Raw genomic sequence first — 1,153,433 nt, 5'->3', positions numbered from 1 at the left:
TGCTACATCAGCCAAGAGCCAAAAGGAAGCAGAGCAGCTTTTGATACTAACCTGGGAGGTGTTGCAAACACCAGAAAGGACACTGAAATAACACTAGGGGCCAAAAAAAGGAAGTAATCAACTGAGATTCACTCTGACAAAAAAGCAGGCTGACACACCTAGGAATAAATGTTCTGAAAAATAGCTATTCAGTTAAGAAAACTCTATGAGTCAGTTGTGGCTACCAACTCCTGACACAACTTGGGGGCTCTGCAGAATGGCACAGACCTAGGGAGAGCTTCAGAAGCAATTGTGCCTCACAAAGTCCTCTTGGGATTTTGAGGCATGTGCAAAGGGCTCATTTCTTACAAAGACATGCCACTCCCAGCTCTGTGCCCCTGCTTAGCTGAAGTGGAAAAGGAGTAGGGGCCAGCATGGCAACTCTCACACATACACTTCACACATCTTCCCACCCAGGGACACTAGGAGGGTGCAGAACCTGCTTCTTGTGACCAACACCCCTCACCTCCCTGCAGAGTGGCCAGACACAAGTAGTCAGCAGTAAAGCCGAACTACCTAGAGGTGGTATTGAAATGAAATATTCTCATATTATGTATGAAGGCAAAGAAAAAGTACAATTTTGGTCTGTATGAGGTATTTAGCACAAATATTTGGCACAAATGATGGTGCCCTTCTCAGTAAAGAATTCTTGAGGCTGGTGTAGAATTCTTCTCCTAGTTGTTGGTATCAGCATCAGAAAGATGTACAAGAACTGGTGTGAATGTATCTAAATAAAAGAGAATTTAAACTAAGGCCTCAGCTTGCAACTGAACACTGCTTTCCATCTCAAGAGGTTAAAGGCCATAGGTCCAGAATTATCTTCCTTATGAATCTCTGGAAGTGGCTAATGCAGCTCATTTCCTGACTGACGCACCTGCAACTGACCTGCCTCCCAAATCACATAGGGTATGTTTACACTACAAAGTTAGTTCAAACTAACGGACGTTAGTTCAAACAAACTTTCATAGGTGCTACACTAGCGCTCCGTTAGTTCGAATTTAATTCGAACTAACGGAGTGCTTAGTTCGAACTAGGTAATCCTCATTCCACGAGGATTAAGCCTAGTTCGAATTTACTAGTTGGAATTAAGGGCTGTGTAGACCCTTAATTCGAACTAGTGGGAGGCTAGCCCTCCCCAGGTTTCCCTGGTGGCCGCTCTGGCCAACACCAGGGAAACTCGTCTGCCCCCCTCCCGGCCCAGGACCCCTTAAAGGGGCACGGGCTGGCTACGGTGCCCGTGCCAGGTGCAAGCCTGCCACCACCCAGCCAGCAGACCCTGCACCTGGCACGGATCGAGCCACCCACCCGATGCCCCCCAGACCTCCGCCTCTTCCCCCTCTTGCCCAGGACCGCAAGAGGCGGGCACCCGCCTGGGCTAGTGCGGACATCGTGGACCTCGTCCATGATCTCTGCACTAGGCACAGGAAAGTGGCCGGCTAGGGCAGGAGAGCTGCCAGCCTGGCCACCCAGGAGCAGGTGTGCATGAAAATCAAGGTGGTCCACTGAGACCCCCGACCCTGAGCCCTGAGCTTACAATAGCCATACTGGGTCAGACCAAAGGTCCATCTAGCCCAGTAGCCTGTCTGCCAACAACGGCCAACCCTAGGGACCCTGGAGGGGATGGACCAAAGACAGTGACCAAGCCATTTGTCTCATGCCATCCCTCTCCAGCCTTCCACAAACCTTGGGCAGGGACACCACTCCTACCCCCTGGCTAATATCACTCCAGGGACCCAACCTCCATGACTTGATCTCACTTCCCTTTAAACTCTGTTCTAGTTCTAGCCTTCATAGCCTCCTGCAGCAAGGAGTTCCACAGGTTGACTCTTTGCTTTGTGAAGAACAACTTTCTGGTACTAGTTTGAAGCCTGCTACCCATTCCTTTCCTTTGGTGTCCTCTAGTCTTTCTTTATGGGAACTAATGAAGAACGTTTCTGTATGCACCCTCTCCACCCCACTCCTGCTTTTAGAGACCTCTATCCTGTCCCCCTTCCATCTCCTTTTTTCTAAGCTGAAAAGTCCCAGTTTCTTTAGCCTCTCTTCATATGGGAACTGTTCCCAACCCCAGATCATTGTAGTTGCCCTCCCCTCTCCCAGCCTCTCTCTTCCTCTCTCCCACCTCCTTTTCCCAGTCTCCCCCAGTTTTGTTCAATAAAGACAGATTTCATTTTTGAACACAATTGTCCTTTATAATGTACATCAAGAAAAGGGGCTCGGGAAGGGTAAGTGGAAGGAGGTGAGGGAGGAATGGCGTACGAGCCCCCAATGGGGAGGACTGGGCTGGCTCTGCGGGCTTCTGGGGGTGGAAGCTCTCCTGCAGCCCTCCAATTGGCCCCTCTTCCCAGATGGCAGCCTGCGGCAAGTGCAGCTGGTCTGATGGCTGAGTGGTGTGATGTGCCCAGTGTGGGTAGTCCGGGCAATCCAAGCCAGGATTGCTTTGCAAGCAGGGCACCCCTGAGAACTGTCTGTCCGGGGTAGGGGTCGGGACCCTTTAAGCGCAGCCCTCAGCTAGCCTGAGACAGCATCTCCACGCTCTAAGTCTTCCTCTGATGTCCTGCCGGCACTGCTTCCGGCCATCCTTATCCCCGGTTCAGGGTCCACTTAATGTGGACATGCTAGTTCGAATTAACAAAATGCTAATTTGAACTAGTTTTTAGTTCTAGATGCGTTAGTTCGAATTAGCTCAGTTCGAATTAAGTAATTCGAACTAAGTTAATACGAATTAGCGCTGTAGTGTAGACGTACCCATAGTGACTTGGGTGAGGACTATCTGGACTGTTCATGGTGTCAATTCCCTTCCCGTTCATTTTGCTGCACAGCAAAGGGGAGTAGAAGTCCTTTAGATTTTATGAACATTAAGGGGCAAGTGTCACACTTCAGAATTCCTGTAATTCAGCTCATTAAAAATCAGACGAAAGTTTTTCAGCTGAGTTATTTTGTTATGACATCTCAAACTGCTTTGTTCTTTAGAAAAAGGGAGATCGGCTAATTAAGAACTTCACTGCCAGAACACCATTGTACTTGAATGCTTCAATGATAAATAGATATTCAGCTACTGCGAAAATAAAACCACAAACCAAGCAAGCATGAAGTCCATCTGAAATCAAAAGTCTCACAGGAGTAGCTGTGTTAGTCTGTAACCTGAGGAAGTGGGGTGTGCCCATGAAAGCTCATGATACTATATATATATATATTGTTAGTCTCTACGGGTACGTCTAGACCACATGCCTCTGGCGCCAGAGGCATGTAGATTAGGCTACCAGGCATAGGAAAATGAAGCGGTGATTTAAATAATCGCTGCTTCATTTTCCTATGCCTGATAGCCTAATCTACATGCCTCTGGCGACAGAGGCATGTAGTCTAGACGTACCCTACGGTGCTGCAGGACTACTCATTAGCTGAAGGCAAGGAAGTCTTCCAGATAAACCATACAGTTCTATTTGGACCTGCAGAGAAGGGCATAGAAACACACACCTGTCTGATACCGTGGTAGCTTCATTTTGTGACTCTAAAATTGAAACTAACACAAAAGTGAGGCTTTGCGCTGCAGTGGGTGAGGGTGAGTGGGTGAAGAATGCTGAAACATTTAAAAGGACAGGACTTCACATTCCTCTGCCTCACTTCAAAAAAAGAACCCCTTTCCTTACACACATTCTTTATCGCTTATATGGCTAATACTATTACCTAACTAAAAGTTGTAAGTGGGCTAGTGCAGACTCAAATTGCAAGGGATTTTTCTGCTATGGAACAGCAATTCATTAACTAAACAATTTATACGTTCAAGTACCCGGCTGATTTTTGCTCTCTCTTGGGATTAAATAGTGATGGCATGTCCTGAACAGGCACTGACAAGGAATCAACTGGATCTCTCCAGAAGTTATCAAAATTCGAAATTTTGTTGAATTTCAGACAGCCGGAACTTCTCTGGACTCAGTATTTATCAAGGCTGCAATTGATCCATAAATTGTTAAAATAAAATACCACTGGATATTTTTACTGGGATTAAATCAGGTCCCATGCATTTACAAGTTTCCCAGCCAGATACCCATTTCATTTCACAACTCTAGCTATGAGTCCACACTAAGGGTATGTCTACAGTACCCCGCTAGTTTGAACTAGCGGGGGTAATGTAGTCATCCGCAGTTGCAAATGAAGCCCGGGATTTGCATTTCCCGGGCTTCTTTTGCATGAAGCCGGCCGGCGCCATTTTTAAATGCCGGCTAGTTCGGACTCCGTGCCGCGCGGCTACACGCGGCATGGACTAGCTAGTTCGGATTAGGCTTCTAATCCGAACTAGCTGTTCACCTCATTCCACGAGGCGTACAGCTAGTGCGGATTAGAAGCCTAATCCGAACTAGCTAGTCAGTGCCGCGTGTAGCCGCGCGGCACGGAGTCCGAACTAGCCGGCATTTAAAAATGGCGCCGGCCGGCTTTATGCAAATGAAGCCCGGGAAATACAAATCCCGGGCTTCATTTGCAACTGCGGATGACTACATTACCCCCGCTAGTTCGAACTAGCGGGGTAGTGTAGACATACCCTAACTCTTCTGCTTCAAAAAAGTATGGACTTTCCAAATTGCAAAGATAATTCTGAGTGCCTCCTTGCACTGTTTGTGCATAGTTTTTCTCAAGCATAATGGGTGTCAGTGATGCGAACTCTGTTGGTTTCTGCATGCCTTTAGGAAAAAAATGGGAAAGATCTGCACATGCACCATATGGTGAAGCATCACAAGCCAGTTACAAATGGTAGAAAACATCAGACCCCATCAGAAAGTCAGCTGATATTAGCAGGTTCTTTGCTTCCTTATATACGCATTCACAATCTTTGATATTTTATTTGCCTATAGAAATGTATGTAAACAGCTGCCAATACTGTCACCAAACTAGGCAGAAATTTACTGCGGTAGTTAAGCAGCTCTCTAAAACAGTCTGGGGAGGATGAGTGATAGGTAAGATACAGATGAGGCTGCAGATGAAGCTCCCAGAGAGGCCTGGGTTCCAAGGAAGCTGGAGGCTTCCTGAGACAGAGTAGGACTGGGGAGAGCTGGGGAGCTCTGGCCTGACATCACTCCAGATGCAGGGCCTGAGACAAGACATGGGGATACTAGGGCTGCATGGAGGCAGCCAGGGCAGCAGAAGGCAGCAGGTCCACACCCCCTTGCCAATGATAAGTGGCCATTTCAGTCTGCAGTTTTCCCCTGTGGCAGAGGCTAGATGAAGACTGGCTGTAGGTCACTGAAGCAAAATGGGTACAGGGGAATTGAGGGTTCCCTGGGAGGGGAGGACCCCAGAGTGTGGAGAGGGCACCATGGTCTGGGAGGGATGTAGGTCCTAATGTAAGACGGCAGAACCATTAACGCATAAAGAGGTAATAGTAGGTGTGACACCATCTGGAAGCAGGTGATCCAGCACTGAGCTTAGTTATTTCCCACATGATTAGCAGGAGGTGCCCCATGGTGCAAATCCTAAGAATGAATGTAACTCACACGTTCTCTTGAGGTGATACTTAAATTATTTTCTCTTTCTTCAGATATTTCCATAAGCCTGTGATATCAATTACATCTCCAAAGTAATTTAACTGAAGATTTTTTAGGAGGTGGTGGGGGGGGGGGGTGGCAGGGAGGTTTCACACATCTAAAAATTCTCTCAGTTCATAGTCTTCCAGACATTTCAAGACAGCATCCAAATTTCAAAGGTGACTTTTGGTTCCTTTCCTGCAACAATTATGTCATCCAAATAGGACTGAACTCTATTCAGTCCCTTCAAAAGCTCACCCACAGCTTTCAGGTGCTGGTGTGACAAAGCAAGTCAACATGTTGTAACAAAATAAGCCTTTTTGCATATTGATTGTGTGATCTGGAATCTCAACATCTCTATCTCCATTTCAAAGTATGCATTGGCCAAATCCAGTTTACTGAAACACCATGCTCTATTAAGAGTAGCAAACAAATCCTCAATACAAAGCAGTAGATATTGTTTCACGCATAAAACTGGACTCGGGATCCCTTTGAAATCTCTACAAATTCAGTGCTACAATTGATGTGTCCCAGTCTATGTGTAGACTGCAGGCTTCTTTCGGTAGAAGCTTTTCCAGAAGAGATCTTACAAAAAAACGTATTCTGAAAGAGAGTGTCCACCCTGCCAAAGCGCATCGCATTGAAAAAGAGATGTGCTTTTTCAAAAGATAGCGTCCACACTGAATGGACACTCTCTCACATTTAAGCTGTGATTACTATGGATGGAATGGCCACCAGGGCTCCTGTGCTTTTTCCTCTATCCTCTTCTTTCGAAAGAACTTCCTCTTCCCCATCTGCACATGCCTTTTTCTGAAAGAGCTCTTTCGGAAAAAAGGCTTCTTCCTCCGAAATCCCCCTATTCTTTTAAATGTTTTTTCCAAAAGAACGCGATTGTAGTGTGGACTTAAGTGAAGTTTTTTTCGGAAAAACAGCCGTTTTTCTGAAAAAAAACTCTGCAGTGTAGACATACCCCCAATCACTGTGGGAAATCAGTGACAAGACTCCAGTTTTCACTAAATTGTTCAAATCACCAGAGTCTTCAGAGCACAAGGTACAACTCCGGGCCGGCAATATTAAGTCAGACTTAATAGTGAGTTTCCCTCAGGGTACATCTACACTAGCCCCCTAGATCAAGCTAGGGAGGCTAATCAGGGTGACCGAAATTGCAAATCAAGCCTGGGATTTAAATATCTCACGCTTGATTTGCATGTTCCCGTCCGGTCGCCATTTTAGAAATTGACTAGCCCAAAGTAACTGCCCGAGTCAACACGCGGCAGTGAAACGGGATTCCAATTTAAAGCCCTAACTCAAATTAGCTGGTATTCCTCCTACAATGAGATTTACCAGATAATTCGATTTAGGGGCTTTAAATCAGAATCCCATTTCACTGCCGCGTGTAGACGCGGGCAGTGACTTCAGGCTAGTCAATTTATAAAATGGCAACCGGCCGGGAATATGCAAATCAAGCGTGGGATATTTAAATCCCGGTCTTGATTTGCAATTTCGGTCGCTCTCATTAGCCTCCCTAGATCGATCCAGGGGGCTAGTGTAGACGTGCCCTCACATGTTGCTTACCTATCCAAGTTTTCTTTCAAAAAAGTCTATCAAGTATTTCTTGAAGGTTTCTAGATGTTTTTGTGATCACCTTCTTCTCCATACAATTAACCTTTTCAGGCTAATTGCTAGATAATGCCAGATAATATTAGATACTTCCCTTCAATTACAGACAAAGGTAAAATGACTGATTGTCCAACTAGCTGAACATTCACCTGGAGCATCTCTTCAGGGACCAGCCTATGCCTGCATTACTGCAATAACTGTTGTGTACAAGGCAGTTCTAGGCACAGTTGGAGATAACAAGTCATGCAGCCATTGCACCCATCATTGTCAGCAAGGTTAAAACTCATCCATCTAAAATGGTGTGGCAGGTTACAAATGGCTCAAAATGTTCAAGGTACACCACCTGCAATTTGTAATTGTTGAATTCACCACATTGCCTAGTAAAATTGCCTTTTCTCTGCTTTCCTGTTGGATTTCATGCTTCCTGAATGTCTTCTCTTCAATAGGAAAACTGTTTTTTATCTGTGCTTGACCTACCTCTCCTGGTTGCATGCCAACATCTCAGAATTCTTCCTTTGGCTATTCTTTGGTTCCCTGTACTAGTGAGCACTGAAGCTGTATAGCCAACCTGCTGCTCGCACATTGGCAACAATATAACTAGTTACTTCCCCTCATTGCTTTAGCCTCAGTAGCCCCAGACCTCTTTCTTTTGTTTTTATTTTAATTTGCCAGTTTCCTCTCTCTAGTTCATGCTGTCCCAGCAACAAAAGCAGCAGTCTGTCACCTTGTTCCATTATGTGAACTTTTTTCTCTTTTATTTTCTTACTCTTTCTTCTTCTGGCAGAAGCAGTAGTAGATACTCATGACAGAGAAATCTTCAGTCACCAAGGCTGTGTCCAGACTCCATGCCTCCGTCGACGGAGGCATGTAGATTAGCCAGCTCGGAAGAGGGAAATGAAGCCGCGATTAAAATAATCGCGGCTTCATTTAAATTTAAATGGCTGCCCCGATCTGCCGATCAGCTGTTTGTCGGCAGATCGGGAGAGTCTGGACGCGATGCCCCGACAAAGAAGCCTTTCTTCATCGACACAGGTAAGCCTCGTGAAACCAGGTTTACCTGTGTCGATGAAGAAAGGCTTCTTTGTCGGGGCATCGCGTCCAGACTCTCCCGATCTGCCGACAAACAGCTGATCGGCAGATCGGGGCAGCCATTTAAATTTAAATGAAGCCGCGATTATTTTAATCGCGGCTTCATTTCCCTCTTCCGAGCTGGCTAATCTACATGCCTCCGTCGACGGAGGCATGGAGTCTGGACACAGCCCAAGTGTGATTCTTGGGCCCAGCAAAGATGGAGATAGACAAATGCAGAGGCTTCTGTCTGCTGTGATGGTGGCTTTGGTTTCAAACTTCAAATTAACACACAAATGAGACTTTGCCCAGAGGTGGGCAGAAGTACTCAATCACATAAAGGGACAGTATGTAACACACACACACAATTCCAATGTCCCTACTAATAAGACCTGTGAGATTTTCTTATTATTCCTGATTAACTGAAATAACAGACACCCAGGGTACGTCTAGGCAGCAACATTATTTTGAAATAACTAGCATTACTTCAAAATAACTTAGTCCGCACCTACACAGCAGGCAGTTATTTTGAAATCATGTCAAAATACTGCCAAGCTGGAGGACTTCTTACTCTGACTCCTGTAGCCTTCATTGTATGAGGACTAAGGGCAGTCAGAGGAAGAGTGCTCTAGTTCAAAATAAGTGCTGTAAAGACTCTCGCTATTTCGAAATAAGTTACGCAATTGACGTAGCTCAATTTATATAGCTTATTTCGCATTAAGCTCTGCTATATAGACACTCCTCCAGGGACATTTTAGTTTGTCCCTGTAGTAGAAACACAAATTCATTCCATTTCCTAATTAAAAGTTACTTTTTTTTTACAAAGTCTTAAACAAGTTTAAATAATCATAACTCCAATGAAGGTCAAAGGAGCTATGCCATTTTACATCAGGATGGATCTTGATAGCAGTTTGAGAATAGTGCTGAAATATATTAATGTTTCTTAAAACTAAATACATACTAGGATACATAGAACATTTAAGTTTTTTAAATTAGTACCTGTATATATTCAGAAGCAAAGACTATTCTTAAAACTAGCTTTTTAAAGTCTGACAAATTCAGAATTGTATTTCTTATTAATGGGCTCTAAGCTACTCTTCAGATAGCTGTAAGCCTTCAGTGTTAACCAAGATACACTTGAAGAAAAAAATTGCTTGACCCCAGATAAAGGTTAGATCTGTGCTACAGGAATTCTAATTTTTAGTTTCATTAAAGAATTAAATTAGAGTAAAACTCTTATCTCTTCCACCTCCCCCCTCCTCCTTAACACAAAAAATGAATGTTAGCTTCACCCGGACTTGCTGCTCATCTTCAGTATTTTGCAACCTTTCTTCACAGCAAGGGCAAAGGTCTCTGCATTGATATTCTGAAGGGAATCTGCATGACATTGTTAGGAATGGGCAAGTGATCTGAAAGTCCCTACACAGCCAATATGATTCTGATTAAAGCTTGGCATTTGTTTTCTTGCTCTTTGGAGCAGACAGCATGCTGCCTGGAATTAGAAATATGAAAGGGAGAGGAATTTCCTACTGTGCAGAGAACACTTCTTCCTCCCTCTTTTCACAATGCAGTGAAATTGGCATTTTTTTTCTGAGATTCAGATCATTAAAATGAGGTCATCTTTGCTTTCCCCTTTAGAATGTGATGGTGTTATGTTTCTCACATATTATTCCCTAGAGTTGCTGAGAGAGACCTGAGATTGCACTCAACTTCCTAACTATTATTTCATCTGCAGCATTTCATGCTGGAAATACACACACACACACACACACACACACACACACTTGGAAAGTTTCATGCCGCAAATTAATAATAAATGCAAATAAAGTATCTTGAAGTGTTGCTCTTTTACAAGTACATACTGATAGATTTGTGTGAATACCAAGGAGATTTGTGGCCACAATCCTCCAGATATGTAAACATGCCCTTAACCTTACAAACTGGGAAGAAAGTCATTTTGGCATGATTTACTGTGCACAATAAAGCACTTTGCAGGACTGGGGCCTTCGACTGGTTTTCTAGTTTGACAAGTCACTGAGAAATGGAACTTCTCAAGACCCCACACAGCCTGACTCCTTTGAAGATGCACATTGCTCTTCACTTCCAATTTTCCTTGACCATCAGTACAGGCTGTAATACTGTGGATACTTTCATCAGGCTGAATTGTCCCCATAATTATGCAGTAGGGATCATTTATATTTTGCTGAGAAAATGCCAAAAGTTAACAGCTGTCTGAAAATCTTTATTTTTAAAGATTCCCCTCTCCCCTCCCAAAAATTCATTTTTTTCAAATGATTTTGATGGAAACTTTAAATGAAAGAAATTTAGCCTGTTAGTTGTTCTGTGATATGTGTTTTGGATCTACTTTTCTAGAAATGACTCAGACATTTGAAAGCATAAGGGCAAGTTCTGAGAGGCACAAGTGACAGTCACGTGCCTAACTTTCACCGAAAGTCAAGGGGACTTAGGCTCTAAATCACTTTTGTGCTTTTGAAAATTTCACCAAAGGCATCGGAGGAGTTTCTCCGTTTTGAGTTGTTCCATTCAGAAAACTTCTGATTGTGAAAATTAAAAAATGTTGTTAGTTTTAAAAATATCCTGTAGAAATTGTGGGAAAATAAACTGCTGTGTTTGATTTTGCTGACATTCTGCAAAATGTATTACTCAAGCAACACCAGTTAATTCTGTATTTCTCAACCAGCTCTAATATGCAGACATTCCTGGTTCCATCTTGGGGTATGTCTAGACTACATGCCTCTGGTGACAGAGCCATGAAGTTTAGACATACCCTTGCTGTGATTACCCTCCTGCCTATCTAGGTGCTCTTCTCTGACCCAGGATGGTGGCTTTGACTTTGTGCAAGCGGCTGTTTACAGGACTCAACTGTCAACCCCCTGCTTTTAATTTATCATCAGTTTATTTATTCAGACAATGAACCTTCATTATAATCACAAGAGAAGGTAGGAAGCTGCCTTGAGTGAAATCCCAGATCCATTGAAGACAGTGGCATAACTCTCATCTTCAAAGAACCCTTGATTTCAGCTCGTGATTCCATGTAATACACAGAAACACTCCCAGGGGCCAATCATAATAGGAGGCCCTAAACAATGATCCACTCTTGTCCTTGCTGAACCTCATCAAATTTCTTTTGGCCCAATCTTTCAATTTGTCTAGGTCACTCTGGACCCTATTCTTACTCTCCAGCATATCTACCTCTCCCCCCAGTTTAGTACCATCTGCAAACATGAGGAGGGTACAATCTCTGCAGTCTAGGTGTGCTATTTTGAAATAAGCTATTCTGGAATAACTATTCCATAATAGTTTATTTCAAAATAGCTGTGCGGTGTAGACATACCTCAAAGACAAATGATATCCTCAGATTAGACCATCAAACTCTCATGTCAACAGAAGTCACAGGAGAGTGCAAAATATGCCTAAATGACATAGCAGAAGTATCACTGAAAGTGTTTCTGTGGGAATTACTCTCGTAAATTTCTTGGAGCTTTTGAAAAGCCCATGGTATTTATTCCCCCGTATTTGTACAAGACCTCATCCATTTCAGAGATTAAAGTAACAATAGGGTAATAAGATACACTGGCTTATCTAAGAGAAGACTCTAAACCTAAGTGTTTTGACTTAAATCAACAAAAGCTACAACAATGCAAAATAAGGAATAAAATCTTAAATGGCAAAAGTGAGAGAATGAATAAGTGGATTTACCACTATGGCATATTCTAATGGCCAGGCATAGCAGCTCTCTCTCCATTTGGAACAGCCTACTGCTGGCTGTTGTGGTCAGCTGACAACCATCTCTTTCCATAACTTAGTCCCCCAACCAGGCCACATTTAAGTCTACACCTTTTTCAGGTTATTACAATTCCAAGTCTACATAAACAATATTCAAAGTTCATTCATTTTAGTCCCTTTTTCTGAGAGTTTCTAAGCCTACCTTCAGTGTAGACCACCCAATAGATCTCAACTCCTGTAAATGTAGTCCTTCTTAACTCCCCAATACTTTAGAGAACCCTGTCTCAGGCTCACCACAGCAAGAACCACTTGTTTCCCACTGTCTTCTTCCTATATTTTAATCTCAGTGTCATGGGTAGTAGGTGAAAGCCCAGCTGGGGAAGGCAAGCCCCAACCTTTCCCCTCCCATCTGAGGCCCCACTCCTGAGGCCAAGCCCTGCCCACCCACAGCCCAATGCTTCTTGGCCATGTGGAGAGCCAGGGCTGACATGCTGGGGCTGCAGCCCAGCCCTCCTTGGTGTCCAGGGGAAGCCAGCCTGCCGTGCCATAGCCCCAGCATTCCCTTGAGGCTGGAGAATGCTAGGTTGCCTGCTGTGGTCCTAGCATTCCCCAGTGGCAGCCTTAGGTGGTCGGGCATGTAGGCAGTTTTGGGAAGGCTGTGCCTTGCCTTGCCTACATGACTGACCATCCATGCTCAACTTTCTCCTGACCCTCTTTTATGCCTGATGCAGTAAGAATTGCCATTCACTAACTGTCCTCACCAAAAGTTTGCCTTGCCTTTAGCAGGCCTTTCTCACTCTCTTAACTTCCCAGATTTTCCTTGGGAATATTGGTGGGGCTCGGCCTAACGCCTGTATAATCCTTTCTATTCTGACTCCTAAAGGCTTAAAACAGTGGTATTTCAGAATAGGCCTAAGAAAAGAAACCTCTTTTTTCTGAGTTTCCTCTCTAGCTTTTCTTCCCCCGTCTGCCCCCTGCTCCTGCCTGTCTGAAGATCCAGCTTCTTTTCAAATGCAAGCAATCACCAGTCACACCACCAGGAACCCCCAAGTGGCCTGATTGAGCTCAGGTACCTGTTAAACTGTGGTTTACTAATGTGAGGTTTATTTCACCAATCACCATCACAGAATGGTAAGAGGCCTCAAGATCCACTCCCCTGCGCAATACAGTTAAACTGACGTAACCTGCAGTGTTACCAGCACTAGGCTAATGGGAGCCCTAATAATATGCCCAGAAGGAGAGCATGGGATCTGGAAAGGAAGTCTGGGAAACTAAGAAAGAGAGAGAAGCCTGCTAGAGGCAAGGAAAACTGTTGGTGAGGACGGTCAGTCAAAACAAAAGATTACAGGGGATGGCGATTCTTACTGCAGCAGGTTTTAGTAGGAAGCTGAGACTAAGATTTTCAGTTTTCACTTTCAATTTATGTTCTTAGATGGGTTTAGTTCAGATCTTCAAGGTTATTTGTTGTAAGTATTTTTGTGGTGGCATCCACTCATACCGTCTGTGGGCTTTTCAAAATACAGACGTTTCTAGATTACTGCCTGCTAGCAGATTTATGGTCACTGGAATAAATTAGTCCCCAGTGGAACTCCAATGACAGATCAAATTTGGTCCTTGAAGATGGTTCAAGATTCCTGAAGATCTGCCAGCTTTGGTAGGGAAGCAAAGCATACCCTCTTTGGAAGGAAATTATTGGGGAAATCCTTAATAAAGAGATAAAGACATTCTCCCCTAGCTTTCTATACTCTTGAAGTTGTTCCAGTTTATTTTAAAAAACTGAGTAATTAAATATTTATAGAGGCAGAGGAATGAAAATTACTTTATCATATATTATTATTATATTAATCATGCTGATTACTGGAATATTTTTATGAGGATGGTGCTATAGTTTCATTGTAAATAAATATGAAGTAAAATATATGTTTTTAAAGGCTAACTATATTCTTGTTTCTGTCCTTTAAACTAAAAAGCCAGTAAAATCAAAATTACTAATGAACATACTATGATTACTATGGTTCACTGAAGTTTAAACAGCTCTCTGTTAATTTCATTGTTGAGATTTGCTTATGCATTGATAGCATGATGTGGCCCTGTGACATCCAGTGTTGCAAGCATATGGAAATAATGCTATTGTGACGCTATATTAATCAATTAAAGCCTGTAGTGCATATTGTAGTCACCATATAAGCAAATGAGCATTTACGGGATACTAGAGCAATATAGTATAAATCCGTCATTACCAATTGAATGGGGAATATGCCCAGGGAGAACAACAAGCTGAAATATATTTTCCACAAGAATTATCCTTAATGAAGCTTCTCACTTGGGAAACAGATATATTGAAATAAACTGAGTAAATTGAGCGTGCAATAGCCTTTTTGGCTTATGTGAAATCGATCAGTTTCATCACTCATATGTGACAAATCATCATTGCCATTTAAAGAAAAAGGAATTTAAACACATTTTGAAAATGTGTCTCCCTATATATACAATACATCCTGCACATTGTGTACAAATGAAATGTATCTTATGGGATTATCAAAGGCTAAATTGCAGCTGCCTGTCTTGTCATGACATGAGAAAATCCTTGAAAACAAACTGCCATGGTCTTGCTGAAATTAAAGATACATGCATCCACATACTGAGATGCACGAGCAGGTCCCATTCATTTTCTTTCTTCACTGCTATTGATTTCATTTCAAATGCTGGTAGGCTTCTCCTTCACACTCTTGTTTGATTTTCTATGCTTGTGCCATATACTAAGATGCGTAGGTATCTATTTAGTGACACTAGTTACATGTTCATGACTTGTTTATACATTTTACAATAAGGATTTTTTACTTCAGCATGAACGATGGGAAGAATCTGAATTGTCCTCAGGGTTTCCTGACAGCAACAACAATACTGACTCCCCTACTTAGCTGTAACAACAACTCGACTGAGATTATGCAAGATAGAGTAAACAAATATGTGTGCAGACGGTGACTGCTAATTTATAAACTGAAGTGGGTAAGAGTAATATCTTTTGTTGGACCAACTTCTGTTGCTGAGAGACAGGTTTTTGAGATTAACTACAGCTCTTCTTCAGGATTGAGAAATGTACTCAGAGTGGAACTGCAAAAATACAACATAGAACAGATTGCTTAGCAAAAGTACCATAGTTAGCTCATATTTTGAGGGACCACGCAAGGTGAAGTGCTGTGTTAGCACCTCTCCAGTTGTAGAGAGAGAGGGGGAGAAAAAGCAGGGCGGAGAGAGGGAAGGAGAAGCAGACACTCAATATCTAACCTTTCAATGCTCACCTTCAAAGGATTTTTTCCTACTCGTATACTAAAGTGACATGCGCGTAAAGCAAGGGCATGTGAAAAGAGGTTCATACTGATTGCACACAGCATTGACTATGAGAGCCATATACTCCCACTACGTCCAATCAAAAAAGTGTTGATATGGTTCAGAGGGTGCACTCCACAAATTCTTGGAACACAAGAACTACGTTGTCCTACGTTGGTTATAACAACCTTGCGACCCACTGCACTGATGGAGGGCCACTCATGTGCCTCACTCTCTAGCCTCAGTTGCTCATCGCTGTGCTAAATAATCTGTTACATCTTGTATTTAGCTGTGACACTCTAGGCATATCTACTCTACCTAATTAAGTTCACCTAATTTATGTCAGCATGCAGCCATTGCAGTAATTACATCACTTGTGCCTGTCTACATTTTGCTCTTTGTGTCAGAGGAGCACGTTCTCACTGGAACTGATTGTACGGATTAAGCTGTCAGTGTGGAGCATTGCGAGACAGCTTCTGAAAGCCAACAGCAGTGGATGTAAGCAATGCACTGATGCTGTGTTGACATAACTACATCAGTACTTACCCTAGGTATCTCTCAGTGGTTGAATTATTAAGTTGGTATAGAAGTGTAGTTACTAATGCAGGAGCAAAATTTTTAATATAGACATTTAGCCTTCATCTATACTCGGGAATTATTTCAAAATAAATTCCCTTATTTTGAAATAACAAGCACCCAAACTACCAAGCTCATTATTTCGAAATAATGGGCTGGTTATTTCAAAATAACAACTCTTGCTAATGCCAATAATGCTAATTTCAAAACAGTTATTTTGAAATAGCAGCAGTGTGGATGTTCTGGTGCTATTATTCAAATTAATTATTCTCCAATATTCCCTAGAACTCTAAATCGAAGTGCTGTGTCCACATTAATGGACGCTCCCGCAGACTAATTTCAAGACTTCCCTGTAGTGTAGACATGCTATTTTGAAATTATTATTTCAGGGGGGGGAAGGGGCGGCATTGAAATAAGTTATTTCAAAATAATTTCTTAGTATAGGCATGCCCTTACAGAGTTGGGTTGATGTAGACTGCTTTGTGTTGACTCTGTAGTGCCATTTCCCAGACCCAAAGAAGAGGTATTTGTGCCAATAAAAGATATTACCTCACCTACCCTGTCTATTTAATATCCCGGGTTTAACATAGCTACAAATCTGTACACAATTTTATGGACTGGCATTTGTTCTGCTTCCTGGAAAAGCCTCCAAGAGTAGACACGCACACAAACAGCATTACTGAAAGAAATTTCAGGTTTCTCCAAAGAAAGGAAGAAAACATTTGCAGTACATACTTATCTGTCTCTATCAGGGTAACCGGAATTTATTTTCAGCCTTAACCTCAGAAGAAGGGAGGAAGGGAAAGAAGGAAAAACTCAATTCAGTTTCATCCTTAATTAACTAAATGTAATGTAATGTAGTCAACATATACACATCTTCTAATAGTTGAGGCCTAGTCCTCAATTAATGAAATTTGGTTTGTTCCACTGGAAAAAACACAGTCTGGTTTACACAAGCAGAAGATTTGTCCCTCTTTTTACCATAACACACAAGAGATCAGATTTGAGGTATAAATAGGTATACCTCCACTGATTTCAATATAGCTATATTGATACATATCAGCTGAATTTCTGACAATTCTTTTATTCATTTTTAGTACTGATTAATTTATTTTCTATAAATGTTGATAGTCTTTAAAATAACAGACAAATATGATTAATTTCTGAGAGGAACAGACATACAGTACTGTTACACCAGTGTCACATCCAGTTACTTAATGACGTATCAGTCTAGCATCTTTAGTGAAATTTTACATAAGAACTAGAGTACTGTTTACATTTTAAAAATCTGTTCCTCACAAGTGCTTGTGATTTTAATCTGATTGATGAGGAGAGTTAAATAGAGTAGTATCAGTAGGTTGAAGAGTAGAGGACAAATTCTTCTCTTCGTTACACCTTTAAATCCAGGCTAACTCTCCCCACAAAATCACCAGTTCATGAGCATAACAGCGGGCAGAATTTGTCCCTAGATATTGAGATGCTCATGTTACAATATACAAGTAATACTTTGGGCAATCCTCTTCTCAGTTACAGTGATATAGCTTAGAGCCAAATTTTGCCTTTGGCATCTGTAGAAGAACAATTCAGTGCAACAAAATTATACAGTATCCATAAAAGTATTCTCGATTCACTATCAACAAAAAAGGTGATGTGTGCTCCTCTCCCGTAGCATCTCTAATTTTCCTCTAGATCTTGACCTGTACCACATTAGTTTCTCACTAATTACCTGGTAGCTCACATTCTTCAGCTTTAACTCAATTTTTCAGAATTAACCCAGCTCCAAAGGAAAGTCATTTTTCCATATCTTTCTTCTCATCTCACTGAAACCTTCCTTAAATGAAGTTTTTGATGGATAAAAGGCTGATCTTCCTTCCAGTTTCAGTGATTCTTTTCTGCAAGAAAACTAAATTGAAGAGTAATTTTCGACAAGAAACAAAATCATACCCCATGCCTGGACACATTTTAATTTCAACAGCATTGACACTGAGAAGAAAATACAAAACAGCTGAAGTTAATTTTTTCATTGAATGAAAAGATATTAGCTTTTGACAAATGACTCATTTAACACTTATTAATTCAACTTGTTTTATGCAAGTGCTGCCTTTCACCCCAATTTAGGAAAACATCCCTTTTCAGGAATGGCACATAAGCACATTCTTAGCTTTAAGCAGATGATTAAATCCAATTAGAGTCAATGGGACTTAAGTACATGCCAAAGAACTTTCTTAAATAGGAACAGACTTAAGTACATGCTTAAATTCTTTGCCTATTATATTGCAATTCCCTGCTCTGAGCAATATTGCCCCTTCATTGATTATATACATTCTTTTAGTTTAGAGAGAGACTGGCAAGCAAATTGCTAGATCAAATCACTGTTTTAGGCAGGGAATAGGATAGAGATATTTTAGTGAAAGCACTATAACGAAAGTGGATTAAATAGACATTAACAAGTATTAGCCCCTGTGGGTTGATATTAGACAACAAAACTAAGTTTCTGTAAATCCAATCCTGTGGCTGGATCATTTGTTTAGACTAAGGCAGAGCTCAATTCTCCACTAAACAGTTATGGTTTCAGTTTTGAAATAAGGCTGGTGAATGTTAAAGTTCAATTATGCAAAACAATATTTCAAATGAGGTAGGCAGCTTACTTTTCTTCTCTTATTATAAGTTACAGAGTAATATCGCATGCTAGGAATACACTGAGCAGATTATTAAACTGGCTCTAGGCACTGATGGCTGGAAAACTAATTTTACTGAGGCTTCTGATATTTCACATTCATTTAAAAAGAGCAATAGAACAAATAAACACTCCACCAGATGTTCAGTGTCAAAGCAACTGAGTTCTGTTTCAGCTGAGCCTAGCAATTCTTACAAGGCATCATGGGAGATGGCATCTCTTGCAGGGCCGCAGATGAAATCAGGTGTTGAGCACAGAGGGAGCACAATGTACTTTAAACAGTTTTATCCACCTCAGCAAAAACTTTGTTTCATGAAGACTAAGAAAATAATTCTTCCTTGAAAATGAAGATGAAGATAACTTTACAAGATAAATGCTTGTTTTCCTCTAAACATGAAGCCTTCATTTTGTTTGTTTGTTTGTTTGTTTGTTTGCAGTGCAGGCTTTGCAGAATTTGCTAACTGAATTACAACCCAATTTGCTGCGTCTTTGATATAATAATTATAAAGATGCACTTGGAGGGTGCAGAAATCTGCAGGGGAAAGTAAACATGACTGGGGTTTAATTGACAAACAATATTTAGTATTCAGAAGGAAAAACAACTTTACATATAGTTCTACCCTGAGCTGACCGCTGGTAGACATATCATCAAGCTGATTACAAGCTAGTACTAGTAGTTCAAATACCTCACCAAAGTCATCACAAGTCATCTTTGTCATGCTGTAAGCTTATGTTTTCATGAGATCATCTCAATAGGCAACAAACAATTTGGCAACAAAGGATACCACACTTCTCCAGCTTCTGTCTCGTGTAAAAAATACACACACCATTATGTTTATATATGGGATGGTTGGCATACAATCCAGGGAGCAATCAAGGTACAGATCAGAAGTCTTTTTTGGGCAGGTGGGGGATATTTACATACCCTGCCCAGCTATTTACCCCATTTAAGATCTACAAACCTACAAACATTTATTCATGTCAGTAACTTCATCTGCTTGCGTAACGCTGTGAAAGTAGTTATTTTCAATGTAATTGATGTTGATTTTAAAGCAGGTATTCACACAAGGAAATGACTCACCAGTGCAAATATTTTCAGGATCAGCCTTCCCCTCCCCCCCCCCCCCCCCCCCCCAAAAAAAAGGTATTGGTAGTTGTGTCCAAAGAGGCAGCCATGCTCTAAATAAATAAAAGCCATTCTGTTATTGGGCAATATAAGAGCAAAAGCTATAAACACCAACACATTGTTTCCAACCCTTTCCCCCCATTTCTTCTGACACTGCTTCACAGCTACCTTGATGGAGAGTTTTCAATTTGTTCTCATTTTCTTGCACTATTTGGAATAAATGTCAATATTTATAGAATCCTCAAATGCACTCTGGGTCTCTGTCCCATGGCTGAGGTGAGGACCTCATCCAGGGTCGGGTGGAGGTGTCCGCCTCACCCTTGTCACACTTGCATTTGCCCCTTTTCTCCCCCAGTCAGTGCCCCCAATTTCACTTGCCCAAGAATAATTACTCCTATCCTCTAGCCCCCAGGTCCTAACCTATAGTGCACCCTTATTAACAGAGCAGCTCAGTTCCATATTTCCAATATGACCCGATGGTCAAAGTCTATACCTCGCCCTTATTAGCGTAGCAGCACTAGTCCATAGTCCTAATACAACCCCATAGTCAAAGTCTGTTTTAAGGGGTAATAAATAGGGGAAAGTTTTACATCCCCCAGCAGGGGGCTCCAGGCCCTCGTACTCCACTGGACACCAGACCAAGGCCCTGTTAATGGCTCACTCTAGCCACTGAGTCGGTGGGGAAATTTCTGCTGTAACATACTGACTCTCAGACAGCAACTCAATCACCCTGTGACAGTCACCACCCTTGGGTTGCTTCCTACTTCCAATGTCTCTGGGCACTGGTGCATCTCCATCTCCCCTCCTTCCTCTGGGATCTGGTTATGCCCACTTGCTTCTGAATCCTGTGTGGTCTCTAGATGCATTTGGTCTCTGACCTATGCGGTAGCGTCTCGGCGTTTGGCCATCGCTGGGGCTTGCAGGGAGCAGGCCAAGCACATCCTCTCCCTCAGGTTGCCACCTCCAGCTAAGCAGAGCTGCTCTCTTTTAGAGAAGTGCAGCCTGAACACTTTAGGGTAAAGGAGGGGGGACTCCTCCACTCTCAAGACAGAGTTAACCCCCTCCTGTTCAGTGCGGGAAGAGTACACCCCATCACAAGCTCCTTAATTCCCAAAGTCCTTGTTTTGTGTGATATAGCAATAAAAACAAATTCTTAATTTGATGGTGCTAACATTAGAGCACAATAGCTAGAACAACTTCACTTTGCAGTTGTTCTGGTACTACTTTTATGGCTTCTCTTTACTACAGTTTTGACTGTACTTACTTTCCATATTAACCGGATGAATGTAACAAAAGATAGTTTGGTCCCAAACACTACAGGAAGCTAAATGCTACAGGGTCTGGACTGGCACCGAATTACCTAGGTCAGCGAGAGCAGTAGTTCGTGAGGTTGGTACTATATCAATAGTAATATGATAATACAATAACTCTATAAGGCCTCAAGCACAGCTAGTAAAATAAATCAAAGGACTTTGAAAATCTTGCTCTTAGTGTTTGTACAGGTGGTTTCTGCTTCCAAGGGCAAACAAAATATGCTGATGTCACTTTAACAGAAAAAGGGAGAAGAAAAAGAATATTCCCACCAAACACTTCCATGTGTCTTGGGTTTGACTGATAGATTATTTCTTTTCTTCCAGCAGTCAGAAAGAAAGGGAGAAGAAAGACAGTGACAGCATCAGAGCTCTCCAGGAAAAGGAGAGAGAAGGGTTAGTAAAAGCAAGCTATGGAATGCAGGGTGAGACAAAAGAGGGAAGTGTTCTGTGAGAGACAGGGAGGAAGAGAGAGAGAGAGAGAGAGAGAGAAAGAGAGAGAAGCTGCAAGACCAATGGGTATCCAAGTAGATTCCTGGGTGTCCAGTTTTCAATCAGAAAGCCTATTTCAAATGGGATCTGTGCAGTGTCCAGTCAGCAACACTGCTGACTGAACAGCAAAAGTCTGACTACTGCAGTAACCACCACTGGCCTCTGCCAACAGAAGGGTAGGAGGTGCAGCGGCTGCTGGAGGAGGAGGGATTCTGACAGAGCATGGGTTTGGAGAGTAAGGATGATCGGGTTTGCCACCTGTGACATTCCATCCCACCTTCTCGGTCTCTGTCAGCCGACGGTCAGGGCAGTGTGTGTGTGTGTGTGTGTGTGTGTGCTATACACCCGAGACTTCAACTGCTGAGACCGGGGTCCCTTGCAGCGAGCAACCTGGAGGAGGTTGACGAGTGCCCCAATTCTGCCAACCGATGGTCAGGGCAGTGAGTGGTGTGTGTGTGTATATTTCCGAGAAAAGGTTTAACGTCCGTGTCTTTACTGCTAGAACCGGGGTCCCATCGCAGAGGGTGGCCAGCAGGCCAACAGACGCCCCGAGTTTATAGGAAGAGCTTATTAAACTTTAGATTTCAGCTGCTAGAATTCGTAATTCCTTCACAGCGGGCAGCCTTGGGGAAGGACTGAAAGGTGCCCCAGTGGATTGTGCCACCTGGGTGTGACACAAATCCAAACGCCCAAGCTCTCCCTATATCTGTCCCTAAGACCGGCTGAAGTTCTTTTAAATTGTGCTTGGTTCTGTTACAGCAACTGAAGGAGTCAGGTTAAAGCTTAAACAGTTACAGGTTTATTGAGGAAGCTTATAAATCATATGGTTGCAATGGCTATTGTTCTATTTCTTAACTACTAGCAAAATATAGATCTTAAAAATGGTTACAAAGAAGATAAAGATAGAAAAATAGAAATAATGGTACCAAGTAACAGCTTACTCTTTCTATGTGTACACTTAAGACAGAGGACCACATCCAGGTACAATTTTTACCCCCTTCTGTGCCTCTCGACTCCAGCATGTCAGGCCAGGGCCGGTCCCTCAATTCCTAGGAAAGACGAAAATACGAGGTGGGCGTCCCCATAGAACCTCGGGAGGTCAAACACCTAACCCGACCAGCAGGTAGAGGGTAGAATGACACTCAAAGGGTATGTCTACACTAGAAAGTTAGTTCGAACTAACGGACGTTAGTTCGAACTAACTTTCCTATGCGCTACACTAGCGCTCCGCTAGTTCGAATTTGAATCGAACTAGCGGAGCGCTTAGTTCGAACTAGGTAAACCTCATTTTACGAGGACTAACGCCTAGTTCGAACTAGCTAGTTCGAACTAAGGGCTGTGTAGCCCTTTAGTTCGAACTAGTGGGAGGCTAGCCCTCCCCAGGTTTCCCTGGTGGCCACTCTGGCCAACACCAGGGAAACTCTATGCCCCCCTCCCAGCCCCGGACCCCTTAAAGGGGCACGGGCTGGCTACGGTGCCCGTGCCAGGTGCAAGCCTGCCAGCACCCAGCTAGCAGACCCTGCATCTGGCACGGCACAGAGCCACCCACCCGATGCCCCCCAGCCCACCCCCTCTTGCCGGGACCAGGCTGGCGGCTCCCGGGAGCTTGCCCTGGACCGCAAGAGGCGGGCACCTTCCTGGGCTAGTGCGGACATCGTGGACCTCGTCCACGATCTCCGCACTAGGCACAGGAAAGTGGCTGTCTAGGGCAGGAGAGCTGCCAGCCTGGCCACCCAGGACCAGGTGTGCATGAAAATCAAGGGGGTCCACTGAGACCCCCGACACTGAGCCCTGAGCTTACAATGGCCGTCCTGGGTCAGACCAAAGGTCCATCTAGCCCAGTAGCCTGTCTGCCAACAGCGGCCAACCCTAGGGACCCTGGAGGGGATGGACTGAAGACAATGACCAAGCCATTTGTCTCGTGCCATCCCTCTCCAGCCTTCCACAAACTTTGGGCAGGGACACCACTCCTACCCTCTGGCTAATAGGACTCCATGGACCCAACCTCCATCACTTGATCTCACTTCCCTTTAAACTCTGTTCTAGTTGTAGCCTTCACAGCCTCCTGCAGCAAGGAGTTCCACAGGTTAACTATTTGCTTTGTCAACAACAACAACAACTTTCTCTTACTAGTTTCAAGCCTGCTACCCATTCCTTTCCTTTGGTGTCCTCTAGTCCTTCTTTATGGGAACTCAGGAAGAACTTTTCTGAATGCACCCTCTCCACCCAACCCCTGCTTTTAGAGACCTCTATCCTGTCCCCCCTCCATCTCCTCTTTTCTAAGCTGAACAGTCCCAGTCTCTGTAGCCTTTCTTCATCTGGGACCTGTTCCCAACCCCTGATCATGTTAGTTGCCCTCCCCTCTCCCAGCCTTTCTCTTCCCCTCTCCCACCTCCTTTTCCCAGTGTCCCCCAGTTTTTTTCAATAAAGACAGAGTCAATGTTGGAAGAAACGTTATCTTTATTTTGTACATCAATAAGAAGAGGGGCTAAGGAAGGGTAAGTGGAAGGAGGTGAGGGAGGAATGGGGTACGAGCCCCCGATGGGGAGGACTGGGCTGGCTCTGCGGGCTTCTGGGGGTGGAAGCTCTCCTGCAGCCCCCCAATTACTCCCTCTCCCCAGATGGCAGCCTGCGGCAAGTGCAGCCGGGCTGATGGCCGAGTGGTGTGATGTGCCCAGTGTGGGCACTCAGGGCACTCCAAGCCAGAACTTCTTTGGAAGCGGGGCACCCCTTAGAACTGTGTGTCCGGGGTGGGGGTCGGGACCCTTTAAGCGCAGCCCTCGGCTAGCCTGAGACAGCATCTCCATGCTCTAAGTCCTCCTTTTATGCCCTGCCGGCACTGCTTCCGGCCATCCTTAAGCCCTGTTCAGAGTCCACTCAATGTGGACTTACTAGTTCGAACTAGCAAAACGCTAGTTCGAACTAGTTTTTAGTTCTAGACGCGTTAGTTCGAACTAGCTTAGTTCGAATTAACTAATTCGAACTAAGTTAGTTCGAACTAGCGCTGTAGTGTAGACGTACCCAAAGTGAGTGTGTGCTGGACCTATCTTATATACCCATGGGGTCACGTATTTCTCTTTCTTGTCTGTCATGCCAAATGGGGCTGGTCTGTCTTTTGTGAGACCAGTTCTTACAAGGGAGTTGTGAACTTAATTTACACTTGTAAGAGCATCTGACGAAGTGGGTCTTTGCCCACGAAAGCTTATGCTCCTACACTTCAGTTAGTCTATAAGGTGCCACAGGACTCCTTGTCACTTGTAAGAGAGATAACTAAATTGGAATTACTGGGGATTCTTTTCTCAGTGGGAAATTCCTCTCCCAGGGACTGTGTGTGTGTTCGAATCAACATAGGTGCCAGCCGGTGGCAGTTCTCGCAGCCTCAAGGCCAGCTTATTGCCTTAATCGCTCTCTCCTCATATCTATGTTTTCAGCTTCTCAGGATCAGATGAGCCAGCATAGACTATGCTGATTTTACTGCTCCTTCTCTGCCCTATTGCTTCAGAGAGGCAAATAAGATGAATGAGATGGGGGGGGCAGTCTGTCTGGCTACAGTCTCCTGTGGCCTCTGTTCTCCTCAGTCTATTACTCCCAGGAGACACTTCCCTTCTGCACTAGATTGAGCAGGCAGGCTCTATGTCAACTGCTCCCACCTCAGCTTTACAGGTGGCTGGTGAGTCCTGTGGGAGGAGGGAGTAAACCACAGAGGGCCTGTAGAATTTGGTTTAGAACAAATGGAAATTGGTGACCTTAAAGTGATACGAGTTGTTATGGAAACTAGATGCAGCCCAAAGGTCTAGGACGGAGGATTAGTTAGATAACATTTTGTTTTCTCACAATAATCTGAGGCTACAGCAAGAAAAAGAGGAACTGCAAGAAGTGTTGTGTTGGCTGAATATTCTCATGTTGCCTCATTTAAAATATAATTTTACTGAACTCAGTTCCTGAATGCAACTCTTGGAATGCAACTTATAACGCTAACACTAATGTATATGTTTCAATAGCCTGTTCAGCTGAGGTAGGGATTAGGTTCTATATTGTGATTTGGGCTGTTGGTACCACTCAGGAAATTCAAGGCAGACAGTGCTGCCCAACTGCAGATTCTTACAGTGTGGCTCCATTGGGCATATGTCTGGCGTAGCTTGTTACCATGCCATATGCCCTTGCAAGGTCCTGTGGAGGTCTGGCAATCCTCATCTTTGGCAGTCCCCTTGGTGCTCAAAACCAGCTGGCACTGATAAGAACAGGCCCCAGCCTGCTCTCTTCTGCACCACAGCCACCTTAGAATTGATCCCAGCAGCTGGACTGTAATTAACAATCTGGTACCTTTTGTATTTAAAGCAGTCCACTGTAATAGTTCTGTAACACACTTCTGTTTTATCAGCTGCAAATAGGCATAAAGAAGTGGAAACTGACTGGTACTTTTTCCCAGAGAGGTTTTAAAACAACTTATCTAAAGAAGATGCTTTTACCAAATTATTTAGATGGTGCCAGTGACAAGAAACTAGATCTCAATGTTGACGCATTTAAACAGCTTGGTTATGTGTGCATGTGTATGAGGGCTGCTGGCAGCTAGTAAGTGCTAAATATTCCCAGTTCTTTTGCATTTGGTTTAGTAAATGTGAACCTGCATGCATGTTGGCTAGGCTATAATTTTGTAATGTCTTTTGTTCTGAAAAGTAAATTCTCTTCATCTTTATCCCATTTATGCCTTAAATCTCACTTGCTCCTGTGTCTGAGGCCCTACTCACATTCTGTTTCTTTTTTTGTAGTAATAAATTTTATTGCTAATGGGAAATTTTAGGCATTGGATGTTTTTGCCAGACATTGCTTTAGCTAAATGAATGATCATGTTTTTAGGTGAAACAAAGAAGTAGCCAGTTTTACAGTATATCTAGTATTGCCTGCCCACATATTATTTTTGTATCCTGTAACTCTGGCACATGCTTCCAGCCTTTTCAGCACTGAACTGGGATACTATAGGTGATTGTTCACATCCAAGAAATTGCAGCCATGCACAAGATGGTACCTGGATATTATATATCCACTGTCATTGTTTTGTAGAATATGTTCATTATTAAACTGTGACTTTTGCTTTGTTCTGGTCTAACAAATAGGAAGCAAGGGCAGTTTGTTTAGCACCAAAAGGAACTGGAAAGCAATACTTTCTCTGAAGCTCTTGATGCATATATACTATAGTATAGATATAGATACTACTGTCAGGTATCATTACTGATGATTTCTTTCAGGGAAGTTTTCTCACTCTTTCAAATAACTCTAATAACCTAGGAGATACAGAAGATTAACTTTATTTAGAAGCCCATAGTTGTATAATTGTCATGCAACCACTTCTGGCATTGAGCATTGTGAGCACTGAGTTCTTGAGTCCAGTTACTGAGAACATTAGTCAATGTTGTCTTGAGGGGATTCCCCCGGCCAGACTTGAATGCTGCAGTTCTGTGCTTGTGGTTTCTCCAGACAGTATTTTCAATATAAGATTGAGAAGACAGAATATATGTTGCGTCTCAGCTGTTTCAACATTTCTCCCCAAACTGTAATAAGGACCTTGCCTGACTCTCCGTTCCATAGTGGGATGATTTAAAATCTACAAGTGATTTGACTTTGTCTTATTAAGGTGAACATTTGGGTCCATAATGTCCTCATTCAGCATTTCTACATTCTGTGGGTACAGTATTTTTTCTTGAAGATGGTGCCCTTTCACAGTACTCCGTCAATTAAATCCAATTTATTTATCCATTTTGAATTTCAAATGCATTGTGTAATTTTAGGACTTAATGTAAATATTTTTCTCCTTTATTACACCTTTTCAAGTTTTACTGGTGCTTGTATTTTGTATAAACTGAATCCATCACAAAAAGGGATTTTTAGAAAGGTAAAAGTCATCAATCAGCTGAATTGTACGAAGAGACTTATTAACATTTATAATTCTTAGTCCTCCAATGAGTGCAGAGGACTGGATTAGATGACCTCTTGAAGTTCCTTCCAGTCCTGTTATTCCATGTTCGTTGTCATTTTATTCAATTAAATCAATGGTCTCCAACCTTTTTAAACACAAGATCACTTTTTCAATTTAAGTGCAATAAGATCTATCTCAAACCCAAATACCCTCGCCTCACTTCCTTCCCTCCCCTTCTCTGAAGCCCTGCCCCTGTTCCATCCCTTCTCTGAGGCCTCGCCATGCTCAATCCATCCTCCTTCCTCTCCCACCTCATTCACTTTCACCATGCTGGGGTGGGGGCTTGGGGTGCAGGCTCTGATCTTGGGCCAAGGAGTTTGAAGTGTGGGAGGAGCTCTGGGCTTAGCCCAGGGTAGGGGAGTGAGGTCCAGGAGGGATTTCAGGGTGCAAGGGGAAGGAGTTTGGGTGCAGGGGGACTCACGTATGGGGCAGGAGGTTGGGTGTGGTAGGAGGTTCAGGATGGGGACAGAGGTTCAGGAAGAAGGCTCTGGCTGGGCACCATTTAACTGAGATGGCTTCCAGGTGCTGGAGCAGTGGAGGTAAGGCAGGCTTACTTCTGCCCTGGCCGTGCACCATTCCTAAAAACAGCTGGCATATACAGCAATGGCTCCATGGCACTATGTGCTGCCCCCCTCATCTACTGAGCCCACACTGAGCCCACAGCTTCTACTGGCCACAGTCCCCATTATTGATCAATAGGAGTTGCAGGAGCAGTGTCTTCAGGCAAGGACAGCATGTGGAGCCCCCTGGCTCTGTCTCTCTTAAGGGCTGCAGGGACGTGCCAGCCACTTCCAGGAGCAACAGTTACCATAAGGATAATTACTCTAGCCACAACAGGTTGAGCATTTTAGAACTCACTACTCAAAGAATTAAATCTAAGTGTAAAAGAGAAATGAAAATTATGAAATGTGCAGACCAGTCAAAACCAAAAGTAAAACACCGTGCAAGCAGTAAAAGAAGTGACAACCCTCCACATATGTGCTGGGTCAGGAGAGGGGAGTGAAGGACAGTATGTGTGAGAATGACAGAGACACACACAGTGTGTGAAAGTGACAGAGTTTTGCATTGCCAAGCTCCCTCCATCCCCTTCTCTCGGTGTGGAGTTAGGGTACAGCAGTGTCGGGGAGGGACACCCTAACATCAGCACCCTGCCCTCTTCTTCCTTCCCCACCCCTGCCCAGCAAGCAGGAGGCTCCCAGCAGGGCAGCTCCAAGGCAGAGGGCAGGAGCAGGATGACAGTGGATGGATGGGCCACTGAATTCCTGCACTTGATAACTTCCTGGCCAAAGCAGCAAGGATCACCTGCCGGAGGCTCCAAGATCTACCAGTAGACCCCAATCTACTGGTTGGTGATGACTGAATTAAATGCACCAGCCTCCCACAGTGGTGATGAACTGCAATAGCAGCACAGATTTTAAATGTTCCCAACCTGCTTCCAATAATTTTCTCAGAAATGGCCCATGGTATAAATGAAGCTTTCATTGATACAAGAGGATCTGGGTGGATCCTAAAGGGAAAAAAGTCCATGAAGATCAACTTTAAACAAAGCTCCTTCATTTTCACTAATTTCTAGGAAGTGACTTCATTAGAAGAAACATCTCCCAAAATGTCAGCTCTAAAAGAAATATAGCAGAATTCACATATGAAGTGAAGTCATAATTGTAGCATTTTCATCATGAACCCTATTCTAAGAATTACCCACAAAAAAAGAACTGAAATAAATCACATAACCTATAGATATGCTCCAATGCTCTCTACAATTAATGGACTTTTTCCCATCATGCTCTATGTGTCTGAGGCCCAAAGGAATCACCATATCATTTAGTCTGACCTCCTGCATATCACAGGATACTAAATGTTGCTCAGCACCTGGACAGAAAGCTCAACAACAAAATTAAACCAAAGCATGACAGTCCTAAAGACTAAACTAAACTGGAAAAGGACAATTTAATTTTAAAAGTTGTTTACTTACAACATACAACAACTGACTTATGAACAAGGCACAAATCAACAACAGAAATTATTCAGCAAAAAACTTCAAATAATCAGTAAATTTGAAAAAAAAAGGAGTCTGCTCATGGATACCTGGTAAACAGAAAAGAGGCGAAAAATTCACTGAATAATTCATTCATCATGAACTATTCCCAGCTGTTCCATAACTACATATGTCAGGGCAAGTCACTTAATTAAACTGATCCTTCATTTTATTTACCTATAAAATAATACTTATTGGGATGGGAATTTAAAAATATTCTGATAATTAAATTCACTCATATTTGTAAAATACTTTGAGATCCTTGGGAAAAAAACAGTACAAGATAGTCAAAGAAGGTAAAGCTAGGGATAATGGGAAGAAATTGAGATAAGAAATGTATCTAGAAAGAATTCTTAAGAATAAAATCTCTTACATTGCCAAATCACATCCCAAAAGAAGGACTCTGCATTTCATTGTTTAGATTATTTAAAAAAAATAGAAAATGTAATGTAGGGATCAACTTTTTCCTGACCAAGATAATCTAACAGATCTTTTCCAGTCTCTAATTCCTGTGATATCTTGTAGGTAGGGCCCTACGAAATTCATGACCATGCAAAATGTTTCCAAAATGTGTCACAAACTGTGAAATCTGGTGTCCTCCTATGAAATCTGGCCTTTTGAGTGCTTTTACCCTGACCTATACAGATTTTATGGAGGAAGACTAGGCTAGGACTTTAACAGGGTTCAAAAAAGAGCTAGATAGATTCATGGAGGTTAGGCCCATCAATGGCTATTAGCCAGGATGGGTAGGGAAGGTGTCCCTAGCCCCTGTTTCTCTGGAAGTGAGAGACAGGAGAGGGATTACTTGAGGATTACCTGTTGTGATCCCTCCCTCTGGGGCATCTGGTATTGGCCACTATCAGCAGACAGGATACTGGGCTAGATGAACCTTTGGTCTGACCCAGTATGGCCATTCTTATGTTCTTTTTATGAAACCACTGTTTTTCCAGTTGTAAGTTCTGACCCAAAAGGGATTTACAGGTTATTGTAATACTACAAGGTTATTTTACGAAGGTCACGGTATTGCCATCCTTACTTCTGCATTTCAGCCTTCAGAGCTAGGCAACTGGAGAGTGATGATTGCAATGTTGGCTGGATGAAGTAAGGGTGGCATTACGATACCCATGTTGCCCTTACTTCTGCACTGTTGCTTTCAGAACTTTCTGGCCAGAGAGGGGTGGCTGCTGACTAAGGGCTCAGCACTGCAGGCAGCAGTACAGAAGTAAGTTTGACAAAACCACATCATACCATCCTTATTTCTGTGCTCCTGGTGGTTGCAGTTCTGCCTTCAGAGCTGGGATCCTGGCCAACACTCACCGCTCTCCCGCTGCCCAGCTCTGAAGGTGATGCTGCTGCCAGAAGCAGTGTAGAAGTAAGGGTATCACCAATGCAACACCCAGACAATAACCTGGTGACTTCCCTAAAGTTCCTTTTTGGGTCAGGACCCTTGTAATTACACCAGGAAAATTCAGATTTAAATATCTGAAATCATGAAATGTACCATATTTAAAATTGACCAAAATAGACCATGAATTTGGTAGGAACCTACTTCTACTTAGCTATGCTGATGAAAACTATTTTTTATTCTTGTTAGTTAACCTCTAAGAACTGATGCTACTACAAAACAGCTGGATTCTGATCTGTTTCACACTTGTCAACAGATTGTTACCTACGTGCTCATTTTAGAAACTGTAGTTTTGTGATGATAGATTGAGCAAACACAGATCTTGCCTAATAATATATTACTATTGAATCATATGTTAAACAGAAATGAGGAGGAATGCCTACCCCCTTAAAACACAATAATGAAACACTGTTCAGGAGAGTACAAAGAATTCCTGTCTTTCATCTCTAAAACCTAGGACTGCCACAGATCAGAAAGACCACAATTTGTGTTTCAGGTTGACCTTGCCTTGCTGGCAGTAAGAAATATCTTACTTCGATTTAGAAAAGATGCTAAATATTGAAGTGGAATCATTCTATTGAAGATAATATGAAACATCAAGGTGTCTTCTTTTTTAAATCATTTTTCAGATCACAGGAACACTTCGGCTAAAGCTGTAGTTTATGCAGGGATACTTAGAAGACACAAACACACAGCATTGCCAGGTAAACTGCTTTTCATTTGTACATATCTTTATTTTCTTTGGGCTTAAAAAATAAATGTTAGTAATAGTAATTTCCCTCCAATGTGTAACTTGAGAGTCACACCAATAGAAAAAGACCAGGTCCTTTCATGTTGCTGACATTTAAAGAAATGTTTTCTTCTTTTGGTGACCCCCTGAGGGCTACCAACCTACAGTTTCATGAACCTTCGTCAAAAGACCTTATCACCATGTGTCTATAACCAAGAATAGCAATATCTTGCATAAAATCCAGCTGAACAAAACTAACAAGGACCTAAAGGCATGATAAATTTAGAGCATTCTTAAATATTTAAACTTCAAAACAGCTTTTTCATTCTTGGCTTTAAGCATACTTATGGCTAGTTTAGCACTTCTTTTTACAATTCACATACAGAGTGTATATAAATCCCCTAAGGTGCAATTGAAACAATGATGTTACATTGCACTGCAGTGGTTAATATTTTATGTCTTCCCATGATGCTCAGGGCTTTAGACATTGCACAGACTAGATTTAACTGCTCATATTTCACAATAAACACCACAATTTGGAATATGATTGCAGAAGAAAGTTGAAGAATAGAAGATATCTCTGTAACCAAACTCATTCATCTAAGGTGTGATCTAAAGGCCACTGAAATCAAATGAAAATCCTCCCCCTGACTCTAATGGGCTCTGGATGGATGAAAGCTTTCATTTTTATTAGAACGGATTAGGCCAGAAAACTCTTAATTAGCCAGTATGATATTAAGATCTGCTGCAGGTGTTGAGATATTTATGAATAATGAAGGCTTAAGCTTTTCATGAGCTAATTAATATTTTATTTTAAATACTGTAACTATGCAATGACCTGTGGCAGCTTGTAATGATGGGATTGTGTTAACATGATAATACTTTTGCTTCCAGTGAGAAAGATTTCATGACAGGACTATGACTGGTGCGTGTAAGTACTGTAGGGGGACAAATTCTTCTATCATGCAGCAGTCTGGGTATGTTTGAATGTATTCTACAAATGAACAATTCACTGTAACACAGCTGTTCCCAAACATTACTCTATGGAGGTATAAAAACAACTGTCTGGTGAACTAGTAAAGCCTTTTCATCTCGCTTCTAAGGCCTCATTAAAAGGAACGGGCATACATTAAATATTTTCCTTATGCAACTTAAGGTGAGCAATTGTTACAGTTGTCCAACAGATAGTATTCCAGTGCCAAGGAAAGGGAAGGTGGCCTACACAATTGCGTATGGAAGGGGAAGTGGATGATAAAACAATCGTGCAATTAAAATAGGAGCCACAATGTGAACATTTTGTAAGCCTACACACACTGTACAGCGAGCTCCTGTACATTTTGGTCCAAGAGATACAGTCTCAAATCAGCAATAAAGATCAAACTGTAATTCCAAAATAATTATACAAGCAAATCCCTCTTGTCCTTCTGTAGGAAAATTCCCTCTGAGTTCAAGAGGACTTATATGTGTATTTGAGCTTCAGATAATGTGTATTTAAGAACTGCAGGTTCCAAAAATATAAATGGCAAAAGAAGAAGCATAGGCAAAACTCTGAGCTCATCTCTTATATTCTGCTTTCCTTTCATGCTGCTGACCTCCCATTCTGCAGTGCTTACTCAGATAAAACTCTTGTGACAAATGGGATTTTGCCCAAGAAAGATTTTATTGAAAAAAGGCTCTAGATTCATATCTCATTTAAAATAACATAAATCCAGAATAATCCCAGTACTTTCACAGAAGTTACCTCTTCCCCTTTCTCTTCTATAGTTTCTTCCACTGATTTGTTGCATATTGATGAGCACTGTAAACTCTTTGGGGCTTTTACTTTAGTTACATTACTCCAGATTACACCAATGTAAATGAGGCAAGAATCTAGCCTTAATTGATGATTTATGAGCAGAGATTGAGGGAACTGGGCTATTTTAGTATAAAGAAGAGAAGAATGAGGGAGGATTTATTAATAAGGGGCATCTTATTTTGAAATCTATAACCCTCAATTTACAAGGAATAATGCCTATTTCAAAATAGATATTTCAAAATAGTGCAGGTGTAGACAGTTATTTCAAAATAAGGGACCTCCGTGGAATCCCAGCGTGCCCTGATGGCTGTTCTGTCCACAGACCTCCTTCCCCTGCAACCCTGAAAGCTGCAGGCAGCAGGCAGACAGCTTGTAGCTCGGAGCAGGCCCTGCAAGCCTGGTGCCACCCACAGCAGCCCCATCCTCACTCCCTGCTGTCATAGTTGAGCCCACTGCCCCAGCCAAGCCCCCAGCAGCTGCCACCACAGCTCCGGGAAGCTCTCAAGCCCTGGGCCGGGAGCAGAAAAGGCGAGCCCCATCGTGGTCTGGTGCAGAGATCCTGGATCTCCTGGAGATCTGGAGTGAGGAGGAGAATCAACAGGATCTCCTCACCAGATTACAGATTGGGGACATTTATGGGCAACTGTCTGCAAGACTTACATATAGGGGACACATGCACATGCACGAGCAAGTACACATGAAGATTAAGGAGCTGAGGCAGGCATATATCAAGGCTAAGGAGGGCAGCTCTCACTCTGGAGCAGCACCCCAGACCTGCCCCTATTACGAGCAGCTCCATCACATCCTTGGAGGGGGAACAGTCCCTTCCCCCCACCTCGTTGCGGGCTTAGGACTGGTGACATCATGCTAAATGGGCATGACTGTAGTGGTTACCCTAATGCAAAGCATGGGAGCAGAGAAGTAAACTTTAGACTATGACTATGTAATGTATTTTTATATGCCGGTGCAATGAATTTAAGGCATGGTAGGTAATAAAAGCTACATGTGCTGTACTGTAGAAAACAATGTAAAAAGCAAAGATTCACAAAGGTAAAAGGTTTTCTACCAGCCACACTGATCACCTCTGTGGGATTAGACTAGTGCTAGTAGGAAAGTACTATTAAAATATCCCAGTTTTAAATGTTCCAATGGGGAGCTTTGTAGATAACCTAAAATAAAGCAATACATCTCTTCCTGTGGCTGAATGAAGAGACCTTATTAAATATCACAGGCACAATTCCCTGGTTAAGTATCTGAGTGTCAAAGGTTACCTGACAAGATGAGAAAGTACAGGCTTTTCAGAGAGATTTTTTTCTAATGTTTTTGTTGAGTTTGACAATCTCTAATGATCACGAGAATGTTCATAGAAAAAAAAGTAGGCAACATCTTTGCAAATGGCAATGAGAAGCAGCTTTTCCAGTGTGTCTCAATCCCGATTTGCAATACTCCAAGGCATTTTTATTCTTGGCATCTTCAGTAGTGAGTTAACACCCTTTTTTATCATCATACAGTTATTTGACCTAGGAGTTTAGTGGTACAGGTTAATACTGCATGAAGAATCTAATAAAGCAAGCACATTCATTTTACTTATAATCTAAGTTGGAAACCAAAGTGCAGATCTTCCACTGCCATGCCCCCTCATCCATGGAAAGGCAATGCAAGATAGGTATAAAATGCTACCAAACTACAATTTTCAGTCTGTAAGATTGGTGGCAGTATTTTACTCCTACTTTGGAACCCCTTTGATAAAGAATAAATGACAACACACCATGCAAAACAGAGGAGAATCAGACTTTATAGCTTTACAAAATGATTTTCACAGCAGTACCACCAATCAGATTAAATTAAGTTGTTCATTGTTCTTAAACTAACGAATCTCTACTTAGCTCCATATTCAGAGAAAATACTCAGTAAAATCAGTCTTTATGCTGACAAGTCAAAGAACACAAACTAAAACTAGAACACAAAAAGATTGAATTCATCAGATAAATTATTGACAGTAAATTATTTCACTAACTCTAGCGTTTAGTATAAGAATGGATTGAATGGTAACCCTACAGCAGAAAGCCTTAAAGTAAAATGTGATTGTACTGTTGTATCACACCAGGTTAACTCCCTGATATTTATCTGAGGGTTCCACTGGAGTTACATCAACATAAAACGAGAGTAATACAGAATTCAATTAGACAAGTTTTGGAGCAGAAGTTTTGAAAATTCACAGGAGAAGATATGATACATATTTGTGCACTTTTTTCTGCATGGAGCATCATTTTGGATAATAACAAAAACAAGCATTCAGTCTCATTCAAAGACCCTTGGAGAAGTTTTTACTAACTGGGCTGTGTCCAGACTCAGGGGTTTTTTCGGGAAAAGTAGCCTTTTCCCGAAAAAACTTCCCCTGCGTCCAGACTCAAGCCGCGTTCTTTCGAAATAATTTTGAAAGAACGCGGCTTTTCTTTCGATGGCGGTAAACCTCGTTTCACGAGGAAGAACGCCTTCTTTCGAAAGTTCCTCTTTCGAAAGAAGGCGTTCTTCAATGTAAATAGGGCTTCCTCGAAAGAGAGCATCCAGACTCACTGGGTGCTCTCTTTCGAAAAAGCGGATTGCTCTTTCGAAAGATCCGCCTGCAGTCTAGACGCGATCTTTCGAAATAGGCTCTTTCGAAAGATGCTTTCGAAAGAGCCTCTTTTGAAAGAAGCCTGCAGTCTAGACATAGCCCTGGAGACAAAGCATAATACTACGGGAAAGTTAAACTGAAAATGGAGGGTTTGACTCACACTCTTATACCATGGTACAACAACATTCATTGCCAGCTAGTGTTATGATCTTTTTACAGCAAGAAGATCACCCCAGGTGAATAGCTGCCATCTATAAAACCAGAACACAGTGAAAATCAAGCCACGGTTTTACCACAAAAATGTAATTTCATAGTACTATATGGGTATGTCTACACTAGCCCCCTAGTTCGAACTAGGGAGATTAATAAGGGTGACCGAAATTGCTAATGAAGCTCAGGATTTAAATATCCCATGCTTGATTAGCATATTCCCGCCTGGTCACCATTTTGGAAACTGACTAGACCGAAGTAACTGCCAGCGTCGACACGTGGCAGAGAAGCAGGATTCCAAGATAAACCCCTTAGTTTGAATTAACTCTTAAATTTCATTCCACGAGGAGTGAACTAAGGGTTTAGCTCGGAATCCTGCTCTCTGCCTTGTGTATACGCAGGCAGTTACTTCGGGCTAGTCAGTTTCCAAAATGGCAACCAGCCGAGAACATGCAAATCAAACATGGGATATTTAAATCCCGGGCTTGATTTGCAATTTCTGTCGCCCTCATCGGCCTTCCTAGTTCGAACTAGGGGGCTAGTGTAGACGTACCCTCTCTGAGGAATCCTGTGAAAATATGATTCTGGTTTACAAAGGTGTAACTAAATAAACCTGTTGACTTTGATAGTGTTACTCAGATTTGCAAAACACACCCACTCTTCCATGGTATCTCTCTCAAATCCACTTTAAAGAAAAGAATAAGAATAAATAAATAAGCATGAAGCCTAATTATGCATCTTTGAACTTCCTAACTTGTGGTTTAACATGTTGAGTTCACATTATCTGTCCAAAGAAAATGAATTAATTTTCCTATCAGCAAGATATCCCTTCCTTTTAATAGAGGCTCAGAAAATATTAATTTAGATTTTTATGGGAAGAGAAAGAGAACTCTTTCAGTATTGTACAGCAGCATCTGAATTTGACCTTAAGAATTTTACATTGAGTTCTGGCAGAGAGCTGGAAAAGAAGCAAGGAATTGCTTCTAGTATAGTTTACATTTTACAGCCACTTCAGAAACATTGGTAAAGGATTCTCTTAGCACATCTTCACCTAATTACAAACACAAACTGTGAGAATGGCTCACAGGGCAAAATGAGCAAATCAATTACTTGACAAGCACTAATATCTTATTTTAAATACTAGTCCACAAATAGGCTCACATTATTTTCCCAATGTCTAGTATGTAAAATAAACAAGCCAACCAAAATCCTAATACTATTGAAAAAAATTAATCCGTGTTAAATATTTGAGAAGATTAGTACAAATTGAGAAAGGGGTGCTTTATTCTCTCCCTTCCTAAAGGGTTCCTGGGGGGTGGGAGGCACAATCCCAACTAGCCCCTTTTTCTGCCTGATGACTCTGTCTCTTTTCTGTATGGGATTATGAGAAGCAGTCCCATTGCAGGCACATCCCATTTTCCTGGCACACTTAAACCCTTACTTTCCTTTAAGTTATGATAAGAGCAAGTTGTTTACCGAATTTGGTGATCCTACCTCTTACCATTTTGGAGGAGTTCTTGAACAGACAGACAGATAGATGGGCACACAGACAGACAGACAAACAAATTCTTTCAAATATACAGGGGGTATGTCTACACTGTGTGCTTATTTGGAAATAAACTGTTCTGGAAGAAATAGTCCAAAATAGCTTATTTTGAAATAGCATTTCTACACTACAGGGAAGCTCCAAAATTAGTCCCCGGCAGGCTTCCCTAATGTGGATGTGCTACCTTGGTTTAGAGCTTCAGGAGACACTGGGAAGTAATTATTTTGAATGGCCCTGGGGAGGAGCTATTTCGAAATAGCAACACTGAAGGATCCACACTACTGCTATTCCAAAAAATAGCTATTTCAGGATAGGCGTTATTCATCATAGAATGAGGTGTACAGAAGTCGGAATAAGCCATCCATTATTTTGAATGTATTTATTTATTTTTATTTATTTTTATTTATTTTATTATTTATGTATTTATTTATTTATGCTGCGTAGATGCTCACATTGTTATTTCAGAATAACAACTGTTATTCTGAAATAACACTGTAGATTTACCCTAGTAGACTAATCAGGCAATGGGTTGCTGTGAATAAAGCTGCTCCCCGACTTAGGGCCACCTCCACTTAAGACCATCCGCACTTACTACCAAAGTGGTCGTAAATGTGGATCCGAGTTATGAATGGTGATCCGTGCTTACAAACAGCACGGTCGCCATGTAACTCTATGGGATCCGAGTTACAAACAGTTCGCGTTACGGACCAAGCGTTGGTCCGTAACTCGTTCGTAACTCGGAGAGCGGCTGTAGTCTTGTTGAAGTTAAAAGGGATATTTACAACAGTATGGAGAACTATAACTGGCAGTGTTTGCAGCACTGGGAGTTGTGTATGAAGAAAAGAATAATGGAATGCAGGATCAAGAATAAGTGAATTCAAATCTTTTAGACTCTTATCCAGCAAAGCTTTTAAATACATGTCCAATTTGAAGCTGAACAGGACTGCTTTCATGCTTAAAGTTTTGCACATGCTCTAAGGATTTTTCTAAATTGGGGATTTAATCTCTAAATACTTGGCTTTTAAATTGTCTTAAGTTACTAATGAAATTAGTTCAGAGGTTTCATTTTATTCATAGGAACATAGGATGGAGACAGGTCCATCTAATGCAGTATTCTGTGAGTAGAAATGCTCAGCACCAACTCATTTTTTAATCTTGCTAAAGTCTTGGACTTAATGACTTCCTGCAGCAATGTGTTGCACAGTTTAACCATATGTTGTTTGAAAAGTATTTATTTTTATAGGTTTTAAACTTTGAGCCTTTAAATTTCTTTTAGTGTCTCCATGTTTGTGTCTTGAGGCGGTTTGGAAGAATTCCATTTTTTATACAATTTTTATGGATAACATCAATGTTTATTTTGATATGTTTTAATTTCAATTTAAATGTTCACAGGTGTGAAAAATTATTGTAAGCTTGTTTTTTAATTTCTATTTAAATGTTCACAATTCCAAAAAAAATAGGAGTATCAGACAATAGTTATTTAATTATTGGTTTTCAAAAAATTAAAGCTTTCAATAAAAATTCTTAACAGCAGAAGTCAATATATATGAAGTAAACATTCTTAAATCAAACTCTTCATTTTCAAACAGCATTTTTCTAACTTTGACTATCAGTAATTTTCAATTATCAATATTTTTCATTAGTTTGTATGTGTATGGTGAAGTTGAGGTTTACCAACATTAAGCAAGAAAAAAATTATAATTCCCAAATTACTGATACTTTCACTTCTTCTTCTTCTGAGAGTTTTTTAGATCCTTGATCATTCTCTGTCTCTCTCTCTCAATTCCTTCTATTTCTGCAATAGCCTTTCAGAGACAGGGCAGCCAATACTGTGTGCAGAATTCCAGATTAGTCCTCTCCTCACCATTGTTTCCTATAAAGGTCTCTAAGGCTGTGTCCAGACTCCATGCCTCCGTCGACGGAGGCATGTAGATTAGCCAGCTCGGAAGAGGGAAATGAAGCCGCGATTAAAATAATCGCGGCTTCATTTAAATTTAAATGGCTGCCCCGATCTGCCGATCAGCTGTTTGTCGGCAGATCGGGAGAGTCTGGACGCGATGCCCCGACAAAGAAGCCTTTCTTCATCGACACAGGTAAACCTGGTTTCACGAGGCTTACCTGTGTCGATGAAGAAAGGCTTCTTTGTCGGGGCATCGCGTCCAGACTCTCCCGATCTGCCGACAAACAGCTGATCGGCAGATCGGGGCAGCCATTTAAATTTAAATGAAGCCGCGATTATTTTAATCGCGGCTTCATTTCCCTCTTCCGAGCTGGCTAATCTACATGCCTCCGTCGACGGAGGCATGGAGTCTGGACACAGCCTAAGGTGTATTTATCCACATCAGAAAGCAGATGTCAGCACAGTTAAAGGGAGTTAGTTTTCCATATCAAACACGTATTCATGGATTTTTACAGTACTAGAACAACTCTAGGAAACATACAAATAAAGGTAACTAAACACTTTCCATCTACTTTGTCATTACACAGTGATAAGGAGCAAGGCTTTACTCTATTGGAAGGGGAGAGTGAAGGAGCTCAACTATGGTTTCATGAGCAGTGTTCTGCGAGAGAGGCTGTGTGTATTATGCACCTTGTAACATGTGGAGACTCAAACTGGAAATGTTGTCATTGGATAGAAGATGTAAGCAGCTTTTTTCTAATTAGCAACATTGTAAAATATTCAGGCATCTTCTACAATGGAAATTGTGGATGCAGATTAGAAAACCATTACTACGGATATTTTAGGTTTTATGGTATTTGCTAGTTACCCAGTGTATCAGTACTCCTTATTTGGTCAGACAAGATGTCTCAGATTAGTGGAGCAGTCAGTCTGCTTTTCTTGTCTAAGGCCATCTCTTCACTAAGTGGAAGATCAATGCAGCTGTGATTGATCTTCCAGTTTGATTTAATGGGTCTTTACTAGACCCGTTAAATCAAACTTAGAGAGCACTCCTGTCAGCACTGCTACTCCTACTCCTCATGCCTCTTTTTGTGGAGACCTCATAGAAACTTGAATTAAGGTACATCAACTCCAGCTACATAATTAACGTAGCTGGAGTTGCATAACCAAATTTGACCTTTCTGCATAGTGAAGACATGGCCAAAGTCTCCATAGTCTTTTTTCTGGAGGCGAAGATATTAATTTCTGTCTCACCAGAGCATACAGATTTCCTCTGACATTTGTTAGATGTTATCTGGTCCTGGTCCTCAAAGGACCAGTAACACCATTTGTCTGTTAAGTCAATGTAAAGAGTTGGCAGGGGAACCCAGGCCCCCTCGCTCCACGGAATTCCAGCTCAGGGCCCTTAACTCAGGCAAGCAGAATCAAGCCTCAGCAATTCTCCTCCTTTAGCCTAAGTTCCTTCCTAACCCCCTTGGTTCCACAGGGTTCTGTAGCTAGAAGTCCTGGTCATCCCTTCTTTGGGTTGTTGTCCCTCTCAGGCGGCTTCATACCAGCTCACTACCAGGGTCTTCTCTCTCAAGTCTGCTTGTTCCTCTGGAGCTTTTCCCATCCCCCTGCCTCTCAGCTCTTTTATTCTCCCAGCTCTGGTGAGGATGGTGGCTGGAAACAGTTGTATAAACTCCTTGATTACCAAGCCTGCATGGGTTTATTTTAAATTTCTGGTCATATTGGAAAATAAGTAATCTCAGTAGCATTTCAAATACAGTATCTAATGTTTCTCCATTTACTTGAAAGGCATTTTTTGGCCATAATCAATTTGGTCCTTTTGTTGCTCTGAGAATTCAGATATCCCACAGTGCTTTCATACGAGAAGTTTCCACATTATCTCTCCATTTGAAGCTATGCTGCATGTTCACAGCATCCTGCTTCCCAGAGGACAATAATCTTATACAATCAAAATTGTACTAGGAAAAAACCTGACACTTGATGGCATTAGAATGCAGAAATAAATTGAGATGCTTTCTGATACAGGGGAGCTCAATACACATGCATCCAAAACATGAGGGATATCAGAAGGGAGTGTAGTGTAAGAACATAAGGATGACCATACTAGGTCAGACCAAAGGTGCACCTAGCCCAGTAACCAGTCTTTCGACAGTGGCCAATGCCAAGTGCCCAAGAGGGAATGAACAGAACAGATAACCATCAAGTGCTGCTCATTCCCAGCTTCTGGCAAACAGGATGTAGGGACACCATCCCTGCCCATTTTGTCTAATAACCATGGATAGGCCTATCTTCCATGAATCTGTCTAGTTATTTTCTGAACCCTATTATAGTCTTGGCCTTCACATCATAACCTAGGGTTACTTTTACAGAAACCCAAGGAAGGTTTTAACTATGGTTCCTGACTACAGCCCCAAGATGTTGGTATGCCATCCTCAGATTGCCAGAATGCAATGCTACTGGCTACTGTCCTTCATCCACATTTACCCCTCTAACATTATTCCCACACTAAATGCCAGGATGCAGGAACGTAGGAGTCAGCTGTCCCAACTCCTAACTATTTTGGTTTATTTACTAGCTTTGATGGCTGCTTGAGAGGTACAGATTCTCACTGTGTATTTTTTTCTTCTCCTCGCTGAATTCAGTTCTGATCAAAGGGATTGGTCTGTCAGCACTAGAAAATGAAGCCCTCTGTCTGCAAAACTGATGTAATGCAAGTTGGAGTAATGCAGGCTTCCCCAGACTGCCCCCTATTGTGTTTGAAGCCTCACCTGAAGGGATCACCTCTTGAAAAAGATGGAAGAGGGTTGTTCCATCTTTATGCTCATTCATTGCTTGGTTTCTCTGCTGAGATTGATTACCTGGGTTGTCAATTTGTGTTAATGATGGCAGTGATTTTTATTTCTAGTTTCCCTGCTAATATTATGAGTTATAATAAAAATAATAATCGAGTTATCAAAATTATTTTTTCATATTATTATATTGATCATCAGTAATTACCACTTTTAGATCATCTAACAGAGAAGAAGTCAATATAGAGAAGTCAATGGAATTACAACTATGAATTTGGTCTTGAGTGGAGCTAGTTTTGAACAAAAACTGCTTTAGGACCATTATACTTTGCACTATTAAATTATATTAAATCATGTGGGCAGAGCCCTTTACTGGGCCCTGAACAATGGGAGTGTGTTCAGCTCTGGGAGAGGGGGCCCTGGAAGGGGCAGAGTCTCAAGTGGAAGGGGTAGGATTAGGGGTGGTCAGCCCTCAGCACTGCACAGCCCTCAGGACTGTGCTGCATAGGGCCTCAGCAGTGATTTAAATGGCCCAGGGCTTCTGCCATTACTGCTATACAGTAGCCGCAGCTCAGAGCCCTGGGCCCTTTTAAATTGCCAAGCACCAAACAACTGCCTCTCCCCGTTGGTGGCCCTGCATGTGAGTAAGTGAATGAATGATATTGTGATTGAGACAGTCTGAAGGATAAGACTTTTGTAATTGAAAGTAGACAAAGTAAAACTGCTGAATGGCAATAAGTAGTATGAGCTACCACTGAGGACATACCAGAGTGCAAACAGTCATGAGATTCTTACTCATTGGATTGGCTAAAGGCAATCCCCCACCGCAGCTGTACCACAATAGTAGCTGGGTTTGGTGGATCTCATTCTAAGGCACTAATCTCTTCCCATTTGTTGTATAGTGAGCCTAGGTGCTTTGAGACTTAGTTGATCACCTTGTTGTTCCTGCGATTTCCTTGTATCTAAAAATAGGTGTTGTGACATTGAGTATTGAAACACCTAAGTCCTCTATGTATACTATAATAATAGAGGTAATGTATATTTGATAGATAACAGTGAGTGATAGCTGCCTATGGATAGCCAGCACCAACACAAGCTCCTTTTCTCCCCAGAAGAGGTGTATTGAATTTTAGTGTGTTTCCTGTACTGCAATCTAAAGATGAACAATGTTGGAGCAACTCACTTGTACAACGCCAGTTTCAAACCTGAGAAGCTGAGTGACATACAGCTCCAAATCCTGTCTGACAGGGAATATTTAGATTGCTGACGCAGGCATTTACCCTTAGGAAAAGATGTTCTATATGACTGGGAAGGAATCGAGACAAAAAGACAGGAGAATTAGAAGCAGCATCTTGGAAGAGGCAGCAGATAGAAACTGCTGCCTTTTTGAGGAACTGAGATGACCTAGTTTTATGTTGTCTGTATAACTATGAGTTACACAAGACAATTTGGTTTTGACATCCAATATCCCTGTTCAATATGTACATCAATAAATACGATTACTACTGAAATTAGATTACTCTATTAGGGTATGTCTACACTACAAAGTTAATTTGAACTAACAGTCGTTAGTTCGAATTAACTTTCACAGGCGCTACACAGGCAAACCGCTAGTTCGAGCTTAATTCGAACTAGTGGAGCGCTTAATTCGAACTAGGTAAACTTCATTCTACGAGGACTAATGCCTAGTTCGAATTAAGTAGTTCGAATTAAGGGCTGTGTGGCCACTTAATTCGAACTAGAGGTAGGCTAGCCCTCCCCAGCTTGCCCTGGTGGCCACTCTGGGCACCACCAGGGAAACTCTTCTGCCCCCCTCCCGGCCCCGGAGCCCTTAAAGGGGCACGGTCTGACTACAGTGCCCGTGCCAGGTGCAAGCCTGACAGAACCCAGCCAGCACACCCTGCACCTGGCACGGCACAAACCAGCCACCCGCTGCCACCCAGCTCTCCACCTCTTCCCGGGACCAGGCTAGCGGCTCCCAGGAGTCTGCCCGGGGCTGCAAGAGGCTCACAGTGTGCAGGGGAGCCATCTAGTATGGCAAAATAGCATTGGAAAGATGGCAGCAGCTGATGGGAGCCTGATGTGGCCTGGTCAAAAAGCCTAATCAGCAGTTTTTAAAAGGGCGGCATCCTTTTTTTTTTTTTTTGGCTCAACAATTCTGGATAAAGGAATTTTAGATAAAGGAAATGCAGTGGATCTAATCTACCTTGACTTTAGTAAGGCATTTGATACAGTACCACATGGGGAATTATTGGTTAAATTGGAAAAGATAGGGATTACTATGGAAGTTGAAAGGTGGATAAGCAACTGGTTAAAAGGGTGACTACAGCGGGTCATATTGAAAGGTGAACTGTCAGATTGGAGGAAGGTTACTAGCAGAGTTCCTCAGGGATCAGTTTTGGGGCCAATTTTTTTTAATCTTTTTATCGCTGACCTTGGCACCAAAAGTGGAAGTGTCCTGATAAAATTTGCGGATGACACAAAGTTGGGAGCTATTGCCAATTCAGAAAAGGATCGGGATGTCATACAGGAAGATTTGGATGATCTTGTAAATTGGAGTGATAGCAATAGGATGAAATTTAATAGTGAGAAGTGTAAGGTTATGCATTTAGGGATTAATAACAAGAATTTTAGATATATGCTGGGGACACATCAGTTGGAAGTAACGGAGGAGGAGAAGGACCTTGGAGTCCTGGTTAATTATAGGATGACTATGAGCCGCCATTGTGACATGAAGCTGTGAAAAAGGCTAATACAGTCTTGGGATGTATTAGGTGAGGTATTTCCAGTAGAGATAAGGAGGTGTTAGTGCCATTATACAAGGCATTGGTGAGACCCCATTTGGAATACTGTGTGCAGTTCTGGTCTCCCATATTTAAGAAGGATGAGTTCAAACTGGAACAGGTACAAAGAAGGGCCACTAGGATGATCCGAGGAATGGAAAACCTGTCTTATGAAAGGAGACGTAAGGAGCTTGGCTTGTTTACCTTAACCAAAAGAAGGCTGAGGGGGAACATGATTGCACTCTTTAAATATATTAGAGGGATAAATACCAGGGAGGGAGAGGAATTATTTAAGCTTAATACCAATGTGGACACAAGAACAAATGTATATAAGTTGGCTAGTAGGAAGTTTAGACTTGAGATTAGACGAAGGTTTCTAACCATTAGAGGAGTGAAGTTCTGGAACGGCCTTCCAAGGGAAGTAGTGGGAGCAAAAGATCTATCTGGTTTCAAGATTAAACTGGATGGGTTTATGAAGAGGATGGTCTGATGAGATAACATGATCTTGGTAACTAATTGACCATTCATTATCAGTGGGAAATAGGTCAATGGAGGGATGATAGGAGTTACTTTAGAGAACTATCTGGGTGTCTGGCTGGTGAGTCTTGCCCACATGCTCAGGGTTTAGCTTATTGCCATATTTGGGGTCGGGAAGCAATTTTCCTCCAGGGTAGATTGGCAGAGACCCTGGAGGTTTTTCGCCTTCCTCTGTAGCATGAGGTACACATCACAGCTGGAGGATTCTCTGCATCTTGTGGTCTTCAAAGTATTTGAAGGCTTCAATATCTGAGATATAGGTGAAAGGATTATTCTAGGAGGCGTGGGTGAGATTCTGTGGCCTGTACTGTGCAGCAGGTCAGACTAGATGATCATAATGGTCCCTTCTGACCTTAAAGTCTATGAGTCTATGGTGAGGCTCTTTTCCGCCACTGTTTCGTCTCCCTTCATTTAATGGGTTGGCCACCCCTGTTCTAAATGCTCTCCTTTCACAGGGCATCTCCCCCTGTGTATGTTAGAAGACTCCATGATGGATACGACTATAGAAATCATGTTTCTTGATGATCCTTTGATTATCCAAGTTTAGTGAGGTGTAAAGCAGGGGATTGTTTGTTCACTGAAGTTGTTTGCCAGCATCCTGGAAGAAGTCCTGTGGTGGTTCAAAGTGAAAGATAAATTTCTGATTGATGGTAAGGTTCTTCAAATGCTCCTTTTTGCAAATGACATCTTTCTAATAGTGTCAAAACCCAAAACATTGCAAATCCTCCTCAGTGACATCAGTAAGAATATGAAGGAGATTGGCCTGACTATCCACACTGGGAAAACAAAGTGGATGGAAAACATATGTCATGCAGTTAGTTGGACAGTCTGCCAGGCTGGTGAATCAATATGTGCATCTTGGACAAATATTGCAGATGGACAATGAGTTGGGCCCGGAGTTGTGCAGAAGGAGGAGGTTGGGTTGGATTGCTATTGGGAATCTCCCCAGTGTTTTTGCTGATTCCAAACCTCCCATGGGTGTGAAAGCCATCTCTTTAACTTCAGTATCCTTCCAGTAACGCTGTATGGCTGCAAAACCTGGAATACAACACTTACAGAAAAATCAGGGGAGAAGGGAGAGGGGAGGAAGGAAAAAGAAAAGGGGGTAGGAAGTTTCCTTTTATCCTTATCTGCTTCCTTTTAACTATCTAATCTTCAGGTGCTAATAGGCACCAGATCTGCCTACTTGTTTTTCCCTTTGATATTTTCATTCCTCTGCTCCTTGTTTCCTGCCCCCTTCTCTTTTTCTTTCCCCCCTCTCCCCTATTTATTTTGGGTCTGCACATCCTAAACTCATAACTCTAGTCATCTGAAGAAGTGGGCTGTGCCCACGAAAGCTCGTGATCCCATCTACATTTTTGTTTGTCTATAAGGGCTACCAGACCTTTTGCTGTTTTTTAAGTTTATTTTGTTTAGAATTACAAATGTTACATAACTAAAACCAACCTTCATTAATGTTCATTAACTCTGAGGTTCTACCGTACTTCCACTTCAATTTATGTTCCAGCAATACTATTTCTAGTGCTAGGATGCTGAATTTGGATAATTATATGGTGCAGACAGGAATGACGGATATCTTGTAAAAACTATGGTTTCAGAAATGCTGTAGTTTAAAATATAGCAACTCCTGAGATTTCTCAGGGACTGCCCAGAATTCCTCACATTGCCCAGAATTGTGATATTTCCGGCTGACTAAATAATTGTAAGATTCTTCTGTGGAGAGCAACTTTGAAGGGTTTTCATTATTGGGGGTGGGAATTCAGAGTAAAGGTATGTCTACACATCAAAGTTAATTTGAAATAACAGATGTTATATTGAATTAACTTTCCTAGCATCTACACAGGCAAACCGCTATTTCAAACTAAAATCAAAATAGCGGGGTGCTTATTTTGAATTTGGTAAACCTCATTCTACAAGGAATAATGCCAAATTCAAAATAGCAGAAAGTGCAGCCAGGCTTGCAGCAATGCATCCAAGAGAAGCACCAGAGTGCCCAGAGGCAGCTCTGGCTCCATGTTGCAGAGTCCTGTGGTGTCCCAAGTGAGGGCAATCAGAGCACGCAGAGACAAAATGCTTTGCTGTCCCTCATCAAGGTAGACAAGCAATCAGGGAAACCTGAGAACTGGCTGTCCGGGGAGGTAACTTTAAGCACAGACCTCAGATAGCCTCAGGCAGCAGCTCCACACAGTGAGTCCTGACTTGGTGCCCTGCTAGAACTGGTTCCGGCCTGCCTTAAATGTGATTCAGGGTCTACTCAGTGTGGACGCGCTATTTAAAAATAGCAAAATGCTATTCCTAATGCATTTTGTGTGTAGACGCATTATTTCAAAATAAGCTATTTCAAAATAACTATTTTGAAATAAGCTATTTTGAAATAACACTGTATTCCAGACATACCTTAAGATGCTTTGACTCTCCTGTTGGGAACCACAGCTGAAGCTATCTGATGTATTTTCATCTTGGGGGTGCTTGAAAAATTGGTAGTGAGTATATTGTGAAATGTATGGAGGAAGCAACCTGTCAGTAACAAAAGCCAGGATATATAAAGGGCACTGGAAATTGCCATTTACAAATCAGTACTGCACTAGCCAAACTAAATCACTTGCAATGTCATAGACTCATCGTCTTGGAGGTCATAACTAGAGATATTACACCTGGTTACTATGTTCACTTGAGGGATTTTAATAACTTACAATGTTTGGCTTGGTTTAAATATGCAAGTCCTGAAGGAGTAAAGAACAGTAAAAACATAGCCAACATGTTCTGGAAATACATTCAGTTTATGAAACTGTATACAGGACCAAAACATGAATAACCGGCTAATCTTCAGCAGGATTGTCTTAGACATTTCCTTATAAATACTTTGGGTGGGATTTCTTGCTTTTTCTACATAGTGACCTGTGATACAGGTTGGTTTTATTGAGGGTTCATAGGCTTTGCTCATTCACTTATTCCAGGTTATCTTATCATAGCTTTAGACCATGTGTTCTTAAAAAGACAAGGCACTTCCTTGAACTATCTGATCAGCAACTAGGTGATGTAAAAATAATTAACCAATAGACTATTTTACACATTGCACATTCAGTAAGTTCCTCACAGCTGATTCCACCTATGGATACACTGGAAATGTGGTGTGGTGGTCACACTCCCATTTGCAAGCAAATTCCTTGACTATTTCCAAGACAAACTGGGATCCAGTGTTGGTGAATACAGCAGCCAGTTTGTTACATCTCACAAAGTGGACCATCAATTTGACAATCACTAATCTATTTCTTGTATCAGGCAAGGCATCAACCTTCCCAAAAATTGAGCAATAGCTTGCTTTTTCCTAGAAAGTAAATAAATTCACAGCCACCTTTTCCTTTCCAATAGGCAGATCATGTAGCAATAGCTTCTTTTTGAGGCCAGGTATCACACACCTAGTAGGTGTCATAGCCTTCTATCAAAAGGTGAAGTTCGTATTTATTCTTCACCAGTCAACACACTCTCAAACTCATCTCCAACAACTGCCAATGCCTAGGCATAAGGCATGGATTTTTTACATGACATCCCTATGTAGTGAGGTGGATACAACAGCTCTCTGTCTTTGAAATATGATTATATCCTACACAGTCAGTTCATCTTTAATTTGAAAATATGGTTCTGCTCCTACCAGTACTTGGTTTTTCTCTTCTGTCCATCCTGTGAGCAGCACTCTCTTAACTGCCTTTAATTGGGTGTCTTTTTCCTTAGCCTCATTCATTTCCATCAGACTCACAGTTGACACTGGGGGTATGTCTACACTACAAAGTTAGTTCGAACTAACGGAGTGCTTAGTTTGAACTAGGTAAACCTCATTTTACGAGGATTAAGCCTAGTTCGAACTAGCTAGTTCGAATTAAGGGGTATGTAGCCCCTTAATTCGAACTAGTGGGAGGCTAAGGCTTCCCAGGTTTCCCTGGTGGCCACTCTGGCCAACACCAGGGAAACTCTATTGCCCCCCTCCCGGCCCCGGAGCCCTTAAAGGGCCACGGGCTGGCTACACAGTTTGTGCCAGTTGCAAGGCTGCAAGCACCCGTGCCAGCAGACCCTGCACCTGCCACAGGATGAGCCAGCCACCCGAGGGCTCCCAGCCCTCCACTGCTCCCCAGGACCAGCCTGGCGGCTCCCAGGAGCCTGCCCGGGGGCGCAAAAGGCGGGCGCCCGCTTGGTCAAGTGCGGAGATCGTGGACCTCATCGAGGTTTGGGGGGAAGCCTCCAATGTCCACGATCTCCGCACTAGCCACAGGAACGCGGCCGTCTACGGCCGCATGGCTGCCAGCCTGGCCGCCAGGGGCCACCAGCGCAGGCGGGAGCAGGTCCGCTGCAAGGTCAAAGACCTGCGGCAGTCCTACTCCCGGGCCTGCCAGCCAGAGGCCGACCTAGAGGCCTGCCCCCACTTCCACGCCCTGGACCACCTCCTGGGGGCTCATGCCGTCCCTGCCCCCCGGGACGTGATTGACCCCGGGGCAGAGGGCTCGCTCCTGGAGACGGAGGAGGAGGAGGAGGGCTCTGAGAGCCAGGAGCCTGCCGCCAGCCTGCCCGGGACCCGGGACCCCCGAGGCACCCCACAGAGCCGCTCGCCTGCGTCATCTGAGGCCGGGGAGGCGTCCACCTGTGAGTACCATCGTGTTCCCCTTATGTGTACGGGGGGCTGGGGCGAGAGGGAGCCCCGGGACCGTGAGCCTGGGCCTTGCCCACCACGGAGCAGCAGCTGGGGATCCTGCAGGGGCCCTGGCCTTGCAGAGGGGAGCTGGGTTTCACACACCTGGGCCCCTGGGGTAATTGACCGCTGGTCTTGTTGCACCACAGCTGCAGCACCTGGGCCTGCAGGGTGCACCACACCGCCTGCAGCAGCTGCCCGTGCCCGGGCCAGCAGGAGAGCCAGGAACGAGGAGGAGTATCAGCGGCGGCACCTCCGGTTCATGGACCACCAGCTCCGCACCCTGGACCACTGGGTCCAGGAGGACCTGAGGCTGCGCCGGAGGAATCTGGAGGCCCTGGAGGAGCAGGGCCGTGCCCTGCGAGGCCACCTCCAGAGCCTGCTCGACCGCTTCCCATTTCCTCCTCCCCCTGCTCCCCCTGCTCTCCCTCCTGCTCCTCCTGCTCCCCCTGCTCTCCCTGCTCCCCCTCCTGCTCCCGCTCCTGCTTCCGCTCCTGCTTCCTCCACACCCCCTGTCCCTCCTGCCCCCCCCCCCACAACCATTTCCCACCGACGCCCCCGGACCTGCAGTGTGGCGAGACGGGAGAGGCAGCCGGCCTCCCACCCCTGAGCTTTCCTTTCCCTTCCTCCCTTCCCTCCCCTTCCAGCTCCCTCGTCCCAGGTTTCCCCCTCCCCTCTCCCACCCTCATTCCTCCCTTCCACCACCCAGTTCTGTGAAATAAACAGACATTTTGGTTTCAAAAACAGGTGTCTTTATTTTACAGTAGGTAGGGAGGGGAAAGGGGAAGGAGGGTAGGGTGGAAGAAGGCCCCAGTGGGGCATGCAGGGAGAGGTCAGTCCTCCTCCTCCACCAGGAAGCTCTCCCGCAGGGCTTCCCAGATCCGGACGGCCCCCCGCTGGGCTTCCCGGATGGCGGCGGTGCGGGGCTGACCGTAGTGTCCAGCCATGCGGTCAGCCTCAGCCATCCAGGCTGGCAGGAAAGCCTCCCCCTTCCGCTCACACAAATTGTGGAGCACACAACATGCTGCCACCACGGGAGGGATGTTGTGCTCGGCCAGGTCCAGACGGGTGAGGAGGCATCGAAAGCGGGCTTTCAGTCGTCCGAAGGCCCCCTCCACCACGATGCGGGCCCTGGTCAGCCTGGCATTGAAGGCCTGGTGGGAGGGATTGAGGTGCCCCGTGTAGGGCTTCATGAGCCAGGGCTGCAGTGGGTAGGCGGCATCCCCCACCAGGCACACGGGCATGTCCACGTCCCCGACCCTGATGTGGCAGTCGGGGAAGAAGGTCCCGTCCTGCAGCCGCTGGCACACGGAGGAGTTGTGGTACACCCGGGCGTCGTGTGCTTTGTCCATGAACTGTCCCTGGTGGTCACACACGGCCTGCAGGATCACGGAGAAGTACCCCTTGCGGTTGACGTACCGGGACGCCTGGTGTTCCGGGGCACAGATGGGGATGTGCATCCCATCGATGGACCCCCGCAGTTGGGGAAGCCGAGGGCACCGAATCCCCAGATGACGGCATCCGGGTCGGCGAGGAGGACCACCCTGCGGAGCAGCACCCGGTTGATGGCCTTGACCACCTGCGGAGAGAGACACAGCAAAGCGCCAATCAGTGGGGCGCCCGGGTGGCTGGGAGCGTTCGTGCCCTGGCAGTGCCCCGCGCCCCACTCCTGGAAGCAACCCCCCTGGCAGCGTATAGTACGGCCGGGACAGCCCAACCCCTCTGGTGCAGGGCGCTTTCGCTTCCTCCCGCCCCCCCTTTGACCCTGGGGCGGCCCATCCCCTCCTCGCAGCCCCCCTCCCCCCGGCTCGGTGGCCGACGAGTGCCATACCTGCATGAGCACCGCTCCGACGGTGGATCTCCCCACGCTGAACTGGTTCCCGACGGATCGGTAGCTGTCCAGCGTGGAGAGCTTCCAGAGGGCAATGGCCACCCGCTTCTGGAGGGGGATGGCGGGTCTCATGCGAGTGTCCCTTCTGCGCAGGGTAGGGGCGAGCCACTCGCAGCGCTCCAGGAAGGTGTCCCTCCTCATCCTGAAGTTCTGGGTCCACTGTCGGTCGTCCCAGCGCTCCAGGATGATGCGGTCCCACCAGTCGGTGCTGGTGTCCAGACGCCAGACGCGGCGGGGCACGCCAGTGCCTGGGCACCACCGCGGCTCCTCCACGGCCCCCAGGGCGGCCAGGCAGAGAGGCAGGGGGCTGACGTTCACCAGGTGGTGCCAGGCAGCCTCGAGCCATTGCTGGCAGGCTTGCAGCAGCAAGTCCAGAAAGTGCACCAGAAGGTGCAGGGCGAGCTGTGGCTCCATGTTGCCACCTGCGGCGGCCCCCCCGAAGGGAAGCACCGACACAGACGGGCACAGAGACCAATGCTTTGCTGTCCCTCGGCGAGGTTGGCAAGCAAGCAGGAAAAGCTGAGAACCGGCTGTCCAGGGGTGTCCCTTTAAGCTCGAGCCTCAGATAGCCTCAGACAGCAGCCACACAAAGCAACTACTGACTTGATGCCCTGCCAGAACCGGTTTCAGCCGCCCTTAAATGCGCCCCTGCGTCCAATCAATGTGGACGCGCTAGTTCAAATTAGCAAAACGCTAATTCGAACTAGTTTTTAGTTCTAGATGCGCTAGTTCGAATTAGCTTAGTTCGAATTAACTAATTCGAACTAAGTTAGTTCGAATTAGCGCTGTAGTGTAGACGTACCCTGGGAGTGCAGCATGTTAATGGATTTAATACCGTGAGTCCCTTCTCACACTTCACCGATGCTGGATAGATATGCTCTGCTGAGAGTTTTAGCTAGCACCAGTAATCATCCTGGACAATATTTTAATCTTTACCTAGTGGCACTGGAAGTGCATCAGCATGTATTACAATCTCTTTGGAGCACTAAGAAGGGACTTTTTCATGATTGTATCTAGGGTTTTGTGGTCTGATTAGACTGTTACTGTGTGGCCATAGATGTACTGCTGGAATTGCTTTGCTTCAAGTACCACAGTGTGAAGCTCTTTTCTCTATCTAGGTGTACCTTTGTTCGATCTCTGGAAGGATTCTGCTGGCATAAGGGATTATCTACTCTTGCAAAAAGAACTACGGCCAATCCTTTCTCAGATACATCCCACTGGCGTGTCAGTGACTCTCCTAGCTGGTAGCACTAAGTATCCTTTGTCAAAGGGTGTGTCTAGACTACAAGGTTTTGTCGACAAAAGTGGACTTTTGTCGACAAAACTATACCTGCGTCCACACTACCGCTGAGTTCTGTCGACATAACGTCGACAGAACTCAGCAGTTTTGTCGACGCTGGTAAACCTCATTTTACGAGGCATAACGCCTTCTGTCGACAGACTTTCTGTCGACAAAAGGTGTTATTGCATGTAAACTGTCCTTTGCGTCCACACTACCATGTCGACAAAGCAGCTTGCTTTGTCGACAGAACTCAGTGTAGTGTAGACGCTCTTTGTCGACAGAAGTTTTGTCGACAGTATCTGTCGACAAAACTTCTGTCGACAGAAGCCTGTAGTCTAGACGTACCCTTAGTGTGTCTAATATTTGAAGCTTGGGACCTGCCTACTCTTACTCAAAATCTGCCTGATGAGTAGATGTGTAGGTTCTGCTGCTGTAGGTAGGTATGGCGAGAACTTGCATAGAAAAAATGTATCATTCCTATGAACTGCTGTAGCCCTTTCACATTCACTGGAGCTAACTTGCCCCGATTACCTTGATCATGCTGAGATCTGTTTCAGACATTCTCCTGTGAGCATATGTCTAATGTATGTCAATTCACCCTGTCTCTTTTGTATTTTTCTTTTTAGTTTTATGTTCTTAGAACCCTAGAACCATAGAGCCGGAAGAGACCTCAGAAGGTCAAGTCCAGCCCTCTGCTCTAGGCAGGACCAATCCCAACCAAATCAACCCAGCCAGGGCTTTGTCAAGCCGGGGCTTAAACATCTCTAGGGATGGAGACTCCACTACTTCCCTAGGTAACCCATTCCAGTGCTTTACCACTCTCCTAGTGAAATAGTTTTTCCTAATATCCAACCTGGACCTCTCCCACCAGAACTTGAGACCATTGTTCCTTGTTCTGCCATCTGTCATTACTGTGAACAGCCTTTCTCCATCCTCTTTGGAACCTCCCTTCAGGAAGTTGAAGGCTGCTATCAAATCCCCCTCAATCTTCGCTTCTGCAGACTTGATTCTACATCACTATAAAAAAAATCTTACAGTTGTCTGTCATTGTCTTCTGTATCATTGCTCCTTTTACCTCTATGAGGATATCATCTACAATTATTTTCTTCCCAAGTAGTCCTTATAAAGTAGGCTAAATCTTTTCTGGAACACCTCTGTTGCTGGGCTTAAGCAGTCATCTGTAGTGATTAAATGGTGTTTTAAAGGCTCCTCATCAAGTCTTATGTGTCAATACCATTCCTTACATAACAGACCATAAAGATTATCAATAAAGATAAAATAACCAAAATATTTTCTGAATAAACCAAAATATACATCTACAAATCTAGTGCTCTGTTTTGTACTAGACTGAACCTAGCGTGTGACCAAATGTTGAAATATATGCAGTTAATAATCAAATCTCTTGCTCTAACCCCATTTACCAATGGAACTGCATCAAGCTGTCCAAGAATGAAGTATCAAAGGATGCTTGCTACTATAGCTGTGTGTTGTGAAATCATACAGAGTTTTTCCTATTAACATGCGCAGAGGTTGATATTCTTCTTTGTAGCTTTCCTCTCTCTATAGCTTGAACCTGCATGGTCTTGGATTCCAGAAGAGAGTCCTGATGTCATCCCCACTATCTGATGTGTCATCTCCCTTCTGTACTAGTCTGAATCATTCCTCTGTTCTTGCACACACTGCTAAATGGTTCCACTGATACACACACCTTGCAATGCTGCCCTAGTGTGTGGTATTTCTCCATTACTTGGTCCTGCTGCTCCTGCAGTAAATGCATCTTGCTCTGGGTATGCAAATCTACATTCATTTACTGTTGTCTAATGGCATGTACTTCTGAGAATTTCATCCTTCTCTTAAGGCTTCTACTCTATGCCCTATGTCTAAGCATCTGTCTAATGAGAGGTTGCCAGAAACAGCTACTCCCACATGCTGATCTCAAGTACTATTGACTATCCTGTCCTTAGTCAGAGTGTCTATCAAGTCCCCAAAATTGCACATTGCAACAGCTGTGTGTAAGGCAGTATTGTGAGGCAGGTGTACCAGATCCCCGCTTTGGTCAGGATAAGTTTGATTACTTCCCTATATCTACATTTTTACAGCCCACTCGTCTTGGAGTAGTGTGGCTTAGTGGTAAAACTCAATACAGTGCCTCTCTCTCTCTCTCTCTCTCAGGATTATACTGCCTGATGGTTTGGGTCAGTCTATCTTCTCACTTCAGTAAGGGTATGTCTACACTAGCCCCCTAGTTCGAACTAGGCTAATGTAGTCATTCAAATTTGCAAATGAAGCCTGGGATTTAAATATCCCGGGCTTTATTTTCATGTTCCCGTCTGGTTGCCATTTTCAAATGCCACTGGTCTGGACTAACTGCCCGTGGTTACATGCGGCAGTTAAACGGTAATTCGAACTAAGTCTTTAGTTTGAATTAGCTGTTACACCTCATTCCAGGAGGAGTTATATGTCTGACTCCAGGGTCACAAAAGGTTAATCTGGCTCTGCCCCTGGATCTCTCCAGTCAGGCTCACCAGTAGGGGAGGGGGAGCTGCTGTTGCTGCTGCTGCTGCTATTATTGTGACAGCAGTGGCAGCTTGAGCCCCTGGCCCTTTAAATTGCTGCTGGAGCACCAGGAAACATGCTCCAGATGGTGTTAAGAACTGGTGGGGGTGGAAGCGCTGCAGGCTGGCTGCCCCAGCCCTGCCCCTTCCACCCAAGGCCCCCCAACCTTGCTAAGGGGTCTAGCAAATCTGTCATCCCTCCTGTTTGAAGGTTCTTCAGTCAGTTGTCCCCTTCTGGGCTACTGTCTCTGGGCAGCTCTCTAGTAACTTGCTTCTCAAGAGCTCCTTTCTCCAGCTTGCTCACTCCCAGTAGCTGCCTTGCCCTTCTACAGCCTAACCCTCTTATCCTCTCAGCTGCTGTGGGATCACCAGTTAGCAGCAGCCCATGGTGCCTATATTAACCCTTTGGTTTCTGGGCTAGCTTATGGTCTATACACCCCATGACACCTCCTCAAGCCTGAATACTATCTTCATGCCCCATTTGTTTCAGGATTCTGTGAACCACCACGTACAGAGCGTTATGCAGAGCAATGTTTCTGTGATGTATGTTTCCCCCTTGCTTCCCATGTGCAGAAGAACTTATTATTTGCCCATCCTTCATTAAGGTATACGTTCTGAAATCATTAACCTCCTCTGTGGGCTCCTGATTCATATATTCATTTTAGTGACATATTTGCATCCATGTCCACAACTGTTTGTTGCAGCTGAAGCCAAAACCTGTTTGCTGGCAGAAAAGATTACACGAGTCTTTGTAGTCTGAGTGAACTGGCAGAAGAGCAATATAATTGAATAACAGTGTAAAACGGGCTCAAATAAAGAAGGGGAGAAAGTACAAGAAATATGTAGAAAAAGCATCCTGACAAATAGTCAAACCAATAATTAACTGCCTCCTATCAACAAGCTACAATTAGCAGGAGCAGAGCTAATGATTATAAGTCATGCTTGTGATCTTTTGTTATGGCATTTAGATACACACACGCAAAAGCTTCCTGATAGAGCGCATGTTTAAAGAGAGCCTCCTCCATCAGCCTATTATCATAAACTGTCATACATTGTCATCTCTCATGGGAACAGCTGCCTGACAGCAACACTGCATATCTAAATAATACATCAAACAGAATTTGTCATGTACAGCCATTATTGCACTTCTCTGTATATGAGTTGTAGCTCTATTTTCTTATTAATTTAGAATTTCAATAGCCATCTTATGTTGCAAAGGGGAGGAGGGAAAAAATGCTGCTGGAGGAAAGAGAAAGATGTCATGTGTAAAGAATTGTTAGGGTGCAAAATATAAAACATGAATCAAGAACTGCTGTGGAATTTGCAGGTAGAAGGAAAGGTGGTCATTACCTACTGACATAATGACTTATGCTTCTCCTGTTAGTGCAACCCATGGGGTATTCAAGTTCATTTCATTATTTCATGGAGTGAAGGATGTATAATATGGGCATCAAATAAATGAACATCAACAAAACAAATAAAACAAACAAAAAAGCATCCATGGAAATGTCACTTCTTAACAGTAAACAGAAAATAGCCCTCTAAAAATAACTGTAATACACTCATTAATTCTAAGTGCCTTTTGCAAACCCAACATACACTATCAAGAAAAATTCTAACTTTCTTCTTCGGACATTCATCTCTGCAGTTTACATTCAAGATAATTTTAAAATGCAAAAAAAAAAAAGAAAGTGTACGAGAAGACATTTTTGCAGTATTACGGTAACTGTGTTCATCCACAAAAGACAAGGTGAGTCACATATTATTATTTATTGGACCACAAAGCTCCACCAAACTCTTCCTCAGGTATAGGAAAGGTAATCAGAGTGTCACAGTTAAATACACAGTGGAACAGATTTTTAAGCATAAGGAGTTAAAACATATTTCAAGAAAACAGTCTAATCGGCACCTCTGCACTCAAAGGAAAATTAGGGGGTTACAGATGGCTATAAGGAGACAAAAAACTGTTTCTGTGTAGTTCATGATTTTTTATGTCTTTTGTATTTAAGCTCCCAGGTTCATCTTTGAAGGTGTAGTGCAAGTTTCCTTTGAGGACAGGGACTAAGAGACCAGATATAGATTGATTGTTTTGTGAGAAGTATTCACCCATACATGATAGTGTATTTTTATATTTTAACATTTTTTCTGTAACAATTGATTTAGAGGATAATAATTTTATAGGTTCGGGGTACAGTTCTTCCCCCCCCCCCCCCCCATGACTGTAGTCTGAGTTACCAGTGTTGCCAGCTCACACAATTCTGTCATACGTTAACTAACGTTTGATGCTTCTCTCAAACCCACAGAATCAGCACAGTCTCTCTCTCTCTAAATAAGAGTATATTTCAAAATTCTCATGGCTGCAGGAAAATGCTTGAAAATGTTACTTGAGTGCATTCTAAGAACACAGAAACAGAGGTGACTGGTGAGAGCCAGAAACCAAATGGCAAATAAAAAGAACCCAATAAGGATTATATCTTTTTCAAAAATCTCATCATTTTAAGCCAATCTCATGATTTTTTTTCAGGAGGTGAAGGGTCTGACGCCTGGTGTTTTTATGGTTGCAGCTGGGTACTGAATGTCTGTACAAAGCTATAGTTCATAACTTTATGATTTTGTAATAGAAAATATTATTATTGTAGAACCCTGGTTGAATGCATGTAGTCATGTATGCTTTGTAGCTATCCACTGTGATATATATTTGCTTTATTGAGGTTATCACAAGTATCACAGCTATTAATCTTCCTTAAGAGCTAAGGGATACATCCTTGCCTCACTTCCACAGTGAAGGGCCTTGTGCTGAACTGGAAAAGTGCCATCTCTATTGCATCTCCTCCTTTCTCTGGCTAAAGGGAGACATTTAGCCCTGGTCTACACTAGGGAGTTATTTTGGAATAACTCCCCTTATTTCCAAATAACAAGTGGAGCCTGTTATTTCAAAATAACAGGCTGGTTATTTCAAAATAACGGGCTGGTTATTTCAAAATAACAACTCCTGCTTTCCATGAGGAAAAATACTAATTTTGGAATAGTTATTTCAAAATAGTTGTAGTATGGATGTACCACTGTTACTATTTCGAAATAAGTAGTCCCCAGAGTCAGGGTATGTCTACACTTGCAGCCTAATTTGAACTAAGGCTGAAAATGTAGGCATTCGGAATTGCAAATCAAGCCCAGAATTTAAATATCCCGTGCTTGATTTCCATGTTCCCGGCTGGTCGCCATTTTTGAAACTTACAAGCCCAAACTAACTGCCCACGTCTACATGCAGCAGGGAAACGGGCGTTCGAAATAAAGCCTCAATCCAAACTACCTGTTATTCCTCCTGCAATGAGGTTTAACAGGTAGTTCGGAATACGGCTTTATTTCGAACGCCCGTTTCCCTGCTGCATGTAGACGTGGGCAGTTAGTTTGGGCTTGTAAGTTTCAAAAATGGCGACCAGCCGGGAACATGGAAATCAAGCACGGGATATTTAAATTCTGGGCTTGATTTGCAATTCCGAATGCCTACATTTGCAGCCTTAGTTCAAATTAGGCTGCTAGTGTAGTCATGCCCTCATTCAAACTCATTATTCCAGTGTTTTCTGGGGCTCTAAGTTGAGGTAGTGCATCCACATTAATGGGGCTTGCCTTAGACTAATTTTGAGGCTTCCCAATAGTGTGGACACGCTATTTCAAAATTATTATTTGGGGCGTTATTGTTTTGAAATAAGTTATTTTGAAATAATTTCCTAGTGTAGACATGCCCTTAGTGAGTACTCCATGGAGATCAGGCTCTGCAACGTCCCCTACAGGTATTGCAGATTGGGGAGCAGCCATTCTCACAAAACTGGTCACCCACACCATGACCATCATCAGCTTGGGTTGCCCACCTGTTTCATCACCAGATTTGGAGAGCTAAAGCAGGAGAAGTTCCTGAGCAGGTTTCTGCCAGGACCAAAGAAACTTGAGGCCAATTGGAATGATGTGGTGGTACAGAGCTTCCACAAATTTAGCCTTGGACGCTGAGAAATTGTCTGAGATCCATGTGGTATCTAAAGGGAATCTGCTAATCTTTGGCTCCAAATTCCATTCTGTATTCATAGAAGAAGCTCCTCATTTCTGTAAGGAGACAATTAAGTCTGAATCTCTTGAGAGTAGCAGATTAAACTCTCTAAGTAGCTGATCCTGGTTGGTAGAGTTCACTGCTCAAGAAAGAAAACCACTTTACCTTCCAAACCAAGTACAAAATCCATTTACATAACTTCACTTTTTCAAAATAATTTCATTCATTTTTAAAAGAGGAATAAAGTGCAATCAAATCAAAACACATAACTCCTCCAAATTGTAGATGTAAGAGAGAGAAGTGCTAATTTATTTTGTTTTATTCTACTGAGTACTTTTCAAGCATTCAGATACTGGGGTGATAAAAACACATTTTAAATTAGATTAGATTAAAGGGAAAAATCTATGGTCTGGTTTCTTTCCTGGTGCAAATTGACTTCAAAGGACCTATGTCAATATGAAAAAAAGCACAGAATCTCAGCCAGTGAGGTAGGTTTGCAGAATTTCTATCTCCCTCTCCAGCCAAAAGTCTTAAAGGGCATATATCTATGTCAAATGTAATGTTTGAAATCTACTTTATTATTGAATAAACAAAAAATGCCAGTGTGATTATTTGTGGATAGATTCATTCACACTGGATGTCCCCAGAATGTCCACTGAATAATAGTGAGACACAGCAGACATGAACTGAAAGGTTTGTAATTCACATTAATCTAGTCTTGTTTTGAAAAGGACTTTGCTAATGTGAACTAGGAAGGAACCTTTTAATTCACACCAGCAGCACCTGCACAAGGGAGATACATTGCAGAACGTTGGGTGTATGAATAGCAGTGCACACCATAGTCAAAACTGCAGGGCAGTGTAGACCAGTACTTTTTCCCACAAAAAAGACTTTCCTTTCCAAGAGCACTGAAGATATTTTGAGACTGGGGGTGCATGCAACACTTCAGGGGTAATCAACTATTTTTGCCAAAGCCCAAATTTCTTGGTCAAGACATAGTCAGAGATCAGAGAAAATAATACAAAAACAATAGTGATAATAAGTAAATAAAAAGATTTTTGGGTCCATTCAAAGGCATCTGGAAGTCCAGTGTAGTCCATGATCTACCCATGGACTACCCTGCTTTACATATGATTGAGAGTGACTTATATGAGCCCCATTTGTGGACTCTTGTGGCAATGGTGCAGAAGCTTGAAATCTTTTTCCCAGCGGTTAATTTGGTAATGTTGCACTTTGTAGTCCGGCTGTCAGCATCTACCCAAGAGTTAGGAAGGAGCCATTAATATGATGGAGCACTTGAACTGATTCATCTACCATCAAAGAACAATGGTTGCAATGACAATATCCTGAAGGCAAAGAAAATATCAACAAAGGAGAAAATAAATAAAAATGAATGAAATTAAGTGAAAGGAAGAGAAACTTTACATGCTTACTGTAAAATACTTCCACTCCTTCCTTTTCTTTTTCAGTGAGATTTAATGATTGACAATCCTAGAGAATGAAGTTGATTCTCTGCTTTGCTAAGGAATCTATCTTTTGTTGGGGAAGAAAGACTTAGGAAACACCCCGGCTGCGTCTACACTGGCCCCTTTTCCGAAAGGGGCATGCTAATTTTAAACTTCGTAATAGGGAAATCCGTGGGGGATTTAAATATCCCCCGTGGGATTTAAATAAAGATGTCTGCCGCTTTTTTCCAGCTTGTAGAAAAGCCGGAAAAGAGCGTCTAGACTGGCCCGATCCTCCGGAATAAAGCCCTATTACGGAGGATCTCTTATTCCTACTTCGAATAGGAACGGGAAGGAAAGAGAGAGGGCTGAATACAGCTATGCTCTGGCTTCTCTCTGCTCCGCTTGAGTTATTAAGAGACATGGGAAATCATTAGAATAACTTTACTAGAAGAATTAAATTCAACTATTCAGAAGGGGAAAAATTTTAATCAGCTATTGAAATGCCTTTGGCTTGTGTTTGTGATACCACCTAGTTAAATTCAATAATATTTTGAGTAAAGGAAGATTGTAAAAAAAATATTGAGCATCCTCAGCAACTCAACGAAGGTGCTACGAGTTCTCTATAAATATCCTTTTGACCTCACAGAATATCTCTAGCAAAATCATGGAAGGCCAGAGTTGACACTACCGATACTTCTGAGGTTAAAAAAAAGTAGGAAAACAAATAAGCAAATAAACAAAAGCCACACCTTCTCTGTGCCTCAAAGGAGTAAAAAAAAATGGACACAACCCAATTCTTTTTACTATTTTTGCAATTAGTCTATAAATGGAACACATACTTCATAATGGTTGAGTTTTAATCTTATTTTAAACCCTGTAAATGAAGTTTATTTTTAGCAACTCTACTCACAAGGAAATAATTTTGTTCTTCTTTTAACACCTTTCATTAGGTTAACCAAATATAGCATTACCCAAAATAAACTATTGCAACAGAGACTGAAATATTATTTGTTTTTATAAAGAAGTAAATTGTCATCAATAATAATCACATCATTTGACTGTGAAGATTGTAATAACTTGGTGCATACATGCAAACCCTCTGTCCTGAAATAAGATAAACTATGCAACACATGAATGGGATTTGTTTTGTCTTCTTGCCTACCAACCACCTACTGGCTAAACATGAGTGCTGGCTGGTTAATTTGATTAAACATGTGCATAGGTAGGTCCTGTTGGTTTTTAAACTTCAGAAATGTAACAACTTGGTGGCTGAATAACAAATTATTATTGAGATAGGTCACGTATTTAAGGCATTCTATTGCAGAATACCGTTTACTAGACTTGGAGAAAAAAACAACACTCAGGAATCCCACAAGTTTAATTTTCCTTTTATTAAAAGAATCTTCCTCACATTCTCTGTTTCCTCCGCCCAAGTGAAATGATCAGTAATCGATTTCCCTTGAATGGTTATTTTGGGGATCAGCCTCAGACTTTTCCTGTTCAGATATATAGTCCCTTCATTTCTGTCACACTGTTCTCTGTGCAATACTGTGCGCTACCATGCTGATGCAACTCATGGCTGCTGGAATAAAACATTCTTAGTTACATGATCTTCTTAATCCAACAGTGATGTTTACAGGACTGTAAATGCAAGCAAAGCCTTATTTAGGCCATTGTTATCCTCGAAAGAGGCTAAGATGCCATAATATAACATTATTCAGCAAAACCTATCAACCAGTTTGCAAAGGTAACGCAAAATTGGTTGAACTGTATGTTGTTTTATTGAGAGGCTTTACCTGTGCCCAAAATCATTTAGAGGAGTGGGGTGAGGAGATGGAGAAACCAATTTTTTTATTTGTGACTATACAGTATTCTCCAGACATGAAGTGTATTAACTCTTTAGTCATTAAGGACATTAATCTTTAGAATTCTGAAATAAGGGAAAGTCAAGACAAGGCAAGGAAACTTGTTAATGAATTCTTCTCTTCTCTACCAGCAGTCTCCTCTCTCCATCTGCTCCTGTTTTCCTCTCCTTCCCTCTCACCTCTGGACTGAGACCCCTCTTTCCTCCATAGTCGTTTCACAGCCTCACAGTTTCCCAAAGCTGAGTGCCAGAAGAGATTTCCCTCTGATAGCGTGCCAACATAGTCAAAGGAACAAATCACTTCTCTTAACCCATTTTCCCATCCTGCAGGTTTTCAATATGAAACAGGTCTTCTCTCTTAACCAGTGTCCCGCATTCATGGTATAAAACTTATCTGAATGAGTTTTGTAAAAAACAAGACAAAGTTCTCCTCTCTCATCCATGGTTTGACTCTCTTATCTAGAGTTAAAATATCTATCCTCTGAATGTAAGCATTTTTATTATATTCACCCTCAGTAAGGTATTAATGCTTTGCTGATAATGCATATTGTAGCCCCTTTTTGACCTAAGCAGCAGTGAGTTTGGGGGCCATGGAGTCAGATTTTGTTGCAATCCTGCTCATTTATAATGTACAAAGTTTTACTTATCCTATAGCAGAAAGAACTAACAGAACAGGAGAAGTTTCTTAGCTTATAATCCACCAACCAGTTTAGCCAACAGATAAATGCTCTCTCTTCATCCAGGGTGACTTGTTGATTTGCTTTTTTACCTCTACCTCTATCTGTTCTCAGTTTGTGTGTGCACCATCACCACTCAACAGAGTACTAAGTAAAACCTTTCCACTCACACAGTCCAAGCCCCTGGGTGGATTCACAAACCTCTTTTTTCTTTGATTGAAGGGCTTGTTCTTCTCACCCAGTCTCAAAGATATTTATGATTCAAGCAGTCACCAATATCTTTCAAGATAAAAATAGTCTGCATTCATCCTATGGGCAAAATGCCCAGCAATATTAATGGAAATCCTGAATGTGATACAAGAACAGAGTATTCAAGAGAAGAGAGTCTGGGTAGCTAATGGTTAGCTGGGAGAAGGTAAATTGCTGTGAGCTGACTTAGATGCTTGAAAGAAAACCACTGCATTTCCCATCTGACACCTCATATCAGATAACAATAATTTTTTTAAAAAAATTACTAATATGGCCATGTAGGCTCAATCTGTGAGAGTGTATTTTATTCCCCAGCAGCAGGAAAAGAATTAACATTCTCTTCCTGAGTAGAGAAAGACTCCCAGCTGCATGTTCTAAATAAAGGGTTTGTTTGGTCTGGACCAGCTGTGATTAATTCACTAATTACTCTCAGCATACTATATAAGAGTAAGGCGCATCTTCTGTTTAGCTGTGTTAAGATAGAGACTGAAGAAAGAATATTAGCTAAGCAAGGCCTTGTTCTGTCTCACCACAAACTTTGGCTGAACAAAGCTGCTTTCTTTTGGTTAAAGTCATTTAGAAAAGACTAAAGAAAGCAATTTGGAGTGCTTCATTAGCTTCTGTTTAGAGGGGAGGGGAAGTTTGCTGAGCTCCAAAATGTTTGGCCACTGTAGTAAGCTAAGCTAAAAGATCCTGTGCTATAGGGCCTAGGGACAGTGTGTTGGCCTATTGCGCATTTACAGATTATCACTCATAAAAATCATTCCATGCATTACCATCAAAAGATTTGGGGCAGAAGTGAGGGTTTCATGCAAAAATGAGGTTGCTCTTTTTCCACACAGTGCATGTGATGCTTGACAGAAGTTAGAAAAACTCTTTTGTGTGTCAGTTCTGTTGTACTCTTGCATATTGTGTACACCAGATATAAAGAGGAAAATGGACAGGGTAAGGAACAGACTACACAACTATGAGACATGGAGACTTTGCCAATATGGGAGTATTCAATTAAATTGTTAGCATTCTGGAGTTTCTGAGTATTGCTTTGTCTTCAAACTTTGTGCTAGCGTATGTAGATTTGATAGCAGTAATTAATAAGTACCACAGTTCAGGAAAACTTGCAAGATTGTATAATTAGAACAGAAAAACAATCTTATGATCATATGGAAACCATTCTAAATCTCAGTGTTTGCTTTTATGTGATACTTAGAATCCATGTTTCACAGAAGTTTGCAAGCAGAGTAGCTAAGAGCCTCGTAGCACATTAAGAAATAAAATGTTCCTTTTAGGTATTCATGTAAGGAGACATGCTTAAGGTGACATAAACAATCTGAATAATAAGTGACATGATTTTTAGAGAAGTGAAAGAAAAACACTATCCTAACCTGAGATGTTCCCAAGTCCTAAAGTTCAAATCAGTCTATGTCCAAACACCCTGATTAGTGACTTTCTGACTCGGAGGTTGGCTTAGCCCAGCTCTAATGCTTGCAAATAACATCTCTCCCCTAGACCTTCAGGAAGGAAGCAACATGCAGATAGAAATAGCCACGAAGGGGGGGGGGGGGGAAGATGTAAGAATGTTCACAAAAACTTGCAGAAACACATCCACAGCTAGAGGAACACTGTGGAAGGTAGGATTATGGTTTGATTGTCATTCTGAAGAACAGATTAGCAAGCAGGAGACTAGACAGAACAGCTATCTGTGCATGGTACATTGAGTGTGAATAATGAAGCTAGTGACATTCTATACAGGACAGTTATCTTAGATCTATCACTGTGCAATCAGCTAGCTCGAGAGAACTAGTTGAAATAGTCATGGTTCACCTTTTGGATTAAAGATAAATTGCCTGTGTTTTTTGCTGGATCATTTGAGAATAATAGGAATCTCAATTCACTATTTACTATTTATTCCCTCTTTATACATATGTGCTACACCTTCATGTGAATACTCCACTAACTTTTTTTTGCTGTAGTCCACTTAGGCTAGGGTCATGAAAAGGTGTTTCAAACAACAAAGCAGAAGAATATGCAAAAGCAAGATAGTCCACCATTTGTGAAGGGAACATGTTTCTGTAACTGTAAACTTTATGGAACTAGGTTTATTGTACAGCAAACATTTCACTGAGACATTTTCACAGAATTCAAGAAAAAAATACAGAAGAAAAAGTTATTTTCAGAAATTTATAAAGTGGTGAAAATGGATATAAGGATAAGTAATAAATTCCACCATATAATGTTTCTATATATACAGCAAGCTGTAAGATGTGTTTATTAATTGTTCATCAAGTTTTTTTCTGTCATCTCCTCTCTTCATAGGCACAATTGCCAAAGAAGCAACACAATACACAATGTAAGTAACAAAAGACGAAAATAAAGTGTGTGATGGAAGATAGTGAATCTCATGTCAAACATTCTGGCGTTGATGCCTAGCCTGATAAGTTTCTCATTTCCCACTCTATTGGTAAGACATTGGCCTTTGTAACTATAAATCCAGATGCGAGTGAAAACTTCAGTTTCCTTTATTTGCCTTTCCTAGCAGGTGCTTCAATGCTCAGCAAGAGAATGGGAAGATTTCTAAAAGAAGACCATAAAAACATTGAATGACCATGGACACAGTACTTACATGTGGGTATTTGTGACTTCCCAAGAGGAGACACATGGAAAATAAAGATGTCTCTACAGGGAAATAAACATGCATTTCAAAATGTTCTAATGTCCTATAAAATCCATTAAATTGGCCTCTGGCTTTGGGTTACTCAGTTCATATGATTAATATATACAACAAGCTGACTAGAAAACTTGACCTTCTATGTATAGACCTTTACTGATGAGATCCATCTTCTACACAAGGGCTACGTCTAGAGTGGCATGATTTTCCGCAAATACTTTTAACGGAAAAGTTTTTTCTGTTAAAAAAGCACTTTTTGCAGAAAAGCGTCCGTGCCAATCTAGACGCGCTTTTGCGCAAAAAAGCCCCGATTGCCATTTTAGCCATCTGGGCTTTTTTGCACAAAATAGTACTGTGCTGTCTACGCTGGCCCTCTTGCGCAAATGATTTGCACAAGAGGGCTTTTGCCTGAACGGGAGCAGCATAGTATTTCTGCAAGAAGCACTGATTTCTTACAGTAGGAAGTCAGTGTTCTTGCAGAAATTCAAGCGGCCAGTGTAGACAGCTGGCAAGTTTTTCCGCAAAAGCAGCTGACTTTGTGGAAAAACTTGCCAGTCTAGACACAGCCAAGATGTAATGCAGCTCCTGGAGGAATATGATTATTTTATATGTATCCCTGTTTGACAATGTCTCCATTTTATAGCACAACCTTTGTTGCATGTATGTTATGAAAATATTCCTGTCAAATTTTCTTTGAGAGCTAGAGACTCCTTACTCACCAGTCATATACAATAAGCTAAAAGTCTTTATTGTTTCTCTCCTTGTTATGCAACATCGGTTCCATTTTGTGTTGTATACATTTCATTTTCCCTTTGGTGATGGCGATGTAATCGCATACTTGTACAGTTTGCTAATGAATACCTAACTTTTTTGTTATGCCTGTTAAATATCTTCTCCTCAGCTTATTAAACTTTATAGTCTATCCTCCATACCAATTTTATTGCTTCTGAGGACTGAAGGCAGGTTATGACCAAGAGGGCTTTAAAATTTCAAGATACTCACTGAAATTCTTTATTTGACACCTTCCCAGCTGCTGAATCTTACCCTCTATTCTTTTAGTATTTCTCCTATTGACCTTAAGTGTCAAGGGCAGCATTGTCTGACTTGCTCGGGAAGGGGAACACTACTTTAAGGAGATGGCAAAGAGGCATGGACACTGCTGAAGAAATAGAATGGGTCAGTGCAGAGATACTGATGTGGCAGATTAAGTTTTCATGGGACTCTGTGCCAGAGCAAGTGGGGGTACCTCCCTGTCCTTCTGTCTGCAGTCCCCTGCCTCTCCTACCAGTGGGTTGGGGTGCAGGTACTTGCCTTGCTCCACCCTCCTGGAGCTCTAGTGGTGGAGCAGGTTTGTGGCATGAGGATTTCCTGCGCCCCAGCAGAGCAGGTTAGAGCAAAGGGACACCCATTTTCCCGGGCCTCCTAGCTGGCCCAATGGCTAGTCCACCACTGCAGACTCATCTCCTAGGACTGGAAGAAAAGAGAATGGATAAAGGCCAAGTGCAATAGGAGAAACCCCCTATTCAGTGGACCAGAAAAAGCAGCACTCACCCTCAGAAGTGGTGAAACAGTGGGCACTGCACTAACCAACCTTTGTTGGGGGAGGAGGGCTGGACAGAAATTTTTCCCTCACTTCCAGAATGCCCAAGAGAGTGTGTATATGGTGGGGGAGTGTTATGCCTTCTCCAAGTGGATTTAAGGGGACAGAGAGCTTAGCTGGAGTGACCAGGGAACAAGAATCAGGCTATGATATATGCATGGGGCAGATGTCAGTGCAGGTACATCTTCAGGAATGGATCAGGTAAATGATTTGGTAAAGGTTTAAAGGAACAGTTTGTTAAAGGAGCAGAATAGGAGGGTTGGGGTCCCTATGACTAGTGTGGCTGGGTACCAGCCCCTGTTTTGTATAGCCTATCTTGATCCTCATTAGATTGAGGGGAGGGGTAAGCTTTCAGCAGAATGTTGGCTGGGGACCAGGATAGGAAAGTAGTGGGCCTGTTAGAAGCATCCAGATAGTTATTGAAACGACCATGGAGTTACCTGCACGGTTCACGTTTAGCAGCTAGGAACAGGCAAATAGCAGCTAGGAACAGGCAAATAGTTAATAATAAAGTTTCAGCCTAATTGAACCTTATCCATTGTTTCCTGTCCTCCTTCCAGTATAGCTGGACCACAGAACTCCAGATCCCAATAGGAGCCTGTAATATGCAGAAGTTTGTTTTACCTCCTCCCATGGGTGGCAATTAATTTGACTTTTTCTTAAGAGGAGAGAATTTTGAATGTGACCCTCAAAACTGGTCTGACCTTCAGATGCAAGTCCAACAGCACAGAAAGTCGAGACAGCAGGTTTCTCTGGAGTGATAGCAGCAGCTCTAGGAGCTCTGGCTGCTCTGTAGAATGAGTTCATTGCTGTGTTGCCATGGTGAGCATATATGTATACCACACAGTTCTCCTTTATAGGCTATTAGTGTTATACTTTTGTTGCTCAAAGTCAAAATTAATTGTTTGTGTATATCTTCCACAGGAGGTGTGCTAATGAACTGAACCAGTGGCACAAACATTCTAAGAACCTGCCCTTTAAGGGAAACAGGACTCTTCTCTTTGACCTTGTTGAAATTGTTCGCGCACTGTAAATGGTCCGTGCATCATTATTCTATCTGCAGTACTTACTTGCAAGCCCCTTCAGCGATATCTGATATTTCTTCATAAAACAGCTGTCCTATGATTCACCTGGCAACTACAACACCGTGGAATTAAACAAGAGCCAACCACAGAGGCCTTGTTTGTGATGAATAGAGCAATTAGAACTGATGCACTCTGCACTTTCATTTCAAAGTAGTGTCTTTATTTCTAGTGCTTGATGTCTCTTGTAATGTTCTTAGCGCACTGATGGCTTCTCTAATGAATTTCAAACTTGCATTGCCTTTGTTTGATAAAAACGGAAATTAAATATATAAACACATCTTCCATGTTTACACTACAGGGGTGGGAATAGCAGTGTACATTTTATAACTGGGCACAGTAACTCCTGCTTTGGTTTGGTTTTCATTTGTGTTTGTAAAGTAATGTGCAAGGATAAAGCCACAACAAAAGTTCTATGTAATAAGCCAAAAGCTCACTGAAGCTGTGGGAATGCTATTTTGGATCATTATTGCAGAAATATGTTCCTATCTGCTTAGGGACTAGTTGGAGTAGTGGGTTATTCTAGGACCAGATTTCTATATATTTTGTAACGTTCATGTTGCTAAGGCATTATCACACCTTCATTTGTATCTCATTGCCAGATCAGCAAGACATACAACACAGCTGTCACTATCAAGTGATGTAGAAGGGCTGGCTCCCAAGATATTAACAGGGCAGAATCTGAAAAATCAGCTTTTTAGAAACACTTAGCTTGCTGCTGAAGACAGTGTGACAGAGCATAAGGCAACTGGTGATTTATATGTTTACAAATTATAAGTGGTGTGGTTTCTTATAAAAAGAAGTATTAAAACAGAAGGTTTTTTTCAGGCCATCACTATGAGGTACACCAGGATATGGATGCTCAAGTGAAGGAAATGGAGGAAAATTTGTAATGCAGGAAAGAGACCATGAAGAAAGACTAGACAAAAAGCAAAGCCAGAAGAAATGGTGGAGGGGAAAGAGAATTACAAGAATGAAGGAGATCTAGCTTGAGATCAGAGAACACAGAATATAACAAAGTGTGATAATGGAATGGACAGGCAACCATCTGAGGAATTAGATGTGGGATACAGTTATTGTCAATGGGCAAAAAGCGTTCAGGAAAAAAAGATGATAATCCAATATCTAGAGTTGACCAAAGGAGATCAAGAGACTGTAGAATGAAAAAAATATACAGGCATTAAGAAGACTACTCCTGGAAAAGAAGAGACTGTTGTCTGAAACATGAATTAGAGAAATTGAGATGGTTTTATGAACAACGCTTTTTCTTTTGTGATCAATAAAAGTGGAGCTTAAATCTCAAGGGAGCAGGAACAGGAGAGTTTTAAGCAATACAAATTTAAGTTTGTGGTAATTATATCCATTAGAAATAATGTTGACTGGCATCAGAGCATCCTTGGTTAAAAGAAAAATATGGAATGGACACCAATTTTTTTATCCCATTGAGGTAAACTCCTGTACCAAACATCTCAGCTTGACATAATTCACAAATGTATATTCTATTCATGGCCCAATGAGACCAAATTCTGTGGCAAGGATTGCTAAATTCTGTGGCAATCTTTATTTTTTATGTCTCAGGGACATACCTCTCATTATCATCTCTTCTACATCTGAACACATTCCCACAGTGATAGCTTAGAGCTGAAAATACTTATGGATGGACATTTCACCAAAGATTACTTTCAACAATTTTAATAATGTTTTTTCCATATGTCTTCCAGAAAGCTCAGCTCTAAGGGCTTCCGCCAGTCATGATGTTGCTTGGGCAAGGCAATTCAGACTGCCCTTCCCCCATCCTGTGAATGTCAGGAAATGGAGGAGCTTCATCATCTTCCTCAAGGCTCTTCTGCTGTTCTATTCTCTAGGCAGCCTAGACAACCAGCCTATGCTTCTGGCACCTCCTATTTTGTAGCTGCCAACTGTACCCTAACTTTGGTTCCCTGGCCTCCCTCCTGCCTGATTTTATACAACAGTGAAGGGAGCACGTCTCTTTTCTAATAAAGTCCCTTTTTAGGGGGGGAAAAGATGCAGAGGTTGCTGAAGGCAGATCCCAGCAGGGCAGGGAGAGAGAACAACAAAAATGCTTGGATACCTGGCAGAAGCACAATAATGAATTCAGTGGCAAAAGAATTGCATTCCCTGATAACAGAAAACTGCCAAATTCTTCAGCAGCAAAATTATGGGAATGTCTACACTACACAGCTTTTAGGGGAAAGGCTGTGTGGAGGCAACTCTGTCACTAAAGGTCAGCATGTGTGAATGCTGTTTTTGACACTTTTGTCAACAAAATACTTCCACCCTAGGGGGGGTTTGCTTTGTTGGCAGCAGAGCATTCTGCTGACAAAGCAGCTTTCATACCCTTGACTTGCTATGGCAATGATTTTGTCATTCATGGGAGGGAGGGGGGGGTAAGTGCCTATAAACAACAAAAGTTTTGACAGTTGAGTGCAAGTATAGACATAGCCCTAGAGTCCATGGCACCTCCAGTGACATGACTATGGAATTTCACACCTCTCCAAGCCACTATTTCAGACTCTTTGCAGACTCAGGTGCACGTGACACATATCTGAGTTTAACTTTGCAAATGAAAGTTTAGATTCCAGAGCACAAGCTCTGCAATGAAGAATGCATTCAGCAACAAATGCTGTGATTGCACAATACACAGGGCCTTATTTATATTTTATTCAGGCCTGGTGATTTAAACCCACCCAGAATACAATTAGCTCTACAAACTAAATATACTGTGGTGCCATTCTTTGCATAAGTGACCACTGAGAAAAGGATAATATTATTTAGCTTGAATTTACGTATGCATCTCATATTTTCAACATTGTGTCAAAATGGCATTATACTAAAATGCAGAGACTCTCCCCATCTATTAAGAGCTATCTCAGGTATGATTTAGTGGGCCTCTCTGCAGCAATGCTGTTTCATTGTTTACACTGTACTATGTAATGTTTTAACCTGCAACTCTCATTGAAGAGAATGGAAGTCTTCACTTAAAGCTCCACAGAACACTTGGAAAATGCAAGGATTGTTGCCATTTCTGTCTCAATGTCTGGATCCTGAGGAAAGCAATGACATTATCTAAATTTATACAATGGCAAGCCTACAAGCATTTGATAGCCCTAGAAAACTTTATTCCTAATAATTGCTGTGGTTATTAGAAGCCTAGACAGCAAAGCCTTATTCTATTTCTTTGATTTTTCTGACAAGTTAAGCTTTTAAAAACTTGCTGATTTTTAATGCAAAAAAAAAAAAATCACCATCACTGATTCTTATTACATTCATTATAACTTGTATGCATCTGTTCTACATTAGTATAGGAAAGAATTCACAGGCATTTCTTAAGATTAAAATTCTAAAAACAATGTCCGCTTTGTATCACAAAATAAATTTTCCCATTAAAATTAAATAGTTTCCGAGAAAGGTGTGTGTGTGTGTACATGTGGAAGTGGATGTGAGCGTGCACCCACGCACTCTTTGTGGTTACCTAGAGAACTGTGGACTCCTACCCTTGTCACATAGTTACAATGTGAATAAAGCATATGCTCTGAGGAAAAGGTAGCAGCTGTCACTCTGATACATTAGTCTGTTAAAGCAGTGCGAGACCATGACTGCCATTCCCATTGAATATCTGGCTAAGCACTCTCCTTCATATATTATTAATGTTCATGGGAAGGGATGGTGCATGTTTTTTACTCACTGTGCCTCTTTGCTGTAGCATATGATGTATAGCATAGTCTCATTTGTATGACAGCAGGCTGATGTTGAATGCCAACCCATGGTATTTAGAGGGTTATTGTTGTTAATGGATTTTGCTAGCTAAAAATGTATTGGTCTAGGATGAAGTAAAGCCTAAACTGCCTTAGATTTAAAAATACCTTTCAGAGAAGTCTTGGAGACAAAGATGTTTTTGTGGAAGAAGTCAGACTTTAAAATCTATCTCTAATTCTGAATTTGCTGTGTTCTCCTTTTTGTTTTGCTAGATATTTTTAATTCTTGTAAGTAATTGAGAAGTGCGTGAAAGATTATTTTAACTTAAGTATAACTTTTGATCTAACAATATTAACTCGTTGTTTATACGTGGTTAAAACGCCTGTGCCTTTTATGTTTTTTTAAATATCTTCGATCAGAAAAGTAACACCATAACATGCATGCTGAACTGAGAAAGCTACCTTGCTAAGAGGTATGTTTAGGCTCTGCTACTCTTTTCATCTCACTTTGAATAGGCATCAACTACCAAAGTAAAAAGTAAATACTCCTCCCATTGAATGTTAAGATGCTGTATTATTGAGAATGCCACAATAGAGATGCACATGGCACACCATGGTAGAAGACTGTATGCAATAGAAAAGTCAGCAAATCTGTAGAACATTTTAAAAAATATACTCGAAGATGCTAAGGGTCATGATTCATATACATATTTTAAAAACCATGGAGCTTTTCAGGAATGATTCTTTAAAATAGAAAACCTAAACAAACATATAAACATATCTTTTTTACCAAACACATAGTGATGTCCTAGAGAAAGCACTTAAACAGGGCAAAATGATTGCCACAAAACTGCATGAAGCTCTCTTGACTTTGATTGTAACCTCCAATCTCAATGAAGTTTTTCTCAAAAGTCACCCAGCCTTTCAAGAGATTCTTGACCTTGGTTTCCACGACTAATGGATTTGCATAGGCATAGGAAGTAGGGGAACAGAGATACTGTCGCATCCACGGCTTATGCACCTGCCTTTCCCACACCTCAAGAATGTCCCCTGGGTTCATTCTGGCTCCATGGGTTTGATTGGCTTCCTGGATCTTAACTTTTTTCTGTATGGTCTTGCAATATTTTTCCCCCACACTCCTGTGGATTCCCACTCCTCCTGTTGGCAACTCTCCCTGCCCCAGGCTGGGGTACAGCCGGGGGCAGCTGCAGATTCCAATAGCTGGTGAGTGATGAGACACCAGGAGGCCAGCAAAACCTGTGGCTGAAGGATGGAAGGAGGCAAAGGCTTACATGTGAATATCACCATTGCAATCATTAAGAATTTAGAACCTGATACAAAGCCCACAGAAATCAATGGAAAGTCTCCCACTGACTTCATTTTATTGGGATCAGGCTCTTAGTACATTATACATTTCTTCTATTTCCTGTGTGAACTGAATAGAACTAAATAGTCTGATATGTAATATTTGCCATTAAAAACAGGCATTTTCTGTGTGGAAGAAATGCAGCGATGCAGTTTGGTCTAGAAAACAAACTAGGATTAGCTGCTCAACTACTAGTTTGGCTATCATAACTTAGCAAACGTTTTATTACTTAATTACATTCAGTGCATTTTACATTATGGAAGAGTATTTTTTAATAAAATTAGAACTGACTCCTGAACCTTCAGCTTTTTGATCAAAAGCAATCCAAACCTGAACTGAAACTCAGTTAAATTCAGTTTATACTCTCTTTGATTGTGTTACTCTGTGCATTCTGCTTTTGCCAAGGTCAAATGCACAAAAGAATCAGAGATGTTTTGTTCTTGCAAAATTACCAGAAGGTATGGAAATGTGGATGTCTTTTTAAAATTATATTCTTTTCAACCACAAGTTATTGGATTTGAAGAAAGAATCACCTGGCAAAATTCCATGGAGTATCTTATACAGAACAGACTAAATAAAAATGATCTCTTCTGGCTTTCATCTATGAAATCTTGTAGGAGACCAATTCCATATGTGGTTCTCATCCTCTCTTAATCCTAGAGCTTAAGAAAATATGACTAAATATTTGATTTTTTTTTCTTATCTGACCCAGCCTGAATCTTGAGCTATTGAAATAGAACTCTTTAATGTCCTGTTGTTAGAATAATTTCAACATTATTTCTTGCTTTTGGGTGAATTGAATTTGGGGGTTTAGGGGTACATTTTCAAAAGAACAGCCTCCTTCATTCCTGCAAATATGTTCCCATACTTCCATTGCAAATTCATACCCAAGTGCTTGCATCTCTAGATACCTAGCTGCAGTGGCAAATTGTCTACTGTAATGTTTCGTTAAGTATAGTGAACATGGAAAGTTGGGGATCTATAGTTCTCTCTCAAACCATATAACTGAAACTACTTAATAGAGATCTCATCTTTATGCCTTTCTTGAAATTAATATATAGAAAGTATCACTTTTTCAGTGAACCATAGCATGGATCCTTCGCCCAAATGGTACACACCATTATTCCATCTAACTTCTTTGGCATGGAAGATAAGAAAAGGTCTTCAAAGGTAGATTTGAATATTTGGGCTTTGTAGGTGTGGAATATTATTGATTCTTGAACTGATTCCTCAGTTTTACATAGACCAATTTTATTTTTGACTTACAATTTATAGATTTTTGAAAATATAATAAATATTCATAAAACCAATGATGATTTAGGAAGATATATGTTTCTGCATAAATATTCCTCAAAATGTAACATTAATACACACAGAGTAGATCACAGGAGGTTACTTTTATAAATAAATAGTATGGAAGTGCTGCTGTGTCAAACTGGTATTGATTAGCACAAAGACACTTCTGTGCACCTTGTGTATGGTAAAACTGATCAGGAATCAATGAACAAATAGAATGAAATATTCTAGTTATTGCATCTGGCTTGGTGTATTTTCATTGTCCCATTGTCCTGAACTTGTAGTATAGAGAGAATGCTGAAGACAAATGCTGATAAAATAGTGTGTGATTGATGTATTGGTAAAGTTTATATACAGGATCTATAATCTGTCCTCTGTAAGAAGCATAGGATTATCTATTACCTTTTGATAGAGGATGAGGTTTCATTTTCTCTAAGGCCTCTTTGAACCTCTCTGCTAGTATAAACAGACTTTAAAGTTGTTTTAAATTACCATGCCTCAAAAATGTCAGTGTAACATTTTGTCAACTCAGTCCCTCACTATCTGAGCTTTAATGCTCACTTCAAGACTATCCTCTTACTAACTGCATGCTATTTGGAGGAAAAATGGATCCAGACATTTGTACATCTAATAATTTTAATAGTCTACACTGGCGTTGTGCTGATGAGTTGTATTGTAATGACCTGAAATACATTGAGATTCACATCTCTACAATTCCATGCAGACAGGCCCCAGTCCACCTAGTCTTACTGAAAATTTTCTATCAGGATGGAAAAATGATTTCAACAAGTGTTAGCATTCACAAATTCATCTCATTGCTTCTAATGTCAGTGAGCACCATTCAAATATATTAACTGGGACTATATTAAATTATCCATTGTATTCCAAAAAGCATAAAAATTTAAATATTTAACAGCAAAAGATATAATCTAGGGGCTATATTTAAATTGATGGGTAGTAGAACTAGTTTGCCCCTAAGGTAATAGATTGTCTTATGCGTGCCACACTCTGATTTACACTAAAAAAGGCATATTGGCTAGATGAAGGTATCTTTTCCACTTCAGATTTCCACTACAGTGGAGTGCGATGGAGGAAAATAGAAAATTATGCAAACATTAGGTGTTAGGCAGACAAAATTTTTGCTGAAGCAAATTAACACTTATCTGCAGCATTTTTTGCTACAGTTTTGATTAATTGAATACTTGTCTCAACATAACACCATTAGTCTTCCCAATATAATACATCTAAAGTACCTTCTTGCTGCATGCACCAAGATTCCTACACAGCTTTCCAAACATGTTCTTAACTAGTCAGTTTAAGGGCACCCCTGAAGTTCATCCTGGTCACAGATGCAAGGCTTGCTGCCAAAGATGTTTTCAACATAAGGAACCGTACAATCAGAATGTGAAGGCACTTACACTAGCTTTCAAAAGCCAAGACATGAAAGGGGTTGCAACAGCCTCCACTCTGAAAGTCCTGAACATCCAGCTTGAAAATAAGACCTCTATAAGGTGTCTCAATATGGGCACTCAAACTTTGAGACACCAGCAACACAGGGATAATGCTTTCCCAATATGAGAATAAATACGTTTGTTTGTGACATTCTCAATCATACAGTGGTGATAAGCAACATAGAAAAGCCTCTACATAAGAGCAGGGACATCTTTTTATTCTGTTTGTACAGCACCTAACAAAATGGCTTCTTTACCCATGCTCCTAGGTGCTATTGTAATACAAGTGGACTACAAGCTAAATATGAGTCAACAGTGTGACACAGTTCCAAAAAAAAAAAAGCAAAAATGATTCTGGGATGCATTAACCAGTCTGTTGTGAGCAAGATATGAGAAGTCATTCTTCTGCTCTATTCTGCACTGATTAGGCCTCAGTTGGAGTATTGTGTCCAGTTCTAGGCACCACATTTCAAGAAAGATGTGGAGAAATTGGAGACGGTCCAGAGAAGAGCAACAAGAATGATTAAAAGTCTAGAGAACATGACCTATGAAAGTAGACTGAAAGGGACATGATAGAGGTTTTCAGATAGCTAAAAGGGTGTGTGACGGCGCATTGGGGTTTTCCCGTCTCCTGCACCCCCGTAATGGAACGGACAGACTCCACCAGCCAGTAGAATAGAGGGAGTTTGTTGCTTTTCCAGGATACAGCACAGATGTAATCTGGTTACAGGGCAGGCCTAGGATGCCTCAGCCCCCCTTGAGATGGGGGAGTCTGGGCCCCTAAATCCCAGCCCATTGCCTAGGCTGCTTCCTCCATGATACCAGCCAGAAACCTAACTAACTCACTTCCAGCCCTGCCCCCAGCCAGGGCTCCACTCCTCTTCTTCCCATTGTTCCGCTCCCTGGGAGATAACTGGTCAGACAGGTCCGGAGCCCCCTTGCATAATGACTCATCCCCTGCCCTGTAGGGCCGTGCTGCAGACAGCAGACAGTGGAGGTCACTCACAACCCAAACCTAGCAACCAGCAAGGTACACACACTATGTCACAGGGTGTCACAAGGAGGAGGGAGAAAAATTGTTCTCCTTCACCTCTGAGGATAGGATAAGAAGCAATGAACTTAAACTGCAGCAAGGGAGGTTTAGGTTGGACATTAGGAAAAACTTCCTGTCAGGGTGGTCAAACACTGGAATAAGTTGCCTAGTGAGGTTGTGGAATCTCCATCTCTTGAGATATTTAAGAGCAGATTAGATAGACATCTATCAGGGATGGCCTAGATGGTACTGGGTCCTGCCATGAGGGCGGGGGACTGGACTCGATGACCTCTTGAGGTCCTTTCTAGTTCTAGTGTTCTATGATTCTATGAAATTAATCAATAATAAATTACAAAAAACTAAATTCTATCGCTCCATGCTTATCTCTCACAAAGAATTAGTGACCTAGTGCATGGTCATTGTCTCATGTAGTGACACTTAGGGTACATCTAGACTACAGACTTTTGTTGACAGAGGCTTTATCATCAAAGCCTGTGTCGACAAAGAGTGTCTAGACTACATCCAGTTCTGTCGACAAAGCAAGCCACTTTTTCAACAGAGACTCTAGACCACAGGATCCCAACCTGGGGTACTCGTACCCTCAGGGGATACGAGAAGCTTGTCAAGGGAGTATGGGGAATATTTGGTAAATAACTAGATTATCCCAATTGAAATATTCCAAAAATAATAGTGTTAGTGAAAAAAGTTGTGGATCCTAGAGTCCAGAATTTATTTCCTTTCATATTGAATAGGGGGTACGGGAAGGTTTAATAAAAGCCAAGGGGTTACAGGGACCGAAAAAGGTTGGGAACCCCTGGTCTAGACGCTCTCTTTTGAAAAAGCACAGTGTGGATGCAATAGTGCCTTTTGTCGACAGAACTCTGACAAAAGGTGTTATTCCTCGTAGAATGAGGTTTACCACCATTGACAAAACTGCCGCATTCTGTCAACTTACTACCACTGAGTTGTCGACAGTGTAGATGCAGGTATAGTTTTGTTGACAAAAGTCCACTTTTGTCGACAAAACCCTGTAGTCTAGACACACCCTTAGACTACTTACAGTGAGAGATAAGAATAAGGGAGCTCTACAGCTTTATAGATCAAATGTAGAGGCTCCTACACTAAGCTTTCAGAGCCCACAGGTTCAAATCTGCCTAGTGGTTGTTACACATACAGTGTGGCTACGTCTACACTGGCCCCTTTTCCGGAAGGGGCATGTAAATTTCACCAGTCGTCGTAGGGAAATCCGCGGGGGATTTAAATATCCCCCGCGGCATTTAAATAAAAATGTCCGCCGCTTTTTTCCGGCTTTTAAAAAAGCCGGAAAAGAGCATCTACACTGGCCCCGATCCTCCGGAAAAAGTGCCCTTCAAAGTAGGAATAAGACCCTCCGGAAAAGGGCACTTTTTCCGGAGGATCGGGGCCAGTGTAGACGCTCTTTTCCGGCTTTTTTAAAAGCCGGAAAAAAGCAGCGGACATTTTTATTTAAATGCCGCGGGGGATATTTAAATCCCCCACGGATTTCCCTACGACGACTGGTGAAATTTACATGCCCCTTCCGGAAAAGGGGCCAGTGTAGACGTAGCCTATGTCTCCAGTGAGATGTGAGAGTTCCAAAACAGAAGGGTTATTAATTTTTGTGTAAATTTTCTATGTACAGTTCATGAAAATGGCACAAAAAGATGTTGGTTGATAAAAATAACAAAAATTTTTAATACAATTCCCTTTTAAAAAAATAAACTTGAGTGCAGTGCTCTAAAATCAACTCATGGGTTGCAAAACATCTGGGAGCAGCTAGGAGCAGATGACCTAGCATAACTATTAATGATGATATTGTAAAACTGATAAAAAAAAATTTTAACTGAAAAAATGCCCGTGGCCAACAGAAAATTACCTCTTTTGCAATTTTCCCTCCAATAAATGTGAGGTCCACCAATTAAACCAGTGGTTTTTTTAAACAGTATGTGATACAGAGAGTGGTTTCTTTACATGGTGGTCTTGTAGATGTGTGTGGGGGGAGGGCGGGTTGTATTAGATATAAACAGCCACCGACATATATGTGTGTGTATGTGTATAAGTAGACCTGTGTACATAGTTATAATAGATTGAGTTCTGAATCATCAAATCTGGTTCTTCCTTTTTCTTTTTTTTTTAAGAGAGTCAGACATTTCTTTTCATTAGAACAAATCTATTTCTGTGTAATTTCCCCACTTCCTGCAACTCTTATGTCATATGCAGGAAGGAGCCTTTGTTGCAACTCTGCTTTGTGGGGAAGTGGAGGGAAAAGTATATGTTTAGTCTTCTAAAACTAATACATTGAGTTTTGCACATAAGGAATTTAAATTTAGGGACCGGGTGCTAAAATTTAAAATTTATAAATGAAGAGAATGGAATATGTCTAGATGTCAGTTTTACAAGTGATGGAAAGTCTAGGCTGAGGAACTCTACTCAGTGAACATTATCTATAATAATTCAAAAGAAAAAGCCTCTCAGGAGTTCCTCTGTCTTACCCTGTTCTCTATTTCCTATATATATATTTTACAAGTATTTATTTGTGAGTTCTGTTAAAGACACTTCTGTGCTGATTCTCAGTTATTTAGCTCTGCTGCTTCTCTATTATTTAGTTTTGGCTATCTCATCATGTCATATCTGTCTCTTATTTTATTTTCATTTTCTCTGTTTTGAAGGTAATTCAGCTTTATGGGTTTTGTTCTGGTTTATTGCCATTGTTTCTTTCAGCAGACCTTGTTTTTATGATTACTTTGTTTTGTTGCAACTCAGAAAACCAAAATATGGCTTTCTCCTACTTCTCTCTCTCAATCACATTTTATCTTTTAATTTTTTTATCATTTCCCCTACTGTTGTTTTCCAGGAGTCATTGTGCAGTTGTTGCACAGTCTGCTTTCCTTGCAGCTTCCCTACTGCTGTTCTCACATCCTGTTGGAGTACACTGCTCTAGATGAAAATGTAACAGTTTGATCAAATTGTCCTCCAATATTTTTAATGTTTCCAACCTTTCTTTGTCTTTCAATGGAGTGATTAAGAATTATGTAAGTTCCTTTACAGCTAGAGATGCAGCTAGGATATTTTATCCCCACAACAGATAACAGAAGCTGCCTAATGACTTCCTTGTTTTTTCAGTACTGCCAATCCAAAGCATTCAAAAATGCTATTCTCACCAAAAAAAAAGATGAAGTTGGTTTAAAAATCAAGAAATTGGGGCAGTCACTTTATATTTGTTTGCTGGGTTTGAGCCTTTAGGGTTAATGCTTTCAAGTTTATCCTTTTCCATAAACATGAGGGTTTTTTTGGTTTTATTTAATTTAATAATGAGATTCTCTTTAAATTACACAGCTCAAACTATAGCTTTAAGAAAATCAAATATTATAAAGCTTGTGATAGTCACACAGATTGACAACCCTGCTATTTCTATTTAGCTCGCGTCTCACACATGTTCCCTCATTGTAACTTAATTTATCATCCTCTATCTTCTTCTCTTGTCATCTCCACTTTTCCCCCCATCACCCCTAACCTCCCCCTTCTTTCTTGTCTTGTCCAACCCTTTTGACTATTATAATTTTTTCTCCCACATAGGACTAGGAGGGATTAATTTCTCAGCCTGTTCATCCACAGATAGACTCAGAAGAGATGGCAAAGTAAAAAGTTAAGTTATGACATTATTATTGATATCATCAGTATTATATGCAACCAATAGGCAAACTGTGATATACCCCCTGGTAGGAAAAGAAACAAATTGGCCAGACAGTTATCTCAGTCCAAATACTCAGAAGAAATATGTAATATATTAACTATTTACTAAGCAGTGAAATATTCTTGAGTCTTGTAAGTGGTGAGACAAGGGGTAGGATGAGCTGCAGTCATATGGGGAAATAATAGTTTCCCTTTCCTCCACCCACTGTAGTTCAAATGTTCTTATAAAAAAAAAACCTTTCAAAATATAATGGAGAAAGAAAGAATGGCAGGATTTGTCACAAATGATTCATTCTAAAAAAATAAACCATATTTAAAAATTAATATACATGTAGGAAAAATTAGAGCTAGGGAGGTTGTCTGCATTCAAATAAAATCAGGTAGAAATAGAGTGAAACTGTGCTATTGTTCTCTTCTTAGCCCCGATAGACACCTGCTGACTTGATAGGACTTGATGGAATTTGGCAGTCTACTCAAGTGAAGCACAGGACTATACTGCTAGAATAAGTGCTGTGGAAGAAAAAATAAAATTTGCACATAACCTTTCTGTACTGAGCCTGATTTTATCCAGTCCCTCACTTTCAAAAGCACCAAAGTAATCATTATTTTTAAAGGAATCTATGTATCATATTGTACTCATTTTAGCATGACTTTAGGGGTTGTTTTCTTTACAATAACAGATGTTGAAGCAGAGAATGAGAATGTGAAGAAATGCAACTGAAAGCACACTATCGAGAAAATCCTGCTAATCAGATAGTAACTGGTAGTATTTAGATTCTTTCTCTTTAAAGAGAACTTGAGACAGAGAGTAACAAAAAAGATAATCTTCAAATTTGGAGACCACAGCATTGTGGTTATAAGTATGATTTGAAATATGTCACGAACACAGAAAGTAATAAGAATTGTAAGTACTTTGAGCCAAATGCTGCTCTCAACTACTTAAACACAATCCTGCAAGCCTTCTATTGGCAAAAGAAAGAAGAATGCAAAGAGGCGTCTAAACTAAAGGCATTTGAAAATGTGCATGAGAGAGACCGTAGTAGAGTGATGGGAGTCAGCAATTATATGCCACCTTGTCAGCAAATACCAGCCAGGTTTGATTCTCACTAGGAAATCTCTTGCAATCTACCTCAAACATTGCTGCAACCTTCCTTCTCCTGGCTCCTGACATGGTGAATATAAATTCAGGATTCAAGATATCAGTGCAAATTAAATGGAGCAAGTATACACCAAAGAAATTGCTTCTAAAATAATAGGTGCTCTCTGGCATAGGTGTTCAGGGAACACTTTACATTCTGCTGTTAGTAAAAGGTTATGTATCAAATCTAAAATTCCTCTAGCTATTAAGCAGACTTCCACACATTAGCTGCCTAGAAAAATCTTATTGTACCAGAGTATAATTGTATATTATGTCTCTCAAAAAACACTAAGCTGCGTAACTAAGATTTGTATCCCTTTTACCTGCAAAGGTCAGAATCTTGAAAGATGCTCCAAGGATATATCCAATTTTGATCTTGGTATGAAACAGCAACTGTACAATCATGACATAGGGTATGTCTACACTACCACCCTAGTTCGAAGTAGGGTGGTAATGCAGGCAACCAGAGTTGCAAATGAAGCCCGGGATTTGAATTTCCCGGGCTTCATTTGCATATTGCCGGGCACCGCCATTTTTAAATGTCCGCTAGTGCGGACTCCGTGCCGCGCAGCTACACGCGGCACAGAGTAGGTAGTTCGGACTACGCTTCCTATTCCGAACTACCATTACTCCCCTTAGGTTGAATTTATAAGTGGAGCGTTCACATTACCAAGTCCATTATTTCAAAATAAGGGGACACTTATTTAAAAATCTCTACTCCTTCTTTTCTCAGGAAATAACGCTAATTTCAAAATACGGTAGTTATTTTGAAATAGTATTAGTGTGGACATTCCAGTGCCGCTATTTTGAAATAATTATTCCCCAGAGTAATTTGAACGTATTACTTCCTGGTGCTTCTTGGGGCTCTAAGTTGAGGTAGTGTGCCCACATTAATGGAACCTGCCTCAGATTAATTTTGAGGCTTCCCTGTACTAGGACATGCTATTTCAATTTTGCAAAATTGGAAGTTAAGTTGAATTGACTTATTTTGAAATAGTTTCCTAATCTAGACATAGCCAAACTGAACAGATCAGAATTCTATGAATAAGACATACAAACACAATATTGTAAACAAGTCCCCTATCATATCTATTTAGGCCTATTACTCTTCTGTACCTGCTCTTGCCCGTGACATACCTTTACCAACTCACTAGCTTTTCCAGAATCTGCCCTACCAAAACATTTCAAATAAACCAACCCAAATGTGTTAAAAGCATGCTCACGTGGTACTGTGTTGTCCAGAGAACAATGCAAAACTTTGAAATACTGACATTTTAATCCATCTGTCTGTCTTCTACAATTTTCCATTATTTGGATCCAAGAACCTGTGAGTTCCTTTCTTCTCTTCTCAGTTCTCTACCTCCTTCACAAAAACACAGTAGATTTTGGGAGGTAGAGAACTGAGAAGAGAAGAAAGGAACTCAGGATTGTATTCCACCATCTATGTTTAGGAATTCCCTTCCTCTGCTGGGACTCAGTCAATCACCTTGGGCATGTCTATACTGCATGCTTCTTTTGAAATAAGCTATTCTGGAAGAAATACTCTGATATATCTTATTTCAAAATAGCACATCTACAAAATTAGTACAAGGCAGGCTTCCCTAATGTGGATGTGTTACCTCAATTTAGAGACCCAGGAGGCACTGGGGAGTAATTACAGTAAAACTCCAATAGTCCAGCACCCAATTGTCTGGCACTCCCAATAGTCTGGCATCAAAATGGCAAGCGCTCCTGATGGAACCGAGGCAGAACCCGGAACTGTTCATGTCAGCTGCTCTCACGTGGGTTACAGCAGGGGGAGGAGGTGTTTGGCTCTGGAGAAGGGGAGGACAGGGGAGGAGGACTGGGTTACACACGGCATCCCAGACAGCTCATTGAAAAGCCTGCCGCTCAGTGCACGTGCCCCAGCGCCTGGAGGGAGACGTGTGGCTGCTCCAGGACCCAAGCATACGGTTGGGGTGGGGAGAGTGGAATCGGGTTACAGCAGGGAGGAGAGATGTTTGGCTCCAGAGAAGAGGAAGGGGTGGGGGATTGGGTTATGCATGACGTCCTGGCTAGCTCATTGAAAAGCTGGCCGCTCAGTGCAGTGCCCAAGTGTTTGGAAGGAGATGCGTGGCTGTACTGGCAGCTCCGGAGACCCAAGCATAACGTTGGGGGGGGGGGGGGGGGAGGAAAGAGGAGTGTGTTGGGAGTATGCAGTACCTCCTGATACTCAGCATATCCGATAATCTGGCACCATCTAGGTCCCAAAGGTGCCAGATTATCAGACGTCTACTTTACTTTGAATGGCCCTGGAGAGGAGCTATTTTGAAATAGCAGCAGTGGAGCATCCACACTACATCTGTTCTGAAATAGCTATTTAGGAATAGGTATTATTCCCCACGGAAAGAGGTTTACAGAAGTCGAAATAATTCATCCATTATTTTGAATTTATTTCAAAATAATGGAATTGCTGTGTGGATGCTCATGTTATTTCAAAATAATGTCAGTTATTTTGAAATAACAGAGCTGTGTAGACACACCCTTTGTCTTTGCGATCAGTCATGTTTACTCAGAATATGGACTGTTTCCTTAGCTTCTCTGAATTATTCATTGGATTTATTCTTGTGTGGTTACAGTTCTTAGTTATTAATTAAATCAAGCCATACTTTCATGGGGACTGTGAAAATAAAGTCATCAGTATGTGGTCTGTCAAACGCATCCTGACAAGAAAATCATGCTCTTCTGAGCTAATACAGCATAAAATGTCCAGGTAAGAGCATATGAGAGACAGTGATTGTTCTAGTTCAGTGAATATCCTTTGAGAACTATTTTGTAATGCTTTGAGCAACTAGCTAATTGTGTGAAGAGCTCTTGCACCCTCCTGCAGGGTTTACAGTTTGTCAACTGAAAAGAAAAAACGGGAAAAGGATCTCCCTTGTATCATCACAAAAGGAGGGCACCCAGGGCTAATCTCTTGTTTTAGAATAGCATATTTAAAAATGGTAGAAGCTGCAATCTATGTATCAGAATGGTGTATGCATATGTAGAGCCCTGCATGAATACAACATTTATATCCACATATATATCTGCAGAAATGAATGGTGACTATCCTCATTGACATTCACAGATATAAAGCAGATATCTGCACATTTGCAATGTTCGATATATACAATTTATATTCGCATCCACATCCATATCTGTAAAAATGAGCTGTGGAAATCCATGGATATAAAGTGGATTTCTTCAGATTGGCAGGATTCAATACATATGCTACACCAATGAACCATAAAAATAGCTGGAGCCTTTTCTATGTGCAACCCTTTGTCTCCATCTTTGAAACATTAAGACAATATCATAATGTAGCAACATCCGTAGATAACTTCATTTTGCATGACTGTGTAAATATGACACAATTGGGATGCATTGACAGGAACTAATGAAGATTTCTATGACTGAAGGCCACTGGCTGAAGAACCTTAGCTAGAAAAGAAGGAACACTTCAAAAAGCAATAACTGAATATCTTTCAAAGATGGATTTTCCCATTCACCCTCTTTACCATAAGTCTTTTCTTCAGCCCCATGAAAATTACTTCAGTATCCAATCTGTCTGCTTCAGTCCTTTACAGTGCTCAAAGCTATAAAAAAATCAGTCCTATAGCATCCTCTTCTCTGAATGACAGAGAAGTATTGTGAAAGCCAGCTTTTTAAAGCAGATTAATGTATGAAACACAAGCAGAAATAAATACTGATTGTTTCAGTAGAAAGCGTCAGGTTAAACTTTAAATAAAATAAAATCCACACCAGATAACATGCTTTAGGTTAATGCTCTGTGATCCATAATAGACATAAAATTTGTGAAGGTGGCAGTTAATATACAACCAGATATTTTATTCTAATGGAACATAATTAGAACACATCTGAAAATATCAAGAGGAATGAAATGTCAATAAAAAAAAGAAATTATTTGTCATGATTTTATCTTTTTCCATTTCTTGGTTAGCTCTAAATATTATACAGACACTGAAGTATTTCCTGGAAAATATCCAAATTATGTTAGTCTCCACAAGCCTAGTTAAGTGTATTTTGTTCTTAATGTCAATCTTATGACATCTTTCCCTGAAAAAGCTAGTCTTTGACAGCACTGTATGGCTTATGAGGATATCAGGTGGTAAATATAAATGCATTATAGAGCATTATCAACTGTAAAGGGTACTATAAAGGTGATTACTTTGAAGATCAAGACAAGCTATATTTGCAGCTATCATTTTTACTTTCCTAGCTTTCTAATTTCAAAGATTTGTTTCAGTCACTGTTTCCTAAAACAGATTTTGCTTCAGTCACGGGAGAAAGGAAAAGTGCTGGCTCATTTACTACATTCTGCCCTAGATATAACAGGGTTAATAATGTTTGATAAGCCTGTGCAATATAAAGAGTGAAAAGAACTGATGCATTTTTAAAGGGATTGTCAGTCCCATTTGAGGCAAGCTCAACCATCACCCAGAGAACTCTGTCAGTAAGCATTGTCATTAATAATGATTTATGGCTATGGATATTCACAACAGCTGTGTCCTCACCTTTAAGAATCTCATGCAATATTTAAAAAGTACTGGGAAATGCAGCAGCAGGGAAGCAACTAATTTGCTAGAAGGTGCGTCTGGTTTAAAATGTTACTGTGCCTCCTTAAAACTAGTGTACTGATTTTTTCAGAGTGAATTGCTATCACTGAGTTAACCTGCTACAAGCAAAATAAGAATCATGTGGATCATCTAGTCAGATGAAGATCTTGTGAATTGAGAAACTCTGGGATGTTGGCATCAACCCTGTAATATTTCCTTAATTTGGGTATCTGCTGGCTATTAACTAATGTCCTTCTTTCATTAGAATTAGTTAGAAACATGTGTTGCAGCTGTGCAAAAATATCTCAATTTAAAATGCCAGAAACACTATATTTGAGGGCTTCCTAGAAGATACTAAGTTGGTTTGGTTCAAAGTACATTTTGAATTTCTTACAATACGAGGTAATTCCAAAAGCAGGACTTTCAAAAGGCAGTACATGACTTTCTGTGTCTGACATATGAAAGCAAGGGGAAATGCTCAACAATACATTGCTCCAATATAACTCTTCATCTTCACAAAAATGTATTATGCTACCTCCTTTAAGTGAAACATAAATATTACCCCCATTCTACAGATGTGAACACTAAGGCTACGTCTAAACTGCAGGCTTCTTTCACAAGAAGCTTTTCCAGAAGAGAACGTCTACACTGCAAAAGTACATAAAAAAGTGTCCACATTGATTGGACACTATCTTGTATATTAGGCCACCTAGAACCACTTTAGCCAGGGCATTAGGTCAGCAGTTGCTTCCCGGTGCTATTGTCTAAGGCTATCTGAGATGCGTGCTTAAAGGGATCCCTCTGGACAGCCATTTCTCAGGTTCTGCTGTGTGTTTGTCTACCTCTCGGTATGTCTACACTACCCTCCTAGTTTGAACTAGGAGGGTAATGTAGGCATACCACACTTGAAAATGAAGCCTGATTTGAATTTCCCAGGCTTCATTTGCATAAGCGGGGAGCCGCCATTTTTAAAACTCCGCTGGTTCAAACCCCGTGCAGTGCGGCTACACGGGGCACGAACTAGGTAGTTCGAACGAGGCTTCCTAGTTCAAACTACCTAGTTCGTGCCCCGTGTAGCCGCGCTGCACGGGGTTCGAACCAGCGGGGTTTTAAAAATGGCGGCTCCCCGCTTATGCAAATGAAGCCCGGGAAATTCAAATCCCGGGCTTCATTTGCAAGTGTGGTATGCCTACATTACCCCGCTAGTTCGAACTAGTGGGGTAGTGTAGACATACCCTCTCTGAGGGACAGCAAAGTTCTTGCAGTGCATGCTTTGTTTGACCAGCTTTTGGACACAACAGCAAACTTTTTGCTATGGAGCTGGAACTATGATGGCCCCACACTGTAATGCTGCAGGTTCTGTAACAGTTTGCGAAGACCATCTTGATGGTCCTGCCCAAGCTCGACTCTGAGCTCATCAGTGAGTCCCTCTGCCTGGACATGGGAGCAATGCCCTTGGTCGAGAGATGATTCTGGAGCTTGCACACCAGTTTTGACTAGTGGGACTGGCTAGTGATGGAATGGTGAGATGACCAGCAGTGGTTCAACAACTGTCACATGGGGGAAGCCATCTTTATGGAGTGGTGCGCCTGGCTCACCCCTGCCCTCCAACGATGTGACACCCGCCTGCAACCCGCCATCCCCCTGCAGAAGTGGGTCGCAAACACCATCTGGAAGCTTGCCACACCAGAAAGCTATCGATTGGTAGCCAAACAGTTCGGTGAGAGTCCACCATCGGAGCCCTCTTCATGGAGGTAAGGCACTCTCAGGCTGCAGTCCCTGTTGGGGGGGAGGGAAGTACTAAAAAGGGGGACCATAGGGAAAAGGGAGGGGGTGTGGGGATGGCTAGGGATGGGGGGAAAGCCCTGTCATTGGGGGATTGTGCCATCCTGCCCTCACACAGCCCTGCCTCATTCGGGGTGGCTCTGGGGTGTTTGGGGATGGACACCTCCCAAGGGCTCAGGTACTCCCTCTCATTCTCTGTGTTTTGTGTTTGTTTGCTTCCTTCTGCAAGTTGTGAGGGCCATCAACTCCATCCTGTTGTGCAGGGTTATCTGTTTGGGAGACCTGGACACCATCATCACAAGATTTGCCGCCCTGGGATTCCCCAACTGCAGGAGAGCCATTGATGGGACCCACATCCTGCATATCACATATCGAGCAGCCCAAAACATCAACAGGAAGGGCTACTCTCCATGGTGCTGCAGGTCCTGGTCAACCACCATGTTTTTGGACATTTTTGTTGGGTGGTCGGGCAGGGAACATGATGCCTGCATATTCAGAAACTCCAGCCTCTACCACAACCTGGAGGCTGACACATTCTTATCCCAGTGGGACTTTCATGTGGAGGACATGCAGATGCCACTGTGCATCACTGGGGACACAGCCTACCCATTCATGCCATGGCTCCCTACACTGGCCACCTGGACCCCAAAAGGGAATAATTCAATGCACACCTAAACTGGGCCCACATGGAAGTGGAAATGCACCTTCAGGTGCCTGAAGATGCAGTTCAGGTGCTCCTGACCCATCTTAACGTGGGGGGAGCACAACATCCCTGAGGTGGTCACAGTGTGCTGTGTTCTCCACAATGTTGTAAAGAGCAAGGGTCAGGCCTTCCTCCCAAGGTGGGGAATAGAGGCCATCCATGAAGGGAGGGCCTTTGAGCAGCCACGGACAGCTGCCATCCTCCAGGCACATCAAGCCGGAGTGCACATCTGGGAGGCCCCAAGGGAAAGTTTCTCTGAAGGACCCCAGGAACTCTCCTCGGGGCCTTCCCACTAGGGTCCTGTGCCTTGCCCCCATACCTTTCCCGTCAAAACCCTTTCCTTCCCCCCTTCCTTGTACTCCCAATAAAGACACCTGTTTGAGTGGCCATGTCCTCCTCCACTTGCTGCTGTTGTATATGCTCCTCATCATCAAGGAGCTCCAGCCAGGTGACCACTGGCATCTTGAGCCCTGAGTCCATCAATACAGGTGGGGAAAAGGCTTCACCATCCCCCAGGATTCTGTGCAGCTTTTCGTAATATGGGCACCAATGTGGTCCTGCACTGGAGTGAGAGCTGCCCTCCCTTGCCCTGGTGTATCCTTGGTATAGCACCTTAACTTTGCTCCTGACTTGGTCCAAGGTGCAGGGGTGATGTTCCCTCTCGGCCAGAGCCTCGGCCATCCAGCCATAAATGTCAGCATTCCACTTCCAGGAGCAGAGATCCTATAGTGTCTCCTTCTCCCCCCACAGCTCAAGGAGGGACAGGATCTCTGCCCTGGACCAGGAGGGTGCACGGCATTTGGTGCCTCTGGGTGGATCCTGTGAGGTCTAGTGCTGCTCCCTGTGAGGGCTGGGGGGCCTCAGGGGACTTTTTGCTCAGCCATACCTCTGATTTGTGTGGCAGGGAAAACTATATGGTCAAAGTGCTGCTCCAAGGCCAGCTTACTACCACAAGGCTTGTCCAGGGTCCCTGCAGCTTTAAGAGCTGTCAGGAGACAGGAACTATAGAGTTGTGATTAGTATGAATGGAGTGTCCACCAAAGCTCCTGTGTTATTTCCTGGAAGCCTCTTCTTTTGAAAAAAAAAAAAAGCCTCTTCTTTATCCGTGCACACCTTTTTCCGAAAGAGCTCTTTCAGAAAAGGCAGTCTTCCTTATATAAAGAGGTTTACCATTGTCGGAAAAACTCCTCTGCTCTTTCAATTTTCTTTTGAAAGAACGCAATTGCAGTGTGGACGTAAGTGATGTTTTTTCCGGAAAAACGGCTGTTTTTTCGGAAAGAATTCTTCAGTGTAGACATACCCTGAGAGACATTTACAGTGAGATTTCCACAGGGTTGGGTGAAACACACAGTACTGCATCTCTGAGGGACGGGGTGAGTATATTGTTGTGGTTTTGGAATCTGTGAAGAATTGCAGTCTGATGATGGATATGAATAGAATTTTGAAAATTCAGCTGCCAAGTTTTTTAATGCTCCATGAGAGTATTCAGCAATTGAGATTTTTCATACGCACTCAGTAGGTAAAGTTGTTTTACCCAGCTACTTTGGAACCATTTTGTTACCGGATGCTAGAATTTCTCTGTATTGTCCAGATCCTGGCCAAAGATCGTACCTGCATAGGAGAATGGATTAAAACTAAGGCATTTCTGGACTGCTAATCTCTTGAGCTATGTCTAGAGTATGGAGTTTTTCGGGATACCATCCAGGGAACGCATCTGCTCTTCCGCTTTTTTTTGCAGAACAGCAGACGCGCTCTTTCAGAAGCCCTGTCTTCCTCCTTCCATGAGGAAGAAGGGATCTTCCAAAAGAGGAGGCTTTTCCAAAATTTGGTCCAGTGTAGATGGGCTAAATTTCAGAAAAGCCTCTTCTGACAAAACTATCAGAAAAAGATATGCAAATTGTGCATCACAATTTGCTTATCTTTTTCTGATAAAACATTGTAGTCTAGACATTGCCTTGCTCCAATCTGTAAACTATTCCTTAACTAATAAACATGTTTAACAGTTTTCATTAGTTCAGTGCATCCTCTTTTTATCCACAGAACAGGTATAGAAAGAGCAGCAGCCATCATACACTTCCCCACTTGTGTGCAAAAAGATTAGCCACAAAGAGACTAGAAACAGGGGTAAGACAACAGTTCAGGTCCTATTCTGTTAAATCCTGTATGTTGTGGACAATTTCCCACTAGCAATGGAGCTCATACCATTAAAGCATATCCCCAAATCAAACTTCAAAAGAGGATAATTTACATTCACTCCCAGCCAGAGACAAAAAAGTTCCCCTCCCCTGAACTTCTTCACTATGTCCAAGCTGTGCTAAAGTATAGGGTATATTTGCAGTCTGATTGAGCCAGGCTGGAGCTCTCTGATGCTTATTCACCCATGCCCAATGGGAATTAGACCAAGAGAGGGCCCACTTCTATCACTAGTGTAAATTTTATAGTGTAAGCTATAAAGAAGCCCACTTTCACTGAAGCTCCTCTTGAGCCTAGCCCTAGCTCACCCCGATATGCCCCTTCCTCCACTTATGGGCTACATCTACACTGGCCACAATTTCCGGAAAAGCCATGCAAATCAGGTAAGTCAGGATAGGGAAATCCGCGGTGGATTTAAATATCCCCCGCGGATTTAAATAAACATGTCCGCTGCTTTTTTTCTGCCTTGGGGAAAAGCCGGAAAAAAGCGGCTAGACTGGCGCGATCCTCCGGAATAAAGCCCTTTTCCGGAGGATCTCTTATTCCTACTTTGAAAAAAAGCGGCAGACAAGTTTATTTAAATCCGCGGGGGATATTTAAATCCCCCGCGGATTTCCCTATCCTGACTTACCTGATTTGCATGGCTTTTCCGGAAATTGTGGCCAGTGTAGACGTAGCCATGGAGAGGCAGCAATCATATTCCCTGACTATGCCACCTCTACCAGATTTATGCTAATTCTGTGCTGAGAATCTCCATCCAGTCAGAGATTATTTTGCACTGTGTAACCATTGCTAGTTACAGTTCTGAAGTGCTATTCCAGTAATATGAAGAGCTACAGGATACACATTAAAAATAAAACCCTCTAGAAATTACCAGTTATGTTTAAGAACACAGTTCTGACAACAGACTTACTGCAACTTTCGTTAATATGCTCCACTAGGTCATAAAGGTAAGTGAAAGCTCTTTGCCTTGTTTAACCTGTGTATGGAAGGCATTAATGAGGCTTTTCAGCATATAACATGTGGCTTAAGTCCCAGATTTGTAAAGGTATTTAGGCATTGCTGTGCTCAGTGTTTCAGTGTCTAAATGATTTTGGCACCTACAACTCCTTTAAAAATGATATTGGCACAGAAGAGCAGAAGCCAAAATGCCCTTGAGAGTTGATGGTATTTTGGCTTCAAAGTGCTTAAATCACATTGAAAAAAAGATTTAAGCTTCTAAATCAGTTAGGGCATGTCTACACTTGCACCCTACTTCGAACTAGGGATGCAAATGTAGGCATTCGAAATAGTCAATGAAGTTAAATATCCCACGCTTCATTAGAATGATCTTACTGGCGCGATACTCCGATCAACAGCTGTTTCAAAAGTGAAAGAGCGCACTGGGACATGTTAGTTCGAACCAAACCCCTTGGTTCGAATTAATGTTACTCATTTTTTGAGGAGTTTGAGGAGTAACGTTCGTTCGAACCAATGGGTTTGGTTCGCACTAACGCATCCCGGTGCACACTTTCACTTTCGAAACAGCTGTTGATCGGAGTAACATGCCTGTGAGATCATGCTAATGAAGCACGGGATATTTAAATCCCTGCTTCATTGACTATTTCGAATGCCTGCATTTGCATCCCTAGTTCGAACTAGGGTGCAAGTGTAGACATACCCTTAGGCATTAAAACACCGAGAGCAGCAATTCCTTTAAAAATCTAGCCCAAAGAAGCTTTGAACACAATGCTGTATAGGAAACAGATTGCTGTGTATGTGTGCATGCGCATTTTCTTATTAATTCAGTGGGCTGTGGACATTCATTAAAAGTCTAGAAAAAATTGAATAGAAAACCTCTGTAGAAATTTTTTTAATCCATTTAAATTTCATGTTATCCAGTATGAAAATTCTTGTAGATACTGAATATACAGTGGTAAACATGAAATTAAATTAAAAAAAACCTCTAAATGATATCTTCACAGTCTCTTGCATTAGAAATGATTCTCCTACTGTGCAATAATTTCAGTCAACACATAACTGAGCTGCTTGAGAAAAGTTGGCATTCTCTGAAGAAAAACAAACCGGAAATTCCCATTAAAATTTGTAAACTTTCCCTCAGCTTTCCCTTCAGACCTGTAGAATAACCAGTAAAACACTGGTAGGTTTTAAAAAGGCCCAGTTGTTTCAATAACTTTGATTTATTTCAAATATGTGTTGGCTGAGCAGAAGTGACCTCGTGAAACATACCCAGTCTCATAAGGGGAATTGTGATGCAGGGAATTTCATTGTCAGCAAATGCAATAACTAATATACAAAAAAAAATACAATGTTAGGTTTGTGGTTGTGGATGTCTGGTTTTTGTTGTCCCCCCCTCTCTTGCTTTCTTATCTTGGGAGTGAACTTAGTATTTCAAGAAAGATCAGAGAATAGTAGCACTGAGGTACTGTGCAAGCTTCTCGTAATACAGTATTACGAGTATATGTTCCTCCTGATTGGTTATAGTAATTTTGTTGATTCCAGAACAGATCTCTAGTTATGCTTTTAAGTGGTGACTTTGTCCTGCAAACAAATGAGAGATGGTCCTGAAAGTAATTTTTCATTTGTGACATATGCTGTGACTTAAACTATGTTCTCCAGAGGTGAAAGGTACAGGCACTGGCTCACCTAGACTTTGGACATTCTCTGAATGTGACATTTTTATTGCAGTGATACCCTCCAAAGAGCAACTGAGGAAGGTGTAATTGCATTTGCCTTCTGTATTATGTGTGTGAGCTTTGGGGGAGAAGATCAGTGAAGCAAGTGCATTCATTTTAAATCAACCCTCCTATTTGTTTTGCTTTATATAATGGACGAGAGATGACGTATTCCAAACCTCAAAGCAAATGCCCTGCACAGAAGATCAGCCAGCTGGCACTATCTACTACCCAGGCATTTTTCCAATTTATAAAGTAAAACATCTAGTTTACTGGTGCAAAACACTTACCCTATTGCCAACTATGTGAAACAAAATTAGTTATAGTCAATTTCGTTACGTACAGAACATATCAACCAATTTATTTAGAATTATTCCTTAGTCCCCAAGAGCCTACAACAACACTTCTCATGAATGATAAGTTGTAAGGTGAAAGGAGAACACATATGCTGTAGTGATTACATAATCTCAAGAAGGGGACAACAAAAGACAAGGAAACAACATACAGCGTGTGTCTAGACTACATGCCTCTGTCGACGGAGGCATGTAGATTAGCCAGATCAGCACAGGCAAACCTGGTTTCACGAGGCATACCTGTGCCGATCAAGAAAGGCTTCTTTGTCGACGCGGCGCGTCCAGACTGCCCCGATCTGTCAACAAACAGCTGATCGGCAGAACGGGGCAGCCATTTAAATTTAAATGAAGCCGCGATTATTTTAATCGCGGCTTCATTTCCCTCTTCCGATCTGGCTAATCTACATGCCTCCGTCGACGGAGGCATGTAGTTTAGACGTACCCACAGAAGGGACAAGGAGTCCTGTGCCACCTTATAAACTAACAGACGTATTGCAGCATAAGCTTTCGTGGGCAAAGACCCACTTCATCTGACAAAGTGGGTCTTTGCCCACGAAAGCTTATGCTCCAGTACATCTGTTTAGTCTATAAGGTGCCACAGGACTCCTTGTCGCTTTTGCAGATCCAGACTAACATGGCTACCCCTCTGATACTTAACATGCAGAAGAAAATTCAAAAAAGAAATGTTAATACTTATTACCAGTATTTTTTGAATTAGCTGTACTCTTTTGCTTTGCTACTTTTGAACTGCTGTAATTCTCAAAGATACTTTCTTTTGCTTTGCTTTTCCCCTCTTTGATGAAGAAAGTAGTTCTGTAAGGGGAAACGTTCAAAAGCACAATGGAATGCTTAATGCATACACATCCATGAAAGTCATATATGCATCCTGGACAATGTCTCACTGTATGTGTTCTAGTAGGATAACTTCCCAGAGTTTAGCCCTTTCATCAGCACAAATTGAGCTCATACTTCTATTTATTGTTGATGATTATTATTAATCTATTTGAACTATGCAAACCCCCATGTGGTTGCCAGCTCCAGTAAAAAGTTAAGTATAAAAACTATGTGTTCACATGTCCATTATTTATTTTATAGTCAATTTAATATGATAAATCTTACATTTGGAAGGATCAGGGCTCCAATGTGCTAGCCACAAAGATAGTCCCTGCCCACATGGCTGATTGTTATAAAGTATTTCATGAGAAACAACTGGCATTTATAGCAAATAGATGGGAGGATGACAAGGGTATGTGTGAATTGATTAGAGTAATAAGCAATAATCATAGTCCACCAGCTGTTCTCCCCACTGTTATGAGTTTTATAGGCATGATGGCACAAGTGTGTTTAGAATATTTTAAGGATATCATGGATTTTACAGGGAGCTCCTCCAATGTATAAAGGGCAGAAGGGGTGTCTCAGTTTTGGGATGCCCAAGTTCAGACACTTAACATTTTACCAGAGCTGGAAAGTGAAGTACATAAGTGAAAGTGATATAATAATTGAAGCTGATCTTTAGCTTACATTGTACAACTAACAAAATAAAGAAAAAATCAATCAGGTGAACAGACTAAATAATACTCTATGAAGACTTTCTTAGGAGTGAACATCTTTGAAAACTTAACCCCCAAAATCTAAGCATCCAATATTAATGGACCCTTTTGAAAATGTAGGTCTAAACTATTGCAGAGGTTCTCCTCAAACTGAAATGCACTGGAGATTATGGAGAAATGTTCTCTTAGACACAGCTTTGCTATGAACATTTTGTTCACACACATGCAGAAAGCCTCTAAGGTCAGTCACGAACAAGTGTGGTACAAACCACTTCCATTGAAAAAGAGATTATTGTTCTCTATCAAGGTTTCCAACTGCTGCTCATTAGCTGAGACAGCAAGAGTGAAACAAAATGAAAGGATTTTTTTTTTCTGGCTTTCAAGAATTTGAGCCAAATTCGGTACTACTTTACACCTGCATAACTCTGCAATGTGAATGGGATTACACAGGTGAAACAGAATAGAATGTGACCCTTGGTTTTTAATGCACAGGGCATTGGAGTCAAATTCTTCATTCAAAGGTAATAGAAAATAATTTCCCTAAATCCCCGCACACGTGTCCTGCTATGTGGATCTGAGTTTTTGCAATTCTCTGGCTCTGTCCATTAGATAGTTGCAATCTGAAGATTTGTAGCTAACAGTAGAAATGGATACATTATGATCTAGTGTAAATTTACTCATTTAAACTCTTTTTTCACCTCTTGTGACTGTTAAAAGATATCAGTCCCATGGATTTTTTTTTCTTTTCGCTGCCTGGGTTGCCATCAAGATTTCCTACAGATGGAGAGTAGAAACTTGAAAAAATAACACAAATGCATTCATTTAGGAAAAATGCATTTTCAGAGTGGCAAACTCTTTAGTCCCAAATCAGCTAAGCATGCGAACACAATCAATATTAAGCATGTTCTCAAGTCCCATTAAAGTCAATAGGACTTGTGCATGTGATTAAAGTGAAACATGTTTTCATTTTGGTAAACAGTGCTGCTTCTGAACAAAGATCGATGTACCAGATGCTGAGCACACTGAAGTCAGTGGGAGTTTTTCAAATGACTTCAACAACTTTGAATCATATCCATATGCCTAGTAGTGCATACTGGACCTGGACCTAAATTTGTTCCTATTTGTAGTGTGATTGATGACACAGTGAAGGAAAAAATTGTAGCCACAAAAAAAAAATGGGAAACTTATTAGGGAACTCCCATTACCATTATAATACCAAGATAAGCCTTGTGATTTAACAGAAAATATAACAAGTGCCAAATCTGAAATGCATTTAAGTTTTGATTCACACCAGAATAAAAGGATATATGTATTGAATATAAAATTTGAGGCTGCAAATACAGACAATACTGGAGTAATATGTGTGTTTTGGGACTATGTAAAACTGTTGGGGAAATATACAGCAAATATTGATTGAAATGGTAGAAAATTTTCCACTAGATTTAAGGCTGATTCCTTTGGGTTTTCCTCCTACTCATTGTACTGCTTAAAATCAGAAATGTTAACATTTTTTCTGCTCATATTCTCTCCTCTTGCCTTTAAAAGCTGATGTAAAGCACAGCTATACTTTCAGTGCAGAGCAAATATAGCTTTTGCTTCACATCAGCTTTTATAAGCAAGAAGAGTCCTTACATCAGCAAGGCAGAGCACGAAGTTTTATTGGGCCTGCAAAATCCAGGAACTATGCTAAAGATTTTTGAGAACCATCTACTGGCACCTTATCTGTTAAAATACTATGTATATCAATAAAGCCTCCCGTAACATCCTTCTACATAACGAAAGGCGAGTCACATCATCTTTAAATGACTTAAGAACCTTATAGTTCTTCCACTTAAAGTGGTTCAAATAAGAGTCCCTTCATGCCCTTTGCCCTCAAGAGATTTCTGTGATACTAGATTTACTGGCAGTGCCTTTACCAGCTTCTGAGAGGCACTAGTAAAAGAACTCCCCCCACAGTCACTACTAGTCTTCATCCATATGGAGGAACTCTCACGGGTTGAGACCCCATTAGATTAATTAGATTAACCAGAGCAGAAGCAGAAGGATCCTTTACAACTCAGATTATGTAGGAGTATTGTCCAAATTGGCCAAAAAAATTGTGAAGAAGCCACCTGTCCAAGACACTGAACCTTCTCCAGCAGCCCCAACCTCGTCATTGTTTCCTTTGGGCAGCATCTCTCCTTAAGAGCTGTTCAGACTATTCAGTGTGCATCCCTTCTCAGTGAGAATTGTTGGCCAGCAGAGAGCAGCATCTTTCATTCACTCCGCAGTGGCAGCTGCAAGGTTCTTTCTAGTTTGCAGCTGCTCTAGCCTGTACTGCTGCTAAAGTTGTAGCCGTGCTTCTTCTCCAACTGCTGGTACTTGTCAATTGCCTCCTCCCCTCTGTCATGCTGACCAGACATTCCCTGTCAACATTCTTTGGACATTGACATGGGAAACTCTCTGCCTGAAGGGTTAAATAAGAGTCTCTGTGCTACACACACACACATCTATTGTGTTGTCTGTTCTACACTACAGACCGTTCGCTCCAGGATCTGGAGTTGGAATTGGAATATAGGCAACCCTTCCCCAAACAAGGGACTTTTCAGCTTCTGGTACTTCACATGGCACTAGCCCCATCTCCTTCTAAGTGATGCTCATGAATTATTTATTTTTAAGATACTCACAGAGAGAAAGCAAAGTATGTCTACACTTGCTTCCTACTTCGAAGTAGGGAGGCAAATGAAGCATACCGAAGTTGCAAATCAAACACAGGATTTAAATATTCCATGCTTGATTAGCATATTCGAGGCCGGTCACCATTTTAAAATGCTGGTTGCCCGATGTAACTTGCTGCGTATAGACGCGATAGTCCGATTTAAATCCCTTCTCCTGAATTAACTGGTATTAATGCAATGAGAAGTACCCGTTAATTCGAGGGAAGGGATTTGAATCAGACTACCGCGTCTACACGCGGCAAGTTACATCGGACAACAGGCATTTTAAAATGGCGACCGGCCGTGAATATGCTAATCAAGCGCGGGATATTTAAATCCTGCACTTGATTTGCAACTTCGGTATGCTTCATTTGCCTCCCTACTTCGAAGTAGGGGGCATGTGTAGACGTACCCTGTGTTACAACCCTTTTCTTTCCCCAAATTCATTCCTGATCCCAAAAAAGACAAACTAAGATGGAGTTAATAGGCGTAGCTAGGATGATTATAAATGTCACCTAACTCACATGTGGATGAAAACATTCTTGCATTAATCTATGTCAAAAGTTTAAGAAAAGGCTGCAAACTCAGTAAAACTTGAATTGCTTATACTTCAGTGGAATGTTTGTAAAACTTTCTCCCAGTTCAAAATGTAGATCTCTTTGCTATGAGTCATTGGAAATTGAAAGTGGCTAAATAAAAAAAGGGTTCTATCATTACGTTCTCTCTTTTTCCAATTTCCTTAGTAATTTATGTATAGAAACCTTATATGCAGAGTTACCCTGTGGCTGTCTCTGGAGGTGCACCAGGAGAAAATGCCTCAAGGAGCTATAATCCCAAACATTCAGGGGGGAAGGGAACCTGCAGCTACATATTTTAAGGCAGAGTAGAGTATAATCTACTGTGAACCCAATCTGCTATTTTGACTTCTGAGGAGGAAAACTTACTCCTCTACCCCTTTTTTAAAAATCTCTAAAAAAACATACATAATATGGATAAAATCAGTAGTTGCTTTGGAATTAAATACGGGTCTATAAAAGTACCTAACCCTATAGTATTTAGTAGAGACTGAAGTCACTGATGTATAAGTCTATTGGATGGATTTACAAACAGAACAAATAGATTCTAAACCCCAGAAGAGTCCATTAGATAATCTAGTCTATTTTCCAGCCATACTGTAAGAAGAATAGGAGATATTGACGTGTTTAATTAGGCTGCAACTTTATTATTAGATTTTTGGAGCTACTCAACAGTGCAGGTAAACCCCTTTTTTATTCCAGAATTACATGGGGGACTTCCACCTGCTCCCCCTCTTTTTCCGTTCTGGTCCCTCCAGCAAATCCATTGCTGGGAGCTTACCACCCATCCACTCCAGCCTCAGGGAAGGGGGTGTTGGCTCCCTGCCATTCCTAACATAGGAGTCTCCAACTGCCCCCTGTTTCTTCCTTTAATGAACACCTCTTAAGTCCTTTTCCAAGACATTTATCCAGGCATTATACACCTTTCCTATGGAGTACTTGCACTGGACATCCGCCCCAAGGAGATGCCAGCAATTAGTTTGACTGTCTCTTTGCCACATCCAGTCAGATTCCCAGCCATCATCTAATGTCTTATATTGATTAAAAATATGACAGCACCTGAGCCATATACATGCATCTCATCCTCCTGAAACAACTCACCTGTCCCATATACTATGCCCAAATGTGCAGTTACTGCCCCTCCAATGCTCCTAAGGAATTTGGCCACATTCCTGTTCATATACCTCCTTGACTTGTTCACCCTCAGAGGAGGAGCAGGAGGAGCTCATAGCTCCCTGCTAGACCCTGTGCTGAAACATGTCTGAACAAAAAATGTGAACTCCTGGAAAAAGTTCAAGGATCAGCCCTAGATACTGCCTTACCCTGAGTATTAGTCCCACACATTTAAGCATTCCTAAATTGTTTTCCTCAAGATGAATCACAATTATATGTGGGGACCACTGATGGGCCTGCATAGTCTACATCATTGATATTAGTTGGTCCCATAACATGCCCCTTCTTGCATGCCATCAGTGTTAATGCTTCATCTCTGACATAAAAGACATGAAAAGAGAGAATCCAAAACTTCCCCTGATAATTTTTCCCAAAAGTTCACCACCCCTTGTTTGAAATGTCTCTTATTTTCTAAATTGTATAGAAATGTTTTCACTCTATTAACATTTTAGAAGACTGTTCCAGCATGATTCCTGGCTCTTAATCACCCTTTTTGAAGATACCTTGTGCCCCAGTGGAAGAGGAATTTCTTCAGGCTACGTGTACACTGCTTCCCTCTTCCACAAAAGCCTATGCAAATGAAGCATGGATTAGCATATTGTTGTGCTTCATTTATATAATTAATTAGGAGCCATTTGTGCACAAGAGCCTTTCTTCTTCATTTTTTCAGGAAGAACTGCTCTTGCACAAGAGGGGGTTTTTTAGCAAAAAGTCACTGTGTAGACAGTATCTTTTTGTGCAAAAACCTCTTGCACAAAAATGGCTCCTAATTATGCAAATGAAGTGTGACAATATGCTAATCCATGCTTCATCTGCATAGGCTTTTGCAGAAGAGGGAAGCTATGTAGAAATTGCCTCAGGGAGCACAAGTATTGTGATGGCAACTTCACATAGTGGATGGGTGCCAAGAGAGTGTCATTGAAAATGTCTTCCTATGTTTCAGAGTCTAATTATTAAATTCTGGGATGGTGGGTTTCAGGGTGTTACACCTCTATTTTGTACTGCTACAGCACTATATCATTACTTGTAGTTTTTGAGTTTTCTGCAAAGGGAGTCAGGCCTGCCTTTACCCTAGGAATCACACCATTACAATTCTTTTAATTAAGATATTTAAGAACAGGTTAGATAGACATCTGTCAGGGATGGTGTAGGTGGAGCTTGGTCCTGCCTTGAGGGCGGGGGGCTGGACTCGATGACCTCTTGAGGTCCCTTCCAGTCCTATTATTCTATGATTCTATGATTCTACAAGAATGATTTGAGATTTGAAAAACATTCCTTACACTCGGAGAAGCTTGATCTATTTTTATTATCTAAGAGAAGGGTAAGAAGTGAGTTAATCTTTGTCCACAAATACCTAGATGGGGAGATTTCAGATTTAAAAGATTTTATTTGAGTGAATGTTTCAAAGAAAGTTATACGAGGTATAAGTTAAAAACAAAGGCATTGTGAATGTGGGGTCAAGCTTGGACTAAGGGGGAATAGAACGATGAGTTGTAATACATTGAACTAGATACATAATAGACATAACCTGCATTGTCCTGGATTAACATGAGTGGGTTTTCCAAAAATCAGTGGATAAGTGTTCTTGGGGACACTAGCCATAAATTATAGAGAGTCTCAGTCCGTGGTGGTAAAAGCACATGGGCAACTAGCTCTTTAATCCAGAAAACAAAGACACAAAAAAGAGCCAATGGCTGAAAATTGCAGATATACAAATTCAGACTAGAAATAAGATACACATCTTTAACAGTGAGGGAAATAAGCCATTCAAACCATTTACCAGAGAATGCCATGGATTCTCCATCACTTGGATGCTTTAAGATAATATGGGGTATCTTCCTAAAAGATATCAAACATAAGATATGAGCTTGATACAGAGTGTACTGGGTAAATGTTAAAGTCTGTGTTATGCAGAAAGTCAGACTATATGATCATAAGTATCAGAGGGGTAGCCGTGTTAGTCTGAATCTGCAAAAGCGACGAGGAGTCCTGTGGCACCTTATAGACTAACTGAAGTGTAGGAGCATAAGCTTTCGTGGGCAAAGACCCACTTCATCAGATGCATGTCATATGATCATAGGATCCCTTCTGATTTTAGAATGGATGAATATATTTAAAATGTGAAAAAAAATAACCAGCTCTATTAAAATGGTCCCACTGGTCCTAAAGTTATTCCCTGGAGATAATCTCCTATGGGTATTGGATTAATTGTTATTATTATTATTGCTGTCTAGGCCAATACACCAACTGGGAATAGGAAGAAATTACCTTTGTTTCCTATCCTATCACATTGCTATAGTAATACATTACGCAGAAGGGCCAGTCATTAATAGGTGCTCTTTAGAACACAGCTCCTTTCCCCAGTCTGGGATGCCAGCTAGCTGTGATACTATGCTCTCCTCCCACTGATGGTGCTGTATGCTGGAACAAGCCTGCTTACACCCTGTCATGCTGGTTTTGGCTCGCGACATGGAATTGGTTCCAGTAATGATTTTCCTTGGAGTTGATTAGATGCAAAAGGAAAGCTAGAAAAGAGAGAAGAGAGTAAAATGAGGATGAATGACACAAAGGAAGGGATGAAAAAGGAATCTTAAATCTTACAACCCAACATTTGCTTAGGGTTCAGAGTTTCCACAGGGTTCAGACGATCTAATGACAACAGATTTATATCCTCAGGTAGTACCTTTAAGACCTGGATGGTTCAAAGAATTCTTCCAAAATCCACAAGAAGAAACACAATCTTGTGTCTTGAGTAAGATGATGAGATCCCAAGCTCTGAACACTTCTGGGATCCTAAAAATGTCCATGTGCAGCTCTCTTCCTCTCTCAAATATTCAGAAGTGGTGTAGTCAATCACCATTGTCTTATCTGATTTTTCCATTCAAGGTCATTTTCACCTCACCAATCATATAGACAGATTGTCCAGCTCTCACTCACATTACTGAAATAAGGGCTCACCAATTTGAGGCAGGCATTCATGATCTAGCATGAAGCAATCTTTCTCATCATCCTGTCTGCTAGTGACCTCATAAGAGTTTTTGGACAAGGTCAGTTCACCATCACATTGTAGCCCAAACAAATTCAGTTCACACAGTTTTCTTGATTCCACTTTATGGTTGTTTTTACCAACAAACTAACCAAGTGTTTATAAATAAATACAATCTTTTGTTATATTTAATTTTACTTTGGCTCCATAAGGCTTTTTTAAAATTCATAATCAAAAACTATAAAAACGTGTTCCAGAGAAAGATAAATCTATATGGAAAGTCCATGTAATTTTACTGCTAAAATTTTATTACAATTTATTGATATGTTTATCATTATTTACAAGTCCCAAGTACTTTTATGTGTGATTGATTCAATGATTTATTATTTATTTGTTTAAATAGTTGACTGACTTTTCTTCAGTGTAACTGTTGAACATTTGCATAACTGAGCTTGCCCATGTACTTGAAAAGTAAGTTAAAAAGTGGTGTTTCCTACAATGAGGCTCACAAAATTGTATAAAACTTGTTCTAGTAGCAACAATATTGTAGTTAAACCTTCCTTCTGTTTTTCTATGCTCTACAAGCTGTGCCAAGTAGAAGAAAAACAAAAATCTTCCCAGATAAATTCCATATGTGTTGGCAACATACCTCCAGAGTTCTCTGTCCATGGGAATGAATTTACATTCAGAGCTGGATTTGAACCAGTCACCCAGAGTTGACTTCATTACCAATTCTCTGAGCCATCTGGTCCCCTTTAACAATGTTGCTTATAAAACTACCTTTCTTTTTACACTGCCGCTGCCAGTGTTACATAACATGAGGCACTAATGAAACCAGGAGATGTGACATGTCAAGACCATGAGAAAACTTGGAAGGATCCAGCTTATTGGGTTATACCCTTACTTATTAGACAATTTTAAAGCAAAAATATGTTTATACAAAACTCATATGCTATGCATGAACTTAAATTAATGGAATGCATGATCACTTTAAGCTAAAACAACATTATGGTACAAAATTTTATTACCTGTTAAATCACGCTATAAGCATTTTCCCTTTTACCTCTGAGATGTGTGCATGTATGAGTGTGTGAGAAAGAGAGGAGGTACAAGTGACAATTATTTTCTGCTTTTCCTGAATGGCTGAGAACTATTTCCATGCTCTCTGAAGCTTCTCAGTAGCAAGTATCTACTTGTAAGGGCAATACTCATCATCTGTTGGCAGACAGTGTCAGGTGAGAAGCTGCTCATTGTTCCACAAGATATTTTGACAGATTTTAAGGTGAATCGGTGTCAGGAACAAATATAAGTGCGACACCGCAAAAAAAAAAAAAATGCTGAGCATCAGCAGCATAGCACCAGGGACAGCTCCCAGTACCAGAAGTCACACTCAATTTATAAACCTATTCTCCTTCCGTTGACAACACTGTTTTTACTTTTCTAAGAGCAATAGGAACTGAACAACAGAGTAAAACAAGACCAAATGAACACTGAGTTTCAAATATATTTTTAAAACAAAATCAGATTTTCTAAATTAAATTATTTGTAAACAATCTACTAGTATGTTTTATTCTGTGTTTAAACATTTGCATTTCACCTTCAACAAAAACAACAAACGTAGGTTAGTCTGGTACAATTTTGCATATAATCATTTTAATTTCTGGTTCTGATATATTGTCAAATTGCCGCATTTGTTTTTTCAGTAGCAAACACTAAAGGATGATGAGTAACCAAATAAAAATGGCATCCACTGAAATTTTGTAAGAATTTAAGAATACATTTCTATTCCCATGAGGTTTATATGAAAGTTTTAAAGATAAAAAACATTAATTAGATTCCATGCTAACTGCATCTAGGCAGCATTTGCACCCACATGTTGAATGGACGGTTTTTTGCAGCATGAGTACAGATGGAAAGAACAATGTGTATATAGAATATAGTAATAATGTTATCTGCAACTGCCTTTCATGCAAGCAGCTCAAAGTGGTTTACAATCAGGAATTAAGCTACATAATACTTTGTCCACATGGCTGCAGACATGTGTAGAACTCTCGCAGTTCTAATGGGCACATCCATACTGAATTATTCACTGTTCAGCAAAGCTTGGGCAGATCCTTTTCTGGGTAAAAACACACTTTGACTCCTGCCCCTATGGAAGAACAGCAACTTTCCATTGCCTGTGTGAAGAAAAAAGGATTCTGAGAGTAAGCCAAACACCATTGTCTATGCACATTTGATTCTGTGGGTTATATATAAAGATATCTTGGCTCCTCTCGGTGTTCTTAGGAAAAGTCTTCTGGGTCTTAATTACTCTGGGCCATGTACAGACAATTGTGTGTGTGCTTCTGCTGCTACCCTGTCTTGCTGGTTCTTGACACACTATGAACTTGATTTCTCCATCCAAAACATGCTGCTGCCCACCTTGATTTTTCTCATTATATACCTTGCTTTGGCAGTGCTTTGTGTGGCTTTTGTCTTGTTGAGGTACCCACTTACTGGAGATTTGAGACTTCATCTGCCAACATATCAAACAAGTTTCCTGGATATGATCACTGCAAGCATCAAGGAAAAGAATCAAATGTCCTTGATTTTGTCCTTTTGTTGCTTTTTACCTGGTACTGTAGCTTTTTTTCCTGTTTACTGCTGGTTGCCTATATGGATCAATTTAGATAATGCCCTAGGAAATCTGTAGCATCCTTATGAGTAGCTGCAGCTTCACTTATTCTGCTACAATTAGTACATGATGATTTGTATTAAAAAATTACCCTGCATCCTAATGTGTTTTCTATTTAAAATTTTGCACTGTTAATGACACTATTAACCTTATCAGCTCATTTGCTGCAGCTTGCATGCAGGGGCAAGCATGATGCTCTGTCCTTCCTAGCAGGCATGGACTTGACATTTACAAGAATAATCTTCTTTGAGGCCAAAGCTTTGCCTTACATAACTGTTCCATTTCTCTGCACACAACCGCATGTCACCATAGCTAGCATCTAGCTGTAAGTGCTGATCTTCCTTCAGATCTCAGTCAGCGTAGCTCTGCATCAGGTGGCATTACTGTACAAAAATGCTGTTGCGGAGAGGCTAACGAGGCAGGTTGTTACTAGCAGGATAGACCCCAATTGTTTTTGGGGGGTTGCTGAAGTTAAGCATGGAGGGTGGCAGGTGCTGCTAGGCAGATTGTGGGAAAGCTGTGGAATTACTATGCTAGTACTACAGGCTTTCTAATAACTTCTCAGCACAATAGGATCTCTGGGGACACACGGAGAGCATAACACTGCATGGTCAGAGAAAAGGAGAAATGACAGAGGAATATTTGTGACCTGGTGATCTCCTCTTGATGTGACAGACTTCTAGGAACAACACAGAGCAGCAGTGCGTTATGCCAAAGGCTGAGCTGGCCCCTGGCTAGCCCCAGGATTGGGCAGCCACAAAAGATACCTAGACTCAGACTAAGAACAGCTTGGCTGCACTGGAAGCTCTAGAGCAGCATCCAAATGTGAAATACTAACCTGATCCTCCAGATCTTTAGCTCTTTCCTAATTTCTTACCAAATTTAACAAATGCAGGGATGCCAGTTCTGGAAAATCTATACTTTTATGAACTCTGCTTAATAGGAGCCTCTAGTAAAGAAGCGGGTTTTCCAACAAGCTTGCAGGCTACCCAAGAAAAGGAGTCATCATTCATGTTTAGTTAGTTTTTACAGAGCAATACTGCTATAGTACAAAGATGTAAAAGCAGGGATGTGTTACACTATGAATTGGTGTCGATTATAGACAACTTGAATAATGGCATATTAGATAATTTGGCTGTATATTCTCTATTTTTTTAATCAATATTGACTTTGTCTTTAAATAGTGAATAGCTTTAGTTGTTCTCTTCCATTCAAACACTGCTGAGCACCTAATCATTACTCATAAATACCGCTGGTTGGTCTTTACTGCATGGACAACTTATTCCTTTGATTTGACCAATCGTGAATTGTGTGCAAGAAAATCAAACTAATCAGTAGTACTTGAAGAGGAACTTTGGAGCCCACTATGGCTGTGTCTAGACTGCCCCGTCTTGCACAAAAAACTATGCAAATGAGGCAAAGTGTAAAATATCACCATGCCTCATTTGCATAATTAACGAGTTTCCGTTTTTGTGCAAAAACCCCCTCTTGCTCAAGAGCCATTCTTCCTGAAAAGAAGAGGAAGAACGGCTCTTGCTCAAGGGGGGGTGTGTGTGCAAAAAGGAGCCATGTAGATGACTCAAAAATGGAGCCTCATTCATTATGCAAATGAGGTGCAGTGATATTCCACGCTTCGCCTCATTTGTATTTTTTTGAGCAATAGGGGACAATCTAGACAGCCCCCGTGTATAATAAAGTGAGCTTCCTTCAGAATGTTATGTGGGAGACTTTCCCTGACTTTGGCCCAGGCCTGGATCCCTGCTTTGTGCTCATGCCAGGGAGCAAGGGGCCTAAGATGGCCATTTATTCCCCTGTTCCTGCTATATTAGTATCACAGATAGCAGCACAGGAAGAGTTGGTGAAAAAAATATATTAAAACCACCATGGTGCTCGGCTGACTTCTGTGCCGCTCAGCCGGGCTGCCACGGGGCAGCAAGTGGCACAAGCGGGCCGTTTGGGCTCTGCAGTCCCCATGCAGCACAGGGAGTGTGGAGCCCAAAAGGCCATTTGGACTGCGAGGTCCTCCAAGTGAGAGGCAGGAGAGGGAGGAGAGCTGGGGGGGGGGGGAGGCAGGAAGAGGAGGAGAGAGAGAGAGAGACCGGAGGCTCAGGAGAGAAGACCAACGTGGAGGAGAGACCTGAAAATCCCATGACAGGCTAATTGGCTAGTTTCGAAATAACAGCCCTTATTTTGAAATAACTTTCCTAGCATCTACACAGCCAAACTGCTATTTCAGAATAACTTCGAAATAGCAGAGTGCTTATTTCGAATTTGGTAAACCTCATTCTACGAGGAATAATGCCAAATTCGAAATAGCTATTTCGAAATAAGTGCTATGTAGGGAGCCTTGGAGGCCACTCCAGCCTCAACCAAGAACACTCCACTTCCTCCCTGGAGCCCTTAAAGGGGTAGACTCTGGCCACAGTGCCTGTGCCAGCTCCAAGCCTGCCAGCCCAGAGCCAGCAGTCACTGCCCCTGACCCAGGGCCCCAAAACATGAGCCAGCAAGCCACTGGCAGCCAGCCCTCTACCACTCCTCAGGAGCAGTCTGCCAGCTCCCAGGAGCCTGCCATGGCCCAGAGAAGGTGGATGCCTTCCTGGTCCAGGGTGGAGATCATGGACCTTATTCAGGTTTGGGGGGATGCCCCCAGTATCCATAATCTCTGCACTGCCAGCCTGGCCACCAAAGGTCACATGCAAACCCAGGAGCAGGTTTGCATGAAAATCAAGTTGGCCCAGCAAGACCCCCACCCCTGAGCCCTGAGCTTCCCCTCCACCTTTTTCCTCTTGCTTCCCCCTCCTCTCTCCCACCCCCATTTCTCCCCTCTCCCACCTCCTTTCCCCAGTCTCACCAGAGTTTTATTCCCTCCCCCCCTAGTTTTGTTACATAAAGAGAGTTTGTGTTCATGAAAATACATGTATTTTATTTGACATCAGGAAGGGGGGTTAGGGAGAAGTAAGTGGAAGGACGTGAAGGAGGAATGAGGCACAAGCCTCCAGTGGGGCAGATCAGGGAGGTTCTTAGTGCTCCTCAGGGTGGAAGCTCTCCCCTAGGGCCTCCTGGATACTGACAGTCCCCCGATGGACCTCCTGGATGGCAGCTTGAAGAAAGTGCAGCCGGGCTCGCAGCAACACATCCATGAGAATCACCAGAGTGCCCAAGGTCAGCTCTGGCTCCATGTTGCAGAGTGGTGTGGTGTCCCAAGTGAGGACAACCAGAGCACGCAGAGACAAAATGCTTTGCCGTCCCTCATCGAGGAAGACAAGCAATCAGGGAAACCTAAGAACTGACTGTCCGGGAGGGTCCCTTTAAGCACAGACCTCAGATAGCCTCAGGCAGCAGCCCCACACAGTAAGTCCTGACCTGGTGCCCTGCCGGAACTGGTTCCGGCCAGCCTTAAATGAGATTCAGAGTCCATTCAATGTGGATGTGCTATTTTGAAATAGCAAAATGCTATTTCAAAATGCATTTTATGTGTAGACATACCCTCAGGCATACACACATAAGCTATTTTGAAATAACACTGTAGTGTAGACATACCCTCAGGCTGTGTCCAGACTCAAGGATTTTTTCGAAAAAAGTAGCCTTTTTTCGAAAAAACTTCACTTATGTCTAGACTACAGCCACGTTCTTTCGAAATTAAATCGAAAGAACGCGGCTTTTCTTTCGACGGCGGTGTGAAACTAGAAAGAATTATACTGTAAAAGAAAGATGAATTGTGCTGTAATAATTGAATAAGTTGAAGGAATTCTGTTTGTCTTTTAAGAGGAAGAAGAAAAGCATGTTAATGTTGATTGTAGGTATGCACATCAACGTGCTAGCCAGGTGGGCCTGAGTTAACAGGAAAAGGAACATTAGGTGTTAGGCAGAAAGCAATTTGAGATAACCAGGGAGATATGGACAGGAGATTGCTGTGTGCTTGATATTGAAATGAAGATACTTAACCAGTCTCACACTAATAATGTGAAGTTTTGCCCCTCTTTTGATCCTGTTAACTTGGCTTTCTTTTGACTGTATAAATCAAGGGGTTTGAACCTTGTATGGTACTCACATTTTCTGGATGCATTTTAGCAGAGCTTTGCTAAAATAAACAGAGCGGTCGGACAAATCTGTGAGTCCTGTCTGACTTTGACAGAGGTAAACCTAATTTTATGAGGAAGAATGCCTTTTTTCGAAAGTGCTCTTTCGAAAAAAGATGTTCTTGAATGCAAACAGGGCATTTTCGAAAGAGGGCATGCAGACTGTCTGGGTGCTTTCTTTTGAAAAAGCGGCTTGCTTTTTCAAAAGTACTGGTTGCAGTCTAGACGCTCTTTTTCGAAAGAGGCTTTTTCGAAAGATACTTTCAAAAAAGCCTCTTTCGAAAGAGGCTTGTAGTCTAGATGTAGCCTCAGGCATATACAGTTTCTCTGGGGAATATTTAGGATCCATGCTATAAAAGAACAAGTGAAACAGAAACCTGTAAAAACAGATAAAAGTTCTCCTGGTTTGAAACTTTCACCTTGTGTGTGTGTGTCACCAACTCAAAGAGTAGAAGCCCCAGAACAAATTGACACATAGCTTCAGGGTTTGTAGACAGATGCATGTTTCAAAGAGTTTCCAGCTAAGGTTTCATTGTACAAAATAACGAGCATTACACCTAATAATTGTTACTTCTGACTTATAAGAGCCACATAGCAAAGATCTGGCCATAATGCAATACAATATACCATGTATTAATTAATAACACAGGATAAAAAACCATTAAGATCAGAATTTAGGATATCTGCAACACTCCAAAAAAATCTGTTAAAAGAATCTTTTTCTTTCTTATCTTAAGCCATTAACACCTATGTAAACTTTGTTTGAAATGTAATCAAGCAAATGTCCTGGTGCGCACACATACCCCACACAGCCTGCTTTCCCCTCACTCGTCCCTCCCTCCAACCCAGCCAGCCAGCCAGAGAGGACTGCAGTAAGTGAGTAAGGACACCCCAGACAAACTGCCCCCTGACTCTACCTCACTGCACAGATGTCAGCACCCACCCACCCTCTTTCCCCCATCAACCTCTATGCAATCTGCTTCCCCTCCACCCCCCAGCTCAGCTGGTGGCTGGGATAAAATCTTGCTTCTCAAATTTGCAGGCACCAGCAGTCTAGTTAGGAGTCAGGATATGACGCAGCATGAACAAACTGTCCACTCCTCCCCCACCTCAACCCAGGACACAGCACAAACAGACTTCCCCCTGCCTGCGCCTCACTCCAATACCAGCACCCACCCATATCCTCCCTCTTTCCCTCACCTATCCCATGCCCATCTACCTCATTCAGTCAGACCCTTACCTTCCCCTTCCCAGCCCAGGAGGCTTGGGGAGAATGCTGGGTTTCTGTCTCTGAGGGTATGTCTACACTACCCTCCTAGTTCGACCTAGGAGGGTAATGTAGGCATAACGCACTTGCAAATGAAGCCCGGGATTTGAATTTCCCGGGCTTCATTTGCATAAGCGGGGAGCCGCCATTTTTAAAACCCCACTGGTTCGAACCCCGTGCAGCGCGGCTACACGGGGTACGAACTAGGTAGTTCGAACTAGGTAGTTCGAACTAGCGGGGTAGTGTAGACATACCCTGACTCTCTCTCCTCATACAGACTAGACTCTCCAAACTCCCCTTCCTTCTGACTCCCTCCTCCCAGACAATTACTCACTCACTCCTTCTTCTCCTCCCGCCCACTTATTTCCTTATCTCCTTTCCTTACATGCTCTGGGAGCTTCTCCATTTCAAGCTCGCAGCTCCATTTAGATGCTGCTCAGCGAGGTGCTCCTTCCCTCACCAGTCAGCTGAGTTCCCTCCTTGTGTGGGAGCTCTGCACCTATGCAAGGGGCTCATTGAATGGCTGCACAGCTGTGCTACTTACAAGGAACTTGGGTCTTTACTAGACATACTACATCAAACTCCGGAAGATCGACCATGGCATCATCGATCTTCCACATAGTGAAGAAGAGCCCAAAGTCTGGCATAGTTTAATTCCTGTAAAGCGCATGGCTGGGGAAGAAAAGGAGGGAAGCAGGAAGAAGCTCCCTGCCATTAGTTACAGTGCCCAGAGAGCATTGAAACTATGTAATATCCTGTAATTAGGATAGATAATAAGATTATGTTTCAGTCTTTTGGAGTTTATTGTTAGTTAGTTGAAACTTTTTTGTTCAAAAATATTTTTTGATAAAAAATAACCTTTTTTCCAAACAAACATTTTCAGACACTATATTCTGACCATCTGTATTTGGTCCAAACCAGCATTCTGCAAGGCCAATCTGTTCACTCAAGTGTTTTGGGAAGATGACTGCTTGCATGAGGTGCTCTTTACAGGAATTAAACTATGCATGTAGCTAGATTCTGTGGGGGGAAATGCAGGACAGAATTAGGCTTCATACCCACTTCATCCCCTAGCACATGTTCATTGGCTAGCAAGCCTAGCCTTAAGGTATTAGAAGTAATCATTGCAGTTTCCTTATAACAACTTGTGAATACAAAAGCAACTGAGTAGTGTTCTGATATCTCCCGGAGGAACACCAAATGGTGGCTTATAAATGTCATTAATATAATATGCAAATAATCTGTTTGACTTCTTTGCCTCTACTTGGGGTAACCTTGTCAATCAGTCAGATGTTACTAATGAGAGAGTTGATGAAAGCTTACCCAGCTGCTGATAAGGTCAGTAAAATGATAGACCTCTCTCTCTCTCTACACTTGGCCTATATCTTCAATATTGCATGTAGGAAAAAGCTTTGATTAATCTTTAACTGAAGTCACCTGTGTGTTAATTAGGGAATATGAAGTGGTCTTGTTGGAACATTTCCTAAAACATTGTATAGTACACTTAGGTATTGCAAATAAGTTAAAGCTAATGTGTATGCAGATTTAGGGCATTCTCAAATATAAAACCAAGATCTGTCAGACTATGCAGAACTTTTGCTAACTGAAAAATATATTTAACCTAAATGAGGAATTTCATTCTAGACAGAAATTGACCTGATAGTACTCAGTTTATTGAGGCTGAGACACTCTTTCAGTTGTTCATCACTTTCTCCAACTATTACTTTTTCCATTAAAATGTTTTCATGTTTAGTCCCATGGAACTGAAATGAATTTTGGCAAATGTGTTGTGCCTTCTTTTTCAAATAATATTTTAAAAAGAGTACGTAGGCCTATCTGTGTCACTAGTTTTGATTAAAAATATCATACATGGCTAGCCAAAAATAAAAATGAGAGATAGAAAGATCGAAAGGGGATTGTTTTGTTAGGTCTCTGTTATCTAAGAAGATTTTGAATTGAGTTGGTTAATAGTTTTAAAACTAGAAGAGCTAAAAATGGGAAATATAGTTGCAGAGTACATTTGGTTTTGATTGTTCTAACACGGTAGTCCAAAAACTAAAGCACTTTACAATTCATCCAGCATCTTCAGGTGCATATTTTCAGGCAGATGTTATTTAAATGGGTCTTAGATAATTGATCTATACAGTGGCCTCATTATAAAGAATGTGGATGGCTTTGGTCAATGTCAACTTGATTGCAAAGGTGAATGAGTAAAGTCAGCAAGCCAAATATTTTCTTCCCTTTCATAAATGCTTTGGATCTTGTCATCTCCCCATTATGTGAATACAACATTCTTATGCCAACTATAGCAATCACTATATTTAATGCATTTGAGCTGTCCCTTCATGAAATTCAGGCTGTGGAAAGAAGAGAGAGAGCCATGTAACCATCCTGCTTTCCAAAAACAAAAATATGGAAACTCTACAGTGGAAAGTAAGCAATATAACAGCCAATCTATGAATTCTACTTAGGCCCAGATCTCAAGAATGTGCACAATGAATAAGTTTGCATGTGTGTAGTTTCTTTGAACTGAGCAGGACTATCCAAGTATACAAAACCATTCATGTGTATATGTGCTTTCAGAGTTTGAGCTTTGGACTTTTTGATTTTGCTATTTTTATTTGTAGGCTTAGCTCCTACTGCAAAGTCCATTACAATCAATGAATAAAAAGACTCCAACAAGTTTGTTGACTTAAACAAGTTTTGGATCAGGCTTATAGAGATTTTTTAGAAACATGTATTGTCATTTTGAAATATTTTCATAGCTTTCATGTCTCTGATAAGATTGACAGTAGTGGCAGAATTTTCTTAACATTGTACTAATCATTTATGAAAAATAGGCAAGGAAAAAATGGAAATAGAGTAGGTGAGGGGGTTTAGATAATCTGTGCAAGAGGTGAAACAAGCAATCTTTACTTTCTTCTTGATCCTCCTGCATTATCAAGTGCATGGGGGGTGCACACCAGTTTTGTCCATTTGTTTTCTTCTGTATTAGTCTGTTCAGACTTTTTGAATGTCATGTTGACAGAGTTGGCTTCTTTCTCTGTTGGCCTGCATAACATTTTCTAGGTGATCCTTTTTTTTTCCTGTCCAGATAGTGTCCATTATAACTTGCCATAGAAGTAGTGTGGGTGGCATCCTTTAAGCCTGTCCTTTAAAATGTCCATCATAGTCTTCCTATGATATTTGAGGCTTAGCTTGGCTTGTTCTACTAAGATTTGCAGGCTTTTACTTTTCAACTGAGTTATCTTCTTACCAATTTCTGATGTAGATTTCCATGATTGTTCCATAAAAGAAGATAGGCATGTTGCTGCAGTTAAAAATTTGCATTTGTGTATCAGTGCCTATCATGCAACTTTTCAAAATCTTTTCAAGTTTATAAAAGCTAGTTTGATATTCACTGAACTCTAACATGGTGTTGTCATCATTGGACCATAAGTAAAATGTCTTACTATTTCTAGTGTTTCTTTATCCATTCTAATAATCAGTTTTAGGATGCTGGTAGACATATATTTTCTCTTCCCTTCGCTGATGAACAGATCAACTTATTTTTCTATATTTGCCAAAAGCTGTTTCTTTTCTTCCATTAAGCAATGTGTGAAGCTAAGCAGACAATGACATCAGCAAAAACAAGGTCATCCAATTGTGCTTTATAATTTGTCCATAAAATTCCTCATAGCTTTCTGATAGTTGCTTCCTTTGTGGTGATAATCAGCGACCAGTGCAAACAATAAGAGGGACACAATACACCCTTGCTTTATTCCTGCTGCCACTGTAAACCATTGGCTGATATTGTCACTACCTCTGATTGCACATTTGGAATTATTAGTCCTATGTATTTTTGCTGGTATTCCGTAATATCCCTTCATTCTATAGGAATTGTATCTGAGTATGCTGTCTAAAGCCCATTGAAGTCTATACAATTTATAATGAGGCACTTGCCATGCCACACTTTGTTCTATAATCTGTCCGAGAACAAACAATGTGGTTTGTACATGATCTGAATAATCTAAATCCAGCTTGTTCTTCTCTAAGTTGAATATGTATTTTTCTTGATACTTTATTGGATGATGTTGCACATGGTTTTCCCAGGCACTTGAAGTAATGTGATTCCTCTCTAGTTATTGAAGCTGGTGAGCAATCTCTACAGAGTCAAACAGAGAAGGTAAAAAAACCTGGACCAAATGCAAGACTTGATCCTGTTTCAATTTTGTTTTTATCATTCTTCTGCATGGAGTTATGACAATTAGGGAGAATAAAATGAATATCTTATGCTAGGTCTTTCCTTAATATACCCCATGACATAATTTGAAGGCTATTCATAATTTTAAGTAATACTTATTTAAATAATGAATTTTTTTTAAAAAAATTGCTTGAATGCATTTATCGAATTTCATAGAATCTAGATATTAGAGATTGAAAAAATCTTTTCAGTCTTCCCCATCCTCATTTATCTTTTAGTAAATTATATTATAAAATAGTATTCATATACTAAGGCAGTTGTGATGTACTGAGATTTGGGTATGAATGTTATCCATCATGTTGAAATCCAGAGTAAAACATTGCTAGAAAAAAATCTTGCGCTTGCATACTAAAATAAGAAAAGAAAATAAACTTTAAGACAAAGTTTAAAACAAGAGCACTGTTTAAAAAATAGAAAAACATCTTAGTCTGAATTTTTGAACAACATTTTCCAATTTTTATGAAAGTTTTCAAGGCATCTGCCTGATTCAAAGCCCACTGAAGTTAATATAAGAACTCACTGATTTTTGTAGCTCTTGTAACATGCCATAAAAATATCAATTTTGGTTTATTTTTACATAGTAAATTATGTGTTAACTTTATTTATTAACTGGACTATCATATTACTTTGTGACAAGGGCTTTCATTTTAGATGTTCTGTCATGCATTTCTGCCTTCTGTGATGATATCACAATTCTGAGCTGCTTTAAAAGAAAGCCAGCATGGCACCTGCCACACCTAGAGGGAAAGAAGCAAGGAAGGAGAGTGCCTTTGTGTGGCACAGGCTGTGCATGCATGCCGCTATCCAACACCCTCGTGCTATGCTGCCACATTCTGCGTGATGAGACTTGGAGCTCTTGTGCCACATCCCACAGCAAGTCTGCAAAGGAGAAAAAGGAAGGGGGGCAAGCAAGGAGACAACAATGGGTGGGAGCTAACTAAGGGTACGTCTAGACTACAGGCTTTTGTCGACAGAAGTTTTGTCGACAGATACTGTCGACAAAGCTTCTGTCGACAAAGAGCGTCTAGACTACATCCAGTTCTGTCGACAAACCCTGTAGTCTAGACACAACCCTAGATGCAATAACACCTTCTGTCGACAGAACTCTCCCAACAACCGTTATGTCGACAGAACTCAGCGGTAGTGTAGACGCAGGTATAGTTTTGTCGACAAAAGTCCACTTTTGTCGACAAAACTCTGTAGTCTAGACACACCCTAAGGTAGCAAACAAGCAGTACTGAGTGTGGTAACACAAGTAGGACAAGGGGCATGAAATTGGGTGGATACGCAGAAGAAATCAATAATGGGAGTATGCTAACTGTTGTTTTACATTTCTCTCATCTGTTATACACATTGTACTGCCTTGTGTCAAGCAATGGCAAGTTTGAAGGTGGGGAGGTAAACTGATATTTTCCATTGCTTTCATATTTTAACACTGGGAATGCCTAGTAGAGTGTGTATCCTACAAGCCTCATAAAAGCCCTTCTGGGAAGCAATAAGTACATACATAGAAAAACTCTCTCTAAAGCCTTAAGGGTAAGATCATTTACCTTTACTGCTTATGTAACTTTGAGCTAATTACATTATGGTTGGGCTTTTTACTTACAAGTACTATCCTAATGTTCAATAGCTGCACTTTTAACAATCCATTGGTATCTAATTAGCAAAGTAACTATCTTCCTAAATCTAAATTAAATGCTTATTGGGGACACCTAAGTTAAGGTTATTTCAAATGCTAGAAATAGTAATTGACATTAAATATGTGTATTGATAACTTGCTGATAATACCTATCTTTTTATATGACAATTATATAAAATGAAAGGGTTTTATTTTCTAAATTAGAAAATAAAATGCTGCATTAAACATTGATTTACACATTTTACTGAATATTGAGTTTTAATTGTTTTCCAACAAGTTTTATGTCTGAATCCTCTAGACTGTATGTCTGGAAATCTTAGAGGTGGTAATAATGGTGCTTTAATGTTGAATTTAGGCAAATGCAGATTTCTTCTTTCAGACTATTACCATAATTTAAATCTGCATGAGTTTCAACATCCTGTCTACCTCATATGTTTCCTAATAAGTATATAAATTTTCTTCAGCAGATATTGTAATCATTAACTACAGCAGAGATTTTAGAGTTGTCTACTGTACCTTTATATTGAGGGCTATATTGTGTGAAAGTGGCAATGAAAGCATTCAAAAGTACTGAGTTAATGGTGAAGTTTTCAGAATTGAGACCCTTCCTTTTGCCCAGAAATATACTTATTCAACTAATTGCTTCTTCAAAACCAGTGTTTGAACATACAAATCTATTTGAACATGGAAAGTATTTATTAATGGTAGTTTATATAGTTTTTCAAGTGCACATGATATTGAGAGTGAGTAAAGATATATAAATGTGTGGCAGTGTATGCATTCCACATCACCAGTGTGACTGTATTCTGGGGTGCGGACGCCATCTCCTCAGCCGCGAGGTAGCTGGCTGTCTCTACATTCCATTCATCTTCCCTTGTCTCAGGGTAACCCCATAAGAACAGGGTGAACAGGGAAGAATGGCCCAATGGCCAGAATCAATATATACCCCCTTGGTTCAGGATAGTGTGGCCTACTGGCCAGAGTTAGTAACTAACCCACAGTTCAAGGCAGAGTGGCCGACTGGCCAGAGTCAGTAAATAACCCTCAGTTCAGGACAGCATGGCCTACTAGCCAGAATCAGTGCAATTGGGGCTAACAGCCTGGTAAGGGGACCTGGGCCCACCCTGCTCCACCGGGTCCCAACCCAGGACCCTGTGAGCAGCAGAATGGCCTGCCACCTCCTTGTGGGGAACCTAGCCAAAACACTCCAAGTATATCTGAGTGGGAGAGATTGCTTCCACGCCATCCCTGGGTTACTTCCTACCACTTCAGTCAGATCAACATCCCACGTGGTAGCTGGGTATTTCTGTTCTCTGGCAGCGGCTTCTCCCTAGAACTCCATGGGGGTTGTGTTACAGCTGTCTCCCGGGTCTCCGGTTCCCACTGTCAGGGATACTGGCTGCTGCAGTTCAGGAGCTCTAGCTGGAGGTCCTTCTTCTTCATTAGCCCACCCAGACAGAGCTGTTCTACTGCCTTTTATACTGCCCCAGCATTTGGAGCACGCCCAGTCTGGGTGAAGAGGCAGGACTTCCTCCACCCACAGGGTGTTAGCCCCATATGCTTCAATGAGGGGTATGCACTCCCCATCACAAGATACCATATTTTGGGTGTAACTTAGGGAGCAATCAAAGTTTTGAAAATGTGGCCTTGTGTCATCTACTTGCCTGCTTGTTGTCAATATAATTTACATAGAAAAGTACTAAATTCACTGTTTTCATAAGAGGTACAAGTGAACAATTTTCATTTAATTATTTTAACAATATTATGCACTAAAAGCAGGCCACATCTCATCCAAAAGTAGGCCAAGCAACGCTTTACAATATATATTCAGTACAAATAGCCTTTTGTTTGAATGAAGATTCTATGTTAAGGGATGTACCTGTACCCTAATTAAGTGTTGTATATGCCCCTAAATAATGAGATATATATGTAGTATATTTCAAATACCTGGTACATAATCATGCAACAAGGGCTTTTCAAAAGCCCTTATTATCTTATATAAAACAGATGGATGATGTTCTATGTAGAGGAGAGGAGAGTGATGAAGGGAGTTCATGGAGAGGAGCTCAAGAACTCATTGTCAATGGGTCTGAAGAATTTATTGTCCTCTATCACCCAGGGTATGTCTACACTACAGAATTTTGTTGGAAAAACAGATGTTTTTCTGACAAAACTTGTTTTACGTCCACGCCGCAATCGCGTTCTTCCAAAAGTAAATTGAAAGAAAAGAGGGTTTTTTCCAGCATTGGTAATCCTCTTTCTATGAGGAAAAAGCCTTTTTCCAAAACAGCTCTTTCAGAAAAGGCGTGTGTGCATGGGAAGGAGGGGGTTTTTCTTCCGAAGAAGAGACCTCCAAGAAATAACACAGGTTCCCTGGTGCCCACTCCATCCAAAGTAATCAGGACTCTATAGTTCCTGTCTCCTGACCCCTCATAAAGCTGCGGGCACCCTGGACAAGACTTATGGCAGGAAACCGGCCTGAGAGCAACACCTCACCATGGTGCTCCCTCTGCCACAGCCATTGCAAGGCATGTCTTACCCCTGAAGCTCCCAGTGGACCCCCCCCCCCCCCCGGCCCTTGCAGGGAGCAGCTGTTGGCCGAGGAGGAGACATTGCAGGATCTCTGCAATTTTTTTATGTGCTTTTGTGTGTGGACACTCTCTTTCTGAAGAAGTTACACAGTTATTTCAGAATAGCACTAGTTATTTCGAAATAGTGTGGCAGTCTAGACGTACCCTTAGAAGTGAAAGTTTCATTGACTCTCAACAAATACAAACAAACACAATCTATATGCTACCAGAAGATTTATCCAGTGTTGCTTGAGTCCTCAACTCAAATAAGTATTGGTTGTTCTTCGAGTGATGTCCCCGTGGGTGCTCCACTGTAGGTGCTGGGCTTGCTCCGACGCCACAGTATGGAGATTTTCACAGTAGTCATTGGCCAGACCATGCATGCGTGGAGGACATCTCACAGCGTTCACGCTCTTTAGCACCATTCGGTCCGCTTCCAGCCAGTTCCTCTTAACCACCTCAGGCTGCAGACGGAGTGAACTGCTCTCTTCTGATCTTCTTGTTTGTGACAGAAATCAAAGTTGTTCTGTTAATAGTTATTTGTTTATATGTTTATATATATATATATGTTTATATATATAAATTACTCTTATCTCCTTTACCATTATTTCGTTCCCTTGTTCAAAAAAAAAAGAGAGAAAAAATTGTCTTAGTTAATAGTTAGTCAGTTAAGCTACGTTTAATGAGTTTCTGTTAACTCCCCACTTGTATATAGTTGATACCTTCCCCCAAAAAAACAAACAAAGACGACAAGAGAATTAAGAAATATCTACCAAAATGCCAGGGTTGCTAGGTTTTAAAATATGTGAGGCCTGCCGCAAGGCTATGCCCACTTCTGATGGCCATGCGACTTGCATATGTTGCCTCAGGGAAGGCCACATTCCACAAAAGTGCCCTCACTGCTCTAAGCTTACAGCTAGAGCATGAAGAGATAGGGAAATGAGGCTCCGTATGATCCTCTTTGATAAGGCTCTTCAGCAGCCGCAGAAGCGAAGGGCCTCCTCTCTGACTTTGGCCTCTCTGAGGAAAACCAGACCATCCCCAACCTGCTCTCTGCCAGCCACTTCAAGTGGCAGATTGAGTATAGGGAGCAAGCCAGGCACATCTGAAGTGGCTGTGGCAGGCGTCATTCCAATGGTGCCATCCAGATTAAAAAAGCCGGGTGCCACGGTACCGTCGTCATCCCATTCACTGGCACCAACTACGGCCTCGGCACCGACTCTTTCCATGCGCAAGCCTTTGGTGCCAATGGCACCAACTCCACAGCTGGCACCGACACGCATTGAGTCCCCCTTGGCACTGACCTCCATGCAGGCGTGGCACCACAAGCACCACGATCATGTGACACCGATCTCATTGGCACTGCCTTCAGCACCGATCCCATTGGCACTGGCAACCACTCCCTTGGAACCAGAACCTATCACAGCACCGCAGGCGACAGTCTCTACGAAAGTGACTATTAAGACAGCTCGGCACTGAAGTCTCACACTGCACTCACCATCTCCAACTTTTTCTCCAGCGCCATCATCTCCACCTCCACCTCAGTCACCCAGGTGCTCACCAGTCAGACATTACTCACCCTTCGAACATCTGCCATCTCCTTTCTTGACTCTACCAAGGCAGAATATTAGCTGTCACCATCAGCACTTCTCTGCCTCACCTTCACCGATGCCACGGAGACCCTACTCCCCATCACCATCGCTTCATTCCCCAGACTACTCTTATAGAGTGACGTATAGCAGGTCTCACCGATATGACCGGTCCCCTTCCCGCTCTTCTTATTACTACAGGAACCATTATGACAAACACATCTATTACAGGCGATATTCACTATACCACCGCTCTTACCACCACAACTCTAGGTCAGTTCCAAGGTGTGTCTCAGGCTACTCATCTTCCAGACACTCGCCAGTGCTCGACCCACCCCGCTCATCTCAAGAGCCGATATTTCCACCCCCTCCTCTATCTGAAATGGAGGAGGAACAACCAATTGTACCAGAGGTGCAGCAACCTGAGATATCACCCACCAAGCAGTCATCTTCCTCGCCGGATGAGGCAGTCATCCCAGGGGATACCTCTCTCCCCTACAATCTCAGGCAGTTCCAAGACCTTTTTAAAAGAGTTGCAGTGTCCCAGGAGATTCAGCTCACTGAGATAAAGGAAAAGCAACATTGTCTTCTCAAGAATCTTCAGGCATCTCACAGCATCAAGCTTGCCATCCCACTCGATGAGGCCATTTTGGAAGTTGCCAGTGAATTATGACAAACTCCAGCTTCTGCACTCCCAACAAATAAAAGGGACAATAAGAAATACTTTGTCCCACCTAAGGGGTCAGAGTTTCTATTTACACACCCGCATCCTAACTCATTAGTTGTTGACGCGGCATAACAAAGAGCAAAGCCCCCCCCCCCCCCCGCTCCCAATACAGAAATCAGACAACAGACAAGGACGCAAAAAGACTAGATTTATTTGGGAGGAAAGTTTACACATCATCGACCCTCATCCTTCAAATAGCCAATTACCTCACACACTTATCGAGCCAGAACTTCAATAATTATACCAAACTCCCTACGCTGATGGAGTCCTTGCCTGAGTCCAAAAGGTCCATCTTAAAGTCTGTCGTCCAAGAGGGCTATGCTTCCACCATAGCCAGCTTGCAAATAACAATGGACGTAATGGACATGCAGCATGAGAGACAGCCATGGCAGTTGTGATGCGGAGGGCTTCATACCTCCAGGTTGCCGTCCCCCCCAAAGACCTACAAGTGAAGTAGAAGATTTACCATTCAAGAAAGACAATCTTTTTGCTGAAAAGACCGACACGGTTCTGCATTCGAGTAAGGATTCTAGATCAACTCTCAAAACCCTAGGGAAGTACACCCTGCCCTACAGGAGAAGGTGCTACACTCCTTTCCGGAGGCACTGTGATTACACCTATACCAGGCAGCAGCAACACCGCTCCTTTGACCAATCACACCAATATCACCGGCCTCCCAGACTCCGTAACCAGAATAAACGCCCACAAACTCAATCCAATCCCAAGCGGCAGGTTTGACTGCTTGGTCACGAGCAAGCAACCAGTGTTACCAACCTACCCATCGGTCACGAGTACCCATTTGTTTCACCATCACTTGCGCCTGTTCTACCATCAGTGGATGGATATCACCAATGACAAATGGGTATTGGAGATAATCCAATTCGGTTATGCCATACCATTCCTATCCATCCCTCCCACAACCCCACCAAACTCATCCCTCTTCAGGGACCCCTCTCACAAAGATTTACTGCGTGCCAAGATCAACCATCTACTAGAAACTGGCACAGTAGAAAGGGTGCCCGATCATTTCAAAGGGAAAGGCTTTTTTTCCCCATTACTTCCTGGTACAGAGAAAACAGGGGGATGAAAACCAATATTGGATCTCAGACAATTAAACAAATATCTCCGAAAGCAACGTTTCAAGATGGTAACCCTGGCATCGATAATTCCATCCCTGGAACAAAACGACTAGTTTGCTGCTCTCGACCTACAGGATACAAATTTCCACATTACAATTCATCCAGCACACTCACGGTTCCTACACTTCACTGTCAGCGAAGACCACTTCCAATACCATGTCCTACCATTCAGGCTCTCCGCTGCCCCCAGAGTGTTTATGAAAATGCTCTCAGTAATGGCAGCCCACCTCTGATACACTGTGATTGTTATATTCCCTTATCTAGAAGACTGCCTTATAAAAGGTCGAACCTCCTTGCAAGTAATCACAATGCTTGACAAACTTTCCTGTCCTTAGGCCTACTCATGAACGAGGACAAATCCACACTACAACCTGCCCAGGACTTGGAGTTTATTGGGGCACAACTAGACTCCATAGTAACAAGAGCATTCCTACCCTTGGCCAGATTTCATTCAATCCAACTATTGATAGACACCTTCCGAGCCAAACACATGGTACAGGTGTTCACAGCTCTCAGGCATATTGGCAATATGGCCGCTACAACTTTCGTAATCCCTCATTCCAGAATACACTTCCATGCTCTATGACATTGTTTGGCCACTGTTCACAACCACACCACTTGAGATGTGCACAGGGTAGTGGATTGACCCAAGGTCATTGCCTCCCTTGGTGGACCATAGACAAGCATTTGCTGTCAGGCGTGCCCTTCCCCCAACCACTACCATGATATATGATTACTACGGATGCTTCCCTCATGGGTTGGGGTGCACACATGGTCAGAGTCTCTATACATTGCCACTGGGCACCCCACAAGACACTGCTTCACATAAACCTTCTGGAGCTCAAGGCCATCGCTAATGCTTGCAAACATTTCCGCAACCAAATACTCAACTGCACAGTAAAACCTAACAGACAATGTAGCAACAACATATTACATGAATCGTCAGGAAGGCAAACATTCATGATCCCTATGTGCAGAGGCAGTTCGACTTTGGAATTGGTGCATCACCAACGGCATCACTCTTGTGACATCAAACTTACCTGGCATCAACAACACAACAGCAGACTCCCTCAGCAGGAACTTCGCATCAGATCATGAATGGGAACTTCCCCACAGAGTCCTCCATTTCCTCTTTCGACAATGAGGGACACCACTCATCAACCTCTTTGCAACCTACAACAACAGGAAATGTTGCCGCTATTATTCCAGAGCAGGACTCGGTCGCCATTCCCTCGGAGATGCATTTCTTATCAGCTGGAAGGGTCTCCTGATGTACGCCTTCCCCCTCATACCACTCATTCCAAAGTTCTTCAGTAGGTCAAGATGGACTGGGCCACGATCATGTTGGTAGCTCCAGCATGGGTGAGGCAACACTGGTTCCTGCTCCTCCTACAACTGTCCTGGTATCCTCCATACCAGTTACCACTACTCCCAGATCTAGTCACTCAGGACCACGGTCGCCTTCTGCTCCCACAGCTTCACACACTGCACCTCACAGTGTGGTACCTAGCTGGCTGAATGCTGCCGTAACGTTATGCTCCAATCATGTCAAAAATGTCCTGCTACAGTAGGCGACAAAATACAAGAAATACCTACCTCGCAAAATGAAGAAGATTCACTAGTTGGTGCTCCGAACACTGTATCGACCCTCACGCTGCTCCTATGCACAACATACTGGACTACATAATGGAGCTGAAACAAACTGAATTGGCCATAGCATCACTTAGAGTACATCTTGCGGTAATGGCAGCTTTTCGTCACCCAATTGAGGGATATTCCATATTTGCTCATCCCCTCACAAAGAGGTTCCTCAAGGGGCTAACGAATTTGACCCCCCCCCTTCAGACACCTCCCCAACTATGGAATTTGGACATAGTTCTATGAACTCTCACAGCCCCACCTTTTGAGCCATTAGCCACAATACCTCTCCAGCTCTTAACCAAGAAGTTGGTGTTTCTACTCGCCATCACCTCCACCCGCAGAGCCAGCGAGCTATCGGTGTTGATAGTGGTATCCCCATACACCATTTTTCAGAAGGACTGTGTCATCCTTAGACATCACCCAGCCTTCATCCCTAAGGTCTGCTCCGAATTTCACATTAATGAACCTATTATACTGCCCTCATACTACCCCAAGACGCATGCTTCCCCTCATGAAGCAGCCCTTCATACTCTAGGGCTACGTCTAGACTACATCCCTTTTTCGGAAAAGGGATGTAAATTAGACGTATCCGAATTGCTAATGAAGCGGGGATTTAAATCTGCCATGCTTCATTAGCATAAAAATGGCTGCTGCTTTTTTTTGGCACGGAGCTTTGTCGGAGAAAAGCGCCAGTCTAGACACTGATCTTTAAAAAATAAAGCCTTTTCCGAAAGATCCCTTATCCCTTATTTCAAGTCCTTATTTCAAGAGGGATAAGGGATCTTTCGGAAAAGGCTTTATTTTTCGAAAGATTAGCGTCTAGACTGGCGCTTTTCTCCGACAAAGCTCCGTGCCGAAAAAAAGCAGCAGCCATTTTTATGCTAATGAAGCGGGGGAGATTTAAATCCCCGCTTCATTAGCAATTACAATACGTCTAATTTATATCCCTTTTCCGAAAAAGGGATGTAGTCTAGACGTAGGCTAGATATACGCAGAGCTCTAAGCTTTCTATATAGACTGCACTAAACCTTTTTTAGAAAGACAGACCGGCTTCTCCTTTCCCTGGCAGAACTGTTGAGAGGGAAACCCATTACATCTCAAAGAATTGCTAACATCACTATCCTGCATAACCCAGTGCTACGCCATACAGGAATACCACTCCCTGAATGCCCTAGAGCCCACTCCACTAGAACCATATCAGCTTCCGATGCCTTTCTGAGAGGTGTTCCCCTTGTAGATATTTGTAGGGCAGCCACATGGGCATCCTATTGCATTTTCATAAAACACTATGCCATCCAGCGTAGATGGCTGCCTGATAATTCCATGGCAGCTGCAGTCCTTTCATCTGCCAATAAATAAGGGGCTCTGAATCCCACCTACCTTTATACGGGGGGATACTACTGTGCAAACACCTACAGTGGAGCACCCCCGGGGACATGCATCTCAAAGAATGACAGTTACTGCACCAAGGTGAGTAACTTCGCTTTTTCTTCATTTAAATCATTGTTCTGTGTTGGGGCAGGGGAGGAGACATTCAGTATTTAGGCTGCCTCTGGGAGAGAGGGCAACCCCAACCTTCTTTCACCACAGCAGCTAAAAGCCATATGAGAAGCACCTCTCCATGGCCACTGCAGCTACAGCAGGCACAGCCAGAAAAGGGTTGCATGTCCTCCAGCTGGGGGACAGAGTCACACAGACAAACACACAAACAGAAAAACTCTCTGAAATATATAATAGATTCCTTTCTCTAACCTGCCTTCTGCTGGCCCAATTGGGTTATAGTTCTCCTGGTCCCCATCTCTGGACCCTTGCCGACCCCCCACTGGCATAAGTGGCCCTCCTGCCAGGCCCTTCCTTTCCACTTTATGAAAAACAATCAGATTCTAGGCTTTTCCCATTGTCCTGGCACAAGCAAACATCTTGCTTTAAGCCAGTGTTTCCCAATTTTATTTGGCCACGGAACCCCTAGAGTTGCCTTAAAAAAAAGGCCCCTGCCACGTTTCGTTGAGCAAAAAAAAAAAAAAGCCCTCGCCATGGCTCTGACTCTTTAACAGGAGGCAGGGGAGTGCCGGCTCTTCGCGGAACCCCTGCTTTCACTTCACAGATCCCCAGGGTTTCCCGGCGCACCAATTGGGAAACACTGTTTTAAGCTATGACAAGAGAAAGCTACATACCAAATTTGGTGGTCCTAGATCTTACTGTTTAGAAGGCATTCTTGAATGAATGCATGCACAGACTGATGGACAGACAGATGCACATTTCTAAAATATTAAGTAACATAAGCAAAATCATGGAAGTGAAATAGAGTTTTGCCTTTGTCTTAAATGGGGCTAGGATTTCACTGAAATATATAACTAATCTCAGTGTATTTAAAAGTTTCAGAGGGGTAGCCTGACATTCTATGGGACTAATTTACTTAAGCCTTTTTGAAAATCCAACCCTGCAGCTTTAAAGCCAAATCCTGAAGTCCTTATTGTAGAAAACCATTAAAGAAAATTGATATGAAAAATCAGGCTTATAATTAGTGGCAACACAGATCAACTATTTCTAATTTAAGATTAGGCTCAATAAAACAAATGAGTTATATTGTCACATACGCTGAACACCTATATTTTTCTCTGCCTTGTATGGCATTTATTGGTATTCAGCACTTCAGAAAATCCGGCTTTAAGAGTCCAACCCTAAGCATCCATTTTTTTAAATGTTTGCCATATGTCTCATAAATTGAGATTAGCCATATTGTTATACTATAGTATCAGTAATAACATAGTATACTATATATTATGATCCATATTTATCAAGATGATAGCAAGAAATATGTTCTACCGTCAATGTTCTTCATTTCTGATTAATGGGAAAATATGTAGAAATGCTTTGCATATTAAAATAAATACAAGGAGAAATCTAGTGGGAAACAATAATTTGAACTAAAGACTTCTACAGGGCCAGGTGATTTCTTCTTTGTTGGGGAACACTGATAAGTCCTCTCTTTTTATGCCCATAAAAATAGTTGAAAGGAGCCACCTTGATAAAAATTACATTCTAAATTAGCAGATAACACTCTGCCAAATAAATCATATAGCCCAGTCTCTATGTTAGACAATCAATTATAGTTCAAATGAATCCATACAAAATTCCATAATTTTGAGTTAGAATCACAGTTCTTGGAATTTAAAATATTACTTCGGCAGAGCCTCAAAGGTCAGCTAATACAATAGAGAGCAATTTCCAGTTAGCAAAATCTTCTTTTATTGACATATTATAACCTTTATAGCCATGTGGTAGATAGCATCAGGATTTTAATTTATCTTCCATGATACTTCCTCTCATAATAATAAAGAATGGGATTTATAGAGCTCCTCGCAAGCAATGTATTTTCTCTCTCTCTCTCTCTCTCTCTCACACACACACACACACACACACACACACACACACACACACACACACTTAAATAATCAGAAAATTATTAACTTGCTTTAATATTTATGGCTTGCCTTTCCATCCGCACCCCATATTTAAGGTTGCCCAACATTTCCTACTACAAGACCCTGGTTGGAGTTGCTTATAAATTTGCCAGACTAACTATTCAGACTGAAATTTTCCATGCAGTCAGAATTTATTTAAGAAGTTTCAGCAAAAATGGTTCAGCTGTTTTGAAGAATGAGCTTAGGGAAATAATATTTGTCCAAGTTATAAACCTTTGTGAAATCTCAGCTCACACATGTTCAGTTCAGATTTGTTGGAGATTGGTAGTTAAATTCTCCAGATATTACATCTGCACAGAGCATGCTCCAGAGCAGAACTGTGGAGGCCAAGCAGGACTTTTGCTGCAATTGCTCCTCTCAGTGGCTGTAAGGAATTGTGGCTTCACGTACCAGGGCCGAGAGCAAGGAGATTGTGGTCTCAATCTGTTCAAATGCTATAGAAGACAAAGAGCCTAAGTCAAATACAGAGAGGAAATACAGTATATAATACATAGTCACTAAGGAGACAAAATAATGTTGAGAGGATAAACTTAATTCTGGAATTATCTGTCATTTCAGTGCTATACTTTGCCAATTTAACATTCTGTTAGCGTAGTTATCTGTAATAAAGAAAGAGGCTTTGGTTATTGAAACAATCTGGAACTTCCTAGGATCTACCCACCAAAAAGAAGTGAAAAGTATTTTCACGTCATAACTGCTTGGCTTATTGAAACCACTTCTTGCCTCTACATAAAGCTACATCCAATATAATGTAATCTACCTGTACGTGTGGGATTAATACTCTTTTAAAAGAAGAGAGAGATAAGTCATCATGCTCTGCCATGAAACAAAGAAAACATTCCTAGCTGTCAGATGGTTAAGCACAGGAATAAATTGCCTAGGAAGGCTGTGGAATCTCTCACTGGAGATACTTAAGACCTAATTAGATAAACATTTGTCCAGGATGATCTAGACGGTGCTTGTTCCTGCTGAGAATGAAGGAGACTGGAATTGATGGTCCTTTCCAGTTTTAGTATTCTATGATTCTAACCTGCAGGAAAATAAAACATTCACATATTTGACCCACTGCCCTTTGGACTGTCATGTTTTCCCCAACATATCACAGAGGCTAGGTCTATACTATCGCTATTTTTTAGAAAAAGCTATGCAAATTGCACTCCGCAATTTGCATAGCTTTTTCTGATTTCTTTTCGAAAAGAAACTTTTCCACCTCTTTCAGAGGAGCCCTTATTCTTTGTTGAATGAGGTATACAGGGTCCCCCCAAAAGCATGTTTGCTCTTCCGCAAAAAAAAAGTGAATGAGCTAACACGTTCCCTGGACGTGATGGAGTTTTTCTGGAATACCTCCAGTATCCCAGAAAACCCCCACAGTGCAGACATACCCAGAGTCACATTGTGTAAAGATGAGACTTTCAATGAAAATAATGCCTTTAATTCAATGTCTTTTACTTATTTTAAACAAGCTGATTTTCTTTTCCTCCAACGATAATCTGTGTTTGGAATTCTGTGTCTTTGGAGGTTCTGGTATACACTGGTGTGTTCATTTCTGTGTGTGGTAAAAGGAGTTCTCCATGTGCACATAAAAAGTAGAATTCTGCTAGCTTCTCTGAAGCTAAAGTATGGCCAGAATAATGCATTGACAGGTTGCATACTTTGTTTTTAACTATTCAATTAAAAAGTTACTTCCTGTAGCAACTGCTATATTATAATTGTTTCTACAATTATAATAAAGGTAAAACTTGACAAAAATCACTCTTTGCAGGTGTCTAACATAACCACTGGACATAACAACCTACTCACCCAAAATCTGTCCTCAGCCTGCTGTATTTCACTTTTAAGTTCATCCATCTTTCTTTAAAATTGCATTTCCAGTCTTCACTTCAGCTCTTACAGCTTCCTTCAGTTCCCAGGGTGGAACTGCTATTCTTATTTTTAATGAAAAAAAAAATGTATTTGTCCCTTCATTATTTTTCCCTGTTATCCCTCACATATCAGATACAGATGTGAATTTTATCATTTCATTCAAAAGCCTACTGCACAAGCATTAGTCAGACATGCCTTTGGAAATCAACCCACAGAGTCTCTTTCTTGTCAAAATGTAGCCGAGCCTCTCACTGTCACTCTCTACCTCTCTGTCTTTCTGCTATCAGCCAGGTAGTTACTGGTTTATCCCACAGTGTTTCACTGATTATTTTTTTTAGCAAGGCTAATATTCATTAGCAGCTTTGATACGAAGGTGCATTTGGTTTTTATTCATGTTTGTAAAAGAAAGTCACTAGTATCAGTGACCAAGATCAAACATAATGGGCTAATTTTCAAAAAGCACACCTTTAAGAATTAGATTTGCAAGGAAGCAAGAGTACAGCCTCAGTTATATGAAGGTTTACTACTGGCCCATTAATATTAAAAATGAATTCAGTGATGTTAAAAACACATACAAAAATCATAAAATAGCAGAATATGCAAGTGTAGGCAGAACAAATGGCTATTTTGCCCAGCATACTATCTTGCATCCATTCATGCTCAGCCCTGGTAGGAAACATTGGAATGCAGTGGATAAAGGAGGAGGTCAATCTACAAGCAAAGCCATAATGGTAGATAACAGGGGACTATCCCATTAGCCAGAGCTATAGTCTCATGTTCAGATATGTATCAGCCCAGGAAGAACTCTTTTGAAGGAGCAGAGGAATGGTAGATAGATGCTTGTCCACACTGATATTATTTAAATACCACAGCATGGTGGTGTCAATAATATAATCTTTGTAACCTGTAGTCAAAATGAACTCATGGCTCTCCCAGCTGATTGCTACTTAAGCACCAGAGCATGGCATTGTCTTAGTTCTAGGGCTGCTGCCAGGAACCTCCTTGTCTGGACATGTGCTTGTGTGGCCATTCAGGAGAGAAATTCAAATGCTGCCCAGTTGATTAGCAGAGTGCCCACTGACTAGGTTTTATATTTCAATTGATGGTGCAAATGGATGGAAAACATCTGCTCATGGATAGAAAAGATTAGAGGTCACATTGGTCCTGGCTACACTGAAGTACCCTCCATTGCTTTACCTGCCAGTGAATTATGGGTCTTAGCTTTCCTTTTGTAGACAAGGTTTCCTATTGTAAACATCAAGATTGTTTCATTGTTTGTTCACCTTGGCTTCTCCATTTTTTGCACTCAGCGGCAGATGAGCCATACTAAGAAATAGTTGGAAAGGGATGTGTTAGGAAGACAAAGACCTGTTCTAAGTAGAAACCAGATGGATTCCATTGTTAGCAGTCAGCCCTGAAAGGAAAGGATATGCCTGCTTATTTTTGCTGTGAATTAATTTTAAATGGACTTCTTGATGCAGCTGGCCAGCAACTACAGAACCCTGTTTTTGCCACCCTCTGTGTGCATGCCTGTTAGATATGATGTAGTTTATATTCATTGTGCGCAAGATAGTACAGCTCCTCTGAATCACCATATCCCTGTGAGATTATAGAATAATGATGCATACACACAGTACAAAACTCATTCCATGTAGAGAGACAACATTTTTAGAATCAATTAAAACCACATTTTTGTCCACTTAGATACCACTCAATCAGACATCTGTCTGGAGTATAAGTATATTTTCTGAAGGGTAAATGCAGCCACATCAACCAACATTAGAAACCAATTAATTTCATAGTTTTCATCCATTAGTCTTCAAATATACTGAAGAGATCATCTCTGACCCTGTCCTTGTTGAGACATGACCACATTAGTGAGTAAAGCATGTATCTGTCTAGTTCCATTATAGGAAATGCTACCATTTCACTGAGCCAAGTAACAGGCAGCATTGTCTTTTAACAACTCCATGCTAAACGTCTTGGAAATTCCTTCACTTATCCTCATCAAAAAATCAGTGGTGACAGCATGGATGTTTCATTGTTACAAGCTGTAACTGGGCTTCAGTCACAGTATTTTTCTTCATTGGCTCTGGGAGTGAAACACACTTGGCACCACAGAGTCACAAGCCTCCACCCAGACTCCAGTCCATGTGACCCATTTTTTTTCTGGGTGTGGTGTTACTAGCAAAGGCACACTAGTAAACTAAATTTAGTGTGGGGCCAATAGATGGAAAATGCCTTTGTCCCAGAAGGTGGTCCAACCTGGAAACTACCATATCTATCACTGGCAGATATCTCCAGTCCGAAATAAGCACAGACACGAGTGTCAAATTTAAAAGATATATTGAATACAACAGGTGGTAACACAAAGAATAACCCCAGAATACAACACTGCATAAATCAACCCCTCACCCCAGAAGTAATAGAAGATAGCACAGTATAACTAGACAGGAGAGCACTATACTCAATCTGTTCTAAAGTCAGATGACAGCCGAGGCTCGGGACCTTCAACCTGTTGGCATAGGCAGCCTCAGGGGAGGAACACTGAGGAGTCCAATTGATGATTTGTCATTGGTATGACGGTAGGTATGTTACACAGGCACCCGATAATAATCAGTTCTCAGCTTCAAAATAGGGCCTTCGCCACAATGGTTGGAGTGGAACTGGGTGATAGGCAGCTGCTCTCGGTCCGGAGCTACAGGTAGCTATAACCCACAAAACTGGGCAATTGCCACAGTAGTGAGCTAATGCACCCTGTAGGTAGTAGTGGAATTGAGTCTGGTCTGGTCTGTTGGGAAGCAGGTCCTGGCCTTCGCCACGGCTCTTCTTCAACTGCAAGCCAAACTGTCAGCTACTGGAAGATAAGAAGGAAGAAGAAGCAGGATGAGGAGAAGCCCGATCCCTTCAGGGGTCTGAGCTTATAAAGGTCCCAAGGCGGGAAAACAGCAGGAGCGTCTCTAGTGCACAAAGTGTAGTGTTGGGTGCAGATTAGCATTCCTGGTGCAGATTTTAGTGCCATGTGCAGAGCAACAGTGTTGTGTGCACAGCCACATGCTGTGTGCAAATGATGGCTTTTGGCGGCAAAAGTCTTTTAGTCCTTTGGATTCCATTTTGATTTCTGTGTAAAACTCAAGACTCCATTTTGATTTTAGTGTCCTTTTGGTTGTAATGTCCTTGATCTTAATATTCTAACTTACAGTCAACAGTGGATATAATATAGCTCAAATTAAATATTTTCTAAATTTATCTCATTGAAAATCCCAGCAAGTTGCTAAGAAAGGCATATTACAGACATAAAATGATTATCAGTCTGTTAACTAAAGCAAATATTTCATTCTTACACGTAAATTCCTTGCCAGTAGAAAGCTGCCTTTCTCCATGGAAGTCCTTTAGGCCATGTCTACATTTGGAGATTATTTCAAATTTACTAAATTCGTCTTCTTGGCACCCAATTTTACAAATTCATACTTCCATTTTTCTCACTAGTTAATGAGGAGCAATAGTTACAATATTTAATATGAAATCAAATAAAAAAGAAAATTAACACTACCCTTGGATAGGAATGCATGCGAGGAGTCAAGTAGTTAACTACCCGATAAGCCTAGACTTATTGCATAGTCAAGTTGACTACTAAACTATGCACATTTCCACTGCCCCTCCCCCACTGCCTCAGTATCAGCAAGGGGGAAGCAGAAGCCGGTGCTAAGGGGAGCCATCTTAAAAACCGGCTCCGCCCACATTGTTTCTGTGTTGCCGACTGCACCCCCATGCTGCTGACTCTATCAGTGAACTTTTGAGTCAAAGATGATATAAAGTAGTACAAAGAGGCTAGGCTTCCTATAGATAGATAGTTCGGACGAGGTGTACAGATAGTTCGGAATAGGAAGCCTAGTCCGAACTATCTAGTTCGTGCCGCGTGTAGCCGCAGGCACGGAGTCCGCACTAGCGGACATTTAAAAATGGCGGCGCCCGGCAACATGCAAATGAAGCCCGGGAAATTCAAATCCCAGGCTTCATTTGCAAGTTCGTATGACTACATTAACCACCCTAGTTCGAACTAGGGTGGTAGTGTAGACATACCCCCAATTAGATGAAGAGGATTTTTGTATAGAAAATTCCAGCTGAAGAACCTCTACTTCTGTGTGTCATTTACTAGCTGTCAGGATTGTCTTTACACATGTTAAAATACAAAAAGTCTTATTTCCATTTCAAAGAACAAAAGGGACATAAAATTAATCCAAAAATTGTAAAAAAAAATACAAATATGGACCAGACTTAAGCGGGTTAATTGCAACAGGAATGTGTACAGGATCCATTTCCATTGCAGTTTGAAGGTTGTAATCTGTAACATCATAGTTTCTTTGATGTCCTATGCCATTAGATCAACGATCTCCTTTAAAACAAGTGTTGGTTTAATAACGGTTAAACTAATCAGGTTCAACCCACATTTTCTGAGGCCTGGTAGTTGGCACGATGCCGTCGAACTCCTTGCTTGTCTGGCAGAGGTGCTTCAGACAGGTGGGTAGAGGAACCTGAGGCCCTTCCTTTCCATTTTGTCCATGTGCAGGACCCTGAGTTAAGCAACTACCAAATAGGGCCCTTACAGCAGAATCTGTAAGTCCACTACCCTCAGCTACTTTCTACCATTTTCCTTAGTTTGGGTCTTGGTCCCTAGAACTGCATGGTTTGTAGTCTTCTGAGTCAAAGTAGTCACACCTCATGGACCTTGGTTCCTGTGAGCAGGTCAGCCAGAAGTTTGGCAGCACCAACCTCCATAATGTCTCAATAGCTCAGTTACTTAGCTTACTGTGATTTTGCATGCCCCTTGGTCTCCTCCATAGTCTCCCTCAGACAGGAAAGCAGTGCTTCTTCCCTGATGGCCATCCCAGCTGTTAGGCTCCTAGTAACTCTCCCCTCAGGTAGAGAGGCAACCAGCATCTCTCTCTTCTTCAGTCATCCCTGAACTGAGCCAAGTTCTCTTCTTTTCTCCTCCTGAGTTAGCTGAGCTGATAGGCACTCTTAATTCCTTCAATGCTGGTGTGAGGTCTCTCAGCTTTATCCCATAGCCTTTATCAAATAAAATGTTGCTGATTTAATGTTTTTTCAGCTTCTGCACTCCTTCTTTGAATCAGAAAATCATAGGAGGTCTGCATTTTCTAGCAGTGGTAACTATTCAGTATATATAAGATATTTACATTTGTTTTTCAGGTAGTGATTAGATCTTATTGCACTAGAAGTTTCCTTGAAAATATGTCCTAGGTAGAAACATGATTGGTCATTTTACTTTGATTGTAATGCCATGAGACAAATTTTGCCCTTGGCTTTTTATGAGCAGCTTCTCTTCACTTCAGTGGAAGCCATGTATTTATATCTAAGAAGCAGAATTTTTCTATATATGTTTACAACAATATCCCCAAGTTATACTTGAGGTCTTTCAGAGAATCATTCCACATCAATACCATCATCCTTAAAAACAGTCTAATGCCTACAAAGGCTTTCCCATTAAATGTGAATGCATTCAAAAGTAGATTCTCTGTTACTATGGAATTTTGTTACTGGCTGTCAAGTACAGGACTTCATGTGTTAATCTTTTACAAATGAAAATCATAGATTTGTTAGGCTGTAATACAGCTAGTTGGAAGCTTTAAAAATAAAAAAAGAAAGTTAGAGAACGAAAAAAAATTCTCCACTAAACTTTTTGAAGAAAGTTTCTCGACATTGTTCAACCTGGCTTGCAATAATAAAAGTGTCACACAAAGACATAGTTTCAGGCCTGTGTAAGGAGCTCTTTCTGGCTTTTACATAGAGCTAAGACTAATGGGTAACAGCTCAATTGTCCCTTACAGAGATACCCTTGTATCTCTTTGGATCCTGTATAGTCTGGATCCAGTATTAGTTAGAATGTCGAAAGGTTGGGCCACCTTACACCAATGAAAAAATTGTTGGAATTTCCCTCAATTGGGTTTGTGATCTTTTGTTTCATTGGTGTTTTGGTGGGTTGTATTTAACTTTATTTCTATTTTTTTAACCTTTTGAAACACCAGGAATGTTTTCTGGTCTTATATAGTTTAGATGGGGAACTTCTGCTGGGAGTCAAGAAAGGTATGCTGTGAATTCTCAGACTTTAATTGAAGGAGAAAATATGTTGACATTTTAACACTCACATACATATCTCTCAAGTACATTGGACAAACGTCTCAACACTTCGCCAAAGACTCAATGCCCACAAAACAGATATTAGACAGGATGACAAAGAAAAAACAGTTTCTTGCCATTTCAACCAGAAAGGACATAGTATCAATGACTTGATTACCTGCATCCTGCTTCAAAAACCTTTTAAGACTACACTTGAAAAAGAATCCTCTGAACTGTCATTCATGCTTAAATTTGACACTTTACATCTAAGCTTAAACAAAGACATTAATTATCTTACCCATTACAAAGAGAGCTTCCCCAATTATCACCTCTAATATCATTAACTCACAGACATTTACCTTCCCCCCCATCCCCCTTCTGTTCTGAAATTTGATTTGTCCTTTTCATATGTGTTCATTTTGGTATATATGGTTGTGACAATTTTCTTCCGCAAATTGATCTGAGGAAGTGGGTCTGGCCCACGAAAGCTCATCACCTAATAAACCATCTTGTTAGTCTTTAAAGTGCTACACAGTCCTGTTTTTTGTTTCAGCTACACCAGACTAACACGGCTACATTTCTATCACTATATCTCTCAAGTATTTGTTAGAATGGGAGTTAAATAGGGGTTAACAAAAGCACATTGATTGTAACTCTTCCCCTCTTAATTGCCCAATTTAGCTTCATGTTTCGCTTAATACTTCAACTGGCCTCTTGTCCTTGTAAAGGCTTCTAATACAGGCAGAAATTTATATTTTAAAATAACGAGCTAATAATATACCCTTCTCCTACTCCAGTTTTGGTTGACCACATAAAAATGCCTTCATTATAAAAATGCATAAAGGTGTAGAAATCCACTTTTCCTTTGCTGCTGATCATCTTTAATTATGTTCAGAAAAGATTTCTAAATACATGTAGAATGCCCCCCACTCTTTCTTATTATGGAGCTTGATTTATCAATTGGAAGTGCACTCTACATGTCCTTGAACCATTTTCATGGCAGTAGAGGATGGTGTTATTCCCAAGAAACTATAATATACAGTTTGGCAATGTTAAATATGCAATATATAAAAAAAATCGCTGGTTCCACAGTCATTGGCTACGTCTAGACTACATGCCTCTATTGACAGAGGCATATAGATGAGGCTACCAGGCATAGGAAAATGAAGTGGCGATTTAAATAATCGCCGCTTCATTTAAATTTACATGGCTGCTGCGCTGAGTCGATCAGCTGTCAGCTCAGCACAGTAGTCTGGACGCACGGGTGTCGACATCAAAGGCATTTGTCGACCACCCAGGTAAACCTCATTCCAGGAGGCATACCTGGGTGGTCGACAAATGCCTTTGATGTCGACACCCGCGCATCCAGACTACCGCACTGAGCCGACAAACAGCTGATCGGCTCAGCGCAGCAGCCATGTAAATTTAAATGAAGCGGCGATTATTTAAATCGCCGCTTCATTTTCCTATGCCTGGTAGCCTCATCTACATGCCTCTGTTGCCAGAGGCATGTAGTCTAGACGTAGCCATTGTTTAAACTTACAGATTGACCTGCTGTACTCAGCCAAGTTGTATTTAAAAGCAAACAAGACTAATGAATATATAACAAATTATCTTCATGTATTTTGTTTTATTTAATGCACTTGGAGAAGGAGATTTTTGAAAAGTTGGATCCCATTCATGGAACACAAGCAAAAATATAAATACAGATCCTTTATAAATAAATGTTAATCTAATAATCTGATTATGTCTAATTCAGGAATTGGCTGGTAATATTCTAAACTATTTCTTACTGAGACAGGAAAACTGCTTTTTAATACATTTTTATTTGTCCAAAGTGCAGTGACTCAACTTGATTTCATGATCATTTATTTTTATTGAGTACTGTATAGAGTTATGCATATTTTTTTTTTTAAAAAAAGATGCTTATCTGCTTTCCATAAAGGAACATAAGAATGGCCGTACTGGGTCAGACCAAAGGTCCATCTAGCACAGTAGCCTGTTTGCCGACAGTGGCCAGCACCAGATGCCCCAGAAAGGGTGGACCGAAGACAATGATCAAGCGATTTGTCTCCTGCCATCCTTCTCCAGCCTCTGACAAACAGAGGACAGAGAACACCATTTCTATCCCCTGGCTATAATAGCCTTTTATGGACCTAACCTCCATGAAATTATCTAGCTTCTCTTTAAACTCTATTATAGTCCTAGCCTTCACAGCCTCCTCTGGCAAGGAGTTCCACAGGTTGCCTACACGCTGTGTGAAGAAGAACTTTCTTTTATTAGTTTTAAACCTGCTACCCATTAATTTCATTTGGTGTCCTCTAGTTCTTCTATTACGGGAACTAATAAATAACTTGTCTTTATCTGCCCTCTCCACAACACTCATGGTTTTATATACCTCTATCATATCCCCCCTCAGTCTCCTCTTTTCTAAACTGAAAAGTCCCAGTCGCTTTAATCTCTCTTCATATGGGACCCGCTCCAAACCCCTAATCATTTTAGTTGCGCTTTTCTGAACCCTTTCCAAGGCCAAAATATCTTTTTTGAGGTGAGGAGACCACATTTGTACACAGTATTCAAAATGTGTGCGTACCATAGTTTTATATAGGGTCAGCAAGATATTCTGTGTCTTATTTTCTATCCCTTTCTTAATAATCCCTAGCATCCTATTTGCCTTTTTGACCGCCGCTGCACACTGCGTGGAAGTTTTTAGAGAACTATCCACGATAACTCCAAGATCTCTTTCCTGATTTGCTGTAGCCAAATTAGCCCCCATCATACTGTACGTATAGTTGGGGTTATTTTTCCCGGTGTGCATTACTTTACACTTATCCACATTAAATTTCATTTGCCATTGTGTTGCCCACTCACTCAGTTTGGCGAGATCTTTTTGGAGTCCCTCACAGTCTGCTTCTGTCTTGACTATCCTAAACAGTTTGGTATCATCCGCAAACTTTACCACCTCACTGCTTACCCCTTTCTCCAGATCTTTTATGAATAAATTGAAACTTATTCATAAAGTTTATAAACTTCATAAACTTATTCATAAAGGTTTTACTGGGAAGTTTAGAAGGAAGGATACAAGTCATTTAAAATATTTTTGACCTAATGGTGTCTAGTATTCAGCAGATCATTTGAAAAAAAAAAAAATATATATACTGCTCTATAAAAAAATCTTCAGAAATTAGGATTTTAAATGTGTAAAAACTCATTTAGGTATACACGTGTCAGCAAATTGATCTATACTGCAAACAAACAACACTTCCAGATGACTATATGATATTTAATCTGAAATAAGAGAGAACAAAATGTTTCTCCATATACCTGAAGAAACCCAAGTAATACTCGTTATGGCTCTGTTTTTACCTCAACCTCCCTTTTTTGTGATAACTGACATTAGAGAACAGATGCACATGAGAAGCAAACAGAACATGCAAGGATTAGCCTCTTTACTGGCTGTGCATCCAGAAGGCAAAGTAAGCACCAATAATTCAAATCCATAACAGCCAATACAAATTAGCTACTGTTTGTCTCTCCCATTTCCCCGCTGACACAGAAAAATAAAATGTAACTGTGTGGCATATGGGGATGCTCTACAAACCTGATATGTTGTTGGTTACAAAGAGGCACAATCAGAGCTTCTGCTATGATTTGGAGACTATAATAACATAAATCTAACTCTGTCCATATGATAGTGGGCTAAGTTCAGTGGGGATGTCAATGCTGGTTTTACTGGGAAGTTTAGACTTGAAATTAGATGAAGGTTTCTAACCATTAGAGGAGTGAAGTTCTGGAACAGCCTTCCAAGGGAAGTAGTGGGGGCAAAAGACCTATCTGGCTTCAAGATTAAGCTAGATGGGTTTATGAAGGGGATGGTTTGATGAGATAACATGATCTTGGTAACTAATTGACCTTTCACTATCAGTGGTTAATAGGCCAATGGAAGGATGATAGGAGTTACTATAGAGAACTTTTCCTGGGTTTCTGGCTGGTGAGTCTTGCCCACATGCTCAGGGTTCAGCTGATTGCCATATTTAGGGTCAGGAAGGAATTTTCCTCCATGGTAGATTGGCAGAGGCCCTGGAGGTTTTTTGCCTTCCTCTGTAGCATGGAGCACGGATCACTGATGGAGGATTCTCTGCATCCTGGGGGTCTTTAAACCATTTGAGGATTTCAATATCTGAGATATAGGTGAGAGGATTATTCCAGGAGTGGGTGGGTGAGATTCTGTGGCCCGCATTGTCCAGGGGGTCAGACTAGATGATCATAATGGTCCCTTCTGACCTTAAAGTCTATGAGTCCAATAGAAACATACTACCAGGGAGCTGGGACATGACCATTATGTGGACAGCTGCAGGAACACATCCAGATGCTTGTGGGTCTTGGCAGTTCTACTACGTCTTCACTGCGAGTTTTTTCGGCAGAAAATATGCTAATGAAGGCCTCATATTTTCTGCCATTTCTTTTTACACAAGGGGGTTTTGCGCAAAAAGAAGCAGCATGGACTTTTTTGCGCAAAAAGAAATAGCAGAAAATATGCTAATGAGATCACGAGTCCCTCATTAGCATATTTTCTGCTGAAAAAACTTGGAGTGAGGACAAAGCCTTTATGAAGGATGACCCTCTGGCTTATTCCTCCCATACAACATTCTACCTGGGTAATTACCAAGAAGGTGACACTCTCTCCTCTGTGTTATTTTCAAGAAAGAGTCTTGAAAACAACACTAAACTGTGTATTTTCACTGAATTACAGATGCGTTTTCCAAATGCTAAAAGATGGCTTAAGACAAGGAAAGCCTTGTCTTTAATATCATCTTTGAAGTTCCCCTCCTAGCAGTAACTTTGGACAAACTATTTCAGGTCCAGACTTAATTCTTTGATTCAACCATCTCACTAAGACTGATGATCCTATAGGTATTATTAGCAGTGTGTGAAGTTAGATAAAGGAGGGTTTTTTCTGAGCACAGTCATTAATGTCCTGTTTTGCCTATAAGAATGTTATGTGCTGTTTTCATTCCTCCCTACCCCTGTGGTGGGTAACTGCAGGAAACAAACTGCTTGGATTCATCATGCTATCAATATTCTGTGCATTAAAACCTAAACATATTTCATTGTAGATGCTGAACATTTAATCACTGTCACTAGCCCTGTGTGCTTCTTGGATATACAGTGGAGACACCAATAAATATTTTATGGATCTCTTCAGAGACTTATCCTTTTCACCTCTGAAATGTCTGCCAGCTAGTGTTTTTATTATCCATTGCTTTTATCAAATGGGACTATAGGCACATGTATTATGACCAGCAAATTTCTTTGAGAATTCATTTGATGCTTCATTGCATGTCATAAAACCCAAGGGCCTGGTCTACCGTGGAGGGGAAGGTCAACCTTCCACAACTCCAGCTACACTAATACCTTAAATCCCCATCCACATTGCAGGAGGCCAATGGGACCATATGCTCCAGTCAGCTTCCTTTGCTCCTCACAGAATGGGGAGTACCAGACACCAGCAGGGGCTGCCCTCAGCGTTTGATTTAGGAGTTTACATTTGACCCACTAAATTAAATGCTAGAAGATCGACCCTGGAAGGCTTGATCTGAATAGTGTTTGAATTAACAGTGCTTCCAAACTGTCCTGCTAATGTTCTGTTCTGTTTTGATGTTCTGGCTTTGTCATATTTATTTTAAAAGGTATAGTAATGATTATGGCTGGAATTCATATATTTCCTTTCAGAATTGTTTTCTTATGTTCTCATCTGAATTAAACAAATTCACTAGTATGGAAGCGATATTAAAGTGAATTAATCTGTAGGTTCAGGTACATCATTCCCTTGACATTTCACAGCAATTATCCTCTCACTTTCAGGGCAATAGGGAAACAGAAGAAGAAAGGAATTTCCCCAAACTCACTGATGAACTTAGGAATCACTTGTCCCAAAACCAAGGCTTCCTGAGTATGGTAGCAGAGTACACAGGTTTTGCCTTCTAATTTCAAGTAATGTATGTTACAATCTGTAAACTTACTGCAACAAGTCAAGAGAAGAAATGTCTAAATTAGTAAGTGAGCTTCTATTGATGGTTCCAATATTCCCACTCTTTTCTAATTCTTCCTCTTTTTGTCCCAGAATGCAACACTTTGTAAAGTGCAGAAACGAGCATTCTTTATTTGCCAAACAACAACGTAGGGTTGGAAAGATTATATCGGCACAGAAATATTCATCAGAAAAGAGGAGCAGGATATTGTAGTAAGAACGAAACAGTGATTTCCAGTAACTTTCCCTGGTGCTCCTTAGCTTCTCCTCAGCAGGGCTCTTTTTTCTCTACCAAGTTGAGACCATTGATTTTTCTGAATCTTCCTTGGTCTGGGCTTTTCCAGCACCCCAGTATTTTACCCAGGCAAATTTTTCAATTCTGTTAAGTCCCAATGTTCATACATCCATTACTGGCCTCCTCATCTCACTCACTTTTTCCTCTCTCAAGCTCAGTGCTTCCCCTCAACCTCCCACCCCACAATTCTGATACTTCCAGAGTGCAGGTCTGCAAGCCAGCCACAATGAATAACTCCCTCAACTGCACCCTGCCTTTTAACTTCCTTGTGGCAAAGCAGCTCAGTGTAACATTTTTAAGTATGCCTCTAGAATATGAATGCCACTAGACTTGAAATAAACAAGCGTCAATACAAAAAAAAGTCTCATTTCCTACATTGACTTATTTTTTCTGAAATACCAATTTACCTTCCATAGATAGTGATAGAGAATGCAGAACACTGATCTGTTGAGCTACAAGGGCATGTTACCTTCAGCTGAATGGAATGGTGAATACCATATAACCATAGAAAACGCACTTAAAACAAATTTGTAACTTTTAAACTTGGAAAGTAAACAGGAAAAAAAAGACACTTCAGATTGACTTTGTTTCGGTTAAAATCTAAAAGAAAGCAATACCTGCTTTGTTACAAAACAGAGAGCAGGCAATATTTTATATTGCCACAGTCAATTATATGAAGCTGTGTAACTTTTTTTCATCTATTATATTCTTCAAATCTTCCTGCACTAATGTTGCCAACACAATTCAGAAACAGCTTCAAAGCATCTTAGAAGCCGTAGTGAGGAGAGACAGCTGGCATCGCTTAGAGACTAAACTGAGTTGACCAGATTTCTAATTTATAAAACTGGGACAGCACATGTCAGGGGAACATTATCAGGGTCTTTGTGAAGATATAGCTTCAACCCAGCCACTTTCTTTTGTCAGGTGTAGCCTTGTTTACTGAAACATTCAAAAGGGCTGTGCGTAAAGAGAAGAGTTAGAAAAATATGAGTGTGTATAAACTGAATAATCAGTTTTAAAAACTTTTAGATACCATTTTTAAAACTGATCATTCAGGCTATGTACTTAAAAATATGTAAGTAGGTCTGGATGGGGCAAGTAGAACACATCTTGCTAGAGCTTTCTAGAAATGACCCCCCTCTGGTGCACTTCAGCAGTGCTGTGTACACAAATACTAGGCCCAGATAACAAACTAGATAGAGCTAACCAGATTGTACATGTGGAACAAACTGAGTGCACGCACACAAGCTGAGGTTTGTGCCTTACCAAAATGCCAATTCAAAAATAAAATAAAATCTGAAAATAACATCATATATATAGTAGCCCAGTGTCTGAGAGTCTGTAATGCCGAAATGCTGGCTGTTCCCTCTGAGAGGCCCATGCTGCATGGGGAGTGTGGGGCCCAAACGGCCGCTTGCTCCCCCATGGCAGCCTGGCTGAGCAGTGCAGAAGTCAACCGAGCGCCATGGCGGGAGGGGAAGGTGGGCAGGGTGGTGACGTGCGGTGTGACAACAGCTCCAGGCCCCACGCCCTGGCCATGAATGTCACCACCCCGCCCCCCTTCGCCTCCCGCCATGGCGCTCAACTGACTTTTGCGCTGCTCAGCCAGGCCGCTGCATGGGAGTAAGTGGTGCAAGCGGCTGTTTGGGCTCCACGCTCCCCATGCAGCATGGGGAGTGTGGAATCCAAAAGGCCATTTGGACTCTGTGATCCCCCAAGTGAGAGGCAAGAGGGGGTAAAAAGCTGAGGGGGGGGGGAGAGGCAGTAGAAGGAGGGGAGAGAGAGAGAGAGACCGGAGGCTCAGGAGAGAAGACCAACGTGAAGGAGAGACCTGAAAATCCCGTCTTATGACGGGCTAATTGGCTAGTTTTTAAAGAAATGTCATCAAAAGAAATTAGACTGAAGATTGTAACAATGTATATTATTTGATTAATGATTGATTAATTATTAGAATAGATACTAGATTTTGACTAATTATATGAGACAAAATATTTCACGACTGGTATATCCATGTGACTGTTAGACTATTCTGAAGTAGCTGTGAGACATGCCACACCCTCGCCAGAAATTTTATTCCTGTGTACTACACTCCTCTTTGTCTCTGAATAGTTTGTGAGCCCACTAAATGTTCCACGTCTTAGAATCAGTGAGTGACCAGTGTGTATTAAGCTTGGCCTTGTATATCTGTATGGGTATGTCTACACTACAAAGTTAATTCAAACTAACAGACGTTAGTTCGAATTAACTTTGATAGGTGCTACACAGGCAAACCGCTAGTTCGAAGTTAATTCGAACTAGCAGAGCGCTTAATTCGAACTAGGTAAACTTCATTCTACGAGGACTAACACCTAGTTCGAATTAAGTAGTTCAAATTAAGGGCTGTGTAGCCCCTTAATTCGAACTAGTGGGAGGCTAGCCCTCCCCAGCTTGCCCTGGTGGCCACTCTGGGAACCACCAGGGAAACTCGTCTGCCCCCCTCCTGGCCCCGGAGCCCGTGCCAGGTGCAAGCCTGCCAGCACCCAGCCAGCAGACCCTGCACCTGGCACGGCACGAGCCAGCCACCCGCTGCCACCCAGTCCTCCACCTCTTCCCAGGACCAGGCTGGCAGCTCCCAGGAGCCTGACCGGGGCCGCAAGAAGCAGGCGCCCACCTGGTCTAGTGCGGACATCGTGGACCTCTCCACGACCTCCGCGCTAGGCACAGGAAAGTGGCCGTCTAGAGCAGGATAGCTGCCAGCCTAGCCACCCAGGAGCAGGTGTGCATGAAAATCAAGGTGGTCCAGTGAGACCCCCCAACCCAGAGCGCTGAGCTTAGAACGGCCATACTGAGTCAGACCAAAGATCCATCTAGCCCAGTAGCCTGTCTGCCGACAGCGGCCAACACTAGGAACCCTAGAGGGGATGGACCGAAGACAATGGCCAAGCCATTTGTCTCGTGCCATCCATCTCCAGCCTTCCAAAACAGAGGCCAGGGACACCATTTCTCTCCCCTGGCTAATAGCACTCCATGGACCTAGCCTCCATGAATTTATCTAACTTCTCTTTAAACTCTGTTATAGTTCTAGCCTTCACAGCCTCCTGCAGCAAGGAGTTCCACTTTCTGTTGTTAGTTTGAAGCCTGCTACCCATTCTTTTCATTTGGTGTCCTCTAGTCCTTCTATTATGGGAACTAATGAAGAACTTTTCTTTATGCACCCTCTCCACACCACTCGTGCTTTTATAGACATCTATCATATGCCCCCTCAGTCTCCTCTTTTCTAAGCTGAAAAGTCCCAGTCTCTTTAGCCTCTCTTCATATGGGACCTGTTCCAAACCCCTGATCATTTTAGTTGCCCTCCCCTCTCCCACCCTCTCTCTTCCTCTCTCCCACCTCCTTTTACCAGTCTCCCCGAGTTTTGTTAAATAAAGAGAGTTTCTATTTTTGACCACGTGTCTTTTATTTTGTACATCAGGAAGGGAGGCTAGGGAGGGGTAAGTGGAAGGAGGTGAGGGAGGAATGGGGTACGAGCCCCCAATGGGGAGGACTGGGGTGGCTCTGCAGGCTCCTCGGGGTGGAAGCTCTCCTGCAGCCCCCCGATTGACACCCCCCTACCCCGTATGGCAGCCTGCGGCAAGTGCAGCCGGGCTGATGGCTGAGTGCTGTGATGTGCCGAGTGTGGGCACTCAGGGGACTCCAAGCCAGGACTGCTTTGCAAGCGGGGAAGCCCTGAGAACTGTCTGTCCAGGGTGGGGGTCGGGTCCCTTTAAGCACAGCCCTCGGCTAGCCTGAGACAGCAGCTCCACGCTCTAAGTCCTAATCTGATGCCCTGCCGGCACTGCTTCCGGCCAGCCTTAACCTCGGTTCAGGGTCCACTCAATGTGGACATGCTAGTTCGAATTAGCAAAACTCTAATTCAAACTAGTTTTTAGGTCTAGATGCACTAGTTCGAATTAGCTTAGTTCGAATTAACTAATTCGAATTAAATTAGTTTGAATTATTGCTGTAGTGTAGACGTACCCTCTGTCATTAATACCACATGGTTACCTGAGGCCCAGAGACTCTAGTCAGTAACGCAGAAGCAGCCAAGATAGGGATCCAGCCAGTTCATCCCTCTCTCCAGCAATTCCTAAACCCAGACTGTGCAGGGGAACAGTAGCCATCCCTGTGACAACTAGGACCCAGGTTGTGTCTCCCTTTTTCCCTACCATGTGGGCTTCAAAGAAAACTGTGAAGAAGAATCTGGCTGGTGGGGCCAGAAACCACCAAAGGAGAAAATTTGGAGAACTTTCTGCATTTTTTATAGGATTCAGACTTTTGCTGCCATGGCTGATTGGCTATTTCCTCCAACCCTACCTCTTATTATTCTTATCCTCTTCTTCTTTCCTTCCCTTTCTTTCTCATGCCCCTTTCCTTCCCTATTCCTCTTTCTTCCTGTTAGCTGAACCCAGCCCCAACTACACCACACCCCAAAAATGGTACTATCATACTATTTGCTGTCATCACATTCTTCACTCTGCTTGTTATAGCCCTTCGCTTGTTGTCTATTTAGGGCGGAGAGATTGGTTTGGGTGTGTACAACTCCTAGCACAATGGGGTCCTGCTCCATGGCTGGGGATTCCATGCACTATGCTAATGTATATTATTTATAATATATTATAATATAATAATATATATTATCTATAATTAGGGCTTGACAAACGGCGGCGAAACCTACTTACCAGCCCCTCACTGTGCATGCGCAAGACCCGCATTCCACATGCGCGCACCTCCGAAGAACGGGGCAACTGGCTGATTGTCGAGCCCTGTTTATAATACATAAATTATGGTCTTTGGGAACCAACTGTGCCTATGTAACTTCTTGGCATTGTATCTGTTGTGTAAAGAACAAAAGACATAGTACAAATTTGTAACAGTTAAACCAGTTGACAGATGTAGCCACTTTTCTTATTCCTAATTTGTCTAAGAACAAACTGAAGTTTCTATAGAGTTCTAGATTTGTTGCCATCTAAATCATTTGTGAAATTACAGTTGGATTTTCAACACACTGGTAAATTGTTTTTTGTGCATTGTACAGAAAATGCAAACTAGGAATGGGGAGACATTATTAGCAGAGATTTTACTGGAAAGTTAGGTTCGGCTCCAGAGTGGCACATAATCAACTCTTCAAAAAGACATGGCAGTGATGTGTCATGTGAAGTGAACCAAGGAGTATTTCATCACTTGGCTAGTCAAAACTCAGTTTGCCATTCAAGCACAACTTGCAAAATGGAAGGGGTTGGGTGTGAAGGGAGAGAAGGGGGCATGTGGCAGCATATTTCATAGGAATAATGCTTCTAGTCCCAGTTATGTCAGCAGAGACTAACAGTCACAGAGACATGTCTCGAGGTGACCTGAGAAGAATATTGTCATAAACAGCCAACATCTGGGTCCTTATCTGTGTAAGTAATACATTGTTATAAAATTGAAATGCATTGAAATTTCCACACAAAAAAAGCTAACATGGGATTTTAAATGGCTTTTAAATGAGGAGCCACAAATAAGGAATGGATTTAATCCTTATGCAGTGGTAAAAGTTACTGCAGCTGACCACAAGCAGAATAACTATTATTGTGGTAATGCCATGTGCCTTTGCCACACTGCAGGCCACATTTAGAACTATTTGCCCCTTCAGGCACTTAATCATTCTTTATTGTTTCTCAGAACTGGCACCTCAGGAAAAAATGTCAGTAGCTACAGTAGATGGAAATGGAGGATGCTGATAACAAACAGCAAGAAAAATGGCTACTTGAGTACACACGAACCTATACAATAGAGAGAAAGAGACAAAGGGTATGTCTACACTACAGAGGTTTTTTGGGGGGGAAAAAGGCCATTTTTCTGAAAAAAAAACTTCAATTATGTCTACACTGCAATCAGATTCTTCTGAAAGAAAATCAAAAGAACAGAGGGGTTTTTCTGACATTGGTAATCCTCATTCTATGAGGAAGAAGCCTTTTTCCAAAAGAGCTCTTTTCATGTGTGGACAGGGAACAGGGAGTTCATTGAAAAGAAGAGGAAAGAGGAAAAAGCACAGGTGCCCTGGTGGACACTCCGTCCGTAGTAATCACAGCTGAAATGCAAGATAGCATCCATTCAGTGTGGACGCTATCTTTCAAAAAAGCAGATCGCTTTTTCGATGCACTTTTGCAATGTGGACGATATCTTCCGGAAAAGCTTCTTCCGAAAGAAGCCCACAATCTACACATACCCAGAGAGGCAGATGGGGTGAACATGCCCCACATAGGCTGTGGCTGGCAGTAAAAAGAGATTGAAACACTATCTCACCACACTAGCCAGGAAGGGAGGGACGGCAGTGGAGGATCCTGCAGATCTAGCCAAGTAGAGGCTCCCTCTTATTTTACCCATTAATTCTGTCAGAGACAAAGTTAAAACATCTTCCCCAAAAGCAAAAGCAATCCACTCTTCTGCCCTGTACAAGATGTGTTGACACTGAGAATCTCAGGGAATACTCCTACACATTTCTATCAGGGGAGTGCCAATGTACATAGACCACCTGAGTTTTTACAACCACATCAACTAGACCTGCAGGTGGTTTAGCACCAGCTGTCATTAAGAAACCAGCTGACTGAGTTAATTTCCATAGCAACAGACATCTGATTTCTCTGGAGGTGAAGGATGCAATAAGAAGGTCTCAGTTAAAGAAGGATTTGGCCTTGTGGGAAAAGTTCTGCTCAATTGATGTCAAATTTAGCAGTACAAAGTGTAAACTGCAAAAAGAATTAAGCTCTTACCTTTTAGCTTGATTTATGACATGTTATATAAAGTCTGAGATTTGAAGGAACAGGACATGGGAGGAGGGGGAAACATGAAGAATCCTTTCCTAATTGACCATAACTCTAAAGGATCATCATTGTGTGTATGGTATATCAGAGAGCACATGAGTCAAAAACTGAAAAAAGATTTATACTGGAGTTATACATCTTGTTTAATCATGGTCACTGAAAAGAATAGCTGGTATGACCTTGGAGGCCTAAGGTAGATATCTTCTGGTCAGCCTAAGAGCCTAACCCCCAATGGCTTTTTGGTTCTGATACTTAACAGTAAACTTACTGTCCCAAACTACCCACATACTGTTACATGACCCACATTCCAAAGACTGACCGATCCCATAGATTTGAAACAGATCAGTGTGTGTGTCTTATTGCATTGAGAGATTATGCTCTGGAGACTTAAAGAGAACAGAGTTACATTTGTGATCAACCAAGCCTGGAGTATCCATACAGTGTAAAGACCAAGAGACAAATCTAAATTTGAAGTACTCTATGCTTCAACTGCGAATTGGTATGCCATGGCTTATCACGCAGTTAAGGTACGTCTACACCAGCTGTGGCCAACTCGCGGCTCACGAGCCACATGCAGCTCTTTTCCCCCAAAAGTACAGCTCACGAAGCCTCTCCTGCATCCCACCCAAATGGCCTCCAGCCCCCGCTGGCTCCGCTCTAGCCCCTGGCTTCCCTGTGCTTACTGGGTCGGAGCTGCATGGTTTTAAAAATGGCGCCCAAGGGGCAGTCTCCTTTTAAAAAAAATAATTTTTTTGTTTTGGCTTGACAATTCTGGTGGGGCGCTTTGCATTTTTTCCACCAGTGTTTTGGCTCTCTCTGTTAAATGGGTTGGCCACCCCTGGTCTACACTGACGTTATTCTGAAATAACGAACAGCGTGTCTACACTGCAAGCCATTATTTCAAAATAATGGTGAGCTGAAGGACTTCTTACTTTGACTTCTGGTAACCCTCATTTTACAAGGAGTAAGGGAAATCTAAGGAAGAGTGTGAGTGTTCTTTCTTCGACTTCCTGCTGTGTAGATAGCTCCAAAAGCCGAGTCAAGCTATTTCGACTTCAGCTATGCAATTGACATAGCTGAAGTTGTGTAGCTTTTTCTGACTTTAGCCCTGCTATTTAGATGTACCCTTAATTTGCAAATGGTAAGCAATCCACCTGACACTCATAGCTGAAATATCGAGTGTGCTTCGTGCATCATTTCAAAGGTAAAACCCTGCTTTGGCTCTATTTTGAAGTATTGGGCTTATGAGGAAATGTACTCAACAACAGAGATCAGTAGGGAAGGACATTTTTCTAATTTTTCTAGGGCAGGATTATGGCCTGTCCTGCACACTGACCCAAGGAAGTAAGGGTGGAAGTAGGCAGGGCAAAATAATTCTCTCACATACAAGTAGCAAGTCCCATACCAAGTGTTTTATTTACAGTGAGTTGTAAAAGCATGTCTCCCCAAAACATAAGGCATTTACATTCTCCTGGGGGACAGAACAAGAAAGGGGACTAATCTCCCCTCTCCTGAGATTCCATGATTTTCTGCCTCTCATCTGGCTAGTTCCCCTCCTTTTCTTCCTCAGCTGATAAACTGAATCACCCTGTTAATTGATTAACAATTCACTCCTAATTCTCCCCTCAATTTGGACCACATGGGGATGCTTGCCACATACACAAAGTGCTGAGTCAGCCTTTAACCATCTTTGTGCAAGGGAGTGGGCCCCACCAAACCAGAATGTCCCTTCCTCACACAGGTGAAGTGGAAAGGTGTAGGGGGAAAGTGGATGGAAGGGATTCTTGACTCCAATACCTAATTAAAGCAGCTACATAACTATATTGGCAGTATGTCAGGGGATATATGCTGTGAATAGTATGAACCTGAAGTAGTTAATTCCCTCCTCAGTGAAGCAGGAAGAGACTTCCAAATTGCAATCTGATACCTGCGCTGCTCCAGAGGCAGCAAAACAATACAGAGCCCATTCTTCTAGGCCAGATTACAAACTGATGATCTAGTCTGTATTTCTATATAATTATTTTTCACAAGAAAATCTATTATTGATCTTACTGGTCGTGTCCTCATTAACAATCACTGGTGGCCCATGGTCACTGATGTACAAGTTTGCAAAGATTTATGTTCATAACTTTCCATAAAATGTTGCTACACACATTTCATTATGATATTACTGACAATGAGTTATTAATTTTCAAATGATACCTCATGGTTTGTACAAAGCATGTAGCGAGGGGTGCATTCAGTCTCAAGAACACTTAAGTTGCCATTGCCATACTCAAGTTTCCATCGCCTGAAGAAATTCATTGTAGGGTACTTAAAATACTAGTGGAAGCAATCTTGGAACTGTTAACAATTAACTTTGAATTCATGTAGGATGGGTGAGGTTCCAGAGGACTGGAGAAAGACAAACATAGCACCTGCTTTTAAAGGGGGGAACAAAGATGACCCTGAGAATTATAGACCCCTGTCAGCCTTCCTTTGATAGCTGAAAAGATATTGGAGCAAATTATTAAACAATCAATTTGTATGCTCCTAGTGGATAATAGGGTTCTAAGGAATTGCCAACATGGATTTGTCAAGAATAAATCATACAAAACATTCCTAATTACCTTCTTTGACAGGGTTACTGGCCTAGTAGCAAGCAGTACAGATTACAATTAAAAATGACCTTGAAAAATTGGAGAGTGGGTCTGAAATCAACAAAATGAAATTCAGCAAATACCAAGTGCAATGCGACTGAATAGTAAATGGTGAAGTGGCAAAGTCTGCAAACAATATAAAATCACTCAAGATTGTTAAATCCAAAACTGACTGTCAGGAGAGTCAAAGGGATCTTATAAAACTTGGGTGACTGAACAACAGAATGGCAGGTGAAATTTAATGTTGATAAATGAAAAATAATGAACATAAGAAAACATAATATCAACTATACACACAAAATGATGGGGTCTAAATTATCACTCAAGAAATATGCCTTGGAGTCACTGTGGATAGGTCTCTGAAAACATCAATGCACTATGCCACCTCAATCAAAAACTTAATGTTAGAAACCCCATTAGGAAAAGGATACATAAGAAGATAGAAAATAAACAATGCCACTCTATAAACCCATGGAACTCCATTTTGAATTCTGTACTGTTCTGGTCACCTCATCTCAAAAAAGCTGTATTAGAATTTTAAAAGCAACAGAGAATGGGAATGAAAATGTTTAGAGGTATGGAAAAGCTTCTATATTAGGACTAGAAATGATCAGGAATCATGTTGTTTTGAGTCATTAGCGCTGACTACTACCAGCTCAGACTATGTCTACATTGCTGCCTTTTATCGGAAAAAGGTACGCAAATTGCACTCTGCAATTTGTGTACCTTTTTCTGATAGTTTTGTCTACACTGGGCCAAATTTTGGAAAAACCTCCTCTTTTGGAAGAGCTCTTCTTCGCAGCATGAGGAAGACAGGGCTTCTGAAAGAGTGCGTCTGCTCTTCTGCAAAAAATGTTGGAAGAGTAGACACGTTCCCTGAACGTGGCAGAGCTTTTCCGGGATACCTCCAGTATTCTGGAAAAATGCCGTAGTCTAGACATAGCCTCAGTGTTGAGGCTTCAGCCCTTCAGATACCATCCATGGCTCAGAATGTTTTCAAGTCATTGTGTAGCAAAGATAAGGAATCCTGAGGGCCTTCTTAGGCAGTAATTTTGGAACTGGCTCCTACCAGGCACAATCCCCATGCCCTCAATTTGTGCAGTTTGCAGGGATGGTGGCCTCAGCTTCTCCCTACTAAAGAATCAGAATAGCAACCTTAGCTGGAGCCTACAGGATCACTACACTGATGGGAAGATCATTTGAAGGCACTGCTTAATTGTTTACCACCTGCAGTCACTCCTCCACATGAAAAGGGGCAACATGTTCCAGAATTAACTTCCTTCAAACAAGAAGTGACCTGGATAGCTGTCTATAAGTTGAAGTCTGCAAAGGCACTAAAGATTTGTAGCATTACCCGAGTTGCTCAAGAACAGGTAGGAGTATAGCTATTCCAGCTATTCCAGACCATCTGAAATAATAATGGCATTCCCATGACTGGAAGAAGGGAGTTATTCTGCATCTGTTCAAAAATGTGATAAGGTTAAATGTATGTGGCTATAGAGCTGTTATTACACTGTTGTGTGTCTTAATGTCTCACATCAACAAAACACCCTGGGACAAGGTCTGAATACTCCATGTGACTTTCCAGATCTGATCTTTCCACTGTCCACCAGACTCTGATCTTGAGACAGATTTTTGAGCAGATAATTGAATTTAATAAGCCAGGAACTACATTGTTCATAGACATCTGTCAGACCTTTGAGTCGGTTCATCAAATTAGCTTATGTGATATCACAAAGCATCCCTGGGAATGACAGATGAGCTCTATAATGGAACAAAAGTTACATTTGAGTCAATGGCAGCCAGCCAGAATGGTTTGCCATCTCTCTTGGAGTTTAGCAAGGCCGCATTCTGTCACCATTGTTTTCACTATCAGCATTGATTGACTGAGGAGGCTGCTGTCACTGACATTGAGCTGGACACACTTCTGCTTCAAGACCTGGAATGTGCCAATAACATTGTGTTGTTGGCTCAGTTAGGTGAATTGTTGAAAGGAATCGTCCAATCTGGTCTGGCAAAAAGCAGAATGTGTTGGTCTGGCTATTAATCTAGATAAAATCACATGCCTGACAATTACCACCAATCAACCTCCAGCTCCAAATGACAGCCCGTTTAGCATTTTAACCTGTCCAGACAGATTCTGAAGCAGGTGGCACACATCAAATATTTGGGCAGCACCTTAGATGGTGCTGTATGTCTCAAACTATGGGCCCAGATAGGTGCTAAGTTTCAGGCCCTTCAGGGGCTTCCAGGAGGATGTTGTGACAAGAAGCTTCCTACAAAACTGTGGAACACTGCTATACTCACTCTGTTGTATGCCAGTGAAGTGTGGGCACCGAGGAGGGCTGACGAACACCATATTTACATTTCTGATTCTTTTTATCTCTGTTAGCTGTTCAAGTGATGGGACAAGATCAGAAACAAGGATACTTGAAGCCATCCTAGGCAGCCACCTTCAGTAGCCCTGGCTTGGTTTTGGTAACTTTCTTGATATGGACATTTTATAACAATGGAAGACCACTGAATTCCACTGCATGTGTAACCAGGAAACGCTGCCACCTAGTTGGCCATCACATGACACCCAAAGCTTCAGTGATGCAATAAGATTGTCAGTGACGGACTTAAACTCAATATACAATTATATACAAGACTGCATTAAGCACCTGGCCAAAGACTGATCCCAGTGGTCCTCAATTTGCAAGGAGACCACGTCCCCTTGGGATTTTTGGTAGCAGAATTGATTATGGGTGGGGGGTTTTTGTTTGTGTTTTATTTATCTGAGAATGAGACTTCTTATGACCTGGAAACTGTACTATACTATAGATGCAATGGGTTTTATCCATTTCCCAATGGGCAAAATCCACCATCACTACAAATGGCAGTACTGACAACTTTTAATAGTATTTCTGTCTTTCATTTTAATTTTTCACTATCTTGAAATATAGATTAAATTCTCTTCACTATATTCTGTTCTTCATCTGTTATAAGTATGTAGCCAGCCTCCCTGGTACTCATGCTAGTATTGTCAAGTCCCTAAAAACTTACAACTTTTATTAATTAATTGTTGTTATTAGTATTATTATTATTTTATTAATCCAAAAGTTAGTGTTTACTATTGTTTTTTCATTCTTCTTTATTTAAAAGATTCCAGGCATCCATTCAGGAAGCAGTAATAAATACAGTATAAATGGTGATTAGCAAAGAATGTGAGTGAACATCATGAGAAAACCCGGAGTTTTAAATACATTTTTCCAAACTTTGTGATGAATACTTACAAGTAATACATTCATGCAGATTTTGGGGAAGTCCAATAAAACTGAAGTGGGATGAACTAAATAAGTTTGTGTAGAAATATAACCGGATTTGTTTCAGATATAACTCTAAATCTGTATCATTTAATAAAAATAATCATATAGATATATTCTTATAGAGCATAATGCTAAGTGGTACTGGTGAGGGCATCAGTCACAAATGGTTTAGAGTGCCCTTTAATTCACATAACTGTCGAGATCAATTCATCACAAGATCTCCACCTAAGAAGAGAAGGAGTTGTGAACCTGCCCTGGAGTTTTGAACTGAATAAGTAGAAAGGCTTTGCTGAGTATTGTGTAAAGACAGAAGAGAGACAAAGGTAAAAAAAGAAAGCCAAACAGCAGCCTGTGAACATGGTATGATCCTGGAAAGAGCTTGGGACCGGGGCTAATAGATGCTGGATGCTGTAAGCAATGTAACTGCTCCTCCTTGTGTTTGGTTCCTCTAGCAATCACAGAAACGGAACTTTGTATATTTCTTGTAAGTAAATAAAACTGTATTGAAGAATATATCAGTCTCCAACAATTTCTGCTGGAACATTCCTAGGGCCTCACACTTTGACCAACTACTCAAATTGAAAAGGGGCAACAGAGTTATTGAGTAGGGATATAATTCCCTGTTATATTCAATTGGCAATTGTTCTCTATTAAATTCCATTGGAGTTTTGCATGAAGGAAAAGCAACTGAACATAAAAAACATGCAATGTACAAGAAAATACTAAAAGGTCTGAACTAAGACTTATGGGTTTGAAATGCTACTTGAGTGTCAGTGACTCTACACCTCCCGCCCCCCACATGACAATGTTATTTCTAATATTCTGTTTCTGTACATTTGTTCTTCCAAAAGTATATAGTATAATCAACACACATGCTCCTTTTTGTACCAACAAAGGAATGAAGTTTTTCTCAATGTAGTTAGCTAACTAGATGTTTCATGATAAATATTATTATTATGCTCACATATTTCACATACCCACATATTTCAGTCACCACTTCCCTGAAGATGGATATGTATCCATATGTAGATGCACACACAGTAGAAAAGATTAAGCCTACCTCGGTGCAGAGGGATAGCAATGTCAATATACCACTGAAGTCTGAACTTGGCTTCCTGCTGGCCCTTGGATCAATCATGAATTCCATCCTTACAGCACATAACAATCAGACTAAAAGAATGCCTGAGATTGAATGAGAAGCTGCAATGTAATAATCCATAAATACTGATATGCAGGGCTTGACAAATGGCAGCGAAACCTACTTGCCAGCCCTGCACTGCGCATGCGCAAGACCCGCATGACACATGCATGCGCCACTGGTGAACCGGGCGACCTGCTGAAATGTACTCTCCAGAGGTGGGTAGATTCAGTGATTTGTCGAGCCCTGCTGATATGTAATGATGGTATGTTTATTGTCAGAGACCTAGTCAATGAGGGAAATTTACTGTATAACTATAAAGATCATTACAGTTTCCTGTATTTGTATTGATCTATCTTAAAGGGGGTCTTTAGGAAAACCAAACAGGAAAGTAATACGGTAGATTTAGTTAAGGACACCCTCAGCATACCCTTGAAAGAGAATGGGACAAACTATTAGCTTCAAGTAACCCAGGGTATGTCTACACTACCCCCCTAGTTCGAACTAGGGGGGTAATGTATGCATACCGAACTTGCTAATGAAGCCCGGGATTTGAATTTCCCGGGCTTCATTAGCATAAAGCCGGCTCCGCCATTTTTAAAAGCCGGCTTGTTCGAACCCCGTGCCGCGTGGCTACACGCGGCACGGGCTAGATAGTTCGAACTATGTAGCCATTCCGATCTATCTGTACACCTCATTCCACGAGGCGTACAGATAGTTCGGAATAACTACATAGTTCGAACTATCTAGCCCGTGCCGCGTGTAGCCACGCAGCATGGGGTTCGAACAAGCCAGCTTTTAAAAATGGCGGAGCCGGCTTTATGCTAATGAAGCCCGGGAAATTCAAATCCCGGGCTTCATTAGCAAGTTCGGTATGCATACATTACCCCCCTAGTTCGAACTAGGGGGGTCGTGTAGACATACCCCCAGGGTCTACTCTGGGAATGGGTGTGTTGCATGATTCCACCCCAAGAAAAAGGTGTCTACTTGAGGCCTGAGACCTAGAGGGAGTACAATCAGAGACACAGATGGTGTCAGCTGTTCACTTTGTCCAAGTTCTGTGACAAAGACTCTTTCAACAGTATAGCTGGTTGAAAAAATGTTTTGACAGTAGTTTTCTGTTGGAAAATGTGTCTTGGTGCAATCCAAAGTTTTTCAGGAATGGGGCAATTTGGACTAATGTTTTATGGGAAGATTTTGAAATGATGGAAAACTGAAAATTTGCTATTTCATTATGACTTGCCTTTTCTTTCAACTTTTACAATATTTATTAAAGCTAATATTTGAAATCAAATTCATGTTACATGGTGTGACGGGGTTTTCTGGGTGCGAGCACCTCGCCCCTTCTCCCCCAGCCGATCCCGGCCCTAGTCTGGGGAGGGGGCGGGGCCCAGCGTACCCACCGTCTGAATTGGACTCTTTGGTCGCCCCACCCGGGGTCTTGGTAGTAGTGTCTAGCTGTGAGGGTGATCACCCCTCAGCCCCCCAAGGGACTGGGGGGGCTCGGCGACCCCTTCGTCGGCCTTTTCTGCTCCTTGACTTGGCGGAGTAGGAGAGGGTTGTGGCGGGGAAGGGGAGTGGGGGACCCGGGCCCTCCCTCACCTCCAGGTCCCAGCCCGAAGCCCTAAGCAGAGGTCAGCGACCGGTTGTCGCCCTCCACGGCGGACAGGGCTGCGGCCCTCAACTCGTCTGCCCACGGACGCCAAAAGGGTCCCGCCTTGGGCTCCTTCCACTCCCCGCTGACTTGTCCCGCTGGCGGAACAAGTTCAGGGTCACTCACCACGCCGGAGTCATCGGGCCCGTCCCAGGGCGAGCCGCCAGCTGCGGAGTCCGTCTCTCCGGGTTGCCCTGAGGGCTGGGGGTTTGGTGCTCCTGGACGCCAGGGCCCCCGCCGTTGCGCTCTCCCCCCTCTTGCCGGGACGCTCCCAGCTGTTATAGTCGCTGGGGGATGATGTCGGGGCCGTAAGCTCCGCCCCCCCCTGCCCTCCCCCCTGCGTGGCGGTCCCGTCGCGCTCCCGGGTGCTCTGCTGGAGCGTCATTCGGGGCAGCCGGGGCGGCTGCTTCCTGGCCGCTCGTGCTCCGCCCCACCTCCCGCTCCCTACTCTTGTCGGTGCTGCGGGGCGTCTAGCCCTCAGCGCTGCCACCTCTGTGCGCTCGGCAGCCACTGCGGCCGCTTTTCCCGCTGCAGGGGGGGGTTCCCCCGCGGGTTCAAGTGCGGACCCCGCCGGGTCCGTCACACATGGGTTTAAAGGAAAGGCCCTGTATATCTGGGGTCAAGCTTGTGTTATGAAAAATTATGAGTCTTGGTTACAAAGTTCATGAGATACATGGAGTACACAACAAACATTGTCCCTGACTAAGTTATGTGAGTGTAAGTGGCATGGAATAAGTATTTTCAGGGATGTCACCGAATGGAGGTTTAGCAGAGTTAGTCACTGTGGCTACATCTAGGCTATGACTAGACTACATCCCTCTGTCAGCAGAGGGATGTAAATGAAGCACTTTGAAAGTGCAAATTAAGCTAGGATTTAAATATCCCATGCTTCGTTTGAATAATCGTGTCATGGCACTCTTTCAAAAAAGAGCTATTTCGAAATTGAAACTACAGTCTAGACATGGGTCTTTTGAAAAAGGGGCGATTTTTTGAAAGGTCCTGTAATTTACAGGATCTTTCAAAAAAAGGCTTCTATTTTCAAAAGAACTGCATCTAGACCGCGGTTTCAATTTTGAAATAGCGCTTTTTCGAAAGAGTGCCATGATACGATTATGCAAATGAACCAGGGAATATTTAAATCCTAGCTTCATTTGCACTTTCAAAGTGCTTCATATATATCCCTTTACTGACTGAGGGATGTAGTCTAGACGTAGTCTTAGACTGCAAGCCTCTTTCGAAAGAGGCTTTTTTGAAAGATATTTTCGAAAAAGTCTCTTTCAAAAAAGAGCATCTAAACTACAACCAGTACTTTTGAAAAAGAAATACACTTTTCCAAAAGAGAGCACCCAGGCAGTCTGGATGTTCTCTTTTGAAAAAGCACAGTTTGCATTAAATACCACTGTTTTTCGAAAAAGCACTTTCGAAAAAAGGGCATTCTTCCTCATAAAATGAGGTTTTCCGCTGTCAAAAAAACTGCCATTTTTTTTTATTTACTTTCGAAAGAACGTGGCAGCAGTCTAGATGCAGGGGAAATTTTTTCAAAAAAAGGCGACTTTTTTCAAAACAACCCTGTAATCTAGACACACCCTGTAAAGTGGATATATACATAGGTGGGGATTGTCCCTTCACCCATTGGTGTCTGGATAGGTCTTCTATAGAAAGTTACAGTCTGTCAAGAAATAAATTGGGTCATTTCCATGACTGTGTCCCTTGGTGGTGGTCTCATTCATATATCCTGATATTGTCTGTGATGTGCTCTGTGTATGGCTACGTTTAGACCGCAAGCCTCTTTCAAAAGAGGCTTTTTCAAAAGATACTTTCAAAAAAGCCTCATTCAAAAAAGAGCATCTAGCCTATAACCAGTACTTTCAAAAAAGCGAGGTGCTTGGAGCCAGACAGCCCCCCTCACCCCCCATCTCATCCATCTTATTTTGCCTCTCTGAGTTTCCTGAAGCATACAGGACAGAGAAGGAACAATAAAAAAATCAGCATAGCCATTAAGCTTTGATGCGAGATCAGGATATGCGAGTGTGCCCGGCTGGCACCCATGTTGATTTGAACACACACAGTCCCTGAAAGAGGAATTTCCCACTGAGAAAAGAATGCCCAGTACTTCCAATTTAGTTATCTCTCTTACAAGTGTAAATTAAGTTCACAACTCCCTTGTAAGAACTGGTCTCTCAAAAGACAGACCAGCACCATTTGGCATGACAGACAAAAAAGAGAAATACGTGACCCCATGGGTATAAAAATAGGTCCAGCAGCACACTCACTTTGAGTGTCATTCTACCCTCTACCTGCTGGTCGGGTTAGGTGTTTGACCTCCCGAGGTTCTATGGGGACGCCCACCTCGTATTTTCGTCTTTCCTAGGAATTGAGGGACTGGCCCTGGCCTGACACGCTGGAGTCGAGAGGCACAGAAGGGGGTAAAAATTGTACCTGGATGTGGTCCTCTGTCTTAAGTGTACACAGACTTAGAGCTCTTTAAAGATTAAGCTGTTACTTGGTACTATTATTTCTGTTTTCCTATCTTTATGTTCTTTGTAACCATTTTTAAGATCTATATTTTGCTAGCAGTTAAGAATAGAACAATAGCCATTGCAACCATATGATTTATAAGCTTCCTCAATAAACCTGTAACTGTTTAAGCTTTAACCTGACTCCTTCAGTTGCTGTAACAGGACCAGGCATGATTTAAAAGAACTTCAGCCGGTTTTAAGGGACAGATATAGGGAGAGCTTGGGCGTTTGGATTTGTGTCACTCCCAGGTGGCAGATCCGTTGGGGCACTTCTCAGCCTCCCACAGGCTGCCCGCTGTGAAGGAATCACAGATTCTAGCAGCTAAAATCTGAAGTGTAATAAGCTCTCCCTGCAAACTTATTGGGCGCTCGTCAACCTCCTCCAGGTTGCCCGCTGTAAGGGACCCCGGTCTCAGCAGTTGAAGTCTCAGGTGTATAGCACACACACACACCACTCACTGCCCTGACCGTTGGCTGACAGCGCTTTTTTGAACGAGAGCACCCAGGCAGTCTGGATACTCTCTTTCGAAAAAAGCACAGGCACTTTTGAAAAAAAGACATTCTTCCTTGTAAAATGAGGTTTTCCGGGGTCGAAAAAACTGCCACATTCTTTTGATTTACTTTTGAAAGAACGCGGCAGCAGTCTAGATACAGTAGAAGTTTTTTTTCAAAAAAAGTCCACTTTTTATGAAAAAACACCTGTATTCTAGAGACACCCTTAGTGTCTCTAGACCATCTGATGGTGTGGGACACCATGAGCTGCCTCATTAGATATATGCAATGCCAACTGACTCTGCACACTCTCAGCATCAGCTCATTGTTAGGATTCCCATGATCAGGGTGTGGATCTAGACCTCATAGCCCTGGGCTCTCAAGGTGTTAGCCAGTAGGTTGTATTTTTCCATCTTCAAAGGCCAAAGTTCTATTCTCAAAGGGAACCGTGACATCCACCATGATGAGCTTCCTCTATTCTTTGCTGCTTATGATGATGGCCAGGTGTAGCTGGCTGTCCATTCCAGGGATGGTAGAGTGGACGGCCATCTTCCAAAGGATGGCTTTGCCCAATCAGTCTGGGTTGGTGTTGTGGCACAGTTGCCAGGCTTGGTAGTGGACTGGCAACTGCATATGATGTGGGGCAGCATCTTGTTTGTATAGTCTCACTTCTTCCTTCAGCACTTGACCTAGTTTTCGTGGTTGGCGGTTCTCTTCAGGGAAATGCAGGTGAACTGGACCCGGTGAATAAATCAATAGTTGGTGAACCGGGTAAAGCTGCCCGACGCCCCAGGAAGGAAGTGGTTGTTTGCATTCCACTTGCTTGTTGCCTCTAAGACCATTCAAGGTTTTCAGTGTAGTGTCAGAGGATGGTGTCCTGCAGGAACCTCTCAGAATTGTTCTGATGGTCAGGGTGATGGTATGGTCAGAATTGTTTATGGGGAGTATCAGGACTCCCAGATCTCAGTGTTCCTCACACCACATCCAGAAGCAGCCGATCCTCTGGGGAATCTGCCTGGGTTGTAATCTGCAGAATGAAAAGCAGGAGAGGCCGAGGAGGAGGCCTATCGGCCTGTCTACTAGAGGTAGATATGGACAACTTCTTCTCCCTCTATTGGACATATCCACAAACTCGCAAGGTTTTTGTGTTTCAACTTTGAAAAGGAGAATTTTAATACGTTTCCAAGTGAAAACATTTTAGAATATCCACAAACATTCTGAAATGCTGACTTTTCATCCCAAATTGAGACAAAAAGTACATTTCCAAAAGTCAGAATTTACCATTGGCTAGAAATTCCATTTTCCAGTCAGCTCTGTTCAACAATTTGCTTGCTCTGTCACCACCTTGCACTGAGTCTTATTGTTTGTATTGACATCCTGTTCTTGATTATTCAGCAATATTAACTAACTGTCATGAAAGCTCTTTAGCTGGGAAAAATCCCTACTCCACTGCAAATAAAGTTTTGTAGATTTCTCTTTTAATACCATTGTCCCAGCTAGTTTACTACAAGTACCACTAATAGCCATTTTCAAGATTTTCAAAAATAGAAAGATTTTTAAGATAACTTATCAAAATCAATAATATGAACATAAAAGGATACAGGGGACAAAGATGTGGTTTCCAAAAACTGATACACCTCGGGTCAAAGATTTAACTCTTAAGAGACTCTTTGATCATCCACTTAGTTTGTCTTTCTCATTGTTTTTTTCAAAGGTATTTCCATAGCTTCTAGAGCTACCAAGTGAGAAAAGAAGAAATATTTCTGTATTAATGGCACTATTTCAATCAGCACCATGCAGTCTTTTCATTTTAGGCATTAAAGATTTTAAATAGTCTCCAAGCAAGGAGGCATATTGCACTGCACCCTTTTTCTTACATAAAATACAAACAAATCATTCAACTGTATTTTTTTTTAAGTTGCAACCTCCAGATTCTGGAATAACACCTCATTCTTCATGCACTAAAACAGTTTCTCTCTGAAGGGTCTTTTGTGACACGAACACATGGAAAGCCTTCTGGCTGTTATATTATCTTATAGAGCTGTGTTTTCTTTCACAGAGGCCCCATGCTTTCAGCAGCAGCAGCACCATAAATAAACAACACAGCATCAGTGAAAAGGATTAGGTTTTTCAACAGACCTCCACAGAGAAATGCTTCTTCGTGTTACCCACTGTTTAAAAAAGTAGATCATGATAAATGGTAGAAGCAGTGCATGCATGGGCAGTCCTTCAGGTGAATTCCTACTGGGAAACATTTTTAATTTATCCACTTCCCTGAGCAATGATCCTGAAGATATTAGACTTACGTGGGCGGACAGTCTCTTTCTTGTTTTCTCTCTCTTGCACACACACATACTATTGATGCTGACAGGAAACAGAGAGGTAGAGAAGGCTTTGACAATAGGAGGAGAAACAATCTGGTTTATGAGGGAGGCTACAAAAACTGATAAGCACCAAAAACAATGCATTAGAAATATAATGGCCTGTTAGCTATATCACAGTCTATGAAGAGTACACAAAGCACCAGACATACCGTGTCACCTAGGGAGTTTGGCTTTGCTTGCATCATTTTGGATACACCACATAATAATAATTATGCTCATTCAGTCAAGTGCTAATCCAGTTACAAAATATTGAACAATATTGAGGAGCAACTTCCGGCCATCAAACACTAAGCACAGCTCCTTCTTGACAATGGATGGATTTGTGTTAGCTTACATAACAATGTAACTACACTAGCCCTGCAGTGGTGGCATAGACTTGCAAACCAGCCTTTCCCCTAGTCCACAAAGAAAGCAATCATACTCTTTTGTACCTCCCTTGCTTCAACAGCTGGCTGAGGATATCTAGCTTTGGTGTTGACTACACACCAATGAACAGGATTTGTCTGAGCTGATGTTTATTGAGGACAACTTCAAAAATTTCTGCTATAGGATTCACTATGATATTGTACTCCGCTTACAAGTATTTGTGTACTTATCTCCATTCAGGACAAATCTTGGTAATCTAGAATAGGGAGTCCATCTCAAAATAATCCTCCCCAAACCTCTACAAAGCTGAGTCATAAATCATGCTATCACACATTACCTAAACATATTGTTACCTTTAGTTCTGTCTTCATTGGTTTTCTACAGTTAGGGAGCTATTTTTAAATGATTCTACGTTACAGACATCCTAGTTTTTTCATGAATTCAACTCAAATTCAGAGAGGAATGCAACATTAAACATATTTGTAGGATTGTTAGCACAACAGGTGCTCTGATCTCCTGCACCTGACTTAAGTAATAGGTGAAGTTATCACCCAGTTATGAAACACTCTCTGCCTTCACATTTAAGAGCAGATAATTCTTTTTATTTCCTGAGAACGAATTCATCAATTCAACCACACATGAGACTGAAATGAAATTATAGCAATTAATGCTCATACTGTGAATAACGGGATAATTAATAATGAAGAATGAATTTTTAAACAATTTTTTAGAAATTTGTGCTCTGTTTCGGGATTTCTGTTAGCGAGTGGTGCTCTTTTTTCCTCAGTCATCGTTCTCTGTGGATAAAGGACCTGATCCTAAACCTCTCTAGCCTTTTGCACCAACTCCAGGGTCTATGGATCGGCCCCCAAAATAAGTTAATCAATTTCTGTTGTTTTTAGTGTGTGTTTTCTAAGCAGCAGTGGAAAATATGTGAAAAAGAATATATGGCCACTTTTTTCAGTTTACTGTCACTTCTTTTCTTCCATCGGCACATCTGCTGTGAGCTTTCCTGCTTGCTCTTTTCCATCTTCCTCAGAGTTCTGGAATGGATGATCACAGAAACCTGGATCATCCATTGTTTTCTTTGTCACCAGTTTGTCAGGATCCTGATTATCATCAGCAAATTGAATCGGAATAGACGGTAGAAGACTTAAGGTCCATCTTGTTTAGTGCTCTGTCTCTGAGAGGAGAGCAGCCAGCAACAGATGCTCCAGTAAAATGCAGTAAACCCTAAAGCAATAACTTCTGTGGGGCAAGGACTGTCATTTTCTCTGTTTACATAGCACCTAACAAAATTGAATTGTTGGCCACAATATAAGTATTAAATAATAATAACTTGTCTGTAGGAGAAGTTTCCTCCTAGCCCTATCAGTTATAGAGAGAAGGATTTTCAATAGTTTATGACCCAAGGCATGAAGATTTGTAGCCCTTCCAAACATATTTTATAAACCTACACCGGCTGTTCTCATTATCAATGGAAATGTCCAAAACAAACATAAACTACATGTTTGGTTTTTGGCATCTGTCCTCCAATCTCCTTCGGGAACCCTGAAGTGAAGAATTAATTAAAGTTTTAGCATTTTTATTGTTTATAGTGTCTACCAATAAATTATCCTGCTCATCTATTAAACATTCTGGTGTCTCTTCACGAATCTCTTGTTCCTTACACACTTAAAAATGTTTTATCATATTATTTAGCTTAATCTCTTGTGAAATCTTCCTCTTGTTCTTTACTTATGCTTTCTTTTCACTGCTATTTGTACCTTCTTATCTCCTGTCTATTCTCTACAGTCCTCTTCTTACCTATTATTTTGCTCCCCTTCAATATTTCATTCTTACCGTTCATTATTTCTTGCTTTCCCTTGTTCATTGGTATTGACCTTTTTAATTCTCATCTGTTTATTGCTGAACAGCACATACAACCTTTGGGAGGTGTATTTATTTGGAGTATATCTGAGCATTTTCAGTTGCGGCTATGTTGCTTCTCTCCTGTCACTTCCAGCGAGTCTTTCCTGCTTTTGTCAACAATTTCCTCTGCTATTTTCCTTTCTTTGTGTCTTGCTTTAGTTTTAATGTGAAACCTAAATGACTCAGGTCTTGCTGTCACAACAGAAGATTATCTTCACATTACCAATGATCTCCTCTCTGTTATTAGAGACTGAAGTCAATTGTTGATCATTTCCTAGGTTTATAGTATACCTCAATGAAAAATATTTGTTCTGTGTCATATTCAAATATCTACTGCTTGATTTAAATCCTTTCACTTAATGTATCCAGCTTATCCCTTGGTAGTTGCACCCTCTGGCTCCTATACTTAGTGAGTAAATTCATAACAGCAAAAATCTAACTGTGAACTTCTCTGTTCTTTTTATGGGTACATAAGAGGTTAGACTGTGAAATGTTCACTGAACAGAGACTGAGCAAAGGGCTGCCTCCTCATCACACCCTGTCCCACAAGGGTGTCTCATGCTAGCTATTCCCACTGCTTGGAAAATGCTAGGAGGATTCACTTCTGCTCAATCCTAGGTAGCCAACTAATAAAATGGGGATGGGAACTGAGGTGGGCATGGCCTCTACTGCACCATCCCACAGAATGGGGTGGAGCATAGCAAGGCTCCATCTGCTCTGTCCTAATTACCCCCATCCTCACCCTATGTCCAAGGCCAGTCCTGCCTAAAGGAGGCTCTATCCAGTTTTTCTCCTGGGATGCAGTGGCATTGGCTCTGAAACATGAAATCTAGTTTGGTGAGCTTGAGAGCACCTTATGCCTTTACGTGTTGACACACTTTGGGCGCAGGTCTGTAGTTCAGGCCAGCTGATCAGTGCAGTCCCACAGCAGCAAGGTGCAACCTGCTTTACAACAGGTCTGTGCAGCTACTCCTCTCCCCTCCAACTCATAAGAAGTACTAGGATGCACTGTTCTACAGTGTTCTCTGTGTGGTTCTGTCAAAAGTACTCTTGGTGCCTGGATGTCCTGAAGCATGTCAAGGATAAGCAGCACATAAATCAGTGGTTATAACTTATCAGTGGGAGTCATGAGTGCTGAGCACAAGGCTGAGGAGGGTTTTATAGGGCCATACCGAAAGGATTTCACTATATTACTTCTCTTTCACCTGGGGTATGGAAAAATTGCATTTTGACTAAGACCCAGGTCCTCAAAGATATTTAAGCACCTAACTTCCATTGATCTCACTCAGAATTAAACACCTTTTGAGAATCTGAGCTTACAACACGTTTCAGCTAAAATTGGGGCTACTCAAAGCAACACGAGCCTCCCAACATTCTTTTTAATTAATACAATTCACTGATTCCACCACAGTCCCATTGAAAGGCAAAAGCAGCTTTACAGATTCTATTCTCCAAAGTCTCCTCTAGCCCAGAGGAGCTGTGCTCATATTTACAGTCTCCAATTTTGAGCCATTATGTTCCTTACACACCATTAGTTCTTCCAAGGTCTCTAAGTGTTTACAATTTCTTATTTAACATACTGAGGCTTGAGCTATAGCAGCCTCAAGGCAAGGGCAGCACTGAACAGACAGCATAACAATAAGGTTTAACCGCACTTGAATAAAAATAAATCATCACAATTATGGTGAAGATGTATGTGGCAGAGTATCATGCAATTCAATATCAGGGGTCGCCCAGATACTGTAGCTGCGGAATTCCTAATTAGCTTATTTTCTCCACGGTATATTTGTTTGGCATTCTGATCAGAATGGAAAAGTTTTCCTTTTCAAATCATTTCTGAAGAGAATTGTATCTTCTGTTAAGGATGTTTCTCTCTTACAAGCTCAGCTGGAATATTCAAGGATATGCTAATTCCAGGACTGTGACTCTACTAGTAGTGTGACAAGTAACCCCTAAAATTCATATATTATCCAGGTTCTAAAATGAAAATATGTATGCAGAGTATTTCAGTTACCCAAAGACAGAGTGCCTGCTAACTATGGTTGTGTGATAATACGGGGAAGCTTTCTAGTTTAATCTTTCTATATATACTGTTCAGGTTCACACAAATTATTAACTTATAAGTATAGTTCTCTCCTTTGCACTGTCCATATTTTAAAAAGATAATGGGCCAACTTTATCACTGGTGTAAAATTGGATTCAGTCAAATAAAGTCAGGGTTACATTCGGCCTAGTAACTCTGGACTATGGTTGCAGCAGCTTGGTTTTTTTTTTTTTGTATAAATAATGGATTGTGTTAGCTGCAAAGTAAGGTCATTTGAACCTATTTTCAGTATTTTTACAAAATTAAATAAGGTGTTTGAGGATTCTTAAAAGTTCCTTCAGTACAAGTTGGGTGACAGGTTCTAGTCCACAAAAGAGGGGAGTTATTTTCTGTTTTCCTTGAGGGATCACTGGATTCATTTGAAATCTGGGAATTAAAGGATATTTGTACTTAATAAAATAAATTTAAGGTATGGTCTTGTCATTTGTGTGTATTTAGTCCTTTTCATCTCCCTGATCCTGTCTAAAACCCATTGAAGGCAACCACTCCACTGACTTCATTGAGTTCTCCAGAGAATTATCTGTGCAAACATCACAAGTTTAAGTGGTTCATTTAGGGTAGATCTGAACTGCAATTTAAACATGCTGTATTTCAAAGCCAGCACTAAGCGTATGTCTATACTGCAATTAAAAATCCATGTCTGGCCTGGGCCAGCTAATTCGTAGGGCTTGGGCAAGAGTATTTTAATTGCAGTGTAGACATTTGGTTTTGGGCTTCGACTCAAGCGTGGAGACCCTTCCACATTTCTGTATCCTAGAGTATGGGTGCCCACCCAAGGTACTACACCACAGTTGCACAGCCCCCCTTAGCTTAAGCTCAAGTCATCTTGTGCAGGCCAGCCATGGGCTTTTAATTGAAGTACCAAGCTACACATAGCCCTGGCATGAAAATCTGAAGCCTCATACAATTAGCAGGTGCGTCTAGGGGCCACAAGACGTTTCTAGCCCAAATTATTCACTTAGCTCTGAAACTGGACATACTCTCCTCACCCCAATATCCAGTGCACTTTCACTGATTTCTGACAAAGCCGTGGACCCTGATTAATATAATGATTTTCTTCCACCTTAGCATACATTGTTAAGCAAAAATGACTAGCTCCAGTTTTGTTTGCCTGATTAACAGAGCTACCACGGATTAGTACATTGACAAAAAACAGAATTCCTCCACCACTACCACGCAATGGTATGCGGGACACCCCTATGTTTATCTACAATTAGAAGAAGAAATATGCAAACTAATTGTTCGAGTCCAGCGGGGCTTGGCACTGCGGTGGGTGCTGCTGGGCTGGCTGTAATGGTTAGCAAATACTGATGTTTTATGGTTTCTACAATGTACATGTTACTCATTATAGAGAGTCACCATGTTTTATGTAAATCAGAAGATGAAAGTGAACTTAAAAGAAACTGTAAAACAATGAAAAGAGATTCTTATCAATGACATTTTGCAAAAACAAATCATTCTAAAACTAATAGTAAAAATGGCCTACATACTTTTTTTATAAAAAGAACACAAGGCCTACATTTTCAGTCAGATATAAGATTATAAGATCATCAGCTCATTATTGAAAAGGGTGAGACTTGCCAGTTGCCATTCTCAGACAGAAAAACTTCAAAAACAAACCGCAGAGAGAAACTGCTGAGCTGGAATTCATATGCAAATTTGACATCCTGAACCAAGGTCTAATAAACACATGGAGTGGTTCTCACACTATACTAGGTAATTTCCTATTCAGGTGCTCACACCTTCTCACCACTGTTGGAGATGAGCCACATTCATTCTGATTTAATTAGCACTGATGTCACAATCCCATTGCTTGCTTTCTTTTTCTTCAGCATCTGAAGAAGTGAGTTGTAGCTCATGAAAGCTTATGCTATAATGCCCTAATCAATTTGTTAGTCTTTAAAGTGCCACTAGACTCCTTGCTATACTGGTAAAGCTGTTGCAAGATAAATTGTATATTTTTTTAATGGTTCTGTTAAACTGAGTAGCAATCCCAAGCAGATGCTTTTCTCCCAGAACCTGGGCTTTCCTTCTGATTGAAAGCCTGACCTCCACAACTGTGTTTAGTTAACATCCAAAAGGCCTCAGAGTTTGAACCTGGAACTTTTAAAAATGAAATTATGGACTATTTATACATTGGAGCTAAAGCAGTAATTTCATTAGCAGGTAACAGTAGTAGGTTGTTACTGTCTGTTAACTTGTGGTTGCAAGAGACAGATGTAGTGCTAAGTGGGTTAATGTTTCTTTAATGGCACTTGATTTGTACCTTTATCATTCAAAAGATTCTTCTTCTTTCTTACTTAGCCAATCACAAATTTTTTCACTCCTCTCTCTCCCATCCACATTTTACTGGGGTTGTTTGTCACCAGAGAGTTATGGAAGAGAATTCCTGCATTTATCTTTTTTAAGGTGACCAGATGCTCCAGCTCTGTCACAATATTTAGTATTACTCAAATAAATGATACTGTGACTTAACAAAGCTCGCAAATAATTCATGGGGAGAAATCACAGCCATGGAATGCCAATTATTTTCTACAATTCTCTAAAGGAAAACTGTCTCTTTGAATTCAGACACGATTTTGTAGGGAAAGGGAGAAATTTGAACTGATTTTCAAAATGCTCTTCTTAAATCATTCAGCATGTTGAACACTGCACATCCCATGGATTTCAAGTGCAGATTGTTTTTCCCAGACATCCAAAGGACTTGACGTTCTCAATGTATTTATGTCTAGTGGTACTTGAAGTTGTAGCAAATACTTGGTCAATAAGAGCTAATATCAATAGCAAGAAAATAGACTTTTCTTTCCTTTTCATGCAAAGTCAATGGAAACTGACTCATGTGATTTACCTGCCCATTGTGTAGGTAAAATTCTCCAAGAGCTGATATCTTCTGCCATCAAAAGTGGTGTCTTGCTAATGTTTTCATATTTACCACACTTAAATGTTCTTCAGATAAATCAGGTAGTAGGCTAGGTGGTTATCATCTCAATCTCTACAAAGCAGAGTTTACCTTGCAAATTTAGACTCCATGAAAACTAATCCACTCCTAAGGACACCACATTTTTCAGGCTAACCAGGTAAAGCTGAACAAAAGGCTGAACAATTTTCTGGGATCTTTGTTACCTGCAATATCTCTTCATAGTGACTTGTAATTCATTCTTTAGAGCAAAAATGATTCTGTACATTTGAATGGGTAACATTATGAAAGAACAACCATCCAATACCAGTGCTGACTAGCTACTCAAAATAATGATGTGCTGTATAAAGAAAAGCATAAGAATGGGCTTAAGAAACAGAATGACAAAAAGTGAAAGAAATCAGTGAGAGAGAGAGACAATGAAAATAACAGTAATAAAAGGAGAGTGTTAAAGGAATAGGGAAAATGCAACAGAAACAATAGTGGAACCCAAGAATAGTTGAATCAGAAGAGAAATGGGGGAGGATTTTCACAGATTATCAGGATGATTGATTTATCTGAGTCATGTGCATATACTTGTATATAGTATATATTGAGACAAGTTCCTAAATACTTTTCTCTGTTAAAAGTATTCATGGATAAATGTAGTGATCCTTAAAGAGAGGAGGTGAAAGTGAAGGACTGAGCGGTTCTGTTAGTGCACCTCTTTCCCATGCCTTGAATACCCCATAGACATTCCCCAAAATGAGACCAAGAAACAGCACTGATTTGTGATGTGTAGAGCTGGACTTAGCATTTTTAGTTTGGCATGCAAAACAGTTATTCACTCCAATATCCCTGCTAATATAACTGATTTCTGCCTATTTTGATCACAGGACTACTCATTTGGTTGGTCTTTGCACTCTGAAAGGCTTGGAAAAACGATTATTTGGAGGCATGTCTGCACACATTCCCCCCATACCTTTCTACATGTGTATGATTTTTCCATCCATTAATATTTTCAAGAGTTTCTTTTTTTATTCCCTGTCTCTAATCAGGAAAATTGGCTTTTTATCCTGATTAAAAACAGAGGGAGGGGAGAAGGAATCTCACAAATATGTACAAACCCCAAAACTCCAACATCTTCATTTTGTGTTAATTGAAACATTTTGTCTTGATTTTGAAAAGTTTGTTTCAATTGTGTCCTTGGTGTTCTTCACTCTAACTTTTAAATTTTTTACACAAAAAGTCATGTTGAACCAGAAATTGGAATGTATTTTTAAAAAATTAAAATGAAGCATTCTGACCATTTTGAAACTTGTTTCAACAGTTTTTCAAGTTGAGAAATTAGTTGAACCCAAAACTGTTTTGCCATTGCATTTATTGAACATAAAAACAGCTATATAAGGTCAGAGCAAAGGTCCATCTAGCCCAGTAGCCTGTCTTCTGACAGTGGCCAATGCCACATGTCCCAGAGGGAGTGAACAGAAACAGGTAATCATCAAGAGATCCCTCTTCTGTCATCTATTTCCAATGTCTGACAAACAGAGGATAGGGATACTATTCCAAACCATGCTGGCTAATAAATATAGATGGAGTGAGGGGGGATTTTATAGCAACTTCAACTTCCTGAAGGGAGGTTCCAAAGAGGATGGAGAAAGGCTGTTCACAGTAGCGACGGATGGCAGAACAAGGAACAATGGTCTCAAGTTATAATGGGAGAGGTCCAGGTTGGATATTAGGTAAAGCTATTTCACTAGGGCTACGTCTAGACTGCAAGCCTATTTCTAAAGAAAGATACTTTCGAAAAAGCCTCTTTCGAAAAAGAGCATCTGGACTGCAAGCAATACTTTTGAAAAAGCAAGCCGCTTTTTCGAAAGAGAGCACCCAGGCAGTCTGGATGCTCTCTTTTGAAAAAGCCCTGTTTGCATTCAAGAACGCCTTTTTTCGAAAGCACTTTCGAAAAAAGGCATTCTTCCTCATGAAATGAGGAGTACTGCCATCAAAAGAAAAGCTGCGTTCTTTCGATTTAAATTCGAAAGAACATGGCTGTAGTCTAGACTCAGGTGAAGTTTTTTTTGAAAAAAGGCTACTTTTTTTAAAAAAAACCCTGAAGTCTAGACACAGCCTAGGAGGGTGGTGAAGCACTGGAATGGGTTACCTAGGGAAGTAGTGGAGTCTTCATCCCTACAGGTGTTTAAGTCCCTAGCAGGGTTGATTTAATTGGGATTGGTCCTGCCTTGGTCAGGGGGCTGGACTTGATGGCCTTCTAAGGTCTCTTCCAGCTTTATGATTCTATGACCTAACCTCAATGAATTTCTCTAGTTCTTTTTTGAACCCTATGTAACAGGTTGACTCACTTTCTGCACAGCTTCTTCCCTCAGGGTGGCTTGTGGGGAAGTAACTGGCTGCTCCAATGCCAATGTGCCCCCTTTGGGGGAAGTGTTAGTCTTCAGGGCACTGCCCTCCAGCAATGACCATTCTGATCTTGGTCTGCGACCCCTTCCGTGGGGAGTCATTGTTCTTCCTTCAGTCCTCCTTCCAGGGTCCCCCCTACTCCCTAGGATCACTAGTTCCTCCTGGGAACACCCAGCTCTCTCCTAGAACACACAGTTCCTCAGTGCCCTCCAGGCCTCAGTGACCCACTACCAGTCTCTCTCTAGCACTGTCTCCGGGCCGACTGCAGTCTCTCCCAGCTATTCCTCCCTGGCCAAAGGCACTCGTCTGCCTGCCCAGTTGCCTCCTGCAACCCTGCCTTGTGGTCTTATGGCCTGGGGCTTCCCTGGTTCGAACTCCTCCAGCCTACCTCAGCTGTCTCTTTGCAGCCCAGCCTTTTAGGGCTGCCTCCATGTGATCTCCACCCTCTATGACTGCCTCCTTGCAGCCCTGGGCCTCAGGCCGGATAGTCTGGGTTTGCTAGGCCAAAGCCTCTCTCATTGCAGGCAGGCAAGTCTCTCTCTTCCCCCCAGGAGCTGCTCTTATATGGCCTCCAGCTGGGCCCTCCTTAATGGCCTCAGCTGGGCTTCCCCCAATTCCTTGTCAGTCCCTTAAAGGGACAGTGCAGGGTAATACCCTGCCATACCTGTTAAAGTTTGGACTTTATAACATCCTCTGGCAAGGAGTTCCACAGGCTGACCATTCACTATGTGAAGAAAAACTTATTTTTGTTTGTTTTAAACCTGCTACCTAGTAATTTAATTTGGTGACCCCTAGTTCTTATAGAATGAGAACAAATTAATCACTTTTCCTGATTTACTTTATCCATACCTGTCATGATTTTATAGATCACCATGATTTTATTTTCATATTACCACCTCCCCACTTAGTCTCCTCTTTGTTAAGTTGAAAAGTCCCAGTCTCTTTAATCTCTCTTCATATGGGACCCGTTCCAAACCCCTAATAATTTTTGTTGCCTTTTTCTGAACATTTTCCAATGCCAATATTTTTTTTTAGATGAGACATCCACATCTGTATGCAGCATTCAAGATGTGGGCATAGCACGGTTTTATATAGAGGCAATAAGATATTCTCTGTCTTATTCTCTATCCCTTTTTAGTTATTCCTAACATTCTGTTTGCTTTTTTAACTGTCACTGCACATTGAGTGGCTGTTTTCAGAGAAATATCTATGATGACTCCAAGATCTCTCTTGAGTAGCTATAGTTAAATTAGTCAGCATCATTTTTTCCAATGTGCATTACTTTGCATTTATCAGCATTAAAATTCAGTTACCATTTTGTTTCCCAATAATTTAGTTTGATAAGATCTTTTTGAAGCTCTTCATAGTCTGCTTTGCTCTTCACTATATTGAGCAGTTTAGTATCATCTTCAAATTTTGCCACCTCACTGTTTATCCCTTTCTCCAGATCATTTATAAATAAGTTGAATAGGATTGGTCCCACTAGTTACCTCTCTCCAGTCTGAAAACTGACCATTTATTCCTACCCTTTGTTCCCTGTCTTTTAACCAGTTATCAACCCATCAGAGGACCTTCCCATGACAACTAACTTTACTTCAGAGCCTTTTGTGAGGAAGTTTGTCAATGGCTTTCTGGAAATCTACAATATACTATATCCACTGGATTCCCCTTGTTCACATGCTTGTTGACCCCCTCAAAGAATTCTAGTATATTAGTAAGGCATGATTTCCCTTTACAGAATCTATGTTGACTTTCCCTCAATAAATTATGTTCATCTATGTTACAAAGATGAATATTGAAACTGAGGCTATGTCTACACTGCAGGGAAAAGTTGGAAAAAGATACGCAAATTGCAAATTGCGATTTGCGTATCTTTTTCTGCTTTTCTTCCGAAAGAGGCTTTTCTAACATTTGGCCTATCTACACGGGGCCATATGTCAGAAAAAACCCTCTTTCAGAACATCCCTTCTTCCTCGTAGAATGAGGTTTATAAGGATGCCAAAAAAATGCATCTGCTTTTCATACTTTTTTTTTTCAGAAAAGCGGATGCGTTCCTTGGACATGGCAGAGCTTTTTTGGGATTCATGGAAAAGTTCTGCAATGTAGTCATGGCCTGAAGGTTTCAATGGAAAAAGTCCTTTAAAAATTCCTGACCAGTTTTTACCTCCATACTTGCCCCCATTATCTATATAAACTCAGGAGTGCCTATGTCCCCTGACTGCATCTTCTTATGAATTGATTTCCTTCTTCAAGCCAAATGGAGTTCGAGTACTTGCTTTTTGTGCTTAATCGTTGTATGTATCTTAAAGGGTTTTAATAGATAATCTTAGTAAACTGAGGGTCTCAGCTTCTGGAATGTTTTTTGAGGAATCTGGAGAATTTTAACATTTAAATAGGAGCAGTTAACAGATATTAGCTTACTAATCATCACAGAAACTCCATAAGGAAAATACTATTATCCTCATTTTATAGCAGGGACAGAAGAGGTAAGGTTAAATGGCATGGGTAAGGCTACTGAGGGAGGAAGTGTCAGGCCAACATGAGCATACTATTGTCCCTTGCAGTCAGTTCAGACCTATGCTTTGTTCTCTAGGCCTGGTTGATGCTACTGTTAAAATGTGTCCCTGGTTGCATTGTTATCTACTTCACAGAGAGATTTTGCAGTGGGCCTATGAATTAGTCTATCACATCCCCCAACAAGAGACCTGTAGATACTATGCCTAAGCAATTCTAGGGAGATCAGGACTAACTCATGAACTTTGGAGGGGTGGGAGAAAGTGACAAGCTTTCAACCATAATGATTAGCTTATATCACAAGCAAATGGGCTCATGACTTTATTGTATCAAATACAAGCTGAGATTTCCTCTTCATGCATAGGTTCAGGAGGCAGCTGTTCATGATGCAGCTGTTTCTGCAAGCATCACAATTTTTCGTGTTGTGGACTTTAAAAAGACTTCATTGTCACAGGATTTGAGCCCATGTCAAAGGTTAATCCACCAAGGACCCAGTTCATTAAATCGTTTAAGCATTTGGCTAAGTCTATCCCTGTTCAACAAAAGACTGAAGTGCATTGAAGTCAATGGGACAACTACTCACATGTAAGAATTTTCTATGTATCATGCAGCTGCTCCAGTTTCACATGAGACTGCTATGTGTCTAATTGCTGCTAGTCCTGCAGCTTCTTTATTGGGCTAATGTCTGATGTAATAAGAATATATTAGAGTATTTAGAACAATAGTAGTTTGTTTACATAACAGAAATAATGTACAGTCTGCATGGTTTCGCATAAAGTTGTTCTGTTCCAAACCTTTTATTAGAAGGAGATTTATATTTTACAGCTTGGTTTGGAAAATGTTATATTTAACTTCAGGACATTACTAACCTCAGGCCATTTTTGTATATACATTCCAGCATCGATTCTATTTGCTACAGATCCCTGGAAGCTCTGGCTAGCAGAATCTCAAAATCAGCAAGACAACAATGGGCCATAAAAAACTCAACCCAATGCCTTCCAAAGCATCTCTGGGTTCAACTGAGATCTCAGAGGCTTATATCATACTGATACTTTCCCCTTTCTTTATACTATTATTATTGACTGTAAGTTACAATTTTAAGTTGTCATCTGGCATTATCTACTGATTTACCTGTGACAGATTTAATTAGTTAGCAGAAAACATTTTCACCATCTGCCTGCCACCTCTTCAGATAAATCGTGGAAAGTCTCAAACTAAATTGCAACTTGTTAAATGATAGCTAGGAATGTGTTGCTGATTATTTTTAATCACTGTACACTAAAAATGCCTGGCAAAAAATACCTAGGCAAAGGGTGTTGCCATCACAAATAATACCACTGGAACTCCATGCTGACACAATTTCATATCTGAAAATGGTCTGTTCTTCCATGTTATAGTACAATGTAAATTGAAATGGCTACACATCATGTATCACATTTTATCTTGGTGTTGTGGAGGAACTGTGGAGGTAATTTGCATAAATACATAAATACACCAAGCCATACTCAGCACTCATCTTTGTCCAAAATTCAATCAGACTTGTATGTTTTGAAAAAACTCCAGTTAAGGATTTTCTATATTTGAGTGTATGTTTTTGTACATCTACATTCCAACTGCATAGGAACTAGAAGTGGTACTGATAGAGGTTGCTCTTGATAGATTTCTGGAAATAGTTGGTTTTCAAGTTCTCATGAGACTTCCAATCCAACACAACAAATTCAACCTTTGAACTTCTGGTGTATTATCAAATTCCTTACCGCTTGAGTTTCACTTGGTGAATTTCAAGAAGCATCTTTTTGTGGTCCTGAACAACCATCCTTTTCTTCTCTTGGCTGCCCCTTGGAGTGGCTCAGGAAAGAATCGAATCTCCTGCACAGATGTGCAGTGTAGTTCATGCTCTACTTGTGTGGGCTTGGACTTAATTTTCTAGCATGTGTTTTTATTACGGATAAAGCTCCTTGGTTCACCTCAATCATGGTCTTTGTATATGTGAGTGAAAAGATTTCAGGAGCTTCTCACCACCTAAAAAGCCTCACTACATTCAGATCAGTCAAGTGTGTTCTGGAAAAGTGTACTAAGGCCTAAAGTGATTCCAAACCTTAGAAACACAACTTTTTTTGCCAAGTATTTGACTACTTTTTTTTTTTTTTTTTTTTTTTTTTTTTTTTGTCCTTCAGGTTCCATTCCTGAATAAACTCAAAGCCAAAGCTGGTGGCACTGAGACATGTCCATGGGATTCACTGAGCTCCAAATAATCTTCATCGGATGATGAATGAACAACTGAGTGATGATTCAAGTCCCTAAATTGCCTAATGTCCAGGGCATTCATTCTCTAGAAAGACCATGAACAAACTAATTGGAACAGTATTTAAAAAGAAATCCATATTCCTCTGAGGGTTTTTAAATTCATCCTATAACAGTGAATTTGACATAGGACCTTACATGGGGACTAATTACTACTTACGGCTAACCATAATTTATTGTGCCTCAGGCCATCACCTCAGTTGATAATACTCATGAAATGTACCAGGCTGTTACTTGGCCAGCCAGATCAAGAAACCTCATCATATCACTGTGGAATTTCCACTACATGCATGTGACGAAGTGGGTCTTTACCCACGAAAGCTTATACTCCAATAAATCTGTTAGTCTATAAGGTGCCACAGGACTCCTCGTCGCTGTCACATCACTGAAGACTTATAACCACAAGATGGCAGTGGACACAGAAGGCAAACATATTGTACAACATCTGCTCCTCCCTGCACATCTGGAAGCTGTTCTGCATCCAGATTATGTACAGTGTAAGCAAAGTCAGTTCTGGATAACGTGTTGTGTTTTACAACATTAAAGCACAATGAACAACTCACTGCCCATTGAAAAAAGGTGTAATTTGATGTGTATTTGGTTTTTAATCTCCACAATTCCACAGGTGCTGGAACGAGAGATGCTGAGAGTACTGCCACACCGTCTGGTTGGAAGTGATTTTCATTGTATACAGGATTTACAGTTTGGTTGAATGTTTGCAGCACCCCCACTATACAAATTGTTCCAGAATCACTGCACAACTCTCACAACCTGCGTGAGTGACTGAAATATACTCACAGTACACAGTACCATTAACTGGGATGTGCTGGCCAATTCCAGGCCACCTACACCAGTAGAGTGGGGCTGTGAGTTTGTTCTCTTTCTCTACACATAACAGCCTTTCCATTGATAAGGGTCTCTGCATGCAGGTTTCTACTGGAAAAATGAATGGAACCCTGGAGTGGATAGAGTTCCATGTCTGTCAAGACAGGAATTATAATTGTACAACATGTAAAAAGTGTCAAGAAGTTTTACCAGTAACATTTCACTGCCTGGTTTCTATGGGGCAATCCAATGGCCTGAAATTATATTTTGAAAGCTATTCTGGTAATGTAAAAATAAATCATTTGTCATCAATTTTTTAGCCTGGTTAACAAGAAAAAAAACCTATCCAATCGTTAATGCTACAGAATTTTTCTTTTGTGTCTACTTTTCTCCTGACTTGTTTCACTTTCTGATTCTAATACGTCTTGATTGTAACCTGGGTGACAAAGCTAATAGTCTCATGTTCTTAGAACTGAACAGATTTTTAATGATCTGTGGACTCATGCAGCTTTGAAAATAAAAAAAGGGAATGTCGGTATGCACTGCCCTCTGCTGGTAAATGTAATCAAGATGTATAAACAGTACCACTGATTCTGATTTTGATTCACTCTTTTAGACTCTGCAAAAATAGAGGAAGTTAGGAACATCATCTGTCAAAAACCAATGTTCTTAGCCCAGGACTCTCATAGGAAGAGGTGCTGAAAACAATCACAAACATTGCCTCTGTGGAGAAATTCCTATTTAGCTGGCCAGATGCAGAGAAAAACAGACCAATGCAAAGAAATATCTGAGCCTCCTAGGTCTACACACACCAATCTTTGATAACATCTGCCACTGACCTATTATATCAAACATGCACTTTAATAATATACTAGCACATGTCCCAATATGAGATTTATAACTAGTATGCTAGAAACATTAATATTTACAGAAGTCCAAACACCTGTAGGTTTATTTCTTATTTTTGGTACAATATAAATTCACATTGTGTGGTAATCTAAACCCTGCCAAAATATTGTTTATCATCTAATTATATTATGCCTTTCCAAATAGGGCTCATCACACATACTACCGGGGTGAAAGTATCTTCAATTTCTTACAGATACTATTGTATTGCAACATCCCTGGGATGAGGGCAGCAGGTTGGGGCTGGGCTGTGATATGACTGTATCTGTAAGAAATTTAAGTATAGGAGGGGAGTGCAGGGGGCTCAAGGCAGGAGATGGAGTGGGGGTGGGCTCAGGACAAGGTGTTGGGGGTATATAGAGGACTCAGGGAAGTGGTAGAGATGTGGGGGTGTTGTAGGGGTAAGGGCATGGGCTTGAGAGGTATGGTGGGCTCAGGGCGGGAGGTTGGTCTGCATAGGTGGGGGGAGCAGGGGTACCATTTCAGATTTGGGGGGGCAACCTGTGCATGCTCTGATGGGGGGAGAGAGTGAAAACATAGGAGGGTGGACTGAGGACAGAGGTTGCAGTAGTGTTACTGAGCATGCTCAGTATAAACCAAGCACCAAATGGGGAGTGGGGAACCAACAACATCCACCCTCCTCCCCCCCCCCCCCCCACCGGCCACACACACACATGCATTATCTCTATCCAGGGGCTACCAAAGCACCAGAAAACTCTATTTTTTCTAGCAGACAACTTAGCAATTAGCTGACAGGAGCACTGTATCTAATAATTATATAAAAGAAAAATTAAATAAATGTTAGATCCACTCAGCTCTAACACTAACATATTGTGACATCTTGTGGCAACTTGCTTAAAAGACACTGGTTAGCCTTAATATTTTAATTTATATTCTTTCTTTGTTACTAACTCTGTGGAGAGAGAGAGACGCTGTCAAGACTCCTGGGCTCTGGGAGAGCTCAGGGCTGGAGCATGGGTGAGCTATGGCCATGCCACCCAGGGTCTAGTATCTCAACTCTGGAAGGGGAATGGGGTCTAGTGGGTTACAGCAAGGGGTCAGATACATTTCAGCTCTACAGCAGAATGGCCATACTGGGTCAGACCAATGATCCTTCTAGCCCAGTATCCAGTCTGTCAACAGTGGTCAATGCCAGGTGCTTCAGAAGAGATAAATAGAAGAGACAGTCATCATGATACATTCCTTGTCACCCATTCCCAGCTTCTGGCAAACAGAAGGTAGAGACACCATCCCTGCCCATTCTGGCTGGTAGCCGTTGATGAACCTATCCTCCTTGAACTTATTGTGTTTTTATTGAAACCCTGTTATAGTTTAGGCTTTTCCACCATCCCCTGGCAAAGAGTTCCACAAGTTGATTGTGAAGAAATAATTTTTGTTTGTTTGTTTTAAATCTGCTGCCTATAAATTGAAGTGGGGCAGCTTCTTGTGTTATGTTAGTGAAAGAATAAATAACATTTCCTTATTCTATTTTTCCATACCATTCATGGTATTCTAGACATCTAACATACCCCCCGCCCCCACCCTTTAGTCATTTATTTTCCAAGCTGAAGAGTCCTAGTCTTGTTAATCTATCCTCATATGGGAGCTGTTCCTTACCCTTAATCATTCTGTTGCCCTTTCTGTACCTTTTCCAGATGGATGGATGGATGGATGGATGGATGGATGGATGGGGGTGACCAGATCTACAGTATTCAAAATGTGAGCATACAAAAGAGGAAGGCTCTGCCTGCCTCAAAGGCAAAGCTGCAAGCAGCTAAATCTGTTGCAGTTCAGACCTGCCTCTGCAGTCAAGGTATTCAGCTTTAAGCAGACCTTGAGCATGAAATCCAGGGGTTTCAAACTCAGGAGGGGGGGCTATTGTCCCCCTAGTCCAGCATAAATGGCCTTGTAGGGGAGATCAGGGCAAGGGGTGGGGATGTGGGAGGTGCAGGATTCAACGACGGGTGTGAGGGACACAAGGAGTTGTAGGGTATAGAGAGCCTCAGGAAAGATGGTTGGGAGAGCTCGGGGCTGGAGCATGGATGAGCTATTGCCATGCCACCCAGGGTCTAGTGACACAAGTTATTTTTGTCACTACTCCAGCAGCAATCAAAGCCCCTCCCTCAGCCAGCTACTCTCTTACTGGTGCACCACACTGGGACATACCAGTTAACTTTCAACTGTGTACATAGCTTTTTAAGTGCTTTGTTGCTTTTGTTATTTACTTGTTGTTCAATTAAATAAAACTAAGGAATGGGTTTCACTGTTGAAAATTCTTTGTTGCCATACTAAGACCATATAGCTCAGCCAGGAAAGGGTTAAAAGCTATCTGCTGACACGTGATTTTGCGATGTAAGTCCTTTTTTAGGGCAAGGATAAAGCCACGGAGCACTGCAGCCAGTATTGGTAAGGGGAAGTGCTTTGCTTTTGTACTATTCATCCGTTCTGTGCACCGAGTTAAGGACCTGAAACAGATCCCAATGAGGAACCGGTTCTTTCCGGGGCTAGTGAAAAAGACCACCCTCTTCAGCATCCATAAAAACTCAAAGTGAAAGTCTCTCTCAAAGTCATTCACTTTTCCAAATCAGATGCTGGTGTGACAGGTGGGGTCTTGCTGGCCATGCTGAGGTACCTATGTCAGTCTTGTGTGGAAGCAGTCTGCTCCATCACTCTGCTTGTTTGGTTGCAGCTCTCTCAATGGGAAAGCCTGACAACAGTCTATCTCTCATAGATGATCATTAGTAGCAGTAATCAGGCCCAGGGGGGCAAAGAGGCAATCATTGCCTCAGGGGTTGACAATTCAAAGGGGCTCAGGGTTCCTGGCTACCACCACTGCTACTGTAGCAGCAGCAGCAGCTGGAGCCCCAGGCCTTCTTAATCGTCACTGGAACATCCTTCCTTTTGCGCCATGTGGCTCTGAGGGCTAGAGGGTGCACTGAGCTCTGGGAAGCACTGAGGACAGAAAAAGGCAAGTGTGGATGCAGAAGAGGGAGTTTTTTCGAAAGAAGAGGAAAGAGGAAACAGCGCAGTGTCGTGGTGGCCACTCCGTCCACAGCAATCACAACTTAAATGCAAGATTGCGTCCATTCAGTCTGGACACTCTTTCAAAAAAACCAGATCACCTTTTCGATGCGCTTTTGCTGTGTGGACGCTCTCTTTCTAAAGAAGATTTTTCAGAAGATCTCTTCCGAAAAAGTTTCTTCCAAAAGAAGCCTTCTATCTAGACGTATCCCCAATGATTGGCCTACTGATGGTGGCTCAATTGGCCTACTGATGGTGGTGGTTGGCATGTCCCCAGAGGCCTTCAGATAAGGCTTCCCTAACAGAGCAGATAAAGATTTCGTGTGTGTGTGTGTGTGTGTGTGTGTGTGTGTGTGTGTGTGTGTGTGTGTTGGGATTACTTTAAATTACACCAGATACAAGCCTGCCCTTCTCCAGCCTCAAGGATCTCAAGTTACCTTTGCCTTCATCCTCATATGCCACTGTGAAAGTGTAGCTCTGGCACAACTGGTAGATTCTCATGGATTACTTGGGTTTTGCTTCAATTTGCTTTTGGATCACCTTACAGTTAGCTAGTAATCTCACTACTTGGTTCAGAAGCCCTAATGCTAGGCTCTGGAGGGACCCATTTGCAGTATGACCACAGGATCTGCAAGGCCTTAAAGATGGATGTGAACAAAAATGAGAGCAGTTAGAAAACATCTTCACATTTCCAAAAGGAGTTCAAAGGGTCTTTACCCAGTGGGAAAGAAAAATTATTCATTCATCCTCTAGTGGGTGCTGCTCCTAAATGTGAATATTGAATTACAAAAATTGAGAAGAGTTATAATGTAAAGGAGCAATGAAACTGCCTTTCCTAAATGCTCCTGTGACTCCATTTTGTTGTTCTGTGCAGTTACTGCCTACTTTTTGCCCTTGATCTTAGCATCTGAGAGCAGAGCAACACAGATATGTAAATAGGCAGTCATCTAAGGAGAGAGAGAGCTCTATGAGACAATTTCCGGAAACTAATCGCAGCTTTTCTTTTGAAAAGCTTTCTATCAGTTATCAGGGGGAATAGACCCTTCTATGGGCTTTAAACAAATGGAGCACTCATGCCTGGGAGGTCAAGTAATGTTTGAGACTGATAGATTTCAAGCACTTATTTGTGTCCACCAGAGACACACAAGGTGTGTCTAGACTACAGGGTTTTTTTTCGAAAAAAGTAACCTTTTTTTGAAAAAACTTCCCTGCGTCTAGACTGCTGCCGAGTTCTTTTGAAATGAAATTGAAAAGAGGGCAGTCATTTTTTCGACCATGGTAAACCTCATTTTATGAGGAAGAACGCCTTTTTTCGAAAGTGCTCTTTTGAAAAAAGGTGTTCTTGAAGGCAAACAGGGCTTTTTTGAAAGAGAGCATCCAGACTGTCTGGGTGCTCTTTTTCGAAAAAGCGGCTTACTTTTTCAAAAGTACTGGTTGTAGGCTAGGCGCTCTTTTTCTAAAGAAGCTTTTTCAAAAGTATCTTTCAAAAAAGCCTTTCTTTCAAAAGAAGCTTGCAGTCTAGATGTAGCCTGTTTCCCATAACTTAGTTTTGAAACTAATCTAAGTTTTGACTGTTGCTGATCCTATTTAGAGAAGCAGCATCTCTCATATCACCTTGAATTGTAGACTACATTGTTTCATGCAGTATTTAGGCAACTTGGCCTTTTTTTCTTTCCAGAGGTTGCATGGGCCAAAACCCAAAAGCACCAAAATTGGACACAACCCACATAATTTGAAGCTGTTGGAAGTATTGTTACACATAGCAACCAAATCCACAAAATGCAGTCCATTCACAGTACCATCATACACGTTAAGTTTCAAATAGCTTCATAAAATTAAACATCAATTTTTATATAGCTGTCCTGATAACTGTATATTTCAGACAGTGGTAAGGGGCAGAGAATAATAGCTATAATGACAGTTGTACAAGGATCAGAAAATGCACCTGAAAAGTCATTTTTTCATAGTATTATTACAATTAAAAGACATAAACACCAAATAGGAAGTGGGTTTTGAACTACCTTAGGTGACTGCAAATCTCAGCCTGCCTGTACAGGACCTCTCCTTGTTCAACATGGATTGCATCTGCTACATAAAATTTGCTAAGCTACATAAACTTTCATGATGATCAAATAGTCTAAAAAAAAAGTGTTAAGTCAACCTACAAGCCAGTGACCAACAAATTAGCAACACCTAAATGAACCCACTGTTCACACCAAGTCAATGGAAATGGAGAAAAACTTTTACTGCATGCATTTTCAACATTCCTCTAAATTTTAGCAAAGTATTGCATGCATCCTGTATTATATAAAAGTTCTTTTGGTTATGTAACAAGGAGAAACACACTGTGTTACAGTTTATTGACTCAGCAACAAATGAGTCAATGAGCAACAGATACTCCACAATGATATACCAGGTTTTAGAGATCACTGTATCAAAAACAAGAGGTAATTCCTCACCTAGGCCCTGATCCTTTACCACTAAACCAACGGAAGGGTTTTTTTTGTCATAGATTCATAGGGTATGTCTACACTACAACGTTAATTCGAACTAACTTAGTTCGAATTAGTTAATTCGAACTAAGCTAATTCGAACTAACGCATCTAGAACTAAAAACTAGTTCGAATTAGCGTTTTGCTAATTCGAACTAGCGCGTCCACATTAAGTGGACCCTGAACCAGGCTTAAGGATGGCCGGAAGCAGTGCCGGCAGGGCATCAGAGGAGGTCTTAGAGCGTGGAGATGCTGTCTCAGGCTAGCCAAGGGCTGTGCTTAAAGGGACCCGACCCCCACCCCGGACAGACAGTTCTCAGGGGTGCCCCGCTTGCAAAGCACTCCTGGCTTGGATTGCCCTGAGTGCCCACACTGGGCACATCACAGCACTCAGCCATCAGCCCGGCTGCACTTGCCACAGGCTGCCATCTAGGGAGAGGGAGCAATTGGGGGGCTGCAGGAGAGCTTCCACCCCCAGAAGCCCACAGAGCCAGCCCAGTCCTCCCCATCGGGGGCTCGTGCCCCATTCCTTCCTCACCTCCTTCCACTTACTCTTCCCTAGCCCCTCTTCTTGATGTACAAAATAAAGATAACGTGTTTTCCAAAATGGAATCTGTCTTTATTGAACAAAACTGGGGGAGACTAGGAAAAGGAGGTGGGAGAGGGGAAGAGAGAGGCTGGGAGAGGGGAGGACAACTAAAATGATCAGGGGTTGGGAACAGGTCCCATATGAAGAGAGGCTAAAGAGACTGGGACTTTTCAGCTTAGAAAAGAGGAGACAGAGGGGGGACAGGATAGAGGTCTCTAAAAGCAGGAGTTGGGTGGAGACGGTGCATACAGAAAATTTCTTCATTAGTTCCCATAAAGAAGGACTAGAGGACACCAAAGGAAAGGAATAGGTAGCAGGCTTCAAACTAGTAACAGAAAGTTGTTCTTCACAAAGCAAAGAGTCAACCTGTGGAACTCCTTGCAGCAGGAGGCTGTGAAGGCTAGAACTGGAACAGAGTTTAAAGGGAAGTGAGATCAAGTCATGGAGGTTGGGTCCATGGAGTAGTCTTAGCCAGGGGGTAGGAGTGGTGTCCCTGCCCAAGGTTTGTGGAAGGCTGGAGAGGGATGGCACGAGACAAATGGCTTGGTCACTGTCTTCGGTCCATCCCCTCCAGGGTCCCTAGGGTTGGCCGCTGTCGGCAGACAGGCTACTGGGCTAGATGGACCTTTGGTCTGACCCAGGATGGCCACTGTAAGCTCAGGGCTCAGGGTCGGGAGTCTCAGTGGACCCCCTTGATTCTCTTGCACACCTGCCCCTGGGTGGCCAGGCTGGCAGCTCTCCTGCCCTAGCCGGCCACTTTCCTGTGCCTAGTGCGGAGATCGTGGATGAGGTCCAAGATGTCCGCACTAGCCCAGGTGGGTGCCCGCCTCTTGCGGTCCCGGGCAAGCTCCCGGGAGCCACCAGCCTGGTCCCAGGAAGAGGGGGAGGGCTGGGGGGCATCGGGTGGGTGGCTCGATCTGTGCCAGGTGCAGGGTCTGCTGGCTGGGTGCTGGCAGGCTTGCATCTGGCACAGGCACCGTAGCCAGCCCGTGCCCCTTTAAGGGGTCCGGGGCCGGGAGGGGGACAGTAGAGTTTCTCTGGTGTTGGCCAGAGTGGCCATCAGGGAATCCTGGGGAGGGATAGCCTCCCACTAGTTTGAATTAAGGGGCTACACACCCCTTAATTCGAACTAGCTAGTTCGAACTAGGCTTAATCCTCGTGGAATGAGGATTACCTAGTTCGAACTAAGCGCTCCGTTAGTTCAAATTAAATGCGAACTAACGGAGCGCTAGTGTAGCGCCTATGAAAGTTAGTTCGAACTAACGTCCGTTAGTTCGAACTAACTTTGTAGTGTAGACATAGCCATAGATTTTAAGGCCATAAAGGACCATTTTAGCATCTAGTCTGATCTCCTATGTATCATAGGCGGTGACATTTCATCTAGATATTCCCATACTGAGCCCAGTAACTTGTATTGGCTAAACATATCTACCAGAAAAATAATCACTCTTGACACTTCCATTGCTAGTTTGTTCCAATAGTTAATCTCAATCCTTGTTAAAAATGTGTGTATGATTTTTAATTTATATTTGTCTTGCTTCAGCTTAAACCATTGGTTGTTATTATGGCTTTCTCCACTATTACCTGGTATTTGCTCCACATGAAGATACTTATACAGTTGTAATCAAGTTACTTCTTAATCTTCTTTTTGTTAAGATAATCAGATTGAGTAGGTTTCTCAGGATCTGACTGTGGAGGTGTTGGGGACTCTGGCTTTGCAGGGGGCTGGTGTTCTTGGGGCTCCACAGGAAGGGAGAGAGAAGGAGTCTTAAGGCCCCAGGGGGGTGCATGGGCAAAACCAGAGGTCTAGCCTTCCTGAAGGGGTGCTTCATCCATTGGCTATGTTCAAGCCCATAGATGGAGAGAGAAAGAAGAATGTAATACACCCCATACAGACTTTAGACATATACAGATACCTGACACTGACAAATGGATGGGGGGAGAGAGGGCAGGACTGACCTGATTATACCATTGTCGATGTTACTGGTATAATCCAAAGGCACTGAGACCACTGACAAAGGAGAGTGAAGTCTGCTTTACAGCCTTAGCTGAAAGGCATGCTGTGGAGGCACATGACTATAACCCTTAATGTTGCAAGTTCAATCTCTCCTGCTGATGACCAGTGTCTGTTGGTTCTACGGGCTGGAGTTTGTTTGGGATGAACACCTGGGAGGCCCCAGAAACTTGGGATGTCCTTCCTCAGTTGAGGGATGTATGTAACCCAGAGGTGCTAAGATGATGGATGAGAGAGTGAAGCCTACTCTACAGCCTTAGCTGACAGCCAGTTGGCTCTTAGCTCCTGCAATAAAGATGCATGACTTCAACCTGTAAGGTCCCAGGTTCAATCCTTCCTGCCATGTCAGCTCTACATTGGGTTAGTAGTTCTGTCCATTTCCTGGTCTTTCTAAGAGCACCCACCTCAGATCCTCATGTGTGTCAGTAGGTCTCCCAACCTCAGTTTCTGACTGGTACAAGGAAGTCTCTTTTCTGCATGAACCTGGGCTTGGTTACTATGAGCCCAGATGTGACGTTGCCTTATGCTTCATGATGGCTTTTTCTTTTCTTTTCTTTTCTTTTCTTTTCTTTTTTTCATCATCCAGCACATGCAACAGGGAGAACCTTGCCCCCACCTCTGTCAGTGATGGTTCCATTGTTTGGGTAGACTCATTCAGTCTCAATGGTCTGTTAACCACCAGCACAAGATTTATGTTTCCATGTAGGTTGAGTGTGTCAAAATTGTCTTATTGCCTTGGCCAATTTTAGAAATCAGGATTGTTGATCACATTTTGGGCACAGATTGAAATGTGCAATTAATACATTTATAATTATGTACAGCATTTGCATACTTGGTAATGCAAGCTTTGCAACTCCCCTCCCCTTAATTAAGATTACAGCACAGTTATTTATAGTTATCATTTATTTCAGATAGCTGGAGCTGGAGACTATTAAACTGGGTTTAACATAGAGCTGATTTAAAATGCTTGTCAATACTCTTTTAGATGAAAAAAAGGATTTTCAATTAAACAGAATGTTTAAAAAAGATTTATGTTTCTATCAAAAACTGGGGCAGGAGAGAACAAAATGGGGGAAAATTCCAAACTAGTTCTATTTTAACTAGTGTTTGGGAAAAGGAGCACTAAGAAGTCTGAGTTATGAGTGCGATAATGGTCTGAACATCTGAACAGTAATTTCCCTCTCCAAACAATAGTGTATGGAAGCTGGTGGAAGGCATGTCAAAAATTAAATGAAATGAATGATGGTAGGCTAGGTTACAGTAAGACTCTGCAGTTACTTGACGACCACTCTAATATGTAATAAGCCACAGTAAACTGGAAATAAAATGCATGATTCTCTAGTGAAATGTCTGAAAACGAGTAGTGCACAAAACTATTTTTTGCATCAAGGTATGCCATAGATTTTCTACATGTTGTAAGTGAAATAGAATCATGAAAAAGGTTTGGAATAGAATCCCTGTACAAAAAGGATCTCTATATTCCAAAAATAATGTAATTTCTGTCACCTACAATGCATGAAAAAGAAGACATTAGCTACAAAAGTAGAAATAGTGTGAGAGCAATGTCCCAATCTATGTATGTTAAAAATTATAGTAGAGCAATGTGTTAAAGAAAGTGACTGGTAAAATCAGTCATTACTCTGTAATGAGATAATCAGCTATATGCTACGTCTTGGACTATTAATAAATTTTTGTTCAAATTTTTAGGCAAAATTTAGACAGTACAACTGAGAACAGAACCTTAACATTGTGGCCACAGGGCAACCTGGAAAGAAGTGTGTCATGGCTCCTTCCCCACTCTGGCATGATAAATGCAGAAGTGGGGGCCAGCAAGTGTACCCCAAAGCCTTATCTACCAGGCTTTGGTATAAAACTTCCCCCCAAGATCTTAAAAACCTAGATCTTGGGAATAAAACTTCCGCTGCCACCACCCAAATGTTGATAAAGAAATCAGGGGAAAGATCATTTGGGAAATCTTACCCCTAAAACAAAAATCAGGGCACACCATTAACCACTGCCAGGTTAATAAAAAGAAAAGAAAGAACTTTTATTATTACAACAATATTCCTGTTGCAACCATAATAACTAGATAGGGAGGTAACAAAATATACTCATGGAGAAACTCCATGGGCCTAGAACTTAGTTACAAAGAAAAGCCAAAACATCTTTTAAACAGTGCCAGATCTCAGATCCCATACCCAATCCTTAAAACAATAAAACCTAATGAAACTACCTAAACTTTACCCTACTTACAGAAAATGAAGAATGGTGTCTTGGAGAGAGAGAGACATGCTTGTCCCTCTCTGTAGCTGCAGAGAACTCTCTCAGAGACAAAAGGGAGAAAAGGAAAAAAAACCAAATTCCTTTGTCCCAGTTTGAAAAATCCCACCTACATTCCTATTGGTCACTCCACCTGGCTAGGTGTAGTTAACCCCTTAAACCCCAGGCTGCTGGCTAACCCTCATAATCATGACTAAGTGGAGCTGGTGTTTCTACCGGCTTTGGCAAAACAGTAACATCTAATGGGATTTAGCATGTATGTATGTCGTTGCATCTTTCACACACACCACTCTCTGCAATGCAGCAAGGCCAGTGAGTGAGTATGCACAGAAATCAGGTTTGTCATTGGATCCTTCTGTTTCTTCTCATTGTTTCCAAAAAGAAAGAGACAAATTGGAAATAATGGATTGTCCAGGCTTGAAAGAAAAGTACAGTGAGAAAGCATCAAAGCAATAAAATGCTGAGGCAACACATTGGCAGGGGGAGAGAGAGGGATCCATGTATGCACATGACTTGGGAAGGTGGTGACCAACAAGCCAAGTCTGTATCCACATGTGAGGATTTAAGAACCATCCTTGGACCATGCATACAGAAGAAAGAGTGTAAAAATGCAATACAGATTATGCTTTCTAATTATATCTGAATCCCTGGAATGATCGCAGTTCTGAGCTCCATCTGCTGGGCTTGCAAAATATTCTAACATACAAGTTTGACACATGTCCATGCTGCTCACATCTCCACAAGGATCATCATGTTTCTTTGTGGCTAGAAACTCTTCCTATTTTACCTTGAATTGTAGAACAGTAGTCATTGTGAGCAGTTCAAATTCCTTTATCTTCAGACACCCACACTTGTTCACATACAAGGTGAATATTTTCCATCCAGATTGTTAATGAGTAGCTTTTTTACCACATTCAAATGCCTGACCTATAGCTCAAGTATCATTACCACAAGCTATAGTTGTAAAAGTGTTACCCCTGCAGTGTTTGGGATTCATGCCTTTCCTCGGAGCGCATTGTTCTCCATGACTGTAACTGAAAAATTCTCAGAGGTCTCTGTCTGTTCATGAAGTAGAGACAAGGAGATTACACTTTCTCTGGGACTACTATAAGCAAATTCTCCTCTGAAGTTAATGCAATTGTATGGGGGTAATTAAGAAGAATTGGATTCAGCAGTCCCAAAAAAGATTCGTCCTATTTGTGGTGACTAGAGGCGTTTATTAAGATTATGGCAGAAAGCACATCTTATTAATGTTAAAATTACATCTCATTTGTTGATCCTTGTAGGTGATGGGAATTGAGGACACTCCTGGTAACAGCATTTGAATTTTCAAGTCCTTCAACAATTGACTAGTCAAAAATACAAACACATAATTTACAAAACAAAACCAAAAGAGAATTACAGTGACATCTCTCATGATTAACAATGGAAATGGGGGACATTGCTCATCACAGTGGTAGCAACACATCATGACACAGATGTAATGGTATTACATATCATATCATACACTGCAATTTATCATAATAAATTTCATCATAAATTTCAAAACATAATGCAAGGAGCAATTTTTGCATAGACTGAATTCTAAACATTATAAACCAAACATCCACATCCTCAGCTATTGTAGATCTGTTTACACCAGCAAAATATATGATTCCACATATTAATGTAGTTTAACTAAGCTAACAATACTCATTAATTTAGTCTCACTAATTATTTTGATACACAATTCAACAATCAATGTATTCTTAACTCTGCTATTATTTTTTATTCACAATAAAGTCATATGCAAACTGATGTGTTTGCTACTTATCTGGTTTTGACATTTGTGGAAGTTTTCATAATATACAGCTGTTAAAAATATTTGCTGGTTTCCAAATTCTTTGTACTTTTTTGTGAGTCATAAGTATTTTTCATGACTACTCCATGCTATTTGCTGCTCTTTTTCATTAAACATTCAAGACTATATTGTTTGTACTGTACTACAGCACAGTGAGTGTGAAGAAAATAATATCTTGCATTTTGAGAGGCCAAGAGGTATATTTTCTCTTTGATGATGGAAGGCTTCAGTAAGGGTACGGCTAGACTACATCTATTTGTCGGAAAAAGCTACTACTCAAAATGCACTATTTTTCTAAAGGACCACGTCTAGACAGTAGTTTCACTTTCGAAATACCCTTTTTCGAAAGAATGCTGTGATGCGATTATGCAAATGAAGCACGGGTTATTTAAATCCCCGCTTCATTTGCACTTTTGCTCTGCCTCATTAACATCCCTCTTTCAAAAGAGGGATGTAGTTTAGATGTAGCCAAATAGTGGATTATTTCCTCCCAAAAATAAGGCACTTTTTCAGTTTGTTATTAACAACAGTAATTCAGGACTTAGCTTGGAAGACTGTGGTGACTGAAAAATTAGTGAAATGAGGACATCAAACGAGCCAAAAAAGTGAAAGATAAGCAATTGAACAAGGGAGGGGCTTTTATTTAACTATTTATTTTCAGTGCTGGATTAACATTTTGGAGAAAGGAAGTCTTTGTGATAGGGCCAGTACCTTCACTTCTTCAAGTGAGACATAAAAGCTATCAGTGTGCTGTGAGACTGTGCTGACATGTCTGATATTTCTCTACTACCTATCACATGTACTCACCCTTGCTCTATTCTTTTACAACATTCTTGTTCCTAGCTTGGGTGATTTTGTAAGCTGGTTTCTACAGTAGCGAGGCTCTGTGTATGCTCACGTAGCAAACTGCATATTACCTTTCTAACAAGAACTATGTTCACAGACTAGTGCGAACATATTTTTCCGAGTGCAGACAGAGGCAATGAACTGTAGAGTCTTCTTGGGTTCAGAAGCAATTTGTGTCAATTGGGGATGTTGGAATGCTGGAGGTAAGTGGAATATTGAATACATACATTTGCATGTTAACACCCAGGCCAGACTGCTCAGCTATTTCACAGCTGTGAAGTTTTTGAGCTCTGCTACAAACTGAATGAGGCTGTATGGTCTGGAGAACACAGTGCCTGACAGATAGCTACAAAACAGAGTTCAGCCATGGAAAGAGAATGGATCTGTTTATTGGAATGAGGGGCAGATGGAGGTCTCTCCAACTTCCTGCCCCTTCATGCAAATGCTGTCTTCTTTTTCTTTTTGCTTTTTTTAAATAGGAAAGGCTCCTATTCTTGACTTTTCCTCCTCTGCCCCCAAGCTGTAGATGCATTATGTGGCCTCAAGTTACCTAGGATTGCAATAATTGCCGTCGTGCTAATGGGAAAGATGGCGCTGGGTCATAGTAATAATATGCCTAGAGCTATATCTGAGGATTTGGAAAACTTAGTTTTATATGGACCCTACCCACTAGCAGATCCTTCTAACAGAAGTATGGCTCCAGGGTCCCACCTTATGCAACAACTCAGTCTTTCTCCCTCCCCCATGTCAGCCTGATGTGCAAGAATGCATGAGCCCTAAAAAGAGAACTGTCAGAACTCATTTGTCACCCTTCTGGGATGGGTCTTGGTCGATTTGCTCAGGAGCAGCAAAACAGAGGGGCACTCACACAGTACACCTACCAGCCCCCTTGGCCTTCGGCTTGTGCAGTGGGAAAGGATTTCCACCCTATCCCACTACTTTGCGGGGAAGAGGATGGTGCCTGTGTTACTGACCATACAGGAGGTAGGGACAGAGGCACAGTGAAGGGGGGATGGACCAACCCCTCACCAAGCTGACTCTGAACTGAGACAGCAATGCACGGTGGTTCTGCAGCTAGTGACCTGCCACCTGCACAGGACATAACAAAGAGAAAAGCCTGCACCCCTGACTGATGCAGGAGTCCCTGACAGCATTCCACCACTGTAGGCTAGCCATGGCACTTCCCTAAGAACCCTACCTCAGGCAGAGCAACAGGGGAAGGGGAGCAAAGATGCCAGAACTTTCTATGGATAGTAGGAGCACTGGGACCATGAGCTTTCTGATCTGAGTTCTAGGATGTACCATACAAGCCCCCAGGGTTCCCGAGCTTCCATTTCCCAGGATAGGAGACTTGGAAAAGTGTCCAAGCCTCTGCTCCCAGTACAAAGAGGTAGAGGCCTTTTTATACCCCATTAGTGCATCCAATCTGCCATTCCTTTTTACAGCCATGGCCAGAACTGATCAATGACCCATTTAACTGCAGTGTGAACCCTGCAGTTCCAGTAGTAGTAGCTGGGAGGGAGAAATGGGGGTTGGGGAAAGCAGATGGGTATTTCTGATCACTTCTATTGAGTAGGCCTCTGACGCCTGGTGTCTTGTGCTGCTGTGTTAAGCATAGCAGTGGAGGAGGAGTAGCAGTAGGAGGCAGTAGCTGCTGGTTCTCCACCTACCCCTCCTCCCCACATCCCTTCTAGCACCTGTCAGAAATATCTGAGCACCATTCCAGATTTTACAAATAGAGTGCCAGAGTGGCATTCCACGAATTCCCATAATGCTGCATGAAACGGCTTCAGACTCTACGAATCTACAGACTTTCCTGCCCACCAGGTGAAAGTCTTGTCTTGCTGTTATACTTCAGAGATGCATTGTGTTTTAGTTGCTAGAGCAGGGGTGGACAATAATTTTTGATGGGGGGCTACTACAAGATTTTGGAAAGTGGTTAAGTGCCGCACTTTTCTATGGAGAGGGTGTGGGTCCTCCGCCTCCTGCTTCTCTCTCTGTCTCTCTCTTTCACTTCTCCTCCCCCTCCTCCCTCTCACTTGGAGGACCACAGAGCCCAAATGGCCATTTGGGCTCCTCCTCATTCCTTGTGCTGCATGGGGGGTGTGGAGCCCAAACGGTCGCTTGTGCCGCTTGCTCCCACGCGGCGGCCTGGCTGAGCAGCGCAGAAGTCAGCCGAGAGCCACGGCGGGAGGTGAAGGGGGGCTGGGTGGTGACGTTCACAGACAGGGGGCGGGGCCAGGAGTCACTGTCATGCCGCACGTCACCGCCCCGCCCCACTTTGCCTCCCACCATGGCACTCGGCTGACTTCTGCGCCGCTGAGCCAGGCCGCCGCGGGGGAGCAAGTGGCGCAAGCGTCCGTTTGGGCCCCGCACTCCTCATGCTGCATGGGCCACCCAGAGGGAACAGCAACAGCGACCCCTCCCCCAGAGGGAACAGCCAGCATTTCGGCGTTACAGACTCTCAGACACTGGGCTACTATATATATGACAAGGATTAAAGGATTAGTGCTCAATTCTTGACAACTTTAAATCTACATTTAAAAGCAAACTGTGGCTTATTAAAATGTTTGATTTTATCATATCTATTTTCCTTAACTGTTTTTAAAGTATTTTATAATGTAAGGTCTGAATCTATAAAAAAGAAATTTATAAATTTGCTATTTAAATTGATTGTGGCTTTAATGAAAAAAATTGAAAAGAGGATCAATATAGACAACAACATTTTAAATAGAACCAATCATATATAGCATGTCCCAAAAATCCTTGTCTAGACTGGCCACTTTTTCCAGAAAATCAGCCACTTTTCCGGAAAAACTTGCCAGCTGTCTACACTGACCGCTTGAATTTCCACAAAAGCACTGACGATCTCATGTAAGATTGTCAGTGTTCTTGCGGAAATACGATGCTGCTCCCATTCGGGCAAAAGTCCTTTTGCACAAAACGTTTGCGCAAAAGGGCCAGTGTAGACAGCTCAGATTTGTTTTCCGCAAAAAAGCCCCGATCGTGAAAATGGCGATCGGGGCTTTTTTGCAGAAAAGCGCATCTAGATTGGCAAGGACGCTTTTCCGCAAAAAGTGCTTTTGCAGAAAAGCGTCCGTGCCAATCCAGACGCTCTTTTCCGCAAATGCTTTTAACGGAAAACTTTTCCATTAAAAGCATTTCCGGAAAATCATGCCAGTCTAGACATAGCCCTTAAGTAATACATAGTAACAAATGGTATTATGATATACATTCAAGGACCGGTGATGTGAGATTTAGGGACCACCATGAAACATTCAGACAAAAACCTAATTGCATTACAAAAAATTGTAGTGATAAAAAACCCTAGATTTTAGAAGCGAAAGAGAGTAAATTACATAGAGACAGACAAGACTGCTGTTGAAGAAAGGCTTGCCCCTTGAGGTTGTGTGTAAGGTTTGATATGAGGCCAGCATATGATGAGCATATATAGAAACTATGAGGTGAATTGGACTTAGTATATTAGAAATGTTATAAGCAAGGAAAGCAGTTTTGTAGCTGGAACTGAAAGAAGAATCAGCAGAATCAGTTTCATTCTTCTCTTTGAAGTGCTGTAGTATGTATTTTCTGGTTGTGATGTGTTTAATAAATCAGAGCTCAAAGTCAATTCAGATCTTTAAAACAGCCTCTACTAATCAAAGTCCCCATAAGCGATTAAGCTTTCCCTTCTGTCTCTTCTTTTTCACATAATACTCAAGACCAACACTAGTCTTGTCATTACTGCAGTTCTGAAGTGGCCATCAGAAAGCGTACTCTTTCCATTTTGAGACCTAAGAAGTAATAAACAGACCAGCCTCACAAGAAACTGCTCATTTTGATAAAGAAATAAAACAACCTGAATTAGGCATAATAACATGCCACAGCACAAACAAAAAAGTGGAAAACACAATAGAAAAGGCAACACTTGGGAAAACTGCAGTAAAGACCAACTTACCATGGAAATGCTGAAAGCTAATTCTGATGAAACCATTGATAAAATATCAATATTTTCAACAAAGCTTGGGAGCCAGGAAAGTCCCAGAAGAATGGGAAAATGGCATTATACCAAGGATAGGTGACCTCAATGACTGCAACAACTGGTGAACTGCTATACTTCTTTAGGCGATACTTCAGAAGACTTTACATGTGAACTTAATAGAAGAAGAAAGACAGCAGTTAAGGCAAAGCAGAGGGATTTCAACCCAGAAGATCATGTGTTGACCAGATTTTCACCCTAAGAATAATAGTCTAAAGAAGTTCCATATGGCAAAATCTACTCATTATAATCTCCTTCATAGGTTTTAAGAAGGCATTTGACAGCTTCCATCACTATTCACTCTGGAACATCTTGAAGTGCTATGGCATGCCAACAAAAATAAACATCATCATCATCAAAGCTTTATATTAAAGGACAGTTTTCACAATTAAAGTGCATGCTGATTTGAGGGAATGCTTTAACATATAGACACTGGTGTCCAACAAGGATAAATTTTCTTACCATTCCTATTTGGCATTTCTATTCAATTAATTATGAGAAAAAAACAATACAGACCATGGTAACATGTCTCATCAACAGTATAAGAGAATATCTAGATTTTCTTGACAACATAGCTCTCGGTGACTGCTCAACCAACATACAAATGAAGACTGAAAGACTGTTCAGCACCACAAAAAAGACTGGATTAATCAGTCATGAATAAATAAATGTAATGAGAACCCCATCAAGTTTCAACTTAGGCATTATGCCAGAAGGCAAAAAGAAAACAAGTGAATCAATTTACTTACCTTGGCAATAATATTCAAGCCAAAGGAGATACTCAGAAGGAAATAACACAAATTAGCAAGGCAGCAACTGCATCACAAGCTTTAAAAAGGATTAGTCATCAAAAATCTACAACTTAAAAACCAAAATAATTAAGCCTTCAAGTAAAATGTTACTTCTACTTTAACAACAGCATGTGAAAGCTAGAAATCCACCAAGAGTACAAATAGACTTGTAAAGGCATGTCTACACTAGCAAGAAGATCAACCCTCCAGAGGTTGATCTTCTAGCATTCAATTTAGTGGGTCGAATGCTAAGGGCAGCCCCCACTGGTGTCCAGTATTCCTTGTTCTGCAAAGGGTAAGGGAAGCTGATGGGTGTGTGTGCTCCCACTGGCTTCATGCTGTGTGAACACCGCCACAGCTCAGCTAAAGACAGTGTTTCTCAAAGCAGTCCGCAAAACCACTTTGAGAAACCTGCTAACTGGCCACTCCGGTATGTTTAATTACCAGCTCCATTGCCACGGAGCCTCATGGCTCCCATTAGCTCCGGTTCACCATTTGCAGGCAAGAGGAGCCACTTCCCACGGCTCCCCTTGGCATCAAATGGCAAATCAAATCCGTGAGGCTCCACGGCCGCAGAGCCAGTAAATAAACACACCAGAGCAGCCAGTTATCAGGTTTCTCAAAGGGTGTGTCTAGACTACAGGGTTTTGTCGACAAAATTGGACTTTTGTCGACAAAACTATACCTGCGTCCACACTACCACTGAGTTCTGTCGACATAATGTCGACAGAACTCAGCAGTTTTGTCGACGCTGGTAAACCTCATTTTACGAGGCATAACGCCTTCTGTTGACAGAGTTTCTGTCGACAGAAGGTGTTATTGCATGTAAACTGTCCTTTGCGTCTACACTACCATGTCAACAAAGCAGCTTGCTTTGTCAACAGAACTCAATGTAGTCTAGACGCTCTTTGTCGACAGAAGTTTTGTCGACAGTATCTGTCGACAAAACTTCTGTCGACAGAAGCCTGTAGTCTAGACGTACCCAAAGAGGTTTCATGGACCACTTTGAGAAACACTTGCTTAAGGTAAGCTGACTCCAACTACGTATTTGGAGTCTGCATAGCTGAAGTCGCATACAGGCCTAAGTACCTTCAAAAGCAAATCACTTGGGGACATACTAGGTATTAATTGGAATTAATTTAAATGCCAAAATTTGTTAGAGTTCAATAACTATCTCTAAAGTTATCCAGAAAAGAAGATGGAAGTATCTGGGGCATAAGCTAAAATAAAGGTAGACCATCTGCCATGTCAAGCAAATCACTGGGCAGTTGTAAAAACATACAGAAAGAGGACAGCCAAAAGTATCCTTCAATTGTTTGCCTGTCTGAAACTACTCAGACAGGCAAAAACTTGTGAGACTTAACACCACGGAAGGCATGCAAAGAGTGCCCTAAGATAGAGAGGGAGGACAGTTTGGGCATGTATGAGAGAAAACCCTCTTATTAACTCTCCCTTGCATAGAGAGGTGTGTTCATGATGGAGAGGAATTCTTTACTGTTATGGTCTCAGCAAAGGCCATTTATGTAGGCCTGAATACAAAGGCTGGCTCTCGTGTGGAGCAATCTAGAAATATTAGCCCCTCCTCCCACCAAGAAAAAACAAATAATCATTAAGCGGGAGGATATGGAACAACCCTTCATCACTGCTAAAATCATAGTGTGACGGTGATGAATAGATTGAAGTAAGAATGAACTTCTTTAATATTATCACTCTAATAGTACTGGCATTTGCAGTTTGAGATAAGCCATTGGTATTGGATCAGTGCTCACCCACATTCTAATCCCACCAGCAATGACTTTTCAATGTTCAACTGTAAATGTTGAAGGATGAGAACATTCTGCTCATTCTATAATGAGGGAGACTTGCAGTGTATCACACTATTAACAGTGAACCTGATAAATAAATACAAATTTGTCCTGGGAAATATTGGCAGAAATTGTGTGTTGTTCCAATGACATCCCTTATAAGCTTGCCCTCCAGTTAAACCACTATAACAAACAGTAATAGCCCATTCACATCTATTATAAAGGGAGTATCGCCTGCAGTTTTATTGACTGTCAGAAAACAATTCCCATTTTGTGAAACAATAAAAATCAAATTTAGTGTAAACTCACCCAAGGTTGTAGCCTGTAACCTTATAACATCAGAAATGAGAGCAGTAAATCCTTCTCTTGCACTCCAGGATCAAAAAGAAACCAGAAATTATATTCAAGAGCTGCATGTGCTGCAACATGTTGACATATTACTCTGTAGTGACACAGCTATTTGTTTATTTACCAGTTTTCTGGTACTTCTCTACTTAATAGAGGAATGCATGACACTTCTATTATACTGCAGTCAAGGGCTATGAAAATAAATGATAAGCAATGAAAAATAATATTAGCGCATCTATTTTTTTCTTTAGTCTTTTATATTTGTTTACCCTAATGCATGTCCACTTGTAAAAATAAGCAGACAGGGCAAATGAGCACTCAGGCTAGGTAACTGAGGACCCAGCTACAATTTTACTTATATAGTTATCTAACTTGGCTGGGAAAAGAAATGTCCATTTCAGTGTGCAAGTGCAGGAAATTGCGGGCTCAGGAAGTAGATGTGTACTCTATATTAACAACCCTGTACATTGGAAAGATACTCTTTCGAAAATGTCTTCATTATAACCTAAAGTCAAGATTTCAAAATTCACATTCAACTACCTGAATAAGTGGTGTGGCTTTCCGAAGTGCTAAGCACTCAGCAATTCCCATTAATTTCAGAATACAGCTTCCTGTGTTTACACGCTGAAAGTGGATGCAGATTTCCTAAGATGTGGCAAAAGGCAATGAGTCAGAATGCTCATTGAGCTCCTGAGGGATTTCATAGATTGCCACAACTCAGGGAAAGCTATGAAATACAAAACTTTGGCTACGTCTAGACTGCAGAGCTCTTGTGCAAAAAGGTGTATGTGGATGGGGAATTGCCTCTTTCTGTGCAAAAGAAACACTATCAAAAAAAGCACAGGTGCCCTGGTGGCCATTCTGTGAATAGCTATCAAAGCTTTTGAGAGAGAAAAAAACAGGACTATGTAGCACTTTAAAGACTAACAAGTTGGTTTATTAGGTGATGAGCTTTCGTGGGCCAGACCCACTTCCTGATCAAATTGTGGAAGAAAATAGTCACAACCATATATACCAAAAGGATACAATAAAAAAAAGTGAACATATATAAAAAGGACAAATCAAATTTCAGAACAGAGGATCTGTTCTAAAATTTGATTTGTCCTTTTATATGTGTTCACTTTTTTTTTTATTATTGTATCCCTTGGTATATATGGTCATGCCTATTTTCTTCCACTATTTGATCTGAGGAAGTGGGTCTGGCCCACGAATAATAAACCATCTTGTTAGTCTTTAATGTGCTACATAGTTCTGTTTTTGGCTTCAGCTAGACTAGACTAACACGGCTACATCTCTATTACTATTCTTTCGAAAGAGCGTCCATGCAGTCTGGACACTCTCTTGAGCAAAAACACATCATTTTTTCAATGCACTTTTGCAATGTGGATGTTATCTTGTACAAGAAGTTTTTGCAGAAGATCTCTTTCACAAAAAGCTTCTTATGCAAGAAGCCTGTAGTGTAGACATAGCCTTTATGTGTAACGGAAAATGGAAAAGTGTATTTTTAAAGAACAATGAACTATGTTTATAAGAGTATTTAAATTTTTTGTGTTGAAAAACCTTTGATCACTCTGGCTAAGTCTAGACTGGCATGATTTTGCAGAAATACTTTTAACGGAAAAGTTTTTCCGTTAAAAGTATTTCCGCAAAAGAGCGTCTAGATTGGCAAGGATGCTTTTGCGCAAAAAGTGCTTTTGTGCAAAAGCATCAGTGCCAATCTAGACGTGCTTTTGCGCAAGACAGCTCCGATGTCCATTTTAGCCATCAGGCTTTCTTGAGCAAAAAAATTTAGGTGCCTGTCAACACTGGCCTTCTTGTGCAAGTATTCTTGCGCAAGAGGGCTTATCCCTGAGTGTGAGCATGAAAGTAATTGTGCAAGAAGCACTGATTTTGTACATTATAAAGTCAGTGCTCTTGCGCAAATTCAAGCAGCCAGTGTAGACAGCTGGCAAGTTTTTGCTCAAAAGCAGGCGCTTTTGTGCAAAATCTTGCCAGTCTAGATGCACCCTCTCTGTAAAAGTCAGTTTATATGAAAAGAACACTGCTAGGATTCAAGTATTTAACATACTGTACAAACAATGGACTTTCAAGGACAGATCTGACCTCAGATATACAGGTATAAATCTAGAGATATAACTCTAACTCCATTGAACTTTCCATTATCTCTGCCACAGGACTCCGAAATTGTTTTTACAGATCCAAATTAATGCAGTTACTCCTCTGATACTTCTTATAATTTGTGTTAAGAATGTCCGGGGTCCCATCCAAGGCCAAGAGCCCACTGTGCTAGTGCACCTACTGGTTAGTGAATGTTGTGTCCCCCTGATTCCCAAAGAATATGATGTGTTACATCTCTCAGTTAAAAGGCCTGGCTTCTTAGCCCAAGCATTAGAGACTCATATAGTCTGCTCTCAGACAAGATGTTAGTTGTTACAGAAATAGCACCTGAATGGTCCCTGATGGGATAAAAAGACCTTACACCCACTATACAAATGGAGAATTGAGGCAGAGTCTTCCCAAGGTCACACAGGAAATCTCTGGCAAAGCCAGAAATCTAAATCTTTCAATGGCCAGTCCAGAGTTTGTCAGAAGATGGCAAAACTTTACAAAAAAACATGTGGGATGGAGTGACCATATTACACAGGTCCTGAGTGGGATAAACGTGGGGCAGAAAGGGTCAATTAACCATACATGCTGCTCCTACAGGGAAGCCAGGGACTGATAAATGCTAATTAAAGAGGAGGTCCAGCTTGGGAAGGAGCCCAGGTGTTTCATGGGACTTTGCTGCCTTGGAAAGGGGGATTACAGAGTGAACTGGCCAAAGGGCTGAGTCATGAAGAGGGAGACACAAGGAAAGAGACAGGCCCTGAATGAGTCACCAGATTAAATGAAAGCTACTCTCTAGATCCAGTCACAAGGTGGCGCACCTGCAGGGCACAGAACCGCTACACAGCAGGCCAGCAATTTTCTGCTGACCATTACTTTTAAACTCAGAAAGTAAAACAATGCTGTACTAGAAGGCTAGTCTTCAGGGGCGGATATAGGGCAGGGCGAGCGGGGCAGCCGCCCTGGGCCCCGCACTTCAAAAAACCCCACGCATGCGCCGTGGCGCTACCGCGCATGCGTATGGCGTCACTGAGCATGCACCATGACAAAGGGGGGGCCCCACGGAATTATGCTGCGCAAAATGGTCATCTGCCCCTGCTAGTCTTGACCTTGAATGAATGATCACGGAGGTAGAGCATCTTTGCTAGATTTTGGATTCGGGTTACTAGTTTATGACCATTGAAACATGTCACCAGAACTGTGACCAGTAGAAAAATGGCTTAGGATATGTCTGCACTTAAAATGTTACAGTGGTACAGTGGCAGCACTTCAGTGTAGAAACTAACTATGCCCCTCCTGCTCTAGGAGACAATCCAAACCCCTGCATTCCCCTCCTACAGCCCAGTCCCTTGCCCTAGGTCACAATCCAAACTTCTGAACCCCAATCCCATGCCTCGGGTCTCAACTGCCTCCTTCACCCACACTTAGTGGCTCCCTAAAAAGACTCCGCATCCCTGCCATAAATAAAGACAATGTTGAAATCTTTTGTGTTGGACATAATGTTTTATTTAAAAATGAAGTCAGGCCAACAAGCTCCAGTTTGGGGCCTAGCCCCCATCTGGCCACAGTGTCATAATACTCCTGTGTGCCCCCCACAGACTCCACCCCTGAGCTCATCATACACCTGAACCCCCTGCCCTGAGCCCCTCATATCCCCAGTCCCCTGCTATAATGCTCCTCCACCCCCAAACACCACAACTTTGTGCCCTGAATCCATCATACACCCAATCTCCTGCCCTAAGCCCCTCAAACACCCCAACCCAGTGTCCTGCAATCCTACATCACTAGGCCCCGCCATAAGATTGACAGAAGACAGCCTGAATGCACTCATGAAGCTGGATTTGACCAGTTATGATGTAAACTTCAAAGAAATGTGTGAAAAGATGCAACAGCAGAAGTCACATTAAATAAAGTCTGTGAGTACAATGTTTCATATTAATCAGTATGTTAATTATCAGTAATACTATGTTGTATGTTTTCATTCATACAAATGAGCACTTATACTGGTTCTTTGTTGACCAGTTGTTCTGAATTTGGATGTATCTTGTCTCTTTGATTTGAAAAGATTGCCGACCCCTGCCTTACAGTATGCTAGGTCTGATCTATAAGTCTCCGTGGGAGATGAGGGTGATCAGCCAGGTGGTTGGCAGTCATTCAGGCTACGTCTAGACTTCAGAGTTAAATTGGAAAAAGATACGTAGTTTGCGGTACTCAAATTGCATATCTTTTTCCAATTTTCTTTCAAAAGAGGCTTTTCCAAAATTTGGCGCATCTACATGGCACCAAATTTCAGAAAAACGTGCTCTTTTGACACATCCCTTATGCCTCATAGAATGAGGTTAATAGGAATGGGGAAAGAGTGCATCTGCTTTTTCGCATTTTTTTTCAGAAAAGCAGATGCGTTCCTTGGATGGCAGCATTGCTTTTCTGGGATACCTCTGGAAAACCGTTGCAGTCTAGACATAGCCTCAGTGTTATGGTCAGCCGTGTTTGATGTCTGGTTTCAATTGGCTATACTTCACAGAGGACTCTGTCTGGGAAGCTCAGCCTTAAAAGTCCCCAATACCACATTCAGCACTTCTCAGGATGGAGCCCCACACAGTGGACCAAATCAAGGGAACTCAAGATTGCAGATGCTCACTCAGTTTCAGGCAGTGGCTAATTGAGACTTTCTCATTTAAAATCTGTTCAAATGCCAGATTGGGTTTTCTTTTTCAGCTCAGCATGAGATTCAGTTTTAAGTCACAGTCAAGAAATAGCTGCTTTAAAAAGCCACACACTGAACAAGCTACCTTCATTAAAACTTAGCTACAAAAAGTTTCAGTGCTGCTGGGAAAAAGAGGGGTGGGAGGAGATGGAAAAGGAAGGCAAAGAGGACTCTAAAAGAAGAACTCACTTTCAGTTAGGCAACTAAGATATGGAATTTTTCCTTTCTCATGCACTTTCCCTTGAACCAGCAGGGGGGTTTTTAAGCCAGAACACAGAACATCTCTCTGGCAATTACTGGTCCCTGAGAGGGCTGGAAACTTTTTTTGTACCTATTGTTACAAATACAAACTCATTAAAATTAGTTTCTTTGCACTCAGATACATTTAACACATACTTTTCTAAAATAAATGTAATGTACTGATTAAGAGATCTATATAATCCAATTAATTTAAAAGATCTAGTACCTGGCATTAATAAGAATTATCTTTTATTACTATTTCCATGTGAAAAATACTTTCACAGAGACCATTATGCTAAGTCAGGAAGATATTTGTACCATATCTTCACAGCAAATATACGGATAGCTCTTGATGTTTTTTTTTCTTCATGACACCATGCTAAGATCTTGTGATTCATTAAAATGAGCTCCCAGTGCCACTCCACAGAAATATCCAAATTCATTAATATTTGTTTTCAATGCCCAAACACTGAGATCCCTTAATTCATTAAAAAGAGTAGTATGTTAAGATCAAGCTGTTATCTCGGTGTTAGTTGAAATTATTTTTTTTAAATTGCCATGTTTGAAATTTGTTTCCCATTAAGAGGAAAGAAAATCAATTTTTGTAACATTAATTTGATACATTTTACCTCTTCTCTGTTCAGATTTTCTGACTCTTCACACATTGTACAATTTTTTGAATGTATTCATTACTCCAAATGATTCACTGAATAATTTCTGCAACAATTCTTGGTCTGATCATTCATAATTAGTTTGTTCTAATATTCTGTATTTGAAATACAGACTTTGAGAAGTGTTGCTCAGTTGTATATACGTCATACTGTTGTTACTCCCTAATTGACTAGATAATTGGATTGAATGAGGTTTCCAATGCAAATACTCATATTTATGACTGACTTTAGGTAAATATTATTTGTAATTGTTTTCACAAATATTTCTAATGCTAAATTGTTCACTAGAAAGATCACAAAATGTGAATACAAAAGGGACATGACACTTGGCCACAATATATATTTTCTTAACGTATTCACCAAATGTAATTTCCTTTCTTACTGAACGTGATGGTTTGATCTAATACATAGTTGCTTTGTAATATCAACCTTTCTAAGAATACAACACTATTGTGTCTGGGTACTTTATTACATTTTTTCATATACTAGGAGAGAACTGATCTATGGGGTAACCTGGGATTGTGTACCTTCTCATATTCAGTATTTCTCAAGATGGAACCACATACGAAAAAGGGAACTCAAGAGGTTCCACTCCCAGCAGGCATGTGCACTAGAAAAATGTGGCCAGGAATAATTTCTTCTGGGCATCACCTTTGTTTAAAACCCAATTTTATGTGATATTCCTTTGTAGAGCAACCAGATGTGATGGTGCTGCCCCCAAAAAGTAATTTGGTCTGGTTATAGCATCTCAAGAGGTTCTTGCTGCTATTTTCTTGCTGCTATTTTTTTTCAGCAATGTTGTTCAGAATCTTTAAATATCACTTGTTAGAGTACAAGGCAAATAGTCTTTATAGGAAGCATGTGCATTGTACGAAAATGTCTATGAGACTAGAAATTCATTTCAATCTGTACTGATGTTGCAAGCAGCACAGCTAGGAGAAAACCTCTTAGGATTATATTGCTAAGTGGGACTATTGGTCTGTTTTTCACCTGTGCTTGCTTCATCACTTCTGTTAGTCATGATCCCTGAAGCTTCACCAAAGCCCTACAAAAATCCATTAAAAATAAGGATTACAACGAGGGAAATATTTGATAACTAAGCTGATACCTCACTTTAGTGTCCACAAAATTGCACCGTAGTTCCTCTTTATGCCCTACAAAGGGAGTGTACTGGGCCTGTTCCCATGCCAATGAGATTGAATCACTATTGTCTGTATATGATTAAAAATTCTGTCAGAGTGCACTGCCTACCTCACTCCGAAAAATAGAATAACCACAAACACCTGCACAACTATTTGCACTAAAATTTGAAGTTCCAGAAAAGTGAAGTATTTAGAATTGAAATTAACATAAATATTCCATTCACATCTGTTCATTAAACTGTAGCACTTTTACCTTCAATACCATACCAAGGAGTCACATAAGGCCAGCTTCTTCAGACCTCCCTACATGAGTGCGCGCACACACACACACACAGTCTTGCATGAGGTTCCAAAGCAACAGCAGTAAGAGATCAGGAAAAATTCTCATGCATATCATTGGACAACTCTGCCAACCCAGCAAAGGACTAAGGGTCACCTTTAAGAAGGAAAATAATTATGGCAGCCTATGCAGTGAAGAAGCATTTTAATTTTAATTGCAGGCCAGTCCACTGTAAATTAGAGACAAAAAATATTCAAAATATTCTATTTCAGAGGAGATCATCAGGGCAGGAAGAGAGACCTACTTTGTTTGCAACACAATTGCCTTCCCTCATATGACAAGTTACTCTTACTTGAAGCTGATAGATCATTTCCATTTAGCTTGGCAACACAGTGGCTCAATAGAGCCATGAACATATTTTGCAATATCCACATCTTTCTCTGAAAAGAGATTCAGATAGACAACTTACCCCTCATGGTTTTATTTTTTTAAGAGAGGGGAATTGAGTCTGGAGGTCAGATATATTTACTGTCTTTATCCTGCACAATACAGAAGTGTCAAAAATTCCTGTCATGGCTCACAGCAACACCCATCAATAGGTAGAAACACTGATGATAAGAGAATTCTTTAAGGATGAGAGATCAATATTTTATTTGAGGATTTTGTTGCTAGTGTTCCTGATATGGACTGATTAGAAATCATACCATTACTGCAGGACTGACGAACTAGACAAACCAGGCATTTACAATGTTTGTGAATATGCAATTTTACAACAAATTCAAACATTCAAATCTGCAAAATCCTCTTCTAATGACCTAACTGGGAAGATACTACCCCGTTGTGAAATGTTTTTAAAAAGCTTGCTAAAGTAAGGGTAACATGTTTTTATTGCTGATTTTGTACCCCTTACATGGACATAGGAACATTCAGGCCAGTTTAGAACATTGGTCCATTTAGACTGGACAATACACTATAAAATGGTTGAGAAAACTTTCTTCCTAGCCCCTCGAATTTAGTGACTGGCTTGCATCCTGAAGAATGAGAGGTTTTATTCATAATACATTTTATCCATCTAATTGTGAGTGATAAATTTATTATAAACTGCATTTGGACATTTATTACATAAATGCCCAAATGTCATTGAGTTCTTTGCCTCAATGATAGTTTGAGGCAGTGAATTGCACATGTTAATTATGCATTATAAAAACAAGAATGAATGATTGACATCCTCCCCTCCCCTGTATGATTCATTATTGCCTGCACTTATTCATTTTCGCTGAGTTGAAATGTATTCTGTGGATGTATAAGAAAAGGGTCCTAAAGGAAGTAAGAATTAGAGTCCCCAGGAACAGTGAATATCATGGATAAAGTTTACTTTCTTGAGTAAAACATTTAGGAGTATTATCCTGTTTATAAGACTGTCTCCTTATCTACAGAGACTGGTAACATACCTCATTACCACCCATCATTGTCACCAGTGGAAAGTAAACTTGAATTGAAGGTCAAATCATTAGTCTTGACAGGTCAGATTTGTATAAAGGCTGCCAGGAAGCTTAAGCCAAAGCATTGTAGGAATGTCTGAGGCAAGTATCAGAGCAGGCAGAATATTCATTTGTCATTCTTTCTTTATAATCCCAAGGATCAAAGTGAGAGTCATCGCAAAGACCTTCATTAGTTATACTCCTGACAGGTAAAATAAGCTAGGACTTTAAGATTTGAAGAAAACCCTGCACAGAAGAATCAAGGTTTTAAAAAGTTCCTGATTTTTTTTTACCTGAAATATTAGATTATTTATCAGCCACTTATTTTGCTCTAAGATCAGCTGTTGTTGCTTCCTACATTGTACTAAAGCTTTCAGTAAAATAATGGCTTGAATTTATAATGCCATCTTTCATCCCAACAGATCCTAAAGCATGTTACCAAAAATCACTTTCTCACTGAGAAGTAGCCATGGCTGGACTGGAAAGTTCCAACCTTTTGAATGACTTGTATAACTAATAGGAGGGAAGGGAAATTTTACCCAGGATATCAGGTCAAACCCATATTCTCATTGAAAATGCCATGTGATTTTTACTAGTCAGGGTCTATATTTTAAGATTACAGCTGACTGGCCTATGCAAAGTAAACTTCTATTTGCCTGTTTCAGATGGATGAAGGGCTGGTTTGACTGTGCTAGAATTTCAGTTGCTAGTTTCGGGAGTGAAGTTCTTTAAGAACTTAAGTTTAGACCACTAAAAACAATTCTGTTTAGTATGAGGAAAGGACACCACTTACTGATGCAACCCTCCCTTAAAAGAGCAAAGAACACCAACCAACCCAGTGAGACAAATATTTCCTTTGCAGGAGAGTAATAGTCTATATAGACAATATTATAAGGAAAAATCACAAACTCTTAGCCAATATAATTCATCAAAAATATCCTGTATTGGAAGTATATTCCCTTAATATCTTTGTAATCAAGGTCTATATTAATTCTTCCCTGACATCTAGCTGGGTATGTTTATGTAAATACAGTTTACTTCTCTGCTTAGTTATCCAGCAGATATAGTGGTGTTTTTCTCAACATAATCAACTGTTTTTGGTGTTGGGTTACAAATCACTTTGGTACTGAATTCAGAAGTACTAAAATGCTGTTACCAATATTGTAATTATTGTAGGACTAGAGGGAAACAAGACTGTGCCTAGCTGAAAGGACCAGAATACCAGAGTCCTGTGAAATTAAGAGGGGACAGGTGCCCAGCCAGGTGATGTGAGGAAGCATTGCCTCCAGCTGCTTCAAAAATCTTCATAGAACATCTGAGTTTCCCATTTTCAGAGAAAAATGTCATCAGCAGCAGTAGCAATTCAAAAGTGCTTCCTTTGACAAGGACAAGATTCTCAAAGGTAGTTACACATCTAACTCCAGTGGGAGTTAAATGCCCAAATGTCATTGAAAATCTGGTCCTAAACCTTCATTCTTCTAAAGTATAGACCAAAGCCATCCACAGACTGTTTTATAGCCTTTATAGTCTAATGCACAGCATATCTTTGGTTTAGGATTTAAATCTGTGGCAATGAACTTGAAGGCTTCATTTTACTCCCTGACGTACACATATCCATATCGTCATACAAAAGGGCATCATCTCTTAATCTCTGATCATGACAGGCTCAGGACTAGACAAGTCATACTGGAGGTACATGCTCAGAATTCCTCACAAGGTGTCCCCCTATTGTGATGGCCTCATGTCAATGCTTAGTTCCTCAATTTCAGAAGCATCAAACCATCACACTAAATTTTAAGACTGGAAATTAAAATAATAAAATCATAATAATAAAGGCTGTTTACAAAAAACATCAGTACTTTGACTATAATTTTGAAATTTTGGAGATGGGACTTTCAATAGGACTTACACTGTTAAGTCACTTTGGCATCTTTTTAATTATTCAAAGATTCCAAGGCCAGGAAGACCATTATGATCATCTAGTGTGACCTTCAGTCCATAGAATTTCCCCAAAGTAGTTCCTAGAGCGTAGCTTTTAGAAAAACTTCCTATTGTCATTTTAAAAATTGTCAGTGATTGAGAATCTACCATTTTTGAAAATAACACGTTGGATGATCACAGTTAGGCACCTGAATCTGTATTTGAGCATCTTCATAGGTCACGTTAATATTTAGAGATGCTGAGCAACCATCTACCAGTGAAATCAGAGGGCGCTGAGGGTAACAATTTTAGCTTTGAAAATACAGCTATCTATTTAGCCATCTGCAATGGTTCAATCGTATAACTAGCTAAGTTAGTGGTCAGGCAGTGGCTCCACAGTTCTCTCCTGATCATTCTAGACAGGGTATGAAATGTAGACTTTGCATGAACAATGAAAAAAACCAAAATGATACAAGTGAACAATGGACAAAGCAGGAATTCACAAGTTGCCTTGTAGCCAGAAGATAAAGAAATACAAGTTGGACCTCACTGGTCTGGCACTCTCTGGACCTCACTGGTCCCCAACTGGGGGGGATTTGCTGCACCAAAGAAGGTCCCTCCCATCCTGGCCATGTTGCCACTGGGATAGGGCTCCAGCCTTCCCCCACTGCTGCCTCATTCCCCTGGCGCTCTCCCCGGCCCCACTACTGCAGGGGCCAGAGCACCACAGCCAGAGCTGCGCAGCCAAGGCAGAGCTTCTCAGCCGTCTGGCTCTGTGGCCAGTGTGGAGGGATAGGGACAGAGCTCCCTGGCCCAGGCCAGAGCTCCCTGGCTGCTGCTGAGGTCAGAGCTCTCTGGCTAGGGCTGAAGGTCTATGATCATGGTCAGACTAGAGCTCCCTGGCCACACATTGCTCTACCAGCTGAGTCACTGGTGCCCTTTATGGCACTCCTGCCCCACTGCCAGATCTCCCTCTTCCTGGGCTTTGTGCTCCAAGAACATCTGTGGTCCATGCCAGACCACAGATGTTGCTGGACCAGGGAGTCCCAGTTAAGGGAGGTACAGCCTATAGTATGAAGAATAATGTGTGATAAACTTGCAGCCAGAACTTCCCTTACTAGCAAAATTAGCAGCATATGGACAGCCTATGACTTGTACAGGGATTCACAAAATTGGTAAGCCAGTCACAAAGCACATGATACAATGTGCATAGTCTGTTTTAGAATACGAATATAATCTGATTTAAAACTATGTGCATTGGAGGTATTGTGCACCGGGAGGTGGAAGTAAGCCAGTACAATGTACCTGTAAGAAAGTGGCTGAAGCTGTGTGAGTAAGCTGGTACCATCTTGTATACCATACCAGCAAGCTATTTATAGCTAGTACAGGGCATCAGAAATCTACCATGTAGTCCCCAGCCAATCCACACAGCTGCCTCTCAAGAGAACAGGGGTGGGGAAGAGCTGGAAGGGTATGGCAGCCAGGGAAGCTACCAGCATTTTGCTCCTTTCCCTGTGTGCTACTGCCCCTTTCAACAGGAAAAAGATTGGCCCTGTCCTCTGTTACGGCTGCTACTGTATGGAACCAGAGAAGATGCAGATCCATGGGGGTGGGGCTAAGGAATACTGCTCATTTCACCACAGGTCAAGCTCCCCCTCCAGGTAACATGAGATAGCGAGGGGAAAGGAAGAGCAGGGGAGCCCTGGGCTGGGGACAGGGCAGAGTCATGTGGAGGGTCATGTGGAGAGGTCATGTTCTCTCCCCTTAGTTGGTGTGCTCCCCACCTGTACCAGGAAGAATTTTAATTTTACTTTTACTACTGGGTGCATCCTAACTCCCTCCCTACCCCTGAATCTAATCACCTCTGAGGTTGCTTTATGAAATGCCAGTAAGGAAATCTCAGGGATGAGTATGGACTTGAACTGAGCTTTTGGATTCCAAGAATTGGATCAATTTCTCTCCCAGAATTGGATGAAATGTTCTTGATCAGTTGAGTGGAAAAGGTATCAGAGAGAATCCCAACACCAAGTTGTATGTCACAGGCTTCTATCCCTCTTGAGTTTCTCTTCCACGCCCCTTAGGGTTCTGTCATGGTAGAGGCACAGCAGAGAAAAGGAGGGGGATCCAGGCCACCCCTCTTCACCTGTCCCCTCCAAGGAACTACAAGGATGTTACATTATCTGGTCCATTCACAGATCCACCCCAAGTTATATTTCCTCACCATGCCCCCACCACAGGGTCACTTCCTACAAAACTGTCGCTCTACTGCTATGATATCGTCATAGACTCAGGCAGTGGTTCTCAAACATTATTGTGCCACTACGCCTGTCTGATGACAAAAATTACAACTAGACCCTTGTGTGGGGGGAGAGGCTGGAGCTTGATCTTGAGCATGTGGCCCATTGCCCTGAGCTGAAGCCCTTAAGCTTTAGCAGCAGGGCACAAGTTTTGGCTTCAGCCCCCGACTCCAGAAAGTCTAATGCTGACCCTAGTGACCCCCATTAAAATCTGGTCACAACCCACTTTGGGCTTGCAGTCCATATGCTGAGAACCACTAGACTCAGGAGAATTCAGTTAGTCTCTCAGTGTGACTGTGTCCCATTCTTCAGACTCCAACTCCCAAATGCTGCTAATACTCCTCTTACCACTACAGCCATCAACCTGCCTCCTGTGCAGCCAGTAGCTCTTTCCCCTGGAGTACCAGGATTCTTTGAAATTATCACTTCATCTGGAGCATGCCCGGCAGCCACTCAAGGGTAGTGGCTACGTAACCTAATATTTTGTGTTTTGCCCTATTCAATATGGGATATGTAAACCCATCACAGTGTCTGATTATAAACTTATGTTCCTAATTTTAAATATCCATCATTCAAATTTTTGGTCCAAATTTCTCAATATAAAAAGTTACTTTCCTATGTCCAAATTAACTTCCAGCTGAAGAGATGTTCTACAGTCCCAAAGATACCTCCCATTATGAATCATACATCTCAGTGTGAACACAGATTCTCCTTTAAGAAACATCATACCATGCTGAACTCTACATTTAGCTCTTGTCCTACTTTCAAACTTGACACAGTTCTTGTTCTTTTACACTCTTCTATCCCTGCTGATTGTTAAGGGTACAGTTCATTCAAATTCACAATTTGTGGTTTGGAGTCTTTTCATGATAGACCTAAGACTTTGTGTTCTGTCTCTGAAATGTCCTGTGTTGTCAGCAAGAGATTTTCAGAGATCCCAATATATATTCTTTTGCTATTAGACATTTATATAAAAGTGCTCTATAAAGATATTAATAGAATACTTGCTACTATCCACTTGGTACTGTCCATCACATCACAAAGTTAGTCTCTTATTATGTATCATGTCATCATCCAATAGTGATGTCCCTTTTTTTTTTTTTTTGCCATATTCTGTTGAAGGACTTCATGGAGGTATTGAGGCCTTGCACACTCCTTTTATTTCATGTTGAATTTTTTTTTAAGTTGGTACCTGGAACTTAGGTTGGCCACCCTTGTTAAGCAAACATTCACTCATCTTACACAACAGTGCAAGGTAAGCCCTAGGCTACTGGGACTCAAGCCAAGTGACCCATGTCTGGTAACACTGGGATACAGCAGCTATGTTGTAATTTAACCCTAGGAGTGGATCTACACAGAACCCTTACCTTGAAATAAGGTGCTATTCCAAAATGTCCCTTATCCCTAGAGCACTCAGGTTTGCAGGGATGTTGGAATAGTAAACCTGTTATATTTTGATATAACGGGCTTGCTCTTAAGATGCGGAATACCAGAGGTATCCCAAAATAGTTCTGTTGTGTGGATGTATCCCATGTTAAGACACTTCTAACCTGTTCTTGAACCTAGGGCTCTGGCAGCTGCACTGCACTGCAGTGAGCCAAGTCAAAGGAACAGTAGCCCAGGGGCACTGTGGGGCACTGTTGGAAAATGTCACCACCTATCCTGCATGTTATCAGGAAGCAAAAGGCTTGATTACTTCCCTCTGCATTGCACAGCCAGGAAGCTCTCTGTGATTATACTTCTAGATGGCTGATGAGAGAGAAAGGGTTAATGCTGACCTTAACTGCTGCCATTTGCAAAGATCAGGTGGCTTCTGTTTCAATACAGTGCATTGTAAATTGTAGGATAGGAAGTACTTCCCCTGGGATTGTAGAATACTTGGAGATAACCCCCAGGACCTGAGGCAAGCAGGATTGTATCTCCATTGCAATGCAATAGAGTTCGGATCCTGGGTCCCAGCTTAACTCAAGTTCAGACCTAGACCCAAGAAAGACGAGACTTCAGCCTGGGTCCAAGCACAAACTTACGTTGCAATACAGACATACTCCCAGATGTCCTGTCACAATGTTCTTTGGGCAGAGATCCATTTTTCTGCTACATTAAGAATTGTTTGGATTCCAAAAATTAATTCAACATCCTATATAAGAACACAAAAGTTCTTTTAAAAATGTACTGCGTTCAAAGCTCTCCTCAGAAAGGCCGAAAAAAACATGGGCCTTGAAAGAGCCATCACAACAGGCTGTCAAAATGATGTTTCCTTAGCAATATTGTCATATTGGTTTTTGGCATACTGGCTTAATCTTGCCCTCGGGGACACCACTGCAGGTCAGTGGAATTGCATGGGGGGGGGGTCACTCAAAACAACATGGGCCCATTATATTTGTGTGTGTGTTTGGAAGTACAAATAACAATGGGTTAGTGATGTATGTTGCTACCCACTATCTGTATAGGATAGGATCCTGGCCCGGAAGTCAAGTTCTGACTTACTTATCCACATTTCTTCCTTGCACATTAGAAACATAAAGCTGCCTAGAGAGACAATACAGCATGGAAAAGTGAAATATTCTTGACAGATAGGCAGTCTTTTTCTTGTACACAGACACCTATCCATGATTGTCTAAGAAGAATGACTGCTAGCTGACTGTCAGGTGTAACCTAAAACACTAGACTGTCATATCTATACACTCAGCAGTTTGGTTAACACGTCCTGCATCTATTTATGGAATATAGCACTCCGTCAGGTTAGAGAAAAGTATCCAGAGGATGAACCCCCTACAGTAGCAGCATTTTATTTTTAGATTTTATCTTCTCTTGTTCTCTGACTTTTTCTTCCTTATTCTGCTGTTAAGCTGTTTAACACTGATACTACAATATTTATTGCAACACTGTTATTTTTAAGTCAATTCTTAGACATTGATTACTTAGATACTCATGATTTCTAAGGCACCAGAGATATCAGTAACCACTGCATTTTTTTCTTTGTTATAGTGGTATGTATTCCAGAAGTTGATACAGCTAGAATTGGGACCGTATTGTTTTTGGTATTATATAAGTATAATATGGGAAAATATCCCTGTTCTAAAAATTTCAGCTAAAAAATAGATCCTTAGCAGTAGCAACAAAGAAGCCATTTGTCAAATGTTACAAAACAATATTTCTCTTCTTTCTATTCTTTCCCTATTGACTGGCCAATAATCAAACTTCATCACCGACCTGTGTGTGTCTTGTAGCAGTAATTACGGCTGCCACCTCGGCAATACGAAAGAAAGGGAAGTCCAGGATGATCCTGAACCCATAAAACTAGACCACTGACAAATTGTAGTAAGCTCCCTTATAGACTTCTCATGACAACTGAGAAGGATCTGGGTAAACCTGGACAGGTGGCAATTCTTACAGCGTTAACCAGAACTTTATAATGTTGCCTTCTAGATCATCTCCACAAGTGGCTTTTGGACTTTCGTTGTTCGCAGTCTCGGCTTGCTCATAATCCAAGAGGAAACAAAATATTATTTAGTGTATACTCACATATTTAACAATAACAATCATTATATATATTGTCCGATTTATCTTACATCTGAGGGGTGATGAAAGTGTCAGTTTAATTGCCAAAGCAGAAAGTCCTTACATTCATTTCTCTGTTGGCTCACTTCTCTATTTGTCTGCAATATAACCATGTTCTAGGCACCAAGGCTGTGTCCAGACTCAGGGGTTTTTCGGGAAAAGTAGCCTTTTCCCGAAAAAACTTCCCTGCGTCCAGACTCAAGCCGCGTTCTTTCGAAATTATTTCGAAAGAACGCGGCTTTTCTTTCGATGGCGGTAAACCTCGTTTCACGAGGAAGAACGCCTTACTTCGAAAGTTCCTCTTTCGAAGGAAGGCGTTCTTCAATGTAAAGAGGCCGTCTTCGAAAGAGAGCATCCAGACTCGCTGGGTGCTCTCTTTCGAAAAAGCGGATTTCCTCTATCGAAAGATCCGCCTGCTGTCTAGACGCGATCTTTCGAAAGAAGCCTGCAGTCTAGACATAGCCCAACAGAATGTTGACACCATGAAAGAAAAAAAGAATGGTGGGGAAATGGGAGGTGGACACACAATCCCTGGCACTTGAAAGAGAATAGTGGGAGGAACAGTGGGATACTTCAAGTATCCCAAAATAGCTCTGCAGTAGACATACCCTATAAATTCTAAGTCACGCTGCTATTTTTAAAAGAAATTATTCCAAAGTGTTTTAGTATCAACATGCTTCTTTAATATGAATCCCTAAAGGAATATTATCAAGTAGACTTAGTCTTTATACACTTAAAATTGTGTTTCAAAAGGACATGGACAGTGACACAAACTAATATGTATAGAAATTTTTTCTTTACACATTTTGGTATTTACAATTTATCTTGTAATGTTATAAACACAGAAACAAAAACATGGTGCATAGTCTGAAAATCCAAAACTTAAATTGTTTAGAAATTGACCACCAATTGTCATTTTCTGACTTAACTGGCAGTCGAAATAATAGTCATATATATCATAAAATGTAAGTTTGACTTTTTACAAATCCTTTCATTTTAAATGTTTTGTAAGTGTTATTATAATAAAACATGCAAGAATTTTTAAAAGCTAATTTCTTATTAGTATTGATCTCAGTAAAAATGGTCTCTAATGTAAAGGTTTCACTGAAAATCTAATCCATGAGGTACATAGACAAGCCTGTTTAAATTAATCTCTATTGAAACATAATCTTGATAAGAAATAAAAAATGCCACCACTAGAGGATGCTGCTAGTAAACTAACAGCAGTTTCTTATCTTATCTTACCCATTTCTCTAATGCTTTGCATCTTCAGTAACTATAGGAGACATAAAATAGCAGTACAGGCCTTGGAAAATTCTTATTAATCAATAGCAGTTTCTCCTGTTCTGTGGGAGGTAGTAGATGCATTCATCCCTGTTTATCATCAATACACAATCATATTTCTGTTACAGGTTATTTGAAAACACCTACTCTGAGGGGAATGGAAAGTGTTTGCAAACCTTTTGAAATTATGGCTCAAGTTTTATTGCTCAATAATGTTTTTTCTACAAAATTTAGTTTAAAAAAATCACATCAGTCCTAAAGTGACTTCAATCAAAAGTAACCAACTGATTCTGGCAAAGTTTTATTGTTTCTCATGGAAAGCCATCTATGAGAGTAAGACTCTAAGAATGAACAATATCCGTGAGCTAAAAAATTTCTGTTTAACTATGAGTGCAGTTTTATAGTTTATATATTTGTGTTAGGTTTAGAAAGAAAAATATTTGAAAGGGTTATTTCTAACTCAAAGATGCTATGTTTCTTAGCTATAAAGACAGTTTTTCCTAGCAGCTTGCAAAACCACCACTGCTACATTTATCTTTAACTATTAGTCATTTATCTTCCCTAGTGTATTCAGAACACAAAATTTACAGTCTCTGGGAACAAAGCTGTCAGACTTCTTGCTGCTGATTTGATGCCAGTGGGAACTGCTAGAGATTAACACCTCTCCATCTCTGTTTCAAAGATGTTCTCTGTGCATTTTTAAAAAAACACTTTGAACTCAGGAGCAAATTGAAAATAAATGTTTTAATTAAAACAAATATTGCAAGTGGCCCTTAATCCAATGTGGTGGGAGGAAAATTAGCCTGGTTTCAGTTTCAAGTTCAGACCTCAGTTGTCCTGGCTGGCACAAGAGCTGACATATGCCATGAGATGACTATGTGCTGTGAGCAGCCTTGAGGTAAGATTCCCACTAAAGAAGTGAGAGTTTGTGGGTTCATATACATGACTCTTTGTAGAGGATGGAACTATGGTGGCTAAATCATCAGTTCAGTTTCTGGTTCCATCACATATTTACTGTTTGAACTTGCATAAGTGACTGGATCTTCTCCGTGCCTCAGAGTCCTATATGTTAAAATGGGAATAATGCTTCTCTACCTTAGAGGAATGTTGTGGGGCTAAAAGTAATTATAATATGAGGCACTATGGTGATGAGGGTCATATAAGAACTTAGCTAACAGACATGGATGATGTGATTGTGAGGAACAGGCTATTGTCCAGGTGTGTAAGCTACCTAGATCATACTTACCCAAACACAACACTCTTAAACTACAATGTTTATTCATCTGGAACTCAAGTATTTTTAGTTTGATCAAATATTTAGCAATACATTTTCCCTCTTAATGTGCATGTATAGAGAAAGAGTGAATACAATTTCTGGGTATTCAACCTCTATGAAGCATTCATTAAGAGTTCTGAGTAGGAAAGGAATCCTAGTTGGTATTTCCTATACACTAGCTCCTGAAAACATGAATATCTTCGTGTGGATGAAATGTGCCAGACTTCTTCATGTATGAAAGCTCCTTCCAGATGAGCTCTCTCTGCTATTATGGTGCTTTCATAATGACAGTATCTGCACACCATGCCCTCTTTAATGTATGTATCCTCCTAACACACCAGTGAGGAGAACACGGTTATCCTCATTGTTCAAATGAGACATAGGGTGCATGGCTGAACTTCTGACCCTACTGAAATCAATAGTAAAACCCAATTGACTTCAATGGGACCAAGATTTCACCAACACTAGCTTGGCCAAGGTCACAAAGGAGACCTGTAGCAGAGTAGGAAATCAAATGTGGGTCTTCCAAATTCCAGGCTAGTGTTCTATTCCCTGCACCATTCACTTCTCTGATAAAGGAGCATGATCCATTAGCTTACAAGGCAAGGATTGTATGTAGTATAGTTGTCACCCTGTTGGTCCCAGGTTGTTAGAGAGACAATGCAGGTAAAGTAACATTTTTTTTATTGAACCAGTCTTGATTAAAGATTCATACTTTTGAACCACATGGAATTCAAACACCTGAGAAGGAGGGTTGTGTGTCTCTCATCAACAGAAGTTGGTACAATAAAAGATACTACCTCACCCACCTGGTCACTCTAAGGGTACATCTACACTACCCCCCTAGATAGATCTAGGGAGACTAATGAGGGCAACCGAAATTGCAAATCAAGCCCAGGATTTAAATATCCCACACTTGATTTGCATGTTCCCGGCCGGTCGCCATTTTAGAAATTGACTAGCCCGAAGTAAATGCCTGCGTCTACACACGGCAGTGAAACGGGATTCCGATTTAAAGCCCTAACTCGAATTAGCTGGTATTCCTCCTGCAATGAGGTTTACCAGATAATTCAATTTAGGGGCTTTACATCGGAATCCCGTTTCATTGTCACGTGTAGACGTGGGTAGAGTTAAATAGTTTGTGGTTGCAATGACATCATGAGAGTTTAGAGTTAATGACCCAGAGAGATTAATGGGGAGTGAGGAAGTTACCACCTATCAGAAGCATTCCTTCAGGAAATCTACAAACTCAAGACAACACTGTATTAGTTACACTTGCTGTGCATTTGAAAGGTTAGGCTCACACCTATAGATTAATTAAAAAGTAAGCTTAGGTTCAATAAAATCTGGGGACATGTCTAAACTAGGAAGTTATTTCGAAATAATAACTCCCAACATAACTATTTCAAAACAGCATGTCCACACTACAGGGAAGCCTTGAAATTAGTGCAAGGCAGGCTTCCTAATGTGGACATGCTATTTCAACTTAGCACTCCAGGAAGCACTGGGGAGTAATTACTCTGAATGACTCTGAGGAGTAGTTATTTCGAAACAGCAGCAGTGGAGCAGCCACACTACTGCTATTTCAAAATAACTATTTCAAAATAAAGTGCTATTCCTCATCGAAAGCAAGAGTTATTAGTTTGAAATAACCACAAGGCATACCGGAGCGGTCGACAAAGGCTTCCATTGTCGACCGATCCATAGCTAGACTGTCGCGTTGTGCCAGATCAGCTGATTGTCGGCACAGTGCAGTGGCCATTTTTATTTTAATGAAGCGGGGATTATTTAAATCCCCGCTTCATTGACTATGTCGAGTGAACTACTTTACATGGCTCCGTCAACGGAGCCATGTAGTCTAGACAAATCAATAGAATTTAACAAGACCACTCTCACACTGAGTGCTGGTCTCTATTACCTAAAGAGCTGCATTTACAATGAGGCTACATGTAACCATTAAAAAGAACTCTTACCTTGTCTGCCTGGCAGTTTTATTACACATCACCTAAATTACAGCTGTAGTAATATGAGTTTCGTCCTTCCCTAAACTTGCTAAATTTGTCCCAAATCCAGGTTTTTAATATCCTCCCTGTGTTCACTGTTAAACCCTGAGTGCTGATATCTGGAAATGTAAATTAATAAAACACGGTCACATTAGGTGAAATAGTTTTACTCCTTGTGGTTCAAGAAGTGCCAAAGGCACCAGGATCCAATTACATGAACTGATTTCAAATGTTAATAATGTCTTTGGCCATTGACTTAAGTTATATACAGCAGCTTAAGTTGATATGCCACTCAGAAGATTTTTAGTACTATAGCCAGATGCACATCCAATTAGAAAGTCATTGAGGGTATGTGATGGATAGGCGGATTGCTGGCCAGCACTCAGACACTAAGGGGTTAAACTCAGGTAGCTAGCAAGGGTGTTAGCAGGGAGCCAGAAGAATGGAAATGGGAATACAGTGCTGAAATTTGAATAAAACACAGGACTATGTAGCACTTTAAAAAGACTAACAAGATGGTTTATTAGATGATGAGCTTTCGTGGGCCAGACCCACTTCCTCAGATCAAATAGTGGAAGAAAATAGTCACAACCATATATACCAAAGGATACAATTTAAAAAAATGAACACATATGAAAAGGACAAATCACATTTCAGAACAGAAGGAGGATGCGGGGTGGGGGGAAAGGAAGGTAAATGCCTGTGAGTTAATGATATTAGAGGTGGGGAAGGGTAGATGTCTGTGAGTTAATGGTATTAGAGGTGATAATTGGGGAAGCTATCTTTGTAATGGGTAAGGTAGTTGGGGTCTTTGTTCAGCCCCCCGTGGAGAGTGTTGAATTTTAGCATGCATGCCAGTTCAGAGGATTCCCTTTCAAGTGCAGATTTGAAAGTCTTCTGAAGTAAGATGCATGTGATTAGGTCACTGAGACAGTGTCCTTTCTGGTTGAAATGGCAAGAAACTGTTTTTTCTTTGTGATCCTGTCTAATGTCTGTTTTGTGGGCATTGACACCACCCTCTACAGAAAACCCACTGACTCATACAGTTACCTACATGCTTCCAGCTCCCATCCAGCACACACCATACGATCCATCATCTATAGCCAAGCCCTTCGATACAACCGCATCTGCTCTAATCCCACTGACAGAGACCAGAAACTTCAGGATCTCTACCAAACATTTATAAACCTCAACTACCCACCCAGAGAAATAAAAAAGCAAATTGAAAGAGCCAGACAAATACCTAGAAACCATCTACTACAAGACAGACCCAAAAAAAACAACAATAGAACACCACTTGTCATCACCTACAGCTCCCAACTTAAACCTGTCCAACACATTATCAATACATTACAGCCTATACTGGAACAGGACACTAAACTCCAAGAAGCTCTGGGAGACAGACCCATAGTCTCCTATAGACAACCACCTAACCTCAAGATAATTCTTACCAACAACCACAGGACATACCACACTAATTCCAACCCTGGTACTTTCCCTTGCAACAAACTCCGTTCCCAGCTTTGTCCACATATTCACTCTGCTGACACCATTATTGGGCCTAACCAAGTGAGTTATAAGATCAAGAATACATATTCCTGCGCATCCAGAAATATAATCTATGCTATCATGTGCCAAAAGTGTCCGTCTGCTATGTACATTGGACAAACGTCTCAGACACTTCGCCAAAGAATCAATGCCCACAAAACAGACAGACAGGATCACAAAGAAAAAAACAGTTTCTTGCCTTTTCAACCAGAAAGGACACTGTCTCAGTGACCTAATCACATGCATCTTACTTCAGAAGACTTTCAAATCTGCACTTGAAAGGGAATCCTCTGAACTGGCATTCATGCTAAAATTCGACACTCTCCACGGGGGGCTGAACAAAGACCCCAACTACCTTACCCATTACAAAGATAGCTTCCCCAATTATCACCTCTAATACCATTAACTCACAGACATCTACCCTTCCCCACCTCTAATATCATTAACTCACAGGCATTTACCTTCCTTCCCCCCCCCCCCCCCGCATCCTCCTTCTGTTCTGAAATGTGATTTGTCCTTTTCATATGTGTTTATTTTTTTTAATTGTATCCTTTGGTATATATGGTTGTGACTATTTTCTTCCACTATTTGATCTGAGGAAGTGGGTCTGGCCCACGAAAGCTCATCATCTAATAAACCATCTTGTTAGTCTTAAAATACAGGACTATGTAGCACTTTAGTTTCAGCTACACCAGACTAACACGGCTACATTTCTATCAATATTTGAATAGTATAAGATACCTTGCCTGCTTTCTTTGTGGGGGGACGTTAAGCCAAGAGTTGAGATACGCAGAATGATTTAAACCCAGGCAGGATTACCATGCATCCAAGGAATTCAGGGCATGGATGCATACTGAATCAAGAAGGATCATGAGTATATAAAGGGAAAAAGTGTATCTAGTCACAATCAGGGTATTTTCCTTTACTTTTCTGGTTTGGTTTGAACTGCTCTGTATGAATCTATGCCTCTTCTCCCCCATTCACTATATAAGAGTTATTCCCCGAGATTTTCTCTGTGTTTTAATTTGTTTTACTTAGTTGCTCTGTAACACCTAGCAATCAAGTATGCTTTATCAAGTATATCTTCTGTTTTGTTAATAAAAATCACCTTGTTAAGGCAATGATTTGATTCTTGTGTTGTGGGAAGAAACAGAGGTGTGTGAGTGCATGTCTGTCTGCCTAGACTGAGCAGTCAGCTACCAGAGACTGCAGTTTGTTTTTCTCATCTCGTTTTTCAAAATCTCTTGTGGTAAAAGACCTTGGTGTACAACTGGGGGGGATTCAAGTGTTCCCCTGTTTTTTAGGGTATATCACTTGATGATGGCAGCTACCCCCCAAATCTGTGACTCAAGGGAGTTTTTTGTAAGCAGAGCCTGTAGAGGCAAGGTATTTTTAAGGTCTCTTGAGGGCCCCCACCTTCTGCACTCGGACTGTCAGAATGGGTTTCAGCCCTGACAGGTTACGTCTACATTGCAGCGCTATTTCGGGATACTTCCAGTATCCCAAAATAGCTATTACACATCTTGACAGCCCACCCATTATTTTGAAATATCTTTCAAAATAACAGATGCAGTATTCCAATGTCCCTGTAAACCTCATTCCACGAGGATTAAGGGACAATTCGGAATAGCACTCTATTTTGAAATACACTCAAAATAAGCTACACAATTTGCATAGCTCAAATTGTGTAACTTATTTTAGCTACAGGTGCAGTGAAAACAAAAGGAATGTGCAATACAAGGTGACTCTTTTTGCAAAGAGTGGAAAAGAAAGGGATGCACTAATTTCTGGGGAAATTCTATTGAAGTCAATGGAGTGTGTCCCAGTAGCCAAAGAGTTGGAGAAGTCGGCAAAATATAAAGATTGTAGCTTTTTTTTTCCCCTTTCTCACTCTTTTTATTCCTCTCATATTCACTAGTGATGAGCAAATGCAGGAGAATTTCCATGATAAATTTAAATTTTTTATTCGTGGATTGATCGGGAGCAGATAACAATATCTTCAAACATTCATTTAATAAACTGTATTCATAATTGCAATTAACGCAGGTCAGCAAATTTTATTTGGTTTAATATATATAGTCTGAACACAGCTGGCTGTAAGGATTCTGTATTTAATATCTGAGATGTGAGCTGTTGTTAAATTGCAATTGGTCACATGCATTTCTTGTTTCTGTTCTGTATTCCTGTAAGGTCTTTAAGTCACTAGAATTTTGCCTGCTGCCTCTCACTGAAAGATTCAAACAGGGTTTGAGAATTGTAGAAGATTTGTATCTTTTCTTTTCTGGGACATATAGGCATCCCAACAAGTTTTAGTTTAATGTCAAATTTAGTGAATGGCTACAGAATTGGGTGTCTGGCTGGTGAGTCTTGCCCACATTCTCAGGGTTTAGCTGATCGCCATATTCAGGAAGGAATTTTCCTCCAGGGTGGATTGGCAGAGGCCCTGGAGGTTTTTCGCCTTCCTCTGTAGCATGGGGCACAGATCACAGCTGAAGGACTCTCTGCATGTTGGGGCCTTCAAAGTATTTGAAGGCTTCAATATCTGAGACATAGGTGAGAGGATTATTCTAAGAGGGGTGGGCGAGATTCTGTGGCCTGCACTGTGCAGGGGGTCAGACTAGATGATCATAATGGTCCCTTCTGACCTTAAAGTCTATGAGAATTCAAATTTAATGTCTTGTTCACACAATGTAGTTGTGCATGCGTGGTCCTGACTTCAAAACTACTGTAAAACCCTTGCATAGCTCATTTGATTGCCATTGTCTCAGGGCTCTGACTACAGATTTTAGAATCTTGTCCCTGAGCTTCATCAAGTATTGTGTCATCCCATACAGAAAATGATTATTTCCTGGGTAAATACTTGAACGTTTAAAATTCACTATTCATTAGCACTTGCATTTGCAACCTACTCACTTGGAGGCAATATAGATGAAATTCAAACTGTCATTCAAATATGTGAGCACAACTGATGCTAATTAACTTTTAAATTTAAATAGCTACACTCTGGATAATTGGCATTTCCTCAGAAATTGCTATCATGCAAATAATCACTTTTTAAAAAAGAAAAGTATATTGATAAATTAGTGCTATGGGTTGCACTTAGATCAAGCGCATATTTCTGAAAGCTTATGATAATGACAGTTGCAGCAAATGACAGAAAACTCAAATAGCAAATATATATTTTCAGGTCACAACTGGAATCTCACACAAAAACAGTTCATTTTTAAAAAACAATTTTCACCAGAGTGTGACTTCTGTGTAATTTCTGGGTGGAATTTATTCTCCTGCGATTTAAAGTAAAATGTAGTACTGAAAACACTACTTAAAAATATATTTAAGTATCTGGGATCTGTTTTTTACATGGATATTGCAACAGAGAAGCAGAGTTTTCTATCTATTCACCTGTCAGGTTACAAATTCTCTAATTATGCCATTGGCAACATGTGCAGAGTAACCTGTAGTAGGCTTCACATTACAGGACAAAGTGAATGAGAATGAAATAATGAAAAGTCCTCCCCTTTCCACTCTCTCTCGTATGAGAGATACACTTCAACTTTTCAGTTCTAAAATAGTTTTTAAAACCATACTTCACACCAGAGTAAAACTCAGTTTAATCCCAAGATATGTCTGTGCTGCATTTAGCATATGTCTGAATGGAGGAAGAAGCAAAAGTGCCCTTAAGTCATCTCTGTGCCCCATCTGGATGATCTTGTGGTTAGCCAAGGATTGAAAAAGTTCCCAGCATAATTTAGAGCGCCCTCAGGGTAGCTCTCACATATCTGGCTATTTATGATCTTAAGATACAGTTTAAGCAGCTGGTGATCACTGGGACATAGGTAACAAAGTCATAGTGGCTCTAGACCACTTCACAACCCTGAGTATTGTGGGTATGGATGTAACATCCCTAAGAAGTTCTCCAGGCAAATAGTCTCCTCAACAGCTTTCTGGTGACTTTTCTTAAGATTATTGGAATATGAACGCCAAATCTAGTGGAGCAGTTACAAAATTAGTACTCAAGCCCCAATGGAGGCAATGAAGTACTGACCAAAAAAAGCAAGCACACAAACAAACACACAAACCCTCCAGAGTTATTCCAATGATGCACTGTAATGCCCAAGACAAAGACCTCAGAAATTTAGAACACTGCACCAAAGCTGACCTGAAAGCAAGATTGGGACCAAGAAAATATACCCAATGAACATCCCAACTCTTAAGTGGGCCCAATTATTAAGGGGACCTCCTTCACTAACTGCAGGTAAGGAGGACTATTCAGAGGATTTATATCCTGCAGAGGATGGTGGATAATAGCCATTCGGAGGCTTACATCAAGCTTGGTCTTGCTACTGTTTCCCTCAAAGATGAACAATCTTTAGCAGATAACAGAATTTCACCAAGAGAAAGCATAAAAATTATTCATGGTATCTTTAGGGTGGCATAATTACTGGCAATTTCCCCTTCCCAATGTGAGGACAGGATTAAACCTAAATCTTGAAAGTCATGTGACTGCTCCTTCATTCCTATAATAGGCAATGTAGGCAATGAAAGAGTTAAACAGATCATACCACACTATTGAGAATGCTGACTGAATGACCAGGGCTTCAGGAAATAGTCCAAATTGCTATGGTTATATGCCAGTTTCCCTGTTCTTGATTGTGAAAAACTGATTAGACTGAATTACTATAGCTATTGTGTCGCTTGCGTAATGGAAGAAAGAAATGTCACACCCTTGATCTAATCCTGTGCTGGGAGTTAGGGCACTTTTGTATGTTCATCTACACTGAATCCTCAGCTCCCCCTCACACCCTTCATTTTACACCTCATAGAGCATATCTAGGCAAGAAAATAGGTTGTGTTTAAAACATGGAAACACCTACTATGTGTATACTGCAGCCTTCTTCCACAAAAGCTTATGAAAAAGAATCGTGGAGTAGAATATCGCTGTGCTTCATTTGCATAATTAATTAGCAGCTGTTTTTGCACAAGAGGCTTATGCCCAGAAAGGAGCTGTGTAGATGGCTCCTTTTAGCGCAAAATCCCCCCTCTCCTGCAAGAGCTGTTCTTCCTCATTTTTGTCTTGACTCTTGTGCAAGAGGGTGTTTTGTGCAAAAAGGAGCCATCTATACAACTCCTTTTTGCACAAAGGCCTCTTGTGCAAAAACAGCTGCTAATTAATTATGCAAATGAAGCATGGCGATATTCTACTCCACAATTCATTTGCATAAGCTTTTGTGGAAGAAGGCTGCAGAATTGACATAGCCCTAGTGTGGAGAGGGAAGTTGTATTTAAAAATGTGTTTTCTGGTCCTTGTCAACACTGTATTTGTCTATCGTAGATGCTATATGGCATTTGAACATGTGCTGTTACCTTGTGTTAATTAACCTGACTACTACTAGTTTCCCCAGCTTAGACAAGCCTGCTGTCACAGTACATGGAGGATATCTAAGTATTTTTCATTTGCAACACTTCTTTGCAATGACCCAATGTTGAACACAGCTTGTGAAGGGACTTAGCTACGGCAAGCAATGAAGGAGTTGAGAAAAGACTAGCACATAGAAACTGGATTTTGAACGAAGATGTGAAGGGTTTGGAACAACTTATTCTTTACCTCACAATGAAGGAAGGGCTGCTTCTGTGATCACTCTCCTTCCCCATCACAAATGAGATTTCTATCTGGTGTCAGATGCATGAGGTTCTACTGCATTGTCATGCAAACTGCAGTGAGTAGCAGGGCAGTGATTAAAAATGACTACCCTGGAAAGCCAAGCAGTCAACTATTTCATATGTATAAGTAGCCTGTTTACCTTCTGCTCTAATGTGTAATGCCACCTACATAAAAAAGCGAAGTACAATGGAGTTTTTCTTTCTTTTATTCCTTACATTTGTTTAATGTTTCTCACTTCCTGGCTCATAAAGGCAGAGCTGTGTTTGCTGTGATAACATAGCTCAAACTTCCATTAAAAACAATGACAAGGCCAAATGTGTAATGAGTTTTTAATTTTTCTGAAAATAAACAAAATGTTAGGCAGTCCCAGGCATGATTGTTAAGCTGGAATGTTGATGGTGTGCTCTGCATTATGCAAGTTCAACAGTGTAGTTGCCCTCACTACCATAGAATCATAGAATTATAGGACTGGAAGGGACCTCAAGAGGTCATCGAGTCCAGCCCTCCGCCCTCAAGGCAGGACCAAGCTCCGTCTACACCATCCCTGACAGATGTCTATCCAACCTGTTCTTAAATATCTCCAGAGAGGGAGATTCTACCACCTCCCTTGGCAATTTATTCCAATATTTGACCACCCTGACAGTTAGGAATTTTTTCCTAATGTCCAATCTAAACCTCCCCTGCTGCACTTTAAGCCCATTACTCCTTGTCCTGTCCTCAGAAACGAAGAGGAACAAATTTTCTCCTTCCTCCTTGTGACACCCCTTTAGATATTTGAAAACCGCTATCATGTCCCCCCTTAATCTTCTTTTTTCCAAACTAAACAAGCCCAGTTCATGAAGCCTGGCTTCATAGGTCATGTTCTCTAAACCTTTAATCATTCTTGTCGCTCTTCTCTGTACCCTTTCCAATTTCTCCACATCTTTCTTGAAATGTGGCGCCCAGAACTAGACACAGTACTCCAGCTGAGGCCTAACTAGCGCAGAGTAGAGCAGCAGAATGACTTCACGAGTTTTGCTTACAACACACCTGTTGATACAACCTAGAATCATATTTGCTTTTTTTGCAACAGCATCACACTGTTGACTCATATTCAACTTGTGGTCCACTATGACCCCTAGATCCCTTTCCGCCATGCTCCTTCCTAGACAGTCGCGTCCCATCTTGTATGTATGGAACTGATTGTTCCTTCCTAAGTGGAGCACTTTGCATTTCTCTTTATTAAACCTCATCCTGTTTACCTCTGACCATTTCTCTAACTTGCTAAGGTCATTTTGAATTATGTCCCTATCCTCCAAAGAAGTCGCAACCTCATCTGCAAACTTAATAAGCGTACTCTCTATCCCAATATCTACATCATTGATGAAGATATTGAACAGTACGGGTCCCAAAACAGACCCTTGAGGAACTCCACTTGTTATCCCTTTCCGGCAGGATTTAGAACCATTAACAACAACTCTCTGACTACGGTTATCCAGCCAATTATGCACCCACCTTATCGTGGCCCTATCTAAGTTACATTTGCCTAGTTTATCAATAAGAATATCATGCGAGACCGTATCAAATGCCTTACTAAAGTCTAGGTATATGACATCCACCGCTTCTCCCCTATCCACAAGGCTCGTTATCTTATCAAAGAAAGCTATCAGATTAGTTTGGCATGACTTGTTCTTCACAAACCCATGCTGGCTATTCCCTATCACTTTATTACCTTCCAAGTGTTTGCATATGATTTCCTTAATTACCTGCTCCATTATCTTTCGTGCTAAAAACCTCACGGCTACTTCTAGACTGGCATGATTTTCCGTAAATGCTTTTAACAGAAAAGTTTTTCCGTTAAAAGCATTTGCAGAAAAGAGCGTCTAGATTGGCACAGACACTTTTCCACAAAAGTACTTTTTGCGGAAAAACGTCCAGGCCAATCTAGACGCGGTTTTGCGCAAGAAAGCCCCGATCGCCATTTTTGCCACCGGGGCTTTTTTGCGCAAAACAGTTTTTAGCTGCCTATACTGGCCCTCTTGTGCAAAAACATTTCTGGAAGAGGGCTTTTGCCTGAATGGGAACGTCAAAGCATTTGCGCAAGAAGCACTGATTTCAGACAGTAGAATGTCAGTGCTTTTGAGCAAAATCAAGCGGCCAGTGTAGACAGCTGGCAAGTTTTTGCACAAAAGCGACTGCTTTTGCGGAAAAACTTGCCAGTCTAGACGCAGCCCACTTGTGTTAGCAAGGTGATAGAGAATTGACAACCACCAGACACTGGGAGTAATTTTACCTGGATAGCAGGGCTATTGGAGTTTGGAGGAAGGGTCCACTAGTTCAAGAAAGTCTGAGTGAGTAGAGAGAAGGCAGAAAACTCATTAGAGTAAATGGAAGATGATGTGCTTTGGAGCATATTGGTGCCATTGCAGGGAAATGTTCCATTTGGTAAAACTAGGTAAAGGCAGTAATAGAAAAGATTGGAACAGTCCAACAATAACCAGAAATTGAAGTAAGTGCAGTAGACTACCATACTGATCTGACTCCATACAGACTGGTGGGTAATGCAAATCCACCATTAACTGACAGGAACTCTGTTGCGGTCAGTCAGAGCTGTAGAGGAGCCCACAGTTGATTCAATAATTTGTGATTTACTGTTGTATGGCATGGATTGTTGTAGAGCTATAAAAAATGATTGTGTGTCAAAGCTGAGTAGCAGCAGCATACTTGAATGGGATGGTTAGAGAAAATCCACCATATGTCAAAGGCCACTGACTGCTCTGTCAGCAGAGTTGTACTGAATTTTCAAAGACTCGGATCAATAACCTCTGTGAGGAGAATTCAGCTCATTCAGACTTCCATCTTTTGTATCTGATTGCTTATAAAGGTACAGTACTTTTGTCAGTTTTGGAATGGTATAATACAGCCACATTTTCAAAAGGGGAAATTGGCAGGAACAAACTATGGACCTAATTTAGACATGGTGTGAGAATCTTTCCAGTGAAGTTACTCAGGATGAATTAGACCCAGTGTATTGCCTGTTACTAAAAGCAGCAGCATCATAAACAATTTGAAATCTTACAGCAATCTGTGTTTGAAACAGTTTAACCATCACTTACCAGTTGTACAGTCTTGCACTTCTATTTGCATTGTAACACACATATACTGGGCTTTAATAATAAAACACTAAATGAAGTAGAACTAAACCTTTCTTGAGAGTGAGGAAGGATTGTTTTTGTGATTAAAGCATAGACCCAGAAGTTAGGAGATCTGAGTGACAACAAGAGGAGTTCTGTTATTTTCTCTTTGGGTCTGCCTTGAAGTCGTTCATGTCTGGGTACTTTTTTGGCTTTGTCAATTTGTTTTTTCACTTCCCCAGGTGTATCTCAGATTTATGAATGCTCTGTAAATGCCCTGTTCATGATGACTACCGCGCCTCCTTTGTCAGCTTCTTGGAGTATGATGTTAGGATCTACTTCAAGACAGACCCAAAAGAGAAAATAACAGAACTCCTCTTGTTGTCACTTACAGTCCACAATTCAAATCCCTCCAACGCATCATACACAATCTACAAGCCATCCTGGAAAATGATCCCTCACTCTCAGAGGCCTTGGGAGAATAACCTATTCTTGGGAGAATAACCTATTCTTGCTTATAGACAACACCCTAACCTGAAACGTATTCTTTCTGATAACCATGCCACACTACCACATCATAAGCCTCCAGGAACCCGGCCATGGAATTAGAAAAGATGCCAACTCTGCTCACATATCTACACTGACGAATTCATCATTGGAGCAAATAACGCTAGCCACAAAATCAAAGGGTCATTTGACTGCTCATATAGTAATTTGATTTATGCCATCAAATGCCAACAGTGCCCCTCTACCATTTATATTGGTCAAGCTGGACGTTCTCTACCGGAAAGAATCAATGGACACAAATCGGATATACGTAAAGAAAATACTCAGAAGCCAGTGGCAGAACATTTCTGTTTACCTATCCATAATCTCACAGATCTCAAGGTGGCGGTCTTGTCACAGGCCAGCTCCTCAAGCCAAATCCACAGGGAAAGCTTGGAATATCAATACATATGCAAATTCAAATCAATTAATTATGGACTTAATCAAGATATGGGGTGGTGGAACCTTTATCAATGAAGGTGCTAACTACTTTCTGAATGGTATTCTTCCTGCCTTATTCATCCACTGACTTTGATCTTTGTCTTCTCAGATTTAGTACCCTTTCTCCTGCTACTTTATGCATAGAGGTAAGGGGGTGGGTGACAGAACATCTTTCTTCTCCACCCCCCTTCCCTTCTCCTATTTATTTCGAGTTTCCTTATCCTCTAATCATAATTCTGGTCATCTGAAGAAATGGGCTGTGCCCACAAAAGCTAGTGATACCATCTACATGTTTTGTTAGTCTATAAAGTACTACCAGACCATTTGCTTGCTGTTTTTTTTTCCTGTAGAATTAGTGACCCTTTAGTAATCTGGAATTTATGAAGGAATACTGAGTGAGCCACAGTCTTTGATAGTAGGATGGGCTGAGGAGGACAGTGGCAGTGACCTTTGGTAAAAAAAACAAATCTATGAACCAGGTAAGCAGGGGATGCGGGGGTGGGGGGAAGGGGGGCTGGGCCCTGTTGCTGAGTGTGTCATAAGGTTGCCAAGTGTCTGGTATTTTCGGTTCCTGGCAAGAAAAACCCCAGAAAATACCAGACATTTTAGGTGTCCAGTATTTTCTGAATTTTTTTTACCAGACAGGAGGTGAAAATACTAGACTGTCCAGGTCAATACCGGACACCTGGCAACCCTAAGCTCCCCAGCAACCTACTCACAGATGCCAGGGAGCTCCAGACCCGTGGTTGAGAGCCACTGTGCTATAGCTCTCCCTTGCTCTCTCCTGTTGAAATTATTCTGCTTTAATTACACTGAATCATGAAATGTTAATTGATCCAGAGAGAGAACCCAGTGGTGGCAGATCCCTGTTAAAAAATCTCTTCTTGTCAGGCTTATCATATCTGTGCTGAGTGCTTTCACTTTTAGGCTAGAGATTATAAAGGGAGGTTCCCTGGCTGTTTTGTGTAGATCTAGATGGCTCCGAGCAAAGAATCAGTACAACCGTCCCTGTACATAAATAAGGCAGCTGAACACTTGTCATTCTCCCCCTTCATGGTTCTCCCTGTGGGTTAGGCAAGAAACAGGCAGCTGGATACCTAAAGTGGAGCAGCAGTACATGTGCCCAGAAGCAGAAATATAGGCACTGAGGGAACCTTTACTGCAAAAACTTCAATGTGGAATGATTTTAGTACCTACTGAGTTAAGTGACAGCTAAATGAAGGATTTTGTCAGATGCAAAAGCACAATTTTACGCACCACTGTGACTAAGTGCATTTAGGAATCCAGGCCTACATCACTTTTGAAAGAGTTAACCTACTATGCCTCTGTGCCCAAGTTCCCCTTCTTTGTGAGGTAGGAATGTACAATCCCCATGTTATATGAATTGTGAGGATATATTAAAGTCCACAAGGCACTCAAATACTACAGTAATGAAGTCTATATAAACACCTTAGAGAGATTTGAAGAGGTGTAAATGACAACACAATGAGTAAACAACTAATGAATTCCTTCCTATCCTCATCTTAATCCACAACATTTGTTTATGCCAATCTTTAGCTATGTCCATTTCATTATTTTATAAATGTTGTTGTCAGAGAAGTGTCAACCTTTCATCCCTTTCTAAAGATTAATATTGATAACATGTGATTTAATGTTACCTTGTTGTGTATATTTCTTCCATGCTTCTAAAATTTGCATATAATCAGATTAGCCATTCTATTTCCTCCTAAATTATCTGTGGGATTTCTAAAAAATTCCAATTTTACACTGTATCTTTTTCATACTACACAATTATTATTAAGTCATCATGTCAGTCGCAGAATTTAATTAAGATTGTGACAGGGTCAGGTCACATGGCTATCAAAGACAGGTACATTACCCCCAGATTAAACACACCCCTTTTCCCTGGGTAAGCTAATAGGGGCTACTTTAGAGCAATCAAATCACCTGGAGTCAATCAGAACTTGCTAGAATCAATTAAGACACGCTAATCAGGACATCTGGAACCTATTAAGAACCAGCTAATTCTAATTTAAAAGAGTTCCCTTGAGTTAGTTCAGAGCATACAAGGAGCGGGAGTAAGAAGGTTGCACTGCTGGAAGACTGGGAGGTACTAATGCTGTCAGGTACCAGGAAGCAGTTCCTGCAGTAAGGATAAAGAAGGTGCTAGGAAGAGGCTGTGGGTAAGCAGCCCAGAGAATTGCAGCTGGCTCAGGAGACACATTGCAGAAAGCTGTTATCCACAGGGTCCCTGGACTGGAAGCCGGGTAGAGGGTGGGTCAACTCCCTACCTGCCATGACAAAATTGTCCTGAACATTGAGATAAGGAAAAGGAGTCTGGCCTGTCCCCAATCCACTAGGAAGGGCAGCAGAGTCTCTGGGGATCATTTTCTTCCTTTTCTCCATGCTGGCCAATGAGGAGGATGGCTAGATAAACAGCAAGTTTGTGTCCTTGGGGAAAGTATCTAAACTGAAGGCTGCCATGAGCTTCTGAGGCAAGCAGTCTACCCAAAAGCATAGCACCCAATGAGGCATAGAAGAAGCTTTGTCACAAGATGTACTGCAAATTGAATATACACATGTGGTAGGAGAGAAGAGCCAAAAGTAATCTAATAATATGCTTGTCAAAAAATAATGATTACAAATAAGAAATCAGAAAGAGCTTTATTAACAAATGGAGAATTTTGTCTTCAACTACCAGGTAGGGCTAGAATGCACAGTTGTTTCCAGAGCTTTAATAGGTAGTCCTGCCACCCTTTAAGTTTGTGTCTTAATTCCCCTGCACACTTTCCATCCAGCATTGACTGACTGAAGGACATGAAGAGCTTCTAGGTATACTTGTAAATATTTTAAATTAAATAACTCCCCCATGCAGTGATGCCTCATGGTACACAACACACACCCTCAGTTTCCAGAATGGACCTGTGCCAATTTACATTATTGAATTAACTCTCTCTTCTCAAGTACACGTGTAATATTTCAAAAGAAACAAAAACACTTTTGGATCTCACAGAAGAGCTTGGTTTCTTTGTCTTGTGGTACCGAACTTTGGCATCTTATTTCCCACAAACCATCACTGTTGCAGAAATGGTGTCAGCTGAATTTATTTTTCTCCTGATAAGAAAGCATTGTCTTTTCAATGCCTGACAACTTTGCTCAGTTTCAGTTGAGGGTTGTCATTAATCTAGGACCAGAGAAGAGAGCAGGGCTAGCTATTTGAATCCACCATAATAGTCTCTATTTTGATATATTGTGGAAAGGGGCTTGTCATCTGCCTGAAATGCAGTTCACAATCCCTTGTTACACACAGATGGTTGTGATAAATTTCATAGGAAGAAGCTAAGACTTTCCTCTTTGAGACAGAAGATGTTCAGCACAGCTGCCACTATAACCAAAAAAGAAGGCAGAATTCCCAGCAGGGAGGAGTCCATTTCAGTGTGCCATATCCTAATGATGAAATAAAGTGACAAGAATTACATTTTCCCATATACTTAGGGAGTAGGGTGGAATTGCAACAATTGAAGTAACATGGACAAAGATGAATCAGTGGCATCTTTGCAATCCCATGTCAGCTAAACAAGAAAATATGTCTTCTTTACTATTGCTGCAAGTTGGACATAGGATTTACGTCACTACACCTCAGAATGCCCTTCCTTCTGGCATTGCCTCAATACATCAATGACAAGCTTCATTGTCTCGGCCCTGAAGAAAATGTCCCCTTTACACAGAGAGAGGCCTAATAAAGAGTAGCCAAGTCTCTCTCTCTCTCCGCTATAATTACAAATTTTAGCTAATTGTCTAATTGCATCTTTTGCGAGTAAATGTGTTTAACTAGCAAGGAAGCTAATATTTCCAGGCATAAAATGTTTTATGAGATATTTCCTTCCAACCCACTTCAAAGTGCTGCTATGCAAGAGCTGGTTTCAAATTGATGATGTTGCAGTTGACTTTTCCTTCAAATGCCAAAGCCTTTCCAAAATGATAGCATGTGAATTCTAAGTAGAAGGACATTATCCTTTATGAACTGTTTCACTGCAGTGCCATCAATCACTCTACTAAATGCCTTCTGCATGTTACATGAGCAAAATGCTGAACGGATCAATCCTTTTTGCTTTATAAGGCTCAGGATAGTGTGAAGGCAATACAGCTGAAAAGAACATACATCAATGCATCTGAAAACTCAAGACTCAGCTAATGTGGAAAGGAAAGTATGCCTGACACATCTCATTTTAAATCAGCAAAGATAGTAAGTAAGTGAAATGTGGAATCTATTGCAATCTCTTACCTACACAATGAAACATTCTTCCCTCTGCATATCAGCAAAATCTCGTTAGTCTAGATTAAGCAGGTAGCCTTTTTTCAGTAAAGCTCTTACGTTGTGGTTTCGTCTAATAAGTGGCTATTTTGCCTTAACTGGCATCAGGCTAATGCATGGAAAAGTGTTAAAAAATCTTAAGCAACCTCAATAAAAAGTACATGTGCTATCTCTAGTGTTTCTTGTAAATTTCTTGCTAACCACTTTGACCCTGCAGTTGTAAATATACAACCATATGATGATAGGATGGCAATTACCATTGTATTGGCACAAAGGTTCTGGGGGCAAAAAAAGGAAAGAGATAATATACAACCCTACTCCCTTGTTCATTGCAGAGTATTTTTCGTCTTACCTTCTCTTTAGCTTTTTATACTAAGTTACAGCAGCACATCAGCTGCACTACAAGGAGTGAGACATTATCCTTTAACCAAAGGGTCCAGATTCTTTAGCTGGAAAATATAAATTGGTTAACATGTTTTAATGAGTTTAAAATGTGACCATATCTTCCTCCTTGGAGCATTCAAGGGTGGGTGAAAAACATTTCTCTTTAAAAAGATTATTCTTAATGACTAAGTGAAGAGTCAGCAGCTGGCTGGCTGCCAATCTGCTTCAGAGAGGACTCTCACCGGCCTGTTATCTATCTTCTTTAATCCAAAGGTAGCATCAAGAGAACCATGAGTTTTGGCTCTATCTGCATGGTGAGGGAATGGAGGACAAAACTGACATCCAGCTTTCACACAGCTTTGAGTTCCAGAATCCTGATGCGGCTTTGTGAGAACAAAGTTCTGGAAATAAATGACAGATTGTTTATCAGAAACTTTGAAAGGATGACTGAGAAGGCACTCTAGAATGCTTGTAGATCACTTTAGGGCCACCTGGATGACTGAGGTCCTTAAAAGGTTCTGTGACAGTACAAATCATTATTTCAAAGACCTTTAAGAAATGTATATTCTCGGCTTCCTGGAAGGCAGATATCAGCCATAATTTACAGATGGCAACACTGAGGCACAAGTCCTTAAAAGTCACATATCATAAGTTTGTACAAGAAACTTCCAATTGAATTTTGAGCAAATAGTAAGGCCAGAATATGGCCCAGAGTCCTTTGTAAAAAGATGTCTCAGGATTCCTGGCAAAGCTAAAACAGGACAGGTCTCCTGGTTTCCATTCCTGTACTTTATGCACAAGAATAGCTTTCTTTTCCTGTACCTAAAAATGAATGCCTGCCTATGCAGAACTAAACCCACACCATTCTGTGTAGTTCAGAATGGTTAAAGACATCCTAACTTTCCCACCTGAGAAGAAGCAATAACACAAGCATAAACACAGAGGCACATAAGTCAACAAACTTCTAGTTTCTCATGGAATGAATGTGTCATTCTCATGAAATGAACAAATTAGTCCCCAGACCAGATTTTGGATCCACTCCCCTAATTCCTCATATTCAGATAAGAGACTTCTATTTCCATCCCAGGCCTTGGGATGGAAGGACTGTGCTAGAAGTTGAAGTCTCTTATCTGAATATGAGGAATTCTAAATTAGGGGAGTGGATCCCAAAATCTGGTCTGAGGACCAATATTGGTTTGCATACCACTTTCTGGTGGCCCTTGTAGGCATTTGGTCCCATAGTGCTGGCTCTTGTGCCTTATTTTTCAGCTGCTAAAATACATTGCATATAGGATTTCAAAATCCTAAATGACCTAAATCGGCTCCCCTTGAAGTCAGTGGCAAAACTTCTTTCACTTCAATGGGAACAAAGTGAAGCCAACACTGAGGGCTTCAGGAAATCCCAACTAAAGACATCTATCATATGAGACTCTCAGTTAAGCTACAACAAGGATGGTATGAGGTCGTCCATGTTACTATAAATCTGTTTTATTGAATACATCATCCTAATTAAGGCCTTCTCAGAATTTGTTATAGCATGAACTACAATTTACAAATATTTCGTTCTTTTGCGGTATTTTTTCATCTGTGCTTTTAAATTTCACTGTATTGTCTATTTCCCAATAACCAGGAAAGCCAAAAGATTGGAGATATGAGACACACAAACCACATTTGTTCATTTTAAGGTGTAAATAATATGTCTCCACTCATTGCCACGAGAATAATTGACATAGCCAGTTTTCTTAGCTTTTTAGTCTCAGCTTTGTCTCATTCGTGTACTCTAGTGAAATAATTCACCTTAATTCATGGAACATCGCATACAGTTTTGTTTAGATTTATCTTCGGGTCTTGCTATGATGTTTTCTAATAAATACACACAGCAGTTGCATTTTACATTTCAGGCCAAGTTTGGTGTATCAATCAATTGAGGTGGTTGAGACTGAAATGATATTCAATCTAAGCAATCTGAAAGAGGGAGTGACATAGAATTGTACAAATCAATCTGAAAGTTACCAACGGTTTTAGATTCCTTACATGTAACCAATATTCACCAGTTGGGGACTGATGTTTTCTTCATCCCAAACCACAGAGCAAAAAGAATTGTCATTCTTTGAGAAAATAACATTTTTGATCCACAGCCACAATAATCCTGATTAGTTCAGTTCATGGAAATTTCTGTCAAAATTGGTATGGTTCCTGAATATATTTTGTACTCAAGAGTCTGCAAATGAGCGGTTATCAACATGTTCAAAAATGTAATTTCCCTAAATTTTTTCAACTTAAAACAGTCTATGTGCAGTGCTATGCCCCATCAATATTTGGCAGGCTCTAATGGGTTGTCAGGACAAGTAAGCAGTTTTTGAATAACATTTATTTGTCGTGATTTTAAAACTATCGGTCCTCAGAAGGTCTTTCAACTTCTAGCTAGTAACATCAGGTTGAATTGCATGTTTATAGTTCAAATCAATGACTAGTGATTTATTTTACAGTAGTACCTAAGGGCCTCAATCACAGATCAAGACCTCATTGCGTTGGTGCAGAACCACCATAGAAGAAAGAGACATTCTTGCCCCCAGACTGTTTACAGTGTTAGTTTATAAGACATAACAAGTGAATGAAGGAGCTAAAGAGTGGAGAGAAGTACAAAGAGGATGAGGTAACTGCAAGGTAACTATTTTATTTTTGAGAAAATAACCACGAAGATAGAAAACTGCCAAACCCAAAAGGATAACATTAGCTTATAGCGTTAGCAAAGAAACAAAACTTGTACAAGTCGTTTACTGAATTCTGGAGTAAGCACTCAAAGGATGAGAATTTCATAAAGCTTAACCAATCTTACCGTTGACCCCAGGCCACCTTTGTTTCAGTTACTTCTGTGTCCAACTACGATTTACATTGCAGGAACACATGCTCTCACTGGCCTCCCATGGGCTTCTCTTACTCCTCACACAATGCTGAGTACAGGATTCTGGAGAGGGCTGCCTTTAGCATTCAATGTGGGGTTCTGCAGTAGACCCTCTAAATCGAATGCTAGAAGATTGACCTCTGGAGGGTCAATCGTCTCCATAGTGTAGAGAAACACCCAGATTGAGCTTTATTGATCTAGGGAATGTTGTTTGGAGGTAAATCAACAAATCACTTAAATCACAAGTAATTCTTCATGATCAAGTGACACATCACACAAAATAAAAGGTATTGACTCATAAATTGATTTTTAATGAGGCATGCCTCGATACAATTTTTGCAAGGCCCTCAAACGTGTCTGTTTATTTTTACATTTAAACTGTCACACCCATTAATGAAACCATTGAAAGTGCTAATGAGCAGCATTTTGAATCATTGCATGTTATGTAATCATGAAATGAAAGATCTTACTTGTCAATTCAGCATGAGATAGACTGGATTGTTCCAACAACGAAAAATACCCCACAGTTGGTGTAGATCAGGATTATAGAGAAATATGGCAATTAAGATTGCAATTGAAACAGCCTTCTGACACTTCAAAGAGAGATTGCTAACAGCCTCCTGCTAAAAGCAGAAGTACACCTGTGCAGATAGACTTCAGTCTAGCCAGTTGGCATGTAAGAAAAGATTATATCACATTATTGCCAATGTATCCAGATACTCAGGGGCCTTTAAATACTTAGGGATATGTATAAGGAAAAATAAAACAAATAAAGACTACATAACTGAAAATTCTTTCTCTCAATAAAAAGGAATAGTCACACATTGATACTGGTCCATAGAGCTGAAGCCAGAAACGAACTTCTAGAAGGTATACATGAGAGAATCTGATTGCTAAACATGCTAATACAAAAGGTTATTTCCTGATTACAATGTCAAGCTTTCATCCGAACTGCACATAATTTGTGACATATACCAAAAAACTCTCTTTTCCCTTCTATCTCATTTCTTTTCTGAACCCTTATTAGACTATCCCCTTTCATCACCTCACTTCGCTATGCTTCTACATCTTCTCACATATGAAATAAACCCTTCGGCTACGTCTAGACTGGCATGATTTTCTGCAAATGTTTTTAATGGAAAAGTTTTTCCGTTAAAAGCATTTGTGGAAAAGAGCGTCTAGATTGGCACGGATGCTTTTCTGCAAAAGCACTTTTTGCGGAAAAGCGTCTGTGCCAATCTAGACGCGGTTTTGCGCAAGAAAGCCCCGATTGCCATTTTCGCCGTCGGGGCTTTTTTGCGCAAAACAGTTTTTAGCTGTCTACACTGGCCCTCTTGCGCAAAAACATTTCCGGAAGAGGGCTTTTGTCCGAATGGGAACGTCAAAGCATTTGCGCGAGAAGCACTGATTTCAGACAGTAGAACGTCAGTACTTTTGCGCAAAATCAAGCGGCCAGTGTAAACAGCTGGCAAGTTTTTGTGCAAAAGCATTTGCTTTTGCGGAAAAACTTGCCAGTCTAGACGCAGCCTTAGGGTGAAATCCTGGCTCTACTGAAGTCAAGAGTAACATTTCCATTGATGGCAATGGGACTAGGATTTCATATGGATTGTATGCTCTGAGGCTTTGATCTTCCAGCTGTTCTTTAAAATGTCACGCACAACTTACTGTGCTTTTATAAATAACAGTATACAAGTTTAAAGTTCAAAATGGCTCATTTTGAGCCATCTGAGCCTATTAAAATAGCTTGACTGTCCTGACACATGCATACATACTTACGAGTATGTAGTTTATTCTTTGTTCAGATAACCAAATCAGTGGAATGACTCCTGTGCATAAGGTTATTCACATCTGTGTTTGCAAAACTGCTGCCTTAAACCTTGACCCCATGGTGTAGCAGCAATTCAAAATTGCTGTTTAACACCTAGCGAAAAAAAGTGTGCAAGCACACAGCTACAGTATACTTGAGACCTGCCTCTCATTGAGATTTTCTGAAAGTGCTGATATATCCCATTTTTTAAAAATAATGTTTCCTCTAAAACTATCTGTGAAACAAGTTTGGCTGCTCTATGTATAGAGCATTGTTTCTTGTAAAATGTTAAATTAAAGGGTTTGGTTCATTTCACTTTTCAACATAAAAAAGCTACGTTCTACTGTACCATCTGGTTTTCAGTGGGCTTCTTTTGTTGGGGGGAGGGTTTGTCCAATTTGCTGCTATGTTGATGGAGGCACAAAGAAATTGTGGCTTGTCCAAGGTCATCCAGGAAGTCTGTGGCTCAGGCCTAATTAGGACTAAAGATTCAGAAGGGAAGAACTTGAAAAAAAAATTAAAAATACTTAAAAGCAGTCCAAATCTGTGTTATTCCCACACAAACATTTATTTTTTTAAATGTACATTAATTTGGATAAACTCTTTCCAACCAAGACTCATGTTTTTAGGTTGGGTGTTTTGGGGCAGAGGAGGTGGAATGCTGCGAAGGAGCTGGTTATGATGACTAACAGTTAAACTAACCTCTTCTATTATTCTGCAGTTCACAGGCCCCACTACTTGCTCAGTGCTGCCTCCCACTCCACTAGCCTAGAGGGGAGAAGGATGCTATTAGCTGTTTCACTGTGCATGTTCTTAGGAAAATGAGATGCATGGTATCACTATGGCCTTGACCTTTTTAAAAAAATTGTCGTTTAGTTTACTGCCATCAAATAATTGCACACAGTGAGGAACCAACCCTCAAGCCCAGCAGATAGGCTGGAGAATCTTCAAGATCACAACAGAATGGCCTTCCTTAGCAGTATTATTGCAGATCTGAGGATGGAATCCAGTAGACCAGTCTAAAGGAAGGGGAACAGGGTCAGTAATCTTTAAAGGAGTATAGGTCTCAGTCCACCTATGACACAAGTAATGCATTCTCTCCGCCTATAGAGGCAAACTAAGTAATGTGACAGGTAGTCATGTAACAAAGGCATGTCTAGACTGCAGGCTTCTTTCGGAAGAAGCTTTTCCAGAAGAGATCTTCCAAAAAAATTCTTCCGAAAAAGAGCACAGCAAGAGTGCATCGAAAAAGCAATCTGAATTTTGAAAGATAGCGTCCACACTGAATGGATGCTTTCTTGCATGTAAACTATAATTACTATGGACAGAGTGGCCACCAGGGCACCTGTGCTTTTTCCTCTTTCCCCTTCTTTTGAAAACTCCTCTTTTCTGTCCACACATGCCTTTTTTTTTTTTTGAAAGAGCTCTTTCGGAAAAGGCTGCTTCCTCACAGAAAGTTGTTTACCAATGTTGGAAAAACCCTTCTGTTCTTTCGATTTTTTTTTTTAAAGAATGCAATTGAATTGTGGACATAAGTGAAGTTTTTTCAGAAAAAAAGCCATTTTTCTGGAAAAAACTCTGCAGTGTAGACATACCCAAAAACAGGCCAAGAAAGAGGGAGATGGTGGAGGGAGTTAATTGTAGAGTGAAGTTGAAGGAAGGGAGGCTCTTAATGGGAAGCCTTGACAGTAGTTGTTGGGTAAAAGTCCCAGCTGAAAGTCTTGTTTTCCTTCTGGGAAGAAGCGGCCAGTGGTGGCCAGTCCAGCCTCACATCTTCTCTAACTGCTCAGAGAGCAGGAAGAATTCTTAGGAATGATTGGGAAGTCATCCCAAATGAAAGCAGGGATGGAAAACCACTTTGTAAGGATTTTGAACATTGTGTGATGAAACCAAATCCCAAGAAAGGCTGTTATTGGAATTGTGAAAGCCTATTGGATGTGGAGCATATTGAGAAGGCAAATGTAACACTGTGTCCCATATGTTTCATGGAAACATGTTTTTGAATATGCATAACCTGAATATGCTTTATGCAAAATGAGGTAAGTACTCTATCATTCAAGGGCTTGTAGCCCCTGAATATGAATATTCTATTTGTGAGCATGCGTCATTCTTATATGAGAAATTAGAAATGTAAACCTGTTTATTAAACTAGATCTTCTAGGGAAAGCTATTAGTGGTAATTAAAGAACTTGATGGGCGAGTGCTCAAGACAAGGATGAGTGAATAGTCTTATTTTTACTGTCAACCTAAACTGTGGTTGCTCCTACAAAGACATATGACCATACCACTTGGTGCTGGAATACATCTTGAATTTGGTATTTTTCCACAGGGGATGGAGAAAGGGACAAAGACCTCCCACCTTGGGGAAATTTTATTTAAGAAATGGAAGCAATGGTGGAAGAAGTAGGATGAGAAATAATTTGTAACAATTTCTCTTGAGAGTTTAGGCTTAGTTGGTGTATTTTGTTCATTTTAACGTAGAAGCTTACTTGTTTGTCATCACTTGCAACCATTTAAATCCTATTTTTATACTTAATAAAATGACTTTTGTTACCTCGGGCGGGGACGGGGGGAGAGCTGTGCATATCTCCCTTGTACTGATAAAGGGATTGAACTTTAAAATGCATCTTACCCATTAAAGTTTTACACAGAGAAAGCTCATTGAGTAAGAGGCTTTTATTTGATGTTTTGGTCCCATTGAGGCTGTGCTCCTGGGTGTTGTCAAGTCCCTATAACTGAGTCCTCCCAGAGCTGAAATGTTCTCAGTGACTGTGTTATTCTGCTGTGGGGTTAGCCCAACTCTGTGTCTTTGCTAGGGGAGACCAGAGCTTCTGGTTCAGCAGGACAGGATGGTGGTGTGCCCCAGAGGGCTGGGTGGGTTCAGTAATTATGATCAGCCTATGAAGGGACACTCTCATGGGGATTTCTGAGACCCAACCTGTCACATCCAGGACCTTGCTCCAGGACACGTGAGTGCTTGAGTGGTGATCAGATTGTTTATAATGAGACAAATTAATAAAATGACTTGAACTCTTGTAACTGTTATATCAAAGAACTGAACTCAGTAAAAATTAAGGATCATGATCATGTGCAAAAATGATGAAAGTTCAAGTTCAAGTGTTTTCCTTTAACAAAACAATTACTTCATGTGTGTTTACTCTGATTTTTATTTTAGCTTCCTGTCAGAATTGAAACTGATTCCCACCCTGATAAACCATGTTTTGCACTAGATCCCTAGAAAGAGGGAAACGTTTAATCTGACAAATACTGACGTACCCCTTTTCAGAATGATACCATCTCTTTCACTACAAACGGTTTTCTTTAAAATGTAAGAACATAAGAATGGTCATACTCAGTCAGACCAAAAGTCCATCTAGCCCAATATCCTGCCTGCCGACATTGGCCAGTACTAGATGCCCCAGAGGGAGAGAACACAACAGGTAATCATCATGTGATCCCTCTCCTGTCATCCATTTCCAGAGAAACAGAGGCTAGAGACACCATTCCTACCCATCCTGGCTAATAGATTCATGGAGGTTAGGTCCATCAATGGCTAGCTAGCTCTTTTTTGAACCCTGTTAAAATCCTAGTCTTCACATCATCCTCTGGCAAGGAGTTTCACAGGTTGGCTGTGCACTGAGTGAAGGAAAACTTAACATTATTTGTTTTAAACCATTGCCTATTATGATGGTTTTGGTGTTTGATCGTGTGTACTGTCATTGCATTATACCCAAATTTTACAGCTACTGCATTGACTTTACAAAACATACATTCCTGTGATGATTTGCTAGACTTTGGGGGAGGGAGGGATCACAAGTCACTAATCACACATTTGCTGATTTTAATTACCTTCCTCTTTCTTTTTAAAAAAATGTAGTCAAATCCCTGTGCGATGTTCACTTTCATTCCTAATCAGAAACTTAAAAGTACCAGAAATCCCCCTCAGCTTTTGCTCTTTTCAACTAAAATAATTCTTGTCTTTATTCCCCATTGAAAGCTATTTGTATATTTCCACTGGGAAATATCTGGGACTCAAAGCAAAAGCACAAGTGCTAGCATATTCATTAGTAGGGTATTTTACTTATTCCAAGAGTATCAAGGATACAAATGTTAAGGATTCACCCTGCTTTTCCTCCCTTTAGCAATCTAATCTGTCTTTTAAAAGAAATGAAACTTGTGGTGCTTATTTTTAAACTAAGGGTCCAATAGTATCTTTAAAAAGCTAAATTATATTGCAGAAAAGCTGCCTCTGCGTAACAGCAGCAGATGACTAGACATCAGGGTTGACCAGTAGTCATTGTTTACAAGACTGCTTTACTAATGACTAGAAACAAATTCAGTTGAAGAAAAAGCATTGCTAATGTGTTGCAATCAAAGTTCCCTCTAAACTGCATGGCAGCACAATTCTGCAGCTGCTTAATCAACCTCAGCCAGTCAGAGGCTCAGGGCTCCGCACATGGAGCTGCCTGACTGGGCAGGGCTGATTAAGCAACTGTGTGGCCATGCTGCCATGCATCTTAGAGGGAACTTTGGTTGTAATGTTCATCCCCACACACAACTTATTCAAGTACTTCTGGGTGCCATATTCACTAAACAAGAAAAGAACAAGGATGAAACACTCTAATCCAGTACATTTGGGTCTGGAAACAGCTGTGAGCCAGCATGATTTTAGTTAACCAAATGTCTACTTATCATGGGTGTGGTCAAGTTTCCCACAATCCCATTTACAGACACCAGTCTTGGCTCTCAACATAGTTTGCTGTTGTTTAGCTCTAACCTACCCCTAAATGTCTTTTAAGAGCCTAGTAAGCAGTTGTTAAGACAGTTGGTAAAATCAAAATGGAGTCAGGGTTTTGAAAAGGAATTCAAAATGGAACCCGTCATGAGTGACAGAGACTTTGCCGCCAAAACACTTTTGCACACAGCACTGTGGTTGTGCGCATGGCACCAATTATGTGCACACGGCACAGAAATCTGCACAAGGCATGTAGACTTTGCACACGTCATTCTACTTTTCTACACGAGACTCTAGCTGTTTTCCTGCCTTTTAACTCATAAATACACTGATTCCTGAGAGGATCGGGTAGGCAGTTCTTCATCACACCACAGAGGAGAGTTGCTTACTGTACCTGGAAGCTGTGGCGAAGGCCAGGACCATCTCAAGTTACAGACAGACCTCATCCCACTGCCACCATCAGGGTGCTTGGACCCACCGTTGTGGCAACTGCCCAACACAATGAGTCCATAGCTACCTGCGTCCCAAGTCATTGGACATCAACTACATGAAGTGAGGTTGCTTGCTGTGGCGAAGGCCCTCTGCACTACTGGACAGCTTCGTGATTACCGAGCAGCTTTGTTTTCCATCATAAAGGAGAGAATCAAGCAAAGACAGAACTATTCGTTTACCTTGCCAACTCACCTGCCCTAACATCGCTGAGGTTTACACGTCTAAGGACTCCTCAGAGTTCCTCCCCTACGGCTGTCCATAGCCACAGGATAAAAGGTCCTGAGCACCTGTTCCTGTTCCATCAGACCTCTGACTGAGTACAGTATTCCACTGTTAGCCTATGGTTATCTTCGCTATCTCCTGTTATATTAGAGGGAGAGGGGCTGGAGTTGTTCAATATTGATTTATTGTTATTGGCTGTAGTGTTTCACCTGTTGTGTTTTACAATATATATGTTCCTGTTAAATGTGAAAGTGAGTCTGTGTTTATTGGAATCCGTAAAATCCGCTGCTGATTAGATACGGCAGGTTCCAGGGTAAGCCCTCTTCTGAGACAGAGGTATTATAGCACCATGTCAGATCAGGCCCTATATTTAATAAATTCTATTCTGTTAGTGTGCCTTTGCTAACACAGTGGAAGTGTTGGTAATGCTGCAAGACAACATTGACCTCCCATGGTCCGGCAAATTCTCTGATTTGGCCCCGAACAGGTGCTAAGGGTGCCGGACTAGTGAGGTCAACCTGTATAGAGCTTGAGTCACCTTCTCTACTCCAAAGGAAGTGCAAGTAGCACTCTTTTGCTACAAGTTGATACGCTGATCCCTCAAAAGATTTCTGAAGCCTAATTTTAAGAAGTTGAGCAGACACTACCACCAAAAAAAAAAGCCTCTTTTACAATTATGGGTGATAGTTCAAAATTAGTTTGTTCTTGAATTTCTTGTCCTTCTGCACTGTTTGAATGACTGCACAAATTGTCATTTTGATTCAGCTACAAGCATCCATTTTGACAGCCTATGATGGCAGGATGATTCTGGAGCATTCAGCAGGTTTTGAATTAAAATTAACTATTAGTAGAATAATGTTCAGAGGGTAGCTAGTGGCTTTTCACTCAGTCACTAAAAAGCAAGAATTGCATGGAAAAAAAATCAGAAATTCCAGTTGGATCAAATACCTCCTCTTGTAAATGGCAGATGAATTATAGCTCTTTGTAATGCATGATCAAAAGAAATGGGAATATCTTCCTCAATGGTCACTGCTTTCCTGCAGTCTACCATGAATCTTGCACCTGGCAGAGTTAAGCAGTGGTAGCTATAGAGAAAAGGTTTAGTGATTTGTTATCTTGTGTGATTTTTCTCAAAGGGGTCAAGGAGCTAGCTCTCCTCATGTTTCCAGAGAAGGGGGAAGAAGAGATTAAATGAAGATGAGTCCAAAAGGAACATACTACCTCTCACTGAAGGCAGCTACAACACTTGTTTTCCTATTACATTGTTATATAACCAACTACTGTATTTGCCACAGGGATATTTTATTATCATTAATAGGAGAGGAAGTGTTTTGCACATTCAAAGATGGAATGATCTAGGTGGGTGGGGAAAGTGTGTACATGTGTGTGTGAGAGAGCGAGAGCATGGTGACTCAAACAACTTCCTTGAAGCTGTCCAGCAGCAATCAGTAAGGTTTTGCTGGAAGATAGCAAAGTTTTACCAACATGCTCTATGCAGAACCATTTTCATTTTACATAAAAAAACCCTTCATTCAGTTGATAGTAACTCCCACTAGAAATAAAAGGACAGAAATCAAATAACAAAGAGTTCATCTTTAAGTCCCAGTTGGTAGCTCTGAATAGGACTCTTCCATACACTATATGCATTAGAGACTGCCAGTGCAGTTCAGGGAAATGATACAAAACATGATCAAAGCATTGGAAAAGCTTAATTTTACAAATGATCAGGGATATGCAAACATCAACAGCTGACATAAAATTGTTTAGCACAACTTTTGTTTTCTTTTTAAGCCTATTTCAGCATCACTGGGCATAATAAATTCAACTATTTTTAAACTGAATAGGATAAAATCAGTTATTTTTCATTAGTTTTTTTCTTATTACATTTGTATTCTTATTTCATTGTACTTATTACAGTTCTGCTTTGTTGTCATTCATACAATAAGATGATTTAAGAACTATATAAAGCTATCTAAGGTATCCTTTGAGTGAGTCAGAAATATTATTTCTCTTTTAATGATTTTGTCCTTCTCCTGCACAGCATTCAGAATTTTAAATTAATATTTACTTTTTCCTTGCCTATTCCAGTGTCAAATAGTGAAGTCATCACACCTTTGGTAATACTTTCCCAAATAAAATACTATTACAGAGACAAAACATTGTCATTAAGAAGATCTTAAATGAACACTATTGCTCTAAAAATGTGTTTCAATAGCATATACCAGTCCAGAATACACTTCCAATGTCATTATAATTTTAAATCAGGGAGACCAAAACCACATGGTTTTCTCTTTACAATAGAAACTGTAAAGAATGTAGGAAGTATATTTTAGTATGGCTAAATTCAGTTTCCTCATTTGGAGTCACAACAGAAGTTAAACAAAAACCCTGCCTTGTAAAATAAATTCACACTATTATCCACCTTAATAGGATAACAAAGTCTAAGTATTGACATTTCTCATGACATTTTCAAATAGTTTTTAGCATAGGACAATGCAGGAATGAACTGCCAGAGTAGAAAATTCCAGTAACCTAGTACCTGCACACATATACAATTTATATATCTCACATCACTGACAAGTTGGTCAGCTATAGGTGACAACTATCTTTTCCTCACACTATGAAAATTCAAAGTATCACACCGAGTTTTTGCATCAGAATATACATGTAAGCATCAGCAACGCACCCAGGGTTTAAAGTCCTGGAAATTGCTTGCCAGTGACTTCCCTCAACATTTGCAATACACCTGCTTACATAATGCTTAAGATAATGCAAGGTATCATGCACACCAACAACAAAGTAACTCAAGACTCTTCCAAAAACATCCAATTCTACCCAAACCATGAAGACTTACATGGATATGATTTGCCAGCCACAGAGGCTTCTAGAGAGATTTGTGGGAACAAAGCTTTCCTGAAGCCTGCATGAAGAATTCCAAGTAGCATCAGTTAAGGAACACTATTGCAAATGTATAAAACTACGATCAGATAGCTAAAGATATAATCAAATGAATTTGTGTATAATTTGTATTTTTTATTATTTTGTTATCATTTGGCAAGGCTTCCTGCATACAGTCCTTGCTACAAACAGGGAAAATGCCTCTTCCCCAAGAAACAAACGAATGCAAAACATTGCTGGGAAACAGCAAACAGTAACAGGCTTCATTAATATTTTGATATGTTTTGCAGTGTGCTTATTGTGATTCTGATGAAAAAATAAGCATTCATACACCCAATTAGGAATGGAATAAATCATAATACATACACTGCAGTGTTCTCTTGTTCATTAATTTGCTCTTTTCCATTTTTTTAATTAAGCTGGGATTTCAAAAGAGCCTAGGGTATTACAGTAGGATATAGGTGTCAAATCCCTCTGGCTCCTTCAAATACAGGCAGTCCCCGGGTTACGTACAAGATAGGGACTGTAGGTTTGTTCTTAAGTTGAATTTGTATGTAAGTCAGAACTGGCGTCCAGATTCAGCCGCTGCTGAAACTCACCAGCGGCTGACTACAGGAAGCCCGAGGCAGAGTTGCTCTGCCCTGGGCTTCCTGGAATCAGCCGCTGATCAGTTTCAACAGCGGCTGAATTTGGACGCCTGGGGTAGAGCAGCTGGGGCACTGCCGGGTTGGTCCCGCAGCGCTGCTCCTCGGCGCTACTGGACCAACCCGGCAGCACCCCAGCTGCTCTACCCCAGGTGTCCCCAAGTCAGCCGCTGATGAAAGTGATCAGCGGCTGATTCCAGGAAGCCCGGGGCAGAGCAACTCTGCCTCGGGCTTCCTGCAGTCAGCCGCTGGTCAGTTTCAGTAGTGGCTGACTTGGGGACGCCAGGGGCAGAGCAGCTGGGGTGTTGCCGGGTTGGTCCAATAGCGCCGAGGAGCGGCGCTGCGGGACCAACCCGGCAGCACCCCAGCTGCTCTACTCCAGGCATTGTCAGCGAGAAAAGCCTGGTCTGCTGGGGGGGGGGGCCCTAGCTGCGCCCCCCCCCCCAGTAGACCAGGGAGATGCGGGTGGCGGGACCGCCGAGACGCGCCGCGGTCCCGCCCACATCCTCCGCGGCTTTGCTTCGCGTCTCCCTGGTCTGCTGGGGGGAGCCCCCCCCCAGCAGACCAGGGAGACGGGGAGCGAAGCCTTGGAGGACGCTGGCAGCGGGACAGCCACGGCGCGTCTGGGCTGTCCCACTGCCCGCGTGCTCCGCGGCTTTGCTCCGCATCTCCGTGGTCTGTTAGGGGGGGGCTCCCCCCCCAGCAGACCAGGGAGACGCGGAGCAGCTTTTCTCGCCCCGGAGGACGCGGGCGGTGGGACTGCGGTGCATCTGGGCGTCCCGCCGCTTGCGTCCTCCGGGGCGAGAAAAGCCCCATTCGTAACTGCGGATCCGCCTAACTCGTGGACTGCCTGTATCCCAGTTTATATTTCCAGTGTAAATATTGTGTTCCTTTCTACCTAGGAGGTACCAGTGAATCTTACTGAAAGGGCTGATAGGGTCTTAGGTTGGCTCATTATAAGAGTTGTAGTTTTTGTCAACTGTTCACCATTTAAAGGGCATCTGATTTTCACCAACTCTAACCCCGATTTGTTTAGAATTTCACATTCCTTCAAACATCCAGAGCATGTAACTGGTACTAGACAGAACAGCTGAGTTTGAAACAAAGGAATTGATAGAAAAGTTTATTATATTTAAGTAGAATTCTGTGTTGTCTTGGAGACAAAGTGGTAAACTAAGCACTTGGACAAATATCATTTTACAGTGAGAACTTCATAGCAAGTTCATTGATTTGCCTCCCTCATATCAGTGCTAATAGGGAAAAGTATGCTGCTAGGACACTCACAAGTCTAATTGGTGTTTTGATAATATTTTGGAAAAGCATATTTAAATTTTATTTTTCTTGGGTGTTTCCTTGGAGATCAGAGAGTGAAGTAAGAGGCTATCACTTTTATCCCAAGGAGTCAGATCTCTTCATACTGAGATTTGAATTTGCAGTTAACTGATTGAGGATTAAAGAATATATAGCTTGTGCACATTAGACCTACACTCAGTTCTCAGCATTTAAACAGTGATTAAAGTACACCATTCCATTTAAAGTAGACCTTGGGGAGGAGTGTAACTTGTGAGAAATATACCTCCAGTGAGTCATTTAACTGGCATTAGACATGTAAGTTAGCACATTTATACTTATTTATATTATGGTATTCCTAATCAGGTCCCCACTGTGCTAAAGACATTGCTAAATTGGCATACTGTACCCTCCTCCACTGCAAAACAAGATCTGTGGCAGGGTTGGCCCAGATCAGCTGACTCAGGCTCACAAGGCTCCAGACTGGTGCCTCAACTCTGAGATAATGCGAGGGGGAAGGGTCTCAGAACCCCCACTCTAGCCTGAATATCTAAATTGCAATTTACACCCCTGCAGCTTGAGCCCTGCTAGTGCAGGACAGCTGACCTAGGCTCTGAGACTCCATGCTGTGGGTTTTTAATCACAGTGTAGATATAAGCCTATATATTTATCTTCAGTGCACTGAAACTGTAGAAAGGTAAATGACAAAAACAGATATAAGGGCAAGTTGAAGAAACTAAATGAGCACTCAAGTGGCATTACACTCTCAGCAGGGAATGGAAAGCAGGAAGAAAAGCTGTATTTGGAGGTGTTATCCTGGCAGGGTCCGTCTGTGCTCCCAGGAATATGTTGTACAGTCCACACAGTACTGCTTAGAAGTTCTGAAAATCAAGTCACCTATTTCAGAACCAAACTAGTGCATAGAATCGAAATGCAAGCTCAGGCAACATCCCAGTAGCAGATGCAGGTCAAAAGGTAGCCATTGAATATTAGAAAGTCCTATACATTATTTCACATTTAAACCTCAAAACCATAAAGGAAAAAGATACCAAGAACACAGTACCCAGAGTTCTACTCCCTGGCAGATACCATGAATTGCAGAGCCCAATCACACCCCTCTCTAACCAGAGCGGAAAACAGACGCTTGGAACGTGTCAGAATGTATCTGTGAATTGTGAACAAAAGCTGTTTTGCTTACCAAACAGTGGTCCTTTATGGACTTTTTCATCCTGTATTACCATATTCAAGAATTCAAAAATAAGTCTGGCCCTAAAATTGAGGGCATGGTTTCTTGCCTCCTAGGTTTTGATCCTCAAATGTGTAAATTTGGTCACATTTTCTTCACGATCACGAGGACTACAAATGTACTTACAAGTTGAACATCACACCTAATCACATGGTTCCAGAAGCTGGAGCTTTAAGGAAACAATCCCAAATATCACAAGAATTGGCAATACTGCTTCGCCAAACCAGTGCAGGCAAAAGCTTACTTGCTTTGCTTAGTTTTATTCTTAGCTTTTAAAATCCCTCAAGTAACACAAAACACAAGTTGTTGGTCTAGATTCCTGTGAAGCCCTACACAGAAGCTGGAAGGAAATGTGTTTTTAAAAGATGAGATTTTTCCTGTGAAGAACTGAGTTCCTGGCAGTGCATGTACAAAAGCAGTGGATCATAAGGTCCAAAGAACTCTGAGACAGAACAGGAAAGAGCAGCTGCTCTTTTCTGATGGAGGCAGTGAACTAGGGCAAAGTTGGAATGCTGAATGCAGGCTCTGGGGGAATACTAGTGCCAAAAATCTCTTCAGCCCAGATGCCTCTTAGCTTGATGAGACATGGCTAAACACAGAAATGTCCTCCAGACTGGTAAATTGAGAGCTGTAAGAGAAAAAAATTTCCCTCACCAGAAGGTTTTAACAGAACACAAGACAATGCAGCATCATTGAAAACGGAGAATGTGGTAATGATAAGTGCTAGAGCTCATTCACCAAGAATACTGCAAAGTATTTTCTCTGTTAATATAGCATAATTTAAATAATATTTAAAGTGCTATAAACTAAAAGGGTCTGCATTAAAAAAACATGACTGGTTTCTGGCTCATACATTGCAGAAGGCCAAGCAAACCACAAAACTGTCTCAGAGCCAGAAGGAAAAATGTTACATACCTTCATACATCTTAAGAGAGCTGCAGAACCTATAGTAAGATGGAGAACTCAAGTATAAAGCTCGCTCCTTTGCATTTTAGGATTCATGATGTAGAATTCTGTAAGCATCCTATCCCTAAAAGTATCTCAAGTCTTTCCAATCCAAAGAATTGCTTCAGCTCAACACAGAATGAAGAAAATTAGGAAGAATACTGAATTCAAGACTAGACTGTATCTAAGAATAGGTGGATAATGGGGGCCCACAGATCCACAGTACAATGCCTCCTAAACTTTCTGAGGCAAAGCCTAATGCTATTCTTCTCCCAATCCTTCCTCTTCTCTTTTCCATCCCACTCCCTTTCACAATGTGACCCCACTCTCCTCAGTACATAGGTATGCGAACAGCACTGGTACAGGGACAGAAACTGGATCTAGCACAGGGTGGATAATCCTTGCACAACCAGTGCATGCTCCTGGAGTATTGTGAGCTGAGGTAAGTTTTATTTGCATGTCCTTCCTGATGTCAGCCAAGCAAAGCTGTGTTTGCCTCCTCTTGCCCATTTTGGAAGGAATCTCTTGAATTTACTGCATTTGCAAACAACCATAAGAAGAGAGCCAGTGCTGCTTTAAGACTTTAGGTGATTCAATGAAGGCTATTGGAAAACTGGCTAGCTAGAGTCTGATATTCCATGTTGAGCGCACATAACACATAGCATTTCTGAGTCATTCCCCAGCTCCAAGAAAATATTTTATTTTCCCTACATAATCCCATTCCCACTCTGAATGGTTTTTGATGAGAGGAAACAGCAGAATCAATTTCCAAATATATGACACACTTAGAAGACATAAGGATACAAGTGTTCCTGTAGACAACAGGAGTTTGGTTTAAAAAAAATATATTCAAGAAAGTCCTCAATTAAGACAGAATTTCAGGCTATCCTTATGTTCCTTTTAAGTCTATGAGACTTAAGCCGTGTCCTGAAACGGCATGTATTTAAACACATGCTTACGTGGTTTTCTGAATCAGGCCTAAAAGAGAACTCAAAATTTAACAAACAAAAAACAGTTAGTGATAACATAGTGATTACCATATTGTTACTATACCGTACCAAGGAAATAGATTAAGTGAGACACCTACCTCAAATGAGAGAAGATCTCATGAGTGATAAAGCCACAGCTCTCTCTTTAATACTTATGAGAGTAACAGCATTCAAAATTAAAGCTTTATTCCTTTGGTACAAATACCATGTTTCATGTGGTGAGGCACCTATACCAAAGGGTAGGCTTTCTTCATCCACTCTCCCACGTGTAAAACAGATGCTACATAATACGAACGAGGCTGGGAGCATGTGCATCTTAATTATAAACATTTCAATTGTATACAGTCGTGTTTCAAATTTATAATTGCACTCCTAACAATCCCAACCGTATCCCTCCCCCCACATCTAAGTAAAAGTTTACAGACAAGCTGAAGCAGTTGTGATCTTACTGGACTGAATTCACCCCAGTATAATTGGAAGTAGGTTCACTGGCTTCTGTGGAACTGAGCATGCTTAAATGCTTACCGTACATTTGACCTGGTATTTTTAAAAGCAAAATTTAAAAGACTTGATGTTGAGACAGAACAACCACATAACACACTGCACTTTCAAAATCAACTAGAAACATGTGAACAAAAACAGCTGCTGACTTGAAACAAGCACAAATATGCAATTACATGTCAGTGTATGATCAACCCAAACAATTATTGCAACAGCAGCAGCTATCTCACCCTTGACTTCAATGAAGAGATAGCATCTTCACCTCCCTCCCACTCAAAGACTGATGACATTAGCTAATACCGTTATGTATATTATTTTAATTAAACATTTTAAAAAAGAGAAAAGGATATTGAAATAGGTGAAATGTGATTTTGGGAAACTGAGTATCAAGTGTACAGGGAGAAAACAAAACCATGACAACTATGTATGTAAAAAGACATGCAAATTATTCATATAATACAAATTATTAATCCTTAAATATTTTTAAAATTCTGTATGCATTCCCTTACTTGAAAACATCCTAAACTCCCTTAATTTAACCAAAATAGCATTAGATAAACTGGTGATAATGTACTTGGTACATTTTTTACTTCAGTTTTGGAGCTTACATTCAAACTACTTGATGGCTTTTCTGGGAATTATGACTGCTTATTTTATTTAGAAAGAAAAAAAGTTATAGCACCTGTTAAGGCAGGCATTTTGGACTTTTTGCATTAAAATACTAAAAGCAGCACAGCTACCTACAGGAAACGATAATAGCAAAAGCTATACATGTTTAAAGTGTGCATGCATGCTCAATAAACATTTTAATTATGTACTGGCAACGTTCTGGAAAGCATAAATGATAGCCAGAGCTATGGGACAGCAACTTCTTAGGAGAGTCAGTAGAAGGAAAAATTGCAGCTATATTATGATCAAACAAATAGTAGTTCTATGGCTCATTGATACGATTTAAGTCAGCTATCACCACTCCCTTAAAAAGTCAATATTTGCTTCAGGTTTTCATTTTGTTATTGAATACTCCACGATTCTTTTGTGAATGAAATTTTTATTTACACAATGTATCTAGAAGCAGATACATAAATCCTTATACAATTATTTTTCAAAAATGTGCAAGAAATTACTATAATTTTGTTTACAAACCAAAACACATTAAAATCAATGGACTTTGGATAATTTATTCTGTGGTGTGCTTAGTACAAACAATGCACACCTAGCTTGAACCATACAGAAAAGTGTAAACTACAGCAATCTGGATTGTAAGTATTAATTTCATGGCACTCCATCACCACTATAAAATTCTTTAACCCAACATGTATTAATACAAAATTTTGTAAGAATTTTCTTCATTATCCCCGTGTAGGGTTTAAAACATTTTCCAGCTATAGCAAACTCCATAATATTTTGTGGTGTTATGAGTTATTAACTGTCCCATATCTATTAATAAAGAATGTGTAATATTTTTCTTTGCCAAATTTTATAAAATGTTAAAAGAAATAAGATTGGCAATCATTATTGTACCCATCACTTAGCTTAGAATTTAAAAGTTATGTAAATGAGAACCATTCCTTGTTGGAATTACAGGCTATATATTGCTGGTATCATGATTTAATTTACATATCCAGAATTCATACAGTATGAAATTCAGAAAAGAAAAACTACTCGTATTTTGATTTGCCCAGCTGTCAATTTTCATATAAAACACCTCTTAGCATGAAAAAATATGAAATGTATATATTTGAAAATAAAATGTCTACTTAACAATAGCATTTCCAAAGCTACTAATGGTGGAAGCCATCTTGATAAAAAAAGATGGTATGGAATTATGTTAGCAGCAGCATATGAGAAAACTATTGCAACTGATCAAAAAATATAAATAAACTTAAATTTGCTCTAACACTGCTGGAAAAATCAGAAAAAAAATCCTTTTAGCATAATATCAAAATACAAGCTGTAGTTTTAATCTAATTAGTAAAGCAGCCAATGTTGCCAGTAACTTCCATCATCTTGTAGCTTCAGAAATCAATTTTATTTCAAAGTTTCAACTTCAAATACATTTTGCAACAATATAGTTGCAACTCTGATTGTTGTGCTGAATAAAAATCGGCACTGTTTAATTGTAAAGGAACAGAGCCAAGTAATGTTTATATTATTTTTATTTAATCTTTGTTTATCGTCCTTTTTTAAAAGCCTGAAAATAATTTTTTTTAATACTACCATTTTTGTTTTCTTCCATTTGGCAAACACAGATGTTGTTCATCTATTTGTTATACAGCACAAACCAACACAGTCTTTCCTGATTACAGTTGTTGCCCTTTAATAAATTTTCAGCTGCCTTGTAAATAAACAACATTACTGTGACTGTCACAGTAATCGCTATAATAAGCAAGAATACATCAATGTTGTCAAAACAGGATTTTTTAATTTGTGCTCCTACTACCGGCTGGAAGACTGCTTCAGTAACAAAGAGAGATTCTGAACCAGCAGTTGAAAAAACAAATGGTGGATTTCAAAATATTTGAATTTTGGAGCTTACAGCATCAGATAAAAAAATTCTAGGCAGATTTTCTCTTACTTAACAGGGGCCTTTTAATGAAAGCTGTAGAAAACTCATCCAAAAGTAGCAATTAGAACATGACCTTTTACTAAGTTTACAATTAAAGTAAACAGCAAGGAAGGCAACACAAAATGGACAGCAATAATTTAATCAAAAGTAATATTTCAGAAGTGACCAACTTATAGGTGATAAAAACTGAAATAAATGAAGATATGAAAAGAAATTTAGCACACAAGTCCATGTACATTTTCTTAATACAGCAATGAAATTGAGATTTTAGAGTTTCATAAATTTTAACTCATATGCAAGGTCCATTAAAAACATGTGCACATCACATATTTTAAATGCATCTTTTTTAAACACTGAGTTATATTTCACTAATTCTATATCATTGTGTAAATGTACTACATGGTTCCAGAGGCTTTGTACAATGTACAGTACATCTGGATTGTGTGGGGAAAGAAGTTTTAAAATGAAGCACACATGAAAGGTTTTCATCCTAACAAGTATGTTTTATATTCCATAAAAATGATTTCCTCGGTCCTCCTCTCAGATAGAATCAGAACGCTGTACCATGCTGTAAGATTATTGTGCCATTCCGAATAAAGTTTGTAGCCCTGATTCAAAGAAGAATAACATATCCAGAAGAGAAAAATCTGGATTCAAGCTTGCATAAATATATCTCAATGGTAGACACAACAAATTAAACATATGTACTTTGCTGAGAATATTGTTTTAATTAAAAAATATTGGACAAAAGAAGAAATCAGCATCTTCTACACCAGCTTTATCTGCCTTTGATTTTTTTTTAACACTGTAATCCAAAAAAAATTAAAGCATATCAATTCAGGCAACACAAAAGGTAGCGCAACTGAAGCACTTTGCAGCAATAACTGTATCCACTGCTACAAATTCATTTCAGGGGACAAAAAAGCAGATATAATAAGCAGAAGAAAAGGATCCAAAAAAGGATTTATCAATTCTACAATAGCCTTTTTCAATGTTGGTCTTTACTGAATAGCAACTCCTATAAATTGCTGATGGAGAAGGTGACATGCTAAAAATATAACATTGATTTAAAAACAAAAAGTTAGTCATGGTCACCTTTAAAACTGCAAGCACAAATTTAATACAGCTATAGAAGGAAACACAAATATGATCAATATTGCACAAAGAAAACTTTGCAATCTAGGCCTCAGTCTCCCAATTCAGAAATCTTTTAAAAGGTCAGACTCTCCATAGACTTTTCAAATGCCACTATCTTTGTCAGATGTTAGAAGTGTTTATTGAATTGATTTGATAGTTCTATGTCAAAACAGTCAATTTTCATGACAGCGCCTGAAACAGTTGGTAACAAGGCACTTTTCTGTGGCTCCTTATTAAAACAAAACCTTTTCTCCTACTAAATTCACATATTCAAATGTTAATAAATGCAGTCTTGGGGATAATTTGTTTACGCGCACACATTCCATGACCCTGCCAAAAAAAAATTAAATACAATTAAAAAAAAAATCACAGAATCAAATCCTAACTATCAAAACGCAAGCAGGAAGAAACAAAACTTTATCTGGTGTAGAATTTTTTTCCCCACAAATCTTGGTTCATTATCATTTTAATTGACAGTTACTACAATTAGGTAGATTTTTTTTCAGTTATATCATTAGTAATTCATGTTTAGCATTTATCTAAATACAATTTCCATATTGATGAAAATTATTGTTTTTCAAAACTGTTTTAACAGCTATTTTTAAAAGAACAAATTATAAGGAAATTCCAAGAAAAAGAAAATTCAACAAAAATTCTCAAAGGCAAAATAGCATGTTAAAACTATGAAATCACTTAGGAGAAAGGAGGTTTTCAAAGATATGCTGCATAACTATATTCCATCACAGAGTTAACATCAATGAATAAGTTTTAAATGAGGGCAGTTCTATGGAGATTTTAATTAGGATGCTGGAAAATCATTTTCGCTGCATTACCTAAATTCTGTAATTTATCTACCTGTATGTTTTATCCAATATTATCTTTATAAAATAGGCCATTTTAAGAAGACAAAAATTCCATTCTATACGTTTCATTTCACTTTTACTTATGGTTGATATACATAAAATGCATTCTGAACGCATAAAAATCACAGTGGATAGCAGCAAAGAACTTGGGAAAATTAAGAAGAATTTGATCATTCACATTGTGATTATTTTCTGCACATTGATGAAAGATAGCTATTTCACTCTTCTAAAAACCTTTAGACCATTCTTTTTAAAAAGACTCCCCCCCCCAAACAAAAAAAAACACCAAACAAACAAACAAACAAAAAACCAAAAATAATGCATTACCCCTTCTTTACACACAAAAATGAAACATTGTTATGGCAGCAAAAGATTTTGATAGCAATGAAAATTTGTAAACTGTATTTCAATCTTTTGTTGTTGTTGTTCCCAAAGTGCAAGATGCAAGATTCCCATAAGCTTTCAGTAGTGCTTTTCCTGTAAATAATCCTTCATTTTGTTTGGCAAAGGCAGTTTCTGGATCAGGTCTATTCTGGTATACTGACGTATAACAAAACGACACAGGTACTGTAAGGAACGCACCTGCATAAACCGAGATACTGGATTTGTCAATCTCACTGGATAAGTTGCAGATCCAGGCAATCGAGACCTAGAATAGCAAAAAGCTCCATTTTCAGAGTCCCTGATTGAATGTTCAATTAAATCAACAATAGAAGTATGTCCTTCCACATCTGGTTGTTCATAAAAGCTAAACCTACCATTTGAATGTTCAATTCTAGTATGAAGAGTTTTACCATGGGAGCGAAAACTTAGACTTAAAAGATAACGGTCGTCAGAGCTATCTCGAACAAGAAATGAACCATCGGGCACATTCGCCAGTTTTCCTTCTGCCTCCCAACGTGTAATAGGGCCCCAGTACCATCCTTGTCTTGCAAGTTTTTTCAGTTCCTCCGTGAGGCTCGTCACAACCATTGGACCACTATTTTGTACAGAATCATAAACTCTTCCAACTCCTGGGGCAGAGTTAGGATCAAAATTCAAATGGCAGCGCATACTTTCAGCCACATGGGCATCTGTGCCATTCAGTCCATTAAAGTTCCTTTGGATTTGATTATTCTGCATCGGAGGTAGCAATGGTGACAGTGGAGGGACTTCACTGTGATTAACTCGTGGACTTTGCAACATGACTCCTGTGGTACCAATCAACAAACCATTTACTGCCTGGTCCACAAAGATATCTTGAGCAACAACTACATCTTGATCCACCTGACCCTCATCTTCATGAAAAGCATTTCCGCCCACTTGAGAAGAAACAGTAGAAACTTCCATGGGTGAGGAACTATCCAGACAGTAACTACGTGATCCTTCCAAAGGATACATTCCCTCATCTAAAGGCACAGTATACTGAATGTAGTCCTGAGGCATTAGTCCAATAACTACAGGCACATGTTCATCAATATGAAGATGTAGGTCCCCATTCTGGGATTCTGTACTTTTTAATGTATTGTTTTGTTCTTGAAACACACTATCTGACTGCAAGTCATGAAAGTCCTTTCGAACACCATTCAGTGCTGGACTTGGATTAGAGGAGTGGACCAAGGCCTTGACTTTCACTTCCATTTTGATACAAGTCTCTTCTGAATTTGTCGATCGAAGGGGCCATGGTGTTGGACTGTAATGGTGGTTACGTAGGGATGTTGATCTCAGAGGTCTTTGAGCTCTCACATCTTTAAAGGTTATTGGAGCAGATGAGGAAGAAAATGTATCATCATCAGCAGAGCTTACAGATGGTGTGCTGCTTTTACCTTTCTGCTTTTGTTTTGCTGAAAGCCTTCTTTTTAACGTACCCATTAAGCTTTCACTTTTTGATCTATTTTTGGCACCTTTTTCATCTTCACAGTTAACTTCACAGCTAGCCAAATCTTTACCATAGCAGCTGCCAAACAAGGAGTCATCTTTTCCAAATTCACTTAATGATGGCTGCTGAACCACTACAAAGTCACTTTCTTCTTTGCTTTTATTTAAGTTAAAGGACTTACGAATTGTTTTGAGACTAATTTTCTTCATTATGACAATTTGCCAAGTCTGGCTGATCAAAAACTCTTCTGGTATTTTAGACTTAACACATGTAGAACAGCCTCTGCTTCATGTATGTATATTATTCAGCCTCATTTAACTTCAAGAGCCATTTCCTGGAAATAAATAAAAAGACAGTTAACTTCACAAAAGAAACTTTTTAAAGTTATTCATGAGTTTTTTTGTACATAAAACAAAAACTACAGTATTTAAGAGATGGGCACCAAATGAATACAAACTTGTACACAGGAAATCCAGTTAAGTTCAAGAAATGGCTTAAGACTACTACATCTGTTTTTGACGTGTGTGTGTGTGTGTGTGTGTGTGTGTGTGTGTGTGTGTGTGTGTGTGTGTGTGTGTGTGTGTTTCAAAGGGGTAGCCATATTAGTCTGTTTCAGCAAAAACTATGAGGAGTCCTGAGGCACCTTAAATACTAACATATTCATTTGGGCATAAGCTTTCACAATACAGTATATCTGAGGAAGTGGGTTCCAAATAAATCTTCATCTTTAAGCCGCCACAATCTGTGTGAAAGGACCAACCCCAACACAGGGGAAGCTGATTCATTAATGAAGATGGTAATAGCTAATAGCTACTACATACTTCCTACTCAGGTGACTGTCACAGCACAGCCATGAGGAAATTGTCCTAAGTAGACAAGCCTTATCAGATCTTTATCCACTTGGTGTGCCCTGCTTCTTTGGTTCCAATATCAGAGGTCCAGGCATGGGGGATGGAGAGCAGAGACAGCAAAGTGTACCTGCTCAATACTGCTCCTTGCCCCCTGCTTCCTTTCCCACCCTGAGTATCAAGTCAGAGAAAAGTGAGGAGTAATTGGAGCTTTGGCTCTATCCCCTTCCTCCTGAGATGAAATGGTACAAAGGGTGGCATCAGGTATAGGACTACAGTAAGTCACTTCCCCCTTACTCCCTCCCAGTTCTGCCGACAGGGAGGGTAAAGAGGCAATTGCTCCAGGGCCAAGTGATTCAAAGGGGCCTTGGGCTCCAGTCACCACCATTCATCATTTCTTTAAAACAGATACACTCCGTAACATTCAACACTTCAGCTCTTTAAGAAACTATGTTAAATAGAACATTCACAGATTTCAGGGTGTGCATGTAGGAATTGGAGATATCTAAAGGTGTCAGTGAAATCACCTAAATATATAAGTAAAACACATAATGATATGGTACAGTATAATTTTATTAGAATGAGTTTGGGATAGCTGAATTACTCATGAGTGGCAAAGTAGGGAGTAGGTATTAGAAAACTACATTGGATGCTGGTGGGACCATAGAAGACTGAAAGCTGTATATAAGATGAAAAGCCAACATGAGGAACAGGGAGGTGGAAATGGAAAGCTGTCTGATCCAGATTACATTCCAGCATAACTTGGATCTATGACTGACTTGCAAGGTTTGCAGGTAGTTCTGTTTCTGAGGATTTCCAAAACATTTTTTTTAAATCTAAGAAAATACTGAAGCAAAAAAACAATAAAAAAAAATCACCACTGCATGAATCTATCGTTATCAGCATTTATACATTAAGGTCCTTAATTCTGCCCACTATATCTGTAATGCATATGCAGAGTTACAATAATTCAAACTACTTTAACTTTGACCCATCTGGGGCATCCTGAGAGCAGGCAGAACACAAAAACCTTATCACAGAGTTTCACTAAGTTTAAGAATAAAGTATTAATTCTGAAGACTCTAATGAAAAGAAACAAAGGAAAGAAAGGAAAAGGTCATCTCTGATTTTTTTCTTGCTTCTGAATGCCTCTATGGGAGCAGAATAGTTCTTGTTTGGATTAATTTAAGTTGTTCATTAGCATACGTTCTGATTATCTAAGGATTTCTGCAGAGTGGAACCTTACCTTGGAATTTCAGGTTACTGTGCCTTGAGAAAACTACAACATTATCAAACAAAATTTTGATTGGATTTGAAATTTTGTATTTTAATTTTATTCCAATTTAACAAAACAGTTCCCTGGATTCTGCAAAACTTTATTAAAATTCTCAGCAGGCAATGCAAAGCTGAAATCTGGATAAAAAACTGTAGAGCTGTCTCTCCTTCGGGGAGAAAGATAGAGAATGGCATATCTAATTTCGGAAAAAGAAACATATAAATCCAAACCTGTTAGTCAACCATGAAAACTAGTATACTTCATGAAAGCTAGAATCTAAGTAATACCAAAAAAGCTAAGGAAATCACTTTTTAAAAACACCAGATGTTTATCATTTTTCCCAGCTTTGTCACAGAAAAATATATTTGATTTTCAATTGTATCAAAAAAGTACATTTCAAGTTCCAGATAAACACTAATAATTTTGAAATCACTAATATCCTTTGTAAAGTTTAATTCATCCATAAAATATATAATAAGAAATACTACGTATGTTCAGTATGAAACAAATAGATTACTGATTTAAAAACTAAAGTAAATACCACATTATAAAGAATACAAAAGATCTGTGTCACCAAATGAAACTATATTTTAAAATGCTGTAGCTGCCTATATTTTTTCTTGTGACCTTACTGGCCTTGTACTACCAACAAGAAAGAAAGATCTGCCACTTTCCACTGCAACTATAAACACCATTTTTTAGTACAAAAATCTTCTAGATTGTCAGTATGTAACATCTGGTTACTAAAGCATACCAGGAGAATGATGGTCACATCTTGAAGTTTTGAAAACTTATGCAGGATAACCTTGGTATGTCAAACAACAATTTATTTTCCCATGGACAAGCAACATGATCAAATGAATTATGGTCCTGGCCTGAAGCTCACTGAATTAAACTGAAATATTTAATTTAACTGAAAGTTTCAACTGGCTTTTTATTAAATCCTATTATGTACTGGACCAGTTTGTACTGAAAAGTCCAATTACTTGATTTAAGTTAAAAATTATACTGACCTAACTATGTTGCTCAAGGCTGTAAGCAAATGCCAAACACAGAAATGATATAATTGCCATACTCCTATCTGAGATTCGTTTCTACATCTATGGACTGAATTATGTCTTTTGGGCATAGCATAACACCTATGTTCAGCATATTGTCTACAAAGATGCCCAACTCTGAATTGCAGTCAGTTTCCCAGGAAAGAGTCCCCATAGCTTCTAACCCTGGCCTATGATGTTTGTTATTATATGTATTTCTTTACATTTGGCTGTTACAAAAGGTACAGAGTTTGTGCAAAATTCACTAAGTGATCCAGATTGCTCTGAACCAACAACCTATCCTCTTCATTATTTACCATTCCTATAGTTTGTGTGTCATTTGCAAATGTCATCAATGGTGATTTATTTTGTATTCTTCCAGGTCACTGATAAAAATGTTAAATAGCATAGGATCAAGAACCAATTCCTTCGCAACCCCCCTAGAAGCACTCTTTTTAAATAAATTCCGGCTTACAATTACATTTCATGACCTGACAACCATCTTTTAATCCATTTAAGATGTGCCATGTTAATTCTGTCTAGTTGTAGTTTAATATCAAAAAGTCATGCAGTACCAAGTAAAATGCCTTACACATGTCTAAATATACTATATTCATACTATTATAATAAAATAATAATATATGGAGATATACCACCTCATAGAACTGGAAGGGACCTTGAGAGGTCTTTGAGTCCAGTCTCCTGCCCTCACAGCAGGACCAAGTACCATCCCTATTATCTTTATCAACTAGTCTTGTAATCTTATAAAAACAGACATCAAGTTAGTATGACATGGTTTATTTTCCAGAAACACGTGTTTACTGGAGTTATGGTGGTTCTGTATTTAAAATATACCGTGAAAACTAAAGAATTGCACATGTTTGAACAACCATCACCCACATTTGTTTATTTAAAATATTTCAGAGCAGTTTGAATTAAAATTTTCATGTATCAAAACAGTTTAAACAGAAAATCTGGCACATCTGTCATAATGGCTTACATATGGGAGTGTATCAACAGAATTTTTGTGTATCTGTATTTATAGAGCCTTTACTTATTTTACCTGGTTCACATTTCTAGGTTAACTATAGCCATTTCCTGAGATAAAACACTATTTACAGTACTGTCAGAAGACCTTACTATGTAACAGGTCTGTTTTGGAAATTAATCTCAGACACACAACACATTTTCTCCTTATAAACAGCTAATACGAAAAGCAGACACACCCATACGTGGCAAAACTTAAACAATTACAATTCAAATGATAATTCTGAAGTACTGAATAGAAACAAAAATAGAATCACAAATTGACACAGTACTATTGTTTAGCATGCATTTATATAATTTATGTTTCCCTATAATTAGGGTTGCAGGTTTGTCACAGAGGTGAAAAAAATTAAGATACTGTGAGTGACTTCTCTATCTGGGAGGGAAGGCTCTAGGAGGGCTGCCCCACCAACCCAGTGTTGAGAGTGGCACCAAGCTGAAGGGTAGAGATATGTTGGACAGCCAGACTGCCCTGCATCTGCTCCACAGTAGGGAGTGTAGTCAATTAACCGATAAGCAAAAACGTATAGGTTAATGCTATAGACTATATACATTTCCCTCCCCCCTTTGCCAGTACATTTTTTAGCAGGCTGGCCAGCAGCCTGGCTCAGTTCCAGCTCACGCTGGGTCGAGGAGCTCAGACCCTTAGCCCTACCCCCGCCCTATACAGGGGCTGCTGCCACCCCACACTGCTGCTTCTTTATCAGAGCAGCAGCACAGGGCAACAGGCAGCCAGCCTATGAGGGGAGCTGATTTTTAAACTGGTTCCCCTCGCAAACAAGCTCCCGCCTGGCACCCCATGCTGCTGTCTCTAATACAGAGGCAGCAGCACAGAGTGGCAGGGAGCTTTTCAGGAGAAAGGCCAGAGTGCACTGACTGCTGGCCCCATCCCAGGGACTTCAGAATAGTTGCCTAACCAACAAGAATTACTTGGGTTACTCGACCATTCAATTAACTGACATTTAACATCCCTGCTCCATAGTGGCAGCTTCTGTGTCCCACAGAACTGGGTCCAGCTCCCCATATCTATGTTGCAACGAAGCACACATGGTTGCCCAGCTGCCCTTCCATCATGACGAGCCTGGAGAAATCTGAATGAGTAGCCTTGTGATCTGGTGAGTGTGGGGCGGACTCACTCTCAATGCTTGGGCACAGCCTCACTGAGCACAGGAGCTGCTGCTACGAGTAGCATAAGGTGGGCTCTCTCTCAACCACTGGTTCCAGCTGGACTAAGCCCTATGGGATGAGAGTCATTGCTGCAGGGTGAGAGAGGAAGGCTCACTCTCTAACTACGTCCCACCTCCCAGGGGCCTCCTTGCCTTACAAAGCTGGAATAAAGAGTTTCAGTGACTGCACAGAAGGTGCTGAGTCAGTGTCCCTTACACAGGGGAGGAGAAGAAAGCAGTATTAACAGAGAGAAAGAAGAATGCTGGTCTGCTATGATTTTGAAGAGAAAGATTTCAATTTCATTTATCAGGGCTTTGCTTTTTTTAGGGAGTGGAGGGATAAAAATTTCCCTGACAAAACAGTTGCTTTTCCTATAACTGGATGTTTCAATTAATTATTTAGTCCATTTATGTGCAGCAATAGTGTAATGGAGAGTTAAACACAGCATACTATAAGTATTAAATCATAAATAAAAATCCCAGTTACAAGTTATTAGATTTATTATAGTTTAGGATGAAGCATAATACATCTTATCTACAAAGTTTACAACAAAGCAAAAGCACATCCTGTTTCAGACCATTCAGCACAACTGTGCACAGAGATAAACTGAACAGAACAATATAGACAATACCTATAATCAACACTCACTATATGGTTCGGGAGATTTACAAAAGGAATTTGTTTGCTTTAAAAAAAAAGGGGGGGGGGGGAGGAACACACTTCAGAAACATTTGGTTAGAGCCTAATACTGAAAACATGAAAGAACATAGTTAGTCTTGGATCTGAAAGCATTTTAATATAAATGCAGTTACCTAAAGTTGTGAACTTAATTATCGCAGGTAACATGCCCCCGATTTTTAATGCTGAATGTGCTACTGATTTGAAAGGGAAATTATGTATGCTTATAGAAGAAACTGACATGACACAGCCCAAATTTACTCAGAAATATGAACATGTAAACTTTGCACTACTCATTAAAGTCACAGTCACTTAACTTTATTTATTCTCTGTGGGTTCAGACCAAATTTCTAATACGTATTTTAAACTTTATCCTAAACAATATATTAATAGCCTGAACCTGAGTCAAATTTCATAACTGAAGGGGCGCAATCACCATAAGGCTTCAATAAAGGAATCACAGTAGTCAAAGTATTTGCATACAGTAGAGTCCCTATCATCTGACATAAAAGGGACTGACACATGGTCGGATTACCAAATATGTCGGATGATAGGGACTGCTGCTGAGGAAGACGCGACCCCAGCAGGAGCCCTATCAGCTGCTCTTAGAGAGCACAGGGACAGTTGCTGCTGCCGGGGCCGCTTCTTCCCCGGCGGCAGCAGCAACAGCAACAGCAGCAGCAGCTGTCCCCATGCTCTCTAGGAGTAGCTGATGGGGCTCCTGCCGGGGCCACGTCTTCCCCGGCAGCAGTGCATCAGCTGCTCCTAGAAAGCACGGGGACAGCTGCTGCTGCTGCCGCCGGGGAAGTAGCGACCCCGGCAGGAGCCGCATCAGCGGCTCTAGGGCACGGGGCGGGAGAACGGCCCCATTTGCTGCCCCGTTGTTCCGGGCAGAAGCAGCAGCAGCTGCTCCAAGAGAGTGACGGGGCAGCAAGCGGGGCCGTTGTCCCTGCCCGTGCTGTATCCAATCCTGCAGCTCCCAGGGTCAAAGTCCCCGGGAGCTGCAGGGTCGGATAAAGCAGAGTGTCAGATTACCGGGAGTCAGATAATCCGGACTCCACTGTAATTATGATTTCTTTTCAAAGTAAGTACTCAAAATTTTAACTTAAAACAAATATCCCTGTGATCTGGAAAGCTGTATAAAAATATTATGAAAATACTTGGCTGCAGCAAATAGGAAGTATGGTTGGTTTTATGTCAATTGCTAAGAAACAGTTCTTTAAAAGCTAACGTGGTGTATTTTATTTGACACCTCATAATATCCATTGGTGAGTTGCACCTTCATCAAAATGGTAAGAGAAGATGCTGTCTAATGATGAGATTTTCCCACATCTATCCTTCAATACTTCAAATGTTAATGAAAAGAATAATGCCCAGGTCCATTCTAGACACTACAAAATAAAAAAATCCAGGTGGAGAAGACTACAAACTGCACAGCAATCTTCAGTTTTTTACTGTGTCCTAAGCACATTGACTGCTATGTTTGTTCTTTTTACTAAACTTGGACTAAATTCCTGAACAAAGGTGAAAATTTCTGTTTTCATTTAAGCCTTTATAATCTGAATGCTTTTTTCTGTTGATGCTCTAGAGCCTTCTTGAAAACAAAGAAACATAACAGCCGTGTTTGGGGCTGGCCTTGGTACAGTTTTATATTACAAATGGGAATTGTACCAAAGTCCATTCTATCTCCTTCTTGCTTTTCTTTGGAGCTCTGTTGCTCAGCATGGGCCTTGTAGCTTAGCATAAATTCTGTACAAACACGCTTTCATATGTGAGATGGAAAGAGGTAAAAGCAGTTCTGAGGTTCTTAGGAACTGATGAGATATAGATAATTCTGCACCTTATAGTTTCAGTTTAATCATGCTTCAGGCCCTTTCTTGTCTAACAACAAATAATAAAGACCTATTCTCCCGAACATTCATTATTATGCACCAAGCATTTATACCTTTCAAACTTTGATAAAATAATTAACAAAAGAAAAAAGTTTTCTGTCTCACGTGGGTCTAACAAAATCCATTTTCCAAAGGAAAACAAACTACATTCAGTTACTGCATACTGTTCTCTAGCTTCAAATACAAAATAGCTAGTCACATCTGTTTTAAGGATGTTAAAATGCGATTGTCTGGCTAATCATGTAGTCAATACAATTTGTATCGACTATACAATTAATCGATAAGCACCTCTGCAGAGCCGCAGTGGAAGAAGCTCCAGGAACCAACTCGAGCTGGGACAGAGCAGTCTTCGCTCGTGCTGGCTCCAGCCACCCGCACTGTTCCACTCCGGAGTCACCCACAGGGCTCTTGTACATTTCAAAAGCAGAAGCACCCACACTAGGCACTAGCATAAGCAGGGACTGAAGCAATCCCTGCTCGTGATGTTTCCCCACTGTGCCTCTTCCTCCCTGTCCCCACCAGAGATGGTGCTGGGGGATAACTGGTAAAGCCGGTTCCCCCAACACTGGCTCCTGCTCTCCCCGCTTGTTGCATCTCTATGATAGAGGCCGCAATTGGAGGGGGGGAAGCGACTAGTTGAGTCAACTAGTTGCTTGTATCACTAATATGTTCTACAATTTTTTTTGTTTACCTGACATGTATAAAGCATACATGTAAAACTGCACAGCAGTAATAAGGCTTTACCAGCATACACATCAAATCCGGTAACCTTCAACACGCCTTAAAAGAGTAGAAGTTGCGTTCACCTTTGCGAACAGAAAACCAGGAAGAAAACCACATTAATTAAAAAACACTCTGTGTGTAAAAAGTTTTTGCATGATTAACAGTGCAATCAGTTGTACACAAAATAACAGAATGCAAAACCATTTAAGCTGATGCTAGAGTTCAGAGTTTAAATCTTAGGATTGGTCCTATCCTCAGAAGCATCAGCTTGCTTCCTGGTCTTCAACCTCCTATTAGGTAAGCAACACTTTTACCTCAACAAGGAAGCTGACAATGCAAACCTGAAATGGGTTAAGACAGGTCCCTGCAGGGATTCCTACATCTTTCTACATCTTGTGATTATAGTTCCCCAACAAAAGAACAAAGGGGACACTCTGATATGATGTCATTTGTCTCGGTATGGACTTTAAGTAGGAGTCAGGATCCATTTTAATTTCTTCACGTTTCACAGGACTGCAAGTTTGGGCAGTAGGTCCTGGTAGCAAAGATCTTTAACATTCAAGTGAGGGTATATATTAGGGTTATATATGTGTTAATCTTTAAAGTGCCACAGGACTGATCATTGAGCCTAAGTGAGAATTAGATTAATAGGAGTTGGTGTTTTGAAAAAGTTAGGCATTAATCCACCTTCCCATCTGTATGAGGATTATAGATACAAGAATTTGAGTTCTCCTTGCATGTAGCTCTCTCATAAAGTAACGTTACAAGCAGAACTGTCCCTAATGAGTATGGGGCCCAGGACAAATCATCGGCATCAGCAAATGGGCCAGTGGGATGGATCCGGCCTGGTCCTGGGCTGCTTGCTGCTGCTGGCGCCTACCATGGGACTACAGATGGCCATAGCACCATGGTGGCACAGGGCTCTGAAATGCAGATAGCCAAATCAAAAGCTGTTTTCATTAACTGTCAACAAGATGTCGGGCCCTGCAAAAGGGACAGGTTCATCTTCCAGGACTGACCACAACAGCCAATCGCACCCCCCACAGCTTTGAGAAAAGTGCTTTATTTTCTTTGTGACGGCTTTGAGATTACAAGATATCTATGTTTAAAACAGGAATTATTTAGTTCTACTAAGCCCTTGAACGGTTGGAATGCTCAAAACAGAAGAAGAAGTTGGGAAGTTCTAATATTCTTTTTATGTCTGATAGGACAGTGTTTCCTTTAGGTATTATCTCATTAAAGCTATTTTAATAAAAGTTACATACACTTGGCTAGAATTAATTAAAATGAGATCATTGTAATTTTTAAATATATTGTATACGTTTTACTAAAAGGAGACTATTTCTAAAATTATTTATTTGGGGAGTAATAAAAGACTACAAATTTATATAAAGAAAAGGAAAGGAAGAATAGGAAAAATATTTGAAAACCATGTTTTTCTAAAGTAGGACAGTCTCTGCAACAAAACACACATAGAAGTATCAACAAATGCTTTTAGTCCTGGAGAGTTAAAATGCTTGATGAAAAGAGCATAACCCAATCAATCGTCCACATTAAAGTACTGCCAAAGAATTTTAGACAACAGTTAGTCTTTAAAATCCTGATATATTTCAAAAAGTAATTTTAGAAACACAATACAACTGTTTAAGGTGTGCACAGAGGGGGCTAGAAGCAATAAAATAAAGCACTTTCTCAAAGCAATTTCCTGATCTGCATTAGTCTAATCATTCTGTTCCTATTACGATTGCAATAACATGACCTCCAGCAGCAATTTTCCAGCCTTTCCCTAAAAAGGGAAAGAAAACTGGCTATAATGTAACAGCAGTTGAATGCTCCTACACCATTAAAACATACTCTGATTTTCATGTTGGTACTTCAGTTATTTTTTATTCTATACTGTACTGTTCCTGATTAATATTTTTGTAACAAATACAGTAAAATTCTGCATGGCTTCTGAGTTGAAATATACACCAATCTCAGAGAATACAAGTAGGGATGTTAATAGTAATTTAATAAGGTAACCGTATAACTGCTAAAAATCTTAACAGTTACATGCTTAAATAAGCTTCATATTGTAGAGCCCACAGTGAAGCCTCTTCCCTGGATGTCAGGTGGGCAAGGGCTGTCAGCTCTGCTCCCGGGGAAGAGGTTTCACTGCCACAGAGAAGCTGCTCCCCAGGAGTGGGGCAGAGTTTAACTGATAACATTAACTAATAATCATCAGCTGACTGGTTAACCAGTTAAACTCTAACATCCCTAAATACAAATGCACATGATGTGTAACTAAATCAACAAGACAGCACAAAACCTGTAGCATGAATGACAGGTGAAAGAACAACCACCATTCCAATGGCCACATAAGAAACCGAATATGGTCAAATTCCCACATTGATTTTCTCCCATTATGCTAGCTACAGAATGAAAGAAAAAAAAAAAACAATCCATGGAACACACTCTACTCAGACTTGTCTACACTAGCAGTTTCTGTCAATATAAATATTTAGCTCAGGGAGTAGGAAATCCACACACTTGAGCAACAGTTTTACAAACCTAACTCCCACTGTAGGCAGTGTTGTGCTGATGGAAGGGCTTATCTTATAAAGTTTCTCATGGAGGTTGAGTATCTACCTCAATAGGAGAAGCCCTCCTTTTGGCATATGATGTGGCTTCACTGAAGCCAGAGAGGCACAACTGCATCAGTGCAGCTGCATCACTATACCATCTTAACTGTTGACATGCCCTATGTTAATTTGGTATAAATCTGAAGAGAGAGTAGAAGGCTAAGAAGAAACAAGAGAAAATAATGGTACCAAAATCATTTTACATTAAAAATTATGTGGGCCTTATATTTAGAAATATTCCATAATTTACTCTGTGATAGCTGACTAGATTTATTGCTGGTGTAAACTGGTAATGAGGAAAAAATTAAAGACAACTTACACAAAAATACCAACCATCTCAGTTTTCTGTCCCCATTTTGTGTAACCAAAATGGGTTTTCTTTAGGGCTGTCAATTGATGTGCATTAACACCTGCGATTAATGCAGGAAAGGATTAATGCGTTAATTTTTTTACTCGCAGGCGTTAATGCTGCACTGCTCCTTTAAAGTGCCACTGTGGCGCTTAAAAGGGGCAGCACATTAGGAGCCTGGGATCAGCTGGAGTCCCTAGATGATCCTGGGCTCTGTGCAGCACCGTCCCTTTGAGGCACCCAGGAGGCATTTCCAAGGGGCAGCGCAACACGGAGCCCATGATCAGCTGGACACTCCAGCTGATCCCAGGCACCGCTTTGCGCTGCCCCTTTGAAGCACATAATTCCTAAACAAATATAGCTCTGAAGGAGTAGTGCAGCAGAACCTCCACTGACAACAAGTTGAAAGAGGAAACGGTGATGTCAAAGTCAAAACTGAAGCAAGCAGAGCTGTAACTAGACATTTTAGCACCGTGAGCGAGCAAGCATATTTGCACTCCCACTGGGATATTTTTAGATATGAGTTGGGATATTATAGAGTGATGAAAATGAATTTATTTTTCATGTTGGTAAAGTACGTAGACAATAAAAGTGACTGCATAATTCTACCAAGTGCCACTTTCATTTTCACACAATCTTTCATCATCCCAATAGTATCCTCCCCATTTTTAAGTGTGGAGACTAGGGGAGTAAGAGACTAGTCGACTATCCAATAAGCAAAAGGTTATTGGAGAGTTGACTAGTTGCTTCCCCTTCCCACTGCTGCTGCTTCTCAGAAAATCCATCGACTAGTCGATTCGTTGATTAAACTCAATTTAACATCCCCAGTAGAGACAGAAGAAAGTATATGGCTGTGGTGATTGTGAAATCAGATTATGCTGTGCTTTCTGAAGTATGAGCTAATAACGTCATGGTTATAGTGGCTAGATGGAGAAATCTCAGTGATCGTACCCCATTTTCAGTCTTGTAAAGAAGGATGTTTGGAACCGCATGGCTAGGTCACAGCCCAGAGCACAACAAGCACAGGTTACAGGGGACATGCTTCTTCACCCGTGTGTATCTTGCCAGCAGCTACAATCCAGATCTACACCCAGTGCAGATTTCCCTTTTGGCCTCTTCACTTGTATAATAAATGGCCAGTATTTTTATCCATCTGAGCACAGAAGAAAATTGTCCCAAGCCCAAAATTCTAAAAGAAAAGAAAAGCCAAGCCAAGGTGTATTCACCATTCTGGACCAGTCTGAAAGCATCAATTCTCAACTCAAGCTCATCTGAGGAAGTGGGTTTTGCCCACAAAAGTTTATGATACTATAAATAACAGACCAGTTAAAGGTGCATTATAACAATGGATCATAGGGAAACTTCTTATCCTTTTCTCTATAATAACAAATGAATTAGTGCTGTGGCAGCAAATAAATAAGGGAAGGTCACAGTAACAAGAAAACACAGCTTGAGAAGGGAGCAGAATGTATTTTAATCCTACTGAGCGTTGACGAAATAGTCATGTTTTACTTTTGTAGTTTTTACTTTCTTTGGTTATGTCTAGACTAGCACTTTAGTTGTAAAACTTCTGTCAGAAGGTGCAAAACTACCCCACACACCTGACTGGTGGACATAGTGCTGGCCATACCGTCCACATAAAGACAGGCAATACTCTCCCACCCACTTTTGGGTGGGAAGTTTAATTGTCCCGATGTGAGATCTCCCAACAGGGGAGACCTTACAGCAGCACCACTGCAGCAGTACAACTGTGCTGCTATAAGGTCTGTAGTGTTGACATAGTCTTTGTTTCTATTGTTACTTTTTCTAGCTGAAAATAACAAACAGCCTTTTTCTTGTCTGAACACCTCTTTCTAAACATGCAGTATACTCTGCCCCCACCATTTTTTGCACAGGACACATGGTTCACCCTATCAGCATAACTGTTACTTCATTGTTACCCCTTCTGCCCCTCCCTGTGCTAGAGTTTTGCCATCTGCCATCATCTGGCAGAATCTCACCGGGCTCAATTCCAGCTCCACTCCCCACCATTTTGCTTATCGACCCCTCTCCTGCCTCTGCATTCAGCTGTTGACACATGCACAGACCCCCAGCACAGTCTCCAACCACCTGCTCAGATCCTACCTTCCTGATTTGCCTCCTTTAACCTTTTTAATCCCTAGCAAGGGCAGCAGCTTCAGCAAACATTTACTGAACAATGAACATACTCCGTAGGAGCCAACCCAGCACTCAGCATCCCACTTGCCTGACATCTCATAGAGTCCTAGTACTGGGAAGCCTGCTCCAGCCATGGTCACTACCCCTGCAATCCACTGGGAATGGGGTGCCTGAGCTTCAGCTGGACTCTGCTTTCCCAATCCTACAGATGCGGGGAAGAAGGAAACTGATGCCACAGGGTCTGATCATGTGCGATGCCCTATTTTTGAAACTCTAACAGCTCTGTGCCCTTGACAGCTACCGCACGCTAGTTATGGCCCTAGAAGCAAAAGTAAGAGAACAGTTAACAATACCATGCTAGCTATGAAGAGAACACAAGATTGCCATTGCTTCTCACCACCTAAGCACTTAACTTGATGCCAGACATACTCTATGTGTGTCATTTCCTGGACACCACAGTACAAATCAGCAATGGAAAATTAGACACCACTCTCTACAGGAAACCCACTGACTCATACAGTTACCTACATGCTTCCAGCTCCCATCCAGAACACACCATACAATCCATCATCTATAGTCAAGCCCTTCAATACAACCGCATCTGCTCTAATACCACTAACAGAAACCAGAAACTTCAGGATCTCTACCAAGCATTTATAAACCTCAACTACCCACCCAGAGAAATAAAAAAGCAAATTGAAAGAGCCAGACGAATACCTAGAAACCATCTACTTCAAGACAGACCCAAGAAAACCAACAATAGAACACCACTTGTCATCACCTACAAGCCCCAACTTAAACCTGTCCATCACATTATCAATAAACTACAGCCTATACTGGAACAGGACACTAAACTCCAAGAGGCTCTGGGAGACAGACCCATAGTCTCCTATAGACAACCACCTAACCTCAAAATGATTCTTACCAACCACCACAGGACATACCACACTAATACCAACCCTGGTACCTTCCCTTGCAACAAACTCCGTTGCCAGCTTTGTCCACATATTCACTCTGCTGATACCATTATTGGACCTAACCAAGTGAGTTATAAGATCAAGAACACATATTCCTGTGCATCCAGAAATATAATTTATGCTATCATGTGCCGAAAGCGTCCGTCTGCTATGTACATTGGACAAACGTCTCAGATACTTCGCCAAAGGATCAATGCCCACAAAACAGATATCAGACAGGATCACAAAAAAAAAACAGTTTCTTGCCATTTCAACAAGAAAGGGCATTGTATCAACGACTTGATTACCTGCATCCTGCTTCAAAGGCCTTTTAAGACCACACTTGAAAGAGAATCCTCTGAACTGTCATTCATGCTTAAATTCGACACTTTACACCTAAGTTTGAATAAAGACTCTAATTATCTTACCCATTACAAAGATAGCTTCTCCAATTATCACCTCTAATATCATTAGCTCACAGACATTTACCTTCCCCTCTTCCCCTTCTGTTCTGAAATTTGATTTGTCCTTTTCATATGTGTTCATTTTTTTAATGGTATCCTTTGGTATATATGGCTGTGACAATTTTCTTCCACTATTTGATCTGAGGAAGTGGGTCTGGCCCATGAAAGCTCATCACCTAGTAAACTATCTTGTTAGTCCTGTTTTTTGTTTCAGCTACACCAGACTAACACGGCTACATTTCTATCACTATTCAGACATACTCTACGTTTTTTAATATTGTTTCTGTTTCTCAGTTAAAAGTTGAACTGTGTTTGGCCAGCATGTACAACCTGAAAATGAATATTGAAGGCAAGTTTTTGTTTTCTTGTAACTGCCACCAAACAGCACTTGTGTCTTACGCTGTACTGTGAGAGAGCAGTCATTATTACTCATGTCTATACATCAAAATACATTAAGGACTAAGAGGAAAGAAAGGAGAAATATCACCTTGATACAGCTCAGGTGAGCTGTCAAGAACCATTTATAAGAAAATCAAGGTAGAAAACCAATTTTTATTTTCAACTGCTGCTTGAACATCTGACTCAAGCTAATACAAGGCTTCTAAGTGCTGGTTAGCAGCCTAATCATGAGGCAGTAAGTGATTCAGTTTCACTTTCCCAGACTGGATTTTGATCTGACAGACAAGGATTTCCTTAACTGGTCATATACACAGATGAGTTGGGACCCTGATCCCACAAATGATTCGATTAGGTGTAGAAGTTCACCCCATGCCAGAGTTACAGGATCACAACCTTAATTAGTTCATCTCCATACACACTTAATTAAATCAGATTCCATACACTGAAGTAGGGATGTAATAGTGCAATCAATTAACCGATTAATCGATAAGCAAAAGCTTATAGATTAATGCTATAAACTACACGGATACTCACACACACTCTTGCCAATACATTTTTTAGCAGGCAGCCTGGCTCAATTCCAGCTCACACAGGGTCCGGGAGCTCAGGCTCCGCCCTGGATAGGGGCCACTGCCACCCAACCCTTCTGCCTCTGTACCAGAGGCAGCAGCATGGCGCAACAGGCAGCCGGTCCACGAGGGAAGGTAGTTTTTAAACTAGATCCCCTTATGGACCAGCTCTTGCCTGGCTCCTGATGCTTCTGCCTCTGATACAGAGGCAACAGCATAGAGTGGCAGGGGGCTCTTCAGGATTAGGTCCGGATTGCACTGGCTGCTGGCCCCACCCCCAGGGATTACAGAATAGTCGAGTAATCAATAACAATTCATGTGGTTAATCAACTATTCAATTAACCAATATTTAACATCTTTACACTGAACTGGCTTGTTTTTTGTTTAAGTGATGCTTTCAGTTCTGACAAATATGGTTAATGTTCCAGATAAATCATTGAGATTGTTCACAGAAATCAAGTTACTCACATTCTAAATGTTTACAAAATCAGTTCTTAATGTAATGAGTGGTGAACCAAGAACTGCAACCACAGAGGTGGACTTCCATGAGCATGCAGGGCCCCAATGAAGTTAATAGAGCTCCACATAGAATCAAAGATCTGTCACAAGAAGAACTTAATTCAGAAGTTCTGCATAGAGAAATAAATTATTTGTATTCAAGAAAAATATATGGTCTTTGTAGCAGCATCCCAACAAATGCAATATAGAAAATTTGTTTTTTCTTCATGCACTAATCAAAAGCTAGAATAGCTGTTATCTACTAAAATAACCAAAGAAAAAGAACAAGTCATACAGAATGAAGTTACAAGGAATGATTCATTCCATTTAGGTAATAGCTACACAGACCACGCAAACACTTACGTTGTACATGTGAGCCACTGTCCAAAAGACTGGAACAAGTTGCAAACTGATACCTGGGGGAAATAAGTCAATTTCTTAAAAACGAAAATGCACACTCACAATAGCTTCCCCAGTGTGTAAATTACTAGAGCACTGCATGGATACAAAATCTGTATCTGCAAAAATGAGCCGCGGATGGATATCTGTGGATTTGAAAGACTCTATAGATTTTATAATTGGAGAATTTGTAATTTATTTACTTTAATTGGAGCTTATTTTCTCCTATCATACTTTCTTGAAGTACTTGCCTGAATTGAAGCCCCATCTACTACTGCTGCAGAGATTTTGTTCACACATACCAATCTACCTACCAGACTGCCTCTAATTCCCGTGCCTCCTGAAATTAACCATAGATTGGCTGTATCAGGAAACAGCGGACAGATTCCATCTGATAAAGCTGAAATTAATAAACTAGAGCTCTCAACACTTCTACCATTTCTCCTTCAGTTAAATACTTCTATTTTTAGGAACACGGGACTAAAAGGAGAAAAACTAAATCAAAGTTTGTCTTTTACTATTCTCTTTTCCCAATAAGACACTATTCTCTTTTCCCAACTTAAAGTAAAATGCAGCTATACTTCAATATTAGTTAAACCTGTCAATACGTAAATGAAAATTAAGTGGATTTACTTGAGCATTTCTGAGGACAGCAATCATGTTATCTTGATTAAATAGAAAAGTAAAAGATCTTTCACACCAATCTTTACAAACACACGCAGACAAAAGGCATTTTAGGAGCAGAAGTAGAAGAAGCTGGAAGGAAACATTCCTCAAATTTGTTGAAAGAAATAAAAAGGAGATCCAATTTGGACATTTTTTCCACAACATGATAAAAAAAGATGGCAAGAAAATCCATTGCCTACCATTCTCAAAAAACAGTCTTCTTAGAGTAAGGCAAAGATTAAGAAAAGTTACAAACATGAATAGAGAATTATACCTACTTAAGAATTCAGACAGTTGTTTTACTAAATTGGTGTTTTGTGAAACTAGCTGATACCTATCATCTCTAGGTTAATTGCAAACACCAAAAGAGTACAAAACACTAACACTGAAAACTGACTACAGCCACTCCATAACTTACGAACACACCAACTTACGACCATCCATACTTACGACCAACCTTCCATTAACCCCCTTATAATATTTTTTAGTTGAGAACCATATATGTCAAGTTTTTCAAACAGCGCGGGCAGCACGTATTTCTGACTTACGACCAAATCGAGTTACAACCAGGTGTTCAGAACGTAACCCGTTGTAAGTCAGGGACTGCCTGTATTCAATTCTTAGGCAGCCAAAATTACAATGAAATCTATTCCAATGATAGTCTGGTATTTATGTTTCATTTATATGACTTTACACAGAGTTGGGTATATATGGATGTTTCCCAAATAAAAAACCTAATTGATTCATCATAAATTCATGTAATTAATGTGAATGCAGCAATTCACAAGTTTAAAAATAAATGAAGAGGTGAAAAACAATATATGAACCCATCTGGAAAGCAATTACAATCCCTGCACATATAGTAAAATTACAGAATTAATCAATGTTTAAACAGAATATTGGGCTGCCTTAGTAGGAACACTGCCAGCAGATTCCCCATCTATTCAGCATTGTTGACGCCACCTCTGGAGTACTGTGCCTGGTTTTTACACACATCAGAAAGGATGTAGACAAACTGGACAGTCCAGCAGAGGGCAACCAAAATTACTAGAGGGCTGGAGTGCATGACTTTTGAGAGGCTGAGAGAACTGGACTTATTTAGTCTGCAGAACAGAAGAGTAAGGGAGGATTTGATAGACACCTTCAACTACCTGAAGCAAGGTTCCAAAGAGGATGCAACCCCACTAGTTTCAGTGGAGACCTGTGACAGAACAAGAAGCAATGGTCTCAAATTGCAGTGGGAGAGGTCTAGGTTGGCTATTAGGAAAAACTACTTCACAAGGGTGGTGAAGCACTGGAATGGATTGCCTAGGGAAGTGGTGGAATCTCCATCCTTGGAGGTTTTCAAGGCCAGGGTTGACAAAGCAATAGAAGGGATGATTTAGTTGGGGTTGGTCCTGCTTTGAACAGTGGACTAAACTAGATGATCTCCTGAGATCTCTTCCAACCTAATCTTCTATGAGTTTATGAATCTCTCACCCCTTATTGAAATAATCACGATAGCACAAAACAATAAACTTCAACTCATGTTCAGTATATAAACAAATTTAACAGGTTACTGTCCGTGAACTTAAGAATTCCCCAGACACTGCTCAAAAATGAGAGAATGAACTTGGTTATTCACTGCAAAATTTTGTGGTTTTTCATGTCTATAAAACACTTGCTTCTCAAACCACTACATAATGTCAAAAAAGGAGATGATTTGTATCTACAATCCTTGAGGTTGTGATAGTTTCTGGAGTTTCATGAGACAAACAAATATTTTAAAACAATGTAACTAATTTAGAAAGGAACAGTAAGAGAACAATATATGTGGAAGACCCTTTATTCTCATTCATTATATAAAATTTCATATAAATTGCCCAGAACAATATAAATGTTCATAAATTTATATCAACCTGGCTTGTAGTTTTTTAGAAAATGTTATCCCTAAAATGTTTACTGTTGGTTCCATTATTTCCAGTTTGAGAACAACTTATACCTCCAGATCAGCGGCACAGCCATGGGCACACGCATGGCCCCACAGTATGCTAACATCTTTATGGTTGACCTAGAACAACGATTCCTCAACTCCCATCCCCTTTTACCCCTTCTCTACTTACGCTACATCGATGACATCTTTTTGATCTGGACGCATGGCCAAGAAACACTGGAGACATTCCACAGAGATTTCAACAACCTACACCCCACCATCAACCTCATCCTGGACCATTCTACATGAGAGGTCCATTTCCTGGACACCACAGTACAAATCAACAATGGAAAATTAGACACCACTCTCTACAGAAAACCCACTGACTCATACAGTTACCTACATGCTTCCAGCTCCCATCCAGAACACACCATACGATCCATCATCTATAGCCAAGCCCTTCAATACAACCGCATCTGCTCTAATCCCACTGACAGAGACCAGAAACTTCAGGATCTCTACCAAGCATTTATAAACCTCAACTACCTACCCGGAGAAATAAAAAAGCAAATTGAAAGAGCCAGACGAATACCTAGAAACCATCTACTTCAAGACAGACCCAAGAAAACCAACAATAGAACTCCACTTGTCATCACCTACCACTCCCAACTTAAACCTGTCCATCACATTATCAATAAACTACAGCCTATACTGGAACAGGATACCAAACTCCAAGAGGCTCTGGGAGACAGACCCATAGTCTCCTATAGACAACCACCTAACCTCAAAATGATTCTTACCAACCACCACAGGACATACCACACTAATACCAACCCTGGTACCTTCCCTTGCAACAAGCCCCGTTGCCAGCTTTGTCCACATATTCACTCTGTTGATACCATTATTGGACCCAACCAAGTGAGTTATAAGATCAAGAACACATATTCCTGCGCATCCAGAAATATAATTTATGCTATCATGTGCCGAAAGTGTCCGTCTGCTATGTACATTGGACAAACGTCTCAGGCACTTCGCCAAAGGATCAATGCCCACAAAACAGATATTAGACAGGATCACAAAAAAAAAACAGTTTCTTGCCATTTCAACCAGAAAGGACACTGTCTCAACGACTTAACTACCTGCATCCTGCTACAAAGACCTTTTAAATCTGCACTTGAAAGGGAATCCTCTGAACTGTCATTCATGCTAAAATTCGACACTTTACATCTGAGTCTAAACAAAGGATCTAGTTATGTTACCCATTACAAAGATAGCTTCCCCAATTATCACCTCTAATATCATTAGCCCACAGACATTCACCTCCCTTCTCCCCTCCCCCCCCATTCCCCTTCTGTTCTGAAATTTGATTTGTCCTTTTCATAGGTATTCATTTTTTTAAATTGTATCCTTTGGTATATATGGTTGTGACTATTTTCTTCCACTATTTGATCTGAGGAAGTGGGTCTGGCCCATGAAAGCTCATTATCTAATAAACCATCTTGTTAGTCTTTAAACTGCTACATAGTCCTGTATTTTGTTATACTCAAGGACTTAGTTCGAGTTAATTTTTGACTGCCACGTGTAGCTGCGGATAGTTAGTTCGGATTAAAGGAATTTAAAAATGGCGCCCGGACGGGAAGACGCAAATAAAGCCCAGATATTTAAATCCCGGGCTTCATTTGCAACTTCGAATGCCTATATTAGCCTCCCTAGTTTGAACTAGGGAGCTAGTGTAGGCATACCCTAATAGTAGTCCAGAGCAGCCTCTAGCAGAAACAGGCCCAGGCATCGCACAGTCAGAAACTGCTCTGGGTAGGCTGAAGCAGCCTCTGCCTGGGGGGGTGTGGGGGGGGGAGAGAGAAGGGGCGCTCCAGCCCAGTGGTAGGTGGGAGGCCATTCCAGCCTAGTTGGGCTGAGGCAGCCCTTCTGCTAGATGTTAATCGCAGGGGTGGGAAACCTTTTTTTGGTTAGATCCACAGAAAAATCAGTCAGTGCCACACACAAGTGAGAAGCAAAGAGAAACCAAACCTCATTGACATGGCCCCCAAACTGAGAAGGAGAAAAACACATTCCCCTCACATACCAGAGCCTAGGGGGACCCAGCCTAGTAGGTGTTGTGTGCTCCAGCTCCATGGTAGGGTGAGCAGGGCTGGAGCACCAGTGCAGGCTCCCCGATGCTGGGAGGTCCTGAGGCTTGGGGCCTGATCCAGGCAAGCTGGGGATCGCATCTAGACCCCAGGACTGAGGTTCCTCACCCCTGGTTAACCGGTTAAACAATTAAACAGGATTTTACATCCCTAATGGAAAGTTACCTACTCAATACTAAATCCTATAAATATTTTTTATTTATATTAGGGATGTATGATGTCATTTATTTTAGTAATCACATAGCTGCAACAATTTTTAGTGATTATACAGTTACTAGAATGTTCCCCCCCAGAGGCAGGGCCGGCAGCCAGTGAGTTTCCAGCCCCACTCCTAGAGAACCCCTTGCCATCCCACGCTGCTGCATGGGGTGGCAGGTGGCACCCCTGCATGCTCTTCATTTAAAACTCGGACTGAGCCAGCCTGGTGGTCTGAAGTTAAAATGCAGAGCATGCAGGGGGTGGGGTGGTGGTATTGCAATTAACGAGAACCATTAAACAATAAGCAATCGCTTATCAGTTAGATCAGTGGTTCCCAACCTGGGCTCTGCAGACCCCTAGGGGGTCCGTGAGGGACTGCAGAGGATCCCCAGAAACTTTTTAAAAGGAAGGATTAGGCCCACCATGATGGCCTGGTTGGTGTGCGAGAGGTATGCACGGAATGCAAGCACTTTCCCCTCGTTCCCTTAGCATCCAGAGAACGGGATCAAAAGCAAGCCACAACCTGGCATGCTCGGCTGGTGCCCTCCCCCCCACTTCACTCTCAAAGTTCTGCCCTTGCCGCCTACCCTCCCTGAAGTTCTGCCCTTGAGGAGCTGCCAGCTCCCTTTGGCCATGAGAGCCCCTTCACTCCGTGGATGGGTAGGAGGTGGAGGGGACAGGAGCTAAGGAAGCAACGCAGGTGAACAGCAGCCAGCGGGACTTAAGAAGCTCCATGCCCTGCAGTCTGCACGTCCCTCAGCCTTCGCTGAAGCTGACACGCTGTGACTATCCACTGGAGTCAGCTTGCAAACGGGTCAGTCACGTTTTACCATTTTTTTTTCTTTTTTGAATGCTTTACTCCACTCTAATCATTCAAAAGCTGTTAGGTTAGCGGGAAGGGTATAGTTGGGCTAGTAAAAATGGATTGTTTGGGGGGTCTGTGAAATTTTAATAAATTGAAAAGGGATCTGTATGCTTGAAAAGGTTGGGAATCACTGGGTTAAATGGTTAGCCAGGTAGCCACTAACATCCATAATTTATATACATCATTAAACATCAAGATTACTCAAAGTAATTAATAAATTAATTAGACGAAAAAATGAAAAGTACAAATTAAAAAACCAAGTTTGTTTGGTGTATCTCTAGCAGCAGTTTTGTGGGCTGGAATAGCAAACTATGTAAAATTCTAAAGAATAAGATAATCTTCAGGTAATTATAACAAAGGTAGTAACTTCAGTTGCATCCTAAGCTAAAAGTCAATTAGTTGATACTTGTGTGCTGCCACTGCCCCATCACATATATCTGAGCATCTACTCCCTCTACAAGCTCTCTGATTGATGAGCTTCTTGCAGTATCATGTCACTTAAACAGTGGAAATATAGGTTTTTACTGTCTGAGAAATATTACATATATACATGGTTTTCATAGCAATATTAATATTAGTTTGCAGTGATACAAAATTATAAACATTGGTAAATTATAGTAATACCACTTAGGAAACATACCACAATACCTATTATTCACACCTGCACAGTCAAAGGCAAAGTGGATCTCCTACAAAATCACTTTATTGTGGGTCGCAATAAACAACCATCATTGTGATAAGAACATAAACACTGTAATAAACCTGAAGTTTTCTAAAACTGTCTGACCACTACATTTACCAGATTACAGAAGCAAAGAAAGTTAAATCAAAATACACAATTTATATAAAATTATTAGTGAAGCAATCTCCAGATGGGAATATTACAGCCAACAAATAGTTTGTGTGCACCCCAATATGGGTGATATTTGGACATTTTGGGGCTGTTTTTATATTCCTTCATAGAATGTTAACTACAGGCAGTCCCCGAGTTACGCGGACCCGACTTACGTCAGATCCGCAGTTACGAACAGGGCCCTCCCTCTCCCTCGTCTCCAGCAGACCAGGGAGAGGAAGCAAAGCGGCGGAACACGCGGGCAGGGGACAGCAGACCAGGGGGACGGGGAGCAAAGCAGAGCAAAGCCACGGAGCCCGAGGGCAGCAGGACAGCCACGGCGCGTCTGGGCTGTCCCGCTGCCCCCTGCTCCGCAGCTTTGCTCCGGACGCCTGTGGTACAGCAGCTGGGGCGCTGCCGGTTGGTCCCGTAGCACTGCTTTGGGCGCTACTGGACCAACCCGGCAGCACCCCATCTGCTCTGCCCCAGGCGTCCTGATTCAGCCACTGCTGGTCAGTTTCAGCAACGGCTGAATCAGGACGCCTGGGGCAGAGCAGCTTGGGTGCTGCTGGGTTGGTCCAGTAGCGCCGAGGAGCGGCGGCGCTACTGGACCAACCCAGCAGCACCCCAGCTGCTCTGCCCCAGGCGTCCCCAAGTCAGCCGCTGCTAAAACTGACCAGTGGCTGACTACAGGAAGCCCCTGCCCCGGGCTTCCTGGAATCAGCCGCTGATCAGTTTCAGCAGTCGCTGACTTGGGGATGCCTGGGGTTCATAAGTTGAATCTGTATGTAAGTCAGAACTGGCGTCCAGATTCAGCCGCTGTTGAAACTGATCAGTTTCAGCAGCGGCTGAATCTGGACGCCAGTTCCGACTTACATGCAGATTCAACTTAAGAACAAACCTACAGTCCCTATCTTGTACGTAACCCGGGGACTGTCTGTATTATATCTGTAAAAATCCTTACAAAATAAATAATTAAAAATAAAATTTTACTTGCAGGCTCACTCTGTAATAAAAAGGCTCAAGCCACTTAGAAACAACTTTTTAAGACTTTACATTACAAATGCTTTACTCATATAGCTATTCCAGGAGAGGCCTTGGGTGTAAAAACAGCTTATGCCAACAAGAGTTTTTCTGAAGGTATAGTGATACCACCTCCCCAAATTAGGTATGAGAGGGGCACACTTTATTGGCATAGCTGTGTCCTCATTGGGGTTTTTGCCAGCATAGATGTATCGGGGTGGAGTGGTGTTTTTATCCACACTGCTGACTGACACAGCTATGCCAACCAAACTTTATAGTCTAATCCTTGCCTTACACAAAATGTGGCTTACATCCTTGCCCAAACATCCTTTACACAGTTGGTTCAGGTAAAAAAAAATAAAAATAAAAGTCAGAAAATGGCGGTGAATGTTTAAGAATCAACAGGAATTTATAGAAGTTCTGAGCCCCCACGAATCCTGTTGAAGTCACCTGGGCTAAGTCTAGACTACATCCCTTTTTCGTAAAAGGGATGTAAATTAGACGTATCGCAATTGCTAATGAAGCGGGGATTTAAATTTCCCCCGCTTCATTAGCATAAAAATGGCTGCCGCTTTTCTTCGGCATGGAGCTTTGCCGGAAAAAAGCGCCAGTCTAGACGCTGATCTTGCGGAAAATAAAGCCTTTTCCGAAAGATCCCTTATTTCATAGAGCGACAAGGGATCTTTCGGGATCAGCGTCTAGACTGCCGCTTTTTTCCGGCAAAGCTCCGTGCTGAAAAAATACGGCAGCCATTTTTATGCTAATGAAGCGGGGGAGATTTCAATCCCCGCTTCATTAGAAATTGCGATACGTCTAATTTACATCCCTTTTATTAAAAAGGGATGTAGTCTAGACGTAGCCCTGTAGTTACAGGTGCTCAGCAGCTTTTTAGTGCAGATAAAACCACATCACTTTTATGTAAGTGCTTAAACTTGAATTTAGGAGTTTAACTCTTTGGTTTTGTTGGGTGGGGTCAACTACCATTACAGGTTAAACTTCTAAACCAGCATTCTCAGGACAGAACTAGAGAATTTGCCAGACCATGGAAAGTCAACCACAGCCCAGGAGCTCCAATGCCAGATCCAGAGTCCCAGCCTCTCACCTTGGGTTCTGGCTGTTGGCCCTAGATCCTGGCCCCAGGGATCTGCAGCTGCCCCCAGTCAGGGTTCCCACTTGGGGAAGTGAAGTGTGCAGAAAGGGATAAGAGAGGGCGCAGGAAACTTGGCCCCATTCACAATAAGTAGACATCTAGTGTAACTAAAATCATGCTAGACCACGAATGTTGCCAGACTCAGTGAATGCAAGATTAGAGAAATTCAACCTGTCGTGTTATTGCCTAATAAAAGACAACGTGACTGGCAGAAAGAATGCTCCAACACACAATGGCTAGTCATGAGCAATACCCTTTCCAGAAATTGCCAGAAGACCCCTCTCCCCCTTCTGCTGAAAGCAGAGGAATTCTCCTCATTCCCAAGACAGAACCAGGTGCTGCACACACTGATCAACAGCAATCACTAGTTCCCTCTTCACCGCAGAGGCAGCATTAGAGAACTGCTTAGTTATCCTTTTTTTTAAGCTAAAATAATAGTATGTAGAAGCATTAAACACAAAAGCAAACACTATTGCTGTGTCATGTATACCTCTGCATCTATGATGACAGAAAAATAACAGATCAGCAACAATTACCAGTGGAGGAAAATTTTATATAATGTGGACTTAATCAAGTTAGTTAAAATCAAGTCTCCCCTCTCTACTCTCCTTTTCAGATCAGGACTGCAAATTCTGCTTCTGCTTTCAGTTCACCCTGAATAGCAATATCTGATGGACTCAAACAAGTTACCAGTAATGCTAAAAGTCCTAATCAATTGAAAAAAGCCAGAATCCTGGGTTTAAACAGCATGGAGTTGTATTCACTTGTAATCTTTCAGAATGGTATATAGCCACATAGCCTTTCTAATGCTTAGCTGCTGTAGGGATTTCCAGCCCTCCATGAAACAAGGTGTTTTCATCCAAGTGTAATGAATAATTCCATAACAATCAAATTGTGAAAAATATAACTCCTAAAATTCACTGGATTGTAGGCAATTCTGTAAAAATTCTTCAGAACATAGGCCACAGAAAAGAACGGATTTCATGTTAGAGAATAAAGACTACTTTTGAATGAGACATATTCTTGACTCTCCTGAAGGCACAACACAAAGTGTGCATCTAAGGGGAGAAGTGATGAGGAAAAAGGCGGTTTTAAGTGGTGTGGCACCAGGTATATATTAGTGTTCCAAGTGAACCAAGAAATGTTCTAAATCACAGTAATCTCTTGAGGGCTAAATCCCACAGTCCAGAATTGTCCATATTACTGTGCACTATGGCCCCTACAGCAGGGCTTGCAAGAATACCAATATCATATGTTGTGTGTGCATAGAAGTAATTCTCCTTGGGGACCCCTTGCAACACTTTTCTGTCCCCTGTATCACTACAATGACAAACAGACATCTGATCAAAAGACGTAGTCTATCCCTTTTTATCTTCCAGAACTTAAGCCAAGTTCTCAGAATTAAACTATTAGAACAAAGTATAAATACTGTGTTGTCTCATGATACATCATGCTGCATCTTTAGTTACGCTCACTGGGGAAGCAATAGCCTTATTTCTGGTGAGTCCATACTTTAGACAGAGTGTATCTGTACACCCCACAAACCAGAAAAATACTGATAGATTGGGAAGTATAGAAAGACAAGCAACGAAGAGGGGGAGCAAAAGACTGGCGGGACTGATTGATGAAGAAAGTAAATTATCAGAACAAAAGCAGATAGAAGAAAACAAGTTGGTAGGAATTAAATATTAGCAGATACCTGAAAAGCAAGCAAAGAGATAATGAAGACTATTGGGATGAAATTAACCCCAGGAATACATAGTTTAAACATCAAGATGATGATTCCAGCAATAAACTCTATTAAGCTATGAAGCTAACCCTCAAGTGAAAGAGTGGAATTAATCTATTCACTTATTCTGTAGAGCTTTGTTCAGTTGTAATACACCATCCTATCTTGCCAGTGCATTAGCAAGCTGATCTAACAGAATATACAGATAGAATCTGACATCTACCAATTTTGCAGAAAGTGAAACCTTGAAAATACATTGCACATAGTACGAGTTCTGTTCATTTTCAAGATTATGGCCCTGATCTCATGCTTGGATATGCACAACATGTATTCTCATACTCGCAGGAAGACCCCACTGATTTTAATCAGACTGTACATTTATAAGGGTTTGACTGAGCGGATCCAACAGGATCAGGGGTGTAAGATATTAAAAACTACAGAGATAACAACAATTTTAAAAAACTAACACTCTAGTCTGAAAATTTTTGCCTAATATTGTTACAAGTTAAGACCTGGTACTAAATAAATATTTAACTATTCTTCTCCCCCCCCCCCTCCTTTTTTATTTACTTTCTACATTTGACAACACTTCGTGTATAGACAGTTTCATGGGTCTTTCACACAGAGCAACAAGGAAGAAAAAAAATGTTTAAGTGTGATTGTAAACCCACAAAATCCCATAGAAATGAAGTAGGTGAAACAACTTTATTTTGTTAACTGAATAAATTAGGTTGTCTGTGACATTTTAAGCTTCCTTTAAGATATCCAAAACTATGGGGAAAATGAGGTCACACTGATTTGGGATGTTTTTATCAAAAATCAAGCTGTTAGCAAATCTATCCTTTTTTAAATTCCCATCACCCGTGCAATTAATCTAGCTAAGAGCTTTAATTCAAACATTCCAATTACTGCAAGAGAAAATATGAAACCAATGATAAGTAGAATGGCCCCTATACCACAGTCTCTACCTGCAGTTAAATCGGAGGCATATGGTTTTGAGAGGCATAAAGCTGCCTTATCTAAACTTGGTTAAAGACCATTCCAGTATAAACACTAGACTTAACTTATCCTACTCATAATTTCAGTATGCCCTCCAAATTATAACCATATGTACTTTGTCACCTGAAATTACTTACATGACATATGCCCAAGTTTCCTCTTAGGTCTCTTTATTATCTGAAGCTACTATTCATTTGTTGAGCTTTGTTACTGAAATTGCAGCCCTTGGTGAATAACAACTTAAATATATCTGCTGAAGTGTGCTATACATTCCCAGATACACCCAAAAAAAAATCTACTAAACCTCCATTAAAATGGAAATCAGTTAAGAATACCTATTAGCAATTTAAGGGTACGAATCATTAGAGGGAAAGGAAAATTACTGCAAAGAAACAATACAAACTCAGGAAATTCTCAAACATGTTGTTGTATGGAAATGTATAGTTAAGACCCCCAAAATTAACTCAACTCTATCTTGTAGTGGCATCATGCCATAGGCATACAATTAGGATCAATGCATTTTAGTGTACAGCTTACATTAAACTAAATGTATCAGCTTACATTAAACTGATTTTTAGATTCCTCTCCTCCACGGCGTAGTTTCAGGTGAGTATGAACTATTGCCTCGGACACTGGTGCCTTAGGACCATTGTGCACCAAGGAAGCATCACAAGAAGAGCTGAAACAGACATCTGCACACTTCCATCCCATCACTCTGCACACCTCCCATTCCTCCTGGACAACAGAAAGCAGCACTGTGGGGAGACAAGGAAAATGGCAGTGGGTATAAACAGGGATGTCTTTGCATTCCTGCCTCGGTTTCTTCAGCAGTGCCATGATGAGCCTTTCGAATAGTGCTGTGCAAGTTAGCATGACCATATAAACATAAAAAAAGCAAAGACATCTGAGGCCAAGTTATCTGGTAATTCTTAACATGAGTTCAATCTCTTATGCCACTGTCTCTTTGCACAAACACAACTGTAGCATGCAAATCAGTTAGAGGAAGGATGATTGGTTGAGTGATCTGAGCTGTTAGTCTGGCACTATCTATAATCGAAACAGTTAGAAATAACATATATACATAAGGCAATTTCTTTAAACGTAGATCTTACGAAAAATGTAAAAAAGTTAACTATATGGAAAATCTGAAAACTGCATATTCTGCTAAAATAATTCAGGACAAAAAATGTTTGATGATAAGGGCTGATCTACACTCAGAATTTACTATGTGTAGACAGTGCTAGGTTGAGGGAAGAATTCTTCATCTGACCTAGCTACTGCCTTTTGGGGAGGTGGATTAACTACAGTAAAAAGCAAACCTCTCCCATCATTATGTGCCCATACTGAGGTGATGTAACAGTGTAGCACTGTCAAGACTAAGGGTGTGTCTAGACTACAGGGTTTTGTGGACAAAAGTGGACTTTTGTTGACAAAACTATACCTGCGTCTATACTACCACCGAGTTCTGTCAACAGTAAGTCGAAAGAATGCGGCAGTTTTGTCGACGGCGGTAAACTTCATTCTACAAGGAATAACGCCTTTTGTCAACAGAGTTCTGTCAACAAAAGGCGCTATTGCATTCACACTGTGCTTTTTCAAAAGAGAGTGTCTAGACTCTCTATTGAAAAAGCAGCTTGCTTTGTCGACAGAACTGGCTATAGTCTAGACGCTCTTTGTCGACAGGCTTTGTTGACAGTATCTGTATCAGTATCTGTCGACAAAGCCTCTGTCGACAAAAGCCTGTAGTATGGACGTACCCTAAGTGCTAAACTTCTTTAAAGGCTCACTTAATTTGAGCTCTAAAATAACTCTTAAGTTTATTTCTCAGAAAAGTCATTATATGGAGACAGTATGCTGTGTGTACTACATATCTAAGAGGTTCAATATTTGCTTTAAGGAAAAATTCAACTCTACTTTAACTGCAGAGCTGTAACCACACTTCCACAATTTTATTGTGAAATATGTAATAGGAAACAAGGAATGTTATCAGTGAATTAGTGCTTAAGAAAAGCTAAACATTTTATAAAAGCATGATGAAAGCTAAAGCAGATACCTTTAATTCATAATTTGCTTTCAGTTTATCAAATATAAATGCATATTTTCTCATGCAATTGCTTTACTAAAAAAAATACAATAAAAAATTAATGGCTACTTGTACTTATTCTCCAGCAATATCCCAGAAAAGTTAAAGACTCCTAGCCAAGCAAAATAAATTATTTCATGACTACTATGAAGCTTCCACATGAGCAATTTGTGGACATGTATATTGATATGAACCAACAGTTAATACCACTCTTCAGTTCTCCAGCAGAGATGTACAGACAGAGCTGTATAACTAGCGTTGGGTAAGAAGCAGGGAGCCCTGGTAGTGGGCATATTTTTACTGAGGGAATTCATACATGATTTGGGGCAACATTGATGAAAACATTTGACATCTAGAAAAGAAGAGTTGAGGCAAATTAGTGAAAAGATGCAAGGTGGTAACTAGAAGTCTGGGAGAAACACTTTCCCATATAGAAATGATGTGTACATAGCTGCCATCCCCATCACCCAGACAGATCCACTCTGCAGCAGTGTTTACATACCAAAATCATGGAAGCCTAATTTAATTTTGAAACCAAAAATAATGGTCTCATAGGAGCGCAGCTAGGAGCTTCCCAGCTTAAAGCTTCAACAACTTTGGCCGCTTTGATGATTTTGGTAACTTTAGTGTTTTGGTTTGGTTTTAAGTAATTGACTAAGCATAGGCAAAAATTAGTCTGTACGTTGTTTGTGGTGGAGGGGGGAACAATTTGGGATGAACAGGCAGGAGTGCATAGGTGGGTCAAGCTGTTTAGATCTCTCTTCTCCCTCTTTTACACAGCAGCGTATTGTTTCTTTTACACAGCAGCGTATTGTTTCTGCCCTCTACTTACTCCGGGTGAGAGAAGAGGTATCAAATTGTACACCTTGACATTTGTATTTAAACCTTCTCCTGAGCCTCTGAGGCACAGGCCAAAGAGAGGAGGGCAGGAGGGTGACTTCCACATGAGCACTGGGCACCTGGCTTGCAGAGAACTTGGTCGGAGAAACTCTTCCAGCTCCCTCTTATTCCTGCGAGTGGGGAGGGGGCTACAAATGGGTCAAATCCAACTGCTGCCATCAGCACTGGAATTTGGAGAGGGAGGCGCGCAGAGGGAGACACTCCCCTCCCCCTCCGCTTGCGCCGGGCTGGGCAGGTTTGTTTTGTTTTTTGGTGGCTGTTTTTATTTATTTATTTTGTCAAACTCCGATCCAGCCCCCCCCCCCCGCGGTTTTGGGGAGCCGCGGCCCGACTCGGTCCCCTTCCTGGTCTGGGATTTGGGAGGGGGCGTGCGCGTCTCTCTCTGCGGCCCTGTCCCGGGCGCTGCTCGCTCCCCTGCAGGCCGCGGCGCGGCCCCGGTCTCTCCGCCAGGCCTGGCGCCGGTGCGGGGCGCGGAGCGCGGAGCGAACAAAGGCAGCGCGGGGGCCGCAGGGGCCGGTGCCCGCTGCCGGGGGAGCGCACCCAGCCCAGGCCGCCGCGGCTGCAGGCCGCTCCCGGCACGGCGGCCCAGCTTGGCGGGCGGCGGCAGGGCCGGGCCGACCCTCCACCCCACCCCCGCGGCTTCTCCCCGGCCGGGCCGCGCGGCGGGACTCACCGAGAAGGAGCCGCCGTCGCTGCGGGCCCGGCGCCGCCTGGCTCCCGCGCCGCCACCGCCGCCGTCCCTGCTCCTGGAGCCGCCGCTCGCTTCCTCTCCTGCTTCCTCCTCCCGCCCCTCCACCCCGGGCCTCGGAGGGGCGCCAGGGGGCAGCCGGCCCGCAGCACCCGCCACCAGCCGCAGGGACGGGACCGGCCGGCTCGGCCGCACGCACAGCTCGGCCGCCGCCCCCCCAGCTCAGCCCCTCATCTCAGCCCTGCCTCCGCCCGGCTGCCCTGCCCTCGCCGCCCTGCGGGGGGAGGAGGAGGAGGCTGTCAAAGCCCTTCCCCGGCCCGCCGGGCTCCCGCTCGCTAGCGCTCAGCCCGCCCGTAGCCTTTCCCGGCGGCTCCCTGCCCTCGGGTTTCCTCCCTCCCTCGGCAGCCACCGCAGCAGCGTAGCCAAATCGGCCCTCACGGAGCATGCTGCCAGAGCAGCGGCACCCGGGGCCGGCGGAGGACGCACATGGCTGCGTTGGGACCGGGAGGGATATTTACAGGAGGGACCGAAAGTGAACAGCAGCCGCGCAGCTTGTATCCCCTGCTAGGACGCTCTTCATTTGTATATTAAGGGAAGGCAGCGAGTCCTGTTTGTTATCCTGTAACCTCTTTTCTTCCCTACAGGGTCCACTTTTTGAACCTTCGCCTATGTACAAGCTTATAAACCAAGCGTATACAAGTGCCTAGTTCGGGCTCAAATCACAGTTTACCTTCAGATGAATGCCTGGCTTACATCCCCCATCCTGCAACATGCTGTATATGTATATGTCTCTTGCAAGATACTCAGTTCTCTGAACTCTTAGTTCTGAATTGAACGGAAGCTGCAAAACAGTTAATTAGTAACATCCCTGCCTCCGCTTTGTTTATGTCAGATCCTACAAGGTGCTGCTGAGAACTTCCTGTGAGGACAGTAATTTCTATGAACTCAACATTTCACTGTATCGTCTTCCTTAGGATTTGTATCTTTTTTTTCTATTCTCCATTTCATCTTCTCTTATAGCCTGACGTGTATCTTCCCAGCCTTGAAATTGGCATTTTTAAAATGCCATTTTTATCTTTAATTTTTGCTTTGAAGAGTTCCTGCAGGAGTGTGCAACCACAACAGCTATTAAGTTTTTCTAATGTAAATGAAATACTGATCAAGAGCAATACATTTTTAAAAAATCCCTGATTTAACTTTTCTGATAAAAAGTGACCCAGAAAAATATAACATTGATATCTGTGAGCAGCAAGCAGCCTGGAACCTTTAGAAATTGTTATTAAGTGATGAGACCTTTGACCTTTGAAGTAATATCAGTGCCATGAAATATGGCCTTTCTTCACTTCCTGGTTTGATTTATAGACTTAATAACTAATGCAAATCAAAAACTCAATCCTATAAATACTTTCACACTTATATAATTTTATTCTTATGAGTAGTTTTGTAGGAGTCACTGAGACAATTCAGTTATGTAGTTGCTTAACTCTTTTGAAGATAAGGCCTTGGATTGCAACTTTTTTGAGCCCCAGCCCTGTAATTATTTAAAACACATGCTTAACTCACAAGCATCTGATTAGTTCTATTGAATTCATGGAGATTTCTCTCTTTAAATTCTTTTATGGCTTGTAGGCCTGAGATATAGAATTATTGTATGATTACATTTAAGCTTTTACAGCCCAATCATGTGAGATTCAATAAGAAATCAGAACCATCAAGCTGTGTCTACACAGCCAAGTTATTTCAGAACAATGGCTGTTATTCTGAAATAACTATGTGAGCGTCTACACAGCAATTCCATTATTTCTAAAAAATTTCAAAATAACAGACAGCTTATTCCAGTTTCTGTAAACCTCGTTCTACAAAGAATAATGCCTCTTCCGAAATAGATATTTTGAAATAAGGCATGTGTAGATGCTCCACTTCTGCTATTTTGAAATAGCCCCTCACCAGGGCCATTCTAAGTTATTCCTTCTGGGGCTTTAAATCGAGATAGCACATCTACATTAGGAAAACCTGCCTCAGACTAATTTTGAGACTTCCCTGCAGTGTAGATGTGCTATTTCAAAATAAGCTATTTCGGAATAACTATTCCAGAATATCTTATTTCAAAATAAGTATTCAGTATAGATCAGTGGTCCCTAACGTTCTGGGGCTGCCTCGGGGCGGGGCTGCTCACGCGCCACACGTACGGGGGCGGGGCCAAGCATGCGCCGCACGCCCGGGGCCGGCACCGGCATGTGCCGCGACCCCAGGCAGGGGCCGCCCAGTTGTCGCGCACCCGGGGCCGGCACTGGCATGTGCTGCGACCCCGGGCAGGGGCCGCCCAGGCCCGGCACCGGCATGTGCTGTGACCCCAGGCAGGGGCTGCCCAGGCACCGTGTGCCCGGGGCTGGCACCGGCATGTGCTGCGACCCCTGGCAGGAGCTGCCCAGGCACTGTGCGCCCTGGAGCCGGCACCGGCATGTGCTGCGCACCCGGGGTCAGGGCTGGCACCGGCATGTGCTGCAACCGCAGGCAGGGGCCGCCTAGGCGCCGCATGCACAGGGCCGGCACCGGCATGCACCGTGACCCCGGGGCAGGGACCACCCATGCGTCCGGGCCTGGCACCTGCCACACACCCGGTGGCGGGGCCAGCCCAGATTGCTCTGCAGGTGCACATAAATGGCCCAGCAGGCGCTATGGCACCCGCGGGCACTGCATTGGGGACCACTGGTGTAGATGGACCCTCAGTATCTCTCAAGTTTGAACCTTCAGCTTGGAAACATATTCTGTATTCATCTTTCTTTAGAGTGTCCATTTCCATTTTATCTTTTATGGCTCTTCATATTTAGTTACAAGGAGGATAATATTTTTTAAATAAAAAGTTAAACATGAAAACGGTCTTTTTCAGGCATGATGTACCTAACAATTAAATAAGCATATATTTTAATGGATTTATAATATTGTTATTATTTTATGCTAAGTGTTACAACAAATAATACTGTGTATATCCAAATGCTACAAGTATGGTTATTCACAAGTAACATAAAAGAAAGTATATTGGGAATGTTGTAAATATTTAAGTAACCCTCTGAGAATGGCAAAAACTGCCAAGAGATGTTGGTCCAGATTGATCAGAATCTAGTCACACTCACCTTTCCATATATACAGCTTCTAAACATAATTGGATCTATGATAGTCCTGAAACCTATACTGTCCTACAAAAGGCATTCAGACTAGTGACAAAAAAGACTGTATGTCTAAGGCCTAGTCTATACTACCATCAGACATCAAGCTAACAGACATAACTTCAGCAACATGAATTACATAGCTGACTAACTTAGATCTACTTACCGAGATATCTTCATTGCGGTAAGTCTGCAGCTGACACTTTCCTGTCGACTCCCCAAATCTTCGCATTCTGGTAGAATACTGGAGTCTATGGGAGAGTGCTCAGCTGCTGATTTATTGCATCTTCTGGATTGATCACTTCCTGTCAATCTGGCACATTGTGAAGATGTGACCTAAGGCTGTGGAAGAATGAGACCATATTTTTTGTATTGGTGTTTGTGAAACATGTAGTGGTATTTATATAATAGAAGCTGCTTTAAAACAATATAAAATTGAGTGTTTTGTTCAAAGGGAAAGTTAAAATGGAAAGTCTAGTTCCAAGGCAAACCATTAAAAAGTGCTATTCAATGTGGCTGCTGTTTGGGAGACCTATACTACACCACTTTGAGACGAATGAGAGTAGGTTTTCAAGAGGGACAGAAAAGCTAAGCTGGCCGCCAAAGGGGAGAAATGAGATGGAGGACCACTAAGAGTGTAGGGAAATGTCTGATCCCCTTAATATAGCTAATGGACTTTCCTCTTTATTGGGCAACTTGTTGGGTATTCAGCAATGCAATCCAAAGGATGCTTACAGAAAATCAAGGTTCGGAAGAGATCTTTGCAGAAAGGGAGGTAAGGGATGTTAAAAAGCGCCAAGAGAAATTGCAGTCAATGACTGTTTCAGTTGTATTATAATAAAGTCAGTTTTGCAAGCGAGTGTTTGTCTACAGCTTTACATTCTATTTAGAACGCAGCACTTAAGTGAATAATGATTTCCAGAATTAGATTACTGAATTATGGAGAATATTTTGGTGTAAATATTATTATTTTAGAAAAAAACATTGGATTCCACACAACGTGATGGACCAAGCATCTCCAGACCGCTCATCTGACAGAACCAGCTAAACATTCCTGTACAACTGAAGCAGGTGGGAATTCTGATGCTATCCTTCATGAGAGTAAGCTCCGACCTATAATTAAGACCAGAATAGTTTACATTTAGATACTTTTTGAGACTTTTCATTTGTTGTTCACACAATATTTCATAAATCATCTTATGAGGAAAATGTTCAGTTCTGTTTCTATCAATCTTTCATTCCCCTCCCATATATTTTATTTTAATGTTATTTTGAGTGAATATAGTCCCCAATTCATCAAATACTTAAACATGTATTTAGTCCCACTGACATTGTTTTCTCTGATTTTTCTGATGGGCTGTGTCTAGACTGACCAGTTTTTCCATAAAATCAGCCGCTTTTCTGGAAAAACTTGCCAGCTGTCTACACTGGCCGCTTGAATTTCTGCAAAAGCACTAACTTTTCCATTAAAAGCATTTCCGGAAAATCATGCCAGTCTAGACGTAGCCATAGTGTTTCTGCTGACATCTGAAGGAAGCCTGTTGCATAAAACAGCTGTTCCTTGACATCAACAGTTTATATTTTATCTTTTGCATTTGTACTTGACTCATTATGCATAGTAAAGTCTGATCAAAACTAATCACGGTTTTTAGTAGGTTAACTTTCTTGTTCCTTCATAAAACTGTTCACTGTGGATTTTCAGTATTTTTTTTTATAGAGAACGATTCAAATTAGAAAAGAAACTGGTTGTGTGCCTTTTAAAATTTAAACTATTTTCTTTAAGGAAACATTTTTATACTTTCTAAATTTTGTAAGACCCCTTTTAAATATAGGACTTGCTTATACTACTTGAAAGTGTCTTGTTAAGGCACAAGTGTGGGTGAGGTAATATCTTTCTTTGGATGGACTACTGTTGGTGTGAGAGAAAAGCTTTCATGCTACACAGAGCACTTCTCCAAGTCTGGGAAAGGTACTAGCAGGTTCACTGCAAAATAAAAGATCAAACAGGCAACTTAGCATAAGTATTTAGCATGTATTCTAAGGGGCAATTCAAGGTGAAGTGGCTCATGAATATCCCGATAGTCATTGAACAAAAAGGGGGTTTAGTGGGTTACATAGTGTTGTAAAAAGCTGTAAATCCAGTGTTTTTATTAAGACCATGATTTTTAGTATCTACCAAAGTTGTGAATGTAAACTCCCAGACTCATCTTTTGAAATTGTTGTGGACTGAAAGGTCAGATAGAGTCAACACTTTATGACAAGTGTTCACTCTCTGGTGAACATTTTCCACATTTCCACATGGTCCACATTTTCATCTTATAATTTTCCTGTGTGATTTCATTGGAGCGTGAAGTGATTGTCTTGTTTTATCCTCTTAACTATTACTGCACTATTTAATGCACTGGATGAGGTATAGAATAACATGAGAATAGTCAGACCAAAGGTCTATCTAGCCCGGTATCCTGTCCTCCAGCAGTGACCAATGCCAGGTGCCCCAGAAGGAATGAACAAAACAGAACTTCCTTTTGTTGGTTTTAAACCTGATACCTATTAAATGGTATATCATATGCAGGAACAACTGATGAAGAGCATGAGGGAGTCACATGCCCCCCAAATGCCATGGGTGAGAGGAGCTGGCCAGCAGCCAACTCTGGGGGGGCTACCAGAAGGCAGGCTGGCACCCACAACAGAATCCCTCCCTTTTCCCTGCACTTAGCAGCAGCAGCAGAATAAGCAGAACAAGGCAGCCCCACTGCTTTACTCTTCCAGCCACTCCAGGGAAGCAGGCGGGACCATCTTCATGCTCCCCAGCAGGAAGTGGAAAGCATGGTGACTGGGAAAGCAAAGCAGTGGCATTATCTTACACCATTTACCCCGCCACTGCCGGTGAGTGAGGAGGGGAAGTGGTGTACCACTGCTGCCTGCACCAGTTCCACTAGTCTCCCAGATCACCTCAGCTGGGGGAAGAGGTGGGGAGAGGGCAGAGTCAGGGTGGGAGAGGCTGAGCTTAGGAAAAAGGAGGTTGTTCCAGTCCTTCCCCAGGCTGGGGGATATCACATGGACAGTGGCGTTCCCCTCCCCCAGTTCTCTCTGTTCAGTCTCCTCTGATTATGTTTAGTTGCAAACACACTAAGAAGGCTGTTTTCTAGAGCCTGACACTGAGATACCACAGAATATGCTCTTACGATAAAATCCAGGATATATGCCTTAGCTAAGGCAGTTTTGAGTGTGCTAAGCAAGGACTGTCCACCAGGGAAGTAGATCACATCATGGAGCATGCTGCACAAATACCCCAAGAGAACCTGCTTCAATACAGAAATAAGACCACTCCATTTGTCAACTAGCACCCCAAACTAGAATCCGGGTAAGGTTTCATCAAATAACTATAACCTCCATCCTGAAAGAAATCCTGAACCCCCTCTTCTAGCCTTCAGAGAACCCCCAACCTCTGCTCATGAGAAGCAAGCTTCGCATAGACAGAATATGCCTATTCAAAGCAGGATCTAACCCTGCCAGAAACAAGGCTACTATACTGGCAGCTTCTTGTGCAAGAACTCTTTTGCGGAAGAGTTCTTGTGCAAAAACTTCCAGAAGAGAATGTCTACACTGGCATGTGCTTTTGCACAAGAGCATCCATGCCAGTGTAGACACTCTCCTGCTCAAGAAAGCTCTGATGGCCATTTTAACCATAGGACTTTCTTGTGCAAGAAATTCATGTTGCCTGTCTACATTGACCTCTTGCGCAAGAACAATTGCACGAGAGGGCTTATTCCTGAGCAGGAGCGTCATAGTTCTTGCGCAAGAAGCCCTGATTTTATACAGTAGAATGTCAGTTTACTTGCGCAAGAACACATGGCCAGTGTAGACAGGCAGCAAGTTTTTGCGCAAGAGCAGCCACTTTGGCAAAAGATCGCGTCAGTGTAGACACAGCCCAACTGTAGAACCTACAGACATATGTCCATTGCTACTAGGGATATAAAAGGTTAACGGTTACCAAGTAAGCTGGCTGTTTATCAGCCTGCTTATAAGGTAACTGGTTAATCAATCCTCTCTGCCTATGGGCTGGTGGTTAACCAATTAAACAACTTATTTCACTCAGATTGTAGGTGGTTTTTATATACCTATTTGCTACAATGCTTAACACCTCCTATAACATGCCTTTCAAGATTCATGAGTCCCACACCCAGCACAATATGTGGTTACCTTTCAAAAGAGGATCCTAGAAGCTTAAACTCATAACTTTTCTAGCTTCTAAAATAGTGGTCTTAATAAAGATACTGAATTTGCTATTTATTGCAACAATCTGTAATCTACTACCTCCCCTTTTTGTCCTCTGACCATAAGGGTGTTAATAAGCCACTTCATCTTAACTTTACTTGGATTAATTTTGCCTTAAATTGATCTAATGTGGGAAGAGGTTTACTAAATAACTCAAGTTGAAATAGGAAAAAAGTTTACTAAGTAACTCAAGTTCAAATGATTTAAGTAATCCTTAGAATATGTGCTAAATGCTTATGCTAATTTGTCTGTTAAATCTTGTATTTTTCTTTGAAACTCCTAGTACCTTTCCCAGACCAGAAGAATAGCTGTGTGTTGCATGAAAGCTTCTCTCTCACCACAGAAGCTGGTCCAATAAAAGATATTACCTCACCCACCTTGTCTCAAGATTACTAACTGTGAGACAAATAGAACACAAATGAGCATTCATTTACATCTGACTTCCAAATATTCAAAAAATCTAGGATTTCATTCAGTCTTTAGAAATGTGAATAATTCCAGTATAGAAGTGACCAATTGTGGTCATTTGGACATAATGATGTCTTTCTAACCAGAAACAAAAATAGTATGGTTTGGATTACTCACAAGTTCTGCATAAGCAGCAGTATGAAATTGTGCAGGCACAGGGGCAGATCAAACACCAGACTTTGTCTACACACAGAGGTGAAAGCAAGCAGATGCTCCCTGGTGCGAAGCTCCAGCAAGAATTGGCTGAACTGTGGCAAAAATCAGCAGGGAGCTATTTAAAGATCTGGCAGAGACCCGGGTTGCAATAGTACAGTATCTGTACAAAATTTAAGTTCCTTTCTCCCTGTCTACCCATATAGACCAGCCCAGAATGTCAGTCAGAGTCAGACTCAGACTCAGCTGTGGTTGCTGATGTGCAGAACCACATAGGCTACAACCCCTAGCAGATTAAGGAGGTGCTTTATATTCCCTATTTCCCTACATGGGCATGCAATTCCCTAGTTATGATTGTGCACATGAAAGTATAGGCATGTATACTTCTGGTCATTTAGATGACTAGATATTGTGGAGACTTTAGCTTCTAGGATCTTGAAGACATTTAATATATACATATTTTTTCCACAGGAGCAATAATAATTTGATTTCAATTAATTTTATCTTAATTTGTACTAATAGGGAGAAAAGTTAAAACAACTAAAATTGCGTTACTTACTAAAGCATTATATTCTTAAGTACAACACATTGTAGTACTCATGTAGTATTCATGGAGGTTAGGTCCATAAAAGGATATTAGCCAGTGGATAGAAATGGTGTCCTTGGCCTCTGTTTGTCAGAGGCTGGAGAAGGTTGGCAGGAGACAAATCGCTTGATCATTGTCTTCGGTCCACCCTCTCTGGGGCACCTGGTGCTGGCCACTATCGGCAAACAGGCTACTGGGTTGGATGGACCTTTGGTCTGACCCAGTACGGCCGTTCTTATGTTCTTATGTACATTTTTTCTTCTTTATTTCTGGGAAGGGTAAAATTACAACTGCATTTGTCATACTTCATCTCTGAATCCAGTTTATGTCTTCTGGCTCATTTGTAAACTGTTAGGCTGGACTAGAATATTAAGAGCTCTGTAAGGATATCTTATGGGAATGCTTTTTGTCTTATTTAGTAGATGTTTAATTTCAAATTACCAATGTTTTAGTATACCTAAAATTGTGTACACCAAGATTTTCAGTGACAAAAATGTGAGGAATGTTATCAATTTTAAAAGAAAAGCAGTCTATTCTAGGTCTATCAATATTGCAGCATTTTCTAGTTGAAATGGTACATGGAGTCAATCTCTAATTTTCATAAACATTGTATGTAGTATACCACAAGTAACACCCAAAGTTTCAAAAGTAACTTTGAGTGCCTGAATTTTTGACTGACTTGGGGTGCCCAACTTTGGGTGCCTGATTTTGAAAGTCTGACTTTAAAACATTTATAGGGACTTCATTTTCAGAGAACATATGCTCAGCACCTTCTGAAAAGCAGAACCCTTTAAACACACACAAATGCCCACCCTAATGTACCTATATCATGATTTTCAAAAATCATGACCCAAGTTCCTATTTTCTAGCTCTTGTAATATTTTTCTGCAACCAAGATTTTTACTGGCATAAGTAATTTTCTGCCTAAATAATTGATTGATGCATGCAGCTGATAGTTCTACTTTATTTTTCAGAGGTTTTCCTTTTGTGTATTCTGTTAATAAATTCCATTTTAACAGAAAGCGAACTGATAGATGTACTTGGAGATCCCCCACCCCTCCAATCACTTGATCTCACTGGGCAGTAAAGCAAACACAAAGTATATTTCTTGCCTTCTTCCTTCTGTCTGATGTTGGAGTTAAATATGCTGCAATTCTTGTGAGTGAAATCCTGGCCTCACTAAACCTCATGGCAAAATTCCCATTTACTTAGGGGACCAGAAATTCCACCTTGCTGCTGAAGGTAAAAGGTCAATCAGACAAAATGGGATGTCGCAAAATGAAGCATAAGCAGCAGCATTGGGACTCTAGCTTGGGACAACTTGTTGTCCCCAGAGCTGCTGCTTATACTTTTTCTATTATGTTGTGACATCCCACATCATCTTATTGCACTACTTTAAGAACTAATGAAAGTAAGATTTTAGTTTTGTCAGGGTACCTGTGATGATCAAGGCAATTTCCCCCTCCTTCTGTATTATAAGTATACAAACCAGACTACGCCTTTGTTTATCTCTAGGCAAAGATTATCTTTGGGTCAGCTGAGGAACAATTCAGCCTTCATAAAAACTCTTTGCTGGGAAGAGGTCAGTATATGAAAATAACAAACAAGTGTTAACAGAAAAATGAATAAAAGTGGCTTGTCTAGGACTCAAACATTGACATAAAATGGAAAGTTTTTCTAAATAAAGATCTGGCTATCTTTTAGTTTTCAATTGTAATACAAAATTAAAAAAAAAAACTTGAAAAATGTTTGTACCAAACAATTCCTGCTGAAACATTTTTAACTAATTCTACTTATAATGCTTAGCTATTTCATTCTATGCCAAGAGGATTTTTTTAAAGAACATCTTTGAAAGTAAAGCACACATGTCCAAAACAAATATGTTTCATGTTTCTGGTGAATATCATGTCCAAAACAAATATGTTTCAAGTTTCTGGTGAATATCATGTTTTATTTTCTGGCAAGAGCAAAAGGAAGTGGTTTCTTAGATCAAATTGCTCTAATAATTAGCCTTGTAGTAGACAGCAGAGGCAAGGCAGCAAGATAAAATGTAATAAAATTACTTCTGATGGCTGTAGGGAAAGACTGTTTGCAAGGCCCAGTTTATTCTGGCTTTGCCCAGGTTTTGACCTATAGAAAAACTGCTTTGGGGAGGGGAGAAGTAGGCAAAGAATATATTTGCAAAGAGATGTCAAGAGAATAGTATAGAATTCTCTTTCCCTTTTAAGACACACACAGAGTCATCAGAATAGCTGCTAAATTAAAGCCTAGCTTTCAGATCCACTGAATGTAGGGTTGCAAAGTGTCTGGTTTTGAACTGAACAGTCCGGTATTTGAGCTTTCTGTCCGGGAAACAAATTGAGAAAACAAAATAAGTTTTATTATTATCATGAACAGGCCTGCACAACATGCAGCCCGCAGGAGCTCACTGTGTGGCCCGTGAGGAGATGGGGCGCGAGCCAGAGGGCGGGACGCCGGCAGACGCCAGGACGCTGGCGTGACGTGGTGTCATGACATCACAGCCAGCGACCACTGGATTAAAAAAAGGCTCCGGCAGCCCCGCAAACTGGAAGGCAGAAGCCAGGTAGGGGAGGGGAAGGGGCTTGTGCTGAGGGGAGGGGGGCAGGTCAGGAGAAAGGGGAAGGCACCAAGGGACAGGGTGCAAGAGAGACAAATGCCAGAGGGCCAAGTGGAGACAATGAGGAAAAGGGCAGGAGGGCAGGTGTCAGTGGGAGGGGAGACAGGGTGATGCTGGGAGAGGAGAGGGTAAGGGCATTCGGAGGCGTATGTTGTGCAGGCCTAATTTAATTGAAAAATTCTTAATAAAGTATCACCCCTCCCCCAACCTACCCTTGCGGCCAGAGTTGCCAAGTGTCCGGTTTTCTACTGGCCAGTCTGGTATTTGCACTCTCTGCCCGGTAGAAAAATTCAGAAAATATCGGACATGTGCAATGTCCGGTATTTTCTGAATTTCTGCCTGGGCACTAAACGGAAGCCTGGTGGTGCCTCCTGTGGTTGTGTGTTGAAGCCGGGCAGTGCTGGGGTTGGTTTTTTTTTTTTTTTTTTTTTTGCTCAACAAAAATTTTTAGCCTGTGCATTCGGTATTTTTTGGGGGAGCATCTGGCAACCCTGCTTGCAGCCCGCAGCTGTTTTCTTTGGAGTAATACGGCCCTTGCCACTTTCCGAGTTGTGCAGGCCTGATCATGAGTATCAGTACGTAGTTGCGAACTGCCTGGCTGGTAGGCACACTCACACTGCATGAGTGTGTCTACCAGCCAGGTAGTACGCAACTATACAGTAGAGAGGAGGGGGCGGGGCCAGGGCATGATGGAATCCCTGGAGCCGGACTCGCCTGGGCGCCCCACCAGAACCGTGTATGGGACAGGCAGCACCCTGGAATCTGCATGCGTCCAGGCCAGCTCCAGTCCCCGCTGGCCGGTTCCCTCCCGCACTCCCTTCCCAGCTAGCCCTGCTCCTCCTGACTCCCTCCCAGCCAGCCCTGCTAACCGCTTGCCAGTTCCCTCCCTCCGATCTCTCCCGGCCAGCCCTGCTTCCCGCTGGCCGGTTCCCCTTTCCCATCTCCCCCAGCCAACCCCGTTCCCCCCGACCTCCTCCTAGCCACCGCTGTTCTCCTCGTGGCCGTCCCTCCGATCTGATATCAAGTGTGTCTGGTATTTTTTTGAAATCATCTGGTAACCCTTGCTGTATGACCACCTTCCAACCATAGGCCAGTCTATATACTCCTGGAACTACTGGCCACAGCTCAGCTTCTCCCATGCTCTATCACAATCTACCCCTTCAAAATGCTACAGACACAGCTGTTGCAGAGCACTATGTGGAACAGAGGAAGTGAAGGAGACCCATAAAGGCTTTTCTACAGCCTCCTCCCTTCCTCGATAAAAAGATATCCTCAATGGGAAATTTTATGGCCATTGGTGTCAGAATTAGGGGAAGGGAGAATTGTTTTAAAACAGATATTCTCTCTCATTGGCAAACTATTTACTTCTTTGTAATCAAGTTTATTCTAGTCATGTTTATGTAACCTTCATTTCTATATGATATATGACCCCTGCTCTGCAACCCTCATACAAGTAGTCACACTGAATTAATTGCCAAAAGGGTTATAGAACTGGGACATTCATTTTTATAGAATTCAGTTTTTTTAAATCCAAGTGCAAAAAAGCAACTGAAATAGTCCAGATGCCACTCAATGTTGTTCCAAAGCAGGCAGTTCTCAGAGGCCACAGGTTTTGGGGAGGGATAATTAGAATTAATGTAGCAGGTAACAAACCTACATGTGTGATTTGACTGTTCTCACTTGTGACAGTTACCAGTGAAAGTTATTTACTGATGAATGGCTCCCTTTTTGAGGGAAACTGCAAACCAAGGAAGTCTAATACTTTGGCAGTTCAGGCTAGGATGGTCGAAATTGCTTGAACAAAAATGGTTTTCATTGGAAAATGGCCTTGTTTCAAAAAACAAATTTTCATTAAAATTTTCCACTTATTCAGAATGATTTTTGACAGCCCTCTTTTTGTTCTTTTCACCCTTTTCCATAAGGAGCGATGGAGTGAGAAGAGTGAAAGGAATTAAAATAACTTTGTTTTTTATTTTCTCCAACTGCTCAAATAAACCAAAAATCATTCCTATTGCAAATATAAACATTATTTCTACTTTAATTTTATCATTAAAAATCTCTTATTTTTCAATCAATTCCAGTTCAGTGTTTGTAAAATTAAAAGACAAGCATTTATAGATAACATCTTTTAGTTAAACTAGGGCTACATCTACATTGTACCTCTCTTGCGCAAAGCCTATGCAAGTGAAGTATGGATTAGCATATTGCTACACTTCATTTGCATAATTAATTAGGGGCCATTTTTGTGCAAGAGGCTTTTTGCCTCTGTCCTAATTTTTTCAGGAAGAACAGCTCTTGTGCAAGAGGGGGGTTTTGCGCAAAAAAGGAGCCATCTATACAGCTCCTTTTTGCGCAAAAACCTCTAGCACAAAAACGGCCCTTAATTAATTATGCAAATGAAGTGTGGCGATATGCTAATTCATGCTTCATTTGCATAGGCTTTTGCACAAGAGAGGTGCAGTGTAGATGTAACCTATCTGAAAATAAAGTTGGCAAGACATCAGGAGTGACACTCAGTGCGCTAGATCTTAGAAAAAGAGAGCAATGTAGGGCAGTCGATATAGAATCAAAATGTTAGTTCATGCCTCAGATTTGCAATCAATTAAAAAACAGTGCAAAAAACTCCAAATCGTGTGAGGTATGATTATGATCTGATGTTCTTCCATTTACTGAACAGCATACAGGTGTCCTATTCGTTGTCAGAATTCTAAACACTGCCTCAAAACATGAAAAGGCCAGATGGGACCTTCTTAATCTTTTTCTTCTAGCATATATTTAAAAAAAATAGAATCCCAGGAGCGATAGAATATATTCCAATTATGGGGATCCATCACTCTAAACTTTTAAAATACAGGCAGTCCCCGACTTACGCGGATCCGACTTATGTCGGATCCGCAGTTATGAACAGGGCTTTTCTCACCCTGGAGGACAGGAGCGGCGGGATGCCCAGATGCGCTGCGGTCCACCGCCCCTGTCCTCTGGGGCGAGAAAAGCTGCTCCCCGTCTCCCTGGTCTCCCGACCAGCAGACCAGGGAGATGGGGAGCAAAGCCTCGGAGCACGCTCGCAGTGGGACAGCCGCGGCGCGCCTGGGCTGTCCCGCTGCGGGCGTGCTCCAAAGCTTTGCTCCCCGTCTCCCTGCAGACCAGGGAGATGGGGAGCAAAGCCGCAGAGCACGCCCGCAGGGGGACAGCTCAAGCGTGCCCGGGCTGTCCCGCTGCCCGCGTGCTCTGTGGCTTTGCTCCGCGTCTCCCAGGTCAGTAGACCTGGGAGAAAGAGCAAAGCCATGGAGGATTTGGGCGGTCCGGCTACCCCCGTCTCCCTGGTCTGCTGGGGGGGGGGGGTGCAGCTAGTGCCCCCCCCCAGAAGACCAGGCTTTTCTTGCCTACCCCTGGGGTAGAGCAGCTGGGGGCTGCCGGGTTGGTCCCGCAGCGCTGCTCCGGACCAACCCAGCAGCACCCCAGCTGCTCTGCCCCAGGCGTCCTGATTCAGCCGCTGCTGGTCAGTTTCAGCAGCGGCTGAATCAGGACGCCTGGGGCAGAGCAGCTGGGGTGCTGCTGGGTTGCTCTAGTAGTGCCAAGGAGCCGCACTACTGGAGCAACCCAGCAGCACCCCAGCTGCTCTGCCCCAGGTGTCCCCAAGTCAGCCGCTGCTGAAACTGACCAGCGCTGACTACAGGAAGCCCGAGGCAGAGTTACTCTGCCCCAGGCTTCCTGGAATCAGCCACTGATCAGTTTCAGCAGCAGCTGACTTGGGGATGCCTGGGTTTCTGAAATTGAATCTGTATGTAAGTCAGAACTGGCATCCAGATTCAGCCGCGGTTGAAACTGATCAGTTTCAGCAGCGGCTGATGCCAGTTCTGATTTACATACAGATTCAACTTAAGAATAAACCTACAGTCCCTATCTTGTACGTAGCCCAGGGACTGCCTGTATATCCCAGTGTCAGGAAGCCTGCAGACTTCACAATTCTGACTAAGCTGTTAGCCTAGGGTTTGATTCTGCTTCCTCTGAGTCTAGTGAAAAACCTCAAATTAATGGGGTAGGATCAAGCTTCTCATGTCACATACCACTCTCATTGAATTCAGTGGCAAAACTCCCACTGACTTCCATGGGCAGTGGATATAAGAGGCAGGGGAAGGCATTGCCTTCCTAAATTGCCAGGCATGGCCTTGCCCACACTCTGCTTCCTATGCCATGTTGCAGTGCCCAAAGTGGGAGCCAGGCCCAGCCCTTAAAGACAAGAGCTGCTGCTGCCCAGTTAGTGCTGCACAGGTTCTTTCTCCAGATCTATGTGAAAATGGTTTATACCTCCTTATATCAATTGCATAATATCCTTCACCACCCAGGTGTGAGAGGTATGCACGGAATGCAAGCACTTTGCCCACACTCCTTTAGTGTCCGGGGAACAGGATGAAAAGCAAGCCATGTCCTGGGGCACCAGGCTGCTGCTCCCCCTACCTTAGAGAAATGGTGCCCTTGTTCAGGATTTATCCCCAGTGCTTCTTATCAGGACACAATGTATCTGCAGCTGCTACTTTTAACTGAAGGCACATTGTAAATAAAAGGAAAGTTTCCTAGTTCCAGAACTTCTTGTGCATACAAAATTCAGTCAGAAAATGGTTGGATTGAACGTGCCTTCAAGTTATTTTTCAATCAAGCAATTAGGTCCACTGGCTTCTGGAATAAAAATAACTATTTCAAAGGAAATCATGTTTAACTCTAGGTAGCTCAGGGGACTGGGGAGATTTGGACTTTTCAATGTCTAGGTCACAAATTCAAATGGTGGTCCTCATTAGCAGAAGGAAAGCTCAGTAACAAAGACATCAGATCTTTAGCCAACGTGCAAAGAGTTGGAAACCTCAGGCTCTTCACTATACATAATAAATAGCAATGAGAATGGGCTGAACTTTTTCGCAACAGAAAATTGTGTTGAAAAGTGATCTTTCTTTAAAAAATGAAACTTTTCAAAAAATATCACTTGTCAAAATCAGAGGTAGATTTACAATGAAACATGCAGTGCTCTGTCATGTGCCCGCTCCCCCAATGACATGGGGCCCTCAGAGCTGGGCAGTCCAGCACCGGGTCTGGCAACTCCTCATGTGCAGGGGGCGGTCACTTTGTAGCAGGGGGACAGTCCCTCTGTTGAGCGGTCAGGGGAGGCAGAAGAGCAGAGAGGCCCATCTGCATGCTGCAGCCTCAGGAGAGTTGGCAGGAAGCAGCAAGCAGCACGAAACACAGGCTGGAAGGCTTCAAAGGAGCACGGGACACCCTCACAGCCGGCCAGAGAAAAATGGCACTTTGAAGCCAGAAAGCACCACTTCTCTCCGGCTGCCAGCTGTGCAGCTACCCAGTGCTCGTCTGAAGCCTTCCAGCCCGTGTTCGTGTTGCTGGCCACCACCTGATGAATGGTGGCCACTTGCAGGCGAGGGGGAGAGCCCACAGCGCTCAGGTGGCCAATGGAACTGTGCCCCCTCATCTTTAAGCATGAAGGTCTCTGCCCACATCTCTGGGCCAGCCAGTGCAGGGCCACTGAGGTGCCTGATGCTGTCCTCCACAACCATGCTTTTTTAAAAAGTACCCTTATCCAAAGCACTTTACAATAGTTATCTAATGGTACAAACAATATTTGGAAAGATCATTAAGTGGTCCACCGAGACCCTCAGCAATTTTCAAGCGGTATGTGGGAAAAAAAGTTGAGACTACAAAAACAATCAAGGCATCTCACATTTTAATTTACTTTGTATTTCTTATAATCTAGAAGGAAGATAAATAAAAAAAGAATAAAAAATGGGAGGGGCAGAAAAAAATGTTCTTTTTTTTTGGGGGGGGGGGGGGGGCTGAGTCCTCAGAGGGGCCCCCAAAAAGGAAGCTGAGCTCAGGGCCCCATTAACTCTAAATCTGCCACTGGTTAAAATTCAGTTTTTCATGGGATCTTCATGATAAGTTTTATTGAAACTCAAAATTGTCGTTGATGTTTTACTTTACTTGAAATTGTGTCTTCTTACTAACAATGGGGTTTTGAGAAAATGAAATGTTTGTTTAAAACATATTGTGGAAGACCTTTCAGAAGATGAGAAAAAGTACCTTTGTACATTTCTGTGAAATTGTTTTCCTTTTGTTTCATTTTAACCAGCTCTAATAGTACTGCATATACAGGTTGAACCTCTTTAGTCTGGTATCCTTGGGACCTGACTGGTGCTGAACCAGATAATTTAAACCACAGAAGGTCAATATAGCCTAACAGCTTTACCAACACTTCCATTGTTTACTGGGCTCTTAAAAGACATTTAGATGTAAATTAGAGCTACATAACAGCACAGAACACTGAGACCCAGGACTGGTGGCTGTAAACAACTTTATAGGACTATGGGAAACTTGGCTATATCCAAGGAAATTGATGGTATCCATTGGAGTCACATCAGACCCAAAGATTAAGAGGGAATATAAATTGGACTACAAACATTCACTTATAACAATGACTTTAATCACCCATGCCATGTGCATTCTTTGCTCCTTTTGGCATTCTTGGTAAAGTAGTTAGTCCTAGGCAGGATAGCCCATGGATAAAATCCTGGCCGCAGTCAAAACTCCCACTGACTTGAATGGGTCAGGATTTCATCCAGCATATAATGCCTAATGTGATGTTCCATACCTGAAAATCATTATCCAACAGCGCAGGATTCTCTTCTACAGCACAGCAGTAAAGGTAGTGAGCTTGAAGCTACTCCTTAATATGCAAATTTAATCAGCCCCATTAAACGCACAATTGAAAATGTTATAATCCTAAATTCAGAGCTGCATTTGTTTTCAACTGGGCCTGATAGACAAGGATTAACTTTCATAAACTGGAACACATGTAACATAATTACTTTGCATTCACAAATGTAGGTGTGATTGGTGGGTGGATGTGTTCTACACAAATTGCATAGCTTACTTCAAGGTAATTTTGAAATAAAGTGCTATTCTGAAACGTCCCTTAACCCTCATGCAATGAGGTTTATAGGGATGCAGGAATAGCGAGCCTGTTATATTTTGATACAATGGGCTTGCTTTTAAGATATAGAATAGCTATTTCAGGATATTGGAGGTATCCCGAAATAGCTCCACAGGATAGATGTAGCCTAAGTGTGTTAGGATTGTGTGAACTCAACATTTCTTTGCTTTTGTGCTCCCCTGAATAATCATTTTGCTAAATATATTGATACGAGGCAGGGCAGAATACATTTCTCATTGTAAAGTTGAAGACTACTTAAAATTCAAAAGAATATATAGCGAATACCTGAATGGAGGAGTCTTCAATACCTACAAGAACCTCTCCTTACTTGGATTATGATGTGAAGAGAGAGAATATTTTATCATAAATGAAAAAAAGTAGAATCTAATGTGCCTACTTTGCAATAGTAAAAAATAGAACATTATTCAGAAATATAGTATGTAACATTATTCAGAAATATAGTATATATACATATATATACACACACACACACACACAATAATCCCTGTCTTGAAAGACTTTATTAAATACAGACATAACATTAATTTTTTATAACAATAGTCAATCATAGATCAAAAATAAGGAATAGAGCAGTACATTCATATTTATCAGGGATATGCAATATGGGATCCATTTTTAAACTTGGCACCTTGACACCCATTCCAGCCACTTTTAAAAGCCTGAATCAACCCTATTGTTCCTAAAAGGCATATTTAGGGGGTGAAATCCATGGCACCCAGTGGCCCATTCATAGGACCACGATTTCACAATAGGGATATACATCTACACTATGCACTTATTTCAAAATAAGCTATTTTGGAATAAAAACTCCAAAATGGCTTATTTCAAAATAGCGCATTGAAATAGCTCAGTGCTAATTTGAAATAGAGTGCCCACATTGATTGGAGCCTGAATCACATTTAAGGTCTCCTGGGGTGTGTCTACACTGCAGGACTTAACTCAAAGTAAGCTACGTAAATTGAGCTACATCATTTGCGTATCTTATTTTCAAATAGCTTATTTCAAAATAGAGAGTGTCTATGCAGCACTTATTTTGAAATACAGCACTCTTCCTCCAACTTCCCTTACTCTTTGTACAATGAGGGATACAGGAGTTGGAGTAAGAAGTCCTCTAGCTTGACAGTATTTTGACACTACTTTGAAATAAATGCCTGCTGTGTAGACACGGACTAAGTTATTTTGGAATAGCGCTCGTTATTTAAAAAAGCAGTGTAGATGTACCCCTGGAAGCAGTTCGGGCAGGGCATCAGGACAGCAGCCACTTCCAGCTCCGTGTGCACCCATGTGCATAGGCCATTGTGTGATCCCCAGGCTGAGAAGGCCAGACAAGGAGCGCAGCTTCGCGCCGCCCACTCCCATGTGTGCTTAGGGAAAGTAATGAAATGCTCCTGATGAGCCTTCTCCGGCTTCGTCCAATCCCTAGGTGACATCCTTGGAGGAAGATACCAGCTCCAGGGATAGTATGACCTCATGGTTGGCAGGCATCATGTCCAGGCTGGTCTCCTCAACTCTCTCCTCTCCCTCCTCATCTACAGCCACACCCTCCGGGAGGTTGATGACAGGTGTCTCCAGCCCAGAGTCCACAACGAAGCATGGGAGGACTGCCCCCACCTCAGATGCAGTGGTTGAAAGAGGGGCAGGTTTGGGGTGCCACCCCTGAGTGGGAGCTGCACTCCCTGGCCTTCATGTAGGCCTGCCCCTTGACCTTCACCTGCACCTGCTTCTGGATGTGGCTATGCCCCTTCTGGCCCGGGCTATCAGTCATCTGGCCATAAATGTCCTCATTCCTCCATCTGGTGAGGAGATCCTGGAGGTTTGCCTCCTGTCCCCAGATCTCAATGAGATCCAGGATCTCTATACTAGACCAGAAAGGGGCCCTCTACTTTTGCCCCTGGGCTGGAGCTTGGGAGCTGGATGCCAGCTCGTTGGCAGCCATGAAGGACTCGGTGGGAGCACGGTGGTCACTTACAGCATCAGCGAAACCTGTGAAGCTAGTGTGTCACAGAGCTAACCGGGCTTTCCTTGTGCCATGAGCCCTTTCCCCTGTGGCTGCAGTTTTAAGGGCTTCAGGAGAAGGGGAACTGATGAGCGTGGACAGAGTGGCCACCAGGGCAGCTGTGAGAACCTCTGGAGGCTACTTACTTTGAAATAAGCACAGCTGTGCTGTCTACACACACCCTATTTCAAAATAGCAATTTCGAAATAGGCATTATTCCTTGTGAAATGAGGGTTACAGATTTCGGAATGAGAAGCCTGTTATTTCAAAATTATTTCAAAATAACAGGCTTGCTATGATGCTCAGCTTGTAATTTCAAAATAACGTTTCAAAATACCACTGCAGTGTAGACATGCCCTAGGTAGCTAAATATAGACGTAGGTGCCTGATTTTAGGTGCCAACACTTGAAAACTGGGCTCTTTATGCAATCATTTAGGGTATGTCTACACTACAGCGCTAATTCGAACTAACTTAGTTCGAATTAGTTAATTCGAACTAAGCTAATTCGAACTAACGGATCCAGACTAAAAAACTAGTTCGAATTAGCATTTTGCTAATTCGAACTAGCATGTCCACATTAAGTGGACCCTGAACCGGGGTTAAGGATGGCCGGAAGCAGTGCCGGCAGGGCATCAGATGAGGATTTAGAGCGTGGAGCTGCTGCCTCAGGCTAGCGGAGGGCTGTGCTTAAAGGGACCCGACCCCCACCCTGGACAGACAGTTCTCAGGGGTGCCCCGCTTGCAAAGCAGTCCTGTCTTGGAGTGCCCTGAGTGCCCACACTGGGCACATCACAGCACTCGGCCATCAGACCGGCTGCACTTGCCGCAGGCTGCCATCTGGGGAGAGGGGGCAATTGGGGGGGCTGCAGGAGAGCTTCCACCCCCAGAAGCCCGCAGAGCCAGCCCAGTCCTCCCCATCAGGGGCTCGTACCCCATTCCTCCCTCACCTCCTTCCACTTACCCTTCCCTAGCCCCCCTTCCTGATGTACAAAATAAAGAAAACGTGTGGTCAAAAATAGAATCTCTATTTATTGAACAAAACTCGGGGAGACTGGGAAAAGGAGGTGGGAGAGGGGAAGAGAGAGGGTAGGAGAGGGGAGGGCAACTAAAATGATCGGAGGTTTGGAAGAGGTCCCATATGAAGAGAGGCTAAAGAGACTGGGACTTTTCAGTTTAGAAAAGAGGAGACTGAGGGGGGATAGGATAGAGGTCTCTAAAAGCATGAGTGGGGTGGAGAGGGTGCATACAGAAAAGTTCTTCATTAGTTCCCATAATAGAAGGACTAGAGGACACCAAAGGAAAGGAATGGGTAGCAGGCTTCAAACTAGTAACAGAAAGTTGTTCTTCACAAAGCAAAGAGTCAACCTGTGGAACTCCTTGCTGCAGGAGGCTGTGAAGGCTAGAACTGGAACAGAGTTTAAAGAGAAGTGAGATCAAGTCATGGAGGTTGGGTCCATGGAGTGGTATTAGCCAGGGGGTAGGAGTGGTGTCCCTGCCCAAAGTTTGTGGAAGGCTGGAGAGGGATGGCACGAAACAAATGGCTTGGTCACTGTCTTCGGTCCATCCCCTCCAGGGTCCCTAGGGTTGGCCGCTGTCGGCAGACAGGCTACTGGGCTAGATGGACCTTTGGTCTGACCCAGTACGGCCATTGTAAGCTCAGGGTCGGGGGTCTCAGTGGACCACCTTGATTTTCATGCACACCTGCTCCTGGGTGGCCAGGCTGGCAGCTCTCCTGCCCTAGACAGCCACTTTCCTGTGCCTAGTGCGGAGGTCGTGGATGAGGTCCACGATGTCTGCACTAGACCATTGGGTGCCCGCCTCTCACGGTCCCGGGCAAGCTCCCGGGAGCCGCCAGCCTGGTCCCGGGAACAGCGGGAGGGCTGGGGGGCTTCGGGTGTCTGGCTCTAGCCGTGCCAGGTGCAGGGTCTGCTAGCTGGGTGCTGGCAGGCTTGCACCTGGCACGGGCATCGTAGCCAGCCCGTGCCCCTTTAAGGGGTCCGGGGCCGGAAGGGGTGCAATAGAGTTTCCCTGGTGTTGGCCAGAGTGGCCACCAGGAAAAGCTGGGGAGGGCTAGCCTCCCACTAGTTCAAATTAAGGGGCTACACACCCCTTAATTTGAACTAGTAAGTTCGAACTAGGCTTAGTCCTCGTGGAATGAGGTTTACCTAGTTCGAACTAAGCGCTCCGCTAGTTCGAATTAAGTTCGAACTAGCGGAACGCTAGTGTAGCGCCTATCAAAGTTAATTCGAACTAACGTCCGTTAGTTCAAATTAACTTTGTAGTGTAGACATACTCTCAGAGACTATGCCAATGGAACACACTATCTTTACAGGATCATAGTGTTCTGCTGATTGACAAATATTCAGATGAAGGTCAGCTTTTTCTTTGAAAAAAACATGTTGATCTGTAACAATAATCTAGTGAACTAATTTGTTCTGAAGCACTAACTTAGGATATTTAATTTTTTGTCTAATGGATGTTTGGATATTATGATGGTAGTTGCTCAGTGCCCCATAAATTAAAACAAAAAAAAGGCACAAAGAAACAAAGCTAGTTTACTATTCAGAGCTCTGTAAGTCTGTTGAAAATTTCAGGGGTGACCATGGATATAGGTTTCTATCTCTATAATTAAAAATAAGAAATAGCTTTATCAATTTAGCACAGTACAGATGCTGCAGTAATTGAGCCCGGCTGTATTTTCTGTCTCCATTTTGCAGCTTGGTCCTGTCTGTTGGTGATATTATAAAAAAATCAGCAGGAAGTATGGCACTGTATAGTGCCTTGAGGGATATGTGGTAGCTTTTGGCTTTTAGCTGAATCTTAACTCAGTACTATGTGGCCGATACTATAGTTAGGTTTGTCATTTTGCAGCCAGCTGGGGCACAGTGAATTCACTGTTCATAAGGCACATAACGTATATGTATGTATCCATACAAGACCTTTTGTGTCAGTACAACTAAAGTTGGGTTAAAATTGTCAAAAAAAATCCTGAAAAACTAATTTTTGTGAGTGTCTGAGAGAAATGATATGGAAAATATTAGCATTTTTTAAAGTCTTTTAAAGAAAGATATTTATTTACACTTCCACAAAAAAATTAAAAAATTAATTAAAAATGAAAAATTTGAAAAATGTTCAGAGAATTTAACAGTGAATTTTTTTATGAACACACACATTTTTAGTCAGTTCTATATATGATTGTGGCATGGTGCTTTCCATCCAAATTTAGTAGGACATTCAAGTGAGATCCCACAGGGATCTGGTGTGGATCCATAACTATGTAATATTTTCATTAACTATCAGATGATGGGGTGGCAAGTATGCTTGTAAAACTTTTAGATGACAATATCAGGGAGAGGACATTTTAAGCATTTTAGGGGACAAGATTATAGTTCAAAATTTTCTTGATAAATTAGAGAACTAGTTTAAAATAAAATTAAATAAAGACAAGTACAAAGCACTGCCCTTAAAGAAGGAATAGGTCTGTGCATACATTGTAGAGAGTTTGCAGGAAAACCAGCTTGATTTTACTGGTTATGATAGCAGGGTGAGGAATACCATTTGCATAATAATATAGTTTTCCTGACTACTGTGACACAGATCTTCAGACAGAGGAGTATTGCATGATTAAAATTCACCAGTTAACAATATGTGTGTGTGGGAGGGGGGGCAGGGCTTGTGATATGAGACAACAATATAATGAAGTTGCACACACAAGAAAACTATCACTGTGGGGAGTGATATCAGAAGTTAGGCAAGACACAGGCGGTAACTGTTCTGCTCTATTTAGAACTCTTGAGGTCTCTGCTGGAATCTTGTGTCCAGTTTTTGGCTACACACATTAAGAAAGATGTGGACAAATACAGGAAAGGAAAAAAATGATAAAAGTTTTTGCAAACTTGACCCATGATAAAAAAAGGTTAAAAATTGAGCATTTAACCTCCATTTAATCTACAGGAGAGGAAACTGCAGAAGGCACTTCAGATATGTAAAAGGCAGTTATGAAAAGGACAGTGATCAATTATTTTCCATGTCTCTCAAGGACAGGAGAAAAAGAAATCAGATTTTTTTGGAGCAAGAAAGATTTAGGTTAGATAGTAGGAAAATCTTTCTAACTATACGCATACTTCAGTACTAAAACAAATTACCAATGGAGGTTGTAGTAGCTTTTAGGAATAAGCAGGGCTGGATTAACATTTTGTGGACCTAGTGCCAAACATATTTGTGGGCCCCTATAATGTGGTTGTTATTGGCCCTTTCCCAGTATCAGATAAATCTGCTTACATGGCTTTAAAAATAGAGTCAAATCCTCCTGTATGCGTGGTATTGTACCTAAAGCTGACCAGACCCTCTAGTAGAGCCTTCCCTCTCTTACTTCTCATATTAACCTCTCCTGGTGGGGTCCACATACTTCCTTTGCTATGCTTCAGTCACAGGTGCACTGTCCACTCAGTCTACTCAATTCCTTCTCTGGGGCAGCAAAACAAGGCCACTAGGATTCCTAACACAGTCTGGTAAAGGCTCTTGAACGTGAGATTTAGGCCAAAGCATTCTATTCGCTGTGCACACATGTTCCCCACTCACAACACCACCTCTTCCAGCAGCCACCTCTCTATTCTCAGGCTAGAAAGCTGCTATGTCTTCCTCCCTTCCCCCCCTTTCCTATTGCCAAAGGAATGCTGAGAAATGTAGCCTCTTACCTGCTCCAGCTTTCTATGCAAGGAACTGGCCAAGGCACTACAGCTCCCAGAGTACCATGGGCACCCCCATCATACCCTGCAGTCTCTACACAAGCACCATGTGGAGGAAGGTAGAGAAATAGGGCCCTTCTAAGTTTAGGCCTAGTGCCAGGGAACAATTTACATAATGGTAAATCCACCACTGGGAATAGGTTAAATAAACATCTACCAGGATAGTCTAGGTACACATAATCCTGCCTCAATGTTCAGTGCTAAATTAGATGACTTCTCACGGTTCCTTTCAGCCCTACAATTCTACAATTCATAGAATCACTTTGCTTAACGATGCTTCTAGAACTGAATTCTGGGAGATTCTGAGTAATTATTGCATATTGGCATGGGCACTATTCCCAGTAAAATCAGTCATAGCTGTGTCTAACTTACCAAGATTTTCTCAAATTATTGCCGGTCAGTCCCTGCCTTTCCTCCTACATATATTTTATTATTTGTATTCTACTTACACCAATGGATTTCAAATAGGAGAACCTGTATGTATCCCTGGGGATTCTCAGATCTTCCAGAGGGTGCATCAACTCATCTAGCACTACGTTTACACCAAGAGACTCTTCCTCAAGAGGAAATACAAATGGAGCGCTCATTTGCATTTCTTCCTAGGATCCCTTTTGTGCAAGAGGTTTTTGCGCAAAAAAGTGCTATGTAGATGGTTCCTTTTTGTGCAAATCCCCCCTTTTGCACAAGAGCCATTCTTCCTCAATGAGTTCTCTCAATGAGGAAGAATGGCTCTTGCACAAAAGGGGGGGTTTGTGCAAAAAGGAGCCATCTACACAGTGCTTTTTTGCACAAAAACCTCTTACGCAAAAGGAATCTGAGGAGGAAATGCACATGAGAGTGCGACATATGCAAATGAGTGTTCCATTTGCATTTCTTCTCGTGGAAGAGGCTCGTAGTGTAGACGTAGCGGAAATGTCTGCCTAGTTTTACAACAGGTTATATTAAAAACCACTAGCAAAGTAAGTATAAACTAGCATTTCATACAGACAAAATGAGAAAGTAAACAGTTTTGCAGTAATAATGTGTGGTGACACTTCTGTATTTTTATGCTTGATTTTGTAAGCAAGTAGTTTTTAAATGAGATGAAACTTGGAGTACACAAGATAAAATCAGACTCCTGAAAGAGGTATAGCAATCTGAAAAGGTTGGGAAACACGGGACTAGGTGCCTTACTCTCATCTGGGGGCTTCATTCTGCTAGGCACCCAAAGAGCTTACAGTCTAAGTAGACAAGACATATAGGCGCGATATATAGACATACTGACATATAGACAAGACATATAGACATACTGGTGCGATCTTGTGCAACAGCAACTGCTGTTGTGCAAAAACTTGCTGCCTGTCTACACTGGCTGCATGTTCTTGCGCAAGTAAATTGACGTTCTAATGTATGAAATCAGGGCTTCTTGCCCCAGAACTCTGATGCCCTCACTCAGGAATAAACCCTTTTGCACAACTGTTCTTGCGCAAGAAACCAGTGTAGACAGGCAACATGAATATCTTGCCCAAGAAAGCCCTATGGTTAAAATGGCCATCAGAGCTTTCTTGCGCAAGAGAGCATCTACACTGGCAAGGATGCTCTTGCACAAAAGCACATCTCTTGTGCAAAAGCACATGCCAGTGTGGATGCTCTCTTCTGGAAGAGTTTTTGCACAAGAACTCTTCCGCAAAAGAGTTCTTGCGCAAGAAGCTGCCAGTGTAAATGTAGCCATAAAGTGTAAGAAAGGAAACAGAGTTAAAATGACTTGATCAAGGTCACACAGCAAATCAGTGGCAAAATTAGGACTAGACTCAGTTTGCCTGCATGTTCCAGCCACTGACCATGCCATTTTGCAGTACTGTTCTGTATCCTGGTTCCTCCTTTCTTCATTTTCTTTGTCTACCTTTCTTTTCCCTTTAGGCAGTATTTAAGATCTCTGTGAAAACCCCAGGCCTTTAGGGGTCAGGCATATAGAAGAGTACCTTCAACACAGAGAGAAAAAACATTGTAAGTGTTTGCAGGAGAGAGCTTGATTTTACTGGTTAGGATAGTAGGGCGAGGGATTCCTGTTCACACAACAAAAACACTTTGCCAAACTACTCTGACAAAGATCCTTTAAGAGTGGTGTTTCATGATTAAGATTCACCACTTAACAGTGTGTGTGTGGAAACCAAGCTGAGGAGGGTCTTATCCTCATCTGATAGCAATTGATTTAATTCAGTGAAGTTGCATTGATTTACCTCATTGATATTCAGTCCTCAATGATCAACATGAGTATACAATTGGTTAATAATATAACAAAAGCATCCCAATTGGTTAATAATTAAATTACACGGTGCTGCAAAGAGCAGCAGGGGACACATTAAAGGGCCATTTATGGTTTGCGAGCCTCAGTCCAATCATTACTGATTTACACCATGTGAGCATCTTTTTTAAGCCAATCATCCACCCAAGCCAGACACGGGTCAATAGAAACGTTGGTCTGGCCTTGAACTGAGAACTTATAATAGCATGTCACCTAGCATAAATTACTACAAAAAATGAAGTCACTAGACTCATCAGTAACATATTGAGATTATTGGTATTTGAGTGATTTTTTCTGGTTCTCTAAGATCTTTTTTTGTATCAAAGCTTAATTTGTATACGATAATTTATTGCTATATTTCTTACTCTGATAGCCCTAAGCAGATCAGCTATGCATTTGAAATAGTCATTTTTATCTAAGAAAGTAACTTAATAAAGCATTACTTGCAACTATTTAACATTCCTGTCAATCAAAACATATTTCATCTATGTAACTCTTGGATGGCATTAATTCAGAGGGAACTTAGATGTTACACTCCAGTCTGTGACTCTCTCCAACACAGATTCAAAAGACAAAGGCTGCATTGTCTGCTTCTAAGGAAAAACTGCTGGAGGCACTTCTTTTGTGTTCCTAATGAATACCATATGAAAACTGCCATAGAACAACTCTTTAGCCATATGTACTGGTTTATTAAGTCATGATACGTGGGCTGCCCTTTTTGGCACACCAGGGTATATATGACAGTATGTGACCAGTATAGTTACAGGATATTTTTTGTCATGAAACTAGTTATATATTGCTTTGATTGGAATTTCTAACTTGGAATTTGTGATAGAGCTTATATCTATAGCTTAAAAGATATATTAATCGATACCGAAATGTGAAGCAAAAATAATATTTAGTTACTCTAAATATTACTATTTAGTGTCATTCCTTCATTAAATAGGAAACTAGAATTTTTAAAACAACAAATATTGTTCCCTTGAATTTAAAATTTCTTATGTGCAAAGTGTTCAAAGAGCCAGACAGCCTAGCAGTTAGTTCCTCTCATCACTAGCCTCTTCTCTTTCTATCAGGGTAATAGAGTGCCTGTTTCTTGACCCTAAGCCAGGACATTTTTGGTCTCCACCCATGCTTGGGCCTTTATACTTAAAGTTGTGAAGAGGCCTCAGTCTCGATCACATCCCTGAAAGCATGAGGGTCCTCCCTGAAGAGGCTCTAAATCCACTGCCCTGTGCTACTTCCTACCTATGTGCTCCTTCAGTATGAGGTATGAGCCTGACTGTCCAAGCAGAAAGGTCTAAATAAGCAGGTTCCTGCAGGTTCTCAAATAGGGTGGTTATTGGATAAAACACTGACTGTGGGCCATACCTACTCTGTGGTCCCCTCTAAGGCTCAACCAATTCACCACCCTTTGACTGGGCTTCTCAGTTCCTTTTAACTTGTTTCTCTACAGGGAACATGCTTGGCAAGTCTAGAGGGGCAGGACTATATGAATCCAATATTGCATTTAACTCCTTTGGGCCAGTATGAGATTTTATATAGCTGGTCTCACAGGCATAGGCAGAATGGTCTGGATGACAGGGCACTGACTTAAGCTCTAGAAATGTTGGTTCCATTCCTGGTTCTACCACAGACTTCCTCCATGGCCTGGTGCAAATCATACTCCCATCAATAAAATGATGAGCAGTGAAGAAGGCTATATAATGACAACACATGGCTGTTCTGTAGCACTTTTTCTCTTTAAACCTCAGAGTATTTTAAAAAGACGTTAGTATTGTGGTCCCTATTTTACAGGTGAGGAAACTGAGGTATAGGAAGGTCAGTGACTTGCCCAAGATCACCCCATGGGCCAGTGGAAAAGGTAGGAAATGAATTAAAATCTCTTGAGTCCCAGCCCAGTGCCCCATCTACTAGGTACAAGTACCTAAAGAGATGCTCTTGATAATAAATAGATGTACAAAAGGAAATTTGGGCACTAATACAAAATAGATAAAATCCTTAAACGAAATATTTTGATATAATGTCAATATAAAAGCATATCTATCATTTGCTGTGTAATCTAGGCTACATCAAGACCACAAAGGTAAGTTGGAAAAAGATATGCACATTGCAAACTGCAATGTGCATATCTTTTTCTGCTTTTTTGTCAAAAGAGGCTTTTCCGAAATTTGGCACATCTACACGTCTATATGGTGCCAAATTTTGGAAAAACCTGCTCTTTTGACACATCCCTTATGCCTTGTAGAATGAGGTTTACAGGGATGGCAAAAAAGAGCATCTGCTTTTCCGAAATTTTTTTTTGGAAAAGCGGACGCATTCCTTAGACACGGTATTGCTTTTCTGGGATACCTCTGGTATCACGGAAAAGCGCTGCAGTCTAGACATAGCACTAGTCTAAGGGCATTTTTTCTAGCTATAGAAACTCTGGGCTAGATAAACAGTTTTGGATGAGGAGCAGTGCATTACTGCATTGCCTCTGGAGCAAGCCAGAAGAGAGATTGTGATTTCTTGAATTATAATTTTTCCTCCTAGTCTCCTGTTACTCTGGGGATGGAACAAACCCTGGCAGGTTTATATCTGTCTCAGCATCCAGTCCTCAATGTATCAGCATAAATATAGAACTGAGCATGTTGGAGAAGTCAAGTCAAAGCTCTGTTGCCACCCACCTTCCTGCAAAAAAGGGTGTTACTCACAGTGACCGGCCTTATAAGGAGACCACTTATCTTTTGCAAGTAGAATACAATTATAGATAGAATGTGTTTCCGTATATGCTTTCAATTAATTAAAATTCCTAATTAATTTTTATTTCTTTCGAAGGTGCTAGTCTTTCTGTGAAAGTAATTCATGTTTAATCCATTTGTTTTCATGACAAAAACTATGTTTCATAATCAAATCCTTTCTTAGAGTAGTGGGGTAAACCCTAGAGATTTTCCAGCCAGTAATTATGTTTCCCTACTACATCTTAATATAGAAAGAACAACTGACAACACAGGAATGACAGCTTGGACAAAACCAATAGTATAGAAAATGACTTGCTGAATATCAATTTGACAGCTTGTGTCTGAAAATTTCAAAAGGACTAACCACCATCAGTTTGACATTACTTTGCTTGCTATTAAAGATATATAGCTTTCAGTCAGTGAAAAATGGGATGCAGGAATCTAGCATCAAAAGCCAATGGAATAATGATTTATTTATGTGCAGCCCATGATGAGAATGTGACTTGCACAGCAGAGATTGGGGAGGGGGGGGGGGGGGGAATTCTTAAGAATTATTGCATCAGTTGGAAAAAATGAGTGCTGGCTGTTGAAAATATTATATGAAAGGGAAATGGATAATACATATCTCTGAAGGTGACAGTTCAACAATTCAGCTTCAGGAGATCACAGGTCAATGACAGCTTTCAGTGTCTTCATGGATTTTTCCTATATAAGGCGATAATTAAACAAAGTACTGGTGCAATAGCTAATGCTATGCTAACTTGACAGTACTTAAATTTTAAATATTTAAACTTTGTTCAATATGAAGCAAGAATATAGTCTCTTTATGTTGTCGGAGGAACAGTAGCCAAAGAACAATTATATGAGCAATTATTTAAAGTCTTGCTGCTTCCCACTTAACTTTTATTCTATTCTTTTGCTTAATATGGTCACCAATAGCATGACATCTTGCACCCATGTCACTTTAGGCTGTTACATTATTGGAACTTGTAAGACAGTGGAAAAAGCCTATTAGCATCAGATTCAGGACTGAAATATCTTGACTCTTTGGAACCAAAGGATCAAACACAGGATATGATCCACTCAGCCTTTCATTCTTTTTTGGGTAGATAAGGGTGACAATATGCATTCCTGGGCCAAATTCCTTTACAGGTTACAGAAGGATGTAGCTTGTGGTGCCCTATTCAGGGATTCTTGGGGAGTGGTTCAGCCCTAAAGGCCACTATAAATACAAGAGCCCTGATGTTATTATATGCTACATTTTAGTGCAGAAACTGCCTGTGACTCATGCCAGCCACCCCGCTCCTGGATCAGAGCCTTCTGTAATGATGGTACACATAGTCAGCAGAGTGAGCTCCACTGATCCTGTATAGGGCTTTTTGTACCACACATATTCCCCAGAATGGGGGCTTCCTGCATTAATTATATTTCCCAGAAGGAGCTTCAGTAGAGAAATGAATTCCCTTGTTCAAGCATTGAAAAATTCTCTGACTGGAGTTAATGGAAGTTTCTGGGTACACAGGAAATGGAAGATTGGCCCCAAAATGAGTCATGCCATGCTGTTCATTGTATGGAAATCTTTTGGGAGAGAACCTTGAATCCAAGGTCCCTTTCAATTTGTGCTGACATGGAGCTCTTACAACATTTTTAATAAAAGTGGAGATTTGCCATGATATCTTGGTCAACATTTTGTCTTTTATTTCACTGTGCTGCAGAGGCTTGCTAGTTGTTGCTCTCCACAACAGAGGTAGATATATTTCAGTGGTTCTCTACATATACAGTTGGAAGTGTAAAATGCTAGTTTTGATTAACCAGTATATGAATGAGACTCAGTGAAGAAGAAGTTATATGAAGTTATGTTAGTAATTATAAAGGGCTGATCCTAAGAGGAGTAAGTTCAACTGCAGTTGAATGCTCAGAATCAAGCCCTTAGTTGGTCTCCTTAACGTAGAACCAGGCCCACCAATAGGGGTAAGTAAAGGTAGGCTTCCTGACTCTTCTGACCAAGGCTCCCACACAACCTGGCTCGGGGGCCTACAGAAACTGTCGCCCCTCTCCCTGCTCTCTCCCCCCCCCCCCCCGGTAAAACCAGAACCTCAGGTATGAGGTTCAAGTGCACATAGCCAAATTTAGGGGTGGGAGGTGGGAATGGCATCAGAAAGTTAATCTTTTCACTTTGGCTATGTCTAGACTGCAAGCCTCTTTCGAAAGAGGCTTTTTCAAAAGATACTTTCGAAAAAGCTTCTTTTGAAAAAAAGCATCTAGACTGCAATCTCTTCTTTCAAAAAAGTGAGCTGCTTTTTCGAAAGAGAGAAACTAGGCAGTCTGGATGCTCTCTTCTGAAAAAGCCCTGTTTGCATTCAAGAACGCCTTTTTGTCCTGTATTTTGTTTCAGCTATACCAGACTAACACGGCTACATTTCTATCACTTTTTTTCAAAAGAGCACTTTCGAAAAAGGCGTTCTTCCTCGTGAAATGAGGAGTACCGCCGTCGAAAGAAAAGCCGTGCTCTTTCGATTTAATTTAGAAGAACGTGGCTGTAGTCTAGACGCAGGTGAAGTTTTTTCGAAAAAACCCTGCAGACACAGCCTTTGTGTTCAGCCAGTCCCCAAAGAAAAGCTAGAGAAACCTCCAGTTTCTTACTTCTCCTGTCTGTTCTCATGGCAGTGAGGACCTTGTGTCATATAAAATGTAAGACAGGAAATGAGACTGACAGGGCCAAAGGACTGGAGCCAGCCCTAAGGTCTCTGTTGCAGTTACATCATCAGTCTGAGGTCTATGCACCCCATCATAGTATGGCATAATATTGAGAGACACCGAGCAATCACATGCCCAACTGATGCCAATAGAAGTTGCAGGGATATAGTACCCCTGAAAACAGGACCTGGTTGAGCCTGAAGCTGAACACGTGAAAACCTTGTCACCTTACATTAGAAAGGGCTCTTGAAAATGTGGCATTTAACTGTTCTGTCTCTCATTCCCTATCTGCAAATGAACCCTACTACTAACCTACCAAACAAGGCTGTTGTTTAAATTAATCGAACACTGAAGAAATTTATCACTGGTGTACTCCATTGAAGTCCATGGAATTACACCAGGGATGAAACAGGCCCAACATTTGTAAAGGTTCTATATAAAATCTAGCTATTATTTCGATAATCAGTCACTGATTTATGTTTATATCACTACCAAACTTGCTCTTTCATCTCACAACAGCTGTAATGATTAAGCAAATGAAAACTACGTACAGTTTTTGTATTTTATCTTCCATACATTTTAAAACAAATGTAATAATGTGTGTAATAAAATAACTTTAATATCCCAAGATATTTTACATACCCTGTTTCCTCATATATCTGTCTAATCTATACTATGGAAGACATACTACATACCATCTCTTAAGTACAGAGGGTATGTCTACACTATAGCGCTAATTCGAACTAAGTTAGTTAATTCGAACTAAGCTAATTCGAACTAACGGATCCAGACTAAAAAACTAGTTTGAATTAGCGTTTTGCTAATTCGAACTAGCATGTCCACATTAAGTGGACCCTGAACCGGGGTTAAGGATGGCCGGAAGCAGTGCCGGCAGGGCATCAGATGAGGACTTAGAGCGTGGAGCTGCTGCCTCAGGCTAGCCGAGGGCTTTGCTTATAGGGACCCAACCCCCACCCTAGACAGACAGTTCTCAGGGGTGCCCCGCTTGCAAAGCAGTCCTGGATTGGAGTGCCCTGAGTGCCCACACTGGGCACATCACAGCACTCGGCCATCAGACCGGCTGCACTTGCCGCAGGCTGCCATCTGAGGAGAGGAGGTAATTGGGGGGCTGCAGGAGAGCTTCCACCCCCAGAAGCCCGCAGAGCCAGCCCAGTCCTCCCCATCGGGGGCTTGTACCCCATTCCTCCCTCACCTCCTTCCACTTACCCTTCCCTAGCCCCCCTTCCTGATGTACAAAATAAAGAAAACGTGTGGTCAAAAATAGAATCTCTCTTTATTGAACAAAACTCGGGGAGACTGGGAAAAGGAGGTGGGAGAGGGGAAGAGAGAGGGTGGGAAAGGGGAGGGCAGCTAAAATGATCAGAGGTTTGGAAGAGGTCCCATATGAAGAGAGGCTAAAGAGACTGGGACTTTTCAGTTTAGAAAAGAGGAGACTGAGGGGGGATAGGATAGAGGTCTCTAAAAGCATGAGTGGGGTGGAGAGGGTGCATACAGAAAAGTTCTTCATTAGTTCCCATAATAGAAGGACTAGAGGACACCAAAGGAAAGGAATGGGTAGCAGGCTTCAAACTAGTAACAGCAGAAAGTTGTTCTTCACAAAGCAAAGAGTCAACCTGTGGAACTCCTTGCTGCAGGAGGCTGTGAAGGCTAGAACTGGAACAGAGTTTAAAGAGAAGTGAGATCAAGTCATGGAGGTTGGGTCCATGGAGTGGTATTAGCCAGGGGGTAGGAGTGGTGTCCCTGCCCAAAGTTTGTGGAAGGCTGGAGAGGGATGGCACGAGACAAATGGCTTGGTCACTGTCTTCGGTCCATCCCCTCCAGGGTCCCTAGGGTTGGCCGCTGTCGGCAGACAGGCTACTGGGCCAGATGGACCTTTGGTCTGACCCAGTACGGCCATTGTAAGCTCAGGGCTCAGGGTCGTGGGTCTCAGTGGACCACCTTGATTTTCATGCACACCTGCTCCTGGGTGGCCAGGCTGGCAGCTCTCCTGCCCTAGACGGCCACTTTCCTGTGCCTAGTGCGGAGGTCGTGGACGAGGTCCACGATATCCGCACTAGACCAGGCGGGTGCCCGTCTCTTGCGGTCCCGGGCAAGCTCCCGGGAGCCGCCAGCCTGGTCCCGGGAAGAGGGGGAGGGCTGGGGGGCATCAGGTGGCTGGCTCGAGCCGTGCCAGGTGCAGGGTCTGCTAGCTGGGTGCTGGCAGGCTTGCACCTGGTTCGGGCATCGTAGCCAGCCCGTGCCCCTTTAAGGGGTCTGGGGCCGGGAGGGGGGCAATAGAGTTTCCCTGGTGTTGGCCAGAGTGGCCACCAGGGAAAGCTGGGGAGGGCTAGCCTCCCACTAGTTCGAACTAGGCTTAGTCCTCATGGAATGAGGTTTACCTAGTTCGAACTAAGCGCTCCGTTAGTTCGAATTAAGTTCGAACTAGCGGAGCGCTAGTGTAGCGCCTATCAAAGTTAATTCGAACTAATGTTCGTTAGTTCGAATTAACTTTGTAGTGTAGACATACCCAGAGAGTGTAATGGAGAAGGGCAGCCATATACCCAGTAAGTGTACAGTATGGGAGAGATACATTAAGATCGTGGGGAAACCTTTACATATATGCCAGTGCCTGACAGAATTTGTATTCCCTAAATGGAACAGAGAGGACCTAAGTTATAATCTACATTAAACTAAATATATCTATCTTAAAAGACTAAGTTAAAGGCCTAAGTCACTCATCTGAATAGTCAAATCTGTTGTTCCAGGCAGCTAGGTATGTAAGCCATTTTTTGACCGCTTACCTATTCCTTTTTGCTAATAAAAATAATGACTTGTTCAATACCTAGGTCTAATCAAAATTGATATATTTTAAAAGGTAATATGGGTCTGATCCAAAGGCCATTGAACTTAATGGGACTATTTATGTGTTTAAATTAGCCAGTGGTTAAGCATTCTCTGGAATCTAGACCTATAGCTCTGGCCCAATTGGCCTTGAGGTTTGCAAACCTAAGTTTTGAACAAGTTGTCCCACATTTTAAGAAACTCAGCTGAATGTGGAGAGAATCTATGCTGATTTAGAATGCGTCATGGAAATCATGTAAAATTAATTGATTATCCCACACACACACAGTTGCTGATGGATTTTGATAATAATGATACTTTTTTTTAATCACAATGAATAGTCCCTTCTGTTCACCTGAGTTGTCCCTCTAGCTGGTCGCCCAAGGTTTGTTTTATGAATTTTGCTTTTGAATCCTGAAATTCAAAGAGCAAACTCAACATGAATTAAAAATCTTTTCATAAAACCTGTAAATCAAAACACCACGTTCTACATAGCTCTAGTCCAGTCTAATTTTATGCTTCTCCTGGTCTGCAATCCAGATCTTACCATAATAATAAAATAAAAATTGTATCCACCCAGTTATCCAACACTGAATTACATTTCTCCATGACATAAAATATCTGAAAAGGCTAGATTGTGATTCTCTTGTGGTATGTTGTTTTTAGTTTTATCCTGATTCCTATAGTTTGTAAAAGTTGCAATCTTAGCTTTGTCTCTTGGGGAAAAAAGCCCAGGAATTTCCCATGACAATTTGGTTAGTTTTCATTTTCACTGGGTGGGACAGTGTCAAGATGAATATTGCTTTGCACAAAGCTGATCCTGGTGATGATTTGCACAAATATAATCAAGTTTTGAGAAAATTAGTCATAGAATAAACAAAGCAATAAAGCATCAAGTGTTCTCCTTGTAATGGTAGTTTAACAATAGTCTCACTTTATGTATAGGTCTTTTGTTTCTGGATCTGAGAACAGCATATGGGCAATTTTCCTAATCCTCAGAGGTCAGATTCCTTTATATCTGACCTCCACATTACAAATAGCAAACAAAGCCATTTGTGAGCTGTCTCTGTTTATTATTGTTATTCATGTAAATCCTTGAATGATGCTATTTAGGACAGTCATTTTAACCTCAACTATAGTTTGTGGCAAATGTATGCAAATAGACAATATATTGAGAGACTAACAAAATATAAAGTTAACAGCAACATAATATGTAATAGATCTTTATTATTTATTAATTTCTCATGATATATTAAGTTATGGTAAGGTTTTTAAATGTTATACCAAAATATATCATGTTCCCAGTTCCATGCCTACTGTGGGCTAAATTTCATTTCTTTTTGTGTTTTCTATTTCTTTCTTTGCTATTTTTTGAAGGGGGAAAAAATCACGCCACAAATAAAATAGAGAGTATATGGGTCAGGTATTACAGACAATGAAATACTAACAGCATTTTTGTACAGCAGAAAGTAACTTTGAAAGGAAGGCTAAGGTTAGCTCAAATTGTTACAAGAGGAAAAATAAAGAATAGTCATTATTATTGTCAGTCAGAATCAAAGGACAACAAATTCTGGGTCCCAATAACATTAATGTTAGATGCAGTATAAAAAAAATGAGCAGTGCCCAAAATTGCAGACAATTGTAAGGTTTTGTCTTGGTTTATTAGAGAGGAAAGGGAATCAATATGGCAAGTTTTTCTATGGCAAAATATCTCAGAAATTGTTGAACCAAGTATCTGTAGATTGTAGAAGAACTTGAGAGTCATAGTACTGAGAAGCTATTGAGAGGTAAGAGGCAAAAGAAAAGGAAAAAAGGAAATCAATTTAGTAGTGTAATCAGAGTTATAATTCCCCCAGAAGGCAATGGTGACATTAAATTGCATAAAAACAAGTAGTCCTGTGGCATCATACAGACTAACAAAATACCGTATTTTCCGGCGTATAAGATGACTTTTGATGCTAAAAAACATCCCCCAAAAATCGGGGGTCGTCTTATACGCCGGGTATACAGGCGGCGGGGCAGCCCAGGCGCGCCTGGGATGCCCCGCCGCCGGCTTCCCCCGAGGCTTTGCAAAGCCGCGGAGGGGCTCCGGCGGCGGGGCAGCCCAGGCGCGCCGGGGCTGTCCCGCTGCCGGGGCGTCCTCAGAGGCTTTGCTCCCGGTGTCCCTGGTCTGCTGGAGATGGTCCCCAGCAGACCAGAGACACCGGGAGCAAAGCCGGGGAGGCGGAGGGGCGCTGGGGTATAAGACGAAAACCTATCTTTTAACTAAAAAATTAGGGGGTCATCTTATACGCCCAGTAGCCTTATACGCCGGAAAATACGGTACTCTGGGAAACAGGAGGAACAAAATTTAGAAAAACAAAAGCTGGTCCTGCCAGCCTCCAGCCACACCAGCCAGTGCCTGACATCTGGCCATTATGGCAGATCTCCATGCTTTTCTACTGCTGCATAAAGCAAAATTTCTGACTTAAAAAAGAGGCATTGCAATGTTGAGAATCAGAGCTATTTGACTTGGCAAACTTAGAAACAAAAGTCGCAATAGAAACTATGTCTCTGTTTTCTTCCCATGTCGTGAGTCTTGGAGCCATTAAAAGCACAGTGGAAGGGAGAGCCCCCAAATCACTATGGCATGTTTCCCCACCATTGCTGGAAGCATATGGAGGCCCCTCTTCAATAGTGCAATGTTTTGCTTCCTATCAGATAGTATTTTTGCTAATTATCCTTGTAGAAGCTAATTTTTTTTGGTAGGGAAGTAAGGGATAGGCGTGCTGGGTCTACAAATTCTCATCCAAGAGCTGAGTATAGGGATGCCTCAATCAATGGGGCTGGCCCTACTGAATCTCAGAGATTTCAAGGTGACACCTCAAACTCTTCTCCCATCTTTTTTGATGAAACTGTGAGTCAACTACCTGAGCCTGCTGGCACCTCCTATAGTTCCTCCTCCAGCACCATCCCCTTGACCAACTGCCCCTCCCATAGACTGCATCTCTCAACCCCCCGCTCCCAGGATCATCCAGTATCAAACCCAGGACCAGTGCCCAGATTTGAGGGATCCCCCCCCCCCACCTTGGATTATTTTCTCACTCACCAAGCATCATCCAGTGCTGCCCCTTGGGCCAGTGCCCCTGAAAGGAGACCCACCACCACCATGGGCTTCATTTCTCACTCACTTCCTGCAGGATTGTCCAGCCCCACTTCCTTCATCCCCCTACAATCCTGCCCTCCTCCCACTCACCCCCAATGGTCCAGTCCCCCCGGACCAGCCTGCCCCCAATGATCCAGGCCCCCAATCCTGCCCACGTACCCCCCAATGGTCCAGCTCCCCCCATCCTGCCCTACCCCCCCACTCTCCCTCAATGGTCCAGCCCCCCCAGACCAACCCCCTCCATTCATTTCCTCCCTCCCCCCCGCTCTCACCTCCAGGTCCCCAATGCACCTCCTTCTGGATATTTTTTCAAAGTGGAAGCTAAGCGGTAACACCAGCCCTGCCCCCCTCCACCTACAGCGAGTCCTGGCAACAACCCATCCATCCATTGGTTGGCTGCCAGGCGCCGAGCCAATCGCAGTATTGAAGAGGGGCCTCCATATGCTTCCAGCAATGGCGGGGAAGCCACTTCTCCCCACACTGCCAAGCTCAATGCAGCCCCGGAGAGACTGATGCTTCTCCCATCTCTTCCCTCCCACAGTACCTTAAACCCTTCTCCTGGAGGAAAGGTTATCCCATGCAAAGTTTGGTTGCGGTAGCTCTTATAGTGTCCAAGGGTATGTCTACACTACCCCGCTAGTTCGAACTAGCGGGGTAATGTAGGCATACCGCAATTGCAAATGAAGCCCGGGATTTGAATTTCCCAGGCTTCATTTGCATAAGCGGGGCGCTGCCATTTTTAAATCCCTGCTCGTTCGAACCCCGTGCCGCGCGGCTACACGTGGCACGAACTAGGTAGTTCGAACTCGGCTTCCTAGTTCGAACTACTGTTACTCCTCGTGGAATGAGGAGTAACGGTAGTTTGAACTAGGAAGCCTAGTTCGAACTACCTAGTTCGTGCCACGTGTAGCCACGCAGCACGGGGTTCGAACGAGCGGGGATTTAAAAATGGCGGCGCCCCGCTTATTCAAATGAAGCCCGGGAAATTCAAATCCCGGGCTTCATTTGCAATTGCGGTATGCCTACATTACCCCGCTAGTTCGATCTAGCGGGGTAGTGTAGACATACCCCAAGTTATTAGGGCACAAAGGGTATGTCTAGGCTACATCCCTCTGCCACCAGAGGGATGCAAATAAGACATACCGACATTGCAAATGAAGCGGGGATTTAAATCTCTCGTGCTTCATTTGAATAAAAATGGCTGCCGCATTTTGCCGAGTCAGCAGTTTGTCGGCAAAAAGTGGCTGTCAAGATGGGGATCAGGCAACAAAGAAAGCCTTTGTTGGCTGATCCCTTATGCCTCGTAAAATGAAGAGAAGATGGATAGGTTGCACACAATGAAGATAAACTTCTCTCTTTCCTCCTTTTTCTGCTTCTCAGCTTTATTTCTTTTTGGAGAAAAGCATAAGGGAATTACTATATTTAATACTAGAATAATTACCCAGTGTTGCTCATGTCCTTAACTCAATTTTGTTTTTCTACATTTAAATCAGGGGTTCCCAAACTTTTTGACATGGGGACCAGTAAATCCATTCACGAACTTTTGGAGGACCGGTAACGGCCATTTGCATATTTGCACATTCATTAATCAAATGATGAATATTCAAATAAGTTGTTTCTGGTCCTCCCAAAATCCCCAGTGCCAGCTTTAGCAAAGCTTTTGATATGGTCACCCACAATATCCTTGCCAGCAAGTTAAGGAATATGGATTGGATAAATGGACTGTAAGACAGACAGAAAGCTGGTTAGACTAGGGTTTCCCAAACTTTTTACTTTAGTTGGAACCCTTTTTTTTCAGTACTGTTTTTTGCAGCCCAAAATTATAAACACATAAAAAACAAACTGAGAAAATACCAGACATATAACATGTCTGGTATTTTCTCATTAGGTAAGTTTTATTATTACTAGATGTATCAGTTTGTAGTTTCGAACTGCCTGGCTGGTAAATGTGCTCAGGCTGCATGAGTGTGTCCACCAGCCAGACAGTTCGCAACTACTTGAGGGTGTGAAGGTGTGTGTGTGTGTGTGAGTGAGTGAGTGAGTGAGGGACAATAGAATCCCAGGGTCGGACTAACTCGTGCTTTGTGCTTTGCGGGGGGGGGGGGGGGGGGCAGCGTCCCGAGATCTATATATGGCCAGGTCAGTCCCACTCCCCGCAGGCCAATTCATTCCTCCCCCCTGTTCCCCCCGCTGTGCCTCTGGCCAGCCCCATTTCCCCCAACCCCCTTCCGGGTAGCCAGTTCTCCCCCACTTCTCCTCCCAATCTCCCTTGGCCAGCCCCGCTGCCCACGTCCAGCCCTCCTTCCGGCAGCCACTTCTCCTCCCGCCCCCCACATCTTCCCCAGCCAGCTCCCTGCCCCCAACCTTGCGCCCCACCCCCGGCAGCCCTGCTTCCACCGGCCCCCCAATCTCTCCAGCCCGCCCTGATTCCCCCATCCAGTGCTACTTCCGGTGGCCGGCTCTCCCCTCCTTCTTCTCCTCCCCCTCCCCACACCTCCCTTAGCTAGGACTCTGCCAGGAGCCGGAACATCCAGCTGCAGACTCCGCCCAGGCCGGCAGAGGTCTTGGGGGATCCAGCAACACACGGGCACTCCGGGAGCGCAGAACACCCCAGCAACCACGCTGAGGCCTGGTAGTTTTTTCCTGCAACCTGGTACCAGGCCGTGGTCCATAATTTGGGAAACGCTGGCCTAGTGAGATTGCAGAATCTCCATCACTGGAGATATTTAAGACCAGGTTAGATAGACACCTGTCAGGGATGAGCTAGGGCAACTCAACTTCGGAAGCCCCAGGGGCCACACTGATACTTACAGAACATGCTGAGGGCCTCAACTTAAGCGTGCTTGCATATGCAAGCAAATATATACAAATAGCTTCTCTCACACTGACAGGCATGAATACAAAGATTAAGGGAAGACTACACAACACACAGGCCCTATTTAAGTCAGTTCTGCTGATATTAATAAAATTCAATATTTGCCCGATTTCTACCCATGTGACAGCACTTTTCATGAGCATTGACAGTCCAAGAATTTAACTACTAAAACACATATCAACAGAAGATCATTACACTGATTACTTTTTTGTTTTGACTCCCACTCGCGCCACATAAACCCAAACTGCATCGTGGGGCACAGACAAATTGGCCATGGGCAGCATACCAAGTTATTAATAAATACTTCATAAACCTTTACCTTTTCTCTCTGTTGCCATGTCTCCTCTCCTTGCTCCATCATCTCCCCGGTGTGTGCTGCCCCCCAATTCCTCACCCTCCACTGCTGTCCTGATTCCTGCCCTTCTCACTGCCATCAGCCCTCCTGCGACCTGCCCCCTTCCACCAGCCCTTCTCTCCCCCCTGTGCCCACTCCTCCAGTAGCCCCACTCTGATCATGTGAGCTACCCCTCTTCTAACACCTCCCTCTACACACCTGTCCCGCCTCTCTCTTCTGGTGCTGGCCCCTCCCTTGCAGGTGTCTGCCCTTCTGCTTCACCCCAGAATCCCCTGGCACCTGCACCTTATCTTAGCCCTGCACCCTCCTGGTGCCTCCCCCTTCCCTTACTGCCCCTGCCCCCTTTGCCCTCTTTTTCCCTGATACCCACCCCCTCACCACTTTCTGCCCCATTCCTCTCCTGGCTCTCTGTGCCCTCACACATGCCTTGCTCGATCCCCACCTTTCTCATGCCCACCCCTTCTTTCAAGCCTTCTCCCAGCACCTCCCCCTCCAGCTCTCAATGCCCTTCCCCTCTCCTCTCCTCTCCCAGCATCACCCTGTCCCCCCTCCCACTGATACCTCCCCTCCTGCCCTTTCCCTCATTGTCTGCACTTGGCATTTGTCTCTCCTGCACCCTGTCCCTTGGTGTCTTCCCCTCCCCCCGCCCGAGCCCCTTCTCCTTCCACCCCTTCCCCTCTCCTCCCCTCCCGCCCCCACCCCTGTCCCCCCACCCAAGCCCAAGCCCCTTTCCTTCACCTCCTCTCTTCTCCTCCCCTCCCCCCGCCGCCGCTGCACAAGCCCGTTCCTTGCCTTCTGCCTACCACATTGTGGGGCCGGAGGCTGCGCTCAGGCCCCGGAGGCTGAACCTGGAGGCAGCCCCACAATCTGCCTCTGAGGATTTTTAAAATCCTGGGCCGTGACATCACATCACACCCGGGCATCCTTGCAGCAGCCGGCAAGGAGGAGCTGCGCACAGCAGGGACAGGCGAGAGCCCGCTCCAGGCAGAGCCAGGGGAGAGACCCTGCTCCACATATTGGTGGAGTATGGCCCCCGGCTCTGTAACTCGCCGGCACTTCTGGGTTCAGAGGTGCGGGGCCCGATTCGATCGAATCGGCCTAAGGCCGGCCCTACCGGCAGCCACCAGGCACGCTGAGGCCCAGTATTTTTTTCCTGCAGCCCGGTATCGGGCCGCAACCCATAGTTTGGGAAACGCTGATTTAAATTATTGTTCTGGTGTGGGACTGAGGACAAAGGATTCAGTATGCAGGTTCTCCCAGTATAAGGAGACTTCCCCATCCCTCTCTCACCATAGAAGCTTGGGGCCAGCTGGGAAGCATCTCTCCATGGCTGCTGCAGTTCCAGTGTGCATAGTCAGGGGAGGGATGCATATCTCCCAGTTGAGGCAGGTCCAGGTTTGTCTGCCCTCTGTGCTTCTCAGCCAGACTGAGGAATGCAGCAAACTGCTCCCCCCGCACTCCATTATGAATCACTGGAGATATTTAAGAGCAGGCTAGACTGACATCTATCGGGGATGGTGTAGACAGTACTGGGTCCTACTGTGAGGGCAGGGGATTGGACAGGATGATCTCTTGAGGTCCCTTCCAGTTCTAGTATTCTATGATTCTATGAAGGTGAACATCCAGCAATGTCTCTGTATGAATCAGGGAGGGGAAAGTTTCAGTCCCCTCCCCTTCTAAAGGATACCTGAGGGGGTGGGTGGGAGGCTCAGATCTGGGACAGTCTCAGACGTGGGGGAGAGTTTCCTCAGCCAGCTCCTTTCACCTGCATGGTGATTCTCTCTCTTTTCTCTATTGTTTTCTGACAAGAAATCCCATTCCATGAACATCCCATTTTCCAGGCACAACCAAACCCTTACCTTGCTTTATGTTATTATAAAATGAAGCTGTATCAAAATTTGATGGTCCTAGCTCCTACCATTTAGGAGGAGTTCTTGAACAAACAGACACACACACAGACACGCAGACAAACCTATATTTGAGAGGTAATATATGAAGAGAGGTAATAGGCTCACCACTATTACAACTTTGTTATATTAGAATTCCTGCTATAAGCTCCTCTGTACCTTTGGCTTTGAAAATGTATTTGGACTGAAAATGTCCAGGTTTATTCTTAGGGCAAAAGAGTGTTCTGCTATATAATGTAAATAAGCAAGATGAAATTCTTTCTGAGTTACAGGTCACTTGGTATTTGACTTGTAACTAAGATGTCTTTGTGGTTTTTTAGTCCCAAAACAGCTATATATATTTAGGAGATGTGATTAATTCTGAACATATCTAACTATAGATTTACCTTCTCTTATCTCCCATTTCCTTACTTGCAAATGTTTACTTTGGGCCAGACACTAAGCTGGTGTAAATAAACTAGTTCCGTTGACTTCATTTTTGAATGAGGATGGACTTAAGTACTTAAAGTTATGCACATGTTTTAATGCTTTGCTGAACTGGAGTCTCATTCTACAAAACATTCTGGCGCTATTGACTTCAAACAGAGCTAAAGATCTGGTTCTTTTATTAAAAATTGTAGGGCTCCTTGGTATGTAAATACAGTTGAAACCTTAATGTGAAACTAAAAGGTTTTTGTTTCTTTTATCTGATATTTTATTTGACTATGTTGGATTATATTACATTTTAAGCTACATCTACACTGCAGTGCTATTTTGGGATACTGGAGGTATCCAGAAATATCTATTCCATGTCTTTTGATTGTGCCCATTATTCTGAAATATTACAGGCTTACTGTTCTGATATCCTTGTAAACCTCATTCCACGAGGAGTAAGGGACATTGTGGAATAGCGCTTTGTTTCAAAATAAGTGCTGTGTAGACAGTGCCAAATTTCGAAATAAGCTATTTCAAAATTGACTTGAAATCAGCTACGCAATTTGCATAGCTCAAATTGCATAGCTTATTTTGAGCAACGGGTGCAGGGTAGATGCAGTCAGGGTGTGTCAACACAGCAGGGCTTAATTCAAAATAAGCTATGCAAATTGAGCTATGTCAATTGCATATCTTATTTCGAAAAAGCTTATTTCGAAATAGGGAGCATCTACACAGCACTTATTTCGAAATAGAGCACTCGGCCTCCAACTTCCCTTACTCCTTGGACAATGACAGTAACAGGAGTTGGAGTAAGAAGTCCTCCAGCTTGACAGTATTTCGACATTATTTTGAAGTAACTGCCTGTTATTTCCAAATAATGCTAGTTATTTCAAAATAATGTTGTGATGTAGACATACTCTTACTGTTTTAGCCTGTAATGCTATGGCCAACCTAAAACCTTATAGACTCTATAAAAACATATATATCCAACAATCTGGAGTATCTTAATGTATCTTTTCATATCTGCAAAATATTACATGGAATTCTTTCCATACTATCTGCCAGCACTAAAGTGCACTCCAACAACTTGAGACACTGCATTAGTCACTGAAACTCTTGAGCTCAGTTAGCTGAAATAGCGATATCTTTTCTTCTCAACACTATTTTTATTCAAGCAGTTAATGATGTTTATTTTATCTAGGCCAGAATCACTTTTTGAGGTTCTGAATAATATTCTCAAACAAGGAAAGTATATTAATATAAGTTTACAGACAAAATGCTGTGCCTACATTTTTCTCTCTCATCTATCATCACATACACTGAAAGACTCTAGAACCGACTTAGCCTTCAAAATGGTTTAGAATCCTTCAAAGCAAGAATTTTGCATTCCTAGCGGCTCATCTTAAATATGGTAATAGAGAAAAAAAATTACAACTACATTAACATTCTGAGTCATGAAAAACTAATGCACTAAGATTTTTCATACCAGATCAAAGCATTGGTCTAACATGCAGGCCAAGCCCAGCCATCTGCTTCCAGACATAGCCAATATGTGATGATTCATATGAAAGTGAACTTTTCTGTCCCCTAAAACAGAAGTCATTGTGCAATACTGTTCATAGTGTTGACAGTTTGGGAGACACAACTATGTCCTAGCCTGTACAAGTATTCATCTGAATCCTTATGCTGCTCTAACTCACATGAGGCTGGATTTGTACATAATCAGGAATTGGTAGTCTTTTTGAGATCCTCATATACCTCTGTTGCACTGGATGGAATAATCAGACTCAAGCAGTGATTGAATTTTCTAAATGCTATTAGACCAATGAGTTCTATTAAAATAACTTTTCGAGTATTAGAAGTGGACAGAGCTTTTGACAAGACACTTATAGAATCATAGAACAGTAGAACTGGAAGAAACCTCAAGAGGTCATCATGTTCAGTCCCCTGCCCTCATAGTAGGGCTCAGTACCATCTAAACCATCCCTAGATGTTTGCACCCTTGCATTCACGCACACGCGCGCACATGCACACACACAGACTAGCCTAAAGCCTTTTTTCTGTTTGTTTCTCAATTGAAAAATGCTTTTGTTTTCTCTTTGTATAACCCCCTCTCTCCCCCCTCCCCCCCCCCAAAACTTAAAATCTCTTGTAGGAAAGGACTTTTTCTTGCTGTTAGACTGGATGAGCCCACTGTTTTAGCACAGAAGAGACAACTGCATTACATTAACAATGAGTAATTCCTGATCTGCTATTAAAGTGACAGTGCATTCTTGTAGCTCCATAGACTTCTTTCATAAACTACCCAAGCTCCACTTTCATAGATTACGATGTCAGTGGAATTTCATCAGAAGTAAATTATGTCCCTAGTATTCTGAAAGGACTTTAAATATTACTGTATATTTTGCTGTTAATATATCATAGTATGCACAAAGCAGCAGTGCAGCTACTTGGTTTTTTCCTAGTAAGCTCAATTTCTAAAACTGGTAATTTGCCCGAAGTCAAAATGTAATACAATTAGGTTTATTATACATTGTCTCAGATCTGGAAACCATTTAAAAATAAATTGCATAATAATGCATCAGTCATTTCTGACTTGGTCTGTTTAAGTAAAATATAAAATGGAAATGTATTGGGATTAGATATTATTAAAGACTTGACTAATATTTTCTCACTATATTTTGAATCTTCACAACATTAGAAGGTCAGTTATCTCTTTAGGGCAAAAGCCCATATGTTACTTGGGTCCAACCTAAGTTCTCAAAATAGGGTTTCAATGGAACTTAAGCAATATATAGATTCTAGTTGTCTTTGTGTGTAGGAGTAAATTCACCTTTGGATAAAATTTCTGGTTCTTTTCAAATAAATGTCAAAACTCCTATTGACTTCAATAGAGACAAGTTTTCAACTTTTCATCCCTTATATGTAATTAATAATTGAGCAACCAGGTATAATTTTATGTGGTACACTTTAAAATATATATTGATAAAATGAAGTCAGTTCACAGAAAGGCTACTAGGGAGAAAAACATCTTGAAGGAATTGATGTATGAGGGAAGATTAATACAAATGAATATGTATAGCTTGCATTAGGAAAAGGAGGATGAGATGGATGACATGTTATCAGTCTATAAATATGTGAAGATTTTAAAAATCAAGAAGGGAGAAGAATTTTTTATAAGGATGTCAGAAGGAAAAATGTAGGCATATGAAATGGTATGCAGAAAAAAGATGAATCATCAGAAAAAATGTTTCAAGTAAAACATTTAGAATATAGAATAATTGCATGAGATCCAGAGAGAGCAATCATCAGAAAGTTAAAATAAGCTAAATAAAATCCCTATAAATATTCACTGGAGACATTCTTATCCCTGTAGTATAGGTGAACTCAGAAGACATCTTTTCCACCTCTGCAATCTAGCCTGTGATTTTTAAAAACTACCTTGCAGATCTAGATGTCTAGTTTTCATTAATATTAATGACAACTAAGCATCTAGATCCCTTAGGTGGTTATGAAAAGTTTCATCCCTAATCCATGATTGTGCATACTATATAGCTCACAAAAAGACATGCTGAAAGTATGCTGATGATCTAAAGGATGGTGTGAAGGGGCACGCCCTCCCCCTCCTGGGGGCCCCCTTCTTTTAGTCCTTGTCCTGGACCTTCTGACCACGTTCCCTCCGTCAGCATGGTCGTGAACACTTCCTCTTTTCATGATCCCCCCGCTTGGGAGTCGAGGGGGGCCTGGGCCCGCCCTCTCTCCAGGCCCCAACCCAAGGCCCTAAGATGGGGGTGCTCCTTCAGGACACCACCCACCTGGCTGACGGGGCTAACCACCTAAACTCGTCAGCCTGCAAGCGGTTGTCCGTCCGCCTGCCCTGGGCTACTTCCTCACCCCCCGAGCATCCTGGCTTCCCCTTCAGCCTTCTGCTCCACTGCCCTCCATCCCAGTGCCCCCCCGATCCCTGACTCCTCTCCCCCTGTCCTCTGCGCCTCCCCTTTTTACAGCCGCCGCTCCCCCTCCTGCACCTGCGCTGGCGTCCCAAGACTGGCTCCCTGCCCCGCCCCCCCTGCTTCTGGGGCAGGGATCCCATCCCATCCCCTCCTTCTGGGATGCCTTTCCCCTGTTGTCTCTAGCTCTAATATAGTTAGTGCCTGCATGCACCACCACCACCTAACTGGGAAGGCTTTTTAAAGCCTCCAGCAGGTCTGAAGTAGAGTCAGCTGACCCCACTCTGTCTGGGCCAGCTCTCTACCAACTGCCTCTAATTGTCCTGCAGCCATCCACTTCTAATTAGCAGGCCTTTTACCCTTTTGGGGCTGCTTTTTCCCCACTCTGTAGCAGCCCTCTGGCCTGACCTTGTCACTATTTATCTATATATATTTCTCTCTCTCTCTATATATATATACACATACCCCTGTAACATACATTGTTGTTACATGACATTAGCACTGGGGAAGTACTCTAAAGTTCTGTGTATCACAGGGAAATACTCTGGGAAACATTTTGCTGTGTGTTGTTGGTACTGTCCCCTACCTTTGCCAAAGGCAGTTCTTGATCATGTCACCCTGGGTGTGTCTAGACTACATGCCTCCTTCGACGGAGGCATGTAGATTAGCCAGATCGGAAGAGGGAAATGAAGCCGCGATTAAAATAATCGCGGCTTCATTTAAATTTAAATGGCTGCCCCGATCTGCCGATCAGCTGTTTGTCGGCAGATCGGGGGAGTCTGGACGCGATGCCCCGACAAAGAAGCCTTTCTTCATCGACACAGGTAAGCCTGGTTTCACGAGGCTTACCTGTGTCGATGAAGAAAGGCTTCTTTGTCGGGGCATCGCGTCCAGACTCCCCCGATCTGCCGACAAACAGCTGATCGGCAGATCGGGGCAGCCATTTAAATTTAAATGAAGCCGCGATTATTTTAATCGCGGCTTCATTTCCCTCTTCCGATCTGGCTAATCTACATGCCTCCGTCGAAGGAGGCATGTAGTCTAGACACACCCCCTCTCACTGTTATTTCTTGCAAATGGGATGGAAGATTTGGAGCAAAGGGATGAGGATCTGATTCTGTTTCTGCTGCTTATTGCAAGATAACAGTTACGCAGTGGAATAATGGACTGGTAAGATTCTGGAAGGAATTTGATGAAATGTTGAAATCACCTGACTTTGAGGATCAAAACTGGTTCATTCAGCTACCATGGTATAAATATCATAAATGCCACTATTGCCATGGTATAGCCTTGGGTGGACCATTGTATTTGGTGCAGAAGAACCAGCATTGTGTGGTGAGATCACAATGTTTGGAAACATATGATGACCAGCAGTGACTTCAGAACTTCCAAATGAAGAAACAGACCTTCATAGAGCTGTATGAAGAGCTTATGTAAACTACATACCTCAACACTCAACATAAGTGTGTTGCTCTGACCCAGGTAGAACATTTAGGATGTGTCAACACTGCACTATTATTTCAAGATAACTAGCGTTATTTCAAAATAACAATGTGAGCATCTACACAGCAATTTCCTTATTTCGAAATAACAGACAGTTTATTCCAACTTCTGTAAACCTCATTCTACGACGTATAACACCTATTCTGAAATAGCTATTTTGAAATAAGGCACATGTAGACACTCCACTGCTGCTATTTCGAAATAGCTCCTCACCAGGGACTTTCTAAGTTATTTCTCACCAGTATCTCCTGGGGCTGTAAAAATCGAGATAGAACATCTACATTAGGGAAGCCTGCCTCAGACTAACTTTAAGGCTTCCCTGCAGTGTAAACATGCTATTTTGAAATAAACTATTTCAGAATAACTCTTCTGGAATAGCTTATTTTGAAATAGCTGTGCAGTGTAGACATGCCTTTAGAGACGATTTAGAGATTAATGAGTCTGCTACAGCCTTGGCAAAAGACCAGGTGGCTTTTAGCTCATGCAATATAGGTTCATGCATTTAACTCAGAGGCCTCAGGTTTGATCCTGTCTGTCAGTGACCGGGATCTGTTGTTATTTTTGCACCAATTTTCCAGTGCCAGAATATTCAATACAAGCTCAGAAATGGGTTGCTATTTCCCTGTGGAAGGTGGCCACATCAGACAGTGTTAGGTCTGTTACAAATCATGTTAGTGTTGAAAAGGCCACTGTTGAGGTGAGAAGGGCAGCACTGCCACTGCTGAAGTATCAGTGGTGGCAGTTAGGAGCCCTAGGACCTTTTAAATCACTGTTGCCCTTGCCTCTGCACTCCTTCAGTGACCCTGAATAAGGATCTTTATTCCCCAGAAACAATATTATTCTGTATAGTGACTCTGTGCCAGCTGTTATTTTGGGAGACCCCAAATACCCACTCCTGCCTTGGTCCATGAAACCATACCCTGACTGTCATAGCCCTGGGAAAAGGAAATTCATTTACAAGCACAGCAGAATTGTCACAGTAAGCTGAAATCTCGTAGACTCTACCTATGCACATCATCTGCTGTTGCAGAACGTTTGTGAGGATAAGGAATAAAATTTCGTTCCCAGGTAGGCTCAAGATAATTCTGATTTACAAATTCTGAACAGCAGCCAGATCCCATCCAGCTGCAAACTGTTGCTGGTTCCCAGGAGGTAAGGGAAATCAGGGATGCCATACGTACACATATCTTGGCACAATAGGGAGACAGAACATTATATCTGCCAGTGAGGCAGGACACCTTCATATCCTGTACGGCTGCTGAATTGCATGTCAGCAGCAGGGCTGACAGCCTCAGGATGTAGTGATTTGGGTTTTCAAGACCAGGGTGAAGATAATTTGGTGTAAGAAATCATATGAATCCTCTAAAGACCTCATGACAAAAGCTGGTTGGAGGCAACCCTGGCTAATACAGGAGACTTGACAGTCATTTTCCTTTAAGGGAACATGTCCAGCATTCTTCTAGTCTCCTTTCTCTCACCACAACACAGGGCCTTTGTTGGGACTTACTAAGCAGACAAACAGAACTAGATGTGTTTCTCTCTGCAACTTGAATGACACTTCTGGGTTTATCCCAACCAATATTTTATCTGTAGTATATCTCTAAGAGCTTGCTCTACCTCTAAGTACTCCCCAGGGGTGGCCCATGACTATAGGCCAACTCGGCCATTGCCTAGGGCACCGCCTTCAATGGGGTGCCTGGGGCACCCGATGATGATGTCACTCCATTGATGGCCGTGTAGGCGGGGGGGGGGTGCCAATCACGTGTTCCGCCTGGGGCACCAGCTGCCGCAGCCTGCCTCCTGGCCGCTCTTCCATTTCATCTCAGTCCTGGAGCAAACCACCAAGCTCATTCCTTATCTCTGGTCCCCCGAGTAGCAGTACAAGTTGCCCATTGGAGTGGCCTAGTTATTTGTCACTTTCATTTTATCTCTTTTTTTAAAGGTCTAATTAACCCCCTTTTATTAGTACAGATGCAATTTAACAGCATGTCAGATGGTGGGTGTCTAAAAACACAGGGCAATGTAGTTCTTAACTTGCAGCTGGTCTTGTTCAGTCATTATTCTGTTACACTTCAAGCAGCATGGGATCTTTTCATTTGATGGTGCACAACCTCTCACACTTAATTTTGGGCTAGATTGTGGCTTCAAACCCATATTGGCATGTGGGAGGGACAGAAAAGGATGAGCTGTGCACTAATAGCAGTTCCCAGAGATGCTCCCTGTTGTGCTGGGGAGGCACAAACAGCAGCAGCTGATGCTGCACCCTTTCACGTGGAATAGTGTGTACTGTCCCCATGACAATCCAGCTCTGTTTGTGTATGTGTGTGCATATGTGAGAACAGTGTCATAATCTCTCTTTTGCTTTTTATAAGGTTTCTATGGTTACTCTTGCCACTGGAGACTCCTGGTCCTGGTGGACAACACTGGGGCTACGTCTACAATGCAGGCTTCTTGTACAAGAAGCTTTTCGCGGAAGAGATCTTTCACAAAAACTTCTTGCACAAGAGCATGTCCACACTGCAAAAGCACATCGAAAAAGCGATGCGCTTTTGTGCAAGACAGCATCCAGACTGCATGGATGCCCTCTCAAAAGAAAGCTCTGATTGCTATTCACAGAATAGCCACCAGAGCACCTATGCTTTTTTTGATTGGCTCTTTTTGTGCAAAAATCTCCTGTTGCCTGTCCACACACACCTTTTTGTGCAAGAACTCTTGTGCAAAAAGGAGTTATTCCTTGTAGAAAGAGGAATACCTACACCGCAAAAAACCCTCTGTTTTTTGATTTACTATAAATTTACTTGTTCAAAAACACTTGAGGTGTGGACGCTCCATGGGTTTTTGTGCAAAAACAATTGTTTTTGCACAAAACCCCTGTAGTGTAGACATAGCCTGGGTGGGGCTGAACCTTGCACAGAAGAGCAAAGTGGACGAAGGGAGAAGGCACCTTCAGTTGTCTCCCCATACCTGCACAAACATTCATAGCCAGGCACTATCCAGCAATTTCTCCTGAGTATTTTACTGTGAGATCTGTGCAGGGATATAGTCTGAAAGGGTAGCTTGGAGCTAAAAACTTAAAATCCAAAATCGGCCTTTGCCTGATAGTCTCCTGTTGAAACATCACCATATAAATATTGATTTGTTTTATTGATTTATTGTGCACAGTGTGAACCCGCTGGTCATGCTTTATTAAACAGTGACTGGCCTCTAATATTTATAATGTAAATAATGGGAAAATGAAAAGGTTTAGGTCTAACAAAGTGCTGCATACTACATATCAGGCAAATGGTTATATATTATTGGCCAGTATATATTATTGGCCTCCAGACTGCTTTCTCAAATGGACTGTTAATCTCATTAGTTGTTTTATAATGATATTGCTAATTAAGTTATAGAGAAGAGACCTGCTGGCAGTTGAACCAGAATCCATATTAGAAAAAGAGCAATTTTGCTACCCTAGGACAGCAGGATCTCTATTATATCTTACTAACCCAGGCTTTCCGGTGAGTAGTTTCTTTTTTCTTCCTCCCCTCGATTTCTTTTCCTTCTCTCTCCCTCGCTCCTTCCCTTATTTATTCTTGGATCTGGACTTCCAACACTCCAATCATCTGAAGAAGTGAGTTGTGCCCCCGAATGCTCATGATAGCATCCACATGTTTTGTTAGTCTTTAAAGTGCTACTAGACTATTTGTTGTTTATCAGTGAGAGATATGCACAGTGGTTGTTCCCTCCTCTAGATAACAATTATTTACACTGACCTTGATAATAAACAAATGTGTTTTTATTAAGTATAAAAAGTAGGATTTAAGTGGTTGCAAGTAAAAACATGAAAACAGTCAGATCAAAGTAAGTTACTAAGTTAAAATAAACAAAAGAATGCCAGGTATTTTTAATATACTAAGAAACTCATATGAAAATTGTTACTCTAAACTGTTGTTCTAAACATCTCTTTCACAGGCTAAGCAGCCTCCCAGCTTGGGCCTTATCTTTCCTCCCTTTTCAGTCTTAGATGTTTCCAGCAAGCATCTTACGTGGTAAGTGTGTGTGTGTGTGTGTGTGTGTGTGTGTGTGTGTGTGTGTGTGTGTGTGTGTGTGCCAATCTTCATAATGCAGGGGTATGTGTGTTACAATGGCTACTGTATGGTTTTGCATTGGTTATCAGCCATTCCGTGATGTCAAAACATTATCTATAAATAGTACTACAGTTAAGCCAGCCTGATTACAGAATAAGCCAACCTCTGGAGAATAAGGGCTTGTCTACACTTTCTGGACTACAACAGCACAAGAGTGCTTAGTGAAGATGCTACCTATGCTAACAGGATAGCTTCTCCTGTTGATATAGGTATGTCATTCCCAGGGTGTGAGACGCCCTCCCATCTATATAGTGTTGGCTGCACTGAGAGTTTGGTCAGTATATTTACTTTGTTCAGGGTTGTGGATTTCCCATACCCTTGAGGGACACAGTTATACAGAGGTAAATTGGTAATGTTAACCATGCCTGAGGCAAATACCCCATAAAGAACAAAAGCTGGCTGCAGAAATGGAAATGAAAGGTAGGCATAAGTGGTAATAAAGATCAGCTGGGGAAAGTGATGTGTGTGTGTGTGTGAGAGAAAGACAGATAGACAAAGAGAGAGAGAAAGGAGAGATCCTGATTAAGTGGGAAAGAGACAAACCTAAAGGAAAACTAAGAAGCTGGGTAATAAATGACCCAGGGAAATGATAATACAAGTAGAGCAGACCTATCTGTTCAGTTAAGGACCCTGGATCCGGAGGGGCTCGGTTTCTCTACTGCCTCCAATAAAGGGTGTGTACAAGCCCATTTCAAGCATTACTGAGCCCAGTAAGTGGGCTAGAGGCCGATGAAGAATCTCAGAGAAGGGGAAGGATTTTTGTTTGTCTTAGGGACACTTTTGGGACTTTTAGTTGGGACAACTGTGATCTTGGAAGGAGTGGACTTAAGATGGTGACCTATCTGGATGGCCAAGTCACTGAAAGAGGAACTTAGGGGACAGCAGCCCAGACAGGTCACATAGGGGTGGAATCTGTCAGGTTCACTGATGGAAGGATAAGGGGACAAAAGGGGCAACTGTCCTGGGGCCTGATGATTCTAAAGGGCATGGCGCTCCTGGCTGCACTGCCACTACTGTAGCACTGGTGGTAGCTAAAGCCCCAGGTCTTTTAAATTGCTGCTGGAACACTGAGAGGCATGCTCCAGGCAGCTCTAAGGGGTGGGAGGGTGGCATGGCATTTTCCGGGTGGTGCTGAGGGCTTGTTGCCCCGGCTTTACCCATTTTCCCCAAGGCCCCTCCCCTTCTAGGAGCACAGAGGCACTTTCCTCCTCCCCCCTTACTTAGGGGACTCCCCTGGACTCTGCTATTCTACCAAGAAAGTAAATTTGCTTTTATAAAAAATAAAAATAATATTTTCACATTTGTCACAAACAACAGCCGACAAGTTTATATGAGCATGTTTAGTTCTACAATTAATTCAAATGTAGGTCTGAGGGGCAGTTGGGATCCAGGATTTTAAGGAATTCAGTGCTGTTCAAGACACAAATATCAAATATTATTTGGAACACTAAGACTGAAAGTGAACAATCCATTAAGATCAACATACTATACTGACTACAGTGAAAGACTCTGCCTCACACTATCCAAGAAATTAAGGAATCTCCTGATAAGTAAAAAAATCATCTAATAAACCATCTTGTTAGTCTTTAAAGTGCTACATAGTCCTTCATTTTATTTGCCACAAGATATCTTTAAGCTGCCACTGGTATAGTTTTCCTATATTAATCTCCCATTTAAAGTCATTGCATAACTATAATGTTTTGATGTGAAACCTGATTCTGTGACTTGGTTTTTCTAGTGGTCTGCTGTGCTGTCTGTACAACTGTTTAACTCCTGCTAGGTTTAATGGAAGTTATACAGTTGTATCAATGTCAGAATAAACCTTTTAGGGAATATCACAGCAGCTGGAAAGTGTAATTCCCATCTTGGGTGCATAAGCACATTCTAGAATAGTAATAGAGATGTAGCCGTATTAGTCTGGTCTTGCTGAAACAAAAGACAGGACTATGCAGCACTTTAAAGACTAACAAGATTGTTTATTAGGTGATGAGCTTTTGTGGGCCAGATCCACTTCCTCAGATCAAATTATGGAAGAAAATTGGCATGACTGCAATGTGAGAAATGATTCAGGTTATGGGGAGTCAGGTAGGTCTGTATCTTGGTGACCAGCTAGAGCTTCTAGTTGTGTAGCCATGACAACACTGCTAATTTTAGCATACTGGCTTGAGCAGAGCTAGTAGGTGTATCTCTCGGAGTTAGGAATTGCACCTCCCACTATAGACATAAGTAGTAATAAATGGTAAATTCTAGTCTAATGGCTGCATCATAAGGTATAATGATGGATGAGACAAAGAAATTGTGGGGTTCTCAGTGTTATAAGGGGAATGCAAGAATTCCTTGTTTTGGGGGGGCACTGACCAGCAATACATTTGAGGCCTCAGAATTATTAAATTGTTGTCTACCTTCTGAAGACTACACTATGAAAAGGAATGTTCAGCTCCAACTTCAGTCACAGTATTTAAACACATCTCCTCTTTGCTCAGTGTGACTGCAGCTTCTGTTTTTTCTTTTTTTGTGTTTTTTTTAAATTAGCATATTAACTGAATAAGATCGTGGTCAGAAAACACTTTCTTTGTAACAATGACATCTTGGCAGCCATAATTAGTGTCTCTCCATGTCTTTGGTATCCAATTTCTCAGTTTACACAAGGCACTTTATGCAAGTACTGCAACCAAATGTCTGAAAACAAAGCAATATTCTTTCTCCTTTATGTGTTACTCACTACTCATCACCAGTGATCAAGACTGTGAAGTCAGAAATCAGCAGGCTGGCAGTTCTGTTATGCATTTAATTCCTGAGGCAGAACAGAATAGATCCAGCTCATTTTTGGCAGCTATTCTGACTCAGCAGCTGTAGCAATAGCAAAGACTTGTTTTGTTAACTAACTAAGCAAATTTGACTGGGATGAAAGCACACATATGGCTACATTTTCAAAGTGACTTCTAAAACATGTTCCATGATATTTGAAAAGTACCTATTCACAAGAATACCAATCCAGTTGCATATGCAAAACAGGCTTTTGTACACATAACTGTATGTGCTTGCAAATATTACAGATGTAGTTTTGTTAGCCGTCTTTGAAGATAAGGTCCAAAAGAGATCAAATAAGAATTGCTGTCCTAGAACATACCAAAGAGTCTTCCAATCTTTCTTGATAGTATCTAATTCTTAATGCTTCAGAGGAAGATATAAAACCTCAATGGGGAAGATAATGTTCAGTTTCAAAGTACCAAGAACAATTTTTCTTACAATTAGTGAAGAGCTCATCAGTTTATAGATATCTGATCAAAAAGTACTTTTATGTGGTCACTCAGCATGGGTGTATATCTCTTGCAGTGTAGTCTTATTTCAAAGTGATCTTACTTTTAAACACTAGAGAGGCCTCTAAATAGCTTCTCTTGGGTATTAAAAATATCAGTAATGTCTTTCAAAAAGAAGATGCCTTGGTCCTCAGGTGGAGTTGGTCTGAGTTAAATTATGACTGATATATGTAGACCTGGTTAGCAGTATATTTATTGCATGACTATATTAGTTTAATTTAATATCCATTGTAAGTAAAACAAACAGAAAGCTAGACAATTTCTTAAGATAGGGCACTTCCCACCCCTGTGTACACTTAGGAGTTGTTATGGGATGATGGACGTGCCAATGACTCTGAGGAAACTGCTTCAATCTCTTCCTGAGCCTACTGATCTGGATTTAAGAATCAGGGCTAAAGCTGTCAGGAAGAAATTAGTTAAGATGGATTAAAAGAGAATTTGTTTAGTGAGAAGTAAATTCAGTGGGGGCTAGTTAGAGAAACTTAGACTGACATAGGCACCCTCTGACATGTCTGAAGAACCTAAGGGTGTGTCTAGACTACTGAGTTTTGTCGACAAAAGTGGACTTTTGTTGACAAAACTATACCAGCGTCTATACTACCGCTGAGTTCTGTCGACATAACGTCGACAGAACTCAGCAGTTTTGTCGACGCTGGTATACCTCATTTTATGAGGCATAACACCTTCTGTCGACAGAGTTCTGTCGACAGAAGGTGTTATTGCCTGTAGGGTTGCGTCTAGACTACAGGGTTCTGTCGACAAAGCAGCTTGCTTTGTCGACAGAACTCAATGTGTCTGGACGCTCTTTGTCGACAGAAGTTTTGTTGACAGATACTGTCGACAAAATTTCTTTCGACAAAACCTGGTAGTCTAGACATACCCTAAGTTGCCAACACTATGCTCAGGGGATGTTAAGCTTTAAATAAGATAGACATGCATATAGACTGTTGTTTATAAAATTCTCTTTAAGTTCGAACTAGGGATGCACATGTAGCTGACTGAAATTGCTAATGAAGCAGAGATTTAAATATCCTGCGCTTCATTAGCATAATCTCGTCCGTGTGCTATTCCGCTCGCCAGCTGATTCAAACCAGGAAGTGCGCTCCAGGATGCACTTCCCAAATCCCTTGGTTTGAACTAATGTTACTCCTTTTGAGGAGATCTGTGCCTATGATGTAGGCAGGGCAGTACTCTTATACAAAATTTTTGTTCCACTGGAAACAACAGAAGTGGAACAAAATAATTTCTGAGGACCTCCAGGTTCCTTTCAGAGCACAAAGTGTGAAAGCCCCCCTCCCCCCTCTGTATGGCACTTCTAAAAATTAGTTATTAAATGGTGGAAGTTGCATCAGAAAAAAATTGTTTAACCTCAGCCACCCGCGTCATTGCTTTCTGTTTTATTCCATGACTTGAAGACTGGACACAGACTTTCCAATACTGCTCAAGAGTGGTTGTGATAACATGACCCCATGGAGATCAGGCATTCCAGGTTATTTTCCCAGGTTTGTTAACTATTATTTCATGGTTTCACTTCTCCAAATGTAAAATGCTACTTATCTCCCCTAGGAATTGGGCGATTTAATATATGACTACAAAGGGCTTTGATCTAGTCAGATAAAAAGTACTACATAAGTGTAAAATACCATCTTCTGCACTGATTAGGCCTCAATTGCAGTACAGGCAGTCCCCGGGCTACATGGATCCAACTTACATCGGATCCCTACTTACAAACGGGGTGAGGCAATCCCGCACTAGCTGCTTCCCCCCAGCAGACCAGGGAGACGCAACGCTAGAGCCCCCCACAGCAGACCAGGGAGACGCGGAGCGGCTTTTCTCAGCAGACACCTCAGCTTGAGAATAGAGGACTGAGGGAAGTGAGGTGTCGGGGAATAAAACTGAGCTCTGGAGAAATGTTTGGGTAGAGTTTCCCCTACAATATGTACCAGTTCCTACTTACATACAAATTCAACTTAAGAACAAACCTACAGTCCCTATCTTGTACGTAACCCGGGGACTGCCTGTATTGTGTCCAGTTCTGGGCACCACACTTCAAGAAAGATGTGGCTTGTTTAGTAGGGAAAAGAGAAGACTGAAAGGGGACATGATAGCAGTTTTCAGGTATCTGAAAAGGTGTCACAGAGAGGAGGGGGAAAATTGTTATGTTTGGCCTCTGATGATAGGACAAGAAGCAATGGGCTTAAACTGCAGCAAAAGAAGTTTAGATTGGACACTAGGAAAAACTTCCTAACTGTCAGGGTGGTTAAACACTGGAATAAATTTCCTAGAGAGGTTTGTGGAATCTCCATAACTGGAGATATTTAAGAGCAGGTTAGACAAACATCTATCAGGGATGATATAGACCTTGCTTGGTCCTGGCCTGAGGGTAAGGGACTGGACTTGGTGATCTCTTGAGGTCCCTTCCTGTTGTACTAGTCTATGATCTTAATTTATTAGCTGTTCTAATATGAATGATTAGCCTCTCTAATTCTAAGAAGAGCAAGCTGGGAATGTACTATTGTATATTTTAACATCGGATAGAAATTATTACTCTCTCAATATTTTAAGAGGAAATATTTTACTCTTGTCTTAAAGAGTTAGTTAAGATTTATAGTCTGTGTCTACTTTGGCACCCTTTTCCAGAAAAGTGATGCTAATGAGACACTTCGGAATTGCAAATGCCGCGGGAGATTTAAATATCCCCCGCAGCATTTGCATGAACATGGCTGCTGCTTTTTTCCGGCTCGGGGCTTTGCCGGAGAAAAGCGCCAGTCTAGACGGGATCTTTTGGAAAATAAAGCCTTTTCCGGAACATCCCTTATTCCTGAATTTAAGAGGAATAAGGGATGTTCCGGAAAAGGCTTTATTTTCCGAAAGATCCCATCTAGACTGGCGCTTTTCTCCGGCAAAGCCCCGAGCCGGAAAAAAGCGGCAGCCATGTTCATGCAAATGCTGCAGGGGATATTTAAATCTCCCGCGGCATTTGCAATTCCGAAGTGTCTCATTAGCATCCCTTTTCCGGAAAAGGGTGCCAATGTAGACACAGCCATAGTGTACAACCAAAAATATATCACAAAGCTTCCTAGATGGGAATATTTTCTATAATCAAGAAATGACTTGTATCTATTAAAGTTCTTTTAATCACAACTTGATTTCTTCTCTCTTAGAATTTTGTATGGGATTGGAGAACACTCACATCCAGCAACGCTGGATGACAATTAAATAGTGTGTTCCTGAGAATGTATCAAGCTTTATCTCTGCAGTCACAAGCCTTTCTTGGATGCTTGATGTGATATTATGTAGGAAAAAGAATATAGCAGGCCTCTTTTCAGAGCTGACTGTAACTCTCTGGAAACTGCTGAGTAGTGCAGTTGCTTTAACCACATATCAGACTCAATGAGAATTATTTATTAATTTTAAGTAAGGATGTAAAAAAGTTTTGAAAACAATAACCATGAAACTGTTAAAAATCCTAGCAGTCACATGGTTAACTGGTTTTTTAAAATCTATTTCCAGGTGAGACTATAGCTTGGCTCCTAGCATGTGCTGGCTCTGGCTGCAAGCCCTGCTCATAAGAAGCCGACTACCACTCTGCTCTGCGCGCTCTTATACTGCAAAGCCCACACTGCACAACAGCCAGCTCCCCGCAGTTACAGAGAAGGAAAAGGAGGAAGAGAAGGATGTTATAGTTATGACACATTGTATGAGCGAGATGGTAGTATGCAGCATTCCACCCTTTTGGAATATGAATGGTCATGAGAAAGAAGCTGGATTGGTCAATCTGAAAAGAATCATTATGAGGATTTTTATCAAATATTAAACAAAGATAGTTCATGCAGAGGCATGTGTTTAGAGGTAATCATAGGAAGATTTTCAGAACAGGAATAGTGGAAAGGCAGCATTCAAGTAAAACAAAGGGTGGAGACAAATGGATTGAAAAGTGAGATAGTATAGCTAATCATGTTTGAGAGTGTTCTTACAGAGAAGAAACACATTTCTCTTTGAGACATTCAGCTACAGGAAAACTACAAGGTCAGGTTAGACTGAAGAGTATTCCTTAAAGAAGTATCCAAAGATCTGCACATGGAGTATCACCTAAACACAATAACAAAAAAGATGATAAATAGAGCAAACAGTCAAGATCTGAACTTTTTGTTGATCCTGGAAAGGAAGACACTTAGCACAAAGGGGGAGTGTGACGGGGCAGCCCCGCCCTGCACTCAAGCCCAGGGAAACCACCTGGTGCTGGGGGCGGAGAGGGCCCCCCCAAACAGCCCTACTGGGCATGCTCCAAGGGGAGCACAGATACAAAAGGCTGCTGGCCTGCTCAGAAGGGGCAGACTGCGGCCCGAGCAGGAGCTAGCGCCCACCGGCCAGAGAGGGAGTCGCCAAGAGGGCTGAACGCGCCGCTGCCGGGTCTCAGCTGGGCCCGGCCCCAACGCCGGAGCCGCCGACCGAAGACCTGGGCACCGGACCGGACACTGTCAACGCCGACATTGCCGGGGGAAGGACCAGTACAGCCGCCCGACCCATGCCGACAGGTGGGACGCTATGGGCTGGGGGCCGGGGGTAGGAAGTGACCCAGGGCAGGGAGCTGGAAAAGCCCCTGAGGGCTCGGGACGTTGCGGGAAGGAGCCCCCGCTGAGCCAGTGGTGGGAGCCACCCGCTGCTCATAGGGCCCTGGGTCGGGGCACGGTGGAGAGGGAGGGCCCGGGCTCCCCTGCCCCTCCTGCCCTGAACCCCGGCGAGTGGGGGCTGGGATAAAGAACTTTGGACTAGGCCTCTGGGCCTGTGGACTAGGCCGGGAGGCCATATTTCCCCTATTGCGGGGGCAGTGAACTTTGGGGGCTAGGCCACGAGGCTGTATTTCCCCTAAAAAGGGGCACCACGGTTTGGTCCGAGGCCCAAGCTGGTTGGATGATGCCCTGGAGGACGGTGGCAACCCCCGTCAAGGGGGGGGGGGCCGACACGTGGTGGAGAATGTGCGCATTGATCCCCGCCCCTGGGCAGAGGGGCTGGAAAAGGGGGTTGGTAAACCAGGGCAAAAAGGGTCCCGGAGACAGAAGAGGGGGTTGTTGACCTGGCAACAGCAGCAAGAAGGATACCTGACCGAACTGCAAAGGCAGTTGGTAGGGTTACGAGAGCAACAGGACCGCTGGGAGCGGGAGGTTGGGGGCCAGTTGTGGGCCCGGGGAAGAGCGGGGCCCCGCAGGGTCTGCCCCTTTGGGCAAGCACTGACTGCAGAGCCCGGAATGGGGCCAACGGACCCCGCTATAATGATGGTGAGACTCAGGGTGGAAGGGAACCCCACGGTGGCGCTGGTGGACTCAGGGTGCAGCCAGACCCTAGTTAGGGCCGACCAAATAGCCGAGCCAGAGCCAGCAGGGGCCCCCATCCAGTTGTTGCGTATACATGGGGACGTACGGGCGTATCTGACAGCATGGGTGCGGCTAGATGATGGCCAGGATGTTGGGGTCTACAGTGTGGGTTTGGTCCCGACATTAGCCTACTCCGTGATATTAGGCCGAGACTGGAGAGGCCTAGGCAGGGCGTTGCGAGAGTGGGGTCAGCAGTCAGTGCCAGGGCCTAGCATCCCTCCACCCAACCTGGAGGAGGCCGCCCAAGGCAAGAGTCTAGGGAGGGAGGAGAGGCCGACCCTGGGCCAAGCGATGGACCTGCCACCGACCAGGGGAGATCACCCGACCTGGGAGGATGAAGTCGAAACCCTGGAAGTGGAGGGCGACTTCATGAGAGAGCAGAGGGAAGACCCGACCTTGAGTCGAGCTTGGGAGGAGGTACAAGACCCAGGAGAGGAGACAAGCCAAGACCCCTCCCAAGGCTCACAGTTTTGCATGAGGGCGGATCGGCTATATAGGGTGGTCCGGGACCCTCAGACGGGGGAAGACATCTGGCAGCTCCTGGTCCCCTGCAAATTTAGGAATGCTGTACTCCGGCTGGTGCACCGGCTTCCTTGGGCTGGCCTGCAACGGATAGGGATCCACCCTCTAAGGACGACGGTTTACCATCCCCAGACAGACGGCCTGGTGGAGCGTTTTAAACAAACGTTAAAGACGATGTTACGCAAGTTTGTGACGGAGGACCCTCGACACTGGGACAAGCTCCTACCAGCCCTGTTATTTGCCATTTGGGAGGTCCCCCAGGCGTCGACAGGATTCTCCCCATTTGAACTCCTGTATGGATGTCAACTGAGGGGATTACTCGACCTATTAAGAGAAAGCTGGGAAGAACAGGAATCACGAGTCCAAGGAACAGTACCCTATATCTTACAGCTGCGGGAGCGCCTGCGGAAGGTAGGGGAATTTGCCAATGCTAACCTCCTACAGGCGCAGGAAATCCAAGCCAGGTATTACAACCAGGGGACCATGTACTCGTCCTACTGCCATCCCGGGAGTCCAAGCTACTGGCCCGATGGCAAGGCCCCTTCGAGGTGGTCCGGCGAATAGGAACCGTGGACTACGAAGTGAGGTTGCCGGGGAGGAGGAGAGAGGTACGAATATACCACATCAACCTCCTGAAGGAGTGGAAGACTGCCGAAGGACTACTGGTCACTCCATATCCCCCAGATCCAGAACTCGGGCCGGCCGTAGAAGACCTCTAGGGGGATGCGCAGGTAACGGTGAGCTCGGAATTAAATCTGGTACAGCAGGGAGAATTACAGCGGGTGGTCCAGAGGTTCGCACAGTTTTTCTCCACCCAACATGGCCGCATCCGTACCACACATCACCACATCGCTACCTGGCCGGGCCATAAAGTACAAGACCAACACAGGCCCCTACCTAGGAAGATGTGGGAAACGGTCCAGCGGGAACTCCAGACAATGCTAGAGATGGGAGTTATGGAGGAATCCCGTAGCGAGTGGAGGAGTCCAATAGTTCTAGTCCCAAAACCGGACGGTACAACGCAGTTTTGCATTGATTTCCACAAAGTTAACGCCATCTCGCGGTTCGATGCCTACCCGACGCCCCGGACCGAGGAGCTCTTAGAACGGCTTGGCCAAGCAGAATACTTCTCCTTCCTGGACATGACAAAAGGGTATTGGAAGATCCCCCTGACACCAGCTTCTAAAGAGAAAACGGCCTTCCCTACACCCATTGGCCTGTTTCAATTCGTGACCATGCCGTTTGGACTGCATGGGGTGGCGGCCACGTTCCAGCGATTAATGGACCGATTGTTGCAGCCCCATCACGCCTACGCAGCCGCATATATAGATGACGTGGTGATCTATAGCCCAACGTGGACGGCCCATCTACAGCATTTAGAAGCCATATTGAAATCCCTGAAGGAGGCCAGCCTCGCCACCAACCCGCGAAAATGTCAGCTGGGAGGCCGGGAAGTGACCTACTTGGGGTACACTGTCGGGCAAGGGACAGTACGACCACTAGTGGACAAAGTGAAAGCCGTGCAGGAGTGTAAGACACTTACAACCAAAAAGCAGGTACGCCAGTTCTTGGGGCTCGCGGGGTACTATCGCTGGTTCATCCCAGGTTTTGCGGACATCGCAGCCCCTCTATCTGACCTCACGAAAAGTACCCAGCCAAATAAGGTACAATGGTCAGCAAACTGCGAGGGGGCTTTCAGGACCCTGAAGGACAAGCTTACTAAAGCCCCCATCTTGTTCCACCCAGATTTCTCAAAGCCCTTTCTACTGCAAACGGATGCCTCAGAAAGGGGCGTGGGGGCAGCGCTGTCCCAACAGACAGAGGGAGGGGAGCACCCGATACTATATCTGAGCCGTAAGCTCTTCCCGCGAGAACAGAACTATGCTACCATAGAAAAGGAGGCACTGGAAATAAAGTGGGCTATAGATGCCCTAAGATACTATTTATTGGAAACACGTTTCAGGTGGTAACGGATCATGCCCCCCTGAAATGGTTAAATAGCATGAAAGAGACTAACCCCCGTTTAATGCGATGGTATCTGTCTTTACAGCCGTACAATTTCAGTATAACCCATCGCCCGGGGAAGGCGCACACAAATGCCGATTTCCTTTCCCGGGTAGGGGAAGAGGAGACGGGAACGAGCGAGGGGGCAGGTACCCACTAAGGGGGGGGGGGGGGTGTGACAGGGCGGCCCCGTCCCCAAGCCCAGGGAAACCACCTGGTGCTGGGGGCGGAGAGGGCCCCCCCAAACAGCCCTACTGGGCATGCTCCAAGGGGAGCACAGGTATAAAAGGCTGCTGGCCTGCTCAGAAGGGGCAGACTGCGGCCCGAGCAGGAGCTAGCGCCCACCGGCCAGAGAGGGAGTCGCCAAGAGGGCTGAACGCGCCGCTGCCGGGTCTCAGCCGGGCCCGGCCCCAACGCCGGAGCCGCCGACCGACCCCCCGTGACCCGAGCACAGGACCGGACCCTGCCAACGCCGACGTTGCCGGGGGAAGGACCAGTACAGCCGCCCGCCCAACGCCGACAGGTGGGACGGGACGGGGGCAGGGAGCTGGAAAAGCCCCTGAAGGCTCGGGGCGTTGCGGGGAGGAGCCCCCGCCGAGCCAATGGTGGGAGCCACCCGCCACTACTAGGGCCCTGGATCAGGGCCCGGTGGAGAGGGAGGGCCTGGGCTCCCCTACCCCTCCTGCCCTGAACCCCGGCGAGTGGGGACTGGGATAAAGAACTTTGGACTAGGCCTCTGGGCCTGCGAACTGTGGACTAGGCCGGGAGGCGGTATTTCCCCTAGTACAGGGGCAGTGAACTTTGGACTAGGCCGGGAGGCCGTATTTCCCCTATTGCGGGGGCAGTGAACTTTGGGGGCTAGGCCGTGAGGCCGTATTTCTCCTATTGTGGAGGCAGTGAACTTTGGGGGCTAGGCCGTGAGGCCGTATTTCTCCTAAAAAGGGGCACCACGCTTTGGGCCGAGGCCCAAGCTGGTTGGATGATGCCCCAGAGGAGGGTGGCAACCCCTGTCAAGGGGGGGGGGCCCTGACAGGGAGTTTGAGATTAAACATGATTGATGAAAAAGAGATGGAAAGGAGTTATTTGAGGGCATGTCTACCCAGGGGAGTTAGTTTGAAATAACTCCCTTTATTTTGAAATCACAAGGTAAGTGTCCACACTACCACGCCTGTTATTTCAAAATAATGGGCTTGTTATTATTAAATAATAACTCCTGCTTGTGGAGAGGAATAAGATTATTTTGAAATAATTATTTTGGGAGTTATTTCAAAATAACCTATTCTGAAATAACCTACGGGCTAAACCTCTCTTGTCCAGGACTTTCTGGTCGGGCAACATTCATGGTCTGGCAGGACCATGGATATTGCTGGACCTGAGAGCCCCTGGACCTGAGGACTAGGTGGCCATGGGGTTGGCCATGAGGAGCAAAGCCCTGGTGGCTCCAGACCAGTGGATCCATGGCAGTTCCGGTAGCCCTGGGGTAGCGAAGCTGCAGAAGCCTTGGCAGCTTTGGAGAGCAGAGCCACGGCTGCCGTGGTAACCCCGATGCCTCAAGCCCTAACAACACTGGAGCTGGCAACCTCAGGATAACGGAGTCCAGCAGACCCAATGATTGGATCTCTGTAGTCCCAGAGTCATAGCAACCCCAGCACCCCAGAGCTGTGGCAATGTTGGTGTTTAAGAGCTGCAGCAGCCGAGCCGTGGTAGCCCTGGGACAGTGGAGTGCTGGCGGTCCCTGAGCATTGGAGCTGTGGCAGCTCTAGGGTGAGTGGAGCCTGATGGCCCTAGGACAGCAGAGCTATGGCGGCCGGGACTGGGCAGCAGCGCTGGTAGCCAACAGCCTGGGGGCAAAGGAGTTCCACTAGGTCTGCTGACAGACCCCGGGGCTGTGTTTAGACTACAAAGTTCTATTGAAAAAAGATACTTATTGCACTTTTCTTCTGAAAGAGGTTTTTCTGACAATTGGTCCCTCTACACAGGGCCAAATGTTGGAAACACATATTTCAGAACATCCCTTCTTCCTTGTAGAATGAAGTTTACAGGGATGCTGAAAAAAATGCATCTGCTTTTCTGAATTTTTTCTGAAAAACTGCAGTCTTGATGTATCCTGGGAGATCCCACAGTCCCGTCAGTAGAGGGATGGAATTGACCTCCCCTGGTCTGGCAAACTCCCTCATTTGGGACCAGTCAAATCCCCAGAGTGCCGAACCTGGGAGGTCCAACCTGTAGTAGCATAGGCATAGCCCAAAAGATAGAAACAGATCATGTCAGAGACTGCTATATACCCTGCGAGTATGCAGAGCACTATAAGGGGATAAACTGTTAACCAGTGTAGTCACACTTTGAATGAAACTTGGTGAATTATTCCCCCAATGGCATTACACAGTTCTATTAGAGATCAATAGGAATATATACAGTAGAAACTCAATTATGTAAAGGGAAGCTGATAAGCAGAGATGTGTTCAGCAAGAGAACTTGCTCGCTGAAAGCTAGGAGAGGAACTGCTTATACTAATCATTTCCCTTTGGCTGAACAAAGAGAAGAAGGAAGAGAAGACCCGTGTTGAACACATAAAGACTTCTGTACAGAAATAGACTGTTCAAAAAAATCTATATCTGAAAGTCAGGATTTTCCTTTGAGGTTAACTGCACACGTAGCTAAAGAAGAAGGCATGGAGAGATGATGCATGAGCCAGTAGACTGAAGAGGTGATAAAAAAGAGAAGCTACATTATGCTCTTTCTGTTAATATATTTCATGTGTGTATAACAGAATTTCTTTGCTGAATTAACTAAAGTAAGCCAGTGCAGATTTGGGTCTGCATAAAAAGGCAAATAAGAGGTATGATATGATATACTTTGTGTCTTTTTAAATGAGCTCAGACGTTATGATTCTTTGTTTTTGGCTTATGAATAATATCTCCTGGTTGGACTGTTTCAAGTTTTGAGATACTCCAAGTCCTGGTCTTGAACAGTTCAAGATGTGGAGTATTTGGCCTAAGGCATACAAAAGAGTAAAACAATTTAACAGACATCATTAGGGATTTCTTAGATGTGTATATGGACACCCAGAAAAACTTACACAAAGGAATGCCAAAGAGGAGGAAGAAATCAGAGTTGCTTGGGGAATAGTTATGGAAGTCTGAGGCTGATGAGGAGCTGCTGGCAGGGCAGATGGCTGAGAGATGAAAAGCAGTATATATATATATATATATCCCCAGGGTAGGCACTCACAATAACTGGGGGCCACATTATCTTCTTAACTGCTTACTGCTCTCACAAATACACCTCATCCAAATGCCAAACCTTCCCTCACTTCCAATAACCAATTAAAAGTGTTCTTATCCAGCATCCTCTCGCAGATGTACCAAGTCTCATAACATACCTTTTTTCCCTTTGATGTAGCATTTGAAAATATTAATGACCAATTTTTGTTTATGCTTACCTTTGATTTACATAGGCCAGGGATAGTGGACTGTGAAGGAGAGTTTTCTGGGCCTTTCTCTTATGTAACCCATATAATTCAGACATACAACATGGAACAAAAATGTGTTTTTTACATCCTTACGCTGTGTCTAGACTGGCATGATTTTGCACAAAATCTTGCCGCCTGTCTACACTGGCCACGAGTATTTGCACAAGAACACTGACTTTGTAATATACAAAATCAGTGGTTCTTGCACAAATACTCTGACGCGCCCGCTCAGGGATAAGCCCTCTTGCGCAAGTATTCTTGCACAAGAGGGCCAATGTAGACAGCAACGTTAATTTCTTGTGCAAGAAAGCCCAATGGCTAAAATGGCCATTGGAGCTTTCTTGCGCAAGAGAGCGTCTACACTGGCATGGATGCTTTTGCGCAAAAGCAAACCTTTTGTGCAAAGGCACATGCCAGTATAGACGCTCTCTTGCGCAAATACTTTTAACGGAAAAACTTTTCCGTTAAAAAGTATTTGCACAAAATCATGCCAGTCTAGACACAGCCTTAGTGCTTAGGGTGACTGTGACTGACAAAATTCAGATAGAAAAAGAGCTTTCATTAGTCTCCTAGGGTACATCTACACAGCAGCATTATTTTGGAATAACTGATGTTATTCTGAAATAACAAAGTGCATGTCTACACTGCCAGTCTTTATTTTAAAATAATGTCGAGCTGGAGAACTTTTAACTCCGACTCATGGTAACCCTTATTTTACGAGGAGTTAGGGAAGTCAAAGGAAGAGTGTTCTTCCTTTGACTTCCCACTGTGTAGACAGTGCCAAAAGCCAAATTAAGCTATTTTGACTTAAGCTATGTAATGGTTGTAGCCCAGGTTGCATTGCTTAATTCGATTTTAGCCCTGCAGTGTAGCCGTATCCCCTACGGATCTATCTAGCCTTGTGCTTTCTTCTGAATAGATGTCATTGAATTTATTTTAGGAAGTGAGTGTGCTAGCTAAGCAATTCCTTCTCTTCACAGCTGAGATGCAGTGACATTCCACTAAAAAGTGAAACACTTCCATGACACTCAAGAGTTTCCCATCAATCTCATTGTGGAAACCTGAGAGATACTGTTCCTGATTTGAACATTTTACTTTTCACTGTATGAGACTGAGATTGAAACTTATGGCTAAAAGAAACTTCACTCTGTCAGAGAGAGTTTTTATAATTGCTCATGAACAATTTCTTTCCACTGTTAGATCTTTGATTCTAGCCTCTGCAGGAAAAACTAATTGCAGCAATGATTGTGGGTTTATTATTACTTTTAATAAAACTGCTTTGTTTTATTACTTCATTGGCACAACACTATGTTTGCAAAATAATGGACATCTCTGATTTCTCAAAAGAAAATTTAGCATTTTGAGGTGTGGGAGAATGAGGTCATCCATCTATAGTGCTAGAAAACACTATATTTGCTAGAAGACCACATATTTTACCAGAATCAAAAAAATCTGTATTTTGAACTTCATGCACAAATCAAGTAGCTTGATTACTTTATTTTTAATTGCTTCATATAACATAAGAATACCTCTAAAAACATCTTTTACTTAAATGATGGAGATTTCATAGGTTATATGATTGTACCTATCAAGATCATGAGGCTGGATATCAAGATCATGAGGCTGAGGAGAGAGAGAGAGGAAAGAGAGCAAAGTGGAGCAGAACAGTAAATCACAGAATCAAAGTTAGCATCCTCTATATTGCTACTTTATATATTTTTACCAAGGATCAAATAGAATGACTCCTTCTGAGATTTTTCTCTCATACAGTGTATCTGCTAAAATAACATGCCACTACAGGTTGAACTTTTTTAGTTCAGAACTCTCTGGGTGTCTGGCATGATTTTAGTTAGCTGGACATCCTCTTATCCTGGGTGTGGCAAGTTTCCCATAAAGTTTGTTTATAGTAGAGATGGGGAACCTTTTTTGGGTCAGGCACCACTGACTCACAGAAAAATCAGACAGAGGCTGCACAGGAGTCAGAAGCAAAAAGAAACAAACACTCCCTCACTGATGTGGTCCTTGACTGAGAAGGAGAAAGACACTCCCCACATTCCCTTTGCACACTAGAGCCTAAGAGGTCAGACTATTAGGCTACGTGTTTACTGCGCTGTCTTGCACAAGAGAATATGCAAATGAGGCAAAGCAGTGAATATAGCTGCACCTCATTTGCATACTTAATGAGACGCCATTTTTGCCCAAAGGGATTTTGCACAAAAAGGAGCCATCTACATGAAAAAAAAGGCAGAATGGCTCTTGTGCAAGAGGGTTTTTGTGCAAAAAGGAGCAATATAGACAGCTCCTTTTTGCACAAAAGCCCCTTGCGCAAAATGGCGGCTCATTAAGTAAGCAAATGAGGTGCGGCGATATTCACCGCTTCACCTCATTTGCATATTCTCTCACTCAAGAGAGCACAGTATAGACGTAGCCTTAAATTTTGCGTGCTCCAGCCCTGTGGCGGTAAGGGGGGGGGGGGCAGAGCCGCAAGCCTTGGGGGCTGGATCCAGGTTATCCGGAGGTTGCATCCAGCCCCTAGGCCTTAGATTTCGCAACTCTGGTTTACAGTCACTGGTCTTGGCTCTTAATGTCCTGTGCAGTTATTTAGCTCTAAGATATGCCTAAATGTCTTGTAAAAACTCAGTAAGCACTGGAAGTGTTGGCTATGCCACCAGATAATATTGACCTCCCATACTCCAGCACTGGTCAGGTCCTGATGGTGCTAGAGTAGAGAGGGTCAGCCTATGAAAATCATGCAGGGATTAGAATAATTTAGCCTAGATTCCCTAAAGGCAGGTAAATCGATTAGGGCTGATCAACACCAAATATGCACTGTATTAACTACATTGTTTGAAATTAACACTTTTCATTATATCAGTTCAATATCTGTTTGTGGCTACTGCCCCGTATTGTCATAAAAGGACTGGCTGTGACTTTTGGTGCCTGCCTTGGTGCCTAATGATGTTTGGATTTCCTTAAAGCCCCAACTGCTGGAATCATGCGATTGTCTGGGAGTTTCCTCTTTTACCATAAAAAGGAGTATCTAGCCCTCTGGTTGCCACGGAAAGTTTGGAAACATGAATCCCTTAGTGAGATGGGGCTTGGTTACAGCTTTGAGGGAGGAGGGGGATCCAGAACTAGAAGAGCTGGGGGGGCGGGGGAGGTCCCTTCACGCCTTTGGGGCGCTTCATGTCCCGCAGCTCCCACTAGGGGTTCCAAAGGGGCTGACACCATGTGAAGCACCTGCAGCGTGGCGCCCTTCCCGCGAGAGCTCGACGCACGCGCCTCAACCTCCTGCTGCCCCCTGCTGTTTCAGCAGTGACCACACGGCCCGGGCTGAACAAACGATCGCCTGCCAACGTTCCGGGCCCACGTTACCATGGGAATAGCTAGCCGCCCCGGGGAGAGCGGGTGGCAGAACTACATCTCCCAGAGTGCTTTTCGGGCGATGATTGCACCCCCCCCCCCTCCCGGAAGTCTTGCGGTTTGCTGAGCCCGCTCTTCCCCTCCCCCCCTCTCCCTTTCCCACCCCTAACGGTCTCTCCCTTTGCTTCCTCCCGGCTAAGGCGGGGCGGGTTCGCTGCGGAACGCGGCGGTTGGATGCCGGTTGGGCGGGCAGAGCGGCGCCGCGGGGATGGAGCTGGCTCCGCTCATCAGGAAACTCGGTGAGTGACCCGCGGTCCCTGCCCAACCCCTCGCTCGGGGCGTCCCGGGACCCCCTCCCTCCAGGGGCTGCGAAGCGGGGGCGGGTCCCGCTGCCACGGCCGAACTGGCCGCACCTCGGGGGGGGGGGCGCGCACACGGACACGCGCGGGCATATCCGCTAGGCTCTGCACAGGTGTGTGCACCCGCCCGCGTGCCCCCTCGCTGTGCCCCCGGTTATTCTCAACGAGCAAGGCAACACCGCGTGGCCCCCTTCGCAAACCAAGAGCGTGCGCGGGGTCTTCCTGCCGTCCCTGTGCCCGACTCGGTGTCTTGTTTTGCTTCTTGCACTGGAGATGGGAATGGCAATCAATGGAAAATCCATCAACTAGTCGATTAAACTAAGTTTCATGTCCCTAGTCACAAGCAGGACTACAAGCTTTCCTAAATCTTAGATTGCCCGCCTCAGACATTGAACAAGGCTACAAATTGGGTATTGCTGATATTTTCTGAACCACTTCAATTCCTTAGCATGTTGTCCTTCCCCTTTTGCACAGGTCATCAACTTGTGGAGATAAGAGAACGAGCGCTCAGAAATATAGTGTGTAAATTAGATCATAATTTGATTTCATATGCTGACCTCGTCCAAGAAAAGTTGCTTTTTATCTATCTGCTGGAATGGTTCAATTTTCCTATCGTACCAATGAAAGAGGAGTTACTAAATTTGGTGAACAACTTGGTGAAGGTATGAAATGTTGTTTTTAAACTATATGCATTTACAACTTTAGACAGAAATGGAATTTATTCACACTGAATAGAAGAGTGCTTTGTAACTAACTTAAAATAACTTACAAATGAAGATGAGTATCACTGAAACCATTGTGTACATGAGGAAGCAGACACACAGGTGAAGTAACATGTGCAAGTGACATGAGTCAGTGGGAAAGCTGGAGAAATAACTCTGGTCACTCAATTCTAGCAATGTACTGCAAGTTGAACCTCTCTCGTCCAGAACTCCATGGTCCAGAAACATCTGTTGTCCATAATGATTTTAGTTGAATGTCCATTGCTCATGGTTGTGGCCAAGTTTCCTGCAGTCCCATAAAGTTTGTTTACAGCCACCTGTTCTAGCTCTGAGTGTTCTATGCTATTTAGCTTTAATTTACTGCTAACTATTCTCTAACAGCCCAGAAAACAGTTGAAGTGTTGATACTGCTGCTAGACAATATTGACCTTCCATGGTATGGAAAACTCTCTGGTTCAACCGGTCATATCCTGAGGGTGCTGGACTAGAGAGATTCAAGTTGGATCTCCACTTCTGCCACACAGACTGGAATAAGCAGAACAATGGAGAACAAAGGTTTGCTTAAAACAGGATTAAAAATGTGGGATAATTGCTTAGTTTGGATACATGTAAAGAGGTTAATGGTTTGCCCCAAGCATTACAGCTCTCTAGTCTGGCACCATCAGGTCCTGACTGGTGCCAAACCAGAAAATTTGCCAGACCATGAGATCAGGGATGTAAAATTTTGATTAATGGGCTAATTGAGTAGTTGATGCAATTTGAAGGTAGAGGCTTCTTTATCGACTAATCGAATAGTCAATACAAAGTGTAGCAAGAGCCCCACTACTGTTGCTACACTTCAAAGGCAAAAATGCTGCGGCAGCACAAGCATTCCCCCACTGGGCCTGTGCTCCCCTCAGTGTTTCAAAGTGGCAGCACCGCATGGAGCCCGGAGTCAGCGGGGAGTTCCCAGCTTTCCCCAGGCTGCATGCAGCATTTCAAAGTGGTAAACCCCAGGACATTTGGCTAACTAAAACCATGGATTTCACCAGACCAGAGAGTGCGGGGCGAGAGAGATGTAACTTGTAGTCATTTGCATAGTTGGTAGCGAAACTAAATCCCTTGACTCCTACTGTCCTGCACTAATCACCATATGACAGTGTAGGAAAATATTTGATACTGAGTTGTAAACGTTTTATTTTCTGTAAGATAACAAAAAAGCCAAATTTGAGTTAAAGTTCTTTGATCACCCTTTCTGGTGTAATATAGAAACTTGTACTCTTTCGGATCTAGCATCCATCTGCTGCCCAGCTGTTGGTTGGGATCGGTGCAGTGGAATTCTTTTCTCAACTTCGTCATACTGTGGATCCAAATCTGCAGACTGTAATAGATGGGATCCTAGATGGGCTCTTCCTGCTTCCTTCAGAAATTCCTACCAATTATCCAGCAGTGTCTTACCAAGGTCAGCCCTTATCAGAAGACAAAACAGGTATTTTATATTTTTGAAATGTTTATTTGCTCAAATTTAAAAAAAATAAAATCTCATATTCAACCTCTTTGTTTTTTCTTTACATTTTTTAGCACAGTTCTTCTTGGGAGAAAGTGTTGCAGAGTTTTGTTTTGTGGGGCTCCTATCTAATACTCATAATATTTCTAGGCACGTATGATGATGTATTATTTATGTTGCTCCCCTGGTCTGTCATCCTTGTCTGTGGGAAAAGGAGCATGGTAGTATCAGCAACTCTTTTGGCTTTGAAGCTGCAGTGTATGCACATGAAACCATGGGGTGGGTTTTGTGCTTGTTCTTTCAGCCTTTCTGACTCTGTCAGGGTCTTATGTGTGTAACTTGTTTCATGGACCTTTGTCAGAAGTCAAGATTAGGCTATTAGCTAGTTCAGGCAGTCCCTGATTTACGCGGATCCGACTTATGTCGGATCCGCAGTTACGAACGGGGCTTTTCTCGCCCCGGAGGACACAGACTGCGGGACCTCGCAGTCCCGCCGCCCGTGTACTCCAGGGCGAGAAAAGCTGCTCCGCGTCTCCCTGGTCTGCAGACCAGGAAGACGCGGAGCAAAGCCGCGCAGGGGCTCGGGCAGCCGGGCAGCCCAGGCGTGCCTGGGCTGTCCCGCTGCGGGCGTGCTCCAAGGCTTTGCTCCCTGTCTCGCTGCAGACCAAGGAGACGGGGAGCAAAGCCTTGGAGCACGCCCGCAGGGGGACAGCTCAAGCGCGCGCCCGGGCTGTCCCGCTGTGGGCGTGCTCCAAGGCTTTGCTCCCCGTCTCCCTGGTCTGACCAGCAGACCAGGGAGATGGGGAGCAAAGCCTCAGAGCACGCCAGCAGTGGGACAGCGCGGCGCACCTGGACTGTCCCGCTGCCCGCGTGCTCTGCGGCTTTGCTCCGTGTCTCCCAGGTCAGCAGACCAGGGAGACGGAGCAAAGCCGTGGAGGACTTGGGCATCCGGCCACCCCCGTCTCCCTGGTCTGCTGGGGGGGGGGAACGAGTGTCCCCCCCTCCCCCCCCAGCAGACCAGGCTTTTCTTGCCTACCCCTGGGGTAGAGCAGCTGGGGGCTGCCGGGTTGGTCCCGCAGCGCCGCTCCGGACCAACCCGGCAGCACCCCAGCTGCTCTGCCCCAGGCGTCCCAAGTCAGCCGCTGCTGAAACTGACCAGCGGCTGACTACAGGAAGCCCGAGGCAGAGTTGCTCTGCCCCAGGCTTCCTGGAATCAGCCGCTGGTCAGTTTCAGCAGCAACTGACTTGGGGACGCCTGGGTTTCTTAAGTTGAATCTGTATGTAAGTCAGAACTGGCGTCCAGATTCAGCCGCAGTTGAAACTGATCAGTTTCAGCAGCGGCTGACGCCAGTTCCGACTTACATACAGATTCAACTTAAGAACAAACCTACAGTCCCTATCTTGTACGTAACCCGGGGACTGCCTGTATTACAGTATCGTCGGTGGGTGGGTTGGTTGGTTGACAGCTCAGGCAGATTTTTACTTCTCTTCCAGTTTAGATTCCCTCAATCTATGAAAAGTGGTTAGTGGTGTGCTTGTCCCCCCTACTCCAGCTACTGTCTCTCTCATATGCCTATCATATATGAGAGTTTGACAGTTCTACTACTTTGTTCCCGTATAACCTATATCCGTGGTCCCCAACACGGTGCGCCCGCCAGGTGCTCGGGGCTGGCCTGGCACCGGGCGCGTGGCGCTGGGAGTGCCGGCCCCGGGCGTGCGGCGCTGGCGGGGGGAGCGCCGGGCGCGTGGCGCTGGGAGCACCGGTCCCGGGCGCGCGGCGCTGACGGGGGGAGCTATGGGTGGCCCCAGGCATGCAGCTATGGGGGGGGGCCGCCCCCGGGGCGCAAGTGTCCCCGCCCCCTGGCACCCGGCGGGCGAACGGCCATGCCCCCTGGCGCCCGACAACCTCGAAAGGTTGGGGACCACTGACCTATATGTTAGAAGCACATGCTAATTTTACTAAATTATTTAAATCAGAAGCCATGATTGCCTCTTCTATAAATAGTTAGCTTGATTTTTAATATTTCCCTACAACTTAAAAAAAGACTAACAGCATGGACATGGTTAGAGCAAATGAGATTCCTAACTTGATTCTCTGAAGCTTACATTTGGGAACCCATATTGCTACTGATGTTCCAAAGCAATATTAGAATGACGTGTGTTCCGTATGTGTATTTATATATGTATATATGTATATAGTGTGTGTATAAAATACCTTACAGTAAACTGCTGTAAGATGGACTGTGTACCTCTAAATTGTTGTTCATTTTGGAAAATTTAACTATAAATTAATATTTCAGATTAGAGGAAACATTTTCTTTATCTTTTGGGTTGTTTACTTATTTCATTTGTCAGCACTTCATATAAGACACGAGAAACCTCTTAAAATTGGAGAATGTGGCGGCAAAATTAGAAACTGACAGAGGATTCAGGCAACGTACGATATGTTAAATGAGTTTAAACTCAGCTTTCCTGATAATATTTTATCCCTGAATTAGAAATCTTAAACAATTCAATCACAGAATAAAGAAAATTATTGTATTTATATACAGTGAAAATCAGTTATTTGAATTAGTTTCATGTTTGTTTGTTTAGTTTTACCCCAAGAAGAAATAATTACTGGATATTTTCATCAAAGCAGAAGTAATTTGCAGCAGATGGAAATCCCTCCAAAAAGATCAGTTGGTATGCAATTGAAATAATTCTGTCGTGTGTGTATATATACGAAATCCCTTGTTTGGGACTGAGGGTCCCAAGGGTATCTGAGTGAGACAAAATGAAACCTATGTTTTACAAGTTGACATTGAAGTTTCCATACTTCTTTGAGTGATTCCCTTTTTAGTAACATATTAACCATCATTAGGGATACAAAAGTACTTAAATGCTGTATTGAATTAACTGTATTTGAAAATTAATCTTTTAACCTGAAAAGATATCAAACACAAATAAGTGCAGAAATTACACAGAGCAACTGTAGAAATTGGATATAGGGTTATTTTATGTTCACATTAGAAAAAGTACATGTTTCTGTAGAAGAATAACATTAAGTTTCAGATTGATGCATTTGAGGTAGAGGAAATTACCTAAGAATGGCCATACTGGATCAAACCAAAGGTCCATCTAGCCCAATATCCTGTCTTTTGACAGTGGTGAATGCCAGATACCCCAGAGGGAGTGAACAGAGACAAGCAATCCCTCTCCTGGCATCCATTTCCTGCCCCTGACAAACAGAGGCTAGGGACACCATTCCTTAACCATTCTGGCTAATAAGTATTGATGGACCTAACCTCCATTAATTTATCTAGTTCTTTTTTAAACCCTGTTACCATCCTGGTTAGGGAAGTTAAGTAGCAATTAATTTGCTATCGAGTAGATGATGGAATTTCTATCAACTAGTCGATAAGCACTTCCATGTTGTACATTTCAAAGGCAGAAGAGCCCCAGCAGGGGCTCTTGTGCATTTCAAAGTGGAAGCACCCACGTGGAGCGTGGGATCAGTGGGGGACTCAGAGTCCCATGCTGGCCGCTGGCCCCAGGCTCCATGCTGTGCTTCCTCTTTGAAATGCACAAGATCCCCCGCTGGGGACTCTTGTACATTTCAAAGCTGGATACCCTGTGGAGTCCAGAGTCTGCAGGAGTACCCAGCTGATTCTGGGCTCCATCCGGCATTTTAGAGAGGCAGCTCTACGTGAAGCCCAGGATCAGCTGGGAAGTCCCTAGTTTATCCTGGGCTCCAAGAAGTGCTGCTGCTTTAAAATGCCGCTGGGAGCCTGCGGTCAGCTGGAGAGTCCATGGGCTTAACTGACCATGTGCTCAACAAGGCACTGCCACGGGCTCCACATGACGTTTCAAAGTGGTGGTGCCGCGTGGAGCCTGATGTCAGCTGCTGATCTAGGGCTCCACATGGCCCTGCCACTTTGAAATGCTCTGAGGAGCCTGACACTGGGCTCCCTGTGGTATTCAAAGTGCCAGTGCCGCACGGAGCAGCTGACCCTGGGCACCGTGCGCTGCTGCCACGTTTAAGTATCCCCCTCTTCTCCCCTGTCTGATAGAGGCAGCAAGGCAGGGAGGGGGGAGCGACTAGCTGACTTATCTAATAAGCATTTGCTTATCGGATAGTTGACTAGTACTTTACATTCTTAGTCCTGGTCTTCACAATCTCCTCTGGCAAGGAGTTCTACAAGTTGACTCTGTGCTGTATGAAGAAGAACTTCCTTTTGTTTTTTCTAAACCTGCTACCTATTAATTTCATGTAGTGAACTCTAGTTCTTATGTTTTGGAAACAAGTAAATATTGCTACTATGTCCCTTCACTTAATCTCTTTATGTAATATCACTGAGTTATCGCAGCTTGTTCTTTTTCTGACTACCCCCATTGGAAACTCATTAGAACTCATGTATTGGGTTTTATAATTAAAAATTCTGTTTTTCACTGTACACGTTTACAAATATTGACTCCCCTGCTGAAATACATTAACATTTTTGCAATATGTTTTTTTAACAATAAATCATAGTAACTCTTGCTATTTTTTACAGTAAATCAGGCAGTGAAGTGTTTGAAGTTTTCTACATTTCCTTGGTTAATGCTGACCACAACGGACAGACATGTGCTTTCTTCAAATGAAAGGTACAGTAATGGAAAATAGTTATTTTCACTTCATTGGATCGCAACTACTCAAACTTTGTTTTTTTCAGCACTAACTGGTCCTATTGTGAATATTTTTTAAATGAGTTGAGTTATTATGAAAGCATTCTGAAGATTGGTAGCAGTCATAGTACATTCTTCCCACTACAGTGTCTTAACTTTGTCTTTAGCAAACTTTAGCAACTTTTGTCATTTAGTCAGCCAACAACAATGCCAGTTTGGTGGGTTTGGGAATGTGAAAAACTTGTTGGTATTAACTGGAATGAGATCATTATCTTATTTTGAATGGGCCACCAAATTGTTATTACCTTATCTAGCTATGAACCAGTGAACTGCAGCTATATGTTTCAGTTTCAGTCCTTTGAGCCAAACACTCCTCTTTCTTAGTGTGAAAAGCTTTAAATCCTGATGTTACTCTCTTTTTTAAAATTAGATGATTTTTCTAATGGTGGAACTTTAGGCTATCAAAACCTTGAAAGTAGGGATGTAAAAGGTTAATCAGTTAACCAGTTACCCGGTAAGCATTAGACTTACCTGCATGCTTACCGGTTAACTGGAGGGCCCAGCTGATGGGAGCAGTCTCCCCTGCCCACAGAGGGTGGGCCAATGGGTCTGGAGCAGCTCCCAGCCCAAAGGGCCAGAGCAGTGGCCTTCAACTGCAGCGGCCTGCAACTGCAGCAGGGTCAGGGCCAGGGCCAGTTAAACAAATTGTTTAACTGGTTTAGATGGTTTTTACATCCCTGCTTGAAAGTGTTGTGATAAAAACTTCTGTTGCTTTACTCACTGAAGATTAGGCATTAGGAAGATAAGATAGGTCTAATACAGGGAATAATGGAGGCCTGTTCCCCCTCTAACTAGTATATATCTTAGTTTACACAAGAAATAGCGTTGTCCACTTTTCTCATTTGATAAATTGCAAAATCTGAAAAATCTAACGTTTTAATTTCTCCTTTTAATCTGACAGCTTGACTCTGGTTCACAAAACTGGGCAAGATTGCTACATGGGCTTGGGTGTTTAAAAACTGTTTTTAGTGAAAGAAGAGGCACAGTGAATAAGAATGAGTAGGATGAAACAATTGAAACAAGCAAAGGAGAAGGTCTTGAGAAAAGGAAATTGGAGCAAATTTTTTTTTTTTTTTGGAAGGGAAAACAAAATAATAAAGAGAGTGAATGGCTTTTGTTCTTAATTGACTTCTTTTATGTAAATTCCTACATCTGACTGAAATTCTCAGTGTTGTTTATTTGGTGTTCAGAATATTCTAATGGTAGAATATTGTTACTGTTGGGACTTGAGTCAGTTTATTTACTGTAGGGAATGATGAAGTGCACAGTGAAGTTCTGATTTTCTTATCTCAACTTTGATGGACTAAAGGACATAGTAGTAGATTTTCCTTCAGAAATCAAGGTTGAAACTTTGGGTGGGTTGCAAATGGAATTGTTTGGATGTAACTCTGTTGGATGTAACAACACAACCAGAAACCTTTACTTGGAAAAGGCTTTCAAGTGCACACATAGCTTTGTAAGGAAATGTTCATCTATGGCAGTGGTGGGCAATAAGCAACCCACAGGCTGGATGTGGTTCATCAATGTTAGCACTTGGTGGACTGATGGTGCTTTATTTTTCTGCACATCTGAAGATATGGCCACTGGCAGCTCCTGTTAGCCACAGATTACCTTTCCCGGCTAATGGGAGATGTGGGAAGTGGGGTCCTGGTCCTCACCACTTCCCACAGCTCCCATTGGCCAGGACGGTGATCCACAGTCAACAGAAGCTACAAGTGGTCATACCTGTAGAAGTTCAGGAAAATAAAGTGCCAGCAGCTTGCCTGTGGGCTAACCCTGGTGAACTACCTCTGGCTTATTGCCTATCCTGATCTACGATAACTTTTAGTGTTCTAGTATGTCTGATGTTTAACTGAATTTCAACTTCATTTTTAGCTCTTTGAGAAGTAATAACCACAGTTTAATTTGGAGCACATGTGAACTTCTACAGGATGTTATTATGCAAGATTTCCCTGCTGAGATTTTCCTTCAGAGACCCAAGATTGTTCAGGTTAGAACCACTATCACCTAAAACTTTCCATTAGGTTACAAAACAAGCCATGTAAAGCAGGAGCTCAAGTAAATTTTCTTGATAATCTATCTGGGGCTGCTATTTTTATGTTTAGATAGAGTAGACATTAATTAAATAAATGTTTGGCTAAGTGGCAGGAGAAAAGGGAAATTACTATATGAAGCACTTGACAGGCCATGTACACTTAAATTTTTTTATAGTTACCTGCTTAGCTGTTGTAAAGGTGAATGTCAGGTTGCTCCCATAATAGTTGTTTCTGGGTTTGCAGCAGAGGCTCATTTTAAAATAGTGTGAAGTGTTCTCTTCTCCAACTAATAATGTTGCTTTCGATACGTCAGGAAAAACTTCCTAACTATCAGGTTGATTAAACACTGGAATAAATTGCATTGGGAGGTTGTGGAGATATCACTGGAGATATTCAAGAGGCAGGTTAGACAGACATCTATCAGGGATGATATAGACCGTGCTGCATCCTTTCATGAGGGTAGGGGACTGGACTTGATGATCTCTTGAGGTCCCTTTCAGTTGTAGTATTCTATTATTCTAATGAGCCAAGAACTTTTAATTGTGTTTTCAGGCATGATTTTGCTTATACTGGTTCAGAAGTTACAGGCAGTCCCCGGGTTACGTCAGTCCGACTTAAGTTGGACCCCTAGTTACAAACCGGGGAGGGGGGCCCGCTAGTTTGGGGTGCTTCCCCCACTGTCGCCGCCTCTGGCGGACCAGGGAGACGCGGAGCTAGCGCCACCCCCCAGCAGACCAGGGAGACGCGGCGCTGCGGGGACCTACCCGGCAGCGCCCCAGCTGCTCTGTCCCAGGCGTCCAGATTCAGCCGCTGTTGAAACTGAACAGCAGCTGATTCCAGAAAGCCCGGGGCAGAGCAGCTCTGCCTCGGGCTTCCTGTAGTCAGCCGCTAGTCAGCTGACTTGGGAACACCTGGGGCAGAGCAGCTGGGGTGCTGCCGGGTTGGTCCAGTAGCGCTGAGGAGCGCTACCCAGCAGCACCCCAGCTGCTATGCCACAGGCGTGTCCGATTCAGCCGCTGCTGGTCAGTTTCAACAGCGGCTGAATCTGGATGCCAGTTGCGACTTACATACAAATTCAACTTAAGAACAAACCTACAGTCCCTATCTTGTACGTAACCCGGGAACTGCCTGTACGCTATTTTTGTGTTTAATGCAGGATTAACCATTTCTTCATACAATGAAGAAATGACTTTCCTAAAGCTTTGTTGGTGTCCAGCTATCACTGTTAATCCTTGTGTTTTAGAGTCTTTTGTCTCTACTAAAGCTGGCTTTTGGAAAAGATGGAAAACACCGCTTAGCCTTACGAGCTGTGTCATGCCTGCAACAGTTATGTATCTTCCTAAGAAAAAGGCTTAATTTTTTCAGAGATCCAGGCTTTTTCTCCATTGAACAAGGTGTGTATATGTAAATGTTGTGGTGTGTGATTGTGGAATGGATTTTCTAAATATGATATTTGACTTGTTTGAAAATTCCATCCTGTTGCACCATAAGAGGAGGCTACACGGTACTGGGTCCTGTCGTGAGGGCAGGGGACTGGACTCGATGACCTCTCGAGGTCCCTTCCAGTTCTAGTGTTCTATGAGTCTGTAAGTAGGCTGTGCATGCTACATGTGCTAAATTAATATTTTTAGAATCCTAAAACATTTTTATTGGAATTTTTTTCTTATGCTTTTGTGCATATAAAAATAGGTGCCTTTGTTACTGTGAGTCCAACTGCACTAGGGATGTTAAAATGTGTTGAAACTTTCAGTGGTTACACAGTTACGTGCAGGGGAGCAGTGGATGCCTGCCTGCCTCCCTGCCTCCCCTCTGCCCTGCTGTCTCTGATAAAGAGGCAGCAGCATGGGGGCTTGTGGATCGCATGAAAGTTAACCAGTAAGCACAGGATCATCGATTTAACTGTGGACACAGTTACACTTTCACGTCCCTTAACTGTATGGACCTCAATTAAATAAAAACCTCTTAAAAATGTTCCAAGTCTAGCTTTTCTTAGATATAAAAATGTTACTACTTTGAAGTCTGATCTCTTAGTATTTAGGAGAGGTAAACACAAGTGGTGAGTAGCATTGGGAAGCTGAGAATCAAATATATAAACTTCCATTTCTAGATGCTTAGATCTGAGCGAGAGCCTTAAACCTGTTGCTGGTGTAGGACTGATTTTTACCTGTCCTGCATATCAGAACATCGATGTTTTGGGAAGAAAGCTATCTTTCAGGTGAAGAGGAAAATGATTTAAAACAAAACAGCTTTTTGAGGTTGCTCAGATTTTTGCTAGATGGAAATGGCTAAGCCTTTGTCTTCGGGGAGTATGCACCAAGCTGCAATAAAGAAGGCAGCTCGCGCTCTCTCTCTCTCCTCTTTTTTTTATTGCTGTTCTAAATTTGGTATGTTTTCTGATGCTTCTGGATGGGATCTTGACAGTGGGATTTGAACCTGGGACTTCTAAATCTAGAAGCAAAGTCTCTTGACCCGTACTGTTGCCTCTCTATCAGAAAAATTCAGCGGTTGCATGTTTACCAAACAACACACTTGCTAACATCCCTAGTTAAGACTGAACTGAATTTTGCACTTATACCAGGATTCAGACTCTTTTTTTGTATGGAAAGTTTAAATTGTTCTTTCGTTAGTGTTAGTCTGAAATGTATTTCTGAACCTTTGAGATTCATTCAGGCAAAAGTATATTGTTCTTTCCCTATTTTAATGAATAGTTTTATGCATTTTGTCATTTGTTAACCAGCTTGGATTTTTCTTACTTCACTGAGAGATTTGTAGGACTGACAAGTATATTAAATTTATTTTTCTGATTTTGTTATATAAGGTATAGCTTCTCAGAATTCTTCTATGTCTTATGGCCAAGAAGCAAGAGGACCTCCCCACTCCCAGAATCCATCATCTGGAAGTAGTAGCCCTCGACCATCTGTGATTGGACGTACAGTTCAGCGTGCCAGAGGTGATGGTCAAGATTGGGATGCAATATCTTCCAGGTGAGTCAAGTGGGAAGTTAAGTTAAGCTTATTGCCTATTACCAGAATTACCTAGTTAGCTCCTAGCCAGTTTTTGGGAAAACATGTACCAAAGAACTTCAGAGTTATGCACATCTCGGGAATGGAGGTTGTTTGTAACTCTGAAATGCTTGTAACTGAACAAAACTTATTTTTTTCAGAAGTTTTCAACTGACCATTGATTTGATACAGCTTTGAAACATTACCATGATTCATTACTAAGGATAAAATTCTGTTTTCCCATTTTTTTTTTTTAGTAGTTTGTTTTACGCAAGACTGTTCTCTATTTTGTAGTGGAGGTTTTATTTTTTTTGGGTCTTTGCTCCTGCCTGATTGTGCACTTCTGGTTCCAGAGAATGTATGCAGTTGACTAGTTCATAACTCTGAAGTTGTTTTGTAAGTCTAATTGTTGAAATTAGGATGCTAATTGGGAAAAGTCTTTAAAATAAAGAGACTTAATTTTTAAATGGTATTCCCAACTTGCAATGTCCTTCTGATCTTTCACATTCTGTTCCTAAGGAGAAGACTGACTGGTATTTTAGAGATGTACTACAAATAACACTATTTCAAATGCCTAAAGATAAGTCAGTCATAGACACTGTGCAGGATGGCCAACAGACTTTGCCAGGTCCTAGGAAAAGAGTGGGAGTGCTGGCTCTGGGTCCCCAAGCGGGATGGGGCCGTGAGTGAAAGGGGTGGGACTGGAAGTTAGCCTCCCCTTCTTGGCCTTTCAGTGATGCCCAGAGCTCCTTCTCCTTCCTCTGCCGCTATAATGCTGGTGATGATCAGGAGTCCTAGGCCCTTTTAAAAAATTGCACACTTTCTCTTCTTGTCTAGAATCTCTGGAACTCTGCTATCATTTGCTTTTCTGACTGTGTTTTAATTTTCTGTCTGGAAATCTATCCTTTTCCCTTTTCATAATACTTCTCTTTAATGCATCTTTACTTCTTCATCTTGTAAGCACACACGATATAAAAATGGTCATATTGGGTCAGACCAAGGATCCGTCTAGTCCAATATCCTGTCTTCTGACAGTGGCCAATGCTGGGTGCCCCCAGAGGGAATGAACAGAACAAGTAATCCGCAAGTGATCCCACCCCTGTTGCCCATTCCCAGCTTCTAACAAATAGGCTAGGGACACCATCCCTACTCATCCTAGCTAATAGCCATTAATGGCCTGCCATGAATTTATCTAGCATTTTTCATCGGTTATCCATTGGAGAGGCAGGACAGACAGGGTGGATGGTCTTATCAGGCCTTTGGGCAGGTGCAGCGATGCCTCTTGGGATGGAGTCTGGGGCTGCTGTGGAGCATTCAGGGCCTGGCTTGGTGGGCCATGGCACTGTCCCATCTGCTCCTGATGAGGCTGCTGCAGCCGGGCCACAGTCCTACCTTTCCCGCTGGGGGTTTGGTTGGGCCACGACTGTTGTCCTGTCTGTCCCTACTCATGGCTGTTATGGTACAGATGTGACTAAGGTCCCCCTGACTCCATGTGGCCCCATCTGCCTCCCTGACCTAGCCCAGTTACCACTAGCATGCCCCATGCAGCTGGCAGTCCAGTCAATTGGTTACTAAGTAAGCGTTCTGGTAACCTTTTACCTCCTTAGCTGATACAAGCAAATGAAATGTGATTTACTGAAAAGTGACTTTTTAATTCTGTCGACAAAGAGCGTCTAGACTACATTCAGTTCTGTCGACAAAGCAAGCTGCTTTGTCGACAAAACCCTGTAGTCTAGACACAACCCTACATGCAATAACACCTTCTGTCGACAGAACTCTGTCGACAGAAGTCGTTATGCCTCGTAAAATGAGGTATACCAGCGTCGACAAAACTGCTGGGTTCTGTCGACGTTATGTCGACAGAACTCAGTGGTAGTGTTAGACGCAGGTATAGTTTTGTCGACAAAACTCTGTAGTCTAGACACACCCTTAGTTTTAACACACACATTTACAACACAGATGGAAGAAGAACTCAAGTCAAAGATTCAAAAACCCCATTCATTCTTGATCCATGTTTCTAGGTGCATTTTTGAAGACCTCTACTAAAACAGGTCACATTAGATTTCTAAGGAAAAATATTTGAAGGAAAAATATTTATCCCACTTTTTGTAGGGAGGAAAAAAAAGGTAGGGTGCCTTTATAAATCATAAAGACATGAGAAAGTAAAGTTTGGGTTTTTTTTTCCCTTGTCAGGTAACATTTTTTTTTTTTAAAGACTTGTTAAGTTTGTCTGGAATGTCAGTGTTATTCTTATACTGTATTTGCTTTGTAGTGGAAGCAGTACTCATGCTAGCGCAAACTCCAGGATATATCTGCAGTCACCGCTGGATATAGGGCACATAGACCTGCCAGATCTGGAAAATGAGAATACTTTAGAATTACAGTTCCAACAGCTCAGCCTTCCTCAGTTCTGTGTGGCTATCCTGGAATATGCTGTACCTCTTCTAAGAACAGGTGAATGTTACGTGGTTTTAATGCCTGCCTGAATCCTTATTTCCCCTCATTTTGTATCCCATTGTAGTAGGAGAATCCCTTAATTTTTCCAAAATGAGTGATATTTGGCTCCTTTTTTAAACATTTCTTTACATTCTCAAGCATGCTAACCATATAATTGTGGCTATTTTGTTGTGGGGTGTTTGGTCAGGCCCTGAAAAGTTGGATTGTCTGGTAGATCTTCAGCCCCATTTTGCCCTAGAAAAAGACAATGGGAAGAAATTGAGAAGGAAGAGACATTGAGGCATGTAGTGGGACTAAAGGGAAGAGGAAATAATGACTGACATACAGTAAAGTGGGACAAGGGTGTGCTAACTGACAAGCAGGCAAAACCCCTCTCTCAACAAAACCTTATATTTTCTGCCACCAACATGAATGTGGGGTTCCCTTTTTTTCCTGTAAATCAAATGTAAATGAAAGTGTACTTTTGAATTTTTTAAGCTGATAACTAGTTGAAATCTTGATAGAATTTGGAATTTGTTTGGCAGAGATCCAATTCTGAGTACTATTTATTATGTGAAGCAAAATGCAGGACAATGTAGCACTTTAAAGACTACAAGATGGTTTATTAGATGATGAGCTTTCGTGGCCCAGACCCACTTCCTCAGATCAAATAGTGGAAGAAAGTAGTCACAACCATATATACCAAAGGATACAATTTAAAAAAATGAACAAATATGAAAAGGACAAATCACATTGCAGAACAGAAGGGGGATGCGGGGGGGTGGGAAGGGGGAGGAAGGAAGGTAAGTGTGAATTGCTGATATTAAAGGTAGGGAGAGTGGGATGTTTGTGAGTTAATGGTATTACAGGTGATAATTACAGGTATTACTGCAATGTGATTTGTCCTTTTCATATTTGTTCATTTTTTTAAATTGTATCCTTTGGTATATATGGTTGTGACTACTTTCTTCCACTATTTGATCTGAGGAAGTGGGTCTGGCCCACGAAAGCTCATCATCTAATAAACCATCTTGTTAGTCTTTAAAGTGCTACATTGTCCTGCATTTTGCTTCAACTACCCCAGACTAACACGGCTACATTTCTATCACTATTTATTATGTGTATTCAGAAAGTATCAAAGAGGTATCTGTGTTAGTCTGTAAGTGAAAAAAATTGAAAAACAATAAATGGTCCTTCAGCACCTTAGAGACTAACAAAAAATGTAGATAGTACCATGACCTTTTGTGAGCATAATCCACTTCTTCAGATGAATGGAGCAAGGGGTCCAGAGGTACAAATAAACACAAATCTTTTTTTCCCTTCTCTTTCCCTCCCCATCCCCTCTTTTTCTGGCAGTTTGTTTGTACTATAATGGCTACTGCTTCGGAACTTGTTAGACACCAGGATGCTGGACAATATTGACCTTTTGTGTTTGGGCAAATTCTCTGGTTAGTTCCCGAGGGTGCTGGACGAGAGAGGTTCAGCCTGTACTAGTATTCTTAATAGCAGTCTGTGGTGTTAGGGTTTGACCTCCATAAATGTAAACAATCCACATTTTAAAAATAAAAATATATTTTTATTTTAACTCTCGTGAAACTCTGCCAGAGGATGTTGTGAAGGCCAAGATTAAATAGTATTAAAAAAAGAACTAGTTAAATTCATAGAGGATAGGTCTATCAATGACTGCTATCCAAGATGCAGGTGTGGTGTCCCTATCCTGTTTGTCAGACTCTGGGTGGGTGACAGAGTGGTTCACTTGATGATTACATGTTCTGTTCATTCCCTTTGGGCATCTGGCATTAACCACTGTCAGAAGACAGGATGCTGGGGAAAATGTGGAAAATGGCCTTGTCCATGTGAGAAAATTACACATGCATGTAAGAAAGCTCTAAATTTTGTTTCTATGCTCATGAGTCGCCTTTCTTTTTGGAAGAACTGCTACTTTTTTTTCTATCCATGTGGAATAAATTTTGTTATCTGTACCAAATCATGTGCACCACCAATATAAACAGTTGGTGCTGGCTGTGAGCGCTCTCCTAATCAGCTGGGCAGCATCTGAATTTCTTCAGGGTGGCTACCCAAGTGCACAGTTTAGAGGGAATATTGCATAGAACCATAGTGCCTGTCATGAGTCAGGATACCTGGAATGTCACCTGAGGTGCTTAGACATCATCACTGTGCCAGCCTGGTCTTGGGATGTTAAATTTAGATGAATTTATTAATCAAATAGTCAATGGGATTTCCATCAACTATTTGATTATTGTACAAAGGCACCTCCACCTTTGAACTGTTCAAAAGCGAAAGCCCCGCAGGGAGTGGGGGGACTCCTCCACTGGCCCCGTGTTCCCTGCGGAGCTTCTGCTTTTGAAATGTACTATACGTTTCAAAAGCAGAATCGCAGAAGAAAGCCAGGTGAGCGGAGACTGCTTCAGTTCCTGCTCACACTGTTTCCCGCTGTGCCTCTTGCCCTCCATGGAGATGGTTCTGAGGGGAACTGGCTTTTAAGCCAGCTTCCCACAGCACGGGCTCCTCTTCTTTCCCCCCCCCCACCCCCTTGCTGCCTCTCTCTGATAGAGGCAGCAAGGGGGAGAAGCGACTAGTCCCATCACTAGTCTACTATCCGATAACCTTATGCTTATCGGATAGTCGACTAGTCAACTAGTTGCTTACATCCCTAGCCTGGGCTAGTCTCTTCAGTCTCCTCTAGCAAAACCTACAAGTAAGGCCACACTTAGCTGCAGATACCGACACTGAGATCAGCTCTGAGAGGACTCAGCTTAAAGTTTTTACTCTAGCTCTCAGATATACACTCCCTCCTCCTTTGGGGTACAAACACAGTTATATTAAGTTTGCCTCCATCTTTGATGTGAAAGAAGGAATATAAAGCTTCTCCCTTCTCCAACCCTCATTCCCACAGTTACAATGCAGTCTATGTAATTTATATTATAAACCACAAATAAGTTGATTAATTATGAATAAATATGAAAAGGTGTATTTGACCACTTAAGAGGCAGCAGACACCGTACTAAACAAATAATACAAAGCATACAAGCTAATCTTGATTGACTAAGAACTGGTTACAAATCATAATTTCTCGTCTTACTTATTACTTCAGGAAAAGTCCTTCACAGACCCAGGTGTCTCTTGGCCTGGGTCCAGCAGTCTCCCTTCCTCCCACTTCACTTAAGGCTTTTTTGTTTGCAGGTCTTTCTTATGGGAGGAAGGGGGAAAAAGCAGGCTGAACACAATCATCGTTTTTCTTTCCTGACTTATATAAAACTCCCCATAAGGTGGGGAAACCTTTGTTTGATTCTCCCCACCCTTCTGTGGAACAGTTCATCAGACCAAGGAGTATCAGATGACTTGGTAACCTGACTCTACTGTGTTCATGAGTCAGTAGCGCTATGGAGTCCCCAGGAAGGCTAAGTGTATTCACAATTAATTGTTCTAGTTGATGGGCCATCTGCTCTGTTTTGCTTTTCCATGGTAGTACCTGAAGTTTCAGCAGTGGGAGTGACCCAAAGTAGTAAATATGAAATACAGATACACAGGACAGTATTCCTAACTTGACCTATATAAAAGATAAATGCATGGAAATGGGATAATTCTATTGAGTAAATCCTAACCTTTCCAATTATATCTGAGTCATCATTCATAAAGCATATTTCAGTTATGCCATATTAATACCATAAACATCTGCTATATATTTGAGAGAGTTTGTGAGCGACTGAGTGTTTCTGTTCAAGAACTTCTAAATGGTAATAGCTAGGACCACCAAATTAGGTATGTAGCTTCCTTAAAGCAAGGTAAGAGTTTGGCTGAAGCTTCTCCTCCTCTTTCTCTGTTACATATGGGAATGCATAAAATCATTCAGAAAAGACAGAATCACCAGGCAGGTGAAAGGGTCTGACTGTTGGGATGGCCTCCCACTCCCAGGCACTGCTTAGGGAGGACGGGGGGGATGCAGCTTTCCCCCCCTCCCCATTTGACCGGGAACATTGCTAACTGTTCCCCTTTGTCAGGGAGTGAGGAAAAAGGGGAACAGTTTGCTCTATTCCTCACTCTTACTAGTGGAAACTGGGGGCAGATGAACCTGCACTTGTGCCAGTCATCGGACATTCATTCCCACCTCCCAGCTGTACCTGCTAGGGATGTAAAAGAGTAGTCAAGTTGACTGATCATATTCCCCTCCTCCCTCTTGTTGCCTCTAAATCAGAAGCAACAAAGGGGTGGGGAGAAGCAGGAGCTGGTGCTGGGGGGAGTTAGCTTAAAAGTTGGTTCCCACCAGCGTTGTCTCCACAGTGAGGGGGGCAAGGGAGGCAGAGATGCAGTGGTTCTTACTACATTTAAAAGGCAGAGCCGCAGCATGATTAACTCCTGGGAGTGGCATGAGCTTGGACTGCTTAAATGTAGTAGGAGCCGAGCTGATAAGTAGTACTCGCTGGAGCTGCAGTGGCCATGAAGAGGTGATTCTCACCTAACCCCAAGCTGCTGTGATGAGAGAGGGCTTGCATAGTCCAGGAAGCCTGCATACTGAACCCCTCATCTCCAGCCCCACCCCTGAGTAAATGATTTAAATGAAGAATAACAAAAATGAAGGACATGAGTAATGCTGGGTAAACTTCTAGTATCTTCATAAAATACAAGGAATGCCCTGTCACTGCATCAACTTGCAAAATATTAATATTTCAAAAAGTTTTTAGAAATAAAATCTAGATATGTGCCAATTTTGAGCCTTCATCTTGTATTTGTGTTTTGACAAATTTGTGAAGTTTCCCCCTGTAATCTTCCATATACATCTATTAGCTGAGGACTTGTATGATGAGACGGAACCAATAAATCATAAGTCAGTCATGCTGTATGTATCTTCATGTCACACAATGGAATTTCCATGAGGAATCCTGTGGCACCCTAAATACTAACACGTTATTTGAATGTAAGCTTTTGTAGACTGGCGTCTGACAAAGTGGGGCTAGTCTATGAAAGCTTCTGCCCAAATAAATCTGTTAGTTTCTAAGGAGCTGCAAGATTCTTTTTTCCCCCCAAAGAAAAAGTCTAATGCAGGTACTCCTCTGAAAACTGGAATTTTCAGTAACTGTACATTTTAATTGTACTTTTTTATTTTCTCAGTACTGATATGAGTACTTGGGTCCTGTTTATTGCCAGGAAAGCAGATTTTTCTTGTTTCAGCAATAAAGAGGTATTGGAACAATGAAATTCACAGAACTTCTAACTTCTTGCATTTTTTTAATTATAAGAAAGTGGTGATCAGATGAGTTGCTGAAAGGAATGAATATGCCTTCCTTATAGGAAATCTACATAACTTGTCAGTTATGAGTTAGCCAGCTGAAAAATCTAGGTCACTTTTGACAGCTAATGTTTCAGATTTTATTTTCTAAATCAAATAGCAAAATAAATTTCCCTTTAAAATATTTGTATTGATAAAGTTATATAAATTTATATAGGATACATTTCTATTTTCAATTATCTGCCAAAACGACAGAAAGTTTGCATTTTCATAGACTCTTATGCTACGTCTAAATTACACCCCTCTGTCGGCAGAGGGATGTAAATTAGACGTATCAAAAGTGCAAATGAAGCCGGAATTTAAATATCTCATGCTTCATTTGCATAATGGCGGCCACCACTTTTTTCGAAACAGGGCTTTTTGAAAAAAACTGGCAGTTTAGACGAGGCATTTTCGACAGAAATGCTCTGTTTTGAAAGATCCTGTACTCATTTTTTTGAAGGCAATGGCAAACTCCCTTTGAGCTCAACAGGCCAGTGTTTCACTCATAGTCTTTAATGCGCAAATGGACTGTTACATGGTGTGACATCTGAGACCATTTAATTTATGCATAAGAGATGCATTTCAAGATAATTACTGTTTCTTGCAAGGTGTCTTTTAGTTAAGTCCGACATTGCAGAGCCCCAGATCCACAGTACAGCATTCTTTTCAACCTACAAGATAGCTATGCTTTGGCACTTGAGGGAAAATTTTAGTTTTCTTGGTGATACATAAGCATATGTCTATGCAGCAATTAAACAACTGTGATAAAGGAGGGCTCCAGAGCCCTGGATCTAGCTTGAACCTAAATGTCTATCCAGCAGTTTTTAGTCATCTTTGCCAGTATAGCCATACCCTTTGTTCCTAGATCTGGGGTGCTATGGTTTTCCCTGTTCCCGTCACCTAGTGGTGATGTAATTTCTCCATACCACTCAGCCTGGAGTTCAAGTTCTTTACATGGCTTTGTAAGTGAGTTAATTATATTTCTCTGTGTCTCCCACAGGATAGTAATGGAGCATAAGTAGAAAACAACCTAATATATTTTCAATCTGTCTTGGGAAGTATGGCACCCCCTGATCTGAAGACAACTCTTATTTCCCCACCATCCTCCCTCTCACACCTTTCTACCCCTCTGGGATAGCTAGTTTTACAGCAGTGTCTGAATTGGCCATTGGACATAACTGTTGGCTGTTAGCTGATACTGTTAATCTTAGATTGTACAGATATGCGTCTTAATATTTTGCCAGTTTAGAAAAATAAAGATCAAATGTGAAAAATTCGCATCCACACTGGAGTATGCTTTGGCCTGCCTTGGATAATATAAAGATAATTGGACTTGTAAAGATTTTTATTTGGACTTATTAATATACAATTCAATACTATTTTGAAAGTGACACCTTTCCAGTGTTAGAATATTAAATCTTTAAATGGCTTCTTATGTTTTTAGAATATGTTTTGAATCAATAACGAAATACTTAAATTATTCTTTTTAGGATCTCTAATTCACTGAGTATATAATCCCGTATTTAACTGTCTGAATTATTTATCAGTTTTGGACTGCCCTGAACCAATTATCTTAAAAGCCACACAGCATTCTTATGGGTCAATGAAACAATTACTTTGCATCTTTGTAGAATTATGCAGTTCTTTAATTGCATTATTTGTTTACTTATTTGGAGCTCTTTTGGTTTAAGGAATTGGCAGCTGATCAACCTGTTGTTTATTATTGTTTTGAACTACATTGTGATGTGGAGATGTAGGACTCTCTTGTTCAGTGTAGGACTCTCTTGTTCAGTGTATTAGAACTTTTTTAGGATAATCATTAGTAGTTTATCAAGTGGACATTAGTCTCTCTTGTAGAAAATCAGATGTTGCATCACTAAAACATGGGACCTGCCATTGTGATGACGTTGTGTGACTTGATGCATTCTTTTGTTTGAGTTAAAGTAGGTGGCTCTGTTCAGTGACTTCTAGGCGAGAAATGGTGGAGGTAAGGGATAAAAGAAGTCTGAACAACACATTGATAGTAAGCAAACACAATGAAAGTAGGAAGAGAAGAGAAACCATTTTACCAGAAACTTTGTAGGGTCTCTCAAAAATCAAAATTATAGCTTCAAGAGAAGATGATTTCAGGCTTTGGGAAGTATGTCGTCTGACTGACGAAGGGTAAAACTAGGTGGTAAAAGAGAAATCTTAGTAAAGAGCAAGAGGGAGAGGATGAGTAGAAGTTAACTTCACACCTCCCCCTTTTTCCCCCCAAGATTTGGAAATTAAAATTTCCAAGTTGAGCTCCCTTCATTGGAATCTTGCTGTCTTCTTTCTGGCTTCAGTCTGAATAAGGAACCAGAGAGCTAATCATACACATTTCAAGAAGGATGTGGACAAATTGGAAAAAGTCCAGAGAAGAGCAACAAAAATAATTAAAGGTCTAGAAAACATGACCTATGAGGGAAGATTGAAAAAATTGGGTTTGTTTAGTCTGGATAAGAGAAGACTGAGAGGGGGAGATGATAGCAGATTTCAGGTACCTAAAAGGTTGTTAAAAGGAGGAGGAAGATACTCCTTAACTCCTGAAGATAGAACAAGAAGCATTGAGCAAGGGAGGTTTAGGTTGGATATTAGGAAAAACTTTCTAACTGTGAGGGTAGTTAAGCCATGGAATAAATTGCCTAGGGAGGTTGTGGAATCTCCACCACTGGAGGTTCTTAAAAGCAGGTTTGACAAACAACTGATAGGGATGGTTTAGATGTTACTTGATGCTGCCATGAACTGCAGGGGACTGCACTTGATTATCTCTTGAACTTCCTTCCAGTTCTGTCATTTTATGACTATAATCTTGATTTATAAAAAGTAAAAATGTAAAGTTCCACAGATGACCTGAACGTATTTCAGGACTAATTTTTAGCCCTCCTCCCCCCCTGGCCTTTTTAGAAAGGTGGTACACTACTAGACCAATCTTGATAATTTTTTTAAAAATAACTAATTTAGATCTGTGTCCTTCTCTAATAATCAGGGGCTGGCAGTAATATCCGTTTGTTGTATTTGTAATGGACCTGTCACCAATGTTAAGGAGCCACATGCATAATAGAAAGTCAGTTATATCCAAATTTAGATTAAGCTCTCATCTCTATTTCAAGTCTCTTTGGGGTCAGGTTGTTAATTCCTTTGTCCTTCCTTTAAAAAAACATTGAGGTGATTATGCTGCTTTATTTGAATAAGTCCTGTCTGAAGAAATTCTGTTGATATGATTGCCATCAGTGATAGCACATAGCAAAGGTCATGTATTCTGAAACAGTTCTTGAAAGCTTCATACTTAGAGATGGAAGCTGTCGCTAAAAGTTCTATTATAGGGCTGCTGAAACTGTGAGAAAATGGGGAAAGATGTTAAGAAAGCTTAGCTCTTTTCCATTTTAAGGTCCTGATCCTTTATTCGGTATGGATTCAGTGCTAATGTGGAGTTTTGATGGTAACATTCTCACCATTCTGTTTTGTTTAGCAAGGAGACCATAATATGTTGAAACAGTTGTAGCATGTATGTTGGCTGCATAGTCTTCTCCAAGTAGAATGCACTACAATTGTCTAGCTTAGAAGTCACAAAAGTATGGATAAAGTTAGCTAAGTCTTTATCTGTGAAGGGTGAGTGAGTCCCCTGCTAGGAAATGTTCTGATTGCTGTTGCTGTTATCAGTATTCATGAGGTTGGACTTCATTCCACGTTGATAAGTCTGTGACTGTAGTTCGGGATGATGGGCATAGCAGGGCCATGCACCTTCCAGACTTTGACAAAAAGATGCTGGCTATAATAGTATATAGACCAGTGTTGGAAACATACAACCTATTTTGAAAACAAGCCCACCAAGAATAAGGAGATTATTTTCTTTCCTATTTGAGTGGGAAATTTCAGGTGGTTTTCAGAAAGGGTAAAAATGTGTCTGCAGTACTCTTAAAAACTGTATAGGTAAACATCCTGTCTTCTTGTCCTTCTTCATATAGTCAACTGACTTCATTTGGTAAAATTCTTCTCCCTGTTAAATATGCATTAGATTTTTCCCCCTGGAATGTCTTCTCTAGTTAGTTGTCATCTTAATCTGCAACTTAAGGAGTTCACCGAAAATTAGCAGTGCTATGTCTATGTTTTCACGAGGCTATTAAAATGCTTACACTAGGCACAGTAATACAGTAAAAATGTCATTGTTAGTAGCTTTTTTAATATGCTCTTTACTCATTAAAACTGTCTGGAAAAGAGATGAAAGTTGAGCAGCTTCAGCACAGAAACAATTTCCCTGCTTTTTATTTATTACGGTGCTTGGTAATAAGAGCTAATATCTCCATTGTTTCTGGAGGGGGGGGGGGTTGGTGAAAGGAAATACCGGCAGTCCCCGGGTTACGTACAAGATAGGGACTGTAGGTTTGTTCTTAAGTTGAATCTGTATGTAAGTCGGAATTGGCGTCAGCCGCTGCTGAAACTGATCAGTTTCAACCGCGGCTGAATCTGGACGCCAGTTCTGACTTACATACAGATTCAACTTAAGAAACCCAGGCGTCCCCAAGTCAGCTGCTGTTGAAACTGATCAGCGGCTGATTCCAGGAAGCCTGGGGCAGAGCAACTCTGCCTCGGGCTTCCTGTAGTCAGCTGCTGGTCAGTTTCAGCAGCGGCTGACTTGGGGACGCCTGGGGCAGAGCAGCTGGGGTGCTCCTGGGTTGCTCCAGTAGCGCGGCTCCTCGGCGCTACTGGAGCAACCCAGCAGCACCCCAGCTGCTCTGCCTCAGGCGTCCTGATTCAACCCGGCAGCCCCCAGCTGCTCTACCCCAGGGGTAGGCAAGAAAAGACCAGGGAGACGGGGGTGGCGGGACGCCCAAGTCCACCACGGCTTTGCTCCGTCTCCCTGGTCTGCTGACCTGGGAGACGCAGAGCATGCGGGCAGCGGGACAGTCCAGGCGCGCCGCGCTGTCCCACTGCTGGCGTGCTCCGCGGCTTTGCTCCCCGTCTCCCTGGTCTGCAGGGAGACAGGGAGCAAAGCCTTGGAGCACGCCCGCAGCGGGACAGCCCGGGGCGCTTGAGCCGGCTTCCCCCGCCGGCTTCCCCCCGAGGCTTTGCTCCCCGTCTTCCCTCGGGGGAAGCCGGCGGCGGGACAGCCCAGGCACGCCTGGGCTGCCCCAGCCCCGGCCCCTCCGCGGCTTTGCCCCGCCTCGGGGGAAGCCGGCGGCGGGACAGCCCAGGCATGCCTCGGCTGCCTGGCTGCCCGAGCCCCTCCGTGGCTTTGCTCCGTGTCTTCCTGGTCTGCAGACCAGGGAGACGCGGAGCAGCTTTTCTCTCCCCGGAGTAGACGGGCGGCGGGACCACGAGGTCCCGCAGTCCGTGTCCTCCGGGGCGAGAAAAGCCCCGTTCGTAACTGCGGATCCGACATAAGTCGGATCCGCGTAAGTCGGGGACTGCCTGTAAGCGAAAAGCATCCCAGTAGCTCTTCCTTATCAAACATAGTGTTGCAATAACTAGAAGAAGGAATTCATCATTTCAGTAAGTTAGTTATTGTGAATTCAGGGTAGTAAAAGGAGATGGCCAGAGTGGAATGTGACTTTTTCATCACAAGAAATGTGACTGGCTGGTGTCTGTAGCATAAAGAATAAAACCTTGTTAAGATCTGAAATGCAGAGAGCAGGAGGTCCCCCTTAGTATTTTTGGTGAATGCACTGTAGTGCATTAACTCTCAAAATGTTCTTTCCAGAAAACAAAGAAAAAGTAGACATGACTAAAAGCTATTGCTGAGTATTACAATGGAGAATATTGATACTAACTTAGTAGCATGAATGCATAAGAATAAATTTATCACTGTTCAGTGTTAAAATGTTTCTAGCCTGAAAAGTGGCTGCTCTACAGGCTGAAACTTTGTAATCCGGAGTTCCCTGGTCCGGCATCATCGGGTGACCCTTCATGAGAGCAATCACGGAGATAGAACAGCAGAGTCACCGGGAGGAATGCAGAGCCCCATTTCCTGGTGGGGGGGGGGGGAGAAGTGTTAGCTTTCTGTCATGGTTGAGGGCAGCAGCACAGCTGCTGGAGAGGAGAGCAGAGTCCCCTGAGTCACAGTGGGAGTGGTGGGTGGAGGAGCACAGAAATGCTGAGGGAACACAGAGTCCTGCAAATGGCACCTGAGCTACTCAGTAGAGTTCAGAAGCTGCTGGGCTGCAGCGGGGTTGCTGGGTGGAGTGTGGAGACTGCTAGGCAGCAGCAAATTTGCTGGGGGGAGCGTGACGCTCCACAGGACAACATGGGGCTGCTGGGGAGAAAGTGGAGTCTCCATCCACCAGCAGGAGGACAGAGCCCAGACAGCAGCAAAGCTATCTGGGAGAGAATGGAGCTCCTGACTGCAGTAGGGTTCTTGGCTGCTGTAGTGAGAAGGGAGCCCCAGCATGAGAGTGGCTCCCAGATCAGCAGCTAAGCCATGGGGGGAAGTAGAGCTCCCTCCCCTGACGCTGTAGGGAGAGCAAAGTCCTGGGTGGCAGCGGATCTTCCTGGGGAAAAACAGAGTGTCTGGGGGGCACCCCCACACTGCATTGCCCTCCCCTGGTTTGGGACCAGTCAGGTCCTGAGGGTGCTGGACCACAAGGGACGTACAAGGTGTACTAACATTAAATAATTTAATATGTCGTCTACAGTTGAACTGCTGTAACATCTTTTATATTGTATTCATAGGCAGTAGAAGAGTGATATGGGAAGTTCTCGAATTACTTGCTGAAGATGTGCTTCTTATTGGTGATGCAGTATCTGAAGATGTTTGGGAGGACCACAGCCTCTTTGGGTTAGAGTTGGTGAGTCTGGAAAATTTCTTATGATTAGATCAGGACTACTCAACTTTGGAAGCCCTGCGGGCCACAATAATACTTACAGCAAATGCCAAGGGCCATAACTTAGGTGTGGTTGCATATACATGCAAATATATGCAAATAGCTTCTGTAGCACTAAAATAGCGAAGCAAGATTAACTGCTGCTTAGCCAGTCAGTCCCCAGCCTATAACAATGCTTGGGATTCTTCCGTTCCAAGTGCAGGACTCTGCACTTGTCCTTTTTGAACCTCACCGGATTTCTTTTGCCCAATCCTCCAGTTTGTTTAGGTCACTCTGGACCCTATCCCTGCCTTCCAAATGTATCTGCCTCTTCCCTTAGCTTTGGGTTTCAACCCAAACTTGCTGAGGGTGCAATCCATCTCCTCATCCATGTCATTGATAAAGATGTTGAACAAAATGGGCCCCAGAGTCCATCCTTGGGGCACTCTGCTTGAAACTGACTGCCAATCAGACATCTAACTATTGATCACTACCTGTTGAGCCTGACAATCTAGACAGTTTTCTATCCACTTCACAGTCCATTTGTCCAATCCATACTTCCTTAACTTGCTGGCAAGAATTATGTGGGAGACTCTATCAAAAGTTTTGCTAAAGTCAAGTTATATGCCATCCATGGACTTTCCCATGTCAACGGAAATCATAGAAGGCAATCAGGTTGGTCACGTGTAACTTGCCCTTGGTGAATCCATATTGACTATTCCTGATCACTTTCCTCTCTTCCAAGTGCTTCAAAATGGATTTTTTGTGGATCCTCTCCATGATTTTTCTGGGGACTGAGGTGAGGCTGACCAGACTGTAGTTCCTTGAATTGTCTTTTTTCCCTTTTTTAAAATAATTTGCACTACATTTGCCTTTTTCCAATTGTCCGGGACCTCTTCCAATCTCCACCAGTTTTCAAAGATAATGGCCAATGGCTCTGCAATGACATCTGCTAACTCTCTCAGGACCCTTGGATACATTAAATCTGGTCCAATGGATTTGTGTATGTCTAACTTTTCTAAATAGTTCTTAACGTGCTCTTTTTCCACCAAGGCTACCACTTCTTTCCCATACTGTGTTACCTAGTGCAGTAGTCTGGGAGCTTACCTTGTTTGTGAAGACAGAGGCAAAAAAAGCATTGAGTACTTCAGCTTTTCCCACATCTGTCACTAAAGGCATGTCTAAACTGCATCCCTCTTTTGAAAGAGGGCTGTAAATTAGACATATCGAAATTCGAACCCCTCCTTTTTGAAAGATCCTGTATGCCTCAAAAAATGAGGTTTACAGGATTTTTCGAAAAAGGGGTTTTTTTTCCAAAAGAACTGTGTCTAGACAGCAGTTTCACTTTCAAAAAGCCTTTTTTTGAAAGAACTCATGGTTGCCATTATGCAAACGAGGCATGGGAAATTCAAATCGCAGCTTCATTTGCAATTTAGATGTGTCTAATTTACATCCCTCTTTTGAAAGAAATAGTCTAGACATAGCCTAAGTTCCCTCCCTCATCCAGTAAAGGGTCCCTCACCTTTCCTGACCACTCTCTTATTGCTAGTATGACTGTAGAAACCTTTCTTGTTACCCTTCACATCTCTTGCTACCTGCAATTCCAATTGCACTTTGAACTTCCTGATTACACCCCTTCATGCTCGAACAATCTAATTAAACTCCTTCCTAGTTATCTGTCCAACTTTCCACTTCTTGTAAAAAACATCTTTGTGTTTTACCAGGATTTTTTTTAAAGGTGTATTTTAAAATTGACCTGGTAATCCCTTCAAGAATCAGTAGAAGTTGCTTCCGTGCCTAATTTTGTCTTCTAATGTTGTTGTTGTTGTTGTTGTTTTCTGTTCTCATTGGTGTTTGGAAAGTTTCCCATTTTTTATGATGTGAATTTAATTGGTGTGCTGTTTTTTCTTCTTCCAAGTCAGTTATATAAGGTTAATTAATTGGGAATTAAGGGGCCTGATACAATATTTGTATAACTATAAGTAACACTACTGTTTTTAGGAGGTAATAATTCTTGATTCCATCACTGAGTTAAAATACTCTTCTCACATTCCTATACCAGGAAGTCAAGCTGCTATATTAGTCAGCCAGGGAGGAGTACATTTTCTCTAATTTTTCAGATCGGAAATACAATAATTCTGGATACTGTTTACTTTGGAATAATTATTGTTCTTTTTCAAGGACTGTGTGTGAATGCTGCTATGCTTCTAATTAGAGAGTTTAGGTAGCAGTGCTCTGGTCTGCTGTATATGCAGGACAGCCAGCACACACTGTTTGAAATGGTTACTCCTCATGTGCAGCCTACCATCCCTTCAGTTCCTTCTCTACCACTCTCTGCTTCATTTGGAATTCAGCCATGCTCAAGCGTTAGTGTTAGCTTCTTAGACAGTTTTTTTCTTAGCCGTTTGTTGTTGTTGTAGTTAATAGTTGATAGCTGTTAGTGTAGTTTGTTTATTTAAAAAAATGTTTTTGTTAGAATTAGAGTTAGCCAGTTACTAATCTCTTTTTTTCCCTCAAGGTTCATGTACTGCAGAAACCATTTTTTGGACCTGCCTGCTTAACCTGGCTTTAAAAGGTATATAATCTACAGGCTGTCCATCCCTATATCTGACAAACACTCACAGTGTGTCTTCTACTTGGGTGAGGAGCATTCTGTTTGTCCTCACTGCAAGAAACTTACTTCCAGGACCAGGAAGGCCAAGGAGTTAAAATTAAAAATGATGCTTATGGAGAAGACTGTCTGCCCTGCTTTGGACCCAGTGCACACTACACTACCCAGGCATCTATCTCCTGTGGTGGTCTCAGAGAGAGAACCTCCTGTAAGGTGGAGCCCCAAGGACTCTGACAGGGGTTAGGTGCCTAAAAAAGGTCCCATTCCTCTTCAGGTCTCTTCCAAGGCATCGGCCCAGATGAAAGAAAATCCATCCATCGGCCCAGACAAAAGAAAAGCCACTGGCTCCAGCACCAACTAGACCTTGTGCGGCATTGGCACCGAGCGCCACCATGCCATCACCTATGGCACCGTCGGTACAGCCAAAGCATTCAGTGCCGTTGGCGCATGCTAACCACTCAATACCCTCTATTCAGGTGAAATGCTCAGCACCGGTGACACAGACTACACTGACACAAATTACCCCAGTATCAGCTCCACTACTCACTATGCTGGCATCACAAGCATTTACCACCAATCTGGACCTACAGGTATCCTTAGTGCCAGGTACTCTGCTGTTCGATACCGACGACACACCAAACACCACCCGTTTTAGTCTGTCCTTTACACCGGCAAGATTTGTTCCAATGCTATCCAGCAATGAAGATGATGAGCCTCTGGAGATGCACACACTCAGGCATTTGTCTCCCAGGCCGACCAGACTTTCCAGTGGCAACCAGACTTTCCAGTGGCAACCACCTCATGGGTACCATCATCAATCCCTCCCAATTGGTCTTTTTGGGAACCCTGGGCTGCATACTGCACACAGCAACCACAGTGGTTGCCACAACCCTCACCAGCACCCAGGTCTCAGGCACTAACTGTCCAATCACCTAACCAGTCCATGACGGAAGATGAAGAGGATGCAGATGTAACTGGGGAGGAGCAAACACCTACACATTTATCATCCTTGTCACTTGATGACATGATCATGCCCCCACTTGCAGAGGATGATTTCAAATTGTTCTAAGAACTGTTTAAGAGAGTGGCAGATTCCCTGGAAATCCCACTTTCAAACATGATAGAGAAGCAGCATAAGCTGACGAATATACTATGTGCCTCTCCACATGCCAAGCTACCCCTCTTTGTGAATGAGGCTTCCATGGATCCAACAAAAATCATCTGGCAAACCCCGGTTACAATACTTCTGACATTTAAGAGGACAAAGTTATATGTAGCGCCCCCCCCATCCTCCTCTCCCCCAAGGGGCAGACTTTCTGTTCTCCCATCCCATACCTAATTCACTTGTGGAGGCAGTCAACCAGAGGGGCAGGCAATAAACAGCCTGTAAAAGACCTTACAATAAGGAATGGAGAAGGTTGGACCTGTTTAGGAGGTAGTCCTACTCCTTAGCCACATTACAAAAAAGCATTGTGAATTAAATGGCATTCCTGGTGAAATATATGTACAATATTTTCAAACAGTGGACAACTTTTATTGAATCCCTACCAGACACTAAAAGAGAATAATTCAGGAAGTATCAATGAGGATGCCCTAATTTTTCTCACAGCATTGTAGGCCTCATTGGACTCAGCCGACGCAATGACCAGATCCATCTCTGCAGCAGTGGTCATGAGATGGGTCTTATAACTGCAACTCTCTGGATTCCCCAGAGGGTTTAGTTTACTGGGGAAGATCTGCCCTTCGAGTGGTCCAAGCTTTTCACCAAGTCCACTGACACCTCTCTGCACATGGTAAAGACTCACGATCCACACCAAAAACCCTCTGCATATGTATCACTGTCACGAAGAGAAAGCAGAGATATGCAGAGATACAGACCAACACTGTTTAGCCAGCAGCATAGACACCATAACAGTAAGCACTGGCAATGCCATAGGAGGTGCAGATAGTTATCTGACCAAACTTTGGCCCCACAACCATCCACCTTCTGCCAGGCTTTTTGAACAGTTGGTCGAAGGATTGACAGTCCCGATGTCTCCAGGGTAGCAATCCATCTCATCCACTCCATTTGGAAGCAGACTAGCCTCATTCTGTCAAGCATGGCACAGCATCACCATGGACAGATGGGTGCTAGAAATTGTCCAAACTGGTTATTGTATTCATTTTTCAATTATCTCCCAACCCCCTTCCCCAGCCCTCTTCAAGGACCTTTCTCATGAAGTTGTGCTCATGCAGGAACTGGACCACCTCATGCTGCTAGGGGCTATAGAGCATGTACCCCAGAGTATAGGGGGCGAGGGGTTGTACTCTTGCTATTTTCTTACAACAAAGATAGCAAGTGGGTGGGTACTTCGAATGTAAGAGACTAGTCAACTAGTTGACTATCCGATAAGCAGTAGCCTATCGGATAGTCGACTAGTGATGTGTCTAGTTGCTTCCCCCTGGGGAGCTAGCTTAAAAGCCGGTTCCTCCAGCACCGTCTCTGTGAGGGGGCAGAGGTACAGCAGGAAATGGCGTGAGTGGGGACTGAAGCAGTCTTTGCTAGCGCCGCTTTTCTGCTTTTGAAATGTACATTTAAAAGGATCAGACACTGAAGAGAGTGCGGGGACAGCGGGGGAGTCCTTTTGAAATGTACAGGATCCACACTGGGGCTCTTGTACATTTCAAAAGGAAACCCCACGCTCCCTGCCAGGCTTCCGTTTTTGAACTGTAGCAAGATCTCGTTATCTACATTTAACATCTCTAGTGGAGACCTATCCGAGACCTTCGCAACCTCAATCGGTTCATTCGCATTCAACGCTTCCAAAACCCTAGCCAGAATAATTCCTGCCTTAGAGAAGGGAGCCTGTCTGTCTACCCTCAACCTCCAGGACACTTATTTCCATATCGCCATACATTGACCACACAGATGCTTCATCCCATTTGCTATTCAAGACCTCTACTTCCAATACAAAGTGCTGCCATTCAGACTCTCAACAGCCCCACAGGTCTTTTTTCCAAAGTTCTAGCAGTGGTGGTGGCGGCACACTTGTGGAAAATAGGAATCACCATTTTCCCATACCTAGATAACTGCCTGCTAACAGCTTGAACAGGCAGTCCTTACTACCAGAGTCTTCTACGACACACTGGGGCTACAGATAAACTTCCAGAAATGCATGCTCATTCCCTCTCAACATCTGAAATTCATAGGGGCAGACCTAAACTGTCTAACAGCAACAGCATCACTACCAGAACACGGATTCTCAGTGATTGTGGATCTCATAACATTAGCACAAGCCAGTTTATGTATCACAGCAAAACGCTGCCTTCAGCTCCTGGGCCACATGCCTTTGCATGTGACCACAGCAGGCCTGGCACAGTATACTGGCCACATGTCCATCACACAAACAAGCAACTCACCATGCCCTGCAAAATAAAGAACTTGCTGTCCTGATGGACCATCCACAACAATGCATGCAAGGGGGTACCCTTCCTACAACCACAGCTGTCGGTAATGATCACCATGGATATCTCCCTGATAGTGTGGAGCTCATTTAGACCACCATGTCTTCTAGGAACAGTGGTCATAGAGGCAGCAAGGGAGAGAGGGAGTAGTCGATACTCCAGTCAACTACTTGCTAACATCCCTGTCCACAGCCATCCTTCCTCCCCTCTGCTTCAGAATATTCCATGTCTGGCACAGAGAAAGAACTGAAGGGACAGTTGGCTGCGCATGTGGAGTAACCATTTGAAGCAGTGCACGTGGGGTGCCCCGTATGTGCAGCCGACTGTGCATTGCTACCTAAACCCTCTGATTAGAAGCAAAGTGGTGCTCAGACACATATGGTGGAGCACCCATACGGACAACCATTTCAAAAAACTCCAATTACTGCACTGAGTGAGTAACCTTCACTTTGGTTCAGTTGTTTCCTACATATTTCATTGCACTTTTGGAATGTTGACTCATAATTTCTACGTATTTAATTGCTTAACACCAGTTAGTCATCTTCAGAATTGATCAGAAGCTTTCATGTTTACAGTAACAATTACCTTCTTAATTTAGCACTGTAAACAGTAAAGAATAAAATGTACCGTATAGTTAAAGATACCCCTCTCATGTTCTAGATTCTAGCAATCCAAACTGCTAACAGTTCAATCCACTCCTCTCTCTTGCCATCCAGAGAGCTAATTTCATCTGGTAATGATTTCCATTCACCAACGATTCTATCCATTCCTCATCTGTACTGAACTTCTAAACACTTCTAGAAATCTTATTGTTTCCTGGTAGGGCTAACAGAATCTTCTTATGTTTGAAATACTCCTTTTACCTACTAGTGTAAAGTAGACTTTCAAGAATTTAAATTAGACCCTATAGATTTTAGTATTGAAACAGACTTTAAAATGTGTTTACACAAATAGTACAGAATGATAAATGACCAAAACAGGATAATAGAATCATGGGACTGGAAGGGACCTCGAGTCATCAAGTCCAGTCTCCTGCATTCGTGGCAGGACTAAGCACCATCCATATCAGGAGCAGTCAGTAAGACAGTGGCGGTTTACGAGGGTTAGCATTAGTGGGCTGCCGTCACTATATTTACCCATGCCTTTGCAATCCACATTGGCCAATGGGAGCTGCAGTGGAAAGCAGTGTCCCAGTCTGCCCTGCTTCGTGCAGCTCCCATTAACCAGGTACAGCAATCTGCAGCCAATAGGCGCTGCAATTGCTTGTACCTGCAAAGGTGCAGGTAAATACAGCAGTGGCGGCCTGCCACGGCCTTACCCTGGTGAACCTGATCTGGCCCATGGGCCAGTATTTGCCTGTTGCTGATCTACATAATCCCTAAAAAACCATGAATAGTCTTAAAGGCTAACAAAACATGTAGATGGTATCATGAGCTCTTGTGGGTACAACCCACTTCTTCACATGGATGGAGTATTTAATACTCCATTCATCTGAAGAAGTAGGTTTTACCCACGAAAGCTCACAATACCATCTACATGTTTTGTTAGTCTTTAAAGTGCTACTAGACTATTCCTTGGTTTTTTTAAGTTTTTCAAGTTACAGACTAACTCGGCTACCCCTCTAAAGCTTTAGATCATCCCTGACGGGTTTTGTTTAACCTGCACTTGAAAATCTCTAGAGATGGAAATTCTACAGCCTCCCTAGGTAATTTCAGTGGTTAACTTCCTTGACAGGAAGCTTTTCTAATTTGGATGGGGGAATACTAATTAGATTTTTTTCACTTAAAAATTAAAATATAACAAACAAAGAAAAAAACCCTCTCAAATCCTTCAACTGGTGTTAAGTATTTCTAAGAACTTTTCAGTGGATATCTGTTTAAATGACAAAACACAGTTTAAGCTTCTTGTGTTACATTTCTGGAAAAGAACATTTCTGGAAAAAAAGAAGAATAAAATGTTGACACTTAGTTGTAACACTTACATAAATATTTCATTTTCGTTCTTGCAATGGTACTGTAGTACTAAAAAAATGATTGGTGATGCTTTCTATTGATAATAATTTAAATTGTATCTTTTGTTTTCACTTTGCAGAAAGATAAGCTGCTGATCATCCTGGATTCACTTGGAGAAACCATATCCTACCACAAAAGTAATGTCAGCTCAGAGCAGTCTGAGCTGATATTAGTGTACCACAGAATGGCATTTGTTAGCATTTCACTTTTCACCGTCCGACTGTTGCAAACACTTCTACCTGTAGAAAAGGTGAGGAGAGGAAAACAAAGTTAGTAATCATATGAATACTGTTAGTGTTTTTACTGTGTTTAGAAAGTAATCCTGTTTTGTCTTTGTATACTAGGAGAGTACAAAGAGGTACTTTTCTAAGGTGAGTCTGGTGGTTGGTTCTGATAGCAGGGTTTGTTGGCAAGAAAGAGGGGACCTGGTGAATTGATGAGGTGGTAGGCTCATAGAGTAGAATAGCTACCTCCACCTTCTCAGTTTTTAAGCTTGCAGGAGCTTTTGGCAAAGATCTGTTGCAGCTTTCAATTTCTGCTAAAGATTTTTTTCATTGACTTTTCTTAGGTTTTTTGTTAGAAAGCAACATTCTTGCTTCCTCTTAGCTCCTGGAATGAGAACACAAGTGTGGATAGGTATTTTGGGAGAGTTAAGAAGAGTCATGAAGTATTACGTTCAGTCTTGAGTCATGATGCACTTTCATGAGATGTATGTTCATTTATGATACAGAGGTCCTACTCTGTATCACCATGAAGAACAAGTGGGTTGGGGCAAGAAGATTCAATCATTGGAATGTGGTAAGGAGCAGCACTATCTCCTAAGTAGTACTTACTCTTGAAGATTCTTTCACTCACCAAGACTGCTGCTAGTGCTGCACGTTGATTATGGGTTCATCATTTCCAAATACCATATCTGGAATCATATTAGATCAGTAGGTTCTTCTTTGAGTGCTTGCTCATGTCCATTCCAATCAGGTGTACATGTGCTGTGTGCATGGATCCTGGAGCTTTTTTCCCTCAGCAGTATCCATAGGGACAGCCAGGGAGCCCTCTGGAGTGGCGCCGGCATATCAGCGCATATATGCCCCTGCTGGCCCCTCCATCCCCTCAGTTCCTTCTTACCGCCCATGACAGCAGCTGAAGCATGTCAGACTTCTGGTCTTCCCTTAGCTTGTAATTAGTGCTAAAGTAGAGTAGTTAGTACCTAGTAAGTTTGTAAATAGTTCTTAAGTATAGTAATTAGTATGTAAATAGGAAGGATAGGAGGACATTGTTCCTCTTCTATGCCTCTCACTGGCTGGGGAGGGAATTCCAGGGCCACACGGCTTCAAGCCTTGTGTGTCCTGTTCGAAACCTATGCCCTGCGGGGATCCTCACGATTCCTGCCTAAAATGTTTGGGTGAGAAACATTCACACACATCTGTAGGATTTGTAGAAGTTTTAAGCCACGGACAAGAAGGGAGAGACTCCAGGCTTAAGCGGCTACTTATGGAGTCTACTCTCCAACCTCCGGTGCCGAAGAAGCCCAGTAGGTGCACAGTGCCCCTTCCTCGGTGCGGGAGATTACTACAGCGCCGCTTAAGCAAAAGACTAAGACTTTCTGTCACTGGTCTCTTTCTCCAGCCCAGAGAAGATCTAAGGAGGTTAGGGGATGGTCCCTGTACAGGACAGGCCAAAAAGTGCTCCCGAAGGAAGGGCACTTGGCCACAAAGGCTCCGGGACAGCCACGCACGGAGTCTGGACATCGGCATATTCCCATCAGGGGAGGAGCCGAAAGAGCCCTTCAGGAACTTAGGCCATCGACTTCGGAGACTTTTGATGTGGCTTGCAATCTGATAGTGCTGACTGCCCTGGAGCCGTTGTCATCGTCTATAACAGAACCCATCATCTTTCCCCATCCTGGTGCCGGGCAGATCGACAGCACACTAGTCAGAACTGTTAATGGCGCCAATGGCATCCCTGCCACCGTTACTGGTACGGATGCCGGAGACAGCCTCTGCATCGCCAGCCACCAGGGTCCATGGACACCCATGGACCATTGCTACAGCACCAGGAACACTGCCAGCATTACCTCTACCGGTGCCGGACCCAATACAGGCAATGGCACCGACCTTAGCATCAACAGTCATGTCCGTGCTGGCACCGACTCCGACCCCGACCCCAACACTGACACCCGTGCTGGCACCAATCCCAGCACCAACTGTTGCGGCACCGGTACCGATACCAAACATGGCAGCACTGACTCTCATCTTTGACACGGTTGCCTGCAATGTGGGCAACATTAGGAGCACCTAATATTCTACCCCTGTCGGTACCGCAGGGACTGGGCATACAGACTACAACCCAAGTATATGCAGCACTGGTGCAGCACCTTTTTACCCCTCACACCGGTTACAACGCTTAGAGGAAAACCGTTGGCTGTGGTTCAACATCGGAGGGAGCAAGAGTCAAGTGCCCCCGCCATAGTTAGCCTCGGAATAGTGCTCAGGCTCGGACGTGGAGTCGCTGAGGTTGGGAAGGTCGTCTTATAGGTCAAGGTCCAGGCACCAATCCCGTTCCCATCACAGGACATCTTATGGCAATCCTGCCCAACGGTACACTTGGCCTCCACAACAATGGCCCTTTTGGACTCTGTGGGCCTACCACCTGGCCCAAGGACCACCCCGTAGGGCATCTGTTTCGGGGTCCTCAGGACGAGGGAGCCTCCCCCTTGGTGCCCCCCCCGTAGAGCCCCACATCTGAAACGGATAAGTCGACTACTATGACTGCTTCCAGACCCCAAGACACTCAGGGCAATGAGGCACCCAGACACCCTCAACCCGAGACCCTACAAGCGGCCCCACCAGCGCAACCAAGTCCCCAAGTGGGCGAGCCAATGGATGAATAGCCTATCCTGAGAGACTCCTCATCGTCCTCTCCTGATGAGGCCCTAGGTGATCCAGCCCCATCGTTACCATAAATGGATGCAAGAGCGCACCAAGACTTGCTAAGAAGGATTGCTGTGAACTTATCAGTGAAAATAGAAGTAGTACAAGAGGAGGCTGACCCAGTGGTGGACATACTGTCAGCAAACACCCCTAGGAGGGTGGCATTGCCACTGATCAAAACTGTGGATAAGTTATTGAAAACTCTTTGGCTAACACCAGCCTCTATCCCTCCCACCCAGAAGGGGGTGGAGAGAAGATATTTCATCCCCCAGGTGGGCCATGAGTATTTGTTGCCCTCCCTTTCCCCCCCCCCCCCCGAGTTCCACTGTGGTCCAAGCAGCAAGGCAAAGTGAATGACAGGGACCTCCGAGTCCTACCCCCAAGTCAAAAGAATCCAAAAAGCTGGACCTCTTGGTGAGGAAAACATATACCATCGGGGGCCTACAATTATGTATAGCCAACCAGCAAGCTATGTTAGGAAGGAATGCTTTTAATACATGGTCAGCTATAGAAAAGTTGAAGGATTGCCAACCGCAGGAGGACCTACGAGTTTGTGGCTGTAACTGACGAGGGCAGAATGGTAGCACGCACAGCCTTATAAGCAGCCCTTGACGCAGCCGACTCGGTGGCCAGAACAATGGCTGCTGCCATGGTAATAAGAAGGAGTGCATGGCTCCAGGTGTCAGGCATCCCTGCCGAGGTTCAGAACTCCCTGCATGACCTCCCATTTGAAGGAGGAGGGTTATTCTCGGACCAGACTGATTCAAAATTGCATAATTTAAAGGACTCTAGGGCAACTTTAAAGTCCCTGGGGATACACACACCTGGCCCCCTGAGGAGATCCCTGAACCCCAGACCAGGGGGAAGGCCATTCCAATGGGGGTTCAGCTATGAATGGGGTAGAAGGAGAGGCTGTAACAACATCCGAAATGATCCATCTCGAAATAGAGGCAGGGGTTCGAGATCAGACCAGGATAAAGGACCAACCACATCTCAGAGACTGCACCCCAAGCCCTCATTTTGAGGGCACGGTCAAGGACACCGTAGCACTCAAACTTCAGTTACCCCCTTTTGGTTTCCGTTTATCCCATTTCTCCCAGGCCTGGTCCAGCATAACTTCAGAGCAGTGGGTTCTAGACCTGATAGAAAAGGGTTATTCGATTCCCTTTTCCTCCCCCTCCACTTCCTCACTCCTCCCCATCCCTCTTCAGGGATCCCTCTCACAAAACCCTGCTAAAGCAAGAGGTAGTGAACCGTCTGCACCTCGGAGCAGTGGAACCTGTTCCAAAAGAATTCAGAGGAAGGGGTTTCTATTCCAGATACTTCCTCATTCCCAAAGTAAAAGTGGGTCTTTGTCCCATTCTAGACCTCAGGGACCTAAACTTGTTCATATGGAAAATGAAGTTCAGAATGGTCACCCTAGCCTCCATCATCCCCTACCTCCAGAAAGGAGATTGGTACGCTGCCCTCGATTTAAAAGATGCTTACTTCTATATTACAGTGATCCTTGCCCACAGGAGATTCCTCAGATTTGTAGTGGGCAACGAACACTTCCAGTTCAGTCCTACCATTCGGCCTCACCACAGCGCCGAAGGTATTCACCAAATGTATGGCACCAGTGGGCGGCCTTTATAAGGCACCAAGGCATACATGTTTTTCCTTACCTTGGACGATGGCTATTACGGGTGTCGTCTTGAGAACAAGTGATGAGGCACATCTCAAACACCAGACAAGTGTTTCTCCAACTCGGCCTCATAATAAACGAGGAAAAGTCTACCGTAATTCCCTCACAGGTAATAGAATTTGTAGGAGCCTGTCTGGACTCCACAACAGAGACAGCATTCTGCCCAGACACAGATTTCAGACTATGCACACAGTGATCGTGGACCTTCAGAGGTCCCTTGTATCCATGGCCTGCAATTGTATGCGACTGCTGGGTCACGTGGCAGCCTGTATGTACGTCGTGATGCATGCCAGACTCAGACTGCGTCCACTGCAGAAGTGGCTAAGAACCATCCACAACCCAGTGTGACAGCCCCTGGAGATGGTGGTTACTCTCCCGAAATCAGTCTCGCTAGACTGGTGGATGCAGGAAAAAGTAGTATGTGCAGGAGTCCCTTTCAACAAGCAAGCCCCATCTGTGCAGTTAGTGACGGATGCATCAGATGTCGGGTGGGGAGTCCACTTAGAGTCCACCTTGCAGCGATCACAGCCTTCCACCCAGGGAAGGCTGGAAGGTCAGTGTTCGCTAACAGCATGGTGAAGAGATTCATGAAAGGAATCAATAGACTATTACCATACATACGTCCCCCTATTCCTCCTTGAACCTTAACGTAGTCCTTAAGGGACTTGTGGCCACGATTTGAACCATTAGCCACCTGTTCTTTAAAACATCTATCATGGAAGGTGGCATTCTTGGTAGCGATTACCTTGGTCAGGAGGGTATTAGAGCTACGGGCTCTTTACAGACCCCCCTTTACAGACCCCCCTTAAGGATAAGGTCAGACTACAACCTCACCCGGCCTTTCTCCTTAAAGTGGTATCTCATTTCCTTATGTCCCAGGAACACTTACCTGTGTTCTTTCCTAAGCCACCCAAGACAACCAGAGAGCAGGCTTTACATTACCTGGATGCGAGGAGAGCCATTGCATTCTATATAGACAGGACGAAGGAGTTCCGTAAGTCAGCACAACTCTTTATTTCCATCGCGGAAACAATGAGGGGAGTTCCAGTTTCTGCTCCGTGCTTATCCTCCTGGATCACCTCATGTATTAATGAATGTTACCATGGAGTGGGTAAGACACCTCCCCTCTGAGAGCACATTCCACACGAACGCAGGCAACATCCGTGGCATTTCTGGCACAAGTGCCTATCCTGGACATCTGTAGGGTGGCCACATGGTCCGCCGTACATACCTTCTCAGAACACTATGACATTACGTAGCAGGCCAAAGCAGATACATCTGTTGGAAAGGCAGTTCTGCAGTCTGTAGATAGATATCATTACTCTCCGACTCCACCTCCTGGGACACAGCTTGGGAATCACCTGATTGGAATAGACATGAGCAAGCACTCGAAGAAGAAGAGGTTTCTTACCTCGTAACTGTAGTTCTTCGAGATGTATTGCTCATGTCCATTCCAAATCCCACCCACCTCCCCTTTGTCAGAGGACTTTGGCAAGAAGGAACTGAGGTGGTGGAAAGGCCAGCAGGGACATATATGCGCCGATATGCCGGCGCCACTCCAGGGGACTCCCTGCCTGGCCCTAAGGATACTGCTGAGGGAAAAAAGCTCCAGGATCCGTGCATGCTGCGCACGTACACCTGATTGGAGTGGACATGAGCAACACCTCTCAAAGAACTACAGTTACAAGGTAAGTAACCTTTGCTTATGTAATACAGTAAATATTTGAATTGACCTAATTATGTGACTGACTTATAGAAAGTTCATTTGCTTATATTGATTAACTGGGTAAGCATTTTAATAGCATAAAAGCATCATTTTATCACTGCTATGTTTTTCATGCTATTCCACGTGTTTTGAAGTTTGCAAGACTATGCTGCCCTCTTCTTGTTAATAGAAAATTTAACACTGTTCAGAAAATTATTTTTGTTCCACTTTCTGTACGTATTAAGATATTTGAACTTTTGTCTGATGGTTGGATCATTATGTACCATGATAATATCTTATATTTTGTAGAAATCTTAAACTTTTAGGTTATCATGATGTAATTTTTTTGCAAACAGTAAACACCCTGCAATTATCTAAATTGTAGACAGTCAAAAATTAGAGCTCTCTTTAGAGATGGAGTCTTTAGAAACCCCGGTAAGTTTTTTTTTTTTTATTATATTTAATGACCTTGTTTGTATTTTTAAACATTTTTTTTTTACTGCTTTGCTCTTCAGTGTAACTTTTTTTTTTAGAAGTTTTGGAACTTAACACTCATTGTCGAGGAGGATCATTTTAACTGATAAAACTCTGATGTACCATGAATTATATTGTACCGTTTAAAGTATATGCTTTCTCACTAGCCCCTAAACGTTATAGATATATCAGTTTATTTATAAACACTAATTGTATTGCTATCATTTTAAGTTCAGTAAATGGGATTTTTTTTAAAATATTTTTTTTTATCTTGTGTGTGGACCAGAGTTGAGTAATGTAGGTCTGATTTACCAATTTGACCTGAGTGATCACTTACTGCAATCAGAGCAAGTTCTCATCTGGTAATATGTTGCAATGTCGTGCAGTTGTAAAGTTGCAAGTATTTTACGGATTAGGAAGGTAACTGTAATGAGAACATTCAAAAAGGCCCAAGACTATAGAAATAGTTGAATCTCTGTGTTACCTTCTGGTGGTTAATCATTAGAGACAATTTAATAAATTAGTAGAGACTCCTATTCTGCAGCTGGACTATAAATATATATATAACTTAAGCATAGATTGACACCAAAAACTTACTGGTTCCCTTCTGTTTACCTAAAGCTTGAGCGGATGGAGGCATGCTTATATAATCTGGAAGTTGCTTTTCAGATCTTCCGTTTTTTGCAAAGCACTAAATAGCAGCATTGAGAATTGTCTTTATTATTAAATTCAACTTTAGAATTATTTAGCTAATGTTTACACTGTAATTTAACTATTTTTTCCTCTTTCTCTCCCATCATCTTTTCTCAAGGCTAGCAAAGTGTTACCAGAGAGCTTGGTGACTGCTTTATTTCTTCTATCCTTGGACATGCCTTTTTCCTTGGAATATCCCAGCATTCATGAGTCTGTTGCAGCCTATTTGGAGCAGATGAATTCTGAGAGCTACAGTATTTATAAACAAGCTTCCGAAGCTGTTTATTCAATTGACTGCACCTGTAACTTTATGATGGATGTCCATAAGGAGGTATGGAATTCTAGTATATAAATTATATTGAGAAACCTTTTCAAAATAAGAACAAACTAACAAAAACTAGTGATCAAAATTGGTATGAGACTATTCATTATTCTCTGTTGATATGTGTACTAGTCTGAGACATGAGGTTAACAGACAGTTTAATATCAACCACAGAGTTCAGAAAATGTGTCAAATGCAGGATGAATAACTAAGGAGACATTGCTGTGTGAATTTATAATTAAAAAGGTATGTATTCTGGGTATAGTCACAGAGATCCCTTTGAGACTGTCACTTGATGAGCTAAAATACCTGAGCTGTGCTCGCCTATCTGCACTTTGAGTGTCCCACCACTCTGTCCTGCTGAGCCATTCCCTCCAGTCTCCTGCAGAATTGGGGTCACAGAGCAATACAGACACTGAGATTAGCTAACCCAGCCGGCGGCTGCATGCTGAGCTCCCCCCCAACCTCCATGCATTGCACTGTGCTCCTGGCTCCACTCCTACAGAGCGCAGGGAAATGGACCACGGATGTTGCCAGACCAGAGAGTTCTGGTTTATAGAGGTTCAACTAATTTCTTACCCTAACAGTAGTTCTAATAATCTAATGTTTTCTCACAAGCTGAGAAGCCTCCAAATGTGGACCTGATCCTTCTCTCTGTTCAGTCTTACATGTTTACAGAAGTCCTTTTAGGTGGTAAGCAGGGTAGGCTTACTTAAGCTTTATATTGCAGAACTTGCAGCATGTAACCGCTGAGATCAGTTACACGGTTACCTATTTAACCTACTTTTGACATCCCTGCTCTGTTGTATTCTAGTTCTAATGTTGCAAATTGCTGGGCACCCTCTGTTTGTATTAGAGTCAAAAGGAATAGAGGAAGTTGCACATGTCGGGGGAATTGAAAAGCTCACAAAATGTCTAAATGTGAGCATTTTGTAGTAGCAAACATGGACAATTGTAATTTATGTTTAAAGTATTTAATACAGGCAGTCCCCGGGTTACACGGATCCGACTTGCATCGGATCCCTACTTACAAACAGGGTGAGGCAACCCCGCACTAGTTGCGCCCCCCCAGCAGACCAGGGAGACGCGAAGCTAGCGCTCCCCCACAGCAGACCAGGGAGACGCCGAGCGGCTTTTCTCAGCAGACACCTCAGCTTGAGAATAAAGGACTGAGGGAAGTGAGGTGTGGGAGAATAAAACTGAGCTCTGGAGAAATGTTTGGCTAGAGTTTCCCCTACAATATGTACCAGTTCTGACTTACATACAAATTCAACTTAAGAACAAACCTACAGTCCCTATCTTGTACGTAACCCGGGGACTGCCTGTAGTAATTGTAACTTGTAACCCTGATTAACCATGTGGAATGGTGTTATTTTCATTAGAGAGATACTGGCAAGATGTAAATTGGCAGATATCACTAAATGTTTAGTCCTCAGAATGTATAAATGTATTTTATTTTTATATTAAATTTGCCTTTTTTTTTTAAGGGAGAAAAAAAAATATTTGAATTAGTGGAATTGGCAGATAAAGCACTAAAGAGTCTTCCTTATCATCAACACTTTCCCTTGCTTCAGGAGATCATCCACATTTGCTTGAATATGTAAATAAATTATTATTTTAAATTATTACTATTTGAGAAAGTACATTGTTTTCTTTGTGTAAAAGAAGGGTGTTGCATATGTTACAGGTGAAGTGTGGGTTTTTTACTTGTTCTAAATTATGGTCTTGTTACCACCATTAATTTATCCAACCATATCTTAAAAGAAAACAGCAGTGCAAAGTTTGTTACTAGACTAGTTAAAAAAATGGGTAGAATATTAGGATTTTTCTAAAAGCATCTTAAATATATTTGAATGTCAAGGCCACTGTTTTAATTATGATACATCACTCGAAAATGCAATTAGAAAGTAACATTAAGGAGATTAATTAAGGACACTTTTGCCTTTGAAGCTTAAATGTGGAAATGAGGAGTAGCCCTTAAAACCTTTTTAGAAACTTTTCTCTTTACTGGGTTGTCTCTCCTTCCCCTTTTGACTGACTTCTGCTCTGAGGCCCATCTTTTTTCTTCAGTGGTTCTGGTAGCAACACTTTCTACAGGAAATACCTTCTGCATCTGTTGTAAATTCCAGAGGAAATTTATTTACCATAAATCTGGCACTGGGGCTGGTTGTCTCCCTGAGACTCCAGGGTTTGGAAAAGGCCACGCTAGCCTCCCTTGAACATGATGACCATTTGTACTTTAGAAGGAATGTTGCCTGTGTGTGCCCTGCAATACACTGGATGTTATGATAATTTTTACAGAAGTTCATGTCTTACTCTGTAAAAGAAGCTTATTTATCAATATGCTACGATAAACCATATAGAAGCTAATTTATTTTGTATATTTAACTGTTTTTACTTGCAGCTGGAAGTCTGCCCAGGCTAGTTCATTGCTGCAGGAGGAGAGTCAGAAGGTGCTTCTCCGTCTGTTGTCCCATCCTCTGCTGATCATAAAAAATGAAGCTTACCATTGCTGTCTGGAAATTGTTAAGGTTAGTGCTATATATGGGTCTTATGTTCTATGGAAAAATGGGGGTTTCTTTAAATTTATCCGTGATATTACAATTTATTCTGTTTCCAGTCTGCTACCGTATTTTCCGGCGTATAAGGCTACTGGGCGTATAAGACGACCCCCTAATTTTTTAGTTAAAAGATAGGGTTTCGTCTTATACCCCAGCGCCCCTCCGCCTCCCTGGCTTTGCTCCCGGTGTCCCTGGTCTGCTGGAGACGGTCCCCAGCAGACCAGGGACACCAGGAGCAAAGCCTCTGAGGACGCCCCAGCAGCAGGACAGCCCCGGCGCGCCTGGGCTGCCCCGCCGCCGGAGCCCCTCCCTGGCTTTGCAAAGCCTCGGGGGAAGCCGGCGTATAAGACGACCCCCGATTTTTGGGGGATGTTTTTTAACATCAAAAGTCATCTTATACGCCGGAATATACGGTATATATGATCTGGATTTGAAGATTGATGTTTTATTTGTACAGTAAAATAATTAAGTTTAACTTGTTTTGGTACAGATTGTATTATCTATAGTGGCAGGAAATTCCAGAGTCTAGGATTCATATTTGAGAAATCAAAACTATATCTGTAGCATTTTTCCCAAAACACTTTCTATATCCAGCATGCCATTAATTTTACTTCATCATCATCATCATCCTTCTCTCTCTCTCTCTCTCTCTCTCTCTCTCTCTGTGTGTGTGTGTGTGTGTGTGTGTGTGTGTGTGTGTGTGTGTGTGTGTGTGTGTGTATATATATATATATATATATATATATATATATATATATAGTAGCCCAGTGTCTGTAACGCTGACGTACATGGCCACGCCCACTGTCCGTCTACATCAGCGCCCCGCCCCCCCTTCCCCTCCCTCCGTGGCGGCCCGGCTAAGTGCTGCGCTGCTCAGCTGGGCCCCGGTGGGGGAGCAAGTGACGGCAAGTGGCTGTTTGGGGTCCATGCTCGCTGCTTGCTCCCCCGCTGGGGCCCAGCTGAGCGGCGCAGCACCGGCGCTGCTCAGCTGGGCCCCAGCGGGAGCGCTGCTCAGCTGGGCCCCAGCGGGAGTGCTGCTCAGCTGGGCCCCCGCGACAAGCGGCTGTTTGCTCCCCCACTGCAGCCCAGCTGAGTGGTGCTTGTGCTGCGCCACTCAGCTGAGCCCCGGTGGGAGGGGAAAGGGAGGGTGCTGATGTACACGCCCCCCCCCCCTTCCTCCTCTCGCCATGGCGCTGAGTGATATGCCCCTCAGCAGGGCTGCCGTGGGAGAGGAGAAGAGGGGGAGGTGACATAGACAGCCGCACCCCTTAGCTGTGTACGTCACCGCCCCGCCCCTCCTCCCCCGCAGCGGCCTGGCTGAGCGCACAACACTCAGCCGAGCTGCCACGGAGGGAGGTGAAGGGGGCGTGGCAGTTATGTACACAGCCAGGGGACGGGGGCCGTGTACATCACCGCCCCCCTTCCCCTCCTGCTGTGGCACTCAGCTGAGAGTTCCGACCCTCAGCCGGACCACCGGGGGGGCCAGCAGCACAAGGGGCTGTTTGGGCTCCCCCGCAGTGGGAGGGAAAGGGATGGCAGTGACGTACAAACCTTGTAGAACATTTTAAGGCATTTTGGTGAAATTCTGTTCCCATTGTAGTTGATGGCAATACCCTATTGACTTCAGAAGAGCCAGAATTTCTTCCTTGGTCTCTCCCCCCACATATATTTTTTTAATATGTGGATTGTAGCTATCTAATGTAGCTTTTGCTGTTTGGGAAAATGTGTACATACTGCGTGAGATTCATATTGTATAGTTAGATTCTTTTTACTAAAACTTTTTTAGTAACCCCCCTGTGGTTTTATATTTAGGAATTTCACATAGACCATTCCAGAAGATTAAAACAACATTCAGCCTTTAAAAAGAGCTAATGAAAGATCAGTGTCCACAGCCTAGTGTGCTTGGGATTCTCAGTTGAGAGACAAAGATGTCTTATTCCTTAGTGCTCTGCTTTGAGAACAGTGGTCCTCTAAAATGCTCATGAAATGACTGTATGAATTAAGTTACCAGATTGTAGCAGAAAGAAAGGAGGATAGCAATAACCAATCAAAAATAAAATATTTGTAGCGTGTCATAAAATTATGAAGCAATAGTAGCATCAATATTTATAGGCCGCCCTCACTATAAATCCAAGATACTTTCCAAAAAACTTGGACTTCTAGCGAAACAGCTTAAAGCAGAGAGGTTTTTTTCCCATGGCTGACTTCTTTTTGCGCAAATTGGGGGTGCGTTTTGGTGCGACTTAAGAGTGGGGAATAGGAGGAACTATAATGCATCAATTCCTATAAGCATAAATGACTAGTGTGGAACGGAAGCATTCCGGGGCAACTTAGAGCAGGGATGTCCTGTACTCAATAGCCCTGGAATGCTTATATTTAACGTAGTAATTGTCTGTTTTAGCATAGTATGCTCAAGTCCTTATCCCTGGAACGCAAAAAGTGAGAAATAGCATCTGCCAGACAAGGTATAGAAATGGGAACTTCCTTGAATTTTAAAATTAACTGTTTACTTGTTTTTGTTCTAGGAAAGTTTAGGTATTCATAATGTCACAAAACCCGGGCCTTCGATTTGTCATGGAGTTCATTTTCTTCTTCATCCAAAAGTTTTATATGAAATTTCTACATTTGGGCTCCAGGAGTCTAAAAATGAGGTACAATATTTTTAAAAATCATGGTTTTCAGTCTTATATTGAGAGATAAAAGATCATTTTAAATTTTCAGGAACTGTAACAAAGTTGAAAGTACCTTTTACTAAGAAAGTGTTAATAAAACTAAGAGGGGGATATTGAGCTTGGAACCATAATTTGGTATAGTTGAGCCTGCGATTTTTGTGCAACCAACCTCTGTGGAATGGAACAGCAGTCTCATCGTCTTCCCCCCTTTGCTATTTTGGGATGAATGAAGGGAAGATGGTCTGAGCTTAGAGACTAAGGGTTGCAAGTCTTTGCACAAACTGTATAAGGGAGAAGAAACTCCATGTTCCTTCTCTGTGGTCTCCTTTAAAGGTCTTTTGAAATCTAAGCTCAATTGTAGAAGACAATAATAAACATAGCAAGTAATAGATTCTAGTGTATATAGATTACACTTAATTATAGATGTTTCCTCTTTCAAAGTCTATTCATGTACAAGTTAGAAATAACAGTTTAACTTCATATTGTGGGATCAACAAATTGACCTAGCCACCATGTTCTTTTTTTATTACATTATTTTATTCTTTGTTGTTGATCAGGTAAACTCTGCTGCCAAGGCCATTCTGATGTATCTCCTGCAGGGACAATTGATGATGACAGCACTGACGTGGAACAAGTTTATTGAGGCCCTCTATCCTATCATTCCAATTTTACAGGTACCCACAGCTTTTGTTAAAGTGTAGTTTATCTTGAGCATAGTTCAAACATAGTTTATTTGATTACTGTACTATAAGAACACTTTTATAGTGCAACACAGAGAAAGGCATAAGCAAAGTGGCAACATTTGCAGATGATAAAAAACTACTCAAGATATTTAAATCCCAAACTGACTGTGAGAACCTACAAAAGGATCTCATTAAATTGGGTGACTGGCAACAAAATGGCAGAATAAATTTAATGTTGATAAATGATAAGTAATACACACTGGAAAACATAATCCCAACTATACATATCAAATAATGGGGTCTAAATTAGCTGTTGCCACTCAAGAGGGATCATAGCATCATTGTGGATAGTTCTCTGAAAACATCCACTCAGTGTGCAGCAGCAGTGAAAGACGTGAACAAAAGGTTGGGAATCATTAAGAAAAGGGATTAAAATACTGCCCCTCTATAAATCCATTGTATGCCTACGACTTGAATATTGTGTGCAGATGTGGTCACCCCCATCTCAAAAAAGATATGTTGCAGTTGAAAAAGGTTCAGAAAAGGGCAACAGAAATTATTAGGAATATGGAATGAATGCTATGTGAGGAGGTTAAGAAGAGTTATCAGTTTGGAAAAGATGATACTGTAGAGGTCTATAAAATCATGGCAGTGTGGAAAAAGTAAATAAGGAAGTGTTATTTACTTCTCATAACACAAGAACTAGAGAACACCAAATTAAATTAATAGGCAGCAGATTTTTTAAAAATGAAGTATTTTTTTCATACAGTGTACAGTCAATCTGTGGAATGCCTTGCCAGGGGATGTTGTGAAGGCCAAGATTATAACAGGGCTTAAAAAAGAACTGGATAAATTCATGAAGAATAGATCAGTGATGGCCAACCAAAGCTAGTGAGTGGGCTGCATGAATGGCTCTCCTTTGTTTCAGGGGGCCAAAAGATTGATATATGCCATGTGCACTAACCATTACTCCCCAAATAAAGATTAAATACATTAATATGTAGCATACCGGATATTTCAAAAATAAGTAAAAATGCTTTAATCATTCATATATTAGAAAAGTTGTAATCAACTTCAACTAATAAAAAAATTATGTTCATTTTAAAATAAAGCATATTCAGTGTGACTTCTGGTTAGATCTGTCCTCCACAAACTTTCCCGGATTAGGAGTAAGGGATGTGCAGATGCTTTGCAATTCAGTACTGAGGTTTCCATCCATTAAGTCTCTGTCCAGTCTCTTCTCCGCCTCTTCTCCCAAGCGTGTCCCTTCTATTCTCCTCTCCTTCCCTTTCAATAGTTCTGGAGCACCAAATCGGCTGATTCATGTCCCATCCTTATTTCTCTCCCTCCCTCTCTCCCAGAGCTTGAAAGCCACGAATCAGCTAATTTGAGGCATTCAGAATCTGTGAGGGAGGGTGAAAAGGGAGAATAGGATGTGAATCAGCTGATTCACAGTGCTCTGGAAGTTCTGAGAGGCAGGGGGAAAAGTCAGTAAATGTGGGGCTCTCAGAGTGTGACAGGCATGGAGGAAGAGGGCAAAGAAGAGGATGCAAAGGGACAGGGGATGGATCACTTTTTGATTAACTGTACTGTTCATTACTTGTGGTGCTCCTGGCATTGGCCATTGTTGGAAGTCAGGTTATTCGGCTAGAATGACCTTTGGTCTGACCGAATAGGACTGTTCTTATGTTCTTAGCATTGTCATGTTATAAAGAAGAAGAAAATTCTATAAGGTAGTTCTTCAAGTGATGTCCCTGTGGGTGCTGCACTGTTGGTGTTGGATCATCGCGGTGCAGCAAAGTTTTCCCTAGCAATAGCTGGCTGGGCCACACATGCGCACCAGGTGCCTTATGCCATTCGTGCCTTCCTTTTTGCACCTGCATTCCAGCTCCTGCCAGTTCCTTCGTTTCTGCTCTCAGTTGCAGACGGATCAAGCTCCTGTCAGAGAATCTAATCAGAAAATAATTTTGATAGTTAACTTAGTAGTTTAGTCTGTTAGTTAGTTCATAGATAATATATTGTTCCAAGTAGTCCCATTTGTTCTTGTTTGTGTTTAAAAACAAACAAACCTGCCTACGTCGACTACCGTCTCACTACTTTCGACTGCCATGAAGGCCACAGTGTTTTAAAAGGAAAAGAAGAAGAAGAAGAGAAAAGGCAACAGACAACAGAACAACTCCTTTAATTCGAACTGAGAGGACAACAGAGAACCTCTCAAACATCATACCAGGGTTGCCTGGTTTTAAAAAGTGCGACACTTGTTGTGAGTCCATGCCCGCTTCAGACAGGCATTCCTCCTGCATTAGGTACTTGGGGAAGGCACATATAACTCAGAAGTCCCACATCGTTCAAAACTAATGGCTAGAGCACATCGAGACAAGGAGATGCAACTCCACATGCTCCTCTTTGATAAGGTACTTGAGCCATCAGAATCCGTGCCGCCGCCTTCCTGTTCGGACCCTATCAGGGCCAAGAAATGAAGAGCCACTTCCCTGGCCTGGGCTCTTCAGCTAAGAAACAGGCCTCTCTGGTGCAGTCTCTACTGCCTACCTCATTCAGCCGTGTCAGCACCAGGGAGAAGTCAGGGACATCTGGCATCGGGTCCTTCCATTCCAAGAGTGCCATGGAACCAAGGCCGTGGTACAAAGCGTCATCGGTGTTAACCACCAGCACTTCTGCATAGGCACCGGCATAGGCACCGCCACCAGCAAGACCACAGGAACCGGGGACACAGTCTCCTGCTCCAGCACCATTGGCACCAAGGAAGTCACCGGCACTGACACAGCCCAAGGCCCGCACAAAAACAAATAAGGAAAGAGCCTGGCCGCCTAGTCTAGAGCCATTAATATTTTTGCCAGCACCGATTCACTTTGCTAGTGGACAAGATTGGTGTACTCACAGGAGACAACATATATTGGTCTCCCCTCATCCTCCGTCACCACACCCTCTATCCTCCCACAGTGCCATATGTAGGCAGATATCGTTATCTCCTTCCTCACGGAGTTCAGTGGGATCCCTGAGGTTTCCAACACTATCAACACACACAGGAGTGTTTTCTCTTCAAATTAAGCTTAAAAATAGAATAAGAAAAGCCAAAAAGGAGAAGACTAGGTAGCCAAAAGCTCAAGTAAAAGCAAAATGTTTTTAACTACATCAAGCAGAAAGCCTGCTAAACAACCAAGGCAGCTCATGGAGTATTGAGATGCCAAAGGAGGAGCAGTCAAAGACAATAAAGTCATTGCAGAGAAACTAGATGAATTCTTTGCTTCGGTCTTCATGGCTGAGGATGTTAGGGAGATTCCCAAACCTGAGCCATTCCTTTTAAATGACAAATCTGAGGAATTGTCCCAGATTGAGGTGTCATTACAGGAGGTTTTGGAACAAATTGATAAACTTAAAAGTAAGAAGTCACTGGAACCAGATGGCATTCTCCCAAGAGTTCTGAAAGAGCTCATATGTGAAATAGTGGAACTATTAACTTTGGTTTGTAAACCTTTAAATTAGCTAGATAGCCAACATGATGCCAATATTTAAAAAGGCTGTAGAGGTGATCCTGGTAATTACAGACTGTTCAGTTTAACGTCCATATCAGGCAAATTAGTTGAAACTATAGTAAAGAATAAAATTGTCAGACACATAGTTGAGCATAATTTGAAGGGGGGGGAAGTCAATATGGTTTCTGTAAAGGGAAATTACTAATCTACCAGAATTCTTTGAGGGGGGTCAACAAACGTGGAAAGGGGGATCCAGTGGATACAGTATACTTAGATTTCCAGAAAGCCTTTGACAAGCTCCCTCACCAAAGACTCGTAAGTAAATTTAGTTGTCATGAGGTAAGAGAGGAAGGTCCTCTCATGGACTGATAACTGGTTAAAAGACAGGAAATAAAAGGTAGGAATAAATTATCAGTTTCAGAATGGTGCTCCCTAAGGGTCCGTCTTGGGACTAGTCCTATTTAACCTATTTATAAATGATCTATGGAAAAGGGGTAAACAGTGAGGTGGCAAAATTTGCAGATGACACTAAACTGCTCAAGATAGTTAAGACCAAAGCAGACTGTGAAGAGCTTCAAAAAGATCTTACAAAACTAAGTCATTGGGCAACAAAATGACAACTGAATTTTAATGTTGATAAATGCAAAGGAATGCACATGTCCCATATGAAGAGGGATTAAAAAGACTGGGACTTTCCATCTGAGAAAAGAGGAGACTAAGGGGAGATATGATCGAGGTCTATAAAATCATGATTTGTGTGGAGAAAGTGAATAAGAAAAGTTATTTGCTTGTTCCCATAATGTAATAACTAGGTGTCACCAAATGAAATAATAGGTAGCAGATTTAAAACAAACGAAAGGAAGTGTTTCTTCACACAACGCACGATCAATCTGTGGAATTTCTTGCCAGAGGAGGTTGTGAAGGCTAGGACTCTAACAGGGCTCAGAAAAGAGCTAGATAAATTCATGGAGGATAGGTCCACCATTGGCTATTAGGCAGAATGGGTAGGAAAAGTGTCCCTAGCCTCTGTTTGTGAGATGCTCAGAATGGGCGACTGGGGAGGAATCACTTGACGATGATCTGTTCTGTTCATTCATTCTGGTGGGAACTAGAATAAGCTACTGTCGGTAGACAGGATACTGGGCTAGATGGATCTTTGGTCTGACCCAGTATGGCTGTTCTTATGTTAATAAAATATTCTGGTTAACTGAGAGTTTACCAATAGAATGCCAGTTTTCAGAGAATTACAATACAATATTATGAATGAAGTATAAAATAGTATACAGGTACTCACCTATCCAGTAGTAGTACTGCACTGTAGAGTGGTTGGTTTCTTGAAGCACTTGGATCTATAAATGTAACGTTTTCTATACGGTAGATTCTCTTATGAAACTGCATATCACTATGGGCAGTGCATGGCATACACTCTGATTGGTATAGTTTTAGTATTGTGTATTTTTAGTAAACGTAATTTAATGTGTGATTCAGCAGGAACTTCAGGGCCTTGCGGTGCACTCAGTGTTGTCATTACCATCATCAATTACTATTGTGGATGTAGAACGTGTAGGAGATTAGGCTGAATCAGTAATGACCCTGTGACATACTGTGGAAGCTGTTTTTTTTTAAAAAAAATAAATCCCTGATTTCAGCTTAATTTCTTGTCTTCTGCCTCTTTTGAGAAAAGTAGAGTACAGAATGTGCAGTTGCATGATGTGTTGGATAGTGTACTAGTCCTGGTTAGGGATGTTAAATTTAAAGTGCTAATCGAATAGTCGATGCAATTTGTATCGACTATTCAGTTAATTGCTAAGGGTGCCTCCGCTTTTGAAGTGTAGCCACTGCTCCAGGGCTGTTGCTACACTTCAAAGGTGAAAGCGCTGCTGGGACCATGGGGCCAATGAGGAACTCAAGCAGTCCCCTGCTGGCCCCATGCTCTCTGAGGAGTTTCAAAGTGCAGTGCCGCATGGAGCCTGGGGTCAGGGGGGAGTCCATTTTATGCAGCATGCGGCATTTTAAAGCAACAGCGCCATGTGGAGTCCAGGGTTTGGCCCCGGGCTCCATGCAGTGCTGCCGTTGCGAAGCTCCATCTCTTCTTCCTCCCCCACCCCGCTCCCTTATTCTGATAAGAGTGTGTCGACTATCTGATAAGCATTTGCTTATCGGGTAGTCGACTAGTTGTTCACATCCCTAGTCCTGGTTACTCGACTGAAGATTTGTAGTAGGGATGTGACTGAGTAATCGATTACCCATTAAGCACCACTCTTACTGGGTGGTACTTACTAGGTAAGAGTTAACCTGTTCCCTGGAAGCAGTCTCCCCGTCCCTAGCTTGCTGTGAGTGGAGGACTGCTCCTGCTCTGCCAGGTCCCTGCATGGGGTTGACAACTCACCCCACAAGGCTGGCGACTGCGGCAAAGAGTTGGCCCTAGCAGCCAGCTGGGAACCAGCAACTAGCCCCATACAGGTTAATCAGAAGTTAACTGATTAATTGGGATTTTACATCCCTTGAATTGGGACATATCAGAAATGTTGGTTAAGTTAGTTTTATGGCTAATTGAGTGTGGGGTAACAGAACTGTTACTGTAGAATGTACAAATAATGTTACTGTAGAATGTACAAATAATGAACATGTGTCTATTTTTGCTTTATTTTCCCTTCTTGTGTCACTAAGTTTATCAGGAAGGTCCCTGGTTATTCATATTTCATGTAACTTTGTTCAAGACATGCCTAAATATTCTTCATATGCTTTAGCACAAACTGTCTGTCCTACTCCATTAGGATGGCATGTTTTTTGAAACTCTTCTGTTTTCTTGATTAAATGTAATTAATGACCCTTATTGTCCAGAGACCTTCAGCCAGTCTCCGTGCCCTGCTTTAAGTCAGGGTTGATCTATGCTGCACTGTGGGTATGATTTGCAGCTTTCACAGATGTACCTAAGCTAGCTATACTCTAGCTAGCTTGCTAAAAAAAAGCAGTGATACAGCAGCACAAACTTCAGCATGGTGTTTCCAAGCTTTCCTCTCCTTGCCTCCTGCCCACTCTTCCAAATATGAACTTGCTGATGGAGCCTGTGCTGCCACATCCTCTCTGCCATTTTTAGCAAACTGGTTAGATTACAATTGCTGTGGGTAGGTCTGTACAACCTATAGCTTGTATTCCTGCTGCAGTGTAGTCATGCTCTTAAGTAGGTGTCTGTTGCTGTGTATCTACTCCTTGTCTAGTTCAACAAGAACACTTGCACTTTTTTCTTTCCCACCCTCGTTGCTCTATCTCATCTTTCATATCTAAAATCTAAATCTAGTGCTAAAATCTCCCTTCTTCCACTACCTGCAGCTGCAACCATGCACTTCATGTTATGTATGATGTTTTTGATTCCTTCCTTGTTGCCTACCCTTTAAGTGCTATATATCTCCTCAGATACTATCTGTAAGCACACTCGATCATTTCTCTTCTCCACTTTTCTTTATATTTCTCACTTCTGTGTCTACTCTACTTTCACCACTAGGCCACAATTAGCCTGTTTTTCAATTAGCTCTGTAAGGTTAGACACCTATTCTAAGCATTGGGGCCTCAGATTACAATCGCTTCAGTGCAGAGTGTCCTATGTTTGTGATTTCCTATGTAAATGTATAGTGCAGTGAATTTTAAGTAATGCTGTATTGTTTTTTCATGAATATAAGCACTTCTGGGAGTGCTTTGAATATAATCTTCCCCCAAAATGCATATAATTAGTTTTAAACACTTTTTAAAGCTATTAACTTCTGTACATAAAACAGAAAGCAGAACATGCCTTGAGTCATATGTTCGCTATGCCAGCTAGAGTGGAGTTACAACACAAGATACTCCAGGACTACATAAACGTTTGCTAGTTTTGACTTAAATGTGGGAGCACCCAACATGTCTTCTCCTGGTGTGATGTTTTGCTCAGGAAACCCAGAACTGTAAGACAGTGTTATCCTTCTGCATGAGCAGATGAGAGCTTTGCTGGTGATTTAGACTGTCAGTTCACTGCCACAGTGGTCTAGCAAATTCAAGACTGTGCCAGTCTAAACCTTGTCTTTCAGGTAATATACAGTGAACTCCAATTGCTGAGTTCCCCCAGAAATGTCTTCTGCAATGTCCAGTCTCTATCACTGGACACTCATATAAATATTACGTTTGCTGCCTCCGAAGAGGAAGTGTGCACTCTAACTTGTTATACTAGCTGAAGACACTCCACTTCAATAAACTATAGTGAGATTATAATTAAACAAGAGCAAGTTTATTAACAAACGTCAGAAATAAAAGTGATTTTAAGCATAAGAAAACAGTTTCTAGTGAAACAGCTTCTAGTGAAAAAAATTTAACCTTAGCAAGTTACCGTCTTTGCCTAAGCAGTTTTCTTACTGACATTGTTACCAGGATGTAACAGACTATGTATAAGATGTCCAAAGGGGTCTGCACCTCCATTTGATTTTTTTTGGGGGGTGGGGGGATGTCTCCAAATGAAAAAAAAAAAAAGTAGAAAACCTCTGCTGTAACTCTCCAGGCTAAAGAATCCAATGGTCATAGACTCAGAGGGTGCTGTCCCTTCTGGCCCATAAATGATCAATAACTAAAATGTCAATTTTGGTATTGTAGTACCCAAAGTCCTTTATCTCAGCTTCAAGAGTCAGGAAGGAATCCTGGGGTGCTGCTTGTTAGCTTGATTGCTTTGTTTACCTTGTATGTAAATATGCTTTCCTTGTCCCCTTTTTGTAATGAAGCCAGTCAAACAGGTTAAACCACATTCCTTTGTCTAGGGCAGACTGGATTTATGCCCTGACTCCAAAACACGTTTCAAGAACATATTTCCAGAATAGATAAAAGTCTTCATGCATAAACTGTACATACATCAGATGAAGATGTTTGGGACCAGCTGCTTAACAGTTTAAATATGCTTTATGGCATACCTTTAGATACACACTCTGACAACAGTGTTGAAGAGGTGGGATAGCGAATATGTCAGGCCTGAGCTGAGTTACAATATGGTTGGTCTTGTGCCTTTGGGCATGAAAAAGCTTTTACTGTTGCATCTGGTTTTTGTGGAAGCATTTTATTTTTCAGAATTAAAATGATTAATATAGTTAAATAAAGTGATGGTTACCTAAGTAGCCCACCTTCTTTTATTGTCCTAAATTAGGCAACATCATATTTTTTTAAAACTTACTGGGTTGTGGGATTTCAATTCTGTGTTCTGGAAAGATAATTGTCTAAACTTGAATTAGAAAGCGTTTGAGGCAGTTCTTTCATTCAAGTATTATGTTGGTCAGATGCACTTACAGGGAAGAAGTATAGACTTATGAGTTGTTTGCTTATGTCCACTTCCAAGACTGTATTATATAAGGTACTTACTACAACTCATATGATCTTAGCTAGAAAACATAGATTTTGTTTTTTTGTCAAAAGCAGACATGTTTGTTTCTTAATCAGGCAAATTATTGACTTGGTTTTTAAAATTTTTTAGGGGTATGCAGACACAGAAGAGACACTGGGTAATTGCATCCTCAGACTAAGTGAAACAGCTTCTGACAATGGAGAAGGGATTCTTCCTAGAACTACTAGATTAAGGGCTGCTCTACGACTTCTCTTCTCAAAAAAGCAGTCGTGAGTAATGTCCTGTAGTAATTTCAGTGTATGACGCATGATATTTGCAAGTCTAACCTAAACAATTAAAAAAAACTTGAAAAATAATGAATAGTCTAGTAGAACCTTAAAGACTAACAAAACACATGCAGGCAGTCCCCGGGTTACGTACAAGATAGGGACTGTAGGTTTGTTCTTAAGTTGAATCTGTATGTAAGTCGGAACTGGCATCAGCCGCTGCTGAAACTGATCAGTTTCAACCGCGGCTGAATCTGGATGCCAGTTCTGACTTACATACAGATTCAATTTCAGAAACCCAGGTGTCCCCAAGTCAGCTGCTGCTGAAACTGATCAGTGGCTGATTCCAGGAAGCCTGGGGCAGAGCAACTCTGCCTCGGGCTTCCTGTAGTCAGCCGCTGGTCAGTTTCAGCAGCGGCTGACTTGGGGATGCCTGGGACAGAGCAGCTGGGGTGCTGCTGTGTTGCTCCAGTAGCGCGGCTCCTCGGCGCTACTGGAGCAACCCAGCAGCACCCCAGCTGCTCTGCCCCAGGCTTCCTGATTCAGCCGCTGCTGAAACTGACCAGCAGTGGCTGAATCAGGACGCCTGGGGCAGAGCAGCTGGGGCGCTGCCGGGTTGGTCCGGAGCGGCGCTGCGGGACCAACCCGGCAGCCCCCAGCTGCTCTATCCCAGGGGTAGGCAAAAAAAGCCTGGTCTGCTGGGGGGGGGGCACTAGCTGCACCCCCTCCCCCTCCCCCAGCAGACCAGGGGGACAGGAGCAAAGCCGCGGAGCTGTCCCGCTGCGGGCGTGCTCCAAGGCTTTGCTCCCCGTCTCCCTGCAGACCAGGATACAAATTAGAATGGATACAAATTAGATATCCAAAAAGGCAATACACAGAAAACTGTTGGAGAACACTTTAATCTGCCTGGACAGTCATTACTGGATATCCAAGTCACCTTGTTGTTTCAGGTCAAATTCACAAGCCAAATACACAGGGAAGGATTGGAGCTTAACTTCATTTACAAGTTTAATTCTCATGCAGATGGAATGAACAGGGACATCAGCTGGCTCACACACTACCTTCCACATCCTAATGACTTAACCAACCAACCATACCTAATTGTTCTTATCAGCCTTTTGTAACTACTTCACTGTGTCTCTTCCCCCGCTTCTCTCTCCCTCCCCTTCCCTTATTTATTCTTGGATCTGGATTTTTAATACTCCAGTCATCTGAATAAGTGGGTTTTGCCCACAAAAGCTCATGACACTATCTACATGTTTTGTTAGTCTTTCAGGTGCCACTAGACTATTAAGTTTTTCCTGTTGCAGACTAACTCGGCTATTCTCTGAAGCTTCTAAACAATTATGAATGTTTTAATTGATTTTACGGTGAAGGCTGATTTGAAATGAAATGTAGTGGGTAAATGATTAATAGAATTGAGTCTTAAGCATTATCAGTGGTTTAGGGTGGTTTTTAAAAATGTTTTCTAACTGTATGTGTATCTGAAGAGCTAAAAGTTTCCACTGAAAAGGACCATGATTCTTAATACTCTGTTTCCTTAGAGTCCGTTCTGTGGCACTGAAACATCTAACATTCCATCTCATGAATGAAGAAGGAGCCAGCCTGAAGCGCCCTGTTCTGCATGGTAGCATTTTCTCCAGTATTCCCAACTTATTTATTGTGGAAAGACCTATTGAGTTGAAGTTGAATGATACAAGAGAGTCAGTTTTTAAGGTAACTAAAATGTCTTTTAATGTATTTTGTTGTTCTGTACTTTTTAAACTGCTTATTAACGCCAAGTGAGAAGGCTGCTGCACATCAATTATCTAATCCTCTGCAGGTTACAATATTTTTTTTTCTTTGATTTGTCTTGCATCTCAGAAATGAGTTTGCTAGAGAACTTCTATCCTACAAACTTTAAGAGCAGCTTTTACATTACAAAACGTGTAATGAGTAGGGACCCACCTCTCATGAGTGCCCCTTTCTAGTCCAGGGTGAGCCTCCCATTTTTTAGTTCTTGGAATGGGGGTTATCTACCTCTTATGAAAGTCCATAAACCTGCGTTTTCTTCTGTGGGTCTTCAATGATTCAGTTCCCCTGCTGAGTCTCTGACACACACAAGCTGTTTTCTGTCAAGGCTTCCTCCTTGGAAACACTGCCCTTTGTAACAATCTTAACAGGACCCATCACAGTACCCTTGTTTGGTCTGGCTAGCTTCTGGGCTCAGTCCTTGCTTAGTCCCTGCAGCCAGCCTGTAGCTCCTACTCAGCTCCCCCAACCTTTGGCAGCCATGAGCTTTCTGTGATCCAGCTGCTCTTCCAGCCAGCCAGGAATCCAATCCTCTCTCTTCCAATTCCGGCAGTAACTGACTGCTCTGTCTCTGCTGTCTTTTTTTTTTTATGGTCTTCATGACTCAGATTGGCCTTCTAGCAGACACCCCAAATGCTTTTGCGGTCCCTTAAGAGCCGCATGTCCCAAGCGGGCTTCCGTCAGGAGTCCAGCCACCCCAGGAAAAGGTGTCAGTTCACCAGAGGGGAATTAAATTCATCTAAGTTATGCAGGGAAAATAGGTACACCATCCCGAGGCATACCGTCACAAAAAGAGCACTGCTCTAGGTTGTCTGGAGATTTCTTCTCTGCTCTTATCTGGAGTGTGGTGAGGCAGTGCTTCAAGGTCTCCAACAAGGGTCTTTTGGATCTCACCCACTCCATTATAAGGTGCAAAAGTGAATGAGACCTGAGTTTAGTTACTATTCAGCTTTACTAGATTTTTACCCCCTGCAGATGAATTAGTTCCACAAATGCAAAGTGGATGTATCTAACTTTAGTCTATAATAGCTTATCATACTTGTTAAAATTCTATTGTGCATGAGTAGAAATAGTCATAGTTCTGTTAAATCATAATGGTCTTTCACTAGAACACCCAAAGGCACTTTTCAATGTGAAATATTTCAAGGCCAAATGTTGAGTGTCTGCCTCTGGCCACTAGTGTGGCTAGGAAACAAATGATCACAAGGCTTATCTCCTAATGGCTAACTCATACCTTTTAAAAATATCTCCTTTCACGCAAAGAGCTCAATTCTTTTTTTGCTCAGTTTCCAAAAAATATTTCCATGGGTAGTTTGCCTAGAAAATCTCAGCCTCGAAGGTGAAAATGTCATGAAGATATGAACAACTGAAATGAGATTAGAAGAGAAAAAAGTATGTGACCTTTGGTAATAGTAGTAGGTAGTTCCTACTACAATTTTTAATAGTGCATGCTGACATCAAAGTAAACATCAGAGTTCTTTTCATACTATTTCTAGTTGTTGTTTCGCTTTAAGTTGAACAAAATTCCACATCTGCATTCTCACAGTCAGTTTCATAATCATGGAAGACAGTCTAAGGACAGATAAACAAGTACAGGCAGTCCCCGGGTTACATACAAGATAGGGACTGTAGGTTTGTTCTTAAGTTGAATTTGTATGTAAGTCGGAACTGGTACATATTGTACCCCAGGTGTCCCCGATTCTGCCGCTGCTGAAACTGACCAGCGGCTGACTACAGGAAGCCCGAGGCAGAGCTGCTTTGCCCCGGGCTTCCTGGAATCAGCCACTGATCAGTTTCAGCAGCAGCTGACTTGGGGACACCTGGGGTAGAGCAGCTGGGGTGCTGCCAGGTTGGTCCCCACAGCGCTGAGGTGCGGCTGCGGGGATCAACCCGGCAGCGCCCCAGCTGCTTTGTCCCAGGCATCCAGATTCAGCCACTGTTGAAACTGACCAGCAGCGGCTGAATTGGACACGCCTGGGGCAGAGCAGCTGGAGTGCTGCTGGGTTGGTCTGGTAGTGCCGACCCATGGTGCGGCGGGACCAACCCGGCAGCACCCCAGCTGCTCTTGGGGATGCCTGGGGCAGAGCAGCTGGGGTGCTGCTGGGTTGGTCCGTCAGCGCCGCTCCTCGGTGCTACTGGACTAACCCGGCAGCACCCCAGCTGCTCTGCCCCAGGTGTCCCCCAGTCAGCCGCTGCTGAAACTGACCAGCGGCTGACTACAGGAAGCCGAGGCAGAGCTGCTCTGCCCCTGGCTTCCTGGAATCAGCCACTGATCAGTTTCAACAGCGGCTGAATCTGGACGCCTGGGACAGAGCAGCTGGGGCGCTGCCGGGTAGGTCCCCACAGCGCCGCACCTCGGCGCTGTGGCACCAGCCTGGCAGCCCCCCAACTGCTCTACCCCAGGTGTCTTGATTCAGCTGCTGCTGAAACTGACGAGCGGCGAGAAAAGCCTGGTCTGCTGGGGGGGCGGGGAGAGGGCGCACTAGCTGCGCCCCCCCCCCCCCCCCAGCAAACCAGGGAGCGGCTTTTCTCGCTGCAGAGGATGCAGGTGGCGGGACTGCCATGGCGCGTCTCGGCGGTCTGCTGGGGGAGGGGGCGCAGCTAGTTCGGGGTTCCCTCACCCCGTTCTTAAGTAGGGATCCGACGTAAGTCGGATCCACGTAACCCGGGGACTGCCTGTAAACAGAGGTTAAGTGGAGGTGAAAAATAGCAAGTCCTTAAGTAGCCTCTGTAATTGCTTCAGAAGATATAGATATGTGAACATCGCACATTTTCTGGCATATTACTGTATGTGGAAACTAGTTGGCAATCCAGCTGCATATGTTGTGCAAATCCAACCCCAAATAACAGATGCACTTAATCCAAATGTGACTGGGCAGGTTAAAGGGCCTCATGAAAAGGGGGAGAGGCAGCTCTAAAAACAATTACAAAACAGAAACAAAAAAATCAGCAACTGTCCTGGCTAGTTAGGGGCAGCTGAGATAGGGCTGCTATAAATCAATTAAGGGCCAGGTGGGCTGATTTCAGGCTGCACTGGACATCTTTAAAAACCTTCCCTGTGGGGTAGGGGGAGGGAGAGTGGAGAAGGAGTTTGGAGAGTGGAGGTGGAGTGTTATGAACAACTGATAAGGAGACTTGGAGCTGAGCAGAACAACATCAGCACTACTAAAGGCTGCAGGGGGAGGTAAAGGGCTCTGAGTAAGGGGTAAGTGTTTGGAGGCTCCCTTCCCCCAAGTGGCCAGAAACTTCAGCTGGTGGCTGAGGAGGACTGTTTACTCAGCCATGACTGGCCATGGGCATCTGCCCCAACACCCCTTTGTTTTGCTGAGGGACAAACGCCAAGAAAAGGCAAGTGGGACTTGTACCACAGGCTCTAAACTGTGGGGTGGTGGGCAGAACAGGGGTCTCTGAGATCCAGGAGTAAGACTGACGTTGCCACACAAAATAATACAAGTGCAAGACAGTGCCTCACCATACAAGCAAATCCTACATGTATAAGACAAAATCAAAGAGCTGCTTATTGACTGATGGTCTCTAGATTACAAGTTCATGCTTTGCTGGAAATAGATGGAAGCAAACAGCAACTAGTAAAATAAATCAGAATGCTAAATGAGTTGTGAAAGATGCCATTCTTCCACCAACCTAAAAATAATAAAGCCACTTGGGTTTACCATTGATTAAAAAGATACTTAAGATCTAAAATCTATCTGTGTGTTGAACTTAATTAACTGACGTAACCACAAGCCATTTTACAGCTAGTCTTCTGCTTAAAGAAAAGACTATAATGCACTGAAATATCAAGCATGTACATGTAGTGAACGTAGGAGATAGCATGATTGACTCGAGTTCCCTGCTGTTATAGGGTAACTGTCATATAATCATGAATATAATGTACATTACTCCTTTTGTTAATTACACCAGAATAAGGATGTTACAGTGCAGTTATCAGGTTAATCATATAATTGATACAATTTGAATTGACTGTATGATTAATCGATAGAACTGCTCTGCAGAGCCGCAGCGAGGGTAGTTCCAAGAGCTGGCTCAAGTTGGGACTGAGCAGTCCTGGCTTGTGCCAGTTTGGGGAATGTCACATGCTGGAGCTCTACATTTTAAATGTAGTAGGAGTTGCTGCGCTCTTATTACTTTTAAAATGCAGCGATGAGCGTGAGCTGGGACTGCTTAATCCTGGTTCACGCTGAGTCCAGCAGCCCTGGTTTGCTGTGGAAAACCCAGTCCACTGGAAACGGGCTGCTGCAGGAACAGCTCATGCCCGTGGCCCTGGCTGCCATGAACAGGAGCTGTTCTGTGGCAGCAGCCCCTGTCTGTGGCGGGGCCCATCTCCATCTGGGACCCCTGTGGACAGGAGCTGCTTCGCAGCAGCCTCCCCTATCCCCTCCACTGCTGTCTCTGATAGGTGCTGGGGGAATTGGTTTTTAAGTCAGCTCCCCCCAGCACCAGTGCCCATTCCCTCCCCTTGCTTCCTATTATAGAAGTAGGGGCGGGGGTGGGGGGGGGATGTGCACCCTAGGGAGCACAGCTCAAGCAAGGATTCAAGCAGTCCCTACTGGCCCCATGTTCCCACTGCAGTTCTTCAGCCTTTGAAATGTACCTAAGCCCCAATTTCCAAGGCTAAATGAAGCACCACAGTGGGATCCAGAGCCAGTGGGAACTGCTTGAGTTCCTGCTTGCACCGTTACCCCACTGTGCCCCTGACCTCCCCTCCCCTCGACAAGAAGACAGTGCTGGTGGGAGTCTGCTTTTAAGCTAGTCCCCCAGCACTAGCTTCTGCTCCCACCCCCTTGTTGCCTTTCTCGGTAAAAGCAGAAAAGCGGGGGGAGTGACTAGTCGAGTCAGTACTAGTTCACTACTTGCTTACGTCCCTATACCACAAAATAAGTGTGAATATAAATATGCTTTAAAAAAAAAAATTCCACATTTGCATATTCTGAAAATGAATTTGTATGTTATTTCTAATTGCTATATGTTGGAAATTATTAATTTTCTGTTCCCCAAGAAATGCTTTAAAAGCTTAATAAATTATTCTGATCAGGCTGCTTGTAATGATTTTTAGAATGGATCATAGTCACATATTTTATTTATATAGTTTGTTTCTTACACTTTTTGAGGGAATGAATGAGATAGTTGTCCTGTCTAACTAAGAGACGTATATTATATGTAGTTCTAAATATAGCTTTGTTTTAATAGGACGAGACTGTGGAAAAACTATATGGTATTCTTACTTCTGACACCATTGACCTAGTTTTGCGAAAGTCTGCAGCAGAGCAGCTAGCTATAATTATGCAAGGTAAAGTGTTTTGGAAATATTGATTCATGTGCTGGTAAACTGATTTTGTGCTTGAAATGCTATTTTGAACTTTTAATTACCTAACTTCCACTTATATTACCAAATCAGTATTGCAAAACTGTCATGAAAATTTCATTGCCCAAGTTCAAAATTTACTTGCCTGTTTCACACAACTGCCTGAGAGTGAGAGCATAGATTTTATTCTCCCAATAGGAAACAAAAAGGAATAGCTCAACCAAGAGTAAGTATAATTCTGCAAAGTTAAAGTAAACCTGATGATTGGGCTTTAAAATGGACCAGTCAAGTTTTTTCTTAAACTTCATACCTAACTCATTCTTGTTTATTAGAGATAATGGCACTGCATATGTCCTGCTTTTTCATGCTGGTAATTTCTACCTTGAGTGGAAGAAAAAATTATCCTTATGGAAGAGTAGGTGTATTTTTTTCAGTGTCATCCCATTCTTGTAGGAGAGAGCCATTTCTTAGATTAGAAGTCTGTTTCATAGACAGACAGTAGAGAAGAGGTAAAAGGGGACGGGATCTGAGGAAATGTTGTTCTAAGTCAGCCTTGCAACAAACACCATTGCCAGCTTTGTCCACATATTTACTCTGCTGACACCATTATTGGACCTAACCAATTCAGTTATAAGATAAGATCAAGAACACATATTCCTGCTCATCCAGAAATATAATTTGTCATCATGTGCCGACAGTGTCCGTCTGCTATGTACATTGGACAAACGTCTCAGATGCTTCGCCAAAGAATCAATGAACACAAAACGGATATCAGACAGTATCATAAAGAAAAACAGTTTCTTGCCATTTCAACCATAAAGGGCATTGTCTCAACAACTAGCTTACCTGCATACTGCTTCAAAGGCATTTTAACACCAGACTTGAAAGAGAAACCTCTGAACTGTCATTTATGCTTAAATTTGACACTTTACACTGGGGTCTTAACAAAGACGCTAATTACCTTACCCATTACAAAGATAGCTTCCCCAATTATCACCTCTAATATCATTAGCTCACAGACATTTACCTCCCCCCACTCATCCCCCCCCCCCCCGTTCTGAAATTTGATTTGTCCTTTTTATATGTGTACATTTGTTTTGATTGTATCCCTTTGGTATATATGATCATGCCTATTTCCTTCCACAATTTGATCTGAGGAAGTGGGTCTGGCCCATGAAAGCTCATCACCTAATAAGCCATCTTGTTAGTCTTTAAAGTGCTACATAGTCCCGTTTTTTGTTTCTGTGATTACGCTGTCTATGAAGTAGTTACAGACTCTTTGTTTTTAATGTAGCGGATTTGGGGAGAAGAAGTTCCATTCCATATGCTATATAATTTGGTTAAAGTGACTGTTAGTAAATTTATATCACAAATAAAAAAAGTCTGTAGGAGAATGTGGAGCATATGGGGGAAATATTAAATTTTGTTAAAGATCAAATGTAAGTGAAGGCATGTAAACATTGAAGGAGGTATTCTGTGCTTCAGTGGATGGTCCAAGTGCACTCAGTAGGCAGAATTCAAGAGCTCCAGACTTAATGTAGAGTAATTAGACAAATGGATCTGTACACAATCTATTCAAATTCCAATTATAGGAAAGTACTATTTTTTTCTCTTAGCAAGGCCCATGGAACTGACATTTCCATACTGCTTACCCAGAGGTTTCCAGAGTCCAGCAGAAGGAAATTTGTTGATAGTCGACATTAATTCAATACTCTGCCATGAAAAGAAAGATGCTGACACTACAAATATCAAATTCAGCATTTTCTCAGTAGGTCATATATATGAATACATTTCTTTTACATTCTGTGAAATACATTCCATGTTGACTCTTGGTTCCATCAAAGTCAGTGAGTGTTTTGCTATTGACTTAATGGAGACATGGTTTACTGAGGAGGGCATGTGATAAAGGCTGCCTATCTCCACAATGGGTTTTATGTGAAGCCCTGGACAGTTCCTGGTAATATACCACCCATGGGTCTCAGGCCAAGGAGGTGATGCATGAGGATTCTGATTGAGACCTAGTCTCGGTTTCCCAAATATCAGTTCAGGGCTCCTCATCACTTCTAGAAGGGCCACATTCCAGAAATCTCGGATGACCCTAGGGCCACTAATGGCATAAGGCCACCACCATAATCTTGCTAGTGTTACACATGGGCAGTGTTTCCGCTAAGATTTTCCATTCTTGGATAGAATTTTCTTTTGGGCTGGTTGAAATTTCTTATGTGCAGCTCCAATACTGAAGTAGTTTGGGGATGTGCACCCACCAGTACAAACAAAATCCATAGATATAAATATATATATTTTAAATAGTCCATAAGTGTGGAAGAAAATATATTAAAGCAAGGGATAATTAGCACGGAACAATGCTTATGTTTTTTTAATATGAAATCAAATAAATTAACACTACCTTTGACTGAAGAAGTGACTTGTGCCCACGAAAGCTCATGATACTTTTTATATATTTTTGTTAGTGTAAGGTGCTACAGTACCATTGTTGTTTCTTAAATTTTTTTTAGTTACAGACAAACATAGCTACCCCTCTGAGACCTGAGAATACATGTATCCTCATTCTTTCTAACACACAGATGCATGTTTCAAAGATGTTGCAAATAAAGTTCAAATCAGCTACTTCTGACTCAGAAGAGCCAGAACTCTATCAAATAGCAAAGAGCTGGCCCTAATGCAATACAGTTTACCATGTATTAATTAGTAACACAGGATTCAAAACAATCATTAAGATCAGAGTTTTAGATATTTGCAACACTCAAAAAAATTCTTTTACCAGAATTTTGTTCTTTCTTATCTTAAGCCATTAACGCTTATGTAAACTTTGTTTGAAATGTAATCATGCAAATGTCCTGGCATGCGCGCACACTCATGCACGCATCCACACACACCCACGTCTTGTCTTGATTGAACCAGAAAACCATCTCCCCCATCCCTCTGATTACTTTAGCCCTTCTTCCCCTTTTTAACTCTGAGTTCCATGATTGGAAAGCTTCCCTCTTTGGCAGCCTCTGCAGATGTAGACTGTGGCTGTTCTGTTTCCTGCTGCCAGAGAGGGAAGCTTTCCAAGCATGGAACTCAGAGAGTTAAAAAGGGGGAGAAGGGCCAACATGATCAGAGGGATGCTGAAACTGGGGCTTGTTTCCCATTTTCAGTGACAGCACAAGGAGAACTTTGGTCTTGCTTTCGCCATAGGAGATGCTGAACTGATTCCAAGCAGGGTGAAAGTATCAGAGGGGTAGTCATGTTAGTCTGTAACTGAAAAAGCTTCAACAACAACAAATAGTCTTGCAGTATCTTAGAGACTAACAAAACATTTAGATGATATCATGAGCTTTTGTGGGCACAACCTGAGTAGAGGCTGGAGCTGCTGCTTCTGCTCCTCCCCTGTGAGAGAGTGAGTGCCCTTCCCCAGCCAATCTGCTGAGCTCGCTGTCTGCGCAGGAAGCTCTGAAACTCTGAGCGGGACTCAGAAAAGGGCTTTGCGGCCACATGGGCATGCAGCTTACAAGGAACTTTGGTCATGGGCGTCCCCTCCTAAGCCTTATGCATCACCTCCTTGGCCTTACTGAGATCTATAGGTAGCATATCACCAGGAATTGTCCAGGGCTTCACACAAAACCCATTGTGGAGATAGCCAGCCTTAATCACATGCCCTCTCTAGGAGATGTGATCCTCAGGAAGAAACCTTTGAGAAGCAGGAAGCTGAGGCCAGTGAAGAAGTCTCTCCTCCAGATAATATATCTTGTTCATCTCCAGATGAAATAGTTATGCCTTCTCCATCCTTGGCAAATAATTTTAAGAAGTTTCAGGATTTGATCAAGAAAATAGCAGACTCTGTGCACATCCCTCCTGAGGAGGTTAGAGGACCTCATTATAAACTGCTTTACATCCTTCATATATCTTCCTCTGCCCACAAAGCCTTGCCTGTAAGTCAAGCCCTTCTGGACCCTGAAAGATTGTCTGGCACATGCAAGCTGCAATGCCAAATACATGCAAGAGAGCAGATAAGAAATATTTTGTTCAGCAAACAACTCAGAGTTTTTATTTTTGTTGTTCCTCTCCTGATTCTTTGGTTTTTGACACATTTAATGAACGTGGAAGAGAACACCATGCTAAATCACATCCGATGACAAAGTTCAGTGGGAGTTTTGCCATTGTCTTAATGGAGACAAGAGTTTATCTAGTTTTTCATTTATTTTTTATTTGTATTGTGGCAGCTATAGAAACTCCTATTATGAACCTGAGCCTCATAGTATTAGGCTCTGGTCAAACAAAAAGTTTCTTTCCCTTTTTTCTTTTTTTCTCTTCTCTCCTCCCCTCCCCAATCCTCTATTTATTTAGTAACTGGATCTTTAAAAACTGCATTCTTCTGAAGAAGTGGGTTGTGCCCACAAAAGCTCATGATACAATCTACATGGTTGGTTAGTCTCTAAGGTGCTGCAAGACTATTGGTTAATCCCAGTTACAGACTAACTTAGCAACCGCTCTGAAGCTTCTCCCTTAAAAGAGTTTATCCTTGTCAATTGCATCTGAATAAATTAGTATTCAGAGTATTTAATAAATTAATCCAAGGAGTTGATATATGCAAGGGATTGGGAAAGAGATAACAGATCTTTTTGCTTGAGGAATAATGGTAAAAATAATTCTCTTACGTCTACTAGGAGCTAAAGGAATTGAGTTTGTGGTCTCTTTTACAGACATGTGCCTACTAAGTGTATCTCCAACTACCTCCATGACTGGCATAGACATTAGCAGCCTCATTGCTGAGGTCATGTATTGAATGGGAGTGTATCATCCCTTGAAATAGCTTAGCCAGAAGAGATGTAAGACATGTTGACAAGACTGTGAGGAAACTTGCATTGCTATGTGTTGTACTTTTTTGCATAGAGAGTTTTGGCATTCAGTGATGTAAAATAGTACATCTCACCGCATGAAAATAGTGTGTCCTCCTACCCAGGAAGTTAAATATAAAATTGATGTTGAACTAATGGCTCTTGCTAAACTTTTTTTCTCTTACAGATACTAAAATGCATGATGTTGTGAAAAAATTGGGAGTGATAGATAAGTTATTTGTTTACTTTTCAGAGTGTGTATACCGTGATGGCAAGGTAAAAATATCACCATGAAGTTTCTTATAAATGTTTCTGTAAAATCAGTAGAACTTGGTATCTTGCTATTCTTTTGTGCACTGTGTGTCAGTATATTAAGTGCACTAGTATCACGAGCATCTAAGAACCCAAGTATATGATCTTGCTGTATATTTGCTTTTTTCTTTTGGATTTTACTCATGGTAGGTTTTCTATTAACTATACTAACTTCATATATGGATTAAGTCAGTGGTCACCAAACAGTAGATCAGGATCTACCAGTAGATCTTGAACCATCTGACAGGTGATCTGACTGGTTTAGCCAGAAAGCTATCAAGCACTGGCACTTAAGTTGCCCCTCTATCCACTGTCATGGTGCTCCTGCCCTCTGTCTTGGAGCTGTCCTCTTGGGAGCCTCCTGCTTGCTGTGCAGGGTGTGGGAGGGAGAATGAGTGGGTAGTGATGTCAGGGTGTTCCTCCCCCCCTCCCACTTCTGAACCTTATCTTCACACAGAGAAGGCAATGGAGGGAGCTTGGCAATGCAAATCTGTCACTTTCACATAGTGTGCGTGCCTCTGTTATTCTCACAAATACTAATTGTCCTTCTCTCATCTCCGGACCCAACACATATGTGAGGGGTTGTTGTTACTTCTTTTACTACTCGTAAAGTGTGATATGTTTGTTTTTTGACTGGTATGTGCATTTCATAATTTTCATTTCTCTCTTACGCTTAAATTTAATTATTTGAATAGTGAGTTCTAAAATGCCTAAACTGTCGTGGCTGGAGTAATTATCCCTATGGTAATTGCTGCTTCTAGACTTGGCTGTCATGTCCCTGCAGCCCTTGAAAAAGGGAGAGCAGGGAGTCTCCACATTCTGTCCTTGCCTGCAGACACTACTCCTGTAGCTCCCATTGATCAGTAATGGGGAGCCATGGCCAGTATAAGCTGTGGACTCAGTGCTTGTGGATGAGGGGCATATGGTGCCATGGAGCCATTGATGTACATATCAGATGCTTTCAGGAGTGGAGTAGGAGTAAGCCTGCCTTAACTCCACTGCTCCACCATCCAGAAGCAGTCTCAGTTAAACTGTGCCCAGCCAGAGCCTGCTTCCTGAACCTCCTCTTACACCCAACCTCCTGCCCCAGATGTGCGTTCCCCTGCACTCAAACTCCTTCCCAGAGCTTGTACCCTGAAACCCCTCCTAGACCCTTTTCCCCCTCCCTAGACTAAGGCTGGAGGCCCGTCTCACCCTCCAAACCCTTGGCCCAAGACAAGAGCCTGCACCCTAAATCCCTACCCCAGCCTGGTGAAAGTGAGGGAGGATGGGAGTGGAAGGGGGATGGAATGAGCAGGATGAGGCCTTGGTGGAGGGGTGGAGCAGGAGCGGGGCCTCAGAAGGGGTGGGAAGAAAGTGGGGTAAAAGGAATTTGGGTTTGAGGTAGATCTTACATTGTGCTTAAATTGAAAAAGTGATCTTGTGATTTAAAAGATTGAAGACCACTGGATTAAGTTGTCTAAATTGTGATGGAAGGAGCTAGTATCCCCCTTAACAAAGACTCATAGAAATGGTCTGAAAGGGTCCTCAAGTGATCATTGAGTCTAACCCTCTGTGATGAGGCAGGACCAAATCAGTCTAAACCATTCTTCACTAATTTTTGTCAGATCTGTTCTTAAAAGCTTCTAGTAGTTTGTAGAATCCTCACTATCTTGGAAGCCCATTCAATTTAGATACTCTTATTATTCGTTTTTCTTAATACTTACCCTAAATCTCCCTCGCTACACATTAACCACATTGCTTCTTATCCTACATTCTGAGGATATGAAGAACAATTGATCTCTATCCTCTTTATTATAGCCCTTAACATATCTGAAGACTATTATTAAATTCCCCTCAGTCGTCTTGTTTTAAGATGAAACATGCCCAGTTTTTTAACCTTTTCTCATAGGTCAAGTTCAGTTTTGCTGCTCTCCATTGGATTCCCTCCAATTAAAAAACATGTGGATAAAGTGTGGCACCCAGAACTGGACACAGTACTCCATCTGAGAATTCCCAGTGCTGTGCAGAATGGGATAGTTACCTCCTGTGTCTTATGAACAACAGTCTTGTTAATACACTCTAGGATGTTTGCTTTTCTCGCAACTGCATCACATTGCTGTCTCACATTCAATATGTGATTGACTACAACACCCAGATCTTTTCAGCCATATTACCACTTAGCTATTTCCCCTTTTGTCATTATGTGTATTTTCCTACCGAAATGTAGTACTTTACATTAGTCTTTATTGAATTTCATGTTGTTGATTTCAGACCAATTCTCTAATTGGTTAGATTGTTTTGAATTCTAATAATATTTTCCAAAGTGCTTACAACACTTCCCAGCTGTTTTGCCCCCCACTGTTTCCTTTGGAAGGCTGTTGCATATCAGCTACATTCCATTGTAGGCAGTCTTAGCATACCATCCTCTCCATAAAATTATCTAGCCAAGAAGCCAGTTAGGCTTTTTTTGCCCTCACTGTTTCCCTTGGAAGTCTGTTATAGAACTTCACTCCTTGGGTAGACAGACACCTTTATCTAGTTTCATAGAACTGGAAGGAGCCTCAAGAGGTCACAGAGTGTTCCCTGCACTCATGGCAGCAGGAAGCACCATCTAGACTATCCCTGACAGGTGTTTGTTTAACCAGCTCTTTAAAATCTCCAGTGATGGAGATTCTACAACCTTCCCAGGCAATTTATTTCAGTGCTCAACTACAGTGATAGTTAGGAAGTTATTTTAATGCCCAACCCCTTGCTGCAATATAAGCCCCTTATCACAAGGAGTTAAGGAGAATAATTTTTCTCGCTCCTCCTTTTAACAACCTATTGAATACTTGAAAGTTGTTGTCCTGTCTCCTCTCAGTCTTCTCTTCAGAGTAAACACATCCAGTTTTCAGTCTTCCCCCATAGGTCTTGTTTTCTAGTCCTCTAATCATTTTTGTTGCTTTTCTCTAGACCTACTCCAATTTGTCCAGTCCTTCTTGAAATGTGGCACCCAGAACTGGACACAGTACTTCAATTGAGGCCTAGTCAGTGCAGAATAAAGGGGAAGAATTACTACTTGTGTCTTGTTTACTGCACTCCTGTTAATACCTCCCAGAATGATATTTGCTTTTTTTGCAAGAGTATCACATTGTTTACTCATATTTAGCTTGTGGTCCATTATGACCTAGATTCCTTTCCACAGTACTCCTTGCTAGGTAGTAATTTCCCATTTTGTTTGTGTGCAACTGATTTTTCCTTTCTAAGTGGAGTACTTTCATTTGTTCTTGTTTAATGTCATCCTGTTTACCTCAGACCATTTCTCAAATTTTTCCAGATCGTGTTGAATTTTAATTCTGTCCTCCAAAGCACTTGAAACACCGCCCAGCTTGGTATCCTCTGCAAACTCTTTAAGCGTACTCTCCATACCATTATCTAAATCACTAATGAAGATATTGAACAGATCTGGTGCCAGAACTTATCGTTGTGGAATCCCACTTGTTATGCTCTTCCAGCATGGCTGTGAACCATTGATAAACTACTCTGTGGGAATGGGTATCCAGCCAGTTACGTACCTACCTTATAATAGCCCTATTTATGTTGTATTTCCCTGATTTAGTGTTAAGAAGTTTTTGCGAGACTGTATCAAATGTTTTATTAAAATCTAGGTATACCTTGTCCACCACTTCCACCTTATCTATAAGGCTTGTCAACCTATCAAAGAAAGCTATTTGTTCTTTCCAAATTCATGCTGTTACTTATCACCTTATTATATTTCAGATGTTTGCAGATGGATTCCTGAATTATTTGCTCCATTATCTGTTCTGTAGTTTCCTGGGTTGTTCTTATTTCCCTTTTTATAGATGGGCACTATATTTGCCCTTTTCCAGTCTTCTGGAATCTCTTCAATCTTCTGTGTCTTTTCAGAGATAATAGCTAATGTCTCAGATTTGCCTCCAGTCAGCTTGTTAAGCCCTAGGATGCATTTCTTCAGTCCCTGGTGACTTGAAGACAATCTCACTTGTCTAAGCAATTTTTAAATTTAACTTCTGAACCTACTCCATTTTCGTAGGCATTCCCTATGTTAGATGTCCAATCACCACCAACCTTCTTGGTGAAAGCACCATTGGTGAAAGCATCATTAAGCACTTCTTCCAATTCTACATTTTCTGTTACTGTTTTCCCCCTTCATTAAGTAATGGGCTTACTTTGTCCTTGGTCTTCCTCTTGCTTCTAATACATTTGTAGAATGTTTTCTTGTTACCCTTTATGTCTCTAGCTAGATTGGGCTAATTTTGGCCCTTCTTATGTGTGTTGTTTGTTTGTATTCAACCTTTGTAATTTGACCTACTTTCCACTTTCTAGTACCCCTTTTTATTTTTAGATTATTCAAGATCTGGTTAACCTAGGGTGAGATCTTGCCATACAACTGTCTTTCTTAAGCAATGGAATAGTTTGCTTTTGTGTTCTTAATAATGTCTCTTTGAAACACTGTCAACTGTCTTCAATTTTTTTCCTCTTAGACATGCTTCCTATGAGACCTTACCTACCAACTCCTTGACTTTGCTAATGTTGCTTTCTTGAAATCCATTGTTTTTATTTTGCTATTGTCCCTCCTGACATTCCTTAGAATAGTGAACTCTGTCATTTCATGACCACTTTCATCTAATCTGCCTTCCACTTTCAGATTCTCATCCAGTTCTTCCCTATTTGTCAAAATCAAATCTAGAACAGCCTCTCACCAGTAGCTTTCTCCAACTTCTCAAAGAAAACAATTGTCTCCAATACATTCCAAGAACTTGTTGAGTAATCTATTCCCTGCTGTTATTTCTCAACAGATGTCTGGACAGTTGAAGTCCTCCATCACTAACAAGTTCTGTGCTTTGGATGATTTTGTTAGTTGTTCAAAAAGTCTCCTCTATCTCTTCTTCCTGATTAGGTATTCTGTAGTAGACCCCTATCATGATATCACCCTTGATTTTTCTCTTTTATCCTTACCCAGAGACTCTCAACAAGTCTGGGTCCTATTTCTATTTCTACCTCAGTTCAAATGTATACATTTTTAATATAAAAGGTAACTCCTCCAGTTTTTTCCCACCTGGCCTTCCTGAAGCTGTACCCTTCTATACCAATATTCTCATCATGCCTAAACTTATAGATGGCCAGTTTGTGTCCATTTGTTCTTGAGTCCACATTGCTTTTAACGTTAATTTCACTACTTTCCTAGAATTTTCCCTCTTATATTTTTATAGAGATCAATCTTATCTCCCTCAGCCTTCTTTTGGTTATGAGAGGAGAGTCATAGAGCTTGATTTGTTTAACCTAAGGTACGTTTTCCATTAATCAGATCATAATAGTAGCTCTCCTCTGCATCTGATCCAATTTCATTAAACATAAAGACCAGTATTCCAGATGAGAGCTTTGCAGTGCCTTATATAATGGTACTAACGCTTCCCTGCTGAAAATATCTTACCTGATACTGGCCTAGGATGGATCAAGTCTTTCATCGTCTCAGCACATCGGTGGCTCATAGTCATCCTATTAGTCTGATTAATCAGTACCCCCAGGTCTTTCTCCTCTTTCACTGCCGTCTTATAGTAGTTTTTCTATTTGCAGTGCTTCAGATATTTGAAATAACATCCTGTATGTAACTTTCACTAAGAATATATACAGGAAGGGGAAACGAGAATAGAAAATCTCCTGTTGCCTGAAATTCTTTGCCTGGTTCTTATATCCATGGAGAAGATACTCCTGGGGGAATTCATGTCTGTGTCTGGGCTTGGTGCAGGGAGGACAAGATTTCATTGTCTTGTGCATGGAGTGACTAGGGCTGGATCAGATCCACTCACCATCTCTGTGGGTTTTATACCCTCCACACCCTCTGCTTCCTGCCCCTATTGCTCCTCTATTACGCGGGGACGATTCACTCTTTGGGGAGCTGCTTCCCCATCTGCCCAAAACCCATGCATGTAAATCCTCCCATAATGTAACCCTTCCTTCCTGCACCTGAATATCCCTTCTGCTAATTCTTACCCCCCAGCATCCGGAATTTTTCCACCAAGTCCCTCTGCACTTGGAACTCACCAGCAGGGCACTACAGCGCCCCACTCTCCTCTGTCCAGACCCCTTCCTGAGCACTCCACCTCTGCATCTGGACTTCCCTCCCTCCCTGAGCCTCTTGCATGGGGAAACCTTCACCCTGACAGGCCCTACTATCCCTGAACTTGGACTTACCCAGTCCTTCATCCTGCTGAGCTTGAACCAGCTGCACCTGGATTTCTACCCCACTAACCCAAACCTATTCCCTAAGAACCCGGACCTTTCTACAGAGTTCCCCACATTAAGAGCCCCTTATAGAGACCAGTCTCCCCAGGCCCTCCTCACTGAGCTACAACCACATTAGCATGGACATCTCCTGCAGAGTTCCATTCTCCCCTGTACTCAGAAGCCCCCAGTGAGCCCTTGAGCATACAGCTTCTCCCTCATCTAAGTTGGCCACATCCAGATTTTCCCCCTATGTAACCCTCTCACCCCACATCTGGATCTCCCCACACTAAGACTCTTCACACCTGGCTTCAATCAGACTGAGGCTGTTTGTTCCACGTCTGGTTCAGGAAGCAGATATGGCATGCATATACGAGATTCTGTTATTACTTCTTATTTTGGTGCTCCTGGCATGGAGGAACAGGGCCCTGAAATGTTTCTGTGGCAGGGTGGTTCTGCTGCTGCATCAAGTTCTGCTGCAGCCTCATTGCCAAGTCTGCTGTAGGAAGGGTAATTTTTTTTGGCACAGAACTTCCTCAACAGTCAGAAGACCGCACAACACTTGTGAATTTGACTGCAGTTTTAAGTTAAGAAGTTTATGAATAAATGTTTTACAAATATTCACAAAGGTATCTTACCTCAGCTGTATTAAGGAGCTCTATAGACAGATTTAGAGGGTAGCCGTGTTAGTCTGTACCTTAATTTTTTTTAAAAAAATGAGTGGTCCTGTAGCACCATAGAGACTAACAACAACAACAAAAAATAGTAACGTGAGTTTTCGTGGGCACAACCCACTTCAGATGAGTGGAGCCACGCATCTGAAGAAGTGTATTGTTCCCACGAAAGCTCATGATACTGTATTTTTTTGGTTAGTCTCTAAGCTGCCACAGGACCACTTTTGTTGTTAAGTTTTTATAGATAGTTTGTTATAGCTTGAATTTGAGGGCTACTCAAGGCTATTACTGTCATAAATCAACAAGACTTACTGCAGAAGAGATTTAATTCCCACAGTTCTATTTTAACATGAGAATAGAAATCCCTCAACGAGCAGGATTAAGGAAGATCACCGGTTGGGAATCTAGGGTAAGAAGTTAGTATTTAAATTATTATCCAAGAACCTAAGTCACATTGAAAGTTCAGTTTAAGTCAATACCAGGTCACTTAAACAATTCTGAAACTTTCACTCTTATTTTGGAAGACAAGGGGAAGGAGTGTGTTAGGGAATTTGGAAATCACAGTAACACTGTGTTAACTCTGTTTTGGCTGATGGTTTTTGTTTATGCTATGTTCAAAACAGACAGGTAGGAAAGGAAAGTGGATGGTCAAAACAGTGAAGTCTCTATCTTCATCAATAAATCTTATACATCACAAAAATCTGAATATCCAGCAAGAATAAAAGACTGGGCTAAAATTCATGATTGGAATATTAAACATTTTACTAGGTTAAGTTAGTTACAAATACTTAAAAAATGCTTTTGAAATATGAATGGGCTGAAAGCCCTGGAAAGTGAAGATCTCTAGCCACAGGAAGGTATCAGCTGCATCTGTAGAAGCTCCCAGATAGTGATAGAAATGTAGCCGGGTTAGTCTGGTGTAGCTGGAGCAAAAAACAGGACTAAGTAGCACTTTAAAGACTAACAAGATGGTTTATTAGGTGATGAGCTTTCGTGGGCCAGACCCACTTCCTCAGATCAAATCAGATTTGATCTGAGGAAGTGGGTCTGGCCCACGAAAGCTCATCACCTAATAAACCATCTTGTTAGTCTTTAAAGTGCTACATAGTCCTGTTATTTTCTCCCAGATAGTATGTGTCTACCCTGATCTGAAGGGATTCCTTAGGGTGATGAGACTATAATTTACTTACCACATGCGTTCGATTAATTTTTTGTACTTAGATATTGATTGCATACAATATCAAGATAACTTAGGGTGTTTCTAGACTACAGGGTTTTTCCGAAAAAAGTGGCCTTTTTTTGAAAAAAACAAACAAACAAAAAAACCTTCCCTTGCATCTAGACTGCTGCCAGGTTCTTTCAAAAGTAATTTGAAAGAACACAGCAGGGTTTTTTTTTTTTTGCAGAAAACCTCATTTTACGAGGAAGAATGCCTTTTTTCCAAAGTGGTCTTTCGAAAAAGAGCGCTATGTAATGCAAACTATGCTTTTTCAAGAGAGAGCATCATTACCTTTTCAAAAGTACTAGTTGTAGTCTAGATGCTCTTTTTCGAAAGAGGCTTGCAGTCTAGACGTAGCCCCAGTGCACCAGTTTGAGGAAATATATATTTCCTCAAACTTTTTAAAATGTACAGTATCCTTTCAGGGAGAGGTGCCAATGGCATGCTGGAGAAAGCAAAGTTCTGAATAAAGCCTCAGAAGCAGCCCTTAGCTGTAGACATGCAAAACAGATCTTATGTACAGAAACTAAGGAAAACAAAGTAATGGAATAGTCTCTGGAATACCAATATATGAAAGAGATACTGGCTTTAGTTCTTAATGTGTACTGGACAAACTGTCGATATGTTTTCTGCTTTTTATGTTCTGAATGAGGCCTTGGTTCTGTTTCTGTTCTGTCCTGTCCACTGACTCTCTGATCTTGGACAAGTTATCTCACCTAACAGTTTTTCAGTTTTCCTGTCTCTAATTGAAGCCACTTCTGTGCTTCACTTTGAGAGCTGCAGATGAAATGCCATAATATTTAAAATATTATTTATATTTTATTTAAATAGAGCTATTTGGAAATCTTTCCAATATGGAAAGGACTTAAATTTTCTTCTTTGGAATGAACACTCAAAGGGGTTAGAGGTTCAGAAAAATACCTGTTTACACATGGAAGTAATTTTAAAAATATCACTGAATTTGTTACAGAATGTTAGGATGTACTCATTTCCATGTTCAGTTTAATCGGTTAACAGTTTGTTAGGTCTTGGTGCTTTTGATCTTTCTGAAGGGGATAAGTAGTAGAAGTGTATTAATTGCTAGCATGGTAGTTGTCTACTATTTAATTAAGAATTTTCTCATGTATTTTGAGTATACAGCAATACAATATAGGCAGTCATCTACATTAACATACTTTCTTCCCTCTCCTGCAGATCATGGAATGTATTATGTTGCCGTGTCTTACACTTCTACGAAAACTAGTATCTGCTGATCCAGTTATACGCCTGTCATTAGCACAGCAGCCTTCTATCCTGCTCACATTACTGAGAGGTGATTTGAAAAAGCTTTGAAGTGGTCTTGATATACTTTGAACAGAAAGAAAATGTCTGAAATTTTACCACATATTTAGAAACTCCCCCCCTCCCTTCCAGGAAAAAACCCCAACAAACAGTCCATTTCACAGGATCAATCTGTGGCTACTTCAGATAGCATAACATTATAAGAAAAAAATTACTGATTTTGAGCTACAATTGTTTCTGTTGAAGTTAGGACTCTTGTTAAAAGTGCTCTTTTTGTACTGTTGACTACCAATGTTTTATTGAAGAATGTTTTAAAATTTATTTTGTTTTATTTAGTTTCCTTAATATTTCAAGATGACTGTGCTGTTCTGACTGAATGTGCAGCATTGTGTTGTCTTCTGTTGTTTGATGAAGTAGCAAGAAAAGAGGTCTGGTAAGCTGCAATATAGTATTTTCATGATACCTCTCATGGTTATCCCTTTATATCCAAATCCCGGATTTTCTGATGCTGGTAAATGCACTAGCAAATCTTCTTCAAAATTGCTTCATTTTCAAATCCATAATTTTCACACGTTTGAATTTTCACAAAATACTTGTCCTACAACTTATAGAGCTTGTTCTAAAGCCTATTGATATGAAGGGGAGTTTCTCAGATGATCTCAGTGGACTTAGGTTTTAATAGCCTTATCCACAAGTCCTGATCTAATTGTTGGATCCTTGCACTTAGATTGAATAACTCTGGTAGAGTCAGTTGCAAGATAGAAGCATAAGACATTTTTCCTTCAACCTTACAACAGATTATATTTGTACATTTATTTCTAATGCATTAGTTAAATGTAAGAAATGGCTTTACAGTTTGGTAAATACTTTGTTAATGATGTTCATACAGTGCCTAGCACAATATAGGCACAAACTAGCCGAGGCCTCTAGATACTACAGAAATATAAATATTTAAAAATAATTCTGTTTGTCTTAAGCTTTTGAACTTACCATGCCACATTAACTTTATTATGCAATGCACAGATACAACAGATATTCAAGGTGTAAATATCAAAATATGTATGGTATATAAACAAGTTAATATTAACAAATCAATATTATGAATGTACTTCAGAATATTTTGTGAAGAGCTAGAAAAGGAGGAGGAAATAAAAGCTATCAGAAATATTAAGTCATGGTGGAGCCTTAGTAGAAAAAGCAGGGGTTGAGTTAGGCAATGGCAGTTAACAATTAATTTCAGTCTAGTACTACTGTGTGATTAATCTTTCTTTTTTCAGGGCTGATGCTGTATCCAGTAATTGTTCTAACCTACCTGCCTTCAGCTTGCCTGTAGCTATTGTTAGACGGTGAGCCTCTTAACATTTCCATGTCCTGCTAGTCATGGGGGACCAATATATTCCCGGGATTAAAAAAAACAAACAAACAGATACAATAGATGCTAATTTGTACATTTTAAAATTCAAACAAAATAATTATGGTAACTGGATCGTTCCTTACAACCCTTTAAAAATTTCAAAGCAAATACTGAAGTAAGATTTTCTGTTGTTTCATGAGATTTAATTATTTTTACAAAATGCATAATAGAATTATGAAGTTAAAAAATGAATGGTCCTGCAGCACCTTAGAGACTAACAAATGTAGATAGTATTGCAAGCTTTCAGGGCACAACCCATGTCTTCAGATGAATGGAGCAAAGGGTACAGAGTGCAAATAAAATTATAAAACAAAATAAAATTCTGAAAGTAAATTAAAATATATTTTGTGACTCAGCCTTACTGTTCTATTATTTCCTTCTTAATTTGCTGTGAGTTTCCTAGTCATCTGTGTGACTTCTGAAAATTGTTATAAAGAGCAGTGGTATTGTGTGTGTTTTTGCTCAAGTGCTTATTTTATAGGTAAACCAATATGGAGCTTTTGTATCAATGAAACTTCAGTCAGTACTCATGAAAATTACTACCATTCACAGAACTGATCTGTACTTATTTGTATAACTTCAGCTCTTCTCTAAGCTAAGGGAATATAGTTTGCCATCATGGGCTGCAGATGACCACAAACGGTCATAGAATCATAGAATACGAGGACTGGAAGGGACCTTGAGAGGTCATAGAGTCCAGTCCCCTGCCCTCATGGCAGGACCAAATACTGTCTAGACCATCCCTGATAGATATTTATCTAAGCTACTCTTAAATATCTCCAGAAATGGAGATTCCACAACCTCCCTGGGAAATTTATTCCAGTGTTTGACTACCCTGACAGTTTTTTCCTGATGTCCAACCTAAACCTCCCTTGCTGCAGTTTAAGCCCATTGCTTCTTGTTCTATCCTTAGAGGCCAAGATGAACAAGTTTTCTCCCTCCTCCTTATGACAACCTTTTAGATACCTGAAAACTGCTATCATGTTCCCCCTCAATCTTCTCTTTTCTAAACTAAACAAACCTAATTCCTTCAGCCTTCCCTCATAGGTCATGTTCTCTAGACCTTTAATCATTCTCGTTGCTCTTCTCTGGACCCTCTCCAATTTCTCCACATCTTTCTTGAAATGCGGTGCCCAGAACTGAACACAATACTCCAACTGAGGCCTAATCAGCGCAGAGTAGAGCAGAAGAATGATTTCTCACGTCTTGCTCACAACACACCTGTTAATGCATCCCAGAATCGTGTTTGCTTTTTTTGCAACAGCATCACAATGCTGACATATTCAACTTGTGGTCCACTATAACCCCTAGATCCCTTTCTGCCATACTCCTTCCCAGGCAGTCAATTCCCATTCTGGATGTGTGAAACTGATTGTTCCTTCCTAAGTGGAGCACTTTGCATTTGTCTTTATTAAACTTCATCCTGTTTACCTCAGACCATTTCTCCAATGTGTCCAGATCATTTTGAATTATGACCCTATTCTCCCGAGCAGTCATGACACCTCCCAGCTTGGTATCATCTGTAAACTTAATAAGTGTACTTTCTATGCCAATATCTAAATCGTTGATGAAGATATTGAACAGAGCCGGTCCCAAAACAGACCCCTGCGGAACCCCACTTGTTATACCTTTCCAGCAGGATTGTGAACCATTAATAACTACTCTCTGAGTACGGTTATCCAGCCAGTTATGCACGTACCTTATAGTAGCCCCATCTAAGTTGTATTTGCGTAGTTTATTGATAAGAATATCATGCCAGACTGTATCAAACGCCTTACTAAAGTCTAGGTATACCACATCCACCGCTTCTCCCTTGTCCACAAGACTTGTTATCCTATCAGAGAAAGCTATCAGATTGGTTTGACATGATTTGTTCTTTACAAATCCATGCTGGCTGTTCCCTATCACCATGCCACCTTCCAAGTGTTTACAGATGATTTCCTTAATTACTTGCTCCATTATCTTCCCTGGCACAGAAGTTAAACTAACTGGTCTGTAGTTTCCTGGCTTGTTGTTATTTCCATCTTATGTAGATTCTGAGAGTGCCGGACAAGGGAGGTCCTTCCTGTACTTTAATAATATACCATTAAAACTAAAAGAATTTTAAAGATCTAACCAATTTTTCAATAAGGGTTACATTCTAAAAGGACTATAAACATGTGACAGTTTCCCTAAAATTATCACAAGGTTTTAACTATTCATTAATTTTGTAAATTTTCCTCAGCCTGGATTAAAAAAAACTCCATGCCACTCAGTTTCACTTGGATTAATAATCACTTTCTAACCAATTTCATGTTCTCACACATCAGGACACTATTAGTGTTTGGACTGCTAACACTTCAAGGAATATTTGTTTTAGTGTAAAATAAAAAGAACCAAAAACCATGGGGAAAAAAGCAAACAAAACCTTTATATTGGAATAAACCTCATTCCCACCCTTTTCTCCCCATTAATGTTGGCCAAGTTGTGTTTGTTTCCATAACCTAGATTTTTGGGCCAAGTTTGACTTTTATGTTGCCTTAAAAAGGGGCCTATCCAAAATAGTGACTAAAATGACATTTTTGATATTCCGTACTTTTTGTTTTGCTTTGGTTCCATATCAAATTTGCCCCCCTTAAAAGTTATAATTCTTTTCTCATGTAAGCATTTCAATTCAAGCTTTATGGGTGTGAAAGTATCAGTATCAGTGATCAGCTGATACATAGCATTCCAGCTCTGGATGAAGAGGGAGGAGAGAGGATGGAGCATGAATCAGTGGATTCATGGTGCTCCAAAAGTGCTGGGAGGGAGGGGAAGGAGTAGGAAGTGTGGTGCTCCAGTGCCCCACTATGCGAGAGGTACATAGAGGAGAGAGACAGACACAGGGTCTGCAGGCCACAGGTTACTCACTACTGTTCTATGGTGTTCATATATTCCAGCCCAAGAAGCAGGCTGTATTTCCTGGCCAAAGGAGATGAAAACAAAGAAAATTATAGTTCTTCACTTGTTTATCTTTTTTTTTTTTTTTAATGGATAGGTGATGATTAAAGAAGAATCCCTTTTCAGATTTAGGATCTGTATTCAGTGTGTTGGAAGGAAAAACAATGGTCCTCTTCATAGCTGAGTAATCTTTCTTCACACAGAATCCTTTAGTTTGGGAATTTAGGGCTTCCAAACTAGAGGATGATTTTGTGATGGGAAAGACATATTTGTGTTCTGTGTCCTTAAGTATTAAATTATTTTTTTTCTGTCCCTCTCACTTTCAAAAAACCTTAGTTGAAGGATTGAATATCTTTTTAACTGAATGTTTCAACACCATTTTTTCTAAAGGTATCATCTCCCGGTCAAAGTCACTACTCATCATGCAGTTAGTCCTAACTCTGTTGTTTTGCTGTTACCTTCTGACTGCTTGACCTTGAAGCCTGTATCAGATATGCTTAAGATGGCCTGGAATCTGTCATGGTACCATGGGATTGATAACCTATTGCGACTGGTGAACTATGAAACAGAAGCACAAGCGTAAGCCATTATATCTTTATACTAAATCATAATATACTTAATGTAGCATTCCTTCAAGGTTAAATATCGTTTGACATTGCATTGCATTATACTACAAACTGTTCATGTTTCAAAATTGCTATTATTTTAAGTGGCAAGGGATCACATGCCAGTTAGTTGTGAAAAATGCTGCCAGAGGCTGCTAGTTATCTGAATTGCAGCTTTCTAGATCTAGATGTTGCCCATATTCCCATTTATATAGACTGATGAACAAACTCCTTTTAATTAGAATAGGAGCAGGATTAAGCCATAAAGCTAAGGACCAGTATACAGTAGGTGTTTAGGTTGAATTTAGCCGCATAAGATCAATTTTCTAAATAGTGAGTCCAAGCCCATTCTGTCAACATTAAGGGCTATTAAAGTTGATTTTGATATTCCTGTTTTTACGAGGAGTAATGTTAAATTTGACCTTGCATGGTCAGCTTTTTGGAAGTGTAGGTCCAGGGTTGCGAAAGTCTGTTCTTGGCCTCTGAGAGGCATCCCAAAGTGCCCTGCTGTGACCACTCTGGCCAGGACTTGCAATGCTAATGCTTTCCAGGTAACAGGAAAAACCCTGGGAAAATTTGAATTTCATTTCCTGTGTGGGCAGCCAAGCCACTTCAGAGCAGGCAGCACACCTGAGCAGCATCACACCTGACTATGAGTTTCATGAGTTCAAGATCCGTGAGCTCCAGAGGCTCCAGTCCCCAGATTTGCAGGCATGCACCAGCATGGAGTGTGCAGGAGATCTTTATTGGTGTGTGGGGAGAGGAATTCGTTTTTGCAGAGCTACAGATCAGCAAAAGAAACATGGACATTTATGCCAAGATTGCCAAGGGCATGTTGGAGAAAGTATGTGACGGACACCCAACAGTACCGCGTTAAAATAAAGGAGCTGAGGCAGTTGTACCAAAAGGCAAAGAAAGCAAATGGACAATCTTGAACATCGGTGCAAACATGCCGCTTCTACAACCAACTGTATGTGATCCTGGGGGAGACCCAACTACCTTCCCAAATCAGACTGTGGATTCCTCCCAAGGAGCTCCAGCCATCTTGCTCAGCAGCATGAAGGAAAACATAGATGAGGAGGAGAGGGGAGAATAGTCAGCAGGTGACCAGGGCAACCGTTTTTGCAGAGAGCAAAGAACATTTAATCTCTTTGATGACAATCCCTTCCTCGCAGGATGTCTCACAACATTTGAGCATTGACCCTGGGAAGGACACTTCTGGTGAGTTCACTTTTTTTTTATTGTGGTACATGCGGGTTAAGGAAAATGGGTGTGAGGCAGTGATCTGTGGTATTCTCTGTGCTTATTTATCAGGAGGGTCCGGAACAGCTTTTTAACAAGTGTGAAGATGGAGCAATAATCCTCCCTGAACATCTCCATGAAGCTCTCCTAGAGGAACTCTTTCATTCTTTTCACAAGGTTCCTAGGGAGGCCTGTCTTATTCTGTCCTCCATGGTAGGACACCTTTTCATGTTAAGTCAGCAGCAAGTGGTCTGGCATCATTGCAGCACAAAGCATCGAGCATAAGGCCCAGGTTGATGGCCACATTCAGTCAGTATCAGCTCCCTATCACACTGTGTGATTTGAAGAAGACGGATATCTCTCATGGCAACCTGGATGAAGAAGAGGTAAAACTATTAGCTGCTATCTGTGCAGCTTACCTCCATTTGCCCATCACTAGTGAGACATGGCTTCACTCCTCCCGCCCCCCCAGGCCTCTGCCCATAGGTTCCTGCAGGATGGGAAAGTAGAACTCTCTCAGGAAGCGGGGTGTGCTGAACACAGAGGGCAACTGGGTGAGGTGCTGGCCAGCATGACTTGAACCCTCCTGCAGGATAGGAAAGTAGCACTTCTGCCAGACACAGAAGGCAACTGCACAAGCCACTGGCTGGCACGACCAGAGCTTAGATCTTCTCTCGCCTGCAGGAACATGCCCCGGTATGTTGATTACCATGCCTGCCCAGGAAACCGAGTCCAGTTGCTCTCTCAAGAACTCTGTTGTGTATCTGCTGCATCGTGACCACTTAAAAGCGTATTGTGCCTTGCACAGAACACATCCCCATTGGCATTCACTGTGTGTTAACAGATTGTTTTATATTCCACATTATATCTTCTGAAAAGTCTGCCCTGTTTGTTACAGCGGCAACAGCAGGAAGCTAGCCACACACTTCCCCGGCTCTGCCAGCCATCAGTATGGCACAAATCTGCAGGCAAAAGTGGATAAGGAATGAAATGTTCAAGGAGCAGATGCAATTCACCTGTATGGACAGGGAGTAATTATGGGAATGGAGGAACACACACCTGGAGGAGATGTGCAGAGTCCGGGAACTCATTGCCGGGATCCATAAACTACTCTCCCAGGGACCCAAGAACACAGGGCTGGAAGGGGTGAGGCCCAGGGCAACCTCAACCCCCCCTATCCTGCATCCTGGAGCAAAAGGCTTTCCTTTCTGCACCACTGAGTCCTCCCCACCCCACTTCCATCCTGAACTCCTTTTTTGTGTGTGTGTGTGTGTGTGTGTGTGTGTGTGTGTGTGTGTGTGTGTGTTCCCTAAATAAAAGCACCTAATTTTTGAAACAACTCTCTCTTTGTTGCTTGTTTTGGTGTGTGGGATGACAGGATGAAGAGGCAAGCAGACTGAAAGCTGGGGCACCTAGTTACGAGCAACATGCATGACTCTCAAATCTGGTCACTCATAAAACCATTTTTCAATGCATTTCTGATTAGCATTGCCTTTAGGTGACCTCTCCTTATTGCCCTGGTGTCTGGCTGCTCATAATTTGTGGCTAGGCGCTCTGCTTCAACCCCCCACCTTGACAGATAACTTCCCCCTTCTTCTCTCAAATATTGCGAAGCACACAGCAGGCTGCCACTAGAATGGGAATGTTACATTTGCTGAGGTCTAACCTAGTCAGTAGACTGCAGAACATTTCCTTTAAATGCCCAAAAGTATGTTCTACCACCATTCTGCACTTGCTCAACCATTTTTGTTGTTACCATAAAGCAGGGGTGGAGTGAGTATACAAGTGCATTATGGGACACTGAAGACATGTACTCAGAACTACCTACTGCATGGTTTTGGTCCCAGTGTCCACTGGCAGTTCAGCCAAGACTGCAAAGGGGCACAGGCACTATGGGATAGCTTCCCACAATGCATCATTCTGAGTTGACAGTAGCCTCCCAACTAGGGATGGACTACTTCAGCTTACTTTGAAGAGTGCCGAATTCTCTTGAAAAGTGGGGACACTCATCGATTTAACAAAATCAGGAGGTTAGACATTGACCTTAATAAATTAGATCTAATCTCGTAGCATAGATGTAGCGTGTGTGTTGCTGAACATGAAGCAGCTCTTCATCTTGTTTTAGGGAGTGCTCTATCCTGCTATAGTAAACACATGACTTAATTCATCTATTGTTGGTTTGTTTGGGATGGAATTTCCTTAAAACTTAATTTTATATACATGAAGGAACCTACTGATCTGACAAGAAATTGTTCTTCATATCTCTCTGAATTACATTTAACATAATTTTAAAAGTGCTATATTTTTGGATATTTTGCAGAGCTTAAAATAGCCTACAAGTTTGTTCAACTCAAATAGCGTTTGGTTTATTTAATAGGATTGAATGATCTCCTTATGCGTCAGTGATGCTACCCACGGTTACTCAGGGTTGTGCAGCATCTTGCTACCATCTGCCCTTATCATGGGAAGGCATTGACTCTGCTAGCTTGGCAATACATGTACTACCTCTTCAGGCCTAACTCTTCCGTACAGGTTAGCAGTAGGCATACACTGACTCCGAGGTTCTCCAATGATTGGGCACTTTGAGGAGTCTGATACTTGACTCATAAAGGACAAGTGCACACCAACTTAATTAGTTTTTAATTCAGGATCAGCAGACCACTTTACACACTGCGCTTAGAGATATATTGATACAGAAAACAAGAATAAGTTATTATTAAAGAATAGAGATTCAAATTATAGTAAAAATGAACATTGGAAATATTTACATATGAAACAAAATCATAGCTTACTTTCTAGAGCTCTTGTTTAAACAACAAATTATCTTCCTGTATAAAAAAGTTTCTTAACCAAATTTCTTCTCAACGTTTTCAGCAATCCTGAGAGAGATTTTTCCATGAATCAAACTCACTATTGGCTTAATTCCATGGTGAATGATGAAATTACATACCCTCTCCACTGCTTTTGTGCAGTTACTGAGTGTAGTCCCTTATCCCTTGAGGTGCCCTGTTCAGATGCTTATCTTGTCTTTGTAAATATTTGGGCCTGCACCTGATACAGACTGCAAAGTAGGTACATTCATTTTATGCTTATTGAGTTGGCCCAGAAGCATATGGTATACAAAGATAGATAAGTGTTTATTATTCTCTTCCTCCTAGATTCTGTTTATCTTCTGGTGACCTGTCTTAACTTGTACATTTTAAGAACATTTTCCTTAAATATATTTAGTTCCTTAGGAGCTATATGCACGTAAGTTTTGCAGTGATTATGACGATCAATGTAATGCATGCTTTCAGCAGAGCCTTTAAGTGACTTCTTTTGATTTTGGAACCCTGTAAGTGTACTCCTGTGTCTTCTGAAAGTGGCTGTCATGAGATCCTTGGGTTACAGGTTGTGGTTATGTATTTTAAGTAGTTCTGCAAGTTCCTGCTTATCTTAATTTTTTTTAAGTAACCTATCTAGGATAAGATGCTTTTCAGTCATCTTACCCATCTTTTTGTTATAGTTAAAAATAGGATTTATTATATCAGGGACCCATGTTTGCTAGCTGTAGATCTGTGAACATTGCAGATGTTTTTTGACTAATGGAGCTGGGGAAAAGGAAGGAATAAAACTGACCAAAATGAGGCTTTTCCAAAGGTGCATTGTTATTGAAACTTTTTGGAGGAGCATAATTAAGTGGCATTTTGCATATTGGTAATGCTAAGTTTCATTTCTGTTCAATGTCCTGTGAGGAGTATATCTGAGAAGGATTTTGGTTTCTGTTTACCTCCCAGATGTCCATGTGATAAAAATTGCCACCAAAAATAGATTTAATTTGATGAAACAGGTCTGCAAGTTCAGCAAAGAAGCCAAAGATTCTCACTGGGTAGTGAAACTGGGTTACTGTATAAAACTACTCCAACTCAATAGACTGGCTGAACACACAACGGAACTGATGATGAGTTATGGACTTAATTGGAAATGAGAAGTTTCATCTATTTTAGGACGTTTGAAGGCACAGAGACACTGACATCATCATCCTTATGGCAGGACAGTCATATTTATGCACCCCAATCTAGTATACTATTTCTAGTATATTCTGTTGAAAAATAAATTATTTTATTCATAGACTTTCACTTGTTTAGTACCGTAAGTATGCCCAGTACCTTCCCAATAAAACCAAACTTCAAAAACAAAAAGCTACAGAAAACTCCACATGAATTAAAAAAAAAAGAAAAGACATGGCTGAGCAGAATAAGTACCTAAGAGTTTCACCGTTCATTTTCCCATTAGAAATAAAAAAATGAAGAAATCTGTGGCTATTAAAAGATAAAGGTTATTAACTGTCATTCCATGCCTTTATTTCTTTTTCAGATTTTTAGACACATTAAAGCTATCCTCAGAGGACATTCTTACATTGAAGATAACTCACACAACCAGCGGACTGCAGGATTGTCTCAATTCAGTAATTCAAGCTGTGTCCCACAGGGAAGTTAGAGCTGCTGTGACTCGGATGAGTTTTTATATTCTAAATGACAGACTGGCTTTAAAATTTAGCACTGGCTCTTGCAGGACCACTTTGAAGGGCATGGCTTGGCAATCTGCTTTCAACAGGTAATCACCAGTAAGTGCAAAGTGTGGTCCCTAGTTAGAAAGCAGTGTATCAAGGTGTTTAGGTATATTACATTAAAAAAAAAAACAACAGTAAAAAAATGTATTTTGCTCTTAATACATTTAAAAGGCGAAAGTGCAGCAAGAGGGACCTAGCTGATTCCCTAGTCAATTAGTTGATTAAACTAAATTTAACATCCTTAATGCAGAATGCAGTTGGGGAGAGTGCAATCAGATCTCCTCCCCACTCAGGCATGGGGAAAGGCTTCTGCCCCAGGTGCGTCAGTAGAGATTATACTGCTGGAGCCATTTGCTAGATCCAAGGGGATTACAAGTGGAGTCCAGCTCAGGTATTGCTCTTCCTTCCTGGGAATTGAGCGGAAAGGGAGTAGATTCAGGGAAAGCTTAGCTTAGCAATCTTTTGGTTCCCCGCATACAGAAGTTGAAGAAGCTCTTGACCTGTGTGGTTCATGGGGGAGGGAAGAATGGGACTTAGGAGCTGAGAATGTGTTAAGCAGGGAGGAGCAGCAGTGAAAATAACTTAAAATTTTTATAGGTATTGTCTTATCGCAACCTGGGTCCCTGCTAGTTCTTTAGGCTGTGTCCAGACTCCATGCCTCCGTCGACGGAGGCATGTAGATTAGCCAGTTCGGAAGAGGGAAATGAAGCCGCGATTAAAATAATCGCGGCTTCATTTAAATTTAAATGGCTGCCCCGATCTGCCGATCAGCTGTTTGTCGGCAGATCGGGAGAGTCTGGACGCGATGCCCCGACAAAGAAGCCTTTCTTCATCGACACAGGTAAGCCTCGTGAAACCAGGTTTACCTGTGTCGATGAAGAAAGGCTTCTTTGTCGGGGCATCGCGTCCAGACTCTCCCGATCTGCCGACAAACAGCTGATCGGCAGATCGGGGCAGCCATTTAAATTTAAATGAAGCCGCGATTATTTTAATCGCGGCTTCATTTCCCTCTTCCGAGCTGGCTAATCTACATGCCTCCGTCGATGGAGGCATGGAGTCTGGACACAGCCTTAAATAGCTCCCTGTGGCTTTCACTGCAGCTCAACCAGTTCTTGTCAGAGCTGTGCACCAGGGTGCACCCACGTACTGGAGAGGAGGGATTATATGGGGAAGCCTGGCTTTCCCCCTTCTCCATCCCCACATTCCTCCACTTACTAGCTCAAAGGTGTATCTTAACATTAGTTAATGCTACTATAGTGGCAGGTTTAGCCAGTCTTAGAATCTTGATTAATTTTGACATCCTGCCACAAATTTCTGACAAATGCATGTGAAATGGGAAAAGTGATTTGAACACTTTAGAACTCAACTAAATCTAAATGGAATTACCTGAGACAAAGTACTTCAATATGAGAGGATGTCTCCTGTTGAATAGCAAATGTCTATTGCAAACAATGGATTCTACATAATGGGAAATGTTAAGCAATCTAAATAGAGGTTGCTATCGGTTCTCTCTATAATAAGTTTCTAAGCTTAAAGATATATAGTGTACTTGGGAGTTTTCCTAGAAACTCTACTCCGCAAAAAGAAAAGATCCTCTGTTTTCAGTATAAAAAAGGAGTTAAAACATAATTGATTTATTAGTTGCTACGTATTTGTAACTTGTGTGTAGGAAAGCAACAAATCTACAAAGGAAATATAACTAAAACAATTCAATGTACAAGAGGAATCGTACAAAAGAAAGTAGTTAATTATTCTTTTTTTCCCTTTCAGTTAGTTTTGGTAGTATATTTAAGTGTTAATAGTTCGGGATTAGTGAAGTTTGACCCATCCCTTTCTCTATCTCTATTCATATATCTAAATTTAATCTTTACTATAGAAGAGTCCATAGTGGTGGTATTAATGGATATTTTATACCATGTTGGAATTTCAGATCTCAAGCCATGCCTCAGCTATGAAAGTGTAATCTGTAGCTATACTGTTTGTTTGTACCAAAGGTTTCTACAAGTACTTCCAGCTTCTACAGATGATGAGAAACTTCTGGCTGATGTCTTAAGTTTTCTAAACCAGTTGCTTAGGGAACAGAGGAAGAGTTCAGAGGCAGAAAATCTAATATGGATTCTGGAGGTACTGTTTAAAAATGTAAGAATATAATTAGGGGAAAATATAGATTGCAAACTTTACAAAGTGGTATAACTGCAAACTATCTACAAATAAAGCCTTTAAAAGGCATCTTGATATTTTTCGTTTATCATTAGTAATAGTTGCCTTGTGGTCTGAACCACGTTTTAAATATTTTGATGACTTAACATCAAACAGTTATAAATGGTTTTGCTTTTTTTTTGTTCTTGTGTGAATGGCTTTACTGATTGCAAGTGTCACTTTTGTCAAATGATAATGTTGAGTTTGTACTCATATGCCTCTATTTCAATTTTAGGCTTATGCTACATAGTAATGATATTACTTACATGCTCTTTTTGGACTGACGATTATCTGTAATTCATGAATTGTTTTTGAAGTGATATTACAAATATTTATAGTTAGGTATTATTAACCAAGGATGAAGTCTGCAGTACTTTTAGGTGCTTAAGATCATAAGGTACCAATTGCTTTTTTTTTTTTTTTTTTTTTTTTTCTAAAAAAGGACAATTTATTTGGTTTTTATGGCCCTAAAAGGACAATTTATTTGGTTTTCTATCTTGGAAGAGATGCTGCATAAGTCATACAATCTGCATTTTAAAGAGTACAAATAAAATGTAATCTAATCATGAAAGTGAGTGTTCAGCAGCTCTCGCTCTTACTTATGAAAATCTGACCACTTACTTGAAATCAGATCACTTCATTTAGGTGCCTATATAGAAGCCTAAGCATTGTTGAAAAGAGCCCATTATGTATAAAATATATTAATGACTAAAACCCATCAGATTGAGTCTCTTAGGAAATGTAGTCAAACAAGAGGATATAATTTGAATTAATATCTCAATTGCATATGTGTATCTTTCATCAGCTTTTTGGAATCTCAATCCATGTGACATTTGTATTATCTTGAACAGTATTGCTTCTTAATAAAATGCGGTATGACTTAATGTTCAGAATATTCTTGTGTACTGCTTAATAGATTGGCAGACCTAATAGGAATACTATATTTTCAGGTTTTTAAAAGCATTATTTGTTGTTGAAATTATTTTACTAAATTGTGACTGACCCTATTTTTTTAGGAGCAAAATGCAGGACAATGTAGCACTTTAAAGACTAACAAGATGGTTTATTAGATGATGAGCTTTCGTGGGCCAGACCCACTTCCTCAGATCAAATAGTGGAAGAATGTAGTCACAACCATATATACCAAAGGATACAATTTAAAAAAAATGAACAAATATGAAAAGGACAAATCACATTGCAGAACAGAAGGGGGATGCGGGGGGGGGGGGTGGGAAGGGGGAGGAAGGAAGGTAAGTGTCTGTGAATTGCTGATATTAAAAGTAGGGAGAGTGGGATGTTTGTGAGTTAATGGTATTACAGGTGATAATTGGGGAAACTGTCTTGGTAATGGGTGAGAAAGTTCAAAGACTTGTTAAGTCCTTGTTGGTAAGTGTCGAATTTTAACATGAATGACAGTTCAGAGGATTCCCTTTCAAGTGCAGATGTAAAAGGTCTTTGTAGCAGAATGCAGGTGGCTAAGTCATTTAGAGAGTGTCCTTTCTGGTTAAAGTGGCAAGAAACTGTTTTCTCTTTGTGATCTTATACCCCCAGCTATCTCCGAGACACTACTGACTTCCTAAGGAAACTACAAAACATCAATAACCTCCCCAATAATACCATCCTTGCCACCATGGATGTAGAAGCTCTATATACCAACATCCCACATGAAGACGGATTACAAGCAATTAGAAACACTATCCCAGAGGACACTACTGCCAACCTGATAGCAGACCTATGTAACTTTGTTCTCACCCACAATTATTTCCGGTTTGAGAACAACTTATACCTCCAGATCAGCGGCACAGCCATGGGTACACGCATGGCCCCACAGTATGCTAACATCTTTATGGCTGACCTAGAACAACGTTTCCTCAACTCCCGTCCCCTTTCACCCCTCCTCTACCTACGGTACATCGATGACATCTTTATGATCTGGACACATGGCCAAGAAACACTGGAGATATTCCACAGAGATTTCAACAACCTACACCCCACCATCAACCTCAGCCTGGACCATTCTACACGAGAGATCCACTTCCTGGACACCACCGTACAAATCAACAATGGAAAATTAGACGCCACTCTCTACAGAAAACCCACTGACTCATACAGTTACCTACATGCATCCAGCTCCCATCCAGAACACACCACACGATCCATCGTCTATAGCCAAGCCCTTCGATACAACCGCATCTGCTCTAACCCCACTGACAGAGACCAGAAGCTTCAGGATCTCTACCAAGCATTTATAAATCTCAACTACCCACCCAGAGAAACAAAAAAGCAAATTGAAAGAGCCAGACGAATACCTAGAAACCATCTACTTCAAGACAGACCCAAGAAAACCAACAATAGAACACCACTTGTCATCACCTACAACCCCCAACTTAAACCTGTCCAACACATTATCAATAAACTACAGCCTATATTGGAACAGGATACCATACTCAAAGAGGCTCTGGGAGACAGACCCATAGTCTCCTATAGACAACCACCTAACCTCAAGATGATTCTTACCAACCACCACAGGACATACCACACTAATACCAACCCTGGTACCTTCCCTTGCAACAAACCCCGTTGCCAGCTTTGTCCACATATTCATTCTGCTGATACCATTATTGGACCTAACCAAGTGAGTTATAAGATCAAGAACACATATTCCTGCGCATCCAGAAATATAATCTACGCTATCATGTGCCGAAAGTGTCCGTCTGCTATGTACATTGGACAAACATCTCAGACACTTCGCCAAAGGATTAATGCCCACAAAACAGATATCAGACAAGATCACAAAGAGAAAACAGTTTCTTGCCACTTTAACCAGAAAGGACACTCTCTAAATGACTTAGCCACCTGCATTCTGCTACAAAGACCTTTTACATCTGCACTTGAAAGGGAATCCTCTGAACTGTCATTCATGTTAAAATTCGACACTTACCAACAAGGACTTAACAAGTCTTTGAACTTTCTCACCCATTACCAAGACAGTTTCCCCAATTATCACCTGTAATACCATTAACTCACAAACATCCCACTCTCCCTACTTTTAATATCAGCAATTCACAGACACTTACCTTCCTTCCTCCCCCTTCCCACCCCCCCGCATCCCCCTTCTGTTCTGCAATGTGATTTGTCCTTTTCATATTTGTTCATTTTTTTTAAATTGCATCCTTTGGTATATATGGTTGTGACTACTTTCTTCCACTATTTGATCTGAGGAAGTGGGTCTGGCCCACGAAAGCTCATCATCTAATAAACCATCTTGTTAGTCTTTAAAGTGCTACATTGTCCTGCATTTTGCTTCAACTACCCCAGACTAACACGGCTACATTTCTATCCCTATTTTTTTAGATTTTTTTTTTTGTTCGCTGATTGTATCAGGATAGGAATAAAAGATTTGAATGTTACTATTTTCCTCTTAGAATTCAGGTTCACTGCTAGACCTTCTGGTGCGAGCTGAATCCAAGATGCAAGATGAAATAGATGACATACAGACTGCTGTCAGACAACAACTGCAGAAAGAACTGATTAGTATCTTTAACATGATGCTACTCTGCTTCACATCAGTTACTGACAGGTACAGGATCTGTCCACATGATTCAGTGTTCAATTATATGATAGCTGGAACCCCTAAAATATTGTACCTCGGTAGTATAGTTCTAAGTCTTTGGCTCACTAGAAAAAAGATTGCAACTACATAGTTTCCATGTACAGGCAGTCCCCGGGTTACATGGATCCGACTTACATCAGATCCCTACTTACAAACGGGGTGAGGCAACTCCGCACTAGCTGCTTCCCCCCAGCAAACCAGGGAGATGCGAAGCTAGCACTCCCCCCAACAGACCAGGGAGATGCGGAGCGGCTTCTCTCAGCAGACACCTCAGCTTGAGAATAAAGGACTGAGGGAAGTGAGGTGTGGGAGAATAAAACTGAGCTCTGGAGAAATGTTTGGCTGGAGTTTCCCCTACAATATGTACCAGTTCCGACTTACATACAAATTCAACTTAAGAACAAACCTACAGTCCCTATCTTGTATGTAACCCGGGGACTGCCTGTATTTTTTTTAAATACCCTCTCCCCACTGTACACGCGATTGTGTATACTGTCTGAATATGGACATACTTTGTCAAATCAGTTTTTATTTGAATCTCAAAGATCAGACTATGGCCATACTTTAAATTGGACTACAACTTCAACCTGGCTTGTTTAGTATGAGCCTCTGAAAACTGATAATACAGTTGCATCCAGTAGTTCAGAACACTCTGTCCTTTAGACAGATGTGATTTTTAGCAGTCATCTGTGAGTTGAGATTGGTAAAAGCTGTGACATTTGGTTTAATTATTATTTATTAATTATTACATTAAATACAGTGTAAATGATCAAACTGTTATTTGTTATACTTTGAAAAACTGTAACAGTGATACAAATATTACATTATTTCACAGGAAGGCATTTCTGAAAGTGTACCTTTTAAAGGTTGTGAAAGTATCAGAATTTGATAGTCATTGGAATAAAATCACTTTCTTCTTCAAGAGATGTCCCTGTGGGTGCTCCACTGTAGGTGTCAGTATGAACCTGTGCCATTGATTGGAGCTTTTAGAGCAGTATCCTCCTGCATAGGTACAGTGCCTGACTCATGTATCTTTGGTGCCTTGACATTGTACCCCCCGCCGTCCCTTCTCAAAGCTCCACCGTGTTCCTCACAGAAATGTGTTCTTTGTTACCAACTTTTAGATAGATAAGTAGTTGTTTCCCATTACCTAGATAAGTTTGTTATCCCAGTTGGCCTTTACCCCACTTTTTGTTAGAATGCATGGTTCACCTGGTTGAAAGGATTACATGTCTTGTAAAGATGTTATCACAATTTTGGACCAATACTTGTGATGTTCCCCAGAAATGTGTCCACTGCAACAAGTTACAGGTCAGAGCAAGAAAGGATAGGGACCTATGTTTAAAACTCATCCTTATGGAAAAGGCCTTTTGCCCTGCCCCAGCCTTGGGGTCCAAACTCTCCATGGACCACTCTATGCCTCAACCAGCTAAGGACAAGAAGACTTTAAAAAGTGAATGTCGTCTTCACCTCATAAGACTCCCCCGGCCACAAGATAATCTATGAGCACCAGCTGCACCGCAGTTCATATACCTATGGAGCATTAGGGTCTCCATTACCATTTGCACTGTTAACACTACTGGTGTGCACCTCTCCAAGGTAAAAGGCTTGAATTTGTCTTCCTCCTTCACAATGGCAGCATTCAGCACCACCAAGTGATGCCAGTGGCGTGCTAACAGCCACTCTACTTCTGTTGGTACTAGACAAGCCTGAGGCACCGCCATTGAATGCGGTACAAAACACTACAGCACCATGAGCAGGCAGGAGCTCGTCCATGCAGGGAGCTGGTTATTATCTCTTTAAAAAAAAAAAAGTGTGACATTTTAAACTGTATTTTCTGAACTTGACAGTTGTTTTTCTTCTAATAGCAAGGCATCTGAATTTTTATTTCCCTCTCTGTGGTGTATTACTTAGTATGTTACAGGGTTCTTTTTGTACTCATTCATTTTTGGGTTGAGTGAGTATTCCTCTTTATTCAAAATGAAATTTGGGACTTTCAGAAATGAAAAACACTTGAAGCTTCAAATGTCAAAATTTGTTCTGCTTTAAACTATAAAATAGATTTTGATACCTAGACTTATAGGACTAAAGAACCAATAAGATGCCATTGACATCAAATAAAATAATTAAGTTAATTTTTTTATTTCATCTCACACATTTGGCTTTTGTATTTGGAACAGAAAGGGCTTGGAACAGACTGACAATTTCCGAACACAACTGGCTTTGAAACTACTAGAGTGTTTACAGGTAACAGATGCACCGCACTTTTATGGATTGCCTGCTTTGGAGAGGACATTACGAGGAATGGTTCATGTCACTGCACACCCGGGCTGGAGTTCACACTCTGCCACAACTGAGTCTTTCACAATATGTATGAAATATTTGACAGGTCTTCTTGAGGTAAGTAGCTTATGTTATCATATGTATATGGGTGGTAACAATCATAAAACAAGTTACATATTATGCTTCTGAATGCCATGTTTGTTTTATTAAATGGATTATTATTGGGAAAATTTACTTGGTAATCTTGTGGCACAGTGATTTCAACAAAAACTTAATAGCAAATGAATTCTGGGTGTGTGTACACCATGAAAATTGCAAGGAAGGAATATTGCATAAAAATACTTAACTTCCCCAGTTAGAAAACAATAACTAGCTTATGAATGGTGGAGTGAAGCAGATCCATTTTGACCAATTTGAAACAGTGTATATCAATGTATATATAGTATCATATATATATCAATGTGTATAAAGTACAATATATAACAATGTCTTTGTGTTTTGGTAAGTTGGCTATATTTGATTAGGGTTGCCAGATGGTTTCAACAAAAATAGCAGACACACTTGACGTTACATCACAATCAACATTACATCTTATTTAGAAAATACAAGACATTTATATTTTCTCATATATATTTTCTCAATTTGTTTCCCAAACAGAAAGCTCAAATATTGGACTGTCTGGTTCAAAACCGGACACTTGGCAACCCTATATTTGATCATCTTCTAGACCTTTTAAGAAAACCTTATGAGGTATACATGTTGAGCTTCACCTCTACATGTCTAAGTGAGCTGTTAAGTTAGTTATTTATTGCCCCCATTAAATCCTCTCTTCCCCTTCCCACATACAATTACCTGTTTAGTAAAGAAAGCAGGATACAGTATAGCCAGACCAGGTAAGTGGGAAGTGTCCCATAACAGCTGACTAGAAAAGAGGGATGTATATATACCCAAGGCAGTTCTGGCGAAGCTGTTTTTAACCTGGACAAGGCTAGCATCACCCACAGTTTCACTTATGGAAGTAGTCAAAATATCAGCCTCCATTGTTACCTACTATGGGCATTACGCCAGTCATCTTTCTTCTCAGGGGTCTGGGAAGGCATTTTTTCTCACGGTGGGTTTTCAGGGCTTAATGTAAATTTGTGGCAGTATCACAACTCATTATATAAGCTTGTGGTGGAATGTCCAGTGAGGTAATCCATATGGAATGGGTACAATGATCAGGTAAAACTAATTGGTAAAGGATTTAAAGGAAAAATCCTTTACGGAAGGAGAGAAAGGAGATTCTGGGTTCCCATGACTCCTATGGCAAAGAGTTAGCCTATGGAAGAGGAGGTGATTGGGTTATAGTAGCGGGTTCATGGAATCCAGACTAGAAAAGCTGATGGCAGCCCCCCATATGGAAACACATAGGTACAGTGTTACTTACAACTGTGCAGTCTTGTCTGCTGTGTAATCCCAGTTATTTAATTAAAACCACATCCAGTGTCTCTTATTCTCTTCTTCTGACACAGCCAGACAGCAATTTTTTTTATCTCCAATATGACAAAATAAACTGAAGATTAAACAGTGGAATGGAATGTAAATGTGCTGCGATGGACACTAAAACCAATCTGTAGTGACAAATATTAGTGTACATTAAAAACAAATCAATTCACTTTCTGTTCGGTTTTTTTTGTACCTCATTTTTGTACCTATTGTAATTTTCAGACAAGAATATCACTAAATAATATAGGAGATAAATAAGACCAGTAATTTTTCAAAATTAGTGTCTCCTTTGTGTTGGACTGAGATTTATAATTAGGGAATAGAAAAAAGAAAAATCTACAATGTCTGCCTATGGGCAGTAGTCCTTTAGAGCTATAGAAATATCTTAGTAGATAGGTAATATAGTGGTAAGCTAGGAAAGCATAGTGGGCTAAAGGAACAATTTTGTTATCTATACACTGATCCCTTCGTTTCTTGTCCAAGTCTAGGGAATTATATTTATCAACCAAAAAATGTAATGAATCTTCTAAACTAAACTAAAATATTGACGATAACTTAATACTCCAAAGTAACCTTATAATAATGTAGAGTAGCTGCAAAGTGGAGGTAAACAGTTTATATAGATTTTAATTTTGGTCTTTTAACGGTTTACCATAAAGAGTGAAAAAAGTATATCAGAAATTGTTCTTTTAAGTTTCAAATTTTAAAAATTGTTTACATCAAAACAGCAATGCCTATTAGAAAAGAGAGAAATTTTTTTATCAAGGTCACCAATTAATCGTAGTCTATCAGTTTAAAGGAAGCCAGTGCTTCCCCTGACCTGGTCCCTAGTTGGTCCACATCGTCGTTCAGCGTCTGTCCCTCGTTGTTTATCCAGGGAGTTTTTAACTCAGTCAATAAAAGTCCTTCGACAATTAAGCATAGTCCATCACGTAAGAGAAGCCAATTCTCCCCCTGACCTGGTCCCTTGTCATTCTGTGTCTTCTTCTCAGTAAGACAAAGTCCATCAGGTGAAAGGAGCCAGTGCTTTCCTTGAACTGGTCACTCATCGGTCTGCAATCCTGTCCCTTGTCATCCATCTGATAGTACAAGCCAATCTGTCCAAATGGATATTACAGTATCTCCAGTACAAGTGAGAAATAAGGGTGAGAAATAAGTAGCCTGCAGACCAAATGCATTTTTTCCATGTTAGTCTCTAGCGGATTGCCAGACACTTCATTTACCTGCACATCTGCAGGTACGGTGGCTCACAGCTCCTATGGTGGCAGCAGTTCATCATTCCTGGCCAATGTGAGCTTCAGTGAACCGTGTTCCTGCCTATGGATGCGCAGGTAAATAAAGTGTCTGGTGGCCTGTTGCATCCAGCCCATATGCTCTATATTGCCCCTCTCTCTCTATGGGGAGATACACACTGCCTACTAGGATTCTCTTAAAATCCTTAGCCTTTTTAACAACATTCATTTTGTGGAAATCTGCAGAACTGCAACCTAGACTTCACTACACACTTTTACACAATACTGTGCATTGCTCCAATGCGTATCTTCCAGTACCCTGTTAGTCCACACAGTGCTCTCATCTGCTACAACTTCAAATGCAAAATTCCCTCCTTCCTCTGGAAGGCATGCTCTGAAGTCACCTAAAGTGGAGCACCAACAGGGAGAGCACTCAAAGAGGAAGTTACTCACCTTGTGCAGTAACCAAGGTTCTTGAAAGATGTGCTCCCCTATGGATGCTCTGCTATCCACCCTCCTCTCCTCTGCTTTGAAGTTCTATCCTATATGGACTCTTCAATAGAGAAGTGTGTGTGTGGAGGGGAGGGGAGGGCCGTAACAAGGACGGGACAAGCCCTGGGACATCATAATCGGGTGCAAAGATGCAATAAGTAAAAATAATAAGCTGCAAAAGTCAAGAGCACAACGTGTGCTTACCTAAGGAGAGAGAGTACATAATTAAAATTTTGCTAAGAACACAAAAATACTTAGTTACGGTGCTGGTGGAAGGAAAGGGGAGTTTGGCTGCTCAGCATCAGTTGAGGCAGCGTGAGACTGGGCCTGGCATGTCCAGCCTGACAAGACACTGCTACTTTAAATCTCTGACTCTTAGTGCAGGGGTGCATCAGTACCAAAGTGGAGCGCCCATTGGGGGACACATTGAAGAATCTCCATTACTGCACAAGGTGAATAATTTCCTCTTGTTAAAGTGGAAGTAAAATAGTTGGATTCACTTGATTGATGAAAACTTCAGATAGGAGTTTAAAATTAAAAATGGGACGAAAGTTATATATGGTGTCATGTGATAGCAAATGGTCAGAGAAAACAACTAAGATGAAAGCAACAGGGAACCAAATGATAAGCTTTCAGTCTTGTCTGCTGTAAGTTCCATGTGATTTCAAGTGAACTAAATATAACAAGTTACTTAAAAGTGGAGCGGCTGGAAGTTTGGGGTTTTTATGGAAGGAGGTGGTTTGAAGGAAAAGGATAGGCAAATTATACTAGGGATTTTAAATTGTGTTTAATCAGCTACTTGAGTAGCTGATGGAATTTCCATCGACTACTTTATAGTTGATAAGGTGGGGAAACTGCAGAGCTTTAGTAGGGTTGGCTCCTGAACTCGGGAGCTAACCCTGCTGTGGCTCTAGCATGTGAATGTATGAAGAGCCTGATGGCCAGGCAGCTACCTGGGCTCTTAATACATTTAAAAAGCAGAGGTGCAGCTTGGGGGACCTGGCGCAAGCTGAGACAGCTGATTCCCGTCTTACACTGGGTCATCCGGGCTGCACCTCTGTCTTTCTGTCCCCTCCCCCCCCCCCCCCCCCCCCCCCCCCGCTGGGACAGTGCTGGGGGGAACCAGCTTTTTAAGATGGCTCCCCCCCAGCACCAGCTTCTGCTCCCCCCAACCTTGCTGCCTCTCTCTGATAGAAACAGCAAGGGGGGGAAGGAGGAGAGAGAGGTAGGGAGGGGAGAGTAGCAACTAGTTGAGTGACTCCTTGACTAGTCGCTTACGTCCCTAAATTATACTAACAATATTTTTGGTGGAAAATGCTCTTTAGATATAATTCTTACACATGAAGTTCCATAAGTTTTATGACTCATATCACTGTTCAGCAGATTTTGATATTTGATATTTAAAATGAAAACTTCCATTTACATCCGTGCAAATCTTATTAAACTGTCCAAAATGAACCCTCTTCCTTTAGCGTAATTTTTTACAAAGTGCCAATTAAACTGAAAAGCTTTTTGTATAGAAAGCCTTACAATAGCACATTTTCTTTATAACAAGAAGTGTGAAATCTGCACCATCCTGCTTTTTTGAGAACCAATATGAAATAATATCTTCATAATAGCGTAAGGCTAGTTATCTAGAAACAATTATGAAGAGCTACAAAATATTTTAAATGACTGTCATATGTGAAAAGTATCTGTCTTCATTAATCACACAAAAGATGCTTTGTTTTTAAGTTATGCAATGGGAATGTTTTAATAGAAAATGCTAGTCTGAGACCCATGGAGTAACTACAGATACAAGGGCTGTGGCAAGATGGATGCATGAATTATTTGAGGCTAAAAATTGAACATGGTTAGCTAAACAATACATTGTAATCCTAGGCGTGCAAAATAGAAAACTCCAAAGCAAAAAAACCCCACAAAAAACGTATAATGAATAATAGTATATATCACAGCCCATAAAAAACCCATTAGCTGACTGGTCCATAGATAGTGCAGACCTGAGTGATCAAGCAAAAAGCAGGACATGGAATACTGTGGTACAGCTGTATCACAAAGGAACCTCTGACCAAGTAGCTTATTGTACTGGAAATGTAAAGTATTCTGAAAAAAGCAAGGAAAATGTATGTTGGATAAAGGCTGTTACACTTAATCAAGTTTTAAATTCATTGAAGTCTGCAAGACACTTTGTATGTATTTATGTTTTTCTCATTATAAAGCTTCCATGACATTGCTTTTTTTTGTTTGGTTTGTTTGTTTGTTTATTTATTTAATTACAGGTTATCTCATCTTTTTATGTTGAATGGGGAGGAAATGCTATGTCCTTCATGGGGAAAGGTGTCACAAAGAGCACAGTACTTTGCTTGCTTCACTTGTCTCACGAAATGATGGCTCAAGCCAAAACTATGGTGAGAGCACTAAAAGCTGCCTTTCATTTGTCATGCATGTGACTGAAACACTGGCACATTATTGATGGTTCAAAGCTATAGTCTAGTTTTGCTAGACATTAGAGAGCAGAAAATTGAATTTCAACTGGTGTTTTCCTTGCAATTGTGGTGCTTTAAATTACTGAATTTGAACACTAAGGAATGCTAATGTCACTATTTTAAGTGTAAGACATACTAGCTCTAAGGTCTGGTTCTGCTAACATTCCTTACTGAGCAGTATCACTGTGCGGGTAGTCCTTTTGACTTAAGAGGAACTAGTTGCAGAATGAGGCACTCATTACTTAATGGTAAAGATGGTAAACAAGGGCTAAAAGCATGGTATTTACTTCTAAAATAGTTTAGTAATAAGTATAGTATCTTCAAGATTATTTTAAATGAGGTTACTTCTGATACTAGAAAATAGTTTGGTTAAATATATTTTTATTTGTACAACAATTCTGGAAATAAAGCTTCTTTTAACAGAATGTTGCACAGTACTAAAACTTTCTTATGGTAGGGTTGATTTACAAGATGCAGATTCCAGAAAATCCTGAAACATATTTTTAATGTTAAATCTATAAGTGAATCCCATTAAATTTAAGAGAGCACTTTTAAGTTTTGTGCTGTATCAGGGCCCAAATAAACACATTGGCTGAGTCTAGACTGGCAAGTTTTTCCGGAAAATCATGTGCTTTTCCGGAAAAACTTGCCAGCTGTCTACACTGTCCGCTTGAATTTCTGGAAAGGCACTACGATCTAATGTAAAATCATCAGTGCTTTTTCGGAAAAACTATGCTGCTCCCGTTCGGGCAAAAGTCTTTTTCCAAAAGACTTTTGCGCAAAAGGGCCAGTGTAGACAGCATAGTACTGTTTTCCGCCAAAAAGCCCCGATCGTGAAAAAGGCGATCGGGGTTTTTTTTGCGGAAAATCGCGTCTAGGTTGGCCATGGACGCTTTTCCACAAAAAGTGCTTTTGCAGAAAAGCATCCTGCCAATCTAGACGCGCTTTTCCGAAAATGCTTTTAACGGAAAACTTTTCCGTTAAAAGCAGTTTCGGAAATTCATGCCAGTGTAGACGTAGCCATTGAGGTTCTGTGCTCTTCTGTTAAATGTCTTAATTCAGTGTGCAAATGTAAATAATCTATAAAGTTGCTTAGGCGGTTACCAGAAAAATTAAACCGGGTAAAATACCTGCTAATAAATATGGTTTGATTTTGTTTAATTAAATCCTCAAAATATAACCAACCCCCAAATGTGCCTGTGACCATATTCTGCAAACTTAATTTTTTTAGCGTTAAGAATAAGGTGGAAGTCATGGTCTTGAGCTTCAACATGGTTAAACACAAAGCCAGGATTTTACTATCCATTTTGGGAGACGAAAATCCAGTATAGAAATGCTCTGTTAAGAATGAGAAAAGAAGTTCACACAGTTTGCAGATAGCATATGTATTTAATTCTGCCACCCTTACTCATGTTGCATAGTACTTTACTCTGGAATTTGCCCCGAATAAATTAAAGTAGGCTCCAGTGTAATAAAGTACTACACAGTTCAAGGGTAATAAAGTCCGTGTCTTGAATAGCATTTCTCATTTGTGCAGCTAATCAACAGAATTAAACTGTGACTCTTTCCTCTTAACTCAGCATTTATTTTTCTTTGGTAGTTTTAAAAACAATTATACCATATTAAGACAATAGTTTTGTGTTACTGACGAGTACATTTTTTATTTTGTTTATATTGCAAAAAGGGGTTTGTACCACACAGTAATATTGTTAAGCTTTACATTTTGCTTCCAGAATCTTTGCCATACAATATTAATGCTTTATACTGAAATAAAGAAAAAATAGCTTACATAGTTGGAGGATAGAATTTATTTGAATAGTTACTGTCTGAAACAAATATTTTGTCATTTTTTTTCTTCTGATTAGGACTGGGTGTCTCTCTGGCTCTTGCCTTACAATAAAAGTGAAGAACAAGAACAAGTTCCTTCTCGACTCGGTCTAGCATGGCTAATTCCATTGTGGGTAGATAGAGATCCTGAGGTTAGTGTGTTCTAGCATAAAACTATTGCTCCAAGTTTAAGAAACAAGTGTATTGCAAATCTAAAAAATTGTGTTTAATGTTGACACTTAACTAACTTGTCCTAATTTTAAATGTGTGTTTTTAAATTGTACTTCAGAGAATAATAATGGTTAGAATTTTTCTATCAAAGTGTCTTAAAATGAATCCCTATCCTAATTTCCTACCCTCTCTGTCCTCGCCCTCCCCCCCCCTTCTTTTCCTGATCATCCATGGTAGTGGCTCCTGGGGCCTTAGCACAGAATAAATTTAGTCTAGATAGAATCATTGCTCTCTTAAAAAGTGTTTGCAGTATTCTTGTAGCATAATGGGCTCAGAATATTAGAGAGTTAAGGTAGTGAGTGAATATCTTCCATTGGGCCATCTTCTGCTCGTGAAAAGACAAACTTTCAAGCTTATACAGAGCTCTGCTTGTAGTCTGGGAATGATGCTTACTGTCACAGCTAAATTTAAGGGTGTAACCAATAAAGAGTTAACAAGTTACATTTGAAGTGGGTAATTAAGACTTCTGCAGTTGTAGGACAAAGATGGATTAGTGGGTTATATGCTGTTGTAATGAGCCATAAAATCCAGTCTTTATTAAGTCCATGATTTAACATCCAGCAGAGTTATGAATTTAAGTTCCTAGGCTTGTGTTTTGAAGATGTGCTGCAGGTTTCCTTTTAGGACAAGGACTGAGAGATCAGATAGGGACTGAAAAGTATTCTCCCCTGATGATACGGTGTTTTTGTCTTCTCTCATTTTATTTGTATTGTAGTGATAGAAATGTAGCCGTGTTAGTCTGGGGTAGTTGAAGCAAAATGCAGGACAAAGTGCTACATTGTCCTGCATTTTATTTGTATTGGTTTTTCCTTCATTGAAGTAGGTTCTCTCAGGTATTTGGGTGGTCTCTTCCATGATGATGTCCTTGTTGAATGAAGGCAGTCTTAAGTGTGTTAAATTGTTTATCCTGTGTTTTCTTCTTGGAGTATATTTCTGTGGTATCTGAGTGCCTGATGGTGGATAAGCAATTTCGTGAGGTGATTACTAGATCTGTGAAGCTAGGTGTAGTGATCCCTGAGTTTCTTGTTATGGATGAGTGGTGGTGTTTGAAGTTGTGTTGGAAATATCAGAGGGAGTTTAGTATGTCTGCCCAGAAGATGCCAATGTCATTGACGTGTTCATTGTTTATCATTGGTTTTGTTGTGCATTTCACCAGAAATTCTTCCTTCTGGTCGCCCATTGAGGAGTCATCCTAGTACCTGTGGCTGTTTTAAAACAACAACACAGTGTCAGCTGTGAATAGACCCATCTTACAACAAAGCAATCACTCCATATCTAATCTCTTGATCTTTGTCTTCAAAGGAACTTGCTTTACACCTTCATAAGACAAGAATGGGAACTTAAACTGATCACTTTGCTAGATACCAAAAATCATGGACTGTGTTTTGGGCTCCTTACAGCAGTCTGCAACCCATTTACTCTAATTTTTCCAACCACTGAAGTGGTGTTAATTGCCCATTTGAACTTGAATGGTCTCTTGCAATATGAGTTAACTCCTTATCATTTCCACCCTTGAATTTATCTTTGTCACTCAGACCTGAACAAGAGCTTTGCATAAGCTCAAAAGCATGTCTCTTTTCATTAGCAGTGGATCCATTAAAAAATATTGCCTCACCAACCTTGTGTTTACTAAAAAGAATGTTCTTTTTAACATGACTTGCATACTAATTTAAAGCAAGTATACTCAGACAAAAGCTATCAAGAACATTTTATTTGAAACTGGTTGTCTGGATCATTTGTATACATTGTTTTAAGATGTCTTTACATGTACAATTCAGAAACATGCGTACTTTAAAGAAAAACTATATAATGCCATCTCCTTACTCATCACATATGCTTTCTGTGTCTATTCAGTTCTATTGCCTTATTTTAGCAACTATTTGATCTTTAGCAGTAGTTAGATGCCACTGTGATGGTGGGCGCCAGGGATTAATCTAGATAGAACATTTTGGTCTTGATGCCTTTTTTATTTTGTCATTAAGACAATTATTTAGAAAGCACCAATCAGTTCTACTTAAGAACATCCATGGAAAACAAAGATGTTGATCAGGTTTGACTGTGCACATCAGTCCAGGGGCTTGCATAGGTGTAACTGTGGGCCTGATTTGTCCTGTGGTACTCTTCTGAGCCAGTGGTCCCAACCTTTTGGGGCTGCCAAGCGCCTGGGGGTGGGACCACTCACGTGCCGGGTGCCCAGGAATGGGGCTGCCCATGCGCTGCACTCCTGGGGCCGGCACAGCTCCTGTGCCACGTGCCCAGGGTGGGGCCGCCCATACACCGCATGCCCAGGATTCGGCAGCACCCATGCGCTGCGCACCTGGGGCCGGCACAGCTCCTGTGCCGCGTGCCCAGGGGCAGGGACACCCATATGCTGCGCGCCTGGTGCCGGCACAACCTATGCACCGTGTGCCTGGGGGCAGGACCGCCCATGTGCTGCGAGCATGGGGCTGATGGTGCCCCTTTGCCGTGTGTCCAGGGGCGGGGCCGGCCTCGATCACTCAGTGGGCGTACAGAAATGGCCCGGCGGGCACCATGGCGCCCGCAGGCACCACGTTGGGGACCACTGTAAATCTGAGCAGTTAATATTAAATGGTGAACGTTTTACTTTTTTGTTTTATACTTGTTAATGAAAACGCTCCTTTTATATAGTGTTATAAAAATAGAGATGTTCACAGCACTGAGATCATTTAAAGATGTTCACATGTTTTCAGCTTTCTAGACATGCGTGTCCTGTTTGTTAGGTGGATACCGAAAGATGAGTATTGGTCATGTTGTTGGTCTTTTGTTTGCTCTTGTATGAAAATACAAGTAGTTCTTTAGTAGCTTTTCAAGATAGTTTAGAGATAATGAAAATTTCATGCTTTATTATAAAGGTTTTTACAATATGTGATGAGATGTTAATATTTCATACAATGAAATGCATCTTCTTTCTTGCTAAAATGTTCCAGGTAAGGTTTACCTCCCTTGGAATTGGATCAGCTCTTACATCTCTTGAATTAGGATGCTTTGCTTTATCAGACAGCTGTCAGAACATTTCAGGAGGGTTATGGGGAACAGTGATAAACATCCTTCTGGACCAATCTGAATGTAGCATGGTACGCAGAGAGGTATGTCTTTGTCCTCATATTGTCCCTATGTGCTGGGTTGGGGTCCCTTTGTGACTGTTAACTGACTGGGAAATCCTGTCTTGTTGATCGCAACCTGTTTCAACCAGGACATGGGGACAGGGTTACACCACCAAGACTGCAGACACACACTTTAAGCTCATGAAATTCACCTCTTTGACAATGTAAAGAGAGAGATGCACAGGACCCTTGCCCTCCCTCCTTCTCTGTAACAGTTATTTACACTGGGCTTTTTAATAAACAGAAGTGATTTTATTAACTATGAAAGGTAGGATTTAAGTGGTCATAAGAGATAGCACACAGAACAAAGTAGGTTACTAAGAAAAATAAAACAACATGCACATTAAGCTTCATTCGCTAAAGAAACTACTTACATGTAATATTGCTCCATAAAAGTTGTGGTAGTAATCTTCATGGACTAGACATCCTCCAACCTGGGCCCAGTTGCTTCCCCCACTTCCGTCTAAGTTGGTTCCTACAGTCATCTTGGCTGGGGTTGCTAGGGAGAACTAATGACTTGGATTACCTCACTCCCTACCCTTAAATAGGATGTGCTTAAGGCAGGAATCCGTTGTTCCATGTTGGACTCCCCCAAGCTTCTCATGGAAAAGTACCGAATCCAAGATGGATTCCAGTATCAGGTCACATGATCACACATCTCTGGATACTCTCCATACTTCTTGGGCTGACCCACCCATCTTCAGGAAGGTTAAGCTCCAATGTCTCTTGCCAATGGTTGATAATAACCATGAAGCTTAATCAGTGAGTGACCCAAAACAGTGAATATGCTATTACAGATACACAGTACAGGCAGTCCCCGAGTTACACGGATCCGACTAATGTCAGATCCGCACTTACGAACGGGGCTTTTCTCGCCCCAGAACTCGCGGGCGGCGGGACCACCCAGACGCGCAGTGGTCCCACCACCGCATCATCCGGGGCAAGAAAAGCTGCTCCGGGTGTCCCTGGTCTGCTGGGACACTCCGAGCAAAGCCAGGGACCAGGGACACTCCGAGCAAAGCCACAGAGGTGGCGAGGTCCCGCGCCTCTGCGGCTTTGCTCGGGGTGTCCCTGGTCTGCTGGGGACCCCTCCCAGCAGACCAGGGACACCCCAAGCATACCAGGGACACCCGGAGCAAAGCCTTGGAGGCGGCGGGGTCCCCGCCTCCAAGGCTTTGCTCGGGGGTCCCTGGTCTGCTGGAGACCCCTCTCAGCAGACCAGGGACACCCCGAGCAGACCAGGAACACCCGGAACAAAGCCTTGGAGGCGGCGGGGTCCCGCGCCTCTGCGGCTTTGCTCCTGAGCAAAGCCTTGGAGGCACGGGACCCCGCCGCCTCCGCGGATTTGCTCCGGGTCTCCCTGGTCTGCGGGGGGGGGCCCAGCTAGGGTGCCCCCCCCCCCCCCCCCCCAGCAGACCAGGCTTTTGTTGTGGACGCCTGGGGTAGAGCAGCTGGGGTGCTGCCGGGTTGGTCCTGGGGGGACCTACCCGGCAGCGCCCCAGCTGTTCTGTCCCAGGCTCCAGATTCAGCCCCTGTTGAAACGGATCAGTGGCTGATTCCAGGAAGCTGGGGGCAAAGCAATTCTGCCTTGGGCTTCCTGTAGTCAGCCCCTGGTCAGTTTCAGCAGCAGCGGCTGAATCTGGAGCCAGTTCCGAGTTACGTACAAATTCAACTTAAGAACAAACCTATAGTCCCTATCTTGTACGTAACCCAGGGACTGCCTGTATACTTGAGCTACAAAAATGCTTCTGAACTTGAACTACAACAATGAGGAATCCTGTGGCACCTTAAAGATTAACACAGTGGGCTGCATCCCTTGGCACCTGAGCCTATTTTTACTGGCTCACAGGGTGGGAGTTCAGTCCTGCCATTCCCTTCCCCCGTGCAGCGAGGAGCCAGTGCTACAGCTCCAGTCTGCAGGCAAAGAGCTGGGCCAGGCAGGGCAGAGACTCTGCCCTTCCCCACACCTCTTCTCACCCCAGTGTTACCCTGGGATGCAATAATGATTAATTAAGAGATCTAATTAGGCACGCCCTGACACTTGGAAATGTTAATTGTCTCAAGTCGCAAAAGACGAGATTGCCTGAGGCCGTATCTATCACCAGTTATGGGTTTTAAAACAAATGAATTGGAGACAAGATATGGGGCCAAACCATATATTGTAAAGAATCTGAAATGTCAACACGTGAAATATCAGTTTGCCCACCCTATCCCAGAAGAAAAGATGATAGAATATTCTCAGTACACAAAATATACATTACACCCACGTGATTGAACACAGGTTTCGGAGCTCACAACCTCTATGCTCTAGCTAATATGAAGCCTCAACAGAGGAACAGTGAGGTGATCCTGCGATGATACTCCAGATCCTATCCTACAGACTGGCAGGTGTAGCTATCTGGACTCCTTAGCGAAGGGCCTTCCGCTCTCTACGTGTTAATCCAATAGGGCGTCAAGTAAACCCTTAGTAGCCAGTCCTGCGCTTGGACTGTTGTTTACACGGGACTTCTCCACAGGAAACTAAGCCCACTGGCAGGACAACCACTACCTACACCCACATGGTCACACTATTCAATCACTCTTCCATACATGTAATGACAAACAGGAAAACATACCACTAGCATACCTACATAATGACACAAGCTGAACCCAAAAGAATCACAGCTAGGGTATTTATAGACAAAAAGGAGGGAAGATGTTAGTAGGGCTGAGTGCAACACCATTTGGGCAGTGTGCAGAGCTTTTTGGATCGTGTGCAGCTCTTATGGGATGGAGTGCAAAGCATTTGGTGATGGGTGCAACCCTGTAAGTGGAGGGAATCTTTAGACAGAGAAACCCCTCGCCCCCCTCCTTTGGTTAGGTTGACAGGATTGTATACCAAAAAGGCTGACCCACAGACTCCATTTTAAAATCCAAATAAACTCCAGCCCAATTATACATTTCCATAGATTAAAGTGGTAACACCAGCACTGCTCCTGGAGGGGCTACGAGTCCCAGCGCTACTGCTCTGCTGGCAGCCTGGGGGAGGCTGAGAAGTGCCCCAATGGATCTGCCACCTGGGAGTGACACAAATCCAAACGCCCAAGCTCTCCCTATATCTGTCCCTTAAGACCGGCGGAAGTTCTTTTAAATTGTGCCTGGTTCTGTTACAGCAACTGAAGGAGTCAGGTTAAAACTTAAACAGTTACAGGTTTATTGAGGAAGCTTATAAATCATATGGTTGCAATGGCTATTGTTCTATTTCTTAACTGCTAGCAAAATATAGATCTTAAAAATGGTTACAAAGAAGATAAAGATACGAAAACAGAAATAATAGTACCAAGTAACAGCTTAATCATAGAATAGAATCATAGAATAATAGGACTGGAAGGTACCTCAAGAGGTCATCGAGTCCAGCCCCCCGCCCTCAAGGCAGGACCAAGCTCCGTCTACACCATCCCTGACAGATGTCTATCTAACCTGTTCTTAAATATATCCAGAGAGGGAGATTCCACCACCTCCCTTGGCAATTTATTCCAATATTTGACCACCCTGACAGTTAGGAATTTTTTCCTAATGTCCAATCTAAACCTCCCCTGCTGCACTTTAAGCCCATTACTCCTTGTCCTGTCCTCAGAAACCAAGAGGAACAAATTTTCTCCTTCCTCCTTGTGACACCCTTTTAGATATTTGAAAACCGCTATCATGTCCCCCCTTAATCTTCTTTTTTCCAAACTAAACAAGCCCAGTTCATGAAGCCTGGCTTCATAGGTCATGTTCTCTAAACCTTTCATCATTCTTGTCGCTCTTCTCTGTACCCTTTCCAATTTCTCCACATCTTTCTTGAAATGTGGTGCCCAGAACTGGACACAGTACTCCAGCTGAGGCCTAACTAGTGCAGAGTAGAGCGGCAGAATGACTTCACGAGTTTTGCTTACAACACACGTGTTGATACAACCTAGAATCATATTTGCTTTTTTTGCAACAGCATCACACTGTTGACTCATATTCAACTTGTGGTCCACTATGACCCCTAGATCCCTTTCCGCCATGCTCCTTCCTAGACAGTCGCTTCCCATCTTGTATGTATGGAACTGATTGTTCCTTCCTAAGTGGAGCACTTTGCATTTCTCTTTATTAAACCTCATCCTGTTGACCTCTGACCATTTCTCTAACTTGCTAAGGTCATTTTGAATTATGTCCCTATCCTCCAAAGAAGTTGCAACCCCACCCAGTTTGGTATCATCTGCAAACTTAATAAGCGTACTCTCTATCCCAATATCTACATCATTGATGAAGATATTGAACGGTACAGGTCCCAAAACAGACCCTTGAGGAACTCCACTTGTTATCCCTTTCCAGCAGGATTTAGAACCGTTAACAACAACTCTCTGACTACAGTTATCCAGCCAATTATGCACCCACCTTATCGTGGCCCTATCTAAGTTATATTTGCCTAGTTTATCAATAAGAATATCATGCGAGACCGTATCAAATGCCTTACTAAAGTCTAGGTATATGACATCCACCGCTTCTCCCTTATCCACAAGGCTCGTTATCTTATCAAAGAAAGCTATCAGATTAGTTTGGCATGACTTGTTCTTCACAAACCCATGCTGGCTATTCCCTATCACTTTATTACCTTCCAAGTGTTTGCATATGATTTCCTTAATTACCTGCTCCATTATCTTCCCTGGGACAGACGTTAAACTGACCGGTCTGTAGTTTCCTGGGTTGTTCTTATTCCCCTTTTTATAGATGGGCACAATATTTGCCCTTTTCCAGTCTTCTGGAATCTCCCCTGTCTGCCATGATTTTTCAAAGATCATAGCTAAAGGCTCAGATACCTCCTCTATCAGCTCCTTGAGTATCCTGGGATGCATTTCATCAGGACCTGGTGACTTGCTGACATCTAACTTTCCTAAGTGATTTTTAACTTGTTCTTTGTGTATCCTATCTTCTAAACTTACCCTCTCTCTGCTTGTATTCACTACGTTAGGCACACCTCCAGACTTCTCGGTGAAGACCGAAACAAAGAAGTCATTGAGCATCTCCGCCATTTCCAAGTTTCCTGTTACTGCTTCTCCCTCCTCACTAAGCAGTGGGCCTACCCTGTCCTTGGTCTTCCTCTTGCTTTTAATGTATTTATAAAAGGTCTTCTTGTTTCCCTTTATGCCTGTAGCTAGTTTGATCTCATTTTGTGCCTTTGCCTTTCTAATCTTGCCCCTGCATTCCCGTGTTGCTTGCCTATATTCATCCTTTGTCAGTTGTCCTAGTTTCCATTTTTTTATATGACTCCTTTTTTATTTTGAGATCGTGCAAGATCTCCTTGTTAAGCCAAGCTGGTCTTTTGCCATATTTTCTATCTTTCCTACACAGCGGAATTGTTTGCTTTTGGGCCCTTAACAACGTCCCTTTGAAATGCTTCCAACTCTCCTCAGTTGTTTTTCCCTTCAGTCTTGCTTCCCATGGGACCTTACCTACAAGTTCTCTGAGCTTATCAAAATCTGCCTTCCTGAAATCCATTACCTCAATTGTGCTGGTCTCCCTTCTACCTTTCCTTAAGATCATGAACTCTATTATTTCGTGATCACTGTCCCCTATACTGTCTTCCACTTTCAAGTTCTCAACTAGTTCCCCCCTATTTGTTAAAACCAAATCCAGAACAGCTTCTCCTCTGGTAGCTTTTTCAACCTTCTGAAACAGAAAGTTGTCTCCAATGCAGTCCAGAAACTTATTGGATAGCCTGTGCCTCGCTGTGTTAGTTTCCCAACATATGTCTGGATAGTTGAAGTCCCCCATCACCACCAAATCTTGGGCTTTGGATAGTTTTGTTAATTGTTTAAAAAAGGCCTCATCCACCTCTTTCACCTGGCTAGGTGGCCTGTACTAGACAATCTTTAAAGAGCTCTAAGTCTGTGTACACTTAAGACAGAGGACCACATCCAGGTACAATTTTTACCCCCTTCTGTGCCTCTCGACTCCAGCGTGTCAGGCCAGGGCCGGTCCCTCAATTCCTAGGAAAGACGAAAATACAAGGTGGGTGTCCCCATAGAACCTCGGGAGGTCAAACACCTAACCCGACCAGCAGGTAGAGGGTAGATTGACATTCAAAGTGAGTGTGCTTCTGTACCCATCTTTATACCCATGGGGTCACGTATTTCTCTTTCTTATCTGTGATGTCAGATAGTGCTGGTCTCCCTTGTAAGAACTGGTCTCACAAAAGGCAGTTGTGAACTTAATTTACACTTGTAAGAGAGAGTTGAGAGGATTAAATTGGAGGTACTGGAGATTCTTTTGTCAGTGGGGGATCCCTCTCCCAGGGACGGCTGTGTGTTCGTATCAACATGGCTGCCAGCCGGGCACTTCTCGCAGCCTCGAGGCCAGCTTATTGCCTTAATCCTTCTCTCCTCATATCTATGTTTTCAGCTTCTCAGGATCAGATGAGCCAGCATAGACTATGCTGATTTTATTGCTCCTTCTCTGTCTTGTATGCTTCAGGAACCTCAGAGAGGCAAATAAGATGGATGAGATGGGGGGGTGGGGTCTGTCTGGCTACACCCTCTCTTGCCCATCCTCACTCACTTTCATCAGGTTGAGGCAGAGGGTTGATGAGGGACAGTTGAAGAGCCTGCACTTAATAGCCTTTTGGCCAAACTAGTCAGGATCACCCGTCAGAGGCTCCAAGATCTACCAGTAGATCCTGATCTGGTTGGTGACTACTGCATTAATGAATGTCCAAGGAGGTCAATGTGTTCTTCTACAGGTTTATGTGTGTTATCATTTCTGTCGTCTGATTTGTGTCCGTTTGTCCTTTGGCATAGAGACTGTCCAGTTTGGCCAATATACATGGCAGAGAGGCATTGCTGGCACTTGATCACGTATACCACATTACTGGATGTGCAGTGGATGAGCCCCAGATGGTTAGGGTCTGTTATGGAGTCGCTTGTATAGATATGTGGAGTTGACAGTGGGATTTATTGCAGGGATAGGTTCCTGGGCAAGTGTTTCTGTGTTGGGTTGTATGGCTGCTGGTGAGTATTTGTTTCGGGTTGGGGGGCTGTCTATAGGCAAGGACTGGTCTTTCTCCCAAGGCCTGTGAGAGTGAGGGATCATTTTCCAGAATAGGTTGTAGATTGTCAGTGATATGCTGGAGGGGTTTTACCTGGGGGGCTGTCGGTGATAACTGGTAGTGGTGTTTTATTTTCCTTTTTGGGCCTGTCCTGAATTAGGTGGCTTCTGGGTACTAGTCTGGATCTTGCAGTCTGTTTCTTCACTTCCCCAGCTGAGTATTTAAGTTTTAAGAATACCTGATAAAGCTCTTGTAGGTGTTTATCTCTGTCTAAGGTATTGGAGCAGATATGGTTGTATCTTGGCTGTAGACAGTGGATCATATGATGTGTCCTGAATAGGCATGTAGGTAAGACTAGTGGTCAGTAGGTTTCCGGTATAAGGTGGTGTTTGTGACCATTATTTATTTGTATTGTAGTGTCTAGGAAGTTATTCTCTTGTGTAGATTGTTCCAGGCCTAGATTGATAGTGGGGTGGAAATTGTTGAAATCCCAATGGAGTTCTTCAAGGGCCTCCTTCCCGTGGGTCCTTATGATGATAACATCATCAATGTAGCGTAAGCAGAGTGGTGGTACTAGGGATGGGAGCTGAGGATATGTTCTAGATCAACCATAAAAATGTTGGCATAGTGTGGGGCCATGCGGGTACCCATAGCAGTGCTACTGACTTGAAGGTATAATTTGTCCCCAAATAGGAAATGGTGGTGGGCAAGGACAAAGTCACATAGGTCAGCCACCAGGTGTGCCATGACATCATTAGGGATACCGTTCCTAACAGCTCATAGTCCATCCTCATATGGAATATTTGAGTATAGAGCTTCTGTGTCTGTGGTGGCCAGGATGGTGATGCACTGTTGTTTCCTTAGGAAGCCAGTGGTGTCCTGAAGATGGCTTCAAAGAGAATAATCCTATTCCGTAGATTATATCCTTTCCAGTGATATCTCACATAAAGTATCTTGCATAATACATATTTCAGTTATGTTATATTCATATTCACCAGCATACTTCCATAAAGAATCTGGAATCACCTGTAACAGCATGAATGTACATTTGTCTTTTGAATGTACCTTTAAGGGGAAAAATAGTACAAGATACTTCCTTCATAAACTGTTACTGGGAGGAAAGCTTACAAGACTTTATCTCAAGTGGCACAACATTCCTGCTGCCTTGTAAGTTAAATGCTACATAATGAAAATACATCTTTTTCTTGTTTTGTCTTAGCATTCACTTGAAAAGTGCCAGAGACATGACTACTAATGTAAAGCAGAAGTAATTTGTTTCAGTGCTATGCTAGTCTCAGTGGCGTCATAAAAATGAGTTGCATACACAAAGATGTTGTCTGCTGTTACTTTCTTTAACCTCATAAAAATAATCTCTTAGCTATTCTTGCTATACATTTTTATAGCATTTTGAAGTCCAGGCTACAAACAGTTTTAAATTAATTTTGATATAGTGTATGTAATGCAAAAACAACAAAATACTTTTCTGCTTTTCTCCACGTTAAAGGAACTTAAAGCTGGATTTACTTTATATGCGTTGCCTAACCTTGCACATTGAACTATTTTTCTTTTCTTAAAAATGAGGAGTCCGGTGACACCTTAAAGTTAGTCTTTAAGGTGCCACAGAACTCTTTGTTTTTGCAGAGAAAGATTAAGACAGCTACCCCTCTGAGGCATTTCTTTTATTAGAGAAGTGTATAAAAATATTCATTGGTATTATATATGAGCTACAGATTGTACATTAATCCTCTTGACATTGGTAGCTAATATCACAGCACTGTGGAAAATAACCTATTAAATTATATGTACAGTTTGTATTTATCACCCAGTAGTTGTATCCCTAGATAGGTGTTTGTCCAACCAGTTCTTAAAAACATCCAGTGATGAGGATTCCACGACCTCCCTTGAAAGCCTATTCCAGGACCTAACTTTCTATCTACGAGGGTAGTTTCCCCTAATATCTAACTTACCTCTCCCCTGCTGAAGGTTAAGCCCATTATTTCTTTTCCTTCATTTTAGTGGCTCTAGAGAACAATTGATCAGTATTTAATATATTTGAAGACTGTTATCAAGTCTCCTCTTCCCACCTGCCTTCTGTCATCTTTTCTCCACACTAACGATGCCTAGTTTCATGATCTTTCTTCATAGGCCATGTTTTTCCAGACCTCTTATAATTTTTGTTGATCTCCTGCAGACTCTTCAAATTCTTCACCCATCATGAAGTGTAAACCCAAAACTAGACACAGTATTCCATCTGAGACCTCTCTATAGCCAAGTAGAGAGAACTGTTTTTTTCCCAGCTATTATATATAACACTGCTGTAATGCACTCCAGAGTAATATTAACCTATTTCACTACTCATTTTTAAGTTTAAGGTAGTTTCAGTTACTACACTTGCTCCAGACTTCCTCTGCTTTTTTGATGAATTTATAATCACAGCTCCCCGTTAACTTGAAAATATTTTTCTTTTTACTGCTGTTCTGTAAAATCCACACAAACAGGGAAATTGACTATAATGGGAAAACTGTTGAACTGCTATACAAAGTGCTATCAGTTTCACAACGTAATTTTTTCCTCTTTATTATATTAGCTTTAAGTGATTTTTAGTTATTTTTAAGTTGACTGTGTCCCTTTTAAACTTTCTAGAAGCTTGAAATGTGAAACACCCTCAGGAATATTTAAGTCAGCAGGGTGACTTGTTGATTATCATATCTATTTGGCCTTTGATTTTGCTTTTAGAGTGCTTTTGGATCTGATTATCTTGCTTTATTTAGTTGCTGCAGCAAGATGGCAGTATTGATGTTTTCATTTCTTTTTTTTAGGCTGCTTTTATTCTTCAGAACCTTCTTGTAATCCCAATGCCAACAGAAGAAGTGAAAGATTGTGCTTGGCAGGTGAGTTAACTACATTTTAGTAAGGAAAGTCAGTGTGGCAGAAGTAGATTAATTGAAATTAAAATAGTGTTGCATCCCAGATATGTACCACATGTAAGAGAAAGAAATAATTCTGTGTAACTGTCAGAACTGATATATTCAAAGAGAAAAATATGGATATGAATATTCTTTTCATGTTTTCAGATAGCTTGAGGGAAATAATAGCCTTTTGTTTAACTACATGGAATGTACTATACAAAATGTAGGTGATAGTCTGATTATATTAGTGATACCTTAAGAGAATCAGTCGGTGGAAACAATAGTTTACAAAAAATGGTGAGGATCATGCTGTATAAATAACCTCAATCTCTCTCTTTTAAAATCTAAAATATCAAGAACCCCTGTGCATTCCCACTTTTGGCATATGGCATTTCTGTTGTTGAGATGTGGAACTGCCATGAAAAGCCATATTCATTAGTGTGGTGGCTTTCAAACTCTTTTTCTTGTGACCCAATTGAAGAACATTGTTGATCCAGTGAGCCAACATAATTTGAATAGAGTATAGGCTCCGGGTTGGAGTTGAGGATGAGAGCTTTGGGGTGCAGGAGGAAGCTCCAGCTTTGGGGGAGGGGTTCAGTGCTGGGGCAGGAGGAGTTTTCCTTGAGTGGCTCCTGATCAGCAGTGCAGTGGGGGTGCTAAGGCAGGCTTCCTGACACTCCTGGCACTGCAGACTATGCTGCAACCCACAAGCAGCCAGCAGCTGGTTCCCAGCCAATGGGAGTCAGAGCTAATGCTCAGGACAGGGGTAGTGCGTGGAGCCCTGTGTACTTTCCCATCCCCCTCCTGCAACCTGGGAGCTGGGCCTGCTGCTGGCCTCTTCTGGGGTATAGTGTAGTCTGCAGTGTCTAGAAAGGCAGCTAGTCTGCCTTAGCACCCCCACTGATTACCCTGCAGCAACCAGTGTGTAGCATTCCATGACCCAGTACTGAGTCACAATCCATAGTTTGAAAACCACTGCATTAATGGATGCGTGAGAGGCCTTGCATGTGGGTGATGTCTTTTGCATATTGCCTGAGGGAGTGTACCCCTCAACCACCTCAGTTCTTCACCATGATCCTAAGGATGATCTCACCTTTATTTTCTCAGACTAATCCTTCCCTTAGACCTAGTCTACACTAGGAGTTTAGATTGAATTTAGCCGCACAAGGTAGATTTTTCTAAACAGTGAGTCCACACTACTGTCAACAGAATGGGTCCACACAACTCATTCTGTTGACTTTAAAGGTCACTAAAGTTTATATCAATACTCTTGCTTTTCACGGGGAACAATGCAAGTTTTGACTTTGCATGGTCAAATTCAGAGTTGAGAAAGTCGAGATTCTTGGCCTCTGGGAGGCATCCCACAGTGCCCCGCTCTGGTAAGAATTTGCATCTATACTGCTTTTGATGTGAACAGAAAAAGCCCCAAGGAAAGTTTGAATGTTATTTTCCATGTGGCCAGCATTGTGAGCAAACCTCAGAGCAGGCAGTCCACATGAGCAGCACACATGGCCATAACTTCCACGAGTTCAAGGCCCATGAGCTCCAGTTCCCAGAGGTGCAAAAAAGTCTTCAGGAGATCTTGTACTTCATTGAGGTATGGGGAGAGGAATTCATTTTCTCAGAGCTGTGAAACAGCAAAAGAAATGCTGATGTCTTTGAGAAGATAACAAATTGTATTGTGGCGAAAGGTTACTCCAGGGACCCCCAGCAGTGCCATTTTAAAATAAAGGAACTGAGGCAGTCCTATCACAAAACTAAGGAGGCAAACATATGGGTATGGTGCATTGCTGCAAACATGCCGCTTCTATGACAAGCTGCATGTGATCCTATGGGGGGACCCGACCAACTTCGCAAGCCAAACCGTAAAGTCTGCCCAAGACTTTCAGCGTGGCAGACTGTGTGTCAGTGGAGGGTGAGGAGAATGGCCAGCCGGCGAGCATCAAGGGCAAGAACTTTTCATCATTTTAGAGCCAGTCTTCTCCTCCCAGGATGTCTCACAGTCAAACATTGATCCTAGGGAGGGCACTTCTGGAGAGTTCACAGTTTTCTTAGTATAAATGGTTAAGGCACTTGGGTGTGATGTGTGGTATACTCTGTGCCTACTAGGGATGTTAAATTGCAGATAATCAGCTAATCGAATAGTTGATGATCAGTGATTAAGGGGAGGGTGAGCTTGCTACCCCTGCTTGCAGCTCTGCAGTTTGAATGTACTAGGAGCTGGATGGCAGCTAACCCCTCTGTGGCTATGCCTTTTAAATGAAGTAAGAGCCACATCTCTGCCTTTTAAACGTAGTAAGAGCCTGGCTCTTACTTCATTTAAAAGGCAGAGCCGCAGTACTGCTGTGCCTTTGCCTTCCCCCCAGCACGGCTTCTGCTTCCCTCCACTTTCTCCTTGCTGCCTCTGATAAAGAGGTTCTGGGACTACGTTTGGAATGCAGGGGGGCTGGGGCAGGAGCTTGCTGTGCAGAAGGGAGTTCATGACTAGGGTAGGAGTTCAGGATGTGGGCTCCAGCTGGGCACTGCTTACCTCAGGTGGCTCCTGAGTGCTGGTGCAGTGGGGCTAAGGCAGGCTCACCCCTGCCCTGGCCCCGGCCCACTCCCTAAAGTAGACAGCAAACTCCATCCCAAGTCCTGTTGCGCCCCCACTCTGCTTTGAAAGGATACAGAATGGGAGGGGGCACCTTGACATCAGCAGGAGGCTGCCTGGGGGAGAGGCAACTCCAAGGCAAAGGGCAGGAGATAAGGAGCAGTGCGGGGAGGAGCAGCTGAAGTGCTGGCACTTGACAGCCTCTTGGCCAAACCAGTTAGGATCACCTGTTAGAGGCTCCAAGATCTACCAGTAGATCCTGATCTACTGGTTGGTGACCACTGTCCTAGTGATACTCGTTGGATTGGTTATGGAGGTCCCTGAGGGGCATCATTCTGTTAGTGTATATAGACAGAGGCTGGTCCAGCAGACCCTGCGAGACTGGAGCAGTCCCCTGCTCAGGGCAGGTGGGGAGTTCCCACTAGCTCCAGCTCCCACTAGCAAACCCAGAACTAACCGGTTAACCATTTACATCCCTACCACCAACCTCTTGGCACTATTTTCATTCTCTGGTTCCATATAAGAGACAAAGTGGTCAGAGAGAGGTCAGTCACCAATGACCAAAGATGAGAAGGCTAATGGAGTGTGTCCTGCATCGGAGATGTTGAATCTAGTTTTGGTGGACTCTCTAACGTGGGAGAGCTAGATGGTGATTTGGATATTCCATCCACCCCTGAAACATTGGAGGAGGCCAGGAACCTCATTGAAATGGTAGCCTTGCACTCTCCATAACCAGTGCACAGGAGCAACGTGCACACATGTATGTGGAATGGATATGAGCAACACGTCATAAGTAGCAGTTTTGAGAGGTAGATAACTGTTTTATTTTAACCGATCAGAGTGTCAAGTCAATAATTTAAAATGTAAAATTACAATCAGCATTAAATTTTGTATTGGAAAGAAATGCAGCTCCTCCCTCTCCCCTTCACCCACCTCGTGTCAATCTAAGTTGATTTGTTTGTAAACAAGTTAACACAAGAAAGTTCAAATGAAAAGCTGACAAAAAGAATATGGAGGATAGTAGGCATGGACAGTGGATAATATAGCCAGGGGAATTTTTTTTCTTCCCAAAAAAATCTGGGGAGGAGGGGATCTCACCCACCACAATCAGGCTGGCTGGGAAGGCTGGGGCTGTAGTGGTGCTGCCTGGCTGCTGTGGAGAAGCTGGGGCCAGGGTCACATGGCTGTCTAGCTACTCCTGGAATGGGGAAGTGGAAAGGGGTGGAAAGCTAGGTTTGCCCAGTGCTCTGGGAGCAGGGAAACTGGAGCTGTACAACTGCCTGGTGGGTGGGGTATGTGTGCAATAGCCTTTGGTGCACCCAAATGTAGGGATGGGGTGCAGGATGGGGCCAGTGGCTCTGGGGGGCACAGAAGAGGTGGGGCTGGGACTTGCCTCCCTAAGTCAGGCCTTCAACCATTGCCCATGATAGTAGGGAAATATTTCATAGGCATGAAGTACATTAAGACTTTTTTTTCCTTGAGGCAAACATTTTAAAGGTTTTTAATAAAGAGTGTAGGCTAGATTTTGGGTGTTAATGTTTATTGCATAGTTAGTATAGTTATTTTTCTTAATGGCAATGTAGCAAGCTCTCTGTCTCCCACATCTTTAAAATGGCATAGCACACTTTTGCCATCAGTTAAAATCAACCCATATAATTTGATGTTACTGGATCACAACACAGTATGTTACCTCAAGGTTGTTGAAGTCACTGCATGCTGTGAACATAATTGGTGAAAGACTCCAGTGATTTTTAGCACACCCATGTGGCCATGAAATGCTTGGAACAGGATTTTAAAACTGGCATAGGATCTCTTGAACTGAATGTCATCATATTTATTGTAGAATAGTGATAGAGATGTAGCCGTGTTAGTCTGGTGTAGCTGAAACAAAATACAGGACTATGTAGCACTTTAAAGACTAACAAGATGGTTTATTAGATGATGAGCTTTCGTGGGCCAGACCCACTTCCTCAGATCAAGGAAGTGGGTCTGGCCCACAAAAGCTCATCATCTAATAAACCATCTTGTTAGTCTTTAAAGTGCTACATAGTCCTGTATTTTGTTTCATCATATTTATTGTCTGCAAAATTCCCTAATTATGCAATTGTTGTGGTTGATATAATGCATAGCGCTGTTACCTCAGTGGATGGAGTGTAGCCCTCTAACTCATTGTTAACAATTTATGCAAAGCACCGAATTGTTTGATGTTGTTTTTAATTTCTGATTGTGCTTCAGTGGATGCAAAAAGCAAATGTTGATTTTTTTTTTTGGCACGGTTCTGTATTAATACTACATTACACTCAAAATAATGTTATATTTCTTATTGGATTAGAATGAATGGATCCATTTTAGGGTTTCTGTAGCCTTCAATCAGTGTCTGGGTTTGTTCAAGATATTTATTTTTAGAGACAGAGAAATTAAAGTGCTGCTTGGAAGAGTATTGGTAAAGTATATTAGAGGTCTATAAAAGTGAAATGTCTTTTAATGAATCTACTGTTACCCCCTAAAAACACTCATTCTAAATTCTTAAAGTTATTTTTATTGTAATTAAAAATATGGAATAGAGCAAGGAGTGTGGATGTGCATTGTAGTGAATTGCCTTTCAGTGCATGCTTTAGCAGCAGCATCTATTGGCTTGAGCCAATAATTCTAATACTCCTTGAAGTTACTTTAGTAATTTAGCTTTGCTCAGAGCTGCTTTTTCTCATCATTGACATAAACTGTCAATTGCTGTCCATAAATAGAATTAAATAAGAAATTTATAAAAACTTGACTACTTGTGATTTATAAGCAAGTCCTAAAACTCATCACAAATGAATGCAATGCTTACAAATCTATACAATGTACGATAGAACACGTTGCCATGATACAGACGTTTTTTATTTTAGTTAAATATAATTTTTATATTGAGACTTTTCTTTAGGCTGTGTAGAAAAGTTTTGGGCTTCCTTTCACCCACAGGGGAGTATGTATTGTAATTTAGATTCTTGTAAAGAAATACATTTTGATTACCTTTGTTTCCTCAGGGGCCTTGTGTGCATGATGAAGAGTCTGGTCTGTCTCAGATAGGAAAACCTGCCCTTCAGGCTCTATTATATCATTGCCACTTTTATGAACATTTGAATCAGATGGTGAAGCATTGTTACCTAGGTCGATACACATTTGATTTGAATTGTTCCATGGGAGAAAGCCTTATGGTAGAAAAAAACGGCATAAATGGTAAGTGAAATTGTTACTTCACTGGTATGCTTTTAACCCAATATCTCTTCTAATTGGAATTTACCTGTAGTTGTTTTTATAGAAACGCATTCATTGCAACTGTAATTTTAAATTGAATGTATACTTAAAGAATTAAGTTGTATGTGTATAAACTTAGAATTGTTGGTCTCTTAAAGGTGCTTAAAGGAGTCCAGCATTCTAGAGACAAGTACGCAGCAGGGCTGACAGTCTCTGTGGGCCCCTGGGCAAATGTATATGGAGAGAGAGCAACTCTGTGATCTCAGAAAGGGTGGAGCCTCAGGGGAAAGGTGCAGGGCCAGAGCAGCCAGCCCTCCACGCTGCCGTGCATGGTATAGTGCTCCGACAGCAATTTAAAAGGGGCCCAAGCCCCTTTGAAACACTGGATCCCTTTTGGGAAGCTACCCTTTTGGCCCCCTGTCAGTGCATCTGCAAGTATGTGTTTTGTAAATGTGTTCATAGAAATTATAGATGGAAAATATCTACTAGATCGTTCTTTCTGTCTTCCTGCAAAAGGGAAAGATGAGGAAAAATATTCAATTAGTTCAACTTTTAAGAGATGTAACTTTGCAGTACAATAGCAGTGAGAAAGCTCAGAGAGGTGTTGAATATGTAGCCTGCTCTTAAAAAAATGAAGTGGTCTTCATAGCCTCTTGAGAAGACACAATTTGTGCATCTTAAGGCCCTTTCATAACAGAAGGGTGTGGTTCACACTTACGCTGACACATGGCATAGCAGGGAATGTGTAGTGAATATTGAATATTATTTGGCATCTATGGAAGCCAATTCTCATTGATCTTAATGGGTGAATTAACTCATACTGATGCAAGGCAGGAGAGTAGGGTTTGCTATGACTCCATATATAGATTTTCCCAAACCATTTTGCTAGTTGATATAGTATCTCTTTTGCTAGCATTGCACAGATTGAAAGTGCTATCTAGGGTCTCATCAGTGAAATTATTATACATAACCTTGAAACCACTACTCCTTGTGCTAATTTGCAGTAGGGCAGCACCTTTATTTGTGTCTTAAATTAAAGTACTTAAAACTGCTATTTACCACCTCAAACAGAAACCTAGTTTTGGAAATTCTGAGTCTAAAATCATTTTAGAGTCATTGTTGTCTTACTACTTTCCTCACATTACATTTCTTTATCGTTTTTCTTGGTAGGTTTCTCTTGCCTAGTCCTGTTTAGATTTCCTGAAACTATTCTATTTGTTTCTTGGTGCTTCATGTATTTTCCTTCCTTACATTCTACAGTGACGAAAGAAGTTTGCCTGAGGTGCAGAATACCTGTTTCTAAAGGAAGAAAACCAAAACCTATTCTGGATACTTACTGTTTATTTATTGCTGCAGTTTTTGGCATTTTGGATATGCAACCATACAGCCTCATGCTGCTGTACAAAGCTAGGCAGAATTAGAGTTTGTAATTATTTTTAGGGGAGAGCTCAAAGGAAAACTTCCTGGAGTACCATGCAGTGTGGCATTGGTGACATAGTATTTAGCACTTTTCATTTCTAGCCCACCTTTTCTCTCTTTTCTGGGATCCTAACAATATTGGGGATTTGCAGGAAATGGTGGAGGGAACTAAGGTGATTGGAGCAACAGGCCACCTTTTATAGGCTTGCCCTTAGAAAATAGACATATACAAAGGGAAGGGACTAAGAGGAGTTCATATGCATTCCTGCGGCATGTAAAAGTTCCACTGTTTGAGCTTCCCCCTGCTGGTACATCCCCTGAATGGGAATATGCAGATCCTATCTTGAAAAACTCCAGTTACAAGTAAATTAACTTCTTTTCTTCGAGAGAGATGTCCCTGTAGGTGCTCCACTGTAGGTGTTGGTGTGCCTGAGCAGATTCTTCATAGGCCACACAAGTGCAGTGCCTGGCTCATGCACCTTCAGTAGCCTGACATCACACATTCACAACCTCTCCTCCCCCCCAGTCTCTTCTCTGCTGTCCCTGGCCAGAGATGGAGCCCCACAGTGTTCCTCAGAGAAAATTGTTATCTTCATTACCATTCTTTAGATTGGGGTTGGGAACCTTTTCAGGGTTGGGGGGCCACTGACCCACAGAAAAATCAGTAAGGAGCTGCACACAAGTGAAAAACAAAAAACCAAACTCTCAGTGATGTGGTCCCTAACTGAGAAGGAGAAAGACACTCCCCACATTCCCTTTGCACACCCAGAGTCTATACCGGGGGTAGGGAATCACTTGTGTGGCCCCAGACCCAAAAAAAGAAGCCCCTGACAGAGAAGGAAGAAGACACTCCCCACATTCCCTTTGCACTCCAGAGCTAAGGGGGGCCCAGGCTACTAGATTTTGTGTGCTCCAGTCCTGTGGGTGGTTGGCAGAGGGGCTTGAGCACCAGTGTGGGCTCCCCAATGCTGAACCTTGGGGATCAGATCCAAGCAGCGCCTGGGCCTGAGGTTCCCTACCTCTGGTCTACACCAACTATGTAGCCTACATATTTTATATACAGAAATAAGAGGGGGGAGCTCAATCTCACACTCTCTGCACAGAATCCATAAGATTCTGGAATTGGTGTCTCCAGCATAGAATAACAATATCTGCCTTTCACCTTCTAGGATTTCCCAATACCATCGCACACTCACTCAGCTGAGCTCTTTCTCAAGAACATGCATGCGGGAGAAACTGAGCAATCAACCCAATCTTCAATCTGTAAGGTCACCCCAGGATCTATCTTGTCACCACTCATAGCAACAAGAAGTGACCAGACTTCTGCTGCAGAGCCAGGATAGGCAAACAGTCTCTGGGAGATGCACTACTAATCACATGGGATTGTGGTCTCTTATATGCCTTCCCATCAATACCACTCTTGAACTGAGTAGTAGAAAAAATATGAAAGAACAGAGCTAGTGTCATACTCCTCAGTCCCCTCATGGCACAGACAACCCTTACACCCCTTCCTCACCAGGATGATAGTCTTTCTGCTCTTGCGTCCAACCACAATCTCTTGTCACAACCAGAAACACAGGCACGGTACCCCAACTTTCACATGCTACATCTCAAAGCCTGGTACTTCAGTGGTTCTCCGCTCAGGAACTAAAATGGTCCGTACCTGTTCAAGCAGTGTTACTCCATAGCAGAACTCAGACCTCTCACTAAATCTATGTGCAAAAATGGAAACGATTTACCCACTGGTGCTCTAACAGATGTCTGCCTCAACATCCCTCTCAAGAACCTCTCAAGGCCCTGGAGGTTTTTCGCCTTTCTCTGTAGCATGGGGTACAGATCACAGCTAGAGGATTCTCTGCATCTTGGGGCCTTCAAAGTATTTGAAGGCTTCAATATCTGAGATATAGGTGAGAGGATTATTCTGGGAGGGGTGGGTGAGATTCTGTGGCCTGCACTGTGCAGGGGTTCAGACTAGATGATCATAATGGTCCCTTCTGAGCTTAAAGTCTATGAGTCTATGAATCCTTGATTACCTTTTACACCTTAAGCTCTCTCCCTTCGCTCCATAAAGGTAGATCTCACAGCCATTAATATTTTCAACCTGAAAAGAGAGAATACTTCTATATTTGCACATCCATTAACACAGAGATTCTTTAGGGGGTCTTCCAGCCCTTTATCCTGGCAGAGCCCTGGGACCTTCACCTCATGCTCAGTGCTCTAATGCACTAACCATTCAAACCACTGGCAACATGTTGTCTCTTGCATCTATTGTAGAAAACAGCACTCTTGGTAGCTATCATGTCCTCCAAATGAATGGGGAAAATAGCAGCACTCATGGCAGAACCATCATACAAAGCATTCTTTAAGGACAAAGTTTCCATCCACACTCATTTCAGATTCCTACCAAAAGTTCATTCTTCCTTCCTTAATAATAACCAGGCGGTCCTTTCCAAAACCACATGCCAGCACATCTGAATCCACAATGCACATGCTTAACATGTGCAGAGCATTATCCTTTTACCTCCACAGGACAAAACCCTTTAAATCCTCTCCCAAATTATTCATATCAATAACAGACCATAATAAAGGTAAAGCCATCTCCTCACAGAGGCTTTCACACTGGATATTGGATTGCATCTGGTTATGCTATCACCCAACAAGGTCAACATTGAGCACCCTGCAGAAGATTGGTATCCACATCCATAGCATTGTTACACAAGGTCCTAATTATGGACCTCTTCAGAGCCTCAGAGCAAACTTTTGCAAAACACTGGGCACTCACTCGAAGCCTGCTCTTAGACATTAGCATAGCTAAACCTGTCCTAGCCACAGCTTTTTCACCAGATCTGAAGTGCCTGCTTCCTTAATACATACAGCTTTTCAGTCACGTACAGTGGAGCACCCACAGGGACATGTCTCAAAAAAGAAGAGGAGGTTACTCACCTGTGCAGTAACTAACAGTCTTTGAGATCAGTGTCCCTGTGGGTGCTCCACTTCCCACCCTCCTCTCCTCAACTTTGGAATTTTAGTGTGGTCTCCATTCCAGAGAAGGAAGCTGCACATGCACAATGTCAGGGCACCAAAGGTGTGTGAGCCATGCACTGTGCCTGCACGGCCCGCAAGGACACTGCTCTAAAAACCTCTGATCAATCGTGCAGAGGTGCACCAACACTGACAGTAGAACACTCAAAGGGACACTCATCTCAAAGAATGTCAATTACTGCACAGGTGAGTAACCTCCTCTTCCTTAGTAACTTTATTTTTGTGGTTGATTATATATTCCTTTCCATGTTTTCTATACCTCTTTTCCCCCCATAAAAATAAAATTTCAAATCAGAATAGTTCAAAACTCAGCTATGATTTCCTCTTTCTGCAGATTTTGATGATTCTGTTAATCTTTGGAGAGTTCCATCCAGTCAAAGTCAATCTCCACATTCACAGTCAACATCTGATACTATGGTAAATGCCAAAATAATGCATTCATATTACATATAATATTATTTATATAATATTTTCAAGAAAATGGCCAAATGTGTTGAAACTGTAAACATTGCAAAATTAAGCTATGCAATCATCAAGCTTTATAGTTATTTACTAAAACTAAACTTAGTAAAACCTTTGCATGTCCTCACATATGTAAGTTCACAAATAGGGGCTTAATTTATCCAGTTATATATGCAGATAAATTGTAATTCTAGAGTCTCTACATCTGATGACATTTTCTAAAGATTGCTTTGCAGTTTGCTCTATTGCGTAAATCCAAATGAAGTCGTTTCTACTACAGTTTTCAATATTTACTATGTCCAATCTATACTTTCACAATGATCCAATATTTACCTTATGGCGCTGCAACCACATAACATCACAAAATCATGACTGTGTGTCAGAATATCATTGTATGCAGGTGCGAAGTCACAGCCTCTTTTGGGCCTCCATAATATTTTTAGCACAACAAAGTTCAGTTGAGATTCTGACTACATCTAGACTGCAAGCTTCTTTTTGGAAGAACCTTTTCCGGAAGAAATTTTCCAGAAAAGCTTATTTTGAAAGAGAGCATCCACACAGCAAAAGCTCAACAAAAAAAGCGATGTGCTTTTTCGAAAGATAGCGTCCAATCAATGTGGATGCTATCTCACATTTAAGTTGTAATTATTCTGGACGGAGTAGCCATGAGGGTACCTGTTATTTCCTGGAGTTCTTTCAAAATAACTCCCTCTTCTGTGTCCAAACATGCCTTTTTCTGAAAAAGCTTTTTTGGAAAAAGTCTTCTTCCTCGTAGAATGAGGTTTACCGCCGTTGGAAAAACCCCTCAATTCTTTTGACTTTGTCAAAAGAACTCAATGGCAGCGTGGACGCAAGTATTGTTTTTATGGAAAAACACTGCAGTGTAGACATACTGCAAAATAATGGTGATCTTTTTCTTTCAATGATGGTTTTGAATGACACACAATTCTTATTTTCATTCAGCTTTTTTGTATCAGACCTAGTTAAAATGGATTTTCAGTGGTCTTAAACAAGCATGATATTAAATTACTGTAACTATTTTTGGCTTTGCCCACATTTAACCTACTTCTAATATACAAATTAGAATTGCTTCCACCCCCAATAAATCATAAAAGTTGACTATCGTTGACAAAATGAATACCTAGTTCTTGTATAGTGGTTCTAATCCATTAGAGCTCTAGGTGCCTTATAGAAGAGATAAGTAGTTATCCCTGTTTTGCAAATGGAGACATTGAGGCACAGAAAAGTGAACTAATTTGTTCCAGGTGACACATCAGGACAATAGCAGAGTTTGGAATAAAATTCCATTTTCCAGTGTCTAATTGAGTTGTTCACCTATCTGTTTGTCCTCACTGCTTCCTTTAATAGGATCATATATTTAGGATTTCTTTGGTTTACAGACTTTGATACCATATCAGCATTTTTAAATTTCTGTAGATTATAGTCTGAATAGTTGAAGCATGTAACTTCTGCTTCTCCGAGGAAGTATTTCCTATGACGGCTTGGACGCCCAGGATGTTATCTGATTTGCTGTACATACTACTGAGCCTGTCTTTTCTGCCAACTTAGGCACCTTTTAACAGTGTCTTGCTGAGCAAGGTTCTTAGGCCAAACGTTATATGCAATTTGCCTCTTCCCTTAGTTTGGAGCAAGGAAGGCACAACTTTCTGCCCCCCATTTAGAAAGCACATACATGGAGTTATATTATAAACATGGATAAGCTTATTAACTATAAAAAGGTATGTCAGATGTAGGAAACAGAACAAAGCAGATTACTAAGAAAATAATGTAATGCATGCAAACTAAGCTTTACTAACTAAAGACATTGTTGTAGATAATTCCTCTCCCTGAATATTGTTTTAGGTAGAGTCCTTTACAGGGCTGAGGGGTCTTTCTAGTCTGGGTTCAGCTGTTCTCTCTTCCCTGTCTTCCACTCCCAGGTCAAGTCCTTTGTGTTTTTAGTTATCTCTTTGGGGAGGTGTAGCAAACTGAAGGTCTGAATTGGTTACATCTCTGCTCCTTGGATAGAATTATTTTGGGGTTTCCTTTGTTTGATTCTCCATCTCCCAGTAGAAGAATACTGTAGTTCAAAGTGGTGGTTAATATCAGGTGACCAGATCACCTGATTCTCTAGCATCACAGCATCCACAAATCAGTAACAGTATGGAGTATCCACAGCAAGGCCAAGGATTTCATGTAGGATTAGCTGTCCATCTTTTCCATTGTAATACAGGTTGGACCTCCATGGTCCAGTACCCTTGGGATCTCACCAGTCCTGAAAGAGAGAGTTTGCCAAACCGGAGGAGGTCAATTCCAACCCCCTCTGCTGCTGGACTTTGGGCTTTCCTGGGATCCATCAGCAGACCCAGATGGGCTCCCCTCCTAGCTTCTGGGCTCCGCTGCTCCCAGGCAGCTGAAATCCCTGCTTCGCTGCCAGCCCCGAGTCTGCTGGGACTCCACTGCCCTGGGGACACCTGGTTCTCAGCTCTGCTTACTGCCACTGTTGTTTGCTTCCCAGGGCGCTCTGGTGCAGCAACATCCATGGTCCTGTTGGACCACAGATGTTGCCGGATCATAGAGTCCTGAACCAGAGAGGTTCAACCTGTACCTGAAGTGTTATCAGTGCTTATCACCCGAAGTAGCACCAACAAAATATAGTTACAGGGTCAGTTTTCTTAACTTTGGATACTGAAATGATACAAGCATACAAATTGGAAAATTCAGTAAATCATTCAGTAAATCACAACTTTGCCAATGATATTATATGTGCATTATCTTGCTTAAAGTACATCTCAGTTATATCATATTCATTTCATAAGCATATTTTTGTAAAGAATATGGAACATAATGTCACATTTCCCTTCAGCACATAGAGTATAGTAGCTAAAGTGTGTGTGTGTGGGGGGAAACTATTAAATAAGACATTTCTTTTTTAACATTCTCTCTCTTTAACATTATCACTGTACATGAGTGAATTATATTACATGTATTATATTAGCTTTATATTATAAAATGTAGGTGTTCAAAGATCTTGCTGATTATCCTTTTGCCATTTATGATTCCTGTACCCTCAGTTTATCATCATTCGAGGTAATTTGGGAAGGTGATAAGATCTTTCCTTTCTGGGACAGCAGAACATTGTGAAAATGAGGATGTATTATTGTGTGTGTTCTTTTAGATAGAACAACAATTCTGTTTTTAAGCTTTATGCTGCTGTAATGCTGTGAGGTAATTACCAGCAAAGGCTTCACTGGTGCAAAAAGCTAACAAGGTATATTTTTATAACTTGTTTAAATGATTATGGATTTTTACTTTAGACCTTGTTTTCCTTTTCTTGGGCTGTAAGGTTCAGGCAGCTTGACAACACAAAGTAAGGATAATGTATAAGTTTTACCTGAACCTAATGGTTTATTGAAGCTTTGGATGACAATAATAAAGATTCCTTCTTTAAGCTTATTTTGTATGTAGTAATGAACACATGGTCTTTCTTTCAACACGCCAGCTTTTCTGGTTTATGTATAGTTATTTACCAGACTTTTTCTATGACAGTTGAAGAGTTTCTTTATTAAAAAAAAGTAGGTTTATGGCCTGTGATTTTTTGTTAATCAGCCTTCTGATTTTTTAGGAGCTTGGGTTATTTCACTTCTGGTTCCTGACCTCTATGCAAATCTGACATTTGTGCTGTACCTTTCTTTCTGCATTTACTAGGGATGTTAGGGTATGTCTACACTGCCACCCTAGTTCGAACTAGGGTGGCTAATGTAGACATTTGAAGTTGCAAATGAAGCCCGGGATTTAAATATCCTGGGCTTCATTTGCATCTTGCCGGGCGCCGCCGTTTTTAAATCCCCCTTAGTGCGGACGCCGTGCCTGCGGCTACACGTGGCACAGAGTAGGTAGTTCGAATTAGGCTCTCTGATTGGAACTACCGTTACTCCTCGTGGAATGAGGTATGCCGGTAGTTCGAATTAGAGAGCCTAATTCGAACTACCTACACCGTGCCGCGTGTAGACATACCCTTAGATAGTGTGTAATTGAATAGTAGTGCAACCTCATGACATTTTAGCGATTACACGACTATTCAGTAGTCCCTGGAGGTGTGCTCGCAGCTCCACTCCCGGGGAGACCCCTGACATCCCACACTGCTGCAACATGGGGTGGAAGGTGGGAGCTGGTCCACGAGGGGAGCAAGTTTAAAAATGGGCTTCATATGCAGTTCAGCTCCCGCCTATCACCCTGTGCTGCTGTTTCTGATAGAGAGGCAGCGGGGGGGATGGCAGAAGTCCATCTGCAGGGGATCTGAGCTGTCCCCAGGCTCCTTGCAGCGCTGCCACTTTGAAATGTCGTGGGAAGCCTGTCGTCAGGCTCCTCCCAGCATTTCAAAGCGGCAGTGTTGTGGGGAGCCCGGGATCAGCTGGAGTCTTCTGATCCTGGGCGCAGAGTTTCAAAGTAAAAGAACTAGGACTGTTGCTATAATTCAAAGGTGGAAGTGCCCTATCGACTAATCAAATAGTCAATGCAAAATGCATCGACTATTCGATTAGTCAGTTAGTTGATATTTAACATCCTTAGTTGCAAGCAATACTTGCTTGTTATCCATTTCTTTTAGTGGGCTTGCTTTCATTTTCATTCTGTCTCCCTCCCTACAAAGCTGAATAAGTCAAAGGCTAAGAGGTAAACACCACCTGACACACCTCAGAAGGGTTTCTTCAGACATGATTGCTCCAAGAGAACAGATTGGAAGGGGATTCCACTTGTTTTGGCTTTCACATCTCCCAGAATCAGCAAATACTTGAACACAAACTACTTTACAAAGAGCACAGTCGTCTTGAATACTTGGGATTCTGCAAACTGATCTCTGCTTGTCGTTCAAGGATTTTTCTTCATTAGTAAGCCAAAAATCCTCACCTTTAATGAGATAAGTGATAAATTGCTCTCCCTGATTCTTAAGCTGTCAGTTAAGACCACTTGGCAAGGGATCTGATACACACTTTGACTGTTCATCTGTGCATGAGAAAGATCTGAGCTCTGTTAGGATGATCCTCTGCACTTCATCTCATTATGTGTTGGCCAATGAAGAACTTCATTTGCTCAGGATACCTTTCACAGCATAGTTTCTGACAAAAGGAGAGGACAGACAAGAAAAATAATTGGTCCTCCTATACCACGTGCTCAAATGGTAAAAACTTTGGAAACTTCATCTGGTCCAGAATGCAGCTGTTCAAGTTAATATTCTTTATATGGAGCACATTATGCTGGTACTCCGGCAACTGCACTGGCTTCCAGTATGTTTCCAGGCACAATTTCAGGTCTTGGTTATGACCTATAAAGCCCTAAATGAGTTGGGTCCAGGGTATCTGAAGGACCATCTTCTCCCATATGAACCTGCCTGGGGATTGAGGTCAGCTGGGGAGGCTCTGCTCTGTGTTCCGCCACTTGTGGAGATAAGATTAACATCTATGTGGAGCAGGGCCTTCTCAGCTTTTGCTCCCAGGCTGTGGAATTGTTTTCCCCCGGGATATTTGCTAGCATTGTTTCGGCACCAGGCTAAAGCCACCCTTTTTACTCGTGCTTTTATTGGTGTCTGAGTCTGTGTGTGTCCCTCCTCTCAAGATATCTGAGCAGGTTTTGTCCTCCTGGGGTATCTTATTTTAATTTTATTTATTTATTTATTGAGAGAGAGAGAGAGAGAGAGAGAGAGAGAGATCTAAAAATTTTGTAAGCTGCCTCAAGTATTTTAAATAGAGAGGCTCGGTAAAAATATTATAAATAAATATCAAAGACAAAAAAAAATGGGTGGATGAAGCCTAAAAGTTGTCCTGATGCTCATCTATTTCTACAACCTCTAGCATCTCCCACAAAGAAGGGAAGCTGCACTTTGGATCATAGCAATAATGAATCTTAGAAGGATCAGAGAATTTTCCCATTCTACTTCAGTCAAGGACTGAGAAATGCCTAATAAAGGGGAAATGCTCTATCAGCAAGCTCTGAAATTCTGCAGGGTCATAGAAATGTCTTCCTTCATTCCCCCCAAGGCCAAAGTAACTATTGTACTCCACAAAAAGGATGGAGTCACTGCAAACAAAAAGATAGAAGCCATTCTTATAAGCTTCTTCAAAATCCATGATAGCTTAATTTGCAGCCACCTTCTTCACTAGAGCCACAATATTGTAATACAACAAGCTTAAAAAGACCCAATCCTAATATCAAATTCAGCTTGTATTGTGCAAAATAACTGTAGCTACTGCATTTGTGGTTCCCTGAAATTAGGAGCAAGAGTTGTAGCTAATTCAGGAGCTGAATGTCATATCTGCCATAAGCAAATTGCACATTCTTGGTGCTTCAAAAGTATGTGATGAACTCATGTTTGAGAGAGAGTGATAAGGTGGTATCTGATAATATGGGCAAGCTAAAGTTCCTCACTCACTCCAGTGGAGATCTAGGATGACTACAAACCCTAAGGCTAGAGCAGAAGTTCCTTTTTAGACATATACAAAGCCTATTGAAGTCTGTGGATATGTTTTCACTGATTTCAGTAGGTTTTTATAAGGCCTTTTGTTCTTATCTACAGAGAAAGAGAAGGGAATCCTCTTATTTCAGAAGTAAAACCTGGTTTTGTCGATTACATTATTTGTCAAGCCCTGGTTATGGGGGTCTGTAGGATGACAGGAAAGGAAGACAATGAGATGTAGTTAACCCCAGTCCTTACTACTCAACACATAGGCCAATTCCTTTGAAAGTCAACCCATACCATGCTCTGATCAGGACTGGGAAAACTTGAGTCCAGGAGTTTCTAAACAAAGGGGCTTGGGTAATGGGTAAAAGATATCCTGGGACATGAAAGCACACACTGAGGGGGATGAGGAAAGAGGTAAAGCTGTTCCAGAGGTGTTCATCCCAGCCACAGTACTTGGGGTGGTATCTAGATTAAGCAAAATACATGTAAATGGCAAAGAGAGGCTAAGTTGAGATAAGACAAGGCATATTGGCTTCAGATATTTTTTACCATTCTCTCTGTGTGCAATGTTTCTATGATGAAATACATCATACTGTTTTGAATAAGCTGTTTTTTGACACTGCTTTTACCGCCTAGTCTCAGATTCTGGGGAGGGTTCTATTGCAAGGGCTAAGATGAGTTGTACCTAGTACTGCAGGTAAATATGTTTAGTAAATGGTGTGCTGTAGTGCAAATTGGATGAACAAATGCGTTTCTCTCTGAGAGAAGTTGAAGGGTAAACCTGTCACTTGAAATAATGTCCATAGAGAGAGACAGTAACAATCATATTGTGGTGAGGCAACATAAGAAGCTGAAGTATAAAAGCTTCAGTGATTCTTTTCCACGGCATATAAAAAAATCAGGACTTACAAAAAAAAATAGAATGGGTTTGGGGGTTTCCAATGTATTCAACGTTTACCAGTCAAGAAAGCTAAAATGCCTCAGCAGGTCTGTACTTATTCATTAAAGTTTGCAGTATCGGGACATTTTATGATGAAGTGTTTCAAGAGAAGACATAGGTCTTGATCCTAGGAAGATTTATGCAGGAGTTTAAGTTTAAAAACATGAGTAGCCCCATTTTCAGTTCAGTGGGACTGCTCACATGGTTGAAGTTATGAAGGATAAAGCTTAAGTGTTTTCAAAAAACTGTCCATTGAATGCACTGCAAAGCTTCAGGTGAGGCCAGGGTTTTTTTTAATGTAATTCCAGGAACCAATTTTTGGAAACATAGACACACACTCACAAACATACATGTTCTGTTCCTCAAACGCTTTGCTCCTGAAAAATTAGCTATATTTGGACTAAGAATGAACAATAGAATACTAAAAGAGTGAATCAGTTGCTTTGCTTTTATGACTACCTAGATCATTTCTGCATCACCATCAATGGGAAGTGCGGATGAGATGCAGGCAGCTGTCCCACTAGCATCAGCTTGCTTTGTCCCTGAAACATCAGTTGACCGGCTTATGGCTCAAGGTAAACCAGCTCTGAATTTAATTTTTAAACATATCCATAGAAATACACATATTTGGTTGACTTGAGATGAGAGGAGATTAGCAATATTGCACGAGGTTTTCTGTGGAATTAACTTGAAAATAAGATACCTATTATCTTTGTGGGAAGAAAGAAAATTACAAATGAACATTAAATGCAATAGCTGCTTCTTAAGATTATAGCTATTTTTTTAAAGTATCTTTTTGGAAGTTGGCTGATTTTGAGACCTGATGTACATTTGAACCAGTAATCTGTACTAACAAGTTGGTAATGACCAAAAGTTGCATGTGGTGGCTTTTTTTGTGGCCTATCGGAAATAAATTTGTGGTCTATCCAGTTCTAATGGACAGACATGACAAAAAGAATCCTCACACTTGGCACTAATTGGTGCTCTAACTAGTAGTCTCACCAGTAGCACAGTGTTACATTGGCCCAGAGTATGAGCTTTCCAGGCATAGCTATGTATCTTTAGAGATGCCCTTGTTTGATAGACTTCAGTTTTCATTGTTATCAATCTGTCTGCTTTCCAGAATACTAAAATTCATTGTCTCATTCTTTCCCCATCTCCACTAACCTGTCATTAATCTTTTAAAAAAAATACTTTGAGCCCTTGTAGAAGAGTGGTTATTTCAAAACAGTTTTAAAAGTAATTGTTGTCTATTATAAAGAGAAACTGTTTTTAACGTTTTTTAGGTTATTAGGCAGATTACTAAACCTTATTATTACGCTCCTCTGGATTCCTCATAATAGAATCTGTGTGTTGTCCTACTAAATCTGTATAATTTGTGATATATTTTATTATAAAAAAGATCAAATAAAAACACTCAAGAAAATACTGCAAAAGACATATTTCATTATTTTTAATGTTTTCACTTGTCTTTTTTCTGATTATTCATTCAAGTCAGTTTGTCGAGTAGCATTCCATGTTTAATTATTTGTTGTTGGACGTGTAACCATATGAAAATTCATATGTTTTTGTTCCGAGAAGCCCTTATTTTACTGTTTAAATATATGGAGGGTAGCAAATAAATTGTAAAGTTCTATGTATTATTTAATTTCTCTGTCTTGTCTTGGGATGACTTTTTTTTTGTTTTGGTCACCATATTTTAGGTCAGAGTAATACAACGACCACAGCATCTTCAAGTCCACACAATTCTCCCCAGTCTGTTATTCTGACTAATAAGTGTGCTCTAGTCACACGTCCACTGTTGTCAGCTGTGTGCAGCCTACTGAACAACCTGCTGGCGGTTGTTCCAAAGGACACTGGAATTGCTCTTCAACAAGCACACTTACTAACAGCTCTCAGTAGGTAAGAGATCAATAACTGCTCAGCTATAAACAGATGTAACAGTATAGGATGACCAATATTCATATTTTTAACTAGAACTTTGTGTGAAGTATACATTAGCTCTTGGGTACTCCTGAAATTTTCACACTATTTTTTTAAAATGTGTTTAAGCTATCAGATGTGTTCATTTTATGCTCCAAGAAAAGGTACCCACTTCCAGATAGATTATTCACATTATTTTGGGTGAGTCTTTCTGATACAGGTTGACATAAGTGCTTCTCTTTCCCACTGGTAATGATTAACCTTTGTTCAGATGGGCATTTATTTATCCATCCATCATTTTTGGAGAATGGAATATATGATGTAGTCAGACATTCAGAGTTGTAAGTGATTATATTTCATTGTGATTTTTTTTTCATTGTCCAAAGTGCATGTTTGTGTATACTGTATTGGAAAGTTTGGTTGGGAATGGAAAAATATTCAAGTGATATTTGGCAGCTGTGTAAGGGCTTAGGTTAGAGATCCTCACCATATTTGTTTTTTCAAAACAGCTCAAAGCAATTAAATGCATAATCTGTTGATATAATACTAAACATTAAACTGATACTCAGATTAAACTTAATATGTATTTTAAAACACATATATTTCCCGTATATTACAAAAACACTTTCGTTTTAGAAACTGTAGTGCATGGGCAGGAAACCGTTTTTAGTCAGGGCCACTGACCCATAGAAAAATCAGTTGGGGGCCACAAAACAATAAGCGAGAAGCGCAAAAAAAAACCAAACCTTACTGACCTTGCTCCCAAGTGAAAAGGAAAAAATAAAACCCTCACAGATGTAGCCCTGAACTGAGGAGCAGGAGGAAAAAGACACTCCCCTGAAGGTCCAGCTCCATGGAGGGGGAGTTAGGAGGCTTAGGGCTTAACCAGGGCTGGATTAACTCTTCTGGAGGCCCAGCCCTAGTAGATTTTGTGGAGGCCCCCTAGACTCTGGGGTGGAGCCAAAAGTGAGATGTTCATTGTGCAGGAGGGGTCTGCTGGGGAGTGGGCTAGAGGTCAGGGTGTGGGATCTGAGTAGGAGGTAGAGTACAGGAGTAGGATGTGGGGGTCTGAGCAGGATGGAGGCTGCAGGAGCAAGGTGAGGGTTTGGTGTCCGGGCAAGAAGAAGGTGCAGGAGTGCGTGTGAAGTGCAGGAACGGAATGGGTGCGCCTACCTGGTGCAGCGGAGGGGACACCGGTGGCTATTTTTAGTCAATGGGACCAGAGGGAGGCAGCCGAAGAGTTTGTGGGACCCAAGATGGCATTCTGACAGTGGCTGAAGTGCACAGCTGGGAAACTCCCAGCCAGGGTATGAGCGAGCCACTGGCAGGCACCAGGCAGCGCGGGTTCCTGAAGGTGCAGGACCAGAGGCAACCACCTTGCTTTCCTTGCTCAAGGTCAGGCTTGGGGAGCACTTCCCTGCACAGACCCATATCCTCCCTTTGCCAGGCAGAGCCCATGAGATTTGTGGCTTCTTCCTCCCCTCCCCTGTGGGGAGCTGGCGCGGGTGCTCATGCCATGGATCCCCTTCCCGCTCTAGTGGCTGAAGCTCCAGTGCTGACTCCCACTGCTGTGGGGATGGGGGAAGTCCCAAGTCTCACCTATGGGCCATAGGTTCCCCTTCCTCCCCCAGTGTAGTGTTTGAAGACTTCCAAGTATGCTGGTCTTCAGAATTAATTTGGTCATTCTAAGGAAATATCTGACAGGGTTTTTTTTATACAGTGATACTTTTGCTAATTGTATCTTAGTGCAGGATACTCCTTACAATTTCTAAGACTTTTATTAGTGGCTTATCTATATGTTACATACTAATGTAATTAAGTCAGTAAAAACCCTATTAGTGTGAATGCAGTTACACCTGTATAAAAGTTCTTATACCTGTATAGGTTATTCCAGTACAGGAAGTAGAATAAACTATACTAGAATCAGCACCTCTTTACTGGTATAACAACATCCACATTAGGTGGTGTACCGGTAAATCTATCTGTTTAAAAAAAACCCACAAAACACCTTTATATCTGTGAAACAGCATCTACACTAAGGTTTGTACTACAGTAAAACTCCACTAGTCTGGCATCCAATGGTCCGGCACTCTTGATGGTCTGGCACCATCTGGAACCCGGAAGTGCTCCGGGCAGCCAGACAATTGGAGCTGCTCTGCCCCCGGCTTCCCCGAGTCAGCCACTGGTCAGTTTCATCAGCGGCTGACTTGGGGACACCTAGGGCAGAGCAGCTGGGGTGCTGCTGGGTTGGTCCTGTAGCGCCGCCCCTCAGCACTGTGGGACCAACCTGGCAGCACCCCAGCTGTTCTGCCCCAGACTTCCCCAAGTCTGCTGCTGCTGAAACTGACCAGCGGCTGACTCCCGGAAGCCTGGGGAAGAGCAGCTGGGGTGCTGCCGGGTTGGTCCCACAGCGCCATGGGGCGCATCCCCCCACACACACTCCACCCCAGACCCCTCATAGCCCCCCCCTTCTGCTAGTCCGGCATATCTGATAATCTGGCACCCCCCTGGGTCCTAAAGGTGCCGGATTGTTGGAAGTTTACTGTAATATGATTATTTAGGGATAATTGCCAGATCCCTGTAATGTGTTGTACTCTAAGTTAAATAAATGTACTGTTATCTTCAATAGCATATTAACATAGTTTATTTTACGCTTTGCATGAAAGTTGAAACAAATTTATTCTGTAACTATATACTATATTTTCCATTAGTCTTGTAAATGCTAGGCTGGTTGAAAGATGTATCTTGGAATTGAAAACTCCTCTGCCTCATCCATCTCACTTGGAACATACAAAAATTCAGGTTAGTTGTACATGATTGTGAAATACACCGTGTGAATTTTAAAATCTTGAAATTCATTGTGTTGAATTCATGTACTGAGAAGTCATTATTCACGCCTCAGATATTTTGTGAAGCTGACCATTGAGGTATGGGGTGAAAAACTGAGACCAAGGTCTGCTCCAGCCTCTAAGTTGGATCCAAAAGAACTTTCATAGTCTTAATTTATATATCAAACTCTGCAAAAGGCTGCCATATTATCTTATCACACAATTTACTTAAACTGCTAAAAAGCCTACCTAGAAAGTCTCTTTTGAGAGTTTTGAAATTCTCCTTTAGTTGTTTTGGAAATAAAATAAAATACGTATATATGTATGCATATATGTATATTGTGACAGGGTCTGGTCAGGTGGTGCAAAAAAGTAATGGAAGAGAAGTATATTAGCCTTAGACTGAGAAGATCTCTGTTCTCACAATAACTGGGAGGGACTAGTCTGGACCCAGCAGAGTCAGTCAGGAGCAGGTGAGCACCTGGGGCTGATTGAGTAGACTTCCAGATTCAGCTGAGCCTGGGCTAATTAGAACAGCTGGGATCAGTTAAATAAACCAGTTGAGACTGGTTATAAAAGGAGCTTCACTGTAGTTTGTGGTTGGCACAAATAGCTGGGAGGATGGAGGAAAGCACTGCCAAGACCTGGAGAAAACACTCACATAGGCAGCTGCTATTACAGGGCCGTGGGCTGGAACCTGGAGTAGACTGTGGGCCTGGGTCCCCGCCCAACACCCACTCCCCATTCCCACTCTAGGAAAAGACTGGAATTTATTCTCCCTCTACCAGTGGCCACCAGCCAGTCGATCTGGTCTACCAGTAGATCTTGGAGCCTCTGACAGGTGATCCTGACTGATTTGGCTGGGAGGCTATCAAGGGCCAGCACTTCAGCTGCCCCTCTCCCCACTGCTCCTGTCCAGAACCTCAGAGCTGCCTCCTGGGAGCCTCCTGCTTGTTGTGCAGAGTTGGGGAGACAGAGGCAGGGGGCATTGATTTCACTTCATCCCCATCCCCTGTACCGCATCTTCACAGAACGAGGAGGGTGGGACCTCAGCAAAGGGGTAGAGTAGGAATATTTGGATTTGAGGTAGATCCTGGACTCATTCAAATTCAAAAAGTGATCTTGTGCTTAAAAAGGTTGGAGACCACTGCTCTATACCTTTCAGGCAAGCAAATCTTCCTTAAAGTGCAAGTTCCACCAAGTTTAAGTAGGAGTTTTGTATAAAAGTTTTCTTAGAAATCTCTCTCTCTGGGTCAGGTCAGAGAGTTACAAAAGAGTGCTAGAAAGAAAGTATGTGGGCCTTAGACTGAGTAGGTCTCTGTTCAGAGAAAGAGAGAGAATATGAATACATGCACACACATACTCGGTCTCTCCCTCCTACCTTCCCTCTCTCTCTCTCTGTCTTTAGAAGGCTGTACCCCGGCTTGCTATGCTCACCCAACTCCTCTCTATCTGCGGGTAGGCAGCCCTGGCTTTCCCCCCAGCTGACAAGAAGGGCTGAGGCCGCGCCAGCCCCAGTTTCTCTCCACCCCTGGGAAGGGTCATAGCAGCTATGGTTTTTCCTCTGGCTGCTGGGGAGGGCTGGGCAATAGCACAGCAGCCCAAGCTCTCCATGTGGGCCCTGGGGACACAGTGATGTGATGACATCACCCTGTTATCCCTCAGGAAATTTTTTGTTATATAGATATATCGATAATTGATTCTTAAAAAGGTGCATTATGTGGTTTGTCTAAAGTAGGTTTTATCATACTGTAAAATCAGGTTGTAGGAGAAAGGATACAGCTTTTATTTCCTTTTTACTATTTTAACAGGTTTTATTCCTACTTCAGTACTCCTCTTCAGTGTCCAGGCTTCTACAGTCATGCTTATTGGTAGACATTCACCTTGTGATCCAGGATGAGCTCATGAAACCTCTTTTGGGGAATATATTAACAATCCTCTCCATTCGTTCTATGGATGGCTTGGGTAATTTATAGATACTTCACTCATGTGGACAAACAGATGCAATGTTACTCAGCAAAATCAATACTATCTTTCCTAGCACTGGGTATTAAACTGTAGAGTCACATGTTTCATTTGCTATGTGCTAATATTTAGACACTTATATCCGCTATCCATTTATTTTCCAATCTTCAAGCAGTTTCACCATAGTATTATGAAAGAAGGGGAGGGATTCAATTACAATTAGTTTTGGACAGAATTATTTGTGTGTGGGGTATGGGTGTTGCATGTCTGCTTTTTTTCCAGTAATGTCAATACGTCTTATTTTAAAGGTAAAATATATAAGCCTTTGGTCAGGTGTGGATATCCAGATTTGTATGTGTGTGTTAATAGCATCAACTTCCTGTGTTCTGTTTACAGATACTGAGTTAACATCTGCAGTTCACCAAACACGAACAGACTTGTTTAGCCTTCTGGCTACGCTGTTAAGGAAAAGTGGCCAAATAATTCTTCCATCTGTGACAGCAGCTCTTGAAAAACATTGGACTACAATAATTGGTAATGCCTATTCTTAGATGGATTTAAACCTTGAAGCAAATAATGAGGGTGACATTTGATTAGATGCTATCAAATACTTATAAAGGACACGTCTATAACAATAAACAAAATGTCTGCTCTTACAGAGAAGATATGGTGTGTATTTTTATCCTTGTTTGTTGTTAAACTTTTTCTTATATAGTTAAGTAAAGTTATTTCTCAGCAATTACACACCTTCCCAAATTTTGTTTGTATAGACTTCAACGGTTTTTGGTTCTAAACATTGGAATGAAGTAAATCAATTTTAATTAGAGGTTGAAATAAGCTATGGGCATATTTTTTGTTTTTGTTTTTTTACACTTAGTTTCAGATAAATGTAAGAACTCAAACAAAACCATAAAAGCCTGGAAAATAGTTTAAAGGTCACAACTTTTTCTTGCTGCATCTGAGTCATTAAGTAGTCACTCATTATTGTATAATAGACTAAATGGTTAAACAAATATTTAATAATTATAATTAAGATCTTGATCCAACTAGGCAATCTATCATATGCCTGCTATTAATTATCTAAGGAGTTCCATTGAAATCTGTGCTTATAGTTAGGCATGTGAGAAGTAATTCGTTGAACCGGGGCCTAACTGCACTTCAGCTAAGAGTCAGTTTCTAATAAATAAGCTTCTGATTGTTGCTTTCTTTAGTATAATGCAAGCTTTATACAAAATGGCTAAAAAATGTAAGCACGTGACTTGTATAACAAGTGAAGGTGGGCTAAACAATTTCAGCACTCATTTGTGTTTTTGTTTTTTTAATTTCATGGATTAGTCTGTTCTATTCTGAAATGTTCAAATATGTCTTGATGCTGAAATAAAGAAAAGTCTGTTATTTATTTGACCTTTTAGATACAATCTGTGACTGTGTGCATCTGTCCATCGAATGCCCCAGCTTATATGTGGCCAGCTTGCAATTCCTCTCCATTCTCTTGGCTGAAGAGGGGAAAAGACAGCTCCAAGATACACAAAATATTTGCCCCAATCCAACAATTACTTTTCTTCTAGATGAAGCTGAAGAAAATCTGGCATCAGTAGTCAAACTTACTGAATTAATAATTCAGGTATAAATTTATGTTCAGTAATTTAATATGATGGTATTATGGCTTTGATTATATGATTAATATTGTGTTTGTATTGTAATGCTGAACGTCTAATTAAAAATTAGGCCAACCTGTTCTGAGAACTAGTCTTAGTAAAGAACACAGAGCAGTTCAAACAAACTTCTTTATAAACTGCATGTAGAAATCACTTCCCATCACTTATACAGCTTTCTTTGAAGATGACAGCTGTTTAATACGACATGACAATGCTGCACAGTTGTTTGGGGTAGAAAATGTATACAATATCTGATCTACAGGGGAAGATTTACATAATTAAAATATAATTAAACAAATTTAAATTTGCCCAAAATACTTGAATTATTGCCAAGGAATTCCTAAGATGCCTTGGAGTATTTAATGATCAAGACCTTGTTTGTTCTTCTGTAAATGACATCAGAAGAGTGCCTTTTAACACCACACAATCATTGGGATTAGGGATTAAGAAACCCATTTGGCCAGTTAGTCCAGTCTTTGTAAGTGTCTGATTATTGCTTACAGAATTTTGACTAATGCATTGTACAATCTGGGTTTAAATCTGCTAAGCATTTAACTTCTACCTCTTCCATTGAGAGACTGTTCCTCAACATTATAGATCTCTCTGGCTGAAGAATTTTCTTGATGTTTATCAAAATGTAAAAGGTGTACCATGGATTATAGTATTATGAGACTTCTGTTTTTATTATCTGTCCCCTTCCTAATGGTTCCTACTATTCTCTTAGCTTTTTTCACTGCTGCTGAACATTGAGCCAATGTTTTCAGAGAATTATCCACTGTAACTCCAAGATCACTTTCTAAACAGCTAATTTAGGTCCTATCATTCTGTGTGCATAGTTGGGATTATGTTTTCTAATGTGAGTTACTCTGTATTTCATCAATATTGAATTTTATCTGCCATTTTGTTGACCCATCACCCAGTTTTTTAGATTTTTTTTTTTTTAAGTATTCAGTCAGCATTGGACTTCGCTATCTTAAGTAAATCCTCTTTTTCAGTGACCACAATCCTCAGTTCCCTCTTGTCTTTGGCAAAAAGACAGAATCTGCCATGTATCTCAAACATCTCAAGCTAATTTCTTCATACCTTCAGAGCTATTTCTGATCTGATCTTGACAGTTGTGACCTCTCTGAACTGAAATTTCTGGCCAGACTGCCTCTATACTCAAACACCCTATATAGGGCTCTTCAAAATGACAAGCCCTATCTGTCCCTGAAGGATGAACACAGTACATGTCTCTATTGCTTGGGGCTATTGCACATTCTGAGCAGATGCTTAGAATTCTTGTCCTTCTCTGCTACAATACACATGCAAGGTTGAAATTCCACTTACTTGGAACAATCTTGAACAAAACAAGTTCCAGAATTCCATTAGTGAACATGCCGGTATCAGTCAGAATGGCGCCCCTTAAGATGGCAAGGAAACAAAGTTGCCAATGCTTACAGCCCCAGCACCAAAGTAACTTCAGTGTCAAAGTCTGCAGGGACATTTTGGTATTCTTTCAGTCAAGCACTGAAATGGGGCACTCCACGAACAAGCAAAAGATCTTTCTCCTTAGATGGTATCCCTGCTGAGGCTACCAATGCCAGAATATCAGGTGGAGCCACATCCAGGAACAGAGTAATATCACTTCCTATGTTGCCTCCAAAGGATCTCTCTTCATTGCTGGATAAAGAGGTTTGTGCTTGGCACCTAACAATTCTAATGCATTTCAGATGCGCCTTTGTGAGACTGTAGAATCAGACACTGAATATTTCAGAGAAGTCCAACAAGTTGGTAGACTGTCAGTTTCTGGTCCATCCGGATTACTCTCCCCACTAATGAAGGACTGCTTGATCCAGCCAAACACTTGTGGCGCATACCAGCCACTATACCATCAATGGTGAAATGAATCAAGAGGTACTAAATAAACCCTCAAAAGGTCTGCTACTTCCACTCACCTCTTCTCAGGCTTCTTAGTTATATTGGCTGGGAAGGAGAAATTGAGAATGAGCAAAAGTATGCCTAAGGACAAGGACTACAAATGACTCAGTCTCTTTGAAAGCAAGATGTACTCCTCAGATTCACTGCATATACATTGTGTCAAACAGGGACTTGCTGGGACACGTGTGACTTTCTCACATGGGACAGGGTGAATACCTGTCTCTCAAAGCTCCCCTATGACCACTAAAAGGATAGCTGGCACTACTATATGCAGAGTAAACAATAGCTTAGGGCCCAAGCAGCTCAAGAGGGCAACCTATTAATCATTAATATGTGCTTGTGAGAGGGCCCAGAAATATCCTGCTCAGGACCCCACAATGGGCTAACAAAAGTACTGTCTGAAAGGTTCTTAAGGACATCATAGGGAAGCTGGTGACAGTCTTACAAGCAGCAATGGATGCTTCAAGCACCTCCACCAAATATATAGTCTCTGCAGTAACCATGCAATGTTGTAGTAATAGAAAACTAGGACTGGAAGGAACCTCAAGAGGGCATCGAGTCCAGTCCCCTGCCCTCATGGCAGGACCAAATACTGTCTAGATCATCCTTGATAGACATTTATCTAACCTACTCTACAACATCTCCAGAGATGGAGATTCCACAACCTCCCTGGGCAATTTATTCCAGTGTTTGACTATCCTGACAGTTAGGAACTTTTTACTAATGTCTAACCTAAACCTCCCTTGCTGCATTTTAAGCCCATTGCTTCCTGTTCTATCCTCAGAGGCCAAGATGAACAAGTTTTCTCCCTCCTCCTTATGACACCCTTTTAGATACCTGAAAACTGCTATCATGTCCCCCCTCAATCTTCTCTTTTCTAAACTAAACAAACCCAATTCCTTCAGCCTTCCCTCATAGGTCATGTTCTCTAGACCTTTAATCATTCTTGTTGCTCTTCTCTGTACCCTCTCCAATTTCTCCACATCTTTCTTGAAATGCGGTGCCCAACACTGGACACAATACTCCAACTGAGTCCTAACCAGCGCAGAGTAGAGCGGAAGAATGATTTCTCGTGTCTTGCTCACAACACACCTGTTAATGCATCCCAGAATCATGTTTGCTTCTTTTGTAACAGCATCACATTGCTGACTCATATTCACCTTGTGGTCCACTATAACTCCTAGATCCCTTTCTGCCATACTCCTTCCTAGACAGTAGCTTCCCATTCTGTATGTGTGAAACTGATTGTTCCTTCCTAAGTGGAGCATTTTGCATTTGTCTTTATTAAACTTCATCCTGTTTACCTCAGACCATTTTTCCAATGTGTCCAGATCATTTTAAATTATGACCCTATCCTCAGAGCAGTCACAACACCTCCCAGCTTGGTATCATCTGTAAACTTAATAAGCGTACTTTCTATGCCAATATCTAAAACGTTGATGAAGATATTGAACAGAGCCAGTCCCAAAACAGACCCCAGCAGAGTTCCAGCAGGATTGCGGTTCCATTAATAACTAATCTCTGAGTATCCAGCCAGTTATGCACGCACCTTATATTAGCCCCATCTATGTTGTATTTGCGTAGTTTATTGATAAGAATATCATGTGAGACCATATCAAACGCCTTAATAAAGTCTAGGTATACCACATCCACCGTTTCTCCCTTGTCCACAAGACTCGTTATCCTATCAAAGAAAGCTATCAGATTGGTTTGACATAATTGTTCTTTACAAATCCATTCTAGCTATTCCCTATCACCTTGCCACCTTCCAAGTGTTTACAGATGATTTCCTTAATTACTTGCTCCATTATCTTACCTGGCACAGAAGTTAAACTAAACTGGTCTGAACCTTGAGTTCTCTCAGACAAGAGTCCTTGTGAATAGTTCTCTGAAAACATCCATTCAATGTGCAGTAACTGTCAAAAAGCAAATAATGTTAGGAATCGTTAAAAAAGGGATAGCAATTAAGACAGAGAATATCTTATTGCCACTGTAGAAATCCATGATACACCCACATCTTGAATATTGCATACAGATGTGGTCACCTCATCTCAAAAAAGATATCTTAGCACTGGAAAAAGTTCAGAAAAGGGCAACAAAAAGGATTAGGGGTTTGGAATGGCTGTTATATGAAGAGAAATTAAAAAGACTGACTTTTCATCTTAAAATTCCTTGACCTAGTGGTTTACAGTTGGAAGCTAGTGAAACAGTCCTGAGTAAAGGCAGGTGAGGAGACTAAGGAGGGATATGATAGAGATCTATAAAATCATGTCTGGTGTAGAGAAAGTGTTCCCATAACATAAGTAGCAGGCATCACAAATTAAATTAATAGGTAGAGGTTTAAAACAAACAAAAGAAAGTATTTCATGCAAAGCAGTCAGCCTGTGAAACTCCTTGCCAGAGAATGTTGTGAAGACCAGGACTTTAACGGGGTTCAAAAAAGAGCTAGATAAATTCATGGAGGATAAGCCCACCACTGCCTACTAGCCAGGACGGGCAGTGATGGTGTCCCTGGTCTCTGTTTGTCAGATGCTAGGAATGGGCAACAGGAGAGGGATCACTTGATTACCTGTTCTGTTCATTCCTTCTGGGGGCACCTAGCATTGACCACTGTGGGAAGGTCTGATGAGTCTCACAGAAGTCCAAGATTGTGAGCCTGATGGATAGAGATGATACTGGAGTTCATCAAGAGTGACAGAAAAGCAAATAAAGGAGAAATGTGATTAGAAAAAAGAAATTAATTTCAGTTGAGAAAGTGATGCAACATCTTGGAGATATTTCTGAATCATCTATAAATATGAGTATGGGCAAGGAAATATCTGGTGCACAGAAGTTTACTTGAGAGTAGAGCTGGTTGGAAAATTGTTTGATCAGACAATGCTGATTGGCTGTGTGATGGGCTGCAGTCTCAGAAGACCCCGGGTGCCTCCCAGGGTGCTGTCTCGACCACTGCCACTAGTCTTCCCACTCTCTGGGGCTCCTCACCACCCGGTCCTGCTGGGCCAGTTCCATTGATCGCCCCAAGCTGAGATCCCTGTCCCCACTGAGAAGCAGTACAGACACTGAACCTTTTCAGCTCTGAGGAGAGAACAGTTTAGGACCCAGCTTCCTGGGATACCACTCCCCCAATGGAATCAAAATCCAAAAGAATTAGGTAAGCCACCTTTAACAATGAAAGGGAGAATGTGCACACTGATTGCTCCCCTAGGTAATAATAAAATCACTTTTTATAAATAATTAAGTACAAACAATAGGATTTAAGTGGTAGTAAGTGCGAATGAGCATAGCAAAGTAGGTTACAAATCAAAAGAAACAAAATACTTGGCTAATTCTACATTGAAAGCTCAGTAAAAACTTTTCAAACTCACCCTAAAATCTCTTTTCCAGGAGCCCCTCCAAACTAGGGCTATCTCCACCACCCTGGGGTCTTCAGCTCCTTTCTTTAGGTGCAACCCAGACAAAAGACTCTTATCGTCCTATCCTTTTAAAGAATTCTGTTGTTGTATGGAGAATCACCTGGCCACTCCCTACAAACCACTGCTAAGCCTTATGGACAGAAGGCTATTTGCATATGACTTCCCAGAAACCGAGGCCTCCCTTGATGACTTGCATTCACACATTTTAAAATCATAAAGTATTCCCTACTCCATATGTCTAATTTTACACACAAGAATGATACACACATCAAACTAAGATAAACAGAACTGGCGGATCATGCCATAAAGATTGATAGGTTACATGAAATGATTTGCTCAAAGCACCTTTGAGTTATGTATATTCATGTCCATGGGGCGGAGGGGCTGAATCTGAAATGTTTAGTGAAAGCAGCACAAATTTCATTAATTTTAGTCACATTTCTGGTACGTTTTCCATCATGCCAACTGCCATGGGGTCAGGGTCCTCGGGCTTCCAGGCTTCCTGATACTGCGGTAGTAGCCTTAAAATAATGGGGGTACTCAATATTTCCAGGTGTCTGTGATGGCACTAAGAGCCTAGCAACCCCAGCTCTAGCTGGGCCTCTCAGAGTCTTTAAGCTCCCTGCCGTGGAAATGGGAGCCTGGGAGCCCTAGCTTAGGTTCCCTCATGCCTAGAGCCTTGACCTTCAGCAAGGATGCTGGAAACCCTGACAGGTCAGTTTCACTTCTATTCAGTTGTGGGCATCAGTGCAACTAACAAGAATCATGTCAAGGTAACTGATGAGATGCTATAAAACATTTTGTTTTGGAAACATGTTTTAGTGTTTCTGAAACAAAATTTTCATAATCTCTGGTTTGTGGGAAATTTTGAATTTTGAACTGTTCTAATTTTGCATAATCAGAATAAGAATTGATACATCATTGTTACAGGCCTAAATATGAACATTTTTCCAGTATATGTTTTACTTTTCCTGTGTATTAAAATTTTTTCATTATTTGCAGAATTATGAAGGAAAATCCTCTAACAATGCACTGAAACGAGTTGTTTCAGGTGCCTTACTGTCTCTGTTGGCTGTCAGTAAAAGTGCTCAGAAATGTGCTTTGGAAGGTAAGCTGAAAGCACATGTACGACAATATACTTAAAATACTTAAGTCAAATGTTTGTCAATAATTTTTTTTGGTCTTTAGTCTAAAAATAAATCTATTTTTAATATTGCTTTTGAGAAGCCACTCTATAAAAATGACCTTTTTGATTGCCATACATCAGCCTGAAGAAATGGAGAAATTGGGGCCTTAATGACAGATCCCCCTTTCATGGTATTCTTCAAAGACAAGGTTTCTTTACATCCCTAAATTATGTATTTCTTAAATTCCCAAGTCTTATCCAAGTTTCATCTTAATCAGTCTATTCATTTATTGCTTCCCCTCCCGGAACCTCAGAGTTTTCAACAGGAGGTGTCTTTTCTTACCTTAGCTGTCTCACAGAGTTTGGCCTTATATCTGGATAGAACAAAACTATGTTGCTTGTCTCCTAGGGTATGTCTGCACTACAAAGTTAATTCGAACTAACGTCCGTTAGTTCAAATTAACTTTGATAGGCGCTACACTAGCGCTCCGCTAGTTCAAACTTAATTCGAACTAGCGGAGCGCTTAGTTCGAACTAGGTAAACCTCATTCTACGAGGACTAAGCCTACTTCGAACTTACTAGTTCGAATTAAGGGGTGTGTAGCCCCTTAATTCGAACTAGTGGGAGGCTAGCCCTCCCCAGCTTTCCCTGGTGGCCACTCTGGCCAACACCAGGGAAACTCTATTGCACCCCTCCTGGCCACGGACCCCTTAAAGGGGCACGGGCTGGCTACGCTGCCCGTGCCAGGTGCAAGCCTGCCCGCACCCAGCTAGCAGATCCTGCACCTGGCACAGCTCGAGCCAGCCACCCGATGCCCCCCAGCCCTCCCCCTCTTCCCGGGACCAGGCTGGCGGCTCCCGGGAGTTTGCCCGGGACCGCAAGAGGCGGGCACCTGCCTGGTCTAGAGCGGACATCGTGGACCTCGTCCACGACCTCCACACTAGGCACAGGAAAGTGGCCGTCTAGGGCAGGAGAGCTGCCAGCCTGGCCACCCAGGGGCAGGTGTGCATGAAAATCAAGGTGGTCCACTGAGACCCCCGACCCTGAGCCCTGAGCTTACAATGGCCGTACTGGGTCAGACCAAAAGTCCATCTAGCCCAGTAGCCTGTCTGTCGACAGCGGCCAACCCTAGGGACCCTGGAGGGGATGGACCGAAGACAGTGACCAAGCCATTTGTCTCGTGCCATCCCTCTCCAGCCTTCCACAAACTTTGGGCAGGGACACCACTCCTACCCCTGGCTAATACCACTCCATGGACCCAACCTCCATGACTTGATCTCACTTCCCTTTAAACTCTGTTCTAGTTCTAGCCTTCACAGCCTCCTGCAGCAAGGAGTTCCACAGGTTGACTCTTTGCTTTGTGAAGAACAACTTTCTGTTACTAGTTTGAAGCCCTGCTACCCATTCCTTTCCTTTGGTGTCCTCTAGTCCTTCTATTATGGGAACTAATGAAGAACTTTTCTGTATGCACCCTCTCCACCCCACTCATGCTTTTATAGATTTCTATCCTATCCCCCCTAAGTCTCCTCTTTTCTAAACTGAAAAGTCCCAGTCTCTTTAGCCTCTCATATGGGACCTCTTCCAAACCTCCGATCATTTTAGTTGCCCTCCCCTCTTCTACCCTCTCTCTTCCCCTCTCCCACCTCCTTTTCCCAGTCTCCCCGAGTTTTGTTCAATAAAGAGAGATTCTATTTTTGACCACACATTTTCTTTATTTTGTACATCAGGAAGGGGGGCTAGGGAAGGGTAAGTGGAAGGAGGTGAGGGAGGAATGGGGTACGAGCCCCCGATGGGGAGGACTGGACTGGCTCTGCGGGCTTCTGGGGGTGGAAGCTCTCCTGCAGCCCCCCAATTGCCCCCTCTCCCCAGATGGCAGCCTGCGGCAAGTGCAGCCGGTCTGATGGCCGAGTGCTGTGATGTGCCCACTGTGGGCACTCAGGGCACTCCAAGCCAGGACTGCTTTGCAAGCGGGGCACCCCTGAGAACTGTCTGTCCAGGGTGGGGGTCGGGTCCCTTTAAGCACAGCCCTCGGCTAGCCTGAGACAGCATCTCCACGCTCTAAGTCCTCATCTGATGCCCTGCCGGCACTGCTTCCGGCCATCCTTAAGCCCGGTTCAGGGTCCACTTAATGTGGACATGCTAGTTCGAATTAGCAAAACGCTAATTCGAACTAGTTTTTTAGTCTGGATCCGTTAGTTCGAATTAGCTAATTCGAACTAAGTGAGTTCGAATTTAGCGCTGTAGTGTAGACATACCCCTAGACTGTTTCCATTGCAGGCAAATCTAAAGGATCACAGCCTCAGATTTGGGATGCTCCCTGGGGAGATGTTATGTTCTCTGGGCAGATGCTATCCCAGAGATTATAAAGGTGAATCTATGGTTGCACATTAGTGCTACCAGCATTCAACCTCCATCTTGGATGTTAGCACATTCTATATCACAGGTGAGCAAAATACAGCCCATGGGCCAGATTCCGCATGCCCAGCATTTCCATTTGGCCCACCAAGTTGATTAACAGAGCATGCATACTTAGAGCCAGCAGTGTGTGTTCAGCTGCCCTTCCCTTCCACCTCAAGTCCACTCATGCTAGCTGTGCAGAGCTGTGCGGACTTAGGGGAGGAAGGAAGAGGGAGTGTCCCCCATCCCTGTACCACATCTTGTAGAGACAGTCAGGTAGAGAGATAAATACAACAGAGCTGCTCCAGTCTGAAGCATGGATGGTGAGTGACTCAAACCAGTGTCTGTCCTAAGAGGCAGTGCACTATTTCTAAGATTTCAGCGCTCTCTCTCTCTCTCTCTCTCTCTCTCAGGCTCACACATACTCTCTTCCTCTCTCTGCATATACCGCATCTCTGCAGAGCAAGGGAGGGTGAGGCAATAGAGCAGGATAGTGTTCCCTGTCTTAGCGAGAGAGAGCATGGCGAGGGTGACCATATTTTCTCAACTAAAATTAGGGACATGTTAGCCATGCTCCCTGCCACAAGAAGTCCCACCCCTGGAGGTAGTACTCCCAGAGCCAAGATGGACCATGACCAGAAGTAAAGGGTGGCATGTGACACTTCTAAGAGCTCCTCCCACCATCCTCCTACCAGTAGGAATGGGTTTGGCCCCCAGAGGACTTCTCCCATGCAAATACCGTGCAATTGCATTAACCCAATTTGCATTGCATGAAGTCAGGGGGAGAGGCTGGGGAAAGTGTTCCCTGTAAGATTTTCCTCCCATGAATCGAGTGAATTTTGTCTTGTGCACCAGTATTGAGTTCATGCGCACTTGTTCAGATGTGTGGCACCCAAGTTATTAATAAATATCTTATAAACCTCACCCTTTTCCCTCTGCTGCCATGTCTCCTACCTTCTCCCTTGCCCCATCTGCTTCCCTGTGTCTGCTGCCCCCTACCCCTCACCCTCCTCTGCTGTCCTGGCTCCTGCCCTTCTCACTCCCCTCAGCCCTTTTGGGGACCTGCCCCTCTCCCCTGCACCAGCCCTTCTTTTCCCCGTGTCCACTCCTCCAGCCCCACTCTGATCATCTGTAGCTATCCCTCTCCTAACACCTCCCTGTACCCACTGTCTCTCTCCTCTGTCCTCCGGTGCCCGTCCCTCTCCTCCATGTGTCTGCCCTTCTGCTTCACCCCCACAATCCCCTAGCACCTGCACCTTCCTGTTACCTCCCCCTTCCCTGACTGCCCCTGCTTTCTTTGTCCTCTTTCTCCAAGGTGCCCATCCCCTCACCACCCACTGCCCCAATTCCGCTCATGCCCTGCTGTGCCCTCACACATTACTTGCTCTATCCCCTGCCTTCCTCTTAGTCACCCCTCCTTTCAACCCCTCTTTTCTCGGCACCCACTCCTCCCCTCTCCTGTTCCTTTTGCCCCCATTGTTCCTCCCCTCTCTCAGCATCACCCTTTCTTCCAGTGCCCCTCCCCTTCCCTTGAATTGTATGAATTTTGTTTTTCAGCTGACCTTATAGACAGCTGCATGGAACAGATGAAGCACATTCATGCACAACTGAACCTAGAATCCCTGAGGCCTGGAAAAACAGTACAGAAAAAAAAGGTAACTCTAAAATCTACAAGGAACATGAACAAAATCATATCTACTGCAGAAGGTTTTTTTCATATATTGTTTGATATTTTTTCTCAGAAGTGAGAGAGTATTTGGTTAGAGTATTGTCTCATTTATTGTGTGTTAATTGAATAATTAAACCTTTGTGTAATAAAAAAAACAATTCAAATAGGGTCTCTCTTCTAATCATTGGTCCAGCTAATTTTATCTCCTTGGCTTTTCACTCTTTTAGGAAGGGAATTATGAAGAAGAGGGTTTTAACATGATTCTAAAAAAAATTGATCTACAATATTGTAAATAGTACGGATGAATATCCTATTTGTATGTATGCTGCTTTCTAATATCCCAATGATTTCTATACTGTTAGTTTTTAGTGATAGGGTTTTGGGGTTTTTTTTGTTTTTTGAAAAGAGGAATGCAGTTAGGGTTTACTATTTAAATAGCTTACAGTGTATATATAAGCTCTTATGCCAATTTTTGATTGCATGTTATCTGTATTCTTTAAAAAGGAAAGAAACTTGTTGTGAAGGTCACTTTTAAAGATGATTTGCTTATTTCTATTTCATCTTCTCCTCTTGCTCTCTCGTATTGCATCCTTGAGAGGTCTTTGACTCCATTACTGAGAGTCCATACATAAAGATTTAAAAACAAACACTATGGCTGTGTCTACACTGGCATGAATTTCCGGAAATGCTTAAAACGGAATACTATTCCATTTTCAGTTTTTCTGGAAAAGGAGCGTCTACATTGGCAGGCTGCTTTTCCGGAAAAGCCCTTTTTCCGGAAAAGCGTCTGTGGCCAATGTAGATGCGCTTTTCCGGAAAAGAGCCCCGATCGCCATTTTCGTGATCAGGGCTTTTTTCCGGAAAAGACTACGGGGCTGTCTACACTGGCCCTTTTCCGGAACACTGTTCCGGAATAAGGACTTATGCCAGAGCGGGAGCAGAATAGTTTTTCCGCAATAGCGGCTGATTTTGTACAGTAGAGCATCGTTGCTTTTCCAGAAATTCAAGGGCCAGTGTAGACAGCTCGCAGCTTATTCCGGAAAAGCGGCCGATTTTCCGGAATAAGTGGCCCAGTGTAGACACAGCCTATACGTATTATTTTATAGAGAGGAAGCATATTGTATATCTGTTCATTTTTGCATGATAGAACAGAAATAATTGATGAGCTTACTGAAATAGTACTTTTCAGAGATGGTTAGTATGTTAGCATCCTACACGTAAAGGTCTTGTGCCATGAATAGAGTACCTGTGTGTTATAATACTGCCATTAAGACAAACATACTGCATATCTTACTATACCAAATAAAAAGCTTTTCCTGTGGGACAACAGATTGATGTCATCATGTTACTCTGGCATCCCACAGCTCCTCCTTCCCCTTTCCCTAGTGCTGGTTGCCACACCACACCTCTCTCCTTCCCTGCGCTTGGCAGCCAGGAGGAGAGCATGGGGCGTGCAAGGCCTTGGAGCAGTTCCTTCCTCCCCACTCCCCGCCCCCAGTGGTTGATAGGAGAGCATGAGGCATGTGAGGCTTCGGAGCATGCCCCCTCCTCTTTCAGTGGCTGGGAGGAGAGCTGGACCTGATGTACCCTCGAACGGGAGTGGGGGGTTAAGGTTGGGCCACAGCAGGGTGGCGGAGGAGAGAAGGAGCTCAGGCTGGCGCAGCTAGGGGAGGAGGAAAGGGCCTGGGCAGGTGCAGTGGTAGGCGGGGGGTGGGAGGGCAGGGGGAAGGGAGAAGGAGTCTGGGCTGTGGCTGCATCCCAGCCCTCCCTGGTGAACTGGGGGGGAGAACATGGGGTCTATCAAGTCCTTGGAGCAGTTCCCCTTCCCTCCTCTCCTCCCCCCGGAGGCCGGGGGAGAGAGCCAGGATGGCATGACCGCAGCAGCTGGGGGTGGGGCGAGAAGCCGGGCGGGATGGGAGGAGAGGCTGGGGCTGGCATGACTGGTGGTCGGGGAGAGAGCCGGGCCTGCCTACCCCCACAGACAGGAGGGTTGGTGAGCATAGCGAGCAGGGGATTCTAATTTCATAGACACTCTTGAAACTTTTTTGTCTACACAGGGGGATAATCTTATCAGGGAACTAAGGGTTGTTCTTCAGCTCCTAAGAAACTTCCTCTTTCAAAATGAAAAGTGCAAAGTAAGTAGCCGTACTTTTTGTATTATAATATTACTACATACAGCTAGTTTGAGATCTAAGAATAAAGGTTATGCACTTGTTCAATTTGAAATATTGTTCAGGTTGCGTAGACCTCATCTTAATATCAGTAGCCAGAAATTACTTTAATTTCATTGTTTCCTCTTGCAGAGAACATTGCATGCGTACATCAGACATTTTAAGTCTGACATTGAAAGTTCAGTGCCTAGCCTATAAAACAAACCTCTACCAACAGACATGGAATGGGATGCCAAACTAAAAATATATAGATCCTGCTTCTGAGGTTATAATCAGAGTTAATTTATTACAGGCCTGAAATCTTCACACTTGGTGACGCACCCTCTGCTGCTTTTAGCCATTGTGTTGCAGGAACTCCTGGTAGAGTGACAGCAGTTATAATAATAATAATAAAATATATGGAGATACACCATCTCATAGAACTGGAAGGGTCTTTGAGAGGTCATAGAGTGCAGTCCTCTGCCCTAACAGCAGGACCAAGTACCATACCTGACAGATTTGCCTCAGATCTGTAAATGGCCCCATCAAGGGCTGAACTCACAACCCTGGGTTTAGCAGGCCAATGCTCAAACCACTGAGTTATCCCTCTCCCCTCAGTTCAAGTTCCATCAGGAGTTCCCCAGGTGAAATGGTTGTAGTCAGACCCTATGGAGTAGTAGCTTCTAGTGTATCAACTGCCTTGGGAAAAGACATGTCACATCAAAGTGCCCTCATTGGCACATCTTGAATGCTAGGTCCCCAAAGCACCAAGATATCCAATTGAGACTTAGGGAGAGATCCTTGAGACCAACCTCTGACCCTGGTCTGGACACTTTTCTCTCACGCAGCTTTCACACTTTGCTAAACTGTCAACTGATACCATTAAGGAATGTGGTGGTAGGCCTTCAAAAATGTACTGACTGCCCCAACCAAATCAACTTCTGGTGCAATGGCACCGACCATTTTATTGGCAGAGAGCAAGCCCTCAGTACTAATACAACCTTTGTCTCCAAGGAGGCCTTTGGTGCTATGTAAAACCTGTACTCCATCTATTGGCCATTCCTGAGATTGCAAAACCTTTAACTTCACAAGATATCACCCCAGCTTGGGTGATATCATAGCTTTGTCTTGCATTGTCTCACCAGACTACCATTCGAGCTAATGGCTGCATTCCCTTAGCGCTCTCTATATATAAAAAAAAGATTTTCCTTCCGGGCGACAGAATGATGTCATCATGCTCTCTGGCCACAAAAGTGGCCAGAGAGAGAGGGATGGGCGAGCGAAGTGAGCACAGGGCACAGCCTGCTAGTATTCATCGATCTATGACAACAGCTTTCTTGTCACTATCAGCTCTACCTTTGGGATAAAGACACGGTCACGTTATTTCCGCATACAAAATTCTTACCCAGGATTCTGTTCTTCTATTTAAATCAACCTATTCACCTTCTCTGCTTCTTCCCAACACCACATAACAATCATCAGAAGGCAGTGTTGCGCACCTTGGATGTTAGCTTTTTATCTGGGCAGAACTAAATCTTTCAGATAATTGCAGCACTTCTTTTAACGGCTAGAAGTTCAAAAAGCAATGGCCATATCCAAACAATGGCTTTCCAAGTGAATCTCTCAATATAGACACCTTTCTTACCAACTGTAGAATCAGCAACCTGCTCCTGGAACTCTAGCACATTGAACCCACTCTCTATCCACTCGCATTGCCTTTCTGAACAATGTCCCAGTTACAGACATTTGTAAAGTGCCCGCGTAGGTCTCCACAGACATTTTTAGCTGTCATTACACAATTAAAATCGATGCAGCATCAGATGCCCTATGAGGACCCACAGTCCTATTATCTGCATTAAATGCTACTCCAAAGCCATAGCCTTCCAACTAGGAAGGCTGCTTTATGATCTCTTATAGTGGAGCCATCACTCAAAGAAGATTACTCAAACTTGCAGTAACTAAGGTGATTAGAGATGTGTGTCCCTATGGGTGCTCTACTACCCTCTTCCCTTCTGCTTCAGAGCTGAAATACAAGTTACTGCCAAGTTAATTAAAAGTAGCCAAGTCAATTTTAACTCTGAAGTCTAAAGTACATTAAATGATCCTTTGAAGTAAAAATAATTTTTAAAGAATTCTGTTGTATATTAACATTCTTTAATTGCCTTGGTTTGCTTTCAGTATTGCACAAAATACTTTAAAACTATATTAATTATTGTTCTGTGCATTCCTCCTCATCCCTTGCTTTTAGATGGCTGCACTTAAGGCTCATCTTGTCCCTGTCCTCCACTCTCTGTGGCCATGGTTTTTAATGGATGACTCCTTAATGCAAATAGCTCTTCATTTGCTTTGTGTCTACACTGCAAACTATCCCACAGGTAAAAGACTCAAGTTTTGATATAATATGTTGAAACAATTTAAACAGAGGAGCATATATTTTAAATCTGAAAGTCTCTCTTCAAGTCTTTTGGGGAAGGGGGGAAGGTGGTATTTTCAAAGAGCCTATATTAAATAGATATTAAAGTTTAGTTAAGACTCAATGCTACTGAAATCCCTATAAACCCACTACATGGTAATATATTCTGTGGAAATACCATCTTCAGGAATTATGTGGCAGATAATAGTAAAACAAGATTTAACTATGGATCTCCTTTGCTGCAGCAGTCTGCTCACACACTACAACTTGCAGCATAAGTCCTGAATCTGCCAAAAACACAGACAGTATTAACAAATTTAAGTGAACTTTGAGGAGTTAACTATGTTGGTGAAAATTCTGGTAATCGTGTGTGTGTTTATTAGCCATATTTTAAAAGAACGTTGAAAAACTAAAGGCTGCAAAAGAGCCACAACAGTTATTTGAGGGCTCAAGAAAATGCCTTACTGTCAGAGATTTAAAGAGCTCAATCTGTTTGATTTGTCAACAAGAAGACAGGTGACTTGATCATAGTGTGGAATCTAGAAGAGAGACTCATAATAATCATGCTGAAAGCAGACAAATTTTTAGAATTCTTATAAACAAGACATACATTTTTAATAGTAATGTGACTATCTAGTAGAACAAATTATCAAAAGAAGTGGTTGATCCTCCTGACAACAACTTCAGATCAAGACTGGATGCTTTCTGGAAGTTTATGTATTAGCCAAACACATTATTGATATCAGTACAGAGGCAATGAGGGTGAAATTTACTCGTCTCTGATAGGTAAGAGGCCAGACTGGATGATGTAATGGTTCCTTCTGACCTTAAAATGTTTGAATCTAGGTTAGAAGGAAGTTACTTTTTGTTTTGCTTTGCTTGCAAGGGGATGTGGTTTCTGTTGATCGTGTTCTTTCTTACTATTCAGGCTAGCTACTAGCTGAGCCAACCCACTCAGCTTACGAGTTCATTAAACCACTTCCGTTAGTGTTCTAGAAGTGTAGCAACGTTTGTTGATGCTTGTCTATAAGTAAAAGCTAGGAGTACTATATTTTTTCCTATTACTATCTACTATATATTGAGGGTCTAACTCAGTTGTGTATGTGCCTGCTGGCTGCTACTGCAATATAAATTTGAAATAAGTGTAAGGTAGGAGTGTGGGTGTATCTGTAATGCAAAAAATAATGGGGGGGAAGTGTGGAAGAAAATAGAGGAACAACTGTAAACAATCAGGGCAGGTCTGCTAATTTTTACTGAGCAGAAACTGTGCACATTACCTTAGATGTAGTTCCTGTGAAAAAAATCCTGATTTTTTTTTTATGAAGTTCTGTCAGCTATAGCTTTGCAGAACTAAGAGCTCATTTCTGCAAATTGTTCCATGCAAGTAGGTCTGTATACGTTGTTGGAATGCCATGCACAATAGTTTTTTGTATTGAGGTCAATCTTTGTATTTCAGAAAAATAAAATGACCACTTAAACTGGCCTCGTTTTGCCAGATAATATAATAAAAATACCTTGTATTTCACACATTGCAATTATATTAAACTAGAAAATGTACCCAATGTTGTTCAGGTTCTTAAATAAGTTTTGTTTCTTTTCATTTAAATCATTGTTCTGGGATAGGATTGGGGATGAGGGATTCAGTATGCTGTCAGCCCCGGGGAGAGAGAACAACCTCAGATCTCTCTTAGCACAGCAGCTTGCTGCCCCCCCTAGGTCATTCTACTTTATAACTGTCCCTTCTTCCAGACCCTTCCCTTTCCATTTTATGGGAAACAATTGAATTCCAGGCACATGATTGTTTTGGCATAACCAAATCCTTACCTTGCTTTAAGTTACGATAAGAAGAAGCTACATACCAGATTTGGTGGTCCAACTCTTACTGTATAAAGGAGTTCTTGAACAAATGGATTCATGGATTGATGGACACACAGACAGATGTAAAAACTCTCTCAAATATGTAGTGGATCTTATAATCCAGAAATCACTAACTTCAAAATTAATTTTATACCTTGCTTTTCTTTTTGAAGTTATAAGACCTTGCCTCATGCTATTGTGGAAAGTGGAATAATGACATTGAGTTCTGAGTGTGATGATATTTATTTAATAGCCATTACCTTAAAGTTTTAATATAAATAACTGAAAATTTAAAACCTCACTGACTAGCAAAAATAGTGCTATTTTTCCCTAAATAAACATAGCTGTAAGTGTTAACTTGATTGCTGGAGAGTTACTATTCCACACAAAATCAACCAAATGTAACCATATAGTCAGAAATATTTTTTCCAAATGTTGAGTAATTTTTTTTAAGATAAGGCTTTTGGTTGCTGCTGTTTATCAAATTTTGCAAAACAATATGTTTTTGGAAGATGATGTTTCTTCCAGTGATTTGCAATAGAACTTCTAAATACAGCTCACCAGAAAATCAGAATATTATTTAATTAAAACTAGCAGGCTGTGCTCCATGCTCACTAACACCCCTCTCTCTGACTTCTTTTTCATGAGACTGTGGTGATGTCATTTTGTTGCCTGGCACGATAAACTTTTTTTTAGAGAGAGAGCAAGATCCCTTTTTTATAGAGAGAGATCCTGGCTCTGTGCAGCGCTGCCCCTTGTAAAGGCCATCCCGGCATTTCCAAGGAGCAGCACCACGGGAGCCCGGGATCAGCTGGGGTGCCCAGCTGATGCCCAGCTCCACATTGCGCTATTCCTTGGAAACGTCGTCCCAACTTCAAAGGGGCAATGCATTAGGAGCCTGTGATCACCTGAAGTCCCCAGCTGACCCCGGGCTCCGTGCAGTGCTGCCCCTTCGAAGTGCTGGAGCAACACTTCAAAGGGGCAGCCCAACGTGGAGCCGGGGATCAGCTGGACGCTCCAGTTGATCTCAGACTCCTAATACACTGCCCCTTTGAGGTACCGGGGCAGCACTTCAAAGGGGACATGAAACATGGAGCCTCGGATCAGCTGGAGTGCCCAGCTGATCCCTGGCTTTTTGTTGCGCTGCCCCTTCCAAGTGCGACTCTGGTACTTCAAAGGGTCAGCTGGGGACTCCAATTGATTCCAAGCACCTAATGTGCTGCCTCTTTGAAGTGCCAGGCTGGCGCTTCAAAGGGGCAGCGCTGCATTAACTCCTGCGATTAATGCATTTAAAAAAATTAACTCATTAATCCTGCCCTACATTAATCGCAGGCATTAACACACATCAATTTACAGCCCTATTTTTCATATATTCACAGCTGAGGAAATTGGAGAAGATTTAATTTCTTTGACATACCCAAAAATATGGCTCTTTGGATTTCCTACTACCAAGGCTCGCCAAGAGGCGGCGAGCCCTGCTTGCCAGCCGCGTGGAAGCACGCACTGCGCATGCGCTGACTGCACTGCACAGCCCCGCCAGGTTAAAGTCTACTCGCCACGGGCGAGTAGATTGCCTAATTTGTCGAGCCCTGCCTATTACAATAACATCTAGATGTCCCAAATAATACAAGATTTCCATTGGAGTGTGACTTTTATAAATACATAGCAAAAAAACAGGACTTGCCTAGTAAACTTACTATCTAAATAGAGAGACAGAGGTAAAGTGCCTTGCTCAGTCATATAACAGGTTAGCAGCAGATCTGAAATTAAAACCTGAGTCTCCTGATTTCCATCCCACTTTCTCTATTGTCTTGATTATACTGTCTTTCTATAGATATTGTATATACAGTTTATATAAACTCCTCCCATCCATCTGTTGGTAACTTCTTAATTTTGGAATAGTGAGGATGTCTTCTGTAAATGTTAATCATAACAATGTTTCATTCTTTAAGGCTGTGGTTCACTTTGCTGGGTGAGCAGTGGACTGTCTCCATTTCAGACTGCACAGAGAAGCACGGCCAGCAACTCACTAATACACAGCATTATCAAGTTAGCTTCCCACACACTGACAGAGAGCAGCGCAATTCAGCATATGGTCTTTACTCTTCTTTCCAATCTTGCTATTTGTCATGACTGTAAGGGAGTTATTCAAAAGGTAAGGAGGTAACATTATTTATTACTTGTTTCTATATTTACTTTTTCAGTACCTAGTCAGCTGCAAGGTGCATCACAAAACTAAGACAAGACAAGTTCCTGACTCTCAAGAGCATATACTCAATGCCCAATCCAGAAAACACTTACAGAGCTGAATTACTTTGTGCACATGAGAAATCCCAAAGATGTGAATGGGATATATTTATAAATATTTGCAGAATCTGGCCCTACCCTCAACATGACCTAATTAAGAGGGCAGGGTAGGGAAATGATAATAAATGGCTGTCATAAAACTATGACACACACATGCTGTGTATGGATGTGAAGATTTAACTAGTTAACCAGCAGGACTGGAGCAGGCAGATAGCTACTTCAGCCCTGTGAGAGGCCTGCCATGGACAGGGGCTGAAGCAGCACAGCCTTACCTGTGGTGGGCCCTCGCTCCATACAGGCATGGGCTGCTCCAGCCAGGACGCTGAAGCAGCCCTTGCCTGCAGGGCACTCTGGCCTACTGCAGGCAGGGGGGTTCTGGGCAGGCTTCAGCAGCCCTGCCGGTGGCGGGGGAGATACAGCTCTGGAGCGCCCTACTCCTGCTCACACCTTCCCCTTAAATTAGTTAACCGGTTAAACAATATGTTTAATCAGTTAGCCAATTAAACAGGATTTTACAGCCTTAGTACCCTGAGTTATTTTCAAAAGTAGTGTAATTCAGAAGTTCTCAAACTTTTCCAAAATTGTGATGCACCTTACTGTGTGTGTCAGACCACATCATCTGCCTTTCTCCACACCATATTCTCATCATTCACAGTTATTTAATATCCCCAAGGAAGCTGCAGGAAGAGGTATAATAGAAACACATTTATGTAGTTTTAGATCTCCTTAATTTGTTGTGTTTTGTCCTATTTGACAACTGTTACTTTTAACGATACACTTTTTTCCTCTCCCTCCTTTCTGTTCTGTTTTTTCGTCTTCTCCCCTTCCCCTCCACATTCCCGTGCACATTAATTTCTACTTGGTCCCTTTTTCCTAACCACATGTCTGTCTCCTCTGTACTGATTTCTCTCCTGCTTGTGGCGAAAGGCCCTCCATGGGTCGGATCCAGCCCACCAAGCAAGTTGATCCGGCCCGTGGAGGCCCTGCCACTACCCCTGCCCCCAGGCCAATCTTCTGCCCTAAGGAGTTCAGAACCGGTTCAGGACAGCTGGCGGTTCTATCGGGAAAGGGGGGAGGCCAATCAGGGTCTGTGGTTGGGGAAACATGGAAGTATCCTGGCCCCTTCTGAAGTGGCCCCCAGTCAAAAATTATTGTCCACGCCCGCTGTTAGCATTTGCCCCCTTTCTCCCTTTTATGTAGTTGTTTCTTCCTTGTTTCCAGATTCTTTTGCTTTGCTCTTCTCTTTAGTAAAGATCTAGGGATTTGTAAAAGCAGCTGGACACAAGGAAGAGTGCCACATGATCATCTAATGCAGGGATGGGGAACCTTTTTTTGGGTTGGGGGCCACTAACCCACAGAAAAATCAGTTGGGTGGGGAGCAGCAGGAGCTGGAGTGCCAGCACGGGCTCTCCAATGTTGCGGGAGGAGGAGCCCTTGGCCCTGGGGGGCTGGATCCATGCATCTGGACCCTGGGCCTTAGGTTCCCCACCCCGATCTAGTGCTCAGTCCATGAAGCATAGTTGGTTCTGCTTTGCATCTGATGTGAATTTTATTATAAAGAGAGCAACAGATATGAGTGACACACTACTGATCCTTATAGCTGGACAGGCTCTTTTTCAAAGTACATTGGCGCTACCCTTTGCACTGACCAAAGTTCCATTAAGCCTTATTGCAGAGGTGGGGGAAACCTCTTCAGGGAGTTCCATTCTATTGCTGAAAATGGGAGAGGTTGGAAGCTCAGCTGTTGCAACCATAAAGAAGCATTATTTTACATAAACCATGTTACTAATTATGCAATAGCATCATATAGATTTATAGTAATAATTTGATGCATGTTGTATTTTAATACACTTGTTAGAAAAATTAAGACAAATTTTAAGTTTTCAGTTAACTGAAATTTAAATTCACTATTGAAAAGGAAATGGGAGATATGTAAATGATAGAGAAAGAGAGAGGATAAGGTCATTGGCTCAGCTTCTGTTGATGAAGGTGACAAGCCTTTTAGGGTCACAGATCTGCTCTTCCTCAGGTCTGAAGAAAGTAACTAGAGGGCCACAGATAATACAAGGTGGGACAGATAGTTAAAATGAAGTGAGCCCTTAACACCTCTGCAGACCTACAGCAAAGAAGGCTTTGTAGACAGTAGTGTATGTCTAAACAGCTATTATGAGCCATAAAACTAATTTTTTGTGTTAAGTTCCTGATTTTTAATGTCCAGCAGAATTATGAGGGATGTTGATGAATAGAAAAGTGACATCCATGATGGTAGGCACGGTGTTCTGAGGAAGCTTGTTAATTTTGCAGTTTCTGGAGGACACTGTCCTTTTGTGTTGGTGATTGCTCTGAGGGTGATTAATGAGTCTTGATAGTCCTTCAGTAAGATTGCTGTTGCAAAATATGATGGGTCCAGTCAGAATATTTTTTTTCTTGTAACAGAGGGAATGTGATTGTTGTGAATATCATCTTTGTTGTGAAAAAATTCTTTGAGATAGAGTCAGTGAAACAATTCTTCTATTTCCACGTGTTAATATATGGTATCAGGTTCTGAGGTGGAGCAGAAATTCAATCCCTTACAGAGTAAAGAGAATTCTTTTTGTGTTAGGGACACTTCCTTATGTATGCTCCCCTCGCAGACTGGCTGCCTGTTGCCCTGTGCTGCTGCCTCTGATAAAGAGACAGCAGCGCAGGGTGGCAGCAGCCCCTATCTAGGGTGGGTTGGAGCTCCCAAACCCAGTGCAAGCCAGAACTTAGCAGGAATACACTTTAAATGCAGAGCCACAGCAGGGATAGGTCCCGGACCCATTTCAAGTCAGGACTGAGCCAGACTGCTGGCCAGCCTGCTAAAAAATTTACTGGCAAGTGGGGGTGGGGGAATGCTTGTAGTCTATAGCATTAACCTATAAGCTTTTGCTTATTGGTTAATCGACTATACTATTACATCCCTACTTCAGATCTGAATGGAGTGATACACTCAGCTATAGACCTTCCTTATGGTACAGACCAACACGCAAGACCCTCTGTCCCATGCAGTGATACACTAAAGTTTCCATCTGCTCTAGAGCTCCCTGAAGTGGAAGAGGAGTATCCTGATGGCAAGCAAATAAAAGATACTCTGGGGCGTTTCCAAGAAGCTGTGTTCAGGAGGATGGAGTTTTCACTGCGCTTCACAGAAAAATTGGTTGACAAAGGATGGTTACAGGGTGTGAGAGGAGAGGGAAAGATCTTTGTTACCCTTTGTTTCTAGAACATTAGAGTAGATGATGCACTTTCCTGTTATGTCCAATTAGTTCTTGTTCTTTCACCACATTTCTTGAAATGTAATTAAAATGTTCATATTGTTTTTATTTTTGCATTTTCGGATCGAGAGGGTCATGTAAGCCAACAATCCAAGAATAGGACAGTGTAATTAAAACTGTTTCATTTGACACAGCACCAAGAAAGCATCAGTAATTATTGTCACTACAAGAAGCACTTACTTTTGAAGCACCTTTTTTGGCTATCACAAAATATTGTTAAAAAAAAATGGGAATAATGTGGGAGAAGGAAACTAATGATGGAAATGTGGAACATGGAGATAATACACTGGCCATCTGGAAGGTATATTACTTAGTTATGAAATAACACTGTACATTTTCTTTCTTCTGACAGAGTAACTTCTTACAGAACTTTTTGTCTCTTTCATTGCCGAAAGGAGGAAATAAAAGCCTTAGTATACTGGCTAGCCTTTGGCTAAAGCTGCTATTGAATATTTCCTTTGGAGAAGATGGACAGCAGATGATCATGAAGTTAAATGGTGGTTTAGACCAGCTCGTGGAGATGAGCAAATACAAACACAAGAGTAGTCACCATATAGCCCTTCTTATTCTGCACAACATCTGCTTTAATTCAACAAACAAGCCCAAGATACTTGCTAATGGTAGATATCCAAATGATAGCTAAGCTCTCATCCAGTTTTTGTACTACTGTGTTTTATTAACATTTGGTGTACTGACAGACAATAGCATTTTTTATTTAGTAAAGTGCTCAATTTTCTAACAATGTTGGGCAATTATAAACATAAACTGGAAAAATATGCTACAGAAAATAAGAGTATAGCAAATACATGAGAAACTAAGCATTATTTTTATAGGTTGTTCTTTGAGTGCTAGTCCTTAGGATATTCATTCTGGGTGCACATGTGCTCGATGTTCCTGGGACCATAAATCCTTCATCTGCCTTGCTGAGCAATGAAGGGAGAGGCAATATTTCTCAAAGGGCCTCGAGATGGATTTCCAGTGAATGGATCTATTTGTGCTATCAGCTTGCTGAAGTCCTTCCTCCTCAGTCTGAGGGCTCATTCTATCAGAGCCCTAGCCTCTCTTGGAGATATGTAGAATGGCATCTGGAGACTCCACACTCGCACTGATCAGACTCTATGCTCTGATTCAGTCCTTTGCTGAAGATGCTTCCTTTGGTTCAGCGATCTTGGAAAGTAAGCTCATCTTGGAATTTACCTTACCGTGAAAACTGTCAGATTGCCTTAATTCTACACCATTGTGCTGGTAGTATTAATACTGTATATATGCCTACATAGGCACCAGTTGAGACAGTTAACTTATGGTCACTGGAGTCCTTGTAGGTATTAAAAATCCATCCTCCTTTCCCTCTGCTTTTGTCAAAGCAGGAACTGGAAAGAGGGAGACTGTCTGCACCATTCCTTATTCCCTCATTTGAAAGCGTAGAAGTTGAATGGCAAAAGGTGTGGACCAACAGACATTGCTCTTGAATAATTTCTAATCTCAGGAAGGAATGTGAAGGACTAGTCAGCTATCGGATAAACAAATGCTTATTTGATAGTTGACTAGACAGAGGCAGCGGAGGGTAAGAAGGGAAAGAAGAGGAGGTACTTCAAAGTGGCCATGCTGCTGGAAGCCTGGGCCCAAAACCCTGGTCCCAGACACGGTGCTGCTGCTCTGAAATGCCATGTGTAGCCCGGGGCCAGCTACTTGGCATTTCAAAGTGGCACCGCCATGTGGAGCCCAGGATCAGGTGGGGACTCCCCCGCAGATCTCAGGCTCCATGCGGCGCTGCTGCTTTGAAATGCTGCAGGGAGCCCAGTGTTAGGTTTCTTGCAGTGTTTCAAAGAGGCAGCACCACACGGAGTCCAGGATCTGCAGAGGAGTCCCTAGCTGACTCTGGGCTCCACGCAGTGCTTTCGCATTTGAAGTGTAGCAACAGCTCTAGGGAGGCATTGACTATTCGATTAGTCAGTACTTAACATCCTTAATCTCAGGTGCATAGAGCACATGTGCATCCATAGTGAATGCTCATAAAGACCACATAGCAGAAAGAACTTTAATTTCTATCCAGTAAGTAACCTTCCTTTATTCTGAGATCTTGCTATTTTTAAATGACAATAATATAACTTGAATGGGAAGATTTTAACTAGACAGTTAAATGGGAGACCATGCCTTTTAAAAAGAGAATGGGGAGGAGCCCTGTGCATCAAACACATAGCTTTTAAATAATCTGGTTTAGAAATAGTTATGAATGCTATTTTTCAAACGAACAAAATTTGACTATGCATAGTCCCTATTCCCAACCACCAGTCAAAGCAATCTGTGCCTCTTATGTCAAGTCATGCCACTTCTGTGATCTATTCATGTACTATAGTTATGAGTATTGCATGAATTGCATGAACTCTTTGGTTGTGTGTAGAGGCCAAGACTACTTAGACAGGATACTCTACTCTTCCCTAATGAAGTTCCCGGTAGCTCTCAACTGAAGTGGTTCTCAATTTTTTCTAGATCTTTATTTAATGAGTATCTTTGATAAATAATCATTACTGAATGCCATAGTGCATTTTTATCGTGGAGGGAGCCATCAGATGTGTTGAACAAGCAGACTAGATAGCTTTTATTCCACTAAAACTCAGAGGTAAACTTTGCAGAGGAGAGAATTTTAGACGGTTAAGGCCAAAAAAAAAAAAAGTAACAGGAGGGTATTAAGCAGGTGGTAACCACTGTAAAAAATTGGCAGATTGTCTTAATTCTACACCAGTGTGCTGCTATTATTTATACTGCATATATACCTATCAGGTATTCTAAAAACAACTTAATAGATAGTATCTCTTATGTAGTTCAGTATTTATGTGTAACAGTCAGCTATGAACATTGTAGTGGCTATAATTTAAAATGTACATTCTTTTATAGCTTAATCTTTTAGTGTAATCTACTTTATTTTGCAGTTTATAGTTATTAACATTATTTTATAGTGCTTATAAGTATGCTAGATACTTGTTCATACTAAATTATATGATCATATAAACTGTGCCATAGCAATATTTATGATGAAAATAGAGACAAACTGCCAGAATAAGAACATTTCATAGGTGGGACTCTTAAATGCTTCGCTAGTCTTAGTGTATGGTTTTGTTTTCCTCATTAGATAAAGCTATTGCAGTGCTGTCTGCCTGTTTAGAAAGTGAGAACCTTACTGCTCAAAGAATAGGAGCATCTGCACTTTGGTCTTTGCTTCACAATTATCAGAAGGTTAGTACTTGAAAAATACTTTCAATTAAAAAAAAATCAAATCACTTAATCTGCAGTTATAATAGTTATATCCTTATAATAGTTTTGCTACAATGTTGATCTACAAGGTAGATGTCCTTTAAAATGTATCCTCTGTATAATTAGGCCTCCATCCAGCAACTTGTTTGTCTTATAGACAGACACATCATACCTGGGCAGATCCCACTGAAGAGAATGAAGCTCCACCTCCACAGCAAGTTGTGGATTTGGGGCCTTTATAAAATAAATAAAAAACCTATTCACTTTACGACTCAGATCCTTTGATATTTTTTAATTAAAATAAAATCACTTTATAAAGAGATATACAAAGAAGAGTCATACTATTTTTCACATCAGCTTAATTTACAAGAACACTTATGTTACTTATCATGTAACTTCTGAGAGATGCTGATGGCAGTATGAGATTTTTATTACTTTAGAACTCACAAATATATTCCTTTTTGTACTGTACCTTTTACCATGAAGTTTGCAAGAATGTCATTTACTTTTGCTTGCCAGCTTAATATTCAAAGCAGTATGTCCTGGCACACCAAGCCATATCTTGGGAAATGGGTTCCATTATTGCTGCAGTTCATTGCTCTCCTGTTTTATTTTTTCACAAATGCAGTGTATATGATGGTATAATCACAGGCTGAACTGTTAAATCCTTGACTGCTGTATTCTGTTGGCTTACAGCCGAAAAATAGCTGTGGGTTGAAGTCATAGCCTGATTTTCAGGGCATCAGCATGAGGGAATAAATGTAGTTACTGGATTATTCCTTATTTGTGCTACAGGCAAAAGTGACTCTGAAGAATCCATCAATAAAGAGAAGAGTAGATGAGACTTACTCTTTAGTGAAGAACAGTAAGTTATTGGTGAATGTAATTTCCATTTCAAAGAAGCAACAGTCAAGTCTGTAATTTTTCTGTAAAAAAAGATCATTAATATACTGTATTGCTCTGCAGCACATGAAAAAGGAAACATTTTGTTGTGTTGTGATTTTCTAAAATTTTATGTTCTGCTTGATTGATCCTTTTAAATCCACATGTGCTTTGCTGTTCCGCATCTTCCCCCCTCCCCCCCCCCCAAAAACCCACCTTCTGGTGACAAATTGTAAATAAGATTTGTGAGGAGGTAATTGCTAAGGATTAGTCTGAGATATACATTTGATTGTACTGGCAGCAAAATAATGTTGATGACTCAGACTCTCTAAAGTCTAAAACCTTGTATTTTGGTGATAAGAAGCACTGCCCAGTTAGAACTGACCCTACTTAACTTTGCTGAATTCAGCTGCACTAGGGAGACCAGAATACTATGCCATAATTTACATTTATGCTGTAAATTGGCTGGTTTTCACTTTGACTTTGGATGGTGTTTTCTTTTTTTAAAATACAGGCAGTCCCCGGGTTACGTACAAGATAGGGACTGTAGGTTTGTTCTTAAGTTGAATTTGTATGTAAGTCAGAACTGGTACATATTGTACCCCAGGTGTCCCTGATTCAGCCACTGCTGAAACTGACTAGCGGCTGACTACAGGAAGCCCGAGGCAGATCTGCTTTGCCCCAGGCTTCCTGGAATCAGCCGCTGATCAGTTTCAGCAGCAGCTGACTTGGGGACACCTGGGGTAGAGCAGCTGGGGTGCTACCTGGTTGGTCCCCGCAGCGCCGAGGTGCGGCGCTGCGGGAACCAACCCCGGCAGCGCCCCAGCTGCTCTGTCCCAGGCGTCCAGATTCAGCCGCTGTTGAAACTGACCAGCAGCGGCTGAATCGGACACGCCTGGGGCAGAGCAGCTGGAGTGCTGCTGGGTTGGTCTGGTAGCGCTGACCCTTGGCGCGGCGGGACCAACCCAGCAGCACCACAGCTGCTCTTGGGGATGCCTGGGGCAGAGCAGCTGGGGTGTTGCTGGGTTGGTCCCGCAGCGCCGCTCCTCGGCGCTACTGGACCAACCCAGCAGCACCTCAGCTGCTCTGCCCCAGGTGTTCCCAAGTCAGCTGCTGCTGAAACTGACCAGCGGCTGACTACAGGAAGCCGAGGCAGAGCTGCTCTGCCCCGGGCTTCTTGGAATCAGCCGCTGATCAGTTTCAACAGCGGCTGAATCTGGACGCCTGGGACAGAGCAGCTGGGGCGCTGCCAGGTAGGTCCCTGCAGCGCCGCACCTCGGCGCTGTGGGACCAACCTGGCAGCCCCCAGCTGCTCTACCCCAGGCATCCTGATTCAGCCGCTGCTGAAACTGACCAGCGGCGAGAAAAGCCTGGTCTGCCAGGGGGGTGGGGGGGCACACTAGCTAATTCCCAGGCATGCCAGATAACATGGGTTTTACTGTAGCATGTTGACTGTATTAAGAAATTGTCGTTAGCTATAATTTGGATGATTTTTACATAATGGATAACTGTACTTGCAAACAGTCCAAAAAAGATATAAAGCATCTCTGAATGGACATTTCTCTTACTAAGACAGTGGAGAGGGGTTATAGTTACAGTAGTTTACATGTGGGATTGTTTTTTCTGCTCATTCTCATTGCAGCACTGCTCCTACAAAACTTTTGTACATACTTATCTTCAAGCATCCAAGCACTCCTAATAAGTTCAATCAATCTGTTCATACTCTTAAACACACACACACACATATTTTGCTTGAGGTTTGGCATTAAATTATCATATTTGTTTATAAGACAGTGGCCAGCAAATGGCTTCTAAATTGAGATGATTTTTGTATTATTTTGGAGTAGGCTAGCCTTGGCTTGATGGATTTTTACCAGCATATCTAACAACCATCCTGTGTTTGGAAATAAATTTAAGTTACTTATAATGAATGTATTGAAATTTTATTGAAATTCTATTTGTGCAGTTCAAGCTTATTCATTTAGTAGGGTAAAAGAATTGGAACTGGAATGCCTTTTTTTGCCAGGCAAAATCATTCTGCTTCACATCACTTTATATATCCATAGGACTATATTAGTAAATGTTTTGTTAATATATTTTTGTAGAAACAAAGACATAGCAACATGAAATGCCAGTACAGGATATTGCTGTTAAATATTTAAAGGGAATGCAATTGCCAGTTTGTTATGCAGATTATATAATATGTGGATTAGGCTCTTGCATCTATAGGTTTTATGTAACCTTTGAAGTCCTAGTATTGTGGAATATTGAAATGTAATGGAAAAACTCTGAAGTCTTGTTTTTCTCCACTTCAGCTCTTTCACAGCCAGAAGGAAACCAACTAAAAGCCTATCACTTAAAATGTCTAGAGAATCTAGTGAGACTTCTCAATAGTTAATGACTGTTGGTGAGTTCTCATGTTGAAGGTGGATTGCTTATTCCATGGAAGACTGGAATTAAACAAAAAAAACTTCTAATGCTGAGATTTGTGGAGGCAGCATGTCACAGAAGAAATTTACTTCATCTTTGAGAAGGCTGTTGATCAAAGAAATATATATGGAACATGGTTGCAACAGCATGGAGAGTATTCCCAATGGGAAATTGTGGTAGTGGTGCATCTGGGAAATGTATATGGAGAATGAGAACATAGGAGGGAAAGGGTATGAAAAATTAGCAATTTTATTAAATTGTGTGTTGAAAATATTACTGGAAAATATTAATGGTTGGTTTAAGACCATCTAAATAAAGTTTTTTACTAAAATTTTGGTTGTGGATCATAGTTTATAGATGAATTTAAACAAAAAAGGAAGGAATTCACCTCCTCGCTTAAATGTGGGTGTGAACTTTTATATCTACTGTGCTGACACACCCTGGTATATCATAATTTTTAGGTATAGAACAGCAACAGCAAATCTTAATTCCATGGATTTTTCAGGTTAGAACCTTTACTTTAAAATGTGCACAAGAGAAGTCGCTGTTGATAAGTTATATTATCATAGCAGCTCTTATGTCTGTGGGAGTGTTTGAGGCTCTTCTATTAGAAATCAGAATGGAAAAAGTTATAATTACAGCATTGTAAGAGACACTTCCAGAGACTGTTTATTATTTGTAGAGTCCTGGTGCTTTACAAAACCAGAGGGAAAGTACTGTCTTGAAGACGTTAAGCAGGTCTGCGTAACCTTAAGGTGCTATCATGTCATTAATACCATTGTGGTTTTTCCAATAAATTCTAAATACATTCAGGAACATTGGAGTGTGTCACCATATAGTTCCTGGCAGAAAGCTCCATTGCAAGTGCTTCTTAGATCTATTACAAGGCTGCTTTGCTTCTACCCAGATACAATAACATAGTGTTTTCATGATTTCCCCCAGGAGAATAGATTCAGTTTTGTTAAAATGAACCAAGAGCAGGCTAATCATGAACAAACCTCGGTAAGAAACACCTGAAGCAGAGGCTCAATTCCCTGTTTTTAACTGTCCTGCATTTCCTCCATTCTTAAGGAGACTGCTGTACTGTTGAAAAGAGATTGAGCTTTACTTATTTCTGAAATTAGATTCTGGTAATACTTGTTAAAACCATGCCACCTTATAACTTAATTATAGATATTGCCATGCTATAGATAATGTTGGGATTGCTCATTATCAGGATCGTAGTGGCTCAGTTGAAAGCCAGCAAAAGCATGGGTGATTTTCTTGAAAGGAGACATGACATTCTTTAGTTCACCAAGGCCTCATTCTTTACTACCTGTCAGGTTGAATATTCATTTGTCCTGCTGTGAAATGTTGGATTTCTGACCTACTAATATTGTACGCACACTTTGAATAAATGTAGAAAGGCAGTGGAGAGTCAGGACTACAATCTCTAATTGATGAAGTAGATTTTGTGAAAGTCATCACCACATTTTTAATGTACACTTTTTGGGATTCCCTGAGGAACTGGGAACTGTAGACATTACTGCTTTCCTTCTGAATCTATTGTTTAAACACATTTAACCTAGAAGATTTTTCTGACATGGCAACTAATGAACAAGCAAATAAACTGTCAATTGTCCCACCTCATCTGACAGAGAGAAAGCCAGACATTTCACTGCCAAATTCATTAATTTTAAACATAAGAAATTGATTAAGCATTAAGCAGTAGACAGAAGAAAGCATATATATATATATATATATATATATCAATGTAAAAATATACTTTCCCCATGTTTACCATATGGAATCCAATAAAGCAGAGAAATCAGTGGTGCTTTATCTAGCTAACTCAGAAGCTGTCTTTTTATATATAAACCAAATACAATCTCTGTAGAGATACAGAAATTGAAATTGTGAAGAAACAATCACACTTGCACATTCAAAAAATAAAAAAACATATAGGATACCACAGCTCAAAGGAAGACCTGCCTGTAAAATTAAAAGCATGGTGACAGATAACCTGTCTACATTTTGAACTTTTAAATTCTGACCAGACACAAGAGTTCTTTGTGTAAGTGGAACATGATATTTGTGTTTCTAACAAATACTCAAATCCCAGGGCACTACAATATGGATATAACAGAATTAGATCACCTTTTTTAATTATATAATTATACATGTATAAAGCTACTTGTATACTCTTACACAGTTATTCCTATTGTGAAATGCAGGTAAATTCCTGTTATTTGTTGCTACAGCAAATCAATATTTCTCAACATTTTATTTATAAAGCAATAATGGGAGGCAGTTTTAACTAGTCCCCATCATGATGTAGGTAGATATAGCCTAGGAACCCAAGGTCTGCAAGTCCATATTTTTATTCAGTATGGATAAGATTCTTAATGTGACTGAAGGGGTTTTGTTGCAGTAGGAAGGGGCTTTTCCCTCTGTTCTCTATAAGGTTTATGTTCATGCTGTTATATTTTCAACCAATGTATACTAATAACTCGTGTTAAAGTTTCCCATTGGTAACATACAGATAAATTTCTAGCATGAAAGTTAAATATTGAATAAAATCAGAGAATATATAACAGGGATGTAGTGACTCACCAAACATTAACCTGCATCTCTTCTAGAAAGTGATTGAAGAAACCATATATATTTATTTCTCTGTAAGGGTTCCTGTATGAGGGTTTAGAGCCACTTGCATAAACTTAGAGACCATTGTACAGACTTCAAGCCTGAAGATGGAAAGTTACTGAAAATTAATGGGCAAAATAATACCTTTCATCAGTAGATCTCAAAGCACTTTTACAAAGGAGATAACTGATGTGATATCCTTTGTTTACCCTTAAGCTCAAACTTAACAATTAGGGATGTTAAATTTAGATTAATAGGCTAATCGAATAGTCGATACAATTTGCAAGTTGATAAGGGCGTCCCTGCCTTTGAAGTGTAGCAGTGGCCCCTGGGCTGTTGTTACACTTAAAGCAAAAGCGCTGCAGGGAGCATGGGGCCAGTGGGGGGGACTCTAATGCTCTGAAAATCAGGCTGCTTTGAAACGCCGTGGGGAGCCCGGCATCAGGATCCACGTGGCATTTCAAAGCGGCAGCGCTGCATTCAGCCCAGAGTCTGGCCCCGGGCTCCATGCAGTGCTGCCGCTTTGAAGCACCCTGTCCTCCCCCCTTCCCTTCCTGCCTCTTTCAGATAGTGGCAACAAAGGGAGGAAGTGACTAGTAGACAAGTGTGTTGACTTGTCGTTCACATCCCTACTAACAATCATCTAACTGATGGGAGCATATGTACCATTTAACCGTGCCAACTTGTGACCTGTGATGAGGTATTCATCCTCATACCAACTCTGTATGAGGGTGGTTTGGAATGGGCTAATTAACCATATAGGCCACACCTAGGTTTCCAAACCAATCAGGGGGAAGAGGTATGAAGGTCTGTCAGTGTTAGGAGTTGGTCCAGGAAAGGGAAGACTAATAGTAGGGATGTTAGCGACTAGTTGACTATCCAATAAGCAAATACTTATTGGATAGTTGAGTAGCGACTTGACTAGTCTCGTGCCCCCCCCCCCCCTTTGCTGCCTCTATCAGAGAGAGGCAGAAAGGGAAGCTGTCAGTGGCAGGAGAGGCAGAGGCACACCAGGGAAACAGCATGAGCGGCAGCACTGTTTCAGTCCCCGCTTGTGCCATTCCCACTATGGGCACTTCGGCTTTTGAAATGTACAAGAGTCCCTGCTCGCCCCGTGCTCTCTGCGGTGCTTCCTCCTCCCCCTCGTTTCCTCTGAGAGGCAACAGGTGGGGGGGCAGGAGCTGGTTGATGGGGTACTCTCAACCACACCTGCTCTGTAGCTGTTAACCATCTGAGGGGTGCCACTCCCCCCCCCCCCCCGTCTCTATCAGAGGCAGCAGAGGGGAATAGAGGACACTGCTGTCCTGTCCACAGGGGTCCTAGTGAGGAGTTGAGCCTCTCCCACGGATGGGCTGTTGCCACTGTGCTGCCCCTGTTCATGGTGGTCAGGGCTGGCTGCAGGCAGGGGATGCTCACAGAACAGCACCTGTCGTGTAGCAGCCCGTTTGCGGCAGACAGGGCTGTTCGCTGGGAACAGAGGCTGCTGGACTTAGCGCAAGCTGGGACCGAGCAGTCCTGACAAACTCTGATCACTGTACCTCTGCAATTTAAATATAGTAAGAACCTAGCGGTTCTTACTACATTTAAAATGCAGAGCCACAGCGCAGGTGGCTCTGGAGCCTGCATGAACAGAACTGCTAATTTCTGGCTGAAGTGGCTCTTGGAGCTACTCCCGCTGCGGCTCTGCACAGTGGTGCTTATCGACTCATCGTATAGCGGATATAAATTGTATCCACTATACAATAAGCCAGATAGTCGCATTTTAACATCCTTACTATCTAGTAACCTAGCTAGAGGGCTAAGCCACAAATTACAAATCAAAAGACCACTGCAGCCATAGAATGACTGATGGAAGGGTGTCAAACCAAGCAGCGAGTGAACTTTGTTAGTCTGGTTTAGAATAAAGGCATGATGTTTATCCTGGTACAAGCGAGTGAGAGAGGCTGCAGTGGAAAAACTGCAGGAAAAGAGATAATGGAGCCATGTGTGGAAGTCTGCTTTGCAAAAGTCAAGGTCACTGTCCCACTTAAGGGGACTGAAAAGCAATGGAAGGGAATCCTGGCCTTACTTTCTCTGTGGGAAGTAGAGTTTTATCTGATGAGGCTAGGAGAACAGCACTATTTATATAAGCTATTGCAGGGGGATATTAGCACAGATCTCAGAGGCTGGGAAAAGAAAAAGGTTCTGAGGTTGACAATCCAGCCAAGGAAGCTTTATGTCAGTTGAGACACTCCAAAAAAGTGCAACCCTGTCTGTATATGGATAAGAAGCCTCTGTTGAGAGAGCTGGAAAGAGGTGTGCCTGTTTGTTCTGTGTGGAACTATGACATGCAGGGAGGCATATTACCCTCACAGAAATGTGGCCAAGAGAAGTGCAGGGTTCTGATTTAGGGCCTGAAAGAAGCTGGTGGACTGCATCCTCAGCTCAGATATAGCAGTATAGTGGCAGAAAGTGGTGATGACAGAAGGAACTGAAGGGAAGAAAGGTTCTTACAAAGACAAATCTGAAGGAGACAGGACTAAACACAGAGACTAGCCAGCATACAGTTGGAAACCTGACCCTCAGAGAGGATGCTAAAAGAGTCTGCAGAGCAAGGAAAGGGGCTACAAGAGAACATGGTAGCTATAAAGAAGGTCTTACAAATAGCTGTACAAGACCTAGAATATCAGAGCAAAAAAAAAAAGTGGAAAGATAAGGGCAAACTGCTGCTCTTGATGGGTGAACTAGAGCAAGAGCAAAATGACCTAAGTGACCAAAAACAGCTTTGGGCCTGAGCACTGCAGTCTTGATGGGGTACTCTCCCCACACCTGCTCTGTGGCAGTTAAGGTAGCTGAAATGGGGCCAATTAACCTTACAGGTTGCACCTGGAGGAAAGTCAGACTTGACTGACAAGCTCTAATTGAGGATGAAGCCCAGCTGGGCAGGAAAAGGCTGGGCTTTTATAAAACTAGAAAATTAAGTGGGTGTGTTGGAGAGAAAGAAGAAGGCTGCTGTGGGCGCAAGGAAAACTTGGGGGCTTGTCCTTGCTGGAAAGAGTTTAGTCAGGGAAGCTGCAGGGAAGAGGGCTGTTGGAAGGCAGAGCAGGAAGAAATCCAGGGAAAGAGCAGTAAAGCTTGAATGTGTCTGTTTTGACTGCTGAGAGTAGGATTTTCTGGGCTGGAACCTGGAGTAGCAGGAGAGCTCAGGTTTTCCTGCCACTGAGTGAGGAAGTGGCATAGGCTGGGAATTGGTGTGGAGGACTGCATAATACAGAGTCTGGAGACACACAGATAACCCAAAGGGAAAGATTAGATGGAGACCTAGTCAGCGGGCTGAACCGCTGTGAAGTATGGAAGAGAAGACCACTGCAGCAACTGAATGACCAATGGAAGAGGGTGCCAAACCAAGGATGAGAGAATCCCCAGATCCAGCCACAAGAAGATACCATAGCTGTGAGTGAAACCCACTGTATAAACAAACAATACAACCTTTACAATATTTTTAAAACTTTAACTACAATGATTTGTATCCTGATTCTGAAATCTTATATTTTTAGAGTACTGTAGCAAGCTTATTATACCTACATGTTACAAGCTTATGAAAACATCAGAGATCCTCATAAAACATTTTTCCATACTGAGCAAAGCTTAATCAGCTACCTCAGAGGACAGTCACTCCTGACAAGTTTAGGGTTAGTGTGTACTGCTAAGCTCTTGTTGGCAAGGTCACCTCACCTTTCATGATAGAAGCAGTGAATATTTACACTATACATACTGTGTGTTTATGTATATACCAATGCTGCTTCCTGTCAGCGTAGTATTAGAGCCTCTACTGTGTAAAACTAGCAAAGTTCTTCATGAACTTCATGGAGACTCTGGGGGCATGTCTACACTGCATTCCTTTTTCAAGAGAGGAATGCAAATGCAGAGGAATTAAATTGCAAATGAAGCGGGGATTTGAATTTCTCATGCTTCATTTACATAATCACGTCCGGGCGCTATTTCAAAATACCCTATTTTGAAAAAAACGCTGTCTAGGTGAGGATATTTAGAAAGAAAACCCTTCTTTCGAAATTAACCTTAAACCTCATTTTATAAGGACTAAGGGTAATTTCGAAAGAAGGGTTCTCTTTCGAAATAACCTCACCTAGAAAGCGTTTTTTTAATTAGGGTATTTTGAAATAGTGCCTGGATGCGATTATGCAAATGAAGCGGGGATTTGAATTTCCCACACTTCATTTGCAATTTTGCTCAGCTTCATTTGCATTCCTTTCTTGAAAGAGGACTGCAGTGTAGACATACCCTGGGTCTCCTCTTCTTGGAAAGTAAAAACTGACTTTTTTTTTGATTGGTGGTGAATGGTTTTTTTGGGGGAGCAGGGGAGTATTTTGCTTTTGTGTGTTAGTTTCCTTGTAGGGGAAGTTATTTTTTGGATGGTGAGGTTTTAAGCTAGGAGCTATCAGTGATGTCATTCTGAGCCCACTACATGTCAGTCTTCACAATCAGGCATTCCTGTACCTGGCAACCAGAGGCGTACCCAAACTTTGCTCTGAGACAGGGCCCCACAGGAAGCCCTCTCCAAAATTTTCTGCCTCCAAGCAGGCCATGCACAAATCCCGGATCTCCCTGGAGCAGAGCTTGCAGAGGACCTCTAAAATATTTTTAAACTAGTTTATTCCGTGGCTTCAATTTTTTTCGTACTCAAAAAATGGCTAAATTTTAAAAAATATTGTTTGCCCTCTTGAAAGCTTTCATCCTATTCCCCTCAGAAATGGCAGACAGAAGTAGAACTGGCTCCATTCAGATTCAGTGCTGATATAAGGGGACTGTTAGCCCATTACCAAAACTCAGTGGGAGTCTTTTGGTTGGCCAGCTCCCAGTACCAAAAAACGTGGGCGGGCTTTGCCCGCCCACCTTCCCATGATTTCAAATAGGCCAGTACCAAAAAGGGAAGAGTCTGTGAGAAATCAGGGCCATGAGATGACAGACCCCAGGGACAATGGAAAGAGGCCAACACTCCAGTTCAGCCTGATTGGCCTGTCCAACCGGTCAATGAGGAAATTAGGAGGCCAGGTCCCATCCTCTGTGTGAGCTGGGATTTTCTGGATCTCGCTGAGAAAAGGAGAGGGCACTAAGAAGAACAAGCTGGGTTGAGAGACAGACCTGCAGTGTCAGAGCCAGAGGCCCATATAGCCCACAGAGCACAGACCCTGTGCTAAGAAGTAGACCTGCAGTGTCAGAGCCAGACACATGGAGCCCAAGGAGTGCAGACCCTGTGGTGAGAAGCAGACCTGCAGTGACCTGAAAGCCAAAGGGGTTAGAGAAGCAACACAAGGAGCTGGAGGCTGGCAAAGCAGTACAGTCTGCAGCTGGGTGTGTTGAGCAGCTGGGACCAGTGAAGTGGGGGGGGAAAGAGGTTCTGGGCAGGGAGACACCACCAGCCAAGAGGCCCTGCAGGCCAGACTTGGAGAGGGATTGTAACGCCAACTGGGCAAGGGGTCCTGCCACTTAGAGCCTAAAGTCGTCTGGTCACTGCCAGAGCAAGCATGTCCAACCTGCAGCCGCCCCCCCCCCCCCCCCCCCATAGCACAGCCAGAGCCTGAGAGAGAGCCCTGGGCCGTATAAGGAACAGACTGTGAATTGTCCTTACACTCTGAAAACTGCTGTTTGTGATGTCCCCATGCTACAGAGCAGGACTGTGTGTTCTCATTTCACCTTTTTAGTTTTTTCTTTATTCTTTTATTTTTAATCAGTTGCTGTTTAATAAATTGTATTTGCTTAGAACTGTATGAAATGATCACTGGGTCAAGAAAGCATGCAGTGTGAAGAGAACACGCCGGAGTGGGGACACCCTAGCCCTTGCCCCAAGTGACTACAAGGTTGGGGATTCAGCCCCAGAAAACCTGGGCCTAGACTTGTTGGGATTTTGAGGACTCCGCTACTCAGGAGAGTGGAAGGGGAGCCCTCAGGATCAGGGAGGCCTCCTAAAATGTAGGAGCAGGGACTCAGATCCTTTTGCTGGTCCATTTCACCAGGGTAGTATAGAATCCAGGAGAGTTCCCCACAATAGTGGGACCATTCCCCCACTTACACTGAGACAGTGAAGTTCCCTTCACTGAGACCATGCCAGAATGAGTGGTATGTGACAGGAAGTGTAGATGTGTGTTGTACTATTCTCCTTGCAATAGGTTTGAACAAATCTACCATATCCCCTAGGCATGAGATTCCTGCTGGCTTTCGAATCTGCAGGAATAGGAAAGTTTCTCTAGAGACCCCATAATCTCTGGGAAGAGGTTTTCCCATGGCTACCAGGCAGCAATTAATGCTCCCAGTAAGTTCCCACTCACTCGAGCAGCCCCAGCAGCAGGGAGCATGTGAATCAGATCTCTTGCTCTAGAAGATGGACCTACCTCTTCCACTCTCCAGGAGTTCTCCAAGAGGTTATAAAGTGTCTACTGTTTTCTTTAGGGAAACACTCAGGGTATACACCTGCAGAGTGTCTTTACAATCTGCCTAATAATGCACTCTTCCCCTCACACTTTTTTCCATGAGGTGTTTGACCAAGTGACTAGTGAAGACTGTTGCTTACAGCTAGCTCTTAAAGGGATAAGAACAAAGATGGAAACCCTCTCTTGAGAGATTCCCTCCTCTCTATTCCTCTGAAGGGAAGAAGAAATCTTTAAAGCTGGAGTTTTGGGTGAGAGCTTGAAGGGAAGAAGAAATCTTTAAAGCTGGAGTTTTGGGTGAGAGCTTGGACTCTCAAAGAAGATTCCTAGAATTATGTGAGAATGGGGATATAATATCACACGTGATTCTTTGCAGAAAACAAAATGCCTTATTAAACAAAACAAAAAAAAAAACATGTTCCTCACTGGGTTTCATGCTGTGATTAAGATGCAGTAGAAGTTCCTTGAAAAACCTGCTTGAAGATCTTAATACTCTGCCTTAAATTAATCCTGCTGTGTAGTCTCCTTAATAAAGGACATAGTTAACCAGCTGAAGGAGTAGCTTGTGAAACTAACAGATTGGTAAGACTTCAATACAGCAACTCAGTCCTGAGCATGTTAAATATAATCAGATGAATATTCTAGGAGGAAAATATTGAAATATGCCATTACAGCATTATTGTTCCAAAACTTTAAAATAGGAAAATAAACATTCTTGCTTATAGTGAAGCTATTTTCAGGAGAAGAATCCAGAGAAACCTTTGTTTTCTGCTATAAGCAGCAGCATTTTCAATACAGAGTATTCTCTTTTTGGACTTATGCTTGTATGCAGGTATTCACAAATGCATTATCATCTCTCCCTTCACACGAAAGGAATGCACGTCTTTCCTTGCCTTGTTATGCTATACAGGGTGTACAAACCATTTGTTAAAAAGCTTCAGAAATACGGTTTTGAGCGAGCAAATAGAAGGGCAATTGCAGCCCCCACAAAACTTCAGCATCTATTTTAAGTTATCCAAAGCCACATCTATTTCAGAAGAGAGGGAAGTAATATGGTAACATAAGCTGGCTGCTATTTTTTTTCTTCCAATTTCTGTGGTTGCCGCTTTGCTGAAAAAAACTGTTTTACAGGTGCATACCAACCATACCACTAAACTACCGTTGCTTGTGGACCTTAACTATCCTTGCCATAGATTAATGCTCTGAAACTATAAAGTAGTAGATTCTCTGATCCTAAGCAAATGCAAATTAGAAGGTAGAGCAGAAGCTTGTGAGACAGTATTGCTTCTGGTGTTGTGCAATCTACGAGTAAGCAGGAGAATTATCACATTTGAAACATGGCTCACTTGCGAGCTTGAGTACAAACTTTTAAAGCATTGACCCTTTAGTTTTGAATACTAACACTTACGCAGGCCCATTGCAAAGAAGTAGTCTACAACTGATAATGCACAAAAATGGTGATTGATCATTATTGCATTCAAGTCAATGAATAGTGATGAGGTTGGGAGGCAGTTAGTTGGGAACACTCCTATTGGCTTTTTTAAAAAATTACAAAAAAAACCAACCCATGTGTATAACATGGTAGAGCTGGTTGGAAAGAGGTTGGAAAGCGGTTTTTTTCTTCCTGCAAAACCACAATTTTTCATTTTTGCTCCAGGAAAATCCTAAAATTCATGTCAGGCTCTGCTGCAAAAGGTTTCAATTGAATAGCTTTTTAAACTTTTATATAGTTATCTTCCAAAGCTGAAAATACTGTAATTCTGGGGAGCTCTTCCTAAGAGGAGGTCCTAAGCCTAGTCTGAGAGAAGATATGATCTCCCTGCAGTTGCTATAGTGACAGGAAAAACTTCCCATTGTGAAGACACTTGAAATTCACAGATAAGGCAGAATTTTCCCTGACTGGCTCTGGTAGTCAGATGTTTTTGAAGTAACTCTGAAGATGGTCTGACTCTATGGAATTTTTAAAAACTGGAAAACATGTTAATCGCCTTAAATGTTCCCTTATGGATACATTCCTTTTACTCAGAATAGTATTCTGATAATTTTAATAGCAGTTAATAAATTAAGAACGACATGTAAGTATCTTATGAGAGAGGGGAAGAGGGAAACTTTATAGCCTTACTGAAAAACCACTCTTGCCTGTAGAAATTGTATATATTGACCCTTTTGAAATATTGCAGTGTTCAGCGATTTGTTTGGTCTATTTTTTTACAGAAACAATCAAATATGATGACAAAGCTGAAGTTCATATTTTTTTAAACAAAAAAGGTCAGGTGTATAAAAAAATGTATCTGCTGATGAATAGAGAAAGCAAATGTTAGTGTTCTATAATGACAATATGTTTTGTGATTTTTACATTACTCTAGTTTACTTTGGATAGTAACAGGCCAAAATGCCAAATTAACTGCTTGTATTAACCAGAACCTTAATCTGTATCAAAGCTGTAAATCTACTTAAAGGAGCTCCTACTAATATCACTGATACTAAAAGTCAGAAATCCATGTGTAGACCTGATTGCTTCCTTCAAGGATAGTAATAAGTGCCATAGTTTAGTTTATCTAAGGGAGTGTACCAGGTTTCACTGGCCTTCCTATTGTCACCTCTTGCCTAATATAAAGGGGCCTAAGTCTTTTGTTAAGTTAGCCTAGTATTTTACTAAAAAGTCTGACAAATAAAAGTAAAAAAAAAAAAACCTTATTGGCTGTCTCTGATAAAGACTTGTGTGTAACTTAATGTAACATATGTAGAATTTTAAGTATTGGAGATAGCATTTCTAAGGAATGTTGGCTAATTGCCCTTATCCCACAATTATCCATGATACACACTAAACAATAATTTGCTTTGTTACGCGCAACCCCAGGAAATGCATTTCATTAAATTATAATTTTTCATCTCTATATAAAGTGGGACCTGTAATTTCAGCAGACTGCACCAGAACTAGTAGTAAAGGTGGCTGCAGTATGCTCTGTATTATCTATCTATATGCAGCCCTTTGGCTATTGATAGATTGCCACTGCAGCTTTCATCTGGGCTATCTAACTAGCAAGGGAAGTTTTGAGGATGCTGTTTATTCATTCCACATTTTCGTGTTTTTTCTAGTATCTACTTTTCTTCCTCATGTAATCTTAAAATATTGATCTAAATAAATAAAACCCATTTTAATAAGTATTTTAGCAGTAATATTAAATAGTTATTCCCCTTGGCAATGTGTAGAAATCAAGACAAGGTGTGCTATAAAATATTTCCTTGAACAAATAGTCTACCATAAACCACCAGCAATAATTCTGTGTATATGTAATAAATAACTGTGTATTTACATGGATCAAAAGGGATCAGATAAAGCATGGAAAATGTTGTCCTGTTATGAGTGTGAGGATTTCTTGCATTAGATATTACTGTTTTAGAAAGGGAGGTTGCAAATGCTCTCAGGTGTTGCAAACAAAAGTATATTCTGCAATGTATAGAGTTTAAAACAACAATGTAAGAAATAATGTGAAAGGGGTCTGAGTTCATCACCCATGCTACTGAAAAACCACAGATTGGTAGATAACCTGTCAGCTTCTTGAAAACCTTGCTGTAGCAAAAACCCCACTAGCCTTTTCATTTGCAATAAAATGTGACTGCTGTTAAAGGGGGGAAGGGAATATTTTACAACTAAAATATATCTTCTTTTGAGGCTCTGTGCACACTCATTCCTCTCTCCCTCCATCTGACCTTTTCCCCTATATAAAATCTGCCAAGCCCTCTGCTGGTTTAATACATAACAAGCAGATTCTAGTCCCAGTAGCACCTCTCTAAATAGGAGTGCTGACAGCCTCCTGAGCCCTGGGCAAATCGTGGCGGGGGACTGACTGTGCTCTCAGAAGGGGTGGGACTTTGGGTGGAAGGCATGGTCAGAGCTGCCAGCCCTCTGCACCGCCTGTAGCATACTGACCCCTCCAGCTCTCAGAGCCGCATGGTGCGTGCAGCACTTTGGCAGTGATTTAAAGGGCCCAGGGTTCTGGCCGCTGCACAGTAGCAGCAGCAGCAGTGACTGGAATTGCTGGGCCCTGGGTCAACTGCCTCCTTTGCCTCCCCTCTCCCCCACTTTGGTGGGCCTGTCTTTAAATCTTGGGTAACTGCAGCAAAAAGCAGCTCCAAGGGACTGGCAAACCCAGCTTCAATAGGCCATTGGTAGTGCAGTTCAGAAGAGTGCTGCAGTCACACAGGAACAGCCAGGCAGCCCCACTGCCAAGTTAGGACATGGCCCTTCTTCACACCAACCTCTTCACCTCCCTCAGAACTGCCTGCCCAGCAGCCCTTTTCCCACCCACTCAAGCCTTCCCCCACCCAGGGAGCATGGGCAGTAAAAGGTCTGGTTGGCTCTTCACCTCATGTTCCTTTCCTTCTAGAGAACATTCCATGCCCTCTGGGAGTCGCTTACCCCACTTGTCACGGCCCCCTTATACTGTCCTCTACGCAGCCCTTCAACTGAGCTCCTCAAAAGGGCCGTCTGAGTCATGCACACATGCTGCCATGTGGGCTGCCACTTCCCTGCATCCCAGACCCCAATCCCCACTAACAGAACTTTTGGTTTCCAGTCAATACGTCTGACCGAACTCTGCCAGGCCGGGACAAGAATTATTAATCCTGCTATACTTAGGCCTTTATCCTGCAGTGGGACTATTCATGTGTATACTGATCGCAAGTCAGTGACCTCGGTTCTTTAAAAATTCGTGCTCAGGTGGGAAAACGATCCAGAAGTGAGAGGGTGATGTGAGTGCTCGCTCTTGCATCAATAGGTACAGCCTCAATAGAATCAACATAGCTCAGTAGTTTCCACTCAGCTTTTTAAATTTGTAGTTTGCATAGGGCCATAATACCTCTACCTGATAACATCAGAGCATAAGACTGTAGCAAGGCTAGTATGGGTCTGTAGCAAACTTTTGTAGACCCTGCGGTCTGGCTGTTGTGCACCTGCAAAATACATTGTTTTGTACAAAACTCCACAGAAGTGCAGAATATTGCCCTATCTATGCTACTATACAAAATATCTTTGAAGGGCCTGGCTCAGTTATATCACAAATTAACACTTGAAATTATATGCTCCATAAAAATTGGAAGATTAGAAATAAAATTGCTTTAAGGCCTCTTTCATCAAATTCTTAATATGCTCAGAAATGTTTGCTTGTATTGTACTACTTGAAAAATCTAGTGACACAAAATTATCAATATCCTGTTTGTTCAATGTTTTACAGTTGAAATGACAAATCCCACTGCTTTGTCACAAATTATCACTCATGACTGGTGGACTACTGTACGTGGGCTGTTATAAGTGGAGCAATCTGCAACCTTCTCTGCAAAAGCCAAATTAATATGCAAGAACAAGCAGAGTTGTTCACTATCAAGTCATTGCAGCATGAAACAACTAAGACCAGTGTTCTTGGCCTTTAGTTTAAGACTGCTCGTAACTCTGATCTAAAATAGTTTATTTTGTATAGTCCCATTTCTCCGCTTATTTGTGTGGGTCTTTCCAAGAAGATGATAAAGAAAAAAATACTTTTTTAAACTAGGTAAACATTTTTGTATTATCACAAAGACAGGTAATATGTATAGTATGAGATTACTCTGAACTCATTTTTTTTTGTTTTGTTTTTTTTGAAATCTTTATTTCTAATGGCAGAAATCCTGCAAACTGTGTGAATGAAAAATAAGACACTGCATGTTTTTCATCCTTTAGACTGCTATATTGTTCCTAGATTGTATTTTATCATGAAGGATCATAAAGCATATGGCATGTCCTTGCAATTGGTACACTGAGTACTATGCATCCATGACAACAAGTTTAACAGCAAGTGTTTGAGGGCTGTTACATTAGTGATGTAAATGGAAAGATTTCCTTTGAAGTCATGAGCATTGGACCAGAACAAAATATCATTGTATAGATGACCATAACAATGGGAAGTGCATAGGGAATTAAAGGGAAAATGTAATTGTCCAGCACACAGGTCCCTATGATCTGCACCTGGGAGGTGTATCACAGCAGCAGAGAAGCCCCTAACTCTAAGCTGGGGGCATTGGCTCAACAATGTCTAGACCAGAAAAATGGCACATACTGAATTGCCAATCCGGTTCCTTGAATTTTCCTTCACTATCTGCAGACAAATACTAATTGCACCAGTTCTTGCTTAAATGCTTAGAGTTGAGATCACAACCTGAAGTAGAAATAGTATGGCTGTAATAGTAAATAGTGTTTTTTGTGGTAAATATCTGAGATTCAAATTCATATTACTGGTACTGAAAGGAACTTGGAAAAGAAACTATTTAGGGTTACAGTTTGGATTAATTTTTTTCTTATCTTTTGCATGCTTGCTAATGACCTGCTGTATTTCATTGCTGCATTCTGGAGACTTTTTAATAGAACCCATCACTATAAATAATACTGTCTGGCTCATGACAGTGGTGTCATCCTGAGGACAGATGGATGTGCTTGCTGTATTAAACGGTTTCTCAAAATGACCCACAATCATCATGACTGAAAAAAAGAACCCCTTTCTGAGTAAGACATTAGTTATTTCTTTATTACAGATTAATTTGCTGTAACTTGTCTGCAACTTCCCACACTTTCTAGAAGTGCATTTAAAAGAAAAGTTTTAGGCATCATCTACACACACATTTTGTATTTGTGTAACAATTTTTTTCTAATACGATTTTATACTTGAGCAAGCCTTGGTACAGATGTAGTTATACTAATATAAAGATGCCTTATATGAGTATAACTTACTCCCTTTCCCATATGGGAATGAGTCAGAACAGAGTGCCTTCATGCCAATATAAATGTTATATTATGTTTTACTGCTTTAACTACTTTGGCATAAAGTGGTACAACTTTTCCTAGGTCCTTAGTCCTTTGTTTTCTTTATTGAGAATAAAGGGAATAGAAGTGTCTTGTTCACTTTTCTCCTGCTTAAATGTCCTCATTCCATCATCCTGCAAAGTTATGAAAATGGTTCATTTCTGGGTTAAGCCAGAAACTTGTTTTCTTCCGATTTCTAAAGAAACATACCAATCTGATTTAGAGTGACGGTTAATGGAACCAAGGTAAAGTGAAAAATTGCAAAGGCTAGAATGTTTAGTAGAGCTACAGCAAGGTTCACCAATGAATCACTCTGTGTAAAATGTACCTATCTGTAAAATTGGGCTAACTACCTACCTCACTTTGGCATTATGAAACTTAATTTGTTTGTGCTTTGAAATCCTTGCATAAAATGTTTCTACACGCAGAGTATTTTGTTTTATCATGTGGTCAACAAATTTTACTGCTGCTACTCTGCAAGAAGGTATTTTCTCAGTAGTTCATTCACCAAAAAGAAGAAAATGTATACTTGGGAGACACTGGAGATAAAGCACAAAATGTAAGTAAAGTACGATCAATGTAAACAGGAATTTTAATTGGGACTGATTTAGACACATCAGTGCAAAACACTTGATGATTTTTTTTTCTCCAAACACAGAAGGGACTGATGTGAACATGAAACTTAGTGTCAGTGTGTCATGCCTCCAAATTAGTTCTCACATTGCTAAAATCATGCACACAACATCCCATTGGTGGTATTTAAAATGTTTGAGAAGATGAGGTTTATACAAAAAATAGGTATCTGGCAGGATATCTGTATCTATGGCCAACATAAGTCAGGGGATCTCAATGTTTTTCTTGTTGAGGCCCCCCCACTTAAACTCTGGGACTGGGTAGGACCGGGGGTAGGGAGGGAACTGGGGCCTTTGAGCACTCTTGGGCACAGGTATAGTTTGACTTTTTGGGGGACTGTTTTCTCCCACTCCAGTTTGAGCCTTCATAGATACTGTACAATAAGGTAAGTACCTTGTATTGTGGATTAATTTTCCTTTTTTCTGTCCCAGGACTTCCTCAAGCAGCTGGCTACCATCTTAAAACTTCAAGTGGAGGAACTTGAGGAGCTGGAGGTTACACTTTTCAGGGACTGGATCTATCAGCCAGGGCCAGGGTGGCTTTACCCCTCCACAATGGGGTTGCCAAGATCATCAAGGCCTTGTTGCAAATGCCCTGCTCCATTCTCCCTATAGCTAAAAGGGCAGAATGAAAATATTTTGTTCTGGTGAAGGGACATGAGTATTTGTACTCCTACTCAATTCCTAACTCCCTGGTTTTGGAAGCTAACCACTGGGAGTGGTAATGCCAGCCTAGGGTGACTCCAAAAATAAAGATTTAAAGAGCTTCGACTTATTCAGGAGAAAGCTTTATTGGTCTTCCAGCTTAATGCTTCAGGTGATGAATCACCAGGCCTTTATAGCCTGCCACATGTTAATTTAATGGGATATCACCAAGTCTGGGTCCTCTCTTGGAGGACACAAAGGAGTTTAGGGCATTGGAAGTAGGGGCAATGGCTATAAGGGCTGCATTAAAGGCCATGTGTCATGGCGGTTCAGTCCATGGCGTTGGCCATTTCCATACAGATTGGATTGTGGCTGTTTCTCTCAGGAATCTTGCCTGAGGTGCAGAAGTCCCTACAGAATCTCCCCTTCGATGGAGTGGCTCTGTTTTGCAGAACAGAAACTCCACAGACTAAAGCACACCTGCACAACCCTCCGCACCCTTGGCCTCTATGTTCTGGGACTGGCTCAGAAGAAGTTCTGATCTTAAACCCTATTGGTTCAGCCTTCCCTGCCTCAACGGGATTTGGGGCAGAGTAAATATAAGGAGTTTAGAAAGACACTATCCAAGTCTTGCTCCTCCATGTAGCCTGACTCCTGTCTGAAGTCTGCCTCAAGACGATGTACCTCTTACACCACCAGATCCTGCCCGGTGACCTTTTCACACAACCTGTGCCCTTCTGGCTTTGGCACTCTATCGCTACTGACTACTGGGTCATAAGCGTGATGGAACAAATGACTAGGGAGGAGCTTAAATGTATAGTTCGAGAATGCCGGGGGGTTATCAGGAAGGCGAAAGCGCAAATGGAGTTGCGACTGGCTAAGGATGTGAAGGATAACAAGAAAGGTTTCTACAGGCATGTCAACAAGAAGAAGGTGATCAGAGAGGGTGTGCAGTCCCTAATGGATGAAGGAGGTAACCTAGTGACAGAGGATGTGGGGAAAGCTGAAGTACTCAATGCTTTCTTTGCCTCTGTATTCACGGACAAGGTCGGCTCCTGGACTTCTGTGCTAAGCGACGCAAGATGGGAAGAAGATGGACAGCCCTTGGTGGGTAAAGAACAGGTTAGGAACTATTTAGAAAAACTAAACGTACACAAATCCATGGGTCCAGACTTAATGCACCCAAGGGTACTGAAGGAGTTGGCAAATGTCATTGAGGAGCCTTTGGCCATTATCTTTGAAAAGTCGTGGAGATCGGGCGAAATCCCGGATGATTGGAAAAAGGCAAATGTAGTGCCCATTTTCAAAAAAGGGAAGAAGGACGATCCAGGGAACTATAGGCCGGTCAGTCTTACCTCGGTTCCTGGAAAAATCATGGAAGGGATCATAAAGGAATCCATTTTGAGACACTTGAATGAGAGGAAAGTGATCAGGAATAGTCAGCATGGATTCACAAAGGGCAAGTCGTGCTTGACCAATCTGATTAGCTTCTATGATGAGGTAACTGGCTCAGTGGACATGGGAAAGTCAGTGGATGTTATATACCTTGACTTTAGCAAGGCTTTTGATACGGTCTCCCACAATATTCTTGCCAGCAAGTTAAGGGAATGCGGATTGGATAAATGGACGGTAAGATGGATAGAAAGATGGCTAGAAGGCCGGGCCCAGCGGGTAGTGATCAACGGTTCGATGTCAGGATGGAGGTCGGTTTCTAGTGGAGTGCCCCAAGGTTCGGTTCTAGGACTGGTTTTGTTCAATATCTTTATTAATGACCTGGATGAGGGGATAGATTGCACCCTCAGCAAGTTTGCAGATGACACTAAGCTAGGGGGAGAGGTAGATACGCTTAAGGGCAGAGATAGGGTCCAGAGTGACTTAGACAAATTGGAGGATTGGGCCACTAGAAATCTCATGAGATTCAACAAAGACAAGTGTAGAGTCCTGCACTTGGGACGGAAGAATCCCAAGCATAGTTACAGGCTGGGGACCAACCAGTTAAGTAGTAGTTCTGCAGAAAAGGACCTGGGGGTTACAGTGGATGAGAAGCTAGATATGAGTGAACAGTGTGCCCTTGTAGCCAAGAAGGCTAATGGCATATTAGGATGCATTAAGAGGAGCATTGCCAGCAGATCCAGAGATGTCATTATTCCCCTTTATTCGGCTTTGGTGAGGCCACATCTGGAGTATTGTGTCCAGTTCTGGGCCCCCCACTACAAAAAGGATGCGGACGCATTGGAGAGGGTCCAGCGGAGGGCAACCAAAATGATTAGGGGTCTGGAGCATATGACCTACGAGGAGAGGCTGAGGGACTTGGGTCTGTTTAGTCTGCAGAAGCGAAGAGTGAGGGGGGACTTGATAGCAGCCTTCAACTTCCTGAAGGGAGGTTCCAAAGAGGATGGAGAGAGGCTGTTCTCAGTAGTGACAGATGGCAGAACAAGGAGCAATGGTCTCAAGTTGTGGTGGGAGAGGTCCAGATTGGATATTAGGAAAAACTATTTTACTAGGAGGGTAGTGAAGCATTGGAATGGGTTACCTAGGGAAGTAGTGGAGTCTCCATCCCTAGAGGTGTTTAAGTCTCGGCTTGACAAAGCCCTGGCCGGGTTGATTTAGATGGGATTGGTCCTGCCTAGAGCGGAGGGCTGGACTTGACGACCTTCTGAGGTCTCTTCCAGTTCTGATTCTATGATAAGGGGATGGTTGGATGAAATAACATGATCTTGGTAACTAATTGACCATTCATTTCCAGTTGGAAATAGGTCAATGGAGGGATGATAGGAGTTGCTATAGGGAACTTTCTGGGTGTCTGGCTGGTGAGTCTTGCCCACATGCTCAGGGTTTAGCTGATCGCCATATTTGGGGTCAGGAAGGAATTTTCCTCCAGGGTAGATTGGCAGAGGCCCTGGAGGTTTTTCGCCTTCCTCTGTAGCATTGGGCACAGATCACAGCTGAAGGACTCTCTGCATGTTGGGGCCTTCAAAGTATTGGAAGGCTTCACTATCTGAGACATAGGTGAGAGGATTATTCTAAGAGGGGTGGGCGAGATTCTGTGGCCTGCACGGTGCAGGGGGTCAGACTAGATGATCATAATGGTCCCTTCTGACCTTAAAGTCTATGAGTCTATGAGACTCTATGAGTCTCTATCTTCCAGCTGTCCTTTATTCCTCCATGCCCTTCTTGGTCGTCTTCTCACAACATACTCTTTAAGCAATAAAGTGAGAGATTATTCAAACAGGAGGCAATGGACAAGATTCCACAGGGCTATTGGAACCAAGGGTTTTATTCCCACTACTTTTTCACCTCAAGGCTAAGGAGGGGGCGGCTTTGGCCCATTCTGGACCTGTGACGATTGAACCGTTACCTGATGAAGCTCACGTTCTGTATGGTCTCTCTGGCCTCTATTACTCCCTTTCTGGATTTAGGAGACTGGTACATCACCCTCAGTCTTAAGGATGCTTACTTTCACATTGCCACTTTCGAAGGTCACTGAGGTTTCCTGTGCTTCATGGTGGATGCAAACCACTACCGATTTGCAGTCCTCCCATTTGGCCTTGCCAAGGAGTCTCAGGTTTTTACCAAATGTATGTCAGTGGTGGCTGCCCATCTCAGATCCTTACCTGGACAATTGGCTGGTCAAAGAGGATTCCTACTTGAATGTCCGCATGCAGATGGATCTTCTGCTCCACCTATGTCTTGTCCTGTTGATAAATGCAGAAAAGGCACAGTTAGTGTCAATACAACTCAGAGTTTATAGGTGCAGTGCTGGGCTTGACACTGACCCAGGTCTTCCTCCTTCCAGACAGGTTTCATGACCTCATAGACTTCATGAACTGCCTGCACACTTTGCTGACCACTGCGGCCAGGGTATGTCTTCAGTTATTCAGGCACGTGGTGGCATCCACTTACATAGTTAAATAATCCAGGCTACGTATGCGTCCCCTCCAGCTATGGCTGGTATTGGTCTATACCCTCTCCAGACACCTCGGGATAGGGTGATAATGGTACTGGCTTCAGGACTTGATTCTCTCACCTAGTGGATGGTCTCGGCAACATTTTGGCAGGAGCACTGTTCCGAGCCCCTCCCCACTTTCTTGAGCTGGTATTGGACACCTCAGATCTGGGCTGGGGCATCCATCTGGGTGATGTCCAGACCCAGGATACGTGGATCATGCAGGAATCCCCCCTCCATATAAACATCAAGGAGCTGTGAGTGGCTTGCAGGGATGTCTTCCTCCCTCACCTGGCAGGCAAAGTGGTAAGGGAGTTCACAGACAACATGCCCTCCACATAACATGTTTTATGACAACTGCTGGGGGACCCCTGGTTGGGTGTGCTGTCCCAGGCGGTGATCCATCACTGGTACTTTTGCATCCTACATGGCTTTCATCTGGTGGCCTGTCACCTCGTGCACACAGGAAACCTGAACAAAGGAGTTTTCCTCTCACCATGAGCTCTTCTCTCCCTGCTTTATCTACAAATTGCTGCCATGCTCTTCCAGAAGTGAGGCGCTCTCCAGGTAGACCTCTTTGCCACAGCACCCTCGATGAAGTGTCACCGCTTCTGCTCCAGGTGCCAACTGGATGAGGGGTCCCTGGGAGATGCCTTCCTCATCCAGTGGCCCTGTTATATGTGGTTCCTCTGATCCCTCTCATCCCCAGGGTCCTGGGCAAGGCTAAGCAGGACAGATCCAGAGTCCTTCTCATCATGCCAGCATTGGTATGCCTCTTTGCTAAGCCTCATGGTGTGCCTCCTACCCCCGTGCCCTCTGCTGCTCTGCCCAGACCTCCTCTCTCAGGATCATGGCTGCCTTCTTCCCCTGGACCTACTGTCACTTCACCTTGCAACATGGCTGACAGCAGAGGAGCACTCCTGTGCGGATGCAGTTCAGCAAGTTGACTAGGCAGATGTAAGTGGATTCAGCAGTGTGGCCTTGCTCCTGCTGAGACTCACATCCAGACTGTTTGATTATCTTCTCCACTTGTAGGAGGAAGGTTTAGCTCTGTCACTTGGCAGTGATCCCGGCTTTTCACTGGGCAATCCAAGGCCAGTCTGTATTTTCCCACGACATGATGGTTAGGTTTCTCCTAGGCCACAAGAGTCTCTTCCTGCATTTATGGCCACCTGTTCTTCAATGTGACCTTACTCTGGTCCTCTCTAAGCTTACTGGGCCACACTTCAAACCAATGACCACATGTTTCTTTCTACACCTCTCCTGGAAGGTGCTTTTCTCATGGCTGTTACACCAGCTAGTGGTGTCTTCTAGTTGCAGACCTTGGTCTTGGGACCCCCATATGTGGTGTTCTTTAAAGACAAAGTACAGCTGTGACCCCACCCTTCTTTGCTACCTAAGGTAGTCTCCACCTTCAGTAAGGTTCAGGATATCTGCTTCATGATCACTGAGGAGTGGTAGCTGAAAGCCCTGGATGTTTGCACATTCTACATTGACAGAACAAAGCAGTTTCAAAACTCTCTAGAGCTCTTTGTCACCTTCGTTGAGCAGATGAAAGGGCTTTCAGTATCCATACAGCGACTTTTTATTGGATAACCTCCTGCCAACTGATAGGATTTCCAAGTGCAGGAGCTCAGCTGCCCCCATTAGTCATGGCTCATTCGAGGAGAGCGCAAACATCCTTGGTGGCCTTCCTAGCCAATGTTCCTATCCTGGATATTTGTAAGGCTGCAACATGGTTGTCAGTGCATGCCTTTGTGTATGACAATGCCCTCCTGCAACAAGCCCGAGAAAATGCTACCTTCGAAAGAGTGGTGTTGCAGTCAGCAGACCAGTGAACTCCTCCCTCTTTCAGAAATACTGTTTTTAGACACCTACGTTGGATGGACATGAGAAATCATTTGAAGAAGAAAAGGCAGTTTCTGTAACTGGTGTTTTTCAAGACGTGTTGTTGCTCATGTCCATTCAACATCCTGCCCTCTTTCCCCACTGTTGGAGTTGTTTGGCAAGAAGGAAATGAGGGTGATTATTTCTTTGTCTCTCTCTCTCTCTCTCTTTAACTTTCCATTGATCTTTGGGAAGTATGATAAAGGAGCAGTCAAGACAGCCTCCATTTTTATTTTAAGCTAATATACATAAGGTTATCTTAAGTTTCTTTTCATAATTATTATTCTTCCTGTTTCACAACCATAAAAAATAAAACAAGCTGTGCCCAACTTCACAGTTAATTACATTATGGATGTCGTGCTTTTACTACATTCCTGGTTAAGATTATTCCACCAACTACTAAATCTTGTGGTTAGGAAATTTATCCTACTAATTTTTTCCCTTTGTTCAGCCACAATCCATTAATCATAGTCCTTCTCAGCCAATAAAATGAGCTTTCTGAATCTCAACATTTCAATGACATCTGTGCATACATTGCTTTGTATCCTTCTGTCACCAGAAATCTGTAATTTCCTGACACATTTGGGTACCCAAGTGATGCTGGGAATTATCATTTGCAGTTAATGTTGCCTAGCATCAGAAATGTAAAAATAAAATGTGTTATCTGTCTTTCTAAGAGTTATCACTAATGGCCTTTTTTCTAGCATGAGCATATGGTTTAAGAAAATCTCACAACACTCAGCTGATTTGACACCACTTTATTAAACTGATTTTTGTTCCCCATGGCTTGTTGAAATGCTAGAGAACTCCTGTGCAGTGGATCATTAAGTTGTCAGTATTGTAACTACAGTGTATTAATTCCATCTGTTGCTATGAACTGAGTTTATAGAAAGCCTTGGATACATAATTCTCTTGCCAATAATGTATGTTCCTAAGGCAAATGGGAAACTGTACAGTAAGTGTGTTCATTTCAAAAGGTACTATTTTATAGTGTTGCCTAAAAGAAATTATTGTGATTAAATCTATAGGACTAATTTGAAGATGTACAATGCTCTCAAGAGTCACTTTCTCTCCTTTCCGGTTATAGGCAAGGTCAGATTGGATTCCATTTCCTCCCCTTTGAGTCATCCTTGCCACCATGTCTCTAAAATATGATTGTATTCAATTTGTAACTTTCTCCCCCTCTGTGTTTAGAGTAATAGATGGTATTAACATATTCTTTCCTTTTGAGGTTAATGAATACACGCTAAAGATTTCTATCCATTATGTTAGTGAGTCAGACATGTTTACGAAATTAATCCAATATTATTTTAGGATTTATTGATTCAGTTGAATTACATGGTGGACAGGGAAAAAAACAAATTAAATTAAAGTATCTTTAGCCTGCTGCAGCAGTGAGACATCCTGCTTGGAGAGACTGTGAAATGGTAAACAGCAGGAGAAGTGATTTCCCTGGTGAGGGGGTTCATATGACACAAGAAACCTATCATTTATAAGGGAACAGGTGTATCTCTTGGTTTTTAATTGATCCATTGTTTCTACTTCAATAAGCCTGGCTTCTTTGTGAAAATTCAGGTAAGTCCAGGGAAAATGAAAAATGATTTTTTCCTTTGCTTGATTTATCATTTTTACTTAAGCCTTGACAAATTTAAGACTTGTTTATTTGTAATGAATATTACTGTCCCTTTTCAAACCATATGGCTAGTCAAATTTGGGGGCTCCTGAGATATTCCAGCTGGAAGTAAAAGGAGACAGAATCTAATAATTTTGTTTAATTACAAGAAATGTACGAAGTACTGCCTCTCTGAACATAGTGCTGGGGGTTTTTTTTAGCTTTGAATCCCCAAGCTTCTTCACCCAACTGAACTAGAGGTTTCTCACTAGCCTTTTGTAAGGTTATAGTATGCTCACCAGTTACAGCTTAGCTTAGCTTTTTTGCCTCAGTTCCTCTCTGTTCTTGATTGCTATGTGTTTTCACTCCTTCCCCTCCCTCCTCCCCACCCCACACACGTGGCCACAATACCCAGTGGAATTTCTCTACCCCAGTAATTCCCAATCTTTTTTTTTATACTGCAGACCGGCAAACTCATTCTAAAACTTTTGGTGGACTGGTATAGAGACATTTGCATATTCATTATGGTAATTAATTTTAAGCAGCCATGTGGTGTTTTACGTTGCATCTGTATGCACACACTAAGGGAACCAGGGGGAAGGAGGAAGGGAAAAGGGAAGAAGGGAGCGAGGAGGGTGAGCGAAAGAGGGGACCTCGCCGGGGAGAGGCTGGGCTGAAAGCAGTGGGGTGCTGACTCCGTCCTGGAGGGCTTCTCCCGCCTTGTCCCCTCTACCCCACCTCAGCCATGTAGGTAGTGGTGACCCCTGCTCCACCCTGGCTGCCGCCTCATGGGGTCCCTGAGCCAGTCCCCAGGGCTCAGCACGGCTGGGTGGCAGAGGTCCCTGTGTGTGCTGGGAGGAGCTGGAGGAAGGCTCCCACTGAGTGGGGAGGAAGTTGCCTGGCCATGCCACCATGGGCAGGAGGAAAATGGGCTCGTGGGATGGCTGGTTCCTCTGCCTCACCTCCTGCATGAGAAATGGGCTGGGAGACTGGCCTGGGGATGCCTGGGAGTTTCTCCTCTGTCACAGCTGCCCTCCATGCAGCATTGGGTCCAGCCACCTGAACAGCCACCCTCCACGTAGCCCAGTCAGCCTGGTTGCTAGAGATGGAACTGGAGCCACAATAAGGCTGCCCCAGTAGGGACAGCCTCACTGTGGTCCAGGCTCCAGCCACAGTACTCCGGGGCAGCCACCTGCCGCGCTACTCACCCGCCACACCACTCACTGTGCTGCTGTGCAGAGAAGTAGGCGGACAGATTTTTTTTGCATGTATGCAGGCGCACACCTCTTACAAGAAACTATGCTCTCCAGCAGCCAGAGTTCAATTAGCAACTGGGGGCATGGCCTGGCAGTGTATTTCAGCTCAGCAAACAGTGATTCGCAGCTTGCCACAGGTCCCACATTAGTTGGGAACCGCTACTCTACCCTTCATGGTGCTGGTCTCGGATAAGGCTATCTTAGGCTTTGTTTTAATTGTGACCCCGTAACTGTCTCCCATAGCTATCTAAAATGAATGGCATAGAATCACAGAAGGACTGGAAGAGGCCTCGGTAGGTCCTCGAGTCCACTCCTATGCATTCAGGACAAGGCTACATAATAAATAAACCATTCCTGATGGGGTTTTGTCTACTACAACCTGTTCTAGGGAGGTTCCATCATTTAAAGTTTTAAAAAATATTTGTTCCAGTGCTTCACTGTCTGGCAGTTGAGAAATTTTTCCTCACATTCAACCTAAGCCTTCATTGCAGGAATTTAAACCCAATGCTGCTGCTTCTATTCTCAGAGATTAACAAGAACAAATGTTCACCCTCCTCTTCGTAATAAGTCTTCAAATACATAAAAGCTTATTTCCCCACTATTATTTCTTCTCTAGAAGGTTAAAACCCAGTTTTTTAACCTTCCCTTGTAGGTCATATTTTCTAGACCTTTCATCATTTTTGTTGCTTTCCCCTGGACTTCTCCCATTTATCCACTTCTTTCCTGAAATGTGGTGTTCAAAACTGGGCACATTAGTTCACCTGAAGATTTATCAGTGCAGGGAAGAGTGGAAGAGTTACTTCTCACGTGTTGCTTAAAACATTTCCGCTAATATAGCCCAGAAGGATGGGGTTTTCTTTTGCACTAGTGATACATTGATGACTCACATTTATCTGTGAGCCACCCTAACCACCACATTTCTTCCGTCCTTGCAGATCCTGCAGCATTCTCTGTCATTTCTCATGGATGTACAGTAATACAATACTTCACCCTTCCATAGCATTATAGATGTTTACTTAAATTATTTTCACGACTTGCTTCAAAACAGCTCAGTGCATTAGGTATTGTCTGTACTTTGCAGGTTGGGAAATTGATGCACTTGAAGATTAAGTGACGTGCTCAAAGTCACACCGCAGAAGTATTTGAGAGCCAAGAATAGAGTTTCTAATATGTTTGTGTACTGTAAGACCCTACTTCCTCCTTTTAAAAAAAATCTACTAAGTGCATTTATTGTTGGAGTGATGGTCTTGCGATAAGAAACTATGGTTTCTTTGGGGGAAAGTTTCATAATTTCTCCATATCAACAAAGAAAGATCTAGACAAAATGCCAGGTAATCTCTGCAGTTCATGAACAGAAATTTATTTTTCTTTTTAGCCTATTATATTAGAATGAAAGTAGAGGACCAGTTCATTAAATGAGATTGATAGGTGTCAACAAAATACAGAGTTTTCAGGTTTTATCAGAATTGCTTCCCCAGATTCTGCAGAAGTTGAGTATTTTACTTATTCGTCTGCCCCTAACTAATAAGTGTAGCTCTTTCAGACAATTGATGGCTGCTCTTCTACTCCCTGGTTGTTTTTCTTGCACCCACTGTTGGCTTATTTTCTCCAGGTGTTTCTCTAGGGAGTCAGGATGCCAGCATTGGGAAGATGGAAGAGAGGACAGACACTAGAAACTGGGAAGATGGTGGCCGCCCAGTATGTGACTACCAGCTTAACTACAGGACTGCCAGCTCTCAGTAATAGTGGCCTTAGCCCCCAATTCTGCAAAAAGCTCTGATAAGAGGAAAGTTATGGGTGTGTTGGAGAGAGTGAAAGTAGACACTTGAAGCATGGAGCTGAAAGAGTCATTGCTTCATTTAAAACTATTCCTATTTGATTCCGCCAAAAACTACTTTTGTTTTATGACTAAAATTGGGAGTATGAACTCTGCCAGAGACCCCATCACTCTTCAGGCTATGGAGAATATCTGGCTTTGATTTTTTTTTTTTTTTTTTTTTTTTTTTTGTATAATGCTTACCACTGAGTTTAATCTATGGGCACATAGCAGCTATTTTTTACACTATTTTCCTTTAGGACAACTACGTATTCTTTGTACATTATCTGACACTTGATGCCTTCTGTTCTCAGAGAACAAATAAGTAACACTTACAATGTCAGTTCTTCCAAAGGAATAGACCCTGTTTCCCCCAGGTACAATTTATGTATTAGAAGGACATAGAATCTTCTAATGAACGGAAAAATAGCAGACAATTAGGTATGGGACTCATGTCCTCAGTTCACTTTTATATTTTATTTTAGATACTCTGTTACCCAGCAACTGCAATATGTACCTTGCAATTCAGCATTTTGTTATGCAAATGCTTAAAAATGTATATCTCTTAAAAGCATGTGAATAGAAAACTCCTATGGAATGTATTAAAATATCCTTTCTGAAGCATTTGTAACCCAAACTATCCATTTTACAGGAATTGATACAATTCTGAAGGTTTTAAAATAAACTTCTTTGTTTTCCTGAGGGTCAAGAAACTGGACAGAATTCACTAGCAGAGTGTAAAGATTGAAAGTGTGTTTTTAGCATCTGGACTGCAATATATTTTAAATATTAGGCGAAAAAAAGGCTCCTAGGGCAATCTGTTTACAGCATGTTTTGGAAATACAGTTAAAGTGCCTAGCGTAAAAGATAGAAGCCTCTTTCTCATTTAACTGATGTGGAACTTGAAGGTAAATAATTTATATTGAAATCTCTCAGTCCTATCCCCACTTGTCTATAAAATTCTTCTTTAATGGTTGATGTGCTCCTGCTTGTTTACAATTAATTTGTGACTAATTCAACTAATCTACTCATCTTTGTTTTTCACAGTACATGTTATAAAAGTTAAATATTTGAGTGAGCAAAATTTCTTTGCCATCATACTCACTTACATAAAAGCAAATATGTTCTGTCCTAACTTTCCTCTGTGTTAGTGACAGTATTAATATAGATCAGCTGTTAATGGTATACTAGAATAGAAATTTTTACAATAGACATACTGTTTTCCCATAAGGTCTCAGTCTTTATAGGTTTTGGTGGTGTCACTCAATAGTGCAATATCATAAATCCTAGATCTTCTAGGCATTTGTCATCTACCCATGTGATGCTAGTGTTTGTGTTGTCAGTACTTCATTGTGGCAACTCCAAGCAGCAGCCCTGTTTTCACCATTGTCCATGTTGAACCAATTTATTGCTATTGCTCACTCTTACAGTGCCCTCTGCATCTCTGTGCATAGCCATAGCTGGAATTCCATAAGCCTGAATAACATTCCACAATGTATGTCTATGTAGGCTATAAAATGCATTTTACAAATAAATGTGAGGAATAGAGATCACTCAAGAGAAACCTTAAAAATGCCCCTCAGCTCAATCTAAGAACATAAGAATAGCCATACAGGGTCAGACAAATCATCCATTTAGCACCAGTGTCTGGTCTTCTAACTGAAATGCCAGATACTTCAGAGAGAATTAATACATTAAGTTTTCAAGTGATTCATTTCCCCCAGCCTCCTTGACCACTCCCAGCTTCTGAAATTCAGAGCCTGGAGCCACCAGTAGCATGGGCTTACAACTCTGGCCATCTTTTCTAATAGTCGTTTATGGACATATCCTTCAGGGACTTACCTAATTCTTTTTTCAACCTATATTTTTGACTCTCAACTTCTCTTGGCAACTAGTTCCACATGTTGAATGCGTGTTGTGTGAAGCACTACTTCCCTATGTTTATTTTTAAACCTTCTGCCTATTAATCTCAATACCATGAAGCAAACAAAAGCAGAAGCAAATAAGAAAGAGGGACGAAAGTGACAGGTTTCTATTCTGCTTACTAACATTGGCATGAAAAAGGATATAATAATCATAATGGCGGGAACTTGGACCCTTCAGAATTGTTTGCAGGGGATTCTGGAGAAGCTGACTCATGCTTCTGCTCCTCATCCCATATGAGCTCCTGACATGCTAGCTTATTTTCCTCCCTTAAGCTGCCACACCACTTCCCCATTCTATTCTACCAAATCCTCTGCTATCAAGGTATTGAACTGCTTCTTTCCTGCTTTCTTCTCCTGGTGTCTCCATGGCTCCTGGGCCCTCCTATGGGAAGTATTAAAAGTAGGATGATCTCCTCCCCCCCCTTTCCTTAATGCTGCTGTCAAAGTGGCCCTATGCAGTAGCCTGGGGGCCTCCCAGTAGCTCTGCTGGATTTGTAAGAGATCTAGCTGCAGCTGATGCACTTGCTCAGAAACCCTAATATAAATCCCATGCACCAATTTGCTTTCAAGAATGTAAATAAAAACACAACCTATGTCAAGACATACCAAATTCGCAGTCCATTTTGGTCAGTTTCATGGTGTGGCTGGGCATCTGCCTCTACACTGGTTCTACAAGGGCTAAGACTGGTCTAGGGAAGCTGAGTGGTAGCTGGCACAGGTGGGGTTGCAGATGGTTAGGGCACATCTGACCCTGATAAAAGGGCAACCATGGACTAGAGAAGGGAAGCTACTGCAAGAAGCCTGAGTGGGGAAGGCTGGCTTTCTACAGGGCTGCACAGCTAGCAATAGGAACAGCCTTGCTACATCTGGCAGTCTCAAGACCCTGGGAGGAGAGTGTGTGGGGCAGGAGCCAAAGCTGTGAGGCTGTGAGGGAAGCAACCCAGGGAAGCAGGAGATGTTAGGGTTGGAGGAGCAGCAGTGAGAGGCTGCCGCTTAAGGGTCCCTGAGTTAGAGGCCCGGATAGCTTATGGAGCTGGACAAACCTTTCCTTCCTCCCCTCCCCACCTCATCTTTACTGCTCTTGCACTTGTCAGTGATGAAGGTGGCCAAGATAGCCAGCAGTCTGACACTGGGTGGGAGGCTGAACTGAGGTGGGGTTAGGGTTAGGGTTAGGATTGCAGTGGGCCTCCGATTGAGTGACAAGACAGTGGGTTGCTGCTCCCCCAGGAGAGAGGAGGCAATAGAGTTGGGGCTCAGCCTGAGGGTTGTGTCACAAGGTGGATTCTGTGGCTCAAAAATTATGCAGGTCTGGGCAGGGAGTGATCTAGAAGTGATGTGGAAAGATACCACTAGCAGAGAGTGGAACTGCCCTAAAATAATCTTGTGCTTTCCCTGCAACTCTTTTGGGTCAGGACCCCAATTTAAAAAAGATCTGGTTTTCCTTGTGAAATCTGTATATATAGTAGCACTCAGAAAACCAGATTTCACGGGGGGAGATCAGCTTTCATGGTCGAGGGTGCATTTTTCATGGCTGTGAATCTGGAGTGGCCCTACCTCTACAATAAGCCTGCTGTAAAATATCTCAGAGATGGCAAAAGAGAGCTAGATCAATTTTTTTTTCCAGTGAGGACTGTAGCTTCCTAATGGCTAGTCCTCAGAGATGCAAAAGGATTTGGTACTAGTAATGTCAGATAGAGTTGCAATACACTGACTGACTCCTTACCCAGTCCCCTCACTCCGAGCAGGAGGGAAAGATCTAGCCAGTGGAGTAGATTATTGCACTGTTCAACATCCAGTCACTAGAGAGCTCCATAAGTACAGCAAATATGCATAATGTCCTGAGATCAATGATAGAAGTCAGGAAGGAGCCAGAAGCTGCGTGTGAGTAGGAGCAGAAGGCTGGTGACGACAGCTAGAGAGCTAGCTGGGGAAGGAAGTGTGGGTAGCAGGAACACTGATAGCTGAGCAAGAAAGCATCATGTTGCCAGCAAAGGTCCAGTAGTAGCTGCATCAGGAGGATACAATGCATTGGTTTCTAAGCAGGGGACCACCTACGTGTGGTGCCAGGAAGTCAGCGAATGGGCTCTAACAAGACCATACACAAAAGAACTGAGTGGGCAAAAAAGTGACGGCTATGTTGCATCCAACAGATGGGTAGGGTGGAAGGGAGTATCCCTGGTCCTAAACTGAGACCCGCTAGGGTACAGTTACTTTTATACCCCTTTAATAGATTGCCCTCTGTACTTTTGGGTTGATTAAAAATCCTTGTACCTTGGTATCTGCACTTTTTATTTCCTGGCCGTTCTAGTGTCGTAATCCTGTTAGTCGAAGAGTGTATGTTTATATGTGTTAATAGGTTTGGTGTTCAGCAATCACTCAGTGTTATGAAAGCTTGCTAAAGTTTTGTTTTTTATTGTCAGTTTCCAACTAGCTGTGCATAATAAGAGCTTCACCACACCCTGCCCAGATTCTTGAGGGGAAGTGGAGCCCTTAAAATGCAGTCTCCAAAACCACAACAGGAACTTCTTGCCCAAAGACTACAGCCTGCGAAGAGCGTAGTACTTGCAGCAGCTACAGGGCTTGCCTTCTCAGCACGTTATACAAATCCTATTCCTAGATATCTGGTGAATCAGAGCACTCAAGGGAAAATCCTGCTGTGAGTTGGTTAAAAAAGTTCCCCATTAGCACAAGTGTGAGAGGATTGAGCTTTGAAAACTTAGATGTCCAATATTGTAATCCCTGCTCTCCCTCGGTGAGTTATATAGCAATTATGCCTGGCATCTGCTGCCATATATTATTCCATCCAAAATAATTAAGCATTGTATAGGGTTATATATTAGTAACTTTCAATTCTCTTTTAATGACAGATGGAGAGACACGAGTATGGAATTTAGTTCACCAAAACAGTAATTTATATATAAAGAGATGAGTGAAAATTTACTATCTCTGAAGGGAGTTTATCATTTGTGAGGTTTCTTGAGTAGTCTAACTCAATTCCAGTTAAGGATAACAGATGTATAGGAAACTTCACTAGGAATAATAAAAGCACAAGTTATCAGCACAAGTTTATATTTATCTTTGTCTATCCATACCAATTCCTGCAGATCTGTAAAATGCCATAGTCAACTGACATTTTATAAATAATAATCTTCAATCCTAGTGAGCCACTCCCCAGTGTATAGATATTAGAGGTCATTTGCAGATTTTTCTTGCTCCAGTAAGTACATATGGAGTGTTTTGGTGGAAGTTTTCTGAGGTTGTAATTTCTTAAATAACAGATTATTTGGTCCTAGTTGATCACTTCATGGCTCCAGTCTTATGCTGGTGTAATGCCACTGAAATCAGTGGCTCTATACTGATGCAAAATGGGAGTAATGCAGTGGTGAATAGGCTCCTTACTTTCCTTTTCACATTAGGTTTCTCCAGATATATAAAGCACTTGACACATTATATAAATAACCATAACCTAGCACCTCTCATTGTCAGCGGCTACACCTCCTAATAGCTGGACAATGAGTCTTGCCAACTGAGTGCAACCACAGCATAATATGCGCATCCATTTCTCAGTGCCCTTCATTTTCCCACAAGATAGCATGAGGTATAAGAGTTCCACTCCCCATTCCCTTTTGCCCGTTCAGTCTCTCCTCTGTAGGCTATGACCATTCATGTTAACACTTCAATCATGCAGATTTTCCCACCATGTTTCATTTACACCAACTAGGTCAAATTTAGGCTAAGATATGAGTAATTCCAATTCCTTTTATTTATTACCCAGACTACTAGCATAGCATTTAGGCTATTAAAGAATTTATTCTTTGTATATTCCTTGGGGTCTTGATTAACTTTTTTCTCAACATCTTGATTTTGTTTTAAGTTTTCTTTTGTTCTTCCCTTTCCTCCTCCTCTTTTGTTCTTTAATGTGCTCCAGACTAGTCTAGCTAGCTTAACCCCTTGCCCTATGGGAGATGGAGCAATGTTCCATACAACTAAAATCCTCTATCTGATATCACATAGCTAGCCAGCATTTCACTTCCAGAATCATCTGCTTTCTGCCTTCTTTCATCCTCAAGATAGGAAAGATTTCTAAGAAGACATTTTTCTCCTTCAGCATCCTTCTGAATTCCTTGAAGTTGAATATAATTTGTGAAGCTGTGCCATTAGTGCCAATAGATGCCATCAGCAGCAGATTCATGCTCACCAGCTTTAGAAACCTATCCAGTCTTGCAGTCAAATCTCATGCCTTGGATCTAGGAAAACAACACATCATCTTGTTGTCCACCTGTCCCTTCCAGAATGTTCCCTATATTTTTCTGAGTATCAGATCCCCAACACTGATAGTTTGTCTTCCTTGGATGGTTGGAGATCTCTTCATGGGCATCTTTGATTATCATGCAGATTGGGCTGTTCAGTCATCCACAATATGTCCCATATACCTCTCTGTTCTATTCGACCAGGTGAATCTTCAGAGGTAGATTCAGCTTCTACAGCTTCCACCCTGAGAATGTGATAAAATTCTTAGTGGGGTTCTTCTCTCTGCTGGTCACAGCCTGCCTATCCTACATCTGTCTCCAGACATGTAGAAAGACACCAGGACCTATTGACTCTTATAGTTATGGACTACCAACCTCTTCTTGAGTTTCCATTCTCTCTGGTTCCTTGGTAGCCAGTTTCTTTTTTGAATCTGAAGTTTTGAAGCTTCCTGAATCTGGTTGTCCAAGAAGCTCGCAACTTCTCTGATGCGCCATGGTATCTTTTCTTCTCCTTTCAGACCTCAGATCTTTTTTTCCACCAGTTACCAGTTTGTACTTTATACAGAGGAAATCCCTTGTGGCTTCCAGCGTGAACACTGCACAGCTAGTGTTCATCACAACCACCTGTCTATTGCTGGACATCATGGTATTACATGTAGAACTGTAATAGAACCAAAGCTCCTGTTTGCTATTTCTGTTCACTTGGTCATGAATTTATGACTCACTCTTGACTCCAATCTTCATTAACAGGAAGCAAATAGCTACTCAACAAGTTCATCTCCTGCCATACGTAGGATCCGCAGCTATGCTGTCTTGAAACTATGATTTGCTAATATGGTCAAGATTTTGTGTACTCTATACCAAGCTGGTTCCAAATTAGATTTTAACCTAAGAAGGAGAAATTAGTACTGCCAATAGAACAAGTCCAAGCCCAGATCTCCTTTTCTATTTAAGGTCTTATATCACACCCCTTACTCTGGTATCTTAATGTGAGATGGCCTCTTGCTTGCCTGTAGCCCATAGGATTACAATCCCTATGCAAGGAACCAAATGGATCTTTCAAATAATGAGCTTTCCCCTTTCTCTGTTCTTCCAAGTATTGTTGAATGTGAAACAAGTGTGATTCAAAACCTACCTATAGATCAGCTCTGGAACAGTCACAGGTCCACTAATGTTTGAAGGTAGTCTGTGACATTGCTTTCCAGTTTAAATTACTGTAGAATGAAACCATGCAACAATGGAAATTCAGTTCTTTGAGTGGTTGCTTATGTCCATTCCTTCTAGGTGTGTGCGCACGCCCCGTGCACAAGTTCCAGAAGCTTTTTGCCCTTAGCAGTACCCGTTGGGCTAGCAGGGGAGCCTCCTGGAGTGGTGCCGGTATATCCTAGCATATAACCCCCTGCTGGCCCTCCACCCCCTCAGTTCCTTCTTTCTGCCTGTGATGGTTGCTGGAACGATCTGCTTGCCTTTGCAAGTGTGCTCTTAGCTTTCTTATGTAAATAGTTTCTCCTTAGGAGTAGTTAGCAGTTGATTGTTAGTAAAAAAGTGATTAGATAGCGTTGATAGTAGTTTCCTGCTTCGAGGACGCGCTGGGGCCCCAGGGCTTCAAATCCTTTCAACAGTGCTCCAAACCTATGCTCTGCAGAGATCCATACAAAGATTGTTTGAAGTGCCTCGGTGAGGGCCATTTAACTAATGCCTGCAAGATCTGCAGGTCCTTGAAGCCGGGTACTCACAGGGAGAGAGACTCCAGGCTTAAGCTCCTGTTAATTGGGTCAGCACTCCAACCCCTGGTGCCAGAGCCAGCACCCTCGGAAAGGAGCACACCAGCGTCGACTAGAGAGACAGAGGGGGCTCCAAGGCACACGGCACCTTCCCAGCACCAAGGCAACGATTTCAATTGCTGGTGCCGTCGACTAGTAAATGGGCACAAAGTGAAAGGTTGCCATGAAAGCAGGATCAGAGCGCCTGCCCCCAGGAGTCAGTGCTTCAAGGGAGGAGCCCGGTAAAATCGGGAGCCCAAGGGGGCCAGGACCTGTCCCTGGAGGAGGTCCAGAGGCCATCCACGCCAGAGATATTCTCTGCGGCCCGGGAGCTGATAGAGCTCACGGCCTCCACGGGCCCAGCACCGTGTAGCACGGAGGAGCACGTGGGCTGAGAGACCCACGTGCCTAAGCTAGCCCCGGCACCACAGCTGGCACCACTCAGGCAAGAGCTGGGCTTGGCACCACCGTCTCTGGTGAAGGAGGCACCATGGAGGAGGGTGCCTCTTCCCGCAGAGTGGGCACCGCTTCCAGCGGCACCGCGCTCTCTGGCACTGGAGTTCCATGCCATGCCGCCCCCACCGGTACCACCTGTACCCCATAAAGGCAAACTGGCTGCCATGGCTCACCATACGGCACAGGGGGAACAAGAGTCTTCTGCACCACCGTGGTCGGTGTCAGAATACTCTTCGGAGTCCGATGCAGAGTCTCTGGTCTCGTCAGCCTCCTCTTGATGGTGGGCTGCATCTAGGGTCTCTCGCTTGTCCTGTATGTTGACGCACTGCGCCAGGTCGGGTCACCGGTCCTCGTCTCGGCACCGCTTGGGGCATCGCAGCCCACCTATGGTCCAGATATGGCCCCCTCAGTGGCAGCCACCTATGCAGTGGCCCTTCGGGACACCGTGGGCCTATCAGCAGGTGCAAGGCCCTGACCCATCAAGACCAGGATCTGTAGCAACCTCAGTGCACTCTAGCCGTAGGTCTGACCCCTCAGCCACCCTGCTTACCAGGGACCCGGGCTCGGAGAGTAGAGCCAGCCCCCCGGGGTCAAGAGGTGAATCGGCTGAATCACCCGTCAGCCCCTTCCAGAAGGCCCTGAGCAGAGCCCTGGCCCCAGGACTGAGCCTGCCACCACTGTTATGGTTCAACCCCACCTCCTGCAGTCTTCGTCCTCGTCACCGGACGAGGCCTTAGCAGATCCATCTTCGGGCATGACTATGATGGACATGCAAGCCCATCAGGACCTCCTCAGGTGCCTTGCGCAGAACTTGGGGATATAGGCAGAGGAGGTTAAGGAGGAGGAGGACCCGATGGTGGACATTCTTACGGCTGACACCCTGGCTAAGATCGCTCTCTCTCTGAATAAAACGGTGGCAAAGATAACCAAGACCTTATGGCAGACACTGGCCTCCATTCCCCCAACACAAAAAGGGGTTAGGGGAGGTATTTCTTGCCCCAGTCCAGGCCCAAGCATCTCTTTGCGTGTCCATCACCAGGTTCAGCAGTGGTTCAGGCGGCTTGCCAGAGGGAAAGACAGGGGCAGTGGGGTCCTACTCTGAAGAGTAAGGAGCCAAAGAAGTTGGATCTGCTGGGGCGGGGTGGGCCTACAACTATGGATTGCAAACCAGCAAGCGATGCTCAGCCGTTATGCATACAATTCTTGGGTGGCAGTGGACAAATACAAGGACCAGCTGCCCCAAGCTTCCCAGCAGGAGTTTGCCGCCTTTATGGAGGAAGGAAGAACAGTTGCGCGAACAGCGCTGCAGGCCGCCCTGGATGCAGCGGAATCGGCAGCTTGGGCCATGGCCACAGGCATTGTTATGCGTAGGTGCTCGTGGCTCCAGATCTCTGGCATACTGCAGGAGGTCCAGGTGACATTGCAGGACCTCCTCTTCGAGGGCTCCGGGTTGTTCTCGGAGCAAACAGACGACAAGCTACACACCCTTAAAGACTCCAGGGCCACTCTAAAATCACTGGGCATCTATACCCTGGCTCCACAGTGGTGTCCACTCAACCAGAGGCCACAGAGAGGCTATCAGCAAGGGCCATGGTTTGATAATAGGAGATCTAGGGCTCCCACAGCCAGGGGGAATAGGAGGAGATTGCGGGGTCCCCCTGACCAAAACCTCAGACCCTCCAATAAGTCCAGGGGCCTAGGATTGGCTTTTGAAGGTGCGCCCAAGGACGGAGTTCCAGTCGCTCCCATAGATTGACTCTTCTGCCAGAGGCTTATCCCCCTTTTACTGGCCCTGGTGTACTATCACCACAGACCATTGGGTACTGGACACGGTACAGAGGGGATACTCTATCCCATTCCTTTCTTCTCCGCCCTCCCATCCCTCTTCCCTGTCCCTCTTCAGGGACTCCTCTCATGAGATCCTGCTCAGGCAGGAGATCTCCATGCTACTTTCTCTAGGGGTGGTAGAGGAGGTCCCCCTGTCTCTCCAGGGAAGTGGCTTTTATTCCCACTGCTTCCTGGTCCCATAATCCAAGGTGGGGGGGGGGTCTCCACCCAATCCTAGACCTAAGGGGGCTCAACACCATCTTAAGAAAGTCAAAATTCAGGATGGTGATGCTAACCTCCATCATCCCCTCCCTCAATCTAAGAGACTGGTGTGCCGCCCTTGATTTGAAGGATGCATACTTCCAACTCTCCATTGTTCCCCACCACAGGAAATACCTTCAGTTTATGGTGGGAGAGGACCATTACCAGTTTGCGGTGCAGCCGTTTGGCCTCTCCACAGTGCCCAAGGTGTTCACCAAGTGCATGGTGGTAGTGGCGGCATTCCTTTGAAGGAAGGGGCTGCACGTTTACCCTTACATAGATGACTGGTTGATCAGGGGCCAGTCGAAGGACCAACTTTTGTCCGACATCGACCTAGTCAGGGAAACGTTCTTAGGGTTGGGGCTCATACTGAACAAAGAGAAGTCCGTCCTTACTCCGACGCAAGTGATAAAGTTTGGGGGGGCACGTTTGGATGCAACGTGTGGCAGGGCATCCCTCCCATGTCCACGGTTCCTATCCCTGTGTGGGGTGACATCATTCGCGACCTCCAGGCTGCCCCCATGAACACAATGCGGAACTGCATGAGGCTTTTGGGTCACAAAGTGGCATGCATGTATGTGGTGCGGTATGCCAGGTTCCACCTCAGGCCTCTCCAGAACTGGCTGGCGATGGTGTATAGGCCAGCCCGTGACCATATCGACCTGGTGGTGACAGTTCCTCCAGTGATCCTATCGACCCTGAACTGGAGGCTGAGGGACTCCGAAGTATGCAAAGGGGTCCTGTACCACCACCCGTCTCCCACGGTCCAGCTGGTGACTGATGCGTCCGACACAGGATGGGGTGCCCATCTGGCGAATCTTCATACACAACGTATGTGGTCGGGGGCAGAAAGGAACCTGTACATCAATGTCAGGGAGTTGAGGGTGGTTTGGCTGGCTTGTCGAACATTTATGCCCCAGCTACAGAGGTAGTTTGTGTCCGTTCTCCCGGACAACACGATGGTGATGTACTACATAGCTGTCAAGGTGGTGTTCATTCCTCTCCCCTGTGCCAGGAGCCACTATCCCTCTGGGATCTGTGCATTGTGCAGGGGGTTCATTTGCAGGCCACTTACCTGCCGGGGTCATGCAACACTCTGGCGGATCGGCTCACTCGGACCTTTTTGGCTCACGAATGGTTGCTCAAGGGGAAGGTGGTAGACCCCCTCTTCTGCAGGTGGCACACTCCCCTAGTAGATCTGTTCGCGAATCTTACCAACAGAAAGTGCCCCACGTTCTTTTCTTACAGGGGTCAAAGCAGGGGGTCTATGGGAGATGCCCTCGTGGGAACATGGCCAGTGGGCCTGCCATACGCCTTCCTCCCTTCCCCGATCCACAATGTGTGCTCATGAGGGTCAGGAAAGGTGGGGTCACGCTCATTCTCATAGGCCCAGACCGTCCCTGACAACATTGGTACACGACTCTGGTGTCACTGTTGATCGTTGATCCTGTCCCCCTGCCGATGGTCCCGGCTAATGCAGGAGCTTGACCAGGGTCGGCTGTGCCACCCGAACCTCCAATCCCTCCACCTCAAGGCTTGGCTGATCAGTGGCAACTCCTTTGCTCAGACCCAGTGAGGAAGGTACTCATGGAAAGTAGGAAACCCTCCATTAGATCCTTCTACCTAGCCAAATGGAAGAGGTTTTCTATTTGGATCAGTCAGAAAGGGGTGTCCCAGAAAGGGCCCCTATTCCCCTTATTTTGGACTACCGTCTCAACCTCTGGGGCTAGGGGCTGTCCACCTCATCAATTAGGGTACACCTGGTGGCCATTACAGCCTTCCACCAGGCGGAGGGCAGGAGGTTGCTCTTTGCGCAGGATATGGTGAAACGCTTCCTCAAGGGATTGGACAGGTTTCCCCCCACATGCATCGACCAGTGCCGCAGTGGGATTTGAACCTGTTGCTGCGGGGGCTCATGCGCCCACTGTTCAAGCCATTGGATACATGTTCTCTCTCCCACCTCTCATGGAAGGTAGTGTTTCTGGTGGCCATTACCTCAGCCAGGAGGGTTTCTAAGCTGCGGGCCCTCTCCTCAGAGCCTCCGTACACAGTGATTTCAAGTGACAAGGTGACAATGCACCCTCACCTGGCTTTCCTCCCTAAGGTAGTTTCCCTGTTCCACACGTCCCAGGAGATTTTCCTGCTAGTGTTCTATCCAAAGCTGCATGCGGATAAGAAAGAGAGGGCACTCCACTCACTGGATGTTAGGAGGGCTCTCGCCTTTTATTTAGACAGGAGTAGTCGTTTCGCAAGTCCACTCAGTTGTTTGTCTTCATAGCAGACAGGATAGAGGGTTCCCCAGGATCAGCTCAGTGTCTTTTGTCATGGATTACACCATGTATCAAGACCTGTTACGATCTTAGATGGAGGGTATTCCCTCCTATCATGGCCCACTCGACTAGGGCCCAGGCCTCCTCCTCAGCCTTCCTAGCCCAGGTGCTGGTCGTGGACATATGCAAGGCAGCCACCTAGTCCTCAGTCCACACCTTCACCAAGCATTATGCCATCACGCAACCAGCTAGTCAGGACACAGCGGTAGGTTAGGCAGTGCTGCAGTCTGTTTCGCTCTAGGTTCCGACCCCATCTCCTTAGGGGTTTGCTTGGAATCACCTAGATGGAATGGACATAAGCAAACACTCGAAGAAGAAAAGATGGTTACTTACCTTGTAACTGTTGTTCTTTGAGATGTGTTGCTTATGTCCAATCCGATCCCGCCCACCTCCACCTTCATTGGAATCTCTGGCAAGAAGGAACTGAGGCGGTGGAGGGCCAGCAGGGGGTTATATGCTAGGACATACCGGCGCCATTCCAGGGGACATAAGCAACACATCTCAAAAAACAACAGTTACGAGATAAGTAACCGTCTTTTTTATTTGGCTACAGTAGGAATTTTATTAGCCTTCATAGATGAAAATTAAGGATCCCTATATTAATGGCTCTCAACCAGGGTCCATGAACCCCTTAAGGTATACAGAGGTCTTCTAAGGGGTATATAAGCTCATTTATGTATTTCTCTAGTTTCACAACAGACTACATAAAAAGCACTAGTGAAGTCAGCACAAACTAAAATTTCATACAGATGATTTGTTTATACAGCTCTATAGTCTATACACAGACATACATATACCATGTTTATATTCTATTTTATTTATTTTTTAATAGTAAAATTAGAGAGTAAGTAATGATATCAGTAATGATGTGCTGTGGATTTTTTTGTATTCTTATGTCTGCTATTTGTGAGCAATTAATTTTTAAGTGAAGTGTAACTTGTTTGGGTGGGGTTACAAGAAAATCAGACTCCTGAAAGGGGTATAGTAGTCTGAAAAGACTGGGAGCCACTGCCTCATATAAGTCAATCATCATCATAATCATCCATATTTTTAAAGTTCTTTCCAGATTGGGAGCTTTTGTTCCAGTGACTTTTGACAGATATTTAGTGCATCTGATGTAAATAGCTGAACTGTACTGTGAACCTGATTGCCTATAGATGGGGCTATTGTTTATGAGACAGTAAAAACACATTGTTTCTTTCATGTGTCTCATTTCAAAAGTAAAGATTTCAATGGTAACAGTTGATTAGGAAATAGCATACGGTGAAAGGAGTCTGAATAAAGCTGTATCACATACTAATCTACTCCAGTGTACACAGAGATGGACTATCTTGCCCGCCTTCTTCTTATTCTCCATTTTTATGAAAGTAAGACTATTTTCTTTTGCTTTAACAAAGTGTGCTGTTTTTTTTCTTTTGGGAGAGACAGAATCAGACTTCAACAGTATTTCTGTGTGGCTTAGATAATCTGAAACCATTCAGAAAAACTAATAGATACAAGTAATAATACCCATAAGGCGTTTACTGGGCTTATTCTTGTGCTGCCAGGCTTTTCATTGTCTACATTATTTTGCTTGATCTTAAAATGTTAGCTAGCTAGTTGTACTTTGAAAGTTTAATACAGTTAACGCTAAGTCTGTGCAAGTTTAATACACAATACAAGTTAATGCTATGGCTGTGTTTGTATGTGATGTTTCAGCTACAGTGGAAGGAAGATTTGTGGATTCAACTGTCAAACTTACCAGTAATATGAATCTGGAATGCATATATCCGAAGACAGCCAATATAACCCAGATGTCCTGGGTTAAGAGTATTGCCACTGACAAAGAAACCATTGCTGTTTTCCACCCGAGGTATGGTGTGTATATTCAAGACCAATATAAAGACAGAGTTCGCTTTATAAATGCTTCCTCAAAAGGCAAGTCGCTAAACTTCATCAAGACCACTGAAGCAGACATGGGCTTTTATTTCTGCTCCATAACGTTTGCAGATGGAATATGGGAAAAGGTGATACAGGTTATCCCATCAGGTAAGTGAATCTTTCCTATTTTATAAACTGCTGCCAAATATAAAATGCAAATATATGCAAACTTAGGAAAGGTCTGGCCTCTCCTTTTGGTAACTTGGTAGATGATTCAGTTACTATAATATGTGGTAATGGAGTCATTTGGAGATAGCTGGCACAGTTTCATTGCCAGATATCCAAGTTAGGAGTAACCAGCTTATATCACAAAGGAGAAGAGCTGAATTCTTGAGGGAAGACATCACAGCAGTGATACAGATTTATTGCCACGGCAAGGTTAAGCAATGACTGGGTTTTAGAGAATATTGCACATGCAACATCAGTGAGCCATTTCCACTGGGAAATAATTTCATGACATTGCAACCATTGTAGATTGTAGTGTTCTGGTACATGCTTTTGGTCAGCAGGGGCCTGCTCATCATTCCTTCTGGCTCAGACTAGGATTAATTATTTTAGAAGATCTGCAGTAAAAGAGTGACCGAGTAATTAGCAGGAACATGCTGCTGCTGCTGAGACTACAAAAGGCAGACTGTGAGGAAAGGGTAAAAAACAAACCAATGCCTTTCCCTCCCCAAATAGACAGTGTTTAAAGCTGGGCCATGGCCCTGTTAATGAAAGTCTGTACAGGTGAAGGGAGGGGCACATATGGCTTCACCAATCCCGGAGTTGCTGAGTATTCTTGCTTTTTGGTTTCTCTTCTTGCTCCTGGGTTGAGGAAAGCAGGAGGAAGTGTTCTCTCTCTTGTTCCTTGAAGGTGGAAGCAGCAAGCTAGTTGTTTCTTTGGCCCTTCTGTCAAGACTACTAGCAGTGAGACCAATTAGCTTGCTAGGAGCTGGATTACAAGCACAAATTCATTTCAGGCAGGCTACTGAACAGCCTTCAGAAGATAATACATTTTGGTGTCTGAGCTACATTTGAACTGCTGAGCAGTGAAAGACTGTGTCCTGTTCCAGGTTGTGTGGAAATTTGACTACTGTGGGAAAATTTGACTCTGCATGTCTCCTTTTTTTTTTTTTTCATATTTCCCTTTCAGGCAATGATGAGCTGGAAGGAGAATTTAGCCTCTAACAGTTGCGGGTCTTGTAGCTACTAATGGAACACTTCCTTTTTAAATTCCATATTTCTGTCCTGAACTCTGTCCTTTGCCCTTCGTTTATTGTGGTATCATTATAAATTTAAGTTGCAATGGTAGTCAGAGTTGGCTTTACACAAATGATATTTTACGGATCCATATTTTCCCATGGTGAATATTCTTTCAAATTAATTGCAAGTCAAATATGAGAGAAGGCATTTTTCTGATTGCCAGGCCCAGCCTAAAATCTAAAATCCAATCTGTGGCCTCTCTGCCTCTTACCTTTCTTCCAGAAATGAAGGATTTGAACTTGGGTTTAAGTTGACGCTTTTGTTGACATGATACCCAGGTCATTCTGCCCTATCTATCTTAGCTCTGTCAGTAGTAAAAGCTTCTCTTTGTCAGCACAATGACCTGAAGTGGGAAATGATAACGTATTGTTTTTACCCAGTTACTTTCCTCACTAAAACGCCTTTAAAATGTGCTAATTAGATTTTCTTTCCTCCTGCCCCCAAAGCTGTTTTACCTATAGAAGAAACTCTGGGTGGAAATGACTATGCCTGTTTATCTAGCTTTCAGTCATTTTACCAGTTAAGGGGAGCTTTTCTTCCCTCTCCTGAAACATAGATTGTGCTAGCAGTCTGCCTACAGCAGGGCAGGTTTCATTAGCTGCAGCTTGCACCTGTAAAAGGCAGTCACTGCTAAATCCAGGACGAAGCTCCTTACTTATTCTCCTCACACTCTCCCTGTTTTCTTGTTTTATGTCTTTTGATAGATCTGGGGTCTTTACTGTTTTCTAAAGAGACCGAAATGCCAAGTTAAAAGGTTCACGAGGGAAAGAAACTCTTCTTTGCCTGTAGGATAAGAGGGAAGATTTCCAAAGGGCCTAAAGGCAGTAAGGCATCAAACACTAATTTGAGCTTTTGAAAATCTTTCCCTAAAGCCGTAGAACTTTTAATATAGTTCATCTCACTCAGCCCAGAGATTGTTTCTAAAGGCTAACCCTAACAGTTAGGTGCCCTATAAATAGTACATTCTTATAGATTTGAAAGTGGTTTTAAATAGTCTGATTTTCCAAATCTTATTTCTTAATAAATTGCATCACAGAAAGTTTAAAGAAAATTGCAATGAAAACCTCAGAGCAGTGGAAGAAAAGATTGTGGTTTCTATTCTTGCTTTTGTGAATATGTAAATGTCAGTGATGACATCAGCAAACACTTGAACATTTTTTTTATTGGTTTTCTGTGATACTATTTGCAGAGTTTATGAAGCAATTTTTACATGCCATCTATCCTAGTATTTCATTTAGCAACTTATGAGGCACAAGTATGTAAACCTGACCCTACCAAATTAGCTAGTCATGCAACCTACAGAAAGACCAACGGGCCACTGGCTAATATCTGTATCCAGTTCTTGCATCCCACACACTCTCTAACCATCCATCTCTAACATTAAAAATCAAAACTAGAGGTCTAGTTGAGACTTGCTGAACTGACACCCTCACAAACTAAAGACCACAAGAGTCAGAGGCTCTCCCTTGTAATTTTTGACCTGTCTACAAGGATGGTCCAGCTGGTAGCCTAAAATAGCTACCATACCCTACAACCAGAACAAATACCAAGTGAGTCATGGAGAGTTTTCAATTTGTGATGGTGAGACATGGAATTCATGATTTTGGGAGGCCCTGCACTTTTATATATCACAGTGTCTGAGGCCCGATTTGGAAAGAAAACAGAGGTACTTGGGTTACTTGTTGAAGTCTATAAGTACCTGTGGGGAGCAAATATTTGTCAGTCTCATTAGTATTCAAAAATGTCTGCCTGGGTCTGCACACGGGGTCCAGCAGGGGGAAGACAAGCAGTGCTTGGAGTAAGAGGGACAGCCATTTGGCCTCAGGCTCATACTCCTGACCAGGTTAGGCCTTCTCAGCTGTGAGAAGGGAAAAGATGCATGGTTAGTCGTCAAGGAGGCTTGGTTGTCTTGATGGGCTATGTAGGATCACTCCTTGGTAGGGTTCAGATATCCCATTAGCTTACTCTCCATAGCCATAAGAGTTCAAAACTTACTTTTAAAACAAAAAAGTAAAGAACCACGTGGCTGTCTCAAGAAAAAAAGGGACAAGGTTGGTGACCTTTTATGACCCATCCAAATTTGAACCCTGAGCAAGTCAGCCCTTTCTTCCCATAAAGGCTAAACCTTCAGAAGTGGCAGAGACCTATATGTTCTTCACTGAACATTCTGACATTTCAGGATTGTGCCCTAGCTCTTTATTTTTGAACAACTTGGCCAGTCTAATTTAAAATTGCTGAAGAAACAAGGCTTCCACCTCATTCCAGTTTCCCTTGGGATATTAGTCTACAGGGGTATGTCTACACTACAATGTTAATTCGAACTAACTTAGTTCGAATTAGTTAATTCGAACTAAGATAATTCGAACTAACGGATCCAGACTAAAAAACTAGTTCGAATTAGCGTTTTGCTAATTCGAACTAGCATGTCCACATTAAGTGGACCCTGAACCGGGCTTAAGGATGGCCGGAAGCAGTGCCGGCAGGGCATCAGAGGAGGACTTAGAGCGTGGAGATGCTGTCTCAGGCTAGCCAAGGGCTGTGCTTAAAGGGTCCCGACCCCCACTCCGGACAGACAGTTCTCAGGGGTGCCCCGCTTGCAAAGCAGTCCTGGCTTGGAGTGCCCGGAGTACCCACACTGGGCACATCACACCACTCAGCCATCAGCCCGACTGCACTTGCCGCAGGCTGCCATCTGGGGAGAGGGGGCAATTGGGGGGCTGCAGGAGAGCTTCCACCCCCAGAAACCCGCAGAGCCAGCCCAGTCCTCCCCATCGGGGGCTCGTGCCCCATTCCTCCCTCACCTCTTTCCACTTACCCTTCCCTAGCCCCTCTTCTTGAAGTACAAAATAAAGATAACGTGTCTTCCTAAATGGAATCTGTCTTTATTGAACAAAACTGGGGGAGACTGGGAAAAGGAGGTGGGAGAGGGGAAGAGAGAGGCTGGGAGAGGGGAGGGCAACTACAATGATCAGGGGTTGGGAACAGGTCCCATATGAAGAGAGGCTAAAGAGACTGGGACTTTTCAGCTTAGAAAAGAGGAGACGGAGGGGGGACATGATAGAGGTCTCTAAAAGCAGGAGTTGGGTGGAGAGGGTGCATACAGAAAAGTTCTTCATTAGTTCCCATAAAGAAGGTCTAGAGGACACCAAAGGAAAGGAATGGGTAGCAGGCTTCAAACTAGTAACAGAAAGTTGTTCTTCACAAAGCAAAGAGTCAACCTGTGGAACTCCTTGCTGCAGGAAGCTGTGAAGGCTAGAACTAGAACAGAGTTTAAAGGGAAGTGAGATCAAGTCATGGAGGTTGGGTCCATGGAGTGGTATTAGCCAGGGGGTAGGAGTGGTGTCCCTGCCCAAGATTTGTGGAAGGCTGGAGAGGGATGGCACGAGACAAATGGCTTGGTTACTGTCTTCGGTCCATCCCCTCCAGGGTCCATAGGGTTGGCCGCTGTCAGCAGACAGGCTACTGGGCTAGATGGACCTTTGGTCTGACCCAGGACGGCCATTGTAAGCTCAGGGTCAGGGGTCTCAGTGGACCCCCTTGATTCTCTTGCACACCTGCTCCTGGGTGGCCAGGCTGGCAGCTCTCCTGCCCTAGACGGCCACTTTCCTGTGCCCAGTGCGGAGATCGTGGACGAGGTCCACGATGTCCGCACTAGCCCAGGCGGGTGCCCGCCTCTTGCGGTCCCGGGCAAGCTCCCGGGAGCCGCCAGCCTGGTCCCAGGAAGAGGGGGAGGGCTGGGGGGCATCGGGTGGGTGGCTCGATCCGTGCCAGGTGCAGGGTCTGCTGGCTGGGTGCTGGCAGGCTTGCACCTGGCACGGGCACCGTAGCCAGACCGTGCCCCTTTAAGGGGTCTGGGGCCGGGAGGGGGGCAGATGAGTTTCCCTGGTGTTGGCCAAAGTGGCCACCAGGGAAACCTGGGGAGGGCTAGACTCCCACTAGTTCGAATTAAGGGGCTACACAGCCCTTAATTCGAACTAGCTAGTTTGAACTAGGCTTAATCCTCGTAAAATGATTTAAATTCGAACTAGCAGAGCGCTAGTGTAGCGCCTATTAAAGTTAATTCGAACTAGCATCCGTTAGTTCAAATTAACTTTGTAGTGTAGACATACTCCAGTGTAGTATCTGCAAATGGCATCCTACATATATTTTCAGCATCCTATAAATCCCATTTAAAATTGCAGCTGTTGGGCATGGTAACTATGTAAAAATGATATCAGATTCTGTATGCTCCGTGTTAGGGATTTTTCCTCTGGTTTTAGTGGTTGGATTTTTTTTTTATCTGAGGATGTTCTCTTTTATCTGCTAAGAGAGAGAATAAATGTCATATAGAAAAATTAAGCCTGGGAACAAGAACAATTGCATGAATTATTTGCTTCCCTAAAGGTGTATGTAAATATTGGTCTAAATGGAATGAACTACTTTACCACTGGGGACTCTGCCTTACAGCTTTATTCTATCATGTGCATTAAACATGTAGAGAAACTGTTAATGCCCCATTTTTAATTATCACAGCAGTATCACAGCAGAACATTTTCTGTCATTTTTATCTAATTTTACTGACACATTAATCAGTACAGTATTGTGCAGTCTCAAAGTGAAATTCTGCTCCTTTGAGGTTAGGTGGCAAAGCTGCTATAGATTTCCATGGAGCCAGAATTTCACCTGATGGGTATGTACAGTTGTAAAATCAATGAAGGCAGGATAATCTAGTAAACAGAGCATTGAACTATAATTCATTAGACCTGAGTTTTATTCCCATCTCTGCCACTGACAATTGTATATGATTTTGGGAAGTCACTTCTCTTTCAATTTCACATCTCTGTGTTTTGTTTTTTTGCCTTTAATATGCCTTTAACATCTGACGGTTTTTCTAAAGTGCTTTGAAATATATGGCTGAGAAGTGCGATATAAGAACTAAGTACTATAATTCCTTATGTTTGGCTTCATGTCTATGATAAATTCCATTATTAAGTAATTCTGAGTACCTGTAAAAGACATCTGCATTGAGGCAGTGCTCCTTTATACACAAATCTGGCCAATACAGCAGACATTTGAGGCTGTTTTTGAGTAACAATGACTTAATGAATTACAATATTTGTTAAAATTTGTACTTTACTGACTTTTAATGAACATTAATTTTCCAAAAGGGCTGGTTTCTTTTCAGTGGGTTATTTTGAAGTTATTTTATGCAGATTCTGCATGCTTTACATCTTTCATGTGTTGGTAATGTCAGATCTGGGATAATCCAATAAATTATATCTTTATGAAATACAGTGAACTGTGAATGACATCTAAAGTTTTAGCTCAAAAATATTTGAAATCCTTGTTTCTCTGCAAAGTAGTCATCAGTACAGTATCTTCTATCATTTTGTTAGGCATGCTCTGCATGCCAAGTTGCATCAGTTAAAGGTGTGATTTTGTACTAATTTTATTTAAATGTGTTTTGCGTGGGAGCTCTTAGATCAGTATAAAAATGGCTTATCAGTTCATCTTGCACTGGTAAATTTACAGGCACAAGCTACATTATATAACCAGTTTTAAACAAATGTAAGAGTGTCCACACAATTTTTGTTTTTAACAAATTTATCTAAATAAAAATTTGAACTTGTACGTCTGTGTACAGATAAGCCCTAAGTGTCTTGGATCACTGATTTATGAGGAAAAAAATAAACACTATTCCATTCAAACAATTCTCAGGCACTGTAGTGCAGTGTTTCTGAAAGTGTACCATGAAAAAGATGAAATAGAGCCAATGAAAGCCGTGAGGCTCCATGGCCGTAGTGCCAATACATAAACAAACCGGGACGGCCAGTTAAAGTGTTTCTGAAAGTGTTTCTGTGGTACACTTTCAGAAACACTGCTGTAGTGCATCACTTAGTTTCCAGATTAGAGTTGAAGAAGAGTGTTCTACAAAAATTGTAGACATCATTAGACATAATTAGAATCGCAAATAGCCTAAGATATATTTGAATATTGTGAAAAACGGTTAGGTTAGGTTAGGTTAGCCAGCATTTCACAATATTGGATAAGGATTCATTTCCTTACCATTATCTCTGCCATTGTTGATGGAGCTAGTTGGTAATTTTTAAATTTTTTTTGAGGAGTTGGAAAATGCTGAGTCATTAAAACCTAGAAAAACAGTCGCTAGTTAGCATTAGAGTATTCACTTGGAATGTAATGATAATACTGCTTTAGACTTGGTTTTGGTAAGTAGTGAGGACATTGAAGGAGAGTGAGTTATAGGAAATAATCTGGAGTCACTGATTGATATAGCTGTGAAAAAGGCTAGTGACAGGTGAGTGATTTCCAGCAGTGAGAGGAATTAGTAATGGTTTTGTACAAGGCACTCACAATATTCCAGGTGAGGTTTTATGAGTGGTTGTGGTTACCTATATTCAAGAAAGAGGAACTGAAATGGAAACATGTACAGAGAGAGGCTACGGTAGGATGATCAGGAGAATAGTCTATCTCACAAAGGAAGACTAAAAGCTTGTTTAGCAAAACTAAAGCTGAGAAGGGAGTGCTATTGTTCTCTCTAAATATATTGGGGTGGGAGGTGAAGGACAATCTAAAGAACAGTTTTTGCACAATGACATATAAACTCCCCGTGAGTCCTTTTAGGCTGGAAAGCAGGCTTCTAACCATAAGAGGAGTGAGGTTCTAGAACTACCTCCTAAGAGGTATAGTGGGGACAAACAACCTAGCTAGTTTTAAGATAGAACTTAATACATTTTATTAACGGGAAGACATGGTGGAGTTGCTTATGATAGCAAGGGTGGCTGGAGCAGAGGTCCCAGGAGGTCCCATCTAGGTCTGTGTGTCTATTGTGGGGAAACTCTGGTTCAGGTGCCAGCTCTGCCTGATCTGTAAAGAAAACAAATATCAAAGCCCTTTTTCCAGGAGTGAAATAGAATTCTTTATTTTCCAGTCAGACTTATCTTGTACTCTGTAGAGACTTTGAGCTGGATTCTCTTCTACCTCGCACCTTGGATAATACTTTAACACCCAAGCAATATGGGGGTAAATTGCTGCCATTCTGATTTGGTAGCATTTTACATTCACTTTACAATGGCATAAATGATGATGCAAAGTTCAAGGCAGGGCACCTGAGGTCTATCACTGAGTAAATTTGGCAACATGTAGCTAATTTATTGATTGTCCACATTCATTTAAATTGTATTTTCTGAAAGACAAAACCACCAAACTAAAAGCATTTTCAGTGTAAACATGAAGTGTGGTGTTCAGATATGTAAATTAAACATCTGTAAGTGGGATGAAATAGTGAACATCTAGAATATTACTGTAGGGACACTGATGATTCATTCTGCCTTGGTTGGATTATAAAAGACAGTTGAAAACTCTGTTGTCCACCAGGAAAATGTTTGCCAGCTTTGTGTCATTTTTGCAATAGTGTGTATTGTTATGTTCTGAGATTATAGGAAGCAGTTTAGAAAAGTTCTTTAAGTGTGTTTAGTAGTATTCCCATCTTTCTGTGAACTGCAACCACTTCCTATTTCAATGAAAAACACAGAGAAAGCTCCTTTCTACATGTACATTAAGATGACATAAATTGAGCTGAATATAGAGAGTTTGCCTGTCCGATATAGCTATTGTTTCAGACTTTCTTCATGCAACATACTCAGCCTGTATAGGTTTGCACTCTGTTCATGCTTGGGAGGCTTTCTTTAGAATCATAATGACTAGAAGCCGCCCCACCTATCCTAAACTGAATCTTATATTTATGCAGATGCTTCTGAATTTAATTAGGAGAATGTATTTTGACCCCAGCCAGGTCTATAACAAATTGCTGACCTTTCTGAAATCAGAAGATATACTGATAAGGAATATGAAATTTGGCATATTTGCACTTGTAAAATGCAACTTGTAACACAACATGTTAGATTAATTTTTGCAAAGCACTGTAAATAATAAAAAAGCTATCAAAATCCTAACCCAAAAGGGGATTAATTAAACTAAAATTTAGATTGTAAACACCTATCAGTAGTGAAAGGGGGTGGGGGAACATACATCACTTGAATAAAAAAACAAAACCAAAACAAATGCAGGAAATTCTAAGACTATGATAAATTGAAAAAAAATCAACAAAATCAAGCAACTGAACGTATGGAAAAGAGACAGTTAAAATACCGCAAACAACCATTTGTGTCACTAACCTCCCACCCACTGCTCAAAGTGATAAGATTATGAAATCATGCCCACATTCTGCATTTTCCACCCGAAAGTACGAGGCACCTACTCCCATTCTGTAACCTGGAATGCAACATACTAGTGTTCATGCCACAAAACTACATTTGCATTGCTTACAGAACTGCAGACTGTCGTCTTATTCACTCCTTTTGAGAAATGGCAACACCAGTTTCTTGCTGCTTATGCTGCATACTCACACAAAGACATGCTGCTTTTCTTATACATCTTGCCATCCTAGAAATGTTACAGAGGTCGAATCCCCTATATCTAATCTACCCATCTACATACACATCTATGGTTTTTATTTTGTACTTGTCAGTATTGCTTCCAAATAGCACAAGAGCCCAGAAAAAAATCTCTCGAATCCTTCAGGCAAAAGAACATGGATTTGTGTTCTTGATTGTGCATTTTAAGTGCATTTATTTTTGTGGAAATAAATTATTGAAATTGTAGGTTCTACCATCTGATCTGATGCCATCTGGTTTGGGCTCAGCCTGACAGCCTAGCACCAAGAATGTTCTGTTTCCAGTGTCGCATTAGCACTATGGAGAGCAAGGCATTCACTGAAGTGGTGCTCAGTTGGGTTCCAGACAGTGCAACAAGACTCCTGTAGATTAGGACCCAGCCTTTGTAAATTATTTTGGAAAGTGTCCAGGGAACCTGTTGCATTCTGCAAGCACAGGTGCTTGATGTCTATGTCAGCCTTTATTGCTAATGATGTGAGCCGCTGAGAAGCGTAGCCACTTCAGCCTTTTTGTAGTGATTGATTTTAAACTCTGGTGAGAACGAGTTATAGTAGCTCTACCTGGAGATGATGAAAAGAAGTATGACTGTGGCAGAGCTTCTTGGCCAGGAGAAGGTGTTCACTGGCATGTTGTCAGCTGGAGAGTCCTCATTGGTCATGTTCACTTCTGGTGCCTTCTTGCCGTTGGTCGGATAGATTGCTCTTTTCACAACAAATCCGATGAGAGAGAACTGTGTTTTAAAATATTATAAGTATTCTAGAATCAAAGAGGATCAGGGTTGCAAGAGACCCCAGGAAGTCTCATGGTCCAACTCCCTGATCAAAGAAGGACCAATCCCTACTGGTCCTGCCTAGAGCAAGGGGCGGGACTTGATGACCTTCTGAGGTCTCTTCCCGTTCTCTGATTCTATGATTCTACTAAATTAATAAGTAAGGAATTTAAGGTTAAATGTGAACGATCAGTCTCTTTCCTTAGTATCTTTTCTTGAGTTTAGAAGGTAAAGTGAAATCATTGCTCCTTTTCCCCAAATTCTCATTTTATGCTTTGAACTGAAAATGGAATATTCGATTTATGTCCAGATTAATTTTAAATTCTTGTGATATAAATTCTGCATATCCCCCGTTAAGTCTTGGGAAAAGTTTATCAGAGTTCTTTCTCTGTTTTCAAAGCTCTATTTTAATTTGTGACTGTGTGCTTCAATCAATCAATGACAAGGGACCCTTTGCCTCAGGGGAATACATTTCATGAATGATAGTGAATATGAGAGGTAGTTTATTAATAAGTGTCAATGCCAGATGTCCCTATTAAGTATTATCACATTTTAAATAGTGTGATCTGCTCTGCTGCATGATAGCAAAAGACAACAATTATGTTCTTAACTAATGCAATTATACATTGATACAGAGCACTACCTTCTAGAATACTGTTTGCTTAAAGCAGTATGTTACACACATTCTTTTCCATGTCCTTATGCACCTCAACTTTATTTGTCTCTCCATACAGAATGAGGTTCATAGATTTGTAGTGGAAAAATTATCCACCATTTACAGTAGCTGGAAGCAAAAGATGATCCTGAGGGACCTTTGCTCCTTATCTCTGTCTTAGCTATGAGCTCATAAGGCCAAGGGCAATCTTTTTATGTTTTGTACGGTACCACGCACACTGTTGACAATTAATACAAAAGAATAAAGAGGCTCAGACCAAGTGAAGCTGCTCTTTCTAGATATCGGCTAGGGAGATATGGTTGTCAATGGATTCCTTTTTGCTGCTTGTAGTCTTGCAGGGTGCTGTAGAATGAAATATGCCATTTCTCTTCAGTAGGTGAGGTGAGGGGCAAGAAACAGGTAAAACAAACCCATTTCTCCTCTTAAGTTGAGGCTCAGATATATGGTCCACCACTCTTCTGTTCTAATGCTCTGTCTACATACAAACTTGTATTGATTTACAGTAATTAAATTTCAGATTAAACCCGTACAAAAGGCTATGTAGAGGGATTTAGTTATGGAAGACTATGTCCTCTCCTGGCATGTTCAGGTGAAAGGATTGACTCCAGGGGGAAAGGAGTTGAAAATATATAGGAGTCCAGATTTCCTATAGTGAGCAAAGTGTGCTGGATGGGTAATTTAGATGAGAATTTCCAGCAATAGAAATATTTTTATAAAAGTAGATGAAATAAAGATGTTTTCATTTATACCTTTTTGTGCATGTGTACTATTATTATTTTCAGGAACTCTTGAATACTGAAGTTTGCACATTTTTTCCCTTATCTCCAGGTTTTTTTTCACTTCCAATTTGGAAATTACTGTGTTGGAGTCTTTACTAAAAATCTCCGTGGCACTCAGAGTAGGCCATCTTTTTATAATTGTGCTAACTTTGCCAACTCTGACCCTTTTGTTAAAGTGGGAATAACGTCTCAGATACTTGTGCCCGGCTAGAGACAGTATCTTGCTATAAATGATGAAAATAGGCAATCACTTTGGAGACTATATGGAAGGGCAATGTAGCTAGATTCCTTGCCAGTCAGTATGCTAGTATTTTTGGTAACTTGTTAGTTAGATCATTTCTTAAGTTTAGCTGTAATATTAGTGGTGTATCTTTATGGGAACATAGGAGACAGAATTGTTACATATTTAAATGGAAATATAAAGCGTGGTACAAAAGAACTTTGCTTGATTATATACATAGTGTAGAGAAGTTGCCATAAAGAAACTTGAAGATTTTCAGCCCTGAAGTTTTCTCATTTTCTAAGTAGACAAGAAATGACATTTGTAACAGGAGAAAGGAGTGGCGAGTTTAGCTAGACGATAAAAGGTCATGTAGTTTCTTTACGTAGTCAACTTCTTAAAACTGTTGATATAAAAACCCTCTTATTTATTAATTCAGAGCAATAGTATATGAAAGATTGGTTGAAAGACGAAATACTTGGAGGAAGAAAATGGGATGTTTGTTACAGATGTGGTTTGAGTCAATGACACAAGACATCAAGTAACCAGGTTCAGTGAGCTTATTTAATGAAGTATTATACAGCACAACTCAGAAGTTAATGTTACTAACTTAAGAATAGCCTTGCAGCAATCAAGTGAGATTTTTTCCATTCTAAACTAAGTACTTATTTTAAACAGTACTTTATACTGTGTTTGCCTTATTCCTTTTTTGTAACTTCAATACACTTTCTAACTTGTTAGCTAAGTAACAAAACCAAACCTATTTTTTCCTAATAAGCCCATTTCTTAGTTGTATGTGGCATAACATATATACTAGTCTCATGTCACAGCCAAGTTCAGAATTTATGTTCCCTGCAGTTTTTTCCCCACTGACAGAATAATGGATTCTGACAGGGAGACAAAGAAAAGCTGCAATTACACCTTTTCAGAGACCAGGGGCTGATGTGGCACTAGAAAAGAGAGCAGCTGGCTCACAGGCTGAAACAGCCAGCCTCAGAGAAGGATGGGGAAGAGGCTGCTTTCTCAGCACTGCATATGGGACAAGGTAGTATTGGGCAGAGTACCTGGGGCTGCTGGGTACGGTCACACAGGCTAGCCTAGGTGAGGGGACAGATTGGAATGAAGGCACAGGAGCTAGTGGGATGATAGCATTGAGTCAGACACCAAATGGGGGTATGTGTTCAGGGACACAGAAGGATTGGAGGGTGGCTGAGTGGGGATGGGGCAGCTATGCCTGTCTGAATGGGGAGTGGGGTTCAGGGATAGATGGAGGTAGGGCAAATGTGCCTGAGAGTGGGAGAGGCTATTAGTCAGTACAAGGAATCAGTCAGGGCCTGCATGAAGGAGACTCTCCAACTCCCTTACAATATCTCCCTTCAAAAAACCAGTTCCATGCTTCTCCCACCCACACCCAAGTTCACTCCCAGGTGCCTTCCCAGCAATTGGTTCCCTCTTCCACAGCCCCTCCATTACCTGTGATATCTCCCCCCCCCCCCCAAGCTTTTGCACTGCTTCTAAAGGGCATGGGAAATAGGTTTCTGTATTATAGTTTCAATGAATTATTATTCAGAATTCTGCATAGTTATGCCTAGTGAGGAATCTATTTATCAACAAATATTTCCTGCACCTCTTTTACTGTCTGTGTTCTTACAGACATATTTTGCTGACCAGTATTTGGAAATAGGTATGATTTTATTTTGTTGTTTGGACAAAATATGCAGAATTTTATACTGCAGTATGCAGATTTTTTTAGTTTTTTGCTCGAGTTTTTCCCTAGAAGAAATACAACACACTGGAAATTTTCCTTGCTTAGGATAACTGTAAAACTACATGGGAATCTGGTTTATAGGCTTATAGTATGAAATATAAAGGTTGTTCTAGGCATAGCACTTTCTTAATTTTATGGCTGTTGTCAAATAATATCTTTTTAAATACATCTGGGTATACAACACCAATATTTGTTTTGCCAACTATTATTCCACAGCATTATACTTCGGCAGATTATTATATAAGGCAGTTGTGGAGGGAAGTGGAAAGTGCACAATGGCAACTTTAAAATTATGGAGTTGGGTAACAGGCTGCATAGATCAGACAGTGGGGCACATTGTCCTAGGGCAGTGGTCCCCAACCTTTTCAGGTTGTCGGGCGCCAGGGGGCGTGGCCGTTCGCCCACCGGGCACCAAGCGGTGGGGACACGTGCGCGCCCGGGGGCGGGGCCCCCACCCTCAAGCGCCGCGCGCCCGGGGCCGGCGCCCCCCCGCTGAGTGCTGCGCGCCCGGGGCCGGCGCTCTCCCCCGTAAGCGCCGTGTGCCCGGTGCCGGCGCTCCCCCCGCCAAGCGCCCCCCCCCCCCGCAAGCGCCCGTGCGCCATGTGCTCGGGGCCAGGCCAGCCCCGAGCACCTGGTGGGCGCATTCAAATGCCCCCGTGGGCGCCATGGCGCCCGCGGGCACCGTGTTGGGGACCACGGTCCTAGGGAAATATGCTACATTTTATGAATAATCTGCAGAATGAATCCAGATAGGAGATGAGCAAAGTGTGAGGGGAACTATAAATTGGTGTAACCCCCAAGATTACCTAGATTCCCAGGGCTCTGTCTGCTGGCAGTGCAGGGAGAGGCACTCTGAGTTTGCCTTGGCTCCCCCTCCCTACCAGGGTCAGAGTCTGCCCAGCAACCCATAGGGAGTGAGAGGCCCCTCCCAGGGAGTTCAGGAGGGGAAGGAGGGTCCATTGTTGGGGGGTATCTGGAGCCAGCCAGGGCAAGGGGAGGGGTGGCTGTGTGGGAGCTAGTAAGCCCCAGGCCTTCATGCAGGGTTTTCCTTGAGAACTAGCCTCTAGGGACCTGAAGGCAGGATCCCTCAGCTGGGTTTTATGTCTCCACTGTTGATTCCCAGTTTGTGGAGTTTGCTGGGAGGCTTCCCCTGCCAGGCTGAGTTGGCTCTCCAGCTCCCTGGGTGAGACCAGTCAATGCATGGTCAGCTCTGCTCTGTCTGCTGGTTTGGGGCTTCTGCCTGCTGTGTGTGTGTGTTTCTGAATGCTGGGGTAGGAGGTTATAGTTTGAATTTTGATGCATTTGTGTGGCCTGCACCTTGAGCCTTGCACCCCTTCACGGGGAGGGGAAATTCTGGGACCGAAGCAGCCTGATTGCTGCCTGAAGAGGATCCCTGCCCGAAGAGAGCAGCCCTTTGCAGAGACTGAGTCATCTCTCAACCTGAAGCTCATTCATGGAGTGTGTGAGTGCACCATTTTTTAGTTAGTAAGTCAGGTAATTTGTTTGGTGATTTTATTACCTGCTGCATATTAAACCTGTGGAGGGATTTACTGCCTTCTCCCATGTGTGAGTCATTTGGGCTGTACTGGACCTAGTCAGCCCCACTGCTAAAGCACTGCAGAGAAGAATTTTGTGGTCAAAAGTCATCGAGGGCCCCAACAAAGTATGCGTACCAATGGGACACTAACTTTACAGTTGCTGGGCACCGGGGAACCTAAAAATAGTGTTTTACCCTGTTCTGTTATATTTGTCTCCTGTTTAAAATACTTGTGTTTATTATAGTGTTTGTGTTTGTGCTATTTTCTGGGAGTCTCCAACTATCTGGCAAGTACGTGGGGATTCTCCTGGGTTAGAATTTTCCTCCCAAGCTGCCCTGGTGACCCTGCCAGGAAGGATTGAGGGGGGTGGAGGCACCCTCAAATAAATCCATCAGAAAAAATAAAGTTGAGTGGGTGGTGGGATCCAGAAGAACCCAGCCCTATCCATCAAAACCTGTAAGGAGATTGGCTTTAAAGAAGGTAACCAGGTGGAGAGGGGGCACTACACTGGGATGGTTAGACTTCCAGGATTTCAGTAGGGCACATTGAAAAGAGCTTACCTGTTAAAATTGTTAAACGGTCCCAAATCCTCTTTCTGCTATCTCTAATGATGAATCTTTCATTTGGCTCATTTGTCAACTAAGCAGTGTAATTGAGAATTTAATACTGGTTGTACCTCCCTGGTCCAGCACCTTCAGGACCTGACCCCAGGCCAGTCCTTGATAAGGGATTTTGCCAGACCAGAGGAGGTCATATCTGGCACTTGGTACCTGTCGGACCATGGATGTTGCCAGACCAGGGAATGCCAGTTAACAGAGGTTCAACCTGTATGAGAAAAGGAAAATGGAGATGAAAATGTGTAGTAAAAACCGCTGGTGATGTATGGATTTATCTATCTGGTATTGGAGTATTAGGTACTAACCAAATCCTATATGAAACAATCTGCCTCATATCCACTAAGGAAGAAACCTAGAACATCTGGATGGAATTAAAATAAAATGATTATACAGTACAGATACAAAATTGACATATTTTGTTGATAACTCTAGATTAGCTCAAAGTAATACAAGAATACATTACAAGTATCTTCCTTATGGGCAGAGAAGGGAAAGTGTTTGCAATGAAGGGTGTGTACTGGTTTATGCTAATAAGTAGGCAAAAATAGCTGGAAAATTGTTGTCCGCTATAGGGATTTGAAAAATCTGCAAAAGTAATTTGTGGTGATGCTCTTGCTACCTACCCATAGACAGTGTAAGCACCCTGATACTGACTGATAGTGATGAGCTCAGGTGAGTGTGCCCCACAGCAACCATGTGTGCACTCTTGCTTTGACTGAGATTGCCTGTTGCTAGGCAACACATGTGTTGACTAGCTCCAGCCTGCATCACCCTGCATGAGTGTGCTTGCATGAACATAGCAATAGTAATAATTAAGCTTTCAGCACAGGATCTCAAAGCACTTTGCAAAGGTAAGTGTCATTATCTTCATTCTGTGGAGAATTAAAATGAGACCCATCTGGGAACAGATTTCAAGATACTAGAAGAGAGTCAGGAGAACTATTTATTAGATCCCATTGTGTCTCTAATCAGATATGAAATTTTCCAGCACCATGCAAAGCAAAATCTAAATGTATCCAAAAATACACTAGTCAAAATAGACACAGCATCAAGGTCACAAGAACATGTTATCATTATGCATTTTATTTTCACGGAGTTAGGCTTTGCTCACATTGACAGGATCAATGTTTAGAGTTACTGTAGTTATCTTTCTATATAATTTTTTTAAAAGAGTAACAAGTTAAACTCAAGAATGAATATTAGGTTTACACAAGACTGTAAATCTGGAATTAGTGAAACGTGATAAGCAGTAATAAAGTCCTATATACTGACTGTAAAAGTGAATGAAAAATTAACTAGGAATGGGAAAACCTGAATCATTTGCCAGTGAAGAAATAAAAATTACCTGAGATTTATCAAAGAATGAGAAAAGTATTAGAGGTGGGCAGGAAACACTTTTTTCATCTTGCAAGAATTTTCAAAAATTTTGAAAAGCTTACCAGTGTCGAATCAGAACCAAAAATAGGAATATTAGCATTTTTCAGAAGCTAAAAATCTTTATCAGATTAAAATTATTTTATTTAGATAATTTTGAACCATTTTGTTTTGATTTTGATTTTGTAAATGTTTAAAAACTATATAAATTAATATTTTTCAAATTCAAAACAAAAAGCCATTTCAACTCTAAACCTGGAACTTTTTGTTTCAGGATGTTGAAAATGGTGGAAGGTAAGGATTCCAGTCTAACTTCCTATTTCAGAATTTGAGCTTAGCTGCTCATCCTCTTAAACTAGCAATTCATTTATATTGATTTATATACATTTACATTTTAAAGGCTACCATCCCCAGAAAAATGGCTAGAGGCTTCTAACTCAGAAACAAAAGTAGAGTTCTTCTTTTACATTTCTAGTGGCCACAAATCATAGTAGGGTCCATGGCTGCAAGACACATAAAGACCACAATATAGTTCTGACTGTGACTGAATTCGTTCTAGAATTAAAAGGGGGGAAACTATTATTTATAGAATTTAACACACTCAGCCTACACAAAGCAAGCTGAAAGCAAGAGAAGTATATAGTGAGATATGCTTAGATAAAGGAAAGTTATATGGAGGAGGAGAAGAAGGAGGAGGAAAGAATTGCACTACCACCCATGTCAAGATAAAGAGAGCTAATTAAATGAAACACAAGCTGCAAATGTGCAGATTTTTTTATTGATGTATTGGGGCCATTTCATTAGAAATATATAGACCTGATTCTCTGCTAACTTATATTTTCTGTGGTCACCTACACATAGTATGGGTAAATATTACTATTCAGAATAGTAGCATTTTACACCCACTTTCACAGGTCTCAATGACTGCAGAAAGGGCAATATATTATAAAATAAAACCTATATATAAAATGAGGGAGAAAAAAGTACAGATTAGCATTCTGAAATATATTGTGATTTCCTTGTTGATAATGTTTGTGATGAAATGCTCAGACTCCTACATATTGGAATTTCAGTGCTAAACTTTTTAAAAAAAATATGTTTGGATATTATTTTCATTTTCTTCCTATCCTAGTTATTTTGATGTAATAAATATTAAGTTAATGCAATATCAATTCAGAAGTGTACAATTTTCATGCATACAAGTCTGAAAATTACAGGTGAAAGGCCCACAACCACCTTTACTTATATATATGTATGTGCACGTCCGTGTGTGTATTGCAAGATAGTATATAGCTGATAACTATTGTATATTAGTGGTCCAATGATATAATATGAAGAAATAGCACGCATCATAAAGTCATACATGTAAAGACTGGAAAGGATCATCTAATCTGGTGTAAAGCATGTCATGAACACTTCTCTCAATTACTGTTTGAACTGTATAATGTCTCAGAAAAACGTCCACTCGTGGTGATCTCAGCAAATTGTTCCAAAGATTAACTATCCTCATTGTTTCATAGATTCATAGACTTTAAGGTCAGAAGGGACCATTATGATCATCTAGTCTGACCCCCTGCACAGTGCAGGCCACAGAATCTCAACCTTCCCTCTTAGAATAATCCTCTCACCTATATCAAAGATATTGAAGCATTCAAATACTTTGAAGGACCCAACATGCAGAGAGTCCTTCAGCTGTGATCTGTGCCCAATGCTACAGAGGAAAGCGAAAAACCTCCAGGGCCTCTGCCAATCTACCCTGGAGGAAAATTCCTTCCCGACCCCAAATATGGCGATCAGCTAAACCCTGAGCATGTGGGCAAGACTCACCAGCCAGACACCCAGAAAGTTCCCTATAGCAACTCCTATCATCCCTCCATTGACCTATTTCCAACTGATAATGAATGGTCAATTAGTTACCAAGATCATGTTATTTCATCCAACCATCCCCTTATCATAGAATCATAGAACTGGAAGAGACCCCAGAGGTCGTCAAGTCCAGCCCCCCGCTATAGGCAGGACCAATCCCATCTAAATCAACCCGGCCAGGGCTTTGTCAAGCCGAGACTTAAATACCTCTAGGGATGGAGACTCCACTACTTCCCTAGGTAACCCATTCCAATGCTTCACTACCCTTCTAGTAAAATAGTTTTTCCTAATATCCAATCTGGACCTCTCCCACCACAACTTGAGACCATTGCTCCTTGTTCTGCCATCTGTCACTACTGAGAACAGCCTCTCTCCATCCTCTTTGGAACCTCCCTTCAGGAAGTTGAAGGCTGCTATCAAATACCCCCTCACTCTTCGCTTCTGCAGACTAAACAGACCCAAGTCCCTCAGCCTCTCCTCATAGGTCATATGCTCCAGCCCCCTAATCATTTTGGTTGCCCTCCGCTGGACCCTCTCCAATGCTTCCGCATCCTTTTTGTAGTGGGGGGCCCAGAACTGGACACAATACTCCAGATGTGGCCTCACCAAAGCCGAATAAAGGAGAATAATGACATCTCTGGATCTGCTGGCAATGCTCCTCTTAATGCATCCTAATATGCCATTAGCCTTCTTGGCTACAAGGGCACACTGTTCACTCATATCTAGCTTCTCATCCACTGTAACCCCCAGGTCCTTTTCTGCAGAACTACTACTTAACTGGTTGGTCCCCAGCCTGTAACTATGCTTGGGATTCTTCCGTCCCAAGTGCAGGACTCTACACTTGTCTTTGTTGAATCTCATGAGATTTCTAGTGGCCCAATCCTCCAATTTGTCTAAGTCACTCTGGATCCTATCTCTGCCCTTAAGCGTATCTATCTCTCCCCCCAGCTTAGTGTCATCTGCAAACTTGCTGAGGGTGCAATCTATCCCCTCATCCAGGTCATTAATAAAGATATTGAACAAAACCGGTCCTAGAACCGAACCTTGGGGCACTCCACTAGAAACCGACCGCCATCCTGACATCGAACCGTTGATCACTACCCGCTGGGCCCGGCCTTCTAGCCATCTTTTTATCCATCTTACCGTCCATTTATCCAATCCACATTCCCTTAACTTGCTGGCAAGAATATTGTGGGAGACCGTATCAAAAGCCTTGCTAAAGTCAAGGTATATAACATCCACTGACTTTCCCATGTCCACCGAGCCAGTTACCTCATCATAGAAGCTAATCAGATTGGTCAGGCACGACTTGCCCTTTGTGAATCCATGCTGACTATTCCTGATCACTTTCCTCTCATCCAAGTGTCTCAAAATGGATTCGTTTAGGATCCCTTCCATGATTTTTCCGGGAACCGAGGTAAGACTGACCGGCCTATAGTTCCCTGGATCGTCCTTCTACCCTTTTTTGAAGATGGGCACTACATTTGCCTTTTTCCAATCATCCGGGATTTCTCCCGATCTCCACGACTTTTCAAAGATAATGGCCAAAGGCTCCTCAATGACATTTGCCAACTCCCTCAGTACCCTCGGGTGCATTAAGTCCGGACCCATGGATTTGTGTATGTTTAGCTTTTCTAAATAGTTCCTAACCTGTTCTTTACCCACCAAGGGCTGTCCATCTTCTTCCCATCTTGCGTCACTTAGCACAGAAGTCCAGGAGCCGACCTTGTCCGTGAATACAGAGGCAAAGAAAGCATTGAGTACTTCAGCTTTCCCCACATCCTCTGTCACTAGGTTACCTCCTTCATCCATTAGGGACTGCACACCCTCTCTGATCACCTTCTTCTTGTTGACATGCCTGTAGAAACCTTTCTTGTTATCCTTCACATCCTTAGCCAGTCGTAACTCCATTTGCGCTTTCGCCTTCCTGATAACCCCCCGGCATTCTCGAACTATACATTTAAACTCCTCCCTAGTCATTTGTCCAAGTTTCCACTTTCTGTAAGCTTCCTTTTTGTGCTTAAGTTCACCAAGGATTTCCCCTGTAAGCCAATCCGATCTCCTACCAGGTTTGCCTCTCTTGCTACGCGTCGGGATGGTTTCTTTCTGTGCCTTCAATAAGGCTTCTTTAAAATACTGCCAGCTGTCCTGGACTCCTTTCCCCTTCATGTTAACATCCCAGGGGATTCTTTCCATCAGATCTCTGAGGGAGTCAAAATCTGCTTTTTTGAAGTCCAAGGTGTGTATTTTACTACTCTCTTTCCTTCCTTTGGTCAGGATCCTGAAATCTACCATCTCATGATCACTGCTTCCCAGGTTGTCACCCACCTCTACGTCCCCTCTTAGTTCCTCCCTGTTTGTGAGCAGCAGGTCAAGCTGTGCACGGCCCCTGGTCAGATCCTTCAGCACTTGTATCAAGAAGTTATCCCCAACATTCTCCAAAAACTTCCTGGATTGCCTGTGTACTGCCGTATTGGTTTCCCAACAGATGTCAGGGTGATTCAAGTCCCCCATGAGAACCAGGGCCTGCGATCTGGAAGCTTCGCTCAGTTGTCCGAAGAAAGCCTCATCTACCTCATCCACCTGGTTCGGAGGCCTGTAGCAGATACCAACCACAACATCACTGCTGTTTGCTCCTTTAAACCTGACCCATAGACTTTCAACAAGTTTTTCTCCCTCTTTATACTGGAGTTCAGAGCAATCATAGTGCTCTCTTACATATAGTGCAACTCCTCCTCCTTTTCTCCCCTGCCTATTCTTCCTGAACAATCTATACCCTTTCATGACAGCGCTCCAGTCATGCGAGTCATCCCACCAAGTCTCTGTTATCCCAATTAAATCGTATTTCTTGGTCTGGGCCAGGGCCTCCAGTTCTTCCTGCTCGTTGCCCAGGCTTCTCGCATTAGTGTACAAACACTTCAGGTAACCAGTTGATTGCACTATCTTCTCCATTCGAAACTGGGGTCCTCCTTTCTCGCTCCTTGCTCTATGCATTTCTTCCCGGTATCTGACTTTCCCACTCCCCTCAGGGTTTTGGTCACCGTCCCCCGACGAACCTAGTTTAAAGCCCTCCTCACTAGGTTTGCAAGCCTGCCCGCGAAGATGCTCCTTCCTCTCTTCGTTAGATGGATCCCATCTCTTCCTAACAATCCTTGCGCCCGGAACAGAGTCCCATGGTCGAAGAAACCAAAGCCCTCTCTGCGACACCACCTGCGCAACCACGCATTTACGTCCTCAATTCGACGATCCCTGCCCAGTCCTTTCCCTTCAACAGGGAGGATGGACGAGAACACCACTTGCGCTCCAAATTCTTGGATCCTTCTTCCCAGTGCTACATAATCTGCAGCAACCCGCTCAAGGTCATTCTTGGCCGTATCATTCGTTCCTACATGGAGAAGCAGGAAGGGGTAGCGATCTGAAGGTTTGATCAGCTTGCTAAGCCTCTCAGTGACATCCCGAATGCGAGCTCCCGGTAAGCAGCACACCTCTCGAGATTCCAGGTCCAGACGGCAGAGGGATGGCTCAGTCCCTCTTAGGAGGGAGTCCCCGACCACCACCACCCGTCGTTTCCTTTTGGGGGTGGTGGTCGTGGAACCCCCATCCCTAGGACTACGCATCCCATGCCTTTCAGTAGATGGTGCTCCCTTCTGGTTTCTACCTTGTGAGGTCCCTTCCAGAGCTTTCAGCACTGCAGAGCCTGTGGAGAGAGCTTGAAAGCGATTGCTTACCTCTATAGCATCGGGGGAATCCCGTGCTGGCCTTTTTCCCCTTCTAGAAGTTACATGCTGCCAGTTCTTTTCTTGGTCATGTACTGCCCTCACTGGCTCCTCTGCCTGCCGTGCTTGAAGGATCAATTGCTGCCTTCTATCGAGGAAGTCTTCATCCTCTCTGATCAAGCATAAGGTCGACACTTGGGCCTCCAGTCCTCTAATTTTTTCTTCCAAAATCTCGACCAGCTTGCACTTCGTGCAGATGAAATCTGTTCTTTCTTCTGGGAGGAAGACAAACATGGCACACGCCATGCAGGTAACAACAGCAGACCCATCATCAACCATCGCTGCTGTCCTGGAGAAGGGATTTAAAAAGAAAGACAAGAGAACCTCGCGCCCTTCCCTCTCCCCTTCCCAACTCCCTCTCAAAACTCCGTGTTAGCAATCACCTGTTCGCAAGCTCCTTGGTCGCTTGCCCACTGCCTTATAAAGCCCCTCCCCCTACCAAGGCTCAGCAATCAGCAGAGGCTTCTAGAATTCAAACTTTAATTAGAAGCCAACAGTTTCCACCTGCCAATCACAGCGCAAACTCTATCAAGGGGAGGGGAGGGGGAAAAAAAAAAGCCTCACTCTCAAACACAGGGGAAAATAAATAAATAAAATAAACAAACAAACAAACAAAAAAGAACACACACCAACCCTCACTCACAAACACAAGCTCAGCATACAGCAAGAAAGCCCCAAGCACAACACCCACTTCCCTCAAGACTCCTGTATCTACTTCTCCTCTACCTGGAGAACTCCCCCTCTAAAGCCTCACTCAAATGGGGGGGGGGGGGACAAAAAAAAACAACCAACACCACCACACACCAAACAAACACAAGCTCTGCACACACTAAGAAAGCCCCAATAATAAAACACACTTCCCTCAAGAGTCCTGTATCTGCTTCTCCTTCACCTGGAGAACTCCCTCTCAAAACTCCCTGTTAGCAATCACCTGTTCGCAAGTGTTAAACATTGTTAAAATGTTGCTCTTTATAGTATGAATTTGTCTAGGTCAGGTCCCAGCCATTGAATTTTGTTATACAGTACTGTTGCCCATTAGATTGAAGAGCTCTCTCTCTCTCGCTCTTTCTCTCTCTCTCTTTCATCAATTTATATGCTTAGATAGACTTTGAACAAATCACCCCTTAATCTTTTTTTATAAGCTAAATACATTATTCTTGAGTAGTTTTTAACTATAGGGCATGTTTCCCAATTCTTTAATCATTGTTGTGGCTTTTCTATGAACTATAGCCAGTTTTTAAATATGTTCAGGGGAGTTGACAGCCTCCATGGGCGCCTGGTCAAAGTGTGGGGGGGATGGGGGGGAGGAGAAGGAAGGAAAGAAGCTTCCAGAAGTGGCAGGGCCACAGGCAGAAAAGGCAGGTCTGGGGCAACCAGCCCTCAGAGCCCCATGGCGCAGCTGTAGCTGGGAGCCCCAGGCCCCCTTTCAGTTGCTGGGCTGCTCCTTTTGTTACCCCCATTGTCAGGCCTGAATAGCCTTCCTGAAGTGTGGGCACCACAACTGGAGACAATATTTCCAGTAATGGTTGCAACTGTGTCAAATATATAGTCAATATAACTATTCATTCCTGCTTGATATTCTTACCTTTATACATCCAAGGATCATGCTAATCCTTAGGCCATATCATTGAGCTAGATGCTGCTATTGAGCTAATTGTTGACCATGGCATCCCTCCACCTTTTTCAGAGTCACTGCTTCCCAGTATAGAGTTCCTCAGCCCATAAGTTGGGTCTGCGTTCCTTGTTCCTAGATGTATGCCTTTGAATTAGGCTGTATTAAAACACACATTATTTGCATGTTTTCAGCTTACCCAGCAATACTCTGGGTAAGTATTGCTGGGTATCAATGACTTGTTCTCTTTATTATTTATCACTTTCATGGCCCGCTTCATATGAAATCTCAAAACCATATGAACAATAAATATAGGGATTATATTTATAGAGTGTTACGCTATATGTCAAAGTATCACAATAATTGCCCATTTACAATTACATTTTGAGATTTACTGGGCAATTTTTAATCTACTTAAAATTACATTTATTATTTTGTTTTACTTCACTCTGTCCCATACGTGTTTTAATGATACCAAGAATATGCAGAAGCTTGAGAAATGCACTTTGGGACAAGTTTCTGAAGTGAACAAAAGCTTTCCCCTTAGAATCATAGGCTGGAAGAGACCTCCGGAGGTCATGAGTCCAGCCCCCTCCCTAAAGCAGGAGCAATTTCAACTAAATCATCCCAGCCAGAGCTTTGTCAAGTCAAGATTTAAAAACTTCTAGGGCTGGAGATACCACCACCTCCCTAGGTAACCCATTCCAGCACTTCACCACCCTCCTGGTGAAATAATTTCTCCTAATATCCAATCTAGACCTCCTCCACTGTAATTTGAGACTCTTGCTCCTTGTTCTGCCATCCATCACTACTGAGAATAGCCTCTCTCCATCCTCAGTAAGTTGAAGGCTGCTATCAAATTCTCCCCCCCCCCCACCCCTCTCTTCTGCAGACTAAATAAGCCCAAATCCCTCAGCCTCTCCTCGTAGGTCATGTGCTCCAGCCCCTTAATCATTTTGGTTGCCCTCCACTGGACCCTCTCCAATACATCCACATCCTTTCTGTAGTGGGGGCTCAGAGCTGGATGCAGTACTCCAGATGTGGCTTCACCAGTGCAGAATAAAGGGGAACTTGCTTGGTTTGTTTATAAACAGCTATTTCACTAAAAAAAATAATTCTGGGCTAAGAAACTTCAACAAGAAGGATTTTTTAAAATGAATTTCTTTTTAAAGACATCTGTGTAACTGAGAAGTTGTTTTTTGGGGGGATTTTCTGAGAGCTGACAAGGATGGATTTAATTCATATCGGGAGTAACTGACCTTTTACAGGACAGTCAAATGTTTAGCTATCTTGCAAGATTTTCCTCAGTGGGTGGTGTGAGGGGGTCTGGGTTTATTTGAGGTGCACTAGAGTTGTGCTTGGAAAAACTCGAGTTGATTAACTGGTACCTGATGAATGTAGATTTGGAACCACAGAGTAGGTTGTGGGGTTTTTAGTACATGTGTGGAGGGGTCATCACAGGAAAAGAAAAAAAATGTGACTGAAAACAGACTTTTAGATGTAAAGTGCCATCTCAGTCTTAACTTAATTGTTCAATAAATCCTCAGCCACAACAGCATTATAGTTACAATGTGGGTAACACCTTAAACTAAACATATATTCACATCCTGCACTATGTGGAGTGTTATATATCATATAGTATATGACCATGTCTGTATTTGTAATGTGCTACTGTTTGCAATCATATATATAGTAGCCCAGTGTTTGAGAGTCTGTAAGGCTGAAATGCTGGCTGTACCCTCTAGGGGGCGCTGTTGCCTGAAATGCTGGCTGTTCCCTCTGGGCAGCCTGTGCCGCATGGGGAGTGCGGGGCCCAAACGGCCGCTTGCTCTACTTGCTCCCCCGCGGCGGCCCGGCTGAATGGCGCAGAAGTCAGCCGAGTGCCACGGTGGGAGGCGAAGGGGGGAGGGGCGGTGACGTGCGGTGTGACAGCGGCTCCAGGCCCTGCCCCGCCCCCCTTGCCTCCCGCCGTGGCGCTCGGCTGACTTCTGCACTGCTCAGCCAGGCCACCGCATGGGAGCAAGTGGCGCAAGCGACCGTTTGGGCTCCCCACCCCCCATGCAGCATGGGGAGTGCAGCACCCAAATGGCCATTTGGGCTCCGCGGTCCCCCGAGTTAGAGGCGGGACGGTGAGGAGAAGAGAAAGAGAGAGACAGAGAGAGAGGAAGGAGGCGGGGGTGAGCTTAGAGAGAGAGAGATGGGGGGAGGCAGGAGGAGGAGGAGGAGAGAGAGAGAGAGCGGAGGCTCAGGAGAGAAGACCGACGTGGAGGAGAGACCTGAAAATTCTGTTTTATGACGGGCTAATTGGTTAGTTTTAAAATAAACACAGAACTTCAAACATTCTTCAGTTCTTAGCCCATTTAATTAGATGGGTTAGGGTGACCAGGTAACCTCTTTTAAAAGGGACAATCCTATATTTAAACTTTATTGCAGATCTCTCTACTTTTTTCTTTCAAATGGAAAATTGTCCCACGTTTTCTGTCTTCTCCCACCCCCCGCCCTCCAGTATTGGCAGGTCTTGCTGCTGGCTGGATACCTGCTCACCAGCCACTTGCCTACAATTGATTGCTCTTGAACTTGTTTGAATATGATAAACTTTACCAGATGTCTTGTATTCAGCATACGGAAATACGGTCACCCTATGCAGAGCCATCACTACCAATTCTGCTGCCCGAACACTCCCCATGGGGGGATATCTGGGGAGGGAGGACTGTGTGCAAGGGCTGCTAGGGCAGAAGCTGTGGGGGACAGTGCTGACCTGACGATTATTACTCGTAAATGTGACCTGCACATTGTAAGCATGTTTTGTTTTCTTTTTAATAGATTCTTTCAAGGTCCCCCCTGTGCCACCAGCAAACCACGTGATCACTGAGCCAGGGGAAAATGTAACCCTTAGATGTCCCTTCAGGGTTGGAGGTTTGGTGCAGCAAGTAACATGGGAACGGATAAAAGTGGATCGGAGAGATACCGTAGTCCTGTGCAATTTGTCAGAAGGGAAAACCTACGGCTCAGATTACCAGGAGCATGCCATCATAGACTGCGCCCCTCAGAAGAGCAGCATTCTTGTCCTTCAAAACGTTTCAGCTTATGACTCTGGAATTTATCGCTGCCATTACAGTTTAACTAATGGTGCAAACAAAACCCATGTGATGAGCTTGACTGTCACTAGTGGTAAGTTGAGAAGTGACGGGGCTGATGGTTTCACAAGTGGGAACTCTGTGAATTGCTAATGTCTTCCCCTACACATAAATACTTGTAGTTGCTAAGTGGGCTTCTCGTATGTCATGTGCCAACTAGCCGTGTGTCCTGAATAGTGGGATATGGTGGTTATTGTGGCTTCCACAAAGCTGGGCTGACGGAGCCTGGCTGGTTTTTCAGTGTTACTTTTACAGCTGTCTCAGGGGAGCTGGAGACTGACTATATGGCAGTGAGAGGGGTGATTTGAAATGGGGAACATGAGTGAAAGGCAGTTGCCTAAGGCTGATAAAGGGAGTCTCTAGCTCCATTCAACGTGCATCCTGGGAACTTCCCAAGCGTGCATTCCCTGGAGCAGGGGCACTAGGATAGGTTTCATAGTGGGGCTGCTGAGAGAGCCACTGAATCAAAGTGTGATGGAAACCACTTCAAGCCAGGGAATGCAGCATTCTTAGTCTAGTGCTGGAGTGCGCTATGCTGCGTTCCAGAAGCATGATGCATTTTGAGTTGTAAATATTTGTAATGCTCAAAAGTGCAGTTTGGCTGGAGTGGGAAGATATGAAAAAGTGGCTGTCACAATACACGTTAGGTACTTGTTTCTTTACATTCAGTTGTTTTACAAATGAATATTGTATTGATACCATCCCTATTGTAAAGCTCATGACATGTGCCAGACTGACAGTTGTGCTTGCTGAATCTACTCATTATCCTTGGAACAGTCAAAGCACACACAGAAACAGTGTGGGATCCCCGCATTGCCTTAGGCCTTTCAAGGTAAAAAGATAGCTTGGTCATGCTAGCATCTCCACTAATTGTGCTGATGATGGGGGCATACGGCCACCACCACAAAAATGGAGACCACAAAAATCATTTATTCTAGCCCACTGAAGTAGTTGTGTGATAACAACAAAGCCTGGCTGCTCACTGGCGTTCTAATGGGAAATACGCCATGCTCCATTGTCAAAGTGTGGCGCTAGGCAGGTGCAAAATAAATGTACAGTAAAAAAAAATCAAAATATTTTTTTTTAAATTCTTTTAAGAACTAGTCAATTGTTATACAGTCTTTTCATGCTCAGAAACTATCAATTGAATTCACAGCCAGGAAGAGAAAACAGTGCAAAGTGTTAATTACGATGTATGTGAGATTAAAGAGAATACATGTGGGAATATGGAAACATTTTTCACTGATTTGTTTGTAACAGTCTCTTTCTCTCTAACAGAAAATCTACCCATTGAAAAAAAATTCTTGTGTGTATTTGTAAATTAACTCACTTTTTACTGTATTTTCCATTCTCCTTATACCACAGAAATCCTTTGATGCTACATTCTAAATAATGCTGCTGCAGTTTTGATTTCTACTTTAAATCTGCTTTGAAGGACTCACAACTCATTTTAGGGTGTTTAGAGCATGTTTTGAAAGTATAACTTCGCTTGAGTTTTCCAGATTCCACTTTTCCCATTAATGTTTAAAATCTTGCTGTTAGGTGCTTTTAAAGGTACTGTTTTTTCTTTGTCATAACTAAGCATTCTGGATGTTCCCTTTCTAGGACTAGACAACTTTTTTTTTTAACAGAAATAGTATCTATGACGTAGTCAGAATCCTTTCAGAATGATTACTCCAAAGGGTTTTTGTTAGGTGGTAGAAACAGGAAAATGAACTGGGCATATTAATGTGCATGCCTAATTTGAGGAGTCGATTGTTTAATGGGAGGCAGAAGGGAAAGAAGCTTTTTGAATCTTAAATTTATTTTGACTTTAAAAATGTTTACCTCATGCAATAATAATCAAACTTGTATACCTAAAACTATCAAACAGGCCTGAACCTGATAGTCATTGGGAAATTTTCTAGATACTTCAAGTGCAGTAGTATATATAGACACAACCCCCCCCCCCCCCCCAAAACAAACAAACAAAAACAGTGAAATGGACCAGTCTACCCCTCTTTTAAAACTCTCTCTCCCAACCTGAAAGTTGATTCATAGAATACTAGGACTGGAAGGGACCTTGAGAGGTCATCGAGTCCAGTCCCCTGCCCTCATGGCAGGACCCGGTACTGTCTAGAAGACTATCCCTGATAGACATTTATCTAACCTACTCTTAAGTATCTCCAGAGATAGAGATTCCACAATCTCCCAAGGCAATTTATTCCTGTGTTTAACCACCCTGACAGTTAGGAACTTTTTCCTAATGTCCAACCTAAACCTCCCTTGCTGCAGTTTAAGCCCATTGCTTCTTGTTTTAACCTCAGAGGCCAGGAAGAAGTTTTCTCCCTCCTCCTTGTGACACCTTTTTAAATATCTAAAAACCGCTATCATGTCCCTTCTCAATTTTCTCTTTTCCAAACTAAACAAGCCCAGTTCTTCCAGTCTTCCTTCATAGGTCAGATAGTCAACCTTCTATAGCTTTAAAATCCCTGACAAGTTTTACACTGTCAGTATACATTGATTTCTGTTCTAACCATTCTTGTTTAATGGGGGAAAAAAAGTTGAAAGGCTGTGACTACAGCACAATACAATTCAGTGTCTGCCAAGTCCTCTCCCCCTTAAATATACACACTGAAACATTACATGCAAAACTGTGCACCTGTTATAATAATTAGAGGACATATTTTTATTTAAATGTTTTCCCAATTTTGGGTTTTTTTCAGAAGTGTCACAGTGCACAATGAATGAATGAGAGAATGAGGGAGAAATATTAACTGAGGGGGAAGAGAGAACTGATGTCATTTCTGAACATAATAATGCTAACTGGAAAATATAATACCAACTAAATATACAAGATAATGGGGTCCACATTAGCAGTTACCAATGACACAACAAATCTTGGACTCTTGGTAGATAGTTCTCTGAAAACATATGATCAATATGCTGCATCAATAAAAAAGCTAAAATTATTAGGAACTAGTAGGCATAGAAAATTTTAAAAAAATATCATAATGCCACTATATCAATCCATGGTACAGCCACATCTTGGAAATGGTGTGCAGTTCTGGTTAGCTCATTTAAAAAAAGATATATTAGTATTGTAAAAAATATAGGAGGGGCTTCCGCTGATATTAAAAAGTCTAGGACTATTCAGTATAGGAAGATCTAGTTGAAAGGTGATATGATAAAATCCTGAATCTATAAAATTATGACTCATGTGGAGAAAGTGATTTAGGGAAATATTATTTACCCCTTCATGTAACACAAGAACTAGAGGTCATCAAATGAAATTAACAAGCAGCAGTCTTAAAACATACAAGAGGAAGTACTTCCCACACTGCACAGTCAACCTGTGGAACTCATTGTCAGGGCATGTTGTTAAGGCCAGAAGTATAAGTGGCTTCAAAAAAGATTTAGACAAGTTCCTGGAGGATAGTTAGGGATGTAACTCCATGCTCTGAGAGTCCCTAAGGGTACGTCTTCACTTCCTCCCTAGTTCGAACTAGAGGTGCAAATGTAGCCAACCGAAAAAATGAGGAATAACGTTAGTCAAGCCAAGGGGTTTGATACAAACTAATGAGTCCCGGAGTGCACTTCCTGGTTCAAATCAGCTGGAGAGTGGAATAGTGCGTGGGTGAAATTATGCTAATGAAGTACGGGATATTTAAATAGCATCCCTAGTTCGAACTAGGGAGCAAGTGTAGACATACCCTCGGACACTGACTGCTAGATGGTAGGAATGTGTATGACAGGAGATAAATTGCCCTGTGCTTTTCTGTTCCCTCTGTTGAAACCAGCACTAGCCATTGGTAGAAGACAGGATACTGGACTAGATGGACAATTGTTCTGACCCAATATGGCCATTCTTATGTTAACATTCTGAGAGACATGGGAAGCCAACAAAAACTGCAGCCAAGGTCAAATTTAGTTACAGGGCATCCCCACTATAAGTAGCCCGGGTATACAACCATTGCACATGAAAAGAGCTGATGCTTGTAGAAACTGATACATTATAAATCCTCACATTCCCTGCTCTTAAGTCACGTGCAAAAAAATTGCACAAATGGAAGTCAAGACGCATGAGAAAAAATCCCCGCTTTAGGTTATTTCGCTGTAAGTCCAAGTTTTTTAGAATGTGTCTTGGATTTACAGTGAGGATGGCCTGTTCTGGGCCTGGTTCAGCACTTGTCTTGAAAGAGCCAAGAAAAACAATGTATTGCTAATCATGACTACCTGATGTAACATTTTATGCATTTCCTTTTCATATCCATTTAGTCACCTAGTTTGGCTTGGCTTTCATTTGGGGCTACAGAGCCAAGTAATAGTCCTGGATCTCCTATTTAATTCCTTACCATTTCTTCCTGATCTGGAAGTGGATTAAAACTTTGAGAGGTACAGTACAAATATTGCAGGCAAGAACTGGATATAGAGTTAGTAGAGAGAAGCTTTTGAGTCTAGGAAACGGTGGGGGGAAGGGGGAGGAAAGTAGAATTGTAAGTAGCGATAGAGAGGGATTCAGAGGAAAGATTAGAAATACAGTTTTGCAGAGTCTGAGTTTGATGGTTGACCATTGTAGAGAAAACTTATAGTTTGAAAATTTTGGAGATGGAAAAACTGAACCAGAGGAGCCTCAAACAGGGACAGAGAAATACATATGGGAGTCATTTGCAGAGCTGAAACTATAGAAAAGTTGCCACTTTCCTAAGTGTGCATTTCTTCATCTCTTTCTGCAAACAGAAATCACACCGTGCAGTTCTGATCAAAATAAAGAAGGAAACAAGAAATGTCAGAAAATACACTAAGGGTGGGGAGAGGGGTACAAGAAAGTATTTATACGTTTGTCATTAGAAGACTGCATGCTGCAGCTTGACATTTTATCTGGTTCCTCTGGCCCCAGCAAGGAACTGCCATGACTTGGGGAGAGGCATGCAGCTCAGAATCCCGGTGTAGGACTTATTAGGCAGTCATGCAGCTTAGTCTGTGTCTAGACTGTAGGGTTTTTTCGAAAAAAGTAGACTTTTTTCGAAAAAACTTCACCTGCGTCTAGACTACAGCCGTGTTCTTTTGAAATTAAATCAAAAGAATGCGGCTTTTCTTTCAACAGCGGTACGCCTCATTTCACGAGGAATAACGCCTTTTTTCGAAAGCGCTCTTTCGAAAAAAAGGCGCTGGGTAATGCTAACTGTGCTTTTTCGAAAGAGAGCATCCAGACTGCCTGTGTGCTCTCTTTCGAAAAAGGCTTGCAGTCTACATGTAGCCAAAGAGGGAATCTTAGTTTATTGTTGTTATACCAGTGTAGATCTGCTCTATTTTGTTTTAGACATTTTGTTTTAAAGATGGTTCTTGGTTAAAAGGAAACAAAAGACAGACCACATTAAAAGACCACAAAGGGGGAAGTAATCATGAAGGGTACATCTAGACTACAAGCCTCTTTCGAAAGAGATTGTCTAGACAGCCATGCAGCTTTCGAAAAAGCGATCCGCTTTTTCAAAAGAGAGCACCCAGGCAATCTGGATGCTCTCTTTCGAAAAAGCCCTGTTTGCATTCAAGAACGCCTTTTTTGGAAAGAGCTCTTTCAAAAAAAGGCGTTCTTCTTTGTAAAATGAGGTTTACCACTGTCGAAAAAAATGCTGTGTTCTTTTAATTTAATTTCAAAATAATGTGACATCAGTCTAGATCAGGGGTCTCCAAACTACGGCCCGCGGACCGGATGCGGCCCGCGAGGCCCTCTCATCCGGCCCATGGAGACCTTTTTGTCTACGGAAAAAAAATTACGGAAATTTACGTGTACCCTGCCAAGATCAGCCGCCGCAGTTTCAGCAGCGGTTTTCTGACTTGGATTCAAAGGCAGAAGAAGTGAGATTGTTTCAAAACCCATTTGAAGCAGATGTGGCCAGTTGCCCAGATGAACTGCAGCTGGAAGTCATTGAGTTGCAAGCAAATGACCTCCTTAGGGACAAGTTCAAAATAGGACTGGTGGGTTTTTACCAGTTTTTGCCCAAGGAAGACTTTCCTAATGTCAAAACTTTTGCATCAAGGTACTTTTCAATCTTTGGAACAACATACCTGTGTGAACAAACATTTTCAAGAATGAAATACGTGAAGAACAATTTGAGAACAAACTTGTCCGATGATAATCTCAGGTCACTGTTGATGTTAGGGACAACAAATCTAAAGCCAGAAATGTCTGCTATTTTGGCATCCAGGAAACAATTTCACCATTCACACTAATACAGGTGTTCATGTGTAGTGTATCAATGTGTTATTAAATAATAACTGAATAAAATAATATTAAATAAATAATTAAAAACAACATCCATGTTTTGATTGTTTTTTATTTGGACCTCAAGTGTGTAGTCGGCCCCCGAACTGCTGTTTGATAGTTAATGCGGCCCTCGGGCTGAAAAGTTTGGAGACCCCTGGTCTAGATGCAGGTGAAATTTTTTTTAAAAAAAGGCCACTTTAAAAAAACAAAACCCTGTAGTCTAGACATACCCGAAGAGACCTTAAGCTGGCCAGGGGCACTGCTGGTTGTATATTCATAAGTAGCTTAAAGTGAGGTTCAACTTTGAAAAGTGCCTGTATAATCATAATTGAAGTGCATATTTATTGTCTCACTGATTTCCTAATCATTAGAAGTAAAATTTGCCGTCTTTCAAATGTAATGTGTCTTGGACTACATCTGTGCTTGGAATTGGGGTGTGATTTTTCCAACTCATGTAGACATATACTAGCTCTGATTGAATGAGTGTGCTAAATATAGTAGTGTAGCTTGGGACAGTGGCAGTAGCAAAATGGTTTAGCTGCCTGAAGTACAAACCCACCTGGACCTCATCGGTATATATTTGGCATAGCTTGCCCATGTGAACTGCTGTTATTTTTAACCTCAGTTTGCAAGTAAGATGTTGTTTAAAACTAGTAATGCAGAACCTTATTTCTCGGTTTGGGAACCAAGCTTTATTCTTTATGGCTAACAGTAAACCTTTTGTAACTGAGAATTAGTTGTTAAATCTTTTACAATGCTTGAGCCAGAAAAGCATAAATCTAGTTCATTTTCCTATAGGTGTGTTAATTCTGCTGTGTGAACTGTAGTAAAAAGGAATAAAATTAGAGCAAGCAGCTAGGACTGGGGATATTCATGTGGATCTGTTGAATTAAAAAGTTGTCACTTTATTTAGTTACTTTAAGAAGAAAAACCTCATTTTAAGAGGATTTCATGCCACAAGTCATTCTTCTTTGGTTATCTGTAAACACTTTAGAAAGTTGAATAATATTTTGGGATGCGAGTATTTATTTATATAATTAATAAATAATTACTGCATAGCCTCTGGATGAGAACACCCCCTTTAAAACAGAAGGCAAAGTATTCGTATCAGTGAAATAGTTTGTGTCCACTAAGAAGCAGTTGTCCCCCCCCCCCAAATTATTGCCACTTGCATTGCTTCCATTATCTGTTAAACTAAATAATAGTGGGCCATGAAATTGTAGCCCATGTATTGTATCATATCTGTGCCTGGAGACTTGGTTTAACTGCAGTAGCATGCGTAAGTTTCAGTGATGATTGATCTCCCAAACACTTAAATACCACAAACACCTTGAAACCACTTGTATTGTTTTTGCAAAGTGTGAAATCTAAAAGTCCAAATGTAGTACAACTCAGAAATGTTGTTTTTTCTGAAGCAGCAGTGTATTATAGAATCTGTATCTTTTCCATTTGCAAAGACTGTAGGGCATTTGCTATTATATAAATCTGTTGTAGGACACAGGGAAAGTATGATCCTCATGTTAAGTACCTTTTTTTTAACTCTTGAAAGCTCACAAGATATCATTAAATTGGAGAAGTTGCTGCCAATTTTTTGTTTGGTATAGTAGTTAAAATTAGTGTTTTAATTTCATAAATCTTTGCACTCATTATGTCTGAGTACAACTTAAGGTACTTGCAGTAGATTTCATTGGAGCACTAAATAATTTTAAACTAAAGAATTAAATCTCTCTGGCTCCTATAAGTCCTGTTGCCACAATGTCTTGCTAAATATGATCATATCATGAAAATAGATACTGGCAATAGTTATCCTTTTAAATACCTCCATTAATCTGCACTTGGTTTTAATAAGAGCTGCAGTTAATGCTATTCCCCTGTCGCTGACTGTGACCAAAACATCTAAATTTTGTGTAATAGCTTTGCATCTAGGTAATAAGTACTTTCCACCTGAACACATAAGCAACCATTCATTCACTGACTCTCCTGTCTGTTTTTTAATTTCCCTTATAAAAAGAAAATTCTTTAGTATAAATTGTATTGCTTGCCTTTTTTTACAGACAAACTGACAGGTGAATTTACTGAAACTAGATTTGTAGTCTCCTTTAAATCTCTAACCTTTAGTCAGATTTTGGCATTTACTGAGTTACTCTGCATGATCTAAAATGCTTATATTACTGTAACTAGTTAAAAGTGATTTGAGCTGAATTAGGGCTAGAGAAAAAATCTAAATTTGTCAAGTACAAACACACACACACCCGACTTCAAATGAGAAAAGAAAAATGAGTTGCTAGGTGTTACTTTACATCTAAAGCAGAATCTGTAGATTTTTGTTATCCAAGCTACTAAAAGTTTTATTGGATCTTAAGATTTCCACTTATGCCAGATGAGTTTTTGATGCATGTCCAAGTAAAGAGAAATGTATCAGAATATATGAGAAACTTACTGTTGTTAGTACTTGAATAAAAGCCCATCATTTCCAAACACAGCAGCTCTACTTTTGACTGAAAGGAGTTTCCATCTCCATTAGCTGTCAAATAGCCATAGAACTCTTTCCAGACTACTGGCCACCTCAGAATACTGTTGGGTATTACCCAATACCTTTGGGGAATGGCCATGATCCTTGTGGTAGTGAAAGCGTCAGGACACCAGAGGGCTCAGGCTGCTGGACCATTGAGAGGGGAAAAACCAGGAAGATGATGGGTTGGATCAGTGCCCTTGAGCACAGCTTGTTCTTCCCCCGTTGTCTACCTTACATAGGAACACACATCCCTTCCTCTGCTTGCCCACCCTCTCTTACTGCGTGATCCTGACCTTTGTCTCATTCTGGCAGCAGCAGGGAAGGGTGTAAGGGAGGTTCATACAATCGCTGTGGCAACAATAGTATGGGGACAGGGTAAAACCAACATGTAGCCAGAAGGGGTGGGAAGCAGGAGGTACAGTGTACAATCAGTTTGGACTCTCTTCTGGCTCCTCTGGTGAGATGTGAGGAGATGGTACTAGGAGTATGCCATCTGCAGCAAGCTGAGAGAAAGATTTGAGAGGGCAGAATGGTTATTGTAGGAAGACAGGAGTGATGAGAGAGGAGCGGAGTGGAATTAGTTCTTTTCCCTCACCTTAGATTCCTAGATGAAATAAGTGTGTCTGTAGGATTTTTAAGAGTTAACAAAGCCTGTTTCCCCAAGCATGAACGTGTGTGTGTGTTGCTTCCTTTCTCTTTCTCATTTGCCCATCAAGCAGTTCCAGCAGCATATAGTTATCATACTGTACGTATCATTCCAGCGAGGCATATAGCGAGCTCCTTACAGTGTAATACAAGCCTCTTATTTGGTCACAATGCACTGTAACTGTCCAGGTTTCCTTCTCAGAGTCGCTGTCAGCATGTTGAAGGTTGAAAGACTTCACCCATGAAATTACCAGAATTCTGGTGTGAAGAAAATATCAACACTGTTTGCTGTCCAACGCTTAGAGGAAATGGGCTCTGGCTGTTAGAACAGATATAATAGTCTCCTACCCACCTAGCTCCTTCCATCAGAAAACTGGTATTAAAGGGACAAGTGACAAGTCTCTGACTTGTCAATATTGTTTCTGTGAAATCTTGAATCTTAAAAGGTCAGCTGTTACGGGAGGGTTTGGTACATTTATGAAAACAAAAGCAGCAGGCGAGCATAATTCACTTCAACTGAGAAAAGGTGAAAGGGGTTCTAGGCACCATTTTTGCTTCTATAGAATGTTTTTATCCAATTTTAATGAGCTAGCTGGTAATCGCAATGTTCAAATTACCATAAATCAGATATGAGCGCAGTCTGGTAACACCGGTGCCAGAACTCCCCTAAGTTTTTGAGGGCAGTTTTCTGGATGGGATCTACCTTACAGGGATAGAAATCAATTCAGAAGTGTAGGCTGGATCTGCATCAAGCTCTTTCCTGAAGTTTGAGGGGATTGGTATCCAATGTTTTGGCACAGATAATAATGAAATGCTCTATTTTATCAAAGCAGCTAATGTATGAATATGTTTGAACTGTTCCATACAGGTCAATGTTTTGTTTGTTTCTGTAATTGCCTAAGGTACTTGGAAAATTCTTCTGATTTAAAGACTGATAAGGGCCGAAAAACTTGCCGGTCTCCTTGGCAAGGTGGGTGAGGGTTTGCTCCATGTTCTAAGAAGGGACGGGTCTCAGGCCAAAGGGGCAGGTCTGGGAGCAGTCTGCCGTCAGTACTGGCCGTTAGTGATGGAAGCGGCCAGAAGCCCTGGGCCCTTTTGAATCACAGAGACCCCAAAGCAGTTGCCCCCTTTCTCCTCCTCACCCCTCCGTCAGCAGGCCTAAGACTGATTAATGCCGTGTAATATCTTGGAAGGAAATGTAACATGCTTTTCTCTTCTCCTTTGTCATTATAAACATATGACAAATCAAGCTCAAAACATAAAGCCAGAGGCTTTTCTATGTGCATAATATTACAGCCCTGCAATCCACAGTTATCCACTCAATGTCTACTGGTATCCGTATTTGCAGATGCGGACGAGGATATTGGCAGTTCATTTTTGCAGATGCAGATACAAAATTGTGTATCCATTCTGGGCTCTACTTAGAATATGAAAGTGCTTCAATTTCAGTTCGTGTAGTCTGTCAGAATGCTGTAATGTCCCCTGTCCCTTCAGCAACATAAACATTTGAGTTTATTTTTGTTATTGTAAAATAATATTGAAATTAAAGCATGGGATCCTATGTGCATGTTCGCATTGAAGAGAAGCTGGTGAACAAATTACAGTCTCTCTTCACGGTAGCCATTAACCATTGTCAGTTTCTTTTGTCCTTCTCCTAAGTGTTCATCTCTGCTATGAGGCCCACAGAACACAGTAATCTGGTAATGTTTAAGCAGGTAGTGAGTTGTGATGACTGCCACTGGTTGGCTTGTCTCACATACATACCATGCATTTAGCTAGTCCCTGGTTAAACGTATTCCTGTTATTGCTACCTTGCCCTTCCTACCTCATCACCTGCCTACTAGTCTGCTGCTTGCCTGTTTAAACTGTAAGCTCCTTGGGACAGGGTCTGTCTCTTTCTTTGTGTCTATAGGATCTATACACCCAGGATGGTGTAGTAATATAGGCAGGAGTGGCCCTAATGAGCTACTGGCAACTGGTGCCCCACCTCCAAAAGCCCTCGATGGCCGTTTAACTTGGCGCCCTAGGCGACCGCCTACGTTGCCTGTATTGATGGGCCACCACTGAATATAGGCTCAGTAGTACAAATAATAAATAGTAATGTCAAAATGATGTATGCAGCACTTTTAAGACTAACAAGATGGCTTAATAGATGATGAGCTTTTCTGGCCCACGAAAGCTCATCACCTATTAAACCATTTTGTTAGTCTTTGAAGTGCTACATAGTTTTTCCTTTTCTTTTAGCAATATCAGACTAACTCGGCTACCTCTCTATTACTATTGAAAATGATGTATGGTGAGAGTTCTCAAGTTCTTTAGTAACTGGACAGACCTTAATAGAGAGTTTTTCTCATGGTCTGCTTTCCTTCCATTTTCAATTACTTAGGCTTTGTCCGTGCTGGCAATTGAGTGACAAAGCTTTTGTTGTAGCATTTCTCCTCTCTCTCCCCCATATGACAAAAGCTTTGCTATACTTGCCACATACTTTCTGTACTTGTACTAGTGTAAACAGTGCTTTGTTGGCAGGCGATTTTTGTCCACAAAAGTGTCGACAGTGTTTAGCCAGCCTGGCTTGACACAGCCATGTCACTAAAATGGTGTAGTGTAGATATATTCTGAACATCTGTGACAATTACAGTAATTGCTTATATTAAAAATAATATTAGGAAGGCACTTCAGCTGTCTTTTAATAGATGGAAACCAAGAGGCAAGACAACAGAATGTGACCAACCATGGCTTCCTGCATTACTGTTTGAGAACCAATGATAGAAGTCTTGATTTTTAATAAACCAGATACTTGCTTTTCTCATCCCATTTCCTCTTTACTATTTGCTACTTTCATTTTTGTGTCACATCAGAATTTGATAACCGTAACTTTATTTGGTTTTACGTTCTATTTTCTTTGGTTAGATCTTACACTTTATGTGCAAAATATAAGAAGCAGAAGAACATTAGGAAACATTTTTTCCTGTGCAAATATCTGGACAGAATCTCACCCACCACTCAGGTGGGCTAGGTGGTATGTCTCTTTGCACCTGACATTCACACTATGCATCTTAGAGTCTGCAGACAGGAGATGAAAGCAGCTAGCTAAAGCATATGCTGCTATTAACAGCTAGTGTTATCTGAGTGGCACCTACCTCCTGCTTATGGGAGGAGAAAGCAGTGCATTGTGGTGGGCTGCACAAAGGCTGATTTAGAAGTTGTGGTTTAACATACTTTTTTTCTGCTTTTCTTAATTAGTACCAAGAATATGAGAAAATCTATTCAGTATAAGTATTGTGTGTGAAGTAAACAGGACTGAAGAAGGATAGTTGTCGGCCTCAGGCACTGGACTGATACTCAGTTCCTGTCTCTAACAGTTTTTGAGTAGTCTTGGACAAGTCACTCTCCCTCCTTGCTTCAGTTTTCCCATCTGTAAAATGGGGATAATCACTCCTTATGTATTAGGAGTATTGTGAGACTATATTGAATAAAATTTGTGGTGCTCAGATGAGGGGAACTATATAAACAGATTGAGGCTGAGTACAGGTTGTACCCCTGAAAACGGGTATTCTCTGGTCCAGAACTATCTATGGACCAGCAAAACCATGGATGCACCTGGACTAGCGAGCCCCTGAAGGGCAGGAGGGCCAGCAGCCTGGCTGGGGCCAAGGACAGTGGGGCCAGAGGAACTCCACCACAGTGCTGGACCAGAGACTGGAAAGCAACGTGGAGCCAGGGAATGGGGAATTCCAGGCACCCATGGCAGAACTGGATTGGGAGCCAGAGAAGCCCGGCTGCCTATGGCAGCCCACAGCAGCATGGAGATGAGAACCCTGACAGCCAGTGGCAGTGTGGAGCTGGGGGCTGGAGAAACCTGGCCACCAATGGCAGTGCAAGTCTGGAAAAATCTGGCCACACAAAGCAGCATGGGCCAGGGGTGGAGAACCCCAGCTGCCAAAGGCAGCATGGGGCTGGCAGTAGCAGAGTGAGGGAGAGGGTGGGGAGAAGGGGGAGAGGGTAGAGGGTGCCAGAGTCAGGGGGGCAGCTGGCTCTGGGCTCATGGCATGGGACACCTCCCCTGGTCCAGCAAATTCTGGTCCCGACCAGGGAGGGCCAACCTGTATGAAGTGATTGTTGGCCTACTCAGGGCTGCTGACGGGAATAGGCAAAGAGGGCAATTGTCCCAGGACCCTGGGATTTTAAAGCACCCTGAGCTCCAGGCTGCTGCTACCATAGCATTAGCACCGTGTGGAGCCCCAGGCCTTTAAATCGCCACTGGCGCGCCACAGGATCTGGTCTGGGTTTTGAGGGCTGGCTGAGGGAGCTGCAGCATTGTCTGGGTGGTACTGAGGGCTGACTGCCCAAGCCTGGCCCCTTCCAGTTGAGGATTGACCCTTCTGGGGAGGGTCTGGAGCTGAGTCCTCTCCATGTTGTCCAGAGTCTGGCAACATCCTTGTTTAGGATAATCTCTGTAGATTAAAGCACAGGCTATATCTGATTCTGCAATAACTTTTACATGACCAGCATGCAGTATTTTTTATTACTTCTACCTGAAGAGATCTTGTCAGAGATATCAGCTGCTGGTTTCCTCAGTGGGCAGAAAATGAGCTGTGTGATGCATTGTTTTGTCCCCCTATGTCTGTATTTGTGCTCTTCTGTGATATCAATGTAAACTCTGCTGAGAGCCCCAGTCTAGACACAGGTAACAGTGAAGAATTGATCCTGAGGCCGGAGGGAAGAAAGGGAGAGCTAGTCTCATTTTCTCCTTTAGCTTTCACTGAATATGTTTTTATCCATAGAATTGTTGATTTGAACCTTAGCGCATATGAACATTTTCTGCCTCTTCAAACTATTGATGATCTTTATTATCATTATCTTCTAGCAACTTTGGATCATCACTGGCATGTTTTGCTTGTTGCTGGAGGGGCTTCTGCCACACTATTACTACTCGTAACCATACTGATCATCACCATCACTCTTGTTTATTGTAGAAAGTAAGTAGATTAACAGATCAAGTCCCTTTACATCGAGATAGCTCTAAGGCAGGGGTTGGCAAGACAGCCTCTGCAGGCCAGATCTGGCCCACCAAGCTGATGGATTTGACCTGCGGCTGCACTGCCACTCCTCCACCCTAGACCAATTGAGACCTGGGGACAGGAGAGCGTGTGAAGTCTCCTCCACTGCCAGAGGTGCATAGTGCCAGAGGGAACTGCTGGCTGTTTTCAAACAGTCGGCGGTTCCCTCTAACCACTGAATGCCCCTGGCAGGGCGGAGGCAGGGGGCGAGAGACATCTGATTGGCCTGGGGATGGGGGAAGCATGCAAAGTCTTCTCCCACTGCGGTGCCTAGAGGGAACCACCAGCTGTTTTAAAACAGCTGGCAATTCTTTCTACTTGCTGCAGGGGACCGGGAGAGGAAAGGAAAAGGCTTCATGTATTCCCCCACCCCCAGGCCAATCAGGGTTTGTGGGTGGAGGAGCACGAAAAGTCTCTTGGCCACGCCCCTTCCACTGAGGCCTGGCTCTTTCTGTGGCAGCCTGGAGCCACTTCAGAAATTTCTGAAGTAGCCCCCTTTTAAAAATTATTGCCCACCCCTGCTCTAACGGCTCAAGGACCTCATATTGGATAGCCTTCCACTGACATAACTGCTTAACACCCTAATATTCTCTTTTAGAATTGTTTTTTAAAATGGTATGTGGAAATGTATTTTTTTTAAATTCACCCCTTTATTTTAAATTAAATAATCAACATTTGGAACAGTTTGGTACTATAGCTCATAGAAAAAAATTATGAATGTTTCAATATTTTCCTCATTTTAAAAAAAAAAGCAAGTTTCAAAATTTGAAAACATTCCAGCATGTTGTAAGCTTCGTGTTTCTACGAAATGCTTGTGTGGCATAAACCACAGCTGGCACATTCTGTGATTACATGATAATGGATTACATTCTCAAATTATGGTCCATGGGAAATGACCACCTCAAATTTACGGCATCTCTTCAACCTCTTTTATTCATTTTTTAACTTAGATTTTATGTTTTTGGTTTTTTGTATGGCAAAAACAATAAAATAACGAAAGAAATCCCCTCTTCCAATAAAAAGTACTTTTAGAAAAAGGCCATGTTAGCAATTTGTCAAATATGTTTTCACATTTTCCAGAAAAGGAGTTGTTTTTTAAAATGTATTACTTATGTTCCAATTTTGTGCTCAGACCTATATGAAGCAAAGTCCGACTGACTGCCTACAGAGGCTGATCGGAGTTTGTTCTTATTCTTGGTTTGAGTAAGAAGGTAACCCAATCCTCCAATATCTTTGTAATTTCCAGTTCTAACTGGGAAGCAAAATCCCAAGATTCTAAATGGCCTTTTAGATTCTTGATGTTATTTTTGTACTGATATTATTATACAGAATTTATCTGCTAAATTATGTAAATGTGCACTTCCACTGTAACATTTCTATTGAATGCTTGTCACCAGAAAGAAAAGGAGGAGGATCATGAAAGCCCTGTCAAAAACTCTGCAATCCACTCAGACCCGGGTAAGACTGGCCAAACAACATCTTGCCTTTTTTCTCCCCAGTGTCTTTATTTTTGAGTAATTTAAATATGACAACATGAAAACAATACTGAGATTGTGATTTAGCTTGTACTGCCTTACTACTGCTGCTTTTTTCTCTGTCTCCATGAAACATGCTCACACTTGTTAGTAACAGCAAAGCCTAGTGATCCGAGTATTAATCCAGGCACCAGGAATGCCTGAGTTCCGATCCTGCCTATGGGCTAGTCCTGCACATCACCATCCTCAAGCTAGTGGAAATTGGTACTCAGCAGCTCTCCAAATCAGGCCTTGTTCTTTTTGTCCTAAATATAGATTTATGGCCTTGTTTTTGAACTCCCAAATTTGAAAATTTGACTTTAATACTTTTTCTGGATTTGTTTCCCTTGAGTAAAAATGGATTACTATCTTAAGAGAAGTGTTGCAAGGGTTAGTTAATATTTGTTAAAGAATTTAACAGTATTAAACATGAAAGTGCTATTTTGGCAGTGATCTTTCTATCATATAAGATGGTAGATATTGTTGCAATGAGTCTTGAAGGCCAAACCCATCATTCCTCCATATACTGCATGAATGTTTAATGTTGGAAACTGCAGATAACATTGGTTCATTCTATTTGATATTTCTTGAGTTGTCTTAAAAACAATACATAAACATAGATATGCAGGACTTCTGCTGTGGGAGTAGTATAACAAACAGGAGAACATGCTATGTTTGGGAGCTGAGCTGAGAGTTCACCAACTCTAATTTTGTAGGGAAGATACCTAGTTTTCAAAGGTTTTTCTCTTTTTGGTTCTTGAGAAGTGGGACCCAAACAGTCAGATGTAAACCTATTAAGAAATGTGTGGTCCTTAGAATGTTATAGAGCCCTAAGAATGCAAAAGTGAGGGATGGGGGCTGACTTAATTCTGCTTCTGCCTATCCTCTCCATTCCTCTTCATAGACCCTCAGTCCTGGCCATCTTTGCAATCTTCTTCTCTGAGCACTGTGTAACTTTTCACATTGGGTATGGGTCTTTTGTCTCTCCTACCCTTCACTAGCTTGTATCCGGTTGCATGGTAGATTTCTTCAAACCTCCATCTGCACTCCTAGTCTTCGCTGCCTCCCTTCTATCCAATATTACCAAGAGAGAGGTGAAGCAAGCTGTAAGGAGAGTACAGGTCTCAGAGAAATCACTGCTTTCAGAAATCTCCCCTTTTCTGTGATACTGAACCCTAGTGAGGCCTGTTACCCATGCTCATATTAAGGAAAAGCGGCGAGGAGTCCTGTGGCACCTTATAGACTAATTGAAGTGTTGGAGCATAAGCTTTCGTGGGCAAAGACCCACTTCGTCACATGCATCTGACGAAGTGGGTCTTTGCCCACGAAAGCTTATGCTCCAACACTTCAGTTAGTCTATAAGGTGCCACAGGACTCCTCGCCGCTTTTGCAGATTCAGACTAACACGGCTACCCCTCTGATACTTGACATCTTAAGGAACTGTCTAGTTCATAAAACAATTAATTCAGAATTGCTAGTATTTTAAGAGTGGTGGAAGCTTGCAGTTGATTTTATCCATCATCTGCTGTATGCTATTTGAAATTGTTTGAAATTTGTGTTTCGAATTGTGTCTCACAGCCTAGCTTCTCCTGCTGCTTGATCCTAGAATGAAGTGTTAAAAGCCCTGTGTTTATGAAAAAAGGTGGTGGTGGTTTTTTGGTTCGATTTTGTCTTGAAAATGAGTGAGCCTCAGCAGTTCCCTTGGCTAATTTTTTTTTTAACCACTTCAGCTTTCTGGGCCAGGTTCTACATGGTGTAAATCTGAGGCATTCCAGTGAAGTCAGTGGTTCTATATGGTTCAGACTGAGTGACGATCTGGCCCCTTTTTACCCTCTGCCTTTATTCTGAATAGAATCACAAAGGGAGGAATTGCAGTAGCGATTACAGGCAGTCCCCGGGTTACGTACAAGATAGGGACTGTAGGTTTGTTCTTAAGTTGAATCTGTATGTAAGTTGGAACTGGTGTCCAGATTCAGACACTGCTGAAACTGACCGCCAGTTCTGACTTACATACAGAATCAACTTAAGAACCCCAGGCGTCCCCAAGTCAGCTGCTGCTGAAACTGATCAGCAGCTGATTCCAGGAAGCCCGGGGCAGAGCAACTCTGCCTGGGGCTTCCTGTAGTCAGCGCTGGTCAGTTTCAGCAGAAGCTGACTTGGGGATGCCTGGGGCAGAGCAGCTGGGGTGCTGCCGGGTTGGTCCAGTAGTGCCCAGAGCGGGCGCTGCAGGACCAATCGGCAGCGCCCCAGCTGCTCTGCCCCAGAGTCCAAAACAAAAGCCTGGTCTGCTGGGGGGGGGGGGGGAAGCACACTAGCTGCGCCCCCCCCCCCAGCAGACCAGGGACACGGGGAGCAGAGCCGCAGCGGCAGCAGGGTGCCGCGCCTCTGAGGCTTTGCTCTGCCAAAGCCTCAGAGGCGAGGGACCCCGCCACGGCTGCGGCTTAAGTCTGGGTGCCTGTGGTCTGCTGGGGACGGTCCCCAGCAGACCACAGGCTCCCGGACTGAAGCCGCAGCCGCGGGGGGGTCCCGCGCCTCTGAGGCTTTGCCAGAGCAAAGCCTCAGAGGCGCGGGGAACCGCCGCTGCTCCCGCTTCAGTCTGAGTGCCTGTGGTGTGCTGGGGACGGTCCCCAGCACACCACAGGCACTCAGACTGAAGCGGCAGCAGCGGCGGTCCCCGCGCCTCTGAGGCTTTGCTCTGGCAAAGCCTCAGAAGCGCGGGAACCCGCCCGGTGCCCCTGGTCTGCTGGAGATGGTCTCCAGCAGACCAGGGGCACCGGAGCAGCTTACGAACGGACATAAGTCGGATCCGCGTAAGTCGGGGACTGCCTGTACTCTTTCTAGGCAAAATTATGTGATTCTGGTTAGCAGAGTGATCAGACTTTTTAGGTGAAATAGTGGGAATCTTTTCTAAACATGGCCATAGACTTTGAGAGGGGATTTTGGCAGTTGGAGAAGTGTCAGGTTTGGGGTGAGGAAAAGGGTTGAAAGTGTGTTTGGCAGCTAGCCTAGGAGGAATGGAGGTGATCTGCATTGGAGAAGGAAAGGCCTGTGTTTGGATTGTTTGCCAGCTAGAAGGGGAGAATAAAAGATCTTTCTCCTTTCACTTCTTTCATTGTTTATTGCCATCCTTCATCCCTTCTCTTCTAACCTTGTTCTCCACTCCTCCAACCCTTCTTCTGCTCCATCTGTCAAGTAATGGTGCAGCAAATGAGAAGGTGGAACCACTGCAGGAGCAGCCTGTCAGTCTCCCTCCCATTTCAAATTGATGGGATTAGGCAGAACAGCTCTGAAATTCGGACAATCTGTGAAGTCCAGATACTTGGGCACCTTGCTTAGCTGAATGTATTTGAATGATTGGCTTCTGTACAAATACTAATCAATTATATTTAGTTTAAAATACTGATGTCACTATCTTTGTTGCTTGCAAGATACCAAAAAGTTTAGCACCTCACTGGAGTGTTGTGGTCATAAATACTTGAATGATTGTGAGGTACTCAGTCACAGAGTTCATGTAAATACATAACATAACTTCTGAGAACACAGTGAATTATAGGAATAGCTCTTGCCTCAGAGATCTAGAACAATGTTAAGAGTAGCCATTGTCAAGGGGACAAAAACCCTGTCTGGTTCCTTAAGAAAACAGATTGTGGAAAATTGAATAGGAGCTGACTTGCCTGGTCACCCAAAATGTGGCATTTTTGAGGTTTATAGTAGGCTAGTCTATCTGTGAATTATTCTCCAGTTTTGTTTGCCTAAGTACTTCCAGAAGGGACTAGGATAAAATACTGTAAGACAGATTGGTCCTTATGTGGTTTTTTTCCTGAGTAGAAACAAGATTAATTGCCTTTTATTGCTGCAGGGGGAGCAGGTCACTTAGTATTGACAAATAAAGGATATATATGCTGTTCAGAATCAATAGATGGAAACGTAACATACTAGAGATCTTGAGAGAAATCCTGTCATCAGATTTCCAACCCTGTCTGGGTATAGTACAACTAAGCCTCCAGATTTTTGTGTTTTTAAATAAATGTGTATGTCTGAAAATTTCCATGGAAAGAAAAATTACTAAAGTGTATAAAAGATCTAGATGTTTTGAGAATTTTCTGGAACTTTTTGAAATGTTCAGAACACTAAAAGTACCAGGTTCCCCCTCCCTTCTCTGTTCTTTCCAACCATAATTTCACTACTGCTGTAAAAGGAGATCTAGGCTCAGGGCTATTCCCAAGTTAATCTCAGTCTTGATCCAAAAGTCCTAAACTGCTTTTCTTCATTTTTCTGGCATTCCTAGTACTGTTCAAGAGACACCATCCAAACCCCAACACTAACAGAGCCCCTTAAGCTTTAGCTCCATTGTTAACATCTCCCTTGATTAAATAAAGTGTCCCTATCTAGCAAACCACTGACTTGCAGTTCACTACTGACATTTTTAACTGATTTATGTTTCTAGCCCAGTAATAGTTATGGGAGATCTAATTTTCATGGCACACCAAACGTCAGAAGAGGAGAAGCATCAATATCTGGGCAGAGTGATGAGATTTATGTCAACTACCGAGACTTCTCGCGCAAACCTAAGACAAGAGTATGAGTTTCCTTCTCATATCTGAATGATGTAACCAAATCACATTTTGCATCATTGACTTTTTATTCTCTTTGTACCAACTTGACCTTTAATTTCTTAGTCTCTATCAGCTAAGTGACTTTGATGTATCAATGCAGCAAGAGAGTATATGTCTACAATTTACATCTTCAGAGCTGCTAACTTCATTTCAAACAATCATTTTGGCAGGCAGAGGGGAAATAAATTAAAGAAGTAAATTCAGAGCTAGTGTACCTCTCATGGCACTGGAGCTGCATCTGCTTGCACCAGATCTGAATCTGGTCCTGAAAATTTATATGACGGAGTGAAGAAGATAAGTGTTCTTTTCTGTCTAGATCCAGGTATTGAACATCTGAAGAGGCACTCACCTTCTGTGCTTTATAAGAAGGGCTCACATGAGGTCTTCATCCCTCCCTCTCCATCACCATACAAGGTGTTCAAGCAGTCACTCAGGCCCTAATGAGTTGAGGGAAGGATAGCAGTCTGGCCCTGACGCACAGTCAGGTGAAAACAAAACCCAATCACTGGAAAAATATATGTTGTAATAATTTATTATAAGGTTTGGTTGCACAAAAATAAATGAGAACAAGGAGGATACAAGAATAAATGAGGCAAGCAGAAGAAAAAAGCATGATTAGAAACACTTACAAAATGATACATATACATACACATACATAGATGTGTATATATTCTGAAGGAACCTACAGAAGAAAATGAACAAAAGTAGAAGAAGAAACAAAACCAGAAGGCAGACCTGAGAATTAGGGGTCTACACATCCTGTTGGCCCTTACACAAGTGCTTTTTGTGGAATGTCTCTAGGTGTGCGCAGGACAATCACTTTAACATGAGGGAGGAATCCAGGCGAGTGCTATCATGAAGATAGTAGTCACATACGGCTGCATACTATAATGCCTGTACATACTGTATGCTGTATGTCAGGCTGATTAATTACACCTGCTTGGTCTGATATGCCCTTTCTCTTTAAGCACTAGTGAAAGTGGTATTGAAGTTGAATATTTCTGGAAAGGGGGGAAAAAAGTTATCATTCTTCCTAAGCATTAATTACCAGTTCCATTGAGTTTGGCAGGAAAAAGAGCATTGACAACACTCTGAAGGCTAAAACCACATTTTATTTAGCCTCCTGCAACAGAAGGCAGCTTTCATGTGAATAAGAAAATAGCAATCTCTATTCTTCTGGTCATTGTGTGGAGATGGGTGTCCCAAGGTACCAAAGGGGATCACAGTATTGTGTAGCTAGTCTACACATCAGCTAAATTGAAGTAGTGTAAGACTAAAAATTTGTCCAAACCTATCATTGAAAAGTTTCATTGTTCATAATGTCCAATAACCTTAGAAAATTTCTTTTTCTTTTTTGAGCTGTGTACGCCCAACAAATACCTATAGAGTTTAAAAGGGGGACTTTATTATTTCCGCCTACTTAAGTATTTAGTAAAAGTTATCACATGAATGATGAAACTGCACTATTAATAAATTGGAATTTTTTTAACCTGAGTTATCACATCATACCAGATCATTTAAAATTGTGCACAGTATTATAAGCAGAACCTTGTATAAATGGGCCTCTTCTCTAAGCTGAATCTGATGACCCCATTTATATTCAAATGTGAAACTACTAATATAATGAATTGATTTAAGTTTCCCAGTCAGAGCTCCAGAAGACTCAAGTTATAAATAAAAGAGGTGGGAATGATCCCCTGTTTCAGAAGCAGAATTTTCACTCGCCATGCATCCATACTAATCTCCTTAGACTAAAGGGTTGTCTGTACTAAGGGCAAAAGATGGGGAATTGTGTTTTGCTTGTTCTTGATGTTTACTTGACATGGAGGTCACTAGCATTTCTGTGTTTTTCAAAAGATTTTAACATTTTCCAGATTTTAGGGGGAAAAAAATCTATATTGCACATCTTGGCATTTTGTTTAATCTATTTTAATTCAAATTCCATAGAGGTTTTGCATCTATGAAGACAGTTTACAGGGAAAATTGTGTTAACACATCACACATAGCATAATAAAAGTAATATATTAATTCTTTCCAATAAAAGACCAAGCACCAGCTTAAATTTGTACCGTCATCATAACAAAATATCAGTGAACAGCAGCTGAATCCCAGACAAAACCATTACAAAAAAAAAAAGGAAAAGAAAACCTTGCCAATGTCTGAAACAGCAAAATCAGTAAGTTAAAAAAAATCTTAAAGAGCCTGTGGAATTTTAGAAATATGCACATTTCATTTTACATATTTTATATCCAGATGACCACCAACTTGAATAGTTCAAGCTCCCAATCTAAATCCTGCACATAGGTAAAATTTTCAGAAACATCTAAATACCTGAGGGTCCTAGCATCTAAATAATTCTAAGTCCTGTCTTTCAAAAGCAACATAGGCTTTTGAGAACATAAATATCACTGACTTGCTATGAAACTTAGGTGTTTAACAACCAGATTTTTCAGGCACCTATAGATGCAGATAGGCAAGCTGTGGGATTTTGAAAAGCACTGAAGCAAGTTATATGCATACCTGCCATTTGGATTAACAGGAAATAAGTGCTGAGCCAGTTTTGAAAATGTGGCTGTTACGCACTTCTGAAAATGGAACGTAGGCTTCCAAAACACTCAGAAGCATTTGAAAATGTTACCTGACAATCAGTTCTCAGACGAAAGCAGCTTAGGTGTCTCACTTCCTACAAGCTGAGATAGATGTGGAAAAATGTGGATAGCTCATCCATGCTGGAAAATATGCATCTTGGGGTAAGCGAAATCTGTCACATATGGCTGTTTGATCTTCTGTTTTTGAAGGTTATGAACAAAATGTTATATTGAATATTTCCAAAATCTAGTAACCACCCTCAGGGCTCACAGAACTGAGGTGAATTCTATTTCAGAGTAAATGATGCAGTTGTCATGGCACCCTGCCTTTTGTCAGCAGTGTGTCTAATACAAAGATGCATTCTGGGTACAGTTACTTTTCCATCATGTGGGGTATTAAAAAAATTCTATTTAAAAAGACAAGCTTAAGGTTAGTATCTATGGTACAGCATTCTATGTTGTTTTATCTTGGCAGAAAACAATTTTTTATATTTTATAATTTTTATATGTAATATCAATGTTTATTTTTAAGCTTGTTTTTAATCCATTTAAATTTCTATGTGAAATTATGTGGGTGGAAGCAACATTAAATGCCAAAAGATTACAGCAGTCATCCTTAAATCAATATCTAATATGTTTGCAAACAACATTTTTTGTACTTTGCCTATCTATAAATTTTGCTATCCTCTGTGGAAATACTTTTTCATCAATGTGTGTGCATGGAGGAATCAATGTTTCCAGACGCTTGCCAATTAAAAATCAAATCCTTTCTAGCCTACCTGTACTTAGGAAATAACTGGAACACTTGTAATACTGAGGTACATTTATGAAGTTATCTAAGGCAATTGACATATTTTAAGAGTCAACACTTTCCTAGCAATACAGGGCAAAATTGAAAGTGCTTTGGAGAGGCAGTTAAGATGCAGGTGGGGGCTCAGGGATGGGCAGGGCCAAAGGTTTGTGGTGTGGGATGCTTACCTGGAGTAGGTCCCATTTAGTGTGTGGGGGGAGAACATGTGGGTCCACATGATCCTGAGTTCGTTTGCAGGCATCATCCTCCACAGATCCTATTGGCTGCGATTCCCAGTCAATGGAAGCTCTAAGGATGGAGCTTGCAGGTGAGTGTAGCAAGGGAACTGTGGTGACATTACTCCAGCCTAGCTGGATGAAAAACGTTAGTGTGAGGAACTATCTCCCCTGCATCCCTGCCGGGCAGAGCCAAAAAGCAGGGGCTTTTGGTGGTTGCACACCCTAACACCCCTTTCTTAATCTAGTGAGAGGCTCAGGGAGCTGCTGCTATGCCAACTGGTACATGGCCCCATACCATAACTCACCTTATGTCTGACATGCTCATTGCCCCAAGTTAATGTTATCATTATCTATATGAAAAAAAGACTTCATGTAAGGTATTATATTTAAACTGCGAACATGCCAGTTATTTGCATGATTTAGCTACAGGTGGTGTATAAAAATTACAGTTGTGCGCTGGAAATAGGGTCTTAGAATTTGTTTGGCCAGAAGCACATTAGCCACACCCAGCCTAATTTAGTCAAAGGAATGTTGTCACCATTGTAAATTGAGAAAGATGAGGACAGGAACAATAGAAGTATATTTACACGTAAAGTAAACATAGAAGCAGGTGGGAAGATGACCACTCAGTCACAATGGATAGTAGCCCAAGGAAGCCTTTCTAGCTCTTAAGAGAATCAGTGGACTTATGGAAAATATAATCTCACCTGACACACACACGAGGTCAGCAATTTTAAAATCTCAATCCCTCAAACCCTGAAATCTGTAGAACTAGTCTATAGATGTGAAGCCTGTTTATATCAAGATTGTAACTTGCTTCAGTTAAGTTTTAATCACTAGAAAGTGTGTGTGTGTGTGTGGGGGGTGTTTTGTAATCCTTCATATCTCCTCCACTCTTACTTGAAACCACTTAAAAATATGTTCTTTGTTAATAAATGTATCCTTATTTGATTACAAAACCATCTCAGTGCTGTTATGTGGAAGGTGAAGTGTGGGGTTCTCCAGCAAACCAAACGGGGGGATGTGTACCCTGTCTGTTTTAGGAGGCAGAAAACTTGATAACTTGAGTGTCCAGTGAGAGTGACTGAATGCTGGAGAAAAAAACATTGTTGGGAAACACATGTTCATTGATGGCTCCTGGTAAGGCAAGGTCTGGATTGGTAGAGTCCTGAAAAGTTTGCTGGCAAGACAGACAAGCTAGGATAAAGCTTAACAGTCGCACAGCTCACTTTTGCTAAGGCAGATCATTAACATCGTGGGGCACAGCAAGACATTACAAATTGATATTGTCACCTTTCACCAGAAAATAGCAAACTTCTCAGTGATTTATAACACATTTTAAACAACACGACCAACACTTTATTTAATTAGAGTGTTACATCAACTCCTCTGTTAAAACCTTAAGTAATTTATATTCTAAAATATCATGATTGTTGTAGTTATATTGGTCCCAGGACAATAAACTGGATGAGGCAATATCTTTTTATTGAAAGCTTGCGTGTGTCACCAACAGAAGTTGGTCCATTAAGAGTTGGTCTCACCAGCCCTGTGTCTCCAATGATTTAACTGATGGTATGCTAAATTGTAGTCAAAGTTCATTTTGTCACATCTTTCTTGTATTTGTTAATGAGCAGTGTATATTTCAGTTCTGTTTAAATACACACACTTCCAACACCATATTTTCTCACAACACACAAAGTATTTAAAAAAATAAATGTTTATAATATATTCTGTAGCATATGTAAAACCTCCATAATCGTGCACTGATGTATTATGTACAGAATTTCTCACTAGACTCCCTTCTGTGTATTATTTTAAGGCCAGAAGTATGAGAACTGAAAGTCCTTGTGTTTTCTTACTTGTAATTAGAGACACTGTTCTTATTCATATAAGCCTTTTCTGAAATGTTGTATGTTTCAATAAAATGTTGCAGCAGTGAGTTTCACAAGCTAAACACTCTATAAATGAGTTTCTTTCATCTAGATTAAATAATGCATTTTAACTTGAATGCTGGTGTTCTTATTTACCCTTTCCCATAATGCAAGAGTACCTGACAGCCCATCCCTGCACCAATTCTTGTTCTATAGGAGTTTGACACTTTGTGCTCAATTCATAAACTCAATCTCCATTCCCACTGGCTTCAATAGGATCCAGGCCTGTATCCGTATTGTATCTCTTAAATTACTCCAATCCTTTTTAAACTTTCCTTGTTTTTACTCCTAGTCCTCACCCTGTTCCATGCTTCTAATCTTTCTGTTGTCTTTTCTGTTTACTCTGCCCTTTTGAGTAAGAAAAGACCAGAGCTGAATGCAGGATTGAAGGTGAGTACCATTTATTACCATTTTTTTCTACAGCTAAAAAAGTGTAATGCACTTTTTACAATAAGTACCTCCAGAATTTAGATGCTGGATATCATCTTCATCTGAGGAAGCTCAAGAGACTCTAATATTAATGTTGTCACATGGATAGCTTTATTTTGTACTCTGTTTTGTTTTTGCTACAAGAGCAGTCATGACAATAGATGTGTAACTGCCATCTATGGTCTCGTTATTGGTGTAAAATTGTCAAGAGACTGGATCAATTTTAAACTGTTTTTCTATGCCTGCTCCAGTCTTTTTGGTACAAGACAATGAAATATATATTAAGAACAAAACTATATCATACATTAAAAGTGGAGGATAGCTTTGATCAGTACTAAAATTGTTACATGGAAAAATCATCTGTAAAATATATCAATTCCCCATATACTCTTAAGACTAACAAAATATGCAAACGTTTCAGTCACATGACACTTTCTACACAAAACAATGAGGAGGAAATGGTGAACACTTACCCCTTCTTAGTGCTGTTCAGAATGAAATGTAAAATTTGCGAAGAGTTTGAACTCCTTAACAGTATTTTATATGCTGATCTGATATGGAACTTAGTGGGGGATTACAGGGTGTAACTAAAACACAGATCTTTTTTTCAAATGGATTGTAACTTTTGTAACTCAAGATAAAAGTTGACCAAAAGGTAATTTTAAACAAAAAAACTGTGCTTCATTTATAATAATGCTGAGTTCCTCTTTGTTTTGAATGATTATTTTTATTTAAAATGGCTACACTTTTTAGAATGTCTCTAAAAATCTACCAAATGTAGGGAACAAACTGCAGAGGAAAACTACAGAAGGGTATCCTTTATAGCAAAACTTTCGCTGACATGCACCGAATCAGGATTTCTCCCTAGAAACATAAAGGTAGGCTCCTAAATCCCTAATTATGCACCTAAATAAGTGGTTTCATTTTTAAAAAATGTTGAATACCCAGCACCTCCCACTGACTTCATTGTCTGGTGAATGACTTGCCTCTTACAAAAAACTCATTTTTTAATGTTACAGCAGGACATTCAAAATATATTCAACTACCATTCTTGTTCCTGTGTGCTTTTTAGTATTCATTGTATTCCAGAGTATTTGTTTTACTTTCCCACTTATATTTCAGATATTATACACCTTTCCTCAAAGTCAAGAATAAAAACTATGCTTAATTTCAGAAGCTAAAGACTATCTCCAGAAAGTAGCTTATATAGTGCATCAAATCTTAACCAGTTCACTTGTAAGACCTATGATAACATAGGGTAAAAACTTGATGCAATAATGTAGAACAGTGCTATCTTCTCCTAGAAAATTATAGGTTGACTCTTTAGCATTCTCACCCACAGAAAAGCCTAGGATTTGTTTGTGTGGTAAGTTGTTCTAGAAGTGTCTTGTATTGAGGGGATGTACTAAAAGGAGGCATTCTTTTTTTGGAACTGCTTCCTTGTAATCTTTACTCAAACAGTGGCTTTTTCTGCTACCTTATCCCATTCTTCTTTTTATCTTGTGTAAATGCCACTCTCTGTGAAAATGTGGAAAAGTTACCAAATATGGCATATAGGATCCATATTCTTCACTAGTCTTAAGAATAAATGTGTGCAAATGTAGCTTATTTTTTGCTCCAGTCCAAAGTGTAGCAATTATGAGATCTGACCATGGAAAGCAACCTTCAGATTCCAGTCTAGCCTCTACTGTGACCTTTGTGATACTGGTCAATGATCATAGTAAGTTTCTAATACACAGATAATGACATCTCCAAAATAACCATAATTCTTGGAACTAATTAGCACCTTTTGTTAGCAGTTACAGTGGAGGCCAAGGATTGAATGAGCCCAAAGTCTGAATGGTAATACACAAAGATGTCCAATATAGTTCAAGAAGAATTATGGTTGCTGCTGCATCTGTTCTGTATAATGAATGACTTGAGAGAGGCAGTCAGCTCAGCATGTTTCATGAGCAATTAAGTTCTCACTTATATCCCCTTTCCAAAAAGCCAAGTCAGTTACTACTTTGGTAAGCTGGAAACAAGGAAGTTTGTGAACTGTTAATATTGAGCGCCCTGGTACTGAAATTATTGCTCTATGGTACTTTCAGATATTTAGTACCAACACCATCCATAAACCTGGATCTGGTTAATAATGAGGAACTAAAGGAAGGCATAACTAAATGAGTGTTTTTATTTTACTACAGGTTAAAATTCCATATTCCAGTATTCCCTTGTGCACTATCACCTGGTGAGAGCAATCAAGGGGCTAAGCTGTTGGGCGGGGGCCAGGAGCGTTGTCATACTGGGTGGCCAAGATGGAGCCCCATGGGCATCAGAGTCACCAGGAAGAATGCAGAGTCCCTGGGGGCAGGAGGCACAGCTCCCTGTAACAATTGAGGGCATCACGGTCACAGTGGGGGTGCTGCTAGAGGGGAGCACAGAAATGCTGCGAGGAACACAGACACCCCTCCCTCACCCAAATGCTCGGTGGAGCACAGAAGCCACTGGGCTGCAGCAATACTGCTGGGGGAGCACAAAGTTCCTGGGGGAGCATATGGAGGCAGCGACACCACTGGGCCAAAAGTAGAGAACAGAGCTCTGGGTGGCAGCAAAGCCACTGGGCAGAGAATAGAGCTCCAGCCAGCAGTGGGCTCCCTAGCACCACTGAGGGGAGAGCAGAGCCCCCCCACCCCCAGCATAAAAAAGTGGAGCCCTGAGCAGCAGCTAAGCCACAGGGTGACAGAAAGTAGAGCTCCCTTCCCCAGCACTGTAGGGAGAGCAGATCCCCTAGGTGGCAGTGGAGCTACCTGGGAAAAAGTGGAGCCCCTGGGAGAGCCGGAGGCTAACAGACCACCCTCCCCCTTTGCATTGACTTCCTCTGGTCCAGCAAATTCCCTGGTTCAAGCCCAGTCAGGTCTTAAGAGTTCTGGACCAGGAAGATACAACCTGTACATGGTTCTGATTTGTTTGTATAGCATCAGATGTAAACGGCCAGAAACTTCATGTTAGACCTCTGCAAGAATGAAACTGAACATCTTTCCTAACATATTTAATACCTGCATTTCTTTTTTCAACAAATTTGTAAGCTTTTTCTTATTGCTCTACTTCCACCAAATCAAGAACACAATGTTAGTTCTCCATCTACATGCTGTCCTTCTAGGCTCCAAATGGAAAAGACAAAAGCAAAGCCTGAATTGATATAATATTTCTACAAGCAAGACACTTCTAGCTTTCAAGCTATTTATCTTTGAATGTGGGCAGGCAAAATTGATCCTTAATAGTGTACTCGGAGCCAAATTACAGCAGAAACTGCCACAATGTGTATACTTTGAAACTGTGTGGGCACTGAACCCAGAGGAACTACACTAGCTTAGAAGCATATTTATTTAATTATTTATCACTGGTCGCCACTCCATTTCCGCTTATATACACTAAGTAAATTCTATAGCTTGGAACCACAGCATGTGGCTCTAGAATGATAGTAGTGGAGATATTCCAGTAGTTTGGTGCAACTATTCAGTGCTTCATTTGTATATAGTAACTAATGCACATCATTGGTATTTACATTAGAAAGATCCTTTTCATGCTGTAAATCAAAGCTAATTAGATATATTCATGTCACCCCACAATCACAGAATGTTGCACAGGAATGATGCTGAGACTTAAATAGAAATCTTTGTGAGCCCAAGGCCCCCTTATGGACCATGATAGTTGAGCAGCAAGCTAGAGCCTATGTGCCAAAATGGTGTCTGCTTCTGGCAGAACTCCACTATGTATCAAGCTTGTTTCATTAGGGCACTCATATAGCATAGAACATCGTATGCCATGAGGTACAGTAATCCTATGAAGGCAATGTTTGTGCTATATCCATCAGCTAGCATTAGCCATTCTTTTAGGAAGTGTAACGCTCTTCCTGGGGAATGACCCACCCAAACTTCTTCAGTGGTATCAGCTGCAGTTCTGGGGTATCATAAAAGCAAACAGCACAGTCCACTCATCGGCTGCTGAAAATTCCTAGGGCTAGGGTGTTGCTTTTTTCTTTCTTTCTATGAATCTTTACAGACTGCTGCAAGAGCTCCTTTGACTAAGATTTGCTCACTTTCTGAAAAATAAAGTTTCCTAGATATTTAATTTAACTAAATTGTAGACCTATTTTTCCTCCTTTTTTCTTTTCTTTTAGCTTTGCACCTGAAGGTATAAGACTTTTATCAACTTTTGAACCACTTTTGAATGGTTTGGAAATTACTGCTGCTCAGTGGCATTGAGATTAATTAAAAAGTCACTTGCAAGAATCTTACTGCCTTTGTTTAGGGGTGGGAAACGGGCAGCTTCTGCATTTACAACAGTTAGAATAAAATAATAGCTTTTCAAGCAATCATAGCTCACCATCTGAGGTGGTCAACAGCTGGGGTCAGAAAGCAATGTCATTCATAGAACACTATAGTACATTATGGAGATTTTATACTTTCATTAGAGGCAACTGCTGTTGGTCTCCCTCAGAGGTTTCCGAAATATATGGACACATGATCTGTATGGAAATGCCAATACTTTCCTTTTCACCCTGCCAATTTCCTGGGTTTTGGACCATGATATATGAAATTACCACATTGACATCACCGAGGGACATAATTAATGAGAATCTGAGGTCACAAAACCCACAAGAGCATTTAAACCAAGAAATATGAAGGAAAATTAGTCACATTTTCTTTCTCATTGTGGGAAAGCTGCAGCATTTGCAGTTACAAAAAGGTAAAACTATTAGGCCAGAACATCAATCAAGTGTTGTAAATCTGGCATAGCTCCCTGAATCAAATTACACCTGCTGAGGCTTTGGACCTTTGTGAGAAAATATTCCTGTTTGTAAAAGTTGCATGCAAATTTTGATACAAACAGCATGGCAACCCGATTTTCTTCAAAAAAGTAGATGACGCTTTATTGATGAATGCAATATGCTGATAGTGTGGGAGAGCATATTTCCTTTGTGGTGTTAGCCCACCAGAATATGCTACTGTGGAGGCTGTTCTGTTTGTGAATTTGCTGGGAGGAGAGGCCAAATAACGATTGGGGAGAGAAAGACAAAGAAAAGAATAACCCTGATTAAGTGAATCAGTTGCACTTTGTTACAGACAAATCACAAACCTTTTCATTCAGCAGCTGTTCACTGAGGTGCATACGATTGCAAACTGTTAACCTGCAAAATGTTTGGAGAAAAGTTGAACATACTGCATCAATAAATGTTTAGTCAAAGCAGACATTTCTTTTGCACCTTTTTATAAAAAAAAAACCAGTATTTTTTCATTTAAATTACAATAGATAAAAGTGTTCATGTAAGTGAAAGAAGACTCTACTGCTCTTTTCGTCATTATGCTTCCTCTGCCAGGCCTGACAACTAATGACAAGAATTCCTCTGGTAAATTGCAGCAATCAATCCATAAAGAGCACGGTCAGCTCACACAATACACAGCATGCAGATTGGTTCCCCCAATTTCCAGAATTTCAGAGCATCACATGCTGCACATAAATAATTGATGAACCATATGAAAAAATAAATATTCAGGATGGATCAAACTCATTATCCAGACCTACATTTGTGCCTTCCACATTATCCCTTACTGATCTGAAACAAATGCCTTGCAAGCTTGGAAAGAATGTTCAGTGTCTTTCCATATTAAGTGGTCAGTTGAGCCACAAAAAATACAATGTGGCTAAAATAGAAATCTGGGAAAGAAAATGAGAAAATCAATGCAACAATGACCAGAAGCGTAAGAATAGAGCGAGGTTGCTAGAAGTATCAAAGAATCTAGCTTGTAAGGTAAAATAGGAGATTGCCTTTCAATAATTCAGACCAGATTTCTTTGTTTGAAGAATAGTTTCCCCTCTCATTTTAAAGATATACTTGTAATAACAGCAGACAGAGCTGTTCAGATATTTTACAGATGTAAAGACATTTTTCACAGTTCTAATAGCTGGATTCTGCCCTTTATTTATGTATAGCTCTGAATGGCATTCATAGGCAGAAATTGGCCTAAAGAATTTAAAATGAGAGCTATACTAGGTAGTAATATTACTTTTACTGCACCACATTATACTCTCCGAGATGTTACTAAATATCAGCTTGCTACTCCCAACATATGTGTTTAACTAACCATGGCAACTATGGGAGCCAGATTAAAAAAGAGTTCACTCCTGTTTGTAATTGCAGCTTTTCTTATTTCTAAGGATAACATCTACAGTCTCTACACTGTTTCATGGACAACACTTCCAGTGTCAACTGGAACCAGTTGGTGGTCACTAGACTATAAAAGAGGTGGGTTCTGTTAGCAGGAATGGAGATGGGCAAACTTGACCACAGTGTTAGGTGACAAGTATAATGGTGAGTGTTTCAACCCCAGAACAGGTGGTGTCCTGTGAAGCAGTGCCCTCCACTTCGCACCATAAGGGTTTCAGTGGATTCAATTGCTTTCTTATACCTGGAAATCTGTCTGGCTGTTTTTACATATGGATTAAGAAAATAAAAATTAAATAAGAGACTTAGCCTGTGGCTCTCAGGGAAATTGCACTGCAGTTTTTAATCTTCTCTGTGACTGGATTGGAGCTGGTAGGCCTCAGTTTTCATTATAATTTGTCTTTCGTGGATTCTGAGGGTGCAGGTGGCTTCCTGACCCTACTGGAAGGTTCCAGGCTAGACTGTCTCTCTGGCCATCTGTTGTGTGTGTGTCATTGGATGAGGGCTGAGCTGTAGCTGAATCCATAGCTGCTAGACAGCGACAGGGACTGCTGGTGCTCCTTGCCCTGCTCTGAGGTGTAGCTGGGAAACGTCTGTGCACGAGACACCTTTGTTGAACTGAGACAGTGACCTGGAATGAAGGAGGAAAACAGTTGTTTTTGAAACACAGCACTGAGTTGAAACACAGCAAGATAGTTGAAAATAGCCTCTAAATCAACACAATATATAATGCACTGAGTTGAAAATAGCCTCTAAATCAACACAATATAGAAAGAAAGATTCTCCATTTTTTAAATTCACGGACCCCTTTATTTTTAAGACTACTAGACCTATAAGATCTTAGCCACAGTTTTTTCTGAACTGTCAAAATCCTTATGCAAACAAGTGTATCAGCTCCATACTATATTTCCTAGGTAGTCAAAAAACTAAAACCCCCAAAACACTCATACAAGGAGAAAATGAACGAGCCAAGGTTTTTGCCACATTTTCAATTTGACTTCATTTCCTCCATGAATCAAATTCACAGACACCAATTTATTCCTATTTACTGCCTTGTTCCTGGGCTTTTCAGCAAGCAATGCCTCCAGCAACCCCCGGACCCCATAAAATTTGATCCTGCACACACACGGATTATTTGTGAGACTAATTTCAGGAGCAAACTGGCATGGAAGAGAGAGTGACTATAAATGGGAGTCATTCTTGCTTTCCCTACAGGAAATGACTTTTCATTTTATTCCTAACAAACATAAAATGTGTGTCATTTTTCATAGCTACAATTAATGCTGTCAGGCTCTGAAGAGCTCTTCTAAGAAAAAGGATAGTTCTTTTGGAAGTCGTGAAGAGCTTTCACCAGCACAGAATTCAATTAGTTAAATCCTTCAGTGGCTGCTGAATTGCACATGATCACAAGATATCACCCACACCTACCTTTCCTCTTCGTTCCCTGTGTTCCACCCTAACCTTTCTTTCTCCCTGATCCCTTTACTCACTTTTCTCATGCCCAAAACTGTTCCTCCTTTCATGCTGTTCCTGGTTTTTGGAACAGTCTCCCTCCCAATCCTTAACCATCTTCTTTCTTATTTAAAATCTCTTCTCATGGCCACTGTTGTTCAGACTGCAATCTCTTCAGAGCTAGAGTCAATTCTTATTCTATATTTTGTGGAACACCATGTATATTTATGGTGCTTCATATGTTAACTCAGTTTATTATCACTGAGCACAATTCAGAACTAATGGCAACCCTCACACACACACAAACAAACTCATTGTTTTCAATGGGATTACTACCGTGAAACTCCATCCACAGGTGGCCATGAATATGGACTGTGGCATGCTAAAGTTCCACGTAGAAGACGTGATGGTTGGGTAGAAACTAGCAGTGAGCATTTGTGCTTCAAAATCCATCTGTGGTGGAACTCAGTCCGCATGTTAGAACTGTTGCTTGATTTTAGGAAGTTAATATTATGTTGGATAATATCTGTTATAGGCTGGCAATTAATCTGATCAGAAGTTAAAATTCTTGTCCTAGTGTGAAAGGGAGTCACCCCTCTTAAGAAGCGTGAGCCTCCTTCTATGTCCAAATTTACTTTCCTCACCAACAAAATGCTAGACTGGTACGTTTGTACATATTGATAACATATACGTGCATATTCATAAGGACAAAACTAACAGATGTGAGAATGAGCTAATCAGTGATTTGAGTTCCTTTGAACTTGACAGGTGCACCACAACTTGAAAGAGGATATGAACTTAGATAAAAGGATGTGTTAAAGCAGAGTGTGAGGTTAAAGATCATGATATAGGGACCTTTTGCATTAGCACATCACAACGTATGTAGGTTCAAAATTACTTCACTAACTTTGCATTAGCTCAACATACAGGTTGTGAACTACAGGACCCTTGTATTACAGGCAAAAATACTCCAATATAAACCATTAAACCTGTTATAACTTCTTATAATAAAATAAACAATAAAGCTCATAAGAAAATATGAAATCCATAAAGAAAGATATATAATACAGGCAAGCATGCAGGCTAGCTCCATAGGCTACAGAGCTCTGGATTGGGTTTCAACATACCTAAATTCTCAGATATGCTATTGATATGGAGCATAATCTTGCCCTCATTACTTTGAGTTATGGAAAAATTAAATGATTTGTCTAAAGTCAGGTAGCACACCTGCAACAACACGGAAAATAGAACTCAACTTTATAGGATAGGGAACAAGGTAATCTACCTACCTCAGATGGAAGGTTTGAGAAATAATTATCTACAACTGATAAAACTCTTTTAGCTCTTTAGATGAAAGAATAACTAGTGTAAATTATTGTCCAACTTTTTTACCTTTGGAATTCACATTTAAGACTGGAATTGAAGTGAGGTTTCAAAGTGCTTACTAAAAAGTATTTGGTAAATTTATTATTTACCAGGGGACTGTGCCCTCTGCTCTCTGGGGATAGGTGTCTGGCAAGGGAGGAGCAGGCTGGGGCGCTGGGGTGTTGGCTTGGAGGGGTAGGGCTGAAGGTGCAGGGTGTTGGGTTGGGAATATGAATGAGAGAGCTGGGGGTGCGGGGTCTCAGTGGCGGAGGTGTTTGAGTGGTGCAGGATATCAGCTTGGGGGCTTGCGCGTGGCTCCCAGCACCATAGCTCAGGCAGAACCTACTGCTGCTTTTTAAAGTCTAGCTAATTCGTTTTGCATTAATCGCTTGACTTAGCTATGATTAATTGAGAACCTCAACAGTGCTGGCTATGTTCACTTTTGGTCACCCTACCTCCAAAAAGATGTAGCAGACATGGAGAGACTTGCAAGCTAGGCAGTGAAAATGATTAGACCCCCAGAAAGATTGTGTGTGAAGAGATACTGAACAGATTAGGACTGCATCACACTGCCAGAAGACAGCACCCTGGGGCGCGCCAACGCTACACATACCAATGAATAAGCTGGCACACATAGGGGGCTTGAATGGCAGAGGGGACCCAGTCCCAGCAGTTCCTCCTGGCGGTGCATTCCCTCACCCCCCTTCACTTCCCCCCCCTCGGGGGCATGAAGCTGGAACTGGAGCAGACCAGACCTGGAGGGGACAGTGCTGAGGCTGGCTACAACAAGCATCTGAGGGCAGAGGTGGGCAGCAGCAGCGGTGGCATTTGGATGCTGATGACGTCACTCTGTTGTTCCTCAGGAATTTTTTTTATATATATATATATATAGAGAGAGAGAGAGAGAGAGAGTTGAAGACTTACCTGGCATTGGCTAGGTCCTTCAGGGCAGGGGGCTGACAGTGTGGGGATGCAGGAGTAAGGACAGGCCTTGGGCATGTGGGGGGAAGGGCAGGAGTCAGTGCTGGGGGCTGAGGAGGGACTCAGGGCTGGAGGCTAGGGATGTGGGAGAGACGAGAGTGATGGTTGAGGGGTGAGGCGGGGCTCAGGGTGCGTGGAAGGGTCCCCATTCGGTGAGGATTTCCCTCTCCCAGCTGGGCCTTTTCTCTCACACCAGCCCCCATGCCTGAAAGGGTTCTTTTCTCTTCCCCCAACTCCTGTCTAGGAGGGACCTTTGCTTTCCTCCCAGGCCCTCAGCCAGCAGGGGTATCTTCTCCCCCACAGCTAGCAAGGGCCTTTTCTCTCTTCTCAGCCCCACCTCCCAGCCATCAGGTGCCTTCCCTCCCAGTCGACAGGTCTTTCTCCCACCCCTGGCTCTGGCACTGTGGCTAAGGGCTTGGTGCATGGGGTTACTTACTTAGTCTGGTGGCAGGCAGCTCCAGCTGGTGACTCTCTTGGTCAGGGGTGGGCAAAAGCCACTCAGCAGGCTGGATCCGGCCTGCCTAGGATTTGATCTGGCCCACAAAGTAGTTCTAGGCCCCACCCCTTGGCGCGTTGCCTGGGAGTCAGAGATGCACGAGCCCTTTACATAGAAGCAGTTAAAAGGGCTCGTGCCTTTCCCGCACTTGTCAGGCAACATGTTTCCCAGCAGCCACTGGAAACATGAGAGACCTTTAAAATAGAAACAGCTAGGAGGGCTCACAGCTCCTGATGCCTGTAGCGCGTTCCCTGGGAGCCAGAGATGCGCAAACCCTTCCAACTACTTCTATTTAAAGGGCTCATGCCTGCTGGCTGGCTGAGTTGCCTGACAGCCACCCAGCAGGTGCAAGCACTTTAAAGAGAAGCAATTGAAAGGGCTCGCAGCTCTCAGTCTCACTGAGCTTTCTCCTCTCCCCCACAGGGTTACAGGCTGGAGCTCCAGGTATACAACAGCCCCAGCGTGCCTGGCCCAAGCAGCTGGAGGAAACAGTTCCCCGCCGGGTCCTGGAGCGTTGGGGCCCCCAGTGCAGCAAGGAGCCACTGCTGTCACCCCCTGGCTCTAGTTCATGGGATCCGGGGCCCAGTGGGCAGCCCAAGGCGCCTCCTGAGGTCGGGGGGTGGGGGGTAGGATGGGAGAACCCTGAGCCATGGCTGCTCTTTTCCCTTCTGTTGAGGCTAGGGGACGGGCCGACGTACAGTGATGTGATGACATCACGCTGCTGCCCCACAAGAAAAACTTTCTTTAGAGAGATGAAAGGAAACTTTTTAACAAGCGAATAGTGTGATGGTCTCACATTAACAAAGATCTCAGTTTTCTACAAGCCTGCACTAGTAGAGCTGGTATTGCAATTATGCAGCTGATCAGGAATAAGACACATTTGCAAAACTTTTCCATGGACAGATATTATTGCAAAGTCTGGCTATGGCTGCTGCTGTAAGTCTACTGCTTCATAAAAAAATTACAGGTCACCAAAAGGCAAGGAAATAAGCAACAATATCAAGTGAGAGGAAACAAACAAAACAACCAATCAAGCCAGCAACACTAGAGACAATAAAACTAGAGACTGCTTTCCCAGTGGCAACTTAATGATTACAAAATCCCTTTTATAGCATGCACAGCAGACTGCTTTCTGTCTGTATAGCTTTACTCACTGGGTTAAATTAACATTAGCTATCAAAATCCTGACTGAGATGCTAAGTCTAAGTGTCTTTCTGCTTCAAGGAGCCTTTGCATTAAACTGCATTAAAATGTAAACTGGCAGTGAGGTCTGAACAGCAAGGTAAAGCTATTGAAAAAGCACAAGCAGAGTTAGGGTATGTCTACACTAGCTCTGTAGTTTGAGCTAGGTAGGCAAATGAGGGCAAGCGGAGTTGCAAATGAAGCCCGGGATTTAAATATCCTGGGCTTCATTTGCATCTTGCCGGGCGCCGCCATTTTTAAATCCCCCTTACTCCGAACTCCGTGCCCGCAGCTACACGCGGCATGGAGTAGGTAGTTCGAATTAGGATCTTTAATTCGAACTACCGGTACTCCTCGTGGAACTAGAGATCCTAATTCGAACTACCTACTCTGTGCCGCGTGTAGCCGCGGGCACGGAGTTCGGACTAAGGGGGATTTAAAAATGGCGGCGCCCGGCAAGATACAAATGAAGCCCGGGATATTTAAATATCCCGGGCTTCATTTGCAACTCCACTTGCCCTCATTTGCCTACCTAACTCGAACTACCGAGCTAGTGTAGACATACCCTTGGATAGTATGGGGGCTGATAACAAAAAGAGACAATTCTGAAAAGCCTTACTCATACAAGAAATTAATTTGGGCCTTGCAGAGCTTTATACTTATCTGTGGTGTATATCATAAAGATCTGTTCTTTATTAATTTCTCTCTAAAATAGTCACACGCTCTTATGTTTTTTCAAAGCTGCCAGTGTCCTTACTGAAGATGTAAAGGCTTATCCTGGAATCTAGAATAATAATTATTCTTACTGGATTCTTAATGCAAACATTTTATTGGGTTTGCAAAACTTCACCAGGAAAGTATTAGGTTTGTTAGCAACCCAGGCAGAGAACTAAAACTAATGTTTATAATATATACATATATACTTCAACATATCACTGGTCTTTCCCATTCTTTGTAATGCATGTTGCTATGTACAACTGTATGTTCTCATTAGGAAAGACTAGATGTCACACAAAGAAATTAATCAAAATGCAAAGCCGTATCATGTGGTATATCTTGTAACATAGGATACCATTCCATGTTTACCTAAAATCCATTCTAGCCCCCTTGGCATTAATGATTGTATGGTACCTTTGTTCATGTGTTTTGGTCTCTGACCTTCCTTTGTATAAAGCATGCAAAAAGAAAAGATCAGTCCTGGAGCTCACCAGGAGTTGGCCAAAAAAGAGGTCTGTCTTTTTCACAGATCACTTGCTCATTCCAAAGGACTGAAGCCAGTTTTCTCCCATCTGCTTACTCTGTGGGATTTCACATGGCTATTCCACCAATCCATTTGAGTGTTTCCTCACCAGTTTAGCTGAGACTCTTGTATCTCAGTGGAATTGTATGGACAAGCTGGTGATTAATTCTGAATAAGCGTTAGTTCACTTTTGCAGGATTTACACAACAGCTTGTAGCAGTCCAAGCATTTGTAGATAGTAAAAACAATTGTTCTTAGCAAAGCAAATTTCATTGAAGCACAAAAGGGAGGGAATAAATTTGAGAGAAGATTTCAGTCTGATAAATGTAATTAAATGATTAAAAGTATAAGCATTTTTAACTGCTATTTGGAAAATGTAATGGCATGTTAAGTGATAAACCCTCAACAACACATTCCTGCTTGCAGTGGAAATCATGTGATTCCACTCCTCTACACTGCCACAAGCCCTCTTTCCCCCTTCCAAAACTTATGCATTGCATGTTCCACACTTGGCAGTGTCCCTGATGCTGTAGGATGAGCAGATGGTAGGGATGGGGAAGACACACCTTCTGAATATTCTCTGGTCTTTTCTGTGGAAGGCAATCCTGGAAATTAAAATGACAGATGTTAATCTAGAGATGTTAAATGTTGAAATGATGCTTAAGAGCGACAGGCATGGACCTTGTTTAGAACAAACAAATCAGAGGAAGTCTGAAGATGGAGCCAATTGTAGAAAAGTGTTGAGGAATACAACCCAAATGATTTGGACAGGTGCAAAGATCAGAAGAATCTATAGAAACATGGGGTTTAAACTTATAAGTGGTGGGTAAGAGAAAGACTGGAAGATTCAAAGCTAGATGGACGAAAGTTATACAAAGGGTTTGATTTGCTGCAAAGTTTGAGACAGCTTCAAGACAAAATAGAGTGGAGAAGATGGATTCAAAGAATTGACCCCATATAGCAGGGATTGACATTAGAAGAAGAGAATTTCTATAGCCGAGGATTTGGCCATAGCTACAAAACTGGTCAATGGTCTTTGAACTTTCATTAAATCATACAGTTTTTATATAAAACAAAGACACTGTACATACACTGGCAGTGGTAGGTGATATATAGAACTTAGTTTTCAACAGACATATTTTATATCAACTTGTGAACACTCCAACCTTGAAAAGTGGATCAAGCAAAGTAAAATAAAAAGCCTAGTTTCCTTGCAGAAGTCATTGTCAAGTTGCCTCACTCTTAAAAGATGGATCAATTAAGAAAGCGATTGCACCATCAAAGCCAACAGACAGCCAATAGGGAATTTATGTGAAGAGTGTTGCAAGGAATTTGGGAAAAGCAGAAAGTTAAAGGATTGTTGAAGAATAAAAGATGTGTCTGATGGTGGGGGGAGGGGACAGAGAGTTGTTGCATTTTTGCTTTTATATTTGTTTTCATATGTTTTCCCACATTTCTAAAAAATAGTCCTTTGGCCAGAAAAGTTCACAAAACTAGTAACTGCTTTTAATCTAGATTTATAGCCCCTCAAGATATTTCCATAATCAGTGAAAAACTCCTTCTATTTATTTCAAGTAAGGCCCATAGATTGCGGTAATGCTGTTGTTTTGATAGGGAGCATGTCTCCAGAGGTACGTCAAGCCACATATTTTTGGCAGCATCATTACAAAGAATTATGACAAAACACAAATGCACAGTACCAGTGGTCTTAATTTCCACTGGGAAGAATGAAACACTAAATTGTTATTGCTGCTGATTTTAGAGGAAAGCATTAATCCTTTTGTTGAGAAGAAATAATCCTCTTTTTTAATCTGGATACAGAAAATGGTCTTCGAACCTACTTAGAGGAACTTCAAGTCACCTTAAATGGCTATTATTGTACCAATATAGGATAATTTCTTTAATTTCAGAAAATTAAGAATTGTGGTACTCTCCCTACCATTCTATATGGAACATATAATAACTCTTATTAAGATGCTGATGAGAAACCATCTTTATCTTTTCAGTCTGTCATTGAATTGGAAAACTGAAGCAAAGTTTCATACTGGGATAAACTGCTACAAAGGAAAAACCGTTATTTTGCTGTATGTTTATGTTCATGTGGTCTCATTTGAGTTCTTTAAAAGTTCAGCTCTGGGTTTGAACAAAAATGAAGTCAATGTGAATCCGTGAGGTAGTGTGCATTATAAATGTATATTTATTTCAATGAGAGTAGAAAGCATTCTCCACCTCATGGGATTGGATCATTATTGTTTATCTTAAGAGTTAATGGCTTTGTCATCAGCTCTTCCCAGAAAAAGGAAGAGATTACTTGGGAACTGGCAGAGAGGACTTCAGGATACTTCTTCAGCAGCTAGTTCAAGAAGAAAGAACTACAAAGGGAACTGCATATCCTGATTTCTCAGTCTACTCTAGATATAGAATTTTTCATTTAAACAGGCACTGGATCAATTTAATCAGTGTTTTATTGTATAAGCATATTTAGGAGACTTTGCTTCCTATACTTCTCAAAAACAAGAAAGCTAAAAACATGCCATATATTGCCTTCACAGAGAATACAGTATAATTTTATTCATTCTTGTACCACCTATGCTGCTTGCGCTCTTCCATTTTCAATTCATATTTATGTGCAAGTTAGCTAAAAGAAAGAGTATTCAAACTGAATGGCTAATGTTTTTTAGCCTTATGCCATAAATATGCCTACAACTAACAAGAATAATATCTATTTTTTTGACTCTTCTATGCCACCTTTCATCTAAGGATCACAAAGGACTGCACAAAGACTGATCAGCTATATTGTTACAGCACTATATACTAGTAATTAATATCAGTCATTAGCATTCTTGCTTAAGGCACAAAAGCACAGCATGTCCCCAGTCCCTCCACAATAAATTCTACTTTTTTACTGTGCAAAGATGGTGATAGCGTCTGTCTATTCTCACTTAAAACTAATTTTAATCTGGTACAGCCCCGTTTACTTAAAAAGTGTTGCCTCTCATTTACATAGGTGTCAGTGAGAGTGGAATATAGATACTTGTGCATGAAAACCCATAATTAATACACATACACACATTCATAGAGGGGGGAGGAGTCCAATCTTACATCCACATTAGAAAAGCAGGTCAGATATTTTGGATTTGAATGATTTTCTGATGAAAATGCAGTTTCTGAATAATCAATTTTTTTAGAGAAAATTTTGATTTTGCTGAAAAATTTCAATTTCCTATTGGAAAAGATCTAAATGAAACATTTAATTGTGCATCAGTTCAACCCAAATTATAATGTTTTGTTTTTTTAACTGACCCAAAACATTTTGTTTTGAATCAATTCAACAAAGCTACAGTCTCTCCCAGCACATTGACTTAAAGTTTGGGCCCCCATTCTCTCCTATGGGTTAGACCGCCCATAGGACGACATTTCCCAATAATATAATGCAGATTTCCCTTTGACCACTGTATAGGATCCTGGGAGTCAGATGACACTGGATGCATTCTGGGATATGCAGTCAGACTAAGAAGCCTAACTCAAAAGGCAGAAAGTAGGCATTAGGCTTTAAAAATATGACTCTCACAAGAAAATGCAATTTCAACATTCAGCTGAATTAAAGTGATTTGATTTTAGTAATTTAAATCAACAGATTCAAAACAGTTAATTTGGGCAATGCCAAAATGTTTAGTTTTGATTAACAATGTTGAAACACATTGTTTGCACATTTCCAAACTGAAATTTCTCTTAATAGCTGGTGCTTAAAAGAATTAAAATGTCAACGTTTGTCCTAATTTGTCATGAAAACAAATGTTGCAAAATTAAATATGAGGGGGATTGGGTCACTTCAGGTTAGGAGTATGATCTTGTAAAGTGGTGTCTTCACAAAGGGTGGTCATAGTGCTCAGGCCTCTGTAGGTTAAAGCCCTTCACGATAACACATTATTATGTGATAACTGGAAGGAAGTTTATAAATTACCGGTAAGCAGCAGAACTTTGGTTTTAATTATTTGTGCCTTGTTATCCAAAATGTACCAAAATAATGTTGCCTATAGATTATACCCAAGGTTAACAGAACCAAAACAGATTTAAATAAAACCTGAATAGTTTCATTTTCTTGTTCAAGTTCAAAATTAGCTGACTTCAAGTGGTTGCAGGCCTTTTTGTTTAATTTTATCAAAAGCTTAACAAAAGCTTTATTAATAGAAAATTGAGAATTGCTATATTTGAAAAAAAAAATAATTAGATTGGAATAATAAATATTTTAAATTTGATCTGATTTCAACTGAAGTTAAAACAAACTCTGGCCAAAAAAAAGGCATCTAGCAAATCAGTAGTAAGAAAAAAGAATCATTAAAAAATAGTACACTATTGGAATGACTTAGAAAATGGGTAAGGATATAACAGTAATAAAACATAAAACAAAAGTAAAATAAAATGACTGTCTGCAGTCCTCTTAAAATCAGGAATAAGGGACCTTTCGGAAAAGGCTTTATTTTCTGAAAGATCTCCGTCTAGACTGCTACTTTTCTCCGGCAAAGCCCCGAGCCAGAAAAAAGCGGCAGCCATGTTTATACAAATGAAGCGGGGGATATTTAAATCCCCCGCTTCATTTGCAATTCCAACTTGTCTCATCTGCATCCCTTTTCCGGAAAAGGGGTGCAGTGTAGACACAGCCCATGTGTAACCTATTGTAAATAATTGTTGCAAGATAAAATTTACCACACTAAGTTTGAAGCGAATTTGGTTTAGCCATTTAGAAAGAATGATTTCATCACATTTTCCTATAACTGAAATATGGATTTGATTTAAAAAGTTGGCTATCAAGTAACATAATTTACACCCTTTTGATAGTGGGCAAGCTGAGGACAGTGGAGTTAAACAATACTTAGACCTTGCCTACAGTACATACATTACCTGTGACTAATGAGTAGTGTAAACAAGGTAAATTATTGAGAGGCCTATAAAACAGAAAGCAGTTTTTGAAACCATATGGCTCTCAGATGCTCTGCAGGCCTCTCTGACTACATAACAGCCGCAGAAATTACTCCCTATTCAGAAAAAAAAACCCACCTCTGCACTGGGCTGTGGCATTTGATGTCTACCCTACAACTTCACTTTGGTGACTAAGATTCGTCCAAATTGCAGGTGACTCCTATAAAAGCCAATGGAAATTGTAATGCTTAGGATCAGGTCACAACTTATTCTAGTAAAAGCTGGTTTTCCCCAGCACCATCTCTGCAGGGGAAGCAGAGGAGTAGCAGGGACTGGGCACAAGCCAAGAATCAGGTCATTCCCAGCTCACACCCAGTCTCAGACACGGCGCCTGTGCTTTTTAAATGTATCAGCTGTCCCGTCTCATGCCGGGTCGCCCCCTCCCGCGCTTCTGCTTTTTAAAGATATTAAGAGCTGGCCCAACTCCCATCAATAGTGGGAAACTCTTAGAGACTAGGAGTTTTATCACTAAGGTACATGATATTCAAGATGAGAACTGGTGCTTTAGGTACCCACTTACTTACAAGCATGGGTGGTGGGTGAAGCTGCTGCTTGGAGAGGCAAGCTCCCTAGCCTGTGGTTCAGCCCATACTCTTCCCCCTGCTCCACCCAGGCCCCACTCTCTCCCCACTGTTCCACTCCCTCCCTCTTCTCTCTGCTCATCCATTACAGACAAGTCAAATCCCTGAACCCAAATGTAACAAATGAAATTTGGAAAAAAAACCTCCACTCTTCTAAAATTTCTTTTTAAAGAAAATGGAGCATGTTTTTCACTGCATGTCAGATTGACAATTTTTAGTCCCAAATTCAGTGCTTTTAATTAACTACCTTCTGCTTCTGCAGTCTTCACAGTTTCAGGGGTTTTTTTATATACCCTGAAGTTTGTCAGAGATTTATTTGCAAAAAAGTTGTGCAGGTTACACCTCTCTAAATTGGAATTCTCTGGTCTGGCAACATCCATGGCCCAGTAGGACCACAGATGTTCCTTGATCAGAGAGGCCTGGTAACCAAGGGCAATCCAGGAGGAGCCAGGTTGAAGCAGTGGGATGGGGCAGGGCCTAGGAGCAGCCCACAGCAGTGGGACTTGAGCTTGCAGCAGCCCACAAGTGGCTCTCGATAGCCTGCAGCACTGGAACCAGTTGAGGCAGCCTCGGCAGTGCAGGATCAGGCCAGCAACAGCCCATGGCAGCACGGAGGCAGGGTCAAAGACCCCGGTTGCCAATAGAAGTGGGGCTAGAACCTGTAAGCTGCTGTGGGGCAGGAGCCAGGGCTGGTGGCAGACCCAGCAACACACAGCAGCGTGGTGCTGGAAACCGGGACAGCCCATGGAAGTGGGGCCAGACCCTGCAGGCTGCTATGAGGCTGGGACCAGAGCGCGAACCCTTAGCAGTCCTGTCAGCCTGACCAAGGCCAGAACCAGCCCCTGGCAGCCTGCAGCAGTGCAGGCTGTTGGAGCCAGGAAGGCAGTCTAGCCAGGGCAGCAGCAGTGGGGCCAGTAACCTGCAGGTAGCCCAGCAGGGGCTAGAAGTATTCTCCCACACTCCCAAATTGTAAGAGTTGGCGGCTGGGGGCTGTAGTAGGGAACCTTCTCTAGTCCAGGAAAATCCCTGGTTTGGGACCAGTCTGGTCCTGAGGGTGCCGGATAAGAGATGTCCAACCTATAGTAAGGCTGGCAAGGTGGTTCCCCACCGTGGCACTCTGAGTGCAGAAGTTGGGGGCTCGTAAGAGACCTTAAAATACCTTGCCTCTAGAGGTTTCTATTTTAAAAACTTCCCAGGACACAGATTCCCTGACCTTGGGAAATAGGCTGCCACCATCCAAGTTAAAATAATCAACAACCCTTTCTTCTTGAACTGACAAAGGAAGCACTTGGGAACTTCTTCCAGAGAGGTACCCCAAAATATTTTACCAAAAGAGAGTTTGAAAAAAAAGAAAAAAAACAAATAGTAATCTCTGATGGCTAAGCTCTCAGCCTTAGACATTCATTCACAGACCTCCTATAACCTTCCAGCACACAAGAATCAAATCATAGCCTTAAAAACAGTGATTGTATTAACAAAACAAAAGATATACTTGGTAAAGCATACTAAGTTGTTAGGTGTTATAAAGCAGCTGAGAAAAGAACAGATTAAAACACAGAATTGTATCCCTGAGATTCAGCATAATTACAGGGTACAGGGGGAGGGGGAGCACACGGACTTATCACAGAGAAGTTTAACCAAACAACAAAACAAAGAAAATAACCTGACTTGTGTCTAAACAAACATTCCCTATCTACTTACATATCTGTACTTTAAGATCCAGTCCATTTCAATGCCCAGTATTCTTTGTAAGCATGGTAGTCCTGCCTGGTTCAATTTATCTTCTTCACCCAGCTCCTGGCTTAAACTCCCACAAAAGAAAACAGCAAGCAGGGTTCCATTTAATTCAAATCTCAACACTTCCCCACATTGGTTCTCCTGGCTCCCTGCCAACATTTCCTAGCTACCTGAGTTTAACCCTTTAGTTACTTAATGCTGAGATGTTTAGGAAAGGACTCCACTCTTCTCATCCATCACAAAGGCCAAGTCAGTTGTCCTACTGAATACAACATTAAATATTATGGAATATATGATAGAGCTAAGGAAGTTGATGAGCAAAAAAACCCAAAAAACCACACTGCCCCTTTAAGAGCCACGTGTGGCCCAAGCAGGCTTCCGTGGGCTGCAGCATTAGATCTCACTGCCCCAAGCAGCACCCTGACCAGACAAAGAAAAAAGGTCAGAGCAGGGGAACAGCCGCGGATGCGGGAGCCACAATTTTTCCTTTGAAGAGCAGCATGCGACTCACGACTTCCTCAAGTAGTCAGAAGTAAAAGGGAAACTCATTTGTCCAGATATCTGAAAGAAAAGGAATGTTGTCCTTTAAACGCTCTCTTCAACAGGGTGAATGTGTGAAAGGAGAGTAGGGATGGACAGAACAGGAAGACTTTGAAAGCAAGTTTTTGTACTATAGTAATTAAAATAAAAATGTGTATTTTAGATGAGGGTGGTCTTTTGAAGAACTTATGTAAAATATATGTCTAAAGATCTTAGCATTCAAGGCTAACGCTGAATACTCAGATTATGCATCTGAATATCAATGCATGGATTTTTTAGAGATGTATTAATTTTCAGCCACAAACTAATGAAATATTTAAAGCAAATTAATAAACTAAGGTTCTATAGACAGGTAATGCACAACTGTTTTTGTCAGTAAAAAGGGTTGGCACATGCCTATTCAATAGTTTCATTACCACTTAATGACTCCTTCTCAGGTTCAATATTATGCTAATAGGTCTGGCAAACTGGAAGGCTTTTAAGTTAATAGAGCCACTTCTGGGGAACGGTCACCAGTCTGCAACCAACTGCTGTGGGAGCCTTCAGGAACCATCAGAATAGAGATAGGAAGAGAGGAGAGTTTGAGAATTAAAACTCAGGGGATGCATTGCTTCCCCTTACCTCTTATACCTGCTGCCCATGCTGAAAACCAATTTTCGTCTAATTTTTAGAGGAATACAGAGTGAAGCCATAAAGTATCAGAAAACAAGGCATTTCCCCCAGGCCCAAACAAATTATTTCCCCAAATCACTTACTGTGGCACATGAAAGTTTATTCATTTAGGTTATTTATGTTTAGTAGGAATAAAATAATTGCTTAACACATTCATGAAGCAGTGAGGAAAACGAATCCACTTTTCATAACTCTATAAATAATTTGTTTTAGCTTGAAAAGCCCTCAATTACCTCTAGTAAATAAAAAACAAAGGACTGATTTATAGAGGGACATAAGTTATGTTCTTTTCCTTGGAAGGGAATTAGGCTGTGAACTAGCTATTTCATTTTCACTAGCTTATTGTAAAGCCACAGATGTAAACCAGATGAGGCAGAACTTGAAAAAGGTGTGTGTGTCTCTCTCTCTCTCTCCGTGGTGATCGTAAAAAGCCCTTAGAAACATCTCTTGCCAGAAAGAGAAAAAATAAAAGCTTGGTTAAATACCTCTCTTCTCACCTTTGCCCACAAACTACCTGAATGGCTACCTATGTATCGTTTCTGGAATTTTAATCTTAGGCGTGTAAACATCAATCTTTATTTTCCAATCTCTTGCCACTTCTGTTTCTCTGCTCATTCAGTCCCTTTCTTTGTTAGCATTACCTTTGTGACCAGCGCTGTCACAGAAAATACAATAATTATGCAACAACCACCTTACCATACTTCTGTTTAATCCCAAATGGTTGGAGCTGCATCCTTACACAAAACATTATAGTCAGACAAATCAAATGAACACTCTACTAAACGCATGGGCAGGCAGATCTCTGAAACTGTCTTCTCAAAGGGTAAATTAGTTTTGTCTTTGCACAGTTTCTCTTTGTATGAGCTACATAATTATAAAAAAAAATAGTGTGAATCTTTCCAGCCAGATTACTTTCCAGGAAAACAACAACTGATAGTGCCAAGAGTGTGTCACATGCATAAAACAGTTATACTTCATAAGAACATTTGGGAAAAGGACAACATTCGTTTTTTATTGTTTACAAAGTAGTGGGATAAATTGGGGGGCTGACAGACTTGGCAGGCCCACGGGCAAGATGGGAGGGATGGCTCCATGCTTCCAGAAGAGGCAGGGCCTTGGGCATAAGGGGAGAGGCTGGAGGCAGCCAGCCCCCAGAGCCATCCGGAGTGCACTGCATGGGGCTGAGGTGGCTCTGGCTGCCACAGTAGTGATAACGGTGGCTGGGAACCCTGGGCCCTTTTGAATCACCAGATCCCTGGGTCAGTTGCCCTCTTTGCTCCCTCTCCTCCTTGTTGGCAGGCCTGGTATCAATCCTTCCATTAAAGAAATGAATGGAACAGGTGATCATCAACTGATCCATCCTCCGTTTCCCTTTCCCAGCTTTTGGTGAAAGCTAGGAGCACTTCAGAGCACGGTTTTGCATCCCTGCACATCCCGGCTAACACCTATCAATGGATCCATTCTCCATGAACTTATTGGCTTTGATAGGAGAAGCAAAGGAACTCTACAGAGATTATTCTGTAATATCACTGCTATATTAGATGTGCTTTGCATTCAGATAGAAGATGACAAAGTGGGCAAGAGACTTGGTGAGGATGACTGAAAGCTAATTGATTGTGAACACAAATGGGCAAATCAAAACTAACGTAGCTTCTATTTTTAAGAATACAATGAAAATAATGCACAAAATAAAAAGAAAACAACAGCTAAATAATTCCCCCAAATAAAGATGAACAGCAAACAGTTTTTCTTCACTGCTTTTAATCTGTCTTCTTATAATGGCATTCCCTGGAAAACAAGACTATTAAAAAATAAGCCAGCTATTAGGATGACTTTTCTTTACTATTATTAAATTCAAATGGTGTTGAGAATGAAGCTGTCCTGAGGGCTTCTTTTATGATAATTGAGCTTACAAATTTAGCCTAGTTGTGAGTTGAACTGTGAAGAATGAAGTTCATAAGATCTCCCAATAATCTGCAACACGGAGAGAAGATATGAAAGGGAGACAGAAAAAATGAATTTGTCCAAACACAAAAGCCTAACAATATAACTCGGGGACTGTGTTAAAAGCCTATTCAGTAAGCAAGTAAAACATGGAATCAGAAATCAGTGAACTAAAACTGATGTGTCTCAAACTAGCCTTAGGTTGAAAAAAAACACGGGTGTGTGAGGGCATTCTGCCTTCCAATCCCTTTTGGAGTTTTTAAAGAAAGAAACTTTGAGAGAAAAATTGACACCACCCTGTAGCCAAAAATGAACCCCATCTTGGTTTCCGCCCCCTCCCCCCCAGAGAGCAAGAGAAAGGCAGTCAGCCTTTGATGCCCTGGGAACGCAGGTGTGCTGCCTGTCCATGACTCTACCATAAACAGAAACCAGACAGTAAATGGGCTAGCTGATGACTCGGGGCCTCCCGCCATCCTGATGGCTAGTACCAGTAATTGACACGCCTGCACTGTCCCAGGAGAGGAATCTTCGCCCATCACATACCAGAGGTGCCCATTGTCTGCATTTTCCCAGGTGTGAATTATGCTTTGCACCCTTCGTGGGAAACTTGGCATTCAAAGCCATTTTTCCTAATTGGCCACTTGAGACCAGGAAGAAGCCTACGTGACCCAAGGGGTATAAAGAGGGGTTTAGTAGCCCACCCCATTTGAGCTCCAATCATCTACACCTGCTGGCAGGTATTGATTGTCTCCCGAGGTCTGAGGGACACCCAACCTCATCCCACTTCTTTCTGAGGGATTGGGAGAAAGACGCTGGCCACGCCAAGTCTGGAACGCAGGGGTGAGAATATATACCTGCTAGGTGTCTATTTTGCATGCATTTAATAAGAGTTCAGAGGACCAAAAGGGTTTCATGGTACCTGTAAGTGACTTATTAGTGTAATTTCTGTCCTGTCCTTTGTAGTGGCTGTGTTATCTGTAACACAGCAGTAGCATTTAACAGCTAAGTTTACCCTGTAACAATAAAATAGTAACTGTTTAAGCTTTAATCTGACTCCTTCAGTTGCTATAACAGAACCAAGCACAATTTTTTAAAAAAACTTCAGCCAGTCATAAGGGACAGGTATAGGAAGAGCTTGGGCGTTTGGATTGTGTCACTCCCAGGTGACAGATCCGTTGGGGTATCTCTCAGTCTTTCCTGAGAACGGGACCCCGGTCCTAGCAGTAAAGTCACGGATGTTAAACCTTTTTCTTGGTGTAACACACACACACACACACACACACACACACCGTCCTGACCATCGGCTGATACACCCCTACCATCTCCTGGGGCTCCAGGCCTTCATCATCCTGATCTTCAAAGATGTTCTGACTAGACTGCTCCAGAGATAGGGATTTAGATGACACCACCACATCCACTGAGTGAATCCCAAATACCACCTGGGGTGAAATGAGATCGGACTTTTAACAAAAGCAGCTCTAGTCCATCTCAACTAATTTATTTTTTTCTTCTCCAAAGAAAAGTTATTACCACTTTGATGCCATCTAAAAGACTGCCATTAGATAAAGCATTTTATTCCCCTTCTAAATACTCCCTACATCTAAAGGAAAAGGGAACAAAGGCGAGTGTTAACTTGAAAGCTTTATTTAATAATTTACATTTCAAATGCCTTTAAAGCTCTTCTTTGTTTTCTGTATCCTAAATAAAAGGTTAAAAGGATTTTAAATGGTGTGTTTGCCGTGGTCCTAAGTAAGATGAAGTCTCTGTATACCAAATCCCAAACCTTGTTTTACATTGTTTAATGCTAGACAGTGACTGGGTTATGTTAACACCTTTGACTCTCTGACCACATATTCCATCTTAATACAACCGTTTTTTCTTGAGCATGCCACAGATAGGAACTGAAGGTAAAGCTTGAGATAACTCTGATAGAATGGGCATACTATTACCGACAATATATCAATAATTTATACAATCAGGACAATATCTAAGATTTATTATGTTGGAACTCATACCAGGGATGACTAAATCATCTTGATTACTCAGGACATTGATTCTGCATGATAAAAACTGCCATATTTACATGGCTTGACTGAAGCTAAATGATAATCTAGTAAACTTTATACAGTCATCAAGCTACTGGAATTTTTTGATTTCTGAATCATGAGACTATTACACTCAGGCGTGCAGTAAATGATCATTTTGCTTTTAATAGATTCTGTTTTATGAAGAGAATGTAAGCATGGCGCTGTGGGTAATATTTGGTTATGGCTAAGGATTGTTCCTTCCATCTATTCTCACAGATCTTCAGCTGAATGAAATCTGAGAGCAGGAGGTCTGGAAACTGCCTTTACATGCTTGGGAGGCTCTGACATCTTGGGTGATGTCAGTTCAATTCAATTTTGGCACAGATGACTTTGAAAATACTGTATCTAATGAAAAAGGTGATCAAATGTTTCTACATTAAGGCAAAGTGGCAGCCAGCAAATAAGTAACATACAGTTTGTTGACCGCGGGTATACATCACAAAAAACATACCAGACTTAAAAACGTAAACAATTACATATAATATACAACCTCAGTCATACAGAACGCAATGCTGTTCACAACCTCAAAAACAAATCTAACACCATAATCAAAGACGCTGACAAAGGGGGTGCTGTAGTCATCACGAACAGAACAGATTATGAACAGGGGGCAACCAGACAACTCACCAATACCAGGTTCTACAAGCCTCTCTCCTGTGATCCCACTAAAGAATACCAAAAAAAACCCTGAAACAACTGCACATGAAACTCCCTGATGCTGCTCAGGATCAAATTTACACCAACACCCCCCCAATCCATGACCAGGATTATTCTATCTGCTACCCAAGATACACAGCCCTGGAAATCCCAGATGACCTATCATCTCAAGCATTGGCACTCTTACCACAGGATTATCTGGCTATATCCACTCTCTCCTTAGACCCTTTGCTACCAGCACTCCTAACTGCCTTCACGACACCACTGACTTCCTGATGAAACTACAAAACATCAGTAATCTACCTGAAAATACCATCTTGGCCACCATAGAGGTTGAAGTTCTTTATACCAACATTTCACATGAAGATGGATTACAGGCTATCAGGAACACCATCCCCAATGACAGCACTGCACACCTAGTTACAGAGCTCTGCAACTTTGTCCTCACCCACAACTACTTCTAATTCGGAGACAGTTTTTATCTTCAAGTTAGCAGTACAGCCATGAGCACCCGCATGGCACCACAATATGCCAGTGTCTTTACGGCTGACCTTGAACAATGTTTCCTCAGCTCTCGTCTCTTAACATTCTTACTCTACTTATGCTACATTGATGATATCATCATCATACGGACCCATGGGAAAGAGACCCTTGAAGAATTTCACCAGGATTTCAACAACTTCTACCGCACCATCAACCTCAGCCTGGATCAGTCCACACGAGAAATCCATTTCCTTGACACTATAGTACAATTAAATGATGAACACATTTCCACCATCCTATACTGGAAACCTACCAACTGCTACACTTACCTTCTGCTTCTAGCTTCCATCCCAGACACATTTCTCAATCTATTGTAGATAGCCAAGTCCTAAAATACAACTGGATTTGCTCTGATCCCACAGACAGAGACAAACACTTAGAGGAGCTATATAGAGCATTCTTAAAACTGAAATACCCAGCCAGAGAAGTGAAAAAACAGATCAACAGAGCCAAAAAAGTACCCAGACATGAACTACTTCAAGACAGGCCCAAAAGAGAAAACAGAATTCCATTTGTCATCACCTACAGTTTACAACTTAAATCCAGGGTTCTTTTGAAAAATGGAGGGTTTGCGTGTAACCCCCCATCTAGACTGCTTTTTTTTCTGAAAAAACCTCCTCCAAAAAAGAGATTGGAAGAAAATATGCAAATTCACACCAAATTTGCATATCTTCTTTTGGAAGCCAAGGGTAGTCTTAACATGTCCTCAGAGGCCTTGGGGAAAAGGCCAATTCTCACAATCAGCCCTGGTGCCAACTCTGCCTACACATCTACACCAGTGATTTCATCACTAGACCCAACCACATCAGCCACCAAATCAGAGGCTCATTTAACTGTACATCCACTAATGTGATTTATGCCATCAAATGCCAGCAATGCCCCACTGCAATATATATTGGCCAAACTGGACAGTCTTCTTGGAAAGAATTAATTGACACAAATCAGGTATCTGAAAGGGCAACACACAAAAACCTGTTGAAGAACACTTTAATCTTTCTGGACACTCATTAATGGATCTCCAAGTTGCCGTTTTGTTTCAGATCAATTCCATAAGCCAAATACACAGAGAAGGGTTGGAACTTATCTTCATTCACAAGTTTAATTCTCATGCAAATGGTATGAACTAGGATATGAGATGGCACATTATCTTCCACATCTTAATGACTTAACCAACCAACCAAACAATGAAGGTGCTAATGGTTCTTATCAGCCTCCTGTAACTATTTAGTCTTTAAGGTGCTACTAAACTATTTGTTGTTTTTTAAGATTCTCCCGTTACAGACTAATTTGGCTATCCTTCTGAAGCTTATCTACTCACTGTGTCTCTTTTTTTCTCCTCTCCCCCTTTTTTCTCCCTATTTTCCCTTCTCCCTTGTCCCCCTCCTTCCCTTATTTATTCTTGGATCTGGACTTCTAACACTCCGGTTATCTGAAGAAGTGGGTTGTGCCTACGAAAGCTCATACCATCTACATGTTTTATTAGTCTTTAAGATGCTACTAGATTATTTTTTGTTTTTAAAGTTTTTCCTGTTATAGAAAACTCCGCTACCCCCTGAAGCTTTCAAACTTAAATGAACGTGTCTGGTATTGTCAAGAACATGTTGAGGACAATCACAGGATAAAATAGGGCTCAGTATAGACCCAAGGGGTCGGTCTTCACAGTTCACTTTCAAGGACTGGAGTTAGTGGATGCCAGAAACTGAATTTGAAAAGCATTTGGGGATTTATTTAAAACGTAGGTGACATTCTAGATTACCAGGAGTAGCACTGTGAGAGTGTTCATTACCCCTGCAAAGGTATTTCCCAGAAAACACTCGCAATACTCTGTGGTTGAAGTGTCAGGTATACAAGGAAGATACATTTCTGAAGGAGGAAGTGGTTAGTCGGCCAATCGGTAGTGTCAACAGTCTGAAAACACAGCGACACCATGTAATCAAAACCACACCATTAGCACAAAACAGTTTTTGTTAATGGTGAACCTAAGAAGCAGTACGTTTAGATGAGCACAGTGGCTCAGGCTTCTGCTAGCCAGGGATTTTTTGGTTTTGCCTTGAAAATGAACTTGCTTTTTTAAAAACAATAGGGATGTGTCACACTGTGCCATGCCCCCCAGCCCGACAAAAAAATAAAAAGAATGTATTTATTTAGAAAAACCCACAAAACAGCCTTCCTTCTTCCAAACTTGCTCTTCAGCATAGTATGAGACGTACACAAGACAAGAGTCGCAAGCAGGTATTGTGCTGGGCTAGGCAGTCGTAATTCTGGAAGAGGCCACTTGCAAAAGATGAGACCAATGAACAACCAGTACAGTCCTTCAGCCACAGTGAATACTCCAGCTCTTCTTTTCTTCAAAATGCAGTTCAACCTTATGCACATTGGTCTGATCCTTGATCTTATCATTTTGCCCTGCTGGAGAGATTTCTCCTTTTACATGTGCTTTGCACCATATCTGCTTTATAGTTCTTTTACTAATACTGCCATTTGCCTAAAAGGAATCTAAATTCTCCCGAAGTGCTATGTCAATGGAAGAAGCTCTCCCAACAGCCAAGCACTTTTTACCCTAGAGCTCAGTTTAGCTACTGTGGATTTTCTACAGCTCTGAGTGACACAGTTATACCAACATAAATTTGTAGTGTAGACCAGGACTAAGTGTATGCATTGAAAGGGATGTATATGATGTAGAAGACAGTGATAATGCTTGTGAAGAAAGTCACTGGAATATTTGTTAGCAAAGATATTGGCTATCAAATTCTGTTTTCTACCAGTATATACAGTGTGATATTTTTGACAAATCATTTCCAGTTTGTTGATGGTTCATGAATTGTTTACCCTGGGATTTTTATTCCTGATTCAGCAAAGTATTTAAACATGCAATAGCTTTAAGCTAGAGTTGATGACTCTCCTGAATTGGCTCAGAGTCTACCAGAGTAAACATCAATCTCTCAGTGACTACTGAAATCTGAGAGATTACAGTAGGTCACTACAGTATAAGCTCCATGCAGATCCTGGAAGCAGCAAGCATGTCAGGCTCCTAGGTACAACGGTGGCCAGAGAGTTACCTCACATGGCCTCTGCCCCAAGTGTTGACTCTACAGCACTTACTGGCTGGAAACTGGCCAACGGGAGCTGAGGGACACAGTGCCTGCAGGCAGGGAGAGTGTGCAAAGCCCCCTGAATGCACCTTGACTGGGCACCACACTTGCCAGTCACTTCCAGGAACTGCCCAAGATCAGGAGCGGCTCGAGGTGAGCTGCCGGCAGCTGGCGCCCAAGGTGGAATGCGTGATCGGCACCACCGCATCCATAGCCCTCAATGGCGTGACATCATCATTGGGCGCCCTGTTGAACGCGGTGCCCTAGGCGACTGCCGAGGTTGCCTGCATCCATGGGCCGCCCCTGCCCAAGATAAATACTGACCGGCCAGATCCTGCACCTCAAATCCTCTGCCCCAGCTCTGAGCCCCTTCTGCGCTCAAACTGCCTTCCAGAGCTCCACTTAAAAGTCCCTCTCAACCCTCTCCCCTAACCTGGAGCTCCCTGGCCAAAGCACAGAGACCCCCGCTGCATTAAAAGCTCCTCATCCCCAGCCCCACCCCATCGCTTGCTCCCACAGTCAGAGTCCTCGCTCCCTCCAGTGCCCAACCCCTGCCTTGTGGAAGTGAGTGAGAGTGGGAGAGAGTGAGCAATGGAAGGAGAGGAGATGATGTAAGTGGTGAAGGGTCTCAGATAAGGGACAGGGTGGCATGGCCTTGGAGAAGGGGAAGGACAGAAACATCGGGCAAGAGTATTTGGGTTTGTGCCATTAGAAAATTGGCAACCATATTTTAAGCATATGAATATTCACAGTCCTTTTTTTGGTATAGTACTTAATCTCACTCTAAAGAAAATAGTTTGTGCTTGACTGACTCAAAGCCAGTTTGGTTTGTGTAACTGATCATTTAAGTCACAGTATTTGTGTACATTTTCAGAAACAACCAGAGGTAATCTACAAATTGCTGAATAACAAACAACAACATCCCAAATAATTCAGCACTTTTATTAAGGAGGGATAAGCCATTTTATTTAACTATTTGACCAACTTTATTTTTTAGCTGTATCTACAGTGGTCAGCCTATCACATTAGGAATTTTGCATTAAAGGCTGAGTGCTATTATAATATTTAATATTCAAACTTTTTCTGGTATATTTTGTTTTAAATTGTTTCTGTGTGTCTGGTATTTTTCTGAACATTTTTATCAGGTTAGTTTTATTTTGTAATTTAAACATCCAAATGATTTTTGAAGTGGTAAGACTCTTCTGGCATTGCAAGTTCGTAAAATGGAATCCTCTATGTTTAGCAGGGGCTGAGAAAAAGAAGGATTTTTTTTAACATATATACTAGATATTTTTTAGGAAAATAAACAGAGCTATACAGAAGACAGTAAGCTGACACACACTGTTAACCATTTTATTGTATGTTATATGTCTTACTGAGCCTCTCTGGAAGGTTTTCTTCTTTTATACATCCTAAGTAAATCCAAATTCTTTCCTAGCGTTTTGTGATTTTATTTTGGCTGGAAAATTGTTGTTACTTTAAACATTTTAGTCTCTTTTCTCCATTCATCACAGCTGGTGCCCTGTCTCACAGCTTAGAAGAATGTCTTGGAGTCTCATGCCAATCTAGTCACCTGCTGAAATTTGTGAATTTAAATGAACTATATTGTAGTGCTGGTGTGTATGCCTCACTGGTATTTGTTTTATACATCAGCAAGTTGCATCATTTGGAAAGAAATACCTAGATGAGAATGGCCCAAGCAAATAATACTCCACTGGAAACATGGTGCCACATTCCTAATTAGTATATACTCTGTGACAAACAAGCCCTTCACATTTCCAATTCTGCTTTGCTTTTTAGCAAACAATCTTACTGCAAAATACTTGGCCAAAATCCTCATGCTGGTTTAAACCAGTGGCTTTCAACATTTTCAGAGTACTGTACCCCTTTCAGGAATCTGATTTGTTTTATGGCCCTCCAAGTCACACCTCCTTGAAAACTACTTGTTTACAAAATCAGACATAAAAATACAAAACTGTCACAGCAAATGATAACTGAAAAATTTTCCACTTTCTCATAGACTAACAGATTTATTGGAGCATAAGCTTTTGTTGGCAAAGACCCACTTCATCAGATGCATCCGATGCCACAGGACTTCTCATTGTTCTTGCAGATTCAGACTAACACAGCTACTGCTCTGATACTGTTCACTTTCTCATGTTTACCTTATAATTATACATCAATTAGAATATAAACATTTCACTGAAACTTCAGTGGATAGCGTACAGAGCAATATAAACAACGTCATTGTATGATATTTTAGTTTGTGCAGGGGGTCCCCTCTATAAGTCACCCCAATATACATCAGTTCCACACTAAAGTCATTGATGTTTGTAGGAACGGATGCGTTATAAGTCCTCCCATTCCTCTCTAAGTTGTGAAAAATGCTCCCCCCAATCTGTTTAAATCGAAGTCAGCTGCGGGAAAAAAATTCCCCACTTTAAGTTGTTTCGCTATATTTTCAAGTTTTTTGGAATGTATCTTGGACTTATAGCAAGACCCCATGTACTGAGTTCTCTAGTGTTTTTTATTGCTTATTGTACAAATATGCAAATACCCAGATGAGTTAATGAACCCAGTCTAAGATCTCTGGGAATCCCCAGGGGTACATGTATACTTGGCTGAAAACCACTGGTTTAAACTCTTTACCAGATTCAGTGTCTATGGTTCATCAAGAACACAAACAAACTTGATGCAGTGGAACATTACTGATGGACACATGAAAAATCTGCTACCTAGCATGGTTTCGATATCACATTTTTCCCTGTTTCCTTTAGTTTACCAAGATCCATTAATTTGTAGTTGTGATGCTTAACCTTGATACTAAATTTATGAGCTAAAATTCATTGTTTAAGTGGATAACAGTAACACTTTTATACTGACTTCCTGGTATACTGGACCATTCAGACAAAGTCTGTAGTTTACAAGGGCCAATTTTGAGGCAAGCTTGCACTTCTTCACTCTTGGACAAATTCTGACTTTCTGAACTTTGTTATTTATAAATTAATTTAAAATAGAGAATTTAAGCACTGAAACAGTCATTGCCATTAGGTTTCTCTCTGACTTCTGACATGTACAAACACTCTCCTCACACTGAATGCCTGATTTTGGTCTCACACCAGATTTTCAGCAGTGTAACCAAACATTCTTTATTGAGTTACTTCCAAACTGTAAAGGGTAAATGAATACTCACCTTTGAAGGGAAAACCAGTTCAACATCAACTGATACAAAAATACATTGCACAGAAGAGACACTGCTTGTTTGCAATCAAAACCTCATTTACCAAAGCATATTGGCAATTTTGATGCAGTCATACATGATTCACTTCTAAGTGTATTCGAGTTCCTAGTACATAGCTGCATGACAGTGAAGTGGAGCAGCAAACTCTGCCTAATCCAATAATTGGGACTCTGGCCATAACTTCACAAAGCAGCCAGTCTTCCTTACACTGTCCACTGCTCAGATAATTGGTCTGACATTTCATTTCTCTCTTCTCTGAGACAGAGTCAAGCAGAAACCCCATTGTTCTAGAATATGCCTCCGGCCCAAAATAACAGGGTGATTATAGGTCTTGGCTCAGTGGCTGGCACCTTTTCCAGTACCATCGAGAAGTACTTTACACTTCTTTATAGCTTTAAGAAGAAATAAAGTAGGAATATAAAACAGCGCTGCTTTCCCAACACACAAATATTGTCCGGTAGCCAAATGCAGGTAAAAACAACTCCTCAATATGTTATTTAATTAGGTATGAAGTCTATGCTGTTGCTCCCTTTGTACAGTCTGTCACGTCAAACAAATATATTTACAAGTTTTACACTACTGGAGTTAAATCATTTCAGATAGGGGATTTCAAGCATCATTAGATTAACAGAGATTTCAGGTTTGGAAGTGCAGTTCCGTTGTCTCCCTACACTGCTATTTCCCGACCTCTGTCTCTCTTTTGGACCCAGGAACAGGACAATTTAGAATCACGGCACATTTAGGTTAGAAATAGTGTATCAGATCTAGAGACTTTTGAATTTATAACTTGTTTTCCCCATTTAGCAGAAAGCTAGTCATTAAGAATCTTTTCAAGAGACCTTAGGATTTCTGTTAAAAGTTAAGACATCAATTGTTGTATATTAATAAATAACCCTCTGACACAAAGTATTGTGTCACGAAGATATCAGTGTAATATGAGACTGGACTATTACATTTGTTGAACTATGGACTGGATCATAAAGAGAAATAATGCTTGTGACTTGATTACAGCAAAGAAATAATCTTTTTCTATCACTGCTAGCATCATATAGTCAACATCAACTGAAGCATCACAACCTCATTATGAAAGCCTAGTAATAACCTGACCTATTTTAGAGTCAAGAAATCATAACTGCAATGCAATGCACTGCAATAATGAGAAACTGCTAAAGATTATTAACTTTGTGATGGAGCCATTACCATAATTTCTTTGAATAAATAACATAAAAAAAACCCCTCTCCAAACATTGTAAAACAGTGTGATCATATTTTTCTGTTATAAGTTAATACACATTCTATCCTGCAAAGAAACATTATAATCACCAGGGGGCAATCTAATACTGCCGGGTCCGGTCATGGCAAAGATCCATTGCATATGTATTTACATACAAGTGTGTCAGCTATCATCATATTCTTCAAGTTCATCAACACAATTAGGACAACTAAGTTATTTAAAAGTTAAACAAATTCCTCTTCACAAAATCAAAGGGAAACCAAATGGGAAATGTTTTGCTAGGTGTGTGTAGTGTTGTTGGTTCTTTAAAAAATGTTTCCAGACTTTTTTTTATTATTATTGTTTCTGATATCTCTTAGGACAGATGGTCTCAAAAATACATCCTTCCATGTAGGCTTCTGCTGAAATATGCCACCTGGCTCTGAGCTGCCCTGGGGTTGTTACTGGCACCTTCTAGGATAAAAGAATGAGCTTCCTGCAGTTTTTCAGCAATCTTCCAAAGGAGGATAACAGTATCTTTGCCTGGAAAAGCTATGCGGAATAGTAGATTTTGAAAGACCATTGTGTTGGAGATTAAAGAGACAGGCAATTCTTAATTAGATCCAGGTGCCTGATTGAGATTATGAATTAGTCATAAAATTTTACTCATGTGAGTAAATCCATTGAAATCAGCAAGGGTTTAAAGATCAGGTAGTGAAAGCTCATTTCTAATCTGAGATACAATACTTGACACACAAATGCCACCTATTATTATAGAAGGGACCCAAGGGTTGACCAAAAGTCAGACTACCCTTACTTGAGCAGGGTTGAAAAATGCGATTAGGATATGAAACCTGTGTTCCCCTGATTCAATCAGAAAACGGCCAGGGAAGTCTTGTTGGACAATACTAACCTGAGTTTCAACCTTAATCAAGAAAATGATGATGAAAGTGTGCTCTTCCCAGGGACACCACCAAAGCAACTAGACAGCTGATTCTCCTATTTTTTCCTCCAAACAAAAGCAGAGCATGACACTGGTAAACAAAGTGTCAGCTCTTGCCAAGTCTGAAAATTCTGGCTGAAAATTTACAAATCTATAGGTGGAAACCAGACCAGCACACTTAGATAAGAATAAAAGTTTCAGACGGATAGCCGCGTTAGTCTGCAATAGAAAAAAAACCCTTAAAACACAACAAATAGTCCTGCAGCACCTTAAAGACCAACAGAAAAAGGAACGTGGTATCATGAGCTTTCGTGGGCACAAGCCATCTGAAGAAGATTCAGCTGAAGAAGTGGGCTGTACCCACAAAAGCTCATGATATAATCTATATTTGTCGTTAGTCTCTAAAGTGCTACACAACTATTTGCTGGTTTTTTTACATTGGTTGTTAGGTTTGTAAATATGTGTTTAGACTATAAAATGCTTGTGAGTTACTGCATGCATTCATCTTACTTACAGAGTCTGTTTTACATTCTATAAGATAAATTATAAGTTCATTTTACAATTGTAAAAATGGCTGCTCTGAACTTGTCTACTTGTCCCCCTGCCCAACAAAGACGACTATCAAAATGAAGTGGAACATCATAGGACAAATGTTTTACTAATTGGCCCAACCACCTCAGGAGAAGTATAGGCAGAAGCCCTCATCCCATAGGTTTGAATGTTGAAAGGGAGACATAAAAATAGCAAACGGGAAGATTTTTCTTTGCTTTGCCATTTGAACTCTCACAAGGGCTAAAGCTAAATATTAAGAAGTAGATAACCCAAGTGTCAACCAAGTTAAGTCCAAAAAAGACATTCAGTGCTGACAGATGACTACATCTCTATCACTTTTTGAATCACAACCTAAAACTCATTTGTGTACTTGTGGAATTAATTGTACTACTAGGGCAACTTATTACCAGATAGAGTACAAAATAATACTCCACTGGAAACATGGTGCCACATTCCTAATTAGTGTTAAACAAACTATAACAAATGTAAACAGGAAAGGGGCGTAAAACATTATATTATGGCAAAGCATTTTTCCAATTAAGTTCTTTTCATGGGAATAATAAAAGATCTGGAAACACTCTGCAACAAATTACATATATGAATCGATTTATCCACCACTGAAATGTAATCATCTACAGAGTAAAACAAGGCAGCTGTTTTAACAGTGTGTAGTAACATTACACAATAATTAAGTGAAGAAAGAAAAATATAATATCTAGCAATGGGATCAAGCATTATTAGTTTGGTTTTGGCACAAATTCAAATTCAATGAATCTGTTTAGATACATGTCCTGTAGAGTTTGGAGTATTTTATACTTACAAATAAAGGGGAAATTTAAGAACACAAAAAAGCAAAGTAATAGTCTATTATTTATCATTACTTATTATTAATTATAGATTAAGGGGCAGAGGGAGAGGAAGTTGAACAAAATCAGAAGCAACAAACTTCAGGCTTAACATCACTAAAGAAAATGTTTCATAGAACAAACCAAAAAACCTCAAAACCGAACAACCCAGAAACCCCCAAACCCACCCATTCCTAGCATTAACAAAATACTATAATAAGCTAATTCAAAACATTGCCCACATTAATGTAAAACTATATTCCCATTTTCCATCACTGGGAAAAAGGCACTTTTGCTGGATGTAATATCCAACGTGGTCTTGATGTAAACCAATGCAAGACAGTGCAAAGGAGTCTGTGGTAAACTGACCTCCAAACTAACAAAAATGCATACAAATCTGAAATGCGGCCCATCTCTATACATCTATCTAATTAATTGTAGGGACAGAATATAAATAGTTGGACTGCAATTTTGTTAGGATGCTAATGTTAACTCATCTCTTGTAATTTTTTTATGAACATATCAGATAAGGTTGCATGATGGTTTACTACCAAGTTCAAGAATGCTTTATATTCAGTTTCCAATAGCATTTCTTGCAGCACTTGAGTATATACTACGGAGGCCTCCTGTCAAAATACAGACCAGTCTGACCCTAATTAACTTGTAAGATCTGATAGGATCAAAGTACAAGCTGGTAAAGCTGCAGAAAATGTAAGATTTCTATTTTTCTCTGCCACGTTTTGTATTTTGTAAAGAAACTGCAGGTATTCTATGGAGAGAATAATCTCTTCAAGGCATTTCTGTACAGCACGCCATGAAATGTTGCAACATACAAATATTAATAACTGTAGCTCACAAAGTTCTTTAATGTGGTCCATGGCTGTTCTGTGTTGCTATGAAGCCTTTGGAAACACCAAGTTTGGGTGCCTCTACTCTAAAGATCTGTTTCAGTCATTTCACAGCTAAGTTTTTATCACCTAGCCAAATATCAGCACAGTTACTTAACATTTATGACCAAAACCTCAGACATACTGATATTGGATTATGATTTCATGACACTTAAGGGTATATTATATTTCACTGCAATTTCACTATTTTTAGCATGACACAATTTCCCATACATTGAAATAATACACCAATTTTTAAAGACATATTCAACAAAAGCATACTTGATTTGCAACTCCCCCCCAAATCATTAAAACCAATGCTGTCAGCATCTGAACATTAGTATTTCTGGGTTTCCTCTGAGCCCTTCATCTTTGTAGTTTATATTACTCTGACAAAGTAGCTGAATATGCTGAGTAAAATGTCTTTACCAGAGTCCAAAACCTATTATTGTCCCATGTTCCTACATTTATTTGCAATACACATTCATACTCATATTTTTCAGCTTACATGTGATCAAATATAATTCTGTTTACTATAGTGACCCTAACAGGAAATAATCATATTATGTCATAGGATAATGCATCCTAAGAATTGATGGTGTATTCTGAAACTCATTTCAAGCATCTTTTTCATTACTGAAAGTTACTTATAATTTTTAACTTATTATACAAATAAACTTATTTTCTCTGCAAAATTAAAGGTTATTAACATTTGTGAAAACAAAAACAAATTAATATTAAAACTTTTTTTTTCCTGACAAATTTTCCCCAGTGATTTTTTTCTTTTTTTGCTTGATAAATTTTTGTCCGGTATTTTTTTTGAAACCATCTGGCAAACGTATGGGAGAACTAGGCAGTTGCCTGGGGTTGCCAATTGGTTAGGACCGGCCCTGCTGATTAGTAAATATCTTATTGTATATGCTAATCTTTTCTGAAATAATCAATAAGGTAAATTTGGCCTAAACACCCCTGGTTATTTTTGTCTGATATTAAAGTTCCACTTCCTTGGCTTCTTAAATATGCTCTTGAAAAGAACAAAGCTGTTTTCATAACAATGGACTAATTAAAAAAAAGACTAAACACTGACCTAAAAATGGTCCAAGATTGTTCCGGAAAGAAGTCTAGTGATAAAGTATATGGATGGAATCAAAGAGGTGAACATATTAGATTAAAGGCTATTACTCAATGTTTTGCCTTCCTCATTTTAGCAAATAGGAAAAGAAAATGATGAAAATATAGTTCTTGCCAAATATAATGTGAGAAGTTAGTTAGTTATATGTATGTATCATGGGAAAATAATTCTATAAAACATATCAGTGTCACACAGGAGACTATCAGTTTAGGTATTAAGCTACCTTTGAAAGAGTAAAAATGTCTTAATTGTTTATGAAAGTCATTATATTCATAAAAAATACTGAAGCTGTCACCGTCACCCAATTGTCTGCTATGAATTCAATGAGCTGTTTTATAGGTAAAAGATTATAATATACTTTAGAAATGGAGCTTATTAGTTCCTCAGACTTTCTATAAATATTATTGATGACTGTTTAATTCCTGGTGTGTGTTGCCAGCTCATGGTTTTCTAAAGATGTGACAAGCAAACATTACCCTTGGAAAGTCATTCAGACCTGTAGGGCCGTAAGAACAGACAAGCTGCACTAAAGGCCAGAACTAAAAAAAACTTGTTCTTCTTAGCCATGGAAATAATCTTAAGGGCTCAGAAGACACAAACTCTACAAATGGGTTATTATTGAGTATGGAAGCAAGACTGATTACTTGCTTTTGGAAAATTCATCTTTACAGGAAGGAACTGAAAGCTGTCAAACTTTTCAATTACTGCCAATTTCCTTAGTCTTTTGAAAGCAAGGAGAAATGTTCCTGAAAATTATGGAACCGCAATTTCATATTTAGGAAGGTATTTATAGTAAAAAGTTTTCCTGAGGAACTCTCACACAAAAGGTCTTTGTATGGTAATGCATTCGCATAAAATTATTTAATGTCTGTGTTGGTTAATGACTAATATTTTCAGTAGACTTTCACCAAGTCTCAAACACAGGATAAGAGAAAACAAAGATGACAAAGATAAACAGGAATTAGTTATATACATTTCCTACTTCTCATTGGGCAAAATTTTATCTTTGGAGTTGAGCAAGAAGTTCCAATAATTTCCATGGGAACCATGCACCTCCCAGAGTGCAAAACCTGACAATTATTCTGTACCTGTACAATGATTTTATTTTATAGCACATTCTTTCAGACAACAACTTCATCTGGTTAAGCATATTGGGGAAAGAAACTAGTGGCAAGAGATTTTTTCGAAAGGTTAATGGGATGGAAGAAAACTATACTGTCCCAAAAATTGAACACTGGGTTGTTCATAAAGGTTTTGAATAGTATGTTCTAGGTTTTAAAGGCAACAGCTTGCACATACAAACAAAAATGCTTAAAAGCAGGGGGTTCTCGGAACAATCAGCACTTTTGAAAGGCTGATTTGACATCTCCCTCTGCCAGCCCAATCCTGTGAAGGGTGAGAGCCTCCTGCAAAGTATTGAGCACCTTCAAATACCATTGATACTGATTTCAATGGAGCTTGGTGCCTAAATATCTTTGAAGATCTAGGTCTTATTCTGTTTGTAGGATCAGGCCCTTAGTGAATTTGTAGGGACAGACCCATAGCTGATGTGAAACATCATACGCCAACAACATACGCCAACAACTGATATACAATAGCTTGGGATCTGGTTTTACAAATTATCTGGTTTTACAGAAGGTTTGGTTTTACAAATTATCTTTCATACCCTTATTGAAAAATTCTTAATATTTGCTACCAATCTTGATAAATAATTCAACCTGAAGTCTTGGTATCCCTAGGCAGAACCCCTTCCAGCTGAACAGCTCAGTTCTCATAAACAGCCTGAGGTAGTAACTAATTGCATCTTCAGTCTGTACCATTTTCCTGTTATACCAGTACGCTAGGGTTAAAAAAAGGCAGCAACTAGGAAGTTTTAAAACTTAAACTTACTCTATATATCAATGGAAGCACAAACTACCATGATAATTTTTAAAACAAAAGCCTGTTACATCTCTGATTTGTATTCTATCTTTGCACTGAGTATTCTTTCTGTAAAAAGCAAGTCAATACACATTTTAAATCTTCAAATGAAAACACGCAACCAACTAAGCATAATGATGCTCAGTAATATTATTCTACAGAATGGACTTTCTTCCCTGCTTCTATATTCTTTATCACAATGATACTCAGAAGAAATCCTACCTAAAGAGTATGACGGCTTCACTGTTTATCTTTGTAATGGCAAAGGCCTGTCAGAGGTACTTATGTTTCAAATATTAACACTTAAAAGGTGCCAAGTTATTGTAATGCTCTCTCACTCTGTGCATCCAGATCAGGACACTTGCTTATAATCATTGTGACTGAAGCTGTGTGTTTTGCCACTAAAAATCAGACTCCTGAGTACAGCGGGGCAGGAAATGTGATCTTTGCAGCTTCATAACACACGGCACTAAGTATGTAACAAATACTTTGCAAGTGACAGAACTCTCTGTTTAGCTGCATTGCCAAATTATCAATTTAGTTTCAAAGTACTGCATGACACGCATTCCAAGCAAAACAGAAATCTATCTGCAAATATAGGAAATGTTACTGCTATTAGGTTATTTAATGAGTCACACCAATTTAGAATAACTGAGGAACTGGCCCTCATTTGATCATGCCACCTTATGAAGAAAAATAATAGTGCTTGCCAAGTAGCTATATTTTTTAAAAAGCATGAGTAATGGGCACTTATGGCCAGTAAAAAATGAAATTGAGCAGGAGAATGAAAATAGGCAGAGACATGAGATTTTAAAAAGGTATATACTATAAAATAAACACCACAGAAAATGGTAGATTCGGTGTGCCACCTACAAAGTTTTGTTGGGGATGTCAAATTATGTAAGTAATATTATCAGCATGCTTTGGGACTCTGAAATAAAAAAAACCCAACATTTGGAAGAGGGGTTGGGGACTTTACAGCTAATCCTACTGTCCATGAAATAATACTTTGGTTCTGAACACCTTTTAATTGAGGAGGGCAATTTGGATGTAAGTTGGATTAAGATGGCAGATAGAATAATTAAGAACATGAAAATATAGTGCACCACCAGAATGCCTGCTTAATCTTACTCATGACATTTCTTGAAGGAGATATTTTGAAAATATAGAGTATGGGAAGTCTAAGCTATGTGTGCATTTGGACTTGGAGGTTGATTCCCAGCCTGTGTAGATAGGCTCACGTTAGCTCTCCAAAAATAGTAGGCAGAGGTGATAGGCAGAACAGGCTAGCCAATCCGAATATAGATCTGTCCCAATTCCAAAGGTATATACTCAGGATGGCTAGCCCATGCCACCAAGCATTGCTGCCCATGCTACCGTGGCTACACTACTATTTTTAGTGTATTAACATGATGAGAGCTAGCACAAGTATATCTACACAAACTGGGAACTGCATCCTTAGCCCCAAGTGCAGACACAGCCTTAGTACACATGGAAAAAATGTATGTGTTACACCAATGAACCTGGAATTAATACATGACAATATTTGTGTATTTGTTCGATTAATTATATAGGGAAGGTTTCATCATGTGCATCCAACCTTCGAGTCACTTTTTACTTTGTTCTGCATTCTATGATTTTGTTTTGTTCTTTGCGTGGGCTAAGAGAGTAGGATAATAACTGGGTTGTGAAGTATTTGGGGGATGACTAATAAACATCCCTTAGCTATATGCTCTGCTTGTTGTTAACAATCTTGGCAAAAGCTCAATATTGGAAAAAACCTTGACAATTAATAATGTCGCTCTTGAAAACATTTTTGGGGGAGGAAGAAAACAAACATATACACCCTCACTTATATACTAATAAAATATATTCTGCACTTACTTTCAGAAACTTCTACCAAAGAAGAGAGGCAAATGATATCTCTCAAAGCATGGTTTCACATACTCATTTCAAGCAGCTGCAAATCCATATTCAGTTTGTGTGAGTTTTCCTGTTTGGTTGTCTAAGGATAGCACTCTGCTGCTACATGAGAGATACAATGGCATTTGTGTATTTGGCCACTCGCCCCTTGTGTCTCTGAAAACGGGGAATGCTGTGTGAATGGTTAGAAGGTGAGTCATATTTCACCTTTAATAGTGACATCTGTTTACTCATCTAGGGTCAGCATAGACATGAACCAAAGCAAGCTCTGTCTATCACTTCTGGATGGGAAAAAATGCAGCAGCAGGGCAGTACAAGCCTTAGATATCCTACTGACTAAAGCTGTGTTCATGGGAATAAGGGAATCATCAGTCCCAACTGCCTACAACTGAATATTGCTTTACTGACACTCTGTGGGTATTAACTTAAATGAAAACATTTTGGCTATGTCTACACCGGTGGTTTTTTGCGCAGGATACTTGTGCAAGAAGTCTTGTGCAAGAAAACGTTCACACTGCCATGTACGCGATGTGCTTTTGCGCAAGAGCTCCCTTGGCAGTGTAGACACCCTCTTGCGCAAGAAAGCTCTGATGGCCATTTTAGCCATAGGGCTTTCTTGCGCAAGAAATCCCTGCTGAGCATCCACACTGCCCTCTTGCGCAAGAACACCTGCGCAAGAGGGCTTACACCTGATAAAAAAAGAGCATAGCTCTTGCGCAAGGAGCCCTCTCTTACCATGAGGTACTGTAAATTTCCTTGCGCAAGAGCAGGCGGGCAGTGTGGATGCTCTGCAGATTCTTGCACAAGAATGGCCATACTTGCGCAAGAAGCCATGAGTGTAGACATAGCCTTTGGGTTTGGGGCATTTTCACGTGGGTAACTGTAGTGGGAAAAGGGTCGTTTCCATATTTCTGTGATGTTCAGTGGTGTCGCAGTGAGTTCATTGGTTACGCTGTTGCTGCAATATTTAAAACTCATTCTCCTTCATTTAAGGGTTCTGTCACCCTAAGCAGTCAAAAGAATACATCCTTATCAGGAAAAAGGCATCTAAATCTGTATATAAAAATCATACAAAGGAACACATACCTATCAAAATAAAAACAACTTTAAAAACAAAACAACAAGGAGTTCTGTGGCATCTTAGAGACTAACAAACATATATGTATAATATCTTGAGCGTTCATGGGCATAATCCACTTCTTCAGATGAGATGATCTTGATTAGTGCCCATGAACGCGCAAGACTAACAAACATATATGTATAGTATCATAAGGTGCCACAGGACTACTTGTTGTTTTTAAAGTTATAGACTAACATGGCCAGCCCTCTGAGACTATGAAAATAAAGATCAACTTTGGTCAACAAATTTCATTTCATTGTATTTCATTGAACAAATGATCAGTAATAGCAAATGCTACTAATGTTGAAAAAATATATGAAGATGGTTTATCATAAAAGGGACAGGTTCTTAGTTGGTGTAAATCTCCATCAATTCTTTCAATCCAGACTATATCTACACAGCAGCATAGTCCGTGTCTACACACAAGCAGTTATTTTGACATAATGTCAAAATAATGTTGAGCTGGAGGACTGATTACTTTGACACCTGTAACTCTCATTCTTCAAGTCAGGGGAAGAGTGCTCTATCTCAAAATAACTGCTGTGTAGACAGCACCAAAAGTTGAAGTAAGCTATTTCAATTTAAGCTACGCAATTAATGTAGCTCAAATTGCGTATCATATTTTGAGTTTAGCCTTGCTGTGTAGACCTGCCCCAAATGGGCTACGTTGATCTGTATCAGCTAAGAGCTGACCCCTTCTCTATGAATAACAACAGTTTCTTCTCTGATCTGTTTGAGTCACAAAATCCTATATCTTTTACGACTTGAACTATTAAGCAAGAGGAGTAAGCAATCTACAGACATGACAGTACTGTAGATAATGGCATCAATATTTTACTTCTTCCACAACAGCATTAGGTTGGTGGAATTGCATTCATGTTAATGGAGTTACTCCTGATTTACATGAGTGTAAAGAGGAGAATCACTTCATAGAGGATGACTGCTTAAATACTTTTCCCATTTCAGATTTTAACATCCTGTAAACACTGCAGAAATTATGGATCTTTAGCTTTGGATGAGAATCATGTGGGTAGTTGGCATATACAGAAAAGTATCATTAAGCCACCTTTACACTTGTATATTTGTGCGAGTCCAGCCCTCCCACACAAATTATTGGAACCTGATGACTAACAGACTGAAGCATTATCCAGGGATCACTGCAGTATAGAGAATTTCCCGTTCCTTGGAAAGTACTCCCTACGCTGGCTGCAAGGAGAAAAATGGCATACTAGTCATTATGTTGTTTCTGAGGCACCACAGAAACCCCCTACCCTGGGAGAGAAAGCTCCCGTGGTTACACTTCAGACTTTCTCAACATCAGTGGTGAAATTCAAGGCAGCTAAATTATAAGTGAAACTCAGACAAAGGTATCCAGAGCACACGGTGTTTATCCTCACCGGAAGCCATTAATTAACTTCAGGTTGTCTTCAGCAATATAGGATGTGGTTAAAAGAAAACAAGGTTCTTCAGAAACGGATATATGGGGAAGCAGAACTAGAGATTGAGAAAATTCACACATACTTGATTAAATAAAAGTGTTTCTATTTAGGCACAAAAAGAATGAAAAGCTGCTGAGCTATTTCTCAGAATTAAATAACCTATTCTAATGATACAGTTGACAATACACAATGAAATACATTTCCATTTTCTAACCCCAAACTGCTCAGCTTACCCATGGTACAATGACTAAAATCAAAGGCTTGGTGATGACAGGACTCTAATCTCACAAATAAAAGTCCTACAACACTGTTGAGACACTGATGAACAACATTATGGCGGTAATGGAGAAAACAAGCAGCCAAAGCCTGTCAGTAATCATCCAATCAAATGCACACTGCATGTACAGTAATTACGATGAGAGCATGCTTTTTCAAACTGGAAGTTCATGCTTTAGTGTCTATGCAAACAGGCTCTGAATTTCATTTTCAGCACCCACTTCATTCATGATCAGTCTCAGAGGTTGAGATTTGGGTTGATGATGAGTGGAAAGAGAAAAGCATATTGTACCTGCATCCCTGGTTTGATATCATCAGTCCGTGACCAAGAAACCAGGAAATCTGACGACTCGCCCATTAGACATCCTAATGCAGTACACAGAAATCTTATTTAAAAACAAACATCATTTATGTTCATCCTAAATGTAGGCACATTTATGGAAACAGGGATGCCTTTGTGTCACATATATGTATGTGTTCAGGAAGAAATGATGGCATTGTTGTTATCGGTTTGAATACACATGCAGAAAAGTAGCAAAATGAGGTCAAATATGTAGATTTGCTTGATGGGGGCTCCTTTAACTTCCATGGAAGGTCTTCATAAGTATTCATGGAAACATTAAAACATGTACACATTAGCATAACACAGAGGGGAAAACTGGTGATATCAATAAATCAATATAATGCAAGAACAATGGTGTGAGGATGTTTTTATTTTCTTAAGAAAACACAACCAATTAAAAAGTATATAAAACTCTAACTGCAGATGTCAACTCAAATTAGTCATTATTCCAGTCATCTGAAGAGGTGGGTTGTACTCACAAAAGCTCATGACACCATCGACATGTTGTGTTTGTCTTTAAGATGCTACTAGACTATTTGTTGTTTTTTAAGTTTTTCCAGTTACAGACTAACTCAGCTACCCCTCTGAAGTTTCACATTAGTCAGTCATTGTTTCTTGACCAATTTAGGGTCAGAGGGTGGTCAATCTTGAAATAGCTATGCACCTGCATAGAGAAATAAAGGGACCTCTTACTCACCTGCCCAGACATTTACATTGACCAGCCCTGCAGAGGGTGGAAGGAAATCTGATAGTGGCAGGCAGCTTCTTCCTCTCCCAGTATGAGGAATGGACAGTCAGAGGCAGACAGTGAACCTTGGCTGCTCCACAGATAAGATGGTGGCAGTAATACAAGAACTAGTGCAGATTAATTCCCTTTGTAAGGGAGCAGCCAGCGCCGAATTGTGAATCCTTAAGTGACAGTTTAATTTCTACCCTTGCTTCTGGGGCAGTGTAACGATGCACTGTGCCTTATTTGCTGGCTTGAAAGTTGGCAATACAGCCCACTGTGAGTAAAATGACCATACTTGATGAGACAATATACTTGTGCTGTCGACATTCTCATCCTTGTTATGTTACTTATCACAGACATTATCTGACAAATATCAAAATGCAATCTCCATGTACACCATGCGCTCAGGAACATAGCCAAAAGAATTTAAAAATTAAAATCACGTGATTAAAAAACCCCAGTCCAATCCTTATCAAGAACAATAAAAAACACTTTCAACTTCACCCAGTCTTCGAAATCTGAGTCCTTTGCTTTCATTAATCTACAGTTTCTTTCTCTATATAGTACTCAATCCAAAAAGTTTTGTCCCAGCAAAAGTCTCCAAAGTTCAATTCAAGATGTCTTAATTAGCAGAAAATTGTTTCTTATTAACTATAATAAATGGTTCTTAAATATACACTCTGGGAATAATGCTTTCCTTGGCAGGTAGAAGTTTAGGATGTTGCCTGTATTAGGAACACTGTATTCAGAACTGGGCAATAATGGATTTTTCAAAATGAAATGTTTCAGGGCAGTTCAACAAATAAAAAATTAAATATTTTGATTTGGGAACATCAGAATATTTTGATTTGATTGAAAATGCTGAAATGAAACACTAACTTTTCTGAACTGAAATATTTTGGAGCTATTTGTTCTATAAAAATAATAGTTTAACCCTTCACCCTGATTTGGAAGAAAACATGGTAAAATACAAATATTTCCTGGATGGATAGTCTGGTTTTCACTCCCTTTTACTTATGATTGTTGCAGTCACTGATATGCAATATTATTTGTGCAAAAAGGAATAATAAACCAAACAAAAATCCATAGTGGGATGTTTCAGAAAGTGGCAGCTGTGAAATCACATTACATGTTAAAATAATGGGTACAAGACTCTCCTACTTTCATACTATGAAATGCCACACAGAAGGTGGGAATCTATTTTTCCAGTGTCCTCATTTCAAAGTTCCAGCTATCCAAGATTGGATTAAGACATGCTTAAGTTCTAAACTACATCAAGTTTAAGAGGCCCCAAAGCATTACCAAAACGGGTATATTAATCTACCAGAAAGGACAATGAAAATAGAAAAATAAAGTTTTATATTTGTACATATACTGGTACGTAGGCAAGGATGCAACTAATAATAGCAATTTACTTAGCTTGTGCATAAATCCGGAACTGCAGGCATCTTCAATTAATTAAAAACTTAGGGTGATTTTCTGGAGATGTTCCCTTCCTTCCCCTCTCTTAAAACAAGTGGTCATGACAATGGGATGAAAAACACAACTCATAGCGAAATATTGCACATGACTTAAAAAATTGTGTTCAGAGCTGCATCTTTCAGGAATCTATATAAACTACTAAATGCTTTTCTTGATTGCAAGAGTTAGCTACAGTTAAAAACAATACTGAACTCAAGGCAGAGATGTTCATGTGTGGACAGGAGTCAAATTAGGGGAAGCACACATATTATATGTGGTGCTAACAATGTAACGAAGACAAGCCCAAAGAGCAGTCAGTATCACAAAACTTCATTGAAACAACCATCTGCCACTCAGGAGACACACAGCCAAAAAAGGTTGAAGGAGCTAGGTAGCCCACATTAATGAAACTATTTAAAAATCCAACAGTTGCTTGCATTCAACAGGGAAACATTTTTGTTGCATTTTTTACACATTCAAAATGCCCTTAAATTGCTAACAGCTTATGTAGTTTCACTGAGGTGATGTTCATTGCGAGAAAGAGTATCACAATCAGGCCTTAAATGAATACAGACCCTTCATACGTGACATCTGGGTAACCTTTAAAATAACTTACAGCTTTCTCCCTTGTTTTACATTGCCCATAACTTTGAGAATCTCAAGGGTGAAAGTAACTTAAATTTCTTACAGGTACTCTCCTATCACAACCTGGGTCCCTGCCAGCTCTTTATACAGCTCCCTGCTGGCTTTTGGTGCAGCTCAGCCAGCTGTTGCCAGAACTGCACACCCCGTTACTTTAACCTCTTCTCATACCTCAGCCAGAACCATTCAGAATGAATGAAAACGTGAAACTCCAGCTGGGCGGCATTGTCCTGAGTGGCCAAGCCACACAGCTTAAGTGAACACCGGTGACAGTGCTACTTCCCTTAATTCTGTGCTACTGCTGGCAGCAGTGCTGCATTCAGACCTGGGCCACTGGAGAGTGGCAGCTGCTGGCCAGCATTGAAGGCACCCTTCCTTCTGCATTGCTACCTTAAGAGCTGGGCCCTCAATCAGCAGCTGCCACTCTCCAGCCACCCAGCTCGGTAGGCAGCAGCAACCTTCTGCTAAAATAACTTTGTGACCTCTCCACAACTCTCTTTTGGGTTAGGACTCCCAATATGAGATACACTGGTCTCCTACGTGGAATCTGTATAATGTGAGGTAAAAGCACACAAAAGTCCAGGTATCAAGGGGTGAGAGCAGATTTCATAGTCTGTGACAGGCTTTTCATGGCTGCGAATTTGGTAGCGCCCTACACGTAGGATATTCACAGCCTGATTCTGACTCTTACCCATGTCTCCTGATTCTAGCCTGGTACTATTTCTGCTCTCTGCTTTCTGACCCCCCAGCCTGATACCATGCTTGCTTATGGGACCTAGCTCTTCTGATTCCTCCAGCTCCTCCTCAGTGACCACAGTCCCTGCTGTGCAAACCTCATTCTCGTTCTGATCACTAGGCTAGACTGCTTAAGCCCCAGTCCCTGACAAAATTTTACACCCCCTCCCAAAAAATAAAATAAAGAAAGTCTTGGAGGGGGCACAGCCAGTATATGTGGAGATTTAAATGTCCAGACTTATATTTCAATGTCTATACATTTTTATAAAATGGTTTTAGAAAAAACAATGAAAAATGCACATTAACAACAAATTCATGTATATAGATTTTAAAAAGTTTCAAGAATAGGAGCAAAGATAGCAGATAAGATTAAAGAACCAATACAATATAATAACTCTGAATAATGTGAATCTTCTGGGTACTACTGGATATAGTTGGTTTCCTATTTCTGGTATCCTTTATTTAGACTTCCAGCTTTATGAGGTTTTACTTTAATGACCTGCAAGTCCTGATTATAGATTCAGAAAAAAAAGGCAAGGTATTTTATCCAGCTGCTGGCAGACACTTAATGAAACACAACTGAATGTTCCAATTTATATACTGTAACGTTTGATATCAATTGCATTGTTCAAGCACCAAAAGTAAATGGAAAAAGGAATTCTGCACTTAGTTGCTGTGAGTACGAACAAACAATGGAACTGCCAAAATGATGAATGCCCTGCTATTCTTTTTACATACTTTAATTTGCAGAAAGTTACAGAAGCATAAAGGAAATGCCCATAGGATTAGTCTAAAAGAGAGCTATGCAGGATCATTCAAACAGCTCTAAGTACTTGCATATTCTCTGAATATTTGTAATGAGCTGCCAACTAACATTCCTTCAACTTTGCAAAGTCTGGGAATTTGTGTAGCTGGGAGTAATCATGTGAGTGTGACATTGTCATTTTCTTAGCATTAAAATTTTTAATCTCCAGAGGTTTAACTGGCACCAATATCAGCCTTGTTAGCACTGATAAGTCCTTTGCAGTATACTGAAAGAGGAGGAGAGTTCTTACCTCACTAGTCCGGGAAATCAGGAGCCATAGGAGAGCACTGCTTACTCAGGCCAAGGAAAGGAGGGGCACCTCCCTGGTGTTTTGATCAGAGAAAGTGGAACCACGATTTCCCTGTTCCCTTTCACCATTGGTTTCAATGGCAAAATTCCCATTGACTTCAAATGGGTCCAGGATTTCATACTTGTTTTGGTTTTATTTTGACATGTTCTCTTTATCTAAGCAGTTACTAGGCTTAGATTCGGCCCTACTTACGGATATTGGGAAGCATCTTACTCTGTTAAAGAGTCCCACTGAATTCAAAGGTGTGAAAAATCTAGTCCTTGACAAACAAGTTTAGATTAATTTAAGTTTGTTTTTCAATAAGTCTGAAGCAGAAATGCTCTTTGGGGCATTCACAATAAAACTGAATCAACATTTTCACTGGTGCCTCCCCCCCTTTATTTAATATAACTGTAAAAAAGAAGTTGCTTTTCTTCTCAAAATGAAAATATGCAGAGTTATCCTGCACAATGCTTTTGTAGTGAGCATTTACTCATGCAGGCAGTCTCCCTGAAGTCCATGGGACTATATGTGAGAGTATGTGTTCATTCACTTGAGTGATGGATATACTAACAAGTGCAGAATAACAAGCAGAACCTTAAACATAGTCATAACTGGGTACCTGACGTTGGTATCTGAGCCTTAATCTGGATTTTCTTGGGTTAAGACTTGCCTTTAATTAGATTTTCTATATTTTAAGGGTTTTCAATTATAGGAAAACAGAGTAGAGAAAAAGAAAGAAAAGCTAATAGATTATGTACCAACATTTAATTTTGACCTTAATTAAAAATATCAAATACATTATATCAAATTTACAACATCCGTTCAACTAAGAAAGAGAAAATTGACTTCAGAGCAAGAATTACAATACTAAATTTCAGCTCAATGCAAATTTTAGTTAAACTGCTAACTTAAACGCTACTTTTAAACAGGCTTTGTGACAATTTTAAATGATAGCAGAGATCTAGGCTGTCAGCTATGTATAACTATTCAACAAAGTTCAGATCTTGTTGCTTATTTTGGATTATAGTGACTTTAAAAACTGGTGTAACACCAATGTCAGAATAATAGTAAAGAACATAATTCGAGGGGGACACATTTTGTTTTTACACCTTTATTTTACTTATTTTTGTCCAGGTATTTACAAATTAGCTTGCCCTTTGCTTTTGAGGCAACTAGATCAAATGCTCTGTGTGCCTGGAAAACACATTGAAGCTATGTCTACACTACATCCCTCTTTTGAAAGAGGGATGTAAATTAGATCAAAACTGCAAATTAGACAGATCGAAACTGCACAGGGATTTGAATTTCCTGTGCTTCATTTGCATAATGACAGCCACACATTCTTTCGAAAACGGGTATTTCAAAAGTGAAATTGCTGTCTAGATGAGGTTCTTTAAAAAATACCCCTTTTTCGAAAGATCCCGTAAACCTCATTTTTTGAGGAGTACAGGATCTTTCAAAAAAGGTTTTTTTTTGCCCCCAAAAGAACCATGTCTAGACTGCGGTTTCTTTTTTGAAATACCCGTTTTCAAAAGAATGTGTGGCCGCCATTATGCAAATGAAGCATGGGAAATTCAAATCCCGGCTTCATTTGTAATTTTGATCTAATTTACATCCCTCTTTTGAAAGAGGGATGTAGTTTAGACATGCCCTTAGTGACAATGAACACTCCTAAATACCAGAGAAAATATACTGTCTTGAAAATACGGCGTCTGTTCATCAAATCTGAGAGAGTTAGAGATTTTTAATTCCTGTTCTGGTTACTTGCAATCTGAATTGGAGCTCAAGTGTACTCTACAGCTGAGATATCCAATTGTCCCCTTTTAAAAATAATATTTAAGGTATTAGCAAACAACAGATGGAAAAACTCCCTGGGCTTACCATTAAATATTAGTGCAACACATAAAACTGGGAAAAAACATTTTAGTGCCCAGCAGTTAGCAGACCAAATGAAGTGAGAAAAATTCAAATTAACTCCAAGCAGACTTCTTTTGGCTATTAATTTAGTTTGCTTAAAATACTTTGTTTCCCTTCCTGTAGAAATTAAACGTCAAAATAAGAGACTTGTTCTTTATCGAACTATTACTGATCAGAGTATCCTGGATTAAAAACATTCAGAATAGTCATTTGATAGAAAATCAACTGTTTACCCACATAGAGAAGGACTGCAGTACAGTGATAACAGCCTTTAAACCTGTTATCATCAATGGTAACACCTTGTGCTACTGTTAATAGCAAAATGTCTGCTGAGAAATTCTGGCTAACATTAGTATTAACAAACTGTGATGGTTGGGAGGACAATCCAGCTACCAGCAGATTCAGTCACAACCTGTCTTTAACCCTAGGAGTCTTGTGGCTGTACAGCTTTGGTCCATAGCTCTGACCCCAATAATTTGCCACCAGCCCTTAAGCCTCAAATTCACCCCCAAAACATCCTAATGCAGGGACAAGTCCCTCTCTCTGTACAGAGGAAGTGTAAGGTTCATTGACATTAGAACACTCCAACCTGTTAGCTGTCTAAGAGCACATACCTTACTAAACTTGTACAACACTGATGCTTTATAATGAAAGCAAATAAGTTTTAGCCAAAGAGCAAAGATTAAGAGATACCAAGTAAAAGAGATAAAGGTAGAAATGGTTACAAGCACATAAACACAACCAGAAGACTAAAGCTAGCAAAACTGTGTCTTTGTTCAAGCCTATTTCTCTTACTCACAGTCTCCTTGCCAGCTTTTACTGCCTAGCCTGGCCAGGACCAAGCAGAGACACCAAATTGCTTCATTTATTTGTCTTCTATAGTTAAAGATAAAGCTGGAGTCTCTAAACTCATTCCTCATACCATCCAGAGTTATCTTTGTCTTACAAGTCATGAAGGCTTTCTGCACCCCATAAGAGGTCTGGTTTCCCGTGCTCTCCCTGAAGTGCAGAAGCTGTGTGAATTCTCTGTCTCTCAAGTTCGTGATCAGGACAATCCCCGTGATTAGTTCAGTGGCTTTATATACTGATAATATACGAACTGAGGAAAATCCACTTCAGTTTGTCTAGGACAGATCTTTTGGTCATCTTTAACTTGGCTAGGTTGTTCTGGTCTTAAACACGTTTTACTAACATCATACAGAGGGAATTTGTAACTTCATATATAATGCTCACACATGCATTTTACAATGCTAATAAAAAACAGCACATTTTTAGCTTCCTTATGTCAAAAGAAATATTTTGTGTAAATATTATTGCAGCTGTGTGTAGGGTGTAAATACAGGGATGTCTAGGGTTATGCGTACTAACGTTAACCTTCCTGACACCACCTGAAGGCTCCTTGTTTATCAGCTATGACAGGGGATTTGATAGAAATAATGATACTATCTCTCTATATATTAAAAATTCCTGTAGGACAACAGAATGATGTCATCACACCACTTTGCATCTTGTCTGCCTCCTTCCTCTCTCCCCCTTCCTCTCTCTCCCAGCTTCAGCCCAATCCCGCTGCTTCCCCTTGCCACTTAGAATTGCTGTTTTAAACCAAACCCCTGATCCCCTTCCTCCACCCCCATCCACAAGGCTTCCAATGCCAAGAAACATGGCACAGTAGCCCCACATCACAGCCATGACAGCCCAGGGATAAGGCAGGGGAAGAAAAGAATGCTTTACTCCATTCAAGATGCTTACATTACGGGATGAATTCAGGACTTAAACATGTGTTTCAGTGTACCAGTGTTTTCTCTTCTGCAATCTTTGCAGGAGCTTCCCACCTGCTGCGTTTAATTTATATGATGATTAAAAAAAAAAAACAACCCACAAACAAAACAAGCAGCCCAGGTCTTTCATCTGTGCACTACACTGCACCTGTTTTCATGAAAAAGTGTAAAATATTTTCTCAGGAAAGATAATTCAGCCATCCTATCATTTCTCACTTGTAGTTTTAGCTATACAATCATAATGAGAAGCCAGGCAAAAATTACACAGAGATAGATAACATGTAGATTTGGGGTTTTTAATAGCTTGAATGAAAACATTCTTATATATTTATTAAATTTTAAAATGCATAAAGAACCTCTACCATAAAAGAACAAATTACTTGCATTTCCAGTTAACTTAGAAGTTACTAATTGTCAGCATTAGTCATCATTATTAATAATTTTACTTATATTTTAGCACTTGGAAGTTCTAAAAAAAGTCAAGGCCCACTTATCCTGGATGTTGTTCAAACAAATAATAGGAGATGATTAGGACTGGCCTTGGGCCCTGAATATCCCAGCGCCTGCCCACCCAACTGCTCACTCACTGCCTTGGCTGGGAGCTGCCCGGCCACACAGTGCTGCCAACTACAACATGCCATCTTGGCCTGCAAACTCTTTGGAGAGGCCTGGAGATGATAGGCTGTTTGAGGAGAATCTATCTAAATACACAAGGCAAAAGGCACGAGGAGAACCTAAAGCACAAAGAGATGAACTGACTCGCTCCAGGTTCCAACAACATGTCATTGGCACGACTGCAATAAGACTCAAGTCCCTGCTGTCCCATAACAGATCCCATCCTCTAAAAAGCACTGCCTTTTTCATCAAATCTCAGAATCAGGCCTAGTTTAAGTCAAGCCAATGACAGACACCGTTTGTCTCTAGATATAAGCATCTTCCCCAAAAATCACTAATATTTTAAGACTTTTTATTTTAGTCTTGAAACTCATAATCAGTTTTATGCAGATTTAATCAGATGCCCTGAAGCTAGCTTACAGAATATTAGGGCATATAAACATGGCCATCCTGAGTCAGATCAATGGTCTATCTAGCTCAGTATCTTGTCTTCTGATAGTGGCCCATGCCAGAGGCTTCACATGGAATGAACCAAACACGACAATTATCAGGTTATCCATCCCTGGTCTCACACACCTAGTTTCTGGCAGTCAGAGGTTTAGGAATACTCAGAGTATAGGGTTACATACTTGACCATCTTGGCTAATAGCCATTGATGTACCTATCTTTCATCAACTTATCTAATTCATTTTTTAACTCAGTTATGCTTTTGCCTTCACAACATCCCCTAGGAACAAGTTCCATAGGTTAACACATCATTGTGTGGAGAAGCACTATCTTATATTTGTTATAAACCTGCTGCCCATTCATTTCATTGGGTGACCTCTGGTTCTTGTATTATGTGAAGGAATGAAAAGCACTTATTCACTTTCTCCACACCATGATTTTGCGGACTTCTATCATATTGCTTCTCATTCAACTCTTTTCTAAACAGAACAGATCCAGTCTTTTTAATCCTTCCTCGTACAATAGCTGTTTTATATCCCTAAAAGTTTTAATTGGCCTACTCTGTACTTTTTTCCAGTTCCAGTATATCTTTTCCAGGATGGAGTGACCAGAACTGCACACAGTATTCAAAGTGTGAACGAATCATATGTTTACATAGTGATATTAAGGTATTTTGTCTTACTAACCATCAATGGTTACTTAACATTGTTATCATTTTTGACAGTTAATGCATACTGAGCAGATGTTTTCAGAGGACTATCCACAATGACTCCAAAATCTCTTTCTTGAGTGGTAACAGCTAATTCAGACCTCATCATTTCACATGTATAGGTGGAATCATGTTTTCCAACGTGGATTACTTTGCATTTATCAACATTTAATTTAATCAGCCTCTTTTTTGCAAAATTTCCCAGTTTTGTGAAATCCCTTAGTAACTCTTTTCAGGTAGCTTTAGTCTTAACTATAATTAGTGATTTTGTATTATGGAAATTTTGCCACCTTTTACTAGATCATTTACGAATACACTGAACAGCCCTGGTTCCAGTACAGATCTCTGAGAGGACCTTGCTGTTTACCTCTCTCCATGCTGAAAACTGACCAAAACTGTTCTTTGTTTCCTATCTTATGACCGCTTACCAATCCATCAGCAGACCTTCCGAATTCTGAGAAATTGGTGAGGCATGACTTTCCTCTATAAAAGTCATATTGGCTCTTCTTCAGCATGCTTCTATGCATATGAAAATACTCTTCTTTACTATAGTTCCTACATTTTTTTTCTTGGTACTGAAGTTAGGTTTACCAGGTTGCAATTGCCGGGATCACCTCAGGAGCACTGTTTAAAGACAGGCATTACATTAGCTCCCTTTCCAGTCATCAGGTACAAAGGTTGATATTGGTTATGTATCATAGCAAGTAGTTTTGCAATCTCATATTTGAGTTCCTTTAGAACTCTGAGGTGAATACCGTTTGGTCCTCCTCATACTCTATCCTATTAGAGAAAGGAGATGCAACAAAAGCTCTTTGCTGAACACACCATCAAACAGATCCAAATGCCAGCCATTATTTAGGTACTTATAAGTTACTATGTAGAGTCTTTTATTTAAATCACAGTATCAGATGGACTTTCTGGTGCATGGCAATTCTGGAAGTAATTTTTTCCTTTAGTATAACTAAACAAAATTGTGAATAGTCTTATGGCACGTTAAAGACCAACAGATTTATTTGGACATACGTTATGCCTAAATAAATCTGTCTTTAAGGTGCAATAGGATTCCTCATTGCTCTTGTGGGTACTGACAAACATGGCTACCCCTCTGATTAAAAATAAATGTATTGCAAATCTCCAGAGTTCCTCTATGGCTGGTGACAGCTGATAAACTGAAATGAACGGGAAACAACCAATGCAAATAAAAAGCAATTAGCATGAATTCTGTTCAATGTGAAGGATGCTAAATGGACATGCCATTTTCTTTGTAAAGTTACTTGCCTTGTAAACTGTAGATTTCTCCAACACTGTTCTGTCGGGTGATGTGATGCCAGTATGCACTACGGGGAAGTGAGATTGACTTCGATAGTGTCATTGGTTCACTCAGACTGGTCTGGAGCTAAAAGAAAGCAAATATAAATGGCGAGTCGTCCATACACTCATTTGGCAGGTATATTTCAGTGCTTTAAAACTGGAAAAAGAACCATAGTTAGGATGTATATTGTATTCAATCAGCACAAGTTGTATGTTATGATTTACTTCCTATGAAGAGCATCAATGCTAGACATAGGTCACTGGTATTCAGGAAAAAAAGATATTCCTAAATAATGGGATTTTAATAGGTCATTTTTTCCCTGTTTCTGCTCAAACTTTCCCACAGCTGTTGTTTGTGTGGTCATGCTTGTAATGCTTTGGTCTAATTTCAGTTGTTGTGTTTACTGTGCAGGTGACTAGATGGTGTTGATGACTTCTGATGTATAAGATGTCATACTATATGGCTACGTCTAGATTGCATCCATTTTTCGTAAAAGGGATGCACATTAGATGTATTGCAATTGCTAATGAAGCGGGGATTTAAATCTCCCCTGCTTCATTAGCATAAAAATGTCTGCCACTTTTTTTCGGCATGGAGCTTTACCCACCCATATAGAAACAAAATTCTGAAAGCAACATGCCAAATTCTTTATTGATTCATGCAGAGTGCTACCCAATTCCTATCAATGGAATTGACTTTGAACCTGGTCCATTTTCCCAGAGATGCATTCATGGATTTAACAAAATGTGGCTTCTGAAGATACACAGAGGTAGGCAATGGACAAATTGAGCCAGAGATCAGATAAAGTCCATTGAAACCCTACGATAAAAAAATTGCTCCTAAAACAAAAAAAGGCAAGAACTGCTATGGTACACAAAAGCACAGTTCTGAGAGCAACTGCAGGGCATCTTTTTTTTCTCAGTATCTTGTAATTTAATGAGCAAAACATCTGATATTAAACATTAGACAGGCAGATATGTCACTAGAGCTAGATATCTTTCAGACAGTTTCTACCAAAAAGAGAATGCAATTCATATTTTATGGAAATATCACCCTCAAGGAAAGAGCACTTTAAAATACATCATCGGTTTTTATTTCAGGCCTATGTTTAAAATATAAATACGGATCTTTAATTGGTGACAGTAATGCCTATTAATAGCATTAATGAATCCATAAAGCTAATCTTACTAATCTTACTAATTGGCATGCTCTAATTAACCACAGTCCTGACTCCCCCTTATCTTTTTTTTATTTTTAAACAGAAATTTCTGGTCTAATACAAGAGTTAGTCAATGATAGAGTGGATATTTTTAGACACTCAACTGCACAATATTACTGCAATGTTAAAAAATAATCTTGGGGAAGCTATTATCTGATGGATAAATGGTTAATTAAAAAAAAAAACCTTGTTATGTACTAGACTAGGGGTATCTCTAATGGAACAAGTTGGAACTAGTTTGTGAAGAAAAACAAGCTATACCTATATATTATGTTTTATTTATATATAATCATTTATATTGGAATCTTCTTAACACAACTTAATATTTAAGGAGGACCCAGGAATTAAATTAATCAGGAAAGTAGATTCAGTACTGCTAATTAATGGTACAAACACTCACATGATCACAGGCTTAATACATATACTAACATAGTCACTCCCACATGAGTTAATTGGTAACTTTTTTTGTATGTAATTCTCTTTCGCCAGACCCTTCCAACCTTCTAGCCTTTTGTTTTGAGTGTAATACAATACAATCTGTCCTTTAAATTACATTATAAAAATGAAAAAATAAACAGTTTTTACAATCAATATTTTCAGTTAATTTATTATTGGCAAATCTTCTGTGCTTCTTATTCCCCTCATCTGTAATTGTTGACCATGCCATCTTCTGCAAAATAAAAAATTAAAATGCATTCCTATGGTTGGTTTTTGGAAAGAACTACATCCAGAACAAACAAACAAGGTGGAGTAAGCCTAATAGTGTCAGAGGAAGAACAACACAGTAACACACACACACACACACACACACAGGGACGTTAACAACAAAATTGCATGTCCAATATTTCTTTATGGGTAATTTGATGTGTGCAAAGAAAAGAAAAAAATTAGGGCTTAAAAGAGGACAGAGAATTGGACAGGAGCTTTATGTAGAAAGACAAACAAATAACTTGTTTTTCTCTTGTTTGTTCCTTCTTTATGTAAACCTTGATCCCTTCAGTTTCCTAAACAATACCTATACAGATTGACTTAAGTTACACTAGTGCATTTTTTTAACGTAACCAAGATCTAAGTTTCCTTTAAGAATATTTTACTTGTCTAATATCTACTAAGCCTTATTTACTACATAGAGGTAAATCAAGGGTTTTGAAATATATACCCTCTATAATGTGTTGCTGCAGGTGACCTGTTTCTAGCAACAGTATAATGGACATGATTCTCCTCTTCATTTCAACAATATATTGCCACTGACTTTCCATCATTAGCAGAAAGAGCACAAGCAGGCCTGCTGTTTTCAGTGAGGTTAAAGCCAGAAGGTACATAATGGCAGAAACAATACTGAAGTATAGAAATAAACTAGCATTAATATTAAACAAGTACTCAAGTTCCTATTAAACAAAGATAGGACCAGTGACAGAAGCAATGGAATAATCACAACAGGATTATATTTCCATTTAACAGCTCTAACCATGAACAACGTCATGAATGATTTTGCTATAAAGATTTTCTTTAGATTCACTGAGAAGTTAAGAATTGCAAATATCTAGTCCAGACCTTGTTGCCCCAGGATCTGGGGAAAGAAATGCTTATTGTGATTAGAGGCTGGAAGTAAAAGAATAGAAATGGGAAGCATAAATACATAAACCAAGATCAGAATGACCCATATTTCTTAGATTTAAAACAATAAAAATATCACTGACACATATGAAAGCCTTTTCTTAAACTGGCATGGAATAACCATTAGTCTTGTTTTCTCCAGACAACTGACACTTCTCTTGATCTTGGATCCCTGGGTTTGAGGACACACTTGTTAATTCCTGGTAATCCATGTTGATTAAATCTAAAGTTACAATTTCTAAGGGACTCTAATGGATGAAAATGGAAACTCTTCTCATTGTAAGCCACCTTCAAAAATGTTAATAGTGTACCTTTATGAAACAAGGTACAAGGATTCACCACTGATGCTCGAGGGGAGAACTCAACTGACTTTAGTAGTGTTACTCCCTCTGATGCTGCAATGAGTTTGGGTTCTAAAAATGCAACCTGCTGAATATGCTAGAACTTTGAGTTTTGATGTATAGCATGTCGTTCTCTCATTTTCCTCCTACCCTTCTAAAAAATGTTGACATGTTGAAGGGCACTAGAGAATAAAGTCTTCTCTTTATTCAAGAGCATGAAAGCATGGGTGCCCCATCATCTTAGTTTTTGGGGTGGCTACAAAGTTAGTCAAGAACAATTTTGTGCATTTTAAAAACTAGTCCAAAAGGGATTCTACTGAGGCCACTGACTGATCTCACATTCTCACTAGACATGATCTGGTTATTCAAATGTCACCAGAAACTAGTGCACAGTGGATTACAAACAAACAAAAACCTCCCTTCACTGAACTGAAAAGTTTTGCAAATGTATATTTAAAATACCTTGTGATAAGTCTTAGTGCACATTTCCCCTCTAATTTGTTTACTGGAATGAGAATTTTTAGAGAGCATTATCTCTGGACTCCAGCAAGAAAAAAACACAAGTGATTCCAAATTGCATGAATACTGAGTGAACAGGACGCCAAGGTATAACAAAGTTTGTCAAATTCATTCTACCAATGGAAATGTATGGGGCCCAATAACTATTTTAATTCAAACAGACAGAGGTAGTTTTTAGCAGGACCAGCAACAGAAACATAGTATATTGTCCTCCCCCTCCGCCCCATTAAAGCCAATTTAGATTTCCCTCTTTCTACCCCTAAGGGTACGTCTAAACTACATGCCTCTGTCGGCAGAGGCATGTAGATTTGTTTGTTCAGCAAAGGCAAATGAAGCCGCGATTTAAATGATCGCGGCTTCATTTACATTTACATGGCTGCCGCGCTGAGCCGACAAACAGCTGATCAGCTGTTTGTCGGCTCGCGCGCTAGTCTGGACGTTCCCCCTGTCGACATCAAAGCCCTTTGTCGGCAGCCCCGGTAAACCTCATTCCACGTGGAATAACGGGGCTGCTGACAAAGGGCTTTGATGTCGACAGAGGTTACGTCCAGACTAGCGCGCGAGCCGACAAACAGCTGATCAGCTGTTTGTCGGCTCAGCGCGGCAGCCATGTAAATGTAAATGAAGCCGCGATCATTTAAATCGCGGCTTCATTTGCCTTTGCTGATCTGTCTAATCTACATGCCTCTGCTGACAGAGGCATGTAGTCTAGACACAGTTTAAGGATGCTTCTGTACTAAGAAGAACTTGGAAGGGAAGAACATAAGAATAGCCATACTGAATCACACCTAAAGTAATCTCAGTATTCTGTCTTTTACAAATCCATGTACCCTAGAGGGAATGAATAGAACAGATAATCATCAAGTGATCCATCCTCTGATACCTATTCCCAGCTTCTGGAAATCAGAGGCTAGGGACACCAGCCCTGCCCATCCTGGCTAATAGCCATTGATGGACCTATCCTCCAGGAATATATGAGTTATCTTTTTGAATCCTATTATAGTCTTGATGAGGGAACCTTCCCTCTTATCCCATGACAGTTTACCTGACTTAAGAGCCTTTGATGAGGGAGCTTGTTAAGATTTTTTTAAAAAGCTAAGCTCACTACATCCACTGGATCCCCCTTGTCCATATGCTTGTTGACTCCTCAAAGAATTCCAGTAGATTGGTGAGGCATGATTTCCCTTTACAAAAATCACATTGACTCTTCCCAACAAATTATGTTTATCTGTATGTATGACCATTTTGTTCTGTTCTATAGTTTCAATCAGTTTGCCCAATATTTAAGTTAGGCTCACCAGCCTGTAATTGCTGGGATCACTTCTGGAGCCCTTTAAAAAAATTAGCTATCACCCAGTCATCTGGTACAGAAGCTATCATTAAATGATAAGTTACAAACCACTGTTAGTAGTACTGCAATTTCACATTTGAGTTCCTTCAGAACTCTTGGGTGAATACCATCTGATCCTGGTAACTTACTACTGTTTAGTTTATTTAATTCTAGATCAGCCTCTAATGACACCTTAATCTGGGACAGTTCCTCAGATTTGTTACTTAAAAGGAATGTCTCAGAAAGTGGGGAGGGTTAAAATGCTTTACTTGTACAATGTCTGTAACCTGGTGGTGGCAGCAAAGCACAGATTAACTTCACTTGCATGCATAATATAACAACAAATTATATGCAGGTAAGTGAGAGATGACTCCTAACATAATGCCATTATTATATGCTGTATATATATTCTTCCAATTCATATACCAAAGGCATTTTATGAGGACACATGAAATTAGAGTAGTGCCACTCTGGGGGTTGGGGATGGGAGGGGTCAGAAAGCCTATAAAGCTGAATTGCCTTGAAACAAGGACAATTCATTTTAAACCAAGGTTTGTGCATTACCTGATATCTTTGAAGAAGCAGGAGACGAGTAATACAGTGAACCATAACATTTACCAACATGAATATTATTGAATAACTAGCCAATTAGCTTGTCATAAGACGGGATTTTCAGGTCTTCTGTCCTGAGTTCTATCGCTCTGTCTCTCTTTCTCTCTCTCTCTCTCCTCCTACTGCCTCCCCCCTCTCTCTCAGCTCTCCTCCACCTCTTGCCTCTCTCTCTGTCTCTTTCTTTCTCTTCTCCCTCTCCTGCCTCTCACTCTCCCTTTCTCTTCTCCTCCTCCTCCTCCTGCCTCTCTCTCCCCTCCGTCTCTCCCTGCCCCCCTTCACCTTCCCCTTCCCTCCCACCGTGGTGCTTGGCTGAGTGCTGCCTGCTCAGCCGGGCTGCCATGAGGGAGGGGGACGGGATGGTGATGTACACGGCCAGGAGGTGGGGCCATATACGTCACCATCCTCCCTTCCCCTCCCACCCCAGGGGAGCCCAAACGTCCCCTTGTGCTGTGAGTGCCACAGTGAGAGGGGAAGGGGGGTGGTGATGTACATGGTCCCGTCCCTTGGCCATGTACATCACCGCCCCGCCCCCTTCCCCTCCCTCTATGGCGGCTTAGCTGAGTGTTGTGCACTCAGCTGGGCCGCCGCAGGGGAGAAAGTGTGGGGCGGTGAGGTACATGGCTGGGGGGGGGGCTGTCTACATCATTCCCCCCCTTGCGGCATCCTGGCTGAGGGACGCACCACTCAGTTTCATGGCGGGAGGAGGAATGGGGGGGGGGCGATGACGTAAACAAGGACTCCAGCAGTGGCCAGTGGCTGCACCCCCCCAGGTCTGCTTCCTGCCCCCTCCTCCTGTCCAGCCCCACGGCCCATGATCTCTCCCCCCAGTTCTGCTTCCCACCCCCTCTTCCTGCTGGCCAGCCCCCTGGCCTCCCGGACACCGCCCCCCCGCCAGCGCTGCTTCCCTTCCACTTCCTCCGGGCCCCCCCCATCCTCCCCTCCAGCCCCACAGCCCCCAATCCGCCCCCAGATCTGCTTCCCACCCCCTTCCGGCCAGCCCCCCCTTCTCCTCCCTGCGTGGCGCCCGCCCCCCTTCCCCTCCCTCCGCTGTGTGCTGTGGCGCTCCCGCCAGGCCCAGCTGAGCAGCGCTCAGCTGGGCCCCAGTGGGGGAGCAAGCGATGGCCCAGCTGAGCAGCGCAGTGCTCGGCCGAACAGCCAAGGAGGGAGGGGTGGGGGGATGGGGCGCTGACGTACATGGCCTGGAGGCGTGGCCGTATACGTCAGCGTAACAGACTCACAGACACTTTGCTACTATACATATGATAATAATAATAATAATGCAATAAGCTTTGGAGATTTTTAAAAAAATTTATAATTTTGTGAAGACAAAAACCAGAGAGTGGCTTCTCTGCGTATTGATTAAATTCTCTCCTGATAAGGAAAAAGCACCAATTTTAGTTGATCAATTTGTAATTTGTTCTTTTTTTTTTTTTTAAAGCAAAGAGAAAATCTGAAGAAGAGCAGAGCAGCTCCTATGGTCATCAGGCAGAGGTATGCATGAGTGAGCTGCAGGTGGTCAAGCAGGTGGTTATTGACTATGAAGATATTTAGATAGTTGCTAGGCTGAGTTATCACTGTTTTATGCCTGAGATCATTCTTCCCAGCCAGTGAGTCAAGCATACTAGTCTAGTGGAGAAGGTGGTCCTCAAACCAAAGAAAAAAGCAATGGAAATGGAGAAGGCTGCATGACCCTGTATCTGTGCCTCATTGCACTGCAAATATGATCTTGCAATTAAGGGCAAAATAGCAGATACCTCTTTTAAAGCTGTCATCTCTGCTCTGCATTGGCCTCTAATATACTCAACTAAGGAATAACTCACACAAACAGAAAAATGGTTGGCAACTCTCCATGATTGTTGTGGAATCTCCAGGAATCAAAAAATTAATCTTTAATTAAAGATGATATCATTTTATCAAACTTCCAGTAATGTATCCAATCAGAATTGGCAATGCTACCCCAAGCCACTCATCCATGGCCCCTCACCAAAACCCACAATCCCAGCCAGAACCTTCAGCCCTCCCGTATCCCAGCCCTCTGCCCCAGCCTGATGAAAATGAACAACTGAGCAAGAGTGGGGAAGAGTGAGTGAGGGATGCAGTAGGGTTGGAGTGAATGGGGGGTGGAGCCTTACACAAGGGATGATAGAGGGGCAGTGCCTCAGGAAAGGGGCAGGAAAAGGCAAGGGTGACTGGTTTTCTGCTATTGTGAACTTGGCAACCCTAGGCTAGAGGTTCAGGCTCATAGGCCCTTTGTTTCTACAGCTCATGCTAATAATGAGATGAAATCAAGAGAAGAGAAGAGGAATACAATGACACCAACCAAACAAATACTGCATATTTATTTACTTCATAAAGGAGAAATAAAAATAAACAAAAATATAAGTAGGCCTAATCTTGCATATATTGAAGTCAGGCTTCCACTGATTATTTGGGAGAGGGACTGTGCACAAAATATTTACCTATTTCCATGAAATATCTCCATCATCATTGATTTTCAGTATTCCTGCTTCTATCTATACAGGTATAATCTCTTAATCAATGACAGGAAAATACCCTGCTTTGTAATGCCAGGATGAATGCCTGTTATTTTCTGGCAGCAGACAATATTGTGTATAAATAATAAAGAGCTAATGTGTAACCATCTGGAAAGTGAATCAATGATGGGGGACTGACTATTAATTTTTAGCCCCTTGGTTATTCTATAAATAAAGGATTAGGGCACCTCGCTCTGTGACTGGTAGGATATTTAACTAGCACTTTTTCCAGTGAGAGATGCCCAGAATAGATCACATCAATAACTGAAACATGAAGGACAAATGTAACTATTTAATTTACAGAATACGAGGACTATTCTTATGTTTATATATGGGTGTGCATGTGTGTATGTATAATATCTCACTCATACTTCAAGATTTCTTTTCACATTCAGCTTTTCTTTCTTTATTCCAATTGAAATCAATGGGATTTCTGCTAATCATTGCAATGACAGAAGAATGTACCCTTGCATTTTACTGTGACTTGAACCACTGTGAAATATGCATCGAACAGTCACAACACTCTTACAAAAACACAAACACTGAATATTTGGCTCCAGTGTGAGCAGGGCCCAGGGTGTTACGGCTCTTTGACAGAACAGAAGCTTTCTAGGAATGAAGTCAGCTTGCTAGAAAGTCAGCTCCCATAGCTACCACCAAAACAAACAAATGCAAAACGTACCCTGCTGTGAAACAACATCAAAGGATCCCATATGTGGAAGTAACTGATACAGAAAAACACATTTCCATGGAAGAGAATTCACTAATGTGAGCTGGAGTACGCTGTCAATGCACAGATGGAATTAAACACTGGTTTCTATTGAGGTGGAGATTGAAAATTGTTGAGATATATGCGAAGAATGAGAGTATCCTCTCCACTTCCATGAACAGAGGGGGAACCTAATCTAATGGATATGGCTTTTGGACAGGAGGGAACATGGATAGCACTGTCTCACTGGGACTGATTTGGGGCCCTGAAGATCATAGAATCATAGAATACTAGGACTGGAAGGGACCTCGAGAGGTCATCAAGTCCAGTCCCCTGCCCTTATGGCAGGACCAAATACTGTCTAGACCAGTGGTCTCCAACCTTTTTACACCCAAGATCACTTTTTAAGTCTCAGAACAGGCAAAGATCTACCGCCCTGCCCCTTCTTTGAAGCTCCACCCTCTCTATTCTCCTGTCCATCACTTGCTGAAAGCCACAGTCAGCTTGCTGGGGTGTTTCAGCCCTCCCAGCTCCCACCATGCCTCACAGCTACTCATCTGTGTTGTTGCTCGGTGAGTAGCTGCTCCTCAAATGAGGAAATCAAATGTAAATGTACTGCGCAGGCGCGTAGTTCAGAGAGGGCTCAAGAGCTACTCTTAGAGCCCCGAGATCTACTGGTAGCTCGTGATCTACTGGTTGGTGACCACGGGTCTAGACCATCCCTGAAAGACATTTATCTAACCTACTCTTAAATATCTCCACAGATGGAGATTCCACAACCTCCCTGGGCAATTTATTCCTGTGTTTGACTACCCTGACAGTTAGGAACTTTTTCCTAATGTCCAACCTAAGCTTCCCTTGCTGCAGTTTTTAAGCCCATTGCTTATTCTATCCCCAGAGGCCAAGATGAATAATTTTTCTCCCTCCTCCTTATGACACCCTTTTAGATGTCTGAAAACTGCTATCATGTCCCCCCCTCAATCTTCTCTTTTCTAAACTAAACAAACCTAATTCCTTCAGCCTTCCCTCATAGGTCATGTTCTCTAGACCTTTAATCATTCTCGTTGCTCTTCTCTGGACCCTCTCCAATTTCTCCACATCTTTCTTGAAATGCGGTGCCCAGAACTGAACACAATACTCCAATTGAGGCCTAATCAACGCAGAGTACAGTGGAAGAATGATTTCTCATGTCTTGCTCACAACACACCTGTTAATGCAGCCCAGAATCATGTTTGCTTTCTTTGCAATGGCATCACACTGCTGACTCATATTCAACTTGTGGTCCACTATAACCCTAAGATCCCTTTCTGCCATACTCCTTCCCAGACAGTCGCTTCCCATTCTGTATGTATGAAACTGATTGTTCCTTCCTAAGTGGAGCACTTTGAATTTGTCTTTATTAAACTTCATCCTATTTACCTCAGACCATTTCTCCAATTTGTCCAGGTCATTCTGAATTATTACCCTATCCTGCAGATTAGTCGCAACCCCTCCCAGCTTGGTATCATCTGCAAACTTAATAAGCGTACTTTCTATGCCAATATCTAAATCGTTGATGAAGATATTGAACAGAGCCGGTCCCAAAAATAGACCCCTGCGGAACCCCACTTGTTATACCTTTCCAGCAGGATTGTGAACCATTAATAACTACTCTCTGAGTACGGTAATCCAGGCAGTTATGCACCCACCTTATAGTAGCTCCATCTAAGTTGTATTTACCTAGTTTATTGATAAGAATATCATGCAAGACCGTATTAAATGCCTTACTAAAGTCTAAGAATACCACATCCACCACTTCTCCCTTATCCACAAGACTCGTTATCCTATTAAAGAAAGCTATCAGATTGGTTTGAACGATTTGTTCTTTACAAATCCATGCTGGCTGTTCCCTATCACCTTGCCACTTTCCAAGTGTTTACAGATGATTTCCTTAATTACTTGCTCCATTATCTTCTCTGGCACAGAAGTTAAACTAACTGGTCTGTAGTTTCCTGGGTTGTTCTTATCTCCCTTTTTATAGATGGGCACTATATTTGGCCTTCTCCAGTCCTCTGAAGATGCTCTACTGATGAACCTTTGCTGAACTGTAGTTATGGAGGATCTTGGGGCAGGAGCTGAGTGCAAGTGGCAAAGAATTCTTCTAAGCAGAAACCTCACAGAAGATAATGAGGTTTAAAGATAAGAGTACTCAGTCTCATGCCCTGTGCCTTCAATTACTTCTCTACCGTGATGCTCCATAGAATAGTATTTTGAAGCAGAGGGGAGAGATGGCACACAGGAGAGCACCAATAGGGATACAGATCTTGAAGAACCACAGTTACTCCACAGGGTTAGTAATCAATGTAAACAGAGTAAGTAACACATCTTAGGAGGTGCCCTAATTGGGAGATACACTCTTGCTACTACTGACTGAAGATGAGCTCCTATGAACCATAACTTTCACATGGGGATCAGAGTGGATTTTTAAATACAGACCAAATTTGAGAAACATATGTGTGGCTTTGCATGTTAGCCATGAAGTTAGGCACAGGGAACAACTTTTCAGAAGCCTATAAATTAGGTAAGGGAACACAAGGATTCCTTTTTTTAATGGATGTGTGTCACTACTATTGCCATAATGTTTGAAAAGACACTTGGCACAGGTGATTGGCCAAACTTGTACTGAAAATGATCATGACTGATATCTTTTTGTGGGTTAGGTGGATTGTTATATGGAAAAATACATCCTGAATGTTCAGTGCTGAGAACCAATCCCCTTGGTCCAGTGCTGGAATTATCACTACTGTTAGTGTCACCATTTTGAAGTTTTGGTTTTTCACTAAGGGGATAAATAGTCTTCAGTCTAGGAGGGGTCTCATAACCACTGCTCTTTTTGGGAACCAGGAAAAAAACCCTTCTCTCTGTGCTGCATGGGAACTGGTTATATAACGTTTAAATATAGAATAAAGTCTATTTCCTGCCATAGAAAGGGTTTTTTTTTTTAGAACAGGCCCCTGAAGGCAGATGGGGAAGGCGGAAATGAACCGGATAGAGTATCCTCTGAAAATTATCTTGAAACCTCACTTGTCTGTAGCAAAGGACATGCAAGCCCGCTAGAAGTGGTAAGGGTAGTTGCCAAAGGGAGGATGGTGGGTGAAAGGAGATGGAAGCTCAGAACCTTGACTATCCTGTCAAAATCGGTGTTTTATGGTAGAAAGTTGTGAGGTGGGTAATTTTAATCTCTGATACCTCTATCACTTGCATTGAGGTTCATGTGATCTTTGCAAATTTGAGAATTTGTTGGGACCTACTAAACTTTATCTTTTGGATAGATGTAGAACTCTCCCAGAGGACATAAAATGGCCCTGGAGTCTTTTTAATATGTGAAGGGATTTGCCCATCCTATGAGCAAACAGCTTAGTGACATCAAAAGGAAGGTCTTTGACTGTATTCTGTCTTCCTATGGAAATCCTGAGAGCTGAAGCCAGGAGATCATCTTCATAATTACTACTGAATGAGCAGCAGTATCAACAGCACTGAGAGGCCTGCTGAGATGTTCTGAAGAGCAGTTGCCTTTCTGCAATAATTGCCTGGAATTACTCTCTGTGTTCTGTTCAATTGTAAAGTAACTGTTGAATCTGATTTTCTACTGAACAGCTAGAGAGGCATATGATTTCTATAAAGGTCATAGATTTAGTATGGTGCTGCCTTCCACATTTAATAACTGTCTCCATCATCAAGGAGTTAGGAGACGGATGAATAAATAAGATTTCCGAGTCCTGACAGGGGACATACAGGTATGCCAGATAATCTTTGCAAGATCCAGGAGTACCCTGTTAACAGGGAAGGCAATGCTGGAAGACGTTGCTGCAGCAAGGGTCTCCAGCAGCTTCTGATGAGGTCTTTTCACCTCATCAGTGGAGATCTGGGAAAATCCACAACCCTTTGATAAGGTCCTACAACTATTTAAAATGAACATGGATGGTGAAAGTGGCATGATCACTTCACTGGAGGATGAAGAATGAAAATGGCTGGTGAAGAGATCTCTTCATCAGCCCTAGATTCCTGTTTCTCAAAGGTTCTTCCTGAGGCTCCATTCTCCTGGAGAGGGCGGTGAGGAAGGTTGTCTATCGCTGTGATGGGTGGTGCCTGAGGACCTAGAGAATTGCTGATCATAGGCCACCCAGGGCCAAGAAGATGGTACATATGCCATGGCTGGCAGCATGCAGGGCTGCTCATATCAACAAGATGGTGGTTATGGATGTCTCTCCTGAGTAAGATCAACTTCCTCAGAGGCTTGTGGAAAATAACCTCTCCAGGGATAGACAGGAGTACCATGTAGATATTTGAGAGGCCAAAGAAAGATCTGCTTCAGAGTCTTCCTCTTCCAAATCACTCTGAAGTGTTGGAACAGCAGAAGACATTTATTATGCAATCAGAGATACTGAAAGGGTGTTTAAGGATCTGGAAGTACTCAGGACTGAGAACAAATAAGAGACAAGCAATGAGAAGCCAGGTGTCTCAGATACAGCCAGGTCTCGGAAAACTCCTGTCAATACCATGTCCATAGCTTGAAGTGAAATAATGGTAACACAGAGAGTTGGCAGTACTGTCAGTCTTGAATGCTCCATCAGGAGTCCAGATGGAATCCAATGGTCCTTTTACAGTAATGAGTGTGAAGCAGCAGAGCTCTTCTTCCTTCTTCAATCTCCTGTTGGTATTGATGGTCTATTGGAGCCTGACATTTTGGTGTCTCTAAGCTTAACTGAGCCCTCAGTACCTAAGGAACCAGCACCCTCATTAGTATTGAGTTGAAGACCGCTGAGAGCCAAAGTGGCTAGAGTCACTGACAACTTCAACTTTTTTCAGGTAGGTTCCCTTCTTGGAGAACTTGGGGTATGAACTTTGTAAGTTTTATAAGAGGAATCTTCTGTTTTCTCCTTACATTTCCTCAAGGAGTGCAGATAGCACAGGTAGCTGACTTATTGAGAAGGAGGCATAAGGGGATGGGGAGGTCCCCTGGTCTGTGTTACTGGCTGGGGACAGTGTCCTCTCTATCATGATAAATGAAAGTTTGATTTCCCTGTTTTGTTTTTAGTCTAAAGTTTAATGATAGACAGAAGTTGCACTTTGGGAACTACAGGATTCCCTGGGGTAGTGGATGCACTGGAAGTGCTCATCACTCACCTGGATTGAAACATTTGAACCAGGAGAATCGGGCATGCCCTTGCAGTGAAGTAAAAATTCCTAGGAGGGGAGAAACTAAAAAAAACTTTTTACCTATAGTTTTTGTATAATTTATATAGCTAAAACTACTACTAAATACTAGGACAAAGAACAACTGTAATTAACTATTAAAAAAGAGCTAAGAGGATACAGCTGAAGTAAACTGAATGCAAACAATTATTATGGCTCAGTCTTTGGCCAAGACCACTGAGAAGGAACTGAAGTAATTTGCCTTCATGATGCTATATAACACTGAGGAACCCTCATATGTGAGCTACATGGACACAGCTATGGGACATCTCTATTAAAGGAACACCCGCAAAGAGCACCCATATGGGTGCTACTTGAAGAAACTATAAATTAACTGATTCATTGCTTGACGCCTTTCAGCCATTTGTGACACAGAATTTTTTCAATGAAAGAACAACTTTTTATTTTTAGAATTAGCATTTAAGTTGTAGATTTTGATCTTCTTAGTTTTATTTTACACCCACATAGGAGAAGTCTGTCAAACTGCCCTTTTCAGTAAGAGAAGAGGAAAGAGAAAGGAACTGCTTTAATACAGTTAAGCTGAAGAGTGGGAAAAAAAGGCATAAGGCCATTACAGTAAATTTAAAAATTACACTATAGACTAGGGTCAAATCAAGCCCACTTATTAATAGTGCCTAATTATGCTTAGCATCTAAGTAAAGCTGGGCAAACAGTGAGAAAAGTTATTAATAAATAATACATGAATAAAAATAACTATTTAAAAAAAATAAAATGTAGCTTTGGCCTTGTTCATGCCTCTTTTTATTTAGTTTTTACTAAACTCTGCATAAACAAAGTTTGTATAAACCTTGAAAAAAGGGAATATTGGGCCTAAAGTGGAGATTCATTTAAAAGACGAGAGAAATTTGTTTTTTGGACTCTAAGGAATATTTTTTTTACATAAAAAATGTAAAGTTTAGCATGTAAATTAACAGCTGATATATACAGTTACAATCATACTGATATCAGCAGCACATGTATCAACTTTGAAATTAGCCCTAAGTTCCAAGTAAATTGATTTACAATATAGAAATAACTTGGAAAACAAACTGGTGTTTTCGAAATATGAAATTAAACGTTTCCTCCCTGCTCTGAAGGTACTGAAATATGACAGAAATGGGAGGCATACCAAGGACCTAGTGGAGTTGTTCAGGAATTTTCTCTGACAATGTTTTTTGAAGGAAAATACAATTTCTACAAAATTAAAATTTTACTTTGACAACTTTTTCAGTTTTCCACCAGGAAAATCAAAACTAAGCATTTTATTTCAGATCACATCCTTGAGACCAAGAAGGACATACACATATCTCTTGGCCATTTTCCTGTCCTATCACAAAGGTCCTGCAATATTTTCTTTAAAAACTCTTTTTAAAATATATTCATTTTCAACTTCCAATGCTGTATCTGATAAGTAATCATTACCCTCAGTTTATGCCATTCATTAGGATAAGTTTGCATTTTGTTAGCTTCATTTTGTTTTCTTCTTGTACCGTGTATTCAGTTTTCTGTCATATACTATCTCTGCATCCTTCAGAGAACATAAGAACATAGATATGGCAATACTGGATCACACCAAAGATCCAGCTAGCCCAGTAGCCTGCCTTCTGACAGTGGCCAATGCCAGGTGCCCATAGGGAATGAACAGAACAGGTATTCATCAAGTGATCTATCCTGTCACCCATTTCCAGATTCTGGCAAACAGAGGCTAGCAACACCATTCCTGCCCATCCTACCTAGTAGCCATTAATGAACCTATACTCCATGAACTTATTTTTTTTAAAACCCTATTAGAGTTTTCTGTACAAATCCTTTTGCTTTCCTGGAGCTTACCGATGAAGTTTTATAGATGAGCTCTTATATTCCATTCCAGTTCACAGATCTCTATGGGATATGCAGTACTGTGTCTTTAAGAATGGTACATGTGTGCGCTTCATAAGACCTCACATATTTGGATCTGTGAAGTATAATACATATAGCTCATGGATAGCATTTTGGACTTCAATGAAGAACAAGTACTCCAGCCTCCAGATCTTCTTTTGAAGTTCTTGCAGCTTCATTTTCACTTGGAAAATGTATATTTGATCTCCAGCATTATCTAAATGGCATTTGAGATCAAATAGATTTTTTCTAAGGGAAAGGGGGGAAAACACTTCTTAAAGCTTCAAAAGCAGCACTGACAGATTTTATCTTTAGGCAGCAGGAATCCAAAAATCTGATCAGTACTGACCTCTTCTTCCATGATTAAAGTTAGTAATTGGCAGTTGTTCTTGTTTATTTAAAGGAAGCAAGTGAGGGTCTCTAGTACACTCTAGCGCTGCTGCAGTACTTGCTAATACTTGGTAGAACAGTAGATCTTTCCTTCTAGTGTTAAACAAATGGGTCATCTTTGGAATCTGAATTCCGACTCTTGCAACCTTGCTGTAACTGCACCCAGCTAACTATTCCCACACTGTTGTGCTGTAAGGTTGCCAGGATGTTTGGTAATAAATATTGATCTGGAGCCCAAAATCGAATTGATATATTTATAGGATTTTTAAAGTGGCATGCTGGAATCTAAGGAGAAGAAGACCATTTCAGGACATCATTCATAGTTATTACGTCTGTGACTACAAGCCCTTAAGGCTAACTGCAAACAATGCAGGAACCAGCAAAAGCTGTCTGACTGAAAAAACAAACTAAAAAAGACAAAAGGAACACTTTATACATAGGCCCTGTAACAAAAGTCTTTAAGAAATATTGTAATTAGACTCAGGCACACACAGGCAGGGCTGGGCTTTACAAAAAGGGGATTTCTTCTGAGAGGGGAAACAGAAGGGGAAGAGGGAGGAGAGGAATAGACATACTGAACAGGAAATGGAGCTCAAACTAGGTCCTAAGAGCTTTGGGACTCCAAAACAAATATTGTTTGTCTCTCTGTAACTCAAAGGGGGTAACCTAATTACATTTGTGGGCAAGAGTAAGATTAGATCCAGGGTTTCCCAAACTTTTTCAGCAGCAGAGGCCCTATAGCATCATGAACATTTGGCGGAGCTCTTAAAATATTGTGATTTTTAATTCAATGAGCACCCAAATAAAGAGACAGTTTTGAAATTTTATTTATTGTATATTTCTTTTTCAAGAAAACTATCAGGAAATTAGTAATAAAAACAGGGTCATCCTGTCCCAACATTTTGCTTGTTTGTTCCAGCCAAAGTCTGACTGTTAGAAGACAAAGTTTCTTTTTTTAGCCACTTATCTGTGGAGAACATATTTGGTAATACGGATAGGCAATGATGTATTGAGAAATGCTGAACAAAAATGTAGTATGAAAAGCACTGTATTGCAGCAGGTTTTGGTCTGAAGAAAGCAGGAAATAAATACTTTCTTAAATCTTTGATTTGTGAAGAACTAGGCTAGGCAGTTGAATTGAACATCTGAAAGATCTAATATAACATCATTGGGCCTTCAGCTTGCATTCAACTTGCTATATGCTGCTGCAGCACACCTTTATCTACATCAGCTGTAGTCTCAGTGTTTTGCCAAGCTATGAAGTTTTATATACCTCCTGACTTCATTTCATGTTCAACACTGAGCTTATTAATTGAATATTGCCACAATAATTCTCAATATAATATGTTATTTATAAAAACAGCCTTCTCAATTTTTATCAAAAAACATTGCTCCATACAACTGTCATTAATGTTTTCTAATGGAAGCCCTGGAGGAACACCAGGGCTCCATGGAACACACTTAGGGAAACCTTAGATTAGAATATTTTGTATAAGCTGTTGTCTGTTTAAAATCATATTCTCTAAAGTTCTGGTCCAGGAGCTAGCTAAACCTAGTTCTTTTATGAAGGCTATTCATCACCATATGGTGCTGATTGCCAGCTCCTGAAAAAAAGAAACATAGGCATCCACTCTGACCTGTGTGTAACAAAACTCTCACCATACATGGACTATTATATCTATATCTTTATAAGAGTGGGAGAATTGCAAAAATCCACCTTAGGACAGGCAACAGTAAGACCTAACGCCAGTTTTGTATCTATATTATACAAAGATATTTTAATTGTCATCATGAAGCACAAAGCTTTCTAGATATTTTATTCATGCCTTTTATAGAGAACCATCAGCTTACTTTTACTAGTTATTTCCCAAATATTAGAAATCTTTTGAAGTATATTGTAACCCTTCTGCCGGGTAGGCCTGGCAGTAACAAGGGCTGGGTTCAATATCTTGGGGCCATCACACATAGAACCGGCTCGAGCCCCCACCCAGTAATCTGGGAAATTTATGCACCCCTGGGCGCCTCTGAGAGGCAATGCTTCCCCACTCGCAAGCACTGAGTCTGAGTGTAGGAAAGAAACATTTAATGAAACAGAAAGAGAAGTTATACGGCATTAACTTGGGGGAAAACACCACAAACAGAGTTCATTACCCCAAACATGAGCCAAGCCCCCACCCCAGCCAAGAATCGCCCGAAGTCCAAAAAGTCCGACACCCCAAAGGTCTCTGTCCCTGGTCCATGCCACCCAGAGTCCCAAAGTTCACCTGCAGGGTTTCACCTCCCAACCTGGATAGAAATGGAGGTCGGGGGATAGATGGGGGCACCTTATATGAAACTCCGCCACGCTCCACCAGCTGTCTCGTTCCACACCTCTGGATGCTCCACTGGGCACCTGCTGCTGCTCCACGCCATGCCGCTGATGGACACTCCTCGCCTGCCGCCGCACCACGCCACACTGCTGGTGGCATGTTTTACAGTTCCCACATTTAGGGGTAGCATGATTAGTTACCCCCACAACAGTCCCAAATTATATACACTTCTCCACATTCCATTCTAACACTGACCTTCCATCAGCCTCAGATTCTCTTCTGAGCAGTATTTACATGTCAACAGTTAATTACCTTGCAGAGCTAAACAACTGTAGTGGGCATACCCACCCCTCCTTTTAGCTGGCTGACAGCAAGCAGCAGTTCAGCCCCTGCTTACATCATCTATATTAATTACAAACGCATATATTAATATACATATGATGATACCAAGCTGGGAGGGTTTGCAACTGCCTTGGAAGTTAGGGTCATAATTCAAAATGATCTGGACAAACTGGAGAAATAATCTGAGGTAAAGAGCATGAAGTTTAATAAGGACAAATGCAAAGTACTCAATTTAGGAAGGAACAACCCTTTTCAAACATATAGTATGGGACGTGACTGTCTAGGAAGGAGTACTGCTGAAAGGGATCTAGAGGTCATAGTGGACCACAAGGTAAATATGGGTATGTCTACACTACAAAGTTAATTCGAACTAACGGACGTTAGTTCGAATTAACTTTAATAGGCGCTACACATACAAACCGCTAGTTCGGAGCGCTTAATTCGAACTAGGTAAACTTCATTCTACGAGGACTAACGCCTAGTTAGAATTAAGTAGTTCGAATTAAGGGCTGTGTGGCCACTTAATTCGAACTAGTGGGAGGCTAGCCCTCCCCAGCTTGCCCTGGTGGCCACTCTGGGCACCACCAGGGAAACTCTTCTGCCACCTCCCGGCCCCAGAGCCCTTAAAGGGGCACGGTCTGGCTACGGTGCCCGTGCCAGGTGCAAGCCTGCTAGCACCCAGCCAGCAGACCCTGCACCTGGCATGGCACGAGCCAGCCACCCGCTGCCACCCAGCTCTCCGCCTCTTCCCGGGACCAGGCTGACGGCTCCCAGGAGCCTGTCCAGGGCCGCAAGAGGCGGGCACCTGCCTGGTCTAGTGCGGAGATCGTAGACCTCATCCACGACGTCCGCACTAGGCACAGGAAACTGGCCATCTAGGGCAGGATAGCTGCCAGCCTGGCCACCCAGGAGCAGGTTTGCATGAAAATCAGGGTGGTCCAGTGAGACCCCCGACCCTGAGCCCTGAGCTTAGAACATAAAAACATAAGAATGGCCGTACTGGGTAGACCAAAGGTCCATCTAGCCCAGTAGCCTGTGTGCCGACAGCGGCCAACACTAGGTACCCTGGAGGGGATGGACCGAAGACAATGACCAAGCCATTTGTCTCGTGCCATCCATCTCCAGCCTGCCACAAACAGAGGCCAGGGACACCATTTCTACCCCCTGGCTAATCGCACTTCATGGACCCAACCTCCATGAATTTATCTAACTTCTCTTTAAACTCTGTTCTAGTTCTAGCCTTCACAGCCTCCTTCAGCAAGGAGTTCCACAGGTTGACTATTTGCTTTGTGAAGAAGAATTTTCTGTTATTGGTTTGAAGCCTGCTACCCATTCATTTCATTTGGTGTCCTCTAGTCCTTCTATTATGGGAACTAATGAAGAACTTTTCTTTATGCACCCTCTCCACACCACTCGTGCTTTTATAGACCTCTGTCATATCCCCCCTCCGTCTCCTCTTTTGTAAGCTGAAAAGTCCCAGTCTCTTTAGCCTCTCTTCATATGGGGCCTGTTCCAAACCCCTGATCATTTTAGTTTCCCTCCCCTCTCCCACCCTCTCTCTTCCCCTCTCCCACCTCCTTTTCCCAGTCTCCCCAGAGGTTAATTCCCCCCCCCCCCCGAGATTTGTTAAATAAAGAGAGTTTCTATTTTTGAACACACGTGTCCTTTATTTTGTACATCAGGAAGGGGGGCTAGGGAGGGGTAAGTGGAAGGAGGTGAGAAAGGAATGGGGTACGAGCCCCCGATGGGGAGGACTGGGGTGGCTCCTCTTGGTGGAAACTCTCCTGCAGCCCCCCGATTGACTCCCCCCCCGGATGGCAGCCTGCAGCAAGTGCAGTCGGGCTGATGGCCGAGTGCTGTGATGTGCCGAGTGTGGGCATTCAGGGCACTCCAAGCCAGGACTGCTTTGCTGTCCCTCATCGAGTTAGACAAGTGAGCGGGAACCCTGAGAATTGTCTGTCCGGGGGGGGGGGGTCGGGTCCCTTTAAGCACAGCCTTCGGCTAGCCTGAGACAGCATCTCCACGCTCTAAGTCCTAATCTTATGCCCTGCCGGCACTGCTTCCGGCCAGCCTTAACCTCGGTTCAGGGTCCACTCAATGTGGACATGCTAGTTCGAATTAGCAAAATGCTAATTCGAACTAGTTTTTAGGTCTAGATGCACTAGTTCGAATTAGCTTAGTTCAAATTAACTAATTTGAATTAAGTTAGTTCGAATTAGTGCTGTAGTGTAGACATACCCTATGAGTCAACAGTGTGACGCTGTTGCAAAAAAAGCAAACATGATTCTGGGATGAATTAACAGGAGTGTCATGAGTAAGACACGAGAAGTCATTCTTCCGCTCTACTCTGTGCTGATTAGGCCTCAATTGGAATAGTGTGTCCAGTTCTGGGTACCACATTTCAAGGATGATGTCGAGAAATTGGAGAAGGTCCAGAGAAGGGCAAGAAAAATGATTCAAGGTTTAGAAAACATGACCTATGAGGGAAGGCTGAAGGAACTGGGCTTGTTTAGTTCGGAAAAGAAAAGACTGAGAGGGGACATGATAGCAATTTTCAGGCATCTAAAAGGGAGTAGGGGGTGGGAATTGTTTTCCTTGGACTCTGATGATAGGTGAAGAAGCAATGGGCTTAAACTGAAGCAAGGCAGGTTTAGGTTGGTTTCTAGGAAAAACTTCCTGTCAGGGTGGTGAAACACTGGAATAAATTGCCTAGTGGAATCTCCATCACTGGAGATATTTAAGAGCAGGTTAGACATCTAATAGGGATGATCTAGATGGTGCTTGGTCCTGCTCTGAGGGGTAAGGGACTGGACTTGATAATCTCTCAAGGTCCCTTCCAGTTGTAGGAGCGACTGGGATGGTACGAAAGACCTTGATAGTACTCTGGAATGGGATGACTCTTGAGACTTGGCGAAAGAGCTAAGACCCAAAGGTGAGATGCTGCAGCACCTGAGAAGCAAGAGATGAGCTGGGGACCAAACGAAGATGATATCTGGCTGTCAGAGCTAATGCTCAAGCATGATCAGAAAGAGGTACCCTAGTGGTCAGTAGAGATCCCTGTGACAAAGTCACAGAAAAAATATTTTCCAACAGGACTTCTGATAACTTTGATAAGAACTGAGATGACAAAACTCAAATCTAAAATTAAAGAGAGCACAGCCTGAGACTTAAAAAAAGAAACCCAGCAGCATACTTCCCTCCTCCCCCTTTAATAATGCCTACAGATGGCAGGGACCTGCCAGTGGGTGGAATCTCATCAATAGCACACTACCAGCTGTTCAGTGTTTGCGAATATCAGACTGGAGAGACAAGTTCACATTTGCAAAGCCCTCAGGAGTTGAATTGGACAATTTCTTCATGAGATAATAATAATAATTTAAAAATGCTGAACTTCCATATCAACTTTAATCTGCAGCTATCAAAAAGGTTTAGAAACTGTAATCAAATGAGCCTCATAACACACTTGAGGATCCAATGAAGAAATAGAGAGATAGTCACTACATGCATCTGACGAAGTGGGTCTTTGCCCACGAAAGCTTATGCTCCTACACTTCAGTTAGTCTATAAGGTGCCACAGGACTCCTCGTCGCTTTTAGAGAGATAGTGGAATGCAAGCACCTATATATAAGACCAATAGATTCCAAAACCAGAAGGGGTCTTTGTGATCATCTAGTCCGACCTCCTGCATCACAGAGGCCATAGAACATCTTCAGAATAATTCCTAGATCAGATCTTTTAGGAAAAAAACAAAAATATTTGTGATAATGGAATGAGATGTACCAGTTGATTCTAAAAGTGTACAACAACAGTAGACAATTGTTTAGGACAAGAAATGATGAAGAATACTGTATCCAGTTGGAACTGAAGGAAAACAATTTGAAACAGTTGGATTTTTGTCCAGGATGTCAGAATCAATACCTCTGCTCTTAAATTTACATTACATTGAGATGGAAGTAGATTAATAGATTCCAAAGCCAGAAGGGTCCATTGTGATCACCTACCTTGACCTCTTGCATAACACAGTCAGGGTATGTCTACACTAGCCCCCTAGTTCGAACTAGGGAGGCTAATGTAGGCATTCGAACTTGCAAATGAAGCCCGGGATTTAAATATCCTGGGCTTTATTTGCATGTTCCTGTCTGGTCACCAGTTTTAAATCCCAGTAGTCTGGAATAATTGCCCGTGGCTACACGCGGCAGTTAAACGGTAATTAGAACTAAGTCCTTAGTTTGAATTACCTGTTACTCCTCCTCCGCATGTAGCCGCTGGCAGTTAGTCCGGACTAGTGGCATTTAAAAATGGCGACCAGACGGGAACATGCAAATAAAGCCCAGGATATTTAAATCCCGGGCTTCATTTGCAAGTTCGAATGCCTACATTAGCCTCCCTAGTTTGAACTAGGGGGCTAGTGTAGACATACTCTCACAGAATTTCCCAAAACAATTGGCATAAAACTTATAGAAACATACACAGGGGTCTCTTACAACTTATGTCAATAGGAAAAGAGTGAAAGAGGTTCATATTTTGTAAAATGTCTCAAATCAGAAGATTCACCCTCTGAAATTTCATCACTTTCTCATCACACAGTGCAAGTGAATCACCTTCCTATAATTCTAATACACTTAATTTTATAATTTTATTTGTGCAAACACATTCAATTCTCTATTTTCTAAGTACTTGTCTCTTGTGTTATTGAAATACAACTGTCCTTAGTTTTTCATCTTATTCAAATCTTATTTCAAACATTTTAAATTACAGTTATTTTGAGAAGATAATAAAGGAGGTTTTACAGCCACCTCTTGAAAGAAACAATTTTTAGGGTTATTAAATTACATGTCTCTGTCCTTAGCCAGTCTTAAGAGAGTGATTCACTCACAAACAGAACAACAAAACTTACCCTACACATTCGGAAAAATCGAAGTGCATTGCCACCTGTAAGCCCCTATTCTATACGTTCAAACACAGTGAGACTGGTTATGCATGCCTTTATGCATGCCTTTATGGTGTAAATCAGGAGCAACTCCAATGAAGTCAGTGGTCCAACATAAAATGGGGGCACGATTAAGGAGAATCAGGCCCAACAGTTCCATCTGAAAGACTTGGGGGGAAATTTTTCTGTGGCATGGAGATGAAATATGTAAGGGTCATTAGGAACAACTGCAATCATGTGCTTTGACAATCTTTCATAATTACTACCAGAACTGACAATAGTTGACATCTTTACTGTTAGTAAGAAGAGAGAGGTAAAGGACTGAATGGGCATAAAGAGTGAACTATTTTCTCATCCCTAGAGGCCAGGTTTACACTTAAAACTTTTGCTGATTTGATAACAGGGGTCAGGGTATGATTTATATTTTACAATATTTTTATACTGGCAAAAGCATTAGGATATATGTAGTTATACCTGCAAAAAAGTGCTTTTTCCAGTTTATTTTGTTTGGGGAACTGGTAATAAGGTATACCACCCAATGCACCCTTTTGCCAGTATACTCTGCATCTATCCTGGGGTTGCCGGTACAGCTGTAACCTTTATAACAGTGTGATGAAACTTTCACTAGTGCTGTTGTTTCTCCTTTGATATTCAGAGGATTTCAGCCAATCTCTCAACCTCTACAAGCATCAAATCTATCAAAAATGATAGCAAGAGACAAATATCAAAACAAAAAGTACCCTGGAAGCTTTTCATCTTTCACCAATAGCTACAAGTACAACTTATTAATGATAAAACCAAAGATAGATATAAGCTCACATAGACAACACAGTGGCACCAAAAAAACCTTTAATAAAGCTAGTAATTATTTTTAATTTTAAATATTATTAAAATAAACATTATTTTAAATGTTTTTATTAAAAAACCACTGGCAAAAGCATGACATTCAGAACAAAAAGAGTGATTCTGGCACTCTAAAAAACCAGTTCGGAAACACTAGAAAACAGCTTTTATGTTCTGTCAGTAAGGTACTTTCAGCATCAAGTACGATAGTCTAGCGTCCTGTACCTTGTACCGTCATTTACATCTGTTCAAAGTGAGTGCAAAATACTGTTGTGTGGGTGTGTTAATATTTCATAATCACTTTGCACAAAGCACATGACAGTGCAAAATCTGGGACATCTGTTTTTTCTTGATATTGATTTGGGAGCAAACACAATCCATGATTCCCACAGCTGGGAGAGTTTCTGATTGCAGCAGAAGCAATGTAGCCAGTTGAGGAGAGTGCTTCAACCCCTGTTTCATGGTGTCTCCCATGGAGAAGAATTTGGCAAGGAATCAAGTATATGTGTCCCTCACTATATGTATCTACCGGGAATTTTCCTACATTGCGGTGATGGTAGGGTACGTGGTACACAAGAGCAACTGCAGCTTCATTTCATGCCCTTTGGAGAGTATTGTGAATTATTCATTTTTTTCCCTATCCGATGCAATCCCCAGAGCTCTCCAGCAGACAACACAGTTAGTGGTACTGTTAAGCAGTAGGATTCTCAGCACAGAAATTCATAGAATTATAGGGTTGGAAGAGGCTTCAGGAGATCATTGAATCCAACTCACTGCCCAAACCAGGACCAACGCCAACTAAATCAGTTCAGCCAGCGCTTTGTCAAGCTAGGACTTAAAAATCTCCAGGGAAGGAGATTTCACCACTTCCTTAGGTAACCCATTCCATTGCTTGCTTCACCACCTTCCTAGTGAAATAGTTTTTCCTAATATCTAAGCTAGACCTCCCCCACTGTAACTTGAGACTATTGCTCCTTGTTCTGTCCTCTGTCACTACTGAGAACAGCCTCTCTCCATCCTCTTTGGAACCTCCCTTCAGGTAGTTGAAGGTTGCTATCAAATCCCCCCCCCTTGCTCATCTCTTCTGCAGACTAAATAACCCAAATATTTCAGTCTCTCCTCATAAGTCATGTGCTCCAGCCCACTAATCATTTTTGGTGCTCTCCACTGGACTTTCTCAAATGTGTCCACATCTCCTCTGTAATGGTGAGCCCAAAATTGGATGCAATACTCCAGATGTGGCTTCACCAATGCTAAATAAAGGGGAATAATCACTCTCCTAAATCTCCTGGCAATGCTCCTGCCAATGCACCCCAATATGTCATTAGTCTTCTTAACTACAAGGGCACATTGTTGACTCATATCCAGCTTCTCATCCATTGCTATCCCCAGGTCCTTTTCTGTCAAACTGCTGCTTAGCCAGTTGGTCCCCAGCCTGTAGCTGGTGCTTGGGATTCCTCCATGCCTACTGCAGGACTCTGTACCTGTCCTTGTTAAATCTCATCAATTTATTTTGGCCCATTGCTCTAATTTGTCTAGGTCACTCTAGACTCTATCCCTAACCTCCAACGTATCTACCTCTCCCCCTCACTAAGTGTCATCCATGAACTTGCTGAGGATGAAATCCATTCCCTTATCCAGGTCATTAATAAAAATGCTGAACAAACTGGCCCCAGAACCAATCCTTGAAGCACTCCACTTGATACCAACTGTCAATCAGACATCAAGCTGTTGATCACTACCCACTGAGCCCAATGATCTAACCAGCTTTCTATCAACCTCCCAGTCCATTTATCCAATCCATACTTCTTTAACTTGTTTGCAAGAATACTGAGAGACACCATATCAAAAGCTTTGCTAACGTCAAGGTATATCACATCCATCACCTTCCTTATATCCACTGAGCCAGTTACTTTGTCATAAAAGGCAATCACGTTGGTCAGGGACGAATTGCCTTTGATGAATGCATGCTAACTATTCCCAATCACTTTTCTCTCTTCCAAGTGCTTCAAAATGGATTCCTTAAGGATCCTCACCCCCCACGATTTTTCCAAGTACTGAGTTGAGGCTGACCAATCTGTAGTTCCCTGGATTGTCCTCCTTCCCTTTTTTCCTTTTTCTACATTTGCCTTTTTCTAATTGTCCGAGACCTCCCCTGATTGCCACAAGTTTTCAGAGATAATGGCCAATGGCTCTGCAATCACATCAACCAACTCCCTTAGCACATTCAGATGCATTAGCTCTGGCCCCATGGATTTGTGTATGTCTAGCTTTTCTAAATAGTTCTTAACTTATTCTTTCTCCACCAAGGGTTGCCTATCTCCTACCTGTACTGCGTTGTCTAGTGCAGCAATCTGGAACCTGACTTTGCTTGTTAAAATAGAGACCAAAAAAACCCAAAACATTGAGTACTTCAGCTTCTCCCACATCTGACATCATCTGTCACCAATTTACCTCCCTCATCCAGTAAGGGTCCCACACCTTCCCTGACCACCTTCTTATTGCTAGCATGCCTGTAGATGCCTTTTTTGTTACCCTTCACATCCCTTGCTAGCTGCAATTCCAGTTGTGTTTGACCTTCCTTTGCATGCTCGAGAAGTATATTATACTCTTCCCTAGTCATCTGTCCAAATGTCCTCTTCTTGTAAGCTTTTTTTTTCTGTTTAAGCTTGCCAAAGATTTTGTTGCTCAGCTAAGCTTGGTTGCCTACCGTATTTGCTTTTCTTACTGCATATTGGGATGGTTTGTTCCTCCACAATCAACAAGGCTTCTTTAAAATATAGCCAGCTCTCCTGGATTACTTTCCCCCTCATGTTAGCATCTCAGGGGCTCATGCCCATCAGTTCCCTGAAAGAATCAAAGTCTGCATTTCCGAAATCCAGGATCTGTATTTTGCTGCTCTCCGTCTTGCCTTTGGTTAGGATCCTGAACTCGACCATCTCATGATCACTGCTGTCCAGGTTGCTACCGAAACATACTTCCCCTACTAATTCCTACCAATTAGTATATTGATTATTATACTGAGATAAAATAAGCCTTTTTGTTTACATAGTTACCCACCTCTTGATTAAGTTTTGCTGCTAGTTATTATCAATAACCCTATTTGACAAACCTCTTTGGTCTTTTCTTCACTGATAGAATTTGGTATTTTTTAAACATTAAAGAATCCTACTTTGCTTTTAGTTCTCATAATGGTGTACATAATCTATGTGCCTTATCAGGGTTGCTATGGTTAAAGCTTTACAGTTATTTCCTTTATAAACCATATTCATCTTTTACAGTATTGGATTATAACAATTTTAATCTGGAGGAATGTAAATGTAGCATTAAAGCATTAAGTATTAAAATGCCACAATGTTCAGGATGAAGCATACAAAATATTCAAAGCTATTACAGGTAGTTCCTTCTTTATTCAACTTATGGTGACTGGAAGAAGGAATAAGGATAAAATTAGCCTTACTTCATTAATTTCCTTTCTTTTCCCTCTTTATATATATTTTGTGTGTGTGTGTGTGTGTGTGTGTGTGTATCTACCTATATTAGTAAGCTTCAGCTTTTGTGTTTTATTTTCTTTCAGATCTATAAAAATGAAATGCAAAATCCATATGTAATACAACATTAGCTGCAAACAGTTCACAATAAAATGAGTCAGAAAAAAGGAGAAGTTAAATATTAAAAACTATGGGCACAAGACCAAAATGGGAGCTTTAATGCAGCTTTTAAAATACATTTAAAACCTAGATGTAAAATATATTTTTGCTTGCTTTCTTGCATTATACATTCACAATTTGTCTGTTAAGAAAAATGGGAACATCCAGAGAAGCAATGGGATTATGATATTGGAGCTTCAATGCAATGCAATCTAATTAAAAATAAAACTATTTTTGTTAAAGATTTTGTGCTCTTTCAATTACAGGCTGACGTAGCTTCGCACATGCATGAGACTTCCAGTAAATGATCAAGTAAAAGGTAACACTGGACTCACGACACATTTATAGACACCAACAAACTTTCAGGCCACTTTTATAAACCATTAAACAATAAAACAATTCACATGTCTATTTTGCCACCTTTGGAGGTCAACATAGAGACATAAGTATAAAAGACATTGGGTGGGTATTTCTCAGTCTGCACTAAGAATGCAATGTTGTGCACCATATGGTCAGAAGCAGCAAAAAAGATGTTTTTTAAAACAGAGCCAAAACAATTTCAGTAAGCAGTAAAGCTGCTGAGGAGCAGGTGGGAACCCCTGAAAGACAAGTCCCGTTAATAAATAAAGCAAAATGCAGTCTCTCTCTCTATTCTGATTGACTCAAAAACAATAGTCAAACAGGGTGCAATTCCTTCTCTATTTTGCTTTGGGAAGTAGCCATCAAGCAGCTACTTATGGCCTTGATTTACTTCCCCTTTTCCTGGGTAAGGATGCAAGCCACAGTCTGGATGGGGTAGCCACAAACCATAACCACTTACTACAGGGCCCTGAACTGGAACACATACCCTGAACTGAGTCTGGGTTGCTCTGCCAGCTACTGCAGAATGGTACTGCTTAGGGTAGTGAACTGCAAGCCTGCTTGGGGCACTGCGGGAGTCACAGGGTCAGGGAGACAGGCGTGAAGACTGTCGGATGCTGTTTCAGCAGAAAGACTTTGAAGGACACTTCCTCCAACCTGGAAGGGCAATCACAGTGTGTTCTGGTCTGAAGCCTGAGTCATGATGCAGCTGTGCTGCAACTCTGTAAACAAGAGGAGACAGAGCTGCAGATGGTAGGGGAAAAAAGGGATGGGGTGTTGAACTGGGCCATGCTAATCTCCAGGACTGCTGGAAGAAATTGCCATCCTGTGGTGAGTGGAAAACCCTATGACACCTGCTCCAATAATCACTTTTGTTAAAAAAAAATCTACTTTATGATATGCCCACTTAGGGTTGCCACCCATCTGCATTTTACCCAGACAGTCTGTTTTTTAGATTCTGTGTTCAGATGCCAAATTGTGGGGCAAGGGAAGAGATGGAACTGCAGGGGATATTGTGGGTCCAGGTCAGCCCCCATGGAGGGTAGGTCAGGAACACTACCCTTCTCCAAGAAATCCTGGCTCCTGGTCCTATGCTTGGGCCTCAGCCCCAGCCTCAGTATGGCTCCACACCTGGATGTGGGTCTGGCTGCCAGCTCCTACCACAGCCTGACTGCAGCTCTGCCCTGCCCACAGGTCAGTCCCTGTCTCTGCTCTCAGCCACAGAAAATGCCACCTTACCCCGTCGCATCCCACCCCACAGCTGCACCCAGCTCTGAAGAGAGAGAGGGACAGGGGAGTGAAGCCCTCTAAAGTTTGGGGACCACTGCATTTAGGGTTGTTAGGTGCATGGTTTTCATTTAGAAAGCCCAGTAAAAGAGGTAACCTGTTAGTGTGTGGTCAGAAGTACTGCCTGTACACCAAAAACCTGTTTAAAGAGAAAACCAGGGAGAGGGGAGAAGGTGCTGGGTCATTAACCCAGCCCCACCCCTGGAGAACTAGGGTTGTCTTTTATCTCCATGCAGAATTTCATGTCAGGCTGCAGCCGCTCCCTTTCCAGCCCCAGAGCAGAGGAAGTCTAGCTGGGTAAGGGGAAGGGAAGTGGAGATGAGCCAATGAGAAATAGGAGGGAAGAGGTGGGGCAGAAGACATGGCCTCAGGGGTCCAAATACTGGAAATTAGACAGAAGGCAACACTATGAGAGATGAGAATTCAGATATTTTGTAGAGCACTGTGTGTTTAGGACAAGAGGAACATTACTAAACATCGTACCATTTCCTCAATTGCTCTTGTCAGCTTGGACGTTCTGCTCGTTTCCAACTTCATTTATACCTTGAGTTTGAACTCTTTCCCATCTAGGTCAGTAAATCTTCCTGTCTCCAGTTCTATAATATTTTCTATTCATATTTATGCTTTAAATCCTCATCCATCACTTTTCACTGTGAGTTTTGCAACTCCCTTCTCTATCGCTTACCCAGATCTCCATATTCCAGGATATGCCAAATGCTTTGTCATACATACAAAGGAGAATGTAAGATTATGTAAAATTCCAGGATATAGCTGAAACTTATCTTCACTTTATTTTTTTTCCAGGCACTCTCTGAATTTGCCTGATAGATGATTTATTTTATATATTATCATCTTTAAAAAGATAATCAAAGTTGTTGGAAGCGGTTGTTGTTGTTTTTAAACAAACCCTTAGTTGTGACATTTTTAAGTGGAGTTGGGCTCTATGATTATCATAATCCCTTACTTCACCAATGGAAGTTTTTAAAATACTGAAGGTAAGATCTTACCCGTGCCTTTTGCTCCATCTCCATCATAAGCCTTTCATGTTGCTCAGCTATCGCCAGTGTTGCAGAATGGACTTTCTGATAGATCATCTCTCCTTCCCTCGTCTGAAAGGTGAACAGTCCCTCTCCTGTGTCACACATCCTGGGATAAAATTTAAGGAGTGGCAGGAATGAAAAAAAAAGTGAGTACTTGTTTCATAGCAGCAAAAAAATAATGTGCTGACCTCTATAATTCATGTGCATGCCCTGATGTTGGAAATGCCTTCTCAACTTTCATAGCTAAACTGGTGGCATTTTGAACCTCTGCATGGTTACTTCTACCAGTGCAGTAATGTACTATAAGACACGTGTGCACAGAACTTTGTGAAGGTAGACTTTAAACATACAGCAACATAATCTGAACCAAAAGAAAGGTGCCTTTATAATAAATAAGAAACCTTTAGTAATGCAGTCAACTATTTATGACATTGTTTCAGAAATCTATACTGGTGATTAGGCAATTAAATGTAAATACCTTATCACTTCAGTAATGCCAAACGTACAAGGTACATTATGAGTCCATTAACAGAGCATGGACGCTTCAAAAATGCCATTGTGGTCTATCATTGGAAAGAGCTTGTATTGAGAGATAGCATTAAAGGAATAAAGAGATAATATTCATATTATTGGAGTTCATTTGCACAAAACAGCTTTAACAACTAGTTTGACGTTTACAGAAGCCATTCAATAAGAATATATTCTACATTATGAATATTAGGGGTATTATACAATTAAATTAAAATAACACAAATCATAATAAAATAATATTTTCTTCATTTTTGAAGGTAAGTGCCATATCATCACACTCTGGATCATCCTGCATTTCCCCAGGACAATAGATGGAGGAAGAGGAGAGGTAGATAAGATGAATAGCTGACCTGGGAAAGATTTATAAATGTGAATAAACATTCAAAGATGTGGTAGAAATTAATATTGAATATTCAAAAGGAAGAACAATCTGAAGAAGACATTTATGATCTCAGTTTTCAAAGAAGCCTGTAACTTTGCCCTTGCAATGCTGCATGTGCACCGATAAAATCTACATTTATGCATGTAAATGGAATTTGTTGGATAATGTGAGGAAGTGGTGTGGTGATTCAAAAATGCATGTGCTATTGTAGAGACTAAGCTGAAATCTGTTCCTTAGTTTGATCCAGTATTAATAAATCAATTGTTTTGGTACCATTTATGATAGGAAAATGTTTGATTTTCTAGGACATTAGTAAAAAAATAAAAATAAAAATAAAATCAACAGCTCAATAACTTCTGTTAAATGTCCAAGGCAAAGAATTTGAAAAGTCACTATTGATTTTGGGTGTGTCTGTATTTTGATGAACCACCTGAAATAATGTTAAATGCATCTAATTTTTCACAAAGGGCATAGCACCCACATTCTGAATCTTCAGTGCTTCATGTCTAGCAACGAAAAATCAAGGCATTCCAAATCACTAGTCACTTTTCAAAATCCTGGCCTTTAAAAAGTTCCTACAGTTTTACTGATTAATTTTTCTTATTAAAAACAAAAGTTGCTTCTACATTAATAAAAAATTCTAATTCTATATGATCTTAAATATCCCATTTTAATAAACACCCATGAATAAATCCACTTGCCAGACTAAGCATATGCATTAAAGTTGGCCATAAAAATAGACTGAAACTTTAATATATTTTTATCTCTTACCAAAATTTTGATGCAAAATTCATTGCAAATTTTGAATATTTTTGACCAGCTTCAACATTAGTAACACCTCTTTCCAGTCCACAGTATTATTTCTGTATTGAATCATTGTATTAAATATTTATGAGGAGGGTGTTTAGCTGGCCCCTTTGATGACATCAAGACTGTTTACATAACACATCAGGTGAGCACTAGACCTAGTTCAGGAGTTTTTCCAGGAAGGTTCATAACACCAGTCCAGATCAATCTCTAAAAATTATTTAATGGGATGGGGTAGGGAGGCTGGCAGAAAGATTTTTGGTGCAAATATTTGCTAACAGACAATAAAGATGTGAAGTTGAAAGGAAAAAAGAAAATAAAAAAATATCCACTCTAAAGTCTACACTCACTTTAATATACTGTATTTATTGCCATTTGTGAGGCAAAAACCAACCAACCAGATTCAATCTGTTTATATAAGGAGCAGAAGAGGGTTACTAGCAAACTTGGCATTAATTCAACAGGCCAATTTGAAGCAAAAACAAAAAGATTTATATTAAATTCCACTGCAGACTAAGGTCTTTCTATAAACATAGAAAATATTTTATGTATTTAGTCACAAGACTCCAAGGAGCTTTTGGTACAAATGAAATGTCTCAAGAGGTTTGAGACATTACAGCAACAGCATTTTCATTCCCTTAGGGCATCATATAGCTGGCATTCAGCTTCTGTGTAAAGAGATCTTAATAAAATTCAAATAGCGTGAAATGGAAAGTCTGGAAAAAATGATGAGTTTCACAAACTGAAACAAAACACTATCTCTTTGTTGGTTTCAGAGGAGGAAAAAAAATCAACAGGGACCACAACAAGAAAACAATGAACAGGGTTTGATTAAGATTCAAGAGTTAAGCTGCTTATTTTAACAAAGCAAAGCATAATCACTAGCCAGAGCTGAAACAATCAAAAGCTTCTCCTATCAACCTAAAAAGCAACAAGCAATGAAACTAGCCCATGCAATGGTATGACAGCTCTCAATGGTGAAGTCTAGCATGGAGGTGGTGTCTTCCAATTGGAAGGAACCAGGAAGCATAATGTGTTGTATTATGCCAATATGAGGACGTTTTTTATGGTAGCCTTCCAATAAATATTAAATCCCTGGCTAAGGATTTTCTATGCACGCAGCTGCTAAAATGGGGGGAAGGGGAGGAGAATAATAAGCCTCATCCTCTAAAGTGCTGAGCAGGCTTATCCCCCTTTGAAGTCAATAGGAGTTGAAGGCATTCAGCACTAGAGCTCTGCCCAAAAAATTGGGCAAAAATTTTTTTTCCTGTTAAAAAAAAGTCATTGCATTCAAACCAAAACAAATGAGGATACAGAGACTTGAACTTGGGTTCCCTACATATCAGATGATCACCCTAACTGATGGTTTATTAGCTGTGTGGTATCTGTCTCATTCATTTTTTTTTTCAGAAAAAATGTGAGAGGTTTTGATTTTGTTCTTCAATCCATCAAAGCCAAGACTTCTTTTTTCTAATGGAATGGTTTTCAAGCCAGCTCTACTCAGCCCCATGGAGGTCTGACCCTTCTAAAAGTAAAATGGTCTCTGGAAATACTCGGTGGGACATAGCTCCCCGATTCCACTGGGCTTAATACACACGATCACTCAAGGAGGTGAGTCCATTCCATGGATAGTGTACAGCAGAGTCTTCTTGCTCAGCTCTCTGCATTATTAGGAAACAGTAAGGTAACCCTAATTACTTGTGCGCTGTATTGTTTTCCTCAAATGGCAAGTGGTTAGGCTAGAAATCAGAGTCCATGAATTATGAAATGTAGCGCATTGTAGGCTACATTAACCCTAGCTAGAACAGGGAGATGTAACTTGTACCAGAGAAATCAGCTATAGCTTGAGGTGTGGCATTGATTCTTAAGGGCAGAGATGAAAGCTGGTGTTTTTCCCACTGTTGGTCTACCTCAGGAAATACGCTAGGAAAGGGCAGCTTTACTTCTGCTGGGAACTCTGTAGTAACCTAGCCCACAGAGACTGCCAAGCGTCCATTCAGTCAGCACATTTCTAACTGCTGTGCTTACACATACACCAGCTAGCACTGACCACAGTACAATGCCCTGCAGAGCCTTTACCATAATCCTGTATTCCGTCTGTCCCCTTCCCCATTGCCCTGGTCCATTGTAGACTGGCTACTTTTCAGACTTCCAGGCATTTACAATGAAACTTCCTCCTCTCCATCTTGGTTTACACTGGCACAAATGGAGGTACACTGAATGCTATGCTACAGTTTGTGCAAAACCAATGACTCTTGTACATTCAGGCTCTGGGTTACAGTTAAATCTGTTTGCTGGTTTCTTATATTTTTTAATAAACAGCCCAAAGAGAAAGAAGCTAAACTAACCTGATGAATGAACGCAGCTTAGGTGTCATCAAGAAAAAATGTGGGGGTCTGCAGAAAAATCTCATTTTGCCAAGAAGTTTCTCTCAAAACCTGCAGTGAATGCTTATGCACTTTCAGTGAATGCTTATGAACTCAAAATCAAACAATTACCTTCTTATGTACTAAGGCATAAGTATTCTGTACTATAATACAAGGTGATGAAATTCTTAAGAGTACACCTTTTGTGCACAGCAGATCTAGGCAATTAACAGTTTTATTCAACTAACAGCTGAATCTACTTTGTCATTTAGCTACACTACTTTGCAGATTTGTGTCAGGAGACACATAACCACTGTCATGGAACTCTTTACAGTGGGTATAAACATAGTTTTTATGTGCATGAACAGAATAAATTGCAAAGAGAAAAGCGGAGACGCACATAAGAATACATACATTGGGTCAAACTAATAGTCCACCTAGCCTAATACCTTGTTTTCTGACAATGGCCAATGCAAGATGAGGAGAACAGGACAATTATTGAGTCATCCTATCCCAGCATCTTGTAAGGATTAAATGTTAAAACCAGAAGCATACAAAGTTTTTCAAATGAAAAAATAATTCATTTGAAAAATAGCCTTTCAAAATAGACTTTAAGATCAGAAAAGACTATCATGATAATCTAGTTTGACCTCCTGCATGTTGCAGGTCACAGAACCCTCACCCACCTACCAACCCACCCCTGTGAGAGACGCTCAACCTCTGGCTGAGTTACTGAATTCCTGAAATCAAGATTTTAAGACTACTTTGCAACTTGGATCCAGCATTTACACTAGTGTAAACCTGCAAGTGATCTGTGCCCCAGGCAGCAGAGGAAGGTACTTTTTACTCAAAATTACTGACACTATCTATAATTTTATTTCCTGCAAAATATTTTTTTTGTTTCATTTGGCACAGTCGAAGCTCAGAGTAATGAACACCAGAGTTATGAACTGAACAATCAACCACACACCTTATTTGGAAGCAGTGGAGACAAAAACAAAACAGAAAAAAAAAACCCAACCCCACAACTCCCCCCCTCCATACAGTGCAGTACCATGTTAAATGTAAATTACTAAAATAAAGGAAACGCAGTATTTCTCTTCTGCACATTAAAGTTTCAATGCTATATTAAACCAATGTTCGGCTGTAAACTTTCAAAATAACTACAAGTTGAACCTCCCTGATTCAAAACCCTCGGGACCTGACTGGTCCTGGACCAGGGAATTTGCCAGGCCAGGGGTGATCAATGCACCAAGGTCCCTACTTTTCCTCCTGTCCTCCCCACTGCTCTCCCCATCAGGGGGCTCCACTTTCTTCCCACCCTCATGCAGCTGTAGCCACCCAGGGCTCCGCTTTTGTCCCATGGCTCTGCTTCTGCTGGGAAAGGGGACTCCATGCTCTGCCCGACAGCCCTGCTGCTGCTAGGGCCTCTTCCCAGCAGCCCCACACCTGGACCTCCACACTCCGCCTGACAGCCGCACTGTGCCAAAGGCTGTCCCCAGCACCCTGCTGCAGATTGGGACTCCGTGCTCTGCCTGCCCTAGACTGGCAATGATCCTGATCCTGACAATGCCAAAACAAGGGTGTTGCCGAACTAGGGAAGTCCAGATTACGGAGTGTCAACCTGTACTCTGTTTATTCAGAGTTATGAACATATCAGAGTTGTGACCAGCCTCAATTCTGGAGGTGTGCATAACTTTGAGATTTTACTGTAAATGAAAAATGTTAACCATTTTGATTTAAAATATCAACTATTTTGGGTAAAAAGTGAATTTGAAAATCCAATGAAACTAAAATAACTTCAAAAACACAGATATATTAATCATGTTTCAAGTGTTGATTGGCATTCGTTATGCACAATTGATTGGACTTTTTTTTGCTACTTCTGCCATGGATTTGGTCTGCAACCTGGAGCAAGTCACTCTGACATAAATTATCACAACTATTTTCAGATTTTGGTTAAAGTTCAAGTTATCTGTATTATTACAGAATGGTCCAGATAGTTGAACAGACAAACACTGACCTGAAGACTGACGGTATAATCTGATGTAACATAATACAATATAAAGCTATGTATGAGGACATCAGATTTGTTTATACTTCTTTATTCTCTAAAAATAATGGCTACCAATTTACAGATTTTTAGTTGATCAGACTACGGACTAAGACAGACAGGACATACTGGAGTTATTAACATGTAGGTCTGTTCACTGGCTCCATTAGATTAATTGTTGGCAAACTGTGGCACAGTAAACACCATTTTAAAACTAATTTTCCAGAGCAGTAGCAAATGTTTCTATTAGCCCAGTAAATAAATGAACAACAAAATATCCATCTGCTTTCATATTTGATATGTACAGTCATATATCATATTAAACTGGGGATTCAATATACAGTACCATAATTGCATGTGTCCACATTTATCTACAGAATACTTTACTTCCCACTGATTCAAAACCCACTGAAGTCAGTGGGAACATTCAGATCAGACCTTTATGTAAGAAGGGAGGATTAACATTCCACAAAATAGCAACCCTGGAAGGTATTTCATCTTGGAATGTCATAGCATTAGCTCACCAATTGGTCTTAACTATAGGATCAACACTAGAAGCTCCAGCTGCATGTATAAGACAGACACCTAAGGTGACATTTAGTAGCCTGGATGTAGTAGACCAATTATGAAAATTACCTGGACATACTCATATGTTCCAAGATACATGCTTTTGTCTGAATTTGTTTGTATGGATGCAAACATTCATCCACTATAGGACTACTGTTGAGAAAGCTAATGACAACATAAAAAAAAAAATGTATGGACTTAAAAGTTGCCATTTACAAATGGCGCTTGTCTCCAGTCATGGTTACAATATTTTGTAAAGTTAAATAGACATACAACACAATATTCAGTCACTGTACTTAAAAAACAAGAGTTTGACTTTCCCTCAATGTTTTTAAACCTAACTATAAATGAGATCCTAATGAGAAAGGCACAAGAAAAGCAAATGAAGTAGATTATAGGTACTATTTTTACTTAGCTATCTGAACAGCTATCTAATTACTAGATTTATGCTTTTATTAGGTTAAGGGGCATGGCACCTTTTCTGAGGATAGTGCAGAACGCTTAAATACTTCTCACATTACACACTGTTGCCACTGATTTTAATAGCACTTCTCCATCTTTTTATAATTATTTGAAGATTTAGGGCATGGGCAGTGAGTATAAGAGGCAGGGGAAGGCAAAGCCCTGCTCACACTCAGTTGGCTCTGATCACTCTCTGACTCCCAGCCCGCACCTTCCTTCAGAGTGTCTCCCCCAGTATTTCGGGGCTGTCCAGGCTTCAGCCCTGTTGAGGTTGGGGCCATGCTAGGGTCTGGGTCTGGGGAAGGCTGGGGACTGGGCACCATCTGAGGCCAAGGATGCCACTTGCCATGTGCCCTCTTGGGACGGGGGCTTGCCTTCCATTCTCTCTTCCTGTGCTACCACTGGTGCAAGGGAAAGCCCGTGCCATGCACCGCCTGCTCTTGCCGTTTGGGGCTCTAGTTGGGCTGGGGAAGTCTGCAGTCACTCAGCGCCTACCTTCCATCCCTCCCTCTTGCCCACGGCCAGTAAATGCTGGAGCCGTGCATCACCCTCCCTTCCACCCCCCCCACCTGTTGGAGTGAGGCCCTGCTTGGTTCCCACAGGGTCCTGGGAAGCAGAGGAGGGGCTGTGGGCTTGATTTTCCCTGCCCGAGGTTCACCTATCACCCATGGGGCAAGAGAGCTGAAGAATACCCCCCATAAACCCAAATGACTCCTACATGATCAGTACCTCTGAATATCAGAGGAGCAATAGTTGGGGTCCTGGGCCCTTTAAATCACTATCAGAGACCCAGGTGGCACTGAGGCCTAGCTAAGCGAGGCTACTCCCTAGCCCTGCCCCTTCTGCCTGAGGCCTTGTGAGCCCCCTCCCTCCACCATTGTGCTGGGTCCAGCGAAGTCTATCGCCAGCCCTGGCTGCTCTGAGAAAATGCAGTCTATTAGAAAGCAAGAGCTTTTAAAAAGGTTTTATTTAGATGTCAGATGATACTCCCTGGAAAGTACACGGTGCATAGGTTGCAGATAGGAAAGGCGAATTTAAATTAAGAAAATACTAAGACTCCAAAGAGGAACTGATACATACTGTATGACTAACAGCAGCATTTGCAGTTCTGTTAGTCAGGATAAACCAACGGAGGTAAATTATGGTGTACCATGGATTTATATTCCTTTCTTTGAGACAGCCAGCACTTGTCATTTTTAGGTCAAGGTGAGTGGGATTGATAAACATTTGTCTTTTCCTAGGCAAGATGTTTAAGCTAAGGGTTTCAAAAGTGATCAAAGAATTTGGGTACCCCTGTGTTTGAAGTTTCAACTTGGAATACCAAGGATCCATTTTTCAAAATAGTGCTCCCTAAAAAAAGTGAAGAGAACCAGCTTGAAAATTGGACCTTCTAAGGTATTCAAGTTGAGCACTCAAAAAATGGGGAAACCAGAATTACTACTCATTTTTGAAACTTTCAAGTCTGTCTTAAAATAAATGGTGACATTTATAATTAGATTAATTCCTCGGTGTTTCTAATTAAAAATGTATTGTGAGTTTAAGAGTTCCAACCAATATGACAGTGTTAATTTAATTAAAGAAATAAAAATGCTTAGGCAGGCATTTCACTAATGTGAGGTTTAATTAAAATCATATTAATTTTTTAAAAATATGTAATTAGTCAGAAATTAGCTTATGAACAGTCTTCACTTAACCCATGAAATAAACTGAGCTGAATGAGCTAAGAGGAACAAATAAAAACATTCCAAATTCATGGCAGGGTCTTTAGTGCCTGAGGCAACATGATTAATTGTGATGGCAGAAAGAGCTATGAAAATGCCATTCATTCTCGATTATCAATTCTGCCTCCTGCTAAAGAAACAGATAAGAACATGATCAATTATTACCCTCACATTTTACTCCTCTAATTCCATTGCTCTTGTATTTTGACTTTCCATTGTAGTTGCTTAGCCTGAGATTGTGTCATTTAATAGTATTAGTCAATATTGAGCCTGAGTTGGAAGTGTATGTGTGTGTGTGTGTGGGGGGGGGGGGGGGGGAGGGGGAGAGGAAGGCACAGGCTACAGAATTACCTAAAAGTATTTTAACGGGGGGGATAAATGTATTGGCAATTAAATAGCCTCTGATTTTCTACACTCTTCTGTTCCACAAGGAGATGGGAGAATGTCAGAGACTCTTATAAGTGGTATATCCATGAGCCTCTCCCTGAACCAGCCTCATTTTGCTTCTAAACCACTTCTGCACTCCAAAATGTGGAAAGGTCACCTGACACTGAGCTTGATGCTACAGGACGTGCTTTCTCCAAATATTGTTCTTACTTTTCCTGCATAGCACAACCACATTGATTTTACAGCCAGACTGCCCACTGTGAACATGGAAGCAGGAGCTATGTTTGCCTCTTCTTACTTCTCATCCAGGTCTATGATTCCTACTTCCCACTACTGGTAAGCCTTCTTTTGAAGGTTCAGTATGTTTAGTGTCATCTCTTACTGGGACCTGCTGTTGTTTTTTTTTTTTTTTTTTTTTTTTACATATCTCTATGTGCTTCAAAGAGGCATATGTGGATTCTGGGATGTTACCAACAAGGCAGCTCAGAAGAGAGATGGACTTTAAACAGTTAACCAGAGAAACAGCTGGACTGAGAGATGAAGTCAGCTAGTGCCCTTACTCTGTCTCTGAGGGCACAAGACAGTCAGATGCCATCCACTATTGCCAGGGCAAGGGTGATAGAAAAGCGATGGCTCCTCCTGGAAAAAAATATAAGTGCTATGGGTGGGAAAGAATGAGCATTTACTGTTGCAGAATATTTAGCTGTGTAACGAAGCTATTCGATTTCTGTGCATTTTTCTCTTTGACTCTCTAAAGACTGCTGTTTGTGAAGTGTGGCAGCCATTTTGTGTCCAGTTTAATGAGATTGTCAGAGGACACACAAACACTGTGCTATCTCTCAGACATTTACTATATCTTTTTTCTCGTGCGGCTATAGTGTCAATCTGAAATAAAGTTTAACAAAAAGCCCAGCTCTCTAATCAACAAAAGTTGTGACAATAAAAGATATCACGTCACCCACCTTGTATTTCTAATCAGAAATAAAGGTAATTCTGATAAAGTATTTTGTTCTTTGGGCATCAGTGTAGCTAACAGCCTCCACAGGCCCCTAGGCAAAGTGGGGTAGGGGACCAGCTCCACACTCCCTGAAGGGGCGGCCCTCAGTGCTGCCCAGAGCATGGCATGCCCTTAATATTGCTCTGCATACAGGATTCTCTGGAGGTGATTTAAGGGGCCAGGGGCTCTGGATCCCTAGAGCCCCATCTGAATTGTAGGGCCCTGGGGTAATTGCTCCCTCTTTTTCTCCTCCCCCCCCCATAGGCAGGCCTGGAAGGTATACCCTCCTCAGGGTATCAAGGGCATCTGTATATAACTTCCCTGAGGGAGCCACATATTTTGCCCAATCAAGCCATCAACATGTGCTAACTAGGCTCCCTCAATATTCTCTCTCCGTGAAAAAAGGCATGATATGTATGACACTGGAAGGTCAGCTCATGCCAATGTCCCCATTTCTCAAATGGACACTAGCAGACACAACTGGAATCTGGTGTACTTGTGGGTTAATATTGACAAAGTAGGTATTAAAACAAGAAAGTTTAGATTCTATTGAATGTTTGTGATTTGCAGTGTGCATTGATCTTGCAATATTTCTTTTCCATATTGTAATATGATCATGGAGCATGTATAGAATTCCCACCATGTATAGAGTTCCTCTGACCATGGGGCTTGCGATACAGAAGAGGACAGTAATTAGTGGGAAGGGCTGCTATCCTACAGAAATTGTTATGCCCCTTCTGAAAAAAGGAGACCCATCAATATCAGTGGGCTATGATTGGCTCTTACAACTGGAAACTCCCTACAGCTGTATTGAAAAACCAGTGTCAAAAAGGAATAAAGACTCTTATTGTTGCTCTGTTCTCCTTTAGTGAAGATGAGTTATGCAAGTGGACTCCTCCCATCAAATGTGCTTGCAGCACAGATCACATGGTAGTAGGGGGCTAAAAGTCCAAACCAAAGAAACTAAGGATCACTATGCTGCTTTGTTTCTGGGAGGGGTATGGTGTTTCTAGGCATAAGCAAGAGATGCTAGGTTGCTTAGTTTGGGTTAATACAGCTTGTTCATTATAAGAGCCTATATTACCCTTCAAAACCTAAGACAGTAACGCAGTCATGTGTCTATGTTCATTTCAGCATAGTAACTAATGCTCCACTTTCCTTTTTCTACTTAATAAATCTTCATATAATTTACAGTAGGATTGGATATAAATGTTGTCTTTGGTGTAAACCCTCAAGTGACCTGGGGTAAGTGACTTTTGGGACTAGGAATAACCTGGTGAAATGGGCCATCTAAGTCCAGAGAACCTAAGGGGACTGTATTTTGCTCTATGTTAAGGGTGATAAACTGCGTAAGGAGTTTGCACTTGGTGCAGCTAGTTGGTGAAATCTAAGTTTAGAATTCACAACCAATTAGGGTTTTGTGCCCTTGTTTTTAACAGTTTTCCCTAAGGTTGATTCTCATGATCTTGCATCACTTTTGGAAGTTTCACAACAGATAATAAAAATTTTGGGGCAGGGACAGCTTTGTATTCAAGTGTCATGCCTCTCTATGATACTATATAACAAGAGAATAAGAAATAATTCCTGTGCTCTAATAGCTATGACAACAAATACAGTGACAGTTGTTGCAATGCTTCAGAGGGGTAGCTGAGTTAGTCTGTAACAGGAAAACCTAAAAAACAATAAACAGTCTAGTAGCACCTTAAAGACTAACAAAACATATAGATGGTATCATGAGTTTTTGTAGGCAAAACCCACTTTTTCAGATGACCGGCAGCTGTTGCAATGATAGGAATAAACAGATGAAGATATAAGACAATGTTGATAAGATGTAGAGTATTGTGGTAGGGTAAGGAAACTCAAAAGGTGGGGTGTGTGAATCAGTAGGAAAAGGTTACAGTACATAAATGTCCTGAATCTAGAAAAGGTCAATAAATGATGAGCTGTGAAAATCAACAGGAGGCAAGTGGGAAATGTTTAATATGAGAGCAGACTTTCAACTGGTGACAGGAGTTGGGACAAGCCCTAAAGGTGAGAAAAGGTCAATGAAAGCAGAAGAAAGGTCCTATAAATCAGTGAAAGATTCAGAGACAAAGAATAATTATGTGAAGTACAAGGAATATACAAAGGGCAACATACAAAACAGGTAGACGTTCATAATGATTCTGTCATTTACCCAAGGAAATGGGTGCGATTTCAAATGGATAAGCTGCTTCATTTCCATGTTTTGTGGTAAGCATCATGGAGTCCTATTCAACATATCTAACAGAGATATAGCAATTATAAGGTGAAAAACAATGGAACAAATTCTTTCCTGATACAGCTCCATTTATTTCGTAGTTTATCAGCCCTATAATTTAATTTCCCCACACATCTGTCAGCGCCCTCCATTTCTAGCTTTTTTGTAGAATTATGAGTAGATATACAAGAAATCTTCAGGTTTGCCAGCATAAAAACTGATTATTTACTGCAAAGAACATTATGTACAAAACATGTTTTTTCTTGGTGTATATAACAACTTCATATGATTTTAAATGTGCAGTCCCCATTAATTTTATTCCTTGCCTGGGTTTGGCAGTTGTAAAGTGCCTATCATGTTGGTTATTAGTATTGATTATTTTTATGAAAGTAGCACAGTTAGACTTTGGCCAAAACTAGTATCTAATTGTACTGGGTGCACTAATCTTACAATATCTCAATTTCATATCGTAATATGATGTTTGAGCAGGTGTAATGTGCACATCATCCAGTGTGAAGAGCTGCTCTTCTACAGAAATGATTATTTTCCTCCTGACAGAGAAGAGCCATCAATACCAATTGGCTTTGGTGGTATCAAACACATAGGACTTGTTTATATTATTGCTTACGCCAATATATCTTACATCACTCACAGGGATGAAAAAAACAAACCTGTAGTGTCATAAGTTACAACTTAACACACTGTCTACATCACATTATATCAGCAGAGGATGGTTTTGCTGACATACCTTCTGCCTCTCTTTGAGGCAGAGCAATTACATTGATGGAAGAGCATCTTCATAGCGGAGTGGTAAAGACATGGATCTAATAAGAGGAAGTACCTGCTGTTTTTCAGGTCAAATACACAAGACAGAAGGAGAGGAGAAAGAAGATATTAAAATTTCCATTTTACGAATGGGAAATGGAGACCCAAAGAGATCAAATGATTTGTTCAGGTCACACAGGAAACAAACCCATATATCTTAGTTCAGAGCCTTAATTGAAAGACTACTGTTCCTCTTGGTATCTGAACATTTTTCCAGACAGAAAATATATCCTCTGAAATGATGAAGTTCTCTATATTGCCATTTTGGATTTCCTCTTCTGAGATGCAGAACTCTGCTAGAGGTGGATGTGAGGACTTGCTCTTAATTCTAGCTGGGATTCTGTTGTTCCAGAGAGATCCAAGAAGCCTCTGTTGTGTCCTGCAGAACCATAACTCTTTCCAAGTGACAGCTTTATCTTTTCAAGATGTTTTATTTATATTTAAGGTAATGAAACTCTGAGCCCATTTGTGATAGACTAATGAGCACCCACAAGTGGATGCATGTTAATATTTATGACTATGCTACAATAGCAGTTTTTCACTCCTAGATTACACTAAGTTTTTTGATTTTTAAATAATTTTAAGGTAATGTGACAAATTTAAATTTCCACCGAAACCAGTCAACAGTATAAGCATAACATACGTCTTTCATTTTTCAAATGTTGATGTTTATAACTTGCTCCTGAAATGTATTTTTCTACTTTTTCCAATAGCAGGGAGAGCTTTTTTGCACAGTTCTAACAATGATGGCATCTCTGGAAATTCATTTTTCTCACGTACCTGTGCTGTCTCTCTACTGCAATAGCCTTCCCCACATTTAGTGTACTGAAGCATGCAGATCACACTGGTGGAACTGCAGGAATAATATCCCATTACTGTATTTTGCATATTTCTCCCTTCCTATTTAATGGAAGTACAGTCTGCAGACTATGTCAGCAGATAAGCTGTATTATTAGCTACACTATATGGTCACAGTCCTGTAACTGACTCAGAAAAGGGAGATTCCTGCAGGATTGGAGATATAATATGCAATTGTAAGGGATGCACTGCAATGTTTGTCAAGGTCTGTTACCTTCAAGAACCAGGATTCTTTGTTGGCAACTAGAAATGAATCTGATTGGCTTGCTTCAGATTATAGAAAAACCTCTAGCTTCTTTTCTTTCACTAATCAAATTGGTCTTTTGTGTGCAGCTCATTTCATTTCTTTTCCTTAGTGAATCAACATAAATCACACTGAAAAGTCAACAAATAGGTCTTATTGCATGGCGGTGACCCTGATATAAAAATCAGAGTGAAAGCAAATAGAGCTCTGACCAAATATAGTTACCATCTCTCAGCTGCTTAGTAGCCAGTTTGAAGTGGCATTCTTAATTTAGTTCCGAGGTAGCAAGTGTTTACACCACAAAAAACACCACCATAACTGTAAGGTTTGTTGACACTCATATCAGAAAGGAGAATGAATCCAAAGACTTGAATACCCTCAATCCCAGTAGACAAGGGAAAACTGGATATAATGGTGTGTAAATACAGGAGAGGATCTATGGAATACTTTCCCAGACACGTGTGAAGTTAGTTACATATGATATTTGTACTTAGGAGTTCAATGACTATACATCTGAATAGTCACCCATGACTAGCTAAAGACAATTTTCCAAAATATGACTGAGGCACTTTGTTGGGAAAGCTTGTGCAGCTTCTGTGAATGTACATTATCATCATCATCTATAGAAACAGAGGGATTACGTCTTCTGGATTGGCAATGAATACCAGCATCTTTCACCAGTATTCAATTCATTTAAATACATTAATATGTAGATGAATAATATATACATGATATAGTATTACTGAATTTTTGACTTCTCAGGATTTCTTGAAGAAGTCTTATTAAATCAATCATGCAACATACTGCAGTAAGAAATAAATTAAGATGGGATAGTAAAATGTATTTTCTACATATTCTTAAATACAGAAGGCATTCACATTTTTGGAGAAAATATGTATATTTGTACGCAGTGGAGCAAACACGAAAAATACTGTCAAATATTTCATTGTCCTAATTTGTGTTTGATCAATAATGATGGAATATAGTTTAGCCTGGTCTTTGATTTGAAATAGCTCCTGTTCAGAAGAGCAAGATGAAAGATTGATGGTAACAGGTCATAATTTATAGCACATCATGGTACACAATGCAACAGTAACAGCAAATCACTAACAAAAAACTAGCTGGGAAAAATGAGGTCAGAGAAACTACCTATGCTTGTTTATTTTTGTGTTAATATCTGAGCCCTGTTAAAATGAATAAAAACCTAAAAAATTAAAAAATCTCTTATTTCTGAACCAGGCTGATCCAGGTATTGACTCCTGGAACTGATGCTTATATCCAGTATAATCCATTACAGAGTAAATACCATGCTATTACAAGGTATAATTCTTCACAGAGCAAAACAGCATCCCATAACACCACTTAATCTCTCTCACCCTCTTAACTAGCAACAAGACCGGTTAAGCAGCATTAATTGCGCACCAAAACAGATGATTTTGCTAACCAGCCAATGCTAGACAGAAAACACAAAATAAACCCACTACTTTACTGCTTTAAAAACCCATAATAATATAGGATGCCAGTGTCAATAAAACGGCACCACTGTACATGAAAAACAATAAACCTTGGGAACTCATTTAAACTAATTTCTTTTTTCTTTCCCACTGAATATTTATAATCTTTTCTTATAATAAACTCCGGGTTTATTAGTAGAATTGGGATGTTTCCAGTAGAAGCCCATTCTTTCTGGAATTTGCTTCTACTGGATGTTTGCCAGAGATTGGAGATCTATTTTAAAGCGCATCCATCTGTATAATCTATCTGATGGGTGAGCCGAGTCCTTTGCAATGCATACCAATAAAAAAATATGGGATAGTAAAGCAAAGACTATGTAACCAAAACTGTGCTTCCATTGCTCATGTAAACACTTGTGTTTCCATTTTTAAGTATTGTGAGGATCACATTATATGATCCTGGTCACAATTTTACTTTTGCCTGTAAATGATGCTTTACATGTTCCAAGCAATCGATCCTATATAAAGACAAGCTGCTTAAAAGCTATTACACAAACAGCATTTTGCACACTTGCACAAAAGTAGAAGTAAGCATTGAATATGGGAATATTTCTAAGAAGTGTTTTAAATAAAACTTTGTCTTCTAATGCTTCAATGACTTTCTATCCGACATATTAGTGTTGATGGAGCACTTCATTGACTCTAAGTGACATATATATGCACTAGTGATCATCACCAACTTTGATATACGTGTACCATAAGTAAATGTATGAATAGATACTTCAAAAATATATATCCAATAATGCCTCCATTGCAAAAAATTCTACCAAGAGAGGTGAATAAGAAGAAACTAATATAATTAGCATATTTGATGGATCAACAATTTCAAGACACTGGTGAATAAAATGTTTTTTGCCACAGAATAGATCTGAGTTTAAAACTATTTATTGTATATACAAATAAGAAAGTGAACCAGGGACAGCTGATGACAGTAAATATGCAAAACATTTTCCCACCTAATCGAAAATGATATGCCTTCTGATGTTAGATCTTCCTGTTTTAAAGGTTCAGGAGAACATTGAAAGGAGCTCCACTGGGTGCTATGTATGGGATTTGGTCATCCCATTTTGGCTGCTTCAAAAACAAGGTATAGTATAGCCACATCAGTCCCTGGATATTAGAAACACAAGGTGGGTGAGGTCATATTTTTTTTTATTGGACCAACTGGTGCTGGTGGGAGACAAGCTTTGGAGAACCGTGTCATGCCAAGGCATGACTCTCACCAACACAAGTTGACCCAATGAAAGATACTATCTCCTCCGTGTTGTCCCTCAAAAACAAGGGGAATTCTGTGTTACTGCCCTGCTCTCATTCCTATCCTGCTTCTTTTAGCTACAATGTCCTCACTTACTTCTCCTGCTCCGGATTCCTCTTCCCACCCTCTAATGGAACACTGCTTATCCTCAACTCCTTTCTGCAGGAGCTGCTGCGCTCTTTAACCCTTAATGTACCAAATCCACCAAGATGACTATCTCCCTGCTAGCATCCTGATGAACTCTTCCCTGTCTTCACACAACACAATGCCTCTAATCCCAATTAACACATCAAAAATTGAGAATTTCCAATCAGTTCTTGATTATGCTACCATGAAGGGCAAATATCACCAGGACCAGCTTTTTAGGTAACTCCCATATATTTCCCAATTTGTCACTAAATTGACAAAATCCACTAACTGTTACCTCCATTCTCTCTTCCCTACAAACACCACATGATCCTGTTGGTCACTAGGGTACTGGAATATTTTACACATTGCACATGGATAGATTTTTTTCATTGAGCACTATTAATTTGAGTCTATTATATTTTTATAATCCACACCCACACTTGGTGGTGAGCTTTGTAATCATCACAACACATGATCCAGACAGATAAAATATATCCTGACAGTCACACTGCTACTCAGACAAAGAAAGAGCTTATTGATCACTTAGACAGATGATGATTTGATCAACTTGGATAGAGTAACAAAAAAAAAGGAAACAATTATTTTGAACGGTAAAAATACTCAAATATGTTTTACTGATTTAAGCAAGCTTTGTTACTGCAATCTTACATGACTCAGGTTTGTCTTCAGTACCGCAATAAATTAACTGAAGAGCACTATCCTGACAACATAATTAATCCACATCCATGAAAGAAGTTATGTCGAGGGGAGATCATCTCCTGCTGAAATACCATGGTATAGACACAGAATTAAGTTACATTGTTCAAGAGAGGCAGCTTTTTTATCCCCTTGTGTGATGTAACTTACATAAATTTAAGCAGTACTGTAAACAAGGTTTTAGGCTGCTGACAGGATAACTGACAGAGGCATCTCTCAGTGAGTTATAACATCATAATATATTTTTTTCAAAAAGTCAAAGTACAAACACAACCCAACTGACATCTGGAACCTTCTGAGACTGAAGGATTCCATTAGCAATAACTTCCTGCCCACCTTTCTAGTAAGTCCAATGCCTTTTAGAAATTATGATATCTCAAGTCTCCATACACAATAACACTAAATCACATGCTATCCCAGGATTATTCAGAGTCCAGAATTATTATTAACTGTGCAATTAATAACAACAACAACTACTCTTCTAGTCAGGAAGTACCGTTAGCAGGTCTTCATACAGTAGCTAATAGTACAGTAGCTTTTAGATCCTCTAAAGACAAACCTTCCTTTCACATCCTAACTAAGCAATAGATAAAGGAGCCCAAGAACTCTATCAAACCTGTTATTTCCAGTCAAGCTTCCTATACTATTTGGTACACATTTCATAATCTGTGAGGTTTTTTATATGATCTTACCTAGTTACAGCGGTTAATGAGAAGACACTCAAATACATGTAACATACTTGTGCTAGCTCTCATTGAGCTAGCATGAGTATAAATGACAGTAGAATCACAGTAGCATGGGAACCAGTGCTGCCTGAAATTGGCAGGTGTGCACTCAGCATAGCTAAGTCATGCTTCTGCTGTGCATATATGCATACAGGACTATAGGAGCAAGAGACTCACACCTCTAGCTTGTAGTGTAGACATAGCCTTAAGTGGCTAAACATAGAAGGAATTCCTGAAAATCTGGGCTCAATGTTAAGTACTGAGCACTTCTGAAAGCCTGGCTTGAAACAGTGAAGATCTGGTGATGCTACTGTGGATCTAAACAATCCCATGGCACTTTTCATAAGCAAAGATTTTTTTTTTACAACATTGAGTCAGGTCACAATTTTCTCATTCTTAAGGGGTCCCCCTCAAAGATGACTATATGTCAGCAGTTGTGAATGTATGTATTGAATTTCATGGAGCACTCTGGGATCCTTCAAGATGAAAGGCATAATGTAACAAATGCAAAATAATCCTGATAAAAGTATTAAACATAGCATCATAAAGCCTAAGCAAATACCATATTCATTCTTGTGAAGAAACAACTCGAAGAAGCTCTCAGGAAATATATTGGTTTTAGTCCTGTAAGGTTACTTTCAGGTGCAGTTATATTCCCAGAGCTATTGTATTTCTGTGAATGACAGCAAAGGTCAAAGACATGGTGTAGTGATCCCAGATAGCTGTTTGATGCAGCGAAGTCAGCAGGCACTATCATACTCAAGGACAGTTAAATCACAGTAAAGGTAAACAGAAAAAAACCCAATAAGATGTTGAGTAAATTTATTTACTAAATCAATGGACTGACAGCATCATCTAGAATAAAGCAAACTACAGGCCAGTGCCAGGCAAGCCTCTCAAGACAGGTTGGCCTTCAAAGAAGAGTCTTGACCTACAGAGCCATGGCTATTGCTGGCCTCCAGTTTTCCTGCTCTTGAGCTGAGATTGAGAATCATGTTGGGCTGTGCAAAACTGTACAGTATTATTTGCAGGGTGAACAAGTGTCATCACTAGAATTAAAATGGGACCACCACATGGTTTATTACTTCTGATTTAATAACGTGATCAGATGTTCCAATATTATAGGGACCATACTGATAGTAGGGGCTGTGTCTTATATACACAGATATATTCCTCTTCCCCAACCCGCCCCCTCCCAAAAGTATCCCAATTTTTCACACTTGATATCTGGTCACTCTATAATTTGAGCAGGAAATGACCTAAACTTTCGAGATAGTATGACAACCTTCAGGAACAGGCCATATTCCTTTTAAATTTTAAGATGCAATATTTTGAAATCAGAGGCTGAAGACCATGTGCCAAGAGTGAATGTGCTTATAAAATAGATGTATGTGCAAGTGTACTCATGCATTTGCGCTGATATGTATTGGCATATGTAGGCCTGCTGTGTTTTGAATAGCTGCCTTTATATGTTGTATAGTGCACTGATAGAGTGTACAGAGCAGTTCAGGGTTCCTCAAACAGATTTTTAATTGCATTCTGTCAGAGACTGAGCTGACAGATCCTGACAAATTGGAAATAACCAGGATGCATCGGCACTGCACCATAACCCTAAATAAGATACACAATTTGAGCTACACAAATTGCGTATCTTATTTCAATTCTATTTCAAAATAGCGTATTTTGTCATTTGGCACTACATAGCACCAAATTTAAAAATAATGCGCTATTCCGAAATGTCCCTTAGCCTCATACAGGGACGTTGGAATAGCGAGCCTGAAATAATGGGCTTGCTGTGAAGACACTGGATAGCCATTTCGGAAAATAGCATCCAGTATCCCAAAATAGCATTGCAGGGTAGATGTACCCCCCGAGAGCTAGATGATTTTTTTTTAAAAGAAAAAGTCTCTTTGAGCATAGAATACATTTAAATCAAGTAATAGATATATCTAGCAATATGTTGTTAAAACATATACAAGCCATTTACAATTGCCTATGTAATTATCCAATGAGCATATATATAGTGAAGCTATCACACAGGTTTGACTTTGAGGTTTATACTGCCAACCATTACCCTAATGCCTGAATGACTTCAATATAAAATCAACAGCAATAGCAATAGACCCTCAGTGTGCTGCATAGACTGGCACTTCTCTTTTGTGGGAAAAATTCTACTTGGGGGAGAGGACCTTAGTTTTTCTTTTTATTAAACACCCTAATAACATAATGTAAGGTTTTTTGTTGCGGTGTGTTTTTGTTTTTTAATTGTGTTATTTGGGCAGAAAGTGTTGTCAATGGTGTGAGTGTGGAAAGGCTTCTATGGCTGCGTCTCCCCAGAATTACTCAAAATCTCCACATGGCAGCTTAATGGTGTGATTGAGCATCTGCTGTGGCATGACAAATTTTAAGCTCTGGCTTCAGAACTAATAGCAAAAATCTAAAATGATTTTAAATGGATAAACTGCATTGTCTCCTCTTCTCCACCCCTTCTTATTCATGCTAATGGAATCCTTACTCACATTCAGAGGCAGGCACATTAATGCAAAGATTTGTGCATATAGCAGGGCGATGGGTATGAAAAGCGAGCAAGCGAGAGAATAAGTGAATACCATGCCTTCTGAGCTCAAAGCATGACATAAATACAGCTCATTTGAAAGGAGGAAATTAAGACTGGTGCCAAAAGATTTTACCTCAAGGCTTGTTCTTGTTGTGACAGGTAAGCTTGTTAGAAAGAGACAGGAGTTAAAGCCACTGAACTAAAGTAGAGGGGACTGCCTCTTTGCCTTATCATCACTGGGAACATCATTACATTCTGTTAAAAATGATTTGAGTGGCTAATAGCATTTATGATCATATCCTCTCTGATTTACAAAGGTCAGTTACCTTTAGCTTACTATTCTGTAAGGTGAGGAAAGTGAACACATGGAAAGAAAGGACAGAAGATTTTCATGTACAAATTATAAGATTTTCCTTTTGAAGGGGGATCCTTTGCTTAGTTACTTTGGAATGGATTTTTTAAAACCCCCTTTTCTTTAGAGCACATACTATGAGTCATTTGACTTGATCATATATTGTATAGAAGTATATATTTTTCCATTTCATGACATATATAGATGTCACAATTCATTCATCTGAGAAACCACAGGTCAAGAGAACATTTTGTACATATCTGTTCAGAGCCATAGCTCCCTGCAGGACTTTTAGGGAAAAGTCAGCCCTTTTAAGATGTGTGAAATTTTGGAAGGCCATATAGTTTCCCATACACCTTAAGTGCAGCTGCACTATAATCTGAGAGTGCTTGTTAGTCATTTTATTTAATGATTAGAAGAACCTAATGAAGCTTTTTGCATATGGCCTAATGTGACCTCATTACATGTTCCCCCTGTTCAGTTGGACAGTACAGAGGATTGCTCTTTTCAACTTCTGGCTCAAATTGGGGGAGAGGGAGAGTGCACATGTTCTGCTAAAATACCCACAAAGCAAAATCCTTCAAAACTAGAGCCTAACGTAAGAGAAAGCTGAGAAATGTACGTGCAGACACATTCAATTCCGCCACTTTGGAGTCTTTCTGTATTTTTCCTTTATTCTAAAATATTGTGTTTATTGTAAATTTGTTAGAAACTTAAATTTAGAATTGTTTCCATTGTTCAGATACCATCATCATATTAGAAATCTTTCTCAAGCTTGCAAGGGTAGGAAACACTCCCCACCACCAATTCCTGTTAGAACCCTAATATTCAATGAGAAAAAATGTTATCTAGACAGAAACACCATCTACTCAGGCAGCAAAATCTATACTGTAAGTGAAAATGAAAGTTCTGTGCAGAATGAAATAACAAGCTGATAAAAATGGGCTAGTGAATGCGGAACAGAAAGATACTGAGCAATGGGGCTGCACAGCTGAAGACAGATACCATGATGGGCAACCTTCTCAAAGCCTATATAGATAGAAGAGGGGAGATGGATAGGCCAAACCTCAATTTCAGTGAATCAGCAAGGAATAAGGACAGTTGCCTGTGCATGGCTCACTACTCTATTTACATCCTCTTATGCAGGTTTTTCAATCACCTGAATGGGGTACAAATGTCTGTTTGCAAGCACAAGTTTAGTGGTTCATCTGAAAGTGTGAGCCATGCTGTGTCTGCCATTTATAGGGTTGTGTTACATTTACATTATTGAGCTGTGGAGATTCCTCCACTAGATGCCCCAGCTGTGGCTTCTTGAGCTATTTGATCACTGAGCTGAAAATAATGTGTCTCGCTGTTGCCACTGACATGAATTGAAAAGGCTGTCTTAAAGTTTTAGGTAAGCATACTTTCTGAATGATGATGGATGTTTCAGCCTTTAGTCACCTCTGGGTTTTGAAGTAATCAGACTGGCAAATAACCAAAGAAAATAACATGATGCATCTGAAGCTGAGATAATTTATGAATATTATGTGTTGACAGTTACTGGATGCACATACTGAATTAACTCAATAGTAGGATTGTCAGTAAATGCACCGGGGAAGGGGAAGGCTGCCAAAAAAACAAAAAAAAACAAAAAACAAAACCTTGAATGGGAATGAAAGAGCCATTCACTTTGATGCTCTGTCTCAGCTCTGTTCTGAGCTACAAGACATGTTTTGCCATTAGGGACTCAGTCCCTATGGGCCAGAGAGAATAAATGGGTTAATCTATACTTAAAGCTGTGTCACTGCAGCACCCAGTGAAGACACTACCTACACCGAGGGTACGTCTAAACTACATGCCTCCGTCGATGGAGGGATGTAGATTAGACAGATCGGCAGAGGGAAATGAAGCCGCGATTAAAATAATCGCGGCTTCATTTAAATTTAAATGGCTGCCCCGCTATGCCGATCAGCTGTTTGTCGGCAGATCGGGGCAGTCTGGACGCGCCGCGTCGACAAAGAAGCCTTTCTTGATCGGCACAGGTATGCCTCGTGAAGCCAGGTTTACCTGTGCCGATCAAGAAAGGCTTCTTTGTTGACGCGGCACGCCCAGACTGCCCCGATCTGCCGACAAACAGCTGATCGGCAGAGTGGGGCAGCCATTTAAATTTAAATGAAGCCGCGATTATTTTAATCGCGGCTTCATTTCCCTCTGCCGATCTGTCTAATCTACATTCCTCCGTCGATGGAGGCATGTAGTCTAGACACACCCCAAGAGGAGAACTTGTCCCATTGGCATAGATATTCCACCTTCTCCAGAGGCAGTAGCTATGTTAGAGGGAGAAGACCTCCCACTGCCTTTGTACCATCCACACCAGGAGTCAGATCAATATCACTGTGTCATTCTGGAGTGTGGATGTTTATTTACATCCTTGAGTGATGTAGTTATACTGACATAAATTTGCAATGGAAACCAGAGCAAACAGGTTTCAAGAGGGTTTAAAGAGACACATGCCCTCAAGAGAAGAGCAGCTAACAGAGGGTATGTCTACACTACAATGTTAGTTCGAACTAACATTCATAGCCGCTACACTAGCGCTCCGCTAGTTCGAATTTGAATCGAACTAGCGGAGCGCTTAGTTCGAACTAGGAAAACCTCATTTTACGAGGATTAAGCCTAGTTCGAACTTACTAGTTCGAATTAAGGGGTGTGTAGACCCTTAATTCGAACTAGTGGGAGGCTAGCCCTCCCCAGGTTTCCCTGGTGGCCACTCTGGCCAACACCAGGGAAACTCTATGCCCCCCTCCCGGCCCCGGACCCCTTAAAGGGGCACGGGCTGGCTACGGTGCCCGTGCCAGGTGCAAGCCTGCCAGCACCCAGCCAGCAGACCCTGCACCTGGCACGGCACAGAGCCACCCACCCGATGTCCCCCAGCCCACCCTTTCTTCCCGGGACCAGGCTGGTGGCTCCCGGGAGCTTGTCCTGGACCGCAAGAGGCGGGCACCTTCCTGGGCTAGTGCGGAGATCGTGGACCTCGTCCACGATCTCCGCACTAGGCACAGGAAAGTGGCCGGCTAGGGCAGGAGAGCTGCCAGCCTGGCCACCCAGGAGCAGGTGTGCATGAAAATCAAGGGGGTCCACTGAGACCCCCGACACTGAGCCCTGAGCTTACAATGGCTGTACTGGGTCAGACCAAAGGTCCATCTAGCCCAGTAGCCTGTCTGCCGACAGCGGCCAACCCTAGGGACCCTGGAGGGGATGGACCGAAGACAGTGACCAAGCCATTTGTCTCGTGCCATCCCTCTCCAGCCTTCCACAAACTTTGGGCAGGGACACCACTCCTACCCCCTGGCTAAGACTACTCCATGGACCCAACCTCCATGACTTGATCTCACTTCCCTTTAAACTCTGTTCTAGTTGTAGCCTTCACAGCCTCCTGCAGCAAGGAGTTCCTCAGGTTAACTATTTGCTTTGTCAAGAACAACTTTCTCTTACTAATTTGAAGCCTGATACCCATTCCTTTCCTTTGGTGTCCTCTAGTCCTTCTTTATGGGAACTCATGAAGAACTTTTCTGAATGCACCCTCTCCACCCAACCCCTGCTTTTAGAGACCTCTATCCTGTCCCCGCTCCATCTCCTCTTTTCTAAGCTGAACAGTCCCAGTCTCTGTAGCCTCTCTTCATCTGGGACCTGTTCCCAACCCCTGATCATGTTAGTTGCCCTCCCCTCTCCCAGCCTTTCTCTTCCCCTCTCCCACCTCCTTTTCCCAGTCTCCCCCAGTTTTGTTCAATAAAGACAGAGTCAATGTTGGAAGAAACGTTATCTTTATTTTGTACATCAATAAGAAGGGGGGCTAGGGAAGGGTAAGTGGAAGGAGGTGAGGGAGGAATGGGGTACGAGCCCCCGATGGGGAGGACTGGGCTGGCTCTGCGGGCTTCTGGGGGTGGAAGCTCTCCTGCAGCCCCCCGATTGCCCCCTCTCCCCAGATGGCAGCCTGCGGCAAGTGCAGCCGGGCTCATGGCCGAGTGGTGTGATGTGCCCAGTGTGGGCAGTCCGGGCAATCCAAGCCAGGACTGCTTTGCAAGCGGGGCACCCCTTAGAACTGTCTGTCCGGGGTGGGGGTCGGGACCCTTTAAGCGCAGCCCTCGGCTAGCCTGAGACAGCATCTCCGCGCTCGAAGTCCTTCTCTGATGCTCTGCCGGCACTGCTTCCGGCCATCCTTAAGCCCTGTTCAGGGTCCACTCAATGTGGACTTGCTAGTTCGAATTAGCAAAACGCTAATTCGAACTAGTTTTTAGTTCTAGACGCGTTAGTTCGAATTAGCTTAGTTCGAATTAACTAATTCGAACTAAGTTAGTTCGAATTAACGTTGTAGTGTAGACGTACCCAGAGACAAGTTTTTAAGTCTCAGAACACAGAGGTTACCATAAAAGGAAGTTAGGGGCTCCTGGGACAGTGGTTAGAATCTAAGACAGCCAGAGATGTAGCCCTGTCATTGTTTTAAAATTCTTTTACTCTTATGCTAATCTTTGCTCCTGTGGTAAAACAAACATTTGTAGTTTAAGAAGGCTATTTGGGGTCATTGTATTCCATTGGTCAGTTCCAACGGGAAGAACTCTGTTTACTATAACAATTTTACAATAACCCAAAAGTATGAACTATTAGAAAAGTTAATTTTGTTTTGGTTTTCATAGAATCATAGAATACTAGAACTGGAAGGGACCTTGAGAAGTCATCAAATCCAATTCCCTGCCCTAGCAGCAGGATCAAGCACCATCTAGGTCATCCCTGACAAGTGCTTATCTAACTTGCTCTTAACTATGATAGAGATTTCACAACCTCCCTAGGCAATTTATTCCAGTTTTTAGCCACCTGGACTTTTAGGACAATTTTTCCTAATGTCCAACCTTAATCTCTCTTACTACAATTTAAGCCCATAGCTTCTTGTCCTATCATCAGACGTTAAAGAGAATAATTTTTCTTCCTCTTAAATACCCTGTTTGGAACAAACATTTCTGGAATAATTTATTTTAAAAATATGTCTTTTCTTTAAGTGACAAAAGAACATTACACCGAATTGTCCCTTGGCAAGTTGGATGTGGACGGTGCATGCTGCAAGTCATTTAACAAAGGGAAAATATCAGACACAATCTGGAACAATGATGATGCTTCAGTAGATTTACAGAATAAATTTTGTTTTACAAAATCAAAGCATCTATTCAGTTGTGGATAAAAAAAGATGGGAATAAATATTCAGTAGAAAATCTGTTTCTTTAGTACTCTTCCTCCTTACATGTAACAGCATATAGTGTTCAGCACACACTGTACCCCACATACAATGAAAAAAGGAGAGGCCTACAAATCACTAACATCTGGCATTTGTTAGGATGGTAGCCAACTGTGATTATGGAGACCTCTGTGACTACTAATTTATGCAAACATTTCTATTTCTGCTATTATCTTACTCTTGCCCATCTGTCCGCATTTTCTAAAACCTAAATTGTGAGTTCCTTGGAGCAGGGACTGCCTTTGTATTATTTGTTTAAATAATCCTAGATTCTGTTTTGGCCCTTTACATGTTACTGTAGAAACATTCATGGATAGTCAAGGTCTCCAAAAATCTGAGGGACACCAAAACTTGGGTGTGCTCCTGTTTTTACCTGTGGGGGGGAAGGGGGAGGGGAAGATATGGAACAGCTGGATCCCTCAAAGTTCCATACATTAATTAACACACTTCCCTACAACATACAGGAATAAAACATTAACATTAATCTTCCACCAAAATTGTCATATCGGGTCAGACTGTGTCTAACAATAGTAGGTGCTTAGGTGCTTCAAGGGAATGTGAAAAAGCCCCTTAGTAGAAAGTTGGCTATGTGTTGGTTTACTGCACAGTAAACCTGGCCTATTTGGATTTTATGAACATAAAACATAATCCAGAACTAGGGACTCCTGGTTGCCCAGCTCAGGATCCTCATTACTGCAGGCACCCCTGTCATACAATCCTTCATACAAATGTATCAGGCTCTAAGATAAGCAAGGTAGATTTCTTGGTCCCACAATTACTATTGGGTGACTGTTACAGAACCTCTCTCATCTGATAGTTTGAAACTTTATAAATTCCAGCCTGCGTGTATTCCTGGAAAGTTTATAACCATTCAGCCTATTGCATCCAATCACAAGTCAGTTATTAATAAGCAGTTAGTGTTTTTATATATTATTTTTGCACAAAGGGTTAAAGTCTGTTAATTAAGCATAATTAAGTCAAACACACGAACAGGATGTAGCTTATTTCAGGTTAGATTAGTTGGCAGAAACACCAACCACACAAGTCTTGCAGCTGGATTATGAGAAACAACATTGTCAGCCACTGAAATAAATTATAGACAGATTACATAATCAGAACATATCCATTGGCTGGATGTACACTGAGGCTGGGCACTCTTACCAAAGACTAAGAGATAATTAAACGTTTCTGAGGTTTTAAATGCTGCATCTCTTTTTAATTGCTATTTTTGTTCCTACTATCATTGTAGAATTTTATAATTGTGTTTACTGACAAAGACTAAAAGAAATACAACAAGTCTTATTACCACTTTCCTCCCCAAACTTTCATTTTTAAGCTCTTAAAAACATTGTCAAAACTTGAAAACATTGTTGTAAGAAAATAGGAGAAGAGACCTGAGCTGATTTTCAACTATTGTTAAGAAAGTCCCAATTAATGGTTTTAGATCATGGGCCAAAATGATTCTCCCTCGACCTATTGGGGAAAAAAATGCCCTACCACCACATAGAAAAAGAAATTGTGCTATTTTCCCCATCTTACTGTGACATATCATTGAAATCCCCAAACTTGCCTATAGGAGAATGAAATACAAATAAAAGATAGCTGTCAAACACTGAACTTTGCTTCACATAACTTTGGCATCTGTATATTTTCTAGTAAGAAAATTAATACATTAGTCTTGGGTCAGGTAAAAGGAGAGAAATTGCAAAGAAATGTAGTTCAGCACTTATTTTGAACTCAGACTCTTCACGGTTCAGTAACCCTCGAACTTAAAGCTTTCTCAGCTGTGGAAATGGATTCCAGGCCTGAAGAGTGTTTGGAAAAAAACACACTTAATTGCAGTTTTAATTTAGACAAGGCAGAAGTGAAAGAACAGTTTTGTGTGGCCACTGCAGAGAGACTAAATACTTTCTATCTTCATGGCTGAGAATGTGAAGGAGAGTCCCCAACCTGAGCCATTCTTTTTTAGGTGACAAATCTGAGGAATCGTACCTGAACAGACGTGTCATTAGAAGTGGTTTTGGAACAAACTGATAAATAAAATAGCAATAAGTCACTAGGAGCAGATGGTATTCATCCAATAGTTTTGAAGGAACTTAAATATGAAACGGCAGAACTACTAACTATGTTACCATTTCAAAATCAGATTCTGCACCAGATGATTGGAGGATAATGAATGTGGTACTATTTAAAAAAAAAAAAAAAAAAAAAGAGGCAGAGGAAGTCCTGGCAATTACAGACCAAAAAGCCAAACTTCAGTGTCAACCAAATTAGTTTAACTGTAGCAAAGAACAAAATTATCAGGCACATATATGAACATGATTTGTTGGTGAAGAGTGAACATGGTTTATTACAGGGAAATCAAGTCTCACTAACCTACTAGAATACTTTGTGGGGCTCAACAAGCATGTGGATGAGGGTGCACCAGTATATACAGTGTACGATACTTAGATTTTCAGAAAGCTTTTGACAGGTCCATTTTATCCCTCACTGTCATGGGGTAATAGGGAAGATCCTGTCATGGATTAGTAACTAGTTAAAAGATAAGAAACAAAGGGTAGAAATAAAGGGTTAACTTTCAGAATAGAGAGTTAAATAGCAGTGTTCCCCAGGGGTCTGTACTGGGACTAGCATAGTTCAACATATCATAACCAATCTGGAAAAAGGGGTAAAAAATAGGGTGCAAAAGTTTGCAAATGAATTACTCAAGATAGTTAAGTCTAAAGCAAACTGAGGAAAGTTGCAAAGAAATCTCACAAAACTGGATGTCTGGGTAACACAATGGCAGATGAGATTCAGTGTTGACATATGCAATGTAATGTACACTGGAAAACATAATCCCAATTATACATATAAAATGGATCTAGATCAGCAGTTACAACTCAAGAAATATGTGGATGTAGATATCCACAGTTAATTTTGCAGATACGGTTATAGATGCAGATACAAACTATGGGCTCATCTACATTGGCCCCTTTTCCGGAAGGGGCATGTTAATTTCAGAGATCGTAATAGGGAAATCCACGGGGGATTTAAATATCCCCCGCGGCATTTAAATAAAAATGTCCGCTGCTTTTTTCCGGCTTTTAGAAAAGCAGGAAAAGAGCGTCTACACTGGCCCCGATCCTCCGGAAAAAGCGCCCTTTTCCGGAGGATCTTATTCCTACTTTGAAGTACTACTTTGAAGTAGGAATAAGATCCTCCGGAAAAGGGCGCTTTTTCCGGAGGATCGGGGCCAGTGTAGACGCTCTTTTCCAGCTTTTCTAAAAGCCGGAAAAAAGCGGCGGACATTTTTATTTAAATGCCGTGGGAGATATTTAAATCCCCCGTGGATTTCCCTATTACGATCTCTGTAATTAACATGCCCCTTCCAGAAAAGGGGCCAGTGTAGACGTAGCCTTTGTGTCTAGACCCCTGCAAATTTGCAGATATCCATTTTATATCTATGGGTATATACATCAACTAACATGGATGTAGATATCTGCAGCTCATTTTTTATGATGATGGATACAAATATGGATATAAATTTTATTTCTGCCAGGGCTCTATATATTAGCTCACACTCAATATGCCAATAATTCACAGAAAAGCAATTTAAAGAACTTGATGTAAAAAGTCTTCTCTCTCTTTGTGTATAGACTACTGAACACTTTAAATTTAGATTCCCAATAATTAAACAACTGAACAATTTAAATTTGGATTCCCAAATATTTATTTCATTTAGATACAAGAATATTATATGTGTATTTAAAAAGCTAATGTTTGAAGTCCTGATTTCACTACCTTTGCTTCCAGGAGTCATATTTTACTTCATTCCAATGGGATTACTTATGAAGCTAAGTATCACTTTAAGAATGGCTGGTTGAAAACAAATCCACTAATGTTAATAACAACAGTTAACCATGTACACATCATCTACAAAGTTACTAACCCACTATACAAATACTTTAATTTTGTACTTCCCATAAAGCAACTATCTTTATTTAATGTGTTTTTTGAAGCCTCAGAAGAAAACACTACTATAGTGAACATCTTTTTACATCACAGCTCAAATCTTTACTTCAAATAAGAGACCATACATCAGTATTTTTCTGCATTAGGAGATGAACAGATCAAAGGACCAAGCAATAATCATGTTCAGAGAGATGCTGGATGGAAAACCATAAAATAAATCCAAGGCAAATTTTTAAAAGTGCATCGATGTTACCTTTGATAGTCTTAAGATATTAAAAGTACTGCTTCTTCTGTAGTCATATATTTTACCTTCATATTTTCCTTGCCAGCGCAAATCCAGATGCAAATATTTCCAAAACAGATTTTAGATATATAGACAGACAGACTTGTAGGTAACTCCCAAAGGAAAAAAATCCCTCATATCAAAGAAAAGGAAGCAAAACAGATAAAGGTAGCTTTAACTCTCAATACCAGAAAAAAGGAAAGGAATCTATTTTTCAATAAGATGAAAGTGCTATGAATTATAAGGAAGGGTGAAAATATTTATACAGTCTAAGTTATCAGGTTTGTAGCCAAATCATGCACTGAAAAGTAGAGTTACAATAGGAAGTCCAAGGGATTATGGAACTATTGCTTTTTTACCTGGATGCATATATTCTTTGTAAGGATATAATTATTGACTAGCTGAGAACAGAGTAAGGGCTAGCCAATCAATAATTCTGTTTCATGAAAAAAGTGTTGAAATTTAAAATTACTTTTGTTCTGATGTAGAACAAAAGCAAGACCTTTTGAATGTTCAAAAATGAGACAAGCAGGCCAATCCCAGGTAGCCCCATATTCCAATATTTAGGGTATCCCCAGAGATAGGGAAGATGCAGGTTATACTCCCTGCTTCAAATTAACCAGAGCAGGGATTAGAAACTGGGTTTACATACACCACATGTGAGTGCCCTAAACACCAGAAATTAGGTATTCTGGCCTAGGTCTCACCCTCTCTCAAATTACATCCTGGACGGAAGTAAGCAAGTTAAAGTTTTCATTAAAAACATTATGTTTTAGCAAAACATTTCTGTTTCAACAAAACATTTTTTAAAAGAAATATGTTTCATCCAAAAAAATGACCATTTCTAGTTACTGGTTTTGTCTCTTATTTAAAGGTCTAATTTAATTCTAATTGAGGCCAATAAGGAGTTTTTCCAGTGCCTTTAATTAGAGCAATATCAGAGTTTAAGAGTTTCAATTAACTGAGAAAGTAAGTCTGCTGAAAATGCTCTCGTACTAAAAGCATCAAATAACTACAGATGTTTACTCTGTGTTTTTGGACTTTTCTCATCCTTTCAGCCTTTGTTAATCTTACAGTATAACAACTTTAACATCTGCCATTAGTTAAATGGTTTCTGTACCCAATCTCACCCAAGAATGCACTTCCTATTCTGTCCATTAGCTTGGGAATAGAACAATTTCTCTGTAAATCTATATTTGAATTTCACACTAATTGGTCAATTGGAAATATAACTGAACCATAGGTCAGCCAGTGTAGATTTTCCATTGATTTTCTTGGGATGATCCTATTAAGTTTCCTAATGGTGAAGATGTGAAGGAAAAAAAGTAGCAACCCCTTCCTACTCTCTCCCTCCCCCCACAACAGCTACAGAAATCAATCCTAATGCACATAGCTACAAGGGTACTTCTATCATAAAAAATTGTAAAAAAAAAACCTTGGGGTTTGTCTATGTAGTATAGCAAAGTGTATTAGAGGGGTTTGATCTGTAAAGCGCTTTAACATGCTGCACTCTAACAGCCTGGTATAGACCCTGGTAGTGTTCTCTAAAAGGTTTATAATCTATGTTAATGTCCTATTGGAAACAGGACTACTTTACTGTACACGGGATACCTTTTAGAGCATGCCAGCAGGGCAGTTAGAGCACAACACATTAGAGTGCTGAATAAATCATACTCTTCTAATGCGCTTTGCTGTCCTGTGTAGACAAACCCTATATGTTTTAGTGTCTACAATGTACTTGAACTGTATTTATCTATTTGCAGCCAGATAATGCATCTTAGTTAATACTCTTAGTTACTATTATTCAATGGGTATGGAAGAGACATATTTAAGGGGACTTTATCAAAACTAAGAGACAATGAGACAATGTTATTATATCAAAGAGTATATGACAGAAAAATACAGTCCTGCAACTAACTGCACAGTGCAGGGCCCTGCCTGCCCAGGTTTGGGTTTTGGGACCTATAGTGGGGTGGCTGCCTCATAATGGCCAGAACAGATTAAAGCAGGCTGAAGGGAGCTTGCACAGAGCCCTGGCCAACCAGAAAGGGGCTTAGAGGGAGCCAATGAGAGCACGGCTTGCTGGAACAGCCCTGGTTATAAGGAGCTGCTTATCAGAGCAAAGGACAGTTGGACCCTAAACAGGGAGGTTTCAGCAGCACTGGTTCCCAGGAGGAAGCATCTCAGAGGGGAACAGTGCTGGGCAGGCTCAGGAGAGAGCTTCAGCCTTTTGCTTTTAAGGTTCTGGCCTTGATACAAGGGCCAGGAGGGTATGAGGATCATGGGAAAGTGACCCAGGGAACAGAAGGCAATTAAGAGAGAGGCGGTCAGGACAAGGATGACACAATAGGGTCCCTGGACCAGGACCCAGAGTAGTGGGTGGGCCTGTCCGCCCCAGCGCAGCATATAACCAACATTGGTGTGTAGCCTTGATAGACTGTGGCTTGTCCCTAAGGTGAGGGGTTAGACTTTGGGGCTGCAGTGAGCCACAATGGCAAGTGTACTGCTGATACCCCCAGAAGGTGGGGGTGAGAGACCAGTGTGGTGGGCACTGCCAAAGGATAACATCCCAAAGAGGACTTTGTGATCCTAGGAGCGATGCAGGTCCAGAGGAGAGCCCGCAGAGACACTGGTCAGAAGGGCCACCCTGCTGAGGACTGAGCTAATTCCCAGAGCGACCAGCAGGAGGCACCGCAATGGTGAGTTTTGACCCCATTGCAGAGCCCAAATTAGAAAAAAAAAGCAATGAATTACAAGACAAAGTAACGAGCAGGCAAATAAGGTTAAATGGATATGGAATGAGTAGCTACAGTGTGCAAGAGTAGGAGCCAAGAAAATAAAGAAAGAAAAGCAGGCAGAATTCAAGGGTTAAGAGGGACAGCAATGGTCCAGGAGATAGAAGCCAGGACAATTACATGCATAACTTTAAATGTGGGCCAGAAATTGAAATAATAATGAGGATTTAGAACTTAATATGGTAAAGAGGAGGTCCTTGTCATGCAGTTTGAACTACTGTCCCATTGGAGGTGCCTGAATACACTAGGAGGGCATCATTCTGTTCTGAGCAAACTCTGAAAAGCATGACAACTATTGTCCAGTGTTTTCATACTGAAGGAAGAAGAAACCTTGATATTCACCAAATTTTATTTTTTCTGCATCATGCATACACATATCCTGGTAGATTTCATGAGCATACCCACACCTCTGATGCACATATCTGATGACAAAGTCTCCCTTATTTGAAGTATGGCCCCATCAATGGTACAAATGGAAAGAAACTGAATACAACTATAAGGGCAGCATTGATATTTTTTCGGTGCTTTTAAATGCTAAGCATGATGCAATCCTTTTGAATATGAAGCATTTTGAAAAGTTATGTACAAAAAAAGAAGATAGTATGGGCATTACATATACTCTTTCTTGTTCAATGAATTAAAAACTGAATAGCCTAACGTAGAGAACCTGCCTCTCAGGAATCATGGTTTCTCTCCACAAGTCAGTGGATCCTCCCTCCAATTGTAAGATGTTATCTTCACAATCAGGGCATTTGTAAGTAAGTGTTAATAACTGTCAGAGTTTTCATAGTAACAATATATCCCTCAGTAATTGAACAACAAAGTGATTTGCATTTTCTTCTCACTTGCCACACTTCCTTAGCTCTTACCTTCCAGACTCAAATGTGAACCATGTTGAGTCACGCCCATATCTCCTCAAAGAACTCAGAGGCCACATGACCAGCTTGACCTTGGCATTATGAATATCCCAGAGATAGATGTTCTCATGAGTGATCTGCATTGTACATTCCCCATAGATATCTAAATTTGGTGTAGGCATAAGATATACGTTGAATCGCTCTAGGAAAGAAAAAAAACAAGAGGGAAATCTGGTGAAAATGAGAGTTAATCTGAAAAATTAATATAATATCAATTTGCCTGGCTACAGATTTTGAAATTATTTTAGAAATCATGAGCCAGATTCTTCGCTGATATAAATAAAGTCAAAGACACCATAGCAATTTACGTAAGAAATAAGAATGGACATACTGGGTCAGACCAAAGGTCCATCTAGCCCAGCATCCTGTCTGCTGACAGTGGCCAATACCAGATGCCCTGGAAGGAGGGAACACAACAGGTAATTCTCACGTGATCCTCTCCTGTCACCCATTTCCACACAAACAGACACCATTCCTTATTCACTTGTTCCACACTAGTCATGATTTTATTGCCCTCTCATAGCCCCTTTTACACCACATCAATGAAGGATCTAGCTCCAGACATATTATATACAATACATTTAGCAATACTACTCACTGAGATCTTATCAGCATTAAAGATGACTTTCTAAGACATATTGAATTACTTTAACCTTGTCGGTGGTCATTACCCTCACTAATGATCTTGCAATTTCGGAGGGCATCTCTAGCTAACTTCTGAATAGACAGAGAATTACACTGACCTAACAACTTTTAAAGATCCTTTATGATACAAGGGATCAAATTTTCAATACACAGAAAAACATGCATACTGGCAAAAATAGTTGTGCAACTGTTACATGTACAAAAACTGTTTTTGTGTATGAAGACCCACCACTGTTTGGACATATCTGTTAACTATCCATAATAGTCTGAATAGGAGGGACAGTTTTTTATTTTTTACTCAGATGTGCATTAGCCAAATAAAGGGCTGAACTGTACATTTTTGACCACCCATCTGTTGCATAAACACTTTAAAATGTAGTTCTATAGAATACATTGGGAAGTCACTTCCCATGTTGTTACTAGATGTACTATTATTCCATAATATAGACCTGTCAATACACTAAGGCTGCATCTACACTGGCATGATTTCGTGCAAATACTTTTAACGGAAAAGTTTTTCAGTTAAAAGTATTTGCGCAAGAGAGCGTTTATACTGGCATGTGCCTTTGCGCAAAAGATTTGCTTCTGTGCAAAAGCATCTGTGCCAGTGTAGATGCTCTCTTGCGCAAGAAAGCTCCGATGGCCATTTTAGCCATCGTGCTTTCTTGCGCAAGAAATTAACATTGCTGTTTACACTGGCCCTCTTGTGCAAGAATACTTGCGGAAGAGGGCTTACCCCTGTGCAGAAGCTTCAGAATATTTGCACAAGAACCACTGATTTTGTACACTACAAAGTCAGTGTTCTTGCGCAAATACTCATGGCCAGTGTAGACAGGCGGCAAGATTTTGCACAAAAGTGGCTGCTTTTGTGCAAAATCTTGCCAATGTAGATACAGCCTAAGCAGAAGGTCAGATATAAGACAACATTTTTTTAAAGAGCCTCAACAATGAAATGGAGTGAGTAGTCAAGCTTTGAAAAAGTATTAGGGTATGTCTACACTACCCTCCTAGTTCGAACTAGGAGGGTAATGTAGGCATACCGCACTTGCAAATGAAGCCCGGGATTTGAATTTCCCAGGCTTCATTTGCATAAGCGGGGAGCCGCCATTTTTAAAACCCCGCTGGTTCGAACCCCGTGCAGCGCGGCTACACGGGTCTCGAACTAGGTAGTTCGAACTAGGCTTCCTATTCCGAACTACCGGTACACTAGGTCGCGCTGCACGGGGTTTGAACCAGCGGGGTTTTAAAAATGGCGGCTCCCCGCTTATGCAAATGAAGCCCGGGAAATTCAAATCCCGGGCTTCATTTGCAAGTGCGGTATGCCTACATTACCCCGCTAGTTCAAACTAGCGGGGTAGTGTAGACATACCCTTAGATATTAGGTATCATTTACTCACACGGATGGAAACAGCCCGTGACACTAGCCAGGGGATTTTAAATTATAGTTTATTCCCAAGTATATTATACACACCCCAGAAAAATGGTCAAATTTGGGGATGCAAATATTTGGAAATTTAGGGTTATATTTTAATATTGGGGATGAATTAAGACACTGTGGCATGACTTGGGACAGAATACCAGCCTCAGTTTGTGGATTTGTCACTGAATTTCCTTGCATATGTGGGACTAGATCAGGGTGGAAACCTTTGGCCAACGGGCTGCATGCGCTTCATGCTGCTGGCATGCTACAAGATGGTTTGTTTACTGAGTATATGAAGACAGAGCCCTGTAGCTCCCAGTTAGCATGGTTCAACATTCCCAGCCAAAGGGAGCTATGAGACGCAGTGGCCTGGCTTGCAGTTTCCCCCCCCCCCCCCGGACTAGATCATATACTTGCACTTTTGTGTTACTGCTTTTAAAGGTGATTAAAAAAAACCACAAATCTATGAATACAACAACAATTCAAGACAGGGCATCAGGAATGCACACTATAAATGAGCTGTTGCTAACATTCTCACTTGTGTGTAAGAGCCAATTAGGAAAAGTGCCTTCAAAAATAAAGGAACCAGGGTTTGATGTAGAACATTTTTTTAAAGCCCAATATTGGGCAGACTTTCATTGGGAGAGTTCTCATTAACATGTGAAAGGAATTAAAACTAATTAAAAATGGTAGAGAGAGTAACTAAATAAAAGAGTCAAAAGAGATCTAAGTTAAGTGTGTAAGCCAACGGACCAGATTGTATTTTCAACGTTTGTTACATACACTTTTCATAGATCAGTGGAGGGAGAATTTGTAAATGAGCATTCGAGTTAATACAAAATAAGCTAACAGTGGAGGGGCAGAAATAAACAAAAGTTTGGGTAAGGAATTAATGTGCACAGGGAACAATCACATGTAAAGTAAGATTTGCAGCCCGGCATGGCTATAAGTAATCTTGTCGTCACTGATGTTGTTCTGTCTCAGTCCATTTAATTTTGATCCATTAGTACCTCCCCAGCTGATTCACTCAATCTCCTGGCCATCCAACCTTTTATCTTAAATTCCATTTCTCATGAATCACACTAATGGGTGTTAGCCCTGTAAAAGGTATTTTATGACTCAAGTCCCATGTGCATAACCCCCAACATGTAGTGAAAGTCCTTTAACAAATACAAATAGCTTAGCAGATGCAGTTAAAAATCACTGTAAGAATTTTCCACGCTGATCAAAAATTTCTTCAGTAGAGGTCTAATCCAATGCCACAGAAGTAAATGAAAAGTTTTCCACTGACTTCAGCTGGCATTGCATAAAGCTTTTAGACAGCAACTACTGAGTGAAGAATCTGCAGTACACCTTAATGGATGAAGTTTCCCGAGTGATGGTTAACAAGCAGCCAGGGAGCAACACGTGGAGCCAGGAGTTAGCAGTCCTGTGCGGTACTGGAAAAAGCCAGGCTAGGGCAGCCTCTGCCCGTGGCGGAGGAGTGACTCAAGCCTGCATGCCGCCATTTAATCAGTTAGCCATTAAAAGTTAACTTTTAACTGGTTAACTAATTAAACAGGATTTTACATCCCGACATCGTGGTAGCTTACTTATCTTTGTGTTAGAATTGTACGTAATCACATTGGTCAGTGATTACCTAGTACAGTGATAGGCACTATGAAAAACTAAGATAGGTAAAAGTGAGATAGCCTGTCTGTCAATCATTTCTGCTCACAAAAACTTCTAGTCAGTCTCATAAATTTGCTGTTATAATTTAGTTATACACTAGACTTCAATTTTGTACTTTTATGCTATTACCATTCCTTGCGAGGATTGCCACTGCTGAATTCCTAGCGTACTAGATATTCTGCTGAATTCTGAGCATAGAAGACATTCTGGAATTTACAAGAATGGTATGGGACTTCTCTCACCAGTGTGACCTTGCACTCACAATGTGAGAGCGGTCACATGGCACAGAGGATGCCATTTTGAGGAATCTACTGCTCCCTCTCTCACAATGTGACTTGCATGTGGTGTGTGGAAAGTCATGCCAGCAGGACGGAGTAGCACAATCTTCAAAATGGCATCTCTCCTCCACAATACCAGACAAAACCACTTTCAGTTTTGTCTCTGTAGTGGACAGGGACAAACCGCAGATAAAGAAGACTGTCCATCTTAAAAATGGAAGAATGGTCTGCATATTCTTGGCCCTGCCATTTTCCCCCTCTTTGAACTGGACCAGAATGAAAGGTCCAGATAATCTGTGTAAAGGCAGATTTTTATAAGTTCACCCCTGTCTTAGACTCACTGTGTGCAACCACACAAAGAGCCCCTTTGGAATTGGGCTACTTGCTGAATAGGGAGATGTACATTTTCTGAAACTGTCTCTTTCTGGTGCAGCAGAAATTCTCTTGCTTCCAATGGCACCAGCACCAATAGAGAAAGGTTTATTGCTTTGTGAAGGTTTTAACTTTTAGAAATAATTCCATGTACTACATTATTATTTAAGGAAAGGTCTAAGGACATGAAAAATAGAAGCCAGCTGGTTTCATTTCCAGTGTAGAATATACAAAAACATCTTTGAATTCACAGAGATAAGCTCGGCATGATTTAAAAGCTACCAAAACATTCACAGAAAGAAGCCTAACTTCTTGGGATTGTTTGAGGATATTATTGCATAAGGGCATTCAGGAGGCATGATATACTCAAATTGTCAGGAGACATTTGTCTACTCTGCATTCAAGGTCAGTGTCTAAGGTGAGGTGTCATGGATTGAGAGGAAAAGTGTCTGATTAAACTGAACATCAGCTGCAAGGCAACCAAGTGGAACCATAGGAACTTATTCAGGCGGGCAATAACAGAAGTGATTCATACATACACTGAAGGAGCAAATGTTGTTTTGTTTTTACAGATTTTCAGTATTGTTTTGTAACTAAGAGTATAATTTTGAAAACTAAAATATATGAAAGAGTATAGACATCGGGGGCAGGAAAAATAATGCAAAGAATTAAAAATTAGGGTAAAATCTGTGAGGAAAAGATTGCACAATCTCTCTGTGAAGTCAAAGGTAAAAAATGGATTTCAGAGGCAAATAGCTTATTGTTGCACCTCCCAGTAAGCAAACACAGTGGGTACCATTGCATCCCATTCACTTGCCTTCTTATTGACATACGTTTTTATAGCATAGATTTTAGAGTAGCTTTGAGTCTCTCAACTAATCCTTTTGTTTCTGGATGTGATGGAGCAGATTTCAGTTATTTTATCCATATACATCTTCCATAGCTCACCAAACAGCTAGGACATTGTAGCCAGACAGTAACCCCCCTTGTAACATCAATTTTTGCTTGCCTGGAGCATACAGGGCACACAGAGCAGAAGGCCCAGGCTGTGTGACCGTGAATGGCTGTAAACAGAGATACACCAATTGCTGACCAAGAGGCTGCCAAGGAGTGTCCTTGACTTAACCCATATTGATATGAACACACAGCCGTCCGTGGGGGGAGGAATCTCTCTCCCAGTAAAAGAAAAGTCTAGTACTCACAATTTAGTTATCTCTCTTGCAAGTGTAAATTAACTTGAAACTTGCTTGTAAGAACTGGCGCCACAAACGGACCAGTACAATTTGGCATCTTAGATAAGAAAGAGGATACGGGACGCCCACCTCGTATTCATCTTTCCTAGGAATTGAGAGACCGGCCCTGGCCTGACATGCTGGAGTCGAAAGGCACAGAAAGGAGTAAAAATTGTACCTGGATGTGGTCCTTTGTTTAAGTATATATATATACATAGTGTTATAGCTCTTTAAAGATTAAGCTGTCACTTGGTACCATTATTTCTATTTTCTATCTTTACCTTTTTCCTGTAATCATTTTTAAGACCTATATATATATATATATTTGCTAGCATTTAAGAAATAGAGCAATAGCCATTGTAAACATATGATTTATAAGCTTCTTTAATAAACCTATAACTGTTTAAGCTTTAACCTGACTCCTTCAGTTGCTGTAATAGAACCAAGCACAATTTAAAAGAACTTCAGCTGGTCATAAAGGGACAGACATAGGGAGAGCTTGGGCATTTGGATCTGTGTCACTCCCAGGTGACAAGATCCGTTGGGGCACCTTTTCAGCCTTTCCTAGGCTGCCCGCTGTGAAGGAACCCCTGTGTTCTAGCAGCTAAAATCTAAGGTGTAATAAGCTCTTCCTATATAACAGGGCGTCTGTTGGCCTGCTGGCCACCCTCTGTGACGGGACCCCGGTCCTACCAGTAAAGACATGGACGTTAAACCTTTTCTCGGAAACACACACACACACACACACACTGCCCTGACCGTCAGCTGACAGACATGAAACCCGACCCATGATCTTATAACTTCTCTTTTAACTAGCCCACTCTTCTGACTACAGAAAACTGTGCCTTAGCACTTATTTCAGCTTCCCCATTGAAGAGCAAATGCTTCTGGATTCCTGGTGGCAAAATCCACCACTGCTAATGCAAGTCTTTTTTCCTTTGGTTGACTATGATATCCATGACAACCATGAAAAATGTTTCTTTGATTATGATAAAGAATGCAAAGGAGACTTGTGGAGGCCTACAAGGTTTTCTTTTTTTTCTTTGTTTGCTTTTGCTGTCTCAAATCTTGAAGTATTTCTTTACCTCTTTTTGAATGTTGGGGAAATAGAATTTTTTTTCTTTAAACCTTTTGCATTTCCTTTGTTCTTAAGTGACCAACAGAAGAGAAATAGTGGAGTAGTGGAATTACAATGCTTTGTGAACACAATCAATTTGTGAGCCAACCCAGGAATTTTTTTCCTAACTGGGGGTCCTAAAATTTGTCTCTCTTCTGTAAAGAGCTCCCTCCAAGTGTCTTTCTATGATGAATTGCTAAGGAGGGCATCTCATAATTTCTAGGACAGTCTGTAGCAAACTCCATTTGGCTTTTGCTTTCATTGAAAGCTGTCTTAGGCAACAGGAGAGGTGACGCCTCTATCCCCTAACTTGGAAACACATCATAACTTTCCGTTGAACAGGATATAGAGGATTACTCTCCCGTTTGAGCTGCCTTTTCTTTCTCAGAGCTTACTGGTGGACATTTAGGGAACACAGTCCCTCTTGGTGATGGGTCATAATAGTAACAACTTTGAGGGTAGGGGGTGATATTACATTTTCCACCAATTCATCAGCCAGTAAATTCTTAGGAACCCACACATTCAAATTATCTCAAACCTTTACACTCATTATTCAGTGCATACTAAAGCCAGCGTGGTTCTAAATTGTCCTAAGGAAATGAGTTTTACATTCACCTCTGGGAGCATATCTACCTCCTTCACATCTCTTTTGACTAGAAAAATCTGGATAGCAATGTCTCTCCACCTCTGGAACAGTTTATAATTTACCTTGTTCTCTAACAAATTCTTTGTCTATCTCTAAGAGGTCAGATCTGACAACATGAACTAGAACCCTCTGTGCACCACTGAAGTCTCCAACTCAAGGGTAGTTGCATTAACTCGGATTGATTGTGCACTTTATTTGGACTCTCCATACCTGGGGCACTGTTTCTTCATGTGTGCTCCTTGAACACACAACACACTTTCTTGGGCTCAGTTGAAATGGGTCAACTAATTAGGGTTACCAGGAACAGCCTGATACTGGGTGATGTGTGCTTCATACTCCCCTACCCCTTGTTTCTTTTCCCAGGAACACACTAGAGACCCTCCATTTAGGGTTTTTCCTTTCCCTTGGGTATCCCTGATATACAATGGTCTCATTTCAATATCTGCTAGGGACTTTCCCCAAATCACTGCCCTCACCTTAATAGATCAGAGAACTGCTCCTCTGCAAATGAATCTATCAAATCTTGCCACAAATCACTACCCCTTTACTTTTTATCCATTTTGTCAAATCTCCCATTTATGGATTATCTCCTGAAACTTATTTTATCAAGTGTTTTGAGGCTTCTAAACTTTTGCAATATGCCTCTGAAACTGCTATACAACATAAACTATTTACATCCATATGGGAATTAAGACAATCATTACTTAGTCATCAGGGATTTGGCGTATTCTGTGTATCCTTTCAAAGATGCTCAAATATTCTTTGATGCACTCCATCTCCCTATAACTCAAACATAAATCTGTCAGAGATGGGTGATCTGTGGGGAGGTGTACCTGTGGAGCACAAGGTTAGATTTCATTGGATTTAGTTGGAGTTGGACAAAGCAGGAGTTGGACAAAGTGCTCCTGAGGGCTCTGCCAACCCTAAACTTCTAAGTTTTCTGCTGTTTTTTGGTGACTAATACTTCCCTTTCCTGAGTTCTGCCCTTTCCTTTGTGCTCTTTGGCTCCATTTGCTATTTCCAGCTTTTTATTCACTATCTTGGCTAGTCATAAGTGTAAAACAATGGTATGTGTGCCTCACTGGTTTCCTAACTGCACCCTCATTGGCCTTAGGCACTTTTGATGAATTAATCGGTTCTCCCTGATGCTTGTCATAGTCCATGAGTAAAGATTTCATTCCCTCTTCCCCTTCCCTTAGTTTCTAAGCAACCGCCTGGGCAAAGTTTTTTTCCATCTGCAGTTTGATATGCTTAGCATATGTCTCTGGCTTACTTATCCTGTCCTCTCCTTTGTTCTATTTCCTGTACCCAAAATAAGCAAACAGAAAATCACAAACTGTATCCTTTCTTATTTCACTTTTGAATCTGTTTAGAATATTTGTGCCTGGAGTACGATCCTTTGCTAACTAGTCAACCAGGTGTAGATCACAACAACTATGCCATTGTGATGATGCCAAGTGGTACACAGGAATATGAAGCACCTTGCTGTCACCAGCCCCTAGTATGTAGAAGCTTTGTTTCTGCCTGCCAGGAGTCAGCTCTGAACTTCACACGCCATAGGCAGCACATGCATTCCTCTCTAGGTCTAACAGGCCCCACTGTCTCTTTAAAGATTAGCAATAGATACTCTCAAACCCTGAAGCTCTGTAAGTGTACATCACCTTTTCTACTGGCTATTCACAGTATCCACAGACTGCCTGCTTCCAAAGAAAATGTACACCATCTTATCCATTCCACATCAGGCAACTGCTCCACTTAATATACATCATTGAGATATATTTATAACGACATCAACTGTACATTAATTTTACAAAACTCAGAGGTTCCAGTAATGACAAGTATAAGTACTGGGGGAAAATGGTAACACACAAAATACAATCATAATGAATTTTAGAGCCTAGATTTAATTAACTCGATGCTCTTGTGTCTTGCAGAGCAATGCTCATCCAGCATTTTACATGCAGGCTTTGCTGTGATCCTCCTTTCATGTATGCTGCTCAACTTGCCTTCCAGGTGAAGGAGAATGTATGCTCCCATGTACCTCCTTCTCTCCATACCCATCAATCTTTTATCTTTATACATAAACAAGCCACTCCCTGATGTTAGGAAATTCACAGAATGAAACTTCCTTGAGATTTCACAATTTCTTCTTGTATCAGGCCTCAGCATGCAAATAGAGATCCATTGTGAAGCACACAATATACAACACACATGGCCAGACAGAGAGATAAGCATCTCTTACTTTCTGCCTAAAAGTAACATTTCTGAAGTGTCACCTCCTAGTGACCTGTGTTATATTCAAGATCTTAGGGACATAATTTCCCCCATGCACACAACTCCATAAACATTATTTTCCTATATTTCACAGCAATTATGATGACCAATGGACTACTGGCTCTCCATAGAGGCCTCACATACTATCCTTTGGTGAACTACTGTGCATGCATCTGACCCATGAGAGTCTTGTAAAACCCTATGAATTTCATGTGCCCTCTACCAGTTGACACCAAGAGATCCTTGAGTTACAGTGTCTTAGTCATTGGGCTATAAAACATGGTTTCTGGAGAGTGGAGTGTCCTGACCCGAAAAGGATTTGCAAATCTATTGAAGGGGTTCATGAGAGTGGCGGATATAGTGGGATACCTAGCTCTGAAGGCTGGACCACCACCAGCAGCAGCAGCACAGAAGTAAGGATGACATCACAGAGAGGGGGGAGGTTGTTCCTTTTTTTAGGGTGACTGTCACAGCATGAAAAGTTTTCAAAGGCTGTCACAGCAGAAAAAAATTGAGAACTCCTGGGATATTGTACTGGGGAGGCTCCCTTTGTCTCATCTGTTGAAGCTGTTCTATTGTGGATATATAATAAAAAATTCATTGGAGCAGGCAACTAGGTTTCCCACTTTCCAGATGAATGGTCTAAGTATCAGGCTATAGAGTCCAGTGATTCTGGTCCAATAATTCTTTTGTTTGTATCTATAGTGGAACAGTTTCAACAATGGCCAAAGAGAACAAGATAATGGAATCATGAAAGTGACTCTGTAAGCTGGTAGTTATACCAGTCCCCTGAACTGTGGGAGATTCAGGACCCAGTCTCTCTGATCTAAAGAATTTTCAAATTATATATCCACTGAGGAACAGCTTCAACTGGAGAGATTGAGGCAACACCTTATCAGAATATCCTATTATCCAATGGTTAGGATGCTTACCTGAGAAGTGGCAGAGGAAGGATTTGAACCATGCCCAGTTTAGCGCCCTAACCCCTGGACTCAAAGTTGAGGGAACTCCATGTGACCTCTTAGAATCTTGAAAAATGGCACAGGTGCCTAACACCAAGAAAATTTGACAGTCCCAAGCAGAAAGTGGCATCTCCCTGAAGCTCAGATTTAAATGCCTATTGTTGAAAGTGGGGTTTGTCTTAACACACCTCTTTCAGCTGGCACCTCCCATTGCTTAGCTTAAGTAAGGAGTCAATTAGCATACTGACTTTTGTGATTCCCACTCGAGGAGCCTTTCTTTCCCTACTCCTTGTATAGGGAGGCTAGGCTGGGCACCCAACACAATCGTTTGTGAAGCCCAGTGATTTTTTGTCACCTAAAAGTAAGGCCTGGTAATAATAGATATCCCTTAAGTTTCTTTGTGAATCTAGGTCTTAGTCTTCATCTTGAAAGCATTGGTCATCAAATTATAGCAATGGTCTACTAACCATACTTGGATCATTTTAGGTGATCAACAGAACTCTTTTACTCACAGATTCTGTCATCTTCAAGGAGTAACATTTCTTATTAGTTACAGTCAAAGTCCAGGATTCTTTTTAGGGAAAGCCAAAACCACAACCAGATAAAAATAAATGAAAATTGTGCCAACTTTTTACTTCCATGAATCAGTGTAGCTCCAATGGATTCAGTGGCGCTACCCAATATTCATCAACTAAGGAACTGGCCCTTAAATATTGTTTTTGCCTACTTAACTGCAATTATTCTATTTTACATAATTTACAAAATATTTTGTAGAAGGGTATCTTAACTTGTTAAATATTAATCCTATTGAAAATTAATCAATTTCTCCTACAAACCAGCAAAGTAGTAAAGAATTTGTAATCCTGACTGGAAGAAAGATGTTGTGTTTAATATTTACTAACCCTTTACTTTAGCTAAAGATGATACATATTGAATAAGCTTTTAAATTTTTAAAATAAATGTCTTATTTGAATAATACTAGCCATAAATTTGTATTTCATCTTTTTCAAATTAGAAACTATAAACAATGGATTAAATATGACAGAAAATGAATAAAATATGTGCATAATTCTGTCACATACTGAATCACATACAGAAATTCAATAGACCCAAGAACATCTCTACAAAATAAATCAGGTGAATGTAAATTAATTATATAATCTTTTGTATGCATTGACTAAGTTTGTAGTTTCAATTTATATAGAGAGGAAAAGGTTATGTGGGAAACTGAAGACCTTTGTTCAACACATTACATTTGACATTAGGGTAGTTAATGAGCTTGCTTCAATTGACACAGACTATTATCCTTCAAATAAAAATATTTACAAAAAAGGAAGACAACACAATAACTTACAAAATGTCTTTGCTAGAGAATTAAATTATAAAGTCTCGCAACACTCCACCCCAGAGAATCTATAGAGAGGTCCTCCAATCAGGCAAGAGTGGCAGTGGACGAACCAGCCAATCAGAGGCCAGGAAAGCCTACAAAGGGTTCTGCAAAAGACAGCAGCAACCCGTGAATGGTAGAGCTCAAGCAATGCAGACTATGAGGCTGGCTGGCTGAGGAAGCTGTCTCTAGGAGAAGAAGCCTTGGAGGCACCACTCTCTCTGGGGCTATGTCTACACAGCAGCATTATTTTGGAATAACATCACTTATTCCAAAATAACAAAGAGCATGTCCACACTGCAAGCCATTATTCCGAAATCATGTTGAGCTAGAGGACCTCTTACTCTGACTCCTGTAACCCTCATTTACAAGGAATCAGGGAAGTCGAAGGAAGAGTGTTTTTCCTTTGACTTCCTACTGTGTAGACAGTGCCAAAAGCTCAAGTTGCATAGCTTAATTCAAGTTTTGCCCTGCTATGTAGATGTATCATGAGAGGGGTGGAGCTTGAGACTGATGTTGACACTTGAGATAAAATCCTGAGCTAGGGGCAAGGAGTTGTTTCCAGGATGGAGAGCCCTGGAGAAACCAACCTCTCCGAGTGGGGAACAGACTGAAAGGGTCACTGGCACAGGGCACCAGAGATGGATCCCTGTTAAGTGTGTACCCTGGAATGGATTTGTATTGTACACAGGTGTGTGACTTGGCCAGATGGGCACTCATGGGAGGTGAGTACCACTCTGTAACACAATGACAACATTATTTTTCACTTAGAGTGAAAAGGAATGAAAAACTAATTCGCTTTCTCTCTCACATCCCTGACCCACCATATGCAAAATCCCTATTCAACTTTTGTATTAAATCTGGATATACTTACCCAGCTTCTCCAGTCATTTATACCAATTTTACATTGCCATAACTCTATTTAAGTCAATAGGGATGCTCTGGATAAAATCAACATAACAAAGTGAAGCATCTGGTCCACTACTAGGCATATTTATGCCTTAAATGCATGCCATTTATTTTGATGCCTCTACATAACCTGAGCATTTTGTTCTAACTCAGATTTTCAAAGCCAGCTATAGCTGCTGGGAGTCTTTCCACTTGTTTCAATGGGCTTTGCCCAAATTCTCTTAAACAGGTGGATCCAGAATGAATGCAATAACTATGGGGAAAAAAAGATAAATTATCTAAGTCCAAATCCTCATTAATGCGATGATCCCACTGAAGGAAGACAGACAAGCGGAAGTGAGCTCATTATGCATGGATTCCCAAAGAAATTGTATAAAAAAGACTCATATTCTGATGTCTATGCCACTGATAATCAAGTACATTTTGAGATTTTACCTTTGGTTGGCATTTGGCATTTTGAACTTTTTCTAAATGCAATATCTTACTGGGTGCCCTCTTCCCTCCCTTCCCCCCTCCTCCCCCCAAACTCTTGGCAGGGACTTAGACTAAATGACCCTTACAGACCCTGCTAATCCTACTAATTCTACAATTCTACTGGTCCAATCCTACAATTTTCTGAGCACTTCTAAAGTCAGCCAGAATTGTGGTTGAAGGCACACAGCATCTGACAGGAGCTGATCTTATATTACCTTAAGTCATGCTTGATTTGTACCACTTTAAAAATATTTTAATTGCTGTCTGATGAAATTTTTCATTACCCTACATATAACTGACATATACCTTGACTGTAATTAAAAAATCAACTTATATCACAATATCTATAATATCACCATTCTCTCTCATAAAATATATGGGCAACAGTTATCAATTAGGGGTAACAACTGGCAAAATCTGATTTTAACAGCAGCAATCATCCATTCCCAATCACTACTGCCTCTGGTATCCAGCCTCTTTTACATACGAAAATAAGTTGTGTGTGGGTATAACTTCACTAGCAATATCCAAGAAATGAAGAGCATGTCCTTAGTTTTGTCCTGGGAACAAAAATTCCGTTCTACTACATAAGAAGTTGTTTTACCATCCTTCAGAATAAGTGTATTTTTGCCCTTTTGGAAAAGCAATCAGGAAGAGATATCAAATATTGCTCTAGTATATTCCCAGTACTAAAGTAAATGTATAATTAGATTTGTCAACAACTAGCTTCATTTTTATCAAAGAGACTGAGAATATAATGCTAAAAACTAAAGCAGAGAAACATTTTGATTAAACTAGTCATAGACTCTAACTCTTCAGGCAAACCACAGCAACTCAGATAAACAAATTAAAACAGTGGCACATTTCTTGAAAATAAGGGTCGGTCCATAGATGCAATTGAGTCCAGCTCCGCTTTGCTAGAATTATTATTTGTAGGAGTGCCTAGGGACCCCATCCCCACTGTGGCGTGTGTGTGTGTGTGTGTGTGTGTGTGTGTGTGTGTGTGTGTGTGTAAAAGAATGTAAAAAAAGAGAGGGAGAAAGTAAGGCAGGCTTCATCTCAGTGCTCAGTTTTCTATAAATTTTATTCAACTTAGCAATGAGTAATGAGTCTAGGATATAAAGAAAATTTCTAAAAGCCACTTAACGCACTGAAATGGAGATGTTACCATACGTAATAATACATCTTCCTAGTAATAATGGAGATAGAATCCAAAGAGGTGGCTTCATACTGTTAATGATGTGCTTTGCACAGCAGTAGCTTAAAACTGTTCTTTATTCCCTGCCTAGTGACAGGACTCTTCCAGCCAGAGGTCCCCATTAAAGCAAGCACTGCCATGTGCTTGCTTACCTGTCATCACCAGGGAATAACTGTGGTTGTGCAGGAAGTGGGAGGGAAGGAGAAGAGAAGGTATCTTCTCTCCATTCCTTTAGTATTATCTATATTAAATTAGCAATCATTATAGCCATATACAAGCTTTAACCTTTTCTACTTTACATGCTGGCTGTTTACCATATCAAGCATTCCAAAATATGAAAAAAAAAAGTCAAAAAGAAAATGTGAACATATATTTTTCACAACGGGACGCAGATCTAATAAAACCAGTAGGTAGAGAATAAACATACAAATAAGGATTGTACAATATTGAAAAGAATTATAAAGTGGGTTTATATCTTAATATCAATCATTAAACACTCAAAATCATGCAAGAGTCTCTCTCTTTTAAACCACTAAGCTAACAACAGACTTTAGCCTCAATCAAGCAACATTAATAATTTAGTTAACAGAACTGACAAGAGCCGCGTGAATATTTTGACCAAAACTTTTGTTTTTCTGGTAAAAAATGCATGCTCTGCAACACCAAAATGTTTTAATGAACATATATTAATTTGCCAAATTGTTTCAGTTAAAAAACAAATTAATTTTTAAAAAATGTTTCACTCTAATCTTTTAATTGTAAATAACTTTTAAATAAAAATGTCTAATTCCATTTAAAAATACAAATAAAAATGCTTTAAATTAAAACAATGTTGTGTGTAACACAATTTTTTTTCTAAAACATCCAAAATTGCCTGGGAACAGAAAAACCCATTATTCCCTCAGCTCTGCATGGGTCTATTCTGTTATGTTGTTTGTACACTGAATATAATTTTTTCCACTCTTCCAGGAAAAAGCATGTTTATGTCACAAAGCACTAAAATCTACTGCTCATCTCAGGGGAACCAAGAATGTAGAGAAAGAGGGTCAATGGGCATGCACGTAAAAAAAAAAAAAAAAAAAAAAAAAAAGAGGCTAGTCAACTTGTCAATATTGCATTAATTCTCCTTTCTAAATATTTTCAAAACCCTGGAATAACTGGGTGTTAAAACTGAAGTAACATGCAACATGTCTCAATGACAAGAGGATATGTAGTTCTAAGGCTTACACAATGATTGGCATAACAATTTACTGCAAAACTTGAAAGCTAGACCCACCCATCTGCTATTTTGCCATACCCAGGAGCTAAACCAAGTGGAAATGAGGAAAGAGAATTCCATTCTACTTTCCTTACCTTGGGTGGGCTGTGATCTCATTAGCTTTTTCACCTCTCCTGCCCACCCTTGGCTCACATGACAAGAGCTTTTCTTCCCATTTCAACCTACATTAACAACTGGCCACACCGATTTATGGCACACCAATGATATGAACACAGAATTCACTAAGGCCAGAGAAAAGATGTGTCTCATTGAAACATGAGGGGAGATGCAAGACATACAATATTAAGAATGGAAAAAACAACAACAGTTTTCTTTCATAACTCTTCTTAAATTAGTGCTTTTTTGAGTAACAGTGATTATTTATCAGTAAAGCATGCACCTCACTACGGCAAAGCATAAACACTTCAGTAGATGTGATGGGATGTAAGACCATTTGCAAACGATAGCAGAGTAAGACTATATCTGGCACTACCATCTTGCTAGGAAATAAAGATATTAATTTTGTGATGTTCTATCATGCCACTATGATGCCGATATTTTAGTCTACCAAATATCAATAGTACATTAGAACTATTGATTCAATCTAATTAAACTGAAAATTCTGTGTCAACCTTTACACCAACCAATAGCAAGGTACCTCTTGTTCAGCCATATCCAACATTTCCTGAGAGAATAGCCCTGGAAAAATTCAGAAAACAGTACATGCTAGTAGAAAGACCTGGAAACTTGGAGTAGAAATTTTGAGGTTCTCTTCCTGATTCTGCTGCTAAAATTCAGGTGTGTCTTCCCCTCTGTTTTTATCAGTCTGTGCATTAATATTAACCTAGCTCAGAGGCATGATGTGAGGATATTAATGCTTCCAAAATTATTTGAGATACTGGTTTGAAAGATGCTATATGAGTACTTATCTAAAATGCAGTAATTTGCAACAGACTTGAGTCTGACAATTAATTGCCATTTTCACAAGGAGCAAAAATCCTGAAATTTGTTACATACTATTGCTTTTTATATGCTGCAAATTTACACTTTGACCTTTCAATTTCAGGTAATCAAGAGCACATCTGTCTCTTTATGGATTTCAAGTGCCTTTTGAGCTACAATCTTTGGAAGTGAGTCATTATGAGCTAGAAATTTGCAAACTGGTAGAACTCATTATTTTGTACCACTGATTAAAGAAAAAAAATTGACATTTCTATATCAGATCACCAAACTATTTCCTCGGAAATTATTAATTTCTTCCATAACACTGTGGTTTTGGAAATGAATTTGCCAAATATAGGCTGTGTCTAGACTGGCCACTTGAATTTTCGTAAAAGCACTGACGATGTCATGTAAGATTGTCAGTGCTTTTGCGGAAATACTATGCTGCTCCCGTTTGGGCAAAAGTATTTTTCTGAAAAACTTTTGCACAAAAGGGCCAGTGTAGACAGCAGAGATTTTTTTTTCCGCAAAAAAAAGCCCCGATCGTGAAAATGGCCATCGGGGCTTTTTTGCGGAAAAGCGCGTCTAGATTGGCCACGGATGCTTTTCCGCAAAAAGTGCTTTTGCGGAAAAGCGTCCTGCCAATCTAGATGTGCTTTTCCAAAAATGCTTTTAATGGAAAACTTTTCTGTTAAAAGCATTTCCAGAAAATCATGCCAGTATAGACGTAGCCATAGAGTAACTAAGGTAAACTGAACTCCACAGTTCTATTCAACTTATTTTAGTTAAAAAAAAAAAGTGGAAAACAACTGAGCACACCTGCAAGCTCTTACGGTAGCAGCTATGTCAACCAAAAGGGTGAACTGATGCCAATAATAATAGCATCTAGTTATTCTACATCCTACTGGGATTTTAAGAAAACAATCATTTGCTTTGCATTATACAGCTAACTAGGATAGCAACTTTGAATTTTACAGATGCCAGATTAAATGCAGAATTCTACATTGGGGATATGAGTCAAAATTGCACTTTTTTAGGTACTGTAAAACTAATGACTCAGTACAGAATTTTCATTCACACACACACTCTTTGCTCAAGGAGGCACTGTTAGTCATAGCTGTACCTTGCTATTTTATCCAAAATAAGTCATTATTTTAAATTTCCCAAATGTGACCAGGGAGTCCGTCAGTCTGTCTCGCTTTCTATTTCCTCTCTCCTCCTTATTTGTCATGGACTTGCTACTAGAATTAGTCAGAATTTTCTCTCCTCCTTTCATCTGATCAGTTTTTCTTTATTAATCCAATACATATTATGATGTTGGTAAAATAAAGCAAGCTTCTAATAATTTTAGGCAAAATATTCTAGGACAGGGCTGGGCAAAATATGGCCCGGGGGCGGGAGCTGGCTTGCCAAAGCACTGGATCCGGCCCGGGGGCCGGAGCTGGCCTGCCAAGGCACTGGATCTGGCCCACAGACCTTCCAAGACCCTCAGGCACATGAAGCTGCCGAGGCATAAAACACAGTCCCTGCAGCACTCTGCTCTACAGGAAGGGGGAGGCTTTGTATGATCTCCCCGCCCCCAACCCAATCCTCAGCTCCGATTGGCCAGAAACAACTGGCCAATAAGAACTAACTCAGCCAATCTCTCAGTTTCTATTGGCTGGAAATATCCAGCCAATCGCAGCTGAAAGATTGGCCTGAAAGACTGTGGCAGCTTCTTTCCCCACCTGGAGTTGAAAGCCACATGGAGGGAGCAGCGTGTATTTTCAAGCATTCTGGGGCTACAGCAGGCAGGGAGCCCAGCCTGTCTTGGGGTAGCTTGACACTTAGGCAAACTCCTCCCAGCCAATGCCTGCCTCTGGCACCCCAATCCCTCCTGCACCCAAACTCCCCCAGATCACCATCAAAACCCTCTGCACCTCCTGCCCCAGACCCGGTACTCCCTCCTACACCCTTCCCCAGGCCAGAATCCTCTTCTGCACTCACACTCCCTCCCTGAACCATGTCACAACCCCCTCCTCCATCCAAACACCCTTTCAGATCCCACACGGTTGCCTATACCTCAGTCCCTTACCCCATGTGCCCTTCTGCACCCAACTTCCAACCTAGACCTCTGCATCCCTTCCACAGAAAGTGCAGTCCTTGATTACTTACCAAAATCTTGGAGTTCCCCCTCCACCAAAAATTACAGCCCACTCCTGTTCTAGGAGATGCAAATTAAAACGCACAACAAATATAGAACGTTGTTCCCCTAGTAGGAACTAGAGAGAAATATTTGGAATGGCCGGATCAAATGGCTACCTACCATTTTGTTCTCTCTGTACTCCAGCAGCAAGCAAATCAGGTTCCCCAAGGCTTATATCATTGAGCCTGGTTCCTAGACACTCCATGCAAAGATGTTTGCACCACTCCTCGGCCTCCAATTCTGAAAATAACCATAAATCAGACATCAGTGGAATTAATGAAGTATTTACTCAAAAGAAGGTACAATATGAAATAATTATTTGATCAATGGGGTATTTTTATGACTAAGTTAGGATGAATAAACTGTTTCAAAACCAGCAAAAATTAAACAAAAAAATCCCACACATACTATTTTGCCTTTATTTATTAACCTTTAAAAAAAAAAAAAAAGAATCTGACCATAGTTCCTGAATTGCCTAGAAATTGATGAAAAGAGTAAAAAGCTCATGAAAAATAATAGTTCCTCTTATGGTACTAAACAGTCATTAAGCTGGGAGTTTATAAGAGCAGCAAGGAATTGGGTTTTAGAGTTGTTTCCTCCATTCTCTTCGTTTCCATCATGTTGATATCAGGGAACTGTAAGCAAAAGCAGCCCAGTTAATCAAGATGGATGTAAAGCAACAACATTGTTTCTTTGTAGATAACTTTTCATTACAATTTTAAACTAAATTGTTTCCATCAAGCAGGTCTTCCTCAAAGATACTTTCTGGGCAGCATCTACCCATGCATCCCATAGGAAAAGAGGGAGAATGTCCACAATTTGAAACTGCTTCTTTCAAAAGAAAAGTAAGTAGAAGCAGTCTGTTCTTCTGAAAATACAATCTTGTTAGTTGAAAGGTTTTTAGGTAGGTTTCCCAGCAGTTTTCCCTGAGCTTCCAGGTCAGTGACCGAAGGAATATGCCATTTCTGCTCTAGCTCACAGTTCAGTAACTGCCATAGGAGAGTTTTGTTTGTATTCTGATTCAAAAGAGCCCAGTGACATGTCTCAGGAATCCAGTACACCAGGATAAGAAAGAAGTGTGTATTGTACAGCTGTGACTGGGGACCTACGAAGGCCACACCAAGGTTACTCAATTAGGGCAAACTGTGAAGAATGGGTTAGACAATCTCTAAAGATAGTTGATATTCCAATATTTAGATTTACTACACCAACCAAAACAGTTTCTAAAATACTTTATTGGTTGCACAAGTCAAAACACTGTTCCCTTTTAACAACCCAGACTTGGTCTTCCATCCAGACACCCAAGTCAAATATGATTAATAAAATATGATACATGGACAGAACAATGAGTAGTCCTTTGGCACCTTAGAGGCTAATAGATATGATTACTGATTAAGATTACTGAAATTTTGTATTCATCATGTAATAAAGTTCAACCTATTCCAAAGGATCACATTTCCTCCCAATTTATTTTAGATTTTACCCAAATATAAACTTATACCCAATTCTTTTTAACTAAACTAAAATTTATTTTAAAAAGAAAAGAGATTGTTGGTTAAAAGATCAGTATACATACATACAGACATGAGTATAATTTTGAGATCAGTTTCATAGTAGAGACAAAAAATCTCAGCCTGGGAACCGTATTAATCTGTAACTTTAAAAATGAGCAGTCCTGTGGCATGTTATATATTATATAGAATATACAAGATATATTGTTATATAATATACAAATATATTAGAGCATGAGCTTTTATGAGTAAAATCTACTTCATAGTGAGCTTTGCAACTGCAAAGAGTTCTTTCAACATTAGTCCATAGGTTATAGTCCAATATTCATATTCAGGGTAATCCAGGTGGGACTGTGAGGACTCAAGCTTCCTCTGCATAACACATCAGGAGTGAAGGTTTTTAAATACAGTTGACTGTTCAGAGTCCTGAAGCAAACAACAGGCATCATCATCAAGACTCTAAAGTAGATCCACTTTGTAAGCGTTACAGATAGTTACGCAGATTGATACAAAGCAATAACACATGCCTGTTTTTTCCATCATTCACAGGTGATTTGCTATATCTTCTAAGAGAGATCAGTACAATGATATCACTATATTTACGAAGTCTAAGATGGGTAGGTGTGTTAGTCTGTAACTTTAAAAACAATGAGTAGTCCTGTGGCACCTTAGAGACTAACAAAAATATATAGAATATGAGCTTCTGGCAAAACCCACTTCATCAGATTAACTGGAGTGGAATTAACAGAAAACAAGATATATATGTAACATCAGAAGTACCTGTCAATAATAGGGCCCATATTAATGAGGCTAATTGAGTGGGCTGGATGTATCCCATTCATAGCTTTTGAAGTGAAAATGTGCATGTTAGAGGTAGGAGAAATTGGCTTTGTAATGCACCAACCAGTGAATGTCTTTATTCAAGCCCAATTTGGTCCTGAAAGATGTTTTCAGAAAAGAAAAAAAATCAGAGCTGAAGAAATATACATACCAATTTTATCTTAAAAAAATAGACTAGCTCTAAGAAGAAATCTCTGTGTAGAATTGAGCTACATAAGTAAAAATATCACAGTAATTACATTTACAAAATAACCATCTTCTAAGTAATCATATGAGCTTGCAGTGCAAAGCATTACCCTGCAATTCCTTGTTCACTTTTGAAAGTCTGGATGAAAGTCAGCTTACTCAATATGCTTATTTTTATTACAATGCATATCATACAACCATTAATCTACAACTCTCAAGAGACAGTGAAATTAACAAAGCAGAAAAATTATAGTACAAGGCAAAAGACTTGCCAGACTAATGCTAATTCCCATCAAAGTATTTCCCTAAATATATATTGCATTCATGTACATTTTTTCCTTAATGCATTATGCTGCATACATTTGTATCTACATATTGGACCTCCTTGGTCCAGCGTTCTAGGGACCTGACTGGTTCCAGATAAGGGATTTTGTTGGACCAGGGGAGGACATTTTGGATGCCTGCCACCATACCCTCCTGGCCTGGCCAACTCCTTACTTCCTGGTAGCCTCTCTGCCCTGCCAACACCACTGGGCAGCCATCGCTGCCCTGGCTCTGGGACCCACTGGGTAGCTGCGCGTGTCACCCTGGAACTCCAGGACCAGCTGGGCAGCCGCACAAGCTGCCCTGGAGCTCTGGGACACACAAGACAGCCAGGTGCTGTGGCTCCCTGCCCCACTGAGCTACTGTGGCTCCCAGTCTCACCGGGCAGCCATGCCCCAGGTCAACCAACGCTGCTGGGCAGCCCTGGGACCACGCATTGGGCGGCCTCACTGTCAACTCGTCCTGCCAACTCCAAAGGGATCCTTGCTGCTGATCCTCCACCAGGACTCTGGTCCTGCAAGATTCGCGCCAGAGCATGGATGTTGCCAGACCAGAGAATCCCAGTTAAGAGAGTTCCAACTTGTATTATATATTTTAAAAGAGTTTGTTTGTGGATTTGTTCATGCAAAATGAAGTCATACTTCAGGATTACCTACAGATACCTAATTTTGCATAAACAATCCTGCCCCTTGAATTAGCTGAATGCACTACCTTTTACATTGGAATATGCTGGTGTAAAAGGTAGTGCATTATTTAAAAGAAAGATTTTTTTAAACCTTTGTTTTTCATCAGAAAAGTGTTGTGACTATTCTGATTAGAGTTCATAAAAATATTTGCTAACAAAATTAAAACTGAGTGGCCTATTCAACTGTCATTTTATTGCAAAGGAATTTTTTACTGTAACAAATCACAGAATAATTCAAATTAGTTATGGGAAGTGTAATGCAAGCTTTATGAGTTTCCGACTCAAATTTACTATGTATAGTAATTATTCAATAAAATGAATAATGTTTGATGTTGAAATCCTACAAATTTAAATCTGTTCTTTTACTTCCCTTTTAGTATAAAATTAGTATTATTATACTATATTATATAATTAGTATAAAATTCTATTACATATATTTAATTTCTTGAGCTTTCCTATAAGTATAAGCTATGCAAAATGACTTTGCCTGGTCAACGACAGACCGCACCTGTTAGTTCGAAATAAAGGGCATGTCAAATGCTGGAATACTGTTACGTTATATGCTATATCATGCAATTTGTATTGATCTCCACCACATATTCATGATTAGAGCTACACTTTCATGGACACCGTCCTATTAATCAAAGAACTATCTGAACTGTTTACATTTGATCACTTAACTTATGTCGTAGCATAATAATATATACAATGTGTAGAGAACAGTGCAAATAGGCAAAGACTTTGCCAGGTTGATATATCATTCATTAATTTCATAGTTATATAAAATGCCAGTCATTTCCAGAAGTTTTAGGAATTGAATTAACACTAAATAAGACAACACTAAGAAATATTCATGATAATACTTATGATAATATGCATTTCATGCATCTGTCAAAGTGGGCTTCACCCCATGAAATCTTATACCCAGTACATCTGTAAGTCTTAAAGGTGTCATAGGACCCCCTGTTGTTTTTGCTGAACAGACTAACAGAGATACCCCTCTGAAACATGATAACATGAATCCTTTAATCACATATTAAGAACTGCTGTACAGAACTGGGGCAAAAACAGTGGTTGAAGGAAAAAAAGGTGTCTTATCTAAACCATATCTTGACAACATCGGCGAAAAGCTAAGGTTCCGGTCAATTCTTGTAAACAATAAAAAACAAAAACAAAAACCCCCCACACCGAACAGAAATTGTACATTTGATAGGAAGTGGGTTTTTTCCTGTTACATGTTGGGGCAGTTTAACTATATGGCATACCTCTATCTTCTCTAGCTAACTGACAAATATTACCATTCTTACTCACATTGAATAGCATTTCCCTTACTGACTAGTCCCAGTGAAATAAATGGTGACATTCAGGGCATAGCATGTTACTCAATGTGAACAAATGAATGGTGTGTTTAAAGCTTAATTTCCTGATATCATTACTCATCTAGGGTAGTACTTTAATCAGAAAGCAGTCCCGTTAATTTCCATGCAATAAGAATCATGGTGGCAGAATATCGCCCCAATGTTATTAGCCAAAAAGAAATAAAATTGTCCAGTATGAATGGTCCTTTTCCTCCCCGCACGCCCACTAAAAACTCCCTGGAAATAGGCATGTGAGGGGGTGAGCCTACCCTGCATTAGGTCAGAAGGGGTAAACCCCACACTGTGGGCAGAGGAAGTCCCGCCCCTCTGGCTGTACTAAGCATGTATATCTGAGTCAGTATAAAAGGAAGCAGCTCAGTTCAGTCAGAAAGATGCTGGATAGGAAGGCTGTGAGATAGAAGCTCCTTTTGAGCCAGCCAGCCACAGACCCTCTCAGCAAGAGCTGAGGATCCAGAAACTCAGATTCAACTCCCTGGAGCAAACAGATCTCCAGGGAGTGGCCTGCATTAAGGGACCTGGAGATCTATCCCAAGACTTGTTGTACTTATGCACCATGGACCACAGTAGTAAGTGACCCAGAGTAGGTGAGTAAATGGTAACCTCACACCTGGGTGAGCTCAGCATGTTTCAGTGGAATTCCCTGTTGAGCCATCAGCACTCTGATCTGCCACTGCCAGGGCCCTCGGTCAGAGTGCCCCTTCTAGGGCTACCAGTCCTTTGTTGGAGGTCCTTATTGACTCTGGTTCTTAGGCCATGCTGCCCTGGAGTGAAGTGCTGAGGCACTGAGTCTGGCTCTTAGGCCACTCTGTCCCAGGATTACTGAGGCAAGTGCCTTTGCCTTAGACCTTTGACTGGGGAGATGTGAGACCTGGAAGCCATGCATAGAGTTAACTGTGGTGTCTACACACTCCTCTAGTGATTCCCAAATGAGACAGGAAACGTGTACATTGGGACAAGGCAGAAACACATTTTCAAAGTGGACATTTTTTCAGCTACAAGGATTTGCCACAGAAGTTAGAGTGATGATACTTGGAAATTGCCTATCTCCAGTTCTACAAGTATTAAATGAAAAGACGACAGTTCAAAAGTAATCTTACTGCAAGTAGCATGTATAAATTACGCTTCATGGGAATAATGTAAGCAGTGTCAGTCACATCTCCAAAATGGGTCCTTTCAGCAATAACAAACAATGTATTGGTCCTATGGGCGTTCTGTACCAAAAACCAGAAAATCCATGCACAGTATTTTAAAATTCTGGAGATTTTATCGATGTATAAATGTGGAGGCTCCAGCCTGACTGAGGAAGCACAAAGGAGGAAGATCATCTTTACGCCCCTCCTCACCCTGGACAGGTACTTGGCAGCAAGGCTGCACTCAACCTGGAAACCGCACAAGGTCAGGCTTTGCCTCAGAAACAATCCAGTGTCTTGCCCTTCTGTGCTAAGTACACCGGATAGAGGCAAGCAGGCACACTCCAACAGTATGTAGCGATGATATCTATGTAATAACTGAACAGCTATTTATAAGAAAGTACCATATCATATATCTTTCATATTGGGATTTGATACTGCTGCTCATCACCATAGTATTTGAACACCATCCATGTAAACTAGTAGAAACAGTGAAGTATTTAATTGACTTCATGAAGTCTATCTCGATAGGGTAAATATCCTACCTAATGTAGGGGCTTTTGCTTGGATAGATTTATTTTTAAACTTCTTAAATCCTTACCCAATCTCCTTCCCCATTTTATTTTTGTTGAGTTGACAGGAATCTGTTGGGTAGAAGAGGGTGTTAGTGGTGTGAGTCTCATGCTTAGGGAGCATCACCTGGGCTCCACCACTACTGTCTTTCAAAAGAAAAAGTATATGGCATAAATGTTTCTTTGCTTCCCTTATCCCCAAAATTATGCCAGAATGAGAGTCAGAATAGGAAATGATTGGTGCTGAATCAGTGAGCTACACTTACCCCGTTACCACTTGCCACCTAGTAGGGCTAGAAATGGGAACTGCATGACATTAAATGATTCGATTCAGGCCCCATTTCCCAATAGCATAAAATATTGGCAGCACACTGAACCAGTCAGTCAGTATGCTATTATATCTTAATACTACAATGTATTGCATGCACTTTTGCTGAGAATAAGCCAAATTTGTCTCATAAAATTTTGCATTCTTGTAGGTTTAGTATTAGCTAAATAATGTATTTTTCATTTAATTTGTTATCCTTCTATTTGACTGTTTTTCCTTGTAGCGCTCAATATGTGTATATTACAAAGTAATACAAAGCTTTTAAGTTTCCCTAGACCAGTGTTTCCCAAATAGTGCTCCGTGGAACCCAGGGGTTCCGCAAAGTGAAAGTAAGGGTTCCGCGAGAACCTGATCACTCTCCCTCCCTCCCCCACCCCCCCAGCTGGTATTAGGACAGACGAGCCAGGCGGTTTCCCGGGGCTGCGATTTTCAAGGGGCCGCCATGGTCTTAGGGCGGGCCAGTGTTGTTGTTTTTTTAATTGTCAGTCCCCCCTCCCTTTTTTTGGTTGACCAGTTTTTCCTGGCTTTTTTATGATGGTTCCGTGGCCAAATAAAATTGGGAAACACTGACCTAGACAATAACTATAGACTATCTAATAAATAAATGTCTTCTTATACTGCACATCACAAATGGCTCTCTTGTTAACTCTTTATACTGTATATCTTTTATTCTCATCTTAAATTAACCACATCTCTTAAATTAATCACATCTGTTTGAAATTACATTTTATTCATGACATTTTTTCATTCAAAATATTGTAAATTTAAATTAAAATATTTACACTTTTTGTTCAAGCAAGCAAGCACAACATAATTAACATAAAAACATTCTTCCTCCTTTTTCTTTAATGAAATAGCACTTTATACATAGATCAGGTAGCTTTAGATATGTGGTTTTCAAAGTGAGTCACCTATACCTATAAATCTTTAAAATGTGACTATCCATCTCTATCAGTGTTAAGAAGACTTTTGTGTTTGGTTTTTTTTGGTTTTTAATGAGGACACTCTTAGGCAATGCAAGCCTCTAAAACGGAGGCTGAAATCCTTAACCTATTGCAGTCAATAGAAATTCTGTCATTGTCTTCAGTAAGGCCAAGATTTCCTGCAGAGGCCATGACTCAGCAAATCATGCACAGCTGAACCAATGCCTAAATGCCTATATTAAGTGCTAAAAATTGAACTGTATTCCAATTATGTGACATTCTCCACCAAGAAAAGCAAAACTTAACAATTAGTCAGGATGACTGGAGATTGATGGAACCTACCACGAAGGTGAAAAGGTTTAAAAATTCAATAGTGTTCTGTGAATTACAACTCAAACTCCAGTTAAATTGGAAACTTGCTATCAAAAGGCAGTTCTGATTTCAGGTCTTTCACCATTAGTTAGAGGAATGTAGAACTTCCTAAAATATGAGGAATGTTTAGAATGCTCTTGAAGCATATTTTAAAAGCAGTGCATAAAGCAGAAGCAGGGAACTTTTAGTTCACTACAAGGAAGAGAGAAATTACTCATCTTGTAATAACTGGAATTCTTTAAGATGTGTTATTGCTATGTAGCATACTTCAATTGTGCATGAGCTTCATGTCTCCAGGTGGGAATAATCTGCCCTACCAGTGTCTGCTGAATTCATACATTCATCCCTCACCTTCCTCATATTCCACAAGGAAAGTACAAAGGGGCTGCCAGATAGCGACCATTTCAGTTCCTTCTTATTCCTTTCATCCACGATAGAATCGGAGGCAGTAGGGGATGTGATTAAGTGGGGCATTACACATAGACCCAATACATCTAGAAGAACTGCCATTACTACAAGGTGAACAACCTACCCTTCTTCTTCCCTATGGGCTATGCATTTAAAAAGGAAGTTCTGGGAGACCTGTACAATGCATCATTAAATGCAGGACTGCCCTGCCCAGGGAGGCATTCAAAGTGAGTGCTTGTATCAGCAAATGATGTCTTATGAAAGTGTGCACAGAGACCCAGTTCTGCTGCTCTGCAGATGTCAATAACAGAGCTATCTTTCTGTAAGACTACTAAGGCTGTCTGGGCTCTTGTCAAGCATGCAAAGAGGGACATTTTTGGCTCGTAGCAGAGTATTATGTGACTCAAAATCTACTTTGGAATCATCTGGCCAAAACCAGCCTCTCTTCTACATCTGCTCTGCAAACAAGTTTAGAAGACCTGTTTGGATAGGCTCAGATGGCGAGTCCACCCCTTGTCTTGTGTCAAGAGCTTTTGTTACAAGAGAACTGAACTTGACATGACCACAGCCATTTTGTGACCTCATCCACCATTAACTGGAAACAAGAACACCAAATAGTTAGGAATAATTTCGTCTTTGCCTAAGAAAGATGAAACAGCTGCACAGATGCAGTGGTGCTATAAGAATGGTTGAAGTGACATGAGAACAGGAGGGAGAAGGCCATTCGAAGGCTGTGCTGACAAAAGCATAAAAAATGCATGAGCAGCAGAACTTCTTGCACTTTCTGTCCATGTCTGGATGCAAACAAGCCTGTGGTCAGGTGCCCCTACTTGCAAAATAATTCCCACAGGGTCCAACTGTGAAGTTCACATCTGTGCTGTCTGGAGACATGTCTGCTGAGGGAATCTGCAGGTTATTTTGAACCCCTGCCCGGTGGACAGCAGACAGGGCAACTTGCAAGTTATTGGATGATGCTCTCTGCACAGAACATACAGCTCCATCCTCGCTGATGTAATAGACTACTGTCACATTGTCCAGTAGCACCAGGACTAGTTGGCTCCAAATGCAAGGCAAACAAAGACTTTACAGGCCAGCTGGACTGCTGTCCATTCCAGAATGGGGATGTGGAGCATTAATATCTGAGGGGACCACATTGCTTGGACTGTCTACTTCCTCCAGATAGGTTCTCCAGTGTATCAGGGATGTATTTAGGGACACAGTCCTCATTAGCAATGGGTGGACTGAACTGACTCCTCCCCCCCCCATGCACAACCCAAGACCCCAGGAGAAGCCAGCGGAGATGCCAAGGCGAGTTGGGGCATTGCATAGGCCACCTGCCGCGGGGACGTCGCCCCAGGGAGGGCAGCAAACTTGACTAGTACATGGAAAGTAGTTCCAGAAGACCAGGTAGGAAGTGGCCCAGGGCAGGAGCGGGAGCCACCTCTCCCGCCCCGGGAACCTTGGCGCATTTCGGCAGAACTTCCCTGCCGAGGGAGTGGCACACCATCCTGCCACTCATAGGGCCCTGGGCCGGGACCTGGTGGAGTAGGGTGGGTCCGGGTCCCCCTACCAGGGGTGCAGCCTACTATAACCTTGATCGGCCAGCACAGGCCTTGCCTTAAAGGGCCATACTTTGAGATTGTGGTTATTGACTTAGGCCAGTGAGCCAGGTTCTAGAAGGGTAGAAGGTATCTGGGTTCGTGGACTCGGGGCCCCTCCCTGTCCACCAGTGGGGGCAGGAGGGAGAACCCCACCACACCGTACCCAGAAAGTGTAAAATACCTCCTTACTCCTAGTTCCGGGTGATTTGCACAACTACCTGTGCTGGAGGGAGGGGGGAAAATAGCCATCACAGGACCTTGGGCTCTCCTCTTGCATAGGTGGATTGGCTGGGAAGAGGGCAGAGTGTTGGCCAATGGAACTGAGCAGGTGTTGTCTGGGGAATACATGATACCAAATATAGTGATGAAATCTCATTTTTCCTGGAAGCAGGGAGAAACAAGACCTGAACTTTGACTCAAGCATGTTCCTGAAGCAATGCAACTCTGCAATGGCCTTCTAAAGGGTTTATTGTAATGCACATATAGACCAGATGTAGTCCGTCTAAGGCCATGTCTAGACTATGCCAAAGTTCCTAAAGCGGATATGCAAATTCCATAGGAATTTGCATATCTTCTTCCGGTCTCACTTTAGAAAGCAGAGCTTTTGAAAGTAAATGTAGTCAGGATTAATTTTTTTCAGCACCCCTCCCTTTTTTGAAAAGTCGCTCTTCCTCAAAAAATGAGGTTTATGTGGCTTTTCGAAAAGGCGGGATTGCTGAAAAAAAAAGCATCCCAACTCTGAAAGCAGAGCTTTCAAAAGTGAGATCAGAGGAAGATATGCAAATTCCCACAGAATTTACATATCCTTTTTTCGGAACTTCGGCGTAGTCTAAGACGAGCCCAAAGTCAATGGGAGTACTCATCGGAACAACTTCCCTCCAATATGAGTAAATGATTCATAATCTGGCCCTAATAGTTTCCTTTTGGGTTGCTCACTTAAGGTACCTCTACACAGCACCATTATTTTGAAACAACTGACATTATTATGAAATAAAGTTCACGTCTACACACAAGCAGTTATTTCTACATAATGTTGAAATAATGTTGAGCTGAAAGACTTCTTACTCAAACTCCTGTAACCCTCATTTTATGAGGAGTAAGAGAAGTTGGAGGAAGAGTGCTCTATTTCAAAATAAGTGCTGTGTAGATATGCCAAATTTCGAAATAAGCTATTTCAACTTAAGCTATGCTAATTGTGTAACTTAAGTTGCATAATTTATTTTGAGTTTAGCCCTGCTGTGTAGACATACCTTTAGATTCTACGCTGAATTATTTATAAGACTTAAGACCTGAAAAAAAGGTGGCTAGAATAATAGAATAGTCTGGAATAAAAACAATTTTTCTATTAATGAATACAAGTCTATATTCTGCAAACTCTTTGCAGTAGAGAAAACAACATTTTGAAGTTGGTCTGTACAGCTAAGATAACATCTTGCCATTTTTTTTTCATTTAACAAAAACAAGTGGTAAGAAAATTGAACACTGCCATTTATAAAACAAAGACATTTGGCTGCTGTGAGTCTTGGTATACACTTGACAGATGAGGGGAAGTACAATAAACACAATGTTTGTAATGCTTTTGTTTACTCTCTGAATTAATACTCTTAAATAGGAAAATGTCTCTCTTAATGCTTTTCTCCTGTCTGCTTGTCAACTGTGGCCTAGTTCTGTCTTCAGGGGTGAAAAATAAGAAACAGGAAGAAAACCTGCAATCCAGAATCACCTCTTGATTTTGAAATATGTAAGGGTAAATAAATAAGTCAGGTTTTGTTGACTTATTTATAAGATACGTATTGAGCATCTAGGTTTTGGTTTTGGGTTTTTTTGGGGGGGGTCATGACATTAGAAATAGTTGCAGTGACAGCAGCTCCTCAATCACTGAAGGTGATTGAGCGCTAGGGTTCTTTCCCCCACCCCTTCCCAGTTTCAGATAAGGGCTTGTATACAAAAATCTTTCTTCTCATGAAACTTGCTTTGGCATAGAATTATTGGAATCTCGGAATAGATATAAAACCATGTGGTTTAATTTCTACATGTTGAAAGATCTCATTAAATAACTACTACACATGTAACAGATACGCACAGATTTGTACCTAAAATGCATTTGCACACTGTTTGCCTACTTCACTCACTTTTCTGAGTTCAAAAAAAGGCTAATATTTAGTTCCTAACCGAACATAACCCTCATTGAGTTAAGACATCTGCATAATACAACATGTGTATATTTCTGAACTATTTTTATTACTGATACATGCAATTTCCCTGAAGGATTAAAGTCCTTATATAACTGAGATGTAGAAGGAAATCAAGATATTGCTCCGAGAAGTTTTTATAATTTATTCCCTATACAGTAAAGGTGTATAAATAATAAATTGTTGTATATTGACTTTTATCCCAAAGAAAAAAAATATTTATAAATATTGAATATTTATATTTAATTATTAAATATTTAAAATACTGGTGTGTAGTCCAACATAAAAAAATAACCTCACATACCCCCCTCTCCCACCCGGCTCAAAACCAATGGCTAAATTGAAGATCACAGCTAAGAGAAGTGGAAAACATGCTACATAACAGTTGGAAAAGGGGAAATTATGGCCAACACATTTGAAGCAAACCCATGCTCATCTATGAAATGTCCTATGTTATAACGGGGATCAGACTAGATGGTCAGTGTACATACTGGCCTTGGAATCCATGAAATATTCAGTACCATGAAAAACAGACTGCACTAGAGCTCATCAAAAATTTCTTCCATTTTTTCCTATGGAAAATTAGATTTTGAAATGAATTTTTTTGCAGAAACTGTTGGCTTAATTTGAAATTTCTCAATTTTTTTGTAAGAAAAGTTAATCAACCAAAAAAGAAGTGTATGGTTTTTGGTTTCTGAAATTTAACAAAAAAGAAAGGGGAGGGAATAGGTTAAAGCAAAAAAATAGTGTTGCTGAAGAAAAACTCATTTTCAACCAGTTTTAGATACATCTCATAAATTAAGAAGCTATCTGACAACGTTCTCTTCCTCTGCCCCACCATGGGACCACCCCTGGGGTCACCTTATTCAGATAAATAATCTAATTGAAATATAGAACTGCTCATCTGAAGTTAGTCACAATCAGGAGCACAGCAGAAGGGTGAAGAGCTGTGCTGACCCTATCAGGATCTGAACTTACCTCAGTGCTTCTTTGCTTGAGTGGAATCAGCTGCCGAAAACTTCCTTCCAAACTTTGTGAGAACAAATGTGCTCTAATACTATTTAGTAAAACTATGAATTTCAGAAATTTTCAGACTTACTGCTTTCACCTATTTCATGCTCCACTACTCTTAGAAGATTTTGTTTTATAGATTTCATTAATCAACAGATCAAAAGCTTTCCATGGTTTACAATTTATTTTTGTGCTGCCTACAATCTATCTTTCTTCTTCCATAGCTTCCTAAGAAACCTGTCATAAAAGGGAAAACTGGCTTGTAGTGACTTACAAATTGACCAAAAATAAATATATAAACAATTTTGTGTGACCTATTGACACATGTGTTTGGTCTAGTGATGAACTCTTACCATCTGTTTGCTAACCCTTTTAATATTTAGTAAGAGGCTCAGATTTTTCTCATCTTACAACTGACAGTTAAAATGTTTCCCTTATTCCAACAAGTTAATAAGTAGTTGATGGCTCTTTACTGTATTAAACACAACACTTCAGCTGTAAACATTCCACGAGAGTTTCATCCCAAGTTGTTTCAATCACAGAATCTCTTAAGAATATAATTTGATTACATAAGAGAAGCAAACTCTACAGTAGCTAGGCAATTTGTAGAATGAATCAACTGGAGTCTCTAAGTAACATTCACTTCAAGCCCCAACCAGAATATACTACTGAAATGCTATATGGCTCTAATGAAAACTTGGATAATTGTGTGAGGTTCTCATCTCAGAGGGTTAGCTGCAACACAGTTTTCTTGCCCAAATCTTCCAAAAATAGAACTATGGAATAAAACTACAATCCCAGAGTTGGAATTATGATCAATGTCTACCTTGTACATCTAACATTTTCTTGCTGATTAAATCAGTAACCCCAAACCATTTGTTAGAAATGAGTAGGTGAGATTACAGATTTTTAATAAACCTTCTGCAAACCTATTTTGCCATATTTACTCCATCCATTAAAAAAAAAGTAAAATACTAGTTTTCCATGTCAAAGATGTGAAGTGTAAAATATTGTTTGTGCAATAGTTCAACATCCTTTGGTAAAAGTTGCTGTAGAAGTACAAAATACTATAACCAAAATCTTCAAAATTAAGTATCTGAAATTAGACACCTAAATAAAAACTTTGTGATTTTCAGGAATGTTGAAAACTTGCAACTCTGAGTAAATGCGAGTTCCAGGTCTTCAGCATGATTAGAATTCAGGCCATTTCTATTCAGACAGGTAAGCATAGACATAGGTATTTGTCACATTTCCATTTTTTTGTCATATTATAAGTTGCACTGTTGAACTAAAAAGTTATTGATGATAATTCATTATTAATTATTATTAATTATTATTATTATATAGAGATAGGTTGATAAGTATACCATGGTTTTCATTTGTAAATGGAGTTACACTGAATTACAGGACCCGACAGTTACAGTAAAGGTTTCAGAAACAGATTAAAGGTGATTTTAGAGTCTATTTGTATGAGATATTATAGAATAGATGGCTTATGTATAGTTCTGTGAGCAAGCTCATTTTTGCATTTGTCTTTCTGATGATGTGTAGGATATACATATAATAAAATAATAATAATAATTCAAAATCAGAAAAAATAGAGATGTTTATGCAATTGTGACAAAAAACAAATTAAAAAACTGGTTGTCTCATAAATTTCCCCATCCAATTACACTAGTATTGTTGTTTTTCAAGCTAAACAAAAACCCAAACTTATTACTGTTGTTCTATACCAATCAATATTCTTTCCAGAAGCAATAATCCCCTCATCCCAATTTTACAGCAATGACCTGTTTTTTCTATAAAATATGTCCTTAATTTCACTTTATCACTCAGCTGATAAAAAGAAATGTCATGAGAAATTGATATTAAATAAAACTACCAACTTCCTACATTTAAGTAATTAAAAATAAATCAAATCTTTTAATTTACTATGTAGTTAAGAACTCGGGAGTGAAGGGAGCTCAAGGCTTCTGAAATCAGACCCTACCAGTACATAACATAGCCAGAGCCCTGTAAATCCTCAGATAAATCCATGGATGTGAGTGCAGATATCCACAGTTGTTTTTTGCATATACAGATGTGAATACAGATGCAAATTTTGTATCTGTGAAGGGCTCTAAACATGGCTACTTAAGTAAATTCATAAAGTGAATATCAGACAGAAACTAAAGCGGGGGGGTGTCTAGTTTGTAATACAGAATGAGAAATAAAGGCTATGAGCCTGTGCCTACCCCCACTGAACTCAAAGGAAGGAGAAAGGATTCAAACTGTATGAAATTTGCAGTCAACCAACAAGCTCCAGGATATCTAAAAAATATGTTATCAATTCACTGATGTATAAACACTCTGGGTTTCACCGCTACACAGGATATTTTGTGAATATTTTGAAAGTTTATGTGCACAATTTATTCCCTAATTTATATTCACAATTACATGATATATGCAGTCATCACATATGTATACACACATCTTACTATATATTTTAGAAATGTGCATCTGTATGTCTATCCGTCTGTGAGTCTGTTCGTTCAAACACTCCTCCTTAATGGTAAGAGCTAGGGACACCAAATTCGGTATACAGTTTTCTCTTATCATAGTTTCAAGCTGAGTAAGGATTTGGTTGTGCCAGGACAATGGGATGTGCCTGGAATTTGACTGTTTCTCATAAAATGGAAAGCAGGGGCAGGAGGGACAGTTACACTGCAGAATGATCATGGGGGACAGCAAGAGGCCAGAGACGGGGACCGGGATAGCAGGAGACAGAAGTGGAGAAAGGGCCAGCTATCTACTATATATGTCAGAGAACTGCTCTCTGTTTGTGTCTATCTGTTCCCCGGCTGTACCGGCTGCAGCAGCAACTTCCTAACTTCCTAACTGAAAAAATTCCTAACTGTCAGGGTGGTCAAATATTGGAATAAATTGCCAAGGGAGGTGGTGGAATCTCCCTCTCTGGAGATATTTAAGAACAGGTTAGATAGACATCTGTCAGGGATGGTGTAGACGGGGCTTGATCCTGCCTTGAGGGCGGGGGGCTGGACTCGATGACCTCTAGAGGTCCCTTCCAGTCCTATTATTCTATGATTCTATGATTATTCTATGATTCCTACCTGGTCCCATGCTGCTGTGGTGAGAAAGGGCTAGGGTTGTCTTCTCTTCTCAGGGCAGCATGTATACTAAACCCTTCATTCCCAGTTCCACCCCAGAACAAACATTTAAATGAAGAAAAACAAAATTTGAGTTAGAGGTAGGTCTTTCAGTACAATTAAATGTGCACACCCAAAAGAGTTGATTTGCGGTCATACATTGGGTCAGTTCAAGTACAAACTAGATACAAACCGCTGATGAAGGGAGGCGAGTTATTAGTTCTGCTCTACAGAGATCTCCAGCCTTCCTTACAGATAAGAACATAAGAACGGCCGTACTGGGTCAGACCAAAGGTCCATCTAGCCCAGTATCCTGTCTACCGACAGTGGCCAGCACCAGGTACCCCGGGGAGGGTGGACCGAAGACAATGATCAAGCGATTTGTCTTCTGCCATCCCTCTCCAGCCTCTGACAGACAGAGGCCAAGGACACCATTTTATCCCCTGGCTAATAGCCTTTTATGGACCTAACCTCCATGAAATTATCTAGCTTCTCTTTAAACTCTATTATAGTCCTAGCCTTCACAGCCTCCTCTGGCAAGGAGTTCCACAGGTTGACTACACGCTGTGTGAAGAAGAACTTTCTTTTATTAGTTTTAAACCTGCTCCCCATTAATTTCATTTGGTATCCTCTAGTTCTTCTATTTAGGGAACTAATAAATAACTTTTCTTTATCGGCCCTCTCCACACCACTCATGATTTTATATACCTCTATCATATCCCCCCTCAGTCTCCTCTTTTCTAAACTGAAAAGTCCCAGTTGCTTTAACCTCTCCTCATATGGGACCCGTTCCAAACCCCTAATCATTTTAGTTGCGCTTTTCTGAACCCTTTCCACGGCCAAAATATCTTTTTTGAGATGAGGAGACCACATCTGTACACAGCATTCAAGATGTGGGCGTACCATAGTTTTATACAGGGGCAGTAAGATATTCTGGGTCTTATTTTCTATCCCTTTCCTAATAATTCCTAGCATCCTATTTGCCTTTTTGACCGCCGCTGCACACTGTGTGGAAGTTTTCAGAGAACTGTCCACGATAACTCCAAGATCTCTTTCCTGATTTGTCGTAGCCAAATTAGCCCCCATCATACTGTACATATAGTTGGGGTTATTTTTCCCGATGTGCATTACTTTACACTTATCCACATTAAATTTCATTTGCCATTTTGTTGCCCAATCACTCAGTTTGGTGAGATCTTTTTGGAGTCCCTCACAGTCTGCTTCTGTCTCGACTATCCTAAACAGTTTGGTATCATCTGCAAACTTTACTACCTCAGGGTATGTCTACATTACAAAGTTAGTTCGAACTAACAGATGTTAGTTCGAACTAACTTTCATAGGCGCTACACTTTGAACTAACGGAGCGCTTAGTTCAAACTAGGAAAACCTCATTTTACGAGGATTAATCCTAGTTCGAACTAGCTAGTTCGAATTAAGGGGTGTGTAGTCCCTTAATTCGAACTAGTGGGAGGCTAGCCCTCCCCAGGTTTCCCTGGTGGCCACTCTGGCCAACACCAGGGAAACTCTTCTGCCCCCCTCCCGGCCCCAGACCCCTTAAAGGGGCATGGGCTGGCTACGGTGCCCGTGCCAGGTGCAAGCCTGCCAGCACCCAGCCAGCAGACCCTGCACCTGGCACGGATCGAGCCACCCACCTGATGCCCCCCAGCCCTCCCCCTCTTCCTGGGACCAGGCTGGCGGCTCCCGGGAGCATGCCTGGGACTGCAAGAGGCGGGCACCCGCCTGGGCTAGCGCAGACATCATGGACCTCGTCCATGATCTCCGCACTAGGCACAGGAAAGTGGCCGTCTAGGGCAGGAGAGCTGCCAGCCTGGCCACCCAGGAGCAGGTGTGCAAGAGAATCAAGGGGGTCCAGTGAGACCCCGGACCCTGAGCTTACAATGGCCGTCCTGGGTCAGACCAAAGGTCCATCTAGCCCAGTAGCCTGTCTGCCAACAGCGGCCAACCCTAGGAACCCTGGAGGGGATGGACCAAAGACAGTGACCAAGCCATTTGTCTCATGCCATCCCTCTCCAGCCTGCCACAAAGTTTGGGCAGGGACACACTCCTACCCCCTGGCTAATACCACTCGATGGACCCAGCCTCCATGACTTGATCTCACTTCCCTTTAAACTCTGTTCTAGTTGTAGCCTTCACAGCCTCCTGCAGCAAGGAGTTCCACAGGTTGACTCTTTGCTTTGTGAAGAACAACTTTCTGTTACTAGTTTGAAGCCTGCTACCCATTCCTTTCCTTTGGTGTCCTCTAGTCCTTCTTTATGGGAACTAATGAAGAACTTTTCTGTATGCACCCTCTCCACCCCACTCATGCTTTTAGAGACCTCTATCCTGTCCCCCCTCCGTCTCCTCTTTTCTAAGCTGAAAAGTCCCAGTCTCTTTAGCCTCTCTTCATATGGGACCTGTTCCCAACCCCTGATCATTTTAGTTGCCCTCCCCTCTCCCAGCCTCTCTCTTCCCCTCTCCCACCTCCTTTTCCCAGTCTCCCCCAGTTTTGTTCAATAAAGACAGATTCCATTTTGGAAGACACGTTATCTTTATTTTGTACATCAAGAAGAGGGGCTAGGGAAGGGTAAGTGGAAGGAGGTGAGGGAGGAATGGGGTACGAGCCCCCGATGGGGAGGACTGGGCTGGCTCTGCGGGCTTCTGGGGGTGGAAGCTCTCCTGCAGCCCCCCAATTGCCCTCTCTCCCCAGATGGCAGCCTGCGGCAAGTGCAGCCGGGCTGATGGCCAAGTGGTGTGATGTGCCCAGTGTGGGTAGTCCGGGCAATCCAAGCCAGGACTGCTTTGCAAGCGGGGCACCCCTGAGAACTGTCTGTCCGGGTGGGGGTCGGGACTCTTTAAGCACAGCCCTCGGCTAGCCTGAGAAAGCATCTCCACGCTCTAAGTTCTTCTCTGATGCCCTGCTGGCACTGCTTCCGGCCATCCTTAAGCCTGGTTCAGGGTCCACTTAATGTGGACATGATAGTTCGAATTAGCAAAACGCTAATTCGAACTAGTGTTTTAGTCTGGATCCATTAGTTCGAATTAGCTTAGTTCGAATTAACTAATTCGAACTAAGTTAGTTTGAATTAACGTTGTAGTGTAGACATACCCTCACTGCTTACCCCTTTCTCCAGATCATTTATGAATAAGTTGAAAAGGATTGGTCCCAGGACTGACCCTTGGGGTACACCACTAGTTACCCCTCTCCAATCTGAAAATTTACCATTTATTCCTACCCTGTGTTTACTGTCTTTTAACCAGTTCTCAATCCAAGAAAGGACCTTCCCTCTTATCCCATGACCATGTAATTTACACAAAAGCCTTTGGTGAGGGACCTTGTCAAAAACTTTCTGAAAATCTAAGTATACTATATCTACTGGATCCCCCTTGTCCGCATGTTTGTTAATCCCTTCAAAGAACTCTAACAGATTAGTAAAACAGGATTTCCCTTTTGTCCAACAAATTATGTTCTTCTACATGCTTCACAATTTTATTCTTTACTATTGTTTCAACTAATTTGCCCGGTACTGAAGTTAGACTTACCGGTCTGTAATTGCCAGGATTGCCTCTAGAGCCCTTTTTAAATATTGGTGTCACGTTGGCTACCTTCCAGTCATTAGGTACGGAAGCTGATTTAAAGGATAGTTTACAAACCACAGATAATAGCTCAGCAATTTCCCATTTGAGTTCTTTTAGAACCCTTGGATGAATGCCATCCAGTCCCGGAGATTTGTTAACATTAAGTTTTTCTATTTGTTCCAAAACGTCCTCTAATGACACTTCGATCCGGGACAGTTCCTCAGATTCATCACCCACAAAGGACGGTGCAGATTCAGGAATCTCCCCAACATCCTCAGCCGTGAAGACTGACGCAAAGAAATCATTTAATTTCTCTGCAATGGCTTTATCGTCCTTGATTGCTCCTTTTATAGCTCGATCATCTAGGGGACCCACAGGTTTTTTAGCAGGTTTCCTGCTTCTAATGTACTTAAAAAACATTTTGTTATTTCTTTTTGAGTTTTTGGCTTGCTGTTCCTCAAAATCTTTTTTTGCTTCTCTTATCACATTTTTACCCTTGATTTGACAGTGTTTATGTTCTTTTCTATTTATCTCACTAGGATTGGACTTCCACTTCTTAATACCAAACCATTTCCCCATGGAATCCTGGGGCCATATCTACACTACAAGATTAGGTCAAATGTATAACGGTTGATTTTTTAGCACCCAATTTTGCAAAGTTAAAGATGCATGTCCCCACTGTGTGTAAGAGTTCAACATAGTGTATCCTCAATAGGGTGGCTACCTTCGATTGCGACAGTGATGCACTATGGATAGTTATCCCACAGTTCCTGACGCCCTTTACATTCTGATTTAGGCTGCCAGTGCCTGATCGCCTGAAATGAGTGCAGAGGGTGGTTCTGAGTACATGTCATTAGTTTACCATGGTGCACTTATCTCTTCCCTCAGCCCCTGCTTGAACGCTACTGCAAACAATGTTTTCATGACCCTTTTCTTCCTGGTTATCTATGCAGATGCCATAACAGAGCAAGCACGGATCCCATTCAGCTTCAAATTGCTATGGTAATCACCTAACCACTAGTTATGAGCAGCCACATACCAGGGCAATAAGGAGAGCACTTTGAGGGGCACCGTAAATCAGAGAGGCTTTGAAAACCAGTTTTGTGAATAGTTAGACAGGGACATGACATTTAGTATGCTGGCCTGTAAACCCCCTTCTCCTCCTGCATCCTCATGCAACACAAATAGTAAAGATCCTATTGTTGAGAAATCGTGAATTTTTATTTAGGGAACACAAGGAGCAGAGACAGAAAAGGCGTTCAGGGTGTGAACTGTGAGGGGGGAGGGGAAGCAAGGGCAAGTAGCATGTTACAATCACCCTTATTCAACAATCAGAGCTGTGGGAATGACAACCTTCTGTCCTGGGAGACATCTCTGGGAGTGGAGTAAAGGCTTCCCTTGCTTTCCTCCCCACCCCGCATTATAGCATCCCTGGGGAAGAGAGACTATGGAACTTGGTGAGGAAGGCAGGTGGTTAAGCATAGAATACCGGAGGGCATTGTGCTCTATATTCTTCTCTTGTGCCTCTATGAAGCACACCAGCAGCTCTATTTTTTTTTTTAGAAAGAATGGCTCTTGCGCAAAAGGGAAAGGAAGAGGAAAGGCAAATGAGTGCAACATATGCAAATGAGCGCTCTATTTGCATTTGCTCTTCCGCAAGAGGATCGTAGTTCACATGTAACCTCAGCGTTTCAACCAGTTCTTACCACAATATATCCAGGACCATCTAGAGAAGTTTTATATTCTTTCATCTTTTTCTCCCACATTGTCTTACCATAGTGATAGAAATGTAGCCGTGTTAGTCTGGGGTAGTTGAAGCAAAATGCAGGACAATGTAGCACTTTAAAGACTAACAAGATGGTTTATTAGATGATGAGCTTTCGTGGGCCAGACCCACTTCCTCAGATCAAATAGTGGAAGAAAGTAGTCACAACCATATATACCAAAGGATACAATTAAAAAAATGAACAAATATGAAAAGGACAAATCACATGTGATTTGTCCTTTTCATATTTGTTCATTTTTTTAATTGTATCCTTTGGTATATATGGTTGTGACTACTTTCTTCCACTATTTGATCTGAGGAAGTGGGTCTGGCCCACGAAAGCTCATCATCTAATAAACCATCTTGTTAGTCTTTAAAGTGCTACATTGTCCTGCATTGTCTTACCAGAACTAGAAAGAAAATTTAGGTGAATATAGTCTTTAGATTCTTTAAGAGGACACACTAGCTCAATATGACACACACAAAATTAAATATGTATATATAATTTTGAAAGCATTCAGACCATTTACATACATCTAGGGATACTGTATATATAACCTAATGGAAAATTATTGTTTATTAAAAGTTAACGATTTATATATTACTATTTCTAGTAGCACTTAAAAAGAGGATCGGAAGAAGAGCAGACAAGCAGCAGAGACCTTTGCAAATTAAATGTAGTTTTAACTGCTACTGTCGACAAAATTAAAAATAGAAACTTCTTCTCACTTGGCAAGAAAACAATCTCATGGCCCTTGAGTACAAAGCATGATAGTGGTAGTAGCTCTTTCCTTGTTACACACAGAATTTTTAACACATTATGTGGTCTCTTGACAGGATGGCCAGCCAGCTGTTCTGATTTGACCTGATTAAGACATCTCTTATAGGGATGAGGAGTATGTCCTCATTTGGGAAAATGGGACACCACGGCATGTTCTCTTATCCTCTTGAAAACAAACAAATAAATCTACTAATCTCATTTGACAGGAGGTAGTGATTTAGAATATTAACTACATCAACATGAATTTAATAAAGAGAATGATAACAAAAACTAACCTACATGAAAATAAGTATTATGCTTAATGTTGTGTTTAATGTAATGGAATTAGGACATTATGTACACTTGGTCATCTGAAGCAAAATCTTTAAATCGAGTCATACTACCTGACTGACTGGCCCTACTCACTCAATCTAACTGCCATGTTTTCAGACAATGTTCATTCATGAATTTGTAAAACATGTGCACACTCTTCTTCTAGCATGCATAAACCCTCTTGTTAAAGTAGATTGACTCAGAAAGGTAGAACTCTCTCTATGAGGCAGAATTAAATTTTGGGGGAGCACTGCTTATTCACATTACGGAGAGGGTACTTCCTGCCTTCCTATTCGTCCTTAATTTAGTCCCTGACAAAAGCACTGAGATTTGCATTCACAAACCAGGTACTAGCGCATAAAGAGTGAAATGCGTGTTTGCACAGTAACTCAATTGCTTTAAGCAAACATAGGATTTTGCATACACAAACTGAAACACACACAACTTCTGTTTTCCTTAAATGGAAGACTGTCAAAAACATAGACCTATCGAACTGTGCTCTAAGCTTTTGGACCAGAGCATTTATTCTCCAGTAATAAAACTGGAACTCATCTATAAAACAATTGATTATTTTTTTAAACTCCAAATCAAATAGATTAAGAGAAGAAGGAGCTGGCCAAAAATGGAGATGGATTTAACAAACATGCAAAATTAGAATGAGCAAAACCTCCACAGTATAGCTCATTAACTCTGTTCCCTTTATGAAACATTCAAAGAAACTCACTCAAGAAAAACTGGTTGGTGAAGCAGCCTGCCTTATCCACACAGAGAAATGTGCAGCCATATTTTTAACTTCTTGCTAATAGTGGTTGGAGTTTCAGAGATAAATACGAATACGTTTGCAGTTGTGCTTTGACAATTAAAAAAATCCAAACATTATATTTTTGTATATATAGCAGATGCCCCATAAAATAACAATTTTCTCAATCACTGTAAAAACTTGAGGAAAGCATCACACAGTGCAAGTACTGTTGGAATGCCAGTAAATGCATAACTAGAACTACAAGGTTCATAGAAGATCTTCAAAGTTAGCATGTGTACTGTGTAAAGCAAAGTTAATAATAATTACCTATGTTTTGGGGGAGTTGCTAGATTTCTTTCCCAATGTAAAATATATTTTTCAAAGTAAACTACTTGTGTTCACTAGTGAGCACAATACAGTAAAACTCCAATAGTCCAGCATCCAATAGTCCAGCACTCCTGATAATCCGGCATCAAAATGGCAAGAGCCTAGTGAGTGAGCTTCGGCAAAAAAATGAGCCACAAGGTAACAGCGGCAGCAGCTGAACTGAGCAAAAAGGGTAAAAAAGTCTTAAAAAACTAAAACATTATAGTATACTGTATACGTATGGACAATAAAAAGGGTTAAGAACACTTTATATACAGTATATAATGTATACAGTATATATATAAAACCACCTTATAGTACCTCCTGATAGTCCGGCATAATTGATAATCCGGCATCTCTGATAATCCGGCATCACCTAGGTCTCATAAATTCCGGATTATCAGAAGTCTACTGTACAATGTTTGGTTTGATAGGCATAAAAAAAGTACATACTGAGATATAGATCTTCTTCTATCCAAGACAGCAGATAAAAAGACACTATAAAGATATTATTTAATAATATGTGGATATTACTTACTTGTTTGTTATAACTAACCTGTACCAACTGCTGGGGTAGATGTTAGTGATTATAAAGTGGGATGGGTTGTGTATCTTCAGTGAAATACCCTGGACATAAAGCCTCTTGAAGGGACATCCAGGATGCTATACCACACTGAGAAGATTCAGTATAGATCCTTTCCTGCCAGTATTTTTATGCTGCCCCATCCCTCTTAATTTTGTGTCAGGATGTATAAGTGGGAGGAAAGGCTCCTTGCACAAAAACCATCAGTCTGATGGAGGGATAGGCACAACCAGACCTTAAATGTTTAGAATGTAAAATAGAATCTCCCCAGATAGTTTGCCATATTGAATGTTCTGGTCCGTGAATGAATGTTCATAGGAGCTCAATTAACACTAATGTGTCTTTGTTTCCAATGCAGTTTTAATTACGTAGAGGTTTTATTATTAACATATTCAAACACTCTCAGTGTACATTCATTAGTCACATCCATCTCTCATACACAGTATAAATTCTCTTAATATGCTATTCTCATTGCTTGGTCCAGCAAACATTAACCATAGCACAGCAGCGGAAGTACTTGTGATCCCTTTTTCCACTCTGGGGAAACCCATCTCGACCATCAGCCCTCTCCCGCTGGGCTGTAAGGACCCCGCCCTCCGCCACGTCCTATCCTTCTGCCAGCAGGTACAGCTGCAGCTGCTGCCGGCGGCGCGTGGCGGGGAGGCGCTCAAGGGGTCCTTTATGGTGCCCTACCAGGGGGCCCTTTACCGAGTCCACTAAGACCCGGTGCTTCCTCTGCTAGGCGATGGGGCACATTCGGAGGGACTGTCCCTTGGCCCGGTCGGGGGAGGCGTCCAGGCCCCCCGGGGCCCGTGAGGACGCCGGACCCACCACCGCCGCCCCCCCCGGTAGTCTGGGCTCCGCGGCCACCCCTCCTCCAACCTACGGCCCTGCTCGGGAGCCGGAGGTGCCCCCTCCGGCGTGCCCGAGTGAGCAGGCGGGCCCCGCCTCCACTCGATCTGTCTTTGCGGGGCCCGAGGAGGAGAGGGTGGCGCGGTTGCCACCGGGCGAGGGAGAGGGCCCTCCCCGGGTGGAGGTGTATCCTCCTCTTTCCCTCCTTTGCCACAACGCCCTCCCTGAAAATCAAATGCGCCCCCCGGCCTTGCCCTTGCTGACCAGCCCTCTGCACGTGCCCCTCCGGCTGGACGCTCGTTCGGGGGAAGCGCAGAGCCCGCAGTTCGCAGGCTCCCTCTCCCCCCTCCAATACAGAGGGTGGGAGGGCCCCCCGAAAGATCTCCAGGAGGGCTAGCGCTGGCGAGATCACCCCTGGTGAGTGTCAGCAGGAGGCGCCGGCCGAGGAAGCCGTGGCAGCGAGGGGGGACAACGAGGGAGTCCAGGTAGTCAGGCCTGCCACAGCTGTAGGGCTGCTTCCACCCAGCCTGCCATAGTTGTGGGCAGGGGCCTGCTCCAGCCAGGCCAGTTAACTGGTTACTGGGGAAACCAGGCAGATAAGCCTATTGCTTGCCAGGTAACTGGTTAACCTATTATATGCCAAGTGTAACCATCGGTAGTGATTTCATACCATTTATTATTTTTATCCACCCATAAGTGAACTATATATTCATTCAGAATAAAACACAGGTCAACATATTTTTTCAGTATTTTAAATCCTTACAAATCCACAGATTAAGAATGTAGTTATTTCACTTTCCTTTCCCTCCTTGACTTTCCTTAATTATATTTCCTCATTTATGTACAGAGTTATAAAAACTCCTGTTTGCTTCTATTTTACTCTTGGTCATACTGACTATTCCTTTAGTGTTTTATAGTTTTTCTGTCCTTATCTTCACTTCAGGTCATTGTTGTTTCTCTTCTCTCTTTGTGTAGGAGTTTGGTTTATTACCTCATATATAGGTAAATGCTCCCACAAAGTGGACAGGGAAGGAGGGAAAGGGTGAAGAGCAGTATGGACATTTGCAAGTCAAAATTTCAGTAATACCTTCAAATCTTCTCTCTCTTCTGAGAAAATAACTGTTTCTTTATGGAAAAAAAGTCTCAGATGGATAACCAGGTTAGTCTGTAATTTTAAAAACAACAAGTAGTCTTGTGGCATCTTAGAGACTAACAAAAATATATAGGATCATATGCTGTCATGGGTACTTGTATCTTTATGAAAATATTTATATAACAATATGCTTAGAACATACTGTACTCTTGTCTGCAGCATTCAAGAATGGCAGACAGAGCCAGGTTCATCACAGGTTCATCACACGATGATGAAATGCAGTAAACATTTTAAAAAATTGGAGCATGAGTTCTAGTAGCCTATTTAGTAAATTAAGCCTGTCCACGAGGAGGCCTCCAATTGATCCCCCCTCCATCCCTGCTGAGGTAATTGGTGCCTTGGCGGCCGGAGGGGAAGGCTCTGGGGCCGAGGGGATGGCGTTGAGCTCCATCTTTGAGGCGGGAGGAGCTCCGGGCCCTGGAAGATTACAGGGCCCGGGGCGCTTTTGTTCGATCTCGCATCCACGTCCTTCCGGAGATGGATCGCAGCTCCCGCTTCTTCTATGCCTTGGAGAAAAGGAGGGGGGCTAAAAAGCACGTCACCTGCCTCTTGGCGGAGGACGGCACCCCCCTCACGGATCCAGTGGAGATGTGCGGAAGGGCCAGGGCTTTCTACGCCAGTTTGTTCTCCCCGGATCCGACCGAAGCCGACGCCTGCAGGGCGCTCTGGACCAAGCTCCCGACAGTCAGCGCGGGCGACCGAGACCGGCTGGAGCTGCCTCTCACTCTGGCCGAGTTCTCGGAAGCCCTCCTTCTCATGCCCAACAATAAAACCCCGGGCATGGACGGGCTGACTGTGGAGTTCTACCGCGTGTTCTGGGACATCCTCGGCCCAGACCTCGTCACCATCTGGGCCGAGTCCTTGGAGAGCGGGGTCCTCCCTGTGTCGTGCAGGCGAGCGGTGCTCGCCTTACTGCCGAAGAAGGGGGACCTCCGCGACCTATGGAATTGGTGTGCCGTCTCGCTCCTCAGCACGGACTACAAGGTCGTAGCGAAAGCCATCTCGCTGCGACTGCGGTCCATGCTGGTGGACGTGATCCATCCCGACCAGACCTACACCGTCCCGGGCCGTAGTATATTTGATAACTTGTATTTGGTCCGGGATCTCTTAGAGCTCGGGCATAGGGACGGCTTGTCGTTCGCCCTCCTGTCCCTGGGCCAGGAGAAGGCATTCGACAGGATGGACCACGGGTATCTCCTGGGCACCCTGCAGGCCTTCGGCTTCGGGCCCCGGTTTGTGGGTTTTCTCCGGGTGCTGTATGCCCTCGCGGAGTGTCTGGTCAGGCTCAGCTGGACCCTGACCGAGTCGGTCAGCTTCGGGCGGGGGGTACATCAGGGGTGTCCGCTGTCGGGCCAGCTGTACGCTCTGGCGATCGAGCCCTTCCTCTGTCTTCTCCGTAGGAGGTTGACGGGGTTGGTGCTTCGGGAGCCGGAGCTGCGGCTGGTCCTGTCGGCGTACGCCGATGACGTGCTCCTCGTGGTCCAGGACCCGGGTGACCTGGCGCGGATGGAGGCTTCCTAAGCCGTCTACTCCTCCTCCGCCTGGGTCAACTGGGTAAAGAGCTCTGGCCTGGTGGTCGGGGACGGGTGGCGGGCCGGCTCCCTCCCACCCGCGCTTCAGGCCATCAGGTGGAGCGCGGGTCCGCTGCTCTATCTGGGCATCTATTTATCCGCCACGCATCCCTCTCCGCCGGAAAATTCGCAAGGTTTGGAGACCAGGGTGGGTGAGTGGCTGTGGAGATGGGCAGGACTGCTCCAGTGTCTCTCCCTTTGTGGGAGGGCACTGGTCCTAAATCAGCTGGTCCTGTCCATGCTCTGGAACCGGCTCAACACCCTGTGCTCGGCCCCGGAGGTCCCGGCCAAGCTTCAGAGGACAGCTTTGGGGTTCCTTTGGCTGGGACTGCACTGGGTCTCTGCAGGGGTCTTGTCCCTCCCCCTGGAGGAGGGGGGCCAGGGCCTAGTCTGCGTGCGCAGCCAGGTCCGGACCTTCCGCCTCCAGGCCCTGCAGAGACTCCTCTTTAGTGCAGGTAGTCCGGCATGGAGCATTTTGGGGCGCGCCTTCCTCCGCCGCCTCCGAGGGCTCCGATATGACTGGCAGCTCTTTTTTATCCACCCGAGGGGCCATCCGCGAGACCTCTCAGAACTGCCAGAATTCTACCAGGACCTCCTCCAGACCTGGAAGCTGTTTCTGGCGACCAGGTCCGTTGTGGCCTCCGAAGGAGCAGACCTCCTCGCGGAGCCCCTGCTCCACAATCTAGCCTTGTGTGTGCAGGTGGCGGAGTGTCCCTCGGTGCGCTGGATGCCGATCCTGGCAGAAACCACCATGGTCGGGGACCTCCTGGACTACGACAGGGGGGACTGGGTGGATCCCCGAGCGCTCGCTCAACACATGGGGCTCTCCACCCCTCGAATCCCCCTGCGCCTACTCCAGGATGTGAAGGCGGCTTTGTCGCAGCCCTCTCGCGATCTCCTACAGAGAGCCTTGTGAGAGGGGACGCCCCGCCCCTCCCTTCCTGCAAAGCCTCCATCCCTTATTATCAGGCCCCTGTCTCACGGGCCCCCCCGGCCTTCACACCCTTGGACCCCCAGCCGGCTGCAAAATCTGCAGTCGGTCTGTTTCCGGACCGCACCCAGGGAACAGCTGTACACGCTCGTGCTCCACGCTTTGCATTTCCCCACCCTCGTGTCCTGCCCCGATACAAAGCGGCAGGACTATCTCAGACCTATAGAGGGCGGGGAACCCCGATGGGCCAGCGTTTATTCCACCTTAATTCCGCGGCCCGTCGGGGACATCAGTTGGCGGCTCCTTCACGGGGCCGTGAGCACGGGTGTGTACTTGGTGTGGTTTACCCCAATCCCAGACACCTGCCCCTTTTGCGGCGTGAGGGAGAACCTGGCGCACGCCTACCTTGAATGTGCCAGGTTGCAGCACCTATTCCGGCTCCTCCAGAACCTCTTATTGAGGTACTGGCTGCACTTTTCCCCTCACCTTTTTATTTACGCACACCCAATCCGTGGCCCCACAAAGTCGCGAGACCTCCTCATCAACCTCCTCCTGGCCTTAGCGAAAGCTGCCATTTATAATAGCAGGTGGAGGATGTTAGACGAGGGGGTTCTCTGCGACTGTGGGGCCTATTTCCGTTCGTCCCTCGTGTCATGAATCCGGGCAGAGTTCCTCTGGGCGGTGTCCACTGGCTCCATCGACAGCTTTGAGGAGCAGTGGGTGCTGCCCGGGGTTTTCTGCTCGGTGTCCCCATCTGGCTCCCTTATTTTAAACCTGTGACCCGCACTCCTTGACCCTGTTGTCATTTTTGTCCCCCGGATTCAGTTGAACATGGGTTCAGTGTCCCTCCCATAAGGTTGGGGAGGGGCTTTTAGTACGTGGGTGGGCTTTGCCCGCCCACCTTCCCATGATTTCAAATAGGCCCTCTCTGCAGCAGCTCCCTGGCCTGACTCTGTCACAATACCAAACTTGGGAAGGAATTATTTAAGGTATCTATGCATTAAAAATGATAAACAAAGCTAGAAAAGTAAAATTTGGACTACATATCAGAAAAGCATCTTTGTCCATTTATCAGAGAAGTGGAGGACTCCAAAATGGAGTCATGACTGGCTTCCAGAAAACTATATACAATGTACCTAGTCACTCTGCTGAAAAGAGACATTCTTTCCTAACAGAGTATAGCAGAAGTCTATATGGCAGAAGTCTTCACTAAGAACACTACCTTCTAACAGGTTTCAGTTTAACATTTCTAAAGTCTCCTGAGTGTTTTATTTTCTCGCAGAAAAAAACATTATAAGAAGACTACTCAATAAATCTTCTAAGAAGTAACAGAGCATCAAATATAACAGATGTGTATGGAATAGGCATACAGACCGAAATGCTCTCTGACTGACAGCAGAGGAGTAACCAGGATTCTTGGACTTTGTTCAACTCCTTGTGGAACATATGATTTGCCAACCTAGAGTAGATCAGTGGTCCACGTAGTCCATTATACTGTCTCCAAAAAGCAACCAGTGCCAGACACTTCATCATACTCAGTCTGATAAGATCCAAATTCAAGATACAATATGATACAGAGACATGTTTGAGAAGGCCCAGAATGATGGGGATTAAAAATTCTCAGGTAGGAAATTTTAAATGCTGTGAGATTTGTTCCTTTAGTTCAAATAACTCTTTTTATAACCTCTGTATCTTGAATTCTATTTCAGATATAAATAATTTTTCAACAATAAAACTGAAGGAACGCCAAATTCAAGTGTAACAATGATAACTTTGAGACAAGAATGAGTAAAATCCCTTGAATGGAGGGACAGTCAAAACATGAAGCTGAGAAAAGTGCAAGGATACTTGAAATATGATGCTCACAACATTTCTTTCTAGCCCTTCCTAGGAAAAGGCTTATGTCATGTCCTGCAGTGAGAGTTTTTAAAGTAATTTTTAAAAACCTCATAATATTGTAATGTTGTATGACTTGTAATCTATGTAAATGTCCAATCCTTTTATGAATGCTGCATTGCATGGTGGGAATCATTAAAAGTGTCACATTTTGCCAACACTTACCACATTGAACAGACAAATACATTTATTGGAATATTTTCCATAGGCTCACAAATTGAAATAAATGCATACATAAATAGCTTGAAAACCTAGGGTAGGCTACATTGTCAAAACTTGATTGGAAATGTCGTAATTTACATGTAAAATATATGGGATAATATTCTAGCCTACTGAAGTAGGAGTTTTGATTGACTTCAGTAGGACCAGGCTTTCACTTACAATTTTCAAGATTTAAAACTTCATTATTTCTAAAGCAAATTTCATCTCAAATGTTATTAAGGAATAAGCAACAATTCATAAGCTGGTGCCAATCAGCATAACTCCACCAAAGTATATGTAGATATACTAGTTTACACCAGGTGATGATCGGGCTCTCAATTAATGAAAAGTTTCCAGTTTCAGAAATAACTTACTTCTGAGTTGTTACAGGCCAAACAAGTCCTATTTAACAGTGATCTTAACATTAAATAAGAGTTAATCATGTTTTTACAGATATTTCCAAAGAAAGATTTTCTCTTGATCTGAGAAAAAGCAAGAGAATCTCAGAACAAGAATACTTAAAAAAAAAAAAAAAAAAAAAAAGAGAGAGAGCACGCGAGAGCGAGAGAAAATGATTTTAATATAAATATCTCCTTATCTAGCATTTTCAAATGACAACTGCTCCAGTATCTGTATTTGTGAGATCAAACAAAGGGCAGCAAATTCCCTAGTTTTACAACAGGTGTTGCTATTAAGATCTGGCTGTGAAGTAGCCTACTGGCTGCTAATGTTAAATTAGCAAATGATTTCAGGCAATCTTCCTGAAACTGGATGGGATTAGATGAATACTGATACTGAACATACTGGTATATTCATTTCCCATAGTGAACTTTTGCACTGAATGAAGCTACTTACCATAATCTGTTTCTCACTGAAAAACATCACACACAACATTCCTATGTGGCAAGTTTTCATTCCAAATTATCTCCTCACAAGGCATATCACTGGATATCACATAATATAGGAATATTACTGACTCCAGGTAAGTATACACAACTTATATATGTTAATAGAAGATATACCCGGTTTGCTCAGGTCTTTAAGTTAATTTTTGTGGTGGGGGGGTTGGCAAATAAATGAATATATACATACTTCATTTAAATCACTGCTCTGGGATGGGGGATGAGGATCTCAGTATGCAGGATGCCGCAGTGAGAGGACAACCCCACAAACCCAGCCTTCTCTAACCACAGCAGCTTCGGGCCAAGCGAGAAATGCCTCTCTAGAGGCACTGCAGCTCCAGCAGGCACAAACCAAGGGAAGGGATACACGTCCGCCAGCTAGGGCAGGTCCAGGTTCACCTGACCCCTGAGCTCTCCAGCCAGATTGAGGAATGCAGCAAAATGTGCACTTTCCCCTCACTCCCTGACAAATTGATTGTGGGGGGAGGGAGAGGAGCTTCAGCTCTCTCCGCCCTCCATAAAGGGTGTTTGGGGGGTGGGAGGCTCAGGGCTAGAGAAGTCCTGGACTGGGGGGTGGTGATAGAAGGCGGGCCTCTAGCTAGCCCCTTTCACCTGCCTAGTCATTCTGATTCTGTTTTGTATGGGTTTATGAGTAGCATTCCCATCCCAGGCACATCCCATTTTCCTGGCACAAACAAATTCTATACCTTGCTTTAAGCTATGATAAAAGGAAGCTGTATATATTGAATTGAGTTCTTATCATTTAGGAGGAGTTCTTGGACAAAGAGACAAACTCTCTCAGATATACAGTAGATTTTCTATGCCTGTATAAACATACTGGTCAGGTCAATGACAGATGCACTTTCAGAAAAGACTAAAATGGTTAATCTATTTATAACACCACATATTGCACACTGCGTAGGTAGTCAAATGCAACAGAGATTGAACAGTGACAAAAAAATGAAAAATGGACCTTGTGTTTCAGGTAAGATGCAGTAAATTACCATGTTATTCATTTAAATCTCTCCAGTCATACATCATCTGTCAATACACCAAAATCCATCTATAAATTTATGTCAAGAGTTTTTGTGCTACCTCTAAATGTACACTATTCTTAAAAGAGGCTGGGAACTGTCACATGGTTTAACAATGACACACGTTTTCACAACCATGAAAGAGCTAACTCATACTTCAGGAAGATGAGTAGATACCCTCATGCCTTAGTGGGTGTCTGGTTTTCCAATTTCCACTCCATTGCGATCATATCCTCATGTGTTGTCTTGCCTGATTACACAATGCTACATCCTGACATCTTGACTCTAGCAAAACTAGCATATGTGCTTCAGCCCAGAATCGAGGCCTAGTCTTAGACAGACATAGTATTTCTATCAGAATGTTATTTGGCATGTTTGTATAGCAACAAGATTTTGAAAGAGTACATCTGCTTATGCTTCCTATTCTTCAAGTGAAGTCCTAATAATGAGGATTAAGAATTTGAATGAGTGATAATCAGAGTAAGTAGATGAACTTAAAAACAAAAATGCTGTTTCAATAAGAATATCCTAGATATTAAAAAAAACCTTTAGAGACATAAAAGAAGCGATATGCAATACAGGCAGTCCCCGAGTTACGCGGATCCAGGAAGCCTACCCGGGGCTTCCTGGAATCAGCCGCTGATCAGTTTCAGCAGCAGCTGACTTGGGGATGCCTGAGGTTCTTAAGTTGAATCTGTATGTAAGTCAGAACTGGCGTCCAGATTCAGCCACTGTTGAAACTGATCAGTTTCAGCAGCGGCTGAATCTGGACGCCAGTTCCGACTTACATACAGATTCAACTTAAGAACAAACCTACAGTCCCTATCTTGTACGTAACCCGGCGACTGCCTGTATAAGCAAGATTATCTTTCTAAAATTGCCCTGAGTTATCAGTAAATCCTGCCACAGATACTTGTTTATGCAGTTCCTGGAAATAGATACATTGGTAAATTCCATTTTCTTTTACTACATAAGTAAGTAGTACTATTCTAGTGAGTAAGGTGAGAAGGATTTGAACCCAGTTTCCCAAAAAGTACATGTGGATGATACTCTCAACTTCAGTGTCAATTCTGTCCTATACTTCATCTCTCTCTCTTGTTCAAACACACAAATTAGAGATATTCACAGAAGTGTGTCTGAACATCTCACATGTTTTTCTGCAAGATTCTAAGGGGCAGATGCTCATTTGGTGTAAATTTCCATAGGCTATTTACATTCAAGAGGCCTGAGACAATTTATACCTTTTGAGGATCTGCCCTTAAGTACATCACTCCAGAGAACTGTATAGTAAATTAAATCATGTTTATTATTATGATGACATACAAAACCCAAAACTAATTTAAAAGTACTTTGCAACCTGAAGATTACAAAGTTCAGAAATTCTAAATTAGAATTGCCTATGCAACTTTAATTGAATCCCCTTGCATGTATACATTCTGATACTTTTGCCAGCTTCACACAAGAAGTCTACGTCAAGGACAGGAATAGAACACAGCTCACTTGTTTTCAACACAAGAAAATATTTTCTCTTCTTTGCAATGTTCCGAGTCATTCACTGTTTTTCCCATACATTGAATTAGGAAGACATCCAATAGAAAAAAATAGCATATGGCCATATAATTAAAGATTGCAACAATCACATAACACAACGGGTATCAATCAAAGTTGAATGGGCAGTTTTAATTCATGCATTTCCTAACCTGAATGCTTGACTTTGTACCCTGAACACTTTTTCGATGCATACTGCTTGATCTAAAAATACATACTTGAATTACTTTACATAACATAGATTACATATGTTCTATTTCCTGCTAAGACATCATAAGGCTACGTTTGATAATTCCAATCAAGGTAGTTATTGGGATCACCATTTCAATTCCAGTTATTGGCTGGGACTCATAATATTAGCATAACGGCATCAAGTTAATATAGCAAAGAGCCAAATTACACAAGGAGAATAGAAACACCATAATATCCACAGAGACAAATCTAGGAATTAATTCCTAATTCATAGTGGGAAAGCTGGTAAGTGTTGATTTTAATATAGCTGGTTGGAGGACAGGATTTAGCATCAGTTCTAGAAATGTTCTGTGTAATTTTGAGGGCTCTTCAGCAACTGTTAACACAGATGTTTTATAAGTACTTTTAAACAAAAGATTTCCGTTTGTGTGCAGCCCACATCCTTTCTCCCAAAAGCTTTGCCTCAGAATAATCTGTTTCTCTCCTGATTAACTGCACCAAATTCCCACTTGAAGCAATGCATCTTAATTGAAAAGATATACAATACTGAAAATATGCCATGCTATTTTATGGGTTATAGAAAATGAGCAATAGTATGTTTTCAAGTTAGTTTAGGGGGCAGCAAGGGAGAAGTGAAATTCATGGATTTGTAGAGCCCTGCAAATCTGCAGCTATCCTCTTTATATCTGCAGGTATCTGCATGTGTGTATGTCAGTGTCTTTTAGTGACAAAAGAGTGAGAGTATTTATACTGCAAGTGACTTTTATCAGGGAAAAAAACAGCTTTGGTGACAAAAAACTTTCAACCTTGCGAGAAACATGTGCTTTTATTGCCAAAAAAGAACCAACATGGATTCCACTGTTTGTTTTGTTGAGAGAACTGACTTCTGCCTGTATCCCACAATGCCTGCCCTGATGGCTGTGCTCAGTGTTTTGTGATCTCTGCTGCCCTGCAGGTATGCACCCTTCCCCTTTTTCTCCCACCCCCTTATATCTCCAGGAAGTATCTGACAGCTGAGTGAGCTGCTTCATTTGGGGAACAAATCAAGAACAAATAATTGGAATGCTTCTCTTCTGCCCTACACTAGAACACATCAGCAAGGCAGACTGCCACTTCAGGGGTAGGGCTGGAGAAACTTCTGTGCTACTCTGATATTCCTCAGCACAGAGATCTCACAGAGCTATGAGAGAAACCCAATAAGCATAGAGATCAGCTCTGCCTTCCCACAACACTGCACTGTGGGAGGCATACCCACATTGTTTTTGCTCTGCCAACAGGGTGCTAGCAATGTGGCCATAAAATGTCGACAATGGGAAGCAGAAAAAATGGTTTAACCAGTTTTCACTTCAACTATTGCATGTTGACAGCACTTGTCACAAAATCTTCCCAGTAATAGATATAGCCCTAGTCAGATGCACAAAGTGAAAGAAGAGAAGGTAAGGAAACAGATGCAAGTTTTACATCAGAGCTAATTCAATCAAGATGTATGTGACCCACTCCCAACAGTGATAAAAAGGTGAAAATACCTAAAGCAGGGGAAGTTTACTTACTGTAATGAGAAAGCCATTCCCAATTTCTATTCAGATACATTTTAATGGTGTCAAATTAGCATATAAATTCCAGTCCAGCATTTTCACACTTCAGTTTGTTTTTAAAGTTGTTGTTTTTATTAAGAATGGCATGCAAGTGGGCAAATGAATATCTGGCTTTTTCATATAAGGTCTAGGAATATCATTAAGAACAAATTCTTGCCTAACAGCTACATCATTTCTTATTTGAGCTGAAGTACTCAATTGAAAAAGGAAGCCCTATCCACTTCTTCAATCTCATAAAAGCAGTCACATTTGCCTTTAAAATAAAGTATGCCTAATTATCTAGACAGCTAGTTTAAACACACACACAGCCCAATATTCTTCCATAATGACAAGGCTAGGTATAACAACTTGAAAAAAATTATAAAGAATATTAAAGCGTCTTCCTTTTTTTACACTGAAAAGTTATGGTGACAGTTTGGAACCAACTATTCATGACATTTAATAAAACTGACCAAGTATTTTCCTGTGTGCTGAGGTTATTATTTTTATTTTATAACCACAGGAAAAAGGGATGGGGACAGAGATGACTTTTGACCATTATGTGTGCCCAAACGATAGGTGAATGAATAACTTTTCCTGGAACACTGAATGGTGCCACAAAAGACCATAAATATAGCAATTCCAACAAAATATCAGAACCATTCACTTTTGATTACTGAGCCCAGATTTCACTAAAACCTATATTACAGCAGGTAATGCACACAAAGCCCAGTTAGAACTGGGTGTGAGAGAAAGCAGGATGTCTCCCAAGGATAAATCCACAGTACAAAAGGGCTATTGTCAATGTTAATTGATTCTCACCTGCCCATCACTGAGAAGCAAGGTCTTTTCAAAAGACACAGAGAGTAAAAAGATTCTCCCAAGGTGGGACCTGCTGCTGTGTCAGACAAAGAGGTCAGACATTAGGATGTGCGCTCTGGATACACACAAGCGCATAACTTTTTTTCCCCCTCTGCAGCTCAACCTGAGAAAGGGTATTGTATTTTCTTTTGGGAAAGTAACTTAAGATATGATGAGAAAAATCACATATATATTTGTTTAATTTTTTCCCTCTATTTTCAAATAAAACTTGACCTATTAAAATGTTTACATTTGGAATGCCCATGAAGTTCCAGCTCTGAAGTGAAAAAATGCAGCTCAGCTCCTCTCACAGTTGCTTCAGAATATCAACAAAAATAATTGTCTGGCTCTACGGAAAGGACAAGAGGTATTGTGTGGGAGGGGTAGTAACGGGGCTGTGTCTCCCCAGTGTCCTTCCTCAGTAGTCACCCCTATCTAGAAAGCCAAAACCCTCCTAGTGATACTATCACCACAGACAGTCATTCGTTTCGAAGATGTATCTGTCTCTTCTTGGTCCCCTGTCCTTGACCAGAATGATTGAAGAGACCTGCTCCCTCAACTACTTCACTCTTACACCCCAATCCCTATAGAGTTTAGAGCCCTAAAAGAAGAGGTTACTTACCTCGTAACTGTAGTTCTTCGAGATGTGTTGCTCATGTCCATTCTGATTAGGTGTACGCGCGCCGCGTGCACGGATTCCGGAGCTTTTTTTCCCTTAGCAGTATCCATAGGGACAGCAGGGAGCCCCCTGGAGTGGCGCCGGTATACTGGTGCATATATACCCCTGCTGGCCCTCTCACCCCCTCAGTTCCTTCTTGCCGGCTCCTTCCGACACGGGGAGGTGGGTGGGATACAGAATGGACATGAGCAACACATCTCGAAGAACTACAGTTACGAGGTAAGTAACCTCTTCTTCTTCGAGTGCTTGCTCATGTCCATTCTGATTAGGTGAGTCCCTAGCCATGTCCCCCCTCTGGAGGCAGGGTCGGAAGGTGACTAACTACTATTTTATTATTCTGCAGAACACAGAACTGCCGTCCCGATGGCAGCATCCTCCCTGGCCAACTGCGTGATTGCATAATGCTCTGCAAAGGTGTGCACTGATGACCAGGTTGCTGCCCTGCAGATTTCTGAGATCGGCACGCAGGCCAGGAATGCCGCCGATGTTGCCTGGGCTCTAGTGGAATGTGCTGTTATGCATGGTGGTGGTCTACCCGTGCCCTCGTAGCACAGTCGAATGCAGGAAGTAATCCACGAGGATATATGCTGCGCCGAGACTGGCTGACCACACATCCTTTCCGCCACTGAAATAAACAATTGAGTTGACTTACGAAACTCTCGTGTCCTATCTATATAAAAAGCCAACGCCCTCCTAACATCCAGGCAGTGCAGAGCCTGTTCCCTGGGCGACGCATGTGGCTTGGGGTAAAACACTGGCAGGTAAATATCTTGGGACATGTGGAAGTGCGAGACCACCTTGGGAAGAAACCCCGGGTGTGGACGCAACCTCACGTTATCTTTAAAAAACACCGTGTGGGGTGGTTCTGAGGTGAGAGCTCTAAGCTCTGACACCCGCCTGGCCAAGGTAATGGCCACGAGGAAAGCTACCTTATAGGACAGATGTATCAAAGAGCATAAAGCCAGGGGCTCAAACGGGGGCTTCATAAGGGCAGTCAGGACCAGGTTAAGGTCCCAAGCCGGTACCAGGGGTCTCTCATATGGCATCATTCTGTCGACTCCCTTTAGAAATCTTTTAACCAAGGGATTGGCAAAGATAGACCTTTGGCCCACCCCGGCGTGGAAGGCCGCTATGGCCGCCAGGTACACCCTTAGGGAGGCTGTGGCCAAGCCCTGTTTCCGCAGGTGGAGAAGGAATTCCAGGACAGTCGGAACCGCCCCTTCACCTGGAGCGAGCGTCCTGCCCTCCAGCCAGGAAGTAAACCTCTTCCACTTAGCCTCATAAAGGGCCCTAGTGGATGGCTTTCTGCTTTCTAAGAGGACCTCCTGGACTGCTCTGGAGCAGGCTCACTCCGTCACTGAGAGCCACTGAGGAGCCACGCTGCTAGGCAGAGAGATGGAAGGCTTGGGTGGAGCGCCACCCCGGCCTCGCAGCTCTGAGTGATTAGATCTGGCACTAGGGATAGCCTGAGCAGGCCCTCCACAGTCAGATCAAGCAGGGTGGCGAACCAATACTGTCGAGGCCATACTGGCGCTATCAGGATGATCCGGGCCCTGAACCTCTGCACTCTGAGGAGCGTGTCGTGGATCAGAGGGAACGGAGGGAAGGCATAGAGTAGGCTCCTGGGCCAGCTGACCTGCAGTGCATCTCCCCGAGAACCCAGACCGTGCCCCATGTACGAACAGAACTCCCTGCACTTGGCGTTGCTCAGAGTTGCAAACAGGTCCAGGAGGGGAAACCCCCACCTTTGGAAGACCCCGTGGAGTACATCCCACCTTAGCACCCACTCGTGCGCCTGGATCGAACGGCTGAGCCTGTCCGCTAGCCCGTTCCTGGTTCCCGGAAGATGAGATGCCTCCAGGAAAATACAGTGGGCTATACACAATTCCCATAGATCTAGGGCTTCCCGGCACAGGAGAGAGGAACGTGCCCCACCCTGCTTGTTGATATAGAACATGGCCGTAGTGTTGTCTGTCAGCACCGCCACCACTCTGGTCTGTAAGTGGGGAAGGAACGCCCTGCAGGCCAATCTGACCGCCCACAGCTCCTTGATATTTATATGGAGGTAAGCCTCCTCTGTTGACCACGTACCTTGCGTCCTGAGGTTGCCCAGGTGAGTGCCCCATCCCACGTCCGAAGCGTCCATGACCAGCCGCACTGACGGGGATGGCTTGGTGAATCGGACCCCCGCACACACCGTGCCCTCGTCCTTCCACCAGTCCAGCGAATGAAGAATGTCCTGAGGGATAGTCACCACCGCGTCTAGTGGTGACCTCAAGGGGTTGTGCGCTACCTTGAGCCACCCCTGCAATGGGCGCATGCACGGCCTGGCGTATTGGACCACGTAAGTGCCTGCCGCCATGTGGCCTAGGAACCTCATGCAGGTCCTCACCGTCGTAGTCGGGAACTCCTGCAGCCCCACTACCAGAGAGCGAACGGTCATAAATCTGTCTCTCGGTAGGGATGCCTTGCCCAAAGGCGAGTCCATATGGGCCCCCACAAAGTCTATGACTTGTGTGGGCTCTAGCAGTGATTTGGCCTCGTTTATGAGGAGGCCAAGACCCTCAAACAAAACCCTGGCCCTTGAGACATGATCCAACACCTGTTCTCAAGACTTGCCCCTTATGAGCCAGTCGTCCAGGTATGGGAACACTTGGACCCTGTGCTGCCGCAGAAACGCGGCTACCACTGTCATACATTTGGTAAAGACTCTCGGGGCTGTACACAGTCCAAAAGGGAGGACCGTAAACTGGAAGTGGTCCTGTCCCACCGTGAACCGTAGGAATTTTCTGTGACTTGGAAAAATTGAAATGTGGAAGTACGCATCCTTTAAATCGAGAGCAGCATACCAGTCCCCCTTTCTGAGCGATGGGATGATGCAGGCTAGCGTCACCATCCTGAACTTTTTCTTCCTTATAAAGGTGTTCAGGTTTCGGAGGTCTAGTATGGGACGCATGCCCCCTTTCGCCTTGGGTACTAGGAAGTAGCAGGAGTAGAAACTCTTTCCCCTTACGTCTGGGTGCACTCTTTCTATGGCCCCTAGCGTCAACAGGTTGGACACCTCCTGCTGAAGGAGTGTCTCATGAGAGGGGGTCCCTGAAAAGGGAAGGGGATGGTGGTTGGGAGGCAGGGTAGGAAAGGAAGGAGATAGTATATCCCTGCTTCACCAGGTCTAGGACCCAACGGTCCGATGTGATCTTTAACCATTCCTGGTAAAAGAGGGAAAGACGATCCCCAAAGGGTGGACAGATAGGCGCTACTGGTACTCTGCTCTCTGGCGTACCTTCAAAATGAGGGCTTAGATTGGTGACCGGGTGACGGACCTGAGCCTCTCTCGGAGTCTGACCGAGGGCCCCTATGCCTGCCTCTGAAGAGGTCAGGGCGGCTATTGTTGCGGCCTCTCCTGCGACCCCTATCATTGTTTTGCCCCCTTCTAGGGTAGGGTCTAGTCTGGAAAGAGCGCCTCTGAGGTGCCGGGGTATGTATCCCTAGCGACTTCAGGGTCGCTCTTGAGTCCTTCAAGCTATGCAGCTTGGAATCAGTCTGCTCTGAAAACAAGGCCGGCCCCTCAAAGGGCAGGTCCTGAATGGTGGTCTGCACCTCGGGTGGGATGCCGGACACCTGCAGCCAGGCACTACGCCTCATAACAACCCCTGTGGCCATAGTGCAGGCTGTCGAATCAGCTGCGTCCAAGGCTGCCTGGAGAGAGGTACACGCCACTGCTTGTCCGTCTTCCATCAGGGCCCCGAATTCCTGGTGGGATTCGGGAGGAAGCTGGCTGGCAAATTTCTGCATAGACGCCCATGTGTTAAAAGCATAACGCCCCAGCATCAGTTGCTGGTTAGCTATACATAGTTGGAGGCCCCCCGTGGCATAGGCCTTCCGGCCAAGTAGGTCCAATCTCCTAGGCTCCTTCGCCTTTGGAGTAGGACCTGGAGGCCCTTGGTGCTCCTTCTGCCCAGCAGCCTGAACCACTATGGATCCCGGAGCCGGGTGGGTAAAAAGATGCTCGTGCCCCTCCTGGGGTACATAGTACCTTCTCTCGACCCCCTTCTGGGTCGGTGCAATAGAAGCCGGCGTCTGCCACAGAGTTTTAGACAGCTTGTCCACCGTTTTATTCAGTGGGAGTGCCACTCGACCAGGGCCCGCTGCCGCTATGATGTCCACCATAGGATCTAGGTCCTCGTGAACCTCCTCGTGCTGGACCGCCAGATTGACCGCCAGCCTTCGGAGCAGCTCCTGGTGCGCCCTGGAGTCCATCGACGGGGGCTGGGGCACGGGGTCGGCCAGGGCCTCGTCTGGTGAAGATGACGAGAACTCCCTGGAGGGAATTGCCTCTTCCTCAGCTATCTGTGCCCCCCTGGGCAGAGATGTCCACATAGGTTGCGCCCGGCTGGGACGTAGCTCCCCACCCCTGACTAATAACGAGCTGTCTCCAGGCAGGGGAGCTGTCAAGGGGGTGGCAGACGGGGTGCTACTCCTTCGGGACGACCCCGCTACCGGCCCCATAGGGGGAGGCCCCTGGGCCTGGTGGTATGCCCAGAGCGTCCAGAAAGCCCACTAGGGTTGCCCCTGCCACTGTTGCTGGTCCACCGGCTCCCGGTGAGATGATCTGACCAATGAGCGGGACCTATGACGGGGCCGTGACCTATATGAAGACCTGGCTGATGCCACAGACTCGGCCTCTGACTCCGAAGAGTACTCTGATGCTGACCAGGGAGGGGCCGATGAAGCCTGCACCCTTCGCTGGGCTGCCATGGCCGATGGCTTGCCCCTGTGCACCACACGCGGTGCCGGCGGGGGCTTGAATGGAGGAGCCGTGCGGGGCGCGGATGGCGCATAGTACGGTGCGGGGCCCTGCACTGCCCAGGGGGCCATCTGCGGCACCGGACCCTGCACCGGTGCCGATGCCGTTGGCGCCGCAAGGGCACTTGCTCCTGGTGCTGCTGACAGTGCCATCGGAAAGGGGCCCGGGGTCGGTGCCGGCGTCCTTCTCGGCTCCGGTGCCAGTGTTCTTCCCGGCACTGGGAAAAACTGCTACTGGGCCGAGGCCTGCCCTTCGCCCAGCGGGTCCCACGACTCGGCCATAGCCTGCTGGGGGGCACTTAAGGCCGGTGCCGGCGCGGTCTGCTCCTGCGGCACCGGGCCCTCCCCTTCATCCACAGCCATGTGAATGAGGTCCTGGGCCGCCTCAAAAGTTTCTGGATGGAGGGCCGACGGACCTCTCCTAGCCACACGGGCTGCCCCGGGCTCTTGCCCTTGTCCTGGCTGCGCCTCTTTTTAGAGGACTTAGAAGAAAGGTGCCCCTCCTTAGGGTGAACCTTCTGGGCATTCCTCTCTGCTGAGCGTCCCCTCGAGCTCTTGGAGGCCCTCGGCACCGGGGACTGCGATCTGTGCCTCGGTGCCTTGTTGTCCGACGGGGGTGCCGCCTACGGTGCGCTGCGGGCAGAGTGAGGCCGCTCCTCGCTCTGAGGCTGCAGTTCCGACTCCATTTGCAGGAGTTTCAGCCGGGAGTCCCTCTCCTTCTTGGTCCGGGGCTTAAAACTCTTACAGATAGAGCAGCTTTCAGCTTGATGGGCCTCACCCAGACACTTTAGGCAGTCGGAGTGGGGATCTCCGCAGGGCATAGGTTTGGAGCAGGAAGCAGAGGGTTTAAAGCCCTGGGGCCCTGGCATGCCCTCCCCTCGTGGGAGGGTTCCATTGCTCCCCTATCTAACTAAATATTTACAACACTTAACAACTACTTAACTAGATAAAAACTTCAACTAGAACTATAATACAACAGATAAGAAATAAGCTGCTAAGAGATAGGCTATCAGCCTGAAGCATGCTCCAGCTACCGTCAGGGGCGGTAAGAAGGAACTGAGGAGGTGAGAGGGCCAGCAGGGGTATATATGCACCGGTATACCGGCACCACTCCAGGGGGCTCCCTGCTGGCCCTATGGATACTGCTAAGGGAAAAAAGCTCCGGAATCCGTGCACGCGGCGCGCGTACACTTAATCAGAATGGACATGAGCAAGCACTCGAAGAAGAACTTATTTTTTCAGTGTCATATCTCTCAGTATTGTTAGTGCACACAGGGATGAGTAGCATGGGGTAACATCTCGGATATAGGCTACTGGCAGGTAGCATAATTCCCAGGATGCCATGGCTGACACATGGGCACCTCTCAGAAGAGAGCCACTAATCACTACTATGTGTAATATAGTTAAAATGTTTGGTTCCATAAATGTTATTTTGACAGAGACACAAGGTGGGTGAGGTAACAAAATTTTGGAACAATTTTTGTTGGTAAAAACAAGCTCTCAAGCAACACAGAGCTTTTCTTCAGCTCTGGGAAAAGTAGACAGCTAAACAGACAATGATACAGATAGTTTAGCATAAGTAAATAACACATTAATGATTCCCCAGTGATTTCAGTTCCTGAAGAAAACTGCTATAGTTTTCCCTCTACTGTAGCCCATGCAGATACACATCCATTTCTCTATATATACACAATAGCAAACTTACCCAGTTCAGGTCCATCAGGGGAGGGCCTTGAGGATGTGAAGGATGCAGGAAGTTGGAGCCCAAAGACTTCCTGTCTCCCCATCCCAGGTCTCTCCCTCAAGGTCTCCCCCCTCAGGCCCCACCCACACTCACCAGGGCCAACTTCTCCCTGTCCCTCGATTATTTAGAGTGTTTCTGTCGGCAAGTCCATTTGCTTGCCTTCATAATGTCTCTTCTAAATAGTAAGGACTAGGGCTATCAAATTTGGTATGCAGCCCCCTCTTCTCCTAACTTAAATCAATGTCAGGTTTTGATTGTGCCAGGACAACTGGAAGCCCTGAGAAAGGACTGTTTTCCATAACATGAAAAGGGAGGGGCTGGGCTGTTTGGAGGGATACAATACTGACAGTGGCCACTGAGAGAGGTGAGCCTGCTGCAGTGGCCACTGGGGGAAGCCGTACCACCAAGGGAGTGGCCAGCAGAGCTGGGGCTCTGCCATCTTGCCTGTGAGCACACCAAGTCATGTAGCCTCCCTGCCCCAAACCCTTTCTCCCCCATCCTGGTCCTTGGTCACAGCACTGGGGAGGGGCGGGGAGAAAAAAGGCTTCTGGTGGGTGAGGTGGGCAAGGGGAGGGAGAGGAAAAATGCCCTGGTGGCTGCGCCGGGGTTGGGGGGGGAGGGGGAGAAGGAAGGCTAGGGATCAAGCTGTAGGGGAGAAAGAAAAGGCCCATGCTAGATGGGACCCCTCCCTCCAAAGCCCCTCTTCATTCCCCAGTCCTCACTCTCACCCCCCTGCGCTCAGCCTCCTGCACCCCCTACCTCACATTCCCAAGATCCTATCCTGAGTCCTGTACCCCTCCCCCGACACTGCCAGTCCCCTGTGCTGAGGAACTCAGGCAATGCTGGGTAAGTTTACTATTAATAATTATAAAGTTGACAAAATGGACTTTATTGCATGATTCTATATCTCAGTTCACAGGTTGATAGTCCCCGATAGTTCAATTCACGACTTTTTGCCTGTCACTGAATTGCTTCTTAGGTTTCAAGAAACACATTTTCTCCTTCACATCCCAATGATAACAAGATAAAAGAAGAGGAAACTTTTCCGCCATAGTAATAAACCATTGGTTTCCCATTTCTCCACAGGGCATGCTTCCTAGCTGCAGAAGAGAATAAAAGAACTAAATTCCTGTGGAATTGATTTTAATGTCGCTGATATTTAATGTAATTGCATTTAATACATGATTATGTTAGGGTACCTAGCACTTGGGACGCGTGTTGATTATTTTTAAACTCTAAAATAGATAAATAAAACTAGTAGACTCATTGACACATACCGCATATCTACCTTTGATGGTGGTACTCCTGAACTGGATCCTAGAAAGCCATTACATTTTTCCCTTTTACTTCAAAATTCACTTTTCTGCCAGGTTATCCATTTGATTTTGAGTAACCTTGCAGATACTGCTCATATGAATGGAATTAAGCACATAGATAACAGTTTGCATGACTGGAGCCTAAGTGTGCATGCCCAATGATATAGCACTATTTTAATCCTCATTTTGACATCTCTCTTTCCAATATTTATTGTTATCCTTTGTGGTATGTCATCTATTTTAGACTGTCTGCGCTTACAGAATGTCATTTTATTTGTCTATAATGCTCTGAGCCTATTGTATGCATCCATGGCACTGTATATTATTGTTTAATAATAATTAAGGAAATGTATAGCTTTAAACAATCTAGTACACACTTCTATAAAAGTGTGTTGTCAAAATAACAATAAATGAACAACTTTAAAGACAAATAATTACTTAACAAGTTCAATGCACTAATGGATATAATCACATGCTTATGTAGTTTCCAAACAAGAAAACTAGTGGACTTTAAAAATACCAAGCATTCAGAGTCTCACTAGTGATTTTATGGACCATGACACCCATACACTCAGAACTTTACTAATATGTCGTGTTAGGTAACTGTTCAAGACACAAATTGCTTGAAGTTAAGTGTTAAAGTGTCCTGAGATTTTAGTTGTTTTTTGCCTCTTTCACAGTGACAGCATTGCTCCCTTAGCAAACAGCTACAGCAACACTTAGCAAAAAACAGAATCCATGTTGCTGCTTGCCTTAATAATGTCCCATAGGCATTTTTATTTGTTCTACAAGCTTAGCTGAAAACCTCAAGAGTCTTTGGACCATCTGGAGGCAAAACCCAAACAAAGACAAGTAATAAGCCATCATCAGTATCTCTGTAAATAACCACAATCAAAACTTCCAGTACTGCTTACTTTAAAAAGTACAACACATCCTCCTTAAGATAAAGCTTACTATTTATTGTTGTATCTTAATCCGTCTGAGCCATAGTTTCATATACAGCTCGATTTCCTGAAGCTGGAGATGTGGTAGTAATTGCTTACCTGACTCACAGGCAAATGTCTTTGATGTCTCATCATGAAAAATAATTGCCACTGCATGCTTCTTTGTCTCTCTAGGCAGTCTGGTTATGTTTCTGATGTTGTGAAGCTCAGTTACCTTCAAGTGAAGAGAAACATATTTTAGACCAGTGTATAAATAGTACAGAACAGATGTTCAGTTTTCACAACAGTCGCCATATTGTCCAATGGCCATCTGAATTTATTTCCTTGTAGCTGAGAAACAATATACAAATGTGTCAAGTCAAGAGCTGCAGAATTGTTCACAGAATTTATTTTCTGTCAAAAATGCACGGCCTTATTTTTTTTTTCATCTTATGAGAATGGGTGGTGAAAGAGTATTAACCTATTCTTTTCATCTAGACCGTACTTTGCACTTTTCTTATAAAAAAACCCAAGCTTGTGTGAATATACACATTGGCAAATCTGTTGCAGAGTCTGTAGCAAGTATGTTGCTGTTAAAGAAATAGCAGTATCTTATTGGCCAAGGGAAGCAATTTATTGCATCAATTAACACTGTACACTTTCATATTGACATTGTCATTTACCTTTAAAGTAAAATTGGCAGATCCAGTGCTGTGCTTGCAAAAACTAGTCATGAGTCTAACTTTAACTGTATTGATCCCCCCCCCTCCCAAAAAAATCAGAGAAGGACCAGGAAAATGCCAAGAAGAAATTAGCCATAATATAATAAAATAATTGTATAAACAATGCAATATTCCACCCTTCAAAGCACATAGACAACTCTAATTAGCACTAAATGGGAAAAATTCTAGTAGTACTACTTTTATACCTAGAAGTATGATAAGTATGATTGGGCTTTAACGTTTAGTTATTCTTTCAAAATGGAGTCTGTGGGATGCCATTTTAGATTCCTGTCAAGAAGGGTTTCCCGCCTTGCTTTCGACTCATCACAGATTTGCACTAGGTGCTTAGGTGCTTCTCTGCACACAGCCCTAGGAGCTGTGCACCCTGCTCAGGATTGCACTCAGCCCCCTTTTGCACTCGGCACTATTATGCATTCAGCCCTTATATATCTTTTCCCGCCTTAAGGTTAATAAAAACCCCGTTGAAGCCCAGTTCGGGTTCCGCCCTTCAGGTTCATTCCTTGAGCTACATCTGTCCTTAGGGTTGGGTCCAAGTGAATGGATTGTCTGTCATTCCTGTTTGTCATGAGTGAGTGAGAGATTGGATTAGTGCCGTTGTGGGCTACATGCTGTCTTCGAGTTAGCTGCTTGTGGAAAAGTCCCTTGTCAGTGATCATACCGAGACAGTGAAGATCTGGGTACATTGGATTATAACTGGAGAATGGAAGGTTCTTCACCTCAGAGTCCAGGAGCTACTGCCCACTTGGAATCCTCGTTGACCAGACCAGAGCTGAAGAGCCTGTATTCTGCTGTCGTGGGATCTCCTCACTGCTCCTCTGCTGCGACTTACAATTAGCCAAAGCTCTGAGGTTGTGAGTACCAGCTGCCTACATTCAATCTATTGTAATGTATATACCTTCTGTATCAGGGATTTACTGTCTTCTTTTGCTTCTGGGTTAGGGAGGGATCTGTATTGTTCAACATTGGTATCTTACTGGCTGTTATTTCAGATTATTTATAATATATGGTTTGGCCCCATATTTCGAGTCCAGCTGTTATTTACTGCGAGAACCACCGGTGATAGATACAGCTTCGGGCGTTCCCTTCTTCTGGGGACTTGGGACATTTTAGATCTCAGAAAGTCAGAGCGAGCCCCTTAAATTCCAATTAGAAGACTAAATTTAATCATTACTGCATCCCAGGGTAATACTACCTATTAAAATTGTCTAACACTTCCCATTACAAGTCACTGGTTTTAGTTCCTCATAACTTCGTAAAATCTTAACTGGGCCAAAATTTTCTAAAACAGTTCAGTCTTTTATAGAAAAAAGATGCTAAACATTTTACCCATGATAAAACAATTCTGGAGCCCTTTTCTATGCACCAGAAATGTGGGAGGAGAGAGGCCTCTATGTCAACAATCAGCCTTTTGCTGTCCCTATGAAAATCTGCCCAAATATTGTCAACTTATAAGCATTTGAAATAGTTATCATTTGCACATGCTCAGTTGGAACTTCATGGATTTCAGCTGCTAAAAATTTAAAAAAACGTCCATTGACACTGACCGTACTTCAGCTCGGGGCTACAAAGAATCTTCCCTGTACTTTCCTGACTGGGTTGCTGTGGTGGTGGTGGTGGTGGTGGTGGTGGTGGAGGGGGGTCTGGATTCTGGATCTGAGAACAGGGAGTTTCTCTCATGAAAACTGTAACAATACCCCTTACTCCTGATGCCCAGAAAGCAGAGGCCACAAGACAGAAATGAACTGGAAGCAGTAGATTGCAGAAGGAAAATGAGAGGTATAGGACAGGGTAGAGAGGTACTGAGGGCTGGCAGGGGAGAAAGAGGGGGAAACTGGGATGGAAGTTAATGGAAGAGTATGACGGGTGAGCAAGGAGAATGGATTGAAATTCAGTAAGTGAAAGGGGAGACAGATTGGTGAGAATTAGTGAATTATTGATACCTGTTGCCTCCAGAGAAGCTCTGCAAAGAAGGGGGGAAATTACTTCATGGTAGGAGGGAAGGAAACCCAGAATCCAATAACTGAAGGGCAGGAACATGCCAGAATTTAATAAATGTGGGAGACTCAAAATTAATTCACTAATAGATAGGTGTGGGCAGAAACTCCCAGACTCATTAATTAGAAAGAGAGGTTAGACTTCAGAATTCAAATGTGTAATTGAGCAAATGAGCCCAAATTAACTAACTGAGGTGTAGCTTAGTTCTCAGAGTGCAATTATGGGGGAGCTCAGAATTTAGTAATGCTCTATCAGCAGCAAACCATGGACAAAGGGACAGGGAAATAGGCTGCACCCATATTCTGAGCCCCTCTTAACTCCACCATAAGGCACTGAGATGCCAGTGAAGTGGGGGAAAACCCCACACACTGGCACCAGGACTAAGGCCAAAATAAAGTGAGAGGATCAGTGGAGAGAATGAGTGACTTTCTAGACTTTCCCAGACTTCTAAAATCTCCCCCACCACCGCACCCCCAAACAACTAGTTATATATCTACTTATTGCTGTAGGGAAAGAAGATATAAATTAAACAGATGTGGCACTATGGGGTTTATGGCCTTGGAAGAGCAAAATCTCAGGTAGTTTTCATGATGGCTAGCAAAGTTGGGCCCATATTTTTGAAGTTATATAGGCAGCTAAGGATGCCGTTTTGGTAGTTAGTGAGATTTTTAAAAGATGCCTAACAACCATTCATTTAAAATTAGATGTTACTTATCTATTTAGATTATGAACACAACATGAAAAAAAATATAGATGATCCTAGTTAAATGGAAAAAAAAGCATATGAAGTAGAGTGAGTCATATATATCCGCATAAATGACTATAAAAACAATCAGAAAAACCTAGTACAGTATTCATTACATTAACAATAGAAGGTTTCTCTCTCTGGAGTAAGAGGAAAGGAAATATTAGATAATCATCTTCCAAAGCTTTGAATGATGACAAGATGTCATATAGAATTCCTGTATCAAGGACTCTTTAAACAACTCTTCAGTCATAGAATGTAAGCTATGCCAGCTAGTGACTTTTTTTTTCTTTCACTTGAGGATTAAAGATTATCAAAATGATCCTGCAGTAAATAGTTCCTGAGCTGCAGCTGATAGCAACATAGATCAAAAATATTAATGTCTGAGCACTGAAACTATGTTGACAGTAACTGAAATGTTTTTCAGATGCTACTATCAAGAAAACTGGGGAGACATAATTAGTCATCCTTCAGAAGCAAAAGATTTTACTAGTTCCTCATGATAATCAGTATATTAAATTATATCATGCAGTAAATAATTGTATTAAAATATAATAGCAGTATATTTTCTATTGAAAAATCAGGGTTATAATAGGTTACACACACAAGCATTCAACATTACCAGCAGGAAGTAAGCAGGTGGCAAGTCCTTCTGTTTGATTGACTGGGAAGAAATGGATGACTTAGATTTGCAGGGAAATCGGATGCACACCTTGTGAGCAGGGCTACATAAAACACCTATTTACTTTCTTCACAGTCTAAAAGCTTTTAAAACTTCATTGGGGCAACAGATATGAGTAAAATGAAAAACATTTAATCCAAAAGTAGGAGATCATTTTCTGCCATTTTCTCTTTCACCTTTTCTAAGTCCTATGACAGGCCGTGAGCAACCATGTTTCTCCAGATTTTCAGTAGACTCTGTAAAGTTCTATAGAACTTTGATTCCTAAAATTGTGTCATTTCCTTCCCCCTTCCCTCTGCCAATGTTAGTTTTATAGGACAAAGGGTTAATTATTTGTTGCACAATGCATAGTTTCATGTGCTACAATTAACCCTTTGTCCTATAAAGCTAACACTGGCAGAGGGAATGTTCTCAAAATGTTTGGGCTCCGGAGCCCTTTACATGCGTAAAAATTTATGTGGAGCCCCAGGGGTCCACTGATTGTATGTGGAGCACAGTTTGAGAAACACTGATGTAGAAAATATGCTTATTTTTGCCATAAAAATCATGGAATGTTCTATGGAAATTGACCCATTTTCAAAACTTTAAGAATACATTTTGAGTTGTTTTGAATGCAATTACAAATATTTCCCTTGTATAGATTTCTGTCATTAGAAAACTTTCAAGGTTTGGAGTCCATTCTCACAATCTTTCACAGTCAGTAAAAATAGAATTCCAATACTGAATTTTGTAAACTGGTATTTTTCATGCCTCTACATGGACATGGCCAATGTGAAATCCAACCGTTTCCCGAAGTGGAGTTAAAATTACTATCACCTGCTCCTGAGTCTTCCTAATAACATTTGAGATTTTCAAGTCCCTTGCTTTGTGTTTTTAAAAAGCATTTCCCATTCAGTGCTGTATTAGAAGTCCATGCAAATATCAGGACAAGCTGACCAAAAGGCTACACAAGGGAACTTACTACAGGGAAATAGTAAGAGAGATCATACTCAAAGTATGTGACAAAAAAAATCAAGAAAATGTTTGCTTGCTTTCTTCATTTTTTTAACTTATAGAAATGTCAGCTGAAACTGTCCAGTTAACTAATGCAAAAAGAATCAGTGATGGCAGAGCCCTCTCAAAAGTGGAAGAGGCCAACTCCCACACCCTCCACAGGACTGACCTTCCTCTTGAGGCCCCAATCCTGACCATGCCAGAAGACGGAGTGGGCCAGGATCCATGGACCCACCACTTACCATGGTTGGGGAGGAAGAGAAAAGTTCCCAGCCTGTGTCCCCACCCCATTGTTCCATGAAACTGGCCAGCTGACCATGCTGGCAACATGCTCCATATCAAATCGCTTGTGGGGAAAAATAGTTTGTACAAGCACAGATATGGAGCCCCCATGGAAATGTGGACATCTACAAGGAGATTTCTCAGTTTAGTTCCTGGCTGTTTTCTGTCTTGAAGCATTGACCCCAGGTTCTGGCTCCAGGTTCTGGCTTGACCCCACCACTTCAGCTCTGTATCCAGGTTATTGACTCTGGCTCAACTTCATTCTCCAGTCCATCTATGGCTCTAGCCAATGAACAGGACTGTCCCTGACATCCCCTTTCATGACAACTCTCCTCTCACTGTGTGCCTTAGCTCAATTATCATATTTATCAATATATGCAATCTTGTTGTAATCGTTTTGGTCCCATGACATTAAAGAGATGTGGGTGAGGTAATAGCTTGGATAGGGTCCAGAGTGACCTAGAGAAATTGGAGGATTGGGCCAAAAGAAATCTGATGAGGTTCAACAAGGACAAGTGAAGAGTCCTGCATTGGGGACAGAAGAATCCCAAGCAGTGTTACAGGCTGGAGACTGACTAGCTAATCAGTAGATCGGCAGAAAAAGACCTGGGGTTAACAGTGGATAAGAAGCGGAATACCATTCAACAGTGTGCCCTGGTAGCCAAGCAAGCTAATAGCATATTAAGGTACATTAGGAGGAGCACTGCTAGCAGATCTAGAGAAGTGATTATGCCCCATTATTCAGCTCTGGTGAGGCCACATCTGGAGTGTTACATCCAATTCTGGGCCCTTCATTACAGAAGGGATGTAGACACATTGAAAAGACTCCAGCGGACGGCAATAAAAATGATTAGGAGGTTGGAGCACATTACTTACGAGGAGAGGCTGGCTGAGGGATTTGGGCTTATTTAGTTTACAGAAAAGAGTGTCAGAGGGATTTGATAGCAGCCATTAACTACCTGAAGAGGGGTTCCAAAGAGGGTGGAGAGAGGCTGTTCTCAGTAGTGACAAATGGCAGAACAAGAAGCAATGGTCTCAAGTTGCAGTGGGGGAGGTTTAGGTTGGATATTAGGAAATCTATTTTACTAGGAGGGTGGTGAAACACTGGAATGGGTTACCTAGGGAGATGGTGGAATCTCCATACCTAGAGGTTTTTAAGTTCTGTCTTGATAAAGCCCTGGCTGGGATAATTTAGTTGGGGCTGATCCTGCTTTGGGCAGAGGAAGGACTCCATGAGTCTCTTCCAGTCTTGTGATTGTATGATTCTATGATCACTGGGTTTAGGATTGTGGGTGGAGTGTGTTGAAACATTTATCCCCATGACATTCCAACCTGTCATCTCAGAAATCCTAAGACCACATTTTGGGGGGTACTGACCAATATATAACAACAAGCACTCCCAAAGTAACTCCCAAGCAATCATCAAAGTAACTTGGCAACATTCAAATAGTTCAATAGAATGAAAAAAAAAACCATGGTAAAAAGTAAGACTTTGCTGTTCAACAGACCCTGAGGTTCACAGTCATTGGGACACTGGCTTCCCTAATCAGTATCAAAAACTTATTATTGAGAGTATTTTACTTATACTATAAATGAAAAGTGATGAGCTGGCCCCCTTCAGAAAGCTTGTATACCAGATTATGACTCCTAATCCTATTGAAAGCAATGTCAACTGGGACTGAGACTGGCCAGCCTTTTGTATAGTCAAGCCACTATAACAATACCCAGAATGTTTTTGTTGTTTAGAATGAGTTATTTTCTTCTAGCGATCAGTCACTATGATTAGATATCGATACTTCTCTACCTAATAGTGTGCATCATATTGATCAAACCTAACCTGTAGCCAGCCTCTCTGTGTGACTAACGTGTATAAAATGCCAAAGAAAATGAAGTATTGAGGATTAGTGTAAAAATCTCATATGCAGAGTGTGTTGAGAATTGGGATAAGTTAGTTTTAACAAATTATCTGCATTACTCAAGAAATGTACATGAATCTTAGCAAAGCTGCTGGGCTAACCATGTTAAAGCTTCACCTGTAAAATGATTTTTCTCACTAAGCCATACAAATCAGGTAAACATAGTCTTTTGGTGGCTTGTATGTCCCCATTGATAATTACAGAGACAAAGTGGTTGACCAGTTGAACGTGTCCGATTTCTGTTGGAAAGAGAGATACAAGCTTTCAAGCAACACAGATGTCTTCTTCAGGTGTCTCAAAAGGTTATTTCTTTCACCAACAGTAATTCAATAAAAGATATTCCCTCCCCCCACCTTGTCTCTCTAATATCCTCAGACTGATATAACTACAACACTATAACAACATAACAGAAGATGGGGGTGGGGGAAGTGATAGACTGATTAAATGGTGCAGCTGAAGGGTGGTGTTTGTGGAGAAGATCGGAAGAATTTTTTTCTACATCATGATCCTAATTTAAATTTATCTAGAAATGGTTGAACTTTTCCAAAAATTTGATGAGAGGTTTCATTGAAATTTTATGAGAGAAAAATAGTTTTCATGTGAATTTTTGTGAATTTTGTTTCTCTTTTTTCAACAAGTTGTAGTCAAACCTTCTGGCCAGAATGCAGCCTGAATGGTTGGTCAATACACTGAGAAGCCAGCAGGTGCAGGAGAGGAGACACGGAGAAGTAGCTGCTTCCTCCTTGAAGATGATTTCTGCCCATGGATTCCCCAGGCAGTGGATTCACCATTCACATCCCCTCTCATAGCCCATTCCCCAAACCTTCTGTGCAATGGTGAAAAGTTCCAGAGTAGGGATGTTTAACCGTTTAAACGGTGAATTGATAAGAATCAGCTTTGTCTCTCTCATTTCCCAACATACACTTGTTCTATTATTGTTATTGTTACTTCTTGATACTTCTTTCAATGTGTGTTATTTTAGTTTTTTGACTTTTTTTTTTGTATTTCATTATTTTTATTTCTCTCTTATGCTTTAATTTAATTCTTTGAGTGCCTAGCTTGTCCTGGCTGGAGTAATTGTCCCAATAGTAACATTTTGAAAATACATATTATAGCTAGGGATTTTGATGTGTGTGTGAAAGAGAGAAAGACATGCTGCTCCTTTAAGTGTGCTGCCCTTTTCGGTACATGTGCACTCACCAGTCTGAAGCCTGCTTCTTCAGACACAGCAGGAGCAATAGCAGGCTCTATCCTGTCATGCTCTGCAAAGATGGGGTGGAGAGTGGGCCTACGGGACACTGAGGGTACGTCTACACTACAGCGCTAGTTCGAACTAACTTAGTTCGAATTAGTTAATTCGAACTAAGCTAGTTCGAACTAACGCGTCTAGAACTAAAAACTAGTTCGAACTAGCGTTTTGCTAGTTCGAACTAGCAAGTCCACATTGAGTGGACTCTGTACAGGGCTTAAGGATGGCCGGAAGCAGTGCCGGCAGGGCATAAAAGGAGGACTTAGAGCATGGAGATGCTGTCTCAGGCTAGCCGAGGGCTGCGCTTAAAGGGTCCCGACCCCCATCCCGGACACACAGTTCTAAGGGGTGCCCCGCTTGCAAAGAAGTTCTGGCTTGGAGTGCCCTGAGTGCCCACACTGGGCACATCACACCACTCGGCCATCAGCCCAGCTGCACTTGCCGCAGGCTGCCATCTGGGGAGAGGGAGTAATTGGGGGGCTGCAGGAGAACTTCCACCCCCAGAAGCCCGCAGAGCCAGCCCAGTCCTCCCCATCGGGGGCTCATACCCCATTCCTCCCTCACCTCCTTCCACTTACCCTTCCTTAGCCCCCCTTCTTATTGATGTACAAAATAAAGATAACGTTTCTTCCAACATTGACTCTGTCTTTATTGAAAAAAAACTGGGGGAGACTGGGAAAAGGAGGTGGGAGAGGGGAAGAGAAAGGCTGGGAGAGGGGAGGGCAACTAACATGATCAGGGGTTGGGAACAGGTCCCAGATGAAGAGAGGCTACAGAGACTGGGACTGTTCAGCTTAGAAAAGAGGAGACGGAGGGGGGACAGGATAGAGGTCTCTAAAAGCAGGGGTTGGGTGGAGAGGGTGCATTCAGAAAAGTTCTTCCTGAGTTCCCATAAAGAAGGACTAGAGGACACCAAAGGAAAGGAATGGGTAGCAGGCTTGAAACTAGTAAGAGAAAGTTGTTCTTCTTCTTCCCAAAGCAAATAGTTAACCTGTGGAACTCCTTGCTGCAGGAGGCTGTGAAGGCTAGAACTAGAACAGAGTTTAAAGGGAAGTGAGATAAAGTGATGGAGGTTGGGTCCATGGAGTCCTATTAGCCAGAGGGTAGGAGTGGTGTCCCTGCCCAAAGTTTGTGGAAGGCTGGAGAGGGATGGCACGAGACAAATGGCTTGGTCATTGTCTTCGGTCCATCCCCTCCAGGGTCCCTAGGGTTGGCCGCTGTTGGCAGACAGGCTACTGGGCTAGATGGACCTTTGGTCTGACCCAGGACGGCCATTGTAAGCTCAGGGCTCAGTGTCGGGGGTCTCAGTGGACCCCCTTGATTTTCATGCACACCTGGTCCTGGGTGGCCAGGCTGGCAGCTCTCCTGCCCTAGACGGCCACTTTCCTGTGCCTAGTGCGGAGATCGTGGACGAGGTCCACGATGTCCGCACTAGCCCAGGAAGGTGCCCGCCTCTTGCGGTCCAGGGCAAACTCCCGGGAGCCGCCAGCCTGGTCCCGGCAAGAGGGGGTGGGCTGGGGGGCATCGGGTGGGTGGCTCTGTGCCGTGCCAGGTGCAGGGTCTGCTAGCTGGGTGCTGGCAGGCTTGCACCTGGCACGGGCACCGTAGCCAGCCCGTGCCCCTTTAAGGGGTCCGGGGCCGGGAGGGGGGCATAGAGTTTCCCTGGTGTTGGCCAGAGTGGCCACCAGGGAAACCTGGGGAGGGCTAGCCTCCCACTAGTTCGAACTAAAGGGCTACACAGCCCTTAGTTCGAACTAGCTAGTTCGAACTAGGCGTTAGTCCTCGTAAAATGAGGTTTACCTAGTTCGAACTAAGCGCTCCGCTAGTTCGATTCAAATTCGAACTAGCGGAGCGCTAGTGTAGCACCTATTAAAGTTAGTTCGAACTAACGTCCGTTAGTTCGAACTAACTTTGTAGTGTAGACATACCCTGAGACATCAGCACTCTCCCTCTAGACAGCAAGCAAGAGGCTCCCAGGAGCCACTAGCCAGGGACTCCATGGCAGAGGGGAGGAGTAGCACAGCAGTGTAGAGAGGAGCCAATGGAGTACACAGCACTTGATATGCTGCTGGGTGGCCACACAGCTTAGAGAGAACTTAGGTTTCAACTCACTGCCAGGAATTCTGTAGCTGCTCGGTAGGCTTCAGGATTTGGCTCCAACAATATTTATTATGCAGGGGAAGAGTCAAAACTTGCTGTAAAGCACAAATATTATCACAAAAATATATGTTGTTCCAGGCTATGATGCTGTATGATTGCTGGTGAGCATTTACATCACTGTTGCTACCACTATTACCAAGTTGCTCTAAAAGGGATTCAAAATATGTCATGTAAAATATCATTGGAAAAATTTGAATCTGCTAAATATACTAATCCTATATGTATATCAGTAGCATCTTTAAAAACAACCAGTAGGCCTGTGGCATTGTAGAGGCTAGTAGCATCTTTGTATATGAAGTTATGAATCAACTAATTGTTCTTATCAACTTCTTGTAGCTACTTGAACCATTTACTCACTGTCTCTCTCTCTCTTCCCCCCTCCTTCTGTCTCTTCCCTCCTCCCCCTGCACCATCAACTTCCCTTATTTATTCTTGGATCTAGAATTCCAATACTCCAGTCATCTGAAGAAGTGGGTTGCGCCCATAAAAGTTCATGATACCATCGACATGTTTTGTTAGTCTTTAAGGTGCTACCAGACTATTTGTAGTTTTTTAAGTTTTTCCTATTACTTATTTGTATCTCAAACATGTGTTGTGTTCCTCAATGACACCCCTCGGACAAATTTACATTCAGACTACTCATCACTGGTTGATGGGCCATCCAAATAAGGATGGAATTAAAGAAAATCAATGAGTTTTCCTGTAGAAGTCTGTTTGGAGCCAATGGCTAGCCCTATTCAACAAGCATGTAAGGACATTCAATCTAAAACTGCATCTTTTACCAGTAACTTTCCATGCCGATGGGCTGAGCAATGAATTACAAGCTGTGACATCAGCACTTTGTCTCAATTTCCTGCTTCACATCTTTGGACTGGTTTTCTAACAAGGAAGCTTTGAATAAAGGGATGGAATAATACCCCATTTTGTGTGAACCAGAGACACACTTTTTACAAGCTAGCAGATTTAACATCGCTGCTATGATCCTGACCGTCAAACTTTGAAAATCAATTGCAATGTATATAATCTTTAACCATTTGCTAGCTCTCTTCCTTTCTTTTTATGTTATTAAACCTTAAGTTTTTAGTTACCAAAGGATTACCTACAAGCATGATTTTTGGATAAATCAGAAAACTGAATCAGGGCAATTTTTAAAGCCTCTCTCAACTCTTCAGCTTTATGGCCATTGAGATTAGCTATCTGCCTATTTACACACACTTTGTCTTTCACCAACTTAATTACTCATCAGAGGTAAAAGGCAAAGATTAACTAAATTTTTTGCTACCTATGAAATTTAATTAATCTTCACATTTTGCTGATCACTATTAGTTTCTTCAGTACTCAAGTTCATCTTTCTGGATAAGGCTTGAAAGAATTTGATTTTTTTATTATTATTTTGATGGATAATATTAATGTTTACTTTTTATGCATTTTTTAATGCATCAATTTAAAATTTCACAGTTGTGAAAAATTATAAGAGAAGCATGTATTTCATGACAGTCTAAAATTCTCAAGTAGCATTTTTCGTACTATGCTTATATTTACATTTTGATTATCAAACTACTTTTGCATCAGCTTGTGCGTGTGCAGTGAAATCGACCTTTACTGACATTTAAAAACAAAAATCTAATCCATTCAACACTAAGCACAAAATACAGAACTTTTAGGAAATATTAAATGAAACTGTTTATACGTTCCATGTTTATACTTGTTATCCACTCTTAGAATATTGCTCTCTGTCTTCATCTAGTGGTTAGACCACATAGAGAATTATGAATATGCCCGGTTAATTTTTTTTCAGGTAACTGTAAAAATACCAAAAAATGCAGACCACTGACATTATTTCCAAATTCAAATACATCTTGGCAAATAGGCATGGCCAAAAAATGATTTTATTCCCTAAACAAATGAAATGGATTGTTTAGACCATTTTGAAATAAACTTCAGGGGATAGCCAAGTTAGTCTGTACAGGATAAACTTTAAAAACAACAAATAGTCTGGTAGCACTTTAAAGACTAACAAAACACGTAGATGGTATCATCAGCTTTCATGGGTACAGCCCACTTCTTCAGATGATGAGAGTGTTGGATGTCCAAAACTAACTGTTATGCCTTTTTGTTTCAAATGAACATTCTTTACTGAAAATTATCTATTTTTTAAAGAGTAGTGAACCCCAAATCACCATGAAATGGAGAAATTTCATTTAAGATTGAATGTTCAACCCAAAATGCTTTTTATTTTCATTTCAGACAGAAATGCACAATTTGTCTCTTCAAACTGAACCTTAAAAAAAAGCAAATAAATAAATATGTTTGTTCGCTTCAACTAGCAAGCACACCACTAGATTTGAGTTGATTTAAAGCAGCTCAGGCAGAAGAGGCATGTGATTTTTAAATATAAAGGTTGTGTGTTCAATCTTTGCTGCTGATGACCCATCAGTAGTATTACAATATATACTTTCTCTCCAAAATTGATTTTAAGGCTTGAAGTGTTTTTACAGTACTGGAAGCAATAAAGGGTTTGCTAGTTGTTTTAATCTGGCTGTTGAATAATCTTCAGACACCTGAACCTCTGTTCATTTGAGATTTTAAAATTTGCATTCAGTCCATAGGACAAGTTAATTTAAAATGTGGTAAAGTTATGTCTGTAGGTCTTGATCCTGTTACTATGGACTTAATAGTAGAATGTCCTATAATTTCAATTGGGGAAAAGCAGAGGCTCTAAGGTGATAAATACTAACACTGCTTCTAACAAAAAACCTGTGCTTTGCATTCAATATTACAATATTTTAATTTGTGTTAACCACCCAAAAGATGCCTGTTTGTTTGAGTTAACACTACTGCCAATTTTTCCATTAAGCCCTTATGTATTTCACAGTAATATAGCCCTTGTTTCTGCCCTTGTCATTAGTCTCTATTTAGTGCTGTTTCTGATTCCAGAATCTTGTTCTTTTCCAAGCCAGGTTTCTCGTGCAATGTCTCACACTGTTGTCCAAGGACTGACTTCAGATGGTCTACAGAACTATTTCTGCAAAAGCTATTCTGCAGAACTATTTCTGTTACACGGATTAAACATATGGAAATCTTGAAATTCTTGATGGTACATCCTACCATTCTTTATGGGGAGATGAGTTGTAACTCTTCATGGGGAGGGTGTGGGGAATTTAAGAGTTCAGCTGCCACCAGCTTGAGTCATGACGACCCATCCTGGGCAGATCCCTCCTTACCCTCACTCTCTTTTCCAAGAAAGCAGCAACTTCGCTCTCTCCCCCTCCTCCACACCACCACTCAACTACTGTTCTTGCTTGTCACTTGACTGGCTCAGCTCCACTAGCTGCTCTGTAGGGCTAGCTCCCAGTTAACAAAAAACCCATGCACAGGAGTAGTGTAGCCCCAGCCCTGCCCAAGGATTCTGGACCACACTCCTGTACAGTAGCCACCCACGGCTCTAGTTTAATCCCCTGCCCACCTCCCCCCAGGTCTTTGTGCAAGACCCAAAGACTGGGAAGATGCCCAGGCTCAACAGCCTGTGGCACCCAATGGCAGGCCCAACCCTGCAAGCCTCGCATAAGTATGGTATTTGCCTCCCATCCACAGTGCTGTTAACTTCATTGGAAGATCACTGAAGTTCAGCATGGAAAAGGAAAAGGGCTGCAGCTCGCTATTGCTGGTGTCACTGTTTTGAAATAAACTACTGTACAGCCATGTATTCAGAAACTACTCCCTGCAAAAAAATAAAAATATAAGCTCTGACCAAAATCTGGAGAACTACGGGTTTCCAAAGGCTTTTTAGACAAACTAATACCTCCCCATCCAAAAAAATACTCCAAAAGAGCAAACACCTTAAAGACATCTTTACTGGGTATGTCTGTAGTATGAATTCAATTGCCATCATACTCACGTATAGGGATGTAAAATCCCATTTAATTACTTAACCAGTTAACCTATTAAATGGGTTCAGATGAGGGCAGGGGATGGTGGTGTTGCTCCAGCCCAGCTGGGCTGGAGTGGCTCCCTTGATCAGCTGCTCCAGCCAGGCTTGAGTGCTTCCACTCCTACCTGCAGCAGGCCCAAAGGGGCTGGAGCAGCCCCCTGCTTGCAGGGGCTGAGGAACACTCCAGCCCCCATGGATTAACTGTAATCAATAAGCCTCACCCATTAAGGGCAAGGCTTACCCTTAACTGGTTAAGCATTAACATGCAAATGACACCAAAATTGGAGAGATAATAAATCCACAACACACAACCAAACTGCAGAATAATATGACTTACATCATCCATCCCCGTTAAGTTACAAAAAAAATCGACTATGAAAAAAAATTACAATCCCCCCACCCCATGGATTTAACATGATACGTTCTTAGCTTCACATTCATGGTTTTGGTTGCACACACTTTGTTTATATATATATCTGTATAAACTGCTTTTTTTTTCAGGACAGGTGCTTGGTTATTATGGTGATGGGGGATATAGAAGATGGACCAATACACTGATAATCTTCATATATATCTGTGAAGCACAGAACATACTGTTAATACCGTATTAATAATCACAATTAATGATACAGCAGTGGGGACTGCAGGCAACAAAAAGAGATATGCTTATGATAACTGTGAAACCTTACATACCAGGAGCTACAATGAATTGCACAGATACAAAATGGAATGACTAACTAATAGCTGAACCAATCATACTGAAATGAGTTCATTTTTATTTTGCCTACTTAATACCTCTACTAAAATTACTTTCTTATTCAACCAGCCTATACTCATAGATGGTAGATGAAAGGCGTGCAATTGAGATTTACAGGGGAGTGCAGGAAAGTCCACATTAATACATGTCTTAATATATGCCTTGCAATGCTACAAAAGAGATCAGCTGCAGTATTCATTTATGCAAATAAATCTTGTCTGTGTATATAACTCACATCCAGGAACAGGATCCTAAAATGATATATTTAAATAGTTCACTGCTCCATGGTGCAGAGCTAAATTATAGTCAGAAAATAAAGGTCTACAACAAACAAAACCAGATAATGACTAAATGCTAAAACCATTTATAAATAAGTATAGAAATGCAGGCCTGAAGGGGACTTGAGAAGTTATCAAGTCCAGCCCCCTGAATTGAAGCCAAATAAACCTAGACCAGTGGTCTCCAACCTTTTTACACCCAAGATCACTTTTTAAATGACAGACCAAGCCAAGATCTACCGCCCCACCCCTTCCTTGAAGCCCCGCCCTCTTTATTCTCCTCCTCTCCATCACTTGCTATCCCCAATCCTTATACTGCTACTTTAAAAAAAAATTCCCACCATTTCTCGCAGCTACTCATCTGTGCTGTTGCTCGGTGAGTAGCTGCTCCTCAAATGAGGAAATCTAATGTAAATGTACTGTGCAGGCGCGCAGTGCAGAGAAGGCTCAAGAGCTACTCTTAGAGCCCCTGAGATCTACCGAAAGCTCGTGATCTACTGGTTGGTGACCACGGACCTAGACCATTCTTTACAAGTTTTTTGTCCAAGCTGTTCTTAAAAGTGTCTTGTAATAGGGATTCCACAGCCTCCTTTGGAACATTATAATTAGAATGCTCTCTCCAACATCTAACTTAAATCTCCCTTGCTGTGGTTTAAACCCATTACTTATTATCCAATCTTCAGTGAACATGGAAGAAAACTGATCACAGTCCTCTTTATCACTGTTCTTAATATGTCTGGGTCATTCAGTTTGGGATCCACTGTAACCCCCAGATCTTCTAGCTACTTGTGCCCCATTTTGTAAGCTGTACATTTGATTTTTTTCCCCTTCCTAATTACTTTGCACTTGGTCTTTATTGAATTTCATTTTGTCAATTTCAGCCCAATTATCTAATTTGTCAAGGTCACTTTGAATTCTAATTCTGTGCTTTCAAGTATTTCCAGTCCCTCCTAGCTTCATGTCATCTGCGAATTTCATAAGCATTTTCTCTACTTCATTATCCATTCATTCATGAAATACTGATTAATACTGGACACTTGTGGGATCCTACTAAATACATCCCTCCCAGTTCAACAGTAAGCCACTGGTAACTACACTTTGAGTACTGTCTTTCAACCAGGTGTGCACCCACCTTATAGTAATTTCATTTACACCACTTTTTCTTAGTATCATCAGAGGAGATTGAAAACACCAAGTGTTTTATTGATAGGCATACACAGTTTTAATAATTCTAAAAATATGCCTCATGTCTGGAAGTGGGACAGGGAATGTTCTGGAGAGTCCATGTACCTCACAATATTTTCATTCCACAGAAACTTGTAAAATTGTCTGGGTGGAATAAAATGTCTGAATTAGAAGGAATGGATTTCTAGCACTTCCTGTTACTACAGAAATAGGAGGACTGTAAAATGTAGCTGTTCACCTTTTTCTTTCTAAATACTGGCCCACATGTTACTACCATTTGCTGTGCAATACCAAGCACATGATGATGTAAGAAAGGGAAAGCCAATGGAATGATAAAGGGCAGCAGCTCTTCTGCATTTTTACTCAGCAGACACTACAGAAGTCTTGGGATTTAAGTGACTAGTCGACTACCTGATAAGGTAGCTTATAGGGTAGCTGAGTAGTGACTCAACTAGTCACTTCTCCCCTCCCTTGTTGCCTCTCTATCAGAGAGAGAGAGACAGCAAGCGTGGGAAAGAGCAGGAGCCGGTGCCTAGAGGAGCCGACTTAAAGTCAGTTCCCCCCAGCACTGTCTCCACTGGAGGGGGGGGGGGGCAAGGGAGGCAGAGGCACAGCAGGGAAACGGTCCCTGAAGCAGTCTCTGCTTGCCCCGGGTTGACTGCTGTGCTTCTGCTTGGCAGCTCTTACTACATTTAAAAGGCAGAGGCAGCTGGGATAACGAGCACCCAACCTCCTCCTTACCGACTAAGCAAGTAGTCAATGAAAATTCCATCCCTACAGAAGTCCCTTATGCCAGAAGAGTCAACACTGCTGGAAATGGAAGGAGCAACTGCTGGATGTACAGTGATCCTATGTGGTCCCAGTAGGCTTGCAGACAGACAACTGCAAAGTATCTCCTTTTACATGGCTGAGCCCTATTGACAGCAAGGGAAGGCTGTGCTGTAGTTGTATATGTTTGTAATTCTAAAGGAACCCATGCAAGGAGAAGCAAGGAGACCTGAGTAAATGCACAAGTCCATATTTACAGGGAAATATACATCCCAGATTTGTGAGCATCTTGGGATATTTGTGGAAGCTAAAATCTACCAATATGGGACAGCAAATCCTTCTCTGCAAACCAGAGCAATTAGCATGAGATGCAGTTTCCTATCCTAGCTCCAGTGCTCCTTTTTAAGCACAGATACAGAAGGCTATAAAACAAGCTTCCGCTAAAAATATTTAAAAATCTATTTCAGAAGGGAAGTAACAAAACTGAATGGCAAACAAGACAACACAGAATTAGAAAAAGGCTGAAGAGAGTAATAACAGAATAACTATGAAAAAACAGAACAGAACAGAAGAACGAGAGAATGTAAATAATGACCAGAGCCTACTGACTCAGCACACAGCTCTTTCCACCATTGTGCGTGGATTTTCCCTTAAGAGATGCCAGGCAGTTGTAGCAGTAATGCCACTCTCCAGGAGTTCTGCCAGGGAGACATAGCTACCTCCATCCTTGCTCACTAGGACCTGCCTCCAGCCATTTTGTCCCAGTACAAAGAGTTGCAAGCACATGTTTCCAGGCCCAACACAGAGAGTCTCCATCCTAGGGAATCTCATGTAACAGATGGGTGAATCACACCGAGCGAGCGAGACAGAGAGAGAGAGAGACTAGCCCTACAGTGAGTGAGAAAGAATAAACAGAAAAGATAGACAAGGTACCACAATGACTATGACAATTTAACAGGAGAAAATCTGCACAGCTCAAAGAAATCAACATTCTAGTTTCTTATCACATTTTTATTTTAAATTCGATCTTTTTAAAAAAAACCTAACATGCAGAAGATAAAAATTCAGTTATTTATGAGAATGCCATCTCTACCATCCTAAATTTTGAACGGAGTGAAAAACAAATAAAAAGGTAGAATTTATTCTTAGAATTTAAATAATTTAAAAAAACCTTGAAAACTGTATTTATCTTTTCAACCCTAAAACTGGTTGACTCTCATTGTTAACAAAGCATCACTATTAGCATCATTAGCTAACTATTAGCTGACTCCCAGTAAGGTTACCCTGTCACATCCCATGATGCAAAATCTGTACAATTGCCATACAACTTTAAACAAATTCATTCCAGAATTCTTTTGTTTTGTTTCTATGACGTCTAAATATTTTTTGGGAAAAAAACCCTTATTTTGTGAGGGTGGTTTGCTACACATTCCTCAACATATATTAAGTGCTTCACGGTCTCTATAGGTCAGCACTACCATCTGCTTGATCATTGCAAATTATGCACACAGACTGGAATTCATTTTATAATAAGGCAGAGCCCTCATCACAGCAAGTTATTTCACTTTGTCTTTTGAAGTATACTGCTGTAATGCTCCCAGAATTGAACAACTGCTGCATAATCCGTAAAATCAGCCAGCCCACTGGGGTTCCAGTGCTCTTGATGATTAAAATGAGATAGAAAACAATGAGGCTTTAAACTCCATTTTACAACTGCAGACGATTGGCCAGGAGCACTGTAAAAGAGTTGCCTTTATACTTCAAAGCAATACTTTGTACCATGCAAAGATTAAACAACTGTAATATTAAAAAAACCAGCCTCCATGTCTCCCCTACCCATATATTTTCCAAAAGTGTACCATTCATTTTGATTCTCAAACTGAATATCATAGAACAATCATCTTGGCACATGATTAAAATATTCTTTTGGTTAAAAGAATCCTGCAATTTAGAATCCAAATTTAATTTTAAAAACTGTGGAATTTTAGTTTGAGTGGAATGATTTTAGTTTGAGTGGAATTGAATTGGTAAATACATTTTCCCAACTTTTAAATGTTGCCCATAATTTGCTAAAAATGACACCATAATAAGAATTCCAGGTCTGTCTCTAACAGCTATTTATTAAGTTTGAAATTGTTTTGGAACAACTTGTGACTCAAAATTCCCTTGTGTATGTATAGCAAAATACATTCATTAGGTTTTAACAATAGAATAGTCTTTGGAAATACTGAGCTGCTGAATTCTGAGCTTGGTTCTGGACATTCAACCCTCCAGTCACCTGAAGAAATGGGCTGTGCCCACGAAAGCTCGTGATACCATCTACATGTTTTGTTAGTCTTTAAAGTGCTACCAGACTATTTGTTGTTTAAGTTTTTCCTGTTACAGACTAACTCGGCTATCCCTCTGAAGCTTTAAAATGACGTAAACCCAGATTCAGGCTCCTTCACTAGGGATATATGTTGAACTCTGCACAAACATCTAAAATCGTGCAATGTTCAAAAATAAGTATGATTTACTCCATTTTTAATCAGGTGAAAGTTTGCCCCAATGATTTTTGAATTTTTTGTCTGACAAATTAAAATGAGAAACATCTATATGGAGAGACATGGCCATTTCACCATTTCATTAGCTTCAACCGACAGAAAAAAAATCAGGTGCACAAAATTTAAGGCATAATTTACATCAACAGTTTAAGTCTTAAAGTGGGTCAAGGTGCTCCGTATTAGTATATTGCCAAGCCTGCATTAGCCTCACTAACTTCAAAAGGATGCTGTCCATATGGAGCTCATATGGTATCAGGGCTGGTGTCTAGAATTGATGTTTCTCCTCACAAAAGTAAATTACAGATTTTGGCCCTGATTCAGCAAATCATTTAAGCATGTATTTAACTTTAAGCACAAATAGTCCTATGCACTTAAAATTAATCATGTACATAAACCTTTGCAGGATTGGTGGTCTTGTAAAATAAACTGTAATAAACATAAAGTTACCAGATTAAGGCTAACATTTTCAAAGCACCTAAGGCCTTGTCTACATGAACATTTATTTGATGGCAAGCTAAAATGTAAATCTAGCCATTATTAGTCTGTTGTCCATTAAGCATTCTTGTGAACCCTGCTGCCACACACTAAAATTTATGCAGTGAAATTTCATCTATCCTCTTTGAAATGGAAATAGGTTAAAGTGCACTATGGAACATTTACTGTGCAGCTACAGAATACACGTGGACATTAAGTGTACAGCAGGCTGGGGCAGGATACATTTTTACCCCAGCTTGCCACAAAATAAATGTTCTAGACAAGACCTGAGCAATATGAGAGATTTTTGGCTGTGTCTACCCATCATGTAGAGTATGTTAATGTGGACCGAGTATCTTTCAGTTTATTCCAACAGTATTCACCCAGGACAGTTAGAGTGCAATACTTTGGTGTATTTTGCAATTTATATCCTGCAATGCAGTGTAGATAAGTCCTAAGTCCTATTGTCAAAAGTGACCTACGCACTTGGGACAAGGTCTCCACTACACAACATAGCCACCCCTTCTTGGGCAGATGACTTAACTACACTGTCAGGAAGCGCTCCTATCAGCAAAATAGCATCTTCACTAAAGTGCTACAGCTGTACTAGTGTGTTATCCACTTGTGATGGGATGGACTAAGTCCCAACACCCCCTACAGGAGGCTGGAGGCCTTGCCACACCCCACCCCAGCGAGAGGAGCAGAAAAGAGGAGCTCCGGGCAGGATAGAATGGCTGCCTCTGCAGTGGCCAATGAGGGCTCAGCAGATCAACATAACAGAGGCTGCTGGGCTAGGGCCTGGCAGTTCGTCACAGGAGCTTGACCCAGACAGACCTATGTACTGACTGGGAGAACAGCAGCACTGCAAACAGGTTCGAGTGCAAGCTGAACTTTAGGTCTGGGTGAGGCCCAGGTCCAGTGGCTGAAGACTGGCCACAAGCCAACTAGAAGAGTTGATAGCACCCTTAACAGGGTCTATTGAGAACCCAGCCTCAGAACCTTGAGATGACCAGATAGAGCAGCATCCTGGGGAAATGGCCCAGGGAACAAGGAAGGAGCAAACAATGGAGACTCATAGCAGGCACCTGATACTTATAAGGTCCCTGAGCCAGGACCCAGAGGAGCGGGTGGTCCTGTGTCCCCTCCTCTCCCTCCATACCCTAGCAGCTACAACAAAGGGGCAAGAAGAAGCCTGGTCCCAGGCCATATACCGACATTTCCTCTGCTACAACTGGCCAGGCAAGGAGCTTACCAGACACCCTTGGCCACAGAAGGGCACTGACAAGCAGATAAACCTTGTTACGCCACTGTATTACTGTATATGAAGATAAGCCCTAGGAACTTTTTCTCTAAGGCACATTTATAATCATCACAGTTGCAATGTACAAAAAAAACCATATTACATTCCTTGTGGCATTCCCTATAGTATTTACAGAAGCTAAAACAGTTAATTGGGTACAAAGATATAAATGGTTTTTATACTAAGCATTTTACATTACTACATCTGAAGCAGCACAAAGAAGTTAAAAAGATCCTTTCAGAATTCTGTCTAATTTCATTTAGGAATTATCTGAAAAAGAGGAGGATACTCTGTATTAGAGACCCAAAAGATATTGAGCCATAGTGCCACTGAGAAAGGGAGTACAGTAGACTGCCGATAATCCGGAACGTATGGAACCTAGGTGGAGCCGGATTATCAGATATGCCGGAGTATCAGGAGGTACTATAAACTGGTTATGTATATACTGTATATAAAGTGTTCTTAACCCTTTTTATTGTACATACTGTATACAGTATACTGTAATGTTTTCATTTTTAACCCTTTTTTACCCTTTTTGCTCAGTTCAGCTGCTGTCTCTGTTACCTTGTGACTCATTTTTTGCCGAAGCTCACTCACTAGGCTCTTGCCATTTTGATGCCGGAGTATCAGGAGTGCCGGACTATTGGATGCCGGACTATTGGAGTTTTACCGTAATTGGTTTGAGGTAAGTGAATGAAAGAATCTGAAATGAAAGTACAGTTCTTCTATCTGAGATTTTTCCTGTTTTTAAAGTGACATTTCTAGTATTTATTCTTCTAAAACTTCTTTTCATTGTTTCTATTACATTTGCTTTCAAAATTAAAATGAAATTTATTAGCTTATTATGTGAAAATTCTTTTAGCTTCATTGTCTTTGGGGATAAATTTGTTTAGAATATCAGTTATGACAATTATCTACAGCTACACTTTCAACCCTAATGCATTTTTAATAGCATTCTTCATCAGCCAGTGATTTGAATTTCAAATTTCCTTCTATGAAGTAGTAAAAATTACAGACAGAATTTCTATAGCAATATTCATAATAAATTGTTCTTTTTTATTTACTCTAGAAGAGCTCTCTTGCAGAAAAGGCTCGTTCTGGTTTAAATGCCCATACGGCTTGTTATATTTAGTCACCCACAGAGGGTGAAAGTGACAATAAACTTAAATGTCTTCCCCAGCATCATATTCAATCTTAATGTGTTTGGATGTGATGTTTCTACCTGTCTGCTATTAAGAATGTTTCTTGTTCGCTCCCCATTTGAGAAACCTATCGATGCTCATTCCATGATTCACCGAATAAAATGCAATGTAGCTTTAAAAGGGGCCATTTTATTTAAAAATCATACATGTTTAAAAACAAATTTTCTTTACTAATGTTACTGATAGTATGTTAAATGGTTACATTTGAAATGGTTTACATTTACCTTTTCTTGTTTATGATGTTCACTTCTTCAACTTGGAAAATAAAAAAAATAGTCAATTTCTTTAATCTGTTACAAACTTAAAGAAATACAGCCTATGATAAAAGAATATTATGGTTGAAAAGTCAATCACTAAAAGCTAGGAAAGATTAGAATTAACATAAACTTTGTAAGCTTTATTCATCCCTTGGTGCATACGCTTTATGATATAATCTTCATTACTTGACCACATTCTATTTTTTCTCCATAGAATCGCTGCATTATTCATTGCATTTGATGAAGAGGGCTCAGTGAATGAGCAGTTATTCAATATTTATACTTATTATTCAATTGTTCATTCCTCACTATGCCTTTACTATTCACTATTTACACCCTGCCCCAAAGAAAGAATTATTAATTGCTTCATGGGCTTTTCTATGCTGCTTATCATTATAGTATCTGAATGCTTCACAAGCTTCGGAACACATCTCTATAAAGTGAAAGGCTGTCATTCCTATTTGGGAGATAAGGAGCAGAGGTAGAGAGATTGGGGTAAAAATTTATCCATTAACTTGGAGACCCAATTTGAGACAGATACATCCTGATTTATCAGCATATCTACCATTAGACAGTACTTTATACGTTCAAAGCAAACCTTTCATTGTGTTTAGCTGCAGCTCTAAATTCTCCACACTCCAGCAAATCGTACCCTTGGGTCCCAAGTCAGGCACCCAGAAAACAAGGCAGACACAATTAGTGATATCTATGAAAAGTTTAGTTTAAAAGTGGCTTGATAAGAACTTTGTGGCTGGCGCAGAAATAGAATCTAATTCTCCAGGGCAGTATCCAACTGCCTTAACTACGAGACTATATTTTCTCTTCATGCAATAATTCCATTTCATTCACTACATACCTACCCGATTGTGCAAGGCAGTAACACAACAGCCTATTTAGCACTAAGGCAGACTAATCACAACTATGATCATATTATTTTTTTTAAAATGTTGTTGACTGTATAAAATTCAGATACAATAGTTTGGCCACCTAGGACATCTGATTTGTTATTATTGAGACCTAATCGTTTCATATGAAAATACTTGATGAGAAAACTCCTTTTCTGAATAATGTTTTATTCAACTGTCCTTTCTACCATACAATTAATTAAAAACAAAATATTTCAAACAATTCCACACAAGAGTAGTCAATGGGACTACAAGTGTAATCATTTGCACCATTTAGGTCCAATGTTGTAAGAGTTCACTCAAGTCCTCACTCTTCAGTCATCACGTTAAAATGGTGCTTTGTCCATTTTGACTGTACAGGGATGAAGTAACAATTGAATGGCTTTTATACCCTCTTAATTGAAGGGGATTTCATTATGATATCTTATATTCTCCCCTTCGGTGCTCAGAAACTAACAACTTTATTACTGCACAGGTCCAATTATATTTTGTAATTTGCTTTTTGGTGCCTGTTTTGGACAACAACATTACTCAGATAGCTATATATTTAAGAGGGGGGGCTGATAATTACTGCAAATTTTACGGTTTGGTGTGCACAACACTCAGTATATTACTTTATTTTTCTAACAATTACTCATTTAAATGAGGTTCAGTATAATCAGTTATCACTTTCAGGGCAGGTCTCTTCTAACAAATACATATTTTCATCTTCACGCAGCCTCCAAATAAACTTAGTAAAGATGGATTTTCATTTTACATATTAACTGCAACATTTTCAAAACTCAAGACTGAAGTGCAGTGGAAAAAGCAGGTGACATTTTCAATGAGTCCTTAAGACCCATTTTCAATAGTGACTTAGGCATTGGAACACCTATCACTTTCAAAAATAAATTAGGCACTTAAGGCCAGATTTTTAAAAGGTCTGTAGGTTCAAAATCTTCACTGAAAATGAGATTCTGGTACCTGAATACATTTGAAAACTTGCCTTTTAAGCTTCTAAATCAGTTTGATGTTTTAGCACTTAGCACTGCAATACCTAACAGCTTTAAAAATCTAGGCCTAAGTTACAACTGAAAACAGTCAAATCCTACTGAGAAAAAAATAAGGTTCAAACTCCGGCAAGTCAAAGAATGAAAGAATTTGAAGAGCAAATAGCTAAGGACACAAAAATTACCAGCAAACGTACATCAGAAGCAGGAATCATGCCAAATAGTCTGGGGAACTACGGGTGATAGAGGTTCTAGAGCACTCAAGGAAAACAAGGTCATCGCAGAGAAACTAAATTAATTCTTCATATCAGTATTCCCAATAGAAGATTATAGTGTGGCAGTCACCCTGCTTCAGAAAAAAAAGGATTAAACATAGTCCTATTGACGCACATGGCTCAATGTTCCCCACTGCTCTCCATAGCTCCTATTGGCCATGATTGTAGGCAATTGGAGTGGTAAGAGAAAAGCGTCCAGACAGTGCTTTTCTGCACTTCCATTTCCCCAGCCAGGGAAACAGGAGACAGGAAAGAGCGCGTGGAGCCACTTTCTCCCCTCCTGCACAGCTAGGCAGAGCCCATGGGTCAGATCCTCCCCTGGACTCGGAGCCCCCTTCTCCTCTCCACTGTGGGGAGCTCCATAGCAGGGGAACAACGGGGCAGGCTGTGGGGCTGGAGCGCCAGCGCTGGCTCCCCGATTCTGGGGCCAGATGCTTGGGGGCCAGATCTACGCTAGCTGTGGGTGTTCCCTAGCCCTGTTTTACAATACGGAAACATGAGGACTATGCATTAAAACATTTAAAGAAGGCATGTCTAGACTTCAAAATGAAAGAATTTTAAGGTTTGGATACAAGCCAAAGTTTTTTGGCAAGTCTGACTCAATATCGAGGGTACAAAACTCAGAATTTCCAGTCCTCCTTTTGGTGGACATATGTTTAAACAACATCCCTTTGGAATTGCAGTCAACTATTGTTATTAATATTATCAATAATCAACATTAATCATAATAATACCCCAAACTGGGAAGCGGGGTCTAAATGAGGTGGATATAACAGCTAATTGGCATCAAACATAAGCAACAAAGTAAGAGACTGTAATATTCTGCAATATGCCAGTGAGAAGAAACGTGACTTCAATATGAATACATTCCAGAATGGATGAATGTGATCTGTTAGACAGGCACCAGCAAGTTTAGGGGAAAAGTACAGTGCAAATAGGAAAGACAGGAGTAATTGCACAAAGAACCTAAAAAGTGGAGGCCTAAAAATCATGAACATGTTACTGTATCTTTAAAAAAAGTCACCCAATTTTTCACAAATAAATGTTCAAATTGAAATGACATTTGAGTACAGTACAGATTGACAAGGCATGATTGTAAGAAAAATGCCTTAGGGAATTTGTCAGGGAAAAAACCTGTTCTGAAATATTTTGAAATTAACAAAGACTAAAATCAGTGCAAGATCGGTTGTACTGGGGACTGTTAGTCTGCAAGGTTAACTGTCCAGTGGCGAAGAGTTCCTAATCCCTGGTTAAAACACAACAAAAATATTCTCAGATTAAAAAAGTAGTGCTGACAATGTTGAGCATTGTTGGGAGCATTTTTATAAATATGTTAACAGGAAGAAATCAGCTGATCAACCAGGAGAAACCATACTGCAGAAACCACTATTCTAAATACCAACTAAAATTCAGAAAGTGATCAAGAAATTGTAAAAAAGCTTCCCTAACTGTGAAACAGGCTTGGTGAGGTCTTTATACGGGTATGCTTTAAAGATAACTGTACATAGTAACAGCAAGGAACTGTGGGGGAAAAGACACTGAAGTAAGTATAATTCAAGTGCTACTAGTTTGGAAACAGTTTGGTAAGACCATCTGAAAAAAAAATACAAAATGAACTGCCCTTACTAGAGGTAGAGAAATAAAACCTCGACAGATGAAAGGAACTCCCACTCCCCCCGGATCCCAGTTATCTCCAAACACAAAGGCATATTGGGACTAGAGATTAAATTTCTGCACAAGGGACATTGTGTCATAATACAATACAGCATGAGGTAAGAAATGCTAAGCATAATCAACAGTGCGCCGGTGAGTACTGAGAAATATAAGAACAGAGTCAGAAAAGTCATATTCTGTCCAGTTGTGAATGCTGCCATCAAAGATAAGGTATCCATGGGTAAAATATGCTCTCAAAGGAATCAAAATGCAAAATAACCTCTGAAATTACACGATATTCCCAATTGCCAATGGTCTGCAGTTAGCACACATCTATTTGAATTAAATGGAAAAGATTACCACTGAATAGCAGACCATTTCTATTTTTCTTGAAGCTGTGTAGTTACTCATCATTCTGCATTTTATAATTTGTTCCCTCTAGGTTTCTAGATGAGTTAATAACAAATACTGACATTACATTTGTGAGATTCACTTTATCCTTTTTATATATACATCTATCAGCACAAGCACATTACATCAAGCAGAAGTTTGTCCAAATAGCAAAAACTCAAAAGGTTTCATATTTAGCATTATTAGAATGTTACAGAACAACTGAAAATACTTCATTAAAACCTCTAGTGTAGAGACAGAAAGAAAATAACCTTATGATTAACATCTAAATTCTTCACCCAAACACAAACAATTCTGTATTAATTACAAAATAATTATAAGCCAAGAAACACCCAACAGCTCAAAAAAAAAAAAACCCCCCTCAAGAATATAGCACCTACCAAAAGGGATCGTTGTCTAATGAGGTCTTCTGAATACTACAGTAACAATAATACAAATAATAAATAAAAATACTAACGAAACTGCATAGTGATAAGCTCAATCAGAAAATAACTGGTAATCTGTAAAAGTAATATCTATAGCAGGAACACCAAGATTATACACCCAAACCATTCTGAGGGTTCAGCCATGCCATTTTTTCCAATACACAGGGAATAAATGGCTTTTCAAAGGCACTATGAGAACATTCTTGAGGATCAGGGTCCTGTATCACTCCTTTGAACATGTAGGTGAGAAAGGATGATGTGGGCCTAGGATCTTGCTTTCCTCTAACATGCACAGCCACAGAACTGTACCAGTGTATAGGGGAGTATGTGCTGTGTCAGATATAGATCAGTGCAACAATACATTGCTTTTACTCTGCAAAGACATGATCTATCACAAAGTAAAGTATAATGAAAGCATGGCAAAGATCTCATCCTTCAAAGACAAAAACACAGTACAATTAGGATGGTGATTGTACTGTAATCTCAAAGGTCTTGTTCTTAAAAGGTTTCTGCCTTGATAAGAATTTGACATGACTTTTGTGTTTATCTTAAAGGCAGAAGCTATGTCAGTTTGACATAACACAAAAGGAATTAACTGATTTCAGGATCCTTTTGTGGATGGTATGTATTAAACAGATAGTATAACACTTGAGGGATTTTTTTGTTATAATAGAAGACATAATGCTTACACTGAAGAAGGGCTCCGTGAAGCTTTGTGTAGCTTGAAAGTTGATCCAATAAAAGATATTACGTCAGCCAGTTGGTCATACTTATTTAGAATTGTAAGTAAATCATACATGTCTTTTTAAAATATAGTCTTGGAATCAGATACCATCTGAAATTCTTTTCTAAGCAGAAAAGATTTCTACTAAGAAATCAAAGGATTGTCTTATGATAGTACAAGAAACGCTAACCTCCAAAACTGAAGCCAACAGAAGCAACATGATGTCAACCTATAAATGCAATATTTATTGTTATTGTCAGCAGTGTCTGTCAATAAGGAACTACCATACTACTAAACGCCATTACTGCCATTAATAACAACAATATCACTAGACAACACCAAACCGTTAGACCTCCATGCATAGCCTTATGGAAAGGGGGAGGAAAAAAGGGAATTTATAATAATTGATTAATTAATTTCAGAGGGGTAGCCATGTTAGTCTGTTTGAGCAAAGACAATGAGGAGTCCTGTGACCCCTTAAAGTCTAACACATTTATTTGGGCATAAGCTTTCATGGGCTGGAGCCCAGTTGGTCATATCCTTAAATAAATGTGTTAGAGGTTAAGGTGCCACAGAATTCCTCATCGATTAATGAAATCATAGATTATAATATTATACATATGGATACCAGAGTAAAAGCATTTCTTCACTAAATGATGCTTACCTGCATTCATGTTTATAAATATTTAATCAGGCTGTCATACAAGATGAAAGAAAGGCTAGAAGAGAGCAGTGGGTTAATCAGGCCATTCTTTCTCCCAAAGAAAGTTGAGTCCCAATGATTTCAGAAAATAAAGTTCTTCAGACAGTTCCATAGGAGCAATCTGTATAATTTTGAACTTGATTGGCAGCCGTTGCTCAAAGGGAGAGATCCACTGGAAAAACAGAGATACTGTAGATCCAGAAGATTTGCTTCTCACAGCAAAGTGACAGGGGCAAAAAAATGGGAAAAACTTCGTAACATTGCTTTGCTGGGAGTTTGGTTCCTTCATGTTTGAATCCAAACAGCTCAGTTCAAGCTATCAATTTTGTCTTATTTCCAGCCAAAATATATATAGATCTCTTCTTAGAATTCACTGAGAGGAAGAAATTTCACTTGAACCAAGCTTGTGTTGATAAATTAAACTCTTAAGCAGGTGAGTTTTACCTAGCTTTAGTCTTGAGGCATCTAGGATAATCTGTATACTATTGTCTATGGGGAATGCAGTACTCCGGATGATATTTTGTGTTGTGCCTGTAAGAAGTTCCTAGCATAACTGAGTGTTGCGGTGCTGCTCAGATAGTTCATAAACCAGCTAAGGAAAATCATTCATGGGTCCCTCTACACCACTCCCACCCTCTTTCTTTGTATAAAAGGGGCCAAAGGGAGGGGTGTGGGTCAAATCCACCCCTAATATACACAACAATCAGATTCCAGCCACATTTTGTGAACTAAAACTAGTTAATTAGTGATCAAAATAAAATGTCAACGTATGACATAGGATTAAGTAGAGAAAGAGTTGCCCCATTTGACTACTTGCCATTAAACTGCTAGTGCCTCATTGAAACTTTCTAAAATGTTTGTGTGGAAGAGAGGAAAATTTTCTAATTCTTGATTGCTTGACATGTACAATGATTTCCTGACACTTCTTACAGAGTGGAGATGTCACCCTGGTGACCAGATTAATTTTTTCCTTTTAATATTATTACATTCCAAAATTCTACCAGTCATAGAAACAGGACAAGGTATTATTCTCCACATCCTCTCCTACAGGAATATACTACACTTTATTTTGATGTACTTTTAAATAGTTGTCATTGTTTTGTCTATAAAATATATAGCTGACAATTCAGCTTTACTGTGCTTTTGAAGTATTCTGGATGAAAGGTACTATCTTAGTATTAGTCGTTTTAACCTGTTCCTTTTAAAATCCTACTCAGCTTTCTTTATCAATTAAGACATTTGAAATTAAAAGAGATCTTTGCTTCTGAGGAGCTTATCTACTCCTCCCCATTTTCCTGTTTGCAGATGTCACTTTATTGTGACATTACAACTGTTTTGGGGGGAAGTCACTCTTGACGTCAGTTGTGAGCCATTTGATGGAAATAACTGGCATATAAAATACTCAAAGGACTATAGGGGAACCATGTTAGCACAATTAAATGAATAAGAGTGGGCATAACTGTCTCTCATTAATGATGGGCTAGCGATGTAGTCATTTTTAGACATAAAAAAAGGACAATGTTACTAACAGAGAATTTAAATAGAAAATAACAACAGACCAGAAAGTTGAAATAGGTGTATGCTCTCTGTCTCCACTTCATACAAGCCCATTTTAAAGAGGAGGAGGAGGACTATATTTGCTTGGTAGAGACCTGGTACATCTAACAATTAGAATACTAGAGTGATGACTTACTCTGGGCAATGTGCAAATTCTTTACATAGCTCCTAACCCAATACCAGCATGGGGTATCTCATTAACAGAGACTTCTACAAACAAACATCCACCAGGAAATAGTACAAATAGAACAAATCTCCACCTGGAAATAATAGGTGACCCACTTGATTAAGTTTCCCTTGTGACAGGTGTCAAAATGTTGATTTAGTTTATTGGAGATAAAATGGGAATTTGTTTTCTTGTGATGGGAAGCCCAAGACTGAGACCTCAGCAGATCTGGATTTTACTCCTGGGTCCTTCAGTCTTACTGTGCAAGTTTGGGTAAGTCACATCTATGTTTTAGTTTGACCAACTGTGAGCTAATGAGGTAATGTCTAACTTAAAGAGCTGCGGCAGGTTAAATCCAAATGTTCCAAATGTTTATTCTGCTCTTTGAGATCCCTGGTGGAAGATTGTTATAAAAATACAAGGCATTATGTCATTTTATCACAACATCACTGCAGTACTACGTGGTGAGTTAATGACAGTAGCTGAAGTGACAGGAATGGAAATCCTATTCTCAAACATCTTGAGTTGCACCAAAGAACTGATTGTGATAAACAGAAAGCACTAAGGAATTGATTCAATCAAGACTGCCAATTTAGAAGCAATGCTGATTTTTACTCAAAAAAAATGCTGAGACCTATCTTGAAATCTTCTATGAAAATGATGTTTAATATTCCAAATGTTGATTTCACTAGAACTTACAGCTGGTACATTTAGCATCAAATGAAATTGACTTGATGTTTAATTTATAATTGTTAAATATTTTATTTAAATACCCTGAGTAAATGCAGTCTGATATTTTCAAGGCAAACACTAATGTAAATAACAGATACTTATATAATCAAAAGAATAAACTTCTCTTGCTTATCTGGACAGAAACAGAGGCCTGATTCTTCACCAATTATATCAATAGGATGCTTCAGTGGTCTGAGGATCATGCCCTTCAACTTACTTATAATACTGTTTTCAAGAGTTTCCATATCAGAAATATCTTATATCCAAATAGTTGTAATCTTGGGGATGAACCTACCTTATGAAAATTTCTGAAATAGGCTGCCTTTTCATCTGGAAATTTTTCTAGTCTTCTGGGTCCTTTACTAGAAGCTTTCTTGAAAACCAACCAGTAGCGTCTGAAAATCTGCAAGAAAAATGAAGCAATGCCATTATCCTCTGTTTCTAATGTAACTTTATTAACATTAGCATTCTAAATCACATGCATCAGGTGATCCAAGGGAAGAAATTCCAATAAAACAGCCTTCTTTTTACAGACAAGAGTACCTTTACTGGACCAGATCAATTCTCCCTCTATCACAGTATCCTGCCTTCTGATAGTGGCTAGTGCCAGATGCTTCAGAAAGAACCAACAAAACAGGGCAATTTTGATGGTCCGACGCCTCTGGTCCAGTCCTGGCTTTTTGCATTTGGGGATACATCCCTGAACATCTTGGCTAATAGCCATTCTCCATAATCTTCCCTAATTCTTTTTTGAACCGAGTTGTATTTTGACCTTCACAAATTAAAATCAAAATGCAAAAATAAAAAAAGGAATATCGCCAAGGAGCTGTTATTTAATTATTTTGACAGCATTTCAAAACACTTTCATTATTATGATGATTTCTTATTTCTTTTATCAAGCTAAATCAGAACCTCAAGGTGCTGACACTGTTCATTCACATAGTAAAAAGCAATCCTTGTCCTAAAAAGCTAACAATTTTAGGGGATCCCTTCACTGGGACAATCAGGAAAATTGATCCAAATTAAATAAAGGTGTGAATTTGATGTGGATTAAACTTCCACGGCCTTTGTTTAGTCAACTCACTTCCAAAGTGAATTAAATTAAACCGAATTAAAGCTTCTTTAATTTTCAGTGAGAATGTACATACATGGGTTTAATGAAGTTTAACTAATCCACCTTAAATTCACATATTTAGTTAATTTGGTGTAGATAAATCAATAAGGCAATAGAGAAAAAAGAAAACCAAGTAAAGTACTCATTTGTCCAACAAGAGCTCTGAGTATTTACAAAGTAATATACATAGGTATCTCTCCAAAATATATATTATTATTTTCTAACATGAGTGGCAGTGATTTTTAAACAAATGTATGGATCATGGTGCCAAGCCTTAGCCAAAAGGGCTAATATGATTTTTTTTTTTATGTATAAACAGGGGAATATGAAGTAAGAGTTGGGAGATTACAGCAACTCAATTTGACACTGGTGAACTTGTTAGTGGATGGATGTAAGGGTACATTGAACACAGACACTATCAGGTGCGTGTTGAGTTTGCTGTATAAACAATTGTAAAAGCTGTTCAAAATTATCTCACTGTAGTAATCAAATTAATATAATGTAGTAAAAATGGCAATGGGACATGATCAATATATCGTTTGAAGCTGCCATACAGGTTTCCTTTGAGAATGAGGACAAAGATCAGATATGGATAATTTTTTAAAAAGTTTTTGCTCACAGGTGATACAGTATTTTTGTTGTCTTATTTTTTTATGAGAGTTCATTTGAGAGCATAGGATTGTCTCATTTCACGCAAAACACCGCAAACAATTATCTTTCAGGAAACCTTCTGAATGAAGTTAGACTTATGGGATTCTCTGAAAACATTCACAGAAGCAGTCTTCAGAAGCCATCATGAGGGATGCTTTGTATAGAAGCTTCAGAGGGGTAGCTGAGTTAGTTTGTACAGGTTAAACTTAAAAAACAATACATAGGGCTTAAAGACTAACAAAACACGTAGATGGTATCATGAGCTTTGTATAGAGTTGTTCTCCTGTAACTGTAGAAAATCCAGATTTCCTCCCAGAACTTGCACCTCTCACCCCTTCCCACAACCAAATCCCTCATTCCCACCCCAGAGACTACACATCCTGTCTCAACCCAGCGAGGGTAAGGCTAGACTGCAGGAGTTTTTCAGGATTCCGGAGATATCCCAGAAAAACACTTCTGCATCCAGGGATGCATTTGTTCTTCAGCTTCTTTTAGTGATCTTTCAGTCACCCCTCTATTCCTCTTTCCACGAGGAATAAGGGGGCTTCCATAAGAAGGGGGTTTTCTGACATTTGGTCCAGTCTAGACACACCAAATGTTGGAAAAACCTCTTCCTGCAGAAGAATTGGGAAAAAAGCAGCAGTATAAGGGTTCGGGATAGCAAGTGATGGAGCGGAGGAGAATAGAGAGGGTGGGGCTTCAATGAAGGGGTGGGGCTGTAGATCTTGGCTTGTTCTGTCATTGAAAAAGTGATCTTGGGTGTAAAAAGGTTGGAGACCACTGCTCTAAATGGTTTGGAATATGGACACTAAAGTGATCACCGATGTTCCTTCTAAGCTGTGCAGCAGCACAGTTTCACAGGTGATTAATCAGCCCTACCCAGTCAAAGGCTCAGGGCTCCATGCAAGGAGCTGACTGACTGGGAGGAGCTGATTAATCACTTGTGAAGCTGTGCTGCCACCCACCTTAGGGGGAACACTGCTGGTCATTTTAATTAATGTGATGACTTCAAATTTGTGATCAGTGGAAACTAGTATTCCTGATATTTAACAGGGAGACTGCTAGTGGCAGGATGCTTCATGTGAGGGTTCTTGACTTGGAAACTACTTCACCTTGATCTGCAATTGCCTAAATATATTGACCTTCAGGAACATTCGTTGATATTTACTTTTGCTCTTTTACAGTTAGGAATGGAGAAGAAATTGGAAAAATTCTAATGCTAGATGAGGGTGCTTAATTGATAAGTTATTTTTATGAAACGTGAAGACATGATAGAACATGTTTTTATATTTTGAAATTTTATACTTTCTGGACCAGGTTCTAAGAAAAAAAACCACATTCAGAGTTGGAGTAAGTGGGTTAATGCATAGCAAGTAAATGCTTTCATTACTTAGGATACTTTGTCATACAGAAGTCCCTTTAATTGTTCAAGAAAAGTTAGTTATTCTTTAATGCTTGGCCTAGTTTTAGATATCATTAGCTGGTAATCAAAGATTTTGAAATATTTTGGTATCAAATATGAAAGATTCGGTGTCAGATGCTTAACAATTGGAGAAATATTATAGCTGTATGTTGTTTTGTTTATAAAATATTAGTGTTCCCTGTAAAAATTCATGTTCTGATTTTCACAGCTTCATTGTAAATGAATCATCCAATATAAAGCCAGGAAATTATTTACAAAAAAATTTCTAGCTCACTTAGACATATACTTGGAGCTAGATTCACAAAGGGATTTAGGCACCTTACTGCTATATCCAAAATTTAGATCCTCAAAACCCTCTCTTAGCTGCTGCATAATCATGTAGGTGCCTGAAGTCTCCACATGTTTAAGTTTCCACTGATAGAGTTCCACATTTAAGTTTGCACCTAAATATCTGCAAGTAAGCATGTGCACATCTGCCTCTTTCTAACTGCCTGAGCTCCTAGCTCACATCTAAGCCCCAATGAGATTCTGCAGCTAACCATTTTTAAACTTCTCTCTCCTGTAGGAATCAGGGTTCTTCAAAGGGTCAACTGGATTGGGCTCACATCAAAACTTGTGTGGATCTCATTTGTAAGGGATGTATAGGGAGTTTGGGCATCTAACTCTGGAATTGGTATTTCACTTTATGATACGGTGCCTAAACATTAGACACTGATGTTCTAAGTCCCTTTTTTTGGATCTAGTTCAATGCCTTAAGCATTTTATATTGTAGGTAAACCAAAGAAGCTCAAAACCTTGCACTAACATGGTGCTACATCTAACTTCATAGTTTTTCCCTATGGAAATTCCAGAAGATTAGCAGCTTGACACAAAATGGTTTTTAAATACAACACTCTCTTCCCCCTTGTATATAGTATCATAATTACAAGGGCCATCATAGGCTGTCCAATGTGAATCTCAAATGATTAGCACTGAAGCAAGAAATATTCATGGTTCTTTCTATGTGATAGCAGTGTATTTTTTTTAAACAGTGCACTTTTCTTCACAAATCAATTTCATTCAAATCCAATCTGAATATCCAGCAGTCAGGTTCCCTCATCACTTCATGCTGCGCAGCTATACACAGCACACTTGTGCTAGGCAAAGAATGATTTCTTCCATCCTAATATTGTATAATACTTCTCGGATGAGTACTACTGAATGTGTGTAAGGGGAACAACATCAAGGGTCAAGAGAGTAAATTCTATTAGTGAAGAGGGACAAAGAATAGTTCGTCTAAGAGCAAAAGAGATTGATTGTCCTTAATATTTAAGTAACTTTATTCCCAAACACATGTTTTTTAAACTTTGGAGTGCTGCTTCTTTCCACATAATACTTTTCTAATCTGTCTTTCTGATCATCTACAGTGGTTCTTTAAAAGTTCTTTACATAATAAGAAAAGTCACAGTAAGTACCATTAACTGAGCAGAGAAAGGTTTGAGAACTGTTCTATCATCTTTCCTTCATGTCAGAAATCAACAGCTTGATTTCCTGCTCTCTTGATACTTTGTGTTTATTGAAGGTTGTTGACTTGAATAATACATGCAAGTATTTGTTTGGCCAGTGACAGAACCATTTTTATTCACATTGATATACACAATGTCAAATCTACTAATAAAGAGATGCTAGGGGGAAACAACAGCACAACTTTAGCCCTATTAAAATTGATATTCACATAAATATTCTTGGAAGTACCAGGCAGAAAATTTTGTCTACTAAAAATACATGATGATAGCAAGCTATACACTAGAATCGTGTGGATATTGCTGCTAAACACTCCCATTTCACCTTTTTTTTAAGTTCCTAAGTGCTTCTGTACTCGTTTACAAGGCGATATAGCCAGAACTAACTTGGGTCTCAGACAATGATTAGAATTAATGTCAGTTCATATCTTCATTGATACCTAAATATTTAAAGAAAGCTTTGAAAGAGTTTTAAATGCCCAATCTATTTAAACAGGCATCCATTCATTGACATATGTCCCTGAGCAAGTATCTATTATATAAGAGAAAATATTTCCACAGAACCCACCACTCACTTACGACTATTTCAAGGAGATTATTGAGAAGTTTTTCAACTCTTCTTTGGCTAGTAACTGTACACATTAAGAATTTTTTTGTGACAACACCTGATCTCAATTGAGGGTATCAGTCCCCTGCTTCCTTGAGCGGTGGACAGTACTATTTCATCAGGAAAGCATCTCCTATGGACATATGCAGGTGGTTTTATGAAGCTGACAGGAGAGCTCTCTCCCATTGTCATAGGATGTGTTCTTCAGATGCTCTGCAGCAGCGCAGCTGCAGTGATAGAGCTGTGGCATTGCAGTGCTATACCTGTAGACACATCCTAAATCTAGCTGACTGCCATTTTCACTAGTCTCAAGGAACTTGGAGAACCTTTAATTGACTGTCACCTGGCTGAAGGAGCAGCCATCTCTTCAGAGAATTAGTGACTCAGGCTCCTATCTTCTTACAGAAATTGCAGCTGAGCAGAAACAGCCACTGAAGCATTACTGATGGAATTTTTTTGCTAAATGAACCTATTGAATGTAGCCAAGCAATGCACTAATATAACAACAACATTCTGATTTACATGTAATCATGTATGGTAAAGGTTAACTACTATTCCCTCCCTCTCGTTCAGTGGGGGCGCAACTCTTTTCAGATATTGAAATGATAATGCAAAATCTACAGAGGTTCCCTTAAAAGCACGAAAAGTGAAGAAGTTCAAACTTTAGGTCAAGAGTGGCTGGGAGCCTCCACTTGCTTAAAAAAAAAAGTCAACTACAGGGTGACATATAACCTACAGAAAAGTAAAGCAGAAGCCTAACTCAAATTAAACTCAGGTTTTACCATGCAGGCATCATCATCACCCTCAAAAGCATCATGCTAAAATACACTAAGACATAAATAAGGAAAGGAGAGGGAAAGTCAGAATGAGTTAGTCATGCTTTCCCTGAAGTGTTACTGTGTCAGATCCTCAGCTGAAGTAAATCAATGCAGCTGTACTGCCTTCAATAGAGCCAGTGTGAATTAGACCAGCTGAGGATCAACACTTGCTTTAAAAATCTTTATTCCAGGAAAGCTAAAAGCAACTCGTCACCACAAAAACTCTAAGGATAAAATGAATCATTCAGGGCATAGATGGTGGCTATAGGACAGGGCTACTCAACTTTGGAAGCCCTGTGGGCCACAATGATGCTCACAACACATGCTGAGGGCCGTAACTTAAGTGTGGCTGCATATATATATGCAAATAGCTTTTCACACTGACGGGCATGAATACAAAAATTAAGGGAAGACTATACAACACGTAGGCCCCATTTAAGTCAGTTCTGCTGCTATTAATAAAATGCAATATTTACCCAATTTCCACTCATATGACAGCACTTTTAGTGAGCAATGACAATCCAGGAATTTAACTATTAAAACACATATCAACAGAAGACCATTATATTGACTGCTTTTTTGTTTTGGCTTCACAACAGTCCAGGAATTTAACTACTAAAACACATATCTACCCAAACTGCACCACAGGCCACAAACAAACGGGGGAGGGCTACAGGATGCAATGCAGGATGCAGCCAAGCAGGAGGACCCTTCGGAGTCATGCCAGCCAACTGCCTTTGGAATACTGCTACCTGCTGAAAGGGTGTCACAGCCGTGGCCTTGCCTGCACTCTACCTAAGGTATTGCAGTGCCTTACTGTAATTTAAAATATGTATCTTCTATATATTTACTTGTATAGTAATTTTGTTATCACTGCACATCAGAATTGCCATTTCATTTCTTTTCCCAAATCTGTTATAAGTGGCTTTAAAAATTGTCTAAAAATAAATAAATCCTAAACTTAAAATTCAATATAGAGTGTCAGAAATTGCATTTTTTAAAAACAGAAAATGCATAAACCCCCCCAAATAATTAAATATTAATAAAAGTAATCTCATTCTCTACTAAGTATTCTTCACCATGAACACTGGTGTTCTTCTGCACTAGCTACATAGCATACCTAGTGATCCATAATATCATCAATGAAAGTGATGCTCACTTTGCGTTTCAGGGAAATTCAAGAAAATGTCATCTTTTACATAATGTGTCTTCCTCCTCGTTCCCACCCTTTATAAATAATTTTGTATGGCCCAGGAATATGTATTCCAGCACTGAAAGAAAAAACAAAACAAAACAAAAAAAAACCCTCAAAATATATGAGGTCTTCTGCTTAAACTGCATGTTGGGAGGATAACTCTTCTCTGTCTTAACTCTATGTTTTATTTCTTGAATCTCATTTCTACAGTTACAACGTAAGGAGAGAAGAATTTCCATAATTAGCCAGACCAATGACCCATGTAGCCCAATACCCTGTCTTTGGACAGTGGCCAGAGCCAAATGCTTCAGAGAGAATCAACAGAATAGGACAGTCTATAAAGTGATCTACCCATCGAGTCCCAGCTTCTAGCCACCAGAGATGTAATGATCCCAGAGCATGAGGCTGCATCCCTAATCATCAATGGACCTATTCTCCACGATCTTATTTCATTCTTTTTTGACAGCAGTTCTACCTTTGCCCTTCACAACAACCCGTGGCAAGAAGTTCTAGAGGTTGACTCTACACGGTGTGAAGAAGTACTTCTTTTCTTTCTTTATTCCGCCTATTAATTTCACTGGGTGACCTCTATACTTTTTGGAAAGCAAATAAGTACAATTCCCATAAAAAGAGTGTTTTATTCTCAAGCATGCATCAGACTTAATGGCATAAGAAGAAAGTAACGCGGATGGGAATACAGCTGCACCTGGTGATGACAATTAATACACAAGCCCCATTCCATTAGGAAAGTTGTATAATGGCACATGAAACACAGGGAAAAACAGAATGAGTTAGCTGGGCTTTGCCTGAAGTGTTATTGTGTCAGGTCCTCAGTGCCAAAGGGACTACTGGAATTATTCTAAAATATTCTCTTTGTTGCAGATTTTGTTCTTGAGGTTCTTGCCTGTAATGTTGCTATTTGCTTAATTTCATCATTCCAAGTAAGGAATAAATTCCATAATTCAGGATGACGAAGTTTAGAGACACCACTTAGACATGATCCTTTTTGAGTGTCACAGTTTAAGTCCCACAGCTTCTGGTGGCTCTGGTTTTGTTTAGTGGTTTTCCAGACTGCAAATGTGCTGGCATTTACAGCTGGGAACAGAAAGAAATATAGAAACATCTGGTGCAGTCAGACTGTTTCAGCTCAGATTAGATCAGACCTCACAGGCTTGATTGCAGTCAGTGGGAATTAGTATGGATTTAAAGAGACGATTAGGGACAATTCAGCCAGCTCTCCTATAATTGATGTTGTATGTGAATCTAGAATGTTTATAATGTACTGTAATTTATGGATCAGCAGTAGCCAGCTCTATTTGTAATTCATAAAAAGATTTACTTCACTATTAGAGAATTCTCACAAATCAGAGTGTGCCATTACCAGTAATTTTCCAGCTATTCCTATGGTAACCAAACTACTGAACCACGGCATAATCAAATTGTATAGCCTTGGGATAAAAAAGTCCAAAAGAGTGTTTAGATTAAACAAAGAGAATTAGCTCCAGTTTCAGCTATAGTTAGTATTTTCATCTTATTTCTCTTTCACTTGCTCTTACATTATATTAGAAGCAGAAAATGTATTTCCAAGATTTGTTTACAGTATTCTTCAGAAAAGTTATATGCACTTTTTATTAATCCTTAGACACCTTAAGCTCACAACTCAACATTGCTTTGTCAATGGGGCTGTCTGAAGGAACAAATTCACAAACAATGCAAAACATCTGTACTTCACTCACTTTTCATAGCATGACAACCTACAGCTGATGAGGAGTGTGGCAAAATGCTATTTTGTCTAAATGGACTCCTCCTGGGAAAGGGTTGGTTTTGATTAATTCTTTGACTCTGGGAATATTTGATTTTTTTCTGCGAAATTGTTAGTGTCCAACTTCATCATTGTTTAAATAGTCAAAATTGAGACAAAAACATTTTGAGTGACCTGATGTGTGTCTCTTTCTCTAAGATTTTTGGTTCACGAATCATTTCAAAATGTTTATTTTTCATCCCAGTTGAGGAGAAGTATATAATTTGAGATTTCAAGTTCCAAAGGATGGGAAAATTGTTTCCCATCCAGCTCTACCATTAATGTCTGCACGTGATGTAGTACAATGTCTTCCTATAGCATGTGCTGCAAATTAACCAACATGAGGAAGAAACCAGAGCTTCCAATAATCAAAAAGTACATTTCTTCTTATGTCCATAAAACTCTGTGTTTTCTGTAAGACATTCCATTAGGGCTAGATTGTGAACAGTAAGTAACCTAGAGGATAAGCAAGGGTCAGAATCTGCCCTTAAAAGTTTGACTCTACCATATTTTTTTGAAGGCAATATAATATTCTTTTGTTATACATATTTCATACATGTTCTTTGACTGCAAATGTTGTTTACCACATGCACACAGAAAAAAGAGTTTAGAACTATAAATGAAAAAAGATAATTACTGAAATATTGCTTCCTTTTTTCTGTCTTAAGAATTTAAAATCGTGACCTTCACACACAGACTCAAATACCATATGTATATTGAAAGTTGGTAGCTATCTACTCAAATCCTAAGTATTGCATATTGGGAGCACAGGGATTTGTTAAAATAAATATTACAAAATCAAACCCATGCAACTGAATACCTTAAATGAAAGCAGAGATTTTGAATGGAATAGTAATTATAACCACCTGCTTTAAACCACTGAAGGACAAAATCTCAAATAATTTTTACAGCCCTAATTTATGTTGCAGACTTAAATTGAGTTTTGGGAACAATGTATTTATTTTTTATGTTTTGAGGATGTAGCATTGGCTTTTTTACATATCTGTCCATATTTCTATCTGTTGCATCACACAAACTTACCTATCAAGAAACAGCATCACCAACCTCAAGATATAGCTGTTTTGACTAACAAGATAGATGGAAGTAGAGTCTAACAACAGTCCTTTAAATTGAGGGCATTTTTACAACTACAAAAATGTAAACAAAATATGAAATCTGAAGTACTTATTATATGACTTGGGGCCATTTTATTTCTAATATCATCCCAGTCAGTTAGTTGTAACACTCAGAATTGTGTTGTTTTCTTAATATACTATAGTTTCAAAATATTTTGCATATAGAAGTTTCTGTGGGAGAAGCACTAAATGCTTAAATATGTATGGCAGTTAATGATCTATATAATACATTGTCTACTACTATTACATAATTGGTAATTGTTATACTTATATATACACATGAACATACAATTTATACAAGTATATGCATATTTGTTTTTTCTGTACATACATAGTAAAACATCACTATTTTATATTATAGAGGGCTAAATATTTAAAACAGGATATGCATTTTGAGCATATCAGCCAAAATAACCTGAGCGTGGCTGAATCAAACTACTAGTATCAGGTCATACAAATCTCAACAACATTTTTGAGACATGGGCTGGCGACTTTATTGCTAGAACAACACTGTAACCATCATCAGCTATTCTTGCTACTATGCCCTCCACTTTAAACCTATTTCCCTTGCTTCGGGTGCCCCAGGTGCGGATATAGGGCAGGGCGAACGGGGCGGCCGCCCTGGGCCCGACGCTTCAGAAAGCCCCGCGCATGCGCTGTGGCGCTGCTGCGCATGCGCGTGGCATCACTGCGCATGCACTGTGGCAAAGGGGGAGCCCCATGGAATTATGTTGCCCGGGGCCCCGCAAAACAGTCATCTGTCCCTGGGGTGCCCAAAACTACTTCAGAAAGTTTCATGTCTTCTTTACCAGCTCTCCTCTTTCCAGTTTGTTTCACCATCTGTTGCCTTTCAGAGAAGTACTAAAAACAGAATCAGATCACAGCAGGAGCAGAGTAACAAGAGGTTCCTTACACCAGCAATGGACCAGAGAATGTGACTATGTCAGCCTCCTCTATTCCCACAGAATGTTTTTTTGCATTACTTCAGTCTCTGTAGAAAAGTGGGATGGAGCTGTATCTCCTTCTGAGAAGCTGAGATTCACAGGAGTTAGGGCCTGTTCCCATCCCTTAGGTGAGTCATTACTTTGGAGATGTGGGGGAGGGGAGAATCTGTATCAAGGGCTAAGTATTAATATTACTTTTGCTTCCTAAATGGGCTTACTATCTGCTTTGTTTAGCATTATGTGTCTCTCTACATAGAGCTGAGCTATAATGAAGTGGATTTTTCTAAGGGCCACTTTTGAGCGCTTACACAAAAAGGTAATTTTCAAAGGCAAATATACATAATATTTCCACTCTCCAACATGTATATTCAATAGGAACATGCATTCAGATGGACACCACACACATCCAATGACATTTTCCATTACCTCACTTGCTACTTCTGAATGGTTTGATTTTTGCTACTGCTCTGCTCCCCATAATGAGATCTCATAACCAAAATAAAGTAGCAGCAGATACACCATCAATCCTCTCTTGAAATGAGTGTCCATCCTGACTAACACACTCATAGCATCAGCTCCAGATGCACGAGAAAAGTTTTTAACAACTAGAACAAAGGGAATGAGGAAGAGTGAGGGAAGAATGAAACATGCAGGCTTCAGCAGCTACACCTCACAGTATAGATTTGGATCAGTTTCTCTTGCAGAATTGGAATATGAAGCAGATAAGGACAGTCTGTACATCTTTAAAAAAGCAAGAACACCCCTATACACACAAGGCTCAGTCCATCTTTCCCCTGAACTGGTCAGCCATCTGAACTGTGGGGTTCAAAAGCTTCTCCAGAAGCCAAGGTAACCACATTTTCTTTATTTCTACTTAATTATTGCTATCGTGGAGGAAAGGGTATTCACTTTGTTACCAGCGAGAGGGTGATGCAGAATTTTTAAAATAATTTCCACATGCCAAACCAGACTGCTCAGTGTCCCAGAGACCTCTCTGGATTTCTTGTTCAGCAGGTGTGATGAACCTCCAAACAACGATCAACTGTTTTAGAGTTTCAGCCTACTGAAGTTAGGCTGAAAGACTCTGAGTGACTTGAACGTGTTTTGGCAAGGGCCTAAAGAGAATAATTCCTATGATCCCATGGCAATCTTAAACAAATTGTCAGTTCCTTGATTAAAAGAAGAATTATCTTTTTTAAAAACCTAGGGAAAACAAAGTGATAAATAATCTATAAACCCAGGAGGCAATAGTTCCATGATTCTTCTCCTCGTCTGAAAACAAGACTCCTAAGCACACTGATGGTGACCACAGATGCTAGTCTTGCAATTAATCCCCTGGCACGGTTAAAATTACACACTAGTTTTTGTCTCATATATTTAAAATCCTCCTCTATTTCTGGTTGCAGAAAAGTTACTGAGAAAAAAGAATGGTCTTCTACACAGAGGAAAGCATGACTGGATATCCAGTGGGTGCTGTGTTGTGTGTGCCATGCAGACTCATTGGTAGGAAACCAACATATCGTTCTGTCATGCCCTGACGTTCTCTGGGAAAGATTATAATAAAAAGAACACTTTAGAGGTATTGATTTAAAGTAAACAAGCAGTTTAGTGATACACCGTTCACTTGCTCAATATTTCTGTTTATTTATATAGTTGTGTGCCCTTTTGCCTTTTTTCCAGTATTAAAAAGGGCAGGGAGGGTGACAACAAAAAAGGGTTCATTCAGACTGGCAGTGAGGGTGAGCTTGACTGTATGCCAGAAGAGCAAAATCTCAGCAGCACAACATACCTGTGTAGTGATATTAAAAACAATATAAACCTGACCTGTCTATACTATTCCTTATGACTTCCACATTGGTTGCTGAAACATGGAAAGGGTCTGTTTTGTGCAATTTACTTTGTGGTATCAAAAGATTTGGGGGGAGGGGTGTGTGTGCACGCACACATGTGTGGACAGGTGTTGAAAAAGGCTTGGAGAACCCAGCAACCACAGGAAATTTCCTATGGCTCAGAGTGTTGTGAGCACCTCTTTTTCCTCCATAACCTATGGCCTATTGGCATGTGAAGTCTGTACACATGAAGATGTGCTGCAAATGAGGGAGTTTTTTAGAAAAACTTTGAAAGGGACTATTAAGAGCTCCATACCTAAGCCAATTTCAGTGCCCAGCAACAACTGTTTTATTCTAAAACCCCCTACAAACAATACTACTTTTATTTTAGTTCCATCTACTGGTCTCTACAAATTTATCAATTCACTGACTACAAAGATACAAACATTTATTTTGTAGAGCACTCTTATACCAGCAATCAGAACAGCAACAGTTTATAGGTCAGGCTCTTGCTAAGGAGTAAGTGCCAACATACCAAGGGTAAGAAGTGGAAGCCTCATTTTATTAAGAGAGAGGAAGAAATGCCCTATTAAAGATCTCTTGGTTAAGGCTATTGGCTGAGTTGAGGCAAGGGATTAATTGTGGATTAGCTATTCTTGACCACAGTATTATAGTTCCTTGAAGCACTGTCTTCTTCTTAAACCCATATACTCTGAGTGGAGCATAGTAAAACTTTAGTTGATGACAACGTGTACGTGAGCTGACTGAAATTTCTAATTAATTATCATATTTGAACAGCTCTGAAATTTCACAAGATGAGAGTAATACTTTAGAAAAAATCTCAGTACATTTATAACTGATTTTTTTCAGGATGCTGTCATGCATGAGGTGACAATCAGTATAGTCTTGCTGTTACTTTTTTTTTTTGTTAAGCAGTCTCTCCACATGAAAGGTTAGGTACATATAGTTAAACAGTAAAATATAAAGCTGTGCAGGACATCTGCCTAGTAGGATTAATAAAATAATTACTATAGCTTTTGCAATAACAGCTTTGAGTAAGAATGTAATGTGAATTATAGGTGCAAGAGAGAGGAATTTGACAGAAGTCACAGTGTGATATAAATAGAGAGACCCTGCCAGAGTGTGGATTAAGAAATATACTGTAGTTCTTTGTATTAAATCACTCAAAGGGAACTGAGTTATTATGAACAATTCTTTATGCATAATTGGAAAGGGATTCATCTTAGACTTCAGGTCTCGTTTGATATCAAGACTGCTGACAGGACCAGGTAGAGATAAGAGAAAGCAGCTTTGGCCTACAGGGGATCATTACATTTCATAACAAGCTCACTTCTTTATCACTGACTTTATAGTGTAATGATGTATCACATCAGCTTTTGATTTGTCTGTTTTAGTTTCTTTATAGAAAGAGTTGACTGGCTCATAACAGGCACAGTCATATGAAAAGATATATGTTTTATTGCTTAAAAAAAAAAAGGATTATCAATTAATCCTGGAGGATAGGGAGGAAGAGAGAAAGAAATATAATCCCACAGGGACTTTCAGATAAAAGTTTCATCACAATATCTTAGAATAAAGGTTTATCGTTTTAGGCAAAAAAGAGTTCAAATCTCCAACTTGAAATACTACAAAATAGTGAATCATTTTTTATTTCTAAGCATGAGGCCAGGGGCTTCAGGTTTAGAATGATTTAAGGTTTAAGTGAAGCATTGGTACAGGAAAGTACTTATTTAACAGACATCGTCTAATAAAATCCATTCATGATTTTGAACAGCTGGCCTATAGCTAGCACAAAGGCAGAGTGTAGTAGGTAAAATTGACTTATGGCATGTTAATCAAAATACAATTTTCTTCTCTTTATACTACAAGCACCTTTTAATGTTAAACGGTGTTCTACAACATGTGTGAATACCCACTCATCCACTCTATACACACATACAAGTGTACAATAGTGATTGCTGTAACTTCACCCTCACTTTTAACTCTCCAATATATATTTCAAATTTTGGAGGAGATCTAAGGCCCCACTACGTCACCAGAACATCACCATCTGAGAAGGGAACAGGAACAAGGGGTTGGCCTGGCAGCATGAAAAATCAAGGATGGAGATACACAGGAGAGAAGAACCACTGCCTTCTGGGAATGCCTGCAGATGAGGGAAAGAAAGAGCAAGTCCATCCTTCCAAAAACAGAGCCAAATAAATGGGCAGGGTGCTGGGAACAAAATAGGGTTCCCAAAATAATAAGAGGCACTGCAATAGGACTGGTGAATTAATTTTAGTTATTCTCATCTTTTACCTGCAGGCAGTAGTGACCAGCAAGCCTTGGACCAAAAAAATCCTTCTTGATAAGAACTTGGTTGAAATTGATACATGTCTATAAAATGTTTCAGCTTTGATAAGACTTGAAATTTCATTTAGCTGAAAATGTTCTAACCAGGTCTAATTTAAACAAACCAACCAACCCTACACTTTCTGATATCTTTGGTAAATGTTGTTTCCACTTACTGCATGAGTGGCTCCCACTAAGCACAGCACAAACTTGCTCATTATACCAGGAAACCATGAAATGAACTGAAGTGTTTTCTGCACAGAATACATAAATAGAATAACAGATACTGTTTTATGGACAACCTCCTTCCTTCAGTCTTACTCCTATGAACCATCTCACCTTCCATAATTTCCTTCTAGCAACTACCAGAGTAATTTTTATAAAATATTTCAAATGTCAAAATTTGATAACTTCCATTATGATATGCAGTGTTGGTCCCAGATAGTAGAGAGAAAGGATGGGTGAGGTAGTATCTTTTACTGACCTTATTTCTGTTGGCAAAAGACCAGCTTTCACACTTACACAGAGTTCTTCTTCAGGCAACAGCAATATGCTGTGGATTGGACCATGATCTGAAAACTTGTCTTTGATTTTATTTATAACTAGAACTATAATTGGTGTTGCTTCAGTCCTTTCTTCAATTAATCTTTGTTTTTCTTAATTTAAATCATTGCTCTGAGGTGAGGCTGCGGATGAGCCATTCAGTATCTAAGCTGCCCTGGGGAGAGAAGTGCCTCTCCATGGCTACTCTGCAGCTCCAGCAGGCACACCCAGGGGATATGGCACCCCTCTCCCAGTTGAGACAGATCCAGGTTTCTCTGACTCCTGCGCTTCTCAGACAGAGCGAGGAATGCAGGAAACTGCATTTTCCCCTCACTCCCTGATGAAGGGGAATAGCCAGCAATGTTTGGGGGCTGGGGGAAGCTTTACCACTCCACCCTCCCTAAAGGGCACCTGGGGTGGGCAGCTCAGGGCTAGGGCAGTCCTGGAGAAGAAGGGTGTACCTGTAGCCAGACCCTTTCACCTGCCTGGTGATTGTCTCTTTTCTGCATTGTTTTATGAGAAGCAATCCCATTCTGGGCACATCCCATTTTCCTGGCACAACCCTTATCTTGCTTTAAGTTATGATCAGAGGAAGTTGCATACCAAATTTGGTAGTCCTAGCTCTTACAATTTAGGAGGAGTTCTTGAACAAATGGACAAACTCTCAAATATATAGTAAACTAGTATACAAGTAATTTCAGTGTGATTTTAAAGTGATGGCACTTCATTATTAATTATTATTTGCTTTTTATAAAGAGAAAACAAGAAACTGAATGTATATCCGAGAATGGTTGTTACTGCTTTTTCAACAACAGTGAGATGTGTTTCAAATATCTTCCAGTGATCTATTATCCACAGTTCATTAACACAATACAGTGTAACCTAGTTCCTTGGGAGCCTTTACAGTCTATCATATCAATGCACCTTAAGGAGCTTTAATCTTCACATTATTAACACTACAGTTTGTAATTGCTCCTTCAGAGGAGTTCTGGTCAGTCATAAAAATGAGTGTTTGTGTGTTTACAAACAACAAATTTTTTTTTTACTGTACTCCCACCTTACATCCGTATGTGCAACAAAAATATTATGAGATGTAATAAGAGCATCTATGATAACCAGGGTGGATGCATAAGATAAATAAAAATGTTCTCTTAAAAGAAGTTATTCTAATGTGCTTGTCAGCATGAATCTTACTGGAGCTTACTCTGTAAATTGTTGGGTTTTTTGTTTATTACATCGTAAGATACAACATGCCAAGTTCTTTTCCTCATTTACACTCAGCAACCTCACTGAAGTCACATCACAAAGAAAAACACATTTGTCCTGCTGAGTTAAATTTAGAAATTCATGAATGTTAACTAGTAAATGTAGATTCTCAATGCTGAGGCTTTATGTAAAATGGACTGCCTGAATGAAGCTGGAGATAATTTCTTGACTTAGAGGCATACTGATGTGATTGAATGTTGGCAGAGTTCTCAGCAGTGAGTTTGAGCTAGTGCAATGACAGTCTGCTTTGATGCCTGCACATGGTGATGATACCATCTGCGCACAAGGAGGACATTCCATTCTATTACACCAAAAAGATCGGGAAGTAAAAAGAAATCACCCAGGCCTGAAACCCAAGCTGCACATGGAATAAACAGCTAACACAAACTGCTAAAAGCTACATTATCGTTCTCTTGCAACTGCTTTGGAGAGGGAGTTAACTGACTCTTCTCCTATTACCATATGTCTGCAGTTGAAAAGCAGTCTATCAATCCTAATTTTGCCACCTGTGGGCCCCTAGAGGCAAAAGTAGCACTGTCAATCAAAGGCACTTGGCTGTAAGGTGCCCAGGTTGCTCTCCAGAAGGTCCTTGCTCTAAGGCTGCAGGGAGCAGGAGCACAGTTCTGCCTTTCCTGTCAAAACTTCACTCCCCCTCCTCCTGCTACATTTCTTTTTTTAAAATTGTCTTCCTTCTAGCAATGGAACTACTTATCTATAATGGCTTGGAAGGGACAAAAAGGGAAGAGGATGCCTTCTGCTGAGGCAAGCTGCCACTTTATCCAAACAAACAAAACAAATAAAATATGTAGAAAGCCAAACTGAAATGAACACTGTTGATCAGAGTTTCAGAGACTCTAGTTCTAGCTGCCCAGGCTTTTATACCATACCCATCATTGAGGTTTCTTGAACAATCTTAAAGTTAAACCATAGTTTATCAGTGGACTGTGGTTTGGCTGTGAGATTATTATTCTACTGAGGTGCTGCTTTTTTAACTAAGAGATATATGGTTGCTTTGCTCAGTCTTCTGTGAATGCATGCAAGATCTCTCACTTATTGTATGAGTGTACCATACACACCAACTTTGTGGAATTTTTCACCCCATCCATTAAGTCTATCAGCAAGGTTTGAATACTGAATTCAAATGTTAGTTGTAGTAGGTCAGGAGAACCGTGTAGTAAGTTCAGGATTCATGGGTGTGGGGTCCTCTCTCCCTCTCCATCAGTGATGATAAATATTCGACTTTGTGCGTTTTCATATGTTCCCTCAGGGTATCATGCCAGCTCTGGGCAGATCGCTAGCATAATAGACTTCAAAAAACCCCCAAAGCCCATAGACTCAGATAAGATACAAAGGCACCCGAGTCAGGTTTATTGTTGAATGAAGTACTTTTATGGTACATTAATTAACTGCTCATTCATGTTATAGGTTACCCTTACAGCAGGTTGTTACTCTCTGGTATAAGCTTCACTGGGCAGGAAACAGGAATAGCTAGCTTTTTTGTTCCATTGGTTACACTGCTCTGTGATACACCAGTAGTTGACACAGCCAGTTGGTTCTTACAGATGCTGCCTTCCAGATAACCTACTGAATGGACAGTAACCAACTTATTAAATGCTATTTTGTCAGGATTTAGTATTGGTACCCAGACACTGAACAGGATTGTTTTGAATAACATGTACCTCAGCTAGGATGCAGTGTCAATGACCCCAAATTGTTATACTAACAGTGAACTTGTTTACCCAATGTGCATTTACTATGTAACTTTGTTTAGTACTTTAGGATCTTTTTCTTTTTTAAAAAATGTTGTTTGGAGTTTGTTTTTACCTCTGTGATGGTTAAAGAGTTTAGCAATGTCATGAACATTATAAATGATGTACATCAGTAATACAATAATACAGCAATAATACAGTAAGAAAACAATAATCAGTTTCACACAGTAGCCAAATTTAACTGACTGATTTTTAGATAATTGCCAATTTAAATGTCCATATATTGTGAATTGACATGTATTTGACCAGTCTCTTAATTATAAGGCATTTTATTTTACTTTTTTTGATACTTGGGCATTTCTTTATATACTAGCTTTCTTTACTTTTACTGTATTTATACTATATTTCTTTACTACAGACTATTATCTTCTGGTGCTTTTTGTGGTGAGATATCTTCTGGTGTCTTTGGACTGTAAAACACACCCTTAAACATCTGAAATAAGTTAACTAGGATTTTCATTGTTTTGACAACACAAAGGAAATAGTGTATGCCTTTGGGAACTAACATTGTATAGAGCAGTTATTTGGCTAATCATGTAGTCGATACAATTTGTACCAACTACACAATTAGTTGATAAGGGCTGCTCTGCGGAGTCACAGAAGGGGTAGCTCCCGGCACTAGCTCTGGAATCCTGTGCCTCTGATTTTAAATGTAGTAAGAGCCCGGAATCTCTTATTACATTAAAAATGCAGAGGTGCAGTGATCCAGGACCAGCATGAGTTGGGACTGCTCAGTCCTGCTCGCACATACTCTACCAGCTTCTGTTCATGGTGGCCTGGGCTGACCGCGGGCAGGGGCTGCTCCCGCAGCAGCCCCTGTTCGCGGTGGTTGGGGCTGGCCAAAGCAACCCCTGTCTGCAGCCAGCCTCAGCCACCACGAACAGGGGCTGCTTGGTCTATGACAGAGGTGGGGTATGGGGGAGGGGGACGACGGCACCATGGAGATGGTGCTGGGGGGGAAAGTGGCTTTTAAGCTGTCTTCCCCCAGCACTTGCTCCTATTTCCCACTCCCCTTGCTGCCTCTCAAAGAGAGGCAGCAAGCAGGGGAGAAGCAAGTAGTCGAGTACTCCACTTGACTACCCAGTAAGCTTGTTTATCAAGTAGTCACCTACTTACTTACGTCCCTTTTGGGAACCATGACCAACATCTTTAATTCCTGTGTCAAGTGTCACGCATGTATAGATATTACTCTACAGATATTGAACAAAGCACAATGTATTTATGCTCAGATATACTTTCAATTAGTACAGATATCTAGATAAATAGGTGGCAACTGTCATGACACCTGATTTGCTAGGATTTAATGGAAATGGACGGGTAACATGCTTCAACAGGATAGTCCTCCTGTTTTGCCAACAAATCCACTTCCTGGTTATTTTCTGCAGCTGGTGCCCAAGTAGGAGATAAAACACAAGCCTGGACTCTGTACATACCATGATATGAACAATCAATCTCAATTCCCTCATTCTTACTATAAATGACTGTGAGCTGTTGAAGATCATAAATGAACACTAACAGTTGCTCAAGGTACTGCATTCTTGTTGGATAAGAATGTAATGTGTGATAAACATTCCTATACTCCATTATTCCTGTGAGGGTGTCCAGGTGAGATATCACAACAGTCAAAAATAAATGAAGATCAACTTTCTTTGCTTTGAGTATAAGCAGCACATGAAATAAAACAATACACAGATATAAAAAGACAACCTGCTTGTTTGATGTGGAGGTAGAACCAAGAAAGAAAACAGCATTCTATTTCTGATTTGGTGTCAGACAGAGTTATTATTCAAGTATGTGAACTAATTAACATTATGTTCCAATTAAAAAGTACTCCCAGATGGTGAAAGCCAGAGTAGAATAGAAATTTGAATCAATCCAGCAAGAAGTAGCAATTTAGAGCTAAGTGCTCAAATTCAGGGTTTCAATCATCTTGCTTTGCAAGTTTGATTTGCACAGGCATTACACTTCTGGGCCTGATTCTGGGCTCTCCACGATTTGCATGTAGTGTAGCTTTGAGGTATGTGGAGATATGGAGGAGCATGTGGACAAAAAGGTGCTCTTGAAGACACAATTATGTACCCATAACCCTGGGAGACACTAGTGGCTGGCTACCAGGACTATTCCCAGCAGAGCCACTCTAGGGATAATTGACTGTACATCAGAGGTTAGGAATTGTCAAAGCACAGTTACACCCAATCAAATCTTTGGCATTATGGATGCAGAAAGGGTGATACAATAGTAGCTACAGCAGTGTTCAAATACCAGGAGATTGCTCTAAATGAGGAAACTGCATCTGTTTGGATCCATGAAGTTTACCACTGTTTTGCCTCAGCAAAACATAATACAGCACAGCTTGCTGATAAACTAAAAAAAAAAATGAAGTGATTGAAACTAAGGATGTTAGATATTGGGTAACTGAATAGGCATGTAACTGCATGAAATCTTTGTCCACGAATGGGGTTGGCAACCAGTGCACTCCTGGCCCCACTCCCAGAGAGCCCCTTGACACCCAGTCTGTGAGGCAAGCCAGTTTAAAAACCAGCTCCCTCATGGTCTGAGCTCCCAGTGGACAGAGGCTGCTCTGCATCTCCCAAGAGCAGCCTCTGTCTGTGGTGAGCCTGGGGCCCACTATGGACAGAGACTGCTTTGCGGCAGCCTCCCCTACCCCCCATCCTCACTGCTGCCTCTGATAGAGGTAGCAGCATAGGGGGAGGGTTGTGTAGTTGGCACCACTTCTCTTTCCCCCTCCCCAGTGCCTCTGATAAAGAGGTAGCAAGGGAAGGGGATGCAAGTAGTCAACAAGGTTAACCAGTGAACCTAGGCTTACCAATTAATTGTCTAGCTGACTACTCATTGACATCCCTAACAAACAAATTGTAGTGGTTAGCAGTGTTTTCCCCGCCTTGTAGCTTACTACTGAAAATACTTGTGTCTGGAGCACAGCTGACTGGAACAGCTCTCTGTTTTGTGGGAACTGCATGCATGTATGCACCTCTCTTTCCCACTCTTGATCAGTGGGTAGAGCTTGGTCTGGGATGTTGGAGACTCAGCTTCAAGTACCTGCTCCACCTCATTTAGAGAGGAGTTTCACATCCCAGGGAGTACCCTAACCACTTGGTTATAGTCAGTCTATTTCAAAAAACCTTCCTGATGCAGATTTTGTCAAAACCAATATGTTTCTGTAACAGGTCCACCCACTGGTGAGCGTCCTGCCACTGTGCTGTGCAGGATCCTTGCCTGGTTGTCTAGTTGCCCTCAAAGTCCTGGAACCAGAGCCTCACTAGCCCTGTCTACAGTGCAGGTAAGTCTATGTTTGTGGCTGGTCTTTTGCCAGTGGGTCTGGGTTTTACCCAGATCTAGGCTCAGCTCACACTGGGAGCTAGCCATAGTGCTGATCCCCCAGTCAGGGTATAGACCTGGCTGGGTCGAGCTCCTGAGGGAACTGGCAGGCCCCAGCCCTGCGGCTTCTTTTATACTCCTCTGATGGGTCCTGATTGGCTGCCGCAGAGACAGCCACTCTATAGTGTATGGAAGACCTCTTCTCCACTCCTCCTGCTAGGATGGGGGGCAGCAAGGCCTCACGCCTCCTGTAGGGGGCCTTGGGGCATAGACCAGCTCATCACAGTCTCCTTTCAACATATTACGATTAATTTTGTTGAGAATGTTCCAACCAGCTCTAGAGCTTACTCTTCTTTCTTAATCCCACATGAAGTCTCAGTGTTAAACTTGTGATATCCCAATCATTTCCATAGCAACAAACCAATTTCCTATGCATAATTATGACTCCACTAGAGGAGCAAACACTCAAAGAGGGTAGGCTGGAAGGGAGAAAGCATTTTGCAAACATTTGAGAAATAGAGGGCTAGGTTCGGTACCACTGTAATTGGGATAAGACTAATTAATTAAAATATAAATAAAAAAATTTAAAAGTTACACACAAAAGTTTGTTTTTATGGAAGTGATATTTCATCAAATTTCCTCCAACACAGACGTTCTCTGCTATGTTGTCTATTTGAAAACAACTAATTAATGAATATTCAATTTAAACTGTTCCTGAAATAGTGCATCTTTCTCCTCTGCCCATAATCAGCCACTTATTTTAGCTTCTAAATCGGGGGTGAGGGGTGCAGGGATCTTGTCTTTTGAAATGTATATAGTGCTTAGCAAAATGGGGCCTGTTTGAGGCCTTGGAGCACTATGCTTTAAACATATTCAAATATATTCTACTAAATATTAGAATAATAATACTTCACATCAGAAATACTCATGTATTTATAGCACCCTCTTTGCTGAAGACACTCCTTGTTTAGCTCCCAAGAGCACAGGTCTTATTAAGTTCCTTCAAATGAAGAAAACACACTCATTTGCTCCTCCACTCTGAGGTACAGGATCAGGAATAATCATAGTAAATAAAAAGCTATACTTAAATCTTTGGAGGACTAAGGTTTCAGAGTCTGCATCACCCTCTTTGTTTTGTATAGCACCAATCACAATGACAATGTTTAAAGAAGTATTCCAACTGATTCTCTCCCAAGTTTATACAGTGATGTCACACAGTAGAAACACATCTTTGTGTTCATCTCCTGGCTTTAAAAAAACTAAAGCACAATTATTTGCTTCTTGTTATCATTACACTGATTAATAACTTTATGTGGGTATAAGAGTTAGGAAAAAATGTTCATGGGCATTTCTTCGGTTACAGTGTGCCAACATCAATTATTAGGATGTTATGACAGAAGTGACACCTAAACATTTTGGCTTTTAATATTGCACCTCTTTGCTCTTTGCCAAAATAATTCCACTTCTCATGAGATCACAAGTATACATGAAAAAGAACACACTCAATTATAACGCAATTTTCTATCAAAGCTAAGTGCAAAGCCATTAAAATGAGAAAATATTTCCTATTTCATCTCTACAATCAAGTCATTCAATCACCAATTGATAGAACAGAATTTCAGATTTCAGTGCTCTGTAGAATGGTGACGAAGCAGTAGAAATAGGATTCACCCTAGCCAAAAGATTCACCCTAGCCAATGAGAACCAAAACAATATGGAGGAAAACAAATTAGGATCTCTAATGTGAATTCTGGTCTGTACATATGACAGGTATGAAAAGACTAAATATATCAACTTTAAAGAAATTCTTGAATAGGCTGAATCAAACTTAGAAATGAAGCAAGAAGCTACAACCCTGTTTATTATGGAGTTGTGCCTGGTTACACCTGTTTTGAATTAGTCCTAAGGTATACTGCAGCGAAGGGCATGGTCTCCAGACATGACGGATGGTGAGCCATGACTGTCCCCTGGTGGGCAGAACCGGGACACTCATGGCTACTCAGCCAAAAGCAGAGGGGCAGGGCAGGAACAAGATACTGGATGTCTGGGTCATTATCAACCTACCAAACAATGAAGGCAATAATGGTTCTTTGTCTATGTAGAATCTCAGGATACCATCTACAGTCAACATGTTTTGTCAGTCTTTAGTGCTACTTGACGATTTGTTGTTTGCTACTTAATGGTTCTTATCTGCCTCTTTTGACTATCCAGCCTTTAGGTACTTAGAAAACATTTGTTTTTCCTATTACATTCCAGCTCAGCTTTCCCCTTGATATTTCTTACCCACTACCTCTTCTTGTCCCCCCCCCCTCCCCGTTTTTCCTTCTTCCACACACCCCTTCCTCCCCTATTTATTTTGGTCCTGGACATCCAACACTCTGGTCATCTGAAGAAGTGGGCTGTGCCCACGAAAGCTCATTATGCCATCTACATGTTTTGTTAGTCTATAAAGTGCTACCAGACTATTTGGTTTTTTTTTTAAATTTATCCTGTACAGACTAACTTAGTTACACAACTGAAGAAATATAAAGGCAGGGACCTCCACTCAGTGGAGGGAAAGCTGTCAGAGGAGCAGCATGTCCCCGTCCTGCTGCTGGAGCTTACAGAAGCCACTACAGTGCCAGAGAATTGGAGGAACTGCGGGAGTTGCTAGGAACACTAAGGATCCATTAGGGTGGCCTCTAGCCATTTAGCCCTGTGAGACAGAAAACAACCCTATGCTTCAAATATCCCCAATTGTATAGGAGGCAGCCCAGGGAAGCCAAATATTTGGCTATATTACCGGCTACAAGCTTGCCAAAGCCTTGCAGTTGGATTCCCCTATTGACACAACAGTGGACCATTTTTCTGCTGTTCAAGTCCTGGGCTGGAACACAGTGGCGTGGGAGGAGTATCCCCCTACCATCCCACCATTAACGGTGGCAGCCTAAGATTCTCCCTAAGCTGCACAGCCTGTAGATTTATTGCTGCTTGGCCTGACCAAAGGCCTGTGACACTAACCATAAGTTAATTTTCCCCCGAACTGAATCGTTCCAGAAGTTTTGAGGCAAAGGGGCTTGACATCCCACACTGATGGACAGGGATAGGGCTGCAACCACCTTACAATACAGTGAAATCCTTTCTCCATCACTCAAGTGGTTTCTTTCGAGGGGTAAGAAAACAATAAATCTGTTAAATGTACAAAATAATGTTTCGGATCTGTTCACAAATCAATAGAGCTCACAGTGTCGTTGTTCTCATTTTACAGATGGAGAAACAAAGGCACGAGGGACGTGATTTTCTCAAGGCCATCCAGCAGGCCAGTGGCCAAGACAGGAATAGAAGCCAGGTCTTCAGAGTCAGAGTCCCATGTTCTATTCACTAAGTACTATGGCCTAGTATGCAGATTGCCTATATGAGAAGACTAACAACTAGATCTGACCAGTGGACATCAATTCCATTTCACAACAATTGAGGTTTCAAAGCTGGTTTACATTCCATGTTGAAACAAAAACAAAATCTTCCAAACTTTCCCACAAAACAAAACAATTGTGTCAAAATATCCATTTTCCACTTAAACTTAAAAAAACAACAAATAGTCTGGTAGCATTTTAAAGACTAACAAAACATGTAGATGGTATCATGAGCTTCTGCGGGCACCGCCCACTTCTTTCCATTTAATTCTCATAAGACATGACCGGAGAGCCCTGCACCTTCTGGATAAGAATGTCAGCTCTGATAAAAAATTTTTGGAAAAACATAATTTAGTTGCATTATGCAAAACATTTTGGCTTCAAAATACATATTTTGCTAAATAAATTCCATTTTGCCGAAAAATGTTCCAACCAGCTCTACAAACAGAGTATTCTTTACCAGTAATTTAGCAGTAACTTTATTCTAAATAGTGGGGGTTTACTGAAATACATAATTGTATAAGTTTGATCCTTATAGAAAGTGTGCATTTACTGATTTTTATGAGCAAATTGAAGTATTGCTGTTTTTACTTTGTTCTTACACTCATTTCACATAAGCTTCTCATATAAGGTAGATCAATTGTGAGGGAGTTCATAAGGACACAAATTTGAGCCTTTCAGTTACTCCACTTTGCCCATGCAAAGCACTATTGACTTGAATAGGGGAGGGCAATAATTTTTGGTGGGGGGCCATTCTAAGATTTTGGAAAGTAAGGGCCACACTTTTCTGTGGAGATGCTACAGGGTCTAGGATGGTGCAGAAGGGCACACGGGGTAAGGGACTGGGGTGCAGGAGACAGTATGATGTCTCAAAAGGGAGTTTGAGTTCCAGAGAGGATTCTGGACTGGGAAAGGTGTATAAGAGGGTCTGGGAGGGAGTTGTGACTTGGAGCAGGGGGGGGGGGCGGTGCAAAGGGTTTGGAAGGTGACATGTGGGAGGGGGTGGTAGTGCCAGAGGTAGGCTATGGCTGGGAGGCACTTACCTAAGTATCTCCTGACCAGCAGCCCTACAGCAACCCCAAGGCGGGCTGGGCTCCCAGCCTGCTGCAGCCCGAGGCCACTTTAAGCAGCAGGCTGCTCCCTCCATGTGTGTCTCAGCTCTGGGAGGGGAGGGGAGACTTGTGCTAGGCCAATCTCTCAGCTGCTATTGGCTGGTTGTTTCCCGCCAATAGGAGTTGAGTATTGGGCTGGGGGCGGGGAGATCACACAAAGTCTTTCCCTCCCTCTAAAGCACAGAGGCACACACAGCTGCCCTGCACTTGAAATGGCGGTTGCTGTGTGCCTGAGAGTCTTGGCAAGGGTGTCTGCGGGCCAGATCTGGCACACGAGAGATATCTTGCCCACCCTGGCCTCGAATGAGCAAAACATATGCAAACACAGTGGTCTGTCCTTGCTGAGTACCCTACAAAATAGGGACTGATAACCCACAACTCATTTTAATAGTCTTCTGCTATTTCTTTAACTGGCCTGGGGGTTTTTTTGTCTTGCTTTGTTTTTTCTGATCACCCATATCTATTCTATATAATAGGTAATCTGCTGCTACTGAGCTTAATACAACAATCTTCACACAAAAATAAATAAAACCAATCAGGAAAAAAAGATTTATTCTCTGTGTTCTCATCTGAGGATTAAAAAACCCTCTACAATTATTCCCTGTACACCATGCATAATGCACAGTGTTTCATAAATCTGCCCATTAAAGTAGCTAACAAAAGGACTGGCACAGCCTGTATATAGCAAATGTCAGCATCTGTTAGTATCAAAGTAGGATTTGAAGAAACTGCATTGTCTATTAGCTTTTATACTAGTAATGAATTTATACATAACGTTGCTTTCTGATTTCACTTCCATCGCTTAACATAACACTTTTTAAAATGTCAGGTAGAACGGGTAGTTTTTGAGCTACTTGCCCAATCCGGGGTAATCTCACCTAAAACATTAGAGATAATGAACAGATGTAGAAATATTCCTTTGTAACGAACAAGTTTTTTTCTCTCTTATTTCAGGTATATGTGATTGAGAGGCTATAAACTAACTCATTAACCAGGGGTCAAAATACACTGCAGCTACAGGTTTTCAGTCCTGTTTCTTCAGCTTTATTTTATTCCCAAATTATACAAGATCAACATATTCATCGTGTTCCTCCCCTCTACCTACAGTCTTCCACAGAGTTACCTATTCTACAACATTACACTCCTTAGACCATTTCTCTGGGAGTTCAGACAAGCTTCTCTGCTCCCTTCTTCCTAGCCCGTTCCTTGCAAGACTAAACTCCATAGGGCACACCCAGGATTCATATATCAATTAGGTTCTTTCCCTTGACCCAGGGGATCTTAGCACTTCCTATTCTCCATAGCTCAGCAGAGCTACAGCTGGCTTTTAGGAGAAGTGATCTCAAATAGCAGCTTGTTAGTCACAGGTGAGCTTCAGCCTGATTCCCCTAAAAGGACCTGCCACCCTATGACACAGTGCATCTTCAAGAAAAGGGAAAAATCCTTTGCATTGCTATATCAGCTTTAGTGATAGGGAGGAGAGGTCAATACCCATGATAATGTTGTATAATAAAAAATAAATCCCTAGCAGTGCCAAGAAGGAGCCCAGGTGAGTAAGCGTTGAATCATAGATAGACAAATTGTGAAACCTTTGCTCATGCTGAGTAGTACTCCAGAAGCACTTACACTGATTTCAATTAAAACTACTTATGAAATAAGGCACTGCTCGGCATGATTAATAGCACACTGAGCAGTGAGCACATGGATCAGAAGAGAAAAAAAGGGAGGGCTGAGCCTGGGGTTACTTCCCACTCTTAGGCAAACTGTTTGATAAGCACAATACATCTGAGCTGAAACTACACCAACATCAAGGGTTGATCAATTACTGCCTACATCGCAGCGTAACACTTTCACCTCTTGCTGTATTTAATTGATATGAAGTTAGCCATCAGACATATTTTCACCTCCTTCCCAAAGTAGCTCTATTCAAGCCTGTATCCTAAATCCAAATGAAATACTACCCTTCAAGTTCATACTCTTTGAATAATTTGTTTCTAATCTTGTAAGGAGGACACTTAGTGTTACTGAGGTGGCTCTGCCTGAGTAAATATAGATGTTGCCAAGCAGGAATTTATTGACTGAGTCAGTTCTTTATTAAAAAAAATATGAAAAAAAAAGCCTGATAGTACTGCTAATGCAGTCAACCCCTAATGTAGTCAAGGAGAGTTTTGCCTATGATTTCGATGGGAGGAGGATCAAGTCATTATTGTTTGACCTACCAATGGAGAAATGAGCTACAATTTATTGAAGTGGTACCACATACCAGTATAAGAAATTCAATCAAGTACCACAGATCAGATACCCTGACAATCTATAGCTGGTCTAGTACCAGCATCACATACTCTATCCCATGTGCTCCAGCCCCTGATGCCCCCACATTCTTAAAGTGAGAGTAAGGCATGGAATGTGTTCAAAAAGTTGCAATACGTATCATGTCTAGCTGGGATACCAGCTCCTTGAGGGCTATGAAGAAATGGCACAATTAAGAACAGCCATGAGATTGCGCTGAGTTGTTCTGTGAATCAAACTAGAGCTTAGCAGGCCCTTGGAGCAGTACAGGGAAATACCGATGGCCAGGACCAGAGATCAGTAATGATATATACTATGATGGATAAAGTAATTTTTTCATAGAGCATATTCTGTTTTGTAAGATGGCATTCTCTATCTTTATCTTAAGTATGTTGATACAATTTCTAACCATTCAACCAAATCAGCAACTTCTGCACAGAAATCAAAGTGAAAGGAGATGCACCTAAAAGATGTGCAGGTCACAAAACAAAAACAGACTAATGCTTATTTTGTTTCTTATCTCTTTAAGAAATAGAGCATATATGTTCTGTTTCAGGATGACCTACACTTTTGTTTCCTTACAGTATGTGAGTAAAAATAGTGCCTTACATCTCAAGGGAAACAGTAGCATGATTCTATCACTTAATGCAATTGTAATGCTTCATCCAAATGGTAGCAATGATATGAGTAACCCAATAATAAGAAAGATATTTTGGCTGTCATCTTTTGCTAAAAATAAACTTTAAAGGTCAATATTTAGAATTATATTAAATCTATCTGTTTATAGAAACCTTGGGCAGAGAACCTGCATTGTTTTGTGAGTATCCAATAGATATTTGTATTAACAGTAATTATCACATCTACATCAGTATTTGTTTCTGGGTAGCTCAGAAATGAGTTTGGGGTTCTCTGATTACTACTTGTGCAACAGAAATTACTCATTTAAATCTCAGCACAAAACCTATATGCTCATTGTGGATTATGATACACCTATGTGAATCTACTTGTAAAAAAATCTATGCCATCTAATATTAAAGCTAATAATATTAGCCATAAACATAAAACTCCCATTAGTGGTGCTGTATGAAATAAATATCCCTTCTCCATCTCTGCTCCCTCCCTCTCAAACGCTGATCAATTTGTCAAACTTGGTACACTTTGGTCACATATGACGTGGAAATCCTGGGATAAGGGAAGTTTGTGAGAAGTGGGCAGAAAAATTAGTGCTCTCTTTCCTTTTGGATCTCTTGCCCCTTTCAGAATAGAACATTAGGACAACTTTACAGTATAGAGCAGTGTGGGGAAAACTAATAATGCATCCCTCTGTTACCCCTTTCCTGGTCTCTCCTAGTCCCAACTTCTGACCTGCTGAAGTAGCCTTCACATCTTCCCCAGTCTATCCTCTTCACACCCCACCATCAAGTCACCCCACCCTTGCTCATAATTGACTGTTCCTACTTCACTCAGTTCTATTGCTCATTAAACCCCCCCTCATAGATCAGACCCTCCTAAGCTGCCTCTAACCCACCTCTCAGCTGCTCAGACACACACACTCCACTATCGCACAGGCTTGGTCTATACTATAGAGTTTTTGTGCAAAAACTTGGAGTGTCCACACCTCAAGCACATTTTTGTGCAAGAAAAAGAGGAAAGAACAGAGGAGTTTATCTTGTGTAAGTATTCCTCCTTCTATGAGTAATAACTTCTTTTTGCGCAAGAGTTCTTGTACAAAAAGGTGTGTGTGGACGGGCAACAGGGTTTTTTTGCGCAAAAACAGGAAAGAGGAAAAAGCACAGGTGCCCTGGTAGCCATTCTGTGGATACCTAAAAGTGGTTTCTTTCAAGAGCACGTCCATGCAATGTGGACACACTCTTGTGCAAAAGCGTACCACTTTTTCAATGTGCTTTTGCAGTGTGGACACGCTCATGTGCAAGAAATTTTTGCAGAAGATCTCTTCTGCAAAAAGCTTCTTGAGCAAGAAGCCTGTAGAGTAGACATAGCCCCAGTTTCAAAAACCCTGGGTTGCCTTCTACTCCCATCTAACTCCTCCACATAGTTACAGCATGAATACAGAGTCCCTGAACACTTCCTTTTCCATCTCACCCTAACAGGGCATGTACAAATCATCTTCATTGGTTTACATTCATATAAATACCACTTACACTAAGGTTTCTTAGGAAATATTGTTGATAAAGTGCAAAACCACAAGAGGAGAGGAACGATGAGATCCAAGAGTCTCCCTTATAACAATTCATCTCCCTTTCAGCTACATTTCAACATAGAAGAATGATGCAAATGGCTGAAGTGCCATTTCTCTTTCAGAATCTACCAGCATGTTCCTTTTCCTACCTACAGTAATCAGTACACAAACTGAGATTCCCGGAAGCTGTACTCCAAATGCACTCTTACCTTTTTATATATTTGAAGAAAATGTTCCAAAAAGTGCTAGAAAATGGACTTGCCTCAGTGGGGTTGCTTGGCAGCACACGAGGAAGGAAACACAAGGAAAGAAACAAAGCTTCCTTGTGGAAATCAGTCAGCCACCTTCCCGAATCACAGGTGACATTGGACTTCAAGCTGGGGGATATGCTTAGATGAAGATCCATCAGCCATGCTGCTGCTCATCTCCTGCCTTGCTTCCAACATCCCCCTTCATAGTTGTGCAGAATGATCCTCTGTCATTCACAGCTCTGTGGGGCATGGAAAGTGCAGACTCATCTCTGTCCACCTGCATCCTACACTTACAACGTGCAGTAGAACTGTTCCAATGTCTACTGCACTTTCTGTATCTGCCAAGTAGATGGGATGGGATTTACTCCGTGCTTAATTATTACCTTTCAAAGACCTGGTGTTGATCCAACACATTGCTCTTATTTCCTACTCCAGATAAACAACTATGAAAATTAAACCATATTTCTGAACAACAGTAAACATCTTTACACATTAATGTCCTGCTACGTTAATCTAAAATACCGTCTTCATTTTTGCCTCTAAATTACACGGTCTCAGGAATTGCAATTAAAAATAGATAGCCCTATGCATGCAGATCTCTAATGCAGTGAGATATTTGCACAAGTTATTACATAGCTATTAATCCCCTTTGAAAAATCTGTCCTAGCTTAAACAGTAAAGTCCATATTCCGAGAAGCTGTGATGACCTGTAAAGCACAAAAACCTGAGAAAGAGACTTAGATTGTATTATGAGAGCAAGATAATAACTTTATGCAAAATGATTCACGCTGTTCATTATTGTAAAGAGCAAAATCATTAAAAGTACAGCATAATGCTCTGTAATTATAATCTAAACCATTTCCCTTGTTAAAAATACATTCTAATTACTTTAAGTGAAAACACATCATTATAACTTCCGCTGAAATGGGGACTAATAAATAGATTAGTAAAATCCTACAGTTGGTGCATTAAATCATGTTTATTCATTCAGTTCAGAGTGGAACGTGTAGAAGATATCTTTATGAAGAGATACAATTACGGAGACTGGATGGCTCAAGGGATTAGCTATGGGATATTGACTTCTCCACATCTAGTTCACTGGTGTGAATCCAGCCCAGCTTGTTGTTGACTGAAACTCATTACCATCTGGTGCCTGTTCAGTGTCCTGCATAAAATGAAGTGGCTGTCTCAGTCCAATTGCTGGTACACAGGTGTCCAATATCATAGCAACTGGCACAAATTAGAACACCTTTTTTGCAGAATCAGCAGAGACTGAAGGGATGTGGAGACAGTCAAGGGATAATTCCATCACCTCTATTTTAAAAAGACTGAGGAAGGCTGCAGTTTCTTCCCTCTCTGTATGAAGGATATATCTGCACTGCACTATTAACCCTAACCTGCCATTGTCCAGAAACAAAAACTACTAAAATGGGTGGGATGGTGCTTTAAAGCCAGGTTAGCTAACCAAACTGGGGGCATAGGTTACAGCCCGAGCTATTTTAATACCCGCCGGAAACTAGGAATGTAAAAGTGTGACTGTTTAAAAAGTTAACTGTTAAGCATCAGTTTACCCGTTTCCATTACTGTTACACACTGGCTCCCCGGAAAAGGAGCCACAGGGGCTCCCAGGAAGGCTTCACTGCAGGGTCTGCAAAATAAAGAGTTAAGGCACAGCAAAGCCAGATCCTAGGCAGATTGCACTGCGGGATCTGCAGTATCAAGCTCATACATAAACTTTATGGCTTATATATAGCTTTATATTGCAGAACTCGCAGTACATGCCACCATGGAAACACTAGGATTCTTAGTGGTTACAGTGTTACATTTTTAAATGATTTTTTACATCCCTATTGGAAACCATTAGCTTTGTAGGAAGGATGACTGCTAAGTCACTTGAGCACATCCTAGAGCATCTGAACACAGAGAACCATGGGATATATCCTCAGACACACACAGGTGAGTACAGAAATATTAAGGACATAGTAATGTGGGAAGGGGTTTGCAGCAGGGACACACACACCTAGACAAGGCTAACTCAGGCCATCAATCATGACTGCCAATCACTAGGGCTAACCATGCAGAATAGACATAGTTTTACATTACTCAACTAAGTCATTCACAGTTCCAGCATTTGTGTGCGCACAACTTTAACATGAATTATAACTGGACCAAGAAACCAGCAGACGGCAGAGAGATCTTAATTCCTCACCCTCTCTCAGATTTTGGATTTCTCTTCTTTGTTTTGAGATTTTGCTATATCACAGTGATGCAATTACAATGTAGTTTCATTTTTTTCATACCTGAAACTAGCACTAATTCATACAATTTACAGATTAAATAAAATATAGTAATTATGGCGTAAATATAATGCCGTTAGTGTACTTTGATTCTAAAAATATACATATACAGTATTAAGTTTGAAAGAAAAAGGGTAATAATATGAATTCAAATACTGTTAACCTTCTAGTTATGTACGTTGCTGTTAAAATAATTATCTAAAAGAAAATGACACAGATATGCTGTCCTTCTAAATAGGGTCGAATATTACTCCGAGACTAAAGAAGTATATGCATTTGCGAGATATTGCTTATATCTGACTAGCTATGTTCTTCTCAAAAAACTGAGATGCATACATAACCTTGTATTTACCATTATATACAAACTATGTATAATTGGGATTTTTTGGGAGGGGGGATGATTTAATTGCAGAATGTTTGACTTTCAACTGGATACCATAAGGGAGTTTTAATTACATATTTTCTTACAGTTTAATCAGTATAACTACCAATATGAAATTACTGTATTATAATTAACATTCAGAACAGTCATGATTAAGTAGGAATGAATTATTTACCACTCAGCAAACATTCAAATACTAGCAAGAAAAGCTTTTAGAGAACTAAGCATGATCAGAAGAAAAACATTGAGAAATATATAAAAATGACTTGCAACTACACAGCTTTAAGCACTATATTTGACTCAGCATATAAAAAAAGCTCATTGTTAAAAGTGAAAAATACACATGCTTTGTGACACAGTTCCCTTAAATTAAATTCCACAAACATACATGTAGGGGCTAAGTAATTTGTAATTTTTGATAGAAGTTGCAAATAAATCAGAGTGAAACTAATATGTTTTTTTCAACTATACAGATCCATAGTTGGGACAAATTAAGTGACAAAAGTCAATGGAGACATAGCACGGCTAATTTTGACCTGAGGTTTTTTTGGTAGACAATTGAGATTATTTAAATTAAAGACATAGGAGAAGAACTTTTGAAAAAGACTAATGCTTTTCTTATAAAATAAACTGGTAATATTTAGAGAGTTCTGAATACCAACCAAGTCTATCCTGATCTGTACGAAAAATGTCGGCAAGCCAACACAAATTCATTGGAATAGGTGTTTCACCTTTCTTTTGAAGCAAGTGAGAATGGCTTTAGAAAAAATTTCTAACTGATTCTACTTTGGAAGAGGCCACTTGCTTGCAGGTGTTTCTGATTTAATGGCACAGGCACCATTAAAATTACGTGGTCTATCAGTCTTCTAGTTGGTTGTTTACACACTGCGATAGTGTGTGAACGAAGGGTTGGGGTTTTTTGTTTGTTTTTTGTCCGTTTTTTTAAGTTTCGATGAAGTCCTCACCCACTGTGTTTGTGCACACTGACGCACGCGCACACACACACACACACACACACAGAGCCAGTTATTTCAAATGCACACCGCTGTTTAAATCTTTTTTCTTTGAACACCATAGTGCTTATACATACTTCAGAGGCTATACACTCCAAACGGACATTCTAAACACTGGAGTAATACCTGTTGCTATGCCTGTTTATGCATAAACTGTGTTCAAAGTGTCTAGCCATCATTTTTTAAATTTAACTATCAATTACACTTAATATTTGACTAAATGAAATGAAACTTCTTTAAAAAGAAGAACTGCCAGTGGTTTAACTTCTGTTCTCTAATTTCTCATGTTATTTGGAAAGGGGGGGAAAATTCCTCTTTTTTCAGGAGGAATAGGAAGATTAATAAAGAAAAAAGCAACACAGGGAAAAAAGAACAATTATGGATTGGGGGAGGTTAGAGAGACAGATTTCATTCTACTTGTCTCCATACCTATCCCCACCCCCCTCTCTTCCTTTCTTCCAGATTTATATTATTTTCTCCAGCTATACAGTGGGCTTCCAAATTTTCTCTTTGAAGGCATGACCCTGTAAACACTTCCAGAGAGGAAACCTGATTTCCAAGAGTAGTCCCACTGGTTTAAAGTAACTTGTTTCCATATCTGCAGAACCAAGCCTCTAGTCAATAATTCTTATTTGATATAAAAACCTTACTCCTAAATTTAAGTCAAGCAGAAACAAACAGAGCGATAAACATAGCAAAAAAAATCAATATTACTTTTTGCTACCTAATAAAAACCAGAATATATCAGCTGACAATAAAACCAAAGGATTTAGAAATGCCACCATGGTACATCATGTAAGCTATAGTTTGGCATCTTACAGACCCCCAATTTTCCTCTAGGGGAATACATCTCCCATGATTTTACACCTGGAATACATCTCCCATGATTAATCGTGTATGTTAATCATCAAGAAGAACACAGTTCTGGCTTGTGATGGGTTCAGGATCTAACCCTGCTGTGGCTCTGAATTTAAAGTATATTAGGAATCGGGTGGGCAGGCAGCACAGCTCAGTCCCAACTCTTGACAGGTCCGGGAGCTCAGACCTCCCCTAGACAGAGGCTGCTGCCACTCTGCACTGCCTGTATCAGAGGCAGCAATGCGGGGCAACAGGCAGCTGGTCCGCGAGGGGAGCTGGTTTTTAAACTGGTTCCCATTGTGGAGAAGCTCCCGCCTGGCACCGGATGCTACTGCCTCTGATATGGAGGTGGCAGCCTAAAGTGGCAGGGAGCCCCTTGGGAGAGGGGCTGGAGCACACTGGCTGCTGGCCCCACCCCTGGGTACTATAGAATAGTCAAGTAAACAATAAGAATTAATGAGGTTAATTGACTATTCAATTAACTGATATTTAACATGCTAACCCACAGTGCATTGCTCAATCTGTCAACAAAGGAGACGAAAATGTGGCCACAATCTATCGAATGAGGGAGCCAGCATAAACATGCATTGACTACTTATTTTGGTGACTTCTGCATGTCAACATTAATTTTGTGGCCAAAATTTTGCAGTGTAGACATACCCTTAGTAACATAATGGCTCTCACTTCTGAGTATTCCCATCAGCATGTTACATACGTCATGGTTACTATCCTTATTCTTGCTTTAACGGTTATGTAAAATTTTAAGACAATAAGCAGTGAAAATCTCAGGGTTTACATTTCAAAATAAAAGAGAAGATGCTCTTTCTGCAGCACAATACGCATTAACAAAATGACTGAACCTTGTGTTCTTGCTGACTCAAAACCCATTTCTTGCAGCAGGTTTAGATTTTTCTTTGGGGGGTATAATCAGGTTTCCTGATTTTATGAAATCTGATGAGATCAAAGCCCAAGGATATCTGAGGGCAGACTTGGTAACCTTGTTTCATTCCAGGAATTACAGAGTTTGGATGTATAACTTTAATAGGAAATTAGTCACTAGTATCTAACACAGTGTTAGTGCCATGGGGCATGCAGTGGTAATTGAACAACATATTCCAGCAAGTAAAACATTGTCTGTGTAAATTGTTGAAGCACTAAAGTGTATTTTTTGGCAAATGTGATCTTATCTCACTTTCCAAAACCACTCTCGATTATCCCAATAACAAATATATAGGAGATACAATATATAGGAAACAAGATAACTCGCACAAAATTAAAACTTGAACAAATTGCAAAGTTAGCAATGACCTTTTTTTAAACTTCGTGCAGTAACTGTCATTCTTCGAGATAGTCCCCATGGGTGCTCCACCATAGGTTCTGGGCTTGCCCCAGTGCCGCAGAATGGAGACTTTTGCATAGCAGTACTTGGCCAGACTGCACACGTGAGGCGGCGGCCTGCGGCGTTCACACTTTTTTCTGTGCTTGCATGATCTGGCCCCTGCTGGTTCCTCGAGACTGCCTCGGAATCTCTTAATAGGAAACAAAAGGAACAAGACAGATTCCGAAGAGGGGAGGAGGATGGGTAGTGGAGCACCCATGGGGGCCATGTCGAAGAACAACAATTACTGCACAAAGGTGAGTAACTTCGCTTTCTTCTTCGAGTGGAGTCCCCGTGGTTGCTCCACCATAGGTGACTAAGCAGCAGTGCCATCATGAGTTGGAAGGTGGGATATGGAGTCCCTGTTTGTCTGCTGATGAGAGCACCGCTGATGCCAATGCAGCATCTGAGAGCCACTTTTGTTGGATAGCGTAGTGTTGAACAAAGGTGTCGTGGGAAGACCATGCGACTACTCTGCAAATGTCTTTTAGAGGAACGCCTTTAAGAAAGGCTGTTGATGCTGCTACAGCTCATGTGGAATGTGCTCAGGGTTGTGTTAGGACTGGCAACCCCATTGATGCATAAGACCATGTTATACATATGGTTATAAGTTTAGAAATAAGCTGGGAAGATAACGATTGTCCCTTTGTTCTGTCGGCTAGAGAGACTATTAGCTAGTCAGTCTTCAAGACATTTTGTACAGTCTATATAAAAGGCAAGAGTTCTATGAATGTCCAGTGTGTGGAGGGACATTTCATGTGGTGAAGAGTGAGGCTTAGGGTAGAAAGATGGTAAAATGATGGATCTGTTAATATGGAAGGACGAAGAAACTTTTGGTATAAATGCTGGGTGAGATCTTAGAACTACTCCGTCTTTGTTAAACGACAAAGTGCTGATAGCTTTCTAACTCTGCGTGTTGATGTAATTATGAGGAGAAAGGCAAGTTTCATGATTAAGGTACGTAAAGGTATGGTAGCTAATGGTTCAAATGGAGGCATGGTTAAGGCACTCAAAACAGTGTCCAAGTTCCATGCTGGTGGAACAGGTTTACAAAGAGGACTTATGTTCGATAGATTTTTCATGAATCTCTTGGTAGTCAGGTGGGCGAAGAGGGAGGTCCCTTCAAAAGGCCGAAACTGCCACTAGATGAACTCTAACTGATGTTAATGCTAGGCCTGTGTCTTTTAGGTGCAAGAGGTAATCAAGGACTCAAAGTAGAGCAGAGTACAGGAACAGTTGCTGGATGGTACACTAGGAGGCAAATCTGTGCCATTTTGAGAGGTAAGCCTTCCTCATTGTCTGCCGTCTACTGTGGGTGAGTACGTTTTGGACCTGAGTAGAGCAGAGAGATTCGGCAGGATTCAACCAACTAGGAGCCATGCCATGAGTCATAAGGTATGTATATGCGGGATGCCATAGTGTCCCTTGATTCTGTGTGAGACGGAAATGGGCTGCAAGGTGACATGCGCCATAGGAAGGGGAACCAATGTTACTGAGCCCATGCTGGTGCAATTAATATGACTGTAGTGCCATCGGTTCTTATTTTCTGAAGGACTTTGGGAATGAGGACTGTAGGTGGGAATGCATAGTGGAGAGGTCTACTCCAGTTGAGGAGGAAAGCATCGCCGAGGAAGCCCGGACCAAGTCTGGCTCTGGAGCACTACTTCTGACATTTGGTATTCTGATGTGTAGTGAAAAGATCTATTAGGAGAGTGCCCCACCATTGAAAGAGAATATGGAGCACTCCGGCATGTAGTTCCTACTCGTGCTCCGGTACAAAATTTCTGCTGAGGAAGTCTGCTTGGATGTTGGTGACCCCAAGTAAGTAAGAGGCCACCGGTGTTATGCCGTGGTGAATCCACCCATTCCAAAAGTGAATCGCTTCCATGCAGAGGGAGCGGGAGTGAGCTCCACCTTGGCGGTTCACGTAATACATTGAGGCGACATTGTGAGGATCCTCACAGTGGTGTTGTGGATGTGATTCAGGAAAGACGTGTTGAAGATTGTGCAAAGCTCCAAGAGATTTATATGGAGCTGTGTCTCGGAATGTGACCAGCTGCCTTGGATTGAAATGTCACCCATTTGTGCTCCCCAGCCCAGAAGGGAGGTGTCCGTCGATATGTGACGAGATGGTTGTGCATGAAAAGGCACCCCGGTAAGAAGGTTCGCATGGTTCATCCACCACTGGAGTGATTGGATAACAGAAAGTAGAATGGTTACTGACCTGTGAAGGTCATGTTTCATGTGATTGTATACGGTCATTAACTAATACTGAAGGCTGTGAAGGTGTAATCTTGCATAGTGGATGACATAAGTTGTGGCCACCATGTGGCCCATGAGTTTTAGGGTGGTAAGCATATGGATAGATGGACTGCCTCGAACAACTGCTATGAGGTCCTGGATGGCCTGGAATCTCTGAACAGGTAAGTATGCTCTTGCCGTGGTGGCATCTAGATGTGCGCCAATGAATTCTAACTGCTGAGTCAGTTGAAAAATGGACTTTTGGTTGTTTATGAGAAGTCAGAGGGCACGAAAGGTTCATATGGTGACTTTGAACATGTCAAGAACATTGGAATGAGAACGAACTTTCAGGGGGCAATCGTTGAAATAGGGGAATATGATAACCCTTTGCCAACGGAGATGTGCCACTATGACCGAGAGGATTTTTGAGAATACCCTGGGGGTGGCGGAAAGGCCAAAGAGAAGGACTCTGTATTGAAAATGGCTTGTTCCGACTATGAATCATAAAAATAGTCTGTGCGCAGTGTGGACTGTTAGGTGAAAATACACATCCTGGAGGTCGAGGGCCACAAACCAGTCGTGTTGGTCCAATGCAGGTATTAGCAAAGCAAGGGTCTCCATTTTGAAATATTGTTTCCGCAAGAACTTGTTGAAGTTCCATGGGTCTAATATCGGTCGCTATCTGCCTGACTTCTTCTGAGTGAGGAAATAATGGGAGTAGAATCCCCTGCCTATGAACTGTGCTGGGACTGGTTCTATTGCACCAATGGAGAGGAGGTGATCAACATCAGTGCGTAGTAGGATTTTGTGAGATGGGTCCCTGAACAGGGTCGGGGGAGGGGAAGAAGTGGGGGCAATGGCGATGAAGGGTATGGAGTATCCTGATTGGATTATTTCTAACACCCATCTGTCTGTGGTAATTGAGGCCCATTGGTGGTAAAAGGGCCTCAGGCGGTGATGGTACTGCTGACCGTGGTGACTTATACCGGCATCTGCATTCATCTGCATACCCTCGACCGAGGCATCAAACCTGCTGTTATTCATTGGGGGCTGATTGCAATTCCCCTGGTTTCAACGCCTCTGTGGTCTTTGTCTATTCTGTTGGTGATCTAGGGTCCTCTGCTGATTCTGCCATTATTGTTGGACATAAGGATAGTCATAACATCTCTGGTATGGAGGTTACCGCCGGCGCCTCTAGGGAGGGGTATACATCCCCAGCATCCATAGCATTGTCCAAGAGTCTTTGGAGGAGTGTAGTATACCGTCAGTTTTTTTGGAAAACAACTTATCTCTGTCGAAGGGCAAATCCTCGACTTTAGTCTGCAGTTCCTTGGGGACTGCGGCAGATTGGAGGTATGATGCTCATCGCATCACTACGGCTGTGGTGCTGGATCCATGGCTATCTGTAGGGCGGTTCTGGCTGATGAGTAGCCTTCTTGGGCCACAGATTTAAGTATGGGCCACTTTGCTTCTAGCAGATGATCTAGTAGGGCTGTAAGTTTTGTAAAATTGTCAAAAATGTGGTTGGAAAGGTGTGCTTTGTAGTTCGCTATACGGAGCATGAGGGTCGCGGAGGTATAGACCTTTCTACCAAGTAAGTCCAATTGCTTTGTGTTTTTGTCGATAGTGTTTCTGACTCGAACCCACGACCTAGACTTTAGTAAGGCATTTGAGACGGTCTCGCATGATATTCTTATTGATAAACTAGGCAAATATAACTTAGATAGGGCCACGATAAGGTGGGTGCATAATTGGCTGGATAACCATAGTCAGAGAGTTGTTGTTAACGGTTCTACATCCTGCTGGAAAGGGATAACAAGTGGAGTTCCTCAAGGGTCTGTTTTGGGACCCATACTGTTCAATATCTTCATCAATGATGTAGATATTGGGATAGAGAGTACGCTTATTAAGTTTGCAGATGATACCAAACTGGGTGGGGTTGCAACTTCTTTGGAGGATAGGGACATAATTCAAAATGACCTTAGCAAGTTAGAAAAATGGTCAGAGGTAAACAGGATGAGGTTTAATAAAGAGGAATGCAAAGTGCTCCACTTAGGAAGGAACAAATACATACAAGATGGGAAGCGACTGTCTAGGAAGGAGCATGGCGGAAAGGGATCTAGGGGTCATAGTGGACCACAAGTTGAATATGAGTCAACAGTGTGATGCTGTTGCAAAAAAACCAAATATGATTCTAGGTTGTATCAACAGGTGTGTTGTAAGCAAAACTCGTGAAGTCATTCTGCCACTCTACTCTGCACTAGTTAGGCCTCAGCTGGAGTACTGCGTCCAGTTCTGGGCGCCACATTTCAAGAAAGATGTGGAGAAATTGGAAAGGGTACAGAGAAGAGCGATGTGACGGACCGGGCCGTGTCTGGGCACAGCTGAGGGTGTCCGCTCAGGGCGAATTGCTCAAATCCGGGGCCCCTTACAGCCCCCGACTGGTGACCTCTCCACACAGGCCACAAACCAGTCCCACAGAGCGCTTCAGCAGCCTGCCTGAAGCCTCACGAGCAAAACTCCTCTGACACCCCAGCAATATCCGTGCACCAGATGGCCCCGGGCCTCATACACAGGTGGGGGGTCCTAACACCCAATCCCACCTACCCCGAACAAGTCCTGTCTGGTTCCAAGAAACCAGCCACAGATCCCTGGTCAATTTACCCTCTGGACCTTACCCACAAATCACGCTGGGTCAATCCTTTAGAATCTATATCTAAAGGTTTATTATTACAAGAAAGAAAAGCATGAGAGTAAGGTTATTAAAGTACAGTACGTTACATGCACCGAATCTCACAGTCCTCGATGCAGGCTCTAGCAGAGATGTTGCAGCTGCTGGTTTAAAAGTTCTTATTGCACATCCTACGATCAGGATGGGTTCACAGGTCTTCCGGGCTCTTCAATCCCTGCAGTGCTGCCTCTGGGATGAAGTGCTGAGCTGAGAACAAAATGGCATCGACCACATGGCCTCTTTATACCCCCTTCCTGGCCTCTTCTGGTATGCAGCAGGTCACCTGATCCTCAGCCTCTCTCTGCTGGCTGCTCTTAGATGTCCGCCCTCATGCTTTAGGTGTGTCTTTGGGCCATCAAGTGCCATTGTTCCACAGGGCTTCACTACTCAGCCTGTCCATAGCAATGCTTAACCAAATTCAGAGAAATATTCAGCTTCCACACAGATTACAGATCTACACACACACAGACATTATATACTCACATAAACAGTGTACACAGGATCAGAAAACAACAAGCTCCCATTCAATACCCCACATGGCTCCCTTTCATACCAATTTCTGGGGCCAACACCCCCACCTAGGGGTGCAGCAGCGATCTGGCTGCTTCCCTCCATTTCGGTAATGTGACAAGCGACAAGAATGATTAAAGGTTTAGAGAACATGACCTATGAAGCCAGGCTTCATGAACTGGGCTTGTTTAGTTTGGAAAAAAGAAGATTAAGGGGGGACATGATAGCGGTTTTCAAATATCTAAAAGGGTGTCACAAGGAGGAAGGAGAAAATTTGTTCCTCTTGGTTTCTGAGGACAGGACAAGGAGTAATGGGCTTAAAGTGCAGAAGGGAGGTTTAGATTGGACATTAGGAAAAAATTCCTAACTGTCAGGGTGGTCAAATATTGGAATAAATTGCCAAGGGAGGTGGTGGAATCTCCCTCTCTGGAGATATTTAAGAACAGGTTAGATAGACATCTGTCAGGGATGGTGTAGACGGAGCTTGGTCCTGCCTTGAGGGCGGGGGGCTGGACTCGATGACCTCTCGAGGTCCCTTCCAGTCCTATTATTCTATGATTCTATGACCCTGTCCTCCCCAGGCGAGCGCCCTATCCCCTAGGCCACAGTAGAGGCTCACAGAGAGAAGAATCAGCATATCCCCCCATCTAGCCTGGTATTGCCTTTCCTTCGGCTGACCTCACTGTAGTGTTGGGTGTGCATTCTAGGACTTTGGCACATGTGCCCCTCAGCACATGCAGGAGCACACACACAAACTTTACTTCATAAGGAGTCTGATTTGCAGAGATGCTGAGCACCCAAAGGAAAATTGAAACCACTGGCTGCAGTGGATGCTCAGCACTTCTGCAAGTCAGGTCCTAATTAACTAGTTGGCAAACCCTTATTTAAGCAGTCTGACTGTTATCCCCATTTAACATATGGAGAAACTAAGGAACATGAAATGTCATATTGCAAAGCAAAGGATGGTGATAGGTTGATACGACCATATCAATGAGTTCCAATCGTAAAGTTGTGGTGACTGAGTTTGTGATGTGGCTGGTACAAAATTGAGAAGCTGGCATTTCTAACACTCCTCCTCACGTGTCAGTGTAATTTCTTGTCTACTTTCTTCACTTTCATTCTTCATGGCAGTGGTCCTTCCAAGAGCCATAGGACTGCAGTTAGAATGACTCCATGTAGCTGTTGCCTGGGCTGTGGTAGTAGTGAGGTAACTTGTAGTCTTCCTCATAGATCAAACATCAATTTTATGACATCCATAATCCCCATGACAGGGGAATTGAGAGATCTGCAAATTAACGTATAACCTTTCCTCCCTTCCCAGCATTTTTCCTGTGACACCACCTTTCCTCTTACTCACACTCCGCAAATTATATGGTGCCCTTTCAGTTTAAACAGGTGCTCCAATCTGGCAGCCAGTAAAGTACTTCATCATCACTTGTCTGAAATGGAAATTTATACTATATTGCAATTTTCTTTTGTGACTCCTTGGAGATGCATAATGTGATTAAAGATGCTATTATAAAAGACTATCTGACTCAGACATCACCTTTCCGTTTTTCCTAGTTCTTTGACACTATCTTCACTGCTTTTCAGCATAATATTGTCTTACATACACAAAGATAAAAGCTTTTCCTTGTATTGTTGAAACATAATGGTACTATACATACTAGTTGTTACCGTTCAACTGAGCAATTTAGTTTTCTGAATAGGAAAAACTTTTTATAAAGGCAGATAAATTGGAAAGGGTAGATTTACAGTGAGATATTTTAATGCCATTGATTTGGGGGCCTGATCCTACAATCCTTATTCATGTGAGTGATTCTCTCTCAGTCAGTCTTGTTTAATACTCAGATGATGAATATTTTATTACAAATATTATTTGTATTGCAAGAATATCTAGGCTCACCAGTCAAAGGGTGTGTCTAGACTACAGAGTTTTGTCGACAAAAGTGGACTTTTGTTGACAAAACTATACCTGCGTCTACACTACCGCTGAGTTCTGTCGACATAACGTCGACAGAACTCAGCAGTTTTGTCGACGCTGGTAAACCTCATTTTACGAGGCATAACGCCTTCTGTCGACAGAGTTCTGTCGACAGAAGGTGTTGTTGCATGTAGGGTTGTATCTAGACTACAGGGTTTTGTCGACAAAGCAGCTTGCTTTGTCGACAGAACTGGATGTAGTCTAGACGCTCTTTGTCGACAGAAGCTTTGTCGACAGTATCTGTCGACAAAACTTCTGTCGACAAAACCCTGTAGTCTAGACGTACCCAAAGATTGTAGCCCATTCTGCTAGGTACTATAACAAAAACACAACAAAAAATGCTTTTTGCCTCCAAAGCATTACGTGTGTGAGTAAGGCTTTGCAGGACTGAGCCTTATATTGAGTTTGCCAATTATATTTTGAATATAATACTTATTTTGGGTGTTAACAGTTAAATTCCAGATAAAAAGAAAATATTCTGAAAACCTTTCAAATATACCTAATTCAAAACTGAAATTTGCATCTTTCTGATGCTTTTCATTCTTTTTTTTTAAACCACCTTTATTCTTGTGGTTCCATACCTCACACTCAGTTTCTTCTCTTATTTGTTCAAGAAGTAGAGCTGGCTGGGAAACCAAAACAATTTTTAATTAACTTTTTCATTATTTTTTTCCCTCTCACTGAAATGTTGTTACTTCAGCAAAATCTACCCAACCAGCCATCAAGCTGTATTTATGACAGCACAATAGTTTTCACAGCAAATAAGAATATGACTATAATGTGAAATACAGAATTATCTCACTGCAGGATTAGGCTAATAGGGAGAGAATCCTTATTAGAACACATACCAGCACCCACAATAAAAAGGAAAGGAAAGAAATACTGAATAAATATATTTCTTTGGCATGGTATTGTCTCTCTTTCTCTCGCTCTAGAAAACTCTGTTAGTTCATGGTTTTACAAGTGAGTTAAAAGATTTGTCCTTTTTCAATTTAGTGGTCTCTGAGTTATATTTTCAGATACCGGTGAGCAACAGTTTATTGTGAGATTTCACCTAGGATGGAGAAACAATACTGGCATTGCAGGGTGTATATAGATAGATTAGCTAGAACAACATAGAATTCTTAGCAATTATGCAGTTTTAAACATGGATATCTAAAATAAACCAAATTGTGGAGACACATTGGAACATATGAACCTACAGTAATGTTTTCAATCTCAGAATTTATTACTTTTCATTAGTTATGCATCACTGAATGATTAAGAATGTTCCAATATCAGTAATGAGCTCCTTAGGAATTGGTGTACTATAGGTCATTGAATTTTAAATGGAATTTGGTCACTACTATATTGATGATTTCTGTAATCATAGTTGTTTTTTTTTTTGTTTGACAGTTTTTGTTTATAAAACTTCACAGTAACATTTTCTATTCCTATTTTCCTTCTCCCAAATGTGGATTATTAACATCATTTTAATACAATTATTAAAAGTTTAAATTAAATGAGTTTTTAATACAGTGATAGTAAAATTACAGGGTAGGGAGGTAATCTACAGCAAGCACATTTGCAACAGGAATTAAAACCTACCTGCCAGGCTGTTACTTTTTAAAAGTTCCCAGCTGGCCATGCTGAAAACAAATGGGGAATGCTGTTTTTCAAGGCAAATGATTTCTGTGCTGCAGTGTGTAAGTTTTGTTTATATTAATTGGGTTATGCCTGCAAAAGAATAGCTCTTCAGCCAGACCTCCCCAGTGATATAATCATCATTTCTTCCAATTTACAGATGTTCCTGATTATTGCTGTACCTAAGAATGAAAATCAACATTTCCACATAATGTTAATATAATTAAACCCCTACAACATGCAGATCATTCCAATTATCAGAAGCAACCCAAGGGCTGATCTTACAATTTTACAGATGAAAGGAAATTAAGTCCTGCTCCTGCAAGGAAGCATCTTCTCTGAGATCATTATGGGTGCTCAGCACTTTGTAGAATAGGCTGTTGCAGCTTCCCTGTGCATACACACACTGTAAAGAGCTAGAGTAGTGGGGAATCTTCTGACATCCCTAATTTGACTCCCATCTCTCATGCTGCTCCATGGTCTCCCATCACGCAAAGGAGAAGAGGTTCATCCCTGTATATGGAACATATATAAAGGAGATGTTGCCTCTTAAGGATATGAATGTGTACCCACATATGGTTAACTTTCACAGTTGCATGCAGATCTCCTCCCTCTCCCCCCATGCTGCAGAAACAGCAGCATGGGGGGGGGGAGGAGAGGAGCTGGTATGCACAGGGAGCAGGCTTTTGAGAGCATGGGCTCCCACCTGCATTTTAACATCCCCACTGCCTATAGAAGACAAGGTGAGTCTGAGGCTCCAGGAGGGAAAGGAGTAGCATTTCCAAATCGGAATACTTATCTTTGGGGAAAAATTATTATAATTGTCAATAAAAATATTTTGGGAGTTCAGCTGAAAACATTATCATTTCAAAAAATGTAAAAAATTTTGCAAAATGAGAGGATTACTTACCTGGTACAGTAACTGAAGTTTTTCTAGATGGTTGTTCCCATAGGTGGACCACTTTCAGTACCAAAGCACTTTGGTACTCTGTGCTTTGAATTGAAGATCTGCAGTAGGAGTGCAGATGGCCACCTATGAGCAGCAGCCTTCTCCCTGCTCTGAGTAATTGCCTAGCATGTGCAGCCAACGGTCCTCTAGTTCCTTCTCTAACCCAGGGGACCAAATGAGAACTCTGAAGTACAGAGGAGGTGGCAGAATAGTGGAGCAGTTACAGGGACAACCATTTCAAAATACTAAAGTGCTCTGAGGCGGTTGACAAGCCTGTGGACAAGGGGAATCCAGTGGATACAGTGCACTGCTATTTCCAGCAAGTCTTTGACAAGATCCCTCACAAAAGGCTCTTAAGTAAAGTAAGTTGTCATAAGATAAGAGGGAAGGTACTTTCATGGATTGATAACTGGTTAAAAGACAGGAAACCAAGGTTAGGAATAAATGGTCAGTTTTCAGAATGGAGAGACCTAATTAGTGGTGTCCCGAAGGGTCTGCACTGTGACCTATCCTATTCAACCTATTTGTAAATGATCTGGAGAAAGGGGTAAACAGTGAGGGTATGTCTACACTACCCTCCTAGTTCGAACTAGGAGGGTAATGTAGGCATACCGCACTTGCAAATGAAGCCCAGGATTTGAATTTCCCGGGCTTCATTTGCATAAACTGGGCGCCGCCATTTTTAAATCCCTGCTCGTTCGAACCCCGTGCCACGCGGCTACACGCGGCACGAACTAGGTAGTTCGGATTAGGCTTCCTAGTCCAAACTACCGTTACTCCTCGTGGAATGAGGAGTAACGGTAGTTCGGACTAGGAAGCCTAGTCCAAACTACCTAGTTCGTGCCACCTGTAGCTGCGCGGCACGGGGTTCGAACGAGCAGGGATTTAAAAATGGCGGCGCCCAGTTTATGCAAATGAAGCCCGGGAAATTCAAATCTCGGGCTTCATTTTCAAGTGCGGTATGCCTACATTACCCCGCTAGTTCGAACTAGCGGGGTAGTGTAGACATACCCTGAGGTGGAAAAATTTGTAGATGATACTAAATTGCTCAAGATAGTTAAGTCCAAAGCAGACTCTGAAGAGTTTCAGAAATTTCTCACAAAACTAAGTGACAACAAAATGTCAAATGAATTTCAATGTTGATAAATGCAAAGTAATGCACATTGGGAAAAAATAACCCTAGCTAGATGTATAAAATGATGGGGAGTAATTTAGCTATAACCATTCAAGAGAAAGATCTTGAAGTCCTTATGAATATTCTCTGAAAACATTCACTCAGTGTGCAGCAGCAGTCAAAAAAGCAAACAACGTTAGAAGTCATTAGCAAATGGAAAGAGAATAAGATAGAGAATATCTTATTGCCTCTATATAAATCCATGAATACTATACACAGATGTGGTCACCTCATCTCAAAAACAGATATATTGGCATTGGAAAAAATTCAGAAAAAGGCAACAAAAATGATTAGGAGTTTGGAATGGTTGCCACATGAAAATAGGTTAAAAAGACTGGGACTTTTCAGCTTAGAAAAGAGGGAAGTAAGGGGGAATATGATGGAGGTCTATAAAATAATGACAGGTATGGAGAAAGTGAATAATGACAAGTTATTTACTTGTTCCCATATCTTAAGAACTAGGGGGCACCAAATTAAATTAATAGGCAGCAGGTTTAAAATAAACATAAGGAAGTTTTTCTTCATGCAGCACACAGTCAACCTGTGGAACTCCTTGCCAAAGGATGTTGTGAAGACCAGGACATTAACAAGATTCAAGAAAGAACTAGATAAATTCATGGAAGTTAGATCCATCAGTGGCTGTTAGCCAGGATGGGTAGAAATGATATCCCTAGCTTCTGTTTGTCAGAGGTTGCAATTGGATTACAGGAGAGGGGTCACTTGATTATCTGATCTGTTTACTCCCTCAGGAGCATCTAGCCTTGGCTACTGTTGGAAGGCAGGACTCTGGGATAGATGGACCTTTGGTATGACCCAATATGGATGTTCTTATGTTCCTATCTCAAAGAGCTTCAGTTACTGTACTGTACAGAGTAAGTAAAGCTCCTCTTCTTCCAGATGTAATCCCAGAGGGTACTCCATTTTAGGTGACTATAGAGCAGTACATCACAGTGGAGGGGAAATGCTTTGTAATCACACTGGCAGCAGTGGGTAGCACCGACAATCTGAACTAAGTATTTTCTGCAGACTGCTGTTTGAGAGCATATTGCTCGGTAAAGATATGGAATGATGCCCATGTAGTATTTTGCAAATGTCCTCCAACCACCCTCCCCCCAGCCCAGCCAGAGTTGGGAGAGCCGGGCCAGCCATGGCCTCAGTCTAGCCCAACTCCTCACCCAGCAAGGAGCGATCTGGACCAGCCTAAGTCCTCCCCCAGCAGCCAAAGCGGGGAGAGCTGTGGCAGGTTAGGGCTGCCACGCTTCAGCCTGGCCCCCACCAGTGGCTAGGGAAGACCTGGGGCTACCTACCCCAGAGAGGGGGGTTGGCAAGCGTAGTGAGTAGTGGGCACTGCCCCCAATATTATTCACTGTGGAAAAAGGATCTGTATCTCCTTTCACAACAGTGTAAATAAGGAATAAATTCCATAAAAGTTAGTGGAGTTACAGATGGGCAACATTGATTCCATTACTCCTCACTACACATTTATGATACATAAAGAGTTCCCATTTTCTAGATATAGAAATGATATCTCAGAAAGATTAAATAATGAACACCCACATCAGGAAACAAATCCACATCCAACATAGGCAAACTTGGTCTAGTGAATCAGGCATTTTTATGAGCCAAGAGTCTTGATTCTGACGCTGACTTGCTACGTGACCTCAGTAAGTGATTTAATCCCCCTGGTCTTCAATTTCTCCATTTGTTGTCTCTCAATCCAGTCTTCCTTTCCTACTGCTGATACACAAAGAATTCTACATTGGGTTCAAACTCTCTCAGTTTTTAAGCCCATCATTCCTAGATGCACCTGTACTATGGTGATGAGTCTGGCATAAATGCCTACATACAATCATTTCCTCATGTTTTCTTTCCCTTCCGTTCAAGGTTATTCTTCTGCATTTTATGTATAGAATTATGTTGCTAAAATTTTCTGAGATAATTGTGTACTAGCTACTGTCAAGCACGCATCACAACTCTGAGTATAGTGTAGTTGTTTTAATTTATTTTTCTAACCAATGCTGTGACCTTTGAAAAACCTCAGCCTAGAATTTCTAAAAACCCAAGGTGCTCTGCATACCCAGAAAGGCAAAAAGAAACTCCCTTCTCCTAATTTTGCAAAGTTATATGAAATGGCTTAGATTCATCCTTCTTATCACTCCATGGCCATCGGGCATCTGTTTGGCTTAATGTATTTTGTGATGCAAAAAAAACCTAATCACTACAATACCAAAGACAAACAGAAGAGCTTCAAGAAAGGCAGTTATATGGGCCTCATGATCCATACACAGACTGGATCTGCACCTCTGCAGAAAAAGAGGTCAGAACAGTACTATTTCCAACTCCTAGCCAGGCCCAAGGAGGCAGCTCCACAGAAAAGGGCACTCACAGAATGGTCAGGAAGCAAGTAGTCAGGGTATAGAGTGGGAATACAACAACCCTACTGGCCTCAAGAATGAGCCAGGAAAAGCCATACAGACTCAGGCTATATTCATCATCTGTTCCCACTACCAACATCACTGTTACAGTTCCTGGGGCAACTTCTGGTTGAGAGGGCCCAGAGTGCACAGTTCCAGTCAATCTGCACTGCCGGGGAGTGAGATGGATTATTTGAGGTAAAGAGGCCAGGAGACTTAGGTAACGTAAGAGATGGTCCTTCAGGTTATATAACAAGAGAAGATTAGAGAAGCAAGCAAACACCACACACAACAGAAGGACGCAAGAGAAATGACCTTCAGGAAAATATACTCTGTTTAGTCCCCTCCATTAGGTTTTCCCCCACAAAAGAATAATTGCGTCTTGGACTAATGCTGAAGAAACCATTTGACCCTTATCAGACAACCTAATTTACCAAACATTCATCAAGCAATTTATTGGGCATTCCAAGTTTCATAAATACAGAGGTGATCACAGCATATAGACTAAAAACTTGTTTTTATATTGCACCCAGTGCAAGCATGCCATTTAAAACCTTAAAGGGAGTGGTTCAGTTGACTATTTTGACTATGAGGTTATCTTACTATATATTTTAGAAATGTGCATGTCTGTCTGTCCATTTGTTCAAGAACTCTTCTTAAAGAGTAAAAGCTAGGACCACCAAATTAGGTTGGCAGCTTTCTCTAATCATAACATAAAGCAACATCAGGGTTTGATTGTGCCAGAATAATGGGATGTTTGTGGAGTGTGATTGTTTCATACCAAACAGAAAGGGAGGGCTGTGATAGAAGGAACAGTTATGTTTACCCATGACCATGGGGGAAGGTGGGGAAGGGGAGAGGAGAGCAGGAAGCACAGGGATAACAAGGACCATGGTAGGGGGGTAGCAAGCACCCTAGCTATCAGTCACTGGCCAGCAGCACCCACCACCCTGGCCTGCCCCAGAGAGCAGCTGTCAGCCACTGCGCAGCTCCCACTGTCCTGGGCCAGCCCTGGAGAGTGCCACCTGTCCAGCTTACCCACCTGGGCACAGGGAGTGGCTTTCTCCACACTCTTTGGCCAGGCCACCTCCATCGCCCACCTGGAGCCCTTTACACCCTCCCTGGAGCTCCCCCCTCCTCTGACTCCTGAACTCCCCCCCCCCCCACTTCTTGCTTTGATCCCCCTCCTCAAACCCCAATCCTGGCTCCTGCACCCCTAACATTCCAGCCTCCTGCCCTGATCCCCTCCAAATCCCCAACCTCCTGCCCTGAAGGACCTGGGCAATGCCGAGTAAGCCTTCTAGTATGTTATACGTGCCAACACATGGAAGTCAGAAAAACTAGAATATTGGTGTGAAACAGGAGGTGAAACTGAAAATATTGTAAATGTTTTTTTTTAAATACAGACTGCTGACAGTAACGTGTTCATTTATCACCTTTTTGAAAATAATATGGTAGATCATATACCAGAGCCTATTTTTAATTTTATATCTGAATGTTCTTGCAATTTGAATACTGACAACTTTATATCGTGAAAATTCAGAACCTCCGAGCTCTGCAAATAATTATCTTTATACAGGCTTGTGCAGAAAGGCACCCTGAGTCAATGGAAATTCTGCTATTAATTTCATTTAGAGAAGCACTAGGCTCACAAAAATGTAATAGCTATTAGATAAAGTAAAAAATCCATAATGGCACCACAAAACATTAAAGACCACATAAAAACATTAATGAAAATTCCATATAGACAAATTGAGAAGTGAAAATTTCTCTGTCTTCATCAACTCTTTCAAAAGAGTTACTTAACATAAATACCACACAAAGACAGTTTCTCTGTCCACAATGCTAGCAAGTTTTATATAACCAACTAGGCCAACTTCTGCCCTTGACTGAATATGGATAACCGTTAGTGCAATCAAAATAATCCAAGTAATGAAAAAGATCAATAGAGAGAAAATTATACAACTACATTCACTGGAGAGAATATGTTTGGAGCAGAAGAGCCACGATATACCCCAGAAGTACCTCTTACCATTTATTTTGTGGACTTTGGCAGCTTCTAACATTATCTATCTTAAGAATCCAAAAGGGAAGTGTAAGTGACAAGGAACAAGACTATTCGGTATGCTCTCTTTAATAGGATGTTCAACAGAAAGAATAATAATAATTAAAAAAAACCAGAGTATTTTGTTATCCAAGCTTCTTCTAAGAATTAATGACATTTTCTAAAAAATTAAGAAAATGCAAGACCAATTATTTATAAGGCATTATGAACACAAGAGACACACATTTTATTTATATTGTATTATTTCATTACTATTAATATACTACAATTATGTACAGGCCCTGGGTCAATTCCTGTGTCTACATATGGAGGGGAGCTTATGTCTCTGCAACAGCACCTTATTCCATTGCACTTCCCTTTATTTATGAAAAATCCCATCTATGGAGACTTTACTTTCAGCTCCATGGAGCTAAAACCATACAGTTGAAAGAGACTTGAGAAAACAGCCTATTTCCTTGCTGCCTGTAGTCCCTTGAGGTATGTCTAGACTACATGGCTCCATCAACGGAGCCATGTAAACTAGTTTACTTGGCATAGTCAATGATGCGGGGATTTAAATAATCCCCGCTTCATTAAAATAAACATGGCTGGCGCGCTGTGCCGACAATCAGTTGGTCCGGCACACTGCGGCAGTCTAGACGCGGATCTGTCGGCTGGGGAAGCCTTTGCCGACTGATCCTGTAAACCTCATTTCATAAGGCATAAGGGATCGGTTATAAGGGATGCCTCATGAAACGAGGTTTACAGGATCAGTCGGCAAAGGCTTCCGTAGCCGACAGATCCGTGTCTAGACTGCCATGCTGTGCCGGATCAGCTGATTGTCAGCACAGTGCACCAGCCAGGTTTATTTTAATGAAGCGAGGATTATTTAAATCCCCACTTCATTGACTATGCCGGGTAAACTAGTTTACATGGCTCCGTCAACAGAGCCATGTAGTCTAGACATACCCTTGGAGAACACACTAGAGCAAGCTGAACACAGGAAAGGTCTGTAGTGAAATCTCCATTTCACATTACAGGACTTTTCTTTAAAGGAGCAGCCCTAACAAGAGAAGCACTGAAAGCACAAGTGCCGGGGCCACATTTCCAGAGCCTGACAGAAGTGGTGGAGCTGAACAACATATCAGAGACAAGGGACATCCATCCATAAGGGAAACTTTATGTTGTAAGATAGAACTCCTAGTTCCATCCATGGAGGGAGCTCACAATATTACCCACAGAAGCAGTTAGAGCAGGGGTCTCACAGACAGAGCAGGCAAGCAAGAGGGAGTTCCTGATTGGCTTCTGGGTCTTGCTGTCTTCATACGCTGAGAAGAGAGTGAAGGTGATGCTGGAGCCATTAGGAAGTGGCCCAGGGAATTTAAGCAGCATTGAGCAAAGTGAAGGAGATTCAGTAGGAGGCAGTTATCTAAAGGGTCCGTGGGTCAGGACCAAGTACTGGGCAGGCCTGGTTCCTCCTCTAATTAGCACTGGGGAAGTGGCTGGAATATTGATCTGAAATACTTCTACTCGTCCTAAAGGAAGGGGGTGGAAGACACGAATATCAATGTGACCAATATCTGGGACAAGAAGAGGAACCATAAGAATGACCAGAATGGGTCAGATTAGCCCAGTACCTTGTCTTCCAAAGTGGCCAATGCCAGATGCCAGAGAGAGTGAAGAGAAACAGGTAACCATCAAATGATCCCTCTCCTGTCATCCATTTCCAGCTCTTGACAAACAGAGGCTATGGACACTATTCCTACGCATTTTGGCTAACAAGTATCGATGAACCTTATCTCCATTTATCTATTTCTTTCTTAAATCATGTCAAAGTCCTGGTCTTCATAGAATCATAGAGCCATAGAACCATAGAGCTGGAAAAGACCTGAGAAGGTCAACAAGTCCAGCCCCCTGCTCTAGGCATGTCTTCATAACATTCTCTGTCATGGAGTTCCACAGCTTGACTGCACAGCGTGAAGAAAAACTTCCTTTTGTTTGTTTTAAACCTGCTACCTATTAATTTAATGTGATGACCCCTAGTTCTTATATCATGGGAACAAGTAAATAACTTTTCCTTATTTGCTTTCTCCATACCTGTCATGATTTTATAGATCTCTATCACATCCCCCTAAATCTCCTCTTTTCTAAGCTGAAAAGTCCTAGTCTTTTTAACCTGTTTTCATATGGCACCTGGTCCAAACACAATAATTTTTGTTGCCCTTTTCTGAACCTTTTCCAATGCCAATATATGTATTTTTGAGATGAGACTGCCACATCTGTATGCAATATTTATAATGTGGGAGTACTGTGGATTTATATAGAGGCAATAAGATATTCTCTGTTTTATTCCCTATTCATTATTAATGATTTCTAAACATTCTGTTTGCTTTTTTGACTGCCAATGCCCATTGAGTGGATGTTTCTAGAGAACTATTCACAATGATTCCAAGATCCCTCTTTGAGTGGTTATAGCTAACTTAGTCATCATTTTGTATGTGTAGTTGGGATTATTTTTCTAATGTGCATTACTTCACTTTTATCAACATTAAAATTCATTTTCCATTTTGATGCCCAATCACCACATTTTGTGAGTTCCTTTAGAAGCTCTTCACGATCTGTTTTGGTCTTTATTATCTTGAGTAGTTTAGTATCGTCTGCAAATTTTGCTACCTCACTGTTTATCCCTTTCTCCAGATCATTTATTAATAGGTTAAAGAGGATTAGACCCAGGATGTAGCCTTGGGGGACACCCGTAGTTACCTCTCTCCAATCTGAAAACTGACCCTTTGTTTCCGGTCTTTTAACCAGTTATCAATCCATGAGAGGACCTTCCCCCTTATCCCAGGACAACTAACTTTACTTAAGAATTTTTGGTGAAGGACTTTGTCAAAAGCTTTCTGGAAATCTAAAGTACACCATATCCATTATATCTCCCTTGTCCACATGCTTGTTGACCCCCTCACAGAACTCTAGTAGATTAGTAAGGCATGGATTTCCCTTTACAGAATCCATGTTGACTTTCCCCCAACAATTTACGTTCATCTATATGTCTGACAATTCTAGTCTTTGCTATACTTCCAACTAATTTGCTCAGTACTGACGTTAGACTTGCCAGGCTATAATTGCTAGGATTAACTTTAGAGCCCTTTTAAAATATTGGCATCCCATTAGACAGGTTTCAGTCATTAGGTACAGAAGCTGACTGAAAGCATAGGTTACAAATCACAGGACACTGTGATACTTGGAGTAAGATGAGTCTGCAGGCAGATACAGTGATGAACAGGCACTACCAGAAAGAGGTGTGCCAGCTAATAGAGCCAACCCCAAAGACACACAGCCAGAGTTAGAACAAGCTAACCCCAAAAACAGACAGACAGAGATGCAACAAGATTTATTGGAATAGTGGGTACAAAATATTTGGGCACCCCCACATCTTGGGAGCCCAGCAGGTCCAGAATTGTGGAAACTGGGGAGGGTATAATCCTACCACTTTTAAAAATGGGAGGGTCATACCCATCCACTTGTTAACATGGGCATAGTAGCCTCAGGCAGGCAATGGAGAGGGCGGGTGGCAGCATGGACACAGTCTGGGAGATGTTGCCCTGCAAGCCTCAGGGTAGAAGTGACAGGATGAGCAGTGACAGGTGATTGCTTCTTTGGGCACAAAGGTCAGGTGGCAGCAGGAGTTGGACACAAGCACTGACTTAACTTGGGTGGAGTGAAGCAGCTGCTGAAGCCAGTCCAGAAGCAGACAAGCTGTCACTGCCCAGCTTGTGAGCTTCTCAAGGTTTCTTGCTGCCTCCCAGCTAGACAATGCCTCCTTTCTCAACCAAGCCTGTTTGCTGGCCCAGGAGGCTGAACCAGAGCCCCCACCCATGGTTTCCACTGGCAGCAATGTACCCTGGGCATCAGGGACATGGACCAGGGCCTTCTCTCTGGCGCTCTACCCGCTCCCACAGCAAGCAGAGACCAGGCTCCCTGGGATACTCTCACCACTCCTCAGCTTCGGCTTCCAGCCTGGTCAAGGGTAGGGTTCCATGCGCAAGTGGCAGACAGGACCACAGTTTTAGTACCAGTGGCCCACCCACTTCCACCCAGGTCCCTCCTTCAGGAACCCCCATAATGACCAAGGCTGCTGTGCACAGGCCCTGTATACTAATCTGCCATTGCAGCCAGTAGGACACTGTTACGCAGCCAAAGAAAAGGTATAGCCTAGACAGGTGCACTATAATGATAGCTGTTCAATAGCAGCTCCAAGAACGTCAAGAGAACTGATTTTAAAAATAGTTGAGACACAGTTTGTTACTTCCAATTCTTATTCTACTGATTTCATTATGGTATTTCTCATCCTCTGTTAATTTTGAATATCTTTTTCATTTCCCACTGAATCAGCCTAGAAAGTGTTATTGTTCTCTTACAATGTTATTAGCAGGGAAACCATATACAGTTTGTTTTACTGATCCTTGTGGGCACTTCAGAAACACTAAAGGCCAGATTGAAGTGAATGAGACTACTCATGTGAATAACAGCTCACCAGTGTGAGCAAAGGGGTCACAATCCCTTCCATAATGGTGGCGCCAGACAAAAGAACTGAATAAGTTCATACATACAGGAGTCTGGTCAGAGAGAATGAATTACGAATGAGGCGTAAATTTCACAACCACAACATTCATGTAAGAATTCAGTTTCATTTCAAATGCATAACTTGATCCACCCTTTGTTCTCTTCAGGACCCACCACAAGGTGAAAGACAAAGCAGAATCTCCACCAAGTATAAACATTTAATTCAGTCATACAGTCTCCTCAATGAATATATAGAAATATGCAGCTAGACTTAATTTATCAATAAAACTCCTTTTTCCAAATGTATGTTAGTGTGCAATCTGCTGGATTAAAACTCTAAGAAAAAATGTGTTGCATCCTTTAAAACACATATTTTCAAACTATAAATCATCTTTAAGCAATCTATTTACATACAAAAGGATAAAAGTGTGAGTTTTTCCCCATAAAAACTGGCAGATTTGATAATACCATGACTGCTGAAGGAAGATTACAAAACTTAATAAAAATCTTCCCTCAAGCTTCATAGCAGGTGTTAATAATATGCAGCATTTACTATATGAGGAACTTGATGTTTCTGCTTTCTGCATACAAATAAATTTGTCATTCAGCCAATTCTGTTTACTTGCTTATGCTCCAGAGGCCTCATGTGGCTGGCGACCACCATAAATTGCTGACATTTGTTAGCACTTGTGAATAGAATGACTGTATGCTTTAACAGGCCCATATGCTTTAACAGGCCCATACCACTGTGTGACAGTTTGATGGAAAACTGATCTTTCATCCATAGATGCATGTCTGGCAGAATGATTGAATAGGGCCTGAGTGCTTCTTCCAGGAAAGAAAAAAGGACACAAAGCACTCGAGACCTGACGAAACAGAAACAGTTTCTCGTTTTATAAATTTTATGCACTCAAAAGAAAAGTTCTGGAGAACACTAAGACTATGAAAATATGGATTTAGAGCCACCAGAGAATGAGCTTTCAACAACCTGCAAAATTATGTAGTGAAGAGTACAGTAGTTCTGCTCTGTTCTGGAAGGTGAGAATGAATTGGTATGTTGTTATTCATTCTAATTCAAGACAATTTTGTAGGGTCTTTTATTTTTAACTTGCATTCATGAAATATCACAAAAACCTTATCTGACTTCCTAGTTGTAGCTATTTTTTTCTGAATAATATCATGGCCCTACATTCTAATTTGTAACCCTTTTAAATTTTGAGATATTTTCTATACTTTTACATAACTAGAGCAGCTATTCTATGTGGACAGAGGAGGTGAAGAAGGGTCTGTCCTTATCATAACTACCAGTCTTGTTGCATTACAACAATGATATAGCATTACATATAGTGTGGAGGAAGGGGAATAAATCAAGTCTACTGTATAGGACCATGGATTTGGGAGGGGGGGCAGAGGAGGGTAGAAGAACAGACGTAGCTGTAAAATATATTTTTGGATAATAGCTTCAAACCTGGCCTCCAGTTTTGTGACCACTATTTGCAACAAAGGGAAATAACTGCGGTTTGTGTGATATTGCATTATGGTAAGCGTGACTGAATATAAACACTGTAGTTGATATCAGCTGTAGCATTCTCTTGGGAAATGTAAGGAAAGCTGCACCTTTTTACAGCAATTTTCTCTCTCCCTTTCTCCCCATGGAGTCCCCCCGCATTGATGATCTGTGTGGGAAGAGGAGAAGCTAGAGAGGGTGTGTATTGCATTTCTATGCACCTGACAAGGAATGCCCTTGCCTGCAGAATCCCTGGCAACATTCTTTGAGAGCCACATATTAGGGATGGGTGAGAAGCTGTTGGGGTCATGGTGTTGGCGCAAATGAAAAGGGCCTCCACGGACAGTTGCTCCTCACTTATTTCTGTTTCCTGAGGCTCATAAGTAGGCCCAACAGCCAATGAAGAGTAGGAAAACATTTCTACTGGAACAGTAAAAAAAAAAAAAAAAAAAAAAAAATCCCCACACTCTTTAAGGACAGAATTTTCTCCTAAGGATGAGAGTGTGATTGGTCCAACATAAGCCTATACTGTAGTGAGTAACTGTTGATAAATACTGGCTCATGAAATATGACTACTATGTGAGAAATCATGCTTATGATAAGCACTATGGCAAGGGCCAGTAGGAAACATGGGATATTCAAAATTTCATTTAAACCATATAAGCCCAGAGAAGGCAGAGTTCTGGTGGCTTATAAGGTTCAGACTGGTTTACAGGAAATAATGCCACCAGTAGCTAGCTGATAAATTAATTTCATTGTCATTAGGATTATTTGAATCTTGAAGCCATCTTGCCCCCTTAAGCTTCATTTAAATACTGTTATCTGGAGATAATAATGTTTGCTCACAATGTTTTAATGCTTCTCATTATTGTGAAAGAGCAACAAACCACTATTTATTCACATCAAACATGGGGAACTAGACCACTGCCATCCCTTTTTGTGTGTGTGGTACTATGGTGTGTAAGACCAAGGAAAGATTTCAAAACAACATTGAGAGCTTCTAGAACCAGCAAACACAAAGAGCATCATGTCCTCTCTAGGTATCCTCACTAAATGGCAATTGCCAAAGCTCTCCCCCATGTGGTTCTCTGGGACGATGCTGTGGAAATAAATGTGTATTGACTGAAAACTGAAGAACAGTGTAGTTGGGATGTTTTGTCTAGCCTTGCTACTTTTGTATTTATTAACATAGGTCTCAAAGACAGCCATTGTTACCCTAGAAAAGGGGGCTATATTATAGTTTGGTTCAGTGGGTTCCATTTTGAAAGAGACAGTTCCTTTTCTCTACATGATGGAGGTTTTCCCCCTCAAACTGTTAATTTGCACACGGTACTACCTTGTGCACCCCTCTCAAACAGGCTGTGCACCCGTTACTATCTGGTGAACTCAGCACCAAAAGAGGTGCACTCAGCACCAAAACCGCTGCACACAGCCCCTAGGAAGCTGCACTCAACACCTAGGTTCATTAGCATACTTTTCCTACCTTTGGGCCAATAAAGCCCTGAGGTATCAAGGGCTCGGGTCCTTGGATATTCCCCAGCCTTGGATCTACTCATTCGTTGCTCCTCTGTATTGTTTGCCTGAAGCTTGGATACCATCTATGTAATCAGAGGCCTGGACTTTTGAACTGTGCTACCCTTGTGTGGTAAATACCCACAAGGTTTTTCCTGTTTGCATTGGTCACTGGAACCGGGACTCTCTTTTCCTATCATCTTCATTGGATTACCCTCCTACTGGATCAGACGGCGTTGTCGAAGGACGGATCAGACTGTGTCCAGAGGGGATTTTTTTCCAGATCGAGGATCCATATCGGGGTCGTCTCTTCACAGAGGACTCACTACCGTGGGATCTCCCTGCTTGTCCTCCCCAGAGGCTTACAAATAGCCTGAGGGTTGAAGGTCGCAGGCATCGATCGCCTCAGGCTTTGTATATACCTTATGTATCTAGGGAACTGTTCTATCTCCTTTCTTCAGGTTAGGGAGGGTTGGTTTGTTGAAACTTGCTGTTAACTGTATATCTGTTCCACTAGTCTACTCAAATACATGGTTTGGCCCTAAATTGTGTATGCCTGATTTGTGGCTAGAGATCCACCGGTGATTAGATATGGCTCTCAGGTCGGATCTTTCTTCTGTGTAGGGACTCCTTCTCCCCATTTTATATCCACACCATTGGCCACTTTTATTCTAAATTGCTTGTCCACGTCCCTAGGGCAACAACATGTTCATGATTAGCTGGATATGGGCCAACTATTTTGACTAATTCTTCTGGTGTTTTTCTTGTAATTATACAATCTACAAGAAAAAGCGGCCTCCTTGTAAGCCAACTGTCCCATGGTAGAATGCAAACAGGAACTGATCACTTTCTGCTTTGAGGTGGTAAAAGTTGAGGCACTGACTTAGGCATAGCAGAACCTGGCAGAGGCTGACATTCACATTCGCTGAGGAGTTCACAAGTGAAAAGCTCCAGAGGCACTTCCTTATCTGTCACACAGCCAGCTGTCATGGAAGTGGCCATGAAAAAGAAAATGCTCACTTCTACATCTGAGCAAGGAAGTGAAATTCTTTTAGGGAAAGGACTTGATATAGAATAATTGTTGGATTCTTGGTTCAAACTCTTACCTCTTCAGATTTGGCCCTTAGCAGGATAATGCCATATGCCACACACATAAATATAAGCTCAATCATAAACGCTGGCTGTACTCTACCACTCCACTTCATCCACAGAAGATTGAAATATAGAATAAAGAGCTAGTTTCTGCCCTGTAGGGTAAAAAGATAACACAATTCAAAGTCATGGCATTTTAACATGTAGAAAAGCTGTCACTGGCCCACATCTCAGTCCTGTTCATCCCGGGCACAGGAAAAAGTAATTTAGATTAAGAAATACCGCATTGTGGGAAGGAGTTCCATGACAAATTATTGGGGAAAAATATAGCTCCCTAAAACTCCTCAGGGATTAGAATGTTCAAATAAGTTCTAGGGAGATGGTTCAGCAATTTACCATGACACTGGAACATATCAGCTGCTATCTCCTCCATATCAGTGGTGTGTGTATAACTCTACATCTGTATACCTAGACAGTACCTACACACATTTTTCAAATATAAAACTATCAAGGGAAATTGAAGCATGCATGCTTGCATGTACCCCTCCACCCATGTACTTACAACAATTAGAAATGGCTACTAAATGGAAAGCGTCATCACAGCAGTAGCAGAAGAAAAAAACGACTGAGTTTTTCCTCATAATTTTAGTTGGTGTCAATCAAGATGATCTATGCATTTCAACCCATTTTTATCTACCCCTAGAGTCAGACAGGATGCAATGATAAGAATGTGTAGAGGTTTACATTCAACAGTGACTTTTCCAACTTCCAGATCAGGAACTGTCTCCACTCACTCCATCAGTCAAAACAAGCAAGAAACAACTATACATTTGTCAAAGCATATATATTGTATAACAGAGTTTGACTGAGTGGAATAGTCTTGTAAGTTATCCTTTTAACCTGTAACTGCATATTGGTGCATGAATTTCTGAATACCCAGAAAACATTTTTCCCATTGGTATTCAGACATCTTGCCAAAGAGGGTTGTTATTTACGCCATTCAGCACATTTATTATTTGATTCATCCATCCCTATGACACAGGACTATTCATTAATAGAGCTTGATTCTTTTTTCTTGAAGTCAAGACAAAACTAAATAATTTGTGGCTGTTGTGGGAGAGAGAGACTGCAGCTTTTGATAAGTGGGAGACAGCTTCATTTCCAGTCAAGCTTAGACGCAGCAAGAAAACAAAGCTTCCTATAGCACGGAAAAGCTGTCTACCCAAACAGGGAAGATAAGAGTGAGGAATCCATTCTAGTGAAGGTAGACAGCACAGAGTGACTTATACCTCTAGAGGAAATTATAGATGGTGAATAATTACACAATGCTCAAGACAAAAGACTGATCAAGTAAACATGGCCCATGTAAGACCAATGATTTAGTGTTTCCAAATCAAAAGTAATAGCTGAGCCTGGAAACTATATATAGTCATAAATGCCTTATTTCAGGGTATCTGGGTAACTTTAGCTTCACAATCAGCACCCTCCATAAGAGAGCATGTGTGTGTACATATTACATGGACAGATACACACACAAATGGAATTGTTTTAAGCCTTTTTTCCCCACTCTCTTGGTAATTATAAATCAGGATGGATTTCTTCTAGATGTGTTGGCAGTGTACACCATATCCTGTCTCCTCTTACAAATTTTTCACATTACAATGAGCATCACGGAGAAAATAATTCACTTCATTTTGTTTAGAAATGGCAAAAATTAAAGCCATTAAGTAATATGAACTGTATTGTTAAGATTAACAAATTGTCTGAAATGCTAATTTAGCTTGCATAAATCAACTCGCTCTACATACATGCAGTTTCTAAGACACTAAAGCACTGTTGTATCACTTGCTTTGGGCACAAAATCAAATCTGTGGGGATAAAATATTCTTTTGAAGCCAATTAGAGGGACCCAGAGCCCAGTAGGGATTCAAAATTCAATTTAACTGGTTAACTGGTCCACCTTGTTGCCCTGCTGCCCCCAGTGTGATGAGCCTGGCTGGGTGCTGCAGGTGGGAGGCTGCCCTGGCCAGGTGCCCGTTAATTGGTTACCAGTAAGCATCACCCAGTAAGGGTGATATTAACCGGTTATCCTTCTCCATCCCTAGAACCCAGTGTGCTGATGTCTTCATGGGGGCTAGTGAAACGGAGGGATTCTCTTAGAGTGAAGTACTACTCCACTGAGCCTGCTTTAGCCCACTGGATGAAATAACTGTATGTAGCACACCACACATCTATTAGAAGAGATAGGGACTGAATGATCCATGCAGCAACCACTATGCCCTAAGACTGCCCCTTCCCCAGCCTATGTAACCTGCTATGGAGGGTATATGTACTTTCGTAAGGATGGTACATTTACCTAAAGCAAACTATTATAATTTTGCATTATTTGTATTTTTGTAGTGCCTTCTAGCTCTAGTGTACAAGAACTCCATAATGCTAGCTGAAGAATAAACACAGAGCAAAAAGACAATCCCAGGAACTATCAGTCTAAGTATAAAGACACATCAGCATTCCATCACTCTAACTGTGAAGGGCTTGAAAGAGGATCATCAGGCAGCTTATGGGGAGCCACTCCCAAGCTCAGAGGGAAGTTTGGCCGAAAATAAAAAATGTGCTTGTTTGAAAAATTCAACAAGTGGGCAATAGAAGCCAACGTCATGGGTTGAACAGACGCATGAGGCAATGTCATGGGTGTCTCAAAACCTGTGCATCATGCAAGTCCCACATAAGCCTTCAGAATAGCATTGTAATATAGGCTATGTCTACACTACAGCGTTATTTCAAAATATCTTATTTCAAAATAGTTAATTTGAAATAAGTTATTTCAAAATAACGTGTCGACACACAAAATGAATTTCGAAATAGCTTTTTGCTATTTCGAAATAGCACGTCCACATTGAGTGGATGCTGAATTGCATTTAAGGACGGCTAGAACCGGGTCCGGCAGAGCATCAGGTCAGGAGTTACTTTGTGTGGCTGCTGCCTGAGGCTATCTGAGGCCTGTGCTTAGAGTGATCCCTCTTGGACAGCTGGTTCTCACGTTTCCCTGCTTGCGAGCTTACCTCGATGAGGGACAGCAAAGCATTTTGTCTCTACATGCTCTGATTGCCCTCACTCGGGACACCACAGCACTCTGCAACATGGAGCCAGAGCTTCTCCGTGGCACTCTGGTGCATCTCTTGGACGCGTTGCTGCGAGTCTGGCTGCACTTTCTGCAGGTTTCCATCTGGGGGGAGTCCATTGGGCGGCTGTCAGTATCCAGAAGGCCCTGCGAGAGAGCTTCACCCTGAGGAGCACTAAGAGCCTCCCTGGTCTGCCCCACTGGGGACTTGTGCCTCATTCCTCCCTCATGTCCTTCCACTTACCCCTCCCTAACCCCCCTTCCTGATGTCAAATAAAATACATGTATTTTCATGATCTCAAATTCTCTTTATTTAACAAAACTGGGTAGGGGGAATGAAACTCTGGTGAGACTGGAGAAAGAAGGTGGGAGAAGGGAGAAGAGACGGTGGGGGGGGGGGGAACCTGGGAGGAGGGATCTGGAAGGGGGAAGCAAGAGGAAGAAGGGGGAGGGGAAGCTCGGGGTTTGGGGGTCTCACCGGACCAACCTGATTTTCATGCAAACCTGCTCCTGGGTTCGCATGTGGCCTTTGGTGGCCAGGCTGGCAGCTATCCTGCCGTAGACGGCCGGGTTCCTCCGTCTAATGCAGAGATCATAGACATTGGGGGCATTCCCCCCCAAATCTGAATAAGGTCCATGATCTCCACCCTGGACCAGGAAGGCGCCCACCTTCTATGGGCCTTGGCAGGCTCCTGGGAGTTGGCAGACTGCTCCTGGGGAGCGGTGGAGGGCTGGCTGCCGGTGGCTTGCTGGCTCCTGTTTTGGGGCCACTGGGTCAAGGGCAGTGACTGCTGGCTCTGGGCTGGCAGTCTTGGAGCTGGCACAGGCATTGTGGCCAGAGTTAACCCCTTTAAGGGCTCCGGGGAGGAGGGAGGGAGAAGAGTGTTCTTGGTTGAGGCTGGAGTGGCCACCAGAGCACCCTGGGAAGGCTGGAGGCACCTTATTTCAATATAAGTGTCTACACAGCACTTATTTCAAAATAGCTATTTCAAATTTGGTGTTATTTCTCGTGGGATGAGGTTTACCAAATTCAAAATAAGCACAGGCCTCAAAATAGCAGTTTGGCTGTGTAGGCACTAGTAAAGTTATTTCAAAATAACTCTGCTATGTAGACATACCCATAGAGACTTTGTGCCATGCCCAGGGGTGAATTTCACCCAGATTGCACACTATTCTAAACCACCATCCCCAAAACCAGTTGCTCTTTCCAGCAGTAAAGATGTACATGTTTCATGGCCCTGCAGGCTGATGTTGATTTTGTCCCACAGCAATCAGTAGATAATTTTCAAGATGACCTCTCTCATTGTCTTTATTCTATTTTAGTATTTACCATTATTAGGTGGAGCAATATTGAATTTCCCCCATTGTCTTCCAGTCTCAGTATTAAACAGTTAATCAATTAGCACTGAATTCTCCAAAGTTATTGATAATATCCTTTCCATCCAGAAGTACAAGATAATTAAAAATGCATTACATGCAATACACAGCATTCCAAACTAAGTGAAACACTTTGAAGAAAAAGTTTAAAGTTGCAGTATTATAGTCAAAACTTTGCACTACACTCAGTGCAGTATCTTGTTAGCAAAAACACAGCAAAATGACATTTATTTTTTTCTGTTGGAAAGGAGACTTTTTTTCTCTCAAGAACTCAGATACACTTCGTCACAGCTGCCTTATATTAGAGGCACTCATATTAGAAAATTGAAGGTTTAAGATATTGATGTGAACTGGGCTGATGACACCTCATACTGGGACGATTTCTCAGATGTGTCACCTAAAAAGAATCGCTCAGGTCTGGCAATCTCCCCCATATCCTCATTCTTTTACAATCCCATTATATTTGCATTCAGAATATTAATTAAACTTATACTTTCCAGATTAAATCCACAAACTGCTCTCATATCCTATCTCACTATTTATAGTACACATGTTAAAATGACATCAGTGCCCTGACACAACTGAGGTAACTTTGTATTGAAAAGATAAAAACTGGAACCTCATAGTACACGTGCACCTTTTTCCTGTGATCATTATTCACATGGGGGTACTCAGCCTCTTATCTCTCCATATCACAATTCTAGCTCTCATGTTCCTCAAACTAATCTCCAGATCACTTCATAGTACAATTATAGCTTCTCTAAGCTATTCCAACATTTTCCTCTACCATTCAATAAAGCTACATGTAACACAGTAAATGCAGATAGAGTGCATGTTGATACTTCCCTGGGTCTGTTGCCATCTTCAGCAAGCAAGAATTCATGTTGTGAGGGTGTTTACCTTAACTACACTTTTTCTTGTCTCTCAGAAGACTGAGTTTTGCTGAACTCAACTTTCTGGAATGGCACAAGCTATTACCGGGTATTTTTAATTTTGCATAACATTTTTTGCTATTTAATTATAAGCTTCCTTAAGAACCTAGCAATGGTCATTAGACTCTTTCAATTTTTTGTTATACAGTATAGCCAAAGGAAGAGTAAAATTACTTGAGAGCTCCTTACACTATGCCTTCTACAATAACAATTGTTTTACCTTTCCTGCCCCCCCCCCGACATGAGCTCCCAACTACGAATACTTTCTAGCTCACTTTTCTTGAATGAGGTGCCTGCAAAATAACTGCCATAAAAAAGAAATTCTTAACAATCTTAAATTTTGAAGCTGTCTTGTCATGACACTGAAAAATTGATTCAGAACAACACAGATCTTAAAAGGATCTCAGCCACTTGCAAAATGAGGTCTGCTTGAAAGTTTTGTTCCAGTTATAATATGAATGTGGCTTTTCCCTTCTTGGTATAACCACCACTGAGGGAGCACAACTGCAATCCCCTTCCACCCTTCCCTCCCCCAAATCACTACTAGAGCTTAGTGGGCTCTTTAATCACATCTGGTACAAACTGTATCTGTGCATCACCTGGCTGAAACTAGCCCAGATAATTACTCACAACTCTTCATATTGAAAATGAAGGCAAGTCATGATTCATTCTGGTTGAGATTTTCAAAGTACCATAGGGAATTCAAGAATGCATCTTTTGGTTTTGAAAATCTCAGTGTCCGATGACATGGATAGTGAAGTAAAATTCTCATTGAATCAAGAATGAAAGAAAACATCAGATGGCACCCAATCACACTAGGATAGAACAGTGCAATGCACACCATATTTAACTACAATATCTATTATTCTTCATAACTCTACAGCATATATCTCAAGCAGTTACGAGCTCCTTGCCTTCGTCATTTCTCATTGTGCACCAAGTAATAATAGTGACATTAGAGAAAGTGGCTGAGGTAATATCTTTTATTGCACTGATTTCTGTTTGTATGTGTGTGTGAGAGAGAGAGAGAAACTCAGAAGTATTACCCCGACCTGAACAAGAGTACAGTATATCTCAAAAGTTTGTCTCCCAACACAGCTACAATACTGCAAACAATACTGGCATTAGGCATGCTGACAAAATAAACTGGCCTTGACGGATATTCAGTAAAGCAATTGTGGACAATGCTAACAAACATCCAATTTAAGTATGTACCACATAAGATGTTGTTGAAGCTCTTTCAATATAATATACACAAATGTAGCTATGATAAACCACTCCAAAATCTTTTGTCTTCCAGCTAAACTAAATAATAATACTCTGAAGAAGAGCACTAAAGCAATAGAGAATTTTTATTTTCAACGAAAATAAATAAGTTGCTGCAGTTTAACTAATTGGATTTCAAAGCTCTTCACAATTCCAAAGTACTTTCTACTAAAAATACTATGAATCAGTGATTTTTAGCATCATTCAACTGCAGAAGCAAGTTATACTAGGCCTTGCACCACAAGTTTACCTTAGTAATATAAATGCAGTTAATTACATTGAGACTTTCCTATGTCAGCTATGTTCTTCTTGAATTTTTGGCAAATTATATTTCCAACATAATTTTGAAATATTTTATTTTACTCCTATTTTATTAATCTTGACAGACCAGATAGTGAGTCCAACAAATTAACTCAAAGCTAGATAAGCAAAATTCAGCCAATAAAAGAATGTTTATTGCTTATTCTTCATTTGAAATACGTGTAAAGAAAAGTATGCACAAGGGAAGGGAAAAAATCTATTTACAGATAATTCTCTACTTCTCGCATAGTTCTCCAATTCTCATTATTCACAAAAAGCTATGGATTATTGAATTTGAATAATGTCCCATATTCCTTCAAAGGTAGAAGAATTTGGTGTGAAATGCAGAGCTGTGTTTATATAAGAGGTGAGCAGGAGTACTAGGATGCAACTCCATATAACATGTGTCCATCATCATCAATAAGCAACTACCAGAAATGTATTCACCAGGGGAAGATAATCAGTCCAAAAATCACATAAAAGCCCCCCATTCTCTCACATTAAATGACTGCTGAAAAGATCTTTAATCCAAAACAGACTGATAACAACAGCCTTTATTCCCTTGTTCTTTAGATGCATTAAGGGAAATAAAGAAAACTACTGCACTACTGAGTAAGAGCATTGTCCTTGAGGAGTACTTAATGAGCAAAAAAAAAATAAATAAAAAAATCTTTGACCTCCAAAACAGACTCCAGTTTATATCTATAATATTTGAGAAATTATTTAGGGCCAGTTCATCTATTACAAAAGAAAATGTACCATCAATCAACAATTCAATTCCCTACTGTCCTTCATTCTGAGAGCAGTCCCTCAATTTAGACCCAGATTTATCCAATTCTGAAAAAAAAGTACATTTTTACTTTTATTATTGTAATTTCGTTTAGACACCAATACGTTAAGAACATAAGAACAGCCAGACTGGGTCAGACCAATGGTCCATCCAGCCCAGTATCCTGTCTGTCAACAGTGGCCAATACCAGATGCCCCAGAGGGAGGGGACAACAGGTCATCCTCATGTAATCCCTCCCCTGTCACCCACCTCTGGAGAAACAGAGGCTAGGGACACCATTCCTACCCATCCTGGCTAATAGCCATTGCTGGACCTAACCTCCATGAATCTATTTAGCTCTTTTTTGAACCCTCTTAAAGTCCTAAAATTGTGGTAATGTATAGTGTTCTGTAAAAGGATTTATTACTTTGCCTTGTTTTACTTTAAAGAAAGCTTTCTGCAGGCACAGCTCATTTAAAAATAAATATGTAATTAATATGTTGCTTCAAAAATGCTTTTACAGAATGTATTTTGATTTTAGACACAGAAATCCCAAATCATATTAATCTTTCTGTGCCATTAGTCTCAGGTCTATACCTGAAATTTACTTACTTTGGAGTCCCACACCACTTATTCCCTCATACTATTTTAAAATTCCCTTTTCCATTCCATAAAATCCTACAGTCATAAAAAATATCCAATACTTTCTCACATGCTGGGAAGGGTGAGCACCTGACATACGATAGTTCAATAAATCCCAAATGTTGTAACAAACACATTGATACACACCCTCTTCCAGTTTATGGGGTTTTTTTAAAGTAATATTTACCACTTTTCAGAAGGTCAGTAGAAGGTCTATGTATGTGATACTTTAATCTCACTTAAGACATAAAATAGAGACACAGGAGAGGAATAAGGCCAAGGGGGGGATAAAGGGCACACCAATAAGGACTATACTAGTTTTTGAAATATGAACCCTTAAGACAACAAGAATATCAAGTGATTTATAAAGTGTGATAATGTCTTGCAACATCTCTCAGTACTTAAAGAGGAAGTCTAAATTACTTGTCCTAGAGTGAATATTCTGTTTTCTATTCAGCGGCTTCAGTTCCCATACACCAGAGGAGAAGTGAGGGAACAGCAGGGTGCCAGGCAGGGGGTTTAGTAGCTGGAGTCTAGGACCCTGGGCTAAGGAGACCTGCAAAAAGAACTTCACTTTTGGCAGCCCAGAGATCATATCTCCTTGCCTAGTCAGTTTCAGTCTCTCCTGCCTGAACCTCTTGTCCCTAGTCTATATGTTCAATCAGTCCAAAATCCCTCCTGTACGCTTTCCACTTGATCGGTCTCTATCTCCTCACACTCACCTCCCAGGCCTACCCTCTAACTTCAGGCTCCTTGTCCAATCTTGGTCTCTTCATCCCTCCCTGCCACATTTCATGTTCCTATTCAAAATAACCATGTGAGCATTAAAGTCTCTATTTAAAAAAACACCAGATTTTTTAAAATATTGCTACACAGATGTTTTTCTAGCTTTGGCTTCTGAAATGACTGGACTATTTTGCCAGAAACATAAAAACAGTTGAAAAAGACACCTGGCATGGAAAATTTCTACTCAAATGGTCAATACTTGGCAAAGTTATGAACAACTAAAAAATAGGGCTTACAACAGGACTGTTAAGAACCCTTAATAACAAGGTGGTGCCTCCAGTCTGACCTGGAATATACATAAAGCTACATATTGTGAAAATTAGTAGTCTCTCTCTCTATATGGTAATTACTTCAGCATTTTGGATCAAAATATAAGTGGTAAATATTTCTTTTCAAAGTGTGCCGCCCATCACCGACTGCAATGAAAGGTCTTCCTGAGAAAAGATTGAGTAAAAACTTGAGAATCTGTCCCGAGATATTTCTTTTACCAACGCCATGTCTACAGGATAGATAAAATCAAAGCAGCCTCAGTTCATCTTCCAGGATTTGAATTAGGAGGTCTAGTAAAAACACACTAATTTGAACTGAGAGAGCACTCCCTTTAATTCTGGTAGTCCTGCTTCTATGAGGAGTATGAGAAGTCAAACGGAGAGTTTCTCCTTTGATTTTCCGCAGTGTGGACGGTGCCAAAATTCAAGTTAAGATACTTGGATTTAAGCTATGCAATTTACATAGATGAAGTTGCATATCTTAATTCGAATTTATCTCCTAGTGTAGGCTGGGATAAAAGCACTATATAAACAATGTAATATCAACCAATCAGACCAAATCTTACAGCTTTTCAATTACTGAATTTCATTATCACTGACCCTGTAAATTGTGATATTGTGTTGTGTTCTGTAAAAGGATTGATTACTTTGCCTTGTTTCTCTTTAAAGTAAGCTTTCTGCAGGCACAGCTCATTTAAAAATAAAGATGTAATTAATACTTAAAGGGTAACCGTAACAGATTTAGTACCTATCACATGCAATCCCTCATGCATTTATTAGCAAGACTGTTTTTAAACTGAGCAATTTATGTTTATATCCCGTGGAAAAAGATATCCCATGCTATTTATGTTCAGGAAATAATAATAAACTGAAATTAGTACAAATGCTCAAACTCTATAATGAGCTAAAAATCTTTTCTGCAGGGGACAAAAGAGCCTAGTTATATTATTTTAAACCCCCAAATACTTCATTTTCTTTATTGTTTGGTCAATATTTTTGTTAATGTCCCAGGCTATTATTCACAACAAACTTATGTAAGTAGGTTTAATTAATGTAGAAAGGGATCTAGGGGGTCATCGAAGACCACAAGCTAAATAGAAGTCAACAGTGTGACAATGTTGCAAAAAAGAAAACATGATTCTGGGATGCATTAACAGGACTGTTGTAAGCAAGACGTGAGAAGACATTCTTCCATTCTACTCTGTGTGGATTAGGTCTCAACTGGAGTAGTGTGTCCTGGAGTGGTGTAGCTGAATAGCTATAGCTTAGCTGAAAGCATGCCATATTTTTAATAGTCTAAATTAAGTGTAATACTTGAAGTGCAAGCTATTAAATCTCTCACAAGGCACAACAGGTTGAACATCTCTAGTCCAGCACACTCTGGTCTGGCAACATCTTGCAACAGTAAACACTGGGGGAATGGTGGGGCCTTGTATCTCTATAGCCTGTTTCTGGGCCCCACATTTCAAGAAAGATGTGGAGAAACTGGAGAAAGTCCAGAGAAAAGCAACAAAAATTATTTGAGGTCTAGAAGACATGAGCTAGGTGGGAAGGCTAAAGGAATTGGGCTTCTTTAGTTTGGAAAAGAGAAGACTAAGAGGGGACATGATAACGGTTTTCAGGTATCTAAAAGGGTGTCATATGGAGGAGAGGGGAAAATATTTTCCTTGGCCTCTGAGGACAGGAAATGAAGCAATGGGCTTAAATGGCAGCAAAGGAGGTTTAGATTGGACATTAGGAAAAACTTCCTAACTATCAGGATGGTTAAACACTGGAATAAATTCCCTAAGGAGGTTGTGAAATCTCCATCACTGGAAATATTTAAGAGCAAGTTACACAGAGATGTATCAGGGATGATCTAGATGGTGCTTGTCCTATCATGAGGGCAGTGGACTGGACTTGATGATCTTGCAAGGTCCCTTCCAGTTCTAGTATTCTATGATTCTAAAAATGACACCTGACTCTCTACCATGTGCTAAGCTATAAACTCTGGCAGCACCAAATAAACATAGCCAAGATTGGAGCAGAAGGCTTGAGAAAATAATGAACTGTAAAGCAGTTTCTGAATTTGCAGCACACAGAGGTATCATCTAGGAATTAACTGGCTACATTTCAAACAGCTGAAGAGATACACCAGAAACTGAGGATAACTAATACCTGAATTTCTTTCTGATAGCTATCTTCAAAATAAAATAAACAGGCTATAAACACATGAGGCTCCACCATTTCCCCAATGTTTACTGTTGCAAGATATTGCCAGACTAGAGAGGTTCAAACCTGTCGCACCTTGTGCAATATTTAATAGCTTGCACTTCAAATACTACACTTAATTTGGACTATTAAAAATATGGCATGCACTCAGCTGAGCTATAGCTATTCAGCTACACCACTTCGAGATGACTTTACTATGCCATACAGCACTGGACAAAGTATTAGTTAGCTTAGCAGACACAGTTACATGGCCAACCGACTTCCTGAGATCAGCTAAAAAGAATAATTTTTTTTGCAAAAGATAAATCTATAACACTGAACGCTGAGTTCAGAAATTCTTATAAATATTTATTCATTACAATTATTTATTTGGATTAAGGAAGTGCTTGGACAGCCCAAGCATAATCCAGGTGCAATTGATAGGCCTCATGGGAATAGTAATAAAAATAAGTGTTTAGAGTGTCTGACTAAGAAGTCCCTTCTGATCAGCTACCTAAACACTGAACCATGTTAATGTTTAACATGTAGTTTACCAAGTTAGAAGTAATTAATTTAAGTATTGATCCAATAAAGCATTTACACAAATACTTAATCGTAATCATGTGAGCAGTCCCATTGATGGTAAAAATTCACTGATATCAAGGAAACTAATTCGTTTATTTAAAATCTCACTTTCAGCCAGAAATAATTATTTTCATATTACTTTTGGCATTTCCAAAAAAGAGATGACTCCAATTTCCATTCCAAGCTTGCAGGTTTGATATTAAACATCAAAAGGGAATAAAAACTTTTTAACTTGCTTTAAAATGAAATAAAATGAGACAAGCCCTTTAAGGGTACTCTTTCAAAAACTGGAATATTAGGAAATCAGTCCGTTTTAAAAAATTCAAGGTGACACTCATCTCATGACAACAGAACCCATTGCAAATATGTTCAGTCTTCAGGAAACAGACTGTACACGTTCAAGGGCAGTCCCTTTTGCAATTATGGGAAGGCCTTGCTCTCTTTAACCAGAGTCCCACAGGGACAGCATGGAGAACCCTGAAGGTTTGCTTGAACTTGTTTTGAGAACTAAATTCCTACTTACAGATGCACAGACTGCATACAGAGAAAGTGTAGCAGGGCCAGCCCACAACATTTTGGCACCTGAGGTGGGGAGCTCAAATGATGTCCCCATGTCCCCTCACTTGGGCCAAAACTTTGAAAGGTCTCAATTCTGCCTTCCTCCTGTTCTACTCCTCTCATAGTATTGCAGAGAGAATATATATGCACCAGCAGCAGACACAATTTCCTACAATTTGGGTCCTAGTGGTGCCCCCCCCCCCCCCAGTCTGGCACCTGAGCCGGCTGCCTCAGTTTGCCTCATGGTAAGGCCAGCCCTGAAGTGTAGTAGGATTATGCAAATACACATGTTTTCCAGATAGTCAAGGCTCTGATGTTTTTGTTGGGTTTTGGTGGAAGGACACATAACCCTTTGTGTTCGTCAGAATGACTGACGGTAAACAGCCCAACGTACTATGAAAGAGGCAACACTTCTGGTTTTGTTGTCTCTATTTTTTTTAAATATTACTTTTCTCGGCTGCTAGTCACATCACTTTATCCGTTTCTGGAAAATGCTCAGACATCACTGTGATATAAGAATTTGGACAAAACAGATGATTATTCAGTGAGTGTACCAGTGGTAGAATATAAATTTTATGTAACTAGCCCTTACTTGTGTTGGTGAACATTTACTCATGTGAGTAATCTCAGTGATTCCAATGGAACTACTCATGGGAGTATGTGCTCACTAACACAAGTGTATCATAAGCTGGCATAAAGCAAATGGCAAATTTTAAGATTGGTTGCCAATAAGGGTTTATTTAAATATAAATTTCTAAGCTGCAGTCCAGATTTCAGATAAACATTGCAAAAATTCTTCACCTCCCCATCACCAATAAACAAGCATGCACTTGTCAAACTTAATCACATTTATTTTTAACCAAAACAAAGCATAGCTAGAAGCAAAGCCACAATATTTCTTCTTTTGGAAACAAATGTTAATTATAGAACTGATCTTCAAATAATCCCTTGTCAAGGTTAGCAAATTCTGTATAAACCTCTCACATCAAAGGATCTGTTTTTATTAAACTGTGCTCCGCGGTTCTTTGGTATGCAAACCTAAATACAGCAGCATTCAACTAGCATTGAAGAAATGGGCAACAGCACAAGGAAGGAAAACCATAAGTTAATCAGAGGAAAAACAAAAATGCAGATAAAGTATTAGAAAGTGAAGTTTGATTCAAACATAATAAATAATATTTTTGCATTTGTTGACTCTCTTGGGAGCATATAGTGTTCTGATTTACATTTGAGAGAGAAGATGGATGAGGAAATATCTTACTGGATCAGCTTCTGCTAGTGAGAGAAACGACCTTTAGAGGATGTCATCATGACACAGTTCATTATCAAATGTATTAATATGCTCCAATTCTCATAAACCTTCAGCAACTAAGTTAATTGTTAACTAAGTTAAGTTAATTTATATAGGTTGCACAATAAAATATTGACAGGCCATCTGAATAATTTAGATACACAAAATGTAACATTTAAAATTTTAGGTAGGACTGTCAAACAAATAAAAAAGTTAACTGGTTAAGAGTGCTGTTAATAATGGGATACTATTTATTGAAACAGGGTTTCTATATTTTCAAATGTATTGATTTTAATTACAACACATAACACAGTGTCTAGAGCTCACTTTTGTTTTGTACAGTGCAAATATATGTAATAAAAATAAAATAATTGAATTCTCCTAATACAAGTAATGTAGGACAATCTCTTTGGTCTGAAGTAAATAGGATGAAGTTTAATAAGGACAAATGCAAAGTACTCCACTTAGGAAGTACTCAGTCAGTTTCACACATACAGAATGGGTAGCGACTGTCTAGGAAGGAGTACTGCAAAAAGGGATCTAGGGGTCATAGCGGACCACAGGCTAATTATGAGTCAACAGTGTGATGCTGTTGCAAAAAAAGCAAACATGATTCTAGGATGCATTAACAAGAGTGTTGTGAGCAAGATATGAGAAATCATTCTTCCACTCTACTCTGCACTGATCAGGCCTCAGTTGGAGTATTGTGTTCAGTTCTGGTCTCCACATTTCAAGAAAGATGTGGAGAAACTGGAGAGGGTCCAGAGAAAAGCAACAAGAATAATTAAAGGTCTAGAGAACATGACCTATGAAGGAAGACTGAAAGAACTGGGCTTGTTTAGTTTGGAAAGGAGAAGACTGAGAGGGGACATAATAGTGGTTTCAGGTATCTAAAAGGGTGTCACAAGGAGGCGGGAGAAAAATTGTTCTCCTTGGCCTCTGAGGACAAGCAGCAATGGGCTTAAACTGAAGAAAAGGAGGTTTAAGGTGGACATTAGGAAAAACTTCCTAACTCTCAGGGTGATTAAACACTGGAATAAATTGCCTACGGAGATTGCGGAATCTCTATCTGTAGAGATATTTAAGTGCAGGTTAGATAGACATCTATCAGGGACGTACTAAATGGTACTGGGTCCTGCCATGAGGGCAGGGGACTGGACTCGATGACCTCTTGAGGTCTCTTCCAGTTCTAGTATTCTATGATCTCATTATCATGAAAGTTGAGATTACAAAGGTAGAATTATCTACAAAAAATAATTGCACTCAAAAATAAAACAATGGAAAACTTTAGAGCCCACAAGTCGGCCCAGGCCTATTTCTTGTTCAGCCAACTAGTGAGACACACAAATTTGTTTACATTTGCAGAAGATAACGCTGCCAGTATGTCACCTGAAGGCGAGAACAGACTGACACTGTTACAGCCAATGTCACAAGATGCTTAAGTGTCAGATTCACTAATCATACATGTGTCCCTTCACACAGAGAACCACCCGTTCTAGAGGACATTTGTCCATAATGATAGCAGGTTCTGAATGATAACAATCCAAAGCAGAGTGGACCAATAAATGTTTGTTTTTATCATTTGAGTCAGATGCCAACAGTAGAAGGGTGATTTTCTTTTTTTGGTGGTTGGGGTCCTATAGTTGTCATGTCAGAGAGCTGCTCTTTTAAGACATTTATAAGAAATGTATAGCACTACACCTCATTCCTCTCAGATTTTGAATAGTACTTCAGATTCTTAAACCTTGGGTTGAGTGCTATAGCTATCTTTAGAAATCCCACATTGGTACCTTGTGTTTTGCCAAACAGTTGTGAAGTGTTCTTAAAACAAATATGTTCTGTGTCATTGCAAGACTGCTATAACAGGAAATGTATGTCAGAATGTGGGTAAAATAGAACAGGAGACAAAATTCTCCCCCAAGCAGTTCAGTTAAAAAAATGCATTAAATGAATTTCTAACAAATGTTATAATCATGGAAGCATGTCCTCCGGAATGGTGGCTGAAGCAAGAAGGGGCATATGAATGTTTAGCATGTCTAGAACGTAAACACCTTGCAACACTGGCTATAAAAGTGCCATGCAGACACCTGTTCGCCCATTCAACTGATATTGTAAAGAAGAAGCAAGCAGCATTATCTCCCTTAAAGGTAAGCACATGTATTTGTCTAAGCAATTGGCTGTACAAGAAGTAGGACTGAGTGAACACTAAGGCTCTAAACTTCTACATGATTTTGTTTTTGAGGGCCATTGTGTATCACAATTCTGAATTTGTAACTTCCCCTTTCACAATAAAAAGATTGTTCTATAGTACTTGTATGAGATAAATTGAAAAATATTACAGTATCCCAACATGCTATGAGGGTGGATGGGCCCGGGAATCTGGTGCCATGCAGGGGGATGCCAGGATCTCAGCACGCATTTCAGCTGCACTGAGAGAGAGCCAGGACGGCTCAGCTGGGTTGGAGGGTAGCCAGGTAGGCTCGTGCACAGAGCAGCTAGATTCGGGGGAGGAGGGGTGTTGGAAGAGCCAGGGAGCTGGGTATGCAGTTCAGCTGGGCTTGGGGAAAGAGAAGCCCAGCACATGCAGCCTAGCCAGGCTGGAGAGTGATGAGAGGGTGGCAGGAACACAACCCGACTGGGCTGCCGGAAGCCCAGTGGGGCGGCAGGGCAGGGGGCCAGAAATGACCTCCCCTGATCTGGCAAAAATTCCTCATCCTGGACTAGTCAGGTCCTGAGGGAGTCACACTAGAGAGGGCCAACCTGCATCTCGCTTGCTTATCAAATTTTACTGAGCAAACATTTGTAATACAAAGCAAGCATTATACAGTTTGTATTATGTATTGTAATAGAAATCAATATATTTAAAATGTAGAACCCATTCCCCCCCCACACACACACAAATATTCAATAACTTTCAATTGGTATTCTAGTGCAATTAATCACAATTAATTTTTGAGTTAATCATGTGAGTTGACTGGGATTAACCAACAGCCCTAATGTTAAGATAATATTTTAGGAATGTCTATTCCCCAGAGCTTACCAACAGATTCTTTCTTTATATCATAAAGAAAATGTTGAATGTAAGATACATTGTGAGGATGTTATATATCCTACACACAATGAGTATATCATAATGTAATTTATGACCAAAATGAATTTAAAAGACTGAATCAAGAATAGCATACTTTTTCCATAGAAGATATATCTGTTACTTTGCCAATATTTGTGAATTCTCTGAAGCACAGTCACACTTCATAATGCAGAATAATGATGCCAAATATCTGTAAGTTTCTATATAATGTAAAATAGTCTTTGAAGTATAGACCAGGCCATTCTGATGAAAACCAATTTAATATTATTTACATATAAAGGGAGCACTATATAAACCCAATTAAAGGGACAAAAGACTTTCTGCACAGGATTTCTTATTCCTTACTCACCACTCTATTTTCACTTTACTTTCATACCTAAATACTGTTTTCCCCGCTCTTATGCATATCTGTGTACCCACAAAATATAACTGGTTTTCAAATGCTAGGTGGACATTTTTATGTTCCAAGAACGGTGCACAGTCATTTTGAAAAATGACTATTCCATAAAACTGTTGCATCCTTAATTATGCTTTTCAAGCAATTTCATTTTTCAGCCTTCCTGATGCTTGACTTGTCATTTTCTCATACTACACACTGTATTATGGTAGTCATTGTCTGAGATGTAGTATGACAGAATTGATGAAGTCTGACACTATTGCAATGTAGTTTGAAATATATGGTACTGCAAATATCTACACTGTGAAGAAAAAATGACTTTTATAAATGAAGCTACATTTTGGGCCCTGATTCAGCAAGTTACTTGAGCAGGTGACTAGTCCCACTGAAGCGGAAGAAAAAAGATTTAAGGAAGAAGTCCATAGTTCTCTTCATTCATGTTATGTTATACTAAAACACAGTTTAATAAAGCCCTGATCTTGTAAACACTTGTGTGCATCAATGGAACCTCATAACACAGTAAAGAACATACATGAGTGTTCAGAGGATTATAGAGTATTAAATTAATCTAAGAAGTTAATTAGAATTTTTTTCTTCTCAAAAGAAATTCAGTATGATCTCAGCAGAACTGCATTCTCTCCAGGTTGCTTTAATATAAGAGCACAGAATCTCCTGGGTCATGTAGTCCAGTTCCCTGCAATACCTTTAATAAAATTAAGCCCACATTAAATGATCTTTATGAGCTTCCATATAAAAATCAGCTTTTAAATACCAATTCTAAATGATAATTGATATTATCAGTTGATAAAAACAAGCCAGATCAGTATAAAACGAGTAGTTGCTGCATACACTAACACATGTATGAAGCTGTAGGAAAGGAGAGGTAGCACTATACAGTAAATCCCCCTAGGATTTTAAAGAAAACATTCAGGAAGACATTACTATAGAACCCGAAGGCTGCCTAGGGCTTTTCTGACACCACATGAGCCTTTGCATCTCCTCTACAAATCCATGATGTCATTAAGCTACGCATTCTCTACTCTTCCTTCACCACACGCAGGAGAATAATCCATGTAGCCATGCAGCATCCTAGATCTGTAAGCCCTGGTAATTGCTCAGGAGTTAGTTTACTACAGTCTCCATTAAATACAGGTTTAAGAACTTCAACAAACATTATTTATGTATTGGAAGATTTTATTACTGTTGTGGGTGGACCTTGTGCTGTTTCAAGTCTGTCTCTCACATAGTCTTGTTTTTCAGAATGGTAGGTAGGAAGGCAATGATTAATAGAGACAGTTAAAATGCCTTTTCCCTTCAGATTTGAATGATATATAGATATACATTATAATAAATCTGGCACTGTTCCCCCAGAAATTTAACAGTGATGAGTCGGGAAGGATTAAATATGACAGAGAGGAGTATTAATAACTAGTAGCAAATACAATACATAGCCCAAATCTTTATCAGTGTAACTAATTTATGTTCAGGTTATTGTAAAACAGTCACTCCAGGATCACAATGAACTCTTTTTCCTTCTTTCATCTTTAACATTTTCATCTGGCTTGAAAGCTAAGGAGCCAGAATATCTATTCCGAATACTATTAGCATTATGATAGTTGAAGCATACCTGAGTTTTTTGGAGGATGTGTAACATACATTTGTTTCAGAAACCATGTCTCAAGTGAGTTCCATGCCTCCTTCCTGAATAGGAGCTCATGCAGAGACTCCACTGGAAAACATGTTATACTGCTGAAGGTCAACAAGATCTAATGTGTGACTAGTATTGTGAAACTAGCAAAGCTGTCATTTGTAAACTGTCATGGCCAAATGACAGCAGATACGTCAAATGGAAATAATAGATAAGATGATACAGAAAAGAGAAAAGATAACTTCCGAAAAACAGCAGGTGCAGTCTTTTTGTATACTTCTGTTACTAATGTACTTGAGTAACCTACATCACTTTTCTGACTTAATACATTTATACTACTCAAACAATACTCTTACCAGCCTGCCAGTATTTTTGTGATCTTATTGAAAGCACTTAAAATACTGTCTAAGTTTTTCCAATTTAAATATTTATCTGAAATTCAGTAGTTACTCTTCCACATGTTGCATTTGCAAAATTAATTGCAATATCCTTAAATTACAGGAGATTATGGCCTTTACTTTAAATTATAATCATACAAACTGTATAAAAACAATGTAATCACAGGTTGGTATTTTACACTGCTACATACAATATATTGATCATGAAATAACATGGGCTTATCTGTAGTTTCTGGAGCACAAATAGCAATATGCACCAAAGGGATTCAGTGGGCATGAACAATAGTTCCTAATTTGCATGGGGGCCACAGATTTCAGCTCCATGCAATTGGATTGGCTGCATTACTGCAAGGGCCAAAACCATGAAAGATTTATGCTGGTAATCCCAACTAACTGTTAATCAGACCTTTCAAATACACTATCATGTATTCTGTATACGTCATGCAGAGTTTACAGAAAAATATCTGACATTATTATAAGTAGCTTTAATACTTCACTGGCACTATTTTCCATCTGCATGCATCTGAAAAACCAGGAGCACAGATTACACTTAAGTGTTCTGTGTGAACTCAATCCAAATTCCAATGATGTCACTAGGAGTTTTTCCATTGATTTATTGGAGATGGCCCTGAAGGCAGAACATATGCCTTCTTCAATACATGTGCCAACAATATATTTTGAAAATTGATGTAGTTTAACAGACAGGGTAAAGTTTTTAAAAGAAAGTAGGTACCTATATCTGACAGATTTTCAAAATCAGTGAAAGTCAATTGGATTAGGTGCTTTTGAAAATATTGCCTATTAACTCAAGAAATAATAATGAGCATATTTTCAAGGATTTTGTCAGAAATCTATATGTTTAAAAATGCCATTTTACTATCAATAACAAGGACAAGACATAGAAGTGGTATGAATTCAAGGTTTGAAATATTTGCTCATATTGAACAAAGTCAACTCACACCATATTTCTCACCTGAAAACTTGAGTCTAATCTAAAGATACAGAAAAGAACGATATAGAAGCCTTTTAGAAATGTACAGCAGACTACTTGTACTACAGTATTAATGATGGTAAACACATATTAGACAAAATTCAGCCCTGTATTGTGTGTATGTGACACTTACATCCCTCTGAAGGTTTCAATAGGACTTAAATGGGACACAAACATTCTGTACAAGGGTGAAATCATCCTAGAACAGGCCTGGGCAAAATAGGGCCAGCGGGCTGGATCCAGCCTGCCAAGCTACCAGATTTGGCCTGCAAATGCAGCGGGAAGCCTCAGGCAGACTCCCTGCTTGTCTTGCTTCTGCGCACTGCCGAGAAAAGTAGCTTCCTGGCCGTTTGTGTTTCACAACTGTGGGGTAGGAGGGAGGAGAAGCTTCACATACTGTCCCCAGCCCAGCACAACCCCATTTGCTGGTTTCTGACCAATAGGAGCTGCCTGTATGAAGAACAGATGCGTGTGACACTCTCCTCCTCCTTCCCCAGCAGGCTCTTATTCACTGACACACATGGCCCCTGAGCCTATGAAGGGACAGGGCAGGAGGGCAGCCTGCCTGAGAAACCTGTTGGGCTGCTGGCCAACAGTCAGCCAGATAAGTCTCCTACCCAGTCTGGCACCTCAGAACCTCCCTCTCCTTAACTCACTGACATCCCACGTAACCCAAACCCTCTGACCCCTTCCTGAACCCATACACCCTCCCAGAGCCTGCACCCTAATTCCCTGCTCCAGGTCACAACCCAAACCTAAGAACCTCCTCCTGAACTTCAGTCTCCTGTCTTAGGTCACAACCCAACCTCCTGTACACCAAGTCATGACCCCTTCCTGCCCTATGTCACAACCCAAATCCCTCCTGTACCCCAGGTCACAACTGCCTCCTTCACCCAAACTCCCTCCCCACATACCTTCCTGAACCCAAGCTTCCTTCTGCATTCAACCTCCATCCCAGATCCCGCACCTCCTTCAGTAATATCATGGAAGAGTGCAACCCTTGACCATGTTCCAAAATATTGCAGTGGCACCTCCATCAAAAATTATTGCCCACCCCTGTGCTAGAAGAAAGTGCTTCCCAAAGTAAAAATATAATCAAGAAGATGGTATTCCCCATACAAAACCCTTACAAATGAAACTATAGGAATTGGTAACCCAAGACACGAGGAAGTAAATGCACTAATAATTTCCAAGAAAAAAAGGCGAAAACTGACACCATTCTAATCAGTGATATCATAATCAGCCAGCACTATATGGAATTGGCTAATAAGAGATGCCAAAAATCAACATGTAAGCTAGAATCTCTAACCTGAAGATAAAACAAAGCTCTTACTTGACACATAGCCCCTACATTCTTATTTCAATAGCAATGAAAAAGAGAAAAAAATTGAAAAAACAAAGTTCATCACAACACTACACAGCAACATAATATACATACCCAGTGTTCTGCAGTTAATCACATTGCTTATCCTGTTAACAGCTATAAGTACTCAACATGAGACACTTCACATTTTACATGCTAGAGCAGGGCTACGCAACATGCGGCCCACACCTTGTGGCCTATTTGTTTGCAGCCCACGGTGCAGTTTGGATTTATACGGGGCTCAACACATGCCACCTGGGTGGGAACCTTTCAACATGGCCTCCACTAGGAACACACTCCAGTACGGCAAGATATCTCCCAGGCGGGGTGAACATTGAAAGACACAAGTGGACAGGCTGGCTGGAACAGACAGTTATAAGGTGTCGGCGTTTTTAGCCCCTAGGGAGGTGGTGCCGGAAGCATCAGAGCATTGTGGGAAGTGCTTTGTATTCATGCCCATCAGTGTGAAAAGCTATTTGCACATATATTTGCATGTATATGCAACCACACATAAGTTGCAGCACTTGGCATGTGCTGAGAGTAACACTGTGGCACCCTAGGACTTCCAAAGTTGAATAGCCCTGCTATAAAGTATGCTTGAAAATAAAAAAGTTAATTAAAAATATAAAAATAATCTCTTTGCTTGATTGTTTTAGAACAGTGATCAAACTTATTTGATCAGCTCTCCCCACACACACACCTTCTTCGGGTCTGTAGTCATTTGCGCCCCCCTCCACAGGTACATACTCTGCCACCTACCTCTGAAGGCAGAGTGGAGAGCAAAAGAATCTCCCAGCTCTGAAGACAGCACCTTGACAGCAGCAGCACAGCAGTGCAGGAGGCAGTGTGAAATGTTGTATTTGTCTATATCGCTTTTAGCACCAATTGCCATACTTATTTCTATGCTGCTTCTGCCACCATCCCCAGGGCTGGTAGTCAGAGCCCTGCTGTCACCAGGTAAGGAATTTGGGGGTGGGAGTAGATAGGCAAAGAAAACCCAAGCGCACTCCCGTTTTGTCTTTAAAAAAAAAAAAAATCACACAACTTGCAACTCCCTTGGGAGTCCCACCCCATAGTTTGAAAATTGCTCTCTTAGAATTAACTTAATGCTACTCAAAGGAGCTAGAGCAACAACCTTGAAAACCACAGACCAACCTTGAGCTACAGAAAGGCATAGCATACTACTTTTATCATAATGAAAACTTCCCCAAATATCCTGCCAATATCTCATAATACTGACCCAAAGGAATCACTTTTAGAGAAAAAAATTCAGAACCTATTCAGAACTGATATGAATATCTATTCAGTGTTTGGCCTCCGCAGCTAAAGCCAGAAAGGGATTAGTACCCATTATAATTATTTTTGTTACTTTGGGTTATTAAGGCCAGATACAAAGGCCCTTGGAAACAGACTGATTTCAAATAACCTAATGAAAACAGGATAAGACAAGTTCAGAAGGGGGTGGGGAATTTATGAACTATTTTAATTTTTCATTTGACTCAATAATTAAGCTTGATAGACATATAGCTAACAAAAATCACAGTAAGTCAATATTAAGGTTTGTTTTGTAATTTTTTTATTATCCAGGAAAATGTCTTCAGTTATGTCAGTTCTGATATCAGTGTGTAGGATTCAACATGTAGCTGTATCATAATTTTAAATTCAGGATTTCATCTAGGAGACTATAGTTTGTTTCTTTTCTTAGGAGCATAACACAAGTTATAATGAGTCTAATATCATCCTATAATCCATGCCCAGAGATCTGACCTCTCAAGGAATGTCATCTCTGCAGCAATGCTATTTCATATTGGCACCCTATGCAGAGTGTAGGCAGATGGAGCCAGAGTCAGGATATATATTCATCATTTTTCTACTATACCTGTGAGCAACTGACTACTGTTTCCTTTTGAGTGAGGGACCCTTCTGCAGCTGAAGATCCCTTGAGGAAGCCCATGACAGCATTTCTCAGATGGAGATGAATTATCCAGGCATTGGAGGAGAGCAAGGAACACCAGAGCTGGCACAGAAACACGGGAATTATTTTAATATAGCCCTGGTAGTGCTTAGAGATCCCCTGGAAGACATGGGATTTGAAGGCAGAACTACTGCCTATGCCCCTGGAGTGCAATTCCAACTCTAGTGGAATCATTGTGAGAAAATTCTGTGCGAAGATCCTTCTTTTCAGGTTATCTTCCCTTTTTTTCCCCTATAGAGATGGATATCCAGAACTATAAATTTAAAACTACCAAGGAACATCTCTAATATTATATATATTTTGAAAAATGCATTTATATTAATATACATAGGATTTTTTATCCACTTTTGTAAAGTATGTTATATAGGATACAGTTACTATTTCCAACAGCAACTTACACTACACACATTATATATTTTGTTCTCTATTACTTTGGTGAATTAAAATGAGAAGTGTTTATACCGTGTGCAGATATAATACAATTTGCTGTTATCTTGTCAGATCCCATAAACTAAAGCAGGAATAGGTCTGTCCATACCACCACAGAAGGATATCACAGGTGTATCACTCAGAAGGTATGTTAGGGATATAATATATGAGTCACTGATCAAACAATATCCAAGCAAGATTTAAGTCAAAGAAATTTAATGCCAAGGTCCTAACTTCAGACCCAATAATAACAGTATGAATCCCAGGGCCTTGCTCCATTTCCAGCTTGAGTTATTACTAGGACCCTACCAAATTCATGCCTATGAAAAACGTGTCATGGACCGAGAAATCTTGTCTCTTTCCTTTGAAATCTGCTCCTGTTCTTTCCAGATTTCACATAGGAGACCAGGATTTCTCAAATTGAGGAGCTGAGTACTAAGTTTTGCCACCATTGAGTCTGCATTGCCTTCAGAGCTAGATGGCCAGAGAAAAAGCAGCTGTTGGCCGGGCACCCAGATCGGAAGGCAGCACCCTGCCAGCAACAGCACAGTTCAATATCAGACCATGCCACCCTTACTTCTGCACTGCTATCTTCAGAGCTGAGTGGCTGGAGGTAGCAACTGAAGGCAGCAGCACCGAACTAAGGATGGCAATACCACACCATAGAATCCTTACTACTGCACTGCTTCTGGCTCTACCTTTAGAGCTGGGATTCTGATAAGCAGCTGCTACTCTCCAGCTATGAAGGCAACACCCCTGCTAGCTAGAGATGTGACTGACTAGTCAACAATCCGATAAGCAAATGCAAATTGGATAGTTGACAGGCTAGTCGACTAGTCACTTCCCCCATTGCTGCCTCTATCAGAAAGAGGCAGCAAGGGGGGAGGAGAAGGGGTGCTTCAGAGTGGCAGTGCCATGTGGACCTGGGGCCAGACCACAGGCTTCATGAAGCGCTGCTGCTTTGAAATGCTGTGTGCAGCCCGGGGTCCCCAGCTGGTCCCAGGATGCACATGACATTTTAAAGAGGCAGCACCGCATGGAGCCCAGGGTCAGCTGGGTACTCTCCCACTAACCCCGGGCTCCAAGCAGCTCTGCTGCTTTGAAATGCCACGGGGAGCCTGATGCTGGGTTCCCTGCAGTGTTTCAAAGCAGCAGCACCATATGGGGCCTGAGCTCACCCCCGGCTCCATGCAGTGCTGCCACTTTGAAATGCCACAAACCCAGGGCCAGCAGGGGACTTTCACGTTAGAAGTGTAGCAACACTTTTGAAGTGTAGCTGTGAGACTATTGCTACACTTAAAAGGCAGAGGTGCCCTTATTGACTAATTGAAATTTTACATCCCTACTTCTAGCTGCAGTGCAAAAGTAACCATACTAGTACTGCAATCCCTCAGGACCCCCACACAATTCCTTTCTTGAGTCAGGACCCCTAAAACTACAATACTGTGAAATTTTAGCTTTAAATAGCTGAAATAATGCAATTATTATTTTTAAAATTCCATGATCATGAAATTGACCAAGATGGATTGTGAATTTGATAGGGCCCTTGTCATTACATCTCTAATTACACTCTTCACTGAACAAAATAACCCTGATTCAAGATTCAATTGTTTAAGTTACTCTTCACTTCCTACACCTTTAAATAAATCATTAGCTGTCCTACTGAAGATTAGCCAATACAGCTGGTTGGAAATTTTCTGTCAATGTTTTTTCAATTAAAAACTTGCTTAATAAAATAAATCAAAATCTATTGACTGGTCCAACACAAAAGGACAAACTTCTGTGCTGCTTTACTACTAGCACCCAATGGTGTGACTTGTAGAACCTTTTGCTTTAGTAATGAGGAGTCTGGGTTCATCTTCTATTGCTTGGTGGTGAAAGATAGTTGCATGCACTGATATAAGATGCATGCACTGATACAAGTGTGTGTTCTACTGATTAGAGTAAAAGACTGTGATGAACATCCAACTTTGTCACAAACATGATGGCTGACCTTGGTTAAGCCAGTAACTTCTTTTGATATGGTTTGCTCATCTGTAAAATGGAAATGTTCCTATCAGCACTGTTGTGAGCCCTAATTAGCATTTAACAGAAGGAGAGCTCCTCAGTTGAAAAAAATGCAGTATTATTGCTATAAATTTAAATGTCTTTGTATTAGATGTATTAAAGGGTCTGGTTCTAACATCTATATTCATGTAATAAAAAAATACTAAATTATTGGTGATTGGCCCAGGTTCTTGGTTAAACTGAAGTGTGTTGCTTGCCCTTTTGGCACTTACAAATTCATGAATATAGTCCTGATTAATGTGTGTGATTTACATTACTTCTATATTTGGATAATTTTATAAATGAAGAGCAGCAAGAGAGACCAAAACCTCATCTATCAGCAGGTTATAGATTTATGATATAATTTTCATAGCAACATGTTATAGTATCATAAACAAAGACATCACAAAATTATGGGGTCTTATGGTTGAATAAAAACAGCCATTAAGAAGTAGAAATGCTAATAAAAAGTAACAGCAACATGGATCAAACTTGCTAAAATAATGGGACATTATTTAAAACATCTGTAACCATTTCTGGACAAGCTTTTAAAGATGATTTCCACTTGGATAAATGCCACCACATTCCCACTAAATGCATGGTTTTACTTTCATTCAACCTGTTATATTTAAAGGTGACGTCTAAATCACTGAAATAAACTAGTTTTATTTTTACCTCAGACATTTATTTCCTTATATGAAACAATCCTTCATTTAAAAAATATTTAAGTTATGCTTCAAACTAAATACTATATATAGATAAAACTTTGATAAAACCGAGGAAAACTGCCTTTGGTTTTGACATATATTTTCCAGTTCAACATCAAATTTTCAGCCCCTTCAAACATGAATCCAATGGAAGCAAACCACAAGAACAGTTGGAACCCGCCCCCCCCCCCCCAACTTAGTACCCATTTTCAAGTAAATGAGCAATTATTAATTATTATTACTACTACTACTACTATTATTACCAAGCTCAAAAACAAAAAACAAATAACCAGTGGCTCCAATTTCACGCACCACTCCAATCATTTCACCAGAATACAGGATGACAGACTAATTTAAAAAGTCTCAGAGCAGTAGCTGTGTTAGGCTGTAAGTCTGTAACTTTAAAAATAAGTAGTTATGTGGCACCTTAGGGTAGATCTAAACTACACCCCTCTGTTGACAGAGGGATATAAATTAGACACATCAAAAGTGCAAATGAAGCAGGGATTTAAATATCCCGTGCTTCATTTGCATAATGGTGGTCACCGCTTTTTTCCAAAACGGGGCTTTTTTGAAAAGAAATGGCAGTTTAGATGGGAATCTTTTGAAAATAAAACCCTTTTTCAAAAGTACCTATAAACCTCATTTTTTAAGGAGTACAGGATCTTTTAAAAGGGGTTTATTTTCGAAAGATCCCTGTCTAAACTGCTGGGAGGTTCAAAAAGCTCCGTTTTGAAAAAAAGCGGTGGCCGCTATTATTTAAATCCCGGCTTCATTTGCAATATCGACGTGCTAATTTACATCCCTTTCTCGAAAAAGGGATGTAGTCTAGACACACCCTTAGAGACCAATAGAAATATATCTAATATAATGAGCTTTTGTGGGCAAAACCTGCTTCTTCAGATGAGCTTCCAGCCAAAGAAGTGGGTTTATGTATATGAAACTATATATTTAGTCTCTAAGGTGCCACAAGACTACTCATGGTTTTTTAGACTAATTCAAGTCTTCCAGAATGTGGTCTACTTCATTTATAAAACAGGACGCTGAGAATCCTGTACAAAACCCCAGATTTCAGCAAGCTAGGAAAAATAAAATCATAGAAATTAAGGCCAGAGACCAACAAGTAACAGTGGCATAATTACTATTCATGTCCCTCAAAAAAGAGTCTTGAATTTGCAAACTGTGTTTATAATTAGTCTACATACAGGTGTTCCTATAACTGTCATCAGCCTCTCCCTGTCATCATCTCCATTTATATTTACCTGTTGCTTAATGTCAAAGTTTACATGCTAAACTCTGAACAGCAGAGTTTTCTTGAAGTTTTTGTAATATGCCCAGCACAGTGGGGCTCTGAGCTGATTGAGACCTCTATGTTCCATATAACATAAATTAGTAACAACAAAATGTATGGTCTGATCACTTTTAAAATGGTAACAGTCAAAAACAGAAGCAGACCAAAAACACAGAAATGGGTTCAATATTACAGTCTTTCAACATTGCTAAGCAGACAATAGCCATTTGGAAATACTGTATTAGTGAACTGAATATAGAGTCTGATCGCTTTCTTTGCATGAATTCTCAATCTTACAATCAGCTGAAGAAACATTTTACTCATGCTCATTTCAGATAATTTTGTAACAGGATTAACCTGAACTAAAAAAGGTCACATATTCCTGAAAAGAAGCAAGCAGTCTTCTCAAAAGGTTGCAGATATCCATCTGATTAAACAGCATGAGGAAATTTCTATCCATTTCCTTTCCTCTTGTTATGAACACTAACATTGCTGTAGGATCTCATGTGGGAATGTGAAAATACTGAATATTTGTATATGCATCTGTGATATTCTTATCACACCATACCAACCTCCCCTCCCCCCCCAAAAAAATATTCCATTTTCAGAATTACAATTTCACTACTTTGGAAAACAAATACACTTGGCTACAGTGAATTGGACACAACGTAAACTAGCTTGTAAATGAAAGACAGTCAAGATTGCCTAGCCTGAGATGATCAAGTTATGCATTTAAAACCAGCTTGGATTGCTTGAAGACCTTATACTCCTCTCTTCAAATATAGGAGAGTACTGTTATGCCGCATGTGACACATTCACATATTTGGCAGCCCTTGCACACTGATAAAATCAGATGAACAAGATACACACTGTATCACAAAATTATATTTAACCTAAGAGAAGACATATAGGGCTGTGAGCCAGAAATACATGAATTCCAGGCTCATATTCATTGCTGTTAAGGATTGCAAACTGCAGAATTATTATCACTAACCAAGAAGTTATACTCCTCCTTGAAATGCAGCCCAACTTTTTCTTATGAGAAATCCAAGCTATAGTCTCCCTCCATCATAATGCCTTTCAAAATAAATATTCCAAATCTATATGTCTGGCTACATCATCAACTGGCTATCTGGCTAGCAATAATACATAAAACAGCCATTACATTTTAAGATTCAACATTAGGCCTTAAGTTTATGTCTGGGCCATCAGAGACTAGAAGTACTCTCTGGAAGTAACAGACTCAGTGTAGCCCTCATAGGGTCCACTCAATGACCAGTCCAATGCCTTTTAAAAATCAACAGGATTTTTTCTGCTGAGCTAAGTTTGCATTTGATTAGGTCCATACACAACAGGGAGCTTGCTGTACCCTTTTAGACACTCATTTAAGCTCTCATGTGGAAGGTACTCAGGTAAATGTATAATTTTGATCACTAATTTTCTTAAACATTTTGGAGTAAATAATAAGCAACAAAAGTCAAGTTCCTTTCCTTTTGTCTGAAGATTTTTTTATTGTAATTTTCATTTCTCACTCTAGATATTACAACATAATGTAGAATTTAAAATTGTATTCATGATATGAGGAATATATTAATACTTTATATCAATGGACTTCTTGCCCTTCACCCTCTTGCCAGTGTATATTTTGCAGTGTAGAAATTAAGTGAAAGATCAGCAGTTACATTCAGACAGGCACCAAAGAAGAGCATAAAGCAAATACAGTAAACTTCTGATAATCCGGCACCTTTAGGACCCAGGGGGTGCCGGATTATCAAATATGCCTGACTATCAGAAGGGGGGGCTATGAGGGGTCTGGAGTGGGGTGGGAGGGGATGCCACCCCAGACCCCTCATAGCCCCCCCTTGCGATAGTCAGGCTCTGCCCCAGGAGTCGCTGATTCAGCCGCTGCTGGTCAGTTTCAGCAGCAGCTGAATCGGGGATGCTTGCAATAGAGCAGCTGGGGTGCTGCCGGGTTGGTCCCGCAGCGCCGAGGGGCGGCGCTACGGCACCAACCCAGCAGCACTCCAACTGCTCTTGGGGACGCCTGGGACAGAGCATCTGGGGTACTGCCTGGTTGGTCCCGTAGCGCTGCCCCTCGGGGCTGCAGGACTAACCCGGCAGCACCCCAGCTGCTCTTGGGGATGCCTGGGGCAGAGCAGCTGGAGTGCTGCCGGGTTGGTCCCGCAGCGCCAAATGACGACGCTGCGGGACCAACCCGGTAGGACCCCAGCTGCTCTGCCCCAGGGGTCCCCGATTCAGCCGCTGCTGAAACAGATCAGTGGCTGATTCCAGGCTGCTCTGCCCCGGGCTTCCTGGAATCAGCCGCTAATCTGTTTCAGCAGCGGCTGAATCGGGGACCCCTGGGGCAGAGCAGCTGGGGTCCTGCCGGGTTGGTCTCGCAGCGCCGAGGGGCAGCGCTACCAGACCAACTCGGCAGCACCCCAGCTGCTCTGCTCCCGGCTTCCCCAATTCAGCTGCTGGTCAGTTTCAGCAGCAGCTGAATGGGGGAAGCCTGTCCGGCTGCCCCAGCACTTCCAGGTTCCTGATGGTGCCGGACCATCAGGAGTCCCGGAGCATTGGATGCCGGACTAATGGAGTTTTACTGTATCTTCATTGCTATTAGGCATCCACAGTTATCCCATGCCAGGTGACTCAAGTCTCAAAGTGCTATTTAATTGCAGTAGAGGTGTTCAGACTCAGGCTGGAGCCTGGGCTTTAGGACCCTATAATACTGGAGGGTTCCAAAGCCCAGGCTAAGTCTAAATGTCCACACCTCAATTTGGGCTTGTCTACACTACTGTGGTCAGTTGACTTAAGTTACACTACTCCAGTTATGAAAATAATGCAACTGGAGTCAACAGAGTGTAGATCAACATACTGCAGTATCTACACCATGATGTGTCCATGGGAGATGTTCTTACTCATCTTGGAGTGGTGGATTACTGGAGACAGACAGTGTTCTGCAATCAAGTTACCAGCAGCACCAATCTACCAGTAAGTGCAGACCAATAGTGTGAAATTATCGAAGGTCTTGGTTATGACTTATAAAGACCTAAATGGGTTAGAACCGGGGTATTTGAAAGACCATCTCTTCCTATATGAACCTGCCCAGGGACTGAGGTCAGCTTTGGAGGCTCTGCTCCATGTTCTTTCACTTACAGAGATAAGGTTGACATCTATGTGGAGCAGGGACTTCTCAGCCTTCACCCCTGGAATTCTCTCCCCTGGGACATTCGCCTGGTGCCAATGTTGGCATTATTTCAGTGCTAGGCCAAAGCCACCTTTATTACCTGTGCTTTTATTGGTGTTGGGGGGATCCCCTCCTCTCAATGTTTTATCAGGTTTTATGTTCCCCCCACTTTGGAGACTTGTATTTTACAAACTATTGAAAATATTTGAGGTGGCTTACAATTGAGAGGTGGGGTAAAAATATTTTAAATAAATCACATAAAATAATCAGCCCCTTTTGCCCAAGTAATCTGGCATAGGCCAACTTCAGGCATCTAAATGTAGTGTCAACATATCCATTGAGACCCATTCATAAGTAGTTGCTCTTTGTTAGGAGAGCTTGCAAGGAGGCTAGTCTGCACAAAAACACTAACTGCCTTTTCCCTAGTGGTAACTTCCCTTAGTGGCATGGAGTGGGGAGGGATGGGAGTAATTTGAAATAATCACTATCTGAGATAATTGGGGCCACTTACTTTTAAATATCTTATACATTGATGAGGGTTTTTTTCTTAATTTTACCTCTAAACTTTTGAGACTGCATATGCCTTACAGTTTATGCAATCAGCTGCATTATACTGGTTGTCTCAATGTGCAATTACCAAAGAATGTAAGCTCAGACATGCTCTGATTCTACACTGAAATAATCCTTACGCAGACAGTTCTATCACATTCAATTCGATGAGCTATTCATGTGAAGAAAGGTTACAAAATGTGGATCTTTAGTTTATTATTCAAATGGACTCATATATCCGTTTCTTTCCTAAAACACGATGTTTTAAGAGATGGATCAGCTACCATATTCTTCCCAGTTAGTGGAATCCTTATAATACTCCCACTAGGTCCAATCATTCAAGGACTTGTGCTCCCTCAACTCCCATTCCTTTAAGGGTTGAGGGAGCTCAGCACTTTCTATAATGGGTTCCATATGCTGCAGAACAGGTCCCATTAAAAGTACCTAGTTTATTGAATTATTCTGATGACATTAACAGCCCAAAATATAAGCATGATAACCACAACTTAGAGTAGAAAGTGTATCTTCAGTAGATATACTCTGAAGTGGCAATGCATGACAAGATAATCATTGAAAAAAACCAAATATGCCTAGGGCACAGAGCCAACAGAGGTGCAAAAATGGAAGGGTGCAGGATTAAGACCAACAGCATCAGCCGGAGCCCAGCTGGAGGTACTTCTGGTTCCATTTTCTTCCATCCCCCAAGCGGGGCTGGCTTGGGGGCTGCCATTGGCCCATAGGAGCCTCCTTCAGAGTAAGAGAGACCTTGCTCCTCGTTAGCCACTGGGTGGGGGATAATCCATGGGGAGAGCTGAGCAAACCAGGCAATTTTAACCTTAATTGTAGTTCAGTAGATTTTTTTTTTAAACGTAAAGGCAAGCAGATGGGTTGGGGCAGAAATTAGGCACCAGATCATGTCTGGTGCCTACAGGGCTGCCTCTTACCTGCATCTCATGGGTAAGCAGGCAGCAGGCTCCAATTTAGGCAGCAGGTAAGTAATCCTCATGGGAAGCAGGTGAGTAATCCCCTTCCCACAGAGGGAGCCCAGCTAAGGAAGGGAGAGGAAGATGGGGGAGAGGATCAAAAAACAGGGAAGGAGGAAGGGGGAGAGCTGTGAATGATGGGGCAGGAAGAATAGGGCCTCACAGGGTGAAGAGGCGGTTCAGGCGGAGGTTCCAGTGCTCCGGCTGTAGTGTTCCACTTTGAGAAATCAGAAAGTTGGCAACCCTAGACTGACTATATCCATAGGAGATTAGAGTTGCCATCCATCCTTTGGCTGAAGTGTACATGCCTGCTATGAAAGGAAAGCTATTTCTTTTATGATGAGCAACATCAAATTGCCACCATTATACAGTGCTAACTGTGTAGAAAATAAACCAAGGCAGTGATATATAAATCATTATAATCACTTAAAGAGGAAAATACATGTAATAGTAATGAGACAAACAACTACTCTCATTTTTCTTGACAAAAAAAGTCTCAGTTATAATCTATTACATTGTATGTCACTTTTGAAAAGAGCAAAACTGCTACATCTTTATTTAATATACCCCAAAACTAGATAATTGCTCAGTGCTCTTAGCCCAACCCAATTTTCACTTACAATTTATGATAATCTAATTATGCTAATCCACTGCTCCCCATTGAGAATGAAGTCCCTAGAGAGAAAGAAGCAGAGTTTTTTTTTTAAATGTTAATAAAATACTAGATAGACTAAAATCCTTTAAATAAATTATTTTCCTTAAACTTCTTTTTTAGTGAATATTCTTCTCTTTTAGCTTGGAAGCCTCAGTAGTCTAACAACTGAACAACACACATTTAGGTCAACCCACATCTTGTTTTTCAAATCTGTCCTACACTGCCAGTGACCTAACGTTATTTCCACAGAACCATATGAGATAATTTTTCTCATTTTATTCCATTTGTTAGAGAGCAACTGTCCATATCACAAACAACATAGTGTATAGCATGGCTTTGCCTATGGAGGCACTGAACAACAAAAGAACATGAAGACTGAACTATCTTCTGACAAAAGAGACTCCTAAGACAACTCTTTCGTATGACAGTGGGGTAACCTGCATTGTAGCAACAGGCATCGCGCCTATTTTGTGCAAATATAGAGGACATCAGTCTCCAGGATTGAGATTCTGACACATTTTGCCACTGAAAACGGAATTACTTTTTTTTAAAAAAGGAAAAACTCCTAATTTACTAACTACAAAAAACTAGCATTTTATAAATAAATAATGCTAATATGACTAAATTGCATCTTCCCACTGCTAGCAGAGGGCATGTTTGATCAGACTGGAAACTGCATGGCCATACCCTCTGTGATGCTGGCAGGCCAGGTGCCAGCTCTTTTCAAGGCTGCAGGCATTAGCTAAGCACTTAAACTCAGAGATCAGACCAGTCCACCTGTATCTTAGTTTTAAAGCCAAAACAGGTATTAGTCTTTAAGAATGTAGGTTGTGTTTAGCCTCTGTGAAATGTTTGTATATTGGAGCATGCAATAATCTAAACTTCTAATGTCTGTATTACGTGATATAAGGAAACATGCATGTTTTGCTTTATAATTCTGAAAATATTTGCTCCAAAACTGTGAACTCAGATGGGAAGAGTGCCTGCCCATCCAGAAGAACCATCAAATCAGATTGACCATCAAGGAACATCGCAACAAATGACTGATAAATGGCCTATCACTTCCTATGGGCTTGTCGGCCGTGAACAGGAGAAGCTGATCAGGATGGGTGCCAGTTAACCGGTTGCCCCTTTGCAACCCTATCTTACACAATGCTTAACTGGAACAGTACCTCAACCTGTAACACAATAAATACATCTATAAATACATTCACACTCTTTTCAGCAGCATGTAGAGTACACACACTACATGGCTCTCTAGCATGGATACAAATAGCACCGTATTTGGTGAGGTACTGCTTAGATAAGTAGAAAAAAAAGATACTCCTGAGCTCTAGCAGGGGAGACGGAGACACACACACACACACACACACACACACACACACACACACACACACACACACACACACACCATTTTATTTACTCACACACCTCTCTACACACCCAACCACTGCCTGCCCTGTCTACACTGCTGTGTGTATCAGTGCAGGGTCACACTGCCTCTGCAGTGCTAACATTTTCCCCATTACAGAAAAGGCTTCAGTAGCGGGGAAAGACACCAGTAACTCCCTGCTCAAACCCAAGAATCTTTCCTTGAGGTAAGGAAAGGCTTCAGCAACTCCAACATCAGGGACATAGTGAGGATACAACAAAACAGACTGGAAAACAGTAGAAAAAAAGCTGCTCCTGAGGCTTCCCATTTCAGAGTCTTCCCTCTGCTCCCTCATCCCCCTGGACACAGCCCGATTTTCACTGAAATATAGAGCTACACATACATAGGGTACAGATTGTGACTTTTAAAGACATCTTTCCAACTACATCTGTCCGAGTGACATATCGCCCCTCCCCTCGAAACAACTCAGATTCAGCAAAGGTATAATCAAGCTCAATATGGTTGTTAAACTGCAGGCTATCATAAAATAAAAAATATAAAGTCGGTATTATGCGTGTCAGAATGTTTGCATGCCTCGCTGAAAAAGAATTGCTTCAAAATGGTGATCTATTTTATAAATAGATAATCGATATTTCAATATGTTTTTTCTCTTTCGGTTACTGAAATAACTACACTTTGGTCCTTTACAAAGCAGATAATGACCAGATAATACAGCAAAGAGGGTCAGGCATCATTACACCTGGTTGGTGAAAAGCCAAGACTATGTGTATTATTGCCATGATTAACTTAATTTTATGGTCTGAAATCCCACAAACACAAGGATAATTTCAGTTTTCATCCAAAGTGACAAAATCCACAGGAAATGTAAATAATAGCAAACTACCAAAATTCCAGGACTGTCTTTGGAGGAAGGGCCATTCCCGTTGGTCGTCATATTGTTTTGTTAATGTAAATCTTCATCTGTACTGTTATGTATTTTAAAAAAGAACAGGATTTGAGGGCTGACAATGTGCCCAGGGGTAAAAAGCCCTGTCTTTGACCCAGAAAAGGACTTACATTTGATGTTGCCCATGGATTAAAACTACAGGCTTCATCCAACTCCTGAAAGAGTGAATCAACATCTCCTCAAATGCCTCAGAGGATCATGTCCATGGTAGCTTGTCTCCTCATTCTAACAATTTAAATTCCTGATCTACTGATTTTGTTATGACCACAAATAATCTTGAACATCACAATGTACAAAAGAGATTAAGTGAATAGGGAAATATTCACTCTGGGCGGATCAAATATTTCATTCTAATCTGCGTTACAGCATTTGGGAGTTGAAAAGAGTATGTTCCTTAAGAGTCCTCATTTTATTCTGGCATCTGTTTTTCTGTCCACCTGATGTCTCTTTTATAATAGCATTTCACTTGTGATTTGATAGTTACTTAGCTTGCCAATCTATTTCAGAAAGGGGAGAACACAAAGAACATACAATATGATACCATGTACTGAGATGAAGGCAAGAATCAGCACCTGAGCTTCTCCAAGAAAAAGAATCATGATCTGCATCTGAAAAAACTGTTAATGCACTGGGCACAACAAGGAAAAACAGTGGCCTTGGAAGAAAAGGTGCCTTTATTAATATATTCAATATTTCCAACGACACTATCAGCAGCACAATGTGCTATCCTGGCACTGACAATCAAAATTCATTGTTTCTTGTATTTACAGTGGGAGGAGGTCCCAGTGGCAGGGCTCTCAACACAAACAGATGTTGAAAATGCTTATGACTATATGCATTAGGCACTTTAATTTTAATGGACGCAAATTAGGCTTCTTCATATTAGCATGAAATGTTAGTTTGTTGTCCAAAACTGTCAAATCAGTTTAAAACCCCCATCTAGCCAAATATATTTTGTAAATAGCTACTTTTCTTGGTTGTGATCATTTTGAAAATATGCTTGTTCAGTCCAAGTTAATATAATTTCCAAGCAAGTTATTTGCATGATATACTTGAGAGAGAGAGAATGTGTATACAATTATAGACTCATAGACTTTAAGGTCAGAAGGGACCATTATGATCATCTAGTCTGACCCCCTGCACAGTGCAGGCCACAAAAATCTCACCCACCCCTCCTAGAATAATCCTCTCACCTATATCTCAGATATTGAAGCCTTCAAATACTTTGAAGACCCCAAGATGCAGAGAATCCTCCTGCTGTGATCTGTACCCCATGCTACAGAGGAAGGCGAAAAACCTCCAGGGTCTCTGCCAATCTACCCTGGAGGAAAATTCCTTCCCGACCCCAAATATGGCGATCAGCTAAACCCTGAGCATGTGGGCAAGACTCATCAGCCAGACACCCAGAAAGTTCTCTATAGTAACTCCTATCATCCCTCCATTGACCTATTTCCCACTGATAATGAATGGTCAATTAGTTACCAAGATCATGCTATCTCATCAAACCATCCCCTTCATAAACCCATCTAGTTTAATCTTGAAACCAGATAGATCTTTTGCCCCCACTACTTCCCTTGGAAGGCCGTTCCAGAACCTCACTCCTCTAATGGTTAGAAACCTTCGTCTAATCTCAAGTCTAAACTTCCTACTAGCCAGCTTATATACATTTGTTCTTGTGTCCACATTGGTATTAAACTTAAATAATTCCTCTCCCTCCCTGGTATTTATCCCTCTAATATATTTAAAAAGTGCAATCATGCCTCCCCTCAGCCTTCTTTTGGTTAAAGTAAACAAGCCAAGCTCCTTGAGTCTCCTTTCATAAGACAGGTTTTCCATTCCTTGAATCATTCTAGTGGCCCTTCTTTGTACCTGTTCCAGTTTGAATTCATCCTTCTTAAACATGGGAGACCAGAACAGCACACAGTATTCCAAATGGGGTCTCACCAATACCTTGTATAATGGCACTAACACCTCCTTATCCCTACTGAAAATACCTCGCCTAATACATCCCAAGATCATATTAGCCTTTTTCACGGCCATGTCACAATGGCGGCTCATAGTCATTCTATAATCAACCAGGACTCCGAGGTCCTTCTCCTCCTCCGTTACTTCCAACTGAAGTTGGAACTAAACTTCGTGGAATGAGGAGTACAGCTAGTTCGGATTAGGAAGCCTAATCCGAACTAGCTACTCCGTGTCGCGTATAGCCGCGCAGCACGGCGTTCGAACTGCCGGCATTTAAAAATGGCGCCGGCCGGCTTCATGCAAATGAAGCCCAGGAAATTCAAATCCCGGGCTTCATTTGCAAGTGCGGTATGCCTACATTACCCTCCTAGTTCGAATTAGGAGGGTAGTGTAGACATACCCTTACATACTACATATGTCAAACTAACAGGCCTATAGTTACCCAGGTCACTTTTTTTTTCCTTTCTTAAAAATCGGAACTATATTAGCAATTCTCCAGTCAAATGGTACAACCTCTGAGTTTAGAGATTTATTAAAAATTTTTGCTAATGGACTTGCAAGTTTATGTGCCAGTTCCTTTAATATTCTTGGATGAAGATTATCTGGGCCCCCCGATTTACTCCCATTAAGCTGTTCAAGTTTGGCTTTTACCTCGGATATGGTAATATCTACCTCCTTATCTTTAGTCCCATTTGTTAACTTACCATTATCCCTAAGCTCTTCATTAGCCTCATTAAAGACTGAAGCAAAGTATTTGTTCAAATATTGGGCCATTCCTAGATTATCCTTAACCTCCACTCCATTCTTAGTAATTAGCGGTCCTACTTCTTCTTTTTTTGTTTTTTTCCTATTTATATGGCTATAAAACCTTTTACTATTGGTTTTAATTCCCTTTGCAAGGTCCAACTCTACCTGACTTTTAGCCTTTCTCACTTTATCCCTACATGCTCTAACCTCAACAAGGTAGCTTTCTTTACTGATCCCTCCCATTTTCCACTCCTTATATGCTTTCTGCTTTTTCTTAATCACCTCTCTGAGATGCTTGCTCATCCAGCTTGGTCTAACACACCTGCCTATAAATTTTTTCCCTTTTCTAGGGATACAGGCTTCTGACAGCTTCTGCAACTTTAACTTAAAATAATTCCAGGCCTCCTCCACTTTAAGATCCATAATTTCTTTAGTCCAATCAACTTCCCTAACTAATTTCCTTAATTTACTAAAGTTAGCCCTTTTGAAATAAAAAAAAACTAGTCTCAGATTTATTTTTGTTTATCCTTCCATTTAATTTAAACTGAATTAGTTCATGATCACTCGAGCCAAGGTTGTCTCCTACAACCATTTCATCTATGAGGTCCTCGCTACTCACCAAAACCAAATCTAAAATAGCATCCCCCCCTTGTTGGTTCAGCAACTACTTGATGCAGGAATTCATCAGCTATCACATCTAGGAAAATCTGAGCCCTATTATTATTACTAGCGCTTGTTCTCCAGTCTATATCTGGAAAGTTGAAATCTCCCATTATTACACAGTTTCCATGAGTATTTACTTCATTAAAAACATTAAAAAGGTCTCTATCCATATCCAAATTGAATCCTGGTGGTCTATAACACACCCCAAGCACTATCCCAGGGGGAGGATCTGATAGTTTTCTTCCCCAATGAGATTTTTGCCCAAACGGACTCTGTCTTCTCCATTCCATCACTTTTTATTTCTTTACAATCTACCTCATCTTTGATATACAATGCGACTCCACCACCTTTACCCTTATTTCTGTCTTTCCTAAACAGCACATACCCTTCAATACCTGTACTCCAGTCATGCCTAGTATTCTACCATGTTTCTGTTATTCCTATAATATCTGGTTTCACTTCCTGGACCAATAGCTCTAGTTCCTCCTTTTTGTTACCTAGGCTCCTCGCATTGGTGTACAAACATCTTAATTTTTGCTGTTTGGCCTCATTCACATTCTTTACCCAATTTGGCACAGACGTTATACCTCCAATATGACCTATTAGACTAGTATCCACCCCACCCTTCCTCATGTTCATTCTCCTACCCCCAGCTATATCCTTTCTTACTTCGTTTTCCTCCCTCTCAGTGTTAAAATCTGGCGTAGAGATTACCTGGGCATCTCCCAACCGTCTCCCCCAAATTCCTAGTTTAAAGCTCTCTTAATAAGTTGAGCCAGCCTCCATCCTAAACATCTATTTCCCTCCCTACTTAGGTGAAGTCCATCTCTAGAGAACAATCCTCTGTCCATAAATGCCTTCCAGTGACCATACATCCCAAAGCCCTCCTTATAGCACCACTGCCTAAGCCATCTATTGATCATAATAATCCTGTCTCATCTTAGTTGCCCTTCTCTAGGAAAAGGCAGAATCCCACTAAAGATCACCTTAGCCTCAATTTCCTTTAGCATCCTCCACAGCCTAGCATAGTCTCCCTTAATTCGTTCCAGCGAGAATCTAGCCGTATCATTTGTTCCTACATAAAGGATGATCAATGGATTCCTTCCTGCTCCCTTAATAATTCTCTTCAACCTCAGTTCCACATCTCTTATCTTAGCCCCTGGCAGACAGCACACCCTTCTATTCTCTGGATCAGCTCTGGTTACAGGCCTATCTATTCTTCTCAATAAGGAGTCCCCAATCACACAGACCTGCCTTTTCCTAGTGATAGTGCAATTCTCTGGTCTATCTCTAGCTTCCTCTGGCTGCAAGTCCTTGCCATTCCTATTTTCCCTTGTAATCCTAATGCTCATTATTGGTGTTGTCTCCATTAAGTCTTCCCCTTTATCTATGGGACTAGCCACTCTTCTCTTCTTCCTTACCCTTCCATCTTCATTATCTACCTGCTGTACCCCTTCTACATTTTCCAGCTCCACATACCTGTTCTTGAGCTCTATTTTTCCTTCACTGACCCATCTTTTCCTCTGCCTGGTCCTCTGAGTCATATGCTTCCACTGTCCATTTTCTTTGCCCAGCAGTCCCCCCTCTGAAGCCCTTGATCCTGCTTCCATCTGCATATTTGGCTCAACTAAGCTTTTCCCTTCAGCCACGCCTTTGCCCCATCATCTGCTCAAACCCCCTTCTAAACTCGACCAGAGTTTCCACCTGCATCTCCAGTCCTCGGATCTTTTCTTCCATCAGCTCTATCAGGTGGCACTTCATGCAAACAAAACTCCTTTCAGGTCCCTCCAGAATCATGTACATACCGCAGCTACCACATCCAATCATCCTCCTTGTGTTCTCTACTAATTGGGCCATGGCCACTAATGCCTCTGTGTTTTATCTACTTTTTCACCAAAATCCTATTAGACCGGTGAACACAAAAACAAACCAAAACACCCTCTCCACAGCAAAAACAAACTCCAAACAAGTCCCACAATCCAAACTCCCTTTACACACTCCCACTCAAACTCCTGTTTACAGCTCTGTTTGCTTGGCTCCTGTGCCACTGCACCAATTCATGGAGGTTAGGTCCATAAAAGGCTATTAGCCAGGGGATAGAAATGGTGTCCCTGGCCCCTGTTCCTCAGAGGCTGGAGAAGGATGGCAGGAGACAAATCGCTTGATCATTGTCTTTGGCCCACCCTCTTTGGGGCACCTGATGCTGGCCACTGTCGGCAGACAGGCTACTGGGCTAGATAACCCTTTGGTCTGACCCAGTACGGCTGTTCTTATGTACATTCATACAAAAATTCATGCTGGACTAGTAGCATTCTGGTAGTCAGATACGAAAGTCTGATCTATACACAGCTAACAAACTTTCTAAACCTAATGGGAAAAAAACCCTTCTCTCTCCCCACTCCTAGAAACCCCAACTTGCAAATCCTTCAACGGCTCAAATACTTTTTAGAATAATTGTCATATTTACTAGAAATAAAAAGAGCAATACAGTTCAATATTCAGACAAACAACTAAGAGACTGATTCTCATTTACTCTAAGGCCCCTTTATATTGTTAGACTATCTAAGAGACTCACCTAACCATACTTAGGTATACTAGAAGTAAATGTTAGTTTTCTGATTTATTCAGGCAGGGGAGTCAACCATCAAGAGCCTCTTTGGGCAGTCCTTTGCCCTCGGTCAAATGATTGCTTTAAGGCTTTTATTCACAAAACCTTACTATCGTAGCTTTTAGGGCTGTCAAGCGATTAAAATAATTAATCGCATGTGCCGCCCCTTTGAAATGCTGTGTCAGTGTTTCAAAGGGGCAGCGCTATGGAAGCCCAGGATCAGCTGAAGTCCCTAGCTGACCCCAGCTCTGCGCAGCACTGCTCCTTGGAAAGGCCTCCCTGACATTTCCAAAGGGCAGCACCGTGCGAGGCTGGGGACAGCTGGAGTCCCCAGCTCCATTCAGTGCTGCCTCTTTGAAGTGCCAAAACTACACATTAGGGGCAGCCCAGGGTCAGGTAGAGCCCCCAGCTGATCCCAGGCTTCTAATACGCTGCCCCTTTGAAGCACCAAAAAGACACTTCAAAGGGGCAGTGCAAGTGGAGCCGGGGATCATCTGGAGTGGCCAGCTGATCCCCTGCTCCGCATTGCAAAGCTCCTTTGAATTGCCGCTCCGGAGCGGCAATTCAAAGGAGCTTTGCAATGCGGAGCCAGGGATCAGCTGGCCACTCCCTCTGATCCCCAGCTCCCCTTGTGCTGCCCCTTTGAATCGCTGAAACGGTACTTCTAAGGGGCAGTGCAGCATTAACACCTGCAATTAATGTGTTAAAAGAGTTAACATGTTAATACTGTCCTGCATTAATCGCAGGCATTAGCACAGGTCAATTGACAGCCCTAGTAGCTTTTAAAAAACTCCTGAAAGCAAAAAGACAGATCAGCAATGAAATGAACAATCAAGGTCCCCTGCTGTTTATCATTAGCGTGTAGTTCTGGTAAACAACATGTGCATTGTGGTGGAAGACTGTCTACAAACCAACTTGTAAGTAGAGAGCTGAAAAGAAATCACTGATAAGGAAATGAGAAACAGGGAACACTGTCAATTGTTCCTCCTTGTTCAAAGAATGTAAAACACATGATGATTCTTTGGTTTCTTTGGCACTGAGCTAGAATAATTGTTCAAGGCCCCAAGAGAACCATGATTCCCAATGCTTAAATGCTTTTAATCTGGATTTGTTGAATTGTGCCCAGATTTGAGGGTTTCATAATCTTCAGGCAGGAGGATTAATCAGTTAATACCTAGCATAAAATGCTCTACAAAAATATAAAAACCCAGTCATGGCAATACAAGGAGGGGTTTTAATCAAAACAGAGAGGGAACAAAATCTGGTAGGAGCAGGGATTTTCTTTCATATAAAATTTACTGAATAAATACAGTTTTAAATACCCATGACATTAAGAACTACTAATACTAAAACAACTATGCACAGCAATAATTTAATCAAAACATTATTGAAAAGATGATACTACAGTGGCTAAATTTGTAAATTTCCCTCACTCTTATATCCCCAAAGGGGAATACAAAAATACGTGTCATCAGAGAGAAGTATTCAAAAATGGATGTTTATAATAATATAACATTAAAAAACAAACCAGCGTATAATATGCATGCAAGTCATTCATGTATGCTATTATACCACTTGCTGTGCTATTCAGTGAAATAAAGAGTAAATCATAGCAACAATCACCTCAAATGACAGAAGTAGTACTCTGAGATTATCATAATCGAAAAGCATCTAGGGCCAGATTCTATCCTTACTCACACTGATTAGTACCATACTGTTTAAATAGTCCCTTGAAATGTAACTACTTGTGTAATAAACTATTTAATTTAAGTAATGGTGATATAATCTGATGCTTTGTAGCATATATCATCCAGAGAGCATGTTGTGATATAGATTAAGACAATCTCAATCCCAAAGATTTTACAGTCTACACACTGAACCATTTGTTACGCAGAATAGTGAGCACTGGATTGCAGCTTTTAAATCACAGCTCTGATGACACTTCAGCGCTCTAGTAGCAGACTGTTTTAGGGCACATCTACACAGCAAGGCTACGTCTACATTGGCCCCTTTTCCAAAAGGGGCATGTTAATTTCAGAGATCGTAATAGGGAAATCCGCGGGGGATTTAAATATCCCCCGCGGCATTTAAATAAAAATGTCCGCCGCTTTTTTCTGGCTTTTAGAAAAGCCGGAAAAGAGCGTCTACACTGGCCCCGATCCTCCGGAAAAAGCGCCCTTTTCCGGAGGATCTTATTCCTACTTTGCAGCCTACTTTGAAGTAGGAATAAGATCCTCCGGAAAAGGGCGCTTTTTCCGGAGGATCGGGGCCAGTGTAGACGCTCTTTTCCGGCTTTTCTAAAAGCCGGAAAAAAGCGGCGGACATTTTTATTTAAATGCCGCGGGGGATATTTAAATCCCCCGCGGATTTCCCTATTACGATCTCTGAAATTAACATGCCCCTTTCGGAAAAGGGGCCAATGTAGACGAGCCCCAAGGCTAAAGCCGAAATAAGATATACAATCTGAGCTACGTCAATTGCGTATCTTAAATCAAAATAGTTTATTTTGGCTTTTGGCAATGTCTACACAGCAGGAAGTCCGAGAAAAAGCTCTCTTCCTTCAACTTCCCTTGCTCCTTGTAAAATAAAGGTTGCAGGAGTGTAGTGACCCAGCCTGACCTCTCGCTAACCTGGAAGAGGAAACTCTCCTTAAGACCCCTTTGTGGGCAGTCCCAGAGCAACCTAGCCCCACCCATAGGAAGCAGAAAGATGGGGCTGGAAGTGTAAAAGGCCAATCTCACAGCTCAGTTGAAGCCTGGCTGCCGAGCAGGCTAGATGCTTGGCCTAAGCTCCAAGAGAGAAAGATCCATCAGTGCTGTCCTTACCAGGAGGACTGGGTTGGGCCTCCAGGACTGCTGCCCGTCCCCAAAGACTGGCCAAGGCTGCCACGGCAGCTGCCAAGCCTCAGCGACTGGTCAGGGCTGCAGAGACTGCTGCCAGGGCCTGAAGATTTGCCAGGACCCCCAGGACCCTCATCGTGTCCTGAGGACTGGGCCAGTCGACCTGGAGCCCCCGGCGGACGCCAAAGGACAGTTCTGGAGCCACATAGGCCCCGGGGGGAGAGGGGGGGAACAGAAGCAGCCCAGGGGTAGCTGACTTTGGGCCAGTGGAGGAAATGGAGTCAGCTGAGCAGCACGTTGCAGTCAGGATCCCCGCTGACCCACTGATCTGTCAGCATGTTGCGGTACGGATCCCCGTCGATCCAGTGGCAGCCTCTGCTGCCACTGTTAGGGCCCTGGCATGGGATGCAGTAGAGTGGGTGGGCCTGCATCCCCCCCCGTCACCCCTCACCTTGGGTGGCAGGTTCCCCCTGGTAGGGGCGAAACCCCCTGCACTTATCAGCTCTCCGCCAGTGAGGAGACCCAACCCCTGCTCCGCCTATAACAGGGCAGAGCCTTAAAACTGGTGAATTGTTTGTACTGCTTGTTGTCCCACCCTGACCAAGGGCTGGGCCTTCTAAACTGCTGCTTGGCTCTGCCGCCACATCTGAGCCTTATTTGTACTGTTCGTTGCCCTACCTTGACCAAAGGCTAGGCCTAAGAAACTATGTACTCAACCTGCAGCCAGGGCTGAACCTGTAAACTCTTTGTTTGTTTGTGTCTGCCCTGCCCTGACGCCAGGGCTTGGACTGGGCCTATGGATGGTTGAATGGCTTTTGGGGCCTGTGCTGCCCAGTATTCTGGGCCCAGAAAAACGGAAGGACCTCTAACCGTTTCCTTCCAGGCCTGAGCACAGGTTGGATGCCCAGGACTAAGCTGCAACCACTACATAGAGTCAAAGTAAAAAGTCCTTCAGCTCAACATTATTTCTTGAAGTGTAGATGCAGACTACGTTATTTCACAATGTCAGTTATTCTGAAATAATAGTGCTGTGTAAACATATTCTTAGTGACACAACCTGTGCACAAGGGATAATGTCATCTGCTTCCACAAGTGCTACACAGGGGGGACATATAAATCTAAGCATAACCATGTGTGGGCCAAAGAGATTCTACATATTTTAATAAGATTTTAAGTCATCTGTGTTGACTAGTATTGTAAAAATTCAGCTTGTTTTGTATGCATTTAGAAACAACCTATGTACAATATTGCCATGCTTGTATAAATTAAAATGATGTACACATGACAACAAAGTGCTAATGAATCAACCACTAGCATATTGTGTTGTAGCATTGGGCAGCCATGTTTTATGAGAAAGATATAAAGAAATTGCTCCTACTAGTTTGCTGGCTATGTTCCATAGGGTAATGCATCAGACCTCTCCCCCTTACTCTGTGCCCCATTTCAGACTTCTGCTCCTTAAGCAGGATCAGGAATAAGCAATCTTTATTATAAGTATGTCCAGAGTGCAGGAAGTGCGGCGAGTGTTCTAGTTCAGTGTTTCTCAACCTTTTTTTATATAAAGTATCTCTTTAAAAAAAAAATTGTAAGTACCCCCCCATACCTACAGTTTTCAGACACACAATTTTTTTTTCTACCATTACAACACATTTGTTTAAACAACTTAATCATAGCCAGGCAGGAGATGAAATTTTTGTGTTTAAAAAGTACCAAAGTAATAAAGCACTGTAAAACTTAAAACAAAAATTCAGTTTTCTCCAAATTTCAGTTGTTGATGTACCCCTCAGACTTCTCTCATGTACCCTTAAGGGTACTCGTACCACTGGTTGAGAAACACTGTTGTAGTTAGTGGCCCTAGCACAACTGTACAAGATGGGGAAAACTTTTTCACACTCTATCCAGATGCAGCTGCCCAAAGGCCATGCACAAACCAGTACTGAGAAAAGAAGAAATCACTGTATGATTTTCACTAGTATGCACAGGACATAATCTATATGACAATCCAAAATACACGTAGCATTAAGATAAAATTCAACTTTTGCCCATTTCATTGGTAAGAAGTTTTCTAATAGCTATCACTGCCAACTTGTTTCTATGGAATAACTTGGATAGGAGACATTTCGGAACGGTAAGAGAAATACTATGGGCCTGACCTTGAGAGATTGAAGCGTTAATCACTTTCCAGTGATCCATGAGATTGGAAAGTAATTATTACAGTTGAGAGGGTCTCCAGTTTTCTTTAGCTTTTCTTCAGTGAAAGAAGCATTTGAAGCAGCATTGATTTCCATGTAATCAAAAAGAACATTAGGGTTCATTACTGCCATTCTGATGCAGTAGATCTTCACATATTTTACTGACCACAGCAGGGAATGCAACTAGATCAAGACCTCTTTGTGGCTCCATTTATTTTGCAATTAGTTTAATTTCATTTGCAAAGATTCACTCTTACACATAATTTTAGACTGAAATTTTTTTTAAATGGTGTTGAAAGGTCCTCAGGAAAAGATTCCAGTGCAAACAGAATCTGACTGACATACATATATTTATGAACTTGTCATCTTACCTTTCATTTTCATGACAAAACCTAATATTTTACTTATTTTATTTCTTGTTTTATGAATGTGTGATAGTTAGCTAGAAAACATCTAGGTATAGAAGGTCCCTGCCTCAGACCGAGGGAAGAAGAGATAGGAAAGGAGAATGAATTAGATAACCTCTTGAGATCCCTTCCACCCTTCATTTCTATTGTTCTATGGCCTGAATGATTTGATTCAGAATAATACAGGTTAGATATAAAACACAAAGCAATGCTGGAGAGAGCTGTGCTGCAGAATACTGAAATTTCATGTAAATAAAAAGACTTAAAATATGCTCATTTTGATGTACTTTTCTTTTCAAGATCAGTTACAGGAATATAAAAAAAACCTTAAGAGTCATTGATTCCAAGGCCAGAGACAACCACTGGTTCTCTAGTCTGACCTCCTATATAACACAGGCCACAGAATGTCCCCAACATAATTCTTAGAGCACACTTTTTTTTGGGGGGGGAGCATCTAATCATGATCCTGTTCTTCCTTTCTTGGCTTCCCCTACTAGATTAAAGTGGAAAACTGAGTATGTATTTGAAAGAAAAAGACAATCTAATTTTGTTTAACTTAGCAGAACAGGTAAGATCCTGTAACAGAATTGTACTTAATTGCCATCTCTTCTCATTACCCAAGTCTCATTTTATATCTGTTCAAGCTGAATATAGGGATAAACGAATAAAATATTGCTCCTTATGGAGACATTAAATATGAACAAGAGTATAGATTACAATACTGCAAAGAACTCTATCATTAAGTAAATGTTATGAAAGTTTTAAAAGTGTGGTTTAACTCTCCAATCAATGATTTTAAAGATACTGTGATATTTTTACAAAAGAGCGTAATATAAGATGGGTCTTATAGGCTACATCTACACTTGAAGCAAAGGGAGCAATTGTCAGTTGGCATAAACATACTTGCACTAATTCCCATTGAGGTAGTGTGCTACAAATAGTAGTGTAACCATGGTAATCTGAGCAAGGGTGAATGGCAGCATGGGTTAGCCACACCAGGAACCATACTCATGGGGTCCGGGAAGGTTTTTGCAATTACTAGCTGCCACCCATACTATTGAGGCTATACTATTATTTTGGGGACCTTAAACACTAGTACATTTATTTGGGCATCAGCTTTCACCGCCAAAAACTCACTTCATCAGATCCATCGAGCGGAGTGGGTTTTGCCCATGAACATTTATGCCCAAATAGATCCATTAGTCTTTAATATTGCACAGGACTCTTTGTTGTTTTTGCAGATACAGACTAATGTGACTATCACCTCTAATACTCTTATTTTCAGCGCATTAGCTCCATGAGGGCTCATACAAGCAAGCCTACACAATCTGGGTCGGGGGGAGGGAAGGGAGGAAAATCGCATCCTAGTGCCAACTGCAGATATAATTTCTACGTTCACCAACCCCCTATCTATAAAAGAGCCGCCAACATTAAGCATTTCTGTCAAAGTGGTTTCCTTTTTTACCTTGTAGTTTAGTTCTAGACAAATTTTAAAAATCAACATAAAGAGCTGACATTTGAAAGACAAGTAGAGGGGTAAATTTAATTAACTGAAATGAGGGCTGTCAAGCTATTTAAAAAATTAGCCTTCAGTCTTCCTCCCACTTAGGATGCAGGTCTCTGGCCTTCAGCTCCCACACCATTGGAACATCAGAACACTTCAGAGCTCCAAGTTTCAACCCTACTCAGGGCATGGGGCAGGGTTCAGGTGCCCACTGCCCACAAAAATTTGAGGCTCAGGGCTCCAGCTGCCCACCTTCATCTTCCATGCGACAATCATGCTCTGAATTAATAATTAATAGTCCTCATGCAAAGTGAAAGGTCAAGGAGATTTATCCATTGGAAGTGAGAGAGGAGTAAAATACTGGTGTAGTGGTTGATGACTATGATGCCAATAGGATGCAGTTATGAAATATGCTAATTAAATCCCAGCATGCATTAAACAAGGTATTTCCAGTAGAGATAAAGAAGCGTTATCTCCATTGTACAAGGGACTGGTGAGTCTGCAATACTGGCATAATTCTGGTCTCCCATGTTTAACAAATATGATCTCAAAGATTCAGAGGAGGGCTGCTAGGATGATCAGAGAAATGGAGAAATTGCTTTACAAGAGGACAAAATAAAGGATGAAGTGAGGTATGACTGTATTCTTATCTACTATAAATTTGAGAGAATTGGTCTGTCTGTGAGTGTCCATTTGTTCAAGAATTCCTCCTAAACAATAGAGCTAGGACCACCAAATTTGGTACACAGCTTCCTCTTATTATCCCTCAAACAAGGTAAGAGTTTGGTTATACTGGGAAAGAAGGGGGAAGCCTGAAGCTCCCCACCCCTGATGTCTATGGAGATGCATAAAACTGTAAAGAAAAGAGACAATCAAGCGGGAGGAGAAAGGAGCTGGCTATAGGCACACCGCCCCATCCCAGACTGTCCCAGTGCCTAACCCCCCCCCCCCCACTTTAGGGAGGACACAAGGGATGCAGCTTCTTCTCCTCCCGCTCCCGCCCCCCTCCTCCCCGGCTTTATACTGGAACATTGCTGGCTATTTCCCTTTGTCAGGGAGCAAGGTGAAAGTACACCCTTTGCTCCATTCCTCTATCTGGCTGGGGATTGCAGGGGGCAGACAAACCTGGATCTGCCCAGGTGGGAGACTTGCACCTTCCCTATTCGCCTCCCCCCCTCCCCCCATTGTGCTGCTGGCACTGCAGCAGCCATGGAAAGGTACTTCTCACCTGGCCATAAACTGCTGTGGTGAGAGGGGGCGGAATAGTCCTCTCTCTCTGGGGAGATCTGCATATTGAACCTTTCTTCCCTACCAAGCAATGATTTAAATTAAGAAAAACAAACATTAATTGAGTTAAAGGACCCAAGCAACACTGGGTAAATCTTCTAGTAACCAGACTGCCAGACATTTTTGAATGGATAGTAAAATCTTTGTATTTACTTTTGTTATTATTTTTGTATTTTCTCTCGATTGTGAGCCTTGATTATACCTTGACCAAGAAATTCTGACCTTCCAAAAAAATAATTGACTACCCCGATCTATGTTATTGACGTTCTGAATCTGAATAAAAGACATCAGTCTTTGTCTGGTTAGTTTCAATTGAACTATATGCACACATAGGCTGTCTCTACACTATGAGCTAGGGATGCATGTCTCCTACTTATGTCCACCTACTCATGCCAGTTTACCTCAAGCTAATGTGAGTATAAACCAGGGATGGGCAAAAGGGCCTCTGCTCGCCAGATCTGGCCCACCAACCGGTTTGATCCAACCCATGGGGCCTTGCCTCTCCCCTGGACGAGGGGAAGCACACAAAGTTTCCTGCCGGGAGCATGCAGTGCTTTGAAGCACTGTGCACACCAGGCAGGGCGGGAGAAGGCTTCCTATACTCCCTTTCCCCCAGGCCAATCAGGACTTGGGAGCGGGAGGAGCGCATGCAGTTTACTCCGCTCTACCCTCACCCTGCAAGGAGCGCGTGGCATTTACAAGTGTTGTGTGTTACTGACAGGGCGGGAAGAGGCTTCGCATGCTTCCCTACCCCCAGGCCTTAATTGGCCTGGGGATGGGGGAGCATGGGAAGTCTCTTCCCACCGCCAACAGCATGGGTGCTCAGTGGGAAGGGGGGGCAAAAGGGCTCCATTAGCCCCAGACCAATCATGGTCTGTGGGTGGGGAAGCCTGAAGCATCCTGGTCCTGCCCCTTCATTTTGAGGCTCCAGCCCTTCCGGTGCAACCCTTTTGAAGTGGCTCTCAGCAAAAAATTATTGCCCGCCCCTGGTATAAACAGTAGTATAGACATGGTTGCATAAATAATGGCAGCAGAGGCTCAGTGGAGCACAAATCCACTTGAAACTGTTGGGTATGTCTTCAACACAGTTTAGCAAGTTCTTCACTGCCAATACTACTACCTGTGGTACCACATCTACATTAATATTTATACTCATCCTTGCTTAAAGAGAACTAGTGCTAGTATGTATATATAGCAAGGCAAATCTCTAACTTGTACAGTATACATATCCCTACATCCCTTGTGAGGTATCCATCTATAATATCCAAGTGGTAAACAGCCCAACTTTTGAAGTCATATTGCTAAGCTACTAAAGTAATACTTTCAATATATTCATATCCATCAAATCCTACATTTAAATTAAATGCCCAATGGAAACACTGATTTACTTCAAGTGATACTTTAACTCTATGAAAAGTCTTAGTTTTTAAAATTCCATCCCACTATCTGTTTCATTCTCTTTATAATTCCATACAGCAGGGTCTGTTGCAGTTTTAATGGTTGTGGTCCTGATCTTGCAGGCCCACCGTGTACAGAGCTCGCACCGAAGTCTTACACTTAGTGCACTTGCAGTGCTTTGTGACAGACTTTTAAAATGTTATGGCACCCTCATAGTACCTAATGTTAGAAATTCAAAGAGGTTTAGCATCTAGTTACTATAGCGATCAGCACTTTCCAAATAACTCAGGAAGACAGAGTCTCCAGTGGGTGGGTTGTGACACCCTTCCAAGCAAAGATACATTTATGTCTCAAAGAGTTGTTCACACTGATTAAACCATATTTGACAATTCATCAAAAGGGTGCTTTCATGGAATGTCATTTACTCTCCTACTTGGTATCATCCCTCTCTTCCCTCTCAAAGGATTTATGGGTGTCGGGTTATTATGGGTGTCGGGTTATTACAGGAACTATCTGGACAGTTTACGACGAAATACCTCTCAAATATTAACTCTCTCGTGGTTGTGGTTACTGAAGTAATCATACTGTTGATGAGGACATTCTAAATCTCCATGATCTACATACATATTTTCAGTTAACCTTCAATCATAAGAAATTGTCATTTTGGATTAATCTGATTACAGATACTGTCCCAATGCAATTAAAATTATATGAATTATTTAACATTTACCTAGAAATTTAATTCTATCAAATACTTTCAAAAAATAAATGTTAACTTGCATTCATTCAGATTTGAAAAGCACACGTCCTAATGGCAGTATTTTTTAATAAAGTATGCAGTGAATTAGGCATGCAACAATAATTATTCTTAAGCTTTGACTATACTTAAAAGCTTTTTGCTACAGCCATAGCAGCACTTGAAACAAAGCGTGGCCATGACACCGGCTCTCCCAGCGCTCTATGTAAGCCACCTCCACAACAGGAGAAACTAACAACACTGGGAGCACAGCTCCCAGCACCATAGACTAGTTCATTCTGGAACCTTACAGCTTTGTAATTTGCTGCACTCGGGGAAGTTTTTTAACAACTCTGAGCCACAAAATTAGAGCATTGTATAGTGCTAGGGTAGAGTTAGGGTACATCTACACAGAAACATTATTGAGAAATAACAGTCCACGTCTACACAGCAGGCAGTTATTTCAAAATAATGTTGCAATACTGTCAAGTTGTAGGACTTCTTACTCCAACTCCTGTAACCCTCATTGTATGAAGAGTAATGGAAGTTGGAGGAAGAGTGCTCTATTTCAAAATAAGTCATGTGTAGACACTCCCAATTTCGAAATAAGCTATGCAATTGATGTAGCTCAATTTGCGTAGCTTATTTCAAATTAAGTCCTTGCTCTGCAGAGGCACCCTTAGAATCAATGAGAAACAGTCACCAATTTCCCCATATGCTTTGGGAGTATAAATTGATTGTTATTAATAAGGATGTTAAGGACTAGTCCACCATCTGATAAACAAATGCTTATTGGATAGTCAGGTCGACTAGTTGATTCCACCTTTCTGCCTCTATTAGATAGAGGCAGCAAAAGGGGGGGGGGGAGGAAGAGAGGGTACTTCAAAGTGGCAGCACCCCATACCCAGGCTCTGTGCGGCACTGACATTTTGAAATGCTGTGGCGACATTTCAAAGGGACAGCACCACACAGCTTTCCTGGGCTCTGTGCAGCACTGCCCCTTTGAAACACTGTGACAGCTGACTCCAGGTTCTATTGCTGACCCCAGACTCCCTGTGGCATTTCTGTGAAACTATTTGTTTAAAATTAATGGAGACTGCCTATCTCCTAGAACTGGAAGATACCTTGAAAGGTCACAGAGTCCAGTGCCCTGCCTTCACAGCAGGACCAAGTACCATCCCTGACAAATTTCTGCCCCAAATCCCTAAATGGCTTTGCAAGGATTGAACTCCCAACCCTGGGTTTAGCAAGCCAATGCTCAAACCACTGAGCTATCCCACCCCCCAGCTGCTCCTGGGCTCCAGCTTGGCATTTCAAAGTGCCCCAGGCTCCATGAGGGCACTTCCACTTTGAAATGCACAAGGCATTCCCCAGACCTCCAGTGGGTACAGCAGTAGGCCAGATCTGATTGGGAGCAGTCAATTGTCTTTCAAGGAGCCCTAAGTAAAATGATCACGTTAGGGAGATGTTGGAAATGCTCAATCCTGAAAATTAAATCCCTGGACATACGGGCTAATGATTTCACCAGAGAAGTGGGTGAGGGAAGAGGTAGAAAAGGTAAGGTAAATGGACATCATAATGAGAGATGTAAATGTGTAGAGCAAATTGCAACAAAACAGTAATTTTCAGATATTCGAAAGCTTGAACTGAAACTAACTGCTGAATCAACAGCATTGACAGAGCAGATGCATAAGATAAAAAATGTTCAGTAGCCTTAAGTTGCTCATTTCCTATTTTTACAGCATATGGCTATTGAAAATCTGTATACAGCAAAATCTCAGAACCCAGCCAAGTCTTTGAAAGGTTCACAATTTAATTTTCAATAAAAATTACAAGTCATTAGGCAACACAGATGCAAGTAAATTCAACTGGAAGTCAGGCCTGGACAAACAAACTGCTGCCTTCCCATACACCACCATCACTCTCAAGTCTTTCATGCAGCTCCTCCACTATCAAAAACACCTTTTTGTATTTGGACCTGATATTGTATGATTGAAAGACAATTCATCTATCAGGAATCTTGGTCATATAGCATAACATTTTTTACTAATAGAAATTCTACCATATAAAAAAATGTGGGTGTTGTGGGGCTATAATTCTGATTATAAATTCTTATAAACCAGGATAGCAATGCTGGAGAAAATCAGGTGGTCACCAGAAAAGTTGTATTTGTAGCCTTGTCATCTTATTTTACAAAATATGAATTGCACATAGTCTGCTATGCCTGCAGACCTCTTAGTTACTGCTATAATGAAATCACTCCCGTTCTCCCTCTCAGTCTTTTACAGTACTGCTCTAGGACTCCACCTTAATTTTTACGGGGATATTCTATATCACTAGGTAGTGTCACACAAAAGAAAAATGTTTAGAGCACTGGCTTTTCTTTTGCTGTCATTGATAAGATACATTGCAATGCTATATATTTTGTTAGAGTGCTTCTGTTAACAATTCAGACCAGAACAAATGTAATAGTATAGAAAGAGCTCACAGATAAACCCCACTGTTTTGATTCACTAATGCCACTTCCTGAAGCATCCAGGGGTCTTCCAACCAAGGCCTGACACTATTAAACTTAAGTAGTGTAACACTAGGTGGGTGGTACAAATGCAGACAGATCAAAAGGATACTTAAAAGCAACTTGAAATTCATCATTACTTTCTGGTATTAAAAAAATTATATTGGCATATCCACTGTCAGTCACGAAAAATACCTTGGGGATGACAACCAAGAAAATCTATTTGTGCATAGTATTGCACAATGGTTCTCTCTCCTCATTCTAGGATGCTGGAAGACTCTGTGACTTACTGATTAGCTCATGCTTTAGAACTGATAATTATTCTCAGCAGTTCCAGAATAAGGGAAAATATAGCTCATCACAAAAAAATTGCATATAAGTTTTACAAATGTGACAGATAACAGATCTGATCCTTTTCTACTTACTATTTGATACATGTATGACAAATGTAACTAATCATTTTTCTATCTACAGCTATATTATTGCTGCATCAAAAATACGTACTGTAATTTATTCATTAAACGAAATTCAGCCTCTCAATTTCATTGCAAATAAGAGTCAATAATGTAATTTGCGTTCTCAGACTTTAATTATTCCGCACCTTCTGCTTACCCAGTAAGATTTACACTGCATAACAACATATGCTGTAGCAACAGCAATCCTGGCTTTTTGTGTGTATTTTTTAGATAGATTAGATAGATAGATAATCTCTATTTATTTCATATTCTTTGTCAGTTAACTGGATAGGGAATGTAAGGTTAGGCCCTAAACTATATTTCAGAATTCATATGCATTTTGAACAAAAATTCTGTAGGTTATTGGTGCCATACAAATCCAGATTTAACATATGCCTGTCTTAGTAAAAGATGTACAGGTCCAATTAGTTTTTGCTTTCAATAATCAGAGCTGTGCCTTGAAGTTTTCACTGCACTGAACAGTTATTTTATCATTTCTTTGTGGTTTTTTCAACTATTAAAAAGTTTAGGAAAATAAATTGCAATCTGTTACAATAAGTTGTACTCAAGGCAAAAGATGAAGCAACAACAATTTACAACAGACAATGGATGCCTATAATCTTTTGTGCTTTTCAGAACCAAAGACTGCTGCTTGATCAACTCAATTTTAATGACCATTCTTCCAAGCAGCTCTCTCAAGAGGTCACCATTTCACTTCTGATTTTTTGAATTATATTAGTACTGGCTAAAGGAAGAAAAAAAATCTCAGAGAAATGAAAGAAAAATAATAGTAAACAAGATATAAACTTATGATTGTTAAGTGTAATCAGTAAGGGTGTTAAGTTATGTACTGTAGCTATTGTATGTGATGATCATTTCAACATTTTATATAAAGGGAAAATGTATGTATTTTTAAAAACACCTTGCAGAAAATTGAAAACAAATTTAAAACCCTAAGCACAACCAAAATAAAAAAAATGGTCAGAGAATGCAAAAGTTAACTGTCAGCAAAACAAGTTTAACTTGATCATGTTTTCTCTTCCTATTTTTCTTGCTAATTTTTTTTTCCTGTTTGTTTTACAGTAAAAGGTGTAGTAGAAATGCACAGGGTAGGTAAATCCCACACTGCTGCTGCTGGAGTTGAAGGGCTGCTGTGGGCAAGGCTGGCCCGACTTCTATGAACCTGTCAATCATATCATGAGCAGAATAAAGGTTTAAACAGAAAGTTCCAGGCAGTTGCTAAGCAGCTCCGAGAGAGTGCTCATAGTGGCTATGCAGCTCCCAAGAGAGATTCCTGGAAACCTGCAGAGGAGCTGTACTGCAAAAAGCAATTCACCAACCTCCAGCATGACTAGAAAGAGACAACAGATGCTAGTCTAGCAAGCCCCCAAGTCAGACATTAGATGGATGGTACCACTACTTTCTACCCCGTTAGAGATTAGGGAAACTGGGACTATGTTAAAGGGACTAGTGGAGGGAGACATGGGGGGTGGCATACCTCCTTTGAACACAGCCAATTCGATTTAATAGAGACTCCTGCTTAGGAAGATGGATGCACCCTATGGAATCTTCAGCATCCAGAACAGGAGCCATCCATCAGAAGCCCAGAATTGTGACAGAAGGGAAGAAGGAATAACTTTCCTGTTGCTATTATTTGGCTTCTGTGTTATCAGTGTAAAAGCACATCTGCTTATAGGAGTACTGTATCCTGGCAACAGAAAAAATAGTAACACTTTGTTCACACTGAAGCATAAAAATTATAAAGAGACCCTAAAATTATGGCTTCTATAATTATTCTGTGTCTTTGATTCTTTCCATCCATGCATTGTTAAGGCAACTTTTTGGGAAGCATTATATTGTTGGTGTTCTGTAAGACTCAAAGCATTCAGGATCCTTTGACATTTTCTGTGAATAATGGAATGATAGCAAGATAATAGCTTTGGTGCCACATATCTGAAGGAGATGAACACTATCTTATCTTTGGTTGCCCAGCTTAGTTCATTGATGTTGTTTTGGAGCAATTCCAGGTTGTTCCCTGGGAGCTGTAACCATCTCTCCCATATTTAGTAAAAGTAAGGAAGGAAATTTACTGTCCTCTGTGGACTGAGATTTGGAATGCATCCCTCATATTAGTGTCTTACTCTTGTTTCGGGGTTTCCTGCTATCACTATTTCTAATCTTGCTTTCACAATGAGGGTTACCAGTAAGATGTCAAAGTTGCCCTTTTCACCAACTTCTGAAGCCCTCAAATGTTTTTGCAAACTTTCAATCTTCATCCAGAGATGGATATGGTATGGAAATTGCACTGGCATCATTAGTTGATGACAGCCGCCGACTGATGGTTGTAGGGATAACATTAATGTATTGAAAATGATTCCTCCAAATGGAAGTGACTCCCCATAATTTGTTCCCCACAACTTAAAGTGTTTAGATTTATTAGGATTCTTCTTATTATTATTATTATTTGTTAAGATTGTTAAATGTTTAGATTTATTATTATTATTGCCCCTTTAGAATATAATGTATTAGGTAATGTAACTTAGAACTGTTAAAAATATAATCCTATGTAACCAGAAACAGCCCCCCCCCATCTGTGCTCCAGGGCATGCTCAAGCTTGTGCAAGGGGCTGCTTGAAATTGCAGAGATACATTGCAGAGATACATTGTAACAATGCATTGTCAAGCCACTAACTCTGCTATGGGAGCCAAGCCCTGTAATTGACTAAGGCCATTGTTACTTAATTGAGGCCTGTTCTCTTTAAAACATTGTAACTTTATTCAGCACTCAGAGAATGTTTTAAGCAATACCACCCAGAAACTTTCTGTAACTACAACTCTGATATATGTAAAGTTATTATTACCAGAAACTTTTTGTAACTACAACTCTGATATATGTAAAGTTATTATTACCAGAAACTTTTTGTAACTACAACTCTGATATATGTAAAGTTATTATTATACAAAAACATTGTATGGGAAACATTAAGGAATGTATGTAAGAATGAGAGAGTGCTTGGATGATGAGTGAATGGTTCTGAGAGGTGCCAGCCTGAGAATACAGCAACAAAGGGCTGAAGAAGGCGTCAGGTGCCAGTGCAACCAAAAGGTGTCAAGTGGAGAAACTGGAGGTCCACCCGATGAGATCACTGATGAGCACCTGGCAGCCACCCTGGAGACATCAGCATGATACAGCAATTTCCATAGACTGGCATAGGAAGAAATTCCTATAAGAACTGGACTAAAAAACTATGGAATCAGAGTCCAAGGTTCTGCTGCCAGCCTACCAGGAGCTTCAGATGCGCATTTGATCAGGACTTCGCTCCCCACTACCATCACTTGTGTACAGAGTACCTGGCCAGTATTCTGTCACAAGCAACTTCCAGGCTGGTAACTATACACAGAACTTGAATGAATGGATGTATGAATGAATGGTTATATATATATACACAAGTGTATAAGGGTTAAGTAGTGATAGGAATAAGTAGTTAAACAACGTTGTTTGCTTCTATCTTTTCTTTATTTTTTATTATTATCTTTACAATAAATGTGGCTTTTTGCCTTATCCCCCTCATAAGATCCTGCTTGCTTTTATTTGGTACAACATTTTGGTGGAGAATGCGAAAGGGGGAATATTGGTAAAAAAGCCTCAGGTATTGTGGACATTGGTGTGCACACAGCTGACTCTACAGAGAGCAGTTCTATTTTTTTTTTCTTTTTCTCTCTTTTTTTTTTTTGGTTAACCAAAGCCTGCTGACCTCCAGAGGGTAGAGGCTTCATAAAAGAGCTCATAATAAAGAGAAGCTACGGTTATTTATTGAAATAATCTAGGCTGTGTAACTAGAAGCTACAATTATTGAAATAATTTAGGCTGTAAATAGAAGCTATGGTTATTCATTGAAATAATCTAGGCTGTGTAAGAAGCTACGATTATTCATTGGAATAATCTAGGCTGTGTAACTAGAAGCTACAATTATTGAAATAATTTAGGCTGTAAATAGAAGCTACGACTATTATTGGAATAATCTAGGCTGTGTAAGAAGCTACGATTATTCATTGGAATAATCTAGGCTGTGTAACTAGAAGCTACAATTATTAAAATAATTTAGGCTGTAAAAAGAAGCTACGATTATTAATTGATAGTCTAGGCTGTGTCACTCGCTGCAAGGGTTCAGGGGTGATAAAGGAAACTACACAAGTATTAAAGATGTTTAAGAAAAGTCCAGGAAAAGCAGTCTCAGAGGGAGGAATAGAGTTTGAAGGAGCTCTAACCTCACCTTTCATAAAGAAATAACACCCTTTACACAAATCCTTCAGAGATATGGGTACAAGTCCTTGGACAAACCCTTGAAGATGTTTGTAATATTTTGGACCTAGAGGATAGATTGGCACAGTATATCCTCATGTACAGACCTTCTAATGCTGCCAAAGAAGATGCAGCAGCAATTTGGCTATTATGGGAGGCATGTAATAACAGTTACCTCCACTTAGCTACCTGCAAAAAAAAAAAAAAATTTCTCTCTGCAGGAAAAGCTAAACCCAAAAGAAAAAGGAAAAAAAAAACACAACTTCAATTTGGCTCCTATGAAACCTGTAATGAGGTGTTCCTCAAATTAACTAATTATAAAAATTCAAATAGGAAACTGCAAAATGTAAAAGCCTCTGCTGCAAAAGCAAAAAGTTGGAAATGTCTGTCCCTCAGTACCCAGACACAGTTAGAGTCCCTTAAGTATGGGTACTGAGAGTTAAAGTAGCACTCTCAAAGTTTTCAGGGATATGCTTAAGGAAAAGAACCAGGAGGTGTGGGGTTTAGTGAACAAGGCCACCCTCCTTGCTAACCTGGTAATGGGACAAAGCCTGTGTCCATGGAAAAGGGCCATTCAGCAAGAAAAACAGGATCAGGCCCAAACTAGCAGGCAGGCAAAAGATAGATTAAAGGCCTTGTGGTAAAACTGGGAAAAAGCAGTAAGTACAGGCACTGAAAATCTAAATTCTTAAAACAATACTTACAAGAAGTAATATCTGAAGCAAGGCCAGTTTTCATTTTAAGAAATAAGAAAGTGTTTTAAGAAAAAAAAAACACAAAAAAGTTAACTCTACAGAGTATGGAAGAAATTGAGCAGTTGTAAAAATGCTAAAATGTTATAGGAAAAGAATTCTTGGTTTCTTTGCAGCCATTCTGAAGGAAAAAGGGGCCCCTTTCCAAAAGAGTGTCTGTAAATAATCCAGGCAAATTTCACTAAAGAACTTCAAGAGGGTACTATTGGAAACTTAACTACCCCCAAATAAATAAAAGTGAATGTAATCTTTGTACAGGTATGTAAAAATAGTGTTAAAAATATTCAGAGAATATATGCATGTATCTGTGTGTAAATATAGTGTAAATATTAGGTGAAGTTTTTAAGATCCAGAACTCCTGTTTTGTAGGTTAGTAAACTGTTTTGTATGCTTAAAACAAATTGGTTTGTTAAAACTCAGTGAGCATAAAAGAAATAGTTACACCCAATGCAAAAATTAATATGGCTAAATAACATCATAAACAAAGAATGCACATTTTCCTGTAACATGCAATGTATATTGTAGAAGGAGGTAAAAACTGCAAACAAATCAAAATCCTGTGAAGGCTTCAGGAGCCACAACAGGTTGTAATTTCCTTTTCAGGTTGCTGTGTGAGAGAGCAGGACTTAAAGTAAAAACTCAAAACTGTAAATCTCTGGCAAAAGTTATTGTGTCCTTTCTTAAGACAAAGCTACAAACAGCTTTTAATCTAAAAGCAAGCCAGAAAGTGTCCGTGGTGCAAATGCCCTAGCTGGCAGCACCAAAAAAATAAAAACAAAACAAAAAAAAATGTTTGCAGGTAAATAAATAGTTTGATTAGCAAACTACCTGAGACCAGAACAAAAAGGGGTCTGCATATGAAAAAATTTCAAGATGGTTTTAAACACACTGGTCTCAAAGCTAAGTTGTCTAAATAAAAGGCATGCTATCACAGGATACTTAAACACCTATTGGTAAGATCCACAGGGCTACTTGTTGTTTAATGCTAATGTTCATAAGTAACCCTGTAATATGTACATGATTTTCTTTTTAAAAAAAGAAAAACCTTTAAAATGTTAAAATAATCATTGGAAACACATCTCACACTTAAAACCCTCCCAACATTATAGTAACAATGCTTCTTGGCTACTCTCTATTCATAAACCTAACACAGCAGAAACTTACTAACTTAGTCTGCTGTATAAGAGGAAAACTAAAGTACACCTCCTAAATTTAATAATTACACAGTGGGGTAATTCACCCACAAGAAGGGGTAAAAACCATTGAAACCTGTTTTGCTACAAAACAAAAATATTTAACTATAGGAGTAATTGTAAGCAAAGAGACATGATAGCATATCTGTAAAATAAAAAGAGAAAGTATGTAAATAATAATGCCACCCCCAAAGGGGTAGAAGTATGTTCTTGTTTTGTCTTTCAGAAAATCAGGACAAGCTGGTACCAGCTAAATACCCTACAACACCATGGATGTATTGTTGCAACAAAGATTGTTTTATGTTTTGTGTTTGTCTCATGTCTGTCTGTCTGACTAACTAGTATACTGTGTTAAAGATAATCTGCACTAGGCAGGAAAGGTTCAATAAGCATTAAACATTTTAACTGCATTTAGAGATACCCAGTGTAGATGGCTGTGGAGAGATCTCAGAGGGACTGAGGGTTGTTTCAGAAGAGGCAGAATCAGCCAGGGAATTGGAGCAGTCTGGCAACCAAGTAACTGAGTATGACCAGCTTGCTGGGAAGTCAGTGTATTTGGGACAGGAGTGTTCCCAGGGGAGGCACACCCAGTCAGGCCTTTTGTCTTTGAAAGAGGGAGCTTTGCATTTAAAACAACAGGGCAATAGGGCAAGACCTATGTGGCCAAGGAAGGCTGCAGATTTTTCAACCTAAAAACCCAAAATTGTCAGCGTACACTTGGGATGAATTTGTTCCTGCTACTTATGCTAACTTTCATAACCACTGTACTGCAGTTACTAAGAATGTAACAATGTTCAATGTGCAGGATTTTGTACCAAAACCCTGGAAATGGTTAAAAAAAAATGTACCCAAGAGCACATTGTATGTTCAAAAGCCTTGTAACATTGGTATTTTACTGTTAGTACTTGTAATTAGTGTTGAAGCTTCTCACCTGAGAAAGGGGAATTCCAAAATTGGTGTGTGATGTGAAAAGGGAAACTGAGGCACACCACCAATTTTGTTTTCAGGGCTAAATGCAAGGATGCCTACACTATATGGGATGAGAGCACATAAATTCATGCACTGTTAATTGGGTTTCAAACTGTTGCCCAAGCTGCCCTGGATAAAATCACTATTTTTTTCTCTCGCTCTGGGCAAAGTCACCTAACCTGGATAAAGAGAATATTTGTTACATTACAATCACAAACACATGTTGCCTCACAATACCTTCTCTTAAACAGATTAAATACAAAGTGACACTACGAGTATACCAGATATCGTAGTGTCAAAAGGGGGAGTATGTAGGGATAACATTAATGTATTGAAAATGATTCCTCCAAATGGAAGTGACTCCCCATAATTTGTTCCCCACAACTTAAAGTGTTTAGATTTATTAGGATTCTTCTTCTTATTATTATTATTTGTTAAGATTGTTAAATGTTTAGATTTATTATTATTATTGCCCCTTTAGAATATAATGTATTAGGTAATGTAACTTAGAACTGTTAAAAATATAATCCTATGTAACCAGAAACAGCCCCCCCCCATCTGTGCTCCAGGGCATGCTCAAGCTTGTGCAAGGGGCTGCTTGAAATTGACATTGCAGAGATACATTGTAACAATGCATTGTCAAGCCACTAACTCTGCTATGGGAGCCAAGCCCTGTAATTGACTAAGGCCATTGTTACTTAATTGAGGCCTGTTCTCTTTAAAACATTGTAACTTTATTCAGCACTCAGAGAATGTTTTAAGCAATACCACCCAGAAACTTTCTGTAACTACAACTCTGATATATGTAAAGTTATTATTACCAGAAACTTTTTGTAACTACAACTCTGATATATGTAAAGTTATTATTACCAGAAACTTTTTGTAACTACAACTCTGATATATGTAAAGTTATTATTATACAAAAACATTGTATGGGAAACATTAAGGAATGTATGTAAGAATGAGAGAGTGCTTGGATGATGAGTGAATGGTTCTGAGAGGTGCCAGCCTGAGAATACAGCAACAAAGGGCTGAAGAAGGCGTCAGGTGCCAGTGCAACCAAAAGGTGTCAAGTGGAGAAACTGGAGGTCCACCCGATGAGATCACTGATGAGCACCTGGCAGCCACCCTGGAGACATCAGCATGATACAGCAATTTCCATAGACTGGCATAGGAAGAAATTCCTATAAGAACTGGACTAAAAAACTATGGAATCAGAGTCCAAGGTTCTGCTGCCAGCCTACCAGGAGCTTCAGATGCGCATTTGATCAGGACTTCGCTCCCCACTACCATCACTTGTGTACAGAGTACCTGGCCAGTATTCTGTCACAAGCAACTTCCAGGCTGGTAACTATACACAGAACTTGAATGAATGGATGTATGAATGAATGGTTATATATATATACACAAGTGTATAAGGGTTAAGTAGTGATAGGAATAAGTAGTTAAACAACGTTGTTTGCTTCTATCTTTTCTTTATTTTTTATTATTATCTTTACAATAAATGTGGCTTTTTGCCTTATCCCCCTCATAAGATCCTGCTTGCTTTTATTTGGTACAACATGGTGAGCATTCATTATTCAACTTCTTTCATATGGCTCCAGTACCCAGCAATGGCTACAAACATAGTATTTAGATTTGATAGCTACCTCATTGATTCAGCTGAATGTTTTTCAGGCCTCCAACAAAAAACAAAGGGGACACTCAGATATCATGTACGCCATCATTTGCAGCTGGTGACCAGTCGCATACCAGTGTTTGCCTCATTTTCCATTTAAAGAGGTTTTGTCCACCTTTCCCATCAGATGTTTTAGTGAAATTCAATCTGCACCAGTCCTTCTGACATAAATCAAAAGTCAGTGGTTCCACAACATGTTCAACAATGAGAATACTAAGGTATGGAATCAATGTCCAATACTGAGTGTGTTTGCCTATCCTTTGTCAATGAAATACAATAGTCTTGGGATCCTTCTGAACCCCCATGGAGGTTAAGTGGCCAGATGTGCTTTCCTTTCCCCAACCAGTCTCTCCCCACACACACACATTTCTGATTTACACATAAATTGAAACTATTTCTCCCTGATGTGGCTCTGTTATTTCTTTCAATTTACAACATCTAAGTCACCTATCCCATGAGGCTTGTGACACAATTACCCATGCATTTGTGACCTCTAAATAATCCAAGATAGACGTGCTCTACATGGGAGACCCCAGGCACTCATTTACTTCACTATCCTATCCACCAAGAGATTATTACACTAGTGTCATTCTAAAGACTGCCTGCTTTCTTATTTACTTCCTGGTACAATTCAGAGAATCGGTGATCTTTAAATCCCAAAAATACTAGCTTCCTAGCTACTTAAAACACTGCTTTTTCTTATCAAATTATTACACCTACTGATGTGTGCTGGGGACACACTTTTTACAAATAGGAGCTCATCTCTGGAACCCCCTTCCCTATTAGTCAAGAACCCAAATCTGCTGATCTTCAGAGAACTATGAAGGTTAATTTTGGAGGACATTAGTTCTGTGGGTTTTGTTGTTTTTTTTTTAATTTTGTTATTGTTGTTTTTAATGTAGGAACATGTGATAGGCAATTTTCATTTAAAAATCCAAACTCTAATGTACAGTGCCCAAAATACTAATCTGAGGCATCAGACTCTGCCTGTCAGCTCCATGATCAAATAGCATATTCATTATTAGAATTTCACTAAGGGGATTGCACTCTATTGAGTTAAAAATCTTAGGAGCCTATTGAATATGTTCAGATTTTTCTGTCTTTTTGAGATAATTATTTTTCCTCAAACTAAGCATACACTAACCACTGAAGTCTTCTTGAATCACAGATACATAGGCCTGGAAAGGGCTTTAAGAGGTCTTCCAGCCCAGTGTTTCTCAACCAGTGGTACGAGTACCCTTAGGGGAACTCGAGGAAAGTCTGTGGGGTACATCAACACAACTGAAATTGGAGAAAACTGAATTTTTGTTTTAAGTTTTACAACGCTTTATTATTTTGTACTTTTTACACCCAAAAATTTCATTGCCTGGCTGGCTACAATTAAGTTATTTAAACAAATGTGTTACAATGGCAGAAGAAAATGTTGTGTGTCTGAAAACTGTAGGTTCTGGTGGAACTTTTCTTTTTTTTAAAGGGGTACTTTATAAAAAAAGGTTGAGAAACACTGTTATAGCCTACTCCCCTGCACTCAAGGCAGGATTAAGTAATATCTAGTCCGGGATCAGCAAACTTTCAGAAGTAGCGTGCTGAGATTAAACTTATTTGTTTCTATTTACGGGTCTGCGTGCTGTCAATACTTTCTAAAGTCAATAATAGTCCTACTTATAGCAGCTTCATTAATAAATAAAGATGCAGATCTTACCATTTTAGTAACCCAAGTTTTAAAAAAATCATTAAAATCAGAGTTTTAGATATCTACAACACTCAAAAAAAACTGTTAAAAAAAATCTTTTTCTTACTTTGGGATACACAGGCTTAATTCTTGGCTTCCTCACAGACTTCTTGAGTGAGCTCAGGCAAGCCCCAAAGGGTACATCTACACTACAACTGGAGGTGTAAGTTACAGCTCAAGGAGAAATACACACACTAACTTTAGCTGAGCTAGTACACTGAAGGTAGATCTGCACTGAAGTTAAAATCTCATTGCTATAAGGTATGGAGCCACACATCTTCTAGTAGCACTTAAGGGAAGTGAAAATGCACTCAAGTGTCTGAGTGCAACACTGAGCTAGTTGAAATTTTTAAAGCCTTTTTTTTTTTCTTTTAGGGAGCAAGAAAGGACTCTTTTCTAAAACAAAACCATCCCATCCCAAATGGTCGACATTGCCAAAATGATTCCTATTGTGTAAAAAAATATCATGCCTTTTCACAAACTCAAATTAAAAGTCTTTTATATCTAGTTAGCACGAAGTTATGGAGGGACTTTTTGTAAAGGAAAAATTTCACTAACTTCTTTGGGGTGAGGGGAAATAGAAAAGATGTAAGTCATTTTGAAAAAGGGGGAAAAATAAAAAATGGGCACATTTTTGCACACTTTGAAATGAAAACAAATTCATAAGTTAATACTTGGTTTTTCTCCTCTGTGAAAATAGATCATCATATTTCAGCCAGTTCTGGAAACAGGGAAAAATCATTAGTTATGTTTTTGTTGACAATTCCCATTAGAGCCTTCAACTTAGTTTTTTAGATCTAGACTCAAATATACAGAAGTAGTTGGATGCCTGAAGAGGCAGATACATGCCTAACCTGCTTTGCACTCCAGAAAACCCCAGATGTTTAATGCACATTAAAAGTCAAATGATAATAAGTGCAATTCCCATTAGGCACCTATCTGTCTTGTTAGGTGTTTGTAAATCTAAGCCATTAACACCTCTTTATCTTGCTACTCAGTTTTAAGAATGGAGCAGTTCTGTTTAAGCAGCTGTCTGAACTCCCTGCCTGCACCAGCTGGCTGTGAGGCTCAAGTGGCACTGCAGAATTCCTATTGCACGGGACAGATGGAAGGGGCAGGACTTAACTCCTGCCCTCATGCCAATGAAAATCAGCTTGTGTGCCACTTGCTGTAGGTTGCCGACCCCTCATTGGCATTTGTCTAACCAACTCCTATAAGTTCTCCAGTCAGAGATTCCATATCCTCTCAACACAGTTATCGTCCCTAGCCATCCTGACAGTTGAGGAAAAAAAAAATCCCTAATGTACAACCAAAACATGTTTGCTTACAGTGTTACACAGTGGACTCATCTTTGGCTTGTGATTTATTTTCTGCAGGTACTCCTCCCTACTCAGTTATTTCCTATTTTGTATGTATGCAACTCATTGTACCTTCCTAAGTGAAGTACTTTGCATTTGTCTTTATTGAATTTCATCCTATTTACTTCAGACCAAAATGTCAATCTTTAGGCTACAGTTTAGAGTTATAGGAGTTTAAAGAGGCAAGGAGGTCCAGGTCCAAATGTTTTTTTTAAGTGGGAAAAATTTACTTTTTTAATGCATTTTCATTCAACTAAAGGAGTCATAGATACATATTACAAGATTCAAAAAGCATTTAAACTGTCAGGGCTAGACTGCTCACTTCTATGCAAAAACTTCATAGGATGAGACTTGAAAGACACAGAGTATGTCTTCCATACAGCTTTTAGTGACATGGTTCCTAAAAATCAAGCAGTGTAAATACTATTTGTCAGCACTTTTGCCTGCAAAAAACTGGAGAGAACTCCTGCAGACAAAGCACCGTGTTTACATTAGAACTTGCCATGGCAAAGCTTTTGTAGTTCGGGAAGCGAACAAATGCGGATGACAAAAGCTTTACCATTCAATTGCCAGTATAGACAAAGTGTCAGAAATGGGCACTTTCTCCCCCCTCCTCCCACCTGTTCTTTCCAACAGATTGTTCTATCAAAGAGACAGGATTTGCAACTCTCTGTGACAGAACATCCCACAGTAGGCTCACCCCCACAAAGTGCACAGAGCTCTGGGACTCTGCTGAGAGGTGTCTCATTTACAAAGATTCCTTCAGCCCATTAGCTCCAGGGTTCCCTACTCTGCTCCAGTTCTTCTGGCAGCATGCCTCTGTAGGAGGGATCTTCAAACTACGCTGCTCTTGCAACACTCGCCATCTCAAGGGAAATGGAATGATATACAGAAGTGCCACAAAAACAAAATAGTCTCCAGCTTTAGTAACTTTTGCACTCATTTCTTGTAGGGTTGGTGGGGTAGGATGATAGGCCACTCTTAAATCTGTGCTCATAATGCCCCTGCCTGCTCCCTGCTCCCTGCCCAGTAACTGATTATAAGTGTCACCAAGGGCTCCGGTCTTATATTTCCTCTGGTGTTTAAATAGTAAGCAACATCCAGCAACACCATGAAGAGTAAAGGTTGCACTAATGTGTCTAATTAGGTAATTTCCTAGATTCTTTTAACTTTTTCATATTTCCATTTCTGAAATTTTACACATTTGTTCTCAGATTTCTGGCATTATTTCTCTGAATGTTTGAAGGAGAGAAAAAAATCCAGCTGTGCTCTGTTGTGACCTTACCTCCATACTGACTTTACCCCCACAGGGTTCCCACAGGCAATATAACACAGGGTGAAATACAGCTTGGAAATACTAGCACATTTTCCACAGGTTTCTGTTCCCAGAAATTAAAACTAACCAACAACATTGGCAATATTTAAAGAAAAACGGTATGTTTTAAGAGAGATGCTCCAGTTCTACCACCCAGACTATACAGTACAGCAGACTGGATAATCACAGTGGTCCCTTCTGGTTCTGGAAGCCAAGCCCTACTACAAAGTACATAGCTGATTGGCCACTGGATCGCACTATAAATTTGAGGCACCATTTGATGCAATATAGGAAGTGTCTTACAATTCTACTGGAACTTGAATCTGTTTCATTTGAACATATTAATTTAAATCAAGTCTGGGACTTTTACACATTGCAAAGTATTATAAATGAAATAAAATAAAAATTAGGTATTAGATTTTATTTAATGTAGATTCTGAGTCTCTAAGTAAATTTCCTTCATGCAGAATGACATCCTATATTGTAATGACGTCCTTTACTCTCCCTGCAGCAAAGAGTAATAATAATTTGTAGCTTAACTTGGATAAACGTACATAATCCCTTGTCTTCTAAGCAGTAACAAATGCAAAGTTAAGCCTCTGGACTAGTCCTTTCAGCTTTGATGCTTTTATATGTATGTCCAGTTATCTAGATTAACTAGAAGATTGACTAGACATTGCTCGGGTTCTTAACTCAAGGAAGTTTTGTTTTTCTTCATTTAAACCATTGTTCTGGGTGGGGCTGGAGATTAAGAATTTGTTATGCAGACTTCCCCAGAGAGAAAAGACAACTCCATCCCTTTCTCACCACAGCAGCTTGGAGAAGCGCTTCTCGCTTGGTACCATACCAGCTGCATATGTAGTGGACACAGCCAAGGGTACATGTCCCCAGCTGGGGGACAGACAGAGACACACATACACAAACTCTGAAATACATAGTATATAGCTGTCCCTTTCTCCTCCTGATGCCCCCAGCTGGCCCAATGGGGATATATCTGTCCCAGTCCCCATCTCTGGCCCCTTGCTTCCCCTCTGTGATCATTCTATAGTAGACTTGTCTCTCCTACCAGATCCCTCATTTTCCATTTTATATCTGGAATTCAATTGTTTCTCATATCGCATTGTGCTGGCACAACCAAACCTTACTTTGCTTTAAGTTATGATAAGAGGAAACTGCATACCTAATTTGATGGTCTTAGCTCTTACCATTTAGGAGGCATTCATAAACAAGAACAGACTCACAGATGGCTGGATAGAGAGAGATGCACACTTCTAAAATATATAGTAAGATATACATCTCAAAAACAGTGACACAATAGTTACTATGTGGCTTACAAGATGTTATAAAATACATTTCAGAAAAACAAAAAAATCTGGTCAGAACCATGTACACACAAAAAAACCTCTCAAATTCCTAGTCAAGCCTTGTTTTGGGAACAAACAGAAAGAACACTGAGCTGGAATTCATAGTAGTGTCTGTTTATTTCATTAATCTAGTCTCTAAGGCTCTTCCCTGTGTTGAATCTGTATAAAACTCGGCAGCTAAGACAAGAGGGTAAGAGATAACTGACATCTATTAATTCTTTCAAAATACTAGGTACAGTGTCCAAGAAGATACTGTGCCTTCTCATTAATTCTCCCATTTTAGCTGTCAGCACATATAGAAAGTTATAATAAAATATCATATTTTAGTTGCAAATGCTAATATAAGCTATTTTCCAGTAACAGTCTTGAAGTCTGTAACAGCAGCTTACAGTGGTAACTTAAATGGCAGAAGCAAACCATTTGAAAGATTAAACAAGGGGGGAAAACACAGTCTAAGACATAAGCTTTGTTTTAAAACTGAATGGAAGAGTTCTCTTCCCAACTTCACTTGGAACTAGCTTCTGTGATATTCAGAAAATGAAAATAGACCATCTAAAAAGCAGATACTAGGAAGATATAGTACTGATGCCAACAATTTCTGACAGTTGGACACAATGGCTCTTTCTTCTCTCTTATACTCAAAACAATCCTAGACCTCCTGACATAATGTAGATCTAATAGTTGCATTTGTCCCTCTCAAAAGCTTTTTGATAATTAAGAGCCGTGGGAATCAATGATGTAATTATCACTTCAACCATAGATTTATTTCAGAAGTAGCTGCATAACTTGCTATTTAAACATTTTTCTTGGTTTTTTTAATTTAATTAGCCTAAAATATGGAATTCATCAACACTACATGCTTCAATATTTTACCTAAGTTGTAATCAGATGTACTACAGAAATGTCTGCCATGTGCCCTCACACTTTTGGTGTAAATGATCATTTCTCTCCAGTCAAATTATAACTTGTATTAAAGCTTATCTGTAAACATAGCATTATTGAAAAATCAGCAATTAAGACCTACATGGCTTTACCCAATTAGAGGTATTTTGTGCCAATAAGTATAGCAGAGCTAGATTGTGTGTTGGACTTAGTCATTCTTGGAAGTATTAAGCGCCTCTTCTGCAACCATATAAAAATCAATCTTGTTCTAGTTACAATGCCCTTGCTTGGAAAAATTGTGGTTTTTAGACTGGGAACTTTCCAATGGGGAACTTTCATGTAAATAACCAAGTCAATCCAATGTTTACAAGAGAAAAATATAAATTATGTATCTGCAGTACTTGCCATCAAACTAGTATTAAAAGATGTGTAGGTTTCAGCTCTAGATATCTGGCATAATTTTATTTTTTCCATATTTGCTCCAATTATACCACCATCTCCCAAGTGCACATGCACTTCCACATGATTCCAAAAATATAAATATTATCTACAACATATTCCTAGGAGGAGGATGTTGCAGTATTTTTCTTTTGCTAACTTCTTTCTCCCTATTTTGAAATTGACAGTTCACAAGTGTAAAGACTGATAGATGATGCATATTACCTTATTTAAACAAGAGGCAAAATGTAACCTGAAAAGGTTATCTTGCTATAAAGAACTGTGTCCTAGATGATATCCCATAAACATTTAGGGTAAACACTGGTCTCATTCAAGTCAATTTTTAAATTGAGTTCATTTGGGCTAAGGTTTTACCTCTGCATGACAAATAGCTGTAAAAATATTTAGAGAGAAAGACAGAAGAACCACCACGGTGGTAAGTACACTAGGATTCTCATTCAGCTCCTATTGAAATCAATGAGTATATTTTCATTAATTTCAATAGGAGTTAGATACAGACTCAGAAATGCATTTATCTTCATTTGAATGACATAACATCTTCACCTAGGAAATGATCAGAATGCTACAGAATAGATCAGATATTAGATTGTAATCTCTTTCCGGCAAGGACAATATTTGTTATAATTTAGCACAATGACTAGATGACTTTGGCCCAGAGCGATTGTCACTAAAGCAGTACAAACAATAGGCTCTGATCTCGCAAGGTTCTGAGCAACCCCAGCACCTAACAACTTCAAAAGGAGTTGTAGATATTCTGTCCCTTGCAAGTCCATAACAAACTATGTTATGAAATATATATTTGATTTACATTTGCCTAGAAAAAATAAAAATAAGAAAGTCAGAATAATTATTAAAACAATTGGCAATATAGACTAATTACAATATCAACATTAATACACATGCTAAATTTAACTGGCATTTAACTACAACATTACACTAGAATCTCAGATTTTACTTAATATAACCTGAACAACTAGTGCTGTAGGCACAGGCCTACAATCCCTGTGCCTTCATCTGGTCCTACTTACATCAATTTAAGGTAATGAAATATATTAATATTTTTACATATCCCAGTTAAATTTAGCATGTGTTTTAATTTTGATATTGTAATTAATCTATATTTCCAATTGTTTTAATAATTACTTTGACTTTCTTATTTTTATTTCATTACCTTAAATTGATGTAAATAGGACCAGATGAAGGCCTGTGCCTAGAGAACTAGTTGTTCGGGTTATATTAAGTAAAATCTGAGATTCTAGTGTAATGTTGTAGTAAGTCTCTAGCTTTCATTGCTGTGAAGTGTAAAAAACATAAACCAAACATAACCAATGTAGTAATGAAACTTGAACCAACTGAATACAAAAACACACTGAAAAATTGTGAACAGCCCCATTCTGTTCAGAGTGATAATTGTATGAATTTTGTTTTGGGGATCTCACCAATATTACCCTACCTAATAGTCCTGTGTGGGTCAACAGAAGACAGTACCAGCATTGACACAAATATCCCAGTAGATACACCACCTCACACTTCAACTCTTTAAGGGAGTGACAGAATCTACTGCATCTCTTGATGGGGCTGGGGAGCATATTGCTGCCTTAGAAGCCCCTGCCACTGCCATTCATATGTTGGAGGATGGAGGGAAGTAAGACCATGGAGTCCAAGTCCTGCATATAGACGTGCTTAAATGGAACGTCTCATACGAAGTGCAGACCAGACTCTTAAAGTGAAAACTCTTTAAAGCAGAGGTCTGTCAGTTTTATGAGTCAATAAAACACCATTCACACCTAAGCCACTTAATAGGTACCAATGATAATTCAACACTAGAGTTCTCTCCTGATAGCATCCCTCTCTCATGGCCATTCAATTACAAAAGAGGGGTATGCGAGCTTGAAGAACAGCTTTGTTTGGACAGCATTTTAACACTGTGGTACGGACTCACAGGTATAATCCTGGGCTTAATAGTAATGAAGGCTATACATGCCACACAACTAATGTATTCATTCATCAGACTTGTGAGGCAATATACAAAACTCTTCCACCATAGATTTCACCTATCTACGTATTAGCATTGGTACAGACTCCAAAAAGCAATTTAAATGCATCCCTTCACAAAAGATGTAATCATGAGATGAACTGTTAAAAATAGAATAAATACAGCTGTCACAAATATGCATTTAAAATATTCAGACACCCTTGTTTATATTCTTTTATTTGGTTCAACAAAATGGGGTTTTTTTTTATTTTAAATATACTTAATATGTATAAAAAAAGTCCTCCCATAAACCAAAGATGCCACATAACTTTACACCAAGTGCTCTAAAAAGTCCCCGATTTACCCATCAAGACAGATAATGTATCTTGTATTCTTGACTGTTTATTCCAGGTCTTTAGGAGAAACCCAACTTTGTCCAGAAATGTAAATCATAACTGAAAGGTACTGAGAAAAATCTCCCGGCTGCTGTTCATTTGCTTGCCTGTTTTTAAATTGTGTTTAAACAACAGCCAATTGTGAACACGGCAAAGAAAAACTGCCATGTATCACTTTGGCTACTAACATAACAAATCACATTCTTTGGAGGGTATCTAAAATGAGTTGGCTAAATAATACAGTTCCCAAAATAAAATTTTATTGAAATTGAGCTAATATTTGTCTTCAGCTAAGTAATGGTATTTTCTAAAATTTAGCCAACAATCAATTACTTAGGGCTTGAAGCCAAAACTAGATATTTTCTACTGTGCAGTTTGCTCCTGGAAACAACAGAGCATTTAAAAGGGATTAATTCTCAGATATCAGCTAAAGATGCTCTACTAGTAAATGAGAAATATAGACACCTCATTTCAAAGCAAACACAAGTTTGAAAACATAAAAAGAATAAAAGTTTTAAGTAGGGGGAATGGAGGGAAGGGGAGAAAAGAGAAAAGTCTTGTCAAATTAGCAAACTCAGACAACACACTGCGGTAACTTACAATACTTGTAAGCATTTAAAAGCCTGACGCACTCAAAGTTTAAAATGAATCTTCACAGGCTAGAGTTCTGTCAAATGTAATTGCTTATTATTTAGCTTGCCACTTCAGTAAAAGTACGTCTTGCTTTTCCACTAATTTGACATGTGTATTTAAAAGAATCTCTCATACTTTATCATTTTTACAATGGGACATTAATATTTTATTGGTAAATAAGGAGCACATGCTACTTTTTAAATTCTGTCTAGTTTTTCTTTGTCAAATTAATCCAATGCATAACATCCAAAAACATATTGCAAGCAGTGTACCCTGTAAGCTGAGCATGGGGAGAGAACTGTGGCAATTATCAGCTGCAAAAGTAAGCAAACTTGTTAATCTGCACCATGGGATGAACAAGAAGCAAGACTGACTTGTAGTTGCTAAAGTTTACCATGATTTTATTTTTGAATAAAGTTATTTTTGTAAGTTCAATTTTCATAATAAAGAGATTGCACGATTGTAGTTATGTGGTTTTGGGTTTTTTACTATGCAAGCATTTGTAATAAAAATAAATATCAAGTGAAGACTTTACATTTTGTATTCTGTGTTCTAATTGAAATATATATGAAAATATAGAAAATATACAGAAATATTTAATAAATGTTTACTTGGCATTCTATTGTTTACAGTGCAATTAAAACTGTGATTGATATTTCTGAGTTGACTATGATTAAGTAGGGAAAACCCTACTTTGAATTTATACTTTGTAATGTATAGTACTAAAATAGAAAGATGGCTTTTTTAGAGCAAACTATTGCCTGTATGTTAGGAACATTTTTATTAAATGTTCCAACAGCCTAAGGTAAGGTGAACATGATTTTTATTCATTTAAACAGAATGAAATGCATTTATTTCTTTCAACACTAATGTACAAATTTGGTTAACCTATAAGTCTGCTTTACAGAACTTATCTATAATTGACATGCAAGTTTAAAACTACTCAAATAGACATCATCAGTTTAAGTTCTCACAGTTGCAAGTAATTACAGCATCAGAAAATTACAGTAGTGTTAATATTCAAAAAGTGAAAGCTTCATAAACCATTAAACACAAGTTAACATCACATGCCAAAGTACACAGAGTAATTACAGTTAACAAGTGATACAACTTTTATTCTTCACCTAGTCCATTTACAACAAACTTAATCTCTGTCTAAATCCCTGGATTTTGACTCTGCTAAATAGTCAGGATTTTTACTTCACCTATCTGTAATTTTACATCATCATCAATAGAAATTTTGTAGTGGTTGTTTATGTACTAGGGATGTGAATACTTAACCAATTAACTGAACGGAGCTAGAGCACCTGCAAAATAAAAAGTGAACTATGTCTTAACTATGTCACTCTCTGTCTACTACAATGACATTCCTGAAACATTTCAGAATAGTACCTGTGAGAAATTTTATGGCAGATAAGCTGCAATGTAGAAACATTTACTCATGCAAAAAAGGTTTTATTGAGCTGAGTTCCAAGTGTGCACTATTGGCCCGTTATATACAACCTCCCACACACTTCCATAAAGTACCCTTTAATTATTGCTGAATCTTCAAATACCAAAAGAAAACACAACCAAACTATATGTTTTGTCAAGAAGTACAAGTTTACAACAGTTGATATAATTATGCTTGATTTAAGTTAAAACTCTGGGTATTAGAGTTGCATGCTATGCTGCAGAGATTGATGTGGGTTTTTTTTTTAAATAATGTTTAAAAGATTATAGTGTAAAGGAAATACCCTATTTTTTATTTCAGAAACATGTTCAATTCAGAAAGTGGACAGCAATCTAAATCAATATCAGTAAATTGCCACAAAATGGAGTATTATTTACTTTAAATATCTAAAATATTTTACAAAGCTTTTTACGTCTGCTTACAAATATGTCAGCTAAATCCTGATATTTGTGGAAAGTATTAGAATTAGTAGCTAGTTAGGTCTAATTCAGAATAATACAGAAATTCTAAAATGTATGGCATTTTAAAAAATGAAAGCATCTTATTCTGTACTTAGAATTTTCTAGTTTTTATATATAAAAACTAAAGTGTAACTAATGTGAGCAAAAAATTGTTGTTGCCAGGCAACCCATAGAAAACATTGTGAAGGCACAAGTGACAAGCCATATGAATGAATTAAAGCACAAGAATCTTTTCTTGAGAGGTCAGAAGCAATTCACTATTTGAACACCTGAAGTGCACAATTACTCATGAAAAATAGGGCATCATCTTGCCACATTTTTTCCTGAAAAAGACCGTTTCATGAGTGCATGGGTGGCAAAAAAACAGAAAAAACAAACAAACAAAAAATTATGAAACAGATTGCATGCAGTTTACTAATTTTTCTCTTAGGACCTGACCCAAAGACCAGCAAAGTCAATAGGATTATTTAAACTGAATTCAATGGCCTATGAATTAGAGCCTTAATGCTCATAATAGGAGAAAACAACAAAGCATTAAATAATAGCTCACTAGGGCCATTAACTGGGAATGAAGGCATACTAACCACTAAAAATCAAATTAAAAATTATTGCCTGACCACTGGCATGATGGACTCAATTCCACAAATCCTTATAGTAACCCACCATTTATGGCTGTAGTTATCTTCCTGAAAAATGCTACTTTAAACAAAACAATGTTAAACAAAACCAATATCCCCATAATAATTAAAAGTAAATAGGGAAGGTTAGAGTCTGGGGAAATGTTTTCAAAAGACAAAAGGCATGTATACACAAAGTATAAGTTTAAAACCATTTAATACTGTACACGGCACTGGTGATTGTGAAGCTTGGTTGAGGTGGTGGAGTCAAAGGGAATGTGTTGTTACTAAATGATAACTACCTCTCCACTGAGACCTCAAGGGTTAACATGTTGTTAATATACCCTCACACTAGAGGCAGCATGGACTGAGATAGGAGAAAGGAAACACAATAGATGCGCTGGAGTGGTTGAAAACACTTCCCTGAAGAAACAGGGTAGAGTAGGAGGCTTGCTGGGGGAGACGAAGGGAGGGAGGATATCCTGACATCAACATCCCAGTTCCCCTATCCTCACTCCCACAGAGCAAAGATGAGATTCCTGGAAGCAGCTCCAAGGCAGAGGACAAGAGCAGCATGATAGTGGGGGGTGGAGGGGCAGTGTTCTCTCTGTGCACTTGTGTGGTTGCTCGAGGACAGATTTAAATACACCCATCTGATTAGCAGAGTGCCCACAGCTAGGTTTTTTGTTTCTACTTGTGGTGCACATTTGCATATGCCTCTGTGCACATAAAAAATTATTCTGCACCTGGATGGAACAGATTACAGGAAACAATAGGGATGGGTAGGAGAATGGCAGCTACCCAGCTGCATACCTCACATCAGGGGTAGGCAAAAGCCTCTCAGCAGGCCGGATCTGGCCTGCATGGCAGTTCCAGGCCCCACCACTTGGCCGCATGGCTTGGGAGCTGGAGACACACGAGCCCTTTAACTGTTTCTATTTAAAGGACTCGCATCTTCCCCACACCTGTCAGGCAACGCGTTGCATGGCAGCCATGGGGAAGGCATGAGCCCTTTAAATAGAAGCAGTTAAAAGGGCTCCCAGCTCCCAGACCCACACTAGCCTGTTGCCTGGGAGTCAGGGATGGGCAAGCCCTTTCAATTGCTTGTATTGAAAGGACTCGTGCCTTCCCCCTGCCTGTCAGGCAACAGCCCCAGGGAAGGCATGAGCCCTTTAAATAGAAGCAGATGAAAAGGCTCTAGCGTCCTCAACTCCCAGGCAACATGCTACCAGGGAGGTTCGAAGCAACGAGCCCTTTAAATAGCAGGAATTGAAAGGGCTCACAACTCCCCTTTCCCACTAATGTGATGCCTGGGAGCTGCAGGGGTTGTGCAAGTCCTTTCAACTCCTGCTATTTAAAAGCCCACCCATTCCACCCGTGGCCACACCCCTTCTGGGGCAGCCCTCAATCAAAACTTATTGCCCACCCCTGCCTTACATAGAACTTAGGGAAGATGGTAAGGGACTGCCAACCCACCCTGTTTCTGAACTCCCACAAGGACAGGCTGCTTTCCCAAAAATCTTCAGGTAGTGGACAAAGCAGGCAGCCAAATGATGTTATAAGGGAATACTGCACAATTTTTTAAATGAGCATGTGCTCTAATAGATTAACATAACAATGAAACAACAATAATGGGGACACTGTTAAGTAAGGAGTTGGTGTATTTCTGGAAGTAACCTTTATGCAGATGAAAGGTAATCCCTTTGAAACCAATGGTATTACACACGAGAGAATATATTGTGGTTCCCATAACCTGCACTATCATAGTGGCACTAGGTATAATCTTCAGGATAGAGAAGCTGTCACTAGAGGCCAATGCAAAGTATGTATTTAAACAGTGAGTTTAAACCACCACCAACACCACTTGGAAAAATGAGGTTTATTTATTTTTATTTAAAGTGCATTTAAAGGGCATCTAAGTCACTCTAGATTTTTGCTCGATTTTGTCCAGTCAATAACTCACAGATTAGTAGTTCATAACTAGTATGGCTATGTATAATGAGCTGATTGGAAATCCATGTATCTTTCATTTAATTCTGCAAATTCACGTACTCAACTCTAGCCAAAAAAAGCTTTAATTCAAGCATAAACATCTCATTAAAGAAGTGAATCATTTGCAATTAATTTCTTCATGACAAAAAAAGAATTATTGGTGTTCAAAGATAATACTGTCAGGATTGTACAGTACATGTTTCTAGATCCTTTAATAGATTAGAGGCAAATCCTTTTAATGCCACATCTCAGTTTGTCTTGAAATGGTGTGACAATAACAGAAGTTCTTATGCACAGAAATATACTTTTGAATTCCAAGGGTCTGAAGAGTCATTAATATTAAATAAAGCACATTATAAACAGAAATGATATTAAAAGCCCCTATCTGAATTATTTTCATGAACTGAAAAAAGTCAAAATTTAGTTTACATATGACAGTAACGTAAGAGGTACCATCATTAATTCCTTCAAAGACCTTGAGGAAATATAACAGAAAATATAGGATCAGCTATGGAAATAAAATATTCAAGTTAGCTCATTCTACCTGAGACAAAGTTGCTGCTTTTGTTCATAATAAATTACTTCTATCTACTCAAGTGAGAGGCCATCAGTTATGCCCATTATGTCCGTCATGACCCCTCCTGTTAAACTGAGCTTTTGTTCTCAATGTAAGTTAAAGCATTGCACATTTATTGACTTATTCTTAGCCAGACTGTAAATTAAATAATAGCATTTTGTAAGGTATTTGTGGCTCCTTTTGAAACATTGCACTATACTGCAGCTAAGTTCATGTTCACTATAATGGTAACTCTGTCATCAACCAGCAGAAAAAGCATTGTGCTCGTCTTAAAAAAAAACACTATCTGAAATGGTTTACTAGCATGGTTAAAAATAGTTTGCTATATGATAAAAACTTTTCATTTACTGGCTAACAGCAACCTGTTATTTATTACTCAATCAAGGTTGACTAGAGTGGCAGGTACAATTTTCTCTTTAGATGACAGCACTAGACTACAAAATGAACCACTCAGCAAATAATTCTGTTCACCAGAATGTGGGAACACATAAACAATGGGATATATTCACAAACTCAATGAAAATTTCTAGTAGACAGAATTCTTTTCTACTGTGGTCAAAGCGCGCAATACATAAATAAAAGATGTGACCACAGAGGTTGAAATGGATCAAACTAGAACTATAGAAGTGGTACGATATTTCGTTTAATTAGACTATTTTAATATGACCTCAAATTGCTTTCCTTCTTAGAAACAGCACTTCAACAATGCTTGAAATCTTTGCAGCTCAGGATACAAGATGACAACAAAAGGATTACTGTCTCTTACAAGGAAGTTGCAACTTATAAGCACAGCTAAAGTTGTGTAAAATTGTGTCATATGAATTTTAATTTAACACAAATATAAGAGTAAAAAAGAACAAAAGTGGCATAGTCCTATTCCACACTACACAAATGATCTATTATGATCTGAACGGCATACCATATTACAATTAAAGTTATTTCAAAAGAGGGTCATGCAGGTCAAATGTAATGGCTGCAGAATGGGATATTTTCTTTATGTAATATTAGAGAAATGCAAAATATCGAACACTGTGCTAATGGTAGACAGCTGAAAAGGCCACTGTGAATCTATATCTTTAAAAAAATGTCTTAATTACAAGTATGCTCAGTTTGACTATAGAGTCCACATTTCTGAGATTTCAGATATTTACAAAAGATTGCAATTGATATGCATATGTTTAGGATATTTTCTGCACAGACTTTAATGCATTGTATTGCAAGTTGCTATGCATCCTAAAATACTTTCTATGTCTTTTAAAAATGTATATAAAAACGTGAACTAGAGCCTTGGTGGTTAAACTAGTTGAGTGACTTTCTTCCATAACTTGCTGCTTCTGCAGCAGCTGCAGTTACATTCCCAGTGGGGCAGTTGACAGATTTTTACAAAAAACAGAATTGCAAGTAAGGTTTTTCTTTGTGATATTGTCTCTGACTCTAGATCAAAAGGAGCTATTTTTACCAGCTTCATAAAGAAACAGTATACACAATGGGGTCAATTCGAAAATTGCTGGATGGAAGAAACGTACACACAAATCCATTAAGACACAAGGCTAGTGTTAGACTGGTTCTTGGTTGTGAGCAAGACGACAAAATTTAAATGATCAGTATATCATGTAGGTCCACTGCAAAACAAGTCATTATCAATTCTAGTAAGATGTTTTGTATTTTATTTCCATTAGGACTTTGGCCCTTTCTTTCCATTTGGACTTTGGCCCTTTCTATCTGAAATAATCATAAACGATTTTGGTATGAAATCGTTAACCCGTGGCTACAGTACTGATTGTAATGTATAATAATTATCCTAGTTCCCCTGAAAATGAATAGAATACTCTTGTAAAATAATTTCAAAACGTAAAAATAGATGCTGATATTGAGAATGTTCAAGGAAAGGAGAACTTCCTATACTGAAATCTATATACAAATAAATACCTGTGGGATTACCCAACTGGACTCCATAGCATTTAAGAAGTGAAGCAAAATATACCTTTAATAAAATAGTGATACATATGCCATATTTTGTAATAAAGCACTTAGAAGAATTTTTCTTTTAAGAACTGTAATATTCATGAGGTGTGGTAACAAGGTGACAGAGGGTTTGAGTTTCCAGAAACCACATAGTCTACCAAAATGTTACTCAAAACCTCAGATTAATTTGTCAAATATGCATTACACTTTCTGCATTTGTACTGTAGCACTATTTCACACACCTGAATATTTGACTGTCCACAGGTTGCATTAGATCACAATATCTTTAGTTTGGTTCCTAGCCAGAGCTCACTCAGTCATAAAGAGAGACTGAATACAGCAAAAGCACCGGAAGAACGTCTGCAATGGGCTGTCCACCTTTCTAGAGGATAGATACTTTCTTAGGAAAATATCCTTCAAAAATTAATGTATTTTAAAAATGCTCTAATGAGATAAAACACTTTACATATTTCAGAATTATCTAGGTAACAAGTTCCAACATACAGACCCTCTACTTCATTATTTATTTTCTTGGATGATAACACGTTATTACATCCCTTAAAGAGGATTTATTCACCTACAGGAAAACAGTCTTAGGTACATTTCATAAAAGCTTAACCATAAAATAAAACAAACAGACTCTCCAGTTCATTTTGGAAATACACTTTTATATAAAGGAAAGAATCACAAATCTTTAGTGTTCCACTTTATGAATAAAATTTGCATTCATTTAGAAAATTCAGACAGGACAGAATGTGATTAGCTATAGATTGATATACACACATTCACACATTTCTGCCACAGCTTTGCATTACTTTTGATGTTAGGTTTTACACAATATGTTTTTGTAAATTATGTGTTTAGTTTACTTTCAGCTACATTTCTACTTTCTACATTTACTTTCTTGAACTACCTGATGTTGTACAGTCTGAACTCACAAACCCTGTATCTTTTCAACAGAAGATAATTTTCCAGAGAGGATATAGAGATGGTCTAGTCTGCCTTCTGCAACACAACCACCAAGCTACCATAAATAAGGTGTAGTTCTGAAGAGTGAACTACCATCATCAAGCCCCTCTTCAATATCTAAAAGAAGAACTTAAATTCATAAAAATTATGCCTTGATGCAATTACTGTCTTCATGTGTGTCACTTGTAGATCTTTACATTCATCTTATGTGATGCCTGCTAATATGCAGCCATTGTATGCATACTTATTGTTTAATTCCTGTATATTTAAAGATACTTCCGAAAATTGTCTGTAAGTCATCAGAACAATTCTGCCTCCAATTAAGAGCTGGTCATCTGAAGAAGTAGGCCGTGCCCACTAAAGCTCATGATACAATTTACATGTTTTCTTAGTCTTTAAAGTGCTACCAGACTATTTGCTGTTTCTTAAGTTACAGACTAACTGGGCTACTCCTCTGAAGCTTCCAATTAAGAGCACCAACATGCTGTGACACTGACCCCGTTCAATCTGCCCATTGCTTTGGATCAGGCCCCCATAATATTAGTACTGTCTCGGGAGCTAAGGGTCAACAACAAACGCCACTAAGGTCCAAACATAGCTTCCTGAAACTAATGTTCCACCCAGAAATCCACGATTGTGGGATGGATAGGTAAGGCGTCCTAAAATCGTTTCCCATCTGAAGGGTACAAGAGTCAGCTGTACATGAGATTCCAACTAAACTCTGCTGTGCCCTTAAACATCCCTGTCAAGACAGCAAAGTGTCCCAATGGTCGATTTATGATCATTCCCATTGTCCTGTGTACCGTACACTGCGTCTGCAAGCTAAGCATAGCATCAGAGGACGAGAGATTAGCTCTGCGATAAGGTCTCAGCTACTTGTAAAATTGCAGATTTCACACGGCCTCTCCCTTATCTGCCTGGGGGAGGGGGGAGGGAAGAGAAGAGATGACGACAGAGGAACGCGTCTCATTCTTTCGACAGAAAAAAAAAAAGCTCTGGGTACGAGAGCTGAAGCCTGAGACTGCACCTTCTTTCCTGCCCTCTCCTGTGTGACAGACTGTTTTCAATTCACTTTCCCTTCCTGCCTAAACAGCCCATTAAGCGGAAAGCGTCCCTTCCGAACACCTAGCGGGATTCGGCTCTGCTCTCCATTCGAACTCGTGTACTGAAGTCAACGGAGAAGTTAATTCTCCATGACACCAATTTAATAGAAACCTAAACGTGTTGCCCCTTCTCAGCCCGTTGTCTGCACCTCGTTCCCAGGAGGGGCCTTCTGCAGGAGCAAACAAGCGCCGGTGCCACCAATCAAACCCCAAGACGGCCCTCTCTTTCGCTTCACACCGCACACCTGCCAGTCTACGAACACGTGTGGGAACTGAAGGAACGCCTGGGCTGGGACTAATTACATTGCTCCCCGCAAACTGGCAATTACTTCTCCCTGAACAACGTTCCTAATAAAATCATAAGAAATCCTCAAGCTCGTGCCTTTACACTAAAGCAAACTTTCGGCTGGGCGTCGTGGGGGGCCTTTCAAACCACATCGTTTCAGCACCCGCACAGAGAGAGCGAGAAGGCAAAGTTCCGAAGCGTTTAGAAAGTTCGCTCCGGTCTATTGATGTTTCGGTGCCTGGGGTCGCTGTACCTCGGCCCTTCAGAGCTAGCGTTTGTGGACAAGCAGAGTAAGCATTACCTAGCTAATGTGCACTCCTGAAAGCGACTCTGGGTACCGTTTTCGGCCACTTTTCCCTATCCACTGGCTTATCTCTCAGCACCCATCGAAGTCCGTCAGACTTTCAGTTCCCCCTTCAGTCCGCATAGTCTGCCCATAGGCATGGAACTCCTGCCACCGATTTTCCTACCCTGCCCCCAGACCAGCTACTTTGCGCCCCTCCTCCAGCCTCGGGCCGTAATTCTTCCTGCACCATTCTTCGCTGCTTCCTCAATTTAGCAGACTGTGGGGAGCCGTTCAAAAGTCTCAGGGTTTTTCAGCATTCCCTCCGGTTGGAGCCACCCCTTCCCACACAGGATAGAGGGGATCTCTGCCCAACATTTACAGACATTGGTCCACTCTCCCCCTCCCCCAGTTTTAAGATGCAACTTGAGCCAGAGGGCGCAGGGAGGAAGAAACACGCAAAGGGAAATTTCCTCCCCTGCTTGAGACACCGCTATAGGGAAAAGAAGGCTCCCAGCAAATTCCAAAACCCAATCACCTCTATTAGCCAAACAAGTCAACTACCAAGGAAAATAGGAGAACCGATGCCTTCAGAGGGGGGAGGAAGTGGGGATCCACTGTCTGTAAGGTGCTCTGCCCACGCAACCCCCTTCTCCCGCCTAAGTAAAGGGAAAGCAAAGTCCGCCAGCAGCAGGTCCCTGCTCCCCAGCCCCGCCGCTCAAGCCCCGCTCACCCACCCACCCACCCAGCAGCGCCCTGCCCGCCAGCCGCGGCAAGGAGGTGCGGGCGGGTGCCCCCCGCCAACCCCTCATACCGCGCGCGAGAAGGGGGAAAGAAACCAGCCGGCTCACCCCCAGCTTCCTGCTGCGGATTTTCACATAGCCCTGCTTGACGATATCGTTAAAGTTGGAGGCCATGGCCAGCGCTGCCTGCTTCCCTCCGCTCAGAGCCCGGGGGCCTCCTCCTCCTCCGGCTCCCGCGGAGCTGCCGGCATCCAGGCAGCGGGCTGCGCCCTGCGCCCGCCTAGCTCGCGCTGCCCTGCCGCTGCTGCAGCCCGCTCCTCCCGCCGGGCGCTGCGCTCAGCAGTGGCAGCGGCAGCCAGGGCTAGAGAGCGGGCGGCTCTGCTCCGGCGGCGGGGAGAGGCAGAGAAAGCGGGGAAGAGAGGCGGCCGCCGCTGCTGCTCCTCGCTCTTCCGCCAGCTGTTTGCTCCCCCTCCCCGGCTGCTGTCGCCGCCGCCGGCACGGAAGCCGCCCTCCCGCAGCACTCGGCGCTAGCGCCACCGCTGCCCGGACCGCACCATCCGCCTGCGCCGCGAGGGGGAGGGAGGCAGGGTGGGCACCGGCTCCGGGCCGCCTCCTCATACCTCAGCAGCCAGGGGAGGAGGGGAAAGCACCATCTGCCGGTCCCCACCTCCAGGTTCCCTTCCCCGCACCTCAGCCAGGCACGCTCCACCTACCTACGCTCCCTGGAGAAGATGCTCAGGGAGCTTATGCCCTCGCTCCCTCAGCGGGCTCCTTTTGCCTCTTGAAACGTATTAAGGACAATAACTTGCCCTTGCCCTTGCTTTTCCCTCTGCCTTGGCTAGTTGGACTACAACTGTTGAAGCTCTGAGCCTGCATACCTTGGTAGGCACAGTTCCTGCATGTGTTCATGTGGGCAAAGTCATGGCAGAGTTCACAAGCACAAACAATGTATTGGGTACACTTGTGAGAGGACCAGATACCGCAAACACTACCGGGCAAGAGAAACTTCACTCAGCTATCAGTCTCTTTGGTTGAGACTTTCCCACCCAACCAGGGCATTTAGCCACAAGAACACCTGTTGAAATGAAACATCTGACTAACATGCATGGCTAAAATGGTTTGAAAAGTAAAAAATTAAAGTGATTCGGGTGTGTATTTGGTTGCAGGATTATGATTATATCGTGCTAAAGGAAGAGCGATCATCTGCACATAAGCATAAAGCCAGGGCTTTAAAAAATAGCCATGTAGGAATGCACGGTGGCTCCCATTAAAAAACATTCTGGAGCATTGCATCAATAAAGCAAACATTTTAAACAACAACAACAACAAAGCTAAAATCCCTTTGAGCTTGAGAAATGGAATTCCATACAGCACTATACGCCATACTGTATCCTCAGCAGTGATAAACTTGTCTTTAATTATAATGCTCCTTGAGGCAAATCTTGCAAAGAATGATTTATGCAATAGTGCTAGATTATGTTTTGAAGACACCAGGAAAAAATTGATTTACTTGGTGTTTGTTTTAGGCATGTGCAAACCTATAATGGACAGTTTATTTAGCCTGCTCCAGACAGCCAAGCTGTAGATGCAAGAAACACACATCATTAGCAGATTGTAAAAAATGAGATTTGATCTTAGACTATTTTATGTGAAAGTTAGAGGATTATGATAGGTTTAATGAAAGTTTCATGACATTTTTACTAAGAATTGCTTTTCTCAGTCAAATCGTACTATTGGCCCTAAAGCATCATTTATGAAAAATTAGCAGTATACTGTATATGTGTGTGTGTGTGTGTGTGTGTGTGTGTGTACATGCACGCACATACACTACAGTTTTAATGTGTGCTTTTAAGGAGAGATCAAGAGTATGCTTTTCCATAATTTCCTTTTCTATTTTAAATGATTTTCAGATCAGTCTCAGTAAAAATGTTAATGTACAGGACATTAAAATCATAGTATTATATTTACTTTTTCTCCCATTAAGTGAGTTTCTTCTCTGAAATAATATTATTAAATTTGGCCAACCTTTGGGCAAGTTGAACTTTCTCAATAAAACTCTCTTGAGTTACATCTAGAAATACATCTTTAAGCACATAAGGAAAAGGTGGCGATAGATCAGAATCTGGAAAATAGATTTCAAAGCTTTTCAGATGTAGTTATGAGAAGAGGCTTTGTCACTTTAATATATATTTTCAATTAATATGTATGAATAATAAGTGGACTAAAATATATAACTTGATGTGTCTGGACCTCCAAATTTTTTTAAACTTATCTGAAAGTCTGAACTTGTACATTTTACCTCGCATCAAATTAGCCTGGTTTAGGACCCTAGGGAAAAAATGATCACTAAAAAGTCTGATCTGTTGACATTAGTGGACTTTGGATCAAACCCTAGAGAGTTTGAAATTTTCCAAATGCTAGGTAAAGAATATTCTTACACCATTTCATCATTTTTTCCTATTTAATTTACATTTCATTTGCTAGCAGATAGGTGAGGTAAGAGTTTAACTCTCCATAAACTATCCTTGATGGTGTATATTTTGGAATGGCTTCTAGCAGCATAACATCTGCATTATTTCCATCCAAGTAGAGGCATTTATCTAATCAGGCAGTTGTTCATGGCAGATAAGATAAGAGGGAGATGGAGAGAAATATTTATCATATAGACAGTTGTAGTTTTGTGGCTATTTATAATGAAATGAGCTAGAGATAATATAACTTTGTTCTCCAGCTCTAGATAGAGGGATATTTCTTTCATTATTTTGAATGTGGGGGTTTTTCATATCAAAATATTTTGTGATTCGGGAAAAAAAGGGGATTTATTTATTGACAGAAGCCTTTTAAAAAAGGCATGAGGACACATTAAATAGAGTGTTTGACCAAAATGAGACTAGGAGTTTAAATTACAGAAAAAATTTCACTGTTCAAAGAGCAGTATGCAAAATGTGCTTAAGAACTTTTAATAGGCAGCAGCAGGGTCCACATGGCCCCATACTGCTTAGTATGTATTTACACTTAAGCTTGCTGCACACTAAGTATCTGTGTAAACAGGCTCTTAGAAAGTCCATCTAGAGAGTGCTCTGTTAGCAGGACAGTTTTCTGCATGGGTACCTGCATGGCCCCACAGTACACCAACATTTTTATGGCTGAATTAGAATGTTTTCACAGGCTCCTTTCCCAAATGCACCCCTTCTACTTGTGCTACATTGACCACATCTTCATCATCTGGACCCATGTGAAGGAGGCCCTTGACGAATTCCACTGGGATTTCAACAATTTCTACCTCACCATCAGTATCAGCCTGGATCATTCCACACAAGAGATCCACTTCCTAGACCTACAGTACAAATAACTGATGGCAACATAAATACCATTCTATACAGGAAACCTACTGACTTCTTTATTTCCTTACCCATCCCTAGCTTTCATCCAGAACACATCACACGATCTATTGTCTACATTCAGGCCCTAAGATACAACCATATTTGCTCCTTTCTCTCAAACACAGAAAAACATCAACAGGATCTCTATCAAGCACTCCAAGATAGATCAACAAAGAAAATAACAGAACACTACCTGCCATTATATACAGTCCCCAGCCAGTGGCGGATTTAGGGCATGACGAGTGGGGTGGCTGCCCTGGGCCCTGTGCTTCAATAGGCCCCGCGCATGCACTAATTCCTGTCGGCTGTGGCTGTTGCGCATGTACGAAATTGTGCTGCCCTGGGCCCCGCGGCACTCTCATCTGCCCCTGTCGCCAGCTAATACTTCTCCTACACATCATCAAGGATCTACAACCTATCATAGACAACGACCCCTTGTTCTCGCAGATGTTGGAAGGCCAATCCTTGTTTTTCAGACAGCCTCCCAACCCGAAACTAATTCCACCAACTTCACACCCATTAAAAAAATCTGTTCCAGGAACCTATCCCTGCAACAAACCCCATTGCCAACTCTGTCCACACATCTACCCTAGCAACATCATCGCAGGACCTAACCACATCAGCAGTACCATCAAAGGCTCATTCATGTGCACATCTCCTAATGTAATATATGCTATCATGTGCAAACAATGCCCCTCTGCCATGTACATCCAACAAACTGAATTGTCTATACGGAAAAGAATAAATTGATACTACATTAAGAATATCAACATACAAAAACCAGTGTGGGAACACTTTAAACTTCCTGGACATATAGTTTCAGACTTGCAAGTTGCCATTTTTAGGAACCCCCCCCCCTCCAAAAACAGATTGGAACGAGAAACTGCTAAACTGGAATTCATATGCAAATTTGGCGAGGAGTCCTGTGGCACTTTATAGACTAACCAAAGTGTTGGAGCATAAGCTTTCGTGGACAAAGACCCACTTCGTCAGATGCATGTAGTGGAAATTTCCAGAGGCAGGTATAAATATCAGGCTAGAGATGACAGGTGGATCCAATCAGGGAGGATGAGGCCCACTTCTAGTAGCTGATCTGGAGGTGTGAATACCAAGAGAAGAGAAGCTGCTTTTGTAGTTAGCTAGCCATTCACAGTCTTTGTTTAATCCTGAGTTGATTGTGTCAAACTTGAAGATGAACTGTAGCTCAGCAGTTTCTCTTTGAAGTCTGGTCTTGAAGTTTTTTTGCTGCAGGATGGCTACCTTTAGATCTGCAATTGTGTGTCCAGGGAGATTGAAGTGTTCCCCTACAGGTTTTTGTATATTGTCATTCCTAATATCTGATTTGTGTCCATTTATTCTTTTACGTAGGAACTGTCCAGTTTGGCCAATGTATATAGCAGAGGGGCATTGTTGGCACATGATGGCATATATTATGTTAGTAGATGTGCAGGAGAATGAACCAGTGACAGTATGGCTGATCTGGTTAGGTCCTGTGATGGTGTTGCTGGTGTATATATGTGGACAGAGTTGGCACCGAGGTTTGTTGCATGGATTGGTTCCTGAGTTAAGAGTTATTATGGTGCAGTGTATAGTTGCTGGTGAGAATATGCTTCAGGTTGGCGGGTTGTCTATGGGCGAGGACTGGCCTGCCTCCCAAGGCCTGTGAAAGTGAGGGATCATTGTCCAGGATGGGTTGTAGATCACTAATGATGTGTTGGAGAGGTTTTACCTGAGGACCAGTGGTGATGGCCAGTGGTGTTCTGTTAGTTTCTTTCTTGGGCTTGTCCCGTAGCAGGAGGCTTCTGGGTACACGTCTGGCTATTAATCTGTCTCCTCACTCCTGCACATCTATTAACGTAATATATACCATCATGTGCCAACAATAGTGCAGCATGTGCAGCAAGGCGTTATTTCAAAAGAATGTTGAGAAGGACTTCTTACTCCATTTCCCGTATCCCTCATTTGACAAGGATTAAGGGAAGTCAAAGGAGGGGTGTTCTTCCTTCAACTTCCTGCTGAGTAGACTGTGTCAAAAACTGAAATAAGCTATTTCAACTTAAGCTATGCAATTGACATAGCTCAACTTGCGTAGCTTAATTCAACTTTTGACCTGATGTGTAGACATGTCCTAAGGGAAGTCAAAGGAAGAGTGTTCTTCCTTTGAATTCCTGCTGTGTAGACTCACTTTTATCAAAAGGCTGCTCACCTTGGTGGAACACTTTCTCTGTTGGTGCATAAAATGAATGGTTTTCCTCATACTGTATGTTTCAAATCTGCCATCCCATATGAAATCATGAATGTTTAAGAAATATCATGATCACATCCATTAGTTAAATCAGTTTGAGACAGGATAGAGACGTCTCTCTATATGATCCAGAAAGGAGGCAAAGCTCTCTGTTTTTAGCAAAGCAAGGAAGTTGTGTTCTTCTCTACCCTCTTGCTGGTTAAATCTTGAATAAAGTTACAGGTACAAGTTTAGCAGGGAACTGAATGTTAATATCCAAGGATATGTCTACACTAGCCCCCTAGTTTCAACTAGGGAGGCTAATGTAGGCATTCAAAGTTGCAAATGAAGCCCGGGATTTAAATATCCCGGGCTTTATTTGCATCTTCTCGGCCGGGCGCCATTTTTAAATCCCCTTAGGCCGAACTAACTGCCCGCGGCTACACACGGCAGTCAAACGTTAACTCGAACTAAGTCCTTAGTTCGAGTTAACCTCATTCCACGAGGTGTAACAGTTAACTCAAACTAAGGACTTAGTTCGAGTTAACAGTTGACTGCTGCGTGTAGTAGCCGCGGGCAGTTAGTTCGGCCTAAGGGGATTTAAAAATGGCGCCCGGCCGAGAAGATGCAAATAAAGCCCAGGATATTTAAATCCCAGGCTTCATTTGCAACTTCGAATGCCTACATTAGCCTCCCTAGTTCAAACTAGGGGGCTAGTGTAGACATACCCCAATAGTGACACTGAATGATTGTCTCCAAACATACTTTTAGGTTCCTTAGCATTCTCAAATTAAAACAAACAACAAATTTCTGAATGTTAGTGTTAAGGATGAAAATATATTCCCCTTAAAGACTGTATTAACAGGACTAAACATCTAATTTAAAAAGCTAATGTTTTGAAAGCTATTGCGTTGACAATTAGGTTTCACAGCTGCCTAGCTTCTGTACCCCCTGGCCTGATATCTTGCACAGACTATCAATTTCCATGAATATAAGTCTGCTGTGTTGAGAATATATAAAAATACTGTCTTCTGTATCCACCAAACTGAAAAGCTACAACCATTTTTTCCACCCAAATTTGATTCATGTGCATTACTGCAAAGCCTGTATTCCCCACAAAGTTTAGGGTAGATAGGATAGGCCTCTAACTTGTACTCACAAGAGGGTGTTTCTGACTTTATCATAAAGTTGAGTGGGAATTCAGTGGAGTCCTCTGACTTACACTGGATGATGAATGGCAGAGAAAGGATTGACCTTGTACTGTTTATGATGATTAAAATGTGAAAAATAATCTGTGGCTTTTATCAGAAGTGGAGTAGTGAGGGGTCAGATATCTCTTCTTTGTGGTTTTGAAGCTCAGGGGCCATTTGTGTCTTTTGCTCTGTATACGCCAATAACAATATGCAAAAACTATGTGGAGAAACCTCAATAACTTGTATTTACTAATGTATATATGTTTTGTACTTACTAATGTACACAAACATGCAAAGCCTGGCTGTATGTTTTTTATGATTGATTTCAGGCAGCTTCTAAAACATAGTAAACCCCAAGCACCATGAGAGGTCTCACAAACAACTCAGGGGGACACTATTCTATTCCTATACCTTAAACCACTATATAGAGAGTTTGGGTTGGAACAGTAAAGCAATGAGCAATCAGAGAGAGATAGAATTTAGATTTGTGTTGGAATCTTAAGTGCAAGTTTTCTGAGTTTATAACTTTTTTCATTTTTTTAAAGTTAACTATAGTTGAACAATCAAAATATATTATTATAAACCACACCCCCAGCTTTCTCAAGATTTTTTATGCATTTCTTTGTTTTCTTTTAAATAAAATTCAGTAAATAATTTGTGTTCCTACCATCCTGTCCCATGTCTGCGTGGTTTTTTTACTACTTTATATGAATTTAAAGAGGTTATACATCTTAATTAAAGAAATTGTAAAAGCAGTGAAGGCCATCTCTTGTCAGAGTGCTATATGTGAAACAAAAAGCAATGATCAGCCAGTAAATTCCATGTGTATTCTACTTTTTAAAATAGAAGATATACAGAACTCTGCAGTTACAACTACCCTGACAGAGCTTTCAGCCTTCATAAGCAATGCATTGACATACATAACTAGCTTTCTTGTGCACAGTTTGCATACACAATCATAGTGCTTATGACTGCATTTTTAGAATGTGGTCCTTGAGGGTGTGTCTAGACTACAGGATTTTTTAGAAAAATGTGGCCTTTTTTAAAAAAAACTTCCCCTGCATCTAGACTCGAAATTAAATCGAAAGAACACAGTGGTTTTTTCTACCGTGGTAAACCTCATTTTATGATGAATAATGCCTTTTTTCGAAAGTGCTCTTTTGAAAAAAGGTGTTATTGAATACAAACAGAGCTTTTTCAGAAGAGAGCATCCAGACTGCCTGGGTGCTCTCCTTTGAAAAAGCGTCTCGCTTTTTCGAAAGAAGTGGTTGCAGTCTAGATGCTCTCTTTCAAAAGAGGTTTTTAAGAAAGATTATTTCAAAAAAGCCTCTTTCAAAAGAGGCTTGCAGTGTAGCCGTAGCCTGAGTGTCTTTCATTGATCTGTTATTAATGCTAGAGGATCTTGTAACTTCCATAAAGCAAATATTTCATCATTCTTTATATAACAAAACTTTGTTCCAACTTTCCAGGAATTGTTAAGCACCAGGGTAGACTGAACTTAGGTATTTTTTATCACCATATCATGAAAATTTGTTTCATGACATGATACTAAAGAACCCCAAAGCCCAATCTGTGCTGTTGTGTCATCATTACTAATAGTGGTGCATCTGCACTGTTATTAAAACACAAAAAACAGGTTGAACCACTGTAGTCCGGCAACAACCATGGTCTGGCATGATTTTAGTTAGCCAGATGTCCTCTTATCAAGAGTGTGGCCAAGTTTCCTGTGGTCCCATAAAGTTTGTTTACAGCCATCAGTCTTGGCTCTCAGCATTCTGTGTTGTTATTTAGCTCTAATTTATCCCTAAATGTCTTCTGATAGAGAGGCAGCAGCATGGAGGGTGAGGAGGGCAGGCAGGGAGCCATGTTTCAAGTATCGGTTCCCACAAATCCATCTGCCTCCTCCCCCGATTCCTATAGAGGCAGCGAGGGCAGTGCAGGCAGGAGCTGGTGCTAGGGGAAGCCGCTTTAAAAGACTGTTCCCACCAGCACCAGCTCCACAGTGCTACCAGAGGTAGCAGTGGGATGGGGGGGCAGCCTCTGTCCTCTGCATCCTGGGCTTGTGGTGGACAGAGTCTGGATTCTGGAAGCAGCCCCATCCATGGGGGGGTCTGAGCTCCCCATGGACAGAGGCTGCTCCGCCTCCCACAGGGCATCCTCTGTCTGCCAGGAGCTTGGGCACCTCACAAACAGATACAGAGGCAGCAGCACAGGGCAGCAGGCACCCAATCTGCACAGCAAGCTGGTTTTTAAATTCCTCTTACTGGCTGGTAGACAGGCAGCAGTACAGGGTGGCAGACTGCTCCCTGGGAGTGAGGCCAGGAATGCGCTGTCTGATGGCCCTGCCCCCGGGGACTATTGAATAGTCATGTAACCACTAAGATTTCATGCAGTTACATGACAATTCAAATATACGATATATAACACCCCTACTAGAGAGGTTCAACCTGTACCACATTTTGTAGGGTAGATATACTCCATAAGTACCACCAGAACTTGAATCTTTCATGAGTTTTATATTTATTTTTTCAAGAAGGGACTTCCTGGGATTATAATTTTCATGAGCACTTCGGATGTTACACAGTCTTAGAGCATGATGTAGTGAGGCCATTAAGTTATACTATGATCTCTGATTTACAGCTAGAGCAAATTGCTTCTGCTCTGTGCTGTTTCATATTGTGTCTGTCATAATGGAAGTGCGACTGGAGTTAGGACTGAACGCTCTCTCCGCTCCACACAGCTGCCCGTCCACTTCCTACACACATGCACATGAGGTAGCAGTCTCCCATAAAAGCTTCTTTGTCCCACCTACCTAATATTGCGATGTGACCTGCAATACAGGTAGCCTAGGTAGGAGGTTACCTTATTTCAGAGCACAGTTCAAATTAAATATGTACTTTTAGTCAAAAGACATCTGAACATTTTCAACCCTTCACTAAGAATCTCACAAAAATGTACAATCCCAGTTGGAGACCTTCAAAGAGAGTTCAACATTAACAATTTTGACCTTCAATAACATTTTATTTGGTGATTAAATTTTGTCAGCTGTCCAATTACATTTGAGCCTATAGGACATTTCTCACTGATGTACATAAGATCAATTTGAATGTTTTTATTACTTACCATTTTTAGTTGCAATTAGACAAAGATTGGTCAGTTATATAAAATTATACTAACTGATTTTTTTTTTAACCCAGGCTGTTTGAAAGGCTGTTTCAATTTAGTTCAAATATTCAAAAAATATTATTCTCCAATAAGAAATCAAGCACAAGAAGTCTCAGGCCGAAGAAAGGGCTCTGTTTTGTCTGGGATTTTTGACGTGTACCCAGGTTAGTAGGAGGTCCAAAATAAGAATTGTAGACCTGGTCTATACTACTGTGGAAGGTTGAATTAAGATATGAAATCCAGCTATGATAATTACATAGCTGGAGTCAAAGTATCTTAAACTGAGTTTCTGCACTGTCTACCCAGTGGGAGGCCAAATGGGAACATTTGCTCCTGTCAGCTTCCCTAACTCCTTGTGAGGAGCAGGAATACTGACGCCAATGGGGGTGCCCTCTGAGTTCGATTTAGTGGAAATTCAGTCTTCTGCACAGTGTAGACATGGCCATATTGAGAACTCCTTGCTATTGTCATTTGGCTAAATACAAAGCCAGAATACACACACACACATATATATACACATATTCCACAGCACATATTTATATATAAAAATCTGTGGTCAATAGAGATAGCTGTTTTGTGGATGCTTTATAAAAATCAGACAGAAATCCATCAATGTCCAGTGAATTGTTTGACAGCATGTCTTTTATGATATCCTCAATTTAGTTCTACAGATCTGGGCACCTAATTCATTCTTTTGTTCCAAAGACAAGGTTTTGAAAATATCATTTTCTACACAACTATATCAGATGATTAAATGCATTTTCAGATGATTAAAATGATTTGGCAGAAATTTCTGAATCGATCATTTTTGACTGTCAGATACATTGTTACTTGCTTATCATCCTTCATAACAGAGAGGCTAGCATTTTCTCTTTTTGCTTGGATCTTGTTCCTTATCAGTCTATGAGCTCTCTCTTTTATAATATGACTGTTTTAATTAAGTGGCAATGTGATTAAATGTTCAGAAATGACATAACTATATTTGATATTTGTTTTGCGATATATATTTGAGATTTATCAGAGATGGATTTAGGCAAAAAAAGCTTTTCTTTTGTTTTCCCTCCATCAGTATACAAGTCAAGTCCTGATTTTTTTTTTCAAGTCAGTATTTTTTTTGAGGTGTGGCAATCAGCAAAAGTTGTGGGAGATAATAGGGTATGAATCCCAAATAATAAGCAATTGAATCAACTGGTTAAACAGTATGATATTGTGTAATAAAATATGTCTGGAAAAGTATGAATACAGAGTTCATCTTTGAATTTATCTTTATGTGAATGTATATACAGAAAACTGTGCTCACAATTTGTGGTGCAGATTGGAGAGAAAGACCCTACTCTGCACATCAGACAAGACTAGGTCCCAGCCTAAGACAAATGAGGGGCCATTAGAGTTAATGGGAAGACAATGAGACATGCTAGCTAGAATTTCCCCACCCTCAATAAATTTGAGACACCATGTCAGAAGAAAAAATAAGGGGAAAAGTCCTTTTAAATAGGAGAGATGGGACTAAGGTCTTGATTCAAAAACTAACAGCACTCTCCTTGAAATACTGTTTCTTTTCTATGGAGTATGAGATGGAGCATGCTGGGGAAAAACTCAAAAGGTATTAGGTAACATGTATTAGAAAAGGGATTTTTTATCTAATATGGAAGTATAAAGCCTGAGGTTGTGGCTTTAGGGTTGTTTTTTTTATAACTTGTACATGTTTGCTTCCCATGCTCTTTCATCTTTGAATCTGTGATTTTTCTATTATAAAACCTTTTGTTTATTTTACCCTGAAGCAGGTCTCTGGTATACAAACTGTTTGGGGTGTATATGTTAAAGTGAACTAGCATCTGAGGGTCTGATTTCAGACAAAAGTCAGTGTATGTGGTTGTTAAGAAATTGAGGAGACCCAGGATGAGAACTATGCTGTATAGTTGAATAACCATAAGTACTGTGCAACAAAATGACCAAAACCACCCTCCTAAGCCTTCCTCAGTTGGTGGAGCACATCTTATTAGGGCAGGAAAAGTGAAGAGCTTGCTCACCAGGGGTGTGTCTAAATTACATGGCTCCATCGATGGAGCCATGTAGATTAGGCTGATCGGCAAAGGGCAATGAAGCTGCGATTTGAATAATTGTGGCTTCATTTACATTTAAATGGCTGCTGCACTGAGCCGACAAACAGCTGATTAGCTGTTTGTCGGCTCAGCGCGCTAGTTTAGACACTCCCGCGCCGACCTGAAAGCCCTTTATCTACCTCCCCGTTATGCCTTGTAGGATGAGGTTTACCGGGGAGGTCAATAAAGGGCTTTCATGTCGGCAGGGTAGCGTCCAGACTGCCCCGATCTGCTGACAAACAGCTGATTGGCAGAGCCGGGCAGCCATTTAAATTTAAACGAAGCCACGATTATTTAAATCGCGGCTTATTTTCCGTTTGCTGAACAAACAAATCTACATGGCTCCGTCGATGGAGCCATGTAGTTTAGACGTACCCCAGATGTGTTTTTTCTCTACATTTGCCCTTGAGGTGGCTGGCTTTACCTACCTACTGGTAGTACTTTCCTGCCACAAGTCAAACAGAAAACAGACAAGGGTTACAGTACTTAGGGAGAGACTGATAGAAGCAATCAGATGAGAAGAAAAACCTGGGGGAGCCACATTCAGGGTTTTTTTTTTTTTTTTTTTATAGAGCTAGTTAGTTATTTGACAAAAAGTATCCATGCTGTCAAATCCATCTATTCGACAAAAAGATTTTCAATATCTATGGAAAAAAATAATGAGATAAAGTTTTGGTAAGGACCACACATACAAACATATGACAAAGAGGAATAAAAGTTGAAGTCTGGAAAAAAATACAAAACCTACTAGTGTATCACTAAAACAGTAAGCTTTTCATAATTAAGGAAAGCATTTATATTTGTCTCGATTCCTAGGCAATTTTGAAATAATATTTTGTTCTTTTTCTTGAAAGAGAAGCCAGTCCATATAAAATATAACTAGTGCTTATCTATATTAATTATTGTTGACTGTTTTCATGAGAAATATCATATTCTCTTTCATACTCTCCTAAACCAGGCAGTATTATCTAGCTAATTCCTCTTGTTTCAGATACATATTGAAAACTCACATTGATTTAGTGGTCTTTCAATCAGGGCCCTAAGGAGCACTAGCCATAATCAGAAGATATTAAACAAATCTGGAGTTTGTCTTCATTCTTCTCCCTTTTGTGAGAGAATACAAGAACCACCAGTGATGATCAGGGCAATTTGGTGATGGTAAAGCCCTTTCTTTGTCGTCTACAAACAAAAAGAAAAACCTTCAGATTAGTTTCACAGAAAATGAAATCAAGAACAAGATAAATTACTGTTGGATACTACTCATCTGAACCTATACTGTCTTACATATTACATTGTCATTTACCCCCGTAAGACACTATCAAATCCAACTTCCACACTCACAGTGGCAACGGCATTTTGCCCCCCACTTTGTATTCATTGTGTGTGAGTGGATATGACTACAAAACTTAGAAGGCATTGGAGACTCAGAGACCCACTATGTTAACTACAACAGCACCCATTCAAATGTAGCTCTATTCAGTTTGTTTTCCCATAAAGGTTTGGAAGATGGTTTTATTTATTGTTTTTTAGTTCATCTTTTTTATATTTGCTTGTATCTACTGAATTAAAGCAATGTATGCATTTAAATGTGACATATGCGTCATCATGGCTCATTCAGACATACTGCAGCAGGTGAACATGAGTGCCTCAGTCCCACAAAAGTTACAGAGCCCCCCAGTACCTCATTATATCTCTATCATTTATGTCAGTGCTGATGGGGGCTGTTTCCTCTCTCAACAGAGTGTATCCATGATTTTCATGTTTGGGTGGAATTGATAAACAAGTTGTGAGATGATTATCCTGTTTAGTTCCCATAAAATTTGCAGTTACTCATCTATGTCTGATAAGAGGAGGCTAGCAAAGGTTTATTTACCCTAAAGTTATGGGAACTTTTCCCTATGGGTCATAATACTTCACATATGTTACTAAGGTACTTTTATCAGACTAAAACAGGGTTTCATTTAAACTAATAAATACATTTATGCATGTTCTCTCTCATCTTTTATGTATAGACTTTAAAATCCTAAACAATAAACAGAAAATCCTTTAATTTATCAAGGCCCGAGTTTAAAACTGTATAAGCATCTACAACTAGAACTGGGCAAAATGTTGGCCATAAATTCAGGTTTGGTGACATTGAAATGTTTTTTTGGATTTGCGTTCATTTAATTGATTGGTTCATTTAAAAAAGCAAAAGTAAAAATAATTCAAAAAGGTTAAAAACACGACAGTTTTGAAATAGAGTATTTCAGTTTTTGGATTCAGAATAACTTTTTGTTTTAAAATTTCCTTTTTTAAAATTCAAAATTTCATAACAGTCAAAACTAAATGTTTCCTTTGGCTCAAAGCAATTATTTTGACTTTTTGATTAACTAACATTTTTGAAAAAAATATTGGTTTTAGTCCAGCCTTTACAGGGGATTATCTCAACCTAACTACAATGTTTAGAGCACAACATTTTTCACAGCCCTCAATCATGTAATTAGAGCAACCTAATGTTTAAGTGCACACCAGGCCTCAGCCTCTATGACATAATGTCACAAGTCCCCTAGGCTTTATACAAATTGGCTTATAAATATGCATAACTTGAAAATGCTTTTGGCAAAATGCATCATGTAACATATTTTTAAAGTTATGATCTGCTGAACGTATATATTCTATTTTTGTGCATGCATCATTCTTGTATGTGAAGTTAGGAATAACAAGTGCGGATCTGTTTATATTGCTAAATGTGCTCATGAGGGCCATTACTGAAACTCTGGAAACGTAATGGTCCTGTGCTCAAGGTAATAATCTCTGAAAGTTCTTGTTTTTCCTGTAACCCTAGATTTTGGTTGGTCATGCCAGGACATGTGACCAGGCCACCTGATGCCAGAATCAATTTTGGATCTGGTACTTTTCCACTCATGGTGAGGAAAAAAATGAACTGAACACAAATAATCCCTTCTTTGGGCAAAAGGGACATAAAGGGGGAAACCAAACAATACTGGCAATTGCCAGATGCCAGGAAACCTCCTCCCCTCCCCCCACACTTACTACCCCATGATGCCTGTTGGAATTATCTAATATTGAGTGGAGAAAGGATCAGGCCTAAGATCGGAGATTGCTTAGCTTGATCTAATAATTTCTTTCACAATTGTTAGGATAAGAATTTGCATATGACTAGTTTCTTAGTGGATTAGGATTAGCTGGCGTGTTCTATTTATTTTGGTTTAGTAATTTACTTTGATCTGTCTGTTTTCATCTGCAATCACTTAAATCCTACCTTTTATACTTAATAAAAAAATTATGAAGCCCAATATAAATAATTATTTGTGCATATCTTTCTTTCTTTAATAAAGGGGATCTGAACTTTTGATCTTTCTCTGTGTAAAACTTTTATACAAAATAAAACAGATTTATTTGGGATTTTGGTCCTCTTTGGGGCTGTGTTTTTGTGTGCTGTCATTGGCCTTATAGTTGTGCCTTCCCAGAGCTCAGATGATTCAGCTTCTGTGTTGCTCTGCAAGGGGCTGTGACCCCATCCATGTACCATGGCTGGGGGTTGCCAGAGCTACTGGCACAGCAGGATAGGCTGGTGTGGTGCCCCAGAGGGCAGGTAGGCATGACCAGCACATCAGGGGACATCCCTAAGGGGACCCCTGCCTTGTCACACAAAGACAGAGGTGTCTGTGGTCAATGAGAGGTGGCTATGGCTATAATGCAGAACCTATGCCTTTATAGCACTTGAGCATAGATGCTGCACAAGTCAACAGAAGAAATTCTTCTGCCATGATAATAATATCACTTCCTTGAAAATCATTAGCTAATATGTCAGAACTCCTTTTATGTTAGCTTAGTTGTGTGGGGATTTTGCTAGCCTAGCTAGGTCACCTCAGCGTGTGATTTTTTTTCCTACTCTCTAAGGTAACACAGCTATGCCAGCACAAATTTGTACTATAGAGTTGGCCACTGTAAATAACCAGAGAACAGCTACAACACACAGCCCCCTGATTTCTACTAGGAAGAAAGTTGGCCCTTTTATAGCCAGGCCCTTAGTCAGGGAGCAGCAACAATTACCAACAGTTAAACAGCTTAAAGCTCAGACCTTTCTGCAGGCTGAGCTGGGGTTGGGTCTTCTTGCTGGTAGAGAGCTGACAAGTGTAAGTTTTTTATCCCAATGGGGAGAAACCTTCCACCTAAAGTGAGAGGTGACAAGGGGAGGGGAGCACAGGTCTACCTGCTCCATTGCATCCCACCCTAGGGCCCTAATAGTAGCAGCACTGGCTGCCACTGGGTCAGCGGGGATCCTGGCCGCAACGTGCTACCCAGTTGACCTCCATGTCCTCAGCCAACCCAATGTTGGCTATCCCTGGGCTGTTTCCCAGTTCCCTGTGGGCCTACCTGACTCATCCTCTGCTCCTTGTGGTCCACTGGGCAACAATGGTGCTGGCAGACTGTCCACAGGCTCCGGGTCTGGGTCAAGCAACAATCCAGTTGTGCAACTCAATCTCCTGTTTGGCTGTCCAGGCCAGTCTTCGGGACAGTGGCCCTAGTGGCCTAGACCAGTTTTCCTCCTAAAGTGGGCAAGCTGCGCCCTTCCTCCTTGGGAGCTTGGGCAGAACATCTGGCTTGCTCTCAGCCTCTGCTTTTATACTTCCGCTTCCTGTGGGAAGGGCTGGGTTGCTCTGGCACCGCCCACCATGTAACTTTAGGGAGGGTTTCTCCTTCTGGGTCAGTAAGAGGCCAAGCTGATTCACTATAATCTTTAAAAAGTAACACAGGAGCTGATTAGAGGATAAGGAGGGTACGATTGCTTTGAATTTTTAAAAGAAATGCAATACACTGGCTTTGATTTGGAAATTTTGAAGGTCAATACCATCTGAATAATCCCTTAGACTCTGAGGAAAATGTGTGCAATGCATTATCTTTCTAGCTATAGCATTAAGACACAATAAGATGTGTTTTACTAGATCATTAATACAAGCCTCTAGTGCACTGTTAGGCTCAAGGCTGTTGTCCCAAGAAGTGCATTAATCTCTAAGTAAATCAGCCGCTGGAGTCTCTTAATTTTAAAAATGGATCTTTTATTTTGACATTTCATTTAATTTTTTGGAAATATTTCTTTTCTCTTCATACACTTTTAATATAAAACAGACTTCATCGTGGGAGAGCAAAAGGCACCTAAAGACACAAGTACTACATATGTTTTTATAATAAAGCTTTAGCACATTTTAATACGTCAGGGTTTCTTTTTCAAACCCAAGTTTATTGGGCCTGTCCTTTTCCACTTGCTGCAGGGAATTCTCCTCTTTTCACAGCGCAGATCCCACTAGGGCTTTTTGAAATTTAACAGCTAAGCTATTTTATATTTTAAATTTAGTTAAAATAAAAACAGCTTCTGGGATTCGTAGTGAACTCTCTGCCAAAGTATTCTCAAGGTCAGTAACATGGAATTTCTACTCTATGCCAAGAAGCGATGGTGACAGCAAAAATGTTATCACACATAGAGTAACCACACATAGAGTAACCACATTTCGCAAAGAGAAAAAGGGACACCTGTGGTTCCTCATCAGAGCCTGCCTCCCATGCTGGAATGCTGTCTTCCTTCTCCCCAGCTCTGCCAGTTGGGGCTGGCATCTTCACTCATCCTGACCTGCATGTTCCTCCGCACTTCGGTCCACGTTTTGACAAAGTGGGTATGTTTCCCATTTGATCCTGACAACTGAGACAGAATCATCAAATCATGTATAGTCCTCAAAACTGACATAACTAAGTATAATACAGGAGGTTTCTGGGGGCACTGCTGAGAGGGTAGGTTGATGGCGAACTGCTTAGAGACAGATCTATTTATAGCCCAAGACTAGGGGTCCTCCACTCTAAATAAGGGTACGTCTAGACTACGTGCCTCTGTCGCCAGAGGCATGTAGATTAGGCTACCAGACATAGGAAAATGAAGCGGCGATTTAAATAATCACCGCTTCGTTTAAATTTACATGGCTGCCGCGCTGAGCCAACAAACAGCTGATCAGCTGTTTGTCAGCTCAGCGCGATAGTCTGGACGCGCGGGTGGCGACATCAAAGGTATTTGTCGACCACCCAGGTATGCCTCCTGGGATGAGGTATACCTGGGTGGTCGACAAATACCTTTGATGTCACCACCTGCGCGTCCAGACTATCGCGCTGAGCCGACAAACAGCTGATCAGCTGTTTGTCGGCTCAGCGCGGCAGCCATGTAAATTTAAATGAAGCGGCGATTATTTAAATCGCCGCTTCATTTTCCTATGTCTGGTAGCCTAATCTACATGCCTCTGATGACAGAGGCATGTAGTCTAGACGTACCCTTAGATACACCAAACCAGTCACAGAGTACACTTCTGTCCATTACATTGGCTAGCAAAAACTCACACAAGGAATCCCCTGAGACACTCCATTTCTCCTGTGCCAACATCAGTATCACTTCGTATACAGATGAGAGATTATGAAAACCAATCTCAGATCCCAAATCAGATTCCAAAATACCAGCCACAACCACATTCCCAGTTCAATTTATACCTCAGCTCTTATTCAAAAGAACACACTGTGGAAATCCTTTAGAATCTAAAATCTAAATGTTTATTAATAAAAGGATGAGAGTTAAAATTGTTTAAGGAATTAGATTACATATGCCAATAGTAAAATTCTTGGTACAGACTTGTAGAAGAGATAGAATAATCTGCTGTTTTAGTTTAAGTCTGTGGGTTTTAAGATATTTTGGCCTTGGAAAGCGTTCAGAAAAGGTAAACTAAAATGATTAGGGGATTGGAATGGGTCCCCTATGAAGAGAGGTTAAAACGACTGGGATTTTTCAGTTTAGAAAAGAGGAAACTGAGGGGGGATATGATAGAGGTATATAAAATCATGAGTGGTGTGGAGAGGGTGAATAAAAAAAGTTATTTATTAGTTCCCATACTAGAACTAGAGGACACCAAATGAAATTAATGGGTAGCAGGTTTAAAACTAATAAAAGAAAGTTCTTCTTCACACAGCATATAGTCAACCTGTGGAACTCCTTGCCAGAGGAGGCTGTGAAGGCTAGGACTATAACAGAGTTTAAAGAGAAGCTAGATAATTTAATGGAGGTTAAGTCCATAAAAGGCTATTAGCCAGGAGATAGAAATGGTGCCCCGGCCTCTGTTTGTCAGATGCTGGAGAAGGATGGCAGAAGACAAATTGCTTGATCATTGTCTTTTGTCCACTCTCTCTGGGGCTCCTGGTGCTGGCCACTGTCAGGAGACAGGCTACTGGGCTAGATGGACCTTCGGTCTGACCCAGTACAACCGTTGTTATGTTCTTATGTTCATCCTTTCAGGCTTCAATTCATAGCAGGAATCCTTCATAGATAATTAGCCGGACTGAAGACAAAACAAAGGAACCCCAAGGGTCCTCTTTATACTATTGGCCATGTGGAGAGAATCCCATTGTTCTCACTGTGTAAAAGTATGTCTCAAGGTGGAGTTTGTCAAATGATCAAGTCACCTGTCCATGCATGACTCAGTCCTTTTCAGTCAGAAGCCATTGATTACACAGTGGAATTAACATTCACAACAAAGCTCATCAGATGTGGATTGGCACCATCTAAGGTGCACTGTCATTGAAGTACTGCTATTCACTTGACTAATAGCCTCACAATAGGCTGGCCAAGCCTCATGTTGATATCTTCCAGAAGTAAACATTCAAAATGCAGGTACATAGCTAGTATGCATAACTTCAAATACAAAAATTGTATATGTGTATGAACAGTATAAACAGAATCAGAAAATCATCAACTTTTCATAGACACTTGGCCCACTTTGTATAAGATATGGAGCAAAAATATAACAGTGGTTGCAACAATTGTTTTGGATGCTTGTCTCACAATTCAATAACATCACAATGAACAAAAGTTGAAAGAGACTGAAGCAAGATGATCCCGAAAAATAAGATGAACCTGCAATAGGAATGCGTCTCAATAAACCTTACAGAAACAATACATGGAGAAATTTGGATTATTGCTCTATTTTGGCACAGCTAAATGAATGCTTAAGATTTGAAAACTAAAAAACCATGTTGCTGGAAACCAAACTGACTATAGTCCCTTTTCGTTAAAACTAGCAAATGATAAGAGTTATAGGAGTGGAATTTCCTTTAAAAAGAAACTTACTAAAATTAACTTCATAAAAATAACACTATTTTTAGAAAATACAATCATTTCACTAAAGCATGTGTATTTTCCTTTGATTTAAAAAACATAATTGAGTTAAGGACCTGAGCAATGCCAGGTAAATCTGCTAATGATTAAATAAGATTGAATGTAATCAATACCTCCCATTGTTTCAGAATCCTCTAGAGCAATGTTTCTCAAAATGGACTGCAGGCCCATGTTGAGAAAACTGCTAATGGGCCTCTCTGGTATGTTTACTTAAGGGTTCTACAGGCATTGAGCCTCACAACTCCCATTGGCTCCAGTTCGCCGTTTGCAGTCAAGGGGTACCATGGGAAGTGGCATGGCCCAGGCCACACTGCTTCCTGAAGCTCCCGTTGACTGCAGATCACAGCCAATGGGAGCTGTGAGGCTCCGTTGCTGTGGAGCTGTTAAGTAAACCAACTGGAGCAGCCCATATTTTGAACTATGGACTGACAAGCTTCCAGTCTTCTGGAAGTTACAAGAGAGACTTTTTCAAGCCTTCAGTCTCTTCCATCACTGCTATGGACCTGACACAATGACTTTGCAGTCATTTGTGTGTATATGGACTATTAACCATTTATAACCCTATCTTTTTCTTAATTAATAAACTCTTTAGTTAGCTTACATAGGAATGACTGACAGTGTGATATTTGGGTAAGATCTGAGATACATTTTGACCTGGGGGCAAGAATCTGATCATTTGGGTTAGCAGAACTTCACATATAGTAAATTGAGTTTTCTGTAACCTCTCATTATTTTAGAGCTGTTTGTCTGTGTGGGAGACAAGGGCTGGAATGCCTAAAGGAAACCATGTTTGGCTTCTGATTAATCAGTTGGCACTGTAGAAGCCCCTTTGTTACTGGCTTGGTGAATCCAATTATAGCATAAATCACTAGTTTATTGGGGATTGTCTGACCTATTTCTTGCATCCTGCCCTTAGTATGGCATTCTTAGTGTGGTCCATTCCAAGCACCTGTCAAACCCTTCATAGAATTAAATATCTGTTCATGTCCCCCTGATTGTATTAGCAGGAATGTTGTACGTAAGATATAAGAAGTCACACACTAATTAGGCCTCAACTGGAGTACTGTGTCCAGTTCTGGGTGTCACATTTCAGAAAAGAGGTGGACAAATTGGAGAAGGTCCAGAGCAGAACAAGAAGAATGCTTTAAGGTCTAAAAACATGACCTATGAGGGAATTGAAAGAACTGAACTTTTTGAGTCAGGAAAAGAAAAGACATAGGAGATGTGATAATGGTTTAAGTATCTAATAGGGTATTACAAGGAGGAAGGAGAAAAATGATCTTCCTTAACCTCTGTTGATAGAACAAGAAGCAATGGGTTTAAATTACAGCAAGGGAGATTTACGTTGGACATGAGAAAAAATTTCCTGTCAGAGTGGTTTAGCACTAGAATAAATTGCCTAGGAGGTTGTGGAATCTCCATCAGTGGGGATTTTTAAGAGCAGGTTGGACAAACTCCTGTCGGGGATGCTCTAGATAGTGCTTGAACCTGCCATGAGTACACAGAACTAGACCTGATAACCTCTCAAAGTTCCTTCCAATCCTATGAGTCTATGATTTCAATGGCAATACTCTTCTGACTAACTACTCTCCATGATCTGGAGTATAAAAATGATTATTACCAGTCAGGTTCTGGTTGCATCTCTTCTGAAAAATGACACTTCAGTGATAGGGTGCGTTTTCAATGAGAAAAACTGAGAAATTTACATGTTAATTTGTTAAACATTGGCTCACCAGAAAATTAGAAGTGCATGGACTAGGCTGTTAGATTGCATAACCATGATGGAAAAAGAAGTCAGAATTAAGTAATAACACCAGAGGGCATGTACAAAATTTAGTACTTTGCTGTGCCTCAGCTTTTCCACAAGTTTTATTATTATTGTCTCCATTTTACAGATTTGACTTTGGAGTTTCTGGGCTTAATTATTAACATATGAAAAGTACCTTGAGATACTATGAAGAAGGATGGAAATAAGTTAAAATATCTAGGGAGCATGATCTGGCCCATTATTATTATGCAATTATTAAATTGTCCCACTATTAGTTTTAGCCACGGTTGCTTAAAGAGAAAAAATGTGTGCGTGGCCAAATAACTGAGAATTTAGATAAATTATATGCATGTGCTATAACTCCTAATGGATACTATTCTGACTTGTGAATCATCATTTCCACACCCTCACATTTTTTAGACAAACACTATATCCTCCCACTGATGATAAAACATTTGACATTCTATAAGCAAAACATTTCTTCTGTCCAAATTAATTAGCATCCAAACCTGCTTGGGCTTTGAGCTTCATCAGATTTTACAAGCAAAGAAGTGATGGGCAGTACTTGGATGTGAGAAGACCACCTAGGATTACTTACCAGAAACAGGAAGTGGGGACATATAATCAGCAGACAGCTGTCTTCTAGCTTAGTCTGTAATGATCTAATACTCTGGGATGACATTGGGGGCATGTAGGGGTTAATTGTGGAAGAACTGTGTACATGCAAGTATAGGAATGGTGAGGCATGCATTTCCCACCCCTTCCCTTTTTCCCTTTATATGATGAGCCAGAAGCAAGCCTCTAGGAACATATGCCATTTAAGATAAGCAATGGTGCCAGTGTAGCAAAAACAAGTTATACATAAGGGCCTGAACGCATAATAATCTTGTTTACCCAGAGGTACTGATCATATAAACAAGGTCAAAGGACAAGTGGTACCAGATCATTACCAGATTGATAGTTACCAACATACATCAGCAAGTAATGAGTAACTCCTGGAAATTTCCAAGCTGCAAAACAAGGCAGAGACATGGGATTTAAAGCTGCACTGCAGCACAGCAATTTGGACTTCACCAATGGACTCTGGTACTTATGCCTCAGAGCTGAGATGGTCTCCCACTTTATCCGCAGCTGTAACTGGGTCCCCAGCTTGCAGAGGGGACATAAGGCACTGCTTTTCCTACCATGTTGTTCTTTAGTTAAGGGATACAGCTAAAGTCTGTCTGGAAATACAGTAATTCCTTGCTTAATACGTGCCCGGTTAACACATTTTTGCAATAGCATGATTTTGTTTAGGGAACATTTTTTGAACAACACGACCTGTCCCTGAAATAACATTATTTCCCCTACTGGCCAGCCGGTCGCCGGCAGCTGCATGGGGCTTCCCCTGCCTCCCTGTAAAGCGGCGTAGGTTCGCCGCTCGCTGCACCATTCCCTGGCAACCCCCTCTGGCCGGATGCTCCGCTCCCTCTCCTCCGCACCCTCTTGCAGCCAGTAGCTGGGTTTTCCCAGCTGGCCAGTCGCCGGCAGCTGCTCGTGGCTTCCCCTGCCTCCCTGCAAGGTGGCAGAGATTCATCACTTGCTGCTCCGTTCCCCGGCGAGCCCTTCTGGCCAGATGCCTCGTGTCAGGTGAGGAGGGGTCACCGGGGAATGGCGCGACGAGCGGCGAACCTCTGCCACTTTGTAAGGAGGCAGGGGAAGCCCCACAAAGATGCCAGCGACTGGCCAGCTGGGGAAACCGAGCCATTGGCTGTAAGCCCCCTCCCCTGTCCTTCCCTTCCTTTCTTCAGAGCCAAACACCTCTCCTCCCTGCTATAACCCAGTCCTCTTTCTCCTCCAAACTTAGGTCCTGGTCCCAGCTGCTAACAAGTGCCGGCTGGAGCTGCGAGTGCACGTGGGCTTGAAACACAACCCCCACCTTTTCCATTATTTTCAATGGGAAAATTGAACCCACATAATATATTTTTACTTAGAACAATTATTTTCTGAAACGTATCTACCGTGTTAAATGAGGAATTACTGTAAACTGCTTGTGTTTGACAGATACTTGTGCAGCATGTTTTTGTAGTTAGAGAACCCAGTGTTGGACCTGAGACTTACTTTTGCCGGCAAAGGGCATTGTGCTACAAAGAGAGGTCCTTACCACTAAAATGTATTTAAAATCCAGTGGGACTTTCTCCTGAATTAAGCATATTGTTCTTCAAATACTGTCATATTGTTAGGACATAATTGCTTCTTTATTCCATTCCAGATAATGTACATGTTTCTGCAACAGATTATTTGTATTTTCTGTACATTACTGTAACAAAAAGTCTCTGAATTTTGTAGAGTGCTATACAAAATCAATACTTTTTATTTTCTAAAAAAGGGTCTCATGCAGGAGTCTCATGGTATTAGCTAAAAAGAGCCCAGATTTCAGTAGTTTAGTAGATTTTTAAAACAAAGTTGCCTCTAATAGAACTTTACTGAAATATATATATATATATATATATATATATATATATATATATATATATATATATATATATATATTAGCAATAACTTCTCTTTCTATTAAATTTGGACAAGAGGTTGATCCTTGATTTTAGGTGGTATTTATTTTTATTGCAAAATAAACTGTTGTAATTATATCATATTTGATATTAATTTTGACCCAGATAAAAACAAAGTAAAAGGCTAGTCTTGTGAATTTATATTCAGCTAGAGTGATGGTCCTGCAGCGGGGGTGCATGGCTCAACAATGATTTGATGAGTCCTTTCTGGTAGTCTGTAAAGGTAAGAGTCCATAAGGCTTAATATTTCAAAATTGCAAACCTTTATTTTTATCAGAAATATAGTAGGTGCTTCTTTGACTTTTTGTTCTTGGTAATTGAGCTATCTGCCTCTCAGTGGCTTGGAAGCTGCAGGATGGTGTCTGACTGGTTATTCCAAACTGATAATAAAAATGTATGACACGTGAAACCCAAGTAAATTACATATATTTGTTATGGGCATCATTCATGAGCTGTGTTGCCTATTGGACAGGGTTTTGACCCTTCAAACTGTAGATGGGGGGTTGGTAGGGGAGCTGAAGCCATGCCACTCCAATGAGCTATGTCCTGTAGCCCTGTGAGAGCTATCAAATGTCTCACAAGAAGTGGCATAAAGACGACAGTCTTAAGGCACCCTGGACTATCACCCAACCATTGTCTCAAGTTCATGAATGGTGGTGAGGAGATGCAAAGAAGGTCAGTTCACTGTTTGGCCTCTCCTTGTGGCTGTGCACAATGTGCTTGCTCCTTCCCTCTCAGGATGGTGACTGTTTCCTCCTCCAGCTTGGCTCTCTGTGAAATCAGTTCTTAGTCTCTCACCTGCTTGGGCAGTCCATAAAAAAACAAAAACAAAATGGGAATTAACACGAACCAACTAAATCCAAGTCTCCAGGTGGGGAGAATACCTCCCCCTTATAATGTATCAGCAGCAGGTCTTACTTGCCCTCAGAGAAGGACCTTTGGACAATGGTTGTAGGAAGAGAACATGCTTTTCCTGGTCTGCCCCCCCAAGCCAGCTGTTCTGCTTCCTTTTATCTCCTCCTCCTGTCTATGGTTCGGGGCAGGGCTGGCTGAATCCAGAGCAACTTCTTAACGCCTTGTGACTCCATGCTGGGTTTGTACTCTCCATCCCAACATTTCATTGAAGAAAACAATAAAACTTTACATTTCTTTCCCATTCATCAAAAATGATGTGCTTTGTTTGTACTAAGTCTTCCTAGAAGTACTAATGACCTATGCTGGTAGCTTAGTCTGCATTCTTCATGAACATTAGTCAGGAAAGCATAACATCCTCATCTAAATTCAGTTCAACAACTGGTAACTGAGATGGGAGGCTCTGAATTTCAATCTTTCCTGTGCTGTCAGACATTGCTTGGGGCATGAACAAGACATCTGTCCTGAGCTGCTCTTTGCATGTCTTCTTACATTGTTAAATTTTATATGTTTTCTCTTTGAGGCTATGTGTACATTACAGAGGTTTTTTTTGGAAAAACGGCCATTTTTCCAAAATAACTTGTGAAGCGTCCACACCTCAAGCATGTTTTTGCACAAGAAAATTGAAAGAACAGAGGGTTTTTTCTGATGTAGGTATTTCTCATTCTACAAGGAAGAATGCCCCTTTTTGCACTCTTTTACAAAAAAGGTGTGTATGGACAGGGAAGAGGGATTTTTTTGCACAAAAAGAAGGACAGAGGAAAAAGCACAGGTACCCTGGTGGCCATTCTGTGCATAGCAATCAGAGTTTATTTTCGAGAAACTGTCAATCCACTCTGGATCCTCTCTTTCACAAATGTGCATCACTTTTTTGATGTGCTTTACAGTGTGGACGCACTCTTGCACAAGAAGTTTTTGCGGAAGATCTCTTCCAATAAAAGCTACTTGCACAAGAAGCATGCAGTCTAGGCATAGCCTGAGTAGTGTTCATTTTAGTGAATCTTCTCTTTAACCCTTTTTATGTGGTCCTTCCCTTGCCTAATGACATCCTTCCCATAGCAGATACTTTGGCTTCATTCTCATTTTCAACATATATCCTAAATAGTTCCTTGTTTTCTGGATAACTTTAGAGCTAAAAGAATGTTAATCTCTGTGACAAATCTTAGCATTGCTATAAATTAATTCCATCCAATGCCTCATATTTCTAAAGCAGTTTCTTTCAAAGTCTTGTAGATATCTGTCTGTATCTTTAGATTTCCAGTGTTCACATCCATATATTAAGAGGGGCATAAATTAGATCTGAAGATTTGTATTTAGTTACTGAAATGTGGATTTTTAATGACAAATTTTGTTTAAACTAATAAATGCAGCTCCTGCCTTGCCAGATTGTGACATTATCTCTCTGTAGTCATCTCCAAAATCTTGCATATTTCTGACAAGATAAATAAATTGACTGCTTCATAACTGATTGTTATCCCTGCCTTCTTCGGTATGTTGGAGAGGCTTGTGGTCTTGGCTTGCATGTTGGTTTAGCTGCCAGTTAGAAGAGCTATGTCATCAAGAAGATCTAGATCTTCTAGCATACAGTTGCTGATTCATGCAATGCGCATGTTATATCACCTATACTTTATCTTATAATGAAGTAGATGGCAATGCCAAATAGGAGAGATGAGAGAATGCATCCTTTTTTGATACCTGCAAGCTTAGCCAATGTTATAAATTATGTTTCAATACCACTAAAAGAATAATGACAAACTATGCACTATACTTATGTTATATATTGAAGTCTCTTTCTAAAACATTACATGGCTGTGATCTACTACTAACCCTTATTTAACCTTGAAACTCTCAGATTAAAACTGCTACACAACTGACAAAAGTGAACTAAGCACAACAAAAGTGAGCAGGCTCCTACTTTAACATCTTCTAAAGAAAAGATACCACAAAATGCTTCAGTAAGGTTGAACATATGATACTCTCCTCAGTAACATACATTCTTTAGTATGTTAAAATAAACACAGCGAACCAGGCCTTCAGTAGTTATAAAATCAGTATAGTTCCAGTGAATGACCTCATCCACTAAATTTTAACATAGGATAAATATATTGTTCCTTACTAAGAAAAATAAATCTAAGATACCCATTGTCTTGGAAAGGTTATTTTATTTTATAGCAGCACAGAGAACCATATAATTACTTTGTAAATTCAGCTCCATCCAGTGGAATAGTTTCTTCATATGAATGGACAATCATTATGCCTAAAGTTCAGTAGTTTAAAAACCAATACTACTCAGGTCATTTCCACTTCTTTACTCTCATGACTGAAATTTAATTAACTTTGGCAATAGTTATTGTAGAAATTTTTTTATATGTTTTGTTTCCTGTTCAGTAATTTGGATAATCTTATGTTCACCTTCAACAGACTATTTTTAAAGAATAGTTCTTAAGGCCTAAACATCAATAGATTATACTTTGCAGTTAAAATGAAAGAAGTGTTGCTAGACTTTTTGTTTATGCTGGTTGGCCATTGTGACAGTGTTTCCCAAACTGGATGAGGGACTATCTTTAGGTATTTGTGATGCTGTGTCCTGGCTTGCCTTAAAATCATAACACTCCATTCTGTGGTCTAACTTTTAACAGGATCAGCTATTAACTGAAACAATTTCCTATATTTATGTTTTATATTACAAATGTTTTTATTTTTACTAAAAGAATTTAACATTTTTCACCAAATCATTCATCACATCACAAATCAAATCAGATTTCCCCTTTTCATTATGAATATTAAAGAATGATGTGTATTTGTAGGGCGAATTCCCCCTTCCTTATTTAGCAGCTGCTTCCTTTTCTGGTGGCCTGCTGGAGGATTCTTTCTGGAGGATTCCCATTCTGTAGTAAATTCCACTGTCTTAAAGTGTCTTTGGTTTCCTTTCAGTGATCATAATCTGCAAATCAAAGGCCATTTGGCCATCAATGAATTGTTCCATTATCAGTTTATCCTGGGTATTCTCCAGATATGTCAAATATGCCAGTTCTTTCTCACTTCAGGTCTTTTCCTTTTCTCCTGCTCTATAGCAAAGATATGGCCAGCTTAGAATGATAGCTCCAAGCTACACCTCAAGGGCTTATGTTGGATCCAGATATCCTGAATCTCAGAAAAAAGAGTTTTGTCTGCACTGGAGCTGGAAGTACATGGGTAGACACATACATACTAGTTCTGATTGAGCTAACGTGCCAAAAATAGTAGTATTAGTGCTGCTGCCCTGAGTACAATCCTGTCTGAAACCATAGATATGCCTCTGAATAATAGTCATGTAATAGTGCCCATTTTTTCATTGTTCCAGTAGGCATAAACCGAAAGAGGCAATTTTGGAATATCATTACAATATAATAATGTGACTATCTCTACTATTCCATATAATCCTTTTGCAGTCTATATTTAGGGAAGTTTGATAATATAGGTTGTTACTGTGAAAAAAAATATAGCAAAGCCGTTATTCTGTAGGGTATCTTGTACATCTTTAAATGTATAATACAAGTTTATTCATTAAGTATGTCATATACTGTACATTTATAATATTGCTAAAAATCTGTTAACTTCCAGTTTCCTTTGTGCTTTAAGATAATACTTAGTTTATATGTTACGTATTTAGAGTATTCAGCTGACAATAATCCCAAATAATGTAAGATATTTATTTGTTGAACATACTAAACTGTGTAGTGAACATTAGCAAATATGCCATATGAGTTTGGCTTCAAAGATAAGGCTGCTATTATATTTCAACTTCAGCAACCACCACTACCTTCACTAAACATTTAAATCACACTTAGCTGTAATACAAGTCTTCAGCTTAAAATTTACTGCCTCACTATGGGTCTTTGAATACTTAATAAGTTGTTTTATGGAAATGAGTTGAAACATTGCCTATTTATATTTATGCAAAAAACACATTAAATTCACATTAATATGATGTCAAAAAACAATAAAATTGAATAAAGAATGCCAGATTTTCCAACTTTTAGGTCATGAGAGAACAAAGTAATGAATTAATTAATGGCATGCTTTGTTGGTCCAAGGAATTAAGGGGTACATGGTAGGTTTAACATTTAAGTCAGTATTTCCTTTCATTTCTTGTTATGTTGGAGGCCCTTTATGGTGGGGTAGGTTTTCTGGAGGGGTGAATGTGTAATTTATAATCATTTATTGGTCCAATAATCATGTCATTGCCTTTGCATTCATGGGCATTGGATGTATTCGTTTCCTCCAATTTCTGGCACAATTGTGCAGTCACTACTTAAGTCATTATTTATCCATAAATTAAGGACATAGGGTACACACATCACATCTGATAATGTTTCAAGAATCATAACTATTGTACGTCTGCAACTGTCAGGAACTTAGTTGGCTCTGGGTAGGGCCACCTAGCAACCCAATGAGCTTAGGTGGCCATAATAAACCCTTATTGAGTGACTGTGCTTCCTGATTTGACAGAAGGGCCAACAGATCCCCATTTAATCTTGGTACCAACAGTATCTGCTTAATGACTTCTGTACTCACAACTGTTTCAGATTTGCTTCCTATATAGGCCCTTGCTATAACCTATAGCTGCTCTCATTCCAGCCAAAGCCCCTATTTTCTTCATAACTCTTGCCTCCAACCCTTGGGTTGTCCCCTGATGATGTCTCCAATGTGGCTGTGACCATTGGAACTGACTTCTATTCTGACCACTAACTCATTGCCTGTCTTCAGTCAGAAATGAATGCAAATTCTGAGACCCTTGTAAAGGGAATGTTGTCCCTTAGCTCATTTCAGACACTTTACTGGGAATGGTAAAGTATAATTCGTCCCCTGATCAATTGTTGGACATTTTGCTACTCATTTCTGTTGTCCAATCTTGCTTTTACTTAAAGTCAATCTCGGAAAGTTTAGAAAGTGCAGAAAGTTAAGCATATTTTTGCAGGAACAGCATTTTGGAAATAATGATGCAGTAATATAAAGAGAAACAAAGTACAGAAGGTGAACTTCATCCCTGTGTAGACATTCTTCACAAGGCATATGCCAACAATTAAATCTCACTAAATTCTTTAAAAATAATTGTAAGTGATACTTAAATGGGATACTGCAGGCCCTCCAAACAGGCATTAATTTCACCCATAGTGAAAAAACTTGTTTTTAAGCACTAATTGTCTGTTTCCTGAGTATCAAGGTTGAGTTGCTCACAACCATATAATAATGAATTACAAAGTATAAAATGGACCCCAGTATACAGCCTAATGGATGATAGCAAAATATTAACTTTATTTTTGAAAAAGGACAGTCTGACTTACTAATATTAGCTTTAATGTTATCTTGTCATTCGGGTAAATGTTTTCCAAGCTGTTATTAAAACAACTGCAGTATTAACCGGGTAATTAAAGTACAACCTTTGAAAAAAAGCTGCATACTTGATTGAGATTAATAATCACTAATGTTATGAGAAACCTATCAGAACAGCCTGAATTCTAATGTTGATTTAATTAATTAAACTGGTCTTGTATAACTAGGCTATAAATTATTCTTAACACACTGGTGCTTCCATGCTGCAGTTCTTCAGTGCATGTAATTCAAGAGTGGAAAAAGATGACTAAACACATTTTGTCATAACTATAAGATATTCAGTAATCAATTTCTCTTCCTATAACTGTTGACCAATTTGCTGCCATCTAACCAACCATGTAACAGATTCCTTGATGATTATTTTTTGATTAATATAAGCCTACTCGCCAGCAGCAAATTTAAACATTTTATCTCCCTGAACATACCATTTTTATTTCAATTTTCTATCTTGCAAAAGCATAATCAGATTTCGAAGTAAATGCTGTTCATCTGGCAGACACTCGTAAAACAAAACCTAGCTAAGATACTTTGGCCCAGGAGTTAGGGTACCATGCTTGGCTCTGCCACTGACTTGTTATCTTCAGCAAGTCAATTCACATCTCTGTGTCCCATCTATAGAATAGGGATCATGATCTTTATCTTCTTTGTTAAAACACTTTGTAAAGGAGAAAGTGTTTGCTTGAAGCAATTGGCATCCTTATTTGAACTGGCTAGCGGGTGACCAGGCAGATGAAGACTACATCTTCCTCTGCTCATGGGTAGAGATGGGGGAAAAGGAGGAAACCTTTATCCAAAGGAGGGCATAAACTCTAATGCCACAAGGACTCTGCTTTGTACCAGAGCAGAAGGATATCCATCCAATTCTCTTGTCCCCGGTTCCTCCTCCTACTAAGTGGGAAGGCACATTGTATGTACCATAGAGAAAATATACTCTCATATTTTACAGACAATCACAGATGGATTCCACAAGTATAATCCAGTGCTCTGTAGTCCAGAGATAAGGAAGCGGTGGAAACTGTAAGTTGTATGACAACTGTTAGCAAATATTGACTTTTAAAATGGCTTTTGTACATGGTACAAATAGTTATGTCAAGTACCTGATTAATTCAGAATGACCACTGGAATGTTGAAATTGCTGCTGCAGTTTGCTGAAGTGGAATGGAGTAGCAAAGAGGGTTTTATACAAGTCAGAGTACCCAAATTGGACCTTCCCTCTAATTATTTACTCTTGCTCACATCCCATCCTTTTTTTAGTTAAATTGTATGGGAGCTGGTCCAGCTGAAATATTGGCAAAGGGACTGAGAGTTTGATGGTCAATTAGATGAAGAATGACCCTACTATCTATAAAAACACACAGATCTCACTGATTTCAAAGGGAGCTTTCCCTGTGTGAGGGCTGCAGGATCTGGTTCCAACACCCCCTATTTATTATTTACTCCTGACCTTTCACTGTAGGGCAGAGGAACTTCAGCTTGTGGTACATAAAACTCTGTGAATAGGAGTGGCATGAGACACTGGACATGCTAAAGCCTTTTCTCGTATGAACCTCCAGTCCCCATCATCTCCTTCATCTGCCAAATACAAGTTTCCTTAGGACTGACTTGTCACATGTTTGAATCATAGTACATTTACACCACTAGTCAAGTGTAGACATTTAAAATAAAGTGAATCAAGTCTAATGCTAGAGTTCAGAAAACCCCCAAAACTGATCTGTTTTATTCCTTTTTTCCATTTCATCTCTCCCAATGTCTAAGCACAGATTATTTTCAGTTCCTAATTTCTTTGTTCTAATTGTTGCAATGTTCCTTTAATTGTCCTTCATTTTGTCTGAGTGCAAGATAATATTTTATTGCACTCTAGATGACAAATAATTGCTTTATGTGTAAGCATGATTACTTCAGTCTGCAGAAAAATGTGTTTCTGAATGGGGTGACAAGTGAAAACCTGTCGACATTTGTAGATCAGATGATTGTTTATTTTAGAAGTTATCACAGTCCTACTAAAGCTCTTCCAGCTAGACATTCACCAGGCTGCTGGATTAGGATTTCATCCCTCTAGATCCTTAGTTTCCCCATTTCTGGGTATGCTCTAATGTCTAATGCATATTTCTATGCTTCTAATCAGGCCCAATGGATGTTTAGTGTTGGGGGTATATATTGTCCCATTTAAGAGCAGTTTGAAGAGGAACCATATCCAGAGGGTGATTCAAGCTTGTTTAAGTCTGCTTAGATTAACGGTATTGTAAGAGCACAGGAGTCTAGTAAATCTTTCCTTGGGTTCTCTGCCACATTTCCTGGACACAAGTTTTCTGTTTCCACTTAACAGAAATGTATCCTTGTAGTCCCAATACTAGGTGCTTAGAGCAATGAGTTCCCTCGTCCACTCCATCAATGTTCTTAAGTAGTTTAAGCACACTTTCTCCCAGAGGTCCACCTTGTGCACCTTACAGTTCACCTCTTCAGGATAAAACTAAGGATGTTAAGGACTAGTCGACTAGTAGACAAGTCGCTTCCCCCTCTCTTGCTGCCTCTATCAGATAAAGGCTGCAAAGCAGGGGGGGGGGGAGTAGAGGGTACTTCAAAGCAGCAATGCCACAAGGAGCCCAGAGTACAGTCTCCATGTGGCACTGTAACTTTGAAATGCTGTGGCAGCATTTCAAAGGGGGAGTGCCGCACAGCTGATCCTGGGCTCCTTGGACTTCCCGCTGGCTCCAGGCTGCTTGCAGAGTTCCAACTTTGAAATGCACAAGAGCCCCCACTGGGGCTCTTGTACATTTAAAAGGATGAATGTGGAAGTGCCTATTGACTTGTCAAGTAGTCGATGGAAATTCCATCGACTATTTGACTAGTAAATAGATCGATATTTAACATTCTTAGATGGAATGTGGTTGCAAACAGTTCCAAAACTAAACAAAAACAAAACAAAATCCCAGCCACTCTTTAGTTAGCACAAGGAATAGAGTTCTAGACAACCAAATAAACACCTCTATACACATTTACATCTTTCAGTTCTCACCACGGTTGAGCTTTCTTTGGGCATAGATCAGATTCCTCTAAGGAGGCCAGAATCCCTCCCCCAAGTCTTCTCTTATGAAATGGAGTCTTTCCCTTCTGAGGGGAGACCTCTTGGCTACAAAAACCTACTTCTGTGTCCCTTTCTCCTGCTAAACTTTCCTGCATCACTTTAGGAGATGTGGAGGTACAAGCTCTGCTGTTTTAGAGATGCAGTGTTAACACCTGCTCTATTTGTTCTGTGTGGTGATTATAGCCTTTCCAAACCCCAACCTCTTGCAGAGAAATTGGATAAAACTGGTTTTACCTATGATGCAGCCGACTCATTGTCTGAACGTGCTCCCATTGAAATGAGAGCCATTGATGTTAAGAGTCTTCAATTGTCTTGGTCTGTGAGATACATAACACGGCCTTGACAACAGATGGTAGATTCCACATAGCACTGAAATATTCAGAACTACAGAAATTTCACAAAACCAACCAGAATTTATGATTTGTATGTAGATTCCCCAAATCATGACAGGAGTAAAATCTGAAAAGTGGTTTAATTAAAACAATGTAAAGGAAGTAGTATGATGCTGAAAATGACAGCATAATTAAGTTTGTCTAGATAGAAGAGAAAAGGGGGTAAGAAGTCTCATTTAAGTGTGGAATGAGTACAAATGGCCTGGAAATAGCAGACCTCATTGTTTTAATTGCAAGAATTAATGTGCCATCATCAAACTTGATGTATGACTCAAGATACTATTTTATTAGATGTTTATTCATGGACAATTGTTGTGGGAACATTATCACACATGATTATTCTTTAAGTGCTCAGAATATATGCTGGCATTTTGGGGGAACAAACTCATTATTGATCTTTCAAGGCCATTTGCTCCTATTCTAGGACTGCCACCAACCAACAGAGCTGTAGCACACTCCTTTCACTGCTCCCAAACCCCGTTTTGATAATTCTTCTGCACTGTAACAGAGAGGATATGTCTATACTATGGGATAAAGTGGAATTAAGATATATGCTTCAGCTATCTTAGTTGAGTAGCTGAAATCGAAATACCTTACCTCGACTTTTGGCACTGTCCACACTGCAGGAAGTTGAGGGGAGAACACTCTTCCTTCAACTTCCCTTACTGCTTGTGGAAGCAGGACTATTGGCATTGACCCACGTATCCCTCTCAGTTTGAATTAGTGTGTCTTCACTAGACCCACTAATTCGAACCTTAGGAGAGTGACAGTGGCAGCTTCAGTCTTCTCTGTAGTGTAGTCATACACATAGGCTGTGTCTAGATTGGCCAGTTTTTCCAGAAAATCAGCCGCTTTTCCGGAAAAACTTGCCAGCTGCCTACACTGGCCGCTTGAATTTCCACAAAAGCACTGACCTCCTACTGTAAGAAATCAGTGCTTTTTGCGGAAATACTATGCTGCTCCCATTCGGGCAAGTGTCCCTTTTGCGCAAAACTTTTGCGCAAAAGGGCCAGTGTAGACAGATGAGATTTGTTTTCCGCAAAAAAGCCCTGATTGCGAAAATGGCGATCGGGGCTTTTTTGCGCAAAAGCACGTCTAGATTGGCATGGACACTTTTCCACAAAAAGTGCTTTTGCGGAAAAGCATCCGTGCCAATCTAGACGCTCTTTTCCAAAAATGCTTTTAACGGAAAAGTTTTCCGTTAAAAGCATTTCTGGAAAATCATGCCAGTCTAGACATAGCCATAGAGTGTGGATGTGGCATATGACAAAGGGATGGATTTGGAATGTTAGGAGGAGTGGAAAAATGAGTCTGTACTTTTCCTTTAACCCCCTCCATTTTTTTTTGAGTTCAGGATAGGGCTAACCAAACACCAAGGCAGGGGTTAACATATTTATTCAAAGACTGATATATTTGTGGAACTAGCTATTTTTCTATTGTGTGTTTATTAAATCTTGTATGTCACAGATTTTCACTATTTATTACATCCTCTGAAAGGACTCATCTGTGAGTCATTTTCTAGTTCTTTTCGAAGGCTTGATGGATATTTGACACCACTGTTGCTTAATAATTAGATCTGTTTTCTGGTTTCAAAGGATGGAAGTCCCAATTTCTTGCTTTCTTTTTTCTCTTTCATTCTTGGAAAAAGCACAAAGAAAGGGAAATTAATTTGCCAATCCAATAGCATTTTTTAAAATAAATTCTCTAAAAAAGTCAATGTTAAATTGTAATCCCCTGAGCAAAGCTAAAGTAAAAGTATTACGTGCAGCAGAACTTCATGGGGTGTAAACAGGATAAAATCCTTCTTAACTTTGGAGGTATGACAGAGAGGCACTGAAACCATGAGTACCATAGAATCAGAGAATCATAGATTCATAGATGGGACTTAAAAACTTCTAGGGATGGAGATTCTACCACCTCCTTAGGTAACCCATTCCAGTTCTTCACCACCCTCCTAGTGAAATAGTTTTTCCTTATATCCAACCTATACCTCCATTTCGAGGGGCGTGTCTCCCCCTCGGGGTTGGTGCCGCCTGTCCGGGTTCTATGAACTGCCCCTAGAGTATACACAGCCCTTGCAACCCAACTCAAAAACACCCTTCCCCCATATCAGGTTACAGGCATCCCTTAAAGCATAGCCCCAAAGTTCATATCCCTCTAGCAGGGTATATACAGCCCTTGCGGCCCAGTCAGAGTTCAGGCCCAGTCACAAGAAAAGCCCCTCCTGGCCAGGGGTGATTGTCCAGGGTAGGGAAAAGGGTGGTAGGGGGACCCGGGACCTCCCTCTCCACCGGGTCCCAGCCCAGACTCTTTAGGCAGAGACTATTGCTCCTGCCTGCTCTGCAGGGAATCCAGCCAATACACACCAAGCCCCTCAATCAGTCCTCTGCCATGGGCTGCTTCCTACCACACCTTGGAACCCTTGTGGTCTGCTGGCATCCTGAACCGGTCCTTACTGGGTCTGGCACTGGGGCTGTGGGTACTCCTTCCTCCCAGGGGGTGGCGGCTGCTGGCGGTGATTCGGGTCTCAGCTGCTGCAGCTCCTTCCCCCTGCAGGGCTCTCTGCTTTTATACTCTGGCTCTGCTGGGAGCATGCCCAGCAGCGCTGGATGGGTGGAGCCTTCTCAGCCAACTGGGCTTGGGCTACTCCCAGCCCTTTATTGCGGGGCATATCTGCCCCGTCATACTCCCCCACTGCAACTTCAGACCATTGCTCCTTCTTCTGTCATCTGTCACCACTGGGAACAGCCTCTCTCCATTCTCTTTGGAACCTTCCTTTAGGTAGTTAAAAGGCTGCTATCAAATCCCCCCATCGCTATTCTGCAGACTAAACAAGCCCAAATCCCTCAGCCTCTCCTCACAGGTAATAGTCTCCATCCCCCCTAATCATTTTTGTTGCCATCCGCTAGACCCTTTCCAATGTGTCCACAACCTTCTCTAATGAGGGGCCCAGAATTGGATGCAATACTCCAGATGTGGCCTCATGCCTCACCAGTGCTGAATAAAGGGAAATAATCACCTCTCTAGATTTGCTGGCAATGCTCACCCTAATGTACCTTAATATGCCATTAACCTTTTTGGCTACTAGGGCACACTGGCTCATATCCAGCTTCTCATCCACTGTATTACTTGTGTCCTTTTGTGCCAAACAGCTGCTTAGCCAGTTGGTCCCCAGCCTGTAACAATACTTGGGATTCTTCTGTCCCAAGTGCAGGACTCTTCATTTGTCTTTGTTGAACCTCATCAGATTTCTTTTGGCCCAATCCTCCAATTTGTCTAAGTCACTCTGGACTCTATCCCTGTCCTCCAATCTGTCTATCTCTCCCATTAGCTTAGTGTCGTCCACAAACTTGCTGAGGGTGCATTCCAACCCCTCATATAGGTCATCAATAAAAATGTTGAACAAAACCAGCCCTAGAACTGACCCTTGGGACACTCTGCTTGATCCAGCCACCAACCAGACATTGAACCATTGATCGCCAGCTGTTGAGCTTGACAACCTAGCCAGCTTTCTATCCACCTTATAGTCAGTTTATCCAATCCTGCTTCCTTAACTTGTTGGCAAGAATACTGTGAGAGACTGTATCAAAAACTTGCCTAAAGTCAAGTTATATCACATCGACCAACTTCCCCATGTTCACCTCATTGTAGAAGGCAGTCATGTTGGTCAAGCATGACTTGCCCTTGGTGAATCCATGTTGACTATTCCTGATTGCTTTCCTCTCTTCCAAGTGGTTCAAAATGGATTCCTTGAGGATCGCCTCCATGATTTTCCAGGGACTGAGGTGAGGCTGACTAGTCTGTAGTTCCCTGGATTATCCTTCTTCACTTTTTTTTAAAAATGGGCATTACATTTGCCTTTTTCCAATTGTCTGGGACCTCCCCCAATCTCCATGAGTTTTCAAAGATAATGGCCAATGGCTCTGCAATGACATCTGCCAAATCCCTCAGCACCCTCACATGCATTAAATTTGGCCCCATGGATTTGTGTATATCGAACTTTTCTAAGTAGTTCTTAACCTGTTCTTTTTCCACTGAGGGCTGCCCACCTGCTCCCTGTACTGTGTTGCCTAGTGCAGTAGTTTGGAAGCTGACCTTGTCTGTGAAGACAGAGGCAAAAAAAAGCATTGAATACTTCAGCTTTCCCCACATCATCTGTCACTAGGTTACTACATGGTGAGTTTAGAAATAGCAGTAGTAGCACTCTGTTACCTCTTGAGAGGGGTTCTGAGTATTGTGCAAGGATGCAGCTGTATACAAAAACGATTGAAATGAATGGGAATCTTTCCATTTGCTTTGACTCAAGCCAGTACTGGTTATGTTTCCCTCACTCAGATACATGCATAAAATCCTCCCCCTTACAGGTCCCATGAAAAATTACTGTAGAGTATTAAACAGGGATTTGTGGGGCTAACCTGCTCTAACACATTTCTGTCTTGCTATACTGTGATGATTCCATCTCATATATGGCAAGAAAGCTATTATCTTCAGATAGGAAGGCAAGAAAGAAAATACAGTATACTCGACAAACTAGAGATGAAATATAGCACATGGAACAAATATTATAACTGCAAGAGAAGTATGTTTAAGAAACACAGCCTTGTTTTCAAACATAAGCACCATGCGAGGTTGTCCAAACATGATATTAGTACATCAAATAGGTTATTACATGAATAAATTGTTCCATTTTAAGCAATTGTCATTGTGATTCACATCCTGCATGTCTAGTTTAGGTATCCACATTGGGAAACTGGTTCCCAGAACCTTTGTAAAAGCATGGGTTTGGTTTCAAAATCCTGGTTGTGTAGCTCATAGTGATTCTCTCTCAAGAGAAGAGAAGAGAAAAAAAAAGAAATGAGCTTAAATTCATCATGCTAGCTATATGGGCTCTTGAAAAATTCTCTTCCGGGTGGGAGGGTCACAGTCACTGACTGTAAATGACCATGAGTACAGGGAAATCAGCATAGAATGGAAGAGGGAGCAGAGGAAACAAACCCATTGTAAGATACAACATTGCCTGTCATCTGTAAGCCCCCTTTTTTGGTAGAGAGTCTGAGCATGAGGCAGGAACCTGGGAACATCTGATTTCTAATTTCAGTCTGCCAAGGACCTGCTGTGGGAGTAAGGCATTGTGCCAGTCTCTTTGCCTCAGTGATTTCTGTCTAAACACATGGTTAATGTTACTTAGCCACAAGGTAAAGAGTATTAGATTGTCAAAACTGCACACTTTTAACTTCCATAACTCTTTATGCTTGACAAAATTCTCATTTTATGGAAACATTTAATTGGATTTGAAACTAATCTACTACCTGTAGCTCAAGAAGCATGTAGTTCCAGTGAGAAAATATAACCCAAACACTATTTTATATAGGATACAAAGACTGGGATCTTTAACATCCCTAGTAAACAAACATTGATAAGTTCATCTGGCCTCTGGATGGCACTATGCTGTCATACCAAAAAGCTGAAACATCTTCTTTCAATATTTTTTTATAGTAGTAGTATTGATCACTATGTCTGCCTTAACATGGACATTTTTATTTATAAGTAATTTAAATGTTTTTAAAATTAAGCTTGACCTTAGTAACACTTTACCTGTGGTATCCTCTTATTCTTTCCAGTGGTAGAATTTCTGCCTTATTTTATGCTGTCATTGTGGGTGGGATTTAAAAGTATTTAGGTGCCTAAATCCCATTGCAGTTAATTTCAGTTCTGAAGTTTTTACTCAGACAAAAAGTATATTGACCTCAGCTCTTATGTCTGAAGGCAACCATACCAGACATCTATCTTAAACCTTTACTGTCATACACTGTTTACAAGATTCCCTCCAAATCCTGCTGTTTTTACTCAGAAAAATGCCTCCTAGACAAACTGAGCAGGAGGAAGAGAAGGCTGATCTGAGCACAAAATTAAAAGCCAGGCACTGTGGTATTCAAGAAATTCTAAACCCAGCTCTAAAACTGACATTCTTAGGGGCCTTGGGAAAGTGACTTAGGCCAGAATTTTTTTAAAAAATTGACTACTGATTTTTGGCATTCACCTTGAGATTTCTTAAAGGGGTCTGATTTTCAGAACCTTCTGAAAATTTAGCCTCTTTATGGTGGCTCAAGTTGACCACTGAAAATCACTAATCATATTTGAAAATCTTGGCCCCTCTCTCTTTTTTGCCTAAATCTCTGTATCTATAAAATAGACATAATGATATTTACCTACTTTACAATAGTATTGCATGTAAAAGTGTTCGACATTTACAGATGTAACCCTTCTGCCATCTAGAGCCAGCCAGGCCAGATTCAATATCTAGGGGTTCTTCTCCATCCATCCAAACAGAACTGGCTTGAACCTCCACCCAGTAACTTGGGAAATACACACATCATTCCTGGTACTTCTGAGAGGCGATTCTTCCCCACTCGCAAGTACAGACCGTGAGTAAAAGTCCCGCTACACATAGGTTGGGCAATGTCCTTTCTCTCTCAGGTTTTTAAGTCCAGAAATGCAACTATCCCCTTTACATGCCCAATCTTTCTCTGTACCCCACTCACAGTTGCTGTCCTTGGTCAGGACGAACCCAGAGTTCAAAGGTACATCTGGGGCTTGTCTAGACTACGCTGAAATTTTGAAAGAAGATATGCAAAGCAGAATGCAAAGTTGGGATGTGGTTTTTTCGGCAACCCCTCGCTTTTTGAAAAGCTGCTCTTCCTCAAAAAATTAGGTTTACATGGCTTTTCGAAAAAGGGGGAAGTTGCCGAAAAAAAATGCGTCCTGACTACTTTCACTTTTGAAAGCTCCACTTTCCTCTTTCGAAACTTCAGTGTAGTCTAGACGAGTCCTTGCAGAGTTCACTTCCCATCCTAAGGTAAAGAGTCATCTTACTCACTCTACTGGTCTCTTTCTGTGTCATCACCCTGCTGGTTGCTCATTATGCTGCCACCACTCTACTGGCTGCTTGTCACATCTCTCTGCCACCGGGCTGTTGGCTCTCAGTCACCATCTATTTGCTACTTCTGCCTTCTGTGGTGGATTTGGCTTCTGGCCAAACTTAGTGATTTTAGTTCTCAGCGATTCCAGTTCTCAGCCCAAATCACAGTCTAGCCACAAAAAATTCCAGCATTCACTGGAGTAAGTTTAAATAATAAAAGAGACTCCTTATGGAGCCTATCTTTAGCTCTATCATTGAAATAGTGGGGAAAAGCAGGTCGAACCACTCTTACAGCTCACTCCTGGAAGATTTATAGTTTGCTGACTACACAGGCTGGCTGTGTCTAGACTGCATCCCTTTTCCATAAAAGGGATGCAAATTAGACACATCACAATTGCAAATGAAGTGGGGATTTAAATCCCCCCCGCTTCATTTGCATAAAAATGGCTGCCGCTTTTTTCCGGCTCAGAGCTTTGCCGGAAAAAAGCGCCAGTCTAGACGCGGATCTTTTGGAAAATAAAGCCTTTTCCGAAAAATCCCTTATTCCTCTTAAAATAAGCTCCGAGCCGGAAAAAAGCGGCAGCCATGTTTATGCAAGTGAAGCGGAGGGGATTTAAATCCCCGCTTCATTTGCAATTGCGATATGTCTAATTTGAATCCCTTTTACAGAAAAGGGATGCAGTCTAGACACAGCCACTATGTCTACACATCAGCTTTATTTGGAAATAACTGACATTATTCTGAAATAACAAAGAGCATGTCTACACCGCAAGTGATTATTTCAAAATAATGTTGAGCTGGAGGACATCTTACTCTGACTCCTGTAACTCTCTTTTCATGAGGAGTAAGGGAAGTCGAAGGAGAGTGCTCTTCCTTTGGTTTCCTGTAGTGTAGACAGCGCCAAAAGCCAAATTAAGCTATTTTGACTTCAGCTATACAATTGATGTAGTTTAACTTCACTGGGCTCTGGAAGCGGAGCCTCTGTCCATCCAAGTTTTTTTTAACCTGATAGTGTCTCTCTTCTTTGTGCCAGGTTAAACACAGACTTTCTTCTTTTGTATTCCCACAATAATTACAGACCTTACAATTAGAGTTAACACAGTTTGTGACCTAACACCAGCCAAGTTAATTACCATGAGTAAAACTCTATTCCATCACCTGAATAGCTAACACATCTAAGCAAAGCAGGGGCAAACTGTATATACATAGTCTCACCAAGTGTTTCTGCCCCATTCCAGCTGGCTGTAATGGAAGCATTCATTCAGACCCTCCTTACATCAATTCTAAGTATTAGTTACTTCAAGGACCTGAAACAGCAGTTTGCTTAGATCATGAGATAGAGATGTTCAATCAAATTGCTTAGGTGCTGTTCCTGTTGTGTGCTACTATATTGTGCTTTTCTAGAAAGTTTATGTAATATTGCGATGGGTTTGAGTAAAATAACTAGCATAGGAGAGCCAATACCACAGAGCTAAGCTTTAGAATATGATATTGTTGGGGCAGTGATGTGCCTTCTCTATGTGGAAAGCAACTTGCATACTGTCAGTGCTACCAGAAATAATAATAAATTAATTGCAGTTACATCTGCCAGTCTTGTAATAGTCAGACCATGTGCTTTACCCTGACTAGTGCTACAGGTCAATTAGAACCCCATATTGTTCTCAACAGGTGAGTTGATAAGGGACTGTTCTGTTGTACTTTTCCTTGTACAATGTGGACTTAGGATTTTAGATCCATTTCTTATACTAAGCAAAACCTTCTTCCTTCTGTTAAGAAGTATACAATGCAATATATTATGTCTGTACTTCCAAGAAGCAATTATGTCTGACATGGTATACCCAAGAAATCTAAACACTTGACTTTTCTGCTTGTGCCACTCAATGGAAATTTGCTTTTACTTGTGCAACTGAAAGTGGTCCATAAAGTGATGGTCACAAATCACAATATTTTTAAAAATAAATGCCTGCTATTATTGTGAATAAACAGGAGCTTTCATTTTTACAGCTGGTTGTTTCCTTCCCCCACTCCTCTCTTTTCAAACTGCTTAAGTAATTTTGCTTTTAAAGTAGAGATGTGCACATTTCAATTTGAAAAAAATACAGATCATTATAAAAAAAAGCAATCTGACTTAATTTTATGCAAAAGCATAAAACTTGAAAGTCAGGAAATGGCAGGGTTTCAGTGCCTCTAAAATCTGTGGGCTAAAATAAATCTGGATAACTATAGCTCCACTTTCCAGGTTGCTCTGCTTTGTGAGTCCTATTGTAAATCTTGGTAAGGTCACTTTTATTTATGAGCTGGAAATTTAGAGGCAGATGATAGAGCCTGACACTAGAATGAGGCTTCTCAGGTTTCTAAGAGTTATAACAATAGTAACAAACCTATAATTTTTATCATGTGTTTAAAGTAGTCAGTGATTTATCGGTTAAATCTCTGGAAAAGGCAGAGGTATTGGAGACAGATGTTGGCTAAAGAAACCACACAGTGGTCTTATTCCAAAAGAGGAAGGTAATGGGTGTGCATAATGAAATATTAGGAGGTTGAAATAAAAGGCTGAAAGAGAAAATAAGGGGCTCTAATTTAGTAAGATGAGTAACATGGTAATATGAGTACATAGTGCTTTGAATGCCTCTCATGGTAATTCTAATTTACTATAATATCCAATATCCTTAACAAGAAATTGTGTTTGTCTATGTTTAAGGAGCCCACCTGACTTGTTCACTTTCTTTATCATTCCCATCAATACTCCCAGTTATGGATGAGCCATTATCCTCTTATGACAAATGTAGTAGTAACATAGACATTGGAATTCTAAAAGTATGTTTAGACTTTATGAAATGCTTGTACAGGTTGAATCTCTTAAATCCATGACTCTCTGGTTTGGCAACATCCATAGTCATCCAGGGTCATGGATGTTGCTGGACCAGAGAGCCCTGCTGTCTGAGAATCCAAGCCGGTAAGGGAGTCCATCAGAGAGGAGCCCCACCATCAGACCAGTGAGCCCCATCCCCAGAGATCCCCAGCCAGGCAGGGCAGCTTTGGGACCAATGAGCCCCACCTCTGTGGAGCTCCTGGTGCAGCAGCAGCAGGGCAGCCTCAGAGCCCCAGCCCTGGGGAGCCCTGGCTGGGTGCGGCAACAGTGGATCTGGCAAGCCCTGTCTCCATGGAGTCCCATCTCAGCATGGTAGCAGCAGGACAGCTGCAGAGCCTAGTCCCCGGGAAACCCTGGGTGGGTGGGGCAGAAGCGGAGCCATGGCAGCTGGGGAGCTCAATCCCTGGAGAGCCCCAGACAATTAGCGGCAGCGTGCCAAGTCCAAACCCTGTAGCAGAAAGGCTGAAGCCAAGTGGCAATGGGGCTGGAGCAGAGCCAGCCAGAGAGGGGCAGTATCCTGGGAGGCCGGTGGCAGGGAACCTCCCCGATCCAGCAAATTCCCTCATTCAGGACCGGTCAGATCCCGAGGGTTCCAGACAAAGTAGGTCCAACATGTAGTATGCTGCATGTATTCATGTTTTCTATAATAACTGTGCCCTCTGTGATAAGGAAATATTTAAGTGTTTAATCTAAAACTAGTCAGGAGAGAAGTATTATCAAGTGTGAAATACTAGCTGATCACAAGAGCGCCATTGCCTCTCCAACAGAAATGGTCTATAGACTGTTGTAGAATCTGAGTGGTCAAAAGGCTTTGTTGATTGCTCCCCGCACACCCATGAAAACGAGATGTGCACAAATACTCATCCCATCAACTGGGATGGGGGAAGGGAATGAAAATCCCTATCAAGAATAAAAGATTATCCCTAAGATGCTTGAACTTTAGTAAGGCAGCATGACTTCTAAACATGAGGTAGGGATCCCCTGTGGTTTAGCTTGGGTTAGCCCTAAAGGACATATTATATTATTTTGCACGTTATATTATTTTCTGAAACCTAGGACTGTAACTCATGCTTGTGTGTATATATTTACGTGTTTTAACTTTGTGCACAACATTTCTTTTTCTTCTAGAAGATAAATCTTCAGATAATTTATGATAGAATTGGCTATGTGTGTCACCTTTGGTGTGAGATCTGAGGCTATGTCTAGACTGCAGGCTTCTTTCAGAAGAAGCTTTTCTGGAAGAGATCTTCCAGAAAAACTTCTTTAGAAAGAGAGTGTCTACATAGTAAAAACACAACGAAAAAGAGAAGTGGTTTTTCAAAAGATAGCATCCACATTCATTGGACACTATCTCGCATTTCACTGTGGATGGAGTGGCCACCAGGGCACCTGTGCTTTTTCCTGGAGGCCTCTTCTTTTGAAAAAAAACCCTGTTCCTCATCCACACATGCCTTTTTCTGAAAGAGCTCTTTTGGAAAAAGAATTCTTCCTTGTAGAAAGAGGTTTACTGCTGTTGAAAAAAACCCTCTGTTCTTTCGACTGTCTGTTGAAAGAACGCAATTGTAGTAAGGACATAAGTGTAGTTTTTCTGGAAAAATGGCTGTTTTTCTGGAAAAACTCTGCAGTGTAGACATATCCTCAGAATCACTTGACCTAGGGGACAGATCTTTGAGACTGGAAGCAACCTTTGTAATTTTTGGCATAAGGGACTATTTATCACAAAAGCAAGTTTTCTTAGCTGGCACAATACATCAGAGTACCCAACAGAAGTGCGTCACCTCATGTTAAGGTTATTATAGTGCTTGAGGGGCTCTCATTTGGTTTGGTGAAATCTAAGCATAGAATTTGTAACAGTTTGCGCTGAGGTTGGAACCCTCATCGATGAGGCAGACCAACCTCATTCCCTTTTTTTCCAAGGTTGATTCCTCTTTACCCCCCATTCCCATGGTAGCTCAATTGGCATTACAGGACTGTAATATGCTAACATATTTTCTCCCCGTGATCTTTCTGATAAATCAACTAACCAAACTTCTTGTAAAAATCATACGTGCTGTTTCCTGGCTGTCCAAGTTCACCACAGTGCTGAATCCCTAGCAACAGGGCTTTCATTTTAGCCACTAAGTTTGCCTGTATCAACCAGCAATCACACCTTCAAATTATTAAACTCCCCTGACTACAATATCTATAGAACCAATTTGAGTGCCAGATTGCAGTTTTATAGGTTTGGTTGTGCAGAGTGTCAGTTTCATAGATTCCATCTAAAATTAAGCAAAATGCAGGACAATGTAGCACTTTAAAGACTCATCATCTAATAAACCATCTTCTCAGTCTTTAAAGTGCTACATTGTCCTGCATTTTGCTTCAGCTACCCCAGACTAACACGGCTACATTTCTATCACTAATCTAAAATTAAGTGTCTCTTTTGGGACATGTATATTTTCTTATGCATCAGAATACAGTCAAATAAAGCTAAATTAAGTATTCCATTCCCCACTAAATTGCATTAAGACAATGCTAGTTTATACTTCAAGCTTCTACAGAAAGCACTCTATTAAGTACATTAGTATTCCTCTGAAATTGTATAGTGACTACTTAGTGACTACTTAGTTACTGCAAGCCGTTTTTTCATATTGATAATTGTTTTTAGGTGGCATGTTTTCATACACTTCAAGGGGTAGCCAAGTTAGTCGGTACAGGATAAACTTAAACAACAACAAATGGTCTTGTAGCACTTTATAGACTAACAAAACCTATAGATGGTATCATGAGTGAGTCTCTTCTGTGAATAAAAAGAGACTAAGCTTTTTACAGACATTGTCTCTATGCTGTCTTTATAGGTGATTTCTGTTACTCTTGTATTGATTTTACTACTTGTGGGAGAGTTTACGTGCCTCATGTTGCCACCTTTGAAAAGATGCCCAGACTATTAGGTCAGAGCACACTTGGATTGGCCTCCTAATGCTCAAAAACCATTGGTCATTAAACGTCACTTTTTTTTTTTGATTCCCAATAAAATGGATTCCATTTACTTTTCACTGTCGCCCTTGTCAGTAAATCAGTATTTATCTATTTCCATGCTCAAACTTTGAGCAGGTTAAAATGGGCTAATATTTTCTTTAAAAAAAAGCTGGCAGTTATTCTAGACCTTGTTGATAGCTTAAAATTGGCTGATATTTCCTAATTTTGAAATATAGTTATGTTGCTGATCTTAATATTTTTCCTGATAGCAGTAAAGTATTCCACATTATAAAGAATTATGGAGAAAATTGATCTCTGTATTATAGACACTTTGTGCTGGCTACACTGGTGAAAAACCATAGGGTTGGCATAAACCCTACACTCTTGGAATGAGAGGCCTGTGCAAGAGTGAAAGAACCAATTCTCCAATCAACCTTTTCCCCTTTCTAAGAGGTCCTGCTGGAGGGGTATTCCAAGCCAGGGAGGGATTTTTTTTTTTTTTTATGATCCAAGAATTCTGCACTTCTGCAGTGGTTCAAATAGGATACTAACACAAGAGGCCAACACAGGTCAGGCAGACTCTAGCAGCTCTGCTATGTACAAGCTGCCTCCGGCTTATAGCAATAATGCCACTGAAGTGATAAATCTGTCTCTACTGTATATTGAGAGGTGCACTTACTGTTAGCAACACCGTGGATGTGGTTTAGACAGTAAGTGTACAGTAAGTTGGTTCAGATTCCTTTTCTACACTTTCTCATCATGACCAGCACTTACACACTTTTCTGCAACCTGAAACAAAAAACAGGCCTATGTAGCACTTTAAAGACTAACAAGACGGTTTATTAGGTGATGAGCTTTCATGGGCCAGACCCACTTCCTCAGATCAAATAGTGGAAGAAAGTTGGCATGACCATATATACCAAAGGATACAATCCAAAAAAATGAACACACATGAAAAGGACAAATCAAATTTCAGAACAGAAGGAGGATGGGGTGGGGGGAAGGTAAATGTCTGTGAGCTAATGATATTAGAGGTGATAATTGGGGAAGCTATCTTTGTAATGGGTAAGGTAATTAATGTCTTTGTTTAGACCTAGTTATAAAGTGTCAAATTTAAGCATGAATGACAGTTCAAAGGTTTCTCTTCCAAGTCTGGTGTTAAAATGCCTTTGAAGCAGGATGCAGGTAATCAAGTTGTTGAGACAATGCCCTTCCTGGTTGAAATGACAAGAAACTGTTTTTAATTTGTGATCCTGTCTAATATCTGTTTTGTGGGCATTGATTCTTTCGTGAAGTGTCTGAGACGTTTATCCAATGTACATAGCAGTCGGACACTTTCGGCACATGATAGCATAAATTATATTTCTGGATGAGCAGGAATATGTGTTCTTGATCTTATAACTCAATTGGTTCTTCAACCTGTGTGTCTTTGAAGGCCTTATTTTAGTTTCCAACATCTAACGGCCTCTGCTGTCCCTCCACCTCCAAGTTAATTAAGTCAAGTGGGCACTTACAGGGCTCTAATTTGAAAGCATCTCATTCACCCACCTTTCCTCATAATGAGCAACATTGGTTTCAGGGAACAATGGGATGGGAGCAACAGAACATGGTAGGAATGTCAAGCTGAATGGAAGGAGTAAAAATAATCCTAAATGTTTTATGTTTCTATATTTTTAAGATGTGGACATGGGATTTGCATCTCCCATATGATTTTCTCAGAGAAATTCAAGTTGCATTTTAGTGGCCCAGTAGTAGGTATCCTTCTGTGAGATTGGACTGAGTCTTCAACTATTTACAAAAGAAGTGATAGTATTTTATTTGAATGGGGTATTACATGACAGAGCAGGACCACACACCTCTTGGCATTTATAAAGGAGACAGATGAGGATCTGAACACTCTCTTCACATTGAGAGTGCCATGTTCTTCTGTACCAGTTATGGAGTGGCTGCAGAGCTTCTAGTTGTATGTAGCATCTTAAAATTCCTTTAATATTCTGAGGGGTCTGGCTGAGTTTAGTGTAAATAAGGTATTGCATGCAGTGCCACCTAGTGGTAGAACAGTATAACACTGGTTTCAGAATGTTAGTATGTTTTAGCAAAACCAACAAGGAGTCCTGTTTATCACTCCATTACAGCAGGCATCAGTCCTACAGCTTGATTGCTGACATGGAATTCTGACCAGATGAGAGCGTCCATGCTAACAGCTCCAATTGAAAGCTCATCCTCTAGGATTACATATAGAATTGCATTGGTTCAGTAACATGGATGACAAAAATAAAGAAATGTATTAATGAACTTGGCATATTTTATTTTTGTTGGCATGCAAGCTGTGAGGTTCAGCAGGAGGATAGTGTTTCCTAAAGACACATAAAGCTCTCGGCTCAAGAGAAATTAAGTAAAACAGAACCTAGTTGTTAAAAGTATAATTACACGTAAAAATTCCTATTCCTTTGTCTGAATGTGAGAATGTTAAGTTTAAACTCTGTACCTTGCCAATTCATTTTGCAACAATATTTTAAAAACATAGGAACATTTCTTTGGAAGAATCCTACTAAGCTCAAAGAAAACTGTGATGGGGCATCCCCGCCCCGCACGATACATCCCGCCGGGCACGCGCTCCTCGCCACCAAAGGGGGAGCAGTCCGGCGGTGCGCGGCATGCTCCGGAGCCGCGCCAGGGAGAGCAGAGCCGGCCGGCATGCGAGCGGCAGTCAGGAAGCGCGGGGGCAGCACGGAAAGGCCCCGCCCTCCCCCCGAACGTCCGGCGCATTGAAGGTCGGCGTAAGGGCGTCGGCCCCACCCCCTCCCGACAGGTGACGTACAAGGGTGGCGGAACATTTTAAAATGCCGCCGCCATAGTCGGGGAGGGGGGAGAAGAGGGGTAGAGAGAGAAAGGAGCTCCCCGCAGGGACAGCCGAGCCGGAGGGGCCGGCGTAGGACCAGGGGTATTGCGGCGCACTATTCTGCTGGCCGGAGGTGAGCCCGCCGGCAGTCTGGCCATGAAAGGGAAGGTGAGCCTCCCCGTGGTAAGACACCGGGGTGGGGTAAAGGAAGCAGTCCAGGGCAGAACCCTCGTGGGTTGGTGGGCTGACGCGTTACGGCAGGAAGCCCCGTCAGCCGGGACGGGTCTGAGCCGACCCGTACCCTTAGGGCCCTGGGCTGGGGCCCGTGAGTGAGGGCGGGTCCAGGCCCCCCTTTTTCCCTGCCCCATTGCGTTGACGTGAGAATCCTGGTGTTAGTTGGGCGATTGGTCATAATCGAACCTCGCTGCGTCAGCGCAGGGCTCGATATAGCCGCGGGACTGGTACGCGGTTAAGAACCTAAAGGACACGGGTGTAGGGTGGTGACTTTGGCTGTTGGTCACCCCCGATGATGAAGGGGCTGTAACCCTGAGGAGGAGACCGCCGCCTGACAAAAACACTGTGGACTCTTGTGCATTTCAAAGCTGGCACTCCCACGTGCAGCCCGGAGTCAGTGGGACTTCCTGCTGGCTCCGGGCTGCACCCGGTGTTCCACATTCCTCCTTTGAAATGTACAAGAGCCCCAATAGGAGCTCATGTACATTTCAAAAGAGAAATGCAGAAGTGCCTATCGACTAGTCAATGAAAATTCCATCAACTCCTCGACTAGTACATTAACTGCAATTTAACATCCTTAGTGAGTACCTGCATCCACAGACATGGATGCGGATATCCGTGGCTCATTTTTGTGGATATGGATGCAGATTCAAATTTTGTATCTGGAACACAGGTATCTGCATCCACGATATGAATGCGGATATCAATATGTCATTTTTGTATATACAGATGCGGATGTGGATACAAATTTTGTATCTGCGCAGGGCTCTATAGCTATAACACCAGCAATAATCAATGGTGGCTACTGGTGCTTAGCAGGTCTGAAAATTAGAACCAAGTTTTTATTCCATTCTATTCCTTCAAGCTCTCCAGTAGCATTCAGAGACAGCTACTCCCTCTCAACTAGCAATAAGATTTCTACTGATCACATGGACTAAGCTCAGCCAGACATGGAACCAAAAGAAATACTGCACCAAGACAATGTAGCACTTTATATTAATGAATTAGGAAATTTTGACAGAAATAAGCTTCTATTTTTGACAGGATTTTTTTCTTTAGTTGCCACCTTTTGAAGCTAAATTAAGGAAGTTTTGGTATCTCATATTGCTGAACACTAACTTTTAAAACAGCAATCACAGTTTGTTTTCTATATTCAAATCTGAACTCATTGGTGCAGGTCTGTATTCAAAAACCCATTGAAGTCAGTGGGCAAAATCTCATTGATTCGAGGGAAGTCTGGTCCGTGATGTACATAAAATACTAATTACAGTACTAATATATTTAAAAACTACTTAAGTACCTGGACATTAATGGAACAGTCACATAGGATTCAACTCTCTTCCCTGAGATTTGGAAGTTGGTTACACAAGGCTGAAAATGCTATTCAATAAAAATAAAGATTCATCTTGCTTGGACAGTTTAAAGCCTTCCACTGTAAAAGAGACAGCTTTGATGTGCTATAGCATTTGCTGAGAGAGACAATTTTTCCACTTAAATTAATTGCCATGGAATCAATGTTTGATGTATGGCACTTTTTGATAACCTTTGTCTGTGCCATCACTGATAAGACATTCAGCATTCACTTCCAAATACTTTTCAGAAATGTTATTCATGTCATTTTCCTGACACATATTTAGTAGATTTTAAGCTTTTTTCAGTCTCCTAGTCTCTCCCCAAATAAAATCTGTTTCTGTAAATGAGAATTCCCTGAATTAGTTTGTCAACATTGTAGCTAGTTGGAAAGTAAGGCCAGATAGTGTTTTCTAGCTCCTTGGGCAAGTGGAATCCTCCATGCGATCATCCCTGATCCAGGCAAAAGATGCCTGCGTAACTGCTTCCCACCTTTCTGATCCCTAGGGACAGTGATCCAGTGAGCCATGCTTGAAAAAGGCAATGACAAAAAACCATGGAAAAATCCAACAATTAAGGCAAGAGGGCCCATTAAAATTAATAATCAAACTGCCTTTTCCTCTTGTAGATGACAAATCTCTAGGACAGGAATCCTTGATTACTTGACTTCTCTGCAATGCTGTTCCAATGAATGAATGTGGGGAGCCCGCACACTGGTGGAGTCTCTGCGTATCTAGACAAAGATAACCCTGGTGTGATCTGTGGTACTGGAGGAGGCCACACTAAGGGTGTGTCTAGACTACATGCCTCCTTCGATGGAGGCATGTAGATTAGCCAGATCGGAAGAGGGAAATGAAGCCGCGATTAAAATAATCGCGGCTTCATTTAAATTTAAATGGCTGCCCCGATCTGCCGATCAGCTGTTTGTCGGCAGATCGGGAGAGTCTGGACGCGATGCCCCGACAAAGAAGCCTTTCTTCATCGACACAGGTAAGCCTGGTTTCACGAGGCTTACCTGTGTCGATGAAGAAAGGCTTCTTTGTCGGGGCATCGCGTCCAGACTCTCCCGATCTGCTGACAAACAGCTGATCGGCAGATCGGGGCAGCCATTTAAATTTAAATGAAGCCGCGATTATTTTAATCGCGGCTTCATTTCCCTCTTCCGATCTGGCTAATCTACATGCCTCCGTCGAAGGAGGCATGTAGTCTAGACACACCCTAAGATTACTCAGTCAGGGCAAGCTGCAAGGATGGGGCAGACAATTCCCCACAAACAGGTGATGATTATAATAGCTTCATCAAGTCTACAACAAAACATCTACAATATTTTACTGGTTACACAGAAGTCAAGCCTTGAGCTCCCACTCAACCAGCCAAGTCAAATACACTGATGGCCATTTAAAATCTTATTCATCAGATATAAAGTTCTACCCACTCCAAGGGATTGAACACATTGCCTACCATGTCAATGAATATTTCAGATCTTACCTAAATATACACTTACAGCCAATTCTTATTAACTAAACTTAAGATTTATTTAAAAAGAAAGAGTATTGTAATTAAAGATCATTATACATGCAGACATGAATAAGATCTTAGGTCAGTTTCAGAAGAAAAATGGTGAACTGTTGGGTTGCAAACAAGTTCTTTCAGAATAAATTTTGTAGGCTATAATCCAATAAGTTTTTGTTCAGATTCTTCCATAAGAATTTGCATGGACAGTCCAGGATACCTGGAAACCTCAGGTTTCCTACTTATACCCTCTCCAGTCCCAGAGAGTAAGTTCAGATTCTCCTTCTTTAACCCTTTCTATTACAAATTTGTCTCTTTCTCCTGCCCACCTCCTTTTCTTGATCAGTTAAATCTTGCCTCTTCTCCAGGTGCAGTCTGGTATTTTAACTGTCATTTCAAACAAGTGTTAGCTGATACATGGTCTAGATGGGGTAAACACCCCATCATGTACTCCCACACTGAAACAAGATAAAAAGGCACCTTTTGTATATATAGAGTGTTTCAGGGCTCAGATGAGAGATTCTGTTCTGAGAGTGTGTGAGAAAAAAAGAAAATATATATTGGCATCAGAACATTTATATAGTTAGGAATGGTGGCTGCAAACAGGCTCAGTTGATCAGGAAGATCCTACATGTTCCTAGGACCCACAATGCTCTAATGTTGTCGGACTTCCTGTTAATCCATATCTGAATGAATGTGGACAGCAATTTATTCCATCTCAAAAATGTAAGCAGCAGGGAAAAGAATCCAGGTTACAAACTAGAAGGGGAAAATACTCTCCTCACCGTATCTGTAATGGAATAGTAGAGTCCTCTATCCCGTAATACCAAATCAGCCAATCCTTCTTCAACTGTGATTGATAGTGAGTAGAAGACTCATCATTAAAGGAGCTCTTGACTTCTCCCATAGTTTCCTCTAACAGCCATGTTACCTCCTCTTCCTGTCAGATTATTTCATTTTCAAGGAAGGACATTTTCAAAGTCTTTTTCTAGAAATCTGACTTGAAAAACTCAAACATCTCACCCCTTCTCCGGAATGCAGCTAAGGTTAAAAAAAGGGAGGGGGAAGTTAAAAAGGTAATATGGAGCTACAGTATTTGGGTCTGGATTGAGTGAAATTGCCTGGGGCAATATTTATTATTTTAAAATATATCTGTGATACACTTTCCTTGTTCAGTGTTATATGGCTCAAAGGAGACTATAAAGGGAGATTGTTAAGGATAAGATAAGACATGCCCTCAGGTACCTAGCTTCAAAAAAGTGAAGTTAACAATCAGTTCAGGATAGAATGTGGTACCTTCTCTCAAGCTAAATCTGGGATGCAAGCAGGCAAAAGATCTAAAATACTTTACAAAGGAGGATTTTGTGGGAAGGTGAAATCATGCTATCCTGTATTGGTTCATGAGGGTGAGTACCAACTTCGGAGCAGACTGTTAAAAACCAGGGCGCAAATTGGCTGTGAATTGTATACTTAGATTTTACCAAAAATTATCAAGTGTAAACTCCTCAGGCATTATACCAGCCTAACCATAGAGTCACAGATGGTTCCCTTGGGTAATCTGATCTTTTTTGCCACCCATGTACCACATTCTATGCTGAGCTGATTGAGGTATGGCTAGAGAGGCCAAGGCTAGGTAGGGGCATGTGCATGCAGCCTTTTATGATTTAAAATCCACTTATCAAAGTGCTTAATGGCAAAATAAATCATGCTTTGTTTTGGAGAATCTGCTTCCCTGACACTGTAAACATATGTTCTCACCAGCTGCCAAAGAGAAACACTTGCTGGAGCCAAATCCTGAGGGCACGTCTACACAGCAGTACTAAAGCCAAAATAAGCTACACAACTTGAACTACATTAACTGCGTAGCTTACATCGGAATAGCTTATTTTGGCTTTTGGTGCTAGCTCAAAAGAGCGCTCTTCCTCTGACTTACCTTACTTCTCGTAAAATGAGGGTTACAGGAGTTGGAGTAAGAGGTCCTCTTGCTCGACATTATTTTGACATTATGTCAAAATAACTGCTTGTAGTGTAGTCGCGAACTATGTTATTTCAGAATAACGTCAGCTGTTCTGAAATACTACTTCTGTGTATATGTACCCTAAGAGAATTGATGAATGAATTAGTCATGGTTGGCACCCAGTGGCCCATAACATTAGGTTATGGTCAGTGCTTGCCGAACCACGGTGAGCCCTGCTTGCCAGCCACGCTGTCTGGCGATCTGCACATGTGCAGATCATTCTGCACATGCGCAGATCGCCTGAACCCGCCTCTTCTGGGTTGCAATGTACTTGCCATAGGTGAGTAGATTGCATTATTTGTCGAGCCCTGGTTATGGTATAAGAATTGCAGAACTCAGAAGGGGTAAAGGTCTAAGATCTGACACCTGGGAGGGGTGCACTCAGAGAAATGCCAAGATGGGACAGCTAGCTCAATAATTGTGACACAGAGATTTTGAATAACTGCTTGTTTTGGGATGTTCAAATCTGACTTGTTTGATCTTGCCAAATATAAAGATAGGAGCTATTAATAAATGTCAGGACTCATTTTAGATTTTGAATCATCCTAACGTTTAAGTGTGTTTTGATTTGATGTTTTGATTTGGGATAATCTCTAACAAGAAAAGGGACATTGTTCGTGAGAGAATATACTGTAACACATAAAAGGCCATCAGTCTGGATCTGAAATATCTTACCCTGATTCCTCACATAAGACTACAAAAACAAACTTCTCCAAACTGTGCTAAAGAATCGCTGGTTCCTTTGGTAAACATAGAGGTTTGTACCAGTGTCATTGCACAAAATGCTCCTTTTCCCCATTTGTTCATTTGCTGAATGCACTCCATAGACAATTCAGTTCAGCATTGATATATATAAATTTTGCATGAGGGATGAATGAGGAATGAATTTTGCTAGTGTCAAATACTTATTTGGTGTTTAAGTAGATGGTTCTTTCTTTCTTTACTGTATTCTTTTAACATGCAAATTACCAAATAAAATTAATGAATATAACATTTTTGGTACTTAGTGTTGATTAGGAGGTTGGTGTATTCTGGAGGCAGCAAGACAAAAGATGGCAGATCAAGTCATGTCTTTGGCAAAAATGTCACTTTCATGGATACAGATGGCCTATAATCTCTGTGAGAATGAAAATTTCATATCAAAAGTACCTTTTAAAATATATGAATTTGTTTGACAGCATTTTAACAATGTCTTTGAACAAAATATTCTGCTTCTTTATTCTATATAAAGATTAGCTTTATCTTGTGAATGTATTAATCTGCTATTTAAAATGTCATCAAGATGACTCCTTCTCCCCTATTAAAATGTCTTAGGCATACCTCAGAAGAAATAAATGGAAACAGTAGCTGCTTCCATCATAGAAAAAAAAAAGAGAAAAATCTTAAATAAAATGAGTCAAGGTACAATCAGTATCTTGAAAATTTGAAAGGGTCAAAGACATTTTTATAAAAATATAGGTTATTTTTTAAATTCAAATATTTGATTTGTTGGTTAACAAAATCGGTTTGAAGTAACACATTCCTATTTTTGTATGTTATCTTCTTTTTTGTACATTAGAACCAAACTAATGAGCAAACATGAATGAACTCTCAATTTTTATGTTGTACTATTTGACTAGAATATAAATGATTATTTACTTTTTTATTCTTGAAGAATGCTTAGTTTCCACCTTGAATGCTAGTAGACACTAATAACGTATATGTAAGGTATATAAAGTATATCAATATCAACTCTATGGCTCAACTAGAATAACTTTTATTAAGGCCAGGTCCCTTGCTTGTAACCTGTATCAATTATTGATGATTTCTAGAAATGTAATACACGAACTGATGTTGATAAGTGGTTTTTAATACTTGGACCGAAAGAGGTAATTGGAATTTTACTAACCATGAAGTTGTACGTATAATCAATAGTTCCTCTTGTTCTTGTTGAATGTAGAATTCTATTAGCTCTTTAATAGAGTCAAATAAATGCTTTTTTTCCTAAACATTTTCAGTCAAATTAGATAATGTCAAATGCCAGTAAAGTTTTCTCTTTGTTTCTTTCAAAATGACTTGTGATTTTTTTTAGCAAAAGTTATCTCTGCTCTTATTCACTGTCCAGTTTTCTACTAATTAATGTTGTGAATGTTGATTAACATAACTTCACCTTACTATATCACTTAGTATTTCAACTCCGGTATTCTATACATTAAAATTAGAGTAAAGACTGAAAAATTTGTGATCAGATTTTTGGGTTTTTGCTCACAAGTAATTTATTTATTTATTTATGTATTCATTCTTGCTTTCACTTTTCTAGCTTTTGGGAAATTCATACCTAGTGTAAGTGGTGGATGTAGTGTAGAAAGCAATCCATGACAGTTTAATCTGGGCAAAGAGTTGAGGCTTGTCTACACTTAAAACTCTACAACAGTGCACTTAAGTGTAGACACAACCTATGCCAATAGAAGGGATTTTCCAGTTGTCAAAGGTAATCTACCTCCCCTATGCCATGTCTACACTGGGAAACTGTTTCAAAATTACTACATTTGACATAAGAACTCCCGATTTAACTAGCATGTCCTCACTATGGGGAAGCCTTGAAATGAGTCTGAAATAGTGCATCCACATTGAACGGAGCCTGCCTCAGACTGAGAGCCCCTGAAAGCCCTCTAGAGAGAGTGCCAGGAAGGTGGATACTTCCTCTGGTTGCTTGGTCTGGCAAGCCGCAAGGCATGCTTATAGGGACTTCTCTCTATAACCACATTGCACAAGTCACTCCTTTACTGCTGTCCCCTTCACAGGACAGAAAAGGGACCCAGTGGACACGTGCCTTCTTATGCTCTGGTTGCCCACACAGTTGCTACAGCACTGACACCATGGAACCAGAGCTACTGCAAAGCAATACCAGACTCACAGGCCTCGTGCAGGGACACTATGTTAGATTTTGGCGTGGGGATTGGGTGACCTATGCATGCTGTGATGGGGGGAGAAAGCATGGCAGCAGGTGGACTGAGGATGGAGGCTTCAGCAGTGTTACTGAGAATGCTCAGTACAAGCCAAGTACCAAGTGAGGAGGAACAAACTGCATCCACCCTTCCTCCCCACACATCATTTCACTCTAGAGGCTACCAAGGCACTGGAAAACTCTACTTTTTTTGGCAGACAACTTAGTAGTTAGCTGACAGGAGCACTGTATCTAATTTCTGTATTAAAGAAAGAAAATTAAATAAATATTAGGCCCACTCAGTTCTAGCACTAACATATTCTGACATCTTGTGGCAAGTTACTTAAGGGACACTGGTTAGCCTTAACTTTTTAATGTATATTCTTACTTTGTTACTAATTCTGTGAAGAGAGAGAAACTCCATCAGGACTACTAGAAGGGGAATAGGATCTAGCTGGTTACAGCAGGGGCAGATATATTTCAGCTCTATATAAGAACAACAGAATGGCTATACTGGGTCAGATCAATGGTCCTTCTAGCCCTGTCTGCCAACAGTCATCAATGCCAGGAACTTCAGAAGGAATCATCATGATCCATCCCCTGTTGCCCATTCCCAGCTTCTGGCAAACAGAAGCTAGGTACACCATCCCTGCCCATTCTGGCTAGTAGGCATTGATGGACCTATCCTTGAACTTATTTTGTTCTTGTTGGAACTCTGTTATAGTCTGGGTCTTTCTACCATCTCCTGACAAAGAGTTCCAAAAGCTGACTATGAAGAAATAATTTGTTTTGTTTGTTTTAAATCTGCTGCCTAATACATTTAATTGAGCCAGCTTCTTCTGTAATGTTAGTGAAGGAATAAGTAACATTTCCTTATTTTATTTTTCAACACCATTCATGATTTTTCTAGACTGCTAACATTTTCCCCCACACTTAAGTCATTTCTTTTCCAATCTGAAAAGTCCCAGTCTCTCCTCATACGGACTTTTCCAGTATGAAAAGTCCTAGTTTCTCCTAATAATTTCTGTTGCCTTTTCTACTTTTCCCAAATACTTTATATTTTTTTAGATGGGTTGACCAGATATACAGACAGTATTCAAGAGGTGGACATACAATGACTTTATATAGAGGCAATGTGATATTTTGTCTTATTATCTATTCCTTTCCTAATGATTCCCAGTATTTTGTTAGCTTTTCAGTTTTTAGACTGCCACTGCACATTGAACAGATGTTTTCAGGGAACTGGCCACAATGATTCCAAGATCTCTTTCTTGAGTGGTAACAGCCATTTGTGTTGTAACAAAGTTTCTATAAAAACTCGGTGTGTCTTGTGTTTCCTGGTGGATTTACTTGCCTCAGAGGCTCATAGTAGCCAACAATTTTAGGCACCATGCCTAAGACTTTAGTTTGCTGTTTGTTGAGCTCTTTTCCTCATTGGCCAGCATATGGTAAAATGTAGAATAAACTCCACAGTTCTTTTCCCTGAGTGGAAATGGGGAGTGGGTGTTGGGGGGAACACACCATCTATTCTGTGTTCCAGCCCAGGGCCCTGTAATAGTAGCTGCCTATATGAGTCCCCAATAGCTGCTATTAGACAGTTCCAAGACCCCTGGGCTACTTTCCCACATCTTCCCCCAGTACCTTCCTTCTCTTTGGTTTGTTCTCTAGGTGTTCACTGTTGTCTCCTTTCCTCCTACTCTCAGTGGCTCCATCCTCTGCACCCAAACTGGGGGGGGGGGGGGCAAAGTTTCTTTTATAGCCAGTCTAAACTGGTTTCCTTAATTACACCCAGGTGTCCTAATTGGCCTAGGTTGGCCTAAATCTGCAGGCCTGGTCAATTAGCCCCAGGTGTTCCACCCCCCCTAATTGCTTCTGCTGGCTCTAAACCAGCCCCTCCCTGTTACTGTGGGAACAGAGATCTCCTCAGTCTGAGGTTTATAGATCACGTCTGCATTACTTTTTTATAGTCTTCTGTTCTTACCCTTTCACAGTATCTATAGTTAGAATTATATAGTTTCCATGTGAATTACTTTGCACTTATCAGTACTTAATTCCATCTGCCTTTGTGGTGCCCAATCATCCAATTTTGTGAAATCGTTTTGTAGCTCTTTGCTCGGGTGTCCCTGGTCTGCTGGGAGGGGTCCAGCGGCTTTGCTGGACCCCCCCCCCCCCCAGCAGACCAGGGAGACCGGGAGAGGCTTTTCTCGCCCCGGAGGACACGGGTGGTGACCCGCTGCCCGTGAGCTCCGGGGCGAGAAAAGTCCCGTTCATAAGTGCGGATCCGACATAAGTCGGATCCGCGTAAGTCGGGGACTGCCTGTAGTGGCAAATCTGAGGTGCCACCCTCGAGCATCCACTCTGTTCCCTGGCCTTGTGGTAGGCGTGGCACAGCTTTTATTTTCAGCTGACACTGTTCGAGAGTCCTGCTGTGCCCATTCTAGCCAGGCTGGTGGTAATCCTACCGTAGATGTTGGCATTGCCCTTCTTGACACAGAGAATCTGGAAATTGGACTCCTCCCTGTGCACCTTAATGAGATCTAGGATCTCTGCATCAGTCCAGGCCCAGAGCTCTTCTTCTTCCCTGGGCAATGGAGGCTGTGGAAGCAGCAGAGGTGCTAGCAGCTGTCAGAGGGTCCAAGGAAGCCTTGAGGTTACTCATGTCTATATTGGGTTCCGGTCTCTCGCACAGGGCTCATGCAGCTGGCCATATGGGACAAACCCTTCTCCTCTTCTTGGGACTTTTACAGCTCTGCATGAGGTGGAGAGCACTGGAGATGCTGGTGTGGCCACAGTTGTCAGAGCTGACAGCTGCAGGAAGCCTCTGGAGGTCACTAAGTTCAAATTAGCAGCACTGGAGCATCCACACTACCATTATTTTAAAATTACTATTTCAGAATTAGTGTTACTCTTGATGAAAAGCAAGAGTACATAATTTGATTTCCATGGCCCATTATTTTGAAATAATGGGCTTGATATGTGGACACACTGCTTTTAAATTTGACCTTGGGGTGTTATTTTGAAATAAGGTCCTAGTCTAGAGCAGGGCCTAGAGAGAGTAACTAGCTATCCTTAACACTATTGCTGTCTACATGGGGACCTAGGTAATCTTGACTACACTGCTCAATGTAGTTATGCCAATCTAATTTTCTAGGGTCGACTAGACTGACCACACATGTTAATGCTTTGGAGCACAAGATGGTCCTAAGTGGCCTTTGAGATACAGGAATTGTGTGTGTTCCTCATCCTAAACAAAGAATCATGCCCTACATACATTACTCCGCTCTTTTTTTCTATTGCAAGAGACTCTAAAGTTGTAATTCTGTCAAGTTCAGTGAAGTTGTAATTATTTCCAGCTCACTCCAGCTCACCTTGAGGTCAACGTGAGACTTTTCATTGAGATCAGTGGCAGCTGAATGAAACTCTTATGCCCAGTGTAAATTCAGACCTAAATTGTGGTAGTGACATTATGTGTTGGCTGAGCTTTTGTGGTGTGTAATCCAAATTTCCTTAATCTGAAAAAAAATGGTGCATTGAAAGAAGAACAAGATAGAGTCATTCCTGATCAAGAAAAGTGTGGATATTTTTGCGTATTAAGGCTTTAAGTATGCCATACAATGAATATTAAGGCCAGTTGTAGGGACATGATAGGTAGATATTAAAGACTGGATGGTCTATCATTTTGCTTTGATCACTGTACTACTTTTTCCTTATCCTCTTACAAACTAAATGAGACGTTAGCTGTGATATTTTGATTAGATTTTCATGCTCCATCTTGTTAATGTGTGAATGTTTGTAAGGGAGAAAAGTTGTATCTTCTTTCATCTGGCTTTATCAAATCAACTGTAACAACAGAAATTAAAAACGAGGAGTCCTGTGAAACCTTAGAGACTAACAGATTTATTAGGGCATAAGCTTTTATGAGTAAAACCCACTTAATCTGAGACCCCCTCTGAGACTTGTCAAGAGAAATTAAGGAACACATGCAGTCTGACAATTTAATCAGGGAAATGTACCAATTGCACATGGACTATTTATCTACCCAAAATGACTAAACAAACCTGAAGAATAAGGATTTCTAGGATAAGCATTAGACTGAGAACTTTTTTATTTACTCCTGTGACACATAAGGACTGAAGCTGTAACTCAAGAAGCCGGGGAAAATTCCCCTAGTTCAGGCTTTATGTACTGTAAAGTTTATGTACTGGTGCCCACTTCACAAGTCCTAGAATGGGATCAGGGATTAGGAAGAATCTGTATAGTTGTGCCACTATGGAGATTCTGCGCTGTAGAACAGTCATTTGGCAGCTTTTTTGGGGTGTGTAATCACTTAGAAAACTCCTGTATTTTCTCTAATTTAAACTGGAAATTGTTTCAGCCCCAAATCCTAATGGTTCAATGGTGGCTCGCTGAGCTTCACTTGAGACTTCTGTAAGTCTGGGATCCACCAATGACTTGCTGCGTGGTCCTTGGCCAGGCACTTTAATTAGTTTAATTAGTTAACATTTGAACTTTGCTTTAGAGATATGAAGTGTTTAGTCTCTTTCTAAATGTGTTGTGGTGTTTTTTCAAAGATTTGTAGATTTCCAGGCTAGACGAGACCTTTGTGATCATCTAATTTGATCTCCTGCATAACACAGGCCAGAGATCTAAAATACTTCAAGAGAACATCTTTAGGAAAAATAAATCCATCCTTAAAATCATCAGTGACGGAGAATCCACCACAACCTTTGGTAAGTAATATTAAGTAATTTAGCTTGGAATGATATTTAAGAACACAAGAAGCAATGCTGAAGTGCTTATAGGGGTGACTGACAGTATGTTTAGATTGCTCTGCATTGCATTCCCTAATTGCAGATATTATTGTAATACAAGTTGAAATAAATTTTAGAACAAATTTCAGTTCCTTTTTTGTAGGAAATTTAGTGTTCAGTCCCATCTGTTATTGTTGAGTTGCATGGTTAATTCTGGTCACAGAAAACTGGAAATGTTCCACTTAGTATGAATCTGGGGATAGACTCGGCAAAATGACATGACTTGCAGACTTCTTCCCTGGTGCATTAATTTTCTCTGTTTGATGCTTCCAAATAAACAAAACATACAAAGTGGTTCATTACAACTTTCCTAACTGCTTAGCATTGAAATGGAATGAATCTGATTAAGTGTATTCCATGCAAATTTTATATTTCTCTTTACTGCAAAAAGCAAGTGGAGGCAGGAGGGGAGATCATTCACTGCATAAAGACAACTCTGTGTTCTAGTAACACTGAATCTATTTGATCTCCACTATAATAGTTTAAGATGCCCTCCAACAGAGTACCACATATATCTTTCCTTATAACTAGGTTTGTCCTCCAATGAGTAATTAAGTTGTAAAGACATTGAAACAATAGAATTCCACATGGGTGTAAGGATTTGTGCTTTTACCCCATTGTAGGCTCAGATTCTTTCCCTAATATTTATTTTCTCTCATTGAGTAAATAAATCATTATGAGGAGTCCAGTTCTGAAAGATGTCATCCTTAACAGACTATCAAAATCTTGCATGTAGAGCCTGATCCAAAGCCCATTAAAATCAATAGAAGGAGTCTCATTGATTTTGATGAGCTTTGGATTATGGCCTTCAGGTTTGTCTCAACATCTGTAGTTCAAGGGCTCCTCAAAGGATTACTTTCTTCAAGGAAGAGTACACTTTTTTTCCCAGACATTAAATGAAACAGAAAGTAATTACCCTTGAAATTTCCCTGCAACTCCCTTGTGGAAAAGCAATACTTTTAGGTAACAGAGGCTACAGACACATTAAAGGGACATTTTGTATAATTTAGTGATAAAGGATTTGGACACAAGTGTGTTAATTGTATTTTTAAGGTGCCCATATGAATTAATAGTATTTTTTCAGGTCCCAAAATTGGGCCCACATTATGGACTGTGTATATTTACTTTACTAAAAATTGAGATAACCATGAATATATATTTTGTATTAAATAAAGTATTTAAAATATTTAAAGATTTGTGCATCATTTCAATGAGAAACTGCAACAGATCGTTTGGAAATATAGTCAGGCATTTGTTAATTTTTAGTGCTCATCGAAGTTGCTAGATTGAGAGTTCTGGAGAATCAAAATCCTCTATTTGGCTGCAGAATTGTTAGTGTGAACAGTGGAATCACAGGTTTTCATGCACTGCTCTCCTTATGCACCTACATCCTATCCTTGTGGAACCACATGCAGGGGATAGAGTACAGTACAGTTTCTATGATCTCTCTGCTAAATATCTGTGGGGATGTTTTTTAGAAATATTTTTTTTTACATTTGTAAACAACTACACCATGAAAAGCATTTGACAGTGTGTGATTAATATCACACTGTAATGAAGAAATAAATCAAAAGTTTACTTTATCATCATTAAAATGTGTTACCTTTTAAAATGATCCCAGGCATAATAAATTAGTGCTTTTTATGTCCGATGAAGGTTACATAAGATCATTGTGTCATCAGTATTAATTTGCCAACCAGAGTTTTTCAGGTAGACATTAAGTTTGTTGTATTGTCAGCATGAAACATCCATGATCTAATTGGCTTGCCTGCAGACACCCCATGTAGTCTAAAGCTGGAAAAAAGGTTGGAAATAAAAAAAACAGATGGCAACTGACTAAAATAATTAAGTGTTGAGAATTCAATCCTTTTTTACACACCCCAGACAGAATATTTAATTAGACATTTGACCAGTGAGATCATGCAACCAGCATAATTTTTGTTCCTGACTGTAATAATATATTTTGAATTACAAATAGAATTTTTCTAACAGTAAATAAAATATTTCTCATATTCAAGAAAGTTCCGCCCAAAGAGACCTAGAGTACCAGCAATTTGTCATTATGCAAACATCCCTTTAGAGGATAAAAAAAAATTCTGTTATCATTCAGCCTCAGTGCCTTCTTCGTTAGCTCAAATACATTAGAGTATGGCTCAGGTTAAATCCATATGGTCAGAAAAATAAACAGTCCAATATGAGAGGATGAGGCAAAATGGGTTAGTTTCAGGGGAAACAGCTGGCTGTTCAAAATATTTTTATCTACTGAGATATTACAGCCTGGTAGCTTTATATATTTTACTTATTTTTCATAGACACAAAATCCAATTACAGACAACTACTCATATACTGAGGAGGATATTGAAGATTTTGTTCATCGAAAGGTTTCTGAGTTCTAAAATTAGGAAGAACAATAAGGCTGTTAGTGATTAACTATCATTAAGAGAAAGTCTACACTACAAAATTAACGACCCAATGTACATCAGCGTATAGCCCCCCCAAGTAATTAATTTTTTTGCATGTCCACATTATGCTCTTTGTATTGATGATACACATCTTGACTACTAGTGCTTGCCTCAAGGCAGAGAGAAGGCGTCTTCAAGGCATCCATGGTAGATATCCCACTATGCAGTTCACCACCATCTAGCACAGAGTGTTTGGGGAAGGATTTGCAATGCATTATGGTGCTAAACAATACACACAGTGGTGACTGACAATATAATTTCAATATCCCATAATGCAGTTTTCTCCATCCCATAATTTTGTCAACATCCCTTAATGTTTTACAACTCTTTTCAAAAGCCCCACTATTTCTGTGAGAAACATGGATCTTGCCCAGCTCTGCACTATTGCAATGAGTATTATGAAGAGAACACACCTAATCCTGCAATACCTCTGGATTGTGAGGAATATGATGATTCCTTGAAGGCTGGCTTGTTATGCACTACGTAGAGAAACAATTCAAGGTTGCTGTTCTTAGTCACAGAACTGCAGATGGTGGACTGATGATTGTAGGCCCAAGAAACAAGCAATGGCTGGTAGGATGTCATCATTATGCAGGTATGGGATGACAAGCAATGGCTGAAGAACTTTTGGATGTGTAAGGACACCACTTCCTGTGTATTTCAGGTGGAACTGGGCTGGTCAGCTGAGAAGTTGTTATGTGAATTTTCAATGCCAAGACTACAGGAAATAAAATTTCAAAAATGTATGGGACTTTAAAAGAGAAGGGGCATGTGCCTGCCTAGCTCACCTCCAGTTAGTGGAATTCAAAACAGTGATCAGAGTGGTCATAGTGAGACACTGAGGGACACCTCCTGGAGGCCACTGAAGACTGTAAGTCTACATTGACACTGCACTTCTGTAACTATATCAACCTAAGTGCTATACAGCTCATGAAAGTTGAGTTAAGTTGGCATAGCAGGCATGTTATATTGGTGGGAGTGACATTTTAGAGTAGATACTTTTAGGCTGCGTCTAGACTGGCAAGTTTTTCCGCAAAAGCAGGTGCTTTTGCGCAAAAACTTGGTAGCTGTCTACACTGGCCTCTTGATTTTGCGCAAAAGAACTGACGTTCTACTGTCCGAAATCAGTGCTTCTTGCGCAAATGCTTTGACGTTCCCATTCGGGCAAAAGCCGTTTTCTGGAAATGTTTTTGCAGAAGAGGGCCAGTGTAGACAGCTAAAAACTGTTTTGCGCAAAAAAGCCCAGATGGAGAAAATGGCAATTGGGGCTTTCTTGTGCAAAATCGCGTCAAGATTGGCATGGACGCTTTTCTGCAAAAAAGTGCTTTTGCAGAAAAGCGTCTGTGCCAATCTAGACGCTCTTTTCCGCAAATGCTTTTAACAGAAAAACTTTTCCGTTAAAAGCATTTGCGGAAAATCATGCCAGTCTAGTCATAGCCACTGAGTTGGTAGACCTAAGCTGCTTGGCATTGACTTAACTCTATAGTGTAGACCACACTTAAATACTTAGTAAAAGGAACAGAGGAACTGTATCTTAACCAAACTTGAAAAATCTGTCTTTGATAGTTCCTCTGAGATTTCAATCTCAGTTCAATATTTACTGTATTACAGTTAAAAATATAAAGATAATCTCTTGTAGAAAAGAAAAAGCCTAGTGAAAAACTAAAAAAAAATAATACAAATGCTAATTTAACTTTTCTATATGTGCATCTTATACCTCTATATATTGAATATTAAGTAGCATGCTATGTATGGTATTCATCTTCTGTTTTGACATGGCTCACAGAAGACCTGACTGTTATAGTCTTCTGGTTGGGAATTTTTCAGTGAAACAATTTTTCATTGACAAATGCCAGTTTGTCTAGACCAAAATGGTCTATGAAATAGGAAATTCTGGCAAATGCCATTACTGAAAAAAGTTGACAGTCAAGTTTTGAATGTGCTAAAATACTTCATTTTTATGTTTTTTAAATAAAAAAATATAGATTTCTAGTTTGAGATTCCTTTTCTTTTTGAACATTTGAACATTTACACTAATTAGACTAACAGATAGTTAACATTCAAAAAAGTCTGAAATTGAAATGAAATATTGAAAAAATTCAGTTGATTGAAAAAAATAGTATTTTTGATTGGTTTGTGAATATTTTCAAGCTGTTGACTTTTCAAGAAGGCAGAAAATAATTAAAGACCAGAAAAACCTCCCAGTGTTCTGTGGCAATTGACCTCCTGAGAAGACTGAATAAGTGATCCCTGTCAGATGACTTAACTGTCAGTTACCTCTCCCTTGACAAACCAGTGCTCTTGGGTAGGAGTCACCCTTTTGTCTAGAGTGCTTCTGCTGGGGAGAGGTGGCCAATAAGCAGCCTGAAGGCTGGCTGTAGTTCACGAGGGTTAGTCCCTAGTGGGACAGCAGATGCTTTATTTACCTGTGCATTCACAGGTACAGCTGCTTACAACTCCCATAAGCTGCAGTTTACCATTCCAGGTCAACGAGAGGTGCAAGAGTACATACCTGTGGATGTGTCCATAAATAAAGTATTTGGAGGCCTATGAGGGGCTAACACTGGTGAACTGCATTTGTCTCACGGGCCACTTATTCCCCATCCCTGCTATTAGAGCTATGTTGCTAGGTGTTGTCAGTATTGACACTGCAAGATAAAAAAATCATGAGTCAGACCTCCAGAAATTCAGGAGATTAAAAAAAATACAAATTATGTTTTTCAGTCTGACTTTTCCCTTGTTAACTCCCCTTTAGTCCTCTTCCAGTGTGCAAGTTATACTGTGACATTGAAAGGTCACCTCTAATGCACACAAAAATGTCTGCTCAGATGGAGACTCCATTTACTTTCTTATTACCCCTGAGACAAGCGAACAATCCTCAATTCCCTGTTGCAGTCTTGATCCTGCAGCAACACTTCTATACTCCCTGATTCTTTTGGGCTGTGTCTAGCCTGGCCAGTTTTTCCGGAAAATCAGCCGCTTTTCCGGAAAAACTTGCCAGCTGTCTACACTGGCCGCTTGAATTTCTGCAAAAGCACTGACGATCTCTTGTAAGATTGTCAGTGTTCTTGCGGAAATACTATGCTGCTCCCGTTCAGGCAAAAGGGCCAGTGTAGACAGCTCAGATTTGTTTTCCGCAAAAAAGCCCTGATCGCTAAAATGGCGATTGGGGCTTTTTTGCGGAAAAGCGCATCTAGATTGGCGCAGGCGCTTTTCCGCAAAAAGTGCTTTTGCAGAAAAGCGTCCGCGCCAATCTAGGTGCTCTTTTCCAAAAATGCTTTTAACAGAAAACTTTTCCGTTAAAAGCATTTCCGGAAAATCATGCCAGTCTAGACACAGCCTTGGAGTTCTCTATCTGGGACTGAGTAGCTCTTGCCTTCCCAATCCCTGGGGACTATTCTTTACATAGGTTCCAGCAGAACCACTTCTCCAACACCCCTCTCTCTGGCTCCCAATAATCCTGATCCTCTGTCTGCTCACAAAAAGGCAAGTCCTTGTTCTTAGCCCCAAAGTTGTCAGACAGAGCCCTGCCTCCTGAAAATTTGCAGGATCAAGAAGATTCTTGTATAATCCCAATGGTTCTTCTGGCAGGTGCACAAATCCTATGACTCGCCACCAACATGCAAGAACTGACAACACTGATGTACTGCCTCACCCCAGCAGCCTTCCCCTGCATTCCCACCAGAGAACAGTTAGCAAAAATGTGTAAATAGAAAGTTTAAAATATGATGTGTCATAGATTGTAGATGAGTAGATAGGGGTGCACACAGTCTTGGGTTTAGTCAGGCTTATGCTATGTATTCACAGCATACAGTTTTTAAACCTTTCTTCGAAAAAATAGATTTAAGGTGCACAAGCAGCTTATTTTGCCCTTGTTAATACATTGCTTCTGGGCAAGTACACAGTAAAACTTGCTGAAATCCTCATGTAAAAATGTTAGTAGGTTTCACTGTCTTGGATGTGGAAGCTACATCTACACTGTAGCACTATTTCAGGATACTGGAGGTATCTTTTGAGTGCACCTATTATTTTGAAATATAACGGATTCTCTATTCCAATATCCCTTTAGCCTTATTACATGAGGAGAAAGGTACTTTTCTGAATAGTGATTTATTTCAAAATAAGTGCTGGGTAGATAGCACAAATTTTGAAATAAGCTATTTTGAAATTGACTCGAAATAAGCTACATAATTTGCGTAGCTCTTATTGCGTAGCTTATTTTGAGCTATGGATGCAGTGTAGATGCATCTGGACAGAATATAGTACAGGGTGGGAGAGAAAACACAAGAATGATGATACAAGACAACAGAGCAATCAAGCATGGGAAAAGAGAACAAGGGACAATACTGAAAACCAGAAGGATGAAGAACAAAATTATAAGTCAAAACAGAACATGAAGGGGAAGAGGAAATTTACTATTTGTTGAAACTTATGCTTTCAGGAGATGTGGTGCAGACTTTTTTATATGTACCTGTAGACAGTATTGTGAGGCTGTGGTGGGGACTTTAAAAGTGGACTCTGGACCGGAGGAAGGGGCAGATCCCCGGGGAGCAGGAGCGCTGCAGCAGGGACCAGGCGGATCCAGACACTGGAGACCCTGGGTGAGTTTTAACCCGGGGACCCCGGACTAGCGTCAGCTCACAGCTGGGGAAGAAGTGGCACAGGGCGGGGGCGTGGACCCCGAGAGCAGGGGAGTTTAGGGGGTCTCGACCCCCTCCGCTAGGTCAGGACACGCGTCCTGACCTTAGGGCCCTGGGTCGGGGTTCGGAGCGAGGGTGGGTCCCAACCCCCTTCCCCAGAGAGTGGAGGGCAACCGGGCACGCTGAGAATATTGTGAGGCTATGTACCTTAATAAACCATAAGACACCCAGCACGTCTGGAAGGGTGTATTGCCTGGGGAGTTGGGGGCACGGACACGAGTGATCCCCTACAGGGGATGATTTACAACTTTTCTCATGTATAAAGGTGACCCCAAAATTTGATTTTCTGTCCCTTGGGAAATTCTAATATCTTGACATTAATTTTTATCATGAATCATGCAAGGAACCTTGGTGCACCAGGACAGATGTAGCCAGACAGGAAAGCAGAGTAAAGTAGGAGGAAATGGAGACATATAGCAAATGCAGAAATTAAAATACACTCAGCCTGAAGCAAAAGTTTTCATTGCGATTTTCCTAAAGGAAAATTTAAATTTTGATAAAACCCCATTATCTGATGGGAAAATGTTCCATTCAGAGTTTTGAACAGTCCTATGCATTAGGATTATTTGCAACAGTTAATATAATCATAAGGGCCCCTGAATGCAGACTCATAGTAGAATGTAATTACATGCTTTATTTTGGAGATTATATGTATCCCCATGGGAGTGAATTAGTCGTGGTGTATCCATATTTCAAATCACTGTCTGCACCACTGTAAAATATTTTCAAAATGAGAATTTTTCTTAGACATCTTTAGGGTGAAGTTGAAATTCTCACCCTAATTATTTATGAACAGATGTACCATTGCATTAAGTGGTCTTCTGTCTACACCTATAAACATATAAAATGTCACCAACCCCTGGATTTTTCAGTGGCCTGTGAATGCTACTGTGTGACAGCCATTATAGCACAATATGTCACAGTGAGGTTATACTGCAGTTTGGCTCACAGGGAGGTAGGATGGTGAATTGAAGTATCTGTCCATTCCCTGCCCATTGGACAGCTAGTGGTGGCTGTCTGTAATATAATATATTTTAATTAAAATATTAAATTAACAATTAATATTCAGATAGCTTTCATGATTTTTGCAGTATTAAATAGAATTTACTTAAAACTGTTCTGCTGAAGGCTGTATTTCCTTTTTTTGCCATGTCTCAACATGTGCATTAAGATTGATTCCCCTTTTCTATACTAAATGTCTATGTTACACAAATATTAAAAGAGCTGTGTGGCACAGCTCCAGAAAAACTGATCTTTGCATACGGCAATTGTTTTTGTGCTGTTAAGGTAGAAAATCAATAGTGCATCAAATCTACTTTGTTCTTGAATTGCTAAGGGCTTTGGTTCCAGATGGGCATCTCAAAAATTACTTACCTCAGCTTTTGTATAAAAAAAAAAGACAAAAATGCCAGATAAACGGGCTTGACTTTTTAGAGCTGTGTTCATTCTAAACCATTCAATTCATCTTAAGAGATCAGATCTAATCTTCCCCAGAAAACAATGTTCTTTCTTCATTGAACATCTATGCCCATTTATAGCACTGGGATGTCATTGGACTTTTACGTCTTGAAGGCTCTTTTTTCTAGTGCTGCTATACATTGAAAACTGTTGTGCACTCAGCTCCTTGTTTACTGCGGAGACAAGGAGATCTTTAACTTTTACCAATATTTCTCTAAATATAATTCCACATAAGTATGGAATCAGGCAGACAGACAGATAGAAAATATAATTAAAAAGTCCTAGATTGTCGGAAACTTAAATCTTGCATTTGAATACACAAGTCTTTGCCAAGTTATTCAAAAGTGCCTAATGAATTTGGGTAGAAATGTAGCCGTGTTAGTCTGGTGCAGCTGAAACAAAAAACAGGACTGTGTAGCACTTTAAAGACTAACAAGATGGTTTAATAGGTGATGAGCTTTCATGGGCCAGACCCACTTCCTCATTTGCAATGGGCCAGACCTCATTTCCTCAATTTGGATGCCTCATTTATTGGGTGCTCAACTTGAAACACTGCAAAGGAGATGGATTTTCAGGAAAGAGTTGAACATCAGCCTTCTGAAAACTAGGACCTTTTAAGATGTCTCAGGTTGAGTATACAATTGATAACCTAAAATCAGCGGTCACTTTTGAATTTTTTTTCCTAATGACAGATTCATAAAGAATGAAGACTTGAGACTCAATTATCTGTAAATGTTTTCTATTCATATGCTGCCTTTCATCCCTAAAACATACTATGAGGCTTTCTGAGCTATACACATACCCTACTGAAATGTAGACATTTCCATGATAGAAATTGGTAGCCAACAGTGTAACAGATCAGGGCACCCACTCTAGACTCCTGGATCCTCAGCTGCCACCCTTCTTGAATGGAGACTTGTGTTTCTTTTCTTCCTTCCCAAAGTATTTCCAGACCTCACAGTTCCTACCTATACTATAACCTTCCCACCAAAGCCAGGCTGTCTAGGCCAGCCTGCCTTACTTTTCTCCTCCGAGATAATAAACTGTAATAGCTCTTTCTAAACAACCATATTTATTTATTCTTAAGAGAAAAGCAGTAGAGAGAAAAGAAATTAAAAACAATAAAATAACCTAGACACCTGATAATAAGCTCATCGGACATCATCCCTGACTCCAACAAGTGCTCTAGCCAGGGGACATACCTTTCATGGGCAGTCAGGGGTTTTCCTATAGTTACCAGTTGATCACTATTTTTACCCTGAAAAAGAACCATCATGAATAAGTCAGCTACTCCTTGCTCTTTGAACTGCCCTTATATAACTGGAGATCAGCAGACACAACATTTTCCTTACAAGGGAAAACTTCATAGGCAGAGTCCAGAGGTGGTACCTGCTCCCAAGTACTTCCTAGGAATTTCACTCCACACAGATTGTACCAAAAGACAATTTTTGTCTGTTACATTGTTCAGTATAGTCTTTTGAAGCTCACAATACTTCCCAGAGATTGCTTTTGTCTTGCCTTCCTCCTAAGATATGTGTATCTTTAAGAACACAGGAGTATTCTGAAAGCTGTAAGCAGGGACTTTCTTCCCCAGCTAGAAAATTACCACTGTGAATGTTGCAATGCCTGGATAATCCTGAGTCCAGCCTATCCCTTATCCCTTATGTCTTTGGTCATTTCAGAGGTCACAACTTTGGTCATTTGGTGGGTCACTGGAAAAAATATCCCAGTGGTTATAGCTGCCTGCTATGTGGTAAATAATATCTGTGAAGCAAAGGGGGTATGTGTTTTGCTGGGGTGGAGGCCAGGGATGGAGCAGCTGTCTGCTGCATGTGAACAGATACAAGAGTTATTAGAAGAGCTCAACATGGTGTTACATAGCTCAGGGAGGCTCTGAAGGACTACTTTAATAGAGAACCAGAGTAGTGTGTATCTTGCTGCATGTGCTGTACATGGCCTTGCTCTTTTTGTTGCCTAGTATGAATCTTTCAATGATTGGTGTGTACACAGGAATTGTCAATGAATTTATTACTATAATTTGCAAATGTTATGAGTTGTGCAACACAGTGCAGTTGCAGGTTATTGGTCACTTTTAGACCTGCTCAGCCCCAGCTAGCATATGGTATGAACTAATAAAGTTAATTTTGTTCCAAAAATAGAATTTTATTCTGTAATATAAACCAAGACATTTAATAAAAACCATTTAAAGCTTAATAAAACTTATGAAGGGGAAAGAACAGTCATTTCAATTTCAGGGACAAATACACCAATCATGGTTTTCACACGTCAGTGTATGTGAAGCTATTACTGTCTGTAATGTTTCCCTGGCTAGAGTCATAAGGGTAATGCACCAACCCTGATACCATGTGGAATGCTAACAGAACGATATAGAGGTCCCAATGGGTTGCAGTGGGAGATAAGTACAGGATGGCTGACCCTAGCAAAACACAATGACTTATTCACAGTGGAGAGCTTCCACAATACAAATAATAAATTCTGCCTCAGTTTTCAGACTACTATCAGTATTATTTATTTGTATGATCATACAACCTAGAAACTGTAGTTGTGGACTACGATCCCACAGTGTGAGGAACTATACAAACACAGAATAAAAAGGCAATCCTTACCCCCAAGGAGCTTACAATGTAAAGCAGACTTTTTTAAAGTGTTAAAATAAGCACAGGTCACTAATTTTGAAGATCACAGAGGATTTGAAGATCTGGAAGATAAAAAGGATGGTTTAATATTAATTACATTCCAATCCTTAGCACTAACTCCTGCCTGGAAATTAGAAGGAGCTGAACATGTTGCAAGAAGAAATAATTTGAAGGAGGCACTAAGGGTACATCTACACTGCACACTTGTTTTGGAATAAGCTATTCTGGAAGAAATACTACAAAATAGTTTATTTCGTAAAAATGCTTCTACACTACAGGGAAGCCTTAAAATTTGTCCAAGGCAGGCTCCCGTAATGTGAATGAACTACCTCGATTTAGACCCCCAAGAAGCGCTAGGGAGTAATTATTTTGAAGAGCCCTGGGATGAGCTTTTTCAAAATAGCAGCAGTGGAGCATCCATACCACAGCTATTTCAAAATAGCAATTTCAGAAGAAGCATTATTCCTCATGGAATGAGGTTTACAGAAGTTGGAATAAGCTTTCCGTTATTTTGAAATAATGGAATTGCTGTATAGATGCTCACAGTATTATTTTGGAATAACGGCTGTTATTCCGAAATAACGCTGCTGTGTAGATGCACCCTAGGAAATCAGTCCCTGTGCTTCTGACTAGAATTCTAGCAGCAGTTGCAACATTTTTGCCATTAAAAATAGTTCTCTCAGTAAAAAGCCAATTTAGTTTTACAAGGAATTCCTTTCAAATTATTATTTGACACTGGGTATATGAAACATAGGTAAGTATTTCAGTCGCCTTTTCTATAACAGTTTGAGCTGGGTAAGTAAAATGCAGCAATAAGGAGACACTTACTGAGTGTAAATTGTTGAAGAGCAGGAACAAATTTAAAGAAGATTCTTACATACGAAATGAATTAATCCTGCAAAAACAAAAAGGCTAAATATTTTTCATTTTTAATGGAATACACCAATTATAAACAGGTGTATTGTAAAATACTTGCATGTTTTATTTAGATAATTGAATAGTAAAATGTTGCTAAGAAATAAGAAATGCTCACAGTTATAAGTATGGTGAACTGTCACATTTTTTGCTTCAATAAATGGACAGCTTGTTGTTTCTCAAAACAATCATTCACAGCTCTTTGAAGTATATGATGGGCTCTGAAGAGTTATTTCTGAAAGCTAAATGATGGGAATCAGATGTAGTTCTGAATACAGGATTAATGGGGAAAGGGGAGGGAGAAGAATCATGTGAGAGAGGTAGCTTTTAGGACTTGTCTATATGGGAAGTTAGAGTGTGGCAAGCTAGGACGTGAATCCACAGGGCACTAACTTGCTGCATGGACTATGTTACCAAACATTAAAAGTCCTTCAGTTGTGCTTGACATGAGAGAATGTTAATGCACAGCAAACTAGTACACTATAGATTCACACCCTGACTTGCTGCTCACGGCATATGGCGTAGAAAAGGCCTAAAATACTTTTGCACCTTCTTCATTCTGATCTTTGATGGAGGATTCACAGATTTCTGGCACAACATACAGCAGGTCTAGAATCTGCAAAGGGGGCTCATCTTGAGCAGTTATGTGAGCTCTGTGCTAGGCAGGGAACTGTAAGTAGGAGAGGAACATTCTGCGAGGGTCTTTTCTACTCCCTTTATGCCACCATACTCTTTATAAAGATGTCAGTGGCTATTCATAGTGAGTAGTGATAATCTAAACGTTACAAATCTCCTGGTATCTAGTTTCAAATTGTACTGTTATTTAGCTTATAAAAGCGGCAGAGAACCATAAACACATTTAGGGACTGAAAGAGATTGTTACGTACTGATTCTTTACACATCTTTTTGAAAGTAATAGGAGCTTGAATTTTGTTGGAATTGCAAAAGCTAGAGCAGTCAGGCACACGTCACAAGCTGCATATATTTCAGTGAAAAAAACCCTTTGTAAATAAAGTATGGGAAACTGGACCTATGGAAAGCTACATCTGCAGTGGAATAGGAGTTGCAGAAGATCTAAAAAGAATCATTCTTCAGGATCAGGATGTAGGGTGACCTGTTTTGGGCTTTAGTTGCTATTTTAACTTGGTAAAGGTCTAAATTCTGTTAGGCAGAAATATCAGGTGACCAAGGTGCAGGTGTTTTTTAACTTGGTCTCTCTTTAAAATTATAAACTAAACCTTTTCTGCTCCCCTATCCTTTGGTCTAGATACTAGACATCCTTGCTTCCTTGACTAGAGATAGGCTGCAATAGCCTGTATTAGTCAGACAAAAATCTGTTTCATTCTTCCTGGGGACAGGCCCACCAAACAGGGTGAGGCAAAAGGGGCAATTGCCCTTGGGCCCAACGATTCAACCACTGCTCTTTCTGCAGTGTAGAGGGTTGGCTGCCTGAGGCCCCTCCCCTTACAGGGGTGTAGAGCTGCTCCCCCTCACCTTGTCCAGGGGCCCCTGGAGGCAGCCGGCTCCCCTGTTTGGGGACTGGCCATTTTGAAAATATACTTGCCAAGCTTTCCTTACCATAACACATTTGACCTTTATTCTGTGAGCTGAATGACAATGAAAGGGATGACTGATAGCTGAGTAAGGCAGAAAGAAAGAAAAACACTCCAAGAGTAGATTTTTTTTATTATAATAACAAAATAAAATCATATGACTATGCCCATTTATTATACATAGATTAAATTTATTTTCTCTAGAAATAATAGCCAGATTTTCTCAAACTTTTTAATCTTATTCAAAATAAGTGATTTTTTTCAGTCAGTTTGTCGGTTCATTTAAAAACATGTTTATCATTTTGCACCATTCAAACTATTTTCAGAATTCCATTCTCATAGTATGGCAATTGTGGATCTTGATAAATAAAAAAAAAACCCTGGAAAGAAGTTATGTTAGAACTAAAGCTTAAAAACAAAGCAAAATCCTCTGCAGTGTGATTTTATATGTCCAGAGAATGGACTGCAATACTTGAAGAAAATTAAAGTGAAGAAAATGCACCAATCATTCTATTTCTGTTACTGCGCATTGGGGGTTCTTTAAAGACAAATCATAATCTTAGCTTCCTGGGTGATGAATGCCATCTGAGTTACTCTATAGCACTGCATGTTATGCTGGCTATACTCTCATAAAGTAGTGGTTGCTAGTAGTGGCTCCTGCTCATATCTGGAATTAAAGTGACAAAATAGCCACTGGGGAGAAAAAAAGCAATAAGAAATGTACTAAGTGCTTTTGGGCTAACAGACCTAAAGCCAGCAAGAAGGAATAGAATGGAATACAATTTTCTTGGGTATTATTTTCATGCAGAAAATGCTTCCAAAGAATTATTATTCTTAATTCTTTGGAAGCATAATAATTAATACTTTTTCTTTGCATGATTCCTCAATTTACTTGTAGTGATCATATACTTTGTTTTTTCCTATATCACTAATTGTCTCATTTACTTCAAGGTGACTGTTGGGATATAACAGGATTTCCTGGGACTCATGGAATGTCATTTATTAATTACATTCTGATTCCAGTCCTCTGGTATACGAAGGACTAAACCTGTGGTGTCCAACATGCTGGCCCCTAACCCCATGTGGCTATTTGGCTGGGTTGAGTATGGCTAGTTGGCTTGAACAATGTGGCTATTTGGCCCATAGATGTGGCTAGTTCATTATAGCAGTAGCCACTTATAGTGGCTACTGCTTCAGAACTGGTAGGACACCATGGAACTAAGCTATAAACTGATCATTGACTTGCCATATTCATGTTCTGTGATGATTCTGAAGGGAACTGATCCGCACATCCTCTTCAGTCCAGTCAGAACTTCTCCTTCTAGGTCTTGTTCAAGAACAAAAAACAATACAGAAAGAGCAGAAGCAAGAATGGGAATGCCTTTCAAAAGCTACCAGGTATTTGAAAATGGTGTTGGAATTACAGACTGTCACTCTAACTTCTGAGGGGTTTCCTGGATAGGGATAGGATAGAGAATTCTGAAAGAAAGTGTGTGATCAGAATCATTCTGAGACAGTGAGCCTGAATTAAAGTGGGGTGAGACGATCTCAGTTTTACAGAGAAGCCTGCTTTGTCTCTTTCTGTGTGATGATTTGTGAGTATCATCATTCGGTATTCTCAGAACTAAAGCTGTGCTAGATTGTTAACTTCTGACACAAGATTTTATGGTTTTTTTCTAACTTCTCTGAATATTGTGAAATATAAGTTCTGTATGATCACGCCACAGTTCATCTCTTCATAACTTTGGTTAACCACTACTCCTTCCTAAATTCCCTCCCTTATTTCTAGCATCACTTCCAATTCTACCATCTTTCCTTCAATCTTCAAATATGCCTGTACCTTCTTTACCTTTCCCTCAATCCTACCTTCCTTCCATAATTATTATTTTATCGCCCTTCTGTCTCCAAAATCATGGAGAATATTTTCTATTTATGCTGTCTTGCCTTCCTTTCCTTCAGCTCATCTCTGATATTTTTCTAGTCAGCATCTATTCTTGTTACTTCACTGAATGTTAATCTCAATGTCACTAAATGTTTTCTCCTTGCTAAAATAAGAGGATACTTCTCTATTCTTATTTTTATTCCTCTAGTATCTTGCCTGTCTTCTTCCCCTTTCTCTCCTCTATTGGATTTTTAGTTCTGCACTCTCTTGCTTCTTCTATCTTATTACAAATTTCTTCATGGTTTATTTTAATTCCTCTTCCTCCTCCTCTTCTAGTGGTGTCCCTCAGGGGACTGTCCTCTTCTACCTCTTCTTTTTCTCATGCACTTTGATGGCTTCAACTAACATCTCTGTGTGGAAGATTTCTAGATTTAGCTCTCAGCCTACAGCCTCTGCCCACTTTCTTGCATTTGCTGATCTTTCACAGGTCCCCTGTTGCCATCTCAAATTTGTTCTCTCTAAAACCTGATTTTCATTCTGATATCATTACCTACCTCCCTATTCTAACTGACAACTCCATTTTCCTTCATTTCTAGGCTCACAGTCTCACTGTAATCTTTGATTCTTTTAACTCCTTTGATGTCCATCTCAGTAACTCCTGTCACTTCTTCTGTAATATTTGTTGTTCCATGGCTAACAGGCCTTGACTACCTCTTAGTTCTATTAAATTGACCTTCTTGAATCTTTCCTCTTCAGTGTATCCAACGTGCCATTGATAAGCCAACTTCCTATCCTGCTGCTATGATCTGCACCATCCCCTTATTGGAATGCCTTCATTGGCTTCCTATTTTTTACCACATGAAATTTGGTTCCATTTTCTCACCATCACATTCCCTGATTATACTTTTCCCCTCTTCAATTTTGCTTTCTTTTTCCCTTCCTCCTGTTCCCCTCCCTCACTTACACATTTCTCAGTCTCTCACACCTTCTATCATGCAATCTTTTTATGTTTGTCTCCCAAGGCCCAGGTCCTTAATGATATATAGACATCTAACTCCCTTTGATGTCAGTCGCATTGAGATGCCTACATATCTTTGATCTGAGGAAGTGGGTCTGGCCCACGAAAGCTCATCATCTAATAAACCATCTTGTTAGTCTTTAAAGTGCTACATTGTCCTGCATTTTGCTTCAACTACCCCAGACTAACACGGCTACATTTCTATCACTATTCTACATATCTTTGACACTCTTTGCCCTAATATCTTTTGCTCTCCTTCTAACCCACATTTTCCAAGTATCTTCTTCTTCTCACCAGTAATGCCCCCATACACACATCCTCCCTGTCCCTGATCTATTGTTCCATGCTGCTGAACTGTTGTCCAAGATGGATTATAAGAGTTTGGGGACAGAAAGCAAATCAATCAGCCTAAGAGGAATTAGCCTCATCCTATGTCTTCGTCTGTATTTCTAAAGCTCCGCATGCATTTATGGGGCAGTATCATTGATTTTGCAATGATATATTTGGTGGATAATACAATTCAACTATCGCAAGATGGGCATTTTGTATATTACTCCTTTGTTTTTGATCTAGCCTTCCCACATTATTTCTCTTATTTCTGAGAATTCGATCATGTGAGCTACCATCTGAATAGAAAAAAGTTTATTCTAAATGGAAGCTCAAGACAGGCCCATTTAGAGATTAATATTAACTTGTTTGTATTTATATAGTCCAAGTAAGTATATTTGGTGCTCTAAAGACACGTTTAAAAATTAAGTCCTTGCCCTGAAGCACACAATATCAAAGTCCTGAGTCCTGTAATGATTGCTGCATGTATGGAGTCTCCTTAGAGACAGCGTGCTCTATGCAAATACAGGTATTTCTCCACATAGAACTTCAGGGTCAAAATTAGACAAATACATGTGAAGAGGATGGTAGGGAGGCAAGGAGAAGAGTGGAAAAGGGACACCATAATAAAATAAAGCTTGTGTTCTGAGCACATCCTGTTAGTTCTGTCTTTTGGTTTCATTTTAAGTCCCTCCCCCCACTGCCTGGTCATTTTTAAATCTCTTGGCCTTGCAATGGGATGGACAAGTGAGCTAATGTTCCATGCATTCATAAGGGGACCTTCACAGCCAAACTGCACCTTGCTGAAATGGTGCTGCTACGGGTATGTCTACACAGCAGCTGGGAGCATGCCTCCCTGCCTTGCTAAACGGACACATGCTAGACAATTAGGGTATGTCTCGTCTACATGGCTCCATCGACAGAGCCATGTAGATGAGTTTACTAGACATAGGAAAATGAAGCAGTGATTTAAATAATCGCCCCTTCATTTACATCAAAATGGCCACTGTGCTGTGCCGATCAGCTGTTTGGCAGCACAGCACAGTAGTCTGGACTCTCCGTGGTTGACAACGGAAGCCTTTGTTGACCGCTCCATTATGCCTCGTGGAATGAGGTTTATCAGAGCGGTCGACAAAGGCTTCCGTTGTCGACAGTGGAGCGTCCAGACGACCGTGCTGTACTGCCAAACAGCTGATCGGCACAGCGCGGTGGCCATTTTGATGTAAATGAAGCGGCGATTATTTAACTCGCTGCTTCATTTTCCTATGTCTAGTAAAACTCATCTACATGGCTCCGTCGCTCGGAGCCATATAGTCTAGACATACCCTCAGATAAGAATAATGTGTCCATGTGCTTTCTTTATAACTATTTGTGCCACTGTTAAAAAGTAGAATTTAGATTCTAAACTTCCTTTTCAGAACAGCCCTAATTACATTTAGCAATACAGCATCATATTCCAAGGGCACCATTTCATGTTTTAACCATTTTCATACATCTTTTAGAAGATCTGTAGCCAAATAAGCATCCTTATATATGATGTACTTTATAGCCAATCCTTTACCTTTGCTTTCACAGTGAATGGGAAGCATGCAGTCAGTATATGCTACACAACACCACTGAATTCCACTGACCTCATGCTGTCTTTTAATTAAGTTAAAAGATAAATGACCTCCCCTTCCTGGTTAGGACATAGTTAATATATAAATTATATTGCTGCACTTGACAAATGAAATGTGATTATGAATATCCTCATAGACCAATTAGCATTTAACAAAAATTAAATGTAGTAAATACCCTTATGCAGTGACCTAGATAGACTGAAGATAATCTTTTCTGAAGAAAATTCACGTGAGGAAATTAAATATGCCAATTTGGACATCTATGAAACATTCTCAGCTTCCCTCCATCTCTCCAGCACATATTTATGTCATCCAAATCCTTACTCTGTTAGTGATTGGCATCATTTAATACTTTCCCCCAGTGATCCTAGACACAGCAGAATGGCATTCAATTTTTGCTTAGGTCCATCTGCTTTCCTCAGAAGAGGCTGACTCTCAGGCATTGTGAAAAACCCATTTGGGGTTTTTGAGATCATTAATCAGGATAGCTAATTCTGCCTGGGAATGTTTTATTTCCTACCTTTCTCCACTTCTGTCCTCAATGCTGCAGTGGCCACAGTTTCAGTAAAGAATGAAACAGGTCATCTCTGAGATCAGAGAGATAGTTGACTTTCTGTGCTGTGTTTCTCTGACATGCTCTCTTCTCTCTGAGAGACCTAGAACATTACAAAATTCACTAGAATGCATTCAGACATATTGACAAACACAAAGGCTTATAATATTATTCCAGGTTGATTAGTTTTCTTGGTCTGAAGCTATACTGGTGGTGCAAGTTAGGTTAGGAAAGCAATGAGGAGGTGGATGTAGTGGAGAAGGGGCATAAAGTGTGTCTGACATCACATATGCTGCTTGTCTGCTCCACCTGCATTGTATATCTTATTTATGAAGATGGTTGGTTGTTTGGAGCACTGGCTGTTCTTATATTTAGAAAGTGCCTGTCACATGTTGAACTCTCTTGTGATTATTAATAATCGCAATGTACCAAACATATTTGTATTGCCTGTATGGTAATACACCAGACTGTATTGTATTGAACATGGTTCCCTTCTCATTCCTTTAGGCATACTCCTTGTGAGACAAATAATCTTCTCTGCTATGCTCTGCTCCAATAGTGCAAAGGAGCTGAAAGCTAGTGGGTCGTCTTAGCTGAGTATTCTCCTGGGAAGGAAAAGACCTTAGCTGGTACAGAACCAATGTTGCTGGCTTCTATTACAGCCCTTGGTGTGGCCTAAATACTATTGGAAACTGGCTATTTTTGGTTGGTGGAATGACCTCTTGGCATTATAGCACCTGCACCTTGTGTATATGGCATACAGTTGAGAATCTGAGCTCATAAATAAAACCTGAGGATGTGTTGGGCATATATACCTGGAAAACCAGAACTGAATGCAAGTTCAATTTTACAATGACATTATAATAACATAACCTGTCTCTCTTTCCACATACATGGATTTGTGGACAAATAAAAGACAGCTTTCCAGTCCCACAAAAGAGATGTATCAATTTGTCCAAGAGAGATGTTTCTGCTCATGGTCAGTCACCCTTCTATATCTGCTGAATAGAGGGGCTTGGCCAGCTATAAAGAGGACCAAACAGATCTGCACAGACATTGAGACTCAAGACCTAGCTGGAATTTTTGTCACCTCAGAAATTTGCTGAATTACGCTCAGACAACTGTGAGGCAATGGAACTGGAAACTGGCTGCATTCTCAGTGGACATGTGGCGTTTCCATGCAAAGGAAGATGCAAACCATGAAAATGATTCCTAACTTCCAGAATTGCTAGGAAGTCCTGTCCCCATGCCTAACTAACACTGGTGAAATGGACAAGGAAGGAAACCTGGCCCCTGAAGTCTCAGATCTGCATCACAAACCCTCAACTCTCCAATGCAAAAGGGACACCAAGGGAGTCTATACTACACCGTAACTCAAAATAAGGGCACGTCTAAACTACAAAGATTTTTCAAAAGAGGATCTTTTCCAAAAAACCTGCTCGTCCTAAAAAAAGGAGGTTTACGTGGTTTTTCGAAAAAGGGATTTTTTTCCCCCAAAAACCCCACATCCAGACTACTTTCATTTTCAAAAGATCCTCTTTCAAAAATGTGATCAGAAGAAGATATGCAAATTCCTCAGGAATTTGCATATCCTCATTTGAAAAGGAAAGTAAGTTTAGATGTACACAATTTGAGCTACATAAATTGTGTATCTTATTTCCATGGTATTTCAAAATAGCTTATTTTATTTAGCACTGTCTACACAGCACCACATTTCAAAATAAAGCGCTATTCCAAAGCATCCCTTACTCCTCGTAGAATGAGGTTTACAGGGACGTTGGAATAGTGAACCTGAAATAAGGGGCTTGCTGTGAAGATGTGGGATAGCTATTACAGGATACTCTGATATCCTGAAATAGCATTGCAGTGCAGATGTACCCCAATTATCTTTACCCAGACCAGATCCTTTTCCCACCCATTTCTCCCAGTTTCTGCAACATGGCATAATACCAGAAGATATCAAAACACAAGCAACAGGGATAGTAAATATTTTGTATTCTTCCAAGTGAAAAAGGAGTGCTGTGCCATTATCTCAGACAACCAACATGTTCTATGGCTATTTTTCCGACCCCTTTTCACACCTCATGCCTACCTCCAGCTTCCCCCTTTGACTCACTATACCCCCCAATTCTACACATAGGCCACATATCTGTTCTAAAAGTCATAGGCCTCAAACCTTATACTGTAGCAGCAGCAGCACCCAGAGCCCTTGACCCTTTAAATCACTTCCAGAGTCCCTGGAGGTGTGCTCCAGGTGGCTCTAAAGGCTGGGGAAGAGCCTAAAATGGTCTGCGTAGCACTGAGAGTCCTACCCCGCCCCTTCCACCTGAGGCCATGAACTTTCCGGGAGTGCAGAGCCCCCCCTCTTTACCCAGGGATGAGCAATTATGTTGTCCCCTCCACTCCCCTGAGCTAAAGGCATCCACTTCTAATAGTCCTTTGTGTGTGTGTGTGTGTGTGTGTGTGTGTGTGTGTGTGTGTGTGTGTGTGTGTGTGTGTGTGCTTTGTCCTTTCCTAGTGAAAAATCTTGTGGAGATTTATATGCATAACTCACAACAGGAATGTCATGAATCAAGATGAACAATTCAGCTTAAAAGTAGGTAGTAAGGAAGTATGCTGTAATAATGTGTTAATCTCAACTGTAATAATGGTTCTGATGGGTCTAATAAGGAAAACATTTTCAAAGAAAAAATTGCCAGTTGGTCATATATTTCACTCAAAATGTAGCACAGAAAAATCTTGTTCTGCAAGCTATTTAAGTCATGATGGCTTTCATGGTATTATTCAGATCAAACTGCAACTCACCCAATTAAACTTAACACAATGAATTGTTGACACATTTGTCTTGTCATAACCTTTGACAACATTTTTAACACAATGGGTGACAAAGGTGCTCTGTGATGTGTATTTGAGGCATTGTTTGACTATTATGTCTGGCCATATTCAAATGTGTTTGAAGAGATGTGAAGCTTCAGTAAATTAGGTGGCCAGGACTTCCAATTGCAGACACAGAGATTGTGACCTGATACTGTCTTAATATGCACATGTATGCGTAGGTATTGTTTATGTATAAACCAAAGAAAATCAGGGCTTTTAAGTTCTTATATAGCAAAGCCCTTAATAATGTATTTACTTTTAACTGTGTACTCAAGAGCTTTTCTGAATTTGGATTTTCAGCTATAGTCTTTTCACCTGAACTATAAAATGGTAGAATTTGAAGAATATATTAATTTGAATTCTGTGTTCCTTTTGTTGTGTTTCTAAAATCATACTGAAAGATATAAGCTATTTGCTGCTGTTGAAATTCTGTAATTGTAAGAGATACAAGTTGTGTGTAACATAGCCAGCTAAATCAAGGTCTCCTTGGGGGATAGAAGAAAGGGCAAAAAGTTGGTTAAAAATCCTTTCCATTTCAGTTGACTTCTGAATGAATAACAGTTTGGAAAGATGAAATTGTATTAGTACCGAAGTAGGACACTAATATCCATCTGTTGATGGAGATATGCATTTCATTAATTTTAATCAGAAAGAGAATTAATATGACATACTCCATAAGATCCTTATTCTTTTTTCTCTCTCTGTTAAATGTAGCATTTTCAAAACTGATAAATTGATGATACATTCCACAATTAGCCATTACTGCTGTTGAGATTTTCATTTTCTTAAGGACTTGATCCTGTAGTAAGTGGCAAAGAGTGAATGACAGTTGCATTTCAGTGCAAATAGGAGCAAGAGCTGATGTTGGCACAAGTACAATTACATACAAGATATGCTTCTCTGAGCAAAATTCAGTCTCAAGTCTTCTATGCATCTATTCTCTAAGGGTACGTCTAGACTACATGCCTCTGGCAACAGAGGCATGTAGATTAGGCCACCCGGCATAGGGAAACGAAGCGGCGATTTAAATAATTGCTGCTTCATTTCAATTTAAATGGCTGCCGCGCTGAGCCAATCTTCATTTGTCGGCTCAGTGCGGTAGTCTGGACGCTCCGTGGTTGACATCAAAGGCATTTGTCGACCTCCAAGGTATACCTTCTGTGATGAGGTTTACCTGGGAGGTCGACAAATGCCTTTGAAGTCGACCGCGGAGCGTCTAGACTACTGCGCTGAGCCGACAAACAGCTGATCGGCTCAGCGCGGTAGCCATTTAAATTTAAATGAAGCGGCGATTATTTAAATCGCCGCTTCATTTTCCTATGCCGGGTAGCCAGAGGCATGTAGTCTAGATGTACCCTAAATCAATAGTACCAGGTAAAACATGGATATGTACAGAAAGAATAGGATTATTTTAGGAGACGGATTTCAGAGTCATTTCTGTTACACTAATGAGGCAGCTAGCTCTCTGTCTGTCAGCGGACTGGAGTAACTTGATGGCTTCACAAAAAACCTCATTAATATGGGAGATAGTTTCCTCTGACTCTTGGGACCAGATTCTGAGCTGGTGTAAAGTGAGATGGATCTGTTGAAGTCAATGGAACTATTCTGATTTATATTTTCTGGGGATCTGCTCTTTTGTCTCCTCAATTTCACATTTTTACCTTGCACTCATAGGAGTCTGATTCTTGAGTGCAGGAAATACTGATGTGAGGCGTGATCCCAGGGTCATGTTCTGAGCCAGATGACAAAAGACATTACAAGACAGGCAGTCAATATCTATTGACTCTTGTGACTACTGCTATATAGACACAAGCCTTGAAGTGTTAACAGGATAAAAAGGATTGGAGGAAGGAGGATTTAACTGCGTACGTTTTTAGTTACATGGTTGTGATTACCCACATGCCAGGTGGAACCTGTTCGTTTCCTGATCTGAAAAGTGAAGAGCTGCATTTTACAAAGAGAATGATTTTTAAAAGCCTTTAATGAATTTGAAAATGTTTTAATCAAAGGCTCATCTAGAATGGGACAAATTCTGCCTCCACTTTCTTGGCATAGATGGTCTCCTCAGTGAAACTGTTACCAAGGAGGGGGCTGTACATCATGGAAAATGCTTTCTTCGCTCTCCTGCCTTGCAGTGATGGATTGCTGATGTGTGGAGAGGCTCTCTGGCTGACTATGAGCCGGTAGAAGTGGAGCCAAAGGATCACCTTTTGTGCAGTTCCTCCAGTTGGAGGCCCTGCATGGGGGGAGGAGAGAGGGCACGGAGATCATGTTAGAAGTGAAGGGGCTGAAGCAGCTTCCACCAACAGTTCTGCAGCAATTCTAATCTGTAAGGAAGGGTTCCTCCCTTCTCTTTCGCCTCTAACTTTTTTCCAGACCACATTCCAGCTACTTACGCCATGCACTTGCAGGAAGATTTGACCCTCAAAAGAACATTCATTTAATTTGTTTTCTCTTTGCCTTGCTATTTGAGGTACAGAAAAGAAAACCAAAGCTTCAGTCTATTCACACTTCAAGTAATTTTAAGCAAAGTTATAGCACTTTATTATTGTTTTTAACTGAGCTGTAAGAGAATATGATGTCTGAGTATATTTTCTTGAGTTCAGTCTCCACATAACCCAAATCTGGACTTTAAAATGGGCTTTCAGAAGTATCAAGTTAAACTGGTGCTTTTGTATATTCTTCTGCCTGTAATGGAAAAAACTGGAATAAAACCTGACTCCTTTAATCTTTAAACTGGAGATGAAAAAGCTGTTTTCTTATTGGGTGGCTTTATAACTATATATAGTTGATGAGCTTTGAAGCTGTGTCCTAGGGCTGTACAAGGCTTGTGCAGTAATTTATTCTGCTTATGCTGCCTAGAGCAGGGACTATGTCTGTATTTGAATGTGGACATTGCTTGGCTGACTAAGTGCTACCTGATGCAACCCTGGAAATAGCATTATCAATGGAATGTATGGCAATAGGCTATGTCGTTGTATTTTTTAAATTGAATCTATATAGGAAGTTGTAATCACTGTATCAAAGCAATTGATTAAACTTGTTTACATTGGATTAGAATGAGATCTTATGCCGTCAGAGGCAGTTGAGATACCTGCCCATCTTTTGTTGCTGGTGTTTACATGATGTCTTTGACCATGGAAAGAATAATTTAGTTTAGGAAATGACCATTCAAGGCAATATCATGTTTTCCAGAACAGAAAAAAGACACATTTACTGATACAGTGTATTGTAGTACAATTTTCTTAAGCCTCTCTAGCTTGTTGGCTTTGTCTGCACTGTAAATGTGAATACCCATTTTTGGGGTAATGGTGCATCTTCCCCAGTGTTACCAATGATGAACACAGATATCAGTCGCACAATGCTATGAAATCCTGAGCCTTTTCTACAGCATACAGTTGCTTGCCATGGGGTAAATACACTATTAATGAAAATCAGAGTATTCATTTTCCTAGTGTAGATACACCCTTGTGACTATTATGTCCCAACAGATTTTGTTCTCACATGCATGGATGCACAACTTCCACTGAAAGCAATGGGAGCTGCTCTTATATTGCAAAATGCAGGAATCAGCTCTATAAACTCTATGAACAAAGCTTGTATGGCTCAACATAACTAACAGGATTAATGGGTATTCTTCAGTAGAATTAGGTTATTTTACTGATAATTAAACTACAAAAAAAAAAAGTTACCGAGTGCTCTTATATTGCAAAATGGGAGCTGCTCTTATATTGCAAAATGCAGGAATCAGCTCTATAAACTCTATGAACAAAGCTTGTATGGCTCAACATAACTAACAGGATTAATGGGTATTCTTCAGTAGAATTAGTTATGTTATTTTACTGATAATTAAACTACAAAAAAAAATAGTTACCGAGTGCAACTATATTTGCAGTTCGTAATTTCACTGGTGATAGTAGAGAGATTCTGCGCCTTCTCCTTAAGGAACCAATTAAGCCAAAGAAATCACAAGTTGTCCTCTGTTGCTTCCATTGGAGGTCAGATCTGAAATGGGCCACAAAAGCTTCATAAAATTTTAATACCAGCAGGAATGGGGAACACAACAGTTTTGTCCTTTTTAGTTATTTCTTAATTACTGACTGTACTAATCAAATAATCAAAGTGGACAAAGGTGAAGAACAAACCATAGATAGAATAATTATTTGGATTTGTTGCGGCTGTATTTTTACTTTGGGGATTTTGGACCTATTATAGATATAGGTTAGTGAAAGGAAGAGGAAAGGAAGGTCTTTATCAAGTTTTAAAGTGTGTTAAATCTATCAGTATGAAGGTTAAAAAGAAAATACCCCCAAATCTAATGAGCAAAACAAGGTATTTTAAACAATGACAACCCTTCAAAAATTACAGTGCCATAAAATTCTGATGGAAAATATAATCACTCACATTTTGTTTGCCTTTTGTTTTTCACTTATCTTCTTTAGGGTAACTAGAACTGAAGCATGCTGTTAGAAAAAACATCAAACCATTTATATATACATAGTTATGGGTCATGCCACATGGTAATATTATTAACATTGGAAGTAACCTAATGTACTTGGGAATTCTGGAGGTGTTTGCTGACCATTTCAGAAGATGATTCATGTTAGGACTTGATCTAACATGTGAGTGTTCCTACATATTATTACTTTTAATATCAGAACCCATTTAATATCTAAGGAGGAACATATACTGGGTATTTCAGCTACAAATTATCTAGTACAATCCCTGAGATCAAGTTTTTAAACTCTCTGAAATAATTTTATTCTGAGGTGTAAAAATTATTGAAATAAGGCATGCTTTAAAAATTAATAGCTAGAGCTAGAAAGAGGCTGAAAAGTGTTAATATATTGGAAATAGCTTTAAATCCAAGACTGTGTGAAATGTGAGAGTTGCTTTCTGTGCACCACTGATTTCTACTATAGCTGCTGTTGATCCACTGAGTACTTTTATCTGTTTGTCATCACATCATGATTAATCTTGCAAACACTTTTGAAAGCTTTCACAAAATGAAGAAAGAGACTCCCTCAGTTTACAGCCTGATGGCTTGGCTTCTGGCTGGTTGGAGACCAAGTTCAGGTCCTGGTTTTGCCTGATTTGGAGCAGAGACTGGGTCTCCTACATAGCAGGTCACTGCCCAAATCTTGGGTCTGGTAACAGAGCAACACTCACCTCTTATACGTGTCTCCTCTGGCTGAGTGTGTATGCATGGATTCTCTCCCTGTTCAAAGCTCTTTCAAAATTCAGCCTTCTGGACAAGTCTCACACACCTTGGCTGTGTCTACATTGGCAAGATTTTGCCCAAAAGCGGCTGGGCTGCCTAAGTGACCTATCCTTTCTTCTGTTCCCTGCAGTGGGACCAAGCAGAAGCGGGGGACCCTCAGTGCTGTGGCAGCGGCAGCACCCCCAGCCACCCAACCACCAAGGCGGTGGGTCCGGCAGTGGGACCAGCTCCTTCGGCACCACGTGCAGGCCATCGAATGGGTGGAGGCAGCCATCACGCGCCGGGTGGAGGTGGACCTGCAGGCCCAGTGCGTGCACATGGCAGATGCCATTTCCACCCTCACAGCGCACATTGTCCATGCCATACATTATGGCATGGCCTTGCCCCATGCACCTGCCATTCCTTCCATAGTAATGCCTCCTGCTCCTGCAATGGCCCCTCCTGCTCCTGCCCCTCCTGCCCTCCTCCCCATGCTGCCTGCCCCGATGCGGCCTCACCCCCATATGCAGGTCTGCTCCCGCAGAAGCAGTCGCAGGGACCACCCCTCCCAGCAGTAGCTCCCCCTCCCAGTTGAGAGCCACACCCCTCCCCATTGTAAAAAGTTCAAACATTGTGTTCCACAAAAACCTGTGTTGTTGTTTATTGGGAGATAAGTGGAGGGGAGGAGGGAAGGGTAGGTGATGGGAGGCAGAGGTGACCCTACTATGGGGCCTGGGAAAACATGTCCGTCGGGGCCTCCCGGATGCTTACCCCATCATGGTGTGCCTTGCGGATGGCAGCTGTGCGGGACTGTTTGTAGGCCTGGCCCTCACCTGCCATCCATGCCGGGAGGAAGGCCTCCCCCCTCTGCTCCACGAGATTGTGGAGCACGCAGCACGCGGCCACTACCTCTGGGACATTCTGCTCACCCATCTCCAGACGGGTGAGCAAACAATGGTACTGGTGTCCAGTCTCCACAGTAGCCTCTCCTGGACGAAGAGTGCAGCAGCCTGGAGCAGCAGCTGCAGGCACTCCAAAATGGCCGGAAGGGGCCAGAGCAGGCACATGGCCACCCCTGGCTCCATGGCACAAGAAACAAGCTGAGCTACAAAAATCAGACAAAGGTACTAAAGGCACAAGGCAGCGGTGTCCAAAAAGGCAGAGGGCAACCACAAATAGAACTGCTATGGCTGTCAGTCCCTGCAAGAGGTCCTATAGCACGCAGCAGGAGAGAAACGGCTGTCGGGGGTGGGGGGGTGTCCCTTTAAGCACGTGTCTCAAAGGAGCTCCAGCCCCGCCCCCGGAAAGGACTGGTGCCCTTTTGCCCTCTTCAAAATGGTTCCGGACTTCTGCTTTTGCACAAAAGCGTCCTGCCAATGTAGACGCGCTTTTGCGCAAATGTGCACTGTTCTTATGATGAGTCCCGGACCAGTATAGACGCTCTCTTGCGCAAATACTTTTAACGCAAAAACTCTTGTGTTAAAAGTATTTGTGCAAAATCATGCCAGTGTAGACACAGCCCTTGTGTGCAAATCAAACAACCCTCTTCCGTTGCCCTCTATGGTGTCCCTCCAAGTCTGTTCCCCACTTTGATAGGCAGTGGTGGCCTTTGCCCTTACCTCAGAGCTTTATCTCAGTGTCCCATCAGAATCCAAACTTCTCTCTTAGTCTGCACACCTTGAAATCTCCAGAGGAACTGTCTGCTGTCCTGTTCCCAACTCCTTTTATAGGGCTTTCTTGGCCGCTGATTATCTGTTTCCTTCATAGCCACTCTAGCTTCCTCTACTGCTCCATTGAGCAGGGTTTGGCAGAACAACAAGGGCTCCAGCAGGGGGCCTCAGAGCCTGGTCCATCCCATCACATTCCTCCTTTCTCAGAGAAGCAGGTTGGGGGAGACTACCCAAAACAACATCAACCAACTTCCTGTGTTCATCAGGGTTCTCTCTCCTGGTCCACTTCACCCAGAGAGTTTTAATAATTTTTGCCCCAGTTTCCCAGAGTTTCTCTGCCAGGCCTCTCTGCCTGCAGAGATTTGGTAATCTCTCACTCACTCTAACTTTATAATTTCTAGTCTAAGCTCCAACTTGTCTGGAATATCACTGTAGCTTTCAGCTCCTGAGTTGGTTCCCATTTCTGCATGGGTTCCCACTGTAGCCCCCTCAGCTCCTGGGTTGGTTCTTTCTGTATAATGCTGAACCTTGACTTCTGTCTGGGTCCCTCTGATATCCTGCTGAGCCCAGGTTTCTGTTTAGGTCTCTGCTGTAGCCTTCTTGGCTCATAGGTAGGCTTCCTTTACAATCTAGATCCCCATTGTAGCACTCTCTGTTCGTGGGTGGATTCCCTCTGTCTGGGTTCCTGTTGTAGGCCTCTTGTCTCCCAACTAGGTTCCCTTATTTATCTGGGGCTTTCCTGTAGCGTGGCCTCTCTCTGCCCAGTCCTTATCACCCCCTCTTTCGGGGTAAACTCAGGCTGAACCCATCCCTGTGGCATCCCCCTCTCCTGTCTCTAGGGGCAATGCCTCTGTGATGTAGTGTCAGTACCTTGCTGGTGGCTATGCTTGGGCTGTGGACGATCCCTACTAGCCTCTGTCTGTAAGCTCTGCCCAGTGGGGGGGGGGGGTGCCTTGAGACCCCGTGACAGTGACCGAACCTGTCCTACAGGTTAAGGGAAGGGACAAAACAAAAAAAGTGAGTGTTGGAGGAGGGCTGGTCTTTGGCTGGAACCATGAAGGAGACAGACTAAGGAGCTGGGAGTCTAGGGGCCCAGGCACCCCATCTCAAGGGGTCTGAGCCCTGACTCCTGTAGCCACATCATGTATATGCTGTGCTGTGTCCTGGAGAAGCAATAAACCCTCTCTATTCTACTGGCTAGCAGAGCCTGTTCTTGCTGCTATGGGGCTGCAGAATTGGGGGAGGGGAACCCCGATACCCCACCACAGCCTCTTTATATGGCCCTTAGTGAGGCAGTAGAAGCATCCTTCATGCCTTCCACTGGCCACAGTCCTCCCACAGTCAACATTTGGCTTAGCCCTTCTCTCAGGTCTAGCCTGGGCCTCATTGGTCCCATTAGGGCATTCCCTCTTTACATATCCCATCTGGCTCTAATCAATCCTATTAGGCCTCTCCCTCTTCATGTGCCTGGGCTCCCCTATTACCCTCACTGGAAGTGCTAGCCATCTTTTTCTTTGTTTGGGTGGAGCCACTTTGCCCCATCCGTCATCCAGTGTCTCTCCCACCCACAGGCATAGCAACATCTCAGCCTTGGCACTGGCCTACAGACCTTGTGCCTGGCCTCCTTCAGGTGAATATGCCCACCCCAGCAACATCCAGAATAGCCACCAATGCTGCTTGGCAAGCTTCCTTTATAGCCATTCTTGTCTCCTTGAAGGACATCTCTACTGTTTCTCTGGTGTGGAGTGTGGCAGGATTACAGAGCCTCTGGCAGAGGGTCTCAAGGCCTGATCCATACAGTCATAGGTTCCTTGCAACTCAAGTTGCAAGTCCTCTCTCTAGCACCCTGTTCTGAGAGTTTGGTCTTCATGATCCTTCTGCCCACTCTCTGGAACTGATTCCTCAGATGCCCCTGATGCTTAAACACACCCTAGACCTAAAATTCAACTACAAATGTGAGCCTTCTGGCTTACCTCTTCAAGGTAGATAGGTGTAGCAAAAAACACAGGACACTTTGCACATTATTGCTCTTATCTTAATCTCACAAGAAAACACAGAACTATAGAAAAATAATAAATTGTACATGCTTACCTGACCGGCACCCTCTTCCTTTGTCCTTAGGAGACCACCTGAGCTCAGGTAAGCAGGGTTACCTCTGCCTTGTCAGACTTCAGCAACAGCTTCTTTCATCTTGAGCTGGTCAAAATGGCTGAAGAGAGCAAAGAAACCAGCTCATGTACTTTTATAACCTTCCACACTTTTTTGCCAGGTGTCTCTTCATTCCCAACAGGTGACCTCATTGTCTTCCCTGACAAACCATTTCTTCAGGTTGAGAGTAGTTTGTAGTCTATGGTGTTTCTATTTCAACAGAGGATTATCCTAATTTTGTGAGCCTCCATTGTTAGCCTTGTATCACTACCCCCTTGAAATTTCAGCCCAACATGGAGCTAAAGAGACCAGAGAGAAGGCAATTAGACCTCAGACTCAAAATGAGTTTTTGGTGTGGTAAAATACAGAGTGTACATGTTCTGACATAGACTTAATACATTATACTGATAGATTCCCATATTTCCACCTAATCCTCTTAATCCAAGTTATAATGGGAGACACTCACTTAGGTGACGTGTGCAGTTCCAATACTAAAAGCTCTGTACCAGTATTAGATTTTCTTGTCATGTGGGATTATACACTTCCTCTTACTTTGTTGTGAATAATAAAAAGTGATATCACCTTTCTTTCTCTACGTGTTAGTAACTGGCCTGAATGCATAAAGTAAAATCAAAGCAGGCTGTAAGAAGGAAACCAAGAAAAAAGGCAAAGATAAGGTGCTATAGTAAGGAATACCAATGATCCTTGGGGAACCTTTTAAGGGGAAAATAATCCCCTGTGTGGCACACAAGAGGTTAGCAAAGATTACTCTTCCCAGGATTCAAGGTTATACAACTTTAAAGATGCCAGCCTAGGTAAGAGGATGCGGAACAGGGAAAGAGAAAGGCCCGTAAGCAGACGGAGGCTGACACACTTCTGCAGCAAGCATCTGCTTCATCCAGACTAGACATAGAGGTAGCTGGACTGAATGGAGCTCATTGAAGATTGTCAGGAAAGACTAATGTGCAGGTAAAGTGAAATATGCATTTAGGTCTTTTTTGTTTTGTACCAATGCTCTTTATACTATTGGGTGAAACAATAAAAATGCTTTGTTTTTAATAATCTAGTTCTGTGTTACATTAATAAGCTTACTGGTTACAAACTTCAAAGGAAAGGTTTACAGGTCCCAAACTCAATTGGGCCTGTTGAATTAATATGGTTGGGAAACAGTTCAGTGATCCAGTTTAAGAGTTGGACCATGTGGTAGGTGGACCCTTCAGGGAGTTGAAGGTATGGAGGGATATACTCCAGAGAACAAAGGAATATCCAATGCATAATTGCCAATATCTCAGATGCCTTCAAACAAGATAATTTACAGCTTGTCACACACACAGCACAATATGTGTCTTGTGTATTATCATCTAATTTCACATTGTCAGACAGACATGAACCTTAGATTGCCTAAGGCTGGTTTGTTTTGCTGATGACCAAAGAGATCTTTATATTTCTGAGAAAGGCACTTCTGACTGTCGGGATAGGAAACATCACCACTACTGTCTGTAGCCAGACAGGAAGCACCCCCCCCCCCCCCCGTTGTAACATCCATTTTTGCTTGCCTGGATATGCAGGCTGCTGTGACCGTGAATGGCTGTAAACAGAGATTCGCCAATTGCTGACCAAGAGGCTGCCAAGGAGTGCCCTTGACTCAAACCCATATTGATACGAACACACAGCCGTCCACGGGGGGAGGAATCTCTCGCCCAGTAAAAAAAATGTCTAGTACTCACAATTTAGTTATCTCTCTTGCAAGTGGAAATTAATTTGAAACTTGCTTGTAAGAACTGGCGCCACAAAATGGACCAGTACAATTTGGCCTCTTAGATAAGAAAGAGGATACGGGCCCCTAGGGGTATAAAGATGGGTCCAGCAGCACATTTACTCTGAGTGTCAATCTACCATCTATCTGCTGCTCGGGTTAGGTGTTTGACCTCCCGAGGTTCAACAGGGTTCACCTCGTATTCGTCTTTCCTAGGAATTGAGAGACCGGCCCTGGCCTGACACGCTGGAGTTGAGAGGCACAGAAAGGGGTAAAAATTGTACCTGGATGTAGTCCTTTGCTTAAGTATATATATACATAGTGTTAGAGCTCTTTAAAGATTAAGCTGTCACTTGGTACCATTATTTCTATTTTCTATCTTTACCTTTTTCCTGTAACCATTTTTAAGATCTCTCTCTATAAACAGGCAGTCCCCGGGTTACGTACAAGATAGGGACGATAGGTTTGTTCTTAAGTTGAATTTGTATGTAAGTCGGAACTGGCTCCAGATTCAGCTGCTGCCACTGAAACTGACCTGGGGCTGACTACAGGAAGCCGGAGGCAGAGTTGCTCTGCCCCCAGCTTTCTGGAATCAGCCTGATCAGTTTCAACAGCTGCTGAATCTGGAGCCTGGGACAGAACAGCTGGGGCGCTGCCCGGTAGGTTCCCACAGGACCAACCCGGCAGCACCCCAGCTGCTCTACCCGAGGCGTCCCGCAACAAAAGCCTGGTCTGCTGGGAGGGGGCGCACTAGCTGTGCCCCCTCCCCCCCCAGCAGACCAGGGAGACCCGAGCAAAGCCACACAGGCGGAGGGACCCCGCCGCCCATGTGGCTTTGCTCCTGTCTCCCCGGTCTGCTGGGGGGGTCCAGCAAAGCTGCTGGACCCCCCCAGCAGACCAGGGGGACAGGAGCAAAGCCGCCCAGGCGGCGGCTTTGCTCGGGTGTCCCTAGTCTGCTGGGGGGGTCCAGCGGCTTTGCTGGACCCCCCTAGCAGACCAGGGAGACCGGGAGAAGCTTTTCTCGCCCGGAGGACACGGGTGGCGACCCGCCGCCCGTGAGCTCCGGGGGCGAGAAAAGCCCCGTTCGTAAGTGCGGATCCGACATAAGTCGGATCCGCGTAAGTCGGGGACTGCCTGTATTTGCTAGCATTTAAGAAATAGAGCAATAGCCATTGTAACCTTATGATTTATAAGCTTCTTTAATAAACCTGTAACTGTTTAAGCTTTAACCTGACTCCTTCAGTTGCTGTAACAAAACCAAGCACAATTTAAAAGAACTTCAGCCGGTCATAAGGGACAGGTATAGGACACACCCTGCCCTGACCGTCGGCTGACACTGCCACAGGTATGTTTTTTATATTTATACTGGAAAGTGAGAACTAGGGCTGCTAATGCCAGAAGTAGTGGTGTGAGTGGAGTAAACATTAGATTCTCGGGGGATGTTTGCAGTTCAAATATTTTAAAATCTCAAACTTATCAGGTTTGAGGCAGCTTGTTGGCAAACAGTGAAGCTATGTCAATGATTCACGCTGAATATCATCTTAGAAAATTGTCATCATTTAGCAGACATCCCAAATAATACAGTGAGATCTTGTAACAGGCCAAATTGCTTGTCTGTTCATCCAAAAGCTTACTGGAACATGAGCTTAAATCTACTTTGTCTCCAGAAGATATTCTGTAGCCCATTAGGGATTTTATTTCCTAGGATTTGATTTCAAAGGCTTCATTGGAACTACAGAAAGATTTTCCTGAGTACTTCCCTGTATAGATTTCTTACAACGAAGTCCTTCTGGAGCAACAATTCATTATACTATGACAGTACTAGTTTCAGCTGTAGAAGAAAAGAAACCACATTAAATTAAACTGTTTTGGTTATTAAAATACTATTTTCTTCTAGGGATTACATAACAAACACAAAACCTTGGTAGAAATGCTAAATTTGTGCTTTGTCATAAAAGTTAAAGCTCTGTACCTCTCTCAAAAATGTATCTGAAAGCAGAAGATGGACCAAGATAATTTGTCCATTTATTTCATCTATTCACATAATGCCTTGCTTTTATTGATTTAGATTCTGTAGGGTTTTTTTTTTTGTAAATGAATCCTACCAAGATATGCTGAGCAATTTTGGACACTCAAGATCAGTGCAATAAATGGTAAAAATGACCATAAATATTTTTTGCTTAAATTCAGAGGAGATTGCTTTTCCTCAACACATGATTTCTGGCATGGGAGTAGATACTTGTATGTTTATATGAATACAAACAAACTATGACAATGGAGAGGGGTGAAAAGGATAGGCATGGAATACAGCTGCATCCAATTATACCCAGCATTCATTCCAGAAGAAAATTCAAATCTGATTTTTTAAATGTTACTTTTTCAGATGAATAATATTAGGAAAGTGACAAGAAAAGAGAGAACTGCCCAGAAATTCATGCAAAGAACCCAATTTAAATGAATTCCAGATTTACCCTTGGCCCTAGGCAGTACTAGTGTCCACTGCATATCAAGAGACGCCATTCCTATACATATATCAGTGTACATGAAAATGTTGCTTTTGTCCTTTTTATTCCTAAACTTTTCTTTAGGCAAAAAGAGAAAAATATATTATATATTCCCACAGAATGAAGGTGACCCCAAGACCAAAATGTCACTTCTAGCCTTCTTATTTATTCCCAGCACGTACTTTCAAAAAGAAAGCTTCAGGGTTTGAGTTTGATTGATAACCAAGTCTATGTTACATGAACACTAACTCTGTGTCCAAATCTGCAAGATGTTCAGCCATCACTGGAAAACTTGATCAACATCGTAAAGATGGCTCCTGAAATTAGAAGACAGGAAGGATGGTAGATGATATAACCAATACTGGTTCTTTAACAGGGGTAAAAAAAGAGCAGGATTTCATGTGAGTGATATATGATGGAAACAGAAGTTCGTCTTTTCTTACCTGGAGTGGGTGGACCATGAGATTCTACATGTACAATAACTATCATTTTATGATCTTAAGGGACTGAACAGAGGTCCTCCAGAGCTAATATCATTAGTCACTAGAGCTAGCCAGGAGACAAAGCCCCCATATCTAGAGCTGACTGAGTCTTATAGTATTCTTTCCAGATTTATCAGCATGCACTGTCCAGTTTTGGATGAACATGCTTGAAGATCTTTAAATGCGGGTCGTAGATGATTCAATCTTATTCTCTCTTCTATCTCTTTTTTCTAAGTTCCCAACATTAGCTTCATGATCAATTTTTTTCTCTTGCTGGAAAAATACTTTATAAATTTTTATATTCTACAGCATCTTGTCACTGCCTGGCTTGAAATTTATTTTGAAGGATTTGAAATGTCTCAACAAATAGCCAAAGATTTTGCTTTTAGCATTCTGGTATAGGAGTAGCAGCTAAGACTTCTTTGACAATTGTACTTATGTCAGTCCAAGGTAAATCTACATCATCTGTGAGAGTTTCATGTGCATCTATGCACTATAATGAGGACTTTTTAGCAAGGGCTGAATTGTCACAGATACATTGTGCCATAATAGATTCACTCCTGTGCTGACACTGGAGGTAATTACCATTTTAGCAACAAGGAGACACTAGCCAGTGTTTGGTGAGTCTTTTGCACCTGCGTAGACTTGATATGATTTTCCAATTCTGGATCAATATATGAACCAACTCCTTCCTTGGAAATCCAGGTTTTCCATTGAATATTAAAACACATGAATCAACAGGCAATGACAGTAATATGATATGAAGCACAGAAGAAGAGAAATCTCATAGAGGTGTCATTTATTGTTGTAGAGCAGAATGATCTGACAGTATTCTCAAAGCCATTTCTGGGACAACTTGGTGTGGCATTGACATGACCATCTATAAGTTAGTCATGCCACTGAACAGATTGCTTCACTGCTGCAAGCTGCTGATAGAATTAATTTTTATTAGTGTCTGCAGCACCCTCGGTGGGGGAGTAGGCTACAATGATGGACAGCTGCTTATGGTGATGACTCAAACTGGCATATAGCAGTCAGTAGAAATAATGCCACATTGTGAGTGATTTATTAAAGGGTGGATGGAGGACGAATACTACCCTGCTTATGCTGCCGGTTTCTCCATAGCAGGAGGAATACTGAATCCCTCAAAGAAGGATGAAGATTTTTTTGTGAGTCTCGACTGTTACCCCAGCAACTACAATGTTATGTCTTTTCAACACTCAGAATAATGAAACCTAGTAGTTGACCTCATTTAGGTTTAGTACGTTCCAGATGGAAAATCTGGTAGATTTTCTTAAATTAGTTGCAGGTGCTATAGACATAAAGGACTTCTTAAAGCAACCATCTGACTCCCTGATCAGAGCTAGTATTGGCATATACTATCAACATCTTGGCCTTCTTAGGCTTCTTGAACCCTGTTTAACCAGTCTGTGGGCTTGCTCCTCATGAAGGGGGTCCAGGCTTGTTAGCAGCATTGTTTCAGCATTGAGAATTTGCATTAATGACACCCCAATAACTTAAGTTCCAGCAGAAAGCATTGTTTATCTGGCCCATTTAACTAGAAACACAATTGTTATTAAGCTTGTACAGATACACACAATATTTATGACATTAATACAATTGTCCTTGAATATTCTGTGAATCCATGGCATCTGTTACATCTCTGTACAATAGCTTTTGAATATTCCATTATTCTGTTGCATCTGTCATTCTATACCCTATTGAAAACACAGAAATCCCAGCTGCCCAATACTGTACAGCAGTATTTTGTAACTCTGGTTGTTAGTAAGATATCAGGCCTTAAAAGCACATAATTCTCATTGCCCTCTTGCCTTTTCCTCCTCAGTTCAATTTTAACCTTAGTTTACTGACTGCTATCTGGAGAATTGTTACAGCTTGAATCAAAGTCTTATCCCCTATGAAAGCTCTCTCTCCCTGTTTCCAAATGTTATATATTTCAAGCACTAAGCTCTAACACAAGTAGTTCCTGAGAATATTGAATACTGAAATCAAATCAGAATGTAAGGGAAGGGGAGTGGAAGGAATGCAATGTAGTAAATTAAAATAAAGGTTGGACCTCTCTAGTCCAGCACCCTCGGGGCCTGACTGGTCCTGAACAAGGGGATTTGCCGGCCCAGGTCTCTCCCCTAATGCCTTGTACTACCCTGTTGCCCACTGGGCTAGGGCTCTAGCTAGCCCTGTTACTACCCCTCCCCCTGGGGTTCTCTAGCTGTCCCTGGCTCAGTTGCTTCCAGGGTCAGAGTGCCAAAGCTGGAGCTCCACAGCCAGGGCTGGAGCCCCACAGCCACCTGGCTCCGTGGCTGGGACCAGAGCTCTGAGATTGGGGCCACGGCCAAAGCTCTGCAGCAGGGGCCAGAGCTCCCTCATCACTGGGGCCAGAACTCCCTGTCGCACTTCCCACCTGCCCTGACATGGGATTCCCAGCTAAGTCGCTGACCCCACTACCACACTCCTGACCCATCACCAGATCTTCCTGTTCCTGAGTTTGTTGGACCAGGAACATCCATGGTCCAGCCCAGAGAATCCCAGATTAGGGAGGTACAACCTGTACACTCATTTTAACGTGTCAACTCACCAAAATAACCAAAATAGCTTTGTTTCCCAAGGTGCTCCTGATATTATATGTATCTCAGGGCAGCTATAATGGCCATATGAAGTTGTTTTGAAAAAAATATTTCAATGTGTGTGTGTGGGGGAGGGGGGGCCTGGGAGGGAATCCTTGAAGTACTTAATGAGGACATTGACTCTTCTTTAAACCATGGAAAGAGCCATTGCTTATGACAGCAGCAGTAGTGGGAATCAGGTGGGAGAAGGAAGCCTCTGTACTGCAAACTTTGTTATGAAAGGTACAATATTAAGATTTGTTTTGTAGAGCTGCTAAGAGATTTTACATTGACATTCAAGAAGAAATATACTGAAAACAAAACTAAGGGCCTTAGTCTGCAACCCTTTTTTGGTAGTAGTGCTATTCATATGAGTAAATGCTACTCAATGCAAAAAAGGTATGTAGCAGCCATCCCAAATTTAAAGGATCTCTACAGTTTATGGTCAACATATCATAACTTTCCTTAGACCAAAAAATTATTTTGGTAGACTGGTATAAAATGCTTCCAGGACCAGAATATTTTCCAGTCATTGTTTCTGCCCTTGTGATCAGCTCAAACATATATTACTGTTTACATTCCAGTAGGATAACATTCACTCAGTATTACCATTATCAGAGCTCCCCTGCATGCAGTAGCCACAAGTTCAAACACTAGCAGCATCCAGGACCAACAATTAAATCAGATGTGTGTCTGTGATGGGGGAAGAAGGCATAATGCCTGCATGAGGGAGGTGATATGTTCACTGTGAGATAGTAGTAAAGCATCCAGTGCTATGCTCCAGCTAATCCACTCAATTTTTGCTGGTGCTTTGAGGACCTATATGGTATCTCAGTAGAGTAGGTGGTTTGTGGAAGAACACAAGTATGAAGCTTTTATTTTAGAGAAAAAGTTACTGAGTTTAATGGCTTCTCAAAAAATCTGGTATATCATTTTTTATAGGATGAAGGAGAATTAGTGGAGAGGACAAATCTAGTCATTTTTTAGCAGACTTGAGCATTTTAGTGAGGCATCTTTAGAGCCTGTTTGAATATCGAGTTTTATTTCTATTTTATTTTTTCCACAGGCAAATAAAAAAAATCTATAGTGACCCCTATATGCATTGGAAATGGATATATGTTGTGAGCACTGTGCAGACAAAAATCAACTGATAAGAAATAAAATAGGCTTTCTCAGAACAGCTCATGCTCCAGGCCGATTGGTTAGAGAGTGAAGTGAGACTCAACTTTCTCTTGAGATGCCAGTGACACAGGCCAGAAACCCCCTCCCCCAACATTATAAATTGGATACTTTAATGTTTAATTAGTTAATCAACTTTTTTGAAAAGGAGTAATCCAGCACTGTCACTGGAGGGCTTGTTCACACATTAGTCAGTACAAGAAGGGTGTAAATTCCAGTGCATGCGACGATATTGCACGCTAATTGTGCCTTGGACCATACTGGTGCACACTAAAAGTTCTTTATAGAGCCTTATTGTAATATTGCTTCAACCACATGGGCCAGCCTGTTTGTGTCATGTTATTGCACACTACAATTGACACCCCTCCAGAGCAGACTAATGCACCATACAGACAAGCCCTGAGGGAGTAGGGCTGAGATGAAAAAGAGCAGGGAGGAATTTTAAAGCTTGCAGTTTAGTAACACTTTGTGCTATTTATTTATTTTATGGTTCAGTCTGTGACTTTGTGCCACACTACAAGTAGCGGTGGCAGTAGTTATCAGCACTTCAAAGGGTCATGCAAGTGCATACCATCAATTGCAAACCAGTCAAACTGACAACACAACAGCAGCCTGCCAGAGGCTGAAAGGAGAGGAGAGAGAGAGAGTGAATGAGGGAGTTAAAGAGTGAAAAGATAGGAGAAAGAAAGTGGATTATAGCACTTAACTCAGTGACATATGAATTCCAAAGCTGAATTTGAAAGTTAGCAATTGGAAGGCTGCCCAACAAAAAGTTAGCTGAGTCAGACAACTAGCTCAATCCTAGAAAACAGGCCATTTTAAGGTAGCCCCAATAATTGGTAGGAAAGCCACCTTAGGAGCTAATCAGTTATCTTAGGGCAGCTCTACATTTAAAGTGCTGTAGTGGTGCAGCTACCCTGATGCCGCTGCACTGCTGTAATGCTTTAGAGAAGATGCCACTAGACTGATGGGAAATGCCACTAGACTGATGGGAGAGCATCTTGGCACAATTAATACATCTCCAGGACAGGTGGTTGCACTGTTGATGGGAAATGCCGTACTATTGCCATAATGCTCTTATGCAGGAAGGTGCCTGGATGAGTGGAGTTTGTGCACCCATTAGTGACATAGTTATACTGAAATAAGCTGAGCCAACAGTTATCTTTAGAGAATCAGCCAACCATAGTGTGCAAAATGAAAATCGAGATAAGAAACCTGGATGTCAGGCATCACTAATTCCCAGAGCTGGCTCCATCACAGAGAAAGAATAATGCGGAGTCATCTAAGGCAGCAAAATATTAAGGGCAGCACAGTGTTTAGTGGCTGTTTATTATGCAAGCAAATATGAGATTATGCAGGGTGGGGGTGCACATTTTCCAGGTTTATTGGGGAGCAAAATCTCTAAGACAGTGCTATCAATTCCATGTAGTGGTCAATTGCGGAAGAACTTTGCATGTGTTAGTTTAGGGGTGGTGAGGCCTACATTTTCCCCCCCTTTCCCTTTTTCCTATATCTGATGAGCCAGAAGCAAGTCTTTGGGAACATACGCCACTTAAGATAAGCATTGTTGCCAGTATAGCAAGAACAAGTATGAGATAAGGGTAAAGGGCAAGAACGCATAAACAATTCTGTTTACCCTAATGTACTGATCACGTAAACAGGGCCAAAGAACAAGAAGATCCAGATCAGAACCAGATTGATAACTAACAGCTAAGCCCGACATCAGCGCTAATGAGTAAGCCCTGGAAATTTCCAAACTGCCAAATAAGGCAGGAAAACTGTATTTAAGGCTGCCTCAGAGCCTAGCAAATCGGACTTCACCAATGGGCTTTGCGTAACGGCGCCTCGGAAGCTAAGACAACCTACCGGGGGTCCAGGCTTTCAGGAAGGGACGTAAGATATGCCGCTTCTTTGTTATATTGTTCTGCCATTTATGGGGCACAGCTGTTAGCTGTCAGGAAATAAACTACTTGGCTGTGTCTACACTGCACCCCTTTTCCGGAAAAGGGATGAAGATTAGACACTTTGGAATAGCAAAATCCGTGGGGGATTTAAATATCCCCCGCGGTATTTGCATTAACATGGCTGCCGCTTTTTTCCGGCTTGGGGATAAGCTGGAGAAAAGCGCCAGTCTAGACGTGATTCTCCGGAAAATAAACCCCTTTCCGGAGGATCTCTTATTCCTACTTGAAAGGAAAGTAGGAATAAGAGATCCTCCGGAAAAGGGTTTATTTCCCGGAGAATCACGTCTAGACTGGCGCTTTTCTCCGGCTTATCCCCAAGCTGGAAAAAAGCGGCAGCCATGTAAATGCAAATGCTGTGGGGGATATTTAAATCCCCCATGGATTTTGCTATTCCGAAGTCTACATTAGCATCCCTTTTCCGGAAAGGGGTGCCAATGTAGACACAGCCCTTGTGTTTGACAGATACCTGTGTGGCGTCCTTTGTACTTTGGGAACCCAGTGTCAGACCTTAGATTTACTTTGGCTGGCTACATTCCGGGGAAGCGAAGGGGGGTATAAAGAGTGAAAGCTAGAGTAGTTAAAGTCTGAAATGACTTTGCAAAAACAAAAATGAGAATCATGGGAATTTTCTTCCCTGTACACACTTTACATACCACATTTTCCATATTGGTATTACTTTGCAATTTTACTTTACATGAGCTACCCTGAAGCCAGACAGATGCTTCTGGAATCTGGTTACTTCTCATTAAGGCCTGCAGGCCCTAGCAAGCCATCAAATATCCCCCTCACAAACCCTATTATTTCAAATACTAGACCGTCTGTGAATCTTAAACGATGTCTACACTGATGTTTCCAGGACACCAGAGGTATCCCCTAAAAGCTTTGCTGCCTCCAAGGAACAGTTTCTGAAAAAGCGGACGCGTTCTTTTGGCTTCGCTGTATTCCTCATTGTATGAGGAATAAGGAATGTTCTGAAAGAGGAGGTTTTTCTGAAATTTGGCCCCATGTAGATAGGCCAAATTTTGGAAAAGCCTCTTCCAAAAAAAAAGTGGAAAAAGATACGCAAATTACAAACCGCAGTTTGCTATCGTTTTTCTGATTTAACTCTGCAGTCTAGACATAGCTGTTGGTCTTAGAATCAGCTCACTCTGAAGCTAAACTGCACCCCAGTTTTCTATAACATCCTAGCCTTTTTTAATAATAAGTATAAATTAGGACTACCAAATGATTAAAAAAATTAACCATGAGTAATAATACTGTGAAATAATAATAGAATACCATTGGCAAGTCCACTCAGTCCTACTTCTTGTTCCCACAGAAGTGAGTGAGAATTTTAACACTGATTTCAGTGGGACTATAGATAGGTCAATAATGAGCATGTTTGCTCTAAGCCAATGGGACCTGGATCACACCGAATCCTGAAAAATTCCAGGGAAAAGAGATGTTGCTCAGTGAGCTGTATCATGATTAGTAATTAGAGATGAACTCAAATAGGGATGTTTATCTGGAGCTTCCCAAGTGTTTAATGATTATTAAAAAAAATACAAAACTTAAAAGTGTCCACTCTGAAATACCAAACTGCCAAAGCAGCAGCAAGAAAAAAATAAATAATATCCCCCCAGCCTATAACAAAAATAATAATAAAGAATAGGAAACAAAATAAAATCAAGACTAATGAGGAAATTTTGCATCCTAATTTGAAAAAAAATGATTTGCAGATTTGCAACAGTCAGTGGGGACCAACATCTATGTCTTCTTATATTTTTAGAAGAATTTTATTACTATTCAATTCTCAGAGGGTAGCTGTGTTAGTCTGTATCTGCAAAAGCAACAAAGAGTCCTATTGTACCTTAAAGACTAATAGTTTTATTTGGGCATAAGATTTTGTAGGTAAAAAACACAATCAAAATATCCGACAAAGTGGTTTTTTACCCCCAAAAACTTATGCCCACATAAAGCTGTTAGTCTTTAAGCTGCTGCAGGACTCCTCATTGTTATTACTAGTCAGTGCACATTGTGCATTTTTTTATTTGATTTCCCAATATTTTAGCATATCTTCAACTATTTATATTTACTATTTAAAGATGTTTGGAGGCATAGAGGTTTCCAATGACATCTGCACATTTAGGGTAAGAAAAATTCATGATTTTCCTAAATTTTTGCCATTGTGAACACTGAAAATTAATTATTGAAGATACATCTCCAATTCACAGGTAGGTGAATACAGTTCATCCTCTCTCTCAGGCTATGTCTACACTACTGAGATATTTTTGCAAAAACAGCCGTTTTCCCAAAAAAACCTTCACTTACATCCACACTTACGTACATTGCGTTCTTTTGAAAAAAATTGAAAGAACAGAGTGATTTTTCTGACATTGGTAAACCTCTTTCTACAAGGAAGAAGCCTTTTTTGAAAAGAGCTCTTTCGGAAAAAGGTGTGTGTGGATGGGGAAGAGGGACTTCTTTTAAAAGAAGAGACCTGAGCAATGACAGGTAAATCTTAAAGAAGAGGAAAGTGGAAAAAGCACAGGTGCCCAGGTGGCCACTCCTTAGATAGTAATCACAGCTTAAATGAGAGACAGTGTCCATTCAGTGTGGACACTATCTTTTGAAAAAGCTTTTTGATGCACTTTGGCAGTGTGGATGCTCTCTTGAAATAAGTTATTTTAAATTATCAATAAAATGTTTTCAAATATCAAAACAGTTTGGTTTTTAAATTTTGTGTGTCAAACAACAAGTAAAAATCAACACAAATCTGAAAAAAGTTTTGGTGTCATTTTGTCCACATTTTTTTCTGGAGAAATCCTTTCTAGTCGTAAATTTTGTGTCATATCCCTGAGAGGAGTGCTAGTATCCTGAAAACTCATTTTTGTTACTCTCATACTAATCTTTCTCTTTAACAGATACATTTTTTTTAAAACCAACAGGGATAGGATATGATCATCTAATTGTAATAATTGTTTTTTTTAAATAAAGCTAGCTACATTTCTAAATAAAACATTGCTTTGAAGCAAAAAGAATATTTCAAAAATGTCAAAATGCTTTAACTTTTAAAATATTATATATTAGAAGATTTACCTGGCATTGCTCGGGTCCTTAAATAAGTTTTATTTTTCTTCATTTAAATCATTGTTCTGGAGTGGGACTGGGGATGAAGAGATTGTTATGTAGGCTGCCCCAGGGAGAGAGAACTATTGTAGCCCTCTCTTGTCACAGTGTAGCCAGTGGGCTAGTTTGCCTTTGTTACATTTGCTGCTATTCTATTCCTGCTTCATTTTATTCTGCTTTGCATTAGATGCAGCAGTAATTCAAGTAACCTACAGGCTTGTATCCCTAAGACATTAGCTTCAGCAAGTTAGTATAAGTCTTGAGGCCTATAATATCTAAACAAATAAGCTTTGTACAGACTAACAGCCCAATGGAAAACCCCAAGTTATTGGGTTGCGAATAATAGAGGTTAAATACATACATCTGTAGATGTAATGTGTTTGTTACAGACACTGTTCTGTGTTGACTACAGAGAGAGGAGTTATGGAATAAGTAATCATCATCAGGCCTACAGAGGTTGACTAAGTGGAAGTCTCTGATTACCTATGGTAATTATGGCCAATTTTGTGTGGCAACCAATCAGAACCAATCAATGTAGGTACCAGTATGGTCCCTTGGAGTGTCCTGTCACAAATCTAGATTTCTGTATTATACCAAAGTATCCTAGCTTTGACAGGGAATCAAGAAATGTCTACACAGTAGGGCTAAAGTCAAACTAAGCTATGCAACTTGAGCTATGTGAATTGCGTAGCTTAAATCGAAATAGCTTATTTTGGCTTTTGGTACTGTCTACACAGCAGGAAGTCAAAGGAAGAACACTCTTCATTTGACTTTCTTTACTCCTCATAAAATAAGGGTTACAGGAGTGAGTGTAAGAAGTCCTCCAGCTCGCCATTATTTCAAAATAATGGCTTGCAGTGTAAATACATTCTTTGTTATATTGGAATAATGTCAGTTATTCAAAAATAAGATTGCTGTGTACATATAGCTTAAGAGACCCACTTCATAGAAAGAAAGCAAACCAAGCTTCTTCCCAATTAATGAAGGAAGTTAAAGTCTTTAACAATCCTGGTGTAAATGCTGTATTTAAAGTATGGATTATAGGTCAGAGAGTATTGAGATTATTTTCATTATTCTAGAATACAAATCTAACAGGTACAAAGAAAGACCTAGAGAGGTACTAAACATTGATGCCTCTGTGTGTGTGTGTGTGTGTGTGTGTGTGTGTGTGTGTGTGTGGTGCACATCCCAGAAATATAGCAAGAGCATCATTTTTATGATACTCCTCAGAGGAGGAAAAGAACATTGAAACCATATCTACAAAGGCCGGACCATTTACATCCATACCTGTGTGATGGGGTTCATTTTACAAATCACCCTGTAACCTATAGGGATAACCTGCTTGCTTGCCTATATATACATAATTTCCTTATGGGTTTGATTATATGTTTATTATAATAAGTTAAAGTAGGTTTATATTGGTAGTTTGGATGTAACACAAAAGACTTACAGGCCACATCCTGTGTGTTGAGTGAAGACAAAGTTAGTATTTTTGTCTGGGATCTGTAACCCAGATAGCACAGTTAGCTCACATATGTTTGCGACTTGTCAACCCTAAAGGTGGTAACTGGAAATTTGTAAACAGTCTTAGATCAGGCAACAGCAGAAGCTTGGGGACAGGTGAGAAGGGCTTGTCCATGGCCACGACAGCTGCAGAGGGCACACCTGGGGGTGAGATGCATGACCCAGAGCTGGGGGGACAAACACACAGACAAACAGACATATAAACAGACAACTCTCTGAAATATATATTAGATAGATGTCCCTTTATTATTATTTTATTATTTATTATTGTCACAACACAGAGTGCTGTGAACTTTGTAGCTCCTTCAGTTAATTATGCATTAGAATTTCGTGTTAGATTTAAGTTCCTCTGATGCCTTGCAAAAGAGCTGTGATTATAAACTCAATCAAATATTCCCCCTTCAGTTGGGAGTAAACAGAGTAACAATTTTCCCTTTTGAGAAATGAGAGTCTTTTGAAAGAAAGTTTAATCTAAATATTGGGAAGGATAATTCAAAGAAGTAAAGGAAACAATTTGGAACATGCAATGACTTCTTGAAAAGGTAAAGAATTCCATGAATGAGCCTTTGATTTATTTAGTATCTACCGAATTTGTACTACAGAGTACTGTGCAACAGTTGATTTCAGGTTCCAAAAAGTATGCTAAAGTATGTCTTGTATATGTCACTGGTTAATGTGGGCAAGTCTCTTCAGGTCTCTGCTTTGGTTTCTTCATCTTTGAAATGAATATAATGATACAAGTTGAACCTCTCTAGTCTGAAACTCTCTGGGTCAGCAAAATCCATGGTCTGGCATGATTTTAGTTAGCCAGATGTCCACTTACCATAGCTGTGGCCAAGTTTCCCGCAGTCCCATAAAGTTGGCTTACAGCCACCAGTCCTGGCTTTCAGTGTTCTGTGCTGTTATTTAGCTCTAATTACCCCTAAATGTCTTCTAAGAGCCCAGTAAGCAGTTGAAGTGTTGGTAATGCTGCTAGACAATACTGACCTCCCATGGTCCAGCAAATTCTCTGGTTCGGCCCAGGGCAGGTCCCAAGGGTGCAGGACTAGAGAGGTTAAACCTGTACTTACTTTGCACCTAAATCCAGTGATGAAAAGTAATATAGAAGAGTTTTCTATTATTACTAGCCCACTAATAATTACAGACTTCTTAATCAATTAGATTTAGATCTCATTCTTGCAAAATGCATGCCTGAGCTTATTAGAAAGACAAGGTGGGTGAAGTAATATCTCTTATTGGATCAACAAGTTTGTCTTTCTCATCAAAAGAAGTTGGTCCAATAAAAGATGTTACCTCACCCACCTTGTCTTTCTAATATCCTGGAACCAACACAGATACAATGACATTGTATTCAATAAGGTATGTGCTTATATTTGATATTACAGGGGCAGCTCTCAATCCATAAACTTAATTGCATGTGTAAATTGTTGCAAATTCAGGGCCATTAAGCACTAGCATAAAATATCTATCCACAGGCAGAAGGATGCAGGATATCGAGAGACAATAATTGTGGATAACTTCTCTTGGCTGATGGCAAAAACAGAAAACAAATGGCAATTTCATATGCATTTTTATGCCAGTTTCCTTGCACAAATTCAGCACTATTGAAATTAATCAATAGGAAATGCAGATTCCTGGAGTAAAGGGTGAAGAAAGGGTAATTGGATTGGAAGATCTTGTTTGATGACTATTTTATTTCAGCTACTGAAATTTTCCATGCAATTACAAATATTTACATTATCTTATTTCTGAGAGTTATTTGTAAAACTACAACCGGGTTGCTGCATTTTTCTGAGCTGAAGGAAGGTGACTCAGATGGCCCACCCACTAGTTGCTCATTGCTATACTATCTTTTCAACAATCTCCCTGTCCAAATCAGTGCACAGGATGGAACAGAAGATGCTGTGAGGGAGAATCAGGGATGTTTAGTGCATGTCTTTTGTTGGTAGGAATCCTGTCTCATTGTTGAAATGGGAATTGTCATTCAGGTGCTGCATACTATCATTGTCCTCTGTGTGTGGGGCACCCAGCTGGACTAAATCTTTCATGATGCACCACAATTGCCTTTCATTGAGTTAACACAGTGCATCATGGGAGATGTAGTACAGCTGTGGAACCTGGCCCCTAGAGGAAAATGGAGTGTAAGAGGTCAGGTCTGTTCTTCCCTTTGTGTGATGGAAAGTTTGCCTTTTGAAGGGTCAAATTCGGATTGGGGGGGAATCCAAAAAAATTCAGGTCCGGGGAAATTAAAATCCAGGCACTCAGGCAGTGCAGGTCACTAGTGAGGGTGACCTGGTCTGATCTCAGGACAGAGCAGCAAAGGGATTAGTTCTCCAGCTGCACAGAGAAGAAACAGTCTGATATCATAGCTGGGATGGTGAGCGGACAAATGAAAGCATATTGGCCTGAGGGGGATGGTTGTCACCCCAGGGTTGAGTTGGTGCCTTTAGAGGGACCCAGACCCACCAGACTCTACTATGTCCCAGCCTAGGACACTAGCAGTAGCAGACTGCCCTGCCACAGGATCAGCAGGGATCTGTCCAAAATACGCTGACTTAGTTTCTGTCCAAAACACTGCACTATTTTCTGGTTCCCCTGGGCTACTTCCTACATGCCTGCTGTGGAGTACCTGGGTTGTCATCCATCTCTCTAGCACAGACAGCTAATGGCAGCCCCTCAGTGTCACTGGCAATAAGCAGCTTGGGCAGTGCTGTAGTGGTCTCTATTTGCCTCAGACCCCAACAGTGGGAAAGAGGAGTCTTTGTCTTCCAGTGGCTCCGATCCAACTGTGCTGCAGTGTCCACCTTTTACATTTCCTATTTCTGTCCTGCCCTTCTGTTTCAAGTGGAACGGGAATGAATGCCCAAGCTGTGAGTAAGGGAGTCTCCCCATCTATCTAGGAAAGAGGTCATGCCCTCTTGATACATGTGGACATGAAGCATCTGAACTATAAATCCCATGAGGCACCACGGTGATATTTCTTAGTTAAAACCTTTCAGTTTTCAGGCATCCAGTTTATTAATTACATTTTTGTTAACTAGACACTTTTTGAAAACATTATTAAACATATTTCTTTCAAAAACCCAATTGTGATGGAAAAATATTCAGGCAACCCTAATTATCAGTGCTTTATTAAATTTCAAAACCTCACTTCCATACTGGCTAACTGGTATAAATTGACATAACTTCACTGAAGTACATAGAATTCATTTGAATTATGCCAATTTACATGAAAGGCATCTGGGAATTCTTCCATCTACAAAAGATGTGTCTGCAGTAGCTCCTTGCCACTGCCAACTTTTTAATGATATCTAACATATGGATGGTTTATAATATGTCACTAAACTTTAGCTAGCATTTTAATATAATTTAAACATGAGTTTGAATGGTGAGAGATTTGGGCTGAGGATCAGGCAGTCTTTTATCATGTTCTAGTCAATTCACTCTTCCCCAGTAAAAGTGTCAAAAAGTAAAGAAAAAAAATCTTATTTCCTCCCAGATACCTGCTATTGCTCAGTGTGTGACCTGAAATAAAGTTGACAGACAGAACTGCTGTTGATGGGTAAGTATCCTCTATAAACTACAGAATACTCCAGTTTGTCAGTTATTTGATTCATGTTCAGCTTGTTCCACACTTATGTAATGAACAGTTCTGTCACCCCACTGAATTCACCAAATTGACAAGGGGGTTGTGGAAAACAAATGGGAATGCTTGGCTATACTTCTTTCTTGCTACTCTTCACTAACAGCCAACCCTCCACGCAAAAAAACAAAACCAACCAACCAAACAAACAAAAACACACACACAAAAAAACCACCCTACTCTACCAGTGAAGAATTAGAAAAATTGTGCTTTTTACTGTGCGAGGCATATTTTTTTTCTCAATTACACCACCTAAAGTGCCTGTGAAATAGGGGATGAAAATTCTAAGAACGTGTATATATTCTATTATTCTTAAATCTCATCTTGACCAAATGATGGACTAGGGTAAAAATTGCAAAAGCACTTAAGCACTTAAGCTCTTAAGTAATTTAGGAGCTTTTGAAAATTTTACGATAGATCTTCACCTGTTATAAATTGACATGGTTCTTCTAGAGTCAATGCTTTTATACTGATTTATACCAGCTGGAATTTAGCCCTATATTTCTAATACCATGTTTATCATCTTGCCTTATACTAGCTATACTTCACAAAAATCTAATATTTTATTTTTTTATAATTAATAATATATACTATGTCTATGACTACTTATCAAGAAAAATGGTATAAAGTGTTATTTGCATGTTTCATAGTTCTGTTCTATATTATGCAACAGCTGCTGAGCAATGTGTTTTAGCCTTACAATAGGTTGTTAATGTGTATGTAGAAAATAGCCTCAAAATTATGCTAAAATCTGTTAAGCTCTTTCCCACTCATGAGACCTAAATGATGACACCTATAAGAACACCATCCACCTGTCCATATGGGGACGTCAAAATCTCAACTCACCTCAGTTTTCCCAGTATCATCATCTTCTTCTCTCATCCTTGCTAATCAGCGTGGAGAGCTTTAGATAATCACTATAAGGTTACTAAGAAATAGCCATGCATTGATTAATGTAAATCCCTGCACTCTGCTTGGGTAATCATGGCCTTTTGCCATTTAGAGTAAAGAGATTTGCATACTGTATGGTTGGCGAGACAGAACTGTACTGTCATTATGCAAACAAGAGTGCAGGGATCTGAGTGACTGAGAATCATAGAATTATAGAACACTAGAACTGGAAGGAACCTCGAGAGGTCATTGAGTCCAGTCCCCTGCCCTCATGGCAGGACCCAGTACCATTTAGACCATCCCTGATAGATGTCTATCTAACCTACTCTTATATATCTCCAGAGATGGATATTCCACAGCCTGCCTAGGCAATTTATTCCAGTGTTTAACCATTATGATCGTTAGGAAATTTTTCCTAATGTCCAACCTAAACCTCCCTTGCTACAGTTTAAGTCCATTGCTTATTGTCCTATCCTCAGAGGCCAAAGTGAACCATTTTTCTCTCTCCTCCTTGTGAAACCCTCTTAGATACCTGAAAACGGCTATCATGTCCCCTCTCAGTCCTCTCCTTTCCAAACTAAACAAACCCAATTCTTTCAGTCTTCCTTCATAGGTCATGTTCTTTAGACCTTTAATCATTCTTGTTGCTCTTCTTTGGAACTTCTCCAATTTCTCCACATCCTTCTTGAAATGTGGTACACACAACTGGACACAATACTTCAATTGAGGCCTGATCAGTGCAGAGTAAAGCGGAAGAATGACTTCTCGTGTCCTGCTCACAACACTCCTGTTAATGCATCCCAGAATCATATTTGTTTTTTTTTTGCAACAGCATCACACTGTTGACTCATATTTAGCTTATCGTCCACTATGACCTCTAAATCCCTTCTGCAGTACTGCTTCCTAGACAGTTACTTCTCATTCTGTATGTGTGAGGCGGATTGTTCCTTCCTAAGTAGAGTAGTTGGCATTTGTTAAACTTTGTCCCATTTATGTCTGACCATTTATCCAATTTGTCCAGATCATTTTGAATTATGACCCTATCTTACAAAGCAGTTGCAACCCCTCCCAGCTTGGAATAATCTACAAACTTAATAAGTGTACTCTATGCCAATATCTAAATAGTTGATGAAGATATTTGTGATGGGGTGCCGGAATCCCGCAAGCTGACAGCACCCAGACCCTGCACTGCGGGTGAGCGGTGGGCCGCATGGTGGGTTGAGGAGGCAGCACCCTCACAGCACTGCGGAACATGCTCCCTGGCCATGATTGGTGCAGGTGCTGAAGCCCCAGTGAAGGAAGTCAGACATGGGGGTGGTGCGCCGGAAGGGAACCCTGCACTGGCGCCGGCATCCGTGTGGCTGAGCTCTGCATATAGAGATCAGGCTGACAGGGGGGAAGGGAAGAGGTGGCAGGGCTGGAGGCAGCATTGGGAGCTCCAGGGCCACAGGGTAATCTGGGGAAAGGGGCCTGAGGCGGGGCAAGGCCTCGGAGGTCAGGCCAGGGCCGGCACCTGGCAAAGGCCGGTGGCACAGGGGAGAAGGACCGGGAGCAGCCAACACTGGACTACCGAGAGATGACCTGGGTGGAACGGACACGGAAGGGGGTAGGAACTGGATGCTTTGCCAAAACAAAGGACCCCGCAAGTTGGTTAGTTTCAGGTGGAGTCCCCACCAACCGAGCAGAGTAATAGCTTCTCTGCTCTTAGGACCCTGGGCTGGGACCTGGAGTGAAGGAGGGCCTGGGTCCCCCTACCACCTCCGGGGAGTTATTGGGGCCGGGAAGTGGCAGCCCTGCAGAACGGGATACTGAGTGATTGTTCCCCAGGCTGGATTTATCACCGTAGGTTAGAGACTTAGGAAGGGAAACTGGAGCTGGGAAGAAGGCGCCAGGGGCCAGGGTGCTCACAATGATGTGGTTAAAGGACTGAGTGAGTGTTACGCCCGGCACCAGTCTGTTGTGTCACTTGGGCTTATTGGGGGAAGAGGGTATAGCTGCCCGGACTGGGGGCAGCGTGATAATATTGAACAGAACCAGTCCCAAAACAGACACATGTGGAATCCCACTTGTTATACCCTTCTGGCAGGATTGTGAACCATTAATAACTACTCTCTGAGGGTATGTCTACACTACCCCGCTAGTTCGAACTGGTTTGTTGTTTCCTGGGTTGTTTCTATTTCCCTTTTTTATAGATGGGCACTGTATTTGCCCTTTTCCAGTCTTCTGGAATCTCTTCTGTCTTCCATGATTTTTCAAAGATGATAGCTAAAGGCTTAGATACCTCCTCTATCAGCTCCTTGAGTATTCTAGGATGCATTTCATCAGGCCCTGGTGACTTGCAGACATCTAACTTTTCTAAGTGATTTTTAACTTGTTCTTTTTTTATTTTATCTTGTAAGCCTACTCCATTCCCACTAGTATTCACTATGTTAGGCATTTCTTCTTCATCAGACTTCTTGGTGAAGACCAAAACAAAGAAGTCATTAAGCACCTCAGCCATGTCCAAATTTCTGGTTACTGTTTCTCCTTCTCACTGAGCAATGGGCCTACTCTGTCCTTGGTCTTCCTCTTGCTTCTAATATATTTATAGAAAGTTTTCTTGTTACTCTTTATGTCTGTAGCTAGTTCGAGCTCATTTTGTGCCTTTGCCTTTCTAATCTTGCCCCTGCATACATGCATTGTTTGCTTATATTCATCCTTTGTAATTTGTCCTAGTTTCCACTTTTTATATGACTTCTTTTTGATTTTTAGATCATGAAAGATCTCCTGGTTAAGCCAAGGCGGCCTTTTGCCATGCTTTCTATCTTTCCTATGCAGTGGAATTATTTGCTTTTGAGCACTTAATAATGTTCCTTTAAAAAACTACCAACTCTCTTCAGTTGATTTTCCCTCTAGTCTTGCTTCCCATGGGACCTCACCTACCAGCTCTCTGAGCTTACCAAAATCTGCCTTCTTGAAATCCAACTCTCCGCACTCCACAAGTGGATTTCTGCCCCCACCCCAAACAAAGAGTTTGTTTAAACAATAAGACACATTTTAGATCAAGCAAGTGGGACACTGAAGCGATAGGGAACATCTATAGAATGCATTGGATACTATTCAGTTTATAAATTCCCTATTGGTCTAGACCAGTGTTATATAGAAATAGGAATGACTGACCACTGCCATTCACAGTTAACAGACTGTCAAATGATTATTTTTCTGTCAGTGTGTGAGTTTGTGCTCATACTCCTTTATATGTCCCAAGAGAAAGCAGGAAGCAATATGGTGGAAACAAGTAAAGCTCCATCAGTGTCAAAAACAACAACAAAGAAATGGCAGATTGGTCTGGAAACTATCATTCTTCAAGAACATTTTAAAATCATTTGCATACTTTGGAAAGCTGAATTGATCATCTGTTTCCTAGTCGGAAAAGCCTGAAATTAAAAATCATGTTTCACGGATACATCCGTAGTCAGTGAATTCTTTCTCCATTGAAGAATCTGCTGTCAAAGCCATTAACTCTCACAGTCTCTAAGAATGGATCAAGTTCAAAAATAACTGCCTTGAAGTCAGGGATGAATTTGTTCCATGTGTAAAAGAAAAGATGTATCCATGTGCATAGAGACCAGAGGGAAGAATAGAAATTTTAGAATGGAAATGATTATGAGGCAATGAGAAACAGGACAGTCTGTGAGCAAACACGTGTGAGAGAGAGCTATTGAATAAAACCTTTATTCTTAATCAGTTATATTCCTGCTCTTCATTGCAATGAGTGCAAATTAGATGAAATGATGACTACTTCTGTTGTGGCAGCTCTGTGGAATAATCATCATACCTAGCTCTTACATTGTGCTTTCCATCACTAGATCTCCAATTGCTCTATAAAAGACATAGCTATCACTATTAGAGGTGGTTGGGAAATTTTAGTTCCATAATTCTTTCATTGGAAAAATCCAGTTATTCAAAACTGAAACTTCTCATATGAAAAGTTAAGTTCTGAAAGATTTTTTTTTTTAAACAAAAATGTCAAAATATTTTCTTGACAAAATTTTCTGGATTCCTTTTCATTTTATCATTTAATTTAATTGTATTTAAAATATAAAAATTACCTCTCAAAACCAAAATATTTTTTATATTATTCCTGTGAAATATTTCATTTGGCTCAAATAATTTTTACTTGGGATATTTGGTGTGTGAAAACTGAGTCCTTCCATTTTCAAATTTTTATGGGCTGGGAAAACTGCTTTCCACCCTGATTATTATTCTTCTCATTTAATAACTAAGGAAACTGAGGCACGGTTTGCTGAGGTTATTTGCCCACAGTCACCTGGCAGGCCAGTAACAGCGAGGACTAGAACCTGCATCTTCTAAGGTCCAACTGAATGCTATAGCCACTAGGATATGTTGATTGCCATACTCAGCCTCCCATTAACTGAATTTTACAATAATCACGAGCTAAGTTTTTTTTCTCCAAGGAGAGATAATTGAAGATGATATTTTCCTGAAAGGCCTATCCACAACATTTAGTTTCTTTAATTATACTCAGAGGTAAGATATACCTGCAAGACTCAAACTGTTACCATTTTAATTAGCAATCTAGGCTCTGCACAGCCAGAGTGCAATTCATTTTCAGTTGAAGATGTCTTTTAAAATGCAATTATAATATGATGAAAATAACCCCAGCTGCATAAGTAAATGTTAACTACTGAGTGAACTTTCACAATATAAACATATGACTCCTGATATGGAACAATATGGGTGCATTTTGAAACAGAGAAATCTAGTGTACCTAGCACTGCATTAATAAATATATTTACAAACATATTGGTTTATATAGTAGCAAAAATTGAACTTGATTTCCAGCTGTATCTTATACTAAAGCATATTATAAAATAAACTACAGAAGGGACACAGATTTGCCCAAACCGTGCCATGAGTCTATATTCCTTAAAACTGGCAGGAAACTTTGCAGCTCAGACCCTTCTCTAGAGTGAAGCAATCTAATGGTGTTAATAACTAAATATTTCAGCATTGCCTTCTGTGCGAGGCATGTCAGGCAAAGTTGTGTTTCAGTCACAGAATTATATTCCTCCCTGAGTTCAGTGGATTCAACCCTAGACTATGGCAACAGAGAAATTGGAGCAAATGATTTCAGGATTGATATTCTGGGTTGGCTTTGCTGCTTGCTTGTTCAAAAATCTGGATTTCCTCAGAAATGTTGCCTCTACTGTTTTGTTTTTCTTTTCGCTTGTTATAAATATGAATTGGGCCAAAGGGCTGGGTCCAGGTCTAGTCTTAGTTGGAGGTCAAAATTGAGTTAGGGATCAGGGTTAGATTCTACAGGGCCAAAAATCCAACAAGATTTTGGATCCAAATTATATATCCCACATGGACAGCTGAACGATTTAAATCTCGGAACAGATGGTTCTAGTAGCAGGATATGCAGTAGAGGAGGCAAATTCTTTGTAATGCTCATCTATTAGCATCACATAAGTCTTGCCTAGGCGAAGCAGGAGCCAGCTGCTCTTTATCCCAGTGTTGGTTGTGGCTAGGCATTGAGAAAGCTGGGAAAAGATTTTGTATGCATTTGATATACAGGAGATATAGTGCTATCCACGTATTACTAGTACTTCAGCCTTCATCTCACCCACTCTCCCAGTAGATACAATTTCATGGTGAATGATATGGAGCAGAGCCCTCCTTCTTTGTGAATTTCCACTGCTAAGAAGTTTGAGGTAGAGGAGCAGTTGGCCACTAACGTCTGTCTGGATTCACTCTGAGGGTATGTCTACACTAGCTCGTTAATTCGAGCTAGGTAAGCAAATTAGGCAACCGGAGTTGCAAATGAAGCCCGGGATTTAAATATCCCGGGCTTTATTTGCATGTTCCCGTCCGGCCGCCATTTTTAAATCCCCCTTAGTTTGAACGAACTGCCCGCGGCTACATGCGGCAGTTCAAAATTAATCCGAACTAAGTAATTAGTTTGGATTAACTGTTACACGTCATTCCATGAAATACACATGTATTTAGTTCAGATTAATTTAGTTCGGATTAATTTTGAACTGCCGCGTGTACCCGCCGGCAGTTCGTTCGAACTAAGGGGGATTTAAAAATGGCGGCCAGACGGGAACATGCAAATAAAGCCCGGGGTATTTAAATCCCGGGCTTCATTTGCAACTCCAGTTGCCTGATTTGCCTACCTAGCTCGAATTAACGAGCTAGTGTAGACATACCCTGAGGGAAAGGAGGAAAGCCTGTTACAGTGGTTACAGTCACAGACTTTTGGAGGTGGGGAGGAAGTATGTGGTGATTAGTGATCTCCAGTGCCTGAGTGATCCAGCAGGATGAGAATGGGTGTGCTTTCTTTTCTATGGAAAGGAGGAGGAAAGTCAAACAAGTAGTATGTGTTGTCTCTATAGTCTATAGCCCCTTTGAAAGGCATCCTGCATTCTAGCAGCATACAGCATTGCTGAAAAAACTCTGAATGGTTGGCAGTTTACAAAGTCTTCAGTTTGTACAAGGATGTGGGTATATAGGAGCCTTAATGGGGGAACCGAGGTAGTGAGAGAGATGGAGGCACCAGCTGCCAGGAGGAGGAACAGGAGAAATAGGGCACTGATTGGCACCAGTGGCCAGAGAAAGGAAATTGATGATGAGGAGAGGAATCATTCATTGAGGTAGCAGCTGCTGCAGGCAGCTGTAAGAGCTGGAGTATTATGCTTGCAATGATGAGGTGACTGACAGCTCTCTGTACTGTACTCACAGCCAGAAACTTGAGAGCAGGAAGCTTCTAACAAGTGATGACTGAGTGGAAGAGATGCTTCTTATTAACACTTTTATTAAGTGTGATTCCCGCCTCCCCCCACCCCAAGATCACAGTACACTTAGCATCTTCAGCAACTTGGGCAATTCTGACCTAGCCCACTACGGTCCCTCATGTTTGGTGATGTTCATTCTTCCTAAAAAGGGCAAAGCAAAGATAATATGTCCTAATCCAGGACATAGTGGACCCAGAATGATGGCTTATTTGAGTTCTAGCTGTGTGGAAATGAGGGTTTAGACACACACTGAAGGCAAAATTCCCCAAGACCTCTCATGTTTTGAAGCCATTTACAGCTGTGCAAACTGAGGGTGGAACACTACTTGATGATTATGTAATATATTACACCCACTGTTCATTCTCTATACACAAGGATAAATAACTGTACTGAGCACAAGGTATTGAAGAATTAGAGCTTGAATGCTTAAAATAGCCAAAGCAAAATCAATATCTATACTACGGAGCATGGAAAGAAAAGGTAACTACCGAGATGCAGAGGTTAAGTCCACAGTCGGAATCCAGCAAATATTCCTTTAAACTCCGACAGACTCAGCAAATAGTCAAGAGCTTAAACTATATTTAAAAGCTGTACTGTGGCTAAAAATGCTGGTGGCTTGCTCATACCTTGGCTTTGTACTCTCAGATTTTTAATTATTGAAAGTAACTTGAAGGGGCATGATTTGCAGCACTTGGCAATTCAGATAGACTACAAGAATATTTTTTGGACTCAAAATTATTTATTTTAATAGTAGCACCATTAAATAAATACACATAAGTTCATACCTTAGGCTTTCTTGCTAATTTTTTCTACATAGCATCCTCTCATGCCCCCTTAGGGAGAATTCAGGAAAGCTACATTTTGATGAGAGATTAAGTTTCTCTATGTGCACAGATCTTAGACTTTCATACTCATGTTTTCATTAGGTTCCCTTTTGGTCACAGATGCCTTTAAAATAAGCATTTACATCAATGGGTGCTGTTTGATACCATTGTTTCGATGTTAAATCAATCCTGGTTGTAGGCACGGTATTATTCTGCTTTTAAAATCTGTATTGTGCTAGAGTGGTTGTAAAAAGCAGTCCCTCATTTGGGTGGTATTAGGGGAATATATATCAGCACATTTTCTGAGAAAATAACAATGGATGTTGATTGTGATATTATCTTATTCCCTTTATATGTTCTTTTTCAAAGATATTGATAATGAATAAGTTTATTGGCTAGACTGCTTGCGGAAACAGCAGATTCTATAACATTTTCACTGAAAGTGAATTCTGAACTAATGAAAGGTATTCCTGTTGGAAGTCTCATTCCAAGAGTCACTCTCATCCAGTGAGGGAACAAAAACATACATGATGATACGTTCAATCCTAGCTAACCAACATAGCTTGAACTTCAGATATTGTATACTCACAGTAAATTATTGGCAAACAAGCAGCAATCCAAAACTGATCAGGACATGCATGTGAATGAAAGACAGACTCAGGGAAGGATTTTAGTGCTAAGCTGAAAATTTATTAACAAGGTGGGAAAAGGCACTATTTGCCCATCCTTTCTCACACATGAGATTTTTAATTGGCTCCATGTGAGGACAAAGGTTTACAGGGACATTGGAATAGCGAGCCGTAAATAACAGGCTTGCTGTGAAGATGCTATTTCGGGATACTCTTGTATCTCAAAATAGTGTTGCAGGGTAGATGTAGCTTAGCAGGCCTATGGGAGGCACAGAAACCCTTCTGTCTTCCCCAGGTATACTCCAACATTTTTTTTTTTTGGTGCACAAGTAGATGTAAACCATAGCGATAGAAACTTCAGGAGCTCTACCAAGCATTTATAAACCTCAACTACCCACCCAGAGAAATAAAAAAGCAAATTGAAAGAGCCAGACAAATACCTAGAAATCATCTACTTCAAGACAGACCCAAGAAAACCAACAATAGAACACCACTTGTCATCACCTACAGCCCCCAACTTAAACCTGTCCAACACATTATCAATAAACTACAGCCTATACTGGAACAGGATACTAAACTCCAAGGGGCTCTGGGAGACAGACCCATAGTCTCCTATAGACAACCACCTAACCTCAAGATGATTCTTACCAACAACCGCAGGACATACCACACTAATACCAACCCTGGTACCTTCCCTTGCAACAAACCCAGTTGCCAACTTTGTCCACATATTCACACTGCTGATACCATTATTGAACTTAACAAAGTGAGTTATAAGATCAAGAACACATATTCCTGCGCATCCAGAAATATAATTTATGCTATCATGTGCCAAAAGGGTCTGTCTGCTATGTACATGGGACAAACGTCTCAGACACTTCGTCAAAGAATCAGTGCCCACAAAACAGATATTAGACAGGATCACAAAGAAAAAACAGTTTCTTGCCATTTCAACCAGAAAGGACATTGTCTCAATGACCTGCATCCTGCTTCAAATACCTTTTCAGACCATACTTTAAAGAGAATCCTCTGAACTGTCATTCATTCTTAAATTCGACACTTTACACCTAAGTTTAAACAAAGACATTAATTATCTTACCCATTACAAAGATAGCTTCCCCAATTATCACCTCTAATATCATTAGCTCACAGACATTTACCTTCTCCCCCCTCCATCCCTCTTCTGTTCTGAAATTTGATTTGTCCTTTTCATGTGTGTTCATTTTTTTTAATTGTATCCTTTGGTATATATGGTTATGACAATTTTCTTCCATTATTTGATCTGAGGAAGTGGGTCTGGCCCACGAAAGCTCATCACCTAATAAACCATCTTGTTAGTCTTTAAAGTGCTACACAGTCCTGTTTTTTGTTTCATGTAAACCATAGTGTGCCTGAACATGATCTCTCCTTCCCAGGAACTGGCTGCCCATCTTGCACTGCTGAAAGCAGGAGAAGCAATTCTATGCAGAAATAATTCTTGATACATAATTTCCAATAGAAAATAAACTTGATAAAATCAAACCTCTCAAAGATAATATGCAAAGAGAAATAGACAAAGGTCACAGATCAGTAAGATATTTAATGGGATGCCTATATTGATCTTCTGGGATTTGATTTAGTGGGTCTAGTAAGAACCTGCTAAATCAACCACTGATAGCACCCCTGTCAACCCCAGAACTCCATGGGGTCATGAGAAGTAAGGGAAATCAATGGGAAGGTTTCTCCTGTTGACCTCCCACAATGGGAATGCTGCTGAAATTTGACTTAAAGTACGTCAACTCCAGCTATGCTATTTCTGTATCTGGAGTTGCAGATCTTATGTTGACTTTCTCCAGCAGTGTAGACATGGCCTTTAAGTGCATGAGCAATCCTGCTGACTACTAAAAGGACTTTTATGCTTAAAGATAGGTATATGCTTGGGTACCAGGATGAATGCAAGCCTAAATTTGTATATGAAATTATTACCCAAAGAATTCTTGCTCATGATATTTCTAATTGTTTCCACAAGAAATAGTTAGGCCTAAAGAAAGAGAACCTTGGCTATAATGCAGATTGCTCTGGAATCTGACTGCTGTATAATCTTGAACAAATCACTTTACTGCTTTAGCCTCCTCATCAATAAAGCCGGGATATTAATATAGATATCTGTGTTGTCTGTGGGCTTTAAGAATTAACTAATTAGCAATTGTAATGTGCTGTGATGAAAGACGCTATAGAACTAAGTATATAATTTTGAAGGGACAAGTCCTGGAGACAGAGAATGAAAGCCAACCAGGAAACAATAAAAAAGGCTCACTGGGCACTCAGGAAAATAGTGGGGGAGGAAGGGGAGGGAGAGGGAAAGGAAAGCAACATTTTATACAGGTCTGGGGTACGCTAAAATCTGTGCTGGAGGTCAACAACCAGTGCCAGAAATGCTACTTGTTACAGATCCTCATTGAAATGACGTCCAAGCAGCAACAATATGATCTTCATCTCCTTTCCAGAGCCTACACAATAAAGTGGCTTAAGCAGAAAAATTGTTACATCAGTGGCTTGCCATGACATATTGAGTCAGGCATGAATTGTACACGTGCATACACAAGCGTACTCCATAAAGTATGATCTCACACTCACTGCATGTGTGAGATTACACCATGCAGAAGATGCCATTTTGTGCATGTGTTTCGGGGCCAGACAGAATCAGGCTTTGGGCACAGGCACACCTGGGAGATGCAATTCACGCCTTGCATACAGTGACAGCATGCCATTCATTTACATACAGGAGTTATGATTCTGCTCACAGTATACAGTACACTGTTCCAGTGGGCAGGAGGACGTGACAAGAAGCAGGGCGATGGGTTGGAGCACTGGAAAATTGGTAGACAAGGAGCCATGCCCTTCCCACTTTTCCAAGTCCACTTTTCCCTATGGGTCTTCCCACTGCCCTATCTCCTCCCCAAAGCCCTGCTCCCCAGCCCAGAAGTTGGAACACAACTTGGGTAAGAGCAGCCTAGGGAGCCCCACCAGCTGTGGAGAGCCACAGACCTTCCACCTGCCTGAGGGGGGTTGGGTGGGAGGCAGGAGCACCCCCCTTCTTGTGTCCCTGCCCCTTGGACTCCCCCCTGTGGCAGATGGAGGGTTCATGGCTCCCTATAACTGGGCATCCCTTAACATGGCCCAAGTGCTGCTCTTTAGCCCCTAAGACTCTGCCTCCAGCCTGGAAACCAAAGTGGGGTCAGAGTAAACGCTATGTGGGCAGCTGTGGGGAACTGCAGAATCTAGAGAATTCTGGAGGTGGGGACTTGAGTCAGGGGTTGTTTTTTGGCCCCTTACCTCTAAGCAGCTGGCTTGACTCTGGCTTCTGAGCCTAAGGTAGCGGAAGGACAGAGGCAAGGCACTAAAAGGGACAAGGTTCCATCCCCTCCCCGCACCATTCTCCTTTCCCCCTGAAATTAATGAAAACCAAGAGGAAGAGAGGAGAAGAGGGAAACAAGGTGTGAAAACTACAGAAGACGGGTGAACGACAGCTGAAGAGCTACGATCACATGTGCTCTCACATAACTTTGAAAGTGAAGGGGAGGAATGTGTGACGTGGTCGAAGGCAGAAGATAATTGAAGACTTTTGTCATAAAAATGGCTGTACACATTTAAAATATTTGCATGCATACACTTTGCTGTGAAATCCAAGAAAACACTACTATCCAACCTAAGTGAACCATTCGTCCTGTCAATTCTTCTGCTACAACGTAGAGAAGATGCTAGAATGTTGTCATTCTTAAACCTCCTGTGAGGGACTTGTATAGGAATAGTATCCAAGAATAGTATGTGGCCTGCATCTGGTCTTTAGAAAGAGAAGGAGCTGGCTGCAGACTCTGAATTGGTATTTTAAAGTAGCTATACATAATACTGCATTTGTTGTCTTTTCTCCCTTATGCTAAAAAGAATAAGAAGAGAAGGGATTTTCAAAATGCTATGCTTTTCTGCCAGCCAGCTATTTTTTCTGGATATTAAAAATATGTAATTTAAAAGTATGCAGCATTACTCTCCAGTTCATTGCAGATCATTTACATCAGAGCCAAGTGGATATGAAATATTGCTATTTTGTTTTGGAAATATTTACAAGCAGTTTGTGGAAGGTGCAAAGAATTAAGCTCAATCTTAAAAACAATTGTATGTCAAGCAAAAATATTAACTTTTTTTGTACAGATCTATGTTCTTCTCTGTACATTTGTCTTTAAATGAGGGCTCATATGTTCATATTAGTTGCTGGCACTGACTAAAGTCTAATTTTTGCTCACTCCTAACCATCTACACTTTGCTGTTTTTCAGTGATTTTTATGCATTTGTCAGTCAGCATGTTTATCTTATTTAGCCTATGCAAAGTTATTTCCATTTGAGAAAGACTGTGATTATGAATGAAGTCAATTTATTAATTTAATAGTGGCAAGGAATTGAAGCTTCCAACAACATTAATATAGCTATTGAGATCTAATTAAAAATTAAGTAACTGATGGCAACTGGAGAAGCTTAAGTCAAATGATGAAGAGGCCACTGATACCATGAATAATAGTGCCATTCAGACAATTGAATATTGCCTGTCTATAAAGGTCAGTCCTGAGTAATAACGAGACCCCGACAGACATTTAAGCCAACAGGAATCTTGCGTATTCATAGCACCTTTCAGAATCAGGTCAATAGTGTAGAGACTAAACTGCACTCTGGCTATGTCTAGACTGCAGGCTTCTTTTGGAAGAAGCTTTTCCAGAAGAGATCTTCTGAAAAAACTTCTTATGAAAGAGAGCATCTACACAGCAAAAGCACATAAAAAAATGATCTACTTTTTTGAAAGATAGCGTCCATTCAGTGTGGACGCTATCTTGCATATAAGCTGTGATTATTATGGATGGAGTGGCCACCAGGGCACCTGTGTTTTTTCCTCTTTCCTCTTCTTTCAAAAGAACTCCCTCTTCTCCATCCACATACGCCTTTTTCCAAAAGGGCTCTTTTGGAAAAAGTCTTCTTCTCTGTAGAAAGAGGTTTACCAATGTCAGAAAAAACCCTCTGTTCTTTCAATTTTTTTTCATGGACATAAGTGAAGGTTTTTTTGGGGAAAAGCAGTTGTTTTTCTGAAAAAACTCTGCAGTGTAGACATACCCTCTAACATCCCTGCCATCAGTTCCCTATTCAGGGAACTCATCCAGAAGATGGAGTGAAAGAAAATAACAGCTATTAGTCCTTGTCTTGAAAGTCTATCCTCTGTATCGGGAAGGACAGGCTGGAACTTCCACTGGTATTATGTAACAAGAAAGCTCATTCCCAGAACAAGGAAGAAGAAAGGAGCTAACCCTGGGTTCAGAAGCAGGAGCCAATCAGCTCGCCATGTGGTAAGAGTGTACATTTTATAAGCTTCTTACACAGTTCTGTCTTTCCATAAGGGCCTGATCATCAGGTTGATCAGTGTCTTACAGTTCATTTTAACAGAGCTACATTGATGTGCACTAGCTGAAGACTTGATGGGCATAGCATAGGAACCATATTCAAGCATTCTACTTCTTTTTAAATCCTAGATCTTGGGAGTACCCTGGAAACCTGCTAGCTAATCCAGGAACCCTCTTCCTGGTAGATGTGATTCCATTAGTGAAAGTACTCATCTTTCCTTTTTAGCATTTGAATTCTTCAGGCAATTAATGATAACAATGATCTCCCTTCTACTCACACAGGGGGTTGGACTTCCTGGATGGGGCCACTTCCAGTAGGGAACATCGGACATAGGACTGGAAAGTACCTCCTGGGTCCACTCAACACCTACTGCAGGCAAACGTAACTCCAATTTTGTGTCAGAAAATTTCACAAGTGGGTTTCTATTTTTTGTGCTAAGGTCATTCATGGAAGCATTAAATAAGAACAGTCCTAGGACGAATTTTTGAGGAACTCCACAAGTTAACCACCCTCCAGACAGAGGGTTCCTCTTTCCACACAAGCCTTTTCCATTTTCCCTTTAGACAGTGTCTTACCTATCTTGCAATTCATATTCAAACCTCCAACTTTTCCGTTTTAGATAATAATTTCACATGTTGTAGTGGTACCATATCAAATGTTTTACTGAACTCCATATAGATTATATCTATCACACTTGTCTAAAAATCAAGCCTACATTGTATTCTATACTATATTTTGTTTACCTCCATATGTTTAGTTCCCCCTCCCCCTGCAAAACGGGTTCTAAACTCTTGCATATGTTTGAGGTGAGACTAATGGGGCTGCAGGGGCCTGGATCAGTTTTTTCCCTCTCTTAAATATAAGTGTCAAATTAGCTATTCTCCACTCTCCCTTGATTTGATAGATAAAATAATCCCTGATACCACTCTTGCAATTTCATATGCCAGTATTCTGGGGCAGAGATTATGGTCCCTGTGAGAACATTAAACTCTGTGGTTTTCTCTCTCTCTTTCTGCATGGGGTGTTTCAATTTCTATATATTCATTTCTAGTATCTCTAGTGCCTTTGCCTTGTATTACACATTATCAATCTCACTGAAAACTGAGGTGAAGTACTCATTGGCTGTGTCTAGACTGGCCAGTTTTTCTGGAAAATCAGCCGCTTTTCTGGAAAAACTTGCCAGCTGTCTACACTGGCCGCTTAAATTTCCGCAAAAGCACTGACTTCCTACTGTAAGAAATCAGTGCTTTTTGCGGAAATACTATGCTGCTCCCGTTCGGGCAAAAGTCCCTTTTGCGCAAAAGTTTTGTGCAAAAGGGCCAGTGTAGACAGCTGAGATTTGTTTTCCGCAAAAAAGCCCCGATCGCGAAAATGGGGATCGGGGCTTTTTTTTGCGGAAAAGCGCGTCTAGATTGGCCATGGACGCTTTTCCGCAAAAAGTGCTTTTGCGGAAAAGCGTCTGTGCCAATCTAGACGCTCTGTTCCGAAAATGCTTTTAACAGAAAACTTTTCCATTAAAAGCATTTGCAGAAAATCATGCCAGTCTAGACGTAGCCATTGAGTTTTGGGTCACGCCTAAATTAATGTTAATAAATATCCCATCCTTGCTATGTAACTTTCCTGCTGCTTTTTTTCCCTCTTTTTATTTATATGACTAAAGAACCTTTAATATTTGTTTTTGTCATTTTACATGGTCTAACTCAACTTGACTATTAGCAATTTTCACTGCTACACTACAATTTATGACCCCCCAAGATATAGTTTTCTTTGCTGATCAAGCCTTTGTTCCTTGTAGACTCTCAACTAACTCCTTATATCCTTTTTGAAGTGGTTAGTCATGTGGTTAGGTTTAGATCCCTTTCCTACAAGATTTTTTCCTCTTGATTAGGATGCAAATTCCAGATAGCTTTTGTGCCTTTGACTTAAAGAAATTCCAAGCATCCTCCACACTTTAAGGCTCTGATCTCTTCAGCCCAGTTGACTGGACTGACTAGTTCCATAAATGTCTTTAATTCTGCTCTTTAGAGATGAGGAAGCAGATATCTATGCATTGCCTAAGATATATCTGGGCAATATATTAAATTAGCTGAGGAACAGCAATGTTTGTGGCATTGCATCAGTTTATTATTCAAGTCACTCATTCCCTTGTCAGCATTAGTGTCTTGAATTCTTATTAAGAATTATTTTACCTCAGGCCTCTTTTCCAAAGGAAATGCAAGATACACAAATATCTCTGATGCTGTTTTAGGGCTATTCATTTTTTTATGACATCTCTTGAACAATTTGCACAGAATTTATGCACCTGCTCCACCAAATAAGAGGAAACAGGTTTAGTGAAAGGGGTGGCTTCATTTCCCTTGAGGCATGTTTGATCTTAAAACATAGCAAGAAGAACTGCAAAGCAGGCAGCAAAGAGCAGTAATATATTAGATGCAAAATGCAAGAAGTGTTTCAAAGTAGGACCTGTTGTAAAAAAAGAAGATTCTCTCCGAAACAGATCTACTCCTTTCACTTTTCTACAGAGAAAGACTACCTTGCAAACTATTTTGGCACCAAAACTGTAATAGGTATCATACAAGTACCAGTATTTTTAAACTTGGAAAAGTAATTGTGTTCTGCATTGAGCACCTGTTACCATAAGAATGCATCAAGTGGCGACATTTTCAAAAGATGACAACTGGACATTGTTTACAAAATTTTTGCAACACAAACTTTTCTTTGTCTGGTGAAAACCTTCATTGTGGTAATGTATGTATGCAAAATACACTGACCTGGGCCCTCCTCTTCCATAGAAAAGGTAGTAGTTGAAGGACTTATCTGGGGGAGGAAATAACCAAGGTTTTCCCTTGGGAGTTTCTTCCCTAACTTTGTGTCAAAAGGGTTTGCTTCCAAATCTGGTTTGGTTTAGAGAATTACTACAAACTGCTCAGATCCATCAGAGATTTGTCTGAAACCCCATATCTTTGCATCTGTTCTGGTCCTCAGTGTCCTTTCTGGCTTGAGCTTTCATTGGGATCTTTATGAAATGGCTCCATGGTATTCCTAAGAGAAATTTTTAACCCTAATTTTTTTTCTTTTGAAAATACAGATTCAGAGATATCAAAACATTTTTTGAATCCATTTTGGTTTCACTGAATAGTTTGTGTTGAAAAATACAAACCATAGAAAACAAAGTAAAATCATTTGTTTTTACAAGCATCTCTTCTACATTTTAGAACAAAATGTTTTGATTTTTCAATTTGAAATGACATTTGGTTTTTGACATATCATTCAGTTTTCTTTAAAAAAATGAAACACTTGAAATAAAACTGAAATGTTATGGGTAAAACATATAGTTTGATTGACCTGGAATGATTTCTTTTTCAAATTTTTGCTTCATCGGGAATTTTTTAAAATTTTGATTTCGGTTTGACCTCACCATTTTTTTTGATTGCCAGAAAATTGAGAGAATTTGCTCTTCTCCATAGCAACAAGACTTCAATCTGTGTTAGCATTCCCCTCCTGGCTATACCTCTCTTTCTCTTTCTCTTACACACACACACACTTTTCTGTTAAACATAGCCATTTAAAATCAAAACAAGATATCCAAAAGTAGTGGAGTTTCAATGTTTATAGAGGTTTTCATGGTCATTCATAGATGTTTTCAGAGAGACATAGGGTACTGTTTATGAGAGGAAAACATGTTGCCTATAATACAAAATGCTATTTTTTACAATAAAGAGACAAAATTGATTATCAGTAGAGTAAGCTTTTGCTGCTACTGAAAGATAGAAAGAAAATATAACCAAGCCTTCCCATTTGTTTTCCACAATCCTGCTGGTTAATTTCGTAAATTCAGTGAAGTGACAGAAATGTTTATTACTTAGCTGCTGAACAAGCTGAAAATGAATCAACCAACTGACAAAAAGTAATATTTTCTAGTTTGCAGAGGACACTTACCAATCAGTTGCAGTTCCATCTGATTTAGTTCAGGTCACATACTGAAAATTAGCAGGTATCTAGGGGAAAATAAGAGTTTTAATGTTAGTTTTTGTTACTGCACTGGTTGGAAAGAAGCAAAAGTCTGAAACTCAGCCTGCATCTTAACTACATAAAAAGTATGTTTAAAACTTTTATTCTACACGTTGATGTATGTGTATGGCTTCTTGCACCAATATAGAGCTACATTAAGACTTTGGGCAAACATCACATAGCAGAATGTCTCTGGAGACTGCTTGACCACATTACATTATAGGATCAGGGTTTAAATTACTTTAAAATACTTGTTAGTAGAATTAACCTATGAAGAAGCATTTGCAAATTAGAATGCGTAACAATTTTATACATCCCCATAAAGTGTTCTAAGATTAACTAAATTTATTATGGAAAAAAGGAATAACTGAGATTCATTTATTAACTTTTAATGAAATATTGAGGACTTTCAAGTATTGTTATCTAACTATAATTACTGTACTGAGTCAGAAGCAAAGATGGAAGAAAAGCAAAAACAAATGATACGAGCAAGTCTGACAATGGAATTTCTAAGCAGTTCATATTCAGCTGAAGTAAATTGGTTCAGATGTGGTATTGGTGATAATGGAGTTATACTTATCTGGAGCAGCAGATAATCTAGTCTGAAGTCTTGGTTTTTTCCTTGTCTGGAATTCAGCTTTTCCTATTTTTGAAGTGGAAATTGTAGTTGTTAGGTTTGTGACACTGATTGTATTCATCACTTGAAGGGCATCTGTGGATTCCATCTAACAGAAATAAAAACCGCTCTCAAACACCCATAATTTCTTTCAAAATAAACAACCTTTCTCTTCACAATGTGCTCTTTTATGTTTCTTCAGTCACTCTTATCCTGATGGAACTATCTGACTTTAAACTTTTACATTTTATTAAATTCAGAGTTGGCATCAGTGTTCAGAATGCCTGAAAATGTAAACATATAAGCAGAATTTGACAATAATGATTTACTTAAAGGAATACACATCCAATGGGGAAAAAATCAACTTGAATATCATTTACATAATCATAGAATCATAGAACCATAGAGCTGGAAGAGACCTCAGAAGGTCATCAAGTCCAGCCCCCTGCTCTAGGCAGGACCAATCCCAACTAAATCAACCCGGCCAGGGCTTTGTCAAACCAAGACTTAAACACCTCTAGGAATGGAGACTCTACTACTTCCCTAGGTAACCCATTCCAGTGCTTTACCACTCTCCTAGTGAAATAGTTTTTCCTAATATCCAACCTGGACCTCTCCCCCACTGTAACTTGATAATGAAGTTACTAGAAAAATAAAAGCTACAAAACATCTCAACTACACAGTACTGAAACTCCCGGCTTCCTTTCTACAAATTTCCATTTCACTTCACACACTAGTATTGATTTTAATGTGGGGCATATTTTCCATGTCTACTAAATATGGTTGACTGTGGTGCTTTCTGTTTTCTTAGTCCATAATCCAATGGATTTCAAAGACAATGGAAAGACTTCTGTTGGCTACAGTGCACTTTGGAGCTAGTTCTTGATGACTAGATGAAAGTATCACACATGCCTTATTTAGCAGAGAATTGGCCCAAGATGCACCTGTTTGACAGCTATAAGGCAATCTATAATTGCCATAGAAAACCAACTTCTAAGTCAATTGAAAGGAGTATGCTTGTTTACAGCAATGAAGACTCAATTGACAATTAACGAGGTCCTAATCAAACCCATCTCTGTTTAGGCACGTACTTAAGTCTCATTAAGTTCCAAAGATTTAGCATCTGCTTAAGTGCTGTCCTGAAGCAGATGCTTTCCTGTATGGGCACTTACATAAACAAAAAATGTTGTGCAAACCATGTACTGGCTCTTCTTGAAGCTGCAAGAGACTAACATGGCGGGCAGTGTTTATAGGAACTATGCTGAAAGTTGGAAGCCATGTATTTGGGCTGTATTACAACTTCAAGCCAGAGACTACGGGAGTAACCCTGTACTCCTAGCTCCAGTGCCTTTGGATATAAAGCTGTGACATGGTAGAGCAAGTAGCTGACTATAAGACTCTAACATGCAATGCCTTTAAAAATCATTGCACAGAAATTTAAACATCAATTTGATCAAATTAATTCATTAGTAAAAGAACTCAAGGGAGATCACTGAGCTGAAAAGGAATATATTAGATTGAAGAGGTACAATTATAAAAGTTCAAATTGATAAGAGATATTAATGTCAACAGCAAAGGATAATTATTTGGGGCTGAGGCTACATGTATTAAAATTTTGTGCAGTACTCCTATTTATTCCATTGTGATAGTCTCACAAGGTAGCAGGTCCCTCTAGATAGACTAGGCCCAGCTCCCCTAGACTGGGTCCAGCTAGATCAGAACAGGTGAGTCCAATCTGGCAAATTAAAGAAGGCTGGGCCACACCCAAGCCTCTAAAGGGTTGATAGTTGGGAGAAAAAAAGCCGGGATTGAGTGAGATGGACTATGCCTGGAAAAAGAAAGCCACAGTGGAGTGGAGGTGGTCAAAACTGGGAAATGGCCAGAGATTTTTTTTAGAGGAGTTGAGGTGAAGCCTGAAAATAAGGACTAAGTTAAAAAGCTGTCCTTCTATTTGTGTAATTTCTTATTGCAAGAGACTTGGAACTACAATGGATTTTTAAGGAGAGAAGCCCAGCTCATTGACAAATCTCTTTCCATCTCTCATTGAAGAAAGAGGCACTCTGCTGTCAGTATTTAATATTTAGATATTTAGATTATATGAACAATTGATTGCCACAAAACTGGGTGGATTTTTTTGAGGTTTTGGAATTTTGTTTTTATTCCACATTAGCTCAGAATGATTAGGGAGCTGAGACACCTGACTTAGGAGGAAAGGCTGAAGGAACATGGCTTATTTATCTTGAAGAAGAGAACATTGAGGGTGGTATTTGATTCCCCTCAACTACCTGTATGGGGAGGGGAGGAGAGAGCTTCAAACAGGATGAAGCTAAGCTGTTCTCACTGGTGGCATGTGACAGAATAAGAAACAATGGTCTCAAGTTTCAATGAGGAAGTACTAGGTTGTGTATTAGGAAAAACTACTTCACTAGGAGGGTGGTGAATCACAGGAATGTGTTACCTAGGGAGGTGTTGGAGTCTGCATCCTTAGAGGTTTTTAAGGTGAGGATTGACAAAGCCCTGGCTGGGATGATTTAATTAGGGTTGGTCCTGCTTTGGGCAGGGGGCTGGAATAGATGACCTCTTAAGGTCTCTTCCAATCCTAGTCTTCTATGATTCTATAGTGAGCTGTTTTAAAACAACTTGTTACAGTATTGTACGTAAGTGCTAATTGGGAACCTGAGAACTGGAATGCAATAAGGGAGCTATGTAATTTTTTTGGCTTGTTGATAACCGGCATGGGGATCAGAAGCACAGTGTGTGACTGGTTGGGAGTTGAAATTCAGTGTTACTTCCAAGACTAGAGGGTATGTGCTCTCCTTCTTTGCAGCCTGCCCTTAATGTGGCATTTCCAGAGAGGGCTGCCCTAGTCACACTCACATAACAAGAGAGGGAAGCATTTTAGGACTTATACCAGTGGCTGAGATATGTCTTTGGGTGGGTCAGACCTACAGCAAACTTCTCCTGCCATACACTGGTTCCTCTGCTAGCCTCTTGATGATGGAGTCATCAGTGCAGTGACAAAAGATAGGCCTATGCAGCACTATTGTCCTGTCTTTTGTTTCAGCAAGACCAGACTAACACAGCTACATTTCTATTACTGTCAGTGCAGTAAACACTGATATATGGGACAGTTCAAATCTCTGATATCAAGTTATTCAGGCTGTCTGCAAATGCAGACAGATAACACAGAGTATGCTAAATCCATGGTGTCAAGCTTTCCTTAACTATGAGAGCTAGACAACTGAGATTCTGTAATCACATAACTCCAGGAGCTGGATCCCTGGGCACAAGTTTATAGTGCCTGTATCTTTATCTGGATCTGATCTGGGTCATTTCATCTACTCATTTTTCAGACTCTTTACGATAAATCATTCCCTGATTTCTTAAACAATGGACCTCTTGATGCATATGACATGAACAGCTGCAACTCACATGCTGCAGCATCTGACTCTAGCTGCACTATTCCCATAAGTATATGTAACATCAATACATTAAGCTCACCCTTACAACAATAGCATATCAGCAAATAAAACGGTTGCTTCAAACACTTCTCTTCAGTAACAATTGTATTAAATTTGATAATACCGTGATAGATTTCCCCTGGGAATATTTGATAAGTGGTTCAAAATTATATTTTGGCAATAAGTGCTAGAAGACCTGGTAGTAGCATCAAGAGGATTTTGCAACCAGGGGTGGAAGCTAAAATTCCCTCATGTAGATATGGCTTTCCAGGGCAAACAGAAGTAAAAAGCATGTATGTTTGCTACTAAAGTCCCCAGATCTCACATGGAACAGAAGGTATTTATACACAATCACTCTTGAAAATGGAACAGTACTTTTAAAAACCAAATATTAGTTCTTTGGGGCAAATCTTCCTAAAGTAAAAAGAACTATGTAACGAATTAAAAAAACCTCGAGGCTACGTCTACACTGGCATGAATTTCCGAAAATGCTTTTAACGGAAAAGTTTTCCGTTAAAAGCATTTTCGGAAAAGCGCGTCTAGATTGGCACGGACACTTTTCTGCAAAAAAGCCCCAATCGCCTTTTTCACGATTGGGGCTTTTTTGTGGAAAACAGTACTATGCTGTCTACACTGGCCCTTTTGCACAAAAGTCTTTCGGAAAAAGACTTTTGCCCGAACGGGAGCAGCATAGTTTTTCCGGAAAAGCACTGATGATTTTTACATGAGATCGTCAGTGCTTTTCCGGAAATTCAAGCGGCCAGTGTAGACAGCTGGCAAGTTTTTCCAGAAAACAAGATGATTTTCCGGGAAAACTTGCCAGTCTAGACAGAGCCCAACAGTATTATGTAAAAATATCATCCAAAAAGGAAACTTTAAATATTTTTTAAAAAACTACTCAGCATAAAACACATGATAGCAAAGCAAATTTAAAAGTAGAAGATAGAAAGCACAATAACAGGTACCATATTTTACATTTTGATAATGTTATGACTATTTTCTTAGTACAATTAGCTATGGTGCTATGGTATGTGTTGTATTCTTCCTTTAATTTATTCTTTTCATTACTTGTTAGAAATATTGATCATGAAAGAGGAATCCGCTCAGGACTATAGGTGTTTGTTTTATTCTGCCTATTGAACTCTCTGTTTTAGATTTTTTATCTAGTTACTGTTCTTTATAATTCTTGGAATTTTTTGTTTTTGTGTTTGCTCTTTTCCGCTAACTCTTCTTTTCTCTTTCACTAAAATTCACAAGTTTAAAAAACAAACCTCTGCTCTTCTTTACTATAGTAGAATATCAGACTTATACCTAGAGAAGGAAGATTGTCTTTAACTCTGAAATGTTCTTAATTTTGAACAAAAGGTTATGGTTGTTTTTTCAAAAGCTTACAACTGAACATTCTCCTAGAAAGCAAGGGAACAGCTGATGCTGCTCCTGCGGGGGACGTCCCCCGCAGGAGCGGCGGACGTCCCCTGCAGGAGCGGCATCAGTTGTTCCCTTGCTCTCTAGGAGAAGCTGCTGCTGCTGCCTGGAAGCGTCCTGGCAGCAGTAGCAGCAGCGACTTCTCCTAGGGTATGTCTACACTACAAAGTTAATTTGAACTAACACGTTAGTTTGAATTAACTTTAATAGGAGCTACACATACAAACCGCTAGTTTGAACTTAATTCGAACTAGCGGAGCGCTTAATTCGAACTAGGTAAACCTCATTCTACGAGGACTAACGCCTAGTTTGAATTCGAACTAGTGGGAGGCTAACCCTTCCCAGCTTGCCCTGGTGGCCACTCTGGGCACCACCAGGGAAACTCTTCTGCCCCCCTCCCGGCCCCGGAGCCCTTAAAGGGGCATGGTCTGGCTACAGTGCCCATGCCAGGTGCAAGCCTGCCAGCACCCAGCCAGCAGACCCTGAACCTGGCACAGCACAAGCCAGCCACCCACTGCCACCCAGGCCTCTGCCTCTTCCCAGGCTGGCGGCTCCCAGGAGCCTGCCCAGGGCCGCAAGAGACGGGCGCCCGCCTGGTCTAGTGCGGAGATTGTGGACCTCATCCATGACGTCTGCACTAGGCACAGGAAAGTGGCCGTCTAGGGCAGGAGAGCTGCCAGCCTGGCCACCCAGGAGCAGGTTTGCATGAAAATCAGGGTGGTCCACTGAGACCCCCGACCCTGAGCCCTGAGCTTAGAACGGCCGTACTGGGTCAGACCAACGGTCCATCTAGCCCAGTAACTGCTGACAGCGGCCAACACCAGCTACCCCCGGAGGGGATGGACCGAAGACAATGACCAAGCCATTTGTCTCCTGCCATCCATCTCCAGCCTTCCAAAACAGAGGTCAGGGACACCATTTCTATCCCCTGGCTAATACTACTCCATGGACCCAACCTCCATGAATTTATCTAACTTCTCTTTAAACTCTGTTCTAGTTCTAGCCTTCACAGCCTCCTGCAGCAAGGAGTTCCACAGGTTGACTATTTGCTTTGTGAAGAAGAACTTTCTGTTATTAGTTTGAAGCCTGCTACCTATTAATTTAATTTGGTGTCCTCTAGTCCTTCTATTATGGAAACTAATGAAGAACTTTTCTTTATGCACCCTCTCCACACCACTCATGCTTTTATAGACCTCTATCATATCCCCCCTCAGTTTCCTCTTTTCTAAGCTGAGAAGTCCCAGTCTCTTTAGCCTCTCTTCATGTTGGACCTGTTCCAAACCCCTGATCATTTTAGTTGCCCTCCCCTCTCCCACCTCCTTTTCCCAGTCTCCCCGAGTTTTGTTCAATAAAGAGAGTTTCTATTTTTGAACACACATGTCCTTTATTTTGTACATCAGGAAGGGGGGCTAGGGACGGGTAAGTGGAAGGAGGTGAGGGAGGAATGTGGTACGAGCTCCCGATGGGGAGGACTGGGGTGGCTCTGCGGGCTCCTCGGGGTGGAAGCTCTCCTGCAGCCCCCCGATTAAGTGGCAAGTGCAGCTGGGCTGATGGCCGAGTGCTGTGATGTGCCGCGTGTGGGCATTCAGGGCACTCCAAGCCAGGACTGCTTTGCTGTCCCTTATCGAGTTAGACAAGCAAGTGGGGAACCCTGAGAACTGTCTGCCCGGGGTGGGGGTCGGGTCCCTTTAACCACAGCCCTCGGCTAGCCTGAGACAGCAGCTCCATGCTCTAAGTCATAATCTGATGCCCTTCCGGCCCTGCTTCCGGCCATCCTTAACCTCGGTTCAGGGTCCACTCAATGTGGACATGCTAGTTTGAATTAGCAAAATGCTAATTCGAACTAGTTTTTAGGTCTAGATGCGTTAGTTTGAATTAGCTTAGTTCGAATTAACTAATTCGAATTAAGTTAGTTCAAATTAGTGCTGTAGTGTAGACATACCCCTACAGGGCAAGGGAACAACTGAGCAAGGGAACAACTGGGGGGATGTCCCCCTCAGGAGCGGCATCAGTTGTTCCCTTGCTCTCTAGGAGAAGCTGCTGCTGCTGCCTGGAAGCGTCCCAGCAGGAGCGGCAGCAGCAGCTGCTCCTAGAGTGCAACGGAACAGCTGATGCTCTCTGCGGGGACTTCGTCTGTATCATCCGACATATTCAGTAATCCAACTATGTGTCGGACCCGTTTAGGTCGGATGATAGGGACTCTACTGTGCTTGTATTTTCTTTATCTACAGTCTTAATTTTCACAATCTTTTGCATCTTTTCAAAAGATTTTGCTATGAAACCTTCTGCATTTACTTTAGACTTTGTAGTCTTTGTTCTCTTAATAAAGTGTGATCTCAAAGAAGTTTTCACAGTGGAGACAAATGCACAGGTGATACTGAACATATTTTCACCATTCTAAACATCAGTTAATTTAATTGGAAATGTAAATTGATAGCCATAGAGTTGTAAAGAGGGTGGGTTATTTTTTGGCTTAAAGGTTAATTGAAAACAAGTGAAACTGTCACAGGATGGCTGGCCCAGTTCTACACAATGAGGCCAGAGAGCTCATGCTGCCTCCATCCCATGTCTCAATTTTTTTTTTAAGGCCCTCTGGCCTGAGTCCACAAAACAGTTTATAGGTTGTCGCGGGGACGGCCCCAGGTAGGGGGACCCGGGTCCACCCTACTCCACCGGGTCCCAGCCCAGGGCCCTGTGAGCGCCCGGGTTGAGCAGGCAGGCAGCTGGGTGGGGAGGGCTCCGGCTGGTGCAGGCAGCAGGACTAGGAACAGGATGGGGGGGGAGAAGGAAGAGAGCAGCCCCTACACCTTGCTCCCTCTCCTCCTTCTCACGAGCGTCTTATTTGAAAACATGGGAAGGTGGGTGGGCTTTGCCCGCCCACGTTCTAAAAGCCCCTCCCCAGCCTTGCAGGAGGGACAGCTGGACCCACTTTCAACTAATTCTGGGGGACAAATAATGGTAAAAAGGGGCTAGGAGTGTGGGTCACAGGTTTAAAATCAGGGAACCAAAAGGGGACACCGAGCAGAGAACCCCGGACAGCGCCCACTGCTCCTCAAAACTGTCGATGGAGCCAGTGGACGCCGCCCAGAGGAACTCTGCCCGGATACGTGAAGCTAGGGAGGAATGGAAATAGGCCCCACAGTCACAGAGAACCCCCCGTCCAACAGTCTACTCCTGGTGTTGTAAATCGCGGCTTTCGCTAGAGCCAGGAGTAGGTTGACGAGGAGGTCTCGCGACTTTGTGGGGCAATTCAGCAGGACATCCACCTCTCTGGGACTGTGTGCCGGTCGTTACTGCCCCTGCCCCTGTCCCTGCCCCCAGGCCCTGATGGCTTTGCTGGGCCTAGAGCTGCCCAAGAAGCTCTGACCAGCTGCATGGGCAGTCAAAGGGGATGGGGAGCTGAGGAGCAGCCACAACCCTGACCATGAGTAGCAGATTTGGGACTGCCACAACTGCCCACTCCATGGCACCACTAGTCAAAGGAGCAGGTGCCCTGCACTGACTGTCTTTGGCTTCCCACTTAGAACCTGGCCTGAGGACGGGGCAGAGGAGGGCTGGGAAGGAGAGGTGGAGTGGGTGGGACTGTCCTCAGGACAGCTGCACTCAGGGTAAGAGGCTGCAGTTTGGGTACAAGTTTTGTGCCCTCTCAACATTACTCAGGCCCTCAAGGTTTCTGCCTGAATCAAGGTTTCAGCTTCACTGCTGCTGGCTTTGGGTCAGGAGGAACTTGGAGTTTCAGCCCATACTACTCCTGGGTGCAGGGGGTGGGAGCGCTCCAGATTTCAACCCCATACTGCTCACGGCTTCAGCCTGTTGGGGGTGGGAACTGGGTCTCAGGGCACCAGGTTTCAGTGGAAGGACTCGCAGACCCTCCTCACCCCACTGAGAACAGCTGATATATCCAGTTGCTTTGTTGCAATAAGGTACATTTATACTGGAGGTGAAATTGCTAGCTTAGGTAGATCTACCTGTACTAGCTCTGTTTGAACCTAGTGCTTTAAAATGAGTGGCAGCTGAGGCTAGCTGCTTGAGTAGGTATTTAGGATCTTGGATGGGATTGTATTTCTATCCCTCATGGCACTTTACTCTTCTTAGTGGGCTGGCTCAATTAGAGCTAGCAGGTGCACCTCCCATGTGCAATGTAGAAATACTCAAAAAGAGTATCATATGAACTGCAGCTATTACTATCATTACTATATTTGACAATATGATGCAAGTAAAGCAACAGAGAATTTCTAATCCTGTCCCTTACCTTCTCCCTACACATGTATTTGGAGAGAGGGATTATGCTCTGGAAAAAACGTTCATCAATCAACTGCCTCTTTTTTCTATGGGATAATCTATATCACAGATACCAAATTTTACTTTTCTCCAGTGTGCTCCACCCCATTCCACTTTCAGGCTATGGCCCCACTCCACCTCTTCCCACCAAGGTCCCATCTTCACTCTCCCTCTTCCTGTCCTTGCTTTGGCCCCACCCACCCTTACTCTGCTTCTTCCTGCCTCCACTCTCCTTCCTTCTCCTGACCATCATCTCCACATGCTGCCCTCTGCTCTCCTCCAAACACTTCCAGAGCTGCCAAATGGCTTGTTGGTGGCACCATCAAACAACTGTGGCCAGTGGATGCTGAATACCCACCCTGGAGCACCCATAGAATCAGAACCTATGATCATTAGGTTACCCTGGGAGGTGGTCAGGCCTGAAAAAATGGCAACTAAAAACATTCTGAATTATACAGAACATTAGAAACAAAGAGAGACATACTCATTCTCCAACCATCAGATCAGCCCCTGGAGAGCAAAATACTACAACAGTAAAGGTAATTTTACTTTAACAGGATTCAAGAAAGAACTAGATAAATTCATGGAGGTTAGATCCATCAATGACTGTTAGCCAGGATGGGTAGCAATGGTGTCCCTAGTCTCTGACAGAAGCTGGAAATGGGTGACCGGAGAGGGATTGCTTGAAGATTCCCTGTTCTGTTCACACCCTCTGGGGCATCTGGCATTGGCCACAATCGGAAGTCAGGATACTGTGCTAGATGGACTTTTGGTCTGATGCAGTAAGGCCATTCCTATGTTCTTATTTTTAACATCTCATCCACTATGACTTCCAGTTAGGACACCTATCACTGTGTTCAAAACCCAGAGCTCCTTTGCTTCTTAAAGCATTCTTTCCAGAAAGCATTGAGGCAAGCCATATTTGCAGGGGTACTGGGCAGAGCAATTGACACTGCCAGAAATCACTCTTTTGCCTCTACTTTCTTGATTTTCAAATGTGTCTCTGTGAGTGATTTATTTTTTAAAGCCAGAATGGTCTTTTTCTAACCTGGCTTCTATTTGCACCCCCAGTAGCATCAGAGAAGCATTGCTGAGATTGTGCAAATATCAAAGGCAATCTGGAGTTAAGTGAATACCTAATGACTGGTGTCAGTTCCAATGTAAGCTGTTTTGTTTGATTATTTAAAGTTTTTGTAGTAGCTGAGGGGTTGGTGACTGGGCAACAAAATGGCAGATGAAATTCAGTGTTGATAAATGCAAAATAATGCACATTGGAAACCATACTCCCAACTATATATGTCAAATGATGAGGCCTACATTACCTGTTACTGCTCAAAAAAGAAGTTTTGGATTCATCGTGAATAGTTCTCTGAAAACATCCACTCAATGTGCAGTGGTCATAAAAACAAACAAACAAACAAACAAACAAACAAACAAACAAACAAACCCTAACAGAATATTAGGAATCACTAGGAAAGGGATATATAACATGACAGGAAATGGGAAAAATAATGGGTGTTTAGCACTCACCAGCCACAGCTGTTTGGTGGTGCTGCCAATCAGCTGTTCATTCCCTCTGGAGCACTTGGCATTGGCCACTGTCAGAAGACATGATACTGGACTAGATGGACATTTACTGTGACCCAATATGTCCGTTCTTATGTAGTTTCACTTAAAAATATTCCCATGCCATTGTCTTAGATAAGTAGACATCAGCCCTGTGGTACCTACATCAGTCCCTAGCCTAAAGGTATGTATACACTACAAAGTTTTGTCAATGAAACTAATGTTGACATGCAAAAATTGACAAAACAAAAATCACCAGAGAGTGTTCACACTTGCTCTTTGTGTTGACCGATCACATCCATACAGGGGGCACCATCATTGACATTTTGAGCAATTCATTATGTTTATGTATCCCACAGTTCAGTGTTGTGGAAGGGAAGAGCTGATCACTTGTACAGCTTGGAATTCCCTCTGAGTTCTTCCATAGCTTCCTTAGCTGTTGGGAGTTGCATCATGAGTAGCTCTATGAGTTCTCTGTGTTGAGGTATGTCAAAACAGCACAGCAATCTGTCCCCCTTCCCCTGCGATAGGAGTGGGTGGAGTGTTCCTAGTGCAGGACAGAACAGGAACATTCAAATGATTTGCTCTTTGTTCCCCAAATGGAGCGGCACACTCGGTTTTGAAAAAGAAGGGGTGTGTGGCTGCAGATCAAAAAACCAAGCAAAGTCATAAGGGCAAGCATTGTAGGATACTGGCAGAAGCCAGTTCTGTCAACAAAACAAGCAACAGTGCCTACACTGGCTCTTTGGTGACAATAAAGGGAGGGGAAAAGAAAAAACGTTTCTTGTGTGGGTGTTTGTTGCTGAATCAGCATTTTTCTCAACAAAAGTCATATTGCAATGTATAGGCTCACTCCTTTGTCAAAGGAAAGCTGTGGCAACAAAACTCGGCCTAAGAAAGAGCATGATAGGGAATATTGCAAATATTTGTCAAAGGTAATCAACATGTTTTTAAGTTCAACTACTATGCATCCTATATTGTTTAGTTAGCCTATGATTCATAAAGAGAAAGACTACAAGACACAGAGATTTCATCATGATTTTGTTTAATCAATTCCTATATTAAACACCAGGGTATTTTAGCTCTTTTCTAATTTTGGAAGCATCCAAGTTAGTAATCCTTAAGTCTGTGGCCTGGTCTATTCACAGAATTTGTAACAGTACATTAGTTAATGCTGTGATGTTTTTATTCAAATAATAGAGTTGAACCCTTACAATATATAGTTGCAGTTGTATAAGTATGAAGGTGCTTAAACATGAATAGCTCATTACCTTTCTCATATGGAAATAGCTATAGTAGTATAAAACAGTAGCCTATATTACCAGTACAACTTTATACCAGTACAATTATGTCCACATTAGTGGTTGAACTGCTTAATGCAACCATACAGATAGAGCAGGAAAAAAATGTGTGTATTTAAGACCTGAGTCCACTCTCCCTGCCTATAGAATTGCTGATTCTGTCTGATTTCTAGTGTTTTTGTCTATTCTAACTGTAAGGAGTCCAAAACAAAAGAATGTTCAACATCTTCCTTGGGGTCTATTACACAATCTAATACATCTCAAGAGTTACGACTGCACTATTATATAGAGAGAGCAATGTTTAGACTGCAAAGAAAAGTTGGGAAAAGATACGCAAACTGTGAACTGCAATTTGCATATCTTTTTCCACTTCTGAAAGAGGTTTTTCTGAAATTTGGCCCATCTATACTGGGCCAAATTTCAGAAAAAACCCTCCTCTTTCAGAACACCCATTCTTCCTCATCCAATGAGGAATACAGGGATGCCGAAGGAATATATCCACTTTTTCAGAAACAGTTCCAAAAAAGCAGACATGTTCCTTGGACGTGGCAGAACTTTTCCAGGATACCAGAGGTTATCTCGGAAAAGCTCTGCAGTGTAGGCATAGCCTTATATGGGTATAGCGAGACAAGGTGCATAAGGTAATATCTTTTATTGAACCAACTTCTATTGGTGAGAGAGAAAAGTTTTCCAGCTTACACGGAGTTCTTCTTCGTGTCTGGGAAATGTGCTCAGTGTCCATGCTAAATACAAGATGGAATAATTTGTTTACCATAAGTAGTTAACGCATATCAAGGAACGGTTCAGGAGGAAGTGTCCCAGTGATACCCCTCCAAGCTTAATGAGAAAGGCAAGGTGAAGAAAAAAGATAGCTTGGATGGGACGCAGGCTTGGGAGTAGGTTATAGATTGTTGTAATAAACCATAAATCTAGTGACTCTTTTCAGGCCAGGATTTTTAGTGTCTCTCAGCTATACAGATGTAATCTTGCTATAAGAATATATGAAATACATGCATTTCCCTTAAATGTAGAGCTTTACATTTTAAGTAGGTAGCTAATCATATTGCTTTGGTTAATAAAGATTTTAAGTGGAGAAAAAGCATATCGTTGTTTCAAATGTAGTACACATTCTTGGGAGTCATTGAATACTCTACAGTTTTCTCTCTGGTCTCACTAAATATCACCTGCTTGGGTGGACGCTTCATTTGAATGAATTGCAGAAAACATAATCTCAAATACAGGCATGGCAAATATTTGAAAGCATTTCAAAAGTGGTCCCTAGGCGAAGATAACTCACAGAGATGAGTCTCATAAGTTTCACAAATAAATTTACTTATCTGTTTCTTACAGAAAACTGCTTTCCCTGACCTTCATTCTTCAATGTATGGGACAGAAATAAGGTTCTTCTGGGAAAATATAATTAGCTGCATATTTTTGCAGGTTTCTTTACCAGTGGATTGTTCTAATTCCCAGCTCAGAGTGACATGGACATTCAACATACTCTTACTTCCTGTTGCTATGGAATTAATGGGTACAAAAAGCTAGTTATGGCCTACTACATTACTAGCTATTAGAAATTCCATGCTAAATGTCTTATATAAAATAGTTTTCATCAACTTTAACATTATTGCCCTTCATAATGTAACAAGGTTAAATAGCAGTCTTTGGCACGTAATGAATTAGATTCATACAGGCAAGAGACAATTTTTCAGTACAGGTAAGTATTCTCATGCTTATGAGTGTGTTACTGGAGGCAGAGATCTGGGGGGCCCAGAGGAGAGAAAGAGAGAACAAAGGAAAGAGGGAGTGGGATACACGCTATGCAACAATAATAGTAGGGTAACATTGTAATATAACCACTTCATGCTTTCAACACCACTAAAACATTTAGGAGCAAGTGAAAGTGAGAATCCCAGGTCACATCATAGTTTCAGGCAGTACTTGCATAGGAAGACCCACTGACAGAGGGAGGCAAAGGGGGCAATTAATCAGGGTCTCTGGCAATTTAAAGGGGCCTGGGACCCCAGCTTCTGCCACCACAGTAGCAGCTGAGAACTCCACTAGCCCTTTTAAATCACTGGGGCAGCTGCAGGCATGGGCATGTGGATGGAAGACGGCGCTCCCCTTGGGGGAAGCGAGTTCTCTGCTCCACTCCTTCCACCTGCACACTCCTGTAGCTGAAGCTGTGAGACCCCTGGCCCTCCTTCCTCGACTGAAGCCACACCTCGCAAGTGCCCCTGCACACCCCAGGTAGAGTGGAGTCCCAGGCTTGCTGCAGGCCCCTCCTCCCTGCCCGGAGGACCCCAGGCCAGCTGCAGCTACACTACCCTTCCCTTCCCCAGACCCCACCTGCTCTGGGGAATAGCATCTCTCTAAAGATGCTTTGGATAGGTCCTATGCAGATTCTGGGGCAGCTGAATAGAGAATATGACACTCAGCTGCCCCCAGACCTGAATAGATATAACCAAAGCATTTTTGGTGAGATGGTATTGCCCAGAGCAGGCTGGGTCTGGGGAAGGGAGGAGGGGCATGGCTGCAGCAAGTCTGGGACTCCTCTGGGTGGTG

At 41.4% G+C, this 1,153,433-nt stretch overlaps 5 protein-coding genes and 2 long non-coding RNA genes across 19 annotated transcripts; 2 read left to right on the top strand and 5 right to left on the bottom strand.

Annotated features, from left to right (window-relative positions):
- Positions 1-123,829: 123,829 nt before the first annotated feature.
- Positions 123,830-192,010, bottom strand: LOC142826746 (uncharacterized). The gene is made up of 3 exons (XR_012900976.2): positions 191,814-192,010; positions 125,833-125,965; positions 123,830-124,095 (listed from the first exon to the last, which is right to left on the bottom strand). It is a non-coding gene; the product is annotated as an uncharacterized LOC142826746 (long non-coding RNA).
- A 67,285-nt stretch (positions 192,011-259,295) lies between these two features.
- Positions 259,296-296,751, bottom strand: SOCS6 (suppressor of cytokine signaling 6). Of its 3 annotated transcripts, XM_075921049.2 has the most exons (4): positions 295,839-296,366; positions 292,744-292,937; positions 280,626-280,678; positions 259,296-263,915 (listed from the first exon to the last, which is right to left on the bottom strand). In XM_075921049.2, exon 4 carries the CDS (start codon positions 263,788-263,790, stop codon positions 262,186-262,188), a length of 1,605 nt encoding a protein of 534 aa, XP_075777164.1. In that variant the 5' UTR covers positions 263,791-263,915; positions 280,626-280,678; positions 292,744-292,937; positions 295,839-296,366; the 3' UTR covers positions 259,296-262,185. The 3 variants fall into 3 exon arrangements, with proteins under 3 accessions (XP_075777164.1, XP_075777163.1, XP_075777162.1); XM_075921048.2 differs by lacking the exons at positions 280,626-280,678; positions 295,839-296,366 and adding an exon at positions 296,584-296,751; XM_075921047.2 differs by lacking the exon at positions 280,626-280,678 and having other exon boundaries at positions 295,839-296,365.
- A 71,170-nt stretch (positions 296,752-367,921) lies between these two features.
- On the top strand, positions 367,922-544,182 carry RTTN (rotatin). Of its 8 annotated transcripts, none has more exons than XM_075921043.2 (49): positions 367,923-368,082; positions 368,617-368,804; positions 370,137-370,332; positions 372,946-373,035; positions 374,886-374,976; positions 376,933-377,047; positions 378,337-378,487; positions 379,912-380,077; positions 382,368-382,549; positions 394,512-394,627; positions 402,789-402,959; positions 410,311-410,523; positions 412,002-412,114; positions 412,919-413,045; positions 415,601-415,726; positions 416,305-416,421; positions 425,410-425,549; positions 427,091-427,262; positions 432,546-432,645; positions 437,689-437,777; positions 447,126-447,243; positions 447,549-447,645; positions 448,490-448,558; positions 451,936-452,124; positions 457,749-457,988; positions 459,939-460,068; positions 463,569-463,723; positions 465,937-466,156; positions 471,528-471,656; positions 473,600-473,713; positions 476,741-476,899; positions 486,788-486,859; positions 492,494-492,686; positions 497,500-497,582; positions 505,488-505,599; positions 506,728-506,926; positions 509,659-509,749; positions 511,587-511,740; positions 512,137-512,274; positions 513,153-513,364; positions 519,737-519,842; positions 523,816-523,913; positions 525,985-526,062; positions 528,326-528,452; positions 532,300-532,502; positions 536,303-536,570; positions 539,081-539,184; positions 539,998-540,067; positions 542,400-544,181. In XM_075921043.2, the coding sequence occupies exons 1-49, from the start codon at positions 368,052-368,054 to the stop codon at positions 542,480-542,482; spliced, it is 6,705 nt and encodes a 2,234-aa protein (XP_075777158.2). In that variant the 5' UTR covers positions 367,923-368,051; the 3' UTR covers positions 542,483-544,181. The 8 variants fall into 8 exon arrangements, 7 of the variants coding, with proteins under 7 accessions (XP_006121482.3, XP_006121483.3, XP_075777158.2 ...); XM_089776323.1 differs by having other exon boundaries at positions 459,939-460,083; XM_075921044.2 differs by lacking the exon at positions 372,946-373,035 and having other exon boundaries at positions 459,939-460,083; positions 542,400-544,182.
- Positions 544,183-544,283: 101 nt separating this feature from the next.
- CD226 (CD226 molecule) lies at positions 544,284-636,541 on the top strand. Of its 2 annotated transcripts, none has more exons than XM_075921041.2 (6): positions 544,284-548,568; positions 584,701-585,030; positions 612,439-612,786; positions 627,027-627,138; positions 628,617-628,677; positions 633,181-636,541. In XM_075921041.2, the coding sequence occupies exons 1-6, from the start codon at positions 548,502-548,504 to the stop codon at positions 633,316-633,318; spliced, it is 1,056 nt and encodes a 351-aa protein (XP_075777156.2). In that variant the 5' UTR covers positions 544,284-548,501; the 3' UTR covers positions 633,319-636,541. The 2 variants fall into 2 exon arrangements, with proteins under 2 accessions (XP_075777156.2, XP_014428185.2); XM_014572699.4 differs by lacking the exon at positions 544,284-548,568 and adding an exon at positions 584,229-584,369.
- Positions 636,542-643,834: 7,293 nt separating this feature from the next.
- On the bottom strand, positions 643,835-1,007,697 carry DOK6 (docking protein 6). 3 transcript variants are annotated; one of them, XM_014572701.3, is made up of 9 exons: positions 1,007,126-1,007,697; positions 860,593-860,700; positions 828,418-828,532; positions 781,502-781,621; positions 762,364-762,553; positions 727,473-727,611; positions 696,327-696,444; positions 684,867-684,940; positions 643,835-646,165 (listed from the first exon to the last, which is right to left on the bottom strand). In XM_014572701.3, exons 1-9 carry the CDS (start codon positions 1,007,189-1,007,191, stop codon positions 645,914-645,916), a joined length of 1,182 nt encoding a protein of 393 aa, XP_014428187.1. In that variant the 5' UTR covers positions 1,007,192-1,007,697; the 3' UTR covers positions 643,835-645,913. The 3 variants fall into 3 exon arrangements, with proteins under 3 accessions (XP_014428187.1, XP_006121484.1, XP_089632448.1); XM_006121422.4 differs by lacking the exon at positions 684,867-684,940 and having other exon boundaries at positions 1,007,126-1,007,689; XM_089776322.1 differs by lacking the exons at positions 684,867-684,940; positions 1,007,126-1,007,697 and adding an exon at positions 922,120-922,427.
- Positions 819,625-823,768, bottom strand: LOC149525306 (uncharacterized). Its single transcript, XM_089775908.1, has 2 exons — positions 823,545-823,768; positions 819,625-820,843 (listed from the first exon to the last, which is right to left on the bottom strand). Exons 1-2 carry the CDS (start codon positions 823,766-823,768, stop codon positions 819,841-819,843), a joined length of 1,227 nt encoding a protein of 408 aa, XP_089632034.1. The 3' UTR covers positions 819,625-819,840.
- An 81,245-nt stretch (positions 1,007,698-1,088,942) lies between the features above and the next one.
- On the bottom strand, positions 1,088,943-1,101,813 carry LOC142826745 (uncharacterized). The gene is made up of 4 exons (XR_012900975.2): positions 1,100,802-1,101,813; positions 1,096,245-1,096,303; positions 1,095,715-1,095,845; positions 1,088,943-1,089,066 (listed from the first exon to the last, which is right to left on the bottom strand). It is a non-coding gene; the product is annotated as an uncharacterized LOC142826745 (long non-coding RNA).
- Positions 1,101,814-1,153,433: the final 51,620 nt, after the last annotated feature.

The sequence above is a fragment of the Pelodiscus sinensis genome, chromosome 2 (genome assembly GCF_052426305.1).
Source record: "Pelodiscus sinensis isolate ZL-2025 chromosome 2, ASM5242630v1, whole genome shotgun sequence".
Taxonomy (NCBI): domain Eukaryota; kingdom Metazoa; phylum Chordata; order Testudines; family Trionychidae; genus Pelodiscus; species Pelodiscus sinensis.
Note: the sequence above shows the minus strand (reverse complement) of the source record. Positions and strands in the feature narration are given on the sequence as shown.

Excerpts from the sequence above, each read along its gene's own strand:
- DOK6 (XM_014572701.3), bottom strand. The coding sequence starts at position 1,007,191 with ATGGCCTCCAACTTTAACGATATCGTCAAGCAGGGCTATGTGAAAATC. Across the intron at positions 860,701-1,007,125 it reads TCCGCAGCAGGAAGCTGGGG|ATTTTCAGACGCTACTGGTT; the intron begins GTGAGCCGGCTG and ends TTTTTCTTGCAG. Across the intron at positions 696,445-727,472 it reads AGATGGAGCAAAAGGCACGG|CTCCAGACCAGTCTGAGTGA; the intron begins GTAAGATCTTAC and ends GCTTTCTTTTAG.
- RTTN (XM_089776323.1), top strand. The coding sequence starts at position 368,052 with ATGGAGCTGGCTCCGCTCATCAGGAAACTCG. Across the intron at positions 511,741-512,136 it reads TCGTTCTATGGATGGCTTGG|ATACTGAGTTAACATCTGCA; the intron begins GTAATTTATAGA and ends TTCTGTTTACAG. Across the intron at positions 539,185-539,997 it reads TGCTTCACAATTATCAGAAG|GCAAAAGTGACTCTGAAGAA; the intron begins GTTAGTACTTGA and ends TTTGTGCTACAG.
- CD226 (XM_075921041.2), top strand. The coding sequence starts at position 548,502 with ATGGAAGAGGGTGCCAAACCAAGGATGAGAGAATCCCCAGATCCAGCC. Across the intron at positions 612,787-627,026 it reads GAGCTTGACTGTCACTAGTG|CAACTTTGGATCATCACTGG; the intron begins GTAAGTTGAGAA and ends ATTATCTTCTAG. Across the intron at positions 628,678-633,180 it reads TGCAATCCACTCAGACCCGG|CCCAGTAATAGTTATGGGAG; the intron begins GTAAGACTGGCC and ends TTATGTTTCTAG.
- SOCS6 (XM_075921048.2), bottom strand. The coding sequence starts at position 263,790 with ATGAAGAAAATTAGTCTCAAAACAATTCGTAAGTCCTTTAACTTAAAT.
- LOC149525306 (XM_089775908.1), bottom strand. The coding sequence starts at position 823,768 with ATGGACTCCAGGGCGCACCAGGAGCTGCTCCGAAGGCTGGCGGTCAAT. Across the intron at positions 820,844-823,544 it reads CAGAAGGGGGTCGAGAGAAG|AGCAGTCCAGGAGGTCCTCT; the intron begins GTACTATGTACC and ends AGCCTGCTCCAG.